Genomic DNA, 930,232 nt, shown 5'->3' on the forward strand with positions numbered 1-930,232 from the left:
TGGTTTGTGTTATGTAATGGGACCTCACCAGCTCATATGTTGTGTTTCTCAGGAAAGTGGTAAAAGGCTGTGGAGTCTCCTGTGGGGCCATTCAAATCTGCCTGGACACATTCCTGTGCGAGCTACTCTAGCTGTACCTGCTTTAGCAGCTGGGTTGGACTAGATGATCTCCAGATGCCACTTCCAACCCCAACCATTCTGTGATTTTGTGATGACGTTAACACTTTGATATGAGAAAATTAGATGCTCTGCTTGTGGTTAAGGGTCTATACTGGGGTTTGTATGTACATCTTGGGGTTTGGGTTTTGTTTTTTACTTTGTGGCTTGCTCTCTCTGAAGAGCTTTAAGTCAGGAGTACTGCAGAACCTCCAGTAGCTACATTGGTTTGGGATTATAAATGCCAGTGGTTGGTACCACTACAGACCATTATCAAACTAGGAGTGTCATGCGTTTTCATTATCTGCAACAGCTTGCTCTATTTTGTGGTGTTCCCCTGCATTTCTGACCTGATGTCCTGTGTGGGGGAGGAAGGGCAGACACAAGCGATGGGACTTCTGCTTACCTGGGGACAACAAAAATAAAAGAACTGCGTGTAGCAGGGAGAGTCTCAGAGGTTTAACAGTTTCTGTAAAACATTAATGCTGATGCAATTCTCTGTGTTCAGGAGTCTGTTACATTTCTCAGTATGATGAAATTGGCTGAGCATTGTTGCATCGTAGCATGAGGATATGATGGCATGCATGAGATCTTACGATCAGTGAAGGCTGGGGAGAGGGGGGTTGAGCAGATACACCAAACTGCTGGCATTGCTCTATCTTTACTCACGTTATTTGAATAGACTTGAAAAACTTGCATAAAACCTGAAAAATAAGTTCTCTTCAATAGAGTTAAATACCATGTACTTCTCTGTGTGCATAATGTGTCTGTTCCAGCAAATCATTCCCACTAGAGAAACCTGCAATTTTCTACTTCTTGCCCTAATGCTAACTGTTGCCATGTTCTAAGGGTCCTTTTTCTTCAATAGCAATTAATTGGACAACTGAAGAAATAGATTGCTAAAGAAATAAAATGTAGTCTATTGGTGACTACTGAGATTATCTTTCTTCTTGGGTGTTGAGTGCATATTACATTTTCCTTAAAAACTGAACAGAATTCCCTATTATTTAAATATTCAGCTAATGTACCTCGTCTTTACAGTATTCTGCAGCACTCGTCCTTTTTATATAAAAGTTGCTGAGTATAGTAGATACGGTAGGCTGTGAACAATGTATATAAATTATGACTTGTTAAGATGAGTGCAGGTTTAAAACTTGTTGGTTAATGTATCAATTTCTAAATTATATTAAAAACAAGCAATGTTTTCCTAGAAAAATTACTACTTCCACCTTTCTTCCTTTTGACTTTAGGGCTTAGAATTTGAGGGAAAAACAGGCTGTAGAATTTAAGAAAACTGAGATGCAGCATTCAGTTTGGTAGGTGCTTTTATATCTTGTCACTGGATTAACAATGGTGGTACTCAATCAAACCTGTAGCATGTACTTTAAGTCTACATACATTTGAAAGCCTTGCCATAAACTTAATGATTTTGAGGTAATCTTGCCAGTGTGGAATCCTGGCATTGAAAATTCTTCTTTGCAGAAAGAAGATGAGAAGAAACTTTTGTACTAGAAGGAGCATTCATACCATGGAGTTTAAAAGTGAACTTCCAGTGTGGATGATGTAGTGGTAAAACTGGCCGTAGTGATTTCCCTCCTAGTTATACTTTTGTTCTTACTCAATTAATGACCAAATATTTCAAGTTCATCATATTGCAGAATAGAAAGGTGAGGTAGAATTCATTACATTGGTGATAAAGGAATTTACATATTGGATTACTGAAGTAGCATGTTGGTCAAGTAGTGCATCAGGGAAGTCAGCTTAGTGACCAGGAGGTAGTTGCCTTAATTTTAAGGGGTTTTTTTATTAACTGTTTTCAGTTCGTCATAGCTAAAAGCTCTGGAAAGGCACAAGTCATATGCAGATGCAAACCTTAGTATATGGTATATAATGCTATGAAATTAGCTACATAAATGATAATCTGCTGCCCGTATAGAAGAGTTGCACCCTTTTCGCTGAACATCACTGGCAGTCCCACTTCTGTTTCTACCAGCAACACACTGAAGTTATTTATAGCACTTCAGATGTCTGCTGAGAATGCAGGAGTGATGAGAGCATGCTTATGTGTCTTTAAGCTATATATTATTTACAGGCTTTCATTTTTTTTAATAATTCATGTCTTCATGGTTCTAGGCGGCCTTGAAAAGGTGATTCAGACGTGAACTTTACACAACTATGTCCGTCTCACTAAAATAAGAAACCTTACTTACCTGACCTGGTCTTCCTAGTCCCACATCTTTATGTGGTACTCTGCTGGTAAAGAACCCTATGGGTTTTGTTTGATTTCAAGAGACTAGAAATGCTTGTTTTGGTTTGGTGATGTATAAATGTGATTCCCATTATTGAATGGGCATGGATGGCATGAAGTTGCAGCCACTGATAACAACAGCTGTCCAGTTTTAAATCATCCCAGTAAGTGGGGAGAGCAGTTTGTGACAAAATAAGCTGAGAATTATCACAAAGCAGAGAAAGAGTTTCCTGAGAGCCCATAAATACAGCTGATTCTGCTGCAGCCTTGTGTTTAACAACTGCCACCCCAAAACCAAAAAATACTGCGCCACCATTATCACAACTCCCTGATATGTGATTTTTGACAAATTTCTGTACAGGATGTAGAAGTTTGTAGTCCCCAGTGAATGTGAGGGAGACTAGCATCGTTGTGTGAGCAAGGAGTTTGGACTTGGCCTCTGCAGCATGAGAATAGGTGATGAGCAAGCACAGAGGTATGGCTTCACACTTCCATATTATGTTTTATTTAATAACAAACACTGCTCTGATCTGCCCATGACTTTTGACATGTTTTCTCTTTCTCCTTTGTTTGTGTTTTTTTGTTTGGATAGTTACAAGTTTGACCTTGCTACTCTGTGGGCTCTTTAGATTTTTAAAGTATAGTGGTGGCAGTTAGTTGTGAGGCCAGCATACTCGATACTGCTTTGTGCGTGGATTTCAAAGTATTTAACAATTTTGAAGGGATTAACTGCCACTCTTACATTCTAGGCATGATCTGGTTTTTAATATGAAAAATACAAAGCAACTAGCTCTGACTTCCTAGTGATGAAGCCACATATAGAGAATGCACCATACTCCCCTGTAAGAATACCTTTGTGGTATTCCGTTTAGGTCAAAATATGACAGAAATTGAACTAGAGAGGTGCAGGTTCTTGCTGTGTGTGTTGGTGCTCCAAACTTCTGCCAACCTGTTGAAGAGGGCAGAACATCCCTGTCAAAGATGGTGGAATGCCTATCTGCAACAGAAGTTAAGTTCTGGTCTTTTACTGCATTTTTGTAGAAATTAGGAATGATTTTATCATATGGTCTTGAGGGTTGTTTATCACATCATCATAATCTGGTGTAATTGGGCTACTCTTGGCGAATAAGAAAAATAAAGATAATTCCATATCTTTGGAGAAAAAAGATATCTTAAAATAAGAGGTTTGCTTGTTCTTGCTGTGAAGGAGAGAACATATAATTTAAAATATTTAAATTAAAAATGAATAATTCAGCAATTTGTGTTAGATTCTCTTTGTCAGGCAAAGACTTCTGTGCAGTGACAGCTCTGCAGCAGAACTCCTATGCAGCGTGTATGTGACGCAGTCAGTGAATACAAAATCATGCTTAACTTCTGACAGCCTCTTATCGATCCTTTTGATTTATCAGATGTGTTAGTGGCAAGTGTTAGCAGTTGATCTGCAGCCTGGGCAGTTGCAGTGGGTGTGTGTGACAGTAAGGCTGGGCCGCTAGAGGGTGAGTCTGCCCTGGAAACCACCAAACTGCTGTGGCATCCTGGACAGCAGCGTGTGCACAGCCGCTTCCAAAGGATGCTCCTTCAGGGTTGTGTTCCTTACTTTTTTTTCGTCTTTTTCCAGACATTTTCATATCAGAGGGTAGCAGTGTTTAATAATTATTCAAACTTGCTGACAGTATGTTGTGTAACTGATCTCTTCGAATTTACGTGGCCATGGTTCGGATGCTGCAGTCCTGGCCAAATGTGCATTGTTCAGATATCTGTTAAAGACCTGGTGTCAAGCACTGAGCAGCCGCGCGTGCGACCTGCCTGCAAGGACAGGTGTTGGTGACGGTGTGCCGGCTGTGCCTGTGCACCACCTGCGCTGCCACACAGCCCAGGGCTGCGCACACCTGGGCCTCTGCGCAGGCGTGGACACAAATTCATGCTTCAGAGCCCTGAGCTCCAGATAAATAAATACAGAACTTCAAATGTCTTAGCTGTGGTTTAAAACTAATGTCATAGTTCCTAAACAAGAAGCATGTTTCAATAGAAGGTAGCTAAGAAGATATTTGTAGTATTAATGTAGTCATCAAAAAGCTTGGCTTGGCCTTCAGTTTTTCGGCAATAGGGAGCCCAGAGCTGCTTGTACAGCTAATGGTTGTTCACATTCAGTTGCAAAGGACAATTGCACTGGCAGAAACAGTCTTTATCGTGTTCCTTCTGCAAATGGGGTTGGCTTAATTTTTTGAGACTCGCTGCCTGTTTCAGAAAACAGTGTTTGCTCAAAGCTGCTTTTGTGGTTACAAAACAGATGTTCTTATTTACTCAGCTATGAAAGCAAAGGAAGAAACAGTGGAATAGGAATCAAAAATTCACTGTGGTGAGTTGCATTTGTGCCATCTCACTCTGCTTCAGCACAGTGTTTTCCGCTTTTGTCATTTAGCCAGGCCTGTGGGTTTTCTTTATAAACTAATAAACTGATGGGGGAAATGCCTGAAGGATGCTCTGGTGTAATTTACCCAGCAGGAGATGATGAACTTTTGTAGACTTTTATAGTCTGCACTTAATTCATTTTTCATGTTGCTTTGTATGAACTGTTATCTCTTCTGAACAAAATTGGAAACAAGCCTTAGAAAATAAATCACTGTAGTACAGAGTAATTTCCTAAAGAACAGCTATGTAAACTGTACTGCAGGATTTTTTTACTATATCAGAATGTTTTTTCATAACGATGTGATGTCTGTATGACAACACAATTTATTTTATAGTCTAAATGGAGTAATCTGGATCAAATCCTAAAATATAAGAATTTTCTGTTTTGCAAAATTGTGGTTTTTTCCTTCGGTAGAAGGCTGATGTTTGTGCCATAGGAATACTTTCTGTGAAATGATTTATTTTGTTCTATAGAAATAAAAGATGTGCTTTGTAAGGTCCCCGCTGTAGAGCTGTACTCATATATAAGCATTTTAAAGGGTTACTTTGAATATAATTTCAGCTACCTGGAACATCAGTTACAAAACTCATGTTTAGACTGTTGGGCAATTGCTTATGAATATCAAGTTAAAAAAATAAAGTTGTTAAAGGCCTTCTCAGCATTTGAGCCTTTAGCATTTTAATGTGTGATTCATTATTAAGCCCTTTTCAACTCCTTATTTTTCTAATTGTCTTAAGAAAATAGTGATTTGAAGTATAGATAACAAGTTTTCTATTAACAAAATAGAAGTTAAATCTTGAATGTTCTGTAAACACCTTCATGTAGCCTCATAGGTGTTGATGAAGTCTACATGTAATTTTTAAAAATATTAATATCATTTTTTCTGAAGAAATGATGTTTTAATCCAAGAAGATCAAAGTTTTACTTGTCTTTAGTAACGAGTTTTCTGTCAAAATGTACTAATCTTGGGTGATGAGATTGGGCAATATTTCTTACAGCAATCACAGCTGAGTAAGAAATCACTTTCTGTTCAGCTAAAAATCAACATTGTAAAAGTGTTTCTGCTCTTGACTAGAATGAACAGATATTTTAAGTGTTTGGTGAGGCAATGCAATTCAGAGATCCATCTGTGCCTCAGTTTATTCTTAGCAAATGTTAAGTTCTAAAAATACTTGGAAAAAGATGCTGGGGTTCTGGTGCAGAGTTACGTAAGGATAAATATAACTGTAAAGAATAGTATTTGCTTGTGGTATGTGCAGAATTCCAGGATTTTATTCCTCTGTCTTTATGGACATGGCATTGGCTAAATAGTTCTGCTGGTATGTTCACTTTGCATTAAGAGCCATATCGTGACCAATGAATAAGTACAAAGAGAGACACGAACGAAGGTTTTTCATTCTGTATGTCTTGATAAATAATGGACATCAAGGTCAGTCCTTCCTAGTTTTAGAAAACCCAAAAACCTACTTCTGATTTTTAGACAGATTTTGTTATGCAAATCACTTCACATGTAAGTAAAAAGGTAATTAGGTAGAAGGAAACTATTCCACAATAAATACTTTTCGAGAATGTTTTTTTAACTGTATGTATATTTGGAAAATAAATGGCTGTGGGAGTCTTACACTCATCACCAAGTATCTGTGGATGCTAAACCTGTAGGTAACTATGAGTAGTTTGGGAGTAGGAAAGTCATGCCATGACTGCCTGTCAGTCAAAAGGACTGGTAAGATTTTTCTGCATCTTTGAACTTCCTCACTTGCGTTCTCTGAGGTGTTGCCACTTGACCATTGAGCCATTTTGGAAGCATCTATTCTGTGGTCGTTCCCTTTTATCCTTTATGCTTTTTTGCCTGTTTGCCCACTAATGTGTGGTCTGCTTAATTACACTGCTGTTCAGACTTGCATTAGCACCAGCCTGTTGCCCCTTAGCGGCATCCAGGTGTATGGCACTGAAACCTCACGGTTATGAACTATGTAAGGAGATGCTGTGTGTTTTTCCTAAATACATAAAGAATTCCTGTACACTGAGGAGCGATCACAGGACCTAAACAGATTTTTATTATTTAAGGAAACCTTTGTCTGCAGAATAAGGGTGGTGTCCCAAAACCAGGGTTCTGTCACCTAGTGCACGGTTAAGCCAGATTTTAGTACACAGACATGAGATAGTGTTTATTACAGAGTTATGCAAGTCTGGATGCTGGAATAAAGCCAGCACACTGGAAAGAAATGTAACAGTCATTATATACAAAATATCGTCACTTCATTCACACCCTATAGACTGAACTGGTTACACATTTGCATATCGGGTACATAATGATTTTAGCATATAATGAGCAATGTTCAGCTAAAGGACACGTTATCCAACAGTCTCGAGATACCTGAAAACAAGACTCAACTAATTGTGCAGGCTTCAGAATGCCTAGAGCTGCACGGTCAGTAGGCTCTTAGTTTCTAGGTGTCTAAGTTAATCCTGTCTTGGTTAGAGGAGCAGACTGACCTAAACCTGAAAGGATTTATATATCTTCAAGTTAGCAATGGCTGACAGGATTCATTCTTTTTAAGTGGTAATGTCTACAAGTGTGAGCTTCTTGGCCGCTTTGAGCAATCTCATTGTTACAGTAACAACTTTTACCAACTGATAAATTACTGCTTTCTCCTCCCTACAATTTTTGTAAGAAGTATTACACCTCACCTAATGTTTTTTTTGCTGAATCTTAACATGCTCATGCATCTGTCCTTCCACAGGGCATTATGAAGATAGTAAATCATAAGAGAACATGCGGGATACACTTACATTTTCTTAAGCGCCATTTAATATGCATAGAAATGTCATTGATTTGTTCTCAAGAGGATAATCTGCTTCGTTACCAAATGTAAAAAATTATAAACAAAATAGGTTAAACTGCCTGTCGAGAGATTAATATCCCATAGTCTGTGGAGAGCTTATTAACACTGCAAACCTGCCACCTCAATGCACTCTGCTCTATCTGAAGGGTACAGAGGGAGACAGACCTCAGTAATAAAGACGAGCAAATTTACTGCAGTATGTTTGCAGTAGTGATTAATTTGGTTTTAAGTTCCTCATTTCAGTATCTTTGGATACACCTTTTCCTTTGGTGATGATCAAAAGACTACTCTCTTTGCTGGAAATGTTCCCATCTGTGAAGAAGCGTTAATGAGAGGTGCTGTGCGCCTGTTGAGGATGCCTGCCATGACTGTGCTGTACTAAAATGAGGTTGTTCTCTGATGATGTCCAAGAAGATTTGTTAGAATAGATTATGTATTTTGGTAAACTGTGTCTTCTGTATGCATCTGCCTCACCAGGCAGGGTACTTGGTTGTGAAAGAAAGTTGCTATCTACAGTTTTTTCACAGACTTAATATAATTAGAAGTATTTCTAATTAAGGAGGGATAACTTGTTAGGTACCATAATAAGATCAGTTCCTAGGATATTAAAAATTCTGGTTGGTAGAGTGTTTTGCTTAATGGCAGCTGAGAACTTTAATATAGGGTTACGTTTGCTCAGTGGAATCTGCCACCCCTATCTAATATCAGGGTCTTCTCCAAATTCAGAAAGCAGGTAGTTGAGTCATTCCAGTACAATTCCAATAGATGGCCTTGGTCCACTGCATTAACTCTTTTTATCACATTCCATCCCATTCCATAGTGGAAAATGGAGTATCATTAGTTTCATGAGTGTTTTCCCTTGCAGAGTTTAAGTTTCCAGGCTTATTTTCAACCTCCCCAGCCCCCTTGGATGTCGGCTCCCAGGGACGTGATCTCAGGCCCTGGCAGAGGGGTGGGTTCTCTCCTGTATTTGTGCGGCCTGAGGTGAAGGATGCAGATGTGCTCCGGATCCTCATTAGCTTTGTACTTCTTGCCACTCCTCACAACAGCTCTGATCTTCTCTGTGCCTTTCTGGCCCCTTGTAGTCATTCCCTGAATAATTAAGGTAATGATCAATGCATCTCCTTTTATGGAATGGAGATCCACTGTTTCAGGGAACCTGTTCCAGTATTTCACTAACCTCATAGTAAAAATATTAATGACTAATAATGTATACAATGAGAATTCACTTTACCCTCTTTTATACCCTATTTTGGCAAAGCAAAAATATCATAATTCCTTCAAAGCTGTTGTCTTTAGTTACAGAATTTACTCTGGCGCAGAAAGCTCTGATGCATGCTAATTGCTATTAGTCCTCAATACCTGTAATGTCTTAAGCCTTGGAAAAAGAATTGCAGCAGCTGAGGGAGTGGAAGCTGTCAGGCCAGGAGCCCAGTACTGTAAAATATGTGCTACCAGTCATAATATTGTGTTGTGAATCAAAGGATCAAGTCCTATTTTTGTTGGATTATGAACTTATTTTTATTCAGGTGGCAAGAACAAGAAAAACCAGATTGTACAGTATACTAAACCTGTTCACACTAATGACACTTCTATCCGTATCTTTAATATTGCTATTAAAAAGGACCTAATTAAATAAAATGCTTTGTGATTTATTGAAATAGCCTGTAATAGCTCAATGTGCTTATAGCTTCCTCTTGAAATTCCAAAAACACATCATGCTAATGCAGCTAATGGAAGGTCCATCATTATACCACCTGTCTGTGTGTGATTTGCAGGGCCTATTAAGCCTATTTATCATTCAGCTGATAAGGAACAGAGAAGAAAGAATGAGGTTAGAATAATTTTCATAGAGGAAAATAGTATTGAATTACCTAAGTCAAAGTTAGTAATGTACAGGCTCCTAGCTTTGTTCTTCCTTTTTCAATCGAAAAAGCAGCAATTTAATTTTATGCTTAGATCTCCAGAAATACTTGTGGGTGAGAAAAGTGTATTGCCTAAGATTTTTTTCTTTAATAAATCAACACAAGACTGCCATTTCATTTTATGAGGGGCAGAATATTGAATGGAAAAAAAAGACAGGGTTCCCCTTCATCAGCAGAGAAGTTCACAAAATCACCTCTTGGTCAGAATGAAAATAACTGACATCTCAGAATGTGTCTCTGGTTGGTTTGTGTGAAGAGAGGCATTTTTCTAGATGCAGGAAGCTTACAGATCCTTCTGGGTTATGAAAAGTGGCTTCAGAGGAGAAAAACATTAAATGATTAAGAAGAGGCAATTTAAATTCTATAAATGCTTTTCAAATGGCATATAATTCAATGATTAAAAGGCCTTCAACTTCTTAGTTCTGACTTCTATCTAGAGATGACTTTAATGAACTCTAGTTCATTTTAGCCTTGCTGACGTGTTGTTCCCATACTTGGGTGTTGTTAATACAGAGAGTTAGCAAAACCTGTACCAAATAACTGGGCTGCTGCCTTGGTGCTATTATGTGACTGTTGGGCAAACTGAAATGTTTGGGCATGTTGCAAAGGTGTTTGGTCACCGTATACAAGTCACCAGTCTCTGCCGTGATTCAAAGGTCTTCGCTGCAACTCAGCCATGGATGCAAATGACAGCATGGTTTGCTTGCTCTGGTACCGTGTTCCTGCTGTTCCACAGTGAATCATCTGTTGGGGACTTTGTATGAAATTTCTACAACCTTTCCTAACTTCTATAAAAAGCTAAAATGAAAACTTAATTGGCAAAGCTGGTAACGAAGGGCACCTGTGCTCCCTGAGGCCACAGGATAAACACATGATTTCTTGGTATAAATGTTTGAGCCACAGGAGCGAGACAGTTGAGCTCTAGCTACGTACCCAAAAAAGTGTTTGACTCATCTTTTGGGAGGAGTTCCTCTAGCTCGATAACAGGAAGGAAGACACAGTTAGCCATGTCAGGAAGATAGAATGAAGCTTTTAAAGTACTATTTGCTTCAATTCTACTACTGAGAAAAGTGGCTTTTTCTGATGTTCTTTTGGATATGCAGAAGGGTGATTGTTTTGCAATAGAGATACGAAATGAGAGAAAATGATAAGAAATAAAACCTTGTCAAATTGTCACTGAACTTTAAAAAAAATGTAAGTTTGGAATAGTGTTAAAAGAAATACATGGACAGTTCTTTTCTATTACTTTTAAATGTGAAGCGCCATTTAATTTTTTTCCATCTTGTTTTTAGGAAAGTTCTGTGCATTAATAACAGTATTAGATTAGGTTCTTATTTTAGAATTTAAAAATAAGGCAAGTAATTGTCATCTTTTTGCTACACCTTCCAAAATTATCATACATAAGAGTAAAGAAAGGAATGGGAGTGAAAACATGAGTGGGAGGAAGAATAAAACTGTTGAAATATAGGATTTTTCTTGTTGTAACTACATACATCCAATTCTGTAGTTTCTGGTGGGTGCTGAATGTTGTGTGGTTTTGTTTCTCAAGAGCATATCAGATATAATTCCCCTGTGAAGGTCAGGAGAAAGATGATAATGAACTGTCTAGACTAAAACCCCTTGGAATGGAGCTTTAATATGTGTGCTGGCAGAGTCACTGCTATAGTATTGTTAGTTTACTGGAGCTTGAATACAGCTGTAGCAAAAAACATGCTATTTGCTAGTATTCTCTGCTTGCATATTGTCATTTTATGGCTAGCTGAGCTGAGTTTGAGAGTAGGAAGAATGGAGTTACTTGATTATCTTGTAGATGCACAAAGAAGAAAAGTGGTTAACAAGTATAAACTGTAATACTTTTACTTGGATTCTTTTTGTCATTTTTTCGGTGTGCATTCTGCTAGTCCTGTCCAGGCAGAACTAGCCAAGCGTTTGTCAGGAAATGACACGGGCAAGGTGAAGCACTTGTTAAGCTAACATAACACCGAGGAAAACTTGTTCAGTCACAGTTCTCTAGATCTTTAAATCCTGGCATTTTTACGTTCCCCTAGAGTTTGATAAAAAAATTTTTTTTTTTTTTTTTTTTTTTTTTTTTTTAATGGGAACAAAATAGTGGTAGGTTCTTTGAGGGTACCCTGACAGACATGCTTCCCTTTGCAGTCTGGTAATCAAAGGGAATAGACCATGGGACTTACCCCAGTCCTGAATTCCATCGAGTAGGCATCTATTTTGGATGGATTTTGGCTGCCCAGCACTGCAACTCCAGTGTAGATATTAGTTTAATTTAGAGCTTATTCTTCTCCAGGATAGCACCTGTAGCTTGTACGCAATTTCCACAAAGGTCTAGGCTCCATGCTAGTTCTATACTTATCAATCAATTGAAAATATAAAAAATAGATTTATATATAGGAATATACACACATAGAAGAAAACAAAATAACTGGTAATGTAATGGATATAATTGCAGAATACTATAAAATCTCATTTAAAATTATGTATTGCTCCGGTAGCTTTATCTGAAAGAGGAATGGGGGACTAATTCTCCTTCAGTTGCACAGGTCACATTGGAAAGACTTTAATAATCATGTTTCATAGTGTGTTTATTTCAGTCCTGTCTTATCTGAACAACACCTCTACATCAAAAGTAAAAATGTCCCTTATCTCTAATAGCAGCAGGATACTTACAGTAAGTGCTTTTCTTAAAAATGAGCAAAAAGCCCCAAAGCGTTAAGCGCAGGCTCAGCGGGCAGGAGGTGCGGGGGGCCTGATGGCGCCGGGACGCCGTGTGGTGACCCAGTGCAGCAGCGTGCCTGCAGTGGCCCTCCTGGGCAGGGCCTGCGGGGCCTGTGCCACTCAAAGGGATTACTTGCCGAAACGTATGTAATCCTCTTCAGTTGTCAACGCAAAACATTACTCAAGAGAGAAAGAAGGGTTGATTAGTGCCTTCAGAACTCTTTATGAATGGCTTATGCTGTAAGAATTCATGTAGGGTAAGAAACACAAGCAGAAGAGCATTTTTTTTATCATTGTTTCCAAATTATTAAAGCTTACAGAGTTACTTTTCCAACCTCCAGTAACATTTTCCCCTCATAGTGGTTAGAGACTGTGACATCACTGCCACAGAAACATTATTGCTGAATAGCAGGGGGTTTGTCTTTAGAGCAGGGGCGTCAAACTCATATTCACCAGCGCCCACCAAGGCAGCAGCCTCACAGTTGCCTTCAAAGGGCTGAATGTAATTTTAGGACTGTATAAATGTAACTGCTCCTATGTTTATGATATTCAAGTTTTATATAATCTGAGAATGTATATGCAAATAAATGACAAATATATGAGCAGAGAAGTAAGTTTTCTTTCATCTTTTTCATCAAGGTAAAAATGTAACTGGGCCAAAAAAGGGTTTGTGAGATTCCAGGATGCTATTATACAGCTGCCGAAGACTCAGTCTTGTGAGCATTTTGTTATCTGGAAAATAAGACAGAATTTGGTCCTTGATCCATAGATAAGTTTCTCTGATAACTCTGCAAATACACCTCATCTTTACTGCTATGTCATTCCACTCTAGGTTCTTCAGGGATTGCAATGAAATAGTTCTGTTCATACTATATATAATTTTGAAAGCACTATAAGGTGTTGTATTATTTTATAGTAGCTATACATTATTTAAAATCATATTCCAAGTTTGAGTAAAGCCTGCAACACCTGAGAGGTCTGTCTAGTGAACGTGCCTAAAAGCTACTTCTTGTATGAACAGCAAACAGACAATTCTGAAATTGCTCCCTAAACCATTGGGTGACTTACTGAAATTTGCATGCAGACTTCTCTCTGACTTTGGCTACCTTTGCTCCTTCAGTGTAAGAGATGTTTTGTCATTGCAAGAAATGTATCTGTAAAAAACAAGTCAGTCAAAAACATAACAAAATTTCATTATTATTATTGTTATTGCACCAATGTGCAGAATCTTAGCCCAAGACTGCTCAGAAACAGTTACTGCACCAGAAACTGTTCAGGCAGTAGGCTGATGGGGACTGGGGGTTTAAGCAGTTGTTAGATTTAAACAAAGTCTTCTGAAGTACTGAGTGATAAATAGGCTTTGGAGGAGGGGGATGGATTTTAAAGGCCTTTACTAAACTTGGTTTTTCCTTAAGTGCTTATCCAACAGTTGTTCCCCTAAGGGATTCCCTTCTGAATGTCTTAGTTCTGTAATAGAACACATACTCCTGCCCAGGGAATCGAAATACTCAGAAAAAAGTTGACATAAGAATCAAACCAAGAATTGCTCCTGGTATCTCAGGCCCCAGTGTCATTTCAGCTACATCAGTATAACGCTGAAGATGTGAATGAATTGTACCAGTTCTAATGAATCTGGCCCTTCCTGCCCCTGGTGCCAGCAGGAGAAATGCTTATTGCTGCAGGGTGAAATAGAGGGCGCTGAACAATCTGGCAAACTGTAGAAATGCCCCTTGGGAAGAAATGTTTTAACCAGAGGGAGATGAAAAAAATCCCAACATATTAAGAATTGTCCTAAAATACTGGAGAGTAATCCTGGCTGAACTCAAGCTGACCTTGTTAATTTTGCTAGTTCTTGGAGAAAGAAGCACAAAGTCTTAACGAGTTTTGTCACAAATTTCCTTTGTTTGAAGGGTAGCAAGACAATCTGCGTAATTATTTTGGGAGTTAAGATAAGCCAGCTTTTCAAAACCTTGTCATAGTAACTAATACTTTCTGTACACCTCTCTTTAATGTTTTCGTATTATTGATTTTGTTATAAAGCCTACAGACGATTTCTCTCTGCCAAACCATTTTATATCCTTGGCTTGCATTCCACATGCATTTGCCAGATTTTCCTTTACTTGTCTCTGACAACCACCACAATTTAAGGAGAATGTATAAGTTATTTTTTGTATTCTTTTAAATATCCCAAAAAAATCCATTTTGAGACATCAAAAAATGAAAAACAGAGTTTGGTTATTGAACAGAATTCTTAAGCATATTAAATAATTCTTATCTTGCTGCTGCCAAAACCAGAGAGAGACTTTAACCCCACCTGTCATCTTTACAGACCCCAGGACATGTGGCCAGGGATGCTGCCTGTTCCCCAGGCTGTGATAGCAAATTACACTGCTCACTATGAACCGATACGTCATGTTTTGGGGGGTTTTGTTTGCCTTTTGTTTTTTTTGGAGGAGGGGAGTTGGAAGTGTTTGTGTGTTTTGGGGGTTGGTTGATTGTTTTTTCCCCACAGGCCAACAGTAAGCTGCTACTGAAAAGATATAGGCAGTATTCCTTTAAAAAGAACTAATGCCTTCCACTTGTCACCCTACGGTTCATAAGCAGACAACTGTTGAGAATTTCAGTCTTTCAGAGAGAAGAAAAGCTGTATTGAAAGCTGCAGGTAATATTGTTTTCCTTTGGAGGAGAGACCATCCCCTAGCAATGTTACAAGGTGCAATCATTTGAAGAGACAAGATTTACTGTTTGTCAGAACAGTAGGAGAACCTTCTAAATGCGTCAATAATAGTTTTCAGGTAGAATGGCCAGCATCTGTCCCATTGCCGTGGTCACAATGAGGCATGTGTTTTACATGTCCTGCTTGGAGTGATCTGTTCCTTCTAAAGTATTAGTCTACTGAATCATAAGTCCCATGATCTTTTTGTGCACCTTCCAACACAGAGTATTACTTCTGATTAAAATTTAGCTGTTAACTTTCTGACCACACAAAACGTGTTTTAAGGGGTGTGACACATCTGTGTTGAATGAGTACCCTGTTCTAACAGCATTTTGAAGAGGAAAGAAAGTTTTGTATGCTGTTTAAGAACCAAAACACACCTAACCCTCAGAGCACTATCAAAAATTCAACATTGCATTTTTATAGTAGACAGCTAAGATTGGCTTTTCACAAAACAATTGTTGTTTCTTGACTTATTCCATACTTATTTTTTTATGCTGAATGGGAAATTATCCCTTTGTGCATAAACAAACCGCTTAGACTTACAACAATACAATTACAGATTCTTAGTACATAAGTCTAACAATTTTACAAAGGCTTTTTCAAATATTAATGATACCTGAATCATAAATATATAAAAATTAATTCTGCAGTGGTTATAATCTCTCCCTAAAGACTATTTTTTAGAAAGTGTAGATTAAGACACTCTCAATGTTGTTTTTTGTGGTAAATACACCTATTTCTGCCAAATTAAAAAGTCCATATAATGCCTAAGAATCCCACGTATCTGAGAAGCATGGAGTTTATTCAGATAGGATATTTTATATGGGTGATACATTTCAGAAGAAAGTTTCTGTTCAGACAGACATGTGTTAAACAAATAATATTCTGTTGTACCTCAGAAAAAAAACCCACTTTTCTTTCCAGCCATTAAGTTGACATCAGAAGAAAAGTGTTTCCCTGCAATGCCTGGACGGAGATGAACAGTAATGAAATTTGACTGGTTTGACTTAAAAAGTAAACCTTGATCACAAGTGAAAAAAGAAAAGGCAAATGGGAGTAGGAAGCATAAGAAGAATAAAATCTGAATTAAAATTCAAGAGAGATTTAAAGGGGCTGATTAATAACTGTGAAATTTAGTTCTTCTCTAAACTTTTCATTCCTTACATAGTTTTCTACTTATTTGGCCATTTGTCACCCTCAGCAGCAGGTTCAGCGATACCATGTGCAAAGGGAAATGTGATGTTTCTGGTTGACTTGCCTCAGAGCACTGGGTTTTTTAACCTTTCTCTATTTAGGGCAACTAAAAACTTCTTATTAAGTGTGGATCTTAGACATTTTTATGATGGGTGGAGCTGTCTGACTGAATTATGAGAAAGCAATTATTACTTTTTCTGAAGTGAGTCAGATCAATGCAATATTCTGAACAGAAGCGATCAACTGGGTTTAAAAAATCTGTATCCCTAGTGTAACAAAAAAAATATATTAATTCTTCTCAAAGTGGAGACAGTTTCAACTTAGTTCTAGAAAGAATGGCTGAAGAACTGTACCCTTATTCCAAAAACTTTTATTCTAGCCTGTGGTGAAACTGTGTGACTGAAAGTGGGAGAAGTATCGGTTCGGGTTCTCATCAGGCAGAGATTCATCCATCCTTGGATGAAGAATATAGTGCTACAAAGAAAGCTCAAGAAATTGGGTTTGTATCTCCAACGTAGGAAACAATTCTCTAAAGAAAGGTTTCAGTCAAGTTACTTATATTTTATAATCCCTATTGAGAAAAGTCAATTCACACCATCTAAAGCAAGAAAGCCTTTTTTTCATATTCTCAGAAATACATGAGGCACTGTGACTATCAGTGGTGTGTCAAATCTTGTCCAATATTTGGCCTTTCACGAGTACTTATTTTTTATATCTCTAAGTGTTTCTGCGAAGTATATTTGTTATATAGGCAGCATTGTGTTGCAAATCAGCCTTTCTCAAAGTTCTCACAAGTATGCTCAGAACATGCAATAGAGATTCTTCCAGAGTAAAAGGTATTAAAGAAAAAAACCAAACCAAACCAAAATGCTGCATTTGTAAAGCATTTTGTAGTTCTGTGGGTAGTGTAAAAACGTACTCTAAGTAGGTAGACGAATCTGGGCTAACAAGCACTTAGAATCAGAATTTCTAGCCTCTACATCAGATGTGTTTTGTATCACCCATTGAACTTGTTGTTAGCCACCCGTGTCCTTTCCGGGAAGGTTACAACACATGATTAAAAACACAAGCTGTAGCTATCTTCCAGCTGTCCTCATTTTATTTAAATATCTGACAACCTTACCGCTAGCACAGATTACTTGGAACAAAGGCATCTAAACACAGAAGGTAGCACAGTGTACATGACAGATAAGGCATCTGCATAAAACATCCCTTGCTCTGCAGTTCAGTGCTCCTCTGCATCTTAATGCCCAAGGCTCTCCAGGACACTTTGGAATCCTATAGTCTTCCCTGCCTTGATGGATCTAGGGTTTAGTCTTACCCTTGCCTTTTTTTTCCTCCCCCCCACACTCTACTCTTTTAAACCATGGCATACACAAAACCTGAAGCCAAAATTTTGCTCTTAAAATTATGAGAAGATAGTGCTTTTCTTCGAGTTCTTTCTCATTTTTAAGTTCAGATAGACAAATTCATCTGGTTTTAAACTATGAGAGACCATCTAAGAGTTGCATGGGGTAAACTGAACTGGTGTAAAATGGTCATTTAATGTTAGTGCATCCTTTGGGGCAGAATGTGTTTATTTTTAAAACACCAGGCTAATGATTTCCAGTTCATGTGATTGTACTTCAGTTTCATCAAGGCTTAAGGCTGTTGACTTTAATGAACATGAAAACAGTGTGGTTATTGCTACGGCAGAGCTGTTGATGTTGTAGGCAATCAGAAGTAGAAATATTAAATAACGTAAAAATAAATACAGCAGACATGACCAAATGTAAGTTCATAAAAAATGCAAATGGAATCCAAGTACTGTTTGTCTCAGTTTCCAGACTACTAGCTCTAACGCATTACTCCCTGGAGCAAGAAAGTTCCTCATATTGCTGGCTTGTAAAGACTTGATAGCTTGGAATAATGAAGCTTGTTTTATGACTGAAGCTTTTTCATGTATTTGATCTGAAATACATCCTGTATTTCATCAGTGGTTACAATGTATTTGTGCCATAGTAGTGCATGATGCTTAAATAAACCGATGGTAACAAGACATTTTCTTTCTTGAAGTCTGCTTTCAAAATGGACTTGACCAAAAAAAAGGCAAAGTTTATAATACCCTAATAAAACTTTCAGTATGCTCTGCAAGTATAGATTTCCAGGCAATTATGTAATTTTCCTCACTTTACTCTGTGTGTTGTTGCTCTGAAAACCTAATATAGAGCACTTGTTTAGAGTTATTTAGGGAAGGCTACAGGTATTTAGGAAGATTAGAGAAATGCAGAGGATCATATGAGCATAAAGGAAAGGTGAATATGTACTAGACTGGACAAGAAGGAATTAATTACAATAAAAAATATACCAGTATGTGCAGGTTTCTGCTTGCAACCTAGTCCTGCTCTGTCTGCAGCAAGGGGATGAAGTGGTAGGGACTTGAGTATCATCAGAAGGTTGATTCTACTCTGAATTCTTTAGTCTCCAAAGGAGGATGAGTTTAAGACAGACCCATTTCTTGGAGACTGATTTAATAAATTGCAGTAGCAACTTCATATGAAACAGATGTCCTGTATGGATTCTTATTTCATCTAAGAGCCAAAGTTATTTTAATAATCCTTAACTTCAGCCCACCTGAGTTATGTTGAATAGTCTGATTACTTCAACTATCTAAACAAGAAAAAGCTGTTTCCATCTAGTGTGGGCTTTAACTAAATGGGTGTGAGCAGCTCAGCTGCCTTTAACTTACTTAAATTACCTACCCTGTGCCTCTGAATAAAACTGGAATGTCTCAGCCCCCAAACATGAGTTTCTGGTTCTCCAAGAAAGATCCTTTTGCCCTCTGTTTAAAACTTTACTTATCTACAGATGACAACTAGAAAAACTGTGTGCTTTTCGAATAATAAACTATATTCTAGAAAATGTATCTATCCAGTTAGATACGAGGTTTTTTCCTTCAAATTTTTGTCCCGTACTTTTTGGTTCATTTGAAAATTAAGCATCACAATGATGCTGCTTTATTTTTGCCAGCTCTTGTTATGCCAGCTTGTGATAGAATCAAGTAAAAGTAGGACTCTTATCAACAGAAAAGCCGATATAAAGGGAAAATCAATAAAGACTTGGAAAGTTTTGTGAATATCTTGATTATTTTTTTATTTGGTAGCACTGAATATCTGTTAGTTTTTTCAGTAATGAAAAGACAGTAAGAAGAACAGGTAGATCCCCAGAAGCAGATTAATTTCTAGTTCCATGTCCTTTACCAGGAAAATCTACAATCTCAGCAAGATACATAGCCCTAACACCTTGATCCTTTCTTATATTGGTGGGCACTTGCATGTATTGTCTCAATGTCTTTGATGTGTTTTAGTATCTCCTAGCAGGATTTTGTTTTCTTCTTTTGGAATTATACAGCTGGTAAAGCAGGATTCTTCCTGCAAGATCCTGATTACAACTGAATGTTGTATATAGATGAAGCAGTCGTTATTATCTGCTGTCTTGCCCTCCTTTCTCTCCTGGCACAGCACAACTTTTTGGAAGATAACCTTAAGGAAGGTTGATTGCCAAGTGTGAGGAGATGCAGACTGTTTGAATTTCCTGAAATACCAGCTTCTGTTGCATTTGAAATTGCATGCCTTTATATGCTTAAGAGTTTCCTTGTGAAAATATGTTGCTCTTCAGTTCTATCAATGATACAGACATTTTATTTAGGTGTTTGTATCCATTAACCAATGTTGTTATTTGTGTGAAAATTGGGTATGTTGGGTACAGTTCCTGGTAATCGGAGATTAAGTAAGTTGAAGTATGTAAATTGTAAAGTATGCAAATTTGAGACATGCTATTTATAACTGACAGTGGCAGGACCATGGGATGTATTTTCAGTATCTGGGATGTATTTTCAGTATCTATATGCTGTAGGTCACCTTAACAGTTTCCTTATCTATGTTAATTGGTAAGCAAGGCTTACCGTAACTATGCATATACTCCTTTTTCCTTGTTTTTCATTTCTGTTATACTTTAAAATATCATTTATTTAATTTCAAATAATAATTGCAGAGATAAAGATACATTAAATTCACTGAAATTGCAATAGTGAGGCAGGATAAATAGAAATTTCAATCCACCAATATAGTTCCTAGTATGAAGCTGCTTTCTGAAGTGGTTGGGAGCCAGTAAAGACTGACAGTAATGAGACAATTACACTGATGTGGGTTCATTATCCTGCTGGCTTCTGAGTTTTGATGTTTTTTAACAGGCTAATAATAAGGTCTGATAGGTAGTGCCCTTCTGGCTGCCTTCAGGAAATGATCAACTTTTTTGTGAGATTAAAAGTTATCGTATTACAGTGCTCAAATATTTTAAAAAAGTCTACTAGAAAGCTTTCATTACTACAATTCTGGAAGAAACTTCAGTACTGCATCCCACTCTAAGTTATACTCAATGATACGGCATTGAAAAATACCAATGAAAGTATTTTTAAAAAATCTCTTCAGCAAAATAAATTCATTTTAAGTTAGGGACAATACTACGTCCCAAATTGCTCTGAAATCTTTCTCAGACAAATCCAGCGACTGAGAACCTCCAGAGAAGGTTAAGTGTATCCAGAGCAAAGTGAGATCTAGAGTAATATCCATCTACAATTGAGTGCTCAGCAAAATTGGAGTGAACAAGATGTAATCTAAACCCCTGTGGATTGCTACTGGAAGTCAAAATGGTTGTTTTCTGGTATCCTTGGTTGGCCGTATTGTAAGTAGTGCACACATTGATTACCTGAGAGCTTGCCCACGTGGGAAGCTCAGACAGTGGACGAGATGTGGTCTTGCAGTCTCACATCCTCCTGTGGACTGCCACGAATGTGCATTTTATTTTTTTTTATCTGCAGGTTAGAAAGTCCTTGGAAATTAAATTGCTTTGTACTTAATGCAGACAATCGTATCAGTACAGGGAGTTAGTAAGATGTAAATTCACACCCCAGTGTAATGTGTCCTAATTTCCCCAAGCCCTAGGGCCATCTTACTCCTCAATGAGAGCACCCAGATAGAGGTTTAAATGCATTTATTCTTTATAAGGTTTCTAATTGTCCTGCTGTTGAATATTCTTAAGCACTTCTGGCTGGTCAGAGAATGAGCTGCTTAATCATGAAGACTGCACAGGTCCAGTTTGTTTCTGGGTTTTGTTTCTTTTTGCTAGCCCCTTTCACGCTGTTTGGCAGAATAACACAGACTCTTCCTTGACTTTGAAAGGTATATTTCAAAGTAATGTTTTCAATGCTGGATAGTAAACAGCTGTACTTGATAAAAACAGTGGAAGTTAGTTCTAGTGTGAACTGGTATGAATAAAAATTCAGTGTGAATCTAATACCATCCATCCCCACTCCCCCCTTTGTCTGTTCCTGCTGGGCTTTCAGATGGGATGTAGCACTCCTGGGCCAGCAGTCAGCTCAGGAACATCATCTGGGGCTGAGCACTGGGCCAAGGAGGGGTGTGTGGTGGTGGTTCGTTTCTGACTCCCATTCTGTTCATGCTCAGTCTGAGAAACTAAGCCACTGTAAGTTAACTCTTCTTTTGATTACTAGTGGTATTAATTTAGTACTATTCTGTGTTAATAAAAACTTGTAGCAAAACAGCTCTCTCTTCAGTGTAGAGTTTTGTCAGTTTTTTTTGGATCTGATTAAAATACTACTTGCACATGTGCTGGAGTGGTATTTTAGCCACGTTGGGGTGACAGCATTATTATCTACTCTCTTAATCTGTTTTGCGGCACAGATCACGATTTAAGTTTAAAAAAAAAAAAAGTAAGATTTTGTTTTCCCGTTACAGTAAAATATCTGAATATTGTATTAAAAAAGAAGGGGCTAAATCTTTTGACGCTTTCCTGTTAAGGTACGCTTCCCCAGTACTCCGTTCCCAGGAAACAAGCTATTTTATGCAAAGAAGAGTTCTTGAAAGAAAAGAGAAAGGACCTCATGAACAAAGATTTAAGCCTGGTTTACATGTGGTGGTTGAGATTTTTTCTTTTGTATGAATATCGCAGAATTGCAGGTATGGAGACTACACATACTAATTCCTGTATATATCTAAATATGGTGCTGCAAGCACATTAACCCTGGAATGGGATTACTGTCTAAACTATGCTGCTATATAATGAGGTGATGTTCTTGGTTTTGGGTTGTGTTGGTGTGTTTTCAGTGGCAGGCCCAGGTGTTTGCAGGCAATAGGATATCACTGTGATTTCTTTCCTGCAGGAACCCTGCTTTTAAATGTGCTGCAGGTGTTGTAGGTAGCAGCAGCTGTAGGTTGTCAGGAGCAGCAGCAGGGCAGGGACGTTTTCATACATACAGGCTCCTTCTGGTGGGTTTTATATTTCTGGCACTAAGGACGCTGCAAGCTGAGGCTCGGTTGTAGTTTGCTGGGGGCCAGGGGAAACAAACAAGGTTGAAATGTCCCCGAGCCTGGTGCCGTTTTCCAGGCACTAAGAGCCCGCTCGCAGGGCGCGGGGGCCCCAGCTGCCAGGTGCCGCTGCAGCACAAAGCCCGGGGAGGGATTTGTCCCCAGGGCTCGGCGGCAGATGGAGGCTGCGGCTGCTGCCGCCTCCCGCGGCTCGGCGCTGTGCCGGGCTGCCCGGGCCGGCCCCGCCGCGGGGCCTCGCCTCGCACGCGCCGCTCCCCGCGCGGGGCCGCCGGCGGCCGCCGCTGATCCTCCTGCCGATCCTCCTGCCGCTGCCTCCGCCCGCCATTGGCCGTAAACAACCCTTCCCCCTTCCCCTCCCTGCCGCTCCCCGTCCCCTCCTTCCTCCGCGGGAGAGCCGGGAGCCGCGGCGGACTGGCGAGCGGGGCTGCGCTTCTCCCCGGGCGTGCGCCCAGCCAGCGGCGCCGGGGCCGCCCCCGCCGGCGGGCTCGCCGCAGCCCCCCCGCGTCTGCGGCGGCTGCCCCCGTCCCGCCCTGCTGGGCCGGACTGTGCCCGCCGGCTGCCGCGCTCCGGCCGAGGGTGCGTGGGTCGCCCCGGGCGGCTGGGCAGCTTCTCCTCCATGCGCCGCGGCTGCCCGGCTGCCCCGCGGAGCGCGCCCTTCCCGCCGGGCGCGGGGGGCGGGCGGAGGCCGCGCCGTGAGGGGCCCGGCGGAGGATGCCGGTGGGCGGCGGACCGGCGCGGCCCCCCGGCGGGGCGCGCTCCCTCAGCCCCACCGCGCTGTCCCGCAGCCTGTCCCGCTTGCGCGAGCACCGCGCCCGCTCGCGGGCCATGCTGGCGCTGGGGGTCACGCAGATGGTGCTCGGCTGCCTCATCGTGGCCGTCAGCTTCGCCGCCCTGGCGCTCACCACCTCGGCCCGCGTCCGCCACTCCTGCCCCTTCTGGGCCGGCTTCTCGGTGAGTCGGGGCGCGCGGGAAGGGGTGCGCGCGGAGCCGCAGCCTCGCGGCCCCGCAGCCGTTAGCCAGGCCCAACGGTCGCCGCGAGGCCGCCGGCGTCGCCTCGGGGCTGCGAGCCCGGGCTGCGGGCGGGACGCGGGCGGCGGCACCGGCGCTTTCGGGCCTCGTCGCTCGCCCGCCGGGCGGTCCCGAGGAGCGACGCTGGCGGGTGAGGTTCCGGCCCCGCACCTCTGCGTGGGGCCGCCGGGCAGCGCGGCGGGCAGGTGAGAAATGCTCGTTCGGATGCGCTTGCTCACCGCGGTTGTGGTGCTCCCTCCGGCCGGCCGGTCGCTGAGCCCCGGCAGCAGCGCGGCGGCACTCGTTTGCTTCTGTTGGTGGAAGGGTTAGCCAGAGTGGTTTAGTGTTTTGTCAATAGCGTCGGTGAAAGTCGTGCTAACAAGCTTTGGCGTTGCCTCAGACATTGGTGCCCGTTTGACGGGCTGCTGCTGTCCCTCGTGTCTGTGGTGTCACCTCAGATTTGGCCATTTGTGGAGAGTTCACCTTGAGTTACGGCCTTTTCTCAAGGTCTCGGCATGGGCATGTGCTCAGATGCAAACTGAGGTAATAAAATGAGATGAGCACATCGGCAGCAGGTTTTAAGATACACACCATCATGGAAGACTGCTCTGCTGAGGAGAGCACAGGTGCACCGGGGAACTGGAAGGGCCTGTGGCTTTGGGGCACCCAAAGGTCCTGCCACGAGAGGCTGTTGTTCCCACAGGACTGGGTATCTGAGGGAAAAGCTCATTTGTTTTGAATGCAAAATCTGGGTCCTGGCTCCTGTGTGAATTTCTTGTTGACTTTCCATTGTGTCCTCCTAGCACAAATTAAAAAAAAAACCAAGGTTGATACTCAGCTGGCCTCACTCAGTGCTGATTATCAGTTCGCATGTGTGTATGGATATAATGCATACATGGATGCGTTAATATACTGCTGGTTTATGAAAGTTTCTCTTTTAAGCACTCAAATGAGACTTGACAGTTATGGAGAACCAGGTATCTCTTAGGGCACTAGTAACAGACTGCATTTTTGGTGAAGCTTTTCTCAATTTAATTTAATGCGTTACTGGTTTCAAGTATGTCTTTTCAGTTCTTTTAATGGACCAGGGATTTTTCAGCATTAAAAGTGCTTGTTGGAAACCAGAACTGTTAAATAAATAATTTGGGTTATTCAGTTTTGAATGTATGATGTGGCAGAAATGGTGTAATTTCAAAAATAACTGTTCAGTATGCTCTTATTCAGCACATTTTTTGAGTCTCTCAGAGAGGAAGTGTAGTTTTGCATAAGTTAGTTAGATATTTTTGTTGATTTTGCCAGGATTTTTTATAGTCTTGAAAAGAAACATGAGTTTATACTAGTAGCTTTGATATTGTAATAATCACATTCTTTTGAGTTTGAACCTCTGTAAGGTAGTATGTAACTATTCATTGTGATGGGGTGTGAATTTTAAATTAGGAATCTGGCTGTTTACATATTAATGTGCTAATAAAACAACACAGCTTAGGCAGATGTGGTTTCTTATCTTGACAGACCAAACAGGAATGTACACAAGTGATTGCGTATTCCAGTAAGCACAACTTTTTCAATATACCTTCTTTTTCCCCTGCTCCTGTAATCTTTGTGAAAAGAGACTTCTGGAGGTCATCAGTATGCTCTAAGATATGCTGTTTTTCTGAGCATGGATGCCTTCTGCTCCTCCCTCTGTAACACAACCCGTCAAAAGGTGTGCTCTCCAGTTAAATTTCGTGGCTGTTACTTGCTCATCGTAGAGAAGGAAGGTGTGATTCCAGCCTGTGGTGTGAATTGGTAGAAGGCACAGAGAAAGTATTGCAAGACTGTTTACTAGAAAGCTTTATTCTGTATTATTAGAATGAGTCAGGTATATATTGTTTCTTGAATTAAGAGCTTACTTAAAAAAAACCCAACCAAACAGACAAAATCTACCTTATAATTGATCTGTCAGAGCATGAGAACCATACATTCCTCATAATCTCTTTTATCTCTAAGTCTCAAGAAACAAGGGGGAAACAGAGCAGTTTTCAATATGGTGAGCCCTGAAGAACTTTCTGAGGCTTAGTTTCCTTACACAGCCTTTTCTAAAAGCCTTTTGAGGTATTTAGTGAGATCAACAAAAATTTGGTATGTTGTCACTCATAGCCGAAAAACGTTTCTGTGAAAGAGTGTTTGTTTTCAGCTTGCATCTGGAAAGTACAATTGAAAAAACTACAAGTGAGTTAAGTGACATCAGATAAAAACAGTATAAATGTCCTCTCCTTTACTTGGTGCCAAAATCAGGTATAAATATTCACTCCCTTCAAACTGCTTCTTTTTCTTCTTTCCCCTTCCCTCCATGTTGGAAGTAAATAACTGAGTTGTTTGATGGCCAAGTAGCAATTCTAAACATGTTATGTTTTCTGTTGTTGATGGTGGTTTTTTTGGCGGGGGAGGGGGTTGCAATATACTGTATTTTTTACTTATTAGAAATGCACACCCTAAAACAGCGTAGGCTTGGCACTCTTGACCTTTTTTTTATTTTTTTTTTACACCAGCCACCCAGTCCATGTAAATGAAGGCTGCAAAAAATAGCTAAGAATCTTTTCAATGTTTTCAAAAACAATTTCCCAACCTTTGTAACATTTTAGCTGATTAAAAAAAATTGGCTGCATATTATAGTCCTCACAGAAAATTCTCTAATCAAATGCAAGGAAAAGTTCTGATTTCTTGCTTTCTTCTTGGAATCAAATCAAGTGACTGTACCAGTGAGAGCCTGTTTAAAGAACAAGGCACTATAATTTTCATGAAACTTTGAAGAATTCAGAGCTTATTTAAGCTTTATCCCGTACTTTATACCAATTTGCTTTATCTTATCTTTTATTGGAATCACATTAAGAAGTTGGTGTTTTTTTATTTATTTAGACATTTTAAGGTAATTAATGAGAATCAGCCTCACACTGAGCACAAGGGAATTGGGGGGCTAGATGTGCAGGCACTGGTTGATTCTCTGCACAGGCAGAAATCATTGGTAAGGTCTTAGAAACTGTGGTGCAATGCTAGGCAGTTTGTTCCCATTGCAGTCTTTCAGGTAGGAGAACGGCAATTTCATCTTCACATTCTCTCAGTTGCGTAAAAGTATTTGCTTTTCTGTATAGGGGACATGAACATGAGTGTCTTTGATCCTTTTAAGAACATGAAGAACTGAATATTAGCCTCATTCTGATAATGGAAGAATAGCTCTCAAAATTAGGCTGTTTTGTATATCACGGAAGCTTTTCCCAAAAGCAGTGACAAGGTCCTTTGTTTCTCCTCTAGGTCCATAGTTGCTTGAATATGAGAAAATATTTCTTCAGTGTTTCCCATCGAGAATCCAAAATAGACAGCAGTTTGTAATTTACAGGCTTTGTACATGCCCAGACTGATTGTAATGTTTCAGCTAAGTGCGCTTAACGTTTATGGTTACTATAACAGCGTTAGGACACTAGCGAACCGCAGGCCTGATAGAGCTCTGTTAGTGTGACTACAAAGGCAAATCTTGCTCTCTGCAGTCAATTCCTGACATTATTTAGAAGTTGCCAATTAGAATTTTACCCCCCACTTCCCCTTCTTGATCTCAGCATTCAGAGGAAATGACCAGCCTCAGAGACTAGATGTATCTCTAATACAAAAAAGCATTAATGAAATTAAGATTTAAATCATAAGATTATCCAGGTTCCCGAAATGATACTGTGGCACTTGAAATCTTAGAACATACAGCAAAGTGCAAGCTATCTCTTCTTTTATATATAGTTATTTGACAATGGTTGTATTTTTGTGTAGAAGTGTGTTGCTGGAAGACCTTGCACTGCCTCTCCTTTTTATTAAGTGTCTTCTCAATACTGCCTCTTTTCATCTGCAACCCGTGTTCAAAACAGATAAAGTAGTCTGGTTTAAAAGCTGCTTTCATGTAGTATATGGCTTCAAGGTTTGTGACATACATGGTCTTTTGTGTTCTTTGAAAAGGGGAATGGATATATAGGGAGATTGTCAAGGTGAACTCGGACCCAATTTTCCTGTCATGAAAAATGTGAAATACATTAGATATTTGTCTGCATTATAAACTGAGAAAGCTGAGTGTAGAGGCTTTTCTGTATTCTTCAATGACATTGTACAAAATAGGTTTAAATCCCTCAGATGATGCATAGAAGAGTTAACTTTCAAAAGTTTCTACTAGTCTGTGACCCTAGTTGTTTCTCATATGCAGCAGGTTGTTTTAGCACGTTCCTGTGCAGAATCATTGTGGGAGTGAAGGGGAGATTACAACAAAGATGATTTGTTAGCAATAGTGTTTATCTCCTTAGCCATTTCAGGTACAGATTTTTTTCCTTCTTCCGTTCCCCTTTTTCTTTCCCTTTCAGGGTTTTCTATTATTGCTGGGGATGGTCAGTTGAAATAAAGAAGGTACTAGATTGTATTTGTAGCTCAAAGAAACGAGCTTTAGTTTGCGTGAAAAACCTGCTGCCAAGAGAGTCTGTTACTGTGAAAGAAGAGGTAAGCTCTTTGGAAGATAATAAAATTACTGCTATTAATGAGTGATATGTATTTTATATACTGAACTTGTAAAATCTGCTAACTCATATAATTTCTTTGTCTTGGAGCTGGTCATTTCAAATCTAGGATTTAAATGGTATCTTTGTTGTCCACCTCCTGTAGGTATAAATTAAACTTTACCATGGCTATCGAGTAGTTTTGATCAAAATGTCCATCACAGCTCTGAGCGTGCCCTATGCTTTTTTATGAGAGTATATAGTAAGTTTGAGCACCCCTGCTACTTGAGTGCTTAACCTACAGCTTTCTTAGATGAAACTTATTTTTCCTTGAATTTGCTTAAATCATCAGAAATGTTTTGAACATCTTTTGTAACCACAGTGAAGTTATTAGCTGTCCGGATAAGATGATCTGACCAGATCTCTTCTCTGTAAATGATTGTTCTAATGTTAGATTTCAGACCTGTGGACTCCATGATCACGATGATTAGTCTGTCGTGTACAATTTGTTATTCTTCAACGTATGTTTCTGGGTAAGACCGTGTTCTGTATCTGTAAATATTCGTATTACTTTGGGCTTCTTTTGGAAGTAGTTGGTAATGCCAGTTTGAGAATTGAGTAGGTAAATTTCTGCACTGAAATTTTTTCCTCTTCAGGAGATTTATCAGACCTCTCATGCAGATTATCAAATAGAGTTGGATACAGGGAGCAAATGGAACAGATTTCCCTATGTAACTGTTGAAGATCTTCTGCCATTCCTGAAAGACAATGCATCTCACACACTAGAACAGTTATCTTGATGTTCCTTGCTTCAGATTAATTTAATTTCGACAACCAGGAAATTGATCGCCTCAGAAATCCTGCAAGTGATCTGTTAACCTGTCTTTTGCCTATTCGCAGTATCTTTTCTCATGAATGAGTGACTACTGGATCTGGCTAATGATCCATGGTAGGTTTTAGGTGGTGTGATAGTCACGAAATGGGAGCAGCTAGATTGGATGATCAATCTGAGGAAGCAGTGCACTTACAGTGTTGAACTGATCACTGTTAGCTCCTCATTTAAGAATTGCAATATGCAGTAACAGCTTTAGTTGCCTGTAGCGAAACCTCCAGTTATATATTCTTGTAAAATAATTGCGCTAATGCTGTTTCTTTGACATTTTGTCTATTACTGTCTACTGCTGTTGCTTTATTTAGGCCACCATCCCTGCTTTTTCTGACTCTACTACATGGTTTGGAGTAACTAACATCTTAGCCATACTTTTCCTTTCTTTTGTGAGTTTGTTAGGGCTTTCAAATATGAGCAAGCTGGGGAAAAAAAGTCAACTCTCTGGAACTTAGTGTCTCAGGAAAGCCTGCTAGGCGTGTATGTTGCTGGTACACAGTATTAGTGAAAAATCATCAATGTCACCTGCATGGGCTTGCCTCTTTCCTTCATAAAATTCACAAAAGTTGCAATGTGTCTTGTCTAGGTAACTGATCATTATTAATTTTCGTAGCATTAATACTTTATACATCATGATAATATTGTGTGCCAGACAAAAAAAATGGAATAAGGCTGTTACAACCCATTGCTAGATGTCAGTTAAAACCTATGATGTTGGTGTACAAGAGGAGATCGTACGTGTCATTTAATCGTAAGGAGTAAGAATAGTGGGGTGCATTCTCTGTACTTTCTGAAGCCCATGGTAAGGCAGGGCTTTGGAACGGTGGATTCATGGATGAAAATGTTTCCATATCCAGATGGAATGATAACAAATTAGACAGCTGGAAAGAGGAAGAACACTTAGGAAGAAGACAGTGTTCCTTTTTTATTATATTCTTTGAACTATACATAGTAAAATGGCTATTTGTAACTTATTAAGGATTTGGGGCCAAGTGTAGCCTTGAGATTTCTTGTCTACAGCACACTGGAAAATAGCAGACTCGTGGAAGCCAGCATTATTTGTTTCATGAGGCAATTCAGCTTTTATTGCTTTTGAGTATATTCTGTTGTTTAAGCCTTATGTGATTGAGAAGCACTCGATCATGCAAATCGATTTTAAAACTTGTTGTGTTACAGGAAAGAATAGTTGAAGAAAGCAAAGATGCCCTATTATGATATGGGGTGGGAGGGCCTGGACGCAGGTGTCCAATCCGCTGTAGGGAAGAAATAGCTTTAAAAAAAAAAAAAAAATCTTCTAATAAGTTACATGTGTTCTGAAGTCTTAATTTTTCTGTAGGCAGCCAGGCTGCAGAATAACAACATTACATTTTGAGTAAGTCTCTAATATCAATATAAGGTTGGCTTTTTTGTTTCTTTCAAATGTGTAGTAGATAAATATGTGTACGTCTTAGTCTCTTTAGGAATGAAATGTTTTTCCTGAATTCTGGTTGTCCTTTCCATACCTTCTTTTATATTGGAAATATGTAAGCATTTACTGTAACGACGGTAAATGCTGCCCGGAAACTGTGTTACAGTCTACTGAGAAACTAGGGAATAGATAAGTAGTTCAGTTGAAGTGGGCATTTCCAAGGTTGATTATCCAGTCATTAGCAGCTGCTGAAGTTATTACACCTCCATTTTAGTTGTGTGTTGCAACTTAGTGAAGGAATGAGTTGTGAATTACCGTGCTTAGTTGGCTATTCTTTCACAATTCATTTTTTCGGCTCACTCCTGTGCCTTCTGGAATCCAAGGGCAGAATAGATAATGGAACTCTGCAAGATGTAAACTGCATGGAAATATTTACCTTACAGGAGTATATCTATTTAAGTGGTGTATTTGAAGAAATATAGTTGTCTAGCAGCAGAACATGGTGTGGTCATTACCTCTGCTGCATGAGAGTAACCATACTGCTTTAAGGGAATACTAGACAAATGTGAAAAGGCTAGGAATTTGCAGTTGAGCAGTACTTAAACGTTTAGAGCATCATAAATTATTTGCAGGCAACATTTCAGGCTCAAAAATGCCCCAAAACCACGCTTTCCCTCTTTGGCAAAGTCGCAGAATTACAGAGGCTACAATCTGGATTTATAAGAAAAGTGTGTTCATAATCCATTTAAACTTGCTCATGCTGTTTGAAAGTTCAGTCTATTTTGTCATTGTCATTTTTGGTAGTCTGTGGTTGTGTCCATATCAGTCTTTTAATTCTGATCATGTATGTGCTCCCACTCAGTGTTGATTCACATTGTGGAGCTTTCTCAGAACATGCAAACTTGACTCGTGGGGGATAAAATGAAACTGAAATATGTCCTTTAAGTGCATAGAAAATGTAATTAGATTGCTGATAGGTATCAAGTCTTGGGACCAGACTACAGCTTGTCTGAAGAAGTCACCCATCCTATATGTGTGTAGTGTGGATGCTGTCTTCTTAAGAGTTCTTTTGCAAACAGATTTGCTCCTGTTCCATTTAGTCATTGTTAATTCAGGTAGAACCTGCAAGGCCAATCTGAAAACTCCAGAATTGTGCAGCAGATGCAAATGCCTTACAAATTACTAGTAATCTTTTCTACTAGGTCGAATTTTATTCCATACTGGTTACATCTACATTTTGTGATTTGATGCAAGTCTTCAGAGTGAAATAGCCAGTTCTGAGGACCAGATACCAGTGCTCTGTGTGTGTTGTTTTTGAATATCTTGACTATTTTGCTTGCTTTTGAGCTAAGTTGCAGTAAATAAGAAATACTTCTCTGAATTACTGCTGAACACTTACAATGAGACATTGTTTTCAGATAATTATGATTTTAAAAAAAAGATTAATTTTATAATATTCTAACAAGTATCAACTCACTTGTCATTGTTGTGGTATCCATATAAAAAAGAGAAAATGTAAGAGCTTTGCCAAGCAAAAACACCCATATTCTTCAAAGGCAAACTGAATGTAACTTATTGTTTTCTGATCTTTATAACAGCTTGATATAAACATGGATAGTTGAAACAGCATTATAGGTTTACACTTTTGTGTTTAATTGATGAAGTAAAAGTTGCTAACGTTGCAAGATCCTTGTTATTCCTGTCAGCTATACAGAGTTCATCTCAGCAGAATTATTTTCATGTGAGGATTTAATTTACTTCTGAGATTGTTTTTGCTACTGTTTTTAGCAGAAAAGAGTATGGCTTAATCTGAAGATTTTAGATAAGCCTTCAGTGCCAGGTGAGATAAAACCAGGTGTTTTTAAGCTGGAAATACTTAATCCAGAAGTACTGTGAGATAATAAACCTGTAGCTTTATAATGTCACTTTTATATTCACTCTTGAGAGAAGAAACTTGTTTTCATCTAGGTGGAAATTGTGAATGCAGCTATTTTTAAGATTTGTTGTGGATTTTTGGACTGATACAGAAAGTAAAATTGCTCTTTAGTTAAAAAAAAAGTCTTATTTCAGCATTCATAGTAAAGAGCCAATGGACAATGCTATTTGTCGATAATAAACACAAGTAATTATCTGTTATCCATTCTAATGATTATCATTCTAGCAGAAAAGTTAAACTGAACGGTGTTTTTTTTGTGATAGTAGTGAAAGCATTTGTTCATCCGTGGTACTAAACTAGGAGGTTTTCCATTTCTTACTCCTTAAACAATAATCAAGACCTTTTGAAAACATGCTCCTTCAAATAGTGCTGTGAATGTGTGGCTAGCATACTGACCACAATGTTATTCTTAAAATAACACTGGTAGAAAGTGTGTGTGTCAAATAGTAGAAGTAACTATGATGCAAACAAATGTTATCTTTCCAGAGGCTAAATCTAAAAACTTTAGAAAACTTGTGAAAAATCAGGCTAAAAAAAATGAAATGCTGCGGTGTCTCTATATGACTAGAAGCGTGGTGTTCATGGATCACGAAGAGTGAAAGAAGCAAAGGCTCAAGTCCTGTGTTTGCGTTGGTGTGAAGGGACCTCAGTCTGTTTCACATGTCCCAGGCAATCCAGCCTACCAAGCTGCTGTCCTAGCTCTTTACATTTTTCCACTTAAATAGAAATTTTCCCCAGGGTAGGGGGGAAGACTAGTTACACATTGTTGTGTGAAGTTTCAGTTTTGATTTTCCTTTTCTTAAAGTAAAAAATGTATTTAGAAAATTTGTAACAAAAGTACGGGATCTCAAGCTGAAGAGTAGGTGAGCCTCTTGTTTGCTCATTGGCAGCTGAGAGGTACATGTTTTGATTCCGAAAGGTTATCGTATCTGTCATCAATGGTAATAATGAGGAAAGTGTGTTGATCAGCCTATGTCTTGAAACAAATGGATGCCTTTGTACTTCTTTCTGCCTTTATAGTTACTTTCTTTAAGAGCAATGTTGATCCAAGATGTGTTAGATTTGAATTTTTTTATTTTGCAGTAGTTTTAAACAAAATAGAATTTCACATGAAATAGATTTTTATTACATGTAAAGAGCAAAAGGTCAATCAAATAAAAGTATTTCTCAGAGTTTTACTTGCAAATATTTGGTTATAGAGGATACGTGAAACAAGTTTACTTAGGGAATGGAGGTTTATTTAAATACATCTGAATGGTATAAATAACTTTCATGCTTGAGATAACATATTAAAACCAGAACATAGCAAGCCCCAAAACAATTGGGGGAAAAAGAAAGAAAGAAAGAGAGGGAGAAGGAAATAAATAAATGTTAAATACCAAGCTCATGCCCTGGAATACATATTATCATTGTGTCTGTACATGTAGGAATAACTTGCAGCTGGATCACAGGATGTCTCTTGTCGCATCTCTGACACTTCTGTCTGAGAACCTGCTGCATGGTACAGAGAGAGAATAGTGAAGACAAGACTGGAAGAGAGGACAGATGGGGTGGCAGGTGCACATTTACTCTCTGATAACATTGTACAGATTGGGCAAAATGTTAAATGACTTTTCCATGTTGTCCTTTATGCATGAAGGTAGGAATTATACCAGCAATGGTTGTCCTTTTAGAAGGACATTAGTGGTGGTCCTATGGTAGGGAGGAGTCAGATTTAATATACAGACCTAAGTCCTTCGTATACCTGATTCTTCACACTTGTTCTCATAAAAGAGGAGGCATTAGCCTTTTTAAAGAGTTCTTGAAAGACTTGCCTCTTGTTGTATTTATGCTTGTGTTACAGGGAGTATACTGGGCCTAAAGCATTTAGAAAGTCATTTGGGAATTACTTCCTTTCCTTCCATTAAAATTTTCTCCTCCTCATGAAATTGGGTCACAGATTTGAAATAAAGCTTCACCATCAGACAGTACTTTGAGACCCTATGAAATACCATTACAATATGTAGTAACTAGCAACAATATTAAAGCTTTAGTATCTGCTTCTGAAGTTCACATTTATTCAGTAAACATTTTTGTAGCTAGCTAGGTAGTATAAATAGTCAATGCAACTTTTCCTTTGAGCTTTAAAAAAACCCTTGCCCTGTGATTTGACAGACTAATTTCTGTTATTACATGGCATTTGCCCTTTGAGTGGAAAGGAACCCTTACTGTAAAAGCAATAATGATAGTACAAACAATAAAGGGTTATACAGATAATAAGAATAACCAACATCAGAATGGCATTTTGCTGTCCACCAGAGACCATGTGCTCATCTTCCTTAACAGAGACTGTGTGCTTATCTTCCTTAATCTAACTTACTGCCAGTCGAATGTCTGAAAGCCTGAATATCAAACCAGCTATTAGAAGTCATTCCCAGTGGCAATACCTGTCAGGTCTAGATGAGGATTGTCTGAAGTGTTCAATCGTATCCTTCGTTGGTTTGTGAGTCTAAAGTAATTGGAAGGAAGATAGAAGGAAGCAAAACCATTTTCTATTTCTTAGGTTGAACTTTCCTCTGAAGCAGTACAGTTTTTGCTTGTGGAACTATAATTTAGCACTACGCAAACTGTAGATGTCCTTCCATGTGACAGTTCCTTCTTGTGTCTTGACAGTTTAAAAGCTTGCCTTACAGTATGAATTGTTTGGAGTTAATTTCAGGTTTCCTCTGGATCAGTTGTTTTGGTTCCAAAACTACACAAGTTGTTATCTTGTATTATTTGTTTAGCTAACCTATTTTGAAAATTAGAGAAGATAAGTAACGGGCAAAGGAAGAGCAAGTTTGAGAGCCACAGTTATTTCTCAGTCTTTAATGTTTCTGGAACAAATAATTTTTTTCTTTTTTGGGGGGGATAGTCTGAAATTTTTTTCCCTTTATTCTTGTCTGTTATGATTTATATGACATCAATGAAACAAGCTAGATCTGTGAAGAATTAGTTTTTCCCATATGAAAATAAGTCTACATGTGCTTAACTCTAGAGCTCCTGGAATATAAGAATTAATTAGATTTTTTGTTTGTAGCTGGGTGTATTTAGGAACTGTATTAGAGTCCCTAAACAATGTATTTCCTTGTACATACATCAGTTACTTAATCAGGAAAAAGAATCTTATGGCAAATTGAATGCTCTGGTGAAATGTAGTAAGGTGCTGTAGCCCAAATTCTTGAATACTAGCTCATTTAGAAAGTTGAGCAATATTTTAAGCAATATTCCCTATTTCAGAAAGGTCTGGAAATACTTCTGCTATCTTGATGCAGTATGTTAACCACATAGCATCAAAGAAGTAAATCCAAGACATTTTAATCTCCTTTGCCTATGGCATAAGTTCTTCAAGATGAAGTATTTCAGACAGATAATTTAGACTGTTATTGATGTAATTCTTCTGTAGGGTTTAAGAAGGTAGACAGGCACAATGTTAGGAGTATATTTTTGCAAAAAGGTTTTGGGTAAAACAGTATAGAATACAACACTGAAACTGTGACCTGTTTCAATCATTTGGCTAGTAAGTTAAATCTTTAAGCAAGGAGTCATCTGATGAAAACAGGTAAAAATATAAGCAACATCTCATGAGTCACCAGTTGCTGCAAAAATAAGTCTTTTAGTCTTACCTGTTAGAAACTAGACATCTGACTGTGCATCTATTTCCTGTGTTATGATTTAAGAGCAACCAGAGATAGATTCTGTGGTTTAGAGTTACAGTAGGTCCTGTCTAATAGGCAGTCCTACAGGATGAAGCAAAGCAAATGGGTGTGAAGCATAGACCATAGAAAATGCTAAAGGTGAATATGATACAAAAAGCTTATACTTAATAATTATATGATGCTTTGTGAAGTGTTCTGTTTTCTGAAAGTACAACATTCAACAGTCACTGTAATTATATTTGTTAGATGTCCACAAGGAGTCTGCAGATTAACAATAATGCACAATGATTGTATTAATCAGTAGGCTCTCGTGAAAATGAGAGGTTTGATGATATAAATACGTGTAATGATACTTCGGATGAAGTAAAAAAATTTTCTTGAGGAGATCAGCCTGAAGAAGGTGAAGAGTTATTTTATAATTTTTACAAACATAGATGTGCAAAGAAGAATTGTATTACTTTCTAATTACCAAGGAATATGCTGAAAAAAGCAAGGTAGGCTTGTATATTAGAAAAGGTGGGGTCTCTATCATGAAAAAATATACCTCATGCAGCTAGTTTAAATTGTAAAGATTACTTGGATGAAGTGTGGTTTACTGGATTTCTCAGAAGCGGGCATTACCTTTTTGTAAGTTAAATGTAAGGCAAGGTATGTATTTTTTAATATAAAAATCAGCATATTTGGTGTCAGTTGAAGAATGCTTTTATCACTTAACTTGGAGAAATGTTTACTCCCCCAACTGCCATTTGAAATGCCTGAGGAGTGGGAAGATGAGGATAAGCAAATAGTGTGTTCTCAGACAGGATTCACACCTCCTCAATCCCAAAAGTACTTTCATAAGAAATGTGCTATCTGTTCCTTCTGTATTTCAACATCTGACAAGTGATGATCTGTTATTTTAGTAAGCTATAAATATGCTGTACCATTGGATAACAAGGTTGTACAAACGTGCTGAGAGAACTGTAATAATTATAATAGTGATGAGTTCTCTCCCTTCTTTGCCTGGGAAATTAAAAATTCTTGTGGCCTAATCTGCCCATGTATTTTAAAAATGACTAAAGTGAGTTGCAGAGACAGTGAATTTTGTTGTTTTGCTGACCCACTAATCTGTAGCAAGGCTTTAGGGAGTGTATTAACTGATAATGCAAGAAATATTATCATGGAAATCTAGGATTATAATAGTAGCATTAGTAGATGAATAGCTTGACAATTTATAATCCTGTGGAATTACAGACATACGGAAGTAACTCTCTTAAATTTAAAAATAATTTCTGCACGACTGTTTTGATTTTTTTTTTTTTTTTTTTTTTTTAGTGGGTTGAGGTTTTTTATTATGATTATTTTATATACATATATATATGTAGTGGGGATCTTTAGAACATGATGTTGGAACAAACTAGAACAGCATAAAGTGAAAGCTGAGCGTTTAAGAGTGGACTGGTTAGGTTGTGGTGGTTTTTTTCTGTATTGTGTGTGGTGTGTTGGTTGACTGTTTTTTTGGTTTTGTGTGTGTGTGTGTGGTGTGTTTTCAGACCACTGGCCTGCATGAATTAAATACTTGATGGTGTATAACTGTCTGGCCAGCAGCAGCAGTAGCTTAGCAACACCAGCTAGTGCTGATGCCAAAGAACAGTGTTGGCTCTCATAATTTTTAAATGCCGGCCAGTCCTCTAATAGTCATTCTATATTTAGAGATAATTGCTAATTGTGTTTTAACTTTTAGACCTGTGTTGGATTTCACCATCAAATTGTTTGATAAAGAATTTTGAAAGCTCCGACATCTTTAACTGTAGGAATTGATATAGGATTTGGGAAGGGCATGGTAATAACTATAAATCCCAAAGTAAATACTGGTGATACTTGGAGGGTGCAAAGAAACGTGGCTTGCTTCCTATTCACTATAAGTGCACAAGCAAAGCTGCTTAAAGGTACTAAAGGAGTGGTAAACTGCATTCTCTGTGAATTATGATGTTTCCTTGATAAATAGGAATGTCCAATAAATACATGCACAATTTTTGAAATATGATTTTGAAAAGAAATGAATATTACCAATATACACAAACATACTCTGTGTGTGTGTGTGTATATACACTAAAATAAAATATCAAGATTTTTTTTTTTGGTGATAGAAAATAGAAAATTATAGAAATGTGTGTCTGGAATGTGTCTCAACAGCTCATCTACTCTGTTTTTACTGTGAGATCCATCTGTAAACAACAGCATCTCAAACTGAAGGTTTGTTTAGATATTCTTAAATTCATCTAATAAAGAAAACTTTGTAACCTGTTAGGTAACCTCTTTCAGCACCTAGCTGTTTCTGTGCTTCATATCTATCTTCATAGCTATCTCTGACTGCTCTTAAATCATAACACAGGAAATAGATGCACATTCAGACACCTGGTTTCTAGCAGGTAAGACTATAAGACTTACTTTTGCAGCAGTTGGTGACTCATGAGAAGTTGCTTATATTTTTGCCTGCTTTCATCAGATGACTCCTTGCTTAAAGATTTTCATAATTTACTGTATATATCCTAACATGTAGTGTAAATCTTTGCTGCAAGTTTAGCCTGACTTTTTTTTTTTTTACTCATATTCAGTGGACACAAGTGCACATGATTTTTTAAAAAATTATTATTTGTTGTGGGTTTTTAACCCACAAGAAAACTTCCACTATTTAACCTGGGTAAACAAAGCCAGGTCTTTCTAGCTTCACTTAGATATAATTTTGGCAACTTGATTTCTGATCAGGATTCTCTACAGTATCTGGACTTAATGAAGTATGATGCCCAAGCTGGGCAGAGTATTCTTGCTGAGAATCTTCACCATGCCTATCACAGCAGAATGGATACTGTTTATTTTATACATATAACACTCCTGCTAATTTGTTTCCAGGTGTTGTCTGTCTTTTAATGTTCCTCTATCACCTTTTTACTTATATTTTTATTCCTGATTAAACTAGTCCTCAGGTCCTCTTTTGCAGTTTTCCCTTCATTCTGCTGGTTTGAGCCTCTTATATACTGAAGTATTACTCTCTTCTTTTCACCAGTATTAGAACTTCCTCATTTGCAAACCAATTTTAATTTCCTGTTTGAAATACTTGCTTTTTAATTTATCAGAGTTCTTAGACCATTCTACTATTGTGTCTCCCAACTTTAGGTCATGCCTGGATGATTATCTCAGTGTGCCTCCACAGTAATGTTTTGGTTCAGATGTGTACTTTCAAAATTAATGATGGGTTTGTTTCCACACTGTGCTTTGGTTCATCTTGTGGAGCTCTCTGAGCACAAGAAACTGGATTCCTTTTGGATAACTCTAAACTGGAAACTACATTCCAGCAGCGTCTCTAATGCTGTCTAGCTGCAAATGGACATTATAATAATTAAAAAACCAAACAAACCAAAACCAGAAACACCCACCAAACAACAAACCACCAACCTCAGTATTTTCTGATTTGCTTACCTACTCTGAAATTGTTAATAGTGCTAAATATCTACTCATAACTATTATTTTTTGAAAGTGTCAAAAACGTATTTTTATAGGAAAGGTTAGAGAATTTTTCATGAAAGTTGTTTTCCTGTCAGCTAATGGACTAGTATTTTCACTGTATGTTGCTAGAACAAACTTTACATGCTCCTTTTTAGCTTGAGCCTGTTTTGTCTTTGTGGTTTAGTCTGAACATGATCTTCTTGCTACCCTCTAATAATTTGACTGTCTCTAGTTCATTAGAGCTGGCCTTGGTAGTAAGAATGACAGCTGTTATTGTAATGACTTTTCTAACAAGTATGTGGGATGTTTCATCTTTGTAAATCTGCCAGTTATGAAAACTTGCACGTGTGTTCTGGTTCTATTTTCTCTCTTACTGTTCTTCTGAGGAATTATTGTACAAATAGTTGGAGAAAATTACTTTCCCTTGTGTTTGTGTAGCACTTCTAAATAGCTTTATAAATTGGAAGCTGACAACTCAAGTCATGTTTAACTCAACCTCTAGCAGAAAATTACTTTGAATATTTAATGGTTTACCAGTGAAAAGTCTTCTGTTTTGATGTTAAAGGTATTTGGTGTGCAATAGAAAAGAAATTACAACCTTTTGCAGAAGGGTAAGCAGTATTATAATTTCATACATGTATATATTTTTTCATTTTCAGGATACAGAAAAAATGAACGTTGGTATTTTTGGGATAGTTTAGGAATATTAATTATGTGATTTCCTTTCAATGTTGAATCTTATTTTCTTCATCTGCTATGTTCTGGACTATATTCTGACTGATATCAAGGTTTGATAAGTTAGTGATTTTTTTTTTTCCTGTAAAATGTAGAGATGGATTTTATAGCTTATAAATGACAAGCCATAACAGCATACATAAAGGCAGCTTACTTGCCTCCCTGAGGAATGACTAAATGCATGGTAAAAAACTTGAGTTTAGTTTCCAAATATTGACAGTGAGTTCTAGGAAAGCACTAAGCGTAGTGTCCTGTGCAGACTGATTTCGTTGAAATGCTCAGTATGAAGGCTTAGCCAGAGGTTAGGCTTTCTTTAGTATCAGAAGTACTTCCTGCAGACTGCAAAGAAGGAAGGAAGGGTGAACAATAAAGAAAAAAAATGTTATTGAGAGATTGTATATTTGAGAAACATAAAATCATGCCAAGTGTCTTTTTTACTCTGTTGGGAGAGCTAGATTTATCAGTGACAGGGATATAGAACATCAAATCTGAGAGTGTATCTCCTTATTGTTTGTATTAATTTTAATGTTTGCAGTTTAGATCTCAAGGATATCTATATGAAAGCTGATTTTGCCAATTAAATGGAAAAATATAACATAGTGCTTTTAGCTTGGAAACCATCTGTAAGAGATCATTTTATAACAGATGGAGTTGAATATTGCCATGGCAGTGAATAGTTTGCAAGTCCAGCCGAGGGGCAGCAGATCACAGAAAAGAAAGGTTCTGGAGTTCTGGTTCCTTTATTCAGATTAGTATTTTGTTACCTTCACTCAGGGATCATTTTAATATACCCTCATTAATGTTATGTTCTGAGTTTTATGAAATACTTTACAAACTCCTTATTTTTCATCTTGTGCCAGTGTAATGGCTTTTGGACAGAACCTAGCAGCCATCTGTGAGCTCCTTGAAATGCTACATGAAGCAATTGGAAACAGGAGGTAAAATACTATGTTTAAAAAGAAGTCAAGTGAAATTGCAGGGCTTTTCCCATACAGAAGCTTGGTTGTGTCACAAGGCTATCACTCAAACTTATTAAAAGTATAACACAGGAGTTTTACAATTGCATGCCATTTTGGTTTTTAATTTAGATTTAAACTGAAACCAGTGTTCTGAAGAACATATTCCCCATTTCTATTGACCTCCAATGTCAGTGATTGTTATCTTAGCTGATAAGTATCTTGTGATTGTAGTTATGATTTATCATTTGATTGGAGATTTATCCAGTCTTTTCTTATATTTCAGTACTTCTAGCATTTCTGATTTTATTTGTAGTAAGAAAGATTTTAAAAAACAAAGGTCATCCTGGTAAAATTGAAATGAAAGGATATAGCAAAAGGTCAGAATTGAGTGTTTTGAACTGGCTTAAGCAACAGTTTTGCACACTCAAATTGACATAAAAATATGTTCTCTGTAATAGTTGCGTCAGTATTCTTCTAAATTTAATTTTTTTGCTTATACTTCTCATGTTTGAAGTCATCAAAGCAGGTATAGCTGTTTGTTTCTCTGACAAAAAAGAGGCTGCAGTTTACACATTGTCCCGCTTGTAAATTTTAAATGCAATTATTTTATTTTAGTTTGATGAAATTATTTTTTGATCATATCTGAACAGGAAATCGTTTTTCAGTCAGTGTTTGGGTGTTGCAAGAATAGCATGAGCTGCTGTTGCGTGTGGGGGAAATCACTGTACACATATGCGTATAATGTACCAGTACTGACCATGTTCGTGTTTGTATCGATGTAGGTGTAGCTCGTATTATAATAAATGTTAATGACACCAATTTTTACCTTTAAATTGCAGAGTTGGCTTCCATATTTTTACGGTTTAAAAAGAATGAGTATGATTAAATCAACAGTTACAGCTCAGACATGAACTATATGGTGTAAACAGAAAATTAGTATTGTAAGGATTAAAGGCGCTCAGAATCCGAGTGCTGAGCTTCACTCAGGGGGTTAAAAGCAAAAGGGAAGCTTGCTGCAGAGGTGGAGGTAATGCAGGAGCTGTGCTAGGTGTTGAAGACTCACGACTGGAGTTGGTTATTCCAGGGTAAGACGGATCTCTTGAGAATGGGATGATTCAGGTTTTCTGACTTAATATTTGAGATGTTCACTTTCATTTATTTTCAGAGTCCTTTTCAACACAGAAACATGTTACCAACTGTACTTAAAAGGAGGACTCATAAAATGTATATAGTTGATTATTTGTAGTATTTGTTTTTAAAAATAGTTTTGTTAAGATGTACTTGGAGACTAAGGTACTTGAGCCTGTAGCATGTTTGAATGAGAAAATTTTTTAACCAACAGCCCTAAGAAGTCTGAATGATAAAGCTGTTTACCAACCCCCTTCTGTCAGCCACATAAAAAAACCAAAAGACGTTTTAGGTACAAAGCATGAACATACAATTTTAAGCTTCCTTCTAAATACATTTTAAAAATTCTTCTAGTAGTTGTTTTTTTTGTAGAATGTTTTGTAGGTGTGTTGAAGTATGAGTTTAAGATCCAGCAGTTACTGATCTAGTAACCCAAGCCTATAACCTCTAAAAGCACAAAGGCACATTGTGGAAAGGCCCAGAATAGAATATAGAATCATTTCAGTTGGAGAAAGGGGAAAAGTAGAGACTCAGTCTTTCAGAATCTTCCTTATGCTGGAGAACAAGCAGTGATGACTTCAAACTCCTCATCTGTCCCTGGTGCACAGAACCTGTGGAAGGCATGTGTATATTCAGGACTGTCTTGTATTCAAGCCAATTTAGCACTAGTCAGCTCTGCAAGATTGATTTAGCGAAGAATAAATACAAATGCCAAACTATGCATGTGCACTCATGTACTGTATTGAGGTTCATTTAGTGGAGTTGTCTGTAGTCTCTTTTTAATACTCTTCTAAAGATAAGAGCTTGAGGAGTTTCTTAGCTTTTAGCAATCTCACATTTTCTGAATCTGCAAATGAAAAAGAAATAGCAGACTATTAGCATAACATTGTAGTTTCTGTTAGTGTGGCTTGCAGTTTTTTTAAATGGAGTTACTATTCTTATCAGTATACTGTTTCCTCTCCTCTCCTTGCTCTTTCTGCTAGCTTCCTTGATACTTGCATTGTTTTTTTTTTTTCTCTTTTAAACAAAATCACACACAACCCCCCCCACAAACAAACAAAACCAAAACCCGCAAACAAGCCAAAACCCAAAACGCTGTCTTTCTGTTAATTTTGTAGTTGATCGCCACAGTTGGTTGCCATTGTTGGTTTTTGCCTTGTGTTTTCTATGACACAAGATAGAGTATAATTTGTGTTACAGTTTATCCTGTAGAGAATCTATTCCTAGTTAAGATACCAGTATTGGATATACTTCCTAACAAAAGACTCCTTGAAACACCACACACAGGTCACCACGTTCTTACAAATCAATAGCAATAACCTTTCTTGACAGCATTGGAGTACTGAGGCTGATTTTCTTTGTGTTAGCCACCAGCTAGGTCTTTGAGATTAGCTCAACTCAACATTTCACTTATCGGTTAATCAGCAAGCTTCAGTGTGGTCCTCAGTATGTTTGATATTGCTAGAAAGCCAGTTTTCTCAGTTAAGTTCTGTTGATACTTAAAGGGTTTATGACAGGACAGCCATTGCTGTTTTCCTGTCAACTTTATCAATGCGCATAAAGAAAAGCTGCCAGCCAGAGCAGCATTTGAAGAAGTCCAGCTTTCTCAGCATTTTGCAGCTTAAAATAAAACTTTTGCTTCTCAGATGGTGACTCTGGGCATTTAACAGGGGGACATAGTGGGAAGATAGTTCTAGAAACAGATATTATGTGCAGAGTTACCAGCTCATTATATTACAAGCCTAACCTTAGTAAAATGAAGCACATTTTTTGAAAATACAGATGACACTATCTCCTGGAATACCATCTCAGTCTGTTTTGGATTTTGAGAGCTAATTTTCAAAAATGTACAGTTTATTTAAATTGAGTCTAAAATGCTGAAGTTACTTTGCAGTACAAATTAAAATTCTCAGAGTTGTGTTGAAAATCTAGGAATTGTATGTTCCTGCCTTGGTTGATTCTCTTTTTTGGCTGTGTGTCAGTGTGTAGAAAATGTGACAGTCCTGAATCACTTGCAAGTAAGTATTAGTCTTTCTGTCTGGTTTTCTATTCATCCTGTCTTAATGAATAAAATATTTCCTGACAACTGAAGTAGGGACATACATTCTGTTATGAAAGTCGGTATGTTACTCTTTTGTTGAGTCTGTGGTCAGCCAGGCTGCAGTAACACAAACATTGAGAGTGTGGGAATTTTATTGGGATGGGAATTTCAAAGCTGCTTTGTGAGTTTTTTGTGGGCAATCAGAGACAAGTAGAACAAACCAAAGAGGCCCTGACTGTCTTGGAAATATAATTGAGTTTGATGTACTGTGTACTCAGTTGTCTTTGCTACTGACACTGTGAAATTTGTTGAAATGAAGTTAGAAAATGGTCACATTAATCTATTTAATGTTATATGAAAGTATTGTAATTTCTCAGGAGATACTTATGGTGGTTTAAACTTTCTGCCACTGAGTTCTCAAGAGAGCTCAACAAGTCACGCTACTAGAACACGGAACTGGGAAAAAAAAGTGAAGACATCTTAATCTAGCCCTAACCTAACTCAGTTCTGTTCTCGGTTTCTCTGGACATGATAGTATGGTGATACAGGCATTCTTTCATTAAGACAGAAATAGCAAAGTGTTTCTATAAGGGGTAGGGAAGCAACAGAATTGTTTGAGCTATCTAGATTTTATTGTGATTATGGCCTGTACACAATAAGATATTTTTTTTTCCCTGGAATAATACATTTGTAAATAAGGTGCACGAGACTTTATTTGCACAGCTTAACTAAGCTGAATTAAAGTTGGTTTTATGCCAGTGAGAATTTAATACTGTTCCGCCTAATGCCCATATGTGAATGGCTGTGCTGTGTGAAATTAATTTAAACTGTAATTTTTGGTCACAGTGGTGGATCAACCACTAAGGGTCATACATAATGCCAGTTAATTTGTAATCCCTGTTAAGCAAGCATGCTTAACACTGCAATGTGAATCACTTTTTCTGGATTTTTGCTTCCTTCATCTGTGACAATACAGATGTATAATGTAGCTTTTATTTGCCCATTAATGATGCAGTAAAGAACTGTGGTTTCTGCAGGTCTGAGTTTCTTCTGATGTACCATAATTTTGTGTGACCCTTGGGAACAAATTTCTAGAATTAAGCATTTGAATTGAGTGGTAACATAAAAATGCATAACTGCTCTTTATAGACTACAGAATATTTTTCCTCTTAATCTTGGCAGAAAGTACCCATTATGCTTAAGAGAAGTCCTGCCCTTAGAGTTAGTTGGAGTAAGCCTTTGGACTCCTGGGACTTAATTATTCAGTGGAGAAAGGGTTTCTGTGGAGTCAGTGAGACTGAGTTGTGGCTGAATGGCCATTTGCAGCATTAACCTGAGGAGCTGCGAGTATGCCAGGGTGTCAAAACCAACTTGAGGTAGTGTAGACATGCAGATAGCAGTGCGAAGCTATGCAAATTTAATGAAAGATTGAGCAGTCTCAGCATTTGTATCTAAATTTGAATTAATTTAGACAGATTTTTTGGCTAACCAAGGAGTGCACTTGAGATCCTTCTCATTCAATCTTCTTTTGGAAGCATAAAATAGCATGAACATCTAGAAGATTAAGTAATACTAGAAGGCAGACTACAACATGTGGCAAATGGGTCTGTGTTAGGTGAGGTCTTATATGAAGATTGGTATTTTATTCTTGCCTTATTTCCAAAATCAAGTTGGAAAAAGTTTGAATTTGATGATCCAGCTTGGTTTCGTAACCATGGAGTGTATTCTGTTTCTGGTTTATATCTGCATATTTGTATATGTGCATGTAAAGAGAAGAGGGGAATAAAAAGTAGGAAAGAGAAATGAAAAACTGGTTTTAGTGAGGCTTCCTTTAAGAAGATAATGAAATAGAACTGCAGGAGGGAGCCAGTGTATAGAGTTCTATAGAGTTGAAAAGGAAACTGCTAAATAGAGGAGGAGCTGGGCAGCTTGCCATTTTCAGAGTATTTTGAAGTAAAACCAGATTGAAAGAAGATTTAGGTTTTGATCTGCTTTTTACTGCATTTTGTAAAACTACTCTAGAGAGCAAGGGTTATAATAAAGCCTTTCTCACTGATATGTGACTCATGCCAGCATTAAAATGGAATAAACCAGTTTGTTGTCATGAAAGTGTGTATTTGTAATAAGATGATGAAACATCTGAGTTTTGGTTGTAATCCACACCTGTAATTACTACATGCCATTGTCCTGTGGGGTTTGCTGTAGACTTTGTAAAATATATGAAGTTCAATTTGAGGCAGGTGTCCACACATTTTACCAAAAAAGGCAACGTAATGATTGACATGAATAAGAAACATCTCAGTAGTGAGTCCAATGGATAGATGGGTGCATGGTTTTAATTACACTCTTCAGGTGGGAAACATTAAGTGGCATAGCAAGGTGAGAGCTAGAGAGGTACTGCCTGCATTGTTTGAAAGTAATGAGCAGGCACGTTCTGTGAGCTTTGAGTGCATCCTTTATAAATGTAACCATTTATAACAGAAACCACAATGGCTAAAAGGGAGTGAATTACTTTAGGTCTGGAGGTAGTTACTGCACTGTAACTCCAGAGCAACAAAAATGAAATTGTTATATCAATTTTTTTTTACATAGGACAAAGTTCTGAAGGTCAGAGACTATTTGCATTTTGTACTAGCTATTCAACTAGTGCAACACAGAGAGGTTGATAATATTTGAAAGGAAAAAAAAATACAAAGTTCTACCTGGCTTCAGGGAAAGTATGTGCATTTGCATCTTTAAATCATATTAAATTGCAATTGAGTCTCTGTTATCTTGTCGGGGAAGAAGCTGTAAATATCACATAAACCTGATGATTTTGGAACAAAGTCTTTGGAATGAGTCTTATTCGTGTCCTTGTTGCCTGCAATTTAAAGTATTTATTGCCTTACCTTGTTTTATTTAACAGCTTAAATTTGAGGTGGATGTTAGTTGAGTTTCTGATATTCAAGAAGACTTCTTACTGTTAATATGTAATTTCATTAAGTATTATACTATAATTTGTTTTTCTAAGAATAGAAATGTTAAGTCCAAGAGAAACACTGTAGGCTTCAGAGATACTAATTCTGCTAATTAATAGTGATGAGTTACCATGAGTATGCTTTCTAGAATAGTAGGGTCCTTTGAGACAAATAACTTTAAAAATTACCAGGTAGATACATGATGTCAGACACATGAAATTAATCTTCAGAACTCTTGGATTATCAGGGTGTTTGGAAGGAATCTATCTATGCTGGTATTAAAACTGTGCTTATACTAACTCAGTTGTCCTTTCTCTGTTAAGTACTGTTTTGGACATGGTGACTAACAGTCTGTCATGCTTATAGATGTCTGGGAAGGGTATTTTAGACAAGTTGATAAACGGGGTGGTGTCGACAGCTTTCACCAAGAGTGTGACAAAAGTCAGTAGGCTAAGGATGGAGAAAGTGTATATGTTCTGACTATTTAATATTTACTCTGTCCCTTTCTGTCTCCAGCCTTAGTCTATGCATCCTTAACTTTTTATCTGGTAGTGTGGATCTGAGGTGAATCACTAATCATAGTCATTAGATTATCAGGTTTATTAGTTTTTGATTAATCTTTCTCTGTGTGGCCTTGTGGCAGCGCAGTTATGAATATAGCTCCAACTGATCTCTGGAACTGGACAACTGGAGCTTACTGTGTACTAGTGATACACAGAAACACGGCATTTTACCTGGATGTGGAAGCTCTTTGGAGTTCGAGACAAAGAAAATACTGGTTTTCTTGATGTTTAGATCACTTTCCAGTGCACCTCAGCTTTCATCCCTTGAGAAATTGTGTCAGTAATTGAAAGAGCCATTGTCTCATTTCACTTATTTAAAGCAATCTCAGTCTTCATTCTCGTAATTATTGAAAGAGCCCAGCAGCAAAAATCTGATTAGTGATTTCCTAATGCTACTGGAAAACAACATTCCTAGAATGTACTGAGTCAATGATACAAATCAAGATTGGTGTGAAAACAGACTAGGAAATGTCTAAAGAAATTTATCACAAAATTTTTCTTTGTTACAGCAATATGATTGATATAATAATTTTTTTTGGTAACTGAAACGTAAAATAATTCTGGAAGCAAAGTTGTCATAGCTGGGCGATATATTTGCCTTTGTAATGGAAAAATCTTAGAATCTTTTGTTACTGGAGTTAAGTTTTCACATTCTCAGCCCTTGCAGAAATGTACCAGTATTTTTGAAAAGGAAATTCGGTATACTTTTAGGCTTGGAGCTTTTTTCCCTTCATGGAAATCATCTTTGTAGACTATTGTATGGACTGCATGTAAAGACCAAGAAAATAAATATTCAGATGAGAAAGCATGAACAGTTGAGTGTACAAGACCTGTATACAAATCTGTTACATTGGGCAAACTGCTTCTAATTTCACTGATTTCTCTGGTTCCCCGCATTTTAATTGATTTTTGATTGCCTCAGTAAAACTTCCCTGCTTCAAAGGATCAATAAGCTGTCCGGAGTGGATCTGAGATGTCATAGAGATGTTGGATATTTTTAAAAGAATAATTTTATCTTTCATTTTGACCATTATTAAGCATTTAGCAATTGGTTATGCAATAGTGTTGCTGGTGGTGTTACTCCAAAGTAGTAGTGTTCTTTTGATCCATTCCTAGGTCATTCTAGAGGAAGGAGGTTGCTGAAGTTCTGTGGGGAGCCCCATTCTCATTTTAGAGAATTATCCAGAGTGGAGATTGCCACAAAAGCTTCTTATATGATCTCTTACGATATCTCAACAGATCTTGTTCTGAGTTAAAGCTCTTCACCTGTGAAAACACATGTATTAAGATAGGTCTTCAGTCATCTGTTTATTTCAATTTTATTAATAAATGATCTAATAAATTTGAAAGCATGGATGATGGATTGCAAACTGCTTAGTTTCCTTTCTGTTTAAATACTCCTATGCTAATGGCTGTGTGCCTTATTAATACTCCTGGATTACATTATGGAACATATAAAATAATGTAATAGTGTGTGCTGTGAATGTACTTAATAAAAATGAGATTAGAATTAAGACTGCATTGTGAGTCACTGACATATCAGCCCTGTACTTAATATCTTGTCTAAATCCCCATCCATTGCTTTTACTACAGTTTGCATATTGTAGTGAAGTCGAGCATAACAGATCTGAACCCCTTGGAAGTGTAACAAAGACAGGGCGTCCGATCTTATCTTTCATAATTGGAAAATATACATCAAAATAATATATATGCTGCTTCAGCCCTTGGTTTTATCTGCATGTCAAAGGAAAACAAAATTTTTGATTAATTGCTTTTCTAAAAAAAAATTCTAGAGTGTGTACTGTAATTTTAGAATTATTTTTGGTCTCTTCCATAAACGCAATCTACAGATGTGAAACAAGATTTCTGATGGGCATAGGGCATATTTCATAAGAAAAACAAAGACAAAAGAAAAAAGCTCACCCTGGAGCTTAAAATGAAAAGAAAATTACATACCATTAATGCGTTCTGGTAGCTGTGTCAATGTGTAGGTAATTTTACTGTCCTGTTCGTGTGTGGGACCAAGGGATTTTGTGTGTCTGCTCCTGTTTCCATGGCAATTAGATTAGTTTTAGGTTCACAGTGGGTAAATGAGAGAGACTAAGCTATGATGCAGTGTTTGTTAGTCTGGAACATACTGAGGCTTTTTAGCAGATAGCTCAAAACTGTACTTAAATTATCACTTTTTTTTGGTTGCTGTTGACGTGCTAGTATTTATGTTGCAGTGGACAAATCTCTCACTTGTTAGGCAGTCTGATGGTACTTTGTGCTATGTGGTGTGTACTATGTGCTCTTTGTGTGCATAGTGATGTAGTCTTCAAACAAGAGAACAGTCCCTGGATTCTCATGATAATTGCATGTTGAAGAGCCAGTTTGCATATCTGCAAATAAATAGCTATATTAACTGTTTTTAAAATTCTTTAGTCTACAACTGATTTTTGCAGTATTTTGAATGTGGTGGAATGTGGTATGATTTTTATCAGCATCCACTATTTAGGATGACTTCCTTGAAAGACCATTCCAAAAATCATACCTTTCCTCTGTATTTGTCCATGCAGTTTTTCTGTTTGTGTGTATGTGTATAGAAAGACGTATTTTTTTTTTTCTTTTTCCGATACTTATTAATACGTTGCCACCACTCTCACCCCAAGAGATTATTATCCTCACTATTTTTCCAGGAATTGGAATGGAGAGTAATATTTCTGGTAGATGATTCTAGTCCCCTTTTAGCAAATTCCAGTGCTGTCACAGTTGTTCTTCCTATAGTTTGTATTTCACCACCATTTTGTGCTAATGGATTGCAGATGCTGCAGAGAGTAGTATTGTAAGATTTCATACTCTGGTACAATGTGTGACACTTTTGTAGTCTCTGAGTGTGTGGTATTTGTGATGTTACTCCCAAAATATGTTATACTTGCATTTTGTTAAATAAATATCCACCTGTTAGAAGGGCTGCTGTAGATTTCCCAGAAGAGTTATCCTTGAAGATATTTCAGCTGTTGCTTTAGTCTCTGTGTGTAAGTTACACCGAGACCCAGAAGATAGCTTGAGATATCAATACATTTTAATTCTTCAGATACAATTGAACTTCACCGTTCCAGGAATATTTGAGTTGGCAAAATTAAACCTTCCAGCAGTCTTGTACTTCTGTAGAGGAGAGAGGGCAACCTTGGGAACTGTCAGTGGTTTCAGGCGTTTCTGAAGAGCAGCAGTTGCTGTAGCACTTTGCTGACAGAAAGCGCTAGATGATAGCAGTGCTGGAAACGCGGGGCTTTACCTCCTCAGGTACATTATAGTACATTAGGCAGCCTGCTCACTGCTCTGCCCTCTCCTTTCAGCTGCCTTGTGCATCTGCCTGTTTGTGCTATGCCTTGGATCTACCTGGCCCGCCTTGGTGGATGTTTGCCTAATGTGGTGGTAACAAATTCTAATGATGGGAATCCTGTAACCTACCTGTTCTTACCAATGTTGACGTGTCTTGAGCATTAGAAAGTTTTTCATAGTGTCCAACCTGAATCTCTGATAGCACAAATGTAAATCAATTATTTCTTATTCAGCGCTTAGCGTACTTGAACAACTTATCAGTCTCTTCTTTGTAGCAACCTTGTTATATTCCATCTTGGTCTTCTCTCCTATAAAACCAACTTGCTTCAGCCTCTCCTCATAGGCATATTGTTTAAAAAGATGTATTCAAATCAAGAGTGTCTGGAGAATGACAACAAATTGAGAGTTTAAAACATAGATCTTCGTTTTGCATAAGAGATCCTTGCCAAAACTTTATTTTAACCTTAAGACCTTCTAAGCAGGGTTTCTCATTTTCCAGAGCAAATACACAGAAAATAGAAAAATTCTAGCATGCTTTAGGAAAATGTTAGAAAATAATGATACAGAAACTCACACCAACGTAGTGTTGTTTTTATTCCGATTTGAGTACAGCACATTAAACACAATATCAAAACGTAAACATAATCTTGGACTTGCTGAAGAGTTACAGTGCTGACAATCGATCTCCTTAGTGTCTTGAGAGAAAAGGAGAAAATGAAATTGAGTTCCAGAAAGCTGCAAGTCTTGAAATTGGGAAGAGGAGTGATTTGTTATTTCTCAACTGCATCTCAACTCCTGTTATTACGAAATAATTAAAGGTGACTGACAGCTGTAGACATTTTTTCCTCATTTGCAAAAGTATTTATTTTGACTCCCTTTTTCAACCTTTTGTCTGTACTATTCTGCATACGAGCTTAACAAACTTGCTGTTACAAAATATCAAAAAAGCCTTTCTTCAGTAAGCATGACAAGTAGTACTTCTGCAGCTCACTTTTTAAATCTAGATTGGGATGAAAAGGGAAGACTTTTTTTTTTTTTTTTTTTTTTTTTCTGGTAATTTTGCCAATTTAATATTCTTCTTAATACCAGGCTCTTTACAGCAGCACATCAAGGGACAAGAGGCAATGTTTAGAAAAAGAAATGTGGGAGAGTTTCAGATGGGGGGGAATTCCCCAGAGGAACAGTGACGGTGTTGGTAGGTCCTGGAGTATATGTGCATATAGGATGTTTTGTTTCTAAGTTATCTTGATACATTCACCACGTAAATTTTTGAAATCATATATATACACATCTGTAAATACATAAATCTAGCTCCATGAGCTCATTTATACGGTTGGGATTGGCTTTCTTCTCCACCCCCTGCAGGGATACTCCGTGCGTTTAGTGGGACAATTAAGCTCTCTAAATGATATTTGCTATTATTTCTTCTTTTTCTCTAAAATTAGTTTAAGGATATACACTGTTTGCATTACTGAGTATTTTAGAAGAAGTCTAAGAAGGAGTTTCTGCCATTAACGTGAGCAACTTGTAGGCTTATTTTAATGGTAACTGAATCCATTGACTGGAGAATTTGTCTCGTGCTTACAAGCTGAAAAAGTGAGGAACCCTTAAATTTACAGAGAAGGAGAGGATGACTTGACATATGGTTTATCGGCCTGAACAAGAAAGTAGCAATAAGAATAAACAATAAAACTTGGAGTTCCCTGCAACTCATATGCTCTGTATTAGACTATAAAAGCATTTCAAGAACCCAAGTTGTACTGAGAAAAAGATAATTTGTTTTGTTAAATTAATACTTAGACATTGGTAATTTTACATTTCTATAAATGTCTTTACCTTGATAGTGTTTCACTATATTTAATGTGGTTTAAATTAAATTATTATTAATACATTTTATGTAGTTCAGAAAATAATTTTAAATAAGTGTACTAGAAGAGTATATTATGTACAATAACCATTTTGGAGATGAAGACTTGGAAAGCAGATGGTTTAAGATATATCGAGAGATGACATCATCTGCTCTGTCCCATATTCAGAATCGGAGCACTGCGAATGTCTAGAGACTTAGCTGAGTGTAGATGGTTGAAAATGCTGGAAAAGACATCATCAAGGGCTTTTTTAAAAAGCCCTGTGTTTGCAGTCCCTGTACTAGAAAGTCATTTTGCCTTCTGTTTCTGTCCTGCCTCAGTATGTGCCTATTAAAATAAATGCATCTTTTTAATGCATGAGCGTAGCTTGCGATGATAATAACAGAGTTTCTAGATGCATGTTGAAAGCTGTTTATACCTAATGTTACCGCATTTCTAATGCTGCAGAAGTCAACACTGATGTATTCTGGTTTATTTTTTGGTCTGTGTATCAGCACTGTTGTTATAGTCAGCAGGTACATAGATCTGTAGGAATTCTGCTCAAGAAAGCTGGCAAATCTGTGGTTTTTGAGCACATTTTTAGTAGCTTGGATTTATTTTGGTTATTATGTGATGCAGGGGTTCACTGCAATTCAACAGGTAGATGTTGGGTCTAAGATATTAGGTAGATGCTATGCATGTTCTGAAATCAAACCATATTGCCAAAGTGAAGTAGGCAAGTTGTTAAAGTCAGCAAACTCCAATTTACTTTTTATTTAAGAAAGAAAAAACCTGTGCACAGCAGACATACGGTATAGTGATTTTTGGAAAAATATTAAAAGACCTATAGATCACAATATTGAGCTACAGGTATTTAGGAAATAATGGTGTTTTAATTACTGGTGTAAAAATAAGTCTGCTTGAGCCTATGTTCACTGGCCCTTAACTTTGTGGAACCAAGTATCTGTTTTACATGCTGCTTTCCCTGAAGTAAGCACTGGATATTCTGAGTGATTATTGTAAGGTCTTTTGGGCATTGTCTTTATAGGAAGTAAAAACTTAAAAGAAAACAAGATGCTAAGGGTCTTTGGTGGTGTGTTTTGTTTTTTTTCTTTTGAGTTTTTTGTTTTGTTTTTTAAATTCCTGGTCTTCTCCAAGACCAAGATAAATCTTTAGATTTCTGTTTTCGTAGTCATTTGGTGTATTCTAACAAATGTTGGTAAGTAATGTTCTCGGTGTGTTTTTCTCCTAATTATATAGCTGTGTGTAATGTGGTCTAAGTGTTGAAGGCACTTGGTACTGGAAATAGCTACATCGCAAAGCAAAATAAGCGTTTGGGTAACCACAGTGATATTGGGCACTAATGGAGCTTGGAAAATTATAGCATTGTTGAGGTGGGCTCTTGTGACAATATTAAAGGCACAGGTGAAACACAGACTTTTGGTTTCATCAGCGCATATTGGGAGTTTCTCAACTGGTCTAACTGTGCTTTACCTTTTGCATGGTGAGCCAGGACACTGAGTGCCACAAAGCTCTCCTTTTCTGAACAAAAACAGATGTACCTCTTTCATCTTGCAAGGCCTCTGTAAAGGTCAAACACAGTTGTAGTTCAGCTGAACAAAAAGGATCAGTGCCCTTCTTCCATCTTCAGGGATGCGCAATGCCACAAATGGGTCAGACAGGATGGGTAGAGGTTTAACTTGCAGAAGGGAGGCAGCACAGTAAATGGCAGTAAGGATTAGCTGCTCATAGGTAGCGCGCTACAATATCTTGACTCTGCACGTATGACTTTGGTGACTGAGAAATACTAGCTTATATGTCATTATTTTATGTGTCAATACAAGCTCTGTTTTGGAAGGTAATTTCTTATTTTTCCTAAAGGGTTTTCTTTAATAACCTCATAATTGCAGCCATCAGATTTATTTAATTGGGAGCATGTTGCTGTCTAGCCTGCAGATAAACTAGCTAACCCTGTCATTTTACCTTCTTTAGTGCAGTTTCACATTACAGGACTACCAACCCAGAGACAGTTATCATGCAGCAAAAATAACCTAATGTAGCTGTGTGATCAAATTCAATTAACTGCAAAATGAATTCTCAGTTTTTCCCTGGCTTGGCCGACATCCAGAAGTATGTAGCTGGTAGGTAGCTTTTATGCTTTAGGGAATGCTGTAGAATACAAAGTACGCACATCTGCACATAGGGACCATCTGCGTAGTCTTTGTTATCCATATCCTGATTTTAGTTCTGTGCATTTATGCCTTCTCATCTGTTGCATTGGTACTTGTCTTAAAAACTAACATTGAGGCTTTCTTATGAAGCCTCATTTTGAGTTTGTGGTTATTTTGGTTGTGGGTTTGTTTTTGTTTTTTAACAGCTAAAGAAAATATCAATATATGTATTTTCCAACATGCTGTCTTCCTGGTAATGTTTTCAAGAACTGCAGCAGCTATGGATATTATCAAGTTGTGAAATATGTCTGAAACATGCTCACAGTATGAATGTCCACAAACTAGACATAGTGAAACCTTAAACTGGTCACTCCACGTTCCAGCTTCTCCATATGACAAACAGCTCTTTCTCCCACGTTCACACCAAGCATCAGTAGGCAGACTGTTCTCAGCCTGGTTCCCAGTACAGTGTACATTGCTTTTGTAGTGGCTAGATAGAGATGCATTTTTAATTATTATCCTTTACTGCTGTTATACCTAAAAGATTTGCTAGTAAAACATGACGTAGTGGGAATGGTGACTTTTGGACATTTGAATTTCAACCAACCTTGAATATAATTTCATGGAAAAGGGTATTCATTACGTTCTGGGCTTCCTCTTTTCTGAATATCAAAGGTCTGTAGGGAGCAATAATGATATTAGAACTTATTCTAAACAGTCACAGGAGAGTTTCATAATGATTATATCAGGCTAGCTAAGTACGTGAGTTACTGTTACACAAATCCTTTATGTGAGCTCAGGTGAAAAAATGACACTGCAGACTCATCAAATAAATACATAATGCATTATTTTCTTCGCATTTTATTTGTATTCTAGTTTAGTATTTTTTTTAATAAAATGTTCTACTGATAATATTATTCCCCACCTTTTTTTCTCACCCCAGGGCCAGTATCCCTCACTGTTGCTCCAATTTCTCTCTTTTCATGTCTCTATTTTTAACTGTATGTAGAGCTTATGGTGTCTCAACTGTAACTTGCATGTTATTTTAAAGTAACTAAGATCAGCTTAGGTATGTTAAGATCTGGGTCCTGCTTGCTTTTGGCATGTAGTGGAGGGGTTAATGTGTCTGTATGTTAAATATAGGTTTTAAATGAATATATGTGGGCTTTTTCAAACATAAGATCAAGTAGCATGATTGTGTGGTAGGGTGGAAAAAAAACAAAAAAAAACCCCTTTTGCTAATTTAGCTGGATACCCTGGCTAATTTTGCGGTTGTCCTATCTTTACTCGCCTTTTTGTGAGCTAATTTTCAGTGGTGCTAAGAGACCACAAGAAAATTTACCCAAACATTTATTCCTCTTTAGTGGTGATGACATTTGGGATTGGGAAAGATGACGTGGAAGACCTACTGTGGTCTGATCAGAACTCATTTGATCTGGCAGCTGGGTAGAAATTGGTTTTGAGAAGAGCTTAGTAGTACATCTGGGTTTTTTGACACGGTGAATAAAATGGAGATGTTATCTTTTTAGCAGCTGATTTGCAGCACTTTGGAAATACATGTCACAACTGTGTATTAAGCTTCGTCTTAATACTTACTATTTTTTAATGGCACTGGTATAAACCTTATGTCTCTTTAGTGACTGTGCTCTCTTTGTTACAGGTGCTGTTATCAGGACTGATTGGTGTTGTTTCATGGAAGAGGCCCCTTTCACTTGTGGTGAGTGGCAATGTGGCTTTAATCATGTTATACAGATTTTACATAAGTGCCTAAAGGATTCTGTGGAAGTAACTCCCAGTGGCTTTGGTTTTATGTAGAAGCCTAATAGCCTCTAGAGATGATTTGCCAGTGCTGTGATGTAACCTAATGTTTATAAACACTTAGTACAAAAATTTGGGGACTTTGAGGTTACATTACATAAACTACGTAGGTGACAATAGTATTTTTTTTCTATCTGTAGTTAAGTATTGGAGAGCCATAAAATTCATTATGTGTAAACAAATGTAGATACCTACTGCCCCTTCCTTGCCATTGTTACACTTCTATTTTTCTTTTTGAAAGTGATAGTATATGGTTTAGTAATTTAAATATAAGAACTAATGAATCCTAAACGTTTTGATAAATGTGTGTGTTTAAAGAAGGGCAGCAATAATACTGTAGCTGTTTGTGTGAAATTAAAAATGACTGAAAATAATGAGCAGTTGTTGCCTAGTAGATATGTTCAATACTATAGCACGGCATGAATTAATAGACATTAATGAAATACATTAAAATTTCAGTAATTTGTTTATGAATATATTTTTAAAATTCATACTGAACTTAGAAAAGTGCTTTGTCTGTCACTATTGTTCTAGACAGACTGTTCATCTGCATTTGTCTTTACATTTAACTTGATTTGCCTAAAATTGCACTGCAGAGAAGGCTTTTTACCCAATTATATGGATGGCAAAAAAGCATATTCCAAATTAGTAGCAGTTCTTTTTGTCTGCAAAATTATTTTCAGCTACGTTTTGTGTTCTGAGATTCATGTAGTTACTTAATAATGAAAAGTAATTTATGCTTTGTGTATGAATATTAATACAGTTTCAATTATCCTGTTAACACAAAGCAATAATAGATTCAAATCAGTTATATTAAAAAGATGAGATGACTGCATCAATAACAATGTATTAGCAGGTAGCTATTGCCTTTGAAAAACTGTGCATATGTAACATAATAATGTATGTTACATATGTAACATAGTTAATACTAAAGGTAGTCCCAAGAAAATAGGATGGAAAGTATGAAATGGGAAGACCGGTACTAAGTAAGAGTAAATCTAGTTTGAACTTTGGGTATGTATTTCAGTATTCTGAAATAAAGCGGTACTATTAGAGCTTCTGATTTTTTTTTTCTTTCCCTTTCCATGTTTCACTTTTCATTGTTATTAAAGAAAAGACAGATTGAGTTTGTATTGATTTGCTGGTTGGTGTTTTTACCAACAGATGAAATCTGTATGATGAAGAAAGCTGCCTGATGGCAAGATAAATGAGGTCAAAGTGAAACAAAGTCAAGAAACTAATGAGTGAGTGTGAGAACGGTAGCAGGCTGGTTTCTGGACCAAAAAAAAAAAAAAAAAAGACAAATTTTTACTCACCATTGATGAGCAGGGAGAGTTTTCATATTAGAACATATGAAAAGCCTGGTATGTCATTGTCACAGAGGCACCCCAAGGTTAATTTCAGGGACAACAGGGTCCAAAACAGCTTTTATTAAACCAGTGAGAAACAGGGTTTTAGCACTCCAAAAGTGACTTGAATACAGGTTCAGATATCAGTTGAGGAAAATTATTAAGGGGCGGCAACTAATACAACAGGAGGTCCACAGTGTGCATGCACGTGGCTTCACCAAAATAATGCCGGAGCCGTCCCTGAGTCCAAGAAGAGTACACACTTTCCTGAACACGGTGTAGGATTATTTTAAAGGGATACACGTGCTTGTATTGAGTACAGAAAGTGTACACTCACAATCCTGCGAGGGCAAATTTATAATACACCCGCAATCCTGTGAGGATTAATTCATACACGTGCTCGTATTGAGCACGTAATGTACGCGTGCAAGTGTTCGCGGAAAGTATAAATACATGTGCAAATGTGCACGGAAAGTAGATATGCTCGTAGTCCTGCGAGGGTTATTTTTACTCACACACGTGGCGGCAAGGCAAGCCGAGTGTCTGTCCAGGGTGGGGCGGGGGGCAGTGGCTCCTGGCAGCAGTGGCTCCAAGAGGTCGCGCGCAAGGGGCACGTCTCAACGAGAATCCCGTTTTTTATATCCTGATCAGATCTGACTGTAGGCATTCTAGAAGCTTCTCTGGACCCCCACACTGGCCGCAGGTGCCCAGCGGCCCCCTCGCACCTCTGCACTCCCTTCTCTTAAGGACCCTGGCCAGCGGCCTCTGGGGTCAAACAAAAGAAGCTGTTAGCCTCAAGCAAGGGAGATGGGGAGAGGGGGAGAGAGGTGGGGGTTGCATTCTGCCACAGTCATGAATGGGCAGTCATCAAGTAAAAATATTCTGAATTTCTCAGACCCAAAAAAGAAACTCTCAGGCTTTAAAAACAAACAATGAACGTGTATTTGAGAATACACGGACAGGGTGGGCATGATCCTTTGGTTGCCCCAGTATTTCTCTGGTTATCTCTTGCTGAACAGGAACAGACGGAGGAGGATCAAACTTCTTTTTTCCTGGTTGGGTGTTTTGCAGGTTTGCAGTGTTGTTCAGAGTACGAATGTGTATCTTTGGGTATCTCTGAATTTCTGCTCAGTGTTAAGACAAATAGCTGATATACCTTTTTTTTTCTATTCCAGTATATTTTATTCTACCTTATGGGCTTTGTTAATAATAATTCTTTAACTTGTACCTGGGAACAGTGCCTCTTTGATTGAATAAAACTAAATAGAACTGTAGTAGTATTACCTATCAGAAATACTTCAAAAGAAAAAGTTATCCTGACAGTGAAGGGATCATGAAAGTGTAGGTTTGGTACTCAAATCTCATTTCTTTGCAAAGGTATTATTATCTGCACCCAAAAAGAGGAAGTCAAAGAAGCAATAAGCACAAGTAGTAGTTCATCAGCCATTAACTTCTGACTGTATCTTACCAGGAATGTGGTATGCAGTATTGGTATAGAAATGAGTGGGTGGTTTCATGGTTTAACACTTTGGAACCAAAGTCAAAACTGAGAGTAGTTGTGCTTTTACAAGATGTTGGCATGAGTGGTGGTTTGTTGTTATACATTCAGTAAAAGATCTACAAATATCTATGTGCTAAGGAAATTTTGCTGTGCCTTCACTTGCTTACATTGCCAAAATACTTTATATATACTAGGAACCTGTTATCTGTTATCAAACCAGTATTTACATTTACCAGAGGAGACACTTGGGCAAAGGAGATCTTTAAATTTCTTATGCTTTAATTTTGAGCAGTACTTTCCATACATTTCAGATGTTTCTTCATTAAGCTTTCTCTGTTTTTAATTATGAAATCTCAGAGAATTTTTAGTGCTCTGGGAAAATCTTTCAGGGGTTCCTTATTTGGAAATAAGTGCTGGCTGTGTCAGTACAATTGCTTATGGTTAAAATGCTGTGTTAAAATAGGAATTTGTTTTCTTGTAATTTATGGAAGTGTCTGAAAATTGCCGGAGAACTTGTGTAGCTCCTGAGTTTGAACTACTTTGTACAAAACTTTAAACAGTGTAGTGAGATTATTTTTCTGTTACAGTCTATGGTACTTGCAAATGTATTTGTGCTAAGGAGATTAATTCAGCCTTGAATTGAGTAGGAAGCTTCTCTGTTGCCATCTGGCATTTGGGTGATCCCAGAAAAATATTTTTACATTTCTGACTGAAAGCTTTTAAAATAGACTGATAGATTTAATTTTTATTATTTCTTTTTTTAAGGAACAGAAGCGTGGGTTTTTTAATGTCTGTGAATGTCAGTGAACACAGCACAATACTTCTCATTAATAAGTGATCTTGATTACTCAGAATAGCTACTAAAAGTGTTTCCTATGAAATCTGCATTCCAGATACAGTGCCATGCATCAGTGAACATGCAAATCTGTGTGTGTGCCTTTAGTAACTAGCTTGGGTATAAAAGCTCAAAAACCAGGCCTGTACATTTGTTTTTCAGGATATTTTCTGATTTCTTTCTCTTGGATTAAATGGAAGGGGACACTGTTTCAACACATTATCCCTTCAAATGAACCATTGCTCTTTTTTCTTTTTTTTTGATAAGCAGATATGATTTTCATCATTTAAGAAAAGTAAAAGAGGAGTCATCCTAAGTAGCAGCCGTTCAACCTGCATATCAGGCACAAAGGTGAACTGCTGTGTAAGGTCTAAGACTGCCTCTGTGGTAAGAGTCAGTGAAATACTGAACTGAGTTTGTTGGAAAATACTCATCTTGAGTCAGCTTGGTAGTTCATTGCAAAATCAGAGATTTTCTTTCTAGAAGTCCTGTGAGAAACTTGGTCTCTTTGAATATCAGATCTAAATCAGTTTAATTTTCTTCAGTAAAAATCAGTAGAAAAAGATCTATACCTGTTGTAAAAAAGAAATTACTAATTATTTTAAATAAATGCGTCCACATGCACACTTGCCCCACAAGATGCATGGATATGTAAAACTGGTCTGAATATTTCCTCACTGATTATCTCCTACCACTAGATATCATTGCTGAGTGTAGCAGAAACAACCAAACTCCAGGAAACATGGTACATAAAATGTATAGAAATTATATAGAGTTTTCCCTATATTTTTCTCAATGAAAATTTTGACCTGGTCCTGGCCATACTACTTAATTTGTGGTCATAGAGTAGCTTAAGTGATAAACTCTGGTAAAAGAATTTACAGCTTCCTTTCAGATTTAAATATTTGAATTTAATCAATCAAACAAACAAAATAATACCAAGCAAACTAACAAAACAGCAACAACAAAAGTATTTCTCTACCACCCCCACCCCCCCAAGCATAGATTTGGTTTTGGTAGCTGGAATAAATAGATAATCTATGTAATGCAGAGGCAATGTTAGCATAAATAGGTCAAAACTGCAAGAGAAAAACAAGTAAAAAAAGTGTACAGCCTGGGAGAATGGCAGTTGAAAGGCATCCATCACCTTGTGTGTCATTGTTGGCTTTGATACTTGTGTGATGCAGATGAAATGCAGAACATCACTCTGATTTAACATATCCCTTGATCACTCTGCACTATCATTTCAGTATGCATATTCTTAGAACTCATTGATAGGGATGTTCATTAGGAACCCTGCTTTTCTTTGAGGATGAAGCATTAGTTTAGAGGTTAACAAAACACTGAGTAAAAACAACTACATCTTACATACTGGAGTTTTGCAAAGTTTCTGATAAACTGGGTTATGGTTGAATGCCGACTATTGCTTGCTTTCAGAAAGAAACTTGGAAGGCTCTAATTGCTTCTACTTGCAAAGCAAATCCAATGCTGGTTCACAAAAGGAGCTCTGCTAATATAAAGCTGTAAATTTTGCTCAGAGTTGGTGTGGACTAGAATGTGAACCCAGGCTTTGAAATCTTCCTGCCGTTCTCTTGGGTTCTGTCATTGGTCGCTAAAGAGAAGAGTTTGGCACCTACCCGTCCTCCTCCCATTGTGAGGAAGCTGTAACTGCATGAGGTCTCCCCTCAGTCTCCTCTTCTCCAGACTGAACAAAACAAGTGACTTCAGCCACTCCTCATACAGCTTCCTCTCCAAACCTTTCACTAGCTTTGTAGCCCTCTTCTGGACTCTCTCTAGTAGCTTAATATCTTTTTTTATACTGTGGCACCCAGAACTTCATGCAGCTTTTAAAAGCTGTTTGGGATCCTTCTTTTCCCGAAGCTATGTAATTAATGAAAGGTGTTTGGAGGAGAGTTGATATAGTGGATAGGTGTTCCTTCAGTATATGGGACTCTATTTCCTGAGAGATTTTGGAACTTTAATAGATTTCATGAGCTGAGGCAGGATCTTTGAGCAGCAAGTGCTGCATTGATTCTGCCAGGATTAATGAGGGGACAACTGTATAAATAAGGGAAATGTTTTAACCATGAAAAATTAACCACTCTGGTGTTCTGTCAGCAGAGCTATAAAAGGGATTTGGTGTTGAGATTGTACATAGTTCTGATGACGTTTCGTGGAAGTTATATGTCAGCAAAGGACTGGATTTCATCAGCCTTAGCATCACACCATGCGTTTTTCATTTCCTGTGAGCCTACGCAAGTCAATCAACATCCAGTTAGAGGATGTTTGCCTTTTGTTACTTCAGTGGTTTCTGAGATGGCTGAAGCTTCATATGAACTGTCCTTGTCTGAAAAAAGCTGTCTGATGTTTACATTTTTTTTAATCAAACAAATTTTTATGTTTGTTTGCACACCTGGCTACTCCTTCCTGTAGAGTAATCAGGACTTCTTTAAAGATGTGAATTTTCAAGAATGTGTCTATGGTTCGTAAAAGGAATATGATATAACCAATAATCTGGATTTACTCCAGGAAAATTCGCAGTACAAGAATAGCAATTGAAATACTGGCAATATAAAAATTAAACAAAAAAGCAATTATATACACAAAAATAAATTTCCTGGTTTTGGTAAAAATTCCATTAACTGTTCAAATGAATTTGCAGTTAAAGAGCTAAAAGAAATATGTTTTAAGTAATGTTTAGGATGTTAGAAAGCTTAATGCTTTACAGCTGTCACTCTATCAAGTACATTAAGTTTTGCCTGTATTAGCAAAAATAAGTGCACAAAGCTCTTGGGTTGCAATGATTAAAAATACAAAAATTAAGAAATAATATAATGAGGTGATGTATAAATATTGAGTCTGCAAGGCATCGATTAGTGCAGATTTTATACTACTAAGAGTATCATTGTTTCTCTGCATACATGACAATATATAGTGACACAGACACTATTTGCCCATTATTATTTGGTAGCAGTACGTCTTTTATTCTAGAAGTTTTGACTGGCACAGATTTGTCACAGATTATTTTTCATACACAATACAGGAGTATGCAATTGTAAAAATAGTTGAAATCTTGTTCTCTTTCAGAACATTCAGTGGAGTTATAATTTGACCCTTAGATGTGTCAGTTGGGAATTTTTCTGTCACGTAAGGCTTAGGTTGGTGAATTCAAATTCTTGTTTTTCATTTGATCAGTCATTTTTTATTTAAAAATACTGTTACCATATGCATTGACAAAATGTAACATCTTGTGAGAACAGTGAAAGATTGTAAAGTATGGGCATGCATACGGAAAAAAGATGGAACAGAATTCCTTACTTATTTCATGTAACTCAATAGGAGTGTGAGTGTTATGGCAACGCGGCAAGGTGGCCACATCTTAAGCACATTTTTATTCTTGGCCTCTTTATTGCTTGTGCTTTTCTGTTTCCCTACATATTGAGTTCCTTACACATTCAGATTTCTGTCTGCCCACACAGGAACAGGTTTTTTATGTTCAAAGGAATAAAATGTGGTAGTTAAGCTGATGCAATCATATTAATGATTGTTTTGACATATTTTGAGAAGAGGCGAAAGGTGTATTTAGCACAATGGGTAGTTGATGTGGAGGATGCTCCTTAAATTGTAATTGTTATTTTAAAACCAAGTAGTTCTATAAATCCAGGATTTTATTTTCCTTTTTTCCCCCCTAACTAGTACAAACTCATGATACGTGATGTTCACAAATAATTTTCCTGTTTAAGATACTCATACTCTCATCAAAAGGGATTATAAAAATACTTTTTTTCCAAATCTTCCTTTTTAATAATGCTCATTCATAAAAGTCTTTATATGTGTGCTAAAAGTGGGAGACAAATGGATGATTTTGAAATGACTGGAGAAAAATAGATTATAGTCAAGTATAGGTGTGAGACTCAGCAGATTGTCAGATTAAAGAATACTTTCTTCTCTAAAATATATAAAACGTTACCGTCCATGTAGTTGTATGACAGACTGGCAGTTCTTCAACGTCTAAATGATATTTTTGTTCTTGTTTGCCTCTTGCAGTGAACAGTAATAGGCTGTTTGTTTTTTTCCAGATAACCTTTTTCATGCTGCTGTCTGCAGTGTGCGTTATGCTGAATTTGGCTGGTTCCATTCTCTCTTGTCAGAACGCTCAGCTGGTAAACTCCCTGGAAGGATGTCAGTTGGTAAGTAATGAAAAACAAATATCTTATAAAGGGTAATGGATTTTATTTTCAATATGTTTGGGTATTATACACATATTTATTTACTTTTTAAAACAGTATGTGTTTAGTAGAGCCATCTCTAGACATTACAACATGAAAAATCATGTTGATAAAAGTTTGAGAGTTACAGGGTTAATGTAGTTTTTTGTCACCTCAAAAAGTTGTAATATTTGAAAGACTTGCTTCTTAATGTTATGGTACAAATGATACTTAAACAGAATAGGTGGAATACAGGGCACATCAAAGCAGTGCAGTGATTATGGTTTGATGTCAGCAGTATTAGGATTTCATCCAATAGCTCCTTATAAAACTAGTGTGTTTCACAGATGTACTGGTAGTAATGTCTTAGTATGGGTATTCAAATACGTTATTTGCCAACCTAAGTTTTGTTTTTAATTTAATTTCCAGAGCAAATGTACGTTACTTAGGCTAAATAAAATACAGAATAATAAAAATGATCATGATGTGGTGTGCTATAAATTACTAGAATGTACAGTATACCAGAAGTCTTTGCATTTTTATCTCAGAATAAAAGTACATATACATTGAACTCTAATGTATTTTCTGTATTAAACTTACAAAGATGTCTACAGAACTAAACTCAAGTCTGAAATCTCTGATTTAAAGTAAATGATAAAACAATTATTTCCCCTCCTCTAAATTCAGGAAAAAAAATGACATTAAATTGTAAGAATGACAAATGGACTGGAGAATGTTTATCAGTATGCATTAGTGCTTTTTTTAGTATAATCTAGTTGTCAGTAGACCGGTCTCACTGTTTAAATTGTATGCTTATACACTTATAGGATTCATTACGTATTAGGAATATATGCACATAGGCACCCCAAGACATTGATTTGAATGATAAAGAGAAAACACATTTTTCTCTCTAATGCCAACAAGATGACTCCACAAAATGCTTGTGCATCTCTTCTATTCAGCCATCACTTTCTCCTTTGTTCTAAGGTTTTTGTCTAATAAAACCCTTCAGGCTTCTGTTAGCACACAATATATTTAATAAAACTGAGTGAAAATAATATAAAATGTTTTGTCACATATTTCAAAAGGCACGTGAAAAATACAGAAGAGGAAACGATGTGGGTGTGACCTGTCACATGCCTTCACCTTGTTTAGTCAGCTGTTAGGCCTGTGTGGTGTTTTCCTCTTGCCCACCCTGTTTCAGAGGGGCTGTTCACAGCTCCATCCGTTAGACTGGAAAGGCTTAGGTGTCCTGCTCAGCTCTTTATAGTGTTTGCCGCTTCCAGGTGCGATTGGGGTGGAAGCTTTACAAAACCAGATGGATGGAGCCAGATAGCTGACTTGGTGGAAAACCAGTAGAGGAAGGGAAGATTTTCCCTGTAAAGTGTTTGATCTGGGAAACTCTTGATAAAGTTTCTGGCTTTCATGATGGGGAGTTGGCATTGTGCTGTAGAGCTGGAAAAATCAGCTGGTGGAACCTGGAGCTGTTATAAGCTGTGTACTGTACTTTGGAGTGCTATGGTAAAAGAGGAGATTTTTGTTGTGGGGTTTGTTGGTTTTCTTAAATGAAAAAAAGAACTATCATGGGTATTTTTTGTGAAATATCTTTGAAGTGAGTCTTCGTAATTTGTTTTGAGATCCTTGCTTTGGTATTAGGACTATCTAGAAGTTACTTTAAGGGACTGCCTTTATATCCGAATTTCGCATGAAGACTTAAAAAAGTGGCTTTACATCTGTGTGGAAGAAAGAATAAATAGTCTCTCAAAATGAATGCCTTCCTAACTGTATCATGCAACTGTGTAAATATATTACGTGTCCTATCCGCTATAATTTTCAAACACAGTATTTTCACCTGGAATGTTTTGGAAACACGAATTTATCTCTTCCTTGCTCAGCAGCTCATTGATTCATTGGCAAAATCCCCTAGCATTTCTGTACTGTATGATATATAAATTATTTCAGAATTAACATGTTCTTAACCACTTACTGGTTTTGACAATTAATTACAGTAATAAAGGGAAAAAACTTGTATGTGTGTATATATGGCTGAGCCATTTGTACTTGCGTGTGTGGTCTTTCACCTCTGACTCGGTAGTAACCCGTGTCATTGCTGACACAGTTTTGGCGATGTCCAGTGAGCTGTATGAATAGAATTTAAACAGCAAATCCTGTCCCAGATGGAGAAGAATGCATGTGGCAAGAATGCTGGCATTGGTGCTGTTGCAGCTCCGTGCACACATGGGTCTTGTGTGTGTCTGCCTACTTTTGTTGTTCCTTTTAGGCAGCCATGAGCAAACAGGGCTACTCAACAAAGCCTACTGAAAAATCCCTAAGCCTGCCATTCAGTTGTTTAGTCAGACTACTGATAACTGTGATTATGTATGTGCTTGTTGAAGTCTGTGTTCAAATATCTTGACAGTATTTGTCATTTAATAACAACACCTAGCCATATGTGATCTCTGTTCTGGGATGTAGAGTGATAATGTATTTGTGTTAGGATTCCTCATAGGTTCAGGCAGAATTGCTTTTGCCTTTTTATTTTCTTTTCCTTCCCCCTTCAGCTTTGTGAAAAAAATGTGTTTCAATTTGTATGGATTGTTTTCCACTTGGAAATTTAATGTTGTTCCAAAGTATCCTAGAGGCAGTGATTTTCATGGGACCACATTTCATCTGAACTTTAAAATAGCCTTGGCTTCTTTACCTGTATATTTGTCCACCTTCTTCCCTCCTTTAGCTTGCCTTGTCTAGTCTTGCTCCAATCAACAGTGCAGGAAAGGGTGTCGTGTCAAACAAATGCCTTTAGTAGCAGGGAGAGGGTGTGCAGGTCAAAGAAGGCTTTGCCCTTGGGTGTAGACATTTGGGGATTAAGAGGTTTGGTGGTTGGGTGTGTAGAACTTCCTGACTAGGTACTTTCCCATTTGTTCTCATATGGCAGAATTCCTAGGAAACCTTTGCTTGATCTCCAGGTCTATGTAAGATTGTTGCTTAAGCAAGAAGGTGGCAATGTTTTGCATTATTCCATTTATACTTCCTGAGCTTTTTGTTCCTGCTACAGATGGAATCTCCAAATTTTCCTCTGGACTAGTGAAATGCTGAGCTGACAAGAGAAGATAAAACAAATGTTCAAACTGCTAGTTTCAATTTTCAGGACTTGATGAAATATTAAGTAGCTTTGCAACAGTGTGCTGTACTAGATGAGAGTGATTTAATTTCATTGTGACTGTTCATCATACCGTAATTGTTTCAAAAAAAATATAGTTTCTTCTGCCCAGACTTTCCTTTTTAGATTTTCCCTAGTCAAAATCACATTTCAGTCAGGTTGGGGATTTGCAACCACTCCCACACAGAAAAGATAAGTTAGTTTTAACAATGGATAGGTCCCAGGATAGCTGTGTGAATTCTTGATTCTGTCTGCACAGGTGTGAGACAGCAGTAGGGCAGGGATGTGAGTTCTGGAGCTCGAGGGCTCAAAGCTGCTTTCAGTTGCTGTTTTGTTGAAAGCACAAATGCAATGAGACATGCTCAGCCTTTTGTACCACTCCCTATTGCAGAAGCGCAGGTTAGCAAAGATGTCACTTGGCAAACATTTGAAGGAAAAGGTGCACAATAGAGTAAATTGTTAAAAACTCTTTAAAAATGTATGCCTAAGATTAAAAATAGGGTTTTGTTTTGCAGTCTAGTTCCAACTTTTAGGTATTTTTGAATGTGCTCAGATTTTTAAGATGTCCTTATGTTTTGCAGGAACTTTCACATAAACAATTATCTTTTAACTGTTTTTAAGAACCACAGAATCACAGAATGTTAGGGATTGGAAGTGACCTCAAAAGATGGAGTTAAAGGGAGAGTTACTGTCTAATTCAAAGTCATAGAACATCTTTCAGAATTGAATTGAGAATCTCTCATAGACAGGGAATCTTGACCAAGAAGGTATTTCTCTTTTCAACCTTATGTCTTGTGACACCTGTTCATTACATGAGATAAAAGTGGACTTGGAATCTGAATTTGATATTAGAAATGTCAAATACCTCCCATCATGAGTCAGTGGCTATCTTTCACTGAACAGGGCCAGCATGAATCAGAGAAAAAATGATGTTGCAGTAGATAGCTTTGTCTGAAGTCCTTTTTCCTTGTTATAAAAACTTTTTAGCAACTAAAGACAGTATTGATTTGCTGTATGCCTGGTGCTGGGGTAGCAGATGTGCTGTAGCATTCTGCCCACTGAATTTGACACGGCTCTGTATTCAAAGTGTAAGTTTTTGACTTGCTCTGTAGCATTTATCTAACATTTGACACCTTTTCCAGAGAGGTTCAGGAGCAAGACCTCCCCAGTGGCACTTAGTGCTTTGTATTTTCTGTTCATTTGAAAAGCTGAGGTTATCTGATCATAAGCCGTGTAGCTGGGTTTTGCTTAGATCTTTTGCTTTTTAAAAGAGAGTATTAGAAGATTATAGGAATTGAAAAATTTCACTGCCTGAAATTGTTACAGCAGTTTTGTGAATTAAATCATATGCTAATTGGAAGTAAACAACACAACTATTATAAAGGTGCTCTATTTTTTTTTCTTTATTTCTTTTACAGTGCCTATGGCTTAGGGTATGACCAGTCTCTGTGAGTTGCTATAGGCAATTATTTCCAGTGCTGCCTTTAAGTATATGGGAAATGGTGTAACTTACATACATGGATTTTTTTAAAGCCTTTGAACAGTTTATACTGGCTAGAGCGCAATCTGGAGTCTTCGGAATTGAAGCCCACTGAGATAGCATCCTGCCCTGAGCATGCCTTCATCACTGCATATGGCAAGCATTCATTCATCTGCAGCTCCTCTGGTGAAGTTTATTACAGATTTTAATGGACACTTTTTGCTTTTCCAACTGCCGTCCTGGTCACCAACTTGTAAGCAGATAGTACTAGATAAGCCTGATAGGGGTGACACTAAAAAAAGGCATATCTTTAAATATGTAGCTATTAAGATTATGCAAACAATTTAAACATTCTTCAGCATCTTAAGCGGGAAGAAAACCTGTGTTGAATTGCAACTAGTGGCCTGGAGAAGTAAGGTATTGTACCCCATTGTAAGCCCTTTAAATAACCTGCAAAAATGGGAATAGAGAAAGCATAGAAATACCCAACTGGTAAAATTTAAAGCAATGACTTCATTTTAACAGACTAGGTAAAAATATGTACATAGTTAAATTTTAGCTTAAGTCTTTGTTGGAAGGATGCTGAAAAATAAACATTGCTATGGTTTTTCATTTCAGGGTTGTTTTTTTTTTTTGCCTGTGTGGTGTTGGTTTTGATTGGTTTTGGTTTTTAGTGAGGCAGGCAGAATCAGTATAATGAATATTTTCATTGAGCTAAATGGGATTAATTTGTCACTCAAGGACATAGAATTTAATTTACTTTTTGAGAATTATCAGGGTTCAGTATTCTTAGCAAGACATGCTTTAATGCAAGTCTGTGAAGAACAGAACACAAAATGCTTTTTAAAATGGAAAAACATTGAATGTTTCTTGTATTCAAGACAAACTGGACATAGGAAAATAGAGAGCAAACATTTTCCAAAGAAAAATATATATGAGATGACATGTACGTACCTCTTACTTTCTCCATTTGTTTCTTCATGCTGCGTTCTCTTTTTTCAAGTGTATGTCACGTTTCTTTTGTAATTATTTTCCCATGTACATGTAAGTATATGTTATGTTTGTGATCATGGCTGCTTCCATGTATTTCCTGACTTTTTTCTTATTTTTGTCTTTCCCATTTGGGTATGATTTAATGTTTATTCAGTTGAGTTACTCTGGTTTCATCTGCACCTGGAAAATGATTTTTTTCCAAAAAGGGCCATAAAAGCTAACACTCTTCATTGGTATTGTAGCCTCTTTCTGTATTTTACCTGGCTTTATAGTTTATATTAGCCAACGGAAGACATTCTAAGTCAGGGGATTCTGCATAGAGATTTTAATTTTGCATTTAGTAGTCATTATTGTCACAACAAGTGTAAATATAATTTTTGGGAAGTTTCTTTCTGTTGATTTATTCTTTCTCTGACTTTTTTTTTTAACTCCACAGATTAAATTCGACAGTGATGGTGTCTGTGTTTGCTGTGAAATGCAGCATCAAACTTCAGGCTGCAGTAACTTGGGAGAAACTCTGAAACTGAACCCACTGCAGGAGTGTAATGTTGTGAGGCTGACCCTAAAGGTGCGTTTTGAGAAGAATTAACAGTTTATTTCAGTTTTTAGTAGTGAGTACTTAGGAACACAGAAGTGTGTGATGAAGGGAGGGGTAGCAGGTGTTTTCTGTGTTCATATATGTTTACATGTAAAAAAAAAAATTATCTTCATCCAACAGAATTTAGTGCTTCTATGCATGGAAGTGGTTTTATGTTACATATTCAATATCTGTATTTGTATAGTTAACTATTTTGCTAGAGATTATCTAAGAAACAAATTAAAGTTGGTTATGAGTGATGCTGGAAGATATAAGAACAGGTGTCTTTCATGTTGTTGAAGAAAGCCATAATCAAAGGTGGAGGTTGGTGGTGTTTCATAGTGTTATAGTAGACCACAAAGGAACACAAAGTATTAGCAAAATGATGAAGTATTTCATGATGTACTGCTAACTGAAAGTATTGACAGTGTTCTTTCGGGATAGTGCTGGAAATATGCTTCCTGACTTCTCTGTAATATTATAAGAAGTTTAAATCCTGCAGAGCTTTTGTTTTACAACTACCCAGATGAAAAACTGAGAGCAAATATTAAGAATATTGTATAAGCAAGTTATATCCCAGTGTAATTTCCCACACCATTGCTTCACTTCACTTGTCACCAGACTAGCAAGACATGTTGTTGCGTTGGTTTGGATAACATTAGGGAATCATTGAAAGAATTGATGAGAGAAAAGAACCCTAGCCTGATTTATTTTAGGTTTAATTGAATGATCAACAGAACTAACCCTGCATCCATAGCTCTCAATTTTGAACTGTATGTATTAATACAGTTAATAGATTGTGATGGAGTAGTGAAATGCAATGTCATCAGGCTCTTGGGGATTTAAAGTACAGTGTAAGGCTTGAAAATGCTAAGCTATCTTTATATTTCAAGCCATTTTTTAAAGTTCAGCACAGGTAGAAATCCTGCAAAAGTCTTTCAGCATTGTATTAAAAAACAAACAAATAAACCAACCACCACCACCCCCCCAAAAAACAAACAAACAAACCCACAACACACACACGAAGAAAACCCAAAACAACCCCAAATAAAGCAAAAAAAAGATAACTACAATTTCTGCAGTTAGAAATTAAAGCTATGTGATGTGGCCCCAAAAGGAATTAAGAGCTCTGCCTCAAGTTTTAATGAGCTTGATCAAGGAGACTATTGGAGCAAAAACCTACTGGGTAGCAGGAATTTACTAAGTAGAAAAGAAGCATAATTTGATATTTCTGGTAAAAAAATAACAACTGACTGCTACTCGGAATGCTAAATGCAGGTCTGAGTGGTGCAGTTTCAGTGAAATGTGTTAGGAGAAGGTAATGCAGGAAAATAACTTCTCAAAGCGACTTTCTTCAGGATATGACAGATGCAAAACCATGAACCTGTCATACAGAAAAACCTGACTTGCTGATCCTATAAAAATAAAGATTGAGGGAGCATATGGTTGCTTGCTGTAAATATGTCAGTAAACTTTAAAGAGAGAGAAAAGAACTGTTCATCTTTGAGGACACTGTGAGCAGAAGTGACATATGCTGGAAATCAGTGTAAGGTTTCTGAACAATGCAGCAGTAGGAATAGAATCCCAAAGTATAATTTGCTTTAAAATATAGCTCAGTCATTTATAAAAGGAATTGATGATGTATCTGCTTGCACTAGCAGAGGACTGATTTAAACACAGGAGTTCCTTTGAGGATAGCCTGAGTGCAGCTTCAATTATGTTCAGAATTTTTGAATAAAGAGAAGGTAGTTGGGAAAATAATTTTTTCAGAAAGTTTCTTAAATACTTTTCATTTTTCATTCTACGTTTACCTTCTATTTGGCTTTGAGAGCTCTGTATTCCTGGCTGTAAATTTAAGAACAGCATCCTACTCAGCCCATAAGGAAAAAACATTACAGCTTGTTAGGTAAACAGCTGACAGCAATAAGGCTCGTCTTCTTTAACTGCAATTAATAACTACATGGTGATTTTAAGAGAACAGATGTTTTAGTACCAAAAGCTCAATTGCGCTCATTGTCTTGGGGAGCCAGAGGGACAAAAAGTGTAGTTTACCAGAATTAAGAATATACACCTCTATGTATAATATTAAGTAGGTTTCATGCTCCTTCTCTTTATTGTGGATGGGGTAAAAATCTCATGTTTCCATTAAGTCACCTGTGCTTTTTTGGTGGTAGAAACTATAGGAGCTGCATTGTGAACAGAACAATTGCACATGTGTTGCCTGATTTTGTTCCCAGTCAGTCAAACAGAACAAGGGAAAAAGAGGTGGCTACCAGTCATGTGTACACTAAATTGTGCTGGGATCATGCCTTGCATGATATTGAGTAGGGTTTTTTGTGGTTGCTTTGAAAAATTTCTAAAAAATCTCTTTGTCATCTCTGCTCTGAATTATCTCTTTGTGCTCCTTTGTAAATCAATTTCTGTTTCTTCTTTTAAAATCCTGAATGAACTACCCAAACATTTTAATGAGCACACAAGAATTAGCACTGCAATCTCTATGATTGCATGTATGTAAATATATAGATATGAGTATTGATTGCAAAAGCTGACTGAATATATGATCTGTGAGATGAGTGCTCATTCCTGTGATTATTTGAATAGTGACATTTCAGCACAAAATTATGTGTTGCAATAAACCAGACCAGAATACACTGCCATTTCACTGTTGTAAAGGTTGGGGACTTCAAGGACAGTGACTTGTCGGGTTTAGAGTTCTATTTATAAGATATTATCCTTGTCTGCAGATGTCCAGTAAAAACAGCATAGTTGCATGATGTGGGAAACTGCCATTAAAATCTGCAGGTACCCAAGTCTGACCCATCTGCACTGGTTTACAATGAAGAGATTTTTTTGGTTACTGTTTTTCACCAGAAGATGCGTTTTCTACACAGTTTTCTGCATTGGTAGCTCCTAAACTGCCCCTAAAAATAAGGTTCCTTACTTTCCTCTGGATATTCAGGATCAATATTTTGTGCTGCTAAAGAATGTTGGTGTTTCAGTATCCTGATTTTAACAATGTGGCAGAATGCAAACCCCCCTTTCTCCCCCTCCCTCCTTTGATATGGAAGGAATAGACACATCTCCCTCTCTCTCTCTCTCCACTCCTTGAGGCTAACACCAAGGGGCAGTTCTGTACCTGGCTGTTTCCTGCCACTGAATTTGCTGGTTTGGATTTAGCAGTCATGTCATCACAGAACGAACCTGTTCCATGAACTGATCCGGTCCAAACCCCACAGCATCTGCACTGGGCTTTTAGTGAAGCCAATCTGGCATTGAGATCTACGCTTTCTTCTGTCACGCCAGTGCACCTTTGGGATTACCCAAAACTCCCACTCTTCAATGGGGAAACTCCCAATCTTCACTAGCTAGGTAGAGTGCAGTGACATGCTCTAACCAAGATGCCAAAAGAAGCACCTGCGTACCTGTTCCTTCTGAGTCAGCTCTTTCCACAGCCAAGTTCACTCTTAGATTGAATTCAGCTGATGTGAAACGAGGCTTGGTGTTAGCCACTTCAAATGCTGAGCTTCGTAGCCCATACAGACATTATCAGTAAATCATGTGAATCAAGATGAATACTTCCAAGAAACATGTTTGCAAGGCTAATGTGTGTACCTCACTACTTAGTCTTGCTAATGGACTGTTAAGTCCAGTTTCATGAATGTGAATGATAATGGATTCAGGTGTACTCTGGTTTAAGGAGATTTTGTATACGTAATCAAAGATATTTGATGGGTTTACAAATTTAGGAGGGCATACTGTTTTACAAGGAAATTTGCATCAGGAAATTTGTTCTAATAATTAATGATTTTTGAAAAAATATTTTTTATGGGATGAAATATTAGAAATAATTTGTCCTGCGCTACTTAAATCTTATACAGACTTACCTTTGTCTTGTGGACTCCTTTGTAGAGGAAAAGATAATGTAATTCTCACAATAAAAATATAGCTTCTTTCACTAACAGTAAAATTCCTGAAAGAAAAATTGGTGCTGAAGCATGAAGCTGTGGCAAAATGATGTATTTTATTGATATACAGACTGCCTTACCTTACAATTAATGGTATCTTACAGAACTTGATATTTTAAAATCTTAAAGGCTCAAACATATGACATCTCTTGGGTAAAACATAAAAGGCTCATTATTTAAATATCTGAAAAACAGTCACTTGAGATAAATTGTTTGCCAGAACCCGTAATCTTGTGCAAATAACACTTTGTAATGTTACCTTATCTTGTATTATACTTGGAAGTAGTTGAATATTTATTCACTTTCTGAGAAGGACTTCAGTTGAGCTCATTTTGCTCTTACTTTCTGTCCAAACAATAGGGGGGCAATTCTAATGCATAAAGTAGGTGTTTGTGGCCAAAGATGCCAGAGTTTGTAGACTACTGAGGGAACTGGGAAGGAGGACAGGAGGACAAACCTGTTATGAGTAGGCCTGAATTCACTAAAAAGGTGAAGCTCCACGGGAAAAGTTCTTAGAGGCTCACAAATTGATGAAGATACAGAAGCAGTCTTAACATTCAGCTAAGGTGTTATCAGACTCTCAGTCTTCTGATATTGCCATGCAAGCTGGCTTTTATTCAGGTAAAACTGGAAAACATGCTGGAGGAGAAATCTTTTTGTGTATACACACATGTGAGTGTAAACAAACACACAGAGATCTAGTTATGAAGTTGTATCACCTCTGGGTTATGGTGCTGAATATATTTCAGGCAATGTCATAAGTATTCTCCAAGATGAGACTAGTAAGAATGAGATACCTTTTTTTTTAACAATGTTACCTCTGAATGAGCATAAAATGCTGACACAGTAGTCTGCACGGAATGTGTTCATTTGTAGCTGAAATTTTAAGGGACTGAGTTGTTTTTGTAATGTTAATTAAAGTAAAAAGACTGAGTTTTTCTGACAGCTTTCATCTGTGAAAATTATTCCTTCTTTCTAAACTCAAAATTGCCTGAACTTATTGAAGTAATACATGCAACAAAGCTTATCTTCTTGAGGTTGTTTTTTGACAATCCTATTCATATGTTGTTTTTTGGTTGTTTTCATTCAGAAGTACGTGCTTTCACTTGCAAAACAGAGGAGGGTGACTCCTAACATGTTTTTTAGAGTTATGAGAACAGACTTTCTTCAGATTCCCTGTAGGACCAAATGCAAAATATTTAATTTTGCTGAATCATTTAACTAAAAGACTTCATGATCTGCTTAAAATGGGATAAATCTCTATGTAGAATAAGTAGCTTCCTATCAGATTTTTAAATGCTGGAGTTGTTTCATGTTCCTTAACAGGTAACTGAAAATATTCTCTCTGTTCCGAGTGTATTTACCATACTGGGTACCATAAAAAATAGAGTGGTTCAGTGTGGCCTTTGTAGCCTGAATAGTTGAGCTACAAAGTACTTGAAAGTACTAAGTAACAGTTGTATAACAGACTTAGTTTGGTCGCACTTTTCCTTCCTCGTTAATGTTCTTATTCTTAGCTTAGGCAATGAGTGAATATGGTTGTGAACGTCTCTCAAGGCTGAAAGGCTGCTTCTCTAAATGACTGGAATGTGTTTATTACAGACTTGTCCAGTTATTTTATGGAACCTTAGTCTTTCAGGAGTCTCTGACGTATCTCCAGTACTGAATTCAGTGGTGACACCTGGGGTGATGAGAGATACGCAAACTCGTGTACAAGTAGAGAAGACCTTTTTGAGTTTATTTTTCTGAAGTAACAGCTGTAAACTGCTTCCTTAAGATTGTAGTAACTATAAATTTAGACCCATGTAAAATACTGTATTATATTGTACTTTCATACCTTAAATATATTTTCTGAAGCATTGGCCTTTTCTCCACTTACAGTTCAATGTACATTTGAGACCCACATGGTTCAGAATTGATTCTTTGTAAGCAAAGACAGTCTTCCTAGTCTTAGAGGAGCTCTTTTTTTCTAGTGTTTTTCAGACATATCCAGTTGTTAGAACAACTGAAATTATAATTTGAGTTAAAAGGATTGTTGTCCTTGAATTCATGAATAAAAGAGGTACACAGACACTAATTTCGTGGGTGAAAACACTTTACTGCTCATTATGTCTTTTCAAGTTAAAGTAGTATACAGAGTAAAGCACCATAATTTAAATCAATCAAGGAGAAAAGACATCATCCTCACAGAACTAGAGAAGCAAAGGTGGTTTTAGCCCTTGATCAGCATGGAGGTTTAGATCTGCGTGTTCAGGGCTACTGATTACAGAGTTCATCAAACGCTATGAACCTTTTCTTTCCACAGGAAAACAATCTGTTGAGCCAGCAAAATGTGAGTGTGTTGTAATGAGAGTTGCCAGTTAATTACTGTTGCACGGGTTAGAACGCTTAGGAAGTACTGGGTTTGTGCTAGGTTTTTTTGTTGTGGGTTGTTGTTGTTTTGTAATGTAACCATAAGTAACACATTTCACAAAAAATTATGAATATTTTATGTGTTGTATGTGGAGACAGAAAAATAAGTGGGGATGAGAAGCATTAATCTGTATGTAGTTTCCTTCTAGAGTAAAATAGGTTTCAATACAGTGTTGCAATTCTGTGTAAGCTGCACAGCTGGATAATTTTCTATATAATATTTGACAGTGCCTCATCTGTGTAGTATGTGTCTGTTGAATATTAAATTCCCTGGTTTGATGTTCATGCATGGAATGTAATTGACAGTACAATTAATTGATATGATATGAAGAGGTAAGGGAGTGATAAAATATTTACCAAAGTCTGCATGTGAGTTGAGTTGTGAAGATGTCCACAGATTCTTGTTTAATTTTGTCTTTATTTTTAATCTGTATTTAGTGAGTATGTAAAAGGAATTAAGGAGCTCCAGCGCTAGTTTGGTGAAAGGAGATGGATTAAGCAAGACCATTGGTGTTTTTTCCCAAATAACAGTTATCCTGGAGTATATAGTTTTATTTGGCTTATGGTAAAGTCCTTTGATTTGATTGTTGTAACTTGGCTTTGTTTCAAGCCCTTACAAAACAGTAGCTTCTGATAAGTAGTTACATATCAAAAGGAAATTTCAGAGAAACTTTCTGTTTCTTGACTTGGTGCTTTATGTATTTGATGAATAAAGGGTGTACAAACAAGATGAAACACTCTTGTTCTGAAAGTTAATGTGTCTTACTGCTTGTGTCATAGCTGTGAATTTGGAGATACTGTATATACGGAAGCAAAGTGCTTTGGAAATTCGCCTTATTGCCAGGTTTCGTGTGCAGGCTGCTGTCATCCATGTAATACTTCCATTACAGACCTCAAGTTACACTGAGTTTTTGCTGTTTATGTTGAATGCATGTATTACAGTTGGCTTCTGGCTGTGGGTGACCAATATGGCTTTCTACAGCTGATTCCGGAAGGCAACCAATAGTAGAGAGAAATTCAGTTATAACTTTGTTTCCTACGACAGAGGAACTCTATGGATATAGCTCATCCTTAGAGCAAACTGATAGTGTGCCAGTTTTGCTTTAAGTTTGCTGTGATAGGAGGCATAAATTACATTTTGAAAGGCAACATTTCAGAAGGGTGAATACGCTTGCAGTGAGTATTCTTTGGTTATGAAGGACCCAGTTCTGCCACCGCTCACATCACTAATGGGGGACTCAAGCTATTGCCATTTTTTGTTTTAGATTCTGTCTCATGCCAGAGATTTGCTTTGCTTCTGGCGGGTAATTGCATGTGGTAACAGCTGTTCTAAATTGCTTTGCTAAATGATTGTTTCTACAGTTGAGTTATCAAAGTAATAAATCAATCACCAATTTTTTCCTTATTCCAGTTCAATCCCATCAGATTGCCTTATCCCCCAGCAGTTTGATGGAAAACAAAGAAAATGAGTTTTGGGGACAAATTACTTTTTCAGTATATTACTGTATGGGTTTTTAATATTATGTTTTCACTGAATTATACCCTAAAGTTATATATTTTGAATACAGAACAAATTTTAAAAATTCAGTTAAACATTCAGATTTTAAAAGTACTCAGGTTTTGTAATACAGCTCCTATTTTAATGTGTTCTACAGGCTTTTGGGCATAGTCTCAGATTTGGAGAACGTGCACTTTTATGCAGTCACTTTTCAGAAAAGTGGTGCCCTTGAAAATGTAGGTTGTGTCTTCCTAAGACTGCAACAAAAAAGAAAAGGATGGCGTAACACTGCTGAATGTGATTTGCTTTTATTTCATAACATTCTGTGGTTACCTGCTGGGAATCTTCATTTTGGCAAAAACTGAGAGACAGTCACTCTAGCCAGTGTCTCTTCTGTAGCTTTCAGCCGCTCACCAATTACAAAAAATCCCTGCCATTTACTTATCTTGGCAGCCACTTGCAAACTGGTATTGGAAAGGGATATGGGAAGGATCATAAAGGTGGTTCTAGCTATCGTGGAGCAGAAAGCGTAGGAAGTACGGGAGGGTTTCTACGGGAAGACAAGCCCTATTGAAGATGGGGTAAACTATCAGTAAATAAAAAGGAAAGATTTAGTTTTGGTAGCTTTTGCTTCGTGATTGTTTATTTTGGAAAATTTGTGTTTTTAAAACTTATGTTGCAAAGTGTTATTGTAATACTGCTAATAAAGGCAGAACTCTGAGGTGCAATAGCATAGAAACAATATCAAAAGAGTAATACTGGAAACAGCTGAATTCCCTCCTTAGGTTAGACATATGGATGATAGTGTGAAGAAGATTTGAGAATGCACAGGTATCATTTGTGGAATCACAGTATAAGTCAAAGATGTCTGTTATTAGGGAGGGAAAATGAAATCAACAGTTTTATAAGTAATGACACAACTAATTTGGTAATTATTAAGCTGTAATAAAAATTGAATACTGCAATGATGAAATCTTGCCTTTCTAAATAAATCGGTATTAAATTTAAATTAAGTTTGTGACATTTACCGAGGGACCTACTAGAGAAAAACAGCTGGCCATAGAGAAACAGCTCACAATGTGAGTATGTATCTGAATTGATCTCGCCTTGCTTCCAGGCAATTCCGACAGCTGCTTCCACTTTTAAAGGGATTTGTGTCCTGCGATTAGTGAGTTAAGGTGTAGCAAGAAAATTGTATACAAAACCTGCAGAAGAATCATTCTACATTGTACATTATACCTATCAGAGCCATTAATATAAATATATCATATAATATCATTTATATATATTATACTGTATTATATTACATAAAATATATAATATGAACATGCTGAAGAATCAGATTTTTTTTGTCTTGAAAGTCTTTGAAAGTCATTTTCGTCTATAAAAATACCCAGACAAATACCATGTAAGAAAAAATTGGTTCAGCCATTTGTGAAGAGCAAAGAATCATATTTCACCCCACTATAGATTAATGTGTTGTGTTTTCTGATTAGTGTAGTTCATCCAAAAAACTGTCATTAAAGTTCCTTGCTTTTGCACTTAATATAGATTTCCTACTCCTTTCGACCTCTGTAAATGTAGCTGTCTGTGGCCAGGTGCTGTGGAGCATTAGGATTGTCCCTGTTGTGGTTACTGCTTTTTCACAAACATTTCCTAAAGGACAACTTAATTGTTGTCGTGTTCCAGCTGGAATTTGTAAAAGCACCCAACACCATCATTCTGGTAGCATGTTTGCCCATGGAGGGTTTTAGATCTTGAAAGCCTATTCCTGCTCAGTTACTGTGTATAGTTGAATAAATTAGTGTCATATGAATGCCATAATTACTTGTCTTACAGGGCACAGGGAGAAAACTCCCTGAAAATGGTAAATTGCCTGAGGTTGATTAATGTTGTTGAGAGGGGAGGTAGGGCAGAAAAGAAGGAACAGTACTTGGAGTGTGGTATGCTTAGTCTGGAAAAGGCATCTCTGGAAAGAGGGCCATTGTTACTGTGGACTGTAATCTCTGTCCTACATAACAAATGTAATGCTGAATACCAAACTGAATTCAGCTGCCTGTGCACGGCAAGGGAAAACTCATGAACCACCACATTGTGAATGTTCAGTCTGGGACACCACTGCAGCTCAGGGTGCTTGCAGAGTCACCTTACTTTGTTGTTTCACAATAGTTAGCAGCGAATGAAAAACAAAGCAATTGTTTTGACACTGTCTGGGGAGGTTTTCTAGAACTACTGGTAGAGAAGGAAAACTAACTAAAAATGAAAAGCAGTACTTGATTTTACTCTGTGCTTTGGAGGGTGGGAGGAAGGAATTGGGGGAAAAAATTTAATCCTTTTTCTTTCTCTGTCCATGTAGTATGAAATGGGTTTGGTTCATTTTTATTTTTTTATAAATTTAGTTGAGATAAGTGTTACTTAGAATGAGAATTGCGATGTTGCTTCTGTCCTTACCTAGTAGCAGGATGAAGAGGGTAGTAGTTCTGCAGGAAAAGATCTGGGTTCAAGTTGGACAGAAGATAAATCAGTGAACTGTGGGGTGTGTAAGGACAAGTACAGATTGTGAAGCACGAGAAGTAATCCTTATGCTGTAATCAACATTTGCATGGCCTTAATTGTGCCTTGTTTAGGATTCTGCATTTGGGGAAAAATGTGGACTGACTTGAGATGAGCCAAATGAAATAAATGAAAATGATCTGAGGCCTAGGAAATTGGTCACAGTGGAGCACTGGAAGAAATGGGGTTAATACATGATGCAATAAAGGAGGAAAGACTTCAAGCATGATAACAGAGTTTATAGGTATAAAAATCTGCTGTGGAATAGCTTGTTCTCAAAAACTTTGGAATAAAAGGAGCTCTGGATTTCAACTGTGGGATGGACATACGAGAAACACTGATAAACATTGAAATGGTGAGAAGAAGCTGAGGGGTCTTTAGGAACAGATCAGAGAAACGTCTGTCATGAGTGACAGAGGCACACTTGAGTCTGTCTGGGGCAGGTAAGCTATAAGAGGGTCTTAAAGACGCTTTGGATTTTATTTTACGAATTTGATGTAGATTTTATTACTCAGTATAAATGGTATTAAGTTATACATTTGGGTTAGCTAAGTCGTGTTTATAAATGGCTGCAGTAAGCAATGAATTAAATTTCTTATTGCTAGGAAATAGTCCTGTTTTTCCCTGCATTTTGTTTCTGTCTTGGTTTTCTTTACCTAGGTTTACATCTAGAAAGCAGAGCACGCAGGATTCTCAATCTCTTTTTGTGCCACTCTTAACTAATTACATCTCTCGGGATTTACTTTTCTGTTTGCCTCTGTTTGAATGCTCTAAGTGGTTCTGAATGACTTTGTATTTGAATGAGTTCTCTGTATCACCTTCTGTATGTGAGTTTTAGAGGTTGGCCCTCCCAGTATTTTGCTGTTGATGCTGCTGATTCATTATTCCTGGCTGCAGGGCCGACCAAGAAGACGGGAAACTACTGAGCAGATCAGCAAGAGCAGATCTGGCTCAGTGTAAGCTATTATACGCCTAGAACTTGGTGACCCATTTAACATCTGCCTGGTTCCCATGGCTGGCATTTCCATCTTCAAATGAGGGTCACTTGAGGTGCATGCAATTACAGTGGCAGGAGTAAATCTGCACATTTTTTCATTACTGTTGGAAAAAACAAAGCAAGCAATGATTGATTTTGAAGCAAGCAAGTTATTTTATACACTGGTGGTGACTGAAATACTCTTTTAAACTTAGCTCCTACAGAACCTTCTTTACACAGTGAGTGTTTTTACTCATGGTATATTAACAGTTTTGATTTTGTTTTTCATCTGTTCTGTGCTGCTTTTTCTCAAATACTTTAACTGACTGTTCAGAATAGGAACTGAGCCACATAATTGTTAGAAGCACAACAGCTATGCAATTCCTGTAGAAGGTTTGCAGTAGTTTTGAAATGTCACCAGCGTGCTAAATTAGTGTTCCTTTGCACTGGCTGTTGAGAAAGTTTTTTAGAGATGGACTTTTTTTTAATTATACCTTTGCTATTAAAATGTTTCAGTTTTAATTTAAATGTTTATTTTGTTTTATTCTACTTACTAAACAAATGCTTTATGTTCTGTTTTAAATGTTTTGGGGTTTTTTATAAAACAATGTGGCCATATGCATTTATTTCATGAGCACAAGGTGAAATGACTGCATGTAGTCACTGCTTTTCTCTCATATCTAAAAATATTTCATATGCAGAGTATCTGGTATAGGATGAAGTTCTGTGTTTCATAGTAGAGTTTCCATCTTCTTTTTTTTTTTTTTTTAAACACAACCCTAAGTTGTAGATTTCTACTACTGAAAGCAGTGAAATGCCCAGATGTGGTTGGTTGGTTGGTTGGTTTGGTCTATTTTTTTAAAATCAGAAGTCTGTTTCGTAGTCTTTCTCTTGTGATAGCTGTAGCTTTGAGTCCACTGTGAAAGCAGTAATTTGTTTTTTCTTCCAGGAAACTGGAAAACTTGAAATATCAATATTTCTAGGAAAATCTCTAGTACCAAATGTACTACGAAAAGTGGGGAAAGGAAGATGTTTGTTTCTGTAATTGTTCACTTTACAGACTGGTTTAAAAAAATGTTACAAGCTAAAAGACTTCTTAACAGTTATTTGAGACCATAGCAATCAATAGTAATTGACAGTACTTATCAGATTGCTAAATATATTTCTTGTCCTTTATGTCCCTGAGATAACATGATATTCTGATGCATGTCCTTTTGCAGGACCTGTTGTTCAGTGTGTGCGCTCTCAATGTCATCTCCACCATTGTCTGTGCTCTGGCAACAGCAATGTGTTGCATGCAGATGGTTTCTTCTGATCTTCTGCAAATGGTGAGTACGTTTTCAGTGACAACACAGGATATTGTCCGACATGACATATTGTCCTTGTGTGTGTGCTCATTTGTACCGTCTCTTTGCTTATAAACTTAAGCCTATTTGTGTGTCTTTCTGTAGTGTTAGAACGTCTGTGTACATGGGTGTATTTTTTATCAGCCTGCATTTATATAAATATAGCAGACAGATGTATGCAGAGTGAACAGATGCTGTGTTTAAAGTGTTTACATATTATATTAGAGGGTTGTAATCAGGATTTTGCAACTGGGAATGTGTAATTTTTGTTAATGAGGTTATTAATAAGGTTCAGTTATATATGCACGTTAAATTTTCTGTCTTTACATGTTTATTACCTTCAGTTTTCACACTATTCAGAGCAGTTACTTAGCTTTGAGATACTATTTTTCACTACTTTTCTGTTATGAGAACTATGAGTTCAAAACTGGAACCTTTCACAGCCCTGTGCTGTTAACAGTGTTTCCATAAGGAAAAATGTTCAGCTTCAGCACAGCACTTGTGTTTAAAACAAGAGGGAAAACGATCATTAGTCTTCTGCATAGCCAGCAGCATTACAGGATACTGTGTTGTTTTGGTTGGACAAAGACAGCTTTCCTATCCCAAACTGGTGCTGTGATTCTCAAAGTTTCAATATAATGTTGAAACAAAAAAGAGAATTTTAAAATCCTTTGTATTTTGCAGGCCAGGTACGCACTTTCTAACCCAGCTCTATCACTGAGTAGTCTAGGAAATTATCCTCTGTTTATTAAAAGAAGGCAAGCACACAAACCTAATACCAATCATTTGTAAATGTCTTGTATTTTAAAAGCTTGTATAGGTAGTATACTGCCCCAGGAAGTTAACTGCAAACCATTTACGCAACAGAGAAATGTTGTATAACCTGCCGTGTAGGCACGTCCTTAAATGAGAAATAAATAAACAAAAGTACACTAGCTGCCACGGATACTGATTTAAGTGCATGAATTGCAGAGATCAGGCTGTCCTTTCTAGATAAGTGTTCCAGTCGCTGGGTTACAAACTTAGGAAAAAAAATCTTCCATCTGTCATCTGCTGTTTACTTCACATAGTAGCAGATATGCTAGGCACGTATGTCAACATAATGCCTACAAATGGTACATAAATGCATTTTTTCATATAGCACTCTCTGTACTCGTATGTGCTTGTAGGGGCTTCTAAACAGTTATAATTTAATAACTGTTTTGGATGTCAAACATAATTGACAAAAATAATTTCAGCTGATGACACGTTGTATTTTAAACATTACAGGATTTTTATCATATTGTAGGTATTCTTTCTTTTCATACATTCCCTTCCTCCCCCCTCCAATATTTTCTGCAAGATTGCCCATTGGCTAAAGATGGTTTTCGCCTTGCAGTGATGACAGGGAGCTGAAGTGATCACACCTGAGAAGATCTATGTGTCTAGTGTAACAGTTGTAGCAGTCATGCAGAAGTACAGCCATATATATTCCAGGAATCTTAACCTGTGCTTAATTGTATGGTATTTAGCAGTGTGAGAAGAATAAAAATGTGTAGGTGACCATGAACAAAGATACTAAAGTGCTTCTGATGAGCATGTGCAAGAAGCAGTAATCTCAATAGGAAGTCAAATACCTTAAGAGCACATATTTTTTTCTTTTTGCCACTTCATTGTTAATTTCTTCCCTAAAGTTTTTATGCTTGGTGATGCTGACATTATTTCACTTTGGTTTTGCTTCCTATGCTTTGTGCTTCCAGCTTTCTGTCTTCCTGCTTAGTTGTCCGTTCTCCCACCCTTTCAGCTCTATTGACAAGAATTTTCTTTCCTCTCCACAGAAAAAGGAAATATCTTCCTTTCTCCTCAATCCCAGTCTTTTCTTGTTTATCCTTAAGTTTTCCCCTTTCTTTTTTCAGGTTGCTGAGCCACATTTCTACCAGGCTTAAGTAAGCGTAACTTCCCCAGGGCTACGCTGACTTAGGCCAGCTGAACTCTGACCTGAAGATTAATTTTTCTTCCACTATTTTCAGTCTGTTGTCGCATGATTTGCAGTTCCCTTTTGCTCTGCTGCACCCAGAAGTCTGATTTACTTCATTTTTCTTCCTTGTTAATGCTTGATTTGTGCTTTTTATTTTCACTGAGGTATGCATCTTCTCTTAGCAGGGTTGTACCATGCTGGAAGTTTAAGATAAGAGCAGCAAGAGCTACCTCCTCTCTTAGATGAAAAGATTTTCATGATTGTTCTGATTCTTTTACTCCGTTCTTACAGTATTCAAGAGTTATGTAGGCTCTCCTGTAGGAAGAGAAGGCATAAAATTACAATTCCTAGCCAGCAAAAGCATTATGCAAAAGGGAACATCCTCCTTGGACAGTGTTAGTTTATTGTTAAGGTTGTCAGCTGTGTTGGTGGTTTTGTCTCAGAAATTAATTGGTTAGAATGGTGAATATTTGCAAATTTCAAATAATGACAGGTTTTCTTCTGGCATGAAGCTGCTCTGTGTGCTTCAGGTATTTATTGCCTCACAATATAGAGCTGGTATAGAATACAGTCTCAAGAAAATCTGCAACAATGTTTCACGACTATCTGCTTTCTTGCTGACTTTTGCATACAGTGAGTGTCTGATTTGTACAAGCAAACTGACAGTGTTGTATTGGAAACTGGTGTCTTCCGAGGTACTGATCCTTCAGTAAAAATGCTCTGAAAAATATAAACACAAGCTGTCTAGTAGTAAGCACAGATTAAATTTTCCACTGAATTTGGAAGGGGATTTTTGCTTCAAAATAATCCCACCAAGCAAACATTTGGTTTCGAGCATTAAGGAGGAAAGTACTGCAAAATATTGCAAACTATTCTTGTTGCACTATATTTCAGTTTCCTTTTGTTTTTAATTCTGCACTGTTGTATGGGACACAAAATCGTATGTTCCTAGGTTGTTCCTTCTTTGAGTTGACTGTTTCAGAAAGTACCCCAAATTTTTCACCTCATTTTAACCTTTCTCACCTTGTTAAGTATATACAGTTGTGCAGGAAAAAAAACATCTACTGGTTGTACAAAGCTGCAAAAGTCAGTGATAAAGACTGAACTAGCATTTGTTATGTGTTTTACTACTTTAGACAGTTGAAGGCTGTGCTCTGTTACAGGGCTTCACAGAATTGTTCTTTTTATGTACACACCCCTCCAGCAGATAAATGGGAATCAGTTTATATCAAGATTCTGTATCTCTTAATAACCAAACTGTCACTTCTGTGCTATTTCATTTGTTGCCTCAGGCAGTTTCAGTTTGCATCTTGTCCGATGAATGGCTACTGCAGAAATTCACCCTGTTTTCTTCAAAAGGTAGCTGTCTGAATTAAGCAAAGAAATTCAAGAAATTATGCCCACTGTGGCCAAGCTAAAGCATGGAGTACATCTATTCCAGTTCTCCTTCCACTGTAAATATGTTTATATAGTACTTATCCTAGAAGTACTGGAACTAATACCATTCAGTGTATTCTGATATTCTTACCACCACTGTTAGTAACTGTTCTTCATCTTATGTGATATCTAAACAATCTGTTATTTTGTAAATGAAGTAAGGCAATGATGACTCACGCAAGCTATAACATTTAATTACTGTTTTTGTCAGCCATAATGATAATTCAGCATGTTACTAACTTAATAGGCTGCAGCTAATATTCCTACACCTCAAATAAAACACCCCTGTATGAGGATAATATTTTGCTGGCACTGTTTAACCTCTTTCCCTGGTGAAATAGTAATTAAAAAACACCTTTCAGGATGAAGTTTCACATTCAGTGAGAATTGATCTTAAGTGATTACATAATTTTTATTATTTAAGCTAATTATATCAAAACCTAATTATATTACTTGGCACAAAGCTCACTTAAAGGTACTGTAAAGCCCAGATGACAGTCCTTTTAAGAAATATGCATTGCGAATTATGTACATCCATAGAAACGTCCAAAGTGTGGTTGCATAAATATTCCCCTCTACCCCCACCACAAATAAAAAGGTAAAATAGAAACCCTTGTAGTAGGAAAGCTTTTGACAGTTTTAGAAAATGTACCATTTTCTATTTCACATTTTCTTCATAGAGTAAGAATATGTCATATTTAAGACAATTTACAGTGTATGGTCAGTACTTCAAAAAGATGTAACGTCACTCTGAGACTATAGAGCTCGTGGTTTGCAATAGTTACAGGAACAGCAACTGGAAACAACAGAGCAGCAAAATTTGAATCTGTGTTTTCCTTATTAAAAAAAAAAACTTCTCTGTTGCAATTTCCCTTTAAGATAATGGACCAATTAGAATCGTCAGCTGCGGTCCTTCTGTTCTTGTAGACAATTAGTATCTACATCTCTCTCTAGGAGATATTGATTCCCATGCTTCAGAAAAGGTAAAAAGCAGCCTGTCCAGGAGGAAGACAGTTAATTGGAGACAGAGCTAGAGACTCGGCTATATTGCAGAGAGCTTTTACTATAGATAACATGCCAATACTTAATTATATGCAATTAGAAATTTTTATTTCCCATTTCCAAGAATTAACAGATTTCTATAAATGACATATAGAGACTGAAATGAGGATAACAAACCCTGGAGTCTCCAAAGGGCTCGTTTGAAAGTTACACAGTAAGTTTATGAGGCATGATATGGAAGGCAGAGGTAATTACATGCAGATATGGGAAATACTCTAGATAAGGAGATTCCCTTGGAGTACTAGTCACATACTGATACATGGCAATTACTGGTTTAGATATGTCGTAGTGCACAGAGTCTGTAGTGCTGATTAGCTGCAGAATATGTAGACTAGAATATGTCTTTGAAGTTTAGTGGCTGCAAATCAAATAACCATTTAAGTAGTCCTCAGTATGAAATGAACACGAGAGCCGTTTAAATCAGACTGCTCAACTCTGTCAATGTTAGGTGTGCTCAGTTAAACACAAAATTTTATGTGCAAAATGTGCTCTATATCGCATTTAGCACGTACACAAATCTATGTATAAGGCCTGTTATGTATGAGACACATTCCACAGACTAACATAAGGCCATCTTTAGTCCAAGGTTGAAGAAAAAACTGCATGTGTGGAGTAGTTTGAATGCCAAGGTTTAAACATAAGGTTGGCGTCCAAGAGCATGAACTCTAGGTGTGTATTTAATTGGCTGTCAGATTTCTGAAAGCTCCCAGCATTGAACACTTAGAGGTGGTAGGGAGAAATAGCTGAGTATTTGGGATTTCCAGAGCCAGGGATAGCTGTTTATGCCTAGTAAATATGTGCAAAGTATCTGTTGATATGCAAAGTTACGCAAAGCTTTTAGCAGTGTTGGCTCTGAACAGTATTTACCAGTGGTGCTATTTGCCTTTCATCCTTGTGTGCAACCATTTTCTATCCATTGCTTCTGCAGTGGCCATTGGTTTAATCCCCAAAAGCTGTTTAGGAGACCTGTTTTGTGAGTCATTCCATAATATGAGCAACAGTTTTTGAAATGACATTGAATGTAATTTGATCATGTTTGTACTTGTGACCAAACAGGCCACCCCCATTTTCAGTTTGCCCGTTCTTGTTGCCTATCCTACTTGCCATCAACATTTTGAGGTAGATTATTTAGTAACAACTGTCTTCTAATACCAGAAATATGTGTTTCCTTATGAAAGCATTTGTCAGTGTTCCTCCACCTAGTTCAGTTTTGTCAACTGTTTCTGTTTTCTTACCATGTCTTTCTCTTAGCTGTGGACTTTATATAAGGTCTTTGCTGGGCCCCTGCCAGCCTTCACTTAAACATTTTCAAAATGCATTTTACTGTAGGAAAAATAAACTTTTGCAGGCTAGTAAAGATGAGTAGACAGAGTAGTATGGAATAAGATATTATTTAATTCCCACTTAATAGCGTTCCGGTTGTTTTTTCAAGGATGTCTGTTCTTTGTGATAATCCCTTATATTTGCTATTGTTTCATTTCCTGCTAGTCTCCCTCTTACAGCCTTTTTCACTTTAATTTCCGTGCCTTCCAGCAGGATGATATCACACAGGTAAACTTGTTTATTAACACACACCCCCAAATATGTGCATATTTCTTGTCCGTTTTGCCACTCATTTTCAGTGTTGGTCACAACACAGTTTGTTGCCATGATTTGTATTCACAGTAAAGGTTCTTGAAAGGGATGCAAGTAATAAAGATACAATATGTACTGTTAAATTGAACTGCATCTAAACTTTAGGCCTTTTCCTTCTTGAACCATAGCCTCTTCTACTCTGTGTAAAACCTTCCCCTTCTGTCACGTCCCACAAAATGTTTGCTGAGAGCTCACTCTAAAAATGCTGTGTTTAATTGGCTCCTTCTGAGGAGTGGTAAGAGTATCACTCCCTGTGTGTGGCTGGATGAAACAAGCTCCAGGGAGCTCAAGAGCTGGAAGGTTGGAGCTGCATGTTTTCTGGTGTAAACCAAAGCTTGGGCTCCGTGGGAGGAGATGGAAATAGTCTGGAGAAGGTAAAGGAAGTTGTAAATGAAAACTGTTTAGTTTCCAAACTGTAAAAATGACCCAAATTATCAACTCTACGAGGAAAGTGAGCATATCCCTCAGTTAGGTGGAATCAAGTAGGCTGCAAAATGTTGTACTAGAGCATACAGATATTTGTCTTTGTTATGATAAAATCATACAGTTTTTAGGTCACTAAGTTGAAGTTTGTCTTGCTTCCTTTTTTCCTAAAAGATTCTTCAGTGTATTTGGCATGGTAGCAAACAGTTGAGCGCTGATAATTGTATCGCTTGACAACAGTTCTCAATGTTATTACTTTTTATTATTCAGTGTGGTTATTTTCTTTTTGGTATTGAGATGTTTATATGGAATAAATGTTTTTCTTACTTTTGTACCACTATTTCAAACCTTTATACCACATTTAAGTGTGCAGTGTCTGTAGCACCAAACTGCAAATGGCTGCTAAGAATGTTTTATTTTGCAAGAATAATAAAGAGCAGTTATAAATGGCCCTTTTTTTGGAAGTGAAAAATAGGTGAGATATTTGTAGTTGCCTTGTTAAAAATTTAATGAATACGTGCTGGCTTGGTTTTAGTTTGTTTTTTTTTTTAGTTTTTTTTGGGGGGGTTGGGGTTGGTTTATCTTTAAAAGCACAAGGCATTTCAGATTGGGAAAAAACCCCATGCAAATAGTTATTTTAGCAGTTGCATTTGTTGTTCATCAATTAGTAAAATACATCTGATTATGTAGTACTATAATAAAATTGTATTATGAAGTAGAAGTATTTATTGAAAAATTGTTTAATTTTAAATGTCTATGTTTTGCATCCTAAGAGTGACTATGAGGCACAAGGCCTCTTAGTCTTTAGAAAAACCTTCTGTTATAATTTGGCAATTTACTCTCATTCCTCACTAATCTTAAGTATTCTAAGTCTTCCAGATGTGTCTCTCTCATTTAAATATGGATATTAATTAAATTGGCTATTGGTCAGGGTTGCTAATACTGATCTTTTATTAAAATTTTTATTATTGGTGGTGACGTTTCTATCATCTGAAGGAACTTGACCTGTTCATTTTCAGTTTCTGCCACAGAGGCCACATTCTAGCCATCCTGACTGCATGACTCCACATGGAACTATCCTGCACCAAACCTTGGATTTTGATGAGTTCATACCGCCAATACCGCCTCCACCCTACTACCCACCAGAATATACCTGCACACCAGTGATAGAGGCACAGAGGTGAGTCGTCTTCCCTCTAGTTACAGTTATTGCATAATTCTGAGCTACAGACTATGAAGGTCTTTCAAATAATATGAAGCCAAGTAAATGTCCTTCACTTACATTAGGTGCTTCTTTTCCAGAGAGACTACATACATTTTTCACAAACTCATTAGGATGCACCTGGCAATATTTGTGTTAAAGCACTGCCGTAATTGAGAAGTGATTGAACTTAGCTAAGACAAGGATAACAATATCTGAACTTTAAGCAGAGATCAGCTTATAGGTAATCCTTTCACAGTTGTCAACATTGTACACTTGCCGTGAATATGAGATTTCATTTTCTAAGGACATCATTGCAATTGATGTGTATTATTGTGGAGCAGTGAAGTACATTAATGACTGCAAAACAGGTGGGTAGAGATGGCTGGCATCCAAAATAAAATACGATTTTTAAAGCTACTCTGAATGTGGGCTTGTGGTTATCTGTTACATTTCTTCTTGTAACACATTGGCTTTGAATTCGGAGGACACTCTACATCACTGTAGGTGATAGTTTACCAAATAAATCCAATGCAATTTCTTAATAATTAAGTTTGTTTGTTTGTTTGTGTTTGTAAACAGAGGTCTCCATTTGGATTTTCCTCATTCCACATTCAGTGCTTTATATGAAGTAACCATTAACAGCCCAGGAATGCTGTATCCAGCTGAGCTGCCCCCTCCTTATGAGGCAGTGATTGGAGAGATGCCTGCCAGCCAGGTAAGGAAAGCCAAGGAGGTTCTTAAAATAGTCTTTACACAGCCTTCACATTTTCCTGAGACAGAACAATTTTAGATAAATTTAATGATCTAAAATAAATTAGGAGTTAATTGTAGTTTGCAGGAACAACTGTTAGAAAATATTTATATCTTCTAAAGACATTTTTTAAACCACTCTCTTTAAAATGGCTTAACCTAATGAATTCTACTTAAAATATGTATTCTTGTTACATTCTTGTGCATCTTTGGGCAAATGCTTATGTGAGTAGTAATATTTCAGCTGTTACCATCCATTAGAAAAGTTGTATGATACTGGACTGTCAGTAACCAAAAACCTGAAAGAATGGATTGGAATTGTCAAAGCACGGTGGTTTTCCTTATTTGAACAGGATAATGAAGTTTTAAAATGAGATTGCATTTCTTAATTTCTGTAGGTAATAAGGAACTAGGAAGCAGTTTTATTTTCTTAAAACCTCCTACAGTTGTAAAATATTTTTATTCCAAGTGCTGATGATGGTGGATTTGCCTCACTTTAATATGCTACTTTTTGTTGGAGTTTATTACGACAGTATAGGTTTAATAAGAAAAAAGATAACTGTGTGTCTTGTGACGTATAATTTTAGTAACTTCTGTATGTTTATTTATGTGTGTATATAGCATAGAGTTCATGGGACATTTGAGTTTGCTCTGTGTGTGATCTGAGCCAAGATAATTACAAATTCCCATTTTAAACTCTATGGGCAGGTAGAACATGCACTTGAAAATTTCTAACAAAAATCTCTGTAAATAGCCTCACATTAACAAAGTTAAAAGTACACAGTTTTGGTCCCTTGTGTAGATCAGATTTCAGATCATGTCCTGGAAAACTACTGGGAGCATCTGGTAATAGTGCAGGTTCTTATAACAGTATGCTCCAGTCGTGACAGGAGGCCTTGAACTCTGTGCCAAATTTATGCTTTAGTAATTGTAAGATACAGCCGCTAGGAGGGGGCTGCTATAAGGCACCAAAGTGCAAGAAACTGATTGCTGCTGCAGTGTTACATCAGCTGGTAAGAAAACATAAGGAGCAAAGATTTGAATCATAAAAGGATAGGGATGTGTTCTTCCTATGAAATAGCAATAAGTAGTTCTCCATCACTTATGCTTTTGGCTGTTACAGCTTTTGATAGCTGATGCTGTTATATGGCAGAAACAGTTACTCCTGAGAGTGCACAAAACCTTTATTCTCAGCTTTGGAAAGGATCCAGTATACTTCAGACAAATATTTACATTATGCTTTCTTGCCTTATTTTCTACTATACTGTGTCAACTCAACTGAAACTAGAATTGTAATGTATATACAGCCAAAGCTAATTTGAGCAAAGTTTTGCTTGAAGTGATTTGTGATAATTGAATCAGCTGTCACAAATGGGAAAATACTTAGAATTGCTTTTAGAAACTCTAATTTCTTCTGGGTTCCAGTAAAAACTCAAGGAGTCAAGCATTCTAGAAATTGCCTATCAGTTGTTGATAGCGCACTGTGGAAATATGGGTGTTCAGGTTGCTAAATTGCACCCACGTTACAAAGGGGAGTACTTTGCATTTCCCCAAAATGACATCGACGAGTTTGCTAGTGATTTTTTTCACATCAGGGGAAACCACAAAACTAAAGAAATTACACTGATTTTAACTATTATACATATGAAGATTATTAAGATGATAAATAAGACAAGTGTCTGACAAAAAAACAATGTTATGATGCACGGTCCCTGACAAAAATGCGATTAAAAAACTCCAAGATATGCCTGATTTTGCAGCTTCTGTGACTGACAAAGCAGCTTCTGACAGCTCTTCTAATCCTTGCTTTGTATCATACCCTCCACTACCTGCCACAATAAACAGGCCAAACATTGTACTACCTTTGATTTACTTGGCTATGGTGAAATGAATCAGTATAAACTGCTTGTGAGTGAAGTTCTTTTCTGAACAGCAAAACTGGAGTTTCCAAGGCCACCTCCTTTTAAAACATTTTTAATCCAAGTTCCATCCTTCTTCCTTTATAGTAACTGAGAGGAACCTGCAAGCTCCAGAGGAGTTGATATTTTTCAGTGATTAAAAAAATAAATGGCAGAAGCAATATGAATTACACAGGGTTTGGGGAAAAAGAGAAGGATAAGAGTTTAGATATGGTATTAAGGTTTAGAAAAGTGTCTATTTATATTCAGAGCACAAAATCACTTTGAGCACTCTTGTAGTTGGGATTACACTTTGCATGAGCATCGACATTCAGCAGCACAATAACACCAGTGTATAACAAAAATGTAGTATAACAATACATAATTTAAAGCTGCAACGTCATTGTCTTGCAAGAAGAACATGGGCTTTAATAAGGAGATGTATTGACTGTTATTTTTTGACATCCGGGGTCAGTGTCAGGGCCTTGCCTCTTCATCTCTAGCCACCTGCGTTCCAGAAGTGTTTGTTCTAATCACAAATTAAAATGAGTGGTGATTTTTAATTTCTAAATGATCATAATTATATAGTTTCTTACCAGGAGTGAGTTTATGTATGCCTAATAGTTGCTGGATCAGAGAGCTTCTAGGAGCAAAATAACAAGTGCTGACTATCAGAAGTGAAGTACATTGGCAATGCTAACTAAAGCCTACACAGTGACTTTGTAGCCATGTACTTTTCTCAACAACAATAGCCCTAACATCTTTGTAGTCAGTGTCCCAGCTGATCTGTAAATGGAGAAATGAAGCTAAAGTCTAAGACAGTTTGAGTCTACAAGAGAAACAAAATGCAGTCCTGAATTCTTACATGATGCAAATGCTCCCAAATAATAGGCACCAAGCTACAGTACAGTATGAACCAACGCAGCTAGATATATAAGTCCCTTAAAGGCAGACATTGCACTGGAAGTCATGGCAGAGATTTAGCTACAGAAGTGCTTCTGGGAACCATTATGTAATAATGTCATTATTGTATTAATAAAACCTCTTACAGAGCATCAAGCAATAGGTTTGGTTTGGTTTTAAATGGATTGAGGTCCTTCAAACTTTATTAAATTGTATCAAATTAGACTCTATTTCATGGACAACAAATGTCAGTACTCATTTAAGTGGTTGCATCTAAATAAAAATTGCTGTTGTCATCTGTACTGATGAGGAATTCTCATTTTATGGCTATGAAAAAAAAAAAAAAAGTGGTTTCCAGGCAAAGTATTGACTAGGATATAGAAAAAACAAGGAGAAACAGATCAGGGTTCTGGGTGATTTTATGCCAGTGACTGTTCTTTAAGGTTTACTCATCTATAGGCTGTGCAGGCTTGTTAAAAGCCTGGTTTTTCTTTCATTTTCTTATTGATAGCTTAGTGACTCTCTTTACCAGCTTTGTTGTCTGAGGATGTGCAAGTCAATAAGGTTTTGTTACCCTGCCTGTACAGGAACCTGTATGAAACCATGTGCCATCCCTCTGTGAATCAAAACTCTGACCTGACTAAAAATTGTCAGTATTACCTCCTACAATTAAACCCACGGTTCTCCTTCCCCCAAGAAAAAAGGTTGATCAATACCAAATGTATATAAAATACATTCAGCAATTCTTCTTCTGAATGGGCAAAGAACAAGGGAAGGAAAAGGAAAATATAACACATTGATCAATTAAATTTGAATGGTTTATGTTTTGCAAAATACAGCTAAATACTGAAAAAAGTAGAAGAAACCAAAATTCAAATTACATTCCTGATTTCATCTGCATGCCCAAAACACCGAAATCTCTGTTTCCCACTGTTAAGGATGCTAGTCATCAATGAGGCCCTTAAGAGATGAACATTAAAGATGATGAATGCTTTTCTGTATGTGGTGGATGTTGTATAGAGGAGAATATTCAGTCTTCCATTTGGTCTCAAGAAGCAATTTCTGTGTGTGTAAATTTGTTCCATCTATTTGTCATATTGTTGGGGTTTGTTTGCTTCAATAAAGGAAGTTCCTTTAAGAAATTTCCAAGCAAATTGTTTAAAAATATGAGTGATTTCACCTTTGCTTCCAATCTACTACCTGTCTATTGCAGCATTAAAGTATTTCTGGTACTGTTCTTTATTTAGAGTTGTATTTGCTAACCCTTAGACTTAAAATCACTTTTAAAAACTAAATTTGTATCAGAAAAAGTTTCCTGATCACTTGATCATAATAAGTGATAGATACATAGAAAGAAAGAAAGAAAAAAAACCCTTAGTGAGCACAGTAAGTTGCGAATATATATGTGTGTACTAATCCACACTGGCATGTGCACTGGAAGCTTTTTCCTTAATAGCTTCAGAGTAATAGTGTCACATTCAATTTTTTAGAAGGTGAGATACAAATTAAGCTCTTGACAAAAGGGTTTTCAGAGGTGACTGATGTTTTTTTCTAAACTCTGTACCAACGGTAATAAGCTTTCCCTAGTTAATTGTAGCCCTACAGGCAGAAGCAGGTATAATGCTTTCTGATAGAGATGATATCCATCTCATTCCTTTCAACTTTTCTTTTTGTATTTTTATTGTTACCAGCTATTTGTTGGAACCATTTTTTTTAATGATAATGATCTGAAGGAAGTGCTAAAAACCTAATGAGATTGGCAACAAGGTCCAATCGAAAGTCTGTTAAAATCAGTAGAAAGAAAATTTCCTGAATTTCAGGTGTTTATGGATCAAGTCTTTCCAGCAGGAGAGATTCTGTATCTTGCTCACACAATTCTCAAAAGTGAAGTTACCCATTTAGATCAACACTTTCAGAAAAAGAAGGTGAGTCTTGGTATCATCTCCCTCCAGCAAGCTCTGAGAGGCTGGAGCGCACCCTGCAGTGGCCACCTGGGTGAGTGGCTGTGATGGGATAGGGACTAAAAATACATTAGGGGACAAGATCTCAGCAAACAACCAAAGGAAAGTCCTGCTCTTGTTTTTATGGTTTCTGTTGTTTTCTATCCTATTTCAGGGTGACATAATGCGGTGGGGAAAAGCATAGAATGGAAAATGCAGAAAGGAGAAAAAGGGGGTGCTTGTAATAAAACCATTAGTTTTAAGCACTGCAGAGATTATCTGGGCCTGCAGCCCCACTTGCCTGTGAAATCAAGATGAATTTAGCTTGTACGTTCTGGAAAAATGGAAAATTGCTTTAAGCATGTTCCATTGGCCTGCTTTTTTCCCTGACCCAAAGACATTGAAAATGCTATATCTTTAAATAGCTCTCAATCTGAACAGCAGCTTGTATCATAGTTATTTCACATTGTCAGTCGTGTTCTTAAGATCATCAGCACTATACTTTGTTTTGGTAAATTATAGATTTACACACTGTTTCATTAAACAATTTTCATTTAGGTCACTGCTGCTGATCAGCAAGTATCTGAATCAAGCTTGGGTGAGAGGAACAACATGACTCTGGACTTCAGCACACAAGGTGATCATAGCATTGTGTTTGGCTGCTTGAGAAAGATGTAGTGGGATTTTTTAGTGGACTTTTCCTTCTGTCCTTCTCAGTGGAGAATGGATTTGCTCTCAGATTGTTCATGGCAAGAAGAACCTTTTCAGAGTCATAAACTGATGTGGCTGGAAATGCAGTGGAGAGTTTTGCTCAGCAAAGCATGCTCTGTAAAACCCTCCAAGGCAGAGATGGCAACTGTCATGGTTCTTTGAATAGTCATGTGTATAACTGGCAGTGTGTTTCTCAGTGTCTTGAGCTGTGGGTACCTTCCTGACAGTCCCCATGCCTTCTCCATGGGATTGGTTCCTGCATGGCTTCCAGAAGCCTCAACTGGAAGCTTGCTGCCTGGAGCACAGATGTTATGACTGCAAGCAGATGAATAGCAGCACACAACATGTTTGTTTAAAGTTTAAAAGTTACTAGAACAGGCCTCCTTACTGTGTCTGGTGATATAGAGGGTGTTTTAAACATTACTGCCTCATGTGAGCATGAGCTGTCGAGCAGTTTTTATGAAGTAATTATTTCAGTAAAACTTTGATTAAATAGTTTTACTACATCATATTTGTATTGTATTAATGAACAGACTGGCAGGTGTTCTCAGTACACTTACTGGCAGAATGGTCCAAGAAACAGAAGCAGTTTTCTCTCGCCCAGCACGCAGAATGTGACTGACAGCCTAACAGATTAGTGAGGAGCATCTGTTCCCACACACACAGTATCTGTTCTGTGAAGGATTTTGGTTTCCAGAGCCACTAGTGGTCACCCTTTTTTTTCACCTGAAGGTGACTAGTTTTAAAGTGCTGCTGTTAACAAGGGCTGTGTCTACAGAGCTAGTTCCCAACATTTGTAAGTAATTTTGGACTTGATCCACATTTAGAAGTTTGATTTTCAAGGTGGTAATAGAGGTTTGACCATTGGGAAATACTGGACCAGCTCTCAAGCCAGAGTTTTGACATTGCATATTGTGCTGTGCGTATATGAAAGAGAACTAGGGAGGTGCTCAGACATGTTTTATTCATTTAAAATCAGTCAGGTGTCACCATTCCATGTCTTTTGAGCAGTGGTTGCTTCTGATCTGCATCGGGCCCCTCCTCCTGCTGTCTGTAGTACCAGAAAGACCATGGCAGTGGAAGAGTAGGATAGTTAGAAGCTGTAAATACAGTTTAAGGCCCTTAAGTCTGGGTAGTAAATGGTACAACCACCTACACTCTAGTTATCAATTAAATGGAATCAAACCAGGGACGGTTTGGACAGTGAAGATCTGTGCTCTGAAGACAGGCACAAACTGGATGCTCTCATTTATCCGTAAGATCTTTATAGATGTTTCAAAGCTTTAGTCAAGAGAATATGTTGCAAAGAATCATCTAACTAGGTAAAAAATGTTTGGGGACTCGTAACAAATATAAATGGTTCAATAAACCACTGTAGCCTTGCACCTAACACACAATAAGTGGTGCATATTATGTATTTTTAGCATAATGTAGAGGTATAGTTATATTTCCATTATTGTTTATTATGTCCTTTTTGGCAATGTTATGGTTGTCTTGGAAGTGTTACAAATGTATTTCCAGGAAGCCCCAAAAGAAATTAGTTGTGATTCATATTATGTAAGAAGAAGATGTCCTTCATAAAATCCAATCTCATGAATATTCAGTTTTAATTTTGATAGTTGATTTCCCTATCCTGTAGAAAGCTTTCTGCTTCCTAGACCCAAAACATGGAAGCACTTAACAAACATTCTCTAATTCACTAAAAGATCCTATTTTCCTATTCCTGAACAAAACAGTTAAAATACATTTGTCTCATCAATATGGTTGCAACAGCTGTTGTGCAAAAAAGGGCATCAGAGGTGGCTGAGCTGAATAGAATTATGTGGTTTGCGTTTTGTAAATACTTCCATTTTAGATGTAGGATTTCAAAGAATTCCAGTCTGATATGGGAAAAGTGAGTGGATTATCTAGTTTTATTTTTGTCATGACTCTGGGAATAATGCAGAGCCAAGTACTTATTTTTATACAGGGTGCCATTTTCATCCTTAATATATATTTGTAGACATGACAGAGGAAATGGTAACCATCTCAGTTTGTATCCAAAGGGCTTCAAAGATGATAGGACTTTGCACAGAATGTTTGGCTTCTATCTGAAGTGTTAGCATCACATATTTTGTGTGCCGGAGATGTTACATGATGGTCAATTCTCATTTGTAGAGAACTTAGATAAATGAAATGATTGATTAGGAAGTGTTAGGTGCAAAGCTAATGTTGACTGTAGTGATAGGTTTAGAAATGATCTGAGCCATGTTTTTTCAACATGTGTTTAAAATTTTACTTCTACCACAGGCAATCTGTCACTGGTTACCAGAGGAAGCAGTAGTGAAAGAGCTGTTCTGTCCCAGTGTAGTTACAGATAGTGCTTTGATATCAGTGCTCAAGCATGCTTGTTAGTTAAAGAAAGTACTCAAGTACAGCACAAAATGTCTTTGCTGAAGGACATTAGAAGCAAGTAAATTACTTGAGTCTTTTTTGCTTTGGCATTCTGTCAACTGAAAGCTTTTGGGTAATTATTGATGTAGTTGCCAATTACTAAATTTAAATCAGTATGTTGAAAACAGGGTCGGAGGGGAATGGGAGAGGGGCAAGAAGTCTTTGTTTTCGTCTGAATCTCTTGTTTTGCAGTTTCTGTTGAGAGCACCTCCTTGATGGTCTCTGAGGCTGTTGATATCCCAGACCGTAGCTGCTCCTCTGAAGATCTTTGTTCACTGGAAGTTCAAGGATCTCTCCATTCTGCAGAGCTTTCTCCTTATTGTACAAGCCCCAAAGGAGCTGTGGACCAGAGCTGCCGCACTCTGGATTACAACACCTGCTTCAGGTTCCACAGAACTCGCTCTGAGGGTTTTCCTGATGAGGATGATGGCTCCCACAGCCGAGCCTCCACAGACAGGTCTCAAGGACAAGAAAAGAACTGTGCCCATGGCATGTCCTTGGACTGTTCCTTGGAGAATTTTAGCCCCTCAGAAAGAGAACTACAGAATTCTGTTAGAGAAAGCAATGCCACATCACCTTGGAAGCAAAAGAAAACCTGCTGTGTGGACTTCAGCCAGCCTCCTGTCCTTTCCCAGACCTCTCCCTGTTTTGGGCCCACAAATACTTCATCATACGCAAGTGGCCATGAGAGTGCTGTCCAGCAGCATCACATTACAAAATACCGAATTTCAAATATAGTCCGATCGACTAGTGACCCTGTATCATGTTCATCTTATACGGAAGGTAAGCGTAGTGCCAAAAAGATGATGGAGCCTAGAACAAAGGAGTGGTATGTGATTCATGCAGCAATTGGTGCTGCTGGAAAATTATGTAAAGCAGTTGAATGAGGATTGACTTACATGTGAAGGGTAAATTTGAAAATTTCTAAGAAAATGGAAATGGGAAAAGTGACATAATGAAATTAATTTTGGCTTTTCTAAATTGTACCAGCCTTTCTATAGTGCTCAGAAAGCTATCTCTTGAGTAGGTGCTTCCATCTCTCTATTACCTTTATACTGAGAAGCTAAACTAAGAAGTTGAGTGGTATCTGGGGTCTATTTAGGAAATGGTTAACTGAGCTGTCACACTCATCATACAAGCAGGTTGTGTTTCCTGAAGGTGACACTGACAGTATTGGTGCATGTTAGAGGCAGTTGGAGTGTGACTGCAGTGGCAAGTTGGAGTGTACATTGAAAAGTTTTAAACGACAAAGAAATGAAAGATGAGGCACATGACAAGATGATAAATGAAGAGGAAAGCTTTTGACTGTCATGGATAAGCATCTTCTACTATGAATCTCCTTTTAGACAAGTAGGGAAGAAAAGAGGAGATGACATTAGCTGAACAGTGTATCTTCATAAAAATCTGTTTGTTAGTAGAAATGCTTGATTTAGTAGAGGATGGCTCAGTCAAACAATAGCAGGAGTGTAGAACTATCCAAACCATTTGAAAAGTACAGGTTTTACAAAAGGATGTAAGCTCTTTAAGCGGATTCAATGGGGTAACCTGGAGAAGTGGTTTGAAAGTAAAGATTAAAAGCTCGGTAAGATGTCATAGATCATGCTGTTAGAGCTGCTTTCACTGGGCTGTCTAAGGGGTTTAGAGGAAGAACGATGTGACCAGCTCAGAAGAAAAGCAGATAAAATGCTTAAAAACCTGGCTTCATTTAGGAAGATGATGAGTTGGTTCTGTTACTCTTTTTAGATGTATATTCTGTTTCTATGAATTTCGGAGACCTCATACTTGGCTCAATAATTGAATGTCTCTTACCTTTAGAGATCTAGCCTCAGCCTCCTGTCCAGGAAAAGCGAATCTTTAAATCTAGAAGTCTGCATTTATTGTATGAAATGTACTCTGCTAGGATATGCGTGCTATGAAGCTGCTGTGCAGACAGTAAGTAGGAATTTCTGAATCCTTTCTACTGTGCCCAAGACAAGAAGAACAGCCCTTCTGGATCATGCTCTGCAAGCGTTCCATATTGCACTCCATGTGTTCTTTGAGTAGCGTTCGAGAGCTAGATTACTGTAGGCAGCCACATCTACGTGTTCTAGCTGGCTGCTGGGACGCCTGGTAGAAAAGATGGTCTGCCTTCATTTTTAACACGTCCTAAATACATCCATCATAATTTCTGGAGAAGTGGCATCATGGGAATTATTTTGACTAATTTCCAAGTTGTTAGCCCTATATGAGTTGAGGGAGGCAGGTTGAACATGCTTGAGATGTAACTGTGTAGCAAAGATTGTAACAAGACAGCAGTGATGGTTCTAGGGATACATATACGCACATGGCGGGTGGGGAGGAAGAGGGAGGGTATTTGTGCTGGCCTAGTTTGCCATTATTTTGCTACTTACAGAAGATTTTTAAATGGAATCTTTAAGAGAAGCACTTGAGTCTAGATCTGTGTATTTCTTTCATTTATGTCTGGTGAACTATCTTTTGCAAAATTTTACACTGTGAAGGTTTTCACAACTTCACATCACTTCCCGTTCCTCTACTTTTTGTTGAGGTTCATTGGGAAATCATACGTATGTTAGAAGCAGCACAATTCTGATAACAGGTACTGGCTCTTTGTAGCAGCCCTGAAGCTTATTTTTCCCAAGCTGTGACACACAGCTGAGGTTCTTAAGAAGTTTAAAAAGGCATTTGGTCTAGATTTTTCATGATTGGCTATTGGTATACAGGTTTCACTGAAGAATTTTAGAATACATGCACAGAGTTGGATGATAGGCAAAGATAAATGGAACTGACTTGAGCTCCATCACTAACCAACCCAGGAGAAAAAGCTTTTTGGGTTTTTTTTCAATAATGTACACTTATTTTTTTTAAATTGTCCTGGAGTAGAACTGGTCAGATAGACTGACCATAAGAAAGATAATGCTGTAACTATGTGTCATTAATACTAATCACTCATGTAAGAGAGATACTGTGGGTTTTGGAGAAGTGAGGGGTGAGGGAGCTTCAGGCACATTCATGCATGGGAAAATAAAGTGACTACATTGGTGAGCTTTGGTTTTGCCTTTGGACCAAGTTTTTCTACTTTAAAAAAGATCTTTATTTTCTGATTAGCCTCCCTATACAAGTCAATGCGAAGAGATTTAGAAGCGTAACCTTGAAATACACTGTGCAGAGTTTTGTTAAATGAGTCCTGAACGTTACTGTGATTGCACTGCACGTGGTTTGGAACATAAATTATTTGACACGGGGCTGTTGCACATGTGCAACAGTGTAGTTACAAAACAGCAATGAGATCTAATAAATTAGTAATCTGGAAATTGTAATGTGGGCATAAAACCATGGACTCTTAGGTTAATAAAACACAATTCATGTGCTTCAGGCACATCTTGACATGAAGGGATCTTTATGGTATGTACAGTAAATTATACTCTCATTAATCCTTTAATACTGCAAGTGGGCTTGTTTATTTGTTTTGAAATATCTGTCATTCCTAGTGGAGAAATTATAAATTTTAGTTTAATAGGTGCCTATAAGGTCACAGTGTAGACCCTGGACAATTTAAGTATGGTGGGTTTACATATAATCTCTGTGAGAAACAGTTCCCTCTTAAAAGAGAAATTACTTATACATGATTAGTTTGCATGTTTTTCTGCCTTTTCCCTGTAAAGTTTGTTGTAGCAAAGGAGGACAAAATCAGCTTCTGACACTGATGTTTGTTAATTTTAAACCAAATACAATAGACTGTATGGCTCTATCAGTTAAGTGCCTGAGTGATTCTGTAGTGTCTTGTGCTCCACATAATTCAGGATAATGTCTAGTGGTAGTTTTGACTGTGACACAAGTACATTAAGCCTTATAATAATGGATGAGAAGACAGAACCTCTGAAGTGTCTCCTCTTAATAAGCATGCCATGATTCATGTGCTGCAGTAATTCAGCATAATAAAACAAATTAAAGACAGAATAGAAGCTGTCTCTCTTAATTTCTTACAGATTTCTATGTTTGTAGCATCTTATGTTTCTTTTCCTTCATTTAATTAGTCACTTTACCAGAGAGGATTATACCAGCTTTTCATTATGAACTTTCCCTGAAGATAGGGAAGAAAAACTTCTTCTAATCTACTTAGAAGTTCGAAATAGTTTTCAGTCTTAGAAACAGATGTGAACAGCTGTAGTATAAATGGAAGGGTTTATTCCATCGTGAGTGTTACAAGCTTTAAATCAAAAGACTGCAGTGGTAATTACTGTATAATGTGATCTCATCAACATTGACTCTTGTGCTGGCATCCCCAAACACTGTCTGCAGAAGGCAACTACATCCAGAGTTGTTTGTAGATGCTCTGTAACTGCTGGTTATTGATTTGCGTCATCAGTAACCGTAGTGGTCACCTACCCATTAATTTATTCAGTGGTGGATAGCATTTGTCCTGCAAAGAATGAGAATCTATTAAAAAAGGAAGTAGAAATATTGAATAAAATGCTGGTTTTATAGAAATATAAGGGCTTCCTCTTTCTTGGTTTTCTCATTTCCTAAGTGAAACTTTGTCTGCCAGGGAAATAGAGGAAAGTATGAGGTCTCTCTGAGCAGGGAGCCTTCTGTAGCTTCAGGGTTTAGGCCTGAAATATTTAGGATTTGATAGCTGTATAAGAGAGGAGTCCATCAAGCAGGATATATCTATTTATAATCATTTAACAGCTTACAGGACATTTCTGTGTATAGTAGCTTCTCTTTATGAATGGGCATCATGAAAGTAGTATTTCTTCTGAGTAGTTTCATTCTGTAAAAGAGATAAGAAAAGATTCCAGTGTATTTTTCCTTGCCTTGGGCAGAGGAGGATAGCAGGGGTTGATTGTGCTCTGTCTCTCTCTTTGGTTAAAGGTGATAATTGTGCCTGGACTCCCGTATGTAGCCAGCGTCAAGACGCGGGATTATCACCAGCTACATTAGAAACAGGTGAGTATCAGTTTTCTAGTGGAGGATCATGTGGGTTTAATTCTTTTGTTTTAAAAATAAACAGCTTTTCATAGAGAAACAAGCTCTAGAAAATTTTGCGCAGAAAAATCACTGCCAGCATACATATATAGTGTGCAGTGCTGATGGAACCAGCTTCTGAGTGACAATAAATGCTGTGAATTAAAATAAATGCTGCTTTAGTTTAGCAGTTTTGCTTTCTCTGTATTTCTCACAAATCTCTCTTGTATTATTCACTGATGAAAATTTTTGAGGCCTAGAAGTAGGGAGAACTTTATCCTTTAAGTGGGGGAGGGGGTACGGGGAACTGGGCCTAAAACATCACAAGTTGCTTGTGTAATACCAAGTAGCTGGTGTTTCCCATTGTCATTAATGTCAGCTGAAGTCCCTAAAAGTAAAGATAACAAAAATGTCTGTGATTCATTAAGTACTTTATTACCCACCCACTCCTGCTAAATGCAGTCCTGCAAAAAAAGTCTTACTCTTGACTTCTAATTAAAATTACCCGTTTTGCAGTGTTTCCTTGATTGCATGTTTTTGTTATTCTTCACACAAAACAGACATTTTATGACAAAGTAAAAACTTGTGACAATATTTGTTTTGCCTTTTTTTTTTTGTTCTCTTTTTTCTTTTTCTTTCTTTTTTTTTTTTTTAACTATTACTTTAAAGATATTCTTCCCCCCCTTTTTTAGTTCCTGTTTCTGCTTCTCATATGGCTGCCTCTGCTTGTCAGCATTCTTTGAGCAGTTTCCTACCGACTGGAAAACAGAGGGATACAAGGAAAATTAATCTACACTTAAAGCCAAAGGCTTTGCACGCAGTCTCAAAAGAGCGACCACACTCTTTAGTGGACCTTAAGGCCTATAAAGACACAAAAATTTTAGTGGCAAAATTTTTGGAACATTCAAACTGTAATCTCCCTCCAGAAGTACGTCACGTAGTGAACAGCATTCGATCAGTAATAAAATCTGATGAGAGACACATGGAAGAAGCCATCTTCAGTGCCAATATTATAGAGCAGGTAGGCCATTTATGTTCTAAAGTGGTGTTAGCCGTGATAGACACATACCTTATTTAAATGTTTTTACAATTTCAAATAGTGTAAAGGTAAATACTTTTTTAAGACAATTCCTACAAAAGTTATTTCATAGTAACATGACTTTAGTAAGAAATAACTAATATTTATTGGGCAGCAATGCATTTTACACTGGAGCACTAATAAATGCATTTAATATTCTTTAGTTGGACCCAGTAATGTCCTCGGAGACATATAGGGGACGGGTATTTTACACACTGATACTCGTCCTCTCTTATTTCCAGTGTCCTTCTGCACCTCTGACTGTTCCCTGCATTAATTTGTGTTTATATCTGGTGCTGCACAGAACTGATTTGGATCTGTTGTTTTTTTCAGGCAGATGTATTTGTGCAGCATAAGCTACTAGCTGAAAAGAATGGGTAGACAGACAACAGAACAGTGCTGTTAACTGTACTACTGGCTAGAAGAGTGAAAATGACCCTTGCTATTTTTAAGAAAAATAATTGAGAAATAGACTTTTCCAAATGAAGAAAGAATGCGTCTTCTCAGCTTGAGTGAAAATAAAACACAATGCTTGGAAAGAATCCTATAAAAAAAGGTTATTAGTAGTGGTAGCAACTTTTATTATCTAATGCCTGTTTAATAATAAATCTTCTTTGCAGGAAGAAAGGTGGTGAATCGCCTCTTGCTAGTATTGTTACCAGAATGGTAGCTATAGAAATGAAGTTCTTTTTACGTTGTCAGACTTGAAAAGCAGAATGCCCTTAGCACAGACTAACCACATTTGGGTTGCTGTAGGGTTTCCACAGAGCTGGACAGATGATTAGGGAAACGTGCCTGGGGGCTGCTTCCTCCCCTTCTGCGATATTATAATTTCTGTGGTATTAGTCTGCTGATCCCTAAATGAGGGAAACTGGCTAAGTATTAAAGTAGGACGTCATAACACCTCAACTGCATGTGAGATAGCTTGATGTGTAGCAGGAAACATCCAACATTTAATAAAGCTTGCTGCAAGATTGTTTTTGCTATGAAGTAGTTGTTCTCAGTTACCTCTGTGGGGCACATGGATAGAAAAGTGGCACTGTCATGACATACTTAAGAGAGTGTCTGTATAGAATTAAATTTTAACATTTTTATTGCTTTACAAAATCTATAGGTCATTAAATCTTCAAGGTTAGAAACGTGAAAACAATTTTCTTTAAATGAAAAAAACATAGTTTCTCACAAAACAAAACAGTGTAAAAAATCCTGAGTGTTTTTGTAGATCATAAAAGCAGAAACCAATGGCCCAATTTTTATCTTGTGTGGATTTCTTGGATCCAGGGAGACATATGGCTTTTTTCACATTAAAAAAATAATTTTAGTAGTGATTTTTTCAGACAATAAACCATTATTAATTAGTGAAAGTCCAGGGCATCCCAGAAATCTACATAAGTCATCACATTATATTTGGTAAAATAGTTGTATAATTCAGATTCTGTTAATACCAAAATGCTTGTTTACCAGGCTTGCAAGGTTTTAGTTCTCTTCTGCCCTCAGCAAAGCTACTGCAGCACCTCTTTTTCCTAGAAGAAGCAGATGAGTTGGATTTGCTCCACACTTGTATTTGTCAATTATCAGGCAGAGCTGCTGCCTTTTCCACAGGTTGCCTTTTCATTCCTATAGGCAGAAACAAATAGTTGTTTGTGCCTTTGCCAAGTCACCTCTCTAGTACAGATGAAGGCTGCTGCCTTCCGGGCCTGACTGTGCCTTCCTGTAGCCAGTGGAGAGCACAGGAGAAGTGGGCAGGTCTCTGGATGGCTCCTCTGGGAGAGCTCCAGCATTAGAAAACCAAAATGAAATAACACTCAGGCACTGAACCTTTTAAATGAAAACATTTCTTACCCTGTTTTCCCCATTCTTCTTTCTCCATTCCTGCCCTTTTAAACAGGTAATTACAAGTTCCCAGCAGAACGTGAATACCTCTAGAAAGCGACTTCAAGAAGATCTGCACCTTCAGAGCTGTGGTGCTCTGAGCTCTCCAGTTGCCTTCTTACGTAGGTCCCGTATCACTCGCAGTTTAGAGCGGGACAGGCCTCACAGTTGCATTGGAGTTTGCCGGGAGACCATCCTTTGATAATATTCACAGGTATGTGATTCCAGCAGAGAGAATTAAGGAAGAAACCAGGACTGGGAGAAATACTAGCGGATGACTTAAAAAGGAAAAAGTGTCTTCCTTTGGAATTCCACTTTTTTCCAACAACAGGAGGAGAACACTTGTTTTTCTGAATGTAAATTTCAGCCCTGATTTTTGCAAAATTTTAACTGATTTATTAGTAAAGTCATAACAAATGTTTTCCCAACCAGAAATGCGTTTGTTTCACTGTTCTTCTAGAAATGTTACCGATGCTGCCTAGCATTTCTTGAAAACCATTACAAAACCACCAGAGACCAGCTGTACAACTTAGAAGTTGTATTTATTTAATGTACCTCAAAGTGTTTTAACTATGATCAGTGTTTTAATAAAAAGTATTTCCGGACTTTGTTTTTTAACAATTGATTTAGATAGAAATGTGAAGGTGATTCATACACACATACAGTGCTGCTTCTACTCCATTTTTCCAGCGTCTGAAAGACACCAGGCTAACTGATCTGTCCCATTAAAACTGCTCCCTCCCTTCCCCCAAATACGTTGTCCTTCTAAGTTATGGTAAAGGCTGCAGTGTGGTTTATTTTTGCTTTGTTCTGAATGCTCATGAGTTTATGAATGGAGTAGTGTATGCTACTGAAAACTAATGTTTATGTACTTTGCAAATTGTGACCAAACGATGCATTAGGGAAGAATTCTTTGAAATTCTGCATTTTCAAACAGCATATTTCACAAAGTTTTTACCAACTCTTAACTGACAGGAAGTTAAATGAATTTTTATCTAGCAGAGCCTCGAACGTTTTTTCAAACAGATTCTTACTCCAATTAGTAGTTTTGATAATTGTGTTACTGAAACATGTCCTTGTGGTTCTGCTGCATTTATTACAAAACAAAATATCCTTGGCACTGATTGGATTACCACCATAAATGCAGGTCTGCCAGCAGCGTCTTCCAGTACAAGCTTCATCCTGGCTCTCTCAGAGGAATTGGAAAGGCCTTAAACAAAAGGTTCTCATGAAGAACCTACCACAGGTTGACGTTTCAGCATTTTAATTTTTTTGCAGCAGTGCTTGTCAGTAGCGTTAGTTTCCATTGGAGTTTTAATCAAATACTGGTTTCATTTGTGTCACTCTGAGCTGGGCAGACATCCTGTGAAAAGGTCACAAAGGAATGTAACTGAAGTGAGTAGCTAACATTTTACAGAATCATCCACTTGAATGTATTTTAATTATAGCATGCTTCTGTCTTGATGTGTAGTTATGGTGACATCCAGTGGCAACCAGGTATGCTAATTGAAGGCATCAACTCTCAAGATACTAATGATACACAAATTCCTAATTCAAGAGATTAATTCCTTTTTAAAAAAATAATCTGTGACCTTTGCAACTGCACTTAGATGAAGAATTAAATGATCTTCTACTTAGATTTTTTTTAAATCATATAAACTTACACAACAAACAAAATAAGCAAGCTTCCTTATTATTTCAGATTTATTAGTGATAGTAGGTTAATTCTTTCCTAAGGTCAGTTGCATGCAACACACTACTCCTTGAAGTACAGTCATCTAAAGCTCTTTAGTTACTGCATGGTAAGGCTTCTTAAGTCACAGTGTATTTTCCTCAAGGCCTTGGCCAAAAAAAAATCTAGACAAAAAGTTACACCAATTAACATTTATCTCATAAGGAATACAACTTTACTACTAGGGTTTTTATCTACACACATTCTAATAATGCTGATGGTGCTAGGTTATCTGTCAAAACAATTTACATTCAGAACACATTGCCTTAGGAATAAGAATGCTTTATAAAAGACAGAAACAGGTAAGCATGGTTTTCCCCTTTTGAGCTAATATAAACAAAAATGTAATATGTAAAAACTAAAGAAAAAATCCCCAGCCCAGCACATACATTACACAACCTGTGCAATAAGTTATCCATGAAATAACTCTGTCAAATCATAAAAATCACAAACATTAAAATAAATATGTATCTAAATAAATATTTTGATTTTAATCTTGTGGCAATTATTCTTTATTTAGCATATGAAACACTTGTTACATGTTTATGTTCACACCTTGCCAGAGAGGTTACACTTGTCATAACAATACCAAGTACTACAGTGGTTTTCTTTACATTAGAATCTAAAAGTTTTTAACTGCACATGTTCCTTTCCACTGAAATACCATCTGTTCGGCATCAGTTTTAAAATTACGCAAAGCCATCAGTATTAAACCATTGTATGGGACTGGGATTTCTTTTTTAAAACTTGAGGCAGTCATAACTTTCTCTAATTGCTTCTCTTTGCCATTTCCTGCAGTCTCATTCACCAAATATTCACATTCACCGTGTTATCAAACAAAACAGACATACATACATCACTCCACATAAGGGTTACAAATAAATATGCTTTAAGTTTTATGAGAAAAGAGTTTAGAAGATGCTGCAAAATACTTAAATGTTTTACAAATATTTTTGTTAATGATTATTGTCCTTGACCATCCTTCTCATCACTTTTTGGCAAGAAATAAAAAGGAAGAAGAGAAAAGGCAGATACACCTGTCTGTTCCTTGTTTCAGAGTCCTCAGGTCAGCTTCAAAGCCTTTAATTCATACAAAATACAAATGCTCATCTTCAGCTCTGAGGGTTTCGTCCATGATGGAATCATGTAGTTATTTTGCTGCAAGAGAGTCGTGTGCTAGATGTATAGGGGTGTCTCTTGCCCAGTTAGAAGCCTGAACATGGCCGCTGGCATAGTCTTCATGTGAATCTGTCAATTGATTTACACAGAAATTAACAGAATTGTGACTAGTTTAAAATAATCCATAAGGCCGAATCTGTCTCTCCCTGTGGTATAAGTTCATTTATTTTCCTGGTTTCTATGGATGTGAACGTTACCAAAGTTTCTAATTCAAAGTTCTAGGGTCTGACCAGCTGTTTCGCTGTCTTAGCTTTGTCTGTGGTTTGTTTGTTTGTTTGTTTTTTCATGACAAAGACAGGATGCAACATCATATAGCTTAAAAAGATACCTAAACACTTTACTTCCTTGTTAACACCACAACTTAAATTACAGCCCTTACAAAAGAAGCAGCACAAACCTCCCTGAAAATTCTGGTGCTAACTGAACTTGGATTTTTCTTCTATCTTCCCTGAGGGAGTGTTACTTCATACATATTTTCTCCTAATTGGAGTATAATCCTCTGAATACAAAACTTGGACTTTATCACCTGATATTTAAATGCCAGTCAAGAGTCTGGTGGAATGGGTTCTCTCATGGCTAGTGTGTTTAATTTCTTTCTACAGGGAGTACTGTGATAAGTGTTGGAGGGATTTGACACAATAGCGGGACTGAAGGTACCAGGTAATGAGTTGTATCAGAACTGTAGTAACAGCTGTAAGAACCTATGAGACAACACAAGGGAAAGGGAGGTAACAACTTGCTGATGATACAGACCCTCAGCAGCCATATGCTGCCTTGATACCATGCTGAATAAAAATGTTTCATCCTGTCCTCTTATGTTTAGGGAGATGTTATGCTACGAAGAGGTACCATAAAGGTACAGAGGTTCTGTTGAAATCTACAGCTTTGTTCCTGCCAAGGTGCACATGTCTTATTTTTCAAATATCATTTACCACAGGAAAACAAGTTATCTTTGAGTTTAGTGCAAGGTCTGACCAGGGTTATCTATGATACTAACACTAAATTCAGCAGGGATTTTGATATACTGGAGCATCTTGTTCATTGATTGCTGATTTCTCTAGAAGTACTGGAGAAAAATGTCTTAACTTATCCCCAAGGTAAGTTGGAAATGAGTAGAAATGAAATTAATAAAATAGATATCACTTTATATCTCTGAGCTCTTTGAATTTTAATTTATTTCTATGGCAGATGCTCCATAGTGATAAGCCAAGAGACCTTTTCATAGTTAACAGGCTTGAGCAATTTCTTCCCTTAAATGACTGGTTTAATTCAAACACCAAGTTGAAGGTTCAGAATCATGTCAGGAACTCTTGAAAATGAGAGGAAGAATGCAGAGAATGTGCATCTAATTGTTAAAAAAATCTTCTGCTAATTATTTGTTATTAGTGCTCAACTCCAGTTTACTGAGGTGGGTTTAATACTATGTTAAGACACTCTTTTTAGCTGAAACGTATTATTTCAGCACTTAATTTCTTGATGAGGTATCGGTTTTCTTACCTCTCCCACTGAATTAGACAATGCTTGCACTATCTTCTCATGAGCAGTAGCAACAACACTTTGTCCATTGATCTCAATAATCCGATGTCCTACTCTTACCCCTCCCCTCTCAGCTATTCCACCTCGCATCAAGCTGCAAATCTGCCAAGAGAAACCAAAGTTTATTACAGTTTAGAAATGCCATAATGTAGCAGTTACTAGGTTTTAATATATAATAATGAGTGATGAACACTGTATGGATTCCAGAAGATACCTGTGAAAGTATTAAGCAATTCTGTGAGTTTTTAAATGTAGGTTTGTTTTCTTTCAAAAATTCTGTAAATTATGATTTTCATTCTCAAGGGCTGAGAATATATAAATACCTAACACAGTGATGCAGGTAGCAGCCACACAAAAGTGGAGTTAGGGGGCAATAGAAGTTTTATGTACTGTTTTATGATAGGAAAAGAAAGTGATTTTTAAATATTTCCAACTCTGCCACATGGACCCTTTCTGCAAACTGCCACGTTATTCTCTCTGAATAATGAGAAATATAAAAAGGGCTACAGAAAAGCTTAATCTACAACAGCAACTTTTTCACATAGATGAAAAAGACTGACATAAAGCTTAATCTTCAAGTCTACACAAACACTAGTTTTAGACTGAATGATGATGCCACACAGGCATTCTGTATTGAAAGCTGGTGATCTGTCAAAAGGGTTACAAAGACATAAGGACAGACCTATCTCAGAGATTTAAGGAGGACCTATTTTCTGATGAGGGAGGTGAGGCACTGGAACAGCTGTCCAGAGAAGCTGTGGCTGCCCCATCCCTGGCAGTGCTCAAGGCCAGGCTGGACGGGGCTCTGAGCAACCTGCCCATGGTGGGGGCGTTGGACTGGATGATCTGTAAAGGTCCCTTCCACCCAAATAATTTTATAAGTTTCTGAAATGTGCAAATTCTGTTGTGTTTTTGTTTTTACAGACTGTCCTCAGCATAGCGAAGTATGACAGCTTGTTTCCTGTGCCTCTACAGGTTGGAAAAGGGTACTCTGCTCTCCAGAGCCACTGCTTTTCTCCATGTTTTATGGTGCTGCTGGCCATAGGGAGCTTAGGATGAAGAAAGCAAGCCAGGCCACTGTTTCAGCTGGCAGCTGCAGGTACCAGTAAAGAACTAGGCACAAGTTTTGATTTTTTACGTGCCCTACAATAAGGCAATAATTCTACAAGAAGAGTTAGATTCATCAGCAGCAGACAAAATTATTCTGAGGTTGCAACATGTGTGGTGTACAGGCGGAAAGAAAAATCTCAATCCAGTATGGGGATTTTGAAAGAATGCTTCTTCCTCAGCAGTAAGATCTGTGCTCTGACAAGGCCCTCCCTGACAGAATAGACAGCTGTATATCAGATAGAAATTTCTGGTAAATTATTTTAGAAGACTAAGCTCATGCAGGGTAGAAGGTAGCTAATGTACAGCTTGAGTCTCTGGAACTGAGCAAAGCCTAGCAGTGCTGAGATTTACCTTTTGTGTACTGAGAAAAAACTGTTATTGGAGGAAGAGAGGTGAGTGCTACAGCATCCGGCAGTGGCTGTTTCTGTGGTTATTCTCACTGGTTAGAATCATATGCCAAGAATTATTATTTGCTGAGATTTGGTAGTTTGCTCAGAGCTAAATACAAGTATGATAACATGTGGCTTATGTCCCATTGAGTTTGTAATCTAATTCAGAAACACAGTATGTGGGGCGATGGTCAAGCTAGAATATATTGAAGTTGAAACATTGGCTGTGGTTGACCAGAATCTCTTCTGTATGACACCAGCAGTTTCCATTAAATTCCTCCTCATAAATAACAATACTATAAAAAATGAAGTAACTTCTTACTCAAAGTTCAGGTTGTCTGATAATGGGGAGTGAAAACACATAGTTATTCTTTGTTTATAAAAGGCTTTTCTCAGCCTTCTGAAAAAAGATTTTCTCATGCAGTGAGACTTACCTTCTACCACTCTATCACTAGTGGCTGAGTTTTACCTACTGTGGTTCATAAACTATTTCTGATGGACTTATATGGATAGAGGCACCATCTGGACCCTTAACAGAATTGCATCTTGAATTTTGGTCACATACAATGTATGTTTTGCAGGTAATCTATCTTCTAATCATATAGCTGACAAGCTGTACTACATAGATCATCCCTTTCATAGAGAGGTGCTCAATTCAACTCACTGTCAGAATAACAGTTTGTTCTTTGCTGTTGGGGATTGTATGCTGTAATCTGAAAGGACAAAAAGCAGAATGTGCCAAAAGAAACCCTGTAAATATATTTTTCACAGTATAAAAGAAAATATAGAGACAGTATAGCCAGCTGCAATACAAGCTTTCAGAGCAAATGGAAATGTGACCTCTTGCCCACTGGCATAAAGGAAAAGATAATGGCTTGCATATCTACCCAGAGCACCTTACATTGTGTGGCTCTCAAAGCGCTTTTAATACCATCAGTGAATTTTTTCTTTCTAACATCCTCAAACATAGGAAGCAGTCTCATCTCTTCATTCAAGAATGTGATCCCTCTTCAGGGAAGGGAGTCAGCTTCTTTTTTGTGAGCACTAACTATTTTAATGAGGTATTATAAAAAGACAGACACAGAGCCCAAGTGGCTCTGCCTAGCATCACAGATCCTGTCAAGCTACAGACAGAGCACAGATGTAAAGAAATACACTGTACTTAAAGCATAAGTTTACGTGGCTCTTCTACTTGCAAGTGGCTCACTCAAAGCAGCCTTAAGACTTGCCTCCAGCCAGTGGAGCTATGGCAGATCAGGCTGGCAGGTTTAAAGCTGAGCAGTACCACTAAGTAAATATGATTCTATTCAGCCAGAATTGTTTAGCCTGCTATACCAGTTGAACGTGGTGACAGCTGTAATATTATTAAATAAAGCGTGAGGCATCTGGATCTTCTTGTAAGCAAGAGCCCTATACTTCCTTTACTATGTAAACTGAAGGGGAAAAAAAAGGTGGAAACCATACTGGTTCAGTTTATTCAGCTGTTACAGATTCTGCAGTGTCTTAGCTAAGCTGCAGTGCATCAGATGTGAAACTTCAGTAGCTTCACTATCAGTTTTATTGCCACTGCCCACTGTGTAGCAAAACATAAAGGATAGAACAGTACAAAGCAAACTAACTGTTTATTCGGTGTAAATGCCTTGATGTAACCTATTAAACAATGCTTCTCCTCATCTCACTCCTGTTTTACTCTAAACCCTATATATTTTTTTTTCTCCAGACAGTTTAAATAAATATAAACAAAGGCAAGGAAGAAATAAAAAACTGTCTGTTTTATTTTTACCTAGTTTTACTGTATTTTTAGATGGAATTGTGCTAGGCTAGGGATGGGGTAGATACACTTCTCAGAGAAAGTGTCTCAGCTCAGGGATCTAGACTGAGAACTGGTACATTATCAGCAGTAAAAATACAACTGGTAATACACAGACTTTTCATAATCTAGGAAACAAGATAATGATGTGATACGAGAGGACCACTTATATTTAAACACCATCATTTTAAAGGAAGTGTAGTGTAATGATTTTCAGGAGGTGGCTGATAGGTCACTTTATTTTCACCTCCCCATCACACATAATTCATCTTTTTTTCATGTGTATGCACAATATTTTTTTCTTGTTTTTCAGTTCAAATTTTAGATTCCTTTTATAAATATGCAATGAAACTACATCAGTAACTTTCAAGAGGTGTGAAGAATATTTACATCATTAGTGCAAGAGGAATTTTGCAGAATTAATACTGATGTATACTGAAGTGCTGCTCCCTAACTAAAACTTCCTAGTACTCCATGAAGCACAACTTGAGGCTTGGCACTAATTAATCTATACAGAGTACAAAAAGAAAACAGTCTTCTGCAGCAGCCCAGTCTCTGCATCTTCCTGATACCCTGTGCAAGCAAAACCCAGCTCACATAGTACGTTTGTATGTCCAGGTTGTTCATGGGCTATTCACTAACATGACAGCTGTACGTGCTGCACAGATGAGATAGGCAGTGTGAAAAGGAACCATCACAAAACTCCGATCAGAAGAGGCACAGAATAAGCACCAGCTGCATGTGTAATGAGGTAATGGCACAGCAGTGAGCGCCATTTAATTATACCCGTTCTGGCAAGCCATTTATTTCTCCACTGTGCGAATACTAAGACAATAAAGGATATTATTTGAGTCCTGTCATAATTTATAACAATTGCTGAAAATTACAAAACTGCTTTTTAAAAGTTCAGTGCTCAACTACCAGAGAGGCATACCTTTCAGAGTCATATTTTCAAGTGTTAGGTGAAGTAAAGAGTTTATCTGAGGAAGGACATACAGGCCCAGAAGTGTGTCTATATAGCAGCCTGACAAAAGATGTTAATCTCTCCTTTCATATTCAGACACAGAATATTCATATATGAAATGTATTGCAAGGCTTTCTTTTTTCATCTGAGAAGGATTTTTATGCTGAATTTGGTGAACTTTATATTGGATGTCATCTAAATGTTGCTCATTTAACTGGAATGATGACCATCCAGTGTGAATATGACAAATGCCCAGTAGATGGAGTGAGCATACTATGAAGGAAAACAATCTCAGTCTGCAGAATTTATTAAACTAAGGCTGCAATTATATAGGAGATGATTAGCTGGGAAAAGATGAATAGATTTTCTCACAAACTCTGTAACTGCCTGTGTCCATGTGAGGACTCGATACAGTGCTGCTAATCCACCTTGGCCCGATTCTTTCCCCAGCTGCGACCCAAGCCCCACCAATGCTGACAGGTCTCCCAAGAGCAGATAAACTCAGCACCGTATTCCTCATTGTTCCTGAAATATATTTTCCTCTTTTTATCGCTAGATTAACATACTAGATTTACAAAGGATAGCAATTAGGAAATAAACCAGTGCCTTATATAGTATTACGTGCTCTTCTCAGCACACTCTCTGAGATCTATTAATACTGGATCCTATCCCCTTCATCCTTTTTATACCAAGACTTGGGATTTGCTAACCTAGAGTGAACTGCCAGCAATAATCATACCCACTTAACATACATATATCCTTACGTGAACAGGGATTAAGCACAGGCAAAGGAGGGCAAAAATATACTGCACACCTGATATTTCTATATTTTTTTTACAGACCTCTCTCTACTCAAGTGCAGAGCATTAATCCCAAACATGACACATACTTTAAACCTCTGCTGCTGAAGGATCGCAACCTGGGGTAGGTATCACTTCAGACTGCTTCCAGCTGGAGCGAGGCTTGGAGCAGTGTTCTTTATACCAATCTCTGCTGTGACCACAATGTGATACATGATCTTAGGTAGGAACACTTAAAACTTAGGTACAATAATAACTTGGAGATGGCTAACAGAGCTGAAAATGCACTCATGAGCCATCTGTTTACTAAAGCACAGTAAGACCCATTAACTGCATCCTGTAGAATTAGCTGCTACTCTACCAAGGGTGGCACACAGAAATCTGGCAACTTCAATCAATGAGTTTCACAGAACAGGGGGCCAGAGCCCACAGTCCTTTGTGATGTGGTTTTCTGTGTGAGCAGCCTGATTATTTTTTTTCCTAGACTGGAGGAAGAGGAGATGGTGATGGTCCTGCACTACAGGCAGTCCCTAAGGCTAGTATCAGCCCCCAGAAAGGCCAGGTGACTGCCTCAGCTAGTTGTGTTGGCAAGGTGTCAGAGAGTGGCTTGGGAAGGAAGAACTACAAGAGGAGGACCTGGAGCTGCACTGGTAAGTGCTCCTGCCACGTTGATTCTCCTGGTTGCTGCTGTTACCACAGGGAAAATGCAAAAGGCAGAGAAGGGATACCTGGGCCACAACATTTCCAATTACTTGTAGTGACAAGGAGATTAGTGACCAGAGGAGGTCGCAATTATGTTCCCTTGCCCACTACCATGTGATCTAAATAAATTATGCACGGTGGAAGAAAAATTAAGTCTTAGTGAGTGTGTGCTGAAATTTGAGAAAGAGCAACAGGATCAGAGTTAAGATTAGAATGTTATAATTTTAGAAACCTGTTTTAGCATAATTGTTTTCTTTGCAACTCTGGCACACTAATGACAGAGTTACATGTGAATTAGCTCATCCAGATATTGCACCAGAGAATCTGGGCTGCAAATCTTGTAGCTGCGTTATGTAGGAAAACCCTTCAAGAATGGTAGTACTTGTTCTTTTTTTTGTTGTCCCTTTGCACTAAATTACTCACAGATGTGATCGTAAGGTTTTGATTAATTAAGGCATCACAGTACAAAAAGTGAGGTCATGTGCAATGATTTTTTCAAGTACTTTGGTGTGTTTCTTGAAAGAGAAAAAAACCCCAAACAATCACTGACCACAGGAACTTACAATTCCATTCTGCACACTGAAGCCCAGCTGGTATTTTAAGTCTGGCCGTTTTATGAGGACAGTAGTAACAGGAGGACAGCTGACAATGTTCAGTTTCACTTGTGTCTGATTCTTGAGACCCTGTAAGATAGTCCAAAAGTTACTATTTCTGAAATGGATCTTCATTAGCTCTTTCATTAGTAGTTTCTTAATTGCAAGAGTGTAAAACACCTGATCTGAGAAAGAACAGCTAGAGTTAATAGAAATCCATTGTTAACCTAGAGATATGCTTCTCTGTTTCATTTATTTCCCAAGCTATTTGGCCCAACAAAACATATCAAAACTTTGCATTTAACTACTGTAGAAACCTCAAGGAAGTTTTCAAGTAAGATCAAAACTGACTACTGCTTGCCTTTTACCAGTGTCTGGCTAATTAGTCTCCTGCTGCGCTTGGTAAATCTGCACAGACGTTAGAATTATTAAAGATAATGCATTCTGAGATGCCATCATGCCTGGGGAATCTTTATATACTCACTTGATCTGTCCTGCAGTCTACCAGCCTCCATCCGTTTCAACTACAGGGAGCCCAAAGAAGCATAGTAGGTCTTAATCCTCAGATTTCAACTTAGAGGCTGTGGGGAAGCCTGAAACTTTGAAGATAGCTGAGTAACTTAATTTAGGCAAGTTTTTAAGATCTGGCCTCATTTGTTATAGCCAAGTACTAAAGCTGAAGTCAAATTCTCCACCCCTAAATTTCTGTATCTTCACCCCTGAATCTCTGTTTCTAATTCTTTTTGATAACAGATTACTGGGTTTGATTTTTTTGTACAGAGGTATGAAAAATCATATGCTGGAAATCTACAGGGTCGCTTGTCAGAATATTAATCCCTATTGGTTTACAATATACAGCATGCAGTTGTAAGTTTGGGGTACCTTTATGATCCCTTGGCATGTTGCAAGAGGAAGACCAACTAAACTGGTCCCATTAATGGACATAATTTGGTCACCAATGCTTAGTTTTCCTGAACGGGCTGCAGGGCCTCCATTCATCATGTTAGCCAGGATAACGGTGGGTAGAATGGATCCCCATCCAGATTCCACAATCACTACCCCAAGAATTTCTCCCTTCTGTTTCTCTAGCTGGAGCTGCAATTAAAAAGAAAAAAAAAAGTTTTTTGCTTTGATTCACCTAAATTTGAGCACTGGGATCTCAGTTGTTCTTGAATAACACCTACAAATTACAAAAAGAATTATATTTTCTGCCATTCGGTAGTAGCATCACTTCAAAACCGCTGTTGAAACTGTGTAGCGCATACCTATTCAGGGGTATCTTCCACTTGTTTGTTGAAGGTCATATAGGTCCTTACAATAAGCAAAAAACTAAGACATTGGTTAACGCTCTGTAGAAAGTGGCGGAACTGAACACCAAAGGAGTGAATGCCAAAGAAATTTTATCAGTCTTGGAACCTGGCAGCTAGAGGAGACTCGAACATTTTGTGGCTAAGGCAATGCCTGGAACATGGACAATGGACATGGACAATGTCCAGCTCCACTTCTGCCATCACTGCTCATCAGGTTGTCTCTTGATCTCAGGGTTTGTCTCTCCTTATTTTCAGGCAGGATCTCTTTATTGGTTGTGGTGGTGGTTTTTGTTGCTATTATTAACGTTTGTGCCTAGCATGTTGATCTAAGATCCCTGAGGTACTGATGTATTGTAAATGACAACTTCTCCTCAAATATGCTGATGTTAACTGTTCAGCAATCATAGCGTATCTAACTTTTACAGAAGAGAGGTAAGAATTAAGTAGAGAACATACTCTAACAAAAGACTAGGAACTATTTTCTTTCAAATGTGGAAGGTCAGGGACATCTGTGCTTATGGGAATCACAAAGGCCAGCTGACTTGTGTTGAAGCTACCTTTCAAGGCTTTGAACCAACCAGTATGCTACAATTCTGTCATCGTTCAAACCTTCACAAACCCATTAGTAGCAAAGGTGCCACAAAAATAATGACCTTTTAAATCACTTTGAAATGTGACATATTTGTGTTTTTCTGTTCTGAATCCAAGTTAAACCAAGATTTGTTCAACTGAATTTTCCCTTGTTTGCTACAAGTATTTTGTCATAGTCATATGTACATGAAGCCACTTTGTTGATATCTAGTGACTGCAGAAAACTACCATCACATCAAAAACTTTCTATCTGCACGTATAGGTGAAAAATACTCTCTTCCCAAGAACACACATGCTGTACAAAAGAACCTGTAACGTTCGAAGGAGTGTAAGAAAGCTCTGACTGAAGGATTAAGCAATTTGCAGTTCCTCTCAAAGTAAGATTACTTTAGGACATAGCATGGAAACTCTGACCTTTGCAACATGGGCCACATACCTGTCACGGTGCAGCAATATAAGACGAAGCAGAACCTAGGTGCAACTGCACTCACCACATTCTGGTTTGGAATGCACAATATTACAGTGACTTTTGCATGAAATGCAAAATGTGAAATACATGGATATTTCAAAAATGTAAATAGCTGTGTAATTTGGGGCACTTAAGGGAAATTCTCGCCTTTTCATGCATTATTGTTTTGAAACTCCATTTCTTGTGACAGTTTTGTACATGTTCTAATAGGGGAAGAGAAACTGGTCTGCTCAGTGCCACAGCATCCTGGACTCATGGTCCTTGTATCTACAAAGTAAGAAATCACTTAGAACCTGCATTAAAATGGATTGTCATTTCTCTTTCTGTAACAATACATTGGTAAAACATAAAACTACTTTATACAGTGTACTGTGAATAGCACAGAGGTCATCTATTGCGAGTACGCGGCTGAGGAAAACATGCAGGCCGACTCAATGTGAGTGATAAAGCATGATTCAACTTTATTGCCCGAGATAGCGTGCATTTATACCAAATAGCATAATTAGGCATACTTGTCTCTATCTAATAGGCTAAGCACTAAAAGGTTACATTTACTTACTCCACCTACTTGGGTTTAGCTAGCTATGCGCATCCAGCATTCTTCTGACTCTTATCTCTTCAAGGATATCCTGACCCTGCCTTAGTTAGTACTTTTCCGTTCCCCCCTTTCCCATGGCCTAATAGACAAGCTAACTAAGGCCTACTTATGTCAACTAAAATGGGCTCTGCTCGTACAGTTGCTCAGTGGACTCATGTCCACGCTCCTTGAGCCAATCCCTGACAATCTATGTCAGATGTAAATGTACTTTATTACTGTTTTGATCAATAGAAACAGAAAGAACATGAAAATGAAAACATTCTAAAAGCCTACAAAGTTGATTTTAGTAGCACAGTATTGATGAAGCCACACATCTTAAGATGTGAAGTCATCCTTAAAATGCCAAAAGTTATTTCCATAAGAATTGCATTCTGCTGAAAAAAATGGATCAATCTGAAATGAAATTCCAAAACTAGCTTACCTCTTTGCAGTTTTCTGAATTGGAAAAGTGTATGAGATCATCATTGTACATCTCTTGGGTATTGATGATGTCACTGTATTCTTTTTGACTGAGATCCTCTGGGTTAATGCCATTAGCTCTTAAAAACTCTTGGTAAGCCACACTGAAAGCTTGACCAATTGATTGAGCTATCAACTGTGCCTAGAAAGTAGATTAAAACACAGCTCAGAGAAAGGACTGATAAACAGTTTACCACTGAAGCCATTAGAAACAAGAGAGAAATTGCACTTTAAGACAAGTCAAAATAAAGGATCCTGTGAAGTTGCTGCGTTACTGGAGGTATAAAGTAACTTCAAGGTCATTTGTACAGAAAGGATCCATTACATTCAAAATCAAATTGCAAACTCCATTTAAAAACGCTGCTGATTCTCCTTTCATCAGTTCGTTGCAGTAGCAAGCAGCCATATGCTGTTTATGTACTTGTTCCAATAAACACTGGAGAGTACTGGCTGTGTACCAATATGGAAGCGAGCTCACAGAAAAGACTGTCACAAACCCTGCTCTCATCACACTACATTTGCAGGAGTGATGAGAGAATGGATGCTCTGCTTGCACATGTCTTCACAAACATGTATGCACTGATGATTTTGGTTGTCGTGTCACCTGCTGCTTCTCCACCTTGGTTTTCTAAGACTGAAAACACTGCTTTACAAAAACCATCTGCTCTCCTGTTACTGCCATGATACTTGTCTCATATTCCCAGCAAACCAGTAACAGCCCTGCTTATCCACTGCACATTTACCATGGCTGTTCCAATGAACACCCTGACAGGCAGCGTTGGGGACACTTGCAAGAATGCAGCCAGAGCCATGATTATAGCTTGTTAAGAACCACTCTTCAAAATCCCGTGTCTTTATTAAATTTTGAAGCACTTATCTATGCATGCATTTTACTACAGTATGCAGTAAAATATGACTTCCCATTACAGTGGACTGTATATTCAGTACAATTAATGAAACATTACAGTAACTGGTACTTGGATGTGTCAGAAATATATATACATTAGAAAGAAATCTACAGAAACCGAAGGTTATGATAATACTAAGCAACTGCACGCATTCAGCACACTGCAAAAGTCAACTAATTAAAGAATTATTGAACTGCCATGAAATTTACTTTCTTGTTCCACTAGATGACACTGGAACACAGAGAAATAGAGGTAGATAAAAGGAATTTGTAGTCAAGTTCTTCTACACCTAATTTTTTTTTTAATTTCCTGTTGTGAGTTAATGTAGCTCCCAGGGAAATGCCATGCTGAATTTTGTAAATTTATGGTTTTCAGATACTGCATTTTGTCATCGGGATATGTGTAAATCCCAATGGTCTGAGGAGTTAATTGCATCTTACAACGTAACTCCCTAAAAATATTACTACATCAAACCTATAAAACATTACGATTCCTGTATTGAAGTTTATCTCCAGTCCTTATACACTTCTTTTTTTCAATCTCCAGTGCTACTGTTTTCTCAGTAGTTAGTCTTTCGCTGTCGCCTCCATTCTACATTCTCAAAACCAACATGTCTAGATGTCACATTCTAATCTATTACTGCTAGTAGCAGCCAGTTCTCACATCTTAAGTTCATCTATATTTCCAAGTCTTTATGACTGTTTATGAAAGCGTTTATAGATTACGTACTACTCAGAGGTAATGTAATTAAGTTGCTTGAAAGGTCACCCCAGCAAAGCAGTGGCAGAGCTGAGATTCTAAGTGTGAGAACAATCCCAACCTGGCACTCTAACCTTTAGACAATGCATTTCTGCTTCACAGCCTTAATTGCTTTAAAATAATGAAAATGACTGCTTAGCTCAAAAAAATATGCAACCTGTGAGTTATGACTGTCTGAACCAAAGAACTAAATTATTTTTTAATTGGTTTGACAGAAATAGATACATATTTCAAGCTCTTTCTATATAATGATGGTCGGAAACATTTACTGCCTATAACAAATACCTGTATCTCAATTGCCAAGTTAGAAACAGACAACAAATTTTGCTTTTTCTGTTTTCCTAGTTTGGTATCTTTCCCATAAGTGTTTTAGGTTGAAGTCCCCTGGTCTGCCACGTCAGACACAAATATGTATTTTGCTACCAAACCACACCTGGCTGTACAACAGCAGTAAAGCAGTGTCACTGTGTGCCAAACCACTGGACTAAAGGATCCAATCCAGGATGAATGATCACGCTGATATCCCAGAAATTGATTTTGGCCATAAATGGCCATTGACTTCCAGACAACTCCAAATAATTAGGTACTAAAGGATTTGGGGAAGCATTGTTGAAAGAACACAAATGATTCTGTAACACATGAGACAGGGAGTGGATATTTTGGGACTGAAAATACATGACTTGGTGACATGAATTTTTGGAGACAGAAAAGAGAGATTAATATGGACAAAAAACTGGTTAATGTTTCCACAGATTACGTATAGCTTCAATCATAAAAAGCTATTGACAACAAAAATTCATGCAAGAAATTAGATTAAATTTCAGAAATTCTCTAAATGACTTGTTGTTTAAGTACATTTAATTCCATTTACTTACATCCTCTGATTCAAAGACATGGCATATCATTTTGTATTGCTTCTTTCCTTCCTGGGCACCAGGTGTTGTTTCAATACAGTCTTGAGACGCTGATCTTGGCATGCGGCGTCGCGCCATTAAAACCACAATGTTACCAATATCGGCAATATATGAGATTGTGCGCAGCGCGTGATCCATCATGGTTTCCTGCAAAGAGAAATAAAGTTATTTGTCATGCCTGCTATTCTACAAATACCGCATCTTCCCTCTCCTTGATGGCCTCTTGCTTGAGAACAACAAAGCTACAGACGCACTTCGAGAGGGCCCAGTTCTGACGTTCCCTGTGCAGTCCATGGGCCCGCTCTCCAGCCACAGTGGCTGATCAAGAAATTGGTTTCAATAGGAGTGTCACCTGAGCCAATACAATGTGGTTGCTACTGTAAAGCAATAATGAAGATCGGTACTACTGACTTATAAACATTTTCATGCTGTTGGAAAATTATGTTTCCCTTTTGTATTGGTTTTGCTGAATGAAACAGGTGCATTTCACAATGACAGAACAAGTTTTAGCAAAGTCATATGTATATGAGAAAATGTTATACGTTCCCAATTTTTTAAAAAAATCATGTCCTACAATAATATCTAAGGTAACATTTTCTCATATAATATACAGCAAAGTGATACTTTGTAAAGATATAGGAAGACAATATTTCACCTTCTCTGTAGGCAGAATTTTGTAATACTTTTTTCTGGTGACCTCCATAGCTCGGATCAGTTTGGAGGGAATGGGTCTGGTGTCGGAGCTCACAGGCAAAATCCTGTTCCAGTCAGTGTCATTAGGCTGCCAAATTGGTTGTACTGGGAGAACTCAACTCAGAAGAGCCATTGCCTGTGAGAATGATTTTAAGTGGAAACCTGTCCAAGCTTCATCCTAATGAACATTTCTTACATAAGAACACCGTGAAGAGTACTAAATATAAAAAGCCTTGAAACTTCCTGCCTCTGTCTCAAATCCCTGAGCTCTGCATATTTTTAATTACTTTAGCCTTTTAAATTCTTGTTTTACTTTCTGCTATTAACAGGGAAATCCCAACCTACTACTTCCAATTTTTTTTCTCACAGTAATATATCATTATTCAGTGGCTTTGATTAAGAATTGAGTTGCCTTGGACAAATGAAAACAGAGTTCATATTTGTAGTCAGAGAAGGATATGTTGTCACTAAACGTGTTTTATTTCAGATATTACTATTTTATCTTTTATTTCCATCTCCAGTTTCTATAAATTGTTTCTTATATATGAGTGATGAGCTCCCAGAAGGAAGAACCTTCAGAGATGTAACAGTTTCTGTGCACCACAAAGTATGAACTTGTAGTAGGTTTTATTCTTTCTTAACTCAGCATTAAGTATGAATAAATCAATGTGGCTCAACAGTTAGCAGTCTCATTGTCTTTAAAAGGTTTCTGTATGTAAAGTAATATTATTTTAAGAAAATTATGTATGTGACTTTGCTACCATGATAATTTAAAAGGATTTTAATATATTTAGGACTGCAAAGACAAACAGAATTATATACTTGTTTATGCTAATGTTTTAGACAATTATTTGTACCTTCATACAGGTTTAATCAAGATATGGTATACACAACCTGATTTCTCCTTTGGTTTGTGGTTGGTTGGTTTGCAGAGTTTGGTTTGGTTTTGGTTTTGTTTGTTTGTTTTTGTTTTACATCAATAAAAATGCTATGGAAGATGTTCCATAATGGTAAGAACCTTTTAGGTTTAAAATGTAAGTTTTAGGAATGCAATCAAGTAATCTGATTGACTGTAGTTCCTTTAAGTGCCTTCAAAAAAATCACTATTACTGGAGTTCGTGTATAATTACATAGGAAGATAATTTTATAGGGAAAAAATAACGGTAATATAACTTATGTTAGTAGTGCTTATCTGGTAGATATTTTGACAATTTAGACAAAATATTAGAAAAAGCCTCCTAGCTATAAGGACACATAGAAGCCATATAATGATATTTTAAGTCAGCAATTATTTAGATTTTTTTTTCTCAAGGACTGTATGTTGTTCTTCACCACGTGACTGTGCTGTCCCTCCTCACCCCCTACTGTCTACATGTCACCACCGGACTTGAGGTGCTCATCCTCTCTACCTGGAACCACCTTTGCTCCTGCTCAGTTTCATACCTGCCAGACCCTGCTGTCAGGTGAGTGAAGCGTCTGTGTCCTGTTCCAGCATTCACACCATGTGTGTGCTTCTGTGTGACAGGAGACTGCAGGAGGCTCGGGAGAGGTCATTTCAATAGCAGGCTGCCAGGACAATTCATTCAGCCTCAAATGTAGCTGGTGTGCTGTACTGAATCCAGTCTCTTGCCATGGGTTGAACAAGGTTCTTAGGGACATAGTTTAGTGCCAGAGTTAGGTTAGGATTGGACTTGATGATTCTGAGGGTTCTATGATTCTATCTTTGTTTTAAGGCAAAAAGGAGTCAAAAATCTGTTTTTATGGGACATTTCAAACCTGAGCTTTATAGATGCTGCTTACTTTAAAACCTTGTGCTAAGTACTTACATTAATGAAGATAAATCTCTTTATTGAAACAAAGACCAAGAAAGGGCTTCCAAACCATGCTTTGTTAGCATTGTTTTCTATCATTTCTCTATGTATTTTGCCATTGTAGAGATGAACTGTTCCCTTCTTTAAGAAACAGAAAGGGCCCATCTGAAAAATTCCTTCTTGCTGGGGTCATTGGTCAGTTTGGAGGGTTTTACAGACTTCTATTTATTGCTTAAACTGGAAACAACCAGAAGCATAATAGTTTTATTGATCCAACTCGCTGAGGATGTCCCCTTCCCCCTTCACCCGCCTGCACAGCTAGAAACATCCACCAAATTCTGCCTCATTTGGAATTAATGGAATACTTACTATTGAATCAATTTGTTTACTTTGTGACCTCTGTTAGTTTTAAGTCAGTAAATTGCTTTCTGGTGTCTAAAATATCTTTGGTTCTTGGCCAAGACTGAGGTTGTCTCTGCTGGTTTTGGCAGCCGTGTGAATACATATGTGGATATTTCTAATGTGAAGAAAGAAAAACTGACTACTGGTTTGTGGTTTTTTTGGTTGGTTTTTTGTTGTTGGTTTGGGTTTGGTTTGTTGTTTGTTGTGGTTTTTTTCTAATATGACATTTTGGGGTTTTTTGTTGTGTTTTTGTTGTTGTTGTTGTTTGGTTTGGTTTCTTTTTTTAATTATCTGCTAGTGGCTCTTGATTTGTATTGGAGTATCTCCCTGAGCAGCGTGAGGTCAGTTTTCATCCAACTGACCCATATAAGAAGACTGAGATAGCCTCCTTGCCTTGTCTCTAGTGGCAGGGTATCCCCTGACATCTGATCTTCCAAGAAACACTGCAATGTGGTATGAGCTAATACACTATTTGCATCATTTATATAAGCAGCAGCATCCTTTAAAACAACAGCTATGTATTAGTTTGCCATTAGTTGAACAAACCTCGAAGGCCTAAGAGAGGAAGATTGTTCCTCAAGTTGACAAGAGTAATTGTTTTAAGAATTTCAGTACAATTTCAATTGACAGAGAGAGAAAAATATCAATAACCACTGTTTCTTAGAACCACCTGTGCTACTGAAGAGAATCACTACCCATAAAATTATTGCAATGGTTCTTCTCAGGCTTGAAGTAAGATGTTCTATGCTCATCCCTAAACTATGAAAAGTGATAATGGTTAAGAGATGGTTTGGGGGGTGTCTCTTAGGGTTGCAGGGGCTCAGCAGGATTTATAGCACTTATCTCAGTATGGAAAAATGTTTTATAATGGACATCTCTCAGCAGGATCTTGGGAGCTCTGCAGAGATAATTGCTTTTCAGCAGTGTGCACTAAGTATTCTGTAAGGGTGTAATCATACAGGCAGTGTACACAGAGTGAACGGACTGGGAAAACGAATGCATTTAATCTCACCTGCCAAGAAAGTCCTTCTGTCCTTATCACCACACAGAAGTTACTCGAAGGTTGTTTTGTATTTTCCTCTTGTAGGGGTGAAAGCAGTCATTCCCCCACTCCCTCCCAGCTTTTTCAGGTCTGATGCAATTACAATTAGGAATAAGGCAAATAATATCTAGTGTTTGTAAACATGTCTTTACTTTTTACTTACTCCTGACTTGACTTTTTCCTTTCTCGCTCCATACTCCATTCTGCTCTATTTTCCATTACCATTATCTCATTTTCACTGTCTCTCCTCCTTTGTTATTTTCCCATGAATCCCTCCATCTCTACTTATCTTCTTCTCTATTCTTTCCCTCATCCCTTTTCTAGTCCCATCCATTCCATCCTTGTTATCCTTGTATTTCTCCTTAGAAGTTCAGCCTCTCTTGGCCTTTTTGAAAACTTCTATCTTCTCCTGTTTAGATTCCCCTTTCTAAGAATCACCCTTCCTTTCTCTTTTAGAATCCTGTTTGTTATCCCTCTTGAAACACAAAGAACACCTGAAGGAGAAAACCCTAAGTATTTTTCCAAGCTTCCAGGTGATGTAGTCCTGTGGGAGTGTGAATGAGACAGCCTAACAACTGAGAAGGTTTTATGGAACCAATCCTCTACCAGAGGCTCTGCACGTACACATTTGCAACCTCTGCATCTTTCTTTTCTCTGCCAGTCTTCTCAGTTGCCTCCCTCCCAGCTTCACTGAAGGAGCAAGAAGATGGGAGAGGCTGCTGTGATATCTCTGCTGTTTCCGTGCACTGACTGCGAGACTGTAAAGCTGCAGCAGTCAGGGAAGAATTACTCTTGTATGAAGCAGGCATGTGGCCAAACCCAAGGTTGCTCTTACCACATTTACTAAACAGGGGTCATCTTGGGCTGAATGTATTTGGTAACTAAATGTATAAGCAACTAAAAGTGGCAGGGGTGCCATTTCCTAGTGTTGCTGAGGGTAAGACAATCACCAGAGCTGGCTCTGTTCCAACATGGCAATGTACCTTACTGGTGCTACTCAGCATTTTGAACCCTGCTGCATGTCATTTTTCAACTGAGGATTTTACATTTTATATCAGCTGCTACCTCATGTGTGCTATACAACACTACAGATGGATTAAAACACGGATGGCATGCTGCAGAAATACGTTTTATATAATTGATAAAGCTATGAAAGAACAGATTGTCTCTGCCAGCTGCCACACCAGCTGAAATAGACCTGTGGTAATTGCACCAGTTGGGAAACTTCACTAGCACTGAAAAATATTACCAAGCCAAAAATGCAAAAGCATGCCAGCAGCAATGCCCAGGGCAAAAGCCAGAGAGCTTGTAGTTAAAATTATTTCCAATATTGCTATTTTCATCTAGTTAAACAACTCACACTAGATACCATTCCTCATGGTGCATTGCATTTTATATCACTAGAAATCTCAAGGCAATCAGAAAAAGATAACAGTTACTTGACAAAAGTGTTTGTGGTCTGCCTCAAAGGACTTTACTTTTTTACCTTAAAAGGATTGGTGTTCAGCTGAAATGCTGAGCTATTTGAAGAAGGGAAAGAGTGACTTCCACGAAGACTAGTCCTTACTCAACAAAGAGAACTTATCTATTTACTCCCATACATTCCATGTTCATTTTTGATAATTGTCTGTAGCTATCTGATAATTACTACCATTTTATTTCCTGCTAATGCAAAAAGTAGGCATGAGCTTTGATAATATACTCTCTGGATGATGCACCTTTACCATGTGGTCCAAAAAAGCCTGAGCCATAACAAATAGTGGTATTGTTTATCATGGATGAAATGCAGTACAATGCAGGACAATTTATGGATGGCAGATTGTAATACTGCTGCCTGTGTCAGATGGGATATTCTACTCCTCATCCGGCTCCATCTCTTGGGAGTTCCAGTGGCATGTTAATGACATCTGCTTATGCTAAAAGAAAAATAATCCATTTACTAGAGATACTATCATTACCCTCACATTACAAGATAGTAACACTCGAATTGCATCATTAGAAAAACAAATCGTATGCTAACTAAAAATGAAACAAAATCCTAAATGCAGAGTGCTACATTTGTCTTTATTGAAATATGTCCAATAGTTTCAGCTTATTTCTTCAGTTAGGTGTGATATTTCTGAACTCTTATACACTAAGATACAAGTTCAATAACCATTTTCTCTTTCCATCGTCCATTGTTTATGAAAATATCGAACAGTACTACAGCAAAGAAACATGCCCATGAGTCTCCCTCTGCTCTTCAGTTCTTTATCTTGCCATCTATATGGCAATATATCAGAAATAAGTACACTCCAAATTTTTTAGTCTGCTGGTATCTGTTGTATATAGATCATATCATCTAGAAAATATTATATGAGATAAAAAGCCTTATTTAAGTCAATAGGTGATGTGTGCTGCTTCTGTGCTATGGACAAATATATCCCCTGTCATAAAAAGATCTGACATGATTTACTTTTGAAAAATCTGTGCTGACTCTTGCTCATCTACTCACAAACTGCCTACCAGTGGTTTGTTTGGTTTGATGTCTTTCTGACAGTTAAATGCACTTATAATCCTTGGTGTGTTCTGCTACCAAAAAAAAACAACAAACACACCACTAACAAGCAACTCCTAAATATTGCCCTCATAAGTTCTGGCAGAGTATCACTGAAAGGATAGCATAAAGTCACTCCAGTCATTCTTCCGGATTACAAGATGAGTTTTCTTGTTTGGCTGCGTCTGTCTTAACTAAGCACTTTCTAAATGGTTTGTTCTTTAATGTATCTTGAGGTCTTACCATTTTTCAACTGCTGTTAGCTGCATACAGCAGAGTTTTTTAGTGAAAACTAAAGCAAAAAATGTCACTAAGATTGCCCTTTTCAAAGCCTGTCATAAGTGTGAAAATTTAAAGACTTTCTGTAAGTATGATCAAAGTCTAAGAAATCTTGTGAGATTATTATCCTAAATATTGGAATCTGTGTATAAATTATATTCCTTTAATGGTAAACTTGTTAAAACTTCCTACTTATGAAGATCATCTCTTATTGAATATATATATATGTATTCCTAGAAGATAAGACTGATCATTGCTGTGGTCTCCAAATGCTTCTTTAATATGAATAATTACTAATTTACCTTGGGCTAGGAGGATGGTAGCTCAGATATGATTTATGGGAAAATTGGAGGTTAAGTGTTGAAAAATTGAAATTTAGTAAAGTTTCCCACTAATGGTATAAGAGCCCAGTTTAACTCAACATTATTCTTGAGCAGTTTTAATCATAACTTACCTGTGTGTCTGCATTTAAGACTTTGATTCTCTGTGTGGAGATGAACAGATCCACTTCAGTCAAGGCCTGGGAATCTCCCTCCGAAGTCTAAAAGACAGATGCTTTGTTACAAGGGGAATTTGAGTTTTCCCTTATGATGACAAATTCACTGATCGCTTCAAGCACAATGTGATGTGAAGCAATCGCACTGTTAAACCACTACAAAGATGGCTATTCAAAGGTGTTTCTAAATACATGCAAAGAATGCATTTAGTCCATAGAAAGAGTGAAGCATACTCTGATTTTGTGGGTAAGAGTGAATTTTTGGAGCCCATAGGACTGAGAGCTCAAACACTAAAATTCTCTATACCCAGAATAGCAGTATTTTGCTGGATGAGCCTTAGTTCAAGTAAAATTAATCTGACTGAATTATAGGCATAGCTAAGCCTTTAAAGCTACAGGGTAGGGTAGCAAATACATCATTTTTCCTTGCAGTGTTTGATCAAAGAACTGGTCTCTGGCCTGCAGAGCGATGCCTGCCTCTAGCACAGGCTGCTGCAGTCTGGGGCCATTTTATTCTGAGGCTGCAAACGTGGGTGCTGCCCACCGGCTGCAATAGCGCCCTGTGGACAAGCAGCCTGGAGGAACAAACAGGTTCCTGCTGGAACTCAGAGCATACAAAGCAAGCACCTACTTGAGCAGAGATTACTTACATTGCTTTCATCCAAGACCATCACAAACAGCAAGAGTAATTTTAGTGATATTTTTGTCAACCGTATTTAGTTAACTAAAGTATAGTTTTTAACCCAGTCAGATGTCTCCTGTATGAACTGTTCCAGCTACTACCTGGTAAATTTATTGTATTTGTTTGTAAACATTGACAATAATTTAATAAATACACAGTAAGTCACAGGCACAGGAAATACATCTTACTGCTTGGTTAGTAAACTAAAAATAACCATTACATTAAAAAAAGATCTCTCAGATAACATTGGCTGTATATCTGGACTAAACAAATCACAGGTATTCAACAGAAGAAGAGCAGCAGATAGGCACTCCATTAATGAATAATGAATAAAATGAGTTCATTTTATTCCACCAGGTGCTCTACTACTTAACAAAGAAGAAACCAAAATGACAACTTTATGAGGGCCCATAATGAAAGACACAACACTCCATGGAGAACAAGTACGACAAAAACATAAGTTAACATTAGCATTCAAGAAAAACAGTTTACACACCGCTTTTTTCTTGATTTTAGCCGCCTTTTGCATCCTCTGGGGAGCAGCATAAAAAAAGAATGCAGACAGATGTACACACAAAGAGGAAAGACAGTGTGGGAAGTCAGGGGAGCCTTTTGACGATGAATCCAGACTGTTAAAAATTTGCGGGCAGTGAGAAAAGGATGTGCAAGAGAGAAAGATTTCTTTATATCTTATGCAGTTCTCAAGCATAATTTGATTTAATGGCATTACACGTTGTTAACTGATTGCAAAAAAAGTGGTACCAAAGAGCGTTGTCTTTTAACAGCTGCTCATAACATTTATCCTGCTAAATATACAGCAGTTTAAAATGGCAGTACGTGCACTATTTTAAACTCAAGGTTTTCTATCCGTATTAATCATAAGTCTACGTGTAATTGTTAAACAAATCGTAACTCAAGCTCTCTTCCATGACTATCTAAAGTAGTCAAGTATCCCTGACAGATTAGGATTGTTATTAATACACAAAATAGTTTTCATAAGTTAATTGCAGTCAACAATTACTTACTGCTTGAAACATCACAATATGCTTAAACAGAAATTCAGAGGTTTGGAAAGTTTAAAGAACTGGACCTTTCTTGCCTTCCATTTGTTTCTAAATGCTGAATCAGTCATGACAGTCTCTTGCTAAGTAAACGATTTTTCCAAACTGGTTTCCTTCAAAAACATGCAATTTTTAGCAAGTACATACTTTATTGACTAAGCACATAACTCTTCTATTAGCATTTCAATCTACCTCTTCACAGCAGATTCACAAAAAAATGTGAAAGAAAAATATCCAAGCTGGTTAATTAACAAAAGAAAGCATTTTTTTTACATAGCTGTATGAAGCAGTCTGTGCTACATTATTACACAGAAATTGTTCACTGTAAATAACACCAAATCTACACACAACAGTAATGAATCTTCTTGTCCTAAAAAAGTAATAATTTGATATATTGAGAGTAATATCCACAATTTGTAGTAAATTAAAGGAATTAATGACATAAAAGGAAAACCACAGCCAAACAAATATCCTGTACTTTGCCACTGGAATATTTCCTAATTACAATCTGGAGTTTGTCTTTAATACATGAATTCTTCATACAGCTTCCAAACAATTTTGAATAGGCTCTGTAATAATTTATATTTTGTTCCTCAGGGATGCTGTAAGTATTTTCCTAATTAGCACTGGAAACTAATGGTATTTACAGTACTAGATCTATATGTGTGTTAGTGCACTTCAGAATAGGTTTGAAGCTGCAGATCCTGTGCTGTTTAGAGATCAACTGTCAAAGGGTCAGAACGTATTCTACAAACCATGCAAATGCCCTACCTTAACACGGCTCACTGCCTCTTGGGCCTGCATCATTCTTATGTTTTTGGAAGGGTTGCGCTCAGAGAGCAGCTGCGTAGAGCCCAGGTAATTGGCTGCAAAGATGATTCCATCAATGAGGTCTTCAGGTTCACAGGGTCCTGGAACTGACATAAGACATGTACAGTTACTGCCTTGCAAAAGAAGGTAGAGAGATGCAAAACTGAATAAAGGATATGGAGGCTTGAACAACCCTTTTAATACATCTTCTAATATCAAGCAGGTGAAGAAATCCAGTGCAAAATAAATTATGTTTTTCCCTTTAATTATTTCTCAAAAAAATATATTAACTGAACATACAGTATTTAAAACATTGCATAATGATTTGATTATGTAATTCTAGAGGAAAATAATTGGAAGATTTTTGCTGTGCTGCATGGATAAACACATTGGAATTATTTGCAAGTTTCAGAAATGCTGATATGTTCCTATATCATAACTTTCTTACTGTTACCTGTATGACTGTTGCAGTGCATGAGCTAAACTTCTGCTTGAATAAAGATTTGTGTTTCCCCATTTTCTTGAGATGTTTCTAGAAGTACGCAATCCCCAAACATTCTCTCTAGCAAAAATACTGGCAAATACAAAGGCCACAAAGGTGTGCACTTTGCTTCAGCAGAAGTCCACCATGAATCTTGATGGTTAAGAAAGTTTAGGAAACAAGAAAAGTAGGGATCTTGATGCTGTTTAGTCACTTGTGAGGCCTGAATTCAGAAGCTGATATTAACAGAAAAACACAGTTCCCAGGCTGGTACAGACTGTATAAACTGAAAGCTGGAGAAACATGTTTCAGCACGGGAGTTCACTGAAATGTTCAGGGTCTAATCAATGTCATCTGCACAACAGGTCAGAGCCTTTTCCTCTGAAAGCAGGGAAGTCACAGAAGGCAGTTATGGGAAAGGAACACGTGGAAAAAGTAGGAAAAAAGTCATGCTAAAAGAGAGGAAAACAGTGGAACTTAAAAACTGTTCCTCAACAGTTTTATAAAAGAAATTGGCTTTGAGCTATATCAATTGCTAAGCTGCTAACACTTTTTTTTTTAACTAGATCAGTCTTGTGTGAGGAGAAAAATGACACTGAAGGAAGATGCTAATTTAAGAGAAGTTTTCTTGTACAGCGGATTAGTTCAATTTATTTGTAATCAATCGAATGTGGAAGATTAATATGTGGAGAAGGAAGAATATACAGTACACTGTGGTGATGAAAATTACTGAAATAGTGGTTTTCACATGTATCTTTTAGTGAGCATTCCTATCGCTTGTTTTCCTCTTCTAATTTAGACAAAGGCTTCCAACAGAAAATAAACTTGATTAAAAGAAGTTACTTTATTCTTCAAGCAGTGCTGCTGACACCTATACTGCCATGCAGACCTCACATGCACCTGCTGGAAATGTTAACCCACAACAACAACAAAAACCAACACAAAAAACCCCAGTCTTTGTAATTCAGTAATTAAAGTCCATGGAAAGTATATATATTTATACCAGTCCTGCACTGTAGATGTAGATGTATATATCAGAGACCTGAGATTAACTAACAGTGCTCACACAAAATGAAACTATTTGTTTTGCTAGCAAACAAAGTAGTTTCAGGTTTTGAAAAGGTAAGTGTATAACACAGAAGGACACATTTTGCACCCATGCAAATCCAGTAATGGTTTGGATCTTCATTATAATTCAAAATAGAATACTGTGGAATCTAATATTCTCAAAGTACTGAGAAACAATAAAAAATATCATGACAATCTCCTCTGAAAGTGTGAAAACCCTCAATGAAATCCTTGGGAAGCTACTAATATTAAAAGACACTGAAACACTTTATGAAGGCCAAGTCCTTCAATACCTTAAAAAATCATCCTTGTTGCTGCAGAACTAAGTCACTGAATGAAATTAAAGAAAATGAAAATTCCACAAGAACTCCATTTCCTGTATCTCTGTTCTTCTTTGCTCACATCTTTGTACCACTACATTTTTCAGCAGGTGGATGATGTATTTTATATGGTACCTCTTCTGATGATGTTATTCAGACATCTTTTCAGGCCTAAAACTTAACCTCATACATCTGTACTTTTTCCAGCATGCAACAAAATATTAAAGCTGCATCATATTAACATCATGTTTCAAGTGTAGTAAAGAGGGAAATTAATTCAAGATTTGAATTTAATGTTAAGTTAGCATAACTTCATTAGATACCTGCACCAAAAGCCAGATTCAACATTAAAGTGGCTTTAATTCTGTTTTCTTTCATTCACTTCAGGCTAAGTAAATCAGGCCAAATTGAATCCTGGTTGCTTTAACTCTGAAATACACTTACTCACATAACATTTAAATCAGTTTAACTAACTTGCTTTAGTAGTTAATTTTGATGAATTTTCTGCAAATACTTTGTGTGTCCGAAGGCAAGGAAAATTGCAATTCTTGGTATAACTTCTAATACAGTTGTTACCACATCAAGCAAAGACCAAAATTCTAAGAGTCTGCAGGGTTTGTCAACAAAAAAAAAGTTGTGCTGGTTATTTAAAACATATTCATCACTTAATCTACTTCCTTTCTATCCCAAAAGCTCTAGCTGAACTCAGGAGAGCTTGTTTTCTCTTCAATTATTTTCAAGAATGTAAAATTTGTCCCTCTTCTGGTTATATCTGTGCTTTGTATGTCTTAGAGCAAGACATTTTTGTCTTGATTTCCAAGTCATTGATAGGCTACGTCAAAGGCACTTTCAAATAGATGCTTAGAGATCTACTTTTACATATAAATTCCTAGCATCTCTCAGCATTAAACAACAATCCCCACCACACCTTAGGGGGCTGTGAAATTCATGGATATTACAAAGCAAACAACAAACTCTTCTCTTGGCTGCTGGTGACAGGAATGGTGGTTTTAACTCATTTGTCTGTAAAACTTCTTGAAAATGGAAATAACCTAGGGTTTTAAGCAATTTTAGAATCCTAATTGTATTTATTTTGATTCCTTAAAGCTTGGGGTTTTTTTGGTTGGATATGGTTTCATCTCTTCATAACATTATAAAGTGATTGTTTTTTGCAGAATCATTATACTAGCAACAAATTCAGCAACATCATGTATAAAACAACAGCATGTATAAAATGCTTATAGACAGGGCAAAAAAAAAGGCATGTTGGGCAGGAAACATTTTCAGCATACATTTCCCATCATGAAGGCAGAGTAAGTAATTGTCAGGTAAAATAAGACATCTGTTGGAAGGATGGAATGGTATTGAAAATTACCAGGGTCAAATTGGGTTACCCGAGTGATTTCTTCCCTTATCTCTGACTGCTTTAAATAATATAAAAATGCAGATTTGGCTGAGGTCCCAACTCATCAGAGCACTTAAGCATGTCCTTGACTGCAAGCATGTCTAAGGCTTACTGATGAGGAAGGGAAGGAGAAATAAATAGATTTGAAACTTGAAGATCAGTTCAGTGTGAACAAAGGTTATGTTGAGTATTGGTGTTTGAACATTATATAACTGTTTCTGAAAAATCTAGCTATGAATTTCTGCACAATCTTGTCAATGCTATAGAGATTACTTGGTTTTCTACTGATCTATTAATGTAATAAGTATTAATATATTTCTAGACTCAGTAGACTAGGTCTAAACATTTTTAAATTAACGTATATTTTGTATTCATAAAATAAGAAAAGAATACTCATTCAGTAATTCAGCATAACTGAATTTAATGTTAAGAATGTATCTTTATATTTCTCTAAAATCACATGTAAACCAAAGATTCAGGCAGTATTTAGAGACTGCTCGGAGCACAGACGCACTTTAAGCTTGCAGATGAGAACACTCACACTCCCTGAAGGCACCGAGACCTCAGGGTACGTGGCACTGCAGCAGGTTTTGCATAAGGACTAAAGGGACACCTTACAGAATGCCCGTCCACAGGTTCCATGTTTTGGCTGCTTTCTTTACTTCATTGTGGTCGTAACTGCGCAAGGGAATGAGATTCATGGTGACAGGACAAACATGGAGAGCAAAAAAGCCAGAACTCCAGAACGTGGAACTAAGTACCACTACAAGCATGTAGTGGCACTGCTACTCAAACAATTTTAATAGCAAAAGGACGCATTTCCAGTATTTTTGTGCCTGTTATCTAATTTGGTTTTATGTCCACATGGAATATGAAAAATATTACGTATTCATAGAGTTATAGCTAATGCAGTTAAGGAGTTGTGCTGGAAGTTAAGTGCCTGAACAGCTGAATATGGATATAACTAAAATATAGTTGTGGCATCACTGTCAAAGTCCTGGGAAGAGCAGGGAGCGTTGGCTGGCAGAATTTTATGTGTGGTAGGGTCATGTTCCTTTTGGGATGCTACGTAAAAATAGTAATAAGAACCTGTGTTTATGTTTGAATGCAGGGAGCAGTCCCATTAGCTGTCATAAGCTCCCAGTGAGCTACATATATATTTGTATTAGACAATGCCATATAATACCTGCAATAGAAAAAGCCTAATAGATAGCTTATCCTCACATGCTGTGTGACTATAGAAAAAAATCAGAGAAAGCAAAATGTCTGAACTAAAAAATAAAGCATTACGCTATCTAATAGAGTATACTGACCCCTTTCCAACAGAGTCATGAGCTTATTGGTAAGGACAGAAAAATATAACCTTTTTATCCCAATAAAATTAAAATGTGCAGTTGTATCTGCAAGTGCTGTGAGGGGTGAATTTTCTAGTCTGCTTTACAGCTCTACTCATGCTGGCCTCCCTTTATAGTTGTCCACTATACAATCAGTAGATACTTAGTAATAAGTGTCAGCTTTCTTGTCTCTGCCACCTTTGGGGAATGCATCAAATTCACCTCTATTTTGGGCCTGTTAGCCAGTACATGCCAAGTGTTACGTGTAATTTCCTTCAGATGTCAATCTGTGTAAAAGGGGCAATCTTTGAACTTTCCATTTGCTCTAGCTCTTCAAAGAAATGACTGAAGCAGAAATTGCTAGTCAACCTGATGAGATCAGGGAAAAGAAAAATGTGTTGAACATTCTAATATTATTCTAAATTGCAGGAAGTTTTCCCTGAGTTCAGAATGGCAGCAGACATTAAGTTTTTAACATTCATTCATGGTTTCCATTGTGAATGTGAGTAAAAGTGTGTCTGTGTCAGATCTAAGGGATCAGATCCTTAGAAGTTTCCTACTATTTTTTCTCACTTTACAGAGCAGACGTTTCCTTTGCAGGAAGAGCTGTATGCATTTCCTCTACTAAGTTCTTCAGCTGTCTGTGAATCAGAGAATGATAATGTTTTTCAGTATAATCCCATTTTATCTCTGTCCACATGCTTGTGTTAATATATTGACTGACTTTTTCACACAAAAAATACATAATAACGGTACAAAGGAGACTGTAGAAACACATGAAGGCGCGGAGGATTGGCTTACCAATTTTTTGTCAGATCAGGAGAACCTTTCTGTTTGTGCCGAAAACTGAGGTTCTCAGAGTGCAATAATGGGCGTCACATCAAAGTGATACAGGGGCCGCTCTGAACAGTTCAATGACTCTTTCCTTCCCACAAGGTCATGAAGAACAGGGTGTTCTTGTATCTTCATAGATCTCCACCCTGCTGAGGCCCACTGTTAACACCCTTTTTACCCCCCCTCCAGATCTGGAGCTGTCTCCACATTAATCCTTCCAAAAGCTCTATCTATTCCTCCTTTTTATCACCACCACACTCCCACTGGCACAGGGTGGGATGAAAATATTAAATACTTTAATACTTAAACTTTTCAGCTCTATTATCTAGGGCTTGACTGATTTTTAGAACTCAAATCTTTAAAATATATTACAGCATTTTATTCCATTTTACCCTATTTTAATTATGGATGACAGAAACTTACCATCAACAAAACTTGGAAATGAAGACACTTTCTTTGTCTGTTGAAATAAAAATAGGATAGCTGTAACAAAATCTAAACAAACTTAAGTGAATTCATATTATATTTAAACAGCTAACCATTGTTTAAAAAAAAAAAATCAAATTTCTCTGTATAAGTTCTGCATAGCCACTATTTAGTACAGTGAAACACATTACATCACAGTAACCTAAATGTTACATAGTGCTGTTTACCTGGAATCTCAAAAGCATTTTAGGCAGATCCCACCACACATGAAAATGACCTAGGAAGTCAGCTGTCAAGTGAGCAATAGAAACAAGCAATTCCCAGTCCAGTAGTTTGTCTACTGATCACATTGTCTATTCATGATATCCCAAATTTCCAATTAAGAACACTGAACAACAGTTTACAAAGCAAGTTTCTGGGTCAGTGAATAAAAAGAACTGTCCCTATTGGCACAGTACGTAGCCTTACACTTCATCTCAGCAGGGGCCATACAGTGCTCTTCTTATGCTGCTGTCTCTATTCTCAGTAAACAGATACAGTCCTTCCATGTGCTTGTCTTCTGCCAGCCTCCCCAGGTATTCCTGTTCCCAGGAAAGAGGTTGCCTTCTCCATTATCAGAAAAGGCTTTATAAATGTGCCTCTTCATTAATGTAACAGGCTACAGGCTAAATATGGTCCATGTTTTTGAGATAACAGACTTCTACTTTTAAGTCTGAATTTCATTTCATTGTGTCTAGCCTCCAGCATAACCTCGTTCTGCATTCTTAATGTCTTCTTTGCTCCGGTCTTCAGTGACAAGACCTGGTCTGCCTATCACTGCACCTTTTTCATGGCTGACTGAGCCAGGACACAACTTACCACAGAGGCCACTCGAAAAGACGTGAATCATTTGAGCCCTCAGCACTGAATGATGTGCTTGGTATTATGGGTTAAAGAGAATTATTCCCATGGGAATTAAGCAGTCCTTTGGTTTTGAAGACTGACAGTGGGAGTGGGGGGAGAGAACAAAAAAGCAGAAGCTTTGATGCTACTTTTGCTCTCCAGTAACCCCAAAAGAGGATTTCTGAAGTGGTGTCCCTATTCTGTATGCCATCAGAAAATTTTAGGCATGAGTACGTGCCGTGGACAGTCACCTAAAATGAATGTGGCAGCAACAAATTCATGGGTATAGTTCAAAGGCTTTTCGGAACATGCAGACATGGTATTTACTGTCAGTTCAGGAAAAGAAACAGAGCCTAAGTGTGTGTGTGTGAGAGAGGGAGAAAGCTGACAATTCGGTGCCAGCTTTCCCTTGTGGAAGCCTGACCACAGGCAGACAGGCAGCTGAATGGCCCAACGTACCTACCTCGGGTGTGTTATTATTGTCAACTGGTCCATTGAGGTCTGAACGCTGTTGCTTCCTTGGCTGCTCTAAACCATTGCACATCTTAAAAAAAAATAAAAAAGAGAAAGTATTTCAAATCCTTTTATGTTCTGAAAAGCTTCAAAACAAAGTAGAGATTTCAATGGAAGTAAATGGTGCAAAGATAGTCAGAAAATTTTCACCAGATTAAATGACATAAAAATTTTAATAAAAATTCATAAAACACTAACCTATGAAACTGTATTTAGCATGTTCTCTATTATTTCATGAGTCATTGGTCATCAAGCTGTTCCATGTAGTAATTTATATGTAGTTATTTATATGTAGCCATTTATGTGCAATCACTATTCATATCATAATGTGATATGATAGTTGGATTTTCCTATTGTCATTTAGCAAATATGAGATTAATAATAAAATGTTAAGCTATTTAGTTATGAGAAGAGATTTACTTTGATGTAAATAATAAGACATTTCAGTCATCATTAAGTAGCAGTTACACTAGTGATTTAAACTAAATTGGTTTATTTCAATGCAAATTTTTCAAATGAAATTAAGCCAAATGATGACAAGTTCAAATTGTTCAGGAACCAAAGTTAGAATTTTTAAATCTGTTTATGCTCAGTACTGGACAATATCGAAACAGCCCTATCGGCCACCTCTGATCTGAAAAACAGAATCCTAGCACTGAATAGAGGATTCTCTGTTCATGGGAGATACTTTGTGGCACCTCCTTCCTTTTGGGCCAAGCCAATCGACAGGATGCTGGCAGCACAGCTTCAGGCTTCTGAAGAAATGTAAAAGGGAAAATATAAGACCTTATGCAAGGAAAATACTAAGTCTTTTAAACTATGGAACACTCTTTTTCTTCCAAGTTCCAGTATTCTCAGGGCAGAATTTCTTCTGCAGATTTTACACAAGTCACTTAACACCAGCACACAGTACAGGGAGCACTCGTGTCCCGTATGTACCAAGAAAATGAAGCTTTTATGACTCAGTTTCACTGTTAGAAATCTGGAAAACCAAGGTGATTTGTGGTAGAAATTTTTATAGTTCAGGATATTTCACTTTCCTTTTTCCATGTTTCCCCATTATGTATAAAAAAGAGCACCTAAATGCCACTGTAATAGTAAGGTTTCACAAATAAGAACTTGTATCAACAATTGTGTAAATGGAAAACACTCGGTGTTATTTTAAAGGGTCAGCTTGAACGTTACATGTGAATGTAACTCCTTGTCTTCTGACTTTCAAATGCAATATGCAGCTGTAATCAAAGGAAGTCTTCATGTTCATCTCTAAACAAATTATTCCCTACAAGTAATATTTAGTCAGCTGAATGAAATGTGCTAATGAAGCAGGCACATCAGAGGTATTAGCTCAGTAATGCTAATTCTCAGGTAAGACAACATGCACAAAGAAAAAATTCACCCAAGCAGCAAGCAGGATTTTAGGAAGAAAAAGACTGAGATATACACAGAGCACCAACGCTTGGGGACCCACTGACTAGTGCCCTGTCCAGGTGGCTGTAGTAGCTAAGCAGCTTCCCGTATTCCTGCTTATAAATGCTATTCTGTTTGTGGCAAGACAAATCTAATTATATTGCGCAGCTAAACTAATATAGAGCAATATGTGTTGATGTACAGTGAAATATATTAATGAGGTAAACAAATAACTAGTAGGCTTTAATAAAACAAGCATACTAATCATACATTATATTCCCTAAAATAGTAGGATTAGATCAAATATGCTTTAAGCTGGGAAAAACGACAGGGCCACAATGAAAATACATTAAACTGTAAACAGTGGCAGCAAATATATTAACTCCAGTACGTACAACAGAATGTTAATACTTTTACAGCTCTGTCAGTTCTGATTTCCACACACTTGACTGAAAATGCACCTGCATATAAAGAAAGAATTGGTTGGCTGGTTTAGTAAGTGTACCCTGCATGCTGTAAACATTATTGAAACACGTCTCTGTCAAAAATCTCACATGTCAATGGACTTATTCAGCCCAGGGGATCATAACATCAATCATGCTCTTTGGTTATACTTGCGTATGTAATTCCTTGCAGTCTTAATATAAAATATGACTAAGCACTTGACATTTCAATTTTGATTTACAAATAGCTGTAATTTACTGGAGTTCCTGTTTCCAGGATTTTAGGAATATAAACAAGCCTTGCCTGTTTATTGTTTCCTAGTCACATATGTGTGTGTATGCATCACATAAGTAGTATATATGTTGTTACTGCATTTTAGCTTAGTTGCAAAGAAAAGTCTGTGCAGAATACAGGACGAGTTGGGATCAATCACATCACCTCTACAAGGAACATAGTTAATGTTTTTTACTTACTATTTGGTGTCTGCACATGTAGGGATTTTTTTTTCCCCAGTGTTCTACCAATGTGTTTAGGAGCCCCAGTTTAATTAGGCAGAGTCTCAGGTACAAAGAATTCTTGCATTTCTTTAGTGCACAACTGGGGACACAGTATGTTCCACCTCTGGTTGACCTATTAACAACCTGTTCTTTAAAAGTGTTGTGATGGGGAGGGTGTCAACTGTGAGTGCTTCTTCCTAACAAAGCTGAGTGTAATATCACATTCTTGAGATCTTCTCAGCTTTGGAGGGTAGCACACCCTGTGTCTCTTCATCAGCAGCACAAAATATTCAGTAGTCAGTAAGGGAAGCTGTACCTGCTTGAGACTTTCTGTGCCCAACATTTGCCTGCAAATATGTGGGCTGTTACAGTGACCCTGTACAAAATAAAGGTTGAGATCTTCATGCTAAAGACATGGTCGCTAACATTCCCAGAAGGAAAGGGCAGAAAGAAATACAGAGAGAAGGGCTTCCCTTTCTTTCCATAAGACTTAGAGTGTCAAAGGAGAGAACTATGCAGAATAGGCACGGATGTATCTCCCATACAGTTCCAAACAATGTGTGTATGGAAGGAGATGCTTCTAGACCAAGGATGATGTGACTGTTTTGGAGCTTCTTTATGGAATCATTCCTGGTATTCAGTGTGGGCTGGAAGTTGGTTCATGTTCCCAAGGTGATCTGACCAATGTCAAATAAATTATCATATTCAATATTTGGTTTTTAAAATGTTTCTTACAGTGTTTCCTGTTTGTATTGTTGTTTTAAGTGTTACAATAGCTAGAAAAATCACATTTGAGGGAAACTCTTAGAGGGTATCATAAATACTTTATACTCCAACTTGTAGTTTAGAATAGGACCTAAAGCTAAACTGGAAATCTGGAATTGACTGCACGCTACCACAGAGGTACAGCTAGGTTTAAAGTCTCCTATCTTAGGATAAGATTCTGAAAAGAGGACTGATTCTACAAAGGAAATACATAAAGCTATTAAAATATTAAAGGTCTAGTGTTATTAATACTTTTGCCTCTGAGGAAGTGCTGAGGCAGTGTCCAGCATCATGTGAAGGAACACACAGAGGCAGAAAATGCCATCTTTAGGCTGAGAGGAAAAGCAGTCTATTTGAGGTCACTGAAGCACCTATGCACATCTTTCCGAAATAAGGCTGCAGCTCTACCTGTGCCCTGGCCAACCCTGTCCTGATTGCTAATTGCCAGGGGCCACCTGGCCTCTCTCATCCTGCCAATCTTGCAGGGCCCCTCCCAGCCACCCAGGCTCCCTGTATAACCACCCCTTCCTGCAGGATGCAGCCCCTCTGCTGGAGGTGAGGGCTGGGAACGATGGAGTTCTGCTGGTCCTTAACACTGCTGGTTGTTCACTCCAGCGTAAGCTGTTCAGCTTTTCAGTCACAAGCTCATCTCAGCAATATGGTCATCCTTAAAGTTGCTACCTGTGATCGTGAATGCTGCTGTGGTGCTCACTGCGGATGATGCACTTTCCTGCTGGAAACCAGCATGTAAGTTCCTTCTCTTCACAATTTGTATTCGAGCACCATGAAAGATTAGTTTTTTTCAGAATTGTTACCCCTTTTGGTGATGACTTGGTAAGCAAGCACTACTGCAGCTCAAAGGAGTACTAAGGGTATGACTGTTTAAACATTTGAATAATGAGGCCTATGATCCATACCTGCCAATCTCTTTGCTAGCAATATGGTTCAAATATTATCAAATAATGTTTTCAGAAAACAGTGTACTGGCTTATGTATTTTGAAACTCATCTTGAAGACTACCAAGGTCCTTGGCAAAGAGAATTTCTGTGGTAGGTTCCAATTGAAAAACGTTCCTTGAGGTAGGCTCCAAGAAGAAAAAACCTTTTTGAAAAAGATATGTTTTGTGGTAGGCTGACTAGATTAAGTTACCTTTTGCTCGAGATCTGATTGTTGACTCTCATCCTAGTTTGTTGTCTCTCTGTAGAGCAAATGTAAAGCAGGTGGGTATTGTTATGGTTGTCACTTAAGGACAAAACTTGAGATGGTAACCTAGTAACAAGTCTATTAGGTGGTACTATTCCTATTAAACTACATGACTGAAATAACGTCTCTTGTAGATGCTGGGGATGTGTAGTGGGAATGGCTTCGTGTACCCTTACTGAGCTACTGCATTAGTTATCATAACATCAGTAACATGCTCTTGTCAGTAGGAGCAATTTGACCCAGCAGGATACACCTACAAAGACAGAATCTGAATGAGGCAGTTGTTGACTAGCTGAAAGACTTCTGATTTTGATCTCAGAAGAAAGAAAGGCCAGACTTCACACTCTATCTCACAAATGTTCCTTTACTTATGTGCTCATTTAGAGCTGGTGCTAGCACATGTCAGAAGTAAAGAAGAAAATATTTGTAGAAAGTATTTCCAAGTAAGCAAGCCAAATTAGATTATGAAATTGCCATTATGAAAAGTCATCAAAGTAATTTTAGAAATCTTAAGCATTTCACAAAAGAATTTCAATACTCTATCCAATTTCAGTGAACATTTAAACAATCACTAATTGGTTTTTAACATTTTAAAGAACTAAGAGGGTTTTGTGGCCTTGCATATATTCATATTTAAATTTGAAAACCAGTCATGATGAGAGAAGTAGCTGTGCTGAATGAAGCATTCTCATGTGTGCATGCTGCCTTTTGCTTTTTAAACCTCCCAGAGAAGACTCCGTCACTAGAGCATCTTTAGGTAAGAAGCATAGATGTTTTTGCTGTCTCCTAGTGTCAGGATTTTATTGTTAAAGCCATGACTCTGCCAATTAGCACAGAGAAACTGGTTTTGCTTGAGAACGTTTGGACTTTTTAGCACCTTTCAGTAAGTACTTACACTTGCTAAGTTTGGGATCTGTCACTCAGTAATAGCTATTTAATATTTCTGCCTAGAACACAAGGGAGAATGCAGCTAGCTAGCTTATTTAATACTCCTCTGTTGTGTTTTCCACAAAGTCTGTCAAATGCATCCCATAATACTCAGACTGAATTCCAGTAAGACATTCCTAAAATACAGGTTTTTCTAAAATATCTGTCATTTTAGTTACTTCAGACTGTCTAAGGGTGAGATCTCTGTGGACCAAAGACTCCTGGATTTGGCTCTTTGCACCAGAAGAGCACTGTGCCCACACCAAGAGAAGGGTATAAACCTCAAAAAAAGTAAACTGTGCTACATATGAGCTTCCAGAGACAAGCAATTATTTAATTATGACTCCCATTAGTGCAAAAGACATCTTCTATTGGTATTATTCCAGCTGCTGCCCAGTGTTTTAACTTCTTTCTTGAATGCTTCTACCAGTCTTTAATTATGCTACCTGACTGTATAGAGTTAGTGTTAACTTAGTAAAATAACAGGCAATGCCATCATTCTCTGCAGATGTCTTAAGGGTGCAACAGAAGAAACTGCAGTTCCAAACGCTGTCACGGAGCAGCAGGATTGGCCTGGGACTGCCCCATACCATAGTGCTCTGTGCAAAGGACGCAGGACAGGGTACGTTGCAGTAACTAACCTGTAGACAAGGTTTTTGTGGCTCAAGCTTTAGTTTAGCCTGGGCCCTTGTTCATATTTTGTGTGGTACAAGCGCTCATCTGCAACAGGAGGCTATTCTCATCTTCCACCTAGTAAACATGTTCCTAGGTTATTAGTGTGCCAAGCCAACAATATTCTAGGTAAACTTGAAGCTGTGTAATAGCATTCCAAAAGGAAAAAAAACTTCAAGTCAACAGCAACTACTTTTGCACTGGAACACCACATCAGTTTAAAATGTCTGGTTATACTGTATGCTAGCATCAGTTGAATAAGCTATTCAGTTACTCTTCCTCCTTACTCCACCCAAAGGTACACCTAAGTCAGTTAATTCATGTTTATTTTACAATAAAAACTCTGATATCAACAGGGTGTTTGGCTATATTCAATTTCCCTGCATGAAGTTGAAACACGTAAAATGAAATTGTAAGCAAAAAAGGAATTTATTAATGTGTCAGATACATTAACAATTGGCTCAGTCTGAGATGACTAAGATGTCAAATGGGGGTGGGAGAAATTCCTAGCTTGAGGAAGTTGTTAAATTTGAATTGTGTAATAAAATGTCCAAAATATTCTATTTCAACTTCACATATGTAATGCCTGTCTTAAGTAATGTAAGCATGGAAAACCTGCAAGAAATAAAAGTTGTGCTAAGCAGTGAGTTAGAGCAAATATTCTCTCTAAAGGTATTCTACGATTCCCTCAGGCTTGTCTGGTGCAAATTCTGCACTTCCTAGAGGTATTTGCAAATAAAGGCTCACACAAGCAAGCTCGCATATCCCCAGATTTTTCAAGGGTGGGTATGTATATGTAAGACTGGAGATTGACCCACACTGAAAGTCAAATGAGATGCTTACTTTGTTTTCCAGTCTGTGTAGATTGCTGAGACTTTTAGAAGTGACTACTGTTCTCTGGTGATTAATTGCTGAAAGCAAACGAGGCAACTGGAACCTCCAGTTCCAGCATTTGTCTGCTGGTTAGTTAATATTTTTTATGCAATAAAATTGCTAACATTTATTGTGGGCTAAGAATTAATACCTATACATCTTTAGAGGTACGTGAAAATGTACTGAGTGTCAGTTACTGTGAGCTAACCTGAAATTTTATGCAGCATGGGAGGTAGGAAAGCAGGAGAGGTGCAGAAACATGAAAAAAAAGCTAAGGACAGCACAGTATGTGCATAAAACCACAAAATGCACATTCCTGTTTGCTTATTGTTTACAAAAACTGACACACATAGTATCTTGGTTTAACTTAAAAGCATTCAAATGTACATTTACTTAAAGAACTGGGTGGGGGGGAAGTGTTCCATATGCAGAACGTATGCTTCTGTGTCATCCCTCTCACCATGATATTTTGTACTGTGTGATGTACACTTAAAATAACTGAAATCTGTTAGAAAGGTGACAAAACCAAGGATCTTACAAGTGAATTCTCTGCAAACAATAAGTTAGGTATGCACATCTACTGCCAATGGCCTTGGATTTTTCTCCTTTTGCGATGTAAGAACTTTAATTATTGTAATTAAAATAAAGATTATGTCAGTTTCACAAATGAGACAGGTTCACTTAGAATACTAATTGCATACATTCCTTAGACATTTTATAGTAAATATTAAAAGAATTAAATGACCCATAGGAAAAACAGAACATCCTCTACACTTTTATCTAAATTCTTTGAGGTCCAATATGTATGTTAAAGCTCCAGCCACAGCTCATGTTAGGGACATTTTAAGGACCTATTAAGTACAAAATTCAGTCTGGCAGAAATGGATACTGTACTCTTATTCTAATGTCCTTGGAATGAGCCTGTTATGATAAATAGATACAAGTAATGCCTGCTGAAGATTATTTAACTTGCTTTTTAATCTTACTTTTATATCCCTGGAGACTTGCAGTGGGGGAGGAGAGAACATCCTCATGTCTCCATTTGCAAGCCTCTGTATCTCCGTAAGAAATTCTGCTTCACACATTTATGCCCTGGAGGCCCACGTACTCTTCGGCAAAGATGCCCATAGCAGCTTTGCCCGCTCTCCTTTCTTACAAATTAAATTCATGTCTTGTCACCTGCTTTGCTTATCCCTCCATGCTGAACTGAAATGGATCGCTGTACTACTGTGTCTCTGGCTATATCTCTACTTCCCTTTCTCTCTTTATATTTGAAGGAAAGAAATATTGTGTATTGGTTAATGCTCTATCCATTAGACAACAGTTTGTGGTTTTTACGAAGAGTGATTGTAGAAACTCAAGGGCTACATGTCAGCCAGTGGCTACCTATCACAGCAGCCCTTCCTCCATCATTAAAAAGATCAAGGCATTGGTCCAAGACTAACTAGAAATAACACTTAAAGCTCAGACAGGCAACTCAGAAATACTTAAGTCCCTTCGTTTATTTTCACACCAGTGGCAGTTACATCAGTATCCTGGTGTTACAAAATCCCCAGTTGTGAGCTGTCTGGCAAAAATAATAGAGGTACAATGCAATTCAACTCAATTTCTGCTAGATAAACTTTGATCAGAGTACAAAAGGGTGTTGCAAACAAAGTCTATTTTGAATTCTGTTTTGAATGAGCAGTCATTCAGGGGAAAAAAGCCCAACAATTTCTTATTTGAGCATATAGAAGAATTTGCTAACTTTCTTATTCAAGAGCTCCTCCTTTGTTCTGCAAATACTTTCAAAACTTACAAGCAGCAATGCTCCCAGTAGCATCTACTGGTGTAATGTGACAGAAAAAACATCATTAGTCTAAAACATGCTAATGAGATTTCTCTGCTCCAAGCCAATACCTAGTAGCTTTTCAAACCATTCAAGATGATTAAGCTTATTCACACAAGCTAAACTTTATGCTGGCAGTAAGGCACTGAATTGAATATAGTGAAGTTAAACAATTAGGTTGTAAATATACTTCTGAAAATAGAATGTAGAAATTAATATTAAAAACTTGCTGTAGATACAGGAGATCTGAATAATCTCTTTAAGATTTGTTGTTGTTGTTCACAATTATAATAAAACCATTTTTTATTTTATTTTTTACTGTTTTTTAGAGGCATTGACATATTTTAATGTCTGTTCTTAATGGAATAATCTGTGTTAAATTGTTTAACAGTGGGACACTTAATTTATCAAGCTGAAACAGGAAACTTGTACCTCTGAAGTTTAATAAGGCATTTTCATTACAGATAAGGCAAAATAATTCACTTATCCTTACTAGTCTGACATCTCAATACATGTTACGCTTTTCCTCTTTTAGGTAGATTCTGTTCATTGCAGAAGGTAACTAAGATTCAGCTGCATATAACTTTAGGGATGCAAAGTCAAAGCTTTAACCTGACCTTGGAGCAAAGGGAATTAGATGTGTCTCTCTATAAGGAAGTAATTACATTCTACTTAAAACTTCATAAAAAAAAAAGAAAACCTCACACCTCTGTTCCTCTAGAAAAGCTTGAGCTTCGTTCCCACATTATTTTTTTTTCTGGAACTCAAGATTAGAACAAGAAAAGATAAATCATACATGGTTTAAATTAACATCTACACCATTCTTGTACCAAAAATGCTGTTAAGCTGTTTTATCACAAGTTAAGGTCCTATTTCTCTCTTCTTGCCAAGGTCAAGATATGCTCATCTTGTACAAAACCACAGCAATATGCAGGCACTTCTTGCAGTTGTTTATAACATATGCAGTATCTAGCCTTGGCATACATTCTATTGAAAACAAAAGAAATTAAAAGTAATCACCCACTAAGGCAATGTAATAGGAGCCCTTAATGGAAAAAAAGCCTTCAACTATTTCAATGCTGACCCCAGTTTCAAGTTTATCGAATGTGTCACTGCAGCATAAATATAGTGTAAATAAACTAGTTTTCCCCATGCATCTGGAATACCTTGTTTTACTTAGAATTGTCTGTTCTCTGTGCAAAAGCCCTTTCCTAGTTCTCTACCTAAATTGGCTACATTCAGCACCTTTTATAAACATAAAATGTGATTAGGTAGCTGTGAATGCAAGGCAGAATAAAAAAGTAAAAACATTTCTCTCTGTTTGGAATAACAAACATAATATTTGCATAATGCCTCAGACAGTCTGGTTAAACAGAGAACCGCATACCTGCTCTTGTGGCCACTTCTGTCTGTCCTCTGGGGTTCTTGACTTTGCTTTAAAACCTCTAGGCACATCTCCACTGTGCTTCGAGGCAGATGGGATATTCAGTGATTTTGGCCTCCCCTCATGCCTGTTAGCACTGTGAACAGCTTCTCCCGTTGAACAAGCCTCTTTGTAGTCATGCGCCACGTTTTCAGTCCCAGTGTGCTCTGGACTCATTTCTGTTGTACTATTAATACTGCTCATGCTCATACTCATTTTGATTTCTGCTACAATCTGGTCAATGTCCTCTTCCTGCTCTTCTGGCTCTGCATCCTCTTTTCTAGAATGGTACGGTGATATTCCCTGTGAGTTTCCATTGGCCTCTGCTGGGTAATAGTCCGGATAGCCACCTTCGCTTTGGCAATACTGTATGTTTTCTTCTTGGTCTTGAATCTCCAAAGACGAGACTTCATCCTCCAAAATCTGAATGCCATTATCTTGACCTTCCTGCCACTCTTGCCTGTCCATCACCTCGTTTTCATCTTGGTGCTGAATTTTACCTTCAGCCCATTCTTCTACAGCTTCCTGACATTCATCTGTTTCAACATGGTGTTCCTCATGGGCAGCATACTCCTCCCCATTGCAGTCCATTCCTTCCAGGTAACTGTCATCCTCTGGACAGTATCTAATGTAGTATGTGATCCCTTCCTCTTCTTCTGGCAAGCCTTCATCATAGTCCTCCTCCTCAGAGGTGTTATTCACATAGTCAGAGCTGGAGTCACCATCTCCGCTATGATCATTGCACTCATGTTCCACAGATGTAGGACTACCTTGTCTGACAGTTGCTAGTTCTGCCTCCTTTGCTGCATAATCTTCAATAGGAACATCAACTTCTTCATTTTCAGGCTCCCTGTTGTGAGATGAAGTAGGGCAAGCTCTCACCCTGTGATCCAGCATGCTGGCTGTGGTGCTTTGACATTTCCTGTTTGCCATAGCCAACTCCTTATATGAAAATCATTTCTAAGCAATTACTGTAGGGAAGATGGAAAAACATACATTCAGGAAAATGTTAGCAGTAGAGATCAGTGATGTTAATAGGAGACAAACTGATAGATTTATTTGGTTAAAAGGATGTGTTTGTAGATATTTAAACCAGATTCACAGACAGCTAACTTTTAAAATGCTCATGGTATGGAACCATGAAATCAAAGTAATAATTTGCACACTGAAAGGAACAGATAAAGAGAAGGTCCTACTTTTATGCCAAATGTATTCTAGTGTAGGATCTCTTCTGTCAATTTGACAGAAAATTAATCCTGAACCTTGAAATCAGTTTTCAGCTTCTTTTTCCTGCCAGTAAGGGGTCATGCTTTGATCACTATGCAGTAAACAGGAGCTCTTTTCAATTTTCAGCTTAGGCATTTCTTTAATGTGTACTGAAAGCATACATCTAGAATATGACCTGCTCTTACCAAAACCAAAGGAAAATAATTCTATTAACTTGGCAGTCACACAGAGCACTGAGGATAATGCGCTGCTATCGAAAAAGGTTACTTAAAAAAATTGCTCACTGGTTTATTAGCTCTTCCTAGCTGGATGCCAATAAGTATCTCCCATTGTTAAACCAAATACTGTTTTTTAGAATAGACTATTTCATCTAGTCCAACTGCCTGATCAATTTAGGGCTATCTAAATATACTATTTACTGGAAGTAAATAGTATATCTGAAGTTTTAAATGAGAAAAATCAGAGAAGGTGGCAAAACTTTGCCAGAGATTAATTGCACCTTCTCACTATTAGAAAAACTAACAGATTTACAAGGCTTTCTCAGTATGAACTGTATGCCCACTATGATCCCTTTAATAAACTAGCTATCAATTCTTACTTTGGAGTCAGTTATAAGAAACTCAGAACACCAAGCCATCCCTCCACTAGTGTTGCATCTGGTTTAGTTAGCTCTACTTAGTGCAAACTTAAGCATGTTTCCACACTGTTCGCAGTCTAAACAAAACTTATTTTACACTGGATTAAAATAGCAATCTAGTCACAACACCACGACGCTCTGCACAGGATGCACAACCTGCCCACAAGCAAGATAAATTGCTTGTATGTCCACATCAGGAAGGGGTAAGAACACTATGCAGTCATGGCTCAAACAAGTTAAGATGGAGCGCTACGAAAAAGATATTTTTGAATGGCGATGCAAGAATGAACTACAGACACCTCATCTGTCTTAACTCGAAGTTAGTTCTTGCCAAGAAAAGAACAAATTAGTGTCTTTTAGGGAAAAAACTGTTTTCATCTGCATTAACCTCAGTCTACTAGTTATCGGAAATGTTCTTCAAATTAAGTAATACTTAAGAGATTAACAGTAAATTCTGCACACAAGTCACTACAATGTAGCTGAAGATAAAGAAGCATGAAGCATGTAAGACAAGCACAGTTTGAAACTCACAACTCAGATTTTTCTAAAGCATATGGAGAGGAGAACCCTTTTCGTTAGCCAGACAACATAATGGAGTTTTTCTACCCACATCTAAGAATCTTCATTTAGTGTCCAGGCCCTGAAACCGCCTTAAGAAGTATCACAGCAGTGATACTGTTTTATAAATTCCAGTAGTCAAACATTCATAGATACTACTTACCTGCAGGAAAAACCGCTGCACGCTAGATATTGTGTAACAGTGCATGTCCCCCATTCCTGTGTCCTCAGAGCCAAAAGGCAGTGGCTAGACAGGGCACAAGCCCAGAAGGGCAGGGAGGGCTGCTGCATGGCAGTGACAACAGCTGTGGGTAATGGCCAGGTGGAGGCCGCTGAGGGCTCCAAGAAAATGGTGATCAGCGGGGCAGCACTAATGACAGCAGCTGCAGCTCTGCCCCAACAGTGGCTTGTGAAAGTCCAGATTATGCACCATGAGAGGGAGTGTGCGGAAGATCCTCAAATAAATAGGGGCAGACTGGAAACTTTTAGAGCATAGGTGCTAAGAGAGAGAAATGAATTCCTCGCAAGCATGTCTAGCACTGACATCCTAGGACATAGGAAACTGGTTTTCAGTTAATTCAGTCTGAGGCTGTGACCGAAGACAGTGCTTAATTAAACCCCTGTGTGCTGAAATTGAGCCACACGTACCGAATGGAGGACTTTTCAATAAGAGGCAAGGCTGATCTTAATGTTATGGAAACTGAAGTTGCAAAGAAATCTCTGCACAACAATTACAATTCTAGTTGGCCTCCCTACCTTTGCCATCTTCTCAATCAGGTGCTACTTCTTAAGAAACCAAGTACTGATCACATTAAAATAAAAAGGTAGAATTTCTTTTTCTCAGCCTCTCAGCTGCAGACTGAATGTGCACTGACCACACCATCCTAAACTATGAAATGTAACTTCTACAACTGTACTGACATATCTGAACTCCTACAGAGTTTTCAAACACAAGTCTGAGAATTGTTCTTTGTAGAGCTGCACATACATTTCTGTCAAGGAAACAAACAGCTGTATTTTAACTCAAATATTAGAACAGCCAAGGTAGCCTAGTTTTCTTCCACTGTTTAGAAAAATCTCTCAGGCCTCCTAGAAAAATAGTTTAGTCTTACATTAGGTTTAGTATAACCTGAAGCTTTTAAAAACTTAAAACATTTTAGGCTTTTTCTACCCTAGAATGTCACATGTCACACAGCAAGGTGCTAGTTCCTGATGGCCGCAGGTCCAAACTCCTGTTTTGTCACCTACAGAGATGTTAGTTTAATATGTGGATGACAATTAACTGAATCCAATGTATTCAGATTTTAAAAGAACAAGAGCAGAACTTGGTGGGTTGTTTTGTTTTTAAGAAATGGATAACAAACTTTAACATGCATTCTGCTAGTCGATCTACTGTGGAAAAGCCTTCTGAGTCACCTACTGCAGGGATGAATGCCTTTCCTAATTTTCTCAAGAAATCTATGGTGTTGGAAGGTTACATAGTAACTGATAGGTGAACATTAGCTAAGAATGCTCTTAAAATTGGAGAAAACACCCGATTTCTTTCTAACACTTCTCCAATGTCCTCTGAAGTAACGACTTGCTGGAATTTGAGGTACTTTATGAATAAAGGCTTGAATTAAGTCAACAGGTCATGTCCTCTGATTGGTGTAAGACCCTCACCTACTTCTGGTATCTCAGCTCCTCCTGGATAGTGGAGAATGAGATCAAACTTCTGTATCACTCCACACACATTTTTCAACTTCTGGGAGGGAAAGAAGTGTTCCTGAGAACATGAGATTTCAGTGCTGTATGCTTTTTTACTCTCCTCAGGATTCAGTAGATTCATCTTGCTGAGACGAGCAAAAGCTCGTGTTGTACAGTGCACCACTAAAGCTCCATCAGTGTTGTCAAGATCAGTGATTATGCAGCCAAGTTACAGAGGGTTCTCAATAAAAATGTTTCACTTTCTATAAGGGTTTTGCTTTATTTTTCTTAAGTTTCCCTGCCTCAGCTCACTACTGAGAGGAAAAAGAAATAAATTTCCAGAAAACACATGCTGCATTTCTATGTGGTGGTAAAAAAGAGTATCCATAGGGGAACCAGTCTCTTCTACTCCTAGGAAGAGGACTACTGGCTTACAGCTGGAACTTAGTCTAATCAGCACTCATTACAGAGTCATTAGCTTTCTCCTGAATTCCTTGCACCTAATGGCACACAGCTGCAGAGAGGGTTATGGAATTTAATACTTCTACATCTTTTCACCTGTGTAGGAAGATACCTTCACTACTTTCTTCCCATGGAGAGAGACCAATTAAATTAACATTAGAAAAGGAAAATGGCACACAATTGCAAACATGGTGATAAAGTGAAATACCCAGTGTAATATTCCTGGCTGTGTTTAAAGAACTGCTTTACATATGTACTTGATTCACAACCTGAACAGCATTCTAGTGGAAGCAAAACAAGCTCTCTGAGTTTCTCATTTAACATCCATACTGATCTGAAGGGATTGGTGCAGGAGCACTGTTAGCTTCTTTCGGCAACAAACATGTACTATTGCATCCTTATTTACAGCCAAATGATCTTTTGAGACCTGCTTTTGCAATCTGCGGGTGAACCAAAGAGATTTACTGGCCTCAATTTGATATACTTGCTTTATTTTGCAAGGCATCTTTCCTGTGTTTACTCCCCCTCAGGTTCCTTTCTTCACCTACTTCTCTGTCTCCTTTCTCCCACACTTCAAATATCTGTACCCTTTGCCAGTTCTGACAAAAGTCCCATGCAAGTTTTGCTTCCCTGAAATTGTTCAATACCTCCTATTTTCCCCAAATAGCCAGTACAATCTGGCTGCTATTAAATTGGTTCCTAAGAGATATAACTCTACGCTTTATAAATCATCTTCAAGTGTAAGTGGAACATAGGCATCGCAACATGATTTACTATCAGGCTAGATTATAGCATGGATGGCCTACAGGCTTGCTTCTCTGCTGCTCAGCTGTGTTACCAATGCACAGCTGCCTTAAGCTCTTCCACATGTTAGCCCTATACATTCATAATCAATAAATGCTGTAAAAAAAACCCCACTCAACCCTTTCAATGCAGACATATGTTTAGAACTGCTATATTTATCAAGTTACTCATTACAACTGTAACAGAGATAATAGAATTTTTCAACAGAATTGCATCAGAAAATTCATTATTGTAGGACTTTACACTAATTACACCAGTCTCTTTTCCAATATGCAGATAAGTTGAAGTGGGAAAAAATCTAACTTCAATTTCTTCAAAACAATTTTAATATCAAACTAATAGTATTTCTCAGTAGGCTTTCATTACAGAAGACTTAATAGACTCCCATCTGCTAAGTCAGCCAAGATGAATTGTGACTGATCCTAGACTCGGAACTCACATTTTAATACACAGATAACAGAATATGAGCCTGCCATGACTACATCAGATTCTGCAGTCATTTGATTCCCCAAGGCCAAATCGTGTTCATTTTTCAGTAGATCTGACTCTACAGACCATGAGAATTCCTTAAACAAAGCTCCAGAAGCAGAGTGCAGGATAACCTGCCAGCTCTTCTAAAAGCAGATACAAATGGGATCCTAACTCTCATAGGAACCCTGATTCACCTGCGGAACGCTCAGCAGACTAAGCATGTGGACACTGATTTCAAAAGGAGCCCAGTACCCCTAAGGGAGGAAAGGTAGAGGGCATATAGCAAACTGGGGATGTTGGACCCTCATACATAGAGTGAGGCTACATAACACTGATTTTCTAGCCTCTGTATCTGGAAACAATAAGACTGTGTCCTACAATCAGAACCACCACAAGGAAATAAAATTAGGGTCATGTTGTACCATTCTGAGTGGCATCTCAATTTTATTAAAATTGAGAAATGTCTCTCTGAGTAAAGCAGTCACAGCCTAACACTATTAACCAGGCTTCTTAAAAATGTGTAGCCCTTTTCTCTAAAGCCTTTGAATTTAAAACAAACAAAAACTCTACAAAACCACAACCTGTGATTTCAGGGAAGGGAAAGATCTAGGACTGAAGTTCCAGTTCTTTATTAAGACATAAGCAGAACTGGTACTTTTATGTCCAGATTATTAGATCTGCATGTGCAGTAAATACATGCAAAATGTAGTCAAATGCATGTATATCTTTTGCTCAGCGTATGCTCAGCAGGTCCAGCATATCCCAAAATGCCAATTTCTCGTGGAATTTTGTGGCCATAGAGAATTCAGGGGTACTGTTTGAACCTGCAAGTCTTAGAGATGGCAAATTTCCTCAGCCCCACCGAAAAAAAAAAAAAAAACCAAACAAACCAAAACCAACTTTTTGGAGGGGGGGAAAAAATCACCAAAGATCCCTAAGAAGTCTAGATGTGGTAGTGCTAAGTTCTAGTCTCTGAGGCTTGTTGTCTCACTTGGAGTTGGCTTCTTTTTTATAAACCAGTGAAATGGCATCATCCACCTGTTTGTAAAAATACACCATAAAGAATGCTTTCAAGTAAGGGTCAGCGTACAAAAGTTATTAATTTTTAGCAGCTTAGATCTGAATTTTCTAGTTTGATATTGACAAGGAAAACCGGACTGAGGTATAACATTTGTGTGTGTACAGAATCTGAGTACCAGCAGGCTAAGGTAGCAGTTAATTTGGCCTTGTGAGTGCCGCCTCTGCCTTGTATGGCGTAAGCTAGCGAGCCTCTCGCAGAAAGCCTTCTGCGTGCTTTATTAAAGCTCTCCAACAAGTGTTTAGGTAAGCCACACTAATGCAGCCTTACAGACATATGTTACTGTTCAACAGTGCTCTTGACAGTATTTAAAAAAAAATCAGGTAAACTCAAAGAGAATTAGAATCTATTTCTTTGTGTAGTCCTGCATAAACAATACATTTGATGAAGAATGTTTAAATGACTAAGATGACTTTTTGCAGAAAAGCCTGACTGAAAATAGTCAGAGGCCATTTAGAAAATAAACTTCAATAAACAGATAGTATATATGAATAAACCTGAAGTTCTTTGTCAGTGCTGTTGACAATTTAGGACATTTCTAGGAAGTTTAAAGCTTAGCTAGATACTCATTTCCAGGTTTTGTTGCCTCTTGCTAAATGTTCTAAACAATCCTTTCTATTTCCTCTTCCTTCCAAGAGAATTTTCATCCCAACATAGAACAGGAATGAGAGGCCTAACAGAAGCCAGACAAGTCTTAAATGAGCTCTTTTGCTATTTATTTTAAGATATTTCTGCTCTCACATACTTGACCTCTTCTAGATAGTGGTCTAAAATAAGAGTTGCAAATGTAAACTGTGGATAGAATGAACAGCATCTTGCTTTTAGATTTTCCATCTTTTTCCTTCACTTAAAATCCAGAAAACTTCAAATAAGAAAATACTTTTTAAAGTACTGTTGTTTGCAGCAAGCAGAAGCCTCTTGGGCTTTAGAAATACATTTTATTTTTCATGTGAAATTCCATTCAAAATTACCCTATTTTAATCTGACTCTTTCACTTTTCCATGAATGCCTTTAGAAAATGTTGACAGTCTGTCAAAAAAATCGTACAAAATCAACACTGTAGTTAGATGTCTTTCGGGACTTTCTTCTTCTTTGCCTCTTCTATTGAGACCCAGTTTCCTATCTCACTGCGGGGCAGATGTAAGGCTGGGGCTCCCTCAAGTCCGAAGGAAAGTACTTTCTACCCTCGGAACAGCCGAGCCAGAACAGCACCAAACACATTTTTGCAGAGCAGAGATGGTCTGTGTTCCTCCAGTGCCTCTGGCTCACCAGTCACTGCGGGGAGTTTGGGAGCTCAAGTGCAGAGGCTGAGGGCAGTGCTGCGGGGTTCATACCACACTGACCACGTGTCCTGCTGTACACAATCCCTTGTTTTCAGTAAGGACAAAAATCAAGTAAGAAGTTACAAATTAGAAATATCAACAAAAATTATTTAAATTCGTTAATTGTAGCAGCAACATGCTAAGTTCCAGATTCATGATCTTCCTTTTAACCTCCACCTCACTCCGTGTGCATATATTTTACGATTGCATATTATATTATATCATGTGCCTTCTGTTTTGTACAAAGCACAGCTAGGATGATCCAGGAGGAAAAACAGGTAAAGGCAACTATACATTTGGTGCTATTTAGTGTTTCAGAGTTTCAATTTATCATTGAAATATTATTTTAATATGCTTAACATAATCTAGACACAGAATTAGAAAACATCAAGAGATTTGCATGGGAAGCACAGAGAAAGAATGATTTTTAAAGAAATGAGGGAAATTTGTGGGGGAAGTGAAAGTGAGCAGCATCTAAAAATACATGGCATTAAAATACATGACTCACTACTTATTTCAAGAGTAGCCACTAGGGTCTTCCTGTGTAGCTAAGGCAAAAAAAAAATATCTCTTATCATTCACTGATTACTCAACTGTGTCTACTGTGAATCTGAGGTAGTCACAAAAGACATGAATTTAGAAAAAAAAATCACTGAACAGGCGAACAGGAAATAAAATTATATATCCATTATTAGTCACCATTATGCTTATTTATTAGTTTTTCAACTAATTAAAAAATTAAAGCTCTGAGATAACATATGTACTTTTCCTATATGTTAGGATTCTTTCAGTTGTGCAGAAATTCTGCTTAAAGCTACAACAGCTGCACTGTACTGGATACCTCAACAGCCTAGGATTTCCAAAATTCACATCCCTGTATCCACAAGCAATGCTTTTAAAATGGAGCGGACTGTTCTGAGCTACTGCCTTGCTTTAACAAAAATTTGTCAGCAAGCAGGTTGCATTCTGAGTAGAATATGAAATGTGTATCCATACATGGAAGAAATGAATAGCATATATTGACCAGCCATATTTAATGCACACCTCTTTCTCACCCTGAAACCGAAGAGAAACAATAGATGATTTGCAATGGAATGTCTCGTGCTCCTGTTAAACCACATCGATAAGATCACTCAGTATAGCTGAAATGTTTCATTAGCTCACATGAAAGTGAAAGCTTTACTATTACTTTTCTATAGTTCACACAACCTTCCTTTCATGCTATTCAGCAGATGATGTCAAGAGGTTTCTGAGATGACTTAATTAGTTTTCATATTTTTAAAATATTGTACATTCTTAACTGTGCTCTTGCATTTCTTTTCATGGTATATAGTATTTGCTGTGTTTGGTTTAATCTAATAAGCCTTTAAAATACAATTACTTTGTAAACGGCATTCTAAAAGTGCTCTATAATTAGAACCCTCCAACAGAAATTAAAAGTAGAACAGAGACAAAGACAGTGCAAAATCCTATGGCATTGCTGAAATGGAATTCTTGAATGTATACCCAATCTGAATGTAGCTTTTTTAATTAAAAAGATTAGCTATTTCCTGCTAAAGTAATAAAAATGTGTGTAGTTACATATTTATTTATCATTTATTGTCGATGTGACTTTAGGGTTTAATTCCACAGCTCAAAGAGAGATATTAAACCAGTCCTGCCACATCCATATAGTTGCTTGAGTACAGATTTTAGGACTAGTATCGGTTTTGCAGTGTTATACCTGCTATACAAAAAACCTCACCAAAAATATAACCCCATTACAGATATCTTAAACTGGGGGAGGTACAGAAGCAGAATATTTTTATTCAACAGAATAAGATGAGTCTCCAAAATTAAGGCAATAAGATTTTATGGCCTGTTCTTGTGGCTGCCCTGCTCCAAGAGATCAGTTTTAAATAATGAAAAGGTATCCCTTGTGTTTTACACGCACACAAATGCTCCATTGATGGGTATGCAAAGGCTTGAACTTTAAAATTTATTTCATATTAAACCTGACTTTCAGTATCTTCTCTTGATTATCGTATCTCCTAATTCACTGGGAATAAAGGAAAGAAATGCAGGAATAAGGGAAAAGTAAAGTATGTATTAACATTATCACACCTAAAAAGAATATATGCCAATTCAATTAAAACCCATTCTGGCTACTTGCAATTCATCCAGAGCTCTGGGAGAATTTCTAGGCTGTCCTAGAATTTTACAAAGTTGTAAAACGCTTTCCAGAGCAACTAGTTCTGCTGACTGTGGAGGCTACTCAGAAGTCTGGCAATCTTTCTATCTTCTGCTAATTTGTATGCTTTTTATGCTAATCTTGCAATTTCCTGGGTAATATTTTTATCTCAATAACAAGGCCAGTTTCCCTACTGACTTAGCACTAAATTATAACAGATCACTGTAAGCATAACACGAGCCAGTGCTAATGAAACTGGGAAGGCATGCAGCTGGAATTCAAACAAAACAAACCAGACACTGAACTTGGAGGCAGCTGCATTTCTCTGTGGGAAAACTGCTGAGGTCAGAAAGGCCAGTTGTACAAATCCACACTAACAGAGTCCGGCCTCACACAGCTGACGTACAAAACATCACCTATTGCAATTTCTCCAAACTCTTAAGTCTGACACAGCATTGTTTGCCAACTTTAAATGTTTAGTGAAAACCAGCCAACAGAACTAAATGTCCTTCTTAGCTCTAGATGCTGTTATACTTTTGAAAAGATCATTCATTGGAAAACCACCAAAGGAAAACTTACCCATTTGGCCCCTAACGTAGATTTAACTACGTTGTTAGTAATAAAACCAAATTCTAAAGTGTCTGTTAATAATGTATGTCATTCTTCCTCTGTGTCTACAACAATTCAGTGTTTTGAAATGGACTGAATAATGACGAAAAGATGTATTGTGCAATCAGAAATTACATAGCAGGGTGAGATAAAAATCATTTTGGCTGGAACATGGAAAAAATGTTACTCCACCGTGGCAAATTCCTAGAAGAGTCTTTTAAACCTATACAGTGACTAGTGAGTTGGGCAAAAGGTGAGACAGGATTTCGAGGCTTCCTCAAAGGTGAGGGATTAGCCCTTTTGACAAGATGTACAAATTCCAAATTCCAGTGTTGTTAGAGAAATAAATAATATTGCAAAAAGAGGGTCTTCAAAGTAAGAAGAAACATAAAATCTGTTGGTTCCATGTGTTTTTCTTCCCTAAGAATGCAAATCTAAGCTGTATATTTGATGTTTCTTTTTAGTAGAGAACTCCCTCTCGTTGTGGCTGCACAGACTGAGTGCTCTCCGGTAATCTGAGATATTCCTTGCACTGAGTACCAGAGTCTGGATCATACTAAACTAGACTTGAGATTACTGTCAGCTACAATGAAAACAGGTCTTATTGAACCTGACGTGCAGTAGGAAAGGAGAGAAAATTGTTTAAATTAAAGCTGTTAGAGCAAGTTTTGCACTCTTGCTGTCACATAGATATAAAAGAATGCCATGGGTGTTAGCAAAATAGGTTTATACACATGCAAGAATAATTTTAGCTCATCACAATTTAGGAACTTTTAATTTTGGAAACTGAGCATCAGACACCCAGGTTAACCCTCCCATTTTCACACATGTTATACTTGCTTGTATATTCATTGCATATCTCTTATATACATAGGTATAAGCACTAATATCTACATACGTATAGGCATTAATATCTACTTAGGTATAAGTAGTAAATTTATAACTTCATCTCCTTCAGACCCTGTTTCCACGAGGAAAAAGACCAGGAATCTCTCTAGAAAGGTTATAAGGCTATTCTAATCTTAAAATAATTTGGAAAGATGAGTTAGTTCTTCAGAGCAATTGATATTTTCCTATTTTTGAGGAATGCCAAGACCAGTCAGTAAGAATACTGGCCCCCACACCAAATTATAGTTCTAATAGGATCTCAACACAACAGTGGTACTACTCCTGTCATTCTTTGTGCCCATATTATTTTCTTCAAGAATTGTGAGCTTGCCATTTAAATGTTATCATCTAAATACTCTGAGTATTTATATAATGGAATACACTTAGCTCTTCACAACATCAGATAACTACATGGCAGTGTTAGTTAAATCAACCTCATAATAAAATATCCACACTAAAAATGTCCCATTTGGTTGCATCCAGTTTCACCTGAAATACAGCAGCGACATGTATTCCTGAGATTTCTGTGTCTGAAATCAGTTTTTTCTTTACAGCTTTTGGGGAACTTTGGCTATTTAAAAATTGGCTCTTCAGAGCTGCTAGTGCAAAGATCACAAAAACATTGTGGCAGCACTTTATATCTTCAAAAGACACGTCGCTTTTAAGAGCAGTTAACTTTATGTACACATTTCCATTCACATAAGAAAGCACACCAGACTTCATGCATGGGAACTACATGTGAATAAAATATGGCACTCTTACCAATAAAACTCTATTCCACTCCATTTATTTTGTGAGAAAATGTTGTGGTTTCTCTGAACAGCCACTGCTAACTCTCATCCTGGCTCAATTTCATTTACAAAGAAGGTACTTTATTGTTATTTTAATATGACAGAATTATGCTTTTAATGTGCCGTTAGCTTTTTTTGCTTTTGTTGCCATCAGCTTTTGTCTTTTAAATAAATGTCCTTAAAAATGTCCATGTTTTACTGCATCCCTTCATGCAAAAAGGTGATATATTAAAGAAAAAAATAATAGCAAAGGGGAAAAAATGGGACATTTTAGCATGCCATTATTTTAAAATTATGTGTCACAGAATCATAGAATGGTTTAGATTGGAAGAGACCTTAAAGATCATCCAGTCCAACTGCCCCGCCACGGGCAGGTTGCTCAGAGCCCCGTCCAGCCTGGCCTTGAGCACTGCCAGGGATGGGGCAGCCGCAGCTTCTCCGGACAGCTGTTCCAGTGCCTCACCTCCCTCATCAGATAAAATGTTCTCCTGCCATTCAGAAGGAAGATATATTCTTAAACTTCACACTTATTCAAAAATACACGGCATACAAGCAATCGGTGTTTCAAAACTTACTTGATAAGAATTTTATGCTTTAGTTTACAGTTTACTAAGTGAAGATTCCTTGAATTTTTTTTGACATGATGCATCTGTGCAAATTTTTAACAATCAAATTGGAAATACGTAGCACGGACAATTAATTAATTACTGCAACATGATTTCATGTATGTACTTCCCCAGTGTCGTGCAAGAAAAGATAGCTTTTTCTCCATGCATACTAATTTCAGGTTATAGGAAGAGGTAAATAATACTATTTGAATAATAAAGTACAAGGGAGCAGAAAGAATAGGTTACTTTAAATGAAACCAGGAGATTCAGCAAAACATTTCAAACTGTACCATTTAAGGACAGTAAGTAAAACATTCTCAACCTTACTCCAAGAGCACCCATTCAAGGAACAGTTAGATGGCTGGAGGGGAAGGTCGTTAGAATATTGGGACTGTCAACATACAATAGCTGTGGAGCTAAGTCATTGGAAAGGCCTCAATTGTAAAAGAAAATGGAGATGCTTAACTTTCTAATAACTCAGTGTTTAACTATCAAGTTAACAGTTCACATCCAACCATTTACACTCAAATTTTACAGTTTCGTGATGCTCAGTGTATAATAATTATTCAAAAATACTTATTTTATCACTATTGACCTTGAAGTCCTGTGAACCGTTTCGTGGGCGCTCACTTAACATTATCATAGGAAAAAATGAAATTTTCTTTTAAAGTTTATGGGAAAGGACTGACAACATCATTTTAATGAGTCAAATCTCAAAAGATTTGATTTGCAGGCATTAACAACTGACACATTCCCCATAAGTAGTATCTACTAAGACATAATAATTAGGTATTGCTAGTCGTCTATAGACTTTTAACATCAGCTGTTCTTCCAACTGGCTTGCTGGAAACAGGTAGCTCTAGCTGGTCAAAAAGCAGTTGTTAATCATGGTCCAGAAAGTCTAAAATGGTTTATTACATGGCTGTACATTCACCACATTTGGGTGTTTAAGTCTTACTAAAAAAAAGGCGGGAATTAATTTTAGGAGTTTACTGTATCCAGGCTATTTTCCTGGTGAAAATACAAACAAGAACGCATATTGCTGAGTATTATTTGCAGTGAAACTACAGAAAAGTAGTCTGGAAATTGCATGAAGTTCTTCCCAGTCATGAAACCTCTAAAATGTTGCTAAAAGCCACTAACACCCTCCCCATTCAATTAGCATAAGAGGATTAGGTTGTATTTCTCCCCTGTTAGCAGAACATTGTGTTTTTCAAACTCATACAAATGCTTGCACTGCTGGCAGATTTAGTAAATAAATAGAAAAATCTTTTGAAATAATAAAATAGGGGTAAAGGCTATTGTGTTAGTTCTTTTCAAGATAAAATAGTCTGCCTTTGTTAAGCAGAATCAGCAAATTCCAAGGTTAATATATGAGACATTTTACAAAATAAAGATTTAATAAGAATAGTAGATAATGAAGATAATCAGAGGTTTTGTTACCAGTGAATTATGTCATAGGATTTTGCATTTCCAATCTTTGAAAAAAATATCTGTAGCTTGCAGCTGGTTGTGTTTCAGGCACACCGCTCCATAGCGGATGATCACCTCATTTGAAAAGCAAGATTAGAAAGAAAGGCATAAATTGCACATCAGTAAAATCCTCTCCAATTTATAACAACTGGTTAGAAGATAAATACTCTGTCAGTCACTTTAGCACATACCCGAGATGGCTTGAAAGCTTTACAGCTACCAGCTTTTCCATCATATGTCAGCAGAAATTTTGTGTACATACATCTTATGAAAATAAGACCTAGCCTCCTAAATAAGTATTTTGAATGTAAAATTATTTAGATGTGCTCTGAATAATACTGTTATAGCTCAGTAGCTTTACACATAGTTATTGAAAACAAAGTACTACTCACAATGCTTTAAACTATTAATTGGTGTTAGAATTAAAGACACACAGTGACTTGACACACATACTGCTGTGCTAGATGCTGTGTGAGCACATGAAGGATGTGTACTCTAAACTAAGAAGTACGCAACTTAAATGGATATTGACAAATTATTGTTAATTTCTGTTGTCAACTCTCCCTTCCCTATGGCTATGGGGACTAGAATGTGCTGCATAAAGGGAAAACAAATGATACTTTGGCATTTGTACTTGAATTGATTTCCACTAACTCACTGCAGGTTCAGCAGGGCCACCTCTAAGGCCAGCTTACTAAATACCACACTCATTACTTTAAAGCAGATCCAAGAAGCAGCTGCGTACTGGACCTCAGTTGGTACATCTGGCAGCACTGAGTGTCAGGTCTCTGTATTGCACGGCTTAACTGAAAGGCTATTTCAACCCTTGTACAGCAAAGTACGTACACAATCATTTAATTCTGAGAATGGAAGTAGTTCAGCAGCATGTAAGGCCCTTGTCCTTATAACATGGAGCTGCCTGTCTGATTTCAGAAATGCACACTTACCATCCATCGAAGACCCACACTAAAGCACCTAAAGTATGTGAACTGGTCCTCTATTTCCTGGTTCCCAAATGAGCACCATAGTCACAAACATCTTATTTCTGTTAAGTTACAAGCAATAAGTTGGAAAATGCATAACTAAATGTAACACCTAAAACTGCAGACTAGACTTAATCTTATGGGAGACAGGGCATACTCCATGAACAAGATCTAGCTCGAAATGTCTCTTAGGTAAAACAGAATAAACTTGCATCTTCAGTACAAGAAGTCTTATTTATTTGTGAGATTCATTTGAAGTCTCTTTTAAAAATGAAGAATTTCACAGCAATCCTGTCCCTTTCCTCCAAAAACTGATGTCCTAAGCAAAAAGCAATTAAAAGAGAGTCCCAAACTCACACAAACAGGGAGAAAGTTCTGGGGAAGTCTCATTAGGTATTACTCTGTTCTTCCTTAAGCATCTGGTTTTGGCCACTCTGGCAGATGGGATACTGGGCTGGATGACCTTTCCTATGTGTGCCAACACAGCACATTACGCAAGTCAAACTCTGCCATTTCACACCTGTCCTGCCCTTTCCGATAAGTTACGGTCATGTATATGCAGGCATGTATTACTTCTAAATATTGATTTCTATTCACATCAATTCAGGAATTATTACTAGGACTATTTTTTAAAAATCAATTATTCATATAAAATTGAATTCTGATTGATATAAAATGGAAGTTCATATGCATCTGTTTTCCAAATATCTAGGTCAAAATGCACTCTTTTAATCAACACTACAGAGAATGTGACCTCCTATCTGCAGAGATCCGCAATTTAGATTAAAGAGGATTTTGTCCACAGAGAAATAGTTAATTATCACTCAAGATATTCATTAAAATTCAAAACCACCAAATACAAAAACTGTCACTGCTGTCATTAGGACATTCCAGACAAAGTCACTGCACAAACTAATCTCATATATCAGGAGGTCAAATTATTGGCTGAAAATTAGTAATCAAAGACAAAATTCTTAACCTGAGGCACTTCTGAGCAAGGAAGTAGACCACAAAATTCTGGTATCATCTCTGAAGAGATAGTAATAGGTGTTTACAGAGTCAAGCTGCTCAAGGCAATCTTTCTGACATTTCTTGTTGCTGTTTTTTTAAACAAATAAGAATAGTGTGCTTTCTACACCATTAATACCTTATTAGAAATATACTGAACACAGTGTTTCATTTCAGCTGCAGGGTACCGTGGAATCTGGTTACCAAGTATTAAGCAGCTAATGTCAGCTACAGCAACTCTTTGTTACTGCTCAGTAAAGCACAACATAGAAGAGATCTTTATACTGATTTAGGATTTCATGTCCTTTTTCATAAGCAGTGTTTCCTTAATATGCCTTCTCTCCAAGAAACATTCAACCAAGGAAAAATAAAATGCTTCTTTGGGAAAAGTCCTGCATATGCTATCTTAATTCAAGGTAAACTGTATTTTCCTTATTAACTGTGGTTGACTACATAACCAGAAAAACAAGCAGGCTTAATTTCTTATTAAAAACAATCAAACATTTCAAGGGTTTCATAGCAGTACCATTTGCTAGCTTACAGACACTCAGTTTCATGTCTGCATTAAGCTCATCAGTATGTAGACAGTTTCTGGAGAAAAGCTGAAGACTATGTGATCATTGTATGGCAGGCTAACAGTCATCTTGCACATTAAAACAATTATCTCCATGTAGGAAGACCGATATCTAAAAAGAAAAAAGGTTTATTTCAAGTGTTTGTACTAGATCTATGTTGTGGATGTCTGGAGAATTTCAGTCTCCAGGCTCCCACACCAGGACCCTTTCAAAAACACTATAATTCCATTCCATCAATAGATGACACAGGAATCTAAATAATCTCATTGCAGATCCTTTCAAATAGTCACATTTTCTTCTCTGAATGAATTACTTTGAAAAGGGGTGTATGTTTCTTCCACATGGTAAAGATAAAATATACGGGTAGCGGTGACACATTTATTTAATTCTTTTACTAGCATATTTTTTAACTTCTCCCGTCCTTCATTCCATTCCTGTCATAGTCAAAGTCATTACTGGGCCATGCAAGTGGGTCTCAGTGCAAAATAATTGAAGTCTGTCGGTGTTGGGATTACAAATTCTATACCATATCTTTCTTGCTTAAGAGTAGTGTGCTGGTGATGTGTTATGGACTAGATGTTTTTAAATTTCAGATTTTAGATTTCCGCATCTTATTCTATCACACATCTTCCTTTTCTGTACTTCCGTTTCCTATAATTTCAACCGTTGTCCAAAATGCTAAATTTATGTCTCTGTCTCAAAATACAATTCTCCAAAATAAGGAAAATAAGGACCATATTTTTTTTCTTTTCACACGATTAATTTGGATCAAAACAGGCCTCAAGCCAGTGATTTAACATTTGGTAACACACTGAGATTTGTTGGCTCAAAGTGAATCACAGCTGTTGCACATCTTGACTATCTTGTGCCTGGATGCTTAGCTTGGGGATCAAAACCCTTCATCTATAATGCATCTATGAATTCATAGAATGTTGTACCAATGGATAAAATTTGCTCCTGACTCACTTAGAAAATGTGTTTACTAATTTATGTAAGTGGCAAAGCAGCAAATGTGTTCAGGGTGTACTGTCTGTTGATGGGAGGTACGAGTGCCTGAAAGAAATGTCGTAACTCATTTTTCACGAAACAGCCGTCTTTATTTTTTCAGCATGTTATTTAGAAGGATTTCAATTATTAAAAATAATTCTTAAAAAAATAATTTACCTATGGCTATTACAACTACCACCTAGTAAGAATATTGTAACCAAAAAGGTTTAGCAAAAATTATTTCTCCAGTGTGTTTAGTTTATCTTTGTAGCTTTGGATCTGTTCAATTTCATTATTCCCAAAGTATATGCAATTTCTTCTTGACCTTTCATACAGGTGCAAAGAAGAGAATATAACTGGAGCAGGGTGGGGAAAAGGCAGCTACATGGTCAAAACTACAAAGTTGGCAGAGGAAACTAAGAATCGACTTGTTTTCTTTAAGCTTAATTGTTTTAATTAGCTATCAAGCTTCTTTCCTTTTGATGTTTTCCAAATATTTTCCAAACATGTATCCAAATATCCTATTTTTCAGTGGTAATCTTGCTAAGAATGTCAGTCCTGATCAGTCATAAATCTCCCCTAGACTCTGCAGCACAAGATGAGAATTTCACCAGCTAAATACAACCCATGGAACCACACTCAGAGCATGTACTGCTGACTGAAATTCACACATACATCTAAAAAAATAACTAAAAAGACATTAGAAATAAAAAATAAAATCAGAAATGTTTAAGATTCAACTGAAATTCCAGTTTAATATTTTAGCCACAGAAGCAAATTTCCACATCCTTGGATTTATAAAATATCTATAAACACACACTACTAGTGTGACCCTCCTTGAATTATCACTGAAAGGGTTGGTGAGAAAAATACACAGCCAATTCAATTTTTTCTCAATTTGTATTATCTAAATCCTACTTGTCCCATTTTAATAGTCACGGTCCCTGTGCACGGCATGCCTATGATACGATACATGATCATCCAAAATAATACAAATAAAAAAATTCAATAAGATCTATCACATGCCAATAGATTTCTTAAGCCCTTTCACTATTTCTTTTTTTTTAACAGAAGGGCAGAATTTCTCATCTGCCTTGCAAAGTACATTGAACAATAACCCTGAAATGCTCAATGCTAACAAACCAACCAAACAAAAAATGCCAAACCTGGAAATCACAGTATTTCTCTTTAATTTTATCATTTTTAAACAAGATGATTATTTAAGGCAGTAAAAGGAAACAAAGATTTGTAATAAATCAGTGGATTGAGAATCCATGTTCAGATTGTACGTATTTTAGGAGGCAAGTACAAGTTGCTCTGGGGGAGCAAATTAAACTTCATAAATAGACATGAGGGCCTAGCTATCAAATTGCCAAACGCATCTTGAAGATGCAATCATTGCAACAGCAAGTGGAAAGAAATTCATACTGATTCTTTTTCCTCATTTGCCGAGCAATGTGAAAACCATAGGGTTTGGTGACGTTTTTCTTGGCGAGTGTGAGGATGGGGCAAGGAGAGTATTGTCAAGAAACAATTCTGATCCTAACTGGTACATGTTAAGTCTCCAATGAACCATAAATACTGTTATTAATATTAAAATAATATAAAACTACCTGTTTACAGAAATAACCAATATATGTCTAAAATCTATCAACTGATAAAGAGGACCTGTACTTTGCAAGCTATACATTTAAAATCAGTCCTGATTATTTTACTTCCACACCCTCTGTGAATATTGACATGCATTCTCAAAAGCATTTCCAGCTTCTTAAATGTTGAGGATAATGTACTATGCCTCTGCATTAACTCAGTTTGAATATTTAGTTAAAATGTCCTTAATCTATTTTACTCTTGCAAATATAAATGCTTTTAATTTGAGTGTTATCTACAAATAAATCAAATAGAATTTCCCTGAGGTGTTAATCTAAAACAAACACACAAACTTGCTTTTATCTCTTATTTTCTTTAATTCATACATATCCATAGCAAAGATGGGTTTTTGAAGCTCATGCAGAATACATTCATCTCTTTAAAATCTTTGTTATTACTTACAGCTAGTAAATGGTTTGAGTCTTTTTGCTGTAATGCCAACAGGGAGACACCATTGACAACTAGGAAAGGAGGTGCTTTATCAATCAACGTGTGCTCTAGGAGAGTTTGGTTCTGACATTCTTCCAAGCCAATTTTAACCAGCTACAGTCATGCTCTTGATCAGCTGGCAACTGCAAGTATTTCTGAGAGTAGCACTTCATTTTCTGGTTTAAAAATTTCTGTTATTTGCAAGGGCTACTTGAAAACAACATATGCAAGCACATTCCTGTTGTGGGAGGTAGGAGAAAGAGCTTGTTTTCCATTAGCTCATGAACGTGCAGCAATGAGGCTAGTTAATGCAAACTACACAAAAATGCATGCTGACAATCAGGACTTGTTAAAAGTGACCCTTTGTGATGAAAAAAAAAAAAAAGCCGCTGCTTTATTCTATTTATTCTTACTGAGGAAATACTCTTTTGAGGAGAAAAGGGGAAAATATTTTCTGCATTTATAGGCAGCCATAGTATCACTTTAAATGTTACAGTCACAAATGGTACTAAACATACACTGAATCCATTCTACTTCTATTTTTTCCACACCAAAAGAAGTTTTTGATGATGACACAGCAAAGCTGGCAACATGCTAGAGTAATCATGTCTCAGATAAACACAAGCAACAAGGACTTAAAATGACGGCAAATAGGCTGTTAGGAACAGGCCGTCTTGAATAACCTAAAGGGCACAAACACACAGCACCTCCAGATCACCTCCTGCCTAAAAACCTCAGCCATTCCTTTAGTTGGTGTACAGAACATAGTACCATTGACTTCAGAAAGTCAGTATAAAAACACACACCAGGGAAAAATCTGTCTTTACTAGTTACTTCAAGGTAATGAAAGCATAAACTGTCTTCTTCTCCTAATAACATTTAATTTTTGTCTTTGCTAACAATCTGCACCAGACACCTACAACATTATAAAGTGAGACAGGGAACAAAAGCACACAAGGTATATTAGGTTATGTTTGAAGAACAGTCAGTTTAATATTATGTGACTAGCAAATTGACCTGCTAACATAGCACACTGACAGCATATTTTTTTTCTAGTCACTATTTTAATTAAAAGAGTTTGTACAAAAAAAGAATACTGCATAGTGTCTCCAAGAGAATTAGGGAAGTCCAGATCACTGAGAAAAATGACAACTGGGAAATTAAAGCCACTCCAAGTATTGTCCCATCTTAGAAGGCATTTTACTTCGTAGTTCCATGGGATTTGGCTATTACAGGTCTCATTTAAGCAATTTCATAATTGCCTAGGATGCTGGCAATCCCTTTAATTTCTCCTGATCTCCTACCAGCACTTTATAATCTAAATACTTGATTATTTTGTTCCATAACCTTTATGCTGTTACAAAAAAATTACTTTGTGGCTGCTAGTACAGGGTCCGTCTCTAGATGGATGTGCAAGAAATGCCTGTACCCAGTTGACTTGTTGCAGAAATTTCCCTGTTTTAATTCCTTAAGTGCTGGGTACAGGACGGCACAATCTGCACTACCAAATGTCATGTGGTATGTAGTATCATGCCAGTTAACATAATGACAACGCTTTATCTTGTGTGTTGAACACAGTTCCAGCTAGCAGAGCCGTGCAGCTGACCAAGCTGCAGAGATGTTGTGTGCACGGAGAAGCCCCCTATCTAATTACTTTGATTTAGCAAAGTATTGAAGAGTAGTTCATGCAAAATGAATTGCAATACTTTTTAATTTTCTTGTATCTATTTTTAAATTTTCCCTGAAGTAATTAAATTCTATATCAACACAGAACACATTCAGTACAGGATTAGAGATAGAAGCAAAAATAGCTGGTAGATATTTCTATGAATTAACAGAAAATACATTCTATTTAGGAAGCTATGAAATTATTAAAAAATTTTGTTCACCCTATGACCAAAAAAAGAATCAATTCTTAAAAGCATACTTTTGTAAAACATCGGGCATTTGAGTAATTGTTCTCAGTTTTAATTATGACACCCATAAGAAAAAATAGAAAAATGTCTATAATATATACATTTGTATTTGGGATTAATATGAAATTCAAATATATGCCTCCAAGAAGATATTACCAAAACAAAAGGCTTTCATTCTCCCACTTATTTTTCTTTAAAAATGTATTTTACATCAAATATTCTCCCACTGAAACAGTTATTGAAAAACACTTTTTACCAAGAAGTTCAATTTCAGAAGTGAGAAGCTTACTCTGAATTGCGTAGGCAGTATGAGAACATTGCAGAAGTGTTAGTGTAGAAGTAACATATAAGTGCATGAATAATGTCTTCTTACTGATTTAACTGTGAAATATGTTCTTTTGGCATTTATAATTTGGGGCAGAGCAGATGGTGAAAGCTTAGTATGTCCATTAAAATAAATCATGCTGCCAGTGTTTCTTTAGTCTATAAAACTTAGATTGGGTTGACTATTTCAGGTTGATATTTTGTTGTTCTCCTTGGAGTAGTTCCTGTGCATACACTGCAGAGTCTTTTGTATTGCAACTCAGCAGAAAAAAAAACAAAAGGAGCTGGGGGGGAGGGATAAGGAATTCTGTCCAAGACTAACAACACTTTTAAATGGGAGAACTCTGATTTAATTTCTCCTCCCTCCCTAAAAATCTTTTTCTTCGCTAAAAGAAGGCCTTGTTGTATTCTCCTTACTCTTTCATTTTCAGTGTGTCAAAGCCTCAGAAACTGCATGTTTCTTTGTTTCCTTCTTTAAATGACTGGCAAAAACAAAGATCTGTTGTATGTATTGGTGAATTGCATCTCTGAAATACAGCATGTAAATTTTGTTATTCACATATGCAGTAACTGTTCATAGGAAGAATTACTGCTGTTGTGGGCCATGTCTTCTGTTCCATGACAAAAAAGTTAGAGTAAGAAAGCAGAAAAGTAAGAAAGGCGTTTTATTTTCACGAGCAGTTAAGAGTCACAGCTAATCAGCTGGCTTAACAGCAGAGAGCACCACACCATGTCATGGTGAGCACTGAGGTTTAGGATTCACCTGACACATTCACCGGTCTTGCCCTCATGACGAGAGCCATGGTGTTACCTGCATTTCTCTTCAGAGTAATCATTACCAACAGGATATGTAGCACTCATGGTTACATGGTTACCTGTGAGCAACCTTCCTGGCTTGTTTTAGGCAGAAACAGAATTGCTGCAATTCAAGATCGATGGATAAATGCTGCAACAAAGCCAGAGCAGAGAGGATGAATAACACAAAACTATTTGGCTGGTGTTCATGGATTGGAATGTAGTTAAAACACTGATTGGTTATGGGATTTGAAACGTTCCACTTCCATCATTACTATTCCAGTGGAAACACACTGATAGTGTAGAAAGACTCGATGCTTGGGTAAGTTTGCAAAAGACCATTTATGAAGACAGGGAGTTGGGGCTGCATTGAAAGCCTCCTGGAGGCCAGCCTGGGCTGCTCTTCTCCCACAATGGACTTATCAAATGTATTCCCTGTATTAAGCTAATACGGGTAATTGAATCCTACTGTTGAGAAGGTTATAAACTTGATTCCTGCTGCCTAATCAGAGACTCCAGATGCCTTCAGGTACCCAAAAAAGCTGTATTACAACTCTTAATTCCAGAGCGAAACCTGAATTTAAATACTAAGCTAGCTTCATTATGCGGTTGTCTTAAAACATGCTGTATTGAAAAAAAAAAAAAATGTTTGATTTCAGCTAAATGTTGTCTAGGCAAGTATTTGCAAGATCTGAAATACACGTTTACGTATTTATTGAAAACAACAATGGATTAAATAAAATAAATACATGTTGTATTATTTGGAGTATTTTAAAGTAATATCAGATTAGGAGGTTGCAACTGTTTCCTCTCTATATCCAAAGACAACTTATAAAAATTCATAGCACTTTTAGGATATGCAATAAATTATTCTGCAAAGAAATCCGTAGGGACTGAAAATGGCTTTGAAACATGAGCCAGTTGGTAGCCTGGTTGAAGGCAGCTGGAAAGGCAGCTTTAAACACCAAGCTCTGCATTCACTGAGCTGTGGGATCCAGGGACAGCTGAGCTGCAGTGTCTCCTGTTCTGTTGCACCTGAACCAAACAGGGAAGGAGAGGTGGCTAAAGGAAAGAGATATTGCTGCTGTGTTTGATTTATTCTTGATTTCCAGAAGAATCCTTTAGGGAAGAAACAGGGACAGTCACAGATCAGGGCAAACTTTTCAGAGTAAAACCACCAAAGTCACAAATCAGCATACCTTCACCTCAGGACCTTCATTAACACCATTCTTTGTGCTGACCCCCATGCAATTGAAAAAAATCTGCAATTTTAGTTTTGTTTTTTTTTTTTGTTATGTGTAATATAAATGGCAGGCATGTCTGAGATTTAGAGAAGATGGGGTGCACTTTAAATGCATGAAAGAAGACAGCTGCGTCAACTGCCATTTCTATCTTTGAAAACCTTCCTTCAGTCTTTGCCATCTGTACCCTTTTTTGACTGCCTGGAGACCTGCTGCTCCTCTTATCTCTTTGCCTGCCTGTGTTGTGCCTGATAAAGGATTCTGCTGTGTGAAGTGCAGATTAGTTCACTGCTTGCATTAATAGTTACCATCACTGGTAACTACATTATAAAATAACCTTTGCCAGGAAAATCTAGTACAGAAAATAGTTCTATACACATCACATTAACATTCTACCTTAAATATAAGACATGCTAAAAAAAGAGATCATAACTTACTAAATTATATTACATATTTAAAACAGAAATAGTGTAGCTAGATATGTATTCTTAAAGAAGAGTAAAAGAAACCCTCCTGAATAAAAACAAAGAAACAAAAAAATCAAGTGTTGTTACATTTCAACAGACACTGCACCAATAGAATTGTAGGAATCAAGAACTGAGGTTAGAATAAAGTCCTCAAAAGCAGTTATTTGATTGCTATAAGCAACAACCCTTTTCTGTACCAGAATCTCCACACAAGAGGAGATAGTTCCATCCCTACAGAATGAACTCAAGATGTCTCTGTTGTCAGGAAACAATAATTAATTAGAGATTAACATTTTTCAAAACTCTTTCCATATTTCATGGTCATGACTAACAAAAATTTCCATTCAAAGCCACTTCCCTCAGTAAGGAGACAGCAGGTAACGACACTTTTACTAGGAGGCTGCAAATTCAAATTTAACCTACTGTTGATTCTGAGACATGAATCAAGAGTAATGGGAAATGGCAAACAGGAAAACAAGAGCACAGTGTCTGTAAGAGTCCAGGAAAAGGGAATGTGGTCCATTTACATTGCACAGCCACTGACTATGAGAGTCTGTGCATCTTCTGGAGATATTTTAGTGCTTAAGTGCTCTATCTTAGACACCAAGTTGAAAGAGGCTCAGTTTCCATCTCCACCCTAGACTTTCTTTACATTCTTGAACAAGTCTTGGTCCCTATCTGTTCATAACTTTCAGACATACAAAGTTGGAGCTTCAGTTTTCAAAAATGGAACAAGCAATTTTATACAAATGTATGTGAAATAGCACAGGAAGCTGGATCTTGATGAACTTTTTACTATCTCTTTGATACACCCATTAATTTTTATCCTACTGCTAAATGGAAAACTAGCAGAAAAAACAAGGTTAGAAGTAGCACAAATTGAACTTCTTTTACAGGAGCAGAAGCAAAATTGAACAGTGGGAAGCTGCAATTGTGTTTTTACCAGACATTATCCTAGACTTATAAATTGCTTCAGTTCCAGGGTACCCATGTAAGATCGTTCACAGATAAAGATATTTGTTAAAATGATTACTTCAGTAAAAGTTTTCTGCACAATTAAATTTGAATTCTAATCTTACAGTGAATACAGGACGAATCTCATAGCTGCAGATCAAAGCATTCCCGCTGCCTTAGCTTTGGTTTTAGGCTGCATTATTACATGCAAACAAATTTTCGTCACTATTACAACATTTCACTGCAAAAACAGTGTAATGCACATGAGTTTGGTATCCCCAGGCAGCCAGTGCTGCTGGGAAACCATTACTTTTCTGAACTCGGTAAAAAACGTGAGTTCACAAATCAAACCAATTAGTATACTCAAATTTTAATCTCAACATATTTCATAAAGCACCATTTTTGAAGCAGAATAGCCCCCCCTTCTCTGTTCACCTCTTAATAAAATAATATCTCTAACTACTTCTATTATACAGTCGTTATGTTTTACATCAAAGCAAAGGACATGTGCTTTAGGAGATGCATTGCAGGCAGGCAGAAAATAAGACAAGAAAATGTTCTCAGCTATCTCTTTGCACCTCTGCCTAGATAGGACCTGAATAATTCAGAATGGTTATAGCTATGTACAATATGGTTTTCCACATCTGTTAAATTCGATAAAAGTTAAATGTTAACAACAAACCAAATAAGGTGAAACATTCACATGCCAAAAAAAAGGAGATTTTGAAGTCAGTATGACTAATAAATGAAAAACAAGCAGGTACTTTGAAGCAAGTTCAGTTTTTTGCTTCTGTGTCTCAAGAAAAAGCTGCTACACTATTCCTTAATCTATTATTGATTTGTCTGGTGAAGGGAAATCTGCTTCAGAAAACATGGCACCTTCTGAATTGCAGGCCCCTAAGAATCCTACAATATCTGAAAAGTGATATATATTGATGTATTTCTGAAAAGTACATTAACTTGTGTATCTTAAAAAAAAATAATTGAAAAAGAATGAATGCCATGCTTGCAGTTTCCGAAGACCTGTAAGAAAGCTGCTAAACTTCAAAGACTTCTTTTAGAGGGCTTGCGGTTATGTGCAGATACCTGACAGGAGATGTCCTCAAAATGTGGCACTTGATAAATGAGAGAAAAAGGAAAATGAGAAAAGGAGTAGAGACTAGCAAAGCAGGAAGAAAAATGCTTAAAAAGGATTAGCAGCTAAACAAAGAGTAGTGACAGATACTGATGAGAAAACCCACCCATGCAGCTGAGACAAGAATGTCACCATTAAAGAATATGCTGTTGAAGCTAATGATATGAAGCCTAGAAGATTAATTTCAGTTTGTCAGGTGATCTAATGCCATGCCGAAGTATTATTCTGTTTTCGTCCTTGGGCTTATGCTAGCAAAACTCATAAATTCAACCCCCAGAGTTAAGATCACTATAAATTGTCCTAAATTATCATTTATGTACTGTAGTATCTTTACAAAATCTGCCTGTTAGCTGTTCAGCAGAGTAAAAGCCATGACACACTGTGCATTTCCAAGATGAAAAATAAACATCTATGCCATACGTCTAATCTCCCTCTTGGATGTCAGTGATGTGTTTGCGGCTGGTGGGCCCAAGCTGTTAAAACTCTTAACTACAAACGTTCAGCATCAGTGACTGTTCTGGTATACAGCACTGTTGCACAAGTCCTGCAGGCATAATTAAGTGCTAAAAACCTGTACTAAAATGCCACAGATCATCCTGACACTCTCAGAGACCAGCTAGAATGCATTGTGCTCCTCTGAATCGGGCGCTACAGGTCCAGCCATCGCATCTGCGTTTATACTTTGTTGTCAGACCATACCCCTACACGCTTAGGGCATTCTGCGCAGACTTGTCTTTCCAGATATGTATAACCTGCACGTTGATTCGGTTACAGGCCTATTATAAATTACTGTACCTTATGTCTGCAGATTAATGGGCAGGAAGTTACAGTTGATATAAGCAGAAATGTTAGAAAAGCAGGATGAGCACAACTTGGATTGACCTCAAACAAATCAGGATTCTGGCAATGTCTTTTCAGCCTGGACAGTTTATGGACAGTAGTAGTACTGTTTTGTATTATAAGCTTTTCCAGCATTTCTCACTAATATTATTGTTACAACTATTTGATTGGTACAATCATAACAGAACTCCCCATATACTCTTTACTATTCCATATTTTCATTCTCAGCAGGTTACCTTCTGATCTAGCCCAGTTTAAGGAATTGTTTTCTTTCCACAAAACAAAATATGCAGGTCTCCTCCACAGGCATGTTCTGTTTATTAGGATCACAGGTGTGGCTATTGTTCAAGCTGTGCCTGCTGCTCTGTGTTTACATGGAGAGGAAACACTTATTAAATGTTATTTAAAGTTTCCCAGGACAGCAATCTTTACAAGACTGACAGAGTTGGGAAGAGGTTGTTCATCTTTCAAGTGCATAGGCCTGAAATAATCAATTGCTATAGAAATTCCTATTTTTAGCTATAATAATGGAAACTATTTTTGAATCACCAAATTCTGCAAACCATAATGAGGAACTGAGTTTGCAGTTGTTGTGATGCTTCAGAAAGCTTTAGGCAAATCTGCAGGAGTGGAAACTAAAGGTGTCGCAATGGCGATGGATTCCATTCCAAGCCAGTTCTGGCTATACCACTTATTCTGGACTCTCTTTGAGAAGTGTTTCCTCTGTGAGAAAACCAACTCAAATTGCTCATTAGATTGAGTTATGCTAGTTTGTTAATCATCCACATATGCAAAGGAGGAAAATGTTCTCAGTTTGTGTCTGGAAAAACTGAGTAATTGAGGTCTCTCCTTTGAGAAGCTGTTGGGAATTTTGGTTTCTAGTCCCTCGTTTGACCCTGCTTTATATTATTTTTTACAGCAAATTTTATGCACCCACAGCTTCCTAATTAAATTTAACAGAACATATTTAGCTGAAAAATAAGTCCAAAACACCTCAAAAGATACCAATACCCACCTATTATCCATAGAAAATGGCCATGAGAACATCTTTACAGACTGTTAAATAATTAACACACTGTGCTGCAATCTTTCTAGCGTTTGAAAGAATATGAATAAAAACCAACTTGAACAGAAAAAGTACCTGGTGGCAAAAAATGAATGTCATTTTCAAACACTGCTTTCTCCTGAACTGGAATAATTCAATCAAATTTGTGATTTTTACTCAGTTAAAATCTTAGATTACTTACAATCTGCTCAGTAGCTCTTGCCTATTACAAGGTGAAGAAACCTACATTAACTTTGAAGTATCCATAAGTAAAAGTATTCTGGTATTAATAAAGGTTATTAAAATTATATTTTGACATTTCCTAGCATAATGTGACTCAGTGGGCTCTTGGACCTTGTGTAATACATGCATATCCAAAATACTGGTGTTTGCCCATTTTTAAGGGAAGTAAGGGTTCATAGATGGCCACACACAAAAAGTAAAAACTTGTTGCTTGTTCTCTCACTTAACCAAAAATAGCCAAAAGAACATGAGTCCATGACACAACCATGCAACATTCACACAAAAGTCAGACTAAATCTGTTGCAACAGATTTTGACCAGTCAGAAACAACCAGCTCAGACTAAGACTCAGTCCAGATGGTAATGGTGAGAACCGTACTGTGTGGGGAGTGACCCAGCTGGACACACCTCGCTAGAGTGTAAAAAGCACATTCGAGTGTACGGAGGATCTGAGGAATCAAAGGGAAGGGCGGACAGAGATTCACTACAGGACAAAATGTGTGCATTAGGATAAGCTGATGTGGACAGGGGATAGGGTGCAAGAGGGTATCAACATGCTTCCTTTTCTACAAAGTTTGTAGAATGAGTTGCCTTTGATTTTTCATAGGTCTGTTGTCTATGTATTTGCCTCAGGGCACCTCTATTACTGTATGCTTACCAAATCCTATACCTGTAAGATTTTAAAGGTTTTGGTATTATTCTACGGTCATTCTTCAACAGCGTTTTCTCGTTTTTCAACTGTGTTTTCACACCTTAGCTGAAATTTGTCCAAATATATGTGCACAAAATGTACCCAAGAACAGGAAATTCCAAAGTACACAGTAATTTACTTCCAATGTCTCCTCAGCTTTACAGGAACTTTAAAATTACAGACAACTATAAACTAGCATGATTTTATTTGAAATGACAATATATATAGAAAGTGTCCTTAAGCAATTTCTATTGCACTGTTTTTCCACAAGCACAGCTTCATTTTAATTTATGTTGGTAATGTGTACTGAATCATGCCTTAAGTTTTTACAGTAAGATGATTCTTCATAGTATTATTTCTGAAATGAAAGAAATGCATATTAATCCATTGGTTTAAAGGCCCAAAGTCCTCCCAGGAGCGTCACAAAAGGAACATAATGTTCCAAGAGCTGAGTTTTGCTTTTGGATGACTGTTTGAGCTGACAGATGTGAAAACTCGTGTAGCTAGATACTAAGGTATGGGCTACAGTTCTAAGGAGTAAATAAATTATTTTAAGCTTAGTAGTAATTTGTGCTCACAAAATGAGTAAGGGTACCATCTGTTCAAGTACAGACAATATACAATTATTTTAATTTGAAATTGCTCACTTTTGACATAGCTGTGTCACTGGTAAATACTCCTTATATTGAAATCATACAGAAGCAGAAATCTACCTTTTCTGAACAATTGCAGGAAATCACCTAGGCCTATAAGCAGGGTAGATGTCATGAGCTTGGAAAAGTAATGAATAATTTTGGAGTAATATGTAAGGGGAAATTTGAACTCTGAGTGGGGGAAAAATGATGAAGAAGGAAAAATTTAGTGAAACCACTTGGGAACTTTAGATATTTTCAGATTATTTCACCTGTTCTCCAGAAGTGTTAAAACTTAGCACGAGCGAGGTATCTCACAGCAGGAAACGCACGCATTCTCTGTGCTCAACTTATTTCATTTCCGTGTTTCTAATAAAAGCCCTGACTAACTTCTGAGGATTGAAGTTCTCGTTCATATCCCTAGAGATCGTACAATCATTCCTCCAAAGTAGTTTTAAATAGGTTAAGGCAATGAACATGACATGCATACAGAAGCTGAAAATTTGCAGTAGAATACAATTTTTTAATATATTTTTTATTTCATAGCTATTTGTGCCTTCTTCTAGAGAAAGTGGGATCATTTCCTATACTACATAAATATTTTTACTAATGCTTACTGGAGAAAGATACAAGTTAAGTTCAAATTACATGTAACTGTATTGGACAAAAGGAAGTATTAGTATAATAAACACTGAGAAGAATGACCTGAAGTAGATTTGGTAAAGAGCTATATCATACTACTTTTTCTTCTCTCTCCCAAGAAGGATGGGAAATCTTGACAATCCTTCTCCCTGTGCTGGCAGTTTGCTGAGTCAGAGGAAATAAATTGAGTCTACTACAGTTTACTATTCCTATAACAAAGTACTAGACATAATAGCTGCAGTGGACAGTCAAATACAAGACAATAAGATTTTCCATGTCATAAGAATTTCATGGTTCAGCTACAAAGTCAAAGCCAATAGACACCTGCAAAGGAGAACTTAAAATACTGTAATACAAGGTCAATCATAGTAAGCATCAGTATTAGCACCTTAGCTGCCTCTTTGCCTCTTCTTTTTTGGGGGTGGGTAGGTATTATAGCAAAATAAAATATTCACAATTAATTTGAAAGACTTAAATAAATCTTTTCAAGTGTTTCATAACACATTCTGCTAGATGCAAGAGCCAGCATGGGAATAGTCCTGACATGCTCACTAAAAAATTAAACAAACGGGTGAGAAGTCTGTCCCAAAGCTCTAGTTGGCTGCTGAGTAGTAAATAAAAGAGAAGAACTTTAATGTTTCTCACTTGAATGACAAGATTTTTTTTTAATCATTATTATTATTGTAATGGAAAAGGATGCTGTACTGACAAGACACTACATGATGTGGTCACACCAGATGCGGTAGCCTGAGTGGATATAAGAAAAGAGAAATTGTATTCCCTGAGGTCAGGGAAAACATTACAGAAATCAGACATGACTTAATTAGAATTTGTAAAAGAAGTTTACTTACTTGGAAATGATACAGAAAAAATATGCTACACTTAAGAAGGCACATAAAATGAGATATGCTATTCGCAGGCCTGAACAATAGGTAAAAAGTGGTGTTGTCTCTAGTGACTGAGGAAGGAAGTAACAGCAGTACAGGGCATAAAGACTTCTGGTTTAGAGGTGTGTCGCTGGGGTATTTCTGTTTTAGGAATATTGAGAGAACATCTACAATCTTGAACAGAAGATAATATCTAGAATAGAAGGGCAAATATAAATTGTTGGTCTAGAGAGGCTGAATTTGTGTTTGAGATTACTGAGACAAAGGATATGGAGAGAAACAAGTCAGACCAATGGCCAGAGCTGTACAGACTCCTACAGGAAAAGAAAGAGACTCCCTGGGAAGGTATCTTGAAAAAAAAACAGCATTTAGGGCCACAGAAATTGATACAGCCATGAAAGACTGACAGAAAAGGGCAGAAATTCAAGAAGAAAATCATGCTGGCAGTGTCAAAGACCACTGAGAAGAGAGCAATGGTTCTGATCTTTGACCACCAGAATGAGTCTCACAATAGAAAGCAGCTTGACAGCGGTGTCCTGTGAACTGCAGTTTGGTGAGATCAGAGAAGAGAGGAATAGAGCTTGGGGGACGGGATGGGGGTAGATTTCTACATCCTTAAATTTTTATGTGTATCTTCTCCAGTATTTACAATGTGCCACTGCAAATACCGTGCTATCACCTTATTTCTTCCACGAAGTTTGTTGTAGTATTTTTCCTATGAACAAAAGTATCAAAAAGAATAAAAACAATCTACCTGATTAAATAAACAGGCATGCCTTCTTTTTAAGAAGTTAGTGAGATCTATACTTAACATATTGCATTTCTCAGTACAGCATCCATTTCTCAGGTCACCTTGATGTCTTACAAAGTTGTAGCTGGAGGTGAAATAAGAAGCAAAATGACCTGTAAAAAGGATTTTCACCCACTAGGTTAATGACAATGGAACTTCTGTGTTACTGATTCTTTATTTTAGGGGCAAAACCCACAAATCAACTCCAAGTTTTAACAGTAAAATCATGCATGAGCTCATATACATCTCTCTCTTTACTGAATCAAAACATGGTATGTTCTTTCCGATATATTTATATTTAAATGTATTAATATTAGCTAAAAGCATAAATATGTCCATTAATTTGGTAAAAGCATAAATATATGTATTTATGAGGCATAGAGAATGCATTTTATAGACTACCAAGTATGCTCATCACACCGATCAGAATATAATTATGATACGAAAAATAAACTGATGTGATAAAGTGGTTTGGCAGATGAAATTACATACTTTTATTTGCAATGCTACTTTCAATCTAAGTTTTCCATGCATAGTTCCCTCTTTGGTCAGCAGCTGATTGCTTTATATTAAGAATAATGTCTTAATTTGGAATTTTTCTCTTTTTTCCTCTTTTTTTAGGATTTAGACCAGACTCTGAAAAGATGATTTCTGCAGAAGGGTAGTGGAAACACTGCAGTTCAGTGGAACACAGATGATGTTTCTGCACAAGCTGGATAAGATAATGAAGAAACTTCACCTGAAGTAAGTAATAGCATTAATATTCCAACTACTACCATGCACATTGTTTAGTAATATCATTGTATATATCCATTGTGACATAAGTGGGTTCTCAGAATCCCAGTTTGGCAAGTCACTTCTGCGCCTGCAGTGCTGCTGGAGTGCCGAATACTGCAGGATGCGGAGGTGTGGGGACACCCATGTGCTGGCAGAGCTCACTGCTCTGCTCAGCTCAGCAACGACGGGATTCCTCCCTGTCCCAAGTGAGGCTGAGCACACAAGTGCTCTGCTCAATCTCTTTTAGCATATAGGTGCTGCCTTGCCTGGCTACATGAAGTGACTGAGCCATGGCAGGATCTAGTTATAGCCACATTTTCAGTATTTGCAGATCTGTTTGAACATGTCTGAGGTGTCTTGCCCCAAGACTATGTGGCTGAGATGAAAATTCTCATAAGGACCAGAAAACTTTTCCAGCTTGTTTTGTAGTTCTGGTGAATCCTTCGACTCTGCAGGGAATGAAAGCTTTTTCTCTTTTTTTCCTCTCACTGCTCCTGCAAATGGATAGAACAGTTCTCAAAAAAATGGTGAAACTGGACTACAAAGGTGTTATATAGGACATCTGTATGTACATCAAAATATTGTTACTTCTCTCTCTTATCACTCACTACAGGCAACTTAAGAAGGTAATTCTGAACTTTTTATAATGAAAATAGCTGCAATTATTGTAATAGGAAGTAACAGAAGGAAAGTTCTCTGTATTTCAATGTGTCTGTTTTTCCTGTCTGCAAATTTTGTAGCACAGGTCTCCCTTATGTTCTTCTGCTGCTGTAGTCATGTAAATGAGAGGAAAATTTTGGTCTTAGACTCAAAACAATTTCTAATGTTGTTCCTAAAACAGAAGCATGTTTAAGGTTAATATTATTTTTAATTATTTTGCTTCAAGATACGCAGTCTTTTATAACACACTTGGTAAACTATCTGTTCAGTTATTAAAAGTCTGTGAAAGAAAGTTACAGCTAATATGGCACATTTCCTACAAGCTGTACCCAAGATATTAATGCTTCCTACTGAAGTAATTTAAACAGGCCTCTGAGGTCAGTCATGTCTAATTGATCTTGCTGTAAAAACTTGGTTCCATAGCAGTCTAAACACATTCTCTCCGCTTATTGAGATGCATTTCTTGTAAAATAGGATTATACAATCTGCCATTTATACTTCACTGTACATTATTATATTACTACATTATTTTATTATAATGTCCTTGAGATCTACAGTTAGAGATCATTTAATTTTCCCAAGTCGTTTACATAGTAGGGCTTAAAAGTACTGCAAAACTTGGCTGCAATAAGATGCAGCCCTTGGGATCAATGCCAAAAGGTGGTAGTGAGCTGATGTACCACTGCACCATACTGCAGCAATTTGCTACGTCTAACTCACAGAACCACACATGCACTCGGAATGAATAAGTAGCATTCCAACTCAAGCATTTACAGAAATATTGCCAGGTTTCCTAGCAAATCTGACCTGATGAACAACCTCACAGCTTTCAGCAAAATAAAGCTTTAGCAAGTATGTATTTTAAAGGTCAAGGAGGGAATAACTTCCTTTTTGGAATAAAAAGGGCCTGTGCTGTACTGTACTGTGCTGGCAGAACTGTTCATCCTCATGTTGAGGCATGGAGTTGTAAAGGAACCCCCAAAACAAGAGGACTAACGCTCCTACAGATAGGAGGCTAAAAGAGGGCAAATAGCGGCTACTATGCCAAGATGTTGCACAAAGGACATATTCTCCTAGAAGACTCAAAAGAACTGTGCCTACTAAGGATGAGTTTGTGGGATTTTTTTCTTTTTGTATCTTTATCTATAACTATATAGCCAGATATATATATATAGATATCAATATCGATATATCTATATATCTATATATCTATATATCTATATATCTATATATCTATATATCTATATATCTATATATCTATATAGATATATAGTCTATATATAGATATATATATATATATCTATATATAGTCTATATATCTATATAGATATATAGATATATAGATATATAGATATATAGATATATAGATATAGATAGATATCTATATCTTCAGAGCTTTTACAGCAGTCCTGAGTAACCTAGAACTTGTACAACAAATATGTAACTCAAGCTGATTATGAGTAGTAAAATATGAATTTATTATCCTGAGTTATTTGGGGAGCAGAGGGCTTCAGGTAGAGAGAACTTGTTCCTTAGTTATTCTAAAGAAAAAGCAGAGATTTTACTTTTGATCAGTTAACTCCACTGGAGGAGAGAGATGGATCGGGAAAACAGTCTAGTTTTAAGACCTTATGAATTACAGGAGTCTTGAGTTGGTCCTTGGAATAGTCTCAAACCCCTCCCAAACAAATAAATATTTGTGTTTTCCTATTTCTATTCATCTTGAAGTATTTATATGTTTTCAAGAGATCTTGGCAGTATGTGGACTTTACTAAAAAGAATTAGCAAGAGAACTGAATAAAATTTCTCCTGAAGGAATTATGCTTAGTATTACATAAATGATGTGGATCGTGTAAGGAGCTAAATGCCTTAAGTACTGTCACATTCTCTTCAAGGGAAGCATTTAATAATGTCTCCAATAAGCAGAGATATATACTCTTTCTTACAAGATAACCAGACTCTACTCCACTTGTGTTTGGGTGGGGGAAATGCACATAATGGAGTGTGAAGACTCTGTCCATTTACAGAATTTTAAATGATGCTTTCTCCATAGTCCAAAGCTAGACTACAAATGGCACATAAATTATTCTTCCTTACAATGCTCTGTATTTTTGGCAGTAGCTAAAACCTCCCTTAGTATAATTCTGTATGAACCACTAAAATCACATGTGAGTAACTTACTTGTCCATGTACATAGAAAATAAAATCAGAATTAATTCTTCAACAGGTTTACATAATAATACGTTTGACGGTGCCAACTTATAAATTTTTACTTGACATATGAGATGTTTTATGCCATTCAGAACATTTTTTTCTTAAAGAAAAAAGAGCTCAGGTCTTGTAATCACCATCTTAAAACTTGAATCAGTTCCTATATGTAAAACCAGACAGACTTCATTCAGTTACTCATATCTGGGACATGAACAGACTTCTTCCTGCTTGTGCCAGCAATTTAACATCAACTAATTGCTTTGATTTCTGAAAAAATGTTTTCTGAAAAACTCAGAATACTAGACTGGCTTCATTTATATGTTAATATATGATTATGTCATTGAAGTACTGTACTCTGAGGTCCCAGATGCTAAATAAAATGAAATATCAAAATTTTGGTTGTGCAAAATTGAAGTATTCTCTTTTAAAAAAAAAAAATCAGATAAGGGAAAAGGAGGATAATAGTTACCCATTTTGCACCGGTGTTAGGGCAATTAATTACCCAATAACTGTACAGTGCTGTGAAGATGAAGAACCCCTAGTCTTATCATCACCATATGCTTTCATCCATTTTGTTAGCTGCAGCATGGAGAACAAAATCAATAGACTGTACAGCATCTCAGCACTTGGGAATTCAGTAGATAAAACATTTAAAATCTGAAAAGTGAAATAAGACCCCTACCAAAAAAGCTATAGATTTATGACACAATTCCTAGAAAAAAATGATCTTTATTCCACCATTGGCTTATTTACTCCTGGGTGATAATGTCTAATTTTCTCCAAGTCATTAGTGAAATTACTGGACTTAATTTGAATTTACAGTGAATGAGTATATGGATCATTCATTAAGTTCCCAGCTGTAGTTTCTTTTTAATTTCACTGAAGTTTTTTTGAGATACATTTCAGCAGGGACTCAGTCACAAAAAAAATGTATTGCCAAGCAAGACACCCACAGGAACAAAAGAAACAAAAATAAATTTATATTATTCTGACACTGACTGTGTCTACTAGATTATACACTGGTAATGATAACCTGTATTTTATCTATTGTTAGGAAGAACAATTTGCAATTTGACTTACATCTATTCTAGGTAGTAAATTAATGTAAATTTTAACTGTACACAAATCCTGATCAATCTCTTAATTTCTCTGATTACTACACTTGGATATTTGTTACACTACTGGAAAACATACAGTAGAAAATTGTATTTTCTTGTTAATTTGCTGTTTCCCAATAAACAAATCATTTAGATAGTATCTAAATATATCATATTTACATATCAACATATAATAACATAACTGTTACATTCTTTTAACTAGGAAGATTCTTAAAATTACCAACAGCACAAAACCTTTTGAGGGAATATGTATTCTGCTGTAATCTCTTTTCTTACTTGAACCTTTCTAATTTTATAATCACAAAACTTTAATTTCAAAGTTACATAGTTGGACAATTAAGTATACTTCAAACTCTTTGGCAATCACATTTAGCTAGCTAGTGACACTTGCTACAGTTTACTGTCTAATTTATTCTCACTTTCTAAACGCCTTAGTATTCTTACAAAATCATGGACTCCACTTCCCTGTGGTTAGCACAGCAGTCCAGTACAGAGAACCTTGTCTGTACCTGAGACCTCATAATTCATTTTTTCCAAGGGTAATTTGTATAATCCAGTTTTATAACAGTTAGAGTTGCTGAAAAACATATATACACAACATTGTACATAAAACAATACTTAGTGTCAACATATAATTGAACTTAAATGGAATTTTGAGATAAATGAATTAGTCTGCTTATTATTTTCCAGAAGTCAATTACTTAATAAATGATGCTAGGGGTATGGATTTGAAGCTTAGTTAAGAAAAAGGGATAGATGTGAAGTAAAACTGAGGGACCTTTGCAATAAACTGAAACAAGTAATAAACCTTCCTATACACCCTGCAAGTGTCAGTAAGTAAATGATGACTATGTACATTATGTGGAAGAACAGTAAAACCTCAAATACATGTAATTATCTTCTATCAGTTCTGAGTAGCTCTGAATATACCATCAGTTGTTTTGCAGCCTATTAGGATTATGATTTTGTCTCTCAAAATCCCTTCCAAAATGTTCCTATTTGCTTCTAATCCATATTACTGTACTCACTGCAGATTTTAAACAGCTAGGCAAAGATAATTCAGTTTCATCAGTTCAAACCATAATGACAAGAGCTATCTACTCTCATTTATTTTCATTTTCCTATTCTGCTCCAACTTCAGCCAAAAACATCACTGTAAACTGTGAAGCAGCAGCCTGGGGAACAAACATTTCATAGGTCTGCACAAAAAGACTAGAGCACCTCATTAAAAATAAATGTTAGTGCTTCCTTAATGAAAAACCCCAATCCTGCAAAATAGTAATTGTATGAATAGAATCACCTTTACTATACAAGCAGTAAAAGAGAAGGCTTTAAAATTGCTCAAAGGGCTGAGGATTAGCTACCTAACTATGGCCTAAACTATAAAATCCAGTGTTTGCTATTCTTGAATTCTTAGTTGCTGTCTTGAGAAAGATTTTCTTTGCATCCAGACACACAATTATGGCAAGTAGTTGGAAGAAAATAACACAGCTGCTGCTCTGCATAGAAAAACACTGCATGTCACTAGTTACAGACAATAAATGAAACACTGGCAAAAATCCACTGTGTTATACTCCAAACTACTCCTGTTTACACTCTATGCAGCATAAAAATAAGTGTTGATGTCTTATCACTGTTGTGCAGGTCTGCAAATCTGCATCAGATTTGATTATACTGCATGACAAATCAAAATGCTCTTTCCAATTCCTAGCCAGCCTGATAGACTACAACCGCACTCTTGCAGCCTCTAGGCAGTATATCTTGTTTGTTCAGGACAAGCCTGATCTAATTGAGATTTTTTTTTCTGTACTTTTGCACCTTCCTTTTAAGCTCAAGCGAATTTAAGCCTTTTCCTCAAAATTTTTTACCACTGAAATCCTGACATGATGCAGGGAAACTAGCTGAATAACCCAGACACTTTTTGGCATGACCGCCACTTTTTACATCTGTACAGAGCACAGAGGTCTGGCTGAAGTTAAGGGAACAGGCTTAGAGCAACAGATTAAAAAGAGACAAAAATTGAGCCTATGTATAAAGCAGCATATCAGAAACAAGCAAAACAGATAGCTATGTATCTTTAAAACATATTTGCAATTAAGGAATGAATGCTTTTTGTGGAATTAGGAAGCAAGGATGACTAATGCAAAAATTATAGAATGCAAAAAGAGAAATACACTATTAAAAAACAGCAGTACAAAGTACCAATGTGAAAACCAGGTCAAGAAATATATTCCGTACTGGGACCACACACTGCAGGCACCTAACTCCTATATGACTTTAAAATCAAAGCGTACATTGAGTCAATCTGTAATTAGCAGTGGTTTTTAAATGAAAATATAGGAAACGAAAGCTAGTCAGAAGACTAGAAAGCAAAGATGGTAGCTCTTGTCCACTTTCAAACAATAAGGATAATCAAAATGTTACCATTCCAAAGCAATATGAGCTGTTTATTTAAGGTAAAGGAAGATGCAAACTCATGTGGGAGATTCCACAGCCCTCCTCTTGTCTCTCTGAGAAGAATTAAAGGACCCTTCCCATTCAAATGTCAAGATGTTTCTCTAATAGCAATACTAAATGCTGTAGTGTTAGCTGGTCTAAATCCACCGATCAACACAGTGAATCCTGACTGGCGGAACAATGACAAAAGAAAAGCCCAATTTGCACAGTGCTTAATAAATCAAGACCCGCTATGGCATTTCATCCCTTCTGAGATTACATGGGGCAGGTGAAGAGCCTCTTCCTTTCCCAAGCACTGCTCACCTGGACAGGGTTTCAGTGTAGTACTCCTAAATCACTGAATTCCTAAATAATTTGATATATTGCTTTTTATATTCTTGATAGCATTGTGCCCACAGATAGAAGACTCCACGAATAGTCTTGACTAAAGATGGTGGCAGTGAAACTGGGTTACAGGACTGGGTGAAAAGCTGTCAATCTTTTTCTGCCATGATCTCAATTAGATCCACAAAGTCTGACAGAGGTTTTTAGAATTAACCACTGGCCCTGCCCATGCCTCATCCCAAAGCTACCAGCCAACCCTAATTAGCGTTGTCCTTAACACAACTGTATGTCTTTGCTGCACACATCAATTAAGGATGACATATTTCACATCGGGCTATATATGGCCCTGTGGCACTGCACAAGAATTCATTAGGAAGACTGAAAAGTGTAATAGTTTTATTTTTAAATTATGATTGTTTTAAAATTAGACCTAAAACCTAAAAAGAGTTTTAATGCAGAGCAGCCATGTTTTCACAAACATAACTGGAGATAGACCTGGGGCAGAGATGTCCGAAGCCCATGAAGATGCTCAAGATAATATCTTTGTCTTGCACACACACAAATAGAAGTGATTAGTTAGTTCATTTTTGTCTATGTGGGCTTAAGAGGTCATATTCTTTTGTTTCTCTAGATGCCATTTGATACCTATATATCACGTGATTATTGTAATTCAAGAATATTTCCTTATAGTATTTTTCTTAAGCTTCTTGCCAGATGGCAAAACCTAATTATTCCTAGGATGATCATTGGACACAATTGCTCCAAACAGTTGCTGACAACAATCATGGTATTATTCCAGCTGTACTTGCTGGCTGCAGTTACTGGACTCTACTTCCTCTCCTTTCTACTGAAGTATAAATTATAAGTTTGTTTTGTTTTAAATCAGAGAGAGTCGGAAACAGCATAATAAGATACGACAGGTTATAGCAAAGTCAGCTCTTGAGAATTCTTTTATTTCCCCGTGCCAAACTTGAGGATGCCATAAACTCAAATCCTCTCTGCCAGTCATAAAATTTTAATTAGCTAAACTAAAAATACTTGTACTATTTACAACTGTTCTTATTCGTTTCTTAAACTGCTAGATTTAACACTACTAAAATAGATTGCAGATTGCAAAAGGCCTTCACTAGTATATTAATGCTCCACTTCAGCATACACGTGAGCATTCTGTTCAGCTTGATTATAATTAATCAGTAATCTAGTCTCTTGTTTCTCACTGCCAAATGATAAATTAACTACTAGCTACATTCATGGATGGAATATTAATTTATACAATGCCCTAGGGGTACTTCTGTATGTAGTACAAGACGCCTCATGAACGAATCTCATTCAAAGTTTTAGTAGAACTACAAAACAAAACAGTAAATCCAGTCAGGATCAGCTGCAACTATATTAAAACTGGAGATATTTGTATTAGCAATTTTAGTAAGCACCACTGAGATACAAAAGAAATTAAATTTATACAATGCATGGAAGAATGAATTCCTCCTTGAAATGCACAAAATCAAGTATCTTTCTATGCAGAGTTAGTATTTTCTAGAGGTTTGTGAAAAACACTTCAAGTTTTTCACAGTCAAATTATGTTCTCCAAGCATAGCACTGTATGTGTGTTGCGTAATAGGGAAATTGGCCAATTGTAGAAGGGAAATTATTTTTTTCCCCTAGTTGCTCTGCATTACCTACTGAAGCTTCCCAATACATGCATGAGGACAGCAGATGGATCCAGAGGTTCCCCCTCCGGCCTTGCCTTTTCCATCAACATTCCTGATATGCTGCAGGCTTCATCTTGAAGCAGCTTTCTGCTTTCTAGTGCATGAAAATGACCTTAGCACAGGTGCAGAAACAATACACAACTATTTGCCTCTTCCATAGTCTTCTTTCTGGTTTCTCTGCATTTTTCTAGCCTTTGAATGTCAAACAAGACAGATAAAGTATTATTTTTTTAATACAGGGGGAAGGAAGTTCCATGAAATATTAATAATCTTATGGCACTTGGCAGTAACAAAATATGCTTCAGTTGTGTTATATTGCAAAATTGCAGGATAGCAGAAAACGCATTTCTGATTTAACAGCACTGAAAACATAATAAAACTTGAAAGGAGAAATTCTGTCCTCTGACAGTTTTTCATAGTCCAATGAAAACTGAATGCAGCATGAGCTCTTGGTAAGACCACAGAGGGAGACTGCAGCCTCTCCGTAAAATCCTAGACTGCATTTCAGTAACTCACAGCATCACAACCCAGAATGATCAAATCAAGGCATCTGGCCATTTGACTACAAACTGCTTGAGTTTTGAGCCGATCAGCAATCCAGAATGGCTCTCATGGCACAAGAAATACAGCATAGGAAAATGCTTGCCAAAAATAGGATGAAAACCACTGAGAAAGAAACAGGGTTATGTTCAAATTTCTAACATAATATTAGTAATTATTATGAAGCTTTCTCTCATAGGAATCTTTAAATTTCCTTTTCATTCTGAAATCAATCACTGCAGCATACATAAAATATTTTCAAGCTTTAATTCTAAAAGAATAAGCAATGTACTTTGAAAGAAGCATAAAGATTTAGCTAACTCTGGTGTTTCAAGCAAGACTCACATTTTGATTTCACCTTCTGTTCTTGCACTTTAATGTTTTAAGCATCCTGATTTATGAGGTAATCACTTATTGCATGGCAAGTCCCAGAGAGCTCCTGTTCTCCCTGAACCTGACAGTTCTGTCTCTGGTACAGCGATAGGAAATAGCTGAGCTGACAAAGCCTAGCAACTCATGGGGGCAGGGAACGCAGCTACAAGCACTGACCGCTAGACCTATGCAACTGAAGAACAGAAGGGAATTGGCAGAATCTCCTCAGTTGACAGCTTACATCTAGACTACTACAGAGCATAAAGTACTTATATATCAAAGGACATTGTATGGAGCTGCCCCTACATGAATATGAAAAGCTCTTTTGCACAGACTCTGAAACCTACTAAGCTACTGCAACCCGTTTACAGTTGCTTATCTTAGGTATCATGAGGCTTTGATGTAAGACTCAGTCACATCTTTGTTTACAACCTTTGCCAAGGTTTGGGGTCTCATTAGGCACACAGAGCACAAGCTGGACTTCTTCATTTCAGATGCAAGGTTTTTGGAAGGAGGAAGTATTTGATATGTGTGCTTCTGAGCTTTAGCTGTTGCCCTTTCAGAAGGCTAATCACCAAATTTCTTAGTAGAGGGCACAAGAAAACAGCATTCCTCATCAAACATGAATAAAACTAAGGGAGACCTCCCAAGGTGACTCCTCAACAAGCCACTAGGTTAGCATTTTCTATTCTATTTAAATTTAAAAAACAAAACAAAACCCTGGACCTATCATCTATAAAGCATATATAATATTGATTGAATGAACACTAATAGTTTGTTTGAGATAAAACTCATGATATTAATAACTACAGGATGTTTCAAACATTCAACTATGTGAAAATGTGAATGTCTGAAGATGAGGATTTATAAATTGCAAATGAAAGAACTAGTCCCTAGTGACATCAGGCAAATGAACAGCATGTTGGTAGATATTAAATCCTAAAGCATAAATAATCTCCTTAAACCTACATCTGTGAAACCTAACAGTGAAATTACAAAAATATCTGTCCCTTAAGCTCAATAGAAATTTTATGCAAACACAGGATGAAAAACAGGGTGGCCAAAATGCTCTTCACTATTGGATTGCTGGATCCAGAGGACCTTGGAATTGACTTGATTTAGTTGTAAAGAAAAATGGCCCACCATCTTACAATTTGCAATGCAAATTTCAGGACTTTATTTAATGGCATTTAAAAAAAGCACTCGACTGTGGCTGGATCATCCACAGTAATCAGTATGTTGTGAGGATATCTCCTGTGATCCTCAATTAGGGCAGGGGGAGTTTCACATTTAGGATGCTGAAGTCCCTTTGAACTCTGGTTCTCTGTAGCTTAGGTTGCATGTTGTACAGATAGATCTTTCAATTTCCAGAAAAAGTACCAAGCACTTACGCAAATGTTTGAATATCCCATGACAGCTGTAGATGCTCTGTACATTGAAGGACCAGAATCTTATAACTCTATGAGGAAGAGTTAATTAGCAAAGTGAATACTTAGAGAAAGCCTATTTCTAATTCTATTTAAGGATCTATTTCCAAATATTACTGTAGTATCGTGATAGGGGAGATGTAAATTGGGTCAATCCAGACTGAGTTCTCCAAGATGTGAACTGTCTCTACTATTGTATTATCAATGCAAAGAATGACATTAGGAAAAAATCTTCTCTTCACCAAGCAGTCAAAAACACTTGACACAAAATTTGCTACATAATTTGCCTACTTCATTCTCAATTATTTGTAACAACCTGTATTTGTTTTTATGTGATTTTTCTGTATTTGTGTACTCACATCTTTCTCCCAAATCAATCTCCCTCTGATTTTCCATTTAAAAAGAATCATATAGGTTCCCCTTATCTGCTTCATATATACAGCAGAATCCACTCTTTTTTCCAGGTATCTATTTGAAAAGCAAGAACACATTTAGGTATGTATTTATGTTCACACAGATCCAGGTATCTAGCTATATATATAAGCAAAGCTAACTTTTGGTTACTCAGTTACTTCACCAATGACTGCCTATAATTTACAGACAGAAGATGACGAAGTGCCAATTATGTAAAAGCTTTCAGGAGATAAATAACTACTCTATGCAGATTTCTACCCAGGAAATTGCAAGACAAAGGTAGTGATTTTTTATTTTGGAGGATGGAGCTATGTTTTACCTTTTTTCCCTCTCACTCAGTATCTTTATTGCCTAAATATAAGAGTTCAAAGATTTATTTCTTTTCTGATGCCACACAAAGAACATTCATCTTTCAGTGAATACGCAATATGAAGTCCCTGCTAACTTCCAAAACATGCCACTGTTTCTCTTTGGGGAGTAATGAAGCTGAGTAGAAGGGCAGAGGGACAACTGGTGGTGCTTTATGGATTCTGTCAGTAATCTTTGGTGAGCAGACAGAGCCAGCTCCCAGAACGTTTTAGAAAAGTCTGGACATTTCAGAGAGACAACTCATCACTTAAGTGCTCTGCAAACAGTAGTGACTGCTATAAAAGACCACTCTGCTGTTTGGAAAATAATGAAATGCCTTAATGAATGGTTCAAAATGGAAATTGAACATTGACAAAATAACATCAATGGTGAGCACAATTTTTAAAAGCATTTTTCATCCTTTGGATTATAAAGGAAATGAAATAAAACATGCAAATAGTCTGCAGTTAAATAATTCTTTGAAAACATGTGCCTTTGGCTACCTCAATTGCCTACTCTAGTTTGAAATTTTTTTCAGTAAAAGCAGAGAGATCCTTTTCAAGAAATCCACAGGCAAAGTTCAAGTGAAATCCTTGACTGAACAGACTTTTCTGTGCTGAAACTGTGGGTATTAACTCTGTTGTTTAACAGGCTCCACTTAAAGCCAGGAAGTCAGACATCATTAACTGCCTAGGCTCTGATGCCATCTTGTCCCATCAGATCCTAATAGCTTGTAAAGGAGACGAGAGGCAAGTGGATCTTGTCTAGTTGGAGAAGTTGTTGAAAACTGAAGAAATAAGCTTCCTCAGACAAAGCAGGGCAACAAAGCAATGTTTTACTCCTGATCTTGGGTGGTCTGGTAAGAAAAAGAAGGGATTAAATATTTATTAGTGTGTCTGACCATCTTTGGAAAAAGAGACCTTGATTTTAAGTGATTTCTGTAGCAACACAATGGAATCTTCAGGATCCAAGGAAAAATCAAACACGTCTGCTGCTGGGAGATGAAACCTCAATAAATTAATCACTTCTGACCATAGTTCCCCATGTAACATCAGCCTGCTACAAGTCTGAGGAAATAGTCATTTTCCTTTAGACCTTCATGATGAGAACTGAATGTTTATTTCACTTTTGCCAAGTCATTATAAGGAGAGCAACTGTTTCAAACACTGGAGACTCTGGATTCTTCCCTCTACAGGTGTGTGATAAAGCTGAAGTACTGTCATTATGAAAATAAAAGTAAACACAGCTATTAGAGGCGGAGTTGTAGATCAGATTGGCATGACTTTTTGGCAGTTCACACTATGTTCTTTGTATCTTTTTAGACCACACCTCTTGAATAGTCTTTGTATGCATTTGTCATTCCTGTGGGCTCAATAACTACTTCAGGAAAGTAGAGGAGACAATAGCTGGCTATCTCTTCTTTTTGTTCTTTGCCATTCTGTGCTCTGCTAGAGATGGGAAAATTGAGAATTCTAGTGATCTAACAAAATCCTAAATACTTGGAGACTTCAAGCCTGGGTTTAGGTTGATTTTTTTTAATTTTTCCTCAGACAAATATAGATAGACTTTCCCTATCAGTAATTGACTGGGTAGGTAGGCAACAATGCAGCACAAAACAGGAAGAAGGCTGAAAATTCACTGTTATGCAGTAATCCTAAAAGCATTAATACAGCTTCAGCCATTCTCACCAGTAAGCATACCCTGTGTTTCAATAAGATGCAATGTCAGCAGGTTTAATTAGATCTACATTTGGGCTAACCAAGAGATTTGCTTTGGACTGCAGCTGGCTTAACTGCAGCATGTAAAATAATGGTATCACATGGGGAAAAAACATATGTAAGAGATCTATTGGATAAAAGGCATTAATCCTGAATTGCAAGGTTGCTGTACCCCAGTAAAAGGGAAGGTTATAGCTGTGCAGCAGTATGGAAGGCACCTACTCACAGAAAGCCTCATGTTCTGTGTCTGCCTATTACCTTGCTTGTGTCATATCGGCTATCAAAGGATATGGAGATTATTAATGAAGCTTTAGAGACAGACATATATAAAAGCTAGTATGAAAACAAGAATTTTCCCTTGATTTTATTTCATCTGTCATAAGATAATTCTGTTCTGCTTGACGTATTTAAATAAACAATACGTTTCCTAGGCTCTCAGTAAATGTAGCAATGGACTTGGACAACACTTTCAAGAGTTAATATTTTTGCTTTAAAAATGAAATAGTTGACAGATCACTGAAACATCTTACCAGAGACAGCACACTGGTACATTGTGGGCCAGTCTATTTTGTATTTATCTATGAATTGTCCAATTCAGTACTCTGCATCTCTTATCACTAAACATACAGTGAGTAGCTCCTAAGGCAAGAGTGTAAATGGCAGTATGACTCTTGCTAACTTATTCTTCAGTGCCTTGATTATTTGTTCATAACTAGATTGGTTCATCTTCAGCTGATGCTCAGGACAGTATATGTATAAATTTTGGTATCAGGTTTAGAATAAGTAATGTCTACAGTTATATATATACAACACAAAGCATTATGACTGGCAGAATATGATCCTTAAAGAATACTACATATTATATAATTGTTGTTCTCATTGGAAAAGTCAAATGTAGACTAATTCCTCTAACAATTGGAAAAATTCCTATTTTTCTGTCATTAAGTCAGCTAGGTTTCATCTTTCTAACCTTCATTACTATGGTCTGAATAACTACACCATGGCAGCCTCCTAGTGGTAACTAGAACTTCCTACATCACGAAGAGACAGCTACAGCCCTGCTGGGGCTGCTGGGATGTGCCAGGGAGCAGAATACTGCAGGGAAGTCTGTAGCTTGTAGCAAAATTGGAGTATTGAAATACTGTTAAGCAGCACACAGTTCAAATCAAAGGTTAGTTTCCAGCCAGTTAAACTGCAAAGATATACCACAGCTGCTTAAACAGAGGTGGACCACAGCTGTAAAAAACCAACAACCTAACAAACACTGTGCAGACCTTTCCTGGGCTTTCTCAATGGATTTTTGCAGGCACTTAGAACGCTTCCCTGTAAGGTATGACTTTGTACCATCATAGGTAGCCTAGCACTGTAAGGCTATAATCAACTTCTGTACCTTTTGATATCTATCTATCTGATTCAAGCCCGGAATAGTCACATAATATTTTCTTTTCCATTTAATTAATCTTCTATTTGCTATAGTAACAACTGTCAGTGGGGGGCAAATAAATCCTAAATTTTGTGTGCCGTGGAAAAGTCCATTAACCAAGATTTCACTATGTTAAGTATTCTGTGGTCATTCCTGCCATAAAGAGCTTAAAAACCCATAAGTAAGTCTACAGGTGATAGATAAATGAAGCGGCCTTTGGGGAGTTCATTTAAAAGCAAAACCAAACACACCCACAGCCCACACATTGACACAGCACTGGTCAAGTACAACAACAATGGAAACAGAGTAATAACTGCAAAGCCATCCTTTTATAACCTCCATGGCAGACAACTTTTTTCCCCACATGCTATCTATATTTACATAGGCAAATTATTTAATACATTCATTTATAAAGGTAATTATTTTTATCTTCATCATTTAAGACAGCAAGAAGGTTGAGAGCAAAATTGAACTAAATAGTAAAAACAAATTAAGATTTTTCCAGGTAAGTACATTTATTTTAACTGATAATTATAGACATACCTATTATTCCCAGTTTTTTGTAATTGTTTGGTCTGTAATTGATTAAATTCAGTGTTCCACACCCTACTTCTACCATAATATAAATTTATATGGGCTCTGTACCACATTTTTACACTCTTGCAATATTATTTTCCTCTATCAGACAAACGTAAACAGAAGATACCGAACCATCAAGTCTATTTGGATAGGTCAGTCTTTAGAGCAATGACAGTCTACTGCTGTCTTTGTCAATGCCTGCCACAAAGGGGTCCTGTACACTTAGTTGGCTCGTAGACTCCACTACAATAATTTTTTTTTGAGCACCTCCCATTTCTTTCAGGATGCTACCATGTTGCTTAGTTTAGTTCCACACGTATGGTGAGCTTCAAACTTTACTGTTCAAATACTCCTGTGTGAATTTAACCCATTGCTTCTCTTCAATATATGTGAGGGTCTCTGCAGCCTTCAGCATGCATCCTGTGACAGGGAGCCTGGTGCACAGCTCAGCAAGAGAAGCCACTCCTGCTGGGCCTCACAGGATGGTCTGAAGAAGAGACGAGGAGGAAGGATTACTACCAGTCCAGCCCGGGCAGATGATAGTCATTGTGTTGATGGGATCAACATGTTCCAAGTTGTCAACCAATCAGCTAGGGTCAACCTCAGTTGTCAGCCCCAGTTAAAGTCACAAGTTCCTGTGATGATGAGAGAGATATCATCTTGAAGCCAATATGACAAAAAATTCATTGTGCCAGAACATGGGAAGGGTGGGAGGAAACTTAGAGTAGCTGTATACAGATTTCATATTTCCCAACCATGTGATGGTATTTACCAGTACTATAGTAGGTTGCTACATTACCTTAATTACTACCTTAATTTAATTTGGATTATCATTACATAGATGAAAACATGTAACACCATTGACTATTTACTGAGAAAAGAGCTGGTTCAGAAACTCTGAACAGCATTTGGCTTGTTCATATTTCTTATGAATGCTTACAAAAATGTTAAGTACCATCAGAAAGAAAAACAGTAACTCAAGCATACATCATTCAAATAGATGCTGGTTAATATTAAGGAACTTATTTCCACTCAACTGCTATAGTACTGAAAATCACAAGAATTCCAAAGTTATTTAAAAGGTATCATATTGTCCACAGATGTTTAAAGTACATGTTCACAGGTTTTGCATTCCTGAAACCTGCGTAAGTAGAAACTCAAAGCTGCGATTCTCACACACAGCTGGAGCTTTAACTAAATCATGAAATATCATAAGACTCCCAACACTAAAAAGCATTAACAAATCTAAGTTAAATCAATGTTGGCTCATGAATAAGCCAGAGATTTTATTAAATTGTGATTTAAAACCTCCAAAATGAAAATAAAGATATGCACAGGGAAAAATAAAATACTGTCACACAGGTTTAGTAGTGTTGTAATAAATAAACCCTCCACAATACTTAGTCTTCCCTCATTTTAGTCTTTAGGAAGCAAAGTATAGATCGCTAAGGTTCTTTACTATGTTTTGTACAAAGTAACTTCCCATTAAGCAAATCATTCTTGTATCAAAATGTGAGAAAGACGTTTGCATGGCAGAAAGCAGATCAGCTAACAGTTTGTTTTTCTAATTGCCACTCTACAAAGCAAGAACCAGGTTAAGACAGTAGTGTGGACAAACCTTTAGGCAACTATTCTGGAGATCTTGGTATGATTCCTGGTTCAGTCACCCAGCAGGTGAATTATTCTGGGCAAGTCATTTCAGTGACTCCCTGTCTGTCAAACAGGGCCATCAAATTTATTTCCTTTGCTTTGACACCTTCTGACAAGAAGTTCAAAAGCCAAATCTTATAAAGCATGACAGTACAAAAGGAATACAGTACCAATGTATACATCCGATGCTGCAATACAACTGACATGAGGTTATTCATCCCTAAAGTAATATAATCTTAACAGCATTTTTCCCCCCCAAATCATTATTTCTAATTAGATCATCTGCTAGTTGGCGGGCCCAGTTATGATGCATATGAGTTGAATAATAAATGGAGGACAAATATCAGATGAAACACATGCTGTAGAGATAATCTATTATCACTGCAGATAAGTGTGGAATAGATGTGCTAAACACCCTAAGGTGGTGTATTTGCAAGTACTGAAAACAGCAGATATCACAAGAGACACCTTCTGTGCCTTTTACTTAGGGAAGAACAGACGGAGATTTCCACCTACCATTGAAAACACAAAAACCCTTCAATATTTTTCAAAAACAGCAAACAACACAATTGACTTAGAGGCACTCTCCTGATACCACACAGATATTCTCATGACAAGTTCTCCATCAAGAAAGCAGATAGTCATTTACCAGGAATGAAGAAAGTTCATAATACTGGAATCAGAAGTGCCATGCAAATCAGTATTTACTAGGAAGCATTCCCCTCCACTGCTCATTTTATGCCTCTGATGTAGCACTGAGCATGGAATTTCTAGTCACTAACAGAATTCCTTCCCTTTTTATCATCTAGTACGTGACAGCTCTTATCTCCTGGGCCACAATATGTCAAATACTTCTACATAATTAAAGCCACACTGATTGACTGGCTAAGAATATCACAGGCATAAGTTTCTTTTTAAAGCTACCTTATCTCTAATCAAGAGTTGTCTTCCAGTAACAAAAGATTTTGTGCCTAAAGGACAGTATATACACATACATATATATAAAAATAACATTCCTTTTTCCTCCACAACCCAGCAATAACAAGAAAATATCATAATACTCTGCTTTCCCTTTGTAGTGCTAAATCAGAGACTATGCAGGATGGCAAGAGGCACTTACTGAGGTAGGCAAAAATGCATTTTCATTAAGTAATGAAACCATCATTTATAATTCTCCCTTGATATAAACCTTTACTGCGCTACCAAACAGAACGTTTCCATATTTCATAGGTTTGTTTATCTCCAAGATTTGTTATTATGGTGGGGTTTATTTAGGAAAGAAAACAAAAATCTGTAGAGGTCAAAAACATTTGAACAAATTGGTGACGAGGTTTATGTCTTGTCAGGTTATTTTATATTTTAATGTACTGCTAACAGTTCATTCTTTTTAAATGCAAATCTCTTAAGGGTGAATTTAAATATCAAGACAAGTAGTTCTGGTAGCATGGCAACAACATGCTATGCTGCATAGTAAGAATTTGGAACCCAGGCTTTGCTTCTTTCCCATATTGGATTAGTTTGTAAGAGTAGAAATACTTGTGTTCTTTCTGTAACTGCCTTTATGATTATTCCTACATTAGTAGCTGTAGTGGTCTTCGAAACTCAAGACAGTATAGCAACCCTGTGAAACCTGGTAGCAGTCAGGATGGCCATCCTTAATAGATGGAAAAGCTACAGATTAGAAGAAAACATTAAAAGAAAAAAAAAAAAAAGGGATGTGCTTAGTAAGAGTGTTTAATATAATATTTCATTCCTAGGAGAGAGGCTTGGTGTGGATTTGAGGAGTATAGCAGCTCTGAAGCAATCTTGCTTCTGAACGAGCAACAAGCAATCCCATCTCCATGCACTCTCCCTGATATGTTGAAAAGGCATCTCTCTTGGCTTTTAGAGTTTGAGTTCTGAGGACTATTTTAAGATTTGACTAAACCAAAAGGGTACACTTGCCCTTGTAGTGAGACATTTTTGTGGTAGCTGGTATCAGTGATTCTAGAGAGTAACATCAATTGCTTGATGTCATTTCACTTTTGGTGATAGGGGAAAAAAAAATTCCTCTGTTATTCCAGAACAGAATCTGGTCTGTGCAATACTCAGTCTCTTCGGTTGCTCCAGTTGCTTCAGTAACCAGACACTCAGGAAAATATTAGCATTTTGTTGTGGCAGGAAAAGGCAAAGTTAACTAGCACTTCTGAGACTCCCTAAAAAGACAAGCTAACCAGTAAAGTACAGCAGACAATCTCCTGATTTTGAAGGGCACAGTGGGTGACAGAAAGTCCACCCAAGATCTTTTTTTCCATCTAGTGCATGAAAGCAGTAAATATGTGGAGGGCTGTGTGGGAATCCTATTTTCTTAATTATTCTTTCTCTCATATAAAGATCAGCTATGTCACTGAATCTGAACACTGAACACCAAACACAGTTCCTCCTTCTGAGAGGTTCTTATAATACTGTTTAGATAGGTGCTGTCCTTGTGGAACTTGGGCTTATCGCCCAATGTTATAGCTTATATAGAGGGGGGGAAAGGCTGTTTAGAAATACTTGTCTAAATATTTTTTGAATAATTGAGCACCAAAAAAATACAGACATAGAGCCTGATATTTTTGTTCGTTGGCAGTTGTTTATCCTGCTTTAATGCAGACAACACACTCATGACTTCATAGTCTTGTGTTTCGTAAGTTTGAGGTAGGTATCAACTTGATTTGGGAATTGCAGCTAATATTTCATCCAGACTCCCTACTTCTACCTAAATATTCAGTCCTTTGGAGCCTACACTTCAAAATTCCTGTCACTTCTGCTTCCTCCTCAGGGAGTTTTCATAGGCAGATATACCACTATAACCACCAACAATACAGATATTGTCTTGTTTCCCTTCCTTCCTTCCTTGTTCTCTTGCTTTCCAATATGCTAATTTTATTTCTCTAATCAGCTTAGAAGTCCTAAAGTAAGTCAGCATTTATAGGTCTACAAGTCTCCCTCCCTCATCTAGAAAATGAGCTTTCTCCAAGTTTTATATACCATAACCACTTTAAAAGTGCCTGCCCTGTCACAACAAGAGTTAGTTCCACCTGGCTTTTGATGCACTGTGTTTCTTCCTTAGTACGAAATGCTGTAATGACTTATCTTCCCTGTGACTGAGGATTTCTGGATGCTACAGAGTCACTTTGCATGAGACAGTGGTTTTCTGCATGGCAGGATGCCTAAGGAGTCCCTTCCAGAAGCCCTTAAGAGATTGGTCCATGTGATTCTCCAAAAGATAGGCACAGAATGTTTGTGAAGAACTGAGGTGACATCGTCACTGCTGTCTGTTGCTAGTTTGTAGTGCAACTAAGGTCTGTATCAACTGTTAGAACCCCAAGATATGAAAGGACTTTTACATTTATTCCTACGCTTCCTTCTTCAGCAGCTTATCCAGAGAAGCAGACCACACAGTGATCCCAGGGAATCATTCTGATGTCATTCCTAAAACCTCAACTCAGTGAAGCTCTTTCTGTAGACTCAGGCTCTTAACACAGTGAGACGGAATGATGAAAGTCTATATATAAGAATACAAATTCTCCATCTCTGCTTATCTGCTAAAATATGAATTTTCTGTTCAATTTTTACTAGAATTACTATCTCACTAAATCCCCCAGAGAACCCTGCAGTGTCTTGCTAAAATAATCACTTGGCTGTCACTCACAACAAATCCAAAAGGTAACAACTGGAAAGCAGAGATGATTCTTCTACAGTCGCTGCAAGAAAAATACCTTACTGGAGAAATTGGAAATGAACCCAAAAAGCCCTATGTTCCCATGTTAGACAACATCACTTGGCATTCTGGACTACAGTGGTCAAGCATCCAGATCTGCACACCCACAAGAACAGTGTCACCACTCACGGTTAGTGTTACAAAACTACTATGTTGGGTTATGAGCTGGCTGTTTGTTTTTTAAGATGTTGCTAAACTTGTGACAGTATGAAGTAATTTGCCTGCTATGACCACATTACAAAATCTGAGCTAAATCTAACCACTGTACTCAGGTGAAAGAATTTCACCAAATTCTTCAAGGATTAGATTCTGTGAACCCCTAACACACAAAGGTAGATCAGGTATAAAGGAAAAACTTGAAAGGTCAGGCCTCTGTCTGGTAGAAACATTTTAGGAATACAGACAGCAGATTTCAGTATTTGAAAATGATTGGGGTTACGGTACAATTAACTTGAGGAGAGGAACTTCTGCAAAGGTTCCAGCTGACAAGCGCATCTGTCAGGGGGATCTCTCAGAAAGTCTGGAAATAATGCTAGCTGGTGATGTGCTCACAAACATTCCTAACATCAATGTACAAAATGAAGTTCAAGAACTACTTAATTCAATTAATAGAATGGAAATATTCAACCTGCCTTTTAAATAATAAAATAGTAACACGTTATACCTATGTGGTTGAATCTTCATTACTAAGTCTGTAACTAGAAAACTAGAATGGCTATTTTCCAAAGGAAACTTCATCTTAATAGCTAAAAACAGACAACTGTCCCAAGATACTCCCCTGTGCAGCTCCCACTGGAAGTCCAGGTGGGTATCAGCAGATGCCTGCATTGCAGCAGTACTGCTATTCGAAAATCCTTATCTAGACTCCAGACCTCACACTGGTTATAATTGACACATTTTTTCATTCCAAGACTTTTTTTTTGCCAACTTTTCTTTCTTCTTTTACTTCTATTTCAAAAGAAAATGATCCCTTCATGCATGAGTATACTTCAAAGTATGCATCTTCAGCAGTATTTCATGCACCCTTATCATCTGAGAACAATGACACTTCTTCATTGTCATCCCTACCTACAGGGCTTCTAGTCATCCCTCTGTTGCTTTGGTGGAAGTACCTATTAATCCCAAAGTTTTCCGTACCAGTTTCTGCTTAGCTCTAACTTACTCCTCTTGAAGTGCACGTCACCTTCCTCTGCTGCAGCGGGTGAATGAAGACAGTAAGTACTGCAACAAAAAAGGAAAGGAATGTCAGGTACTCAAATGACAGTGCATTCACCTACCAGCATCAGAAACAAACAGTTCATTCTATATGTGTTTTTACCAGCTGTGTAAGGCCTTTCTTCTGGAAAATAGTATCATTAGCCAAGATGAGACTTAAGTTCAGACAAAACTGAGAATTGGAATGAAAGCTCTCTTCTCATGGATGCCATGATAAAGCCTATGTGCTGCATGTTCAGCTCCCGCAGGCAGCACAAGCCTAAAGCACTGAACACTTCAAGAAACGCATGATGCTTTCTTGAGCTGCTTTTCACACAGCTCTCAAGGGAAAATGGGTCCTCAGGAAAAAAAAAATCTTACATTTTAATGCTCTCTCCAGTAGACTAAAAGCATTTGCAAATATTCAGAGTACTTATAATGAACATTTGACTCAGCAATTGCATGTTTTGTGGAGTGTCAAAAAAACTAGCAAATTCGATTCTGCTTTCAGCTCTTCCTCTCGTGAAACACATGACTGCATCACTGCTTTATTTTGTCCATCTAAAAGAACTAACATTATGTCTCTTGCACTAATGTTGCGAGGCATTAATTGCATCACAGGAGTGCCAAAAGATACTACCTAGAAAGGTTCTTGCTTGCTTGTAGGTTCTTCCTTTTGTTTATATCTACCTTGAAATAACAATAATTCAAGCAAATACCGTCTCATTGGGAGGCTTATAGCAACGTATTAGTTTGTACTAATAGTAATGTGCTATTACATAGGTAATAGAGGCAAATGTATCATACTGATATTATACTCCGTCTTTGCTGAGATGCATGGATTGGCCCTAGAATGGAAGCTCTAGTTCTAAAAAAAATCTGGCTTCTCAAAACATGTGCTTCTGGTATTGCATATGAATAGGCACAAACATACACCTGTTCATAGGATCACAGAACAATTCAGGTTAGAAAGAATGTCGGAGGTCTCTTGTCCAACATCCTGCTCAAACCAGGGTCATTGGCAAGGCCTGATCAGGTTGCTCAGGGCATTATTCAGCCTGGTCTTAAATACCTCCAAAGACAGAGACCAGACAACCTCTCTGTTGCCATGTATGATTGCCCTTGTGGGGAAAAGATTTTTTTTATATCCAGTCTGAACCTCTTGTTTCAATGTATGCCTATTGTCTCTCATTCTCTGCCACATACCACTGTGATGAGTCTGGCTCTACTTCCCTGCAGACCTCCTTGTAAGTACAGGAAGGCTGCTGTTAGGTCCCCCCAAAGCCTCTCCTTCTGCAGGCTGAGTAAGCCCCACTCCCTCACCCTCTTCTCACAGAGCCTGGTCTCCAGCCCTAACCGCTTTGGTGACCTCTGCAGAACTCCAGTTCATTAACATCTTCCTTGTATGAGGGGGGACCAAAACTAGACACAGTATTATAGATGCTGTCTACTGAATAATGAGTAAAGGGGGATAATTACCTCCCTTGACCTACTGACTGCATTGATGTTCATACTGACCAGGATGTTCCTGGCTACCTTTGTTTACAGGGTACATTGCTGGTTCATGTGCACCTTGCTGGTCACCAGGACCTCTGGGCCTCTGCTGCTCCCCAGCCTCTATCATTGAAATGGCTTAAAGTGTGAAAGCATTGCCTTGTTTATTTAAACACAGGTTACAAGGGAAAGGGATATAAAAAGGCTGCAAAAGCACCTAATACCTAAGGTGCTCAAAGGCTACAACCAAGATTTTGTTGTGGACAAAACTGGGATCTTCTGTATTTCTCTCTGTGAGCTGGTAGCCTGGAACAGATCACTTCTTGCTACATTTCTCTACCTTCAGCACATGAATATAAACTGGAAGAGGTTTAAACCATGGTATTTTCACAAATTATTTCTTAGCAAATGTTCTCATCCGAACAGCTAGAGGGATGTTAAAATATGCTTCTTGAAGTGGTTTCTCATGTTCACAGCCTTAAGCAAGGGTCACTTTCTAAAAATCTAGCTCTTGTTTAAATTCATGTCCAGTCTCCAGCCTGAACTGGCATTAATCAAGTAACTGCACACAAAATGCTTTTCAAGTGTCTTCCTTAGAATCATAAGACTTTGACCAAAAGAGCTGAGCAGTTCTGGTCTTTTCAAAAATACTTTTCCTTTATGATTGGAGGATCAAGGGGAAGCAATAATGCAGCTGCAGATTAGAGGCAACACTGCATTTTTAAAAATAGCTTTAGATATTTCCAAGTGCAGATACAGGCTAAATCATTAGAGAATTTCGGTTCAGGAAGCCCGACAATCACAGTTTACAAGGGCATGCCTGCAGCCTGAAATCCCAAAGTGAAGTAAGGACAGTGGCTTCCCCTTTAGTGGTTAAGTACTCATAGAACAACATATAGAAAGAAAAGCTTTTTCAACCTTGTCTGTCCCATACGGAGGAGAATCTGGACTATACAGTGATAAATTGCATCTTACACTTTAACATAAACTTCAGTCATATGCTTTTCAGCATACAGATAACCAACACATACTTTATTTTTACTTAAATGGCAATAAAAAAATACACTAAAATTCCTCCCGTTTAAAATTACCTTATGTAGAAATACTATTGCTTACACACAACCATATAAAACTATGATAGCAGTTGTTCCTGTTTTTCAGTTCTGCTGGTTAAGTAATGAGGGATTCTTGGGTAACAGGCATAAAACATTAAATACCTTTTCTGCAAACGGATTTTCCAGCCCCTCCTGGGAGACTGTAGAGCGGCCTTGACCAGGTAATACAACTGAAACGCTACATGCATTTTTTAGTCAAACTGGTCACAGTAATTTAAGACTTTTTTTAAACATCACTGCAATGTATGTTATCTCTACTATGAATATAGTATGATCTCTTGTCTTTCTTTAAATTTATTTTCTTGTATGCCCTCAGTAGCATGCAACAACCACCAAAACGACATTGAGGATGCAAAGTACCTAAATGTGAAAGCGCAGACTGATAGATGAGGCAAAATAAGCCAGTCTTTGCCTTTCCAAGATGCAGCTACAAACGCAGCGTTCCCTTCCTCTCCCCCACCCCCATCTCTTTTGTTATGGCAATACAACCCCACACACACATATTCAAAAAACTGTTCAAAAAGGAGAAAACAGATCATGCTGTTTATCTCGACAAAAATAAAGTATTCTTAATTGAGGGGCTTTTTCCCTCCAGACCTCGTGATGAAGGGAACCAGAGAAGAGGGGATCAAAGACTCTGATCCATTTGCTACACTGGAGGCATGAAATCAGAAACAAATACAAACTCTTCGCGGTGCTGCATTACATGAGGGCTCCTCTCGCATTTCTTTTGACTCTATTAAAACAGACTCTTGAGCCTCCCGCCCTCCCACAAAACGCAGACATGATGCTATGTAGCACTGCCGGTCACCGGGCACAGCCGCGGTGAGGTGCGGGCTGGCGGGCTGGCCCGGGGCTCTCTCCGCTGTCCCGAGGGGAGCCGATCGCGAGCCGGCAGCGCGAGGCACCCGCTGTCCCCAACGGTCACCGGCTCCAGGGAGCCGCTTGCAGCTCTCCAGCGGCTGACGGGAGCCAGCGGCGCCGCGGCTGCTCCGCCGCCGCCTCCCCGCCACAGCGGGCAGAAGAGCGGCTCCCAGCCAGCGGGGACGTGTGGGCGTGCGGCAACTCCCTGTGCCGGAGCCCCCCGCCGCCGTCCGCGACCACACCGGCGGCGACGCCATGCCGCAGGGTCTACCCTTCACCCGGTCCCCGTCCCCTTGCGGGTAGCTCGGTTGCCAGGGATGGGGCAGGGGCAGCTGCTGGCGGGGCGGGCAGCCCCCAGCCCCGATTTCGAGGGGAGCAGCGTCCGCGCTCGCGCGGGGCGGGGGCGGCCCCGCGGGCTCCCCAATCCCCTGAACGGAGCCGCAGGGATGCTGCTGCCCCACCCCCGGCGGAGCCGCCGGTCCCCGCGACGACACCGGCCGCCTGAACCCCACCCTGCGCCCCAGCTCCTTACCCCTGCTGGCAGCGGCGGGGCCGGTCCCCACCCCGCGCCGCAGCGGGGACACGGGGGCAGCTGCAGCCGCTCTTTTGTGTGCCTGCCTCAGCGCCACACAGCGAGACGGCTGCTGCGCCCGGGAACCTGCGTGCCAGAATACCGCCGGCCGCCCCGGAACCTGCATGGCGCATAGCCCGCCCGCCGCCGCGCCTCAGGGGGGCCGGGCCGGCCGCGCGCGGGGGGCGGCCCCGAGTCTCCCGCCTCTTGTCAACATCACCTCAGCATCGCCCCAGCCCGCCCGCCCGGCCCGCCGCCACCGACACCGCCGCCCGGTTGCCTCCGGCTCTACCTGCCGGTCTCGAAGCGCAGACGTCGCTCTCCGCTCGCGGGGTCCTGCTCGGCCTCCTCCCAGCCAGGTTGGAAGAGGCAATGGCAGAACTCCCAGCGCTGCCTCACACGCGGCTGGTGAGGTGACGCTGTGTTTGTACGCCCTTGAGTTTCTCACAAAATGGCACAAAAAATGAGTGGCTTGCTGATACGGACTAACCCATCACAGACAATGAAGGCTGGAGGCCCAGCTCTGCACCAGCTCCACTCGTGCCTGCGGAGGAGCTTGCCCAGCCCCGAGGACTCGGGGAATGCTTCAGCCCTGCTACCCTTCTGGAGCCCCTCAAGCAGCACGGGTAGGTAGGTGTGTTTGCTGGAGACCTCCAGTCCTGCTGTGACAGATGGCAAGGCCACCCTGTCTGTACACCTAGGGACCCTGCTTTGGTGAGGGCCACAGAATACATTATTTTCTGTCAGTCTTGCACACTATTTTTCTGTGAAGCGCATTCCTGAATGCTAGCTATGTAATCCTGCTAGTTATTGACTTCAGGTTTCCCTGTTGCTTGAGGTGCTCCACTGCAGGAAAAATCAAATTAAGCACCAAAAGTTTGAACATTACAGCAGGGGACAGCACTAGACTTAATCACATTCTATCATACGGCCATATTTATGAGATCAAATCATTATTTTATGCCATTCTGTAGATAATATATAGATCCCCCCAAAAAAGATTAAAAATGGAAGATGTGATGTGTAATATTTAAAAGCTCACCAAAGTGGGTTTCTCCAAGAACATTTGTTATGGTGAATGATAAACATAATTGGTTCCTTGGGCCTTTCATAGGAAACTACTAGATCTTTCTGCTTCAGCTAGGTGATGGTGGTTACTTTGTATATAAAGGAAAATATGTAAGATCAAGTGCTCTTAGGCCAATTATGGCAGGACTTGCTCATAACCATGCAAATTTGAGACTTGTAGATATTCTTGAGTGTAAAAAGTAGTCTTTCTCATGATAGCAAAAGTGAAGAGCTGTTCTTGTGTAATTATATTGCATTACGATCAGCTAGATATCAATGTTCACTACAATAGCTGTGTGTCCAACTTGGTGTGCTTTTGTTTGCCCAGGGGAGCTATACCAGTTGCTTAGCTCTGAGTAAATTCCATGCGCCTGCAAAGGCCCTTCATGGAAACACCATTTTGTGGGGTTTTGTTTTGTTCGTTTAGTTGCTAAGATTGTGTTAAGATTCACTAGCTACAGAGTATCCGTTTGGTATTAAGAGGCTATTTTCTATCCTTGTTTTCTATGGTGACTTTTCTAGTCTGTCCCTTTTTATATTCTAAATATTTCACTGATTTTGGTTCTCTTTTGAAGATAAAAAGAACTAAAACATTATGTAAATTGTAATGTATGTATGTTTTACACAGAACTACAGGAAGTTATATATAATCTGTAGGTGAGTTGTTGAAACATTTGGCAAATAATATTTTAATTCATATTATTAATTCTCAAAATTGTTAACTTGATGAAACAGCCTCATATACATAAGGAAGTTGTCACTTTCCCAAGCAATGTACCAAAAGTGGTATTTTTAGCTTGATAGGGCAGGTATGTGTTTTCTTTTTGAAGTTACTGCAGCTGCAAGTATTGTGCTACAGCTGACCTCCCAAAGACAGCAGGGGTCCCAAAGGGACTGCAATATATTTTTTAACTTCTTAAATTTAAGTTCCAAACAAACATCTTCCCCCACCCTGTTTTGGAGACAGAGACTTAGACAGATGATTGTTATAGAAAATTATATACCAAAAAGGAAGGTAAAAATAAGGTGCGTAATTATCAGTCCAATAATGCACCTCTCTGCTACTCTTCAATTTCTGGAAATAATCTTTTCTATACAAGCCAGCCACAGGTGCAGAAGTAGGATATTCCCCATATTTAATGCAAATTGTGCATCCTCACATATTTCTTCAGAGTACTCACAGTTACTGCTTACTTCAGAACTATTTTAATCGTGGTTTAAACCTGTCATTACTGAAAAAAATGCAGTGTGGAAAATTACTAAAAAATCTTCACTAAAGGTCTATTTTTATAGAAGATTTTAGTACCTATTTGCTATTTTTATGTTAACAAAGCATAACAGTTAAAAGATCACTTTAGATTACACTTTAAATTACTCCTAGAAGAGTCATGAAGTGCTTCAAAATGTATCATTACTTTAAAATGTTCAAGACAGAATTTATGGTTGGACTCGATGATCCTGAGGGTCTCTTCCAACTGAAATGATTCTATTCTGTGAACGAACCCAGGTCAGTTAACTATAGGAAGAATTTCTTGTAAGGAGATAATCAAATGGAAGCACCAAGGAAATTATTCAGAGCACCTACTGTAAGTGCTTCAACTAGATATTGTAAACATCTCCATCTTTCCTGGTCTTACTATGAGACTTCCTTGGTCACGCAAATTTCCATTCATCTTAGCAATGAAGTCCAAATCCAGGGACTGTCCTTAACAACAGATAGCATTGCTTCTGCATGTGCATTAAGAAAGCAAACTCTAGTCTCAGTGTTAAACACAGAAGTATTATACACCCAGAAAGTGGTCTGCAAAAGCAAATGCCATCTTCAGTTCCTCTTCTAATTCACTCACTGCTTTCTAGATTTTCAGGCTGTGTTAGCTGTATGAAACACTGTAGCTATGGCACCCTGAGAGAGTACGTTCTTCCAAAACTTGAGATAAGATGGGTAAATATAGTAATAATTAAAGCAATTGAATTCAGAATGAAATACCCAGGTTGGGGGTTTTTGTTGCTTTGTTCTTGGTCTGTTTTTTGTTTGGTTGTTTGGGTTTTCTCTTTAGTTTTTGGTTGGCTGGTTGTTTCTGTTATTCAGGTGAATTAATTGCAGTATAAACATAACAGGACCAGAGTTTTTGCAGATTTGCAAAACTGTAAGGTTAGCTTTTAAAAGGCATGTAGTTTGTTCTTTTCTCAGCTTTTTGAGTTTGCTTCTAGGTTTGTCTCATGCATATGGAATAGGACTCATTCTGCAGCCTGTTCCCCTTCTCTCACCTAGCACAGACTTGAGGGTTGCAGAGTGGAAGTAAAGAAGATAGTTTGTGTCATTTAGTTATGAGCCCTTTAGCTGCCTGAGTAATATTGATGAAGTCCAGAAAAATGTGTCTTGTCTCCCTTAGGCTGCATAAAATGGGAACAAGCTTGACCTCTGAGGGGAAAACAGGCACATGGAGAGATTGGAACAGGGAACTTGCACTTGACAAATGACCCAAACTTGGCAAAACTTACTGACAAAATGTTAACATTTCATCTTCTGAAAAGCTTGACAGTATCAGAAAAGAAGGTTTCACTGTACTTTTTGAAAAAATCCCCAACAAATACCCGTTGTCAAAGCCAAATTCCCTTCTGAGCTAATCAGGCTCGAGTTATTTGAATCCATGTTGTTCTTTCCAGAAGTAGAATACTGGTGCCAAAGTATATGATTAAGTGTCCCTCCACTGGAAGAAACAAATCACAGTGCTCTATTGCTCTGGTTTCCATCCCTGAATTTTCACTGTTTTTCTTGATGTTATTCCCCTTTTTTAATCATTGCAGTGACAAAGGGTAAGGCCCCTGTATCTAATCCCCCCCTCAAACCCTTAGAAAGTCACAACAAAGAATGACTTGCAAAGGCTCTCTTGTTTAAGGTGAAGGACTAGATGTTTGTTAAAAGTACAGGGGCTGATCCTGTTCCCCCTGAAGCCAATGGGAGTTAGGCTTATGAACAGGAAGCTTCTGTCAATGCATCTTAGCTGTCTTCAGATTTTTCAGCTGTCCAGCTCTCTTGGCTATTCTTCCAAGGGTGGAAATTCTCATATCCTGTTGCACACACCCAGATAAGTAAGGGAGTCTGATCCCACCAAATGGTAAGAGGTTGTAATAAGCATGGCCCAGTTTGGGGCATTTGACGAATTTTACAGACCTAAACTTTTTTGGTTTTTGTTTGTTTGTTGTTGTTGTTATCTTGACTTCTACATTAGGAGGAGTCAGTTTACATGTATAAACTGTGAGTAAGATGGGAGCATGACTTAGTTATGATGAGCAAAATACATCAGCTGATTTACTGCGAGGCAACCTCACTGCAGTCAGTCAGGAAAACTAGTGGTTACTAGCTAAAAGTATCAAGCTACAACTCTGAGTGTATTGATAGATATCATACACAAAATTCCATTTCCTTCAGACAGGACAAAGAAATAGAGTATGAACTTATGCAGGACTGCCCTGTTTTCTGTTGCACCAAACTAAGGGTATTAAGTTCAAAGACTTCCTGTGCTAGTTTTGCAGAAAAGATTGCTCCCCATTTTTGAAATAACGGAAAGACAAAAGCAGCTTTGCTAATAGAACATCTTCCAGAATGGCAGAATCATAGGTCAGAAATATCAAATCATCCTACTTTTCCACCACGAGCCTTAGGATTTCTAAATTCAAACAATTTAGAATTTAGATCACAAACTACCCTATAAATAGTGATTTGATGAAATGCAAGAATCCTGAAGAAGACACTATTTTTCTTAAAATATTACAGGAGTAGTATTTATTTTGTGTGCAAAACTATTTCATTTAAAAAAATATATGGCTTTGCAGAGTTTTTTTCAAAAGTAAAATTCATGAGGAATCATCAATGTCTTTAAAGACCTGTTTAAATCTCAGTCAACATTATACTTGTATTTTGTTGTAGCAAACATGACACAGAACACAAATAATTCAATTTCCATTAAGTAAAAATTCTTCTAGACTAAAACGAACTTACTTCATATCAAGCTAAAACAATTAACTGTATATGCAGAGATGTAGGAAAATGTAAAATTCAGACTGTGGTTTAGCTAGGAAAAAATATTACTTTTAAGGATTAAGAAAACTAGAGAGAGAAACAGCAAGTCTTCAATTTCTACAGCTGACATGTGGAAAAAAAACAACCCAAAACTATAAAAGAAAATATCTGGACGAACACTGCTTGCTTAATGGACACCAATAAAGTGAAGTCTGTCCATTATTAAGTCAATAAACTCTGACTGCAGTGTATCGCAAACATAGGTGTGGTGGCATGCTCTATGATGTTAAAGACAGTGTACAGAACCAAGACTTATGCAGCTTATGTTTTCCACTGATTTTTAAGTGCTTTTGTATAGGAAAACAATATTTATAAAGTAAGTGAAAAAATTAATCGCTATTTATTCAGGTCTCTCCCGGATTCCTTGCTATTGATAAAGCCTGAAAACCAAATATTCAATACCTGAAAAAACTAAAATATGACAAGTAGATTACAGTCTGAAATATATTTCAGGCAAATAATTTTTCAGGTACTTTTCTCACATTGCCTGCACATCCACAGAGTTCATAAAACAACTAAATAATGATTTATGCATGGTAACTTCCCTGGCAGTAACTGTTATGCCAAGGAAAACTTATTTACTGGTTGCAGACATCCATACAATAACATCAGCATTTTTTTTTGTTGCATGAATCAATCAATCAGTGTGTAGCACATACCTTGAATGGTGAAAACTGAAAATACAATGTTCCTTTTTTCCTTTATTTCTGAAGGAAATATCTAAACTATATTGTTGTCACTAAGAAGTGGGTCTCTGCTCTGAAATGTAGAACAAAATAATGTGGGATGACCTAGAAACTGTACAGTTTCTGTGGTTACAGAGGTAAAACCATGTTGCAAACATGAGGCCACAGAACATAAATTACTATGTTACATATGTAACGGCTCATGTATTTGTCTTTAGAATCACAGAGAAATCAAGAAATATCAACATATTCATTCTAAAAATCAGATCAACAACAACAACAAAAAGAAAATGACCCTAAATCTGTAGCACTATTTCAGTACTCAAAAGCTGTACTTAATCCACAGGAACTACAGCAAACTTGTAAAAACGGAATACCACATCAATATTCCCAGCACCAGCTCAGTAACTTCACAGCACATCTATTGTTTTATTTATGAATATTACAGCTCAAGCTTGCTCGAGTTCCACAAGGACTCCGTGGCAATCTTTAGGGTGAAGAAAAATCACAGGTTTGCCATGTGCACCTATTTTTGGCTCTTCACTCAATATTCGTATTTTTTTTTTCTTCAGTTCTGTCATGGCCGCTTTTATGTCATCCACCTTATAAAAGAAAAATACAGTTCACAGAAATTAACATATTACACTGTTATGCAGATTCTACATTTAGGAGCAATAAGATAATTACTTACTAAAATGTTTTTTCTGAATTCTAGTATAATTCTGAAAATAAATTACATTATAAAACCATTTAAAAACATCTTGCCTCAAAAATAAAATTCCTACAGAAGTTTCAATTGTTATTTGAATATTTTATAAAATATTGTTTAAATTGATTATGCTATATTTAAGAAATTATTAAACAAAAATCACTCATGCACAAAGCCTATTGATTTTTTGTTGTTACATTATAAGGACTCCATAAATAATCTAAACTCTGCATTACTATTACTAAGAAGATCAAACTGCTTTCAAACTATCAATAACTAAAGAAGAATGCCCCCCTGTCTAACTGATGACAGAACACTGACTTATTAGATGCTCGTGAAAAGGGAGAGCAGAAGGTAAAAGGAAAATCCCTTTTAGATTTATGTGTCTTCCTTCTGAGTAGGTTAAGCTTCATAAATTTTCCTAAGAAAACCCTGGAATTAACAGAAACCCAGGTTTTCCTATTGAACTTAAATATAATAATAGCCTTTAACATAATATTTCAGTACAGATCCCTGCAGAAATACATAATTAACAAAAACATGTCTATGCTGTATAATGTGATCTTAATTCTGATGTCATGTCATCAGATTAAATTTGAATTTTGTCAAACCTTAAATGCATTCATTCTCAGTTTAACAAATCCGATAATCAATAATCAATAAAGACCTAGAATTAGAGTAAGGGCATTGCTGTTTTTCAAGACTGAGGTGTCTGTCCATAACTTGGTAAATAAATTTGAATGATGCTATTGTAGAGAAGAAGTAAATACCTAGCTTTAATTCAGAGGAATATAAATCAGTTAATTCCTACTCATTTGCAGGAGTTTTGTTGATGAAAATTCTGAACTCACTACAGTCCTTCCTACACAGCACTACCAGTCTCCTAAAAAAAAGGAGTTACTTTGAAGTTTAATGTAAAATAAAACAGCACATGTAACATGTGCTACGGGCCCCTCCAGGTTGTTTCACCAAGCAGAGAAGCCACTGCAGCTGCTGCTCCTGTCCTGCGGAGACAGCCGGGAGAGGAACCGTGCCTGGGCTCAGCTGGCATGAATTCCTGCAGCCCCAAGGAAGCAGAGCAAACAGTGGAAAGCCTGTGGATGCATCCATGTTAGGAGAATATTAGGCTCAGATTTCTCTCTTATTCTACCAAGCATCCAGAATGCTTTTAATTGCAGATATTAAATTCAATTATAGCTGGTCAGGAATAATTTAATTTTTTGTAAAGTGCTCATTTTGTCTGAAACAAATGCCCTATCAAAACATCTGTCTAAAATTTCCCTTTGAATAATAAGACAGAAGGAAGAAATAAAAAGCATTTTGATAAACTTGTCAGGCTTCCTCTCCAATACCGAATGAATTTTTACAATTCAGCTTTTTGCATTAGAATTGTTCATAGAAAGATATTTCTACAAAATATTTTTTAAATTGCACATGAACAATTCATTGACACTGAATTTCTTGTACAGTTTTTCTGGAAACTATTTTTGCTAAACTTCAGAATTTTGGTCTTTGATGTTGTAAAACTTTCCATTCTGAGGAGACTGGAATACTGGAAGAGGGAGGTTAATATCTTTTTCATTGACTATGGTAGTGACCAAATCTGTTTTCAGTCCCACTTAAACAGCAGGCCTACAATGGACTGCATTTTTCTCTATGTATTAATATATTAGTCTATAATCTTCTACTTGTTTGGAGACAAACATGAGGGACTTAGAACAATCATCTTTTTTTTTTTTTTTTTGCATAGCGATCCATTAGTGAGTTACAAGACTTCATTCCGGAAAATCTGGCTGCAAGTAGCTCTAGCTCATCCAATATCCAGTTAATGGAAATAAACCACTAGATTATGACTCCTGGCTTGCTTGACCTACTCTATACAGTTAAAAATTTCTTTTTTAATGCAACACTTCTGCATTGTCGCACATGGTACAATTAGCATGTCTGATTCTTCTCAGTTTTCATAATTAACATTATGACTTCCCTTGACAGCCATCTTTGGTTTATTTGCAAAAACATAATCTCTCATACAAAATGGAGATCCACATAGAACAAATTCAGCTGGTAGCAAATATTTCTTGAAATGTCTTAAAAGGGATTACATATACTTGAGTCTTAAAAGAGATTACATATACTTGAAACTTTTGGGTGCTTTGAGCTCTTATTCCAGAGAAATGCCTACAACTTCTTTCTCTTGCACCTGTAAGTACCACTGGTCTTACAGAGGGCTGGAGGTTTTTTTTCACTTGTAATGCAAATCACTCCTTTCTTCTACAACCCCCATTTTCTAAATTCAGCTGTGGTCTTTCATGTATCTATAGCAGAACTGCCTAGCAATACAATTTAGGGTAAATTTAAACAGAATTGATATTCTTGAATATCTGTAAATAGGCAGACAATGTAAGAAAAATTGCAATGCCTGCGTTTATGCAAAATTTCTAAATTCTGCATAAAAGCATGCAACAGCAAACAGTGTTCTTTAGATGTATTCTGAAAACAATTTTTACCCACATCAGTAATCCCATTACTTTTTATGTTACACTTTGCATGAAATAATAAAGTTTGCAAGACTCAGATCTGTAAAATGTTAAGAACATGTCACAGGCAGCAGCATGAAATTTTGCATCAAAAATATACACTAAAACATGAGTACAGTAAATAAGATAGCTACCCAGCACCTTTACATCTTGTGTACTTTCAGATCAATTTCTCTTTGATGGACAATGAAGAACAGGACAGAAGAAACTCCAGAGACTTTACTGCTGCTTCGTTAAGTACAACTGACAATCTTTTTTGACTTCTGTATACAATTAGCAACTAAATATCAAGCAGGAAGAAACTTGTGAAAATCTAAACTACACCTAAGCTCAACCTTGCAACTCCATATTTTTCCAGTGTGTGTCCTTTCTAAGTCAGGAAGTTGATACCTGTCAAACACTCTTTACAAGCCATTGGGCTTGTCCACCTTCCACACTGGATACTTAACCCTCCCCTCCCCAATTTAATCTTTATAGCATAGAAGAGGAAAAAATTATCATGAAATTGAACTGTGATTTTGAAAACAGAAAAAAGGCACATTTAAGACTTCTTCTTATGTAATATAAATTTTCACAAATATGACAGCCTTATATACGTGTTCTTGACAAAGGTCAAACCTATGAAAAAATTACGCATACTTCAATATCTCCATCTTATCATATGATATATCGTGTTTAAATACCTCAATACAGATATGATGCATTCCTCCAGTCTTGTTTTTTTGCAGAAAGCTTGCAATGGGACTTTTCTCTCCTAAAGGGTGTAGAAGTTCCAGCTTGGTATTTCCCAGCTCCACAAAAACAGTGTAGACACCGTGTTCAGGGAGAGCAACAGTCTCGCTCACCTGTGCTCCTAACACATCTTTGTACAAGGACTGAGCTTTCTCCAAGTCAGGTACAGCAATTGCTACATGATTAAGTCGGCCCAGTTTCCACAAACAGCTTGGAATGTTTTGAGAAAAGGAATTCGATGATGATAGAGTTTGTATTGTGGGAGTTGAAGTCTGCAATCTGGTAAGAAGCCCTGAAAAAAGTGAAAAGCACCGATATAATGCTCCTGAGAAAGTATCAATATTTCCTCTTTCCTCTTTTAATGAGGCCTATGTCATAAGCACACCAGTGTGCAAAGCTGAAGGCAGACTGCGACCAAAGAAATAATTATTCTGCAATGCTAACAGCTCAATGGAATTTTTTTTCAGAAACTATGTAATAATTCAGAATTATTTTTTAAATAACCAAACAAGCAAACAAAAAAAACCGCCAACAAACCAATCAACCAAGCACTGATTTGGTGTAAATGCTTATATATGCCTGTTAAAAAGAGGAATACATGGCCAAATGTAACAGTCAACTGTATAATGTACTTAAAAATGACTTCTGATTTTTCAGAGCTGCTTACAAAATAGAGAAAGAAATGAGGATACGCATGTACATCTAGAAATTATAACAAACAAACATGAAAAACCAAACAAAACCTTGGACAGAACCAATACTGCAAGATTCTAAAGATAAAAGACTTGAGCTCTCAGCTGGCAGAACTAACCCAGGCAAGGAAAGAAATGTCATGTTGCATCTGAGGCTTAAGAAATCCAAAAATCCCCTGAGTTTGATTTCTTATTTTCTCTTTCTCCAATGATTATTTGCCCTTTTTGCTTTTCACATGCCATACAAGTCTTATACTGAGTTTCACTGATCTGTTTTAAAATGCTTACAAATATTTTACTTCTAAGTACCATGTCGAACTGACCAATAACAATTTTTTTTGAAATACAACTAGTGGCACTGAATTCAGTGTGACTTGCAAAAGCAAAAGAATATGATTTGGCTCATCATAAATACAAAGGTAATTATAAAATAATATTGCATGACCGTATGACACAAAGGGCTAATGTATACAAAAGATGGAGAAGTCATAGAGAAACTCAGTGTGATGAAAAGCTGTTTAGATATCTACAGAACTTTTCACTGACTGCTCTGACAAGGCAGTACTGAACTTTGCACTGTGTCAAACTGCTGTATTGCTCACAAATAGTTCTAGGGTTGCTTTTTTTTAATAAAATGAGGATACTAACAAATGAATTACATTAAAAATTCATCTGTCAGAGTACTAGAATCTGGAGGCATTGGGGTGGGAAAAAAATTGTGATCGTATCAGTTGTTTCTAGCAGCATAATTAGAATTAGATGAAAGGATATATTCATAAAATAGATACATTTTAATTTCATGCCAGTTTGCTTAAGGCCATGTCAGAGTTCCCAGTGCCTCAAGGCCAAGCTAGAGGCATCGCAGCATTTTGAAAGTCTTTGAGGGATTCTTAGTTTTAAGTTCACAAATGTGCTATTTTGCTGAGATTGTGCAAAGGATGCACTGAGATTCTGGATGCTTTGCATACACTGAGGATAGCATGGCTTGCATTTTTTAAGACTGTACTCTGCAAGGTTAGTAGTACCTGTAAGGTTAGCAGTAGCAGAAAGGTTAGTAGTAACTGTAATTAATCAGCTAGCTTCACTGTATAAAACTGAGAACTACCATATCACAGGAATTCAAGACTACAGCTATCAGTTAATTTTTCTTCAAAAAGACAACTGATACAGTCCTTAAATCTAAGCCTTGCTGAGTGTTGTGCTCTAATGGAAGAAGAGGTGTTTATGTGTATTTGAGATTAAAATTACAACACGCAATGTACATCTTTCCAAAGACTTAGGTATCACAAAAGTAAGTCTATTCAGAATCTTTTGATAATACTAAATTGACATCCTACATTAATTATTTCCAGCAACTTGTCCAGTTATGCAAGTAACTGCCCTGAAATATTTCTTGCCAGCATTTCACACAGTACATCCTGTCCTCTGCTTCACCACACCCAGAAGTTCTGCACAATTCTTTTTCATTTGTTACTTTTAGGCTATCATACTAGCATAGTAGAGAAACTTAATACTTCCAAGTGCTTTTCAATTTTTTACACGTGAAGAAAATCCCCTAGCAACTCCTACATAAACGAAAAATTTTTGCTTTTCAAATGTTTATGCTGGAACTATTTCGTAAATAGACTTGCCATCTAAATGCAGCTTTATCTGGGGTGAACAAAGCAATTGCCTGAGGAACCAATACTATGCAATGTTTGTAATGTACAAACCAAGAAACATGCAGTATCTAGTTGGCATAATTAGAGGAACTGATAATTAACCAGACTAGAGTTTGATCAGATCACCAGAGTAAATAATGCATTAAAAAAATAATTAAAAATTAAAAAAGAAACATCACAATGATCTTTTCTGTCCATCTAATAGTCTACTTAAGCACCTATGTTACCTACAATAATTTCTTAAGGCCTCACTCAATTCTTGCTGAAGCAAGAAATACTCTTCCACCTACAGGAGGTCAGTATTCTCCACAAGAGAAAAATCCTTTGCAAGATAGGGACCACTTACTATATAATTTGTTACGTTTCCTAGAACCTTTTATTGTTTCATTCCATCTTCTAATTATTAACAGACCACAATTCAGTAGAAATACTACGAATGTAGATTTTTCAATCAATCCTTACTGATGAGAGAGGCTAGGATTTTTCCCATTCTTTTTGACATATCCCATCTGTAATTCTTGCTGTACTTCACACAGGGCATACGACTACATGGTTATTACAATTTTATTTGTATTTTCTCTATTTTCAAGTAAATTGACAGAAAATAGAGGCACAGCCTGTTACTCAGCTATTACAGAAGCAATAGCAAAAGGAATATAACATGCTATTTTGGGTTCTCTCTGAAAAATGCTTGATTTTTGTGGTGTTTCCTGGAAAGATAATCTATTGAAAAAGTAAGTATATTCCTAAGATTCTTGTAAAGTCAAAGATACTTAAATGCCCACTCATATGACAATATTATTTCTGCATCTCTCCAACTCCTCCTCTCACTTAATGGATTGGGTGGTAGAACCCTATATATTTTTCCTATGAGTATGTAGGGGCAGAAGAGTCTTCAGTTCAGCAGGTTTGGCTTTTGGGGTTTTTTTCACTTTATTCTGTGAAGTCTTGTGAATTTATCCTAGCTCTAGTCATATGCATATAGAGCTTTAATTTTAAACCCATTATTACCAGTATGAATTGACTGAGATGAAACAAAAAGTGTTTGTGTTTTCCTTGCATTATATAAATTAGTAAATATATATATTAGTTTCTTAATATTCTAGTCATCTTCTAACCCAATAATCAAAATACGACCTTGCGGCGAAAAAGAAAGCTTTTCAGCAAACTTCAGATTGAAACCCCATCACTTCCGTGTTTCAGGAAAGAAACACATTTATGCATATATCAAAAAACTGGTCCTATTAATTGCTATGGCTAAATTCTTCAATCATGAAAGCACTTCTTCACTGACTACAGAATTATTAAATTCGAAACTTTCTTCAATGTTAAAAAAAAGTTACTTTCTCTGCTTCTTCTGAAGCCAGTGGACCCTGTGACTAAAGTATCTATCCAAATACATATCCTGCTTGAAAAACTTGCATATGCAGACCAAATTCACACAAGCAGTTGATTCTCCTAGTATATACAGCATTTCCCCCTACTGTTTTTTAAGACCTCATTTTTCAAACACTGACAACCACATGTGAATTTTTCTAGAAATTTTGTCCTTCAGAGAAGATTCAGCTGATCTTGCTCTCAAATACGGTTGCTGGCTTCCTAGTCTCAGTGATACTGCAGAATGTTTGTCATCTTCTTCAGCTTCATTTGAAAAATACTTTTAAATTGTTCTATTTGCGTTTTATTCTATTAATGATTGACTGATCTACTATTATGCACATCAGAGTTTAAATATGTACAGTTGTACTAACTGACCCACTCAATAACAGAGCAGGTTATGAACATGAAGTTACAAGTGTAAAGTGAGACCCTCATACTTCCAATGTTTATTCATAGGCTTGTTGCTCCCTGTGTGGGGAAGTGTTCATTGACTTAAATGGCTTAATAATCAAAGCCAAATCCAACTGAATTCAGTCATGTTCTCTGTGCAGAGGTTATGTGACAGTGGGTCACTGCTCCATTGTCAGCCATTTCAGGTTGAGAAAAACTCCCAAGTATGGTGAGGACGTTGTTGCCATAGGGAGTTTGGCATACAGGGGCTGTGTATCAGCGATCTGCACCAAATGGAGAACAGGCAGAGTCTGGCCCTTCTGACATCCCAGCAGTTTCAAGGTGGCATTGGCATCTTGGAAACTGCCAGCCAACAAGGCTTACTTAGGTCACCCATAGTGCTGCTCTGCTCCATGCTGGAGGTGGCTTGTGGGAAACAGATGGGCTCAATAGTTCCTAGAAACTGCGTCTCACTTTGCTGCAGCTCTGGCTTCTTCCATCAGTGCAATTATACAAAGGTGTTTCATTCCCAGTGTCCCACTGGTTGATCACTGACAACATAAAGTCTGTCAATTGCTTTTCTCCTGCAGTGTATGGCTACTGAGTAAAGTAATGTGGTTTAGGTACAGTGAGTTTAACCTGCCCGTACTTACTACTCTAAGAGAGTGAACAGTCCAGATAATTATAAGGAACGGGAAAATATTTTGCATTTGGCCTCCAAGTTGTACCGTAAAAAGACGAGCTTCTCCTTGCTCCATAAGTTTGCTGCACAAGTTTATTGCAAGGCAGATACCATAAGCTGTTAATATATCATGTGGATCAGAGGACCTTGTTTGTGTTTATAAAAGCAATTCCGTTTTGCTGTGGCCTGTAACACTCTCACGGAGATCCTCGGGCCCGCACCCGCACTGCAGCGCAGGCAGGCGCAGCGCGCTCCCGCCCTGCCGGCCCGCCCGGCCCCAGCGCGGAGCGGCAGTGCCTGGCGCCGCGGGGCGGGAGCCCCAGGCCGGAGCGGGCACCCTGAGGCCCGCCGCCCCTCACCGGCCCCGCCGCCCCGCCCGCCCTGCCCGGCCCCACGTTACCGGCCGCTGCGCGCCCCAGGGACGCCGCCATCTCGCCGCCCCGCCGCTCGCACCCAGCCCGGCCGCGGGCAGGCGGAGCCTGGTCCCGGAAAGCGGCCGCCCTTCGCCGTCACCGTTGCCACCGCCCCCGGGCGGGAGCCTATCGGCGCGGTGACAGCCCGGGGCTGTGGTGTTCGGAGCGGCGCCACGGGAGCGTCTTGGTAACGAGGCGTCGGAGTGGCAATGTCTGTGTCACGACGAGGGGCTGTAGAGCCCTCGCTGGGGCGGTTGGGCGCAGCTGCCCGGTGCGTTTCCCAGAAGGAGAGAGCTCCGTCGGGAAGGGCCGAGCGCTGCGGCCGCTTCCAGCCGGCGTGCGCGGCCGCGGGGGAACCGAAGCCTGCAGGGAGGCGGCTGTGCAGAGTTAGCCGTGCTGCTGCGGGACTGTGCACGGACCGCTCTGGGCGCTGTTTGAAAAAGCAAGGGCGAAAGAGGCAAATTATAGCAAGGAACATCTGTAGAGAGGCAAAGTTTTCTGACTAGAGCATTGTGCAGAAGAGACTCTGGACAATGAGCAGCCTGTCTTCTGGTGCTGCATTCCTCTTGTGACAGGGGCATAGGACATTGCAAGTTGCTGTGATAAACAGCTTGTGCCATTTCAAATCTGATAATATCTGGATAATTAAAAGTGCAGATCAAAATCAGTGGCCAAGATGGCTATTTAGAAGTCTCAATATATGACACTTTCTGCTTCCAACCTAGGTTGTAAAGTGTCAGATATGTTTATGATGTTCAGAGAAGCACAGGGAGAGGTCGTACTCATGCCTCTGCTGGCTGAGCCCTGCGCCACACCATGTTATTTGGAGGGTACAAAGTGCCGATGAGAAGACTCACTGAAGTTGCACAGCAGTGCTTTGATTTCTGTGCACCGAAAGTACTTTTTTTTTTTTTTTTTTTTGGATAAGAAGGAAACATGAAAGCAGCAGAGGAACAGCAAAGGCAATAGCAAAAACAAAGTTAGAAGGCTGGTCACAGTTTTGGATCCAGCAGCTGAACGGCTGGGGTGGCTGGGAACAGCAGCAGACAGGGTGAGTGCAGCACGGGCAGCAGCCCTGCTGATGCATTTTGCAGCATGGAGGAGGGCAGATCATCTCCCCCAGCTGCAGCGGTAGCTTCTTCTGCAGGGTGTGTGGGTGTAGTGCTTAATTTGACTTTATAAAATGAACTTTAAGGAAACCATGTGATATAAATTAGCAAAACAGTTGAAGAACACTGGGCAGTGCTCACCGATTGCGTAGGTGTGTGAATGTGTGTCTAGTTAGAGTTAGGGAGCTTGGGGACGCCAGGTAATGTTAGGCGTTTTGCTCACAGAATCAGCTGGAAATGTGCCGTTCTAAAATAGCCTCTACATCTAGGTCAGAGAGACAAAACTGCAAAGTAAGATGACTGTAGCTTTACTATATTTAGAGCAGGTTTTTCAGTGCTGAACATCCCAATCCAGAGCAATACCTCGCTTTTCCAAGGGGAGGAGGCAGCAGCCATCAGTGGATGACTCTGCAGTACCCTGCTTGCGAGCAGGCCCACCTAAAGATGAATAGCCGACGCGGTTCCGTGACAAAAGCGCGGGCTGGGAGGCCGGGATGCTTTTGGATCGGGGGCCGGGCTGGGCCGGCTCTCGCTCCGCGGGGCGGAACTCCCGTGCGCGGAACCTCGGCGCTGGCCGCAGGAGTCGCCCGGACGGCTGAGCCGGCGGCCTCGAGGAGGCGGTGCTGGGGGCTCCACGCGCCGCAGCCGGGGCAAGATGGCGGCAGTGAGGGGTCTGGAGACCGGCCTGAGGGTGGCTGGGGCCGCTGCGGCGCGCCCGGAGCGTTTCCTCAGGTACTGCGGGGCTGCGGGTGTCCCAGGGGCTGGGGAGCCGACAGATGCGGGACCGGGTGCGTGTGCGGACCCCGCGCTCGGCGATTCGGGCGGGCCGCGGTGCGCTGGCGGGGAGGCCGCGTGCCCCTCAGCTGCCCCGGTGCTGGGGGGATCGCCTGGAGCGAGACCGATCTGGGGCTTCTGCCGCCGCTGCTGCAGTGTCCTGTGCCTTTCTTCAGCTTTCGGGAACTGGGCAAGGAATGTTTCTGTTTCTATCAGCTATGTTGAACCATTCATTGGTAACTCTAGAGAAACAACTGGAGGAGACTACGCAAATATAGAAGCTGAGGAGTAAGGCAGCGTAGGAAGGCAGTTACCTTTTTGAAACCAAGGATCTGTATCTCGGATGTTTGAGGTGTCTAGCGCTATACTGTCGATGGGCTGAGGCCAATTGCATGAGGTTCAACAAGGCCAAGTGCTATGTCCCGCACTTGGGTCACAACCCCAGGCAGCGCTACAGGCTCGGGAAAGAGTGGCTGGAAAGTGCCTGGCAGAGAGGGATCTGGGGGTGTTGGTTGACAGCTGGCTGAACATGAGCCAGCAGTGTGTCCACGTGGCCAAAAAGGCCAACAGCATCCTGGCTCGCATCAGGAATAGTGTGGCCAGCAGGAGTAGGGAAGTGATCATCCCCCTGTACTCAGTGCTGGTGAGTGCCCACCTCAAATACTGTGTTCAGTTTTGGGCCCCTCAGTACAAGAGACACATCGAGGTGCTGGAGCAAGTTCAGAAAAAGGCAGTAAAGCTGATGAAGAGTCAAGAGAACAAGTCTGATGAGGTGAGGCCAGGAGAGCTGGGGCTGTTTAGCCTGGAGCAAAGGAGACTGAGGGGAGACTTATCACTGTGTACAACTGCCTGAAAGGAGGTTGTAGCATGGAGGGCGTTGGTCTCTTCTCCCAGGTAAGAAGCATTAGGACAAGAGGAAATGGCCTCAAGTTGCACCAGAGGAGGTTTAGGTTGGATACTAGGAAAAAATTTTTCCTGGAAGGGGTTGTCGGGCACTGGAACAGGCTGCCCAGGGCAGTGGTGGAGTCACCATCCCTGGAGGGGTTTAGAAGATGCACAGATGAATTTCTTAGGGACATGGTCTAGTGGCAGCGTTAGGTTAATGGTTGTACTCGATGATCTTGAGGGTCTCTTCCAATCAGATGATTCTGTGATTCTCTTTACTTCCCCAAAGTGTCTGGAGTGCTTAAATATGCTCGAAATATAAGAAGATGCAATTATTAGAGGGTGGAATATTCTGTGCAGCTGCTATTTCATACACAAAGTGTAACGAAGCTGAGTGGCTTAACAATTACAACGTCTTAATTTCTAGGAATGTTTAGTAGTAGTACTCCAAGAGATGTGTAAAAAGTTAAGCAACAGCAATAACTGTTGAAAGTTGCTGTTCTGTAGCACCAAAATACCTGAGCAGACATAAAAAGAGGTGCGTGTGATTAACTTAATGGGTGTAAAATGAACAAAAGCTAATAAATTCTGCAAAATAGAAAATAAAATATTAATATTAGATATTGTGATTTTGAAGCTCTTAATTTTTTTCTTACTTGTAGTGTGCAAGATGGACTGGCTTCTGACTTCAGAGCGTTAACAAAGACTCTCTATGATTTGAGTAAAACTCTGGGAAGTAATATAGTTCGTGGGGGTCCTCTAAAAGAGCTGGTGATAGAAAATTTTGATGAAGAACAGATTTGGCAACAACTAGAACTCCAGAACAATGCAGTTCTTGATTTCTTCAAGAAATCCATTGCAAGGGATGCCGAGGATGAAGATCTTAGCCTTCTCTCAGACCAGGAAGAGGATAGCTCTGATGCAGAGACCAGCAGCGACAAGGAACTGGAAGAGAACATAATGGAAGCAGAAACCAAACAGAAGAGTGTTCATACAAAAGATAAGATTAAACCTAAAGAAAAGCAAAGTAAACTCGGAGAAAGCGTAATGCAGAAATATAGCGATGAGGATTCCGATATTGACTTTGATATTGAAGCACTAGAGCAACAAACTAAAACATCCAAGGAAACCACATTGAAGAAAGTGGGAAGAAAATCTATAGTGGATGATAAATTTTTCAAGCTGGCTGAGATGGAAGCTTTTTTAGAACATGTAGAGAAGGAAAACAGGGAGGAAGAAGAAGAAGAAGAAGAAGAAATTAATTATTTTGAAGATGTCATCTCAGATGATGAAGACGAAGAGTCTGAAGAAGATAAAATGAAAGTAAGAATATCAGTAAATTAATTTTCTGATGTCTCTTTTCCTTTAAATCAAGATATGATGTCTCTTAGGGTGATTATAAACTGTTGAACGCTGAGTAGAAACTAAGTAAAATTTGATTTGATGACTTCAGAGGCTTTAATAATATATTTTACATTAATATCTGGTAACAAAATGTCCTAGTGTAAAAGAACATACTGTGCTGCTATTCCAGTCTCTCTTTAAATGGGTCTTGGGTGTTGCATGAATAAAGGAAGAGATAGTATGTCACAAGAAATACAAACTAGAAACCTTGCAGAATTGCAGAATAGATCACCCAGCAAATGAAAAAGACATGTCACTCAGCATTGACATCTGGCAATTAGAGATCACTAAGGTGACTGATGCAGAGCAAAGGGCTTTGGGAAACTTCTTTTCCAGGGACATGGCTCTGTAACTCTGATTTAAGTTGCTGAGTACTTGTTTCAAAAATAAATAGTGTATTATTTATTATTACCAGAGATTCTCCCCAGCGAGTAAGAACTATGCCTATGGTGCCAGGGAACATGCATGCATTCCAACGGATTATTGGCAAAATCTACTACTCTTTGACATCTGTAGACGCTAAAATTGGAAATTAATTTAAGTGATAGAATATTTAAAATACTTGCAAAAGAGGTTAGTTTTACTAACATGCCCTACCAGAGATTGATGCTTCATGAAACAGAATCACTGTTACACAAGTAGTGCTATTCCCCAGATGCTAAAGACTTTAAAAGACAGGATACCCTTAGACTGCTGCCAGTCTTAACAGGTTTTGGTTTTTTGTTTGTGATTTTGTTTTTTCTCTCTCCCCTTCTTAGCAAGTTAAAAGTTCTAGAGACTTGACATACAAAGATTTCTTTGATCCGGTTGATGACAATGATTCAGTAGCTAATGATGTTGAAGATGAGCAGGAAGAAGAAGCAGACAGTGCTATTGAAGAGGAGAATGAAGAAAGCATGTCTGAGTAAATATATGCTTTATTTGCAGTTAAAATGACCTTTTAATTTTACGTTTACGTGAAGTAGAAAAGTGTGAATTCCAGGCTCAGTTTAGGTGTGGTTTGTCATTCTGTTATCTGTTGTATGTTCATGGTTTGCATTGTCACCTTATTTAAAAGGTAGATTATTCATTTTTCTTTTAAGTATTGTCTCTTGATATTTATTTGAATAAATAATTTAATAGCTGTAACTTTGGTTTTTGAAACATATAGAAGCATTTTTTAACGTATAGAAGCTTCCCTGGTGTCCCCTGCCTTTAGGTTTCAATGAAAGCCTATTGTATTTGTTAATTGTGCGTTAGTTGTAACAGATAAACACCTAATGTCTGAAATATCTTCATGTAAAAAATTATAGAGGCTGTTCAACCTTTATATTGAATTTTAATGTTACAGGGTTGAGGATATTAATGAAATGATGATGGAGAATATGAGAAGTAAAGAAGCCTCTAAAAAAGTCACTTTTAGTTTGCCAGATGACAGTGAAACAGAGGATGTTACTGATACAAAATTAGAGAAGGGCATCGATCCCAGTGAAATAAAGTCTTCTTTTGAGAAGAGACAGGAAAAGGTAATTGTTTGTTTTTATTTTACTAATACTTTGAAACAGTGGCCATTTTTTTAAAAATTGTTGTTTGATTTGTTCAGAGTGTGGCAAATATGAAGCAGCTATTTACAAAGTAAGGAAAGAGTAGTGGCTTTTCTACATCAGATATATATGCAATCATATATTCTCACATCTTTATGTGATGAGGAGTTAGAAGTACCTGAAATAAGTATTAATTTATTGCTATGAGTTTACTTGTGAGCTCTGTGTTTTAAACTTCTTAGGAAATGGTGTTTTTCAGATGAGCAAAAAAATAAAAAGTTTAGAAGAAGAGTTGTTAGAGGAAAAGCCTTGGCAGCTTAAAGGAGAAGTGACTGGACGAAAACGACCTGAAAACAGCCTTTTGGAGGAAACTGTATTTTTTGACCATGCGGTCCGAATGGGTAAGTAGAGAGAGGGCTTTCCGGAAAGTGTGTTGAATGTCACATTGGCTTTTCTTCCCTTTGACCTTGCTGAAAATACCTGTCACTCAAGAGCAGGGTGACAAAACATTAAGTTAAACTTCATGGTGTGTTTTTGAGGCTGTGCATTTTCATAGTGGATACTACAGGAAGCTGTAATCTTCTTTGTTCATTTTTAAATTAACTGAAAGTTCCTCAGTTCGATGGCAGATTAGTTATTAAGAGACTTCCACAATATGATGAGTCTCTTCAACATAGAGGAAAACATTATTTACTTACTTCGCCCTCAATTACTAAATTTTTTGAAGGCTTTAGTTCCTTCTTCTGTTCTTTATTCTTCGTAGAACAAAAAAGTATTTCTTGCTGGAGAAACATTAATCTTAAAATTCTTCTCTTTTCCTCTCAGCACCTGTGATCACAGAAGAAACTACTTTTCAGCTTGAAGACATCATTAAACAGAGAATATTGGATGAGGTTAGTATTATCTTTCTTGTTCCTCTCTACTTGCTTGTAGACTCGTTTCACAGGGGACATTCCAATGGTAAGTTTAAAGCTCTTAAAACATGAGGTGTAGAGTTATCTTAATTTCTACAGCTGGTAGTTTTATTCTTTTGCTTTGATGAATGTGTCTCTAAATTTCTGAGGAGCTCTGTTTTTACATGCCTGTTATATGCTTCGTTTTGCTGCACTTAAAAAAAAAGTGTTTGCAGATAAAACTCTTAAGGAGTTTATTTGGAATGTAATACCAGTCTGTAAATTTTGTCTGTTACCATAAATGTAGCACTCTGAGTATTCTAAAGACTAACCAAATCTCAGTTGTTTATTTTTCTTAAAATCCACTGATAGATTTGTATCGCACATCTTGAGGCTTCTTGTTAGCTGAATTTTTAAAAATGCTATATGTGGGGGCGAGTATTTAAGTACTTAAGAAAACTACACATTTGTTATACAATTTTTGCCTTGATCCACTGAAGATAAGCACATAAGCTAGAGCCGTAAGTCTTTGTTTGTTTGTTTGTTTGTTTTTTCAAAATGAAAGCGTGAAAGTTTATGAGTTCCTGGGAAGCCACATGCATAAACTAATGTGCCAGATAAGTAATATGAAAAAAATGAGTTGTAGCACCTGATATTTGACTGTAGTTGCATTTGGTCATTAATTTATGACTTTTTCAGGCATGGGACGATGTAGTACCAAAAGAAAAACCAAAAGAGGAGGCTTTTGAATACAAGAAACGTATCACTTTGGATCATGAAAAGAGTAAACTGAGTCTTGCTGAGATCTATGAGCAAGAATACATGAAACTTCAACAGGTAATTTAAACAATGCCTTTCCTTCTAGTTTGAGGTTCACACCACATAATCTTACATGTTCATGTGTACACTGCTAACTCTGCTTTCTGCTTTGTGGAAGTAGTTTGATCTTTCTCTGAGCGGTCACCAGTGTAATGGCTCTGAAGTGTATATTGTGTTGTTATCAGTCTTGCTAAAGTAAAATAGCTTTATGAGTGGTGTTGCAGTAACCTTGTATTATTAATGCAGCAAAAGACTGAAGAGGAAGAAAATCCTGAACACAAAGAAATTCAGGAAATGATGGATTCACTTTTCCTGAAGCTGGATGCACTTTGTAACTTCCACTTCACACCCAAACCAGTAAGTACATAAGTTTCATAACATTGGGATATTTTTCCCCCTCTTTGAAGCTGGATACTTTAAATTCTATTTGGGAAATGGAATGTAAACATTGAATGTTACTGAGCTTGTTCTTATTTCATATTGAATGCACTGTAGTTGCCTCTAAACAAGACCAAATCTTTAGTATCTTCAGTTAGCTGTAAGCTGCTGTGAGATGGTGTGCTCAGTCCTAAATATGTTTCCTTATTTCTAGCCTGTGCCAGAAGTTAAAATCGTTTCGAACCTTCCAGCTATAAGTATGGAAGAAGTAGCGCCTGTTGCTGTTAGCGATGCTGCTCTCTTAGCACCAGAGGAGATCAAGGTAAATATAAATGGAAGTCACGTAAGGATCTGGAGAGGATCTCTGTTGTTGATAGAAGGGTGTAATGGCTGCCAGAGCAATGCTGCCCCCCCAGCCTGAGTTCCCCACCTTGTGGACGTTCTTGCATTTTAGTGTTGGTGGTTGGTTGGGGGGTGGGGTGCCTTTTTTTTTAATAACTGGAAGAAGGAGAAAGAGGTAGTTTTATTTGGCTACACTAAGCTATGGTATACTTTGATTTTCTTCTTGACTATTATGTGATGGTAATTATTTTCCCAACATATATATGAGTATTTGGAAGGGGAAAGCTAAATGACAACAGCGAAGAGCAATTAGCATGTCTTCAATCATTTGAACAAATTCCACTTCCCAACTTTAGCCGCTTTTTGGCTTTTGTCTTTACATGGCATCACCCTGAGCTGGCTGAACGCTTGAAGTAATGGAAACATTAAGGCAGATATGAGTGCTGTGAAACGAGTGTTTTCTTTTGCACATTTATGGATCTAGAGATCTTGTTCTTTTTAGGAAAAGAACAAAGCTGGTGATGTAAAAACAGATGCAGAAAAGACTCCCACAGACAAAAAACGAGAACGAAGAAAGAAAAAACTCCGTAAACGTATGAAGCAGAAAGAAAGGGAGAAACGTCAAAAGCTTCTTGAAAAGATGAAACCAGAACAAGGCACAAAACTTAGCAAAAAAGCTGCTGCAGCAAAATTAAAAAAGCTTACAAAGGAAGGCAAAGCAACTCTGCTCAAGGTAAGGCTCTCTTAAGTAATCCTGTATAACTTAGAGCTTCCCAGCTAAAGAATATTAGAATATTAGAATCCCAAGGATAGATAATATTTAGCTAGAGAGAGGAAGGGGAACTTTGTCACAAAGAATTTTGAAGTGTAGGGTTTGTTTCCTTCCTATCCCTCTTGGCACAACTACATCTCCTAATCTTTGTCCATCCCCTCAAAAATTCTTGTACACAAGTAGTACATATGCTTACCAGCCACACCCTGTTACCTTATTTATATCTGAGCAAATACAAAAGATAAATGGAGCTATTGGAAAGAAAGAGGTAGGAAGAAGACATGAAAAGGGCAGATGCAAAGCATACTCTTTTTTCCTCCTACCCCTTCCCCCTGTATTCTTTTGAACTACACTTTTGGAAGGACTGTTCCATAGTTATAACTGTTTTATGCAAAGTAGTGTTGAATGCCTTTTTAGTCCTGATTTTGCTGAGTATCCTGACAGCATCATGTCAGTACAGAGGTCTGAAAAAATACAGCTTTGGTTGCACTTTGCGATGACTCCCTTGTTTATAATGCATATTTATGTAGGCGTTATTGCTTTAATTATGAATAAATAATACCTGAATGGTTGTTGGAACATTATAAGCTTACTCAGATTATGAAATATATTTGAACTTGTAAGCAACTTAATCTTTAGATATGGAAAAACAAGAAAAAAATTATGATACAATTACTTTCTATCAAAGTGTATTCACAAAGTGGAAATGATTGTTTGCATTAGGTACTACTTTTTGTTTATTGCAAAGTTCACACGGTGGTGTTCCTGCAAATACTTAACACTCCTGTTTCCTGCATTTGAACTGTTCTGCTTGGTTAAGTGGGACTTGCACGCGTAATTGTGGATGACATTTCTATTTAGTTCTTTCTGAGCTTCAAGTAACTTAAGCTATTTCAAAATAGAATATTCCTGTTTAACTTTCTTACTGTAGAGCCTCTCTAGTTTCATCCCATTGATTTTGTTTTGCGTGCTGTAAAACAGTAAACCTGTGTACCAGCTATCATACCATATAAACTAAATTTTTAAAATCTCTGAAATGTTGAGATGTTAGAAACTAATAGGAAAAATCACTTGATTACTTCTAAAATCTTTATGCTTATCTTTTCAGAAGCAGAGCAGACATGTATTTGTAGCTTATGATGTGCAAGGATCTGTTCTTGCTGGCTGTTCTTACGTACCATGGTAATTGCTAGTTAGAAAAGGAGTGCACTTTGTTTCTTTAGACAGCAGGAGTGCTCTAAGATTGCAGTGAAAAATATCCTTGAAAAGCAATTCTCAGGGCTTTTTTAAAGTCAAATACATTACTTACTGATTTCTCACATGTAATGGTAATGGTACTGTTTGTACATCTTTTGGTTTTAACAAATATTTTGTCTAATGACAGGATGAAGGTAAAGACAAAGTCTTGAAATCATCCCAGGCCTTCTTTTCTCAACTGCAAGATCAAGTAAAAATGCAAATCAAAGATGCAACCAAAGTAAAGAAGAAACAGAAGCAGCAGAAAGCCCTCTCTGTTCACAAACTGAAATTGTAATCTACCTTTTTATGTATGTGGGATATTGTATATATTAAAACATTTCTAGATGAACGCTCAATTTGAGTAGGTTTGATCTTTAAAATGTTCTGTGACAATTTCCTTTAGGCTTTACTTCTATTTTCTACCACAGAACCGTGATTTTGTCTTTTTATTCCAAAAAGAGAAAGTTTCTTGCCAGGGGCAGATACATAACCATGTAGAATACCTGATATTTGTGCTTTGAGTGTTCAGTCTCTATAGTCCATAGTTTTTGTGTCAGCTGTTGCAATAGCTCTGTATTTATTGCAGGAATAACTGCATTTACTGAAGAACTTAAGGTGTATCCTGCCAGTATAAATGGGAAATTATCTTTTGAAATTGTGATTATCAAACAGGGAGGACAGAGAAGCTTTCTAAGCCTGCAGTAACTTAGAGTAAGCAAATGATATATTTTAAATTATATTGCTTAAGGTGGAAATATTTCAGTATTTGCATTTTCCTTGGCTGAACAAAAAAGTAAGTTCTAGCTAGTGTCCCTCTGGGTTCTCCTTTCTCAAGAAAGATGACCGCTGTTTTTCGCCCTTTGTTGTTGAAGGTAATTTTAGATTTAAAGAGGCCGAGATGTTTATGTAGGTCGTAGTTGGTACGTTTTTGTTCGAGGGCCGTACCCGTGCTCCGCAATCCGCTCCCCAGGCCTGGGAGCCGCCATCGGCGGTGCATTGCTTTGGCCTGTGGCGGCGCTGCGTGCCGTGGGGCGGGCCCGCTGCCGCGCGTGGCTGTGGCGGCCGCTGCCCCCTGCCCGTGCGCGGCCCGGGCTGGCCCGCCGAGGGACGCTGGGCCGCGGCGGGTGCGTGGGGAAGCCGGGCGGGCGGGCTGCGGTTGGGCCCCTCGCACGGCCCAGGCGAGGGGAGGCGGCGGCCGGTCGGCGAGCAGCCGGCGCGGGGAGGGTAGCGGCGCCCGCGGGGCGGGAGGCAGGAGCCGGGCAGTGGCAGACTTGGGCTCAGAAACCTGAGGCGCCGCCGTTCGCGGCGGGAGCGCATCCGAGGGGCCGCCGCTCGCAGCTCCGGATGCTCCGAACAGGCCCGGGGAGCGCGGCCCGGCCCACGCGGGGTCCGCGGCGTTCAGCCGCGATCGCGTGTGCGCTGCGAGACGAGCAGCGGGCCGTGGGACACACACGTGCGCTCTGCGTGGGCTCCGGAAAGCGGGTAGTGGGCCCCAAAAAACAGTACACCTATAAACAGCAAACAAGATAACGGCAAAAACCAGAGGGTGTGACTATATCAAATCTAATTGGTGGCTGGTCATGAGTGGTGTTTGCCAGGGCTCAGTACTGGGGCCAGTTCAGTGTAATCTCTTTATCAGTGATATCTGGATGAGGGCATTGAGTGCACCCTCAGTAATTTTGCAGGCAATACCAAATTGGGTGGGAGTGTTGATCTGCTGGAGGGGTAGGAAAGCCATACAGAGGGATCTGGACCGGCCGAGTCCATGGGCTGAGGCCAATTGCATGAGGTTCAACAAGGCCAAGTGCTATGTCCCGCACTTGGGTCACAACCCCAGGCAGCGCCACAGGCTCGGGAAAGAGTGGCTGGAAAGTGCCTGGCAGAGAGGGATCTGGGGGTGTTGGTTGACAGCTGGATGAACATGAGCCAGCAGTGTGTCCACGTGGCCAAAAAGGCCAACAGCATCCTGGCTCGCATCAGGAATAGTGTGGCCAGCAGGAGTAGGGAAGTGATCGTCCCCCTGTACTCAGTGCTGGTGAGTGCCCACCTCGAATACTGTGTTCAGTTTTGGGCCCCTCAGTACAAGAGACACATCGAGGTGCTGGAGCAAGTTCAGAAAAAGGCAGTAAAGCTGATGAAGAGTCAAGAGAACAAGTCTGATGAGGTGAGGCCAGGGGAGCTGGGGCTGTTTAGCCTGGAGCAAAGGAGGCTGAGGGGAGACCTTATCATTGTGTACAACTGCCTGAAAGGAGGTTGTAGCATGGAGGGCATTGGTCTCTTCTCCCAGGTAAGAAGCATTAGGACAAGAGGAAATGGCCTCAAGTTGCACCAGAGGAGGTTTAGATTGGATATTAGGAAAAAATTTTTCCTGGAAGGGGTTGTCGGTCACTGGAACAGGCTGCCCAGGGCAGTGGTGGAGTCACCATCCCTGGAGGGGTTTAGAAGATGCACAGATGAATTTCTTAGGGACATGGTCTAATGGCAGCGTTAGGTTAATGGTTGGACCCAATCTTGAGGGTTTTTTTTCCAGCCTAAATGATTCTGTGATTCTAAGATTCTATTTTCATATGCTTTCATTGAGTTTTATCTCAGGTTTTCATTTACATCAGGAAGTGAACATGGCATTTAAATAGTCAAAGTGTATAGTAGTATTTCCATGTTTTAAACCATTCCCGTGAAGTCTGCTGCAGTGCTCAGCGTGGCAATCATGATGAGCCTGCTTGCCTGCCTAGTGAGAAGATAAAGGAACAGTTGCATTGGAGCAGTTAAGGATTGCTCGACTTCTCCACTTCTAGGGTTTTGTTTTTTCTTCTCCATTGTTCATCCTGGTTGTATTTTGTACCTTATAAGATCTTTCATTCAGTATATTTTTTTCTTTTCTTGAAGGCATGTCAGAGGATTACAGATGGAAAATGCAATGTCAAGAGAAGTATTTGTTTAAGTATTACAGAATAAGAAAGCATGGTCTGAATGAAGTTGCCTGTGCCATGTAAATGCTTTGAAATTTTGTAATGGCAGAAGCTAGGTCTCCAGACATTAAAAGATCCCGAATAAGTTTGTCGCTCAGTAAAAATAATAAAAAGAAAGGAACAACTAAAAAAGTGGAAGCTAAAGGAACACCATCTATACCTTCAGCGTCCTCCTCCATTACTTCCTTTTTTAACAATGTTCCCTCTGCTGAAATTACCTGTCCCGTTTGTGGGCAAATGGTGCCAAGACACAGGATAAATAAGCACATGGATGAAACATGTCAGAGAAACCATGGTGAGATTGGTGTCACTGATTCAACAGTCAACTCTTTTAAGAATGAGCATCCCTCAACTGCAAATGTAAACAATAATTCCAGCTCATATTTTTCAAAAAACCTCTTAAATCTAGAAACAAGACCTTCCAAAAGCAGTTTCTTGAAAATAGAAGAGAGTGCAGCACAGCAGCTTAGTCCTTATTTTAGCAATAATAGTTCAATCTGTAGTGTTAACAATGAACCACAAGCTCAAACAGTTAAAATAATCTCTTTGGGAAGCTTGGCATCTAAACTGTCCAGAAAACGTCGTATCCAGGGAGGAAAACAGATCGTGTATAAAGAGATCAACTCTTTACCTCCAGCTGTTCCCAATATGTGCAAAAGTGCTGCAGCACAAGATGATGATGAGATTTACACTGAGTGTAGTTCTCAGAAAGAAAATCAGCTTGCTCAGAGAGTGCAGCAGGAACAGTTTTTTTCAAAGAAAGAACCTGAATTTCAAGAAAAAATAAGCAAATGTAATGGAGAAGACCTTGCAGATATTGTTCAGGTATCATTACCAGCTGATAACATTAACGACAAAAGCTTACCAACTGCTACAAGTAGCACAAAACCAGAAAGCAGGTCTGGAGGTGTGATGCTTAATCCTGATAAATTTGAAACACCTCTAGCTATTTATACGTCAGCAGAGCTGAACAACAGTTTGGAAGTCAAGACTCAGCCTCACAGTCAGGTCGTTCCTTCTTCCAAGACTGAGATGAAGTGTGGTACACGAAATTGCTTTAGCAAGGGTGATGTACAGGTACTTCCTGTGGAAGTTCATGAAGACTTAAAGAATGAGATTAATCATGCTTTGTCAGAAACTGTGGAAAACGTAGAATTTCAAAACTCCATTGGGGACATTTTAGACAAAATAAATGAGGTTAGCTCAGTGCCCAGCTCTCCTGGTCACCCATACTACCTCCAGAATTTTTTATTGGTGCTGCAAGCAGTCTTGAAGAATGAAGATGATGTCAGACTCTTTGATGAGCAGGATATGAACGTCATAACTAAGTTCTGCAAATTATCAGGTATCTTGTTTTTTTAAATATGTTTTACATTGCATCTGGTGGAGAGAACTGTTATGTATTTTTATGTGAAGAATACTATACCAATTGGGAGTTTAACTTGATAAATTCCTTAAGGGAAGAAGCTCCTTTTTCTCAGAGATGTATCCCTCAGTGGCTTTTTGTAGGTAAACTTTCCTAATTTAGCTTTAATTGAAGGTTATTATGAGTAGTGGAGACTGGTAAGAAATAAGGAGATAATGATTACGTATATTTCTGGGGCTTTTTGAAACACCTTTTTTTACTGTTTTAATACTATTTTTTAGAACCATCAGTCAACTTGCTGCTGCATGTAAACATGTTTCTAAGGAAGGAAACTCGTAATACAGAAATACCAATGTTTGTTTCTATAAAGTTCCAAATGATATCGTGGATTGACACCACAGGACATTACAAAAGAGAATATTAAGGTCATGACTTGCTATTAGCAATTATGTGGAATTTTTCCAAGGCCAATAGAAAGCTTTCAGTAAGTGTTTTTCTAATAACTTGTATAATGTGGAGAATAATAGAATGAGGTTAGGTCACTATATATGACATCACAAAGTGACAAAAATGGAGAAGTGTTTGGTTTAGCTATTTAGGAAGAAATATAGCCCTGATAAGTAGTTCACAATCTCAGTTCCTTTAAAATAAAACAAACCAACAAGTCAGTGCATATCTGTTTCTCTACGAAGTACTTAAACTGGGGTGGAACAATCTCAGAAATGTCTTTTTTGACTTAAGATCTTCTTCCAAAATTTAGCAGCTGGAAGGGACCATATGAGCGTTCTTTATTTGCCCTACTGGAAAAGTCAGCTCATCTGACTCAAACCACCTTAAGAAATGGTTGCTAAAATGGTGAAGAAACTCCAGAGGAGGAAGAAGGGCTCTAAACTTACACAGGTATTTCTGCAGTGGTTACCTAGTTACAGTTGAGATCTTACATATTATATTATAATAATTACAATTATGCAGTAACTCCAAACACTTCAAAAAATGAATAATACTGGCATAAGTTATGAGAATATTGTAAGATGAGATCATAACATAGGACTGTATTTGTCAAGAAGCAGCAGGAGCAGACTACTCTGCATGGGAAGATGAGCCAGGAGCCAAAGGGGACAGCAGGGCAGGCAGGGACCACATCTTCTCCTCACCTGCAAGGGGCACAAGCCTTCATTGCCTAAAGAAGAACAGAGCGGATCCAGCACCAGTGCTGCCATCAGCCACGCTCCAGTTGTGGTAGGGCTTCAGGCAAGTCGGTAAGCAGCAAGACAGGTGCAAGGTGAAGCCAAGTTAGCAGGGTATCTGGCTGGGTGCTGGCATGCCACAGCAAAGCTTTAGAATGCAGTCCACCAGTCCAAGCTGAAATACAGCTCCTGAGCCGATGAAGGCAGCCCTGACAAAGGCTCACACAGCTCCTCCCAGCTGTACTGTATCAGAGCTGGCCTTGAGAACGAGCAGCCAAACCTGTGGGAGCTGGGATGGGGTTACAGAGCCCATTGGTTCACACAAGGCCATAAAAATATTACAGTAGTTAACTTTCTCCGTGTAAATGTGTATAGGGTGACATCTTAGAGCTTGATAATGCGTTGTTTATGGTATGATAGTTAGAATTGGAATATATAAAGAAAGAATGGATGGTAAATAACCAAACTCTTGTTACTGGCTCTCTGAGGCAAGCTGTAGATGCGTATCATTTACATCCAAAGAAGATCTAGGCATAAAATTATGGTTAGGTCACTACTGGATGCAGGCTTTTGCTATTTTGACAAATACTAAAAGAGGTATTAAGGATACAGCTTCCTTATTTCCACAATCCCTTCTCTGGATGAGTACAACATGTTCCATTAAATAAAGGAAGTGCTTATTCCCCTTCCAGTAGCGTGATTTCAGTATTCTCCTCTCTTGGTTCAGAATACAGAAAGAGTTACTGCAAAGTGCTGCTGATAAATCCGTGTCTGCACTGACTCCTAGAGTCACAAATAGAACAATCTCTCTTTGCAAGGTAGAAAAAAGTGCAATGATGAAGCTATGAGAAGTGATTGGATAGCAATAAGTCAATAGATAATGAATTCTCAACATGTGACAGATGGTTGTGTTTACCTTCAAGAAATCTTAGAATACTTTAAAAGTTCAGGTAGATGAGTTATCTGTTCCACATTAGAAGTTTCTACCTAACCAAGTGTTGTCTTTCAGATGTAACACAAAAAAAACCCCACAGATATGCTTAATACTATGAAGTTCCTTGAACAAAGGTGTTCTCCAGTATTTCATTATCTTCTGCTAAAACGTCTATGATTCTTCAGTGAGTTATCTCTAATGCTTGTTATGAAAGGAATGATATATTTTAAAGGATTAAATTTGAAGCAATCCTTTCTTATTTCCTGCCCAGCTTTCTCAGGAGTGGATGGCCTTTATGTTGGATGTCTAGCACTTCTAATTTTTTAAGTACTGGAAATAGTAAATGAAAGTAGGGAAAAGCAGAGGTATATTCATAACAAGTAATCTGCAGTGCAGTGTCAGGTTTTGTGCTCAAGATGAAATCTGTCTGAACTGAGCTGTAGCATTAATTTTTTCTTTGTATTCTCCATGTTTAATTTCACTGCAAGTTGCAGTTGAAAGAATTTAAATGCAAGCACATAGTTTTGGTGATACTGCTTAATATACTTTGTGAAATCCTCCTTCCAACTTTTATGCAAGAGAAGAATTCTGAGAAATGTTGATTTATAGTCACCAGTGACACTGAGGTACAGAAAACTGAACAAGAGAAAATAACTTTTTTTTTTTTTTCTGTTGGATTTTAATGGATCATAGAGGGTGAACTTTTCTAAGAATTTCTGCATCTTTTTGCTGATAATATTTCAACCTAGAGCAAATTTTTATTTCAGTGATACACCTGAAACTTTCTTAAGATCTACCAAAGGAAAAAAAATCCCTCGAATCTTCAAAAGTAATGTACTGCAGAACAGGATGTTTAAGAAGCAGTAAATTACTTGCCCAATACCTTTTTAGTCTTCTATTTGTCATTCAAATCCAGTAGAGAGAAAGCGGGCCTCACATGCCTTCACTGGATTGCAACCCTAGTTTGTCAGTCTCGGTGGTCTGGAGAAAGGATGTTTATGCGTTACTCAAGCTTTGTCCTGTTTCCAGAGTTGTAAAAACTGGAGACAGACTTCAAAGAAGTTATAACTCCACAGAGAAAATGACAAGCTTATGCGTCTGAATGAAGTTCTCTCAGTGAATTGATCTTGGAAACATTCTATTGAAAAGAAGACTGAATAAGTCTTTTCAAGGACAGGAGAATAGTTAAATAAACATGTGAAAGTTGCCTGCAGTTTCTTAAATATGTTTAGGACTGGTAGTCTTTCAGTGTCTGTTTTTATTAATGATCAGTTTCACTTCAGCAGCAGCAGACAGGGATAAAACAATTGAAGTTAATGAGGGATGAATTAAGTATTCGAAAGTGTGCTGAATGTAGTAACAAGAGCTAGACTATTTTCAACTTAGATTTAATAAGCTATTTTGTTGAATTTTAGCACTGTTAGTATTTTCAAAGTATTTTTTAAAGATACTTTGAGAGAGCATTTCCCTGATAAAAAGCGAATTGGTAGGAGTTTCTTTACCATGTATTCAATAGATAGATTATCTTTGGAAATACAAGAATCTGAAGACTACTACACAGAAGGGTATTCTGTGGTTATGAAATCATTCTGTCAGACTACAGCTTCTTTTGTTCCCCATCATCAAATAGTTAGTTATTGAATGAGTGCTGAAGAAATAAAAAGACCTATTTAACATAACAATATGCAGAGTTTGAAAAATGAAGTTGTCTTTTCATGGAAAACTCTTTCTTAAAGACAAGCATTTCCAAAATTCATTTCAGCAACATTCATTAACTACAAAATACGTTGTAATAATTTTCTACCTACAAAACTGAAAGATTCTAATGAGCAAAAATTACGTGGAAAGGTAAGTTCTGGTTGTAAAACGTGGGCAGATTTAAAGTGTGTTTTAGAGGATATCTGTGTCAACGTAACTTTTCTAGGTAAGGTGCATAGTACTATGTTTTACAATTTAATTTTCTTTTTATCCTTTCCTGCTTTAAATAAAAATTGCAGTTGGTGGGCAGAAGTTATATGTGAGACTTTTTCTACGCAAGCTGAACTGGTTAAAGGTGAACAAAATAGAGTATGGAGAGATAAGTATGGATTTGTCACCAATAATTGAGGAACTGTCTGAAGCCAGATTTCTGCAAACAGGTATGGCCAGCATTAATAGCATTAATAGCCAATGTTGCAGGTGCTTGCTTCCAGTCTTGTTTGTGGCCGTGTACTGTGGTTGGATCTCAGATATAAATTGTAGTCTTGTCTCTAGTCTTATGTCTGACTCATCTCTTAGGCCAGCCCTAGGCCTGATTGATCATCATGCTTTTTCTGGGGCTGCCAGTGTAATCTCCTAGCAGGACTTGTGCTCTGCTCCTTCTGTTCCCTGATGGTGGGGCGGCACCAGGGTTGGTGAGGACACCGCTATGCTGTGGTCAGTCTTGACTGCTGGCTCATTCCCCGTTGTTGAGCAGCTCTGCTCTTGCTGCTCCCTAATGGCACTTTTTTTTTTGTGTTACACAAAGTTTTAGTCATTAGGAAGACAAGTTTTTCTGAATAGCATTTTTTCTAACTTGGCAGAATTGTGTTATATTTGCTTTTGTTTTGAAGTTTCAAAGTGCATTTTTTCTGATTGTTCCATTCCTTCAAATTGGACCTTTGAAGAGAAGAAATTTCAAGCTGAACCAGCTAGCATTAATAATATGTGCTTGGAGAATCTAAATCATTGGATTAGTACTAGGTTGTGTGAATGTACTATGCTTTGAGCTGCTGCTTGAGTGTATATGTATAGCACATAATGAATATATGTGGACCATTTTACTTTTAGAATCTGAACTGGAAGACCTGTGTGAAGGGTTGGATTTGCTTTCGGCCCCTGAGCTAAAAACATTGGCAAAGGTCTTTCACTTGCCAAACCCAAATGGTCAGAAACAGCAACTTGTGGATGATTTTCTGAGGCTGGCAAAACAACGTTCAGTCTTCAGCAGGAGTCAGGCTGGTATTGGGACAGTGATTTTAAAAAGGTAACTCTGTTTATAGTTAAATTTTTCGGGTGAATCTAAGTTATGCTTCAAAGGACTCAGCATAGATGCGTTTTGAAGAGAGGAATGCATTTAGTAAATTTATGAATAAAAAAGGGCAGCATTAAATTTTTATTCCCAGGGGGTCAAACAGAAGGGTAATTAGACTTTTTTTTTCCAGACTGCGTCATGCTTTTCAGCTGTGGGCATGATTATCTCCAAAGTTACTCAGTTATACTGAGAAAAAATTCTGAATTATTTAAAGCAAAAGCAGTGCAGAAAAAACGTCTATGGACGTGTAGGGAAAGTCATTGCCTATTAAAGCAACTATCTGGTGTGTGTTTGCTGGGTGAGCTCTTCTAGTAGAATTAGAGGAGAGCAATAATCTCTTTTTTTGTGATAGACTTTGTACTTTAGCATAGAGCCTCCTTTTTGGCAAAATTTTTAAAGGGAAAAGATTGTTTGCTTGACAGAGTGTTCTTTCCTGTGAGTTTTTTCACTGTGGCTATCACAGCTGACTTTGTGATAAGTAAGGATGTTTTAATTTAAAGAGTTGCAGTTGTTTCCTCCTTCTGATCCAGGTGTAGAAAAGTTCAGTATGAAAATACTCTGTATCACTTGAGATTTTATTTATTCTCCTTGATACTAGATACTTGAGCTACAGGATGATGCATGATGCTTAATTGGTATAAATATCGCTAACAGAAATAAAATTGTTTTCAAAATATTGGCTTAAACTATACAAAGGAAGGCTAGAAAAAAATGTGTTCAGGAAATGGAAAGGAACCTGGGAAAATTAATTACATTCAGAAAATGTTCTTGGCACTGGCTTTCTCCGTACTCCAAGAAAAGAAGCTGATAGTTACTTGCTCAGCCACATTGTCTTTGAGAATGTGATGCTCTTTGCTTTAGTTGACAGCAGAAACACTTATTATCCCATGACACCAGAGAAAATCCTGGTTTAGATCTGTACTGTGCTGTGGACAAGTAACAGAAATCTTGTCTTGTATGAAGAGGCTGGATGAAGATGTGCTAATGGCGATACCATAAAACAAGGGATCTCAAAGTGTGGTCTGTAAACATGGCCCTAACAGCAAACCGCATCTTGTTGCTTGTTGGTACCGCCTGGCATAGCAACAAGGAGTAGCTGCACCCAAAGGAGAGTTAGTTGTAATTCTCTTCTGCATGAAGTTTGACCCTTGAACTTTTTATTGGTTAAAGCATTTCTTTAGCTTTTCACTAGAGGTTACATGTACTGTATAATTTCTCAAGCTGCTTCTTTCAAGGAAAATCAAGTTTACACATTAATTGGCTCAAAACCAAAATTATTCTCATACTTCTTCAGTATATTTGAATTTTTGTAAGTGATGGTAAAAACCATTTGTTATAATCATTTTATTTGTCCTTCCAGGGTGAAGGACCTGGCTGGAAAAACTGTCAGGGTCTGTAAAGGCCCTCGGGCTGTCTTTTCTCGAATTCTGCTGCTGTTTTCACTGTCAGAGCCAGTGGAGGAAGAAGCTGGTAGTGCTGGCCAAGGCCAGCTTTTCACAGTCCTTATGGTAAACATGGGGCGTATGGTATTCCCCAGTTACACCATAAATAGGAAAACACGGGTCTTCCAGGACAGAGAAGATCTTATCAGGTAGGGGGAGCTTTGGCAGTTTAGAAATCTCTTTATTTCTAGAAAAGCTTTACCGCAGTACTTGTGTAGGCAAGTAAGAATTCATCATGTAGAACTCCAGATGTAAATAGGTAGAAGTGCACTTCTGTAATGATTTCAAATGCATTTTTGTATCCAGGTAGCGCTTGTAATTCACAGCGCCTTGCATTTTTAACCAAAATAGCATATTTATTTGCTTCACTATAATCTGCTGATGAAAGTTGTTTTTTAATTTGCTGTGATGGTTGAGTGGACTCTGAACAAATAAAAAAATACATTCTGTAGTTTATAAGTGATTTTAAACATAATGTACCCTGCTAGTGTAAACTCTGCTGATCCTACAAGACTAAGACTAAAGTTGGCTGCATGGTTCAATGTCTTGGGACACTAGGAGGGAGTTTTTAAAAGGTATTTTATGATTTCTTTTAACTATAAATACTTTTTGACCCTAATACAGTTATTACATTTATTTTTTTCCCTTAGGTATGCAACTGCTGCTCATCTGTCAAATGATATAGCCACTGCAATGGTAAATGGGAACTGGGAAGAAGCAAATAATCTGTATATGTGTGCTAAAGAAACCTGGAACGAGCTGAAAAATCACCCCTCTTTGAGGTAGTAAACTGGAAACTAGCCTAGTGTTAATGTGAAACTATTAAGTGTGTTATTTTACTTTTGGATCTTTTCCTTTTGAGGGAGGCTTATAGGCTAGTGATAGTACTTCAAAGCTTTGAACCTCCTGGTTGTTTGTTTAGCTTTTAAGCAACTACATGAAAAAGCCTTTTTTATAAAACCTTGGGAATGAGTTGATAGGCACAGTAAAGCAGTAAAACATTTATGTTCTGTGTCCAGTGTGGGAGAACAAGAGCTTTATTTTTCCACTGTCATAGTTTGTTTTTATGGCTTTCAGACAAATAGCGATAAGCAAAATTTAAAATTCACTGTGAACAAAAGAATGTTGCAAAAGTTATGGTAAAGTGTACTGAGTTATTAATCTCTTCAGACTTCCAAGTGGGTGTCATTCAGGAAATGTTAACTAAAGATCTGAGAACTGAAGTAACGTGTATTTTTTTGAAGCACCGTTGATCAATTTTCCTTTCAATTCTTTTGTTTTCTGGCTTAATGATACACCGAAAGTCAAAGCCTTATGTTTGGCATTATATTCATTTTTGTGGCAACTGATTTAAAATAGTGTTCATAGAGGGTCATTTGGAGGTCTATTCCATTTCACACTGAAGACAGCGGAAAAACCTGTTTTTATGTCAAGAAGACAATCAAAAGACTGTCTTGAAACATAGAGGTGCCTACCTAAAGGGTGTTAAGTCTTTTATGGCATGAAATGCCTGTTCTAGCCTTTGTCTTTTGTTCAGCTGTGTTTCTAAAGTTAACTGTCTGAATTACGAGAAGAAGTTGGCAGTAATAAAACATGATGTAATAAATTATTGTTTTGCATCTGATGTAAAACTAATTAACTAATAATTCCACTGCTGAAACCAAAATGTGCTGTGCAAGTGCAGCTTGCAGCTGCTGCCTTAGCTAAGCTCTTCCTACATTTGGGTTCTTGACTATGCAGCTGGAATAGCCATTTCAGTTCAGTTTTGATCTAGAAGGCATTTAAATTTCATAAATGCTTTAGGTGTAAGTATTCTTAGTAAGAGAATTTTAAGAATTTTGAATCGCCATCATTAAATTGATCTGAGCTGCTCTTATCTTTCAGCTATCACAGAGTTCTACCTGAATATCTGCGACGTTTCACAGTTGGCTGGGTCTATACAAGAATACTTTCTCACGGTGTTGAAATTTTGCAGAGACTTCACATGTATGAGGTGAAGTGGTGAATAGGAATATGTGTTTAATGTAGCATTGTACATCAATTTAAATTTCTTATGTGGCTGGAAAATTGTTATAATGTTTGCTAGGACTTGCTACAGTTCTCTTAGCAGGTTACTTTGAAGGAAAAACAGCCTTTTTTTTTTCTTGCTGCTTTAAGTTTTAAATGGTTTTGATTTCTGCTTATGTTTTAGAGATTTACTATATGTAATATAGCATAAGACTGTTGCCAAGACATTATTTAAAGATAGCTGTGTTTCACTGGATTTGGTTATTGCTTTTAAATAAGAAAATCTTGGGAAAAAAAGTCTGCTACAAAATCCTCCCTCTTCACCTTAGGAGCTAACGTCTCTAAAGTCCTCTGATTTGTACGTTAAAGCAAACCAGGTTATTCTGAAAAAGACTTTGCCTCTGCAAAAAAGGCAACAAGTAACATTCAGGTCTTTTTCATATACAATAAGGAATACAGAAAGGGCAAAAATATTGTATTTTTGGCAGCTAACCTTTTGAGTTTACATAAAAATATTTCAGTTTTAGTGTTTTCAAGATATATCCACGCACCTGAGTGCATTGGGTGCTGGAGTAATAACGGGTTTTGAATTGTGCGAAGTTTTAGAGTACCCAGTATTTAGAGCGGAAGTGGCAAGCTAATTATATAATGAAACTTCAGCTTTTTTTTTAAACTTAATTAATAATGATACAATCCTGTCGCTACAGGAAGCCGTGCAGGAGCTGCAGACTCTTCTGTCTCAGGATGTGTATTGTACCGACAGCAGAGGGCGATGGTGGGATCGCCTGGCTCTGAATTTACATCAGCACTTGAAAAACACTAAGAAGGTATCTTCACAACTGCGTGCTGTAAAGCTGCAGACACTGCGATTGTTGTCTGAAAACATTAAAAAAAAAATTCATATGAGGAGAACAATGGGGTAGGGTCTCTTGAAAATGTAGCTATTGGTAAGAATCCCAAGGATAGGCAATCAGTTTTTCCTAAGAAATTGAATATTGAGTGTACTGTCATCCTTAGTTGGCCTGCTTTTTTTCTGTTTCATAGGAGAACACTGTTAGGCATGAAGGATTGTGTGGAGTTATCAGGCAGCAGCTTCCTTGCTGTTCTGCCTTATAAATTTGCGTAATGGGTGAGATACAGAGAAATTTCTTGCAGTAAACACTTCTGCTTCTGCACCTGAGTCATGATGAGGCCATAATCTGGAATGAAAAAACCAAACGTGATTAGAAGGAAGTTTTTGTAACGTTTTTGAACAAAAAGTAAGGAAAATAAGTCCTTGGCTAACTGTGACCGGTGGGGTAAAGGTTGTTTTTTGTATCTTGACTGGTTTTGGTGTGGGGTTTCTACTGCAGGGGGTCAAGCAGTAGACAACCTCATTTCTAATTTGTTACTTCTACACAGCTCTAGCAGGGTTATCTGTCCTTAATAGCAAATTTAAACTGTTTATATGGTCCTGCAGGAGAAACTGTAATGGACCACCCTTAGACTGGTAAACAAGAACATTCATGGTTTTAGATAGCATGTATTACGGGCTATGCTTATCCTGGTGTGTTTAATTCTGTTAGGAAGGCAGAGGATGGGAGAAGAGGTTTTGAGGTAATCTTAGCTTTTGCTGAATCTTTTCCCTCTTCCCTTCCAGCAGGACACATACACCAGTAGGGTGTGTTTGTACAAGTAAAACAAATTATTTGTGCTGTGTATAAACTTGCTGGTCTCAAGTCTGAGTGATGCAGTTCAGGCTTTTAGAAACACTGTGTACGTGCAAAGCAGTTTTTGAGTTTGCTGAGTGATTAGCTGGCATGTAGCTGAATGAGAGAAAAATAACCGTATGGGAATGCAAGGATTGTGTGCAGGGATTATTGTAAATCTCTGTAGAACTTTCTGGCACCTCTGGATAGATTTCTGCAGCAGAATACAAAGGAACCAGAGAAAACTGCAAGCTGCAGTACAGTTTGTGCCTTTGAATTCCTTGTGAGCCAGCACCAGCTTTTCACAGATTTTCTTTTGAAGAGCATAAAAGCCACTGTCTAACTCATTTTAGGGCTCAAATTCAGTTCCATTAATTTTCTATGCAAGAAACAGCAGGTGGTAGTTGTATCAGCTGCTGGTTTTGAGGATTTATAGGTACAGGAGATAATGTCCTTTTTCCCTGTCTGTTAACATATATAAAAGAAATACTGTCCATGATTGAAAATGAAACTCGGTAGGACTGTTTAGGTCCCAGTGAAGTGTGGGCAGACTGAAAATCAACTTTTAGCTAAGAGACAAAGTAGAGCAATCTAATTAAACACATCTAAGATAGCTGACCAATTTGGCAATGAAAAATAGAAATAAAAAGAAGTTTTAAGTTCAGGAACAGTGGCAGCTGTAGAGTTATTTAAAATAAGCAGAGAATGACTTTTTTTTTTCCCTTGGTGTTGATTCCTTATTTCACTAAGGCTATTGTGAATTGGGATTAAAATGCTGGTATTTTGTGTTGCATTTTAATTCTCAAAGTCTCTTAAAAGGGAATAATATCATAGGCTGACAAGCATCTGCAGTTGTTTCTTCTGCTCCCCATATCAAGCTTTTTCCAGATTTGGAATTAGAAGTTGTACAAAGGCAGGCTTAGTCTCAGTTCCTTATTTATAAATTGGGACAAAGCGTCTTCCTCAAATCACAGAAACTGTGTCAGATTTTAATAAATTTTTGGAGTCCATATGTAAGTCTGGATGTTCTTCAGTGCAGTAGTGCGTTGGTCTAAAATTTGTTCTGTATGTACATACTTACACAAGTTATCCTTTTTCTTTTTATTATGTGCTGCTAAGAAATTGGTTTAAAAGTATTACATTTATTTACCTTAGAACCAACTCTTTTTTTCTGGTCACTTATGTAGAATTTACACTTCCTTAATCTTATATTGATCAGCAGAAGTGGAGAGTCATTTCTTTTTAATGTACTAGTGCAAATTTGAACCCAGAAACCTGCTGGTGCAAAATATTACTCACTAGTTAGAGCTTCAATACATAAGTAAGAAAGATGGCCTTGTCTTACATGCTGTCTTCTACATTCCCATTTTTGTGCTCCTTAAATCAATTGGTCTTTTGGGCTCAGTAAGTACAGACAGATGTGCATAGGTCTTTCTAAATTACTGCTGTTACCTTGCTCTTTGCTAGGCCATTGGCTGCATTAGGAACGGGCTGGCAGACCCATTTGTACGTACTGGGCACCGTCTCGCTCTCTACCAGCGGGCCCTACGAATCAGAGACTCGCCAAGCTGCAAGCAGTTCAGATGCCTGCTTGATGACCTGCCAGTCATAACTGTGGAGGATGTGACACACGTACGTAAAGTTGATGGTGGTTTCTGAGAAATAACATCTCATGAGGTCTTCTTCTTCTGACAAGAAAAAAAATCTGGGAGACTTGTTATGTGCTGTGCACAAGCCTCCGACTTACTTGTGCTGCAGGAAAATAAATACAAATGAGTTTTAAAACAAAAGCATCTTGTAAACAAGTATTTCTACTTATTTAATAGCTTCTTAGCTGAAATCAGTCAGCTGTACATGGATTTAATTTGCACTGCTTTACTGAATATGTTATGAATCCAGTCAGCTATAAACTCCACTAATTTTCCAGCAGCGTTCTCAGAACCTTTCTGTCTGAAGAGTCTGATCAAATCAACGCACTGCCTCTGATGTCTTTAGGCCAAGCATTCTGTGTGTAAGAAAAACTAATAGTAACCGTAGCATGTTGTCAGTGTTGGATTAACGTCTAAAAAACATAAGGGTTTTTTTCTTAGTAACCTTTGGGAGTTCTGCACTCTGTGTACTATGCAGTGGGATGCACTTGCATCATATTGGAATGTTGTTTTTTTTAACTCATTCTTTTCCCTACTGTTGCAAAGATAATTGTATCTGGGCAAAGTCACAACAGAGCCTCACTTTTTCTCTTGGCCTTGTCACTGCGTATCTCCCTACATCCCTTCTTTTTCTCAGTCCAGAATCAGTCTCCTCAGTCATCTGTAATTTTTCTTCCTGGTCCTGCATATAGGAAAACTACATTACCATCTGCTCAGCATTTTTGCTAGACGCTTTTTCTGAAAAATTTTCCAGTTTATAAAAGCTAAACAGAATGATTTCAAGGGAATGGCAGGTTACATTTTATTTGGTTGATTTTTGGAAACAAGTCTAGTTCTGATTTTAAAAAAACTGAAAAGGAGGAGTGTGTGTTTTAGGAGAAATTCAAATACCTATGCTAAGCTTTTTAAATGCGATGCTGGAAAGGTAACTAGTTCTTTTAATATGTTCAGGTTACAATCAAAGGAAAGATGTGTCCTCAGATGGGAATGGGAAAATCTGTATTTCTAATGGAGGATATTGGTGACAAAGAAGGAGGCGAAGACTCCGGTGTATCCACAGTCATGTGCTCGGTGGAGGAGCTGGCACTAACTCATTACAGGCAGAATGGTTTTGATCAAGGTAACAGTAACTTCCTTATTTTTTGTGGTATAGTAAAATAACTGTGAAATTAAATAATCAATTTACTAGGCAGTTTAGTTAATAGACCAGCTTTAGCTGATTCATTTTTCCAGTTTTTAATCTGATTTTATTTCCTTCCCAAATGGCTCTAATATGTAATTTCCTTACCAAAATGCTCTGATATGTATTTTCCATATGAGCTGCTTCTTGCCCTTTAATTATTTGCTGCCTCGATATACCTGAAGTGGTTTTGAAATGTGTTAGGAAAAAAAACAATGTTTCTTCTTTATCTCCATAGAAAATTGCTTAATTTGCCTTTCTTATCAGTGAATGGCTAGGCTTTAATCTGTGAGTGGTAAGATGCTAGCCTTGTCTTTTAAGGGAGCGTCATTAAGGAAAGGTAAACGTCCATTGATTTTTTTGGTACGAGATAAAGATGAAAACAGTGTATAGCATAGCGAGACACTTGGCGACTTCTTCTGAAAAGGCTTACTTTTGAGCCAGGAGAGCGACCCCCACTGACAGTGCGCGGTACATGAATTCCCTTCCCTGAATTGTCCTGGTCAGTAATAGCACAGGGAGGGGAGTTTTTCCAAAATAGCTGTTTTCGGAGACTGGTTGAGCGTTGGTCTGCTGGTGAGTGACAGCTTTTGCATCATTTTTCTTTAGGTTAGTGGTTTTTTGTTGTGTTTTTTTTTCTTCCTCTCCCCTCCCCATCACATTAAATTGTCTTTATCTCAACCCGAAGGCTGTGGTTTTCTTTCTTTGTTTTTCTTCCTCCCTTTTGCCCTTCAGGTTGTCTCCCCCCGCCCACTGGGGCAGGAGGGATCAACAAGTGACCAGGTCTGGGCGGACTGATCTGCCACAATTTCATTTTATATATAATTTCATTTTATATATAATTTAATTTTATATATAAAAATATGCATGTGTGCACATATATGTGTGTGTGTGTGTATATCTATACACATATACCTATACATATACATATGTGTACATACATGTATATATACATAAATATAATGCATGCATGTGTATGTACATGTGTGTATACATATTACACCCTTTGTGGGCTGGAATAAAAGCAATTTAATAAGTGACAGGGATTTAAAAAAAAAAGGACGCAAAGCCAATCACTTACCACCAGCAGACCAATGCTCAGCCAGTGTTATAAAAAATGTAGTATATTACTAGAAAGATGTTTATGTATTAAAAATGGTTTATGTTACACGCAGCCATACATGTGTACATACACATATATACATATGTGCGTGTATACATATATGTATGTGTATATGTAGTCTGTAATGTAATTGAATTTATATAGATATAGATATAGATATATATACACACACACACATTTTTGTTACTAATATATTGAATTTTTAGTATACTGGCTGGGAATAGGTCTGCTGCTGGTGAGCTATTGCCTTTTGCACCACATATATACGTGTACATGTATGGCTCCATATACATATATGTATGTATACTTGTATGTGTGTATTTATGTGTATATGTATAATATAAAACATTTTAATATATAAACATTTTGTTATTAATGTATTATTTTTCAGTGTGATTTTTTATATTGTGTATTAAAAATTGTTAAAGTTAGAACAGTAAATCTCATTTGTGACAGGGCATAGTACTTTAATTCTACACTGTAAATGAAGGCCACTCTCCTGGAAATAGAAAGCATTAGCAAATTGTGGAAGTAATCAACTGCATTTATGACTTGATGCTGTAATGTTAGTATATATTGACTTCAGCTGTTTATAAACCTGAACAGAGCACGTTTCTGGTTTGGATCATGATGATTTAGTCCCTCTTCATATGAGACTGCTGTATAAATTAATGTTTCATTAAATTTTGTCCTTTAGGTATTCATGGTGAAGGCTCAACATTTATTACGCTGTATGGTATTCTAATGTGGGATATAATTTTCATGGATGACATACCTGACGTTTTCAGAAATTCCTATCAGGTAGTTTTGAAAGGCTTTCTTTAGTTAATTTCTTTACCCATTGCTGCAGACTCTGTGTTAAAACCTTACTTGGGATTACATTAACATTTTATTCGGAGGGACTTTCCAGACAGATCTTGGTGCTTGCTTGGTTTTATTATTTGTTATATTTGGCTTGTTACTAAGGGGCTCCTTGGTAAGTAATTGCCATGTAAGTCAGGATTGACTATCAGATAGGGTGGGATTCAGCTGGCTAAAGGCTGAATAAATCTGAACTCACAGGTCAAAGTTTCCTTTATAGTCAGTGGAAGAATACTGCTATACCATAGCAGTGTATGCAGCACTGGCTTTTAAAATATATGCAAATATTTTCCCATTTAATAAAGGTTTATGTGGTGGACATGTTCAAGTTAAATTGACTCAATATTTGAGTGAATTTGACTTGAGATAAATAAAATACAAAGCAGGGCATTCTCATTCTTGGAATCGCTGCTTTGCTGGCAGCTCCTCAGAGCTGTATTTACCTTTTTATACAGACATTCCCCCTGGATTTATACACTGACAGCTTCTATGAGAACAGGAGGGATGTCATTGAGGCCAGACTCCTGCAGCTTCACACGGCTTCCACAGAGACGCTGGCAAAGTTGATTGCTGACACCTGGACCACTCAGGAGGGAAAAGCAGCAGCACTGGTTAGCTGGGGGCGTTTTATTTCCCTCCAGCAAGTCCAGGTGAGCAACTGTTGTCCAGAGTGAGCAGGCAGTTTGATGAGGCTTGCTGTTCAACTGCACATGGCCAATTGCACTGAGCCAAGACTGCTGGCGAGTGTGGGAGAGAGGAATGGGTTGCGGACCCCACACTGTTCTGCCTAGTCCCAAGTACTGTTATGCTTTTCTGATATGGTCACTTCTCTTGCAAAAGTAGTTAGGAACACGGTAGGCAACATCTACCTAAATTCCTCATTACACGTTACTAAACAAAAAGCTGAGATGAGCTATAGAATATTCTTGTGAGAGCTGGGAAATGGCTGTACAGGAAATTGAAAAAAAGACAAAAACAACACAACAACAAAAGGCGCTAACTGCTAAAACTTCTCTTCCAGAGCCTTGCCACTTGCCTTGGAGGAGTGTTTCTGAGCGGTGTTTTTAGGCGACTTTCCAAAGATCTGCGCCATTGCAGAGGGGGACTTCCTGACCTGGTTGTGTGGCGTACTGACACTCATCACTTCAAGGTATGTTGGGAGATCATGGAAACAGTCAGTGCTGAGCTGATCCTGCCCTTAGGTATAAAACCTTCCAGCTGTCAGCCCGTACAAACTGTATTTTCCTGTTGTGCTGGAGTTAAACCTGCTGCTCACTGGCCCAGCAGCTATGGCAAGTAGTGGGTGATGGTTTATCTGCTATTTTCATCACATTTTGCTGTAGCTTTAACGGGCATAATGAGAAACAGCAAGAGGTGGCAAGGTGGTGGTGGTGGAGTTGCTCTTTACGTGGGAGAGCAACTACAATGTATTGAGTATTGTCCAGGCATGGATGAGGTGTGAGCTGAGAGTCTATGGGTGAAGATAAGGGGCAGGCTGGCAAGGGTGATACTGTTGTGGGTGTCTATTATAGGCCACCAGATCAGGGTGAGGAAGTTGAGGCCTCTACAGACAGCTGAGAGCAGCCTCACAGTCACAGGCCCTGGTTGTGGTGGCAGATTTTAACTTCCCTGATGTTTGTTGGAAGGACTGCTTGGCCAGCCAGCCAGCCCCAGTTTCTTGATAGCTTTCTGATGCAAAGGGTGGAGGAGCCGACTAGAAGAGGTGCACTGCTGGACCTCATCCTCACTAACAAGGAGGGTCTGGTTGAAGCGGTAAAGATTGAGGGCTGCCTTGGTTGCAGCGACCATGAGATGGTGGAGTTGAGGATCTCATGTGGCAGGAGCAGGATAGCAAGCAGAATTGCAACCCTGGACTTCAGCAGAGCAACTTTGGCCTTTTCAGGCAATTGCTAGAGGAAATCCCATGGGCAAGGCTGCTTGAAGGTAAAGGGGCCCAAGATAGTTGGTCAGTGTTCAGGGACTGTGTCTACTGGGCACAAGATCAGAGCATCCTGACACATAGGAAGTCAAGGAAGGGAGCCAGGAGACCTGCGTGGTTGAACAGGGAACTGCTGGGTAAGCTCAAGTGGAAGAGGAGAGTTTATAGATCACAGGAGGAGGGGCTGGCCACGTGGGGAGGATATAAGGCTGTTGTCAGAGGGTGTAGGGAGGCCTCCCTAGAATTAAACCTGGCGAGAGGGGTCAAGGACAACAGGAAAAGCTTTTTCAAATACGTGGCAGTTAAAACTTAACACCAGAGGCAATGTGGGCCCACTGATGAACAAGGTGGGTGCCCCGGTGACAGAAGATAGACAGAAGGCAGAGTTACTGAACGCCTTCTTTGTCTCTGTCTACTCTGCCAGAGGCTGTCCTGAGGAGCCCCGTACCGCTGAGGCCCCAGAGGAAGTCAGGACAATGGAGGAGTTTGCCTCGGTTGATGAGGACTGGGTTAGGGAGCAGTTAGGCAATCTGGACATCCATAAATCCACAGGTCTGGATGGAGTGGAGCATCTTCCTTATGAGGAAAGGCTGAGGGAGCTGGGGCTCTTTAGTTTGGAGGAGACTGAGGGGTGACCTTATTAATGTTTATAAATATGTAAAGGGTGAGTGTCAGGAGGATGGAGCCAGGCTCTTCTCGGTGACAACCAATGGTAGGACAAGGGGTAATGGGTTCAAACTGGAACACAAGAGGTTCCACTTAAATTTGAGAAGAAACTTCTTCTCAGTGAGGGTGACAGAACACTGGAACAGGCTGCCCAGGGGGGTTGTGGAGTCTCCTACTCAGGAGACATTCAAAACCCATCTGGATGCCTTCTGTGTAACCTCATCTGGGTGTTCCTGCTCCAGCAGGGGGATGAGATAGACTAGATGATCTTTCAAGGTCCCTTCCAATCCCTAACATTCTGTGATTCTGTGTATTGTTGTAGAACAGGTCTGTGGAGCTAGTAGTCTTTTAGTTCCTCCACAGGCACTTGACTGATCATCCACATTTCTTTGTAGCTGGTGGAAGTGAAAGGTCCCAATGATCGCCTGTCCCACAAGCAGATGATCTGGCTGAGTGAACTGAAGAAGCTGGGCGCGACAGTGGAAGTCTGTCATGTGCAAGCTGTGGGAGCCAAGAGTAAACGCCTCAGTTGACAACACGGGTCTTGATTGTGTGGGTAACCTACGTAGTTTTTAAAGGAACTAGCATGATACACTATTGTCTGCTGCTTATTAAAAGTCATTTCTTCTAAAATTCTGGTTTCTTCGAACAACAAGGAGCTGGACACACCAAAAATCTCAAAGTTAGAGTAGAATTTACTTAATGTAGAGTCACACAATCAAACAGCACCTTTTAATTGCAATAACCATAAAACAGCTGTTGTGCTGACCAGGCACATTTGCAAGGCCCCTTGTGCACCAACCTGCAAAGCTTTTGGTACAAAGTGTTTGGTTTCTGGCTTACACCTCTCTCCAGGGAGCAGCAGTTCAGCTATCCATCTACTTTGTTCAATGGCCATACAAACGGAAGACACTGTAATAGAATGTTGAAATAAGATCATTTGCACATTTTTTTATTAATTATCTTTCTACAGCCCAGTGTCCCTGCTTTTCTTGGAAAAAACAAACACACCCCAGCACTATTTTTTTTTTGTTAGAGAAAGCCAAAGAAAACGACCTGAAGTTCACCGTGCAAAGGTATGAACTTTTATTTAGTCTAATTTACTTCACATTCACAACTCAGCATCAGGATTTTATAATCTTCCTGGCACTGCTACTTTACTCAGTAAATCATTATCAGGCACAAAGGGTTTCATTTCAGTTAAAATAGTGAACTCTAAAGCATCACAGCAACAGCATTAGAAACCTACTGCCTAGAGCAATTTGAGGTACAGATTTCTGTCACTTATGTTAGAGGTAAATTTTAAGATTTTGTCCTTTGCTTAAATATATGTTAGATTTTTTTTGGTTTTGATGTCTCTCCATCCAAGAGTAAGCCACAACCTTTGCCCCAGGTGCTACAATTTCATGAGAAACACAAGGCAGTTAACGCCGAAGTGGTATTGCAGGCAGGTGCACATTAAAGTTGCGTGCAGGCCTGGGTATACACATACACCAACACACACTTCTCAATGCGTTTCTGGAATGGAAAAAAATTCCTTGATACATGGCAGTAAACGGTAAATAGAGCTGTACTGCCATGATCACTAAGTCTACAGTAAGCTCCACCTCGCAGCAATTAATGACGCTGCAGGTCATTTTAACCGTATCAACCAACGTTCCCTATTCCACCGTGTGGTTTACAGTGTAGTACAAAAGTCATGATATAACAGCCAGTAACAGCCAAAATAGTGCACGTTTTCTAGAAACAGACAAAAAAGAAGCTTCTTAGTAGTTTTTCTACTCTCGCAACACCAAAATGGCATTAACAGTATCTTGTTTTAAATGGTGAACAGAAGTTAAAATTTGCAAATGTGTACATATATACACACACACATATATATACAGCTGTATGTCAGTATTCTGTACACAGACGTTAAAGATATGTACTCACACCCAAAATTGCTTTTGAAAGTTACTAAAGATGTTCAGAGCAGTCCCTACTGAGTATTGATAAGGCAACTGTGTAGACTGGAGAATACTTTAAAATTAACATTTAGTACCTGTCTTTCAAAAGTAAATTAAAAAAACTAGGATGTTTAACTGCAGAGGAAGAAACAACATCTGCAGGCACACATGCACAGACAGACAGACAGACAGACAGCAGCTGTGCATGTTCTGCAGCAGGCAAGGCTGTGTGAGCACAGGGCAGCAGAACCTGGTCCCCTGGCCCGGGACAGCGGGGGCAGCTCCTCCCTTCTCCCAGCTCACCGCCGGCACAGCCTCTGCTTGCCCAACTCCCTGCTTCAGCTGGCTAATAGTCCTTCTTACGTCTGTTTGGCAAAACAGATATTTAGACAGGTTTTGTTTATTATAAAGGCATATTATTTTTAACCCCCTCCCATGCTATACATATAAAATAGAAAGACCATCTGCAGCATCTGTACACATCTTAGAAGTGAAATGTAAAAGTGTCTGAAATTTCCTTATAAAGACATCCTGCTTAAATATAGTACCCTTTTTTTTCCCCCAAAGGGTACTAGCCTAGATTTTATTTTTTTTTTTTAATTCCACCAGCTGCCTGTGTGGAGTAATTTATTTACACATTTTTGGTACCTTTAAACCAAAAAAGTTATACTTTTAAGGGGAAAAAAAACCAAAGACGACAACACCATAGTTTTAAAATTGGTACCAAAAGAAACTAAGCACACAGGTTGAGGTCTTTTAAGTCAAGTATCAGGCAGTAAAGCAGTAAGCTAATGAAAAACAAAAATCACAAAAGCAAACTAATACAAACACTTGAATAATGAACAAATTGGATGACTGCTCCAGCAAGCTCGTAAATAAAAACAACTAGTTTGTGGACCATTTAACATGTTCAGACCATCTTGCAGCATAATTAGGCAATTGAGGTGATTACACGTTTTTTCCTCACAAACAGTTGGCCAGAACCCATCTGGCATTATGTCACAACACGCATGTACGTGTCCCCACGCAGACGCACATGTGCACATGCACGCACACACACCACTCGGCCTCTTTGCATAAAAATAGGTTTTCGGGGGTCTGGTTAGTTAAAAGAAGAAGTCTGCACCCCCCATTAGCTCACCTTTGCAATGGAACTGCCCACTTACCCACCAAACCAAACACAGGGGAGAAAGCCGTGTACCCAGCACCCCCCAACGGCTCTGCCCAGCAGGTAGTTCTTAGTCTGGACAAACAGAGTCCTGTATGCACTGGACATCGAGCACCAACCTTGCACCTATAAGGCCACTCCAGATGCAAATTCTCTACAAGAAATACTTAAGCAATCTTAAACATCCAAAACCCACATTGTGAGTTGGGCTGTGCTGAATACCAGTTTTGTTTTACAAACAACTGAGGAGCTCCAAATCCTATCCCTCCCTGCCTTTTTTTAAACTGTATTATACTGTGTTTTATCATCATACAACTTTTTCTCCCCCCCTAACTAAGTGAGATGAGCTTCTAGTCTATCATGTAAGGCCTTTGGTGCCTTAACTTTGAGTCAGCACCTGAAGAGAGGTCAGCTGCGCCAGAGTAACCTTGCTACTGTTCCCTCCCAATTAAAGGCACTTCTAAAGCTACTACGATACAATATTGACAGTAAACGTTTTAAGGTTAACAGTGCATTGTCCTGAAACTGGTTCACGCTCATGTCGAAGAGCACAAATCTAATTGTTAACAAACACATTTTGGGGAGAGAAAGAAAAAGGAATGCCCCCGCCAGATACACACAGGGTGATGAAGTCACAGATCATTAGTATGTATGTATGCATATATGTATTCTTCCTGAAGAGGCAATCTGATAAGAGAGCTTGTTCTGAGAATTCAGCTGTTGGTCTGTGTCCACTGCACCTAACTACCGTCATTTGCCAGGCGGTTTTGACACAAGAGTCACTTCAGTCACTGTCTGGGAAAAAGGTATTTCAAGCAGAACCCTCATTAATGACCAGACCAAGCCTTTCAATTAGCTAATGTAATGCTCCATCGCATATAATGAGCCAAACCACAAAAATACAGAAGGAATTAGGGACCAGAAGGCCTAGTAGATGAGAACTACAAAATTGTGCGATTTGAAGCATGACTCGCTCTGCTTTTAAATATTTGTGCAAAACTTACGTAATGTTTGTATAGAAAATTATTACAGCTTTCAATGCCGCATTTAGCTAGCAGTGTTAACTTAGAAAAGACAAAATGATATGCTGTATTCTCCCCAACCTTTAAACTGTCACATCGTCTCAGTCTTCATTTGCAAGCGTCTCAGTGGATAGCCAGATTTTGGCACCACTTAAAAATTTGCTTAAAGGCGTTCCCAGAATGCTCCGTCTGCACAGGTTCCCTACAGGAGAAAATGGGAATGAGGAGGAGAGAAAGTCGGGGGCCTCAGAGGTATCATTTAAATGACGTGCTCTGAAGTACATCCTGCTTTGATCCAGTTCCGAGCAGTTGCCTTGCACAGAAGAGTTGCTTTTGTGCTGCCGAAGGTTCCGGTTTAACGTGTCTACTTCATCTGCCAGCAAAGAAACTTTGTGGAAAGCGGTGATGAAGCCACCATGATTAATCTGGGCCTCAGGAACCCAGCGGAAGTAGCACAGTTTCCACAGTTTTATTTGCGTTCCAGAGATGCGGGGTAGAATCACGCCGTGCAAATCAACAGGCTTGGCAAACCAGTCTCTGAAGTACTGTTCCATACTGTTACTCTGACTCTCTGTTTGTTGTAAAAAGTCTGGTTTCAGTTTTAGAATCAGAGAGTTTCTTCTTGGAAGGAACTCCTGCTCACTGATGATTCCATTTTTTAATGCTGGGGGGACGCCTCGCAATGTGGAGCTGTAGTTTTTCTGCAGAAAAAAAAATACTGTTAATTTTCAAGGTTTATGCTCATTCAAATAGCAGATTTCCCTGACCTGCTAGCATGCACCATCCAGAGAACATGATGTGACCGTTAAACGGTTCTGAGCTTCTGAGTCCTTACTGTAGGGCTCACAGGGCAGAAAGTGTGGCCACCTGGGGCCTTTAAAAAGAAATACAAGTTTCCTAGACTTTCTAAAACAATGAATGATTGAATTAGTCAGCATTCACTGCAAAGACCTGACCACCCTGGGGGAAAAAGGAGGCGTATCATCACTTTTCCAGGGTTGAAATAATGCAAATGTTAGCAGTGAGCTCACCCGTATCCGGAAATGTCCTGGAGCACAAGGCTCAACAATTTACATCTGTACTTCTACAGAAAATAATTTCTTTAGGCTGGGAATCTAAGAGAATTAATGTTCCTGTTGCTGAGGGTGTAAAATGCTATGTAACAGTACATTTTTATGCATCAATGCCTTATGGTTAAGCACAGATTGCCATCACTATAGTTACCTTTGAGCGTTTAAAACTTTTCACAGCTCCATTGTGTACGCACGGCGCGCTCTTTCCAATATACAGAGGGTTGTGAAAGAGCAGGCGATCCCTGCTTGTAAACTGAAGAGACCAGTCCCAAACACAAGGAAATCTGAGGCCTTTCTCATCACCCAGCTGAATATTTTTGCTTATGGCAAATTCCTGCAACATTCAGACATATTAAAAATCAAACAGAACAAGCTTATTCACACATCTTAATTATAAATTAGTGCGTAACTACTGGGCAAAGACGAGCAGCGATATCATTAAGAGGTGGTTGCAGATCGAAGCACCAGAGCAGCAAGACAGTCTGCTGCTGGAGAAACAGCTGGACCCTGGGTTTCATTTGTGCGATGCACAGGCAGAACCAATGCTTACTTAGCAAAAATTACTTTTAAAAAATGTTTTTTGTTCATTTACTCCTAAACCCCGCGAGCTGTTACTTTTAAGAATACACTAATGGTTCCTCAGTGCTCTACTTCTCTGTAAGGCAGCTACCTACCCCTTTAAAGGGAAAATATTTAACAAAATAACTAAGTTCTACTTTTATCAGCCATCGAATGTTTTCTACACACAGTTCTGATAAGCTCCAGTTCTCAAAAACAAATTTAGGTGTTCAGTTTTCTAAATGTCTTCATTGGGCATTAGTATTTGAACTTCGCACAGTCTTCTTCCAACTTTTTCAACAACGTAAACAATTATGTCAAGAGATTTCAAAGTTTGCCTGAAGTGTGAAATTCTGTTTCTTGCCTGTCATTCTACTTTATCAGTTCCAGATATAAATCTGTTTCCTAGAGGAGGACAAATAATAATCTACAATAACAATGCTTTTCTAGAAAATATAAAAAAGAAATTCAATAGACTTTCCTCTCGTATAGTTCGTTACATCTATGCAAACATCACCTGATCACATTCATCTGGGGAGCTGAATATTTTGCCCCGAACAGAGTGTGACATTTGGAAAACCACAAAGGAATACCACTGAGCTGAGGTGCTGTTATTTCCAGAAGAAAAAAGTAGGTGTAACACTTCATACTCACAGTGCTTTCCTTTACGCGCTGGTGAGGACAATTGAAAAGGAAGGTGCCAAACAAAGAGATGCGTGCGCTGTCGTACAGTATGGTCAAGTACACTTCAGAAAACTCAAAGGCTGCTGGGTATTGTTCTAGCAGCTGCCAAACACAGTCAAGAAACATCAAGAATAAAGGAGACTGGGAAAAGAAACAGAGAATTATCGAAGTTAACATAAGCTTGTCCCAGCTCATACCAATTTCTTTGCAGTTAGTGCTCCATTAGAGTTTTTAGCTATACCTCTGGTACATTCCCATTAGGGTAAACTTGGACTAAATCTGCAGTACTTCACGTTTTATGATTTTATGCAACTGTAATACCCTCTATTCCTGTCCAGCCACTTTCACCAACATCCATGGCGACTGCCTTTCTCAGCATGATCTTTGCACAGCTTTCTCTTCTGTCTAAGAAGCCAGTCAGTTCTTTCCTGGGCTCTCTTCATACTCACCTAGCTGCAAAAACGCTTTCTGCCATCTTGCATGTCCCTCATCATTCCAAATTAGTGCTTGTATGCGCCTCCCTTACTACCTGGCCTTATTTTCAACATGTATATGCTTCCCTCATGCTTGAAATGACTGGAGAGCTTATGATTATCTTCTCATTACGCTTTCTAGCTCTTTCCACAGTGGCCCATGAATGGCAAAAGTATAAACTATCATTTATATAAAGTTTTAGAAATATTTTCCCAGTTTTTCTCTTCTGTAGATCCTTTCCTAGGGTCAAAACATCTGCTTTCTCATTATTTCTCCCCTTGGTATTTCAGTTTCTTTATCCCCTCATGCATTCTCTCTGCTTAGTGCTCAGTGCCCTCAGTGTGTTGGCTCCGCTCTCTGGGGCTGTCGCTTGTGTGTAAATCTTGGGCACTGTCCCTGAAAAAGGCTGCGAACCTAGGGTCTGCTGTTTGTGCAACTGCACTTACAAGTCTCTCCTTCACAATGTGGAGGCCAAACGAGATCAGCTGGAAATAGTGAAAATCAAGCACTATGTTACCCTCCATAAATCTATTTGGCAGCTGTGTATCAGTTCATAAAGCTGCCGTGCTTCTCTACCAGCCCAGTACTTCCAAAAGTATCGCACACTGCATTCAAAATAAGGAGGATGAAAACAGATTCCCTTGGTAAAACAAACATAACAACCAGCCCTGTCCAAACCCACTCCTAGCCCCCTTTTACTTCGATTTAAAATGTGGGCTGTGCTAGCATTTGTAACAGTGGCACCTTTCCATGTATAACACTGAAGCCAAACATAAAAACCCAGCAACACTTGATTGCACCTGATTCTCAGATGGCTACAGAGGATAAAGAACATATAACTCTATCCTGGACAAAGACTCATTTTCTTTGACATTAGTTTCATGAGATTTGAAAGCATTAAAAAATACTTATAAGATTTCCATGTGAATAAATGTTCAGGCTCATATTAACCAGATAGTGTTATCACAAACAAAAACTATTCATTTTTACCTCTTTGTCAGATCTCTTTAAGTGGTTACACCTATCTAAAAACTGATATCCTGCCATGACCCATTCCTTCTGTATTAAGCTTTGAAATCCAACAATTGTTCGGAAATAGGGATCCAGCATGATTTGAATGAGAGAAGCAGTAAGACAGCTCAGGTCCCGTCCCTCTTCCTCTGTGAATAACATACAGAATGTATGAGATACAGAAGGTATATATGCACATATACAGAATTAGATCTCAAAGAGCAAAAAGTGGCAACTAGGTCTAGTGTTTTTCTTCACATTTCTTTTAAAACATGCGTTTTGCTGCTGGAATTGTTCTCCTAGTTTAAAAAAAAAAAACAAAAATACCAATTTTTTTTTTTTAATACTAAGACTCATACTATAGAAAAGGTTCCTGCAGTATCCAGCACAACCATCAAGAACAAAATACCCACCAAACACCTGGTATTTAAACCAAGACGTGCTGAAAAGGAGGGTGTTCATGTTGCTGGAGATTTTAGACATATTTTCCCCCCAAAACAGTTTTCGTAAGGCCATTATATATGGCATGTGTGATCAGGTCTTGTAAAAATTATAGAAATTGCAACATTTCTGATTGTGATATGAGCAAGTTTTCCAGTGTCTTTTTTTTTTTTCCTGGAATATCTGTTTGTTCTTACACAACTCCAGCCACTGCTAGTGAAATACTTCTGTATCTAGGACCTCTGAATAAAACTAGGTAATAGCCTAATTAAAATTAGGCATTAGCCTAATTAACACAGGACCAAACTTCATCCTGAAGCTTTGATTCTAGCACATCATTACGAGGGTAAAACCCACAAAGACACAAGTGACATATTTCTTTGATGCTACAGACTGTACTACATTTCAGTTACATAACAAAACTATTTTCCTTTCTCGTTTCTCAAATGCCTAAAATATTTAGAAGCAATGAGGTTGATGTATAAAGATTACAGTTGATTTTATCTAAATGCGTTTATCTGCACTATCATACTAATGCTAAGAATTACAGCATACTATATGGTTGCATTACCTTGTAGAATTACAGAGACGTGCTTACACTCCATCATATATACAAGCTCAGCAGAATGCTTAAGAAATGACCTAGACAGGAAAACAGTGTACAACAGTTAATATAACAGGTTCACGCTCTAGAAGAAAAGAATATTTGGGCTATCTATAATTACCTAACTCATATATTGAAACAGAGAATCCTTCAACTGATTCACTGCTTATTTACACTGGGGAAAGTTTTTCACATCTCATTAACCATCATTTTATTAATGGTACAAACCTAATATACTCTAACCAGTGAGTATTTTCCAGTGAGGACAGCCACTTCTCTTCAGTTTCTTCAAAGGGCTCTGCAAGAAGGAAAGTGATTACCTTGCAGATCAACATCAAATAACTATTCCTGTTAGCCAGATGTATTAGAATTTATTGTATTTCAAGAAAATAACCACCATGAAAGACGGACAGTCCAGCGTACCGTTAACACACAGCTGTTTGAGCTTGATGTGTGCAGCCTGGATTTCCTGGATGTTGGGGAGACACTTGTCCAGATCGGATTTGTAAACGTCACTTCTCAAGGGATGACTTCGAGTTATTGCATTGCAAATCCTAAGTAAGAAAAAGAGTCAGCTATTTTACCCTTGGAGAAGAGAGAAAGTCTTTCAAGAAACATGCCACAGTCTTTGACTGCAAACAACTCAAACATGCACCTGATTTAAAAAAATAATCTAGTTTCTATTCAGGAGATATATTGCTCCTGCCACCAAGCTGACTCAAATATTTTTGGTATCTGCTAATTACAAAACAAAAAAATAGAAACACTGGATCATTAAAACAACACATCTGGGGAATGCAAATCTGAGGCTGACTTACAGTTAAATAGCTCTATTCATTTTTTAATCTTCCACAATTTTTAGTAAGACTTATCTATGCTAAATAAACAGAACGTATATAACTTTTATAAAGCCAAGAAATCTGACAGGGCTTCAAATAAAACTCAGACCTCCAGCCTAAAACAGACATTGCAAGTGTTTGAACTACTACGAAAAGTCACCCTACACATTAAATCAAAGAACAAAAAATACCAAGCTAGTAAACTACTTAAGCAAGGCTCTAAATGCCTTCATCTTCCATCAAGGACAGTGAACAACCAATATTTCACAGAAATACCATGTGCATTGTGGCGCTAAATCTCTAGAACTGTGCTTCCCAATGCCACCAATAAACTGATTTTTACATTGTCTTGCTGCAACAGGTAAGAAAACCTCCACCAACGTAAGTTGTATTACAGCAACACCAATAGAAAATACTAAGTCTGATCCTTTTATCAATAAATTTGGTCATTTGAATGATGAGCCGTCTAAAAAATAAACATCCCTTAAAATCTGAAAAATTATTCAATATTTGAAATTGAAGCAGACCTTGAATAGAAATTGTGCCACAACTGGATTCAGAGAACAGTTTCTCAAAAGCTATTGCCCTACAACATCATGAAGCAAGAACTGCTGCTCTGTGTTACACAGTCACCACTTTTGTTGCCTTATGCAACTGATTACAGAATAACATAACTAATAACTTACCTTTGATCAATTCTTCTTTGTTGCAACACATCTTTAATGTTGGCCATTCTTACAAGGGCACTCCCATTAGGGTGATTCCAGGACCATAACTAATATGGGAAAAAAACCACAAAATAATGCAGGGTAGTGTAATTCCATAGACTTTATTTTTCTTAATGCTATACGCAAAACTATGCTAACTGGCAACGTATCTTAAAGATTCATATTGTATGATGATAACAGTAACAGAATAAAGACTACACTTACTGGCATTCGTCTCCCAATAAAAGAGTAGGAGTATAGCTTGAGGTCTTGATCTGCTAAGGAAGATGGAACCACAAAATATTCTGGAAGGCTTGGGGAAAAAAATATGATACAAAAGGTTATTTTTCCATAAGTATTTTACCAGATTTTCTCTTGTTGCAGTGCTGTCTTACCAACTCTGATAAACTGTAATGCACCCGCCTATAATACCACAGCACTAACTGGTTGTCCTGTCTTTGTGATCTTACATATCATTGATACAGCTCAGATGTATTTGTTCAGAAAAGTGTGTGTTTTAGAGGGAAATGCAAAAGCGTGAAAGCAACAGATGCCAAAAGATGCCATTTCATTTAATGCCAACACTTGCAGGATCTTTCAGCTGAGAGCCTCTCCACAGAGCGGCATATTTACAAGGTGAAGTGCTCCATTAGATAGGATGGAGGCTTTACAGACAGGAAAAAACAGTGTGATCATCTTGTTTTCTTCTGCTTGTGTTATAAGAGAAACTTACCAAGTAGATATCATATAACCTTCATTGACTGAACAGACTCTCCACTCCGATGCACCTGTCCTTTTGATTTCTCTGTCCCAATCAGAGTATGTTTCAAACAAAGGTGTCTGCTGACCGCTGGCACTGCCGCCGCCGCCACCACCACCTCCTGGGTCTATTCCATTCACCTTCTTTGCTAGGAAAAGAAAATTCATCAATGCACATTTAAAAAAGAAAAGAGAAAAACAATCAAGCTCTTCATCTTTCTAATCACAAGTATTACAACAGATCGGTGATTTAATGACAGCTTGGGGATACATGAAGATGTAAATGCATTTTTTCCTGCAATTTCATCAGAGGGGCTACATAAAATTGGTATGTTGTACTGCTTGACAGAAAGCAAGCCGTAAGAACACTCAGGAAGGAATGCTATCTTCAGTCACAGGATTTCTCTCTTCAACGTGCTGAAGTTGGCGATGTTTTAAAAACATGAAACCTTCATAGGCTACCCTTTAATGAGGTACCTTATGAAGACAGCAAAATAAAACTTGTATCAATTAAACAGCTTTTACTTAAAAATTCCTGCTGTAGTAACAGCAAATAAAATAAATTGAAGGCCAGGTTAAAATATATATCTATATATATATTTATTAATACACCCACACTATAAGATAGCCTACCCTTTTGTGGCTAGGGACCAAGAAATGGATATAGTGTGTTATTAATACAGAAGGATCTCCTCTGCTGGGCATTGTTTAGGAGCCAAGGAGGCAGTCAGCTGTGTCAAAGGAGACTACATTTTGTTTCTTGACACTTGGAAGTAAATTTTTCGATGACAGTGAAATAAACTGCAGCTCAGGCCTAGGACCTCCCCCATGCAAGCTGCCAGCATTAGCAAGGGGCTGTGAAGGCGTGTGTGCCTGCCCAGACAAAGCAGAGCGCAGCGTCAGGCCTCCGCTGCGACCGCAGCCGCTGGGCAGCTGCTACTTTCTGTGTCTTTCAACTTCACCCTTGCATTCGTACTCAGACTACCTATGTTTTTCCAAAGAAAACTGGACTCAGAATGAAGTAGTCATTCAAAGACAGTATACAGAGAAATATGCTTTTTTTTTAAAAAAAATAAAGGTTATAATTTTACTGTTCAATGGCAGGATATATTATTATTAAATATAGCCTAGGAAAAAATGCTCTACATATATACCAGAGAAATGCAGGCTCTTTATGTTCCTCAAAAAGCACAAAGACAGTATTTCAACTTCTACTTTACTGGGACCAGCTGGGATGCAGAGTGATAAACCACAGTGCTGGAACTGTAAGAGCAAAGGCAGAGATCTATGCTACAAACACCAGGGATAACACCACCACCACCCCAACTCTAACCAAAGTATTTCAAACTGTCTTCTCCAGCATCTGCAGCACAGCAGAACAACTACCCTTTGCCATTCTGGTCTGCTGCTCCAAGGGAACATTGTTTACCCACCTTATGGAATTCTTCCACTAGGTATTTTTCCATACAGCAAACGGTATTTTACGGACAGAGTAAAGGCAATTTTGTAACAACCTAACATTTTGCTCACACTCCAGTTTAACTTTTCATTGTAATTTCATCTGCAAATTGGCTTCCTCCCTCTTACTTTATAATGCTGAGGTACATGGACCTTAATAACCACCCAAGTTTTATCGGGTAAGAAATTATGTGTAATTATGTGTGCAACATAATCACGTGCACACTTAATTCTTGTGCATGCACAGGGCATTCATGTAGGCACCTGCACGAAAAATACTCATTTTTGTGCAAAGTTGAAGGCCTGAGCTCATAATTCCACAACATTCAAATTTTGTAACAGGCAGATCAGTGGTTTCTAATGCCAGCTGCTGAGTAAATATTTCAGTACCACAGAACTACATCAATGGCACTTTCTCTATCTGGAGGCTTGTTACGCTAGAACTGATGGTTTTCAGCTGTGTATTGGCTGGGGAACACTAAGCAGTGACCGCACAGCATTACACTAGAAATCAAGTTCCAAAGGCATCTTTTTCAGGCTTACCTAACTGACAAGGTTCAGTTGGAGATTGGCCTTGAGCAGAGAGGGTGTGCTCCAACTCAGCAGGGGTGGTGGAGGTTTTGAGTGGTAAGAACTGCCTAGTAAGCCTCTAGGAAAGAAGGTTTGGAGTCCCAAGTTGCACAAATCCTCCTGCAATACCACCAGAAGAGAAACTTATTCCCAAAAGAAGGGCAGGTGAACAAGCCTGCCTGATGGGAGATTAGCTGGGTACCTACAGTACCAACATAGACATAAAATAGGAGGATCGAAGCGTGAACTGAGAAATATGGGTATTCATGCTGACATAAGTGCTGACATAAGTAGTTTTGTTTTGTTTCAGACAGGAAAGACATTTCTTTTGATTTTGGTCATTAATGTCTCTCACAACATATGACTTATAACCAAAAGTAAGAGCTTGGGTGCAGGGCAAGCCAATTTTACTACCCCTGGAGAAAGCTTCAAATGCTTTTTGCCATTGTTTCTAGACAGAAATCTTACTAAAATTACATATTATGGAACAGGAAAAAAAAATCAGAATACTTGTATACTTACCTGGATGATGATATATTTCCCCAACATACTCAAATGCAAAGAGAAGCTGAAGATCTGTTGGCTGAGAATAATGAGCTATTGCAAGGCACACCTAGGAAAGAAACATTTATTACTGTTATTTATAGATATAAAATGTATTGCCCTCAAAAATGACAGTGTGAAATATGCAGAGCAAAAGTTAGAAATCAGTCTTCTCATGTTTTATTTCCATATTTCATTAGAGAGGACTGAATTATATGGTTAAACATGCTCATATTTGCCAACAGACCATTACTGCAGTCATAACAGGTGAGTCCATGACCACCTATCAAGAATGATTAACTGATAAGGGGGGACTGAGCTTTTACAAGAAAGGTCCGACTGCAAGAGGCACCTCTAGACTGGATTCTCTGTATCAGCAGAGACAAGCGAGGACTGGAGCTACGGAGCCGTGCCTGCCCACCTGCACACAGCAGGAAGGAGAACAGAAATATAAGAGCGTAACATTCTTGGTGGTGAGCACAGTACAGCAAAATTCCATTTCTAATTGGCCTTTTGATTTATTTTTTTTTTAATAAAGAGCACTTATCAATGCAGCACAAGAACGTAAGAATAGCCATACTGACTCAGTTCAAAAGGTCCAGCCTCAGCCTCTGCTCCCGACAGTGGCCAGCAATCCACATCCAGACAAGAAGGTAAAAACAGAGCAAGCATATACTTAAGTCTTACCACGGCATTTTTCAACGGTTCACAGTTCAGGCACTTGCTGAACTAAAATCTGGTATCAGACAATATTCAACACCGTTTGACAGATACTTCTTCTACAAATTTGTCAGTTTAGCCAAGAGGTTTTTGAAGTGCAACTTCTTTTTACAAAAGCCCTGTTGGTTCTTCCCTAAAGTATCTTATTTAACCAAAAATTTGTACCTAATTACTTTCTAATTATCTTATCCACTAATTGACCCCATATAGGTATCAGGCCTACCAGTGTGCACTAAGCAAAACACAACCTTCAAAAACCTCTGCTCTTGGAAGGGAAAACTAGAGGTTGCTCTTTGAAAATGTCCAGAACCTACATCAATCCTGCATCTCATTAAGTGATATTCCAAAATTATGAAGGGCATTCATTAATATAAATAAAAAGCAAATTCTTCAGTAATAAAGAACAGCTTTTCCCCTGAGTTACTTGGAAATAAGTAACTGAGAGTAGGAGATGCTTTCTTCATATTAGTCACTTGGTATTCTGTCAGCTGAACAGCAGGTCAAAGATTCTCCATCAATCTATTTCAATAAAAATTGAATTTTTAAGGTAGGACTTTTGGCCAAGTATGGGGGAACTACAGCTAATTAAACACACCAATAATCACCTCCTTCCCAGTCCCCAGCTCATCTTGAGAAATGAAACATCAGCCAAACTTTCCAACGGTAGCAAGAGGTCAGCTTCATTCCATTTTGGCCTAGTCCTTACAGGTTCTGCCCCAGATGACTGGATTTCATTCACAAGAGGAAGCCACCCATACCCTCTCAACACCTGCAGGTTTACAGCAAGCTCCAACACTGCCTCTGACAACGTGATGCATGAATCAGGTTTAACCAGGCTGAGTCACGAGCCCTGCCCTGGGAAGGGAAAGGCAGCAGAGATTTCAAATGAGAAATGCATCCTCAGAACAGCAGAGATTAACTTGGGGCACAAGGAAGAGTCTTGCCTAAGTCTTCACATTTTTTGTGACAGTCTTGGGACCAGCATCACATAAGTAACTGGTTTTCTACCTGTCTAAATTGTTCATTTTGGTAGAACCTGAAGATTATTAAAATTAAAGAGTGCAGCAGACGGTTTAGGATTAGACACTAGACTTCAAATACAGTCAAGCTTTACTAGCCTTTGTCTCTCTAAATGTGGATACTCACTAACAAATACAAAAGACGTGATGAAAAACCTAATATCTGGAAGAATCAAATTCAGGAAGAACAACTGTCAAGTGGAGACTGGTACTGTTATTCTCCAAAGTTCAGGTCTTCATCTCGAGTGTTTAGCTTTGCCTCCTTCCCTCAGTATTTGCTATTCCATTTTACTAAAACGTACTTGCCTTATCTCTAAAGAAAATATTCAATACAAAGGAGGTTATAAAACACAAAACTGTTCTATATGTCCAGATACAGAAATTCCATGTGAAAAAGTTTTAAATTAGGGACATAGTAAGTTCATATTATTACCACCTAAGATTTTCCCATTTTTTTTCCCTTCCCTTCAACTCTCCATGACTATATTTGGCAACATGTTGACACAATTTATTCACTGTTTAGCTGGTTTGGATATTATTTTGAAAAACATTTTGTGCATCCAAGAAGTTGTTTTCTGTTAGTGAAGGGAAGTTTTCATATTATCACAGACACAGAAGAAAGATTTGCATGTCGCACAACTGAAGGAACGCTGCTACCGGCAGCATCGCGCCACAGGACAAACCTTGAGAGCTCTCGCATGCCACATTCCTCATGGAGAAAGTTATTGTACCTGTACTAGCTTGGATGCAGCACATATGGCATTATGAAACCTTCACCATGATTTTATTTAGTTCAGCTTTTGGTGGGGACATTCCTCACTGCTAACAAAACTAGTAATGACTGTAGACTAACTTAAGCTGATATTTTTTTTTTCCACAAACACTCCTCAACAAAAACAATCCTATCAAGTCTTAGAAGAACAGGTGCTTTACCTACTCTCCCCCCACTTTCAGTTCTACAATAAAACTGCAGAAGAAAATAGATGGCAAGACATTTGGGGGGGGTGGCACAGGAAAGGAATCCATCCCCTCTCCCTCCCAACAGTAAAAGCGGCACTGGGAAATAGTCTAGCATGATTCTTCAAATGAAAATCTCTAAGCTCGTTTCCAGGATTTAGTAAAACTTTTAATAAGTCCTATGAAGTAACTGGAAGCCATGCACATTTTACTAAATCTTGTGATTTAAGTGTACAAATCACAGCTGAAGAGGCCGGCTGTTCCATAATACTTGGCCTCTTCTCCCAGACTTCTTTTGCCTGTCATTCACAATGAAACAAAATGGAAATCTGTGTAGATACACATTTTTACTTCAGTTTTTCTATGTAATGTCTCACTACTGTAATCAATATTAACAGAGCTACTCCTCATCTTCATTTATGGGAGCGAGGGATGAAAGCCTTCTACTGTGCTCATCTACTCTCAAGGCTTGAGGATGAACTGCAGGACATTAAAAAAATTCCATTATGCTGCCAAGTAACACAACAGAAATACAGTAAAACCTATTTTTAAAAGCAGCAGCTGAAATCTCTGTCATTTACTTGCCAAATTTGAGAAGGAGAGTATGTGTGTGCTGTGTTAAGAGGGGTAAAATTGCAGGAGATGGTAAGCATTCAGATCCGGTTCCCAGAAAATATGAGACCAGAGCTGTACTTTTGAACCCAGCAGCTGAAAAATGCTCGCAGGTGTTCCACAGCACAGACATAACTCACAATAGCAGCTCTTGCCTGGGTGGAACAGTCCACCTGCAGATTACAATGCAGGTTTAGGACCTTTATTTCTGTTATTAAAAGAATATTTATCTTGCTTTTGTCTTCATTTTTACATTTCAGACAAATTCCACTCATATAGACACTAAACAAGTATTAAAGGCATACTCAGTTTATTCCTCACTAAATCCATAGAGCAGCTTTATTGTCTGAAAGTTTCAAAAGACAAGCACATTCCACAGATCTCAGCAGATTATCACCATGAGAAGAAAGCTCTTAAATTGGAGGACAAACATGTTTTATAGGAAATGTTCTCATATCAAACTGAAAAATGTTTGGTATTTTTGCCAATGTACAATTGTGTAAAGCTGAAGCTAGGCTCAGTCCAGTAACAAGAGAATAGACTGTTTGTTAGAAAGTTCATTTATTAAAAGAGTAAACACAATGGCTCTAATTATTTCGTAGTACAAAGGCCATTTCCCTATGTCAATGTCCCCTGTTCAACCCCTATCTGAGAAAAATAAACAGTACTTGCAGGGTAAGCCCTCCTCTTCTTCAACATGAATCTTACCAAAGATGAGAGCTTCAAAAAACTGCTCATGCTTTTGCAAAATCCCGTTTTGAACAGCCATGTTTAAGATGTGCTCAGCGTACCCCTGCATGTCACCTCCTTCCCGCGTCCAGGCTCCCGCTCCGATGCGCTCCCTGCTCCGGCAATTCCTGCTCTGAGCACACACCTGTGACACAGGTCACACACCCAGGACCAGAGCCAGCCCCACAGACACACCGTTTGTTCATCTTCCTGGGCAGAAGACTTCTTGGGAAAACAAGCTTTCAGGTAACAAGACTCTTAGCCCTAACCGTTGTGTGCATTCTCCTAGCTGCTAAGCTATCAGTTGTCTCATTGAGAACAGTGGTTTCTTCTATCTGTAGTAAGTCCAATACCAGCTATACATAATAGTTAATCTGGTTTAAGTACAAGTAACCCACACAAGAGAAAACAGTACAAGGGTTTCAGAAGCTAAGTAACTTTTTACGTATCAGAATCCTTGCTTGTACATGAACATTCTAAGTACAGCTTTCCTAAGCCTTAAGAGAAATATTAAAATATATTGCTATTTTTTAAAAAATACCTTTGGATAAGTTTACTTCTGAACAAAAAGTTTTCTTCACCCCCTCCAAAGACCATAAAGATAATATCTTCTCATGTGTTCCCAGTGTCTTGAGATATTACCAATTTTGTGATCTGTATAAACAATTAGAACAAAGTAATACAGAAGCTAGGGGGGGAAGGAAGACATTAGAAAGGGTCAGGATCGATTGTCCAAAACTCTCAGAGTTCCATACTACTCTTCATAACAACTAGGAAGAAACTGTTCCTCTCCGTCCCAAGCGTTATGACATGTGAGAAGCCTAGTTTTAACTGCACAGGAAACAAGATTTGAGATAAATAAATCTCCTTCTCTTTTGATTAAGCACATGCTTCTGAAACTGTTCTCATACTCATTTAAAAAAAGCTTCCTAAAAGAAAAGAACTGAGGGAGTTCCAGAAGAGAAAGGGACTGAGAAAATGGAGATCTATTTAGGAAACAGATTATAGGGTGTGTGCCACTCTGGGGCACTGCCAAGGTTCATATGCACGGTGAGGCAACACACTATCATCTAACAGTCCTAAGATCTAAAGCCTCACCTTGTCATACATTTTAATTGCTTAGTCTAATGTCAAGTATTGTAGTGGTGAGAATGAGCACGCATTTTCATTTTGACTGTTGTGATGTTTGGAACAAAATCATTCCTTTTCCTTTAAGGAATGTGAAATGCCGCCTCTTGCACACTGCCCGACTTCAGACTTCCCCAACTCGCTTCCCCATCCGCTGCTTCCTCCCACACCCATCTGGCTTTCCTTCCCTTGGACACTCTACAGCTTTATTTTAGAGACAAAACAGAATTAAACTGCTGAACAGTCACGAGTGTGAGCCTGCATTCCCTCTATTATTCCTTAACTCTTGTCTCCCAAATATCCATTAATAAAAGTGAGGAAGGAAATATTTACTGAACTGATTAATGTTGAGACAGTATTTTATTAGCATGTATCGGCTGCAACTAACATTGAAAGTATTTTTCTAACACAATTGATTTTTAAGCTTCTTCATAATAATTTACCCCAAAGTAAACTAATTCATTTCAAAATTCAATGTGTTCTTCCAATTTGTTTCTGTGCTAAGGTAGAGAAAAACACCTCTGAAAGTTGTACCAATATTACCCACACACCATGTCTATATGTGCAATCAAGTCAGTCAGACTGTCCACATCTGGAGCCTCAGTGCTTTCAAGCTGGGATCCTTCTTTTCACACTTGGTACCAGAGAGTCAGAATACTCTCAGTTCTAGTAAAGCAGCTTAATTAGAAAGGGTTATTCTCGCTTATGCCCTGTTCAGCAAACACAGAAGCTTCCTTAGGAACAGATTATGTTCTCTTTGCCAATATATATTTATGTAACTGAATGGTTTTGAGTATTTCCATTACATTCAAGGAACTATGCATGAAACAAATTACTCAACTGTATAAAGTTCTCCTCGTAACTACTCCGTATGTTTAAAGCTCATTTCAAAATAGTAATTATCAAGTGTATTGTTTTCATTTCATTAACTATTGCTCTAAACAGAACATTTGCGAGCAGCTGGCAACAAGTTAGAGACCTTTATACTCTCATAGTTCGAAGTGTGTATTTTAGTAGGTAGGTATTTCATTTTGACCTACCAGTGCTTTATCCATAGGATGATAACTCCTCTATATTACCAGGATGACATTCACTTAGAAATCTCCCTGCTCTGATTTGTATAGCTGACTGTATTTATGTAACGCTTGCTAAAGAACACTATTTATTATTTACAATGCACTAACATGCAGGTCTCTTGCTTTACAGAACAGAGGCTGTAATCCTACCTGTCACATCACTTTCCATTCTACTTATTTTAAAAACAAGTGAAAAAAGCCTTATTCAAAAACACTTCCATCATAAGTACTTAGACATGATTTAAATTACAGCCTGCACAATTCACTGATTCCAGAGATCCTGAGTTCTGCAGTTTCTCCACACTAAGCACCCTAGAAAACCTTCATAAAACATACAAGTACAATTTGTCAGTTCATTTTTTACTCAGGAGGTCTTTGTATCTAGCTCCAAAATGAGCATAAGTAAATTTGTGAGGAAAAAAATATAGCTGACAAGTGTTTTTACTTTTTTCTTACAGAGATGACTGGAGGTCAGAGATGACAGGCCCCTAGGTCCAACGGAAGGCAGAGAAGCTGGAGAGGGTCCTGTGGTGGGCTACCAATATGACTATGGTCCTGAAGTACAACTTCTGAAGAAACAGGGCTCATTCAGCTGTGCAACAATGAGACTGCAGGAAACCACTACCAGGAAGGTAGTCCCAGACTCTGTATGGGTAGCAGCCACAATCTTATCTTGGGACATTCAAGCTGGACACCAGGAAAAACATATACCACTGGAACGAGTTACCCACAGGGAGAAGGTTCTTCATCCTTGGTGGTTTTCACGATACAACTGGACAAATCCATAGCTAACCTGATCTAATCCTGACAACTCAGAAGAGATATCTAGCACCTCTGACTCCATGGTCAGGTCTGTGCTACAACATTTTCTCAGCCAGACGACAACGCTAGCACACTCAGCTGAAGAGAAGGGCTGGAACTCTCTCTCATCAGCACTCAGTTATACTTTAAGTCGTCCCTACAAAAGTTATGCACACACAATTATTTCCAAGTAGACAGCTACCAATGTTGTCATGCACAAGTTGCTGGATGTAAATATATATTATAAAGGGGCCCTTCAGAATTTTGAGAAGGACTGACCACCTTCCTTTGTTTTTAAACATCAGGACAACCTTGCCAATATGTACTATTTGAAGTGCAGGGAAAAAACAAACAAACCAACCAACCAACCAGATAAAATCTTTCAAGAGTGTGGTGCTAGCAGCCCACTTAAGTGCCAGAAAGAACAAAATAACTCCATTCAATATGCCATGTAAGACCATTCTAGGTGTGTTGACCAGCATCCCAAAATAATTTAAGCAAAATCTTGATAGAAGAAACCTCATCTAAGGACCTCATAATTTTAAACATTTGCATTTTAATGCTAATAGAATAATCTTATTATGGAAGCATTAGATTAAGTTATCTCCCTTCAGTAAAAGTGTGCTTCTGTGATACACCCATACAAAGTCACACTAAGCTACTTGTTCCATCCAAACTCCAATAGTAGCTGACCAGCTGACAGTATGATTTGTGTAAGTGTTTCTCCACTCCTCTGGGGAGGCACTCTGGTACGGAAACATGGCAACTGTTACACTTTTGGGCAGCACCACTACCACCTTCATAATCACACAGATGCAGTTCCTTCTGGATCTCTAGAACTAGCCGTTCTTATCAAAAGACATCACGTTAGACCATGTCATTATGCACGTATAAAGCAAGCATTTAATAAAAACGTTTCACTTTTTGCTCTTGCATAAGTAAATGCTGCCCCAAAAGTGCTAATGAAGTTTATTCTCTTCTCCCCCCTCCTCCAGGCTAATCACTCTTCTTAGCTGTGACAGCCAATTAGAAACACTTGCTATAAAGATATTGCAGTGGACAGGCTGCTCCAGGGAGATATCAGGGAAGCTGAGGAAGGAGAATTGCCTGCAGAAAGATTGCCAAACATGAAAGGCTACAAACACCAAAAGCAGCAGGCAGGAAGGAACCTAGAGAAGTAACAAGGAAAGAGCAGTCTGCTGCACCACTGCCTTCTGCCCATGGATCTCAGTGAGGGGGCAAAAGGTAAAGAAGTGATGAACTGGTTCATCAGTTCCTCAGTTGATAACTGCAAACAGACATGTCTGGGCAGATGGGTCTTAGGACTTAGAGGGTTAAGCTCAAACTTTATCCTACTGAGAAGGGGAATTCTTAAGCTTGGTGAGCAAATTGGGTCATTTGTTACGAAACTATTGCTGTGCCACGCCTGGCCACGAAGTGGTGCCATGGAGGTCAGAGGAGCTGCAACCCCAAAAACCCATCACACCCATCAGGAGAACGAAGCCGATGAACCCATGTGATGTAGAATAATCATCTCTGATTAGCAGAAACTTATCGGGACCTTACCAGGTTCAATAACATTGTATGATTTTGTTGAGACTTACAACAAGTGTTGAAACTGGGAAGGGATGAAATTTGTAGGAATGTACAGACAGAAGTAATTCCCCTTGTCAAGAGGCATGCAAGATTTTTCTAAGAAAATGTTGAGAAAGAGCACATAGTATTATGGCGCTTAGACAAATGGGTTGTTTCAAGAGCTCGTTGGAGGACTTGCTGTGTGAAGCAAGTAAGTGTGTATATAAGATAATACATTCTACCTATGGGTAAATTATGGCTTTCAGAAAGTGTATAAAAGTTTCCAACATTTTCCATACAAACATAAACATCTATCATACAGCTGCAATGCAGTATTTCAACTTCAGTCTTTTAAAAGATTTGCTTAATAAATTAGTAATTTATTAAACAAATAAACGTGTTATTACTAAAAATACAACAGACGTGACAAGAGACAGGCTTATTTTATATGAAAATAAATACATAATGTTAAATTTTTTACCAAATTTAGATTTACCCAATCTAGATATTCTGCTGTAACAGAATATGATTAATTTACAGTTTTGTCCATCTACTTCTCTATCAAAACATAAACCATAATGTTCTCATTAGCACAGCTTTTGCTACTTGTAATGACTACAAAGCAAGATTTCATAAGAAGATAAAATACCTTTTTTGCACTTTCAGGACCTGCTTCATCAAAACGAAATCTGACAATACGGAAGTCTTTGCAATAAATTATTAATTCAGTTGGATTAAATTTCAGTTTTTGGTTGGGACCAAGGACCTTCTGCTTCCTCTTGGTGTCATTCACTGTAAATAAAAGACAAAGTTATTGAACTGTGTTTTGTAAGTATATAACTCAAGACTGGCTCAAACAGATACAGTAATGCTGTCACCAGAAGTTTCCGTTTAATAGCATATTTCAGCTGTTCAACTGAGGTAGAAAAGGTATCCTCTGGGTTAAACTTAAGTACTTCCAGGGAACTCAAGACAAGTGTTTTAGGACACCTCCAGCTATTCAATTTCAAAGTAACAACCACAGAGCAACCCCATCTGCAGCACGGGTGAAAACCTCCTCTAGTTCTTAGTAGTAAAAGCTTATGCTTCAATAAACTTAGGGTAAACCTGCATAACAGAAGAACAAAGAACAACCTCCTCAAGTGTGTGGCAGGCAATACTGCCCTCTCCCTCTAACGAGCTTGAAACCTCAATAGAAAAGCTAAACGGAAACTACTGTTCTTCTAACAAAACTACAAATGTTCATGCTATTTGACAGTCTGCAGGAACATGCACAAGAGTCATCTGGAATCTGTCAGCCCTCAAGTTTCAAAATAAAAGCTATCTGTAGTCTTCTCTCATTTAGGAAGACCACATTTCATGTGAGAGAGGACAAAATTTTGTACTGCTGTAACAGGTGTCTATCCCGCGATACCTGTTGATTCAGTATCATAGTTAAATTTAAAACTAATATAAAGACCCAACTAGACACACCTGGCACTTCGAGTTTTATTCAGATTTTAAGGCTTTTAGCATAATTTTAAATAAATCAGATTCTTCAAATCAGGGAATATTAATGACATAAAACCCTAAGCACCAACAATTCCACACAACCTAACAATCAGTTAACAGCTTTGAACTGGGTAAGCTTAAAGCCCGTCACCATACTTAGCTATTTTTGACATACCTGTGACAATCTGCTCAATGCATGTCAGCGGGACATCATGTTCACCAAGGAGGAGGTTTTTATAATGGAATTTCTGCAACACATGAACTCATAGCTATTAATTGCAGTTCTGCAGTTCACAACCAGATACACAGCACACCTTTGAAGACTATGATAAAAATCAGTCATGTCTACACTTTCCTGACAGGTACCAGCCTTGCCTGTTCACAGGCAATCAGAGGCTGTGGAAACAGCTCTCTGGTGCTGGTGAGTGCACACCAAAGAGTTTAGAAACCCCAGTGGAATAAACAAAATAACCCCACCACTTGCCCTCAATTTACTAGCCTCAAAAATTGCTAGTAGAAATTCAATACAATATGAAGTGTAAAACAAATATGTTGCAAAAAAAACCTCCTACTATTACTGTAACTATAGAAAGAAAAAATATTATTTCAACTTTCAGAAATAAGTTTGGATAACTACTTCATTTCAAAAATTAATTTTTTGAAGGAGCTTTGGTTAAACTTACCATTACAGCATAAGCATCTGCCTACTTTCAGAGCTTTACAAACACCTAGTTAATGAAGTGTTTTCTTTTACAAGCCCAAAACAAAAGTGAAAATGACATACAACTCGCAACTTGGATTTCCAAACAGTACTGTATAATCTGCTGTTCAAAAACTGGTTGAGGTTTTGAACATCACATGTTCTGCTTTGACAAAAGTCTGGTTCCTGTCTCCCCTTTTCTTGTTGCTTCATCTACCATGAAAACTCACTCCATGGTTACTCTGTCCTCTGTCTGCAATGCCGATAAAACCTGGACACGTTAAAGGCTTTGCTGATCTGATGCTTGTCTAGTCAAAGAAACATTTGCAATCACCTTCTTCAAGAAGGAAGAAGTTTTTATATAATTCCTGCCTTACCTTTTGTAAAGCCACTTCCCAATGAAGCCTCCATAAGAAGAGGTACATAGAGCTGGCTGTACTTCCATAGCAAACCTGCTCTGTTCTGACATTCTCAATTAAAGGATGGAATAGCAACACATTCAGAACAGGGCAGTGAAACCTCATCATTTAGACCTTCTTGTTTGAGAAGGCACCAGATTTACATCAGATATGAGGCAGACTTGCTGTATTCAAACTAAATCCATTTTACCCATCACATCTGTTGTCATGATGTAGCAAGGTGAGCAATAACAAACCTGTAGTGGCATTGGGTCATCCGTAATAAAGGAAATCTTGAAGTTAGTGCAAACCAATTTGCCCCACAGGTCATATTGACTTGTATCTGTTGCGATGCATTTTCTTACAAAGTTTACTTCATTTACCACAATTTCACCTAAAACAGAAAAAGAGGAGGGGAAAAGAAGAGCTTACTAAATCTTGTAGCTACAACAATTCTAAGTCTGTAGTACCAAGAAGCCCCCAACTCTTTACCTGTTTCAAGGTATGCACATCTTCTGGGTAAACCTAGGATTTAACTAATACCATTCCAGATAAAAAAAACCAAAACTACTGTTCCAAAGCAGACAATGTTGTGTAGCAGTTAAAAGCAAAAAATAACCACACACCACCTTCCCTATAACCAGAGATCAAAATCCTGTGTTTAAAGGACAGTATTGTCCAAACCAATGAATTTTAAATATTGAAGAACTGCAGATTTTGTGAAAATGTACTTCAGCTAGTACATTAGTAGTACTAGTACTTTATTTTAAAAACTGAAAATAGCTGGCTATTGTTAAGTACTTTAGAGAGTTTTATGAACTTCATTAATTCAGAATAATCAGTCTACATCTAGTTTGGCATTTATAAACGGATTCTCAGGTGATTTCAGAAACGAAAAAGCAGAACACAAACACAGTAAACACTCTTCACCATTTCAAAGTTTCTACCGTGACCCTCTAATGAAGGAGACCAACTATTTCCTTTTGCAAAGCAGAAGACTCGGGTGAAGAAAAAAAAGATTATGCTAATTCATCTGGGATAAGCTATGAAGTAAAAAAAGCACACAGGCAAATGAGACTGAGGACCACTTAAAAATAAAAGAAAAATAAAAGCTACACAAAATGTTACCTTTTAGTTCCACAACAGAGGTTATGGAAAGCTAAACAGTAATTTTATTCTTACCTCAAGAAATGAATTTGGTCATTTATTTTACGCCTGCATAGGGGTTTTGGCTTCTGTCATCAGATCAACCACTTCCTTCTGCTGCTGTCTACCATAAATAGTGTGGGAGTGGAAGTGTGTTCGAGAAAAGCCTAATTTTATACTAGCTGCAGGTTGGTTTTTGTTTCTTTGTGGGCTTTGTCTTTTTTTTGTTGTTGGCTTGTTTCTGTTTTTAAAAAAGACTATGGACTAAGGATTGCTAAACTCCCATTTGCTTGTAATAGGCTAGGTGTATTTAGTCCCAGATGCCCAAAATGTCATCTCAGAGTGTCCTATGGTTTGCAACAAAACAAGTCAGTTCTGTGGGTGACTCCATCTGCTTCCTGATCCAGAGCATGCACTTCCTCAGCTAGTTATCGCTGCACCCAAGTCACCACGCATTCAAAGAACTGTCTCCAGCATCCCAAACGCCTGAGCGCAGTGGCCGTTTCGGCAGCGCTGAGCCCCCCAGCCGCTCAGCTGAGCTGTCTCCTCGCGCTCTTGCCCCCGAGAGCTCAGCCCTCAGCCTGGAAGTCCGCAAGAGCAGAGTCCCAGCTTTCAGTTCAGCTGTGATAAACAGCTACAAAAATGCATCGGACTAACTTTATAGCCTTGAGACAGCACAATTATGTTGAGTATCCTGGGACCATGTGAAGATGTAAGGGGACAAGTTTCATTGACCTGTGGTTATCATATACATGCACTATCTATGCCAGAAGTGGCAAGGGTTGTGAAAATGCTCTATAGATAGATGTGCTGGATCTCTGAAGTTTTTTCTCAAACATTACTAAAGTGTGGTTAAATAAGATTTTGGATTGGGGGAGGGGGGGGAAATCTGATTCTGACAGCTTCAGTACAAACAGTTAAAGTACAGCCAAGTCCACAGCAATTGAAAACTATGTCTTATAATAGGGTACATAAGAATGACATACCCTACTTCTGTTAAATATTGTCAGGAAAAAAAGGTTCAATACTTTAGCAGAGTCTGGCTTGAGACTTCTTAATGTCCAGTACTTTTTCTAATAAGCTGTTCACTTGCTCTACTGTAAAAGCCCAAACTGTATATTAAAGCAATTGCTTCTCACGGTTGGTGTTAATCTTCAACTATTCAACGTCAAGTTCTCAGTCACATTCTGCCTGCAAAGCTTCCCCTCTGCACAAAGTCACTTCTGCTAAACCTAAATAGCTTTTATTCTTCCCTCTCTCAGTACCTTCAGAGTATCGCTGCATTTCTACAAGTTAAGGAGAGCCAAACACACCATGAAATTAAGTGCAACTTCCACAGGTAATTATTTTTTTCCCCTACCTGGTATCAAGTGCAATATTTTTAGTATCACACAGAAGACACTCTTGCACGAATTACTACTACCACACCATTTCAGTATTTCCTGTCTTTGATGCTACAAAACAGTAGATAAATGAGATCCATTACTGCTCTCACGCAAACTTCTTCAATTTTTATCTACTACAGTTTAAAACACGCCAGCTACATCACTCTTTTTTACCAAAGCCAGTTCTTTCTGCTTCCCTCCTCCATCACTCGTAATTGCATGGCTATGCTACAACATGTTAATACTAACCCTATTTTAGTGCAACTTCATTTATTCCCATTTCATCCAACACAAACACATTCTGGATTTTTTGGCCTAGCTTCTCCTTTGCACTCAAGTTTTCAGCCCTAACACAGGACTGTCAATTTTGAACCCGAACATTATAATAAGGTAAGACAGAGAGTGCATGCATACCTATTTCTACCAAAGGGTTTAAGCATCTACAACAAAGTGTGAAAAACTTTGCAATACAAATTTAATAGATGCTGTTTTCAAAAGCCTCTAGAAACGGATTTTGTTGGATTTTTTTAAATGCAGGTTTGGAATTTTATATTGACCCGGCTTTTACTTCTTATTTGGACATCTATAATGAGCAATATTAAAAGGTGCAAACCTTCCAAACTTAACTCAGATTTAGGCAAGTAGATAAACAACATAAGTAGTATGTGTTGGTTTTACACAATGAACCCTTCTTGTATCTGTAGTTGAGTAGGTGATTTTTCTATACAACTGTCAACAACAGAGCTATTCAGAGATATTAGACTGCACATTTTTACGACGACGCTGCCGCTTTTTTCCAGTAAACAGTCACAAGCTGTTCCAGACACGGAACAGCAGTCAACACTTCCATGTGACTCCAACAGTCACAGAATGATCTCAGGAGACAAAAGCAGTTTGTTTAAATGCTGACAGGAAACCAGAAGAAAAATTACAGGTTGCACCCTTATGTATAAAGCCCAATCCTGTTAAATAAAAATATTCCTACATTGGATATATGAATCACAAAAATAACACAAGAGACTGAAGGATCTATCTAGCTAATACACCTTCCACTTCACACACAGCCTCAGAAATTGTTAAGCTTCAGAAAAATTCAGCCAAATCTCCCAAAAGCACATGAGATTTGCCTAATTTGGATGTTAAGAGATATCAGCGTATATATCTAATCCACCATAATGAATAAACCACTACGATCCAAATACAATTCAGAAAGCACATGGGAACCGGACACAATGCAGGCACGACTGCAAATGCTGAGTCCTGTGGTCAGCAGAAGAGGCGATGAACAGGTACCCCGGCTGCTGTGCAGTGGCCCCAGGCCTGTCCCGCCAGCCCGCAGCTCAGCCTGGGCTGGGCTCCAGGGCACCTCAGTGCTGCGACATTGCCGAATGCAATCCCTGATCAGGAACTGCCTAAAATAAAGGATGTTCTGCACTACTGAGTGCAAAAACGCTGCACAATGAAATAAAGTAACGGAGCAGTTTACAGGGCGATACATTTATACTGTACTATTTATACACCCCCCTCAGACGTGCACAGACATTATGCGCACACATGCATATACACATGTTAAAATGCTAACATACAATATTTCTAGCACGTTAAGAACCTGATACTTGCTAGAGGCAACAAATGCCTGAAATCAGACTCTATAAATGAATAATGCAAATCCTACAGGCTCCAGAAGTGTGCAGGTACCCTATATACTGCTCAGGGAACTTTTTCAGTGCCGTGTTAGAAGGATAAGAATAGATTTCTTAGTATAAGCTTTCTTTAATGAGCACTGAAGTTCTAAATCAAAATATGTTTAGTCTATGTTCAAGGTCTAACAGACATAAGGACAACAGAGGGTATTAAATACTCTATGAAGTCATTTAATTGCTGCCTAAATTCATCAAAACCTAGCACCTATATACACTTAGGAAACTAAAACCCTGTTTCTCAGTTATAATGCTGATAGTGATTATACCCAGTCAAGACAACAGAAAAACAGCTTATGTGAAAGATAGTCTAAAGAGCTCACAATAGAAAAGCTGAAGTTAATTCAAGTAGCCTCTTAACCATCAAAAATGTGCATTGATGAGTTCACTTGTATTTTGAAAGACCTAAGTCTAAAACTGCTCCAAAATGATCAGCAAATAATTAACTTAGGTAAATTTCTGAGCAGGAATTCCAATAAAAACGTCATTAATAAGTAACTGAAATCTATAACATCTTCACCCATGTAGTTGCTTTTCCTAGCTGCTCTCTTGTAGAGAGAATACCAAAATTGTATGAGTTTATTAGTATGCACCAAGCATTTAGATGCCTCTAATCCACTTCTAAATGAACGTTCTGTTCAGTGTGCTCAGCTACTTCCAAACTCAAGAAAAAGGTATTTGTAAGCTCATAAAATAATGCTTTTCTCTCTTTTCAGATTTGCATGAGCTCTTACAATGTACTTAAGGATTTAAGGTATGTGAAGACAAAAAAGCTGCACACTACTGAAGATATCACCCATCTTTTTTTCCCAAACTATTTTCTAATACCTTCACAATTAATTAAAAAATAGACTACATTTAATTTTCTGCCCATCTGCAAAGAGCAAAAAAGTAAAAACAAAATGACAATGTTGTTCCAAAAGGACAGCTCAATACTCTGACTACTGGTGAATGAAAAGCAATTTGGATATATTCTGTTTGCATTAATTTTTAATAGGAGAACCTGGGATTTCTGTCAATAAATAACTCTAAGCACTCCACTGGTGTGTTTTAAATGCACAGTACCAAAAGAGCTTGCTTTGCCAATATGATTAGAAAAATTGCTATTATCGTATATGAAAACTGTACAATTTCTCTAGTGTGTTAATAAACTGAAAAAGAGCATAACAACAGCTTAGCTAAATTTTAGAAAGGCTCAGTAACGAAAAGAAGTAACAAAAGAAGTGAAAACTTCTTGGTAAAAGTCTTCAAAGAACAAGTATTCTCTTCCCATGCGCAGCAACTAAATTAAAATCAGTACTTGTTCAACAACAGCTGAACTTTGTCAACCTCACAAAAGAAACTGACCACAGAAGGGATCCGAAAAGATAACTGCGTTTCTGAACTAGGACGGGATGCTCCACAAAAGCTCCCCCCATGCCCCAGAAACGCAGTGAAGGACACAAGAACGTAGAACGGGCAACCAACAGTTTACGTGGCAAGAAGGGAATACCCATGATGAGCAACTTGTATTATCCCTAAAATGGAAACAGTTCCATGTTCAATATCCATTCCCACCTCAACCCTTGTGCCAGCACTGCCATTTGTGAAAGACTTTGTTAGTCACATCAGAGAACTGATCCAGTTGAAATTAATTCTAACCACGTATTTTTGCTTCCTTTTTTGTCAGTCTTGATTTCATCTGAATTAACTCTGATCTGGCTTGTTCTTTGGTGGCACAAAAAATGTAAGCACCAAGCAGCGAAGAGGAACACTCACTTGTGAGGAGAAAAATGGATTAATAAACTCCTCCTCTTGGCATCACTATGTATTTTTAGGCTAAATTAAAATAACCCTACCATCAACCCATTTCACCCCACTCCCAAATGTTTTAGCAATGATTCGGTCAGAATTCTGTAACATGAACAATAGAGATGCCAGTGAAAAGAGAGAGTGTTGTGTGTTTTGCATATTTTTAGTCAGGCTGCATAAACTACAGATTCCCACAGCCTGACTTTACCTAAACAATATAATCAGTAACCATTTTAGAGGACTCTGTTTCTCAGCCTGTTATTTTATGTCACCAATACGAGTTACAGATGCTGTTCTGAACTTGTAATATAGTACTAGGACTAGCATAAATTACTCAGATTTGGCTTAATACAGAAAAACATGTTCCTTAGAAACTGGTTTGCTGAAGACTTACTTCATCAGAAGCAAATACAATTGCCAGGGGACAAAAACCCCAGTAGTTTGGTCAGCTGACAATTCAGAATCTACACTAACATTGTATCCCCTTTCTGGACTTCAGTGACTTGTGGCGTTAAATACATGTGGGACAGAGTGGGCAGAAACCAATTCCTTTGGAACCAATCTGCAAAATGCACATGCAGAAACATTAAAATATTTAATGTTAAAGCATGTTCAGCCATCTACCTTCAAAGAATTATTTCCGTATTGCCTTACAGCTAATCTGTTGCAAACAGGAAAGTATTTTTCTACATATTTACAAATACTTAAAATATATTACTAGACAGAAACTTTAAGAAGTGCCTTCTATATACTCGTAACAAAGAAGGCAGAACAAACTGAGTCCATCCAGTAAAATCCACTTCTAGGACTGTATTTAGAACTTAGATTCTACATTCAGACTCCCTTGGTAGTACTTACATCGTAGCAAGCCTTAAAAAAAGCAAAACCGAAAACAAACAAGCAGTTAACTGAATCCAAACCATGCCTGAAAATTTACTTTGAGGAAAACAAACAAAAAAAACTATAATAGAGTATTTACTACATACTTACTGTAAGTGATGCCTCATTTATTCCAAATCTGTCAAATGCTTGTTTCATTTTTAAACTTCTTGCAGTATGACAGAGGAGCCTGCAGAAAGCTGCTGGTTTGGATTTCAAATCTAGAATTTGAAATTCTCATAACTTATTTAAATAAAACTTTGGTAATCATCTTGGTGTAGGCCAAAGCCAAATCTGTTTTAGAAAAGCTTTAGGGGATTGTATTGCTTTCCAAATTGCCATCTGATTTTCTAATCTGGCCATTCTGAAATGTTTAAAATAATTGCATAAACTTTTATGACACCTATTCCTGAAAATAAGTTGAAATTACAAAGCTATTTCAGTTACTCGTTTTTAGAGTGTGGTATTAGACACACAAACCTTTACAGTAACATTTCAATTTCAAATAAAAAACTTGATGCAGAGAGAAACCCTAACCCTGCAATATGATGTCTTGATCAGCTGCGCAATGAGTAAGAGAGCCTGGCTAGCACACAACACTGGAAATGAGAATCAACAACTGAATGTGCTTTGGAAACAATCAAAAACAGGCTTAGCTGAAGCTCTATTCAGTTATTATCAGCATTGACAGGCTACCGCTACTCACCATCAACAGAAGAACACCCTTAACAGATCGGGCAATACCTACTTGAATACAAACAACTCATTCCAGAAAGACAGAAGGAAAAGGCACTAACAGCATTATTACTTGTACCAAGCAACTAAACAATCCCAGTTTACCCTTTAAGGTGTTAAACAGAAATGACACACAAGAAAGGCAAACCTGGCAAACCTCACTAATGTGGTCCCTTATTTCTCACCCTCCCAGTCCCAGTCCCAGTGCCGGCATCATGCACTCACACTGCATCACCATGACCTCTGCTCTGCAGCTCTGAGACACCACAAACCAAATCAAAATGCCAAGAAAGATGAGCAGGGGTTCAAAGCAGTCAGGAGTGAACGTACCTGGGGTACTAACGCACAAGGGTGCCTCACCAGAAAGCGTACTTTCCTTCTCCTATCACGAGATGTGTTACAGCTGCTCTGGAACACATGACTTAATGTACTAAGGATTTGCAGAAAGCAGAGGGGAAAGAAAAAAAAAGAGCTGGGAGTCAACTTCCGAGAGAATCAGAAATCAGACACTTCTGAAAGATTAAAACTTTCCGTGATACAGTTTTAAAAACCTCCCACAATTAAATTTTATCAGTCGGTTGTCTGTCAAAAGACACATGTAGACCAAAAAAATCAAACTAAATACAAAAAAGCAGGTGGTAAGGCCAAACAGATTGGCACTATTAAATAAAAGCCAAATACAACCAGTGGCAAAAATCCTGAACAAAACATTTCCTTCTGCCTCAACAAGAACACTGCACAGCTGGAAAATGTTCAGAGGCAATCAAAAGGATGATTAAAGATATGGAAAGCTTCCTTCTTAGGACCAACTAAGACAACTAAGCTAGAGAGAAGCGAAACAGAGCAATCTTAAAGATAAAAAATTCTACTCGAGTTCTGTTTATTTCTATAATTGTACTGTATAAGGCTTAAACAACAACTCCTAAACCATTGCTAGATGTTTTGTAAAAACTGAGAGGTAGCAACTACTAACTTAATCTACTAGCAAATTAGTATACTAAGCAACACTTTAAAATAATTACTACAAGTGGGTATTAGGATTTAGAAAGAACCATCGTTTTCTCACACTTCATCAGATGTTCCATTAGTTACATAATCTCCTGCACAACATCCTGCGTGAGCAACAGTGAGGAAGGAAGGACCTTCTCACCTGAACTTGCCTAAAGCACGGTGCAGCACGGCATACAGCACAGACACGGGGCGGGTTCGTTATCCACCTGCGTGTCACCCCTCTCTGCACACCGCTTTGCCACTGCGGCCATGGACACTTACACTGCTTTACACTCCAGTTATGTTGTACCAGTTTTTCAAATGCTGAAGTCGATGTCTCAAAAATGCTATAGACGTTGTGGAAAACAGGCTACAATTGATTACCAGAATAAGACACACCAAGTTTGACAACTTTAATTTCATTCTTCCCTAAAGTATACAAGCTCATTTCCTACTAGCCAGGCAAGGCACTTTAACAGACTGACCCATAGCCTACCTGTTATTTCTCTGTTTTTCCTCTTTGACATGTTTATAAAACAAGCTATGCAAACAAACAAAGGAAACAAAAGTGAAACTATTAGGTAGGCCAACTCGTCAACTAAGTGCAAAACCTCTTGATCAGAGAGCTACAGTGGGAGAACAGAGCTGCAGAAAGAAAAATAAAACATTTTTATAACTCCATCTCAAACCTATGTCATGTGTTTTGTAATGAAATTATAACAAATTCTATAAAATCATATGGTTTTCCCTACTGCAGTATCAGTGTTGCTGCTTGCAACCAAGGTTTTCACTTGCTTTAAATGATATTTGTTGCTTTTCCGAATACACCACCTTGTTTTGTAACCTGACTCATGCTATTTCCATCTCTGGAACTCCATCTCCCAACCAACACTGCACAGAAATACAAGTTAAACAGTAGGGCATTTAGCTACTTTTGCATTTCAATTTTTAGTAAGCTACTCCCTCAAAGTGACTGTGTTTTACAACCAAAGGCTTAATACAACTATTAGCAGGTTTTGAAGATTACTAAGGTCAGTAACTGCTCGTGCTAACATAACTTAATTCCAAAAGAACTCCTTAAAAACCCCACCAATTAAAAAAGCATAACAAACAGCCACTCAGGTTTAACCCTGTTCCTGAGAGCAAATGCAACTTCACGCAGCTATTAAGGAGAGGATATTAGGAATACCATACCTAACTGTACTTGCAAGGGAGTACAAGTCAGCCTTCAGATAATTAAATGAGTTGGAATTTGGCCAGAAACTTGGGTTATGACAAATCCAAAAGCCAGCCTATCCAAGAGTACAATGCGTACTTGTTTATACACTTTTCTACTGCACCATTGGATGGCAGAAGAAAAAAAAAAAAAATAAAAAAGGTTGAAAAAAGTATTTAGGCTGGTGCTTAACTTTACACAGGAAGAGTTTCATTTAAGTCATTTAAAATAAGTCACTTCTAAACTCCACCCCACCCTAACACACTGACACTCACAAAAATGCAAAGATTTTGTCAGAGCTACTCTGTGGCTGTATGGAGCAGTGAATTCTATTACAAAATAATTCAAAATAACACCTTAGAATGATAAGGAGGTCGAAGTTTTAATCCTGTGGTGAGTCATACTCTTTTAATCTGTTTCTATATAACCTGGGGCAACTTACTGCAATTGTTCCACAAGCCATCAAATGTTGATTTCAAAGATAGCGTAGACAAGGGAAATGATGCAAACATGGCATAAATATAAGCCAGTTGAGAAAAACAACCACCAGTCAGCACCATTTTAAGTGCACTTCATAGTTTCACAAATCAAGAATGAACTACACTGCCAAAAGTTCCTGCACAGAAGTAGTTTTCTCTCACTGCTGATGCACGTGTCCCACAGTAAAGGCAAGACACGTTACACTCAGAGAAAAGCAATCTCGTACTGCCTTGCAGTTTGTGTGGAATGTCTCGGAGAAGAACATGCAGTCACTTCCTTGTGAGTCAAAGACCTTGGAAGAATATCAACTGCAACATAACCAATAAGATGCCAAGTGGTAAGCAGTTTTGCAAGCACAAAAATATAGCTGTATTTCAAATACTGAGCAATCTTAGCAATTTTTAGCAAACTTAGGGTATTTATGCCTCAAGCAAAAATCTGTATTATTTTGTTGCATGAAGTGTGTCAGTTGTTCTTTGCTCTTTCAGGTGAACCTCTTTCACAATATTTCAGCCTCTTAAATTTAAGGTACTTCACTAGACCATATCACATATTAATTAGTACTGCTTAATTAACAACAGTTCCATATGAAGCAGTGACAAAAATAATTTTTTAAGAGTAACTTGTTTATTTTATTGATCACTTTGAAAACTAACACATTTTAACAACTTAAGACATGATAGCAATAGCCTCCTACATTAGTATATGCGTGAATATTAATATCTGTTGACTTATAATCTGATTACTAAGAAAAAAATGCAGTATACCACTGTTTCAAACTTGAAACTACCCTTTGAAACAACAAGTCAAATTTATTACTGTGATGTACAATTTGCAATGAAAGTAATCTTGAGAACAGTAGATTGTTTGTTTGGTATCTGAAAAAGGCTTTTAGAAATCATCATTTATCAAAATGTCACCAAAGATTATTTCTTATTTAAAATCTGAAAGTCATGAAAGACCTACAGTTTCATAAGCATGTAACTATGAACAATAATAAAAACATTACTTTTCTCATCCACACACTAAAAAGGGTATTCTGCATAGGTTTAAAGACACAGACACTCAAATTACATAACAGCTGCATATTCAATACAAGTACATGAATAAAGACAGTATTAGAAGTTTTCTGATACAGAAGCCAATCATACCCACCTACTGGAAATTCTATGTTTTTCTTTAAAATAAAGGAAGACTACAACACACACTACTGTAGTAGGTTCTGCACACAGGTAAAGGTCTGACTATCTGACAAAAATATAATCATTATTAGTCTTCCAAAACGTTACAAAACTTCCATTTATTTGATTTCAAACACTCACAATAAAACCAAGACTTTATTCTACATGTACTAAAGCATTACACAGGCAAAGTGGCCAATGTATTTATTTAGTGTTTCAGGTTAGAACAATTTTCTACAGACACAAATACCATTAGATTTTCCTACTTGGAAGTCATATTTCCTCAAGTAGCACGTTAAGATTAAAATATACCAAAATCAATAATAATAGTAAAATAGGGAAAACTATTTACATTTTACCAATTCTATTATAATAAACACATATCTGTCAAATTCCTGATATAGGCCTACCTGGCAAAAGTACTGGTTCCAGTTTTTTAATCCTTGGTTCTGATGCTATATGGTCTTCAGGCTGAAGAAAAAAAAGAGAATCAGAACTTGATAGTCAGACACAATTCTGATCTGTTTAGACAAAGGAGAAAGCTCTTTTTCTGACTTAAAAAGCCAATAATAAACAGCCAGGATCCAATCATAGAAATAGTTTTCTGTAAAGGTATTAATATTTTTGTGTACATTTAGCTTTGTACTACAAGAATAATATAATATGTAAAGTACAATGTTTAACAAATTATGTAACCTAGGCTATAACAAGACACAGGATGAACAGAAAAAACAGTCTGGCTTGACACTCCATAAAGGCTCAAGTCCTACAACAAGCTTTACACAGGTATGGACACTAAAGTTTGCACAAAACTCTGTACCAACTTTTAACGTGTGACTTTCTGACACAGGAAAATTTTCCAAAGCAATGAGGCCTAGAACACATACGTACCTAGTTTGCATTTTAATTCCAAACCTTAAAAATAGAAATCCAGAAGGACTGGAACCTTCCGTGAAATAACCTTAATGCCTACGGCTCCTACCCTGACAGGGACATGGCCATTTCCCAGAGCTAGGAATATCCAGAACTAAGTTCAACAACACTTCACTTTTACTAAATTGCGAAAATGCAAAAATGAGTCAACATGTGAAACGTGTTGCTAGGAGAGGTCCTGCCTTGTCTAAAATAAATAAATAAAGATCACTTTCTGTCAAGTGCACACCCAGACCACACAAAAAATCCCTGTAGTTCTACTAAATATTCTTGATACTATATGTGTGATACATAGCATTCTACAATATATACTTGATATATATATACACCCTTGATTTTCTTATTTATGCCATCGGCCAAGTTTTAAATGTGAAATGATGGCTACAGTGAGAGTTTAATTATTGGCATAACGGACAAGCACCAGCTGTTTTCTCCTCAAATATTCCACAGCACGAATGTGGATCCCGCAGAGCTGACCCAGCACAAAGAGGAAAGCGAGCCCAAGCACCTGAAGCATTATTCTAACATTCCAAAATAATCTCACATTGGCCGGTTTTAATCAACACAAGACTTCATTTTGATAGGAGTTCTACTCCGGGACCGGAGTCTGGGCTTGTCAGTCTCGCTTTATGTGTGTGCGGGACTTCAGAGGCCAAGAGGCCAACGGGCTGCCCTCAAACGCACTGCACAGCTTTGTTTCCCTGCGCTACGGAGGGTTTCCAGGGGCGCCTCGGACGCCCCTCAGAGACGCCGAGGCGCTGGTTTCCCACCCGCGAGGCCGGTCACCTCGAGGGGAGCGGGGCCGCAGCTCCGGGCAGAGCCCCGGGCCCCGCTCCGGGCCGGGCCGGCCGGCGCGCAGGGAGCACAGCCCGGCGGCGGCACCTCGGCCAGGGCCAAGGACGGGGCCGGGAGCGGAAGCGCCGAGGGTCGCTAATGGCAATAAAAGGCTGTTACCTGAGGCAGCGGCAGAAGGTAGGACTTGAACGTGGGTTTGGGCTGCTTGAGAGAAAACATTGTTGCTGCCGGCGAGCGGGGAGGCAGCGGCGGGTCGGGTCGGGCGCAGGAGGCCCCGTCCCGCGGGGGCAGGGTGTCGGCGCCCGCCGGCCCAGGCCTGGCACCCCGCAGCTACTCGGGGCTGCGCGCTCCCAGTCACACGGCGGCAGCCCCGGCGGGCGGCGGCGGAGGCGGCCCCAGCGCACCCTCCTTCCCCAAGGGAGGAGTCAGCCGCCTGGGCAGGCCCGGCCTGGGGCTGCCCCAACCCCTCATGGAGCCCCCCGCAGCTCCCTCCGCCTCCCCGAGCGGGCGGCCGCCTGCTGGCCCAGCGGCTCTCTACCGCCGGCGGCGAGCGGGCGGCGGCGGCCCCGGCGGGCGGCGGACTGAGGCGGGCTCTGCCGGGGCGGCCATGTTGGGGGGAGCGGCCTCCCTACGGCGGCGCGGAGAGGCCAAGCGGCCGCGGCCCGGCGGGGGCCGTTTGCCCGCGCCAGCACCCCAGTAATTAACGCTTTGTCCACTTGGACGCACCCTGCTGTCACGGCAACGACAGCCAGCACTGCTGTGTCCCACCAGACTGACAGAGGGCAGAGGTCACCGAATCTCGCCCGCTCTCAGGGGGAGTCCCCGCACACCCATCCAGTCCCGGGGGTGGAGCCGCCCACGGGCCCGCGGGTGGGAGCCCCGGGTCAGCACCGCCCCTGGAACTGCCTCTCCTCCGGGCCCCCGGGAGAGAAAAGCGATCATAGATACGGGGTCTGGGGGGGATGTTGAAATGAGGACTGAAGCAGAGAATTTCCGCACATCGGCCTCTGCATGGGGCCCGCAAAGGCAGGTTTTTATTGTGGTCCTGGGGTCTCAGATCAGTAGTAAAAATCCAGCTCCAGCATGAATCAACTCCAGCCGTGGAAGCTATGTGATCTATGGGTGAAGCCATGCTGACAGCTGGAGGTGGATGCAGAACACCTGTGCAACTCCCTCTCCTGAAGCTTTCTGGGCTCTCATGGATTGCTCAATTGAGCTTCCCTAGAAGATACAAGTAAAGCAGTTGCCCACCTAAACTGCCAAAATTGAAAGACCTCCTACAAGAAGCAACGGTTTGGATAGAAATGTGGTTTAATCGAGAGCTCTAGAGCAGGACCACACAGGTCCAACAGCTGTGAGACCTCAGGAGGGGAAAGAGCCTGGGTCTCCTGCCAGTGGTCCAAGTACAAAGGAACTGGGTAAAAGCAGCCAGGCCCCGTCTCGGTGCACTGGGCGGGTTGGAAGGGCTGTTGGTTCCCGTGCCTGGTGGTGCCCCACAGCCATGGTTCCGGCTATAAGCCAAGTGCAATTCACTGCAAAGCCCATCGATTAGGGGCAAGAGTTGAACACAAGAACCTGCCAAACTAACTGTTGGCATTTGGGCACTGTAGACTTGCCTTATTAAAGAGCGTGGTTTTAAATTGCATACTGTCATTTTTCTCTAACAGCTCACATGAAAAATAACATCAGTAAAGGCCTGCGACAGTACAGTACTGTTGGAGTATCACTGTAACATATAGCGAAGAACTAGAAGACTCCAGAAAAACAAACACAATTTTGGACACAAAATGGCACATGCAGCACCCAGCATTAGCCACAGCATCAAGGTCTTCCCTTACTATCATCAACAGGAAGCACATTACATTGTGTTCTAGACCCTGGGATTTTCAAAGAAAGAACAGACTTTAGGGCACAATCTGGATTCCCCAGCTAAGATGAGGTGCCCCATTGATGCCAGCAGGGAGGGAAGGTTTGAACAGTGAGGAGGGAAACAACCCACCAATACCTGCCTAGGTCGAAGAAAGAAGTATGCGTGCATACATTTAAAGCTACTCATCAGCCCAGGGAAGAACACCACAACCATACACTACTCTTGGACTTGCAGGTGGAGAAGATAAAAACAATTCCATCATGTAGTTTTTTTAAATCAACTGCAACTCCTTGCACAAGGGTCACATCTTATTTGGTGTTGGCAGACAGTTCTCTTCAATTTATCCTGTAATTTCACATATAAGATTTTTATTTTATGCTGCAAACATCATTGTCTAAGTGGCATCATTCAGCCTGGCATGGTCTCAGGCTCGGCCCCTGTCCATTTCAAAGAGTGCACTGTGCTGCAGAAGCTGCTGGTGGTGTAACACCGAGTGCCCACAGTGCTGTGAGAGCGAGCCACAGCTCCTCTCCTGCCAGTGACTTACGCCTTTCACAAGCTAAATCCCTTGGATGTTTGGTAAGCGAGAAATACTTCGGGACATGCCCTCATTTTTACTCTTCTTTAAAGTGTTTTCTTCATATTCAGAACACTATTGAAAGGAAGTTAAAATCAGAAAAGGGGGAAGAGAAAGCAGATGAAGGCAGAAACTGCCCAAATCAGCTAGGCTTGAAATGGCTTATAACAAATTTGCCAATGGTATTAAAAATGACATTTTTTAATACTACATCAGAATTACAAGAGTGTTTCTGCAGCAGCACAGAGCCTTCTGAGGAGTGGCTGCAAATGTAATCTTACTCTTGAGAGAATTAGCATAGGATAGCACAAATTTCCATTAAGGACTGCACTGACACACTTAAATTGCAGTGCTGTTCTGAAAAGGAACAAACAAAATCAAAACTAAGCTCTCCATAAACATAAGATCACAAGATTTGTGAGGGTTGTTGGAACTTGTCACAAGTTACCACTGGAAGAGTTTTATGCCAAAAGGAGGAGCAAACTGATTTAACAGAAGTACTATAGAGGAGCAAGTGAATTCTGTCACAACTTGCAGTGGGTTACAAACAGGCATTGCAGACAGGCTGAGCAGGACAGGCAAGCAGGGCAGGAAAGGCAAGAGGGCAGGTCAGGCTAGGCAGGCGGGATAGGTGGGCAGGGATGTAGGGCAAGCAGGACAGGCAGTGAAATCCTATGGATCCTCTGGCTCCTTTTTGGCAATGCATTCAGCTGCCTGCCTATCTCCAGCCATCCCAGCCTGCCTCGCTCACTTTTTTCAAACATTGCTAAAACAGAAGTTTCTGATAATGTATTTGTTCTATAAGAACAGTTTTGAAAGAATTGTGGGAAGCTAGCTGTGCACCAAAGCCATCTGAACTGAAAAGACTGCACATCTATTTCTGTTCTCGTTAATTTAAAAAAAGATCATTTTTCACTCAGTGCAGTTATTTTTATTACCTCAACATTAAGTTATTGAGTGAGAGCTCCTTTGTGCTAGACTGACCAGGACCCTTACACTTGTCCACTGTCATGGCTCTCCCAGAACCAGCTTAGCCTGCTCTCCTGGTGGTATCACACCCCACATGCTGTGTGGCAGTTTCTTGGCACCTCTTTTTTACATACAGTGCAAATTGTTTCTAATCGTGAATATAATTATCTGCTTAGCTATGGCTGTGGTGCATAACCTGCTATATTTATGGCATGTCAGATTAGGTATCTTCCTAAAAGTTCTCATAACCTCCCAAGACAGCTCAGGGGTTGGGGAAGTACTTTGGCTTGTGCAACGCTTGAAGGCTGGGGTTAAATCAGAACAGGTTTTTGTAATGGTCCCTTTTGGTCTCTCAGCAGATTAGAGAATGGCTTTCATTACACACATTCAAGAACAGGTTAGACCACCATCTGCCACTGATGCTATCGACATTGCTCAACTTGCTCAGTGTAGTTGATGCCTTCCAGGCCTGTATTTCTATGGCAACTCATGTTTTCATAGCTTTCCTTAGAATGGTTCGATCATTGGTTTGAACTCCAAGACATGACGACATACCTGTTGTCTGAATTCACAGTTGAGCTGTGTGCCCAGAACTACAGCAAGTACGTGACACCTCTGCAAAGTCAGGGATTCACTCATGGAAGTCTGTTGTATTTTTCACTAGAAGTGTTGCGGTTAATTACCTTGACACCTTCCTCCTTGTGCATCCAATAGTTTGCACACCCAAGTTGCCACAGCCTGCACTCAGAAATGTGAGACTTTTGCTGGGGACTTGTGAGGAAGCCAACCCTACAGGTTTGTATTATATATTTTCTTATAGAAGAAAAACATTATACCTTAAATTTATTAAGCAGTTGAAAAAATCATCTTTCTCCTGAGTGTCCTTGATGAAGAACCAGAAGAATATTTAAAATGTGATTATTTACATAAAACAGAAACTTTGACAGTCTTGGCTAAAGATATACAAAAACTATACAAAGGGTTTAGTTTCTTGAGATATCTTGAGGTATCTCAGGAAAAAAAAGCTGCTTTTTCAAGGCTCATCTGTGAAGGGGAGGTAGTATTTGCAGTGTGGAGATTGAATAATGTTCAACTTCGCTATGTTACCATAGGGTACTTTCCTTGTTAATCATTATGTAGGTATTACTTGCCTGGAGTTATTTGGAGCTATTCATTTGTACACTGTTCCACCTTGGCCTGGGCTATTTTACATAGATATTGTGATAGTGACTATCAGATTACCTGTGCTCCTAAACTAGAAGCCAATTTTTTCCATGGCCATTTCTGAAGGCTGTTGGTCTGCTCAAGTAATAACTTCCTGAGCATAGCAGTCCAATTAGTGCAACAAAAGCGAAAGGCTTGCATCCAGAATCTTACAGGATGAAGCACTGCAGTTTCATAAGGGGTTTAATGTTGTAGAGACAAAAGAAAAAAAATATGCAACTCCTTTTTCATTAACTTTAGCACCAAGCGCAAGGCGATACAGGCATTTAAATATTTTGACTGAACAACTGCAAAGAATAATTTAAAGCCTATTATCAAGACATACCTTACATCCATTGTAAAGATACAGGGTATCAAGCATAAAGCACCACCTTGCCATACCAAATTTTGTTTCTGCAGGTAAAGCTAGAAGTTGAAAAAAGCAAAATAAGATTGCAGTTTTAAGGAAATCTGTAGTTCTTAACTTCTCCAAAGGCTTGTGGTTTGTCACCTTGCAATCTAAGCTACTGCAGTGTACTGGTTTTTGACTACCACAACACCCGTGGGCCCTGGCACCAGCTGAAATGGGTATTAAAAGGCCCACAATTTGGCTGAAATATTCAGCTCAAGTGACCACTGCAGGCAGTAGAGCATTTATTTGCAGTGGCTGTAGTGCAAGGAAAAATACCTCTAGGGCTAACACAACCTTGCAGCCCAGTAAATAGAGGACTGTCATTGCTCCTAACAGGCCACAGGCTTTATGCTGACTTCCTAAGGCCCGAAGACAGAGGCTTGTCAGGACTGCTTTGTCTGAACTTGCCTTAACCTGCCTCAGGCAGGCTTCATTTGTGTAGCGTGAAAGCAGTTTTTCTAATGACTAGGAAACTCATGTAATTGTAGGATTTGAAGGCCAGTGAAGAAAAACAAGATGTAAAGCTGGTAGCAAACATTAAAATGTCCATAACCAATCAAAAAATAAAGAAAAATAAACCAACAACAATGTCATGCTCATCTGAGCAAAGGACCTGGGATGGTGACAGCTGGCAATATTTCCTCACCACCCCCATTGCAGCCACTGACCACTGCACCCAGAGGATCAGTGCAAGTGTGAGCGTAACATCCAAACAACAGGGGTGGATAGTGGGAGGTGTGCATATATCGGTTTTACCTTATTGCTTTTTTTTTTTCTGTAGTGCTATAGTAGTATTCTTTGCTCTCCTCTCTTCTTGTCTCTCTTCTCTTGTAATTAGATCTAGATTAATAATAATTCATATATTAGACTGTTAACATTTGTTGCACTAACAATAAATTCCTGAATTTACATGCAAGGTGTGTCTCCTTTTTGGTCATTACAAGCTTTTGAGTTAACACTAGTTCAACTAGAAGTGACGAGTCAGACAGGACAGTGGTGCAGAAGTGATGTGCTGGCAATGGCACGACTAGGTGGGACCCCAGCAACGTGTCCAAGTGCTGATGTCACCCTGAAAACTCACCTCCTCCATAGCAAGCACTTGGCAGCAAACTAGCTTTGCATCACTGGATTGACTACGCAGCACACTCATAATGGGGCACAATCCTGTGGATCTTGCAGATCTAGTGAAATAATCCTGCTGACATCCTTGGTCATGCATTCTCCTTGTGTTCCTGTTTTCTCACAAGGCCTTACAGATAATTGTATCCTCTTTATTTAGAAGGACAGATACACTTTTTGCCCAAGACGATAGTCAAGCCCAGAACCTAGGAAAGTATCCAAAGCAGCAGTATGGAGAAATGATAGTCAGAAGGTTTCAGTGGCTACGTTAAAATTAATTACTAAAAAATGTGGAAAGTGGACTTCCTTGGTTCTCAGGTGTTGAAAGGCAGTGTCTAAAATGGAAAGAAAGAGTGACTCTGCAATAGGAGAGGCTTGCAAGAGCAAAGTCAAGCTAGTGCCAGAATGATGCAATGTAAAAAGGGGTAATTCGTGGAATCAGATGGTAGTTAAGAACCTGTCTATGTTAATATTAGAGGTAGTCACTGTGTTTAAAACATTTGCCTTGAGGGAGAGGGAAATGTCTGTATTTCATGATACTGTAAGGTGAACAAACTTCAATGTAATGTCTCTGCCTTAACGTACATACTCTTTAGGCTTGACCTGGTTCAGACAGGTCAAGCACATACTGGAAAATGGTAAGTGGAATTCACAGTGACACGGCTGTGGAGTCACCACATACTTACCAGTAGGAGGGATGCATCTTCCTGAAAAGCAGCATTAAACATGCCTCTTCGGAAATGCAAATCCTGTACTTGCAACCTCTCAGCATGTAGGCAGAGAGGTAAATGTGTTGATCATTATTCCATTTAGTGTGCTCCAAATCTACTATCAGTGTCCTATGCACATACAGAGCCATATTTAAATCTTATTAAAATGGCTGTATGTCTAAAATAACTCTGCCAGTGTCAGTGTAGTTAATTTGCATTTAATGGCAGAGGGGTTACCATTTCAAGTTCATGCTATTCAAGAGCACAGAAAACATCCAAGCCTTATAAAGTCATCACTGTATAGAGAACTTTATGGAAAATTACTGAAAAATATTAAAAAAGAAACTTTACTTAGAAAATGTTTGGCCCATGCATAAGAAGCAGCCCACTGCATAAGAAGAAACAGGTAAGTGAAGTGGTTTGATATCATTATGGTGAAAAATTTGTTATACTGAATTAATTTCACATCTTTTTCATAGGTTTCTTTATAAATATTTTTACACAAAGGAAGTAAATAAATACAAAGGTAAAACGGTTTTGTTTGAAATCTACATGCTATCTGATAAATTTGCAATCTAAATGCTAAAAAAATAACTGGTCAAACAGAGCATGATTTAACAAACATTTTATAAAGACCATGTAACAAGAGGTATGCCACCCACTGTATTCCGTTCCAAAATGCATACTGCTTGTTTAGCAAAGTGCTGAAATGCTGCATCCCTTTGTGTTTGTTAATGACAGTTTCTGGTGAGTGTGCAGGCAAACAATAAAAAGGCATTATTAACCACAGATACAAAATGGCTATGTAGTTGGAGAGAATGGAAACACAGAAGTAAACATGCAAGTGAAACAATTTCAAATGTCATTCTGTTTTTACAAAATGTCAGGTTCCCTAAAGTTGACTAAAAGAGAAGCCCACATGAAAAGCAAAATGTCAACTCTGTTCTGACAACAGTGAAACCAGTAAACCTGCTAATACAACCAAGCTAGCAAAAATCCATAGTGAACAATGACCGAACTTTCAGAAATGTCTATGCCATTACCATGATCATTCAATATCGTAACAGTACTTCAAGGTATAAGTATGGATGGAATATGAAAATGTAATGCAAACAATAAAAGCTGATGCCATCAATGCATTTGTGGAGTCTTCCATCAGTCTCTGCATTTCAAAATGCTGTAAGCAGCATCATCAAGGGGGTACCAAGACCTACATACATGGAGCTGATGGGAGGGGGGAAAAAAGAAATTGTATCTTTTCAAAACAGTATATTAACAAGTCCTGCTGGTAAATGAGTTAAACATAAACTTTTGACCAGTACTCAGTGAACAAGTAAGACGCCTTTAACTCATTTTCTTTCTTGTCTGTTCAATGGTATGTATCCCCTGCAAAGAAAGGTGCTGAATATCTAGGAAAACAAAACTCCTAAAAGATAACAGAGAACAATGAGGAAAATGACATCATACTATTATGAAGAAAACTATCAAAACCTGGTACTTAGAATGTCACTGTTGGGACAGGTGTGCTGGGCAACTGTAACTATAGATGTGGATTTCCAGTGTTAATCATTGAGGAATAGAAAACACTTTTGCTGTGGAGACATTTTTCCCTTTGTTTTTGAAATTTACTGAAGAAAATGCATAGAATTTCTTTTCTCATCTGGAAAATATATTTTTTGTTTAGACCAACTCCTAGAAGCTGTTCCTTGTTCCTCATGTGTCATCATAATGAAACTGCAAAATGAAAGAGTCATTTGTCACAGTAAATTTGCTTCAAACACAGATTGGCTACATTTTGATCTCACCAGATCAGAACACCTTCCCTGTTTCATTTTGTTTTACCTTGTGGGCATCTAAAAAAAAAAGCCAGATTCTCACTCTACATGGACTTTGATGGTAATCTCCATTTATACAAAACACTAATGTGGATCTTGGATTCATATTATTAAAATCTCCCTAAATATTTTGAAACAATGATCTCTGTTTTTCAACAGTTTAAGGCTGTCAGCATGCTTTGGGGTGGGGAAAGATGTGATCCTGAAAGCAAGATTATGTCATTAAAGTTCAAGGACAGGTCAAGAATATGTCTACACATTACTTTCTGGGTCAGGTTTCTCCAAGCATAACTATATTTTGCTGCTCAGACCTGTTTTAGTGCACGAAAACTGCTACATTGTGCCTTTCTGAAAGACGAGCTAAAGCAGCATGCGTGAAATCAGAAGTGAAGGAGAGGACTGCATAATTTTTCCTTGCCTCCAACATTTTTGTTTTGATCTGAAAAACACAATGGCCACAAAGAAACCAGCTGCATAAGTAAGGATAAAAACAAAGGCTGGTTAAAATTTCGTTCAGTTTAAGAAGTCTTCTAATCCAAAAGAAGAAAAAACATTTTCTAAATTATTACATTATAATATTGTCTTTCTTTCAAGCGCTTTTGTAAGACCTTGTCAGTAAATGAGCTTATGAGAGAGGCTGAAATGGAGCAAAGAAAGATCTATACTGTTGGCATCTGTGAACTGTGCCTACTTTTTACCTGCCCCTGAGAGAATATATTCCTTTCATCATTTATTTAAGAACCAAACATATCTCTATTAAATTTAAAATAAAAAGAAACAAATTGCAAAATTCTTCTTTAGAAGTTAATTTTAAAATCCATAATTTGTTCAAGTAGTCACGCTGCTTTCTTGACAGCCGATAAAATTGGGGCCACAAGCCACTTTAACATTCAGTTTCTGTGGATGCATTTTCTTGCCTAGCTTTCTGTTCTTCTGTTGCGCTGCCAAATGCTACCACCAAATTAGTTACGCTGCTGGCATGTCCTGGTCTGTTTAATTTGTCCTTTACAGACTTGGCTTTCCGAGAATGGCTGTGCAAACTCTTTGACCGTACTGATGGGAACCCAGAAGTTCTTTCTGGCTTCACTGATAGTAAATTCTCTTTCTCAGCCTTGACAGTGGCAGGCATAGAGGTGTAAGAGGCACTCATACCTGCTTCTCCAACATCACTGTCATCGGTGTCTGTCTGTAACTGCTTCTGCTCTGCTTGCCTTTCTGCTTCAGAGATAAAACCAGGGTATTCTGGAGGACGTTCCTGAGAAAGTTGCTGCTCAACTTCATATTTCCACTCTGTGGCCCATTGTTCAATTGTAGAAGGGCACACCTGATCCATGATAGTACTGTACTCGGCCGTCCAGTTGTTAACTCCTCCAACCAGCTTCCCACCCTGTGCAAATATAAAGCTCCTTGACTTGGTCATAGTGGTTTGACAAGCACTGAATGTTTCAGGGGGAAAATAGCGCATTGCTTTAGATTTGTCCAAGGGATAAGAGATGGTTGCTTCTAACTTGGTGCGTTCTACTTTTAATTGAGTGTTCTGAAAATCTGATCTTGGTACTGACTGACTGTTGGTAACAGCGTTCATCTGGTTTATACTTTGAGGAACTGTTCCATCACTCTTGAAAATTGCCTGCTTTTCATCCCCAAAACCAGCTGAACCAGAACGGGGTCTGGAAACATTCTGTGCAGTTTCTAGTGTAGGTTTACTGTAATCTGCTGTGGTGACTGCATTAGCACTAGAGGTATAATGGAGACCAGTGTGGTGTTCTGGAACCAGCATCCTTGGGTCTGCTCCATCTTCTTTGGTACCAATAGAATGGGCTTTTTTACGCAATCCCATTGCTGGTGACATAGGAGTGGTAATGTCATCATATATTAACTCATCACCACCGACATGGTATCTGTACATGCTGTAGCCATCAGAGCTGTTAACACTGCTTTGCCTTAGGAGATATGCAGCATCACACTCAGACGAAGCCCGTGAACGTGTGTATGTCAGCTCAGATTTGTCAATACCTGCCAGCTTCTCGAGAGCATTCACCATCCGACCAGAGAGTTCTTCCAGTTGAGAGAGTCGAAGGTCGACTGTTTGAAGAGAAGCTTTCATAAAATGTTCTCTTTCATTCACTTCTTCTAGCCTCATAGACATATTTTCAACTCTGTTGGGTACAAAAGAGGAAGCATAGAACAGGAGATGTGGAATGGTGCAGTAACCTATTATAGGCACCCAGCTACTGATTTCGTGTAAGGCAGAATTTTGTGCTATAAATCATGCTTCATTCTTTTTTCCTATGTGTAGCATCAAAAGCATGTGCATTTTCTTGTTATCTATGCTTTCCATACACCATATTAGAGGACTATTTGAACTTTGCTCTTACCTACATGCCAGGTGAGAACAAGAGTTGCAGCCCTTAGGCACAGCCTACAGTTAACAATTCTGCGTGTGCCACCCACTTCACATTCAGTTGTCCTCTCACTGTGAAGCATTAATTAATCATACGAAAAGCAGTTTCTAATGACATGCTCACAGGATGACTTAAAATAGCATCAAGGCATGTTGTAAAACAGTTTTTGTAGCTGGAGGAGAGAGGACATACACTGGTGTGTATGCAATTACTTTAGCTCTTGACATATCTTTCAATTATGTATCAGTTGAAGGGAGTAGAATTATTGTCTAGATCAATTAAAATTATACTTTTTCCCATTTTGTTTTATCATTTATATCATAATAGAAGCAATGGTACCAGAAGAATGCATATAAAAGTAATGCATTAGAATGTAACTTAGAGCTCATACACTAGTAAATGAACTGCAGAAATTCATGTTATTTTGCTCTTACACACGAAAGATGATGAAGCAAGAAGTAATGAGAAATAAGAAGCCATGAGAAGTAACCAAATCTTCTTTGTGGCCATAGACCATAGTGAATCAGTGAGGCTTACCAGCCCTGCTTTATTCTCTGCCACAATACCTAGGATTTTGACAAATTGCCATGGATAAATGGTGCAATAGAAATTACTTGAATACACGCAGCAATTTCATTTACTTCTCTGTTCTCAAACCTCTCATGTAATAATGCAAGATGTTCAAGGTCTCCCTTCAAGAGAAAGATGTTTATCCTTTTAAGAATTACATGGCTCAAAGAGCTACTTCATAAGAAATGTTAAAAAGAAGGTTATAATATAGAGAGATAGATAGATAGATACATACATACATACACACACACGTGGAGTAGTTAATAATAAAAATATTGTAAGGTAGATGAAGGTGAAAGCATGTTTAAACCATGTAACATTTTCATTACAGGGAGAAGTTCTCATCATTTCAAGGAAGTGAATAAACACCCCATCCTTTGACTAACTTAGAACTACTAACAGAATAGGCAGAGCTTTTGGGAATAGTCTTGCCAAGTGACCTACTAAAAAAGTGCTGCTGCCATTATCACTGTGTGCTTACACAGCAATATGCAAACATTACCTAGTCCTCACAATGGCTTAATGATTTACATATGAATATTCCCTCTCCTTTAAATGGGGAAGTACATATTGAAAAGCTTTGAAGAGAATCTGTGGCAGAGATTAAAATTCAGCAGTCGTGAGTGCTGGACCCTAGTGCAAACCATACATCCAAGGGAAGAATCCTCAGTGCTTCTGTCATTCAGCTCCAACATGTTTCTCATTGTTAGATGAGCAGTTGGAAGTTCAACAAGTAGTAATTTGCTCAAACAGATAAAAAGGATAACTCTGATCTTCAGATGGGTGAGAGGGAAAAAATTCCCTATGAACAAAAATGTTCTTGTACCAGAGCTACCCAAACCAGCAGCCTCAGTGACATACCAGCAGGAATAACACAAAACTTGCTCTTGATAGAGATACACCTGCACAGATAATTACACAGGACTCAGACCAGCTTCTGAATGGGTGGTGGTTTTCTTCAAAATCTGAATCTTTTGTACTATAACTTAACTTTGGTTATAATGAAGACACAAAAAAGCAAACATTGTTCCAGATAAGTGGTGTGGGGTTTTTTTCTTATAATAGGTACCTTTCAGAGGTAACTCTGATGCGTTCATCATTAGATGATTGCTCCTCATCTTCTTTTTCCTGAAAGTATTCTTCTACACACTGCTCTTCGAACTCATACAGTTTCTTTAGCTCTTCATCATTCAGAAATAACTCTGTGCAAAACAGAAGAACAAAATATGAGTTTCCTTTTTCTGAACTTCTGGCAGTCAATTTAAATCCAATTTAGCAAATTATTTTGGATGTACGGATACCGCAGATTCTACTCCTGCACTAAAGGAACAGATGATTTTGTAAATAGGGAATGAGTACTTAGCCAGAGATGTCCGCAGCCCTAGAGGCAATGTGATGCATTATGACCATCATCTATGACCATCCACCGCGGACTGTATTTTCTCAATGACCTCTGTACTTTTTAACAGTAATGCTATGCATTAAACAAACTGACCAGATTTTACAGGACAATCTCAGCCAGCTTGACTGTACCTTCATTCAAATGTCGTTCTTAAAAGGGTGCCAGTTATAGGCAATAGATAATCTAATACAACAGATTGTTTCCCAGACATTGTCTGGATAACATCTTCAAAACCTGATAATCGTGTAAGGAAAACCCAAGCTCTTGGGAACATTTCATCCGTTTTTGAATTTTTCTCTTTGTATTCAGAGGGAGTGTCACTTTTATTTGTTTCCCCTTTTTTGTTTTTTTAACTCAGAACCATATTGTGCAGAAATAGAATTACTTACAAAATACGTTTACTGTGAAATGTAGAAATACAAGGATAATTGTGAGCATCTGATTATTTCAGTGAGTCGTATAATGAAAATAATCAACAATTACAGAGTATGTTAGAAGAATCCTCACAGTTCCCCTGTGAAATGGCAGATAAATCTCTAACATGCAGAAATGAAAGTGAGGATACTCTTAGACACAGAGTGCTCGCAATCACAGAGCTGAAACTACAGATGACATTTGAAACTGTGATCCCTTCTTCTCAGTTTCCTGTTTGCCTTCCCCAACATACAAACTTCACCTAGAACTTGGTAAAAATGGATTAAGCTCATGCCATCTCACTGTTCTAAGAAAGCATGTTAAAGAAAGGCTTCATTAGCAGCACAGCACTGCATATCCTCTGGAGCCCAAGGAGCTCAAGAGCTGTTAACTTGACATAAGTTTTGTCCCATACTGTCCTCTGCACATACGCTTGACTGTCAACGTGAACAAAGTAGTTCAGCATTGGAAAAGCTGCAGCTTTCAGCTAATATGGTGCAAAGAGGTCAATTTAGAGAAGATTTTTTGCATACTCAGTCCCCTGTCACGCTCATCCTGGTCTCCTTCACCCTTCCTGCAGCGACAGCAGATTCTCTTGATGATTATGTAGATGTGGCTGAAGATAATCATTGGTGGTGGAAGGACAGGTCTGTCATGGAATGTCATGATCAGCTGGTACCGCTGGAACTTCCAGACTTGGTTGGATATTGATTTTACCTCAAAGAATGTATTGCTGAAAGGGAACATAGGCACAGTTTCTATTAGGCCTACTTATCATTGAGTAAGTACTATGTTGAAAAAAGCTGCAGCTAAATAACAACATGAGGCCACATTGACTTTGCTTGGTTCAGCTTTACGTTGATGCTGCTGAACTTCCTGAACCAATGATTAACCTGATCTCAGGATTCCACTGCTCCTTCTGAGTGCAGAAAAGCCAAAGGTGCTCTGCATCCCTTATGTGCCACTCTGAACAAGCTTCCTCTTAGACTGTTCGCTCCTACTGTATGAAGTCCTTTAGGTGTTAGTGAAAAGAAACTTACACAATTTATAAAGTATTTCTTTGAACACATGCCAGTACTTGATGTTACACAAAGTATTAAATCAATGAAAGGTATTTAGTGTGCTAAACTCAGATGCTTCACATAGTTTGCTTTTAATATGCTAATCAGCTTGACCTACATAGAAGACTTTTCAAGTTTTCACAAAATGTCCTAAATTCAAACTTTATTCACTCAGACTTGTGACTTGAAAACATAGTCCATATTCTTGTAACAGAATTTGTTCTTGGAAGCCATGGCCTCATCATTTCTACACCAAAATAATGTGCATTATAAAGATGTTTTGGTTTGCAATTATAAATGATAGTATTCGATCCAGAGATAACACTAGTCAAGGTTATGAAATACCAACTAACAGAAAGCAGAGTTGCTGTTCTGTTTTAGAAAAAGCTTTCAAGCTATCTTAAAGTATGCTCAGACAGCTCACTCCACTTCTGTAATGATGATATTGGCACTTCCTTTTTTAGATTTGCTGTCCACTTCTTTTCTAACTTTCTGTGCTTCAGAAAATCTACATTCACAAAAACAGTTAAAACATCTCTTTGAAACCAGAGGATTCTTGAGTTCACATAGTTTTTGGTTTCTTTTAGCTAAGTACACATGAGATTATTTACCAACGATAAATGACAATCTGCCTTCATTCTGTGTCTTCTGCAAAGCAGGAATTCCCGCTTGCAAGCATGCTGGGATGGCAGGAGTTAACAGCATGACCTACTTCCCAAACTTCTGATTCCTTGGTGCTTCAGCCAATAATAGCTACCATTGTAAGACTCTTCCCATTCCCTCTGATGTGACCAGCATGTAAGAACTTGAAAATTCATGACCTTTTAAACTACATACATCAAATGAAAGACAGGCTTTGTGAGCTGTGGATTTCTGGGCACACAATGAATTATTTTTGTGGTTGTGACAGCAGCTACCTATGCCAACAAACCCTCCAACACTTCATGTTTATGGGAATCAAAAGTGGATCACTGGGTGTGTTTGGAAGTCTTGCTAGAAAATAGATATTTCAATTCTATTTTGTTTTTCTAGTTTTTGTTTTTCTTTTCTTTTGTTTTTATTTTTTTTTTCTTTTTTACCCGAAGGTCATTGCAGGAAAAGCATGCAATGTCACTTTGGGTAGAAAGAACAAGCAGTAGAAATTTTAGACTCCAGAGAAGTCTAAATATAGATTTCAGGAATAACATTAAGAATGTGCACAGTGCTCATTGCTTGGACTGGCTGCAGATCTTGGAAACATGTAGCCATCCTTTCTTTTGGTTCAAGGCAATACAGACTCCTGCATCATATAAGTAGGACCTTTTTTTTTTACTAAATGAAAAGCAAAACAAGAAAACAAAAAGAAAAATAAGCCAGATTTTCATTCTGCACCTCTGTCACAGACTCATGTACACTAGTGGTTACATGGGCTTCCATCATGCACATAGCACATTTCAGGAATTTTGTTTTTCATCTTTCCAGAGCAATCTTGAGACCTGTCACTATCCACTAAATAGTACTGGAAGCAGCCAGATTCTCTCATATGCATTACTGCAATTGCTGGCAAATTCAAAGCAACCTTTCCTCCACTCCTTCCCAGTGTATACACAATTCCCAGTACCTGCCAGTCACATTCATAGAGTAAATAGATTCTGAGCGCAAATGCAAACCCTTGCAAAATCAGATGATGGGCTCTCACAGAAACTTTATCTTGGCAACAAGAAAGCAATGATAGTGCATGATGATTTACATACTTGAAGACAGCAATCAGCAGGTTTACCAACAGAATATTTGCTACCAAGAGGTAACAGGCCATAATAGCAGGAGTGAGCCAGGCCCCTGGTATACATGGAGGGAGGCGTTTACCATCATCATCGTAGAGATTGTCCCCACAAGGAGCTGAAGAAAAACCAAGAAAGTTATTTTTCACAAATTGCCTGATACTTAAAGACACTATTCACATTTATTTAATGACACATGCATAAAATTTGCCAAGCTCAACAAATTTTGTCAGTTTATTTCCAGTAGCAAGTATGTATAATTTCTACTTCAAATTCTGCTTCTAACTACAGCATACAAAAATAATTTCCCATACTAGTGAACGGCGAGGCACTTCCAAGTTTACTGCTGAGTGTGGCTTTATCTTCAAATTCACATGGGTTGTCTTTTTCTCATAGTAATAGTCTAGGACAACATCTTAATGTGGATACATATGTATCGATACTGGAATTTAAAAAAATTTCCCCAACCAAACTTGTATGCATACCATGCCCAAGATATAAAAGGATTTACTCAGTGGTCCCAGATTGCTGAGCATAAAATTGAAATTAAACCTTTATCAGGGATCTGAGACGTTAATGGTTCCGACCAGCTTCACCTGGGGTGTACACCTACACAGACCTGGCCCTGCCTGAGCTGTCAAGTGTGCAGGTCTCAGCCCTGGAGGGACCTCGCACCTGGTCCCTGGATGGACCCTTCTGTCTCTGGCCGTGTCTCCTTTTGCCCCTGGCTGGACACCCTAGATGGCCTCTAGACTCTTACTTGTCCTGTCTGGGGCTGTTAATGTCACCAGCAGGTGGCCCTAGTGCCACTTTCAGGCTAATTTCTGTTTGCCTTATTTTTCACAATAATTCTAAAATTTAGATAAAATTTTAAAACAAAGAGATATAAAATCAAAATTATGTAGCAACAGCAGAATAGGCTGTTGAGACAAAAAATGGGAATATTGATCAAACAGATCAATACAGATACCAAATAACTGCCTGAAGTAGTCCTGAGAATACATATGTTGTCTTGGGGAAAGAGCGATCTTGGAGCTGGATAAATGCAAGTGCAGTGCCAGTGTATCTGATTTCAAATGTAAGGCTAACTTTTGGAACCATTTAGTAGCAGGTAAAGTGTTTATCAACCACAGGTTCTTTAGCTGAAATCTTAGTAAATACTAAGTCTGAGAATAAGTTCATTACAGATTTAGTTTAAGTGAATAAACAAACCATTTATAAAAGCATTTTGCAAAAACCCAATGCTTCAACCTCACCTGAAAGATAATTCAAATTATTTGAAAACAGATCAATCTTATTTACTGTGAACTGAAAGAAACATTTATGCTATGAGTAAGAAAATACATTTTACTTGCTTTTCACACATCAAACCTACATTTTTACTGTTTATCATAAGAAAACTGTAACAGGAAAGTCAAGCATATATCATTCACAGCGACCAATCAAAGTACTGCCAAATAAATACTAACATTGTACTAGGTAATCAAAGGGATTGAGTTATACCATGACACTCATGCATCATAGGTTTTTTTAAATGATCATTTTAATGTCAATATATTATACTAGAAACAAGTCATAGCAACCACATAAGCTCAGTTAAAACTTCTGATCTGCAATCTGCATTAAAATAAAATTTTTCCTCTGCTTCAAATGAAACTATTACAGTAGAAAACCAAGATTCACACCTGAATATTGGATGAGGCCTATAATTAGAATGTCAGTATCTAGTGAAGAAAAAGATTAACGAATATATTCAATTAAATGAGATAATCAGCTCTCCACACAGACTTACGATTAATTTCCATGGCATAGACTGAACAGCATTCCAAAGGAACGGAATAGAAAAGAAGGCAGGGAGAGAAAGGAAGAAAACAACAGAATAACATAGGAAAAAAATTAAAAAGATTATTGAAAATGCAGTTTTGCTGCCAAGAAAAGATAAGCAACTCAAATGTCAGAACAATCGGGACATATGCTTTGAAAGAATGTCTTTGCTAGGAATGCATTGCATTCTGCAATTTCCTTTTTGTGTTTTCTGCAAACGTTACATATGGCAGTGAATTCATGATATTAATAATAAATCACAAAATGCTTCTGGCAGATGATCATTTAAATATACACGATATTCCAGGCAAGTAAACAAAACCGGTGGTCACCACAAACACAAAACATCTCAAAGTTATCACACAAAATCATTCTTTTAACCATCACGGAAACGTTTCCTCCATTTCTCTCTCTCTTCTTTTTAAGAAGCGCCCTGGCTTTGAGTCTGCCAGCTGTTTCTGTTGAATAGCTCTGTTTCCGTTAATAGTCATGATACTGATGTTACTGCAGCATACACCACCATTAAAGCCCTTTTTGGCTACCAGTGTGGATACGTGCTTGCCAACCCCTAAATGGTGATTGCAAGAAAAACTATACTACTGAAAGAAGCTCAGTCAGGCTTCTTTAGTGTTTAAGAGTATGTTTCTGTTGAGTACTAGATGCCACTAACTTCTTGCTCATGGCTATCTTCTAAACTGAGTGAACCTAACAAGAGCATCCTCAGCAAACCGTATCTGGACTTGTGTGTCTAATCCTGGAATCCCCCATAGAAGTCAGAAATTGACATACTGGAAAGACTCCAGTGAAGATATTAAAAACCTGACTGGACAGTCCTTGAGCAACCTGCTCTAATTTACCCTGCTTAGAGCAGGGAGGTTTGACTAGATGATCTCCAAAGGTCCCTTCCAACCTCAGCGATTCTGTGATTTGTGATCTTCATCTTTAGGTGACAGCCTGTCCTCAGTGAAGCTATTGGCAAAAGTCCAACTACCTTGTTTCAGAGGGAAAATCTGGTGTAATACCCTTTCCATAAATTGTTTACACTCATGGGTCTTGGCAAAACTATGCATAAGCACCTGACACAGAGTCAGGTTAGACTGCCCATAGCAATCACTCCCCAAAGACTTTTGAGGCTGCCTTTGTGGTGTGTTTACAGAGAACCACAGAAAGATCAGAGTGAAAATTTCTTACTGAAAGCAAAAAGATCTTCAGAAGTCAATCCATAGACTTCTAGACATAAGAAATGTACAGAATAATTGTAATGCAGTCTGATTTTGCCAGCACAATGCCTTGCATAGCCACTTCTATTTCAATATTAAACCAACAACAAAACCACCCATTTTCAACTTAGCTTATGTTTAAGCTACTGACACAGCAAAGCTTCTGACCTGGGAAGGTTAGTGGAGCAAGGAGCCAGACTGAACTTGTGTAACAGGAAAGCCCAAACTTTCTTTTCCCCAAAAATCTTTCACACTGCTGAAGAAAGATTTCTAATATAACTGAGAAATGCTTGGAAGTACGAGAGAAGTCGGAAACACCACCTACATTGAAGAGATCAGTATTGTTGGTAAGGTGTGAGTTTTGATTTTTAAAGAAATCAAACTGTCTACATGGGCAAGCATTTGTTGTTCAAAGTGAAGTAGGATTTAAATGCACATTATGAGGCACAAAGCTCAGGAACTGTTACAGTTTATTCCTCCCCACAGGAGAATTAACCCACTTGAGATACCCTTGGCTTATCCTGGCTCACATGCACTGAAACTGCAATACTAGACAACAAACATATATGTGATGCTGAAACAGCAGCTTATATTCAGATAAAGTACAAACTATGTGATACACACCAGAGGAGGCCAGTTGCATTTTTGTCTGTACAAATGTCAAATATTAGCATAAAACTAGCAGTAACATGACAGTTTCTGTCTCCTCTAAAATACTGACTTGCTTTTTTTAAACTGTGCAGCTTTTTTATAAGAAAGGCTATTTCCACACCCGAAGCTAATCAAGCCAAATTTTCCTTTTTTGTTTTGTTTTTCCGCAGGTGTAGAAAAGAAGAACGTGAGCAATTCATGAAACGGAAACATTTCTGGAAAGTAGACAGATGTGTCAATGAGAGTAATGAATTAGCTCATTGCCTGTGCTGTGAGTTGGAGATGAAAGGATATGTGTATTTCATCTCCTCTGCAAGGTATTTCTTTTTTTCTTCTTCTGTTGGAACTGACTATTAGTAAAACATTGGTTGAAAAGGTTTCAGAATGATCTCTGTTGATCCCTGTAAGTAAACAGAACACTTAATAGAGTTATACTTTTGGATAGGAGACTATTCCAGATTGTATCACTCTCAAACAGAAAATCATTCAGTCTCTGGAGTCTGTCACAAGAAAACAACAACAGTATACTCATAAGGACAAAACACTACTTCCAAATTAAAAACAATAATTAATTTGGATCTGATCATCTGCCTCAGAAACAGGAAACAGACTCTTACTATGAATTCTACTCTTACGGTCTATCTGGTCTGCGAACACCTCTCCATAGATCATCCAGTAGGGCATGTAGAAGATGTTGCGAGCTAGTCTCCAAGAAGGCTCCTCATCTGGGTGCAGGATAGCTTGGCGGGCTACTCCAAAACTCATCAGAACCACAAGCATGATGACCACAAAGTAGAGCATGTCAATCATCTGCACAGAGAGACCACACAGAGGCTCTTACATCACCAGGTAAAACAGTAACACCAGCATGTCTGTTTGCCAGCATGCGGTAAAGTAAATAAGAAAGAATCGAAAGAATAATTTTCTTCATATTATTCTTTGTATTTAACTACTGCTCATGAATTAAGCATACATAAAAATGCAGTAAAACCAGTCATTTAAAGGAATACTACATTTATATTTAAAAATACTTAAAATGATAAAATCTTTGCAATCCCTATTCTCTATTGCATCAAGCGCACTATGCTGTGTTTCAGCACAGACCTCTTCTGTGGCTGCAAAGAGATGATATAATCGTTGCTGTATCATCTCCTGACCACGACTAATGGTTTTGTGATATTCCTGGTGTACCAGCAATCTGTTATTGCTATGGCTCTGGGAGGCAGAAGGCAGGCAAAGTCAACAGGTTTTCACAAGGCAGTTCAAAAAATAAAAAAAGAAATAAGATTCCCTCTTGAATAAAGAAATTATTAGCAAGAGTATTGTACCTCGTGTGTCTGTGAAATTCACACAGCACCTTTTTCACAGCCTTTATTCAGTCCTACGCGGATGGAAAACCACTTTTAAAAATAAGAACTGAATTTAGTTTCCCATGAAGTTCTGAAATACATAGTTTACAGCAGTTTAGGCACTAACCATCTTTCCAATCATCATGACGTAAGGTCCCAGATATTTGTTCACACCAAAGATATCCAGTACTCTAATGTACCAGAAAATAATATCTACGCAGTAAATCACTCTTCCATAACCCATGTAAGGCTGGTTCTGTAGGCGAAGAATTGCTCCTATCATAAATACTGAAATAGCCACTAGGTCAGTAATATTCCAGTATTCCTGGAGCCAAACTTTCACTTTTTGGCTCAGCTTGCCAGGCTCTGACATCAGGATCTGAAATGAAAAAAAAGAGTAAATAAATAAATAAGAATTTAAAAAACAAGCAAACAAACAAAACCCTCCCAGATTACATTTTTGAAGTAATGGTCATGAAAAAAGACCAATATTGTGATGCTCAATAGGTGTCTGAGACCCCCTCTACTTCTAGTAAAATTTGTCTCAAGCAGCAATATTTTTAGCTACTAGCAGCCAAAATTTCCTTTTCATAGAAACATAGAATGTTTTTTGTTGGAAGGGACCTAAAAAGGTCATGTAGTCCAACCACCCTGCCATGGGCAGAGGCATCTTTCACAGGTTGCTCAAAGCCCCGTCGAACTGGACCTTGAATACTCACAGGGCATCCACAACCTCTCTGGTCAACCTGTTCTGCTGTCTCATCACCCTCATCATAAAAATTTCCTCCTTATGACCAATCGAAACCTACCTTCTTTCAGTTTAAAATGGTTGTCACTTGTCCTGTCACTACAGACCCTGGTAAAAAGCCTCTGTCTTTCTTACAAGTGCCCTTTACATATTGAAAAAGAAGTTTTAATGTATGGGAATGGGTTATAAATTAAACTCTCTCCAGCGATGAGCATTTTGGGTCTCTGTGAAATCCTCTCTCATATATGGCTTCTCAACCCTCTGCACAAGTTCATGCCATTATCACCTCTAAAAGCAAGCTTCATTTTAAGGATTATGAGATGTTGGTACGATTGGACTTTACCTCTCTGACTTTCTCTAAAGCCAGAGTCACAATGTAGGAGATGACAATCCATTCCTGGACTGATGGCCACCGTTCCATCCGCACCAAGATGATATAATTAAATAGCATCAAGTATCCGAGGTATGATATCTACAAAAAAAAAAATAAAAGTCCTTTATGGACCTTAGGTAATGGATCCCGGGATCCCTCCACAGTTAGGCAGTATTCAATTACTTGAGATGACTTACACACACACCAAAAAAATCAGTCTCCACTAACTTCCATTAGGAAGTTCTGGACTATTAGCTTAAGTCAATAGAGGTATCACTCAGTTTTCTGTAACTACTAGTGTAAATGTGAAACAGGTGATGCTGGTGTCTCTGTGCCTCACAGCAGTCTTTGGTGACTGGCCAAACTAAAAAATTCAGAGATTTTGGAAGTCCAGAATTATTAATAAGAAACCAAAATGGATTCAATGAGTTTGCAGAAAAAATACATAAGCAGTAATAAACCAAAAGATTTTCCGGGGAAAAATGGAGTTTTCTAAAGAGTAAGATATTCAATGTGAAATGTTTACCCACGGTCTCAAAACAGATGTCAAGCAGGATGGGGAAGCAGGGCTGTGAGCAGCACCGGTCAGGAGGGGTAGGGGAAATAAAGAGCCACAGAGGCCACCTGTTCTTCACCCCGCAATAATGTGGTTGAGACCATATGGGCAGAATATACTCTTCATGTGAAGCCAGAGACATGTAGACTTTAGGTATCAGTCCCTGCAACATCTCTTCCTATACTTGTCACTTAAAACCATCTGTGTGAACCGTAGGTTTGCAGATATTTTGCTTGCTTTAAGTAGCCCCTAGTCTCAGGAGCAACTTTACTGCTGAAGCCTAATTCAGTCAGAGCACAAAAGGCTGCATCACCGTATCAAAGAAGAAACACCAAACAGTAGAGGCAGTAAAATCCTTTTAGCTGAGGGCCTGTGTAATGCATGAAAGCACAGCCCACCCTAACTGTGACATTCATATGAACATGTATCAACACATATATTGAGGCTATGGGGAAAGATTCATGTGCTGAAGACCCTTACTTGCATTAGAAAGATTTTCTTCTCTGAAGGAAGTGGGCCTGGTGCAATGCCCGCCCTCTAGCTGCCATGCACACTGGCAGAGGCCACAGGCCTCCAGCAGTGGAAAGAATGACAGATGCTGTGGAACATATGATACAGGCAGCTGAATTATCTCATATGTTGAAAAAAGCAAAACAACAATTTCAGAGCACTCTAAATCAGGCCCTTCATGCCTGGGGCTTTTTTAATCTACTAAAATGTAATTTATTTACACTGTGAAACAACGTTTAATATTTTATTTGAAATGAAATATGAGTTTTGCTTTTAAATTATTAATACAGGCAGCAGAAAGGCATCAGTATAGTCTTAAGTGATTATGATGTGCTAAAACTAAAACCTACATAATATTACAACGTACTAGGTACTGGAAATTCCAACTTTGAATCCAGTATCCTTTTTAAAGGGCACATGCAAAATTTATGAGCAGTAGCATGAATACTTTTTCTGTTTTATTAGAACAGAGCTTAGCACCATATAATTCTTGATGCACTAAAGAGAAAATGAGATGCTTGTCAAAAATAAAACTTTTAGTTTAGATTTAATTATTTAAATAAAAGTACCTCTTAAGTCTTAGCAGACTGGGATCTGTGCTTCCACCTAGCTTGCACTCATCTGAGCCTAAATGTCAAGAGAGCAAGTGGAAGCACTGGTACTTATGGCATTACTTCTTGGGTCCTAAAGCATATTTGAATGTAGAAGAGGAGCCAGAGCCTTTAGAAAGCAAGAGAATCCAGCCTAGTTTGGATTGAGTGACTGGACTGTGGAGCTTGCACTGAATTTGACAGATGATTAGCCAGACAGGGCCTCCTTCAAGGTGTGTAGGAGATTTAGAGGCTGACAGCAAAAGCTTCAGTTATTCATTCTGTTTCATTGTCTATGCGTTTTTCTCAGAATAAAGGGAGTGCTTTGCTCATCGGATTCCATGAATGTCAGTACTGTTAATTTATTACTTGGTTATTATTTTTACATTGGAATCCTTTAAGTTAAGGTGCAAGAAAAACAATGACTATCGGTTTAATCATCATTACTTACTGTGTAGAACCAAAATTTGACAATAGGTGCATTATAGAATTCATAGATCTTTGTTCCAATTGGAAGGCTCTTTTGTTTTTTCTTTCCATTCTCTTCATCTCCTTTTCGGGAGCCTGCATCCGCATTTGCATCCTGGAAGACCAAAGCTGTCAATTTTCAGAAATATACAATAGTAAAAATAGTAGCTTTTCCTCAACTGCAGCCCCCGCCAACTGTTAACTACATGATGTTTCTTCTGAGCAACAGAGCTCTTTTTAGAAGTACAGAAATACAAATTATGTAAATCTGTACAACTACACAGATAATTTACACACCCTAAGAATGCAGCCTATACACTCCCAAAACTCTTCACTGATTTTGATCCCACAGAGGAAGTTGAGATTTTAACCTAAGGGACCTATAGCATAATCAGAGAAGTTAGAAAACTGAGCACTCTTGAGATATTATAACTTCCCAATAATCTTCGTTACTGACCGCATTTTCCTCCTCCTTTTCTCTGCCTTCTTCATTTTCTCTTGATGTCTGGTAAGAATAATCATCATAACTCCGAAACTCTAGGAAAAGGATGGTGGGAGGGAAGAGAATCCCCATTATAACCTGTACAAAAAGAAATAATTCAACTCAGATGACAATATTTGTTTACATTAATAGATTGCATAATGTTCATATCTGGTTCATTTTCTCTCTATTCCAATTGTGTGGACCCCAAACGAGTTGGTTGTATCCAACTAAATTTTAATCAAAGGTGTTAGGTTTTCAGTTAACAGATTTCATTATTATTTGAAAGCCACAACTTTGCTCTCAGATTCCAATCATGCTAAGCCTTCTATGGATTTATACTTTCCTTTCTTGTGGGGTAATGTTCCTTAGATATCCTGAATTTGGAAACAAAAAAAATAGCTTTAAAACAGGTATGTTCCTAAAACATCTATAATTAGTGAGCCAATTTGTTCTATGCATACACTAAGTATAGTGTAGTGTTAACATGCAACAACATATACCTTTGAAAACAACTGCAGAACAGAAATACCTTAAGGCCTGGGTTTTTCCGCATGCGTAGTCGCCCCATCCACATATCTGTTAAGAGCATCTGGCTGCATGTGTGAGCAATGAAGTCCCTGTGTTTAGCTGCCACAGCCAATTTCAGGCAGGTAGAATTACTCCAGTTTTTCAGTTCGTAGGTCAGTAGTTTCATGGCAATCTGCTCGTCGTGTTTATAGGACTGATCCAAGAGTTCAACAGCCAGCTGGCCAAAATCTCTGGAAAATGCAAGATAAGTCCAATGAAGTTTGATTTAGAAATCATGGTTTGCTTGCATTTCGGGGGTTTAATTCTGTTCACAGGGGATCATGTTTTTCCACACACAAGAACAACTGAGTCTCAAGCTTAATTTGGGACAGTCTATGAAAGTTTCAAACAAATTTTGATTGACCAGAGAGAACTGGCTTAGACTGATAACATTTTAAGGCCAGTTGAGATATATCATCAGATACCCCTTAATTTATGTGAGTAAATCCCCAAAGCAACTTTGTGAATTAAAACTAGCTAGTCTTACAGAGAGAGAAGGTGAAAAAAGACTGAATTCTGTAAGAAAAAATGTAAGTCTTCTGCTAGTGTTGCCTTCAGATTCTGAGACCACATTTTGGCTTGTTTACTGTTGATAAATAGGCTCAGAATGGCATTCTGCGGACTTATGTTCTAGAAATAAGTTGTACTTTACTAGGAGTAAAGCTTCTCAGAAAGTCAGGTCTACTAACTTTGAGTTGTTGTCCAGATCCTGAGAGATGTCATCCACCAGCTCACTCTCAGAAGACTCATGGGCCATCGACTTGTACAATTTACAGGCCACAAGTGCCTTGGCCATGGTTTCCTCCCCTCGCTGCCAAAGGAAGAGTGCCATCTTTTGCCGTTTCATCAGCACAGCCCATACCATCAGTTCATGAAAGGGATACTGAAACCGGCTGACTTCTGGGTCATCCACATCAATATCGATCTCTTCCTCCTTTTTCTTCTTCTTCTTCTTCCCTTTGGTGGGAGGCTCATCATCCTGGGAAGAAGAAAAAATGTTCCCATCAATTTTTAACATCTAACCTGACAATGGCACCATGCACAGAACACGTTTTGAGATGACATATTAATAGGTAAAGTTCTAATTTGTTTTTGCTGTTTGCTACAATGAATACCAATCGTGATAAAACTACAAAGAACACATGACAGCACATGCACTGGGTTAGCACACACAGCTTAATATTTCATTCAGAGAACCGTTTCTTGCATACTTAATTACAAGTCACCCATCTTGGATTAGTACAGTAGAACCCTGTTGTACTGAAGGCATCACTTTACACTGCATTGCAAATAGATCTCTACCGCACGTGTAATTGCAAAAGTTGATCTGCAATGAATTAATATTTAATGAATTCCATTGCAGTGCCAATGGACCTTTATCAAACCTGAATTCACTATGAATAGGTTCCACTATAATTTCCAATTTGATATGTCTGCACCTATTCCTGAAGAACAGTGCTGCTTATCTCACAGGTATCAAAGCAGGTTCCACACTGACATGCAGGTGGAGGGTGGTAACATGCACATGGAAGAGAAAGGCAGATAGTGCCCTTAAGAACAGCAAGATACTAAAGGGAGTTTTCACCTTTGAATAAGCAATCTCCTCTTATGTATGCAGTGCAAACGGAACGTATAAGTATCCAATTTCTTAAAGGGATAGAGAGGATTAGCCATTACTACAGGAACCAACATGGAAGTAACTGAAGGAAAGTACTGACAATGAAGCAGGATCCTGAAGGGAGAAAAGCCATGATTGGGAAAATTAGGGTTTAAATAATGTAGGAAGAACATTGCATATATAAGTGTAGACAGAGCTCATAATCATTGCAGACCTTGATTCCAATCTCAGAAGTGGATTGCAAGTAAAAGCAATTAACATTCTACAAAACTAGTTCCCGTTCAAGCAAGCTCAGCAATATGCACCTTTTTTGACAAAATTTGAACTTAAATCCTATTTCCAGGTTCAGCCTCACACCTCAGGTTTCCAAAGATGATGCTTCAGCTCAACAATTAAGTATATATTTCTATTTCATCAGTTTTAAGAACTGCAAGTGATGACCTCTGTCTCCTATGGAAAATTCAGGGGTCATTAATTGCATGCACATAAATAAAGTGTTCAGTATCTCTGAAGCACAGGGCATAAAATCTCAAATGGAGGACCAAAAATGAGGTCGTCTCCACACCAGGAAAATCAAATCAATACAAAACCCTGGTTAAGAAAGAAAAAGAGCTAAGGAGTCTAAAATTCCTGTTTTAGAGCTGCTAACACTGGAAAGGAAAGAAACCCCAGACACCTGGAGTCACATCAATTTACTGACCACTCCAGCAAAAGAAATGTTATTTTTTCTTTTCACCTTTTCTTTCTCTTGGAAGAAGGGAGTGGGCTACACCCACTGTCAAGTGGAGAGAACACTTCAGTTTGTGACACATAAAACATTTCTTACTGAAAGAAATGTTCTTTTGAAGAAGCACTAAGCAACCTGTGTATGATCACCACTGGTTAAAAAAGGGCTGCACCTCCGAGGGGCTGAGCTTTTGGCCTTGAGCCATTCAAAAACAGGAAGCTGATCAGAGAGTGAACATAACCTCCACTTTCTCTGTAGAGAAGAAAGCTGCTTATCTGTTTGGGGGAAAAGGGGCTGTTGTGTGTAGATACAGTTCCCATCAAATGTACCACAAGCAACATGTACATCTCCTGTGTTTGAATACTATCATAGCGTTAATAAAAGCATGCTTCACGAAGAAATGTACCTAGCCTCTTTTGGTAAATGCTTCCCTGGTCTACATTAACATTTTTGTTCAGAAACAAAAACAAGTGCCTCTTTTGGAGTGAATTTTTAGGCAACATCCCAGACTCGATTCTGATCGACACACAAGTAATGGAGGCAGGGGTTAGACTCAAAATTCTGGTTTATCTTCATCATTTACAAAGCATGGTGCCACCAGGGTAGAAAGGATGTTTTAGAGTAGAGGACAGCATCTAACAGGTCATACCACATTGCTTTTTCAGTCCATTTAATTTTTTTTTTCTATTATAAAACCTCATTTGCGCATAAGTTGCTACTTTCTGTTTAAGGGGGATTTGACCATACGTAGCATTGCTGGGTCACATTCTCTTTTCCATATCATTGATGTTCACATCTGAATGATTAAATCGACAACATGGTCCAACATGGAATGTGTTATTAAATAACAGTGCTAAAAACTGCCTGAAGACTATTGGGGAAAGATTTAATCAGCTCTCAAGACCCTACCCATAAAACAATGTCAGAAGTATCTCATAGGCTCTTTGCAAAATGGAAGATCCTGTCTACTTGGAATTTACTTTAAGCCACAGTAGCAGTGAAAAAGCTAAGAGCAAGGGCAGAACTGTACCTACAAATGCTCTGATAAAAAGAGTGTTTTACAATATATTCAACTTACCTCCATTCCTAGTAGTTTAAGAGCTTTTGGCTGAATATTAAAAATAGAAAGGAAAATCAGTTAGATAAGAGGGAAAATCCAATGATCAAACAATGCCAAGGAAAAACACATTTTCTTTTACAAACGTATAGTATTTATTATAAAACGTACTATTCTAAATAATTGTACCAATAATGGTACAATTAATCTCCCTCTTAATTGTATTTGCAGGAAGGCAATGGGGTAGATAATATTTTCTGTCCTGCACTTAAGTGAAATATTTTGATTCAGATAGAACAGTTAAATGAATAATTCAATAATATACTGCTTCAAGAATTAAAATCACCACATTAGTCACAAAAGCTCAAAAAAAAAAGTGCTTCTAAGCACACACAGGGTAAAGATACCTGTAGGAAACAGTAAAAAACAGAATAGGTTTTCAAGCCTCTCACAATTTCCCATTGAAAAAATCCCTCTGTTCTATTGTGACAACTCTGGTTTACATTTTACATAAAAGGTTTATTTGTTTGTTCTGTCAGATAGTAGTACACTATACATGTATTATTTATAGAGTACAGAATACTTGGGCTTTGAATGGCCCTGTGGTTATTTGTGGGACTAGTTTCCTAGTGCGTTTCCTGTAGTTAGGCTGTGAAGCTTCACTTGACCTTCAAAGCTGAACCGAGCAAATATATAAGCTAATGAAGTACTGAAATTAGGAGAAATTAACCCCTCCAGATCAATGCATTTACCTCCCATCCTTTAACATAGATGTTTTACAGGTTCCTTATATAACTTCACTACCAGAGTGCAGCATTTCTTTAAAATTTAACATGCAGTGTTCCACAAAGACAGAGGAACACAGTATTGTTTTTTACCGTCAGCACGATGCCCACATCCAGAATAAACTCATTCTTACCCTCTTTGGTCCAAATAAATTATTATAAAGAGTCCGAAAACTTTTTCGAGTGTAGTTGCAGCGATACGCTCCACCCATGAGATATTCAAGCACAAGACCAATATCTATTAGGCTGATGTGATAATCTGGTGGAAGATTTCCCTACCAAAAAAAAAAAAAATAAAATAAGGACATAGGATAAGGAAACATATATTAAATTGCCAAGCTAGACATATAATGTGTAAATTGGCACATGGGTATTACATACATCCACTGGTTTCAATCTTTGAATATTTGTATAAAATTAATGATAACTGATTCACATAATGAAATGGGGGGGGGCGGAATTCTTTTGTTTTGTTGTTGGCAGTAATTATAGTTGGCAAATTTTCATTCAGTTTAGTTGTATAATATGTCAGTGTCCATACAAGCTGGAGCTGTTTGCAAGGGTTATACTGATGAAATTAAATAACTTTGTACAGATCATCACTAATCTAGTATAAAAGCATGACAATTTCATGGTGGATATCAGGCATACTTTACATGTTATGGAAACTTATATTTCATCATAATATTACCTACACAGTTAAGGCTACAATGCAGAACATTAATCAGGTTAATGTGGAGCCCATAATCAAAGAAAAAGGCAGACAATAATTCCCACTGTCACACTTAAAAACTGGATAGTGGTATTGACTCTGCTGGACTGTGCTCCAAGCTACATCCTACAACAGTAACTGATTCTACAGCACCACTGAGCAGTTTCTATGGCAAAACAACTATATCCTAAGCAAACACATCACCTCCATGTTAACCCAACCGAATCCCCGAGACTGCCGCTGAATGAGTGAGCCATGAAAATGCAATGAAAAGGAGACAGACAGAAAGCAGAATGCAGAAGAGCATTAGTAACACTCAAAAAGACAAACACTGAATGAGAAAAGTGTTAAACCATGAAGCAGATCAATATGAATTATACATTAACTAGTACTGTATAATTCCCACATCTAAACCACGCGGGAATAAATGGCAGTTTTCTTCCAAAAGGAATAGAGGCTATTTCAAGTAAATGTTACTGAACAAAAGCTCTAAAACCTCAAACAGAGCAAATACAACAACAAATCTTACAATGATCCTATTCATGTCTAATGAATGGATTTACATGTAATGGAAACAAATGAATAACAAATTTAGGACTTGTAGCACTGAGAAACAGAACAGAATTTCTCCCAAGTAAAGGCAGGATTGCTTGGGAGAGAAGTAACTATAAAACACAGAAGGAAACAAATAAAAGGGAACAAATTCTGTGCTCATGAGTGGGGCTCCCAGTTAAACTAGCAGTCCTTTTTTTTTTTCTTCTGCATTGGGAGCTTCTTGTAGAGAAGAAATGGTTATCAACCTAAATGTCTAATGATATATTACACTATTAGGAGCTTAATTTTGCTTTCCTTAGTTTTAAAATTACTAGCAGTGCAGTATAGCCATACCTAATTTAGACTGACATCACTGTTTGTCACAAGAACTAATTTAACTTTTCTTAACAACTACCATCTAATTTCAGATGTTTGCTTTTCCCCCTGCTATGTTTGCTTTTACTGTTGACTCACATGGTTAATATAATCATGCAAATGTAACGCTGCTGTTGGTTAAGCTTACCTTTTTCACATCTCTGACGAGTAAATGCAGAGTATTTGGTGGACCCAATCTCTGAAACAAAAATCATTCACAGTCCATTAGAGCTTCAATTCTGCAGGTTTTTTACAAACACAAATGTAATGAATGATCTGGCATTGTAAACATAATTTTAGGCAACCATGTGCCATCACACTGTGCAGGTGTGAAAAGAAGGACCTGGGCTGCAATGACAAACACATTTCTACCATGAGCTGTGTAATCCCTTTCTTATAATCCTTTATGTGGTGATTCAAGTCACAGCAGTTTGTAGTATTGTCTGAATCTGTACTTGGTGCAGGAGCCATAAAGGGACTGGAGGACTAGACTGAAGTTATATGTTGTGTAAGTGCTGCCCTAGACTACCTGCCTCTTAAACGATGGGAAGAAAAACAGTCTATGAATAGTTATGTTTTTGATTAATTTGCTGTGGGCTGAGTCAGGGAGAGTTTGAATTAAAAAGTATGATGCTCTGTGGTTTTGGGGAAAACATTTTGCTTTGCTGGGCCACAAGGAAAAATGATACTGGCTTGTGCAATATGCTAAGAATAAAAATTGCTCTGTAAGTACTTTACAGGCTTATTCAATAATATTAAAGTATATTTATAAAGTATATTTTAAGATTAAAAGTAAATTATCACTGCTGGCTGGTATTAAATTTTTACTATCTACATTAGTTTTTTAAGTGTTCTGAACATGGATTTTAAATATAACACTATATTTACAGGAAAAACTGCAATGGCTTCTGAAAGCTGCTGTAGGCTTATTGATTAGGAATGTCTATATGTAAGGAAAGAAGAGGACAATACATGTGGTAACAAAGCTCCCTTTATCGCTGTCTAACTTCTGTGTGTTGTCAGGGCTCAGAGCTTTTTGGAAAAAAAAAACATATCCCAGCAGGAGAAGAAGAAAAATGACACCCCTGTTATACATACAGTAGCAAAGACATCACAGGGTCACATGGCATTTTATTATTTCTGCTCACTCACGGTATTATAAAGTTCTTCCAGTCGAGGAATAGTGAGGAAGTGCTGCATGTTCACTCCATTCTCAATAAGTAGCTTCACAAAGTCCACTCGATCCAGAACTAGTGCATCCAGCATAGCCTGCTCCAGGGAATTCACCTGAATGGCAGAATGGAGAATGTGAGACTATGCAAGCACAGAAGAGTTGTTTGGCCAACAAGCACAAACATTTTCTCTACTGAAGATATTCCCAAATATGCTGATCAACCTGTAAGTGAAAAGGAATTTAGAAAGTGACACTTTACCCATGTGCAAGTCAATACAGATGGTAGAGTTTTCCCATGAGGTTTTGGGCAAGAGAATAGCAGTGAAAGAAACCTTTAGCAACACAATCGTAGCTTTCAATCATCTTGTTTAGTATTTTTAACTAAACAAGGCATACCATGCTTGACACATTACGTGAAAAAGAGATTAACTTGCTCAACATGATAAGAACAAGTTAAAATTTAAGAAAAACACACTGTATACAATTAGGAAAGACTGACATTATTTATCCTGATAACTCATATGTGTATCATCCACTCAAACTGCTGCCTCAGAAAAAAGGTAACACATAATGCCAAAAGACTCAAATCATTTGGGAGGAAGCACTTCCTCTTCCTTCACCAACTCAGCTTTGCTTTCAGTCAGGAAGCCTCTTCATATGAGTCTTCTCTTCATACGATCTAAGGGGTTAGAACCCAGTAGGAGAGGGGAAAACGCCTCTAGCAGCAATCCCCTTGACACATGAACTTCAAGCCAGACAACAGAACAATCTAAGCTACTGCAACTGGAAAATGAAGCACTTGGAAATTGAGATGTTTAAACTGTCTTCGCTGGATAAATAACATGTACAAGGAAGGATTAAGATATTCACTAGTGTTCTTATTTCCTTCTGAAGGAAGGGAAGCAGGGGAAGAAGCAGCAGATAAGCACTGCCATGTATGGTTGTGGGATGGCTGCCTGTGGTGCACATGGGATGAGAGGGATTTCTGGCTCAAAGACAGAACTGCATCCCTGCAGAATCTATTGCTGATCTTGTGATAACATGTAAATGAACATTTTATAGAATGCCCATATGTATTTTCCTTCTCTCTTTGCCCCCCAGGATGGAAAAAATGAATTCTTTAACAGTTTTAATACAAATACTTTCATCTCACCCAGTTCAGGAGTTCAAGCTTTCTTGGGTCTGTTTCTTCTTCTGGCTCTTCTTTTCCTTTTCCTCCCTTTTTCTTCCCTTTTCCTTTCCCTCTGGCTGCTTTAGTCTGAGCTGCTGGAGATTTCTTTTCCTTCTCAGGAGCTGTACCATCAGGAGCTGTAAGGCTTCCTAAAGGCTGCATTTAATAATGCATTAGAAGTATTAGAAATCTAATTGATTGTACAGTGACTATTTCATTGAATACAGTCCCGTTGAACTCGCTCCCCAGTGACCAGTTCTCACATGCAGTCAATTAAGAATGATAATTTCCTTAAGGACCTTTTAGCATAGCCACAGCTTTATACTTTTTTAAAGCTTTACATCTCATTTAGTCAATAACACTAAAAGACAAAGTAATGAAGTAGGCAGACTGTGGAACGTTTCTCTTGCAAAATAAAATCAGTGCAAGAGAGCCGGAAAGAGAGACTACTCAACTTTGTGACACTTCAGTTTCAGTTTTGGATTAAAGTTGGTTTAAGCTTATTAGTTGTTTGGAGTCATTTTGGGGTGCCTCCATAACATTAAAGCCACAGACTGTTTCCAGTAAGCATTTGTTTGTTTGTTTTCTTTCAAATCCCATAAGAAATCTTAATTCACAGAGTTTAAAGTATTGCTAAATATTTGCAAATAGCAGTATTAGGAAATTTCAAAATAAATAAGCCATTCTTAATTAATCAGTTCAGCATAAGACGGAATTCAATACTGTTTCTCATGCCAACAAAATCCAAGGTGTGAATATTCCACCACTTATTTTAAATTGTTAACAAACAGTATGACTAGGAAAACTTTGTCTTACGGGCCAGTGGTGTCCGAAGACAAAGATCTGGCTACGTGCAATGTCTACGCGATTCCAGGCCAAAGCCAAGCTGAGCTGGTCTGGAGCAGATGCATTGGTACCTAAAGAGAAACACACAGATGTTTAGTATTTCATGCATGATGAAACTAGATTGAACAACCTTCTGTCATTCACTTCTCCAAGAATTAGAAAACAGCAAGCCTGACTCCATATCATACTACCATTAGAATAATTCTACCACAAAGCAGCGGATTCATCAAATCAATTTATAACATCTTCCACTTAACACCATAATCCTAATTTCAAAAGGATTAACCAGATTCTCTCCTTTTTTCCTTAAAGCTCCCACATTGACTTTATACTCTGAAGCTAAAGACAGACATCTAACTGTTCTAAAAGACTCCTCCCCTCAGCTCCTCTGGCTGATGCTGTTCATATTAGTATATTAATTCCTCTCTCTATTTCTTAGGTGTAGCGATCCTATATTGAGCCTGTATCAACTACTATATACAAGCAGACAGAAAACAGTTGTTTCGGCAAACGTAACAAACTCCAAATAAATAAGGAACTAATCCTAAATTTGGCCTTAAGACTTAAAAAGCACAGGCTGAGACCTGGAAAAATCCAGGTAGTCTTTTAATCTTCCCACCTTTTTTCCTAGCTTTATTAATATACACTAGAAATTCAACATACTTCAATAAAATGTCTTGAAATATCAGTGTAATAGTTGTTGCAGCATTCTCATCCCAGGCTTTCAGGTGAGGAACGCCACACAAAACTTTCAGTCTAAATTTTATGCTTCAAGCTATTCTGAACCTTAAGCCAAACACATTCGGGTTTTTAGAATCCAAGTGTATAAATCAAAGACTCAAACATCAAGAGTGAACCTCAGACAAACGTATGGGACTGTCTTCTCAGGATCAATTTGTGCATTGCTTGCAAAACCCACCTTTGAGGAGAGCGGTTAAGATGGACATCTCAATGTCCTGTTGCCCTTCAGACCCCATGCGGAACACGGTAATCTAAAGCACAGCATAAAACCAAATACACACAATTACAGTACATGAGAGAGACTAAACACATAGCTAGAAAAAAGAGCAGAATGGTGAAGCTTTCTTATTTTCTAAGACTTGAGATTTTTTAAAAAGTAGAGTTCCACTAAATTTTTCTTTGAAATGTAATTTTCTCCAAAGCATTTAATTAAATTATTTCACTAAAGTTATCCTAAAATATTCCTGCATTGATAAATGTGACAAATTTGATGAAATTCTTCAATAAACCCATGGATTTTGAAAACGGGTAACAAAACTGCTATGCCAAACTGATTGTTTTCTGACGGTTTTATTACTTTCCAGTAGTAATGGAAATGCCAGCTTGGAAATGTAAATGCTCGTCAGCCAAGATAATTATCATAGCATTAATTTTATTGATGATAACACTTATCTATTTTTTAGTTGCAGGATATGCTACAAATTGACAAACAAAAAACCAGAATCAACTAATAAAGTAAAATAGTTATTTTTTGTCACATTTGCTTAGTTGAGTCCATTAGTGTTCACTGAGTTTAAAAATAGTAGTTCATATAAAGCTTAGCCATTTAGCTACATATTAAAAGATCAGTAATTCAAAAGCAGAATAACCTAATCACAGAATGTTACAGAATCACAGAATGTTCGGGATTGGAAAGGACCTCGGAAGATGATCTAGTCCAATCTCCTGGCCAGAGCAGGAACACCCAGATGAGGTTACACAGGAAGGTGTCCAGGCGGGTTGGAATGTCTCCAGAGAAGGAGACTCCACAACCTCCCTGGGCAGCCTGGTCCAGGCTCTGTTACCCTCACTGTGAAGAAGTTTCTTCTCATATTTAAGCAGAACCTCTTGTGTTCCAGTTTGTCCTATCACTGGTTGTCACCGAGAAGAGCCTGGCTCCATCCTCGTGACACTCACCCTTTACATATTTATAAACATTAATGAGGCCACTCCTCAGTCTCCTCCAAACTAAAGAGCCCCAGCTCCCTCAGCCTTTCCTCACACGGGAGATGCTCCATTCCCTTGATCATCTTTGTTGCCCTGTGCTGGACTCTCTCTCCAGCAGTTCCCTGTCCTTCTGGAACTGAGGGGCCCAGAACTGGACACAATATTCCAGATGTGGTCTCACTGGGGCAGAGTAGAGGGGCAGGAGAACCTCTCTGACCTACTAACCACTAACCACACCCCTTTTTCTGCATCTGGCATACGGCAGACAGGCAGGAACCTGACCGAGTGGTACAGTACATAGCACAGGCCTGCGACAAGCAGGATCAAGCAAGGCTGGGATCTTCAAGAACGCTTAATGTTTCAGTTTCTCTTGAAAGACTTGAATAGCCCAGTTGAACTGGAATGAAAGGCTATTAAAAAGTAACTACATCAGAAGACCAAAACTGTGCTGATGCACTCTGAATGCTTATTGCTCCTAGGAACCCTTTCTTCGATTATCTTGTCTCTACCTTCTGCAGTTGATCCTGATTTTAGTGCATCTGTCTCAGTGTCTTAATCTACCTCATGAAGTCTGTGAAAAAAAGACTCACACAGGAGAAAAATCTGAAAATGGTTTTAGAAACTTTCCAGAATACCAAATCCCTTGGCCTATGCATATGAATGAATGATTGTGTATATTTATGGAGCTATACAGAAAGAGCAGGAAAAAAAAAAGGTTAAACTGTAACCCTGGTCACAGTAATTACCTTTGTGAACTACTTTTAGGACACTTACAAGTTCTTTTTTTTTCATGCACTCCATAAGAATGACAAACAGCTGATGAGCTTGATTCCTGTTGTAGTTAAAGGTTTTCTGGATGGTAACTAGAAGCTGGTCCCTAAGGGATTCACTTATTATCCTAAATGAAAAATGAGACATAAAATACATATCCAGAATTAATATATATTCAGAAGGCCTACTATTTGAGAAGCAATTTTTCATCCATCAGTGCAATGACTTCATTTAGAAAATAAATGAAAATATATCTTTGCATTCAGTAGAGGTGAGGAGTTCATAAACAGGTAACAGTAATCAGGAAATTTGTACTCAGACCAGCTCTTATGCAACTCAGTACCTCAGCACTGATTTAAAACTGGCAGGGAACTTCAGCTGTCCTTTCACCCTGGAATCTATTGCAGTTAGCTCTTACTCCTGTTATATAATATAGACATAACTTTGTTAAGAAGTTTGGTCTTTGGGGTTTCAGCAGTACACCTTACAGGGCCCCTACCTTTGCCTCTATATGTTGCAAGGCCCTTTGCATATAGTTAAAAAACCAAAAATATTTCACACTACTGACATGTCACCTTAGTAATCTTGGTTATCCTCTTAAACAGAGGATTTAAATTGCTAGTGTATCTGAAACCTCATAATACCCACTTAAGAAAGAAAAAAAAACAAAATATGATCTAAAAAATTAGATTGAAAACATTCTAGAAAGGTCAGAAATGTTTGATCTCTCAAAGCAATCAGAAACAGAGCCCTTCAATCTTCATCAATTTACTAATAAAACACATATATTTTCAGATGATGGCAAACATTACCAGTGGGCAAAGCAGTGAGACAGCTGAGCCTGTGAAGTGCAGTAAAACTCACAGTTCATTGTGAGGAAATTATTCTTTTAGACAGCAGGGCTGACAAAAAACTCTCATTACAAACCTGCCTTACCAGATGAACACATTTATCTCATCATAATTATTGGAGAGGAAAATTTGACACTGCATCATATGCACTGGGAGAGAAAGTCATGCAGTGAGCAGATCTCGGACAGACTGTTCTTGATAAGCTCTTTCAATTACATATGAGCTGATAGGAAGGAGGCATGAGAAAGAAAAAAAAGTCATTTGATCTAAGCTAAGGATGCTCGGTTGATAGAAAGGAAAAGACAGTTTCTGAATCATAAATACTGTTGAGAAGATTAAATACACACTATGTGTAAACATCAAAAAAATTCTCCTGCTCACCTCATTCAGCAAATAACATCTGCACTGCTTGACAATACTAGTTGTCTGCTTAGTGTTTAATCCAACTTCAGTCAAGGAAATAGGCTATTTCTTCAGTGCAAGATGGGTAGGCCATGCCCTAATCAAGACAACATACTAGGTTTTTGCCTGAATCTGGCTACTAAAGATAAAATCCTGATATTAACAATGACAATGGGGAATGTATGTTACTTGACTGGGAGAAGCAGTATTTTAAATTACAAATGCAATACCCTGCTTCCACTTGGAGTATTTGCCAGAGCAGATCTTTTACTCTGCAGAGCAGATGAGCTATATGCTGCTAGTATAGGTTCTGTATCTTCTTTAAACTAACCATACTTTCTGTCAACCAAAGGGACAGACAATTACCAATAAATATAAGAGATTCAAAAAAACTTTGGATTAGGAAGGACTTTTAGAGATTAATTTGGGCAATGGACAGAAGGGCTATGGAGCAGAACGCTCCAGACAAGATCCTCCGCTCTGTTCATGACATCAGGCAGCACTGCCCTGAAGAACCATCGTAGATGCAAGAAATAGCAAAAGAATGGAAGGAAGCATAACATTTCTTCAGCTGGTCTGGCACTCTTGGAGAATGAAGCTCATTCACACAACACATTGGAATCAGACAGTACAAATTTTGCAAATACATACACTAATAAAACTCAGTCCTGGCCTGAGTAAAAGTAATTCTTGGAACCACTTATTCCTTGCTTCTAACATGTCCAACCCAGCATCAAGTATAGTGCAGCAAATGCTGATGAAGCTGTATGACAGTGGGCTGCACTGAGAGTAAGGTTATTTCAATGGACCATCAAATACATTCCAAGTGGTAATAATTTCTACTCATTAATGCCAGGGCTAACATCAAACAAGCAACAAAAGCTGACTGACAGCAGAATGCCTCTGTTAGTAGCATTCTGTCCCTGAGGTGGTTTTTTATGAAGTTTTAATGAAAACAAGGCATATAGTCCTACATTATTCTCCTGAGCAAGACACAGCTTTGCTGAAGATCCCCAAATCTTACCCTCCTTCTTCTGAATACTTGTGTGCAAATGACAGAATATCTGATGCTCGACCGCTACCATCACAAATCACAACAGGGAGAGGGGGTTCTTCTCGTAGACACTCTAAGACAATGGAGATCACGTTGGGACCCCCTTCCACTATGAGCCCAACTACGGGAACACCTTGTCCCAGCCCTGCAAAAAAACAGAGGAACAAAAAAAAAGAAGCGTCATTGTAACTTAGTTTGAGAGGTGGATGCGATTTCTGTGTTACAGTATCACTTCAAACCACAGCGGTTAGGAAAAATGATGGCCATTTCATGGCCAACACCAGGAAAAATGTCTATATGCTGTTTCATAGCCCCTAAAGGAAAACAGATGTCTCTCTGCCCTTGCTTTTCCACCAGCTCCATACTGATAATTTATTCACTCAGTGTTGCTGAACTGTTTGTAATCTCTTTTGAGAGACACTATGTACAGACAAAAGAGCTAACAGGATTCTCCTACTACTTCATTAGCTTCACTGTTACTTGGATGTCTCCCAGCTAGCATGTCTTTGATGTTTTAAATTCATTGGTTACCTACAGGAAGTCTTCAGTAAGGTGACATACAGCTATGCTTTCTCCTAAAATAAAAAATATGACATTAGCGTCTTTCTCATGAGGCTGAAATGGCTGGCCGATGGAAGAGACGACAGCTGAGCATCCCTTTGCTGTCCCTGCCTCACTGTGATCTCCAGGCATAGGATGACAAAGGGAAGCCCACAGGTCACATGGTCTCAGTAGCCTTGGTCACAAGATACTCGGGGAAATGAAGGACAAAACATTACCCAAAGGCTGACTAATCCTATTATTATAAGCATTTGAATTCAGTTCTTGATCTGTAAAATGACCAGTGCTTTATAAAGAAGATGCTCTTTTTTATACAGCTGAGAACGAGTGAAAGAGTTCGTATTTTAAACCGTCATTCCTCTCTGAAGAACAGGAGCACCATGCACAAGAACAGTGGGAGCTTCCTGACATCCTCCTGTCAGCTATACCCCAGCTCTGATAAGGAGGAGTCACAGAGCATGGGCTGGCCTGGATGTCCATGAAATCCTTAGTGATTTCTGCTGAGATTTCCAGAAGAGACGCCTGTGCTTGAAGTGATTAAAAAGAAACAAAACAACTGCCTATATGTTGTTACTAGGAAGTGTGCTACAGCTCTTCACAGAAAGAGTTCTGTAATTCCTGTGTGTTTTCCCAACTTTGCCTTTCTCATAACAAAAATCACCAAACACTGCTTAAATCAGAACCAATATCCCCAGCCCCAGTGGTGTGAAAAGAAACGATACAGAACATCTTGCCTCTGGGCCCTGACTTCCTTATCTTCCAAGCCAGTGCTGCCTTTTACAGTCTTAAACTCTCCCAGCACTTCTGCAGAAGACAAAGATGAAAAAGCATAGCTGACATTAGCTATTGCTCACAGAGCAGTTCAAACAAAGAGTGTTGCAAAAAAATTACAGGCAGTAATGTTTCCCAATCAGAATCAGGATAATAACTGAAACAGCAAATGAAAGTACAAAGCTAAGCAGGTGTCTTTAATGCCCAGAAGCAAACAAAAAAGTTGTTACAGGCATTGACAGCTCTCACTCAGGACTATACAAGAAGTTTTCTAAGTGATAATTAAATTAGAATTAGGCATCTGAGGGAGTGTTTTCAATATCTATAGGTGAAGGTAGCTGTCAACAGGTTAAAAGAAAGCATGTACATTACTGGTTCCTAAGTAGATCTCAAGTAATTACAGTTGTGTAAAGGTTTTTGTTAAACTACTCAAAGTTATTAAAAGAAATGTAGACTACTTCTTGGGCATAATTGATGTCCAAGCAAAACACTGATGTTAATTAGGCAAGAGCAGGCATGAGTTAACTTTGAGTGGTATTATAAGAAAAATACCAAACTAAGCAGAAAACATGGGAAGTTAATATGGATATTGTTAAATAACCTTTATTGCTGTGAGAGCTAATGACGGTAAACTACTCCTTAACAGATTTCTAAGGTATTTAAGAAAAAGTCACGGTCAGGGTTCAGTGTTAGGGTGCACAAGCCTGAGTCCACACTCAAAGGCAAGGGGCCATTTTGGTGAGCTCCGTTTCTGAAGCTTACCGTGGGCAAAAAGCAGCAGTTAAAGACTTCATGGAACATTTAGATCCTTGTGGCTGACACCTCTAATGGTGCCTTTCAGCTTTACTTGCTGCTCTACTTCAGTTTTGTGCCTTATCCATAAGAGCACCTAAACCCTATTAGAAACTTTTGTAGAGTTCAATGCAATTGTCATTCTGAATGGTTTTTTCTTATTCATACAGGCCTACAGAGGTTACAATGGCATCTGCGACAAGGCAGAAAGGCAGCTGGTAGAAGAGAAGTCTACTCTCCTGTAGCTCTTCATTGAAGTGTGGATTCAAAAAACATTAACTTTTTTGGACCATTTTTAATTAGGTTGTTGTTGTGGCTTTTTTTTTTTAAGTCAATGGAAAACCACAGCTACTAATTTTTTAAATTTACTTAATCTTTAAAACAATATTTTTTTCCACAAAAATGTTAATGAAAAAATGCCTTTTACAATATGTTTTTTCAACATACTGCCAAAAAGAACTCTACAAAGTTGTTTTAGAGAGGCTGTAACAACTGACAGAAATTTTAAAACTGCACCAAACTCTAAATACGAAAGTACTGATGTGAAATTATCTTGATAATGGCTTTATTAAGTGTCAAAATCCCAGCTGAGTTTCTCTGGAAGATCAAAGAATTTTGAGTGTGACATTTCAAATGAAATAAATTCATATAAATGAGAAAATGAAATGTTAGTATTAACATTTGGAATCAGAAATCACTGAGCTGCACAGGATTCTTGTAAACAGGAACTGTACAAACTCATCCCATTCTGTGTATTTACTGACACTTCTAAATTCTAACTAGAAGTGCACAAATTCTTTATATTTCCCTTTTCTTAAATTCTTACTGATTTGAAGCTTCTCCTTGCTGTTATTTGTAAACTTTTCTTCCTCCATTCATGCAATCCTTACTTTTCTGTGTTTTCCATGCTGTTAGATCACAGTATCACAGTATCACAGATGTGGGTTCTTTCACCCCTTATCAGACAGCTTATGTTTTAGTTCAGTTACACAGTCCTGATCAAATTCCTGCTAGAAAGAGCTGGAAGAAGCATTTCATTTCAATAGCCTGAAGTATTTCAAGCCCTTCTTCCCTCCCTTCCTTTAAGCTGTTATATGTACAGTTTGCCCCACTGTACTTACGTGTGTTAATTTTCTGGAGGGAAATGTGTTTTTCCAACTGACGTCGTAACTTTACTTCAGCTCCATATTTACCTAGCGTGCCATTATCGGCCAGGATGAAGTGGGTGTGCGAACTGTTGAGCACAGAGAGCTTGCTTAGAGGGTTTGACATTGTTTGGTAAATCCGCGTTACCTGTGTGTCAAAAGAATAGATGCACTTAGATTAGAACTAAGAACTAAATGTGAAAATCCCCCACACTGCCCACCAGACACCCAAGCCTTATGAGGAAACTAATCAAACAGATCTTTACAAGCAAAAATAGAGAAGAATTAGAAATGGAGCTTGATTTCAGATTCACAACTTGAGCTCTTCACAGCAGTGTTTTCTCTGGAGGATGACAGTCACATCTGTGCATTCTCCTGCATGTTCTCCTAAGCTCATTAATGTACTCTCCTTGATCACACACAGTGTTACATAATCCTCTTCCTGCACACATTCTCATCTGGAGTTCCTAGTAATTAATATGCCACTGCAGAGTGCCCATCTACAAGAAATGCCAGTCTTTTATACATAGAGGCATACATACATGACGTACAGAATTCTCAGCATGCCACACGGAAGTTAGGGCCTACAACTGTCACCACAGAGAGGTCTCTGCTATTGAAAGCAATGGAAACCTCACCAGCTCCATATTTACTCCGAGGTCATATATGCCAACCTGACAAAGATAGCTAAACAGATTTTCTTCAAGAAATGGTTAAATTTCAGCTCTTAGGCATGCTTTAAAAACAGTGAAAATATTTCTACTCCAAAAAGGGGAACAGTTACACAGCTGACATTGCAAAATACACAGGAGTTTCCTTAAAGACTTACATCTTTTCCTATCAGATCTTCCTTGTTTTCTACAATGCCCCAAGGTGCAATTCCTATGGCACATATTCGTCCTCTGGATTTGGAAGAATGATCTTTCAAGGCATCTCCCACATGACGAATGACACCTATAGGTACAATTAATTTAATTCATTCTTGACATTTTTGAGAGAACGCTAAACAACAGAACTTTGTTTTTTTCCTCTCACAGAGCTACCTGCTTCTCTGGATGCTTTTACTACTAAACTGTTATCTCTGCTTTATAAAAGAATGTGCAATGCAGACAAATGCATGCTTTTATTTTGTAATAGTTGCATGTAAATTCTATTGCCTTTTCACATCCTTGTTCTGAATTCAATGAACTCTTTGAAAGACTTACCCAGTCACTTAACTTGCCACAGTGTAATCTGTACTATTGTCTGGAATTATATTAGTCATTGTACACAATGCTACACATACATGAAATGCTATCACTGGGATCTGAGCAGGCAAAAACCGCTAACTCTACAGTTATCTAAGAAATACTTTTTCACTTCAAAACTATTCTGAATAGCAATCACCACCTTCCCTTAAATACATTAGACCTTTGTTGTGACATGAAAATCAAAGGAATTCATTCTTCTCTTACATAGTTTTCTGAGAAATAACTTGATATCAAGATTTATTTCAGCTAAATAAAGAAAATGTTATAGAAATATTACAATGAAAGTCTGCATCTAATTGTTTTCTGAAGATCCCTCAGAATTTATATTAAGATAAATGAAATTAATTAAAACGCAACTGGTCATCACAACAGCTATTTTTCAACTGTCTTTCAAATTTTGGAAATCATATCAGACCCCATTTTTCTGAGAGAATTCAGCAATAGTGCCAAAAATCTCCTAGTGGAGTTATGTGGAGTTGCTGTACAACTGATGTTTTAGACATAAATCTGCCTCAGGTGGCCAGAAGACCAGAGAAAAATGCAAACAGGAGATAACAATGTCTTCAAGTAGAGACATTTACAATTGACTTCAGGTGTGTGCCTCAAGATTACAAATTCACAGTCATTCATTTAAGAACAAATACCTTGTATAATTACAATACAGAGGGTGTGCATGCATGGTGGTGGGTGATCCCATGGAGACAGTGACTTGGGGACATGGTATTTAAGGGGGGTTATCAGTTGATCACTAACTCTCAAGAGAGATCACACAGCCTGAAGGTTAACTCAGTCCTTGGCTGCATGAACAGGAAACTGTCAAATAGAAGCAGAAAGGATGTTTTACTTCGGGGATTAAAAGCTTCATCAAACACTGTCTCAGAAATTACAGTGTCCTAAATGGAAGACAGCTGTTAAAAAACTAGAGAGAGTTCAAAGCACAGGTGTGATAAAAACTGAAGGACTGGAAAACATGCTTAGTGTGAGAGTTTTATGGAACTCAGCCTGTGCAGTTTGACAAAAATGCTGTGTATGAAAACAGGCTTAGGAAATATACTTTTAGTAACAGAAAGATGTTTGTACAAAAAAACAGTAAGAAGCTAAAGACAGGCAAATTTGGAGTAGGAGATTTCTTAACTACAAGGATAACCGACCACTGAAACAAAAGTATTATAACTAGTGGCAGATTCCTTGCTACTGAAACCAAGGATGAATCTTTTTTTCGGGGGAAACACTGAGTAACACAAATTGACATTGACCCAGGAAAATCTTATGGGCTGGGCTGGGTGGGAGATTAACAGAAATGATTACAATGCTCTGTTTTCGGTCTAGTGGCTAATGACTCATTCATGTAGACTTAAATCTTCTGCCTGTGGGAAAGATTAGTGAATGAACATTACTGATTTCTTAAGTAAACTAAAAGTGCTGGTAATTGCTTACCTGTACTAACACCTCCAGTGAAAATCCAAGCTCCTGTGGTCATGGCAGCCTTTATCAGACCTTTTCCAAATACTTGCTTTAACTTGGGTTGCATTTCAAAGTTCTGGAGGCCTCCATGGACAGAGATTAAAAGTTTGGGCAGTTCCAGCTGCCAGTCTTTCACCATGAGATGCAGCAGAGAATCTGGTTTAGTGTCATATGACACACGGATATACTGCAAAGAGCAATGTGTAATATTATCACTCTGTTTGCTCTGTAAATTGTCTATTGGCTGAGCAAAGAATGGTTATATTAAGCCTTCCATTTTCAAGCAACACATCATTAAATTTCACTGCTGCTAATGCTTAGAAAAAATAGGTAGAAACCTTTCACTTTGCTATTGAGAATTTACCATTCACTTCATGATTTTTAAAAGCAGCACTTTCCTCTATTCACCTGCAAAACTGACAACAATCAAATGATCCTAATCTCTTATTACAAATCTGCATTGTTGGAAACCACCTATTTAAAATGACTGGAAGGTGTCTTGTATTGTTCCCAAAACCTTTGGTTTGACTGCGAGAGAAGCAATGACTTTTCAGAAGAAATAGGAGGCTTCTGTTACGTTTTATCCCATTCACTGTTGATGTACACATTTCTGGCTCTGAAGGAATGATTTACATGCTTCCCAGTTCAATTCAAACTACCACTCCATTAAACAAAACTATTAAATAAACTAATGTTTATTTCTGCTTTAAAAACAAACAAATAAACCACCACTAACAAAACCCACCAGCCTCTCCCATACATTTTGGACAAGTTTTTGCAGTGTGGTTGTCTTAAATGGCAGTGTCAGCAGCGACATAAGAAAGCAAAAGGGCAAAGAAACCAATCCAGGTTTGGATTTGCTCCAAAGAGAGGTAACAGCATGAGATTTTTTTTTCAGAAGCTTGACTTGCTGTTACTTCCATTGCTAAGAAAACTCAACCATCCATTTTCCAGCTCTGTCAAGCCTCCATCTTTCAGGAAGGCAAGACTAATTTCTAATTTTATTAGACGTCAAACCTTAGAAAAAAAATCTTTATCTATGCTGGGCTATTTGGCCCACAAGTCTAATAGAAACAGGTGGAATTTGAGGCATTAAGACATGCAGCTACCTCCTTGGTTGATACTTATTGACAGTAACTTCAATAAAACTGCTGCAAGATATTATAAGATGCTTCCTGAGTAAGCATTGTTTTTCTCTTGCCTTTTCTCTGCCTTTTGGAGTAAAGAGACAGTAAAGAGATCTTCTTTGATTTCAATGGATTATGCACTGAGCTAGAATCCTGACACACATCTATTAAGCTAACATACCAGATGAATACCTTGGAGCAGCCTATGCTCCTTACCATGGCCTTATTTGAATGTCCTCCTCCCTGGAATTCAAGGTTTCCATAGGCATCAGTTGGGTATGTTTGGGTGTGTTTACTGATGGACCATTTCTCCGGCTGAGTTTCCACTTGTTTTGTTTCTTCTCCATTTTTATTAGCTGTTATACTTGGAGGAGGTGGAATATGTTGGTTAATGAGCTGGCCACAGCAGCACCTGTAAGTTAAAATTTGAAGCGACTTTGATTACAGTATCTTCAATATTGGATGGTGATTAAAAAAAAAAAAAAAAAGAATAAATCAGAAATTAGATTTTCAACTGCCCATGCCTTGGTCTACATGAATCATAGAAACACCTCTTCTAGGTCATCTCTGTTTTATTTGCCTAGACACACGTGTCAGAATTACCAGCCCACCAGTGTTTCTTAACAAACAAAGACAAAAAACTTCACTTTGTGTCCATAATACCCTGGAAAGCTGTTCAACGCTAAAGGACAGGGAAGGAGAAAGAATGCAGAACAGGTGCAGTGACCATCTGTTTCTTACTCCAAGGTGACAGCTACCATGTGACATAAACTGTTATGGTATTCAAAAAAGCTGGACCCCAATTTCACTAGACCATGCAGTAGCAGTAATATTAATATTTGGACTAAGAATTCCCGTCCCCCTGTATAGTATATCATTGGTAGTGTCATATCAATGGTGAAGAACGGTACCACTTGCTTCATAGTGCACATTACTGCATCCTTGCTTTCAGAATTCAGTGTGAATTTAAGCTCTGGTTTGCAAAGCCAGGAATTAACACCTCTGCTGCCTCCCTGCTGCCCAGCCTCACCATGCCTATAGGACATGTCGCATGGCTTTGTACAGTTTTGAGCGCAAGCAGGTCTTGCACTATTGTTCACCTGTCATCTTCCTTTAAGGACAGTGAGTAAACCGTGTCTTAGTTTCACATGTCTAAATCCAAATCAAGTCCAGTTTCTTCAGTATTAACCTTATCTTTTGGCCAAACCAAGAATTTCAAATGTTACCTGCTAATGTCTTTGTTGTTGGCAATTACATAGATGCATTCTCTTTTTGAAAAGGTCTTCTCTATCCAAGCCTTTTGACCCTTAAAAGGGAGAAAAAATAAGAAGCATAATGAAATACTTCTATGTGGCATATACAGAACACTTGCCTTCTATTTTCAGCTCTTTTTAAAAACAAGCACTGGATTAATTAAATTACTTTTAAACACCATATACATTGTCTCGTGAAGCAAGTAGGTGATGTGAGTTTTCCACAACTTGCATAAAATTCAAACCTTGCATGTGTGTAAAACTGAAAGAACGTTTGACAGAAAAAGTACAAACTCTTCAGATACAGCATGTCTGTGAAACAGGAGGAGAAAAACAACCTTGAAGACAGAATAAAATTGTGTTGGCTTATTATACTACGTATGCAAACCAGAAATTAGACCAAGCTCACAGCCATTTTAAAAACAACGATGTGTAGGCAAGCCAGAACAAAATCATAGATCTGTGCAATGCAGTTACAAAGTCTGTTGCAGAAGTGTAGTCCAGTTGAGTTTTGGAACACTGAAGGGAGTGAGTTCAGAAATAGCTGCAGGCCAGTGTTTTCCATGGTTTCTTAGCTGCAGAGCCCGGGCCTTCTATGTCTCTGCAACCATCAACAAGGCAAAGTATCATCATGAGTGTATTTAGTGGTGAATTTAGTAAAGTGAACTCAAAAGCAGCCTTTTAAAGGAACAGAGATTGTTAAAAAAACATTCACGATTCCATGACATCAGTAACTTTGCCTTGCTGATGAAAGCTGCTGCTTCTGAGTTTGAATTAGGGAATTAGGTCTTGATTCATTTTTCAAGTAGCAAGCAAATGTCATATGTTTTGCTTTAGTTTTCTCTGTGGAAGTGAAATTAGATTTTTGCAGACACAAAAGCTAAAGATGACACGAGAATTTCAGTGTGCCTTCAACAACAACAAAATTTCCTAGAGAAAAAACTGAAAATCCTGCTGATTTCCTAACTAAAGAAAGTCAGCTGCAGATTTCTGTTGGATGAATGCTCTGTCAGCCTGTGTGGTAATGGCTTCGAGACTGGACTAGCCCACTACGTGCTGCACAGTCTATAGTGGGATGAATCAAGGGTGTGGTAGTTGATCTTTTCTGCTGTGAGGCAAGAGCTGTCTCTGAAGCTTCTTTGTTGACTTATTAGTTCCTGTCTGGCTTCTTACTTTCCTTCATTATTTATGAAATAACAGGAGACTACTTGAAGTTCCCTCATTGCAAATAATTGCAAATAATGTGCAAACCCAAGCTTCTGCTTCATGAAGAAGCCGTCCATAGCCTGTCCAGGTATGTAAAGGTTTGCCTCGTTCAGTCGCCTCTGAGCCAGAATGCTCTGATGGTCAGTGATCTGGGAGATCCTGCACTTCTGCTCCCGCTCTGACATACTGATTTCCCAAGACAGAACCACCTCATTTCATTTCAAAACCAGCTGTTCAGGTGCTCGAAGCACCACAGAGCAAGGAAGAGTTCAGACCTCATTAGACAAAACTTTACGTAATTTACAATGTTACCTGCTTCCAGAATGACAAGGCATATATTTCAGTATTCAGCACAGAGAGCTTGATTATGTAGCAAGTTTTGAAGGAAGAGAGTATTAAATTTAGTATCTAAAAGCTGTGACTAGTTCAGCTTTCCTGTCTCCATACATTCCTTCTTCAAATGAACCTAAAAAGCATTTGTTCCCCCAAAACATTTAAAAGGCTCTTTTAACACACTTTGTGGCAACGCTTTTACAGGATGATAAGTTTTAGCAACAGTATTATTAGAAATAGAACTCAGAAAATGCTTTAGTTTTATAGCATCAGACGTTAGTTAGTTATTGAGGTGCAGTTCCAGAAAATTACAGAAACACCCAAGACAGGGACATCCATGAGATTCTGTGGTACACGGAGGTGGGTAGTTACATCAAACAAATGCTGTTTACCTGTTCAGAACCAGATTTTGCTAATTCACAGGCTGTCCAAACTATTCAGAGAGCCAAACCCAGCTGTTTGATTGGAATTACACTAGTTTTTCAAAATTAATCCAAAGCCACAGTATCCAAATTCACTGTTGTTCTGCTACTATGTTGTTACTTGTGCTTATACACATCACACAAACTTTTGACCTTTCATGTTATAAAACAAGCTTAACAGGAACCTGTTACAGAAGTTACCTTATCTATATATTTTTTAAATTATATATTTCAATGTTTAATTAATTTTAAATTAATTTGAGGTTTATTATTATTTTATATATTTTAAACATATTCACGTTTTCCTGGAATAAAATTTTAGACTTCTATGTGGTCTGTGATAACTCCTTGACTGATACAAATACCCAAATCAATCTCACAGTTCAGGAAGCACCCTTCAAAATATAAATGATAACACATGCTGCACATTTAACTGTTCTGTAGAGAATACTGGAAAATACAAGCTGGAAATATCAAAACAAACTTGCATTTTTTACACCATGTCATTGAGTACTGTTTTACCTTATTCCTTGTAGCTTACCAAAGAACAGAGTTTCCTTCATTATTTTGTGTGCTTCACATAAAAACAGTTAATTAACCACTGGATTAAGTTACAGACTTAGTATCTGTTTTTCGAAGGAAACTTTTGCATTTTGGTATCTAAAATGAGCTCTACAGTACAGCTGAGCTCTGAGCTACGCAGTTGTTCTTAAAACCCCGGAGGTCTGTTATCTACCGCTGCATGGAAAAATCCTGACATACACCCCAGACCCCCATCAGAAATCAGTCACCATAGGCACTACAGTTGGACAACACATTATGCTCCACTGGCTTATTATTCTGTGCTAATGAGAGGAAGGCAAAAGCAGGCATTACAGATCAGGGAAATAAAACCTCAGCACATTTGGTCAGCCTTTGAAGTTTCACTGCTTTTGTCTATTTAATCTGCTTAACCAAAGCTTCATTATAATCCAGTGCAAATACTTGAACAGAAACACGGACTGTCAGAAAATGGGCACTTTCCCCACTTATTTGGTACAGATTCTGTACAATTTTCTCTCTGGATTGAAATCTATTTTATTTCATGAGGAAAAATATAAGTACCTATACTGTCTCTTGTGAGTTTGAAAAAAATAAGCACTTTCTAACCTCCTTGGAATGGATGAAGTGTTAAATGACTATGACAGCTCAGCTACAGCTTTCAGACCAACAGCCAGTGGCAGTATTAGGCTGGCAGACAAATAATTGCTGCCTGCAAGATTATGGCACTAAAAAGCTGCATGTTTTCTATTCACCTCTAAGAAAAATGGAAAAAGCAAGATCCCAACTTGTTGATAGTACTGACGTTCAAACCACCAGCTTATTATAGCAAATCCTGAATGTACTAATCAGAATGCAATTTTGAAAAAAAACCCCACATTTCAGAAGTTCAGTGGCATATTTGTTCTCCTTTATGAAAGCTGACAACAGGTCTCTAAATTATGACAAAACCAAACCAAAACCACTGCTATTTCTTGGTCTTCAAGCTAGAAATCCATGTGCTGCCAAGAAACAGTATTGATTAATACTGGGCTTATATTATTCCACTTTTGTTAGTTCTCTGTAGCATTAAAAGAAGGTATCCTCTTCCAGAAACCATTCACAGACAAAAGAACTAGTTCTACAAAGACCAGCTGTTCTTTGACTATCACAAATGAACTACACTATTTGCTGAGAAACATGCGTATCTTGGGCTGCAGACATTCAGTAACTGAAGGAAAAATTTTCTCTCACCACCACACACAGACAATTCCTGTTTGCTGCTAAGTTAACATTAAACTGTATGTATTTCACTGCATATACAGGCAACCATTCAATGAACAAGTAGCGGGCCTGAATTTCAGGCTGTACTGAAGCAGATCCCGCAGCTCTGTTTCACTGCAGCTTCACTGGGCTCTGGACCAATGCACATCTGGTGAAAATCCAAAGTGGGAATCAACATAAGAGAGCAAAGCCACTGGAAACCTAGCACTACAAACTCTTACATGCTATTGTGCTACCTGAAGCTGTGAATTTCAGCTGTCATATATCTCTGCAGGACAGCAGCAACATTTAATGTCTGTGAATCATCATAAGGATAAAACAACAACTGAAGGAAGTGAATTAATTTTGGAGGTGAACGGAGGTGGTGATAAGAGTCATGGTGTTGTTGGAGCAGATGCAAAGGCCAAACTCAACCAGATCTCAAGCCAACGCAGTCAGCCCTCTCAACTGCCATGATCCCCAGAGAGAGATGCTCCACACAACAGGGACATGTCTTTGGTGGATGGCTTGGCATGCCTGACCTGGTCACAGGACGGGAGGGGGCTTTTGCCTTATCTTGCAACGAGAGAGCGCTGGCTGTCGGACAGCTCTGGCACCTGGAGCCCTCCCAAAGAGCAGCTGCTCCCCAGCTGCTGTGCTCCTGTGAGGCTTTGCCCGGCCCAGGCACAGGTGCTCAGCAGACAGGCGGACACGCAAACAGCAGCGCTCGGTGCACACAGCCCTGCACAGCGGCCAGACACAGCAGACAGGGCCTGGCACACAGATGCAATGGAGGAGCAGGCAGGGGACCAAATGAATGAGTGTCATGCATAATGCAGGGTTTGACAAAGCTGTTCAGGCTAAATCAAGCACAGAGTAATACAAAAAAGGTGTTGGCTAGGCGGCAGAGCTCACATCTGTGAAATAATACAAATGACTTTCACCGACATTTGTCAAGATATGGACTGATTATTGTCATTTATGGAAACATTCAGCTGTGACCCTGTTCATACCATCTTACCAACATTCATTGGTAATCCTCCTTTAGATTGTAGTATGCCGCAAAAGGTGGTATCACCAGGGAAGTCAGATCTCAACTGTGTTGCTCAATTATTTAATTAGAATGCTCTACAGAATTAAACTGGGACATTTATGCCGTCTTTGAGCAAAGAGGTGCTTGTTTTGATGAGATAGTGAGAGAAAGAACTAATCTGGAGGTGGAATGAAATTCGTACTGTGAGCATGAGCATGGTGCGCACACAAGTCCATTCACCATGTAAACAGGTCCAGAGACCTTTGTAAGTGCCATGAAGTTCATCACATTCAGCTGCTGTTACTTGACAGAGAAAAATAAGGACTCTGCCCAATTAAAAACTGGGAGAAAAAAAAAATCATTTTACCAGCAGAATCCCTGTTACCTGGAACTTAAAAACTGATAGCAGAAAGACTTCTATTTCATGCTGTCTTTAAATGTAACACGCCAATTACACCATCCATCACTCTCCTTCACCTTAAAGGATGAGTTTTTCCAAGTGCCCAACTAATCAACCTTCCAGGTGATCAGTTCTCTCCAGGACAGTTGTCCTCTCAATAACAGTGTTCTTGCTTGGACAAGAATACGCCAACCTATGAGACAAATGTTAATGGCCAATTTTGTCGCCATTCATGAACTAGTAAGAATTTACTGAAATGCTTTCGATTACTAAGAAATACAGAGCACAAACTCATAATGTTATTTTAAATTTGTGTTAGGTCTCTAGGGAGACAGAGCCATGAACAATGTCCCCAATTATAGAACACAGTGACGGCCTGTGAATCTAAACTAAATTTCCAAACCCCTAGTTTGCATGAGTTATATAAAAAATACTTATTTGTACAACTGATAATATTTTTAGCAATTATTAGAATATGAAATACCAAACAATATTGAATAGAAAGAGGATCTTATACTGCTAGCTAATAAGTATAGCATCAAGAAGGGATATTTAAGAGTTGTAAGATTCTTTCAAATAAAAGATTATTTCCTTGAGACAATTCTTATTCTCATCCCATTGTATTTTTCATCCGGTTCAATTTGAACCCGTGCTCTTGTAGCCACCTTGTCAAGGAACCATTTGCTCTGCGGTTGAGACTAACACACGACAAACAGGATGGCAGTTTCATTACGCAATGTTGTTATTTCAAACTGAGGTCAGAAAGCTCTCCTGCTGATGATGTGGAAAGCAGTGAGCTGCAGAGAGAGCTGTAATGAGCTTTCATGCCTTCATTATGCTTTGTGTTCCTGGCCCGCTGGTGAGGCACACAGCAAATATCCGCTAAAACAAGAACAGCAATTTTCTCTCTTTATTCATTAACTTAGGAACAGAGTTTGCAAAGGGTAGTAACAAGCTGTCTTTTCAAAGTTACCACAATTCCGCTGCATCTCTTAGAGATACACAGCTCTTCCCTAGAGGCTTATAGATGTGAAAAACAGCTACCGCCTCTACACCACAGACCTGGCTTGTTGTGACATGGCTGGATATACCCAACTCAGGCACAAAGTCCATGGACGCACATTAGTAAAACATGCTGGATGAGCTCAGACATGCTACTGAGAAGCTGGCACAGCTGCTCGGGCACAGCTCCGTATTAATGTAACTATACAGCTAATGCAACTAAAATGAAGCAGCTGAACAACCATTTAGAGAACATAGTAGGACAGCCTGGCTCAGTGCTTACCTGCAGAGAACATACCTTACATAGTTTTGAAATGGAGAAATTTTTTTTTTGCATGGATTGCAGAAAGAAACTCATTGAGCACGTTACTCACCACACCCACCACATTTTAAGGCAGCAAAAACCATTCCTGCAACAGCTCAGCCCCATCCCTTCCTGTACCAAATTTCAGGGATGACATTTTCTAATAAATGTTAACAATAATGTATACACTCCATTTGTTACCTACTCCAGTTCTGTTATTAACTTGCTAAATCCTCCTCTTGCCTTTAGCCCCTCTGTTCTAGATGTCAGGGAGATGAGGAACACAAATCTCTCTCTGTACTCAGCATCCTTTCTGCGATCTGTCTTGAATTTTTTTCCCCAAAAACCCCTCCAGCCTGCATACACTCCATATAGACAATTTTATTCCAAGTTCTTAATGGGCGGCAGGGTTATAACAAACACAAACCAAGATGCTAGGATGAGAAGTGTTGAGCAACTTTATCTATGGGTAGAGGAGTCATCCCTGCCTTCAAGTAACCATTCTCATGAGGCCCAAATATAGCAGAGAGGATGAGCAGGGAGAGATAGCAAGCAGCCTTGAACACGATGCTAGCCTGCTAATTACTAGCTTGTTCTGTAAGATAATTTGTTACTAATACTCATTTGAAGATATAAGATGACCCCGGTATCTAGCTCTGACAAGGCTCAGGAATGATTTTTGTACTGTAACAATGACCTGCCTGTCTAATATAAAAACTGTTTGCTGGATACAGTTTTAAAGGAAGCCACACCACTCCCAGATTATGTGCATGTGGGGTATTTCTATTAAACTGCTCTTAACTACGAGCCTTTAATACAGGGTATTCTGATCTGAAATAGAAAAAGGCTGTTACCATGAAACCCCACGTGATTCAACACCCTCAACAGAAGCTCTTCCTTTGTGAAATACATCAATACTTATGAAATCATAATCAACATAATAGGTTACTTCCCTCATTATAAAATGAAGGCTATGAATAGTTCTAACTGAAAACTACCCATGTGCTTAATTGTCCTGGTTATTTGTGGTTTAGAAACTTGTGTCAATAGATGTTAATTATACATGCAAACAAAGACTAACCTGCACTCAGTGATGCTGACGCAAAAATCCCCTTGAATCAGACTAAAATATTGCTTCTATCTGAGAGAGACCTGGGTCATTCAAGTCCACATTATGGAGAGTAATGACTGTTAAAGTAGAAAGGATAAAAAATGTCCAATTTGGAAAAGAGTTTAAAAACATAAGCAATTCTTTGATGTAAGAGGTTACAAGTTACTAGTTCAGAGGTAAGTTCCATAAAACTCCTGATAGGCTAGTTAAACATGCTGATTTTTCGCACAGGACGTAATAGTATGGTTTGAGACCTTATAATCATTTTTCTTTAAGAAACAGGGCAAACCACGAGTGGAAAACATTTTAGGAGAATGACTACATGTTGTGTTACTTATCTACAAGAGTTTGTTCTAAATGCACAGTCCTAATTAGTACTACTTGAAGTGCAAAGCGCGCTGAAAAAGCAGGCTTGCAGAATTTATTATATCAACATTTTAAAAATGTGGTGAAATAAAGCCACTATTTAAGGCATACTGCTAGGCATGTTAATAAAAGACACTTTAAAATTACTACAAAGAAAAGGTTTTATATTCACAATATAATACAATATATGCGTATCTCTCAGAGGTCTCTAAAGACTGGAGGAGTAAACATATATTTTGAGAAAAGGTAACAAAATATTTACTTATCTCTTCTGCTTTCTGTAAATACGCACTCTTTTTGCAAGTCTGTATGTAAAATACCAGTTAGTCAATCTGTCCCTTAGGAAATTTACATTAGGTCACAGTATATTCAGTTTTCCTGAAAACAAGTTTCTCCAGGTAGAATTCTGTTATAGATAGTTAGAGCTTTTGAAAAAGTGCAAAATGCTGTGGCTAATTTTACACTCAGGAAAGCAATTATTTTCCAGGCATTAGCTAATATGTAAGCTTGAAGAGAATATGCCACAATCAGCTGCATTTTATACCCTGCTGCTTTCTGTCATTTTCAAAAAAGAAAGAATTTCCAACAAATTTAACTCCTGGCTTGCAGGGTTTGCACAAAGTTATTCCTTATAATCTTTTAGAAATCATTATGAAAGCATTGGAATTCAAGATCTAAATTATTTTCTGGAGATGCTAAATATGTCTATTTAAAATATGTATTATGTATTTCTGAGAGCTGCCAACATACATTGGGAACTTTTTGAAAACCTGAGTACTTCAGGTCTGAAATAATTACAAAGGGCAAGGGCAATGGGAGATTTCAAATGAATTTATAAATTAAAACCATTTTCAGAATATTTGGTCAATCTCCTTTTCAGTCCTCACCCATCTGAAACCCTCAAAGCTGTGAGTGGAAAGAATTAATAGGCGCCATAGAACCAGAAACCAGCATCTCCAGCGATGGTCCTGGACTTTTTTTTCCATGGGAGTGCAACATATTGTACTTTTCTAAAGAGAAAGAATACATCCAGCTTCAACAGATCATAGTACATTTGGGGAAATACAACGCAGGAAATACTCTGCCTGCACTGATATACAGTCTCATTTACAGTTGTCAAATGTTATATATAACTCATTAACATATTTGGCTTTAAAAGGTCAGCTGAAGTCTACTATTTGAATTAAAACAATAGTGGGGAAAAATTATGATGAAGGTTTCAGTTTACTGGACTTAATCCATTATCAAAAATGGGGAAGAACAATTTTAGAGCCTGAATTATGGGAGTTGAAGGAGACTTGAACAGGCCAGATGCTGTGTTCATGGCTGTCTCTGGCTCGATCAGGGAATCCAAGGATATGCTCTCCTAGAGCTACTGTTCCTCTGGGATGTCCCTCCTCATGTCCCCAGTTGCACTACAGCAGAAGGGGCAGGAATGACAGAAGAGTGGATGGGAGCATCATTGTTTGGAGTTGTCATTTGAAGAACTAGCCGGTAAGAAGGGCCAAAACTGAGCTTCCATGGCTCCTCAATCATTTGAAAGACTGGTACGTAAATACTCAGGGACGTTGGTGAGGGAGTTCTCCTAGGCACTTCTCATCTCAGAGCCCAATATGGTTTTATGGCAGAAACGCATGACTTCAAATGACAAAAGCAGCACTGTTGATACAAATGCAATGGGGCTGCTGACAAATATTTGTTATAAGTCTTCACTGGGAAACCCCCTTTACTGGCAACCCGCACTGGAGTAAGGAAAACCGCCACAAATTATGCCCTTTTCATTTGTAAGATTTCCACGATACCTGAGCTACCAGCAGACCTTGATAAACTCACTTGGAAACAAATGCACACAAAAAGAGGCTTGCTTATCAGAAGGCTTGTTGCCAAAATTAACTCCAGAAAATACTACTGCCTAATTTTGAAAACTGAAAACAACCCCAAAGCAAAGCAAAGTTCCAACCTACAAAACACACAAAAAAGCCAGAACTCCATCCCCATTTACTGCAGAGGTGGCTCTAAACTAGTATTCAAAACACGGAAATACATAAGACATATTTTCAGCTAATTTCTCTTTGCCAGCATTTCTACATCCTGTTACAGCCATAGCCAAGCAATTTTCTAATTTTGAAGTGGTTTGAGACACCTATTTTGGACTTGGAAACTCATTTTCTCTTCTTGCAATTCATACTTCAGGTTTCAGGTCTTTCAAAATAAATGAGAAATCTAGGAAGCAGTCTAATCAGAACACTGCCATTTCAACGGAATTCTCTTTCTCCAATCAATCATAGGTCACTACAGAGCTTTTCAGTACAAATTTCAATTATGCACATCGATGCTAAAAAAGGTAGCAATGCAGAAGATGATCAGGAATGAAAAGAAAAATAATTTAAAATCATATCCTACCTGCTTGTCACTGGAAGTGTTTCAGAGTTTGGAAAGATGAATTACATCTAGAATAAATAAATTGCATTTAACACTGAGCTTCTGTCCCATCTTTCTGTTTATTGTTCAGACTTCTCATTCATGTTACTCTTAGGACTTCCAGTCTCTCTGAAGTTCATGAGAATTCCCAAGGAGATGGGTTTCCACCACTTTAAGAAGAGAATCTCATATGATAAGCATGTGAGCAGCTTCTTTGTTCAAACCAATCTCATGACTCCCTTTGAAGGTAATCCTTTAGAAGTCTCATGACCCATCTCCCTGCCCAGAGGGTATTTTCATCTCATGGTGGAACAAGGCACAACAAATCTACTTTGATAGTGCCCAAATCTCCAATTTGTTAAACCTCCTTTCCTCTCTTCAAACAGTGGATGTACTTGCTGTAAAAATGCCGGCACTGCAGAAAGGCTAAAGCAGGAGCTGAAACTTTTAATTTGAAGTATCCCCTCCCTTCTGCTAAAATATCAATGCTATTTGCATAATTGAGACAATTGGACATAATAGTCCTTTCAGGGGTCCTCATTAGATGTACAGCTCTACATTCTTTGAAAAGCAGAAAAAAGGAGGTCATACAGCATTAATTATATCTAATCCTTTTTAGAACAATTTGAAGTTGGGCATAAAGCTGTACTAAAACAGTTGAAGTTGTAAATAAGCCATTCATTTTGTAACTTTACATATCACATGCATTTTCATACCCTGTTGCTTTTGTCAATTTAATTAATTCCTTTGCTGCAAAGGGCTGCTTTTGCATCTTCTCATACTTTAAAACTAACAACAGCAAAGGACACAGTGTGTTGCAGGTAGTTCTTTTTTCTGCTCTTTCTAATATCTACCTTGCTGTGCTGGGTGCCAACATAACACAATAAATAAGGATGACATCTAGAATCACATCTAAGGATCACACTATCTAGAGCTAAAGGCAGCCCAACTCCTGCTAGACTCTAATCCTGTTTCATTGGTCCTGTATCTGAATCACCAATGTACTGAACACATAGCCATTTGTGACTGGCAAATAAATATTTTACAGACATAGTTTCAACTTCTGTCCTGCCCTAAATGCCAAAGCTGAAAGAGCTTTGGTTTAGAACCAGACCCAGATCTTCCTAATGAGACAAAGTTCCTGCTGGCTTCATGAGAAACAGTTATGGGATATGGAATAATTAGACATGCCTCTGGAAAACTACAATGCAAAAAAATTTTGGATTTCAGTTCTGTTAGAGGCAATGGTAGACTTTCAAGAAACAAGACACTAGTAAGAGAACACAAAGTCAAAGAAAGTAAGCAACTAAGTTCATTGTGGCGCACAGTGCTCCATCAGTAACAGAAACACAGAGCATTCCTTCATTTAGGGCATTTTTTAGTGAACTTTGGATGAAGGCTTCAAGTAAATTTAATGAGAGACTTTCTATCAATGTATCCAACAGACACTGAAACATGGCGTAGCACGGGTATACTCCACAATTGTATGAATTTCTTTTTCTGTGCTTTCAAAATAATGATGCTAGTTCTGACCTCTGAAATCACATCAAGCATAAGTTCTGGCTGTTACTGAAGCTGCCTGATATCCTGTTCGAGCAAAGGGATTGTCTCAAAGCCACTACCCACCATTCTTGAATGCTGAGCGTAGAAACGGACGACATACAATAAAGTCAACAGATGTTTATTTTTCCAGTGAAAGCCAGATTTCATACATAATGGCCTTTATGTTTGTCTCTTCCATCTGGAATGTGGTGTACTCTGTGAGCTAAGGAAAGCTGACCTCCTGCACAAACTGCAACAAATCTTCTCAAAGATAAGATTATCAAGATAAGGCAGAAAATCTACACCAAAAAGGTGATCTGGGCACCTAACTCCCTTCTGAAAATGCAACTGAGACAAGCAGCGTGGTATGTTTCTTTGGCTAGATTCTCCATAGCAAGAGAAGTTAAAAAAAGTCAATTCCTTTTTGCCCATGAAGGAGTTTTCCTTGGCCAGCCATTATGTGAGAATGCAGGTTGTATCTACAGTACGTGCATTTGGAACACAGGACACATTTTAAGAATCAATACTGGAAACATCACACTTGTGAGCTGTGTTCTTCCATTTATTAGCTCAAGCTGCAACAACAGATTTGTACACCTGAGAAAGTAGTGCCTTTTTTAAAATCAAATGCAAGTTTTGCTGACCGTTCCCCTAACAGAACTTGGAGAGGCATGCAAGCCCTGCCAGTGCATCCCCCCCGTAACTGCTCTGGCACCTCAGTTTAATAATGAGACTGATGAAAGAGAACCAAGCCATGTCTGCTACCAGAAAGGACAAATATTGTAGCTGTTAAAGTGTTTAGTTTAAGGTGAATGAGACTAAAGCCCCCCTTCTACAAGCAATAAGAGCATTTTCCTCACTTGCTATTGCAAATAAAGAACAAGTTTTGAATATTTTGATAAACAGAAATTTCCCACTGGGTGTTTTAAGGAAAGCCAAATCTTTTCAGGATGCCTACACTCTAATGAGAATTTTCTAAATAGTGGTTCGAATAACTCAAGGTATAATTCTATACATATTAAAATATAACAATAATATATATAATAGTTATATAATATAATAGGAATTAACTAGCATGTTTCAAGGGTGGGGTGGGGCAGGGAGCAGCAATGAAAAGCAAAGGGACTCAAACACAATGTGTGTAAAATAAACCTTAACCAAGCTGGCTAAAAACCTAATAAATGTGCGCTTCTGTTGTCAAGGGCAAACAGCATTCTGTCTGCTGTGCTTACCATCTGAAATGCCTATGACAAAATTCTGCATGGTAAGAGGAAGAAATCACTAGCATTTAATTCCAAATATATGATTCTGTCAAGTTCAGCCAAAGTGCTCATTCAAAGTTCAAAGGAATAACACACATGAGTGAAAAAAATTACATTCTCAGAGAAAATGCCACTACACAAAAGACAGGTTTCATGGATGCCTGCACTCATACTATGAGAAGGCTCACAGCACTTGGAGTTTGTTTTGTGACATGGCTTAATATAAATGCACTGTGAAGGAAAGGGATAAAGATATGCATCTCTGCTGCCCTCACTGTGACTGTCTCAAAAAAAAAATCCCCTTCCTTTTGGATGGTACTCAGTACCCACATGCTTGCAGGGAGTAAGCAGGAATGAAAGACTGATGAATTTGGTTTTATCCATTTAAACAATGCCTTCACATACAATATAGAGGCATTAGTCCATGCCAAAAAAAACTTTATTCACTTTGCTCACTGTGAACACATGCCCTTATTACCCCGCCACCAAAATAAAAATGCTTGCTTCACTGATAGCAAACAACTTCTCTTCAAAATTAAAAAGTTCTTATGGTTTACTTACCACTGCTGCAAATCTAATGCCTGGGTAATGAGTTATATTTATGTATGGATAATTGAAAGCTTAGTAAATGTGACTGTTTTTCCAAGTGATAAGTTTCAGCTGGCATGTCTGATAGCTCACTCACTGAATACAGCTAATAGCATTTTCTTTACAAAAAGATAAAATACACTCTTCCCTGATCTGATGCATTTGCTGGTCTCTCTCAAATGTTTCTACACCAATGGCATCAAAACAAAGACAGACAACATGTAATTTCCTTTCAGATTCTTAATGTTCTTGAAACTATTCCTCTAATAAAAGCAAATTAATTCACATAGTACAAAGGAAATATTTTTCCCCTCATTTTCTTCTTCTGTGCTGTTTATGTAGCGTTCCCTGAGATCTAACAAGCCATGTCATGTAGGGAGTAGTGCATTTATGGATAGCAAATGTAGGAGCTAAACTTCAAAATAACAAAACCCAGTGTAAAGATACAATGGTTTAGATTTTTTCTGCAAAACTATATACAAAATTGTACGAGTATGCACTGAACTAGACTACATGCAAAACACCTAAGAAACATATTGTAATCTCCCTCGTAGTCATTATAAGACCAAATCCAAATTTGAAATGTCCCAGCAAACTATAAATGCAAAAATCATAAAGGAGTGAAAAATAAATACATTGTAACATAGTTAAGGAAATGCTGAAGAAGGAAGGGGTGAGAGAACCACAAAAAAACAGTACCAAAATCCCCTTGGGATTTGAGTTTCAACATTTGAGAGGAACCAAATGCTACTTACAAGCCAGGCCTGTTATCATAACTGAGACAAACCGCAGCCCAAGGAATCCCATATTTTTTCATGGCTGAATTAAATCTTGAACCAATGGCTAGAATTTCACAGAATGCAACACTACCGAACTATTGAAACTTGTGATGAGCATTAATAAAAATGTCACAGATTTGGATGTCAGAATATATGAGAAATGACACGATAGCAATCTGCCTGCATGGAAAAATAAGCGAGCTGAGACTCAGTCAGGAATGGACAAAATGAAAGGCTGGATTGCTCATGACAAGTTGGTTCACGTGAAAAAGGAGTACGGTTTATTTAGTCATAACCATCCTAATAAGACTGTTTTGCAGCAACAAAATTCATGACCACTCACTGCAATGCTTTGATTGGCCACAAAGAACTCATCTTAAGAAGCAGCTGCACAAATGAAAAAACAAAAGCAATCCTTGAACTACAGGTCGCTTAATTATTCAATTAGAAGATTCTGGAAAAACACATATGACCTGATGCTACTATCAAATCTGCAACGAAACGGACTTTCTGAAAAACTCAAAGATGAAACGTTGGAAGAGAAGAGTATCTTAGTGTCTTGGGCTATGATCACTGTGCACGACTGAATGGGTGAACTTTATCCAAAGTGTCTCTGGTTCCGTTTATTCGCTTTTTCGCTTGGAGGCAACAGTATTTCGTCCAGATATACGCTACCTGAGCACAAATGAAAGGCTTACATGAAATGATCTAGTAAGCTCAAAGAAACAGCGAAGTCGGTGACAGAACACCCAAGGTAGAACAACATTCTTGCCGAAAGAGACAATAATTTTTGCTCAGGAGTCTTTTCTCCTTTGGAGCCCAAGGTCTCACTGCAACACAGAACATGCCGGTGAAGTGGCTGTGGTACAGAGAAGGCAGGGCAGTCACCCACCTTGCTGAATCGTGGGCTAAAACAAAGCACTGACCGTAGCCACTAGAGCTCCTAGAAAACCTGGGTTCATAAAACCCAAAAAGCAACCCCAAAGAAGAAACAAAATGATCATAAATCCTCTTAATGCCAGAGACAAACTACCTGGGCATTCTGGGTGTTAAACAGCTAATACAAACAACAACTCAGAAGCCTTAAAGTACAATAAATTACAGTATATATATGTATCAATATATAGCAGTATAACTCACAAACAGAAGTGGTGAGAAATAGCTTAGTTCCCAACCTGATTCCTATAAAGCAAGCTGCATCTATTGAAATGTGATAATCTCTGCCTAAAATGGGTTTGGATGTGCAAGGGAATTATCCGCCTAGTTTGAAGTACAGTCTCTTATCCCCAGCAAATTTATTATGACCTTAAGCGGGATCTGATGAAACCATGCAGTGCAGCAGCAGTAAAAAATACGTTCCACTCACTCCCTCCCTCCTTTGTGTAAGTTCCCAAACTGCAATCCACTGAAAACACCGAATTCCTGTAAAAACTTATATTGCCTATTATGCAGGGAATGAATGCCTTTAGGTGGACAGGATTGTAAAATAAATTCGATGGTTTCTTTCAACTTTGGTATATTATCACTGCAATTCTTCTCTGGATGACATACACGTGTAAGTAACTAAGTAAAATAATTGCCATCTTTACTGCCCAGGTTCATCTCTGAACTTGTCTCATTCCTCCAGTGGTCAAAATTTGAAAGAGTACTTTTAAAGCAGAATAGAGGAAAATTGACGCAGCTTTTTAAATCTGGTACTAACACCAGAAAGGCTGCCCCATCCTGTTAGAAGTACGAGGGAAATTAGTTCTTTTTGGCAAGACTTCACCCACTGATAAACGTTTTTGTAATTCAGCCAAGTGCCATAAGTACTACTCCTCCCTCCTGGATATGCTTTTAAGCTTCACATAGCAACAGTGGCAATTGTAGATGTTCCACAATTTTCCCTCCCTCCCCATTTTCTTTGTGTTTGACGGGGCTTTACACAGAAAAACCAGCAAGGAACTGCGTGTTCTGCTTAAGCACAACTGACATCAAAGATGAGCTGTAGCAAAGCAGCAAAAACTGCTGATCACTCAGGGCAGCAACATGCCAACAGCACCCATGCCGTCCCCTACACAGGGGACTGAGCGCTTCAGTTCCTCTCCTACCTGGACTGTTCACATCCAGGTTTTAATACCAAAGCATCTGCTTGACTCTGGATTCTGTAAACGCTTACGCACACGCTTAATTTTGTAGCCATGAATACCTCCCCTGATTTCCACGAAACTACGCCATACATAAAAAGATGTTCAAACAGAGTTGACGGGATAATTCAGGAGCTCAAAGCTAAGGCTGCGTCTAAGTATGCACAGGATCAAGAGTTTTACAATGGCATAAAACAGTGTCTTCTAAAATAAAGAGGATACTTTGTGCTTCACTACCAGCATTCAGCTGAACAGTTTAATGCACAAACACGGATTGTCTTCTTTAGCCTTACACAGTAAACAACTATTTACCTGCTCATAAAATTTTGTGAAGTTAGTGTTACTCCCAAGCCAAAGAGCTTGTAGGTGTTCCAAAATCATGGAACACTTGAATAGATATCTGCTACAATAAATGCAGGTCCTGCTGATCAATACATGGGTTAAGATAAATTAAAACCACAGTAAGTTGCTGAAACAGTATGAGGCACTGCAGATTTCAGCTTCGTCAAGTGCATTATGTTCCCCCTAGTAACGAAAACAGAAATGCCAGCAAGCAGCAAATACTCTTGTTAGAGAGATTTTGAAGTTAGTAATTCTTCTAAGAATTCCTGGGGCTGAAGAAGAAGTTATAGAGTTTGCAAGTCAATATGAAAATATATATAGACAATCTTCTGTCTTTCTATTCAATATATTCTTAGCAAGTTCTCTTTGATAGAGGAAAGTATGTTGCAAATATGACAGCCCCAAGCTTTACTGTCTCCTTCTATAAACACTGTGGTAACTTAATGTACTTGGTGATTCAGTACACCATCAACAGGTACCTGAGCACAGAGTAGCAACCTAAGCTTAACCTTTACTGCCATTCTAAGAACATGTTAATATGCTGAGTTTTACGACCAGTCTGCTGGAGAGCTGTGCTGGAGAAATACACAGCCCCTGTGCACAGAGGTGGCTAGAGAGGAGCTGTAGCTGGTGGCAAACAGAGCAGCAGCGTAAGCTCCAAGGTGCTTCAGCACACAGCTCTAACTGCAAAATATTTACAAAGGACAGAGTCCAATCAACTGAGGTTTGTTGGAAGATAACCTGCGCCTCACTAATGCTCTAGGATAGGAACTGTGGATTACTTTTTCATTTCCGATTTGGCAGTTACATAACATCACAGAACCTACTAATAGATTTACCTGCTATACAGGCACAGTACAACAGTCATTTTCTTGACAGGTGCAAATCTAAAAATATTGGAACTGGAACAGCAACTGAGAATGATATGGCAACTGAACTGCTTTCCAGCAGAGGAACAGCTCTCATCTTGTAAAGCATCTCTCTCTCTAACATCAGAGATGATCTTTTAATACCAGAAGCAGTAAGTGTACTCCCGTGCTCCACCCTCCCAGCTCAATTTCAGTACAAATACAGTAACTTTCAAATTTCTGACATTTTCACTGGCTGCAGCTTACTAGGCATGTTTCTGTGGTTAGAAAAAGTAGCGTTAGGAACCTGCACAGTGTCTTTAAGCAGGAAACACAACAGAATATTTTATCCTTCAGAAATTATAAAAGACACCTCTACAGAAAGAAAAATTGCCATGGATTGGCAGATGGAGAAGGGCAACATCTATTTCTTCACAAGAACTGAAAAACCCAACTGCTTGCTAGTATGTCCAGCTTAATGAAAAACACGTAGTACCTAAGTGTTTGTTTTGTGATGATCAAGAGCCAACACATAGAAGAAGGAAGCCAATGAAGTTGCATCCTTTCGATATGGCTTCCCAGTACCTCTTTACTCCCTCACTATCCTCACCAATAATGACTCTTCCTGCACAGCGGTTTCTGCAGCAGCAGGACTCTCATAAGCATCATACCTCTCTGACTACAGGGCTGCAGCCCAGCTCCATTTTAAGTCTCCTCCTTTTGACTCAACATTGAAAGGCAACTGTGAATGCTTACTTTTTCATATGACTCATTAAAAAGCCATATTGAGATCAGCAGTCATATTACTCCATACTTATATTTCTAAATATCTCTGCAGTTCTTAATACATCTGAGAAGCAGAAACATCTGTGACGGTCCAGTAAGCCACAGGACAAACAACTGAAAATTAAGGTCAAAGTAAAAACCAGTCTTTACTCATAATTATGGAGAACATTTAATTAAGCCATTGGGAAAGCCAAAAGGAGACTGCCAGAAGGAAAAACAAACAAACAACCAAAACAAAACAAAACCAAAAACCAAACCAGGCCCATTTGTCTCTTAGATTGAACATCCTGCCGGGAGAAAATATATAGCTGGATGAATAGGAGTTACCTAGAGCCAAGCTTAGGCAAGACCAGCACTACAGAGGTTGCTCTATGGGGAATTACCCTTACCAATAATACCCTTCGAACAAGAAAGAGGTGCTTTAAGTTATATGAGCCTTAGCACTCCTCATTACTCTCAGGCTATCTGAATATATTTCAGAGGATTTTTCTTGGTTTAACTCTAGTCCCTATGCACTGAATACCCAGCAGCACAACCAGTGTGCACTAGTGTGCTGCAGCCTGAACCTTCTGGTTTCATTTCACCTACAAGGAGTCGGTTCATGCCTGTTAGACCATTCCACGCTGTGAGCCAAAGCAAGGGAAGCAGCAATGTGTGGGGGGATTTGGTTCACAGACATCCTCTTGCTCTACACTAAAACAAGTGTGATGTTTGTGCTCAGCTACCCAAATTGCTCCCATGGCTTAAGAAGAAGAAAAAAGGGGGGTGGGGAACACCACAATTCTCTTTTTTTTTAGAATGAAAGACAATTTACTTATTTTACTTAGTTTTCTTACACACGTTTTCTTACATACCTGTCATTTAAATAACATGGGTAGCAGTTAAAAGCAAATTAATATTACCGCCATGAAGCTTGAACTTCATGCTGTAAAACTGAATTGATAAACACGCCTGTAATAGAATAGAACTATTCACACTAAGGAGTGTTTCTTTTGTTTCTGAGCTGGTTTTAGTCAAATCAGAACAACTTTTTCAAAGAGAAGACTGTTACCCAGTCATGGGGTTCTACTCAGGTAGTTCTTCAGGTAATATATTCACTTTGCACGAAAACACACTCAGAGAACCCCCTGTTAAAAGTTTTTCTCTTATTGCCCTAAAAGCTACATCTTGAATTGCTTAGGATACTAATATAGCTCTAATTTTTTAATGGCCATTTACTAACTTATACTGATACTGAATGAACGTATAGTTTGAAGTAAATTCAATTATTCTCAATGGAAGATGCTTTTTATTGGAAGACTAATTCAGATTCTTCCTTGTAGTAAAGAGAGGTATACACAACACATTTATTACTTTGTTCACACATCTCATAGAGTCATCTATATAAATTGTATAGGCCTATTTAAATTATGCCAAAAGACCAAAAAATGCCTTTCCAGGCAGTGGTAGCAAGCATCAGTGTGCCTATTTTACTGGCTTTGCAGGCTGGAAGTTCCCATGAAAGATTAGGCAAGATGATTTTTGCCTTTTAGCTGCAAAGCTCAAGCGAAGCTGGATGCTCTCAGGACGTGCTGTCAGCACTGTTTGACTTTGCTGAATGTGCAGTTCCATGAAACTCCGATTACTACAGAATAACAGCTTGCTGCCATAAAGCATTAGCATGAGATTTTACCTTTTTTCCCTCAGCAGTCATTCAATAAGTGTACTGGGGGAAAAATGGCATTCTAAAACGAGTGTCATATAGCAAATAGACACATATTATTTAAAGTAATGCCAACAATCTTCACTTTATTTTATCATAGTGCTATTTCAGGCTTATCAGTGAACAAAGCTGTGCACAATGGCATGGGTTTGTTTTGTAAGGGAAAAGACCAATGAAACATTCAAGACTTTTCTTATTTTTAAAACAAAACAAAATACTCCAAGAAAGCAATATGCTTGATTTACAGCTACAGGCTGCAGGTTAAATGAGTCCTTCAAAAAGGAAAGGATTATGATCAATGCATTCAAGCACTGAAATACAAGACCAAACAAAACAGAAGCAGAACGCAAAGCCACAAGCAGGAGCTGATGAAAATGCATTGTCATTCAACATGCTCTGTCACACAGCTGAATTACAGAGACCAAACATCTCCTTCACGTTTCCAACACAGAAAGGAGGGACTTGTAACATTTCTCTTCAGTCTTTACTTGTGAATAGCTTTAAATATCTAAACTATTATGTGATTCTCCAAGAACGAGCTGGTTTGGATCAGAAACAGCAATAGCGGTTTAGCAGAAATAGCAATAGCTGTAAAAATGTCACTTGAGAACTTCTTGAAAGTAAATGCATATTCTTTTCATTGTAAATGAATCCAAATGGGAGCCAAGATTCAAACAAGTCACTTAAGCATTGTATTGAGATTCTTATGGAGCATACTTATCTACACAGAGAACCAGGTTTAGATTACCTTCTAATATACTTACTAGACATTTCAGCAGTTACTTGCCAGTAGTTACCAGAATTTTTCATCATCCATCCAATCTGTTTATCACTTTTAAGTGCCAAAATGGTCATTCCTACAAATACTCGTCCTTCAGAGAACAGAGAATGCTGATGACAATTACTGCCGCAGAAATTTGCTAATGTGCTCATTGCTGCAGCTGTGGGCTGCTTTTACATACATGGAGCAATCATCATCTCAACTCTGTATTAAAACTGACGTTCGGATTCCTTTAGTGTCACTCGCAGAGATCACAGCTGGTGGAGGAACGTAGCCATGAAGCCTATGATCCTGCCAGCACCAGCACTGACTGAACAGAACAAATCCATGACTGGGGAATTCCAAAATGGTTCTGTCTGTCCAGCTTGTTTCCAAAAGTTTCGAGGATTACCTGTAACAACAGCACCATAACTGAAAATTCTGCAAATAAAGATGAATTTGCATGCTTTGATGGCTGAAGTGCAATTCTTTGCTGACAAGTTGGGGTTGCCTTTATTCTTCAGTCGTATTTTTTACACGGGGAGCAAGATCATTAACATTTGATGCATTAAGCATTGGCAGGTGCTGTGATGAAACTAGGCAAAACTAGCAGACATAAAAGGCTGAAATAGAAGTTACTGTGTTTAAAGATGTGCTATGAAATCAAGCCCTTTGCTAAATTCATTATTACAAATTCCTGATACATGGAAAAATGAACCTTGAAATAGCAGAAAATCAAATCAATTCTAAGAAGATGTGGGACATGGGTTCTGATAGAAAAAGTTGTAAGTATCTAAATAAACATGCCACAGCGTCCAGAACCGCAAAGCTTTTAAAACTACTACTTACTACTCAGTGGGAGATACAACGTATTCACAGCTTCCAAAACCAAGATTCTTTTAACAGGTTCCTCTACATGGACTTAAAAGCCTAGTGGCAAACACTCATTTTGAAAAATGTTGGTGTAAGAAGCTATAAGTCACTTAAAGCACAACCTAGCTGTGTAGTTACAGTCAACAAGGATAAGAAGAAATATTGTAACAGAAAATATTAGGAAGCATCGCTTCATGTCTCAGGATGAATTTGTATCTACCACAGATACAAAAGCGAGTGAACTGAATAGGATTTCTAAAGTTTCAAGGAAAAATAAAGCCATGAATATACACCTCTATTTAAATCTTCTACCTTGAACACTTTGTACTGCTAGGTGAAAAGGGATTCGGCATGTGCCAAACATCACAGGGCTTGTTGGGTTCAGCTTTAATGGCCAGGCCAGAGGGCGAGTCTTGGAATTTTCTCTGGTTGGTACAATCGTTGACAGAGGGAAAGGTGGATCAGCTTGTAACTATGGGAGGTACTAAAAAAAAAATCATAATAACAACAAAACCACATCAAAACCTTAAATACTTAAAAGTTATATTACAAGATGCTCAGAAACTCTCATAGCTCTCTACATGATGATAGAAATATTAAACTTTCTAGTCTGCAATTTTAAATGAAAGATGGATATGGAACACAGGTGCTAAACAGGACTAAAAGTACTAGAGCTGTAGTTGCTACCGGAGTGGCACTGTAACTGAAGACAGCTTTATTAGCCAGAAGTCTCATGAATTCCACATTTCAATAACCCACTGGTGTATACCACCTTCATGCAGAGATCATTGGCATTTTAGACCAGTAGTTTAAAAACCTGGCTTCGCTCACTACTGAGTTAGACTTCTTAAACAAGGAACAGATTTTTACTTGTCAAACTAAACTAAGAACATTTCTTTAAATGTCCTTTTTTGTAGAGTTATCTGAGCAAAGCCTGTTTGCTCAGTCTCATTAACATACAGTTTGGTGAAGGATGAAGTCTTCTACTGAATGAGAACAAATCCCCAGAAAAAGGGGGGAAAAGAGAGACAGGATTTATTCAGAGAAGGATATTAAAAATAAAAAAATGTGCCAAAACCACTTGGCATGAGAAACATACCAGCTGTACTTCACTAATCCACGGCTGATCCTTGGAAGGACCAGCAGGCTGAGTGCCATTTTATTGGCAAGAATCAAGAACAAAATAGAATCAAATACATACGCATAATACTGGCTATTAAGAATTTGGCCTGGGTCTGATAAAGTACGTATTAAGGACTCATTGCTTAATTCAGCCACAGAAAATGAAAACATGAAAATAGACTAAATGAAGGTATTTGCTGGAAAATAGTTTCATTATTATGGTCTCACTGCTGCAGGACATGTATCTGCTGAACTGGCCCCAAGTCCTGCACTTGGAACTGTTTCAATGAGTCAAAAACTGAACATGTCACTATGAAATCCCCAGATGTGTTTCTTTCTGTCCATGGCTGAGGCACACTGCCAGAATAACCACAGAATAATCTGCACAGTCAATGTCTGTGCTGTGCCTGTACCTGCTGACAGCTACAGGGTACCACCAATACCTAGTCTGGCAGGTGGAGGGAGGTTGTTTTTGTCCTTCTTTCATAGTATTCAATGCCAGCAGAAGCTGTCAAATCCACACACTTTCAACCTCCCCTACAACTTCCACACATCTTTCAGTCTGAATTATACTGTATTCCACAGCTTCATGCATTTACTCTAGCTTTTGTACCAGCTCAGTACAACTTTGGCAAACAGAATCCTAAACACAGTCAAAAGTCTAAATGCATCACTTGTTTTGCTAATGACCTTTTACAATAAACACATCTCAAAAGTCAAAAGTAACTTTAGTACTAGAAATGACATAAACTGAAAAACAATTACAGAAACCATAAAATAGTGCCATCTTGAGCTGGTTCAGGTTATGTTAGATAATAGTATAGGCAATTCCTTTTTTCTCATGCTTATGACCCTTCGATCAATATGTGAGCATTTCTCAGCTCTGGGAGGGTGAAGGGAGAGAGGGAAAGAGCGCAGGGAATGAAAAAAGAAAAGGCAATACAACCTTTGCTTTCAGTTTCTGTCCACAGTCGTGACAAAATAGCTATATGATGACTGCTTGATTAAAAATTAATTGCTGTAGTAATTTAAATATATGCCTTATTTAATAATTAATGTATGGATATTAAAATCAGACTATTCACTGAAGTCTTATTATAAGGTATACTCAGAAAAAGATCCATGATCTTCATTGTATTATTAAAGGCAGGGAGAGGGATTTCATTGTATCTTGGAGAAGGAACTCTTCCTGTCATATCTGTCTTGTGCAACAATTGGTCCTTATTTTGTTTCACTACTAGAGAAAACATGAATTTTGGTGTAAGACTTCATAGTGAGGTCCTTTCTAAATAGCATAGCTCTATCTAGTGGTTGATACATCCAAGTGCACCTGACTGTTTAAAGAAGACAATCATGGATTTGATGAAGGTCTTAGGAAGGTGACACTTCCTTACTCTGATCTACTGTCATCCACCTTGCCCAAGTCTGGAAATACACCAGTAAAGGTTGTACTACTAGCTAAATCTTATCTTTATATACATTGATGGATGTAATTTAATGGAGAGTTCTCCTTGTAATGAACACTTTTTCCAATACAATTTGCAGGGAAAAAAACAGGGGGTCCAATCCTCATTCAAGCTACATCTGTTTCTCCACATATTGTTCCAGAAAACAACTTGAACATAGCTTCATTATTTTGTGCACAGGAATTAAATAAGTGTACAGCCCAGTTTTCATGTCCTTTCCAACTCATGTTTTATCTAGCATTTCTGCAATGAGATGACACAGGCGAAACAGAAGTTTCACTAGCTATGTTTTCATTGTAAATAATTCAAATCTGCTCTAAATTAACTTGTATTCTAGCAAAACAGTAAAATAGATTTGATGTTTTGTGTGCCTGTCCATAGAAAACAAAACCACTTATCCATTTCAACACTTTGAAGAGCAGTAATGAGAAGTTTCAAACTGACACGTGTAAACTCATGAAAATGTAATATTACTAGAATATTTTACCTTATCAACATGACAATTATTTGACAATCAATGCAAAGTGATTTGACCAAGCTAAATATATCCCCCAGTATTCATTCCATTAAAATTTTATAGCTTCCGTTCTCCTTGCAGAGAAAAAAAAATCAAGTTGACAGCCAGATTTACTGACTTGCTCTTGTTCATGATTCAAGCAGTTTGCTAATGAACTAGGGCCATAAGATTAACAGAGGTTAGTGTGGACCGCTTCACATTATTTTCTACCGAATGAAGTAGTAGTAAAATGTTTCCTAAACGCTCAGTCAGGTGCCTGAACACAAGTACCCAGCACCAACCCAGATGCACGGTGTATCAAAGACATCCTCCCAAAACCGGCATTCTGCAGGCTCTCATGAAGACCTCTCTGCAGCTAGAGGCCTGAGGGGATGGGAAGTGCCACTAACTGCTTAAGTTCAGGTATCTCAGTTGTGTCCTTGTGCATTCCTCCTAATAATGCTCCGTTACAGAAAATAAAGATAACATGGCTTTCCCTCAGTGCTAGCAAAAATAATTTCAGAACACCATAACTTAAATTAAAAAATATTTGCAAATCCTACTGACACAGATAGGTGAATGTCAGAAAGGTCAGAGATGGCATTAGTGTTTTTATTTATTCCAACTACTAAAACTTTATCAACAGGAACATCTTAATGCCATATGATTTTTTTATGGGAGAGGCAAGTAATGCTTAAAATTAACTAGGCCACAGACTGGACACTAATCAAGAATGTATTGGACTAGCCATTTTTAATTTTTATTTCCCTTCCTATGATTTCCCGAACATGGTACACAACAGCAACACTAACGCAGAGCTCCTGGAAGACAGCCATTCCCCCGGCTCTGCTCCTCAGGCTGGCTCTCAGCACAGCTTCATGTGTCCACAGGCCCAAACAGATCAGGATGCATATACACTGACAGCTAAATCTCCATTCAGACCCTGTCTTGGCTGCCCACATCTCTCAGCAGTCAAGCAGACAACAAGAGGCAAGACAAAGTGCCAAGACATAGAGATAAGGCATTCTGAGCCACCGGGATGGGGTGGGGGGGGAGGGGAGGAGCAGAAACCAAACCCAAAAAATTCTTCAGATGAGATTAGTGTGATACAGAGCCTGGCTGGCCCTGGTCCTACACAGATCCCTCTTCTCCCAGCCTTTTGGTTTACCAGGAGGTCAATATGCATCAACCAGTTAACAGCAGAGCTACCACTAAAACAGACTAAAAAGTAGTGACACTTTATGCCAAGATACTTCCGAGAAGGTGGAGGCATTTCTCTGGTAAATTAACTATTTCAAAGGCAGATGGCTGATACAAGAGTTCGGGATTCTCTAGGATGAAAGACACTGCTCAACAGCCGGTGTTTCAACACTCAGAGCTTATAACTTAGGAAAACACACTTTTTAAGCCCTCTGTTCAAACCTAGGCCTGACAAATGCAAACAAAACCATGCCTGATACACTTCTGAGAAAGTGAAGAATAAGGATTTTGTCATGAAAGCTCAACAAATTGTGAAGTGAAATTAGAACCAAATATCAACACTGGTACAAAATTCAGCAGCAAAATTAAAAGGTTCTCAAATTTGACTACTAAGTATCAGGTTAAATAAATCTTACCCAAACATAAAAGACTGTTTTCCAAAACTAATAAGCTCAAGCTGGCTTCAAGGCTTTCCATAGAACTTGCAGCTAAGCTACAGAACTCCTTGGTGAAGGATGCTGTGGAGACTAAAAGGCAACAACCTAACTTCACATCAAACCCCTCCAACATTTCCTCCGGTCCAGACAATCCCCACCTTAAGTATTGCTGGACAGGTGTAAACTCTGCAGGAGAATAACTACATGTGCCCCCTGTTCCTACAGCGCTGGGCAATGTAGATTTCTGGTCTGACCCAGCACAGCTACTGTTATATATATATTCTCACGCCTTACCTCTGAGTTTAATAGGACATCAAACAGAAAAATCTTGTCAGCTCATACGCAGTTAGCCCAATTCCTACCTGTATTTTCAGTCTTCCGCTTTATGAGCAAATTCATCTCCATAACTGAAAAATATTTGGGGGCTTCAACAAAACCTAGGTAAAATATTAAGTGATTAAGATGTAATTTCAAACCAGCACACCCTGGGCTATGAGCACCGATCCAGCTAATCACATGCTGATTAAATCTTTTAAAAATCCTTGGAATTTACCCTTTGCTCTTCAGTTCCAAACTATAAAATCACGACCAACAACACAGAACTGGACAAAGACATTTAATTAACGTGAACGTCAAGACAAAAATCAAATGCATTTCTCTTCACTTATCAATCTCTGTAAAGTACATTAATAAACCAACATAGAAGTTAATGATTTACTGCTGAATTTTGTTAGGAATAGTCTTGGGTACTGTGTATCAGAAACAAGAGAGGATGAACCCCTGAAAAACTTATTTCTCCTGTTTTTTGTGAAAAAAAACATTTGTAATACATGACCTGCAACAGAAAAACTGGGAAGGAGATAAACAAAAATCAGCTAGGAACTTTGGAAATTAAAAAAGGAAAAACATTTAAATGTCTATTCTGTTAAAAAAAATCCCGAACAGTACACTTAGTAGAGCTTAGTAACCACTGCTTGCTTCCCACTGGTAGAGGCTTAAGCCATTCAGCTATTAATCACATGAAAGCAGATATTAAGGAATATTAATCCATACCAGCTGTTACATCTTTTACTGTGCTATTATTAGAGATTAATCTTTATAGAACAAGGCTGCCTTTTCATGTCATTTCCAAGAGGACATCATACAAGCTGATACTGTTTTACAACACATCTTCATAAAGGGGATGAAGAAAGTAGGAGATACTGACTACATGGTGAAATGACATTCAACCTCATCCTTCAAATCTAACGCAGTTACTTTTGGAAGAGACACTGTCACTGTAATCAGTTGATTAGTTAATTTTATTGTAATTGTAAAAATTGCTTTTATGGTAATTCTATTTACATCAAAAGAAAAAAGAAAAGGGATGTTCTCTTAGTGATACGGAATGTTCCCTTATAGAAAGTTCAAGGCCATGTAACTGCCCATCTTCAGTGGCAGCGAATGAACATGCTCAAAAACACCTAATATGACCTAGTTGATAGAGACTTAATGAGGGATACTTCAGATTGTAACACAATTTTAACAAAACAGAATCAACACTGTGAGCATAACATTTCCTAAAGAAATATAAAACCCCTGTTAGGTGAGAGAAGTTTTCAGAGGAGCAGGTGCTTTTACTGTTGGTTACAGTTCATAGATGACTGCATCTGCAGACTCTAGACAAACTCCTATTGGATCGCATCCTGCTGGAATGCTATTAAAATCACAAAAAGTATCACACTGTTCAAAAAAGTAAAACTACTGGCAGAAAAGGCCAGTGTTATCCATTAAAGATTATGAGATTACCATTAAAAATAAGCTTCTAATCCGTTTCTTGAGTTTTGGATGAGACTGTACAAGCTGCATGAGGAAAATCAGTTGTCATAGTTACAGAAAATCTACACACTCTATACCTGCAGTCTCCTCATTTTGTTAAATGCAAAATTCTTCTCTAATTATGTTGCAGTTATTCACCAGAGTACCTTTGGTTTTTACTCATTTGGACTTCAGATTGATTTTATAGATTACATGCATATTAGTTTTATAGCATGGCCTAAATGGTGAGGATGAAGTTCTTTAGTCTTGAGTCGAACCATTCACTGTTCCCCCACTCTTCCTTGCAATTCAGACAGTATCTCCTCACCAGCCACCACCCTTTGACTCTTCCCAGTTTGCAGAATCCCTTTAGTGGCTCCCTTTTCTCAGTCTGCCCATATTCTGTCTGCACAACCTGATCTGCTTCAGCTGGTCAGCTGCCCCCTCCACAGCACTGCCTGAACCTGCCTCTGGCATTGACAACCTGGCATTGACAACCTGGCATTGACAACCTGGCACCTGCCTTTCACAGTCTTTGATACCTGGCTTTAATCCTTTCCACCCTCATCTTCATCTGCTGGTGAACCAGCTGTTATTTATTATATATAACATTGGTTCTGATGCCTTTTCTTCTCCTCTCAAAGAAGAACATTAAAATTCTGCTGTTTCACTCTCCTCTTCATTCCACTGCCTGGGATAAACTGCCTTTCCCATTCCTCCCTGCTAACGCTGGTCTACAGGACTTCTCCCATTTCCAGACTGGATTGGTGGCCAGCCCTACAGTGACACTTCTGCTTCCTAGTGGCAATAATTTGCCTGCTACAAACTGGGAAAAAGTACAGGGCAGACAGAGGTACTCCCAACACAAAAGATAATGTACATATTAGGAGGTAAAACTGGGGTCCAAATGTAAGCCTTCAAGCAGTTTATCTCATTGCTTACTTTTTATTTAAATTAACGGGGTTTTGTTGTGGGTTTTGTGTGAGGTTTTGCTGTATGCACACACCATCTGCTCCTGCTGGATGTCTGCAGTGTATCAACTTGTAGAGAAGGAGCTCAGTGCAATGCTGCATGCCCAGCTATGCTAGGTGACTCACATCTGCAGAATACAGACTCAAGTCCTTATGAACAATTCCTGACAACAAAGAGATTCCTAAAAGCCATACCTTAAAACGTTTGTCTTGGGAAGAAACTTGCAGGATTGTCAAGAAGAATGTCATGGACATGCCAAGGAGAACCACCGAGTTCTACATTTCAAATTGGATAAATCCTCCACCACACTGTTTCTTGTGGTGTGTCACAGCAAGACAAAAACTTAAAATTCACTTGGCCAATTGTGCATCCTGCTTAGAGCATTAAAGGATTTATTTCCCATTCCTATTCTGATCAGCTGGTACTAACACATATTCTGTTACGGGCTGTTTTTCACAACGCTCTTATCTAGTTTGTTGAAGGACGTTAAGATACCAAATCCACATTAAACTGATTCAGTAAAGCTCTGCTCTACCTAGGGAGAAATAAATTATTATACCTAAGCTATTTTCTCACTTTCATCACTCAACTGACTCTCTAAACTGGAAAAAACACGGCAGTGTTATCTCCTGAGCCACTGAGAAAATGGTCAAAATGTTTGCACAAGGAGAATTTCTTACAGCAGAAATTTTAGGAAAAAATATATTTGAAACTCTCAAAAGGAATGTATATGAAAATAATTTCACTGTTACCTAGTGATTTATCTAATCACAACTGTAATATTAACCAGTTGCAGATAACTGTTCCATATTAACCCATGAGCTCATCTTTTATAAACCATCAAAAGGTATGGTAATTGGAAGGAAATCACAGCTTCTTGACAAATAGTTTAGGAGCAGAAAGTAAATTAATCCTGTTAATACTTTTTTTCCTATTTGAAGTTTAATATAGTAGTGCTGTGGAGATTTTCAAAGTTGTCTAATGTATTTAGATAAAATAGAAATGTCTTTAATATTATAAAAATATTTTTTTAGACATCACTGTTATTTCTTATACCACATTTGATAGCCAGGAAGAACACAGCGATGTGAGAAATAATGCAATTAAACATATATTAGTGTCTCTACAAAAGCTGAAATCTGAGCATCTGGATGGCTTTTACTGAGTATATCCTTATACAGACAATCACAGAGAATTTGCAAACATGGAAATCGGCAAACAGAAATAACATGAAGAGAGAAACTGTTTCAATAAAATGGTTTTCTCTTCAGAGTGACAGAAAATGAGTCATAGTAGGTACATCTTAAAAGATATTTAGATCAAGTCAATGGAGATAGTAAGCAGAGATGAAAGCATTATTTAGTACTACAAAAGTAACTAACTCCCATTAGTGGGAATGACAGACGAGTGATGTACACCCAGATAAGCTGCATCCTTTTTAATAAACTGAGGTGTTTACAAAGACACAGATGTAAGCCTGCATGCACACAAGCATACTCCTTTTCTTAAACGCTACCAGTTTCACATTTCATTTACAGCATTCTCTGTTGAGGCAGAGAATTACGCCTCTAATTGCAGAGCAGGTAACAACAGGCACTTTTGTAAAACTGCTCGAGAAGTAAAATGTCATTGTCCTCTAGAGCACTGCTGTCAAAAGCAGAGGAACATATGGGAAAGGTAAGCAGAGTACAGAACCGAGCAGAGATACCTGGCCATTTGAGTGACTCTTGCTACTCAGCACTACTGCAGTAATAATTGGGAGTTAAAATCATGGACCAGGACCACACATTGTTACATATTGCTCGAGAACTGGGCTGTGACAGTGGTAAAAGGGAAAATGCTTAGAGTGGCAGGTTCATTATAAATCTCTACACTTAGTTACCTCACACGGCTTTAGCCATTCCCCGCCCAGGTTTTCCAGATGTATCCCAAAGCACTACACCCCTACAAAACACACACATTCAAGACTAGTTTCAATCCTCGTCTTCAGCTCTATCATTAGCCTAAGTTTATGTTTCCTACGAAACATTCTCAAGCACAATAGTACCCAGATTTCCTGCCCCGAGATGTCCTGACTCCCAGGGATAATCACTCCACTTGCCCGTATGCTGACAGTGTGCTATTCACCACAAAGAGCCAACTAACAGAATTTCTCAGCAGAAGTAACACTCCCAGTCCACTACATAAGCCTAAACATCTATTTTTTTAATCAACTCTAGAAAGAGTTTTTCTTGTTAAATATTTTTGTTCCCAAAATTAACATTAAAGCAAATAAACACCAAAAGAATGAGGAAGACTAAAACAAGCAAGCCATGAAGGGAACTTATAGCTTTTAAAAGACCAATTTTTTATAATCAGAAGACAAAACTTGTTAAAAAAAACAAAATCTGTACTGTGCTCCTTCTGCCTTACAATTGATTAGTCTGGCAAGATTAAATCATTTTTATCTGGGTATTTTACTCTGACTTTATTCCATTAAGGAAGTAAAATTCTGTATGCTTTGCAGTATCAAAATAGGCTTGGAGACATTAAAAAAAACCAACTGACTGCACCTGGGACACTAGGCCCACATTATAGATTTTCTACTTGGATTTGTCACGTTTAAGTGAGCCTAGACATATAAACCAACATTTCAAAGGGGAAATCATTCTCTTTAATTTCCTTTATCTTTGTTTCTCAGTATTATTCAATAAATAAAGTTAATACAACAGACTATGAAACCACTGCTTATCTTTGTAAAGCCATTTGGCCGATAAAGCAAGCAATATACAGTTGTTCATGAAACGGAAGCGTCTTGCAGGACAACCTGTTTTCTCACACTATTTGTACACAGCCATGAGGCACCTGAGAAGCAACTGTGCAAGTAACGGGCAAATTTAAAGGAAGTGACACTGTTGTGAAGTATTAGCTGACATTTCAACACACCACTTTGCTTTATATCTATCAGAGGAGAACAAAAATGAATCCACTACCAATGCTTTAGAGCCTTCAGTTTTTCTTCTGTTTAGGCTTGGCTCTGGTGACAAGAGGACATCATAGCTGAAGTATTCTTTTTTTTTTTCCCCCTAGCACTCAATGACTGTAATACAGCCTGTAATATGGGGATTACATGCAACTTGACAGACTCTTTAGCAGAGAAAAGGGGGAGGGTCCCCAGCTAGTACATAAGAAACATTGCTGTAAATGACTTTATCCATAGATAGTGCTTGCAATTCACCTGGTGATGGCCCATGACCATCCATCTCTGCTGAAGAAGTCCCCCAAACCTAGACATATTGTTCCTTGTCTTCACAGATGACCACAGCCAGTATTTCACAACATAGAGAACAACTTTTTTTAAGAGGGAACCATTCTAATACATATAATACTTAGTTGTTTGTGTGTCAGTGACTAATTTCCTCTAAGATGCTGCCAGACATTTTTCTCTCATTTACGTTCCTTCAGACTTCCATTCACCCCTTGCATTAGAATCTGACTCTAACACTGGGATGATCAGCAGAAATTAGAGGTAAGAGTGTTGGAGGAGTTGGAAGAAAAGACAAAAACTATTGCTCATTATTTGAATTGAGTCAGTTTGTAAAAGGTCAGCAGAGCTGGAATCTAAGTAATCCTCAGCTGAAGTCAGTGTACATTTGTTTCAAATGAATCTATCAATCCATGGACAAAAGATGTAGTTAAATTCCCTTCAAAGCTGAAAACTAAATTAAGAAACAAATTCTTAATAGTCATCCACACATGCAAGCTTATGACAACAGTGAGCATACACATTACAAAGCAATCACCTCATGTCTTCTTTCTCCCCCCTTGTCCTTCTCATTCATGTACTGCACAGCACATGATCTAACCACAAACCCCATTTCTCATAGAATCTGACATAGATGTTCAGTGAATCACATCAGAAGCCTTTATACATCCTAGCAGTATTCTCACTGATTGTATCTAAATTTGGCATGAACACTAAGTATCAATAGTCATCAAAACAGGATTTTGACTATGCATAGGAATAATTAGAGGCTAGCTCTGTTCAGTGATATTTAACCCAAAGATACTTAAGACAGTGCACTCGTGGAAGAACTCACTTAAGAGGAATAAGATTCATTGCCAGAACCATTGCAATGAACATGACTGATACCTCTGAGACTTAAAAGAACACAGAAGGGAAGATAATTGTTCTCATTTATAATGGTACTAGCTATTAAAAAAAAAAAAGGCAGTGTATCTGGGTGTGTTTCCCTCAGACTGTACTACTTGGGTAATTGCAGACTTACCTTTTGTGATCCAGATGCTGAGCCCTTAAATGAAGTGCGTTTGAAGGAGCCACTCATCCTCCGTAAGGAACCTGTGAACTTTCCTCCTTTTCCTTTCTTAGTCCCTTGGCCCTTACCCTCCATAAGGGACCTACTACTCCAGCACCAAAGAAAACTCTGATTTCAGTCATGTAGTCTGAGCAGTTTTTTTCCCAAAGCCAACAATCATTAGGTTACAGATTAAATAAAAAGACAGATGCATAAAACAAAATAAAATCCAAATAATGAGACTCCTGTTCTGATATGCACCCTGTCACAAGTGTTACCAGCCAGCTGGAAAAACAAGGCAATACACTGATACAAACTGCTGTCCTCCTCCCTCTTCTCTACTGACTCTATAATCAGGCTTAATGCACACAGCTTCTGCAAGCTATGGTTTTTAATGGACAGAGATTTAATAAATGGTGATTGAAGGTAAATCTACTTTAGAAGCAGCAGCCTGAAAGGTTTTTATTTGTGCAAAGCACTGGGCAGTCAGATGGAAATTATTTTGGTATCAGTAGAAAGGCACATGAAAAGAGCAGATGGTCCTCAGCAGACTACAGGTTAGAGGCTTGGTGGAATTCTGAAGCATAAATGCTGATGGCAAGTGTGGCTACAGCAGGTCTTGGGATGAGAAAGACAAGGTTTTAAAAGCAAACAGCCCATGAGATCACAAGTTAGATTCTAATTAATTAGGGAATATGGGTTGTGGCAAATAAGGTGTGGTGTGTATTATCCTCCTGAATTCTTGTCAACATCTCAATTTATCTGTTTTTTACTATTCTGCCTAAATATGCAGAGTGAAAACAAAAGGAGGGGCAGTTAGGAGACAATAAACAAGAAATGAGGAAGAGAGAAGGTGCTTTAAAAGAACAATGCAATTATTATTGATTAGGAAATAGCTAGTTGGCTCCAGAAGACTTGCCTTCTCAGACATGAGCCAAGAATCTGTTAGAGAGCCTGGTTTGGAAAAGAAGAGGGATGAGAGCAGAGAGAAACTAGAGATACATTTCAGCCATTCTAAGTCTATGTCTCCCTAAAGACAAGGGAAAAATGCAAAAGTTTTACATTTTCAAATTCTGAAGAAGCTTGAACCCACTTCATGAAATCACAATGTTTTTCCTTGGCAGTATGATAATTTTCCAGGCAAAGTGCATTTCTTATTTGAAAAAAATAGTTTCTAATTTTTCAATACAGAACTTGGCATCTTTCTTAGGTCTGAATAGCTGCAACTCAAATAACGTAAAGCATCTAGAGAATTTTAGACCATTTTTACAGAACTCTATTTAAAAGATCTTGTGCACAGCAAAACTGATAGTGACAGCACCATGTCTCCAATTCCCTTTGGCACTTCAGCTATACACTGCAGTAGATTATTGGTTTTTTTCTCAGTTACAGGTATTAGCCATTAGGTACTTCAACAGTTCTTGATTCTTTAGTTTCTATGCCTGAAATGAAGTGTAGACAGAATATTGTTCAGTGCTGGTTACCTACCATGAGAATGAGCACACTGGAGGTCACTGGGGACTGCTGTCTGCTGGGCAAAGAAAGTTGACTTCTTTTTCTGTAAACCACATATCCTCAAAGCAATCCTGCAGTAACCTAGGCAAAAGCATATTTGGATTAAAAATGTCACAGTTTACACTACAAAACTCAGACAGCACGTAACTGGCAGGTGACATCTATAGAAAATAAGTTCAATTTAGTCAATTCCACACTTAAAAAACTCAAAGGAAGACTGTAGGCCAATTTATGGTACTTTTACTTCAGCATTGTCTGTTTATCCATTCCAAGAGTTATTTAGTTATTTAGCAACTGCCTGCTCCCTCTCTCCTTCTCTTGCAAGAAGAAAAGCAGGTTTCAAGTGAAATTAGGCAGATCATGAGACGTGGTCAGAAAAGATAAAGAACCTCTGTTTGTGCCACTGGGCCTGTAAATCAGTACCTGTGTTACCATCCTCATATATTAGAAACAGCCTGTACTGATCATATAAACAACAAAATGCACTCCTGTAGTCTTAATTCCATAACCTGAATGGCGAAAACCTTCAAGGATGGTGTTTCCAGTCACTCTGGGCAACCTGCTCCAGTGCTCAATCATCTCCCACTGCAAGGAACTTTTTCTGTATGTCCCTTTGGAATTTCCCTTGCTGCAACTTACAGCCACTTTGTCTTCCTTCTGCATCTCTGAGAAGAATCTGGCTCCATCTCCTATGAAATGCCCCTTTATGTAGTGGAAGACTGCAGCTAAATTCCTCTTCAGCCTTCTCTCCAGGCTGAACAAGTCCAGCTCTTCCAGCCTATCTTTACATCAGGTGCTTCCATACTCTAATCTTCCTGACGGTCCCGCCTGAGACATTTTGCAATCTCTCTCCTGTACTAAGGGCCTCCCAAAATGAAGGCTGTACTCCAGATGCCATCTCAATGAGTGCCAAACAGAGGGAATAAATATATCCCTCTTCCTAACACAGCACAACACACAGCCCCTATTGCTACAAGGGTACACTGATGACTCATCTGCAACTTGCTTTTCACTGGGATTCGAGGTCCAACTAATCCATGGGCTTTGAATTTGCCTCAGTTGAATTTTTTAACTTCGTTTCAGTCGACTCCTCTAGCTTGTTGGAGGAAACTCCCCCCCGCCATCCGCCTTGGTATTGCCATAAATTTCCTATGGGCACACTCTATGTCCTCTTCCAGGACTTTCAAGGTGTTACACTGTATTAGTCCCTTCTGTATCACAATATTATAACTAAAGAGATATATTCAATCTGAAAATTAAAAATTAAAAAACTGTGTTCATCTCAGCAGTTTAGAATTATTGTGCTGAACTGAAGCACAGCAGGATAACTTGGAGGCTGGTGGGGAGGTGTCTTAAATCTTGCTGCCTTAATAGAGCATCCTTAGAGACATCAAAAGAACAGTTTTACAACAGGTAGAAGTCCATTTAACTGCAGGCTGAGCCAGTTGAAGACTTCTGGCACAGACAGGGCTAGTGTTCAGCTGTTTTCCATGTGCCTATAGGATCAGTAGTACAAACAGCAGAGCAGCCTATGGTTGGATGGACTTAACTTGGGGGAGCTTTATGCAAGTATTAGTAGAACTAAACCCAGGCACAGTTAGTTTCTTAGCTTCTCATGAACTTGAGAATGCAGGAGCACTGGTATTACTGTGCAGAAAAAAAAATAACACAAAATTTGAGTTTCCATAAAAGCAACATTTTCAGTAAAACTATTGAGTTTTAGTTCTGTGAGAAAAATGGTTGCAAAAAAAAAGGTTTCAAAAAATATGGAAGCTACTTCTGCGGAGAAAAAAACCTTGTACTTATGAACAATATTTCTTTAGCCAACGACATAACTAGTGGGTTAAAAACTCATCTAGGTGAACAACAACTAGGGCTCTCATTCATTATAAGCAGCAAAGCCATTTGCTATTTATTTGTCTTCAGAGCCCAATTCAACACAATATTAAGTTGTCTGTAACAGATACTGATGGAAACAGGTGAGAAACGTCACCACGTCTTGGACAGCATCCTAATGTGCAAAATCATACAGCATGAATTACAATTGGAAATCACTGAATCACTATAACAGGAGTAAAAACCTCTTCCCTCTCCTATGTGTAGAATTCACCTCTGGAATTGATGAATTTACTACCTGTATCTGCCTGGTTACTTTGAAAGAAGCACAGGTAGCACCTGCCATCCTTGGACCAGGTGAACTTCTAGTCTCATTGCCTTTAGTGGTATGCAAAGAATTAAATAGAAGAAGCTTGTAAGAGAATTAGAAAGACCTGAATTCAGTCCAGCAGTTCAGTGAATACAGGCCATGCAGAGCTGGAGATCCTCAGTAACTGGTATGAACAACAGAAGTATGCCAGCAGCTCAGTCATATTGTCCTGTGTTACTCCAGATACGAAGCTGAGTCTTTAAAAACATTCTAGGATTTCACATCTACTGTAAGGATAATGACAACACATTAATTACTTTTATGTTATTTCAGTCTCAGCATACTCATAAATAACTTTCCTTTTAGATAGACAGAAGAACAGAACTCTTTCCAGGCCTCACAGTCATAGTAATACAATAAATTAGATGACAGAAAGGATTACACTGCACTTTATGTGATTATTTTACAGGCCAACTTTCTCAATTTTCTGTGCATCATATGCCCTCAAGACGACTTCTCACTGGACTCAGATTTGTGTATGTGACAAAGCACTTCTGTGTAGTTAATTAAAATAACTATCAGCCTAGACTGACAAATGATAAACAGTACTAACAAAGTATTTAAACCTGGATGACCATTAGCATCAGTTTGCCTGAATAATCAGGTCAAGATTTTTCTTCATTTTCCCCATATTTTAATTATTTTCCAAGTACTCTATTTATACCCAAACAATTAGATGTAGTAAATAAAATGCCTTTAAATATTTCCTATTAAATACAGTTTGAAATGGTTTTCTCCTATGCCTAAAACATGGATGAAACTGTCTGTACATTAATACAGTTACTTTTGCCCTGTGAAAAAAAACCATAATGCCAGCTCTGTCTGTGCAACAACAAACTTGAGCACCAAGAGTCTGTTGTGCTGGGCAGACTGGAAAAATGCTGGGGCCCTTGTGCATGTCAACAGGGTGCCCCTAGATCCAAAATGCATAAAAACTTATTCCAGAAGCAGAACCTTTGCCACTGGTGGTGGTCATCTACTGAAAATGAGGTTCATGCCAGGTGAATTTAATGTATATTGTGCAAACATAAGGAGCAATCAGCTTCAGTCTCATCATCTTAAAAGCAAAGGGGGTTTTGACATAGATTTCAATGAGGATAGGATCTCACGACAGTAACAAGTTTTCATTTCAGCTGAGCAAAAAATGGTCATTATTTCAGTATTCAGTACACCAGTGTTTTCAATGCAATACTGTGGTCTCAAACAAAGCTAGTTAAATAAATCCAGAACATCTCCTTACCTACTAGCAACTAAAATAAAGGCTGAAAGAAAGAATGTCTATTAGCTAATAACAGAGAACTGGAAAGGGCCGTGAAGAAAAAGAGAGAGCTAATGAATTAAATCATAAGCAAAATGAGTAATTGAAATACAAGTAAGCCTTGAAGCCTTGAGCCTCCACTTCTAGATATTAGCCCACAAAACTCCACTGATCTCAGAATGGAAAGAATGAGCCTGTAACTCTGGAAGGAAGTAGCTTTATTTCTGCTTCCCGCCACAGACATCACCTACAACTGGTGCCAAAAGCCCACGCCCTGCTCGGGCAAACCCGGACCATGTGAGTGGCAGGTGTGCTGGAACTCTGCTCATATTCAACACACTAAATAATGAAGTAAGGCTTCCTACTGCGGTCCATCATTCCCAAGACAGAGAAAGCAACTGCTTCTTGTCGGGAGATAATTGAATTGCTATCAGTTCTATAAAGGAGGAAGGACAGACTCCCATTAGATGCTTTGTTAATGTATCAGTTTGCTTATTCATAGCATTGAGCTACATTGTGAAATTCCAAATACATCATTCCTAGCACAACATTCATTTGGTATCCTGAACGGTAAATACCTCCATGATTTGGCAACTTGATTCTCACTTACAAATAACACTTTTTTTTTCTTTTTTTTAGTATCACCAGCCCCACCTGGTGGATATTCTGCAGAATGTATTTTCTTAAAGGGAACTATATAGGATTTTCCAAGTTTTGTTTATCCTCCCCTTAGAAACATAAGCATTAAAATGTCTAATTTTCTTTTACATTATATTACCATGTGGGAAAGGTCCAATATGCTGAAATGTTAATCTTTATTAGCAATTAATTGTCCAGGAGAGGTATGAAAACCGCTCTGTAAGAAAATTAATTTAATTGGCCAGTGATCTTTCCTAAACCATAACATACTGATATTGTACACAATCAGGTTTGCTCTAATTGGTAATACTGCTTTTCAAATGAGAAAAATAAATAAAATACATAGGTAAATTTGGAACAGTTAGGAATAATGGGAACTATAACCTAGAGAAGACCTGGAAATGTGCATATGCAATACATTTTGATGCCAAGTAGAGCAAGACAATATGAAGTATGAATTAGCTGCAAAATAAAAGTAAACATAAGGTGTAGAATAGGTTTAGAAGTAAAATAAGGAACTCAGATACCTTCCTGGCTCTGGCCCTGATCTTCTAAGGGACCAGGCACATGTTACTCTATATCTTTAATACCTTGGTTTCTCTATCAAAAAAACCCACAAAAACCTAGCAATCATATATAGCTGTGCAAAGACTCTTAATTCCCTGATATCTGTAAAATCCTTGGGTAGATGCAAGTATGATTATTGTTTGCCAAGTGCTTGAGCAAATAATCCCTACATTGTTACAAGAACATTCTCAACTTATTGACAAACTCACAGTTCTTCACACTAGTAAGCCCAAAAATTTTGCAAGATGTTCAAAGTACTTTACCAACATTACTGAAACTTACCAAAAGAGAAAAAAAGGAAAATATCAGCTGAACCTCCGAGGGTATTCATTTAAAAGGGTTAGCTACACAAACTGAACATCTCATTTCAGAGTTCACATATCACCAGAAGTAACAAAACCAAAAGAGAATAAATACAAATATAATAGCATTGATACCCCTTTTCTGCATTTTAACTCTAGCACTTAAAAGTCTCTTTATTTCAGCTACATTTACCTATCATATGCAGTCAGGAAAGACAGCTCTGTAATCTATCACACATCAGCAAGCAATGAATCAGCATCTCCTAGATGGTCTTGTCTGGCAGAGCTTATCACCTCTCAGTGTATTGCTGGTCCTATATATTCTCACTGCTTAACTCACTGAGCCCTGTGACACTCCAGTGAGTTATAACATTGTACTGGATGTCTTCTGATTGCAGTGTTTTACCTTCTGTTGACAGATATTTTTTAAGAAATGTGCATGAAAGTAGTGAAACTTAATTAAATTGAGGGAGATTTTAAGAAGCAAATAAGGAGAAAAGTTCATTGCTCTCATCTCCCTACCAAGCACTAGATAAAAACGCAACTGTGTTTTTTGCTGACAATCTATGTAGAAGAATAGGGCAAAACCCATAAGGTTTTTATTGATGTATTGGGTACTGCCAGCAAGAGTTACTGTAATGCTCATGCTAGAGAAAGCCAGGCTCTTTGTCCACACACGCTCACTCACAGACCGTCAGGAGCACCTCATCCATTTTATCTCTTGATTATGAACTTAGCTCCAGTTCATGCCCAGTGGTGAGACGTGCCAAGTTAATATTTAGAAACAAAAAAGCTTTTGGGCAGCTACAGATCACTACCAGCACCATCTAGACACGGCAGTCACCAGCCTGCCATGCCCTCTTTTGGTGAGAGGCAAACAAAAGCTGGCTGTGTCAGGCCTGTTACCCAGGTCTCTGCCCAGAACCAACTGTACCGAGAATTTCCACCTTTATCAGCTCCTTCAGTTACAGATTCTCTGTTTCTGCTAGAAACATTTACCACAGTAATATACTCCATCTGACTAACTCATGTCACACCAATCTGCAGAGATCTGAGAGAAGATGGCAGATTTTCTTTGCTACTTCCTAAATTACAATGTGACATTGATAAAGGGATATACAATGGGGTGAGGACTTATCTTTTTTCCTCTTTCATAATCTATCTCCTAGCAGTTTTGTTGTTGGCATCATATGACTTAGCCATCTTTATCTCCTGACTATAAAGTCTCAGAGACACCAATAAAGACAAAAACTGGTCCAAAACACACATGCAAGAGTCAAATGAGCAAAGCAAGACAATCAAACCCCACAATCCCACCTGACCTTGCAGTAATAGGATCACATCAAGATTAGTTAGTCTATGTCAGAGATTAAGCCCACTGAAGTAAACTAATCTTTCTGCAGTCAGCTAAGACTATATGTTTACTCTTTAAGCTGGGAAAACTTTGGAGTATAAAATGCATATCTGCTGGAACAGACCATATAGACTGAAGCTAAGTGAATGTTTAGTGTACTTATTGCTGCCCCACTGTCCTTAAGGTGACTTCAGAAAGGAAAAGTTCTTTAAAAGAACTTTGTTGTTTAAACTATACAGTGTGATTGATGGAAAAAAAAATATATATTCAAGTCAGTAGAGCTCTTAGAGGCTGTACTAATTCACATTTTGGCAGCCAACTTTTTGCCTGAGCAAAGCACCACAGACAGCTTCCAGAAGAGCGAAATTCTGCACGTCAGCACCAAGATGCCTTGCAAGCAGTGGGACTGCCTTCCCTCGGCTGGCAGAGCAGCCTGCAGGGGGCTCTGAGCTGTGGCATCTATGAGAAGGAGCAGCACAACCACTGTGCTCCTCTGCCCATGAACACAGCAGCTGGTGACTCTGCTTAACTGCAAACCCACTCCTGTCCTGCCATCAGTCCCTTTGCACAGTGACCACCACAGCACCACACTACAACAAGCGTGTTCCCTGCTGAGTACCATCAAACTACTACTTGCCCCATCAGTAGTGGCATTTGTCCATCTGCATCTGGGCAATAAGGTACATCTGGGGGCATTTTCTTCCTCATAGAAAGTTCCTTTCTAGTGCATACATCAAATTTTTCTCTAGGAAATGTATTTACCAGTCTGCAGACCTTTAGAAGCTGTGCATCCTGCCATCTCAGTCCAGGCTGCTCATAATCCTTTTGTACACTTCCTTCTCATCTTCACCTCTATTAATTAAAATGTATTCCAGGATCTCTGTTTTGAATTTTCATCAAAATATCAACATCTGACTGAAAGGGGGAAGTTGGGGGAATTAACACAGAAATAAAACTTGTTTTGGTAGTATTTCCTCACAGGCCTTTGGTTTTCTACTCATGGCAACAATCACAGACCAACAACTCCAGATGACAGGGAACCAAAATCAGGCTGTGAAAAACTCTGGATAATTACCACTGCAGAAGCACCAGAATAGTGAGGTCCTCGCATGGGAGAGTAATGGCCTCGGTGTCACCATCATTTTACTGCTGCTTGTTTAACTTACCAAGCCAATCTACTTTGATACTCATTTTTTAAATTGCTCCTGGCTCAACAGAGACGGAAGTGCAAAAGTTTAACAGAAGATGAAAACAACTTCTTGACTAGCACAAGAAATTTTAATTCAGCAAGAAGTACTACTGTGTTTCATGCTGTACAATAGAACATGTTGCTTTTTAAATTTTTTTCCTTATCAATTACTATAGCTTTCTGGGCCCAGTCCTACATATCTTACGCGTGTTTAATTCCCCCCATAAAATGTACCAAACTTCAGAAACAAAAGCAGTGCATATTTGAAGACTTAGGAGAGATTTAAGCATAGACTGGCTTAATGCCGGCCCTCAGCAGTAGGCTGAATTCCACCTTTAATGAAGTCAGTACAAACTAGCATTTTCCAGGATCTGCAGGACTGGGCCTACTGTTAAAGGAGAAAACTTGTTACATTGTTTCACTGCAGCCAAGTCGTTCTCAGCATATACACATTTTAATCAGAATTTTGATATATGCTTTAGTAGGGAATAGCTCAGTGGGGTCCATGCCTTAGCTTTCTGGGATCGTACCAAAAATAATTAAATCAGTACCACCACGTGCTTAAGGTTTTTGTTGTTAATCAAATCCATTAGAAAAGTAAGCGTACATTACCTTCTCACTCTCCATTACTCCTATGAGATTCTGCTAAAAATACTAGTATTACAAGGAGAAAGCACACTCAAGGCAGTAATATTTTTGCATCCATTAACAGGATTATTATTCCCTAATAAAATTCAGGAAACTGAACACCAAAGACCTGTTTTGTCAGGGGACATCTAGTTGTAACTGTGAATGAAAAAAAAATCCCAAACTGAACAAGGAAACACATAGTGATACGGCAACTTGAACCATTAGTATTTTTAAGATGAAAGCCCGGCCTCGACTTGATGCAAAAGGTTTTAAATTAGTTGTGATGGAAGTCTCACAACAGGCTTGAAATGGGAACAAGACTTAAAGCAACCATTTGTAGTTTTGAACACATCCATAAGCAACTACACCTGATGACTAAAGTCCTGACTGACTTCATTTTCACACACTTATCCTGACGATGCATGACTCTTGTTTCCTTAGCTTAACCCACATTTTATCTGAGATGTCGCTGCAAGATGGATTATTGAAAGAATCACGTTCACTCACAACTTACTTTTGAGCTTTTCATTTCCAAACTTGTGTGGTCTGAGGAAAGGGTGAAGGCACATGTCAATATCATTCAAATGGGAATTAGTAGCAGAAAACGCTATATCAAGCAAGATTCCTGCAGCAAAATTAAGAGGAAGTTTCAAGTACAAAAGCACTTTAAGAATTTCCCATTGACACCTCTGGAACTGGTAGGTAGGGCTGCAAAGAAAATGCCTGAGCTGTGTGTTTAGACTTACGACATACATGGTTGCATAAATACCTAGAAAAAAGAGTGAGTCCTCACAAACTAAAACAGATATAAGCATGACAGACTGAGGTTTTATTGCTGCCATCGAGATCTCTTTGGTTTGGCTGACAAATAGGGAGCTGCTCCATCCACATTCACTAGTGCTTCCTGGCTGCTGGGCACTGATTCAGCTCTGCCAAACTCTCAAGCTCTCATCTCAGGAACAACGCGGTGCAGTTTCTCATTCAAGCCACTCAAGGCCCAGCTGGTGACTACACCCACTGCCAAGACATTTTTGCAGCCACACAAGCAACACAGACACAAGAAAAGCTACTGTATCAATCTAATTTGATTTTCTGTTATGTGTTCATCTCAAAAGAAGTGTGACCCTATTAGACTCCAGTGTGGCTGGTAAAATTAGATGAACTGCAAATGTTCAGAAATCTATTCCTTTGCTTCAGGTCAAGCAGGACTGAAAAGATAATCACGACAGTGCAACAAAAATAACACCAATTACATAAAATTAGTTAATGTAAAACCTTTGCCTTGCATCTTTCTTACAGCATCAGCCACTTTTCACTCATCATCTATTTCTTTCACTGTTCTGTGTATCAGCAATGTTTTCTTCTATGAGTATTAAAGAAATCTGAACTTTGATAAAGCATTTAATAAGTACATATCAAAAGATATTTATGTAACTCTATACTTTTTCCTCAAGCATGTTTCATTATTAATTTTGAAGATACAAAAAAGAATCCCTGTCTTCTTTTAAATACAAGAAAACTAATGTCTTTAATTAGATAACATATCCCAGGCATATAAAAATGTTATTGTATTAAAAGAACAGCTCAGATTTAAACTACTTAAAATGAATTCAAGTTCAAATGTCAGAAGGCACACCAGAAGAGATAACTACCACTTGGGAGAGAAACTCAGGCAGCTCTCATCTCACTAAAGGTAGAATGAGCCTTTTTAGCATCCTGCTTTGCAAAAGACCTTTGACCCAAGTAAATGGCCACTCAAACAATGGTAGAAAAGAAGACCACATTTCTCAGTTGCACCCAATCTGTTAATTTACCCTACTGTTTTCCTTAAAATAGAAAAATGAGAATCACATACCTTGTCAGACTTGAAGAAAGCATCATATCCTTGGGATGTATATTAGCTAGACATAGTAAGACAATGTTTAGTTTAAAATCAAAGTATTCCACATAGCCTTTAGCATGCAGAGGTTCTTTTAGCTGTGCTAAAAGATGTGCAAATGTCTACTCAGAGTATTAGAAAAGGCTAATTCCTAATTCCCTCGACTAAGCCTGCCTGCTGCTATGGACTACTACAGGCTTTATTCCTATTAGAGACTTATTGGTTGTCCAAGGTGACAGTGCTGTGTCACAGGTAATCGTGAAAGTGATATGGTAAAGGGTTTCTAAAAATTTAGCTGTGAGTAAAAAGATCAAAGTACTAAGTCTGTAGCCTTTTAAGCCTAAAAAACAAGCAGGTAGTTACGTTTTACTTTTCTAATATTAGCTGATATGCAATACAGTCACATACCCTTTCCATTCACAAGCCAAACTGTCACTCGAAGAATCAATGACAGCAGCTTGGGGGAGGCTGATACTACTCAGATGACAGCAATTACAAAACAGGGGAAGGTCAAGCCATGTCAGAACAAGGAACGTTTGTGTTCATTTTTCAATTTTGGGTGTAGGCCCATTTATCTTTTCTAATTGTGTAACTTAGAACCAGGCTGATTACCAAATAATAGAACAAATCCTAGGAGGGTTTAACACCCCTAAGTGCCACCTACAGCAGGAACAAGGATAATGGTATTGATTGGAGACATGTTGTTCAATGTTCCTTGCTACTTTGAAAAGAAACAAATACATAGCAACCCAGCTGCAATCAAAATGAAACTCTCATGAAACAGCTGAAATTGTCATTATTCAGTATGGCATTCTCCAAGGCATACATGAGTACAGACATGGAATTTAACAAGAATTGTGTGTCACAACTTGTTTGTATTTCTATAAGGAAAACACTGTATTTTATGTAAATTTTGTCAAAAATCAATATGATATGATATGATATGATATGATATGATATGATATGATATGATATGATATGATATGATATGATATGATATGATATCTCATTTGGCTGAATTGATAGGATACCTTCTGGAAGCCACAAGAACACAAAGTGACAGGAGTTAGCCATGATACTAGACCTGCCTGATGCTTTTGGCTAATACCTCATTACAAATGAGAAGTAATAATTAAAATACTGCAACTGGACATAATCACATCACAGACTGCAGACAAATAATTCTATTTTAGAAAACATACATTAACTAGTAATGCCATTTTGATCCACCTTAAATTTCTCCTTAACTTCAGTAAGTTCAGTGTATCAACACATTGCAGAAAATTAAAAGATCATGAAACCCCATACAGTAAAACCTGTAACTTGCAATTAACCATCCTCAGTCAGTCTTTAGCATTCAACTTTACAAAGTTAAACCTATTACATTGTGCAGCAATTATATGTACTGATGTTAATCTTTAGACACTCCCCTGATGTCCTAATTCCTTATGCTTCCATTAGAGCATACAAAGTGCACCATGGAGAAACTTGGAATCATGAATAAATCATTCAGAAGTATTCCTGCAGCTACTCCAAGCAGGAATCTGTGCAACCATAACAAGAGAGAGAGAAAGGAAAGAAAATCCGTTCTCAGCCACTCTTTCCACGGCTTCTCACTTCCTCCTTTCTGGTTTCAGAACACCAACGAGCTCTCAGATATAGAGACATCTGTGTTATAACAGCAGCCAAGGCTCTTTTTTGGTGGGAAGTGCCACCATGCCCATGAGCCACATTCCCCTTTTTTTGCTTGTTTTCCCCCAAAGGATGTCTCAGGAGAGTTTAGTAAAAAACAGGAACTTCCTTAAACATATTGAGCACCTGTACCAGTAAAATCACATTCTTAGCTGCAGGTATGTGGCTTAAACAAAGCAATCTTTGCAGGACAGACGTGCCAGATAAGAAGCTTCCTTGTGAATAAACCTTTCGTTTTGCTTTTTTTGTGAGGGGTAAAAAAAAAGAGAGAGGAATTTAATGGGCAAATGAGTTTCCACAGAGATGTCAATACAGTTGTTGGAAAAGTTCTCAAAGTCTACCAGCTGTTACTCTGTCAGTTGCCATTGAGTTCTTGTCTGAAATGCACAGAATAGCACACTTCCTATAACTGAAATTACTCTGTGGTCTGCTACTTTTGAAACAATGCTTTAGTTTCCGTAACTGGGAAGCCATTTAAATTAATCTACTTTGTAATTATCAGCCTCGCATAACCAATCTTCAGAGTCCCATTTTCTGCACAGCAGCACACGCAAAGTAAAAGACAGTGTTACACTGTTCTAAACATAATTGGTTTCAGTTGTTTTGTGTGTCCTAAAGCAACGACAGAAGTCATAACTGATGCAGCCAAACCTTTAATTATCCTTTACATTTTACGTTTTCTGGAGACGGCTGTTCCCCATCCAGTTTCTCACAGTCTCAATGACACACACTGAGTCCTGGTTTAAGTGCATTTCTTTTTTTGAACAGCTTTCCCGTGTCCCTACATCATTCACACCACCAGGCTCCAGCAGATGGAGCTAGCCAGCCATTTGTTTGGCTTAGATATTAATACAAGGGAAAAATAAGCATCTAGTCATTAGACTATACCGCTATTGACAGCACTAGCTCATAAGAACTTCTCTTGTGCAAATCAAATATTCCTCTGTGATTTGTTCCTCCTGCAGCAAAATGATGGGCAGCTTCTTCTCTACTCTCCTACTTCAAACAACTGATCTCATATCAGCATTTTGCTTATCCCTTCTCACAGAAGCATGAAAGATAAAGGCAGACATGGAGAAGGCAAGGTGGCTCTGCACTTTTCTTTTCATGGTCAAAGTCACAGTTTACCAGGGATATGAATTCCCTACTCAAGCAATTACCAGTCCCAGATGTTACTAAGCTGCAAAAACATGGATCTATCTTCACCTAAAAGGAAGGTGAAGCGACATGGTTCATTTAGATGACTCTGGCAGCAGCTCAAGCAAAAGAAATAGGTCAGAACACATAGGTGTCTTGCTGGCACCCCAGAACAAGACTTATGAAGGAGAGGAAGATGATGGGAGAGAGAATATTAATAAACTAAATTTGCAGGGTGATCCTGACCTTTCTATTCCAGAATGAGACAAAGTTTCCAGTACTGAAGAGGAAGTAATACGTTCTCTGACAGCTCTTATTCCTTAGGTGCATCCTCAGCCACAGTAACTATTTCCTTAGGATGCTGGCTAACAGTGCCATAAGTCACAAAGAAACAGTAATAGCAAAATCTAGACAATAATAAATTAAGAAAGCAGATAAATATTAATAAGAACAAGCTACTGTTACAACAAGACTACATTTTACAGGACCAAAACAAGAATTCTGGCTAAGAAACCATTGTCCCTCTAAGTGACTCTGAGACAAAGAAAACTACTGAAACCAGAATAATACCACTAGCAGTATCTTGTTAGAAAATTAGACTTACAGCTCGTAATAAAGACTCTTAAAACTATTATTACATTAACTTCTGGAAAACATATAAGGAGATTTATAGCTAAAATAAAAGATGTAAGCAGTATGAAACCTGGGCATTAAAGAATGTTGAACTAGAACTAACCTAAGAAATTCAAGATTTTGACTGAGGTTCTGCTTTTAACTGCTCAATTGAAAAAAAAAAAAAAAAAAAAAAGTAAGAGAAAGATATGAATGTTCATTTTTGGTTTTGCTTAGTGTTCAAAGATTCTCAGGTTCAGAGAATGCCCAGCCACTGTCAGCATGCTGGACAGAAAGGTAATTAAGTAGGTTAAGATGCCCAAACCCTCAGACTTCTCCCAGAGCATTTGCCATTTCCCAGTAAAGCAATTCAGAACGTTCTAGTTCCCACCCTGGCCCATTAATCTATGTTAGGAACTAAAGTTATGAGGAAAGATTCTCACCCATACTTTAGCACATTTACCCAAGGTAAAGGGGCCTGAGAAGCCTGAAGTCAGGTACAGGCAGCTTCTGAAGACCCCAGTGGCAGTTCAGGTATAAGAGGTCTGCCAGGGACAGGACCACAAGGCACAATGTTGCTGACCTATATCAGATGTGAGATACTGTCTACATACTGTAAATCTTCCCAGCTGCTGAAGCTGTCTAGAATCATAAAAGTGGAAAAGTAATTTAAGTCGCCTTCCCCCTTGCTAGGCTGTGGGTCTTGTGCTCTGCTTCTTACGGCAATGACACAGTATGGGCCAAAACTGACATTCTAAAAAAACATGACTCTGAATTAAAAGGCAAGCTGACTCTTAATAAAAAAGAGAAAGAAAGAAAATACTGCCAGTTGGATTCCCAAGCTGGCACATTTGTTCAACAGGGCTAAACAGAAGTTACTGCAATAAAAAGTTTTACTGTGGCTATTACTGGAATTACTAAAATTAGAACGAGAGGAAAAAAAGCATCCTCACTTGAAGTGGTTAGTTTCATTGTTTTATGATTTCAGCTACACAGCTAGCTAACTGATGATTTTGGCCATCAGCTGTGGCTTAAATGGGGTATTACCAATGCTGGCAGGCCCACTTAGAGGAAACAGACTTCTGCACCTTTTTGTATATAGCTTGTAATCCAATGAACAGGCGACTGTGTGCGAAGTCTGGGTCTCCTGATCTCACACTGATGTCAGCTCCAAACCAAACATTTCCTTCATTTGAATTCCTTAAACACTGGCCTACTTTTCGTATTTGTATTCAGAACTAAGACACTGGAATAAACATAGAAATACCATACAGCAGGTCTTGTGCAGATCAAGATCTTTGCTCCAACTGGAATAGGTGGGGTTTTGTACTTTAATTGTGCTGTTAAGAAGTTAACATGAGTCACAGCCTCTCCTCTTTCCTGCCTTTCTAACGGCCTTGTACTGCACCAGCAGGCAGTGTGTGTGAGGGGACTGCGGTGTAGTAAAAAGAAACTTGAAGAGTCCCCACAGAGATATCAATGCAGGTGGTGATATTTCTGATCTTGATTTAGAATGACAATACATAACAAGTTGCATTGCTAATAACAACGATAAGAAGGAAAACAGATAATACTAATGAATCCCAGAGAATCCAAATTAGGAACTAAACTAAAGTACCCCAGCTAATCTCTTCTGAGTGCTGGCACTCCAACAGTTATTTGATTGCCAAGGCAGAATAAATAATAAGCCAAAATTATTTTTTTAAATTAATCTCTTGGGAGAGGGAAGCAGGAAAGGAATCTAAGTTGTCTTTGTGGAATGTTGTCAGATGAGAATTAAAATTCCAGTCTTTACTGAGGCCTCTGCTGGAATGTGCAAAACACTGGGTACATTCCCCTCATGCACATACACAACTTATGTTTTATTTTTCCATAGCATGCTGCTTAAAGGCTCACAGCTGCATTCTTACTTGGTTTCTCAGTAATCTGGGTACATAAACACAGTGACACCCAAAGCTGCACTCTTCAGCCCTAGTGCCTTGCCTGAAATAGAAGCCATTTCACCCAGGACTGAGATACATCTGAAGGTCCATGCTGGGACTAGGAGGAAACTACTACATGGGATCATTCTGAGGTTTAGTCCGCTGCCTCCACCAAAAGCTTATCGGACATGCTACCGAAGATGGCTTAGCAAATCCTCATTGGTCAGCACTGGGACAGTGTGAGGCCTGACAGAGCTCTAATTCCACTTTCAAATGGTTAGAATTTGGCTTGTGCTCTAAAATACCACTGTTAATATTCAGCATCTATGATGCTGTTGATTGCAGTTGTTACACAAAGCACTTACCTTTCATAAACAATAGAATATTCTTGCCAGGGATAGGAGAGGAGGAGGAGAAGGGAGATGAGATTTTTCTTCCCATGATAGTTTCTCAGAAAATGTAGTCTGAACACCCCAGACAAGGAAGGCCTGTAGGGCGGGACAAACACATCCCTTCACCATAGGAGTAGTCCACAGTTCACAACAGAATTATAGAAATGTTTTTCTTAATACCAAATAAACAAACTATACAGGCCACTTATTGTAGACAACTGTTCAATAAATCACAAAATAACATTGTGTGATAATCGAGTCAGATGCAAATTATTGACTCTTTTTACAGTCCTTTCTCATTAAAATCAAAGGCAAACTTCCAAGAGAAGTGTAAAAGGAGACTTGGAGTTGGATTGATTCACGCATTTTTTCAATAGATGCCTTACAACACAGACAATAATTTAAAAAATGTCACTGTATACCTTAATCCCATTTGCTTTGCTGAAGATGAGTGATATCTGCAGCTCCTGAAAATCCCACTAAAATTTGCCTGAATTTCTAGGAGCATAAATACTTTTGAAGAAATGCATTCATGCATGAAATCCACCCTGTGTTGGGACCAGAAGAGGATTTTACCACTCTGTTGGGAGCTGAGGTATCCTGAGGCCTCGTGATGTAACGAGCAGGAAATCTCATCCTTATCATACTCTTTAGAGTTGCACACGCCATGTTATCAATTAGTGTCAAAACTCAGATGCTAGAATGTAACTCCAATAAGCAAGACGAATACAACAGATCAGAGTACAGAGAGAGCCTGTGTACAGCAAACAGCAACTCCTCACAGACTCCAGCCAAAATTATGTTCCTGGAAGCTCCACAGTGCCAAAGGAGATTCCCCTCATATGCGAGCTTTCCAGAGACTACAAGGACTGTCTGGTTCGCAAGGGCTGGCAACACAGAGTCCTGCCCATGTGCCTTATCACTTATTGGAATGAGTTGTTAGTCACTGAGTGCAGTTTGTTGGGCTCACTGAGGGCAATTAGGCCAACAGTCAAGTTTAAATTTTAACTCATAGACACAAAATGTTGCTTTTCTAAGAGTAGTTCAAGTACACTTCAAATTACACAAGATCTCTCTTTTTTATGGAGGAAGAGCTTCTTAGTTCCTGCAGCACTCAGCATATCCAAAAAAGCACTGTGCTCCAGATGACTGCCACCAATTAACAACTAAACAAATCAATGAATTCCATGAGCACAGACACTAATGAATTCAGTTTTCTATGGATTTGTATCTTATGGTCTCATTGCTGCACAATAATACACGAGCTCATGATATAGTCTTCCTCTCATACAAGTATTTGGTCTCTTTCACCCTATTAACCTGCTTAACCTAGTTTCAGACACTGCTTCCCTGTTAAACCCAGCCAAAATTAGCCAGGGGAATCCACAGTAGACAGACAAACAGTAAGGTTGCATTAGGTTTCCCTGCTTTAGGAATCTAGGCTAAAAATAATATATCTTCTGAACAGCTATTGTTAAACTACTCTCCTGTTAGGGAAGATCAGGAAGATTAAATTCTTGAAATTCTGAGTGTGTCTGTTTTTACTGTCTGTATACAGAAATCAGACTAAATTCTTTTCTGCAGGCCAAACTCCAGTCTGCCTAGGAAAATATAGGTTTTGCTGGATCTAATACTGCCTAGCGCCAACAGCATATTGCCTGAGTCACTTCCAGAGAACAGTCCCCAAGCCTGAATTCCCAAGCACAAACAGGCCTACCCATTTATTTGGAAAGTTAATATTTAACAGTTCTGACCTCAGTTACTGGGGCAGCCTGTGTTTCCTCAACACAGCACAAACAAAAGCAACTTGCTTCATTGGAAGACACAGTGGAGTGATGAGATTTTCGCATTCACAAAATTCACCCATCTTCCTTTTGGCTGTTTCCATCCACACCTTTAAAAAAAAAAAAAACAGGCAGAGAGAGGATAAGAACAGAAAAGAACAAATAGTCAATTGTCTAAGACATGCCCGCTTACAAAGCTAGGACTGCTACTAAATTATTTTAGACTTGGGTAAAATCATTTCACTTTGTCATAATTTCCTTGTTAAATGAGGCAATAGTATATACCATCATTTCCTGCAATGTATTTTTCAAAAATTATTTGTTATCTACAGAATTTTGAACATGGAAGTGGCCAGAGTGAACTAAACATTATTATTACATCTTCAAGAGCAGAAAACTGAGCATATTTGACAGGTAATTTGAAGCGCATGTGGGCACATATTTTCTAGCCCACATATTCACTTTCATCAGTTATTTATTTTTTTTGAGCGTCTCAATAAAACTGCTTACATTTTTCTTGAACAAATCTGGTACATAAAAAGCCACTTATTTAATGGCTTCATGGGAAACTTAAATTATTAAAGCTTATACTTGGAAAATCCTGTTTGTCACAACTTGCAAGCTTGATCTTTCACTTCCTCATTACATAACTACTCGTTCATTACCCACTGAAAACAGCAGAAGCCTTTTCAGTTACTTTACATCAGACCCTTGCAACAATATAAGACCTCAGTTTAAAAAAAATAGTCCTGATTCTCTGATTTACATTAGCAAAAGTGAAGGAAGAGTTACAGACTACAATCGGAGCTAAATTAAGAACAGAAATTTTGCCAAGCTCAAAAAGGAGCTTTAACTACACTTAGCTATACTTATTATCACCATGTCTTACAGCTGCATTGTTCAAAACACTGATGAATGCCAGGACATGACTTAGGCTTTTTAAAGCCAACATCATTGATAACCTCACACATTCTATTACTCTGTCACTAATACTTAAATGAATGCAACATCCCCTTCATTTAATTACATCATCATAGAGAACCCACAAATGAAAGATCACACTTCTAGTCACGGTACAGTCATATGGGTGCAAAACCACTTTCACAAAACCGTCTAAAACTAATGACTGTTTCAGCTATACTAAAAACAAAAACAACCCACAGTATGAAGCCAACCTTTCCAGACTTGTATAACTAGCTTTAAAATAAAAAATTATGAGAAAAATTCGTTCTTTGTCATATCCTTCTTGTCTACATAAAACAGGCATATTCTGACAGATGCTGTTAAAATGTATCACTTCTTCCTGTGGTACGAAACATGTTTGAAAAGGAGTCCAGGACTGATCTTCAGCTTTCTCCAGAGTGGAATTTAAAGTGAAAGGACCTGTGGCCCATTTTACCATCAGCTGTGAAATTCTGACCTTTCATTGTTTTCTCCTAACTATAATCTTCTCCTTATGTTATTTTCCATTAAATATTTTCATCCATGACTCTGAGGAACTTATGCAGTCCCTAAAGCTTCTAGATTGTAAACTTGAAACACAACACTTTATGAAGAGTAAATATGTTTCTGTGTATCAGCCAAAATGTTGTGACTGAGCAAAAAGTACTACCAACCTCCCTTACAGTGTAGCACCAACAGACAGCTAGAATAAGCCCAAAATAATATGCTGCAAACAGTAAGCAAAAGCCAAGGGGAAAGAGGAGATCTGTTGGCTTTAGTAGCCTCCAACTGTATGATTTTTGGGGAGGCTAAGTGAAAGATAAAGTAACTATTATTATGCTGAAATCAAAGTCAGAATGTGGGCATGCAACGTGGCAGATCAATCAGACCTGCAACACAGGTAATCATATTGCCACATGAAGCTGAACTAAGCAGTTAAATTCATTTTACACTCAGAAATATAGTTTCGTATCTCACCTTTACAACAGACAGACCATAAACTTCAGACCAAAATTGCCCGTGCTTCAAAACAAATTCAGCAGATAAATCCCCTCTGGCAACATGCTGAAATCACAAATCTCAGAAGAGCGACTGATATTGCATAGCAAAATAAAGGTTTGTGGATATGCAGCCCTCAATTTATCTGGCTCAGCTGCATTCAATTTGCCAACTGCTCTAAGAAAAAATGACACTCCAGAATACACGCATACAAACAAGGCTACCCTTGAATGACTTCCTCATTTTGTCTATTCATTTAAGTATGGGGCACTCAGCCCTCTCACCATTTTCAAATAATGTTGATCTTTTTATCTGGTCTAAGAACCATGTATCTTTTTTTGTTTGTATGATTCTAGGGACATGTATTTATTGGAAGAAATCCTGTCACGAGACACCATTTGTCTATTATTATTTCACATGTTGTGACAGAAGCCCATGTTGTAATGCAGTGGGAATTTACTAGCAGACACTTTTGAAGAAAAACATGGTGCCAGAGTCTCAAGAGGTTCATAAAGTATTTGTAGAGCAAATCACCCCTCCAAAGAGCAAAGGGCAAAAGCATTACTAATGCACACTTGAGACTCCTGTTCTAATGCTGTGGTTTAAAGTGCTGAGGGCGTTCCTGCACTTAAGAGATTACTTTTGCTCTCTTCACCCCAGACACCCCCAAGGTAAACTCCCTCTGCCACTGGCTGATTTGTTATATATTACAGGGCCTGGCAACAAAGCATATGGGGATGAACACAGTGTTGGTCCTGAAAGGCGAGCAAATCCCCTAATACCCAAGAAAGCTATAAAATGAATGTCTCAAAGACACTCCCAACTCACTCACACTCAGTGACTCATGCTCATTTGCTGTAACACAGCTTTGCTGGCAGAGGCATTAAAGCAACTGGCCTTATTTGCAATGTACGTCACACTCAGGCAGTTGCTGATCAGAGATATCACTAGTGCCAAAAGCAGTTGGGTGGCAGAGTACAATTGTGCTCCAGGGTAAAGGAGGAGGGAAGATGTCCTGCATAGTAGAAACAACCTGCTACTTTTTGCATGAAGACTGTAGGAGAGTTGAAAAATTGAAAGCATCAGATGTGGATAACTGCTCTTCCCATCGCTTCTACTTATGTCAGAGATGGGGCATTGCTTACTAGATTCATCCTATGTCAAAAAAGACTCACGATATGTAAATAACTTGGGGGAGGAGGAACTGTTGCCACACTCCAGTGGACTTGGACTGAAATAAAGAATGTCACTTTTTTTTGACTAACAGGAATATTTCTCACCGTATTGAAATAAAAAGCATATAGACATTAACGTTCCAAGATGTAGGCTAACTATTGAAGGAACATTTACAATATGCAGTAACATACAGCAGTATTTTTGAAGGAAGCAAAGGAGAACAGAACATACACATTCCCTTTCTCTGCAAGGTCTTTTTCTGGCTAGGTTCATACAGCATACTGAAGCAGATGGCTCCAATCCAGTGTGGCAATTCCCGTTTTGCAAGCAGCACAGCCTCTTTTTTCTCTCTGATTACAGAGGATATACAAATACACTACGCTGTTATACAGCCTTTACAGCGAGACAAAGGCTCTTCACTCCTTTTACAAAGTACAGCTTATGTGTAGTAAATGATAGCCCTCTATGGAAGGAAAGCGTTCCATTCCTTTCACCCCAGATCAGGGCGTGGGTGGACTGCTGAGAGAACACACGTCGGCATTTTTCTTGCACGTTTCCCACTTACCAGAAGGAAGGGAAAAATCTTGCCTTTGCAGTTAGAGCAGGTGGAGATTTTGGTGTCTATCCCTAAACCCGTGGGAGGAGAAACACAGGGAAAGGGAGGAAGACAATGTTTTCCCTTCAGGAGAGAAGACACAGGGCAGAGCAGTACTGTTTCCTCCCCACCACCACCAGCGGGAACTTCACGAGTGTTTGTGGCTCTAGGGTGGGGAAGAACGTCTCATTTCTCCCTCACCGTCTGGGGAAGGGCTGATCCCACACCCGCCAAACGCACGGCACGCAGGTGACCCAAACGCCCGCAGGACTGCGCCCCGGCTCTGGCCCGACATACGGGCTCCTCCCTCGCCCCTCCGCCCACAGTCCCAGCCGAGAAGGGCCGCGGGGAGCCGGGCGCAGCGCTGAGGCCGGGCACGGCCACGCGTGTCCCGGCGGCTGCAGGCGGGCCCGCGCCAGGAGCGCCCATCGCGTGTCAGAGCGCGCTCCGCCCCCGCCCCTCTATTAATAGCGCCCTGGCGGCGGCGGGCGAGGCGCGCGGGGCACCCGAGGACAGCGGCGGCGCCCGCTTAAACGGGCAACGGCGCCTCGCCGCCCCGGGCCACCTCCTCGCGCCTGCCCGCCGGCCGCACCCGCTCCGGCCCTCAGCCGAGACGCACACCGGCTGCGGGCCCCTCTCGCCGCGGCGGTGCGGCCACCGCGCTCCCCGCTGGCCGGGGAGGCCGCCTCGCCGCCGCGAGCTCCGGCGCTTTCGGAGCCTCCCCGGCGCTGCTGCTGGCGGGGGGGTCTGGGGTTTTCTCCCGCACGGCCCCCCCTCCCCTGCCGGTGAGGCTGGGCTGCCTCTGCTAGACTCCCACATTGCTTCCCCCTTGAGCCCTCGTGTTTTAATTGCTTTAACGTTAAATATATTCCAGGCAATCTGGTAAGACTGAGCCTAGTAAACAAGGTTATACTGGAAATGGATATCAAAAGCACCCACAATTCACATACTCCCTCATTTCTAGCAGTGACAAATGTAAAAAGGAATGTATCTGAAGACCAAGAAGCAAAAGTTTCTGTGGTTTGATCTTTTCTATACCAGTACTTCTGCAAAAACTTGCCTAGAGTTAGGCCTGAGTACCACTTGTAGTGAGGTATATACATCAGTGGAAATTTCCACTTGGCTGGAGCCCCAACAAATTCGGAGGTAAACTAAGCCCCTACTTTGGGATAGCATGAGTTTTTGATTAGTAAACTTATTTAGCAATGTGTGTATGAACAGGTAACGGTAACAGAAAAAGAGGGGAAAAGTCCTTAAATGGGAAGGAAAATGAAAGCAAAAAGGGCTAAATTCTGTAGATCGTGAGAGAGAATGTGACCAAAGGAGGATTGGGACAGTACAGAGACAGGTGATACCAAGGCCTGTCCTTTCGCATGGCTGCTGATGGCCACTTGCCACCACATACTGCTAGACTTCTCAGATGCCTGGGTCTGGCAAGAGCTGTCCAGATTACAGCGCTACCTGGACCATTACAAGGCTGCAGACAAGCAAGCTGAGTCAGTCTGCACACTGAACATTCTTTACATGGGGGTTTAAACATACTTCACTCAGTGTTGTCCCATTCAGAAATAGAAGGTTGTGCCTGGCAGCACCACATTCATCATTCTAGCCAAGACTCAGGAAGGCAAAGGTGCTGTTTGCACATCTGGATATGGTCCAGACCAGACCTCAGCTTTGGTCTGGGATACTCTGGGAGGTAATATACACACATTTTGCTTTAGGATCTAGACAACTCGGGCAAACGCATGTACTTTTGGAAACAGTTGCTCCTCCTGTCAACAACAGCAGTTAGCCCATACAGAGCATGGGGTGCACCCAGGCCCATACCACCCCCTGGGTAACTAAGCCTTAAATAGCTTCCTCCTGGGCCTATACAGATGGTATTCTTGGCTAGATTGCAAAAGAAAGAAGCCTTGGGGACTCCTATGGGGAACTGTATTTGCAGACCATGTGAACCATGGAGCATGCATTCATTCACTTGATTACCTGTACAACCCTGCACTCCATCTGTTGTAGTGCACAGTTATTCCAAGGAGCATCTACTCACTGACCATGACTAAACAATGAAAAATTATGGGATTGAGAAGACAAAAGCCAGAACATATGCTTAATAAAAATGAGCGGTCCTCTTTCTTTTCACCTTGACATAAATGAAAATGTTGGAGAGACAGAGGGGGAGCTTTACAGTGCTGAACCTCCCTCATTATACTGTTGCAAGATAGAAAGTGTTGCACTTTTATGATCTTCCATCATCTTTCCTCTAGCTCAGCTATAGCTGCTATTACTGGTGACATTTTGATTCCATATGACACATACATCCAAATCTCTCAAAATTTCACATATTTGTGGAAGGCAGGATTGCACACACTGGATCTAGCCAACTCGCACACCATTTTGTTCTTGTAAGCCTCTGGACTTGCAAAAGGCATGCATTACTCTTCCTCATTGCAAGTCATTTTCACTTCTTAAATTCATAAATTTACATACGGAGAAAGCCAACATACCATGCTTTCCTCGTCCATGGTGGGTCCCTTCCAAGACCAACACCATGCAACCTGCTTAACTCTGTGACATTTTCCAAAACATGCCAAACCCATAGATAGCTTAAGTGCTAAAGGAGAAATCTTAGTTCAGTCGTGCTTACTGAAAACCCAAACAAACAATCAAAACACACACACAAAAACAAACCTAAAAAAATACTAAAAAAGCCAAGGCAGTTTAGCAAGAAAAAAGACAAGATACCTGTGTGTATAGCTATAAAAAAAAAATAAATAAAATGAGCTACGTGAGCTTTTTGGAGTCTGTCAAACTGATAAGAAATGGCTGACACCAAATGGAAATCCAGTAAGAGAACTTAATTCCTTAAATTATTAAAGAATGTACACAACATTCTTTGTTCTTCTTGGTTTTGATATCTATAAATAGTAGTTTGAACTGCAGTAACACCAAATTCAAATTCCTCTCCATCTAATAAAGACTAGAACTCAATATAGCATGGCATTATGTGGCAGCATGGTTAGAAATGGTGACATTACCATCTTGTTGTAGGTGAGGCTGTGGCAGTTGGGATGAAAAGCCCAACATTTACCAGAGTGGTCTTTAGTTTTAGATTTCACAATTTTGGGAAAGCTAAACATAGGATATACAGACCACCTCAAGCTCAGGTGGAAGCTATTAAAGTTTTGTACTTCATTTAGCAGTCTCCAACTGGCCACCCAAAGTTAAAGGTCAAAAATGAATTAAAAGTTCTGAAATAGTTGAGATTAATGACTTGGCAAGGGCCAAACAGGAGATTTGGCATCTACTGGTTTTACTACCACCTTACTGGGAAAAGCACATACAGCAGGCGTAATCTTCAGTGGGACTTAACTGTTTCAGTGGTGCATTTCCTAGATTCAAATAACATAATGGACAAGATATGTCTATAAGCAAAAAGATGAATGGAAATAATCTTTTAAGCTTACATGCTTTTAAGAATGTTTCTTAAGAAGGAAATAGTTTTTACCATCCTAAAAACATTATCCATGAGGCACCATAAGGGCGTGCTGCTAAATGCAAGAGTTTCGCAGCTTTCAACTTCTCCAATTTCATACCAAAGCAGTCTGTTGATCTTCCAATGTTAAGGTCATTTAAAATAGAAATTGAACATCCGAAACCAAACTTGCAATTTCCTTACTGTTCTGACAGTACTGTCACAGCTTTCATGCCAGGCAGGAGGGTTGGCCACTTCTTCCTGAACTACACAAAAGCAACAAGTAAGTGATTCTGCAGACAGGCTGCTGACAAAGCCTGCAGTGAGGATATGCACAATCAAGCCTCCAGCAACTACCACCTGGAATCGGAACACTTATCCTCATGGAAATATCTGGGCAGAACAACTTATAAACAAACCTCTCACTGTATTAACACACTGCCTGGCTAGATAGGTATGGGCTAGGAAGAAATCACTGTTTGCAACACAGGAAGCAACGCATCAACCAAATTCATACTTGTGCCCCAAAACTGAATCCCAAAGAAAAGTAAAATGTCACTTGGAGCTATTGAAAACACTTGGAAGACATTTTTGCCATGAATGCTAATTCCCAGCTCCCACAGATGAGATATGCTGTTAGGATTCTGCATAGCAGAGGTTGAGCCACTAGAGAGCTATAGAGTTGCTAAATTTAAATAAATTGGATTGTTTTACTTGCAACTTTTGTTTCCAGTCTTGTACCTCAAATGTCTGATTTAAGTCTTATTAAATACCTCTCCAGCATTCTTTGGAATTTGGGACAAAGTGAACCAAGGTGAACTACACAGTAATATGACGAGTTCAAGTAGTTTGGTTCATAGGAATCCCCAGGGGATCTGTAGCACCAAACATATTCAAGCAATCCAAGGCCTGAAAATTGTTTACTTTTGCACTGTACAGGGACATTGCACAGACTGATACTACTGAGGGAAAGAATTCCCATAACAAGCCCTAACCCATACCTGTCCTGTGAGGAAAATGCTTTGGAGTTGTGGGCAAATCCTGAATCATCAGCATTAACTCAAGTTATGTATTTTGCCTAGGCATAGCACAGGTAGAGAGATTAGACAGACACATATGACACTCTTACTAAAGATTTCTTAATCAGTTCATATTACAGCAATGCATATTACCAAGATGTGATCCTAATTAGGGTTTCTGCGTGTCCTGTGCTACGAAACCCTTGGAGGAGTATGTAGATCAACCAACATATTTTTTGTAATATGCCGCTTCTTTCCCACAAACTCCATATCCCACAGGGGTTAAATGGTAAAGTAACAGAGTTAAAATAGGCACAGGAAAGAGCACGAGACTTAAAAATAGATGAGCAATCCAGGAGGCAAAGATACAGGAAGAGGTCTCTGAGACAGGCTGCAACAAGACCATGGAGGGCTTTGAAAAAAACAAAACTTGAGATTCTTTACCTCATTTAAGTCAGTATGGGTTTTGCCATTGCCCTTTTACTGAGACAGTAATTCATCTAGAGAGATCAACCTTGGATTTGATTATCAAGTGAATTAAAAGACAGTGTAGTAGGAGACAGTGACAGTCACAATCACAAACATTTCACTGTTTATGTGGAGTGCAGAATGCAGTGGCCCTTGAAAGACACAGTTTGGCTTCAAGTCTGCCTTTATGCAAGCAAGTCTGACAGCTTTTAAATAAAAATATTAGAACAAGATATACTTTCATTCTGCATGGGTATGATTCTCTCCCCCTTGTGTTTTTAAGGAAAAGCAAGGCTGGAGGAAGTCTCACTAGGTTTGAAACCATGAAAGCTATTACTTTACATATCTTTAGTCTTAATGCAACACTGCAGCTGACTGCTTAAGGGCTAAGGTAGTAAGTACAATGCATGCTTAGACACAAAGAACAACAAGACTAAATACTTCAGCTGAATTTGCATACATTTTGCAGGGAAACAAATTCTTCAGGCTCTTTTACCTACAAGTGACTGAACTTAAAAAAAACCCCACAAACTGTAACCATTAGTTACTGTAGCAGTAATTCCTCAAACACATAGTTGCATGTGTTGACGCTGCTGAAAGGAAGGCTGTTGAGTAGTTGTGCTGGGAAATGAACATTGCCTAACCCTGAAGAGTAACCACAAGAACAGAAAAACAAGTGTTACTGAAGCTGGTGTCTTCCTTCCACAGCACTAGTCTCTGACTACTGAAATAAAAGGATTAAAAGTCACCTGAGGGTCTACCTGATATTTAAGTAACTTTCTTGTAACTATATAAAGCTTGCAGTTCAAGACTCACTTTCACCCCATAACCCTCACCCCTCCAAAAAGTTTGGCTACTGGCAAAACAAAATGTTTTCTCTCAAAACCTTTTCTACTAGCTAAACTGCAAGTTTAGCCATGATCCTGGCTGATGAAGACATGAGGGACAGCATAAGTTACTTGTCCTCAAGCAAAAGAATGACTTCTTGCACATTTTGGACAAGGAAGGAGAAGAGGAAATCTATTATGAGAGATGGTCTTCCTCCTCATGCCCCTGTTTGTGTCATGTACTAGGACATGCACATGGAAAGGCTGAATTACTGTGCTACTGGTGCCTAGTCCCCTTCACGAATGAAGCTGCATCTGACTTTGCAGGCTAGTTTACTTTTCAAGAAGCAGGTTAATTCAGCCTGCTCTCCATTACAGTTGCTACCTCCACACTAACTAAAGAGCTTCTTGTGCAGACTATATTTACAGTCACCAAGTGATCACTGCCCATTTTACACTCTAATATTTAGTCAGTTGGATGAGAAAGTTAGTCTAACCCAATGAGTCTTAAAATACGTGTATGATCTCATCAGCGTCAAGCTGAAATAACTGCTTATTCTAACATTTGGGTTCATGAGCCTGGTAGACACAAGTGTGTGGCCCAAAATGGAATGCAGCTGGAATCAATTTAGAAAACTCTGATGAAGAATTTTGAAATGTTTTCTCAGAGAAAACCACGAAGTCTTCTACCAGTTAATATCCATTACTATTAGAATGTTATGCTGGAGGATACATGGTGTTGGCTCAAGGGGAGTGGAGATGGCCAGAAATCAACAGAATCTCTCTTTGCCCTGATTATTTTTCAAGGGTTGGGTTCAGTTTATCTTTTCACTTTGAACTTGGTGAATAATCTTGAAAGAATCACCTGAAACATCATGAAAGGATCTCATCTGCCATATATAGATGAATGATCCATGAACGTATGTGACAATTTGCAGAAACACTGGACTTACAGCAAATGTGTGACAGTGCCTCAGAACATTTCTGTTTGAAATTCGGAACTGGAAATAAACAGCAAATATAACAAAAGAGCATCCCAGGAACTTACTTCCACATGAGTATTACGCAAGCATTTCAGAGGTTAATATTGTCTTTCCCTCAAGCTATAGAATGAGATGGTAAGAATGAGATTCACCAGCAGATCTAGCTTTTGGCAATAAAAAAGGAAGAAAACACGTCATGGGTTGAGCATGTCTTCTTTCAGTTGTGGCTTTACATTGCAGATTGGGGAGAAGAATCATGTCCCAAATACTACCCACAATTTAAATCCCAGGTCCCTTCTGGATGAGAAAATGTCCATGAACATTCTCCCTCCCCACCATGTTTTCAGGGGTCAGATTCCCTAAAATCACTATTGTATTGTAGTGGCTGGAACAGAAGAAACAAATTTCTGCAGCGGGAAATAAAGTTTGTGAAGTACAACACAGTAGTATGCTCCTCCACTCATCCAAAGTCTCATGTAACAGAAGCAGCCCCAGGCTGACAATTCAGCCTTTATTAACAGGTAACGATTTCCATTGTTTATAGCTCATACATACATGAGATGTAAGCATCATAAGTGCAACTGACTAGCACACTTCCAAAATTCAGCACAACAAAAGATTACCAGATGTTAATCCAGTGGTGAATATGATCCTACATAATGAGACTGGCCCATGGGAGAAAAAGAAATGTGAAAAAGAAAAGCTGTGCTGTATGTTCCACTTTTAGCCAAGAGTAAAACTGAAGCAAATGGCAGGAATTATATGCTTGCTATGAGGCATGAAGCCAGCCAGAGCTAAAAGAACTGCCTCTATTCAGTGTCTCAGCTTTAGAAACAAGGAGTGGATAAACAATTAGACAATGGGTTTGGTGTACAATTTCATTGCACTGAGTCAGAAGTGGTGGAGATGTATAGACTAATACTCTTGGAGAACCGATACTTGCATGAGGATGAGCTGCACCACCCATCTCTTCTGATCCATGAGAAACAAAGAAACCTGGCAGAGATTGAAAAGCACCCCTTCCCCATGCCATGGGTACCACTTACTTCCAAAGCATTCAGAGAGCTCAGAATGCCTGCTACAGTTCTGCAATGCCAGCATTAGACTAAACTGCATAGTGTCTTAAACACAGGGAAAACACATTACAAAGCCCTTTGACTGGAGGGGCAGGATTTCCATACTTTAAAGCCTTTGGCAAGCACAGTCTTCAGCCAGGCCTTACTGCAATCATGACTGGCTACTTTATTCACCTATTTCTGTAGACACTGGCCTTTCTCCAGGTACTGCTAATGCTTTTCAAGCACACTGTGCTTTCCAGCAATTCCCCTCATGTGCCTCCAGCAGCCATCCTGGGCCTCTGCAACAGCACACTGCCTGGGCCATGAATGGGCTTGCTGCCCGGCCTGTCATAGCACTGCCAGCTGAGCACTCTTGTTTTATCAAAATTCTGCAACTTTGGCCAAAGTTTTCAGTTGCTCCTTAAACAAACTCTGAGCTCCAGGTCTCATACCTGCAGTAGCACATGCTATAGAAGATAATGTTCCTTAAAGCTGGGGTTTGCAGTACCTGTGAGTTAATCTTTTGTTCTCCAGTTTCTAGCTGTGCTTCAATGCATTTAATGGGAAAAGCCTTGTGTAGCTACCATCTACGTCCTTATGTCAGCACCTCTTGGAAGAACAAGTTCTGGTTCAAAGCTGCTTTCTACCAGCAGACAACCAGCAATAGTTGATATCCAACTGCATTATCTAATCTACTTCCCAGTTACTAAGGTCAGCCTACTATTTCTTTCCACTGGCTAAGTGTTCTTAAAACTAGATACAAATAGTCATGTATAATCCGGAGCTTACTTGAGATGCTGTTGCTGAGCAGTGTTACACAAGAGGATTTCATGCAAGATTTCACAATTTCCTAAATTAGACTGTGCTGGGAGTGGAAGTAGAAGATGGGGAGAGAAGAATGCAATAGTTGATAGAATTAATTCAGTGTGACACACAGTCACACGCATCTCAACATCTGATTCAATTACAAACTTGAAAACAAGGATTTGAAACTTATTTTGCTTATTTTACACCCCTATTAGATATTTGTCACTAGATATATTTGCCACCTACTGCTATCCATTTGGGGGAAAGAGAGAGAAAGAAAGGGCCATATATTCTGTGAATACTGAAAAACTCAAGCAATAATCTCCAAAATCCTTCTCTTTACATGCCATTTCCTGCTCCTTATGTCTTACCTTTGCTCTGCTACATGTACTCTCAGTTCTTCATTCACCTTTTATTCCTTTAACATCCTCCACTTAGAAGGCCCTTCACTGAACAGTAACGTAGCAAGCATTCATAATGGCCTCTCTGCAATCATACTGACTAGAAAGAGCCAAACTTACTCCTGGTGAAGCATGTCACAAATGATGAAAGTACAGCCCTTCAGGATCAGATGGCCCAAAATGCATCGCACAAAGCTGCTGCACTATTCTGACTGCCAGCCCCTCTTAGAATGTCTCATCCTTCTTTTTCATCTTACTGCATATGCCGCTTGTTAGATAATGATAAAGATTACTTATTTTCACTTGTAGCAAGGGAAACAAAATGCATCACAACCTATATGCAGGAAGTTACTCAGAGATAACTGTTCTTGGTTTTTTTGTTCCTCTGAGGTCTATGAATCCTAAAAAGAATGTCTTCCTTTTATCAGACAAATGGCTAGCTGCAAGCATTCCCTGTCTGTGCACTGCCTAGGCACTACCCACACATCTGGGTAGAAATGGAGTTACCAGGTTTTAAGGAGGGGCCCACAAGAGGGATGTCCAAGCACAAATCCTGTCCTAAGATGACAGGTTTCTTTCCCCCTCCCAAACATTTTTCTATATCTGTACTGAAGTTACAGAGACCCACATGTTCATTTGCCAGATGCAGTCTGCAAAGTAGCTCCTTATCTTCCTCCAGGGCCCTAAAATCTGACAGAATAACCACAGCTTTTACGTTTTAACCCTGCCGTAAAATACAGACCTGACCCTTCTGTCACCTATGGCTGGGAGCTGGCATGGGCAGGAAAGGGTGGGGGGGGGGATGGAAACAACAACAGCAGCAGCATTGGGGGAAGATGTCATGGCAACAAGCACCCACAACAAAGTGATTTCTACTTCCGCTACCCTGATAAACGTCCATTTTCCTCTCCCTGACAGAGCTACCAGCTAATTAGGTAATGGGCAATTTCCATGAGGTTAATAAAAATCAAAGACATTTGTTCAGCCTTTCTGAGCCCTTGACTCACTCCACCTCTCACTGCAGATAAACAAAGCACCAGATGCTCTCCCTCCTCTCTTTGCCAAAAGCCCTGCTCTAAGAGCAACAAGCCTTCTTCCATGCCAGCACTCACATAGCTAAACTACTACACTTGCCTCAACAGAAAGCCAGATGCTGCCTTCCTGCTCCTTCTCTTCCTCCAAACCCACCACAGTCACACCAAGCTCTTTACAAGGCAATTGTTTTCCATTGCCTTCTCTCCTGTCTGTCTCTCAGCCTCTGCCTCAGCACCTGCTGAACTAGGAATTGCCTGTGTCTCCTGCTCATTTTAATAGGAAGATCTGGAATAGATGGGACTTTCCCCCAGACCATGAAGACTACCAGCACTGCACTGATTCCAGACCTAAATGCAGGGGAAGAGTTAACTCATGATAGTTGCAAAGACCTAGAGACTCCAAATTGCATGGCATAGTAGAGAAAGGAGATACTAAGAATTGTTAAATGGGTCATTGATGTATGTTATGGAAATGTTTTCTCAACATCTTTATCAGATAATTAAATGGGCAGTCTTAGTTTATTTGTGGATATCCTACATAACGGATACAACAGCAGGATAAAACTCCACTATGCTAAGTGTTCTTCCTCTGTCTCTGACCCACAGCTCTGGGTTTTGCAGCAGCTTGCTGGAAAAGTGCACTTCTGCAAATATTTATCAGACCAAAGTTAAACAGAATTATGGTAGAAAGGCAAGGAGGGTGTTAAAAAATAAATTGGAGAATTAAGGAAAGGTGACATGGTGAGCCCATTCCAGATGGCAGGAAATGATAGAAAGGAGACTCATAACAGTTTGCCCACTGAATGCAAAACTGTAGGACTTCCCTATTCTCAACACTGCATAAGCTATGCACAGGAAATATTCATACAAGGTAAACTGCAGTATTTGCTTAAGCAAAATTTACAGTCAAGCTTTCACAGCCCTCCCTCATCTTGAGTGTCAGAGCATTTTTATTTACAACATGGAACATGCTAGTTAACAGTGTGATGCTTTATTGCTCAAATTCTGAGACACATTCCATAGTCTTTGTCTGTAGCTGTGCCACTTACTACTTCTCCAAACCCCCTCTGTTCTTCTCCTGCCAAACACCTGCAATGGAAACCCACAGCATCTCTGCAATTAATTCTCTCTTTACCTGTGAGGAAAGATAGATTTTCCCTTAGTAACATTCTGTCACAGTTTAACCCCAGCCAGCAACTATGCACCACACAGCCACCCACTCACTCCTCCCCTGGTGAGCACAGATTTACATTTATTTTCTGGGTTTTAGTGTGCTTAACTAATAATACCTAGACACTGCAACAGTTGCTTGTCTAATTTATAATGTTATCTCCATTGTGGTTATTCTGTCTTCAGTATCTTTCTTATCTATCAGATAGCTTGATGTTAGGAATGAGGGTTGCGAGTGCTCTGCATGGCAGGTGCTGGCTAATTGCATGTGTTCATCTCACAGCTGCCAGTTTTCTTCTGTCCAGCTGAGCACATCAGGGTTCATCTGAACCATGACTGTGGTCAACAACAGCCCAGAACAAGGGACTGCTTGTGCCACTGTGGTGACAGAAAAACGCCACGGGGCAGTGTTGGCTGTTTATCAATTCTTGATGATTTTGCGTAGCACAAGTGCTGAACAAAGCACAGTGAATGAGTGACATGATGTAATGCAGTTTCCAAGAAACTTAGATAAAAGAAAATAATAATAAATCTCTTCAGTAAGTGCTTTTTGGGGAACTAAGTGGGCTGTACTCTGCAGCCTCCAGCAGCAAGGGTGCTGCCTTTCTGATAATAATGTACTTATTCCATAGTGCAGAACTGCCATGCTGTGTCTAATAAGAGCAATAAACTCATGATATAATCCTGTTCAGTTACTTATGATGTGTTTGTGTCCTTCTTCGGTAACTGCCTATCTTTTCAGTTGCACTGTGAAGGCTGATGCTTGTGACAGAAATGTTATACTGGCAAAATAAGGATACAGGCTTAATTACTCGTTGCACTAATTAGTACGCTGCCATGACAGCACTTGTTTGTAAATTAGAAACCTGTATTTAAAAACTAAGTTAGATTTTATTTTCATTCTGTATGTTTTGAATGTTGTAACCTGCAATACCTTTCAGAAATAATCCCGTATGGGTAGTTCAGGTTAGAATGTGGTGGTGCTTAATAGCACATGGAAATGCCTTAGTGATTATATGGCAAAAATGTTTAAAAAATGTTAAATAAGACACTTAATGCCATTGTTTGGATGAAAAGCTTTAATGTGTGTATTATGAGTCAGACTACACACACTCTAGCTCCAGCTCACAGAAGTGGAGAAGATGCCTTTGTATTTGAAAGTAGCTGCATAGAGAGGGCTGACTCCCTAACTCATCTTTGAAAAGCAGGTTTTCTTTGGGCTAAGGGATTTCACAGCTGAGAAGCCCTGCAGATCAGGAAGCAACAAGCATGCTGATGCAGAGGCAGTTAGCAGCAACTGACCCTTAGTGAAAGGGCAGGTGAGCTGTGGTTTTCTCTGTGCAGGAAGGAATCGAGGTTCAGCATCTGACAGCTTCTGATCAAACAACTGCCTTCAGAGCAAGGAAGGAGCTGAGCTGCATCTCTGGGAAGCTAATTTTCCAAGTCAGCAGAGACCACCTGTGTCTGTTTATATCAAGGACAAAACGCCAGGTTTCTACTCTTCATTCCAGTCTATTCTTCTCCACCAGATGCTTGTCTTAAATGGGGCCCTGCTTTCCACCTTTTCTGCCTGCCACCAGTGAGGCTTTTTTACTTCTCACATCTGGCTTTATTCCTTGAAGCTGTCTTCCTAGCAGTGTTCCTGGTTTGGAAACACAGCTGTATTCAGTAAGGGCTCGCTAACTGCTTCCTAAAGGTCCACCAAAATCAGCAGTGTTTTTCTGAACTAGGACCTTGAAGTTTCTCACCCAGGCAGGGAGTAGAGCCAGTGGCATGACTCTGCACCGCCCAGGTACAGCTCAAATAGCAAGTACCACATATGCACAGAGAGCATACGGAGAACAAAAATATTTAAGAAGAGTAACTGAAACAAGTAAATTCAAATAGGGAGAAAATACAAGGAAACAAAGGGGACAGAGAAGGCTAAGTATTTAAAAAATAACAACAGCAGCAAAGAGTCATTTTAAGATAGTCGAAGCACTGTCTTGAGTTTGGAGAACCCTCTTCTATCCCAGCTCTCTGAATTTCCCAAAGCTGTCTTCAGGGGATACATTATATATGTTATGGACTTTGCTCCATCTTTTATGGAGGTTACTAGAAGGACTTTCTGCCAAAAGCATATGACACAATTAAAAATGCAACAAGCATTTTTAATGTGTCTTAGAGGCTTGGTGTGAACCATGGGGCAGGGATACAAGGTTCTAAGAGGGCCTCTTCCTAACTTTGGAGCTCACTGCTCATAACCCAAAGGATTAGCTCCAATATACAAAGTGCCCATTGTATTCTGCACACATACTGTTCATGTATATTTCAAGAGATGTAATGCACTGTAGTAAATGGCACAACTACAGACAAAGACTATGGAATGTGTCTCAGAATTTGAGCAATAAAGCATCACACTGTTAACTAGCATGTTCCATGTTGCAAATAAAAATGCTCTGACGTGCAACATGAGGGTTGCTTTTAGAGACAAAGTTGGTCCTGCCTTAAAACCAAACAGGAGCCTTTAAAAACCCACAAACCTCTCATTCGCATCAGGCAGACCAGAAACTTGGTACTTCTGCAAATGAAGGGTTTAATTCATCATTCTGAGACTTAATGACCAAGTACAACAATAGAAATAGGGGATTAAATGCTGAACTCTTTACTGGTTATCATTTTCACAAACTACAGCTAGTTGACCTTTTTATTGCCTTTCTAAGAGGTTCTTGCCCCGCTTCTGCCCCCTGCCTCCTGGCCACAGGTGTCTGCCCTCTCATTTTTGCCAGAAACTGAATCAGCGATCTTTTTATGGCCTGTCTCTAACAAAAGTCTCCTTCCCTTGTGGGTTGGTGGGAAAGGATGATAACTGGCAGTTACTGTTTGTGCCTAATGCATTATTGCCCAAGTGGCATTTACAAAGCTAACAGCACTCTCTGAAGCTAAAGCAGGGTGCAGTTAGGAGTCACGAAAATCCTGTCATTATAGAAGTATATTAAGAAGTTGGTGTCAATTTCGTTGTCTCTTGGTGGCACAAAAGAACCAGTGCTAAGAGAAAGACAATAAAAGCTGCCATATGTTACTTTGCTGATGATAAGCTCTGATTTACTCCCTTGTTTAGCAATTTGCAAAAGAAGGTCTGCTGTGCCATTCAGAGGATGTATGGAGGCTTTGGTACCTGTCCAGGTTGGTCCTAGGGGGTAAGGTCTGATCCTGCCCCTTAATCTGACCCATGCTAGCTTTCCCTTCCCTATCTCAGCAGCTTAGGTGTCCATGCCATTCTCCTGCCCCTTGCTATTGCAGCTCCTCTCCACCGTATGAACAAAAGAGAGGTTCACACTCCCTCAGATGTGAATGGAGCTGGGACCATTGGCTGGAAACCCTCAAATCTGAAGGACAATCCAAACCGATGGTTCCAGCCAGAGGCCCCAGCACTGTTGGGGGACAGATGCTCAAAAGCTGCATTTGGGCTGGGAGGGGATTAGCATCCTGCTCCATGCCCACAGTATTTGCCTTACAAAATAGTCACGTATTTGGGTTATTTTCTGCTACTAACTAGAAGATGCTTATTTTTAGAAGAAACTACTCACAAACAGTAGGTTTTCCTGGTCATATCTGCTGATAGAATTGTCTGTATTGCAAATGGCAGTATGTCTAATCCCCGTGAGACAAATTTCCTGGAACTGAATAGAAGACAAAATGTGAATGTCACAGCATCGTTTAAGTCACTGTGCTTGTTTAGTAAAAAATCAGTCAGAAATACAAAACAATAATTTTAAAAAGCAGTGTCTTGGACATCCATTCTAAGTTGTCAATAAACAGCTCAATCTTTCTCAAGCTAGTTGTGGCTGCCGAACTAAAACAGGGTAATGAAAACATAGGTTTGTACTGGGAATTAATGAACAAATTACTTGCTAATCACAGAGATGTTTCTTCACTGACACAGCTAGATGCCCTCTGGATTCTTTTCCTTCTTGAACCACTACAGTGATGAAACAAAATAAAAGTCATTACTTGTGGGAGAATTCCTAGCTCAGAGCTAGATTGCAAGCCAGCAGAAGAACAGGGTCTCGAAGGGTCTCTCCTGTCAGCTTTCTCCTTGTTCAGGCTGAGTGGACCAGCTACTAGCTTTCACAGACAGGCAACCAACAACCAGACAGAAACACTACAGCTCTAATAAGACATACTTACTAGCGAAAGGCAATGCCTGATGAATAAGTGTCTTTCAGATTAGCCGTTGCTACATCAGGATATTGTAGAACAAAATATATTCTACAAACGGGTTGAAAAAAAGAGTCAGAGAAAGAAAACTGAGGTTTTGGCTGTCCTGAGAGATCAGGACTATAATGCTGGTATAAAAGGGTTTCTTATTTATCTTTTAACATTGCTTGATAACTGGGAACTCAGGAAGAGTATGAGTCAGTGTTCTAAAACTTGTGAGACCTGTATTTTATGGGATGCTAGGATCTCCATCCTGTGGGCCTTCAACTCAAAAAAAGGCACAAATAAGAAAAAAAAAGCACATGTGAAAACAAAACAAAACATAAAAACAAAAATAGGAAACAAAACCCCCTAGAAAGACTTCTTTCATCAGGAAGTATCACAAATCCTCACAAGATAACAGAACACGAGTACCTTCTGAACGAGATGCTAGGACCTCTCCCTCTCAGAACACAATCCCTCTCCAGAACTATATGTTGACTCTGGAATCCAGTCTAGAACCCTCAAGTGAGTTAGAACACAATCTAGAACCCTCAAGTGACCCAGACCATGCTCTAGAACCTTCAAGCGATCCAGAACCCAAACTAGAACACACTCTGTAAACCTCAGGTGAGCTAGAACCTTATCTAGACACACACCCGCTCCCACCAAATCAAACAGCTCCAGAATTCATACCTGCTCTAAAAACAACTGCACCAACACCACTCTAGCTCTACAACCAACCAACCCCCAAAAAACAGCCTCTGGAATGGATTCAGACTCTGGGGCCTGCCAGATACCGCTCAGAGCCAGGAAAGGACTTTTCATCTTCAGTCGTGAAAACACTTGAAATATGGATGCACTGTCTTCATTGGCATACTCTTCCATGTTTAGCTTGTTGCCTTGCTTTAGAGGACAGAGGGTTTTTTTTCAGTGAATGGGTTTCTGACATTTTTGGCAGCAGAGCTGGATGGGACAGTGGAGGGGAGTGTGTGTTTTACTGCAATCTCTTATCTGATTTTGAATTTTATTTAATTTAACTTCATTTTTTAAGGTACTTATTTTGTCTACACATCCGTCTCACTGAGACTGTCCTGAGGTCTCTAGCTTTTGAGTCATTCTTAACAACATTTTCAGGCAGCTTTTCGCGGCTATTGTAGTGTTAAGCTTTATAGTACCAGACTTAGAAATGTTGGGATATGACTTAGCTGGGCACTTGCTGAGTGGCCCTGGTACCTTTCTTCAGAAGCCAGCAGAAGACCAAGTCTGTAATGATAGCCGACGTCGCACTCTTAGATAGGACTGGTTTAAGGCTTTATTTTATTGGAAATGTAGCTACTATTTTCATTTTGTGCCTAGGATGGGCATTAAATTAAAAAGAGTGGCTGCTTTCAATTATACATTAATGTTCGGTATCAAGATAGCTTTCATTTTTCATGGCATTTCTCAGTTGCGCTGCCCCCTTCCCTGCTGGCTTCTGCAGTGAGAGCTTCTAAGCAGTTGGGAATTACACAGGGATGGAAATTAATACATGTTATTCATTTGCCACCTCTTATGCTTTGGTAGTAAAATCCTGGCATTGTAGAATCATTTGAGTCAGTGGTGAGCAACAAGCACAGCAGCGACTACAGAGCAACTGTGGGAGATTTAAACACGGTGAACCAACGTGCACAGCAGCGGCTACAGTAAGAGCTGAGGCTGGGCACAAACTGGGGAGGCAAGGGGGAACATTTTGGTAGTTTTGAAGACACATTTCTGCCACTGTCCTCTGCTCTAGAGATATGATCTATCTTCTGCATCAGGAATGGACTCAGGGGAAGAGAGAATTCTGTCACATTAAATGATGCCATTGTCACCTAGTGTCCCTGAAAAACAAGACAACTTTCTGAAGTCTCTCTGCATATGACACATAACAAAATGTCCAGCACTGAATCCATTTAATGGAATAAACTATGCTATTAAAAAGTGCTTCCTTTTCAGGTGTCAGCAAAACTTGTGCCCAGTGCCCTGTGGCTGGACATTTCTGAAAATGCAAGGATCAGATTTTCTACCAATACACAAAGGTATCACAGTTCTCATCCTAGAGTGTTGCTTGGCTGGGCTTCAGAGTACCTTTTTCTAGTTTATATTAGCTTCCAACATGGATTAAGTTTGGGCATCTGTGAACTGCTATGGGGTAACTCACCCTATCTCAGTCAGAACAATCTGGGTTTTAGACATCTGTAGGGCTGGTAGTCAGGCTTCAGTGTACAGATATCAGGGTTATTGTAAAGATGAAGAGAAGTCATAACACTGTCATGAAAGTGAGCGATGCCAGCACAGTGGCTGCGGAGCAGGACACATGGACCAGATGCAGGTCTTGTACTGATAATCTGGATATAGTGCAAAGATGGGCAATAAACAAGAAGAAAAGAAAAGCAGAACACAGCTTCATAAATGACTTACGTTCATAAGGAATTATACAAACACCGCATTTAAGAGAGTACATGTGTTAAATGCATAGGAGACATTGAATCATGGACTTCACAGTAATATAAGGCAGTGGAGCTGTGTACATTCACAGATGAGAAGGAAAGCTTGGCTTAGCTTCTCAGGCCCTGTTTCAGGGAGCAGGGTTATCTGCTGGATTAATCTCTTTTGCAGAAGTGGCAATAAAAGTTCTTGGCTACATAAGAACTGATAGTGGTGCCAGAGAAAAAAAACCATCAAATCTCATAAAGTGAGGCAAATCTCCCATTGCTGCCAAGAAATCCACAGCAGAGCAGGAGTTACCAAAAGCCCTGGGTTGGAACAGCCAAAATAGAGCACCAGGACACTGCCCAGTGGAGACAGGATAAGGAAAAGAGACTGGTTGTGGTTAACACCAGTAGGCAACTAAGCCCCACATAGACACTCCTTCACTCCCCCCACAGTGGGATGGGGGAGAGAACTGGAAGTGCAAAAGTGAGAAAACGTGTGGCTTGAGATAAATACAGTTTAATAGGGAGGGAGAAAAACAAAGAAAAACAAGTAACGCAAAAGCAATCACTCACCACCAGCTACACCAACACCCAGCCAGTCCCCAAGCAACAGCAACCCCTGGAAAATTCCCCCCAGTCTTATTGTTGAACATGATATTGTACAGTATGGGATATCTTTTTGGTCAGTTGGGATCAGCTGTCCTGGCTGAGCCCGTCCCAGCCTCTTGCCCAACCCCAGCCCATACACTGCAGAGGCAAAGTGAGAAATAGTGAAAGCCTTGATGCTGTGTAAGCACTGTTTAGCAACAATGAAAACGTCCGTGTGGTATCAACACTGTTTTGTTCACAAATCCAAAGCATAGCACTATACAGCTGCTGTGAAGTAAACTGACCCAATTTCAGGCAGACCCAGTACAGTGACCCACTTGCAGACCATTAAAGCTGACTGAACCCTTTCAACAGTCACTATCCCATGGCACATTCAGCCCCCAGCTGCACTTATGTAATGGTTTCCAGGGGAGGGGAACTCAGGCTTGGGCGCTTCATTCTGCTTTAACGAATCAATGAGAGATGGATTTACTTATTTTACAGGAAACTCAGCAAGCTGACTTGCACAGCTTACACAGAAGGCTGTGCGGATGATGGATAGACTATGTAGCTGGTATAGTGACCTCGATACGAATGCAGTCTAAAGATGGGAATAAAAGGAAAATTCACTGCACAAAGGTCAGTAAAGTTGAAATCTGTGCTGATAAACTTCTAAACATAGGGTACCCACTTAAGCACTCTGTATTTCTGCTACAGCCCTGGGTAGCACCCCCTCAGTCGGACATTTTGCAAACTCCGGTGGATTTGGACTTTGCCACAGCGGTGCCACATGCTCTTGACAGGAACAGGTGGCCAGGGCTCTCCTACCCTTGGGAACACACTTTGCAGAGGTGGGATCTCACAGCCCCATTACTTTCAGTGTTTTGAAATAGGTCAAAGTTTTCCAGCTAAGTGTACATTTTGGGTCAAGAGTTTGCTTCTTCAACTGCAGTCTTTAGGGAAAGCAAGCAAATATACAGGTCACATGAGACTGCTGAAAATCAATTAGTTTTACTTTAGATATCACAAGTTATAGGCATAACTAGACATTATAACCACCACCCACATGCATTTGGTCACTTTTTCAGCAACCTCACAACAGCTCTCTAACATCAGTGGTCTCTGAGCTACCTAGGTCAGTGACATTGTCTCTTACTCTCTTCAGCTGACCTTTGAATCAAGCAGCAACAAAATGGATTTTTCTCTCTCCCGCCTGTCCTATCTTTCCTCTACTGGTAATATGCTTATACTCATCTTAAAAGGAAAGAAAAGGGCTATTTAGAGATGCTTTTATGTATTATAACTTGCAGTTACTTTGCTAAGCAGTTCACTCATCAGCCTCATCATGTGATCACCTATTGTAAATCCCCATTACACCCTCACCCTTATGTCCAGGTTCAGATTATAAACAATGGTTGGCCATGGAAAGTAGCCATTTTCTTTACCCATGCGTTTTGCACTGGGATGCACAGCTATCAACATTTTACCACCTCATTATGCTATCTGAATTAATTTCGTTTGTTCCTTGCAGTGACTCAATTCAGAGGCAGGAGAAATTTGATAAAACACCCTACTCCAAATTTAGTTTGCAGTCTAACACAAACATGCACACCAAGTGCCCAATAGCAAGCATTATACGTCAACTGTACCCAAACATCAGATCTTTTCATAATGATTTTATAAATATAAAATGCCAATTTTCAAGCATTGACCAGTTCAATAGGCCAAACATATTACTGATCTGACATTATAATATCTGCTTGAGATAGCACATTGCAAAAATATTTAGCTGAATATTTTGCAATGGTATTTGCACCTGCAATTCATTCCTTGCTTGCAAGCATGTACATGAATAAATGTTACACAACATTTATTGAATAAGCTACTAGATCAATTCACTCATCTGAGAGCTTCCTGGTGACATGTGGGTAATTTCTGTGGTTTTGAATGAAAAGCTTAGCAAAAGTGGTAACATGCAGTAGTCACATTGTAAAAAGCACACGCATGTGGAATTTGGAATTATAAGTGGGTAAACTGTAAGAGACCAAAATCAACACTAAAATGAGTTAAACAGAGCTCAAAATAATGATTATGTGAATCAAATTGAGTGGAAGTGACTATTCTCAATGCATGGCTTCTGATTTCATCACTTCCTGCTTTATAGCTGGCAAAATCTGACAGAAGTCTCAGGCTTCTGTCACAGGGACTGAAAATAGAGAAACTGATAATTTTATCCTTTGCCTTCCCATGTTTGCTGTACGTTAATCTGAACATTCTCCTTTTCCCTGGTATCGTTATTCAACTTGCTGTTGCGTTTAAAAGAAGTTATTTTCTTCTATTTTTTGACCCAATTCCTCACAAATATGCACCAGATTAAAAACTGGATTTTATCATTACAAGTTCCATGATCTTTTTATGGCAGGAAAGTTACATTACATCAACAGTTAAAAGACCATTTACTGGTATAGATGCTAACTTGTTATGACTGGATGTCGCAGAACCACTAGCCACCAGATATTACTCCTTCACTTGGAAGTTTTTTCATAGAGTGTTACAGACCATTGACCTACAGCTTTACTCTCATTGAATTGCTTTCCTGTAATGTATAATGAACAGCAACCTTATGAAAATTAGGAGACAGAAAGGTAAAAAGGAAGATGAAAAAGAAAATTAAAAGCAAAAAACCCTGAATGTTTACCTGTAGGCCACCAGTTCAGAGGTCTGACCACAGCAGAAAGGCATGCCTGTACCTGGAAGTGAACCAAGACACTCTCATGCCTCAACTGCAGAGGTCAGGCACACTATGGAACAGTCCTGCTTGGTATATTCAACAATCTTGATCAGCATGAAGGCTTTTAGGATGCCCTGCTGATCACTATTGCTAGAAACAGCATTATCATCTTAAAAAAGGCCTCTCTGCCTGCTTCATGGCTGAAAGAAACCAGAGAAACAACTGCACACAGCCTTGGGTATGGTATTTCTTTGGTTACAGCTTTCTTAGAGATTATGCGTAAAAAAAGAACATCATTAGCATAGCAACTGCAGATGTCTCCTGTGCTCTGCCCAGTATCTGATATCTGAGAGCTAAAGCAGAAAATGAATTTCATTAATCAGTTTGCTGCTCACAAAGTGCTCTACTTCTGCATCTGGGCTTTCCAGTACAGAAAGGGCCTTGCCCAGAAGCCACTGAACCTTACGAGCATAGAATCCCTGTGCAGCTAAGAGGCATGGGGATCCTGGCAGTGATGCCAGCCCCCATATGCAGAGGTGAAGAGAGCTGTGCTATGGAGAGAGAAGCTGGAGGAGTCCACATGCACCACTCTATAGGTCTGTTCAGAAAAGTCAGAGGCAAGTCTATCTTTGCTATACAGCCAGTTCATTACAGAACACCAAGAAAGGCTAATAAAGGGGGGAGAAAAAAGAAAAATAAAAAATAAATCAACATTTCAAAACACATCTGTCTGTTTACAACGTTGTGGTAAGTAGTATCTGAGAAATAAAAATGGAGAAAATTATTGAGGAAGAGAAGAACCAGGGCTGGATTCCGAAATAAAAGCACCGAAATAAAACATTTCCCCATACAAGAAGGTTTCACTGAGCCTTTCTCCCCATCTTTCTCCTCTCAAGAGGATGTAAAAATATATAAATAAAAAAATAAAATAAATCAAGCCTTTCTCCACACCCTACAGCCCCCATTCAGTTTTGCTGCCTCGAAATACACAGGTATTATTTGCACACAGAGCGGCTGTGATGATTATGTGGATAGTCTCATGAAGAGTCCTTGCAAGAAATCCCTTTAAATGGATACAGTTTGCATACAATATCATTGATGCTCATTTCTAACATCTAAACCATTATTTCATGCTCTGTTGCAGAAAAGGACTAAGTATTGAACAACAAATGCGCTTTAGTTTCTCAGCTTTTATAATTTTTCACAAAGATACAACATTATACAATAAATAATACTTCACTCAGTGGGAGGGAGTCCAGTTAATCCTCTCCATTTCCATGTCCCTTACATTGCCATACTGATCACATCAGTCTCCTACTGTAAAAACAAACAGATGCAAAAAAAAAGTACTTAAATCACTATGTTTAACGCAAGAACATTTTCACACATATATTATACACTCTTTTCCACAGCACACAATAGCCCAAACTACTATAGTACAGTAAAGAGAACACAGTCATTTTAGTGTCCCATCTTCCAAAAGTATCAAAACAAGTCTCAAGTGTGAGGGTTTTTTGCCTTCAGAATTTACTTTCCTAACTACTCATTTATCTGTGCCATGCCAATACTGCCTTCTGCCATTTTGCATCCAAACATTAATTACTATAACACTTCCCTAGTTTTAGCATTAAATATTCAAAGCCTTACCTCCACCCTTTGCAGAAGTATTGTCAAGCTTAAGCCACTAGATGGTTGGTTTTTGGTTTTTTAACAGGCCAAGTCTAATAGCAAGAGACTTACCGGTGATGCTGATACGCATTCAAGCGATTACTTGCTATAATGCAGCCATTTCTCCAAAGTAAAATGAGCTAAAGTGATTCTGAAGATGAGGGTGAACATGTGATACTTACTCTTTTATTAGGTCACTGGAAGCCGTAGCAAAAACAGCACCGTGCAAACATTCACCGGAGAGTGTGGCCCATCTCTGGGAGAAACCTTTTCACTTCCTCCCTCTCTTCCCATCTTCTACCAGTTCTGCATTATTGTTAACCTGATACCAACAAGAGAGGTATCATTAGAGATGCTTATCTTTGAGAGAGCTACAAGCCATGGGTTTCACAATTCTGTCCCCTTTTATTCCTATGGCTATGGACTACAAGGACACTGAGGTGCTGGAACATGTTCAAAGAGCAACAAAACTGGTGAGGGGCCTGGAGCACAAGTCTGATAGGGAATGGCTGAGGGAGCTGGGGCTGTTTAACTAGGAGAGAAGGTGGCTGAGGGGGGACCTTGTTGCTCCTTAGAACGATCTGAAAGAAGGTTGTAGCACGGAGGGTGTTGGTCTCTTCTCCCAAGTAACAAGTGACAAGAGAAGAGCCTCAGGTTGTGCCAGGGGAGGGTTACATTGGATATGAGGAAAAAAATTGTTCACTTAAAAGGTTGTCAGGCAGTGGAACAGGCTGCCCAGGGAAGTGGTGGAGTCACCATCCCTGGAGGTATTTAAAAGACGTGTAGATGTGGTGCTTTAGGGACATGGTTTAGTGGTGGGACTTTGCAGTGTTGATGGTTGGACTTGATGATATCAAAGGTCTTCTCCAACTTAAATGGTTTTATGATTCCATTCTACGACTCAACCAACCACTCTTACACAGCTCTTTCCAGAGTCCCCCTCAAACCATGGAACCATTAAGGAACAACCACAGGAAAGCACCAGTAAAAACTAATATTCTACCAAAATATAGGATTGTGAATACAGGTACTGCAAGAAGGCAGGCAGAGATGTCTGCTGTTTTCTCAGTTTTGTTTTTTTCCCCTTGTTTCTTCAGTTTTATTGGACAGTGAACTTTTTACATAGACAAAATAAAATGGGACTATGTCTTTTCAGCTTATAGCTGCTGTGTAGGAACTGAAACAGGGAGAGAGACTACACGGCCTTTTACCTTTTCCGTTTTTAAAAGAGCTTCCTGAGGTGAAGTAAAAATCACGTAACAGAATCACAGAATCACAGAATCGACTGGGTTGGAAAAGACCTCAGAGATCATCGAGTCCAACCCTTGGTCCAACTCTAGTCCGTTTACTAGATCATGGCACTAAGTGCCATGTCCAATCTCAGTTTAAAAACCTCTAGGGACGGCGAGTCCACTACCTCCCTGGGCAGCCATTCCAATGCCTGATCACTCTCTCTGTAAAGAATTTCTTTCTAATATCCAGCCTAAATTTCCCCTGGTAGAGTTTAAGCCCATGCCCCCTTGTCCTATTGCTAACTGCCTGGGAGAAGAGACCAATCCCCACCTGGCTATAACTTCCCTTCAGGTAGTTATAGAGAGTGATGAGGTCACCTCTAAGCCTCCTCTTCTCCAGACTAAACAACCCCAGCTCCCTCAGCCTCTCCTCATAGGTCTTATGTTCAAGTCCCTTCACCAGTCGTGTTGCTCTTCTCTGGACCCGCTCCAGCACTTCAATGTCTTTCCTGAACTGAGGGGCCCAGAACTGAACACAATACTCCAGGTGTGGCCTCACCAATGCAGAGTACAGGGGAAGGATCACTTCCCTTGTCCTGCTGACCACGCTGTTTTTAACTGCACTGAAATCCATAGAACTCCCATTGACTGAGTCACACACACAAAAAGTGTAAACAATCTAAAGCAGAAGTGTATGAAAACAGAAGAAATTATTAAGCAAACTCATGCAGGAAAAGTGCTGATAAAGTGTCCGCTACTATAAAACCGCATGTTTAGATCTTATGCTCTTGGGAATAGTACACTCATTTTTCTCAGATGAAATTCCTCGTATCTTCCCCTCATAAAATTCCTGCTTCAGATTGCCCAATTTTGCATGTTGCAGACTTCCACTACTATTTGTTTTAAAAGGATGTAATACTACAACATCTTTTTACCTGAAAAAGCATTTTTTATGCCCATTATGAAAAACGTTGCTGTAGCTCCTCCCCCACCCCTTATTTTGGCCATGCAAAATGAAACATCAACTGATTTTGAAGTCTGGCACTTGTATAAGGACTTTGTACTATTCTGTTTTAAGTTCTTGTTAACAGAGTTCATAAAACTATTTTCATTTCACAAAGCATTTTAGAGCTTCTTATTCCTGTAATTTTAGAAAATGAGCTGTTTTGGGAGGGGCAGAACAAGGTGGATTCGATTTAAAATTATCCACTGCTATGCACTTGTAGCTAAACAAAACTCTATGTGTTAAGAAAACACTAAATATTAAAAACGCTTGCCAAAACCCAGGGTGTATTACTTGAGTGGATGGAAAAATACTGCCATAATAGAGGGAAAAAGATCTCACCGAAGTCTGTGGGACAAATGTCTGCAGGTGAGAATACATCAACAACATAAAGAGGGAAGTAGGATATATTTTTATTAAATGTTTTTGGTAATCTCAGTTTCAAAATTCAGCTCATTTGGTGAGAACAAGTTAACAGTTGCAGGACATTCAACAGAGGTGAATGTAATATTTACTGTGTACTTACAGAAATTCACTTTTACACTTGCTCAGAGAAAATAAATATGCAACAAATAATAACGATGAACAAACAGGCAAGTAAATCTATTATCACCATGGAGATGATAAATGGGCGCCATATTTGGACTAGTGATTTTCCATCAAATCTTTTTGTACTATTGATCTAATGTAACGACTGAAATTTCTTACAAAGACTCTTCACTGCTGCTTGCAGGGAGGCTATTTGCTACTGTTATTTCACACAGAAGCATTTAATATTTGCAATCCTGCACTAAAAGCCAAACCTGGTTTCATTGGGCTGCTGGAATTTTCATATCCAGATGACAAACACACTTACTACACATTGCTCTTGTACATGCAAAGAGATACTAACTGTATCATAGTGACAATGTGCAAGACAGGGCAATTTTTTACTTCTAGTCAGCTCTTAGAAAGTCAGAGGCATATTTCCATTCATAGACATAATTTAAAAGAGAGCAATACACGAAACTGGGCTGCATATACACCTACCAAGTACGAGGTAAATGCTCTGCTGCATTAAAACCCCTTCCTGTTACAAGTAACCTTCACAACGCTGCTCTGCCCCAAATGAAGAAGTCACACCCAAAGGGTTCATCCAACCAAAAAAGGAGTAAGTTCTCATCAAAACAAACCTCCTCTGAGCCACCCTGCCCCAGCAGCCTGCCCTTCAGCAGGCAGAGCACAGCCAGTGCAACACTTCCAGCCTGGTATCGAAACAAGCTCTCAACCACAAAATTGCAGAAGTACTAGAGAGTTCACGAGGTCCACTAGGGACTTGGTCACGGCTCTTAATTTTATATGAAACGCACACCTACGTAACAGGAGAACAAGGCTTTAACCTAATAGATCTGTTGAAAAAGAAAGTTAGGACTTCTCCTGGCCATCAGCTATAGCCAGCCATTACCTCCTCTCAGCACACCGGCTGCAGACTGGCCCAGCTGTGCACATGATGCAGTGCCTCTCTCTGGCCAAAAACTCCAGGATCATGGTGAACTGTGTCCTACCTGCTCACCTAACGAAGGCAAAATACACGCAGCCTCAGATTATCGCCCAGACAACCCCCTCGGAGATCCAGACACCAGCATGGTGCCCACAGAACTCTCCCCTGAGGAAAACCCCGCACCTCAGGCGAGGTCCCTTCCTGATTGGCTTGCCTGCTCTGGAAGGTTCCAGAAAGCAGTGGAGCAGCCAATCATAGCTCTCGGAAGGGCTCTCTCCTCACAGCAGGCAGACAGGCAGCCATGATGGGGGGAGCTCTCAGCACTTGCTGGACTTGCTGTTGGCCTCTGGTAGCACCTCTCTTGTAGCCAGGACCAGGCCACCCCAGCTCTTCTGAGCCACAGGAGTCCTGGAGCAGCTGCTACTACACAGCAGGGCTGGCAACAGGCCCAGGACAGGCTGCGGAGGAACATCACAGGATGAGATGGTGGTGAGGTGGTAGGAGAGGGGCATTGCTGGGGGGGCGTGGGGTGGGGGCACAGAGATATCAGGGTGCCTCTGGAACCCCGTGTTAGTGCTGAGACAAAGCCTGCTAGTGGTTAGCAACCAGGATAGCCCAGGTCTCCCTTTACTTGTCCATTTACTGATAATGGTCCTTGACACTGTGGTAAGGACTGAGAGCTTGGGCACAAGCTCTGTCTTTTCCTTACTCCCCTGAAAATGGCCCATGTTGCTGCTCAAATTGGAGAGCTGCAGGGTTTCTGCTCTCAGTCTACAACTAATTCTAAAGAACTGCCAGGCAGGTCTATTTAAGCAATCGTCCTTCGAGGAGGAGGTTGAGCTTGAACTCAAATAAGATTTCTTATAAAAAAGTTTTCCCCAGAATTCCTTTTTCATCTAGGAACAAATAGGTAAGTCCCAAACTTAACCTTTTTATTTGGAAATGTGTAAACACTTCCTGTAGATATGCTCAGCATGGTATGTTATGCCTGCATCAAAACGATCTGGCTCGATTCAGCATTAAACCACATCCTCCCGCGCTGGCTGTGTGCCGTGTTCCTCCCTTGTGCAGTGAGTCCAGCCCCACGTAGCACTGCAGGCCACACTAGCAAGAGAACAGACACGGAGCACTGTGGTAGACACAGGTGACCAATGAGCCGGACCCAGGGGGGATGTATGGCATGAGAACCTAAAGCATGTTTTTTCATAAAGAGCACTGTTAGCATAAGCAGATGTTGCCATTGAATAAGGCATTTTCATGTGTGTTAAACCAACTTTTTACTCAGCCTAACGCCAAAACTATTTGAGTTTCTGCAACAGATGTTCACTTCCTCTCACACCCCCTCAAACTCCAAAACTTTCCATCCAGAAAGAAAGGCTTCCAAGGAAGCCCTCCTGCTTTCTGACAATCCCTGTCTCAGAGAAAAGGTCCATCTGTACTAAAGATGGGGATTTCACAGGAATTAGTCTGGAAAACATGCTCCAACACAGGTAGGGAGCACCACAGACCTGCCGCTCTCAGGTCTGAATTCAGATGCATTTCTTTTGCTTGCGAAGTTAGTCACACATGCAACCCTTTTCATTCTGGCATTAATCTCTATAAAACTGGCTGAGCTGTATGTTTTGCAAGCTGAGAATAACAATGAAGTTATTTTCATTTGTACTTTTAAATAATTTAGAGGCAGCAGAGTGCTGTAGTGAGGAAAGTGTTGACAGAAAAGAAGGTCTATTTCAAGTGTATTCCCTGGCAGTTAGTTAAATCTGTCACAGCCTATTAAAATCCACACACGAACTCCATCTGTATAGCTGGAGACCAACGGTGTAGTCTCGCTCTTTCCTGTCACTTGTTCCAATTTTACAACCTTTTATTTAATCCATCTCCTCCTTTTAACAGTTCGGCGCCTGTTAGATTGTCCCTAGCAGTACAAGCTCTACTATGGCACGCCCCGAATCGGTAACACCCGTCAGAGGGAAGGGCCTTTGCAAAGGGCTGGCAGCTTAACGATCGCACAGCCGCGGCTGCCGGGCGAGGCTGCGCGTCCTTTCCCGCCGGCGGAGGGCTCCGCGACCGCCGCTGTGCGCGCTGCGGCTGTGTGGCGCGGGGTGGCTCCGGGACACGGCGCGGCGGGCCATTGGGACGCGCGGCGCGCCCCCGCGCGCCCCCCCGCTCCCCCGCCAGCCAATCGGCCGCGTCCTTTCATTTGCGGCCGGGTGCCCCGCGCGCAGGCCGCGCTGGCGGGCACAGCCCCGCTCGCGCACCGCCAACCTGATCGGCGCAGGATGTGGCTTCGCGGTGACGTCAGGGCCAGATGTTTTCCCAGGCCACGCCCCCGCAGGGGTCCGGGCGACTCCGAGGAGCGATAACGGGGAAAGCTTATTCTACTGTCACCGCGCAATGGAAGGACTGGGGAAACCGCACCTTTATTTTGTGGCGTTCTCGAAAAAACAGCATTAATTCATACCGCAAGCAACAAGCTGCCAGTGCCAGGATCTATCTGCTCCTCTTCTTCTCATGAATTGGACTTCCAGCGCTTTTTTGATTTAGGGACAAGCTGGGCGTGATCGTCACGAACAAAGTGTGGTTTTGATGGCTGCTAAATCAGCCTTTACTTCTACAAAGAGATCTTGAGAAATAAGAGGGGAAAAGCTGATCACATAATCTTTTTAAAAAGAAAAAAAACAGTGGGGTTTTCTATTTGTTTTTTTTGTTGTTGTTGGTTGTTTTGTTTTCCTCCTCTCTCCTGTTTGGATTTCTCTTTAAACTTGTGAAAAATGGCAACAGCAGCATTCGTGGATCATTTTGCAGCAGAATGCCTTGTTTCTATGTCCAGTCGTGCTATTGTCCATAGTCCCAAAGGGGAGCCTGATCCCCAACCTGATGCAGCAATAACTCCTTCATCGAATGGAGAAGATAAGCGGGAAGTCAGAGAAACCGGGAAAGACAATGGATCATCATTACTTGTGGTAGCTAGCATTTTAGCAGATCTGAACCAGCATGTACCAAACTCACACACTCTAAAGATGGAAAAAAATGAGACCTTTGGTATCGCAGAAAAAATACACCTTTCTATTGCTCCTAAGGAGTTTGGGGAAGAAAGTGTGTCTTCGGCTGGTAAGCGTGGAGGAGGAAGAGCGGCCACACCTACTAGCCTGGCTGCAGTAACTGAGCCAAGCCCCAGACAAAAGAACAAACGTACGAGAAGCTGGACTGACCCTGGATCACCCCAGAAAAAGCACAAGTGCCCCTATGTGGGGTGTGAAAAAGTTTATGGCAAATCTTCCCACCTTAAAGCTCATCTAAGGACCCACACAGGTTAGTTACAATCCAGCCAGAGATTTATTTGTTACAGCTTGGTAATTAAAATGAGTGTTGAAAAAACAAAAGCAAACAAGCTTATATTTGGCCACAATTATGGTTTCACCTCTCAGAACTCAGGCTCAGGAATACCAAACAACAACAACAAAAAAAACGTCTGGGAAGAAGCCTTTACTAGGCATAGATTCAAAGCTAATGTTGCCCTTTTTTATTACTTAACGTCACAGGGAGTGGTGTGTGGGTCATCTGTGTGCATCGTACCAAGCTGTAATTTTTAGCTGCTAGCCTTCTTGTTCGGTATATCTTCTACTTCCCTTTCCGATGCTTATTACCCTCCCCCATCTACTTTTTCCTACCCCATGCTCCTGTCACTACCTTTACACCAGCTTATCACTTCCCATACATCAGTACTCTTGATATTTTAAAATTAAATGTTCTAGAGGCACCTGAATGACTGTGTGTCTGTTTCTTTCTTTAGCAGACACTTGTGTGAAAGCTAGAGTAGGCATGAAGGCAGTTAGGAGAAGACATTTATCATAAGCATAGAGACGGAACATGGGCAGTCTCAAAAAAGCTTTTAGTAGCTGGGTGAAACCAATTTTGAAACAAAAAATCACTTGAATGCAAACACTAACTTGTTCTGATGGGTATTCAGTGTTTGCTTCTTTGGTGAAGCCTTATCTGACCACATCTTTTCTTGCTATTATAATTTATGAGATACACACATAAAAGAGTGGAACTCTTTCAAGCACTATGAAAATTATGTACTGAGAATATTAGGAAGGCCATCTTGCAACAGACCCCATGACTTGCCAGACCTCGTGCCTCTGGCTGGTGCTGGGGAACAGGATGGCTTCCAGTCAGACAGGGAGCACCAAAAATTGAGGAGACCGATCTCTGCTGAAGGCACTGATCATAGCACATGTGGTGAGGCACCACATGGACTACATCAGGCTTGTACAAGCTGTTCCACTGAGTAATTTCAGACAACAAATTAGTTTACTAAGATCTCTGGTCAGTTCACTGAGCACACTAACACAAGATCCTTAGAACTAAACATGACCTAATGGCTCTTGAACAGTTTTAGCTCAGAGGTGGCAGCCTCACCCACACCTCTTCAGTGTGCCTTCAGCTTTTCCTGCTGTCTTCCTGAAATAAAGCAAGAGCCCTTCTAAATTGAAGGTGTGTTTTGCTCTCTGTGGAAGACAAGAAAACCCCATCCAATCTGAGCATATGGCTGGATAATTCACTGTGCCGACAGCCAAAGGAATAGCGTGTTCCTGGCACCCCAGGCAGCCTGCCCTGCTTTGCACTGTGTAACTGCTTTTTGCCTCCTTGGGAGTTACACAGAAAAGGTACTTCCACTTGGCTTGCAGGGAATTGTCTCCACTAATTTTCAGTTCTCTTGCTTTCTTATTTCTGGCATTTGCTGCTATCCTAGAAGTGAAAGATAAATTTAGCAGTGTTTCTGGGCTCCCAAACCAACTAGAGCGCAAAAAGGGGAACTCCTGTCCTTGATAAAGAGCAGAGGGCTGGGCCATGCCCGCCCTGCGGGGGGAGGAGAGGGAGGGCCGGCCGGGTGGGGAGTGTCGCTCCGGGCTGCCGGCTGAACCGAGTCATTCGAGGACGCTGGCTTGTCTCCAAGTTCTCAGTTTTTTTTTTTTTTTAACTCTTCATTTCCTGTATTTTTTCCAGGTCTGTAGGACTTAATTGGTTATTACTGTAGCTAATGTAACTGAGAGAAGAGGGTGCGTGCATGTGTGTGAGAGCTAGAGGAAAAGCAGGGAAGGAACGGGCTTTGCCCTGGGAGTGGCAGGACCCTCGGGGACTAAAGCTTCTTTGTTTTCTTGCATCTCCAGTGTCTGTGTGGGAAGCTTTAAACAAAGCTGCCAAGTTTCCCTCTTCACTGGCAACAGGTCTGTCTCTGTTTGAACTGAGTTTGAAACAGGCTTAAAATGCCTCTTGTCTTGCAGAATGTTTTCTAAGGTGTTTGAATTTTTTTATTTCTTTAAAAGAAATTGTGACAGGCTTGAAAAAAGTTTATATGACACTAGGAGTTAAGCTAACAGAACAAGCGTGACTTCCAGGACTGGCAAATGTTTGTTTTTACGAAACACGTAATGGGTTTTAATGATTTAGAACAAGGGTTTGGGTCTCCTCTGCTCTCCAGTGGTCCTGAACTAGTTAAGTAACATGTACACATCAGTCTGTCCGTCTGTTGAATGGACAGGGTGATGGCTATCCACTCCACCAAGCAGTGGTGAAAGTACTCCAGGCAGACATGGCAAGGTGCTTTAAACAGCTACCCCACTGACTTCCAAACCTGTTTACTAAGAAACAATCAAAAACTTCTGCTATGGAGTGGAACTTTTTTCATGTGCCGTATGACCAGATGAGCTGGTATTTAGGGGTGAACTGAAGGCTAAGAAAATACTGCAGGCTAGAAGACACTGATAATAATGCTAGAGATATTTTAATGGTGTACTTTATGACCTGCTTTAGAAACTTGCTTGCCTTTGTATGCTATTATGCTCAGAAACTAAAGGCTTTGCTCTTCATGCTTGCAGGGAGGACAGACTAGATAATTTGGCTTATGGTGTGGCAAAGAGATACAGAGCCTTCCAAGTACTATTGGGCCAAATCCAGTCCACATTGGTAGGGACCGAAAACTGATACTATTTTCCAGCTGTTTGGTGCCCCATGCCCCATCCTGATAGTTACAGCTAGAATTCAGTGCTCAAACACCAAAAGCAAAAACCATAGTGCAGAGGATAATAATTATCCTATTTAAACCAGAAGAAACAAGATGGAACCACCAAGGAAGCAGCATCTGCCTTTTGTCCTTAGGCCCTTGTTCCAAGTACTGTGTTTTAGAATTAAGTTCTCTCTTACAACATAATGTGCTAGAACAATCCATAGTTTCTTGTGTTTGGTACACTAGCGGTTAAGCTATCTCAGCCTTATGAATGCATCGTCTTTATGAAATCAACAAATCCTTGAACCAGGCAGAAAACATTAAGTCACCAAAATCTTTGCCATTCTCCCCACCAGCTTTCAAATCCTTCCCCTCCCCCTAGGTTTCTTTTCATGTTTATGTTTTCCACTCTGCTCTCTCACTGGATGTCCTGGTGTTCAACGTGATCGTCAGCCACAAAGCCCTTGAAGTTTTAATGTTTACCAGAAGGTTATATTTAGTGTCAGTGGGTAGATGTCAAGTCCAAATTCTTTTCCACTGCGGTCCCTGTGGACCTCAGAAGCTGTGTTGTGATCCAAAGACATTGCACCCTGTTTATCCTGAGCTATACTGATTCCATTGATACAAAAATTTCACTGGCACACAGGTTTTAAAAAATCCTCTCCACTCCTGAGAAAATTCCTAAACACAAAGGACTTCCAGAAAATCAGATAAACCGTTTACATGACAAAGTTCTCCTTTCTCTAAGCAGGTCTTTCAGCATGGGGTCACTAGGAAGGTCTGGAAATTCTCCGGAGTCACTGGAAAGCAGTTTGTCTCTTTTGATGCACCAGTGGAAAGAGTGCAGAGCATAATAGCCATCTACAGGCTACAACGTCATAAAGCATTGTCCACACCCACTATGTTCTCAGAGGCTATAGAGCGCCCCAACTTATTGTGCTTACCACATGTTTATATGCAGAGAAAAACTGATTGGATTTTGGGCAGGGATCATGAGAATCCTATGTACTGCAGCCCCCCCCCACCAATCGCTGCAACCTTGCAAACTTAGCCATCCTCATTAGCATGCCATCATGAATGCAGAGAAAGCATAAAATAAACCTTCATTTAATTCCATTGAAATGTCCTTCTAAACTCACTAGTTCTGCTTGCCAAGCAGTACATCATAATGCAGAAACAGCTTTTCAGTCATCAGAACTAAATGCGTTTGTATGAATTAGCAAAAGCTAAGGAGGTGTGGCCACCAGTCTCGGTCTGGAGCCTTACTATGGTAAAGTCTTGCAGTGAAACAAACTTGGGGGCTGGGTGGCTTAACAGCAGCTCCTCTGTACTACTGCTAAACTAGGTGACTCCTATATGGCTGTCAGGCCATCCTAATTGTATTATCCTTGCTCACAGATATCAGGACTCATCCAAGAGAAAGTGGTCAAGACCTTTTGTTGCTCTCTAGCTGGCAGAGTGAGCTGGGGCAGCTGCATATTCAGCCTGCTTAACCTTGCAGTTATGGAGAATATGTTCATTGTTATCTGTTGTTCTTTTTACTCTAACCCTTATTAATGAAATATTAGCAGAATTGAAATAGGTAGAAAAGACTGACTCACTTCCATTCACTTGTAAAGAAATTTCAATTTCTTTACATTAAATCTCTCTAATTGCATTTTTGAGGACAACACTAATGAACCCATACAAAAAAAAAAAAAAAAAAGCTTTTAACTTATTTACCCTTTTTTCACCCTCAATTATTATATCTTGTTTCCCTAAGCAAATTTTTTCTGTTGACTTTGTAACTGGGCTATGGGTACCATTGGTTCAATCCATCCTCTGAGCCTCCAGCTAGGCTGCTCCAGATGCTGGGACTGAATGGGAAGCTGTGCTTCCTCTGAACAAGATGCCACAAGGAATTAGAAAGGCCTTTCCCAAATGCTCATTTCCCATGGGCAAGAGTACAGACTACGTAAATTTGGCCCTCTGCAGGTTGCTTAGCAATTTCAGTTTTAGTGGCTAGGCCTCCTGGTTTTGACTTCTTGTGTTAAAAGTTAGAAACAGCTAGCTGGCTCTGCATGCCTATGACACTGTCATACACCCAGATTATCAGAAGGCTCCAGGGTGCCTCTAGGCTACTCTGTCCCATAATGTTCTTCAACTGCCTTCCACCTCCTCTCTTTACTGAGTGCATCAAAATCTTTCTCTAAGGTTTTTCTCTGAGACGGGCTCATGTGGTAGCATCAGGACAGCTTCAAATGCCAGCCTCGTGAAACAGCTGTCTTTCCAGCCTAAGCCACAAACATTCTTTCTCAGTGTTAAATAGTTCAGCAGCCTGCTCCTGCATTTTTCTGAAAACTGATGGTCTTAAATGTCTTTCAATAAGCCTGCATTTTTAAAAACAATACAAAACTGCAAAGCATTGTTTTTGTTTGCTCTGAAAGAGCTCTGCAACTCTTTTCTTAGTTCCTCTAAGAAAGTTTCAACACATTAAAAAAATTAGTAAGTTGAAAACAAAACAACTTCACTTACAGCCCTGCCTAAGTCCTCACCCTGACACACAATTCCAAAGAATAAAGTTATTAGTTAAAAGTTTAGATCCTAAGCCTAGAACAAACTGTCTGTGTTCATTGAAGATACCAAATAAAAAGCACATATGCTGAAATAAGTACAGCGCATAAATTTCTTAAAAAAGTAAGCAAGTTTTAAAACTTTTTCAGAAGGAGCTCAAGTCAGGAAGAAAACCAGAACCACTCCTACTCACTCCTTTTACCTGACTAGTTCAGGATTGAATAATAGGATTCAGTTAATTCAGCTGCAAAAGAGTGAGGATTACATTGGTTGCATGGAGAATCAAATTGGCTGACACACACCTGAGTAATATTAGCTACTAGAGAGAACTAAACCACCTGATAATCATACAGGTTTTTCTGTGAAAGGCTTCCTTTCCCTCCTTTTTCTCCTCAGTCTTCATGGAGATCTTAATAATGCAGAAATCACAGAAATAAAGCTTCTGGTAACAATTAACAGAGTTTAGGTAGTGTAGCTAAAAAGCCTCTAAAGAAAAGCTGTACTTACAGTTGTCATAACTGTGATGGAGAAAGGGTCTACTATGAAAAATACTCTCTTTTTCTCTCTTCACCATTGTCTTTGAAACAGGTATATTCAGCATAGCTACATATTTTCTTTCCATAGTTTTTCACCACTTTTCCGCTCCTTGCTTTTTGCTGAGTGAGGAGGGAAGAAGATTATAACAATCTGTTTAAAGGACAAATTAGCATTTCTTTGAATTTGAGAGGACACACAAGGTCGTGTTTGGACCGAAACATGCTCAGTAAACCAGAAAAAAAAAACATTGAAAGAAAATGAATCCATTTGTGACTTCCTTAATTCTTTGGCAATCACAGTTTGCTGAGACTAAGACAGTTATTGAGACAAGTCTAGCTCAGGCAGTGACTTGCCAACTTGTGTGACCTGTGATCTTACTGTAATCGAGCAGAGGATAATTAACAAGAAATATCCCATCTACTACAGCTGTTGCAGTCAACATCATTAACAGTGTTCAGAGACTGCCTTTTCTATACTGTGAAAACTTTGGGTATCTGTGAAAAATCAGAAGCTTCATAGAATTCTCTTTCCACAAGCTGCCTGCCTTTTAGCATGGAGGTGGTATTTGGGTCCAGTGTAATGAGACCTATTAATATTGCAAGTGGTGAGGATGGATCACCTTCCAGTTGTTTTCCTCATCTGAGACACTGGTAGCAGCACTTTTCTTCTCAGTAGCAAGACCAGCAAACAAACTTTTTAATGAATGGATTATTGCAATTGATAGCTTTGTTTGTATTGGAAACTAATCACAACCTTATGGAAAAAGTGTTCTAAATGATCTGTAGAATATTTTTCTGCAGTAGCACATACTTCTTTGCAGGACACTATAAAGTATTTATATGTGGCATGAGTTGTGCATAAACAAATGTTTTGCTAAACTGGAGTTCTTTATGAAACAAACTCACAATTGGATTCCATCTGAAAAGAAAGCACCTTTAACCATTTAAAATACAACTTGCATTGTGTTATTGCCTGGCTGAACATGGTTATGGCATGTCCAAGAGCAGAAACCTGGAACTTGTTTATATTGGACATGTGGTTTCTAGTTCTGTTTTATAAGTTAAGCCTGTTCCACCTTCTTCCCTACCCCCTTTCAGTCTTGGATCAGCTGTTTGGAAGTCAGTGCTGACAGAGCCAAAAAAATACTCTGCTGTTCAAATGCAGGACAACCTTTGAAGGGTCCTTTCTCTAGAATTTCTATAGGTATACTTTTTTTCCTTTGTTACCCACTTGGCTTTTATTAGATAGATTCGCATGGGCAGTGAGATCATTATGTTGCTGTGTTCAGTTTAACAATAGCTAGACAATGTGGGTTATTTAAGTACAGGCACTGAAGTCAGACACACATATCCTGTATTTTTCAGGTCTTGCAGATTCAGCAGATCTTACAGGGCCTCCACTTAATATAAACGAAAAGTTTTTAAAAGTTCAGAGTGCCACTGTTGTAATTACTGGTAGAAAAATGACCTCAGAAGCTTTTTTGCAGCCATAACATAAAAAAGCATTTGCTAACCAGGAACTTGGCACAAGTCAAATAGTATTAAAGTGAGCATATCCTGAAATGACCTCCAGTGCAAAAAAATATCTTCTGTAATCAGTTACAGCACTTTCATAGTGCTTTCAGGAATTACAGGCAACGTATTTGTAGCTGGGTATCTGTTGATATTGCCGGCGACGGATCAATAAGATATCTTTGATTTATTGCACACTTTATTTCTAGCAGACTGCTCTCTATGATTTGGTTTTAAGTTATATGAGGTTTTGCAATAGAAGCACCTGAAAAGTTCTCATGAGAGAGCATTGTGTTGCTGCTACGTGTTTTGCGCCTTTCTGTCTGCTTTGGTCCTGCAGCCAGCTAGAGGATCCCTGGACAGCAAATACACAAGCGGAATGGGTGTGCTGGTTATGTAGCCTGCACTGCCTTCAGCAGCTTTTAAACCTGGTCAAGGAGAGAGGCGGAAATGCTAACCACTTAGTTCCAGCGTAAGATCAGCTGAGGTGCAACAGCCCAAAAGGATGTATTGAGCTTTTAAAACTAAACAGCTGTCAGTATTTCTACCAGAAGAACTTACAGTGGAGCCGGGTGAGAAGGGTTAGAACATGATAGCCTAGTCCATCTTCAGATGTTTCCTGTGAAATTTTGCTGAAATAATGAGCTGTTTGTTAATAGATCAAGGAAATATTTGGTTTGCATTTTGAGGGTAAATAAATGAAATTACATTAATGCAAATTTGCATACTAGACCGGGCTTTATAGATCCTTGCAACACATCACAGTGCATATGAACTTTTTGCTTTCTTAATCTGGTAGTTTAGGATCCTGCTATAACAAATATGAACAGGGATGCAGCTAAAATCTCACTGAACCACAGACATATTCTTGTTATATATTGTGGGGACTTACTGAATTTAAATTTGCAATTTATTTTAAATGCCAGCAGAAAGACTGCAGACTAGCATTAATACATCATTGCCTTCACAGTTTTTGATTGTTCTGGCAACTGATATATTTTCCAAAATCAGTGTGAAGTGTATACAGCTTTCTTACGCATCCATGTGAAAGTCTAATAGAGCACTGAGAGCCCCTCTAAGTCAATGGAAATTTCCATTTGGTGTATACACGTCCATACAAGCAGTGCCAATAGAATGTTGGCAGATGGCTAGTCTTATTGTATAATAAATCCAGGGTATATTCGCAAAGAATGTGGCCAAACCAAAACTGAATTTCTTAGATACCCCAAAGGTTTACATCTCCGTCAGGATTCTCATTGATACATTTTCCCCGCTTTGTGCAGAGATGTACAGTATTTGCAGCTTCCATTACTCCATCTTCCATCATTCTTCAAAACAACTGAATTCTTCTAATTAAGATTTTAGATATAGTCTTTCTCAGATTGGCAACAACCAAATTCCAACTGAAATAGAAATATATGAGCAAAATTATGAGCAATCAGAAAAGCAAATGCTTTGGAATTTATAGATGCCCCTATATACTATTATTAGCATAAATACACCTGTAAGAAATGGATTTAAAAGCTCATTTTTTCAACAAATGGCTGAAAAGATGTAAAGTTTGTTCACAGGATAAAGTAGTTCTATACCATGGGTTTCATAGATGCTATGGTGTGGATTTAGTAGAATGAGTTTTACTTCAAGATCTATGATATGAAAGACAAGACTATCTCTAGCTAATCACCTATACCTTGTCTTAAAAAAAAAAAAGAATCTGTCACTGTCCCTAATAAGGAACATTTATTTAGTTATTTATTTAAGCACAGAATTTTGTGTTTCATTTGGAAAGCACTTCCTCTGCCCACCACCTGCACATATAGTAATATGTGTGTTGATAATATACATAAAAATGCTTTTGCACAGAGTTAAAGATCACTTATTGTGAACCCTAATTCTGATTCTGTCCCTCCTTCATGTGCTGATGAGGCTTTGAAGGGGGAATAGGGCTGTAGATTAGACAGGTAGATTAACTCAGCATTGCTCAAATACTGGGACATGCTGCCTGGAGGGAGGATTCTTCCTCTTTTCACTATCTCCAGCTCTTTCCTGCTCTGCAAGAGTAGCTGATACTATTGAAAATACAGGTTTTCAAATGGCAGACAGGTATGATGGCTGCCAGAGCTTGTAGAGGGCCTGAAACAGTACCTTTAAGAGGAAAAATGTCTCAATTCATAACAGCAAGTTTTAACAGATGCTACTGAAGGTGTGTTAGAGGTTTGGCGTCTATCTATGGTATTCAGTCCCACTCCTTTCTGGTCAGTTTCATCTATGATATAGATCCCACATAATCTGCACACTTTCAAGTCCAGAGAACTGAAGAGAATTGTGATATCTGCACCATAAAAATCTGTTTAAAACTGTTAAAGTAAAAGGAAACTGTACACATGTATCACAACTCCTCTGTAATCCTCATAATCATGATTTATGAAAGATCTGTAGAAGCACAGATATACGAGTGGGAGTGTAGCTGAATGTTGCGGGAACACAATGGCACTCACGATTCATTCTACTACAGTTATATTCTATGCCTTTCTTAACACCTCATCTGCAAGTAAGTTCAGGTATCACACAAGACTGGGGTAATTATCCATGCTGAAAGACTCTTTCACCATTTGTCTACATTTTCCTTCCAGCTTAAGTGAGTCTGTGGGACAGTATCATTAATGGCACCATCTCATTGACCAAATCGGACATGATTTAAAGCAGCATCTGCTGGAGTATGTGAAAGCCTAACTTCTGGAGAGATATTTTAATTAACAACTCTTGTGGGTAGCTTTCAGAGGATGACATGGTTGGGCAGGTTACAATATTATCTTTGCTGTGCTCACTGAAGTAAGCAAACATTGTACAAGAGCTGGCACAAATGCTTTACCATGGACCTTGTCCCAGACTTCTACAGCTGGGAGAAGTACAGATGAAATGTGTTTAGGAACATGATTGTCAGACACCTTATACTGTATAAGGTGATAATTTATGAAGCTCTCATTATATAACGCAGAGCCAAAGCTGCAAGGAGAAGCAGGTTTTAAACACTGCTTGTCAAAGTACCAATGTTCAGCACCAGAATCTTCTAAGCCAAGTTTCAGGCAGTCACCAAAGCGGAGGTTTTGTATGTTTGTTTTTAATTGTAATTCTGTTTCTTACCCTAGTTTCAGTATATGGAATTGATGAATGCTTCTGGTAAGCAATGTAGACTAAGCAAACATATTTTCACTCCAAGTGTAAACTCTCTACTGATTCACACCACAGGATCCTAGATGATGAAGGGCTATTAATTTTTAAAGACTTTTTTGCTAACATTGCTTAATGGTGAAAACCATGTAGAACTCACCTGTTTTCTCTGCATTTCTGCATGTGATATTTTTAAGTAGAGTTGCCTCTGGGGAAAACAATATCACTGACCTTACTAAACCAAAATAATTTCTGTAATAATACACTATTTTAAACCTACATCTTTGACTCTATACTTCATTTCCCCTCTAATTTAATAGAATAATAATAAAGATTTGAGTACTTTCCCACCTGTCAGTCTAACACCAAACTTTTCAGTGAAACAATCCTTCCCTTCATTTGTCCTTATGTTGACTGGTGTTCTGATAGACTGTTTAGAGGAACATAATTCAATTTTTATATGCGATAGACTACTCCCTTTTGAATATACAAACCACTATATTATTTTTTGTCACTAAGGCAAAACTTACTAAAATCCAATTTTTGTCACAAAGAATGTAATAGGTTATGAAAAAGGTCTGAGAATGCTATCTGGCTGGTGCTTTGCTTTTGTGATGAGTTCTTGGGAAAACAGCTGTACTTTCTTAGGATGTATCATCAATAGCCTGCTTTGTGCTGCTAAGTCTAGTGCTGTGGGCAAGTTACAGGCTAATTGTTTTGGAAAAGCATATGACACCTGTGCTGAACTTCTGAGCATGTTTGCTTCAAGCTTCTTTCCATGAGCCAACTATGGTTTTGTGTATAGTGTACCCTTGAATGTTTCCAAGTTTCTGGATTACATTTCTGTGTTATACACCATAAACTAGGTATGATGACTGTTGTTTGCAAGAGACTAAGACTCATTTGGTATAAGGTGTGTTTTTCTGGTGTTTACATTAAAATTGTTTCTTAAATGTTTAGACTAATTTCTTGCAGTAAAACAAGGAACTGATATGATTGATACACTTTTTCTCCTTGAATGAGGAAATGAGCTCCACTTACTTGCAAAGAAATCCAAGTTACTATGGAACTATTTTCTTGCCCAAGTAATGGTAAAGAGTCTGTAACATTCTCATGGGTGCTCTGCAAGTTCTTCTGTGGTATTCCCTTTATGCAGAAGTGACTGTGCTAGCACACTTTTCATTTGAGTATGTTCATGGCAGTTTCAAGGACAAATACAATAAGAACAGCAATTAACTCCCATTGCACAACTGTTTTTCACTTGGAAATCAGAGTAACTTTGGTTTTTTTATTATCTAATCAAAAAAAAAAAAGGTCCTAAGTCAAGCTTGTGTTTGACTCTTCTGATTATAAGACACAGTTGCAGCTCCTTCTGTACCTTCTGTACAGAACTCCACTGACTCATCAGTAGTCAGTGAGTAATCAACTCTAATCTGTCCAGCTTCTGTGTTAGTTTCTATGTAGATGTTCCTTGTGTCTAGTTCCTTCTCTCATCTATTAAAGCATGGGAACAGGCCCTAGCCACCTCTCCCAGAATGGTGAATTTATTCTCTTAACAGCATTTACAGCCTTAAGTAATAGAACCAAGGGGTAACTCTGAAAGGTGATTTACAGATGTGCATCTATGAGCATGCAGGCAGCTCTGTGTATACAGCTTTACAGTGCTGAGGTTATGTATCTTCTGCAAAAAATAGTAAACACATACCCATTTGTGTGCAGTATTTGTGTGATGTATCATTTTCCTAAGACTAAGATTTTCTCTTGTCCTGTATTCACAAAGAGTAACAATCTGGAATTTGAGCTGTAAAAACTGTTCTTTTTAAAAAGAAGTAGAAACAGGTTTCAAAGAAATGAGTGACATTCGAGGTCAAAGTACTTTGTGCATCATGTCTTTTGTAGGAATAATAATGTGTCCTGTTTTGCACTGTCAAGCTGCAACAGTAGCAGTCGGATCATCTCAATCCCCCAAAGCTAATTCAGGATACAACACAGCTCATGAAGCTGCAATTCCTGATTGCTTTTATTTAGTCCGTCTGTTGTAACAGAACCTCCTGATTACTGAAGTTTATGAGCCTTGCAGCTCTGCATACTGCAAAGGAAGTCAGGTTCAAATGGTTTTGTAGTTCCCAGATTTAGGACTAAATTGACTGGGAGTCCAAATGGACATAAGAACAGCTGGGAACTTCTATAATATTTTTCAAAGTAAAAATTATGTCCCCTGCATAAGGTTTTAGAGCTAGCCTGCAGACTTACATGGCAGGGATATCTTTTACAATTTTTATTTTAAAATAATGTGCATTTCCTATTATATTTCACAGAACTTTTCCATCACAGGAAGCTTCTGAAAAGTCTTCGGCCACAGTAAAATCCTGTATATTGCTGAGTATTTCATTAACCCCTCTGATTTGGGCATACAAAATGTGGTCAACTAATTTCCTGCATAAGCAAGAAACAGGTGCACCATCTCAAAAAGGCAGAAAGGCCAGCAGGTTTCCTCTCCTCACCCAAAAAAGCAGGCCTATTAGAGCGTAGACCTGCTCACTTCTTAAATGAAGCAGAGCAGAGCATGAATAAATGTGCCTCAGGCATTAGTAATTTATGTTTTGGTCAGTAACAGGGATCTTTCTACTAGAGCGTGTCTACAGCAACTGCATTTTTACATGATAGGTATGACCTGTACAATTCAGAATCTCTGCTAAGGAATCACTCACACAGTAAAACATCAAGAGGCTTTTCAGGTGCTTATAGAGAAAATGGTGACTGCTGGGCAGCCTTTCTAGCATAATTCAAATGTATAAACCACATTCTGTAGTTAGACATTACAGAACAGTCTAGCGTTAAAAACCAGTTAAGGCAAGCAATGAAGACATGAGCATGGCATGCAAGGCAAAACAGAGTTCTAGTTGATAAAGAGGCCATTCTTCTATATAATTTGGTAAAAATCAAAAGAGTAAAGGTGTTCCTTTCAATACTACTTTGAAACAGGAAAGTATTGAAAGTAGTACTTTTCTTTTGAACAAAAGGAATCCAGTTGATTTCTGTATGATGAGATAGTTGCCTCAATAGTAGTGGTGTTTTCAAAGTTATATATACCAAGATGCCCTTGACAAAGCTGTCTTTGAAATATGTCCGTGTTCTATTTAAGATCTTAGCTTTTCAGTTATGTTTCATATTCAGAGTCACACTCAGATGACTGTCTCCTCACTTGTACTCCTCTGCAATCACATAGTTCATTCATTCATTTCCAGCACTCACCATGGCCTCTCTCCTACGCCATGACCCCACACGTCACACACAGCTGGTGAGGCCAGTCTCCCTAGTGATCCTGCAACCTGCTATCCTACAAAATTATTGTAAAACATGGAGAGATAGTGGAAGCTAAGCTGATATAGGGTGTGCTATACTGTGGGTCTCAGTGCTCAGATAAATGGTGCATTAGCAGTGGTGCTCTTCTTTGCAGTCTAATAAAACAGCCTTCTCTCCTGTCACATGATGTACCCCCCTCCATGGGACTTGTTGATGCCTCAAGTCTTGCAGGCTTAGTGAGGAGTTGCTTGGCAAGTCTGTGTAAGGAGGAATGCTAAGGGAATTTCATTGCAACATCTCATTAATAGCCATTTCTTTCTATTTTGTATAGAATATGACCAAGGTGATAACACATGCTCTCAGAAATTATTTGAGACATTGGATAGGAGACTGATTTTTCAGAGAACTGCCTGTTTATCCCTACGGGTTAATTCCAGTGATTAAAACATTAAGACAGCCAAAATTAAAAGACAACCTGATCAGTGATAATTGTTGAAAACTTTCCGCAATTTATTTTCTGCTTATATATGAGAATGAGGCCTAGATGTGTGTGTGCTTACACACATTTGTAGTTTTAAAGCACTAACACATAGAAAAGACGGGAAAACAAGGTGAAACTAGAAAAGGCCAGGTAACTGATACTGTTTTTTTCTTTCCATACAGCTGTGGTTGAAGGAGACTGCTAGATGGGGAGATGCAAAATAAATGGGGAAGGTATTGTCAGAATAGAACATTTGAGACTTCCAAGAGTTGACTGTTCAACTGCAAATATTATCTTTTCTAAAAAGCTGACCTGCTTTAACAGTGAGTGTATTAGAATATCTGTTATCATAGAATCAGATTCCTTTATTAAAAACAAAAACCTGAATCCTGGTTTAAACAGGAAGTGTGGCTTTACAATCTACGCAGAAGATTTTCTGAAGTGTATGCAATGGGTTTATACATACCTTGAATGGTAGCTGCCTGGTGTCAAGCAACAGACTTACTATTTGATTACTAACCCATAAAACTACTTTGCAGAGCTGCCCCTTCCCTGAAGCTGGATGCTCTGTATTGTCATCGGCTGATGATGCTCATAAACTACTTCAGCACCGCCTTGCTCTCTGGCACAACAATCCATTCAGAATGAGAATAAAAGGAAATTCCAACTCCTTCCTCCATACAGTTGCAATAAACTCTCAGTATCAGATTTTTCACTGAGCTTTACAGCTTTAGCTGTACTCATAAATGCTGAAGTCTCATGTTTCATGCATGCTGTGTTACTGTGAGGTTGTTGATTAAACAGTTGAAAAGTTCACGAACATTTCACAGTTACAGGCCAAAGGCAACTTCACTAACTTCTGTTTGCTTGGCTTCTAGCAAAATGAAATCTCATCCTGTCCCCAAATCCTGGTAGATGCTGTGCACATAAAATGTCGTAACTTACCTGCAATGTCTATTCATGCCAAAGTACGTGGACTTCAGCTGGAGGCAGATGACATTGTACATCTTCCAGAATTCAGATAAATGAAATACAGGTTTCAGTTTAGAGGAAAAATCCTGTACTATTTTTATATTACATAGCAGGACAACCCTTTGTTAATTTGATAAGACTTGCCTTTACAGGTGCTTTTCTGGTTTTAGTAGAATAATAAAAAATTTGTTGATATGTCAACAGAGAAAAAACTGATTCATGGGGCTATAAGATTCCTTCTTTGCAGTTATTCACGCAAGTACTGGGTAAAGCTCATGGAGCCAAAGTTTCACAGTTTCATTATTAATTCACTCACAATTCACACCAGATCAATATAATTTGTCATTACCTATTTAATTGCTCTCCCACTTAAAATGTTTAAATTGTTATAGCAGAGATGAGGAACATTACCATGCAATTTTTTATGAAAGCCACCACAAAAATTTTTTTGTGAGAAAGCAGTCTAAACCACTACAGAGGTTGTTTCTGTGTTCATCATACAGACAGGGCTGGTTTGTGATGTTTCAGTTTCATTTCAAACATCATTGCAATACAAGCATATTCGGGTTCAGGCTTTTAGGTTTGAACTAACTTTTACGTTCCTACCACCCACAGTGATCAGAACTCAGATAAATTAAAACTCAAGACCATGTAAGAAAGCTAACCAGAATTTTCCAACAAGGACTAGAAAGCAGAATTTTCAGTAGAGAGAGAGGAGACCCTTGGGTTGGTAGAAGAGCAAGGAATAACCTGTGTCCCACATTGAAGGCTGAGGAAAGATAGGTCATCACATTGATCAAAAAAGGAGCACAGTTGTCTGTGGAGATACGTTCGCAAGGGAATCTCCAAAGCAGCAGTTATAACATTTAGAAGTCACTATGTTGCATTTTTGGTTCCTGACATTCAACCCATGTATACCTACTGGTTAATTCTGCTATGCATGTAATTTTCTGTGTAAAGACCACACGTTTGGGAATGAATGGCTTGACAGGCTGTCAGCTCTGTTGGGATGTAATCCTAGGTTTCAATAAAAGGTAGCACAGATTGAAAGAAGAGAGGGAAGTGTTCTACAGTAAGCATGGCATCTTTTTTTCCACTGTAAGAGTGGGCTGGAGAAAGGCAGGATGCCAAGGAGTGTAATACTGTTTAGAGCTCCCATGGAGCTGCTAACAGATGTCTGATCTGGAGCTGGTCGGAGTCTGCAGAGTGGGCTGGGTAACAGAGTGAGCAAAGTGGCACAGGAAAGATCCAGACAGCAGTTTGTAATGGAAACCTTGTGTTTCTCTTGGTACCTTAACTATACATTCCCTGTAGATGCATTTGGTTCACTTATGCCAGCTCTGGTTAAGATTTTTTTCCCTCCTGGAGGAGGGAGAATCAAGTCTGGGGAGTTTTATTTCTTGGCTTCAATTGCTGTCTGCATAACATTTTCATTAATCACTTTATTTGCTTTAACAGAGGGTGAGTGATGCAGCTGAAATCATCAGCTTATAGCAGACAACAAATGAGCATGCTAGAACAGAAGTAACATGAGACTGCAAATGACTAAACAAGATCTCAGTCCAGCATATATATTCATCAAGGTCTATATTATTATTTTCCTTTTCAAGTTTTAACTGGATGCATTTGTCAAAAACACTGTGTTCGTTATTACGTACATTTGGGGAGCTCTTCTCTAGTCCCTTTTCACTTTAAAAGGTTTGAATTGGCTCATCAACATGACAGAAGAAGAAAAACAAAATCTCATATATCTTCACTGATGTTAGTCTGTTAGTTTTTAAGAGGCCAGACTTCTCTGACCTACCTGATGACACAAGCTTTGTATGCAGGAATGAAGAAAACCCCTTAAACAACAAGTTTTTGGCTCAAGGCAAGAATTCTAGGCTGAAGTTCCTTTGCTGGAGTGATGCAAGAGGTCAGATTTGCTGATTAGCACTTATATTTTTTGGTTTTGCAACCCCAGTATTTTTTTGAGATATATTTATTAAAAAGTATAATTGACAATGGAAAAAGAAAAAATCCTCCATCTTTTAGTTTTGTCATTCAGTAACACCCAGATGTGTTTAGAGGCTCTATTTACAGTGTTTCTTTCATTTATTTACTATTCACAATAGAGGTTTTAATGATCATCTTCCTTTCTTGCATTCATAGATCTGAGTAGAACAAATTAGAGTAATAGTTATAGAAGGGCTACTGTATTAAGCTCCAGAGTCCTCTTCTTTGCAAAGAGTCTGATAATTCAGTGTGGTTTGTAAATGACACAAAGCTAAGACACATATTCCTCTCCCCAGAATTCATCACTTCATCATCTCAATGTAACACATTTAATTATCTTGCATTTAAGTGTGAAGTCAAAGGGTCAGCTATTGATTTCCATTCTTGGAACAAGCCACAGGAGAGACAAAATCAAGTGGAAGTTACTGTTCTTTTAGATAGTGGCATTTCAGCTGTTTTACTGAGAACTAGTCTAGGATTTAATGCCTCAGAGATCAGGAGACCCAGTAAGAGTTTTAGGCTTACTGAACAGAAATTACATACAGCAATTGCAGGTGCCTAACTTTGACAGAAAACCCAACATTTAGTTTGCATTAAAATATAAGCTCTCTGACACTGAGGCTGTTGCCTTTCATTTTTCAAGAGTTAGGTCTGTCATTGGTACTCAGTAAAAGCGCATTGTTTACTCATAGATTCCAGCAGCAAAAGGAAAAATTGCTAGGTTTACATTAGGAGGTGGCAAAGGTCCATGTAAACAAAGGCACTGCACTGAATGGAAGCACGACTGATGGAAGTTATTCCTGCGGGGCCCAGTCTGCACACTCACCTAGACATGGAAGTTGTCCCTGCTAGGTAGGTTAAGTTTCTGACCTCATGGGTATCCTAATGGCTCAGATGTTCCTCTTTTTTAAGATGGGAGGTCTCCATTTTGGTTGTGCGTCAGAACTTTTGGGAAAGAGAGTGAAATGGTGAACGTTAAGCTTTAAAAATAAGAGCAGCATTAGATAACAATAATAAATCCATATAGAACTGTAAGGAGATTTATACCTTAGCTCTGAAATTGCATGCATGGTAAACACCATCTCATGTAATTGTGTAGCATTACCATTTTTCTGGTTGACGGATTCCTACCTTTGTCAGAGATAACTGAACTTTTTATTACTCACAATTTTGGAGACTAAGAGGTATTGCTGTACTGATAGTGCATTTAAACTTTACATGCTGTCAGTGCAGTCACATAGCAAGACTAGAGCAAATAAGACAGAAAAGAGTCACTGCGTATATAGTTTTTGACAAGGCTATCTAGATGATGTAGCACTAACAAAGATACTACCATGGAGTTGTGCATTGTCTTTTCTAGCCATAAAAAGAAAACTTCACTTGCCCTCTGAGACACAGGAAACATCTTCCATGCTTATTATACTATGTGAAGAGAAAACATACATATGCATCTCTTTCTTCCCTGACATGGCTTACCCAAGGTATTAATGAGCAAATTTACATGGGAAAATAATGCTCTTACTGCATTTGTATATGATCAGTAACTCCTGGGAAACACTTTGCTAAAAACATCACAAAAAGTGAAGAAGAAAACACCACACCAAATGTCCAGCTCAGTGAGGCATCCTGGCCTTCAAGTGTCCAACATAAGCACTACATAGGGTCAGGAAATGGAAGATTTGTGTTCTAGCTGTTCACTGATCTAAGCTAGAGAGGATTCTTCCTTCATCTCTCCTGTAAGATCTGTGAAGCCAAGTGGCATTTACAGCAGCTAATCCATACATACTAAACACACAGTATAAAGGTACAAGTGATACTGAGTTCCTAATTTAAACTTAACAGTATTTGTTCCAGGAGAGTTGTCACCGAGACTGCTATGGTGCATAGTTCTAGGAGTGGACAGGGGCATACTTTGCAACCACATGGGCTGACTTCACTGGAAGGCCACAGAATTTCACCTGCAAGCCCTTTCCTCTTGTCTCTTTCACTCTTCTCTGGTTTTCTCCTGTTCCTTTTAACTATGCCACATTTCAGACTAGTGAGAAAAAGATGACTTGGAATGGTGACGTTTGTCTGACACCATACTTCACTGCCATGTATTTCCTCTCTACTTTGCAACTAACCTTATCTACAACCTCAAACACAACACAGCTCTGACTACAGAAAGCAATGCAGTAATTGCTGATAATTAGCATATTCAATGATATCACTTGTACAAAGAAGAGAATCAGGTATAATGCATTACATATTTTCATGGAATTTCAGCAGCATTCATATACAGATATTATTTAGAGCTGTTTTGCTATATGTAGTGTTTTGGATACCAACAATAATATAGTTTATTCTTGTCATGGCTAGAAACAGTTTTGTGATGGGAAGCTAGGGAGGACACGAAGACAAGGATGCCCTGATCTTTCTTCACTGAATGAATTCCCTTCATTTTGCTAGTAGTTGCAGATAGCCTGTGACCCTTGGTTAGAAAAATGATGAGGACTCTCTAAGCCATAGGAGTGGTTTACAAATTACACATATCTCTCGTTCCCTCACTTTCACTTTGTTAGCCTTTAGTTTCAGAGTTGTCTTTCTGCTGGCTTTTCTATTCCACTGGATTCTACTGATGCATGAAACTGAATCATCATATACACACATTCTGACCCAAGTGGTAAGCATATGACCAGGTTAATTAATTATTCAGAAAGTTATAAAAGTGCCTTTGGTTCAATGATTTATTCAGCTAATTCAGTATCTTTGCTAAAGTAGCTTTAAATACTCCTGTTAATTCTAATAGGGAGCAAGTATTTCAAAGATTTGTCTCTATATATCTAGACCCCATCATAAAAGGAAGAAATCTTGAAGGCTAAACTCACCTTAGCGATTTTCTGTCTGTGTTTCAAAAGAAAAAACTCTTTAACATATTTAACACAGACAAATGTAACTATGTTTATATAGTCCCAGTTTTGATGTAGTCTGTATAATTGACTTCAGAGCTTCAGAAGCCCCTGGCCTAGTGCAACAGATCTGCTGTAGTTTCAAAAGAGGAAGGAACATACAGGACAGGGAGGGGTTGTGTAAGGAAAGGAGAAGAGATAAAGTGGGAACTCTCCAGAAACCAGGAAGTAACAAACCGCAGAGGAGAAAGCCTAATATTAGCAATGACAAACATTGTGCATCGTAGTACAAAGATGCAATAAAACAAGTAGCATCAGACTCTTGATTGCCCAGGTCTACAGACACAAATGTGAATTTCAAATGGTGGAATTCCTGAAGGGTTTTTTAAGAAGTTTTATGGTCTTAAATTGATGGGAGAGAATTTCTCAACTTTTTGAGTACTCTCTAGCAGAGAGAGACTACAATGTAAATGTAGCTAGAAAGAAGAAAACCACATAGAGTTCCCATTCTTGTACTTAAGATGCTGTAGGGAATCACCTAAGACTCCTTGGGCCATATTGCAATGCTAGAGAGGCGTATTCTCAGTCACACTCTTAGCATAGATCTGAAATCTATTCCAAGATTTCTCTGTGAAGGGGAGAATAGACTTTCATGGTCCTTACCCTTGTTGGCTGTCTTTGAAAATCCCTGTGGTAAAAATGTGGGGAAATCTGGTGGAAGTTAAAAACACATATGAAATTGTTCCCGTAGAAAACCAGATCTTCAGCTACTCACCTAATAAAAATATCAGGCATTTAATCCTCAAGGACGGAAAGCTACCAAGAAATGTAAGTGGACAATAGTAATAACTTTGCATTTCTTTATTAGCGAGAACTATAGAAACTATATTTTTGGTGAGCAATTGTTCACTGATGGGTAGTCTTTTATGAAAACAGGTATGTATGTCAGTTAAATTCAGCAAACAGCTTAGGCTGACGTCTTTTATTTTAGAAAAGTTGTGATAGTGTGTTTTGTTGATTCATTTCAGATTAACATCACCATTGTGTTGAAAATTGCCCCCAAAGCTAAAGGAAATAAAAAAGTGTGTTACAAAAACCACCCCAAAAGAAGTAAAACATTTTGGTCAACCAAAAACAGAATTACTATGGGCTTCTTGGTTTGTTCAATTCTTCTGCAATTCAAAGTTTTTTTTAATTTTTCAGCTGAGCAGAAAATAAGCTATCCACAGAGCTCTAGCCTTTATTTCACTCTTTCAATCAAAACCTTAGCAAAAGATGTGGCAGTATTTCTTTTTAGTAAATTTATGGCCATTTCATTTTAAAGCCAATTTGCTTGAAGATTTATTTTCCAGATCCTGGAACATAACTTTCAGCTACTTACTGGTTGTTTGTGTGAAGTGGTCTGGAACTAGGCTTTAGCTGGGAGTGGAACACGGAGCTTAATGTACTGAACACACAATGATGCACTTCAGCAGAGAGAAAGTGAGAACTAAACGGAAGTCAAACAGGGGTTAACACAGTAGGCAAAAAATGACTTGGTAAAGATAACAGGTTCAAATTTCAGGTACTTAATTCATTGTGCAAAAATACAGGATAGAAACCATGAGTATTTTAAAAGTGCTAAGCTATAGAAACTCACACAGACAGAGCAGATCAGGCCTGGACATCCCAGTTTGAAAAGGGATTCAGTAAAGCCATGGAATGCATTTTTTAGACAAGAGAAAAAAGAGAAAGATTATGTGATTGAGTGTCCGGGGGTGGTGGGGGGGGGAGAAGACAAAAAAGGCTGGAATTATTCTGTCTTGACAAAAGAGAAGCAAATATTGCTGATAAAATACAGTAAAGTAACTAAAATTATTATAAACTGAGATCTAAGATCTGGCTGACATTACTGAACAAGTTTGAAATAAAAGCCTAGAATATAACTGATTGAACATAATCTGTTAAAAAAAAAATTAAAAATTGTTTCCATTATAGTGAAAGTGAGTGGTAATATTTTTAAGAAGGACCAGATAGCTGCATGGGACATACCAAATCACTTATTTTATTTTTGGGCAGACCTGACTGTGGTTAAGGCTAGAGGAGGAATTTTAACGCTACTTACATTTCTCTGGCATTGTGGCTATTATCATTATAGTAACTGAATGTATGTTCATCATATACTATTTGAGTTGCTATAGTTAGCTGTGGTTATACAGGTAAGTCCCTTGGTGGAACCTGTGCTCCCAGATGGAACAATACAAGCACTTTGAGAGCAAACAGCAACATACATTCACTTAAAAAGTAAACTTGCTGCTTGGAAATTCCCTTTTCAATAAATATTCATATGTGTCTAAATAACTCAATGAAAATGTTAAGGTACAGAAAATAAACCAAGGATTGAAATAATGGATGTTATGGTAGCTGTTGCAGCTCCAGTTCAGTAGTAGTTTCCTGTGCATGCAGTAAACGTAAGATCCAATAATTTATCAATGTAATCACTAGATTTGTTAAGATTAAAATAAAGATGCCCACACTTTGAAATGGGGTTGTACTTGATGTCTGAGTCCCTGCCGCTGGAAATCTGAGAACTCCAGTTCCTAAAAAAAGGCCACATCACAGATAATGGAAATAGCAGGAACAGGCCTGCTTCTGTCAGCAGGTACTAATCCAGCCAAGCTCCTTGTTGCTGTGTGTCCCAGGGGCTTGGAGGAGTCTTGTGTCCCAGTGTCTATAAACGTGCGAACTCTGACCGAAGCTTTTCTTGGATTTGAGCATTCATACCACACTCCCACACTGGGTTTTTGGTGTTTAGCGATTGTCAAATTCAGCCTATGTTTCTTTTCACTGAGAACATTACTAAAACTTCCTTATTTTCCTGGAACTAGTCAAGCTTAATATTACTGAATTCACTGCCTCTGTTAGATATGGTTGAAGGTAGCTGAGACATTCAAAAGCTGTTGGAGAGGCACACAAAAGTGGATGCAAAAAATATGACTGCATTTGGCTTGTTTGGTTATGAAATGTCACTCCCCAAATCATTAATTTAGAACTAACTGGTTTCAATTTATAGGAACTTGGAATTGCAAGCTTTTGGAATTTTTTGATTCCTTTAAAAATACTTGATAAAGAAACCACCATTCCTCTAACATCAAAGTTAAACATTAATCTCTCTCTTGCACTCAAATGGTTGAGGGCTTGTGTTTTCGTTAAACAAAAGCTTCTGTTTATAAACAAGAGAATAGCATAAATTAAAATATTCATAAATACATATAAGTGCTATTGAAGGATGACTTTTTTGGTTTTTTTTTAAATAATAGCCAGTCTCGAGAAACAGTCTGCTTGGCTGAGTGTTTTTTCCCAGGATAGTATTTCCTCTCTTGGAGGAAAGCTGCTTCAGTCACATCTCTATTTAACTGTCTGCCCCTCATCCTCCCCACCCAGCCTGCTGATCTGTGTTTCCAAATATACCCTTAATTATGTATATGAAAAAGTAGAAATATAAAAATAGCACACAGTGGCACGTTCAGGTTTCTTGTCTGTTTTCATAACAACATACAATACTGTTTTGCGAAGCAGCAGAACAGATTAAAGATCACAGAAAATTGTTTCTGGCTTACTGTTCCTGGTTTTGCAGCCACTCGTGGATTTCCCAGGATACAAATTACTGCATAGCCTTGGCATATGCTTGAAAATGTCGTCTGGGGTCAAACCACGACAAGCAGTTGGGTCTGTGCCACTAGAATGAATTCAGGTGTCAACACACCTGCAGATCTCACATACTCAGTGAGCACTGCAAGTTACTTAATGCACTTTTACAGACATGTTTTCTTTGGACTGGGTGGAGTTCAGGAAGAAGCCAAAACTGTTCTTTCTTGTGTAATTTTCAGTCACGATCAGTTGAATTTGATTCTCGAATGTGATGTTTTTCTGTCATCTTGTGTAACTCTAAACACAAGTTATGTGATGTCATGCTCTGGCAGAGGAGCTACAAAGGTTACAGTTTAGTGGGATTTGAAACATGAAAATCCAAACCTATTTGAAATAGTTAAAAAAAAATTACAATATTCCTTACTTTTCAAGGCATATCTTGCCTGCCTCTCTGAAGAGTAAAGAAGCCTGACCTACTTTTTGATTCCTTTATTTTCAAGCATCTTTATCTTTTGGAGCTTTACCTCTCTTTGAGACCTGCTAGTAATGTTCATAATCCACAAAAATACTGCCGCTGCCTAGGCCTTAAGACTCTCAATATAAACACTCACATGCTTGACATGTTCCCTGCAATATCTAAGATATTTGATAACATTTCCACATTAATTTATGGAATCAAATTCTGTAGCCATTGTATAAAGGTAAAATTCTGACTTGAGCATTGCCTAAGTTGGAGTTGAAAGTCTCTATTGTGTTGTGTACAGCAACTTCAATGGTGAAAGCTGTTTGTTGAGTATCACATGTCCATGGGTTATTGCTTATGCAAGAAGGTTGTACTGTGGTTGCATGTTCCCTAATGAGATTAGGCAATCAATTCATATAATCTCTCATTCTGTTGATTGCTTTACTGCTGGTAAAAGGACATCTATGTAACTTACCTGCACAGAAAACCACATCCCTTCTGCTTGAGAGATGAGACTGATGACAGACTGTGAATTTCCATGTGTGGTTTTGGAGCAGCCGCTAGGTCTTGTCTTAATTAATACCCTGCAGCAACTTTGTTCCAGACTGTGTACTGATTTTTTATGAACAATAATGACTCTGATATCTTCACACAAGGCATCCAGCATTTCCTCACAATACAGCTTTTCTTTAAGGAGGTATTGCTAAACCTCAGTAAAGCCGAGAATCACTCTAGAGAACTTAACTATCACTATAGAGTGATGCCAACTGTCAGAGAGTGTGTGCAGGGGAAAACCAATTAGCCAAGAACTTAGAGGCACCTACCAAAAAGGTATCAAATCAAGACTAGTGAGGACTGAGGGGAAAAAAATATTTCCTAGGAAGGAGGAGAACAGGAGACAGTAGAGAAGTAGTGGAAGAAAGGCCACATTTTTTTTGGCTCAGCACCTAAATCATCACCACCATCATCAACAAAACCAAATCAAGCAGGTGAGTAGGAACCTGAATGTTCCAGATCTGATGTGCAGTGAGGAAAGGGGGAAGTTGTGAAACGCCTTCATCACCTGTTAGTGCTGGGTAACACAGATCTTACACAATCCTGCTCTAGAACTTCTCTCATTAGGAACTGGACTGTCATGCCTACTGCTGGCTACCAAATACTAGACATAGAAAACAACAGCTGATGCCATGCTAAGTGATCAGCAGAAAAGGTACCGTTTTTTGAGCTCACTGGTCGTGCCTTAAGCATAACAGGTCAGGAGTTTTACATTAGCTGTTGATAGAAGGCTGCTACCTTTAACGTGGCACATTTACCTAGCTGAAATACAGGACTCCCTGCCTCACTTCTAAATGAGACATAAGGCAGTGAGCAGGAGAAACCACAGTAGCTTGTAACAAATGCAGAAAAGACAGGTATGGCTGTGGAGAATACAAGGTGAGAGCCTCACATCCAGTGCCTCAAAACTGCTGTTTTGCATTTTCACCATAATTTTTTTTAAATAGCTGAAGAGAGAGCCTTCATCACACCTTCTGAACTGCAACACTGAGTCAGACAGACGTAAGGACAGCTTGGAAGAATAAATGAATAGTCTATAGAGCTCAGTACAGATACAGATAGGTCCAAGTCCAGAAGTAAAATCCAGTGAACTATGAGAGATATGAAAAGTTACATCCAGGAGCCCATCATCCCTGAAGATCTAGTTATCAAATAAGGTACCATTAGCATGATTTACGGTGCTTTCTAATGGGTTGGAATACCACAGTGGCCTCCTCTCTGGCAGAGTGTAACACCTGCTCCATCCAGTTAGTGCCAAGTGGCATCTACCTTGCTCCTGATCTTTAAAATCAAACATTTGAATAAAAGAAAAAACATGGAAGACATTACTATCCCTTCTAATCATGCCATGTTTGCTTCCTGCAGGTGAACGGCCTTTTGAATGCAGCTGGCAAGGATGTAACAAGAAGTTTGCTCGCTCCGATGAGCTGGCCCGCCATTACCGCACTCACACTGGAGAAAAGAAGTTCAGCTGTCCTCTCTGTGAGAAACGCTTCATGCGTAGCGACCATCTGACAAAGCATGCCCGTCGTCATGCCAACTTCCACCCAAGCATGCTCAAGAGGAGAAGTGGTAGCAGCTCAAGAACAGGGTCTGTCAGTGACTACAGCCGCTCAGATGCCTCAAGTCCAACAATCAGCCCTGCCAGTTCCCCGTAGACCTACCTGCACTGGATGACAGCACTTTGCCTCTAACACCTAACATGGAGTTTTGTTTGTGTTGCACACATTTTAAAAACTCTGTTGCTTCCCCTCCTCAGTTCCCCTCCCCGCCTTTATTTTTTTCCCAAATCAGTAAATAGCTGCCTCCCACTGCAATTTTCAGTCAAATTTTCTTTACCCAACCACTCCGGTGGCTATTCTAACCTCATGGACAGACAAACATATGTGTTCTACTTAGTGATTCCTGCTGTCTCAATATTTCATACATTTTGCAACCATTTACATATCCTCTTGATAATTCTTTAGAAGAAAATGAGGAAATCTAAAAAAAAGAAAAAAGCCCCACTTAATTCACCTCAGGTGTCAAAGTAGTTTTGAAAGACCAGATTGCACAACATGAGCATACATACATTTACGAGTCAACTGTGTTGGATTATGTCCCCCTTCTCCTTTCTCAGGGATGGATATTTATGTTACACAATAATTACAATGAAGACACACCCTAACCGCAGCCTTACTCTGTAAATACATTTGCACTCAGAAGCTTTTTGTTAGATTCTTTCACACACTGGGGAAAAAATAAAAACCAAACAATACAAACCCAAACCAGTACTGGAACATAGTACCTGACTCTTCCATTGTGTGTTTTCCTGGTTAAATACCTACATTGGGGAGCGTCCGAACAGGAATCTTGCCTTTCTTCAAGCTGCCCTCTGCTTTTGGTAGCAAGCCATCTTTTCACGTCATGCTGAAGAGGCTCCAAAACCAACTTCTTATTGCAAAAATCTCTGTGCGGTTGATAAACTTGTTTGTTTGTTTCATGCTAGATAAAATTCTGAGAAAAAATATCTAAACGAGATGCCTTAAGTAAATAACATAAATCACAAGGAAACATATTTACACTGGGTAACATTTTATTGCAGGGTGGCATGGAATCTCGGAGACATTCTGTCGTCACTCTCTCCAAGTTGTTGAGCTCTCTGCACTGCTTGGTCAGCTTGGGACCAACAGAATATTCAAATCAAACCACACTGGCTTGAACAGTTTTAATATTTTTTCCCTGTTTAAAAAAAAATGAACTTTGGAAATAGCATAGCTGAACCAATGCCCACCAAAACTTTTATAAAGGTACTTACCTACTGTACAGCTGTAACTGAGCAAGAAAGAGCTAAGACATAGTTTCTGTATTCCTGTTGCATCACACTTGTGGTCACTGATAAAAGGAAGCAAAAATCATGAGATATCTTCTGACTGGAAAAATAAAATATGCATTTTTAAGTTTTAAAACAAAATGTCATTTTAGCTCAGCACTACTACGAGTTTCTCAGAAATACACATACCAGCATAAAGTAAGGTGCTCTCATTTCTGAATAACTGCTTAATAACAAAAAAGGAGTCTTGGCTAGTTTTCAATAATCTGACACTAGGTAGAGCACTAGGAGGTAGATTTTTATGTTTTATATGGTAGAAAATATAGCAAAAGACCAGAAGCATTTTGATGTACTGGAGACCTCACGGCAACAAATACACTTTCCTTGGTTTGGCTGGGTCTGACGGTGCATATTATAAATTCAGGTCCTTTTGATTCTGGAATTTTTGGGGTTTTCTTGTTTTAACTGTAAGGTATACATGCAATTAAGTGTAGTATGGTGGAGAGAAACTATGCCAAACCTGCAGTTTGCTATCAAGTGAATGCCTCCACATTTCAAATGAACCTGTATCTTACTTGCTGCTTTGCATTCATTCAATTTTGCAAGTTTTTATTGTACTGTATATTAACTGTGAGGCTAATATAGTTTTCCAAGTATTTTCATGGGTACTTCCACAATATTTGCATTATTCCTAATACTCTGCATTCTGTTAGTTGTATGGATAAATACTTAAAGACAGTTCAAAGTGCAGGTATTTCAGTATTTTTTCATGTTCATTTCCTTCAGATTTCACCGCTATAAAAATCACAATTTTCCCCTTTTGAATCAGAAGTCATGTGAGGCACAATTCTACTGTTTCGTTTCACAGAAAATGAAAGAACATTGTAAGTTTTTTTTTGCAAGACCACAAATATTAACTGAGTTTGTGTGATGAGCTGCCTAACCATTGTTAGTTAGGGAAAAACCAGATCTGTTTGCCTCCATAGATTTCCTCTTTCCTTTCTTTTTAAAATCTCATATACCAAGATACACAGTTTTAACAACTTGATACAATTCAGGTAACAGGAATTCACATTCCAATCATTTCTGTGACTGCTGAAAGTGCTCTTGTGCTGTAGTTATTAAAGAGGCATTTAAGATATCTAGCTAAAGGAATGCCACAGGTCAGCTATGTCTGTGCACGTACTTCGAGACAAGTCATAAACACATTTCTCTTTATTGTTATACCTTAATAGAGGGATATGGGGGTGGGGGCTGAGGGTTGGAATCAAGAGAACTAAGCATCAGCAAAAATCATAGGCTTCATGTTCTAAGTTCAGTTTGTTGTAAAAATCATCTTTTCCAAGAAGAGCATCATTTGATCTTTAGCAAAGGAGAAACCACTCCAGCTCATTTATTTAGGGCTTAATAATTCGGGATGAATCAGTAGGTGCATTGGCAAGCAAGTTGTTTGAATAGCCTGGAGAAAGAATATTCGCACTAGGTTTTATTAGTACTGAGATTATGTGATATAGAGGTTATGGGACAACCTATTCTGAGTGACATGAGAACTATGTAATCTTTAACTTAAACGGTAAACTAAGCATTTTATTATATATTGCTCCTAGAGATTGCTAAGAGTTCTCCAAGGTTAAGAAGAAAAAAAATAAATTGGTTCAAAGTCAAATTTCCAGCTCAGCCAGTTCACCTAATGAGATGGCTATCAGACTATGTATAGGCAACATAGCTGCACATTCAGAAAATTCTCTGGAATTCAGCACAGAAACTTTTTTTTACATCTTAGGTGTAAATACCTCGGAGTGTGTTAGCCTGACAGTCAAATGACTGTGTTTTAAAATCCTAACCAGAGCTTCAAATATCGCCATTAAATGTTTAATACATGCTAGCTTTAGGATAAAATTATTAATTCCAAACCACTAGTAGTTTCCAAAACCGAATGTGAACAAAACTTCTCTTGATATTTTCATACGGAAAAAGAGTGTTCGGGGTTTTCTAGTATCTGCTACAGGCTAGAAAAGAAGCAGAAGCACCAACAAAGTCATAAGACTCCATTCTCATGATTATTGAGTTCTGCAGATAGGAGAAGTCTGAACAGCTCCAATTATGTTTTGGAATTGGGTGCTTATCCAAACTAACCTCAGACTTTTACCCTTTTGTTGTTTCACCCAGCAGTGTAACCTAAACCAGTTCCCTGACATAGCAACAAACATTGCGTGCTCAGGAAATGCTGCTCTGGCAAGGTGCAGATGTCTTCAGTCATCCATCTAGAGCAGCATGCATCTCTCCTGCCTCCTCCCTTCCCCATGCAATCTCTTGAGGTGAATCCCCACACAATCTACAAAATTGCCCTAATTTTCTTTTAATTTCAGAATATAATAAAAGGTTTATTATAAATATTAAGAACACTCTGAAACTTTGTTTGTTTTTCTCCAGCCACAATTCCAGCTTCTCTAGGAGTTAGGCTTAACTGCACTGCTATAGTAAAAGCATGCAAGTTAAAAATCCTCACCTCACTACCACCACTCCACTCTAAAGATGCTCTTAGAAGCCCTTTAACCCCAACCCATGGCAAAGGCCTGAAGTGCATTAATGGACACACAAATTCAGTTGTCATCCTGCTTCTTAGCAGTCCTGGTAAACTCCTGGCAGCTAGATTTTATTGTGAGAGTTTTTTATATCTGCAAAATAGTTGTTCCTTGCTTTTATAATATATGCATAGTATCTGTTTACATTACGTAACTGCAAAGATATATATTTATAACAAGTCATCAGAAGCCTCTGTTTGATGGTAATACCTAAGGTATCCTATATGTATCCTACCCTCTTTACTGCATTAACGCTTCCAGTAACTTAGCTATGAGAGTCTCTGTACACCTTTAAAACCTTATTCCCTTCTACCCAGACATTCAGCGCTTTCTGTGTTCCATGCAGCCAGGCAGTAAAAGGCTGTGTGAGGAGCTTACTCATTTCACATTCACAACTGCTTTTCTCCAGTTCTTTGCCATGAGTTCTAGAATTTGCACTGTGTGAAGTGCGTTGTTGTTTTGGGGAAATCGGTTTGTGAAGAAAGAATAAGGAAAATGAACTCAGCATACTTAAAGCTTGCCTTTCCGTTGCCGTTTGATTTACTGATTTCATCAGGCAATGCCTACAAACTGACTTTCAGGTGCTCTTTTACTCCATTACACCATCTGTTTGTACATTGGGTGCTAACATGTAGTCTATGTCAGTGAATGGTATGATGAACGTCTGTATTTTTAACTCTTTTGGGGATAAAACTATAGCCTTAGGCAGAAGAACATAACAGAATTATACTTGTTTACCCCATAAGTCAGAATATAGAATGCAAAAGCCCATCCACTGGTATAGGTTTTATATATATATAAAAATATTTATATATATACAGATTTATATAAGCATATGCACATATATAAAAATAGGTATATATGTGTATATTGTGTAGTACATATGTGTAGACATAAATACACAACTGTGTACATACTACACACCAAATAATGAAGGGATGTCTACAGAGCAACAATAGGTATCCATTTCATTATAACCAGTGATGAGTCTGAACCAAAATCCTAGATCCACATGCCATTGCAATTGGAAAGTTTGAACCTAGTTTTTGAGATTTGTGGTTGAGTTTCATCTCTGGTTACAGCTGCAGTTCCTTGTGTCTCTGTGCAGTCTGGAGGACGTGTCTGTGTGCACACGTGCTTCTTCACGAGTGCATGCCTATGTGGGTGACAGAGGATGTGTGTGCCAGTAAGTGCGCATGTGTTTACATATATACTTCCAGCTTTGGTGAACTATAATGTTACTGGTGTCATCTTCACTTGTACAGTTTTTATCAGCATCACATGAATGCTTCCATGGGTCACTTTTCAACTCTTTAAATCACTACATTGAAGTATTACAGTTGTACAGTTTTCTGTTCATCTATTCTTGCTCTGCTGTAACTTTTTATGTATTTTGTACTGCATAGATTATATATTGTGATAACGTCCTATGCAACAACAATAAGAAAGGAAAGGAAAAAAAAAAGAAAAATTAAAATTAACAACTGTAAGATACCGTCTTAACTTTTATGCATGGTTAGTGACGTTTACATTTTCCAAAATAAAACTTATAACTCTGAAACACTAGTATTCTCTTAATTTCCTTCTCTATGTATCAGTTAAAAAGCATCAATTGTCAGTATTTCTGCTGTTCATTTGAGACTTGATATCTTGTTTGCTATCTTTGAATTTCACCCAGTGCTGTTGTTTAAAATGGGATGTTTGTTTTGTACTCTTCTCTGCTTTAACTGGTATTTTATAGTTGCATAGTGAAATTCCTTTCTCAAAGCTGGTATATACTGTGTCTTACTTTACAATATGTTTATGGGATTAATGTGCATGATTTAAAGGTCAGAGAGTCAGCCATCCTTTCTTTCAAAGCCCAGTTCTTTACAAATTTCTGAAATAATCTCTGCGAGTAGCAATGTCCTATCAAAACAGAAATAATTTAACCTCACAGGACCCTAAAGTGTTCTTTCCTAATTTTAAAGATGAGGAAATTGAAACACAGGAGGTTTGAGTGACTTTCTCAAATATATGAGGCAATGGCAGATGTATGAATTTATCTTCCTTTGAAAGCAACACCACACACCCAGGAAAACAATTTTGTGCCCTAGAATGAATATCTATGTATAGAAAATTATAACCGATTGCAAAAATAATTCAAAACAGTGGGTTAATGTTGAGAGATGAAAGCCAAAAGTGTCCTTCTGAAGCCAGGGGCAATTGTGGGCATATACTTTAAAATAAGCACATTTTCTTGTGCAGGGGTCATGAAAACTGTTCAGAGCAAATAACTTGGAGAGCCATTATCTTTAATAGCAGGTTTCCCCATGTATTCATTAGAGTGTTGAACTGTTGGTGCTATTCGTTATCTCTGAACATGCACCACTTAGTTTGTCCATCTGTTTGTGTCTGTGATCAGCTGCTATTTCATAACTTACACAGAGGAACTAGCTAAATCACATAAATGCTTAACTATGTTAATGCAGTATTTAATGGATTTAAGGCATCATCTGAGAAGAAGGTACTCTTTGGGCATGTGGTGGATAGCCCTGACTCTATTAGTGAATCCTCACTGGAACAGAAGACAAAATGCTCCTGTCCGGCAGAAAACCACAGGTTTGTTTTGTCCTCTCTACTAACTTTAGCACGACGTGGCCTCTCACTGCTTTTTCTCAATGTCTGTGTTATAACTGGGAAATCCCAGGCAGAGGACTCCCTGAAGCATCCAGGTTGTGAGAATCCTCAGGCAAAAATCCTGGTAAACCATCTAATACCCAAGTGCGTTGAAGTTTCCTTGCAGACCTTCTGTATCTTGTCTGTCTGTTGGACTTCTTCCATTTCAGAAGTAATTAACATCACCCTACCCCTGACAATCTTTCCCTTTATGCTTCCTCAGATGTCCTCTCACCCCATTCACAATTCTTAGTTCAACTTTTGCCCTTGAACAGACAGGCTAGGCAGCTGCTTTTTGCTTGTTTGTTCCTACTGAAGGGATGTGACATGTCTAATCTCTGCCACTACCCTGTTTCTCACCACTTGCTCTATCTGAAATCACTGTTTCTACTACAGGAGAAGGTGGTGAGGGGTCTTTTTTCCCCAGTGCTGGAGAAGATTGATACAGACTCTTCTTCCTCTTTTCTGTGAAGGAAGGAGTCCGAAGTTTCTTGAAAGTACAGGTTGCACAATAATGCTAGGCACTGTTTCTTTATGAAAATAAGCCCTGAAGAGCAGCATTTCTCAAGTCTTTCTACATAAAGGATCTGCCTCATATTTGATAACAGCAGAGGAGTCAAAGATTGTTTTCTAAACTTTCTAGAAGAATGAAAAGAGAAACAAATCCTTCTAAAAGAATATGCTTTTTCAGATTAAGCATGGAGTTGTTGCCTTGGTACTGTAATAATATATACCTCCCCACCCAGACACCCACACTCTGAAATGTGTGTGTTAACACATTCTCATCTGCAAAAGAAAGTTTTCCTCTCGGGTTGCTACGTGTATGGGTTTCTGTCTTGCCTGTGACTTGCCATTTCCCATGAAATGTTCATAGACATGATAGTAGTCCATCAGTTCAGAAGAAAAATTATAATACTGCTAGAATTAGGATGGGATTTTCCTATTTACCTTTACCTGTGTATCATTTCTGGCTTCAAAGTAGTCCACCTCAAGGTTCATTGCCCCAGCTTTTCAAGGAACCACACCCATGGCATGCTTTGCTAGCTGACTGCAAGAGATTAAACTGACATAAACAAAAGTACAGAGTCAATAAAAACAGAGAGAAGAGTGAGAGCAGATGGAGTTTGAAACAAAAAAGAGAATAGGACAACAAGCATTTTTAGCAGCTGCCCAGAAAGGCTCATACGGCACCAGAATACATGTGGGGCTTCCTAAAGAATTCCAGAGCAAGCAAGCTAGGCAGGCTCTCCAAAGATTGAAGCAGGCAAGCACACATGTCTAGTTAGCTACAATTGGTTGCTGGCAACACTAGGAGTGTAAAGACAGAGGTAGGGATTATTTTAACAGATTTCTCGATCTGTGCACCAGACAAGGGAGGGGAGTCTGGATGCCCAGACATACGAGCAGCAAGAAGGGAAGAGGGATGTATGAATGAATGATGGCTTTGGGGGCCAGATTTGTGCTTTGGGCAGCTTGGAGAACCAGATTATATTGAACAAGTCAGGAGAGAGAAAAAAATAAAAAGAGTGGAGAAAAGAGATCTGAGAAAACCTGATAGGGTTTTAGGCAACAACAGGCCCCAAAGGTCTGCTCACAAAACCTAAGTTTAGTAATTACCTCACCAATAAAAAACAGCTCTAGAGTATAATTGCTGCCTCATCATAATTGTAAATAAAGAATCAACCTGTCCGACCTGGCTGGCACTGGCAGGAGTTAGATTTCATCTTTGGCTCCCACTGGCTGGAACAAACGTTCAACAGGAAAAGAGGGCTTGGCATCAGGGGCTGGGCTGAGAGAGGCTCGGAGATGCCGTTGCTGGCTGGTCCCTGCTGAGCTGACGTGTCTTCTCTGCATCAGGGGCTGAACGTGCCTGCCTGAGCACAGCGCAGCGGGTCTGAGCCTGCTGCCCTCCTGCTTGTGAGCTACACCACAAAGGGTCGCAAAGGCTTACTCTGCACAAGCTGCTTGTTCAGAGCTAGCCCAACTGTGCTTCTCAAGACCTGCACAGAATGACTGGGACATCTCCCAGAGGGACAGCGCAATACGCCAAGTTGGTGGATGGGACACCACCACCGAGAAAAAAGGCCCAGTCGAAGCACAAGAGAGATGGTGCTGGTTAGGGAGAGTTTCAGGAGTACGGTAGCACAGTAAGAGGAATGAGATGGAAAAATGTGGGAAACATTAAAGGTGCAATAAATGGGGAAGGTAAGATAAAAAGGGGGAAAATGAGAAAGAAGTACAAGGTAGGGAAATTTTGTGTCATCTTCTAGAGAGAAAAAGGCCTAAGGTGCAAAATCCAAAAGGGGGTCTAGAGGAAGGAGTAAGATAGCTCATGTGGTAGCATTTCCAACAGACTAGAAGGTAAGGCATGTCTTTGCCTGATAAACAGGACTGTGTGTCTTTAAGAGACGAATGTTTGTGTTTTCCCATGCTCTCCTATTGTGGAAATAACTTTGAGTCATTTGTCTGATCCTGGAGACAAACTGAACAGACCAAAACATAACTAAACACAATAGCAAGGGGAAGAGAGAAATTCCTCCCTCCCCCTTCCACCACACACGTGTTTTATGTCAGCAGTGGGAGTGCACTCAAAGCCTCTGAGTGGAAGACAAACAAGGCACAGACCAACAGTGTTGTTTGGTACACAGTTTTGGAACCAAATTAATCTTCTCCACCACTGCATAAACAGTTAAAACATGAAAGCCACTCTTCCCCAGTCTGTTACTTTTAACTCTTTTATCCAGTCTCTTTGGTTAAAAGTCTTACCTTCCAGATTTTCCACAGACAGTAAACGGCAACAGGGATTTTTCGAGCTTTTTTAAACTTCAAAGCTTTGCCCTCCAAAGACCCTGCAATTTTTCTCTGGAGCCTCATACCCCACCCTCTGCAAAAAAATATGTCAGTTTGGGACCCTCTCTCAAAATGCCACATTTGGAAGCTCACATACATCCAAAAGTCAGCCTCACAACTGTGATCTTCCCAGGGGAGTAAAGAGATGAGCACCACACAAGTGGCTGGCTCCAAACCCAGGCTGTATCAAGACCTCCTGAACCAAAATGCAGAATCACCACTGATCAGAACCGAGATGAGCCCATTTTCTCTGTTTCTTCCATTAGCCTCTAATACTGTCCTGAGAACTCTCTCAAACTCATTGATATTGCTGAATATAAGGTCCCATGAAGTTTCAAGGCCTCACAGGTTTGGTTTAAAATGCAGCCTTTTTGTTGACTTTGGAAGTTGGACAACAAATCCCAAGCTTTCTACCTCTGGGGCTGCCATACGAGCTGCTGTTTTCAGCCTGCTGGGAGGAATAGGATGACTGACAGGAAGAAGAAAGTTTTGTTCAGGACTGCCGACGTCTCCTGTGCCACCGCAGCGAGCCCTGCCCTCAGCTCGCTGTTCGGGCCGAGGGAGACGCCTGCGCTCCCGGGCAGCAGGCGTGGGCTGGCTGCAGAAGGCAGAGCAGGCTGGCAGCTCCCTCAAAACAAATGACCTACTTCTACCTTCCCCCCTGCAGGAGAGGAGCCACCCACTGGCGCTGAGGGTTTGAGAGCACCCACAGCACTCTCCAGCCTTTGCAACTTTCCCTACAGACTGGGCAGGGGATGTTTTCCCCTTCATGTGCCCTCATAAGCAGCCGTACTGAATAACCCGGGTGAGCAAACAAGAGGCAAGCCCAGGAAACAGGAAGATTGTGGAGGGTGGGAACACACAAACAACAAAACTGGATTAATAAATCAGGCCTGGCTGTTGGTTTCCCTGTAAGAAACATTCCGTTATGGCTCCACTGGATATTTTTGGACTCCACCTGTCTATTTTTAGGAGGGATAAGTAATGCTGAAGGAAATGAGGAAAAAATAAAGCTTGATGTCCAAGAATGGAAAAACGGGGATCCTCCACAAAATCACTATGATTAAGGAGGACTAAAAAGGAAGGGTTACATTTCAGGAGTAAAAATATGCTACAAGACACTGTAAAAATTGTATGTTACATGGTGTTTGCTAGGAGAGGGGAAGCATTTCAAGAAGACAGTGCTTCACCACTTAACAGTTATTAAATAGGGGTGAAGGCGCAGCTGAATGCCCAGCTCTAAAGCGCAGCTGCACCCTGGCTGTGGATTTGTATAGCTCTCGGCTGTGCTGAGGCTCCCAGCTTCCTTGTGTGTTGTGATCCGGCTCTGGGAGGGGCTGGCTGGCACCTGGAGAACAACTGGCACAGGCTCTGCCCAGTTCTGTGCATGAAGTTACACAGTCCGAGGAAAGTCACAGCCAAGTTATGTAGCACTCTCACCAGGCCCTTAAAATAATCTGCCTGAAGTACAGGGATATTATAAGGCTAGAAAATCTGTTTGATGAATTAAGATGGGAAGTTCTCAGGGGGAAAAAAAAAAAAAAGGCCTCTTGGCTATGGAGCCAAAACATGATGGAACAATGTGTGCAATGCTTTCAAAATTCAGCTATTATTTTTACTGATAGCAATGGTTTAGATTCACATCCCTCAGTCTTACCACACAGCCTTCTATCAGTGTTAATGTTAACATAATCCTGTAGAAGAAAAACCCCTTTCCTCACTCATCTTCTGTTCATGTGTTCACATCCCACCTGACTTTGACGAGCAGCTGCTTCAGAGCAGGGCCTCCTTGCTTGCCTGCCCAGCATCGGCTGCACAGCACCTTGCACTCAACACAGACACGAAGCGCCTTCGCCCTCCTCCAAGGGAAAACACTCTGATTCTCTACTGTCCAACCACAATCCACATTCACCATTACGTACACAAGTTTTTATACTGAGGGGTCACCTCACGTTAGACCAAGCCCAGATTGTAAATTCCTGACATCACAGGAAACATTTGTGCGGAACACGTCAGGAGGCAGCAGTCACTATTAAAGCAATGTCTCCCTTTTAGGTGCCTCTAACACATTGCCTCTGCTTTGGGGAGTATCACAGAAAAATCATCTTTTTAACTTAGAACTGCCATTTCCTGTAAGGATGACTGTGGTATGGGAAGGGTTGTTGCTAGGAAAAATCCCTGGGAATTATTCAGTACAATATCCTAATCATACCTTTCCTGCCTGGCAAACACTTGCCTCAGTGTCTCTAATTACATAGAACCTCTTTGCAAACCCGCTGGATGAAGCTCTGTTTATTTTTAAGCTCAGAGAGGGAAGTGTCATCTCCTGTGAATGATAAAACAACTGGAAGAATAATGACATGCTACAGAGTGTCTTTTCTAATGAATAGCATTTCTATTTTTTAAGAAGTGTGACAGGATAATTACCATTTTAACTACTTGGTGTTAGGCACATTTTAATGATATGAAGAACTATACAGTAAAACTGATGCAGAAACGTTTAAATTTTCTATTTGCTTTCAATTACTTTTGATAATAAAATGTTACAGCAGTGTTGTCCACAAATCTTAGAAGCCCAGATTCATATTTATGTACAGTTAATGAGCTCCTGGCTTCTCTGATAATTTCCTCAAAAAACAAGAGTCATTGTCTGAACAGCAGAAGCCAAAGGCAAAGCAGAGCGGCTGCAGTACAGGTTTTATCAGTTATAAAAATACACAGCCCCCCCTTGACTGTCCACATCTAAGCCACAGGCACAGCAAATACCTCAAAGGCCATCAGTCAGCAATAGATTTAATTGCCACATGGAAAATGATCTGAGTTCATCCAGCTCTGGGGTGACAAGTACCTAATGACAGCCACTGCCATCGGCACCTGCAGGCACCGCACAGACACTCGCATGGAGCTGCACGACCACAGGGTGGGCACTTTCCTCCTCAGCCAGGTTCTGCTCCGGATACAAGATCTGGGCGCTGAAGCAGAATTAGCACAGCCCTGCTTTACAGCTGCCTTCCTTCCCTCACGGATGTCCCCACTCCCTCAGCCCTACAAATTATGTACTTCTCATGGCAAATTTATAACATGCTTGGTAACATATTAACCAGCCTTCTGCAAAGTGTCGGTTACTATATTAAAAGCCAGCTAGAATGTGGAAGGTCTGGAAAACAATCAACACAGGTGTTGTGTCAGCTTTTCGAAAAGAAAGGGCTACAGAGCTGTTGAAATTCTGTTGAAAAATTCAGAGAGTCATTGGTTATTTGATGCAGTCACACATCCAGGATTTGAGTTCATGTCTGGAAACACCTTCCTCTTTTCCTTGTAATTTCTTAAGCTAAACAGTTTTCTTCAAAGAAGAAACTTTGTACACAAACCTTCTGCTAACATTAAAAATCCCCTAACTGGTACATTTGCCAATTTCATGTTTTCCTGGAATACTGTGCAGAATGCAAGAAGTAAATAATGGATTTTGCAACCAACTCTGATACCAAATTAAACTCATGATTCTTCTCTGTTCACATAAATTATGCCCTTTGGAGAACTTTACCCATAAGCACTGCAAAAAGAAATAGAGGAATTTCCCCCTGCAGTTACATTCCTATCACTTACGCTTTTGCAACAACCTAGTAATTCCAATGTTTTGTACTTCATTTCAAATCAAGTTTGATTCTGGAGCAGAGAAATCAAAACTCCTCCCAATTGTCTAGGCAGGATTTTGGACTTCAAATCTAACAACAGGACTCTTGCATGATGTTTGCCAGTGTGCTAAAACTACTGTGCTGGGGACACGCAGCACGACAGAAAGGGTATATCAAATGGCAGCTGCGGAGACGTGTCTTCCTGCGCCGTGGCACTCACTGTGGGGCAGGAGGAGCTGGGGACATCCTGGGGCAGCTCACACAGCTGAAGAGTGGCCGGGCCAGAGCGGGTGACAGACACTGAGCTGGCAGCAGCATCTGCCTCGCGAGGAATGAGGCTTGGTCTAACGCCGTCTCAAACGGCACGGACACCGACTTGAGGGAGCGAGGATCACCTGGAGGTTTACCAACACATTTCACCGGGCCAGGCTGGATACTCGCTCTCTCTGTGCCAAAGAGCTTACTTGCTGCTCCTACCCATCTTACATAGGCAGGGCCTTATCTAGGCAGCTTGCTCTGGTCTACCTATGGTAAATGTATTCACATACTGACTAATTAAAATGTATTAATAACTGGGTCCTACACTAGCAACTGTCTTTTGCTCCACTTCCTTCCTACTCACTTCCATTCAATGATTGGGGTTTTTTATTATAATTGGCAGATAAAGTCTAACGTGTGGTATTTTACATTTTGAGAAAACTTGACTATACCATGACTTACATGCTGTTGAATCTTGTGTAAGAGGTACGGATCCTTGGGTCTGCCTTGCTTTTATTCCAGTCACTCCAACAGTTTTCAGCCTTTGTGGGGATCCTGAAGATGATTCCCTCTAGAATGAAGAAAGTAAATCCAGTATTATTCTGCACAGCACCAGACACATTGCTTTTCTGTTCAGATGGTTCTGTGGCCGCCTTGAATGAACAGAGTGACTTAACTTTTTTTTTTTGTGCAGAAAGACAGTATTTTCATCTTGCAAATGTAAAATGGAGCATAACAGAGGGAGGCCAGGAATCCTTTAGGAATTTCTCCAGCCCCAGCAGCTCCTGTAACTGCTGTGGCACTATTATCAGCTCCCAGGGTAGCCCACCAAAGTCTTTCTCCATCATCCTTCCCAGGAGACATGCAGCTGCCATGCCAGCCACATTTGCTACTTCTGTTTTAGGATCCCCATGCCTGAGTTCTCCACGCTACCTGCTTCTGGCCTTCTGGTTTGATTTTACATTATTGACCCTGAGGGGCAATACCTGCAATGCACTCTCCATGTACAGTGCGCCCCTGATCTGTGATTTGTTCTCCCCATGTGGTAACTGTGATACAGATGCTTTTCAATGGGGCAATTCCATCGACGTCATTTCCGACGTACACTGAAATCAGACAAGGGAGAATCAGCCCCTCCAACAAGGAGAAATTAACTTTTTCCCACGTGCCTGGTACTTGCTCTCGATTAGAGTTTTATAGCTATGTTAGGTTGCCCGAGCTACTTTCATTTTGCTTCCTCTGAGTTAACAATATTAACAGCTCTTTTTTTCAGCAAGGCACCCAAGTGAGGAGGACTTTTGGGGAAAGGTACTGGATTTGTTCTTTAAAATGCTCTTTTTTCTTGCAAATGTAGTTACATGAAGAAAAGCATTGCAATTGTCAGTAGGGGGAGTCTTTCAAATGTGGTGACAACTCAGAGGTATACATAGATTTATTTAAGTAGACCACAGGAAGTAGAACACAACTCTATAAAGTAAAATGAAGTGTGCAATGACATATGGTTAATTTTGTAAAACCTTTTTGTTTTCAAGCTAGTTACTTACTGAACTATATGAAGTATTAAAATCCAGCTATAACCCATATATGATACACTTTTTAACAGTTCTGGCTACAGAGCTGTCCTCTAGTACCAGGGTGAAGTTTACTCAGTAATCTTTCTCGAAATGTATTGATCTTACAAATAGCAAGGTTTAGAAATCACATGGGGGCTACAAAAAATGCAGCTTTTTTAGAACTATTTTCTAGATACACATGGAATTTAAGTGAGCTGTTTGCACAGAAATCAAACAAATGAAAATGAAAACAAGACTTTTTCCCGTAGAAAAGCTGACAATATTAGGAATAAATCATATAACTTTTTAATAGACTTGAAGTTACCAGAAATCAACTGGAAATGCTACTTAGTTTGGTGAGAAAAAACATGCCACAGAAGAAAACTGGACTCACTTATGAGAAAGGCGACAGGCTGGGGAGAATTCCTTTTTATCAGCTCTCTGCAGATGGGGGCTGTTTCCTCTCTTTTCATTAAGAAATCAAATTTTTACTGTATGCCATTAAAAATAGGCATCTATCACCAGTTTTCTGCAGCCTTTTCAGAGGGTGACCCAAAGGAAGTCATTATTTGCTAACACTGGTCTTCCTCTTTAAAACTTTTTATAAGAGACATTAGCAACAAAAAGCATAAATTAAAATGCTATTTTCCAAACTTCTGGATTCCCTGAACACTCATCCATGATGGTTCTGAGCACACAGTGAAAAGGAAACCCATCTCCCAAACAAGCGGAGGGAATTCAAATGTTTCGATTTTGGTTGGGATGCCAGTCAGAGAGGCTGACCCATGCTACATTTCAGCAAGCAAAGCCTTATGTTACTTTAATGTCCTTCCCCCAGGGAAGCTGCAAAGAGTTTCATGAGTGTAAATTCCAGTTCTGCAAGCAAGTCAGCCCTGCATTTTCCTGAAGGTTTCCTGGAGCTGATAAAGCTCTAAAAGGAGTCAGGAGAGTTGATCATATTGAAAAATCGCATGACTGTGGCCTTTAAGTCAATACAAAAGGAGTACACAAGAAACATTTCACATAACACTGCAATAAAGGTAAAATAATTCCAGTATCAATCAGCCAGGCAGATAAATTTAATATTACTATATCCTTATATTTAAAAACCATATGCCCATAAACTAGTCATGCCAGTGAGTTAAACTCTTCAGCAAATGCATGGATTTGAGCAACTCCGTAGCCTCTACTGAGTGACGTATGATGACCCTTAGCTTCTCTTCTGTCTTTAGGTAGAGTATGTTTGCACCAGGAAGACAGGACATCACAGTGGCAGGTTGGCCTATCAGTAGATGGAAATCTTTTTTTTTATCTTCCTCCTCGCCCCCACTATTTTACTGTTTGGTTTATCCCCAATTCAAATTACAGATTATGTCAAACAGCAACTATCAAAGGTAAACACACACCATGAACACAAGCAAAATAATAAAATGGTTAATATGAACTTGAATCAAGAATGCAAGAAGAGTAAAATAGTCAGTATTATGTTCTAAAAAATAGGCCCTTTCAGACCTTTTAAAACTGCCTGAAAAGATTAGAAGTTTAACTGATAAATAATTAATCACCAATCCACTGTCTCAAGAGAGGTCCAGCCCAATCCTGTACTAATGGTTTTATCAATCACCATGGGAAAGTGCTTAAAATAATTATTAATAATATTAGGAGATTGATTAGATGCTAACACAGAGTAATCTAGATTGCTCAGTAAACTGGGTACAAACAAAGCAAGTGTGTTTCATATAATCAAACGTAACTCAGACATTTAGGACAAAAACCAACTTGGCTCATACTCACCAGATGGAGGACTCTAGCTCAGGAAGAATGGACTCTGAAAAATACTAGGACAAAGAGCAGCTGAATAAGAGTTCCTTGTACATTTTATGACCAGAAAGACTGGATATATCTTTGTGAATAAATATACAATAATTTCAACTGGGAACTAAACGTGTACTGAAATGCAGACACTATCAATTCTTACATGGAATCAGAGCCTCATTCAGAAGAGAGGATGCCTAATACAGAATGCAGCAGAGTCTGCTTGAATTAATTCATGTTGGAGCTGGAGTGCATTTCATAAAAAGCTTTCAGTCTAATTTAGTTATCTGCAGATCAAGGGAGATGTTAAAAGGCTGAAGGAGACTTGAAACACAGGCATGAGAAAGATTACATTCCAGGAACTGGAAATACGCCTTTGTAACAGCCTTGAAAAACACTATTTGCTTAGCGTGGCACAGGGAAGGTTAAGGGAGGGCCCGGTCAGAGGGTACAAGCAATTCAAGGGCAACAGACAGACAGGAGTGACATGAGACCCAGAGGCAGAAACTGAAGTTAGGCAAATTTAGGTTAGAAACAAAAGCTTTTTTAAAAATGGCTAATTAACTGTTGGAACAACTTACCACATGTTAGTATGACTACTTCAGCACTGGGGATTTCTCTAAAGAAACACTGTAGTTCCAAAAGAATCATTTGACAAATATCCTGTCTGCCGCCTGATGCCACAGGCACAGATTTCCTGAGGACGGTATCAGGGACAGTCACAGCCCAGCCTGTCACTGTCACAGCCCGGGGCAGCACTGCCCCTCCTCACACTGGGAGCTTGTGCCTCTGGAGCCCCAGAACTAGAAATGCCCTGTAAAAACCAAAGCTGAGCAGGCCTGGCAGGGGCTGATTTCTGGCTTTTGCCTCAGATTGTCACAGTTATGCAAATTATGCAAATTAACATTGGAATCGAACTGAGTGAACTTTATAGCAGAACAAGGAAAGCTTGCGATGAGCCAAGCAGCTCGCCCGCCCCAGTCTGCGCCATGCCCCGTGCCCATGGTTCCTTTCGTAGGCTCCAGTGATCCCCCAGCACCACACTAAGTAGAGTGCACAAAAAGCACAAACAAGAATTCAAGCAAACAGCTACTTTAGAAATAAGTTGATTTTATTGAATAGGCATTATAGCTTCTCTCAGTTTCAAATAAAGGAGAAGCGAATTCACACAGATTACAGAGCTATCAGTTACTTTGAGTAATCTTTCCTAAAAGAAAGAAATTAAATACAGTTCTGCTATAAAAAGTGCGACAGTTATAACTGGAAGTTTTTCAAAACAAAAGCAAGTTTTACTACCTATTGCAAAAATTGGTTTAGTGCTTTAATACTTTACAAAGTAACAATCCAACTGCTAAAAACAGCTCTTACACATCATCTTTGTCAAAGTATGGATCAGATTAAAAATGACATTTAAATTGAATTTGAATGAAAACTGCATGTAGAAAAGGTTCTCAAGAACTCACACTTTTCACAACAAAAAAATATTCATTATCCTTTAATGTTAATTAATGCTTCTGTTCCTTTTGAACAATGGATTTAAACATGATATGGCAGTCAGCTTAAAAATGATCAACAGTTTTGTTTGCAGACAAGAGCGACTGCAGCCAATCGCATCTTTAAATTATGAATAGGGGAAGGAAATGGTAAAAGATAAATTCACTACTTTCATACTGGATAAAAGTTTTGCATGAAAATGGTCAAACACAAAGAAACTGGGAAAGTCACTTCAGCTTTAAATAAATGTCTGGTATATCTGTTATATTGTTTATTGAAATCCTAAATCAATTTTGCTAAAATAGTATGAATTTATAGAAGCCAAGAAACTCAAACTCAGACTCTGAAAAATGAGAAGGATGGTATTACTACCAAGAAGTTGAATTCTTAGCCAACAAAATTGAGTGAGATTTGCTTTATTCCTTATTAACATTTACTTGAGCCCCCTTGACAGGCAACTACTATCTTCCTTTGAAATATGGACATTTATTGTACATTTCTATGGGTTTAAAAATGCCGAGTTTGCCAGGTTATTAGACACAATCACATCACCTGTCCTGATTTTTTAAAGTTTCTATAATTAGCTTTGGTTATAATTGAACAGACATCTTCAGTTAATGAGTAAATGAACTTCTATAAACTACGGGTGTGACACCTGTGTTAATTCTTGTTTCGGGAGACAAGCCACTCCACACGGAACCTCAACAGAGAAAGCCAGTCTTCTTTATGGGAACATCTACCACAGGCTTTAAGGACAAAGAGCTTTAGAATTTGTCTAAAGAAGTAGAAGATGCAAGAAAAAGTGTTAGCAATAGCAAAAAAAGATGTACAAACAGTTTGGGAAGGGCATATTATGCAACAGTAAAATTAAAATAAATTAGCTACATACGTCTTTTGTGTATAATAATTCAGACTGTCCTTCAAGATTTGCCTGTATCTGACAGGCATTGGGCTTTAACAACACAGAGTCATGTAACAAAAAAGATAAACTATGCTGAATGGCAGAAATATGTAAACAGCATTGATATTTTCAATGTTTCATTCAACTTTTTCCATACAAAAACGTTTGTCACAAGAATCAATGAAGAAGAACAAGGTCTTCCAAGGAGAACAAAGTCTTTCAGCCACACAACAGTCAACTTCAAGGCATTATGAAAAGTTTAGAACAGTATTTTATGCCTTAAAATGGAATGCAAAATAAAGCTCTAGACAGATTCCGATAAGAAAACATGAGCTCTATGCAGATTTGAAAAACTGCTTCATACCTGAATCATGATACAAGTGGCACATTGCAAATGCAACGATGAGTAAGCAGGGCAAGAGCAATGGACTTGGAAAAGACACAGAAGTAATTGCTCCTCCCCAGGACAGAGCAGAAACCTAATGTAGATCAACAGGATAGATCACTGCCAAAGCCGGCCTGGAATACTATGGGTGGGAACTCCTCACTGCTTAGTCTATGTGGCTAATCCCATTCATGATTTAATCTAGGCTTAAATCCCATTTGTTCTCCTTGGCTTCTGGTGAATGAACAGAGATTGGTATCATGTGCATGCAAAGCTCTCTGAGCAGATCCAAGGGAAAAGCAGTTTTTGTATTGTACACAAACTATGTGCATTATACAAAGACCTTATTTACAGTATGCAGAATCTTGAGCACATAAACAATAAAATCATTGCTTAATTTCTGTTAGTATTAAAACGTAAGTGCACACAATTTGCAAGGTTGAGACACGAGAGCGCTTTTATCACGCCCACATGGCTGTTTCAATTCATACCTGATTGCAAGCACTTTATAAGGAGACGCAGGGTATTCTCTGAGCCTGAGATGGCACGTTTTGGTGCTGTATCTCCTGCATGTTTTAACCAAAAGCATGGGGAAGAGGCTTTGTGTTACTTAAGCCTGTAGGCAAATGACAACAAGGCAATGCTCCACTTCATCTTTACTGCAAAGATACTGTTCTGACACCACAGGCCAGGACAAGCTGTGTCTGTTTCAAAGGCAAGAATGACCAGACTTGATCTGTTCTGGCAAGGCTGGCCATGGCTCTCAGGCTCCAGACATAGCCAGGCTTCATCAGGCAAAGTTTCTGCGCCAAGGAGTTCTAAGTTTATTCTGTGGCAAAGCAGTTACATGGCATCTACCTCTAAAGGTGGCTTTTACCTCTCAGCTTGCCTGAGAGGGAAAGTGCAACTCCAATGTAACTGTTTTCATGTTTATATTGATTTCACATGTGAACAAATGAACAACTGGGTCACTATTATACAAGCTTGTTCTTTAAACTCCCCCCCCCCCCTTTTTTTTTTTTAACATAATTTGAAAGGGGCAAAATGAAACTGACATACACAACTCACACACAGAAGTTAGGCACTGTTTAGTTCTAACATTGGATTACAGTTTTGCAATCACAGATGATTCTGTCACTAGAGTAGAATTTGCTTTAAGAAGAAAACTTCTCTCCCCTCTTCCCCAATAGCAGTGCACCAGCGGTGCACCTCTGCAATAAACAGACTACATTAGGTACAGAGATGAATAGCAAAACTACATTTCTGTTTTCCCAGAATACAGGAAGATCTACAAAACTTCCAGTCTTGACAGGAAATAGTTTTTGGTAAGTATTTTACCTCTTTTGAGTCTTTTGGTGCCATGGTTACTCCGCTAGCTACCCTTGTCTCTCTGTTTTTACCCCATCTCCTCTTTTGACTAAGGTTTCCTGACACGCTCACAACTATCAAAGAATTACAACTTTTTAAAGAAAGATTTCTTTTAAGATTACGGGTTATTCACATGAATATGCATACAGTTACAGAGGCGACAGCAGGCTGGAGTGGTTTCCCGTCGTGGTTAAATGAGGAAGTGGGACAGAGGCTGCATCCAGTTAAGTGACTCTCAGTCCCCAGAGAGTCATCATTTTAAGGCTGTTTGGAACATGGTGGCTTTTACCCATATCGCGTGTTCCAAAGTGCAAATGTGCATCAGCCATTTCAATTCTCTTAGTACAGTACATGCATTCAGGTAATGGGAGATAAAACAGCAAGCAGAGCAGCTTATTCACTTGAGAAGAAACTAAACCCACAAACAAACAAAACAAGAGTGTTCATGATAACCAAGAAAAAAAGGTCTTATATCCTCCCCAAAATCAGTGGAATACACTAGCCCCATTAAGAATGTAACAGTTAAATGGACAATTATATGGTGTTTTGGGACAAGGCAAGTCTCTCCATATTCAAGCAATCAGTTTATGAATAAGCCCAAATATTTGTTCACACATGGAAAATCACTAAAGAGAAAAAGTAAATTCCATTGACTGAAAAGAAGCACAGACTAATAACAAAAAGGCCTCAATATGTGCTGGACTAATGCTCACTTGATTTTCTGAAACCAAGAGCGAGCTTTTCCTCCCCCAGAAATTGATGCTCAGTACATCGTAAAACCAGTCTGTTTATTAGGAGAAACCTAGATGCAGAATCTTAACATTAAGCATCCAGATCTGGCAATTTTGGTTGCAGTACATACCTTAATGGTAATTCTTAAACAAGCAAACCAAACCACAAATGTTATGGAATTTTAAAAGCTACACTGACTCCTAACTTAACATATGCATTAGTGTGCAGAGTCTTTTTTGCACAATTCATCAGTAATTGATACGCACAGTATGAAGAAATAAAATCTGAACACTTTAATCTGCAAGAAGCTGACACATTTGATAAAAATATTAAGACACAATGTATCTGCCAATTAGAGGATGATATTTCTATGATCTAGAATGATTTTCTTCCCACAGATGCTAAATGATTGCACTGGTTATTCATTCTTGATTTTAATTTTGAAACTATTCTGATTCTGCTTTTAAAAAATGCAAAGTAATCCTGCTCCCATGGATTCAGAGTATATTATGAATGTCCCAAGTCAATCAAGATCTGTGCAGAAATGTTTCATTTGGTAAGAAAACTTTCCAGATGAATGTTGTTTTCAGAAGCTGCTTATAAAAGTGGCTATTGGTAGGGATAGTGTTGTACCAAAAGATATAAAGAAAAAATTAAAGCTTTTCAATTAAAAAAAAATTGTATATTCATCTCACATTAGATATAGATGTGCACAACAGACAGAGCAGTTAGAAACAACATGGACATTTACAAAGCGTTCTTTTCATGGTTCATTTCTACCAGCATTTCTGAAGGTAACCTATGAAAACAATGACCCTGTTTATAATAAAGGTGCAAAATATTGCTCTGTAGCATATTTTGAAAATAATATAAAAATAATTTCTATATTACAATTTAAACTTGGCTTGTAAAATTCCAACATAATACAGCCTTAAGTCTACAAACAGAACATACTTACAAACACCTTTGTGTTGTTTTCCTCTCATTTTTAACAATATAGCACTTTTAGTCATATACACTGGAAGTTAACGTTCAAATTAAAATAGATACTAGTGTCTGTTACTGAAATAATTTAAATTCTATACTATATATACTGTTTGGTGATCCTCTGCGTAAGCTGCCATACCCTAAAACAAATAGTCTTCAAATACACTGACAGAGACTAAAATACACTAAACTGAAAAGCCATCTACAACCAGCATCAGTGTTGTTATTTTGCTTCTCTGGACCCATGTTTGAGATTATTGTGGTTTCTATTAACTTACGGGTTTTCACCTGTGCAAACCATTTTCAGCGTTATGAAGACCTCACTCCCTTACTAGCTCCTACTTCACTTTCACGTCCAGCTTGCAAGTATTTTGTGTGTCCATGAAGCACCTGATTTAAGGCCCCACTACTGACAGGATTGCATCCACAGATTCCAGAGGATGGCAGATTGTGCCCAAAGAGGCCTAAGGCTTTGCTCTGCTCCTCAGACAAAATTGTCATCGATTCTCTCTTTGGAAGAGTAACGTCAGGCAGCCCCAGGGGAACAAACACTGGTAAAGGCTCAGGCCTTGATCCCACAAACTTTTATGGTGTTTCTTAAGTTTCTGAAAACAAGCAGTCTCTTGATGTCAGAGACTATTAATATTGGTGAAGTTAAGCACCAGTGTAACTGTTTGCAGAATCAGAGCATTAGAGGGCAGTATTTTGTCAGATCTGTGCTGTGCATTTTTGATATCTACACATTTATCACACAAGAAGTAGATTACCCTGAATATGCCTATAAGTACAAGGACTGATATTGCCTTGGCAGACTGCGTTGATCTGCAGTCAAACGGTGTGCAAATCCACATTCAGCGTCCCTTCACAATGCTTCCTCTATCAGGTAATACTGCTCACATAATGAGTTTTGCCATTTTAGGAAAGATGACTCTGAAGACTTCACTTAATCTATTTAGACTTAAGAAATGAGCAACACGAAACTTTCCAAGCACAGCATCTTTCTTTTCCTGATGTCTTTCATGTCACCTTTGACTCAGGAAGAAGGGATTAATTGCTAAAGAAAGCTGGGTCACACACTATATTTCCATTGCATTTTTAAAGCTTAATGGACCATAATAACTAAAGGTTAAGCAATTGCTTTAAAAGCCCAAATATCTGAAGTTACTTTTGATAATCTACACCACCTCCTTCTGAATGAGCTGCTTGTTTGACATATGCCACAACTGATACCCACATCTCCAAAAATACTTCTAAAGTGTAGCAGTTGTTTATTAACTGTTTATAAAGCATTTCAGATGGAACTTTAATATAAAGTGTGGCTAAAACCCACATGTATTACAAGTGTTGTCTGTTATGAACAGACCGTTGTATCAGAGTTTATGGACTAGGTAAAAAAAAGTTGCATATTAGGTTTAAGCCTTTTTTAAATTAGAAAAATTGCACATTCACACATTAAAAAAACAAACAAACAAAAATCAAACAAAAACAAATAAAAACAAAACCAAAAACCCCAACATTTTCCTCCACCATAAATATCTCTTGGTGATTTTGGATCTGTTCTGGGGAGGTGTAGCCTACCCAGGATTTAGTCTGTACTTTTGAAATCTGGACAACAGTGATAATAATTGAATCATTATCAAGAAGAGAGGGGGAAAAAAGCACATATCAAATGCATAAAAATGCATGTCTGTTGCAGCTACTTGAGCTAACAGGAGAAATTAACATGGTTCTCCAAACTGCTTTCTGTACAGCTGGGACTAAGTGATAACTAAGAAGCCCTGGAAGGCAGCGAGCCCTCTCCACCTGATCTGGCACAGAAAACTTGTAGCCTGCGGGCTACATGTGCTTTCAAGGCAAGGAAATACAAACAGAAGAGCAGTCAAAGCGTAGCCAGTTAGCTAACAGAAAAATACATTTGAAAATTATTCCCTCTCACACCTAGCTAAGGAATGACAATTTCTTCCAGTGCTGGTGAATGCAACTCATGAGCAGTTGGAATTCTCTCAAAAAAAAAATTGGTAGAAAATTCCCCCTTACAGTTGGACTCCTCTTTTAATGAGACAATCACTTCTTCAGGAGCAGGCACTGTTTCTGCATGTTTGGACTATTTAATACCAACTATGGCATCCCCTTGAGACAACTGCCACAAATCACGCTATTACTTAGCCAGAGCAAAGGACAACTACTAGGAAAAGATGGGTAGATTTTAAGCGGCAAATGGCATTGTGGGCCTGCAACTTCTTTTCAATATCAAATGTTAACAGACAACAGAATAATGGGATATTTGAAGAGAGTTCTAGAACAAAACCGCAATATTAAGGAAATTATTCAAAGATGTACCAAGAGAAGGATTCTTAGGAAATGGGCACAACTAAAAACTGTTCTGTCAGTATTTCATGTAACAGATACTTTAAAATGAACAATCCAGTAGTGGCAAATATTTGTAGAAATATCTGAGTGACTGAACACTGAAGTTTGGTATCCTACAGAGAAAAGCATATTATTATTCAGAAAACCAATTAACATTTGGAAATAATCTAACATAGAGGTACACCCTATTCAATGATTTAGAGCAGAGTAATTTATCTAAATATTGACCAGCTGTAAACCTCTTTTTTTTTTTCTGTGAGCAGTAGATCTTAAAAATGTACTATAGAAACAACTGATTTGAAAAATGGAAAGCAGCAAATTCTTGTGGTAATTGCGTATTTTTACATATGCGCCATAACTCTTTTCCTCATTCATAAAGTATACAACTGATTTTAATACATGGGATGGTGTAGTTTACTGCTAATGTAATATTTCTTAAGCACAACTTTACATAGAAGCAACTGTCAGAGTATCAAATACAACTGCTACTCTAACGCTCTATGAATTCTTCAGTATTTCTTTTTTTTTTTAATGAAGTTTTATCCTGTCAGTTTTCTCAGTCTCAGCAACAAATACAATCAAGTCTGACATTTGATTTGTTTTAACATGACCTGGCATGTTTTAGCATAATTTGCAATCACAGATTTCTTTAGCAATGAGAACTTGCAGGTAATGACACGAGTTAACCCAAAAAGGACAAGGCTTCCCCGCGCACACCACCATAGACATGGGCTCTAGAACGTGCTTACCTCAAGGACAGACGTCACATGGAGTTTTAGCCTCTTGTTCTGCATACCAACACCTCCCTTTTATCAAGGAATGCAAATTCAGTAGCATTCTCTGTATGCTCAGGATATGGCAAGAAATATGATGTACAGGTCTGGCGTCATGGAACAGCTAACACAGCAAAGACTGGAACTTGTTAGGAGTGGCTAATGGACTTATTCTGAAACCATTCTTTAAACCTCCCATTCAGCAGAAAACCTAAACATATGGTCCATTTTAAATATGTGCTCAGTTCCGCAAATTTCTGTGGGACATGAACAAAAGCTTATGTGCTTTTCCTGAAAGCCAGTCCATGTCAGCGGAACTTTGTGTATCTTGTTTCTCAGACTATTTTATGCTTGGTTTCAAGGCTAACCAGGATTAACTGTACACAAGTGAAATGGTGCCACCCATGTCAGGAGTAAAAATTGGGGTACAGCAGAAAGAAATCAGAATAAAGGCCTTTAGCAAAGGATCTTTCCTGTATAGGCCAGGAAAGTGCTATTCCATAATGAGTAAGGCAGAACTCATGTTCTGCACCTTTAGGTGACAGAGTAAGCAGTCTCGAAGGCAGGACTACACCTATTTGTGGAAAATAAGCTTCTTTAAAAAGAATAAGACAGGCAGACAGGAAATGAGTAATTGCTTATAAGTGTAACAACACTAAAGATCTGATCTTACTACATCATGCCATTTGATGGTGTGGGGGCGCTAAACCAGCAAGTACTAAATACAAGAAAACTTCCTAATGTCATCCCCCTACTTTAGCAGTATTTGTGGTGTCGGCTTTACAGAAATGTTTCTATGAGCAAAGTTCTATTTTCAAAAGTATTGCAAATCCTTATGTAAATACTTGGCTACCAGACTTGTGCAAATCTGTGCTAGGAGTTGCCTTTCATACTAGAGGTATTTTATAGGCATCTTGGGTATATAACTCTAGAAGAAGACTCAAAAATAGGTGGCGCCAACACTCTTCAAGAAAGGCTGAGAAGTAGTTATGTGTGCAATAACTATCACTCCGTAATGCTGAGAAAGGAAGAAATAAACACTGATTAAATTCATGCAATGGCTAAGGGAATCCATTGATGCAATACATTTGTTTTGACAAGCAGTTCATTCAGCTAAATTTCCTACCTGGTCATCAAATTTTCCAAATCAAATACAATTTTTATATTTTCATTTGATTTTAACATTTCTCTTAGTTTTAATAGCAATGAAAATACTACTGAAATTCAGGTGCCCAAAACTATGTGGGAGTTTTTAATGACGTGAAGTCTTGCAAGTCATAATGTATTTTTTATAAAACCTGTTTCAAATTTCAGTACAAATAAAAGTGGCTCAAATCTACTTTTGTATGGAAGTGTAGAAATAACTGAAAAGAACTTAAAATTAGGAAGAGCTACAGCCCTCATGAATTCAGACCTTTCACTCCCATTTTCCCAGAATCATTGAATTTCAGAGTAAAGCGAGCACAAACATCAACAGTAACGCAATATGCTGCCATGTTAAAAATGTGCAGTATGCAAAATCACTACCCTCCTGAAAAAAAAGGCTATGAAAAATTTAGGTTTTACCAAAGGAAAAAATACTCTCATAATAGCTATAGAATTTCCAACGTCTGCAAGGCAGATACTACCCTACCACAACACCACACCTCCGGTATTAGGACTTTCCCCTGTCATTCTACTACCTGAGTGATGTCAGTGTAAATTCAGGCACCATTAGTAAATTTTTGACCAAACATATACACAGCACTGACAAAGGAGTAAACAATCCTTCAGCTTACCAGTATATGTAAAAAAGACACTGACAAAATGGAAAATAATATTTTTTTTATGATAAATTAATCCTGTTATTTCCTCATTGCCCCGGAAAAGCGAAAAGCTAGACACTATTTACTAATCAATCCTTTATTCTGTTTTTCAAGGATTCCTTTTACTGCAATTCAACACTGTTTACTTTGTAAGTAAGAAAACGGTAAAACTTAGTCACGGAAGAACCCTCAATGCCTGTGTCCCTTGCTTTCTCTCTCCCTGCGCTTTAACTCCTCTTTGTAGCAGTATGAACAGTAATTTTCGGTCTCAGGACGACCATAAAAGGAACAGTTCTCCTTCTTACAGCGGTTCTGCTGGATAGAATATATTGGGCAAACTGTGCTTCTGCCTTGATTTTTATCATTGTTCAACCAGGTCTGAGGAGCATCCTCATCAGCATATTCTAAGCAGTCTCTAATATCGCCAGTATTGAAGCCATTTGTGTATGTCTGAGACTTGTGTTCCGTAGGCATGGCATAGCTGAGCGATTCCACCGTGTTCACTGTGCGGATACCGGATATCCGGGCTGGGCTGTAACTCTGAGAAGACAGGGATCGGTTTTGTTGGGGATAGGTGGCACAGGTCTTTAAGGTGCCAACCACTGGCTTGTAGGTATCATCTTGGAAGCTCGATGGCTTGGAGTTGACATCATGCAAATGGATGACACTTTGCCTTTGAACGGGTGGCGTATGGCTATAGTGGGCAGATACCGGAATGGGTCCACTTTTCTTAGCACCATTACTAGGTGAAGAAAATGACCCAGGAGTGGGACTAGTGCGATCTTTAAATTTTAAAACCAGTTGAGTTGTATGGCTTTGAGGCAAGACGGGTGATGCCCTATCCTGAGGAGATGTTTCTGGTTTTTCTTTTGAATATGCTTCCGGCTCCAGTTTCCTACTAGATGACCCATTCAGTGCAGCCTTTTTCTCAGCATCCTTTCTCTTCTGTTCCTGTTCTGCATTGAAACGCTCCTGTGCACTGGTCAGGTAATAGCCTATCATCTCCTCGTGGAACTGATGCCTGTGACTGGTCAAAAGAAGGCCAGCAAAAATAAACTTCCGTTCACCCTGCATGGCAGCTCTCAAAATATTTAGGCTGAGTTTCACGTCAGTGCTGTACTTCCATGGGTCAGACTGCTTGTCAGAGAAGGATTTAGTGTTCATCTTTTCTGTGGGCGAGTTGCTAGCTCTGTCAGTCGGAGATGGAGTGGTCTTTTCAGATGGGGAAGTGCTCGCAGACTGTCCAGATTCCTCTTTGCTTCCTTTTCGAGACTTAGACTTCTTCTCTTTGACTTTCTCTACAGCATCACCATTTTTTCCATTCCCTGAATTGGCTCTGCTCATTTTGCCATGCACCAGGCCTCCAAGACCACCCATATTCTTTTTCAGTTTAATTCCCAGGGTTTTACTGAGGCTTCCTATTTTATTGGCTACTGAATCCGTCCTGTTTTTGTCTTTCTCTTTCCTCTGTTTGTCCTTTTCTTTCTCTTTACTGCTTTTGCCATTATTGCCATTGGAATTACTACAGATGGAATCTCGGTCCGAGTCCATTGAGTCAGCCAGAGACTGAACGTCTTCCCCGGCTGAAGCTGTAGGGGATTCTGGTTGAGCCAAAGGGGCCTGCTATGGAAAAGTAATTATAATTAGATACAGCAAAATCACTTGCATACAGAGACTTGGTGCAAAAAAAAAGAAACGCCAAATCCAATATAGATTTTGACATCAAGTTAAAATGTACTTTTCAATCTGTGCACTGACAATTTAGACTGTTTTCTTCACCAAATAAAGCTTATTTGGCTGGGCTGACTACGCATCTTGCCTGTGCCTACAGTAGCTTTTGGCTCATTTCAAACACAATTGTAGAACAGAGGTCAGTCATTCGGAGGTTCTGTGAAAATCAGGTTCTGAATAGTGGAGAGATGCAGGTTAGTGCTCCTGCCGAGGGGACGGCTGCAGCACAAGAGCCTTGCTGGTGCTGAGCAGCTGAGGGCCTGACCGGAGCCAGGGATCAGCTGCTCCGCAGGGAGCACCTGCAGGACAGGCTGCCCCTCGGCTGGGGGAGACAGGAGCACGGAAAGAACCTGAATATTGTGAGGGAAGGGAAATGAGGCTCTGCTGAAAGCTGTGAGGGGGTGCACCACCCAAACCTGTACATAGCAATATTTCAAAATTCATTCTGTTCAAAACCCAGCTTATTTAAATTGATTTCTTCAGGTCTCTTGTGCCTGAAAATCAGAAGCACAGTGCACCAGAGTTAAACATCTTGCCTGAAATATTAAACATTAAACTTAAGCAAGGAGATTGAGGAATACAATGAGATGTATTAATTCTTATTGGAAATACAAGGCAGATAAAACTGGTGTCAGAATTCAGAGTTCCAATTTATATTTTAGGTAAGGTGATAAAACACATGTCTTGAAAACGCAATAGCGAGGATCCTAGGATACTTTAAAATGTGACTCTGTTCATTTACTTCTGCAAAACTTAGTATTGCTTTCAGGTACCATGAATCTAAAATCTGTTAGAGATAAATATGAAACATTTAACTAACCATAATGAAAAAAAAAAAAAGGCAAAAACCGATGGAGATGTATATACTTCCAGTATAGAAATGTATGCCTGCTTCTTGTCCCGGGCTACTTAAATATCCTCCCTCTGTCTGGAATCCCTGAGCGTGCACCACCCCATCGGGAGCAGAGCTGTTACCCCCCGCTGGCCAAGGGAGATGATTGCTACAGTGACCTGACCATGCTCATGGGCCAAGTGTGTTGCAGAGAAATTTGTAGCTAAGTGCCAGCTGGGTGTGGTTCTAAAATAGCTTTCTGAAAGTATCGGGGCTCCAGTTCAGCACCAGTGTGTCCTTCTGTCAGCCACTCCAAACTGGGAGCTCTCCAGAGGTGCAAATGTGTTCTCAGAAAGGAACGGGGATTGGTGACCATTAGGAGAGCAAGCCAAAGTTCTGAGAAAACAATGGCGAAGAGAGGTCTATATTAAGGTTTTTCTGAACTACACAGACTACTGAAATAAGTAACAGAAAGATTAAGCTAGAAAATATGTTTCAGAATGGAGTACAAGTTGCAAAAATATGCAAGCAACTGTGCTATTAAAACAAATAACTAGAAAAATTACATACAGGCTGGAGAATTGGGCGGGGAATAACCTAATGAAATTTAACAAGGGAAAGTGTAGAGTCCTGCATCTGGGCAGGAACAACCCCAGGTTCCAGTATAGGTTGGGAAATAACATATTAGAGAGCAGTGTAGGGGAAAGGGACCTGGGGGTCCTGGTGGACATCAGGAGCATGAGCCAGCACTGTGCCCTTGTGGCCAGGAAGGCCAATGGCATCCTGGGGTGTATTAGAAGGGGGGTGGTTAGTAGGTCAGAGAGGTCCTCCTTCCCCTCTACTCTGCCCTGGTGAGACCACACCTGGAATATTGTGTCCAGTTCTGGGCCCCTCAGTTCAAGAAGGACAGGGAACTGCTGGAGAGGGTCCAGCGTAGGGCAACGAAGATGATGAAGGGAGTGGAGCACCTCCCTTTTGAAGAAAGGCTGAGGGAGCTGGATCTCTTTAGTTTGGAGGAGACTAAGGGGGGACCTCATTAATGTTTATAAATATATAAAGGGTGAGTGCCATGAGGATGGAGCCAGGCTCTTCTCGGTGGCAAACAATGATAGGACAAGGGGTAATGGGATCAAGCTGGAACACAAGAGGTTCCGCTTAAATTTGAGAAAAAACTTCTTCTCAGTGAGGGTGACAGAGCACTGGAACAGGCTGCCCAGGGAGGTTGTGGAGTCTCTTTCTCTGGAGACATTCAAAACCCGCCTGGACATGTTTCTGTGCGACCTCACTTAGGCGTTCCTGCTCCAGCAGGGGGATTGGACTAGATGATCTTTTGAGGTCCCTTCCAATCCCTGACATTCTGTGATACTGTGAAAATCTGTAAGGCCACTTGCAATGACAGTGAGCTGTGAGTGACCATCTGCTGGTGGGACACTCGGGTGTTTCCAGGCAGCTGGCCAGTTGGGGCAGCCCCACCCTCCACACCACCCTGCTGTGCCTCCTGTCTCTCATCTTATTTAGACCGCGGGGGAAGTGTACCTTACCCGTGTCTCAGATGGTATGCGTATCCACGTTACATTCATATAGCTGTGTAGTAGATTAAGCTTTGCCTCAAGAGACAGAATCAAACTAAGGATGAAAAAAGAAGGGAACAGTCAAAAGCAGCCGGAGAGAAAAAACAAAACTTCTTAACAGGGAGAGATGTAAGAGCAGCCTGAATAGTGACCGTCAGCTGGGACCCACTCATGTCTTCTCTCGTGAAACCAGAGAACACGAACAAAGCCCTCCCTGTTAGCAGTTCTCCCAATACTTCAATCAAGCATGGCTCAAGACGTTTTACTGCTTACACTAAAGTTACAGAAAGGTCTTACTTGGCCAGTCTGGTGTTATCATTGTCATCTTTTCCCCACTCCCAGTCTTTCCCAGGATCGACCGCAAAGTGCAAAGGCAGTAACTTGTGTTCCGAGTCAGTCAGGGGGATCACCGCTGAAGTAGAGAAGAAACAAGGGGTGGGGTGGGGAGAACAGAAACAACAAAAAGATGATTTAGCTGTGAAAAGCAGCATAACTGGTTGAAGGAAGAGGGCAGACTTTGAGCGTACTGCAGAATTGTCTCATCCAGAGCACCACAAATGGTTTATACTGGGCTCCATTTCCCTAGTTTGATGTTTGTACAACAGGAGAAGGAGAATTTAATACAAAGATTGCTCCTAGAATGAAATATAGTTGCCTCTGGAGGAGAGGCCACCTCTGGGAGAACATCATGGCCATTTTGTAATGCACGATAAACATTTCCTGGAGACAGAGCCATTAGAATAGCAGAAAGCAATACAAAGTTGAAATATTCCTGCCTGTCTCTCACACAGATGCACATACTTGTTAATTATTTTGTCTCTTCACTTTAGTATCTTTTTGTTTTCCACTATCAAGGGAAAAAAAAAATATTGCTAACAGCATTAAGAAACTAAGCAAAACACAGTTACAGTGATTTGGGACTCAAACTGTGGATTAATGTAATTGAGAAGCACAGCTCAACCTATATATGGGTTAAGAGGTCAATCTGAGGCGCATCTTGAGTGCAGTGAAAAGACCATTACTGCTGGTGTATCCCAGAATTGCTGTCAAGCTGTTTTGGCTCTTCTGTCATTTCCCCTCCCTGCTAGAGCTCTGCCTTCTGACACATTTCTTAATGACTCTACTTTACACTCAGCTTGCAGGGACCGCACTCTGATTTTACACAGTGCCTGTCATTCATCACCAGCAAGAAACCAAGAGACAAACACTGTCAGCTTTAATTAAAGCCAGCAATTTGCTTCCATTTCATTAGAAAAAAAAAGTAAAAGCCACTGAGGGACTGGGTGGGATCCTCAGCGTGGCAGAGGTCACTGCTGCTCCTCTGACAGCCAATCCAGGAATTTCATTTTCTATACTAGAACCCTGGAGGACTTTGCCCTGGTATTCATACCAGCAAAGCCAAGCACCAATGAAAAATGGAGAAATCACCCAAACATCATGGCACTGAATTACTGAAAACTGATTGCACTTGTTTATTTGCTGTTTATGATCTTTTCTGCAGTTCAGAAAACATGTTCTCAAAACAAAGGTACAGCATTTTTGGTTAAATATTGTTCCCCACCTAGCAGAATGCAGGAAATTTAATCTGCATTGTAGATGAACACAGTGAAAGCAGTATTTGGTTCAGACAGTTTGACAACAACTGCAGAAAGTATATATATATTCATCTTTGCAGACTGGAAATTAAAAGGTCAAACCTCTACAAATTTCATGGAAATGTTGCCCCCTACTGCTTATAATAGGTAATTATTGAAATATTTTTTCCGTATTAACTGCAAATGTAGTATGAAACAGCTGGAGATTAATCAGCTTGAGTTGCACATACTGCTGTAAGATGCAAGCACAGAAATTCATATTATAAGAAAATTTAACTCCTTAAAGAAACTCAATGTGAAAAAGTAGCAGAGAGTCAAACTCAGTCTGGTAGCAGCTGAGCTTACAGGTACAGCCTGGCACAGAACTGGGACTGTCATCCTGAGGCAGGTGATACTGGGAAGCCTGGACCAAAGAGCTGTCAGAAAGGTGAATCAGTCTCTTTGAGATGTAAAGCTCCAAAAGTCAACTTGAGTTTCTTTTCTAAGGACAACTTGAAACTAACTAGGTTTTGGGTAGTTCAATAAATAATCATTTTCATAAAAGGAATCCTTTATAAAGCTGGCTGTTTCTACTGATACTGAAAATATTCCTATTAACAATGTTTAGTAATAATTTTATTAAAATCTTAGTATCTAAGAACAAAACAAACCTTAGAGCTGATTTTCTATAGCATGTCACTGTTGTCTTAACTGATCTATACATTATGACATGTACTTTCTCTATCTTCACACAGAAATTTATTAACTATTATTTTTCCACTCTAGGTTGAATGAGTACTCCTCCTATGGGATATTCTGGTATGAAGCACTACCAGCTTCACACAAAAAGTATCTCCTAAAGTAATGGTGTTTTAAAATTCTCTCTTTACTGCAAGAGATTTCTTCTCTCAGGGAATTCTGTTTGATACCTGGGGTTTCTCATAGGATTTCCTCACGTTCTAGACAGAGAAGTTTTTTAATGTTAGGCCTGCCAGCAGGATCCATCACATTCATTTTGAAAGCAAACCCCACAGCTTGTGGTACCTTCCTGACACCCAGCCACATCACAGTTCGCAGCTTTGGTGCGGTAGTTTGGTTACACTTGGTTTTGGATGCTCTAACTGAAACCACACTGTTTGAAACACAGTCTACAAATCCTAATGCCAACAGATGGGATACGCCAAAAAGAACAGCGGCTGTTTAGTCCATGGCAGTTTCAAGACACACAGTGAGGACTTTCATGCCATTTCTCAGCTGGGCACGTTCCCTTCTGTGCTGTGAAGTCACAGTGTTTCCCAGCCCTCATCTTCATGCTTCACGTGTCTTTATATATCTTTTATAAAGAAGAACACTTTAACTATTTCTGAAAATACTGGTAAAATAAAATGCTGACAGAGATACTGACATATTGCTGTCAAAAACCACTGCCACACCTCTCACACTTGTCACTGCCAAGGGATTGTGGGCAGGCACGTCACCGCTGACTGGCTGCCAAAGCACGGGAGTGTGCAAAGCTCTGAGTTCAGTGAAGCAGTCCTAGGGGCAGCTGAGAAATGGTCCTTATTTTCCATAAACAAACATACAAAACATCTCCATAAGTATAGTACTTATAGGCTTTTAATCAGATGTTGTGGATTTCAAAACAAGAGAGACTTCGGTGACCATCAGAATTGCCAGCTGGTAGAAAGAAGACATGTCAAAACAGCTTTTAAATCCTCTCCAGACAAGAGGATGTTAGTATGTTTTCTCTCTTCATATGCATTTATAGCAGTGCTCAAAATAACGTGACGAACAACTATATGCCAAAGCAGAACTCAGGCATTCAAATCAGCATGTATTTGACCACACATATTTCACAAATATAGGACATTCTGTCTCCTCTACAAGACAGCTTCTCAGCAGCTTTAATGTATGTACGTACATGCGGCAGTTCAAAGAGCTTCAGATGCTGCTCTTGACATCTGGTTACAAGGTTAGACTATGAATACTGCAAGTTACGAACAGCCTGGCTATCAGAGATGCTCCTTTTAAGAAGCTGTAGTTCTAAGCTCTCAGCTACATTCTGATGGTTCAAAATCTGGCCACATACTGTGGTACCTGTGCCATTGTTTTGTAACTCTTAACAACTGTGGCTCTCTCTGTGCCAAAGCTGCCAACATCTCTATGCTGACAAGGTACAAAAACCAGGCATTATTGGAGCATCCTTGTGCCAACCTATTTCCTGTCACAGCATCTGAAGAACAATAGCAATGCTGTGTTAGCTGTTCGACTGCTGCAGGCTCTAACAGCAACCAGCTTGGCAGCTGAAACCTAAAGCATTCCCTTCATCCCAGACTTAATGCCCAGTTCTCTCTGCTGCTCCACAGAATTGAAGACGGTGTATTCAAGGCCCTGTAGTAAAACACATAAAAATGGATCATACAAAACAAATACTAGTTTGATTCAACAGCCCTTGTATTTCACCTGGTTTCACGGGTTTGGTGGGTGGCAGTTATCCTATCTGCAACATTATGGCAGAGATAGTTAAGTTCTCCGCATTCAATCAGGTTATTTATGCACACAGGCTCTTGTAAGACCTGTGATAATGAAGTACTGTATGAAGGCAGGCATTTATTTCATGCCTGAAATAAATGAGGTGACTGTCAGTCTACTGATACTGTTCTGGTCCCAATTGTTAGGAAAGAAGAAATGGACTCTGCCTACTCCAGAAATTGTCTTGTTTCACCAGCAACAGAACTCAGACCTAAAAAGGATCAAGACTAAAGACATGGAGGTACATTCTACAAGGCAAGTCTACAATTTGTAACGCAGACATACATGCAGGAGCTGCTAACTTAATAGCAATGCTGACATCACAGCCCTGGCTGCAACGCATCAGTAACCACCAACAGTGAAACAGTGTCCTTTAAAAGGCTCTCCAAAACTCCGTCGTATTCATTCCACATTACTGCATTAAACTGGTATGAATTTGCTTTGCAGACTTTTGTTTCTCACAAGGTATTTCACATCATACCTCAGCGTTCTGCTTTGGAAATGGTTCCTGTGTGAAAAGCATTTTCCTGGAGGCTGCTCTTCTACAAATGGAGGGCTGGAAGGCAGCTGCAATGTCCCACCGTATAACACAAAGGCCAGAACTATTGCCAAGCACCTACCTACAAACCCCTGAAAAAGCTACATGCCACTGAATAGTTGGATTGGACAGATTTCCCCATTGAATATCTGACATATAGATCAACCTTTTTTTTTTTTCCATTACTGTCTTATGATTCAGTCTCCTCTTCACCAGCACAAAGTTTGCCAAAGCCACTTTCTAGAGTGTTTCCCATCTCACACAACCTCATGTAAAACCTCTCCTCTCCTTCCACGAAGGATGACTTAACTGGATGTCAAATTCTTGCATGAAGATGTCTACAACAAAATCTGTTGTTCAAGAGTTTATTTCCTCCTTTGCATTGTTTTAATGGATGACTCTCTCTCTGCTTTGCAGCTGCAGCATACTGGCTGTCTCATAAGCATGGAAAATGGCCAACACATCTAAAATCAGATTAAATGCACACAGGGTTAGGGAATTAAATGAAGGATATTTAGTTGTCTCTAAACTACTGTTTAGGAAGGAGGACTAAAGGAAATTCACGCTCAATAACCAGCACACATTTCACGTTTACTTTACAGGTATATGCATGCATAAAGGATTTAAAATACCTCTGCAGTGTCATGAGAAAAAAGAAAACAACCCAACAAAAACAACCAACCAACCAACAAGCCCCCAAACAAACAAACAAACCCCAACAACCAAAAAACCACAACAAAACAAACCAACCAGAAACAGGAGGACTCGTACCTAACAGCAACACTCCACTGAATTTTTTTAAAGCCTCACCAAATTTTTGGCAAAACACTTTTCCCCTCCCCACAAAAGGAGCAGACAGATAGGGGTTCATCTCACAGCCTTCTGTTATTAAGCAAATAGGTCTCTCAAATAAGGGCAGTTTTAGGCAGCTCCTAGGCTACTGATGCAGGAACAAATCCAGCCCTGAAGCTTTTGTCACTCCTAATCCCACATCCAGGAAGCTCAAACTTGACACAGAAATATCTGGTCAGGTTTTGTTGTCACTGTTCCGAAGTAAAACAGAAGACAGCAAGATGATAAGATAAAAACATTTCAACTAAATGCTTTTAAATGAGAAAAGCGCATTGAGTGCACTAGGAGAGAGATTTTTCCATTACATGAGTTTTCAGCAGTAATCCGGCTCACACTTAATCTTCTAAACACTTCACTAACCCAAATTAACAAAGGCCTTCAAGAACCCAGAAGCACAGTAGGTAACTATGAATATACCTATTTACACATATGGAACTGACAGAAAAGGTTTAAGTGGCAAAGACAGACAGTGACAGCACAAGGATTAAGACTGAAGAGTTCCTGGCTCCCAGCCTTGTGATTAGACCACGCAGGCGTCTAAGAAGGCAGCAACAGAACTTAGTGGATATCGTTTTCTTTCTGATAAATACACCTAGAGGTAGAAGAAAGTACTTTGTGCATTGTATTCAACATATACCCTTGGGCTGCTGTGTTGATAGCATACCTTGTTCTCTCTGTTGATCTTTTTGTTCCATGGAAACAAGAGCAGAGAAATGGGCCTGATCATAGGCTAGCACAAGAGGTGAGCAATGGCATCTGTTAGGTAGAACTTCAAGTGGCAAATAAATTCCTCCAAATGGTATTGGTGCAAATGCTGCAAAGAAAACAGAGATTTTTGTTTTCTTAACTATGTCAAAGAACAGACAATGTTGGTTCTACTGTATGTATCAATTGTGCTGCATCATTTTCAGAGCTCCAAGGGAACAGCATAAAGTGTAGTAATCAGTGCAGAAAACAGTCATAACAACAGGTAAAGTTTCATTATAAAAGTGTCAGAAAATATACTAAGAAAAATGAGGAAAACATTGTGCTTCTACATATGTTTTCCTTGATCTAATTGTTTACTAGTAAAGATATTAAGGTCTTGTAAGAAAATCTTGACAACTAACACATATGTATGCAGATTTGCACCTTCCTGTAATACTGCTAGGCAGGAGAATATTTTCTAATAATCAGCAGTAAATACAATATCGGTTCACTTGGTAACATGCTCTGCTCATGCCTTGCATTAACAAATTTGTATAAGAAATACTCCAAATATGTTTATAGTCCATAAACACATCATCACACACATCACATATGTATGAATGTATATATAATAATGATAAGGAAAGATTAAGAAAATTCTACAAGTACAGTTTGAATGGGATGCTGCATCTCTAAGGGGAAAGCTCTTTCTTTTAAAAGACTCTACAAGTGTATATACATAATTATGGGAAACAGGAAATTCAGGCAGAAAAGTTCTGCCAACATACTTGCTTCTGACCAATTATTTTTCCTTTGCTGTGAAAATACGAATCCTTATTGCTGAAATATTTCAAAAATGAGCATAGGGAAGAAGTAAACCCAAACAATGCCATTTCTACTAGAGACCTTTTCTTTGAAGAGGTCTGCTGTGTCCAGACTTTGAGACAATGAACGGTATTGTTTTTGAGGCATAAATCTACATTTTGATGAGTCTCTCCAAACTTGACCAAGTTATTAGTCTTTTTGAAAACCTGTACTTTGTACACACAACAAACTGGGGTACCTGGATCATTCTGATCCAGCAGTGAGAAAAACACTGGGATCATTGTGACAGAACCAGATTGGGTCAAGGAGAAGAAATTGTGGGGGAGGATAATTTGGGCTAGGAAAGGTTATGGGGAAATGAAGCAACAGTGATGGAGTCTGTGAGAGCAGACAGCAATCATACAACCATTACTTGTGGTTCACCCTTTGAATGGAAACTGAAATTACCCAGCATTTTCCTGTGGAAGTTAATTTCTGTAAACTTCACCAGGTGTTTAACATCCCCCTTAAATGACCCAAGCATGCTCCTTTCGTTAAGTAGTATACTATCACTGATTAGTATTCCATTTGTTCATGGTAAAAAGTGAGAGAGATTAATTTACTCATCCAAGTCCTGCCCAGCCAGCTCTCCAGCTGCCTTCGCACAGGGATCTAACATATTTGTGCTACATGTGCAAACTGAATAAAACATTCTGGAAACTTTAGAATGAGAGGCTGCAAAGGAGTTAGTAAAAACAAAAAGACAAGATATACATATTCAAAATTCAATTTTTCAAAGTTGGATTAGATTGATTTAGGCAGAGTTTTATGGGTTACCAAAATAATACAGTAAAATTAGAACCTTGTTAACCTAGACCAGAAAGAAATGTATTGTGTTCTGTAATTCAGAGGTTATTACATTAATTGTAAACATCTAAGATAAACAGATTTTCAGTGAGACTTACATAATTATCCTGTATGTTTTACTTTTATGTAATAGAAATGGATTATCATTCTGTTCCTCCCTTCTATTTTTATTTGTTTTTTCCCAGATAAAAGCTGCAGCTATCCCATAACACTCTGATAAGCTACAGCTGCCTCTTTTCTTTGTGATAGTTTACAAGTGATTCAATTTCCATAGGTGCATAAATTCCTAATGAAAAACTCTTACCTTCTCCCCCTGAGTCTCGTAACATTGTGTCTGCTACTACAACAATAGGTCTTCTCAAAATATGGGCTAAGACAAAAACATGGAACTCTTCTAAGCTCTCATACACAGGATCTTCTGAATTATCGACTCTGGAAGACACAGCATTGAAACTTTTTGAACCAACTTGAAGCAACCATTGAGATTTTAGTGAACTGACGCATCGCAGCAGCTATTTCTTCTTTCTTGTCATTCATATTCCCTCTTTTCTGAAACACATATTCTGATTATTAAAATAGGTAACATGATAAATTGGAAAGGAGAATACATTTTTGGAAATGAAATGTTTTCCCTTGCAGACTCCACACTAGTTTAGTCTGCAAAACTCATTACTGTCTGATCCTGTTTGGTAGCCTAGTGGGAGTACAAAATATAATTCTTAGCCAAGCGCCTGGTGTAAATCTGCTTTTGTCACAAACGTCATTTCATGTAACACCTTCGGCACATACACTCTAGAATGAGAGCTAAGTGTTCTTCTAGTTCCTCTGAACAAAATACAGGTGAGTTTACCCTGGTAATGTAAGAAACACTGATACCGGCTTGAGTAGGAGGAACTGAACTTACAAAGGTGTCAAGCTTTTCTTCTTTGCTTATTACCAAAACATATTTTTTTAAGATGAGGAGGGGTTTTCCTATTAGATTTTCCAATGAGATGAATGTCACCTGCTTTCAGACATCTAAAATCAGAAGTCTAAGCATTTCACCTTGACTGCCTCTACAGATAACAAAAATGATAGGCACATCTGGACACAGGATCAACCCTCTCCTCTTAAGCATTTGCCCAAAGATGAGATGAAAATCCCCATTTCTCTTTACAGAATACAGAAGGAACCCACATCAAGATGCAGTTAAGTGAGACAAGGCCAAGCATTTTTGCCAGTGGAGCTCTGTGTTTCAGAATACACACAGCAAGAACCAATGCAAGTATCTTATACGCTAGGAGAGCAGAACATACATTTCAAACAGAGAGACAGCACTATGGAGAAACGTAAGTCTTTCTTTACATTGGCCTTCTACAGATCTGATCCAATTATTACAGGAATGAAAGTCTTTCCGTTCCCTTCATCTAGCTGGAGCAGGTACAGACTACTTCAAAAAGTGGAGAGGTAATATTTAATTTTTAGATTAAAATAAATGTATCATTGAGGAGTATTCCATAGGTCTAAACAAAGTTAATCTTCAACCAGCTTCACAATGAACAAACAATTTAAGTCATAGACAAGAAAGTGCTGTTCTTGGAAGAATTTTTTAAAAGATATGTAAAATAAAACTGGAAGACAGTATGAGCACTTGAAGAGTCTTCTGCACTTTAAAGAGTTATTTCTTCCTTTCAAATTGTTGACACCGTTATGAATATACATATTGGAAAAATAATGTATTAAATTCATTATCTGTATTTGGTGAAAATACCTTTCAACATCTAGTTCTCCAAAACATGGGTATTAAATAGTAATATGCTGACGGTAAGGTGGTTTGTGTCAAAATCATGATAATTAGTCTTGACTTTGAAAGGCGGCCAAAATGAATAAGTTACCTACATGAAGAATTTGACAAAGAGGAGTGTACACTATATGAATAAAAAACCAAAACCAAACTGAGCCATCCAAGACATATGTGTGATGATTTGGGCAGTTTCTGTTTTATTCATAATCTGATGTCTGAAAGGCATAAGCAATGACAGAAGACAAAGAAAAGCTGAACAACAGGATGTCTATTACAAAAAGAGAACTGGTTGTGACAGGAATATCAGAGAAAACTCATGTTAGATTACATAATTACTACTACCTGGAAGAACATAAAGACAAGACATTTAGGAAAGCCAAAAATGTGTACAGAACATAGAGCAAGGCTTGCAATTTTTTCATGTCAGTACTGAAAAGTTATAAAGCACCAAGGGAACCAATCCCTGCCAGATTTATCTGCAGCATATACATCTACTCTCAATAACATCAAGTGCCAGAAATTCAAATTTAAGAACACGAATCAATAGCATTAAACCGCCACATATAGAGAGGCAAATTCTTAGAATATAATTTATGGACTAAAATCATTTAAATTCCTTAAAATATACCTGTGCTATCCTATTCATCTGACTACATTACTCTTATTTTCCCAACACATACAAATTTCAAAAAACATTTTTATCCATATGTGAATGGACAAACACAACTGCACATTCCAGATGCAGCAGTATCAGAAGGACCTTTATCCCTTTGGCCAGCTGATGTCAAGCCTGACTGCACACAAAGTCCAAAATTTCACTGGGCTTTTTCACTCTTCACTATCACATCACCAAGTTGCCCAATTCACTATTATCATATTCACACATTTCAAATCCTTCTCTTCTATTGCACATGTGTTCTCCATCACTCATTTTCACAGAATCACAGAGTGGTTGAGGTTGGTTGGGACCTCTGGAGGTCACCTTGTCCAGCACCCCTGTTCAAGCATGGACACCTAGAGCCAGTTGCCCAGGACCATGTCAGCCAGCTCTGGAGTATCTCCAAGGGGGAAGACTTCACAGCCTCTCTGGGAAACCTCTCCAATGTTCAATTCTATTTCATCATTGCCATTAATTCATGCGGACTATCTTATATTATTTCAGTGCTGCTGCTGCTAAGGATTCAGTATGAATCTTCCTAAAAATTAATGAGAACGAAAAATCATCATTAACAAGTATCCATAGCAACCTGCCACATCCTTTGATCCACTTATTTTTTTTCCCATGAACCTTTATTTATCCTAACTACACGACTATGAAAATTGTGGGCAAAATAATTTTATCAGTGTAAAATGGAAGCAAAGGAAAATTAAGAAAATAAAATTGATTTCTCCGTTCAGGTAAAGTTAATTTTTAAATAATTAAATCCACATATGTAAAAGTATATAAATCTGCACTGCAGTAACCTGCTTAACCTATTTAAGCAATTGAATCTAAACAAGGGTGACACCTATTCAGCACTCCAAAGAGATTCTCTCTCCAATGGAAAAAAACAATTTGTACTGCAGACAGTAAAGAAAAAAAATCTTCAAAAAGCTTTGATGGGAAAATCACTTACCCTGCTGTTTCACCTGGCTATCTGTGCTCTGTTCTTCTCTTTTGCCTGTAAATTCTGAGCAAGATCTGTTTTCACCTCTTAGATTTCCTTCTAACCAGCTCCCTATTGTAACCTTGCTTTTCTTTCCCATACATACGCTCCAGGTTCTCAGTTGGTTCCACAGACTCGTAAGAGCAATTCCAAGTTTAGATGAAGTTTCAGGACTCGCAAAGAGTAAGTAATCAACATGACAAGTATCAAGTTCTTCAACCTGGTGATTAGGTACAAGCATGAGACCAGAATGAAACATGAGGTCGTATCTCAATCTGCCACCATTCTGTTTCTGAAACCTCTTATTTCCCTGCTTAAGAATCCCCAAATTATGACCAACATACACCACAGCTGCAGCTCACCAGTAAGTACAAATTTCTGCTGTAGGTAGATGTAGGAACGTATCTGCTGATTTCCTTACACAGTATTTTGGCAAAGAGCTTCAAACACAAAAAACTGCACAGTAGCGTGGCATTTTCCTTCTTTTCTACAGAAAAAAAACCTGGTATACTGCATTGACTAAAGGAGATACAGAATGTGAACACTTCAAATGCTGATTTTTATTTCTTAGTCTTTAAAAATAGCGAAACTTTTTTCCTCTCAGGCAAAAACAATATATAGGAAGCTCTTTTCAAGGCATATAATAAACAAGAAAACCTAAATCAGCTTTTCCTAGATTATTTTGGTTTGAATATTATTTTGTATTTACTTGTGTGGGAACACACGCTTTTACGTAAAAGATCTTCTGTGGCATATGAGATGCAACCATCTATCAAATAGGAAACATTCTGAATTCAACAAAAACGTCCTAAATACGGAAAACCCAATTACTATGTAGGTACTAGTAGTTTATTTTAATATGACAAAAGTCTGATCCCTCCTCTGCCTTGAATTTATTCTCTTTTCTGGAGTCTGTGGGTAGCCACTGTTTTCAGATTGAAAGAACTGTCTTAACTGGCATATTTGAATTACCACAGCAACTTGATTATTTCCAGAATGTGTCTGACTTAAGTACAATTTACATCAACTGAGAATAAGCCAGATGAAAAGATTTATTAGGTATCAGAAACTTCAGCTAATAAGGATATACTGTTATAATGAACCTTTTTCTGTCTGCACCCATATACGGAACAGTTAAAAAGGAACAGCACTCCTACAATGGACAACCCCATCAAATAAAAATTATTTTAAAGCAACGTCTTTGTTAAATGATCTAAAGAAATTCTCTACAAGATGAGGGTCTTTGATAGATGCCGTAGTTTTGTGTGAAGAATTGTATGCTGAAATACTCTGAATACATAACCAAGTCCGAAACCTCAGGGATTACATGCATATGAGAGGTACATCCTGTTTACATATTCTGCTTTCTTGCCTTAAATCAAACTCTAATGGTACACAGGAAGAATACAGCAACATTCTCTCCCTTCTTCCCCATCTAAAAATCACTTGACTTATTAATAAGCTAATACCAACAGCATAAGAAACGGCCAGCTACAGGGTGACAGTTAATTCTAAAGAAGAATACCATCCACTTTCAAAAACTGTATTAGCTCTCACCACGACACGACACGACACCTAGCTTTCAGCACTACTAGGCTTCAAGAAGTGAATAACAGCAGTGGTATTCAGTCCAGCACTAGAACAGGGTTGGAAATCTCTGACTGACAATGGTCTGCAAAATGAAGGAATGGGTTGGAATTTTCTCCTTAGCAGGATTGCAATAGTTAGGTTCTTAAAAAAACACAACACAAAACCAAAACAGAGCATCGAAGACATTCTCTTTATTTTCAAAGCAGTTGCTTTAATTCAGTATCCTTGGATTTTGTTCCTAAGTGGGTATAAATGAAAACATTATGTTAAGCTGAAATTTATTTTTTCCATTTACAGAAAGATGTGCAAATCTGTTTAGCAACAAGAATCCAATTCATAGTTAATTAGTTTGCTCTGCTTTAGTCCTTGAAGGATTTTACATGTTGGAAACAAGAACTTAAGAGCCAGATTCTTCTGTGTTCCCTTTATCTTCATTTTTTTTCCCCCCAACTTATAAGCCTCAGAACGAGAATGCTCTCAAAGATGAAATCTTTGGAGATTCAGTGATGATTGCTGATCTCCTTTACATGTAGTTCACTCTGAAAAATACCTAAAAGGAACCTGCAGGTGAATGAGGCAGCATAATTCCAGAATTAGGCTTGTCACTGAGTTCTTTTGAAGCAGAAACAGCTTCTGATGCTTTAGCTAATTCTGACACCAAAGGAGAAATTCCTCATCTCCAGTTCAAAGACTAATTTGTAAGCTTTCTTAATACAGTACCTAACTAGAGAACATTATATGCCCCATCTCTAAAATACTATTTTGATATTCCTTTTCCTTCTCAAGGGCTCTATTTTGAACATGAGTACATCAAAATGAGAAATTAATTCATTCTGTCACATTCATTCTGTCTTTGGAGTGATTGTAAAGAGAATTACAAATTCACATGTTTAATGGGCTAAGTTTCTTGCCTGATTCCTCCTTCACTATTTTACAAGAAAAATTAACTGTTGTCTATTTATACTTACTTTATTTTGATTGGCAAAAAGATAAATGCAAACCATGATGAGAACATTTAAACCAATTTAAATGGATTCTTTATGTAATAGTGATATCCCTGATTAAGTATCTGGGATCTAAAGGTAAAGATGGTTGATTGGCTGGCAAATGCAACAGTTGAGGACATCTCTGACTGGTGTATACTGAAGATGCATAGTACATGACACAGACAGAATAAGGCCAGAGAAAATTGCTGGTGAATGGCCAGATTTAATAGAAATGTGAATTGAACTGCCATTAGAAGACTAAAGTGTATTAACAAGAAAATACCTACAAAAAGAGGAAACAAACTACAGAGTAAAATGAAAACCAGTCTAATTTTTTAGCCTCAAAATAGGAGAAATGACACATTATGGCTGACAATTTTCTAAACAATTTCTTCCTGCGTTGGTAGAATTACCTATCCTTGACATCACAGGGTTAAAAGGAAAAGATAATATTCTTTCAAAGCCCAGAGAATATAGGCTAAAGTTTTTATTATTCTCATTGTGTTGCATGCCCTATTTTGTCAATTTACTTATCACCACATGCAGTTTTCTCTAGGGGAACCAGTAGCTAAGCACCAAGTAAACCACCACTAAATATTTTTAGTGATAAACACTTCACACAAAAACTAAAGCTTCTGAATTCTTAAGGCTGGTCAATAATCCTCTACTTTGAGAAGAACTGCATTGACAGTGAGAGATGGTTTATCATACCAGCTATTTAAAGCAGATTCTTTACGTGCATCAGGGGTATTTACATGTTGTAGATACTATTTCATTCCAAACTTTTTCACAAATATGTCACTAGCCACTTTTCCCAATAGGTTCTACGCATCTAAATGCATGCTGGCAGTAAAGTAGACAGTACTGGGTTTTTCTCTGCGACCATCAAATTTTGTGGTACTGTTTATAATATGTTAATTGACTAAAATGCTACTAATTGAGTATTATACAAAGATTAAACACGCATACTAAATTGGTCTTCAAGAAAACACATTCCTTCCTTGTGTGCCTGTTAGTATTGGGTAGTAAGTGGCAAACATTGCAGCTTTGCAGAGTGTAATCAAAGAAGCTGCAATCAGCCATAATCTCACAGAATTCATCTAGATAGACAGCTATGAAACTAGATAAGAAAATAATCTGGTGTGGTTTGTAGAAATAGAGCCATACCCTATGCAGAGCCTTCCAGCAACATTAAACTCTACTATGATGAGGGTGAATCAGTTTAATTTGAAATAAAAACCCCTACAATCTTCTAATAATTCTTGTGTTCAAGAGTACTATTATGTCACATGGGTTTAATAAATGCTTAAAGGGCAACTGTTTCTATCAGTGCAATATTAATGATAATCATTTTTATTTAAAGTTTTCTGTAAGACTGAAGTAGCATAGTGATTTTTCAGACGGGTTTCATGAGACTACAAAGTATAACCTGATATTCTACTTATTCTGCTTACAAAGACACTGCATCCAAATATTTAATCTTTAATACCAAAAACGTTACTTTTTTCCCCACTGTATGGTTCAGGTTAACAGCATTTTTAACGTAGAAAATGTGAAAAGGCACTTGATGACTTGCCCTCAAAAAAGATCTCTCTGAAGATTTTCTGTTTGAACTACAAAGCAAAAAAGGACTGAAATGAATGTATGAATATGAAAAGATGGCATTAAAGCTGTACCAAACCACAGAAAAGGTGATATCTGGGCATAAATTACTTTCTTCTCGACTGTTAATAGAAGATATCATGTACATCCTGTTTAAATGTTCTGGTTTTCTGCCTTAAATAAAACTCTAATGACACACAGGAAGATTACAGTAATATTCTCTCCCTGTTTTAGTGAAAATATCTGAGCAGTGGCTCTTTCTGCTAAGGCAGGGGTGTCAAACTCATTTTCACTGGGGCCACCCCAGCCTCACAGTTGCCTTCAAAGGGACAAATGTAACTTTAGGACTCTATAAATGTAACTGCTCCTACACTTATGTGCTAAGTCTTCCTCAAACAAAAAGTTACATATCTTCAGTAGACGAGGCACTTCATCTCGAAGCAAACTGCTACGGCCAACATGCTTGTTCCAGAAACCTAGAAATTAGGATTTATGAAATCCAGACTCATTCAGATGCAAATTAACCTCAATTTCCTGTAGTAACTCTATAAAGAAATTTAATAAAAATGATAAATATTGTACAAGAGTGTTTAGATACTTATATTCTACCATGCAAAAAAAAATCACAACCAGTTGAAAAAGCAGTTTGATGGTCCTATAAAGATCTTCCTTCATTTGTACTATATTGCTTTCCTACTGAGAACAAAAACTCAAAGATTCTGTCATACTCTGAACTTACCCACCACCAGTGCCTCCGTTTTTGCTGAAATGTGTACGAGGCTCACTTGATGCCAGTTTCAGCAGTTCATTCCACTCCCGTTCCCATTCTTCTTCTGTATACACCAAACCTGACTATGGGAGAGAATGAAATACCTTTACTATTGTGCTGGTACAAAATGGAAGCAGAGATCTGTAGTAATATTTACAACTTACTTTCTCTGAGCTTCATACATGATATGGTTTAATATCCCGGACCATTAATGGTTCGACATTTTTTAATAAATTAATATTCTTTCACCTGAATAGAAAAGACCCAAACCTCTAACAGCATGCTGGATTACATGTCTAGCTGAGGGTCTGCTGCTGCTCACACAGTGCTCCACTACTGCAGATCCAGTTACTCATGCCCATGTGAATTCCTTGCAACCATGGTCACATGCTTTACTGCCCATTTCTGGAGGTTTGCTTTCTTCCTCAATACACAGAACTACCACGAATGCCCCTTGGCTGAAAGGCAATGCTTTCTCCCTCTTTTAAAGGGCAGAAAGGGTACAGGAGCGCTTCTGTGCTCCTGTGTTTCCAGGTAGCCTGAAGCAGCTGAGTCAGTCACAGCTCAGCTGTATTCTCACTGTCCGCTGCCAACAAAAAGCAGATTACAAATAAGTCACAAACATTTAAGCATATTCACTGGATTGCATTCAGGATTACTCCTGAAATGGGCTTTTCTAGCCACTCTTCAGGCACAGACATCTTCAGAAGATAATACAGCTTTTAATCAAAAGTCAAACAAATCTACAGATGATTTTAATTAAGAAACATCCACTCAATATTTGGTCACAGATCTAAGAACTGTACCATTCTGAGGAATCTTTCCTAATTGGGGTTTTCTTTCTTTTGTAGATTTCATCCATTCATTTTATAATGCCTGTGATAGCTAAGTTATGCGTTTAATTTTGCAGCCCAAAATTTTCTACATGTTCCAAATTCATCTTAGACCTTTGTAGGCACAAAACTGTGCATATTTATGCCCACAAAGCTACAAACACATTTTCATTCTGATACAAAAATTCTAAATACAAGTAAAATGGAAGCACAAGGAATTTGAGAGCAATTAATACTTTCACACCAAACTTCAGAAGAATACATTTGACCCTAAATGGTATTCACAAGACTGTCCTTAGGCCACACAAACCTCCTTATTCTGCTGGGTTTGTTGCCATCTCCATCTTCTTTTCAGTGCTTCCCTTTCAGCTCCACTTCTCATCATAGTATAGAGGGCTTTGCGTAAAACAAGGTCCCGGTCATGAAATCCCCACATCCCTAAAGCAGCACAAAATGACATTCAGCTATAAAAAAGCTACAGCAAAACAGAAAGTAATTAATATTGCTCTATTAACAAAAGAAGGAATGCTTGTACGTTATTTAAGAGTCTCCTTTGCAAATAATTCACTCATTATTCTTGAGGTTTCCTAAAGAAACAGGCAATATAGATAAGCTAATGAGCAACAAGAGGCAATTCTAACAAAATTTATACTTGAAGGAATGACTAAGGATTTGACTGGTTTCAGTATTTCCTTGTAGACAACTTCAGCTTTGCTGCAAGCAATGGCATATTCCACGCACAGGTCGATTTCAGCTGTGGCTGCCAACAGAGCTTGCAGCCACAAGGATGCTAATGACAACTGCTGGCACTGCTGTGAACTGCATATGATACCAATACCCAAAGGCCTCGACTCTTACACAGCATGATGGTAAACTGCCTTTGGCTTCAACATCCAAGTAAAGAGATGAGCATTTAAGATGATTGGAAGTCTAAAAATACAACCAGCCACAGGCTTTCAAGCTCATTTTAAGATAATAAAACATCTTCACGCAGTTGAGAAGAGTAATTTGCGAGAGAAGAGAGCAGAGCTCTCACCAAGACGTGCCCATAGACCGCCACCTTTCAATTAACATTGTCAGCTGTTGGCATTAAATGTCTATTTAAGACTCTGCAAGTCAAAATACTCGAAACATTTACTGTACAAAATATACAGTTCCTCCTAATTAAAAATGAAGTGGACAAATCCTTGGAAACAGCAAAAGCAACTCCTTAATCACTGAAAAGGACAACGCTTCCCATTGAGCCGCCCCCCCCCTTGGCCTGTGCAGCGGGGTATCCCCCGGAGGATGATCCCTTTGATCCCGGACCTGTTGATCCCGAAAAAGAACCCGATCTTTTCCCTCCTGATCCTCATAATGTCTGGGGAGAGATCAAACGCCAAGCCTTAAAGGAGGGGGAGTTAGAGATAGCAAGGACTATAGTAGCGCCTGTTATATATCAAGGAAGGGGGGGGGCGGCTCAATGGGAAGCGTTGTCCTTTTCAGTGATTAAGGAGTTGCGTCGTACGGCTACCGAGCACGGGTTGTCTTCTCCTTATTTTGCAAGCCTTTTATCTTCTGTATTCGATACATATGTCATGACCCCACATGATTTAAAATCTCTCGCGCGATTGTTATTAACCCCGACGCAATATACAATGTGGGAGTCTCAATGGAGAACGGGGCTGCAGACAATTTTGTTGGGGTATGCGGGACATGCGAATGCTGCCCTAGCTGCCTTAACCATAGAACATCTTACTGGGACTAGGCAACATGCAGACCCGGCCGGACAGGCAAGGGATATCCCCCGAGAAGCCTTAGAAGCAGTCCGGGAGGAAGCGAAAAAGGCTTTATTGAAAGTTCCTGATTCTCAAAAGCCTCAGAAAGCGTTTACTAATATCACCCAAGAGCCCCGAGAGCCGTATATGCAATTTGTAGACCGCTTGAAACAAGCCTTAGATCGGCAAGTAGATAATACCGAGGCTCGAGATATCCTATTACTTAAATTAGCAGTGGAAAATGCCAACGCTGATTGCAAAAAACTTTTAAAATCGCTTCCAAACCAAAATCCTACTTTGATTGAGATGATTGAGGCGTGTAACAGAATTGGCACTATGGATTATAAATATGAAGCGATGGCTGCTGCCTTTGCGGCCATGCGCGGACCTGTGGGAAACAGTAAGCAACAGAACTGTTTCGGTTGTGGGAAGCCAGGTCACTTTAAAAGAGATTGTCGCAGCGCCGGGGGGAAGAGACCCCCAGCACCTGGTATTTGTCCCAGATGCCAGAAGGGACGGCATTTTGCAAACCAATGTAAATCTAAATATGATGTGAATGGGCATCCCATACCGGGAAACCGGCAGTGGAGCGCGAACCCGCGGCGCGTGCAGACACAAGTTCCGCGGCCAGCCTCAACGCCCCTGCAAGCGCGGGGGGAGGAGCGGGGGACCGGAGGGTTTCCAGTCTCTCTCCCGCAACAGCAGGGAGCGCCGGCCTGGACCTGGCAACCGCCCACACAGTAACGCTGCTTGATTCCTCTGTTCACTTACTGCCTACCAAAGTTGCAGGCCCTTTGCCTCCTCAAACGCAGGCTTTATTATTGGGAAGATCATCCACCACCCTGTCAGGGCTTTTTGTATTGCCTGGAGTAATTGATCCTGACAGTAATTCCGAAATCAAAATTATGGCTTGGACCCCATTTCCTCCTTGCACAGTACCAGAGGGAAGTCGTATTGCTCAATTGATACTGATCCCTAAGGAGGACTATGTCTCAATCCCTGACCAAATGCTCCCGCAGAGACAGGGAAGCTTTGGGTCTACGGGAGAACCACTAATTTTATGGGCTCAAGCCATCTCACAAAAGCGTCCTATATGTCAATGTACCCTCATTTGCAGAGGTCAGCAAGTCGTGTTGAGTGGAATCATTGATACAGGTGCAGATGTTACCGTTATTTCTCAAGCGAAGTGGCCTTCTAGGTGGCCTTTAACTGATATCTCTCAGACGTTAGCAGGGATTGGGGGGTGCGGAGCTAGCCGCCAAAGCGCAGAAATGATACAAGTTCAAAATTCAGAAGGACAAGTTGCCTCAGTCAAACCGTTTATCTTACCAGTACCTATGGTCTTGTGGGGACGTGATGTGTTGTCTCAGTGGGGGGTGTCTATCCAGACACATTTTTAGGTGGGGCCATTGAGGGGCGTGAAACCCCAAAGTTAACCTGGAAGACAGACACTCCTATTTGGATTGATCAATGGCCCCTGCCACTGGAAAAACTTCACGCCCTCCAAGAAATAGTTAACGAACAACTATCTATGGGACATATTGTACCCTCAACGAGTCCGTGGAACTCGCCTATCTTTGTTATTAAAAAACTGACTGGCAAGTGGCGCCTGCTCCATGACCTCAGAAAAATTAATGACGCTATGGAAGATATGGGGGCCCTGCAGCCTGGGCTTCCATCACCTACCATGATCCCTCGAGATTGGCATTTAACTATCATAGACCTCAAAGATTGTTTTTTCAATATTTCATTGCATCCAGATGATGCCCCTAAATTTGCCTTTTCTGTGCCAAGCGTCAACATGCAAGCCCCTTTGCAAAGATATCAGTGGGTTGTGCTACCGCAGGGAATGAAAAATAGCCCTACGATATGCCAATGGTATGTAGCAAAGATACTTAGTCCTGTTAGAACTGCAGTGCCTGCTGCATTGTTATATCATTATATGGATGACATTCTAGTGGCAGCACAGCACCATGAAGTCATGGAGGAAGCTGTAGCCCTTGTCGTGGCTGCTGTAAGATCAGCAGACCTCTGTATTGCATCAGAAAAAATTCAAAGAATGCCACCTTGGAAATACTTAGGATGGCGTATAAGGGCTCAGACTGTTACCCCGCAACCCTTACAGATACAGGCAAATGTAAAGAACTTACATGATGTACAAAAACTGCTGGGTACAATCAATTGGGTCAGACCATTGTTAGGAATCAGTAATGCGGACCTTCGTCCCCTATTCGAAATGCTTAAAGGAAGCTCGGATTTAAACGCTCCGCGAACTCTTAGTCCTGAAGCCATGGCTTCCTTGCATAAAGCTGCAACAGCAATTGCCTCCAGACAAGCGCATCGATGGGAACCAGAATTGCCTTTTCAATTAATCATCCTTAATCCTGCTAGACAGCCTTATGCGCTTATCTTTCAATGGGACTGCCAGAAAACTGACCCTTTACTGATCATTGAATGGATTTTTCTGCCTAACCAAGCCACAAAGACGATTTCTACCCAACATGAGATGTTTGCATCTTTAATCATCAGGGCCAGACAGCGATTACTTACCCTGGCGGGCACGGACTTTGCCCTCATATGTATGCCAGTAACAACTGTTTACCTGCAATGGCTACAACAACAATCAGATGCACTAGGTATAGCCCTGACTGGCTATGCAGGCCAACTCACTTCTCATCCGCCTTCTCACAAGCTGTTAAGCATTGATTTTCACCTTTTACCTGTTCCAAAGCGGAGTGACCAGCCTTTACAAGCCCTTACTGTATTCACGGATGGGTCTGGCAAATCTCACAAGTCTGTTATCCTTTGGTGGGATGACCAGCGAGAACGGTGGAGCTCAGATGTTGAGACTGTGCAGGGTTCTCCTCAAATAGTAGAATTATCTGCAGTTGTTCGAGTGTTTCGAAAATGGTCTATTCCTCTCAATATAATCACTGATTCTGCTTATGTTGCAGGAATTGTTAGCCGAGCAGAAGCTTCTGTGCTACGGGATATTTCTCATGCGGCACTGTTCAATCTGTTACAAGAACTCATTTTCCTGTTAGATTCCCGCCTTCACCCTTATTTTATTATGCATGTCCGATCTCACACTTCTCTACCTGGTTTTATTGCGGAAGGGAACCGACAAGCGGATTTGCTTACGCTACCGGTGCAGGTGTTACCAGATCGATTAGCGCAAGCTCGACTCAGCCACTCCTTTTTTCATCAAAATGCTGCAGGCCTTAAGCGTCAATTTGACCTCACTACACAACAAGCCCATAATATCATTGCGGTGTGTCCTGATTGTCAAAGGCACTCTTTCCCTTCTATAGCAGAAGGAGTTAACCCCAGAGGGCTACAAAGCCTTCAACTCTGGCAAACAGATGTCACTCATTTTGCTGAATTTGGTCGTCTAAAGTTTGTTCATTGCTCTATTGATACATTTTCCGGAATGTTATTTGCCTCCTGTCATGTAGGAGAAAAAGCACGCGATGTGCGAAAACATCTGATGCGCGCCTTTGCTACTTTGGGGGTACCCTCTCAAATCAAAACTGATAATGGCCCTGCATATATGTCTAAAACCTTGACGACCTTTTTTGCCTCTTGGGGTATATCACACATTACAGGTATCCCTCATTCTCCTACGGGACAAGCTTTGATAGAACGATCTCACCAAACCTTAAAACGCTTGTTATTAAAACAAAAAGGGGGAATAGGGGCTGCTACACCAGAGGAGCGCTTACAGAAAGCCTTGTATGTTTTTAATTTTTTGAATTGTTCCCTGTTAGACAGCAATCCTCCAGTAGTTCGTCATTTTAGCACAAACACCCTTTTTGAACCCAAGATTAAGCCGCCAGTATTGATCCGGGACCCCGAAACAGGTAAAGTGATGGGACCCTATCCCCTTGTTACATGGGGTAGAGGCTATGCTTGTGTTTCCACAGAGAGAGGTCCTCGCTGGATCCCGGCAAAGAACGTGAGACCCTTCCGAGAAACATTGCAACGGCAGTCTTCTGATAACGCTCCAGAACCTGCGTTCGATGAGGAGAACGTTGCTCCCGAATGAATTCCGTCTCAGAAACAGATAAGCGAGAGTTTCAATGTCCAGACTGCGAAGTGTGCAATTTCTGGATCCTTAGAATTTGTGCTGACTGCGAAAGACCACAGTGGGTAAATAGGTGCCGCGTAAGACGGTGGTGTGACTATTGTTTGCAGGATTATCAAGGGCTCTTACAGAGGCTGTCAGTGGAAACTGGAATTGAGGGCGATAGAACTCGCTCCTATCAGGAAAAATTAGAAAAATGGCATAGATATATTTTTGAGCAATCAAATATTGTCCTTTGGAAAGCCATTGAATGTGATAAATCTGTTCCAATACCACAGACCTGGGAAGTAAACCCCGATAAGTGGGAGGAAACAAAAAGGAGGTGTCGGAAAAAGAGAAACAGAAGGAAGACTAAGAGCCTGCAGGAATGGGCCGAGTATTAATCTTTTTGTTAAGTACTATAAGCTTAGGCTTTAGCTTTGATTTACATCATGTTGACTCTCGTACTAATGTGTGGCTCACGTGGGCAAATCGTACCGGGACCACAGACTTTTGTCTGTCCCTGGCGCAAGTAAGCGATCCGTTTAGAACATGTTTAATTGGGTATCCATATGTACACCTAGACGATTTTCGAGGTTACGTTAACACCCCTGATTTGTCGAATGTACTCAATTCCTCATATTGGCAATGGAGGAGAAATAACAGTGACGGATGGTGTATAAAAAGTAGCGACTGGCCAGTAGAGCAGGGAGCCATGCTCCAGCAAGGCTTAATTCAAAGGCTCAATTTCTCTAATCACTTACCGTTTCAGGAACTGACACTTTGGGGCTCCTTCCCTCCACAGGGGGAATGGGAGAACATCTCAAATCGCGAAAATTGCTCTAATATGAGTCCGGAGATTCTTCCTGTTAACGGGACTGGAGTGGTCTATTTTGGTGATAGCTGGACTGGGTATTTGATTCGAGATGGTCACAAAGAGACATTAGATTCACTGATTCATTATCAAAACGTGTCAGGTAACTCTGGTCATTGGAACATTTCGATGAATACAGGGACTAGAGATGTGGCCGATATCACTGGACAGGTAAGGTTGCCAAAAGGCTATTTCTTGATTTGTGGAGATAGAGCATGGCCCGGAATTCCTTTTAAACCTGTGGGAGGACCTTGTTATATTGGGAGACTTACGCTGTTCGCACCTCATATGAGGGACATGCTTAATCGTTCCCTGAGCAATAGTACCAGATCAAAAAGGTCATTGCGACAATTACAACCAGATTGCGATGATCACGTCAATTTAGGGTCTTTAGGATCTACTGTAGCTCTGTCCCTATTTTTGCCTGGTGGAATGGCCGCAAGCAATTGGAATAAAATAAAACAATTGGCATGCTGGGCTGTCAAAGAATTTAACACGACCTCTGACATTTTGTCAGGATTAGCTCAAGATGTAGATAGCTTACGACATGTAGTCTTACAGAATCGTGCTGCCATAGATTTCCTTTTACTAGCCCACGGACATGGATGTCAAGAATTTGAAGGAATGTGTTGCATGAATCTATCTGATCACTCTGTGAGCATTCATAAACAGATTGCAGAACTACGAGAAAGGATTCACAACGTGCGGGAAGGAATGGATGGACTCGATGGGTGGCTAGCTTCTTGGGGAATTACAGGGTGGATAAAAGATTTACTTAAACAGGGAATTTTGATCCTTTTAGTAATTTGTGTATTATTACTAACGATTCCATGTATTTTGCAGTGCTTACAAAAGTCAATAACCGCTTCAGTAAATAAGATTTTTCTTGTACAAGCACAAGACCTTCCGAAAACTCCCAGTACAGAAATGTTGGTGAAGCAAGACGTCCTCGAACTGGTTGGGCGCCGACCTTGGGAAGAAGCAAATGTTTGAAAACAAAAAGGGGGAGATGTGGGTTGTCTTGGCTGTATTTGTGGGCAGTGTGCTGATTTTAGTTATTGGACCTGCTGTGTTAGCATGGGAAGTTACTGGGGGGTTGTAGAAAGTTACAGCCGATGGGTGTAAGAACAAAGCACGGGAACTGGTGGTTTGGCAACAGTATCTTGTTATAGTCCCGCGAAGCTTTCCTAACACGAAAGGCATGTAGTTACAAGGACCTAAGATAAGATATGCATGCTTTCTTACTAACCTATCATGAGCTCAGCTTTTGTAATATGTATGAGCTAATTAGTTGGTATACCAATCAGTATAATCCACGATAGTAGTTGTAATGTATGTAACAGTATAAAAGGATTGTGTAGAGAACAATAAAGTGGACACTTTGCTTGCATCAAGTTGCGTCCCCGTCTCTTCATCGCGGCACTTACTATGTCTTTCACAAAGAAGAGACTCTTAAAAATATCTTAAATCCCAGATTTTTAAAAAGTCACCTTTAGAGTTCTATTGGTGGAAGGTTTCAGCAACTACAACAATAACAAGTTTTCTTATAACAGGTTAGGATACAGAAGCCATATCAAAAACTTTAAGCTTCACAGGTTTCTATTTATTTGAATGAAGAAAGACTTCAAAAATTTTGTAGTAACAATTAATTAATCAATTGGAAATTATTTTAATTCACCCAAACTCTGTTTCCCATACACTTAAACACCACCAGGAACCAAAAGAGATAAAAGCTACATACTGCATTCTTGAAGACAGCAAGACAACTGTTTAACAAAAGCCAGAGAATTAATGCAATTCCTTGCTCACAATGAGGACAATCCTGCAGAAGCACCTGGGATTTGCCTGTTCCAGAGCTGTTAGATTTGGCTCAGTGAGGAAAATACAAATCACTGGTGTTTATCATATATGGTTTTTGACATTGTTGCAACTATACTTCTTTTATAATTTGATAAATCTTTTACCTTCATCCGTCAAGCATGGCAAAAGCAAACAATACTCAAGCAAAATCAGAAAAATATATTTCTCCAGAACCAGGCTTTTAATGACAGTCTTTGCATCCCACGTGTTTCTGAGCTTTTGTGGGTGACAGAGAAAAGCAGTCAATATTTTTGGCAGAAGGTTTCATGTGCACACTCTCCCTTACCTAAAGATGCAGCATGCAAGAGGCAGTTTCCATCACCTGTTGTAGCCAAGGGAAGAAGACGTTTGCAGCTTGTACACACCGTGGACCACCAGTTCAGTCGTCCTGAAAAATAAGCATCTATAAAAATGGTGGAGGGGATACTAAAGCAAGATGCGTGCTGTGTACAGGCATTCAGCAATGATGTGGAATGTTGAAGGTTAATTATTAATGTCCTTTCTGCCAAATAAACTTAATGTCAGAAGTCAAAACTTAAAAGACTAGAAATAAGATGCAGATAAATGTAACTACTCTCTAAATGTATTTGGAATAAGAAGGGAGCACCTTTAATTAATTTGCATCTTCCATTCTCATATGTTGCATTCGAGGATGGATTTCCAAAGAGTTCATTGCCTAAATGCCATTCCAAGTCTTAGTATCAGTTCCCAAACATAATCGACATTGGCCTCCCGTACACAGATATGACAGATTACACTACAGTAATGAAGTCTCAAAAGACAATATGTAATATGTATACATTAATCCAAATACATTACTGGTAAGTTTGTTAAGCAAAGAACTGTTGTTTCAACCAGGTGGATTGTTTCAACAGCAGATTCTCATTTACCATACTGTAAATCATGATTAGACCTACTAAAAACAACAGCTACACTACCTAAGAATTAAAATGAGACCAAATGCATAGCCTAAGACCTAGGGTAGCATCTCTGAGAACATTTAGAGAACCACTTGTCCATCATGAAGCATGTTTTATAGACTATAAAACAGGGAAAGCATTATGAAAAAGAGTCACAAGAGGACGGATATTTGATGTATCTACATGAAGCAAATAAAGTCCTGAAGAGTACCAGTGCCTAAGCCAGCACTGGAAGCACATAAATCCTGGCACACAGGGTGCCGTGTGGTAGCTTACTGGAGTGTTCAGTCCAGGTTAAATAGTCACCTGAACATTCTGTATATTAGAAATTTGACTAATTGTGTAACCTCTTTGGGGATAATGAAGAGCATTAACAATGATGAGTAGAGCTGCTGTATTTCCCGAGACTTTTGGAAAGTCTGTGGGTAATGCACAATGGAATAATTGAATGAATAATGCAATGGGCAGCCTGTGGTGACTCCATTTCTTTGTTTGTCCTCTTCTGCAGACTCTACTTGCAAGATGAGAGGAAACAGTATCCATATTGTACAGTCTGTCTTGCATTTAAGGTTAAAACTCCAAACCAGAAATAAGTCCAAGCACTGAAAAAACTCTCTTCTCCATTAATATATTTTCATTACAAAATTACACTGAAGTTTATTTGTAATAGCAGGTAATACGTATTGTGCAAAAAACGGAATCACGATATTCTAATATGCAGCCCCAATTACTTGTTCTGGGAACTAAGAACTATTTAATTAAATTTCAACTATTCAGTATGGCTTGAGAGTTACTATACTGCAAAGGTAAAGATGCGTAGAAGATCAATAATTATGAAGACTTGGTAATCCTCATATGATTTTAGCAGCTAGCTTGTAAATGCCCAACATCTCAGACGAGGCTCATGGAGTTCTAAATTAAATATGCATTAAAGAAGCTTAATTTAAACTGCTATTGAACAGCCTTTGGGAAAGATAAATCTGAAATAACAAGTTATCGTTTTTAGCAACTCCTGTGTCTGTGGGCTGTGAAATAACAACTTGCAACCTGTTTTTTGCAGATTGTTTTGGTGGTATCGTATTCAGTAATAAGTTACACCAAGGTGCTGCTTAAAGCACAGTTACAAGACCTAAAACAGACTTTAGGACTTAAGGGAATAATAAGTAGTATTGCTTTGCAGATGAACTACCAGCTCTTGGTAATAAATGTCAAAGTCTGGTGTTTATGAATCTTTTCAACAACAGGAGCCTTCTACAAAAGTATTCTGCTCTCAAGTAGTTTATGCAAAAAAAATGTTTGTGGGCTTGGTTAACATCACAAAGCTTATGGCTGACTAAAAATCAGCAGGAATGCACTGGATCATAAGAAAAAAAGCAGTGCATTTTCATTTTTCAATCTAGTGATTATAGTGGATCCCTTTAGGGAAACAACAGGAAAGCGGAGCTTAAATGAAAACTGGAAACAGTTCTTCCTCAGGCTTAATTCTGTCTGTTTTGATAAGACAATATTTATGGACAAACTAGACCCATGTCTCACTCTCCCCCTGTTGGTCTACTTGATCTCGCTTCTTATTTTCTCACAAAAACTATCTAATCTCCAAAAACATTATTTCAAGAAATGTATCTGTTGTTTTACAGCAAAAATAGTCTGAGAATTAATATAGCCATATTCCAGTACACTAAAATTTAATTCTCATTTTCAATCAAGATTTATAGTCCTATCCAGGTCTATGATCTAGCAACACAATCAGAGAGGCAGACACAAGCACACACTATTCCTCGCATGATACTTAAGACCTCAGGGGCAAACTCCAAAGAAATGTCGACAGACTCCAGTATCCCCCATGCCTAATGATTGCCAACTATTTGTGTGTTCTGGTATTATCCCAGTACTGCACTACCCAGTGTGTACCAGACTTCACACATTACAAACCGTATATTGTCTCCCCCTGCTCCCTTACTTGGAGTGGCTAACAAGAATCAATCGTTCTGATACAGAACCAGATAAATATCTTGTATTCCATGCAAAGAAGGTATGCTGAATCTCAGAGGAAGTTTTGCACACTTCAGAAAACAGACAACATTGCTACATTAAAATATAGTATCTGATGACCCCTAGGACAAGATGCAAACATCAAAAGCTACCCTGTTGTAAACCCACTACAACTGTAGGCATGGATAGAAGATGGCCTTATGCAACTGTTAGGTTGAAAAAGTCAGTATCTGAGGAAAAGGAAATAAGTATTTTAAAACCAGTCTCAGGTCAAGTCCTCAAAACCACTGACAGAGCAGACATCTCACTGAGTGGGACACAATGTCTGGTTTCCTGTGCTTGTCGTACGTGTGGTTACACAGGTAAGAGTCCTGATGGCTTTTATTTGTGGTTGGGCATTCTGGAGGTCTTTACCACGTGGATTCTGTAGCATTTAATAAACAATATTCATGTTGCAAGTTTTTCTCCTATGGAAATACTAAAAATAAGCTATCTGCTTGTTTTCATGAAACCTGTAAAACCTTACTCACAAATATGTTTGAAGTTGGCAGAGTTAAATTTAAAAAAATAAACAGTGGTACAATACTAAGAGACAGCTTGGTGATACAAGCTCAGTTTCCTAGAGAAACTAGGCTAAAACAAGCCTTTCTTTCATTTCTCCAGTACATTGTATTCCCAGAAATCCACCTCTCATCCATCCCCCAAGACAAGCAAGTCACAAAACATTTTCAACTGCAAAGGAAGTCTAATTCTAGACACTCGATATATTCTCAAAAGCAAAGGTTCACTCTAAACACTCACCAACTGCCCCCTGGAATCCAACAGCAATAACTGCTCTGGGACGTGCACAGGACTGAGCTGCTAAGTCAACAGAGATCACTCTGCTCACACAGAACAGTCAGGCAGTTAGCGAGGGATGCAGGAACCTCAAATCCAGATTTCAGCAGAGATGCTTCTGTCCTTTACATGTTTCTTAAATGAGTAGCCAAGAAGATTTGTTTCGTTTTTAGTCCTTTCATACAATAAATGTGTATTTGCAAGTATTGACTCAGAGAAAATTACAAGAACGGATTTTCTACATGGGCTTATTTTAATCATTCAGTGACTGCTTACTTTTTTAAAAAAGTGAATTATTACAGTGTTCACCAATACATTTTCTGTAGTTCAAAGAAAGGACCTTCTTTGTAGGAGCTCTCTGTATTAGTCTAGATGATGAAATCAGCTTCGCAGCAGCATCTGCAAGGCTATTCATATTTAGTGATGTCCTTGAAATGTAATGTTGAGCTGTGCATGTAGAAAGAAGTAAAAATGAGGAATCAAGTAAATGTTTCTCTTTTAGCCCAATGCATAAGCAACACAGACTGTCACAGAAGCTACTGACTAGAATGCAGATTAAAGATCAAAAATAAGATAGCACAGAAATATACGGCGAGGCCTACTGGCTGCAGATAACTGATACTGAGTTCAGTTACCTGCAGGGAACTGCAAACCCAGGATTACCAGTTTTCTTCTCTTGTTTCTTTCACAAGCTGAGACAGATGGTTTTCTATGACATTACTGCATTTCATCCTACTCTGTGATAAAATATTTGTCATTCATATCAGAACTGAATTACACGAGCATGCATTTCAAAGCTTGGAAATCAGGAAATTAATACAGCTCTCTTGTAAATATAATGGTTGCTATCCCAGCACCCTGCATATACTGTGTGGAAATCTGCTAAAAAATCTAGGATAAGAAAATGTTTCTACAAATTGAAAAGGCATCAATTTTTCTTTAACGAAGCTTAATTTTTAATAGTTTAAAGTCAAACTTCTCCAGAATTTTGGTGAACTTGTGTTTGGAGATGTGAAACTCAGGCTTAACAAGGGGTTATCATTTATTTTACCTGTAGCTGTATAAAATGCTTCATATAAAACACCTGAACACAGAAAGAAAAGTGTAGGAAAGCAATATCCTTGTAGCTTCATACAGTTTACTTTCAATTTTTGCATTGAATTATATTTCAGCACTGCAATAGAAACTTTTCTTTCTTTTCATTAAAAACACTGTGTTAAACCAGCCATTCTTCTGCCTATGTTATTGAACTCATCAGTCCAGTTCGGGCAATAACGAACAGCTGAGTTTATCAGATGCACAAAACCCAAAATGCCTTTATGAATGGGCTGAATTCTGTCCTCTAAGAGAAATATTCAGAAAGCAATCACACACTGAGTAGAGGATACACTGCAGCAGCGGAGAGGAAGTAAATAATTCTGCCTTTATCTGGGCCTTTCATTTATAACCTCACACAGCATTTCTGAGTAAATTGGGAATTTTGCTCTGAGTTTCTATACAGGTAGGATGTAACCTGAATATCCTTTCACACACAGATGTAATGGTAGCAAGCACCTAAGCATATAAAAGAGAACAGAAAAACCTTACAGGGTTTTATAGACCTCCAGCTCACACCACCACTTCAGACAACACATGCGACAGTCTGTTAAAAGTAATTTTGCTCTCCCAGTCTGTGCTTTGTGAGTAGTAAGCTGCTTTATGCTCCCAGCAAAGTTCATACACCTTTTGCCTAATCAGCAGGTTTTCTTCCTTTTTCTTGAAATTCATGCCCTTAAACCTGAGCATCCACCCCTCTCTCTTCCTCTAACAATATCCCCAGCCTCAGCTACAGAAGCTACTGTCCTTCATGGGGTTTGGTTTGGTTTAAAACGTTTTAGGCCCCTGGTTGGGAATGCACCTTATCTGTCAATTTCCTTTATGTCATTGACCAAACCACAGTCAAACTGGGCCCTGTTGGTAGGAGACAGTAAAATGTCTAGTGCTAAGGGACTTTCCTATTAAGTCACTCTCTGCATTTCAGACAAAAATATGTCTAAAATAGACAGGAAATAAAAGGAAACTGAATGTTTAAATGTCTTCAATAGAGATAAAAGGTCAGTTTACATGAACTCTTATGTGATTTTCTTAAACATTCACTGTTTGATCTGCTTAACTTACTTGAAGTGAAGCACTGTTTCCCAAGAAATTCCAGTTTATTCGAACGAAATGTTCACCTAAGTAAACTAAGTCTATGCAGGCTACAAGAATACCTGCGATCAAAACCACAAGCACCTCAGGAGGTCAAAACACCCTCCTTTCCGGCATGTAAGAGGCTCTGGGGAGGAAGGGACTTTTCCAGTGTGAGTCAAGTTATTGCCCTAATTAACACGAAGAAAAGAATAAATGATTTATTCTATTTTCAGAGAGATTTGAGAGAGGAATGCTAATAGGCAGAAAAATCAGTAGTTTCTGCAGCCTATTTCAAGTTCAAAGCCAGCCAGCTCTGCATCAATTAAAAGATGTCAGCTCTAAATTAACATTTTCCCTGATTTTAAGGTCAGAAAAACACTGATCCTCTAGTTTGTACTCTTGCATTAACTGACTAAAAGCTGTAATTTCACTGTAGTGGGTAGGTCAACAACGACACTGAAGCAAGGTATTTTTTGAAAGCCCTGTGGAATTTTGAGTGTTTGGCAGAGCTGTCAGAGGAAGAGCCATGCTGTTCTATCCCCCTCCTGCTTGCATTAGCTGGTACCTAGAGAGACTAGATATGCTTTTTTGACAGGTGAAATGACTGTTTTCATGCTTCACAGTTGCCTGGTAGCATTCCTGCATTATTTTATACTGCTATTTTTTCCAGAAGAAGGCCTTCCGAATACTGTTTGTTGTTTTTTGTGGGGTTTTGTTTGTTGGTTTCTCTTAAGTATTTACTGTTTGATGCTATTATCTAAGTATGTCTTGCTTTTCAAATACCAAAGCCAAAAAGTGAGCACATGACAATACATGATAAGTACTCAGTGTGATGCCAGATTGGCAGAGGTCCTGCCTAAATATTGTGATATTTCCCATGCAGGATGCACAATCTCCAGAAATGAAGCAGGATTAGAAATGTCAACCAAAGTGTCAGATTGCCCAGCTGCTGATGTCTAAAGCATTTACCCACCTGCTTGCTCCAAAGCAACCATTGTTGCCTGCTCAATTAAGTCTCGTTCAATGAAGCTTCTGAAATCTTCACTGTACACACTCAGGTCTGGTAGTTGGAATGTGTAGATGGGCATCTCCAAAGGGAACTGTTCGTTGCTGCACTCGTTTGCTACATGTGATCGAGCAAGGGAGACTATAGCTGAGCTGGCATGAGAAATACCCCTGGAAAGACGCTTTTCTGGAGAGAAACCAAAGAGATAGCCTATAAGACTACATAAACCACCTGTCAACACAAAGTTGGCAAGTTTTACCGCACTTAGGCATTTATTCCACTTCTTGTTTGTTAACTTTTTTGGGTTATTTCCCTACTGTAAAATATTGCTTAGTTCTTACTATGGATCCCTATGGCAAGTCACTGAAACTTCAATCTCCTTCTAGCAAAATAGATAAACAGTAAAAGTAACAGGATATGAAAGACAAGTATTTCTATTAAACAAACAAACAAACAAACAAAGTATCTTAACTTTTCAAAGATGCATTGGAAGAAACATTTACTGGCAGACAGATGATAATCAGTTAATGTTCAGATCAATATCCAGCAAGAAGTTTCTCTTTGCACAGATGCAGTGGCACTTTTAGAACATGGTACAACTGCTGTCCTGTGCTTCAACCAGACCCACCGCAGGTCTCCTTTCAAGCTGTTCTCTCTCAGCCATCCTTCGCAATGGAGGTTACTTTAATACTACAAAGTCTTCTGGGCATTTTGCTGAGTTTTATTAGTGAGTTGACACCATGTTTATGGAGTGTCCTACATTTCTGAATATGCAGAAAGCTTCCTGTTGGGATTTATGTAAAGTTAGATAATATTTTCATTGATTTTTCCTTAGAAATTGGTACCTTATTGTACTGGAAGCTTTTGTAAAAAATCTACTTGGTACAAATTCACCTCTGTAGCTTTATAAATACCACCATAAACTAACCTTTAGAGATCAACTCTCAAACATGTACAATGCTCTATTAAAACAAAAGGAGTTCCTGTACTGCTGTGTCTCCAGAAATTAACAGGAAGCTTCCTTAAATGCAACTTATCACTTAAGCTAACAGTGTTTTAAAACATCTCAAACTGACTAACGGTTATTAAAAATTAATTTTCCTGGAGTTTGTGAACTTTTGTTTCTCTAATGGATAACAAGTTTTCTAATTTTATGAGCCAAATTGCACTCCCTGAATTGGGAGGAGGGGTAGGAGATTTTATTACCTTTGCATTTCTTTCTCTCCCTGTACATCTGAGCTAAATCACTTTTAAACAGGGAAACTGAAGCATGTGACCTCTGTTTGACGTGTCCTTGCTACCACTCCTCCATCACTCCCTCCCACCATGGTCAAGCCCCCACCTGTTGGCTGCATCCTCCACTCCCAGTATGCAGCAAGACCCTCCTTTCCCTTCTCTGCTCCTCCCTGAACATCCTCCTCACTCCAGGCTCACCTTTGGGTCAGAGATGGCTCTCTCATCATAAGGTTGTCACTCGAGCATTGAATTGGTAACAAACTGACTGTCAGTGCAGGCGTTTAAAGCCAGATTCACCCCACACTTCCTACTACATCCAGTACCATACCAAATGGCTATTTGAGTGTAAACTGGGCAGTTTAATAACAGAATTTTAGAGTGAGCTATATCCTAACAAGGATGAAGGGACACAGTTTTATCAGCTCCCTTTATTTGTATTCAGTGCTTTTAAGAGTCACAAGCAGCACTACAGTTCCTTTTCTACTAATGAAAGTTATCAGTTTTAAAAAAGCTTTACTGACACTCATAAGTACTGATGCTGTTTCCTGTTTAGTAGGAGGGAAGAGCCAACAGGAGAAGGGGAGACTTTCTGCTCCTTCTAATGTCTGCACAGAAAGCCATCACCCAGCTAGTGCAGTTCCCTCCCTACATGACAAGCTGTCGGACTTGTAGATTTATTTTGGTGCAAACTACTGTTCCTTGATAAAGTAATATTAAACAGGCAGAGACACAGAGATCTGAAATGAAATCTGTACAAGCTCTGCAAACAAAAAAGTACATTCTAATGCTTATCCTGTACTGGAAATCAACTGACTCATTTTTCTGAAGGTTTCAATTTCTGTTTGGCAGGGGATAGCAGGTTGTCCTTTCTTCTGCAGAACCATAAAAGAACAAAATTTTAAAGCTGAAAGTTATTCATAGATTTCATTCATCCTAATTACATACAGTGAGTAAGAATGTGAAGGCTGAAATATGGTGCTTTTTTTAACCTTCTTTTTGGACTTAATAAGCATAGAAAACTATACACAATAGTGGTCTGTGACACCCTCTAATTAATTCCTTTTACATGTACCAGAGGACTGCCTGGGGACAATTTTTTTTGTACTTTAATCACACAATAAAAAAACAAACTTGCAGAACTGAGGCAAAGCTCATGACAACTGAGACATGTGAAATGCAGGGTCCCGCAGCAGCTCTGTGGATCCCATCCCAATGACACAGTTCACAGGCGGATGGCAAATGATTTCCAGCCCCCTGCAGACAAGCTCAACGTGCAAGCAGGCAAGCTAGAAAGCTGCTTGTCCACAAAAGCCCTGGAGAAGAGCTCTTACCTTGAGCAATGTCATCCTGCCTCTGCAGGCAAGGCCGCTCAGCCTTTGTCACCTGGGGAGGCTGCTCTGGCTCCTGTGGCTTGTAGTATTTGCCCTCGTTGAACACCTGCGGCAGGTTGGCCGTGTGCACCTGCCGGAGCTGCTCATAGTCACTCAAAGCTGCTGTCAAGTCCCAATTTTTGCCTGCCAAACAGCAAAAGGACATTCTGATCACATTGTGTCTGACAAATTGATAACCTGGAAACCATATTCATATGCACTTTAAAGATTTGAGTAGAGAAAACCACTCTTTCTTACAAGCAACAGCACAGGAACTGAGATTCTTTGGATAAAATATTTTACAGCCACTCCTCCCTCAACAAAATGCACAGTTCATAAATACCTTGGAAGTGCACAGCAAATGGACAAAGAGAGGGAAAAATAAAATAAACTTTTTTTTACGTTTATATGTATTTGTATTTTTTTTTTACATTTATATTGGAGAAGACCTTGGGTAAGCTCCTGTCCAACCTCCTGCTCAAAGCAGGGGCAGCTGTAAGATAACACTAGAATACTCAGGGTTTTATTCAGTTCGGTCTTCAAAATGACAAGGATGGAGACTGTACAACCTCTCTGGGAAAACTGTTCCCACATTTGACCTTCTTCATGGGACTTACGTCCACTCTGAACCTTTTGTTTCATCTTATACCCATTGTCCCTTGTCCTCCTGTCACACGCCACTGTGAAGAGACAGGCTCCAACTCCTTGATAACCTTCTTACTGGCCCTGGAAGCTGCTCTTATTAGAAATCCCCTCAACCAGCCCCTACAAGCCCTGCTCCCCCAGTTTCTCCTCACTGAAGTTGTGCTCCAGCCCCCAACAACCTTTGTAGCCTTCCCCTGAACTCAATCCAATTCATTGCTGCCTTCTTGGGACTGGAGGCAGGGGGCAAAATCAGACACATTATTATAGATGTCTAGTAAGTGCTGAGAAGTATCATTCATTTTCCTGAGCTTGACCATCAAAAACCAGTTATTTTCTCATCCATCCAGACTGCCCATCCCGGTTAGTTGTCCATTCATCCAGACTGCAACATCCTAACTGGAATATAGCAATACTGCGGAAAATGTATCAAAAGCCTTGCTGATGCTGAGGTAAATGGTATTCACTGCTCTCCCCTCAACCACAAACCAGACATTTTATTATTTAAGGGCTTCTCTTGCTCTGATTCTGATCAAATGGCTCCAGAAGCCAGGAATGTAAGATGAACACTAAATACCACAGAACTGAACATAAAATAATGAGAGGCAGTAATAATTCACATCTGTACAGTTGTATTAATAATAAATAATAACTGGCAGCAATGATGGAAAGATGTGACTGTTAGTGTGCTATAGCACAGAAGAGTGAGAAACTTTCTTCTCTTTCTATTCGCAGAGCAGCTAGAACGCAAAATACTTCAGGTTCCTTTATCCTATGTATCAGAGAGAGCTTGCTCTCTTGGAGATCTTTTGGAAAGCTGATCTAGGAGAGCGTTTTATAACAAAACATGCAGTGAAAGGATTCAGTCAATGTGGTTCCACATCTGTGTGAGCTGCTGATGGAACCTGCCAGCAGACTCTTCTACAAGATTTGCTTCCAAGCTCCCACTTCATCCTGGAGCTCTGACCAGCAATAAGAGAACACAGGCTAATATCCCAAGAGAAAGGGTTTGTTTAGTACACATGGTGAAACAGTACTGGTCACTCTCAAAAAATTATGATGAAAAAAAATGTTGAGATGTTTGTACGTTATTTTGAAAACAATCCTGCTAAGTTAAAATATATCCATGTCCTAGCATTCTCCATGTACTTGTTTTTAATTGGAAAATTACAAATACTTAATAGCAAGATAAAAGTCCCCACTAATTATATGAGACTTTCACAGCATTCCATGAGCACTTTTTCTGGGAATTCAAAAGTAACCTGAATCTGATTAGTACAGGATTTATTACACACTATAAAAGGTTGTCACTTTATGTACTTTGAAAGCTACATTACCTGAGTAGCAGTTAAATATAACTTATTTGCTTACACAAAGGAGAATAAGCTAAAAATAGCACAAAGCAGCTTTATACAGTTAAAAGAAAGTCTTTTCCTGTTACAGCCATTACTGTGAAGAACATAAACCTAACTCAAGTAAGAAAAAACCATTACATACAGCTGTTACCGACAGAGTTGAACTAAACTATCTCAGGTTCCAAAGTACTAAAAAGAATTGTGAAAGGACCATTAATATCACCAAGCAAGAATGTTCTATACATCCTGAGTAGTCCAAAACATAAACCACCATGTCAATCAGATGAAATAGTTTTATAAGTTACGCTGTAATCTTCTATTAGAAAGCCTGTAGGACAAAAACGCATATTCAGGGAAAATTGTCAGAGATCCTAGAACAAGCACTTGAATTATTGCCAGAACTTGTTTTTTCTAAAAATCCCATGTAAATGCAACAGCTACAATCCAGTCAGGGCTCTGCTCTAACTATATTTATTATATGAATCAAATTGCCCAAGCCAAACATGGAAGAATCATGAGTGTGTTCCCAAGACTGATGTGATCACATACCAATGTTTGGAGTAGGGATTGCTTTTCTTTGGTTCTGCTTTTAGGAGGCACTAACAATATGTTTTCAAATCGTCTTCTCACCCACGAGGACAATAAAGTAAAACTTTAGGAAAAAAAGTGAAAGTGACAATAAAATATAATTCTCTGAAATGTAGGTTTAAACAAAATAGTATTATCCAAGTATTGGCAATGTTAGTATTCCAGCACAACGTGACTCCTGGGTTTATTCAGTACAGAGCCTCGAGAAACAGACCCATAGTAATGGAACTCAGACAGCATTTCTCTAGTGTCCGGGCATTCCTTACAGGTCACCTGCTCAAGATATTTTCATGTTTAAGTTCTGAAATCAAACACAAATCACTACGCACATGCTGTAAATTACTGCTGTGTGACAGGGCTTTGATGTATGTAATATGGAAGCAGAAAATCAGTAGACTAACAGAAATGCTGCTGTCCTTAGTTTTAGGCCAAACACAATCATTTTGTGCAAAGGCTCTATTAAAAGGTATTTCACAGACATAACAATGTTATTTTGGGACACGCCATCACATCAGATGACAAGTCACTGGTAGCACCGTATACTTAGTAGCAACTGAATTCCTCCAAGGCAATGCTGACAATACTAAGTTTACATGAAAGGCTCTGAGTCTCTAATGGTCACAGAATATGAGGCAGCAAAAAGCTGGTTAGAAAACACAGGTAGTGAATCATGATCAGGATATGGGAATCACATTAATTCACTAACTCAACTGAAAGAATACTTTTACTGAACAATTATTTCAAGAACAGCTGCACGCGCTAAGTCTGCAGGTGTAAAATTTAAGAGGACTGAAAGGTTTCTGCTTTGAAACCAAGTGTTTCTATTATGGAAGAAAAACAAGGAAACAAACAAAAAAGTGCAGCTGAGTAAAGAATGGAAGATGTACTCTGAGGGCTGGTACTGATGTTTTAGAGCCAGAGACAGCAGGCATCTACATGAAAGGGGAAATCAAAAATGAACTCAGTTGCACTGTGAAGTTTCTGTCCTAAATTATAGTTGCTTGAATAACAACAGGAGGCATTGCCAGCCTGAAGTAAAAACAAAGACTTAGATAAACAATATATAATTTAAGAAGCCACTTATTCATTTTTGCCTTACCATCTCACGCTGAATTAGGAAAGGGTTAAAAAAAAAAAGATGCTAAAGAACAGCAAGGGTAGGACTACTCACCTCAGAAGGATTCCAGGTGATTCAGTTTTTCCTGATGATCAGAGAGGACTGCTTCCCCCCACCTCTGCCCTAGTTAGACAACCTGAGGACTCTAAGAAGTGTTCAAAAGGGAGTTTCCCAGTGATCTGCTGCTCTGAGACTTTGTGAGTTTTAAATAAAATAATATACAGCACAGACAAAAAACAAACAAACAAACAAACAAACAAACAAACAAACCAAAACAACAGCACTATATAGTGCTCTCTATTGGAAGCCCTCTTGGAAAAGTTTCAGAGTGACCTGACAAAGTCATGGTTTCTTTCTTTTAATGGTTCTGTTTCCAACACCACATTTTAATAAGCTGATAACTTGAAAGCTGAAATCTGAATGCAGAAGAGGACTAGAAACTGGACTTTTGCTTTAAACCGTTTAGTTCAAGACTATCACTTACTGTGATTTTTAACATGAGAAATACTCTGCCTTCATAAAGGTAACATGGTTAGCGCCACCCAGGCTTTACAACAGTTTTCACAGAGCTTAGGCAGCTGCATTCCCCTTTGTTTTTCTGGAGAGCAAGGGTCCACCTTTTTTTTAACCTAGTTTTTAACTTGATGGTGCTGTGAAAAGAAAGGGACTTCTTAATGCTGTGCAGCACATGAGTAATCCCTGCTTGTGTAATGTTAAGCACATGCTTCGTCACATCACAACTCACACTTGCTAATAACAAAAATCAAGCACCCATTAAGCAGCCTATGCTTGTACCAATACTAGATTTTATGTTTTTCAGCCAGATAATATTCAGGCAGCAAGATCCAAGCAACATGCTGTTATTCAGTCACTGGATTTTTTGCTTTTTATTGTTTTGGCTACAACAGCACAGCTTAGCAGGGTTGTAATAGTTAATAAATCTATTGTCTTTCACTTCTTAAAACAGATATAACAAAAGTAGAGGACATTTATCATTAATTAGTAGGAATAACAAACATGCAACTATAAAGCACTCCCCCCAGCCAAGCTGTCAAATATCCACCTACTCCAATATGTTAAAAAGAACATTTGAAAGGTCACTAGCAATTCTTGATGTAATGCTAAACAAAATGCTAGGAAGGATGCAATTTGAGATGGGGAACTAAACAGTAAGGACCATTATGAAGGGCAACTTGCAGCAACAGCACGTACACAGGACTTCAGCAAAGGAAATTTTAAAAGTGGTGCAAAATGCTGCCTAAAGCTAAACAGGATGAAAAACGTAAGAAAAACAGTGCAGAAGGGTGAAGTTAGACAGAATTAAACTAATTACGATGCCGCCTGTGTTGACAGTTCATGAGCTGCTGGTGCATATTGTCTAAGAAGCAGAGGTGATAAAAATATACTGTAAGAAAATGTGAAACGTTTGCAAAACAAAAAGAGAAAAAAAAATAGAAGAAGCCAAAAAGCTACATGGCTCACAGAGGGAGCAACATGAACAAGATTACGGAATGATGTATTTCAAAACATAAAAACAAGGTCCAGAGAACCTCAAAAAGACAATGGAGCTGACCAAGAAAGTAAGCTGGAAGGAAGAGAGAGCATCATTTTTCAATGTGACAAATATAAGAAAGTAAAAAAGGTATTTTGGTGAGATGGCTGTAAAATTAAAATGGACACACTTTTTGAAATTTTTAATCATTCTAATTGGCTGCAATATCTCCCCATGCACTTCATATTTAATGCTCTTTTTGTTGTTAATGAAATTCACACTCGAATGACGTACTATTTAGAAAACATTTAAAAAAAAAGAAAAAGAGACTACTGAAGAACCAGTAGCAGCAATGAAGCTTTCAAGGTTTTAGCCACCATTTCTTAAATATTTTACTATCACTGTCTGTATTTTTTACTAGCAAGTTGGAACAAAATTACAATCCCACTCTTACTGAAGCTAATGCAAAGATCTCACAGAAAACAACAACCAAACAAAACAACTCCACAAAACAACAAAAACCCCAAATCTCCCTGTGGAAAAAAAAAAACAAAACCAAACAAACAACACTCCAAATCTCCCTATTAAAACCAACCAACCAACCAACACCAAAGCACAACAACAAAAAAACCAAACCTCCCTATAATAAAAAATCTAAACAACAAAACAAACCCAAAACCCAACCAAATGTCCCTGCCCAAAGAACAGGAAAAGTCTTGCATGCAGACAAAAATTTCGTTTTCAATACCATCCCAGTCATTGTAACTCCTTTGAATCTCCTGCAGAGAACACACCTCTGTGACCCACATAGCCCATGGCAGTTTAGAGAAAGGTGTTCTTGGCATAGCAGCAGAGAACACAATGGATCAGCTGTTAGGTGGGAGGTACATCAGCTTCCCTTTCAGCCCATTTAATGGAACCAGCATTTTATGTGACACTATATTGTGTATCAGTAACAAACAATTACACAGGTACAGGCATTTTCAGCAGGAATGCTTGATTCGGGTAGCCCTTCCCCTTAGGATGGTGTAAACTACCTGTAAAGTTATACAACTCGAGATGTTCACAAATGACAAGGCACAAATCCAGTAATTGGGAGGCTAAAAACAAAATCCAGAGCTCTTATTCCATTTATGTTCTTCTGTGTCATCTGTCAGCTTGGATTTTGAGCAGTTAAAAGGCAAAACAATACGAATCTACGTCATGACATTTTCCTTCCAAGAACACAGGAAAGGGTTCTCAGCTGGAAGCGCTGGCTGCAAGGCTGAGGGAAACGAGAAACACTCAGCGTTCTACAGTGAGGTCTGAACAAGACAAGTCCTCACAGCGTTTCATGGCACAAATCTAGTATGAGTATGAGTGTTATCATCTTGACTTACAAGTCATCAGTTTGACCCAATGGAATACAGGATTATGGGACAACATAAACAGAGAGGGCAATAAGCTAACTTTCAGACTGGGAAGAATAACCAGCCTGAGGGGGACAGTGAATATGAAGACATGATCTATGAAACAGACCTGTAAGTTCATTTTGAACTCAACACAGAGAGTAACACTCCAGACTAATGCATTTATGATGATCTCTTGCTAACCTACTGGGATTCACACTTCTCTGTAGTTCGACACTTAGATGAAATCAGTTGAAATAATCAGGTGCCCAAGAATTAAGGGCTCCTCATTAACAAGGATGTGCCTAAGTCAGACCAACTTATATCCAACTGCAGCAAAAGAACAATTTTTGTTCCTGGGGTTACATGGGTATTCAATTGAACAGGAGAATTCAAAAAGGCCTGAGGGTTGTGAACCTCCCAAAACAGAGGAAAGCCTTTGAAATTTTTCCTTTTCCTATCAACCTCAATTCTGTCCTGCCTAGGTTTAAAGTTAGTTTCTGTACTCCTGATGCCCTGTATAATTGAGAAATGAAAATGTTCACATTCGCCACAATAGGAAGAAATGAAAAGCTGAACATGGTTAATGTATTTTGTCATTACAAGGACATATACTTGTATACTTGTGTAGCTGGGAGGATGATGTTTTGTGAGATGCCATTGGTTAAGAGGATTAATAATCACCAGTAATTCTATTAAATCTTGAATTTTAGGACCATGAGGCAATATTATCTTTATACAACTAGGGACATTGTTCAATCATTCTAATATCTTGTTCAAAACTTCACAGGAGCCTTTACTGTCTTAGCTGAACCTAACTTCTATACTTCTGTCTTCTCAATGCAACCCCCGTTTATAGCTCTACATGCTGCTGAAGTTGCAATTAACTGTTCTGAACTACAAGAGTACTGCCATTTTACCCTCACAATTTCATAGGACTTTTTTTCCTATAGGACTCTCTCTAAATATTTAAAATTGTGATTACAGGCACAAGACACAGCTATCAACTAACTACCTAAGTAACAAAATAAATAGTAATTCCAACTTCAACTGCAAAAGCTCTTTTGCTTCTTCAGTTATTGCTAACGTTGATAATTCTAGGAGCTTTTTTACTGGATTCAGGCTATTTATTAAACCCAGGAGCATGAGGTGACCATGCTAGAAGGGCATTTCAAGAAATACTAAGCAACTTCTCTCTTTCAAGATTATTGATTTCACCAATATAAAATGATCCTCATTTTGTGCCACTAGGCCAGTGCACAATTATTATTATTTTTAAATATTTTATATATATATATATATATATATATATATACACACACACACATATATATGTATATATATATATATAAAAATTCAATCCCCCAAACTTCACAATCTGTTAAGACTGGAATTCTACCGTCAGCTTCTTTCCCACGTAAGGAAGTCCGTTCTTACAAACCAACTGCTAATAAAGCAACCCACAAGTTCATTTGAAATGCAGTCAATTCTTCCTATTTGGTATGAAGTAGATCAACAAATATGAACAGGCATAAGATGAGGAACTCAAGACTAGCTTTATCCCCTCTGAAAAATTTATATGCAAAACTAGGATAAAATTAGAGCACAGGTTTTAAAACAAGATTTAATTCTGTTCCATGTTCTCAAAGAAAAATAATGTAGCAACAACATTTTGTTAACATTGTCCTCGGCTGCTAGAATGCGAAGTCACTCAAAGCTGAACAGACAGCTGGAAATGACAATTTTGATCTGTGCATAATGAGCCAACGGTGGCAGTTCAGCTTCCTCTTCCCTTTGCCAAGCCTTCCACAAGAGAACTAAAAAAGGAACTGTCTGAGGGAGAGGAGAATAAGAGACTATTTTGGGGGAGTTAGGGTTGTACACTCAATCACATGACAGTACTGTAAATTTCTCTCTCCCTCTCCCTTAATTACATGCTTTTCTTTAAATTCTGCTTATATACGCTATTCTTTGAGGAGACATCTATCTACTGCATCTCTCTCATTTGCCAATGGATCAGTTTCCTTTACTGCATCCATTTCATGACTGGAAAACCAGCCTCCTGATTTCTGAATTAATGGTGAACTATGTACACCTCAATTAAGCACAATATAAAGCTGAAAACAGACAGCAATCACTTTTATATAACAGTGAAACACTACATCATTTATATAAATAAATGAAACCACATATAGAAGAGCAGTTTTTTCAGTTAAATATATTACTTTTTATGCAGTTTAGATTATTTTTTATGTTTTTATTTTTTTTATTATTATTTTATTACTACTATTGCCAGTGAACTTCACAGATGCTCCAGTTCCTGATGGCTGTCTATACTGTTGGCATTTTTAAACATTTCATCCTACCTCTTCCCGCTATTGTTCACGTGGTCTTGCCTGCATACCTGCTGCTTCCTGAAGACTAAGCTGTTTCCAAACCAATTTACTGGCAATCTCCCAGTGCATCCAAACCTACGGCCCTGGGGCTGTAAACCAAATACAGCATAACTTGTTTCAAAGATTAAACTATTTCATTTAACAGTTTTCTTTCTGTCTTAGGCCACATTTTAAGTAGGTTATCCCTAACAACTCAAGCATTTCTGCTATTCTGTGCATGGGAGATTCAAGGTGCCAGCCTAGACTACCCAGAGGAAAAGGGACGTGTTCTCCTCATTCCTGGATGTTGGGGAAGTGGAAGATCAAACACAACTAGAGAGAAATTAATTCTCTGCCATGAAGACCTACCTACTTATGCTTAAGAATCTTCCCAAAGCCTAGTGAGGCAAAGGAGTCTCTACACTGGCTCTGAGGTGCCATTGGGTCCAGCTGCCATTAATGAGCATGACTGAGAGGACACTCAGAGAATCTTGCAGCTGATGTCATGTTTTCCTGTGACACTAATCTAATATGTATCCTAATTCAATTCTGCACAAAGCAGCGATACACACGCCTACCACCATGGGCTGCTTTTCAAACTGTTTTGCTGAGAATGTTGTTTCTGTCATTTGGGTCACATTTATTGTCAAATCGCTCTGTCAATATTAACTGCTTGAGCATGGGCTTTTATTTTAGGCTGGTTTTAAAGTAAAATTAGGATTTTTTTGTGTGTTTGCTTCCACCCTCCCCATTATCTTCAAAACTGAGGGCTGAAATCCAAATCTCTGGGTAATGAATGGAATTCTTGTAGCATCTAGATGACCCTAACCTAGTACATTTTCATTCCATCAAACTAAAAGGAAGCTAAAGGCAATACTAAACTTTCCATTCAGCTCTCCCCACCTTTTGCTGTGTTTGCCTAGCTCTCATGTCTGAAACCTCTCCAGCTTTCCCACTACATCTGAGGGAAAAGAGGTTTGAGGTTTGGTATATCATTTATGATAATAATACTCACATTACTCTTCTTTCAGTTCTTTTGCACAGCAATTGATAGGTTAGCTTTAAAGTGAAAAATTAAATTACCTTTAAAAGTTTGGAAATGGGCTCATTTTAGACTCCCTTTCAATGCTTTAAATTGCAAAATTTATGATCTGTTCACCTTCTTGAAAACTGAGCACTGACATCAGCAAACAAGAGAATAATGACAAACGCTTCCTAGAACAATCAGGCCTGATCTCAGCAGAAGCATTTACCGAATGCCTGGCATAAAACCGTACTTAAAAATACCATATAAGTGGCATATACAGCATTCAAGAAGTCAGGTCACAATGAGTAAATGAAGTAACAGTTTCAGGTCCTTCCGCAGAATTGCAGAGGTTCATGCTGTCTTTATTTCCATGAGGAGACTGAAGAACAACTGTCCCAGCCACTGATTTCTCAAGAACTAGCAATCAGAGCTAAAACAATAGGTACCTACCTCCCTTAGACTTGACTATGTGGATTAAATTCATTTGTGGAATGAAAAACTACTGGTTTTTTGAGCTTTGTTTGATAATTTATAATACACCAGTTCAATGAAATTGGAATTGATTTCATTTAAAGCACAACAGTAGTAAAGACCAGCAAAGGTTGAGAGATATGGAATGCCAACTTGTTCAGTAAAGGAACAGTTTAAACAAACATATTTGAAATAGTACCTTGATCCATCATCAGCTTAGGAAAAATAAGTAAACTTGAAAGAACATTATTAGTGAACGGGAAAAAGGTCAGCAGAGAATCTGAAAAGTTGTTTAGCAGTCATGCAGAACAAAAATAATCTTAAAATAGAGCTGCAGTAAAGCTTCACAAAACATAACGCCTACTCTACACAGCCTCACATTCAGAATTATGCTTTCAGTTCTCGGGAGCCCACAAACAAGGTAAAAACCTCAGAAAGTGGTGAACAATATCTCAGAGAGATATGAAATGAACTAGATGAAAGACTCAGCAAGCAATCATTCAAAAATGAAAGTGAAGCTGGAAAATAATGTTTCTAAGAAACAAATGTTTTAGCAAACGTATAATCCACTAAGCTATGGCTGGTAGAGCTAGCAATACATTGTTGAAATTTGTTAAAATTAATTTAAAACAGTTGTAAGCATCTTAGTAAATGTAGAAGTCCAGTATTAGAGTTTTATACCAGATAGCCAGGAAAATGTTTTAAGTTGATTTTGTTTTCAGAAATGTAACAGCACAAGGTAAGAGCATGCTCTCGGACTTTATTGGAAGTAAAAAGATTTCAGATCACTGATTTCTATTGTTTTTCACTGGAATCAAGGGCGAACAAGGGGGAAAATTGAAAGTATTATAAAATTCTTCACACACTTTTTATTCTCTCTCTTTTTTTTTTTTTTAATCCATTCATACATCCACATTAAATTGTACCACAAATTATTCCCATGCTGTGCATCTGATTCCTGATCCATCACACTGTGTAATGACAGATCCAGTTTCCATGTCCCCTGAGTCAAATGATACTCAGAGAGCCAAGCAACTGTCACAGTCACTCTCTCTACTCTATAATTTGCTGCTTATGTGGCGCTCATATATTCTCCCCAACCTGCAATTTTATTTATTATCTGGTACAATCAGCAAACAGCTTTAGGTGTCCTTCTACTTGCATTGGACATACTAATAATTCTTTTGTTGACTCGTAATTATTAACATAAAAATATCAGGATTTATGATGTCTTGGAGATGCCACAAATTTGAGGATTCTTATCTGTAGATGTGCAGGTTCTCAAAAGGTAATTCCTGCTGGGTGTTTACATTAAAGTCTCTGCAAGATTAGAGACGAACGTGTGAATAGCTATCAAGCAAGTGTCCTCCCTGGAGTACTAAACAACAAGGATGAACACCACAAAGTCTTGTAATCATAACCAAGCTGAAAGAACTGTGCTTCCCTTTTTAATAATTCAGCTGTAATAGCAGCTAGGAATTTTGGCAGTGCTGGTAGAAAGCTGTTCTTTCAACTCAAAAGAATGATGGAAGTAGTCTGGGTGGTCCAGGACAAAGAAAGCAAGGAGTGCTGACTAGAGGAAGAAAAAGCCCTTCAGTATAAAAAGTACAGAAAGGTACCAGTAAGAACAAGCAACCAAAACTAAGCATGAAGTGTTCTATGTGAAAGACACTGCCAGCAACTAACAGAGCGGACAAAGTGTACTGCAGCTTCTGACGGTGGACAGATTCTGATGTGGAGGCAGATCATCTGGAGAATTCAGCCCAGAAATAGCTCACTCAGCTATTGCTCAGGCATGCAGGCACAAAAAAAAAAGTTGCACTAGTACAGAGAAGGGTAGATGAGAGATTGCAGAACTGCGAGAGATAAGATGCTATTTGGCTTAGCTGCACATAATCCCGATGACAGAATTCCTCTCATCATCTCAGCTACATTGGGTTCTCATCCTGGAAGTGGCCATGCAGTTATAGGGGTGTTCAAAAGCAAGAAAAAAGACAGGCTGGGGACAGGAAGGGAAGAGAAGAGTATTCTCACTTTAAAGCTACAAAGTCATCCTAAGCTCTCATTAAACTGAGTTATTAAGCATCCATAGCGCATCAGAGAGTGGAATCAAATTTGATTACTCGTATGATTGTAGATCTTTAATAGATGCACATGAGTAATAAGGTAAATGATTTCATGCTATCAGAAACCTCTGCTTGAACACGATGGATAATCTATAGTGTACAATATCCCAGTTATGTAGCTCCACATGACTATAAATCTAACATTCTTTGCTATGTTTAATTATTATTTAACATAAATGGTGTACATTTACAAAATATACCCAGTCATAAATATCGCAACTGTTACAATGAACAGTTGGGAAAAGGTCTTAGTTTTGAAATATTTATACACAGTTTAATGAAAAAAAAAACCAACACACTGATTCAATCATAATCCATAGGCCTATGACGTATCAGCTCAAAATCTAAAGTTTCAAAAGTTTTCTTCAACAGCAAAAATGGACTGTTTACAAATTTATCAAGTTATCAGAATAAACTGCAATGGAAGGAAGGTTCTTTACAATACTCAACAAAACTCAATAAAACCTACAGAAAACTCAGCAAGGATTTTTGGCCTAAAGTCCTTTATGACAGCCATTTGGGGGCTACAAACTACAATCAAATACTTTAATTTCTCAAAAGTATTTGTGTACACCTGTTTTCAAATTTTGAATTGAAAATATTATGCAGACATCATCATTCCAAGACCAGGTGCAAAACATTTGCTATAGCCCTGTGCAGCGTTATATGGGGAGCTGCTCTTCTGAATGTAGCTTCTCTTTAAGAAGTTACTCCATGGGTTTCCAGTGCCACTCTCAGAGCCCAGAGCATCTACACACTGTGACAAGTATGAAAGACAGGCATCACAGTGCAGGGGTGGTAGCCCCTTCTGTGTCCTTTCTAGACAAATGAGAAACCACTGGATCAACTACTGTCCCCCAGCACAAGATATGGCCAGTGTTAGAAGCTGTTACACCAAATGCAGCCACAACTACATGTGCTGAAATGTTCCTGTGAGCACATCTTGTCCAGAACTAGCAACAATCCCTTTTACTTCGATAAATTCCTGTGTAGGAGGAAATAATTTGGGCTAGATGCATGTGTCTCTTAGTCTGTTCAGAATAATTACATTGCTTATTGGTTATTTCTTTGTCAGTATGCCTGGTATGAACTTATTCATTTACAGAAATTAGAAGTACAACACAGAAAAATACTACCCTATGTTTCTTTAGAAGCATAGCAATAAAAAGAAAAGATACGCAACTCTTCTGAACTACCTCTGATATGTAGGAACACTTTCTCAAGTTTGGGCAATGCTTTGTCAGCACAATAACTGACAATCTTTCCTGATACTGCTGAGAAAAACCTTCTCATATTCTTTTTCAGAAAGACCAACAGCCCAAGACAGACTCTAGGCCAGGGCAACAGGCCAATTAAATCAGTCAGACAAAACAGAAGTGAACCAAACATAGTGAACCAATGATGACACTCATAGGTATTCTAAGGTTTTATTTCATGTAACACAGATTACTTGGGAAATGCTGCAAAATTGTGTGCACCTCTGTGTTAATAATATTTCTTTTTTTATTGAAAACCCAGAGTAAAAAGAAGAACTTAGAGCAAAATTTAAAACTTTCAGCATACATACAATAAAGTGAAATTACTCCTGCAAAAAGGAGGTATATGCCCTGATGCATACGTTTAAGTCTGTTGTAGCTGTTCAGTAGTTACTTCGATTTAAAACACAATTTCTTAAAGCATATTAGGATTAAAAAAACTTTCTGATCAAAAGTCCAGTGTGCATGTATCAAGCCACAGAACCACCTTGAAATTTACGTATACATCACCTACTCATTTCTAACTTCCTATCTTCACACTTGTTGTCAGCCCCCCTCAGAAGAAATGAACAAAAACAACTATTACAAAATTACTTCAGATATCAAAGATGTCTTTCCACTTTTAAGCTTATAAACTTAAACCAACTACAATAAAATACATAAAAAACACCAGATAGCTTCCTGATATGGCCTGTTACATGTTTTGCAACCCAGCCATTTGACTCCTGCACCATGAAGTTCTGATATGCAATGCATACTAATCACTGGGCCTCCCAAAAATCTCTGGTTTCTCTATCACTTTACAGTAAGCCCATTTCAGACAAAACTCAGCTGCTTTGCACAGTGAGCCGAAACATTTACAACTACTTTCTAGTCAGCTGAAAATGACAAAATTCAGCTAAAGCTCCCTCCCCTCTACCCCAGCACATATACTTTTAAAGCATGACTGTTAATAACCTAAAAATATGGCAATCTAACACTAAGAACTTTTTAAGGCTTTTGCTTAAAACACCTACCTCAGTATAACCTATAGTCAGCTTATTACAAGACTTGACTTAGTAGTGAAAATACTAAGAAATGACTGTTTCCGTAGACCAACTCTTCTCTTTATATGACAGGTTCTTGCTTTAAGCAAGCAGTGAACATAGGAAATAGTTGTGTGCTAAAACCTTACCTTCCAGTAAGTCTCTTGCCAGACCCGGTTCTGCCCCTGTGGACCGAACAAAGTCTGACAGGACTGCATCCATATCAAGAGTCATGTGATCATTCAGAGATGCTGCCACACATGCAGCAGTAGCAGGACTCGCTGGTTGGCTAGAAGGCATCCATCTGCCCAGGAGAAAAAGAAACAGGACTTCAGGATACACTCCTAAGTGACGTAAACCACATTATTCCTCTCTTCCCCAAACAAGGTTGTTAAGAATGCTAAAACATTAAAGTTACAGCATATTAAACAGCATTTGCCATGCATTTCTGCCTTTGTCTGGAAGCTGGTGATTGCTCACAACAGAAGGTTTTTTCTCTTTCTTAACGTTTCCTATTTTTATTGATTTTTCTTACGTGCAGCTTGTAAATCTGGAAGACTCCAATCTAGCTAAACACAGGCACTGTTCGTTCAAAGCACAATCATCATATCATTGTCACTGCTCATACGCTGAAGTTTAGCAAGTGGTTAAGGTTTGGTTAGCCTAGAACACTTTTGCCTGACTTACTAACATACACACAACAGAGCTTAATATTTGTTCTTTTATTTGCCTTGTCAATACTACTTCTGTAATTTATAGTTTCTCCACTGCACTGAGTCTGACTGGGATGGAGTTATTTTTCTTCATTTATTTTCTAGAACTGTGGCAGTTGCAGAAATAATGTAAAGCAAAGAAAACAACATGAAATTCAATGATACACAACATAACAGGACAGAACTACTGAGGAGGCTAATTAAAAAGCACTGCAGGCACTTTAGGACAAGAACTACCTTAGTGGATTATGGGCAAATTCGGCATCCTAGCTTTGTCACAACTGAATCTGTTTCAATGCAAATGCAGGACAAGGGGTAATGGGATCAAGCTGGAACACAACAGGTTCCACTTAAATTTGAGAAAAAACAGAGCACTGGAACAGGCTGCCCAGGGAGGTTGTGGAGTCTCCTTCTCTGGAGACATTCAGAACTCACCTGGACATGTTCCTGTGCGACCTCACCTAGGCGTTCCTGCTCCAGCAGGGGGATTGGACTAGGTGATCTTTTGAGGTCCCTTCCAATCCCAAACATACTGTGATACTGTGATACTGTGATAAGCAAAAGTGTATGTCTTACTTTCACACTTGTTATTGCTCAAAGTTTACCTTTGATCATGAATTAGATTTTTCTTGTTAAATCCTCCTCACAGGCTCAGCTGCAACTTCACCTCGTGCCAAGGGTAAGGAATAGCATGGGTATTTCCTACTGGTAGCAGATGATATTGGTTGGCTCTTGCTTGTACCACAGCTACAAAGAAATAAACTGTGAAAGAAATTGGAAACCAGTTGGTTTCACTGTTCCCCAAATGAAACACAGTCCTTTCCTAGTCCCTGTGCAATCACCTGGTTATATTTAACTGTAAAATTGAATGCCTTTGCTTTTTTAAAAATTGCCTCATTCTGCAAGTCCATATCCCAGGTAGAATACAGACACCATTTGCGCTCTGCCCCAGGAGAGGGGGGTCCTGCTCAGCCTCATCCATGGGGACTGCCTGAAAAACCCAACTTACCCCAACAAACTGAAAGTGTGTAGGATGTGGTTATACATTTACACGTTCTTCAGTATCAAAGCAGACTATGGTGTTGCTAATCCTACCCACCTCACAGTCTTCTGGCCCCTATGCTGTGACATTTTATACCACACTTTTACATTTATGCTTTTATAATGTTTATACAACTGTATTATGTTGGGGCTGCTTTAGGACAGCAGAGGAGGTGATCCTTTCCCCTTTATTCAGCCCTGGTGAGACTCATCTGGAGTGTTATGTCCATTTCTGGCTCCTCAGTACAAGAAAGACATGGACATACTGGAACAAGTCCAGTGAAACTGCACATCTTGATCACCACTGGACAAGGGAAACACTTCTAAAATGTAACATAATGAAGATGTAGTAACAGAAGGAAAGCTGGAACTACTGAGGAGGCTAATTAAAAAGGACTGCAGACACTTTAGGACAAGAACTACCTTAGTGGATTATGGGCAAATTTGGCATCCTAGCTTTGTCACAACTGAATCTGTTTCAATGCAAATGCAGGACAAAAATGCTACTTTTAAAAAATAAATATTCATCCATAGGTCAACTGTACTAAACAGCACTAACATCCATACAAAAAGATCACAATAAACTGAATACAACTATTTTATTTAGTGATTAGGAGAAAGAATGAAATAAATCTAACCAGTAGGATAGAAACATATGGACCAACCTGAAAGAACTTGCCACAGGTGAATGATACAAAGCATTAGCAAATTGCAGGTAACAATCAAAAGTGCCTCAGCACCAGCTGGGCACTCAAGTACAGTCACTATGTGTGAGGGCTACACTGCTCATAAATTTGGAAAACTGAAGTGCATGTAAGTCTGAAGAAGTCAATTCATTAATTTTCTCAGTATCAGCATTAGTTCAGTATTTTCAAGAGTAGTACTGAAAAGATACCCTTTTCACAGCAAAAGACCAGTCTTTTTCTGCATTTATGACATCACACATCATCTCAGAATTGTCTCTCGATTACATGAACAGACACATTTTGTTCTTAACTCATCCCAGCAAAGGTTGTGTAAGCTGCCTATGAAGATCTTTCCTACAGAAGTGGTTCTTTCTCACAATGCAGAAAGTTCTCTGTCTACATATAGAAAGCAGGTAATATCTGTGCACTGACAGCTGATGAAAACACAGCTCACATGCAACAGAGCCAGAGATAAGACTAACAGTTGTTTTACTGAAAAATAATAATTTAAAAAGAAATATTATCCAGGTTCCATTATGTAATGATGAATAAGAAATTATTTAGGGAAGAAAACTGTCTAGAAAGTGAGTGAAAACCAAGGTCTTCGTTGTGTTTTGAGGGTCAAGACGTTTCCATTTACATTTAGTTCAGAGTGCTGCTTGTGTATCGTGTGGCGCATTTGAGAAGAAAACTACAAGTACATGCATGTGTCTATACTATTAACCATGAGATGAGTGATGTTTATTGACAGGTGGGTACAATATGGATCATTGTGTTAGATCTCCTCCAAGTGTGTCTTTTTACAGTGTAAGTTGTGCTAACGCTTTGAGGAGCCACCCAGAGCAAAGGTAGCGGAAGTGGTTTTGTGGGTGAGGCGAGACTGTTCATCTGGTGAGATGCTCCCTTCTAAATTCTAGAGAGCTGAGAAAAAAACTCCCTCTGGGGAAAAAAACAGTGCTGGTTCACATGTGTACAGAGAGGATCCTACCAAGTCTGCTCTTTGCTTTCAGAGTGCAGAGCATGCAGACTTCAGGCTTTTCCTAAAGGTTTTTCTTCATGGTGAGGTAGTACAAGTAACAGCCAGACAGTCTGCCACCTCTGATAGAACTAGAAAATGGGGTAGAGGGGTGATGTTTGCTGCATGAAAAAGGCAAAAATAATACATGGTTAGTAGTTAGTACTAACAATTGGCAAAATACTGCTACAGTAGGAAACCTACTATCTGACATTTGAAGTGGGTTTGCGTGGAAACTGCAGGAGTCCAACTGCAGTCAGGACAGTCCTGTAGATCGTATTTAATTTTTAAGTAATCCAACACAGTGCACTCCAGGTAATCAGTGCGGAGTTTGTTCTGTTTTCTTTCACTTTTAGCATTTGTTAACCTGTTTCATCGATTCTTCCATCTTTTCAGACAGATCTGTCTCTGTAAACACTATTAATCTGTGCTGTTAATTAAGGTCTGATGAGTAACAGGAAGGATTAAATAGCATGGATATTTTTATGCAGGTGTTCCAAGCATAGCAACAGGACCCAGAGTCCACAGAATTATAGAGCATAATGCACAGGTATAGAGGGGGCATTTGGCTAGAAAACATTTACTCACACTCTCATGGATTTGGAATGTGTGCATTAGGTGTGCTTTCTTGGCACCCACACAAGGCAGGTGTTTTCTACGTGTAAGAAAAAGCATTTTAAAATATTTAAAGAATAGAAACTGATTGCCTCAGGAAACATATCTGTACGAAGCGCACCATTTAAGCTATTGTACACTTCAGCAAAATGTTCCTTAAAGCCTCTGTACTGAGCTAGGAAGAGCGGCTCCTAAGTCACACAAGCACCTTTAATCTGACTCCATTCAAATTAGCTGTACTTGACTGAGTCCTACCAGCAAATCACTCCATTAAGAGGCACTGCATAATTACATTATAGAAGGGACATGTGGTCACAACTTATTTGCAATAATAATCACCCTGTTCTGCAAAAACTGTAAAAAATGCTTTAAACAGTTCCTGGGGAATTAAAAGGCCTGAGCTGAAGCAGTAAAAATGATGATAACAGCCTAACAAAAGGTAACATGCACTAGTCTTGGTGGCGAAGTGGGGTACCTATGTGTTAATTATAAAAGGTGAACTCTCAAAACATGTAAGACAATGATGCAACATTTAGTGTCTAGTACAATTACGGGTCATCTACCCTCTCAAGTATAAAATATCAGAGTTATAGGAACAAAAGGTGAAGAACAGAAAAGAAGAAAAATAAAAGCTGCAATCAGGCATTTTTACTAAGGTTTGGTCTACATAATGGAACTTGAAAAAATTAACTCAAATTAACTGAATTTGTCCATGTCCATTATATTCCTTTGCAAACACTTTCATCTGGGAATAAAATGTGGCCTTAATTTGGTTTGGCTCATCTTGCCTTCGAAGTGAATTAAACTAAATTCACTGGAGGCCACTTTAATTATGAATGGGAGAGTGCACAGAGACTTGGTGGGATTTAAGCTGCCCTCTTTAAATTCCTACATTTACTTGACTTGCATTAATTTTCCTCAGCATCTTGTATAGACAAGCCCTGAACAGATACGTTAGATGGAGAAGTAAAAAAATAGAGAACGAGAGAAGCTATGCTGAAGAACCCACAGGGAACACACTAAATCCCCGTGGGAACGGTCGAAGAAGAACTGTTATCAAAGAGAAGAGATTTGTTCAACTATTTCTAGTTCAGTTCTAGGCAGATACCACCAAAGTTCAGAGACCTAATGAGAAGTATTTTAAAAATGCAGCTACATTTGAGTTTTCAGAAATGCTATTTAAAACCTCTACTATTTGCTTATTTATTTCAATTATTTGAACCTAGAACTACTGATAGAGGACACCACTAAATCATCTTTTGAGGTGATTTGTTTGAGAATTAGAGGTTATAAGCTATTATTGGAAAAGAAAAGAGTAGAAAAGAACAATTGAATAAATCATGCTGAGTTTAAAAGCTATGGCATACTTCCAGTGAAGAAACATTACGGGAAGGTAGAGAAACCTTAAAATACCTGAGGTCCCATATAATGTTCAGAAACACCTACAGTCACTGATGACACTGGTAACAACTGAGAGGTCCTTCACTTGCCCTCCAGCACTGACCACAGCCTGGCAGAACGCACAGCACCAGCCCCACGTCAGGTGCACAGGCAACAGGATTAATTCATCTGCTCAGATGTTCTACTGAAACATTTTCACAACTGCGTTTTCGTAGAGCTTCAGAGAGTTTTCGTAACACCATTGTTCTTACTCAAGAACCATTATGTTCTCATAAGAAAAAAACCATTCTAGATAAATAAGAAGTCCACAGGAATAGGTGTCCAGAACTAAAATAAACTGACAAGCAGAAGACAGAGCCTTTCCAGGTAAGGATCCTCTACATATCTTCACCAGTATTTTTTCAGGATAAAATATCACCATTGCTATAACGTTTTTGCTTTCATACAAGATGACGGGTAAGAGAATGCAGGTAAATCAGTTACGGTGTTTCTCTTATTTTATCTACAAGGGCCCTCACAGTGTGTTCATTGTATTCTGGCAGAAAGCAGCAGCGCAAGAGATAAATGTAACGTCCCTAATAAAACTGGAATTTCCCGAAAACAAAGACCTTCATTTTAAATCAAATTCAAGCATCAATTGTTCTTTATCTGGAAGAGTAATAAAGAAGTACGTAGGATTATACTATACTATACCGGAAATAGAAGAAATAGGGTTTCAAATGTTAATATGAGGTCTTTTATTAAACACAGATTTTCATTAAGTAACGTGCATCTCTTCCACTAAAATGTATCTCTACAGAAGCAATATGAACAAGCTAGATTATTTCCTCATTCAGAATTTTTCCCCTCATTTTCCCCATTTAATTTTTTTTCTGACACTGCAATAGGATATTATTTGCAAAAATTGAACATATTCCTCCAAATGTCATCCTTCTTTCAAATAAAGAAGGTATGCTGGCCGTAACTCTAATCTTAACACAGTTTTCTCTCATAAAAACACATATCATACTCTGCATGCATAAAACTTACATCAGTATGTAAAAAGCAAGATGTCTGAATAACCATTATTGAATATATATATATATATATAACGTGGACTTTAGTGTTTTCAAGTTTGCATTACATTAAATATGAAACACTTGAGCCTACAGACACCATGAAATGCACACTGCTCAACAACAACACACTGAAGACCAGCTTAACCGCTTGCTGTTCCTTGCATTTTGAGTTACCTAGCCTCCTATTTCTACATTGCAAATTCTAAAATTGTCATAGCAACAGGAGTTAAGGCTTCATTTACAACACAGACAATCTTTCCCATTGTGTTATTCATGCATAACCCTAGAGCTCTTGATTTGCCTTGTCTCGCAGTCAAGCTTTACCGGGGGATGTGGGGAGAGGAGCAGAGCACACAGGTAGGACACACAGGCACACAGTGGTCAGGCAGCTGCTCAACCTCAACCTCTGCTTTACACCAAGTTACTTCCTCCTATATTTTCATTTAGGAACAAATGCTGCTGCTAAGAAGCCAAGCTGCTAAGATTAGTTCTGTTAAGGCTGCTTATTCTTCAGCTGTAAATAGATAGCTGATTAAAACTATATTTAAGCAAATTTTTAATTTGACTTACTTACAGACTTTAAATAAGAGTTCCTTGAGGCATGTGTCAGATGGGCGTTATGCTGCTGGTTTTTGGTGAGGAAAATAATCCATTTTTGCCACAGTAGAAGGTATGAATAAGCAAAATTTTGTCCCCTGAGAAATCTGAAAAAAAAATAAGTGGTATATTAATAAGTCTCCTTATTCCATGCTATTTGAATAATAATAATGATAACTGCCAAAATCAACTTTACCTTTGACCTTAGGAGACCTAATAGATACTACTCTCAATGCGGATAAATTACCATATACAGTAGTTAGCATTAAGAAGATTACTTGGGCATAACCCAGACAATTAAGGAAAAAAAAAAATTATGAATGTACTAAAATACCCTTATGGCTACCTTATGTGAAAATAGTCATTCCCACTTAAAAATTCATCTAACAGTTCTCTTTAAGCTTCATCAAATACACCTTCAGAAATTTTTCTCCTTATAAGCTTTCAAAATCAAAGGCAATGAAGTACTGAAGAGTTATCCAAGAGGAGAATTAACCAGGATAGCTACTTTTTTTTTCATGGAAAAAAGGGACCAACACATGAAGAAAGAAGGAACACTACTTTATTTCATGGGATTTATTTTCAAAATCAACGCTATTTCCCTTCGCATATAATCTAATCCTATCTCTTAAGTATAAATCCTGCTGTTTGCAAATATATAATCTAATTACTATAAGCTCCACCTTATTATTTTAAAAGGCACTTACAATCAGTTTTACTGTTTCTGGCTTTTTAATCCATTCACAAAACTCATACGCTTGTAACTGAGCCCAGCCTTATCAAAATCAGGATTTAACAGATATGTGTCCAAACCCTTTCATCATGGAAAATATTCCTTCCAATAATGCTTCTAAAACAGGCAGAAATGTAACAAGGTCAACATTTTTCATTAATTTGTGAGAATTACGGTATGAAAACAGAATAGTGTATTATTTCTAATTAGTTCCTAGAATACCACATTTCCTAGAAATAACCCAATCTCAGTAGATAATAGTCTTTATGCAAAAAATCCCAGTTGTCTGTGTCAACTCTAACATAAAGTGTTTGTGAGCTAATATACAATACTGAATGAGATTCCTATACATTTTATTTTCCTTCACCATTATGTATTTTCATGCAAGAATCATATATCTGACCACAGAATTATCTTCAGTTCTTTTTCGGGGATTGCTCGTGAATGAACCATATCACAGATATCCTCATACAGAAGATTATAAAGTTCAGAATAACATAAAAAGAATCATTTAATACATTGGAAAGGAAATATAAGTAGCAGTCACCCCACATTTCCCTATGACCCTCATCTTTGTCACATTCACAGAACTTTAACAAAATCCAACTGTAAAACCTCATCAACTTACCAAAGTAACTTTTAATAGATCTAACACTTTCAAATGCACTTGAACTGCAAGGGATAGAAATAACCATCAAGTGTGAATATGCCTCAACATTTCCATCTATCCTATGAAATTCCTAATAGCTGTGGGAAAATAACTAAAAACTCTAATGCAGCCTTCAAAATCAAATGATTATGTTCCTGCTAAGGAGATTTAACTTTTATCCCCGTCCCAAATAATCAAGCAGTCAATGCATATTCCTTTTTTCAGCTACATATTAACAAAGAATGAATGAAGCATTTTTATAGTCTTGTTCAACGCATCAGCTGCACAGAAAAATAAACCCTTTCCATCCAACATTCAACCCACATCAGTTGAAAGAGGACTTAATGCATGTGCTTGCAGTACATACACTTTTTAGCTAATCACAATGTACCACTTAAACTATGCTAAGAACTATTCCATTTAGTTTGCTGTCATAAACAAGTGACCTAAAAGATTACCGTGGCTACTATGATTGTTAGGGTACGAGGAAATGCATGTAGCTCAGCCCTTTTTGGCACTTCTCACGCATGCACTGCAGCTTCAATAATTTATTTAGTTTTCTCTTCACTCTTTTTAGTTTTTACCTGTTTCACTGGACATTATCTTTACCCTGATAAGTACAGTGTGCAAAAACTCAAGCTTATACATAACTTGCAGTGAGATTTATAGCAGTTATTGCTACCCTTGCAAATAATTTCTGCAGTCATTCTGTGAAATACAAGTTCTTCTTTACAAATGGCATTTCACCTGACTAGCATATGGGAGATTATAATAATAATCTGTGCAGGAATCCAACATTAAGGCTAACTTCACACCTTAAGAACTTAATTTTGTTATTATAAAAGGTCCTTCTGAGGGAGCGTTCTCCCTTGTATGTATTTCAAAACAAAGAACCTGATCTCAAACAGGTCTTTTGAGGATAAGGAGGAGTCTTAGTAAAATCCACTGAGACCAAAAGTTCTGCATTAAGAATGAATACTCATAGTAACCTTCTCATTTTTTCCCCTATTTTAGTCTGACATTTCAAAGTAATCATTGACAAAGAGCTGAAGAAGCTTCCTCTACTGAGGTTTTAGAAGTACCTCACTTTTCTTTTGAGACTGTCATGCAGTCCTTGTGCTAAACTCAAAACGTGTCCCGTTTTCCACTCCTATTTCTAACAGAGTCTTCTTCAGGACCAGCTGTACAGTGCTGAAAACCTTCTCTGCTAATATCCTGTTGAACCTAGATCAGCATATCCCCACAAAGTCTCAAGCATGTACTCGCTTCCATTCTTTTTTTTCATGTGTGAAGTCTCAAGTAGTTTTAGTATAAGACAGCAGCTTTGTGCTTAGTTTCTTTTAACACTAGGCTTCTTCAGTGTAAATTCTACATTCAGAACAAGGCCTTACATGAATCAGTAGTTCTCTGTGAAGATTTCATTTAGCTCAAGCAACACATGAAGGAAAATTTGCCTCTAACAATACAAAAGCAGTAGTATTTCAGAAGATATATTATATAATTAATATTTATTATTATTTATTAAGTGCTAGCACAAGCGGATTTTCTTTTTGTACTGAACCTTCATCACATGAAATCTCTTCGAATGCACTGCAGGAGAAACATCTAGCACTTCATCTCTTTCTTAAGTCTCTATAGTTTGTCAGTAGTTACTGATGAAGGAAAAGATCTCTCCTCTAGGTAGCAAAATTCTTATTTACCCTGACTGGTGGTTCTTCATGTGAGAAACGGAACACATTTCTCCTCTCCTTGGCTTATTACTAGTTTAACTCAGAAAATGTGTGCAGTGGATTGAGGTGACAGCGACATGAAGGCAGAAGCTTAAAGAACATCAAAAGTGTTAGCATTATGAGCTTTGTATAAATAGTCTTATTGATCCAATTCTGTGAGCATCATTTATCTTCTTGCACATGGAGGCTGGAGAAAGGCTCAAATGCTGTACATTAAATGCACAGGCAACAAGTTAAGAGTACAGTATAGCCTTTTAAAATGAAGCCTTCAGCATATTCATGCCTTAAGGTAGACAATTCAGCTGCTACTTTAAACACAAGGCTTGACTATCTGTTACTCTTTGCATTGTTTCTCAAATCAAGGCAAAGCACATAATGGTGATTTTTTTTTCCATGTTTGTGGTTCATCCCACAGCTTCAGTGACAGACTGATGGCAAAGTTCCCTCTCACAAGTACACAAAAAATAACTGCAGAATTGAATTTTGGAGATTCAGATTATGTACAAAAAGCAAGTCCTTGTAAGTCCTTAGATGCATATAATGTAGAAAGAATAGCACGTTGCTAACTTGCCAAGCAATATAATGTGCTGGAATTCAACAGTAAGTGTATCAACTCAATGTATACAGCAGTTAAATAAGCTACAGCAGGAAAAGAGCTCACACAGACACATGGAGCAAAACAGAACTGGTAATTTCCCTCAGCTCTGTGACTCCCATCCTCATTTCTCTGAAACATGAAGCTCTTCATTTATTGCATTTACGTTAGAAAACCAAACTAAGGAGAACAGAAGGCTTAATTATTTTTCCTAGTAAAAACTTCAAATGCTTTGATGCAATCTTCAAGATTTTTAGAACAACTAGAGATACAAAGGAGAAAATAAAGATATAAGACATGGAATCTGGAATGACTCATTTCACAACATTTTGAAGATACATAATTTAAGCATAGAAACTGTGTGTTTCACTTAAACTACATAAGTAATTGACAGTCTGTGAAGAAATCATTAGGAAAACTGAAAACCATGCATCAGACAAATGTAGAGAGAAAGCACTTGTCCTCTCATTTGAATAGTACAGAACAATACATCACAGATGCGGTATTAAAGGCCATTAAACAACTCAAAAGCTATGCTGGTGACTGAGCTGTCACAGCTTGTCATGTAGCTGATCAAAACTAGAATCTTGAACTCTTCCTCAGCTCAGGGTGTCAAACTGTAGGAAAGTCATGCAGTGAAGGTCACACATAGCATTTTATACTGAGAAAGAATTGAAACGTGACTCTCATCAATTATAAGGGACACTGACCTGTTTTTAGTGCTCTGAAGACACTTATTCCAATAGTCACTACAGCAGGACTAATGCACAATTATTATAAATCATGTTCAATTGGTGGAATCTTTGCTCATCTTAAAAATCTGAGAGTTAGTACTGGGGTTAGGAAAAAAAAAAATCATGTTTTTTCAGTTGTGGGTTATTTCTGAAACTTTCTGCCAGGGTAGGGGAGGACAGGAGGATGTAAGTACATTAGTTTCAATGCCAACTCAACAGATCACTTTGCGTGGTGGAAAAGGAAAAATGGCAAGTTCCGTTCCATTATTTAAGCAGAAAAGTACCTACTCTTAATTAAATCTTGAAGAAATTGCTGAAACATTTACCGCAGTTGTAAAGATCTTTCAAGTCCTAGGGAAAGAAGTAATAGATACCTCTACAACATGACAAGCAATGTCAAAGGAACACCTTGCAACAGGCTGGGTGCCTCAGGTTTGGCCTACATGAAAGGCTTCTATTGATACATAAAATGTTTCTTAAAGATGAGGGAGGAATTTTCTTTGACGAACAATCCCATGCAGCTACAGTTGCACTGGATAAAAAGCGTGCCTGATGGTATAAATTAATTTGTTTGGAGGACTGCTGTAATTGATAAAAATCAAATCAAGGTTGACTTACAAATCAGTACCTACAGAAGGTGGATTTGCAGTGCTATCTCTGACAGCAAACCTCTAACAGAGGCAAAGCTTCAGACTGTCTGATTCTGGACATTTTTTTCAGCTAAAAGTGCTGTTGAGGAACTAGTCTTGATAGGAGGAAATGGAGTCCCCCATTGCCAGGCCATGTGCCACACCACCTCTGGTTTTACTTCCATGTCACTGACGATCTGTTCTAAAACTGACTGAAACTCAACCAAGTGGTGTTTGCCAGCCTCTGAGCATGTCAGCACTATTATTCTAGTTCATATAAAGAGTATGTATTAAATTATATGCTGCTGTGAAATACCAGTGTAGAAATGATTACAGAATACAAGACATGGGGCTAAATGTCTTTTTCAAAATCTGTGAGAGACCTCTCATACTCCATTTAGAGATATCCTGGGGGACAACAGGAAGGTGTGACAACAATTTTCTTTAGGGAAATAATGGAAGAGTAAGCTTGGTCATTTGTGCCTTTGTCCTGGCTTATTAAAGGTGGTGGTGGTGTATTTTTTTTCACAGAATCACAGAATGTCAGGGACTGGAAGGGACCTCAAAAGTTCATCCAGTGCAATCCCCCCACCAGAGCAGGAACACCCAGATGAGGCTACACAGGAATGTGTGCAGGTGGGTTTTGAATGTCTCCAGAGTAGGAGACTCCACAACCTCCCTGGGCAGTCTAGTCCAGTGTTCTGTCACCCTTGCTGAGAAGAAGTTTCTTCTCAAGTGTAAGTGGAACCTCTTATGTTCCAGTTTGCACCCATGACCCCTTGTCCTACCACTGGTTGTCACCAAGAAGAGCCTGGCTCCATCCTTGTGACACTCACCCATTACATGTTTATAAACATTAATGAGGTCACCCCTTGGTCTCCTCCAAACTAAAGAGACCCAGCTCCCTCAGCCTTTCCTCATAAGAAAGATGCTCCACACCCTTCACCATCTTTGTTGCCCTACGCTGGACTCTCTCCAGCAGTTCCCTGTCCTTCTGGAACTGAGGGGCCCAGAACTGGACACAATATTCCAGATGTGGTCTCGCCAGGGCAGAGCAGAGGGGAAGGAGAACCTCTCTAAACTACTAACCACCCCCCTTCTAATACACCCCAGGATGCCATTGGTCTTCCTGGCCACAAGGGCACAATGCTGGCTCATGGGCATCCTGTTGTCCACCAGGACCCCCAGGTCCTTTCCCCTACACTGTTCTCTAATAGGCCATTCCCCAGCTTATACTGGAACCTGGGGTTGTTCCTACCCAGATGCAAGACTCTACACTTTCCCTTGTTATATTTCATTACATTTTTCCCTGTCCAACTCTCCAGCCTGTCCAGGTCTCTGGATGGCAGCACAGCCTTCTGGCGTGTCAGCCACTCCTCCCAGCTTGGTGTCATCAACAAACTTGCTGATAGTACATTCTGTTCCCTCAAATGACAACACAAACCATGAAGATCTTTTTCAAAAATAAAGGCAGAAGTAGTACTGTACCACTGTAATTCTCTGTAATTTTCTTGGAACCTGTTTATTTTTTGTGTTGCAACTCCTTTTTAGACTTCAGCTTATACATACTAACAAACTATAAATTTGACTTCATTTTCAAGAAATATGTCCAGCAACTAGTGTGAAATTATCTGGTAGTAAGAATGGCTGTTCATCAAAACTTAAGGAAAATATAAGAGACCCTAAGCAGCAAGAAAAACCCTCTTTCTGTTAGCCAAATCAATTCTGTAACATTCTTTAAGTTTCTTCTCCCTACAAATAAGCTATAGCTGCCTCTAGTCATAAAAATGGATTACTACTTTGCATTTACAATTTTTCCTGTAATTCAGGCAATATAAAAAAAGAAATAATTAACAGGATATACTCAGGCTCAATGAAGAGAACTGGAAGCTGATGAATCAAGGAAAGTGTTATAAGGAAACATGCAGAAGAACTGTACACAAAAGAAAGGCATTAGCAACTAACAGATATTCAAAGTTTGATGTTAAAATAGAGCGGCCTGATTTTTGAGAGCTTTTGAACAGTTCTAACCAACTGCAACAGGATTAATGGACATTCCGCATCTCTGAGAAGTAGACCATTAGTTCTAATTGCCACTGTCGTCACCATCTATTATAATGTTCTATGAAAAGCAGGACACAGTTGGAGTTAAATATCAGTGTGTGAAACAGGAAATTTAGGAAGCCAGAAAAAAAAAAAAATGGAAATTGCTATTGATTGCAAAATAAGCCTGGGGGTCAGGGAATAAAACCCTTCACCACAGTGAATATTGTTGTCTACAGGCAACAGCTAAAGAAAATAACAGCAGTGCCTGTTTTTTTCACTTATGTACCAAATTCACATATTAAAACAGCACCTGTAAATGAAATGAAGAACAATCTCTCCCAAAACAAACTGCTCATCATAGACTACTAGAGAGAAAAAAAGAGCGGAAAATACAAAAGAATTTATATTCTCCTTGAGCCTTAGTCAACAAACATGATGCAAACATCACTCTAAGGAATTAGAACATGTTTTGTGGAGCTCAGTGCAAGCTTCAGCATGTAAACAGCTTTTAGTTCAACCTACCGCAGAAGGAATTATTTTTATATAGATATGTTTAAAGATCTCGGACATTTGGACTTCAGAAATACCTGCATTTTTTGCTGTTTTTTATAACAAAAAAAGCCCTGGAAAGTAGAGTTCTATAAAACAAAAATTCCTTGAAGCTATCAGAAGTGACATTCTCTTTCACACATTTTATTTTTTTGTCTTCATTTTAAATATATATTGATCCAAATTCTCTGCTTTGCTGCTGATCTGAAGATAAATGCACAGCAAAGCTGATTGGGAATTGCTAACTATTTTTAGGAACAATGTATCATCACTTTGGACAATATACATTGTCAATTGATTGGAAATTTTTCAAAGAAGCATGGCAGAAAATTGCTCTTGCTGACTAGCAGGTCTGCTTATTAGCCAGAAAATCCAGGAAAAAAGAACTAATCCTGTTTGTGTTGGTTCAAAATAATAAGATGTGGATGTGGAACAGGAGTGATTTCAATGATGATCTATGAGGAGAGGGGAGGGAGAGAGAAAATCTATTACTTGATGTGGAGAGTTGGTCCCACAACAGATCAGTAGTGCTTGATATGACAGATGCTTAGCAAACAGGCAAGACTATAGGCCCCTTAAAAGCAATAAACTAGCAAACAAACCCCCAAAACACAAGACTACAAGCAAACAAAATCTTTTGCAGGAAACCATGTTCTATCATCACCTGCAAGAAAGCAACTAAGAGAGCAGATCAAAATGGTGGCTTAAGCAGAAGCAGCAGAGGAAAAGGGCTACTCTCATTTCCCTGACAATTTCTGCAGAAACCTGTTTGAAAAATTATGTTTTTATCGTTTATGTCAGTCACTTCCCACTAAATCAGTCAGTTTGCCAGACAGTGAATACGTGCAATATTTGCTCTTCTGAGTCAGCTCTTCTCTCATTTACAAATGTTTTGGAAAACCTCTTACTTTTCAGTTTGCTGAACCAGTCAATCAACCAGCAGTATTCTCCATTTCTTGACAGACAGAATGAACTACTTTCTTGAAGCTGCAGTCAGAAGACATGGAAAAGCAAATAATCTATGGGGAGTTCACAGTAGTTTAAAATGTAAAACGGTACCAGCTGAGTTTTATCTCATTGATAATAATTTGGTTTTGTCAAGTATTAGCATCAAAGTAAAAGTGGTGGTGTCAGGAAAAGAAGAAATTCACAACCACAACTTGGATCTGAACTAAGCTAATGACACCAGTATTTGTGTTTATTTCATTTAGAAGCAGATCTGGTTATGTGCAACATAATATTAATCTATGCAACCCAGAAACTACTCAGCTACTATTTTCTTATGTACAACATCAGTGTTTTCTATGATGATGATCTCTAAAGACCATCACTAAAAGGATGAAAAATCAGCACTTTCACGAATAGATTTCCTTCAAAAGAGATTCAGCTGCAAAAAACTTCTCAGGCAACTCCAAATGGTACTGAATCTGACCTATGATTTTTACACAGCTGATGTGACTGAATATCTAGCCCACATACAAGTATCCACACCTGCTGGATTAAATTAGACTGCCAGTCTCCTAAAGTAAAGCAAAAGACCCAAAATCATGTAGGCAGCCTCGGGTAGGTGGTTCAAAATCTAGCTCTGTATTTTCTCTATAATTCAACCGATAGAATTAAAAGCTCTGAGTAGCATGCCCTCAGACAGAAAGACATTCAGAGAATTTATATTCTAATTGCCAATGCCACTTACAGATAAGCGGTAAACTTTCTCATAATACTTTACCTCTTGAAAGCCAAACACTTCATAGAACGTCACCCCAGCCTGTGTCGCCACTGAAAGCTGACATTAGAAGTCTTCTTGTCTTACCAGTCCTTCTCCAAACCACTACAAGAACTTACTAAGTGAAAGATGTCCTCACACTGTTCTCTGTTCTTTCCATTAACTAATCCATCCATTAAACACTACTGAGATGAAAACACATGCATCTGTGGAAGCAGCAACTTCAGCAAGAGTCTTTTTTTCCATATGGAGACAAAAAGTTAAGGACTAGCAAAGCTGAAATATATTAAGTTTCTTACTGCAGAAACGTGGCTGATGAAAGGACCTGAACTGCTAGAATTACACCACTTTGCCTTCATAATATGGAAAAGAAGTAACAACGTGATGTTCATGATGAAAGGATTGCAGATAGGTCAATACACTCACCTTGCCTTGGCTGGATGCAGGAAAAATGCAGAATATGTATTGCCCTAAGAGTGCTAATGAGGGTATGGAAGAGCAGGGAGGAACTGCAGTTGTTTTTCTTCTCCCACTTCTGCATTTCAAGGAATCTGAAAAAATACTTAAATCTTTTTCAGCTACCTTCCTTACTGTATGTAGAGGCATAAAGATGAAATTAGGGGTTTAGTTTTTATAGCAATTTTGCTCTTACTTCCAGGTTTGGCAGCTTTCTACTGAACATGACTAAGCTGACTATAATACCAAACAGCACAACACATACTATTTATTCTGAAGAGAAATGCTTTTTATCCATCACTTGCAATTTGCTGCACAACTTCAGTGAAGGAAGAATATACAGTATTCTGGCACAAGGACACTAGGCCTTAAAAACCAGCATTTTGATTGTGAAAGCGAGGAATAAAGTTCATTGTAAGAGCACAACAGAAGGTGCACTAACAAGCATCAGTATGATAAGCAACATCAGTCCTGTGTCCTTCCAGATTTACAAATAGCTCCAGCATTTTTCAGAAACAGGAGGCAGCTCTCAGTGCTGCAGGTGCCCATCTCTTCAGTTTTGTCTGGATCCCTCTATCTACCTTTAGTTAATAGCACACAACTATCAGCATGCTTTGAGACACAGTTAACATATCTGAATTCACAGAATCAATAAATCAATTTCACATGTAGAAAGCTTATTTGGAAAATCCTACCAGCTTTGCAGGAAAAAAGTACCTTGTTTTCTTTGCATTTTTGTCTTTTAATACCCTAAACTTCTCCAGCCACCAGCATACCCCAGAGTTAGTCCAGAACCATGTATGCACTAGACTGTCCAGACAAGTGCTGTCAAACAATGTAGAAAAAAGTATGGTTCTAGCTTCAGTCTTTCTGCACAAGTCACCAACTTTCACCAATTTTGTAAGAATTTTATTGACAATTTAACTATTTTTCACACTGTACAATGGTTTCAGGGGAACTGGGAAGAATGATACATGGATGGATGGGCACAAGTCTCATTAGAGAGACTGTTAGAAAAGCAGGCTAAAAATGCATTCCACTTTTCATGACGCTTGATATCAGTTCAACACTGCATGCCTGTGAGTTTACTAACATGACATCATCCAGTGATGTCTGATTTCTAAACTTAATTTCCAGCTCATTATAACCCTAATTTGTAGACCCTAATGGCAGAGTTGAAGGTTTACCCATCTAATTAGACCTTCTTCCTATGAAGAGATAGAAAAAATACGGTGCGAGAATTTCAGAACCCCTGGTCTGTAGCCAAACAAGTCAATTTGAAAACAGATATCTGAAGTTCTCCCTGGACAGTTAAACGACATAGACAGACTCTACTAAGTTGTTCTAGTTATGCTTTGGAGTCTCCATTAACTATATTGGAGTCCAGGTTCTTAATTCCAGGAAGACAGTTAAAAACCACATCACCTAAATACTCTGTTACATATATTGCTTAAAAATTGCAATCAAATGTTCAACATGTTGGATAAATTTAGACATTACAAGAAATGGTACTGTAGTATTTAGATATCTGTACCAAAAAATACATACTAAATATACATATATTAGTGTTTTCACATACTGCAGGACAGGTAGATACCTTTTTTTATCCTGTGCAGAAGTTACTTTATCACTTTTATTTCTTTGAATAAGCTGACTGTTATATCTATTTATCAGTAACTGCAAGAGAAATTTTTGTCTCACTAGTCCAAGTCCATGGCCTAGAAATTAAGAGGCACAGCAAATTTCAGTTCTCACTATAACACTCTTTACCAAAACAATTTAATCACTTATAATTTTTTTTATTTTTTTTTTTTTAAATTGCTGTGCTTTTAGAAGCTGAACTTTTAGGAAGAAGAAAGCCATTCTGCATACAGCTCTGCTTAGCTCCAGCTTTCAAACAAAAGTCATCTGCATAAATACTAAAACGTGTTATGCCCTTTTCCTATTTATTTCTAATGAATAAGACATATTTCTCTACTATTTTAGAGACACACTGGGTATTCCCCCAGTGCTTGTCTTTCCTATACCTCAAAAGATTTGATACAACAGATAAAGTAACTGGATAGTCATCTACTTTGTTATTTTTGCTGCTCTCATGAGTGGTTCCAACCTCAGCAACCCCAGAGCACCAGTTTCACAAGTATTGTACATAAGTCAGATGGCATTCAAGAACACCAAAGCATCCCTTAGTATTTTTACTTAGGTCCTTAGGTCCTGTCATTTCCTACCACAGAAGCTGTTTTGTTTTGTTTTGTAAAGGGTGCTAGTGGCCAGTGTGACTTCACCAAGTAAGAGATACAGAGAAGAGACAACTGGTTTCCTCTTGGGTGGCATCTCCCCATAGTGATGCTTTAATCATCACAAGAATCACAAATGTATTTAACAAATTATCTTGTTCCATCATAGTATTGACCAATTCAGCAGATGCTTTCAGAATCAATAAAAAAACTATGGCAATTATTTCTTTTTATGTATTAAAGTTTCTGTACTGAAAAGAGTGCAAATCTTTCTTAATTTCTGCATAAAGAGAAAGAGCATTCCCTCACAAAATAAAATACCTCACCGTAAAAATTTATCCAACTACTTATGCAACTTTTCAACCAAGATATTTTAATAAGCTATCCTTTTATTCCCTGCCTATAAGACCAATAAGACGTTTCTTACTTTATTACACCACCAGTGCTCTATTCATTTTTATGATACAGCAACAATAAATAATTTAAGAACACAAATGAAAAAGTCAAATCTCATGGCCTCCAGTAAAACAATATATGGAACATAATTACATACAGTATACATTTTGCAAAGGATGTTGACTCAATTCCAAATTTAGCAAAATGTGACCACCAGGAAATAAGTGTCTGGAACTTAACCACAGTGCATGTTTGACCGTTTTCAGTCTTGCAACCTACCATGTGCCAAACATCATTTCAGCTTGTAAGAGTGTTAAGGATCCTTCACTTCTCTGTAAAGAAATAACCACTTCATGAAGAGATTTCTTTAGAATCTTACTGGTCTAATTTCCACTGAAACTTACTTTGGTTACCCAAAAGGATTTTATTCTCTCTGGGTAAAGTTTCCAAAGATTTTTAGCATCCATGTGAAACCAACAGTGACAGCTTTTCATGCTCAAAACATATGGAGGTAGTTCAAGAAGAAATGTGAGAGGTGATTTTCTTGGAAAGGAGTTACTCCCTGTCTTCTCTATCAACATACCAACTTCTCCATCCATATACTCTCTGTCCTTATACACATTAATAAAACTGAGAGATCAGGGATGGATAGTTTTTGACTAATTTTACTGAAATTCATTTTATCTTTGCAAGAGAGGTAAGTCAAAGCTACATTAATTTACTTTAAGTTTGTGAATCTATAGGTCAGCCTATAGTTTGGTTCTGCAATGCTAACGATTTATTACAGTGCCCATGTATTCTTATGGACTTGATGCTAAATAACTATAAAAGAAATGTTTAAGGACTATGGAAGTCTCTATACTGCATTAAATGTTTAAAATGCATCCTTCTATTGCTCTATATTGATTATTTTTCTGTTACAATGTATTAAGGCCTTAGATTAATATGGATTATTATTTTTTAAAGTATACATTTAATTAATACATTAAAATGTATTAATTTTAATTTTAAAAAATAATTTAAAAAATACATTAAGAATGAATACATCCAGGTCTAGAACTACCTATTTTGGAAAAACACAGCTTTACTGAAAAAATAGGAAGCTTCGACACAAACAAAAATTTCCTGGAATTCCACTAGAACCTACCTTGCACAGAACTGACTAAGCCATGAATTTTTGTTTGGATACATTGGCCTGAAAAGCTGTGTGAAGTTACAGCCTTACAGCTTCTTTCACTGGTGACATGATTTATATGTTTGGTACAAAAGAGGATCAATCTCATACCTCATTACGGAATAGGGCTTAGAAATATTTTACTTATGGTAACTAGCAGAAGTATTTTGATTTTGTGAGCACTAAGTAAATTAGTCTAGTTCACACTGAAAAACATGTAATGAAACCTGTAAAGGGATATACCAGAGTTAAAGAGCATGAACTAGAATGTTCATGTTTTCTACATTTGAAAAAGCAAAGCTAGATGTTTGTACTCACTGGTATGTACCTCTATAATAACAACACTGTTGTTATTACATAACAAAATTGTCTCATAATAGACAGTTATTAAAATAACCAATCCAACTAGCAATTAAATCTCGAAATGATGGAGCGTTGCCTGTAATTAAAACACACTTTTACTTCCACCCACATTAGGCAGAGCAGCCTGAGTATCCTAATACAGCAGTTAGTCTTTATTAATTGTACCTTAATGAGGATCCCCAAGACAAATTCAATATTGAATTTCGGATAGACTAAAATCGAATGCTACATAGTCTTGAATTAGCCTAAAATTAACAGTAACTGCCAAATGATAAATTCAGGAGTAATCTGCCTGTAGTGACAGGTAATGTGTCCCGGTTACTTGCAAACCCAAATGCCTCTGTTCTCTAATCAGCCAACATATTTCTGTAAAAACACTACCACAGCAATAGCAAAGATGACACTGTCTTATCACTCTGACTACAAATTGTGTGAACTGCATCAGAAAATTTAAAATTAGATTTGTTTTATATTGATAACCACCTCCTCATCACCAGAAAGCTCTGGACATTGCTTACATCCCAAAGAGGGCAGCTTCCTAAAAATCTTGTAAGCAGCAGCTTGTTATACTTTGGATGGTACCATCGCTAGCCCAGCAGGAGACAGCAGACGTCTGCTGCAGACGTGTAAAACAAACGAGAAGCTATCAGAACTCTTGGAGGAGAATGAGCCCAGAGCAGGCATGGGCAGGGAGGGTGACAGACACTTGGTCTTATGTACAACCCAGAAAACCCCCTTGTCAAAGCAGACATTGAGCTTAGCAGGAACTGAAGGGCTTACACAGCACAACCTACAGATGAGACACATCAGACAGATTTGGTTGAGATTAGATACATAACAGCTTAACAGCATATAGAATGCTAACAGGTCTTACCTGAAACCAAGGTTGGAGAAGGTAAACCACATAAGTCACACAATGTTACGACTCTGGAGAACCAAATTTATAATTTCTCAGTTAAATCAGGCGTGAAACGTGGAAAGATCAGGGTCTAACTTGTCTTACGCAGACACTGCTTATCTCTGTTTGACCACTATCACTAGCAAGAGACTGGAATTGGCTGGAGTTCCTGCCCCAAATAAAATAATCACTTTTAAAATATTAAAGAAGTCATCAACGTGGATTGACTTTGCCGAAGCAGAACAGAGCAATGCAATCTGTTCTGGCAAGGACAAATAAAATTAGTCTGACACCTGAGTAGAAAGACAGAGACTTGCAGATGCTGAGTGCAGTGTCCAAACTGACAAGGACTTTTAAAGTGACAACAATTCCAGAAGAAACCTTCCATCTACAACACATGGATACAGCTTTTTCTCCGTGATCAAACTGGATAGTTATAAAATTCACAGCAAGAATACCAAAGGTTTTACTGATATAATTTTTAATCTTCAATAGCTTAAATAAAAAACAGTTCCCACAGAAGAAGGTGTACTGAAAAAAAATATGCATCAGCTATAGAGAGAACTGATGAGCTCAGCAATAGTTCAGGAGCCTTAAGATAGTCTGGTACATCAAGTCCCACTTCTGAAAGGGAGGCACAGACAAATAGTCGGCATTTAAGAACAGACCTTTAGCAGTCAGAGGAAAAAAAACAACCAACCAACCAAACAAACAAAAAGAAGCAGGATCAGGATACATTCTATGATTCTGTGATCACAAATCCATACAACTCTTGAAGGAGGCTCTGCAGACTTGCCTTATGACAAGCTGGTGATCAGAAATACCAGGGTAACAAGCATTATTACTCTGAGTGGCTCCATAATACATGCCTCCTACCACGTTGTAGATTTTAACAAAAATTGAATTGCACACCTTTTTGTAGATTTTATACTCCCCTTCGTCTGCTCAACAATGTGTTCCTTGTTGTCAGAACATCATTGCATTCCCATAATATTCTCAGACGCCTTCTATATCCTCATCACAACTAACCAGTTTATGAATAAAAACATTTAGATATTTTTAAACGTTGTTTCTCCTTCTTACAGTCCAAGCCCAGTTCTAAGTGGTTGTAAACCACCTCATATATTTCATAACTTTTATCTGCTTTAGGTGCATACACTAGAGCAGGAAGGGTGCTTTAGTCCACTTAATATTAAATAAGGCTTTCTTCATTGCCCCAGCTCAAGGAATACATGGTTAAAAATGCCCAAATAGTCAAATCATTGTTTATATTAACACCTTTTGTAAGGCTGATATAGCTTGCCAACACTGGATAGGCTTGGTCTTGCAGTGGATCCAATACAATTAGTAAGTCCTAAGTACTGAATCATCTTGCAAGGTGCTACAAACCACTATAGAGAAAGTGTTTCACGGAAATTGGTCATGATAAAGTTATCAAATTTAATACTGATGAAGGTTAAGAACGATTTTCCTTACAGTTTCAGGAATCATTCCTAGATTTTACAACAATAATAAAAGAAGTTATTGTATTTGCTTTTGTTTAAATTAATTCTGAATTAACTCAAACCCATCGTATCTGTAGATGCACAAGTGCTCAGGCCTATTTCTGTGTGCAGTTATGTGGGAGGCCTTGGCCCAGAAACTGGACTTCGTGCATCCTTACAAGGCACTGGGAATACACATGTGAGAACTCAGATAACACAGAAGTGAGAGTCTAGGAAACCCTGAAGAAATGAAGGCAACGTGGAAGGGCAACCATGAGAGAGAGAATTGTTGTCATGAGGACTGGGGATAAAGGCAATGCACCTATAGGAAACTATAGGCTTCATTAGTCCCCATGGCTGTTGAAAAAGGTTTTTACAATGAATTTCAAACCCAAGGTTAAGCTCCAAAGTTAGAAACAAATTAATGCATCAAATGAAGACACCAAGGCAGATGCATTTCCCATGCTGCAGTGCTATGGACTATTAGAATTCTGTTACAAATTCTCCACAATCACAGTGAACAATGACAGGAAACATATATTTGCAGTAATGGAAAATTGATCTCTTCTAGGTATTTTGTTATCCTGACATCCATAAGCATTAAACTTTTGTTTTAGGATTAAAAAACTATTAGGATTCATAGCAGTGAAAAAGAAAAACCAAACAAGACTCAGCCTCCAAGGTGTAAAAACATTATAGAACACTTCAAGCATGTCAAGTGTAATAACAACAGACCACAAAAAAATTATAGCTTCCAAAGTCACAAATATGCACAGAAATCTTCTGTATCTATATGAGGACGTTATAACACATTGTTTGCTCTAGCAAAAAAAAAGTAGGCAGACTTTAAATCTGAACACTGACTGGCCTCGAGGCCATGCTTCCAATGGTATGCACACTCAAAAGGGCTAGAAGAATATCCTGGCCCTAACTCTCTACAGGTCAAATTTCATAATGCAATAACACAGAATTTTTATTCTGTTCTCTTCTGTGTTAGCATTAAAATACCATCTTTAATTATATCCTCAATCTGGTATTTTCATTCAAGATCCCTGTTCTTAAGCATTTTGCAGAATCAACAGGGCTCAATCAGCAGCTCTTTCAAATGTTCAGCAGAACTCACCCATGCAAGTGTGACCCCAGAAATCTGACTTTAACTATTTGAATCTCTTGAAGGGAAGTTTATGATTTTCTTCTTTCTTTCCATGCTCATCTGTTCAGTACATGCATGTCCCACAAAACATTAATGAGCTTAGTTAAGAAGGTGCCTGTAAGGTGTGCAGTTGCTACACTACTTTAAAAAGTGGAACCAAGTATGATTGATTAGTTTAAAAAGCATTATTAATTTTGAGTTCCTGCATTTTATTACAATTTTAGAAGCTATATAGCAACTCGAAATTAAAAATCTGGCTTCTGTGTACTCAATTTTCAGTGTAATGTTCAAGACAGACCCCTTGGTGTCAAATCAAGAATACAGACCACAGTTTCTCATACTTTTCTCATGTACATTGTAGAAAGTGATTGTTTTCAGCTCCATGTAGTTTGCTGCTTTAATTTACTGAAGGTCTCCTCAAGCCATTCTGTGGACCTAATGTGGCAGGGGAAGAAAAAGCAGTCTGCAAGAACTTCTCAATCCAGCACTGCTGTCAAGGAAGTGTTATACCCAACATAATTCCAGAGAAGAAGAAACAATTGTGTGAAAAGTTTGGTTTAAGTAACGTATTTAGCATCTCAGAGAAATTCTGCAGCAGAAGCAGGGATAAAATCCAACTCACCATGGTAGGTTCTACTTGCAAAAATCTCCCCTCTCTCCTGCATGCTTTATCTCATATTGATGAAGCAAATGAGGCAGGCATCCACACCAGTAAACTCACTTTCTCCCTAGAAAAAAGACAGAGAAGTCAGCAAGTAAATGGTAATTTACAGCAGCTGAGAATCACATAAACACCACTTATTTAGCCAATGTATAGTTCAGTTCACTGGCCTTAGCAAGGTTATTACTACAGGGATCTTCAGTTTAAGTCTCAAAATGGGTTACATCATGTAATTACAGAATGAACTGTTAAGGAATATGAAAGTAAAGAGCTAAGCCCAAAAGAGAACTTTTGCAGCAACAGATCAACTGTTGCAGCAGTTTAACGTGGCAATGATATGGATGGTTTTAGGAACTTATTCAGCATCCAAGCTTTAGGAAGCACAGATAAAGATTCATTTAATGAGTAACACTGCATCATTCATCAGCTTTATGTTGCCACAGGCAATAGGCATGCTGTTAGCTTGTTAATAATTTTAGTTGGTTTCTTTGGTTGGCTACACTTAATTGTTGACAACCAGAAAACAAATTAAATCCTTGTTTTCTTTGCAAAACCCTTATGCTCAGTATTTCAAACCACCCAAATGACAGATGCTAATTTGAGGGGTGGAAGGGATGTTTATTGCTACTTACAGGAATGAGGTAGGTAGGCCCCTGTTTCTGTTTCTAATATGCTTACCTATTTAGGAAGGCAGGAGGCAACTGTCCAGCTAATTTCACTCCTGATTTTGAGGCTCTGCAGTTATCACGTGCCTGTGAGAATGAAGAGACGATCAGAACATGCTTTTACTGTTTCAGTCTAAAAGCAATACTATAAAGTACTGTTCTGCATCCATTCACCATTCCCGCTACACACACTGACGCTGGAATCAATTTGCAGCACTATTATGGAGAAAGAATTGCTTCCTTCCAGCTTTTACCATTCCCAAGATTGTTATAAGCACTTCAGTATGTCACTGTCAAGATCACAATAGTTTTTCCATCAAGAACTTCAGCCAGAGCCCAATCCAATTCAGAGTAAACAAATAAAACATTCATTATCAAACACAGAAACAAGAAAGGAAGCTTTTGGAGGGAAACAGAGTCTGACAATGACACATATCAATGTAGACATAAGGATTCTCAAAGGTAACTTGATAATCCCAAATGGTACTCCTTAAGATTGAGATTGCTTTGACTGGATCCGTGAGCATGTTGTAGTTTATCTAGCTTTTTATCTGGTTTACCTGTTAAGAAAGCAAAACCGATCAGCATATAGTCTTTTAAAGCCTGTTTAGTGACACTCTGCCCAAATATCATTCTTTTTGACCCTGACTAATGACTGCTTCTCTGTTAGTCTATGTACTGTTAATCAGGGTCTTAAAACATCTCTCGTAGAGTTTTTAGGGCTATCCTTCTTATACTTGCTTTCTCCCAATTGTTTGCACTTTTTGTTCCTCCTAGTTGCCACATATTTTTGCTATATTTTTCCCAGTGTGTGTTGTCGCATAGAATTATTTCAGTATAACACACCTTCACTGGTAATTTTTAAAGCCATAAGATTTTGCCTGCTTTTCAGGTTCAGTTGAATTTTTCCCTAGTTAACTGATGTTAGCCACCTAGAACACTAAGTTCACTTTTCTGTGAAATTCTACTGAAATGGGAAAAGAGCCATGGTAACCTGACCGTAAAGAACTGGCTACCTTCCATATTCATACACAGAGTACTTGGAAGTGGTGGCAGTCACGAAAATAACACATTCAAGGTGTGGAAAAAGGACGTGCAACTCCATGCAGTTGGGAACTTACATGTACATTTTTACAAATATCTACTGAAGTCCATATGCAAAACTATAGTTACATTTTTGACTAAATATATCACGCCTTTGATTCCCAGCATTATAAGAAACAATCCAAATTGCCAAATTAAGAGAGGTTTTTAAGAGATTGTCCAGACACTTTTTTTCACTCCTGCTGAGGTCTTTATTTCAGACTTCTAGATAGAAATGTTATCCAAACTTTACTTCAATTGCACTGTAGTGTTTATATTGTTATATGCCGATTGTACAAGTACACAAAATTAAGCTAAAATTCTAGTAGCCAAAAAATGGGGCTCAAGATCTTTGAGTTCATCTGATTGCTTTCCACCAGCAACATTTCATTCACAACACACGTTACAGTCACACACACAAATCATTGAGAGCAAGTGGTGCGTCAGTAATGCTGTTGATGGAAACAAAGAGAGCCCCAGCCTGTGGTGCTGTTCTGATGCCCTCACATCCTGCCGAAACACTTGACATTCACTAAACTCAATTAACACGTCCAGAAACAGCACACATGGAAGAACCACTCAGAATATCACTGTCCATCAAAGTACCTATTTGTTTCCCTGAAGTGCCATTAAAAACAGCTGTTCTAATTGCAGAAGTTCAAAAATAACCAGAACAAAGCTCTCTCTAGATAGCAAAAACGTGAAGTAAAAAAAGGAAAATATAAGACTGCGGAGAAAAGTCTCTCCTGGTTACTTTGCCTCCCGCTAAAACAATCCCTTGACACTTGTATGGATCCATTGGATCGCAAAAGAGGTTAGGAGAAGGAGAAGAAGTAGAGTGGTCTCTCTCAACTGGGTGAAATTTACATAACAGCACAGGCAATGGACAAGGAGATGCAAAACTTGCCCTTCCATGCAGAGGCCATAGCAAAAGCCATAGTTATCTATGATTGTGAGCTACAGATTCAAATGAAATTGTAATTGCCAATACAAGGAATGAACTTGACCTCAGTATTCAATTCTATATTCAGTTATTTGGTAAGTCTATCAAAATGATTCATACCTAATGAAAGAAAACCAAATGACACTACATTCAAATTGAAACAACCACAAGAAAGGTTTTATGGAAAGAACTTAAACATCTCCAGTAAGTTCCTATAAAGGTAATTATTGCTTTCAAAATCCAATCTGTGTCTTGTTTACACCATAACCGAAATGTGACAGTCTCTCACTAATGATACGTTAAGGTTTTGGTGCAGTAATATCTTTGCATGGTAAGACTCTAATAAGTACTGTATGTTCTCACATTTGATTACATGATACACATTATCAATATATTTATTATATCAATATTTATGCTAAGATTTAGAATCTATCTCTGAAAATAAAATACAGACACTTCTAGTTATGTAGATGACAGTTACATGTGTTGTTTCATCAGCCCCAAGAAACATACATACCAAAGAATTCCAACTTCAAAATGCAAAGAAGGACTTTTGCAAACAATTTCATTCCGATCAGTTCCCAGTTCCATCATGAAAGGCTGAAATGGGACAGCACAGGTATGCTGGAAGTGCCCGTGTTTAGGGTTTAGGGCAGACGTCAGATTTTGTCATTATTAGATACTAAAGGAGTTTTTGCTAAAGCTACTGTATCTGAACACTGGCAGTAACAAGTATCACCAAGATCCTGGAAAGTTTTCTGTACATTCCCTTTAGCTCTCAGTAGCGTGTGCCACTTTGAGGCAGCAGTCGTTTTGTCCAAAGCTCTAACCTAAAACATGAAAAACCTCTGTTATGTTCATTGCTGCTTTCAGCATCTGTAGCAACAGCTTGAAGTCAGAGAAAACACATTAATTGTTTGACAAGTCAAAAGCTAAAAACACCTTATTACAATGGAAAATTCTCTTTTAAATTGAAGACCTTATATAAAACACATACTTCTTTATCACAACAAAACTGGATTGGAACATCTTTTCCTTCAGTAGCCAAGGAACATTTTACCAAGAGTAAGAAAGACTAAATTATTAGACTGTGTAGCTACACATCATGAAATTAATCTGACTCTTCTGTGCTGTCAGAAATGCAGCCAGGTACTCTCATCAAGTTTCTGTAAACAGGACTGAGAAATGGAAGATCATAAAACTTGTTTTTATCTCCCCAATACTCCGAACACCTACACTTTGTTGTACATATTCATTTTTTTAAGATGCCATAAAATAAGTAGCTCTTTTTTTCTTAGCCATTGAAAGCTCAGAATTCTCAACTTAATGGGTTCTAAAGGTTTTTTTGCAAGTTAAAAATAGTATGGATCTAAATTGAACTCCAGAAGTTGATCTGAACTACATAACTAACTACACAATTGCACTAAAACAGCTTAAGAAATAGGAACCAGAGGAACTCCAATACTGGAAAAATACCTTGGAAAAGAGGGTTACATTTTATGCTTGAAGTGCCTAGCCTGATGAACTTGCACCACTTCTGTTGAATGTTATGAAGAAAATGGTTTTTTGTTTTGGTTTCTAAATACAAAGTTATCCAATTTCACCTGCTAACTCAATAAAAGGTGGATCTGTAGCCCTCTTTCATTAAAGCAGTAAGTTTCACAGAATACAAATGATGTCGCATTTCCACACATACAAAAACCCTGAGACATGTAATTCAAATCTTGATTCTTTTGCCTTACGTAAACCAGAAACAGGACTTCCAAATTACTTTTTGAAAAAAATGCTTTTTTTCTCTTTTATAGTCAGAAAATGGAAATAAAAAAACACGTAAAATGAGCAAATAGAGATTATCTGTAAAGAAAAACACTAATCTTGTAAAGAATGTTTAGTATGGTGTTCTGGCTTTTTGTCAGCACGTGAATTCACTTTTTCTTACAAACTCTCACAAATTGTACTGTACCCTAAATCACAAACATTCAATTCCAATTCTAAGGTGTTTTCTTTTCTCTCTCACATTACCATCAGTACTTACAAAATATTAATTTTCTTTCTCCATGATATGAAGTTAGCAACTGCATCAATGTAGGTTTTAAAATAATTATCATTTGGCTTAACATGTGAAAAGGTTACTTTTATAATCACATTTTCATTTATTTTGCCCTGAATTTAGAAGAGTTTAAACCCATACAAATCTACTGGCGTGATTAGTTTTAGTGACATCATTCTATTGTTCACAGGAAAGTGAACACCTAGTCATCAACATGACAGGGTTTTTCTGAGATCTTTTGGAACACATAGGAAGAAATCCTAACATCAGTGAGGTCAGAGAAAGTTTTCCAAGAACTTCACCTATACGCATAATTTAAATACTGTGAACTCTGTTACTAGGCAAACAAACAAAAATCCCAAGGCAAGATCAATCAATACAACTCATCTATAAACAGTGGTAACAGTAACTGACTTTTATCTGTGGATTCTGATTTTTTGCAGTTTGCAAGCTTTCATATTTGAATGTGTTTCAGTTTAAAATAAATACATAAAATACATTTCTATATAGGTGTGTATGTGCATATATAGATATATAAAATCTGCTTTGCTCATTCATTGTAATTTCCTATGGGTCTCTCAGACTAATTAACTTATCTACAACAAATTTATCAGAAAAAGCTATTTCTAAATTTTATACATACACAAAAAACCCACAACAGTATCCAAACAAAGCCACATTATGAACTTTCTCTGAAGGCTATCAGCAAAGTCATTTACAAGCATGCAGAAACTTCAGTGGTGGACTACATTAGGAAAACTTGTTGCTAGAGAGCTGTACAAACTTTAGCAAATAAATAGAGTGCATTGTAATTGCAAACTGACCTACCCTCTTCTAAAAGAATATAAAATGCGAGCAATTCAAGTTATTCTTCTGCACTCTACACCAACCACTCAGTTTTCTGACTTTGCATGAAAACAGAGCTATAATTTTACCCTTCAAGGCTTCTTTATAACCCTTCATCAACTTCATAGGGACAGCTTCACCTTTACAAATAAGAATTCAATTTCATTTTTAAAAGAATCATGCTTTATTAGCTATAAAACACACCTCTAGATACAAAACCTGACAAGCTCCAAAGCACACTAATGAAGGGTAGTTCTATACTATATTTCAAAGTACCTGGTCAGGTGTGACAGGACCTTTCTGGTCACTAATGGATGAGAAACTATAATGCAAAACTAGAGCCCGCAATACGTACTGATACCCAAACACTCACAGTGCATAACACAGTCTCTTATTGACTTTAGCTTCATTTCATGAGACCTATTATATTTTCCTTTAAACCTTACTTCGTCAAATAAAGCCATTTTCCAGTTGCCACTTTCCCAATAACACAAAAAATGGATTGACTTGGAGGTTGGTGAGAGCTTCCTGTAAAAGCAGGGAAGCTGCCCCTGCTTTATATAACCATGGAAGCATTGTTTTTCCTCAACTTCTTAGAACTGAGGACTGAGAGAGAAGAAAGGTGGACTGTGACCTGCCTCATCACCACTATCTGGCTGAGCCACGGGAATTTCAGCGGGCTGTGTTCAGAGAGCTGCTTGGTTTGCCACCCATCTGTGCTTCTCACCGGCAGCTTCTCAAGGGTGAGGGGTGGGCAGGAAATAGAATAAAGAGCATCAAAGACACTGAAACATGCAGAAGTCTGTGCTTTGGTAAGTGATAGCTTCTGCATCGTGAAATGTCAGCAGAGCAAATTCAAACTGTGTACAAGAGAAAGGAAAAGAAAAGAGACTGGGGAAAATCTCCGCGTGATTTAATGAGGTGGGGAGGGAAAATATATTTTGAACCATAGACCATAACTCAAAATATATATCTATAGCACAGATGTCAACGAAGGTTTTCCAAAAAATAATTACTCAAAAATCTCTTGTTAGAGGAAGACAAAGAAGAATTAAACCATCTTTCTTGTTTTTTAGAGATGTTCTAAGTGGAAAACATGATGATTATATGATGAGCTGTCGCTCAGCTACAACCCACTCAGTTCTATTACTGCTCACTACAGCTGCTTTAACATTCAGGCAGCTCAGTTATCTTTTATATTCATTATATGCAGAAATTCTCAAATGACCCTTATCACACAGGGCAATCCCTGCCCTCTGAGTCCAAACGGATTTGATCTCTTTTTGCTTTATTAGAATGTAGGACTGAATTGTGAAAGGAAGTAGGAATCCTGTTTCCATATCATTTGAATTCCTGCACCACACACATTTTTCTCTGCCCTTCCTTTTGCTCTCTAGAAGACTGAGGTTACACAGCACAGTGCACCATTTGCATATCAAAAGCAACAGCACTTTACATAAAAATGAAAAGCAGCCACTTCTCTGGTTTCACTGACTAAGAGTTTAAGACATGAAAAGAATTTCCTTCCTCTGAATCTGTAAGTCCAAATTCAGGTGTAACTCAGTTCATCAAGACTGGTTCAGATAAATATCAAAAATGAAGCAGCTCTCCAACTGCCACTGTTACCTGATACTAATTTGCCAGAGTTCATTTTCTTTCCAGACCCTTTTCTTATGGAGCAGTCAGAGACTCCACTGTCTGAACATAATTAAGAAAAACATGCAAACTGGTTCATAAAGAAATGATTCTTATTTACCTCCAGTTGTATATAACTTGTCTGAATGGCACTACCCTGCTTAACTGGAGTATTTCAATGTCTTTTTTCAGCTGGCCACCATGGCCCCAGAAGTGTCAGATTTTGTTATTAAATAAGCAAGTTGACTCTCTGCTCTACATTATACAATCTAACAAAAGAACATAAGCAGAGAACACTATTCCAGGTTACCATAACTTCATGCTAACGTAGCAAACTTGCTCTAAGTTTCTACATGGAAATGCCTCTTCCCAAGCATAATATCCAATACTGGTGTTAAGAACATACACACAAGGTATTAGTGCAGGATAGCTAGCACACCATGAACACCGAGCTAACCTGTGACCTTCATCAATCTCCAAGAGTCACAGCTGGGATACCATACAATTGCACCCTGTTTTTCTCAACAGGATGCAGAAGTGATTCAAGCACAAGGTGTATTACCTGCTAAAGTTCAAAATGCCCCAACTCTATCACACCTAACCTTTATGCCCTCAATGCATCAAATCAACCTCCATTAACCTAAAACCAGCATCTCCCCTCCAGAAAGCAGACAGGCAAGTAAGTAACATAAACACAAAGACACTCACAGCTCTGTTTCTGGGAAAGACCCTTCCTGCACATTAAGATAGGTGCGTAGCCTAGTGCTTGGCATACGAACAGACAGGTGACACTAAGGATACAAGCTGTTGTATCCTTGTGAAACACCATGACTGGCCATCTAGATGTTGCTCCCCTACCATTTTCATGATGGTCACATCAGGTAGATGAGCGCATAAAGGCTTTAAAAGCAGTAGGAGAGGAATACAACCATGTGTCCTCTCCCCCATAGCAGGACTGTGATTTGTGACATCAGTTTTAATGCCTTCCCTACCTGGCCACCCACGCTCTCTAGACAGAGCGATGAGGTGGGAATAGCAGAATGAATGACTCAGAGAAATACCAGCTGTTTACCGCAGTGCCTCACTACTCCCAATACCAACATTGGTGGGTGGTGGTTGAGCTGTCCTTGACCCTGCCAAATCCCTCTTCGACTACTTCCCACCATTAGAAATGTTGGTGTGTTTCCAAGTCCTACCATGAAGGCACTACCGATTTCATGAAGAAGATCTGTCTGCTTCAGATGGTTTAAAAGAAACATAGCTAGCAGACAATTCTTACACTCAAGAGAAGCATGCCAAGTATGATATTGGATTACACATTCATTTGACTTGTACCAGCCAATCAAGCTTGTTTATAATTCATGAGTCAGTTAAACCCCTTCTTAAATTCTCAGAGGTATCTGATCTATTTCCCTATGTCTTCAGCTAGAGCTGGATCATTTAAAGAAATTGCACTAGATCAGAAACAAGAACCAAGATTTAAAAACAGTCTCAGCAAATTTCCTTCCATTTTTCATCTATTTCTTACTTAATAAAGCACATAATGCAATAGCATGCTCCTTTAACATAAGAAAAAAGAGTTCATGAGTGATTCTGATACATTGCTATTTGCACAGGAATCTTTACAGTAATCCATTTTTATTTTAAAATAAATTTTATCAAATTCTCAAACATATCTCTGTGCCCCACATGAAGCCACTCCCATGTTTTTCCACATAATCCATAGAAGATTAAGATCTCAAATGCAGAGTAATATTATTGCCACCATTCTTTGTAACCCTTATAGGATTACGACTCATCTGGAACACAATATCCCTTTATTGCACTTCAGGTGATAAAAAGGAGAAACTCCTAAAAGCGTTAGGTGGACTTAGCTGCCAAAGTCACATATTTTATGGTGAATACATAGAAGGGCAGTCTACATCAATCTCCAATAAAGGAACAGGATCTTTCTATAAAATTTCATAAACCAGTAAGGGACAAAAGGCAGACAGAACATAAATAGGTGTTAACACATGGCAAAGACCAATGTGATCTAAGGTAGCTTAGCTAATCACTGACACATTCAAAAGATCAAATTCAAACCAAGGCTGACTGGATATGCAAGTGTTAGAAGCAAACATTTTTCACAGCTTTACTTCTCATGAAGCATGGAGAAGAAACTTGAAATTTCCAATTCAAACAGCATATACAAACCTCTTCAAAAAGATCAGAAGTCATATGTCAAAGCTATATTTTATACCCTGCACCATCTTCAGTCCAATCCTGCCTTTCTGCCTGGCTGATGTATTCAGAGGTTGCTGCTGGAGTCACTTCCTCTTGTCCGTCCTATTTAACTGATGTAATTCAACAGAATAGAATAAACTACTTCTGCAATAGCAGGAAGGCACATAGTGAACTGCGGAATACCAAATATACCAATTCACTTTATTCAGTGGTTACAAATTTTACCCAGAACACTTCACTGTAACTGACTGACACTACAACACAACAAATAATTCAGTAATCACACCTGCACCCGGAACAGTCTGTCTTGTTCAGCACTGAGGTCATCCAGAGAGGGGAGTTCGCAGCGCAGCTGCTGCGCTTTACATAAACACTGAGCTTCCACGGAAATTTGAATGCTTGCTTCTTCCCCTGCCCCTCCCCCCCTTTCTAAAATATAACTTTCCTATATGCTTTGGAAAACTATAAATTTGTATCTCCAACTGTCTTTTGTGGGCAGCATTTATTTGGGTTTGTTTTGTTTTGTTTTCTAATTCGAGAATGAACTACATCACAAAATTATTTCCTATTGTAAACAACAGAACTGTCTTATGATTTCAGAATGATATTAACATAAGGTTCTTAACTATTTATATAGCATAAGAAACAATTTTTAACAGCCTAATTCTACTTTTTCAACAACAGGCAAGACAGGGTTTTAAAGGAAAAATGCCAAACAATTCAGATAAGTGTGACGAACTGATGTTTTATGCTTCCATGGCTATAGCCTTTGGTGGTAAAATGACCCAGCATGCACTCGCTTCTTCACAACGCTAAGGTTCTTCTCCAAGACTGACCCTCCTCCTTCACTTTTTCATTTTACTAAACAAATCGCTTACAATAATGGGGAATAGTTACCACCATTTCTCATGTGCTAAACGTATCTTCTCTTCACAACATCCTTAATGGCTCATTTTTATTACAAATGTTACTCAGTATATACCTTCTCAGTACTCATCAAGACTGCATTCTAAACATTTCCCAAACTATGGTGGTGAAGTATGAAATTAAGATTTAACGTACAGGATAATCAATCTTCTATTGATAGCTACCATTTAACAGACAGTCTAAAATTTTGCAACACAAGATGTTTTGTAAACCCCAAGATAACTTAATTATAATATATATATTAATGCATCATTAACCTACACCAAAACAGATTCAAGCTCTCCTTTTTTAAAGAGCTGTGCAGGAATGCACGTTGTTTTACCCATGTTCCTGAATCAAGATGCAAAAGACAAATATCAGATGTTTCAGTATCGGCCAGTCTAGGTGTCCTAATTGAGCCAAAGCTCCTCACTGAAGCAATCTGGGAATCCCACTTCAACAAGCATTCTTAATGGGACCCGTTCAAATTCTCATATACACTGGCAGGATAAGCAGGAAGTTCAACAACAACAAAAAAAAGAAATATATTTGCACATTTCAATGCATTAAAATACTGCAGAGCTTCCATTCTTCTGTATTCAAGTTCCTGTGCATACATAAAAGAGAATAAAGTGAAATTTCCCATTTCAACTACAGATTGTGCTAGAAGCAGCATCAAAGATGGACATGTGTCTCTGTCAGTCCAGCTGAATGTCATCTAGTCAAATGCTACTAAAGCTACTTACTGAAATGAGTGGCAAAGTTACCATTGCCTTCAATAACAAGGAACCCCCTCTGAAGCTAAAAAAATACAACATGGTTGTTCTGCACTTTTCCAGTGTGCTTGCATTACATCAGCTTTTGCATCAAAGCTGGCAGTGCAGAGAGAAGCAATGCCAATTTTATGAACTGATGTAATCAAGCCTCCCATCTCTGTGGGGGGGTTGTTCCTATGGTCACAATGACATCAGACTACTCTGCCGACTCAGTAGTGGAGGGCAATGACAGCTCTTCACCTCTGCTCACACACCTCTCTGTCAGTCAGCTTGCACTGCAGTGGGACACAAAACACTTGCCACAAACCTCTCCCTCTTTTTTCTCCCCCTTCCTTTCTCTCAATGTTTCCAGCTATCGCAGGCAAAGGCAAAACATAACTTAAGAAAGTGGAAAGGGGATAAGGAGAAAACTCAGGAATTTAACAAAGCACATCTGAACACTGTAAAGCGGGTCATGAATTTACACACTGGAGCACACGCTGTTCAAATAAGAGCTGTATTTTAAGTGCAGCAGACAGTTATCCACACACAGAACTGACCTGGAAAGATTATGAAGCTGTTTGTCTGCCTGATGGCACAGGGAGATGCTCAATTGCACTCCAGCCCCATAGACACCCATACGGCAGTTAAATTAACAAGCTTAGTACTCTAAGTTTTCTAGTTTGTGTGGGTCCATACATGTGTTTCAAAAGGTTCCTACAAACTTTACTTTTCTGTAGCAGTTTCTACACCTGTAAAATGGGAATAATTACAATAATCTTAAATAGAACTTAACACATCTACTGAAGAGAAGTTGATTCCCTTTCTATTCACATAATCCAGCCCTGGAATTCCCTGTCTAATTAAATCTCTCATCTGAGACACAACATCTAGGCCAAATAAATCTACACTCTGCTCTGACACTTGCTATAGCTATCTTAGAATGCAAAACACACAAACATACTGTAATACCTCTAAAAAGTATATTTTGCAGTACTCATTTGTACTGTAGAGCTTTTGTGAGCAACTTTCATATTCTACCACTAGGGGAAAAACAAAAAATCCACAAAGTGAGTTTTTACACAGCCTTATCATCTAGAAACAAACTTCAACAGAATATACCAAAGAAAATGTATTTACACATGGAAAATACTGTAAAAGCTTACTGAAATCTACCAATATACGTATATTTTGTAATCTGACCTGCTGTACAGCACAGAAACATGCACCAGCACAAAAATCCACCATCAAACCAACAAACCTATTAACGGCCTCCCTATGCTCCCCCTCTACCTCCATGTCTTAAACTATTGGGAGAAATTAATAAAGACAAAATAGGATTATATTCAATGCTCTGATGTTTACATTTTTTTTGTTTCCTTCATCGAAATATATCTTTTGCAAGGTTTAAGGAAGCACCTGAACTACAATAAAAGTAACCTTGCCATAGACTGTAAAAAATGGAATGTCATACTACACAGCTATGTATAAGATTATCACATATTTCTTTTGTCATCTATCTCATATATTTTTCAGCTAAAGTCAGATATTTTCCATATATACTTTTTTAATAAAATGTAGACAATAAGAAAAAATATTGTCTATAGCTGAACTGTACTTCAATCCCTAAAACTGATTATTTTTATTTGCCAGCTGTCCTTCCCATTAATAAAAAGAGGACAATCCCCCCATATCTGCTATTATTTTTGAGCAGCTTACCAAGTAACATGCAAAGAAATGAAAAAATATTGCAATAACTAGAAGTCAAATGCACTAGAAAAGAGGTATTAAAATATAACACATATAAAATATGTGTTTTTATGGACAGAAAGAAAATGTTATGTACATGTTAAAATGTATATAGGCATTATCCATTTACATCATCTATATGTAATATATAGGTATATCTACACTGCATCTATATGTCTGTATATTACTGATATAAATGTACATACTCTTATCTATAGGGAGTATAGATATCAACTAATATCACTACCACCACTTCTTTTTTTTTAATTGGGATAAGCTGCCAATTCAAAATACGGGACTTGATACACATCAGTCATTAACCCCACTGTGAGTCATGCGCTTACAGCCTAAAGGATTTATTTAATATTTTTCTTGCCAGCAGTTGACAGACATCTGACAATGCAGAAATACAACATCTCATTTAACTTATCCACAGGCTTATTCCCCAGATGTTCTAGCAAAAGAAATAGAAAAAGTTCCACAATTTTAGGGTGGGGAATGGGAAACCTGTTTTGTTTGGTTGTTTGTTTGTTTTTACAGACAGAAAGACAAACCATACTGTGACAGGCATGGAGGTGACAAAAGGCAAGGGTTTCTAACATGAAGTCACACCTTCTCCTACTCTTCAAAGTAGTTCAGATGAATCTGTTGCATATCCCTTTACCTTGACTACAAGTCACTGGATTTTGCTCAAGGATAAAATATTCTCAGAGATTACTTAGCAAACTTTCATCAACTCTGCCTTTTCCTTGAAAGAAAACCAATCTTGTACGTTAGAAGACTAAGCTTTCACATTGTCCTCTGACTAATGAAGAATTACATACACGGCAACTCATTCATCATTTATAAACCTCAGCAAAATATATCTTCCTTTCACAAAAGACAAAGGTGTTCCATAATGACAATGGCAAAGCATCTTCACATATGAATAAAATGAAAAAACATCCACAGTGCACACAGCCTAACATTCAACAGAAAGACTGTCAACTGCAGAAGTAAAAAGCTGTTAAAGTCAAAAATAGAACAGAGTCTCTGCCTAAAATCCTCAACTGAGCAACTGTGCTACTGAATAGAACCCCGGACAGAAGAGGGAAAAACAGACCCAATTTTAGCAGTCAGAAAATATAATGGGGCTTGCAACTGGGAGTGAATTAAACTATGGGCTCAGGTCAAAACAGTGCAATTGACCATAAATAGGGTTTCCTATAGGCTGGAGTCAAAACAGTGGAATTGACCATAAACAGACTTTCAAGTATTACAGAGTTACAGTAGTATTATATCAAATAGCACAAGAGAGCCTGCAAAGCTGTTTTAAAAAAAACTTTCCATATAACAAAACAATAACAGTACCAGGCAACATCAGCACCCATCTTCAACTTGATACATCTGTGATATAAGTTAATTGTAATATTTCCTGCTCACACACAAACTGAAAGAGAAAACAGATCAGAAAACAAAATCTAGTTGTTTTCGGATGTTCATCTTTCAAATGTGTCAAACAGATAACATGCCCAGGGATACCACATCCTAACTTCCTGCTTTGTAACTCTGCTTTACATATGAGGCATCCTAAGGATTGAATTACAGTTCAAACTTTAAACTGAACAGAAAAGCTTTTAACATACTACCCAGAACAATAAACCAATTAACACTGTAGCAGACTTCAAGGCACGCCGTGTATCATCATTGGGGTAGCATTTACAAAAGTCATCAGTAGCTTCAGCAAAGCCCTAGCCAAAGCCCCCATCTCCGTTATTTCTAGTTAGGTGCTCTAGAAGCTGCTGCATTGGAAATCGAATATGGGAGGAAACCTCTGATTATGTCTCACAGTGTGATTTCATATTTTCCTGACATAAAACCAAACCCAGTATTTTGGTCAGATGGGACACAAAGTTCTCCATCTCATGCAAGCTGGATTTATCAGCCATGTGCAAATCCCTCCTATTGCACACACGTGGTACATCTGATCTGGATGTACGCTGTCAAAACATCTAGGATTTCTGTGCAAATGTAGCTCCAGACAAGCTGTGACTCCAACTGAATGTCCCATGGACTGATTAGAGCCACTACAGGAATTCCCAGGCAATCATCCAAAGGGCTCACAAAGCACCCGGACAAGAACCAACCTCACACAAGTGCCAGACACACAAGCCCACAGTACCCCAGACAACAAATCACTGCAACACAACAGAAAGCCCTTTTCAGGTAGAAGATGAACTTCATGAGAACTGGCCATTCTGGCATTGGCTTCAGGACAGAATTGTCTCTGTAGGGACTTCAAATTCTTCAGAACACAGATGGCAAAATTTGATACATCATAATGCTTTTACTGGGTTTTCATTTAGCTAAAACTTCAGAGCCTTTGTGTGTTCTTTGTGTGTGTTTACTAAAGAGCAGAAAAATAAAACCACTCTTCCTGCATAGCTATATCCTCAAAAACAAATGATGCAATGCAGCGAATATTCTCATGATCCCTTGGAAATTCTCACTCTAAATAAATGGGTTTTATTGCTCAAGCAGATATTGACCAGTACATTCCAATAAAGAGTGATCACCCTGTTCAGATTATCTCCACCACCCTTACAAGAATAGTTTGTGACCACAGGAAGGAAAAAAACATACAAACAAAAAACACCTCTACCACCTTTCATGAGGAATTTGCTTTCGGGTTTTGTGTGTACCACAGACTGTGAATGCTGTCAATGTCACAGCAAAAAGAAAACTGCTTCCATAATTGTGTGTTCCATCTGAAATATCAAAAAGAAAACACAATTCCAATTCTATGACCTGTTTATAGGTGCTAAACAAACATTACGAATCACATTAAACAAGGAGAGACACCAAACCGCCGACTCCCACTGCCGTAACCTGATCAGAGCCAGGGTCCTATCTTATGAACAAACACTGAAGAGATGTCTGAGGAGAATGGTAACTGAACTGTAATCAGTTCTTCCCTAGAATATATTAATGTCTCCAGATGACCAGAAAGAAACTTTAAAAATGTAACCTGAAATAAGATTTTTGCTAAATTATTGTGTGAAGAGTTACAGACTTCCACCAGAGCAGCCATCTAAGCAAGGTTCTTACAACCCACCCCCACACACGCTCCTTCATTGTTTTATGTACATTTAGCATCTCTGCTTGCTTTTCTAACAAGTAAGGGTTTTAAAATTATTTCCAAACATGAAATTGCAGAGCATCACGCAGCAGCTCAATGCAGACATTTGCCCCTGAATGAATACAGATAGCAAATATTAAGAACATAAATATTTCTACTAGGAAAAGGCCAGGATTTATTCCATTGGTAATCCTGACCCCCATGGACTATTCCAAATGCACAGACAGTCAGAGCCAAACAGAACAGCTTGCAAACTCCAAATCTGCGCGAGCAACGCTGCTCTTGACCTTACAAGGCACTTGTCAGACCCAGTTGCGGGCTGTGAGCACCCACGGCCACACACAATGCAGCGCTACCCAGCTTGGACAGGCCATCTAAAGGATGTTGCTGAAAATTGCCAATCAATCACTAGGTGGTTAAGCTAAAGCCACTATTAAAGAAATTTACATGCTTCAACAAGGAAAACAACTCATTGTGAACATCTAAGTAGAAAAGAACAGAAACGAAAAAATTAGAATGGAATTTCCCTCACCCCTGCATTTCCTTCCTTCTGTTAGCTTAGGATACCACATGAAAACATAAGAAAAAAAGATGGAGTTTTTATCTAAATGGATAGTGAAGTTCCTCAGGCAGGTAATACGAAGTTGCACTGCCTGCCTGTGAACATGTAAAATTTCCTATGGAGGAGTCATGGTGGAGTAAGATGATGATCTCACCTAATCCTTGCACTATTGTTTAAAACCAGATAATTAGCACAACATAAATACTTTTTTGTAGCTATATCTAACCTATATATTCTCTACATTTTTATATTAATTTCTCAGATTTTCTTTCTCGAATCTCTAGAGTGTCTACATTCCTTAAATACAGTTTAAAGCTATGTTTAGTTATTGCAACAGACTTAAAGAACTAATACATCATCAAATGAAAAAAGGGTTGAAAGATACTTAGCAAGTCTAGGAGCACCTGATGCCATCCTGCAGATCATCCACCATCATCTACTGTATGCTGTTCATACTTTACCAAAATTTTCTCCTATTATTGTACTTATGCTGTGTGCCAGTGGACAGATGGTAGCAAGGTGCAAAATACGTAATGGACATACATCAGTTGCATGATAGGGAACTTGGCTATTTTTCCATTGTATCCAGTTTTATGCCAAGAATTTAGGAACAGCCACTCACATTATCCCAGAACCATGATCTCTTAGGAAAGGCAATCATATTTGCAAGCATGTATATATAAAGCAAATATGTATTAGTATATTCACATATACTTCTATAATTTAATGTTTTTAAATGCACAGGAGGGGAAAGATTTTTCTGGTGGTTTTTTGCTTTTTTTTTTTTGGTCTTCAACTACAGCCATAACTGGCTGTATTGAAAAATGAACGTGAAACACACAACTGGTGAAACATATTTATATCACGTTACACAAAAATGAAGTAAAAAATACAGCATGAACATTTCCCAGAGATGCACACAACAAAAACCTGTAATATGTCCTGCAATAGGCCTACAGTGGCCATAGGTCTTTATTCAGATGTATTGCCTTGAAGGACTGTGGCCTTATGATTTACATGAGCAAATTCATACCATAAAATACTTCCTCTGAAAAAATGTCCACAAATTTCCTTATTTAGCCAATTAGTCACACTGAATGACGTGAATACTGAGAAAGCTTTTGTTCTTAATTATTCTTAGTTTTTCATTAAATGTAATGATCACGGGAGTACCGAGTTCCCATAAAACAGCAAAACTTTTTTTCAACTGTCGATATCTGTAATGCTGAAAATCATAAGTAGGGAGCTGCATTGAATCCATACTGAAAACTTGGTCACATCATTGTTTTTTTTTAACCTGAACTGACAATGAATTGTTATTTTGAAATTTCACTGAACATGAACCAGAACAATTAGATTTAGAGCTGAACTCACATCAAAAATAAACTGAAATATTTACTCTTTTTTCAGCTGTTAAAAAAACGCAACAGGTGTTCACTGGTATTGGGGTTTGGGTTTTTTTTTCCTCACCTTTTGTTGCATTTTTCTTACATCAAACAAGGCATTTTTAAAGTAAGAGTTTCCACCAATTAAATTTAAATTATCCACTTATAAATTTCAGAATAGTATTTAATTAATTTATAGCAGTAATTTAGAGGATAGTAGTATCATTCAAGGACCTTGATCCTCTAGCTCCTGTACAAGACAAATCAGATAAATTCATTCTGTCATCTCTGTATCAAGCCCATGACTTTCATTTGAGCTACATAATTCATTTTTTAATTAATGTGATAAATAGTCCACAAATATGAATATGTTAATGATTGCAAGGAAAACCAGTTCTAACAAAATTTGCATCAGTAATCAAGCACCTCTCGTCAATAAAGAACAAGTGCAGTGTACACTGAGAAGGCTCTATACACATGGGACAGTGGGAAAGGAATAATCAAAGACTCTTCTAGCTACTCAAACACATAATTTGATCCTTTGTTCAAAACCTTGGAAAGCATTAGTTACTTAGCCCCTCAACAGAAGCCTTTTTCCCGCCTCAATTTCAGGAAGCAAACATGTCAAAAGGTGTTTGGACTTTGATATTCCACAAAATAATTCATCATGCTACAGCAATGTTCTTTGCCATGTTCCAATTTTTCCTGCTCCTTCATTTAGAGAGATATTAACTGCCAAAACATGCTTAGAGCTCAAAGATAAGAACACACCTTCTAAAATTAACATTAAAATAACTACAGAAACAAAGTTGCTGCTTTGGTGAACTAGTAACTCATACAGAATCAGTCAGAGATATATTGCCAGAGATGTAAATACTACTAGAAGATAAGCTGGCAAACCAAGTCATCAACATACAGTCCCAAAAGCCTCTTGGCCTTTGCTCAAACAATCGAATTATTGAGAAGACAGATAATCTGAGATACTGAAAACAAAAGAGCAGGGAAGGGGAGAAGAAAATGACAAATTACATTAAAGTTATCAGAAATATCATGATTATTTACAGGAAGCCCTCCATCCAACTCCTGGAAAGAGAAACAAATAGAAAAACTTCTTGAAACACAACAGCTACTAAATCAGTTTAATAAAACAAATTAATAGCTACTGCAGTAACATAAATATTTTGTTCAGTAGTATGTTGCTAAATTCCTTTCCCTGCTAAAAGATCACATTCTAAAGTCTCCAAAGCTCAGTATTTTTGCTTTTGTATTAGTTGCATCTTTCACTGGCCACAGCTGTAGCTCAGCTTTTGGAGAGAGACAATGACAAGTGCAGACCCAGCAGTGGAAAGCTGGCTGGTTTTTCAACAACAGCTCCCGAGCAAAGCAAACCCTTTTGTCAGAGAGCAGGAGCGCTGGGGGAGCAGAATCTCTCTCCGCCTCTCTCTTCAGGAACAGCAGTTTCTAGAGGATTGCATCAATAGTTATTTGCTTCAGTACCTGAAAAAAGAGCTTAGCTCACCAATCAAAACCGCAGTGGCGGACACCCACAGCAACACCGCCCCCAAACACTGTAGGCAAAATGGGTACGCGTACCAAGAAAAAAAAAAATAAAATCTGACAGATGAGCAATCCTTTTAGCAAAATAAGTCTGCTGTCATTTAATGATCAGATTTGTACACCATTTACTGCTTTTTCAGTCTCAAACTCCCAACCTAAACTGTCACGTTAAAATATGATTCTTGCGTGATTTATAAAATCAATTTTAAAATTAACTGGACATACCAAGCAAGAACCTATTTTCAAAACCTATGAGAGGTTTTGAAACCTATAGAAAAGCAGACAGTAAAGTATTCAACCACACACCTATACTTCTAGATTTGAAGTATCTGTTTTCCACTATTACAAATATATTTTACTACTCTTCTTGTATGGCATCTTTTCAGAAAGCTAGTGTACAAAATACGGTAGTTGGGTTCACACTTTGTAGTTGCTTCGATTTAGAGAGAGATCTGTTGAATTTGATTCTCACTTTAGCCCACAGCATGTTAAACTCTGAGCCTTAACTATCGGATTTCATTCTCCATGACATGGAGTCTCCTATACGAAAGTTGATTGTTCTTCAGAAAGATATCTCAAACTCAACAGCTCTTCCTAAAGTAAAAATACACCAATCAATTAAAAAACCTTATGTTCTCAGTATCTGAAATTCTTTCAGATTGTATAATCTGGCCTACTGAAAAAGATAAAGAATAAACTATTCAAACCTAGTGTTAATGTATCCACTCAAACACAGAAATATATAAGAAATGTACATACTGAACTTTTTTTTATCTTGTCCTCAACAATCTTCTACATGATTTATTTATTCCATAATCTGGACTACAACCCAAACTGGATACTGCACCTGGCATCTAATAGCTGCAGCCATTCCCAGTATTTCTGATTAGACAGAAGTACATATTCCTCAGATAAACGGTTATATCCAGTCATGTAAGTCAGGCTCCTTAGGACTTGCTAAAAGGTAGAAAAGTGAAATATTTTTCTGAAAATAAAATATTAATCAGAGCTATGATAAAATAAAAATGGTGTGAGAGACAGCAAGCTGGAACTTTTAACAACTCTTCTGCTTCTCATATTGTGGAAGAAATGAAAATTATACCAGTGATTAAAAAAAAGAGAAAGCTTTTATTCCTCATGAACTATGAGCATGTTTTTTACTGTCTTACTTCTCTAAGGATTTGGGAAATACATAGTGATTGTGTTCATCAGGACATGCCTACAGGCCTGCAGCGATACACTTACACTTTCATTTTTCTGATACAAAATTGCTGCTTCATTTTGGGGCCCTTGCCCATGAGAAGGCTTGTGAAACGTCACACACTTTTACCTCCGTATTTTATGCCTTAGTGACTATGCGGAGTTGTTGTAAAGCCTTTGATACGCACTATTTAAATTTTTTTTTTTTAAAAAAAAAGACTCTTATTAGTAACAGACATTTCTGAGAGAACTGGGACTCTTGAGCTTATTTATGGCTTCAAGGAGGTGGAGGATGACAGATTTTGCTGACATTTGCTCTTGGATAGCACTGAAACATGAAACAGAAATGGTTTGTGAAATGTATATTACTTTCTGCATGGCACTGGAAAATAATGCTATCCTCTTCCCAAATTACACATAAAAATAAAAGAATGCTTCATGATCGCTGCTTTCTGCAAAGCCCATATAAATGGTCTCTAGCTGTCAATCTCTGGCCCAAATATTAATTCTACTGAGCTGCTCAGAATAAAGGATAGTGATTAAAGGAATATGGTGCCACTTCAATCACTCCTTTCGTGGTATACTAGGAACAATATCATAGATTAGCATCTCTAATGTATTTTGGAAGTTCAGTATGTGGCTGCAGCATCCCCCAACCCAGATATCCGGCTGGTAGACTGCAGGCTACATTTGTCTATACAGCTGAGGACTGCTGGTTTCATATAAAGCTGGACTGATCCGATTTTAATACCTTCCAGCACAGAATGCGCTGGATCTGATTTCCAATGCTGAATTGCAGTAACAGGTTGAATACACAAATGTGCTATGCTGTCAGGTAAATGTGAGTATATCAACAACTATTTTCCCTTCCAAAACACAAGTATCTCTGCCAGTCAGTCTCTCCTTTGGATAGATGTAGTAACTCCCTCTTTTATTTGAAGATATTTTCTTCATTATGATATCTAAAAGATTCACGACATACTGTAACTTTTACTTTACAATCCAGGCAATGATGGGGACACACAGGTTAACTCAAAAACAAATGTAATGAGCAGTCTTTCCTTGCATAAATTCAAATTTTGGAGAACAATAGCAATAACACATGTAATATTAAATTTTTAATTTTCATTAACCATGTTCTTTTGGATACAAAAATCTTCACGTTACTTGTTTCAGACATTATTCAGACTTCTATTTTGAATTCCTTTCAGTAACACCCTGCTAGGTATATACCTACTAAACTGCACCATCTAAAGAGATTTATCAGTTCACTTTTACAGCTTAGTTGACTTTTGAAGACTTGAATGGCTTTTCTGCAGTGTCCCCTCAGGCCCAGTGGCAGCACTTTGACCAATTTCCTTCCAAGATCGGGCAACGGTCATCACACAATAAATCTGTTAGTCAGGACTTAGATTTCATAAACGAGATCCACAAACAAACATCTTTCTTGGGATAGTAACTTTTCAAATTAAAATGAGCAAAGCAAATCAATGGTTTTAGTTCACCTCAACTAAAAGGAGGTAACCTTTCCCATTTCCCCCCCAAGCTTTATCTATTAATCCATTTATAATTTAAATTTTTGGCACAGCTACATAAAGAGACCCACGTTAAGCTTCACCTACAGCAGCCAGTTATAAATTTCTGATTACAAGAGAGGAAACACCCTGGGTTTCTTATCTGATTCAGATTTTGCTTTAATAACAGGAACTGCAAAATATATACTTTCTGAAGCCAAATAAGTAAAAAATGAATAAAGCGATTCAAGAAGATCTCAAGACAGAGAGAAGTGCTATTGATTTCAGAGGAAGGGAGAGGCTCAGAGAGATGACAGTAACGTAAGTAGGGACAGGGTGAAGCTCTTGGGTTCCAGTCCAAATCTTACAAACCCAGTGCTCTGAGAGTCCGAAGTCTAAATTTAGGTGTCTAAAATTAAAATGGCCTATCTAAGGGGTCAACCATCTGTATATTCCATTAATTTAAGAGACAGTATAGCTACTCAGTTATGTGAAAAAAGAAATCAATAAGTGTTTACATAAACAACTCATATCTTCAGTTTAAGAGCACAAATTTAACATATAATCATTTTCTAGACTCCATGCATCAATTTTCCCCAAAGAGAAAAATTTTGCCTCAGACACGGGGGTCTTCTTGCTCATAGTATTCTCAACATGAAAAACCTCCTTCTAGAAATAACAGGACATGCTTATTCAGGCTAATCAAGTTAGAATTTTCATTTACCATGGACAGTATTACAACTGATTAACATATGTAGTACACAACTTTTCTCTTCCAGTTCTTATAAGCTAGGAAATTATCCCTTAAATGTTTCCTTACACCCCAGTTAAGTGATCTGTCAAGGGAAGAATAAGGTACAATTCCGAATCCTTCAAATATTCAGTAAACTGCACTTGAGAATGACCGGAAGTTGTAGAACCTCTGCTGGAAGATGCAAAGACAAGTTAATAGGATGCAGACATTTACAAAACATCCAGTTCCAAAGGGTTGAAAAAAGAAGCTTTTAAAATTATTTTTTAACCTTCCTCTCTTGTCAGTATTTTGAGGAATTAAAAGTATTAAAAGTATTTTCTTCCCTTTCTCAAGCAAGAATGAAACAGCCTCAGAGAGAGAGTAGAAAGATTACATCCATGATCAGGTGAGAAATCTATTGGGGACTTCACTTCTATCCTGTTGCTGTTACACACATCAAAACACAATCCATTGGCTCACTGTGTGTTTTACCTGCTTTTAGAAGATATGGAGCTATTACATATCCTGGCTACAGCACCTGACTCTTTAGCTAAAGCTGATGAGAAACATGCTGTTAGAATTCCATGGCTGCACTTCAGCACCTGATGTATCAGTCAAGATGGTGATTATCATAATATCATTTTACAAATACTCTTTATGAGGCAGGAAACATTTTAATAAAAAGAGCTCTTAGATGATAAGCCAATAACCACAAAGCTACTCAGCAGGAACCTAATTCCCCTTCCAGTCCTAGGTTTGCTACAAAAGACATCACATAGTTTTGTATATGACATTCACTGCCTTGTAAATACAAAAACTATCTATGACAGTTCAGTCACATCTTGCTGCTGTGAGGTTATTTTTGTCCCAGGTTGTACATATGAACAAAGTGATGAGGTGGGGTTTTTTGGTCAACTAAATTGCCAATTTGTGCTGCTAATGAGCTTTATATTAAAAAGCATATTTCCCTATTCAAGAAATGCACAATTCGTCTTTGTAAGAACACGGTTTCTGTAATGTCAACAGTTTTCCTGGTTCTCAAGAAATTTCCTTCCCTCATAAAACAAAAACACACAAAAAAAACAACAACAAAAACAAAAAAACACCACCACAAACCGCCATCACCACAAAACACCAACACTCAAGGGGGAAAGGACAAAAAAGGCACCTTGAGTGCACATGCTTGTATGGAGACAAATGCTGGGGGATGGCCAGGGACCCTGGCTGGTGACGTCAAAGATTGGTAACTACAAAGAGATACATAGCACGAACCAGCACAACTTCCTACCCAGCCTTCCCAACCTGTGAGGGATTGCGCTGCTGGGAAGGGAAGTCAAGATCCAATGCATGTAGTGCTGGCAGCAGAGTAGGTGAGTGAGTACGCAAAATGAATCAAGAGTGATGAAAGCTTAAGTCTTGTTGGTTCTTAAATAAACCCCAGTACATAGTTCCACTACGCACTGGTTTTAGCTCACCTTTGACAGCTATAATAGTTTCCTGTCAGTTCTCCTCAGCATGCTGTGGCCTACCTTATGAAGTGTATCACCTATTTACATAGGTTTAAGCACATTTTATACAGCATTTACAAAACAAAAACATAAAAAGAGAAGAAGAAATCAAACTCCCCCAAAGCAGAAAACATTTACACAATTCAACTTTATAACTGCAGGTCCCAAATTGAAGTTTTACTTTTCTACCTAAACGCCTTTGAGGTTGCAAACGGCAAACACATTCTTTCAAAAAAAAGAATGAATTTCATACTGCTAGTCGCTGCTACCTCATGGAAAAATGCAGCCAACCAAGTCAAAACATGAAACACTAAGTCAAAACTGAAGCTCACAATTAATAACAAAAAGGTTATGAATCCATGCAAGGGTATCAAAGAACTACATTTTAGTTCATTATTTCTATTTCATGTATCCTGAAAAGAAGCAGGCAGAAGTGTAAAAGCTTGGGCAAAAAAAAAGGAGCATCTTAGTCTCTTGAGAGTTCATTTTATGCTTTAATTGGTGAAAAGCCTCTCTAAAAAAGGTTATAAACGCCATATTAATTTTATTAGGAAAGCTCTCATGGCACATTAATTTAGTTTTTGGCACTGTTATTGCATCATTTCAGATACACAAAATCTTAGAAGGTAATTTCATTAACAGTAAAGATCTGAGAAAGGCAACTATTTTAAACAGCCTAGTGACAATTCAGCTTGGAAGCATGCATGTTTATTAATATACCATCATTTTTCCTGATGAATAACTAGCAGGCTCTGCTATTAAAATTATGTTATCCTCAAGGCCTCTGCATTTGCAAAGACTGCACAAACAGCTCTCATAAGATTAATGACCTACTCCTTTAAGACAGATACTCATCTTCAGTGATCGTGTATAAACTCTGAAGCTGAGCATGAAATTTAACAACTGTCTTAACTTACAATGCTGAGAAAAAACATATTTTTCCCCAAACACTTCCTCCACTGGACACTGTAGGTAATTTGGGACATAAAACTACTTTAAGTGCCAGTTTGTACAACAGCATTAGCATTTTCTCCATCCTGGCCTTGATTCTGTAATCACACATGCAGGCATCCAAAGCTACCTGTGGGTCTCAGGAGTTAGTAGAGGCCAACGGGAGCTTTTTATCATAGGATAATTTTATAAAATGCAAATAGAAAGCAAGTGCTATCAAAATAAATATGTAGAAATTTCTATACTCTATGATCACTTTACCAAATATAGTACGTATATTTTCTATGGTTTAGGTCATGATAATTCTAAAACCTGCATACATTTACTGATTAACTGAGACATTCTGAGCCCAGCTGCCATATAAAAGCAAATTATTTTCTCTTTGTCATGTTTTAAACCCAGGCTATTCATTCAATTTCACTCTTAGTCATGAAAAAGGGAATAACAAAGAGCTTCTTTACACCACAAAGGTACAACCTGTGTGACCAAAGCTGCTACTTTTTATGCATTCATGGTATTCAGGAGTGTCTTTCTGAAAGAGGATGTTATAGTTCAACTAGACCTATATGTTTTTAAGCAGAAACTCTACCACCAAGTTCTATAGCTTGAATAGCACCATCAGACCGGACCATAAAACCTCATAAATAACCCACCAGACTCAGAAATCTAATGAGTCATATCCTAGGCATCTCTTCATGAAAACACTAAATCCCCACTGTAGTCAACAACAGATGCAAAGTCTCTGCAGAATTTACCCATTAGTACATAGAAACTACACTCTGGGATTAAAAAAAACAAAACAAAACAAAAAACCCCAATAACTTTTAAGCCGTAATCTCCTGAACACTAAAGCAAATTTTATTATTCTTAGTACATTTGCCCATTCTTTGGGCAGTTTCATTTCAATTTTTTTTTGAGGTACTGAAAATAATTTTTTTAGAAAATTTGTTTCATGATTGATTCACAGATCAGCGTAAGCCCTATGACTGGCAAGCACGGGATTCATAAGACAACATATATTTAGAGCAGTTCTACAATATATTTAGATCCCCAGCTATAAAAATGAAGTGTAACTAGTTGGCAATCAAATGCTTCTGTTATTTTCAGGAAAAAAAAAGAATCTGACATTAAATTACTTTAATCTAGGATTGAATCTGGAAATAAACTTACTAAGCAAGGTAGGCATTACCGAACTAAAACGCTTTTAAACCCCAAAGGGTGGAAACACACAGAAGAGAAAGGCACACCGTATGTACGAGTACACTGGATTCTTTGACAAGCATGGACAGAAACCATGGCAGGCACGGAAGTTTCCTTTCAATACATATTCTTCAGCATGAAATTAAGACCAGGGATGCCAGGGATGCCACAGTATCACATATGATCAACTAGCTCTCTCAGACTAGGAACCTGTGGACTGAAAATACTCACAGACTTTCACTATTCTTACTAAGGTGTAATAGTTATTGAATTACACAGTGCTTATTTTAGATTACACATTCAGTTTGTCATGGACACACTTCCTTCTATTCCTACCCTCCAAATTTCTGGCAACATCTCCTGTCTTGTTTTCACCGATAAATAATACAGGTAATGTATTGGTCAGTGATAAAAATATTAACTAATGCCAGATTCAGAACATTTTTGGATTTCTGCAGAACCCCAACTGTTTTTTTTCAAAACTAGTAAAGACATACAGAACCCTACCCAGGAAAAATAAACAAACAAAGAAAACCCACACAAAACAAAACACCAAACCTCAACCACACACCAACACACACAAAAAGAGCACTTGAGCCCCCAGTTAACAACAACAACAAAGCGGCTTGTTTTTTAGGCTACCATCTGAGCCAATATGAACTATCTTCCAGCTTATGAATTCTCTCCAAAAATACAGCATTTATGAACAGCAATGATTGCTTGAATGCTCTAAAATCAACAAGTATTTTCTCACGTATTCAATTCCTATTGATGCAGCAAAAAAGCAGTGGAAGGAATGCCTAGCAGAGATGTGACAGTACAAAATGTTATTTGCCATAGCTTAGGAAGGACTACACAACTGCAGGTTCAGTTTTAAATAGACATACATCAGGGCTACGAAACCGTTTGTTTTTACCAGTTACAGAAGAACAGAGAAAACACAAGGGTTTGGGGCAGATATGCAGCTCCACTTTTTCAGGTATGGAATCAATGTTTTGAATTGGGGTTTTACAGCTTGACTATTAATGAAGTTTATCTGGCAGTGTAATCATCAGGACAAGAATAAACTTTTAAAAACTACTTTCTATGACCTAGAAGCCTAACTCCCTTTATAAGAAGTTATGTGATCTCTTAAGGACCTGTAGGCAGCTTTTCTAGAGAGTCAAGGAGCTCTGGAAACTTTCAAAACAAATCTCTCTGCACAGGCTACTGATACTATAAAATAATTCACTTTAGTTTCTCTGCCTCTCTCTCAAAAAGAAGTAGAATTATCTCAACTATTAACACAGAAGACATAAATCTTCTGTTGCAAAACGCTAATCAAGCATGTACCAAGCCACTGAATGTCAGAACTACAGTCTGCTTTCTGCTACATTCGGTCAACTTTATGGAATGCTGTGACACTTACATACATAGGAAGATGTATTCCAGAAGAACATATTACTTTGTTTGTGAACTGCTACTAATGTATTTAAAGGAAATGTTTATTCTTAACTTTAATATATGTTTCCTGTAACACTATGAAATCCTGCTACTAACTTTTTCTGTAAATATAACAAATCCTCTTGTCTTATTTAACATGCATTATATGCAGTGACCCATTTTAAAAGTGCAAGGCTTGAAGAAGAGCTGTTAGATCTACAAATATATGTATAACACCACTACATTCCAGCCAAACAAGCAGCGGGAACATGCAGAAACAACACAGAAGGAACACTGCATGTTATTAGCAGCTCTCTCCATCCACATATTTTATTAAACAGGTGATAACTTTTGTCTTATCTGGCTTCTTGGGAATTTATAAATAAATAAACAAACACACTTTTACTGGCAAACTACTGCAGGATTAGCTACTTCCCTACTTCAAAATAATTGTACAGGGTTTAGGGATTTCTACTGTTTTTTTTAATAAATATTTTTGCTATTTTTCAATAACTCATTCTTCTAGAACACATGCCTGTAAATCTTCAGCTACATTTTCAACAACCTTTTCCTTTTCTTTCAAAAGCCCTGGTAGCCCCCTATAACTATATACATATATATAGTTTTATATATACACCTACTGCATTTGATTTGCTTTGTAACTTAAGCTCGAAAATCAAATCAAGGTCATATTTTGCATAAACATCTGTACAGAAAGTTCTGTTTTGGCATTTTTATCTTTATAACACTAGCAAACTCCATTCTTACTGTTGCATTTAAAGAAAAAAATGAAACTGATTGTTTGTAGTGCTCATTATCTCAAATTATACAATTATAATTAACAATACATTTTTCATGGTATGGTGACAAAAACAAATAAGATAACCATAAACTACCACAATTAGTGGTAGTTATTAGAAATTTTTTCATCTAGATCTCGGGATTTTACTGTACAGTATTGAGCCAGTTATAATATGAGCTCCTCTTAAGACCATTAAATACACTGTACAATACTGGGAGAGTACAGGTTTCCTGGATTTTTTTTTTTAAATCTCTCTAAACACAACGCATTTTCCATAGCCATATCCAAGAAAGACATGACTTATGCATAAAACATCGCCAAGAAATCACACCTATATAGCAAACTATTTTGTACAGTTATATTTTGCCCCACTTCAAAAGTGAATATACTGACATGGCATCATTTCAAGCAGCATTTTTCCACAGTCTTGAGAAGTGTTGTAAAACATCTCAGATTTAATCAGAAGTTCTCCAGCAGCAAGAGATTTTGTTTTCCAGGTGTGAACACAACAGTGGTAGTAGAAGGGAGGTAAACCCACTTGTTGGCCATTCACTGTTCCAGCATTTCAGCCTAAAATGTGTTCCACTGCCACAACTCTTCCCTCTGAGGTTGTATTCTGCCAAAGATGCTCAGAACTCCACAACTCAAAGGCTATTTTCTGGCATTATTTTACTAGGAAAGAAGGTTCATTTCAGTGGTTTAGGTGAGGTGGACTGTTTGGTTTTATATTTTTAAAGCTCCGGATCTCTTTTTCTCCAGTTTCCAAGGCCTGTGGCAGCATGATTCTCAAGGAATTTGTTACGTACAGAATCATTTTCTCCTCAATTGATAAGTCTCAGATTCATAGAAGAAAAATGGTTCACTGGAAACATCTGTATATGTATGGTATTATAACTTCCATAGGATAATAATTGGGGTAAAAGCAGTCATAGGCTTATTTCTAACCACAATGACATACAGCATGCAGAGTAAAATTATGTGCTCTTCCAACCTTTTTCTCACAAAAATAAAGCATCATTTTATGGAGGTAAATTTTATTCATAAAGAAGGGTATTTCATATTTCTCTTTGATAGATGTAAATATACATTTAATGACAAACAACTGGCTTCAGAGAGCTCTTCTCTCATGAGAACATATCCCTCTATTTATACTGGATAGGAAAAGATTTTATATTAAATATGAGAGGCATGTGCAATGAAAGCTAACAACTGAAAGCTCTTGAAGGAACTATTTCTCCTGTTTTCATCTAAAGCATATTTTAGGAGACAAAACTGGAGGAAAGAAAATTGTAATGGCTCTATTTCTCAAATTCTATATGAAAGAAAGTCAAGAGATTTCAGCTAGATGCAACCATCTCATCGACTCCAGATACTTACAACTGAGCTGCTCAGGCATGAATATTCATCTCCTGTGGTAGCAAAAGGCAATGATTTATATTTCCCTGTTAATTGAGGTCTACACTTCACTAGTGCAATATTTCGTGCTCATAAGGGGCTATCTCAAGCACCCGATCTGCATTAGCATTGAGGCAGAGCAGCCAAGCTAGCGATACCTCAACTGGATGCACATTCATCAGGTTTTCCAGTATGACTACACATTGCTTATCTGCTGAAATGAGCATATCATCTTTTTGTGGCCAGAGCGCTACCAGCCCTGCAGATAAGCAATACATCATATCAGTAAGGCACATGTGCCAGTAAATCAGCTGGCTTCAAAGAAGACTTCCCCATGTGTAATAAGTAATGAATAGTTTGTAGCATATGTTTATTATCACAAACAAAGCCAATTCAAATAGACTTGGACCCCACTGCAAAATTGTTTTTAATTCTCCCAGTCGCAGTTCCAAGATTCAGTTTCCAACCTGCTAGCCTCTGTCTGACCCATCCTCCTCTGCCTCCCTTTGAAGGATAAAGGAACTGAGAAAAGTATTTGAGACGGATTAAGCAATAGAAAACGGGTATGTCCTGTTATGAAGATGACGTAGCCCAGAGAAAGTCAACATAATTACTATTGTTAGAAAAACACAGCTCTAGATTTCATGGTGTTACTCTTTCTTCTGCACATGCTTTTATCTATCAATGTCAGAAGAAATTTTGGAGAATTCAGAACAATAATAATGTAAACTGTGTTGCCCAGGAGACATTACAGACATCTACATGGGGCTTCATCAAAAGAGCCTTCTTTATTGAAGGATGAGAAAAAACTGTGTAAACTTCACAGAATATTTTTTTCACAGCCTTTAGTTTCTTCCTATTCTTGCCAAAATAGGCATCTTTTTATTAATCCTGATTAAATTCTGCTTTGAGCATTTACAGTCTGCCTATCCACTAATGAATATCTATCTTTGTATTTCCTGCCCAAAACTCTTATACAGTCCTTATCTATTTAAGCACCCTCAGTTTTGAATGTTAGAGCAGAGAGATACAAGTATGATTACAGACAGAGACGAATACGAGAGAAAAATCAGTAAAGCACTTATGGGTGCCTCCCAGAAGAAGAAGAAGATGATTTGAGTGCAAACAACTTTTCCTAGCTTATTTGCAACTCTGCCTCCAACAATTTAACAACGGACAGAACACAGAACTGTACTATAATAGAAACATGCGAGAAAATGTCAATTATAAACAGATAGATGCAAGTTCTGTATATCTGAGGTCCTAAAATATTGCAATCAGATAAGGGAGCCTGAAGGAACAAACTATCTATTGCTAAGAAACACTTAGCCTCTGCAGGACCTGTCATTCCAAGTGTTCCTCATCCACTAAAAGTCATCTCCAACGACATGGCTCAAAAATTCACTTCTTTGCACTGGTCCTTTGACATTGTATAAAGCCCCATATTAGAAGATCTGGTTCCCCACCTGCCCCCTGGGATATCAAAACTCTGCAGGATAAGAAGCTGTAAGAATAACTCATAGGATCTTAAATCCTTGTGGCAAACGGTCACTCAGACCTGGAGCTTCACCCTAAATGACTTGGCATTGACATGCCCCCCTATGGTTTGGGTTTTTTTGAAGTTTTGCTTTTATGATTATTGAAAAATTAAACATGAAACACTCACTGAGAGAAACCAAAATTGACATAAAGCATCTCAGCTGTTGTGATTTTTGTTTTAAATTCCAAATTTTCAGGTTAACTTTACAGTTTCTGAATTTAATTCTCAGCTTCTAATGCTTAGGCATCCCAGTACCCACGGTTAATGAAAACGTTACTGCTTTTGAATGGCAATCTCTTAACAGCAAACAGCCTCAACTTGTCAAACTGCAGACACTGTAGCAACCTGACTCTATTTAATGTTATCCTTATGGCCTTCTCTAGGCAACTACTACATTATGTTACTTCTGTTAATTTGTGCTGAAGAGAAGTTTCTCCCCAGCTCTTACTGTACTGGTAGAACTGATGAACACATGATACTCCCTGAATCTTTTCCACATGTGAACTTTATCCACAGGTTGTATATTCTGACATTATATCTGTTGGAATTACATAAAACTGCCTTCCCTTTATAGTCTACCTTTAATTCATCCATACTCTTCCTGAGACAAAGATGTAAAGAGTTATTTAGAGAGAGATGGGAGGTGATTTCATTGCTTCACACTTAATTATAGCTTGCTAAATCAATGCATTCTTTACACTAAACCGATCTTTCTCCATTACCATAATGTTATTTAATACACCTGTACATCCTCCTTTTCTCTGCAATTGACAAGGTAACAGCTCCTAAACTTAAAATAGAAGCTACTGGGACATTAAATATTCTCAGGTGAGAGACAAATTTCTGATAAGGGATGGTAGATCTGAGACTAAATGTTCCTGACATATCCATCTGCAACACTTTGGTCTGGGTTCTGTCCTCAGATAAGTATGTTTTCTGATTAGAGCAAGTGTGCTGTCACATCTGTATCTAAGCGTAGGGTTCGATAGCTTGTGTTTATTTCTGTTGTTTGCTGCTTAGTACAGACTGATTCTAACTAATAAACTCGAGTTTTCCACCATCAAGGATCTATCCTCTCCACTGATCCCAGTACTAACAGGGAAAACTATTTAGCATAGGACAAAAGCTCCTTTGCAGTATCTTGGAAACTTTGAAGGCAATATAAGTGTTTGTGTGGAAATCTAATGACCATATACCTAAACAAATGTATTTGGGATCACTCCATCCATGTTCTTGCTTAGCAATTTCCAAAAGGGTACAAGTCACCAGTAATAGAGAAATGACTAATTCCAACCAAGAGACAGAGCAATCCAAGTCAGGGACTGTTTCTCACACTTGGTTTCTTGTTGCAATAGATTTCAAAAGAGACAAAACTAATCAAGTAAAGGTATTACCTGCTATATGATTTTACTTTGCACTCTTGTATTCATGATTTACATAGTTAAATACAGACAAAATCCTTTACAATGTCAGGCTCCCAAATTGAAGTTCTGTCATAACTATGCTTTGAGTGTCTATGCGGACACTGACTATGGGACATAGTTGTAGCCCTTCTTTGCTGGAAGAGTGCTTTTGAAGAAAATTATACTTACTGCACTATTTAGAAAGTAATTATAGTAGAAGAGAGTAAAGTGACTTAACAACAAAGATCAAAGACCTCTACTCCAATGCCCTTGTTCTCGAGCCTAGAGGTAGCCTGTGGAATGACTGAATTGTCAGTCACTCACACATTGAATGTTTCCACAGTACCAATACAATAACCTTAACCTGGTCTGCTGTGTAGCATAGAACAAAGGAACTTGTCCAAGAAATTTTTCGATCAGGAATATAACATCAGCAGAGTCTTTCCTGCTATGGTGCTGAAACATAAAAGATAGAAAAACAGAGAAAATTTTTTCATTCATGTTTCCTAATAGGCAATGATTATTTTACCGGTTTCTATGGTACCGTCACCATGGCAGCTAGCCATTTTAATCACAGGCATTACAACATGTTTCTCATAACATCATAGCAATAGCTTAGAAACACGTTACAACCTCCTGGTCATACACAGCAGTAACAACAGGTCACTAACGGCAACAGCAGACATCAGGATTAGAGACCTGATATTTCAAGCATCTAATTAAAGAGCAATTTCTCAGTGTTCCTTACCCTAATTCTGAAAACAAGAGTGGAAACATAACCATTGTTACAAAAATGAGAATCAAAATTATTTCACATCTTGCTCAGTTTCTACACGGGTTTTGGCCCTTCTTTGATTAACTAGTCAATACATACGATTACTCAGCAGATGCTAAGAGAATGCGCAAATGAAAAAAAAAAAATCACTGTAGAGCACTGACTATCTGCAAAACACTGACAGATAACATTACCTACTTCATCCTTGTATTAAATAAAAATAAAAATAAAAATAAAAATAAAAATAAAAAGACAAAAAACACACACAAAAACCCCCTACACCACGACCACATAATTTTTTCTCTGTACAGGTTAAATGGTATTGAAGCATTGCATAGAAGACTGAAATCATGATCAGAGAGCATAACTCAGTGTTTCAACTGATTAAATTTTCAACATACAATGTGAAACACACTGATTTTACTAAATGTATCATGAAATATTTGCAGACATGCTCACTCTGGAAAAAACTGGAAGTATTCAAAACGCTTTCAACAATAGCAATCCTCCATTTCTTCGATACATTACATGATAAATTACATTTGCAAACTATCTTGGAGCAAATTCACACTCTTTCCCTGGGATTTCTTTGTTTGTTTGGGGTTTGTTTGTTTGCTTGTTTTTCAAATTCAAATGTATTTCAAAAGTCTGAGAGACTTTAAAATATTAAATGAATTTATAAACCTTTTTAATAAAAACTAACAAGCAAGTTTGACAATTTCTTCATTTCAAGCCTAAAGCTTTGCCAAGGGTCCATCAAAGAGATACTAAATAGCTGCAGATAATGTCAATAATATTCTGCAGGAAAGCACTACAGCAAAGCACTATGACTGAAAATCACTGGTATAACCATTTCCTAAAATAAATGGCACTGACCTCAAATAGAACAAGAACAAAAATTTGAAGTAAACTGAGAATGAGACTTGAAACACATCACAACTAGCTTTGTCTCTTCAAACTACCTAAAGTCAGAAATACATATCACAGAAGCAGTTATGCTAAGAGAACAATATGAAACCAGAGCTATAAGACAAGTCTTTCCTATCTCCAGTATTTCCATGCTGTTAGATTTACAGTTTTACTCCCTTGGGTCAGTAGTTGTGGAATGACAGCTAAACAAAAAGACTAGAAAATATTTGATGGTGAAATAGTTGTATTGTTACATTCACATGCACACACTAATTAATCTGACTTTAAAATTAAACCAATTAATTACTATCAAGGATTTGAGGACAATTCTGCTATCTTATCTGGGGACACTCAAACTGCTCAGTTTTGTGTCATGCTTTGTCTTAGGAAACCAACAACACAGAAATACAGAAAGCTGCAGTGTAACATCTGTGCAACATTTGAACTGGTAAACTCGTGCATAAAACGACACTGCTGAATTTTGAGACCATTTAAGCAGCCAGGTTCATCTCCCAGTTTTTCACTAGGGCAGCACTGATCAATTTGTTCAGAAGGTCGCCATACCATTCAGCTCAATGCTTTGGACTAACTATCTATGAAGGCATTTGCATGGCTGTGCATATCAACTACAAATGAACGGCTAGACTACAAATCTTCAACAACAACAAAAGCCTTTTCTACTTCTTTCAGTCATCAATTTAATAACAGTTGCACCTGGTGTTTTAAAGGCTTGCCATTTCCTTAATGAAAAGTATATGTTTAATTTTTCGTTACCACGAGTCTCAAGATATTTTATGAAATTCAAGTCAAAAGGAAATTCAGATTTCATTATATTTTTTAGGAATACAGAATATATTAAACAGAATGAGACTTCTTTAAACACCGTGAGATCTGAGGTCTAGACTATTTGATGACAAATATTCTGCTAGTTCCCTTAGTCCTTTCCCTCTTTTAACTCCAACTTGCTCTCCAGCAACATAAAACTATCTGGTAATGCCTTGCCAGTGTTGCTCTCCTACTAAGAATATAGAAGTTATCTGAAATATCTAAATGCAATAATAAGCGAAGTAACAGTATGTGACAACAAAATGATACACACATTTTTTAAAGTATTTATGTGTCTATGTAGTAAATAAAAAATTAATAAAATACCATTTTTTTCCTCAAATAACACAGATATGACAGCAAGGAACTCATATAAGACTCTAAATGACATGAAAACATCACAGTGATTAGATTAAAAAGGTAGTTTTAAATTAAAACCAGATGTTCTACATTTAGTATTTCGGCTACTTAAAACATAGACTCCCTAATACTTTAAACAAGTAACTCAAAGGGCAACTACAGAGATGATTAGCACATGGGTTACATTGGTAAGATCTGAGTCGATGTTCACATGCCCGCGTGCATCCAGCCCTATAAAATTCCTGACCTGAAGTATCATTCACTGAAAATCTCTTCACTCCCTGTCCTTTCTGCTGAACCGGCCAACACGACTCTAAGGGAGATGAGGTGGGCAATGAAAGGTACAGAGGTAGGCTTACTATGAAGGCACTAAGCACCTTCCCATCTGCTCAGCCTACACTTAATTGAAGTCTACAGCATCCAGACATCAACACTTTTATTTTAATTTGTATTGGTAAACCAGCACCAAAATCTTCTAGATCCCATTTGCAAAAAACTTACCTTTTCCAAAAACAGATACATTATGATTAAGCAAATGATCAGTTATTTTTGCACTATACATATAGCAAATTATTAGTCTACTAGACCTGATCCCTACTCAGCCTCATACTCTTTAAAGTTATTATATTATATATTAATTAAGCTGTCATGAAGATGACTGGACTTCTTGTAAACTACAAACATAAAAACATAATATCACAAAAGAGGAAGATTCACAAAAACGTCATTTCTATTCCACATCATACCAACATTTCTCCTGTGTGCCCACACAGCCCATTTCTCCATAGCCCACATTGGTTCTATACTACACATCACAACCAATATTACAGCTTTATCAAAAGCACATAGACTTGTCATAGAAAGCATCCCAGAGGAAGGTAGGCATCAATATTCAGCTATATTCCAGATTCAAATGGGAAAACTCTAGCTTGCCTCTGAGTGAGCAGTACATGAATACCTGGGTGAAATCTGGCCTTCATCCATAGAAGGGAGACCCTTTAGTCAATTCACACCAACAGCAGCAAACAGAGCCAGATCCAGGCTTCACAGCCATCACACTCGTATTTAAATAGCAGATTATAAATAACAAAACAACACTCTTCCTACCAACAGCACTTTCAATTCCAGAAGCTTAATATACTTTGCTTTAAATCTGTGCCATAGCAACCTTTTTTAAAGTCAATGTCATCTGTAAAGACTGAGTTAAAATGTGGGCCGAATTTTCAGACCTTTGTTTCATTTGGATACAGAGCTCAGAACACAGTTTGAGTGCCACCCTAGATGTTATTTGAGTTGTATTATGCTGCGTCCATCAACATATTTTAAACCAGTCCACTGCAAAATACTTGTCCTGATCATCAGTTTGAAGTATTTGTCTGAGATGTTGAAGGTCAAATGAAAAATGTGAAAGGTTTCTTTCTGTTCACATTAAATTTATATCTGTATGCTAGAAACTGTAGCACTATTCAGGCCTAGGGAGAGAAGCCTCAAGAGTTTGTTAAAATATGACAGCATTATAGTTGGTCAATTTAAAGGCAGATCAAAGAGATAACAGAAGAGACCATTCCCTCTTGCAGCATGGAGCCATATATGTCCACATAGCCATGAGTATCACTGTGTGCATGATACTGACCAATGATGAGGAACTTACTGTGACAGAATGACAGAAAAAGTAGTCAACAATTTATTCTTTTATTTTCAGCACTGGCTCCCAAGGGGCTCTGCATCTTTATGTCAGATAGATACTTAACGAGGCTCCAGAAAGAGCTTAGAACAGACATATTCCTACAACCTCCAGGGTAAGCGTAGGGGTAGTGAGCTTTTTAAATTTAGATTATGTAAGGTCGTGTGCCTTGCTGCATTATGTTTTATATGCACATTATATCTCATGGCACTGTATGGCACCCTGTGAACTCCAAATGATTATTATTCACACGGATTCTGACAGATTTCCTCTTGTAGCTCTTTGAGAGAAAGAATAAATATCATATGCATGCTTATATTTATCAGAATGAGGTCAATCCCTCAAACGTCCTGACAGGGTCCAAAAACCATAGAAGGAGATACCACCTGCCCCAGTCGGCCTCTTGCTCGAACAGCACTAGCCCACCGGCCAGGGAGCAAGCTCATTTCATCAGATAAAGCCGCGAATGCAGGAGCGAAGCGAGGGCCAGAGTCTGCAATGCAGAAGCCTTTCCCGAAGCTCATCAATGAGGTGGGGGAGTCGGGGCGGGGGCAAAGCCAGCAGACCTGCCCGCATCCCCACCGCAAAAAAAGCGAGGCACGCAGCGGGAGGTGTTTCTAAACGCCCGGCTTTACCCTTACCGGCTACGGCCGAGGGCTTTGCCCTCCGGTCGTCCGCTGCTCCGCACAGCGGGAACTTCTGCTGCCGGGGCGGAGCGGGCAACCCGCAGCCAAGGACATCGCTGCGGGCCGGGCCCACCTGTCCCACCTGCCGCTCAATGACACCGGCCCGGCCGCCGCGCTGACCTGCCGCTGCCATGCTCCCGGCCAGGGGAGAGGAGGAGGAGGAGGAGGGAGAAGCAGCTCTTACCTGCTCTCGCTGCTCCTCCCGCAAGCCCTTACTAACCGAGCTCCATCTTCCTGCGGCCAGGGAGGGGGGAAAGGGAGGGGAGTCAACCCAGCCGCTGCCGTCCCCCCCAGCTGCCGCTTTCCGTCACCGCTGTGCCCCCGCCCGCGCCGCCCGGCGGAGCGGCCGCCTCTCGCCCGCCCTGCAGACGGCACCAGGAGACGGAAAGCGAGACCCACCTCCCGCCGCCGCCTCCTTCCCATGAAGTCAGCGGCCGCAGAGCCCTCCCCTCGGCTGCTCGCAGCGGCCCGGAGAGCCGCGCTCCGCCCTGCGCCCGCCCCCGCGGCAGCGGGCCCTGCTGCGCCGAGCCCGCCGGCAGCGCCACGGCGCCGTCCCCGTCGTCCCTCGCATGCCCTTTTTGCAAGCTCGGCCTCAAAGTCCCCAGCCGGAGAAAGGGATGGGAGAAGTAGGCGGCAGCGCACGGCCCGACAAGAGAGGGTGGCAGCCGCCCCTGCAACACGAGCGCTCCTCCGCCCCAGGGTGGTCTCAGGGGAGCGGGAGATGGAAAGAGTTCCTTTTCTGTGTCCATCCTCGCTCTCGAAATGACTGTACTTACTTTTGCCCACTGCAAAGAGGGTATGTTATTCTAAGTAACTGTTCTTCATATGACTTCTGTTTTGATCCTTCGTGTATTTGCACAAGGGAGAACAGTAAAATTAACGTCAGCCTACAGCACCTTCTCCCAGAACTTGGTTCCAGCTACTTTAGTACGCACTCAGGTGTATTCTATCTCAGTTAAGACTACCTTCCCCACACCAAAGCAGTCTTCACTTCCACTCTTCCAGTAACACTAGAAATGAAAAGGAAATGGATAAGGAATACACCTCTAGAATTGAGCATTCCCTTTTTCCACTTACTATGACAAAACCAGAAAAATGCAAGACTAAGAACTAGGCAAATTTGTGGGATGGAAGGAAAAAAAAAAACAACCCAACACACAGCTACAGAAATATCTGTCCAAGAAGAGTCTCATTCTCTAGCAACACTAAGAATTCTCACCTGAAATCAGCCTACTACAGATGGATCCACTAAATCTTTAAGGAAAAAAAACATGTAAACAAAATGTCATAATACGTTTTGCACAAACACAGAACATCTGGAGAAGTACACCTGGTGATGTGTGAAGAGAGTTTTGCAGATATGCATTTTCATATCATAAGCAAGTAAAGTTTGCTGGTTAGGGAAGAAAAACAGATCAGTTACATTCTGGTTCTCTGCTAGAACCCTGACATCAGCTTAGAACACTGTTGAAATCCCCAAAAGAATCTCACCTTATCATCGAAAAATATTTCCTTTTGCATCTATTGAGGAGGACAGAATTGAAAACATTTGGAAAAGTTCCTGGCTGTTCCATGTATAACCTTTTGCTGCAAATGCAATGAGCTACCAGCTTCTGGCACAAACCATGACAGGCAAAAAACACAACAGTTTTGTCCAGTACTGTTTTAGGCCTGCATAAAATGAACTCTCATTGTTTGCCCCTCCCATCCTCTACTCTCCTGAGAGAAATTTTTTATGCTCATGATTGGGGATTTGTTGGGCAAGCAGAGTTCTCTGCTGTGCTCTCAAGTTCCTCCCAAAAGCAAAAAGTCACAAGCAGAACAGTTTCTTAGTTTCTTCACCAATGTGATATCCAGCATTGTTTAAGTGTGGCAAAGAAAAATAAATTATTAAATGTGTGGATAATACACTCAAAAGAACCATAATTACAGAAAGAGATACTTTTTTTTTAATGTGATTATCTGTACGGATTGTCCTCCAGGTGATTCCCAGAGTCAGAGTTCTATAAAATATAGAACAGTTCAGCAGTTTTGCCAAAAGAGCTCTAGACTATTTGCCTTGCAAAGGAAATCCATTTATGAATACGTGAAGAGACCCTCAGGTGGCTATGTCAGAGCTCTCAGGAGTGAAGATAGTGTGAAAACACTCACAGAGGCTGTATAGGCCCAGGGCTCAAACCACGGTTTGATAAGAAGGCTCAAAGTTGGCCAAATGGTGATATAGAGTCAGAGATTCATTTAGATGGCTGCTGCAAAAGAACTGGCCAGTTCTCTTTCAGGCAAAGCCAGACAGAATCTTAGCAAAGGAAAGGGCAGCTAGACCCAGGCATGCAGAGGTTCTCCTATTGAGGCCTGAAGTTTCCTCATTCTTCATCTTCTCTTGCCACTAGCAAAACTTTCTTTTATGTCACCATTGTGGGAAAACAAACATGTTTCTAATAGTCAAAGTCCCAGATGAAGTGTGAAAATGCAGAGGGGCTGGATCTAGGTGAAGTGTTTTCATACTCTGGAGTTTACACAGATACACTATTTTGGTATAATATCCTCTAAAGCACAGAAACCACACATCGAGTTTCCATGAGTGTTAAGGCAGTAAAACTCCATTTTCTTTCATGGAAACAATATCTGGGCTGCATGTTTAGTTTACTTTTCAGTTGCATTGTTGCTGGCATTATGGGATAATGAGTTGACAGTTCAATAATGGCATGTATTTACCTGTGATCAAAATTACTGCTAAAGAGATTTTTGTTAATCATTAGAATGAGATGACAAATTAAATTTCTAGTAGCCATACTCACACTAAAATAAGAGCAGGACAGTAACTGAAAGAAAAATAGTTTAAAAGGAGCAGCCTCTCTATAATAGCAAATTTTTACTACACAAATGTGCTGACATGAATAATTGCAAACCATTTGAGAACATTTTATATATTCCAATTCATAAACTTGGATTTATTTTTAAGTATATTGCAGTCATAAAATAAATAGATAACAATTTATGAACCCTGTAGTTTTCACTTTTTCTACGTTTGCCTTTTTATATTTTTTAAAATTTGTATAAGATATATACTTTTATATATATATATATTCTGAACTTAAATATTATATATACATAGTAATGGTGATGGCTATATCTCTACTCCCCCACCAAAAAACAACAAAAATTAATAATTACTCAAGAATTATGCATGTGCTTAAAGAGGAAAAAAGAGTCTGGGCAACATTTAAATTAGAAATAGGGCTAAAATCACCAATGCGTAGGTGTAAAGAAAGTTCATTTTACTAGTTTATTTCCAGATTCTCTTGCCTTGCTTTATTCCCTTCTTCAGGCATAGTTGTTTTATCTTGGCTACGTATCTCTTGCCCTCAAAATATAAATCATAGAGAGGGACAGGTGCTTGTTTTCCCTTGTATTAACAGGATGCCATTGAACAAGCCTTCAGGTTGCTTTTTCTCAGGAGGGCTTCTTTATAGTACAGCATTTGCTTTCCCACAGTACTGCAACAGTAACAGCAACCATATGTATGCAGACTGTATTCCACAGAGCCCTGAAATGCTTGTTTTATAAATGCAGCAATTACGCAGAGGTTAAATAATTTGAACAAGAGGACATTTATTACTAGTCTGTGTAAAGATGACATGGCATCTAACCTCAGGTCTGCTCATTATTCTTACAAAGTTTTGGAGCAAAATATTGAAAATGTTAGCATTTAAATGTAAACTTGTAAATATCATGATCTAGCATTTCATCACCTCTAAGATGTTCTGCTGTTGGTATTGACAGGCAAAAAGGTCTCTGTCACAGTTAGTATGATCTGCCTAGAGTTTAAAAAAAAAAAAAAGGTCAGAGAGTAAGGTATTAACAGCTACTTCAGCTGCTTGCTACCTTATAGTCATTAGAGACACTAGCTGCATAAAACCATCAAGTTTGCTTGCCCAGATCCACAGCCTCTATGGAGGATTCTCATCACCCTCATAGCCCCACTCAAGTCCTTCTTTCCTTCTCTCCTACCATCTGTCATGCTTCTGCCTTCCAATGGCATAAAGCTATTTGTAAAGAGAAAACAACACATATTGTAGGCATCTACAATGCACATTATCCTCTCTAATTTCAGTTCTAATACTTATTATCCATTCTGAGCCTGCAACGAGTTACAGAGATTCCAGAAGGGACATTAGGTGAGTTCTGAGTGGACCGCTTACACAGCAGAGTGAAGGTAAGCTTGCAGTTATATTCCCCAAAAGATAAGAACAGTAGGTTTTATTCTTCTGGACCTTTTTTAAGAGTTCTAGATAAACAACTTTGGCAGATGAAACTCTAATATTTCTCTCTCTTATACAGTAAATATGCAGAAAATTATCTTCTATGAGGCTCCATAGAAGAGTGTCGGACTATAGTGGAGTTTTTTGTTTGGTTGGAGGATGGGAGGGGCGAGGGAGTGGTTGGGTTTCTTTTAATGCTTTGATGAAAAGATTCACAGGAGTATCTTGTGATGCCTATGACTTTGTAGAGATATCTAAAGCTTCCAAACTTCCGTTTGGTCCTCAAAGTTCTATAACAGAAAGCCTGTAAGAGACAACTACAATTAAACAGCAAATTAAATTCTACAAAACAAAAATAAATTCTACAAGACAATCTGCAGTCCAAGTCATCCTTAGGAAGTTCATGAAGTGTGCAAGAACTTGATGCAGTTAATTAGCAATTGCATTCTTTCTAATATAAGTAATTTAGAAAAAAAATTACTTATCTTGAATATAAATGGTAACCACAACTTTCAGTGTTCTTATTACTGCTAATATCAGGCTGCAAGATCATTAGAGACCAGGTACGAAAGGACAAGACAACAGCGAGTTGCATCTTACATACAAATGCAATAAGACATTTATGCTTATAGATCAATAGAAAGTTTTTCAGAAACTCTATCTTTGTCTAGTGAAGTGAAGACACAGTCAATTATCTCTAAGAAGAAAGAGTCCTCTAGTCATCTTTTAAGATTGCTACATGAGCCCTTAACGATACTTTGGTGGTAGCTCTGCAGCACCTAGAAGAGTTTCTAATTAAAAACCCCTTTTTATTATTCTATTTGGACAAAGTAATTTAACATACGGTATCCACAGAAAAAGATTTTGTCAAAGGCCTAGGAAAGTCTTGTTTAACTCTAGATGTAAAAAAAAAGCTGTAAAAGATGTAAAAAATAAAGCCACACACACCAAAGTCAGTTGAAAAGGCAAGAAGGACATATCTGAGTTATGAATACCTCAGAAGATTTAACTTGAACTAGAAATGAGGGGAAATAACTTTTCTTTTTAAACTGGTTTTGAATAATTGTAGCTAACTACTTAAAATTAAGGGGTTTGTGAGTTGTTGCTTCTCTGCCTTCTGTTCATACAGATCAGATCATCAGCATTTTAGCCACTGAATCCTATACTTTTTGAAGCACATACGCTGCAGGCCAGGACAAAACACGGGTGGGGGGAAGAAATCAAGCTGGTTGCCTGCTCCTCCTCCTGACCTGGCAGACTGGGACCCAGAAGGGGTAAGTTATTACCTAGTTAATTTGATTTTTAAAGTTGTTCTTATTATTGTCATTGAAATCAGTAGCATTTCTTGCCAGCCAATTGCTTTTATTACTTGCTAACTCTGTAAATATCTGATCAACAAGAACACATTTTTCTATCAAGTCAGCTGGGAAGTTTATTTCTCCTGTCATTACATCAGATTCTTATTTTACAGCTACAGACAGATTGTTATCAGCCTTCAGAGGCTTTAAAAATACAATATGGTTCCTGGCACTCCCAAGCAGACTGAGAAATGCCACCCACACAATTAGCAACACTTTTTTTTTTTTACACAGCAAGCAAGTTTTGTTCTACAGATGTTTTGGAGTTAATTCTGCAGTGAAATCTGGCACAGAACAGAATCCCTAGTGCTCTAATGCATGCCACTTTTATACTGAACTTTACAGCAAATCTGCAATGCCTTTGCTGCTTCCTGGTGAGAAATAGGATCACTTCAAATATCCCTCAGGATATCAAACTTACGCCACTTCAGTAGTACATGCCTGTATCTGTACTTCACTAACTAAAGGCTCTCAGTATGAACAAGGTTAGCCATCACAGAATATTGCAAAGGCAATACCTTGCTGATGAAAAGCCTAGACCTATAAGCACTTGGTGTTACCGATACAGTTGCACATACTTCATACATCTCTATTTACAGACCTGTGATAAGGAGCAAAATATTCCACTTCTAAATAACCCTCCTGGCATGTATGGAAGGTCTGGAAGTTCTTAGTGACAGATGAAGGTGACATGACTTTTCAGTTATTTTCTTTTTCCAAATCAACTTGAGTGGTTAAAGAGTCAGCACTATTATGCCTAAGGAATACAGTAACCATTCCTAATTTAGAAATAGTCAGGATTCCTAGAGAAAAAGCTTTGCTTTTCAACACTGACCATACTTTTGGCTGTCATTTGAGGAGCTGTCTGATTTGCAGAGTAATTGTTTTTTGGTTTTTTGTTTTACAGATCTAGGCAAAGGCACAATAATACTGTTTCGAAAACACAGAACCAGTTAGCAGACTTGGGACATTTCAACTGGTTTGAAAAGAAATAAAATACTACTGTTAATAACTAAAAGCTTTTGCAAAGTCATAAGAATTAAAAGTGGGAGATATATTCTGCTCAGTTTGCAGGACCCTTTGAAGTAGCAAACAAAACCTTGTCTTTGAAAGGCAGTGGTGATGACAAATATTTTACTACTGAAAAGTAAATTTTCTTCTGCATTATTGTGTTCAGCCCAAGAATGCTATCTAAGGGCAGAAGCTGAAGAGACTCAGAAACATGGAAAGACATGGAAAGACTTGAGGAGGCACTACAAGATATGTAGTTAGTAAAAAAAGAATTGTGGTCTTCTATTACTATATCCTCACAGTGGAAATCCAAAGGAATATGAGGTTAAACTGAACCCCAGTGACTGGAATTACAATACTTCCCCCTCTCTTTCAATGCACTGGAACTCCCTTTCAAAGGCCACTGGAATTCAAGTTCACAACACATCTGAGACCAAGAAATTAAAACAAAGACTGGACAGCCAGACAGCTCTGGAATTTTCAAAATTGCTTAATGACACTAAGTGTCAAATTCTCACAAAAAATATACATAGAAAGAAAATTATCAACAATTATTTTAATCTATTTGCTCCTAAGAGAATTTAATTTACTCATCCTTAAAAGAAAAACACTATGAACTGGTAAAAGACTTACTATGGTTATTCCTGCCAAGCAAAAGTTTCCTACTCCCATCTCACCAGCACACCAAAGTTATATGTCTAATAAAAGGTGTGGCCTTCTCTGTGATACAACATTGAAAAAAGATGTAAGTTTTAATCGCTAAGAATTCTTCAAAGGTCTTAATCAGCCTTTAGTCATGAAAGATATTTAGTTGTTTTAGTTAAGATTAACACTCAGTTCACACATTCAGTTCTAGCAAATAGAACATGAATCTGAACAGTTTATTACTACCATCTTTTTTTTTTTTTTAATTCTTAAACAACTAAATGCAATCCTGCTAGAATTCCTACATCATTATTTGAATTGGCAACAAAGCAAATCCTGAACATGGCTGTAAGACTAACTTAATGGTCCAAAGATTGTGTCAGACTTGAAGCAGAAATTATACATCAGTCACAGTGAATTAGCAGTTGTCATAGGGATGTTGGAGACCATTATTCCCTGTGTGCACATGTAACTCCTACTAACATTAACAGGGTTACCAAACACATTGAGAGAAAAGCTGGCCCAATTATGTGAACATTGTTGAAAAAGATTAACTGATTTCTCATGCTAGATGGATAGAATGGAAGTTTTCAACACTGACTCGTTGAAGAATATATGAGCACACACTGCTATTAAATGAATGCATGGAAAAGGATTGAAAGCCTGCCTTCGGAAACAAGGCACTTACAAAGGTCAATATCAAACCCCAGGAATCCTCTCCTTCAGAGTCTGGACAAACTACAGCTCTGGGAATGAGGCCATGGATGCATGCCATGGATGCAGGCATGATTAGCCACACACACAACCTAATCTCTTCAGGGAATACTAGTGACATCCAACATAGGAGCCACCTAAAACAGGTGTCCAAATTAGAAGCCTTCAACTCCTCATATAGTCAATGGAGCCTTCAGAGGGCTCACAAATGTAACTCTACCACTCTCCATTGAATATTAAAGAGGACCAGACTGCTGCTGCAGCTACTTAAATCGAAATTTCCACCATTTCCACCAGCAGTAAAACACAAACTGATTTTTCAAATCCACAGGAGGAAAATAACACTAAGGAAGGTATTAAATGAAAAACCATAGAATACCTCTCATTTAAGCAATGGCACAACAGCACAGTACATGCAGATGTCAAGGCTACCCAGGCTACCTGATGAACAAAACTGAAGGAACATGTCCCTGAAAAAATATTACCTGCAGAGAGATATTACCTCTAGATTTTGCAGCAAAGAGTTAAAGCAAGGTCATGAGATTGAGAAGTCTGACGAACTGAGTGCCAAAAGACATACATATGCATTCTCCCTTCCTGGAACATCTGCCACACATCTCATCAACACCCAAAGGCACATTTAAAAGGCAGAATGTGACCACTTAGAAGCACTGCAGTCACATGCCACGGCAGAAGAACCCAAGAAGCACAGTGCACTGTGTGTGATGCAAGTAAGTCAGAAGACTATGGAAGAAGATGGTATTTCTGAAAGAGCCTTCAAAGGACCAGCCAATGCATGGCATAGAAAACCTGTCCTATGCGGGTTTGTGACAAATCTAGTGACTGAGACTTTTCTATGAAATATCACAGCCCCATGTCATGTGAACAGTATGAAGAGCAGTGACTTTTACAGTAACTATAAAAATGAGAGGACAGAAAAAAAAAAAAAATTAAATACAATTTTCCCCCTTAAATAATTTTGACTTGTCACAAGGGAGAAAACAAACACCAACCCCCCAACCTACTCTGGTCAAGCTCCTTCGTGAGCTCTAACTTTTTTGATAGCTGCTCTTCCCTTCTGTCTGGCTAAGACTAATCAAGCAATATCTCTGATTTTTCTTTGACAATTGCTTGGCTACCCTTCTGGATTACCATTGCCTAACAGTGTGTAATTTTTGCTAAAGAATTATAAGAGATGTGATACTGGCTAGATGAGATTTAATATTCACTGTCAGTCATAACAGCTCTTTTTCCCATCCAAACAGGCAGTCTTGTTGGGATGACCGAATGCTTGAACTGCCTCTGTTAATCTTGAGGACCACACCATTAGTGACTATCATAAATGAGTAGACATTGAAAAGATATGCAAAAAGCCTGAACCATCATGTTATGCTGCTTTGTGGGCAGCCAAGAATTTCACCATGCATGATGCTTTTTGCATATATATTCATTTAACAGGATTATAATCCACATGTTGATACAGCATTTAGGTACCTGGGAAGGGGCAATAATAGTACTTCTTTTTCCTGGATTCACAATATTGCTGTAAAATAAAAATTGGAGTATGCTTCAAAATGTGCATAACTGAAGGAAAGTGCTCTAATAACAAAATTGTTTTCTTTGGTTAAGAGCTTTTTCATATAAATGCATACAGTACAATGTAAAAGCACATAAATATCTGACAAGAGGCAAAAATAAGTCTATGTAATGATACTTTCATGAAGAACTTCTATCCACATGAACTTGGAGAGAGAAAATACCCAAGTTTAAATATGCAATATTTTTCAGGGGTTTTCTATTTTCCTGTTGCTTCCTGAAAGAAGCTCCAAGCCACTGGCATGAGGGGAAAATATTCCATATCCACAGAGAGATAAGAGTTCTTTACCAAGCATAGTGATCAGAAATTCAGGTCCTACTGCAGCCATGGTAGCCTAAGAAGCACAAAATTAGGTGGACATAGAGCTAGTTTTGCGACTGATAGCTAAAGGGCCAGGAACATTGCAGAGCACTATGTATTTCAAGACCAGTTCACGAAGGTAGAGTGTTTCTTCCTTTCTATCCCCCCACTTTCAAAAGGCAATTAGAAGTAGCAACTCAAGACTACAAAAAATAATATTTCTCTAATTCAAACAAGAGATGCTATAAAATCAGTCCCTAAATCAGTCTTTATCTTCATTACTTAGTTTTAATAGTTCATTTAATGTCGTATAATAATTACTTGGGCAATAAGGACCTAGCCAAGTTTGGAATCCTACCACAATAATTAAAGGGCTAATTAACACATATAAGGCTATCTGGAAAACAAACAAAACAACAACAATAACAAAAACAAACAAACAAAAACAAAACCCAAACCAAACAAACAAAAAAAGAAACAAAAGCAAAAAAACCCACCAAACAGCACAACAACAAAAAAACCCAACACAAACACCAAAAACAAACAAAACCCCCACCTGATTCCTAAATTCAATGATTTAGACATGAATAGAGAGAACTTAGGCCTGGGATTCAAAATCTGAGGATTTTCAAGCAAATTGGTCTTCATGTTTTCAGATTTTACTATACCTCAGCTCACAAATAAATGATCTTTGAAAAAAACCAACCAACCACAACCAAAACACCACACACAAAACCAAACACAATTACCAAAGCAGCCAAAAGGAACAAATGCACTGAGCTTAGTGCCAGTGAAGTATTTCTTTTCAAGTTTAGTGTTCTTTGGATATGGTTGGATTTGGTTAAATTGTTCATATCTAATGAGAAAACATTTTCAACGTGAGGACACTGTACCTGTTCTTCATCTAACTTGCTGTTCTCTACCACATCCAGCTGCTGTCTAGAACAGCAATACTTGTACCTTCAGCAGGATATGGAACTAAAGAACAGTGGGACTTTTTTTTCTGGTTCCCACCATTTTTTTCCTCTTCACAGTTTGACAGCAAACAACAGATCAACTTAATTTATATCCTAAATTAGAAACAAAGTGTCTCTCTGGTATTTTGGTTTGTTTCTTTGTTCTTTTTTTTTCATCACATTGAGCAGAAATGCCCTGAAAACCAAAAGTTATCACTAAAAAGAACCTGGACAAGTCCATTACCTCCCTGCTGCCCAGAGAGGCAGGGGCAAGAGAACTGCCATTTGGCAATAAACAGTCTCATGTTTTGGGTGCTCTAGCCTGTCTTTTTGTCCAATTATAGACTATTGGAAGGGTCACTGTCCTAACCCAAATTCCTGCTCAATCCTCTCACCAATATATAACAGAAAATAAAAATCATCACTCCACTGCTGCTGCCAAATATTTTAAAATAAAAAAAATTACAAACAACTTAGCACTAACAGGCAGTTAATACACCAGTATTTAGTTCCTGTCAGCTCCTTGATTACAATTCTATGCTTTACTAAACAACATCTTCCCCTTTGATTCAGCACAGGGCTATTACTGGCCTCTGGAGAGGAAAGGAAGGATTTAAGGACAGAAACAGCAAGCAGGAAGTTCTTTATATCAAAGGAGGCAAAACTGTTTTTCTAAAAACACTGACGCATCTCAAAACACAAAAGAGCAGGATGCTTTCTAATGCCAGTCTTTACTGTAAGGTTTAGTCACGGCTAAAAAATTAACTGCTCATCTATCTAGTTCTCTGTTTGAGTTCAGAAACTGGACAGTAAGTGGGAAAATCCTTAGTCTTTATTGTTTTTCCTATATTTCTCAGTCTTTATCCTTTCTCCTGAAGCAGTAAACAGGCTATATGCTGACTAAAAGCAATCCCAGAGTACATTGGAACTAAAGATTCTACAGCCCTAGCTGTAAACCCTAGCTCAGGCTGGTTTCCCACACTGTCCAATACAGCCACAGCCAGCAGAACTCAGCCTCCATGTATAGACTGTGAAAAGAGGGCGGCTTTTGCCAACAGAATTTACTGGAAGTGTTACCTAGACAAAAGTCTCAGAAAAAAAATTCAGCTTTGGCTGACACTACAGGAAACCTAATTAAATAGTTGATTTTTTTTTCTCTCTCTAGGCAAAGAGCTTAGTTAGGTTTGTTGATAGGCTGTTTAATGATAATACCATAGAACTCATCTAGTTTCCTTATATCCATAATGCAGACATTCTTAACTAAGAGCACTAGATGGTCTGTGAATCTGAGATAAGATGTTATCCTGTAAAGCCTCTGAAGAAATTACTTTTCAATAGTTACCCATTTACCCAGCTGCTTTTGGATTGTTGCTTTTTCAATTTGAAGGGAGCACAGAGTACACTGTACAGCCTCAATTTACCCTAGGACACTTAGCTATGACTCATCCCAGTACTTTTGCTGCACTTACTTGTGAGCAAACAAGTACTCCCTGGCCAGATGGGTAGATGCCACATGTCAGTCCAGGATTTAGTGACAGGAGGAAAAACTTGCATGCAGCAGTTTAAGCATTTGCAATGCATGGGACTTTTTCCAAGCAGATATTCAGTAGGCTTGGTGCTTCTTGGAGCCACTGCTCTCAAAGCCATAGGCCTTACTTGCACGTGGTGTTTCCTCCCCCAGTATCATGCAAGGATGCTATTTTCTGACACACATATGCAGCAGTGCATAGCTGTGATCAGCTCTGCTCCTGGACGTGCATTCTGGACAATAGTGGCAGGAAGGAAGAGAGCACTTCAGTGCTCTACACTGATTCATTAGAAAAGTGCTTCTCCATGATACTGGATTCTGCAGTTGAATATCCTTAAAATTGGTTTGGGTAGCACCATTTTTTTGGGGAGGGGGCATGTGTGTTTTTGTTTGTGCGTTTTTGTTTGGTTTATTTTGTTTTGTTTGTTGGGGTTTTTTCCATATTAAATACTACAACCCAAAATAAAACAAGACTAAGCCAACTTGCTCTGTCAGCGTCTAGGGTGGACACAGTCCCCAGTGCTGTACTTCATGCTGTGTGATTGTCTGCCTTATCTCCAGACTACCCTGGACGTAAGCCAAAAGTTATTTTTGTTGCTCACTCCATTATTTTCTTCAGTCTATGACAAAATATGAAGATGAGACTCATTTTCACCAATTTTAAATACAGAGAGATTACTATCAGCAAATACTAAACATTTCACATTACAAATACACTGGTTTGTCCCTGTTTTCTCAGATATACCAATGCTTTTACCTACCACTAGAGCAGCCTGCACGATATCCTGCTATCTTGATGCAAAGCACACTACGAACTCCGCCGTGAGGAACGGCATTTAGTTCATGCTGGCTGTCGGAGGGGGCTGCAGTTCTGAGCCCATTGCAGGACGGTCGGGCTAAGGTTATGCCTCTCAGTTTTATTGGGGAGAGGCTGCAGCTTCCACATGGTGCCCTTGCAGGTTTCTACAGTGACTCCATGAAAGACAAATCACTACTGTTTAAAAGGTTTCACTCCGGATCCTAAAATTCTATTGCCTTAGAGATACAAACAAATCTCAGAACACGTACAGCACAACACTAAGCCACAATGCTACACGTCTATTCCAAACATATCACTCTCATGTACACAGATCTGGAGATGTAGGTCATAGCTGTCCACAGGGACACAATTATTTTCCAAGATCATTATTCTGCTACAGTTAACATACAAAAGAATAGAATTAAATCAACCTGCTGTATAGTTTGCCTTTCCTGAACTTGGCTTTTCTGGTTCTAGGATTCCTACCATTACTCCTCTGAGAATTACAAGCACATTGGTCGTAGCCTAAAGAGCAACAGACACATGGCACAGGAGAAACAACCACACTTTATACATTTTTTTTCTAGCAGATGGATCAGAGGCCCTCTTGCCTTGCTTTAAAACAAAGGGAAATAAAACAGAGGGGCTTACAACTAGTTCTTAAATCAAAATGCCCCTTTCTTATCAAGTGGAAAGCCTGCAGGAAGACTGACATCAGCCCATGAGATACAGTCATTACACACCACTACCTTCAACAAAAGTTTTATTTTTGAACCAGCATACAAGACTTTAAGGCTTTCTTGTAAAGAAAGAAAAAACAACGTGTACAATTATGATGTTCTCTAATTTTCACAGAAATCTATAGAAAGTGTTCCATTGGCCTTAAGGCCTTAGAAATTGGACCCATAATAAGAGGTGCCCTTCTCACTTTACTCCAAATTCCCTCAAATGGCCTAATTAAACATATGCAGCACGTGTCATGAGGTCTGTCTCTTTGACTGTTGCACCTCAGAGGTGAAAAAGAAAGCATGAGCATCAAGGCCTACAGAAGGAATACAAGCAATCTGTTCCATAGAGCTGACGCACTGAACAGAAACATCCTATAGTTCATCACTTTGATGCTGACAATTAAGTGTAAATTGCTTCTTACTAAACAAGAATCTCTTAAGGCTACTAAGGTTAAGATCACCAGAATATTAAAAAAAAAAATAAATAATAAATATATATATATTTCAATCAATTTTGCCTATATTCTTATGTTTATAGCAGTAGCAATGAAATACCATTCATGTATATTTAACATGTTTAAAACAGCTATTTCCCTAAATAAGAGAAAGTTATTTGGCTTGGTTGAACCATCCCTGTTAAAATGACAGAACTTAACCCTTCCAACTCAAACACTCCTTAGAGTTGACTCACATTAATTCTCCATCCTCCTCCTGCCTCTAAAAAAGCATTCCAAAAAATCATACTAATTTCCCTCTGAGTTTATAAATGTTATAATATCAAAGGTGAATGTGCACTTTCCTCCTATCTTTTTCTCTTTTTTTATTACCAGCCATGTGCTGGTAATAGCTAAAAAAAAAAAATCTGTATTTGACCATACTACTTTTAGCCTGTGGTAAGGTAAAGATGCTCCTAGGCACCTCTCAGGCCTCCACTACGGAATAACAGCCATTCAGTAATGCAAAAACTGATGGCAGATTAAAATCTCCCTTTGATATTTTTACATGAGCTCTTGATCTGAATTTCCTTAAGAAGAGGAGACATATCTTACTAGAAGAAGTATCGCACAGCTTCAATAAGCATTGGCCCTTCTAGCAGCAGGTTCACAACTGTTTTGCCAAAAACTATGTTCCTCTAAGACACTAAAATTAAAACCTAACTGGACATACGGATAACTGCTTCTGTCATCCTTAGTCCATTTTACACATGCCAACTCATAGATAGTGTTCTAGAAATCACAGAAGAATGTAGGTTGGAAGAAGGGTTGCTAGTCCAGCTTGCTCATCAAAGCAGGTCTAATTTTGAAGTTACCACAATATAGCTTTATCTTATAATAAGGTGGCCAGACATCTTAAGGCCACTGAAGCATGTGCTTACATCCACGCTTTTCACATCTTATGCAAAACCACAAAGTGAGATGTTTACATTGGCAGTAATTCCTGTGGAAGTTTATAAGGTAACGTCATAGGTGGAGAAAGGGCTTATATACTTCTCTGAGCTTATAATATTCCAAATCAAAAGCATTCCCTGATGACAGCTGTGGGTTCTGGCTTGAAACCATCTCAGTCTCCAGTCAATACTATGAGTTGAAATTATGCTTATGGATGTACCATTGACTTAGGGCATTTTAGCCTTGGTTGTGTCAGAAGATACACTTTGTTTTTCTCAGCTGAAAATGCTCAAAATCAGTCTAGCTGATAGAAAACCCCAAATGCTTGATTTTACCTTTATCCTTTGCCTCTTGGCAAAATGTTACAGCGAAGTAAATTAGTAGAATAGAAAATTGCTAAAAGGTCTTTGAGTTGTTTCTTTGAAACCGGATGGCCATGAGAACCCTTACAAATGAAATTATACTAACTTTCAGGAATGTCACAATCAAGATAGAATAAAAAACAGGTATTATTTACAAAAAGAGGAGTAGCTTATGATTGATAGGCATCCAAGGGAATGCCCTCTCAAACAAAAGAAGTTTAAGGAGTATATTCTTCTGGAAGGGAAATACAGCTACAAGCTTTCCCTGTCCTGAAGATAAATGCAGTATTAAATCATCAAAAGTTTTTCCAAAACTACATTTAAAATTTATTTAGTGGGTAAAGCTTAATTGACCCAACTTAGTTCTCTGCAATTCAATGATACTGAGAACAGAAGACTGGAATGGCTGTAAAACACCAGACTGTAAAGGTCAAAACAGCACATTTCACTATCAGTTTTCATTGGCATTATATAACTTCTCTGAAATTCTACTCTCAAAGCAAAATGACTACAACGGTGTTGTATGAAGTGTTCCCCCTCCTTCTCTGACAATTACTAAAAGAGCAAGGGAGAAATCAGACTTGCACGGAATTAATTCTTACTCATTATTGAAGGTTTTTAAGAGTCAATGAAACAGTATTCACCTATTACAGCTCATCACCTCAGAGAATGTAATCTCCTGGGTATGGCAACTGCACTGTTTCTCAAAAACCTCCCTCTGCACTCACAGAGATCATCACTGCTAACTCCATCTCACAAATTTTATAAGCCATCATTCAAAGCAAAGCATTAGGAAGCAATAATATTTTAGAGCAACCTGTTTTCTACTATCCACACTACATTTCTCTATGTAACATGAATTTACCTTTCTGAGTGAGAAAGACTGAACTTTCATTAGTCAAATAACCTACCCCACAATTTTCAAACCAAATAGAATTGTCAGCTAGTTTTGGACTACATATGTACTTGGGAAGATAAAACAGATGCACTAATTATTTCTATCAGATCCTCTGTAAGCTTTCTATAGACACCCATTCTCCGTATCTCATACCCATAAACCAGAAGCCGTGCAATATCCCTTCAGGGAGTTTGTTCTCTGCAGTGAATCATAAAGGAGTAAAATTTAGATAATAGCTCTTTTCATCACTATTTTGACCTGAAATAGATCCTAATAATGAATTTATTTCAGCAATTTATGTTATTTTTGTATTTTTAGATGCAACTTCCTAGTGAGATATTCAAATTGTGCCAAGATAAACATTTACTTCAGCAGAGCTAATGAGGTTTCAGTTTACAAGCAGATAATCAGACCCGTATATATGATCAGTTTGGATTGCTTCAGACACATTCTGTTCCATAGCAAACCAACAACTGGATATTCATCTGTGGGGAGAATCCTGTGTTATCTTTAAGGATGGTTCAGCTGAAAACACTACAAGGGAACCTATTATTATTGTAGCAAATAAGAAACCAAAGAGCCACTGGTGTTGAACAGAAATATTTTTAAAAGGTACATGGCTTTTGACTATTTTCACAATGAGGGATCATGATTGCTGCGTTTTGTAGAACCAAAAGATTACAGCCAGTGTTGGTTAGAACGAAGGATGCCAACAGATGCCAAATATGTGTGACATTTGAGGCCACAAACACCCTTACCAGACATAAGTTTTACTGCAGGCCTCCACATCTCTTGATACTTCAACAGACCTGCTCTGCTTCACATGCACAGAACTACATGAAGTAAAATAAAGACTTGATCTGCTTTCCTTGGAAACAGGTGAGCTCTGTTACCCAGATATTTATCATTATCTTTTTTAACTGTATTTCATCCTCAAGAAGAAGAGTTTTAAAGAATTTACAATACAGATCTTAACTGGATACTATGCCATCTTCTTAAGCATGATTTGCAAGAGAACATCAAACAACTGGCTAGAGCAACTGCATTGAAGAAAAGAAAATGAAAGAGAAATCTTTATCCAAAGGAAGTTTCTAAAATGATATTTTCTGTACTCCACATGAGAAACTTGTGTTACAACTTACAAGGACAGGCTAAAGTGTCATCTGAACTTTAACTCAATCTAACACAATTCATTATAGACCTTTTTATTTATTTTTATTTTTATAAAGTAGCCTGCAACAGCAAAAAGTTAGCAGAAGTTTTAGAAGCAATTATTGCAACATTTGGGGTGAAAAATTAAAATCGCATCTCTCAATTAAAAAGAAAGTTCACAGAATTTTTTGTAGTCTTACTTCACATGCACACACATAATTATAGTTCTAATATTTTCTAATAGAAATGTTAATTAATGGATAGTTGCTTATTTAAAAGTATGACCAGAGAGTTCATCTCACGCCTGCAGAAATCTCAACTATAGCACTTAATCTTCTTGTATAAATACCAGTCATACTTCTCCCATAAGAATTTTTTCGTAAGCACTTAAAATTGTATCATACTATTTAAATCAGAAGCATAAAAATGTGATATAAAATGTAAAACAGCATTAGGAAGTGGCTGGAGAACAGTTGCTTTGCTCTGTATCTTATACCTTCAAAACAGAAATCTAAAGCAGAGAAAGACTTATAATAGCAGTTAATGAATATATAAGTAGGCTGCAATTAATTCAGCAGATATGTTCCTTTTTTAAACTTTCCTTCTGTATTATAGTCTTCCTTTTTATCTCATTTTGCTCAGTCCAACTCTTCTGACAGCTATCAACAGCAATAGCTAAAAATACCACAGGTTTTCCTACAGAAAACCCTACCAATACTGACTGCTAAATCCAGTAGTGCATTTCAATTTGATGACTCATATCTCTTATTTCATTTTAATCTCCCTTCCTTTCATGTTGAGGACCTGAAGTTTTACAGTTTCCTTACAGCGTGTTCCTTTGCCTTCTCTCATATACCTAAAACTAAGTAGGACAAAAAGGAAAAGCCTACAGTGGCTGTCACTAGCACAGTTGTGCTGTTTTGGTAGCAGGCTTTAGCAATTTACAGTCTCTCTAAAGCCTAAACAAAAGGAGCAGAGACAGGAAGAAGAATTCTTAGTAATGTCACTCTGCTTGCCACAGAGTAGTAAGGTTTAAGAAGGAAGTATCCGTTTTCTCTTTCCTCTTCCTTCCCTAGAATGCTCAAGCCTGTAGAAACTAGAAGAACAGCCACATCATGATTTTAAGCTGTGCATTAAACAGAACCAAAATAGATGTTCAAATATAAGACTTAAGTGTTTGTTATGGTGGGTTTTTACTGTTCTGCTCAAACAGAATGACTACACTTACATGTGGCTATGATTAAGGTTGCGCTGTCACTTGTTATTTAAGATAACCAGTTTGGTTTTTGATTAGTCATTGCAAGGTCAGACCAGTCCATCTTCTCATGTGTTTTGGTAGAGACTGGGACTCAACTTGGACAGATAAAAGATATTTCTATCATACATTTCCGTTAAACATCTGCAGCTGCTTCTGACTCAGATTTGGTTTAGATACGTAAGCATAGGCATATGAAACTCCAGCATACAGGCAGGCCCTCAAAACATCTAGTCTTCTTTAAAAAACAAAACAAACCAGAAAGTTCCTAGAAAGTTTGGTACTCCTTTCAGGACTAGTAGTGCTAAATCAATGACCATGTACAGTTACAGTTATAAGAGATGGTGGGATCAAAATATTTACCCTCATGCTGGTTGGCGTTCTTCGACATTTGTGGACTTATACCTACAAATATGCAAGTCCACAGTTGTAACATGAACCCAGTTCTCATTCATCCAAATAAATGTGAGAGGGGAAAACTGAGTATATGATCTACTAGCATATGGTATGTGTTTTCCAAAAGCAAACCAAAGCTAGTTGCTCAAGGCACTCTGACATTATGAATATAGTATACTCCCTATTCTAAGTCCTTAACTTAATGATCTATATCATACAGCTGCCTACAGTCACCAGGCCATCAGTGAATTTGAGAGATAAGAGCAGCATTTCTTCACAGAAAGTTTGAGGTTTTGATTTTGCAAAAGTTTATTTAAAATATAATTAGCTTCTGACAGTCACATTAATTCCAGATTTGTTTTTTCCTATGTTGCAATGAAAAACAGCTTAAACTCTGAAAATGTCAGTTAACTGTCAAGCTATTATATATTTAACTACCACACTGCACTTAGGAGGAAACGACATTTGAATAAACAGATGGTGTTGCTATGGGGTTATCATCATTAGTAGAAGCTGTAGAAGCACACATTTGACTCTGGAAATGGCAGATATGAAGGACAAGAAAACAATGTGTTATATTGGGCATCTCCAGCAGCAAAACCATGATTATACTAAATTTTTGTTTCATTCTTCCGCTTAATAACATAGTTTTACTGTCAGGGTTGCTTGAATTCCTGAGAACTAAATAAGAACTGAATTTTGCTAGCTAATTCTCAATTAATTTCAGGAGTATTTACTTGCATTCCTGTCTCCTTTGCTCCCTCCTCTGAAATCCCTGGAAAAGTTAATGTGTAATTTTGGTTACTTCATCCAATCATTGATGTAGCTGGGAGTCTATCGAGAATAGATTGTCATGCTGTTTTAGGAACATGATCACCAGTAGGCAGCTAACATATTTAGTCAATGTTATTTAAACAGCTAGTGTGGAATAATAATAATTTTAAGAGCTATGAAAATAAAGAACTAGAGTATTCCAATTCATCCAAAGAAATGCAAATAGAAGGACTGTAAAGATTTTCATAATATGCGTCATTACTTGTATTAGGAGTTGAACTTCACTGAAAATGGACATCACACTAGGAGAGAGGCACTGTCTTATTTAAAAGAATTGCTTTAAAAATGCAACCTCTAGAAATTTTCCAAACTATGACATAATTTTCATCTGCTTAAGCACTGAAGAAAATAGCATTTCAAATTAGTACCAAGAGGGAATGAAACGGTAATCATGGACAATTTTTCATCAGCTGGTTTTGTAAGTGAATAATAATTCAAGAACGCTGGATATAATTTTGACACTATACTTGTGGATTACTTTGAGATTTAAAAAGTGACTGGTTAGATTTCATTTTGACCTGCTTGTAATTTAGTTATGTACATATAGAAAAATAACAACCATTAACCAATCAGTTCAGCAACACTGAGAAGAGCATTTCCACGAAAGTAATTCTGATATGCAGCAGGGACTGTGATTATTACTTCAGAATTCCTCTGTGTACTAATACAAGGATGAACCTGCAGGAAAAACCTTAAGCTTTCTTGAAAACCTTACCACTAATATGCTGCTGCACTACAAAATCTAGCAAAGTCATATCAGTTGCTGGCAAAGATTAAAATATGGCAAACCGGAAAATCCCTTTACTTACATAATGGTCTAATAATAGTTCAGTGTCAGAATCTTACTGAACTTTTAAACAAATGATAGCATTTTATGTATAGCCATCTTCAGGGCAGTGGGAGTATGGAGGTACTGAGCAAAATGAGGGCACAAAAGAAAAACAGTAACATGTTAAACTGAACAAAAACCAGACCATAAAAATATCAGTGAGAACCATTTTTCAGGTGTAATACAGTAAAATAAGAATGTGAAAGATCATGTATTACAGTGGACAGAAGTAAATATGCTTATTTTGTTAACAACAAAATTATACAGTAAGGACACTTACCTACCTTTTTATAGACACCACACAAATCACTCTTCAAAGAACTTAAATTCTGAGGGGTTTTTTCTGCTGTTGTAACAGTCCTGGTTTTGATCTGGATCATAATAAAACATTCCAATTCACAAATAAAAAGGACTTTGCACAGTCCTTAGCCTTACACATCTCAGGTCCCTGAGAACAAATCCCCAAACCAAGTTGCTGGGCAAATTTGTTTCCATATCTTCTTTCACGTTGTTCTGTAGAATTATGAGCACCCCCATGCCCTCCTTCCTTCAAAGTGGGATGTAACTGCATTTTATTTGCAGTATACCTGGCAGTGATGATAAAGCTTTCATACTCTACTGATAATGAAAAAGTGCAGTATAGATAGCTGCATTTAAGTAGAACCTTCTTGCCACGTACAAAGCCAGTATTCTCTACGCAGAAGTACTATTATAGCATCTTTTAAAGCCATTGCTATTTACAATGGGGACCAAGTAGCACAATCATTAATTTCATTTATATCATTGTGCCTAGCATGCAGATATCTTTCCAACACACCCCAGATCATTACCTCTAACCAGAGATTAGAACCCCTGACATTTTACCCCCCAAAATAAGCATGCAAAGTTTCAGTCTACCTGCAAAAACAAAGCCATCCAGGAAATTATAAACAATCTGAATTACACGTTAGATCTGCAATAATGAGTTGTAAATAAGATATTGTCATGATTATAAACTACCTCAGAGCATTCAGCCAGGAGTTGGTTTGTGAACAGTTTTTATAATTCTTTCAGCAATGAAGAAGCAGCACCCCAGGAAAAGAAGTTTAACTTCACAAGCCAAGATAATGAATGCATACAAATTGAGATTCCTCCCCACTCCTCTCAGAGGCAACACTTCCTGCTCTCACAATTTTATCATGACTCACACTATTTTTAGTGCTTTTCTTAGAGTCTCTGCTGCTGGAATCATGCCTGAGAGTCTTAGCATTAATTTTAAGAGATTTCCACTCCCCTGCATCCTGAGAAAAGCTTGAAAATGTGAAACCAGTGCAGCCTACAGGCTAAAAAAACTAGAATGAACACAAAAAAAAATTCAAGGTGGGTTTCATTTTATTTGAAAAAAACCTCATGATTTCTAAGCTGATTCCTTGAGTAGCAGAAGCGAGATAATGCATCAGCTCCTCACAGCTGCGTGTCTGCTGGAATCTCTCCAGAGCAAATGTAAGGCACATCAGCAGTTTTCCATGGAAAAAAATATGCAATGCCATTTTAACTGCTCTTTCTATGCAGTAGATATTCTTACTCTTCAGAATACTAATCCATCTTCTCTTAAAAGTCATAATTTTAAAGAGAATACTTGACCTTTTGAACTAAGAATTATTTCATGCACACACTATTTCTTGTTTACAACAAGATAATTTTCTTTCTCTTCTCTGAAAAGCTAACTCTTCTGCAACTAAGAGCATCTTCCAGGAGCAGATAAAACTAAGAGTTAGATTACCTGCAAGAAAGGTGTAATTAACATGTTAAGAAGGAACATAAAATCAGGCTTCCTTAGGGGAAAGATGATGCTTTTACATTTGCCTTAATATAGCTGCTTGCTTTTAATTATATGTGCAGTTGGAATTTAAAAGTGAACGTTAAATAGTTTATCTGCTTTTATTTTATTATTGTGCAGTTTTTAAAAGCTACCACTAGATGGTGCAACATCTTCAGTAATTCATAAATCTACAGCACTTCCGTGTGCATCTTCCTTCCCCAACCCCAAAAGCAAAAGCAGGAGACACCACACAACTGCAAAGCAAAGTTATCTTCTATAATTTCTGTCCATAAGCAGTCAGAACTAGCTTTCCCCTAGACATAATAATTCACTCCCTTCGTCAGCATTTCTTTTAAACAAGAGGGAAAATGAAACTGCTATGACTCTCTATGGCTCTGAGAGCTACAGGAGGAGGGCAGTGATAAACCACTGCAGATCAGGGTATCAGAATGCTGTTCTTGGACTTGAGAAACACAAATTCAGCTCCCTCTTCTGCTGCACAGTCTAACTCAGCAAACCCAACACCAAGTCTCTCAACCTCATTGCACCTCAGCATCTGGAGGTAAAAATTATGGAGCTGTTTATTAGTACTTGCAACCTCAGATGGATGCTGAAAGGACAAATACATTTCAAAATTATGCCATATTCCAGAACTGTAAAGTATTTTAGTATAGGTATGAGAAACATATAATGGCTTGGGCATTCACTTTCCCTTGGCCTATAGTACTTTAAACACATGACTTTTGATTAGTTTTAAAATGAGCTATGTTGACACTCAGAAGTCTCCTACCTGCTACTGCAGAGGATCCAACCCAGTTACTCAGGAAATGCCTCTATTGTAACCTTACCTATTCTTTTAGGGCCTCCTATTTCATCTTCTGAAGCTCTAGATTTTGTAGAAAGCATGATGGGTCAAATGTATTACCATGAATCTAAAATGGTTAGTTATGCCTACCCTGGTAAACAGCATGGCTGGATTTTTATTTTAGTAATTTTATTTAAACATTTATCGAGAGTATCAGCAACCATTTATTACAAATTAAGTTAAACTGATAAATAAAACAAAATGTCTTCTCCAGTTCTAGATGCACAGAAGTTCTGAGCTTACTTTGTTTACAACCAGCAGAACTAGAAGCCTAAAGTCTGTTACTCCAAACCACATTTTTTAACGATCATCAGTAAACAGATTATAACCAAAGTTATGAGTAATGTGCATTTACGCCTATAAGAAAAAGGAAAGTGTTGGACAGATAACATTAGAAAATTACCTTGTCTACATAATTGACTTTTATCAGCTCGTAGACGTCAAACAGCCTGTTCAATTAATCAGGTATGTATGATAACACACGGAAAGCACACCCCTTCATTCCACAGGGAAGAAACCTCCACCCAGCCATAGCTACCCTCCACATGAATATTAGGGGAAAAAAAAGAAATGCTGAGTAGCCCATACACCTATAAAATAGACTATATTCAGACCTATAAAATATAGACCTGTAGAAAATATAGACCTATAAAATAGACAGGAACTGCTACAGGAACTGAGAAATTCCCTATAGCACATGCAACTGGGAGGAAGAACACCAGCTTAGAAAACAGATTTGAAAAAGAAAGGAGACTGTGCCTAATGCATTAACAACTAAGACCTGAAAACCAAGATAAGGGAGAAGACTGTTCCCACTGTGGATGCATCATGGGATAAAATTCCACCAGAAGATGACAGGACCTCCTCTAAGCTAAGCGAAAACTTTGGTGAAAGCATCACCATGGTGCTCACATGGCATAGAAGAGATTCAAGCTTGTGGCTTTCACTACAGGAAAGAACATTTATTGGATACAGACAATACATTCAGCTGTTAAGCCTTTTACTGCTCTTAAAAAAAAAAAAAAAAAAAGGCAAACAAGCAAACCCACCAAAGTAACAAACAAAAAACCCCAACAAAACAAAAAACCAACCAAAAAAACCACCACCAACAACAGGAACAATCATCAAGTCTGTAAATCTTTGCCAGATTGTCAAAGGGAAATGGAACTGGCAACCTTACAAGCTCAGAAATGTACCACAGAATTTATCAGGATCTAAACTGCCCAAAAGGGAAAGCAAGTGTGCCCTTTTCTCCCTGGGCTGCACTAAACAGAAGTGTGTAATAAATATATCAACAATATAAACAACAGACATGAATACAGTTGCAAAAAGAGAGAATCAAAGTCCAACAATAATCCAATAGCTTGATTATTAATGAGGGGAAATGTACAACAATAATAATTCAGTTACAGTCAATTTCTTTTCATATACAATATAAGTCCTTTATAAAATGGAGTAATGCAGCCATATAGTTACTAAATAGCTTCACTGTGTGAAGTTCAGAAATAGTGATGTAGCCTTTTTCAGTTGGTACTATTCCTATAGAAAGTAGAAGAGAATCTCCTTTTCATTTAAGGATGACCGGAAAACAATATAAATAAATACTGAGGGCACATCTACACTACAAGGCCCTTTACTAGCACAGCAAGTGATCTACATCACTACTGTTATATAAAAATGGCCTATATCAGTAAATCAGAATAGCTTTTGGCCAACCCATGAACTGACAGGCATCTTATCCCAAAATGAAATATTATGCCATCTCCTTAAGTACCATAAGGAGAGCTGATCTAATCACATACTTCTATGCTGGCAAAATTGGTTTTACACTGGAAGGTTTGCTATGATGGGGTTTTTGTCAGGCCAAGCCTCAACTTACATTCTTGCTATAGTGAATGAAGTGCCACCTTCAGTGTCTTTATCCCACAGTACTGCTAGAGCACCTACCTAGCTCACTACATCTCACTTCCTCTGAAACGGAGGATGAAGCCATTTTAGCAAGATCTGTCCTTTGTAAGATGGTAGATACTATTAACATCTAAACTGGATGAGAATCCTGTCCTACCTTCCTGCCTTTTCCTTTCCTAACAAAGCTCCTGCCACTTGGTTGCAGGTTTGGCCTCCATCCTCTTTGTTCAAATGCTGCTTCACACACGGCAATATAGTCCTACTGCAGACAGGGCCACTACAGAGTAGGGGACCAGCTGAAGAGAAGCAAGGCACAGCGGACTCCAGACCACTCTGAATCCCGGCCTCGGATAACCCCTACAGCTGCTGTGGGAAAATGGTCTTTGTTGCCCCAGGAGCATGACTGCTGGCAGTTCTCTTTTGAGGCCAGACTGTCGCTTTCAAGTTCAGCCTCCAGTTGACAGAACTTTAGCTTGAGTGCCCCACCGCAAGCAGGATGACACGGCCACTCTGGACAGCAGGAGAGATCCAGGTGTGAACCAGTCTTGCAACCTAAGAGAAGCTGTATCAGAAAGCATTTCACAACCTGCACCCCAGGTCAGCCCACAAGAAATCATATACAGTGCATTGGAATAAGTAAAGGAGGCACTTGTTCTTGCTGGACCCACCTCATCCTTGCAGCATACACAAGACAGCAGAAAATATAGTTGTCAGCTTCCTTTCTAGTAAGCCACTTCTGAGAAATCTGCTGGCTGATTAGCAGCTGTCACAAAAGCAAACAAGGAAACTCCAGATGAGAGATGCTGTTTCCATGGAAGTCTATGCTTTGCATAAGACTGAAAAGAGTGGAGTCATAACAGAGACTACAAGGGGTTCTGATGGAGACAGAAAATTTGAAATCCTGTACTGTATATCTAGTGTTCTGATTAAGTTAATAGGTCCTAGTCAGGAAAGATACTGCTGCACATTTTCCAGTAGATCTCTTACATTTGCAGACCTGATCTCTCTGGGTGCCCAAGAATATTCATGAGCCAAAATGCCAATGTAAATTAGGCAGATTATCTTAACGATTAAGGCTTAGGTACTGACATGGCACCTCATACCATAAAAGAGGTTACATAGTGAAAACATTTAACTCAAATAATATTTAACAGAAAGCTCTGTGAGACATGGCAGATCAATTCCACAAAAGGAGTATAAAAATGAAGTATCAAAAAATAAAATGACATTGCTTTTCACCATGGCAGAGTCAGCCACTAAACATGAATCTTACTCTCCGAAGCCCCAGGTTAGCACTCTGAACATCCTTGTCTTCTCTGAGGCTGAAATAGTCTCTTTTCTTTTTGCTTACCTTATGTCTTCATTGTTAGAGAGAGTAATAGAACTGGAAGGAATACTGAAATATACATAGATTGTACGCAAGCTGCACCTTTTCTCAAAATACTGGCTTCCAGATTGGTATTCTGTGAAATCTGTAGGATACCTAATTGAAGGATGGCATGACCAAAATTTACGTCAGTTATTAATTAGGATAGAGCAAGGTCAGACAACATAGCTATAAAAAGAAATCAGAAAATAATTTTCACTATTAACTGAAAAATATACAACTTTCAGACTGTTAGAAGTTCAGACTTCAGCCCAGTATGTGTGCAAACCTGTGTTTTACTAGTCATAAATATGGACTTGTAACTGCTATCTAAACAGACGTCGAAAGAGGCAACTAATTTACCTTATCTCTCACGTAATTTTTTTTCTTTTTTAATCCAAAAGTTTTCTATTTTCTAATAAAAAGCACCACAAAGTATAACAAAAGATGGAAAGAACTGAAGGAAAGTGTAATCTGTCTAAAAAAATAACTTAATTTTAGTTACACTAAAACTTTAAAAGAGAGATTTTCTAAGTGAGTATAGGCATGAACTGAAAGAAAGCATTTCTAGTGCATTACTTTCTGGAGTTCATTTAAATCCTTGTGAGAGAAAGCATGTGGAATGCAGAGAAAAAACAGCCTGTTGGTGCTGTCCCTCCCCTGGCAAAAAAGGCTTATGTAACTCTGACTGCTAGGTCACTGAAATAATATGATACAGATAAGTGAATATATGAAGAATATAGTCTGCAGTTTCTGTCTGATTTCTTCATCAAGTTGAAATTGTGACTCCTTCTCTGGTATGACTGCATTACAGTCATCTTTTCCACTGCTAGCATAGACAAGAGAACACAGAACAAACAGATCTACCCCCTTCCTTTAACCAACAAGTGGGCTTATTTCATCCAGGTAAGTGCTATGTTAAAAGCCACGGCGTTCTTTAGGAAAAAAGAGGCATTAGCTTATTCTTGCATTACTAAGTAGGCACTTACTCAAAAACATTGCATTCACATATTTGAAAAGTACAAAACTCGTTCTGCAGTAATTTATGTTACTGCAAGGTGACAAAAACTAATTAACTTTGTTTACCCATTTCATAGAATGAACTGGAAACCTGCAAGAGAAAACACACCTGGTTTTGCTTGAACCACATGTACAGAGCCAACAAAAGGTTTTTAAATAAAAAGATAAAGTTAGCCAGATGAATTCATTATTTGATTCAAAAAAAGTGCCACACAAAGAAAATAAATCCATACAGAATCTGTAATGTTTCTGAAGAGTTTTGACACAAAGCTTTTCTTCCTTTCCAACCAGCAGTACTGGTCTTGCTGATTATCCTAGTCAGGGATTAATTTTTTTCCCCTTGAAGAAAATAACTTCCTTTTCCTTTTGGTTCCAGTAAGACTAACTCAAACTTAGAAATTACCCCACGCTAAAAGGAAGCTAGAGTCCTGTGTCTCAGTAGGATACAAATTTGGACAGACAGGAGTGCATGTATACAAAAAAAAAAAAAAAAAAAGTAATACCTAGTTGAGGGAGAATATTAAAGGATATACACTGAGAACACTAAAGTTAACAGGCAACATGCTATACATAACTTCAGTGTTAGAGGCAGTGTCTGATTCAAATATTCTTTGACAGATGGACAGGATTTGTTGCCTATGGATGAAAGTTCTCTCTCATAACACTTTTGTATTAATGCTAGTTAACAGCATGTTGGAAACCCCTTACAGGCTACAAAGGAATGGAGGGATTAACTAGATTACATTTATATTAACTAATAAGACACATGCAGCTTTTTCATCATAAAAGAGTATAGTACTATCAACTATCAAATCTGACACTGCTTAGAAGAGGCATATTATATTTAAGTATATTTATATGTACACAATATAAAAGTTATTTAATTGAAGTTCAGAATTAGCAACTGGCAGAATGTCTCACACTCATTATTTGAATCATCTGCTGGAAACAATGGAAGAATTTCAACTACAGTTGAACTCTTCACCTACAATTGAAGAACAGGGCTAGTTGAGGGAATGTAGCCAGCTCCCTGAGCTGTAAATTAGCTTCAGTTTGGCAAGAAAGATGAGTTGACAGTGGAACAGTATTAGAGGCTGATCCTGCAATATATAGTATATTCAACAGAACAAACAAACAAAACAGGACTTGCTTCTTCTCTCTTACATACTTGTAGTTGTACACTGCAAGCAAACACCAATTAATGTTATAAAATACACAGAAACTGTGAAGGGGAAGCTGGACAAGACTACAGAACTAGAAGAGTACTGCGAATTCACTGTGAGTCAAGGAGGATTCCCTCCTCAAAAGCTCAATTGTGTGTTGCATATTGCCCATACTATTTCAATGTTTTTCTGAAATCACTAATGCAAATTTTTCTGATTACTACTAGCCTACAGATTAAGCACTGTCCTTTACGAAAGGACACATGGTTCTCAAGCATCATTACCAGGTGACAGTTTCAAAACTATGAAAATATGACATCTCATAACACACTCTGCTGTGACACTCTGCACACACACATCCAGCCATTTTCTGTGGTCCATTCCTGCACACACCCCCAGCATTCGCAACTCTAAAACCATTATAAATATGGCAATCACAAAGGAGAAAGTACATCACCATCACCTATTATTCTCTGCCAACGCACGGTGAAAAGACACATATCAAAAACTTGTAATTCCTTAGGGGCTGGAGGCATGCACTATCATTTACTTTCTAGCAAAAACCTTTCCATTCAGACACACAAAACCATTTCCAAACCCTGTGTGTGGTTTTGCTGCATTTATATCTTAGACATTAGCAAGCATTTGCTTTAACGTTACATTGGATCACTTCCTCACATTCACGTTACATTGGATCACTTCAAAAAATGTGAGAGTCAGTTCCCACTGACTGATAGAACAGTGTCATTTTAGTTCCTGTTAGAGTCAACTCTGTTTTCAACATGATGAAATAATGGCAAAACTACCCAGAAGCAAAGACCATGGCTTATATCCTCCTGTGTGTGAAAGACAGGTTTTCCTCTTCTTTGGTGAAAAGTTCAGTCTGTGATGTGTATTTTTTTTTATTCAAATGAACGCTACCACAAACACCACATTTACTGATCCAATTTTTTGCTATGTGCTAAATATTCATGCTAGTAAGTACAAATATTTACTGTCTCAGCAGTAAAACCATGAGAATATCGCTAGTCAGACTGATCGTTTCAATTACACTAATACCCTTACAAAAAACAATATAAAGGTGTATTAAAAAAGCAAACCAAAACAAAAAAACCACAACACAACAAACCACCAAACTATTCACTACAGATACCTTCTACTTCCTCTTGTCCATGAAGCTTTAGCAATCATGGCTAGCACTGTGTGCCAAAAGCAGATGGACACTGCTACCAGTATTTTAGCAGTTCTGTCCTTCCATGGCATGGGAGAGGGCATCATGCCATAGCATCAGTCAGTAGTTATACATCAGTGCTACCATCTCACCATTTAAAATACAGAACACTGTAGTCCTTTTTACTGTACTATTTTCAAGCAGTTTCTAGATCACGAACCATAACCTTCCTGAAATAAAGGAGCTAGTACTCTTAAAGAACACATTGTTTCAGTATGTCATCTATTGTTTGTTAAAATATACCCTTTCAAAGTGTGGTGGTTTTTTTGTTGTTATTGTTTTTTGTAAGTCTAAATGGGGAAGGGGAGGAAGGAACAGTTCAAGCTTACCACCTGGCTTGAGCCCAGCCTTTATTGCCTATGAATTGCTTTACAGTTAGACAAGCAGACATTTTCCAAACATTCTCATCTTTTATGTGCTTAAATATGGCAAAATGTTTCTAGCCTAAACTTCTTGACATAAATACCTCACATATCCTGATGGAGGAACCGGGGGTATGGTTTTAGTGATGATTCCCGCAGCTCTTCCCTGAAAACAACCTGCAGTGTTTTGTGACTAAGAAAATGGCCTTATTAAGCTAGCTTGCTTAATTAATGTGAATCGATTGTTAACTGAAAATACATTTTATAGTACCATCTCAGTCTTCTGCATGCTGGCTAATAAGCAGAGCTGTAAATACCTATTGCAATGTATATTTTTATTGCATAAACTTAAGGACTTGGGCTCTATGACTTTCAGTTGCTGTGACAGAGATAAAGGGATTTATTGCTACTCATGACAACAGCACAATTGTTTTAAATAGGTGGGTGAAATGACCTGGAAACACTGTTCATTGCTGGCATTAAACAATGTTAAAGTCATGTAAAAACCATCAGAAACGGATAATCATTTAAACTCTCATTCATATGGACTATTCCAACAAAAGAAATCATACACTGCACATTTTTAAGCTAACTAATGACTGAGCAAGCTCAAACTAAAAGGCTCAGGTGTAAACTACTGAAATGATCCCTGTTTGAAATAAAACGCAAACTTCTCAGTCCTTCCTCTCCCCTCTCTGCCCGTCTTCAATGAAAAAGAGTTCTTACGTTCATGTACCTCAAATCAGATTTACTGTCAGTGCTTTATATAGTGGTCTCTAACACCATTGCTACTGAACACGGGACGCAAAAAAGACTTCATTGAAGCTTAAAACTAAAAAGAATATGAAGACAGGGGCATGCCAGTGTTGTATCTTTTAAAGAATGAACTACTGCTCTGCTCCCACCCTTGAATTCACAATTAAGGTTTTTCCCATAGAGCTACACTTCTGTAGTCCTGGAAGGCTAGCTGTTGACTTAAATCAAGTGCCAAAATCATGAAGAAGGGCATTTGTTATAAGCAGAAAATAAACATTAGAAGTTGTGGGGTTCTTTTGTTTAGTTAGTTTTGGAGTTTTTTTGGGATGGTTGGTTTCGTTCTTAGGAGTTTTGTTTGTTTCTTGTTTGGTTTGGTTTTGTTTGGGGCTTGTTTTTTATAAGCTTACTAAATAAAAATACATATGCTGTTCTTTGATATATAAGACGGGAAATACTGATATCTAGCACGATCAGAAATACTTTGTTCACATATATTCAATCATGCACATCTTGAAGCACCAACAAACACAACCTTTGGTCAGCAGTCACCAGCATTTCAGTCTTTCAACAGTAAGCTCTCCTCATAAAACGTTTCACCTTGGGCCTCCTCTGCAGGGGCAGGACACACTAGCACATAATCGATGCCAGAAGAAAAATGAAATTGCTTCTGTCCTAGTAGTACTACATGTACAGAACTGTTCCACAATCCACGTCCGTGTACTCAGGCACTTATTATTTTCAAGTGAGATGCTCAAATACCGTAGTGGTTCTAGAATCATAGAATCATTTCAGTTGGAAGACACCCTCGGGACCGTCGAGTCCAACCATAACCTCACTTAACTTTAGCACTAAACCATGTCCCTAAGAGACCTCAATTGCTTATGTACTGTACAGAGGGTTTATCTTTCACTTTTGTTATCTTTGCTGGAATTAGTTCCCAGCATTGTGGAACAATGTCCAGGGACAGAGAAATACTATGGATGTGAAAGGAATGAAATAACCAGTAAAAAACGTAAATATTTTCTCTGACATGAAACAAGCACAGCTAACATTTCCTCTAGCTCTGCATGAGAGGAAAGAAACACATTACACAGAAGCTTTGGACACAATTCATATGTTGCCTTCACTCTGTGCATAGATACCATGATGGCAGACTATTTATGACCAAAACAAACAGCACAGAACATTGATAAACTAATACAATTCTGCAGCAGAAACACCTCAAGTTCAAAATACTATTTAGACAGCTGCCAACAAGGCAAGAAACATGCTTTTAGGGTTATTTTTTGTGCAGATAAAAACTGCTTAAGGAAGTCCTTCATTTATTAAGAAACCATCTCTTCAATAGGTTAATCATGGGTTCTCCATTGTGAGAAATGTATGAAGTTAATTTCATTCTTTTTGGTTCTTTATTCCTATGGCCCTGAACTCCTCTATTGTCTATCTAAAAGAGCTTTGTTTGTTGTTTTGTTTATATTTCCCATGAGGTATGAAGCAATCCTTTTCTAGAAACAATGAGACATGAGCTAATGTATTATTCCCAGTATCACTGTGTTTTCTTTGTGTTACATTCTTCAAGAAAAAACAAGTTATTTTCTTCCCCCAGGACACAGTCCAGTTTCCACTGTTGGGGTACCACAGACAGAAACAGTGCCAGTTTTAAGAGTGCTTAAAAGGATTTTTTTTAAACACCTTTACCAGCATCATCCCACTTACTTGCCTGTCTCTTCAGCAATCTGCATTAGGTAAGTAATGCCTTATCCCCCTATTTTGCTGTATTATACAAAAAGTTATTTAGGAAACTCATTATATCTTATCAGCAATATTCAGCTTTTGTGTAAAACATCAGGTAATAAATAACATCGTGATGACTATATGTCAATAATGACTATCACCTTCAGCTTTCTTCTAATCCTTACTCACTGTTCCTCCATACAGTCCAGCTATTTTGCTGGGTAAAACCAGAAATCCTTCTCCCCTCCAGTAAGGTTTCCACAGAGGTCCCAAAACAGCAGAGCGATGAGCCTGCAACTGTAAGGTGATTAGCATCAAGCAGTGCCCAGTTACAAAATGGGAACTGGTATGCATGCTACAAAAATGACTGGGTTTTGATTTTTTCACTTACTGTATGTTGCCTTTTCAGGTTTTTTCTGAATCATGCCCATGTAGTGACAGACCCAGAGGTACCGCATACACATAGTGCTTTCAAACCATTTATCACAAACGGGCAATGAAGTAGAACACTAAAAAGAAAATTGACATCCCACATTTTCCTCAAAGATTGACATAATCCCTAATTAGTCATCAAAAGAACCAAAGATCATGCTAGTATGGAGACAGGGTTAGTAGCTTGTACAGATAGAGGTCAATCTGTTGGTCAATCTGTATAGGACTGAGCCCCATAATCCTGTTAAAATTAAATGGAAAGAAGCTAAAGTCGGTATTTACGTGGTTTTCAATTTCAAAAAGTAAAGCTTGCATAAGACCGTATTCATCATGTTAAAGTTTTACAGATAAAGTGTACATATATAATACATACATATTTGCATAAGGTTTATTGTATTTCTTTTGAAACCTCTAGACTTCCTTGTTCACTTCCCCCTACCAAGTCACAGAAAAGCAAGATGTGTCAAAGATTCCATACAAAAAGAACACTGAACTTTTGGTCTCTGAAGATACATAATGGGAAGGTTATCACAATACTTTCCAAATGTTTGTCAGTAATTTTAAAACTATACATCTTAAAAATATAAGCCAAATATGATTCTCCCCCTCTAATCTGCTCTGGTGAGACCCTCACCTGGAGTACTGTGTCCAGCTCTGGAGCCCTCAGCACAGAATGATACGAACCTGTTGGAGAGTTGGGGTTGTTCAGTCTGGAGAAGAGAAGGCTCCGGGGAGACCTTATTGTAGCCTTTCAGTACTTTAAAGGGGCCTATAGGAAAGATGGGGACAGACTTTTTAGCAGAGCCTGTTGCAATAAGACAAGGGGTGATGGTTTTAAACTAAAAGAAGGGAGATTTATACTAGATATATGGAAGAACTTTTTTTTTTTTTTTCCATGAGGGTGGTGAGGCACTGGCATGGGTTGCCCAGAGAGGTGGTAGATGCCCCATCCCTGAAAACATTCAAGGTCAGGTTGGACAGGCTCCAAGCAACCTGATGTAGTTGAAAATGTCCCTGCTCATTGCAGGGAGGTTGGACTAGATCATCTTTAAAGGTCTTTCCAACCCAAACTATTCTATTATCTTCCCTTCCTAATGAGCCCTCCATTGCAACACTCCAGTCATGGAAGCCAACCCACCAGACCTCTGTGACAACAAGATTGTAGCCCTGCAACTGCATACATATCACTGACTCATCATGTTTATTCCCCATACTGCGTGCATTGGTGTACAGGCACTTTAGAGAAGCACCCCGGCATGTTGAGATCCTGGAAAGGGTTTGGGGGACTTCCCCACAATTACGTCTTTTAGGCACTTCCTTGTTAACATGCAAGTGCTGGAGGTGTCCTAACTTAAGCCCCATTTTGTTGGTTCTGTGATCCCTTCCTGTCATGTCACCCCATGCCCTTTTCTCATCTTGACATAAGAAATAAATTATTTTACAGTGAGAACAGTCATGCACTGGAACAATCTTCCCATGAATGTGATGGAGTCCCCATCACTTGAGGTTCCCAAAATGCAACTGGATAGGGACTAAACAATCTCATTGAGGCTCCATTTTCCACAAAAGGGTGGACCAGATGATCTTTCAAGGTCCCTTTCAACCTGGGCTGCTCTATGATTTTGTAGATAAGTATCACAATACCAGCACATTCAATAAAAAAGGCCTGAACAGCCAAGAAAATAGAAATCTAATCTCTCGTCAGCATAGTTCAAAGGAATTATTAAAAAAAAAAAAAAAAAAAGAACAGTTATTTTGGAAAATATCCAGTAAAAGGCCAGTAAAGAAGGCAAGGGCCAAGGAGGGGGATGTGCCCTGAAAGAAGCTGTGTCCAGCAGAGAGAAGCCCACACACAAAAAGGTTTATCCTGAAGGGCGATAGCCTGCAGAGATGACCCACACTAGAAGAGTTTGCAAAGGAAAATGCATTGCTTTCTGATCACAATTATGCCTTATGCACATACTTCCTTCTATTTTAACATTTCACTATCTAGATGACACCTAAAGAACAAACAACTATCAAACACAAAGGTTAAATGAGACTCATTGTGCTGTGAATACAAAATTCTTCCTGTTCTCCTGTTTCTGGAGAACACAGAAGTTAGCTGTGACCTAGTAATGCCTACAAAGCAGTTAGCCAACACAGAAAAAGCCACATCACTATGCACACTTTGCCTCCAAATGAATCAGCAGGAAATAAGGCTGTCTTCTGGAAACTAAGAGGATATAAAATACAAAAGCAGCAGAATGATAAAGTCAGCAATGCCCAGATAGCTTAAAAGTGTTATTACAGCTTAGAGGTGGAGCCCTTCAAAATCCATACAGGATGGTCTGTAACAAACTGCACAGATTCTAACCTTAAAAAACAAACAAACAAACAAAACTAAAAGCAAAACAACCCCCCACCACCACAAAAACCCCACAACTATCCAACCATTTGTGACCAAGAAGCTAAATCCAAAATTCTCAGCTCACCCAAGCAAGAATATAACAGATGAGATTTTTTTGTAGCATGTACAAGCCTCGTTTCAGATGTTTACTTGATTAGGTTAACAAAACTTACTACTTCCATATATTTCTTAAAAGTCATGCTAAAAAAGCTGACAGTGTATCTATACGTATAAAAATCCTTTCCTTAAATGTATTAGCAACTAATACCTCACGCTGATTCCTTCAAGTGAGTTCTGTTTGCCCCTCTTAATTAACGCTGCTTTCCCAGGGAAAATTCTATTCCTTCTCCAAGCTAATTGTGAGCAGGTGAGACATGAGCCTTGGAATCACAATGTAAATTTCTACCAGGTGCTTTACCAGGTGTGGCACCATCAGCAGTCACAGTATTTTGTTTCCTTTTGGAGAAGCAAGCAGGATATATTTCTTCTCCACTCACCAATGCATTGATCTGAACCACAACCTAAAAATTGTGCAATTAGGCAAGTAGGCAACAGGTCACCTTGTGATGATTCTTTTTATCCCTTAACAGGAAAGCTTGATATGGCTTACTAAAATGGAAGTAAGTAAAAAAGGCACTTGAGATGTGGCACTTAGACTTATCAAAATTGTTTTAACTCAAAGTCTTCATAATGATAAGGAACCCTTCATTCTTTGATATCAACAGAGGAATTCTGGAAATTAATAGAAACACCAGTCTGTCTTATGACAGCACAGTGATCTTTATGCTACGGCCATCACTGCCAAACACCTGAACTCTTCTCTATGCCATTCCTTCACCCTTTCAAACATAAACAACTTTAGAGGGTTGCAGCCTGTTCTATGTTTCTGCAAAAAGCATACCACGAGAATCTTACATTATGTAACTTCTCACAGATAATGTTCTGCAAGATTATTATCTAAATATTATTAAATCATCCTCCTCTGACATTGTCATCCACTGTCATATCTCCAGGCTACTGATTTCTTTATGTAAACAAGCGACTGCTGGTTACCCTATAGGGTAGGACAGTTGTTTTCCACTCACTTTTAAACAGAGTTACTTCTGTATTCACTGAGACATGTATCATCATTAAACAAAGTCAAAACCAATTATTTGAGTACGCTGTTTAAAATTAAGTATTTTGGAAGTTAGTTACATATAAGAATATCAATATTAGCAGTTTTTAATACGTACTTAGTATTAAGACAAATTCTCAAGTCTTGGACTTTGCCAAGAAAATATTATTTATGTAGGCTAACATTTCTGTCATGGAAAAAAAATATCTTTGCAGAAAGCACAGTGTCAATTCCATTTTCATTTGTCTTTAAGGATTAAGTTTTTTTCATCATGAATATGCAACAGAAAAAAAAACATGTTTATGTATGGTGAGATGTTAGCATCTGTATTCTGATGCATAACTGAAATATCAAGTATTTATCTAAACCATCACTAAAGACACAAATTCATTTTCATTAGGTTTTTAAAATTTATATATCTTGTCTGTAATACACACCACTCATACCACACAAATTAGATACCAGGCTTCACGGAAATTGTAAAGTTTGCAGTCATAACCACAGTTCATCTGCTGTGGTTATGCAGCAGACCGGCTTCGCAGAGAATGAAGCAAATGTTTGCCTGTGTTGATAATGTGGATTACCCCCTGCTCTTAAGAGAATGCATGAAGAATAACCCCAAAGCACAGAAAAAATTTGCGCACTCAACAACAAAGAAGTCATTCAGAGAGGGTTGGTCAGTACATACAGCATGATCAATTTAGTGATCAAATGATAACTATTATGGAGGTTTTTCAGATTTTCAGCTAAGTGTTTAGCTGGGCATTTACATTTCCTACTTTCCAAAGGAGACAGTTTTAAAAACTCACCCTGAAGGTAGGTGAGGAAGATATTTCAGTCAGTAGAGGCATAAGCACTTCAGATTAATTGGGTTTGCTGTGCTTCTTTTAACTTGAGATAAGAGTCTATATATGATGAACTACATACCACAGAGTGGATGATGCATGGTCCTATGGCCACACTGCTAACCCTAGAAGACTTTAAAAGTTTCAAGTTTCTTGCACTGAACAAGTTCAAGATGTTAACACAAAGCAACAAACTTCTGCCAAAGAAGTCTCATACTGATGAACCTGTGACTAAATTTACAGAATGTTGACAAATTTTCTTACTCAGTCTTGGGCTTTCCTTGAAAAAACATTTACTGTCAGATAAAGTTATCAATAAAGATAACTTTCCAAAAATAATTTTCCATGTGACATATTTGTTAATGTGCACGAGAGCATTTCCAGGCAGTGTATCACACCTACAGCCTACTCTCTATATGTCCATGCATGTAATTTCAGGCGTTGGCTGACATAAAATTAAATACTACAGCATTTGCTGTCATCTCACACACCGTTTAGGGGTGTGTCCATGGTTGCGTTTTGGTCGGTTGGTTTTGTTTGGTTGGTTAGTTTTGGGGTTTTTTTTTAGCTTTTGGCACTGTTCAGAGACTGAATACACTGTTGGTTTTAAGAGTGTAGCTGAGAACACTAAATACACTTTTTTCACGTCTCAGGTTAGACTTAGAAATTGTTGACTCTTAACAGAGAATTACAGATGGTAAAAATGTGATTAAAGAGTTACAGTTTCTTTTCTAATTCCTGAAAAACACCTTTGGGAAAAACACCATTGCATTTCTGAATCACACACCATGATTTTAAATAAATTACTCAAAAAGACACACAACTGGAAATAATGATAGCCCATTTAAGAGCTCTCATGTGGAGTCATTTTCAGCATTTCTTGTGTGATCAAGAATTTGAGGATTTCTTCCACCACACCATTACAAAGCACAACACACACAGAGCAGCTAGAACCGTAAAGTAGAAACTGTTGTTTACAATGCTATACAATATCTAAAATGTGCTCTTGTTTTCCTAGTCCACAAGCAGTGGCTGCATGAAAGAGAACATCTCCATATTGAAATCAGAGTATAGGATCAATATAAAGACATTGCTTCAGAAAAAGAAAATCCCAAGACTACAAGAACTTGCCATCCCTCCATAAAATACTGCAAGGATACAGTCTAGCAGAGGTGACCCAGAAGACAAGAGCTGCTTGGAAGTGCAAAAGAAGCACCAAGAGGATTATTATTGTCCTATTCCAAGAGTTTCTTGGAAAGTACTTTTCCTCAGATGCTTTGAAATTGTCCAGGTGAATGAACCCTCTCATGCAAGCTGAACATAGTTTAGCAAAAAATTTCAGGAGTGAAGTACACCTATAAATGGCACAAATGTCTTCCTTGCACTGAGAAAGCAGCTGGCCCATCTAGCATCTTGTTTACATTTCCCAAGTCTTTTTTTCCCTCCATGTTTCTCCCAAGCACATTCACTTTGGTACTTAGCACAGGCAAACTGACAGCTGTGCATATGAGAAATACTATATGTATCACATCCTTGCTTTTCAAAACACCCATTAGAATTTCTGTACCACAGATGTCTAAGACAATTATTTACTGAATTGGATAAAGCTAATAATTTAACAAATAATCTTAGTTTTTAAATTGAGCAAGTAACTGTTGCTGTTTTCTAGAACCTATGCAGAACTACACTTACACCAACTGTCCTCAGGCCAGCTGCACGTTCCATGAGTTTGGTTCCTTGATCCATCTGGAGAAAGAAAAAAAAAATTAATAAAAGAAATACACCTTTGCTTATATCTTAGAAAATTCATCTTCAAATTTTTATTCATCATTGAAACTGTTGAATCTGGCCCTTTTTTACAAACATGGTACCAAATACCATGTTTGGTTCAAAACACAAAGTGGTTCAGGATGACTGCAAAATCTAGGGAACACGATTTTCTTCATCACAACACTAGGCACATTTCAGTCACTCACATTTATCTCACTTCTTCTATTTGATTATACTTAACCAGGATGTGCATGTAGGTGCATACAGGAGGTCCTGACAACTCTCCATCAATACTCCCTCTTTCCTTCCTTTAAGCAGACGCTTTGTGGCAAATTATTTACAAACCATGGCTTCTGTCTTCATCCTCTGCTTCCACTGTAGAAGCAGAGATTTTGCTTTGCCTATTTATCTGACATCTTTTGCAGTAGTCCTTCACTAAAGCTCAGAATGCTCCAGGCCAGCAGAAAGCTTGCTGCAGCTGGGCTTCCACACTACAGTGCTATTGTTGTCACTCCCTTGACCTGTAAGTTGGAGTGATCTGAACACTAGAAAAGCAGGTTAGATCCCAAAGTCACCTAATAAAGCCTTTTTTAAAAGTTTGTTAGATGGGGTTGCATTGTAGAGGAATTTCCCTTGTGTTACAGAGAGGACAGAAGAAAGATAAAATATCTTATTTTAAACAAACATACAAGATGTACAACCACCCCCAGCGTGACAAAACCAAACTCAGCTACGCCACGAGGAGGGAGGAGATTTCCTTTTATACACCTGGTATGCACCTGTGGTTACGCTGAGATCGCCCTGCCACTATTTCATCACTCCCCAGGAAGCCGGCACTCAGCTCGCACAGCACCGGCTCCCGCGCCCTCAGAGTCCACCCCGGAGACGAGAGCCGCCCGGCCGAAGCAAAGTGGCAAAGCGGCCAAGCAGCCGCCGGCGGGAGGTCGGGCAGCGCTCGGCTCCCGGGCGGCGGGGCGGGCGGGCCGCACGTGGCGGAGCGGCGCACGAAGCCGCCGGCAGTGCCCGCCGCCGCGGGGCATGCGGCTATGCGAGCGGAAGCCCCTACCGGCGCGGCGGCGCTGCGCGGCTCTGCTGGGGTCGCTGCTGCTGGCCGCCGCCGTAGCGCTGCGCGGCACCGCCCGGCCCTGCCCCGACGCCCGCCCGGAGGCGGCCGCTCGCCCCCGCTGCCGCCAGCGGCTCTACCAGGCGCTGGAGCTCTCCCCCAGCAGGAGGATCAACTGCTCGGGGATCGTCCGCGGGGATGAGAAAGCCATCCAGGAGGCCCGGCTCAGCAACCTGGAGGCTGCAAACAAAAGGGTTTCCCTGACGCCCGGCGAGTACCTCAATATGACAAAAGACTGCAGCAAGTTCAAGGAGACCCGACGGTTCATCGAGTTCCCGCTGAGCCAGGAGGAGGCAGACTTTCCCATCGCCTACTCCATGGTCATCCACGACAAAATAGAGATGTTTGAGCGGCTCCTGCGGTCCCTCTACGCTCCCCAGAACGTCTACTGCGTTCACATTGACAACAAGTCCCCGGCCGCTTTCCAGGAGGCCGTGCGGGCCATCGCAGCCTGCTTCCCCAATGTCTTTGTGGCTAGCCGCCTGGAAAATGTGGTCTATGCCTCCTGGTCCCGGCTGCAGGCTGACCTCAACTGCATGCAGGACCTGCTGCAGAGCCCTGTGCCGTGGCAATACATCCTCAACACCTGTGGCACCGATTTCCCCATCAAGACCAACGCCGAGATCGTCCGTTCCCTGAAAGTGCTGCAGGGGCAGAACAGCATGGAGTCTGAGAAGCCCTCAGCTGCCAAGCAGCAGCGCTGGCGGTACCACCACAAAGTGGGGAAGTTCATCTCCCGGACAACCACAGAGAAACCGCCACCACCCCACAACTCCCCCATGTTCACGGGCAGCGCATACATTGTGGTCACGCGGGCCTTTGTGCAGCACGTTTTCGAGAACCCCACAGTGCAACAGTTCCTCGAGTGGGCCAAGGACACCTACAGCCCTGACGAGCATGTCTGGGCCACCCTCAACCGCATGCCCGGTGTGCCAGGCGCCATGCCCCAGAGTGACAAGTTCCAGCTCTCGGACATGAACGCCCTGCCCCGCCTGGTCAAGTGGCAGTACATGGAGGGCGACACCAGCAAGGGTGCGCCCTACCCGCCCTGCACTGGCCAGCACCAGCGCGCCGTCTGCATCTACGGGGCGGGCGACGTGCCCTGGATGCTCCAGCAGCACCATCTCTTGGCCAACAAGTTCGACCCCCTCGTGGACGATGCCGCCATCCAGTGCCTCGAGGAGTACCTGCGACACAGGGCCCTCTACGGCCGGGGACTCTGAGGGGAAGCCGCGGAGACCCTCGCCAGCACCTGCCTCCTTCCGTAGGCGGAGTCCCGCCGGCGGCACCCCGGGGACCGCGGGAGCGGCTGGAGCCCTGAGTCGTGAGGCGCGATGCGCGCGGGCGCGTGGATCTGCGCTCTCCTGAGGAGAGGCAACCGCGCGCGCGCAGAGCCGCCAGGCGCGTGAGGTAACTAACGGTCACAACGGCTGCGCGGCCCGCGGGGCGGACCGGCCGCCGGGGCGGGAAGGCTCGGCCCCCTCTGCCCTGCCTCCTGCCCTCCGACCCGCGGGCTTCTCCTCCGTCACGGCGGGGGGCGCGATCTTCCGCCCGGCCCCCAGGCAGCTTTCTCACAGACCGTCTGTAGCGGACGTAGTGTCTTTTCCCATTCTCCTGCCACAGTCCATTCGCAAAAGTGACCCCAGGACTTCTTGTTGTAGACGGGCAGGGCCAGGTTATGGTCCATGGTGACTCCACGTTCTGGTACAAGCAGAGCTGAAACTATAATAAATTGGCTTTTGGACAAAGCACCTGGCAGGCCACCCACTCCTGGCACCTGCTGCACTGCTTAGCTTAACGTCTGGCTGCTGCTTTCACATAACTTTAATTTCTGTCAATAACCACTAGCCAAAAAAAAAAAAATCTTCAATAAAATAAAATATACTCAAACAGATGGTCTTTGGTGTTCTGTATCTTATCTCTGAGGAGAATGGGTTGTGCTCCTAAGCAGAGCCATTAAACCAAGAACCCCCTCTACACCCCACTTCTCCTGTAGTTAATGGTGTGCAAACCTACATTTTACTAACATCTTCCTCTTTTCCTACACCCGTGTGGAGTGCTCTTGGTAATATAATTGCCATATCCAGTACTGTACCTGGCCTTTTAGAAGAAAAAAACAATCATCCAACACTTTTATTTTCTTAAGTTTCTAGAAGCCAAAAGAATGATTTGTGAACTTTTGTATTTCACCCTCATGTATTTTTCCCACCTTCTTACATTAAAGCCAGCTATTACAGATCCAACAGTTTTCACTACCTATAATGCTGACAGATTAATTCGGTTGTCTTTGTACCACCAAAAAAGGCTTCAAGTAATTTTTTTGTCAGTAAATACTCTCACCTTTATAAATTTGAGGTATCCGGTGCAGAATTACCATCATACAAAGAATATCTGAAGTAATTCCATAGCACCAGGCTATGGATGAAGTTATGACTGCAACCACACAGGTCTTTGAAATATTGATTTAAATAGGATGAGGTTAAATAATTGACTTGAAAATGTGTGTCACTGCAATTTTGTTAGACTTTTTTTAAACAAGCTTGGTTGTAAAATGCTGATTTTTAAAATGCCATGGTGATTTCACAGTAAATATAGGCAAAAACCCTGACCACTGGCAAGAAAAACTCTTAAACATAAATACCCAACATATCATTGTGCGTTTGCTTATTTAAAGAGAGCAAATAAAGTAATAGGATTGCTGGTCCCAGTGGGAAACTTTCCAACTTCTGTAAAAGGATATTTGCTACAACAGAGACAAAAACATAAATGCTAACCTGATAGTAAGATAGAAAATTTATAAATGGTTTCAGCAGAAAATTCAACATTAAATAGCAAAGTCCATGTCTAGTAAATTCTTTTAGAACAAACAAAACCACTGACTAAGGGTAAGCAAAGTCTTTCAACATAAAAAACTGCATCTAACCACTGTAACCTAATCTTATTTTGCTTGTTGAAGCTCTTTCATTTACTTTAAATATGTACATGTTAGTCCCAAATGGTAAACTACTTCCAGTGGTTCATTGGGGGATGGGGATATATTAAAGTTTCTGGACTAAATCAGGCAGAGCAGGGTCAGTGTGTTTCTATGGCAAGGTGTTATCTTTTTCCCTTGGAAAATGGAGAAAAAAAAGGTGCACATTCATGGAGGGAAAAAACAACCCGTACTTCTCTGTTCTAAGGAATCACATCAAAACTAAACTCGTCCGTCAAATGAATGTCCGTAAGAAGATCCAAATAATTTCTTTCTCGAAGAACCTTCTGAGCACCTGCAAAGGTGTTTGGGGGGTAGGAGGAACCCCAGCCTGAAATAGTGAAAGACTATTGGATGAGGGAGCCCTCTACTATTTTGCAAATCTACCTTAAAGAAATATATATACTTGCAGGCTACTTACAGATTTGTTAACAGTAATTTTTATCCCCTTCCCCTGTTTAACTTCTTCAGCTGTTTCTTCTCTCAGAAATAGGAAATATTGCTTGCACACACTATTTAAATAACAGTGTTTCATCTATTCTTGACAGACAATGCCCTGACAAAAAATGTTACAAATGGAAAGACAGAGACAAGTATTTAAATCTGGAAGGGAAAAAAGCACCACTTCAAATCTGTTCCATGGTAAGTCTTTTACCAAAGTCAAAATAATTTCTCTTTTAATGTTACTTGTTGCAATCTATGTTCTTCCTGGTTAGACCTGGAGACAGAGAATCTCAGCATTTATCCACATTTGAAAGAGCTTGCCCATAGAATATGAAGGTCTCAAGTGAAACCAGCATACCAAAAAACCAGCTTGGCAACATACTAAGAGGGACAGCAGTTATCTGACAACATACCTTACATGGCCTTCTCCATTCAAAAAGATCACTGATTTGTTTGCAAACAAATCTTCTGGCATTACTATCTGTATATTTAATCAACTTGTAAACTTCCACATCCACATTTTCTCGATTCAAAGAAAACGTTCAGTTTCTATTACTCACAATTTATCTCACATGATTTGGTTCCAAAACCAAAGGTGTGTCTTGTGTAAATTTATTTTCAACTCACCCTCTTCTTTTGATAGCAACTTAACTTCTTCTGAGAGAAGGAGACTATGCCCAAATTCAGAAGACAAAAGAAGACAAAAAGATTCTTAGAAAAGAATGTTCTCAGCATTTCCTCTTCCAAGGACATTAGAAATGTCAGATTTATGAGTGCAGTCACATGCCAAAGCACTGATACATAAAGAAAAAAATAAAATATTTATGTCTACTTACATTACAGATGACAATTAAAAATATCACTCTGATTTAGAACTTTGTATGCCAGAAATCTCAAAGTATCTTAGAAATAAGATAGCTAGCACCTTAGAAAACTGTCAACGGGACACAAAGAAAAGACTTAACTTGCCAAGGTCAGTAGCAAAACTGAAAAAAGAATAAACTTCAAATAGAGTAGGAAAAGCTCTAGCCCAAAGTAGCATTGGCATATCAGAATATAGGATCACCTCCAAAAAATAGGTTAAACCCTCTTTGAACTCCATCAGTAAAATCTTGGGCTATCCAAATTGGAAATGTAGTCAGATCAGAAATATTAGTGTTAACTTTGTGTAGTGAGAGGATGAAAATCTACTTCTGACACTCCTGTCTGAAATTTTTAACTAACAACCTGAGCTTTAAATAAACCACCAGTTGTTTAAGGAGAAAATAAACATGCTGTAAATTGCCATTTTACCTTTCAAGATATGCACAGGAGGAAGGTAAAACTATAATTCTGAAATCTAATAACAGATTATTTTTTTTTAATCTCACCTGTCTTTAATTTATATTTAATTTCTAAGTGGTTTTCACTTTAGTCTTACAAGAACAACCTAATGTGAGTTGAAACTGGCATAAATACATACACACACACAGAGTCCATGAACAGCTCTTCTTAAATCTAGTTGGGAGGGTCTGTTTCCTTCTTGCTTTGCATTTCTTTCGTACTGTATATGAACATCTCTGAAATGTTCTATAATAAAGAGATGGGTCAATTGAAATTAATTCAGAGGAAACCAGGTAATAAATTTTGAACTAGAAGCAAACATGACCTATAGGAACAAAATACTGGTGAAGTATTTGCAGTCATGAGTAAAATTGATTCAGGAAACAGGGTTGGGGTGTCCTTTTTCTTCTGATTGCAACAGCTGTGACCATGAAACATTAACTAGACTCTCAGTGAACTATTTCCTACTTCCTTGGAGGGTGCAGGCTCTTTTAGTGCAAGATGAAAGCCAAAATATTAATGCACCTGTGACTTGCTACCTACTAAGCCATAATGCCTAATTTATACAGTAAATTTATCTTTGAGCAAAGCTATTTTCCTAGCAAAGACCACCATTTAAGTTACAATGAAGGAAAAATCCACATCTTCCAGTACAGTCCTATTAAAGTTAAAATGCTTTTAAACCGTGCTCCTACTTTACTTTCCCCGCCCCCAGGAACATATAGAGTACAGAGAGGCAAAACCAAGTCACTAATACCTTAACTGAAATACTATCTCCCAAGCCGCTGAGATCCTTAAAAGCAAATATCTGTGTTTTGTGTAACTCATCTACCTCATTGTACCTAGTCATTGTGTAAAAGTTCATAACGATCCCGATTAAACTTGTCTTCTGGGAATTCAACATACGTTATTCATGCTCTCCACTTTAATTTGTGTCTCTCTGATAACATTTCAAGTCAGATATTGACATCCCTGACTGAGCAAACAGCTTACTTCAGATAACATCCTGTTTCATGTACTTACAGAATTCACAAAATCCTTTTTCTCTAAGCCATGTTTAAACACAGGCTGTCACCGACAGCCGCTTCTGTCTTGGTGTTTATGCTTTTTCTTTACTTTCTTTTAGTTAATTTACTTTCTAAATAGAAACATCCATTCCAGGTCAAGGTGCAAAGGTATCTTTTACTTTCTCTCTGCTACTGATAGGTAGGTGGAAGCAACTGTGACCTTTCTGAAGAAAATTACCAAAAAAACCCAAATCAATTAATCAATCTGTGACACTACAGGCAGGGAAAAAACAAACAAACAAACAAAAAAACCCAAGTAGCATCAAGTATGCTGATGCTGTAGCAAGTGAGACAGTTTGTCTTCCACTGGGTATTAAAATAGCTTAGTATAACAAAAGTGCAATTAACACTTTCAGGTGTAAGTTCTGCAAATCCCTCAAGACCACAAAGCACATTAATCATATGAACATGGAGGGATTCGCTGAAATTCAAACACACAACCTAAGAAGTGGCAAGAAAGTTATGGAGAATAAAGCCGTAAAAAGCAGAATACTGGCGCCAGATCCCTTTACCTTCTCTTTGCTTCCTTCTCCTTCAGTGAACTAACCGAAAAAGCCTCCACAGACGTAGTAGATCCAAAGCCTGGACAAACGCCATCCCAGAAATGTGGTTAGAGCCAAAAAGAATGTGCTGCCAAGCTAGTGTCAGAGCTTGTGTTGACAGCTGTGAGGCATAATAATCATAATCATTGTGCCCAGGAACAGATTGCTTCCTGTCCCCAACCACTGCAGTTGCTCCAAAAGTGTTTGAAGTCTATTGTGCATTTCTTTTAAGACTACATTGCTATTAACAAAAGGAAAGTCTTAGAACACTTAAGCAGCATCTGTAACAATTCATATATTTTTTCATCTATGTCACTTTTTCCCACTCACTTAACTCAGGCTAAACAAGCTAATCGAGAACATCAGTGTCACTTAAACAGTTGCACATTTTTTCAGTGCAGTAGGAGTTAGGTACAGAACATTTCAACTCATTTCAGAATGCCCATTTCCTTTTCAAATGCTTCTTTACATGGCAAGGCGATATTCAAATTTCAGTTTTCCTGCTGAATAGGAATCACCAGATAAGTAGTGTATACAGTTCAAAACATTACTGTTACGCATCAGCACAGTGAGTAACTCCTCATTTTTTCCTTCCAAATGGACCAAGCGTAGGGCTTCAATGGGACTATTACTACTGCTTTTTTTAAGCAAGTCAGTAAAGTTGTCCTGAACTATGAACATAATAATTTCTGGTTCCTGCTCACATTTATTTGAATTTCACTGATTACTAAGAAGCAGACATCTTTGTCAACAGAATTATTTCTCCTTTCATTTGCAGTTTTTCTTAGCATATCTATTAATTACATTATTTTTTCAGTTAAACATTGCATTTCCTTTCAATTAAAGGCTAAGGTAGCACTAAGCCAGCAAGTATCAAAGTAGTAATACACAACTGTTGAAACACAACAGAAGCCTAACAGAGGAGTATCAATTAAATTTAAATATAGATCTATTCCCCACAATAACCTAACATCAAAATTGTGCTTCTCTATTAAATTTGTTTTTATGGAAAAATGCTATAGTAAATACGCTAATGCACACTTAACTAGAACAAAAGCAGATACATCATTGTTTGCATTAGGAGGGAGTCCAAAGGCTACAGAGAACTGGAGACTGAGAAGCCTCTGTCCAGAGACAGGAAGAGACTGCAAAGAACTGAAGGTAAGAACAGCCAACTTTTATACTTGTAAGGGGCAAAATTCAGTTTATCACATGATATTAGAGGACAAAAATGTTTAAACCTAGAAGACTGAGTCTGATGTAGAAAAAGAGAAAACCACAGTACAGATATACATCTGCATCTTTTAAGATAATGATCTCAACAGATACTTCTTGTGCTGTTCAAATGATGGCAACAGTCTGTTCTCCTGGTTTCAAAAACAGTTACTTACCAATCTGCCATTTGCAGCAAAGGACATTTAGCATACATACAAGACAAAAAAATTAATGGTAAACATGATACTTGAAACAGTCTAGCAAGCAAGTTTGTGAACTCCTTTCTCACTTGAAGTGAGGGAAACAGAAGTTAACCAGACCTCATATATCCTTTGATGTCCAAAGGTAGGACTTAAAGATCCATAACTTATCAGTCTGTAAAGGTATTAGAAGAGATACTAAAGCTTTTACTTCAATTAGTAGACTGGGCCACTGACGTGTAGAGAAAAATTTCAGTATGTAAATTATGCTCCAGTTTTGGTACAAACTAAAGATTTAGACTGATCTGAAGTTACTCCCTGACTTTTCTTCTCTATGGTTTCCATTTTCCAGTGGTCTTTACGTAGCCTACTGTCAAAAGCAAATGAATTTGACACTGCTGAGGCAGCTAGCATTCCTATGACCACACTGGAACAGTCACTGCCAAGTCAGACAAATGAGTTGTCAGTATATTGCACTCCCAGCAAAGAAACTATTTTAAGGGTTTCTCAATAGTTTAGTGAAATGCACAAGTCTAAAGAAATGAAGTTATCCATTTGATATCTCAGAATTCATAGCTCACCTCTTTCACTGAAACCCTGTTGGCCAGGAATCAAATTAAATGTATTCCACTTAAACTGAAAACAAGCAGCACTAACATTTCTTCAGAATGTAGTACAATCTTACGAGACTCAATTTCATTATTTCAGTTTGATGAGCTGTGCAATAACTTTGATACTTGCGCCAGTGTGTTATTAGCAGAAGGTACCAAAAGGACAAATTTATATATAGAAAGATGCAGTAACAAAGGCAAATATATTGGCCAGCACAAGCTACTACGCTTTTGTTGGTGTCCTCCTCCATCACCCTAAAACAGCCATTTCTTGCAGTACTAATCAGTACAACCATACTCAGAACTCTGTAACTGAAAGACCTTTGCATTTGCAGCATTACTCTAAACATGCTTAAACAATACTGGGAGAATAGATATTAATGACTGGTTTTAAACAAAGTTTCCAATGATCACTCATTCACAAGTTTTTAAATAAAAATTTATTACAGAAATTATTTTGAACAAAAAAGGCAACAGTATCTGTTGTAAATTAAAAAACAAAAAAAGGTAACATTGTATTCGTGCCTTAGAAGGCAGACTGAAGAAATGCTACAAGTATTTCTTCCGCTCTCATTGGGAGGCTTTCTAGCACGGACTAACTCACATCCGCATCACAGGAATTAAGTATCAATACAGTCCCTTTCCTCGCTTCTCTCCAGGAAGTGCTGCATATTAGCAGAAAACATTGCAGACAAACCACAGTTCTATTCATTCTGCAGTATTGGAACCAGTGTCTAGGGAAGGGAAAAAAAAGAAAAAAAGAAGTGTGAGTAATACATACCCCCACTACAGTTGAACATAAAGAAAACCAATATCATTCTCTAATAGCTTCCCCAAGCTCCAAAGCATTCCTCAAGCACTTCAGAACGTGTTCTGTACCTACCCAATTCCCCCCACTGCCATCAGTGCTATGCATGAACGGCTTGTGCTGCTTCACTTATCAACATCAAAAAGAGCCAGTACAAAACCTGAAGACTGTGCACACACATCATTTCCTATTAAGGCATTAAAAATAGAAGCAGCTTTGCTCTAACTCATAGTGACACACATTTTAAGCATATCTGGCTAAATCACAGCCTACTAATGAGAAAGGGCTTTGCACATCCAGCAGCATAAGCTCCTATGAAGTGTGGGCTATCGTTATTATGCACTTTAAAACAGATGCAAGAATGAGCATGATCTTCATAAAACAACTGAGAGCAATTATCTGTTCTGAACTTTTGTCAGAAGCACCAATTAAGACCAGTGCAATTTCTGGTATTACTACCGTCACTGCTTTCTTGTTCTTAGATCCATGGAAAAAAATATCTAACTTGTCTACAGAGAAAGACAAGTCAGTGTTCACTACGTTCTTTTAGCTTGCGGGGAAAAAAAGGCTGCAATGTTAACAGCAACTTTAAGTCACCCAGTTCTTTACATCTTATCTGTATACTTTATCAAGGGTGAAAGTGATTAATACTTGGAAAGTAAGGTTTAGCTATAACACATAAAAAATAAACAGGGTAAGATTATATGCTTGGCTAATACCAGAAATTGAGCAAACAATAAATCCTCTCTACTCTGTAGAACTACAACTTGGACTGATCACTGTAATCATGCCAGCATCAGGAAGCCATGGAGAACCTGTTTCAGAGGTCTAGGGTATATTTATAATAAATAAAGCCTTTTCCATTCTCAGTACTTCTTTTTAGCATCACTCTGCAGGGATGAAACAACTGGCACCACTTCACAAATCTTCAGTGATATTCTGACACATTGAGGGTTTTAAAAGTTATAAGCCAGCTTGCCACAAGTCACCAAACAACTTTTTTCTTTCAGTAAAGAATTTCAAGGAACATTGACAAAAGTAATCCAGTCAAGCAGATATGGAACATAAACTCCCATAAGCAGTGTACATACAGTGGCCCTATTAAGCAATATAGAAATCTTATAATATGATTTGCAAATGCTAGCATAAGCTTTTAATGTGCTTGCGTCACCTGCTATCAAATACAGCAAACAATTGCTTAGACATTTTTCTCAGACCATTGCTCAGGCCAATGCAGCACTCCTTGAACACAACAAAACATCGTGGTGTTCTAACAAACGGGTTAATACTAGCAAAATCACCACACAGAAATTCAATTAAGATTACTTCAAACTTTCCCCAACAACAGGTTTGCAGCAGCCTGTAACACATTCCCATTTCAGTGCTTATGAGTGAGGGAAGCATTTAGCTTGTTTTTGTTTCATTTCTCATCGTATGTGAAGGAGAATGCAGAACCCTACTTTTGTCTGACTAATACAATCAATCTAGCTTTAATCACACATTTGGGCAAAGCTTTCTATAAATTATCAAGTCTTGTGTCTCAGCTTATTTATATCATATCCCATACTTACTTTTTCCATCACATGCTACAATTTTCACTTTATCCACTTTCACAAGTTCAGTGACCTCCCTGAATTCAACATCATTCAGTACAAATGTCCATACGTTGTCACAGAACCTGTATGTATTCAGAGACCCCTTTAAAAAGACAAGAGATATTATCTATAGGATACAGCCCAAAAGTAACAGAAAATATGTTTACTATCTACTGAACTACATACCTTATACAACTACGGTTGCCATAAAGCCAAGTGTGAACCTGAATGCATATAAACTTGGCAAGAAAGCAATTCTAAGGAAAACTGTAGTTTAAATGCCCTCCAGTGGCTGAAACTGTCAAGACCATGTAGTGATACGGTCTATCCAAGGGGAAGCTTCACAGGTACGCTAGGAAGTTTTATAACTTTCCTAACACGTACAAAGGATCAGTATCGGAAAAGATTTCTTAAAACATGGGGCATAAGAATACACAGTTACAGCAGCGATCATAACAAGATGTGAATTCTGCAATTGTTTAAATAAAGCAACCCTTTAAATTAAGAAATCGTGACAAAACTGACCTATGTGACATAAAGAGGTATCCCTCACTTTTGATTTGTTACTGAGGATGTTGATATGCAGACCTTTTAGCCTTCAACCTCACATCTTTTAAACTGATAGTCTTGAACTTAGGCTCTGAGTATATTTTTTTATTTCTCCACTGAACACATTCTGAACAGTTTTCTATACCATGTTACATACACAAAGCAAGTTAAGTGTGCTAGAGAAAAGAAGTTAGGCTCTTTTTAACATATCTATATGGTTTAAAAGTCTAAAATCTTAACATGTTGCTTCATTAATGTGCTCTGCAGAGACTGTAGAAGTATTAGGACATAAGTTAACAGGAGAACCAACTTTTTTTTCTTCAAAATTAGAATCAAGTCGTCATTTAACAATTTGCTGGCTATTGACATTAATTAGGGTGGCTGTCTGGGGAAACAATTTTTTTCTATCATACGTACAGAAAATTATTACGAAATGATCCAATGACTTGCATAAGCGTAGATCTACAGCTCTCTAGTGTCTCTTCACATCACAGACGTGGCTGAAATTCTGGCCTCATCTCACTTCTGCTAGGTACAACTAAGAGAAGCACAAGTCTCCCTCCCCATCTGCATGACACTGAGGATGGCAAGGCTACCCACCAAAGCACTTCCCTCTTCCCCTTTCCCGGTTTTCATCCATCCACCAAATCTGTTTCTGATTTTTGCATTCCTTAAAAAAAAAAAATCCTTGGCAGAATAAGATAACAAGCCTTACAATTGCATACAGAATATACACATACACAGTCATTATTTCAGAGTCAAAATGAAGCTTCGTTTTTGTTTAGAGCACACAGCTTTTAATAACATTCCGCATCAATGTGTAGCTACTGTTCCTCATAAAGAACTTTTATATATTGTTATCTTACCCTGAAATTGACTCTGTTCCTGACTCGTTGTGCCAATGCCGAATTTATAGCTTTATCAAACTGAAGTAGCACCTGAAGGGCCAACTGAGGCGTGATTTGCTGTGACTAAAGTAGTTTAAAAAAAAAGTTTTGAGTTGTTTCAAAGTAAACTCAAAAATGCAGTAAACATTAAAAACATCAAAACAAAGTTCATGTGAGGCAGATGTCTAGAAGAACAATTTACAGAAGTATTAAGTTCCTGTGTTTACTTCTTTCCCTGGTTTAGCTGAGACAAGAAACCATGTGCTAACATGATATTTTGTGCTATCGACATTTTTTTTCTGATAAATATTCATTGGAAACAAACGAGGAAATCGATTACAGTGTTCTACATTAATCTGGCTCTTTATTTACTGGGTCACAGAGAATTATGCCACTTACATAAAACATTTTCCTTCATCTAAGATGTTACCAAAAAGACTTCTCATGTGAAGAATCTATCAGTAGCTTTCGATTTCAAACAGTAAGTTTTCCAAATGTTGGTCGTAACTACCCCAATACAGCAGCCACAAAGCCGTTTTAATAACTAACCTCTTTTTGTATAAGCTGACTGCCGGGCCCCAACCCCCCCCACACCTGTATGAGCTCATCCAGGCTCTCCTGAAGACTGTTCCCCAGTGTGGTGTTCCTGTACAGCTGATAGGCCATGGTTTATCGAGACGGGCTGGACACGCTCCGATCATCCAGTGCTCTGGACGCCCGCTATGGCCTCGCTCTAATTAAAAGAAAAAAAAAATTAAAAACCATAACAGAACCCTGAATGTACAACCCAAAGCATGGGGAAACAGAATTTTAAAAACCGCTCCGCAAACGCAGACCGACAACGACGATTGCTGAGGAGCACCAAGCTGTACGGAGCGGCAGAAGGGCCCGCCCAGAAAGCCGCAGGGGCAGGGGAGCCGCCGGCCGCTACCGACCGGCCTTCAGCCCCGGCGGGTAGGGAAGCGGCGCGCCGGGCCGGGGCCGCCTTTGTTCACGCCTGTTCGGCTTCCAAACCCGTCTCCGTCCCCTCGCGCTCAGGAAGCCGATGAGGGAGTCCAGACCAGCGCTGAGGACCGAGCGGCCTCGCGTCCCGCCCGCGCCGGCCCCGGGCCGGGCCGGGCCGGGCCTCCTCGCCCCGCTCCGTTTGCCTGCGGCCCCGGAGACCCCGGCGGCCGCAACCCAGCGGCGGGCGGCTCCGACCCGCCATCCCCGCCGGCGCCGCAGGAAGGGGGAGCCGCGCAGGCAGCGCCGTCCCCCCGGGGCTCCCTCCCGCTGCTGCAGACCCCGCCAGCGGCCCCAGCCTCACCCGCTCCGAGCGGCCGAACAGCTGGGGGCCCCTCCTCGCCCGCCCCGTGACCCGGAAGCGGAACGGCGCGGGTTGGGCCCGGCCTCATCCTGCGCGCAGCGCGGAGGCCCCGCCCCGCAGCGGAGTGCGGCTGCTGCAGGAGCAGCGCGGCGGGCCCCAGCACCACCTGCGTTACACGCCGGGTTAATGCTGCGGCGACCCTTCCAGTGTTATATAGTAACAGCCAGGCAAAGTGTATCTCCGGGTTTAGGTTTATTTTACCTATTCAAATGACTGAAGTCCATGCCTTCCTTAAGCTAAAAAAACCCATTTCCCTCTAATAGTATATGCTGCCAAAAGCCATCAAAATACTCCACTCCAAAAATATCTTCAAAATAATTGTTACATTTCCCTACAACTAGTGAACCTACAATGCTTTGGAAACCAAATTTCATGTTTTTGTGAGGGAGGGAGTAGTGCATACAATCACAAAAGCCTCAGTATTGCTATATTCCTAAGTAGTAAAATAAAACATTCAGACCTTCTCCAATGGTATTTATTTGATATAGCATTTATTTTATTCCTACTTAAAAAGTTTCCCATAAGCCAGCACGTTCAGAACTGTGTTTATCACATTACTCCATGACACCTTTGAACAAACACAAAACAAGCTCATTTGAAAAGAAAGGATCATAACATTAAGAGGTAGGTGAAGAGTCTTGCACATACATAGTTCTATATCAAAGGGGCAAAGGAAAATTGTTGCATCTGTCAAGAATAGTAGCAGTCAATTTAAGCCAGTTTATCATCTACAATCCACCACCCATATTTTTGCATGACTGCTGCAGCATCATTTTGTCTATCAGTGCAAGTTGCCCATATTACACATACTAAAGTTTACTAATAGACAATGCCTTACCCCTTCTATCTTACTATTCAACTAACTAGTAGAGCACCCTCCTACTCAGGCTTTTCCTTTTAATAAAAAGGCTTTGTTCAGATGATTAAGAAACACGGCAGAGCCACTGGGAAAGTAACCACCTGTCTTCTATGAATAGTTTTTGTAATTATTAACCTGGAATTCCATGTCAAATATGAACTAGCAGCTGAGCAAGCTACAGTAAGGAGCATGGTAAGGTAAGGACTTCCTGAAAATGCTCCAGTAGCTTTTCCTCAGATAATTTTCAATTAAAAAAAAAAATCACCAGTATGTTTAAATCAGGGTGATCTGGGCAGTCCAAAACGCAAAACTGAAAACAGATCTAGTTGAGCAAAGAATGGCTTCAATTTCACTGATCTCAGAATAGTGCTTGAGGGAAACGATGAAAAACTGTATCACGGCTGCATCCTCTTCATTCACAAATGACCTGTTTTCCTGTTTGCTCAATATAGAGAACAAGATGTGATAAGGGAAACAATGTAGTTCAACTTACAATTTTGAAGCTAGGAAACCTGCAAAATCTGTCTTTCAGAATACGAATGTTTAAATATTCCTTATATTTCAGAGTGCTACTCTGACTAAAACCAGGTATCCTTAAAAAGTATAATTAAAGCACTTATTTCAAGCGTCTCTGACAACCAGTGAAACTAATCTTGTAGAGAATGACCTGCATCCACAAGGACTAAGAATTTTCACTGAAAACTCTGTAAGACTTCTGTAGTTACAAAAAGCACACAAGCTCTTATCCCTCTCCCTTCTGATCCTCGTATGAGACCTTTCTGAGGGAGAATGGAAAAACTTGAGAATTAACATCATCTCCAAATACAACAGTTTGTTATAAGTGATACATTTAAGCCATTTTCTACATAATAAATACCGTATAAATCCATAGAATACACAGCCTAAAACTTGGCACTTGAAGAAATATGCTTTTCACCAAGAAACTTATTTGTGACAGATTTAGTTTAGAAAGTGCCCACTCACAATGTAGTTCCATTATTTTCTGTTAGCTACAGACATGTAAGCAGATGACATCAGTGAAACTGACATATGACTAGGCACCAATGCCACTCTCTCCTCCCTATGACACACTTCAAGGTCATTTCATAAAAGATTCCATCACCACCTACATGTCATCTAATCTTGAAGCCTGACAAGTGCTGAGAGGTTTCAAGCTTTCATTACAGCATTGAAGTGCACGATGCAACAAACTTGCTGAAACGTGCTAACAAATACAGGCAATTGTGTGCAATTCAGAACATAACTACTGTTTCTCAGCACAAAGTTCCTCACATTAAGAAGTACTATTCTTCACTATTTCACTGAAAAAAAATAAAAAAGCTAAACTGCATTGTTATGAAGCAGGTTACATATTACTCTAACTAGTTCTAAGCTTTTTGGAACCAAAAACTTTCCTCCATTTTAACATCCCAGAGTCTCAAAGACTTCAGTCTGCTTCAGCACTAAATCCTCATACATTCTCCTCCACTACCTTCCAACAGAACACAGCTTTGCCATGCTACACAGGACATCAAGAACCTTCAAGCAATATACAGTCTACCCACACCAGCTTTCAACGACACTTTCTCTAAAATATCTTTGCCACCTCTGTACTTACCCAGTTGTAGAAATCAATTTATACAATGTCACATCTACGCACAGAAAGGCCACTCAAACATCTCCATTTCAGTTGCACACAGTAATAACAGAAGGTAACTAATTAATTATTACCACATATATATACACATATACATGTATCACAGAATGTTAGGGATTGGAAGAGACCACAAAAGATCATCTAGTCCAATCCCACAGTGTGTGTATAAACAAACTCACGAGATCTTCAAATCAAAGGTATATTAGTGACTTAGCAAATTATATTTTCTTGTCAGGGCCCTAACTGTGTTCTGGCAACCTAAGTTTTACTTCTAGAATGAAGTATCACTGAAAGGTGAATTCTGTACAATACAGTATCTTATCACTAAGTGATCCAGGTTTTCAAATAACATTTAAGACATTCCAACTTTTCATGTTTTTAAATATTAAAATATATTATTTTACAGATTTAATATAAGTGTGACAAAAAAAGCTACCCATTTGTGTCCAAGATAACCTCAGGACCTTTTCTCTTTTCTCTTTTTGTAAACATCCACCTCACCATTAAATGATGGGTTGCAAAAGGTCAGAGGGGAATAAATCTGTACTGAAACTGTTTCTCAAGTTGCTATCCTTAGGGACAGAAAATCTGTCATGTTGTATATTCATTCAGAAAAATCCTACAGAAATCACTAGGTAAGCACATATACATTTCCAAAAAGAAACAGCGCTACTGCAGCATGGAACTGTAGAATCACTCAGCCACCACGAGAGACAACAATGACAATCCCATCATTTGCTAATATGGCCTATGCAGAGGACTGGCTACTTTATACTGCACTATACACACAGGAAGGAACCAGACATATAGAACTATCCTTCCACTAAGAACATGATTTTACTGAGAATAATACTTTTTTAATCAGGAAAATTTTGAAATTAGATGATCACAATGCTTAGTATCTAGCTTAGGAGCCACATAGAATCAGTCAAAATCAGGAAGGTTTACAGGTTTGCATGTTCACGCACAACCACCTCTGCAAGTATCAGGAGTAAACAGGCTGTGTCAAATTCACCAAGTGGAACTTTACATTAAGACAGCCCCAAAGAAACTGCTCACATTTGTGTTCTGCTTTCAATGCAAGATCCAAACGTGATGAAACGGATGCAAGGCAACTTGAAATTAGAGAAAGAGAACAAACCTGCATATTAATCTCTTTGAAACTGTGATACAGAAGCTACTGTAACAAAATTACCTCTATCTTGAGATGAAAGTCTCTGAATTGCAGACTTAAGCTCCTAGAGACATAATGAGTATACTCTACACAGGTATCGTTTGAGACAACAGATTAATTGGTAATAAGTCTTAACCACAGAACTCTCCTTTGATTAGCAGTGGCAGGTAGCAATCAAGTTGAATGCAACTTTTTTTTTAATAACTGTACAACAGTAACCTTTCATATAATCGAGAACCAGTATTTTCGGAATTAAGACAAAATTGTCAGCACAATAAAAAACAAAAGCGAAGATTTAATACATTTGCTACAATATTATATTGCTTAACTCCTCAGTGGATTTTTTTTGCATACACCTGTTCTTACAGGGAAACAGCAATAACTATCAAAAGATGTTACAAACTTTTTCATCATATCAACCAGTGCATTATCGTTGTCCCAATAAACCTATGAACAATAGTCATGTGTCCAAGAACAAGGTTTACACAGGTTTACTACCATTGTGGGGAGAGAAAAAACCCTCAACCTTTAAATATGTTTTTTTAAGTGACATTAGTGCTGGTATCATATGCCAAAGTAAGAGCTTTAGAAACAGAAGTTTCACCTACAAGCATGACACAGGTAGCATAAGACTCCCCATACCTCTGCAAACAATTGATGATATGGCTAGAGTATGTATGCAACTCCCAAGCTCTACTGAGTGCGACCGGAGTTCCTACTGGTGACAACCAATATTCTCCCAGGAAGAACTGCAGTGAACTCATTTCCTACTAGTAGCTGCGATAAGCTTGATTTACTGAAGCACAACCTAAATTTGCAACTTAAATTGAGAAACGTCCAATATCAATATCTTACCAGCTATTCAAACAGTTCAGCTTCTATTGTGGCTTAGGTTTAAGCCCTTTGGCCAGACTGAAGTTCACAGAACTGCAGTTCTGCATTCTGAAAAATGGACTAAAAGACACCAAAGCTCAAGCTCGTTCTGGTGAGGTAAATGAGTACTGCTTGTATTAGCTCTGTGAACAAAACCTTCACATTTGTGAAAGAATACATTATGTGACTGTTAATATCCAAACAAATTAAAGTTCCTGTGACAACAAAGAAATGCACTTGACCATTTACAGCAAGACAAATTTATACAATAACAACAAGTAACTTATGGCCTTGTCTACCTGCAAACAAATTTCTTCAGCAGGTACACACAATATATTGCTCAGTCATATAAATATATATTATCTCTTTCCTTTAACATCTAGGTATATAAATATTTTACTGAAGAACATGCATCATTTAGATTAACAACTGCAAGAACATCCTCTGAAAACAGAGTTCTTTGACATTTAGCAATACAAAATGATTACATAAACATAGCTGTTAAAGTCAAGACAAACCAATACAGCAGTAAGCAGTCCATTGTGTGCTAGTCCAAAGAAATCAAGCACCTTTTGCAACAGCTTATATAATATACACACAGAAAGAATGCATTGTAATAGAGCAAAAATAGCATCATTCCATCTGCATATTCTTCAGTCTCGTCTGGACTCCAGACTTACTGTTCACTTTTCTGCTCTTGTTTTCCATTCAGCTCTTGGTCAACTCTGCTTAGCAAAGAAAGCAGTAAAATTAAAACTCTTAAGAAGTAGTTTAGTTTGACAACCCATATATTAAGCAAAACCTATTCATCTTAACATGAAAACAGAGATTGTATATGGAAAAGGTTTTAGTAAATAAATATTAACACTTCCATTAAATGCAGCTGCAACATTTTTTAAAATTTTCCTACCTCCCCCTAGGAATTAATCAAATTGTTAAGTAACCATTTAAATAACTACAGCATTCAAAAGGAAGCATTTGAAAAGTGTAAGTGAAAAGTGAAGTTTGACTACAGAAGAAAAAAAAGCAGGTTCTGTGCTTTTATTAATGAATGCAAGCAGGATTACAAGTTTACAGGTAACATGACAATACCGTCAAGCACTTTGATGAATTAATACACTGCAGAATAAGCACAGAATTACCTTCCATGTTATAGCAATTAAGCCAAGGATGTAACAGCTCTAGTTAAATCAAGAAAAGTGGCTCCTTAACTGCTACTAAAACTGGGGTGAGTTTTTTTTGCTTGTGGGTGTTTTTTTTTTTTGTTTGTGTTGTTGTTTTTAAATATCTGCCTTGGGAATTGCAAACAAAATACTGCTTTGCAGAAACCAGTGGATGGTTGACAGTCCTGCACAAGATGTACTTTTCCTAGGCCACGAACCCATAACAAGTAGAGGCAAGTTTTGGGTCTTTTTTTGCAGCTGTAAGAACTGAACATGGTACATATGGATCCAATAGGTTTGGAGCACTGTCATCTAAAAGCAACAGTCTTAGTTGAAGACCTGTTCACCTGCACTGTAAACAGCTGCAACTCATCCCTGTCCTCACTGCTCTATCTTAGAAAAGCAAGTTTTGACGTGACTTAAAGGACTAATCACAGAAAGTGTAAGAAAATATGGTAAGTTAACGCAAACAAGCTATGCATGAACATACATCATGACAACAGAAATCCACAGAAGTATATCAAATTCCAACTTCTGAAGTGTCTCTTACACATAGCCAAAGAATTCCTACTGCCATCCACAACAAATTCAGTATCTAAACTTCAACACATCTCCTTTCCCCCATTATAATAAATAATCAGGTTGAAAGCAATTGGGGGCATTAACATCTCAGTCTCCAATAGAGCCTGTGAGCTCTATACGTGTTTCACTTAGGAATGTACTACTTTTTACACAAGCGATGGTAGTTATGAGTGACAATATCAACAGGGACACTAAAAAGTGCTCGTTGCATTGGAGTAGTTATGCACACACAGGAAGAATAAATTAAAAAAAAGCAAAGTCAGTAGCAAAACCTTTCTGTACATTTGTTAGTGACATGGTGGAAAAAAAATTCAAATTTCATCAGCTGCTGGAATAGCTTGAATAGTTAGCAGCAGACTAAAAATTAACAAAATGAAAATCCAATGTTTATTAGCAAGGAACATAGGCACTGCAAATACAAACAGCACTAAAAACACTAGTCTAGATTGCATCTGTGCAAGTTAATGACTAAAAAGGTAGAGAATACCAAGAAACACAAAACACAAGACTCAATATTAGAACCTCTCCCAGAGTTGCATCCCTGCTGATGCATAGCTATAGCTTAGCACCTGAAATAAGCTCTACTTTCAGACATCACTTCTTATTAGAAACAGGGAAACTTGATCTAAGTGATTCATATAGAAACACTACTTTTGCCTCTTGAAGATTCAGTTGAGAATCCATGTATCCCCTTAAAAGTGAGTATCTTGTGTAATAGAGACTATTCACAAATATCTGTTTGAACATCCAGGGTGAGTTCTTCAGATGATATGCTGTACTTGCAGGCACTATAGTTACTTTAATGCATGAAAACTTAGTCACTAGTGCATGTTTATATTTACAAATGCTTATTCCTTTATGCAAGCCAATCAACTGGGAGTTAGTTGCAGTGCAAATCATCTTATCTAGATGCAACCCTAATCAAAATATGAATATACCTTTTCTGTTTCTTTCTAAACTTTTCTTCTTCATACCTTGGTGAGGAAAAGTTTGATTTCAGTAAATATAACATATTAAGGCCAAATTCAACACAAGCTGCAAACTGATTAGCGTCAATACAGTTTGTAAAAACATACCAAGTTTTGAAACTGATATAATTAAGAAAAAATATATTGTACCTCCAACATATATAAGCATTAAACAAGCAGCATTAAGATTCAGTTACGACATATGAATTCAATACAACTTATTGTACAGTACCAACATCCATCACTAAAATTTTAAGTCTACATTCATAACAGGTTGAAGCCAGATATAACCCTCCACAGAAGTCTGAGAATTAACTCCATCAGTCAACCAACTTCAGCCTTTGCAAAATAGTTAAAGGTTCATCAATACAGAAAGGAGTCTTTCAAGAATTGGAATGTCAGTCTGAATATTCATAACATCCTTCAAAAGCCCCAGTAAAAAAAATATATATATATATTTGAAAGATAGCACAAGGCTACTTCAGTATTGTCATGTCTTTCCTACCCACTGTGTTTTTTCTATTTTAAATTTTTGCAACTGACATCAGCTGAATGTTTACTCCAATAACCAGTCATTTGAAGAGGGTATATTTGTGGACTTCTTCAAAATGGTAGTGCCCTTCTGTCCACACAGTGAGACTATTAGACTATGCCATCTCTCCTTATGGAGTTCCCAGTTCGTGATCACCTACAGCAATGCTTACTCCACAGGTCTGGTATCTTATACCCTCTAATAGGCTGATCAATTTATCATCTGAACTGTCAGTATTTTCATCTTTAAGACATAAGTTTATGGTTTTTACTCTATTATTGCACCCACAAATGCTATTGACAAAAGCACCATCGTATTTTGAGAGCAGAGTTTTGCTGACATTAAATGGTATTTATATCTGGAGGGAAAGAGGAGGAGAAAACCAAGGACTTTGATGCTGCCTTCACTTCTTCAAAGTAGTTTTAGAACTGTTATGGGTAGGGATTTAGCATTTTTCCACCACAGCTCTTCTTTTAAATGAAATCCCAACCCAAGTGATATTTTACCACTTAACTTGTTCCACATTTTAGCATGAACACTGAAGATACTATAAATAACTTCAGTATCAACATGCCCAAAGTTTCTCACTCACAAGCCAACTTAGTATACTAAGGGGTGGAACAACTGGAATGAGGTTTTTCTCTAGAAGACTAATTCACATACCATGACTTGGTAATTACATGAGGCACTATCTGTGAAACCCCTACACATTAGCATTTTTACTATCCAAGCTATTGCATGCCAAACTGTAGCTAGTAATGTGGTCAACCATGGATACTCCTCCTAAAAACGGCAATGATCTGAGTTAAATTAAATTTTATTAAATGCAAAGTATTACATTCAAACCAATCTTTGAATAAGGTCTATACCAGTTCTAAAACATGATCAGTGTAGAACATGTTTGAATAATAAAACGTACTGTTTTATGCATTCTGGGATGCCAACGTATTCCATGGGGATGAGTTCAGCTAGTTCTGCCAGGGTAAAGACATACCTAATTTTTTGGCTGAATTTTGAGCTGTGGAAGAACAAATGCAGGGTACAGTTACAACTTTAAAATTTTTCAGTAGGTCAATATTAAAACAGTTTTTGAAGTTTAAAGTAAAAAGTTGCTAGGATTATTTTTGTAAAAAAAGGAAATAGCTTCCAGAGTATTACCTAATAAAAGGCTTTGTGATGGCCAGAAGTGTCCTGATGAACCAGGAAGGATGAACTATGATTAATGATTTCAGATTTTTCTTTAACCTGAAGAATCCAAACAGTGGACATAATTACTAGAACAAAAAGGTAGCCTGACAACAAGGGTTTTTTCATATATATAAAAGTTTTAGCAAGCAGAACTGTTGCATAAATCTAGTATTCTAACATTCCATTATTAGAAATTACCATCTGCCAGAAGAAAAAATATCTCCCAGCTGTGTAACAGAAATTTAAGATGTAGTATCAGTTTGACAGCAATGACAAGGAAATAACATTCTAAAGAAGTTTATTTGAATCTTTTTACACAACTAATGATTAAGTGGTTCACAAAGGACCCCTCTCATTACCTTATCATATTAATACATGAAGTTTAAAAGATATTCTACATGGTAACACTACTCAGTAGTCTAAAACTATTTTCACCAAAAAAAAAAAGAGCAAACAAATCCACAAAAGAAAACCCAAAAACACAACAAGAAAACCTAGGCATGCCTGTAGCATTATTCCACATTGTCTAGCTTAGAAAGAGGTTTTCAATACACCAAGCAATTTGGTTAATTAAATCTTAACCAGTAGGTACCAGACACCGCATTAAACAGCGGGTTTTCCTAAATAAGTACATCACTGAGCATGTGAGTATTGTAAGAAAACACTGCAGAGTTTCTTACCTTCTATCAATTTGCTGGTAACATTTCCTAAGCCAGCCTAAACTTGGCATTTTTCTCCGTGTTGTTGCACCATTCAGGTAAACTATCATATAGTTCTCTGCTACTAATAGCTCTAAAGTGCCAATTACATATCTGCAGAGACAAGCAAAGAAAACTTTCAAGCTAATATCTTGAACATTAAAGTAACTTCTAGTAATGCTCAAATACATTTTAAAAAAAAATATAGAGTTGGCTACAGTGTTGAGCAACATCTAATATTTTTTTTCCTTCCCCTGGAAGCAGATGTACTTGCTTTTCCCTTTGTTACCTTTTCCTCATGTGAAATATAAAAAGCTTCATTAAAAAAAACAGAAGTAATTGCCCTTACATCAAAATACTAAGTTTCACAATGTGAGATTAAGACAGTATTCAGAGGCAGATGATGACTTACTTAAATAGATTGTCCATCAGATATCTGTAGTTAGGCTGGCTGCTTTCAGGCATAAAGCAAACTGCAAACACAACAATGGCATTTAACCCATCACCGTAATAACCTAAAAAGAAAGAAAAAAGCAGCAGTAGTGACAAAGGCGAATATATGTTGACTACATTTACAAAGTCAAGCATGTAAGTGCTTGTAAGGGGTTTTTTTATTATTTACCTTAAGAAACTCACAAGCATCTATTCTATATGGACATTCATATAGTGAAAAAACCTCAAGATTTATTTTTCAAGTTTGTCTACTTCTAAAGAAATGGCTTAATTTGATGTAAGTCAAATGCTGTACCTACAATCAACATCTCAGTATATTTAATGACATTTCATATAGTTAACATTTTCCAACCTAAACTCCACAGACTGTTGGAAAGAGTCATTAAATTGATTATGCCCTAGTAGGCCTACAGTTAATGCTTTAAACACTCTTAAAACCAAAGAATTATACTGGTAGAACACTGTAGAATAGAAAAGTACGTCTTAACACATATGTGCATGTTAGTAGTTTTATTTGAACATGTGTATTTTGCAACTTTAATTTAATAGGGGGGACACATTAAATCAACTATATGCTTTAATACTGCAACTAATGAATCATCATGAGTCTTTATGGCCAAAGCTCTTCCTGTGCCACAACTCAGCTTCAAGAAGTAGTTTCTCAACAGTTCCCCCTCAGCACATCACTAATCCTTACCACCATGACTGATAACTTTTTTATATGGTTCAATTGCCTTCATGTCCACCCTATGGTCCTGTTCTCCAATCCTAAACATTCGCCAGCGTCGACCATCATCCTTCTCCTCTGCCACAGTGTATTCAGTAAGTGATCCTTTCCTAATTACATCAGTAGTTTTTGGTTTTGGAAGATCATCTGTCAAAGTTAAAACACGTTCAAGATCCATTATGAATACTATGTGTAGTGACAATCAGTTACAACACCAGTTAACCACTTTGCTATCTAATCTGTTTTAATATTCTTTATCTAGTCAGACATATCAGCTGACTTCCTTCAGTCATTACAAAATAGCATCTCATGGGTGTCAGATATACTTTATCAAAACACTGTTGGCTGTTATCCACTGACTGTAATTTCCTATGTTAAAGTACATGACAAATTTACATTCATATCGGTAGCCTATTTAATTGTAGGCTTTCAGAACACAGACCTTGATGAATCTCACCAAAATACTAATAGACAAAGTGGTTAACTCCAATGATAATTACACAGGTTGCTTGATCACAGATTTACATAAAAGCATGATTTAAAACATTGACAGTACCTTGCAAGCAGACATGCAAGCAAATCTGTTGGAAATTAAATTAATGTGTGTGTGATCAACATATATGAAATTTATGCTGACAGCAATCTGTAAAACAATTTGCTCCAATTAAATTATGATTCTTTACTCTGTTGCATAGACCTTACCCAAAGCGAGAAAAACCTACTGCAAGTTAGTTGTCTGTTCCCAAGACAAAGCTGTTAATTGAAACTATCCTTCCAGGAAAATGAAGGCAGCAGCATTAAAGGAAGAAAAGACAGAAACCCTTTTCAGCCACTTTTAAATACAAGGCACAAACATCTGGAACATTTCCTCCGCATCATTGTAAAAATAACCCTAAATACCAATTCTTCACTAAACTAATGAAAATCCTTTTACATAGGTAAACCCACAGTCTCTGTTACAAAAAACTTCACCTGCAATATGTCTTTACATATTAAAAACAAATTTGTTCTAAAGAGTGTTCATTTCTCCATTTATAAGCTATCTTGGAATGAAGAACACGTAGTGTTTCATATATAACAGTGAAAAGAAAGCTTCCCGTTTACTCAGGAATTATTTTATTTCCAGCATAAAATATAATAGCATTTACATATTTATTTATTAGAGATATTCTTAAGTCATGAAGTTTACACTCCAAATGTTTGACCTATACAACAGTTCTTGGCTTATGTAAGAGTGCCTAAAAACAAAACTAAATGGCAAGTTTAAAACTTGTACTTGAATACCTACACCGAATTTTTAACCTCAAATGAAACTGGGTAGAATCTCAAGGTCCTGCATAAGACTAAGATGAAGTCTCTGTTTCTTAAAATTAAGCTATAGCCATGCTAGCAATGACCTAAGTTAACTTCCTATTAAGTCACTTCAGAATTCCTTGACATAAAAATAGAGGCTCTTCTCCCACTTCCAGCCAATCCAAAAAGCACGTACACTCAAAAGGTACTGACCTTTCGCCATTCTCACCACAGTAAGATATGAGAACAGGTGTTAGTACTGTCAAAAACACCGTTCAGTCCTCAAATACAAAGGTTTGCAATTCATCAATTTTTATCTGATCTATATTCCTTTATATGGTTCACCTCCATTTAAAACTTATCTATAATACCTGTAAAATGCCTTTGATTTTTTTTTAACCCATGTTTGTTTCTAAAAACATGATGTAATGGAGAGGATTTTCCATAACTGAGTCTTGCAGGCGTTTAATAACATTCACCTAAGTTTATTTGGAATTACAGCTATTATTATGTTGCCTGTTTACTAACCAGTCCAGGTCTGATTTGCTCTTTAAAAATTCATTGTGCCTATTTCCAATTTCTAATCTAATCACTTCCTTTATAATTTCCTCTTGTAATATTAAATGATAGTTATCTTCCACCTGAAAAACTGTTGACCTGCACATAAGGAAACAAATATTTTAGGGCATCAGACAAAAGAAACAAAATACTTACCTTCCCATTCAAACTCATTGCTGTTTTCTGAAGGAGTATCTAAATCATCCAAATCAATCTCCCCACTCTCATCCAAGTCATCAGACAAAACAGATTCCTCACTGTGATCCAAAGTTAAGCTGATATCTGGAGCCGTTAGCTTCTTCCTTGCTTTGGTTGCATTGACCCCTGTATTTAAAAAGGCAAATTATTTATTTCCAAAGCTAAAGTGAGTTTAGATAAGCATATTGGCAAGACAGAAGAGCACAGTGCATTCTCAGAATGCATTGCAAGTTAATGCTCGTAATTTAAATAATGCATCTTTGCAATAAACACAAGATGAAGTGAACAGCACTTGGAAGCCAAAGTTCTCAAGTCCTCAAGGCCCTAAGCTTACCTGACTGCACACACATGAACCACAGTAGCAGACCACCACACTCCCTCTACAGAAGAAAAACCTGAAGTGCTGTCACCACCTAAGCAATTATTACCCATGCTAGCAATAGCAAAGTGTACCACAAGTTGTGCTAGGTATTACACTAAATAAGTCTTGCAAATAATGCAATAGATTCATGTCCCTTGCCCTTGTTTAGGTTAGGTATTGGTAACATCATAACCACCTTTGATGAAAGAAATACACAATTGCAAAAACAAGGCTGACAGACAACAGTGAGGACAGAAAATTAAAGAACCTGTTAGGTTTGAGACATGAGGCAAATACTTGTGTGATTTAGACAGCAGTTGAAAGCAGGAATAAAACAACATGACTGAGCCAACACTGGGAATGTCACAACTAAAGCAGACAAACAAGATCCACAAACTTTAAACATCCAAAAAAAAAAAACACCACCCTGTCTGTATTATTTTCCCTCTGAACATTTGGACAGGCAACACTCTTAAAAGGTCACAAAGGCCTGAAATTTGGGGCAAAGCTAAGGTAGGCCCTAACTGATGCACAGAGGCCAAAAAATGAAGCAAGATTTTTCAACAGGCCAGAAAGTGAGTGCAATAATTCATTTTCATCCAGTATTACCTTGATAGCTCTGTTCACAGGGAGGATGAAGAGCCTCCTATTTTATTCCAAAACACTTTTCTTTCTAGATAAGATGTTTTTAACACCCTTCACATACAAAAATGTCATTGAAAATGCTGTTTCCTCAGGCCTGGTTCAAAACAAAAAACAATCCCAAAACCACTCTAAAACAAAGTGGAGCTTTAAAACAGCCATCTAAGAAGGAAGCGGTCAGCTTGGCTGGAGCAGAATGTTCTTACCAGCTTCACTTTCTGTTCCAGTTGCAGCCAATATATCTGACTCAACAGGATCATCCTCTGGCAGGGGTCTAAGGGACAAAGTAGAAGCTATTGTTACATAACTTGAACTATTTTGACTTGCACATTGCTAACAAAAACACTGTGGGATGGTACTGAACTAAATTTACTTATAGCCTAAGCTCAAGCTTCCAGTAAACAAAATAAAATAGCAGAAAATTCCTTTACAGTGTTCAAGTAACTATCAATTGACATGACAAATGCCAAAATACTGGTTGCTACTAGTGTGTGTCATCCTTAAGAAAACTTGTCATGTTCTTGCTTCAGAAATAAGTAGTTTAGTCATGTTATCATAGGCTGCCCTCTGAAGTCAGCTGTTTTGGTTTCTTTGTAGGCCAAAACATTTGTAGCAGTTGTAATTGTTAAAACTCTTGCTTAATGAAATATTTGGGCCTTCAGACACTGGTAATAATATGCAAACAATGTAGTTGCAACAGATTAGCACAGAAAACAAAGCCAAACTTACAAGTTTTCACTCTAGTAACACTGGAAACTTCAACAGTGGCATTCCTGTATTAACACAACCACACATGAACATGAAGTGATCCCTTTTCAGACCATGACACCTCAAAACCTTTGAGACTACTATTTTAATGGAAATTCACTTCAAGATTATTAATGAGTGTTAGTTCACCAGAAAGCTGAAGAGGTAGCTTATTCTAGATGTTATGTATTTGCTTTGAATTACTTTAAAAAAAAATCTAAAACCTTGGAAAATCTTCATCTTGCCATTCTTCCTTAAACTCAACACCTTCCATTCTCCAGCCAACTTGAGTTGCTAGTAGAGACTCCTAATCAGCCAGAACCTGTTGTCTTCAGGACAGTGGGCTAAAGAGGAGCTGCAGGAACAGAACAGAAAATGCTAGTTCCATAATTTTGTCATTCCTGTGCTTGCAACATACCCTTTCATCTAATGCCAAGTGAAGGTATTACACAGAAAAAATCCCAACAACAAACACAACAAAAAAAACCAAACACAAACCACCAAACAGGCAAAAGTTTATGGTATGTTTCAATTATTTTTTTTCCTTACAAAAATGCTTATGGAATGGTTTATCATACAAAAATTTACATTGAAAAGGATCTCATGTAGTCCAATGTCCTGCTCAAGCAGTACCAGCCCCTCAGCTAAAAATCAATGCCCCGAGCAACCTGACCCATCCTTTAGGATTACACCAGTTCACTTCAAAGTATAAGAAACATGACAGCTCTCAAGATTCCTTAGGAGATCTTAAGTAAGTGTGTACCTTGAGAAAAAAGATCACCCAGATGGTTAGATATAAAATACAACCCTGTTCTTAAAAACAAACCACCATCACCCACGCAAATACTTTTCAGAAAGGGTTTCAGAGAACTCACCCTGTGATGTGCAAGTCAAGCTGTGTTTTTTCAGGCTCACCCATCACCAGTAACAAGGAATCCTCAACAATGGAACACAAAAAGCCATTCTGCTGACATACGAGTCCAAGCCAGTTGAAACTCTGGGCTGTGTTGGCCTAAAGATTGATAGGAACAGGTAAACTTATCAATGAAGATGTTAAGAAAATCAACACTAATCAAAATAGGAAAACTGAATGCTATTTTTAAATGCAAAGGAGAAATCAACACAGAACATTGGTAAGAACCAAGTTTGAATGCAATCATACTTCTAATTAAGCCAGAGAGAATTTATTTTTTACATGGCTAAAGAGAAACAAGCTACATCTACTGTTCTGTAGGATCACCTTTCATGACAAATCTCAATTTCTGTTCTGATCTGATAACAACCACAGACTGATTTTAAAACATCCTGTAATGCTTAAAGTTACACTACACAAGCTGATTAATAAAAAAAAAGTTAAAAGACTGATTTTGTTGTAAAACTGCACCATCAGGGACAAATTAAACACTAATAACCAAAACTTAAGTTTATTTTACTGACATGCCACTGCTTCCCTCACCCAGAAAATGGAAATAACATTTCTAGAAGGTAGCGACCTAGTTCCTCTTAAAGGTCAGGCTCCCCTTGTTTGAGCTGTTGAGCCGCAGCACCGCTCGGTTGCTGGCAGGATGTGCCTGGGCACACGATCTCCAAGAAGTTGCCCCCAGCAATATTCCTCCCAGCTCTTTCTATTTGTACTTTTTGACTAATATGCTGTTTGGAGTAACTTCTTGTTTCATGAGCAAAGTCATGTGATTCAAGCAGCATGTCCTCCCTTTCATTAAGATGTTGATATTCTTAGCATACAGTTTCTCCTGGGTACCAAGCTGCTGAGCATTTGCAACAATGACTTTTAAGCATTTGCTTGAAGACGAGATCATATTTTGACCAGTAGTAACAGTGACTATGTGCACAGTCCTTTAGGCATTTGTTTTGGGACACTGAAATGAAGCACAAGAAACTTCACAAGGTAACCTACACCGCCAACAGAATATAGTGGTTACAGTTGGTACAGAACACACCATCTGATGCAAACATGCAGTTCACTGCAAGCTAACAGACACTGAACCTAGAAAAAACCTAAATTGATGACTTCATTCTTAAGGAACAGATGAAGAAATGAACAAAAAAACTGACAGGAAGGAAAAAACAAAACCAAAAGCCACACAACACACTGAAAACCAACCCTACCACTGCACTGGTGGCTGTGAGATGCTATTCCTGCACTCACCTGCACTGCATTCACAACACAGTTCCCACAAGGCAGTTTAAAATTGGGTTTTCTCCAAGACCTTAGTAGTTTTCTGACCATACTTTTGAAGAAAACTAAACACCAAGTAACATCTATTGATTTCAGACCTACAACATTTCAGTGCAAAAGCAATTCCAACCTCCATGTATTCCATCACTCTGAGATACAGCTGATACACCAAGACAGGCACAGAGTTTAAAAGTCACTCGTGCTCTAATCGAAGTTTAAGACAAAACACTTCCCACATTACTTACAGAATTCTCATCAGCAACTTCTCGTTAAGGTAGATTTGAAAGCAATTGTTCACTAAATACCAGGTGGTACAACTGCAAACAACTTAGAAGTCAAGTTCCAAGATCAACATCAGATAAGCTGAATTCAGGTTGTCAGTATCTTACTAAACATGCAGACTAAGTAGTTGGTTTGGATACTTCACCTTAAAGCCTCAGGCAGGAAAGCACTATCATTTGTCACCTAGAAGAATGAGAAGTTAAGAAGGAAGGGTAACCTCAGGAAAGTTAGAAAAGTGTTGACTTTAAAGTTAACTACTAAATAACTTTACATCACTATTACAAATGCATACAAAGCAGGGGGAAAAAAATCTACTATTTCTGCTTATAGAAACTAAAGCAGCGTTTAGAACAGTCTTTCTAAAGCTGTTGTGCTAGTGCTGACATCTTCTGGTTTTACTATGACGAAGTCTCCATAACCGAAGACAAACTGCCACCCACATTAATGAAAATGAGGCTGAAGTTCGTGCTGCTCCCGCGTGGGGCAAGGAAAACGATGCTCAAGTTTAACATTTACGTGCTCAAACCTCTTCCCTGCGCCGCGCCCCGCACCGGCCACACACCGCACACAGTGACCGCGACTCCGGCTGAGCGGGGCCTCAAGGAGCCCGCTCCGCTCCCGCGAAGGCCGCCCCAGCTCGCCGCGTCCCCCGCGCCCCGGCAGCTGCTCTGACGCTCGAGCCAGCGCCGCCGAGCGGGGCGCCGGGGCCCGGGGGCTCCTGACCGGGCCCTACCGCCTCTCGCACACCGGCGGGCGGCCGGGCCGCAGCCCCGTTCTGCGCCCCACAGCCCGGCTGGGCGGCGGCCACGGCTCCAGGCTCCCAGCTCGCCGCTACGGTCCCCTCCGCGGCCGTACCTGGCGGGAGGTGGGACGGGACGGACCGCGGCCTCGCCCGCGCCGCGGAAAGGGCCCTCTGCGCGGCGCCGCCGCCCTGCCACCCGGAAGCGCATAGGCCGCCAGACTCACGTGACAGCCTCTGCCCGTTGGGGATTGGGGCACTCACGCACATGCGTTAAATAGCGCCGCTGCCGCCCGCCTCCGGGCAGCTGGCGCATGCGCACTCCGCTTACACGCACGCGGGGCGGGGCCGTTGGGCCGCGCGGGGCGGGGCCGGCGCCGCTGTGGGAGCGGACGGGGCCGGTGGCGGCGCCGCAGGGCGGTGTGTGAGGCCATGGCCCGGCGGCGATCCGCGCTGCCCGCCCCTGGATCGGGCAGGATTAGTCCCGCGGCCCGGGCAGCCTCAGCTGCAGGTAATGAGCGGCACCTTAGCCGTCCCTGGGCACCGACAGGTCCCTGCCCGCTGCCCGGCACAGCCGTGTGGCGCACAATGTTCACCGCGCGGGGGGAGACCTGGGCCGCGGTAAACGGTACAAAAATGGAAAATAAAGAGCCCACTCATCGAGTTGTGTGCACTAGACCAGTGTGCTGTGCCTGATGGTTCAGGTGCTCAGGGATTTATGAGGTGGATATTAGAAACAGGAGTGCAACCTTCTCCATGAGGGAAAACAGAACAGAGAATAACAGTTTTGCACACTGGCGAGGGAGCAGAGAAACAACCTGAACCTCCACAGAAGAGGAGACTGAGGGGTGACCTCATTAATGTTTACAGATATATAAAGGGTGAGTGTCAGGAGGATGGAGCCAGGCTCTTCTTGGTGACAACCAATGACAGGACAAGGGGTAATGGATTCAAACTGGAACACAAAAGGTTCCACTTAAATTTGAGAAGAAACTTTTCAGTGAGGGTGACAGACACTGGCCCAGGCTGCCCAGGGAGGCTGTGGAGTCTCCTTCTCTGGAGACATTCAAAACCTGCCTGGGTGCCTTCTGTGTAACCTCATCTGGGTGTTCCTGCTCCTGCGGGGCCATTGGACTACACGATCTTTGGAGGTCCCTTCCAATCCCTAACTTTCTGTGATTCTGTGATCATTTAAAACTACATCTTCATTTGTATAAATATGGCATCCAAAATGCAGTCCTCCGTAACGTAGTGGAATTATACATGCAGAATAAAAGTGCAGGAAGTTAGATAGATCTCATTTCTATCTTTTTTACATACCTGAGAATGGTAATGGTAGTCAACGTCACTAGGAGATCAAGGTAGATTTTAGCTAAGGTTTAGAACATGCCACTAACACGTCGTTATAATAGACGGACAGCTACTAACCTTACCGCAGCTAATCGCTCACAGCTAATCTGTTGCCCAATGGTGAACAATGTTTGTTTCATTGTAGGGTACTGAAAGAACTTGTAATAAATGTGACAGATGTGGAGAAGAAGTGTAGAAATAAAGAAAAAGTGAAATAAGGGGGCCCAAAATGAATGCAGGAAAACAGGAGAAAAAAAAATACCACGAAAGAAGAACAGAAAGCACAGACACCCCAACCAGCAAAAATAAATATCGACAAATAGCAGGAAGAAACAGCGATTATTAAGGTAAATTAATTAGAGCATTGAAAATATATTTATAAATAATTAGTATAATGCACTCCAAATGGCCTGAGGCCTGTAGGCTTTATTGTAATGTAAATTTATCAGATAATAGTTAGAAATGTAAAGCAAGAGCTAGCTTAAGCACAAGGCAAGGCTGTGGAATTACTGGTATGAGAGATACAGTAAAACAGCAAAAGGGAAACATCCTGTAACCTGCTACCTTTGTTATGTCACTTTTTCTTTGTGGAAGCAATGCAAGAGAAGTTGACCAAACACTCCATGCTTAAGGACATTATATTTTTCTGTCTGCTCTCAGCCACACACCACTCTTATTGTTACTAGCGTACCTACGCTGGCGCTTCCTGTGCCTGTAGCATCCCAGCTTTTAATAGTGAAGATCTGGTCATGTGACTTCTGTGATCAGGTTGAAAGGTATTGAAGACCGAGCGGCAAGAGATCTCCGCCTGTTCATTTGGAGTATCTGAACAGCTGGAATTATTCTAGAATTAGCTGGGTCTAACTGAGCTCTAAAGATCAAGGGTGTCTGTGATTGCTAGAGGGGCACATAGCATCACAGAAAAAATAAATGCCCTTTTTTGGGCTGCTCTGTTAAAACTTATCTATTAGTCTGACACCTGAATGCCCCTTGTTTTATCAGCAAACTTAAGTTCGCAAAGTGTCGGAGTACAGATTTGGAATCAGTACTGTTCAATTCCAGTTTAAATTGGAAAATGAGATTTAATTACGGTGTAGAGAACCATTTTGTTACCCAGTAGATTATCCTCCTTGTCTTTCAAGAGAGCAGCAACGAATGAAGGGCCTCCATGACTTATTAAGTCAAAAGTTTGAAAGTTTTCCAGCAAATTTATGTTTTAAGAAAAATTAGTCTCGAATACTTCTAGTGCTTTTCTATATGTGCTTCAGTTGTTGATAAACTCAAAATTGTCTTCGAAATGGACAAATGTCATCTGCAGGACACCAATGCCAAACTCGTCATGATGGTCAGCAGAGCTGTGTAATTTCCCATCTCTCCACGGGGTGGCACAGTATAGCTGGAAATGTATCAAGTGTTCAAATGGAACCTAGAAAACAAGCAAACGGGAGGTCAGAGCCAACTACTAGGGACTGTTGAATAATTCTATTTTTAAACATCAGACAATTGCAAATATAAGCAGATTCTCACATGAAAGCCTTGCCAAAGAGATCAGGCTTGAAGGAATAATGCTCTGTTGTATGAATTTTGTCCTGTACGTGGGAAAAATCAACAGTTACACACTTTCGGGTGTAAAATAATGCACAATTAACCTTTAAATAGAAAAGAGTCATCAAAAGCAACAGAATACCAAAACATTTGTCTTTCTCATGGTCTTTTCCCATTTTACTTATCAGGTAAATATTTTCTAGTAATCTAAAAAAAAACCAAAACACAAAACCCCACCTAGATAAAAATTCTCCCTGCCTGCCTTTCAAGTGGTTCAAACAAGAGCTCAAAAATGCTGGAATTTTAAAACACTAATTTGAAAGTCTGTCTCTGTAGGGTTGTATGTAGAGGCTGCATTTGAACAGAATCGCCCCTTGCCATTTTTCCCTATGTACGAATACTGGGGTTTTTTTCCAACTTTATTTTGCCCTTTTTTGACGATAAGGGCTTTGGGCTGTAGTTTGCCTCTGCTTTTGTAGTCCGTGCACATAATTTGGCTCCTGTCTTAGACACCTGTGATTCAAAATGATAAGAACAATGCATTAGAGAGTAGCTGCTTCCAGATACGTGGACAGGAGCTAGGTAGTGTATAATATTGTGCATCACTTCTGATACTCCTGCCAGGTACATCACCTCTTAAAAGCCATTCTGTTGTAATCAGTTGTCTCACCACTGTAGCAAGCCGAGTTTCATAGCTGCATCTCTTTGCATATCATGGGGTAAATTATTGATCATAAAGTGACCCTCACCACAATCCTGTGCATGTCCCTGTGTTCCTTCTTCCAAACCTCCCTGAGCTCCTTCAGGTACAACCCATGATGCTGTAGTGGACTAGTTCTTCTTAAGCAGACTTGCGCTTCACATCTCCTAGCACTCCTACCTGAAGTTTTGCCTTTTTCTGTTATACCTTGTTGCTGAAAAAAAGTCAAGGTCTAAGTGAAGATCTTGTGTTTGGAATTCAGCTAGGGAAGTACAAAAGTAAAAAGAATGCACATCCTTCATGACAGTCAAACCAAACCCCAGACCTTTGCCATTTCGATGACATGACTATTGCCTACATAAAAAAGATAATCTATCCATCCTCTATGTGCATGATTTTTAGTGGTTTTAATCTATTTTTGTTATCGGAGAGCATCACAGTTTGTTGGATACAAACAGCCATATTGGTTATGAGAGAAAGCAAGAGCCATCTTGCTAGCTATGAGAATCTTCATGTCTGCACTGGGGGAATACAATTATTATCTTGTTTACAGGAATTCTTTATGTTGTTCTTCAGTCTGTATCTGCAAGTTAAAGGTATTAAATACATTGGTATTAATACTGTATTTGTTAACTACTGTGCCCTCAAGAAAAGTAGATATTAATCCTAAATTTCACTTCAGTTGAAAACTGAGCGACCCCTTGACTGTGAGAATAATGCAGAAAAGTAGAAACACTAGGAGACCTCTTGTATCTGCCTTTTCCAGATAAATACCATGAGACAATTTCAGTGCACTGGCAGAATTGCAGACAAACATGTGGCTCTATACTGTTAACTCACATTTCTTAATATGTGCTAGAAAGCCTGCTTGTCTCAGAAAAAGGAGATAGTTACATGTAGGTACACATAACTGCTGTTTTCTGAGGTTATTTTCTGCAGAAGTATTTTTGGCATGGTAAACATCTTACTGTGCTTCATAAAAAATGTCTGATCTTTGCCATTTCCAGTATCAGCTTGATGTCTACCATAATGCTGTGTTAATAATATATTTTTTATCATATTGTGGTCCGAATCCAATATCGAGTGTGGATGAATCACACCAGGAAAATATTTATGCATAATCAAAAACATCTGCAACTTCCTTCACAAGGAACTATTGAGTTCTCAGTTTGTTTCTGTGTGTTCTGGTGGTCAGGCTGTTATTCATACTCACATGCAATGTACTTGGTTCAGCTCACTTCTTACAGTTTCTGAAAAAAACATGAAGTAGCCTGTTACATGGACATAAGATATCTTTGCTGGTTGAGCTTGAGGGGAAAACAGGGTACAATTATATATTCTTTTAATTATTCATGACTTGGGTCTGAAGTGAATGTGTATACGTTTTTCACTTATTCACTTTATAAAATTCAAAACTAAGCCCAGAAGCGGTTTTATTCTTGGCAGCATGACAAGTTTCCTTTCCTCAACGAACCAGTCAAAGGAATTGTTCCTCAGAGAGTTTGTCATCCTCACATATCCCAGAGAGTCGGGAGGGGAGCTGGCATCCATTATACCCCCATCACACATACGTATGCGTGTGCACTCCCTCCCTCTCGCTCTTTCTCCCTCTCTGTCTGTGACAACAAGCCCATCTCAGAGGACTGTGTTTATATCTAGTGTGTGGTTTCATTTGTGTAGCTGATTTGCAGTTCATTAATCTAGAAAGCATTGCCCCGTTCTGGTAAGGACAACATATCCATCCATATTCTGCTTATTCCGCCTCGTACCCCCGGTGCAACACGGAGTTTAGAGACAGGGAATTTTAGAGAGAGGGAATTTGTTCTGGTTTGTGGAACCACTAGAGCAAAAGCAGCTCAGGAGCCAAAGCTGATGTAAACACACATTAGGAAATTGTTTTGATCTCGCCTATCAGGCTGCTGGCAATGCACTGTGCTTCCTTGGGAGACATGCAAATTTATGGGACACAACTTGACATGATTAAGGCAATGCATACAGAAGAGGTGATTGCCCTTCGGCAAGAGAATGATGTCAAGAACCAATGATTCCTTACATTCTTGGCCGTGCAGGTAGGATCATGAAATAAGGGGCCTCTTGCAGATTCATTGTAATTTAGGTGTTGGGCTAGGTATTTTTTAAACTATGTTTTTCCAGCTTTTATGGTTGTGTTACTATTAGTTGTCTATCTTGCAGGGAAACCTGAGGACAACAGTCAATTTGTAGTTCTCAAAACTTAAATCTGTATCTACTGATATTGTGGTAGCTTATTATAGCATGTTGAGTCTGGAGAAAACAAAATAAAACAAAACCAAACAAACAAAGAAAACACCACCAAAAGAGGAGGAGTTAATGCCACAGGGAGGCATCAACTTTTGCTATTCACTCACACCAGTGGGGTTCTTCACTTTGAAATTCAGTTACCAGAGACACTGACATTCCTTGTTGACAGACACGTGCTCAAAACACATCCACATGCCTGAGTAGAGTCAGATTCATTTCGTGCCAGGGTTAATGAGAAATTACTGATCACTACCTGGGAATTTGGGGGTAAGAATGGCTGAACTTTAGGTGAAAGACTCCATATCCTATTACTACTCCCCTGAGTCAGCCTAGCAAATATCTGAAATATCTTAATTACCCATGTGTTAGAGTCAACCTTATTCTCCCTTGCAAGCTGTACACATCGCTAATTACATTAGGTAAGCATACAGGAGCACAAGGAAAGCCGGCATTAGCACTGTGATGGGGCAGTAGGATTTCTCCTGTACTGTATAGCAAAGCAAGTCTGGTGGCACTGAGGTGATGTTGTTTAAATGGCACCCTTTAATTTAATGCACATATAAGGATAAGGGAAACTGTGTTCTTTGTACGCTGGAGGGCGTTACTCTTGTGACCTCCTGGACCAAAAGAGCACAATAGACAAAGGAGCCTGTCTTTGAACTCCTTTCCTCTGTTAAGTTTAGCAAAGGAAGAAGCTCATAGGAAGAGCAGCCAGTGTGTCGCTCTGGAAGCTGTCATCTTCCACACACCACTGTACAGAGAGCTCTGACACACGCGTTCTGCTGCTGCGAATGCTCCTGAGCCCCAGTGTCAGCGCAGCCACGCCATGCAGGGTGCGTGGGAGAGGAACTGTGCTTGGAGTGTGTCATATTCTGGCTGTGCACAGCTGGCATGCCATTCAGCAGGGACTTGTACCAGCTGGTACAGATGAGAGTCTGTCATGTTACATGCTGTCTTTATCAGAAATAGGGACTTGGAAGAACATCACAAAGCTTTGGTCAGTTTGCTGTTGCAAATTTAACTTTTGAACTACAAACCTCATATGGAAAGGCTAACCACTTCCAAAATCACATTGTCTAGTTTCTCCAATGCATAGCTGATAAATACTTGATTTTCTAGGTTCTGCTATTTGGATAAAACTTTTAAAAGTTTCTAATTTCTTGTGGGTTTTTTTAGATTTAACAAAATATAGTCCCAAGGTCCTTTTTAGAGCTAAAATGCTTCAAATTTGTTTTGTTCAATCCTCTCCATCAATACACAGGTCCTTTGACATTTCCTCCACTGGTGCCTGTTATGTTCTTTACATTCGTTTTTTTATTCTCTGCTGCTTTATGTATTAAATGCATTTTTGAGGTAATTCCCCTCTAAGCTTATTCTGTCAGTCCCTGGCCTTTCATCTCTAAGCTTTTATTGAGTTAGAATACTTAGATTTTATCCTAACCATTAATTTTAATTTTCAAACAGTATTTTTTGAAGACTAGCTAAATTAAATCATTTTTGCAATTAGTGTCAAATTAATCCATAATGGAATGTAGATAACAGCAGAGATGGAGTCTCTTAGATTTTGACAGATACCCTCATTGGGTTTAATGCTTTGTATAATAACTCCTTAAGTGAGCAAAGAGCTTGCCTTGATGACTTCCTTCCCTCACACCTAGGCTGCTGGCCACACAGAAATCATATCTTTCATTATGGGGAATATTGACTCTACTTTTAGATTTCTGAATTCTGAGAGGGAGTGTTGTTAACCCTGATTATATCAAAAACCATTTTTTGCCATTTTCAGGACTTATCTCTGGCACTTGATAGCTGATGGGTTTTGAACCTTCATGCATTGTAACGTACAAAGTTTAACCAGTGGAAATCAAGGAATAGTAATCTCCAGTAGGCAGACGAGTAGAAAGGAAGAGGCTGGAAATGGTGTAAGACCAGTCATTTTCTAAAACTTTTTTTTTTTTTTCTTCAAATAAGGACAGACATGGGTGTAATGGTTCATTTATTCTGGCATCATATGGCATCACTTAAGTGATTGGTTTAAGCCAAAACTTGCTTTTGTGCCTGATCTGGCCTGCCTGACTTCAGTGAGAGTTTTGTTTAAAGTTGTGTGTTAAGAATTACTGTGATTCAGGAATAGATTAAGCACTTACAAAAATTATCCCTGAAGTCTGAGAAGACAAGTAAGCAGTTCTGCTGGTGTAAAATTCTTATTTTTGTCCTTGTTTTAGATGAGCTTTCCTGTGTGCTCTATAAATGTACTTTGGGCTTAGTTATATCCTACTAGTCGAGCAACATTCTCACAGAATACTGGTAGAGCTGGTGAACAAACAACAAACAAAAAACCCCAGCAAACCAAACACCCCCAAACCCCAAACATAAGCTACTGTCATCACAAGTAAACACACAAACTTTGAGATCCTAGGATTAAACACAGAGGATATGCATCAGTAAAATGAAAGAACTTAAGTCCTTAAACTAGGGGTAGTGAGACCTTCAGTGAGCAAACAAGATTTTACCTTTCTTTACCTTTCTTTACCAATTTATGCTGCATCTTGGCTGTTGCTGCACTGGCTGTTGCAGTTACCAAGCCTAGCTGCAGAGGATGCTATGACACATGCTGCAGAACAAAAAAGTTGACTATTTCTTTTCTACTACAGTGTACAGCCTGTCTCACCAGCACAAGTTAAAAGCTGTGGCAATTTAAACTAATTAGTACATTATTAGGGTAATGAGTAGACGCTCTCTTTGCTGGCTCTACCATGGAAGCAGCAACAGAACAAGTGGTCCTGACAACCGTTCCTGAATAGGAGATAATGAATCAAAACCTTTTTAGATGCCTTTGAAATTAAGACTGACATATAGAGAAATCTGTGTGTGATTTTCAGTCTTGGTCTTTTCATTACCTTGGCCAAGGACGATCACAATCTAAGGTGTGGTTCATATTACCCCAATTCATACACAAACTGTGTAGACTATAAACTCTTCTGAGCAAGGATGATGTTAAGCTTTAGTTTTGCACATTGAGGCCTTGGCTTTCTCTGGAACTGTTTAATGTTGCCGTAGCAGAAATCAACAATACTAAACTATTGATTTAGGAATCATTTAAATTAAGTGTTAATGATATTTGTTCAGTTATAGTCCATGTATGAACCGTATGAATGAAAAATACTCCCAAGTCATTGAAACTCCTTCTGTGAATATTCTCTGTATTATTTAAGCCCAATCTGTGAGCTCTGCAATGATTAATGAGATCTATGGCAATGGGGATGTCTCCCTCAAATACTGTTGCCTTATAAAGTTTGCACTTAAATGCTTCCAGACACCTAGTTATAATTTGTGGGTATTAATGTGTTCTCTCACAGACACACTGTGGATCTCAAGTTCACTAGAAACAGGGGAAAGAAGGGATGGAGATTACAAGCACAGCATTTTGAAGCCAAGTGGTCACACATGAAATTAAATCAGTCCTATTTATTGGCTAAAGCATTGGGAAGGAAGTGATTTTTCCTTAAAACAGAACTGAAAATCCTTCACCTCACTGCTATTCCCTCAAGGTAACCAAAAATCGAAGATTTGGCTAGAGATGGATTTTGTTAGATTCATGGTCAAATAAAATGCGAAAAGCACTGTCACACAGGACAACGTTGGTGCACTGTAGGCATGCAAAAGAACTGAACAAACCAGAAAGAGCCTTCTACAGTGGAGCAGTCTAGAATATTGCCCTCAACTTGCAGCACATTTACAAGCTGCTATTACTTAATATGACTCATCAAGCTTAAAAAAGAAAAATCATTTAGTCAGAACTGTTGTCAAGTCACTATTTAATGTTACTTTTTTATTTGCTGCGATAAGCACAAAAATTGGCACAGTCCTTGATAAATCATTGTTTAGCAATGTCTAGAGGGCCCAGTAAATGGTTTGAAATTGCCACAATAAATGGTTATTTGATAATGAATGAAATTGTTTGAAAATACTGTTAAAATGTCAAGTTTTAACATACAGAACATTAGTCAAAAGGAGTGCAAACACGGAAACCATAGTGACACTATAAATATACTGCAACAAATGCATTTATTTGTACAGGGCAAATGGTAGATGCTGTATACAAACCAGTATAAATTGATATATGAAGTTAATTTCAATCTGTAAAAGTAATTGCATTGGTTTAACTTATTTAACTCTCCTTACAATAATATTTATAGCAGAGCAAGAAAGTAAAGAAATAAATGATGATAAATAGATAAAATACATAGGAAATGGGAATTGTTTTCCAGTTTAATTATGCTGTCACATAAAATTATCACTGAAATACACTATGCCGACAAGAAGAATACATTAAAATCCTATTACGCTGTGCAGAGTTGGCTGGCTTCTCTTGCTGTTTATTCCTTAAACAGATTTTCATCCTTTAAACTATCATGAAACTTAAACTTTGTAAAAAAATATAGTGGTGGTGCAAACAGGACAATACAGGCTGTGCCAGTTTATGGTTAGTCTGCTGGGAAACAAGCATGTCATACCTTTCTCTTCACGAATAAATCTGACCACATAGTAAAATTTGAAGGAAAAATATGCCCAGAATCCACAATTTTAATTATTTTTTTTTCTTGGACACAACTCTAACTACAGAGTTTTTGCGTGGCTGTAGTCTATATAACATGTTCATATATTGTGGTGATGGGACACTATTATAACTAAAATAAGAGCAGGACCAACAAGCCGGCAAAACATTATAATAAAAGGGCATTTGTTTTCTTCTTCCAAGCCACATATTTGTAATTTCAGGCTAAAGCTCATCTTATCACTTTTTTCATGAAGAACAGCATTAATATGTGTGGGATTTTTTACCCTTCTGTTTTCTGTGTCTTGGGCTAAACACAAAGCGACGGCCTCACCAGAGGCAGAAAGACGAATGTACTTCTCTGAAGGGGACTTGATTTTTCTTCTTCTCTGTTTTTTCAGAACAGTTGAAGCCTGGTTTGCTTGTAAATAGCTATCTGCTTAGAATATAGGTAAAGAACACTATAATGGTTTAGTTAGTGCTAATAATATAGCTGCATTATTTTGATCTCTCAATTATATCATAAATCTTCCAGTGTTTTTAAATTTGCAACTTCCAAAGCTGTGTGATTAAGTAGGAGTTGGTGCCTTACTTAATTAAGAAACATTTAAATATTACTCTGTAGGGTTCTAGTAAAAAGCTGGAAAATATGATTCTTCAGAGACTTCAAATTCAGAAGAAAATGTTCAATATAGACTTCATTAATTGTAAAAATCTTATTTTTAAAGTTACTTCATAAATCTTTAGCATCTGATTGATGATATTTGATCAATAGGGGTAAGCAATACTCTGAGTAGAAAGGAAATCTCTACATTATGAAATACCTGTGAAGAGAATACTATGTGCAGACGGAAATCCCAAAAGAAAAGAAAGCTTTCTGTGTAAAATGAGATTTAGGTCATCAAAGATATTCCGAGTAGTTGTCATATTTGTATAAGTCAAACGAATGGACTTGCTCCAAAACTTTTTTCCAGCTCTTTAAAATCATGCATATGCTGTAAGAATGATTTTTTAAAGCTGGCTATTGTAACAAAAGAACAGCTAGAACTAAAGTAAGCTGTCACTAGACTTTGGAAGGAATCATTTATTATACTCCAAAGTGGCCTGTTATTTACAGTTCTTATTACAAAAATTGAATGTTGAATGCATTACAATTTCATCAAAGTTGTAATACTGTTAACTTGCCTTCTAACAGTAACAAATGATACTTTGGCTCACAAGGATGATTTACAGCCTTTATCCTACCACGTGAGCATTTCAAAAAACAAACATGGAAAAGATCATCTGAATGTTTATGCAACTCAGAGACAAGCACCTTAATTCTCTTCTTATTTTCTGATCTTAACCCATAGTACCTTCAGTGACACATGTACAGTTACTTTCTTTTTTTAAGGGGCTTCTGATTTTAGCATTCCAAAAATTAGATAGTGCCTACATTTTAGACATATATAGCATCTAAACTACACTGAAAGCAAGTGCCTGTCTTCAATAGCCCCAGATAACCACCTCAAGGTATTTTCAGAACTGGAGACACAACAGCCATAGCTATCGTTAAAGATCTCGCCAATCACCTGCTATAATTGTTGGAGTTTAGACACTATCATTATGAAGACATATGAAGAGATATGTAAAATAAATATTCCTAATGAACATTTATTTTAGGTTTTGCCCTTTATAAATTGTGCCACTATAATTTTTACTTGGGGAGCTGGGTTTAAACAAATTCAAAATGAAATTTTACCAGAATCAAATCTCATATTTTCAAGCAAGAACCATGAACTTGGCTTCGATAGCTTTAACTTGGAGGGTGTCTGTGAGATTTGCGTTGTTGCAGACATTTCATGCAACAGTGAAGGTAATATCCACTGGGGGGAGGAGGAAACGCTGAGTGATCTTGAGTTATGAAAGGACAGCCCAGAACTGAGCGATGTCATGAACTGACGTCTTCATCCTATTCAAGTAAGTTTAAATCTTTGAAATTTTATCTTTCTATGAGAGGAGGAGGAAATTCAGAAACTTTGCTTCAGTGTTTTCAGGCTTAAGATTGATGCACACTTTTACACACTTTTTTTGGAGTATAGTATTGTTCAAGCTAATAATTAATAATAATTAGCATTAGAAGTATCACAGTAATGAACAAGTAACAGTGTTTGTTACAAACACCTACACCAGGTAAAAAGAGAACTAATTATGTCCATCAGATTGAGTTACTACTATTTTGATTCATGCAGGACAATGTTTATCATCAAAACTGTGCAGAAATACTCCACAATATTGTCACCAATTCAGAGTTGCTTGTAGCATCATTTGTATTTCCTTCCTCCTTAATTATGGCTTCTTGGACTCCACTCTCTTCTCAGTGGAGTCAATAGAAACAGCAGGAGCAGAATTCAGGCCCTCTGAAAATCATCACCAACTTCTATGAGGAAATGTAAATTGAGGTAGTGGCGGTTTTGTGCCTTTTCAACTGAGCAAGCGCCTTGGCATAACACAAATAATGCATATCCTTAAAACTATTCTTTAAGGTCTGCATTTGTCACCCTCTATGGAAGGGTATTAGTGCTTCTTTCTGTCATATTTTACACGCTCATACCTTCAGCAAGAGCATAGAGACTCTCTTGTCTCTGAACATACTTCTCATAAAACACGGAGAACTACACAGAGGTAAAAATCTGTTTCTCTTGCTAGTTTTTTCATTTTCTAGAAACTTAAACTACATTTGTACAGAATCAAGAATTCCTTAAAAGAAAGGAAAGGCACCGTGATGGTTGTTTTTTGTTTGTTTGTTTTCAAAATATTGGGAAATTCTTAACTGACAATTATGGCTATAACAACAACAAAAATGAAAATGTATCTTGCTATCTTCAGAAGTCGGATACAGCACTGAGTCTCTAAAATTGAGGAACTTGTTGTTCCTAAAACAATCCCTCCACACTGTCGTTGAAGCAGAATATGGAATTTCTCTCTTTTTTCAGCGTGCACCAGAAGCTGCCCTCAGATCTCCAGGGTTGTCTGTTCTGGACTTGAAGGGTTTGAAACCTAGGAGAAAGCAAAACAGCCAAGTGAGTCAGAACGTCTGTCACTGTGTTGTAAAACTGATGGGTTTTTACCACCGTTGACTACTCATAACGTGGGACATCTGTTTGGTAAATGGGACCCAAAGCAGTCCCATACGAAGGCCTGAGCTCAGGGCAGTATTTGCATGACGCAGTCAGCAGCAGCAGGGCCGCTGCTGTGCGTTAAACCCACGAGTCCCTCGCTGGGTCCAGGCCAATGCACTGACGTGAATTTACATGCTGTGCTGTTGCGAAGCCTGTACACGTCACATCAATTGTGCTATCGCTGAGCGCTTCCAGTCTTCATTCTCTGTCAAGTCTATGGCTTCCCTCTGCACAGGCTGGCACAGCATGTTGTGCCTATAACACTGTCTTTGGATTTGTCATCTGTGCATTGATTAAGATACATATGCCAGAGAACTAAGCTGTTAAATAGATTTTTGGGCAAGTTCAGCTGCGAGGAATTTTACAAGTGTCAGCTCAGAATTTCCTTTGAACTGCATCAGCCATAAATATGGATTACTCCTGTAGGTCCTGCACATAGAGAATGGAATCTGCTTTAAAGGTTCAGCAGCAAAATATGAGCATAGTTATTTCCCAGCTTGATAAATGAGTCACTTTAGTATAGACGTTTTGATCACGTGACTTAGTCAAAGTGCAGAAAAAAAAATCCATCCTTTCTGCTTGAAACTTTTGCCATTATATAAATATATACATACATGTATGTCTACATAATATACACATACAAAATACTGCAAATTGTGACAGTTTCTTTAGCTCTTCTTCTTTTAATAGCAAAGCAGCAAACAATGGGATAATCCAATTTCATTGCTAAAATCTAAAGTGAATTTATTGCTATAAATATAACTGCTATCTGAAAATATTAATTTATGAATATTACTGAGTGGGTGACCACTCAGTGCTTAATAGGAACTAGCAATTAATGTATGTAAATCAACTCAGGCAGTAGCATCTCAATTGCTGTTCTGTGTAGAGGAATAGCTAATTTGCAGGAATACATGTTTCCAAGCCCAGATTTTAAAAAGTCACGTTTTCAGCTGCTGAAAACCTCAATATCAATAATATTTGTTGTGCATTTTATGATTATTCTTAATGCCCTTGCAAACACATGTGATAAAATGCTAACAAACCATCATCCATTACTTAATTATGTTTATCTAGATGGATAAAGTTGGGGTGGGGGCAGCATGTGGTAAAAAATATTGTTTCCCATTTGGCAAACACAGACTGAATTTACAGCTTAATTATTCCTTGTAGTGCTGTAGAGAGATTTTTGTGTTAATCATACTCAGGGTTCAGAGTTTATTTAAATAAAAAGTTGTGGATTTTTGTTTTTGGTAGCGAGGTTTAAAAAGTATGTTGACTCCCAATTAAATCAACTTCCCCTTCAGTAGGGGATTTAAATGCTTGTGAGGCGTCAGTGGGAGCTACACAGGGAGCTTTGCTGACAGTGATGAAACACCTGCTATAAGGCAAGACAAATATCTTGGAAAATAATGTTATAGTTGCTTTCAGAAACTTTGCCTACGGAAAATATCAGAATCATTAATCTTAATTAATAAAAATACCTCTATCGTTCAGCAACCAAGTGCAAGAATAATAGAGGTCACTTCTGGAAACCTTTGTTCATGAGAGTATCCCACTAAGTTCCAAAGGATCGCTTGTGTGCACAATGATGTCCACGTGATTAAAAACTGCAGTTTATCTCTAGATGTGCTATTCAATGCTCCATGACATCTTTTTAGTTTGGAAACTTTAAATAGTATTTTTTCAAAGCCAAATCCGTGCCAACCACCACAGGACCACCAGACATTAAAAACCAAATCAGAAACTGCATCTTGTAACAGAGCTGACTCTTCTTGCAAAGGTAGCCTAGGAAGTGCCTACTGAGAAAAATCATCCACTAATCTTCATAGTATATTCTTCAGCAGTCACTGGGCACAAGTATTCATTGCGGGGAATAATTTATATTAAAACCAGTCACACTGAACTTGTACAGTATAACCCATGAAAATGTCTCCTTCTAATGCTGGAGTTTACCATCTTCAGAGTCGCAAGGTGGCTTTGTACATCAGTAGTTAGCTGCATTTGAAATGGACAGGTTGCAAAAACATGTTTGGCATATCTGTCTTGGCTCTAGCCAGCTATCATTTAACTTCTGTATTAAGTAGCTAATAAATTGCTTTCCGCTAAGTATTTAGAAGTATATACTATGAAGAGTTACTACATTCCATTCTTCCCAGAGTACCTTCCAAACTTGTCCCAAAGCCTGCCTTTGTTGCATTAACACAAAACCCCCACAGGAACGTTTTCAAGGGTGTTTGAATTCTGAACAAGTGCTAATGAAATATTTTCCTGATTTTTTTTTTCCTGATACAGGAATACGTTGTAGATTGTTAAGCACAGGTAAGAAAAACAAAAAAAAGATACTTCACTTACAAGGGTTGAAAATCTGTTCAGTGAAGATACAGCATAAGTAGAAAAACTTAATCCAAAACCCCATACACATATATTGCTAAGATGCCACTTATCAGCCTCAGTAAAATGCTGAATTAATCATTTTTGCATAGATTTGAACCTATACTACCAGATCATTTACGTAAACTTATAAATTTACTACTTGACTATTTGCCTGCCATTTTCTGGACATTGGTGTAGTTCTTGGGTAGCCTTTTATAAAATGTTAGTTACCTGTATTAGTAGTTCTTGAAGACATCTTTGTGTTGGAACAAATTAAACTTTAAGAAAAAGAGCTGAAAAAGCTTTTGGTTTCTTCTTCAAAAATAATCTGTAAGAAACAGAGCAAATATTTATTTCCATGGTTTTCTAGGGATAATCATGTTACAATGAAGAATCTGTAACAGCGCAGGAGTAATAACCAATACTGAACAGTCGTACCAATGTAGTTATAGGAAAGGGTGTGAGCTGGGGTTTTTTTGATGTTATCATGCCAGCAAAAATTTTGGCATACATGAAGTGCTTTAAAAGCTGCTTTTAAAGACTTCAAGAGACTTGTGTTTCCTTCATGGGAATTAGCTGTAGCAGTGTAAAAAAATTCATACAGATCCCTATCTACATTATGCAAACTTTTTTTAGTTCTCATTAAATCATTATAAAGCAGCAGTTTGTTTGTTTGTTTAAATAAAGAGACATGCCCTAAATGAGGCACGCTTTTTACATCGGAATTGTTTGAATGCATTTTCTTTCAGCAGAAAAAAATAGGTGAAAATTAAATTAATCTGAAAAGGGAGCTTTTAGGAGAATTGCTTCTAACTGTGGGTGATAGCATACATGTAATTAGGAAAAGGTTAAAAACGAAGAGGTAAGGAAGCATTGACATTAGAGATGCCATATATGGACTCAAAGCTTTTGACACTCAATACAAGGTACACTACTGCAAAACACAGAAGCAATTTCATAGCCTTAAAAGCACTGCTAAAAGATAACCAACTTTCAGCAAGCAAAAAAATCAAAGTCATTACTGATCATACGTGCCCTTCAGACGAAAGCCTTTCCAGACACTGATCAAATATTAAACAGAAGAAGAGTCAGAATTGGCCAATAGTAAAATATGTAATAGAAAATTCAGAGACTTAAAACTTAATGCTTTTAAAACCTGATCAAGAAGGGAAAAGGTGTTAAAAAACTGCAGTCCCTAATAAACTGTTTGTCCTGGTTTTGTTAAAAACAAGTTTCTCTTTCAGTGAATTTTGCCTGTCAGCTAAAGCCTTCATATTAACTGCATTTTCCTGGAGCACCAGACACATGTTTTGGTAAACCTAGCAATGGAATGCAAACTTATTGATAAGCACAGATGGACATCTCGCGAGAGGGGCGAGGAGAAGCAAGTGACCAAGAAACTGACCAACTGTGTATAACATTCCATTCACGTGAGTACTTCATATAAAAGTGGGAGATCACGAGGATCTCGTTCGCTTTTCCCTTTTTGCCCTTTTTGCCCTTCTGCTTATGGCTGACATTAGAAGAGGACCTTGCTAGTCGTCCCTGCGAACTGAGACCTGGTGAGAGACTGAATCCAGCTCCGCTTGGCTGCAGAGTCCAGTCCAGGACTTCAGGTGCCGGCTCTGCAGTTGCTGAGACTTTCAAGATTGGTTTTGTATATTTTGTATTATTTTCTCTATTCTTATTAGTAGCATTAGTAAAACATCTTTAATTTTTTCCAACTCTCTTCACTCTGTGGTTCTTTTCCTCCCAATCGCCTCTCCTTAGTGAAAAGGGGGGAGAGGGAGGGGGAAGTGTGGGGGGGGAGAGGGGGTTAACAATACATCTGCCAGGGTTTTATTGTCACCCCGCAATCTTAACCCTCGACACTGTTCAAAAATAGTTAAAATGTTTCTCCTTCTCTGAAGGAAGGAACTTCATATATTAAATGAGGAAAATACAAATTAATGTGTTAATTTGAAAAGCTGAATCCTCGTTCCCTAAGTTAAGTAGGTATGCAGACATAGCCAACCTTATTTAAGTCATAAGAATAATAATTAGGGTTGCTCTTCAGGAAAGCTCTTAATCACATGCTTACAGAAGTCGATAGCTTGGAATACCTGTCTAAGTGCTTTCCTGAAATGGGCCTTACTACGTGAATGTTAACATATGATGATCATATGGAAACTATCTGAATAATTTCATGCCTATTTATAATCTAGACAAACATGAACTCTCATTTCTTACTCAGTTGTCACATGTAAAGGATTTCATTTAACTATGGGGTTCCTGATAATAGTTGCATTTGTGTCAAAAAGCTTATGAAATCTCATTCACTACATGTGACCACTTAGAAAACCTGTTTAAAAAGTGCTATACAAGCCAGAATAATATTAGACCATCTTCTTTGAATGAAAAGTAGCTATTGGGAAAAAAATTAAAAATCCTCTTGTAGTGAACACAGACTAGTTAATACCACCTACGATCAAACAAACAAAAACCAGAGCTGTTTCGACATTTCAGAGTCTCATAAAAATTCTCCTGGCAGATGCAAAAGGTAACATTTGTTATGTTTACATTGATGAAATAATAATTTTCCTTTAGGACCTGGATCAGCATTTAGCAAATATAAAAGGAAAATGCTATAAGAATATAGATTAAATAATCTGTAGCATATTTTGTCAAGAACAAATTTGCTATGGACCAAGTAACTTGTTTTTGTTTGCAGGATTCCCATGCCCTGAAATACGAAGCAAATCCAGCAGTCTTGGTTTTACAAATGGGTATCATCTGTATCCTCTAGCTGTCTGCCTTTGAAGAGCCTCCTAATAACGCTGTAGGGCAGGGACAGAAAAAACACCAGATAGATAGATGAGTGTAGAACATTTCTAAAAACTCTTTAAAACCGTCCAATTAATAATATTGTGAATAAGACCTGCTTGTTTAAAGCCTACTTGTATAAATGCTACCTAAAGGCAAATTTATCAGACTTGTGAGAATTTTGTTCCAATATCCTGATCCGAGAAAATGTTTTTCCCCATACTGACCTGGTAACACTACAGAATATGGTAGTACCACAAATAAAATCCATCTAGAAATTTCCGAAAGGTGGTCATGCATTTATAGAATCGAACCGCTGTTTTGTAAATTATTTTGATCAATGGTAAATAAAAACAAGCAAACAAAGGAATTACCTTCAATAAAAATATCAGAGCCCGTAATTATACAATTAGTTTGGGGTTTCCCAAACTGTTCAGTGTTAGCCTGACTTCGCTCCTACTGAAGCGAAGGGCTGGCTCAAGGCAGAGAAAGCTGCTGGGCTGGGTGCTGGTGCGGCGCGTGGGCCAGGCTGTCACCAGTGCTGCGAAGGGCATTACTTCACGAGGAAATGTCAGCTTTGTGAACCTGCAGTGTTACCGGCAGGCCAGCTCAAGCTCTCCGGGTGCAACTATCACACCAACCCCAAATCCTCCACTAGGCTACTTCAGATGCCAGTGCTCCAGATGCAGGTGCTGAGGGGCAGCCAGGAGTAGAGGACACCAGATGACACTTCATGACTAGCGGGTCCACAATGTTTAAAAGTATGAAGCACATTTAAAAACTTCTAGTGTGGCTGTTTTAAATGTGTACGATATGAGATTTAGGAACTACAGTATACATTTCAGGGGGGTAGCTGGAGTCAGACTGAGTTATTTAATCTGTTTGATTTGTATGCTAATACAAATAAACACAAGAAGAATACCTGTTTCAAAGCCATCTTGCCAGTTATCAAAAGAACTAATTTGTAAATAAAATGGAGGACATAATAGCAAAACATTACATGTCAACTTGAAACACATTTTTAGAAAAAAATTCATTAGGGAAGAAATAGGTTGGTGCTTTAGTTTAACCCTAGACTTACAGCCAAATTTTTGCTAAATTAAAAATGAACTCTACATTATACACTGAGACTCAAAGCAAGTTTTACTTAAAGAATAAATAGCACACATGGCTTTATCAAATTCTAGCCTAATTGTACTGGTGTTACATGAAATGCATGTAGGCTGTATTCCTATATTGTCTTACTCTGTGGAATGGGAGTACAGTAAAAGCAGAGGTTGGCATAATGGGACCTTCTGCTTTTTATAACAACCCAGTGGACATTATTAGAAAAGTTGAGTGGAGTACCTGAACTCTCAAATGCTATTGAGAGAATTAGTGGAATTTAATGACTGATGTCAGTCTATAGTAATGGAAGGCATGATTCAGTATTCGCAAATAGATATAAATTCCTTAGCAGTAAGCTTAAGTAGAAATTTAAATATTATTATAAGAAAAAACATGGCAAAAATATTTGTCTAAGTCTACAGTAAGATTTCAAAGTAAGATTTTAATTCATAGTGCTGTAAATCTAGAACGTCTGTTTTGGTGTTGTCTTGTCTCGGTCCTTGGCTCCTGAGAGAAAGTTTACACTATCACACAGGAGAGAGATGACTTTGGGATTTTTCAGTTCTTGGCACAATTTGGAATTCTGAGGTCTCCTTACCTTCAGATTTGATTCATATGTTCTTGTGAGCAGGGTGAGTGAACAGAATATAGCTCACAGTGGTGTTTATAAGCTGGAATTTTGAATTTCGAACTTGCCAAGACTGACTGTAACTGGTCATTTTCAGGTAGTGCTAAATCTACAATCAAGGCAGGGAAAAAAAAATCATCTGCATTTGAGTGATCTGCACAAAACCTAACAGAGAAAAAATTCCCCATCACTGTCAATGGAATGAATATTCTATCAAAACTGCAGTCACATTCTGTTCTATTGAGATTAACTTTACCTGCTGAATGTCGTGAAATTTATTGCAGTGGCCTATGACCTCCATATATCAGTATCTGACCCCTATCTATATAAAACAGTAACAATGAGCTTAAGGCTGTCTTAGAGGCTGTCTGAGAGATGTATATTTACTGACATATAACCTGACTAAAGCCAAACATCATTACCCCTGTGACTGATTGGAGGGCAGCCATAACTTAACAGTTTTATTTCCCTTCTACAGCTGAGCTCCTTGACCATGCTAGCTGAGCTGACACGGCATTTCAAGTCCTATTGCCAGCTCAATGGTTCCCTTGCTAAAAAATAAGAAACAACAACAACAAAATACAACAAAACACCAAACCAACCACAAGGCGGGGTAAGGCGGGGAGAGAGGGGACTGAAACAGGAGGAGGCACCTCATCATTTAGTCTCTCCATCCTAATCATTGCTGATGGGCTATCAATAATCTCAACTTGGTTAAGCATCTGATTGAAGATTAAGTAAATTCTGTCTGGTTGTTTGCATGATCATACCTGAATCCAAGAATTTCAATTTGAAGCAGATTTCTTTTTGGCTGCTCATCGGGAATTTCTTTAGAGTGAAAGAGGCTGGAAAAGAAGTTATTTTTGTGGAGAAGCACGAGAACAAAATTCAAGTCGATGGGGTAAAGCAAACACGCTTTGAAAATTCTGAAAGGAAATCTAAAGGGATAGTGGAGGCTTCATTTATGTGTATACACGCACACACACCACTTCAGACAAGGACAACGGGAACAGAGGTCATCAGTAATGCTCCAGTCAGAAATATTTTGCCCAACTGCTTTAATAGATTGTTAAAATCTAAGAACAGCTATCCACTGATTCATGAATGAATCATGATTTTAAAAGAAAATAAAATGGGTCATGCCATTTTGCCCAGAATGTGTTCAATTATCTTGTGCACTACTATTTTGACACCCAGAGAATTATTTACAGCATGCACAACTACCTATGCGTCTCAGCCAATGTGTGTACTAATATGCTGTTAATAATGCATTCTGTGGACTCAGCATTCCTCTCACTTGCATCAGCTCTATTGTTTATATTTAAGTATTTACTTCTTGGGCGTATTCCTGTGTTATTTCAGTACAAGTAATTCCAAGCTCAATTTGAATCAAATAGACAGGCTTTCACATTTAGCTGCAGCAGGGTGATTTTGGAACAAACACACTCCTCATTACTGAGACACAAGGAAAGTGCACACTGAAATTTGTCTAAAATAATCAGAATAGTTACTGACTTAAATAGCAGGTGGTGTCCTGTTAAAGGAGGAAGAGAACTACGGTTGTTTTGAAGACTTACAGCTGCTTTGCTTCATACAGGTTTAAGTGTATAGTCTACTTTCACACAGCTGTTGATTTTTCATAATCAGATTACCTGCATTTTCAGTAGTTTGCTATTGAAAAGCAGTGAACTAGTTTAGAGAGAGAAGTCAGATTCAGGTCACAAATCCTGAGTGCAAGAGCATGCACATCTGTGGTTACCCCACACAGCAAGTGCCTTGACTTGCTTCCTTCAGCTTTCACTGTTCGACAAAAATCTTCACATGTAAAGAAAACTGTTAGCCCAGGAGGCACAACTCAGAGTCACTGCAAGAAAGAAGAAACACTGTTTCTTTGTCAAATTCCATTTTTCTTTAACACTCTCTCAGCCATCAATTTGGCAATGGCTGCTTGATTCTGCAGTCATGTGAGTGGGGACAATTCCTATCCCAATCTACCGCGTGTTCTGCTCTTAATCTGATGACAGAATTTGCTTCCTTAGGTAACAAATTTGGGAACTAGAATTTATCCAGCATTAGGTTTTGCTCCACTGAAGGGTAAATTAAGGTGGGTTTGTAATGCCTTTGTTTATCCAAAACATTTAAATATATTGAAAGAACTTGAAGGCAGATTTAATTTAAGAGAAAAGTAAGGCCATTATATAAACAGCAGCAGATCTCATCCAGAACATGTCACATAAATATCATACTATCGAACAAGAAATGTAAATTATCATACATACTCTATAATTGAAATTGTATTATATGATAGTGAAGTCACCCATTTATCTACTCATAATCAATTCCAATACAATATCATTTAGGAAAGTTGAGTGTAGTTCAGGGTGGACGGTTAGGAGGATATCAGTCATGGGTGCACTGAAACAGTTCTGGAAGATAGTCCTACACAGAAATCCACTTACTGCGTACCTCAGAGGAAAGACACTTGCCCTGATAGAAGCTACGACTGTGGCACTGAGAACTAGAAAAAAGTAAAGCAAGTATACTGAATAACTCTATTTTAAATAATGTTTTAAGGACATATTTACGCAAACAAGTTTTTACATTTGCAAGAAGTCATTACAAGAATGACATGGTGTTTAGTGCTAATAATAGATGGCTCACAAGCAGGGGAAGAATCCTGATATATCATTAGGAGGTTCTGATGATGTACAGCTTGGATGTTTGGTTTTAGAAATCCAAGCATTCAGTAGGAGAAGCTGTGATTGACACAAAAAGAGGTACAGTGCAACCATTTTCTATCACTGCTGCCCTTCTACTGCAGTGTTTTAGATACAATAGCCTCCAGACACAAACAGTAAGTCAATTTGTTGAACATGTTGGCATAAAATGACATGAAACAGACTAATTTTGTCATTCATATAGTACATCATTCCATATGAATTGCAGGAACGTTTGTTACCTCGGTTTCAACATAAATGTTAGTGACTTAATCCAACAATAAAGTAATGAGAACAGAATGGAAATCATGACTACAGCTGAAGAAACAGTTCATGATGAATACTTAGTACCATCGACCTCTTCTGAAATTATTATTAATGATTTTTTTTTTCTTTTGTTCCTCCTTTTATTGTGCACAGCTGCTCACCTTATCACTTGCATAAACTTATGTTAAACCATGGATTACTTATTATACATCACTCTTCCAACAGTGGTAACCCTAAGCTATACTGATTTTATCTCTTACACATGTTCAAAAATTTAAACCTTCTATACAGCTATTCCCCACTCCATTGTGAATACTCATCTACATACACACTGTTGGCAATATTTACATGCTGGTATCTTCAAATCAGTTTTGAATCCATCAATAGTATGGAGAATAACAACTCAAGCATCTAAATGTTCTTCATTAAAATAGGGTACAAGAAGTGAAAAAACAGGATTGATAAAAAGAATATTCATATATTCTCTCTAATTTTTTTTGGCACTTACTCAGCCCCAGGTATAACCCTACATCAACTACTGCTAGTCCATCTTATTTCTCATATTGTGATATTGTTTTGTTTTCATGAAACCCAGTGGATTCTGGATGAAGGGGCTGCTTCAGAAACTCATGGGAAAAAAAAACCAACCATTTTGACCATCCTGTTTTAGCAGCTATAGCTAGCCATGATTTGCTCTGCTTTGCCTGGCTAGATATACAACATATATACATGCAATTTATCCAATTTTAGTAACATATGAGTAGACAAGGGCACTTCAAAAATAACCATGATAATCCATGGGTGTGATCAGGATACCTTGTTCCCACTTTTATGTTCTGTTGCAATATTGGAAACTAGGAGAGAGTTAATTTACAAGCATATGTGTCTAAAGAGATCGAGAGGTGACAAGATACAGGACAAATGCTACATCCAATGTTCTGTACCGAGAATTTAATTCCATTCTCTGCCTGTCCCAACAGCTTCAAGAGATTTTCTTCTTCATTTCAGCCTGTAAAAATAGTATTACTACCATACTAGTGTGAGGATCATCCCTTGTAATGATATTCTGAAAACGTGCTGTTTTAATATTTTGGTTGTTATTCTGGAAGATTCTGCTTGACAACAGGTATGAAAGGCCACGCTTAAAATCTGTGGATACTGTTCACTATGAGAACCCCCATACCCCCACACTCCCTAGAGAAAATTCTTTGCAATACCAGCAGAATGTGTGAAATTTAAGGTGTTTCATTTAAGAAAAAGAATTCTACAGTAGAAAAGCTTTCTGTGAAGTTACGCAAAAAGCTAAAACTGCTTATTCTTCTCCTTCCCAGTTCATACTATCTAGCTTAAACCAGCATTGAACAATTTTGAAATATGCTGGGCGTTAGCCAGCATTTTAAATTAGTTTATGTGATTTAGTTCATATTTTCAGGCCTCTTTATTAAATACCTCCCCGTTCCATCTTGCCTGATATTTGATCCAGCAAGTTTAATGACCATTCCTTCATTAAACATTACAAGCTTTTTAAGACCTTGGCAGTGCTGCATTTCATTCAATAACCTAGTGCTGCTACAAAGTCAACACTGAGTGCCAAGTTAATCCCTCGTGTCCACTAATTATGTCCAGCGCTGCAGCTTCTTGGGTGAGCCTGAATCACTGGGGAAGTGCAGGATTTCCAGGCCAATGGATTCAGCACTCCAGCTGTATCTCATGTCTTGACACTAGATGTCAGCGAAGGGTAATTGTTGTCTCAATTTAGGGGCCAGCCAGGTAGCTACTAGCAACCTCTGTTAATGTTTTATAGCAAAGGTGAAGTATAGCTTAATACAAGCATCTGACATATACTACAATAAAAAAGGATATAGTTGTCTAGTGTTTTTAAAGTCAGTCGTAAAAGATGAATAATGATGCAGTTTAAAGCTAAAAGACAGCTGCCAAGCTGAATGGCCATGATGGATGTCTAAACACCCAGTGTAGAGAAAACCTGTTCCCTAGAGACCACCATCCAAAAAATTAATTACTACGATTCAGCATCTTTAAATGTGCCACTTAATATACTGCCGCCATAATTAAATTTCCAGCCCTGTGACCTTGAGACCATTTCCTGAGATAATAAATGAGATCAAGGTTTAATCGATGCAGATGCAAGTAGAAACTGTCCAAGGAAGCACAAAACCATCACAATATAGTCAAGGTCAGGAAAGAAAAACCAAGTGAAGCTGCGAATCAACACTAATTGCTTTCTTATGATAAAAGATGTTTATTTTAATTTGCTTTATTTGCAAACAACACTTCCATCGTATACTCTGTGACAGCAGCTTTGAAACTCTAGCCACAACTGAAGTCAGTAGAGGGCATATTTGCCCCCTTGTAGATAGCACTTCTTGTAGCAAATGAAGCCAAATTCAGTAGCACACTGAGATCTGATAACCAAGCTCATCATACATCAAACAATACAAAGACAAGAAACGACTGACTGCTTCAGGTACACTCCTTCCTCTCTAATGCAAGAAACCAAACAAAAAGGAGAGCCTTTGGGTAGAGATACAGAGATGAGAAGACTATTTTATGTCCTTTTCAAGTTTGAGTGACACAAAGGGTATGGTCTGACTTCCACTGCTGGACTTCAGTAGTACTAAATCAGACACCACACATATATGGTGTCTGCTAAATACATAAATATCTAAATATATAACACCACCATCAATACATAACACCAGAATCAATATATAACACTACCTAGTAGAGGAACTATTATTTTAACAGAAGTAAGTATTATTGGGGTTGTCGTGCACTTAATGAGTTGAAGTGAAAGAGTCTCTGCAGATAAGTGTCCTTAAGTGCATGCTGTTAAAGAAATTAGAACTAGGTGATGGTAAGGGGAGCATGTTTAAAAAAAAATAAGACATAATAAGATGCTCTGACACCAAAACTTCAGAACGTTAAAAGGCATAGAAGCCATCAGTAAGAGGACAGAGAGTTGAAAGTGTGAAACAATGTAGACAATAGATCTTTAAATAATAATACTTGGACTTTTTTTTTTAAAAAAAGATATATTAAACAATAATCTCTATCAATCTTGTCAACTTCAACCAGATTAAACTATGAACCACTGTGAATTCCAAGTTTAAAATTGAACTGATATAGTAGAAATAACACCTATAAATATCTCAAGAAAATCAAGGGTGCTGAAGTGATATACAAAACCCCAGTGTTGTCAGAAACAAAGACTATGGAGAGCTCTGAAATCATACCAGAAAGACCAACGTACAAAAATTTGTACCAAAAGAGGACAAAGCAGAACAGAGAACAGTCCACTAACCATCAGGGATTGGAGACTCCCAGTTACAAAAGAGCTCAGAAGACACGGGGGAGTACAACTGTCATCAGGGCCTGTTTTCTGAGCATTGGAGTCACAGGACTGTGCCATATATGTAGTGAACACTGATGTTAATCCCACGAGTGCACATGCACATGTGTAAAACCTGAAGACACAGTGAGGATGATAAAGACAATTATTTCCTGATCAAAAACTACAACCTACCCTTGAAAAAGGAAAAGTCTTAATAAACCAGCTATCATGTCTACAAAATGATGCAACAAAATCACCTTGAGGACTCAATCCAGCTGTAGCTCTGAGACAGGCAGTAGTAGCCTGGAAAACAAACCAACCAACCCACTCCCCATGGTATTACTGTCTCAGAACAAAGTCCTCTAGGGGGTGGAGATAACAGTAGAATTTGATTTGACTTAGGCTGAGACAATACTATACTGGAAATTAAGAGTTGTTAAAACTTGTAGTTAATCTGCCTTCAGTATAATGCAGTTAAAAGTTGCATTCAAAAAAATCAACTGAAGTTAACACTTTCAACATTCCCATGGATTTTGGCTGTATTCTTGTGTTTGTACATAAGCTGGGAAATCCGCTCTACCTGAAGCGAAAAATCTCCTCCTGTCATTCTGCGTGTACCAGTAAAACCTTCAGAGAATGAAAGTAAGAGGAAACAAAGTCTTTGCTCTTATCTGACAGGCTAGTGCTGTAAATAATGCACTATTCTAACACCACTCTCAAGAAGTCACATTGCATGACCATCATTGCATGACAAACGGCACAGACTGCCAATAGTGGTAGCTCCTAACTTTTCTTATTGAAAGATTCATTCAAATGCACCAAGACAACATGAAGGCTACTTCTGACAGAACAATGGGCAGTTTCAAAGGAGAATAGGCAACATTTCAATGACAAATTTTTATTTTACCTTTTTAGCCTAATTTGGTCTCTTTGTGATAAACAAGATGTTTTACATATGCCTAGTAGGAATAATTGATAGTTCATGCTTCTGTGTGTTATACTTGTTAAAATATTTGCATTTAAAAGCAAAGTTGGACTTCTAGCTCTAGGCTACGTATGTGTCTTTCCTAAGGAGTCTCAACTAGAAGAAGCGTTTTGAATTATAATTGTCTTCGAAATCTCAAATTAAGAGAGACAGAACACTGTTAACCCTTCACTTAAATCACTTATCCATGTGAAAACAAATTGTGATTTAGGAAAGTTGAGTAGAGACCTGGCAGAGGGGCTGGAGTCACTTGACTCCTATATTGAATCAGTACAATTAGACAGATGAGTAAAGATTGCTTACGTTGTGAAGGGTTGGAATATTTGGCTTCAGGTAATTATAGCATTAGAATACATGTACTTTATAAGGAGATCAATTTTACAGTTAAAAGCTTTATAGCCTGATTCAGAAAAGCAAATGACTCAAAACTTTGCAGAAAATAGTAACAGATCTTGAAAGAAAAGGTCATGCATTCAAAACACTTTCTGAACCCCTTACACAAGCATTTCTTACCTTAAAAGAGATCTGCTGTATAGAATGCTTCCTGTGTTGGACGTATGGAACTTGTCAACATATGCACTGCAGAAACACAGAATACGGAGATGCAAATTGAGTGTTTTCAACTGAGGCAGCTGTGAGAAAGAATACAACATTTGAAGGCTAAGATTTTAACAAGTGACTCATTACTTTTCCTTGTCTCTCTCTGGTGATGTGCAGGCTGAGGAGACAGAAACAATTAGAGTTTTCCCACTTGCAGACTTCTGAAATACTTGGAGCTCAGCATGACAAAACTTAGTGTAAAATTTTTAGTTGCTTTTCAACACACAACTGATTTTTTTTTCATTTAATCTCCTTGATAGCAATGAATTAACATGAAAAGTACCAGAATAAATGCACAGCTTAACTCATAATTTACACAGCTTTCAAAATCTGAGTATTATAATGGCTATATTCGCTGTATATAAGGTCACACATTATTGTAACAACCTTCATTTTAAGCATGCATATGTGGGCATGCAGGACACCAGACGATTCTGTGCAAGGGAGAAAGCTGTACAGCGCTGAGCATGACTTACCATCCCCAGCTCTTGGCGGCTGGCTCCATCCCTCACACCTCCATCCCAACACAGCAGCATTTGCTAAACCAGGCAGAACCTGGCAGCTGCAAAGCTGGCTCTCCCTCTTCCTTCCCACACTTAAGCATTCTCACAACAGATTTTGTGCCAAATCCCAGCAATTTTCATCTCTCCCATTCGTCTCTTGCTCTAGTAAAAAGTGAAAAAGGGAGGAAGGCAGGGAAGCTGGCTGGGCTACTGACTTCTCCCTAAGGGACCTGCCTCCAGAGCCAGAGCGGAGGTAAGCAGTTGTCGCATCTGCTGCAGTTCTGCAGTGGTGGATGCCTTGGGTCGTGGACTGACCATATTCAACTTCACTATCGGCTGCATGTGAGATTTTATGTCAATCTAGGCAGGGCCTACAACCAGCCTCAGCATTAGAGAAGGTGCAACTAAATCCCAGGTAAGACCAAGACTTTGTGTTCATGGACTGATGTCATTCTGTCCTGTCATTTATTCTTCAAATGCAGAAGGATTTGCCTTACTAGTTCATACTTTCATTTTCACCAGAACATTACTATTATTACTGTTAGATTGCAAATGCAGTATGCGATATTTAAAATAACGTAAAGGAAGAGCAAAGTCCAGTACAGTTAGTAAATACATCACCTAGAGAAAGAAATGAGAATGAAGTAACAGCTTGGGAGTAGTGAGGTATTAATTCCTTACTTCTGTAGCCACAGAAAGACATAATATTTTGGGGTACACTGGGGAAAAATAGAGCACATTAAATCATTTGTATTGTTATTCTTCGGTCAAGCAAAAGAATATCAATGTATATATCAGGTACTACATCCAGCTGAGGGACTTGCCTGCAGCACCCCAATCTCAAAATGAAGCTTTCATTAGCTTTCAAATACTTAACCATCCTTGGTAAATATGGGCACCAACATGTTTTGCTGGCATGAGAGACTCTTTATTAACAGATTTCTGCTCCACATACTACACCAAAGATGAGAGAACTAAGTGCTTACAGTGAAACAGTAGGGAGGCTTATTAAATCAATACACATCTGTTAGATAATGGGCTCTAAGTCAAGAATGTTATTCTGAAAACCTCTCAGCAAAATGTTGCTTGTTTGGCAGTGTTTTCCTACAGCTATTCCCTCGCCGAAGAATCCCCTCCAGAGCTGACCATCTATTTTGTAGTGTTCCGTTCCTAACAAGCATATCCAAACATCTCTGCAAATGGAAGGATTCTCCAAACATCTCAAACAATATTCTCAAGTATGCCAGCAAGATGCTGAGAAGTTTAAATCTCTTCATCCCATAACAGAAGGTTATGGCCTTGTGAACACTAAGTAAGCTAATGGGAGCCAAAAAAATCCCTATATCAGTTGCAATGTACCAGTAACAATTTGTAATGACATCTTGAAATATCTGCAAAATTATACATAGATATATAAAAATATATAAAATACATTAGTGTATTTTACATATATATAATATTTTATGGCACATGTATGAGACCTTTGGGACATGTAGCCCCTTCTTGTGTAAGACAGCGCGACCTCGCGGCTCAGTCAGCAGGCATGGTTCTGGTCTGTGCTCTGCCTCTCCCTTGTAAAGTCACTTCCCAGTCTGTGTGCACTCGTCTGTCTTGTTTATTTTTGTCACAAATTGTGCAAGGCAAAAGTTGCCCCTTGCAGGATCTATGAAATGTTCAGCAATTTAATTCAGAGCCCCTGGGCACTACTGTAATAAACATGAATAAAATAATATTTACCCAGTTAGATACGGGTAAATATTTTACCTTTATCACCTTAAAGTAAACACACAGCTCAGTTCTTAGCTAGCGTGTCTATATTCACTCAGAATGTAACAGTGAAGAAACTTAAATATGGACATATATTTAATTGATGTAATCAATAGGAGACTACGCAAACAAAGTAAGATGCTCTGAAAAATGGCAGGGAATACAGAAATATCACCTTATGTTTACAAAATGTCACTCACCCTTGTTATTTCCATGATATGTGTAAATGTGGCTACTTCTGTAATATTTGAATTCACATTTTACAGACATGCAAATGTTTTCTCTGCAGTGGCAAACAAATGAGAAATGTACATATAAGGCTGTCATCTACTGACTCACCATGGCAATTCTTACTACAGTGGTTTCAGTGACAGCACTGAGCATGTGCAGAAAAAAATAAAGGATGGCTGATGTTTGCACACTAAACAGTGTGAATCATAACATGATATCAATATTAATCTATGCCTTATAAAATCTTAAGACCTTTTCATTTAATGAATAAGATGCTGCACAACAATATAATCTGTACTTTTCCAAATTAGCCACAAACCATCTGGTTTCTCTCCAATTACTTGATTTTTTTTTGCTATATCTCTAAATGTTACTGACCTAAAAAAGATTTCATCAAAGGCTGTTGGAATCCTAACCCCTCCAGCAACTATTAAATTGGTCCACTCTGTGTCCTGTGCTGACAAATCATTATACTCCAGAGCCTTACAATCCATGGTAGTATCTCAATTAGAGATAAAGATGAAGCAACAGTGTTCCGTTCCTAATTCATCCATCCATCTAAAAATGACTTTATGCTTAAATAAAATAGAAAATCTATATGCGGTGATCCTTAGTCGGTCATTGCTAAGTTCACTGATAGCAGGATATTATTTCTGCAGTAAGCTAATCACGTGGTTTCAAATCAACAGTTTAAAGGTTTGTGAAGTGTCCTGCCTAAGTTAAATGACATTGAAAACAGCATACTTTTCCTTTTTTCTTATATTTTCTTCCAATCTGCATTAAGCAAACTGAATTTCTGCATAGCTTTCTAGTTAGTCTTGACATGCACTCTGCTTCATCGGTGAAGACTGGCTCACAGAAGTACCATGTACTGAGATTCAGGGCATCCCGGAAAGAACAGTTAACTGACTGAAAAATAGGATTTTATTAATTTCGTCAGTTTCATTACCTGATCATCCTCGTACAAAAAGACAACAGTCCAGCTTAGCCCTTCCAGTCTCCAATGCTAAAGCTATTCCCAAACATGTCGTAAGTACCACAGAATTTATTACCTTTGGCACTAAAATACCAATATCATGCGCCAGCAGCTCAGGAGATCTCAAGATAGCTTGGAAGTGAAATTAGGTTTTTTTTTCTTCAAATGGGCAAATATTATACATATGACTGAGCCATAGTTCCTAAAGCTGAACAAGAATGACCCAAACAAGAGTAACTGTTCTTGTTTGGGTGGATCTTTCGACTCTAAATTTCACTATGCTGAGAAGTAGGCTGTCGTGTTGGCAGCAGCTACTCTGAGGGAAAAGAGCACTGTTTATGCCATTTCTGTAATGCTACTTTTCTGAATTTTAAATCCAGTATTAAAGGCCACAACCACTAAATGGCAGGAATTACTTTAGCTTCAGTTAGAAAAATAAGCATTCTCAGAACAGCCCTTCAGCTGAATCATCCATATCTATTAAAAAAAAAAAAAAAAGGCACTATTTCTTGCAGTGGGACCTGTGCCATTTGTTCAAGTAATCTCTGTGGACTTATATGATCACTTCCAACCCACTACAGATTTTCTGGTATGTTGTGTCACTGCTACAATAACTCTTTTTTTCCTTTGTGGAACCATCTGCAGGATATTAAATACAGCCATATTTTACTACTAAATCATTTGGCACCTACTGGAACCTTCAGGAAACTATTTGGTGGTCTTTTTGTGCACCTTCTTATTAGAACATGACAACTTAATAGTACAAGAACTTCTTTAGGCAACAGATTCTAATTTGTCTGTGTATTTGGGATACTGTAAGCAAATCGATGGAAATCTAGCATTGACAGCTTTTCCATCATCATTCATTGGCATCATCATCCCCCACTTGACTACTCTAAATTAATCATAATTTTAAATACAAAGGGGTTGCCCAGATAGATTCCACAGGCAACTACATCCCATAACTTCCAGAGTACTTTGAGCTTGTTGAGATGCTCAACGTATTCTGCCAGACTTAAATTCTGTTTTAATGAATCATGACATAATGCTGAAGATGTCTTGAGATTTTACATCTTCCTGAGTGGGCCACTTCATGTCTTTCAAGTCACAATTACTTATATCCACCACATATGTACATGTACTGCTCTATTGGCTTGTCACACCTAAAATGGAGCAAATAAAATGTATTTGCCATGGTTGGCAAGGAAGGAAAATGTTTAACTTCAGCAAAGGAATACTGTAGCTGCTACACAAATATCAATTAATCTCAGTGTTTCAAAGTACAAGCCAGATACATACATTAATGCTGACAATTCATCCAATTTGGGACAGTGGAGCTTTAATGGTTTACCTCCATCTTTACAGTTATCTCAAGATGAGGTTGTTGTCTGTGATCTTTACTTGCTCTCTTAAAAGGAAAACTATAGTTTTAACACTGGAATTTTTATTTTATTCTGAATAAGCTTTTCTGAGTCAATGTGGTGCCTTATGTATTGGTGGGTCAAATTTCATATTGAATTTTAAGTTATCTTCCTAACAGATATGTGCAAAAAAATGCTATGTTGTATTCCACTGCCATGTAACAGGAAGATTAGAAGACAGCCATTCATCTTTGGATATGTTTTTTGGATTGTAAGACTGTTAGGCTTTTTCTTTCCCCTCTGGAGTTCAGAACTAGTTTTTCTAATAGTAACACAGCAATTTGCTCCTATCAATATGGGAGCAATGAATGTTTACATTGTGGGTGTAAAGTTTTATTGTAAACACACTACTCTGGCATAACAAGTCCCATGAACTTTTTGGAACAAGGACTGATTCAGACTACAAAATTAATTTGAATTACATCACTGTCTGTAAGGGAACAGCATGATACCTGCTGTGAAATTAATATTCCTACCATATAAATCTTTTTTAAATTTAGTATCTTAATACGACCCATGACTTAAGTCACCTTTTGTACTGCTTTCTGTTTGACTATAATTTTATCTATTAATCATGTTAATCCAATAGAATCTGCCTTAATCAAATGCAAGTCAATTACCCACTTCGTCAAATTATATTTTTAATGAAAGACATTTTTTAAGATTGAATACCAATTAGGGACGTGTTTAGGGAAGTGTGGCCAGCCTTAGAGCATGGGGACACTTGGCTCTCCACTGAGAAGGTAGTTTTCCCATCCACTCCCGGGTCAAGTAGTCTGAAGCACAGCCTGAACTCAGAGCAGACAGCTGTTGCCTGTGCACATGGGCTCTGTCCCACCCCAGCAAATGTCCGCGTGCCTGCTGGCTGATCATACAGAGGGATTAGCTAGGGACACTTTAGAGGACAGATCACAAGTTGCCACATGCAAACTGAAATGAAGCGGAAAGCTACACTGGGCAATGGTTGTAAACCTGGGATATGACAATCAAATGTACCAGCCCCAGAGATGCCTGGATATTCAGTTCCCTGACCCACAAAGGATTACTCAGAAAAGCTTCCCTGAGCGTAATAGCATGTTTTCTATCCCTTTCATTCCCCTGCAGCTAAAACTCAGAAGTGCAAGCTCCGTATTTCACAAGTTCATTTCCATCCTTATTTAGCCAAATTAATTAAATTCTAGACCAAATTTCAAGCTATGGAACATTCCACAAAAATTAGTTATGCTTTCTTTTTGTTTTACCATATGATCACACCTGAAAATGAAGAGTGATTGATCTGGTAGAGGAAGAATGCTAACTGACCCGCATGGTGAATCTAGCCTTCTAAATCCCATGTGTGTAAAGGGGATCTCCACCTCGCTTCACTTTCTATTCCCATCTTTTCAGTTCCAATTTTGCCTGGGTGTCCTGCAGTCTCTCCCATTCCAGACTTGCTTCCCTGACAGCTCCAGGGACTCCTTCTGAGAGCAACTGCTTAATCTGCAAGCAGGTCTATGTACTGGTCTTTTCAGTAGTCCAGGATCTGGTCATTCATCCCCAAATCCCTTTCCTTGGTAGTTACAAAGTATAAAATAGTCTGTATACTAAATAATACACCTCTATTTTAAGCTTTATATTACACCAAGGTCTTAATGGTACCATTAGAAACAAGTTCTGCGGGGAAGAAGGGATGATTGATGTTAAAAGACAGATACACATAAATGCATTGTGCGCACACAAACATTTCACAGGCAGTAGCATCACAGATTCAGAGGTTCCTTAAAACAAAGTAAGACAATGTTCTTTAGCTATTTACGCTTATATGTAAAGCACATCCAGCATAAAGTAACCTGAACGTGCTCCCTCAGGAAGAAGGCTAGTGCACTGCACTTTGCAGGTATGTAGTTCCTTTGGAGTGGCAAGAGAGTCTGCACAAGGTGCACATTCATCAGAGTATGACTGAGTCTAGAACTGAGGAACTTGAAAGAATAAAGGTAAACAGACTTCCCTTAGAATACAAACCAAACCAATGTCAGGAAACCTGCCAAACTGGGGAAAGAATCCTGCCACCTCGGACTGACGGAGAGCTTGTGGCAATCACAGTCTCAGAGGAATTTTTCATTGATACTGACTGGATTAATATTTTTGAGGAGCAGAAGTGATGAAAACATCTTGATTTTTAACAACCTCCACATCCAGTTCTTTTTCCCATGTTCTAACACAAAAGACACGATTCCTTAACAAAAGCTGCCACCACCCTCTCTTGGTGACCTTCATCTCCTTAGGGGAATATCGACCCTGCAATTCAGAAATCTGACTGTAGCTCATTTAAGCTTTTAAAGGACATTTAATAAGTCCTAAGACAGTAGTGCTTTCTTTTTAGGATGAATTTTAAATCTTTCAGCTTCAATATTTATGCCAAACAGCTGATCAGAAAGGAGTCTTATTGGAGAGTGGGGCTGCTTATATGCCTTTAATTATACAGAGGACTTGGAAGGCAACAGCTTTTCCAACTTTGAATTTACATAGCAAAGCAAGCACTGAGAATGTAAGAGACTTAGTCTAGTACTGTAGAATGCTGAGTAAGATAAAGGACAAAATACATTTTGTCTGCAGATACACTGCAAACAAAGAGGAACATTTCAAAGAAACTAACCTTTATAAATTAAATTTCATCTGTCGCATTATTACTGACAAATAGATTACTAAAGAAGTAATCTTAAATTATATTACTAACATCCAATTTGAATTCAATTCAAAATGCTATATACATTCATTGAGTATGCCTTTCCTGCAACAACTTTTCTATACAGTCATTTTTTAAATCATCATGCCAATTTAATTACTATGATTAGAATTAAAACAGTGTGACTTTTAAAACTGTTTCAATCTTCTAAATTCTTTCATATTAGAAAAAACAAACAAACAAACCAAGACAAAACCAAACAACCTACTGGTTATAATTTGCTGTTCATTTAATCTAAATAAACATTAAACAACAGAGACACTTTGGGCTTTTGAGAGAAATTATGCCAGTCAGCCAGAGTGCAAGTTTACTCACTAAACTGAGTGATGGCATGTAACACAGTAAACAATTTATTTTCTAGCTCCTAACAGCTACATAATGTCCTTGTTTCTTACCATAACTGGTCTGCCAATACAGTATTGACAAAGCATCGCTAGGCTGGAGTCAAGCTGACCTCATATCAGCACTTTTCTTTCTGGCCGTGTACCACTGCATCGCATGCTCCAGGGAACAGCGTGCCCAGATGGGCAGTTTTCTCACCGGCAGAGCTCGCAGACTGCCTTAGGAGACCAGACTTGCATTGACTGCTTGAATAATAAAAAAAGTCACTTAAAAAAGAGACTGTTTCATCTCATTGTTTAGGTAACAGAAAGACTGGGAAAGTGAGGTATTTTCCTCATATCTATACACACTTTTCTAGCTTCGGACTAGAGCTGCATAAGATGCTGGCTCCCCACACACTCCCAGGCACCATTTGCCATCTGTTGAGCATTACGGGAGCTTTGCAAAACTTCTGAACAAAAATATTTGCTTTCTCAAAGTTCCAAATGATCAAAAAATCTTTATGGGCCAAGACCGAATGGCAAATCCTGGTTAACACAAAGCAGGACAAAGAAAGCTTTCTTAAATAACTGCAACTATTTCAGGATTTTGTAGAATCTAAATATCCTGAATGTCTTTTGCTGAGGTTACAGGAACTCATCTGAAAAAAGGCAGATAAAAAGAAATTATGTAAAAAATTCACTCACAGCGTTATGCTGTGTTTTGGAGAAAGGTGTTCTGTAAAGCAAAGCCTTCTAGAGCTTCCCTTCAAAGGAACCTGAACCTGTAAATATTCTTCGGTATCACAGCAAATTTTGCTTATTTTTCAGGTATATATTATATTGCAGTCATTTAGTCCTTTATCAGAACTACTGACTGTTCAACCAGAATAAAATGCTTTTTGAAGCAGTAACCATTGATTTAACTGAAGATCAGCATGCACTTATATTTTTACATTATAAAAGATATGGAACATATTTATATAGAAAACAAAGGCTATTACAGTATATAATTAATACAAAAATATTCTCCAGGCTTAACTTTGCAACACAGTGACAAAGCAATGCATTTATGGTTTTAATTAGCCATGTCAGTGCTGGCAGAATTAGGCACAAATTTTTGTAGTATTATCGCACACCAAACCCACACCAAATTCCATAGCAATATCGCGCCCCCCCAGTTCTTCACAACTATATTATTCTTTCTGAAAACTTTTTTCTCAGTCAGTTAAAATGAGTGAAGAGTGCTGGCATCCGTCTGCGTTCTTGCAATTTATTAACAGGTTTGGGGTAAAGCAACTTAGTTACTCAGTGCTACGAAACTTCAAGTCATACTTTTTAATCCTTCTGTTCACCTGCTATCCTGAATTTTCCACAGGATCCAGTTCTAACTTTGTTGTAGTCTATACAACTGTGGGATTTTTCCCACCCTTCCACTACCCCTTTGTTTTGGGGCTGTGCAGCTGGCTGGTACTACACGTGACTGGTACTACACGTGACTGGTACACAGAAAAAATGAGAACTCTGCTTAAAACTTAGCTATTAGTACTGCAAGACTTGACGTCTCCCCAAATAATTCCTATTCTTATTAACATGACCTAGTTAATTTTCTTCTCATGATTTTCAAACAGAAAGACGTCTCTAACTTTGAATGAACAACCTCAACCCCATTTTAGGCTGATTACCCCTGTCTTGCAGGCTGCATTAATATCCTAAAGCAGGTTAGCTTCACCACGAACTGCCGTGCAACAAAACCTCACCTAGGTTTGCTCCCTTGAGTTGGTTGTTGCAGCCATTACAAATGACACCTGGATGAATTTCTCTGGCACAAAAGGATATTTCCATCCCTCTTTAACCCTGGCTGAAGATAATTAAACTGAACGATTCTCTTGAGCCCACGGCAATTTAGCAGAAGAGTTTTGCATTTCTATCCGGCCCTACTGGAGAAGCCAAGAGCCTGACTAATTTTGTGCATGTGAGTACATGAGTGCCTGAGCAGTTTCATTTACATCAGTCAGACTACTTACATGCTTAGGATTAATTACACATTTAAGGCAGATTTGCCAGTGATTACCATTAATTGCAACTGCAGTGATTTAGGTCCTTCCATGAGAGTTAGCGTAAGTGCATACGCCGTCTTCTTCATTACTTCTTCCCTTTTATTTAAGCCAAATAACCTCCTTGAACTCAGAGATCTGCTGTGATGTAGCTGTGGGTATTCCTACAGCATCCTCCCCAAAGATCAGAGCGGGAAGCGGCAGAAAATAACGGCAGAGAGAAGATACCGTTATACTGCAAAAGGGAGAGGGGACCGCAGCCTGGCTGCGCTGGCATGTAACAACCACTAGTGTTAGCTCCAGCCTAGCAGTATTTTAAGGAAAAATTGTTATTACATTTGACAGACTTTTGCTGCTACTTCTTTTTCTGATTCTTGTGCATTATCATGACAATGTAACATTAATTTTACTGAAGTTTCTGAAAGATTATCAACTTCAAACATAATGGAAAATAACAAATTAGAACAATACCCTATTTTTCTAATGTATCTTTTATACTAAATTCAATTTAGGACTGTTAACGATGTGACATTTTCCTTTAATTTCTGCAAAGGGCTATATCTTTATGCAGCAGATGTGTGTGGTGAAGGCTGACTGAGAAGGAGGGACAAGAAGAAAACACAAGGCTAATAATGATATAAAGAGATCTAGACTTTAAGGAGTCAAGTCCATTTTCATCCTGATTGATCATAATCAAACACAATAATTGCCAGTTAAAATACCACTCCGAGAGGGCTCAGTGATGTAAGCCAGCCTCAGAAAAGCTCAGCTTCAGCCACTATCCTGACTGATGCTAACATGGTTATCTTTACAAACTGAGGCTTTGCATGAAATGGTCCTAAATCATGAGCAAACAAATATGGAAATGGGGAATTACTTTGGTAGAACAAACCTGCGTATTACAGCCTGACACTTTTTTGATAATCCCATTGGCCAGGGCACCGTGCATTCTGAGATGGAACTAGGAAAAACACTGAGGTTGAGTTTCAGTAAGCCCTTATTTACAAGTGCTAGTATTTCTGACTCTTGCTGTCAGCCTGATTTCTTCTCACAAGACAACCAGCTCCTAACCTGACAAAAGCTTGTTGGCTGAACGTCGATTGATATTATGACAGGTTTTTATACTGGCATTCACAAATGATCCTAGCTCAAGGAAGGAGGGAGAAAGTTGTGCCTGTTTCTTTCAGATTCTTTCCCCCTCCTTTTTTTGCCAGTAATGAAAAATGTATAGCTGGGAATTCATCAGTGAAATTAGAGTTACGGATTGCTGCCATTTAAATTCAACTTTTGGCCACTAATCCGCTACACGTAAGCCATGCCAGATGGTTCTAGTCAGTAATGGTTCATCAGGAAAAAGAAACACCTCTCTGGTACCTTATCCAAACTAACAAGTAGAAAATTTTTATAATAGCAATGAAATTATGAGTTCAGCACACATGGTACCTGAATGGTGCAGGTATGCGTTTATATTATGACATATCTACATCTATGCAATAAATACTGTCATAACTAGTGTCTGATATTTAGTGACTAACACATCCTTATCTTCAGAATCACAATTTCTAAAATAAATTGCAATAGATAGTTACTTTTCATTTTTCTAATTTATATTCAACTTGCCATACTCTTGATTAGGATGCTTTTAAAAAAAATGCCTCTATTTTTACATTCTGACAATGAAAAAGCACATCTTTTTAATGATTATATCAAAATGTAAAAATAATTAGCTACTCGTTTATAGCTATGTACCCATAATTATATCTATATCTAAGTGTCTCTACCTGTGTATAGCTAAAAGACATTAGAAAACGAGAAATATATAGTTTATCTATACACATAATAAAGGCAAAATAAATAACAGGGCAGACATTTTATATTATCCTTTTGATCTATAGACTACCAGTGGAAGACATAATCTTTTATTTATATTATGTGAGGTAAAATTTTGAAACAGGATTTTCTGTGTCTATCTTCCTGCTCCCTTCATAATTAAGCCTGTAGGGCTGCATGGTTTATTTTTTAATGCTGTACTTGTCAATTTCTGTTATCACTAATTTAAAGTTCACAGCTCCATATATCATAAAAATATGAGGGCAAAACAATTTATATTAAAAAGCATTTTGAGCTGAGGGAGTGGCTAAGCTTTCCTGTGTGTTCTCTTGAAAATGTCATTTCAAACAGTGCTGATTTACAAAGCAAGAAAGATAGTACAAGGCTCTAGTGATATGCATTTGCCTCCATATCTTTTCCCCCTCCATCTTTTTCCTTTATATATATATATGAATGAGAGAAAAATGTTGGCATCTTTAGTATGTTTGCCCTTCTTAATTTAGCTCCAAACTTGCTAAGACTATCAGTCCTACCAAGATCAACTATGATGCTCACCATGAAGAAAAAGCATCTCTCATTTTACACAAAACATTACAAGGTCAGATCAGTGTCTTTCATCTCTTCCCACCTTCACCAGACTGACAATAGGCAGCAATAATCCTGTGATATCCACAACTAATTTATCCAACAAGGAGACAGGTAGCACTCTGAACTGCACTGCTGCCTGAATAGGTGCAGTAAATAAGCAGCTTAATGGTAGCCTTTCAGGCAGGAGGGCAACATATCACAGCATGGCATTTTTATAATCTTCTTGGCATGCCTACAGCCAAGAGCACATAGCTGAGCGTATGTTCCCTCTTCTGTCGGGCTTAGGATGCATGTAATTGTTAGATTGTGACACATTGTGCCTTTAAGCAAGTTTAACTGTTTTATATCCCCTCTGATCTACAGCTTTGTACATCTGTTAAGTTGCCTCTTAAACTTCAGTCAGCACATCTGTGGACCTGATCTTTCTGAAGCTCATTGCGTGGCTTAGGTTTTGCACAGTGTTTCTTTCTGTCTGTCCAGTGTTTATTTGCAAGGAATACCTTTTGTATTAGTGTTCTTGCTGAGCTAGAGCAAAAGACCAGACTTAAATCTATATGGGACATCTTCATCTGGCAAAGATTTGAATGAGGCACTAGGAACTTACTGAAATAACTTGAATTATACATTGATTAAGTGAACAGAACCCTTTTCTTTATGTCTTTGAGCAGAGGAAACGTCTTCTCCCACCCAAGAGACATTTTGCTCTAGAAGCACAAACGAGCCAGTTACCAGACTTCTCCCACAAAGGCCCCTAGGAATACTGATGAAATAGCCCAAATTATGGATGGATGCACTAATTTGCACGTGGACTTACCACCCTCTTAACCTCCCACTGATGTTGGCCAGATTTCACACACGTATGACATGTTGACTAGTCTCTTGGCATTTTGTCCTCTGGCATGAAGCAGCCCCATCCCAGCCACCATTCCCCAAAACTACTGCAGAGAGCCCAGTCCACATAGTGCTGGGTAGAAGACTGAGTCAGCAAAGCAGAAACCCCTTTGACTCCTAGAAATACTTGCAGAAGTCCTGCTACTGTAAACCTTAGGCTAAACCAGTTATCTCTGCACATACTTACCAGTTTGCTTTCTGCCTTTTTTTTTTCCTTAGGGAATTTTTCCAAGGATTGGAGGAAATATTGGAAATAGATAATATAAAAGGTTATGGATCCTTAGATTTATTCCTACCTTGTATTGAAAGCTATGAACTACTATTTTGTCAGTGAAAAGTTACAAACTGCCCCCTATACACTGCTAATCAAATGGAAGCCTATATTCTGCCAACAGTATCGGTGTATGCATGAAGGTAGTTCTTGTCCTACCCTAATGGTCAGTCCTGCTCAGTCTGGGCAAAGCTCCCACACCAGCAGAGCGGTGGCTTCCCCTGGGCAAAATTCTGCCTACACTGATGTCAATGACAGAATGCCCCGTTACCTTTTTAGTAAGTTAGGGAAACTCAGGCATTAAATATCTGCTTCACTGCAGGATAATGTCTTTTGAAATACTACCCAGATACAGTTTTTATTTACTATTCTGCCAAGCTATCAGTAGAGATCACGTAACTATTCACTCAAAACAAACAAACAAACAAACAACCACAAACAACCCACACACCACACTGAACTCCAGAAAAGTATATTAAGCTACAGAAACTGCTTTTTTATTTTCTCACAATTGAGATTTCATCCAGTCTTATAAAAATATCTCCACTTCAAACCTAGAGGCCAAGAACTGAAACAGAAGCCTTCAGGTTAGGCAAGATCAAACAGGACCAAAAATAAGTCTACAAGGAAGTGTGCGTTTCTGAGAATTACTTTGATGCAACAGTTGTCTATCTAGAGGTGAGTATGCTGCTGGACAGAGGGATAAATAAAGGAGAGGCTCCTGCCTAGGTTTGCACAACAGGATCCTTTCACACACTTTGGCAACCTCACGAACATGAACATTTGATTTATCAGTGTTGCAGGATTACTAAGAGATGCCATGACTTTCTTTTCCCAACATAGACATTCAGCTGCCAAGTTTGTCTCTTTAAGCAACTCCTACTCAGCTGTAATACTTCGTTGCCTAGATGAGTTTCCTCTCTTTCTTCCCTCTGATATCTTTCACACTCTCCCCAAAATGATACCCTATGTTTATATATGATGAATTTTCCAGAACAGTGAGAACAGACTTCTTAGTGCAGCATCATTACTCCTTTGCTTGGCAGAGAAGTAGAAAAGAGCGTGGCTGAGCTGGCAACCATCAAGCTTTACAGTCTAACAAGTTCCCGTACTATAATGAAAATCCAAAGACCTGGAAACAATATACAGAGCTTCCCTGACTAATTTTATTATGCAGACACACTTAATAGCTCCTGTTACAATCACATTTATAGCAGGAAAACAGTATTGGATTGTGACTATCACACTAAATCGACATGGATTATCAGTCATTAAAAAGGAAGAAAATTAGCAGCAAGCAGTAATATTTTACACTTATCAAATCTACAACTGGTCAAGGTTCATTACAATACTGTGCAATAAAGTCAGGAAGCATTGGCTCATTCTACAGAACATTTAAATCTCTATTGTATTTGTGTAGGATATAATTTCTGATAGCAATAAAGCCTAATAAAAGTTACACCCCGATGAATAAAGTGTTAATAAATTGACCCAAGACATTTAAATGGCTAATTATATTTGAGATACAGGAGGATTCACTTGTTTCTGTAGACTGTTTGAAGCTGTACTCTAACCAGCTAACTAACCAACTACAAAATTATTTTATATAAATATATCTCTGTGATATAAAATATTAATATTTCTAGCTCCTTTTTCAATAGATTAATAATTAATCAGAATTTCCTAACACATTTCCTATTCATCAAAAGACTCATACCTCTCTTTAAAATGTCCAAGCTTTGCATAACTTAACTATTCCCTAGATTTTATTTAAAAGTATTTACATCAACTATACTTAGCTTTTCCATAGGCCCTTTCAGTAATAAAAAGGGGTACTTTATTATAAAATGATAGTACCCTATTACGATACTAATAACGGTATTACAAAATGTATGTAAAACAACAGACCAAACAAGCACACTGAGCAGGTCAGAGTATCCATGCAGAATAATTACTATGGTGGACCTCCCAAGATGCTGGACCCAAGTCTAAAAAACTGTCATCCTTTAAGGTTGAATCAAGAGTTCCGGTACACAATATATATGTCCTTCAACTCCTTCCTTATACAAAAATACTGCATAAATTCAAGAGAATCTCCCTTATCTCCCACCATCATATATGCAAATGCTCACATACACCTAAGCCTCACTCCCCAGTCCTCAGGAGGGTTCAGCTCTCAGCTCCACAGATGACACCTATTTGCCCTGGCATCCAGAGAGGTGCGTGGATTAAGAATGAACTGTATGGCATTTAGGTCCACCAGAAAGGTTTATGAACAGAAGTTAATGAGCAGTAAGGACCTGGTGACTCTTGATCTGGTTTATTGCATAACTGCGCAAGCATATATGCGGGACAAAAACAACCAGAGAGAGCTGTTTCACAGAACAGCTCCTTTTGGCAGCATCAATTGCTTGAAGTATTTTCCAAACTACACCACAGAGTCTTTGGTGGTTTGCTTCTCCAAACCACATCAGAGACAACAGATAAAATTGTAACAGGCCTCAGACATGAATGGAATCGCCCAGCAATGCCACTGTTTTTCCAGATGCTGAGTTCTAGATGCTGAGGAATAGTGATTTGTGTATGGAAAGTGCCTGGGGTGGTACAACAGGAGGCAAAATGACAAGGCATCAGTCTCTTAGAAAAAGACAGGAATTACTAAAATTAAATGCTCAGCCCAGAGTGATGGAGAAGGGGCAATCCCAATGGGTTCCAGCTTCTCTTCCCTTCTTTCAGTTCCAGAGCCTCCAGGATTGAACCAGCTTAAAGTTGAAAGTCACTCCAAGGCACTTTGAAGAGCATAAGAAAAAAATACTAATCACATATTTTGAAATATTATAGTTAAGTCTTTATACTTTGTGTGACATCGTAACTGCTAGACATCAAATTAAATCAAAATATTTGAGTCAAGTCATAAAAAAATAACTTCATGTGGATTCCTTACTGAGCTGGCAAATTCTCTAGATGTACTGTAGTGGTATGAAAGCCCATCTTTGTGATTCTGTAACACTGATGTTCTACACACAGTATTAGACAGAATAGCATCTGTCTGTATACTACATCTTCTAATGCATGGAAAAATCAGCCTATGTCCTTTAGTGGAAGCGCTAATTTATTTCAGTAGAAGGAAAATTATATTAGGTAAACACAGTAAGAACCAAATAGGGCATTTACCATGGGAAAATGCTTTCTTCATTGAAAACCTGTGAAAACCCCTACATTATTAACCTTGCCAAATTCTGTTAGTAGATACATAAAATCTTTTATTAGTGATCAGGATGAAAAATAGCTGACAACATTTACCATTAAAAAAATTCTGCACATTTTTAAAAGTTAAACACATCAAACACAGGTGGGTAAAGTTTCATTTGTTACATTGCACTTACACAAGCATGTAGAAGTATAAAAACTTGACATAAAGCACTCTATGCCTAAGTCAGTTTACCAGCTAATGATTGCAATATCTTGAGTTCCTAGGTCATACATTTCTTGTGTAACTGAAGGTTTAAGTTCAGGTAGAATTAAGGCAAACATTCTGCAACTATAGTTACTGCTACTGAAATGAGACCAACTTTCTTAAGTTTTTTGTAATTCAATGCAAAATGTCTGATTCTACATTCAAGAGCAAATGCTTATATTGCTAAGGAAATTACACTGTGTGAAATATCCAGTTGATACTGCTGTTGTTAAACGGAATTTCAAGTGTCAATAGCTGCAAAACCAGTATTTACTTTTCCCCCTTTGATGTTTTTTCAAAATTCTGTACTAAAATCCCAAAAGCCTAAGGGTGTTTGTTCTTATTCTAAATAGCTTCAGTCTCATCAATGCACTACCTTCATTCTTTGGATGCTCGATTTCCTTCTTAAAAGATATCTGCATTGTGTGTTTTTGAAATGGGTTACCAAGCAGGTGTTAATTTGAAATGCAGTACGAAGCAGAGACCCGCGAGTGAGCTCCCCGGTAACATCCCCTCTGCGGGGAACGCCTGGGCAGGCAGAAGCTGGAACCCGCAGGGGTGGCTCAGGTTAGTCTTCCTCGGTGCTGAACACCGATTTAACATGTTGCCATTGCTCTGCTTCCCCTTGACTGTCTGCCTCTGGACCTTAATATCCCCATCTGTTTTATATGTGTATAAATCCTTAAGAAAAGGAATTGGGGGAGGCCACTAAAAGGCTTTGGGACTTTTTGAGTTACGTATAACTACCTTCTATATACCTTCTTATACCTTCCATTTTCCCTCAGGGCATGCAGACATGAAAACTGCCCTGTGCCGAATACCCTGAAGTGACCAGCTCCTATGGGAAGCCTTGCAGAGCTAGACATCTGCCTTCTCTGCATTTTGGGAAGTATCTCTAACTTCTCCAGCAGCATTAAACTGCTTGACTTCATTACAGATGTTCAGTATTATCCAGGTTCATCCCACCTACACATTAAGTATCTCCATTTTCTCTTAGAAGCCTCTGTAAATCAGCAGCATGAGATCTTACCATAATTTATTTCAAATATAGTGTCTTTCCCTCTCTTTTCCTTAATCAATGGTAGAGTTGCACAGCTTACTCCACCTTCCTAATTATTCAGGAAAGGTATGCTATAAAGGTTTGGGGTTTTGTCACATTGACCTAGTTCAAGACAGCACAACTCTAGGACTATAAACAGCAGTTACAACTTACAAACTCTTCAACAAGCAAGTCATTGAAAGTCACTGGGACCGCTCCTAATGTTTGCAAAAAACAGTTGCACAACCTGTCCTTTCTTTAACATGCCAGTAGTAGCGAGCAGACTACAGTTTTAGATTAAAACAAAATTAACGTTCTAGAAGCACAACGCACAAACGCGAATGGAGAGTCCCATGAGAGATGGAAGAATCACCTCTGGGAAAACAGATCAGTTCAGTCCTGAAAGGCAAAAGGCAGTAACATCTAATCAAACAAGACTTTGATCTTTTCAGCTGAAGCATCATGAAGTCTTCAATTTTTTTCCTGAATATAAAAATATTTTGATTACAGCCTGGTTCCTTGAACATGGAGACTACCGAGGACTCAGGCTTACAAAGACCTGTGGGTGCTGGAATTTCAAACCATCCATTTGCACTTAAGTCACTCCCTGGCAAAATCCAGGAGTTTTACATGCTCGATTTATCCTTTTATTTACTTACTGTAGCTAGCTTTTCTCAGCAAGTGTACTATATATCCATATTGAAAACAGAAACTAAAGATGAATATTTATGGTCTGAATTAATTATCTAGGGGTTTTCTTAAGTAGTCATAGGGAGGGGGAAAAAAAAAAAAGAAAAAAAAAAGCATCTTCAAAAGTACGGCAGTAGTACCACATGAAATTCAGAGAGAAGTAGAGTTAGATGTGAGAAGCCAGCCTGAACTTTCTTCAAACTCAACCTGCTCACATGTGTCTGATTGTCTGATTAACCTTCACTGTCTTCTGATTCCACTTTGTCAGAAAGCAGAACTACTCTGTCTCACTGGAAACCGTCTCAATGCAATCTTTAGTCCAAATTGCATCGGTAACTGGGCTTGTGTAGCTTTTTCTGTTAGTTGCTAGTCCTTGCCCATGGCATGTGTTCATGACCATTCTTGAAGAAAAAGGCAGTTGTAGGTGAATGCCAAATGGAAGAAAGGCACTAGCTGCTAGCTTTAAGAAGTGTGAACATGCAAGGGTTTTGCATAAGTTGTCAAAGAAAAAGCACAGACAGCTCTCAAAACTGAAAGCAAGCAAAAGAGAAGAGACTATTTCTTCATGTGGAAATGCTGATCTGCAGCAGAGCAGCCAGCAGGAAGACAGACCATTTACAGAACCAACGTACTGTAGCAAAGTGCACCACAAACTGGTACAGTATTAATAAGGAAGAATCCTCAGTTGTGGCCATGTTGAAGTTATCATTCTGTGTGGAAAGAACTTCCTTCCATAGTTTCTTCCAGAAAACTCCTAAAACAATATTGATACAGTAAGAAAGATCTATGTGTTTTAGTGCTGCACAGCTGTACCACCAGCATCAAGTATGTTTGTAAAAGCAGACAGATGACACATGGCACACCGTGCAGTGCTGTGATGTACCCTGCTCCAGGAACAGCAGTAAAGTCACAACACATCTAGAACTACTTAGAACCCCATTATGTTAGGCATTGCCTTAGAACCCCATTATGTTAGGCATTGCCTTAGAACCCCATTATGTTAGGCATTGCCATTAAGAATAACTTGATGCCAGCCAGGGCTGAAGACACATGCCTTATTTCTAACTTGCTTCAACTCTGGGGAATCATAAATTGTAGTTGAAAAATATAGAATAGAAAACAAACAAAACCACAACAGATTAGTGAAAAACACAAGTAAAGGATCACGAATCAAAAAGGCATAAACACCTAAATGGCTATCTCCTGGGGATAAATACAATGAGAGCAGATAAAAGATCATGAATCAAGCATGCACCAGCTGGGTAAAAATGTCTTTCAAATCATAATGGAGGTAGAGGAGAGGACAAAGTAAAGCTTTAAGTGGAAAAATGCTTAAGCAAATGAACTATTGCAACAGCCAGTTTCCATCAGTTCCATCCATCCTATCTCTCCCATATTCCATCACATCTTCTTGGGATTCAAACACTACCTTGCACAGATCGGTCATGGATATTATGCAGGTGCACACTGTGAGAATAGATCAAACTCGAACAACAGTTTTGAGACACTTTATTCCTGCAGGTCACTGCTGTTAAATGGAAAAAAGTGTTTGGAAATTATTGTAATAGTTGCAAAGTATTTGGAATAACAGTGTCTAGCTGAGAAGTGGCTATTCTGCATTGGAAAGTTTGCTGTTTCTGACACAGACTTCCAGTAAGGAAGTAGAAGTTTTCGAGGGCAAACACCATGTGGATATCGGCCCTGACGTGGTCTGTCTTCTGGGTATAACTAATAAAAAAAACCTTAGAAGCATGCATGAGGAAAGTAGCGGTTGGACTCAATGATCTTAAAGGTCTTTTCCAACCTAAAAGATTCAATGATTCTATGAAATGACAGAATGCAATTAGCACTCCTTACCATGCTACTTGGCAAATATTGAAACGGGTTTGAAATGCACACAATATTTCATCAGCAAGTCTCCAAGTAAACTGTTCAAATACTTCCTTTGCTAATTAATCTAAATCTCAGTAAAATGAAGACTGTTGCTCAGTGTCTCATCAGCATCCTTTCTTGCAGCTTTCCTTGGCCCTCTGAGCAGGAATCAGACTGTGCAGACACAGCAGTAGTTTACTGAATTCTCAAGGACAGACCATTCTCCCAGATTAAACAATATTCACTCTCTGTCAAAAGCTCAGCTTCAAAACTGCCAAAGCATGAGGAGAATGAGGTGCTGCTTAGACCTTTCTGTGCATGACAGGATAAAACGCAAGACTTCTCTGCCTAAAGGAATCCAGATAATGAAATAATCTTTAATCTTTGTCCCTTCAAGGCACTCTCAACACCTGTTATCCTTGATACTGTCACAGGCAAAACAGTGTGTGAATTCATCTCAAGGCTGGTAATTATTTCAGCTAATTACTCATTTGGATGTGGGGTGATTACCAATGCTCCTTCAGGTGCAACACTGGCCACTTTTATTCTAGCTGATGCTTCGCAAAGCAGGAGGGTCGCCATTCCCCCCCCCATCTCCATTCTTACAGAAAGATGAACTCTCATGCTATTTAAAATCCGGACTGCAGTGCAACAGCCTGGCCAAGTGCTTATTAAAAGCAAATCTTCAGCAATTCATTTTACAGCCAAACTTCACTGACTTCATCCAACCTTATTACATGCAGCAATATCTCAATGTTCAGTATCTTTCTGGATGAATATTTTTATTGTACACCATTCCCAAAGCACCCTTTTTTCAGGCCAGAATCACCTTTGCCTCTATAAATATGAACCAGATGTCTAAGTAATGTGTTTTAATTTGACTTTTTTCTTCTAAATCACTGGTGGTTGCAAATCGCAAATACTCATGATGAACAGACACCACACGTGCTGAAACCAGGCATTATGGTGCAGCTCTGCTAAGGCACAAAATGTGGGAAGTTCAGTTTTGTGACCACAAAGATGCCAAGGCAGTGCCGTTTCTAACTTCAAAGCTCTTTCAGACAAAAACTCCTTTACAAGCTCTTTTTGGGACCACATGCTAAAACCAGCCCAAGTTGTTTTCTTGGTCTGCTGAAGAGCTCAGATTGCTTCTCCTCTATGACAAATTATATCTTCAGTAAGTGCTTTACCTGTATCCACCCAGGCAAAATATCAAGCAAATGTTTCTCAGCCTTTTGTCAGGGTGACAGTAGATAGCTATGTGTTAGTGTGGACACTGATCATTTGTCTCAGCTACCAATTTCCAATTTGCAGCAGTTCAGATGATTGTTACACCCATACCCAAACAGAGTTCAGTCCAACCACAGAGGTATTCTGAAGACTACTACTTACTTCCGAAAGGCGATGTTTGGTACTGGTCCCAAGGGGAGGTTTTCTTTTTCCAAGTTCTTAAATTCTGGTTGACACAATATTGAATCCAGACACTGAAATGAGTGCTCATGTAAAACGAAGAGCACGACAGTTTCCCCAATTATCGGACTCCGACACTGCAGGAAAAACCACAGATTCACCCAATGCAACCACAGCAAAAGAGGATCCGCTTCCCTCACCTCATTGCCAGGGAAGGAGGAATACTCTCCCCGAGAGGCACTGTGGAGTCTCCAACTCTAGAGATACTCAAAACTTGACTGAACAAGGCCATGAGCAACACTATCGAGCTCTGAGATCAACCCTGCTTCCAAACGTTCCTCTCAACTTATTCAGTGGTCTCATGTTATACTGAAGGCACTGGTATTACTGGAAGCACACCGGCCTTTTCTTGAGGCAGGGGTACAAATAAGCCAGTCACTTGAAGGCCATGAGCCTCTTGTTCCAGAGCGTAACTGCTGGGAGCAGAGGGGAGTGAGCGGGAATACCCAGGGGCTGGGGAGGGAAACTACTCAACAACCAGCTATTATTCAGTCAGCACACAGCCAACAGTCAACGAAGGAAAGGCCGCAGCAACAGTGATTCTGCTCAGCTTGAATTTCCATTCATGTGTCTGTAGGAACAGCAACACAGGTCCTTCAGCACTGCTCTTCTCCACAGTAGGCCAAGCTTTTTAAAATTTATATCTCATAAAGAGAAATAAAAGAACGGTATATTCCCATTTCTGAGAAAATCTCCTTAAAGATTTGTTAAAAATAATAATGAAATATTTTTTACTTGGAAATAGGAGAAAAGGGGTTTTTTTTTGTCTTTAATTTTCTAAATGTTAAATTACATAAAAACACAGTATCATAAACCAATCATTTTAATGCACAACATAGCACATTGCTTTGATTTTCCTTTTTTAATACTCACCACTCGGAGACTGCTCCAGGTTCTTAAATAATTGGGAAGACAACTGTAGCCCCTCAGAATCCAGTGGTCATTAGCAGCTAAAGATCCTAAAGAGCTGCACTGCTCTAAGCAGCAGAGTGGTTTTATACTCTTAAAGAGGCAATTAATACTTCTGTATTGTTTTGTCTCATCAGTTTGAGAATTGTCTGTGCTTTGGCAGAGGGCATTATTTATGGTCTAGTTTGCTATCAAGTGCGATTCTTTGCTGGCTGACTGTTGTCTTCTGAAATGTGTCATACAGAAGAGATACAATATGGGAAAGAGAAAAGTAGCAAATAGTCTGTAGGCTGTAGTTCTGCTCCCCTAAAATAAAAAAGTCCTTTGAGAGTCACCAATCAGTACCACATTCCCTCATCATTAGCATCACTACTACATTCTCTGCAGCAACTAATTTTGCCTGGAAGATAAGTGTATAAGAGTGGGATTCTTTATACTATATTTAGGCAATTAATAGTATATGACCACATAAGTCTTTTCAGGACATGATCTAAAAAATTATCCCTGCTCTCCCCATACTTGCAGCTCACATTCTGACAACACCACAGGAATTCCTTTTTTTTTTTCCCAGCGTACTTTCTACAGTATAGAGTCACTGCCATTTGATCCTCTGGCTATTCTTCCCTTAATAATAAGCATCCACCTCCCTGCTTCTAGTGGCTCTGATCTTGTTTTTCATCTGTTAGCTGGTCACACTGGAGTGAATTGTGGCCACCGCTATCACCATCCGATCCTTTCCTCAGGAGGTTCTCTCCAACCAACCAGCGCCTAGAGTAGTCCTGGGACCCTCGATCTCTTCCTTTAATTGTCCTAATTCTGGTCCACTTTCTGCTTGCCTGCCCCCTGAAAAAGTATCCTGAGATGTACAAAGGGAAGGCCTATCTATTGCTTGCCAGGAAACCTGCCTTCTGTTTTCTGATTTCACAACTACGGACATCCCAGTCTTTCAGTACCAGTGCCTTACGCCCTGTTCCTAGCTTCCAGGTTTGATTAATTAGCTGGGAGGATTTTCTGGAACCCAATCTTCCAGTAAAAAGCCTGCATTTTCTCTGTATCTCACCTCAAAAATTGTCCCTTTTGTCTTCTTCAGCTATCAAACATTTGGTTGGTGTCCTCAGGATTCTTTAACCTGGCCTTTCTTTGGATATTACCTTACTCCTGTTTGGTCAGACTATTAACCAGATAGTACACTTAGTAAAAAAGCTTTGTTTATCATGCAGGACAGCTCAAAGGTAAAGGCAAACCAAAGTGGGGACACCTGTGTATACAAGATATGGTAATAACATTCCTTGGATAACATGAAGACAAGGCTAAAGCAAGTCGTGTGGCACACAAGGAAGATGGAAGTGAGTGTACAATGCCAACCTGTAGGATGTCTCAAACAGCAACAGTCAGTTCTCTGCTATCTATATAATCAACAGTAGATCCCAACTGCTTTGTGCTGCAGCACTTCAGCACTGCTGTTCAGCTGGAAGTATCCCAGTTTGCCAGTTCATATTCTCCACTGACTGAGTGAACCTAGTGACTGAGTTCTTATTATGGAAGTTCTGCAACTTCGTGGTCACAGCTCCTCATACATCACACAAAGGTATCAAGCAAAGTATCAGTAGGGGATGAGCCACATATTGAAAATGCATATGGGTCAACTGAAGAGGTATGTATGTATTATGTATGTATGTACGTATTAAAATCTGGACAGTGTATATATACAAATATACTTTCCTTAGTTTGCTGAAGAAACATGAAATTCTGCTTAGGGTTTCTTTTCAGAATAAAAGAAGCCAATCTTGAAGAGAAAAAAAGACATATTAAAAAACCCTCATTCTAGATGGCTACAAGGTCTCAAATGAAACCTGTAATATTCAACTTGCTAAATAATATTCTGTGTGCTACAGGTTTAAAATTATGAGATTGCACAGAACTGCTTTACTGACTTCTAAATTACTACAGTAGCAGAAAAGAACATGAGATCAAGCTGGTAAGATGAAAAATATTTACAGCTTCTGATATTTGCTTTCATCAAATAAATTATATGATGTGTATAAAAGTCTTAATGTAAAAGTTGCAATCCCACAGTCTCTTGAGATGACCTGTAATATGCAGGTGCACGGCACCACTCTTATCAGATGCTACCTGCAACCAGTTGACTTAGATACACAGAAAATACTGCAGCGATATTGGCTGAATATCTAAAGACAAATTTTAAAAGTAGATGGTCTCAATTTCTTGAGCCTAGTGACATGTTCCTTTTCTACCTACAGTGCTGCTCCTCAGAAGCACCTTTAACATCACTCAAATACACCCCTGCTACATGCTATTCCATAGCTAAACAGTGGCTTTCTTCCCTCAAAATTAAATGGAGGCTTTGATTTATGAAACTAATAACGTTTTCTCCCCACAAAATAAGGACCTACAACAGAAGTGAAAAATACAAAATAGCTACAAAAAAGGTGAAAGCAAAGGCTTCAGCTTCCTTTTACAATGCACCTAAAGGTGCATTCTAAAGGCCAGCTGTGTCTAACCAGGCTCATTCTCCTACTATGGCAAAAGGCGGCCTTGGAATTAGGTGAATTTTCAGATAAGCAAAAATGAGAGGTTTGGCCCATTTTTTGGCTCATAAAAGGCTCTCAAAATCTTGAAAGCACAAGTCTCCAAACAGATAATGACACTCATTTCAAACAGGTCTTTATTTTGGAAGTCAACCCCAGTAACCCACAGTTAAAGGCAACTGTAAACCATTGACAGCTACAGAGCAGTGGAACATGAGGACTGTAAACAAACATCATCTCTTTGCTCATACACCAAAGTCATAACCAGACACTCATGATACCACAGAAATGGTTTCAACAACATATATTCTACTTTCCTGCTTACACTAGTTCTTACAAAGATAAAGAAATATGTTGTGATGGTGTTAATATTTCAAAACTGTTTGCACTAACAAGCACAGTAAGGTGATTTATGCAGATATTTTCACAAATTTAATGGGGTTTTTTTTCACTCAAACTGTCACATTCATAATTCAACTTTCAGCTTGCTGAAGGGGGGTACCTTTTTTCTTTTCATATATCAATACAGTCTTTCCCTGGGTGTACCTCTTTGTTTCCCTCACCATCTTTCACTTAAATCCCTTTTTCTGACCAGCATGTAAACAAAAAAATTGAGCTGCTGATTAACAATGAGGCAATCGATATTACTTTGCTGCCTTTGATGGAATTACTTGAAGATGCAGACAAATCTAAGATCATGATTACATAGCAGCAACAGTAAAAGAGGCAGTGCCTGGCTTGACTGTATTAATTAGACTAGACAAATAAGATTACCTAAGTCATTAATATTTTGAAACCAAAGTTTGCTGAGTGACTGCCAAACCCATAATCCAGAAGCAAACTGCCCATTTAAAAACATCTACATATTATACCTTTGTAAGTCAGAACACTGAAAACTGCATGCACCACGACTTATTAACATGATACACTAGTATTACAGATTGAAAATACTTTGACAGCTTTAATGTGTCCTTTTCCAGCGTAATGGCTTGGTGCATAAAAATGAATGCTCTTCTCCAACATGATCCCTCAGCTCCTTACTGAAAATTTTAACTCATTTTATGACACATGATGAAGCATCTTCCTTGTTATAATATGACAATGGCACTACTGAGCACAACAATTTGAGTCTGAATGTGCCACTGCAAGACAGAAAAAAATCTGAAGAGGCAATTCCACCTAGAACTATACAGCAAATGCATAAGAAAGAGGAAGAAGAATGATTAAAGATGCATTAGCACAGTCTGAAAAACAATGCTCTTGACAAAAGAACCCTTGGTACACCTGGTAAAAGGGGACAGCACAGAGATTAGCTGAATGAGAGACAGACGAAGAATTTCAGCAAGTCTGATGGAGTCTCTTTCAAATACTTGAGATGTAAATGTCTCTGTTCAGAAAAAGTCAATTTTATACCAATCTCACTACAAAATCACTTCTGAAAAGGTTTTTAAGTCTGAAAAAAACTCTTTTCCTAATTGGCCGGCTCAAATATTACATTTAGCATGTGGAATGACGAAAAATGTGTGAAGTATGACCCAGACACTTTTATTTCAAGCAAATTAACATACAACACACTGAACACCCCACAAACTCTTTTTTTCCCCCTACAGTGTGATTCTGTGATTCCTCTGAAAGTTTGAAGTGCAGTTTCGTAACCTCTGCTGAAATTATTAATTGCCTCATGCCATGTCACAACCCATCACTCTCCTACAGTGTGTATGTTCGGTCTCAGCTGATCCGAAAAAAATCCCAACTGCAAAAACCAGCAGCTAGATTGCAATTCAAGCCAGGTCACTCCCCTAACAAACAATTATCATGTCTTCAGAGGGACATAACTGTTTGGATCTTTTGTTTTGGTATGGACTGGCCTTGGCTTACAAAGTACATTCAGAGAGACTGCCTCGAGGAAAATATAGGTAAATATATATCTGTATTTGACATATTGAACCCCATATTATATTTTTCCCCCCAGTTCTCACATTCAGTATTTTCCAAAAATAAGCACCACATTGAATCTCCTCCGCTAAACAGACCGATCCATTTTCTGTGTTGCAAAACTGCAGAAGAACCCATATGTGGCCTCATAAAAGGACCAATCCTGTAACATTTAATCACACATTTGACAGGAGCTAACCCTCGCAATCACCTGTATGCTGGTTCCTCACATATTTGGCAGCAGCATTACACTGTTTGGCAGCCTTCATTTAAGCCTCCAGACTTTCAGAAAGGAGTGCATTACTGACTGCTGAACCAAGTTAACTATTCTTCACAGTCTCAAAATGAAATTAGTAATTTTTAAAGTTTCAAATTGTGAAAGACATCTGCTTTAATAACATATTCTAATGAGTTTCTATTGAGATCTAAAATACAGATAAAAGCACACATCTTAAGTCTGATATGAGGTTTACAGATTGCCCACATTAAGACACCACTTGCTTTTGCACAGTGTACGGAGCCTTTAGAATGGTACAAAACACTCATATACACATGGAGGGAATAATTCTATTTTAAACAGAACTCAGCATTCCTTCAGCTTTTTTAAACCTGAAAAAACTTATTGCCACTCCAAATCAGTACTGTGTGTTGCACAAAGCCACACACCAAGTACCCACCACAATACAGGGAAGCAGAAGCATGTAGATTCCCAGCCCAATTCATTAGCAAGTTTTGCATCATTTACTTGTGTTTTCTACAGAATTAGCTTGCACAAAGCATGGGAGATTTCAGGAGTGATGAAACACCAGAGCTATCCTGGTTCTGCTGCAATGTATGAATGCCTAGCACCCTGGTGTGTCTCACAGGGATGCAGAGCCCAAACAAGGCAATCTGGACTGATCAAGATATCCCTGAGGCAACTCTTCATTAAATCCTAGCCATTTATAACACTAACTCATTACAAGAAATAATTACCATAGCAACCACTGCACACCATGCATTTGCTAGCACAAACAACAGTGTGTCTTCTTCGGGGAGGAAGTGGGAAGGAAACAAATCAAAACAAAAACTTCTAGAGAGGTTTAGCATAGTCAGTCACAATTAGATTATGTTTTCCTGAATTTTATTTTCATCAAAACCCGTTCCCTATGTTAAGTATACTGTTTCAAACAAGCAGTAAACATTTCAGAATTTATAAGTATGACAAAGTCAACATTTCACAAGGCTTTGTACCAAAGCCCACTGGTGCTTTCACTTAAAATACCACTTTTCCTACTCCAATCCAATTTCACTTAGGATGCAAAGGCAAGCTAGCCTGCTAGCTGATGACTTGAGGAACCTGGCTTTGGGGTTTTTTTGTTTTTCTCTCTCTTTCAAACTGCTGCGTAACTCCCAAGTTAACCTAGACACTCCAAAGACATTGAGATGCCCAAGTCCCAGTACCTTAGAGGACCTAATCACAGAAAACAAAACAATTTCTCATCCATAAAAATGGAAATGGCACTGCCCTAACTGCTTTATTGCAAACATACTATAGACTGTGACATGCTTGGATGCTTAGAGCAGTGGAATCACACAACGGCATAAAGATTGATGTAGAACCAGGGCCGAAAGAGTTGTACAGAAGACAGATTGGGGGGAGTTCAGATCTAGACAAGACATCTTCACCAATATGAAAAACAGAAGTAGAGATAAACTGGTAATAGCTCAGCTTACCTTAGCTATCATCAAAGATCCCTTTGTGCTCTTATGGAACTCATTGAGAGTTTTTTTTATTACCTCCCAAGGCCCGAGTCTGTTTCCACGGGCCAGGATTTCAAAGGCTGCAGGACCAAGTGTGAAAGGCCAAACTCTAATACGTTGTGAGATATTTAAATTGTCCAAAGAAACCTAGACAATTCTAAAAAGCCAGTTAAGCTTCTATCTGCCATTTTTAGCTCCTGCTTATCTCAGAATTAGAAACAAGACCTAGGACTTGTGAGGATGGTGCTTATCATCAGGACAAAGGAGTGAAACTGCTCAACTGAAGGCTGCCCAGCCAGCTGTAGCACATTCTTATTCTTGACAATTATGAGGCTTGCCTAAAAACAAACATTAGCACAATAACTTTGGAGGTTCTGGCCTCTGAAGGCCTGGAAAAGTGTGTTTCATCAGGAACTTTTACAATATCTATTATAGAAATAAACACTGAAACTTACAGCAATGTCTTCTGCCTCCACAACACCTTCCTCTCCCTGCCTTTGCTTCTTGCCAACTACTAACAATAAATGTAAAAGTAATCCTAGTTTTTATTTGAAGCTATCTCAGCTTTAAAAGAAACTTCCAAAAATGATTGATGCTATGATTTAAACCCATAGGTAACCCCTGAAGTCTGCTTTGAATAGCAACAAATACCTAACAATATCTTCAGCGCTTGTAGCAAAGAAATCTAATCTCTGAATTCCTAAAGGTCAAGATTTACTGCCTGGTAGCATGGCTCAGGTGTAAATGCTCTGTAATGCTACACTAGGAGATTGCTTTGCTCTCTAGACAATGTCAATTTTGTCCAAGTAGCAGCAGATGTGTCTAGCATTAAGTCAGAATGGTGTCAAGGGCCCTTCTTGAACAGCACTGCTTCTCAGAGAAACTGATCCTAAAGCCCTAGTCTATTAAGACCATACCCCAAAGACAGATATTTAAAACTTCAAGGAGGCTGAAGAATCAAGGTGCATTAGAGCTCTAATGTCTCACAGTCAGAAAGCCCAGGAGAAGAAATTCTCTTGTGATACAAATGCACATCCTCAAATCGCACAAGTCTTCCTAGCTTCTCTATAACCGGTACAGCTAAGGTAACCTACCCCAAAAGAAGTATTTGGCTCCAAACATTCTTCTTTCCAAACTTCCTCCTCCTGAATTTCCTCAATAAGGTGCTGCCATGGTGTTGCAGTTCATAGTTTCCTCCCACACAGGGTGCCCCTGCACCCCCTGGCTCCTTTACCTGAGCTATTCTTACCCAATACCCATAGCAGCTATGAAGTTCTACCCTAAAACTACTGTTCCAAACCATTCATCATTGCTCTGGCCCGTCCAAGCTACACAAACACAATAATCAGAGATTTCATTTAAAAAAATGCTACCTATTTTATTATGATACAATCTATGTCCAAGAACAAGAAGACAGGGAAAGCACACCCCATTCGCAAATAAATAGCTGTAATCAACCGGTGGAGGATCCAGTGCCCTTTAGTTCTACTTTTGTAAAAGAAGCAACACGAAATGGTTCCAAAAACAACAGCAGAAGTTCCTCACACACCTTTCCACTTCATACTGCCAACACTTGCAGTTGTGTAACAAAGCAGACTGAATGCTGTTCCCAGCAGAGCTTTCAGACATGATGACAGCCTTTCCCACACTGGTGTTGCAGAGCAGGGATACCCAGAAGGCCTCAGGAAACACAAACCAGGCCTGCAGGATTTTGCATATGTGCAGTGTCTAAATAATATTAATGGAGAAGCTTAGGACAGCTTGAAGACTAGCACTGGTTAGCTAAGACCAAGAACAGCATTTCCCAAGAGTCTGAATCTCAATGAAGACTGAAGTATCCTAGTTAGATATCTGTCCCTGGGCCTGTAGTTATTTTCTACTTATTTTTCCCCAATGCTTATTAACTGTATCTGAAGGATTCAACCAAGAGTTTCCATTTTACAGGTGCATTGTTTTTATGACAGTAGGTATAAAGTAGAATGCTAATAATAAGCACTTTAAGCCTTTTCTTCTTTCCATCGCTTTCCAAAACCATTCCTCTAACAATTTATCTAGCGACCACCTTATTCATCTTTTATTAATCACAAGCATTGCTAAAACCACTCCCATTTCTCAGCACTAGGAGACAGAGGTCCCTCTATCTCCTCCCTAAACACATTCTTCTAGGGATCATCATGCACTAAGTCTCCAAGAAGAAAAATACAAAAAGTGCTGAGAGTCAATTCTGAGGAGGAGGCAATAGAAAACCAAGGTCAAAGTCAATTCCTCCACCGTGTTGTGCACCCACCATTCTGACTGCCCAGCACCAAGGGCACTTGCTGACTGCGCTGTGTACCACAGCCAGATGATTTCAGCACCCCACAGAGCATCATGCCGCAAGCAGAAAAGCAGAATAACCAGCATAACAGGACAGGTAACAAAGCAGGTCTTCCTTGCATTTCAAAACAGGTCCGTGAAGATAAAGAGGGAGTCCAGGTATGATTCTCAGATGTTGCTGAGGACAAGCTTTCCTTCCATGCCTTGATGGGTACAGATGACTGCTTGTAAGAGATGATACTAAATGCCTGCACTTGGGTTGAACAACACAGAAACAAACTGGCTGCCAAAAACTTGGCCTGTTGGGTAGGAATTTGAGTGGAATATTCTCTGCTTGTTACAGACATTGAGTTGCCCTGGATAACTCGAGTTCTTCATTTTTCCTCCAAGAACACTTAAAGGTTTTCAAAGGATTCATACATGATTAATAAATATTTTGACAGCTGTATAATTACACAATATGTAGTCCAACAAATCATTTAGCCCATCGCTTATTTCACTCAGCTGGCAATTCTTTGAACTTCACCATAATACATAGTTTCCTGTATGGGGCTCCTTTGTGCCACAATTCCTGTCTGGGGTGCTTTGTGCCGATTTAGCATATACACACTTCACATTTGTAACATATTTAACATATCTAGGAGGCTTTTAAACACCCTTTATACATGGAATCCAATATTACAATGACTGAGGTCTTTACAGAAACTGTTTCTGCAACGTGGTGCTTGTATTTCAGGTTTCTCCAAGAGCAGAAAATATTCTTTCTCTCAAATCAAACTTTTCATGGAGGGCAGTAAACAGCCTTTTGAAAAGACTGACCAAATGAGACTCTGTTTATGTGCAGAGGTCATAGTGGGTAACTAAAAAAATCAACGTAAAATCCTAGTGCAAACAACAGAGTTTAAAATTAATTACATTGGCTGAGTTTCTGGCTTTAAATCATACAAGTAATTTCACCAGTTCTACGAGAGTAGGCATTCCTGCCAGACCTCACTGCGGGCTTACTCACCTATATCATTTGAAGTAATCCTTTTGAAGTCTTATTTATGGATGCGTGAAAAGCACGATGCCATACAGCCTCATGCTGCGCATGCCGTCATTACACTCTCAATGGCAGCAAATGTAATTTAACTTCTCAGAACAGCATCATTTGGAATAGGCCCAGGAAAACCTAGTATAAAACTAATTTCTAGCAGCATCAGATATGTAAGTATTTACAGAGCTCTCTGTAAACACGCTGTAATTAAAAACATTTAATAGAGAGCAAACCCACTTTACCATATGGCAAATCATCTTCAGTTAAGGCAAGAGAGCCTTAGCGTCTGACAAAGAGGGCAAGGGAGACATACTGTAAATTCCAAAGATCTGACAGAGAAGGGGCCCCCAAAATAGCTTATCTGTCAGAATTACAATGATGACATAGAAAAAGTAGCCCCAGATATAAAATCTTTGCCATGGGATACAGAGACACCTGTAAAAATCCCTGTGTAGGACCAACACTTCTTACATGAAAAATAACTGCTTCAAGCAGCGGGAAGTATGAGGTGCAGCATTACCCTGGAATATCACAATCTGATAGTGCTGTCAGAACTGCATCAGGAGATCAATCTCCATCTATGCAAGGCTTTCTCTTGAGTTAAAATTTCACATGTGAGCTCAGTATGGAAGGGCAAGGCTTATAGTGGAACGGGAAACATAGCTGATCCTGAATCCTCCTTCAGGATCCATTTGGTACACGGTAAAGAAAAGAGGACTCAGCAGATTTAACCAAGCTCTTGAAATTGCTTGGAAACATAGACTTTTCCAAAACATGGATTTTTTTTTTAAAGATAGAAATGTGATACGGTGGCTTTAACAAAAGAAATATTCCTCTTTCATTTTTACCAAGTTGTTTGCTGCTCCTGCAGAGCCTCCTGAGTGACCCTAACTTTTCAAATTAAGCCTCATAGAAGTTAAATACAGAAGAGGTTTTTCAGGGAGAAAGTAAGATACTTATAATTCCCTGAAAACTGCTACCCAACAGAAACTTCTAGAATGGTAGTAATCCTACATCCTTCATTCCCACGATACAATGCAGCCTGTGAACCAGGGTAACTGCACCTCCAGCTGTCTGGTGCTGGAATAGCTCTCCCTCTGTGCAATGGAAGCAAATATCTGCTGCACAGGAATAGATCATCAAGAGCAACGCATGATACAGTCAAGCTCTGGACCTCCCTGGTGCAAAGATTCAGATGGTAAGATTCAAGTATGGACTGACAATGCAGATGGGGAAAGTACAGTAAGATACAACAGAGAGAACACCAACAAGAACCAGTCTCCTTGGCACAGGCAGCTCAGAGGCCAACAAAGGAAGAAGCTGCCCCACTTCTTGCAAGTGCCAGCTGTGGAGTTTTCCATCAGCAGGGAAGCACATATGAACATGCTCTAAGCGCAGCTTGGCACAGCAAAGAAAATTCCTCCAGAAGCCCAGCTGAGAATCTGCAGTGACCCTGATGATAGAGGTGTCTGTAAAGAGTCTGTTTTTATGTAGCTTTTACAGGATGTCAGACACTGGAGTTGTCAAACGGCTCAGAAACACCTGAGCAGTCTTCAGTGGGTTAAATGCTTTCATAACAGGTCAAAGTTGAGTGACATTTTTAAGCTTCAATTTGTCCTAAGTGAACCAATATGCAAAACTAATGAGATCATAAATTTTACCTCCAGTTAATGTGCCACGTGGAAGATGGAGAGCAGGGAGACACAGGAAGATGAGAGGCTGCCCAAACTCATGAACTTGATTAAACTAATTTAATCTGCAACAAAGAATAAGACTCATAAGAGCAAAGACATTATTCACTATGATACAATACTCACACAGAGGATGGTTTCAGCTGCTCTGCCTGCCCAAGATCCAGACTAACCTTGCCCTTGTAAAGTTACAGGAAGAAACTAAACCATGAGCTTGTTCAACAAGAAAGCCACGTAGGTTCACATTATTTTTTTAAGGCTCAGTACAATAATGTGCTCCTGTCATAACCCAAGAACTGTGATTTTCTCAATATATCATCTTTTTAAAACTATAGGGATGGTCTAGCGACAACTGTAACTGCATGAAGTCTGACAAGCAACACATTTACATCAACTGAATCGCTAGTCCTACAACTACAGCAAATATGAAATATAGAACGCATCATGCTGGATTAAAGCAGCATAATCCCTAATAGCAGACACTATGCACCAACAGATGCTGAGGAAGGTTGAAGAAGCAGCAAGTAGATATGGAAGAAACCCATTCAGAGAGCAATGCTTCAGCTTACCGTATCAGTTACAGTAATCACATGTACTGAAGCATGAGACTGTGTCTTTGACAAAATTCTTGATGTTTTTGTTTTTTTAATCCTTACAATTTGCATTTTAGATTAATCTGATTGGCATTTTCCAACTAGAAAGTATTGTTTTGATTATATATACATAGAGATACACACTAATCTACCAAATTTAAACCTAGGCACATTATTTTGATTTTTTTAAATGTACCTTATCTTAGTAATAAACTAGCTACTTGTAAACTAACTGATTATTTCAAAACTCAAGTTCACTAGCAAACAGTTGTGAAAATCAAAATGATATATAATTAGATTTTTTTTGTAAACTGAATTCCTACTTCCTTTTGTTAGAATTTGAGACTTGATAATAAACCCGTCAAGCATGTATGGACTCAAAACTGGACAGCAGGAATATTGTTTAACCTAAACTTATAAGCGATGCTACAGGTAGCCTAAATCTTGTCACGTCTGTGTCAAGGCTGTATGTTCCTTCAGCATCCGCCAGAATTCTGCCTTGTCTTCAGGGCAGAAGTACCAAGCACTGCCATAAGACCCAAAGCCCAGCAACACAGAACAGAGCGGCTTTGCGCCCATCAGCCAGACACACACAGACTCTGAATGATCTCGTGCTTTAGCTTGGAAACCAAACATCCCCTAAAAGCCTGGAGTGTCCAGGTTGGGAGTTACTTTACCTATTCAGGGGTTTCTCCAGTCTGATCAGTCACAGGATAGAATAAATCTTAAGCATGGTGTAATTCTGGTGTTACTCATACGGTACCTGGGAGAATTATCAGTTTGTGGGTTCATCAGGACTTCCAATGTGTGTAAGATAAATACAAGGTGAACAAATTCCATCTTTGTTTGAAAGGTAATCCAGTTTCCTCAAATACTCCAGTATGGGCTCATGCCCATTAATGTGGACACAGGCACATCTACTCACTGCAACATCTTGTTTTTCCATTTTTTCCTTAGGGACAGCCAAGGTGACGAGTCACGAGGAACCTGGAATTCCCAACCAACCTGAATTGAATACTTAGACCTGTAAGTCTGATCATGAGAACTGGTTTTCTGAATCCCCTTCAGCAGATTTATAAAACCTCCTATGTTTCTTATATTTCCTTAGTAACTTCTTATGTACTTTTCACAGCATTACTCAGCACTCTCTTTATTTGCTTCTTTCCCTGTTAGTTAACACTGAATTGAGTTTCTTTCCACGGCAGTTTGTGTGCCTCAAGTTCACAACACAGAGAAAGTCCACTAGCTGGCATGCAACCTCAGAGCATGGGAAACCACATCAGTCACAGATTCTTTCATGAATTCTGGTAAATAGGATATGGCAAGATTCTCAGAATCTAAGATCCAGCTTCTGTGTCTCAGCTCCTCCTTTTTCTTCTAAAAACCACAGCATTTTCCTTTTTCTGTAGTGGGTTGGATTTTCTAAGGATTACGTTGAAGAATCCAAGGTCCTCAGCCTTTAGCAATGTGGGCAAAGTACTTGAGAGGCAAAGTTAAGGCAATAAGACCTTCCAAGGGGTAAAGCCAGAATATGTATACTGCTAGTTGATGAATGATATATGGTATCCTTCACTTCCCCCGTCACCCAACACATATGATTTCATATTCTTCACATTGACCCAAGTCTTACCTTAAACATACCTTTCGCCTGATAATGCCTGAATTCTTACATTGCCCACCTACAAATCATTTATTTGCTTTGTGCTGTGCACCACTGGATATTAAGGATTGAACGGAGACCAACCTATTTATCTAATATCCTTGGATTTGAATCACAGAATTGTTAGAACTCCCAGCATGCGATCACAACTGAAATGAGCTAGTCCTTAATTAAACAGAGGTTGAAGCTCATTGTTTAATTAAACAGATGTAAGTGCCTAATCATTCAAGTATCCCAAGCATGCACTGCATATCATTTAATCTCACCACCCACACGATGAAGGCACAGCTCTAAGACTTTGCTGCAACCAACCTCTTTCAAATAAGCCAGCCTATGCTTTTAACTGATTTTTTTTTCTCATGACAGGATAAGCAGGTAAAAGAAGAGTGAATGTGAATTAATGAAGAGAGCTGTTTCCAGTAAAGTGTGTGTGAAATAAGAATCTCCGTATAGAACAGAAAACAGCCTTGCAGCACACCCACACCTCTTGCTTTTTCTGGCATACAGAGGTCACACAAAAGGCTTCATAACACCATGTATGCCTTTCAAACAACATTCCTGTAGTGCGCAGGATACTGCATACAGCCTCATCTGGGCAAAGAGGGTAAATTTTACTTAGAACGCTTTAAGAAAGCCTGAGCTGTATGTTCATACAGTCAACAATTCAAAGATCTATGAGATTACCCCACCTGCAGTGCTAGAGAGACTCTTTCTTAGATGTTCAAAGCCAGATACCTGACATTGGAGGAGCCAAATACTTTTCTATATATCCTTTTTGTGCAGCAGTCATAAGATGGCTACTTCCTGGAGCAAGAGAGTTTATCTGAAAGAATTTTGCTGCATGAAGACAAAATAAAGACTGATAGGTTGGGCAGTCAGCTTTTTATTCATGCCTGACAGAGCCAAGTGTTTAAAAGGAGAGCCAAGAGAAAGGGACTGACAGATTTCTCCAGATTCCTCAAGCCACCTGGCAAAAACAGGATGGATCCCAGCATGGATTAAAAAACCTGGACAATCTGAATTATAACATTTCTCAGTGAAAGGAGCTTAAGACATGGGCAGAGAAGGTGTAGGTGCACTTCTATGTTTGATAGGATAGTCACCACAAAAGGACTTTCCTGACTTTCTGCCTCCAACCACTTGTTTCCATCCCTTGTGCCAGTGGTCACTGTCCTCTTCGACTACACCACAGCAGACACTGAAAGTGGCAGTGTGACAGAAAGAGGAGCCCCTTGTCTCCCTCATCCAGTGATTTCAATGTTAAGCCTGTGTTGCCAGCTGATAATCCCAGCACAAGAGCATTTGTTAGCAGGAGAATGTTTGGCTGAAAATAACACCCTCACCCAAAAATAAAGGTCCCTGGCCTTGTCTGCAGAAATGCCTATACCAATAAAGCACAGGGAAGGTGTGAAGATCAGGAAGGTATTGGGGACTCCTATGATTTCTTCTTTTTGTAAGATACACCCATGCAGGCTTAAAAATGCACATCAAATTATGGACTCAGTTTTGTCCATTCCACTGCTTGTACGCTGCAGCTACACAATAAAAATACTGTGATTGATTTAAAAGAAAAGTGAACAGTTGTGGTGGGTGCACTTGACACCCCCGCAACAACAGTCAAGTTTAATTTTTTCACTGTGGTTCAAAGGACAGAGAAGATAGCAGCCTCACCATAACAGGAACAAGAGGCAAGCATAGGAGAGCAGAAACTTCTCAGATTAGCTTTACCAGAGGCTTCCTAATGCAGAATGGCCTGTGCCTAGCACAGACTAACACTGTGACCTGAAGACTCGGGTACCTGCGACCAGAGAAACTTTATCATGTTTTTAAAATGAGATAAACATGTGGACTGTTTGCTGTTTTCTTACAGTTGAGGATGGATCATACCTTTTGAAGGGAATAGAAGTCACTTAGCAAGTATCAAGCCAGTAGCCTAACATACAGTCTGGTGATACTTAAAAAATCCAATAGTGAGCAAAGTACACAATCCTACATAGGAAAGAATGGGCAAAGATTAATCACACCAGGCAGAAATGGGTCCTTTATACTCTTATTGACCAGCTAAACAGTCCAGGCTTTTGCCCTTACAAACGTCTACAAGTTGTCTGAACTTTTATGGATACCCAGCTATAAAGCTGATGGCTGAAAAAGCACAAGACACACTTGCAGCAATTAGTTTTCTGAAATAACACATCAGGTGGGAAGTAAAAATACAGAAACCATTACAAGGGGAGAAGCAAGGACATTTGGAAATGAATTGGTCCAGCTCAGCTTTTCTGTTCCTCATGCCAGCAAGGTTACACTTGCTGGCATGAGTCTCTCCACAACAGTCCAAATTCTTTTGGATGGGTTTCAAACTGAATACCACAATGCAATGATATTGTTTTTTCCCCATATGTATAGCCTTCATTGGAGGGGGAAAAAAAAAAAAAAAAAAACAGTTAAGAATTATTTCACAAAGGTAAATTTACAGTGGTTTTCTTCTTTTTTTTGTAAACCATAAAGTAGAAGGAAAACACAAATTCAAACTTCATATCTGCCACTGCTAACAAATTACCTCGTGCTGCTAGTAATGTTACAAAGTGACAGGATTCCTGTTGTTAAACTTGATGATCAGCAGCATCGCTAAGGAACACGTAACAACCAGTGAACTTTCCACAAAGACAGTTTGCTTCCCATAGATCTCCATACATAACCTTTACTGGTCTCAGTAGGATCATTACATCCATTAGACTGTGGACTCAGCACTGCTTTAGCTCTTAAGTTAATACAACTGAGACTTTTTTTTTTACTTTCCTATTGGGAAGTAGCATGTGCAATTTTAGTGATTTCTTAGATCATTCCACAAGTAAATCAAATATTCTTTCAAGCCTAGTTATCAAAATTGTGTCCTTTGATACTACAACCTCCATCAAACTGCAGTAATCCAGATCAACACATTTTAAACCTCCACTATCTCTCCTAATATGATTCTAGCAGATAGAGTAATTAAATTTGTACTTTTTTTTTAAGTCCTACTCAATAAATCTGAATAAATTAACAACGCATTACTAAGGCTGCTACATTAAATTTGCATAGTGCATTTAATGAATATGCAACTGCAAGTGAAAAGGTCTGCTACTGTGAACCTTCCACATTAGCATAACTACTTCCAGCATGTTTCTTAAATAATGCACTCATTTGCACATCACTGACTTGGCTAATTCTGACTTCAGTCAGGGTAGCCTTGTAATTAAGACTCTTGCTTTAATTTTTAATGAAGTTTATGTTACATCAATCCTGACAGTAATGAGGGGACATGGAAACAAAAAGGCTGCTAATAATTAAATTCACAAACCAGTTTGAGGGATAATAATTCCTGAGGAGAAATTACATGACTAATTATTAATTAAATATTCATACTATTGCAGGGCCATCTCCCTTAACTGCTCCTTCTTGTTGGTAATAATGCTGAGATGTGGATGCCTTCCTGCAACCATTCTGATTTTAAGGTCTTTGGTTAATTTTAGTGCACCATTAATCAATATGACAGAAAAAATAAAATTGCTTTAATTGGTATCATTTTATTGTTTCTAAATATTACTACAGTTGGTTTAGTTGTGTAGAATTAATCTAGTTAGTCGGTGCCCATTTTATGGGAACATAAATCCAGTTTATATCCATAAACTTCTAATGGCAGGACAACTTGACCTTTTTTTGTAACATTACTGTTTACAGATAATTACACCAACTCTTTAAAAGGTTGTTTAATAGCTTTGCATTCATCATGGTAAAATGAAAAACATGCAATATTATTTAACTCCAGACTATTCTTAGAAGGTCTCCAAGACCCTAATTTACCCCTGCTGAAAAGTAAGCAATATTAATTTGTGTGTTTTTAAGAAATCTATGAGAGCTTTTCCTCAAATGCATACAAACAGATTGGAAGTGTTCGTGTATAGACCTCTATTCATCTTTTACACAATTTAGATTACATATATAACACAAATAACTGCACTGCAATGACATCTTTCACAGAAAGAAAGATGTCAGTGTGCGTGGCTTTCTGTATGACACGGGTCTTTGAAATGACAGTTTTCCAATCTCTTGTACACAAATACCATAAATTCACATAGGAATTTGCCTGATTAATCCTGATTTATGTTGACATTTATATCAGCCAGGATTCTGCCTACTGAAAGCATAATAAACCTTTAAGATTACATGTTTATTAAAACAAGTCCAGTTTGTAGGAAAGTTTAGCAAGAGGAAAGAAATTATTTAAATGAAGCTTATTAGTCACGCAACTCAGTTGCACTATGAATTTGTTTTAAAATTTATGTTAGTGCTTTAAAAAGAGAACATTTTGCATAGCATAAAATTGATTCTCACATTATTAAGAAGACGTAATGCATGTCCTTTTATCCTGAAAGGGCATTTGGAAATTCTGAAGCAGGGCAAACATTTCATTTTTCTAATAATTCAAACCAGTTGATTCATCAAAGTGAAACAAGTCCATCACCATACACGGGGCAATGATTCCCTTCAGCTAGTGCTTGTCACATTACTACAATCTGACAGGTTTGTAGGGCATTATTACTAGGTCTGATTTTTACCACTCTATCCCTTTTACTAAATCTTAAAAATCTTTTTAACTTTTCTTTTTTCTCTACTCTCTTAAACTAACACCTGAAGGCAATTTAAATATACCACTCCATAATGAAATACCACTTTCATTCTCTCTAGAATTAAGATGTCGTTATCAGCCATCTGTTCCTGCTCTCTCTTTCTTCCATCAAAGAAATAATTCCCGGCATGAAACACCTCATTGGAGCAACAATCACCTGAAACCACTGGAGTGCTGCAATACAAGGGCGGCCCTGGTTTGCAGGGGGAACAGCAACTGAAGACATTTTTTCAAGTAACTTGGTGTCACTGTATGAGGCAGGTGAGGAGACAGCCCTCCTCCTCTTTATTCCCTCCTCCCCATTTCTAGAAGCAGTGTCTCTTCATCGCTCTGCCTATGCTCCCTAAAGTACAGTATCTGGTATACATGACAGAAGGCATCTGAAATAATCTCAGTTTGGGAATCAAAGTATCAGTTAATGGCCAAAAATATAAGGCCCATACTGAAGCATCTTGCTGAAGTTCAGTGGATGCTGAGCTAGGATTTGATGCTGGCAGTCAGAAAAGCACAACTCCAGCTGTGCTACTCTGAACATCACCTGCAGTTGTACACACGCACGAGCTGCAGCAGCAGCGCACAGGCTTTGATTCTGAACCACGTTTCCACAAGCTATGCAGAGCTTGTTCTGATCGGGACATCAAAAGGGTGGTGAGACAGAGGAGAGGAAAAGATGGGCAACCCAGGATGTTATTGCATGGCCCACAGAGGAGTCCCCCAGCAGGACTCCCCCGTCAGAAGTTAGCCACCAGGGTGCCCATGACCCGAGGCGTCAGGCCTCCAGTGTTTTGGCCAGGAATTTTTCAGGCAGGTGCATGAGTGCATATATTATGTGAGCATACACAGCAAATTCAGATACACCTAACTAATAAAACGCACCAGACCTACTTGTATACTTAGATAATCTGTTCCTATACAGTACCGTGTTATGTTCCCCATCACAGCAGCTATAATACAGCGCATGAATGAAGCAATGCTCATATGGTGGATGTGATGCAGTGGACGCACCAGACCCATGCATACGTGCTACAAGTCCAGCCCGGGGAACATCAGAACCTGGTCTGAATTATACTGTTGTCCCAGCTGGATACAAAGACATCTAGAATCCTAAAATAAAATGGCCATATTCCTTAACTTCTACCAGCATAAGATTTCCAGGAAGCAATACAGGGTTTGTCTGGGAAAACCTGGCCAAGAGTCAGCTCTGTTAAACAATACCTACTAGATAAAGCTAAAAGCCAACTTAATGAAAGGTTACATTCCTTTATTGTTTTCCCTCAGATGTATTGGCATTTTATGCACATTTTCACTTCCCCTTCTCTGCAGGTTCTGCTGCCACATCATACCATTCGTTTCCGTTCACACGCCTTCCTATTATAGCTAATGTTGCCCACCTAATGTTTATTTTCAGTTTGAGAAATTTCCTGACAGAACTTTTGGCTGTATTGCTATACCTGTTCAATGACTCCCAGTCCCCATTTTCCCATTAAATTACTGATGATGGTTAGCATCACTGCTGAATTCTGCTTGTCTTCAAATGCAAACATCACAAAACAGAAGTTAGTGGAACATTAGAAACTACCGCATCAAAGTCTAAAGTTACAATAAAGGAGAAGGGGTGAGAACATACAGTTGTTGTATCAAACAGGAGGGACCTGGGAATTATAGACCAGTGCACCTCACTTTTTAAGAAATATGGCAACAGATAAGCACCAGAAGATAACAGTGATGGCAATACCAATTTGACATGGTTTTCTTTTCAGAAATCTAACATCCTTCTGAAACGTGATACTTGGTCTTGTGAGTAGAGGAAAGACAGTTGATATCTTAAGTCTTGACTTTGGTTAAGGCACATCATCTCTTATTGAATTCTCAACAGTGAAACAGAAAAAACATCCATTAGAGTGAATTCAAAAATAGGTAGAAAACCACCCTAGAGAGCAACTACTAGTGTTCCAGCGTTGAACTGTTCTGCACAGTTTGATCCTTCGTAACTATTAATCCCTACTTGCACAACTGACCTAAGGACAGAAGACAGTATGCCTATGAATCTATTGCAAGGTGGGAAGGATTATGAATATTCTCAAGGTCAGGAACAGAACTCAAAGTAAATTTGCCAGATGAGGAAGCTGTAGACTGCATGGAGATGAGCCCAGAGCAAGACAGAGAGAACATAACATTAGAGCAAGCAAGTCCCCTGAGGGAAAACTGAAGAAACTGGGGATGTGTTTGTCCCATAGAATAGGCTTCTGATAGGACAGAAATAAAGGCTGCTACTAAGGAAATTATTTTTCCCCACATCCATGAGGATGGTAAAAAGAAAAAGTAATGTATTTCAGCATTGAAGTTAAATATTAGCATTAGCACTGGAATATGTTGTGGCATCTCATTTATCTAGGTTTAAGAACAGTGTAGACAAAAATCAGTCAGGAATGATTTCTGTATAGCTGACCCAGGTTTCAGAGAGAAGACAGACTGCATGCCAAGCTCTTGGGGTTATTCCAGTCCTGCTTCTAGAATGAAATCAATTTAATGGAAAAGCTGTAGTTGTGTATATACCTGTATACTACATGAACAAAGGAATCAGCATGACAAAGTAACTATTAGTGGAAACTTGAGGTCAGTTTTGGGGATTCAGAGGAATTACAGTGTTTGAATGAGACATTCAGCTCTTTAAGAAGATCAAATTATAGGTGCTGAGTAGAACGTAGGTCATCCCCATTATACATGAAAGCGAAAAGGATGTGAAGTGAATCAGAGTCGAAGGAAGGGGCTGAGGGGCTCCAGGAGGCAAAAGCTTCCTTGTGAACAGGACACAAAGAGGGCTAAGGATTGCTTGGTTTCTCCATTCCTCCTCCTCTCCTTTTGTGCTGTTTCCCTCAGAAAGTGCACCTCTTATGGAGCTGAAGAGAAAGTAAAATTCCAAGAAGCTCCCATCTTGCATTCCTGAAGCTCGGGTGTAGGCTCCAGTGGCTCAGTCCTGGCTGTGATAGAAAGCATTTCTGCACAGACACAGAAACCTCTCTTTAAATCCAGCCTTATCTATGCACTGTAGCTCAGGTTTCCAAGCCTTGCAGTCTGGCCTGTTTGCTGAGTTTGCCAACGGAAATAGTGACTGAGATGGTATTGTTGAGATTTACCAGCATTTGCTCCCTGCCATTGCCCTGGGTCATTTCTGCAGCGTTTAACTGGGAAAGACTTGAGCCACGTCTCAAAAGCCCTGAGCCAATTACTCTAAAGCCATATTTCCTGACAATGCTTATTCTAGTTGTTACTGTAGTCTACTGTGGTAAAAGCACTGAGAGGTAAACTAATCTTAATTGTTTGGCACTAGTCCATAAAGTATATCAACAAATACAGCTGGATCCAGCTGTGGCTCTGGATCTACTGTTTGAGTTTGGAATTGCAATTATTCGAACTCTAGTAGATAGGGGAAAAATTGCCATTTCTACTTTGGGACTATTGTACAAATGTCAAAGTATACGCTCATTCCCAACAGGAACAAAATACACATGTTTTCAAATACTCTTGTGTTTGTTGGTTTTGTTTGTTTTTAACAGATTTGGCTTAAAGTCTTTTGTTTAATGAAAAAATAAATGTTTCAACTGACACTTCATTCTCCAGCTTATACATTGTTTACATAAAAGGAAATATTTTTAAATATGAAAACTTGTGTATACCATTTTGACAAGGTTTGAGTTTTTGAACTTTTTAGAGTCCTTTTCTCCCAAGCATACCTTCATTAAAAAAACCCCACACTTTTCAAGAAAATGTTACCACCAAAATTTTTTCAACACATTGAATATTTACCAGAAGTTTTTTACTACCCTGCACTAAGATTAGTAATACTTTATTTTGCACAAAAAGTACTGTAACTGAAATCTACTATGAATTTCATAATTAATTCATTCTTGGCTGTGGAGCCATGATGAGTTCTCCCAGTGTGAGAAGATACTGGCCTTACCTTATGTGAAAGCAACAGCAAAAATCAAGACAGCAGATATAGTGCTCTAAAAACTCTTTGCCAAGTGAATAATTATTTGTTATATTTCTTTTAAACAGCATTTCAATAATAATAAGCTAAAAAGATTTTAGTAGCAGGATGTTTTTTAAATTGGAAGATAGCTGGTTTTATGCACAAATCTGTATAGCTTTCATAAAGGGCAGAAAGTATAGATACTATGACTGAGGTGCACAACTGGAGTTAACAGTATAAACTGCAGAGTGACAGACCAGGATAATCATGTTGCTGTAAATCGGATGAAAAAAAAGCACGTGGTACAGAAAATCAGCATCTAAACAGTGCAACTCAGCTACAGTCACTTCAGCCATCAGTCCCTTCTAACACCACCCTTCCATGAAATAGTTCAACGTAAAAGAACTTTTTAATATGTTCATTTTTCAGCAGCTGCCATGCCAGTTAAGCTGTCATATTTATATTCGATCCTGGCTTTTTAGCACGCAGAATTCCGTATCATTTCATAGCTAATAGACTGGCATGACCTATCTGTTCCTAGTTCTATGTATACTGCAATTGATGCAATATTGCATCAATACCCTGAACACCACACCTGCAAAAGCCTACAGAGTTTATCAGACTGAGCGTGCTGCCCAATTTGTTTAGTTTTTTTAATACATGCAGGTAATTCTGGAGATGCTTCAACTACTCTATCAATGCACACTGATTAGTCAGTGCCTTATCTGTATGAAGATTATGTAAGCCACCTACTAAAATTTAAAAATTCTAATAAAAAAATCCATGTGCTGATTTTTCTCCACCACTCTGCAAAAGTTGGGTGCATTCTGTATAGGCACATAGGCTTAATGTAGATTTCAAGTTAACCCTCTGTTTCACTTTTAAGCAGGAGTCAAGCAAGATAATATTTCTGAAGTAATGCTTCATTTGCCAGTACTGAGTGAGCCTTACCAAAAATCATTTCCTCCAGAACAGCTTCTCAGTTATAAACAACAGATAATGCAAAGGGACTCTGGACAGCACTGACCATATCCCCGAGGTTTCAGTGCTCACAGAACATCAAGGCTTTCTCTGTTTCTCACTCTGCCCCCCAGTGAACGGGGGGTGCAGGAGGCTGGGAGGCAACACAGCCAGGAGAGCAGCAAAAGCTGCAGGAAAGAAGGAGGCAGGGGGGACCTTCAGAATGATGGTGTCTGTCTGCCCAGGTAACAGTAAGTCCTGCCTTACTGAAAACAGCAGCAGTGAATTAATTCCTTACTTGACTTTGCTTGCATGTGCAGCTTCTGCTTTAACTATTAAAATTGTCTTTACTGTCAACCCACAAGTTCTCCCACTTTTGCCCACTTCTCTCCCTGACCCTGCCAGGGGGGTAAGCAGCTGAGCAGCTCTGGGGTCCCTCACGGCACCCCTCAGCACAGACAGCAGCTGCGTGTTTGTACTCTGGGTCATGCACAAGCCTACATTTAGCCTGTCCAGTTTTGCCAGCTGTGCAGTGTAGAGCTGGCTGATGAAGCACTTGAGTCTGGATTTACAAGAACTACACTCCATCTATCCATGCACAACTGCCAAGACTCCCAGTATTTCATTAGGAGATATTTGTAGCAAACAGGGAGACTGGATATTTTCTTGGCAGGGCATGCTGAAGGAATCAAGGCTTTGTGTATTCCATAAAGTTAGCTGTATAATCAGTAACAGAATAAAAGTTGAACGAATACTGCTCTCTATTTGAGATTGTCTGTGTAGGTTTTGCTAATGACCAACTCCACAGCACTTTGTTGTCAGGATACAATAATCAAACACTGGATTTTTTTTGTTGTTACGGTCAGGTGAAGGCATGACTCCATCAAATGTTAAGTTAAAACACCAAATGACAATGAATGCAGATTAACTCTCCTGTCTCTTGCCATTGTTTAAAACCTGGAATTTCAGTGAGCATTCCTGCTACTTAAGTTAACTCCAAAAAGTGTATTCCCAAAAAGGAACAAACATAAGAGCCCAGGGTCAAGTGTAAGGAGACCTCTAAATCCCCACAAGGAACTCCTGGTTTCCAAGGGGACCTACATTAGTACAGAAACATATCTGTAGCCTGCAAGATGCAGATACTAATAAGTATTTTATAAATACAGTTTGATTTTAACTTTTTTGATCAGCAAAGCAGAATTTTCGTCATATGAACTTAAGCTGGAGTTCTGTTTTTTACAATTACACTAACAAAGCAATAATGGGGATTTCTTTTACCATTCAACGTCATGAGCTAGTCAGATGAGAACTTTGTATTGCATAATACATGATGCCCTGCTTTACATGTGATACGCTTTACAAAAATCTTAGTCTAATTGTGAAAGACTACTGTTACAAAACATTCTCATCACTGGTGTGTTTAATTGAGCTCCTGAGAGGCAGAATCAGTAAGACTTAGGGATAAATAACCAGTAGTCCCATTGGTCTCACCAAGAATCCATTGATGTTTCATAAATCCTAGTCAGTACAAATCTAATTGAGTTACCATGCTGAATTAGCTTACATCTAAATGGCATTCATGTCTACAAATGGAATAATTAGAGTCTAGAAAATGGGATATATCAAGTGCTATCCCAAGTGACAACAGCTAGACATTTGTATTCATTCAATCAACTGCTTTAAAAAAGCAGATGTAATACTTGATTTGGCGTTGATGACGAGACAGTGTTATTGAGTCTAGCAATGATATTAGGCAGAGAATGTTAACTATTTCTTCATATCTATCTATTTATATTTATTCTAAGAGATTCTCCACTTTGATTCCTTCAGGTTTTGCTTTAGGATACAAAGTCATTACATGCCTATATGCTCTCTATTTTATATCTAGGGTAATGAAATCAGCTACACTCATTAGTGCTCTTCTTTCCACTACTAGAATTCTACATGAATAGCAAATAAATCAACAAATAACAGGATTTGCAACAGAACTTTCACAGCTACTGATTTTTTAGCCTCAGTACTGAAGTAGTCTTTTTAGACAGAATAAAGCAAATAGATCTGCTCATTTGGTCACCTTGCTTAACCACATTATTCTACATACTAAATTAAATAAGATACCACTACACTCTTGCTGGAACGCAGTGTCACCCTGCAAGTGACATCCTGCACTACAGGCTGAAATTTATCAGACACCACTAGTTGGCTGGTTCAAGTTTACTTAAATACCATCTGTTTTTTTCAGGACAGATATAAAACATGGCTATCTCAAACTGTGTAAAACAGCTTTTAAATGAGGATGAATCTTTGCAATGCTGGATAACAGATTCCTTTAATTCAGAAAGTAGCCTAATTTGCATGCATATTTTATTTATTACACCAATTAAGTTTTGCAAATAGTTTGCAATGAGGTCCCTATGACCTAATAATTCACAATTACTCCTGGGATATCCTGCCCACTTCAGCACGTTTTGAATAATATCGCTAAATCCTTGAAAAATAATGCATTTTTTACATGATGGATTTATTAAGAGTGTGCACACCTCTTTCTTCACCTATTTTACTCTAGGCAGGGTTACTGGGACTACTTCATAGGCCTTTGTCGTGTTGGTTAATGAATGCTTTCCTTCAGCTCCCCATCTTTTCAGATACTTGTCTGCTAAGCTCTTGTGGAAATCCCACGTATACAATCTAGATGAGCACTTCGGGAGGTAACACAATATAAATGAATAATAACCATTTGAAACTGCCAGGGTGATAGTCTGTTTCTACTATAGCATTGAATAAGAGAGCACAGCTGAAAATGGACACTGTGGAGCAAACTTATCCCAGTCAAATCTACTCAAGTCTGGTACACTTGTGTCAGATTTATAGTGCAGAATTTAACTGCCAAAGAACTGCTTCACGAAAAAAAAATAATTTGATAGTCACTTGGATCTATTCAAATAATGTCAAGTTGTATTGAGTTACTTTATAAGAACAAACCACCATATAGTTTGTTCCGCTTTAATCAGCTTTAGAAGGAATTCTACATGAGCTTAGAGTGTGAGAAAATGTTTTATTTTGGTATAGTGTTCAATCAAGGCTGGCATTTCCTTGTACTTCATATGCATATCTTTCTCCCTTAAAGCATTCAGCTAGTAATCTGCATTTCTAAATTTATTTCTCATTCCATTACAAACAAACTAACAAAACTCCCTCTTTATAAGAAATAAAATTCCTGGCTTGCAAAGACAGTCAGGGAAGACAAGTTATTTGCTAACAACAACAACAACAACAATAAAAGACCCAGACGTAATATATTTTATATGTGACATTCACATACAGAGTTGAGTATCTGCCTATGTTTTTGAAAAAGGAGATTCATATGGGAATAGAAACCTGCTCAAGAAATGAGTACCCTGCAACAGAATGTAATTTTCTTTTTAAACTATCTATACATACTGGTATGAAGCATCTTGGTATTTCTACATCTTTTCTCAGAAAACATACTTGGATACAGTTAGACAAAAACCCTAAACTGATATATCATAGTGAAAAGTCCACCTTCCTGTGTCCTTTCAGTGCTTTTGCCACCAGGTGTGTTTTCCAGCACTGGGCCGGAGCACAGAGGGAGCACTATGGGCCCCAGCTTCCCTCTGCCCCCCGCCCCAGCTCCCTCACTGCCCCACAGGGCCCTGACTGAGAAAGCCCCTCTGGAAATTCCCTTTGCTTTGCTGTGATGTGCTCTGCTGTTTCACACTACTGCAGTACAACACTGAAGAAGCTTTCTTCTTTCTCAGGGCTAATAGCTGCTCAGTGCTTGTGAACACGTCTCAGCTTCCATCGTCACAGGACACACTTCTTTTGTCAAAGCTCACACACCTCACCCCTTTCATTGCAGGTCAGAGTCCCCTCCCTGCAGCCACCTTATGTTTTGGCTCCCTTTGCTGCTTTCTCATTGTACACTGTATTTTCATAATGAAGCACCGAGCGTTATGCTCCATGTAGAACCAGATCCTGCCTTCACACAGAGATGTGAGCTCAGGTGGGGTTTGCACACAGATGGCAACATTTGCCCACTTTAACACACCAGATCCCAGCCAAAAGGCAACTGAAATACTCCCTACTGCTGCCTTCGGTCCACAAGTTCATGCTGAGCCTCTGAAACGTCCCACCAAGTTTCCTGTCCCATTGCCCTCCCGAGGCCCATCGCAACCACCTTTACCTCACACATCCCCCCACAGGTAAAATCTCATTTCAGATTTTTTTCCCCAGCTGATTTGATCTGATCCTGCTTTGCACAGCCAAATGGTTTCATTGGGACTTGCTACCTGCTCTAACAACCTTATATTCTTTTCTTGTATGTCTGAAGTTCTTCTTGATAAAATGCACTTAAACTAAAAAATAAAATTATAATGGGCAATTCCCAAATAGGCAACTACAGAGAAAATGATTATACTTTAAATTACTTTTTTTTTATAAAAAAAAGCTGTTTCCTTATCAGCAGCAAACTGTTTCAGAAGAGAATGCTCAAGAGGCCTACATCATGCCTTTGCTTATAGTGGTACATTGCTTTGTTGATAGCAAAATGAAGTAATGAGTTGTCTTTTGTTCTACTGAAATTTGGTTTTAAGCAAGTGGGAGCTGTACTCGTGTGTAAGAAAATAAGCCAAACCAGGAAAAGTGTGCAGAATAAAAGCCTGTTATGCAACGTAAATCTCTGGTGGCTGCATTCATTGGAGCAATAAGGACTGAAACCAAAGCCCTTGCTGAATGAGGTGTGTAACAGAAGATCTTAGAAAACTAGCTTAAAAATGCATGTTTACAATATTCATAACATTAAACAGTCACAAACTCCATAATACTCCAGCTCTTTGAAGTTTTTCTATTTTAATTCTGTGCAATTTCATTAACCCCCATTCAAGATGTGCTTGAAGGAACTCTATAATATAGGTCATTTTTAGTAGACATTTATATTCCGTTGTTAATTGGCGATGCAAGGAGGAATGAAATAGCCTAGGAAGTATACTACAGGGAATAGCTTACATTGGCAAACAAAATGAGCAAGTAATCTAGCAGATCTTTTTCCTTTTCTAAAATCCTTCTGTAGCACTGCATTCCAACATATGAGCGTGAAATGCAACAAATCTGAATTAGTACAATTCTGCTGTGCCAACAGTTGAGGGATGTGCAGGGCAAATGAACCAAACCCCCATTTCTTCTGTGCACCAAGCTAACAGTCAGAGATAGCAAACACAGGTTAGGACATCAACCCAGCAGGTGCTGTAGTGACCACATGAAACTAGAACACTTGGTGTCATTATGATGGAGATAGATTTAGTTGGACTACATTTCCCATCATGCAATGTCCAGGAACCTGATTGACAGTTTTAGTAACGACATTTTCCTGAGATAGAATTGTGACACAGCGACAAGAAAAAACACTGTGTGAAATTGCTTGGTGTTATTTAACAGGCCACAGACTAAATGATTGTTTATCAGTATACAAAATACTGAGTGAAATTTTCCCACAGGAGTAGCAGCCTGAATAGTATTAACAGTGCTTTAAACTGTAATGAATTCCCAGTCTAATTCACTATGAGGTTTCAATTTATACCACATTTAGAGTACCCCAGGTTCAAGTAATCACTGCAGTAATTAGCTTACTTCCAGTCCTCCAAAATAAACCCACTAATTTTTGCAATCAGCCTTCATTTGGTTAATCACCAGTTTAATTGATTTAATTAGTTTGATCTGCAAAATTAGTCAAGTGTAAATACTGTTTTGTAAACAGAGTTTAGCTCCAAGCTGTAATATAGGGAATTCTAATTCAAAGCTAGAGTTAATAATAAAAACCAACACACACATGATTTTGTTGCAGTATCCGGCAATTTTAAGTCTGCAAGAAACAATTTACACTTTTAATAGATGGTACTGTTTTATATTAGTGACAAAACTAAGGATATTGTCTCTTAAAGTTTTATTTTTGACTAATGATTTTTACACTATGACAACCGACACTAAAATAGGGTTTTTGCTTTCTCTAGGTTAAGAGCAGAATTTTTCATTTTTTATTTTCCTTTGGATTTCAAAAGATGCTATAAGGCATTTATTAATGAGCTAGAACAAAGGGGGAAAAACAACCACTCTGGTTACTCCTAAACAAACACTATTTTATGACACTTTAGAAGGTAGAGGAATAAAAGAAGCGAGCCAAGCTGCAAACCTGGGCAGTAACATACAAGGCAGAGGGGACGTCCAAAAAGAAATAACTCCCTCAAACGTCAAGTCGAACACAATTTGAAATAGCGCTGGAATCAAAAGTTTGCTATTCTAGCACAGCTCCATCAGTTATTGATGCTCATCATCATAAAAACACATTTGATCCTCTGAAAAGTGCTATGTATTTCACAACAAATACCCAACCTGACCATGTATGCATTAAACTCTTACCTAGAAGGCCAGAAAAATTGGCAAACAGAAACCTGCCCAAAAAAATGGCCAAGACTACATAAGAATTTCCTTTCCAAGGAATGCAAGCCAGAAAAAGCACAAGTCTAGGATGCAGATAAGGGATCTGGTCTTAGCTCTGCTGGGCTGCCTCTGTCATCATAGTAAAGTCATTTAGATTTTCTGAGTCTCACTTAGAACTATGTGAAGAGTGCTTGTTCCTAACTTACATGGAGATTGTATCAATCCATCACAGAGAATGAAGGAAAAAAAAACCTCCTATTGAAAGACAAGATTCTATCAACAAAACATCAACAAGTCATCTCAACTTTTTTAGGGAGAAGAATAATCTATTTCTGTTTCAATTGTTTTAAATTATTTTTAATTTAGTTTGGTTTATTTCAATATTTTTTGTTAAAAAAAACAAGTTTTATCCTGTCTCCCACCTCTATCTTGTGACTGAATATGAAAGTATGTATACAACTCGTTTTCCTTCCATTTTTCCCCACACTCTTCTTCCAGCTGAACCTTCCAAAATTATTTCAAACTGAAGTACTTTAAGCACTGTACCCAAACACTGCAAGATTTAATTCATTGTCTGAAAAATTATTTCCTGACAGCAGACATGAAAAATTCAATTACAAAAAAAAGGAAGAAGGAAAAAAACAACTCCAACTTCTTTCTTTTTTTTTTTCAGTTCTCCTCACTGTAAGAAATTGAAAACATGTGAGAAAATATATACTTAGGAAAAAACAAATGAAGGGTGAAATCAAATTTTTGTTCATCCTGGTTTGAATTTCTTTCTCACTAAATGCTTCCAACTTCCTCTCATCCATTTTGCTCAGACCAGGGAAGGGTTTTCGTTTCTTTGATTAGCCACTTGGGAAAGGGAAAAGGGAGGAAAAAACCAAACCAAACTAACCAAGCTCCCCTCAAAAACGCTACACAAACACCACCCCACACAAACCAACAGCAACCTGAGCCTTTGGAGTGTCAGAAAAACATTGTTAAAACATTGCTCCAAGTGTGGACACGCAGCCCATGCCCAGCCAGGTGCCCAAGCTCAGTGCCAGCCGTTGTTCCACCCACACGTTCCACCACAGACACACAGTGACAACGTCCAAGATCTGAACTACGAAGGAACTGTAACATCTGCACCAGTTCTTTCCTATCAATTTAAAGCCTTATTTTTCATATTTTATGATGTATTAATTTGTGCATTTGCAAAAACAACTGTGAATTCTGTTTTGTACATGTGGTGTGGTTACTGCTAAGGAGGATTTGGGGGATTCACATTAAACCGAGTCCCAGATGTTTCCATCCTTACGATTTGCATTGATCTGTTCTTTGTCAGTTCTAATTATCAATAAAAATGACTGAATTAACCACTCTGCAGAAGACCTATTTATGCACATGATCAAAAGCACAGCTCTGGTACAAAGTCTGAGGAGGTTCCCCAATGCTCCATGTCAGGTCTCTTCATAGAACTCACAACCCTACCCCATCTCCTGAACTAACAGACTGTTTAAGTCTCTCGGCCTCTTTGCAGGACTTTCGTGTGAATAAATAACATTTGCTGGATGAAAATAAAACCTCTAATCACCAAACCCTTGAAGAACAGCACCCTGTGGAATAGATTACAATATTTTAGCATGATTGTTTCATTTGGTGTTTCCACAAGTGCTCTTTCAACAACGAAACAAACTGCACATTGGGTACTCATTACACCACACTGAAGAAAGAAGCGTATCTTGTAAATATGCATTAAACTGTCGCTAGATTTTCCTCCCCTACATGCCATGTGTGAGCTGAGACAAACATGCATCCTCAAGAGCAATACTTGGGGTATATTCCTGGCGTGCTGCCACTGTCAGTGAAATATATACTTTTTACAGATGTTTCCTACACAACTGGGAACAAATTTCTCATCCATACACAGAAAGACACACATGCATAGACATAAGGTACTACACAGAAAAAAATCTTTAAATAGCCAGGGGAAAATTAGCTTAAACAAATTCAGTTTGGAGAGTACTAACTGGTGCATCTTAATGCAATGGACAGCTTCAATTTTCTCCAACAGAAGTCAAAGATTTTAAAAAAGCATGTTGTATTTCATAGGTAGGCATAGAAATTCAGATCATTAAGTTTGATCAAATGCAAAGCATAATTGCAGCTTATTAGCTTTGTTGGTATATATAAGCAACATATTAACTAGTTTTACAAATAAACTGCAATTTCTACTTTTGTGTTCTGCTGCTTTGAAACAGACGGGTCTTATGACTATCATCACTGAGAAAATTCCAGAGTTCTCAAAGCCAATTCATGCAGAATTTACAACATGTTTGAATCTTCTGACAAGTGAAAGGTTGTTCAGATACAGAAAGATCTGTCTGATGAATGAGCTGGACAAAAACTTTAGGCTGCACAGGCGACGTGACATCAAAGAGCCCTGCAGGCAGGACAGCTCACTAGCAGGGATCTTGAAGGCTTTTCAAGGGGTTTAGCTTTTTACTCACATACAACAGAAATACTTCTGGAAGTTCAGAGGCTGGGATTCTCTATTTAATTTCAGAGTCCCGGCTCCATGATCACTTGCATTTTGTGAACATCTCCATCACCACGCTTCTGTCAAAGGTGGTAGAACATATGAGAAGACGTTCAGGCTGGATTCACGCTCTTAGTTTTATGCTGTTTATGGGACGATCCTGCAGAAGCCTGGAGTGCCGTGGATGTATGTTATCTTGTCCAGAATAAACACTGCTGGTACAAAATCGTACCATCAATATTCTTAAATTCAGACCAGCAGAACAAGCTTATGTTGGATTAACAACCAGTATTATGTATAAACAAAGTTTTTACTTTAGTAATTGAAACCCTAAAAGAGTATTTACTTTATAATGGAATTGTGGCTCCAAAATCCTATATACCCTGACCACATTTTACCTAATCTGCAATTATTATTTTTATTCTATTTTATTTTTATAGAAAGCCCTGTTAGCTTTGGTCTCACAGGAACAAGAAATCAAGAGACCGAAATACATTCTGTATTCTTATTTATATGTATTATTCAAATTCATGTATTTTAAGAGACTGATGGATAATTCATTTTCTAATTTGTAAGATTTCTTAGGTAATCAAGAGTAACTCTGAAACAACAATGAATCATACAATGATCATACTTGCTATATTTGATTTAATGCATTTGGCTACAGTTAACCTATTTGTGTTTGTTTCCTTTGACCATGCGTTAGTAAAGTTTCATTAAAATTAAAAAGGGTTGCACAAAGTATAATACATGTTCTTCAGCAGCTTTTAGACCAGAACATTTCCTGTTCTGCAGGAGCAAATGAGCCTCAATAGAAGCTTCAAAGCTTGTCTTTTAACAACCACATTAGCTTACATGACACAGCCCTAATCACGAATGCTCTGAGAACTGCTTGAGACTGGTCCACAAATATAACAAACAGGAAAAATAGAGCTAAACTTCATAAATAATTATTGTTAGAGTCACAGCAAATATTTCCTCCCCTCCCCTTAGATGCTGGTTACCCTTATCCTCCCTTTCCATACAGTCTGTGGCTTGTGATCAGAGGGAATGAGAACAAATTACAGAAAATTTACAGCATTACAGGCCACATATATAAAGGAATAAAAGACAGTTACTTCATATACATTCTGGCAGTTCTCAGAACTTCTGTCAGTGCCAGCAGAATTTAAGTGACTTCAGGCAAAATATGGCCATGTACAATTGCTTAGTTACCACTAAAATATGACACAGCCAAGGCACAGACCCACTCTCAGATATACACCCTAGTATCAATCACATTGATTTCAAAATGAAATCACTCACCCTCTGCCTCTGATCTAGGCCTCAAAGGCTGCACAAAAGAAACCTGTCCTTGGAAATGCAGACTGCAACAATACAAGCATTTCCTTCTAGAAGCCAGCTGCCTCTCTCATGCACTGGGTATATTCTATTCCTAGACCACAGACTTTCTATCTGTCAGCTAGACGTTTTATCCAGGGAGAGCAGCAAACTCCTGTTACCACAGCATGCTGACTTCAGAGTGCCTACAGACTCACCTGCCACACAAACCCGTGTAGTCTCCCACCAGCTGTTTCCTACAAAGGTGATTACACATTAATACAAACTCCTTTCCCTTATCACCATCGCTAAACAGAAGACTGTTCCAAGCAACTGCACTGCTTAAGTGCATGGCTCCAGGGTTGAGAAAAGTTTAAAAAATTAAATTAAATTATATTTTTTAAAAAAGGGTGGGAGGACTAGTGAAGAGAGAAAGACTTATAAATAAGTCTCTTAGAATTTTATTTGAATGACTGCTAATTAAGACCACTTTACTCTTCTGAATGTCTTTGAGGTCACACCTCCATAGCAGTTTTCACAAATGCAAATACAGCCAAAAACTGCGAATGCAATTGGCAGCCATCTGCATGGACAACCCCTTGAGCACCCTGAGCATCAAGTGCCAATCCTTATTTTTTAGATACCCAGGACAAGGCAGGAACCGGCACAGAACTTTTCCTTGGCATTAAAATGGTTTTTTAAACAAGTGAATATCACCTCAGTTTTTATCGTCTATAGCATCCCTATACTGATACCTTATTGTCCTGATTTATTCCTCCTATATGATATATCAGCCTTCACTGATCTATTTCTGTGGCTGTAAGATTGTTGATTTGCCATGCAGCACATGGCTATATTGGGTAACATGACAGCCAAAATGAACAAAGAAACCCTTCTGAGGATACTGTACAAGACTTCGTATTACAGACTTTAGCAAGAACACGCTGTTTCTAATGACAAATCTATTCCTGAATCTCTCCACTCAGGATTTTTTTAATAACTTCATAATATCACATGACTGACATTATCTTCAAATAAAAATCATTATGCTGAGACCAACAAGCCACAAGGAGCAAACACCGGTATTTTTAAGATTATTAATGGAATCACGGCCCAAAAATTGCAAGAGCCAGACAGATACTTGTAATGTAATCCAAATTAACAGCAACAGGTTTATATAACTGTAGCTGAAGATAGCAGATGTCACTCATGAATGAAAACGTTGTCAGAATAAATTTGTAAAATGTAATGAGAATAAATGAAGATATAAAAGCTACCTGGAGGTTAGCGCTTCGCCTATTCCTCCACCCTCAGTCTGCACCATACAACGCAGGTCAATTGAGCAGACGTATAGTTAATAAGATCTCTTCATGCAGCTCTGTTGTTCCATATGAGGTTTATTTGGTTACATTCCACCCACCTTAAGAAATTATGTTTTCATAAATCTCCAGAATTTACTTCCTTCTGTGAGTTCCTTTATTCCCCTTTTAAGAATACTAAAACCTAACTATTCAATGGGACCAACCAATCAAAAGGAAGCTGAAATGCATGCAGCGTTACTCAAGACCTATAACCAGAATTAAGGGATTAATCCACAAGAAAAATGGTAATAAACTGCATTATGGTCCATACATTGGGACTCAACAACATTTTTAAAACAAAACCACAGATACTTAAGCAATTGTCAGCCTCATTCTACTTTCACCACACAACAGTGGCACATGCACTGGGTTTCATAGCTTCATGACGGCCTATATACCAGATCTGGTTTAAACCACTCTACAGAACTTAAAAGCCCAAGTCCTATTTTCAAAAGCAATCTAAGTACCTCAAAGCCTAAGCTCCATGACTTCGAATGAGGCTGCAGGTGCCAACCTGATGGACATGCAAACAGACAGACAGAATAGTCCATGGCTGTAAATAAGCACCAAACTGGTATTTCAGGGAAGCAATTGAGACCCTAATTCCTAGCAAAATCAATCAGGGCTCTTAAGTGCACTGAAAAACCTTTCTTGAAGCATATCAACATTTTAAGGCATAGCCACATCTCTAAAAATCTGTACTGAAAACACAGATTTGGAAAACATTAGCCTGTTTTCAGAAGGGCCAATCTGATCTTCCACCTACTATAAATAACATGCATGTGCATTTTTGTATATACACGTATATATATATACATAGTACACTGGTTAACCATGAAAGAAGCTGTAGGACATTTCACGGATCTTGGCGCTCCCATCAATCCCTCATCCTCCTGCAACAGCTGCCTCGGCAACATTCTCCCTCACTGTCTCAACAGCGGCAGCTTCAGAGCACCTGCGAGCCCTGCTGTGGGGTGTGCGGCCAGCCCAGATTTGACAAATCCCATTAAACTGCTCACATATCACTGATGGTCACCACTGCCCTGTTTGTACACACTGCAGTACACCCCTTGTCAGCCCTCAGCTGGGTGGCTCTCCTGTTACTGCTGCTGCTTCACCTTCAGGAGCCTTCCTGGTCACACAAGTCTCCACAGTCTCTGGAAATAGTTTTGCCCATTCCAGGCTCTAGCTCCTTAATTTTTCTAGTGAAGCAGCTATGTCAAATAAACATGTTTTACAAACACTTGTGTTCATTTAATGCTGAGATACCACAACCACTCGAAACGCTAAACTCCAGTGAACCTTCATAATGCCTTTTTTTTTTTTCCTGGCAACATTACATATCCTTGTATAGCTACTGTGAATATTCAAATACTGTAATTGGAAATGATTTACTTTGTTTTGAATTAACTAAAATTCCATTGTTAAGCACAAATACTGCTTCACTAAATCATCAAGCTTTTAATAGGTCCACATGAGCAGGTTACCAAGCGTGTTAGGATTTATAATGCTCCTGGGGAGCTGACCACTGTATTATGCTTCCTGCTGCTAGGTAATATGCATGACACATTTCTGGACACTAATTCATTTATTTAATAGTAACAGTATGCAAAAACAGAGTTCAAAATGAGGCTGACAAAGAAGGTATAAAAGTTTTATTAATCCATAGCTAATCAAAGGCCAGAGGAAGGCATATAATGGTGGCATTTACAGACCATATCGAATGTGAATAAATTAAATTTTTGTTTCCTAAAATCTTACTAATAGGATGTATTCATCTTGAAACATTTATACTTTTAATTACAATGGCAGCCAATTTAGAGCGGGTATCTGGTTGTACTGTACTTCAAACTTTGCATCAAGTATCTCTACAAATCCTCTCATCAACTATTTTTTGCATCTGATTTGTTACTGTGTGCACTGTGTCCATGCTCAGAAATAATAACATTATTTACTTTCTCATTTAATTATACAGTGACAGATTACTTGTAGGGGGAAAGGGCACTGAGGGGAAGTATTCTCTTCCTGGGAGAAAAACTCCCCTGAAAGGCTCAGCATAATGTACATACAATATAACTTTATGGCTCTATCCTTGAAATGTTTGCATATAGGAATAAATTGATAGAACTACTCATACGGCAACAGTCCTTTCTCCAGGCAAATGTTTTCATAGGATAACACCCTCATTTCTAACAAGTTACCAAACACTTAAATTACATTGCAAATTCTGTTTGAAAAAAAATCAGTCAGTTGCAAATAAACAGCAGTTATAGCTCACTCAAAAATATAAAGAAAGAGTGAAAATTAAAAGGAAATGGAACAGGAAAACTGGCAGCCATACTAATTTGATCTGTGTTTTGAAATACCCTTAAAATGTTAGATGTGACTTTGATTCAGTCTTCCAGAAAGCAAGCCGGAAAGACACTACTCTGATTTAGAGAGGATGGAAAAAAATTAAAAGTCACAATGCTTCTATAAAATCTTCTAGATATCAGGACAAATTTCAATAATTTCTTCCTCTTCCCTCCTGCCAGCCATCTGGAGTTGGGAAAAGAGGACATTCTGCTGAAAATACAATCATGCTCTTTAATTTACGTGGGAAGCAAATGCACACGTGAAGTTTGTAGTTCCATGCCACTGATGAGCCCTTAGCCAGCAAAGAACTCATTTCCGAAACAAGATAGCAATTCTATGGCAATCAAAGCGGCTACTTGCTGCTTACGTGAAAGGCAGATGTTCAGTGCTCTGCTGAGTCCAGACTGAGTTCTCCCCACACACAACCTTCTCACAGAAACAGAACTCACAGCCTATTGACTATGAGCTCCATACTTTAAAAAAAAAAAAAAAAAAAAAAAAGTTAAAATATAGACCCTATACGCATAGGTACTATACTTAAAAAAGTTAAAGTATAGAGCTTATGAAGCTGCAGTAACTCAGCTGTGGGTCTAAGTCCCAAAGCAGCAAGTCTACACATCTGTTTGTGGAGAAGGGGAGGAAGCAGCCCAAAGGACACTCACAATTTGCTCTTCTGTGGTAGTCGATCAGAGCTCTGACCACCACCACACTTCATCTCCTCTAATTTCAAGGAACAGTAACATTGAGAAGAAGCATCTGATGTGTCTCCTCTCCTGAAGGAACACCTAAACTGAAGTCAGCTTTGAAGAAATTCATTTTAGATGTTGCACTTTGCATGTTTGTCCTCTGAAGATAGCTAAGACCCACCCATGTTAGAATTGCAGGAACATACTAAAAGTCAGAGCATACCCTAAATTTATTTGCATGAGTACTGCTGATGCACTGGGATACCTCATTCAGTGACCCTTCCACAGGGACAGGCATAATCTTGCTGCATAAAATCAGATTAATCTTTTTTTTCAGCCTGCTTCAGGGGGATGGTAATTCTTTGACATGGGACATGGGGTTCTCATTTGCACGCCAAGGCTGAGTAAAGGTCTGATTTTAGCTTTCATATAAGAAAGGCTAATTTCAATTGCCAATTAAATTATTGAATTTAGACTTCAGTGTCTAATATGGATCACTTCATAAAAATCTTTAGTCTTCTCTTAGCTGAGGTATGCTTGCTGCTAACTGAAGTTCTGCCTTTATTTCTTATTTGATTTTGTTCTTTGAAACAAATTAATCATTATTTGTGCCACCAAATAAGCATGAGTCCACTGACAAAGGCTTAAGGCCAGAACAGATTATTTTGCATTGACTATCCACTAATGTAGTTAAAGTAAAACCAGCCTAAAATATGGATCTTAGTGTTCACATTATAAATATTACTAACTTGCATTCAGAGCAGCCTGGCTGTGTATGAGAAACAACAATCGCTGCAGGCTGTACCAGGAAAACCTAGGCAGAATTCACAATGGATTTGTTCAACATTTACGGGCAGCAGCAGTTAATGTTTGAGAGATCAAGTTATCACTGCCTTAAATCCCCAATCATGTTAACATACACTTCATAAACCAACTGGACAAGCAGACAACATGGACAGCCTAAAGGTTAAGTACACATTATTGACCTCAAGGAAGCTGTGTTCTACAGATCATTAAATATGTTGTGCTCTTCTGGTTCAGCTGGTCACACTGAAAAGTGCCCTGGGAAACATTATTTAATGCTCCCATGTTCTGCCTACATTTGTGTGACATAAAATCAATACGTTTCCCCTAACCTTACTTGCTTAGATTACTCTCAGCTATTAGCTGCGTTTTAAACCACAAGGAGTCATATCACTTGCATGTATGTGTATATTCATACATTTTAATGACACATAGACACAAATAGGGAGCTCATCTTCCCTATGTTGGGGTACAGCCTACTTAACACATGGAACAGTAGACATGTTGGAACAAGGTGGGTTTTTGTTCGGTTGTTGTTTTGCGGAGGCAACTAATGCTTTTTAGCTAGTGGGGATCCTGCTCACCGAGGATCCCCATGTAGGTGCACCATACCTGCTAACAAGTGCACTGGCCACGCTTACTGCAGGTGGGAGGTGAGACTCCGAACGAGACCCTTAGAGAGTTCTCAGTGCCTGAGAAGATTTTGGGACACTTTAAGCAGTAGCACTGCTTGTTAGAATGACCCTCTTACAAAAAGCTTCTGCTTAAACCTCCACTTCTCAAGAACAAACTTTTTCTTATAGAAGTGAAAAAGCCTTGTCATATTTAATTTACATAACAAATTCAGAAATAACTAACTAGGTAAAATGAATCTACACATACCTCAGAAACACGAATACTTTAAAAGCATAAAATCCCAGATACATGGTCTTGTTTCCATATCCATTTCAGCTGTTGTTTCGGTCTAAATAAGCATGGTGTAGAGCTGTAACATCTGATGTTACATCAGTCACTCTGTGGACATCTTGCTAGATCCATTTAATATATAATATTATATTTCAATATATAGGTACATGTACACATCTATATACACATACACATGCACACATGTAAGTGTGGATCTGGTAAATTATATATAAGAGGATCTAGTATATATAAGCAGATCTGGTAAAAGACTTTTTTATCTAGATTGCTTAATACTTTCAATTTTAGAGAAATTTGTGACCTTGCCTTTGAAAAGTTCTCAGACATCCACTGTGTGCAGGAGGCCTTTGATACACAGCCCTCCAGGTGAAGGGCCTTTTCTTTGTCTCATGAAATTCTATTCAGATTTAGCAGAGATATAGACTGTGGAATCACAATTTCCCTCTTCTCGCTCTTTCTGCAAGATGAGTTTGGCAGCTTGCCCAAACTCCTGAAACTCCCAATGCAGGCTTCTTATCATCACCAAAAGAACTGCAGAAGTTGATGCTGCACTGAATATACCTCTGAGCCACAAGGCAGAAAGAAACCACCATTCCTTATTCCCTCAACACAGCACTGACTTGTGGCATCTACTGCTCCCCAGCTCGAGGCAGCATACAAGGCCAGTAGGATCCTCAACTTGTTGGTAAGCAGAAAAACCCCTCACTCCGTGCATTCCTCCTGCCCATTTCTGCATTTTCTTTTCTCCCTTTATCCTTTCTCCTCTTCTCTGGGCTCAGCTGCACACAGAAGGAATAGTTTGCTGCAACTCAGTTACAGTTTGTTAGTGTGGGCACCAAAAGCAGATGAAGTTCTGCTCAGAGCCATGCTCTCTGGAAAATGGGCAAGATTTTCAGACTGTTTCCAGATTTACTGTGCAGGAACTCCAACTAGGCTGCAGCTCCACAAAGCAAACATAAATGAAACAGCCATCCTGGGGAGGCCTGCAAATAGAGAGTGGTGGTATAGCCAAGAAAATCCAGAGGCACACCACCCCTAGAAAAATGACAGGTAGTCTTTGGAGGACACCTCTGCAATTGAGATTAGGAGTACTCAGTCTTCGCATTCCTTTGCTGCAGTCAATTGTGACATCCAGAGACAGCAATAATAATAAGGTTTCTCTTTCTATTCTGCTGGCTGGTTCATATACAATATAAAAGACAACCATTGTTTTGCTAGTCCGAAAACTCAAGGTGCACAGATCCATACAATAAATTTAAAAGAATTGTTACTACCCAAATGAGTATCGATCTAGTTTCACATTATTTTACATTTTATTGTGGCTTATTTATTTGCATTTTAATTGAGAAGAGAGAACTGGAAATCGCTACAACTGCATTTCAGTTCTGAAACTTTTATTTCAGTAGATGTAACACTAGCGACAGCAACCAAAGCAAAAATCAAATTAGTTGCCTTTTTTCAACCTCACTCCAAACATACTCTCTGCACCCACCAACATCTGATCTACTTTGTCAGGGCTGCCTAAATTAAACCTGCAACTTCAGGGGCATCCCTGCTGGCCCACCTGGGGCCAGGTCAGGGCTGAGGGAGAGCACATCCTCACCACTTTGTGCAGAGGGTCAGACTGCTGTAGTGTTCATATCCCACAGGTGAGAAGCCTTTATCTTTCTCCTTCCTTCTATCACCAGCAAGACTAACATCACTCAAGTCTAAGGTTTTCATACATACTTTTATGGACTGATTTCTACAGTATAGTAAGCTTCAGCTACAAAAGATAAAAACCAAAGTATATATTAATCTCCCGGGTTTTTTTGTGGCACCAAAATAAAATAGGTCTCTTTTCAGCCACTGCCTATACAGGTGCTTAAATTTTTCTTGACTCTGTGGACTTAACTTCAGGCACCTTATTAAGAGCCTTTTAGCAAAAAGATTTTATGTGGTTTTTCAATGGAGGCCATGGAGAAGGATAATTTCACCTCTGGAATAAAAGCTATACTTCTGGGGAAATATCCACCATATCACAGTTGGTCCATTGTAACACCACAAAAGAACAGGAAACAAATATAAATCCATACTTCTTAACTTCAAAAGCACTTTAGATCAGTCTGATATTCAAAACATTCTATAGAATGTTATCTTTATGACCCCATGGGGTAGCAAGAGGTTACGCAGGAACTATGAAACCAGTCCATAATCATTTCTGCCAGGGTCTCTCACAGAAACCTGTTAAAGCGCTGTTTCTCTTCTCAGTTCCTCTTTCCCTCTTCTTTTCATGGACATTCCTGACCTTTCAAAGAATCTACCGTTTTGCTCTTCTTATGGATACAATCATCTAGCTCTAATCTCTCTCAACAGAACCTTGGGCTGCTGCCTGCAAAGGCTCACAGCAAAGTCTGCCAAGGGCATCCCACGGGGTTCAAAGATACCGGTCAGTAGTTCAGATACTCTTTCACACAAACATGCAAACACTCAACCTTACTTTTGAAAAAACTATCAATAAAAAAGCACCAGAAAATGTCAGGATGAAGAACATTCCCCAAAGCAATAGCACTAAATAGAAAATGTTATTATCCAGAGAAGGCCTTCCTGAGGCACGCCTCCCTTTCTGGGAAAATTCCATGGAAGTCTAAGCTCAGCAAGGTCACTGAAATGATTTGCCTGGCTACGCTAAGAGGGTCAGTGAAGCAGGAACTGTTCCATGACACTGGACTGAAATATGTGCCTGCAGGACTATACCTGGAATGATTCAGAGACCTGCAATGCATTAATCCCCACAAAGGTCCATCCTTAAAAATAACCTCTAAATTGTAATTTTAAACCAGCTTCTTCTCCACCTGTTTTCTGTTTGCACTGAAATTCCTCCCCCTCAACCACGAGCAGTGAATCTTCCTTTACAACACAGCAATATTTATTGACTGTATTCTTTGTTCACATCTGTCAGACATGGGAAGTCACCACTGCTTTACAAGACTATCAGTTTTAAGTAATGCCATTCATCATAAAATAGAATAGTGTGAGCAACATTTCCTCAACTGCAATGAATTATACAAGGGTCAGCAGGCTGGAGTCGCGCTTGGCAACACAAACATTGGCCTCAGGTAGCAAACCCATCTTTCCAGCTGTTCTCATCCATATGGGTTCAATGAACTGCAGAGAGTACAGGCCTTTGCTTATTGAGAGTATCTGTTGGAACTATTTCATCTAACCAGCACCATAAAACAACTATGAAGTAAGGTGAATGCTATTCATCTAAAGCTCATCTGGTAGCAAACAGCTGATAGAGGAGAAAATAGAGATGGCAAAGCAGACAGATGTGATCAGGAAATGCAGGTGTTCCAGAATTTCCAAACTCAAAGATTAAAACCACAAGGAGTCGAAGCAATATACCTGTGGTTCACAAGCATCTGGTCACCCCAACAGCGCTATGCTGCCTGACAAGCAATTTTCAGGATTCCTCAGTGTGTTTCCTCACTAGCATAATGCCCTTTTAATGCACATGCTGTCAAGCAGATTTGTTTGGCAGCAACACAATTAGCCTTATTTTTCCTCTGAAACAGAAGATTTGGGTTATGCACATGGTTTTGCAACTAAGACTATTCTGTGACTAAACAAAGACATTTTAGCAAAAGCCTTGTCACTTGTACACAGCACACACAAGGTTCTAATTCTCTTTGCCTCTGATTTATCTCAAGATTCTCTAAGATTTTACTTCTAGTCATAGGCCCTGTGATAAATTATTTTTTCTAGAAGGCATTGTTAACACATATTACTTTCCTTAGCCTTGTTTTGATCCTCACTTCCAGTAGTGTAACCAGACTCCTAGCAGTTTTCTACTTAAAGAAGTGATTGTGCAAACAACTGACCAAGAATGTCAGAAGTCCTAATTGGATTAATAGCTGTTAATTGCAAAATGCTACAGATCTGACTCAAACTAAAAAAGCAACAGATTTCAGAGAAAAGACCTTCAACAGAGATTGCTTCTGTACTTAAGAAGCACAAAGGAGTTTCAGTTTTCTTATCTTAATGGCATTCAGCCTAACAAAATTAATTCTGAGTTAAGAACTCCCAAGAAAAGAAGAGAAGCTTGTAATGGAAATATCAAAGCCTTAAATGTCAGTTACTAACACAGCAATCATTTTCAAGTAACACCATTGACCCAGTTCGCTTTGCCCACTAGCTGTAACATTCCAAACTGTTCACTCAAAAAATGGATCTTTCGGAGACACCCTGTTTCTAGTGGGCTAATGACACCAGACAACTATTCCATCTGATGGCATTTCCTTTGGAAGCATAAGTTGTCTTGTTATTACATAAAATGAGCAAATCCCCCAAACATGGAGCTACTGTACCGAAGGATTGTAGCAGGGAAATTATTAAAGGGTGGCTTCATGACTATAGGTATATAGTACTTCACTCTTTAAGATGTTTCCTGGGATATATGTTAATATATGTTAACAATAATTCATAATATTTTAATAAAATCTTTTTATCTCTCTTGGCTTCTTAGAAGTGTAGTCCCTGGTGTCCTTAGGGTGGTGGGTATTTTGTTTTTACACTTTAAGGACACACAAGGTTATACACTTGATAAGCAAGGAAGCACAACTATTGATATATAATGCAGATAATGATGCCAGGCATCCTTTGTCTGGTATAATTCCCAGTTTTTGCTGGGAGCATTGTTCATCAACAAAGTGACTTGGTATCAAGAAGGGGATTCACATTTTTCAAGTTTTCTGCCAGCTAGCTATTCTATTAAGAAAAAAGTATTTTGACTTTTTTTTTTCTTTTTCTAGTGGAAGATTAAACAGCGAAGGGTTTTTTGCTGTTGTCAAATCCTGCATTAGTAAATGGAATCAAATCACTCTACCCAACACTCATGCCTCAAGTGAACTTACTCACCGAAAACCACATCCCCTGGGACACTTTTCTCCACGCGGTCCTCCTGCTTGTTCAGGCTGTGAAAGTTCAGCAAGTTTAAGGTGACCCTATTTTAAAAAAAAAAAAAAAAAAAGTAATGACGTTCTGTAGTAGCATTTCATAGCATTTACATAAGAGAGGCAGTTTCAGCAGCGGCAGGATTCTGCCACAGGTGGGATGCAGTTGTGCTTCCTGGAACACAAAAAAATTCCCTAGAGCAAAGCAGTCCCATTAAGTTCATCCATAACACAGCACTTCAGCTTTTAAACTGAGCAGAAGAGCAGCCCAGCATTTGGGCTTTCCTTCCCCAGTGCTGAACATGTATGCCACAACCCTACTTGCTTCCGGAAATCACAGAACAAGTTCCCACCTCAAGATCAGACTTCGGATTTCATTTTGGTATTTTTCCTACACACCGGTTCACTCCCTGTGACAACACACAGGGTAGATTAATTACTGTGCTCCTGCTCGAGTGTCTATAATGGTATCTTGAAGAGGTAGCAAGAGGGACAGAAGAGCAGATGTTAGGACAGAAAAGAGATGCATCCATGGTCACAAAGGGTCAAAGTACACATCACTTTATTCCTTGTTTCTGCAGCCTACAACCAGAAGCAGAGAACTAAGGTTCAACCTTTGATGGGTTCTGCCCAGCCATCTGAATTTAGAGAGATGGATCCAAGCATCAGAAGTAGCCTTTATTTCCTGTTTTTCTCTGATCTCAGTCTTTCCTTCATCAGAACTCTACAGGAAATATTTGAAAGAATGCTTCTATTTGAATCTGTCTCTGCCCTTTGGGAAGGGCAAATACTGGTTTTTTTCCCCTCCTCTAAGATCTACCCCAAAACGAAGAACAAACAAAACCAACCAACCAAACCAACAAAAATTTGACACTTAAGGATTTGCCTACTGGTGAAGATAACTGACAGTTTGAAAGAGCTGTTGATGTTACTGAATATTCATATTTTGTTCTTTCTTCTTTTTCTATTAAGCAAATGACTCAAAACAATAACATCTGTAGTATCTATTAAAAAAACAAAAAAACAAAAAAACAAACAAAACCAAACAACTTTCAATAGCCATTATATGGGGCTTTCTTTATTTGCAGCTTGTAAAAACATGCTTATTACAGCTGCTACATACATCAAGTTTGCCTATAAAATTCCCATAAATTAATGTTCAGTGTGCTGTATTCAACAGCATGCATGTGCCTATTGAATCTGCACAGCAGGATCAGTGCCCAAAACACTACTAGATTGGCAGCACGTTCATTGAAAAAACACCCAAAGTGCAAAACACGCACACATTTCCTCAAGCCACGCTCTGTGTCACAAACTTCAAGGGCCATTCTACTCCTGCTTTCTGCGAGGAGCTCTCATTGAAGTCGGTAGGAGTGCTGCACGTAGTGCTGCTGTCAGACCTATCCCTGAGCAGAAATGTCACCCTGAAAAATGCCCTGGAGTTGGAACTCTAAGCTCCATGAGACAAACAAGGAATTAATCCCAGAGCCAAGTATCACTTTCCTCACCACAAACGTCTTGTCCCCAGCCTCCTCTCCATAACAGGGGTGATAGCAGCGCTGCCTGTCATCATGGCATTTGAAAGCATCAAGCACAAACAAATCGTTACCAATACCTAGGTACAAAAGCCAACCACAAAATTACTCAGGGAGAGTCACTGAACCCCATAGGGTACCAAACATTCACCAAGTCTGACTAAAACAGTGAATACTGGTGGTCCTAAAACCTTAATTAGGGCTGAAAGTTTCACTGCCTAAAGCATGCAGGATCAGCCCGCATTAGGAAACAATTCTGCTTTTCTCTTGTTTCCGAACCCTTTGGACCTCTTGACACTGGACTGTTTTAGAGGAACCGACTCTTCCTCAGCATGAAGACTTTTAAAAGCTTCTGTAATATGAACAATATTGTCTTCCAACAGTGTTGATGCCTGGGTGAAAATAAGATTTGCTAATGTGCTAAGTACCAAAATAAAAAAAAATCACATAATTTCCAGCAGAATTCTTGTGGATCTAAAAACTTGTCTCATTTTTCCATTGATACCAAATAGTCTGAATTACAACCCCCACCTACAAACCTTTTCCTGCCACTGTCCTCATACCTTCATGGTTACATGAAAGCTTCTGTTTCTGATTGTATTTTTATTATTTTTTCCCTTACTGCAGAAAAAGGAAACTGCTGAACAATGTGAAAATGCCTAGTCATTTGGGAACATAACTCCATTCGGGACAGCATTTACCTAATGTTTTCATCTCTACGATTAAATTTAAGCACATGATGGCAAGCCATTTAACAGATGAACTGAATAAGCACGACTCAAGTTCATTTTGTGACTTGGGGCTCAGATAAGTAGTCACACTTTATGGAAATCTGTTTACATGTCTCCATCCCTCTTTTTCAATGTCTGCTTTGGATTATTTCTCTTGTAAAGAATGGTGATCTGCATGTGGCAGTCTGACAAATACAAAGATGAAGACCAATTGCATGACAGGTTTGTTAAATAACTGAATTTGTTCAAGTGGTAAAATGGTCTGAGGAGCTTCCCCAGAATATGTCAGACTAACTCTACCTTTTGTTCTCAGAGCCCCGTGCGGACTTTTTGATGACTATCAATGCACAGGCTCTGTCAGAACTTGGATATTTTGTCTGTACTCAAAAGTATTGCTTTAGTATCAGATTTAATTGTCTCTGTACACCATCACATTAACAAAGGATTCTTTGAGGCTTGAAGACAGGCTCCAATAGCTTTATGCTGCATTCAATCCCTTGGCTTTTTAGGGCTACATTAACTTCTACCAGAACGTGATGACGGCCCCAAGTCCAACCCCCTTGCTGGGTGAACCAAGGTCTTGCAGCTCTCTAGATACCAGGAAGCAGAACAGAAGGGAGATGGTTAAGGTGAAGGGCTGGAAGAGGAGCATACATAGCTTTTCCTGTGCCACGATACCCAGGTCACATGTGCCAATCTAGTAAATACCAACAGAAAGACTGCAGACCCTTAGCCCACTAAGCTAGTCAACTCCTGCCATTCAGGGCCCTTGGGGTTGCACTGGTGATACAAAGGGGACTAAAGAATCAAGGATTCTGGCCAGTTGAACAATCCCAGTGGTCACAAAGCTTTGCGGAGTACAATCCCAGGTGATTGCTTCCATGCCCACAAGTGAAAAATCAGTACTCAAAACCTGACAATGGAGAAAACTGGTTAGCAAAATTCCCTAATATCAAACCAGATATGATTAATACAACTCATTTTAGTGTTGCTAAATGTTAATACATCCCAAGGTCTCTTCTTTTCCTGTTCACTCTCTCCTCCTCTCTTTTGCTAGAGGTTCTCATGGCAAAGCACTTTTCACTCTAACAAGGTCTCTCTTTGGAACAGCATCTTTAAATTATTTAAATACTCATCTGGTAAACAATGCAGTATTTTTAGCAATAAGGTAAAAATCATGTCACTTTCTGAACTAATCCCAAGGGAAATGTTGAATTACATGAACCGGTTTATTTCTTAATTGATTAAGCATTCTCAAGGAACTCCACACATCATGACATTATGATTAAAACCAAACTCTTAAATATCTAATTCTATGGAAAAATAAATGTCTGCAAAAGCCTCCTGCAGTAACTATTACATTCACACAAAGGTACATTTTCCATAGAGTAAACATGATGAAAAACACCAAAAGCTGTTGCCAAAAGTAAGACCACACCTTAAGCATCTGCACAATATTCCTTTACATTCCATGGAAAAAGGAAAAACATGAAGCCCAAACCCTTACAAAGGCAACCAATCATCTTTCTAGTTTTTTACCAGCATTACCAAGGCAAAAATGGGGAATGTTCAGCTGACACATATCCCCTCTCACTAGCGGGATGCACCTCCGAGAGGTTTCTGAGATGCCACAGCGTAACATCCCATGAAACAAGGACAGCAGTGGAGTGTCCCCACTACGAATACCAGCCCAGCAAACGCAAGACTGTCATCATAAGGAAAAGGGGAAGAAACAGAATAATCTGCTTATGCTCACATCCTCGCCAAAGGACAAGTCACAGCAGTGACCCTTGTGCAGCCATGTGATCCCTAAACGGAATGGTATGGGTCACTTCAGGTGGGACTCAGACAGTGCCAAGGCTGGGCAGCATTGAGGTTTCCTGCCTTGCTCTGCTCCCACAGCATCCAAACCGCTGCCGCACGCCTGTCCCTGCACAAAACCCTCACTCTGTGCCCTTCTGTCCCGCTGAGGCCCGCAGGAACCTTCTGAGTGACAAAGAAGAGCAGTTTTATCCTCTTTCCCCAACAGGATCTTCTAACTGGAAACAGGATGTTACCGAAGTTGTGAAAATTAAACGAGGGCAGGTACACGTGTAGAGACAGAAAGGCTGTTCAGTTTCACCGCTAGAACCATAAAACTCACCAAGACTTTAGTTCTGTAAGAAAAGGAACCAGTTACTGCTTTCAGAGTCAGCAGGCTCTGCGCAGGCACAAGTTCACTTCTGACATAGTTGATCTAAAACCTTTTGCTGTGATGGCAGTGTTGGTAAAAGCTTTAACTATAGTTTTTATGACGCTATTAAATTTTAGTCACTTGTGAGTTTTGCAGTATATTAATACTACAGATGCCACCCTAATTAAAAGGTCTTGTCATCTTGTGCAATTACAAAGAGAAACTGTACTCTCCTATGAATAACCAGGAACAAATTGAACAAGCTGCATTACACACGCTAAGTACACAGCAATTTTGTGCCCCTTCCTGTATCACGCGTATTTCCAAGCATTCAATACTTTCTAATAATCCTGTTACAATGTTTTATGTATAATTGACTTGCAAAGTACCAGTGCCATGACATCTCTGATCATTAATGACAACTAAGTTCAAGTTCTACTTTGCAAATACATACAGACTTTACATACACAGAGTGCAGAAGGAAGACTGTGCTATATCTCAGGATTTCTGTGAACTGACACCTCTTAAAAGAGGCGTTCTTTTTTGCAGAAGAAAAGATATAATGGATAATAAGACAGCCTCTTCTCAAAGAGCACATAGTAACATAAAAACCCACTTAAACAGACTTTAATACCCATGCACCTATTTAATCAGACAGCATATGTATACAAAAAAGATCATGCACACAGCATTCACAATCCACACGTGAAAATGTACTTCCACAGCCACCCAGATGGAATGCCAGCAGATGGTTACCAGCATGTGTCCGCACTCGTCAGCTGCAAACACAGTCACCTTCACAAGTCAGGCTCGTTCTTTCAGTTTTTACTCCAACTCAAGGTCTTTCAAGATAATAAAGCAGCAAATGAGGAGGACTGCCTTCAGGATCCACTAGTAAAAGGATATCCTGCCCTGGGGCATTATACTGACAGGGCAGCAAGAAGACCAGGCACATCTCCCTGGGCCAGTTAGACTGAAGCATCCAGTTCACACTGTCTTATCAGTCCAACACAGCTGCCAGGCCATAGAAGCTGAAAAGCTCTGCAAAAATTAGAAGGGCATGAGATTGTACATTGTCATCTCCAACAATGCCTGGACTTTTGCTCAGACCTGTTGGCACTACTACAGCACATCACACAGTCATTTAGACTTTGCAGGATTTGCTATAGGCTATGGAGTCAATAAGATTTATGGCAATTTTTGACACATTCCAGCAGGTCCAAGCAGCATAGCTCTTGTGCCTGGGTCATAAAGAAACTGAATGTAGCCTCACTCAGAAGTCATGTACAATTCATGAGTGAATGAGGTAGATCATTATAATCTGTAAACTGCACCAATTCCACTGATGCCAACTAAAGCAGAACCTCCTACCTTTGGGCCTGGTTTTTAAGCTAGTTGGCTCCACTGGAGAACTTATCTTTTAAAGGTGCTAGGTAAGTTAGGCTCATAGGTTTGGCCAAATGGATTTCATCTCAGTCTCTTCCGTCTGAGAGTACCTGACCAGACATTTGAGTGAAAGTGCAAAGTTAAAATACATATGGAAAACACTCTTTTCCCCTCTGTCTTGCAAATAAGTAGGGCCTTCTGTTTGGAGGGCTGACACCTACCATCATTCAAAAAAGTAACATAGTGAACTTATGGGTAGTACAAGACAGCAGTAACTTGCAGGCTGGAAAGCTTACCAGCAGCAGAACAGACAATGCTCTCAGCCCCCCACAAGGGAAACTCCACCTCCCCAGCCCCCTTGGTGCTTTGACTCACCCAGGAGTTCCCCACACAGCTGCTCTAGCTTCTGGGAAGATCTTCACAACCTGCATAGAGGATCCTGGCTTGCTGCCTCATCCCTGAAGTGCCCAGTGCTCCCCTACAGAAGGAAACTCCAAAGCTGCTCCTTGAAAGGAGCTTTTCCTCTTACATCCATGCCAGCAGCCACCTTTGGGGCTTAGAGCACCGCAAGCGCCTGTTTTCTGGCTGCTATGAGCCTGCAGCATCTCCTTTGAAGTGCTGCAGCCTTTGGGGAGCATCCTGGGGCACTTCTGAGCTGCACAGGCAAGCAACAACTGCTGCAGCTTAGATAAGCATATGCTCCAGAGGATGAGACACATTCTAGATGAGGGATGAGCAAAGTCATAATCACAGATAAAGTGAAGGGGAAAGGTTTTGGAAGAAACTGGAGAAATAATAAGGATACAAAAAGCCTCAAAGAAAAAAAGAGCAATCATATTGGCTGTGATAGTATAAACTCTCCAAGTGTAAGCTAATCAATAATCCTACTGACAAACAACTGAACAATTAGAATTAGGCATGGCTCTGAGACCAATGGTTTCACTTGAACAGGAGCCCAGCAACCAATTAGCAACAGAAGCAATGCTAGAAACGTGATGTCCATTGTGCATGGGTGATGGAGCCACACCACACACTGTACCAGCAGCAGCCTCAGCACTAACCATAGCCCTGGAGAGAAGGCCGGTGGCATGACTGGCCTTCAGAGAGCAAAATAATAACTAAACATTATTTGTACATCAAAAAGACAGATAAATGTATATCACCATGCAATTAATTCCTGTCAATCTTGCCCTCTCTCAAAGCGGATACAGCTATAATGGACAAGCAGTGCCCAAACACTCCTCAAGGACCCTTTGTAGCCCAAGTACTCCTCAAGGACCCTTTGTAACACAGCCACCAGGAACCGCATCCTGAACCTCTGGGCCTGAAACTGAATGGTATTCTCATATGGGCATTCCTTGGAAGCTGGCACAGACTGCTGCCACCAGACCCTTTCTGGTCAAAGGCAACCACAGCAGGACAGAGTTTGTACAAACAACAACAACAAAAAAACCCCAACAACCTGCATACTGCCTTCAACCGATTCAACAAGAAATACACAACTATCATTGATAAGAGAGCTTATCTCTCCATCTGCACTGACAGAGCAAGCATGCATCTGGTTTGCAGGCTGTGAGCCATTGCAATCCACATACAGTCATTTGAATGTCCCCTGGCAGCAGGTAAACACATGAATATGCTATTCCTGAACTACTAGCCACCCAAGGACAAGATCAAGGCAGGAAGTTTGAACATAGATTAACATGCTCATAACTTTGCTTAAAAAATGAACTACACACTGGAGAGGCTAAGCTACAGCAGTCTTTTAGTAGGAGTCTCATCCATTAAAGGACGAATAATTCACAGGAAGTGGCTTCAGAATGGATCAAAGCACAAAGGAGAGAGGGGAGATGGTAAAGATATCCACGAACAGGGCATCTGGGCAACTCTGGATAGGTAAGTGCTATTCCTCCTCCATCCTTCAGTTGAGCTTCAGCATCCATCTCGTCTGAGCAGCACAAGTAGCACTTAGATACTAACTATGCCACCTTCTGTACAACTTTGGGTAAATATACACTGCTACATGAGATACAAATAGAAACATATCTTGATTAAAAAAAAAACAACAACCTGCAGAGTACACCTGGGGTTTACCGATCATCAGCATTAATCTGTGCTGCTTGCTACTTTTATAAAGTATGAAATATTCTACCTCAACCTTAAGTTACAATGTGGAAATAAAGATTGCTGCATCAATTTATATTTTACTGCTGATAAAGTATCCTAGACCACTTTTGTCCCCTCATTTTACCTTAGCACATGAACTGTGTCAAGTATTCAGATGCGCAACTTTTTATTTTAAATTAATGTGTGATCTGCAACCCTTTGTGATCCAGCCATGTAAACCAAAACAAATGGGAAAAAAAAAATCAGCAGAGAGAAAAGGCAAGCAGGAAACCACATGGCTTGAAACCTAGAGGCTGGTGCCCCACGCTGCACTGTGTTCTAATTATCAAGCTCAGTTACTGACCCCTATATACAAGCCCTTCATCGAAACTGATGGCAGGTTCAGTGCCTTCCTTTCTGGTGTGCTGCCTGGTTTTGAACTTGAGCTGCTGAGAGTTTATGAACAGAGCTGCTGTTTTATTTACTCTCAATTAATCATGCTCAACTGTAAACAAAGTGTCTGTTTTAGTTCTGCTGACAATTATCCACTTGTCAACATCTCCCTCAAGTACCTTCAGCATCTGGCAACAGCACAAAACTGCTACATCAAAATGAACATTTTGTCTCAATAAAAAGATAGACGTGTGGCAGGTTTTCATCTGTTTTCTAGCCCATCAGCAGTCAGGCTATATTATTACTCATGCAAGCAGACCACTTCCTATGGAAAATTTATTTACAAAGCAGGAGGGAAGCAAAATTTTATTTACATTAGTAAGTAGGACTCACAGAAGAAACTACTAGAGACCCCCAAAGAGCTCCAAGCTCCCCACAAAGGCAGAAGGGAGGCCTCCCTGCAGACTGCCTGTTCTGCTAGGCAGGCCTGGCTCCACCAGTCACCTTGCCAAAAGCTACAAAGTAGGACTTCTTTCCTTACTTCACAGTGTTCAGCAAATTCCAACGTAAATGCGAACCACTACTCAAATACTTTTTGAATGAAAATCCTTCCACTCCTCGCTCCATAGCCTGGGCTTCCTTTGGTCTCCAGTGTTCCCTTACTGGTTTGAATTTTGCCATTTTAAGCTTTAAAGATGTAATTATTCCCATTAGCTGAAAATCCTTCCTGCATTTTAACACAACCAACCCCAGCCTAGCGCCTTTTTGGGTGCAGTCAGGTGAAGCTGGACACCCCTTTTCTTCTGAAGGGAGTAGGGCTGCCTCAGCGGGCAGCTCCTCAGCCTCATGGCAGCTCCCTGACCGGTGAGGAGACCCGCGGGGGCTGGGCCTACAGAGCAGCGCCTCATACCTCGGAGGCACAGAAACAGCACGCCGTGGCTCCAGTTACCTCAAGTTTTTAATACTATTTGAAACTTAATCCTGCTCTCACTAAAATAACGGAAAAATCTGACTAACTCCTCGGGAGGGCAACACAAACCTGCACCTTTTCTCCACAGAACTGAGTTCTCTTCCCCGAAAGGGGGTGCGCAGGAGGGCCAGGGGCTCGATCATAACCGATCCCAAACGGAGCAGGCAGGGTCACAGCAGAGAGAGTGCACCCCCGCCGCGGGCCATACTGTGCACGGACCGGCTGCGGGCTCCGGCCCTCCCGGCTCGGCGGGTCTCGTTGGGACTCGGCGGGGCGGGGATGGCGGCGGCCCCGCGCGCCCTGCATCGCTGATCACCCCTCAGCTGCTTAATTGATCCTAACGAGCGGAGCGCTCTGCCTGCGCGCGCTAATGACCGCCCCAAGTCACCGGTGGGTCCGGCCGCCGCTCGCTCGCAGCCCCTGGCCTGGCCGGACCCCCAGCGCCCCTTTAACCTTCTCTTCTCTCCGCAATTAATTGAGATATCTTTTATACTTGATGTGTTGTAAAATTAATGCCTAATTTATGTAATTAGTCAATTAACTATAACTCTAGCATATGGTGCCAAATGCCCAGAAGGTGTTCTTGTTTCCCAGGTACTTATTTTGATGTCACGAAATGCAGCTAATTAATTTTACATGCATATTAATTTCGGATCTATTTAGCGGCTCCCTTTGTGAAGGCAGATTTAATATTTGTCTTTCTAACCTTTTTGGGCAAATTCCGAGCTCGGTGTTGAAATGGAGGTGACTTTTCAAACACATTTCCATCGGTCTCCCTTTCCTCCGCGGAGCCTCCGCTGACACCGGGTCGATCCCTCCTGTGTGAAGATGCACAAGTGCTGATTATGTATAGCTTCCTGCACATCTATAACTGTCGCAAGATACGGCTATTGAATTTAAATCCGATTAATATTTAATATTAAACATTTCTGAGGGAATTTTTGTTTGTTTTTTGCAAAGCACAATATCCCACGGACATTTTTTTTTAAATAGCTGCTCTTAATACAATGCTCCTTGGAAAAATTATGAGAATTCGCATATTGCCTAATTAGAAAATGAGCATAATCCTGCTCTCTGCCTCCTGTCTCGCAGTTCGCCTGTCTGTGCTAAGAAACTGCGATCGCCCTGCACTCCAGCGCTCCCGGCACCAGGAAGCCCTCCCCGCTCCTTCCCGGCCCAGCCGCTCAGACGACACCACTCTCGGAAAGAGATCGCATTCGATTTTGCCCAGAGTACTAGCAAAGAGGAGAATATTCCTCTTCTTTTCGCAGTTTGTGAAGAGATTAAGGGGTTCATCGCACCGCGGGCTTTCCCGCTCCCCAGATGTAAAGATTTAAGTAGAAAAGAAGATGAAACCTGTCGTCTACGCTTCAAAATTCGCAGCGATCCCGTTTCTTCCATTGCTGCAGCAGCACCAACTGCCGCGCCTCACACGGCTCTGGGGCGCGAGGCGGCGGCAACGCGCGGGGCCGCTTTCCCGCGCAGCGGCGCGGCCGGGCCGGGCAGGGCTGGGTTGTTAGACGTCTACGCCAGTGCTGTGGCGTCATAAAACTTTTATCCTCCTTTCTGGATAAATTAATGAGCAATTTAATTAATAAAATCAGAGAGTAGCGTAAGTGCTATGATAATGAAGTTAAATGAGCGCGCAGTAAAATATTCACTAATCCAGCACATTGGCAAATGCCCCCTTAATTCTGCTTAGCACTAAAAGGGTTTTGAGCGCCATAATGAGATTCCTCTGTCTGCTAATTAATTGACACTCTCCTGAATATTCATATGTGCTAGCACCAATACGTTCCTAATTGCTCCGTGGAATGGATCTCAGAGGAAAGTAAATCGCCATAGACTTAATTAAAATAATGTATGCCAGATCCAGCTCGCTGAAGATGAGACATTTGCCATCAAGCGGTGTAAGAAAGTGGCACCTGGTTTGTAGCGAAAAATGAGGGGAAAATCTTTATCCCTCCCAAGGTGAAGTCAGCGGGGGCTGCGCAGTGCCAGGCTTTTCAGCCTGAAGATCTGGAAGCGAAAGTGCTTCCCCTTCAACCACCGCTGGCAGCGGGCGACCCGCGGGGGCGGCGCGGAGCCTCCTCTGCAGCCGGCGGTGCTGCGCACGGAGTCGCCAGCTCCGCGGTTCCAAGCGCGGGAGCGGGCTTTGCACGGCTAGGGGAAGGAAATCTGGTCAGGGATGCCCTCTACAGAGGCGTTCAGGGAAAACCGCTTGTCTCTGACGGGGGCGGGGGGGTGGGAAGAGGCAGGGAAGGAGGGAGGGAGCGGCCACATTTGTAAACTTTTCCTTGAGGGGAATCCGGTGCCTTTGAAGCTCGGTCTCTGAATGGATTGTTCTTTGCACCTCCAGACTAATACTGTGAGCTAATATTATACATTTAAATTGTTCTGCTGTTAAAAGCGTGGCAAGATGCACTGAGAAACGAGTGCCTGTCGCTGCCTGGCCGCGGCCTTCGCCTCCCAAGCCGGGGAAGGGAGCGGTGGCTGCGCCCGCCGCGCCCCGGGGCTCGCTGCAGCGGGCCGGGGAGCCCAGGCCCTGCATCCTCCGCTCTCACTACAAGCAGACACGAAGCGCTTTGCTAGTTGCTTCCTTCCCTACCAGCTCAGGAAACGAAAAGGAAAATTGATTTCTTGGAAAAGACAGCTTTTAAAAAAATCACCACAGGTTAGAAACTAAAAAGAGTTTATTTGAAGACATACAAATGCATATTTATTATACACATGTAGGCATTAACAATGTAAATTACACCGCCAGCACTTGCTGGTTGTTTATTCATTAGATCTTTAGAAAATCTACATTGCCTGCAGATAGCGGGATGATAATGTGAAATACACAAGCAGTTTACCCAGGACGCTCCGCCCAGCTCCGCGCATCTCCGCGCGGGGCCACCAACAGGTCCGCGGGGCCGAGCGGCTGCGCGCCGCGGGCAGGGAGCTCCCTCCGCTACCGGGGGCTTCTTCACGGTGCGATTCCGCCCCGAGCAGGAAACAGTCGTGCCGACTGAAACTGCCGCCACCCCAGATATAGGGCAAGGGTTTCACAGGTTGCGGCCCAAAAGAGAGCAAACGTATACGGAAATACTTCCTAGCAGAAGAAATACAAGGGTATTCTCCCCTGAACGACAGAGCAGACATCCCGCTCTCAGACCTCAAATACCTGCTATTTCACGATGTCTTTTATTCCCATGTAAAATCTTTCCTCGCCAAGCTGATTAAATGCTGTATGACTACAGTGTCGCTCGATAATCTTTATTACAGGGGAAAATATAAGGGAAGAAATCGCTGCGGATAAATATTTTCGGAAGTTAGATCCAAAGAACCTCTTCCAGGAATGAAATATTAAAGAAGGTTAATATGTTTTTTGCTACAGAGCTGAAGGTTGATGGGAAGACGGGAGCTTCGCTCGCGTCGTTAGAGCAGCAGCCGGGGAGCTGAGGCAGGCGGAGGATGCCAACAAATGTAAGGAAGCGCTGGAAGACGCTAGCCTCCGAAAACGTAACCAGCCCGTCACACGAAACTGCCAGGCTGCCCGGTGGCAGGTCGCACTCCTGTCGTGCCCTTCCCCTCCACTCCCCTCCCCTGGACGGGCGCCGAGCGGTGCGGTGCGCTCTACTGCGCCCTGCCCCGCGGTGAGCGCAGCCTAGCGCCGAGCCGCGGCCCGAACCGCCCGCGCGTCCCGCTTGCCCCGGCCCCACAGTACGGGGAGGAGAGGGGCCGCCCTGTTGCTTTTTCTGAGGTGCAGCGTGGCCAAGAATGGCGCTGCCCCCATCCCGGCGGCCGCCCTCCCCCGTGAGAAGGGCCCGGGCTGCATGTGTGCAAGCACCGGGGGGTCTGGAGGGCGGAGCGGGACCCGGACGGACAGCGGGGGCGGGGAACCCTTCGCTCAGGAGTTGTCTTCCCCGTCCCCGGGCAGCTCGGTGGGTGGCAGCTCGGTGGGAGGGGGCGCTGCGGCAAGAAAGGAGAGCGCAGCGCCCCGCGCCCACACACCCACACCGACCCTCCCTCCCTCCCTCCCCACCGCGCCGCTGCGTTACGGCTGTAACTTACGGATCTGCTTGCAAACATGCCCCCTGCCAATAGGGAGGAAAACACAAGCATTCAAAGTTCTGACCCTAATTAAATCCCGGCTCGTTAAAGACTTCACACAATGGAGGAAAATGTTTCTCTTAAAGTTTGCCTGAGCCTGAATTCCGCAAGCGGTTATTAGCTTTGCTTTTAAAGAGGGGAAATAAGCGTAACGTGCACGCCATTATTCTTGTGGATATCCAATTTAAAATCATCGTCAATCGTCATAAAAACCATTTCACAATGTTTGGCTAAGTAATAACTTAGTCATTTAAAGGTGGTTTTGCCCGGCGTCACAGACATGCAGTTCAGGGAAGATTTACATTGCTTATGGATTTTGCACCGCAATTCTGACCGCAGCGGGAAGAGGACTCAGCGGTTTTTTTTTTTCTTCTTTCTGGTTTTGTACGGAACACCAAGACAAGAGCAGACTTTGGCAGAAAGCGTGAGTGAGATGAGCATGGCTTTGAAAAAAGCTGAGGAATTAAAAAAAAAGTTTATGAAACGGACTGATTTGGAAAGAAGAGTCCTTAAAAAAAAGAAAGAAAGAGAAAGAAATAAAAGAAAATCAAGTTTGCTCCACCCAGCTATTAACCAAAACACAATACCTTTTTCTGGGTGGTACTGCACAGAAGTTGATTCAGTTTTGACAATGTTGTTTAGCTATCATTTGCTATTTTGAATGAATGGGAGCAATCCCCCTTTTTACAACAGTTGTTTCCTATTATGGAGAGGTGCAGCAGTTGAGGGCAGACATGTGAAAGTGGCTGTTTGATTCCCTTTTTCATCCCCCTGACCCTGCCTTTGTCCCTCCTCACCCTGGGAATGTCACGCCTCACTACTTCACTTTGAGATGCTCTAGAAAGTGGCTTTGTTATTCCCTTTTAGACATACACGAAATTGTTCTCATTCCCCCTGCTGTAAAAGATACTTCAAATTGGGACTCGGTTCACAAGTGCAATGCAATTTGGCTTAGCTCAACCTTTGTTCTGCTTGTACAAATGACCAAACAGTGCACACATTATACAGTTGATCTACTGCTCCCTTTACACCAGAGTTAGGGGCTGGGAGAAAAGCAAGTTAATCCCTTCAATACTAAGGTGGCATTTTCAATATTTCCTACAATGCGAAAAAGAGAAGAGAGGGCAGCTTGAAATGCGACATTTATTTAAAAGGGAAGATTAAAAAGAAAAAGTTTGCGAGGCCCCTCCGATACTTCTCCAAATAAATAAATAAACAAACCATCAAATCCCCGAAGTTTAGATAAATAGTCCAGCGCCTCCGGGAGGGGAAGTTTACCACAAAGACAGGCTCTCAATACAGTAACCGACAGTCGAGCTGGAATCCGCGCAAAAAACGCTCGGGGGGAGGCGCTGAAGCGGTGGCTAAGCCCGCGGCCCCGGGCGCACAACTGCGCATCCCGCGGAGGTGGGGAGCGGGCGGACAGCCGAGGTGGGCGGGGGGGAAGCAGTGCGGGCACGGAGGGATGCGGAGAGCGGGCCCCGTGCTGGGCAGAGCTGCGTGCCCAGCCCGGGCTCACGCACTCGGTGTGTGGGACCCGCCTAACCCTGGCACCCCTCGGAGCCGTCCCAGGGAGCTCCTGGCGGGTGTTGGCGGGCCCTGCAGTGCTGCGCGTACCCGCGTGTGGATTTACTGCCGGCAGCAGGTGGAGCGCAGAGGGGAAAGAGCTCTCCTGGGAAACCGGCTCCGGTCAGGAACCAGGTGCTCCCGGACAGCCCCAGGATAGATGATCGGGAAAAGCAGTCTTCTCTCGGGGTTAAGGAAGCCGGGTAGTCCCAGCGCTGGCTCTCAGGGCACTGGGCACGGGCAAAACGGCTGCGCGCTGCGCGGGGGCCGGGGCTCGAGAGCGATGAAGCCTGCGCCGCGCCCAGGCCCACTCGCCCCGGCAAGGGCAGCGGGTCCGGAGCGCAGCTCCGCGGCCGCCGGGAGACACCTTCGAGTTTCGACAGACTTTCGTCTCGGGGCTCATACGCGCATCTGGGCTCCGCCTGCCCACAGCACGGCGCCACGCACGACACAACCACTCGCACGCTTGCATGCAGACGGGCCCTCGGGAGCCCCAGCCCGCCTCCCTCAGGACCGTCGGACAGGGCCTCAGCGGCCCCCGGGAAGAGGGAGAACGGGCAGTGCCAGAGCTGCCTCCTTCCTGAATCCCACGAGGATCAGGGTCCACCGTCCCTCCATCCACGAGGAAGGGAGGGACGGTGTCCTGGGACAGGGGACCCGGTGGCGGCGCAGCGGGGCCAGATGCCCGGTCAGGCTGTTGGGGCTTGAAATTCCCGACGGGGCGAGCGAGAGCACACGTACACGGAGGCGGCATTAGGCTAGCGCGACAGCGACGAAGCGGGCGGCGGCGGCAGGGAAGGGGCAGCGAAGCGCGCTGCCCAGGGCCGGGAGCGCCGAGCCTCGCGGGCCGCAGCCGTGCCCCAGCCCGGCTCCCCCAGAGCACTGTAAATCCGAGCAGTTCTGTTGCTATCAGGAATACAGGTTTGGGGAGCAGCTCTCAGTCCAGCTTTGACAGGCAGGGGGAGTTTGTTTAGTGCTCATTGCGAAAGGAACAAAATCCTTTTGAAAGGGCGCTAAGTAGTTTCACGCCAAAGTGGCAGATTTGGTGAAGAATGTGGGGTGGGACAAAGCCCCGCGGTTCCCAGAGCGGCTGGAGCGCTTCGGGAAACCGCACCAGTAATTCAAGCACACAGAAAAGCGGGAGAGCCCAAATCTTTCCGCTTCCTTCTCCCTCCCGGCCCCCAAGGAGCAAAGAGAAACAGAACCATCACAAAAAAAGAGAGTCAGGCTTAGCCGAAATGCACCCACAACCAGCAGCCTGGAGTTGACTTTCCAAAACGGGGGAAGCTTGCTCAGAGCCTGGCATTGTGTTCTGCAGCCTAGGAAACCCTAAGAAGCTGGTACTTTCCCCCTCCCTTCTCTTTTCTCCCAACTGGTTTGTAAATATTAACAAGGTTGTGAGCCATTCTCTCACACAGAGTGGGGTTTTTTTGGTGTGTTTTTTTTTTTTTTTTATCCTTGGAAAACTTCCTGGCTTCCCCCACAGGTCCTCTCCCACTCCTCCCCTCTGCTAAGCTACACACCTGCTTGCAGCCACAAGGATTCAAAATCAATATTGTATTTGTCACTTTTCTGTCTCTTTTTCCTCTCTCAACAGCCCTCTTTGCCACTGAAGCGAATTGTGGATTTATGGAGGAAAATTAGCATAAATTATTACCAAATCTGTAAACGTGTGTGGTCTTGCTTGTGGGAAAGGGGGCTATTGCGAACCTTCCATGCAGAAAGGTGGTCCATGATGGGCTCCATGCAAAGGCTGAATGGCTATTGCAAGAAATAGATTTCCATTGGGTTTGCACATTGATATAATTGACTTATGTGTATTTTATACCGTTTTCTCAACACTTCTCCTGAGCTCCTTATTTGACTTAGGCTTCAGAAAAAGGTCTATTTGTTTTGGTTTTCTGCACAATGGATTTGGATTCACTTGCCCCCTCCACTCCTCTCTAATAGTGGCTTTCAAAGTAAACGGCAAATGCTACAAGTTACATTGAAATCCTATATTGCCCAAGTCTATCATCTGTTGCGTGTTTAACGGGCGGTGTAACTTTGGGTATCAATTACCAGGATGGCTTCGCCTGCCCTACCCCTCTGCTCACACATTCCTTTGCACCGGGGGAAAAAAAAAAAAAAAGCAAAAACCACAATCCCCAAAAACCCACCACGCCCCCCCCCCAAAAAAAAAAAAAAAAAAAAAAACACCACACCAGAAAAAGCGGGCGACTTACAGCCATACCTCGTTCACACTCGGAGTAGCAAATGACAACGGAAGTCGACTTTAACTTTACAGCTTGTGGGTCCCCATTTGCGCCAGCGGCTTTTTTTTTTTTTTTCCTTTCTTTCTTCGGAAATAAAAGATACCGGCAAAAAGAGGAAGAAAAGAATTTGTCAGACTGATTTTATTTACTCCCGTGCTGTTTCTGAGCTCTCTTTTTGATAGGTATCCCAAAAGCGAACTTAGGCTGACAGACAAAACCCGAACTGAGGGATGTTAGAAGTTGGAGGGGGTGTCCATTAAACCCGCATATTTGGGGACTCTCAATACAAAAATAGAAACCTTCTGGCCAGTGTCCTAGATGACTCTGTGAGGAATCTGTCCTAATTTCAGAGTATTGTCTTTCCTACCCTCTAACAAACGGCCATCGGCTCATCACCTCTTACCCCCCAAAAAAAAGTTTGGAGGCTGCCTTTCTGCCCTGCCCGGCTGGCGCGAAGCGTCTTGCAGACGGTTAATTGAGCAAGTTCGCTCCCGGGCTCCGAACCGCACCAACACCCTCTCTGCAACGGGGTGACAAGCGGCAGGTGTCCCCCGAAAAGCGCTCGTTCGCTCGGCAACGCCGGGCCGAAGGCGGCTTCTCGGATTCCTAGAAACACGATTATTTGCCCATTATACTCTAACAGACATCCTGCCCCGAGAGGAATTAGACGGGACCGATGGCAACCGGGTTGGAACGAGGGGAACACAGTTGAACACATGCAACGTCGGAGCTAGCTGCACTGTGAAATGCGTTTTCAAACTGCTGCCAGGTTTCAGGGAGCCCTGCCTGCCGGGGACTGTCCCTCCAAAAGCTCTGTGCGTTCGCAGAGCCCGGCTCGCCGCAGCCCGCGCCGCACGGACAGCCGGCGCGGCGCTCCCTCTCCCTCCCCCTCCCCACCTCTTTTTGCTGAATTAAGAAGGTGACATTATTCTTTTCTTCAAGTACTTCTGTTAATATTGAAAAACGTGCGCTTGCATTTCAAGCGGGCGCGCTCAGCCTCAGCAGCCATTTCAATATTAATGAAATTGTTTAATCTCCTAAATTCATCGTGTTTAAGTTACGTTTTGGTGAGTTATTGACCGACTCCGAAAATATTGTTAACGGAGTGCATGTGTATTCACCACAAAGGCTCTTCCTCGCAGGGCTTGCAGCTCCCGAGACAATCTTTTATTGTGGCTCTAGGGTGACAGGATGCACCGCAGCCTCGGGAATACACATCATACAAACTTCCCTCCTATGCCAGGGCAAGCCTGGGACCTTCCGGGCCTGATCGTCCCCCCAGGACACACGGCTGTGGGGGTGCTCGTCGGGACTGCGGTTCCAGGATCGGGCCTTCGTTCCCGGGGCGGCGACAGCACAGTGGGGCCGAGAGAGCCGCAGCTCGGGTGTTGCACATCCTACCTGCTCCCACACGCACAAATGCGCACCGAGAAGCGTACGGGCACACGAACAGCCTGAGACACATCACGCAAATCCCGCGGAAGGCACCAGGTTTACGATATTTAGCACGGTAATCGGTGACAGGGACCGGTTACCCCAGAGCAGCTCTGCGGGATCCCCCCGGCCCCAGGAGCAGGATAGCGGCGCAGAGGGCAGCTCTGCACCGAGCACACCGGGGTTGTGCCCCGGCCGCGGATCAGAAGCCCGGCCGCTGCGATATATTTTAAGACGACTCCCACGGCTTTGCACCAACAAGTCCGCGGAACTAGAGCAACGGTGCTGCCTGAGATGAGGGGGGAAGGAAACTTCCCGGGGCAGTTACGGAGGAGCCCCGATCTTTTCTGTTCTCGAAAGAAGCCTTCGCTCTGGGAGAGCGGATTTGGCAAAGAGAAAGTCTCTCGTTACAGGGAAAAAGGCTCGCCTTAAGTTAGCCAACAATACAAATCAGATAACAATGCAGAACAAACAGAATACCACAGCCAAGCAATTTCCATGTCAAACATCCCACTGCTCAGTACCTCCATTTGTAAGTGTGAATTGCAGACTAAGCTTCCTGCAAAGTCCACAGAGAGGTTAGTGCATACCTTCCCCCACCCCCAGCCACCGGGTACCATCGCACTGCAATTCCGCTGGCGGAGCCTTTTCACCCCTCGCCTTGTCTTCAAATGGAAATGATTCCCATTGGCTCAAGGTGTCCATGTAAATAGGTGTAAATGAAACCAGATTATGCCTTTCTCTCCAGCCCCCTCCTCCCCGTTCCCCTCCCCCTGCTCCCAAGGCGATTGTCATATGATAGCAAAGAAGTGGCACATTAATGAAGCGCCTCTACAGGGGTCTTTTCTGCTCATGTCACCACATAAAACTATCAGATGGTTAGAGGAAGGACATGGAGGCAACTACTTAGCTCATCGCGGCTGCAGAGCAGCAAACAAGCCTCTGCTACAGTCCATCTGCCGGTGGTGTAAAAGAAGCTGATTCAGCCCGCGGAGAAGGGAGGGGTGTACAAGAGGATTCCCAAAACCAAGCCAGCTCGCTGCCTCCTCGGGACTAAACCGGAGCAGAGTGGCCGGGAAAGGAACAAGAGACACATCGGCGGAGCGGGGTGGGAAAGAGCCCGGACTTCCAGCTGCGTCCCGGATGCGGACTGTCAACTTCCAGCAACTTTAAGGTGGGCATCTGCAGGGCTGGAAGGGAGTGGGGTGGGAGACGACGGGAGGGGGTCCCCTTCTCCTCCTCGCCGAGACCAGAAGGCACATCTACCGCTAGAGTAACTTTGCGGGAGCGGGCTGCTGCGGGGAGGCCAGGCTGAGCGAGGCCGGAGCTGGGAGAAAGGCACATCACTTTTCCCCCACACTCGGCACAGAGCTCAGGGCTGTTCACCCCTGCCCCCATCCCACCCCCCGAGGGCGGAGGTCCGCCGTTCCTCTTCCCCGTGCCCTTCTCTCTCCAGCCTAGCTCCACACCCACCTGCTGCCCCGACCGGGTGTTGGTGCAAATCCTCTCGGACTCACCCCTCTCCCCCACCCCCGACCCCCTCCTTGTCGCTGCCCATCTGCAGATCTCTGCGGGTCCTCTAGCGAAGATGCCTCGCCCGGGCAGAAACACTTACAGTGATCAGAAGCCTCCCTACTCCTACATCTCGCTGACCGCCATGGCGATCCAGAGCTCCCCGGAGAAGATGCTGCCCCTGAGCGAGATCTACAAGTTCATCATGGACCGCTTCCCCTACTACAGGGAGAACACGCAGCGCTGGCAGAACTCCCTCCGCCACAACCTCTCCTTCAACGACTGCTTCATCAAGATACCGCGGCGCCCCGACCAGCCGGGCAAGGGCAGCTTCTGGGCGCTGCACCCCAGCTGCGGGGACATGTTTGAGAACGGCAGCTTCCTGCGTCGCCGCAAGCGCTTCAAGGTGGTCAAGTCGGACCACCTGGCCCCCAGCAAGCCGGCGGACGCGGCGCAGTACCTGCAGCAGCAGGCGAAGCTGCGGCTCAGCGCCCTGGCGGCCACCGGCACCCACCTGCCCCAGATGTCCACGTACAACCTCGGTGTGTCCCAGCCCTCCAGCTTCAAGCACCCCTTCGCCATCGAGAACATCATCGCCAGAGAGTACAAGATGCCCGGGGGCCTCGCCTTTTCCACGATGCAGCCCATGCCGGCCGCCTACCCCCTCCCCAACCAGTTGACTACGGTGGGCAGCTCCATTGGCACAGGCTGGCCCCACATGTACAGCTCCGGCATGATCGACACCGCCACCCCCATCTCCATGGCCAGCAGCGAGTACGGCGCCTACGGCGTGCCCATTAAGCCGCTCTGTCACGGGGGGCAGACTTTGCCGGCCATCCCCGTCCCCATCAAACCTACCCCCGCCGCGGTGCCGGCCCTGCCCGCCCTGCCCGCACCCATCCCCACCATCCTCTCGAACTCGCCTCCCTCCCTCAGCCCCACGTCCTCGCAGACGGCTACCAGCCAAAGCAGCCCGGCCACTCCCAGCGAGACTCTCACCAGCCCGGCGCCCGCCCTGCACTCCGTGGCGGTGCACTGACCCGGGCCACCCGCACGGACTCCGTCGCCGTCCCCTTTCTCCCAAAGTTTCCTTGGAGCTCCCCTCCTTCCCTTCTCTCCCTCCTTCCGCGCCTTTCTTCCCTCCTTTCTTTTCCTCGAAAGCAGAGACAGCTTCTCGCGGGAAACAGAGGTTTGCCGTTCGCGGGAGCTGCCTTTCTGCTTCGGCCCTTCAGCCGTGCCCTCCTTGGCCTCTCGGCTTCCTTCCTAGTTCCAAACTTTGTTTTCTGCTCTTCTGAGGCAAACAGAACCGACCCGGCCCGCCCCCCCTCCCCGCCCGGTAGGACATCACTAGTTTTCCAAAAGTATTTTCAGGCGTCTTCGATTTGCCAGAGACAGGCAAGCCTGGCCCGGTGATGCCTCTTTCTCTTCCTTTGTCTGGGGAAGAGCAGGGGTTTATATAGGACCGATCTTTAAAACCGTAAACAGTGTGAAACGGCTGCAGTCTCACTGCATGAGAGGAGCGACGTTTCCAGCCTCCAAGCAGCAAACGCTTGGATCTTGGAAACGCCGGACAGAGCGCGTGTCCTTTGTGTGGTTGCATGTCTCGTTGTTGCGCAAGAGGCAGGATTCCCGCGGGGAAGGCTGCGGGACCTCCAGGCTCAGTCGATTCCACGCAGGAGCGATGCCGGGGCCGGCAGGGCCCGGGGGCGGCCCTGCCGGCTGAGGCTGCGGCCGGGGGCGCCGGGCAGTGCGGGAGCAGGATGCCGTGACACGCACAGGCACCCGGTCACTCACTCCACACCTATCTTGTTTACAAAGCGCCTGTTTTAATGTAAATATTGGACTTGTATCTGTACTGTTATTCAGATGAGGCCCCCTTTGCAGCACCTGTTGTAACGTGGATGTTCACTGTAGTTTTCAGGTGGAAGAGAAAGATAAGTTGATTTGTCTGTTAACTTCTGATTAACCTGTAGGTTTGCAGAGCTGAGGGTTTATTTGTTTTTAATTTTCGTAGCTATTTATTTCATAGCTTAAAAACAAACAATAATAATAAAAATAAAAAACCTGTTACCAAGCACACAACCCGACATAGCTTAAGAAAAGTTGCTGAAGTCACTGGTAAAACGTGGAAAAGTAACACGACAGCAGGTACAAACTGGAGGTCATCCTGATTTCTGCTGGAGCTTTGCAGGCAAAAGAGGGGGCTAGGGAACCTGTAAATGCTTGTGCATAGGAATGATTTAAAAACGTGTAAAACGCACTTTTGTTTGATATATCCTTTCTAGATTTAGGTAGTTTGCTGGAAACTGAACTGTTTTTCTGTTGTGAACTGCTTAAGTTAAGAAAAACAAACAAACCAACCACAAACGGCATTAATGTCTATTGAAGCTGTAAAGACGTTTCTTTTAAACTTTTTTCTTTTTCCCCTGTACAGAATAAGCATGGCATTTTAAATATTGGTGTTCTTGTTCCCAGCATGTATGGTTTAAGACAAAGGTTAAAAAAGTGTTTACGTTAAATTATGAATCTAGTCGTCCAAATAATATTTTCTCATTAAAATACGTAAATGCAGATTTAGTTTCTTGTCTTTTTAAAGAGTTTACACAAGAAAAGTAAAAGCATTCATTTATGAAAAATAAATTATGTTATTGCAATATTTAGAAAATCTAAACAGCCTTTTCACGGGAGGTTACTATAAATATGGCTATTAACATACCATAACATGTTCGATAAAATGATAATTATTGCCGGTTTACCGAAGAGGTAACATACATAAACGTGCTCTCTTTTATATCTATACATATATACATATGCCTACACACACATATAAGTATTTCTGTCCTGTACACTTATACCGAACGTAACCACATATTACATTTACTCCTATGTATGTATTACATTTACTCTGTGTATGTATATTTATCGTTTACATGCTCCCAGTTAAATTCTCCCCAAGAAGTATAAAAATTAGAAAGTTTCTATACTACAGGGCAGACGTTAAAACCTTTAAATAATTAGTTACTTTTCAAGGCTGAGAATACCGAAATTTTGTCAGTTGTGGTTTTCCTTACAAGTGGCATCTCAATTTTTTTTTTCGGGTAGCAGTGAGCTATTGTAGCATTCTACCTGTCGTGTTACCTCAAGCACTGCAGTTACTCCAACCACTGCTATAATTTCTCCATCTCTATTGATCACACTTTTCAAAAACAGTAGGTTGCAAACTGTAACACTTAAAATCGTACCTATTTTTCTGTAAGCCAATATACAGTGCCCTTTAAAAAAGGGCAAAGTAGTTACAACGAAAACTAGATTTGGGACACTTTCCAGTGGGGTTCTCCAATCATTGTAGGGATTTTGCCAGGCATCTGCAACTGTTGAAAATAATAGAAGCAATCTAGTGAAATTAGTGTCTCCGACGTGAGGCAGCCTGCACCAAGAGCACACTTAGGAGACAAGCGAATACTTAAAGGCTTATTAGAAAGAAAACGACATTGTATTCTAATGAAGAGACAGGATTCACTAATTCTACGGCAATGTTACAGAGGTCTTGTCTCTGCCTGAGCTCTCAGAATTTCTGGACCATAAACAGGACAAGTGACATCCCCATTTCCTTACTACATATTGCAAGGTCCTTGCAAAAGTTTAAAGATTAATGTAGAGGGTAATTAATCCAGTTGCAACATTTTTTTTTTAAAGAGGACGGATCCCACACACAGAAAAAAAAGGTGGAAAATACATGAATCATTGGGCTGATTAAAATGCATGAAGCTCCTAAAGCTTGTCAGATGGGGGACAACTGAACTCATTCATCAAGTCCAACCCACGATTATATCAACACGATCAGTTAAAGAAAGCATTCAAAACTTATCGCCAGATCAATGGACACATAACTCGACAAACTTTTCCTAAACAAGCAATGACCTACATTTTTAGACGACGAGGACTCTTCTCCTTCCTTTTTTTTTTTTTTTTTCCTTTCAAGATCTAGCAGTCAGAACAAATCCGCAAAGATTAATTCCGAGCTAAGAAGATGAAGCTGCACTTTTAGGGTTTTTTTTTAAACTATATAGTAACCAGCGGAGATAGCGATCTGAAAAGACTGTGCCCCAAAGCAAGATATTTTCAAAAGGTGCAATAGCTTCCGTGCTACGTAATCCCATAGTAAGAATCGAAACTGAACTTCTAAAGTGTTACTTTGTGCTTTATCCCTGCGACCGCCCGAGACTTCCCAACCCGAGCACCCCTGGTCACCCGCGCCCTCGACCGCCAGCGCGCAAGCCGCGGGCTCCTGCGCGCGTCTCCGCGCTCCCGGGAGCGGTGCGGTGCGCATCCCAAATAAACACGGAGCTCAGCGCGCCGCTTGAATTTACTGCTTTGACTTGTTAAATCTCCCTAATGGCTCAAGTCCAATGTCAATAAACACAGATCTGAAATAGAACGGCGAGAGACAACAGCGCGGAGGGAAGGGGCGAAGCGGGGGGCGAGTGCATCAGCTACGGCCGAGCTCTCTGTCGTGTTTAGACATTTCGCGGGGGATTTATTTTTTTATTTTATTTGCCAGCGAGACATTATAAGCTAAGCGTACTTGATGCAAAGAGACCGTTCATTCTGGGCAAAAGCTCTCTTCTTCCGGAGGATGAGTTTGAGCCCGGCCGTGCAAGGTAAGCCCGCAAACCCAGTCGTCCTTGGCGACTCGGGTTTTTTTGCTTCATGTCAGTGCATGGTATGTGAATCCTTTCTCGCCTGGATTTTTTTTTTTTCTTTCCCCTCAACGTGTGACAAGACACCACCCCACAGGACTGAATCTTCTATTGAAGAAAGGCAGGCTCTTTCTCACCCAGAATATTTATTTTCTCTCGGACCTCGCCTTGCGGGGAAGGGTGGTCTGTGCCAGGTAGGGAGAAAAGAACTCCCCGGCGACCCCTGAGAGGGAGTTTTATGAGCCAGCCTTTCTTCAAAAGTGGTCCTTGGGAAAGGGAGAAAAAACTTAGCGGCTTCATCAACTTCAGTGCCGAATTATCTCGGAATCTTAATATAAATGTCACTTTTTTGTTTTGTTTTGTTTTTAACAAAAAGAAACGGAGGCTGTGAAGCCTTGGAGGGGTTGTATTTGTTTCTTTTAAACTAACAACAAATTATCTAATTAATATGTTTCAATTACAGCATGAAAAAGAGAGGCTTTGGACCGCCTGCAGTGGGTTTACAATAGCCCCAGAGCCCACTATAAGAATTTACAATAACTTCACATCTGTTTCTTTATTTCCCACTTTTCGAGTCTAAAACTCTCCTCGAAATCACTTCAAACCGTGGCCCAAGTTATGAAATATGGTCTCTCTGCCAGGAAAAAAAAAAAAAAAAAGAAAGAAAGTGGAAAGAAAAAAGGGACAAAACTTTGCAGATCGAGGCTTCATTTGCAAGCTAGAAAGTGAAAGCCCCATTGAAGAGCATTAAACAAATATATTAGAATTCTGTCACTTTATGCAATTGAGTAGATCAAATAAAGGGTCCCAGGCCACTTCATTCACTCTCATTCACTTGAATAGAAAATGCAAAGAATAGCAAACCTAGACTGGGCCACCGATGTAGATTTAGCCCTTTTTTTTTCTGAGACACAAAAAGGCTGAATTTTCACAAACACATTGCTGACTCGGGGACTAGGAAACCAGCACTGAAACCCCTTTGGAATTTAAATTCATTTTATCTTCCTCTCTCTTTCTGGGTCCGTTTGCGCTACAGGGCAAGTTGCACTGGCACCCTTGCTTGCAAAAAATACAACAACAACAAAAAAGGCTCCAGATTCATCAAGCCGAGCCACAGTGCAGTTTAAATGGTAACGTTTTATTTATAAAGAGAAAATGAGGAATCATCCGCCTTTTGCCCAAGCTGCCCTGAGAATCGCAGCCCCTTCACGGCACGCCTGGGCAGAGCGGTCCTGCCCGGCCCGCCCCGCCGAGGGCACTGCGCACATGCGGAGGGCTGCCGTGCTGCTGAGGACACTGCGCACATGCGGAGGGCTGCCGTGCTGCTGAGGACACTGCGCACATGCGGAGGGCTGCCGTGCTGCGCGGGGCCGGGGCTGCGCCCGCGGGCGGAGGCAGTGCGGAGCAGAACCCCCGCTTAGCCCGCGCCCCTCGGTGCCGGCGCCCGCCCCGGTTCCGCCCGCCGGCAGTCTCTCCCGGAGACGCCCGCAGGCAAGGCCGGGCCCCGCGTTCCGCGGCCGGGCCAAGGCCTTGGCTCCCGCGGTCCCACGCTCCTCTGGGTTCTCAGGAGGCCGCTCTGACCGGCCGATGCCCGGAGAGAGTCAGCGTTTCCCTCCCTCTCATCCGTGCCGGTGCCTGACTGGGGAGCAAGCAACGAAGACAGCAGGGAAACGGCTGCTGTTTTCGGGGAGGTCAGCCCGGAGGGGTGCTGACTGCTCATGTGAACTAGCTGACCCTGCCCTTCCTCCGGCAGCATTTTTATGTGAAGGTACCATTTCTGCCACCCTTCCTCTGCTGTGCCTTAGCACTGGGGCAGCTGGAGCCAGGCAGAGCACATTTGCACCCCGGGAGGGCCTCGCCTTCTGCTCCCTCACACGTCCTTAATATGGACACGGCCAGGAAGTACCAAGGTGTATGAAAGGTTAACTTGTACCTCAACTGTAGGCACTACCAAATAAAGGCTCTTAATTTTGCACTGTTTAGAATGGACTCGGTATTTATTAAGTAGTAACTAGAGTATTTTGCATTAATTAGAGCAGCTCCTTAGAGAGACATTACAGCCAAGACTAATCTCACACCATAGGAAAATGCTCAGCATTTCCACTCTCCCAACTCGCACAGCCACGGACAGCACAGACCACCTGCACATACTGAGCTTCCTTCTAAACATTCATATCTAGCATCTTTCCCCGTGATGAAAGCAAGGCACTTTGTGGAGCTGCTGTTTCCATCCTCCTAGCTTGCTTTAGTGGCTCATGGACAGTAGATAAGTAAGGAGGGATTAAGAACAAAACTTGGACTTGTTTCTACTCCTAGGCACGCTCAGCTGCCCTGGTCTTGGCAGCATGAGGTTCCTTCTTGGCCTTTAAAAACCGCTAGCACATTTAGTGCGTGCTGGAGGATTTGGGAACCCCTGAGCAGGCCCACACATTAGTTCCATGTTTTAACAGTCTAAGCTACTAACTACATGACACTTTTATTCCTACTATCAGCAGTGTAACTGTGCTACCAATTAAACATGAAACAAATATAAACTCAAATGAAATAAGCAATAAGACACCAAAGCCTCTGTTTTGGAATGCCCGAACATGAAAGCACACCATGTCATCCAGCTCCAGTCAAAACCAGCTGCTTTAAAGGTTACATCAATGTTAGGCCAGACAGAAAACTCTGCTGCAGTACATCAAGGTGGACTAAGCAGCCATTTGGAGCAGAGAAGACGGTGTTCCATTGCCAGCTGCAGATCGCAAACATCTCTTAAAACAATTGCAAGCCCACCTCTTCCACACCACAGATGTGCATTTTTCTACCAAGTAGAGCAATATTGCCACCCAATTCACTCTCACTTTCTCTGTGTTTCTCTCCTGTGTAGTCCCTGTGGCTTTCGCTGGCAAATTTCACTGTAACTCCTCTGCTTAATGATGCAGGTTCCTGGCAGCAGAGCACTGAGAAGCTGAAAAGTGCAGGCAGCATCCCAGGGCCTTTAAACTATGCTATTGTCTCATTCCCTGGAGACATCCCTCCCCTTGGGCTCACTGGGGATGGACAGTTACCCAGGCCTTTCACAGTGTCATGCTGGACCTCTGCAAACACTGCTTGCATCATCTCTTGCATCATCCTGCACTCTTGCCTCTCCGTAGCCTTTCACAGGGTTGGGCTATTCAGACCAGTGATAAGACTGCTCACATGCAGAGCAGAAAAGTGGGATTAGGCCTGCATGGACTTGCTGAAGGAGACCACAAACACACAAATAGTTTGTGTTTCCTCTCAATTTGTGCTTGATGTACTTGAGTACATGAAGATAATTTCACAGTTAACCCTCATAATTTCCAGGTTAAGGAAGTTCTCTGGGGAATACAGAAGAGGATCAAGAGAGGGCTGATCCCTGTTACAAGTAATTTGGCTCCAAATTGCTGTTTTGTTGATGGCTATGAGAACTCTAACAGAGTGGAATTGTAACAGATAGAAAAGCAGACATCTAGGACTTCTATACCTGCAGAAAGTTGTTAATAGTCATGTTCATTTTTTTTTTTTTTTAATTGAGCTGCAGCTTCCTCATCTTTCCTAGAGCTGGAAGTCTCAGGTATATCCGGAGGCTCTGAGAAACAGACACACTCCTGAACATACATGGGAACAAGCTGGACCACGTCAAGCTGCTTTCCCTGCTTTTTTAAAGTAAGCTGTCTTCAACCATTCATGATTTGTAAGACCAGTACCGGTATTTTCTCCTGGAAGAAGTCAGGTACTGTGCATGTCAGAGGAAGATACAAAGCTCCTGTAACAGACGATTCTACAGGGAGAGAAGAGCCTGTCCCTTTTTGCTTGCCTTATCACTGCTGAGTTTTCTCACCTCTCAGCCACACAGTCCTCTACATCATGGCTCACCTGAGTCATGCTTGCAAATGCCCCGTACAGCAGGTGTAGATTTCAGGGTAAAATTTAATTGCATTAAAATCCACCAAAATTTCCTAGTGAATTAAATAGAGCAAGGGTTTCACCATGAAGCTTTTTCAAAACATTCACATGGTTTTCTAAGTAGGTAAGTAATTTACCTTTCTCTCAGCTTGGGGCCACACCCAGCAAGGTCATGTACACAGGTACCTTAATGCCACATGGTCATGGGCAACTCTGAAAACTTTGGAAAAGATTTAAGTTCTTTTTCTCTTTTTTTTTTTTTTCTAAACTGTTAGTCTAGTACTTTCAGATCATAAGGCAGAAACCTTTATTTTTCCCCAGCCACAAAAGAACTGGCCAAGGAATGACCAAACCCAGAATACTGTGTCCTATGTTCCTAATCTATCTGAACATTAACAAAATCACAGCCCTAAATACTAAATACTAAAAGATTCTGAGAAATTCTCTCTTTTCTGTGCTTTGACTCCATGTTCTCAATTGTGAGGAATTTTTCAATTCCTTCTGCATCAAAAACACATTATCCAGTATTCATATAATCAGTAAGACTTCAAACATACTCCCTCCTTTTCAAACAACAAATCAAACCCTGGATATCTTTCAGTGTTCAGTTCTCTAGGATTGTTAAGTAGAGCATTAAGCACTGTGAGACTTTTGATAAAACCAGAGTTATTAACACTGGATTTTCTTCTGAAAGCAGCACTAAAATAGTTGGTGGATGAATTCCTGTGATGGAATTTCACTAATGACATCAAACCTGTCAGTAATGGGTCATGTCTGCATCATAGCAATGTTTGTTTGATTCGATGTAATGGGGTGAAGGATTAATAATTTTCTGTAGCATTTCTGTACAGGCAAAATCCCAAGTAACAGATTACACTGCTATGAAAGCTGTTGGTGTCTTCCAAGGGAACTTACACCATAAGTCATATTCCTCTCCAATCAGAAGATATACAAAGATCTGCTGCCTTTTTGTCAGCTTAGCATTACTCTGAAATGTTCCCATAAGCTCAGGATCAGGCTGTTTGGAAGTCATCACACAGGAATCACCAGGGCCACCTACTGCACGCTCAGCTGAAGGCTCTCCATTGGAAAAGAAATCCAGTTCTGCCTGTAGCACTCAAATTCTATCAAACTGGTCTTCTTTCTCTATCTGCAATTGATGTGTTTGAGTTGTGTGTCAGAGAACGTTTTCTCCTAACTGGTCACAGGCATAAACTATGAGCCAAAATACATTTCTAAAGTGAAGTAAAGCCTTGTCAGACCAGAGTCTCTAACTGAGGCATCATATCATATAGCCACCCAGAACACTGGAAAAGAAGAAAACACATGAGACATCTAGGGCTCTCCATCATTCATTAGCCCTTCATTTGCAGTAAGGACTGTATACATCTATATAAGCGCTGCTTTTTCTTTTGTTCAAAATATTGCAAGTCCTTCAACGTTTCTCTATTTTCCTGAGCATTCTTAGTTCCTATAACTGACTTAAGCAACCTCAAACCCCAAACTTCTTCTCCATCATCAAGCTCTGGGAGGTTTGTTTTTTTTTTTTTTTCTTTCCAAGTAAAGAGATACTGCTTAAAAGGACAGTTTTGAGGTCAAATGCCACTGCAAAGAAACTCAATGGGATGAATTTGGGTCAGTAACAATGCGTTCCTTAGTTCTCAATGCAAGTCAGGGAGGTTATGGTTCTGTGAATGTGGATGTGGCACAGTTGGGTAGGAGGTCAACAGCACAGAGTTAAGTACTATTTTCAGCATTGTCTTCTCCTTCAGCTTTTGAGGATACAAAGCAGAAGCTGTCAGTATTCATCCACTTTAGCTCTGGAAATACTTATTGGGAAGGCTGGGAACTGATCTCGTAGAAAACCAGCAAGTATCATTACATAAGCCTGGATCCTCAGAGTATCCTGACATGAGATGGAATTCCTTGTGTCTCTCAGAAGAGCAACGGTAAAAGGCTCTCTCCCTGGAGGGAGGGATGCAAATCACGCCTGTACGTTTCTTCACAACATCAGCCGAGAGGAAAGCCTGAGCTACCCCTTGCACTGCAGACCTTGTCGTGCTGTTTTGGTGATTTGTTTTGTACTAGCTTGAGCAATTCATGCACCTGAAAAGCCTGTGGTGTAGCAGCACAAGGCTTCAGAGAGGTTAATTTGTCTTGCAGAAGCTCCAAGCCCTGGTCACTCTCTGAGACACAGAAAATGTCCCACTCTTCCAAGCATGCTACACCATACACTGTACCCTTTCTCTGTTTGCAGTAGTAAATAGTAATTGTAAATTTGAAAAGAGAAAACTTATTTCTTAGAGGTATTTATTAATTCTGCCTAAACCTCCTCTTGACTCTGAAGGAATTATAATTAGCTCATTTTGTCTGTATGGAGGGAAAACCCCCTAAATTATTGCTTTAACTAAAACAATTTGACTGAACAAACACTAATCTCTTTAGCAACCTTCCAAAATCTCCTTTTTGTGCTCCTTATTTTAACTCAGCAGAATAGGTCTCATTTTAGTCATGCAGAGAAGTTCATATACAAAGTTCCTATGCTGCTAAATTATGTATGCAAGTATCAACTATGTGCACAGAAAGCATCATGCATACCATCCTCAAGCAAATGGGCATGAAAATGTGACCATTTTTGTTTTATTTTCAAAGTAAAATCAATTTCTCAGTCTCTGTGGACAATTCAAAACTCCAGGCAATAAGGTGCCACCTACTTATCTGTTCCTTAGAAGTCACCAAGCAATGCAAAACAGCATATACAATTGTGTAAAACAAATGAGCCAGACTGCTTTTGGATGTTTCAATTTCAAATTTTACTTGCTGAAACTGTGTAATTAATGCTCGACCACTGGAAAATCAACAGCCAGAGAAAGATCTGCCAAAATATTCCTATTAAGTGTTTTCTCAAATAGTGCAGTATCCAGACTCTGACACAATGAAAACTTTACTCTGTTCTTATAAGCCTTCTCCATGACCTTGGTGAGAGCACTACTAGGATTTCATCCTGTAAGTTCTGTAAGGAACTATTAGTGCTAGCGCTCAAGGAGCTCTCTCTGGACACAGAGGCTTTTCAAGATCGTACATCACTGTTCTTTATGCTGTTACCCTTTCAGTCCACAATACAACTCCCCTTGATCTCAGTGGGGATGGTTAACACAGCACAGTATCAAAAAACATATTCCAGTGTAAGCACTGGAATAATGTACCTGATTCCCTACAGAAAATGTCCTTTGTTCCTTAAACTACACCTGCCTGAACAGCCCTCCCTTCCCATTTCCCATACGACAGGCTACCCAACAGGAGCAGAGGAAACAGAGAGCAGCTGCTGCCTGTTCCAGGGATGCACCCACTGGCTGACTGCCTTGCTGCTGCCACACAGAATGAACAGGGCCTGAGTCCAAACTGCCTTTCCCTCAAGACAGGACTACTTTGAGCCTGCCTTTTCTATTCAGCCAGCCTTTTAAGAAAATATTAAAGAAAACACTTGAAAAACCAAGAAACTTGGTTAGTAGAAAAAGGACTTTTGCTCCTCATAGGTTTGACTGAAGCTGGCCAAAATATTCAACATCACTTGGGTGAATTGAGAGAAGACGACAGACACAAAACATGCTCTCATAAGCCTCACTTCCTCAGCAAACCAGGATAAAGCACTGCAAATTTAGTCTATACCACCAAAACCCAATTAGTCACTAGGACTGCCTAGATAGTATTATCTACCCCCAAAATTACCTAGAAACACAAGCAAGTAAATCAGTCCCATCACTAAACTGAAGCAATTCTGTTTAACCTCTAAGTTCTTGCTCTGAATAGTGTCATTTTCAAACGTATTTTGTCTCCTTGTCATACTCTTTGTCCTAACTGCTTTAAACTCCTCGTTTAATAACAGCAGATTAATAATGCAACTTACAAAGAGGAATTAGGATGGATTTCATTAATGCTAACAACTTGGCTATGTTCTCACCATTTGAATATACCATAAGTAAAACACTTTTGATGCTAAATCTTGCACTTATGACACACTGAATTATTTCGTTCAAAGTCCCTGTCAACTTTCCATTAGTTACTGATAAATCAAACATGCTAAAATGATACAGCAAATAATCTCCTCCCGTTTGGAACATGTGTGCTCTCTTTGGGACTGGCCTATTTACAACAGCTATGATGTTCCACAGGCTTGGAAGGAACATGGGATTTCTTTCCTTCATGCTCTGAAAGCATTCAGAGTTGTTTTTTTTTTTTTAACAGTATGTGTGGGGTTTTTTGTTGTTGGTTGTGTTTTTTTTTAACTTACTGTTTTCCTACATTTCTCATCACAGGCTTGCACCTATTTTTTCCTTTGTTCTGAGTAGAGACCGAGCCTTTCAAGATCTATCTGGTGACAAAATAACAGCTTCTACAGGAATTACTTTTCTTGTGTTCCTGGCAACTCAGTTATAGAGTTTCTGCCCCCTACCCACCCCATATTTTCTCTGCATGTTCACTTTTAGGGCAAGCTCTGCAAACACAATGGCTTGACAAATGCAGACTCCAGCCTTTTTCTGTTCCAGCTCTCCTGAAGGCAAATTACCACCTGACAGAGTCTCTCAGCCCCAAAGCGGCCTTCAGCCTACCCACCTCTTAGTACTGAAAAATGTTTATATTTAGAAATAAGGACTCGTGACTGGTGTCCAAACCAGACTGGCTATTTGGGGGATCTGGACTTTGTGGTTACTTTTGTTTACTGATCTGCTGCTTCCCTCGATAACAAAAATGATCAATGGTATGAAGAAGGAGAGCGGCAATGGAAATGGGCTTTCTTAGGAGACGACAAAGAGAACCTGGAACTGGAGAGGAAAGAAGGTAGGTTTACTTCACCTAGTCATCAAAAGTCTGCCTCCTACACAGATGGTACAGCAGCAAGAGGAGGGACCGGGTTATAAGAACTGTGTCAGTATCACACTATGTTTGTGCTTTGTCACTTCTAAACGTGCCTTAAAAAAAGAACTGCAATATGTCACCAGCGGAAACTGCAATACAGTCACCATATTTGATTGCCGCAATGGTCAGCAAGTTATTGGTTATTGCCAGGGTTACTTAAGAACAAAGATTCTAAGGCAAAAGCAGGGTGCAGTGTTGGATTTACAGAGATTTTTTTTTTTTTTTACTCTAATCTTAGTATATTAAAAAATACACAAAATAAATCCCTTAAAAACAAACATGCACAAATACATTGAACAACTTGTAGCCCCTGGAGGAATAATTCTCTCTCTCTCATATTGGCACATCCCCTATCCTCTCTTCAACCCTCCATAGGTGAAGAATCCTCTCTCCTCCACATGTGAATGGATATTTTATCTCGGCTCCCAATTATTATAGACATATCAAGTTCAGATATCTAATCTCTGGAAGACTCTGCTCTCTGCATCAACAGTCATTCAGCAGATTACATTATTTAGTATTTATTTATAGGACACTGATATGACTTTGTGGTCTAAACATGAGACTGTATATTTGTGAGAAGTTACAGAACTATTCTGCTCAGAAAGAGGAATTTCCTGCTCTTAAGGCACAACAAACAATTATTTATAGATACTGAGACCACTCGCATTGGGCAATACCAATTATTGTTCAGTACCTGTAGAAAATTGGCCAAGAAAGTGGATGTCAAATGATAGGTTATGCTATGTGCTGTGTTAAATGTTTCCAGTGAAAGGCCTGTCTCTTTCAATCCTTTCTGTTTTACCAGGAAATCCCAGAATCAGTCCTAAGTGACAGCTGAACTGGTGGCCATCATATATGCACTTCTGCCACACACCACTAGCTGCTCATTTCACCTGGGTGTACAGATTTAGCCATGTAAAATACATTGAATGGGATGTTAATTCAAATACTTTGAAAAGAGGCTTCAAAAGATTAAATCAGGCTGCACAATTGGATAGATATTTCACAGAAAAATAGGAGAAAATTCCTTCTACAAGTTCAATGTGAAAAAATAAATAAGAGTGAATACAACCAAAAATGTTTGGAATTGATTGTAAAGTATCTAAAGACATGAAAGTCATTAATATTTATGACATCAAATATTAGTTATATTTGATGTCTAACAAAGACTTGTCTGTTTCATTGGAAATAGCTTTCTTATTTTTGCCATGAATATAGAAGCAGCCTTATTAATAAAACAAAATACCGTAAAGGAAAACAAGCAGAGACTGAAGGTTCTGCTAGTTTCTGAAGGGTTTGTATTCTGCTATGTTATGTACTTATTTTTGATGGTTTTCCCCTTAAATTATGAGCTTGGGGAAAGAAAAGAAAATAACTTGAGTGTAAAGTTTAAACTGCTTATAAATAAGACAGACATGTTTGAAGCTGCATTGCCTTGTCTGGGGAAAAAAAAAAGAGCTACTACACAACACACTTGAGAATCATAAATCAGTCCACATCCACAATCCCTGCTGTCACCAGCTGGAACCCTGCCCCAGCTGTGGACACAGCCCTGCGTGTTGTACCCCTGCGATCACAGAGCCTGGGCAGGACCAGCTGCGGGGGAGCCCGAACGTGAGGCTGCCCTTGCTACCCCAGCTCTGGCCCTTGTGGGTAAGAGACAGGACAGTCCAAACATTAGTGTGCTTGCTTATAACTTAGGGAAACTAGGTTAATATTCCAACTCATTCACAGACTCCCAAAGTGCCCTTTAGGTCTCGTAGAGAAAAAAAAAAAGGCAGATGAGATGTCAGGAGATCACACAATCATCTTCCTGTACCTAGAGCGTATGAAACAGGCCCAGACTGCCTTGGAAGTGCCTGTATACTCTCTTCTCTAAGCTTGCAAAGGCTTTCACAACAACCTACAGTGCTCCAGCATCTAAATATCTTTATGGTTAGTATTTCCGAGACCTGACCTGTATATTCTTTGCTGCAAACATTATATGTTGGGCTCCTCTATGCCTGTTCCCCATAAATAAACCAACGCCATTTGCCAAGCTCACAGTGATCATGTGCAATTGTGTGCATAAATGCTTGTGAAGAATTTGAATCATACCGTAGGAGGAATCACAGGAGTATCTAAAACTGAAAATAACTGGCATCTGGGAAATGCGTACCTCAGCTGCAGGAAGCCTGCAGGCTCAGAACAACAGCACAGAGCTGATAAGGTCTGGATGGGATTTTCTTGCTGCAGAGGGCCTGTACAAAGACTAGTGCTTGGAAGAAGTGCAATAAAAGGGCAGGCTCTATTGCTCTGAGTACCTGATTGTACCCTAGAAAGCTGAGCTGAAGAAGCTGGAAGTAAAGAGAATATAAAAGCCCTGCAGAGGACAGTTTCAATACCTCAGACCCATACTTTCCTAATATGACCTCAGAAAAGGAGAAGACAAGAAAACTCACCAGCAATGCTCAGTTTGGTTCAGCCCCGACTGCCGCTGCTCACCAGAGATCACTCCAAGCTACAGCAACAGTGCCCTCAGCAGCCAGAGCGGCTCGCACAGTGCTGTGCCTGACATTCACATTTATCTATGTATCCTATGTCTTTTGTCTGGATGAGCAGAGCCTTTTTTTTGGGTTGGTACCCTATGTAAATTAGAAAACATGAATAAATTGGAAAGCTTATTTAATTATCCATGGACAAAGGAAGCATGACAGTTGTTTTGAATAGAAAAATCATTTTGTGAATGAATCAAATTCTACTAAGACAAGATGTTGCACCTGCAATACACTTAGCCTGATGACTTCCCCAAGTTTGCTACCCATTATCCATATTATAATCTTTAAAATATAATTAATTGCTCAGTTACATAATTCCAATGGCACAGTTGGAGCAAAATGCATCTTGTTTCTGAGGTCAAATGCAGTGGACTGGAATTTTTCCAGGGCAGGGCAGGGCATGTCATGTTGCTAGATGAAAAATAGTCTGTGCGGTAAGGCTTGAATTTGACTCTCTGTTTCAAAAATATGGGTTGGACCTGCATGACTGAGGAAAAAGAACCCACAAAATAACTGTTTATTGGGTATGGCATGAGAGATCATGAGGAATTGAACAAGGACACAGTCCAGATGTCACTCCTCAGGGTGACACATTTCACCAGCAGGTAAATATCTAGGCCAAAATCTGGTTCCATTTGTTTTTTTGTGGTTAAATGGCTTCTGGGCACACGACGGATGGCTGTACATAATGAAAGCTCTTATGTCATGACAGAAATCCTCATAGATACTTTAAATTAATGGAAAATCCTGCATTATTTCTCAATACTGTGAGTATGCCCTGTTGAAGAAACAGGGTCAGAAATCTACCACTATACCAATCTGGTATGGAGGAACCATTAGGAAATAGGTGTCTTGTACATTAAATCATGTATGTACTAGCAGAGCTGCAATACACTAGTTCTATAGGTTTCTTCAATCTAGCAACAGTTTTCTAGTTAACAGCTGAGGTTAGCTGATGGCTGTAAATGATTTTAGGACACATTTAAGTCATATTTGCAGGGCTTGCTTATTTCTTTACCATTTTGTTAAATTGCGTGGATCTCTTTTCCGGTGCACACACACACACAGCGAAAAGCCAGCTCCTCAGTTTAACCAGCAGATGCTGTCCTCAGACATCTGCAATTGAGTTGCTAGTGCTTCATAGGTCTGAACCCAGGCCCTGGGTAAGTCAGGTTTTTCAGCTGCTTGCACAGCATGAACTCCCACTGCAGGCACCGGGAGTGTGAGGGGCAAGGAATATGGGACCCTGCCCTCCCACAACATGGGGGAAGTAAACATCTGTGGGAAGACTTGAGGAGCACTGAGAAATGTAAGAAGAATACAGCAAAAAGCAAGAACAAGACGATGTAACTGTGGGTTGTAGAGGGCTCAGAATTAAACCAGACCAACAAGGAGAGCTGCAAGTCCTGCATACCAGAAGATACTAACCTACTAACCCTGAAGCTTGGGCTTACACATCTCCCATGTCTAGATGACATGGTCAAATGCAGAAACACTTAACTATGTTCAAATAAACAAAAAAATACAGCGCTTTTTTTTTTTTTTTCCTAGAAAGAAAACAAAACTCTGATCCCATCTTTATCAACAGAAGTCTAGAACAAAAAGGTCTGGAATGAACTGAAAAACTGTGACAACTAGCTTTCTAACTGGGAACAAGCTTTGATCTACACATTGCGATTGGCAATATTGCTAGTCATCTCCTAGCAATGACAGCAGTGACACAGCTGTTGGTCCAGTGCCATCAGCAGCATCCTTATATGCAACTTTCAGAAATTTCTCAGTGACTTCAGTAGACACAGGATTTCCTCCCCTTCAAAACTGCACCAAAATGGTTCTAGATTTCAGGCTCTATTGAAGTGTATAGACTAACATTTTGTCCATGAAGATCAGCATGGCCAGACTTCGGGCTTCTTTCCACTCTGACTGCAGTGGGCAATTCACCTCTCCACTCCCCCATTCACGACTGACCCCAGAACTGCCTTTGCTTGGGCTTGTTCTGGTGCAGAACAAAGTCCCACTGTGAGGTGAAAAACTCTCTTGCGTGTGTTTCTGTGAACCTTCTGCAAGGTAAGAAAGAAGATACTCTCTGAAAATTACCCCAATTCCGCTCTTAGTGGCATGAAAAAGAGCTTGCAATTTGCACACAATGTTTCCACTGTGCGTAAGTAATTGTGAGACCAGGTGTTGGGTACACAGTTTGTGTGTGTATGTGTGCAAGTGAATGCCTGTGTGTAGGGATATTCCACTATTTTTTTTTTGTTTTTAAAATGTCCAGGAAATTTAACGGAACTAAAATAAAAGACTTGGCGTGGCTTTACTTGTATATCTTTCTTATGCATTTGTCCAATCAAAATGATAATGTAGACAAACTGTGGACCGCAAAGTGTATTATCCAGCAATATCTCATTATTATGCAAAAAATCAGATATTCACAGCAACTGTCTCATCTATTTATTGTTTGGTTACTCATCTGGAAATTTTAATACTTTCTTCAGGGGCAGGGGCTGGCAATATAAAAATAGATCTATATATCAAACCTTTAACTTCCAGCCATCATTGTGTGCCATAATACAGATGGAGTAGCTATCAGCTCTCTTTACCATGTTGGTTTATTTACTTCAACTAAGAATAAAGATTTAAAGAGAATACAGTAACAAACTCCACTGTCAGCTAAATTTTCATGTTCCAAAGTGGAAAAGCTCTTGACACACAATTAAAAAAAAAGTAGCTAATATGCAGCTATGTAACTAATTAATTTATTAAAACTATATGCCTAACCTTAAAATGTCTCTGTTTTTTCCAAGTACACCAGTGGGTCTAGTGAAACATATAAACAGGCCTGCACCTCTGCCTGTGTAGGTCACATCACGGCTACAACAACAGTATTACCCAGAGATTTTGCTCTTTAGTTTTGTGGAACACTGCAGTACATTGGCTCACTTCAAACTTCTCATTAGCCCTGCTGAAGTCTCCAGCTGGACTACACATTATCTTTAAAAAAAGTCACAGCCCCAAAACAGAGTTTGCTACACAGGAACACAACACTCTGAGGAAGCATTTATGGAGCTTTCAGTCTTGTCACCAAATTCAGCATCTACAGTTGCAGCAATAAGAAAGTGGCTTTTGTGGACCAAGCTTGTGAAAGCATTTTAACTGTCCTTGAGCCACTACAGCTTCATACATCGCTTTCTAATAATACCAAGAGAGGATTCTGCCTTCTGAAAATTAATAGAGCTTTGTTTTAAGGGTACAACAGGTCTTTCTCTAGCCATATATACTTACATACTGCCATGTCTAAACTCTTTTCTGTGGCTTCCTATTGCAACATTCATTTGTTGCTACAGCAATTGAGACTTTTCAAAGCACACAGCAGAACTCAGAAGCTCCAAGTTCTTTCTCTATACATTTTCTAAATGCATTAGCTCTCTCAACGTATTAGCACATCATTTTTGTCATACTGTTTTGCACACTCCTTAACTGCACACCTCCTTCCCGAGCACAGTGCCTCAGTGGGACACTGCACTCCAGCTCTCTGGGGACTGAATCCCCACATTCCAACTGAACTGATTCCAGCAGGAGCTTCATGCAAGACTGGGATTTTACTGAAAAAAGTCCCACAACAGCCAGTGTGCTTGGACAATACACAGTTGCCCACAGCTATGTGCACTCTGCTCTCAGCAGAACCACAAGGGGATAAGCCAGGCCTGCCCAGACTCCACTTGCCTCCTGGGCTCAGCTGGTGGTTCCGCCTTGGTCCCAGACCAGCAGGCTCTGCACAACAACCTCCACCCACTCACCCAGCTCTAGCAATTGCCTCTGGTTTGCTCAATTTGACAGCAAGTCAACTAAATCAAGATGCATATTTATCAAATCACACACTCGTTTTTCCTCACAAAAGGCTACTTCTAGGAAATGCATCAGCTTTCAGTATTCCAGTCACACTGACAGAATAGTTGTTAAAACCAGACAAGAATTCATTAAGTAAGCCATGGTTCTTACAGGAATGGAGAATGTACCTCCTGGTTGGCATATGCTCATCCACAATTTTCTTTTGGTTCAAATTTTCATTATATGAATTATAATTTGGTTACAAAAGTATTTTGTGAAAAATTAGACTAAGAAAACTTAATACAAGAAAGGCGTGATTCAGGAAGAACAACCAGATTAAAACAGAAAGTGAGATGGGAAACTGCTGCCACACACTCTGCTTTTGGCCACCTTGCCACCTTCACCTGCAGTGCGACAGGCCTGGATGAAAGCAATACTACTTCATAAGTAATTCTCCTAGCTACATGTGTATGGTTCAGATGCTTGTAATTTCACATCCACACACCAGGGTTTATGGTGATAGCTGACTTGGAATGGTCATATACCCACCGAAGAGTGGAAGTTCTACGAGGAAACACAGAAGGGTTTCAAGAAATAAATCTGTGTGAATACTAACTTATTCTCATGTAATTCAGACATTTCCTGTTCACATATTTGAACAAATTTAGTTTTTACTTACTCTTTTGTTTTGTGAATTAATTACTGTAGCATTTAGAACCTGAATGAAATCATACTGAACATTAAGCACTTACTCCCTGCACCTTCAAGTCATAAGAAATGAAGTGACCTCTATGCCTTCGCAGATCCCCAGTGAAATCAAACTGCTTTGCTACAGGAATTTGAAAATATCAAATAATTTACAGGTTCCTAACTTTACTTTTTAAAACAAGACATGCTCCATAAATTCCTTTCTGTTGGGAAAGCTGGTAACAGATTTGGCATGCTGGTACAACCTAAACAAAGTGTACAGTCTCTGTTATCACCACCAATTGCACACACACTTCTGGCTACCAAGCACTCCATTAAAAAAAAAAAAAAATAATTAAAAAAAAAATCTTAATTTTCTGTATATTTCAATAAAATACCAAATGAGTTTTCACTTCCATAAACTATTTTTGGTTGGAGTGAGAAAGCAATAATCACTGAAATGTAACAATTAAAATCCAGCCCTTCCAAGCTGATTCACAGCTACCTGGTTTGCTTATTCTTGATGCTCTTCGATAGAAGTGATCAGTCAAGAAAGGACGCGCTTGCCTTGTGGGGGTTACTTAGCGTGCCAGCCGAGGGAAACTTCTTGTATGTCTTTAAAAAGAATATAATGGCATTGCTTGAAACTGGCTGTGAAACACCAAGTGATTGATGGGGTTATTATCATCCACTGCTTCTGTTTACCCCAAATTAATCTCAAGTAGAGGTACTTGTAAATTATTTAGCTGTTGATATTCGCTACCCTTTGTCTCTACAGATTTGTCTGAGGTTGGGAATAAGCAGATCTCCTTTAACCAAGCTCCAAATCCAAAAAGCTGACTGTCCTGATAATAAGTTACTAATTTCTGCTCAGCAGATCATATCTGAATAACCAAATTTAGTCTGTCCTGTGAGCATTACTTTTCATGAAAGAAGATGTGCACTGTTCAAAAGTATTACGTTTTCTGATTTGTGATGTTCTTCAAGAGCAATTTTTGATAAAAAATCCAGATGTATTTGAGAATAATTTAGGCCCCATTCAAACAAATGCATATGTTTTATGTTAAATCAACGCTGTAAAAACACTTGTAATGGGTTTGCCTGACAAGGTAGTGGGAGGGCTACAGGAGTGGCTTCTGTGAGAAGATTCCAGAAGCCTTCATGTCTGACAGAGCTAATGGCAGCCAGCTCCAAGATGGACCTGCCCTGGCCAAGGCTGAGCCCATCAGTGACAGTGGTAGAGCCTCTGGGATAACATATTTGAGAAGGGGATAAAACTGCTGCACAACGGCAGCCGGAAAAGAGGAGTAAGAATATGTGAGAGTGAAGTTGAGCCCAGGATGAAGGGAGTCCTTTGGTTCCAATTCCTTTCCCTATACCAATAATGTCCCATTTGTTCCATAAGCTGCTTCATTATCACATATGTTAATACATCCATGCTTAAGTAGCAATCTCTGACCTATGGAGAAAGCCAGACAGAGGGTTTGTAGGCACTGGTGGCTGCCAAAAAGACAGGTTGCAAAAAGGGAGACACTTGGGAAACCTATGGAAACCAGATGGCTTGTCAAAACATATGTTATGTGAGAGCACAGCCTGCAGGCACGGTGAGGAAGACAAGCCTATGGCAAATAATGGCATCAAGGAATGACTGAAGTCACACAGGAATTCTTCCAAGAAGAGCAAAGCCTACACTGTAGATTCACCCAAGGAAGTGCAGATGAGATTAAATCTGTTCCAAAGTGCATATTAAAATTCATTCCCCAAACAGAAGAGAAAGATGCAGCAATTGCATACCAGCAAATAAGTATTTTTTAACTTTCTAAAATCTGCCTCTGTCTACATGGAATAAAACCGGTCACATATTACGACCACAAACATTTTAACTCATATTCACAGTGACTGAAGACCAGACTTTGCTTTCTATTACAGAATGTTAAATTCAGCTGTTGCCACAGACGATCTCTGAGAAAACTTAGAACAGAGTACAGCACCAAACATTCAAACAAATCTTAAAAGTTAGATTGATGTCACATATGCAGTATATTTGCCATTTCTCTTCATATCATACCTCAGACTAAGCAGTGTGTAAACACGTAAAAATATTTTGGATGCACTGGATGAGTAGGGACATGATTAATCCTGTCTCCATAGAATCATAGAATGTTTGGGGTTGGAATGGCCTTTTACCAAGTTGCTTCCCGTACGTATCACTAGAAGTAGTTCTGTGATAGAAGACAACTACACAAATAACTGTATGGGCAGATATTCCTTTCAGAGTAAGCAATAATGAAGAAACAACACCAAAGAAACACTGATAGTGGGATCAAAGGACAAGCATGGGGTGGATGAAACTATCTGCAAACAGTGAATTTAAAATAGAAAATTCCCATTTACTTCTGGGGATGTACACCTTGGCTGGTGCACCGGTAGCAAGCAACCAGCCAGCGACATGTGAAGGAAAGAACGCAATACCGTATTCGATCTATGGGGAAAGAGAAGGACACACATGTGCCAGCAGGACTGACCAGGAACACACCTTGCAGGTATGCTTTATATAGACCCTGGAGGAAGGTAACTTAGATAGATGGAATAGAATAGATGTCAAGACAGGCAACCTTTGCTATTTTCCTTCATTAATACACTATCAACAGCCACTATGCTTATTTTTAACTGAGCCGTTAGCTTGTCTGTCTGTTGATGCACATCCAACCACCATTTTTATTCCTTGGACTCTGGGAAGCCACACAAGCCTCAAAACTGCCAAGAACAGATAAATAACGAGAACAAAATAATAAACTCCAGCAAAAGGCAAAAAAAGGGTACACACATTTCTGGATTTCGTATGTGGGACCAAGGACAAAGTAACCGAGAGGCAGCAATTACCACACTTTGCTTTTAAGAATCAGACTCAAGTGAACCATTTAGGCTCTGCTGTTATTCCCACTAGTACACTACCCGTGCTGCCACTGTGGACAAATCACTTCTGTGTTACCGTGTAACTGTGTAACAGTTATGCTGAGTTGTTGTGACCTGATCATTTTTCAGAAGCCAAAGCCACTTCAAAGGAACATAGTAGGGACCCAGATAATTCTGCTACAGAAAATGCCAAGTAACTGAGATGTCCTGGGAAATGATGTACTTGTGTTTGGTTTGGAAATTACCAATACTACACCATCCTTTAAATTCATTCCTGCCTTTCTTTTTCCTGTGTGTTGGCCCTTGCCTTTCTGTTAGAATCATAACTTCTCATTGAATAATCTAATTTCTTAGCAGTGAAACAGAACACATACATTTTTGAAATTTCCTAGTGATAGTGAGAGGAGGTTGCTCTTTGTATATACTACTTAAATGAATTAAACCAACTCAGATGTGTGATCTCTCCAGACAAAGATGAAGGTTACATAGTTTAAGGATGAAATATAGACCATCCTCTACAAAACCACTGTGTTGCAGTTTAATTAAAAGAATTCATTAAAGTCGTGCCCCATCCAAGGTAATTAGTATGCATAATTTATGCTTTGCCTAATACACAAGGGCAGTAGCCTGAATAATAAACTCAAGTTAACCTTAAGTGGAAGAGATTGAATGGTCAGATGTTTATTTAGCTCAGGTTTGCTCAAGAGCTAAGGTTAAAGAGGTGAAATTCTGTTATAGTTAATTAATTTCTTAAATTTTGTTCATAAAATGCTGCCTACCCAGTAGGATGAAAGATTTTTTTGTTGCTGTTTTTTTTTTTTTTTTTTTTTTTTCTTTTTGTAAGGAAGGATACAAGTAAATGTCTCCTGTCCTCATCAGTTACCAGAACAGAGTCTGTGATGATGTACATGCAGTTTGCCACAAAGATTTGACTTCAAGGAGGGTCCTCCCGAAGATTTTCACCAAGTAGCAAACGTAGCAAAAGGCTCTAAAACAACAACCCTCAAAGATACGGCTTCACCATCCAAAGTCACTGGCTTCCACGGCACTGTGATCTATTGCTTTTCCACTACTTGTTCCAGTTCCTGCCTCTCAATTGGTATCTCTTCAGTTGCATGGCCCCACTGCAAACCAAATCAGCAATCTGATGTCATCAAGAAAAACCAAAACAGCACAACACACCTTACTTTGATGCACTATTTTCAGTAGGATTCAGTTCACAGTGTGCCTACGTATGCCATCAAGCCAGTATTACTGAGGGTGTCCACCAAAAGATCAATACTGCCTTGAGCTGCTAATACTACTGAAGACTTTACTAACCTTGTTAAAATCCATTGAGCATTAAGCAGCTGTAAGCATCTGTTCCACAGAGCAAAGCAAATCAGCTCCTTCCTATACAAACTGTTAAACTGGAGCTATGCTGCTATGCTTCCTCATGAGTGATAACCCTGCTAAGACCCAGGCGACCTGCAGTTCAAGTCCTGAGCAACACTACAGTGTCCTTGTGACACAGAGTTCTGCTCTCGTATGAGTATGTCAAAGCCGGGGCTTGTGGGTCCTATGAAAAGACCCAGGGATGTCAGGCAGATTTGTCATAACAGTATCTTAGTGCTTGGGGACAGAGATATAAGGCAGGGAAGACTGTCAGACATCTTAGAAAGGATTTGTCACTCTGGTAGAGGAACTGTAAAGTTCAGTGCTGGAACAGAAGGTCTTGAAGTCTTCTGGCAAGAACAAGGTGGCAGATTTGACCCAAGATCTTTGTAGCTCCAGATCTTCTTTCAGACAGTAGCTTGGGTAGTTCTTGACATGTGGAGTAAGGTGGGATGGCCACTCCACAGGAAGCATGTGCACACCTACATGGGCTGGCAGCACATACTCAGCACTGAGACACTGGGGGGAGGCCAAGGAAGTTGGTGAGAGTGGAAAGATGCCATGGAATGAGAGAAGACAGAAGCAAAGCTGTGGGGTGTTGCAATATTTGAAGTCCAAAGCTCTGAAAAAAAGTTCTGTGTGCTACTTCTTATTTTCTGAACATTTTCTTCTAACAGCAGGGCAGATGGGTTGGCTGTGGCTTATTCATCACTGCAAAACATCAGAAATGTTCATCCTTGTCGAAGGCCAGCTGAACCAATGTGCCTGAAATACAAATTTCACTTTGAAGGGAGAGAGTTCCCTTACTCCGTAACTCGTTAGCTGCCACACAAGTAGATAACTTCCCCCAACTGTTTTTGCCTTGTCAACATGTTTGACTTGGCTGCTCTCACATCTAGTTTCTATCAACAATAAGAGGTCTTCATTTTCCCAGACTTTGAGAAAAATCTGTGGTTGATTTCGTCATTTCTACTGTTGCCTGAGTGGGAATACTCCTTAAAGTGCACGGGGTTTGGAGTAGGCCTGATGCAGAATGCTGAATGGCTGTCACCTTTCTTTCGACATCACCTTCGTGTATCATTTTTTTTTTAATTGCAGAACAAAGCCATTCTGAAGTAATATCTGCAGGGAGATTTTTGCTCCAAAATGCATGCATGATACTAAATAGAATGTGTGTTTTGGGGTCTGTATCACCAAAGAATCCTTATTTGCTTTCTCTTGTTTATATTTGTATTAATAGCCAATAAGAAAACTTCCTCTACAGGGTTAGCTATTATTTCAGGAACCTACTCCACAGCTTTAAATGACAATCCAATTGTTGGCTTAAACATCTACCAGTAGTGCGCTCACAGCAGGAAGAAGATGAATTAGTAAGAGTTGTCCTGTAGAACTAATTGATGTAGGATGGAAGGCCAGGACTCAATCTGACTGAAAGTGCTGGCAAAAGACAGGCTATATTTTGCTCTTAAGGAAATTGAATGTATGTTGATTGAAATGAACTCACTAAAGCCAACAAAAATCTGCTTTCCTTTGGATCAGAATACTCTGTTCACATGGGAGTCCTCTAGCTTATGCCAGTATCACTTAGCTGAGGCTCAGTACCATAGTCACTAAAAAGCCCAAGGATTCAGAAATCTGTGGATATAAAAATTTAGTCAAGCCTTCTGGAATATATAATAATAGAGAAATGCCAGCCAGAGAAATACAGCACATTTTAAAATCTATGTATTATTTGTCATAATTATACTGTTGAACCTTATTACAAACTGTAAGACATAAAATCGTGACATTTTATTAACTTTATTAAGGTTTTTTTTTTTTTTGTTTCTAGCTTTGCAGACAGATTTACTCCTGAAAAATCAGAATAATTCTATTAATTCAGCTGTTTTCCTATTTTTAAGCGATCTTCTGTTGCAACACGTTTCCTGAGGTGCTTATGCCCTTAAAGAGCACGAGGTTTCCCTTGAGAACCCGCCGTCCCCTCCTCCCCACCACAGCGCTGCCATCTACTTCACTCCCACTACTTTTAATGATGTGTCATGTGTCCAAAGCTTTATCAGTGTCAATTCGCTGGGCACCTCAGTGTGTCAAAAGGTGCTCAGTGTACTAGGCTGTATGTTTCTCTTTCTTAGACTCTATTTAAAAGTTTAATTTTTAAAAGATGCACAAATAGAAGCAACTACAAATGTAATACTTATCCAACAGATTCCTTCAAGGCAGAGATGTAATACCAGACACAGCTTTACTAAACTTACAAAATCCCACTTCATCCTGTGATTTTTAGGATTCTTGCACACTTATTCGAGGGTCTAACATTGAGTAAGTAAACAGATCAAGTGAGTATAATGCTCAGAGTGAAACTCCTGCAACATTCTTTCAGTATCTGGAGCAATGCTCTTACAAATCCTGTCTAGAGTGAGCATGCAAGACACATCAATCTTTATCCATTCCAATTACAAACAAAGGTAATATCACAGTCAAGCATACATTCCGTGTTAGATGGCACGTATCTGGGCAGACCTGAGAAGCTGCAGAATAAATATTGATACATTAAACCAGAGTCTATTACTCACTTTCTGAATAAACCACTGATTTTAATTTACCTACAATTTTGCAGTAGCATCTTTCCAAAGAGAAAATTAGATTTTTACATATCATAGCAAATCAAAAAGCCAAAATGTCATCTTCATATATCAAGCAATTACTTGTACTGTTTATTTTTGCAGAAAATTTTAACATATATTTACTTAGAAAGCCACATGGGTCCCTCCAAAATAAATAGGGGCTATAATTCTTGCCAAAAAAATCCACAGTTCCAAAGATCTACTCATCAATTTCCTGCAGCATTAATGAGGAAAGGCGCTGAGACAGTCATTCATACTGTCTTTATGATAAGACTAACCTACAGGGCAAATCAAGATTAAGGACAAAGAGAAGACAAATGAACAGAATACAGAACTAGGTTTGGCGAGGTTTTTTAATACATCACTTGAAGTTTTTTGTTTACCATTTTAAATTTAAGTACTACACTCAAAGTGCGCATAAAAATTAAAGATATTCTCCAGACAGGAAACTACATAAAAGGAGGGGTAGAGTTATTTTTACCTCAAGATTTTTCATCTTGAAACACAGAGAATTATATGGCTAGAGCTGGCCGAGGGGAAGCAAGGCCACGTTACTCACAAGTTACTAAGAGCTTTTGAAATTGGTACAAGTTATCCTCATAACAAGAATAAAGTTCAAGTTAAGAAAGACAAGGTCAGGAGGTCACAGTAACCTGGCTCCCTAAGGACATGCTTTGCCACTATCAAAGGCATGTAAACATTCTTCCAGAAATACCTGCACCAAAATCACATTTCTACATGAATATCTGGGTTTTTTTTTTTGCTTCTATGCTACTTAGAAAGGAACCAGCGACTTAGCCTACTTTAATGAACATATAGGTCTTGATGAGTCTTACGTATGTAAGAATAAAGGATTAGAAATGATGTAGTAAGTTCACCCCCAGGCATCTGAGAACACAACTTCTTGCATAAACAATTAGATGCTCATTGGAATGCTTAATAAAATATGCGACCCTGCTGGCACAAAGGACAGTGCCAATCATCAGCCTCTGTCATACACTCACTTCTTTTCTACTATAACCAACACACCCATCATCCTGAAATCCAGACATGACTTTTCCAAAACTTGTGACATTTTAATTGTCAGAACACTTCCTCTGTGCATTTTTGCCAGGCTGAGAGTGTGTCTATTTCTACAAGAGATGTATCAGCATTAGAAAATGGCCAGCTTGCTGGACTTAGGCTATGGACACTGGAGATGGTTCTGACAGTGGTAAAACTTGGCACAGAAGTTTTGGGGGATCAGTCCAGACGCACTTGGGCTGGCTGCACATGACAGCTGAAGCCCTGGAACAGGACAGAGGTGCTGATGCTTCCCAAGCCAGTAAGCCTGCTCAGAGCGTTTATCACCTCCCATCACTGTAAAACCGCCCCCAGCAGCTCACCACTTAGTAAATATACCTAATACTGCTGCAAACAAGGTTTGGCTTCTGTTAACTAACAGGAGAGGCACATACTTATGTGGAGCTTTCTGTAAAAATGTCAATGATTTTTCATCTCAGTCATGGCACAACCCTGCTTGGACAGTCAGTCATAGCAAGCATTGCATGGAGGGAGCTAATTATATTCTTACCCAAAGTCTAAAGAAATTGAGGCAAATAGATATCATTCAAATTTCCCCCAATGACATAAGCTATTGTGAATGAGATGGGCAAATGGCATCACTTTGTCTTTTTATTCTCAGCATGTATTTTAATTATTTTCTTTACCTTCCCTTTTACTGCTTCCTGCTGCTTTTTCCCCCTCAGTCCTACAGACACCATCTCTGCCTCTCTCACATTAGCTACTGTCACTTCAATGGAAATAACAAGACAGAATTTACCACTAAGCTCCTCTAAATGTGCTGCTAAGCCCTTCAAGTTGTAATTGATTTAGGAGATTGGCCCAGCTGACAATGTTCTCTAATCCAGACACTATATGTTCTACCTGACGGAATTAAAAAAAATATATATATTTGAAGAGATTTGAAATGCCTCAATCAACTCTCAGGTTTCACTTGCTCTAACCCTGTTCTTGGTGCACGTGCCTGCATGTCTCTCTGCCACACGCTTTCCCACGTGGGAACGCAATGACACCCAGAGCAGCCCGTAGAGCACTGAGGGCTTTTTACAGCAAGTCTTCCTGCTGAGCTGTCTGCTTGACCCTACTCAGCAATATGACTGTGTAGCACATCATTTTAACCCTTCTTTCCCTCTGTTTGCCCTACCTAAGCAGGCAGAAGCTGTGCAAGTTACAGCTTGGTTTTCTCAAAGAATTTTAAAGTTCGATCTAAAACTCACTCCTCATTATTTTGGTTGCAGTTTGGTAAGACACCAGCCAGAATCAGGAACTATAGAGCAGATTTCCAGCTGATAAGGCTGCTTCTCTGCGAGATGCTCATACAGCTCCACTGCCAGGTTCTCATTATTCGAAAATATCCAAACCAAAAAATTCTCCCTTCCAGCCCTCTCCTTCTGGCCCAACCAGATGGCTGAAAACAAACAAATAAATAAATAAAACAGTGAGAAAGAAAAACAAAACCAAACCAAAATAAATCTTGATTAGTTTTTGCTTAGTAAACCATTGATAAAATCTCCTGCAAGGCCAAGATCAAGTGGGCAAGTGCAGCCACAGACTGGAATGGTCTTGAAAGGGCAGGAACAGGGCGGCTTCTCAGTAACGAACCTCAATGCCGGGATTCCTACCTGCTGGTACACAGAGGATGTGGGGAAGAGGAAGGGATCCCTTCAATGTTTTGTTTCTTTATTTGGGAGAAGGAAGTCCTGAGGGCAAGCCAGAGGGCTGCTTCAGAGCATAGGGAAGACCACAGGGGCTCCAAAAAAACCCCATTGATGCCTCTTGGGAGAAATCTAAATGCTGACACATCACCTTGCTGACAGAGTATCAACAATATTAGCCTGTTTTTGTTTATTTTTCCCTGTTATACACAGACGAGCATTGGGAACACATATGAGGAGATTGGGAAGTTGTAGGTTGCCACAAAAACATCCAGAACGTCTGGAGTCTGAAACACAGGGAGCTGACAAAGAATATCATAATTTATCAGCCAGAGCCACTGCGCTATTCACATCCAGTTAGTTTCCTTTTCCTACCAAAAGATTATTTTCTTCTAGCTGCTGACACTAAATCTTGCCATATTCTTGAACCTCGTTCACAGTAGGCTCTGCTCAATGCTTTCAGTGCTAGAATAGTTGGAGAATACCCCATATTCCTTGCTGACTTCTTATACAGCTGAAGATGTAAAACATGGAATTGAGCCCAGTTCAAGTAACCCCAACTGGGCAGAAACCACGTCACTAACTAAACTTAAACACAGACTCTCAGATGCCCTGCATACTGAGTACGTTGTTTAAAGGGAGATAAGCTGGCACGTACATGAAGAAATTTAAAATAATTTTTCTTGGGTTTTTTTTCTATGAAGACTTTTCTGCCAATAAGCACAACTAAAATCATGCAACTATCAAAGAATATCAGATTGAGCCATATGATCCATAGAAATGTGACTTGGGGAAGCTGCTCCCTATAAAAGCCTGTGTTTGGTGCCTTGTATGGCATTTCCACTGATGAAGGCAAAAAGCCCCATCTGAGGCTGGACTAAACAGCTCTGGGCATGCAAACAACATCCATCAAAACTAAGGAAACACTCCTGTGAACTGCTGCAAAAATGGTGAAAGAAAAGCCTGGGCTTCTGGCAAGGCCACTGGCTGAGCAGGAGCTCTGCTAAAACTGGCTCTGCACACTAAGCTTCTAGTTTGAAATCTTCGCATGTCCCTGTAACAGCACATATGATTCCAGCAGGGTTTACTCAGCCCTCCATCCTTTGTAGGGAGATAAATTCACTTCTGCACAATTTACTGAGCGTCATTCTTCTTGACAAAAAAAAAAAACAAACAAGTTCCATTTTACTCTGAATGAACTTTAAAGATCTGGCACATCTCAGACACAAGGACTTGTCCAATGGGCTAAAATCTCTTCCCTTCCGACCACCTCGGTACTGCACACGCCAGCTAGAGATCCTGCCTTCCAGTTCAGTGAAGACAGTGCATCAGTGGGCTGTAGGTACACAGGCCAAACAAAATAACTGGAATCCCTCCAGAGGACAGGAGATCTGTATGTGTTACTATCCTCACACAGTTCAGTTCATGGCACTCCTGTCAGACCCAGGGCTAAACACTCTCGTCTAATCTAGGGATGCCAGAGCTGAAGCGCTGGACTCCAGCCACAGTCTGTTCTGGACCACAATGAATTGAAACAGAGGAGTGTCACATGGCTTATGACTACCTGTTATTCTCATCAGGACTTGGTAACAATCCAGATCTTCCAGAGCTTTCCAAACACACACAAACTTGGGAAAGCAGCAAGCAGGTATTTTTTACGTGTGACAGTTTGCTCTGTTCAATAATCAGGTGCCAACAAGCCTCACAGCAATTCCTTTGGCATCAGTCTCAGCGATTCCACCATGAAGCTCTGGGAATGCTTCTGAGATGTGCCATTGTGGAGTGCCTCTAGATCTCTGAATAACTATTCAAAGCCATTCTTTTGGCTTTGCCGTGACTTTTGGGTGCCTTTCAAGAAAAACAAAAGACTTTCTCTAAAGCAAAATAAATCTGCTCTTTCACTACAAATAACTGTACTTCGCATGGAAGCAGAAAAAAACTACAAAACAGAGACAGAAAAATCAATGTTTTTGATACTTGCAAAATTTTACCTGCATTTGTAATAAAAAGCTAGGTTTCTGAGATTGACTTTGCCACTATTATCCCAAGAAAGGCTCAGGATTGTACTTCATACTTCCCAAGTGCGAAGCAGGTCTCTTCAGAACGAGCTGCAGGCAAAATAGGCCATTCCCTGGCACAGCTGACAGTGAGGGTTGTCCCCAAGGCAGCCCACTCTGGCCATGCACAAGCCATGAAAAGCCAGGCTTTCTGCTGCGACAGAGGAAAGAGGCCAGAGGAGACAGCAGCCCCTGCCAGAAACAGCAGCTTCCTCAGCCATCCCCACATCACCTCCCATGCAGCTGTGCCAGCTGTGCTGCTTCCTCCTCATGGCAAAGGCAACCCAACCCCAGCCATGTTATTTCCTCTCTTCCTCTCTGGGACCACAGCCTTGCGCTGTTCCTAGTGACAGCGGTTACAAGACTAAAAGGACAAAGGAGAAGAATTTAAGCTTTATAGCCTCTGCCCGGTTCCTGGCAGGCGTTCCTGTCCAGAGTCCTCAAAGATTAGACACATATTGAAGCTGAGTTTCATTTTAGCCTGGGTGGTGGCTGCTTGGAATGGGAACTGAAGCACCTTGGTGAAACATCTTCATAACAATCATTAACGGGCTTCAGTCCCCAGGGGCAAAGCTGTAACAGCTTTTGCATTTAAGCCACTTGGCCAGAAAGAGTTGCAAGAGAAATATTAAACAGTTTTGTGAGTGAAAAACATATATTTCGTACAGGAATTATGAGAAAAATCTGTTAGACACACTGAATTTTGTTTGTGTGGTTCATTTAATTACAACTCTTTCTGTTGACATGCCTGGCCAGCCTACTCATACAGTCACAGACGTTATCAGCTCCTGCAGCAGAATAAAGGGCTGCACAGCTTTACCCAGCCCAGCACTTCCTGAGAAGGTAGCAAGTTCCCTTTGGGTGGTTGTGAAAAGGCCTTGTCTCCCTGATTTACACAGGTATGGAGTGAATGGCTCAGAGGCTGAGGCCTGCTCAGCCAAACACCCATGTGTGCATGAAATTAGAATGTCAACATTTGATTCATGCTGCCAGGCTGTGACTGTGAAACAAATTATGTCAGTGGGTGGCAATTGCAATATTAGTCTAAGCAGATAACATTTAGCTAAAAGGAGGGGCTCAGTTCACATTCTTCTCCCTACCATTTTAATATGTCAACATCATTAGACTTAGAAGGCCTGGAATTTTGTGAGAATAGAAAAAATATGGAGACAAAGAAAGATATAGGTTGAGAGAGGGTTTATGATAAAGCACAAGGCAGCACAAAGCAGCACAATCCAAATAAAGCTTCAGCAATTTCATTACTGCTGCTTACCACAAACCTTCACTACACACAGTTCAGAGTCCTTAAATTTTGTCATGCCCCACTCCCCCGCTTTATGATTTTACAAAACAGTGACTGAACACAGTGGAATGTAAGTGACAAACAGCATCACCTACTGTATGTTGAAAACCGCCTCTTTGGGGAAGAAGTGACATTTGCTAATTAATTTTTCATAAAGAAAGCCTTGGAAATGTTTGGCTTGAGCTATCAAACTTTTAAACACATGAAAATAAGGGTCTAAATCTGGCTTCTTTTCAATAAAAAATACAAATTAGTTTTTAGAAGACTGAAAGAAAAACAAGCTTTTCTAAGTTGCTCCTAGCATTTTCAAGTGAATTCCCAAGACATCAACAGTTTTTGAGACGTGAAGTCAATATTTTGCAGTAAGTTAGATTTTAGGAAAAAAAATATTTGAAACCAATACATGATATTTAAGAGTAAGTGTTTTCATTACAGAATTAAAAGAGAAATACACAAAAGTCACCATGCTGTAAAGATAGAGAAGATATCCTAAGAAAAAATCATGGTTATTTTCTTCTGGCTTTCTGAATTAATTCTTAGTAAGCCCCTGTGTATAAGAAGACAGTTTTACCACAGAATCCACCATTATCCTTGCTCCATTTTATTTTCTCACTTGTTTTTAATAGAAAAGTGGCAAAACATCAATTTAAAGTTTTATTGCATAGCAAACACCCGTGTTGTCAAAGTCAATGTTGTGAAAAATCCAGCTTGTGACAGTGAAACATTTCTAGAAGCTGCTATTTCGTTGTAGAACTAGGCAAGAGCTGTCAGCTTCCTCGTTCATGCTCAGAAAGACAGAGTTTTCAGGTGATCCTGCCAAAAATTCATTTATCAGCTTTATCTTCCAGCTTATAAAAACTGGCTTTATCTGAAAGATAATGGGAAAAAAGTGGAAATGACCCCTTGTCTGCCCATCAGCCCGTGCTGCACAGCCCAGAGCGGCCCCACGCCTGCACGTGTGCCTGCGTCCAGGTGACCGGGCTGAGCCGCAGCAAGGGCCATGGTGCTCTTGCTGAAGGCAATGAGAATTTCATCACTAGGTCAAATTCTCGCTGCCTTCCTCACTTGAGAAATTTCAGTGAAGTTAATGGGCCAAATTAATCACTGGTATAACTCCATTGCCTTCACCAAGGATCAATTTGATTCAATAGGACTATTCTCCTAGTAGACTAGGACTGGATGCACAGACTTCAATGGGAGCAAGATGGGGAACATAATGAGAAATCCAGATCATTTATTCTTCAGACTTCACAAAGATTGATTTAAATTGACTTCAAAAAACACACATTGTAGTAAGCCATGTACATGTGTGTGGCCCAGCTCTCATTTCACAAGCTCAAAATTCTTAAACTGCGTTGCCAGTGCAGCTACTACATAGTATACCAGTGATTTCCAAAGCCCTGTTAGAGTTCTTATCACCCTGCTCCAGTAAACAGTCTTTTAAAAAAATGCTTATGTGAACAGGCTATAAAGATCCAGACTAGAATATTTTGCTGCTTGAAAAGACAGACAGAAAATGCAGATATAACTGGCTCCCTTCATACAATTAAACTTATTTTACTCATCGCAACAGATGCTACAGTATGACTTTTACAAATAATAGCAAAAAAATGGAAAAAATTCACAGTAGCAGATTGCAATTTTCCTGCCACTTAACCTACTTCAGGGTATGTTTTTTTGGAGTCTTTCAAAGGGGAGGATTTTTCATCCAAATCTTTCAGAATTGTCTGAACTGGTATAAAAGGCCCTAAATAGCTTACTCTTTTTTCTCTATGACATAAACTATTCTATTAAGTTCCCAAAGCCCTCAGAAAAAAAAGAAATCCATTTGCATTAAAATTTACATCTTTGTCAACAAACAAACAAAACAATGGCAATGTATGTCTTAGCACACCACACTCCCATCCCCCAGTAATTAATAAGGACATAATAAGCAAAACAAAATTTAAAAAGAAAAACCTTATGGAATTTACAATAATTTTTGACTCTTTGGACTACTTTATAGTGAAGAAAAATGTCTGGGAGAACATTGTAGCTCATTTTAAAAGCTCAGCTATTCACTCTGTAAAGACAAATAAGTGTAAACCATCAAACTTTTCCGAAGGTAATTTGGTAACAGTGCTTACAAAGAGGAAAGCAGAAAGACAGCACTAAGACTGCAGGAAAGATTCTTTCTTTATGGTGTAGTGACAGCTTTGTAACTTCTCCATTATGATGGGATCCACAGCATAAAGATTGCATTATCATCTGTGGTTAACTGTCAAATGCATTTTAATGCTTTATTTGGGAGAGCTAAGTTAAAGACAAAACAATCCTCCTCTTCTTAATCTATCCATCTTGGGGAACGTAAATACAGCTCATACTTGTGTGTCAGAGTGTGGGGAGTTAACTGTATTCTTTCAGCTTCATGTAAATTCCTGAAGATCAGAGAGCTGAGTAAACAATATTTTGATGTAAACAGATTATCAACATGAGAGGAATGACCGTCTGGTCACCCGTGGGGGTTTATTCACTTAACACTTCCACCCCGTAAAGACAATTGTGTGCAATCAATGCATATAGGGCCTTTCACTGGGTTGCTAAGTGATAGGTAGTGTCAACAGAAAAATGTGTGATGTACAGAAGGGCTGCTGAACAGCCAAGAGAAAACAACATACATGGATGATATTTTAAACTTAATTCAGTGCGTTATGAAGATTGTGACAGGCACAGTGGCTGACCAGAAAGCTCTTCAAAAATTTGACTTTATAAAGTTGGATCTCCCATGTGCGTAAAGAGTTTAATTTGGTAACAAGTGAATCACAGTGCAGAACAGTAGCTGCTTCGAATAGGAAAAGCCAACCCAGCAGGGAAGCACTGAATATTCATTCACTGGAAGGCACAGCAGTCATTTTACAATCCGGGCTTCAATATATGAGCAGATCGTTTGTCTAAGATTGTATATGCATTCTCTCATTTTCTTCATCTCTGGAAACTATTTTAGTAAAAGCCCAGAAGCTGTTTTCAACAGTTTCTTCAGAATTTCTAAAGAAAGGAAAGAAAGTTGAATGGCATCACATTGCCCCATACAACCATGAAAACCTGTTTTGTGGGACATTCTTGAAACCAGCCCAGAAAGAAACCCTTAAGAGGTTTTGTATTTATTTACCCATTCTCTCCCCACCACCCACTTGATCGGTTTTATATTCAAATGCAAAATATATCTGCTTTTGTTCTAAGGATCCAATCTGATTTTGGGTTGATTTACAGAACAATCCTGAGAAATCCAACTTTTTGCCAAATTTTATTTTCTAATAGTTGCACACAGTACACAGAAAACTTCTAAGCCTCCAAGATTCTCTAAATCACTTGTGATCATAGTTCAGCTTACTGTCATATCCATAGGTTCCTGAGAGACCACAAAGCTTTGACCAAATAGGTTGCTCACTGGATTACTAAGTCTATTTTCTACAGAACACATTTCCCAAACTTGCAAAATGTTTTTCTTACAAGATGTTAGTGAGGTCTGTGCTCCCCAGGCTGCTCCTGACTATACACGGGCAACACGAGGCTCTGTGGTGACAAAACTGATTCTGAGTGGATTAACCATAACTCAGTCATATGTACCAGGCAGACCTAGCTAAGCTTGTAAATGCCTGAGCTTTCAAAAAACCTCAGTTTATATTAATTTATAGGGGTATTTTTTTTTTTTCTTCAAAGGGATTTGTAGTTAACATATTTTGGCAGATTTTACATGGTGATGAAAACGTTTTATTAAGAGAACCTTCTTCTGAAACACTGCCTAGGTTCAGGCTCATGAAGATTGTTACCAGAGTTTCTGGTAACTCCAGGTAACCAGACAGTGCCCTGATTCAGGAGACTCAACTTCCCAAATGCATGTGTAGATTTCAGCCCAGGACACACAAAGCAACCCCAACTTTAAATACGCATAAAGTTTCTCTGAATGCAATGGGGTAAGTTGAATTCACACTGAAATACTAACACATTATTGCTATGGTTCCTATTAGGCTAATACCTAGCAAGCACACATGGCATATATTTTCTCTAAAAAGACAGAAAGAGGACATAGTCTCTGCCCTGAAGAGCTTGCAAGGTAGCCAGGCCAGCCAAGGAAGGAAAGGATGTAACAAGGAGGATCAGGACCCACCTCATTATTCTTTAAGGAAATACAGACAAGACCCTGCACTGGAAGGCAGAAAACTACTGACAAGAAAAAAATCAACCAGTTCAAGAAAGGAAGGATAATTAGGTTTAGGGAAATTTCAGTAAATTGTCTCTAAAACCAGTCAGGTTGCTGGATTTCTAAGTTGAACATATAGCAACTCGAAAAAGAAAAGTCTGGAATTCTGTCTTTGAAAATACACCCGGGTGTGTGACAGTTTTGAGGATGGTAAAAATGAAGTTCTTTAAACAATCAGCTTGTAGCTGAATTTGAATTAACAGGTTGGATCCGACTCTTAATAAAAGTAACTCATAGAACATTATTTCTTAATCTCAAAATTATAAAAAAATTTATCAATAATAATAAAACTGAACCCCTGAGTCAGGAACTGAGTTTATTTTCATCCTCAAAGAATTATAAGATTGTCTGGAAAAGAAATATGAAAAGATTTGCCTTCCTCATAGGAAACTCCCATTCTGGTCAGAAAAGCTCTACACAAAAGCTGAAGTTATAATATCCACCTCATATACTGAAAAAAAATCCCCAGTTAACCAACCCCTCCCTCCACTCCACCCATGCGTTGTGTTATTTTTTGTTAACATTAATTTTAAAGAGTTAGCAGGCAAATAGAGGAAAAAGCCAAACCCACAAGCACACCAAAGCTTTCCTGTCATTCACAGCGGTCACCTCAGTGCAACAGACAGCTGCTCCAAAGAAAGGGTCAAGTAAATAGGTCTGGACACAGATTCTGCTGCTGAGGTGCACACAGTCTGTGGAAACGTCTCACAGGCTGGCAGCAAAGTACATTCTTCTACGGGACTAGCAAATTCTTGCACTACCTGGAGCTGTGTACATGGTGTAAAACACCAGTCTGGGTTTTGCTGGCTGCAGGTCCCTTGGGCTGTCTGACACAGAAGCAACATAGGATTGTACCTCTTGTGCCAGTTCTTCTACAACAAGAAGAGGTGGCTCTGGGTTACATCAGGGCCAGAACAATTTGGGGATAAACTAGCCATATCTCTAGCTCACACAATGTTGGGATAAAATATTTTTCCTTAGGTAACAACAGTACCCTGTGCAATGTTAGAAAAAAAAGTGTAGAAGTGTTTCTTATCACTATCACATGGCACATTTCAAGCCTTGCTTGAGAAATCTACCTCTAAGCGTTGCTTCATTAGACAACTTTTTTCAGTCTTGGATCTCAGTATTTAAAGATATACATACACACAAAATCTACCTGATGACAGTTTACAATGCAGAGAGATGCAGGTTCTGTTCCAACTTCATTCCTGAATCCTCACAAATTTTGACATTCTGCTTATCCTAGTTTTCACGTTTCCATCTTCTAGACGCTGTGTTAGAGAGCAACTCAGTCACCAGGGGGAGAGGACTCATCCTGCACTAAGCTCAGAAACACCGTGCAGAGAGGGCAGGTTATCCACAGAGGAAGGCTCAAAGGGGTTGGACTTTCCTAACATGTTCTCTGAACTCCAAGGAGAGAGGGATTTGTCTGTGATTGTTGAGAAGAGGACACTGGAGCATGAAGATGCTGTGTGAAAGCAAAAATTGTGTTTCTGGTGTTTTGAATTAAAGCTCCCAACATGGAATAAGCATTGTTCTGCTAGAAAAGTATTTTTTTCTATGCAAAATATTTCATATTTTAAAACCACATCAGAACATGCTCATCTAGTATTTTTCTTGTCTGTATTTTTTCTGTTTTGTTACTGTAAAGGATGATGAAACAGAGAAAAAGAGAAGAGGAAAGAAGCCTGAAATAGAATTTTTTATTTTAAAAAGATTTGAAAAAATGGACACAGGGGAATTCCCACAGAGGGGGAATTTCATTCACTAAAATTATTCCTCAGTTTTCATCATCGTACGAATGCCACATCTGCTGTTAACTTTCACAAAAGCAAACTTGGCTCATTTTAGCAGTACATGAGCTAATGTGTTTAACGCCAAAGTAGACTCAGTTGCTCTTGGACAAGGTATGTTCAACTTTTATTTTTAAAAGTCTGAAAGAAGCAAATGACCCTCGCAGCCAACTTAACGCACATGAGCTGTCAGTTTAATCTGCCTTTTCTTAGCTGAGAAGTGAGCTCCTGGAACTATGTTTTGTTTTATGGTATACAGCAAACTAAGGACTTGATTCTGCTTTCATCAGCAGATGTTTTGGTTTTGGCTAAAACAAAACCAAAATGGGTCCAAAGTTACAAATTTATTTGGTGTTTTATTTCTTGAGTCAGCATATTGCTACTTTGCATACCTAAGTGTAGGTAATGGCATAGTCAAGTAGCAATCTACACTGGCTTTAAGTGTGAGGCTGCGCCGTGTTATCCAAGCTGATCTCAGCAACACCAACAGCAGTCTGAACTGACCTCCCTTCCCCAATCAGAACATGAGAAAAGAATGAGAAATATTCCTATGAAAGAGTCTCTAGGGGCTCATTCCAAGCAGCTTGTTCATTCCAACACAGAACATCTCTGATGCAGCCTCAGGATCCCCAAGACTCAGAGAGCAGAAGTTGTGAGTCTCAAAGGGCTTGTTCACCTGGAAAGCTCAGCTCCTCATGTGGCTGTCGCAGCAGCTCTGCCCCTGCATTGTCACATACACAAGGTCTCACCAGCACCTGGACCACTGCTTGTCACTTTGGTTTTTAGGCAAACTTGCACAAGGCTTCAGACTGCTCACACCATGGAAAAGGGTTCTCAGCACCACTGCATTCAGGCAGTTCTGGTATAGTAGGCAAGATTAGACCTCGTAAATCCCCTCTCTATCCATCTGTGAGGGTGACAGAACACTGGACCAGGTTGCCCAGGGAGGTTGTGGAGTCTCCTTCTCTGGATTCAAAACCCGCCTGGACACATTCCTGTGTAGCCTCATCTGGGTGTTCCTGCTCCAGCGGGGGGATTGGACTGGATGATCTTCCGAGGTCCCTTCCAATTCCTAACATTCTGTGATTCTGTGAAACCAAAAGGCTTATTGCAGTTGTAAGGGGCATTTCCTCACCCTAGAGACAGCAATGGAACTTCGGCACTCTAGTTGCTTGGAGGAAATTTCCTAGGAAGATAACGGGGGTTTGATCTATTTCCTTTTAACAGGAATTTGGCAATAAAATGATTGTTTTACCTTAAAGCACTGATGCAGTTAAGCTCAGACTAGCTGAAACAGCAGACCAAACTCAGCAATATTACTAGACAACAGATAAGACTTAGGCTTGACATATATTAACAGGTAGCTTGAAAAGCTGCAGTAGAAATCCTGGGCAATGTAACTGTTGTCAGGACTAACTGCAGCTGGTTAATATTGGAAACTAAGCAGTAAAGGCTTAAGTGGAGATGTCTCAGGGGAACACTTGGCCAGCACTAGATTACAGCAACCAGTCTTGGGGACATCTGTCCTCAAAACACTCTCAAACCCCCTGCCATTGGAAACAAAGGAAATGTTTGCTACTAATTTCTGAGTCTATGGACAGATGAAAGGACTGTACAAGTGTGTTTCAACAATACTGAAAAGCTTTTCCATATAAAGTAGCCAATTTACTGTTATGGTTACACTTAAGTCAATTAAAATGTTTTATTTGCAAGGATTTGAATCTCTTACCTTCATTAACATTTAACAATAAATGGGAGAAAAAAGGTAAATAAAATATTATCTGGCTTTTTAAAGGTCATTCCAGCTTGATCATTATAAAAAGCCGGCTACGAACACAGAATATGCCCCTTTGTGTGGATTTAATACAACTAGCCCATGAAGAACAGTATCAGTAGAAGACAGCAAACAAAAAGTCAGTGGCTGGAGAGTCTATAATGCTGCTGGTGTTTAATATATGCTTAATTACAGCCACCCTTTGTTCATCTGATTTGTGATAATTTTCTTTTTTCCTAAAACCTCCCATCATAAATCACCTTCATCACAGAGCATTTCACTGATGCACCTACTCTTAGCACCTGCTTTTAAACCACCCTAGGCTAGCAATCCAAGCTGATGGAATTGCATGCCTAATACTTTGCATGCCTTTACCGAAGGAAGAGTCGGCCAGGTTCTGGAATCCGGGTCCCACCAAGGCTGGAGGGTGCTTGGGAGGGCAATCCCTCCACTGTCCTTAGGCAGTTATTGCAGTGCCTTACTTCAAGAGCTTACATATTTCTGTTTATTAAAAAGAATAACGTGGTATTATTTGTAAACAGATGCAAAACTAATGATGCAGGAAGACCCAGTGTTTTTAATATGCATATTAAAAAAATACTAGAAAAATAAGAAATATTTGTGCTCCTGTGGGCAAATATTTATTCAAACACACACTTTATATTAAACTTGCTTCTTTCCCCTTCCAGTTTACTACATCCCTGGAAAACAGAAATACCCCAGAAACCATAGAAGCACTATAGCAAAATTCCAATAAGTAGAACACATTGAGTTATTTTCCATCATATGGTAAACAAGTTATCTTCAATGCAAAACTACAAATCGAAGCCCACAGAAAATCAGTTCTTGCCTAACATAAGGGTTCAAATGCAATGTAGCCAGCAAGTTTGAATGCTGCAAATATCCATTCTGAAAGTCCACAGAAAATGAATCCTTCCACCCTCAAGGCGAGAGACAAGCAGTACCTTACAGCCTTAAAACTACAGCATCTGAGGGACTTGCACGAAGAGTTGACATGATCAGCCAAGCATCCTGCAAGCACCTGAACAGCCCAACTTGCATCACACAAATCAAGGAATGCAAGTTGCAATCAAATCCCCAGAGATTCAAGGAAGGTGCAGACTAACTGAATTTACACATAGGTGTATACTAGAGTTTTAATGAATATTTAGCTAAGCCAGATTGCTCTAAATTAAATTTTCATAACCACAAAATTTTGAAACAGGATTTCCTTCATTTTCAAGAAGACTAAAACTCCCAGCACATGTTAAATGCTTTCGTTTTTTGCAGTGAAAACTTCATATGGTTTTATTGGGCAGTTGTATGTTGTTTGTATGTAAGAATATGTATACAATGCTACAATAATTAACATCTTAGAACACTATTTTAATACTCTTTCTTTGTTTATTTGTCCTCCTTGGTTATCTTTCCTTCACAGAGGTCTTACAACTTCTGTGTATTTTAGAAGGGAAAGAAAACAGCGATGTGCAGGACGCAGTTGCCAATCTCATATTCCTCTGAATTCACTCTCCCCTGCTATCTTCCACCAGAATACACATGTGGGTCATTAAGACTGATATTCGTAGCAGAATATAGTTTATTTACCTATGGATAGTTAGCTATTTCACTGAACACTGATTGTGTTTTTTTTTTAATTATTAGCAAAAATATTATTTCAGTAGCCCAATAACATTTCATAAAGTTATGACAAGTTTGGAAAATGGTATACCTAGAGAAAAATATTTTAAAATAAAATTCAGGGTTTAAATTCAACGTTTTCTTAACATAAAAGGTCCATGTCTTAGTGTTTTGTTTGTTGAGTATGGAGTCTTTAATTTCCTTTCCTTTCCTTTCCAGAAACATTTCATTTCAAATTTTTCACACTTGTGCTCTAGAAGAATTAAAAGTAGTCAAGGAATTTGGAAAAATAAAATATTGGTTTTACTCAAAACATTGTTTTCTAAACTTTGTTTCAGAATTGCAAGTTCCCAAACCAAAAATAACTAGTAATGTGTCCAGTAAACATTAACAACTTAGTTTTTAGAATGTTCTTGTGAGACTAAGGGCAATCAGATGCTTGCTCTTGTTTCCACAGGAGTTGTGGCTGTGAGAAACCAATAATTGAAAAAGCAGGATTAACAGACATAGGAGTAAGACTATAATCTGAATCTCAGTAATCAAATTTGAAGCCTTCCAATTAAAACTCTCCTCTGTCTAGGCTAGTGGACAGCACATACTGCATTACAGAAGTACATACATCTACATAGTATCCTATATTTATATACAGCAAAATATACAATATCATAGAATTAAATGTCACCATATTATTCTAAGGAAGCTCACCAGTGATCCAAGCTGCAACAGCGTTGGGCCACCTCAGGGAATGCAGAGCGATGCCTAAGCTGCCACATGCAGGATGGGTCAGTGTGAGGGACACAGGCACCTGCTGGAAGAGCCCATCACCGTGCAGAAAAGCTGTGACCAAGCACCAGACTAGATGCAGAGAATTTGGCTCGATATAATTAGAATGCTTCAACAATGCAAGAGCTGACCTGAATGTTTCTGTCAAGTTGAAGGTCACTGGTTAAAAGCAAGTAATAACAAAATCAGAAGTAACGCAAAACAATACTGCTGAGAATTCAGATAAAGATTTCATCTAGTTCTACAGCAATGGCCACCTCCACAGCACACAGAAACCATATGTGACTTAGAGGACAAATGTGGCAGGAAAGCTCTCAGCTTGTTCCAAAAAAAGCCACTCAACCTGTATTTCACAAGCAGCTGGCTAGAAGATGTTTATCCAAGAGTACTCTCAGAACTGCTTTGGGCAAGGTTGACCACTGCCTTGAGCCCAATTTCTTGGCAGGGTGAGGAACACAAATACAATATTTTTTCCTTTCTGCTACTACTTATGGAATGTAAAATATAGAGAAAATCTGGAGGTGAGGTTTTAATTGCTGATTTAGGAATAGCTGGTAATTAACTTACATTCTCTTCAGACTGCAGTTTTCTGTATGACCCGGTAACCAAGCAACAGGAAGAGTAACAATGCAAAATGTTGATACAGAAATTATATTTTCAGGCTCATAATTATTTCTTATTCCATGCATAAATTTATTTATGTCTGCTACTAGAAAGGTCTGGACCAATGAAGGAAATGCAGTTAACATTAAATAAATAGAACAGTTGGGAAGAGCATTATACCACATCTTAATGCACTCTGCTGTTCAGTATTCACCAAGCAAATCTGGTACATGCACTGGATGCAGGTAGGATGATCACTGTTCTGTTGCTCTGTTTGGCCAGTGGTGTCTTACACTCACAGAGGAGGAACACGTGGAGCTACATTGCTCCTTCTCTAACCCAGATAACATGATCAAGTGCCAACAAGTCTTGAATTCAGATCCTACACGTTAATAGAGACTTAAGGGACAAGTATGTACAACAATATTCTTCAAGGCAGCTATTAAAGACTTGTGGTCTATTACCCCATCATGTGTCCTTTCCCTCCACAAGCATTCAGCCTACACACAATCACCTTATCCTTTGGAACACAGAGAGGTTTGTTTGGGTTGGCTTGGAAAGTGACTCTTTGAAAGCCAAATCCAGAATTCTGAGCACCACTGAAAGACCAGCGAAGAAAGACCACTTTGGCAGAGAAACATCTGCAAACGCATTTCACACTGAGTGTGGGAAGGTTTGCACAGCCCTTAGGAAGTGTTTTCTACTCTTTAATTTGAGGAGCTTTTTCTCAAGAGCTTTGCTATTAAAGGAACCAATTCCCAGCTTTCATGTGCTATGTCTTTAACAAGATGGGCCTAATCAAGTCTTCAAACATAAGAAAGATCAAAGACTATAACTGTAATAAACCAAACGATATGTGTCTGGCATGTATTGACAAGGCTACATGGCTTCGGTTGTTCAGTTTCATTATTACTAACATTTATCATACAAAAATCTGGATGGCATACTAGAAGTTCCCTAGCTTTCTAGCAAAAAAATTGTCAAACAGTAATAACACTTGACTTGACCTCAGTTTTACCTTCTTAATACCTGCAGTGATCTGCAAGCTCCAACAACACAGCAGCACTTAGAAAAAAAATTAAACCTGTCATTAGCACACAGTAAATTTGCAGAACAATAATTTTAGGGTAAAAACTTTAACTGTTCATTGACACTAACACAGCACAGGAGGGCTACCCACCTCCCTTGATTAAACCTTTCAACTGCCTTCTGAACACCAGGTAAGCCTCCCTCCCCTTGAGGGATGTTGCAGTTACTGGGGCCGTTCTCTGGATTGGTCTGTCTTGGGTTTGAACTTAATTGAGCACAATATTAGCTCAGAGATCTGATCCTCCTCTGCTCTCGCTAATCAACAATGCTGCTTCCCAATTAGAGGAGTCTGCACAATCTCTGACATTGCCTGGTATACACAGTCTCAATAATTTTATTCTTTCCTTTTCTTCTTGTAATTGGCCTGACTGTGCTTGTGCAAGAGTTGTATGCATTTGCAGCACACAGAGTAGAAGCATCAATTGTCAATTTTGCTTAACTTTTAAATAATGGCCACAACAGATCAGAATTTTTAAAAAATTCTTAATCAAATTGATGATTAATAGAATCTGTGTTTATGTACGGTGAACAAGATTGTCCCTTTACAGGTAGTAAGGAAATAAAAAAATAAACAAAAATTAAAAAAAAAAAAAAAATCAAAAAAATCACACTTTACTATCATCATCATCATTTCCAAAATGTGAGTCTTGATTTGGTGAGATTGCATTTCATTTTTAAGGCTATTATTCTACAACATTTAGGTTATTTCCAGAAGTCTTTCACTGAAAATACGTCACCACTTTTCCCCCTAACATAATACAAACCAAGACTTACTACATTTGTGTGACCAATGACTTTAACAGGACAACCTGCTTTGTGAATGTAGGCCTTTCTTTGAAGACAGGAGGAATATAAAGAAAAATAAAACCATTTACAGTCACTATGTTCTCTCTCATATCATAAGAAGATAAAATGTTGAAAGCTGTGCAGAGCTGAAAAGTGACTCTGCTGCTTCCTCCAGATGACCAGAGCAGCTGGATTCCAGTTCCCTGTTACTCAGCAATGGTTTCCACCCTCACATCCCCACTGGAGAGAAGCTCCAGAGACAGAAGTCTTGTTCACTCGCAATTGTGACTCACATTGTAGCATGCCTGAAAGACTTCATTTGTGATCCGTATTTTGTGTACCATGGATTACAATATTAGTGTCAGACAAATAAGAAAATACAATTAAGAAAATGCATTCAAGATAAAAATAGCAAATGATTCCATAGGTCCAGCACTGAAGGATCTTCTGAGCCTTCGCTGAAGGAAACAAACATTTCATTGAGGTTTACTAGTATCTTTGCATTTCAATTGTGTCACCCTGTTCTAACTGATCTAATGACAAGTATCCTACACTGTTTCCAAATAGTGCCTTTTCTTAGATACAATAACAAGGTTACCGCTTTATCCCACATACTGTACAACTGCATAACCATTTGTTAGGTCCTGCCTTAAAGCCACTTCAACCTTTTTCTATGATCTTTCTTTGGAAGTGTCAAAGTTCTAGCAATCTAACTTTTTGCAGTTTCTTTTGCAGTGTATTCTGCCTTTTATGGCAAACTAACTGTCCACAGGTTAAAAAAGCCTTTGCTCCTCAAAAGTAAGGGAGATGATCTAATGTCTTCTTTTCTAATTTCTTTCTGTGTGTTGTACATCAAGACATATTTTGATCACAAAACGTTGGCACATAAGAGCAAACCAACACAATGCCTCAGAAAGACTTGGAAATATTTTTATGATGGACAGCTACCTATTATCTAGTGAGTGAGGCTAATTCAGCAGCAATTTACTGGAATAGATATACATAGTGTTTTCACAGATGCCCTGGTATGTGTGTACCAGTGATTATTTCATTATTTGTCTATTTGCTTCTCTTTTCACACTGCAGTTCCTTTTCAACCCTCACTAAGAAAAGCTGGTCAGAAAAGGCTCAGACATTTCTTTTTACTTATTAACAGCTCATAGATATGACAGCCAAAAATGAAGCCTAGCAGCCCTCAATCTAATGTAGTCACCATTTCTAGTGAGCTTACAGTCTGTCAGCAAGCCAACAGAACTGGGAAGGAGAAATGGCATCGTAAAACTGAGCATGTATTCTACCATGGATGAACCTAATGTAATTTCCAGTGAGGTGGGTTTTTTTTGCCACTTGTTTAGTAACAGATGACAAGAGAATCCTGCCAGCCCTGTGGACTCAAGGAAGAGAAGGAACAGAGTAAACCTGTGTTCCAACACAGCTGAAAATGCTCATACAAAATCTTTAACACTTTCTAAACAGAGGATTCCAGTGTACTTGCTCTTTAAATGTCTGACAGTGTGAGAGCAGCGTGCACTTCAGAAAAGAAAGCAAGCTCCAAACCCCACCTGAACTGCAAGATGGTCCTAAATTCTGCTTTGGCCTAAGAGAGGAACAGAAATCAATCAATTTCTTTAGACATATAACCATAAATATTTACAAATAAATATAGATATCTGAATATAAGCTAAAGAAATATAACCTAAAATAAAGATACTGTGATTAGAAGATGATGCAGCTTAATTTTCTCTTGAAGGAGCCACTTTGTGCTATGCTACAGACAAGTGCATGGAAATATATTTAACAAGCAACTTACTGTGGAACTGCAACTTCCCTGGGAAGCTCAGATCATGAGGGAGAGCAATACAGAAAGTATGAAATTCAAATGCTCGAAAGGACAGGGGTCTTTGTGTCTGGTTTGGAACTCTGGAATTCTTTAGTGAAGAAGCCAGGAATCAGATTGTCTTTTCAGATAGTAAAAATGAAATTACACGTCTAAACGGGACTTTCAAAAATGACTATATACCTGGCAACTTTGGAAATCAAGACAGCATCTTCTTTATGGTCTGGTCAATTAGACTTCATTTTACCTGCTTCCCTGAGGGTCACTCAAGAATGTCCCCTGGGATAAACCCTAGGGGATGAGGTCTTCCTGAGGAAGCTGGCTAACAGACCAGACAGGGCCATAAGGCAGGGCCATGGGCATCATGATGATGCTTCTGGTTTCCTTGTCTTCCTCCACCAAAAGATCAAGATTTTCCAAGGAAAACAACCATTTTTTTTTGCTAGAGAAACTTCAGTATGACATCCAAATATACACCATAAACTATTTTAAGCATCCCTCCTTATTACAAAAAACCCAACTGCTTTCCACTTCAAATGCCAACTGACTTTCTGCTCAAGGCCAGTAAATCAATAGAGCATCAAGGATACCGTTAGTTTTGAACACAGACCTCTCGATTGTGTAATGCCTCGCTGCCTGGTGCAGGGCGTTACTGAAGAGCAGATCAGGCCTCTTCTCTCCTCCCAGAAACAGGTAATCTTCAGAATCAGGCCCATTCATGTGTGGCTAAGATATGTATTCACTCATTCCCTACCTCATTTTGCTCTTTACTCTCACATCCTGATAAGGCCTGAAATAGGCATTTGGCATTTCGAAATGCTTTTCTTTTTAAGAAGAAGCAGAAACAAATTAAACAAATGTTATTTCAAGGAAACAAAGATCCTCATTTTCTTTGGCTTCAGAATATTAACAATCACCTGGACTCAAGATTCCTTTTAAGAGTGATGATGAGAATTTACTATAGTTCCATAATTTGCTCTTTTTGCTAGAAGAGTTTACACAAACAATTTCAAAGCTTGACTGGAGAACCAGCCAGCATATCATTCTGGTCAATTATTTGCCATGCTAGAAATGCATCAGGGTAATGACACAGTGAGGGACTGTAAGGCAATATTGTTTCCCCAGAAGCTTTTGTCTAACAAGGTAATTTATGACCTGTTCTGGAATCCAGTCTTTACCAAACCATAAATTCACACTTGTACTCAACTTCAAAGGGACTATTATCAGTAAAGGTGGCAGAAGGCATCAGACTGCTGCAAGCTAGATAAACAGATAAGTGAGACTTTCATGGTTTTCACCTTTAGGTCTGCTAACAGGACAAATGCACCTAAGGGTGCAGCTGCTCTTTGGCATTTGGCCCTGTTATTTGCAAAGTTCACCACTGAATGTGCTACTTCCCTTTTATAAGGTGAGGAAAGCCTTACTCACTCAAGTGCAAAAACTCACAGCACAAGCAGAGCTTTGAAAGCTCTCTCAATAGCCTATTAATGCTAACCTAGGAGCTGATGCTTTCCTATGACACAACGACACGTAAAGCAACAAAACAAAACACAAGAAACAACAAAAAAAAACCAAAAAGTCACTGTTTTGCATCCCGAAGAAAAAGAAAGTGAAAGCCCTGCAGAGCAGCCACCTTTAACTGCTGTGTGTGTCTGCACCTGCAAAACTTCTCGGGGCTCTGGCTGTACTGCCCCCTCCGTAGTGTTGGATAAGCCGTACGTGTGTCTGCATTGGTGCTGCCAAGTTTGGCTGAACGCCTTCCCTGAAGGTGGGAGATCAGGGGCCTCTGGGGGAAGTGCTACCTGAAAAAATACAGGCCAAATTTGTGCTCACTGCCTTTCAAACAAAAGCCTACCCATTTTGAGACAGTTATTCTTGGTACACTGGAAATTCACAGCCCCATACATTTGAAACCAATACTCAAATAATCTCATTTTAGTGGAGCAACAAGGGCAGCAGGGAAAGCAGGCAGCTGTCCCAGGTGATTGACTGTCCTGGATGCCACTGATCTGCCCGGTGAGCCACCCAGACAGCATGGGCTGGGTCAGTAGATGTTGACAGAGAGCTGTGCCTTGGAAGTGCTCCCTTGCTGACAGTTAAAACTCTCGCCTACCCTTCCATCTCTTCTGGAGTGATTAATTACTTAATGTTTGCACAGTGTTACAAAGATCTAAAGAGCTGAGTGTGATCATGGGTGCTGACCAGAATTACTTCTAATTACTGTATTGGAAGTGAACATGGCATTGGTATGGCAAGGTGTGAGGGTATAGAACAAACACCCTTTTCCTGGCCCAACTATCTAGCAGCAATAGTGCTCTCTAGTAGAGGAACAGACTTCAGCACGCAGGTTGAACAGTGCGGGCTGCAGGGATGAAGCACAGCATAAAGGGAAGGATTCAACCGAATAATGGCAACCCACAGAATATAAACTACTCTAACCCTGGCAGAGAACTGCAGATAGTGTCCTGCTGAGGGCCATTAATCCACTCATCATGTTTTTCTTTCCAGATTCATGCAGAACTGTCTTCTGGTTGAAATTCAGTCCTGTCTGGGATGAGGCTGGAAGAGTTGCGCTCACTTAAGTTCTCTGCACTGAGAGAAATTTAGGCCACTAAATTTGTGTCCCTGGCAGGCAAAGATGCCTAGCAAAATTATTACATGTGATAAGATTATTGATGGATCCTGACTGCAGGGCTGGGTGACAGATTCAGTATAAGCAGCATTTGCTAAGGTCTGTGTTCTGGAAACCAGCCCTTAACCCTATTATTGTCCATGCTATAACTTTGTCTTTTTACTTGAAGTTATTAAGACATCAGTGGCAAAATCAACTGGTATCCTTTAGACACTTCTTTGACCTGGGTAGCCAAAGAAGCTTCATTCATGGACAAACATTCTTCCTGGTTCTGCATGCATGGTAGAAACAATGTCCAAGTGACTTTGAGGTCAACAAAAGTTTTGCTAGAAACTTGATATACAGATTTAAATATTTTGCCAATTCTCTTAATTTCTGCAGCTGCTTCTGACATGCTGAAGAAAAGATACTACCGTATTTCCTTGACACTCTAGTAAGGATTGCCTGTGTTTAACTGATATTACTCGGCCCCATCAGAAAAGATGCTGGACTTGCTGGAGAGGCCCCATGCCAGGTCCTGGGAACATCCTGCCTGCCACAGTGACACTGTTCCCCAAGACATCAGATGTCTTTAAGGGGTCAAAGTTTGCTGCAAAAGCATGATGGCTCTAACGTTTGATATTGCTGTCGAACAAAAAATGTGCACATGCTGCAAGTTGGCAGGACCTGGTGTTTTAGTCAGAGCTCATCACCAGCCAGCTGTGTCTGCAACTACTCTCTCCCAGAACTCAGTTACAAATTTCCCACTTCATTACTTTAAGTGACCCAAAAAACCTCTGACATTAGAAAAAATGCAAAGTGGTGGGCAGCTGCTGCTGATGTTGAGTACAAGCATTCCAGTAACAATTACTAAATTCCCTGCATCACAAATAACTGTTAATTTCAGCTTCTCTCCATGACTTCTACCTGTCCTTAAAATACACACCATTCAGGAGAAAATTGCTGCTGTTATCAGCAGTATCTGAGAAGTTTTAATACTTGCTCGACAGCCAGTCTAAGAAAGACATAGTAACTTGGCCCCTTGATCTTCAAATAATACCAAAAATCTCTGATTCATTAATCTAGGAACTGTTTGTTATTTAACTGCAGAAAAAAACAAACAAACAAAAACCCCACAAAGAACACCAAACCAAACAAACAACAAAAAAGAAACCTCAAGAAACCTAAACCTAGACCAGGAACAGAGCCACATCCTAAGGATAAGGAACATTTTCTGTCCTGCGTCCCTGTAGGACTCACCCTGCTTTCTCTTGAAGTCTCCAACTGAACCAACACTTGCAGTCAGATACCCCAAGACTTGGAGCAAAGGAACACTCAGAGTAACTGTCACAGTAACTGTCACAGCAGCCCTACTGTGCTTTGGCAAGCTCACCCGAACCACATTCTTTTTTTTTCCTCTCCGTTCTCTGTCTCAGAACCCTAAACAGTAGAATAATCTTTGCCACTGCTAAGGCTGAGTGATAAACTACCTTGTTATGTACTCTCAGTTCCTACTCCAGCAATGCAGAATATAGACCATAGTGTCACAAAAATTAGGTTATGTGATATGTCTATTTCTAGTATAAATGGATTAGTCCCAAGATAATACATATACATAGGTATACATATATATATGTGTGTGCTTGTGGTGGTTTTAGTGAATGCCTTTAAATCAGTTCTGCCCTGTCAGGTTCACATTTTCTATTTTACATCCTCCAGGTCTGAAAATGTTTATAGTGATTTGCATTTATGCTTTTAACATTGATATGAATACAGAATATTACAGCTGGTCAAAACAACAGAAGAACTGCATTTTTTCCCAAAAAAAATTTGAAATTAGGATATCAGTAGCTGGTTGACAAACTTACTCATCATCCCAAATTGTGATGGTACTGTGCCTTTTATGATGCTACCACTCATGCTGAATTTCTCCATGCAACATGACTTCTTCTCTCCATGGGTAAAAAAGAATGAAACTGAGACCTGCATCCTGTCCTCTCAATCTCCAAAGTCTTTAGGGAAAAGGAAGCAGCAGTGTTAACACTCCTAAAATGAGGTGGAAAAGTGACAGAAAAATCATACATCCTGTCAATTTTTCACTTGTGATTTTCCAGTGGCCCAGGCTTATGATATAAATATAACTGATTTTAACTAGGCTTGCACTTCAAAATGAAACTCTTCGTGCAGGACATCCATTTTCAGCAGGGTTGTTGAGGAGAGGTGGGTAAGTACACTCACATGCAGACACAGGAAAGTCAGCGTGCTCCCAGTATAACAGTATCCAGGACATCAAATGGTTTCTTGCAGGTTTCACACACACACTCATTGCATGTCAAGGCTCACAATATGTGGGGAGAGGGAGTCCCTTTTCATTTCTGATGTGCTCTAGTGTGAACTGCAGAAACTTGGATTCGTATATAGGTTCTGTTATAGAGATATGAGAATTTTCTATTTATGCAAGCGAACTAAAGACATTTCATTCCAGAAAAAAAAAGGAAGTATTAAAATCATGTTAGTAGACAGTCCTTTCTAATTAGTATTTAGATGCTAGAGTGACATTCAGTTCCTATATTTCTCAGCGAGGCAAAACTTATTTCACAGCAGCCAAAATTTTGCTTGAGTTAAGCTCAGGGATTAAAATCTTAGGGAGAAACAACACACACACTGAAGGCTGACAGCTCTGAGGAACTTACGATTGCCAGGGCAGGTTGGACTCTTCTTGCCCATGCAACAGGCTAACCTCAGCTGCTTTAAACTAAGGAGCAAGAAATCTCATAATGAGGAGATAAGGGATAATCTAACCCCACCACTGTGGTCTCATTCCACCTCAGACACCTATACTGCTGTTGGAAAGCTCTTGGGCTACACTTGGCACATTTAAGGTCAGGCAAGTCGACACACATGGCCCGACCATTCAGTCCAAGTGATCTAGTAGCAATGGGACAGACTCCAGGCACGCACACAGTTTGTTTCTTTATGCTGCAACCCACTAATCCCTGCCTTTGAAAACTCCCCGTGAATGCTTAACTCCATGAGCCGAAAGACCCCAAACAGCCTCTCACCCTCATATCATGCTGCATTTAGAAATTCTAGAAACTATGGTTTACTCAGTGAGATCAAATGCCCTTTAATGCCACCGGACTCATAGCAAAAAATGGATTATTTCATTAACCAGTGAAATGTTTTGCTTTTAGTAATACATCTGGTATGATGCTTTTCTGAGAGGTTAAAACTTTAAACAACTCCACAAATCCCAGTAAGGTTCAATGACAACTGAATTTGTGTGTCATATCACAAGCTGTACAGTCTTTGTTTTTTTTACAGAGTCATTAGTTAACCTGATGTTTGCTTTTGCAGTTCAGTATACAGTTGGGTTTTTTAAAATTGAGACAAGTTCTCACCTTAACCAGCACAAACCAAAATGCATCTAATACAATGCAGCAGTTTGCACTGCTTTGCATCAAAAAGATTACCATTAAAAATGATTCTATGACAGACACTACCAGGGAAGTGAAGGGTGAAAGCCTGTCAAATGCTTTCAAGTGGTGGACTTCTGAGCATATAAAGAAAAAAAACAATAAAAATAAAGGAAGCCTTACAAACTCCCAAACTGCAAGTTCTAAATGCAAACAGCCAGCATTCAAATGGCATTAGCAAGGAAAAAAACAATGCTGAGCAGCACTTTTCTCCTGAAAGGAGCAGGGAAGTTAAGTCTGTTTTTCATGGTTAAAGAAAAAGAAGTTAGGCCTTCCCCTGGGAGTAGCGGTGGTCTGATCACCACCACCAGATTTAATACCAACATCCACAGAACTCCTACTAACAAGCCAAAGCATCGCTGCTTCCCACATCTTGTCTGTGAGCTTACCCAGCACAGGCCTTGCGCTCTCACTGCCTGAGTGCCACAAATCACCAGCTAAAATAGTTCTGCCTCTTCAAAGGGGAAGGAAGAAGACTTTGGCGGGGGGGGAGGGGGGAGGGACACAAGAGGGAGGAGAGATGCTTAAAGTGATTTATGACCTCCGAGAACAAGCCACACTTGGACAGGTTTTTTTTGTACCTGGGCCATTATAAGGCAACAAGGATGATCTCTCAAGGAGCAGAAGACATTCAAATGTACAAGTCAAAGACTAGGATCAGCTCGGCTTAAAGAAAACAAAATTCTGGAAAAAATATACATCTTCTCTCTCTTTCACAGAGTAAAAGGGAAAGGAGATTAGAAAACAAGAGGTCTTGTGTATTCTAAGTGCTAATTCAGAACTTCTCTCTCTAAGGCGCTCATGAAACATTTTAATTGTCTGACTTTGCATTCAAAAACCTTGTTTGCAACTCTTAATTGCAAGCAGCTTTGAACAAATAATTGAAATGCATGACTTGTGGGGCCTGCTTAAACAATTATAATGTGCTTTGCCAATAGGTGCTTTGTCCCATTTCTTCTCCCCCCACCTTTTTCATAATGAAAATGAGCTAGCATGATATTTGGAACAAAGTTAAAACCTTGCTAATTCGCAGCTCTGAGATCTGGGACTGTGACAGTGGCCGTACCTGTACAACTGCTTGTATCAGCAAAAAATGCACTAATAGTTTAACTGAATGCAAAGACGACCTTTTCATTTTCTGCTGAGAGCAACCCACTGGGAGATTCTTTTCTAAATACAAATCCTTCATATGTCTGTTAGTTTTGCATTTTCTAAGATTTATGGAGCTATTTTCCTGAAAATTCCTTTTGTATGAATTAAGCAGAGCCTCTCATATACAATCTTTCCAAGTAGAGTTTGAAAAACAGCTTGAATAAACCATATCCTTTTCAGAAGACAAATTATTTTGGGCACAGTGTAGTCAAAACTATTCTAGGCAACTTACTGTGTTCCTAAAGCTGTAATAAACTGTAAAATCAAGTGTATCAATGATGAATTCACATCTACCCTTATCCAGAAAACAGAAGCCAAATTTCCCTTATGAGAAAAGCGAAACTGGTTCAGATGAGATTATTCAAAGCCATAACCTAAAACGGTCTCCTTTTATACTGCTCTGTTTTTACTCTATTGCTAAATATCTTACCTGTTTGTATCAGGATGATTCTGATGTCTGAATACATGACATTTAATCAAGGTCTGGGAATGATTCAAGCATATTTAAAACACCATCTTACCTCACACACTTTTTGGTGCACGATGCAGACAGGACACAGGCTCTAAACTGGTTCTTAGAATATTATTTTCACTTAAGTCTGTTGAATTGTTAATGGACTGACAAGCAGTGCTGAGTAACACACTTAGCAATTGGGATTACTACATTCGCCAAAACCAGGAATGCATGTGTTTCAAGGAGGGAGGAGAGCAACTAATTAGGCACTGATTCCCTTTTAACCCAGTTCCTCCACTGCATTTAGACTCTCAGCTGGGCAGAGGCAGCTTGGACACCTGATAGTCACAGTCACTCGGCCACCTTCTCCTCAGGTCCTGGCCTTGAGCAAACACATACAGAAACCCAAGGACTTAAGTTATGAACATAAAATCTAATGTAATGGAAAAAAAATTAAACTGTGAGTGTAAATCAGATTTAATTGAAATCTAACTAATCAAATTAGGCTACTCAGAGCTGTTCTAGCTGAACTTCAGAAGCTAGAAAAGCTGCAAGAACTTTAAACAATATGGAGATATGTGGCATCCAACCGTCTGCCACTACAAGGTAAAGACCTTCTGTTGCTATCACTCCTAGCTAACATGCTTAATAAAACAAGAAGCAGCTTTCCATAGGCCCGGTTTTGTATTTCTTGCTTTAGATTCCACTGTGCAGGATAATGACTATTTTGTTTTCCCACTGGTGTTTAAAAGCATGAAAAGGATTCAGAACCCTGCAGGATTAGACCAGTACCATTTTCGCAAGTAAACTTCACTGAGACTTAAGAAACTGAAGTTAGTTTGGGTTTTATCACCAGTGCTACAATTCCATTCTAAAGAAATACTTTCTGAATATCTTGGTATAAGGAACCCACTGTATCTATAGCAAGTATAGGTATAACTTCCTTCATCCAAGTAAAAGATTCACACATATGCGTTATCAAAATTTAAGCCTAAGTTTATAAATCATCATGCAAGTTTATGGGGTCACATAACAGTTTTGTGATAATTATAATAAATGCAAGCCCTGGCAGGAGTTTAATAACTCATTCTGAAAATGCTTCCCATGTTCACTACCCATTTCATTGGCTACTCCCATCAATAACCCCACCAACATAAAAACAAGGTCAGCTAAGCAACCAAAAGACTGCAAAAAGATGCTGAGAAGATCAAATTCTTACAAGTACACCAGGGCCTGGTAATTGAGTTTTAGAGTGTAGACGTTAACAAAACCAGAAATGGCACAATTGAATCCCATTCTCCTAATAAATCAGTAATGGAAGAAAACTAACCCACAGTTATTCACTCTCTGATTCTTGTGTTGTAGTGCAATGTGGGCCTGTCAATGTGGCATTTCATTTGTGGTTTAATCAGCCAACGTGGGGCACACTATGAACAAAGCAGCAATCACTCCCCTCCCCAGTAAGTACAGTAATCGGATAATTTCCATAACAAACTCATCCTTCACCAGCACAGGATGTGGAGATTTGACTTCTCTCTCAATACAGCCAGTTCTCAGAGACAGCTATATGAACGTGCGACTCTGCAGCAAGTCACAAGTGACATTTATATAAAATTTTGCCATTAGTCTCTAGGACAGTGACTATTACATTCCAAGTTTTACTGTAATGCATGTTGCATCACTTAGTGAAAGCTGTCACTCAGAAAAAGAAACTAAGATTTAATGTATAGTTTAGGAGAGAATCTGGGTGTGAGTTCCTGGGTGGTGTATGTCTATGGAGATAAATACAGTTAATGCCAACAGAGGTCTTCTCTCCATTTACGTGGTAATGGAGCCTTTCTGTATTTATTGTCTGTATTTTAATACATTGCATTCAGACTGTGTTTTTGCATGGGCAAACAAAAATGGGGATTTCTCCGTCCCAAGACAGCAGGACAGCCACACATACTAACATGCAGCTTAGGAAGAGCATTTCCATGGGAGGAGAAAAACACCCCATAGTGAACCGGGCAAATAAAGGATTACATTACAGAGCTGTGGTAGAAAGCTACTGTGTGGCAGTATTTTGTGAGAAGCAGCATGGCAATAATCTGTACTCTCAGATCGCCTTCCAAGGGCAGTCCCTGAGCCTGCTTGAGGGGATTCCTGCTGACACCTAGAGCTGTGCATTCAGAGAGAACAGGCTCTACAGTTGCATGAAAAGACAAGATTTATTTTTCACTTAAGAAAAGCACTGTTTAAACGCTAAGCTGGCTAAATATCTGAGGGTGAAAGCATAAATGGATTTACCATATGAATTGCTTGGTACAGACCCAAATTTTGAAAACTGATTAGCGGACAATTTCCCATGAAATTACTGCAATTCCACCCAGGTAATTTACCCTCACCATTATGTCCGTGTGTGCCATTTTGAGCATTTGGGCCTCCTGTTTCCTTGTCACCTCCTCCAACCATCAATAAAGCACCTCCCTGCCAAAGTTCAAGAGCGTAAAACGTGGAAGAGGGGACCTCACCTGGCTAGATTTGCTAGCTGCTTTTACGGAGAAAAAAAAGAACCAAAGAACACCTGAGGGGGTGGGGAGAAGAAAGAAAGGGGCAGAACTTTGTCCCTGCAGCTGCTCAGTGGTGGATGCAAAGTCCCTGGCTGAACTGAGAAGATGGGAGAAGCAGAGTTAAGCAAACAGCTCTGAAAGCTGCAGAGCCCATAGAACTCAGCCAAAAATTAATCTGTCTCTCAAGATTTGAGAATCCCTCTGCATTCTCTGCTGTCTAATAATGTTTGGAACTTACTCCAAATCCTTGCTTGGCATTTACTTGGAGTTTGCAGCTTACTGAGTAGTCCTTAGTGAGAGTGCTATTAGGGTTTGTTTCCGGTTTTCAAAAAGCTTACAGGACTTCAGTCTCTTTAAAAACCCTTCAGATTTCATGGTCATTGACCCACATATTGAAAACTTACAACGGAAGATGAATACACTGACAGAAGAGGACAGAATAACATATATTCACAGATGAAAACAATCTTTATGTCCTTAGGAAACCAGACTAAAAGAAGAAAGGATAGGAAATGAGAGGTGATGCTGCAAGAGCTCTCTTCTCCAGCCAGCACACACCCTCCATCCACATTCTGCAGCCTTGGTTATCGATGTAGCTCACATTAGTATCTCAGTGTAAATCTCTTGTTTATCACAAATGCAACAACCCACCCATTACTATCAGTAAAGCTTTTCTATCAGGCGATAGGCTGGACCACCACTGCATTCAAAAGATTCTTCAGTAGGATTAGCCTCAAATAGGTTCAACATACACAGAAGTAAATTGTTATTCCACTAGAATCTGTATTGCTAATCAAACAACCACTACATTAGTTTCAGGAAACCTGAACTGTAATTACAACAGGGCTCAAGAGCCTTCCGTTTGATTTGTAAGGTGCACATCAACAATTCTTTTCTGTGCAAATATTTCACTTCCCTTTGTGCTTTATCTAGTATTCCAGCTACCTAGTAGCCGAAATAGTTCATCTAGGAAATATCTGAAATATTGCAAAAGCTTGTAATTACAAATGAAAAAAGATGTATTTTTACGGCACTGATGAAACACTGATCTAAAATAAATATGGAGTATTTGAAGATTTTTAGGTCACCTAATATCTTAGAACAAGAAATAATAAAAAACTTGCTTTACCTTAAGAATTTAAACTAAGTTATCTTCCAGGTGAAATCTCGCATGCCACACCTAATAAATTTTAGAGGGTGGAAAAAAATAGGCATCTTTACATTAAAGCAAGATGATGCTTCTAACTAGAAATTTTCAGGTAGCAAAATGAGGTGAGTTCAGCCTGAGAATCGTATTGCTGAAGAGTGAATTTCTACAGGACCAATCAAATAAAATACATTAATGATGTATCTCCAAACCACAAGAATAATTCGTAACTTGATTTGGATTTAGGAATGTAGTGGGATACAATAGAGTTATGCCAAAGCACATTTCTAAAACAATTTTATGTATGCAACTGAGAAAAAAAACACACTGTACCTTGCAAAATTATGTGAACAGAGCAGGAAAGAGAAGCAGGCTGACAGGTGCAAGCAGCAAGCAATGGGCAGCTGACTGGCCTAATTGCCAGCTTTCTGGCCCATTCATGCATGGGATGGCGGTTGCTTCAAAATGGCATGAATTGACAGTGCTCTTTTACATTTCTCAAAAAATAGGTTTGGAATGAAAATGCCAACAGTTATTACATCTCAGGTGCCTGAAGCAACAGAATTATTGCTGAGGTGTTTAAGTGGTGTATGATTTTTTTTTGCTTTATTTTCATAGAGAAGTATGATTTTTGAAGTAGCTGCTGCAATTGATGTGCAAATTTTGACACATTTTGTATGACAAGTGACTAGCCCAGTGGTATATCTGCAGATCAATAATAGTACATAATAGTACATCTCAGTTACCTGACTAGTGGGTGTTTGGAAGGCGAAGGAAAAGGTTTGCAATCATGCCCAGCAGCAAAATGATTCCCAGAGGCTTCTGCTCTCTACATTATTGAGCACCTGAACTGTTTTTATGGAACAAACTCAGATAGTATTGGCATTTCCCTGGTGTGAGAGGTTTGGGTGCACAAAAGCAGAAGTCAGAAATATACGGCTTCACTGATTTCAAAACATTCACAGATGATATAATAGTTTCCTTATTCCAATAAGACACAAATTTCAAATGAATTTAATATGCAACCCTAAGTATATCAGGAAAGTGGCTTTAGTTCCACTGAAATTCTCTGGACACGTAAAGGCACTCACTTCAAACTGATTTTTCGACGAACTGGATACTACAGAGGAATAGGTACCTCAAGCCCCCTTTGACTTATTAGGAAACAAAGTCGTGAAAAAAACGCATCATGAGCAAAAGCAGTAAAACACACCAGTCTTTTGACATGTGCTGCAAATGGCAAATAGTTCATATTTCTAGAGAAGCCTCTGGAATATTGGAAGCCCATAGAATGCTTGACACTTTGCATTGCAGACTTGCTACATGCTTCCTCATGGGCATCTTCCCCTGAAAGGTCAGAGAGAATGTAGAAGCTCTCAAAAAAATTCTTAATCCCAAATAGTTTATATACATATATATATATACGCACATGTATATATATATACATATATATGTATACACACACACAAACACATATATATATATATATATATTTTTTTTTCCTTTCTACAAAGGGAAGGAGATTTAAAAAAAAAAATCTATGGAGATGGTCTTTATACATCAAATGCCACGCAGTTTTCTCTGCTAACATTTTTTGAACACAGAAATCTACTGATAAAACTTGGCATCCCTCTGTGAAAAGCAGACATACAAATGACCAACGCAAAGCAGTTATAAAATAAGACCATGTCCAGTTTGTTTCTCATAGAAGTGTTCCATTTCAAAAAGTAAAATTAATAAAAATCGAAGTATTTTAAATAAGTGTGTTCATGTCAACAATATATTTTACGAAAGCAAATCATAATTCAATTACCAAAATGAAAAAGGCTATGCCTGTCAAAATATCTCAGCAGAATAAAAGATTTCTTTTTTACTTAATCATTTACTGCAATTTCAGTTCAGTCAGAAAATGAAAAAAAGAGGTGAATCAGGTCAGCTGGTGGAGAAGGTTTAAATACAATCCTCTGTGATTTTTAGGAACTGCTGGCAAATGACCGGCTAAGTCATGAGAGGCACAATTACCTGGTGCTATAGTCCAGGCTCTGGCACAAGAGGAATAAAGGGAGTCCACCTGCTTCTGACTTCACCAATACAGTGTTTATTCACTTCTTAGAGATAATGAACACAAGCACAGCTGAATTACTCCTTTTTAATTTACCACTATACATCTGAAACACCACAGGTAGGGACAGAGTTTAGCTGAAGGAGAAAAGGATGAACTTAAATGTAAAAAGTCACGATTTATTTGTCCCTAACTATAGTTCTATCCTACCTAGAAGCAGCACAGTAAATTTTCTTACTTTCCACTCAATAAAGTGCTTCGTAGAAGGGTTTTAAAATATCACCTTCCAAGCCTGTTCATCTTTGTCACTCCTCTCTCTTCAGCCTTTCTAGCACAACCTCTCCATAGAAATTTATTAGGAAACAATTTATAGTATTACCATCAATAATTCTTTCTACACCATTGTAAATATGGACAAAGGTTTATACAACTGATAAAGCAAGTTCCTGCCCCAAGGGTCTGTGTTAGTTTTTCAAGTCTTTATACTTATTACACTAATATACTTTAATGCAGGTTTTTAAAATGAATTCTTAAGAAAGATCAACGTGAAATGAAATATCAAGAAACACCTGCTTACAGATCCTAAATAAAAGACCAGTTAGCACTGACAATAGTGTCCAAAAATCCTTAGTTTTCAAGGAATATCTAAAGTATTATTACGTTTAGTTCAGTCATAATTCACTGATAACAAAGGTCACAGCACCTGGAGCAAAATGTAAAGTGCAACACAACTTAAACAAAAAGTTTCAAACCATCCACACAGAGAACTGGCATTCTGTCATCTCAACACTGAAAAGAAAATGGGTTTCTCAGATTTACTGTAATTTACTTTCCCCCCCCCGCCCAGTGCTGAAGCTGCTTGTAAGCACCAGGCCTCCGCGCCAGCACATGAAATCCAGCAGGTTGGCACATTCCTCATGCTAGCTCCTTGTTCTTTTCAATTTACTATTTCATTTAAAAACAAAGTCATGATGGTTGATGTGACAGCCTTGAAAACACAAGCCAAGAGCCCAAGACAGTAAGATCTGCCAGCATCTGGCAAAGCTTAATACACGGCTTGCAGAGGAGTGGCCGGTACAGACTTTCCAAGCGTGCTGTCACTGCCAACCTCCTTAAATATTTTGTTGACCATGAAAATATGGATGACAAAGAGGACAATCCACATTGGAGAAAATTCCACAGGAGAGCTACAGCAAATGCAATCATGCTGCCAATGTGCAGCCAACCCACCCGACTGGTATGTATGTGAGTGGAGTTCATCTCGTGGGAAGATGATGAGGAGGAAATCTTAAGCTAGGACAGACAGAGAATGAGATTGGGGGAAAAGGAGCTATGGAGATGGCATGATGGGACAAACAGACCGGAGAGGTCAGAAAGGAGGCAGCAACTCACAGGACACGGGCAAAAGAAACTACTCGAGTCCCCACCATTTCACAGCCCTCGCATTGAATCAAAGGTTCCTCAAATGTTACCACTTCTCTATGCTGCTTTGGAAACAATGCCTTGAACTCACTGGCCACAGAGAGAGACAATTTACTGCGGCCATCAGCTACAGTGTTAATGTAGTTAGCAGAGTACTGTATGACGGCTGTACACGACAAGCAGATCACAGACTGCCCATGGGTGAAGTAGGCTTTGAGAACTGCTGTTGTCTCAGGATGCCATTAAAGAAAAAGAAGAAAAAAATCAGAGATGACATGACATATCACAAAGACATAACACACAAAAAATTGTGCTGGTGAAATGTTTCAAGCTTACAAACCCAAGCCTTCAGAAGTTGCTTAGCACTGGGATAAGGACTGTCCAAACGTAACCTATTTAAATCCTCCTATGCATCTGAACTTTTTTTTTTTTTTTTTTTTTTAATTATAACCATATGATCTGTATTTTTCTTCCTTAAAAATGTCCGGGTTGTACTTTGAGAGTATTCTTGTCCACTAGACTAGCTATAGAAGTTGCAATTTCATTTCTTGCTGAAGATGAAAAACATTTAAAGAGAGTATTGGAAAAAATTAAATGAACAATTATTGATTAGTGAATCTGAGTTTGCTTTGGAAAACTGGATTCTATCCTCAATCACCACAGAGTTCCTTAGCAAAGTAAGATTAAAACAAACTTTGAAGGGATCCTTTTTGATAGCACATCCTTCACTTCTAGATTCATTATTTGAGATCTCAAAATCTTATTTCCTGAAATCTTCATTTGTGCCCAAAATTAATGGGAGTTGTGTCTGAATACAAACATAGTATTTAATGCTAAAGGAGATATAAAATAAGGTCTTTGCATCTTGAATTGTGCATACAAACTTAGAGATTACTTTTTAACACTCTGTACCTCAGCTAGTAATCTCTATAATGGAGATAATCCTATTCATTTACTTCATAAAGGTGAAAGCAATTTCATTAATGTTTGAAAAACTGAATAGCCCCTTGGGTAAATTAGTCATTCACTCTTCAAAGCAAAGTCTGTAAAGCACGTACTAAATGAATGCGTTATGTTTGAATAAGGAAAATAAGCTACTAAAATGCAAACACCATATATTCTGGGCCCTGAAAATGGCTGGGATCTTGTGGAAAAAGAAATACTATCATAATACTTGTGCAGATATAAAGCTAGCACTACAGACCATAAAGGTAAGGTTTGACTTTGCAAGCTTGGTCATGTACATGGTCATGTAGCTTCCTCTATGTACATGGATCCACACAGATCAAAAAAACTACACCTTGGTAATCACGGTTCTACAATTTTTCCTTCTGTATTCCCAGAAATAGCTTAGAAAAGAGATTAATGCCTTGAGAGACTGGAAAAGATCATCTGGTGTGACAAACCTCTTTCCTCCATGTCTGTTTAGTACAATTTCCTGCTTGGTCAGCAGCCTTTAAACCCTTCCTCTGTGTGTCCTTACACTGCTGTGGTATCTCAGTCTTGTTTACACCAGCTACTTACTTGTCTTTGCCTCTTAACTCCTCCCTAGCATTTACTACTCTTTGCATTACCCAGTTCTTCCTGAATTCTCTGCATACATTCAGTGTCACACCCTTTCTGGCACCTTTAACCTTGAACTTCTATCCGACGGGAGCACTAACTCACCCTTCCACATACTCCAGGGCTGCCAGCTCCAGTCAAAACCCTGCTGTTTACCTAAAGGTTCCTGGAAGTCCTAATCACTCCCAAAAAGAAAAAAAAGACACGTGTAACATGACAGGGTCAGTAAAACCCTTAGCGTAGGAAGAAAAAAAAAAAAAGAAAAAGGGAAAAAAAAAAAAAGAAAAAAGGAAAAAAATGAAAAAAAGGGGGGAAAAAAGAAAAAAAGAAGAAAAAAAGAAAAGGGGAAAAAAAGTTTTGTTTACTTTTCTTTCTGAGATACAAGAGACACATAAAATAAACCTGGTAAAAATTTAAATCATCAAGATGTTATTTCTGCTTATTACGTCACCAAGCTTATGATACAGATGTCAGAACCCTTAACTTCCACCTGTCATATCAACAGGCACCCACAGCAGCAGCAGTCAGTGAATGCAGAGTGGTAACAAAGGTTATATTCCACCTCCAGCTGTTTCCTGTAAACAACCAGCTTTCCCCCAAAGAACATGAATTTTCGCCATTATCGCCTGGCAGGCTGAACCTCTGATTCCATCACAGAATTATTTGGGTTGGAAAAGACCCTTAAGATCATCAAGATCAAACATTAAATTAGCACCACCAAGTCCACCAGTAAACTTCTTGGAAGAGGGAAATCAATACTAAATGGGATAGAAACTGGCTAATTTGGTAGATCAGAAGGTAACAAGGATTTCCAAGTTACGTATTTATATGACTACCACATATGGACTCCCAAGAATACCAGTAAATAGACTCCCCCACTTCATTACTTTCTAGTCTACAAGGAAGACAGAGAGCAGCCCCAGTGCTAGCAGTGTATGATGAGACCATGATGGTTTGTATGTACCAGTGCCCAGAAGGGAACAGTACAATTGCGTAGGGCTCACTGGTGTCAGACATCTCCCTGTTTACACCTCCAGGAAGAATGAGCTGGATCAAGGTGACTGTGGCAATGATCACCTCATGGAAATACTAAGGGAAATACTAAATACAGCAACTAATGTTGAGATAAACATCAAAGGTCTCCCTGAAAGTGACTACAAATCCTCCTGCAGGTTTCAGAAAGCTTTGGGTCAGGTCCCCTTAAAGCAACTCCCTAGGTCTGACTCCTGTGCCCAGTTTCAAGGCTCCTGCCCTTCATTTCATCAGTTGCATTTTTCTCAGGCTCGTGATCTCACCAGCAAAAGCCACGGTCCCCACCTGAGACACTCTGCTATCACAGAAACACAAGGACATGACTAATTTAGCATGATACGCAAAATACAAGACTCAAGTTAAAATAGTACCATGTAAGGCATTTCATTTAAAAATGAGCATAAAACTAAGTGCAGACAAGAATAACTTTCGTATCAGAAGACAAATATCACTGGTATAATAATAATGCAAAATTAAAATATTAGAATCAGCTAAACTTAGAAGATAGATAGCAAAATGAATAATATATGCAAGTGCAATCCAGAGTTCTGTTTTATGCATACAAGGGGGATAATTAACTGATCTGGAAACATGTAAATGAGGGCTTAAAAACATTTTCAAAACAGCACATCCAATTTCAGTTACACATGCAGAAGTTGCTACATTATAATAATTAGATTTTTTTTCACAAAAGATTTATTTATTTTGAATAGGAGTATTAAATATTATACTAATTACTAGTTATTTTACTTTGTACCCAGGGAAAAGGAATGAATATTCATTAATTCCTCAAGCTACCAAAGCCCAACAGACCAGACAGATTCCAGCATAGCTACTGATAAGTAAGGAAAATGTTTGGTACAAAATCAGGCTCATTCCACAAATCATAGCTCTGTCATTTTCAGAAGTTAAATGCACTACAAGAAGCAACGGGACAACAAATAAACCCAGAATCCATTAGTGTTTTTCCTTTTACTTTTTAAGCGTCTTTTTGTATAATGCCCTTGAGAAAGCTTTTTATTAGTGTTATTTTGGGAATATTGTATCCATTTTGCTGTGGTAGCAAAGGTAAAACTCAACATATTCTGGAGATAAATAATAATCAAAACATATTCCATTTATTCACCCATTCACTATTTTTTTATAATGGAAGAAGCTCTACTGGTTTCCTATCATCATCATCATCATCAACAACATAGCAACTGCAGGAAAAGACACTGGTCCATCAGATCCAAACTGGCACACAACAATCACACACTTCTCAGCAGCACGTCAGGTTGGCTGTCTAGCTTGAAGACAAGAACCACATTCCAATTCTATGCTTGATTTTCATTTGTTAAATTGAGACCAAAACTTTTCAGTGATGAATGATCTGGGGATTCATAACTTCAGGAATACCCAAGAGGAGATACTGTAGAGGAGCTTTATTTTTCAGGGAGCGGACACATGACAGTTTCTGAAACTAAGCCATTTCAGGGCATTTCCAAACGGCTGGCCAACCCAAGCTCCAGAAGTTACTTTCAAAGCAATTGGTTACCAGCTTGGCAAATGGCTGAGTAAGATGAAGGGAATCAGCCAGTCACCAGGATCAGCTGCCAGCGGTGTTCGGACTCTCTCCACTTGCACATGGAGAACACTTTCCAGGTTCCTCTAAGACCAGCCGTGCACACCTAAAGATTTTAGAATGGTCAAAGACAGAGTGAAACCATTTGCCTGTAAGCTAATTTGATTTTTATGTTGTAATTCCCATTTGTGTAGTTTCATTCAAATCCAGAATAGTTGCAGACCGACTAGACTGATTTCTCAAACTAGACCTAAAACTTAGTGGAATTATAATCATAGAACAATTTAGGTTAGAAAAGACCTTTAAGATCATCAAGTCCAACTATTAACCCAGCACTACCAAGTCCATCATTAAACCATATCCCTAAGCACCACATCTACACGTCCTCTAAATATGCCCAAGGTATTGACATAATTAAAATGAAATTGTTACTGTTCATTAAAATATCATTGCAAAAAAATCCCCCCAAAATTCAGGAGCTGCCTCCATTTTTTTTCTAAGATGCCAAAATTTTAAAATAAGATAGAAAATGCCTTAAGAAAGTTCTACCTTTAGCTGAAATTTAAGTATTTGCACTTTGCAATCAGCCTGCAATTTAACATTTAGATGCTCTCAAGGACCTCCCTCTCTTATTTGGTTGCTCAAATGGATGCAAGCGGACATTAAAAAATACCCTCTGTTCCCTATACACAGGACCTCTATCTGATCTGATCTAGTGATTTAGATGCAAGATTTATACAGCTTTGAAGAGTGTTTCATAGTGTACATAATGTACATAAATGTCAAAACTTTTTTGACCAGCACAAATTTCTTACTGATTCTCTCATTTTGCAACAACTCAAATTGTGTTCTCTCTCAAAGACACCTCAGACTGCTCCTCCCTTGTAATTACAATGTAAAACAGCTTTGTAATTATGCTTTTGGTCTATTGACTGTTTGCACATTGCTCTCCTTGTACATGCACAAAACATAATCTCTCCTGAGTTGAAAGGATGAACACAGTATCATCTGTTGAACAATTAATTAACGCCATTTTATATATCCCACTGAAAAAAAGCGCATTAAAAAAATTACCATATTAGAAGAATGTCTGTATGTACTAAAGCTAAAGTTACATCAAGTCTCTTCAGAAACATGGGCCTTTTGGGAACTGAATATGCCTATTTTGAGTCCAGAACTGGACTAACCCTTACCACAATGAGAAGAATGAGGAATTTTTTTGTTTCTCTTGCCTGAACTAACATTCAGAAATACAAACACATTAAATCCCAGGCATTAGATCTCACATTCCACATGCAGTTACCAATACATTTGAACTAACTCTGGTTTAGAGCAAAGCATGGAAGCATACAATAGGGGGTCTAAAAATGTATCAGGGCCTGATTACAGATGTGCATTAGAAGTAAACTGATGCCAAAATCTTTATGTCTTGTCATTACGTTCTCAAAGGCTAACACACTATTTCAGGGCATACACCCTATTCCTAAATGTTTAAATGAACGTTAACATTCTTTCTTGAACAAGAGGATATGTAGGATATGTGAAGAATTTTATCATGATGTTAATCAACTACTTCAACTAGTCTATTACTATTTTTTAAACTTTTATTGTTTTACACTCATGAGGTTGATTTATGGCTCATCATGATTGGTAGGAAACAATACTAAGATATAAAACACATGATTTCTTTTTTTTTTTTTTTAACCTGTGTGATATATCTGTATGGATAAATAAAAGAAACTAATTAAAACAAAATTGCTGAAGTATAAATAATACCAAAAAATTATCATTCAGCAAGCTACTAAAATAAACTAATAATTAAAGTATTTACCATCAGTCTAAAACAATGCAGTCAGGATTGGGTTAAGTGAGCTGTGTGCATGCAGGGGGGGATACATTGCTCAGAATGATATTCTACTGATTTTAGATAGTACTATAAAATATGCACTAAAATATTTCAAAGAAAATGTTATTATATTAAATGTTACCTTTCTCTGCTACTCAAGTAATTAATTATTTAAACTGTTATGAGAGAGACAGTCTAGATTCACAGACTTGTAATGACTAGGAGGATATTTAGAATTCATTACAGTACATTAAACTTCCACTGATTAGTTAGCATCACTGCAAAATAAATAAATAGCCAATTTGCTTTGATCAGCAGAAATTCTGATAAAATCAGCAAAACACCAATTAAAACGTGAAAAATGTCACCTAGTGTCATTATTGTAATGGAACTAAGACACACAGAAAAAACTGATTCAATGTTTACTTTCATATCAGCTGTGTCTTCAAACTGTAAATCATAACCGCTTTTACTTGCATCTCTTTCCCACAACCCCAGAATTAATTCCGTAGATGGATTTACTATGGACTACATCACACTAGAACAGACCAACCTATCATAAACAGAATAATAAGGTCTTGCTGCACTTCTATGAACTCCTGTTGGGAGGGGTAGTGGGGAGTAGCAATTCACTCAGAAATATGTGAACGGAGATGAAACTTGACATGTGGGATTTTTGCCTGAAACTTTGTTCTTTGGAAGCAGGTGGAAGAGAATGAAATGATTAAGTAGAGGTGCTATATTTACAGTTATACACATTTCTTATTTATTGAGTTCCTCAGCTTTGAGGCCCTGAGCCTGCAGATAACCACACAGTTGCCTGTAAATTGGCTAGAATGCCTTGAAGACACAGAGGGCAAATTCTCAGTAACTGGCCTGCCATTTTTAGCAACCCTAACTTTTATCAAATAAGGAGATTTCATACAAATTAGCAATTCTTATACCTACACAAGCTTCTGACAATGCCAGTGCTTACAATTTTACAGATATGATCTTCAGCTGGAGTGACTGCTAGGTATCCAATTAAGATAATCTGGGTAAGTCATTTGGGCTCCTGGCTGTTTCAGCTGAACACAGGCTGAACGTTTTGAGCATGGCTATGCATTGATTTGAACTACTGCATGCTTAGAAGTCTTGATGGCTCTCAGAAAAGAGAACCACACCATGTATTCTGCATATCAGTTGCCCATAGTGGATCATGGGGAACAGAGAAGGAAAAACTGCAGCCTAACAGAGAGAAAAGATGACTAGTGTTCATTCTCTCTCTCTCTGGAAGGTCATTTTGGTCAGACATTCCCTGGGTGAGCCAGTCCCCACTGTGAAGTGTTTCTTTGTGGTTTATTTGCCTTTTTAAACTCTGAATTGGGAAAGGTTCATAGTATCTGGAATGGAAACTGAGCAAAAAGTTTAGTACTTGATCCACTGTCATCACTCAGTCCCTTACAGGCCAGCAACAGCTGGCACTTGTCTAGAGATAAATCACAGACTTGCAACCACAGGAAGACATATTTCTGGCATAAAATACCAGCTAACAGAGAATTAGAAAGCTTAATCACAAACATGTACTTCTCTTGGAGTGGAGTACCTGGGAAAAAGTACCTCTGAGTGCCCTTGCCAAACAGGATTCCTACATCCGAGGGACTTCAATGGAGGGAAACCAGTGATTTGGCACACAAGATTATAAAACAAACAAACAAACAAACAACCACCAGAAACTAAAGCTAATGGCTCTGGGTGATCAAGAAATCCCCACAGCCCATGGATGCCTGCTTCTCTGGGAAAGTGCCGGTTTAAGATACCAGAAGGATGCAAGATGCAGCACAGATTCTTCATTACCATACCTAAGGTCCTTGGGTTTAAGTCAGCCATTTAACACTATTTCCACACAGAACTTGTAATTTATTAATTCATGTTCTATGATGCTCATTGTTAATGAAACCTGCATTTTTCAAAACATTTTTCTCATCTATTGCAGTGTTTTCTAATACGCAGGAAAAATAGGTACTCAAAATGAAATGAAACGTTACTCTGAAGTTCAGTAATTCAGATGGAAAGTTACAGATACACTGGTAATTGTAAATGGTCTGAGGTTTGAATGATTTTTCCACTCCAGTTAAATATATTGAGAAGTATATTCAAATAATTAAAAAGTGCTGGAAATAAGCAGTATTTGGAATTAATGGAAGTGATATATTCACCCTGTTGCATTAATTATTTTAAAATTATAGTTCCCACAGTTTAAGAAATGCAGTCAAGTTAAAATGAAGCAATTTTATTGCTAAATATTGTCATTTAGATTAAAATATATGTATCTGTTGAATCTGAAAGCCAAACACTACTACTGCTGATGCTTTGGTTATTTGTAAAATCTAAAAACTGCCAACAAGCAATGAGCAAAAACTGGGAAAACATTAAAAAATAGAGAGTAAAAGCCCCAGTGTCCCCATCTCCCTGGGTTTTCTTACATGGTATGGCTTGCCAGTCTTGATGTAAGCATCAAGAAAGTCTTAGTATATTAATTGCACATTTCTAAACAGTTTAATAAGGGATCTATATATTATAGATGCTGTAATATATGGTTGAGAGTGCAAAAGGCCACAAGGTTGCTCATAACCCTCTCTTATCCATCAGTTACAGGCTAACACCCTTTATTTCAAATGCACAAGCTTTACCACACTGGTATCATAGTAATAATGAGCCATTTTTAAGTGAATGTGACTGATTGGAAGTGACAATTAAAGGAAGCAGGGAAATTCTTGTCCTGCCAAAAGTTTCACAGGAGCTCATGCAAATGCACAGGTCTGCAAACCCAAATATTGTTCTTTCAAATCCTCAACTCCATATGAGTTTCTGATAATTTCAAATTGGACCCTTTTTCTAGGGAAAAGTTTATTTGAATCAAACTTCCAGGCAATTTTACATCTCTCCTTTAGGGATACTTGGCAAAATGTTGAATACTAGCAACCTTTCCTCACTGACCATGGAGTAAAGAGATCTTCCACACCAGGGCAGAAAAATCCTCATTTTTAAATACAGTACCACCAATGAATATACAAATGAACACTCATGGTGGAATTTTCAAATCCATTAGAAACCTCACTGGTTTCCTCTGAGGCACAGTTTCATCTCAACAACCAAAGACAGATGGCAAAGTTTTATTCTGAACAATCTTCCATTCCAAAAACTTCAGCGCATTTAAAAGGCAAACATACAAAATGCATTTTAAATTTATTTACCTTCACACTTGTATAGAAATGTCACCAACCACGTCTTACCACACTTCTATGGTACCATATAGACTTGCCCAAAATATTTTTTTCACTCAATTTAATGTCCTCTCATACTTTATACCAAATTTAAACAAATCAGCCAAGGCAAATACTTCTGTGGGGTGGGGGCATATCTCCTAAATGATGTTGCCAAATAAGTCACCAATATCAGCATTTTCCTATACTCCTATAATCAACAGCAGAAGGAACAACAAAAAAACTTTAGAATAAAACCTCTTTTCCACTGCTTTGATGCAAAAAGTTAATATGCAATTCCAGAAACTTCTAGAGAATGCGCATTCCAAGGACCTCACCAATGGCACAACATGAAGTGACATGTGAAGACTTCAGCTACGGGAAACTGAGGTGCTTACCTGGCGCAAGACTTGGCAATTCTGAGCTGAATTGCAACTGCAGTATTTGCCATTAATTGCCATTCATTGTTCCTCTCACAGCCGCTCCAAAATTAGTATGCTTTAAGGTAGCTAGAAAAGAAAAAAGAAAATAAAACTAAGCTAAAATGAATTTAAAATAATGAGAAAAAATTAAAAGGCAAATTATCACCTTTATGTTTTACATTTGAGAAGAATTTGTTAAAGCATTTATAAGGACGTCATTTTCAGTAAGCACATACTCAGAACACTATGAAATCTTTAAAGGGTATATGCCTAACAAGTCAAGGAAGTAAGTTTTCTTTTTATGCTACTTGGTTATCCTGTTTATTTCCTAATAGTTCTACATCCATAAAAGGCCAAAGGACTCTGACCTTGGCAAGCTAACTAAGCAAGAAAAGGCAATCATGTGTGCAAGGTTGTCACCTACACTACAAATTATGATAAAATATATCTCAGTATTGGAAAAAATAGCTGTATGTCTTCAGTGACATCCACTGTAGTACATTTAAGGATTTGAATAGGACAGCAATTTATTTTGCACTAAAATGTTTTATGGTTATCATAAAGCATTATGTCTTCAGAGACTGAAAGGTGATGTTTTTATGGACTGTTGCTTCTTGTTGCATTATCTTCACAGATCAAAAATTATCCCTCTTTTTTTTCTTTCTTTTTTTTTTTTTTTTTCCTTCAAGTGCTCCCCTATGGCCCTGCTAATAAAAGATGTCACACAATGGTTCAGTCTGACAAAATGGAAACGGTGTTAAACAAAGTGCACAAGGAACATATTTCTAACACAGAAAAGTTCTACAATGAATGATTATGCAACTAACTAGTGAAATAAATAATAATTGCCCATCGCTCCTCATTGGACTCTTAGAAAGAAAATGGAGCCCCAAAGCAGAGTTCTAGCTTTTGATTTGAAAAATTGGACCTTGTTAATTTTACTGTCCCTTTGCCAAAAAGCCAGTTCCTCTTGCACAATGACAGGGTGGAAAAACTGACAGGCAGCCAGTTCGACTGAGGCACACGATGTTCCATCTTTAGCTTAAGAATTGTTTTGAGGTAGTAATTGAGTAACCTGACATGGTTAGTTTGCTCCTGATTTATCCCTTCTGGAGAACCTTGAACTACCAGTGAGGATTAGGTGGAACGAATACACAGCATGTGCTTTTGACAGGTTAATCTGATGGATTTCAAGCTTATCTAAGTCTATGTAAATTGTAGACAGTGTATAAATTGATTGTCACTGAATATTATTAAGATATCAAAGTGCCTTCCTCTTCAACCTTTGAGCAATATCATGCTGCCACAGGCTGCCATTGGTCCATGTTTCTGTCACCTTTGTATTGACCTCTTGTAGGCCACTTTTTTCCAGACATTCCTTAAAACTCTACATTTTACACAGAAACAGAGTGCCTGCCAAAGCCAGCGCATCTAAACACATTACATGATGCTGAAGGAATTTTACAGGCTTCTAATGAGGCAGCGAATTAGCTTTAAGGGGTCTAGTTTCAATTTGATGTGTGCATTAAATGGAGTTACGCACGTCACATAACTAATCAATTTATCTAGGCATTAATATAGCTCTCATCACTGTGGCTTCCAAGCACTTCAAAACAAGCCCACAGAGGCCTTCAGAGGATCATCACAGAGAACAGGCCCACAAGAACCTTTGTTCACTAATATGATATCACACATTTCCCCCTCACTCCCACAAGTGCTAGAAGCACCTTTGAGGCTCTTGGACATGGTTGTCCAATACCAGTAAGACAACAAAAATATCAAGATACCCTGTGTAGCCCAAAAGAGATGAAGCTAAAATATGGATAGGCTTTTAAGACCCAACACACAATTTTTTTAACTTCCTTTAGCACTACTCCTTGCCATAATCCCAGAGTGATCTATATAAAACATCCTATACCTGTCCAAAGATACATTCACAGAAGAAAAAAAAAAAGGGTATACCAGTTTTCCACAGAACTGGACTTACACGGAGTCTCAAAATGCAAACCTCAGCGATTTATTCTATACACTCTTCTGTCCACCTCCACAGTCGCCCTAGCGAATCCCTTTCCCATCCCTTCCCCTGTCTCCTCAGCTGATTCGCTGCCAGCTCTAACTCCTCTCACCACGTTCCCCACACTCACAGTCAGAGCTTCTGCAAATACCACATCAGACTGGACAAACCTGGAGAGGCTTAATTCTTCACAAACTACCCTGAAAAGCCAGGTCTTTGCCTTCTATTAATTCCAATGGCACACCATTTCCCTTTCAACAAAGTAAAGTTATATTCAGGCTTTACACACATGAGGAATTTTTACCTGTTTGGCATAATTTTTCAGAGTAATTTAATTAAAATGGTGAGAATGGGAGGTCTTGGTGAATATTTAAGTATTTAATATGTAATATACTTTTATATTTAATAAAGTTCTACATCTTTCAAAGATCCCATCCCACATAAGTTTTCTCCAAATTAATGCTTTCATACTGGTCTGGAAGATTTAGGGATACTTAACTTAAAAACCACACAAACAAAAACCCCCAAATAAAAATAACATAAACAATAAAGAAAGCCCCCCAAACAAACAAACAAAAAACCACCACCACAACAACAAACTCTCACCCAAACAAACCAAAACCCCCCATCCTCCCAGATATATAGACAAAAACCACAAGGAGGAAAACAAAACAAAAAACCCAAACCACAAACACCCATACAACAAAACAAAAACAAAATCCCACCAAAAAAAGTCCCAATCCCACAAAACCCCAGCATAAAAAAACCCTTAAACTGCTGCATTATATATTCTGCTACAGAGACATTTCAAGCTGAAATCCTCAGTAAGGTCAGATGCTTGCAGAAAACACAGAGCAACAGTCAAACTGCACATGAGCAGTGCCATGTGTCCCATGCAATTCACGTGCAGTAAGAATACAGGAAGAATTTAAAAAGTCCTACCATTTTGCAATACCCACTTAAGTCCCCATTAACTTCAGTGGCAATAGTATTGCTGTTCATGAAGGAAAAGAAGAGGGAGGTCCTCACAAACAGAGTGCAAGAAGCTGGAATTACAAGGCATAGTAATAAAAACCTCTGAGCCTTTAAGTGGCCAGCTTGGCCCAACCAAAAGGACACATCCATCACTTAAACAGTTCAAAGCAGAGCTTATAGCAGCCAGTGTGAGGTCCTTCCCACAGCAAGAAGCTCGTGGTTATGAAGTAAGCCAGCTCAATTGCTGAAGTTTTCAGATCATACTCTGAGTTACAAATGTGAATAACTGCCTTATGTTCCTCAGCTATGTCAGATTGGTGAGTCTCTATTGCACTGTGAGACCACACTAACTCTGTCACCATCCACACATCGTTACTACGCAACATAAAGTGAGCTTGTGTCCACACATCTCTACACAAAGGTAAAACTGTCAAAACAAAAACTTCTTGTAATGCTACTCTACTAGAGAGTGAGCCAAAGCTCATTAAAATCAACTGAAGTCTTTCTTCTTCACTGCAACAGGGGAGAGATTTCCTCTCTAAATAATGTATGAAAAACATACCACAAAAAGACATGGATCACAAGTACAAAACACTGCATCAAAGCAATCACAACATATCCAAAACCAGGCAAGCCAGGTTCATTTTTAAGTACAGTCTGGAACGAAAATCACACTACACACAAGCACCTATTTATTATATGAGTTGTAATCACACCTCTAAAATGAAAAGTGAAAAGCCACAACATATATCAGTCTGTTTCATGTGGGAGAAGGGCAGGTATTTTATCTGCATCTTAAATGGAAGTAAAGCAGACCTCCCTACCTAAAACATTAACCATTTCAAAAGATCTCATTAAAAGGTTTCTCTGTTTTCACTGATTATTATGTAGCGACTACAGGAACACCTATAAATCTGATTGAATTAGGTTTTCAGGCCTTTATTCCAGATAATTTCTTCTCCTTATGTGGACTTTCTCAGGAAATGAGATTTAATGAGTCATAGTCCTTACTGATAATCACAAGAGAGCTCATTAGCTTTCTGTCAGATTTGTACCCACTATCTGCCCTCAATATGCTTGTGACTTAATAGAGCCAAGTATGACACTACAGAGAAAGCAGACATACTCAGATGAAGCAATACAGTGGATTGGAAATATTATAGAGATAAATACTTCTTCTTAATTTATTTTGAGAACTTAAAGGAAAAAAAAAATCAACACACCTTCTCTCCTTTCTTAACTTTCTCTATTGTGATGCCACTGCTGACAGCAAGACACAAAGTATGAGAGAAAATTAAGAATGACCTTTGAAGACTCCTTGCAGATACAGTAGCAGAGAACTGGTCTAAACAGTCCTTAATACAAGGCTCTGGAGACTGGAACACATTTCTGTTCTAGCGTACAAAATGGTGGTTTACCACAATCCTGCAGAAACTTCAGGGTACCAGTGACAGATTAATGTATGAGGCAGTGCAGGTGAACCTGCTTTTTGACCTGCCCGTCCCACATTTACAGCTCTCCATCTCCATTTCACATATTCTTAATTGAGTTCTCACCTCCCAGCCCATGACCTGCACAGCCTCCTGGTCTGCCTGCAGGGCATGGCCATGAGCTCCTGTGCAAAGGAACTCTCACCCCCGTGGCTGTAGCACTGGGAAAGATGCTTCTGCTCTCCACACAATGCACTATGGAACAGCAGTGCTCATCTGATAGATTGTGAGATGCTAATGGCCTTAGTCTTCTTCCACCTACAGTTCACATCTCCCAAAGGGAGGGGAAAAGCTAAATTGTGATTCTTATTTCCCACATTGTTGCTCAGCTCGACAGGAATGCTGTTTGTTACTGAGGCACACTGCAGGGTGCTGATCTAAGCCTGCCCTTCACAACCAGCCGCTTTCTTAGGTGGTGTTTGCTTTTATCTCCCTCCGTAGCTTTCACATAGCATTATTTTTCAGTTGAGAGGGGAAACTTCTACTTCCTAGAAAACTGAGGATCACCCTGCACTCACAATTTGCTTTCACAAAATACCACCCTTTCCAAACATGGCTTAAGGACGGTCTAATATGCAGGCACCAAACCCAGGAAGGTATTTTACTAGACTGTACTACAGCAAGTATTCACTGTTTCCAGGAAATCATCCATAGCAGGAAAAAAAAAATAGAAAAGATTACTTTCTCAAGCAATTCACTGTAGTGCTAGTCCCCAATGCGACAAGCACTCTTCTCGGCTTACTAAGTGATAATATATGGTTTTAGCCCATTCTCTGACCCATCCTTAACATGGCTGTTCCTGTTCTTCAATCTATCATCTCCCCACTGTTGTCTTCCTCACATTTTACACAGATACAGCAGTGTCTGCAAAAGATCTGAGCAGACTGGCAGGAAGAGGAGGCTCTGTTGGGGTGACATACAAGAGCTTTCAGAGCAAAGGAATTTTAACATTTTCTGTTTCCAGGGCTCAGCTGATTAGAATTTTGCCAATCTCTGCATATTACAAAGTTACAAGCTTTACACAAATCATGGAAAAGTTCTAAAGATACTTGTTTTAAAATGTATTGATAAGTTTGGTGAGGCAAAGAAATGATGGCAGCAAAATAACACCAACACAATGAATGTGATGGAAACTTCCTAGTGTTTATTTTAGCACCATCAATGACACCCTAGATTGAGCCAAATTATATTCCATCAGACAGGATGATCACAGAATCACAGAATCACAGAATCACAGAATCGACTGGGTTGGAAGAGACCTCAGAGATCATCGAGTCCAACCCTTGGTCCAACTCCAGTCCGTTTACTAGATCATGGCACTAAGTGCCATGTCCAATCTCAGTTTAAAAACCTCCAGGGACGGCGAGTCCACTACCTCCCTGGGCAGGCCATTCCAATGCCTGATCACTCTCTCTGTAAAGAATTTCTTCCTAATATCCAGCCTAAATTTCCCCTGGTAGAGTTTAAGCCCATGCCCCCTTGTCCTATTGCTAACTGCCTGGGAGAAGAGACCAATCCCCACCTGGCTATAACTTCCCTTCAGGTAGTTATAGAGAGTGATGAGGTCACCTCTAAGCCTCCTCTTCTCTAGACTAAACAACCCCAGCTCCCTCAGCCTCTCCTCATAGGTCTTATGTTCAAGTCCCTTCACCAGTCGTGTTGCTCTTCTCTGGACCCGCTCCAGCACTTCAATGTCTTTCCTGAACTGAGGGGCCCAGAACTGAACACAATACTCCAGGTGTGGCCTCACCAATGCAGAGTACAGGGGAAGGATCACTTCCCTTGTTCTGCTGACCACGCTGTTTTTGATACAGGACAGGATACCGTTGGCCTTCTTGGCCACCTGGGCACACTGTTGGCTCATGTTGAGCTTCCTGTCAATTAGCACCCCCAGGTCCCTTTCTGTCTGACTGCTCTCCAGCCACTCTGCGCCCAGCCTGTAGCGCTGCAGGGGGTTGTTGTGACCAAAGTGCAGCACCCGGCATTTGGCCTTATTGAACTTCATCCCATTGGAATCAGCTCATTTTTCCAGTCTATCCAGATCCCTCTGCAGAGCCCTCCTGCCTTCCAGCAGGTCGACACTCCCTCCCAACTTGGTGTCATCAGCAAATTTGCTGATGATGGTCTCAATCCCCTCGTCTAAATCATCAATAAAGATGTTAAACAGGACTGGACCCAACACTGACCCCTGGGGAACACCACTAGTGACTGGCCGCCAGCTGGATGCAGCCCCATTCACCAGCACTCTCTGGGCCCGGCCCTCCAGCCAGTTCTTAACCCAGCGTAGAGTACACTTGTCCAAGCCATGGGCTACCAGCTTTTGCAAGAGTATATTATGGGAGACAGTGTCAAAGGCCTTGCTGAAGTCCAGATAGACCACATCCACAGCTTTCCCCTCATCCACCAGGTGAGTCACCTGATCATAGAAGGAGATCAGGTTGGTCAGACAGGACCTGCCCCTCCTAAACCCATGCTGGCTGGGTCTGATCGCTTGTCCATCCTGAAGGTGCTGTGTGATTCCATTCAGGATGATCTGCTCCATAACCCTGCCAGGCACCGAGGTCAGGCTGACAGGCCTGTAGTTGCCAGGGTCAGCTCTGCAGCCCTTTTTGTGGACTGGGGTAACGTTGGCCAATTTCCAATCATATGGGACCTCCCCAGTGAGCCAGGACTGTTGGAAGATGATGGAGAGCGGCTTGGCAAGTTCTTCTGCTAGCTCCCTCATCACCCTAGGATGGATCCCATCTGGTCCCATAGACTTGTGAGGATCCAGATGGCTCAGTAAATCACCAACTATGTCCTCCTGGAATACAAGGGGCCTATTTGGCTTCCTATCTCTGCCAACCACCTCCAGAGATGAGTTGTCCTGAGGGCCACCTGTATTACTGGTAAAAACTGAGGCAAAGTAGGTATTAAGTACCTCAGCTTTCTCCTCATCTTTGTTAACTATATTTCCTTCATAGTCCAACAGAGAATGGAGGTTTTCCTTGCCCCTCCTTTTGTTATTAACATATTTGAAGAAGGACTTTTTATTATCCCTGACAGAATTGGCCAAGTTAACTTCAAATTGCACTTTTGTTTCCCTGATCTTTTTTCTGCATGATCTAGCTATTTCCATAAATTCTTCATAAGTAGCCAGCCCTTTGATGAACCATAACAAGCCATGACATATAAGTGTTACTTATACTTATTTCCCAAACTATTTTAATAACCTGCCTATTCTCTATAAATAAGGTTGTTTAAAAAAGCAGAAACTTTCTGTGAATAACTATTTAGGGAAATATCAGAGGCCAGTGAGAAAAAGGCAAAGAAATGTGATCAAATATTTGACACCACTCCTTTTTCATTCAGCATACCTGCTCAGATCTATGCTTTAATTTTACACTTGCACACTTCAACACACATTCACTTTCTACCCACCACACCCACAGGAACACATCATCTTAATTTTCCATATGGGAAACAGGTGCACAAGTGATATTTTTGCTGCACCAGACAGAAAAGCCACAAATGCAGCACCAGCTACTCGGTCAGAAATTAGACCTGTCTATGTTAGGCTTTCACATGACTGCCATTCCAGTAATATCTGAGCACTTCCTCTACAGGAATATTTGGTGGCTGTCTTGACCCCCCCACCCCCGATTGAAAATATGTTTATTTTCTTTCTTGCACACGAAGAAGCAAGACAGAGCAATCTTCCCATGTTCACAAGGGAAGTCTGTAAAGGAAAAGGGAACCCAAGTCTTTTGTGTCTCATGCTAGCATACTTTATCATGAACCAACCCTTTAAAGTGATTGGATCATTTGAATGTAAAAGCATGCACCCAATTATCCAACTAGGAATATGAGTGAATGCAAAGGGCTCAAACAATCCAAACCTTGTTCATGCTTCAGAATTCATGGCAGTCTGCACTAAACCTCATTTCTCTCCATCTTGAATAAATTTTTGAAAAAAGTGTAAACAATAATAAGATGTATACCCATCTTTGGCTTTTCAAAGGAAACTACCTTGGTCACAATGTAGACTGATGGTCAGAGCAGCTGAGTGAAACCAGGAATTACAAACTCTGTTGCTGCCTCAGGTCGTAGCTCTGAGGGGGGGCACAAACAACTTGTAAGAGACTGAGATAATCTAGTGAAAATCTATATTTAAACAAGCTGCAACTCTGCATTTTGAAGGGGTAATTTAGCTATTTATTATCAGTTCAATAGGTTTCATGGAGGATAAGCAGCAGTTTTGTATGACTGTTCTTTCCAATACCTGGGATTTCTCACCTTCTCAGAAGCTCCATGTTAAGATGGTCTTTCCTCACACTAAGAGCCTTTCCTTTGGGGTAGCGGGGGCCACTGACACCTCAAGTTCCTTAGCATAGGACCTCCAGGTGACTGGGGACCAAGAGGGTCACCTGCACACAGCAACAGGTTGTGTTGACATCAGATTTTCAGGAAGATGCTGGTCTGATCAGACCAGTTGCACGGTTTTGTATTTTTTTATCTGTCATTTTCACAGCAACAGAAATGAGCAGCTTTTTATGCCATTATATAAGCTGTTTTTCCCAGGAAGCCAATGGTTTTAGCTTGAGATATTGCAAATCAGGATTGCAGGTGTAATTTCAGCTCAGTATGACTTCAGGGTTCCAGTGTCAGTCATTAATCACTTGAGTTGCACTTTTTGGGTTTATGATTTTGACAAAATCCCTTCATTTGACTTATGGCCTTGTATTCAACACTAGGGTATGTATTCTTCTATAGGTAATTTTTAAATACAAAGAGAAACAGTATGGAAAAATAAGAATCTATGACTTAAAAGTCTAGTACTCTTATGGCATAGGCAAACAGAATGCTCTTGACTTTAACCTATGCGTTCCACTTCATATGTGGTGTACTTTTCATACATCATGGGTTTTTATAAATCTGCTGTATAAAGCACCAGACCTACGTTGCCAGCAAAATATAAGGAAAACAAATATGTCAGGGTAATGATGCCAGGACAATTCCTTATTGAAAAAAGCAGTTTATTAATACCTTATTGCTACAAGCTAGATCTTATTATCATCTTGGGTCATTTAGAATCTTATTAGGTATTCTGATGGTGGATGAATAATCCTGTGATAAATTCTTTGCCATGTCCTTCACAGTTGTCATAGCAGGATCATAAACAGCATTTATAACAATCTAGCCTGGAGGAAAAGGCTTACAATGGTCTGTTTAACATGCAGGAAATATTCAGATCGGCCGTGTCTGGTTAGATTTGAGACCCACAGGAGAGATACCAAAGTTAAATGTAGCATGGGTTTCTCTGAAGATTAGCTGTAAAAAGGTTTTGGGTCAGGGACATGGGGACTAAAGCCAATGATAAGGCCACTAGCAGCCTTCTTTCAAGAAAGCCAACTTAAATAAAAATGGTCCCTGCAAGTTACTTTCTTACTGAAAAACCACATAAGGTTTCTTGAGCCGCTGTTTAAGAAGCATGTTTGAAATTATTTGCAATTGAGTGGCTTGGAGCTCAGTCATCTACTTCGGTGCTTATTATATGAAAAAATATAGTGAAAAATACGCAGATTTTTGCAGAGCTATAGGATGACTTGCCTACACACTGCAACTTCTTGAGCTCTTGCAAGCTCAGAACAGAGTTTTTTTAGAACTACTACTAAAGCAACATGGGTAAATTCTAGAAAAAAATATGAAGTTACATTACTTTGAGTGGGTATTAAAAAACCCCACACATAGTCTACGCATACAAACACAAGCATCTCTCTATCACTGAATATGATGAATTACTCGTATCTGTTGTAACTCAGTGTCACTTTCCAAGGTACAATACCAGTTTCTCAAGTCTATGTGCAGCAGGTGCATCTCTAACCACCAGAACTTCTCAGAATAGGAGTTATTTTTAAACGCTAGCAGTGGTACAAATTAAAGCTCAGCCAAAACTAATAGTGCAGGACCCATCAGGCACATTTTCAGGAGAGTGGTAATAGAAACGGGTGGCTTACTGGAAGGGATTCTGATGACAGATTTGAGTACAGCCATGTATATACACAAATACTTTATCCACAGTAGGTGATGTTGCTCTCTTGGCACAAGCTACTGAGACTATAGAAAGTCAACAGCAAAATTTGCTTTTCTTGGAAAAAGAAGAATTGCTTCTTCCACTTGAATTTTAAATACACTAAATGAATGAGTTCTGTAGCTTTAGTCCCTAAAACAGAGCTTGACTGTTGGCAAGCTCACATGAATGTTCACAGCTGAGGAACAGAGAAGTTGCATTCTGGGACATTCACTGCTGCAGTCATCTGGCCACCTCCAATTCAAAAAACATCATGATACCCTGGGACTTGTTTGCAGCTGCAACTACCACCTAAAGAACCGATTTTTCAGACATTCTGAAGTTGAAAAAACATCTCAAAAAATAAATCTTAAGCTAATCAGGTGAACCCTGGAAGGGAAAAGGGGCTAAGATCACCAAATAAAGAGTTACATAGAGCAAATAGTTCTTAAGCAGGTCCATTCTTTTATTTCCAGTATTATTCTGCTTTCCTTTAAGTTTTGTTAGCTGACTGCAGATTCTTTGAGAGGTGTAGCTATACCTTCATAGGTAGTTTTTAGCACTTTGAGGGTGTACCAGCAGAAATAAATAATAGCACTGTAATGACAGATAGAAAGAAAAAAAAAAAAAAAGGAGGGAAAAAGAAGTTTTGAATTAAGAAGTTAAATGAACAGACAGAAGCCTGTAGGACAACATAGTATACAAAAGCTATAGGGTTTGAGGTACTGTGTAAGTTTAGTTAACATTGAGGCACACTTCACTCTGTGACTAACATTAGTTTTTCTGGTTTGTTCTTGGCACAAATCCAGTAACACTCAGGCTGCCAAAGTAGCACAACATAGATGTTACAATCACACTGAAACCATAACAGTATCTCGGGTTTTCATATCTCTAAACCACTAGCAAGTAGGATATAGAATTATACTGCTAGATAAACAGAAATGTCATGGCTTTTTTTAATTAAAAATAAAATCAGTCTTTTCTCCTTCTTAATAAGCCATGCTTTGCACTAAGGAGTAAAAGTTTTAAGTTATGTTTTTAGAATGTGAGATTTACACTGATAATCTTCCTTGACAATTAAAAAAGCAACTTAAGTATACTATCACTGTGCACAAAAATGAAAAATTATTGACTTGCTTTGAAAGCAAGTCCTTCCATCTCTTTTTGATAACTCTACAGCTGTAAAAAGAAGTACCACATGTGAAGATGAATCCTATTTCAGATGCACAGATCACCGTTCAACCAGACCGAAGGAGCAGCAATATAAAATGACTGAAAGTATTTGGAGGTTTAAAATTGTTAATATCATTCTATAAATGCACAAAATCCCTCCAAGGCAGCACTCTTGATACAGTCACCCAAGCATCTTAATTTACAAAAATCTCTCTGATACTAACGTATTACAAATTCTAGATAGGAGTTAGTCTGGCACTAAAAACTGAACTATGACAAAAGAAAGTATCTGCTTCACAAGTTAAATTTCCCTCTGTCTTTAACTTAAAAGAGGTAAAATATGCTTATCTTAAAATAAGATTGTCTGCCTTCTGAGCACGTCTATACAGCTGTTTGAGACAGCAGCAAGATCTCAGCAGCATTGTGCATTCGTATTTCTTCCCCCTCACATGCTCATGTACAATGTCTTTTCCTGCCAAAATCAAGGGGACTTCTGCTTCTGATCTGGCCTCATCTGAATCACACCAGCCAATTTCCTATCAGTTTTATTGCTAGCATGAGAGCACAAATGGTCCAGCAAGATCATCTCTGGTTGATTCCATAGCATTTCTACAGTGCTACACAATATATGTTTCCTGTGCAAAGAAGTAGTCTAGCTTCTACAGATACTATCCGAACTAGTGTTACCTGACAAACTATAGTTAGCTCTTAAATTGACAGGATCTAGCTCCACTGGGCTGCTTTTAACACTAAACTCATGTGAACTAATTTAAAAAAATGCACATCACTATGTTAAAAACTTTTTAACCCATTGTTCGACATTTTCATCCAGCTTGCAAAGCCGACCAATGGAAGTGTTCAGAGAGCTTCCACAGTTTTCTACAATTTGGTCTGGGGAGGTTAACTTCTATTCAGCTGCTCACCCATGCATGTACATATATGTAGCATGGGCTTAAATTCTCCTGGATTATTTCTTGATATGTAGTTTCTCCTAGAATATAAGATCACTGTTTTCTATTGATTTCTGCTTGATTTCTATTGGCTTCTCCTCGAAAATACAATCACTTTTGAAGATAAATTGTAAAATAAGAACTGATAACACTTCTAGCCATAGTCATTTTTGCTACAATAATACTCTAACATATTCATGGTCCTGGTATATACGTGTTTGGAAGCATCCCTGTAAAGAAATAATGTATGGATCAGACTTTTTTCTTTTAAAATAATGTATAATGCATTATTGATATTCCTGTCATAATACATGGGATGGAGAAAAAGCAGAATAACAAACTCTACAAGGCAAACTTAGTGGATTCACTGCAAGTCTGAATGCACTGGTAAATACCTTGATCATGAACAGCAACAGCATTATTCCTCACTGTTCAAAGCAATTTTGACTTCTTGAGCAGGTTTAGACTACACAAATGCCCAGAGCTACAGAAATCAATGCAGTTTGGTGTTACCTAAAACAGAAATCTGCTGACAAAGACATTTGAAACTGGTAATAGAAGCAGGTACTGCAAATAATTTTTCTGCATAGATGGATGATGCACTAGAGGCCAGCTCTTATAATAAAAACTACAATAGCAGATGTCAGTGAAATAATATTTAGAAATGACATGGACACTCTACAAAAGTCAATGAGAAAAAAAAAATCTCAGGTACATGTGTATGTTGTTAATCATAATTAAGGCAAGTGTGACAGTTTCTTGGCAACAGACACTGAGTTCCCTTCCCCGATGAACAAATCCTGCAGGAATACTCTCTCTTTCATTACATCAAGCCTGCAGTTCTTTACACTAATATCCTCCACTTGGAACACTCCAAGTCATAGAGAAACTTTTGTTTTGCCAATTGCTTTTTGCTGGATAATCACATTATGACCTCCACAAAAGGAAGGAGCAAGTTTCTCATTAGTAAAGTTAAAAGATAGTAGTATAAACAAGCACATACACTATTGTAGACAGGCAGGAGGGTGGGGGCAAATGAGAGATTCACAGCATCCAAGTTCCCTAACTGAACCCAACGCCATGCCAATCCATATCCTCAAAGCAGATTCAGAGCACCAAATGGAATAGCAAAGCATGGCTATCCTAAAAGCAGCAAGTGAACGACAGTCCCTTTGCATATGTATTTTTACTTGCATAATACAGTATCTATGACACCTAACAACGAGCACCTTTATGTAAATATTTCCAATAAAGCAAGGTATACTTATTATTAATCTTTCAGCAATTAGGTGATTTCCCATTCTTCAACAATAACAACAACAACAAGGATTTGGAGGGAAGCAAGCATTTTCGAACAATTTTTTTTTCCCCTTTAAAAAAGCCTTTTTGATGGCAAGGTTTTGGCCAGCTGCAAGTTTTTGATTCAAAACAAGTCACATGTTATCATGATTCTTTTTTTTTTTTTTTCATAAAAGGACAAAAGGTTGATTGAAGAATACTGAACCATTTAAAGAAAACATTATACTAGCTAAAAGGGTTGCAGAGAAATGTGGTTATGATTTTAGAAGAAGGTGCAAATACCACAGAGAGAAAAGAAATCCCTTACAGTCTGGATAATTACATTACTGATAATTGTACCTCAGTAACAAGGAAATTACAGTAGAGCACCAGCAAAGCCTCTCACAATAAATTGCACAAGTTTATGGAACAATCTCTTCAGGGAAGTGTGTGGAAACTCCCTACATCATCTGAAGGACATAAAACAGGGGAGATGAAACACAGTCACAAAGTGCTGTGGGGACAGCACTGAGCTGGAAGAGAGATGGACTGATCTTTTCCACTTCTAAGTGCTATGCCATCAGCCTAGGAGTGGGGTTTCAAATCACCACCTCTGCTGTCTTCCAATTTTTTTTGTCTGTTCCTGGCTGTATCTCATGTTAGTGAGATCCCATAGGGCTTAGCAATTAGCATGAGGAAAGCAGTATGATAATCAGAAGAAATTAATGGTTTAAAAACATAATCTTACACTTCCCCTGAGACTTGTTCCATGTAACTGGATTCTCAAAATAAAATAAAAAAAGGAACAGGTAATTGATTCTTATTAGGAGAATGATCTGCCACAGAATGCTATCCATGTGAAAAAGATGTTAATTTTAAAGAGCGATCAGGGTGAGTGTGAACCTAGTCTCTGCCTAGCCTTCTGAGGAAGTTAGGATGCTCCATGCCACCCTTCTCTTTTGCACCTACTCAGAACAGCTGAGTACAACATGGGTCTTGATGTGCTAATGGCCAGCATTTGAAAAAGGGAGCAGGATGTAATGGTGAAATAGCAATCCCTAGGTTTTTGTCAGCAATTTCAACGAGAAAGGTGGAGAAATGAGCATGTACTGCATGCCCTTCTCAGTCAATTGTGTGGAGAAGATAGGACAGCTCATGAGGCATGGATATTATCAGACTTCATAAGCTATATGTTGTATTTAACTATGTCCAATGCTGAATTTTCATGCGCTCCTTGGAAAAGATTGAGTTACACACTTGATTCCCATGGTTAACTACACTACAAAACATGTGTGCTATTTATTCTGGCTTAATTTCCTCTGTCAATGAACTGATGATTACTGTATAAAAGCAGGCATGTAAAGCAGAAAAAAACCCCTCAGTAAATGTCTGGTCTTACTTCAGTGAGTGTACGAACTAAGCGGATCTCTTAGGGAGATTAAATTATATAGATAGAAACACTCAACTACTTCAGTCCAAAATAATGTTTCACATACTCAGTAAGTCATCAAGCTCTTGATTAAAATAGAGGAAATATTCAAGATCTCTATTCTGAAAAATAAAAGTGTGTCATATATTGCATTTTGACAGGCTAGCGCAGGTTCATCAACTCCATATTTCCTTTGTACAGTTTTAGCTATACATTACAGATGGCAACATGGGCAGCATTTTTTCTGTGGACTTGTTCCTCAGTCCTGGCTGTTCCCACAGAGCAGCCTTGCCTCAAAGGTTTGCTCAACTAAAAGAATAAGGCTGCACGCAAACTTTTGTTGCTCAGTTGCAGAGACTTCATAACAAAAATGAATAATGCAGGGCATCTTCCCACAACTGAACATCAGCTCGCACAACAAAAAGAAAAAAACAATTTGGACGTATACGTGAAACAGCACCACCTGGCGATCTTTGTCGTAATGACAGCATATCTTTCAGCGGGTACTCAAAAAGTTGTGTTTTTCTCTTTTCTTTCAACATTGTAAAATGAGATGATTAAAAAAAGGTAGAGAATATCCCCAATCCTGAAAAGTTGCAATTAAACAATTAAAATGTATATAAAACGTAAAAAATTTAACATTAATCTAAATCTCAAGACCCCAAAATGTTGCAGATAATCTTAGAGAGAAAAGTGGAAAGGCAAATTAAATTCTGCATACAACTGAGTTAATATTGCTTTAAGTCCTTCATTTTTGGTTTTGACTCACGTTTTGAAGCAGTGAAGTTAGCCATCCAAATCCACTTGTTTTACTATAGGGTTAATTCCATTCGGGTGTTTGAAAATATTCATTCATAGCCCATTTTGAACACAGCTGCATCCCTAGGAGGATGCCGTCCCTGCTGCTGGCCTGGACATGAGCAAGGGCCAGAACACAACACTCACATCAGAGCACGGACCCACTGTACCTGGGAAAGCTGAGCTGCAGAGTATCAACCCGAAGAGGCCTAGTTTGAAGGGATATCTCAGACATCAGGAATATCCGTATTTCTAAACAACATCCTATTTTAAAAACATAGTTTATGTTCCGCACAGACCTGGAGCTCCCTTACAGTCACCAGCTTGCAGCATCATGCCCTTAATAGCTCCAAACAACATATCTTTAGTATCAGTCCACAAAAAAAACAGCAAAAATACTGTATTCAGACAGATGTCAAAACAGTTCCTTTTCCCCAGGGACAGTCTGCCTGGCTGCCCTGATGGTTTTGTCATTCTGAGAGCCCAACACAACTCTATTAGGATAAATTTTGTCATAAGATAAATTGCATGTTCAAAATGCCTCCGGAAGTTTCAAAAATCCACAATTAACAATTTCATACTCATAATGGCAAACACCAATACATCTTCCTCAGGAAGAAATCACCACCTGCATAAATTTAATGAGTACTTTAATGCAGTGGTATTGTGGTAGCACACTCATGCCACCATCTCTATTGTGAAGTCTGACAATATTTGCGATAACAATACTGATGGGATTGTGGTTTCTTAAATTCCACAAAACACCTAGACACATTCATGATTACAGGAGAAACATACCTAAACCTTCAGAGGGTGGTAACAGACATTGCTTCTTTTACCTTTTTATGAGGTGGGACAGTCAAGGCCAAGGGAAGCTCACATCACTTTTCCCTCCAGAATAATGAATTGTGATTTTGGTTTTTTTAATTTGTACTCTGCAACAGAATATTAACCTGAACAAAAGCTACTAAAGGAGCCAATGCTTCTCCTATTAAAAAGCAATACCTTCCAAAATTCAAGGTATTTAAAAGGAAAACTAGATCCCAGAATGCAAATTTGTCAAACATCTTTCACCCACGTCTAGTGCCACCTTTTGCATATTGACAAAAAATCCAAAATGAAAAAATATTCTCCTTGGTTTTGTTTAATTTTTCAGCATTGGATCCTGCCTGCATTGAGTTGATATCTGCCTTCATTGAGTTGAATTACTAGAAAGTTATCTATGAGCTGGACTTCTTCGCCAAGCATCTGATGCCAGGTGTCAGAGTCAGCCCTTTGGCATTAGAAGTAGATTCTGTTAAGAAATATATAACAGCATGGGATTGTTTATGCTTGGATGGAAATAAAGGTTGTACAGAACTGAAGAAGGCATGACAGATGTTCTCTTCTTTCAGGAAACACAGTAACTCCTCATAAAAGATTACAAAAGACATTTTGAAAGAAAAAGAAAAAATCCACACGAGCTTTTTCAGAACTTGAGATAACCACTTGGCCCACAGATTATAAAGGTGCAAATGGAGCAGCACAGCCAGCAGTTTGATCCATTTTTGTCCCAGATCATTTTGAGTATCTAATGATGCTCATCGCATACACTAAATACTTTTGATCTGTAGCACAGACATCTTGCCTCTTATTTATAGAAACTATTTATAGCAGAGACACTCCAACAAGTCCAATTAACATGTTATTAGAAATATTAATATTTGCTATTTTCTTTCCTAAAGGAGGGATTAACACCAATATTAAGGAGTGAATGGCAACAAGCAGTTAAAATTAAAGTATTTGATCCTCTGTCGCATGACTCACCAGGCCTGACTCCGTAACACACTTCGCTGATGCTATTAAACAGTTCCATAATTTGCAGACTGAAAAAGCATTCAGTACCTTTTGAAGCACAAGTCACCTCGAGGAGCACAAAGCTGAGCACAAAAAAGAATCAGTCAAAACTGCCAGCCACATCAGAAAACATTAGGGAATGCTCAATGTTTTTGCCAATTTCCAAGAAAAACGCTATGGTGAGAAAAGATATGCAATTTCAAAGCAGCTGCTAGAGCTAGGATTTCTGCACACCGGAAAAACAAGTGTAAGAGGAAACTTTCCATAACTTTATAAATGAAGAGCATCCACCCTCCAAAAGGCAATATGCTGTCAGCTTCTGACACACTAATAAAGTATTATTATCAAAGATTTTTCTAAGTTGCGGCAACAGTAAGCAGCAATTTTCAGACTTCAGAATTAGAGATAGGCTGTTAAACACCCACTGTTCTCTAGCATTCTTTTACTTACCATGTAGTTTGTATATTTATTATGAATACTGTGTTCAACTTGTAATTTGCTAATCAAGTGAAACTGCAAAATACTGATTAATCTAAATGATAACATAATTATAATGAAATCAGATGTGCCACTGACTGAAGGCAGATGCAGTCTGAAGACGGTGATTGGTGCCTTAAAAATGACATTCTTGGAATAACAACAGGGAACCTAAAAGGATTTTTAATGCTAATGTTACAGTTGATAATTAACTCTTATGACATATATCTATCTAGAAAGATACAGGGAGACAAGACTGGGGTGGATTTTTTTTGGCACAGAACCTCTTAACTCCTTGTCTAAGTAGTCTCATGGATGAAGGACAATCATTCACTAAGGGATTTTCGGTATTAAAATGTATTCTCTACCTCTCTTTCGAATCACTCCAACCACACCTTATGTCAAGATCACTTGAAATTTCTAGGTTGTTTTCTAACCTGGTAAAGGAAATCTAGTTTCTGCCAAATTAACTTGTGGTTCTCTAGGAAAAAAAAGCCACATATGTATGTATACATATATACACACGCACATGTAACTAGATGTTTTAAGATACATGTTTAATCCAAACCTAAGTCCTCTGTAAACTAACAGGGGAAAAAAAATGGCGGGGGGGGGGAGAGACCTTTTCCATTAAGTTGCTATTTTGAAAACAAAGTACTGAACAGCACAGGTACAGAGCACAAGCTTAAAATCACAAAGCATTGAGTCGTGGGGATGCTCTGCTGGGGCAGTTCCAAACCAAGTCCTGCTTCCAGTCAACACTGAACACGTCGTTCTCCCCTACAGGAGTACAGGTAGTGTATAATAATGTCACAGAGTGAACTCCCCACCTCATTTATGTATTTCTTCTTTCTTCAAGCAATTCCAATGTAAGTAATTTAATTCCAATTGTCTAAATTCTCTTTTTGGTAGCTGAATACCGTTTAGTGCCCACTACCTTACTCCAAAATGCAGAATAAGTAACTGTACTGTTACAGAAATGAGAGAGGGACCTAATTACAACTCTGTGAGCACTTGGATGTTGCAACAGGCTTTTGATCCACCCTTTTATGTTGCTCATATTCCCTTATGGCTTACCCATTTTTGTTTTTGTTTTGGTTTTTACTTCAGTTTCCATGCAGGTTTTAGACTGAGATTCCTAAGTTCACATAACACCAGTTCAGCTTTGATTCAAAGGTGTCTTATCTGATTGTATAAACAGAAGACTGAAACAATTACAAATTTACAAACTTCTCTTTAAGTCTTATTTAAGTCTTATTACAGAATAGTCTATAAGAATCAAAGATATGCAATTTTTCTGATATGATTGTTTCAAGTCAGCAAACTGGGCATGGTGATGATGCATTTTGAATTTGCTGCTTGAGCACATTTTATAGATGCTTTCCAATGCTGGAAAGACCTGAAGAATTTTGACTGGTGAAGTAGACCAAACCAACTACTGTCCATCTGCCTAGGTCACTTGCCTCTACAGCAAATAATTTTCAAGGTACAGATAACCTGGAAGCCACTGAATACTCACACCCAAACAGATTTTATTAGAAGAAAGAAACACCTTGGGATTTCCTTTCGTCAGAATAGTCACCGTCTGTAGCATTTGTTACCAGCAGGCTAAAGTTCTATACGACACTTTCGGCCCACCCCTTTTTCTTTTTAGAGCCCTTCTTATCAGTGTTAGAGCAATCTGTAATCAAATACAGGCTGATCATTCTGATACAAATGCATTATACTGAAAATTGCCTCATGTGAAGCCTCAGTTTTCTGAACTTATCTTGTGTCTTTCATAACATGAAACAATTAAAAATGTGCTGCATTAATTTTACTAATCTTTAATAGATGATAATTAGAATTAGGTTTGAGTGTGTGTTTACAAACAGAAGAATGACACTGATTGATCAGAAATTAAACCAAAATATTTAGTCTAATTACTTCGTTGGTTATCTGAATATAACTCACATTTTGTTTAAAATTGTTTGTCTAGAAAAACAAGATTGCCACTGGAAACAAGAAATCCCTTAGCTTTCTTCTTTCCACTGGCAATCTGCTAACAGCAGCAAATTACATTCAAATTGCACATCAACTAGTATTAGTATTAATTGTAAACTAACCTCAGCTCACTTAATTGTGGGCATAATGAAGTATTACAATTAGCCATAATATATTATTTAAATAAGAAATATCAATATTATTTAGAGCAGGTGCCAATTACGGCAGGCAGTGAAATATGCCACTAAAAAGGATTTCAATTAGAAATTCAATTTCAGCAAAGACAAAGGTCCCTGTCATTCTGGTAGAATGTCTAATGCACTAATGCACGTCACCTCCACGGGGGAAAGGAGGCTCACTTGGAGCTCACCTGCGTTTTGCACTGTGGATTTCACAGGAGTTCTGGGGAGGAATGTCACAGACACTGCTGCAGACTTCTGTGGAACAGGCTTCTACAGCACAGTACAGGAGAAAGAGATCACTGCATAACAGCCCTAGGTTCAAGATGCCAGTGTACTGTTATTTGATCTTAAAAGTACTTGGGTCCATGTCTACATTTCATATCTGTGTACACACTACTGTTTGAAATTCTCTTTGCTTAAGAATATGATAAATACCAAACATAATTTTCAATGGATTTGGATATAAAAGCTCTAGGGCTAAAGACTTATCTGCTCCTTTTTTAGTATTTTATAAATTTCAAGATTCATTCCTGGCTTCTTATCCCAGTTCTCTGCAGTTTTGAGCAAAATAGTTAAGGCTGAAGTTCAAATCCCCACTGACACAAATTTGGACTGAAGACGCTTAGCTCCCCTAAAAAAAAAAATTATCTATTTTCCTGTTTCTACCCCCAGTTCTCTATCACGGTAAGGGCATTCACTCAAAATACTCATGTCAAATATACCCTTAGATAGCATAACCAATGTTTTTGCCAAAATACATTTATCTTTCCTGTAAAGAAATGGCATCCAGCAGAACAGTAGCTGCCAAAGTGGAAACAAGTTGCATCTATAAAGCAACCTAGCCTAATATATACTACTTTAACTTTATACTCAAGACGACTTATGCTAGAGCTGCCCAAATCTAAAATTCTTAGCTTTCATACATCCTCACTGCTTCCTATCTCAGTTTGTAAAACTACAAAACAAATGCAGCAACTCGAGGTTGGCAAAACAGGGAAGATCTCAGGGGAAAAGTCAAAATAAGAAATATGTTCTGTGGATTCTACACTTCCTAAAAACACTGCTGGGTTATGTTGGATGCTAAAACTGGGGTTGTCAAATGAACGTTGCCAATGACAAAACATAGCACAAGTGATGCTTTTAATTTTCCAAGTACTCAAAAGCATTAGTCAGTTCCTGATACTATGTTGCAATAACATGAAGATAAAGATTCTGATTAGCTACAAAAAGTTGAAGAGAAAAATTGCAATCTGAAATATGCTGCAAGTATGCTCAAGTTTCAGCCACAGGCTCACGGTGATAGAACTTTTCTTGCTGTACATTAAGATAATTTCAGTATACTACAATTATGTGCCTAATTAAAATTAAGAAATTAGAACACAGTTAAAAGGAATGATATTTTGCTCACAGCTAATTTCATTAAAGTATTAATGAACAGGACTCATTTTATGGCTAGAGGGCAACTACTTTCTGCAAAGTACTTCCATGCTAGCTAATTTATTCATGCATGAAAAACAATCCAATGAGAAATGAGCGAGCCGGGAACTGCTGGTCCTAATTAAAATATTTAAAACACCATGTCTATTCTGTTCCATCTAGCCAAAGACCTAAGCTAGGAGCCAGCACGATACCAATTAACATGGAACAAGCAAACACACAACACCCACAGATTCTGATTAAAGTGCACATTATCGCACCATACAATATATTGTTCCACACATGTATGTAAATGTTTAATTAACCCATGTCTAAATCTCTGTAATGTTCAGAAATCGATACTTTAAATCTTAAACAAGTGACAATCAGACTGCACGATGTTCACTTTTATTTATCACAATGCCTTCTCAGCAAACTCATTGGAGTCATCCTGCAATTCACACAGTAAAGTATTTCTTCAGGGAGGGAGGGGAGGCAGAAGCAGAGGAGGAAAAAGGAACAGGCAAAAGATTTTCTTCTCTGCATTTTAGACAGCAATAAGATTGCTGGTTGCCAAAGGCTTGGAAATGGAACGCAATGTTGGGTTAGCCTCAGGTAATACAATATTTTTCATTAATAATTGAAGTAAGAGCCTGGGACTAAACCCATTTGTCAGTCTTGGATGGCGGCAACAAAAACAAAATAAAACCGCTTCCTTTATAAACCAAAGAGCTGTTTGTGGGGGAAGAACCCAAGGGATGGTTCCCACTAGAGAAGAACACAGTAAAGGCTCAGAGAGAAGTTGGAGATGTGCAAACTTAGTAGAAAGCAGGATCAGAAAAACAGAAAAAGCTCTAAACTTTACTTCACACACAGATGAGAAAAATCTGAGTTCAAGGAGACTTAAAAAAGCAGAAATTGCCTTGGTTTGCACCATCGTAGGTCTTCCTTTTTGAAAAGTTTCTAGGGCTTTCTCCCCCCTCAGTTAATCTTCAAGCATTTCATGAGAATTGTGACTCCCCACAGAGGTTTTTCTCCTCCTTTTCTATTCCATTCCCTTACAACACTCATATACCAGTTTCTCCGTTAAACACAGCAAATGAAAAAAATTAAATGGCTTTTCCTTGCTTTTTTTGGCTGATTGGGTAGACTTAGTTCCGTCCTACCCTAACTGACAAGATTCGCAACCTGTTGATGGAAGTGCCGAGTTTAAAAGGACCAACAGCTGCAAGAAATCCCACTATAGCAGCTCTTATGAAAATTTTCCTGTTATCAAACTATGGAAATGTGTTACCATAGCCAGTACTCTTTCAAATTCATGCGTGCTCAGTCTTCATTCAACCACTGTAGAGTGGCAAGTTAGTAGGACAAGAGTGAGCCCATGCACACCCTGTCTCTTGTCACTGTCAGGTACTGTGCACCCTGCACTTGGTCCTCACCCTTCTCTGATTGAGGAGGAGACACTGAGAGCTCTAACCCTGCAGTGCGCCAGGGATGCCGAGATATGTGGCCAGAAGAGAAACAGCCATGAAGAGCCAGGGAGCTCAGAAAGACGGAGGGTTTGGAAGGCAGATGAAGCTGAGTGCAGAGGATACTGAAAGACTGCAAGGAGATTTAAGGAAGATGTATAGACCAAGAACAATTAAAGCTGCTGGCAGAGGGAGTGAAATGTATGTAGGAGGAAAGAATCAACAGAAGACCTGAGAAACACAGAACAACAAAAAGAAAGCAAAGAAAACACAGGTGCAAATGCATTGGAAGCAGACATCCTTATACCCATGCTTAACAAGAGACATGAGCACATCTTCCCAGTTCAGGTGAACCAAGAGAACAGAAATACTAATGAAAAAGCAGAAAAATCACCCAGAAGGTAGTACTGAAACAAGCTACACTTGTGTTACAGTGTTGGGTTACAAGTCTGATAGTACAAATTCAGCTGATTGCTTTGCCATACAATGTTAAGTAGCACATGTAAATTGCTCTATAAAAATGCCACCTATGCTTTGACAGTACAAGTTTGCAGCCAGGGAATTATAACTTCCTACAAAACAGATTTGCACCAAAGTGAAACCCAGCAGCCACCGCTGCTGCTGCCATTTACTGAAAGTGAGCCAGAGACGGTTCCTTCAAGCACAGCCTCTCTCACACAGTGTTGGTCAAGTGCCAGCTCAGTTACTCTTTATCAATCAGCTCCAGTTGTCTAGGCTCTGCCACAATACAAATAATAGTAAGTGTGGGGTCATAATGAAACATCATTAATAAAATGAGCTGTAATGTCTTGGAAAGATTTCACTGCAGTTAAAAATCTGGCTTTTCCAGGACCTACAGAAAGTTCCTTTCCCTTTGGAATTTTCCACCAAGAGGAAAATAAGGAACAAACGTTACAGAACGAGACGTCTAAAAGATTTTTCCTCCCAAGCAAGTTCATTCAAGTTTATATCAGAATGGATTTTAAATTTAAATGCTGAGACTTACTGGTGTCGAATTTATCTATCTTTTCCCTAAACACCAAAGGCAAGAGTTTGTGGGGAAGAAAAGAGGAAAGGAACAAAAGAGATATTAAGCAGCTTGAAAAAGGACAACAAACTATCAAGTACTATTAAAATCACTAGGAACCCCTAGCTTTTGCGAACTTTCTTTAAAAATTAGAGTTAAATTTGAAAAGGGAAGATCCACATGTTGCCTTCTACCTGTTTGTTTAGGATTTTGACAAACTAGTGTAAAAAAAAAAAAAAAAGGCAAGTTATGTACTGTGTTACAAAACCTTACAGCCACTCAACTTCTGCTACAGCTTTTTCACCTATGCTGACACAAACTGGGTCAGACCAAGGCAGTGGTAGAACAGCAGTAAATATAGGATATAATTGAGTGTGATGGCAGTCAGGTGTCATTCCTTCTGGACTCAACACTGAACTGCAAGTACACTTGCAAGGTGTGGAAAAGGCAAGAATATTAATTGCAGGGGGAAAGAGAATGAGAAGGAGGGAAAGAGGGAAATAGAAGATAGAGGGAGAGAGACTGCATGCAGTGGAAAGAAAGCAAGGAAAAAGGAAAGACAGCAAGCATGGGAAAGACGGAGAGAGTGTGAGTGAGCAGGAGAAAGAGCAGGAGCTCTAGAGGAAGAAAAAGAGGGAGGGAGAGAAAGAGGGCAAGAAAGAGAGCTCATACAAAAGGGAAGAAAAGGAATGCTGGTGATAGGACCAAAGGGAGTGAGAGGTGTAATCCAACAGAAATGGTAAGGGCAAAGAGATCAGAAAAAAACCCAAAACAAACAACCCACAAAGATTTTCACAAGGGAGGAATATGGGGATTTAGGAAAAGAAAAGGAGATAAGCTTTAAAAGATAAACAGTCAATACAAATGAGAAGAGAGCTTAAGCAGACATAGGGAGCACATACTGAAGCCAGGACAGCAGAACCATCGTAAAAATGAAATAAAATTTCTCTAACATTCCTAACCTTTGGATTTAAAAGCCAGCCTCTGTGCAATCTCAGTTGCTATCAGCACTACCTACAGTGCTGTTGATTAAATTAGATATTTCAGTTAAATAAGTGTAGTTTTATTTGCTTTACTACACGCTCCTTATAGCTGTTTAAGTGCTCTTTACTGATTTGCAAACCATTCTTTAGCCTTGTAGTGTTTTCTGTGACAAAATAAACCTATAGCCTCCTGAAACGCCTTCAGTCTCCACATATGTATTCTGGTCCATTCTACCAATTTAATCAATGAGCTACATTATATGTCTCACTCCAGTCTCTGTTCACTGCTCTATCCACTGCCACAACAGCACATACAAGTCAGACCCAGTGCCAGACTTGCTGTACCAGGCAGAAAGACTATTTTAGGCTCCCTCAGTCCATCCTCACTTACTGTTCTTGAACTCTGCACTGTCTCTGGTTGAGTATGTGTCTCAGAACCAACACCTAAAAATTTTCAGACATCATCACATAAGTTTATTGCCAGCTAATGTTGTTTCTCTTTGTCAATATTTTTACTGCTGAACTGGAAAAGCATAATAAAAGTTCCCCTAGTCCCTTACTCTAAAACCTGGAAAAACACCTCTACAGCCCATAGAAGACTAAAAGTTGTTGTGGTTCCCCTCACCCCAGACTCTTTTAAAACATTAGCAGCACATCACTAAGTGGTAATACATTTGGGACCCTTGGAACTCCATAAAAATAAAATCATGTCTAATGCTAAATAATTCTGCCGCCTGTCCTGTTATACTTCACTAGGGATCCACTTAAAAAGATCCCATGGTAACGACTGAGGGAATTTTGCTGCAAACTACTCCACATGGAAACAAGACTCTGCTCACTCAGCATGACTGGCAAGACCAGGACCAAAGAGAGCTCTGGGTTTTGGTTTTTTTTTTCTCCTTTTCTGAATTATTCCATATAAGCAAGAGTGGGTACAAATACAATATGTAATTGGCTTGATCGGTGTTGAAGAACCCATTTACCAAGAGCTTTCACCTTTCCTCAATCTCTGGTTGAAGTAAGTTCTTCCAAATAGTCTCTGGACTTTTTGTCAGTAAGGTATAATCTGTTGGCAAAGATCTAGTCTTTTCCTTGAGATTTGTGGTGGAATTTGAACAGCCTCTGTATGCCACATACAGGAATAAATGTCACCTCTTCAAATTACTGGTGACAGATAAAACCTCTAAAGAATATACCTCTATGGATTTTGTTACATTATGGGGATTTTTAAAGACATTGCAAAACCAGTGTTTATGCAGGATGCCTGATTTTCTGCATTCTCTAGAAGGAGACAGTGTTTTCACTTGTGTTCTAAATCAAGTGGTGTAGGTTAATTTCAACAGTCTCAAGCAGCAGGAGCAAAGAGCAAACTTGAAAGAAGACACCACATTTTTATGCATCTTTAGCCAGATAAACATTAGTCCTTTGCCCTAACTGAAACAGCTATTCTAAAGAATGTTAACTTTCTGTTTTCTGAAGATGCAGATGTTCAGTTGTCATAATTCTATAAAGTAATGAACAGCTTCTTAATATTTAATAAACCTTGCACACTGTCCCCGGGAAGGGAGCATAGACTGTTGACAGCCAGCTACTAAATGTCCTTTAAAATACTGTGTATCTCCTTAAAATGTACTTAACAGACAGGTTATACCACCTGCAATGAAATGTGAATTATTTCAGCCACAAAACTGAAATACTCTCATCCTACAAGAAACCTAGATAGGCTGCAGGGAAAGCTGGTACTTCCTGAAGTCTGTTCTGACTCAGATAAAATCTTCAAATTGTGACAAATGCTTGTCACTGGTGCCATCCAACTCAGTTTGCTGTATGGTAAAATGACAGACCAAAAGACTTGATATAGTCAAAGCATGCTACAGAGAAGCTATATATAAAAGCTGCTTCTTGGGAATCTTGTTTATCGTCTCTTGTGTGCAATGCAAGTCATAACACATTGCAGTAATGATCTTCACTAATTGGATACAGACGTCATTAATACAGAACAATAATATTTGTGCAATTTAGTAGTGGCTTTTTATGTTCTAAAAGCAAAAACTAATGCTAATGAGATTTGATAGAAACGAGGGAAAACAAGTAGGACTAGATGTTGCCCTTCATGGTGCTGCCACTGTAGGGGGGCACCTGTGCATCGGCTTCCACGCTGGACTTTGCCAGACAGCCTTGCAAAGTGGAGCAAGTGTCCAAGTGCTGAGGAACAAAATGCTGGGCAAAATGCTGGAAATTCCTAACTAGTCCTTCCTGATCACAGGTGTGCAAAGTCCACACCAACAGCTGTTGCTGATCTGCAGTTATTCAGTAAAATTATGCTTGTCACCTGATTCCACTCAGAAATATCCCTACATTGCCAACACAGCTGTCATCAGTTTGAAATAAAAGAAAAAAGGCACGTTCATATGGCTTTTTCTTAACTTATTAAGGGGAACTTATGGAATCAAACAGCTCTCAAAGTAGGTCAGACCTTGGTCTTTTCCTGTTAAGAGACACAGTGACAGCAAATAACTATGGCACTTGCTGAGTTCAGGCCTCAGTTTTCCCCACCTGTGACCTTCTAGAAATGGCTGGATGAAAATGCACAGCCAGCCTCATCTGACAGGTAGAGGTATGGTTTCCAACGTGATGAACTGCTGGGATCAGCAGCTCTGTTCTGTTATTGCCCTGGGTAAGTCTGCTTACAAACAGGTAGGCATGGATAGTATTGCTCTGTGCTTAAAGCTGAGGTCTGTTATAAAACCAGAAGATGTATCCACAAACAGAAACAAGAACGGTAACACAAGCCAAAGTTCAGAAAGGTATGCCACATCCCTGGGCTGTGAGCATCATTCAGTCAAGCAGGAAGGATGGACTACGCTGCTCTTGGCAGCCCACCACAAAAGTGACTCCTCCAGTGTTTACTCCAGTTTAATCAGGGAGAATGCAGATATAAACTCCATTACTCCTTCTGAATCAATGAACTGGAGCCAGATGACAGCACTGCTATACAGTAAAAGGCTTTTGTTTCTCAGGCAATCCACTGGGCTCCTCAAAAGTGGCACCAAGTTTCTGACAAGAAGCACCTCCTGCAAGGCTGCTGTTGAGCCCCAGCAGCAGCAACACTGTTTCAAAAGGATCTTCTACCATAGAGATAACTAGACATACTTTTTTTATACACTAAGGTTGACTGTGGCATATTACAGAGGAAAGTAGTTTCAACCTTGAAACTTTAGAAAACAGTTACTGTACATTATAATATTTCCTTAGTGATACAGAAACCTTGACACCTCAAATCTTGAGCCTAAAAAACTCCAAATATGAGTGGATACTGTGATTAAAATAAATAATCAAGAATTTAGTATTGAGTAAAAGTTACAGCTTATAGTAGTAGGCAGAAAAAAAAACAAACCCTGAAGACCAACATGAAAAGGCTGAATGATAAACTAACATCAAATTTCTGAAATTCTTCAGCTTAATAATAATCTGCAAGTTCTTCAAGACAAACTCATTTGAAAATTCCTGGCACTAGGAATTTTTTCTAGAATAACAGAACTCAAAAAATCATGCTTACACAAAAAGGCTCATCCAGTAGGCTACGAAATTGTGTGCCTTACTGGTGAATTTCCATGATACTGCACTTCCAGCTATCTCAATATGTATGGATACAATTAGGCAACATCTGTGAAGCAGAGTCTTTAAGGCAAAGAAAATAAACCCTAAACAGCCTGAACTGAATAATGAATGAGAAGTTTTGAAGTTTCCAAGCAAACAGAATGGCTGACTGCCCGTGGAAAGGAGAATCTTCAATAAAGATGCTATTGGTGCAGCAGTCAAGAATCTATCATTTAAAGACCTTACACAGCACTCATTACACACACAAAAAAAGTCTATTGAAATTATATTGCTCAAGTCTACAGGAGTGTTCCTGGGTAAGGCCCTAGTAAGTCAGCGAGTTGTTATTAGTGAATATCAGCCCTAATGCTCCTTAATCTACCTCTAGTAAAAGACCTCACTAAGAAAAACTTTTGTTCTTGTAATGGGACTGACTTTGATTTTAAGTCTACAAGTAGTTTTACTGATACCTATAAATTTATTCTTTTTGCTTACAGTCAAAGACATTAGCCCATCAGATTTTAAGAATCTTCACACAGACATTTTTGACATATTCATTATAGGCGCGTATGCTAACAATCTGCTACTTGTGCTGTAGCTGCAATCAGATTTTGAAACATCAGTATTTGTATCCCACATGACTGCATGCACCAACAGTTGAAGTAAGAGCACATATCTAAAAGAAAAGATCTAAATTTGTAAAAGCCTTTTGTCACCCGAATGGTTGTGATTTGGTATCTTTAAGAATTTTAAAAATTATAAAGCCTACTTTATTTTATCCTTGAGCTTAAAGTTTCATGAGAATTAGTATATGACCCTGACAACACCCTTACATGAAAATCAGGTTTCATTATCATAAGAGTCCATAGTAGAGTCCAGAGGTAGTTTCATTTTCCTATCACAATGCTGTAGCTAATAAGCTCTTTCTGTTGAGGAACATTCTGGGGAATATCATCTTCCAAAGCAGATGATGTCTCAGAAATTACGTAATTGCAATTGCTGATTGTCTGTTGATAATATTAGTTGTCAATACTTACTCTCTCTGAGAAGATATCTGATACTTTATTTAGAAAATACTTATTGCTATAAACAATCATTAAAAATATACCCATGCTGCATAAACTGGAGATGCCTTGAGCCACGATCCATCCAACCAGTAAGTGTATCAGAGGAACACGTAAACAAGCCTGTCATCAAAACAGCCACTTCACCAACCACAGATGCTGCACTCTTATTATAACTTGGATTAACTTTAAAATATATATATATAACCACTACTAGAATTCTAAGTAGAAAACAGTCTTTTTTATTATTATTTTGATATCACAAAAACCATTACAGACAACCTTCTCCCTCTGAACAAAAGGACTTCACATATGTACTGTAACGCTTTTCTCTGTGGGTTTGAAATTACACACAGTAGTGCCAAAGGTAAGTCATTTCTAGAGGTTTAATACATTTCTGAGTTGTTTTTTTTTTTCTTTTCCTCCCTCTTGTGAAATATATTTTGTGGCCCACAGCAATCACTTTAGACTTTTTAGACACGTCCGGATAGAGATAGATGACACAAGTAATCTACTTATCTTCCTTTTCCATCACCAATAAAAGTGACAGCCTGCCTAATTAGGCCTAATAAAGCAGCAGCCAAGAGAGGGGCTCAGCAGCGATCTAAAGAGAAATGGCATTGACCCACAGATACAGGTGCCGCCTTGAGGCAGTACTGGTATTGCTTTATCTTCAACACATTACATCTAGCTCATACCATATTCAAATGCAAGTAGCATGTTTTTCTCCTCAATTCTTAGATCAAGAACAAAAAAAAAAAAAAAAATCTCATCTAATCAAAAAAGGCACTGACAATTTCCCAGCCTCACATTAAAAGCAGAGTCATTCAGAACAGTGCACTCCATATTCTATTTTATAATATCACTTTAAGCTATTTCTTTGAATCACAGACATTTCTTTGTTAAGAAGGAAAATCAAAAATTCATCAGAAGAAGTTCTCAGGTTTTTTTTCCCCACACCTTTTCCCTTTCTCCCCCCCCACCCCTTTCCCTCAAACAGGGTTATTGCACAGGGTTTTTAGCTGGAACCAACATTTATAGAAGTTAGGGATCCTTAAGCAATTATTAGCGGTGAGAGTTTGACACGCCTGAGAGTTGTCAACAACTGACTTGAAATAAAGTAGAAGGAAAGGGAAATAAACGGTGCTCTCAGCAAAATTAATATACAGCCTTGCAAATTAAAGATGTAGTGGTTTTTAAACAAGGAAAAAAGTGAACTTTGCATGAAACGGCATTTTAAGTATATCTTTGTAAAAATTACCAGATTGTCAAATGGCATGAAAGTAAATGAAGTCCGCAGCTACATGTGATATTTCTACATTTGCTCAAAACATTTTTTTTTTGGTCTGCAAGTGTTCCTCATTCTTATTAGCCTAGATTGCCAAAGGCTGTTTTTGTTCAACTAGTACTGGAATACCACCACTTTCAGTACATTCCTCGCTAGTGAAGGGTTTGCATCAGGAGAGTCGAACACACAAAGGACTTTATCTCAAATTATTATTCAAGTTTCTGTCTTTTCTGAATGAAGCACAAAGGCTACAGTTCTGTGGGCCAGAAAGGTTGTCAATGTTTTGCGTAAGAACACCCCAAAAACTCCACCTCGAGTGCCAGCTTGAGTGTTATTAGTAAATAACACCAGTGATACCTGTCCTGACAATTTGAGTTTGCTGTTCAAAATGGACGCATAGTACTGTGTGTGAAGCAATCTTCTTTCATTAGAGAACTACTGCTTTGAAAATATGCAGTACTAGTCTGTGGAACTCACTGTCACAAGATAGCATCAAGACTAAGGCCGCTAGAGAAAAAAAAAAGAAAAAAAAGGTAATAGAATAGAACAATATCCAACTAACAAATTTGGGAAGGAAGCAGACCTCCTATTATAGTTCAGGGTTTTAACTATCCTGAAAAAACACCCTTACCTTTTTGTGTGTGTTCTTTAATAACAGACCAACTGATATGCACATTTGCTTACTAGGAACATTCCAGTTAAAATCCAAAAGACTTTTAATCAAAATATTTCAGCTTACCTTGATAGCCTTGATTCAGATCTTTTGAGATCACAAGAAAATATTGTTGTAGAAAATTAGAACACAGAAAAAGTTGACTGGTTGCAGATGACAATAGAAATAAGCATGATGACGTTTTCTATCCTTTTTCCACCATATAAAAATGATCCTTCAGCATACAAGGTATTGGATGATGACACATCAGTGGATGTCAAAGAGCAGTTTTACTTTTAACTAATTAAGCTTAACTTATTAAGCTAGTCCTTCTAAAACGAAGTTTAACTAATCCTGTAGTTATTCTTTACATTTAAACTTTTACTTAGCATAAAACTAAAACAAACAATAAGTATTTTCCATGCAATCACAGCATGAAGGCAACACGGAAGATATGAATAAGATATCTATGAAAAGCTTCTTAGGAACTTACCTAAACCCATAATTCAGGGGCTGATATATCAACAGGCACAAACTGCTTAAGGACATACTGAAGAATTGGGATTCATATTCCGATTTGACTGATTCTGACAAAGTCCAATGTTCAGCCTAAACCTGTTAATATTCTGCTTCTCGTTCATCAGTCCGATACCTTCACAACGGCTGGTATCTTCTCGTCATTGTTCGAGGCAGGTTTTTTTTAAAGGGAAAAGGGTCTCCCAGTTTGCTGGTTCACTATGACAAAGAATGACCAGAAGTTCAGAGCTCAGACCTCACCAAAATGTTAACTACCTTAGGAGCTGCAGAAAAGGCAGAAGAACCACCGCAATTTAAAACAGTTTTCTTCTTCAATTATATTAAAAACAGAAATGAATTTTTAAAAATTGTAGCCAGCTCTAACAAGCCAAATGATGTGCAAGTTATGCTGAGCTGTAACATCAACAGATTTGTAACTGGAAATTAGAACTAAGTAAGGGACAATAATCTTTGCTGACACTTTTTACACTAGCTGAGAACATAGCCATACTAACATAATCATATCTACTGGGAGAATCGGTATGCCAACAAATAAAAAATACCATCAACATGATGAACACAGAAAAAGCATAAAACCATGTGAATGACAACACACTTTTCCCCCACTGGTTAATACTAAGAATCTGCTGCAAATTACCCAGTATGTTCAGCTTTGAAACCACGTGGGGCGGGAGGGGGGAAACTCCTGTTATGTTAGGTTCAACTAACAGGATCACTCAAACTACTGTTACTATCAGCTTCATTACAATAAGTACTTGGGGGTCTTAGACTCCACCCTCAAAATGTGCAGTTACCAAAAACATGTACTAGGCTGAGCAAAAGCCAAGAGATTTGCTTAAAGAAAGCTCCCTGCCAAAAGAAGACCATCTTTCATCTGCTTGTACATGCACCTTCTGTGCATATGTGCCACTGTGATCTCTGTTTCCTATTTTAAAGCAGTCATTTTGCACAGAAGCTCTGGAAGGTTATCTAAAGGGATCAAGTAGAGGAGTCAGAGTGGCTCAGCAGTATACATTCAGATGACCTTAATAGAGAGAGAAAAACATCCTGCACTTTTAAATCCAAACTACCTCAAGAGTCAACCTGTCACCCCATAGTTAACCTCACTGTTTTAGGATTCTTGGCAAAAGAGGAGGACCAAGGAAAAAGAGGAATTATTGACAGGTAATGTCTCTGCATAATCACAGGGAATAGGAATTAGCTAATTATATTTACTGCTTCTGTTTTCTCCACATCATGGAAGGAGAGAATTTTGGCTGCTCCTTTTATATGATGCTGAAATTGTGACTAAAGAGAGCCAGGACTTTTTCCATAAGGATGTGGAAACAGCCCAGAGCAGGCAAGCACAAAGTCAACACTGGCAGTTCCATGGGGTCAGAATAGCTGACAAAGGTAAATGATCCAACAGCACTCAGAAAGCAGAGGCATTTGGATGAGGAGGGCACCACTTTGTGTCACTCCAAGATCCATAAATTTGGGGCACAGAACCAGTTATATATTTCTTATTCTCTGCATGCCAACTGTGCTTCCTAATGGTGCTGCTTTACAACATAAACACCAAGCCCTTTCCGAAACCCTCATCTGAACAGACACAAACAGCGTGGAGGGTGATTGTGCTGAGAGCAGAGCAGAGATCCACCTCCATACCAGCCCTTGACACTGTGGCATATGCTGGCTCAGCAGTGCTACCTCAGTCTGAATTGGTAATAGACTGACATAAACCCCTTAACCCTTAATGAAGTGAAATAATGTGATTTGCTGAAAATGCTGGGCCTTCTTTTTATTATTATTATTTGAAAAGAAGTAACAGATGTAGGTCAGCTTATGAACATAACAGATGAACAGCATTTCACTGCCTGGCAGCGGTCAAAGCCAAAATGCTCCGTTGGGACTGTTGTACCTGCAAGTTTGCAACATGCAACATCTTTCTAATTTAAGGCTATGGTTTCCACTTCAGTGCATGCATGATAGAAGGCTTGTCATTACATAAACTTGTGGGCCAAGTGGGCACAAAAAGCCCATGTACATTGTCTTCAGTGTTTTAAGACTGGGAAGTTTTAGTTATCACTAACAAGCTCAATTTAAATGAAAGAGATCTTATTAGCAATTTCTTGCTGCAGCGATATGCTCTTGTGAATGACGCCATAGCTCCAGAAGCGCAGTGAAATTCACTGTGAGATCTTGCATTAAGAAATGGAATTTTACTGCATGAGCTTTCAAAGAAACTACAAAGCTTCCTGAGTTGACTGGGACCTGATGAGTATCTGCTCTCTTGATGACTTGGCCCAAAAGGTATCTCTTAGCAAATTCTAAGACAAAGTTACCATACCGAGTTAAAATTAAAACTATTTTGTTCACTGATACCTTTCAAAGACGCATCACTAATTTTAGTTGAAAATATTCCTCAGCCTCTACAGGACGCTGTTGCTTTCTAGATTTTTAATCCGTGGAATAATTCGCACAGGAAAAATGCTGAAATTGAAGTAGTGATATTTTGTAAGTAGGAAGGAAAAGAAAAAAGCTTTTCACCAACTCAATCCATTGAATGGATTTTTTATCTGGCTCCCAGATTCACACTCCTTGATAGCTAGGCAGCAAATACCTTTGGCTTTCATTTCTATAGGTCCTGGTTAAGTATCAAAAGTCCATTTCCTACAAAATCCTGAAAGCACATGCTTATGGTTGAATGTCTGACTAGTTCCGCTAAAGGCAAAGACTTCTTAAGCAAATGTGCTTTGTTAGATTGGATTTCTGGTGCACATATCATTATCAGTAACAACTGCTGAAGAAACAGGTTTGGACGATCAGCAATGCCAAGCACTTTTCTGTATGTTCCTGTCTCACCTACATCTTTCCTAAGTCCGCTTCTACACCACCTCACCTCAAGCTAAGAAAGTACGTAAGAGATTGCCAAAGATAAATTTTAAGATAAGCTTCTGTAAAAAGCATTCTAAAAAATTGTCCTGTATTTTGTGTCAAACATATAAAAATCCTACTTCATGCCCATAGAAAGACACATTCTTCAAATGCCCTCTACACTTACTTATACTTTATGACGCTCTACCTCAGAGTTCAAGAGCATGAGTATAAGATGATACCAAGCTATACATTCATGAATCCATCATGTGTCAGTTTGGTTTTTATCCTTTCTTTTTTTCCTCTCCTTTTGAAAGACTGGGCAAGTCTTCTAGAGAGGAAGATATTTGTAAAAATGCCCTGAGGGTTAAATAATGATGCTGAGGGGGGAAAAAGTTAGGTCAACCTGCATAGTTTCAAATGGCCTTAGTGACCAGTGTGGAGCTGATCACCACAGCTAATGATTACACAGAGAAAAAAATTCCCCATGTGCTCCGTAAGTAAATAGAAAATGCTAACCTTAGCATATTCAAAGGAGCATTTTAGCATGCAGTCATTAAGTTATCTCTTGGTTATTTATTTCTTCTGCTTGTTATTAGCTGTGTGAAGAATATTATTCTAATTATGTCAGCCCAATCAGCAGTATTGCATGTCCAGGCTCATTTCCATTAGTTTGAGCTTTGTCTTTCACACTGTGATACTAATTCAATGAGACATCAAACATTTAAATCGACCCAGGATGCCGAGGTCAGGCAGTTTTGCCCTTCCACTCTATTAGCACTCGAGTGTAATTGTGTTTGTCAGTCCCCGCATGACTAATAGTATCAGGGTGACTATCAGAGCACAAATGAGCAATGCACTAATATATTATTTTGTTCTATAATATCAATATGTGTTTATTCAGTGGTTGTGTTAGCCAAGTTGAAATGTTCGCTTTAATATAGTAACCATAAACTGTTCACTTAAACAGGGGCACTCACTCATACAATTACTTTACAGCAATGGAATTTTTACTTTGCAGCAACAGAATTTTGCTTAAGTGAGAAAAATGAAAAAAACCTCACTTTAAAAATAAACTCTCAGATACGCAGCTTTGCAACCTCAATTTGGCCTAAAAGCATCAGTAAAACCATGCACAGTTCATTCACAGAGCATATATAACAATTTGCAGCATATAAATATAAACGTATTATGAGCTACATATAATCAGAGACTGCATAAACCACTGAAGCAATTTAAAAGCGGTTTGCATCTTTAAGAACAATTGCTAAAAACTGTAAAGCACCAGGCCTTGAACTAGAATATTTAGGTACCTGAAGAAAAGGAAACCAAGGGATTTCCTTTACATCACTGCAATGGTAGAATCCACTATGGAATTTCAGCATGTGGCTGACTTGAAAGACACAAGTAATCACCAGCTGACGCTGTTCATGTCCTCAAAGCTACACATTTGCCTTAATAAATTCCTGAAAGGGAGACATTGTTAATTACCTCAAAACTTACATAAATAGGGAAAAAGGAGGAAAAAAAAAATCTAAAACCATATAAAAAACCTAATTATGAATTCAGCACATATGATAATGATCAAATCTGATAATTTCAGAAAAAATTAAGTTCATTCTCCTCAGAGCAATAAAGCCTCTGAATATTTTAAATGCTGCATCATTTCTTTAACAGATGGTTTCAGAATAACTAAAACTATCAATGTCTTTATGCATTTGCTTTTGTTTATGTTTCAAAACAAGGTAAAATTTATGCTTTATACTTTCTAGGACAGAACTTGCATCAGCTTCAGAGGAGGCTAGCTTTCACCTACAGCACTTGTGCTTTTGTGCTTTCATTCTCTAACACTGAGGAAAGAACATAGGCCGAAAAATGCATACCAGCATTACATAATTAGCTCATTCAAGATCTGAAGAGGGTTGGGGAGATTTTTTTTCTTTTATTTTCTTTTCAATTGAACAAACACAACTTGCTTTCAACATCTCAAATGCACTCCATAAACTTCATAGAAAATAATGCAAACTTTTTAAATCTTCAGTCATGTCCATTAAAACAAAACAAAACAAAACAAATCATACCACAAAAAAACCACTCAAAACACACACACTTGGTCAACTCTGGGAACCATCTGGCAAAGTTTTGGGATGCTTTACTGACTGTCATTCTGTATGTGCGGGGCTTCAACATAAGACTTCAAAGTTTGCTGATGTTTCCAATTACGTCTAGAAGTTTCACTGACTTCAATAAAGTATATGAAGGTTTTAGTGACTCAAATTAGTTTATTCTTTTGATTGATTAGAGATAACATTCTAAAAACTCCCAGATTTGAAGATATCTTGAATATTAAGAGAGACGAATGACCTCATCATCAATGTCTGCATTCTCCAGGAAAGTATGCTGTGTTTACAAATACAGTTGCCCGCTTCACACATACAACTTTAAGTGCAGAAAAGATTCTTCCTATGAAAATGTATTCCAGATCATGGCAGGAATTGTTTCAGAAGGCAGCATTTGTCCTGTGATGTTACCTAACTAACTTCTGAAATTCCAGATTGAATAAAACCTACTCAATAAAATTCACTTTAGCACGACAAGTTAGAACAAACAAAGCAAACAAACCCACCTGATCCAATCCTTTTTCTTCCCAATTGGTTTTGTACTTCTTAAGTAAGTACTTCTTCAGTAGGAGATGAAAAAAAAACAACAAACCACACCACAAGATCTTCCAACTAGGGACCACAGTACAGAGATTTAGAAATGGCTTCCAGCTACAGCAATGGTACCTGAGCTGAACTTCTTCATGCTTGCACATTACTGAGCATTAGCAATCTGTAGCCTCTTTACATTCTCAGCTTGTGATCGATCTGTAGCAGACAAAATTCGGCATCATGCCCAGTCTAACTTCTTCTCAAAATCATAACCCTCCTAAACTAATGCTTCCCTATGCAAAGATATTGGGAAGAAGATAAATCTTCAGCCTTAGCAGGCTGTTTTAATTCATTGAACCTGTGTGTGTTAACTGAAAAAAATGGTCCTTACAAATACAGATCAAAGAGACAAGTACTTTTTAAGAGTTTTCTATTGACCTTTCTCTCTCTAAACATCTTCAAGAGAGAGCACTCACATCTAACTTCCTACCACATCGCACTGTTTCCATTTCCAAGGGAACTGGAAAGTACATTTGTTAACTTCATTAATTTGTGCAGCACCACTTCTGTTTGTTTACATCTCAGATAAAAATTATATTTTTTAATTTAATCTTCATTAGTTGCTTAAATTTATTATTTTTTTTTTAAATCACCTTTAGTGGGCAACATAACAGATGGGACAACCACTTTCCAGTTTCCGTAACAGTAGAAGCCCAAAAGCATCCACCCTGACAATGACTTACAACACAGTCTTGGACGAATTACTGAAAAGTATCTTTGTATCTCACTGATCTCTGTGCATTGAAGATGTACTATAAGCCACCAAGTGAAACTCAAGAGATGTATTTGCCTAAAGTGCTTATTTCTCCACCACACAGATGCAGCAAATGTTTGTGTTCCTTTCTATGCCCTTCCCAATTAGGGTATTATGTATTTCTAATGAGTAAAATCAGCTTACTTGCTTTAACTATGGTGAAATTGCTACATGATTTCTATCAAAATATTTATTTTTATAAAAAAAACAAGGGAAGTGTGGGTGGCAGGAAAAAAAATATTTTCTGCTCAACTCTAATTATATATGTATACACACACACATATGTGAAGAGTAAATGTACTGTTTTGCATACTTTGTTTTTGCCTATCCAATCACAGTAATTAAACCCATGTGTATTATATTTATTCCCATGAGTTCAACCCTCCCTTTTGACAAATCCAATGATTAAACACATATTTCTAAGAAGATTCTACGCAACACTAAACTGCTGCCACTTAGTTGTAAGAGCTTTGCTTCCTAGTATACACACATTACTTTCTTAAAAACAACCAAATGTCCATCTGTTTTTTTCCTCCCCCCTTTCACTCATGCTCTGATAAGCAGCAGCTCTAAACAGACAGCATTACCCTTTATTCAGCACTGTAACGTCTCTGTGGCAGCAGATGGACAACTGATTGCTTACACAGAAGTTCTACCAGCATTTTGAGGGTTACAGACATTCCTGACTACACTCAGGGAAGGCTGAGTGCTAATTACCACACAGGCAGTAAAACCATAGCACAAAAGAAACCTTTGCCATTGGAAAGGCCTTATCTTATTAGAGAAGGCGTCCCTGCAGGTGTAGGTTCCACGCCACAGCCAGCAGTGTAGGCAGCCTCAAGGGTTCCTGCCTAAGAAGTACAATGAAAGGTTAACACTAGAACTTCCTGCTCATACTTCAGTATGGTTTTGTTGATTCCAGTTCAAGTTTCCATAAGATTGGTTACTAATTATATAACTTTCCAACATGGAAGATGATTAGCTCAAGCAACCATTTGACTGCTAGGTCAGCTAGAATACTTGGATTCCAACTCCGTGGTGCTTCAGTAAATAAATATATTCTGTAAATGAGTTGTGCAAGTATTCCATGTTGGGCAACAAAGGCTTTTCAAGAAAACCCACTATCACTTTATACATGAACAAGGAGTTCTCAACAGCAAATTAAATGCCACTTCAAACTAAAACAATATGGCCCATGGGGATCAATCTTATGGGCTGGTGCTTAAGTTAACAATGCAGATACTATGAGCAATGAATACAGATGCTAGGAGAAGAGCTTTAGAACAACTTTTGTCCACTAAACCAAACCAGGAAATGTTTGCTGCAATCATGGATAATCACAGCTAACACTGAAATAAAGCCTTGAGCTCCTCTGGAAACTCTTTCTAAAGACTACAGTGGTTACAACTTAAAGTAAGGAAAAAAATCCTGTATATTCTTCCTATTGATTTATAAAACAGACTACTGTGTGCGTGGAAAGAGTTCACATACTTTAAACATCATAAATTGGTGGACTGTTTTGCTAGCCAAAGAATGAAAATGTAGCTTCAGGCATTCATCCTGTAAGGCCTTTCCTTCCAAAACCAGAATAAATTTAGGGGAAGAGGAAGGGGGAGTTGGGTAGAACCAACAATTTAAACATTCAAGTCCACTGTACTCCCTACTTTTATTGGAAAGGAAAGTGTCCACATCCTCCTTTTATACTTCCTCTCAGTCCCCTACAGGGTCAAGGCCTGCAGATCCCTCATAACCTACTCGGGACAAGAAAAAGATGGGCAGTTCATTTGAGTGAATATTTCCTAACAGTAGAGTAGCAGTACTACACATGCAGTTGTCCAAGCCCAAGAAGAACTGTTGAGTCTGTGACACAACAGCATCCTATAGCAGGACTCCACACATTTTAGTAGAGGACATCTTTAAGATTTGGAGAAGACTATAGTTCATTTGAAGGATAAACACCGGTAAATGTTAGAGGAAAGCCAATACAGTGCAGACAAATCACAGGTGTTTTTAAAGTAGTAACATAGGAATTTAAAAGTTAGTAGCCTCAAATAATTTCCTTATGAGAGTGGGCTGAAAATCTTCATGTTTCAAATCCTTAACTAATAGTTTTCTGGTTAGTTTCTAATGCATTAATATAAAAATTCCACTTACTACAGCTTTGAAACTCAATATCCATACATTTATATGTATATACACACATATCTCTACAATAGGACAGACTTACCTCCTTGAAGTGAAACACACAGGTGTGACACTTCAAAAGGATTTGCCTTTATTTACCAGACAAGATTACAGACACATCACATTTGCAGTAGTGGCCCTGATTCCACTTTATGTGAGATATGTTGTCCCTTTGTTTGCTGCTGACAAGCGTAAAGAGCCACTTTCACTGCAGATAATAATGGTTAATTTATCACACAGAGCAGTGGCTGACCTCTGTGCGTCCCTGGCCCTCCATCACCTTCACACCTGCTCAAGCTAATTGTTAGAGCCAAGTGTAAATGAAAATCAACTGGGCTAATAATGAATGGAGGCCATTACTCGCAGCAGCACGTTGCTTTACAAAGGTTTATCAAGCTATGATACAACTAGTGCCTTAGTCACAGCTCCCTGTTTTGTAAATGAGGATACAGCAAACTTCCAGGTAGAAAAGAAAACCAGACAGTAAGGCAAAACACATACATTTGGCACTGTTTTATAGACACTTAGCACAGCAAATAATATACTGACAGTAAAAAATGCAAGCCAGAAATCCCAGTTCATAAAGCAACAGTAACATTTTTAAAATTCAGGAGCAAAGGAACTTCCCCTTCACCCATTTGACATGATACAATACTAGTCCCATAAAATTTGTGGGTGCAAGCATACTAATTAATAAACAGGCAAATATAGGTGAAAATCCAACCCATAAGTCCCTCATAAATCATACCAGATACTTTCCCTGTAAAGAGCACAAGATAACCTAGCACTTCAAAACCTAAAATTTCAAGGAGCATTACCTTTCATGTACTCTTGCTCCAAATACCTCAAAACAAAACCTAAAACTTCAAATAACTAATCTTTTAGCAAATCTAAGTTCCTACATTTACATCCTTTTATCTTCAGACAGTAAGAAATTATGCAAGCATCCAACCACTTGGTCCCATAAATAAAAAATAATTGTAAAATTCAGGAGGGATGTTGTCTATAACTTCAAAACTGAGAATATAGAGGATGTAAATAATTATGTGAAAGCTACTAAAATCTCTTTAAGATCCCACCTCTATAATTGTTTGCTCATACAAAAAGAATTGCCTGGCCATCGGTGGGCTTTATGTCTCTGCTCCAGCCCCACCAAGAGAAAAAAAGACAATAGTAACACTCAGAATCAAGGAACAGATTAATAAATAGCTTGATAAAAACTAAAAAAAAAACCCCACAAACAAATAAAATTCCACTTCCAGCTACTAATTCATCTTCAGGTTGTTTTTCAAGCAAAAACTCAGGAACTACAGAAAGTGAACACTGTGTAACAAGCTTCAAACATATTTAAACTGAGTCCTGCTGCCTTCAGCGGTTTACTAGAAGAAAAGCAAATACCTGTCTTTTTCTAAGACTCTCATTACTCCTCTGTACACAACACCACAATTTTGAATTTTACTTATTTAAAAGGAACAAAGAGAATGTATTAAAATTGTCCATAATCTGGTAAAATAATTATATTTACCTAATCTAATAATTTTTATTAAGAGCAAATGTATACCAATTCTTCCCACAGAATATCATAAAAGCAGAGCTACTGATCAGTTCAAAAGCACTTTTCCATAAAAAGTTAATAAAGAGAATGAAAACATACATAATACTTTCTACCATGTATGCTGCAGTAAGAATGTACTGGTAAAATAAAGTGCTTTCTTGCATGAATCTGCAGGAAGAGTCCAACATCAATAAAAACACATAAAGGAACTGCAAGGTATTACTGAACATCAGATTGCTTGTGGCAAGTTACGGGCTAAAAAAGATGGAAATGAAGACTTGAAAGTGTGACATTTGGATTTTGGACAGTACTTCAAAAATCAGCAGGGTCAGTAGTGCTGTTTAAATTGCATGCACACCATTCTGGGAGAAATCTGCCTGTATACATATGTATTTTACAGGTTCACACAGCTATCCAGATCCTCCAGATTTATTTAGTAAATTCGCTTGATTTACAGTTTTGCTCCCTATCATATTTTCTCTTGTTTTTACATTCTCATCAATACAAGCCAGCATTGCATTCTGTCATATGATATTGGCTCTGTATTGCATTGCAAGATGAGGACAAAAGAGAAAATACACCCAGTGTAACTTGTACACAGTCACAGCATATTCAGTCTGAATACAGTTGAGGCAATCTCATCAGACTTAACAATATCTCAGTGACATGCAAAACAAAAGCCAAAAATGATGTTACATTTTCCCTAATGGGAAAATACTTCTCAATATGTGCCAAGAGTCTTACAAAAAAAAAAAAAAAATAGTATTTCATTAATTCATTTTGTGCTACTCATGGTCAGACTTCTTTACTGACACACCATTGTAAGCTACAGTAACTAGTGCTGGTTATTCCAGTGCTTAGGGTCCAAAAATCTTATTGACATGAAGATGTGGGGGTGCAGTATAATGGAGCTGTACCAATTTACCCCAGAGTGTGTGTTTATGAATAAGCAGTGATCTATCTTCAGTAATTTCCAACAGTACAGTTAAAGACTAACGATCTGTAAGCATATGGAACTGTTGCTGATTTCCAGTGAAGGTTCTAGGTCATTTCATATTACTTTCAGATGGGAGACATTTGCAGAGCCACCTTATCTGTTCCCCATGTCACAGAACCAGGTAATTATCTGTTATAACAAGTGAGAACAGATTGCTACCCAGCTACTCTAAGAATTCTGCAGCAATTTCTCTATTCCATCCTATTTGGATATCCCATTTCTTTCCCATGTTGTCACAGTTACACATGCTCTCACTGTAATATCTAACATATATTTTCTACAATTTCATTTAAACTCAGTATTCTTTGTTCAGTTTTGGCTGCCTTTTTTTTTCTTTTAAGCTATAAAAATGCTGAAGGAAGAAAAAAAATTCTACATAAAGTTGTCATTTATCCCAAGGAAGCAGTGTATAATGCCCTGTTCTCACTGTGACCAGGTCTGAGGATTGTCCCCATATTCAGAAAGCACTCAATCAGGGTGCAAAACAAAGTCACTTGTATACAAGTAAAAGGCACACACATTTTTTTCCAATATGTAGACCCCAAAACATTCCTCAAAGTAAGAACAGATACTTCTAAAGAGGATTAAGCTTTTTCATGATAGACTTGATTCTCTTGATTACCTATAGAGTCTACTGAGACTGACAATCCATAGACTGACAAGACTATAAACCACATGCTGCAAGCTATGAATTTCAGTTCACCACTATTTTATCTGTAACTGTCTTATTGACTGATTGACAGAAGACATATTTGGCTAGGAGATGCTGTACTATCTTCCCATCCCCTCCTGCCCCGCAAGGTACACACATTGCTATTTGGAAGGGTATTTTGATTTTAAAAGTGCTGGAGGCGATCTAAGCATTCATATCTCCTCTCACCTCCTCCTGAGCTCAGCTGAAAAATACGGCCTCTTCTCAGCATTCTTTATCACCTCTGCTTGTGCTCTGGCAGCAATTCCAACCATGGAAGAAAATTCTCATTTCATCTCTGGAAGTGATATTTCAGACATTTTTCCAGGAAGACACCCAGGCCAGATGAGGATCAGTGAACAGGGCAGAAAAACTCTTCTGCAGAAGTGCCCAGGGCACTTCAAATACTACAGCAAGCATTTCAGCTGTCTACAATTTAAGAAAGGAAAATACATGTATCAGAAGGAAGAAATCTGATAAAGCCCTTACTATGCTCATACTAGCAACCATTTTGTATTATATTCCAAAAGCAGGATCATTCTGAATATATAATCTGATTGTATTTATAACTTTTATGCCCATTAAAACTTCAAAGTATTTTATGAACAGGAAATTTATGCTACATGTCCCACGAAGCTGTGCTAACCCTTTGGAGAACTAATCATCCTACTAAACATAATTTTCCCTCTCAGTAATATTTAATACAGTAGAGAGCTTGATTGTGATACATACACTTTAGTTTCCTAACAGAGGAAAAACACTCAAGAAGTCCAGACTTAAGCAACTGTTTTCCTACACAAATTAAAAATAAAGCTTAGAGCAAGGTTCTATTTATATAGTATTGCATACTTCCATATTAGTGAAAAAATGTATACTTGCAAGAGGGAAGCAAAACAATCATTTACATTACGTATCTCACAGAAAGCATGCAATTCATTAACAGTAGGGGTATTCAGTAAATCAAGTTACGGAAGGCAGCCGAAAACAGTTGATGCAATCAAAATGCTCTACCCATCTATTACGTATACAACATTTAAGAAAATTTACAAGCACCAACATTAACCAGTGTTCCCAGCCGTTACAATTTGTACAATGAACTCAGCCTTCAACAGACAGAATAATTATGCTAATAGAAGAAAAACTTTCCAAAAAAAAGGCAGCCAAATCTAGGAGACCTGTCAATGCCAGTGTCATCAGTGGAGTGATAACTAGTAAAGAGCAGATATCAAAGGCTGTCTTTTCCTTCCCCTCCATGCTCTGTTCTGTTTGAGCCCATGGTGGTCACAGCTCCTTTAACAATATTTATAATGAAGGAACAACGTTGGAGATGTCAACCCTGATTATTCATAAAGGCTCCTCCTGCCCAGCTCTCCCCTTAGGCTAACTGTAAAAGTACCTGATTCCCAATTCTCAAACACAAAAGCGCACAGAGCTTGAAAGCTGAGCTGACTAATAAAGTTTGCATATCCCTAAGAACAAGAGCACACAATGAAGAAGAAAAGGAATGGCAAGATTAAACAAAAACAGTAAGCTTGGATGGGAAATAATAAAAATTTAAAGAGGCAAGAACTTAGATCCCCCCCATACTCCTGTTCATTTACATTTCAGCATGTCCTAAGAAGCAACTGTTTTATCTCCTGACTACTGCATCAAGGTATAATATATACCACAAAACTTAAATCACATTTTGGAGTTGGAACCATGAGATGTTATGAGCATTATAACTTCTAGGTCATTGAACTTCAACTCAGGAGGAATCTAGAACAAGGGATGTGACTGATCCAGCAAACAATTCAGGCTTACTGTTTCACTTAGGGGCCTTTATTGGTATTTAAAACACAGATAAATGTGGAAAATGTCATCAGAACAAACAGTAGACTGGTCTTACAATAGGAGGATGAGCTAGATTTGCCTGCTGTAGAGCTTTGATGCATCTCTGAGTACTTGACAAACAACAGGGGCTTGGGGCTATAGAGTGGCACAGATTTATTTTTTTTTTTTTTAATCACACAGGGGGCTAAAAAACAAAACAAAACAAGGCCTTCTTTGTCCCTCTGTTCTACCTTGCTTATATTATTACTGACTGCTGGAAAGGGTAAGAGTCACCTGCCCAGAACAAGTGAGTGTCCTTCGAAAATGAAAGCATGCTAGCCCAAGCAGCCATGTAGTTGCAGAAAGACAAGCCTCTTCACTGGTCCTTTCTTGAAGCTGACTAACGCTACAACCTTACCTCATATTTTGAGAGGCCTGTCTAGTCAAAAGAGATACAGTAATCTTATAAGCTACTACCTCCTGAGAAGAATCGTGAAGCTGTTAGTACACAGCAAGTTGCTTAGGGCAGGAAGCAATAATAACAAATACTGTACCTCAAGAAAGCTACAGGGGCATTTTGAGGCAGGAATAACAAAGTACAGAATCATACAATACAGAGTTTGAGCAAGTCTGCAACTACTATGGAAAGTGTACCTGTAAATAATGAAAAGGAAAAAAAATTATTTCTTTCCATCTTCAGTCCAATGGACCTTCTGTCACCTCACTTTGATAAATTAGAACAGTCGTGGATGCTGGGAATAAACTATTTTTATATTAGCAGGATAACAATTTCAAGAGACCTTAATGGGAACAAAATGGAAACGATGAAGTGGAAGGAAAAATATACTAAGCAGTAACATTTTAAAACAACTCTTACAGTTGCAAATCCAATATTCTACTAGCATATTTTTTTTAAAATCACATATGGACAAGACAACCACTCAAAAAGCAGTGACATGGAACTAGCATAACTAGTTCAGCGTCCAAAGTAACCAAAATCTTACACAACAGGGCACAGCAGTACAACTGATCCATGTATTTCCTTCAGAGCATCAAAGACCAGCTACCACACTCAGAGAAGACAGCCCAACCTTACAGACAATCTAGAGTAACTGATCTATGTGCAGACATACCATTGCAGGGGGTGTGGCAGATTATACAAGTTACAACCAAACAATTTACACATTGCTGGGAAAAGTGTATGAGCTCTACAAATCAATAAAACACATAGCAGCAACAAATCAAGCTGAGTTAAAACTTGTAGCACCTGTGTGAACTCTTCTAGACAGACTGAAAAAACATTTTTCATTAATAAATTCATATTATCCATAGCAACTTTGGTAAACTGGGACAGCCATTCTGGAAAGACTGGAATAGTCCTTAACAGTGACAACAAAGGACCCACTCTTTCTTAGTGCAACTTCAGACATCTTCCTTTTAGTGAAAGATTCCTCTATGCTATGAAAGGAAATAGGCAACGCCTATCTTAGCTGATTTGCCAACACACATACCATTTTGCACCTTTTGTTGGAAGGAGAAAGAGGGGTAAAATTTCAGACTACCTCAGCCTAGATTTGGTTTTCTGTTACTCTTATAGACCAGGTTATCTCACCTCTAATGACAGGAAAGTCATAGTACTGTCTCTGGGACTCAGCAGTTCTGCCTTTACACCAGCACTGTGCTGCTTTGATTTACTGTAAACCACTCAAGGAGAACGATGCTACTGTGGCTGGTTTACCCACAAATGGCATATTCTCTACTGGGATATGTAAGCCAGCATTGCAGAAATGTCACTTAACTCCTTGTTTGCAAATGCATCAGAAACAAAGTGGCTTTACCTCCAATATATTTGAAAAATTTGTACCTTTGAAATTTGTTGGAGCTGTTCAGTCTGGAGAAGGCTCTAGGGAGACCTTATTGCAGCCTTTCAGTACTTAAAGGAGGCTTATAAGAAAGATGAGGACAAACTTTTTAGCAGGGCCTTTTGCAATAGGAAAAGGGGGAGGGAGGGCGATTTGGGCTAGATATAAGGAATAAAATTTATACAGTGAGGGTGGTTAGGCACTGGAACAGGTTGTCCAGAAAGGTGGTAGACATCCCATCCCTGGAAGCATTCCACGGCCAGGCTGGACAGGGATCAGAGCACCCTGATTTAGTTGAAGATGTCCCACCTCACTGCAGGGGTGTTGGACTAGATGAGTTTTAAAGGTCCCTTCCAACCCCAACTATTCTATGATATATTATAGCTATCTCATTTCAGCCTTTCAAATTCTTCCTGTTGACCTCCCTACAGATAGTGGAAGATGAAAACTAGCAATTCATTTTCAATGAGATACTTTTTCTATCACAACCATGCTAACCTAATCTAAACAAGAGATGACTGCAGAAACTATAGATATCTTAGAAACTGGTGAAGCATCTCAATTGTACATCTTCCAAAAGAAAATATTTCTGTTCAACGATCAAAATGACTCATTTCAAACTTCCCAGTTCTATTTTTTTCAATAGTTTTTATTGAATTGCAAGGGTCTGGCATACCTAGTTCCTGCAGGAGTCAGGGACCTTTGCCTAGCTAGCTAAATAGCTGTGTCATTACTTGTTGACATGCATGTATTTACACTGTCCTCTGGAAAGAGTTACCTCTGCTCAGTTTTATTCATACATCTTTGTCATTTAGAAACATAACCTTCATCTCGACTACCACCCTGATGACCTCAGCGTAATTCTACCAGGAACGCGTTTAGCCCATTATTCATGATACCGTATCTCACATCTCTAGCGAGAGGGCAGTGCATGGAGTGGGGAGGGAGATGAGGAACAATACCTGACTCAGCTCACTAGCCATGAGGCCACGGCCTTTTTACTAATTAGCATGATTTCAAAAATAATTGGCCTTCTTGACTATGCCACAGTGCATCGGATGAAGTTGAGCGTGAGGAAAGCAGCACAGTAAACTCATTACTGTTTACTCATTCACTGCCAAATTGTTAAAAGAGGTCATTTAAAAGGTCAAGAATGATACTACACCATGTGAGAGCTTTAATCTGAACATATAAGAATAGGCAGCAACCTAATTATGAAATGAGAATTAATAGCAAGATGGTACAGAAAAAGAAGATAAGCGCAATACAACCAGAGAGGAATAATTAACCAAAACAGTCATATATCTTGGAACAAGTCAGCCTTACCTTTCTAGTCATTGTAGCATACCATGCACTGATTTTATAGTGTATCTCACTAGTCATTCACCACACTGCCACCTAAATTTAATCACTATTTTAAGTCTCTGCAGCCCAGACAGAAATAAGAGTACTACAAAACCCCCTCTGTTGGCATTCTGAGGCACCCTATTGCAGTGCAGTATGAACTAGGAGCCCAGCTCTCCTGACTTAAGTCTTCAGGCTACCTCCAAAGCTCACAACAGTCCTTCACAAGACCTGTCGTGAGCTTTTGGTTTACCAATGAGCTTTTCAGGAGATGCGTGGCAGATGTAAGCACCTCATCCTCACCCAAGTTTTTAAACACAAGAAATAATAAACTTTCAGAAAAAAATAATTATTTGGAAATGACCCATTAACCTAGGTTGCTTTTCCTTAAAATGATCCACAAGCCAAACTTTCATTTATGAAATAAACTTATAAATCTCTCACCCTTTAACAACTTCTCACTGCTTTTGTCAAGATGCTCCTTAACAAGGCACTTGCAAGTGAAAACAGGAACTGCCTTAGTTAAACAGGGATCAGCTGTTTCTCAAGGTGGTTTATATTTGAATAGATAGCAACTCCTGCCAACAGTTTCTCAGTGGTAGATTCACGCTTATCCCAGCTGCTTGGTCTTTGAAATCTTAAAGAAAAAAAGGGTCATGTCTATCTCAAAAAGAGCTTCCAGCTCACTAAAGGCACACACGGGAAGTTCACACACCCTAGGAAGTCTTCATGGGATCTTCAGTCTGTCTTTTCAGGGAAGTTCCAGAGCTTGTGCACCAAACTCATCTACAACTTCTGGCTTTATTCATTACATTTGACAACACATCTAGTAAGACAACAACTTTAAAGAAAAGGTATCACAATAACCTTGTGCTGAAATATTTCTATAAACAAATCTTGCTAAATCTCTCTCCCTGGTACCTTGCCTTCCCTGTAAAAACATTATGCCTGACAGAAAGGGAGGTGGAGGGGTGGGGAGGGAAAGAATTATATAAACAAACTCTGTCACACCACCAACATTAAAATAATTTCACTTTTCTCCTCATGAGATCATTGTCCCAGCTGTCAGGAGCTATTACCTGCCTTCAACATTCCAGCAAAGCAGTGACATTTTTGCAAGAGTGCCCATTAACAATCACATTGGTATTTCCCATTCAAGACACTATCATCACTTATTTGCATCTGACTACCTAGAACATTTAATCAAACTCCCACTAGTAGCTAAAGACAGAGCAAGAAACTCATGGCAAGCTTTAGTGGGGAAATGAAGTAGTTTTTAAAAAATCACTTATTTCCTGGCAAGTCACTGTTGGTAAACTCAGCTTTACAGCATCTGCAGCAAAACATGTAGACATATGTGACTGGAGGAGCCAGCTCTGCATTTCCTAAACCACACATTCAATTTAGATTTAATAAGACAGTAATTGCACATTAAGTACTCATTGATTACCTAAAATATATTTATTAAGAAATAGCAGCTATGTAACACATCTCTGTTGGGTAGTCACATATCTATTACAAAGCTGTTAGACAGCAACAAATGTTTATCTAAAAAATTAGCACTCGGCTAACATAAAATACACATCCTGTTAAATGCAAGTGAAATACGTGCTGAAGACAATTAAAGCTCCTGTCTTCTTGTCTAATTTTTTCTGCGCAATGCTGTTCTCCCTATGCCTGAAGACACAGCACCAAACCTTTGAATAGCGATCTTTTTCCTGAAAAGATTCAAGAACTTTTTCAAGAAGAAACCTCAAGCCTTCAAAAAAATCCTTTTTAGAGCTTTATTTGCTTGTTGACAGCGCGTCACCCTTCACAGCTCTGCTGCTCCTGACTCTGGGGCACACAGGAGGGCTCTTCCTACCCTACTCCATCCTTCAGTGCAGACAGGCTCCCAGGCAACTGGTTTCCACAGGCAGCAGAGCTGTCTTGCTGTTGCTGTTCTTGGGATTGCTTGATTCTATCATTTAACATAAGGATACTCTGAAACTCTAAGAAGGAGACAGCAAGTGGAAAAGTGGCTGTGAAGGTGATAGCAGCTGAGTTGAAGCTCTTAGAATGGTAACTTCAGGTGAAAAAAGAATTTGTGTATTACACCCTTATTTATGCATCAATAAGGAATGTACATGCCCCTGCTGAACAGGTACCTAACCATAAGATAAAGCAGAAAAGGAGGTGACATTCAGTGAAGAAAATTGCAGTCCCTAGGGATAAGTTTTACAGAAATAAAAATAACACTCTGGACATATCTGGCCTAGATCAAAGACAATAGGCTTCTGACAAAGAGTTGGCAGGAGTCTGGAAAAAGACGCCAAAAGGATGAGGCTGAAAAAATGGAGTGGATGTACCCTGGTGACAAGGTCTCTACACCAATAGGAAATACTCAACCAACGCACGTACAAAACAGAAACTTCACTCTGAACATTTTCTTTAAGTCCAGAGAATTGCTTTTTAGATACAAAAGAGCTACTGGAATTAAATGAGGTACATTCTGTTCAGTGGGCACTCCCTGGAATCACATCTGAAGCACCTATGTAGGGCAGCGTAATGAAACTTTATTTCTGCTGCTCACAATTCATCAATTTTCTGGGTAAGTCCAAAACTCCTACAGACTCACTGGCCTCCTGCTGCAGCAATTAATTCACTTTTCCTACTAAGCCATTAATTAATTTTAAAAAGCCCTTGTTGTTGAGCAATGCATATACATCATTAACATCAGAGAACTCTTTTATTGCATTATTGTTTATTAAAACACAAACTCAGAAAAAGGAAATTGGAAAGAGTGAAGGTTATAAAGCAAAAAACCAGATACGGGACTGGAACATAGGCATACTCAGTCATGGAAATTCTGTTTGAAGCTTCACTGTCTGTTTTATTATGGATTCCATAGGCAGCTTCTAATTTAGTGCAGCTGTTAACACTCCTGCTACATCAAAAATTCCCTCTGCTGAACTTTTGTAGAGGTTTTTGTGTTAGACAAGCACCAGTCCTTTCCAATTTCACAGTTTCCTAATTATGGTATTGCAGTTCTCATTTGTCCCGTAAATCTGATCAGATTTAAAAAAAGAAAAAAAAAATTAGTAATTTGCAGCTGCTGGTAGTACTGTTTTATTAGCTACTGCATTTACCCAGTGATACATAAAAGGTGTGCAATAGCTGCTCAGTAACCAGGTTGGCAAATTGTTTCTAGGTGTATTGCTTTGAAATGTGTATTATAGCACCTTCTGTGACAAACCATCGTGTAAAAGCTTTGATCTTCAATTGCTATTCAACGCATGAATATTCCTTTCTTTTAACCACATACTTTAAGAAAATTAAGATAAACAAATACCTCAATTACCAACAAATGAATGGCAAAAACCTACAAGAGGGATCAACCCAGTAATTGAACATTTAAAGCTTTAAATAGCAAACTAACTATACATGACTAATAAAAGGCTGCCATTGATAAAACACCTCTGATCAAGATAGATTCGGGATTTATTTAAATGTTTACAATAGCCAACTTTCCTTCCAATAACATCCACAGAAGTATTCCACTTCTCTTTAACATAACAAGTTTATTGTAGACAACACAATTTATACCCTTTTCCAGCGGTCCAGGGCCCCTCTGAAGCATTTGTTCTGCAAAGTGACATATTGTGACAAATCCAATGATAATGGGGAAATGTGGGAAATCTGACAGAAATACTTGACTCCTCGTTTACACTAATGAGAAAAAAACCAGTAAGAGAGTCACCTATCAAAAAATTGCAGTAAGCAATTTATTTGCCTGAAACACAAGCAGTGCTTTTTCTCTCCCTGCTCCCCTTTCTCTTACTTTCCTTAGAGCAGGCTTTTCATTTTTTTCTTCATTTTGCTTTATATTGTCAACCAAGAACAGAGTTCCCGAGGAGACAAACAGGGGGTAAAGAAGACAAATCTGTCTCCTTTGTGTGTGAGCTGTAGGCCAGAGTTATCAACTCCTCTGCTATTCAAGACAGATTTGCATATCCAAGGCCACCCGAGGCAGAGAAGGCATTTGGAGTGTGATTTTTTTTCCTACAAGAACACATCAGGGAGCGAAGCAAAATAAGGAAACTCTGAAAAAGATCCAAGTAACTACCCAAAAAACACCCCTCCCCCCCCAAAAAAAACGCACAAAAGTTTGTGGAGGGGGAAAAAGCTCGGATGCAATAATGTCTTTCTTGAAAGACACTTTATATATAATGCAATTTGCAAATATCCTTATTAATGAAACATCACGGACAGCAGCTTGGCACAAGAACTGCAGATTGGCATCCATGCTGTTTCTGTCTGTATCTTAATACAACACGACTCCACACACAGGAATCAAAGGGGTGATGGAGTAGCCAGCCCGCAAAACAGGGCAGGTTACTTTCCCAGCAGTCTTGAACCTTAACTACAGTTTGGTGATAGAAAAAAAAAAATTCCAAAGACACAGATATAAAGCAACTATGGTCATTACACTATGCATCGACTCTACCTAAATACACACTATTTGGAAATACCCAAGAAATGCCACTGGTAGGTGGTGAGATTCCAGTACACTCAACCCCTAATCACAATGCTTATCTTCCTATGGATATAATACTGGAATTAACGGATCACATAATGTCAACATAGTGATTACAGCAATTACTTTTAGAAATACTCTTAGAAGAACCGCAATTAATAAAAACATATTTAAGTTAAAGTTAACCTTTTATTGAGAATATGTATGTGACATACGCAATGCTATGGAGACAGTGTATTCATTCAGTAGTTTTATTGACTAACAAGAATCAGCAACTAATTAGTTGCTTCCTGCCATATAACCCATTTTCACACACACACTTGCTTTACTCTAATACACAGCTACTTTGGCTCTTGATTTTGCCATACTTCCTCACAAAAGCAATTTTTAATGCAAAAAGCTGTCACCTATAATGGCACAGGAGTATTCCAGCAAATCAAGGTGCTATTAAACCTGAATAAGGATAGCAGAATTTTGTTCTACAATACAGAGCCCAAAGACTGTAAGGTCCTGATCCACATCCATATTGAGTAGCTCTTAAAACATTTTATTGACTTCAACAGAAGACAATATATACCATAATTAATTATTGAACTAATTAATATCATCAACGACCATCTTAGCTAGACCTGAAACACTACTCAACTGCCCAAAGACTAATAAAAATCTCTCATAACATACCATAAGATGGCATACTACAAAACAGCACTTGGCAAAAAGTAATGCAAAGTCAAAATTTGTTTCAGCAACTAAAAATCAAAGTCCTGAGCCCAAAGCTTTTAATGAGTGCTTGGTTTGGTTTAAAAAGAATGGTTGTAGATGTAACCAATTTTCCTGGACTTTTATCTATAGCATCAGAAATTAAATATTTCATATAAACCATTAGTTCTGGTAGTACATTGTACATTAAAGAATCCATATTCCATATAATTGATTACTTTATTTATCCATATTTTTCAAAGAAAGTGGGAAATTTCAATTTGCTAAAGTAGAAGCTGAATTTATTATCTTTATCTATGCCATTGATATTTCTCATGGATTTAGAAATCTAGCAGTTCAAGTGCAGGCTTCACAAGTGCTGACCACTTCCTGACATCTAAAACACGTCTCCACTTGCACCACATTGGTGAGCACAGCTGCAAACACTGCTTGCACAATGAAACCACAGCCCTGGTCACCCCGGCAATGGCTTCCACCTGTGAGCTAAATGGTACTAGATAGGTACAAAAATCAATTTCACAAAACTGTTTCAAGTGAGTTGTTAATGCCTTTTTCCTGTAGCTACATCTGAAGGAGAATATTACACCTTCAAAACACAGCAAATAGGAAAAATCAGCTTCTAGATGCCCCATACACTTAGTTTCCTAATATAGACAAGGTCTTTAAGTATAATGTGCTAACATCTAGACAATAAGAACACTTATGCTTTAGTTCTAGTCTTCTGGTTCAATCCAATGAGCCAGTGTGCCTTGATTTTTTTTTTCACTTGTAAAGGGTAGGCAAGACATTTTCCTTGTGCTTTCTCTGTACACAATTATTTTTCAGACATAAGTAGACAGAAATAGAAATAACACAGAAAATCCAAAGCAATAATGCCCAGTTCTCTCCCCCTTCAGGAACTATATTCAATTAAAAAGTATCACACTAAACAGCCTCTGCGATTGATACACTAGATTTTACTTTATTATGTCACTTACCATACATTGCTATCTCTCTGCAAAATACTGACAGAATATGAGCTTTATTTTAATATATAAACTTTGCACATAGGTGATGATGCCATTTTTCAGAGCTAGATTTTACCCTTAACAATAACTAAATAAACAGATTATAACTAAAGGCCTCAGTAAAACTGCAGCAAATTTGGTTTAAATTATTCAATATGAAACCAGAGGTTACTGTGATGAAAAACAGGTTCTGTCAAAGAACAAGGCATGCACTACAATTCAAAAGCTAGAACAGCAGTGTTACATGAGCCAATCCCCAAATCAGTTTGACTTAAAAAACAACAAAAAAAAAACAAACCAAACCAAAACATAAATAAATAAATAAATAAATAGGACAGCAAAAACCAACCCCCCAAAATACATTTGTTTCTTTTTATCTGCATTTTGGATTTTAGGGTTTAGTAGAGTATTTGGCCACATTTCTCAAGTATTTCTCTATAACAGGATTTCTGGAGGAGTGTATTAAAAATAATACCCATGTAAAACCAAACAAAACCCTCTCAAAATCATTGATCCATATGGGACAGAAGTTGAAGAAAAGAAAGCAAGGCACCACCTAATACTCACAAATCCATTGAAAAAAAAGTCACAGGTATTCCTGGCCTGGCACACAATTTCCACGCTTTCCTTATACATAGAGGAATATTAGTACTCCCACAGATATTAATGTCAACATGAGAATTTTGCTGTGTGATAATTGGCTGGTAGCAAATAAAGCAGCAGAACTATCTTCTCTGACCTTTCCATTGCCCATTGCCAAAAAGAGTTAAAGACTGGCAGATGCAAGTGTGCAGGAATATGAGAAACCATGGCAGAACAGAATGGAAACTTCGACCAGCTCAAGCTTTTCTTCTCCTATTTATACAACCCCACATTTCTTCTCATAATGGTATTTCTCATATGGTACATTAACTATCAATACAGTACTAAAATTAACCTGTTCTCTCTTAGAGGCTCCACAGAGTCAGTGTGTCTGAAATGAGATTCCTCCCCAGGTGTGCAGCCAGGATTCCCCTCATCTATTTGCTGTCCTCAGGATGGCAGTTGCTAGAAGTGCAGTACATGGCCTGTAGCTTCTATAACTAGTTGGAGGGCAAGGCAGAAACTAAAACCTGACAAGGGCACTACTTTGCAATCCTACAATGCGTTCAAGAGCAGCAAAACTAAAATTCACATAATTATCATAACTGCTTTTTACATCTATGAAATGACTTCAAAGTGTCTTCTAAGCCATCTGGGAAAGGTCTGAGCTCTATTCTTACTGCATCCATTTCATAAATATTATGATTTCCTAGGTATTAAAAGACTCATTTTAAATAGCAGTGAAAAAAAAATTCATCAGTGAATCTTTGACAAGAATACTCAAGTCTCACATCAGGCTGTTCTGCAGGAAAAAGATAAGCAAAGAGCACATATACATGACACTTGCTCCACAAATATTTAGCAGATAAAGAATAGATCAGAATGCCAGATGGTAAAATTGTGCAAGTTTCACAAGCCATACCCTTGGAGGTACACTGTCACAAAACAGAAAATATTTACAGGCAAATTGGCTTAGTTGCAAGTAACCGAGTTTGCTATAAATTAAAACAAACCAGAGTTTGTGGGTGCAATAATGAGATCTCACTGGTTTTGTTTCCATTTACTGTGGTTAAATTTCAGAGCAGTTGATTCGTAGCCCAGACCTTTATCACTGACGGTTTGCTTTCTAGGAAATCTGAGCTGGAGAAGAAGCTGCAGAATGTAGGTCCTAGAAGACTGTGTATTTGCAGTGCCTGCATTGGTTTGCTACGGGTGTCACTATTGTGGCTTTTCCAGCCAGTCTTTCAAGGAAGGGAACAATTACATCACCCTTCCCAGATACAGGCAACCTGCAGTGATCAAGGTGGTGCAGTGGTTTAGCAGTCACAGGAAGCTATGCAAAACAATCAGCTATAAAATTTAACTCTTCTTTGAAAATACCTTGTTCAAGAATTGGTGAAGTGGTACTGTTTTCACTTCTATGTGCTCCTTTGGTACATAAAAATGCAGAAACTTTATTACTGTTTAATACATTTTGAAAATATAATTAAAAGCATTATTTTTGAGCCAACGCAAATACATGGTCTCCCTGTTTCTTCCCACCCTCAATATATTTTACAAGCATTTACTCAACAGCAGTGGAATGTAGAATTGAGAGAGCTCGAGGAGAATTTGAAGATATTTGTTAAATCAAAGTCATTCAGTTGTAATGTCATTTCAAATATTCAAAGACAGTAACATAGCAGCAGAAAATTAACTTTTTTAAAATTCATGTCTTTCCTAAGCTCAAATGGATTAGCAGCAGATTTGAGGTAATTAATTATAATTACAAGTTTCCTAGGGAAACATGGCATAATAGACTCATTAACTGAAATGTTACATTTGTTCTGTGTTTGATTCTCACATTATTTTAACACAGTGCAACATTTGTCAAAACTTTTTGGGCCAGACACCTTTACTTACGAACAGTTGAACATCTGAACAGTTGCTCCCTTCATGAGTAGCCCCAACTGATTTCAAAGAAAACCTACATGGGCCCTTAATTAGACATTTTCAGCCTATGAAGGTAAAACTCCTTCCTTCTCAGACAAATTCTGCGGTCTCTATTGAACGTGAGTCTGTGGGAGCTTTACTCTGCAAAGGCCCGCTGAATCTGGCCTCACAGTTACTCCTGATAGCCTCTTCACTGCTGAACAAAGGAGACACCACCTAATCAAATACCTGACTAAAGAGCACACACTATTTAAAAATGCACAGTTTTGAAGTAGTCTTAATAAAGGCCTCAATTACATTTTAAATTTTTCAACTATCTTCTGTTTGATGCTATTGCTAAGACAAGGAGTATTTTACTTCCTCATTTAATTATGGAGACATCATTAAACTCCTTATGCACCAAATACGCAGAGAACTCACTGCAGTGCTGAATACACCTAATACATAGAGAACTCCACATAGCTATTAATAACACTCCTCATACAAACCACAGCACTCACAGTCTAGACAATGCCAGGAACACGAAAGCTGTCTCTTGGTGCACGCAAAAGATCCCCACGTTGATACCTTTCCATCATTGCCCCCAGTTTGAAAATCAGAGGAAACTGATGATGTACTTGTCAAAAGAAAGTAGCTGCAAAGATGAGGAACTGGATAATTAAAAAAAGGAATGACTATTTATTTTATGGTCTTATGTGCACTCAGGAAGTTCTGATGCACAGAAGAGAAATGTAATAACTGCTCATTTTGTCTCTATGCTTTAAGAACCATGCCCAGTAAGATTACAGATAGGAGAATCATAAGTCCAGCAGGGATTTCTACCAATTAAGCTTCTACACTCGGGGGGTGGGGGTAGAGGTGTTTTTTGAACCATGAGTTATTTTTGCACATATCATGGGCTGCAGTGCCTAGCCACAAAAGGGCAACATTAAGAGCAATTCTACAGGCTTTACTCAGAGCTACCACGCTTTCCTGAAAGTCCAAACCTCTAAGAAGATTTCAGTGAGAGAACTGAGAATGCTCAGTTCTATAATACTATCAAAAGGATGATAGGAATGCTTTTACCTACCCAACCTTTACATTTTCACAATCAAGAAAAAAAGAAAAAAAAAAAATTACAAGGTTTAATTAACAACAGATATAGCTAGATCATGCCAGATTTTGTTCCACTTCATACTTACTATTTTCTCCTATATGCCACCTAGCATCTCAAGAAGTTACAATTTTTTTTTTTTTTTTAAATCAAAGGCACTTTATATCTGTTCTATATGCAAATAACTATAGTATTTTGGGTACCTCTATCACACAGTTGCTTCAGGAAACATCAGTTTGGGAGACAATTAAGTAAACTGATTTTGAGTCTGTATTTCGCAGTACTATAAATACACCACTTCGTAGATTGACAATTCAAAGTCACACACATGGACACAAGATTCAAAAAAGGTAGTTTTCATTTGATAGTTCTACAAGTCCACTAGACCACACCGAAGGTATCAATTTACGTATCTGCAGACAGTATGATATAAATTATACAAGTATGGCATCCATCTTGAATATTCCAGCTCATCTTCAGAGGACTAGCATCATGAAGCAATCCATGTATGACCTTACTTTTTTCCTCATACAGAGTGAAGATCTGCATTTGGCATAGCAACATTTTGGCTTAAGATCTAAGCATATTGTGAAGCTCAGATGCTTTAGCAAAAAGGCAAACTTCATGATAACACAAAAGCATGTGCTGACACGATTTTTTAGAATTTGGTGTTACAGGCAAGACTGACATACTATGTCAGCTTTTCAGCTTATCAAAATGGGAAAGACTAATGAAAGAAAATAGCAAAACTGCATGGCTGAAAAGCTACACTAGATGAGAATATACTCACTTTTTTTTTTTTTTTTTTAATCACAAAGTACCGTTTCAAAACACATGAAAGAATTTATGAATAAAATCTTGATTTTAACTCTTCATGTGCATTAATCCATTTCCCCTTCTCAGAAATGCATCCAAATCAGAAACAGGAAAAGAAAAATATAATTAAAGAGAATATGTCTAGATTTTCCATTTTTCACCAAAAAATTCTACTTTTATTTTACTGTTTTTTAACACTAACTGAAATCTTAAAAAGTAATTTAGTCTGTTGCTCAGCCTCAAAATAATTTTCTGGTAAAAATAAGCCAGGACCATTCATTTCCTATTTTCACATATTTCACCTAGGCTATCAAAAGATAGGCACACCTCGTTTTGCTTTCTTAAGGCCAGAAGGGGAACATGCAAATCTGCTAGGATTCATGTTTGGCCTGCTGCCTGAAAAAAACAACCAACCAACCAATTTCAGTCAGTCTCAGCACAGAGCTGTTTTACTAGGTTGATACATAAAACTAGGCTTTCCTCCAGTTAAGCAACAATAATTTGTTTTAGTTTGATAGGTCCTTCTAAATAATGGTGTCATCAGTAAACATCTGGCTTCTTCCTAGCAGATTAGGCCTCCAATGAGGAAAGTGTGTTTATAATTCTAATTTGAAACACAGCACATTAATATGCTGATTCTCATAATGTTTGCCTTAACCTGTTTGGAGAAATTATGACTACAAATATCTTGTACACAACACCTCTACACTACCAGCTTGTACAAACAACACAAGAGCCGATGCAGTCTCATACAGATGATTAGAACCACTTCAGAGGCAATCATGATTAGCGCTTTGGCTTGAAGCCATATTTTACACATAAACAAAGCATCTGTTTCTGAGTTCCTGTCCCAAGCTAATAGACCCACCTCCTCTATTACTAATAAGCCCATTCAAGAGAGCCAGATGGCCCATCTGAAACAGCCCTGGCTTTTTCCTGAGCTAGGCAAACCAGAGCCATGGAACCAGAGTTGGCTACAAATCATATTTCCTTGGGCTCTAGGAGCCAGTAAAACAACACATAAACTGGCTCCACAAAAGAAGAATACAAATGCTGGTACCATCCATTATTTAGAATTGGTGTAAGGCCAACATCTGCCCCTCCAGATGATCCTTTCATGTAGGTACAATGAAGGAAGATGAAAAGTACAGTACACGTCTGCAGGAGTTGGTGCATTGCAATGCAGGCTGTCACCATTCCTTGCGGGATTTTTTTGCAGGCTGTGCAAATCCCTGCCTGCAGCCAAGCAGTATTGCTCAGCTGTCCTTGCTGTACCTTGTATGTACTTGACAATTGGGTGGTTTTACATATTAAATAAAAGTGTCATATTTAGATAGTAGAACTGGGCTTTAAAAAGGATATTGTGCTCCTCAGCAGCAATTGGAAGTGCTGAAAGCCAAACATAGCAGCACTTGGCTGGTTCAGTTCTAAGATCTCTTTCCTTTCCTGTGACCCAAGTTCTCACTTAACCAGTTCAGTTTCTGAGAAGATTAGAGTCAAAATGCTTCACAAGCCAAGGAGTTAATGCTGCAGCAAATCCCACAATTGACCTGGTCCAGGAAGACTATTAGAAATATCTTCATACATTATTTAGAAGCAAACAGACAGGTGGCAGTTAGTGATGGGGAGAAATGGTCATTTGCCCCAGGAAACCACACATATAAAAAGAACTTATTTTCCCCCTTCCACTATGATGCATGGGATACACTATGCTGACAACTGAATTTCAGCAATGTATGTCTGCATGAACTATCAAAGACAATTCAGTACACTGGGAGCAAATGAAGAGCAACAGCAGGTCACATCACTCCTGCAGAAGTAAGAAAGTGCTGCCGAAATAAAGTCCTTTCAGAATAGCACGGCCACAGTGAGCGTGCTTCTTATGTGCTACTATCCTGAAGCTACAGACAAAAAATCCTTTACTTCTGTCTCATGGGGATAGCAGCAGATTTGCAAAGACATAAAACTCCCCAAACACAGCTATCTTCCCCCTACCTTGCCATCAGAGACAGAAAAATGAATCACTGTATGATGGGAAAAAACCCTCATGGAAATGTGCTGAAACAATCGAGGCCTGTCACTCCTCTTCATTAAAAGCAGGTTCCACTGTAGTTATTAAAGCTCTCCAGGATCTTGTGGGATAAAAGCCAGAACAGAACGTGTAATGCATTGTTCTTCATATATTTTCCCCATACTGCCAGTTTTGTGAGCTATGCACACAGGGCATTCCCTGATTTTAAAGGAAAGCCCTGAAGAACAGTCACATTTCACAGCCCAGATCAAGTGTGATCCTGAATCTGTGTCACTGTCCGCACTAGTGGCTGAGATCTTAGTAAGGCTTCTCTTCGGAGCATAAAGGATTTAGTGACAGGTGCATAACCAATATCTTCCTGCTACTGCAAGGATTTCAGCTGCTTTTCCTTAAATGGATTATTTCAGTGCAGGTAAGCAGGAGTATAAGACTTGAATAAACATTTCTTTCTGCATTCCTATAAATGTAAAAATGCACTACCATATACATATGGAAAGAATGACACACATGTTCTGGGCTTTCTCACTTAATTTTTTTTTATTTGCACAACAGTAGGCATTTTGTAGGGAGAAAACAGAGAAAGGGTTTTTTTTGTTTTCCCACTAAGAGGTAGAAAGAATGGGCTAAGCAGAAAAAGGAAGAGGGGAGAAGTGATCAGAAGCAAACCTGAACCCCTTGTTTCAAGAGGAAGAGTAGTTTAATGGTTCTTGCAAACTTTATATAATTAACAGAACCAAATGCATGGCACTGATACCAAGTACTGTCTACACTAAACACTGCTGAGACTGGCACTTTCTTGCAGGCTTTACAAAATTAAGTTATTTGGAATTAATATTTGGGATTAATTCTACCCTCTGAGAAAGCTGGATTAACAGGACAATTGAGAATGAAGTCTTAATCCAACAAAATGTCATGTGTCCGGAGCAGCCCCTTCTCAAATACACTAATGGAATTACCAGAGTTTTTACAGTAATTTACAGGTGCAAGACTACCTTGGTCTGCTACTTATGGGGAAAAAAAAAAAAAAGCCCTCTGTCATTTTCATACAGCATATAGTATGAAATTCTCTGTACCTCTACTGGACAATTGCACTGTCACAAAGATGCTGTCATCGCCTTCCTCGGCCACAGAACCCTGCTTTACTAAAGAGAATTCCCTTACAGTGCCACTCAGTTTTCACTTCCTGAAGGACTGATCACAAGATCTTATCAATTTCATAACAGCATAGGGATTATCAATCTAAAGAAAAATTTCAGTGTGTTGCCATTTTTCAGAGAAGTCTTCAAATGCTATTTCCACTATCAATCTATTTAAATAAGAGCACACTAGATATATTGCGAAACAGTGTGAAACATGCACTATCACTCCTTTGAAGCTGAAGAGTTGAGATCTCTTTGCTTAATACTCCCCACCAAATGTTAACGCACAATTTATTTAATGCCTAGTTTTTGTGTGCTGAATTAGCTCACAACACAGCTGAGTGTCCCTTGTGAGCAAGTGCTCCATTTGCACATGTCAAGCATCTTAGTCTATTTAGTCCTATCCCAACTGCTTAATGTCTGAAACACAAGCATCCACTACATTCTTCTTGATCTAAATAGCTAATTTAATACCCTTGGACAAAAGGGGCCTGGTGTTTTGGTAAGCTCCCATGGGCCTAACTATCACAAAGAAGGGATTGTTGAATACCCACATAGAAAAAAAGGAAGAGATTGGAGGCAGGCAGTCTGATCTTTACGACCTACTGATTATTGTATCAGTAAGTAGAAGCATAAATCTAGCTCCTGACCTAAAAAAATACTATTTTACTTCCCTTTACTCTATATTTTATCTTTTATAGCCAATAAAGCGTTAAACATTACAAAAGGTTATGTTCTCACGAATATTTTCACTAAATGACAATAAATTCCAAGTTGAGCCAAGCAGAGGTTTCAGCAGCAGCCATCCTGACAGTTGTTTGACACTCTTCCTGCAATTCACTCTGAATACGCTAGCGCCACTAATACCAAGAAAGCCCATCTGGAAAATCCAACACTGAATTTGAATCAGTCTAATGACCCTCTTAATGATTTAATGGCAAATCTATACACTAATACAAAGCTGAGCTCTTTTCCAATGATCTACTATAGTATTTACTGTGGCAAGTAAAATTCGTTTCCTCACCCTGGCTTTTTGAACATCCCCAAACACCAAAATCAGTATCAGCCTTCCTAGCTGATCTCACTGAGCTCTAGATCAAGGCTCTAGAGTTGTCCTGGTTTTATTCCATGGTTAAGTGGAGAAAATTAAAAAATAGCAGGGAAAAAAAGGAAGAGAGAGAGAGAGATGAAGTGGCTTCAGAAGGATCAGGAAGGGAGCAGATTAAATTTTTAAGCTGCTGCAAAGCTAAGTACTGCAGCTACCTGGACTACACGTGTACAAAAGACAGGTAGAGTGCAAAAAGGGTCTGAAAAACTACATGCATTTTTGTCCCATTGATCTGGGAGATTGGCAGAGCATCCAGTTGTTCGGAACTGGATACAGGAAAAAAACCAATCAGAACCACTGATCGCAGACTCTCAAAACACTGAAGATACAACAAAGAACACTGGCAGGACAGACAGAACAGCTCTATCACAATACAAACTTTCCCCAAATGTCTCAGTCTAAAGGGTTCACGCAGCCACCAGCTGTTCTGTTTATTCCTCTATATTGAACTGGGCATTCTCATCTCAGATGCCCGGTCCCAAGTTTTCAGAGATTCACTACTGTCCTGGTGCAATCTAAGACCGAGACCTGCAGCTCAGAAAACTCCAAAAGTACTTGGCCACCTGGGAAAATAAGCTCAGATACACAGGCTATGAAAATTAGATCAAAGCTTCAGAATCCATTTCCCAGGCAGCATTTGAGCTGAAACACAATCATTAATGCTTATCGGTCCTGAAGAACTGAACTTGGTAACTAGAAGCATTATTGAAAACAGCTCGTCACGAGTTGTAGGAGGTTTACTATATCAGGAATTACTTAAGATTTTTTTTTTTAATTCAAAAAGAAGAAATAAATCTCCAATTTAAAAGAGAAACTGAGGCAGAGAAAAGCTAAATTACTTGGTTAATATCATATTAATACAATAGATGAAGAACAACAGGAGAACTGCAATCAGATGATTCTGTCCCACACAGTGTTTCTTATTTTTCTTCTATGAATGAGTCCACACTGCTGCCAGGCTAATTAAAAAGACAACTGAATACCTTAGTAAGACTATTTTAAACCATGCAGTCATGTCGACCCTGGGAAGATGAAGAAAATATTAACTAGCATCTTGTTTGAGGGGAGAAGAGCACAACTATACTTATAAAACACATTACCTACTGTATTAATCCTGAATCAAGAGCATTTTCACAACCCAATTCATGACTGTTTATAATTGGTGATGACTGATATGATCCTTTCAATTACGATCTTTTCTGAAACAATGAGATTTTCTAGTGGCATAAGTACATGTGATGATGAAGACCAAGCTAA

General features: G+C 38.9%; 13 protein-coding genes and 4 long non-coding RNA genes across 81 annotated transcripts; 8 read left to right on the top strand and 9 right to left on the bottom strand.

Moving 5' to 3' along the window:
* Positions 1-22,771: 22,771 nt before the first annotated feature.
* ENTREP2 (endosomal transmembrane epsin interactor 2) lies at positions 22,772-135,334 on the top strand. 8 transcript variants are annotated; one of them, XR_010475248.1, is made up of 17 exons: positions 22,776-23,568; positions 56,906-56,962; positions 64,828-64,938; positions 71,026-71,157; positions 83,791-83,898; positions 89,861-89,923; positions 91,450-91,610; positions 92,214-92,349; positions 97,684-97,762; positions 100,462-101,052; positions 105,142-105,216; positions 105,927-106,255; positions 108,201-108,398; positions 113,607-113,730; positions 117,745-117,828; positions 118,189-118,354; positions 127,013-135,334. XR_010475248.1 is itself a non-coding variant. In XM_065076107.1 (13 exons), exons 1-13 carry the CDS (start codon positions 23,329-23,331, stop codon positions 108,384-108,386), a joined length of 2,034 nt encoding a protein of 677 aa, XP_064932179.1. In that variant the 5' UTR covers positions 22,772-23,328; the 3' UTR covers positions 108,387-110,410. The 8 variants fall into 8 exon arrangements, 6 of the variants coding, with proteins under 6 accessions (XP_064932179.1, XP_064932175.1, XP_064932177.1 ...); XR_010475247.1 differs by lacking the exon at positions 113,607-113,730 and having other exon boundaries at positions 22,777-23,568; XM_065076107.1 differs by lacking the exons at positions 113,607-113,730; positions 117,745-117,828; positions 118,189-118,354; positions 127,013-135,334 and having other exon boundaries at positions 22,772-23,568; positions 106,161-106,255; positions 108,201-110,410.
* APBA2 (amyloid beta precursor protein binding family A member 2) lies at positions 110,413-211,989 on the bottom strand. Of its 12 annotated transcripts, none has more exons than XM_065076092.1 (14): positions 211,813-211,978; positions 207,776-207,834; positions 152,086-153,092; positions 142,033-142,113; positions 140,685-140,721; positions 134,781-134,926; positions 133,445-133,480; positions 132,225-132,311; positions 124,969-125,154; positions 122,389-122,568; positions 119,882-120,094; positions 118,970-119,089; positions 112,593-112,733; positions 110,413-111,164 (listed from the first exon to the last, which is right to left on the bottom strand). In XM_065076092.1, the coding sequence occupies exons 3-14, from the start codon at positions 153,052-153,054 to the stop codon at positions 111,093-111,095; spliced, it is 2,268 nt and encodes a 755-aa protein (XP_064932164.1). In that variant the 5' UTR covers positions 153,055-153,092; positions 207,776-207,834; positions 211,813-211,978; the 3' UTR covers positions 110,413-111,092. The 12 variants fall into 12 exon arrangements, with proteins under 12 accessions (XP_064932164.1, XP_064932163.1, XP_064932166.1 ...); XM_065076091.1 differs by having other exon boundaries at positions 207,751-207,834; positions 211,813-211,970; XM_065076094.1 differs by having other exon boundaries at positions 207,726-207,834; positions 211,813-211,970.
* A 76-nt stretch (positions 211,990-212,065) lies between these two features.
* On the top strand, positions 212,066-237,379 carry MPHOSPH10 (M-phase phosphoprotein 10). Of its 3 annotated transcripts, none has more exons than XM_065076121.1 (12): positions 212,066-212,481; positions 221,100-221,167; positions 230,316-230,976; positions 231,816-231,961; positions 232,388-232,562; positions 232,840-232,981; positions 233,406-233,473; positions 234,173-234,310; positions 234,539-234,649; positions 234,885-234,992; positions 235,515-235,745; positions 237,169-237,379. In XM_065076121.1, the coding sequence occupies exons 2-12, from the start codon at positions 221,115-221,117 to the stop codon at positions 237,316-237,318; spliced, it is 1,983 nt and encodes a 660-aa protein (XP_064932193.1). In that variant the 5' UTR covers positions 212,066-212,481; positions 221,100-221,114; the 3' UTR covers positions 237,319-237,379. The 3 variants fall into 3 exon arrangements, with proteins under 3 accessions (XP_064932193.1, XP_021154924.1, XP_064932192.1); XM_021299249.2 differs by having other exon boundaries at positions 212,141-212,477; XM_065076120.1 differs by lacking the exons at positions 212,066-212,481; positions 221,100-221,167 and adding an exon at positions 228,034-228,726.
* Positions 216,678-227,041, bottom strand: MCEE (methylmalonyl-CoA epimerase). The gene is made up of 3 exons (XM_065076143.1): positions 226,873-227,041; positions 221,619-221,959; positions 216,678-218,291 (listed from the first exon to the last, which is right to left on the bottom strand). The coding sequence occupies exons 1-3, from the start codon at positions 226,901-226,903 to the stop codon at positions 218,139-218,141; spliced, it is 525 nt and encodes a 174-aa protein (XP_064932215.1). The 5' UTR covers positions 226,904-227,041; the 3' UTR covers positions 216,678-218,138.
* Positions 237,380-238,004: 625 nt separating the features above from the next.
* On the top strand, positions 238,005-259,719 carry FAN1 (FANCD2 and FANCI associated nuclease 1). The gene is made up of 14 exons (XM_065076046.1): positions 238,005-238,147; positions 239,910-241,337; positions 245,477-245,617; positions 246,288-246,483; positions 247,892-248,122; positions 248,624-248,755; positions 249,858-249,966; positions 250,688-250,807; positions 253,136-253,300; positions 254,269-254,437; positions 256,318-256,421; positions 256,937-257,131; positions 257,503-257,631; positions 259,482-259,719. Exons 2-14 carry the CDS (start codon positions 240,035-240,037, stop codon positions 259,617-259,619), a joined length of 3,132 nt encoding a protein of 1,043 aa, XP_064932118.1. The 5' UTR covers positions 238,005-238,147; positions 239,910-240,034; the 3' UTR covers positions 259,620-259,719.
* Positions 259,720-260,148: 429 nt separating this feature from the next.
* On the bottom strand, positions 260,149-304,385 carry MTMR10 (myotubularin related protein 10). 4 transcript variants are annotated; one of them, XM_065076088.1, is made up of 16 exons: positions 302,346-304,385; positions 296,063-296,123; positions 284,407-284,543; positions 283,227-283,299; positions 282,210-282,352; positions 272,923-273,013; positions 270,347-270,521; positions 269,839-269,926; positions 269,593-269,681; positions 268,491-268,621; positions 268,296-268,365; positions 268,035-268,105; positions 267,002-267,171; positions 265,508-265,678; positions 264,447-264,629; positions 260,149-263,923 (listed from the first exon to the last, which is right to left on the bottom strand). In XM_065076088.1, exons 1-16 carry the CDS (start codon positions 302,397-302,399, stop codon positions 263,324-263,326), a joined length of 2,307 nt encoding a protein of 768 aa, XP_064932160.1. In that variant the 5' UTR covers positions 302,400-304,385; the 3' UTR covers positions 260,149-263,323. The 4 variants fall into 4 exon arrangements, with proteins under 4 accessions (XP_064932160.1, XP_064932159.1, XP_064932161.1 ...); XM_065076087.1 differs by having other exon boundaries at positions 297,540-304,385; XM_065076089.1 differs by lacking the exon at positions 302,346-304,385 and adding an exon at positions 296,544-296,675.
* LOC135580499 (uncharacterized) lies at positions 297,420-325,766 on the top strand. The gene is made up of 3 exons (XR_010475258.1): positions 297,420-297,557; positions 317,553-317,699; positions 323,734-325,766. It is a non-coding gene; the product is annotated as an uncharacterized LOC135580499 (long non-coding RNA).
* TRPM1 (transient receptor potential cation channel subfamily M member 1) lies at positions 304,534-383,110 on the bottom strand. 7 transcript variants are annotated; one of them, XM_065076045.1, is made up of 28 exons: positions 355,777-356,217; positions 352,978-353,084; positions 345,388-345,467; positions 344,378-344,573; positions 343,008-343,221; positions 341,150-341,274; positions 340,297-340,468; positions 337,022-337,196; positions 334,748-334,871; positions 332,946-333,018; positions 331,997-332,097; positions 331,163-331,336; positions 329,988-330,122; positions 328,984-329,034; positions 327,349-327,489; positions 326,451-326,480; positions 323,717-324,006; positions 322,990-323,218; positions 322,434-322,556; positions 321,960-322,091; positions 319,823-319,951; positions 318,859-319,110; positions 318,018-318,192; positions 315,480-315,500; positions 313,661-313,805; positions 311,400-311,599; positions 310,120-310,252; positions 304,534-308,234 (listed from the first exon to the last, which is right to left on the bottom strand). In XM_065076045.1, the coding sequence occupies exons 4-28, from the start codon at positions 344,378-344,380 to the stop codon at positions 306,959-306,961; spliced, it is 4,623 nt and encodes a 1,540-aa protein (XP_064932117.1). In that variant the 5' UTR covers positions 344,381-344,573; positions 345,388-345,467; positions 352,978-353,084; positions 355,777-356,217; the 3' UTR covers positions 304,534-306,958. The 7 variants fall into 7 exon arrangements, with proteins under 7 accessions (XP_064932117.1, XP_005511178.2, XP_064932116.1 ...); XM_005511121.3 differs by lacking the exons at positions 352,978-353,084; positions 355,777-356,217 and adding an exon at positions 380,676-380,753; XM_065076044.1 differs by lacking the exon at positions 352,978-353,084 and having other exon boundaries at positions 355,777-356,208.
* Positions 383,111-383,142: 32 nt separating this feature from the next.
* LOC110365196 (uncharacterized) lies at positions 383,143-428,742 on the bottom strand. The gene is made up of 6 exons (XR_010475259.1): positions 428,521-428,742; positions 425,024-425,163; positions 424,414-424,490; positions 398,236-398,375; positions 396,455-396,577; positions 383,143-390,748 (listed from the first exon to the last, which is right to left on the bottom strand). It is a non-coding gene; the product is annotated as an uncharacterized LOC110365196 (long non-coding RNA).
* A 96-nt stretch (positions 428,743-428,838) lies between these two features.
* On the top strand, positions 428,839-463,586 carry KLF13 (KLF transcription factor 13). The gene is made up of 3 exons (XM_005511120.3): positions 428,839-429,045; positions 430,450-431,868; positions 457,994-463,586. The coding sequence occupies exons 2-3, from the start codon at positions 431,328-431,330 to the stop codon at positions 458,284-458,286; spliced, it is 834 nt and encodes a 277-aa protein (XP_005511177.2). The 5' UTR covers positions 428,839-429,045; positions 430,450-431,327; the 3' UTR covers positions 458,287-463,586.
* LOC110365197 (uncharacterized) lies at positions 459,366-474,764 on the bottom strand. Its single transcript, XR_002424488.2, has 4 exons — positions 472,413-474,764; positions 471,889-471,997; positions 465,638-465,746; positions 459,366-459,502 (listed from the first exon to the last, which is right to left on the bottom strand). It is a non-coding gene; the product is annotated as an uncharacterized LOC110365197 (long non-coding RNA).
* Positions 474,765-475,884: 1,120 nt separating this feature from the next.
* Positions 475,885-645,739, bottom strand: OTUD7A (OTU deubiquitinase 7A). 22 transcript variants are annotated; one of them, XM_065076069.1, is made up of 18 exons: positions 645,557-645,739; positions 643,169-643,222; positions 637,810-637,894; positions 565,767-565,840; positions 565,050-565,155; positions 546,856-546,985; positions 541,071-541,227; positions 539,902-540,056; positions 524,852-525,034; positions 522,252-522,470; positions 515,647-515,748; positions 507,117-507,244; positions 505,944-506,056; positions 497,902-498,029; positions 495,904-496,053; positions 490,041-490,155; positions 489,714-489,798; positions 475,885-487,232 (listed from the first exon to the last, which is right to left on the bottom strand). In XM_065076069.1, the coding sequence occupies exons 8-18, from the start codon at positions 540,050-540,052 to the stop codon at positions 485,799-485,801; spliced, it is 2,808 nt and encodes a 935-aa protein (XP_064932141.1). In that variant the 5' UTR covers positions 540,053-540,056; positions 541,071-541,227; positions 546,856-546,985; positions 565,050-565,155; positions 565,767-565,840; positions 637,810-637,894; positions 643,169-643,222; positions 645,557-645,739; the 3' UTR covers positions 475,885-485,798. The 22 variants fall into 22 exon arrangements, with proteins under 22 accessions (XP_064932141.1, XP_064932133.1, XP_021154950.1 ...); XM_065076061.1 differs by lacking the exon at positions 645,557-645,739 and adding an exon at positions 561,767-561,819 and having other exon boundaries at positions 643,169-643,196; XM_021299275.2 differs by lacking the exon at positions 637,810-637,894.
* On the top strand, positions 644,023-646,259 carry GCNT3 (glucosaminyl (N-acetyl) transferase 3, mucin type). The gene has a single exon (XM_005511203.3). It carries the CDS (start codon positions 644,285-644,287, stop codon positions 645,590-645,592), a length of 1,308 nt encoding a protein of 435 aa, XP_005511260.3. The 5' UTR covers positions 644,023-644,284; the 3' UTR covers positions 645,593-646,259.
* Positions 646,260-653,163: 6,904 nt separating this feature from the next.
* GTF2A2 (general transcription factor IIA subunit 2) lies at positions 653,164-657,314 on the bottom strand. The gene is made up of 4 exons (XM_065076144.1): positions 657,176-657,314; positions 656,561-656,665; positions 655,122-655,248; positions 653,164-653,476 (listed from the first exon to the last, which is right to left on the bottom strand). The coding sequence occupies exons 1-4, from the start codon at positions 657,245-657,247 to the stop codon at positions 653,451-653,453; spliced, it is 330 nt and encodes a 109-aa protein (XP_064932216.1). The 5' UTR covers positions 657,248-657,314; the 3' UTR covers positions 653,164-653,450.
* On the bottom strand, positions 653,164-676,088 carry BNIP2 (BCL2 interacting protein 2). 9 transcript variants are annotated; one of them, XM_065076129.1, is made up of 16 exons: positions 675,955-676,068; positions 675,245-675,282; positions 673,496-673,632; positions 672,845-672,975; positions 672,080-672,147; positions 670,829-670,996; positions 668,792-668,968; positions 668,054-668,156; positions 667,624-667,755; positions 666,914-667,000; positions 666,675-666,773; positions 665,194-665,229; positions 657,888-663,235; positions 657,176-657,314; positions 655,122-655,248; positions 653,164-653,476 (listed from the first exon to the last, which is right to left on the bottom strand). In XM_065076129.1, exons 4-13 carry the CDS (start codon positions 672,892-672,894, stop codon positions 663,187-663,189), a joined length of 969 nt encoding a protein of 322 aa, XP_064932201.1. In that variant the 5' UTR covers positions 672,895-672,975; positions 673,496-673,632; positions 675,245-675,282; positions 675,955-676,068; the 3' UTR covers positions 653,164-653,476; positions 655,122-655,248; positions 657,176-657,314; positions 657,888-663,186. The 9 variants fall into 9 exon arrangements, with proteins under 9 accessions (XP_064932201.1, XP_064932202.1, XP_064932200.1 ...); XM_065076130.1 differs by having other exon boundaries at positions 675,063-675,282; positions 675,955-676,006; XM_065076128.1 differs by lacking the exon at positions 675,245-675,282 and having other exon boundaries at positions 675,955-676,088.
* Positions 676,089-676,164: 76 nt separating this feature from the next.
* LOC110365205 (uncharacterized) lies at positions 676,165-694,891 on the top strand. Of its 7 annotated transcripts, none has more exons than XR_010475252.1 (4): positions 676,165-676,349; positions 677,334-677,535; positions 688,106-693,238; positions 694,519-694,891. It is a non-coding gene; the product is annotated as an uncharacterized LOC110365205 (long non-coding RNA). The 7 variants fall into 7 exon arrangements; XR_010475256.1 differs by having other exon boundaries at positions 688,106-691,754; positions 693,053-694,891; XR_010475255.1 differs by having other exon boundaries at positions 688,106-689,333; positions 693,053-694,891.
* A 96,395-nt stretch (positions 694,892-791,286) lies between these two features.
* On the top strand, positions 791,287-794,493 carry FOXB1 (forkhead box B1). Its single transcript, XM_065076138.1, has 2 exons — positions 791,287-791,584; positions 791,975-794,493. Exon 2 carries the CDS (start codon positions 791,999-792,001, stop codon positions 792,959-792,961), a length of 963 nt encoding a protein of 320 aa, XP_064932210.1. The 5' UTR covers positions 791,287-791,584; positions 791,975-791,998; the 3' UTR covers positions 792,962-794,493.
* Positions 794,494-930,232: the final 135,739 nt, after the last annotated feature.

Source organism: Columba livia, chromosome 11 (genome assembly GCF_036013475.1).
Source record: "Columba livia isolate bColLiv1 breed racing homer chromosome 11, bColLiv1.pat.W.v2, whole genome shotgun sequence".
Taxonomy (NCBI): Eukaryota; Metazoa; Chordata; class Aves; order Columbiformes; family Columbidae; genus Columba; species Columba livia.

Coding starts and splice junctions, on each gene's coding strand:
- ENTREP2 (XM_065076103.1), top strand. CDS start 23,329: ATGCCGGTGGGCGGCGGACCGGCGCGGCCCCCCGGCGGGGCGCGCTCC. Junction 64,939..71,025: donor CCCTGGAAGGATGTCAGTTG/GTAAGTAATGAA, acceptor TTAACTCCACAG/ATTAAATTCGACAGTGATGG. Junction 91,611..92,213: donor CCAGTGATAGAGGCACAGAG/GTGAGTCGTCTT, acceptor GTTTGTAAACAG/AGGTCTCCATTTGGATTTTC.
- APBA2 (XM_065076092.1), bottom strand. CDS start 153,054: ATGGCAAACAGGAAATGTCAAAGCACCACAGCCAGCATGCTGGATCAC. Junction 134,927..140,684: donor ATTTCCAAGTTTTGTTGATG/GTAAGTTTCTGT, acceptor GTCTTATGTCAG/TTCCAGGACCCTGTGAACCT. Junction 125,155..132,224: donor TCTTAAATGCAGACACACAG/GTAAGTTATGAT, acceptor TTCTCTTTGCAG/GAAACCATGATGGATCACGC.
- MPHOSPH10 (XM_021299249.2), top strand. CDS start 212,433: ATGCTTCAGCCCTGCTACCCTTCTGGAGCCCCTCAAGCAGCACGG. Junction 233,474..234,172: donor AACAGAGAATATTGGATGAG/GTTAGTATTATC, acceptor TGACTTTTTCAG/GCATGGGACGATGTAGTACC. Junction 234,993..235,514: donor TAGCACCAGAGGAGATCAAG/GTAAATATAAAT, acceptor TGTTCTTTTTAG/GAAAAGAACAAAGCTGGTGA.
- MCEE (XM_065076143.1), bottom strand. CDS start 226,903: ATGGCGGCGTCCCTGGGGCGCGCAGCGGCCG. Junction 221,960..226,872: donor CCTGGGGCGCGCAGCGGCCG/GTAACGTGGGGC, acceptor CACTTTTTTCAG/GGCTTCTTACCAGATTGCAG. Junction 218,292..221,618: donor TGCATCATATCTGTATTGAG/GTATTTAAACAC, acceptor TTCTTTTATAAG/GTGGATGACATAAAAGCGGC.
- FAN1 (XM_065076046.1), top strand. CDS start 240,035: ATGGCAGAAGCTAGGTCTCCAGACATTAAAAGATCCCGAATAAGTTTG. Junction 248,123..248,623: donor GACAGAGAAGATCTTATCAG/GTAGGGGGAGCT, acceptor TTTTTCCCTTAG/GTATGCAACTGCTGCTCATC. Junction 256,422..256,936: donor TTTTCAGAAATTCCTATCAG/GTAGTTTTGAAA, acceptor CTTTTTATACAG/ACATTCCCCCTGGATTTATA.
- MTMR10 (XM_065076087.1), bottom strand. CDS start 297,599: ATGTTTTCTCTCAAGCAGCCCAAACCCACGTTCAAGTCCTACCTTCTG. Junction 296,124..297,539: donor ACCTTCTGCCGCTGCCTCAG/GTAACAGCCTTT, acceptor TTTTTTCTTCAG/CCTGAAGACCATATAGCATC. Junction 268,366..268,490: donor CAAACAGCTGTGTGTTAACG/GTACGCTGGACT, acceptor TCCTTCTTGCAG/AGCCCTTTGAAGAAACTGAA.
- TRPM1 (XM_005511121.3), bottom strand. Junction 340,469..341,149: donor AAGATCTGATAGGAAAAGAT/GTAAGTCTTTAA, acceptor TTTGACACACAG/GTAACGCGGATTTACCAAAC. Junction 318,193..318,858: donor TCATGATGATTGGAAAGATG/GTTAGTGCCTAA, acceptor CTCTCTGTGCAG/ATGATTGACATGCTCTACTT.
- KLF13 (XM_005511120.3), top strand. CDS start 431,328: ATGGCAACAGCAGCATTCGTGGATCATTTTGCAGCAGAATGCCTTGTT. Junction 431,869..457,993: donor TCATCTAAGGACCCACACAG/GTTAGTTACAAT, acceptor TGCTTCCTGCAG/GTGAACGGCCTTTTGAATGC.
- OTUD7A (XM_021299275.2), bottom strand. CDS start 540,052: ATGCCTTCTAGCCAACCAGCGAGTCCTGCTACTGCTGCATGTGTGGCA. Junction 522,471..524,851: donor GCAGGATGACATTGCTCAAG/GTAAGAGCTCTT, acceptor GTTTCTCTCCAG/AAAAGCGTCTTTCCAGGGGT. Junction 489,799..490,040: donor GATAACACCAGACTGGCCAA/GTAAGACCTTTC, acceptor TTTCATCCTTAG/TTTGATTCTGTCTCTTGAGG.
- GCNT3 (XM_005511203.3), top strand. CDS start 644,285: ATGCGGCTATGCGAGCGGAAGCCCCTACCGGCGCGGCGGCGCTGCGCG.
- GTF2A2 (XM_065076144.1), bottom strand. CDS start 657,247: ATGGCCTATCAGCTGTACAGGAACACCACACTGGGGAACAGTCTTCAG. Junction 655,249..656,560: donor GGAACAGAGTCAATTTCAGG/GTAAGATAACAA, acceptor GTCTTTTTAAAG/GGGTCTCTGAATACATACAG. Junction 653,477..655,121: donor TGTAGCATGTGATGGAAAAA/GTAAGTATGGGA, acceptor TCCCTTCCCTAG/ACACTGGTTCCAATACTGCA.
- BNIP2 (XM_065076128.1), bottom strand. CDS start 672,894: ATGGAAGGTGTTGAGTTTAAGGAAGAATGGCAAGATGAAGATTTTCCA. Junction 672,148..672,844: donor CAAGATGAAGATTTTCCAAG/GTTTTAGATTTT, acceptor TTTGTCCCTTAG/ACCCCTGCCAGAGGATGATC. Junction 665,230..666,674: donor ATCCCAGAATGCATAAAACA/GTACGTTTTATT, acceptor TTCCTCACCAAG/GTATGAAGAAGAAAAGTTTA.
- FOXB1 (XM_065076138.1), top strand. CDS start 791,999: ATGCCTCGCCCGGGCAGAAACACTTACAGTGATCAGAAGCCTCCCTAC.